This window comes from Rhinopithecus roxellana, chromosome 13, assembly GCF_007565055.1.
Source record: "Rhinopithecus roxellana isolate Shanxi Qingling chromosome 13, ASM756505v1, whole genome shotgun sequence".
NCBI lineage: Eukaryota > Metazoa > Chordata > Mammalia > Primates > Cercopithecidae > Rhinopithecus > Rhinopithecus roxellana.
Window position 1 is genome coordinate 63861078 of NC_044561.1, and position 1153433 is coordinate 65014510.

The 1153433-nt window shown below is 35.3% G+C and overlaps 2 protein-coding genes and 2 pseudogenes across 9 annotated transcripts; all 4 read left to right on the plus strand.

Moving 5' to 3' along the window:
- Window positions 1-180385: 180385 nt before the first annotated feature.
- Window positions 180386-182325, plus strand: LOC104654620 (annotated as a pseudogene). Its single transcript, XR_746868.2, has one exon. The product of XR_746868.2 is annotated as a heat shock cognate 71 kDa protein pseudogene (transcript).
- A 55419-nt stretch (window positions 182326-237744) lies between these two features.
- Window positions 237745-238298, plus strand: LOC104654619 (histone H3.3). Its single transcript, XM_010353824.2, has one exon. The coding sequence runs from the start codon at window positions 237855-237857 to the stop codon at window positions 238263-238265; it is 411 nt and encodes a 136-aa protein (XP_010352126.2). The 5' UTR covers window positions 237745-237854; the 3' UTR covers window positions 238266-238298.
- Window positions 238299-248597: 10299 nt separating this feature from the next.
- On the plus strand, window positions 248598-819419 carry NCAM2 (neural cell adhesion molecule 2). Of its 6 annotated transcripts, XM_030915245.1 has the most exons (19): window positions 248695-248898; window positions 471975-472124; window positions 544556-544630; window positions 548339-548545; window positions 550449-550592; window positions 557343-557480; window positions 595843-595960; window positions 606131-606291; window positions 608841-608986; window positions 656208-656358; window positions 686716-686903; window positions 695112-695208; window positions 708425-708598; window positions 742277-742396; window positions 744315-744436; window positions 753061-753241; window positions 786218-786422; window positions 812389-812508; window positions 815707-819419. In XM_030915245.1, the coding sequence occupies exons 1-19, from the start codon at window positions 248844-248846 to the stop codon at window positions 815816-815818; spliced, it is 2664 nt and encodes an 887-aa protein (XP_030771105.1). In that variant the 5' UTR covers window positions 248695-248843; the 3' UTR covers window positions 815819-819419. The 6 variants fall into 6 exon arrangements, with proteins under 6 accessions (XP_030771106.1, XP_030771107.1, XP_030771108.1 ...); XM_030915246.1 differs by lacking the exon at window positions 471975-472124 and having other exon boundaries at window positions 248598-248898; window positions 812389-812544; XM_030915247.1 differs by lacking the exon at window positions 471975-472124 and having other exon boundaries at window positions 248598-248898.
- Window positions 794213-807436, plus strand: LOC115892724 (annotated as a pseudogene). Its single transcript, XR_004052622.1, has 2 exons — window positions 794213-794219; window positions 807003-807436. The product of XR_004052622.1 is annotated as a 40S ribosomal protein S6 pseudogene (transcript).
- Window positions 819420-1153433: the final 334014 nt, after the last annotated feature.

Genomic DNA, 1153433 nt, shown 5'->3' on the forward strand with positions numbered 1-1153433 from the left:
TCCTTTTAGGAAAGATTTGTCTGTGACACACAATGCTGTTTGATAGCATTTTACCCATGGAAGAACTTCTTTCAAAATTGGAATCAATCTTTGCAAATCCTGCCTCTGCTTTATCAACTACGTGATGGAATATTCTTAATCCCTTGTTGTCATCTCAACAATGTTCACAGTGTCTTCGCCAAGAATAGATTCTGTCTCAAGAAACCACTTTGCTCATAAAAAGCAATTCCTCATGTGTTCAAATTTTAGAATGAGATTGCAGCAATTCCTTCACATCTTCAGGCTACACTGTCAATTCTAGTTCTCTTGCTATTTCTACCACATCTGCTGTTAATTCCTCTACGGAAGTTTTGAAGCCCTCAAAGTTATCCAGGAGGGTTGTGATCAACATCATCCGAACACCTGTAAATATCAATATGAATCTATCTCCCATGAATCACTAATGTTCTTAATGGTGTCTAGAATGGTGAATATTTTCTGGGGGGTTTTCAGTTTACTTTTCTATAATGCATCAGAGGAATCATGATCTATAACAGCTATAATCTCACAAAATAAGACTTGAACAGAGAGATTTCTCCTTGGTCATGGACTGCGGAATGGATGTTGTGTTAGTAGGCATAAAAACAACAATCTCGTAGTACATTTCCGTTAGAGCTCTTGGGTAACCAGGCACATTGTCAATGAGCTGTATAATTTTGAAAGGAATCTTTTTTCTGAACATGAGGTTTCAACTGTGGACTTAAAACATTCAGTAAAGCACGTTGTAAACAGATGTGCTGTCATTCAGCCTTTGTTTCATTTCTAGAACACAGGATATGTAAATTTAACATAATTCTGAAGGTCCCTAGGATTATTGGAATGGTCAGTGAGCATTAGCTTCAACTTAAAGTCAGCAGTTGCATTAATCCCCACCAAGAGAATCAGCCTATTCTTCGAAGCCAGGCATTGAGTTCTCTTCTGTAGCTTTGAAAGTCCTAGATAACATCCTCTTCTAATAGAAGATTATTTTCATCTACATTGAAAATATATTGTTTAGAATAGTCACTTTTTATCAATTATCTTACTAAATATTTTTAATAACTTTTTACAATTTCCACATCAGTACTTGCTGTTTCACCTGCCCTTTTATGTTATGTAGAAAACTTATTTTCTTAAACCTCATTAACTGATCTTTGCTAGCTTCCAGCTTTTTTTTTTTTTTTTTTTTTTCTGAAGCTTTCTCACCTCTCTCAGCCTTCATAAAATTGGAAAGAGTTAGGGCCTTGCTCTGGGTTAGGCTTTGGCTTTAAGGAGTGTTGTGATTTGTCTGATCTTTTTTCCAGACCACTAAAACTTTCTCAATATCAGCAATAAGGCTGTTTTGCTTTTTGATCATTTACGTGCTACTGAAATAGCACTTTTAATTTTCTTCAGGTACTTTTCCTTTGCATTTACAAATTGGCTGTTTCACACAAGAACCTTAGCTTCAGCCTATCTTGGCTTTAGACATGCCTTCCTCGCTAAGCTTTATTATCATTTCTAGTTTCTTATTTAAAGTGAGAAGTGTGTCTTTCCTTTCACTTGAACATTTTGAGGCCATTGTATGGTTATCAATTGACCCAATTTTAATATTGTTGTGTGTCTCAGGGAATAGAGTAGTTTGAAGAGAAGGAGAGTGATGGGGCATATGACAGTCAGTAGAGCAGTCAGAAGTCACACAACCTTTATCGATTAAATGTGTCACATTATATAGGCACAGTTTGTGGAGACTCCCCCCACCCCCGGCAAATTATAATAAAGCATCAAAGTTCTCTGATCATAGTTCATCATAACAGGTGATTTTCATGATGAAAATGTTTGAACTATTACAGGAATTATCAAAATGTGGCACAGAGACATGAAGTGAGCATACGCTGTAGGAAAAATGGCACCAATAGTTCAATATGGTTCAATACAGAGTTCCCACAACCCTTCAATTTTCAAGGAAACAAAAAAAAAAGAAAAGAAAAGAAAAAGGAAAGAAAAAATCTCACAATAACTTCAAAGGCTAATAAGCCTAAGTTCGTTAAAACAAGATATACCTATATTCTATTCATAAAACTCTTTATTTTTAATGCCTAATAGAATTCTGCATTTCATAAAACTCTTTTTTTTTTTTTTTTTTTTTTTTTTTTTGAGAGGGAGTCTAGCTCTGTCGCCCAGGCTGGAGTGCAGTGGCGCGATCTCGGCTCACTGCAAGCTCCGCCTCCCGGGTTTACGCCATTCTCCTGCCTCAGCCTCCCGAGTAGCTGGGACTACAGGCGCCCGCCTCGTCGCCCGGCTAGTTTTTTGTATTTTTTAGTAGAGACGGGGTTTCACCGTGTAGACCAGGATGGTCTCGATCTCCTGACCTCGTGATCCACCCGTCTCGGCCTCCCAAAGTGCTGAGATTACAGGCTTGAGCCACCGTGCCCGGCCTCATAAAACTCTTGAATGACTTGAGACACCAGATTAAGAATCCCTGTCTGATGAAAATGTATATTTCTTGAAATGCTACTCATTTGCAAGAGTAGAAGATACTGTCTTTAAAAACTTAGCAACAATGATCAATATCATAGAATATGTGTATATATATTATATATATATATATATATATATAATATATATATACACACACACATATCCACAGGAATTTTATGAAAGAATACAAGATAGTAGAAATAAAATTCGTACAAATTTTCTTACTGTGAGCGAATCAGGGAGACTTCTCTTTCCTTACAAAATGGTGTTTGCTTTTAAAATAGGTGTCTTGGGAACCGTAGCTATTTCACAGAAGAAAGATCTGAAACAGTCTAGTGCTTAGGTTTCCAGAGTTGGCTGCAAAACAGCTGTCTTGAAAGCTTCTGATAGAATCCAGAGATAAAGAGCCAAAGGTAACAGAGAGGTCTGCCAAAAGAGTCTATAGAATAGAATGTATTTGTAGAGAAGTGCCCCTAAGGTAATTGATAAAAACTAGAGGTATAGTCCACTGAGATAAGAAACTACCAAGCATAAGAGAATAAAAAATTTCTGCTGGGAAATACTGAGCTAATCCATCAACTTTATTTTTTTTTTAGTACCTTTCTATTTCACTTTTCTTCAATAAAGTCTTTATTTTGACATTGTAGAAGGGTTTTCACAAACAGTTAGTAATGGAAAAATAAAACAATCCTTAAATTTACTTTCTAAGACAAGTTTATGTGCTACAAAAGAAGGTAGAAAGTTGACAATTTTTATTATATTTGAGCTAACTATAAGCAAGTAGAGTTTACAAAACCATGGTGGGGATTTATGTAGCTGGTTTAGCTAAACGGAATTCTGGCTTTTAGTGGAGAAAAAAGTAGAGGATGCATGAGACAACCAAAATTTATTTCTAGGCTAAGTATGGTGGTTCATGCCAATAATCCCAACACTTCGGAAGGCCGATGGGGGCAGATGGCTTGAGTCCAGGGGTTTGAGACTATTACATGCAACATGGCAAATCCCTGTCTCTACAAAAAAATAAAAAAAATTAGCCAGGCATGGCGGTATATGCCTATAGTCCCATCTACTCGGGAGGCTGAGGTGGGAGACTCACCTAAGCCTAAGAGTTTGAGGCTAGAGTGAGCCATGATCATGCCACTGCACTCCAGCCTAAGTGACAGACTGTGACCTCGTCTGAAAAACAAATAAAAATAAAACACAAAATTTATTTCTCTCACCCCAAAAAAAAAATGGCTGGCTTCATACAATATAACTCATATTTAGTGAAAGTTTGTACATTAAAACTACTTTCTACTTAGATAGGATAGATTATAGAATTGTGAGGGAAAGAATCAATATTTCTTTATCGTTAATGTTTACCAGATATTTTACTTGGTGTAAACAAATGTACCATAAAAACTGATTGCTTAAGAATCATAGAAAAGGCACTTTAGATGTTTGCCACTAATATTCTTGGATCACTGTACACCACCTTCCAAAAATAAAAACCTGACACCATTACTCTGCTTAGGACTCCAGGAAACCCCAAAGTTAGAAATTTCTCATAAAAATCCTACTGCTTGATGGCCTATAGATCTCTGACCTAATTGTTCTTTTACCATGCTATTGACTCTGGTTCCTTCTATTCTGTATTAATTCATCTGCAGCAATCTGCTATGTGAAGACTGTTTCTGTTGTTGTTTTAGCATCACTGAACTGTACTTGATCTCTGACAACCTTAGAGAAATTAGTCACTCTGCAGTCACAGCTTTGAGCTCACCACCATCTTTGCCCACTTCTGTATCCCTGGGTTTACTTCTCTCTTCAGAACATAGGAAAATAGATTCCCTTTACCATGTTTGACTAGTGTAGGAAAACATTAGAAAGCAGAAGATCTTACCACGCAGTTACACAGGTGTTACAGATCTTACCATGAAGTATTCTTTCCAGGGTTCCCGAGATGAGAATGTCAACAGGTTCAGGAACCACCTTATACTCTATCAAGAATGGCTGCTCCATTCTAGCATGCAGGCCCTCTGCTGAGTCTAGCTCCCTACCCCAGCATTCCTTCTCATTAATAAGCAAATTTTCTCTAAGGCAGCTCATTGTGTTTTCCTGTAATCCATATTTTATGGCATTCTATTCCCACCATCATTCTGTCAGATGGGTTGTTGTTCGTTTGTTTGTTTGTTTGTTTGTTTTGAGATGGAGTCTCACTCTGTCGCCCAGGCTGGAATGCAGTGGCAAGATCTTGGCTCACTGCAACCTCTGCCTCCTGTATTCAAGCAATTCTTTTGCCTCAGCCTCCCAAGTAGCTGAGATAACAGGTGTGCCTCACTATGCTTGGTTAATTTTTTTGTACTTTTAGTAGAGATAGGGTTTCACGATGTTGGCCAAGCTGGTCTCAAACTCCTGACCTCAAGTGATCCACCTGCCACAGCCTCCCAAAGTGCTGGGATTACAGGCGTGAGCCACCACACTTGGCCATCAGATGGATTCTGAGTCTCTCTTTTCCATATTTCATGAGGACTTGTGACTGTAAATCTGGGAGTGTTGGAGTTAGATACAAGCCTAAAAATTCTCACACATTTTATAATAAGGAGTTTGTGCTTGCCCAGAAACACATTTGGTAATTCTTAGGAGGCAGACTAATGGCAGCGGCCAACTTAATCAATTTATCTCAAACTCAGGGCAACCTGTTCCACAGTCCCTGACACACACATCATTTCACCAAAGTTCTTGCTATAACTCAGTGTTGTTCTTTAGAATTGTCATTTTATGTTTAATAATTTAAAAGATTGAAGTCAAATAAGAAATGGCAAAATTTGAGCAAATAAGTTGGATGTAAATCCCCAAATACAGATACCATCATTCAAAATGTCATCGGCATCTTCGTAACAATTAATTGACTAAAAAGAATAATATAGTGCGATGTTTTTCTTTGTAACCTCAGCACATGGACTAACATTATCAAATGAACTCGGACTGAGAATCTTTTTTCCTGAGTCAAAATCTACATACTTTTGCTTTCAATTTTGGAAACTCGAGAGTAAATACGATTTTCCTTATTCATCCTGACTCTTTATCAAACTGTTCAATCTCTTTTCAATATTTTGTGGAAGGCAAGTGGTTATATTCATGGTCTCTGGACACCACAACATCCAAATTTCATGTCAACTACTGACTGCATGATTTGAGATTTCAGATGAAGTATTTAACATCTTTACCTTCAGTATTTTTTCTTTTTTTTTTTTGAGACCGTCTCACTCTGTCACCTAGGCTGGAGTATAGGGCCACCTCTGCCTCCCGGGTTTAAGCGATTCTCCTGTCTCAGCCTCCTGAGTAGCTGGGATTACAGTCATGCACCACCACACTCAGCTAATTTTTCTATTTCTAGTAGAGATAGGGTTTCATCAAGTTGGCCAGGCTGGTCTCGAACTCCTGACCTCAAGTGATCTGCCCATCTTGGCCTCCCAAAGAGTTGGGTTTACAGGCGTGAGTCACTGTGCCCAGCCAAGTCTTGTTTTTGAAGAAAGAAGATGATATTTATCGGGCCGGGCGCGGTGGCTCAAACCTGTAATCCCAGCACTTTGGGAGGCCGAGACGGGCGGATCACGAGGTCAGGAGATCGAGACCATCCTGGCTAACACAGTGAAACCCCGTGTCCACTAAAAAATACAAAAAACTAGCTGGGCAAGGTGGCGGGCACCTGTAGTCCCAGCTACTCGAGAGGCTGAGGCAGGAGAATGGCGTAAACCTGGGGGGCGGAGCTTGCAGTGAGCTGAGATCCGGCCACTGCACTCCAGCCTGGGCAACAGAGCAAGACTCTGTCTCAAAAAAAAAAAAAAAAAAAAAAAAAAGAAGATGATATTTATCATCCCATTACTGGTTATATACCTAGAGGAGTATACATCATTCTACTATAAAGACACGTGCACACATATGTTTATCGAAGCACTATTTACAATATCAAAGACATGGAACCAACCCAAATGCCCATCAATGATAGACTGGATAAAGAAAATGTGGTACATACACACCATGGGATACTATGTAGCCATAAAAAAGGAATGATATCATGTCCTTTGCATGGACACGGATGAAGCTGGAAATTGTCATCCTCAGGACACTAACACAGGAACCAAGCACCACATGTTTTCACTCATAAGTGGGAGTTGAACAATGAGAACGCATGGACATGAGGAGGAGAACATCACACACCAGGGCCTGTTGGGGAGTGGGGATTGAGGTGAGGGAACTTAGAGGATGGGTCAATAGGTGCAGTAAACCACCATGGCACACATACACCTACGTAATAACATAACAGGTGTATACACCTGCACATTCTGCATGTGTCTCCCGTAACTTAAAATAAATTTTGGGGACTGAGCTTGGTGACTCACGCCTGTAATCTCAGCACTTTGGGAGGCTGAGGTGGGTGGATCACGAGGTCAGGAGATCCAGACCATCCTGGCTAATACAGTGAAACCCCGTCTCTACTAAAAATACAAAAAAAAAAAAAAAAAAAAAAAAAAAAAAAAAAAAAAAAATAGCCGGGCATGGTGGCGGAGGCCTGTAGTCCCAGCTACACCGGAGGCTGAGGCAAGAGAATGGCCTGAATCCAGGAGGCGGAGCTTGCAGTGAGCCGAGATCGCGCCACTGCACTCCAGCCCCTGGGCGGCAGAGCGAGACTCTGTCTCAAAAAAATAAAAAGAAAAAAAGAAAGAAAGGACAGATGACCAGAAATTTATAAATAAGAGCAAAAAAGAAGGAGAGAGATGGGTAGTCAAATCTGATGACAAATGTTTGAAAGCAGTGATGGGGAGGAGAGTGGGGAAGTTGAGGGGTCAGACAGGTGGAATAATAAATGTGAAGAAATGAGGAGCAAAAAAAAGTAATTGTTCACTGTCAGGTTTAGTTTTTCAAAAACTTCAGGAGAAAACCATGATCTCAGGTGAAAGTCAAGTATCACTGGAACAAAAAGGTGAGGGAAAGATGAGGGGAGATTTTTTGGCTAAAAACATTCCACTATTTAATAGCAAATCATGCGATTTAAAAAATACAACGGAAGAGGCCGGGAGCGGTGGCTCAAGCCTGTAATCCCAGCACTTTGGGAGGCCGAGACGGGCGGATCACGAGGTCAGGAGATCGAGACCATCCTGGCTAACACGGTGAAACCCCGTCTCTACTAAAAAATGCAAAAAAACTAGCCGGGCGAGGTGGTGGGCGCCTGTAGTCCCAGCTACTCGGGAGGCTGAGGCAGGAGAATGGCGTAAACCCGGGAGGCGGAGCTTGCAGTGAGCTGAGATCCGGCCACTGCACTCCAGCCTGGGCGACAGAGCGAGACTCCGTCTCAAAAAAAAAAAAAAAAAAAAAAATACAACGGAAGAATTTCAGAATGTGGGGTGAATGTCAATGGGGTCAGGTTAAGCAATTTAAAGATACATATAGATATGTGTTTCAAGGAAATGAAGCTTAACAGAATTTCATGGAGTTTTATGATACCCAATAGGCTAAAACAAAGGACATAATAAGATTTTTTCCATGCTTTCTAAGGCTGATTGTCATGGCGACATTGTGGGAAGAAGAAGGAGGCTTTTGCTGGAAACACGGAGAATGTATTGGTTCCATCTAATCTTCATCGCCTTCACCATCACAAGTGTTGAAGAAGTCAAAAGGGTGTAGGGAGTTACAGGATTGCACTATGGTACCAACAAATTCAAACAATAAAATCTTGGGGTGCATTCAACCTTCCATGTAAGATAGCATTCCAGTTTACTAGGAAATCTTACCAGAGTTTATTTTCTATGTGGATGAAGAGTCTAATAAAAGTCCCAATTAGCTTGACATTCACTTCTGTGAAATAAGTAATGGGTATGTACATAATTAGATGTTAGACTAGAGAAATTACTGGAATCATGTATATGATTTCATTGCTAAAGATTTGTTACAGAGATGAGGTTTTTGCCTTTATATTTTATCTAGCAGAAAGGTTGAGTAGGTAATTATCTTAAAAAATAGATCTATTCAACTAAAGGATTAGAATTAAAAGCTATTAAAGAAGATAGTGATGCAATTGGTTTCTGAACCAGTAAATGGAAACTTGAGGACATAAAAATTTTTAATCATTTAATTTATCACATAACTTTCTTTATTTTCCTGTAATTTAAAAGCCTCATTTTCCCTATATTTACATTTTAAAAACTCTCTACTGATTAAATTCATCTGACTCTTCCTCTAAATTTCAATTATTAGATGCTTATACAGTAAGCATATCTATTGTATATTTCACATGATCAATTAAAAAGTCTACTATAAAATAAAAGGTTTTGAATTAAGGAACTTTTAAAAGATGAACATAGTATGGTGGCCTTACAATAAAAGTGTTGTAGTATCTTAGAATTAATAGTTTGACACAGTCCCTACAAATAATATAAAAATGGATATGTTTTATTAATATCCAGAAATGAATCTCAATAAATCATTTCTAAAACTTAATGGTAAAAGAACAAAAAACTAAATAACAATTATTCTGGCTTTATAAATAACGGACATTTTCAAGTCACTTTCCATTTGCCTCTAAAAATCAACCCACAGTGAGATTTTTGTTGGCAATGTGGAATCACCAGGCAGCCTCTCTTATACTTACAAGACAAAAATGATGTTATTTACCAGGTGGGCAAATTTAATCTGCATGACCAGTGTATTTCACCTGATTTCTATTTTTAATAAGTGTGTGTTTGCCTGATTAGCTTGTTTATCTAATAAGAGAAGGTCTTAACCACCTTAAAGTAAAAAACATTTATAAATAGCTCAGGTGGGACATCTGAAATATACAAGAAAATGAGGTTCATATCAAAAAAGTAAGTGTACTAGGCATCTTCTGTGTGCTTTATTATAGAAGTTTGTGCTGTATGTTTGTAAATCAGATTCACTGCTAGCTGTGAAAAAAATTAAAAAGAAATAAACATTTTAATATTTATACTCTTTAAAACAGATTTTGGGGAGAATTTGAAGATGATCATGAAGATTTTATTTACTTAATTAACTAAATATGCTCACTTGTGATTAACAAAAATGCAATTTATTTCTTCTCAAACAAGACATATAAATCCATTAAACTTAAAACTGCTGAGAAAAAATTCCATTGTTGATTTTTTAAAAGATTGGATGTCGTCAGCATTAGACTTGATTAACATGAGAGTAGATTGATATTGTACTAATTTTCCATGGCTGAAATGCCATCAACTCAATAAAATCACACTCACAAGAACTGCTGAGTCATTTGGTGGTAATTCAATCACAATTTCAAAAGTGATTCCCTGATTTAGACGGGGAAAATTGTTTAGAATATGTGTGAATGAATTATAAAGCTTCTCTCCTGTATATGCATTTTAGATTCAAGTGTAACTGAAATAAGAGAAAACTTTTGCCGCAAAACTGATGGCATATCTGTAAGGTTTGGGGGACAAGTTCATGAATTGAAGAGCTATTTGGAAATTTTTAAACAACTCTGCTTCAGTTTGGAGCTTCTTGAACCTGTTTAACCTTTGATCATATAGAGGTCACTAATGTATATTTCTTATTTTAAAAAATCCTCCAATTCTCACATACCAGATTATTAAATACCTTAAAGTTTCTTAGATTCTTAAATACTGCCGTTTTTTAATGAAATTACTAGTAAATACCTTTACTCTAATTGAATTAATAAAAAACTATCAATGATTAATATAAACCCTAAAACCATGTCATTGCTAACAGTAATGTCATTTTGAACAGTAAAAGCTATATTTATCCCTGTATCTTACATAGTTGATTTTGAGTTCTACAACATGATATTGCAAACCAATCATGAGTTGTACCCACCCGCGCGTTCTAAACTTATCTCTTCAATATCCCACCTTATTCTTTATATACTATCAATTCAAATTTATTATAATGTACAGAATCAATCTGATGCAGGAATTTTTACTCCTTTGTTCAGCTAATATCTGGGTTCTTATCTCATGACCAGGAAAAATTAGGCCCACAGACAATCAAAAGGTGAGGAGAACATAATTTATTAAAAGAAAGCTCTCAGAAAAAAAGAGGGGGTCCTGCCAACAGACTCCCACCTCACAGAGTGAATACCAGGCCACCACACATGAGCAGAAGATGCCAGGCTCCTCCCCACTGCATAAGGCACAAATTCCTGTGGCTCCACCCCATTCTCCCAGTGCACAGGTAGGTCCTTAGTCTAAGCCATTCCATACTGATTTATCTCACTTGCTGTGCATATGTTAAGGGACAGATTTTTTCACCATGGGCATGTTTAGGCAAGACCCTATGCAGGTTATCTTATGTGCCTCCTACCTCTATCATTCCCCCATCTAAAGAAGTACATGTAACTTCTGTTAGAATAAGGATAAGGATGAAGACTGATCTTAACTGCTTCCTACTGAAAAGGAACACTGTTTTGGGAAAACAGCAGTCAGAGCTGCCTCAGAGGCCTATGCTAGGGTCCCTAGCAAAAGAGGCCATTGGCCGAGGCTCTGGTTGCATGACTCTTTGGAGTTTTATGGCCTGAGGGCAAGAAGAGACAAACCGGGTTATTAAAAAACATATATCAAAATAAAACAAGGGGGTGCGGTGGCTCACGCCTGTATCCTGACACTTTGGGCGTCCAAGGCAGGCAGATCACTTGAGGTCAGGAGCTCAAGAACACCCTGGCCAACATGGGGAAACCCTGTCTCTACTAGAAAAAATACAAAAATTAGCCAGTCATGGGTGGCACGCACTTGTAATCCCAGCTACTCGGGAGGTTGAGGCAGGAGAATTGCTGAAACCTGGAAGAAGGAGGTTGTAGTGAGCTGAGATCGCACCACTGCACTCCAGACTGGGTGACAGAGTGAGACTCCATCTCAAATAAATAAATAAATAAATAAATAAATAAATAAATAAATAAATAAAATTAAACAAGATCAGGGTAAAGACTGCTTGAAAATCTTGAGGACTTTTACCAGTTTGCACAGAGAGAGGAAGTCAAGAGCCCAACCGATTAGAAAACACTTTTACCCTTTTTGCCAGCAGGTCAGGCCCTGGGTCCCCTTTCCCTGAGCCCAATCCTAAGTCAACCAGTTTAATGTTTGGGAAATTAACTTTTTCCAGATTGGAAGACGCATCTGAGGTGAGTGTCCCATGGTACGGAGACAAAATTACTTATCTGTGAAGAGAGAACTGAGGAGGAGAAAGTAAAAAAGATTTTTTTTTCCAAAGGAGTCCCAGGGGTTCAGGATGCATTTGAAAGTGGTACAGACTGAAGATGGATGGCTACTCATGTAGAAAGAGGGGAATGAGGCATCTCAGGTTGCCTTATCTTCCTAGTGAATATCTGAGGTATGTGAGAGAGAGAAAGTGAGGCACCCTTCTTTCTTTCTTCTGTCCTTATATCTCTGAGTCCCAGCAACTGTGACAAGGGTTTCACCCATGGGTGTCAAATCAGCTTTCATCTATGTTAACAGGGGAGCTTAGGAGATAGGAATATCTGCTCTTACCCATGTACACCTATCTCCTCTCCTGTCAATAGCCTTCGAGTTCCCTAGACCTTATTTATGCCACAGGAAGCTTGGTTCAATTGGCAGGAATTAGTCATACTCACCTATGCTATACCTTTTAACTTCTATTATCATCTGCCTCTGGATCCCTCAGATCCAGGTTTTTTTCCCAGGGCTTTGATCTGAAGCTAGGAATTGAGTTTGAGACAAAAATGTGTCTCAGGGTGTTGCATGGACTCCTTAACATAAGCCAAATGCTGAGGTAAGGCTGTGGAATTGAGTCATCCTCTAACAAGGGAGAGAAAAGGATGTCTTGTGACATGTCCAGGTAACTGGTGGCTATAGTTATGCTTGCTAAGATTTGGGTGCATGGGGCTTGGCTTCGGTTAGTTCCCTTGGTCTTACTTTCCTAAAAAGGAAACCTCTGGGTGATGGGCACCTTATTTATTTCCATTACCTGATTGGATTTGCAGAATAATTGCTTAGACTTAAAATATTAATCCAAATTTTTACAATACCTATCCCTTTTGTTCCTGTGAACTGCAGCCAGAGATCACTGGTTGGCTCATAGGAATTAGCAGAGTTAGTCTAAAATGTAGGCAAAAACTTAAAAACAGCTAATGAGTCTAGAATTTAATGATAAATGTATGATACGTTATGAAACATAATTTCTTTCTCCAGTCCTCATCTTTGTTAAAAACAAATCATGATAGAACTGAGCTGTTTGCAAAATAAACTGTAGTCTTATACTTGGCCTGATTATTTGCATACAGCGCAGCAAGAATAATTATTTCTACACAGGCTTTTTAAATTGGCTTTGATGGAACACTGTTCCACACGGAATCTCAGATAGGACTTCCCGAAGCTGAACCCACCCATGGGATTTTACTCTCAAATACCTGTAAATTGGGTAAACTCCACTCTTCTTGAGGTCCCAAGAACATGGAGTTCCTGGACCTGTTAGAAAGTGACATGCTTTATTCACCACAAGTTAAGAACCCTGTATGGAGACTGTGTAGACAAGATATGAGGCCAATTTTTCCAAGGGGGTTTTATCAGCTCTGCAAGTTGAGCTTGGTTCCTCAAAGGGAAGCATATCCTTCCAGCTAAAGCCTTGGTAACACAATCAGTTTCTCCAATTGCATCCTGTTGTAAAAGCAAATGGATTCTTATTGTACTGATGCAAACAACTATATTGCCATAAGTTAGGAATACTTACAACTAGTTTCCAAATTCTGAAGAAGCCAGGCAGAAAGAGAGACAAACATGCTCCAAATTTTGTTCACAGGAGTATACCTTGCTCAATCATTAAATGCTGTACATAGCTCAAAATAAATTTCCTTGACTCTGAAAAAGAAAACAAGGATCAGCAATGTTCCAAGCAAGTGTCAAAAAGATTACTTTCGTTTTATATTAGTCTGTTTAGTTAACTCTTGCTTTGCTTGATATTCGTGAACATTTCAACTCTTCATGAGTCCTGTACGTTTTTCCTTTATTCCAATGTCACAATCTCCAAAGTTATCAGAAACCTGCATTTGAGAGCACGTGTCAAACTTCTATAGCTGATTATAAACCATCTTTTAAAGAGAATAAAAATAAAACAATTTTCTGTGAATAACAAAATGTCTACAATAGTTACAGTCAGAAACATGATTGACAAAGAAATTTGATTATCTCTGTGGTTTATAATAACTTAACCTAACAACCTTAATTGTGGTTGATAGCATATATTCAGACCTTAGAATTTTAGAAATCCCATACAATTTTGAACACATATTAATATTATTCCCTAAAGTATAACCTGAAGAAGATTAAACATCATTTTGGCAATCCTATGTACCTAAACGTGTCAAATAATCCTGTTTACCTATCTTCTAGATGCTCTATGGGCCCTCTGTGGCAACCAAAAGCTAGGGGTCAGGAAAGACAATTTTTGAAACTGAAGTTTGATTTTAGGAAGATCCTTAAATATTAGAGGTTTAAAACACTTGAGGTTATGAGATAGAATTCCAGAGTATCATAAGTTATTTATTTTGCCAAAATGTTGACTGGGAAATTTTAAAAAAGCAAAAACCTTTTATAACCCATTACAAATTTTACTAAAGAGCAGATTACTGCCTTAAGAGAACCTTTTTGTGCTTTTATTTCAATTCTCAATTTACAGAAATGCCATATAATACCCTTTTGAATTCAGTCAATATTTTGCACACAGAATTTATTTTTCAATATTAACTTTTACAAACCTTCTAAAACTTGTTTGAACTTTTAGCTTTATCTTATCTAATTCAAAACAAACCTTAACCCTAGGCAAAAATTCATATTTTGATGACATCTGCATTTTATCAATAATCTTTAAAGACTGTTTTTAGTTCTCAAAGACTAAAGTCACATTAACTAAAAGGTACCATAGCTTTTATCATTCCTTTAAATAATATTAGATCCAAGCACTTATCCTTCAAGTCAATTAATTAGAGCTTTTTAAAATACACACCATGCACACAACACTTACATAACTACAGAGACAGGCAGAAGAAGATCCAGTAGCTATAAGATTTTTTATTTGCCAATCTGCTAATTGGACTATTGGCCTCTGGGTTGAGCCCTATAAGAGCAAGGCTAAGGAAGCATGTGGTTTCTATTGCCTAAGAAACAGGTATAGCTGGAAGACAAAAACAGATTTTGAGAGGGATCCATCTGCCTCTAATTTCTGGGGGCTCCATGAGGAAAACAGAGGTCTCTCCAAAAATGGAATCTGTGGCATCTTTTCTGCTTTTCCCAAAGAGTCCATGGGAAATTACCTTAGGGCCTCTCATGTGTGCATTAACAGTGGCAAGGCAAAATGGATAACAGGCCACCATATAGGAGCAGGAGAAGCTGGGCTCCTCCCCTCTGTATAAGGCACAAACTCCTGGTGGCTCCAACCCATTCTCCCAGTGTGCAGGTGGGCCCTTATTCTGAGGCATTCACGTTGATTTGTTTCCCTTACTGTGCATGTGTTAAGGGATGGAATTTTCCAGTGACTGAGAAAAAACCTTTTTCCAGCAAAGCAAGATCTAAGAAGAGAAAAACATAAAGGCCTTTTAAGTATACCTAATATTTGGATATCCACTTTTAATTAAGCTGAGCACTCTTTAAGAAAATCCTTTTAAATCCCTTATTACCTGACTTCAGCTGTGCCAAGCGGCCAATACTTCTGGCTTTTAAACTTTACCAAAAGTAACCTCCCAACTGCTCATATAATGGAAAATTCAAGGTGGCTCGTGGAGGGGAAGAGAATCAACACATGGTAAAGTTCACACAGATATCAAACCAGAAAAGACTCATTCTCTAAGCCAGGATTAAACCTGGGCTGCCATTGCAAAATGGCGGAGGCGAAAAGAAAGCACTGCAGCCTCCTTACAGGTCATGCTTCCAAGGACACAAAACAAGATGGAGACCTACAGCAAAGTTTGCCCTTAAGCAAACAGCGCCTTGAGCAGTTCCCCGACTGGCTTGAACAATGGGCCTATGGAGTCCTATGCTGGCATTCCATCCAAAGGTACCCCTCCTTCTGACAGAACCATACAGAAAGACATGCAAAGCACATCAACTGACTACAGCTTGAGACCAACCTCAAATCCTTTTTCATAATTAAAACTTTACAGAGAATATAAACAGTGATGGGCTCCTGACCTAGTAAAACATCTTCTAAAAGGAGGAGGAAGCCTCTCACATAAAAGTTAACTCCTGGCCGGACTCGGTGGCTCAAGACTGTAATCCCGGCACTTTGGGAGGCCGAGATGGGCGGATCACAAGGTCAGGAGATGGAGACCATCCTGGCCAACCCGGTGAAACCCCGTCTCTACTAAAAAATACAAAAAGCTAGCCGGGCGAGGTGGCGGGCGCCTGTAGTCCCAGCTACTTGGGAGACTGAGGCAGGAGAATGGCGGGAACCCGGGAGGCGGAGCTTGCAGTGAGCTGAGATCCGGCCACTGCACTCCAGCCTGGGCGACAGAGCGAGACTCTGTCTCAAAAAAAAAAAAAAAAAAAAAAAAATTAACTCCTGACCTGGTGGAGAAAAGAAAAAAACAAAACCAAGACAGCTTAAATGCAGTGCTGGAAAGTTGCCTGGGGGAAGAACCTCTATTCTTATGCAAATGAGTTTCTCCACCAGGGTGAGAAACCTTTCATTGCTGTTTCTTCTCTGGGGGCTCGGACTGAGCTGGATCCCTGTGCCAGGAGAGGGGAAGACGCCGTGGGTAAGTGGTGGGGAATGCTGGCCAGCTTGCTGCCTGGGGCTCTTGGAAGGGGAGCGGGGCGAGGAGCCACTGTTCGCCTGTCTGTCCCGAAAAAAGAAGAAAAATGCCACAGAAAAGACAGGGTTGGGGCCGAGGCCCGGTGGCTGACGTCTGTAATCCCAGCACTTAATGAGACCGACGCGGGCGGATCGCGGGGTCGGAGATTGAGACCATCCTGGCTGACATGGTGAAACCCCGTTTCTACTAAAAATACAAACAATTAGGCTGGCTTTGTGGCGCGGTGCCTGTAGTCCCAGCTACTCCGGAGGCTGAGGCAGGAGAATCGCTTGCAACCAGGGAGGTGGAGGTTGCAGTGTTAAATATGAATTCTAAATTTCTCTTCAAAGAAACAGTATGTCAGTATGTGCAATTTTTTGCCTTCTACTTTTAAACTTCCTCTTAAGCAACCGTTTTCGATTACCTACTCCATCCTGACTCATTCCCATCACCTGCTCCACCACAACTCATTCCGGTTACCAGCTGCCTGCTCCACCCTGACTCATTCTCCACCCTGTATAACCATTTTTTCCCCCTCCAAAGCACTCATCCCCTCACTCTCTTTAACTTAGCCAATCGGAATTAGTTTAGCCTGTGCGGTCTAACCCTAGCCAATAGGGGAAGGACACGACACAGCAGCAGGGGCCACGTGCATCAGGGATAAGAACCGCTTCCCCTCCCTTGTTCAGGTGTACCTCACTATTGCTCCAACGCCGATTTCTTCGTGTAATACTTTCTCTTGTATCCTCAGGTAGGTCACTTTAGCCTAAATCTCCTAAGTGGTACATATTATTTTGTTATACTTCTAATTTTATGTTTAACAAACTCTTTTGTTATTTACATTTTTTGCTACGTAGCTCATTTTTAGATAATTGAATTATTAAACTAAGGACTCCATTTTTATCCATATATGACCAAAATATTTCCTGTACAAAGCTATATGCATAACAATTTATCACTTGAATGCATAAGCTAAAGTATACCAATAAAAAGTCAGGTACGACAAATCCATATGGTTATATCATTGAAAAAAAGCTTTTCTGTAGTTCTAAACAAATATTCCCTTGTAATAGGAATGCAAATAGTTGACATTGTGGGCAAAAAAGTTTTGGTATAAAATATTTTATGTTATCTTTCCATGAATTTTCTTAATGTATGTTTCTCACTACTTATATTTTCCAAGACTTTACTAAACATAGTTTCTATGTTATTAAACAAAAACAGTCTATTTTCAGTTGGAATTTTTTTTAACAAAAATATATATAGGCTTCTAAAAAAATCAGTTAACTTTTATTTCACCTCTATCCTTGTGGAACTGATAAGAACATAGTAATTCTAATATTTTATGAATCAGAATATTTGAGAAGCAACTGGCCCTCCATGTGTAAGCAGAAATCCTTCAGGGATTGAGTTCATCCACCAACATGATTGGAATACAACTGATAAATCCTCATGGAAAATAGATGTGTTGTAGTCTCTGAAATATACTAAAAGTTGTAGAAGATACTGAGTTAGCATCAAAGTAGTCACAATCTATTTGGGAAGCCAATATTTACTAACCTGGAACAACAGTTTGAAGTAAAAAAGAATGCAAAATTTAAAACATAAGGAGATATAACATTGAAGGAAATAGTGATTGAATAGATTATTGCACCATAGTAGTCTCTCATAGTAGACTTATACATTCCCACCCACTATCATACAACTTTTTCAGACATTCTGTGGGAAGAAATTATGCACTTATCTCAGTGGTTTTTAGCTTTTTATCATGCAGTGTGCTTTGATCAATGGAATGTGAGTGAATGTGATATTTATGTCAGAACAGACTTTTAAAGATTACTGCATGGTCTGACTCAGCCCTTCTCTTAGTTCTGTATTTTTCCAGGACAGAATACCATGTTCCAGATAGGGGCTGCTTCATTCAGTCCAAGAATGAGAAGAGATGGGGGAACAGAACTAAGTGGCACAGCTGCCAACTTGTCATCCTTATTGTACCATGAGTGAGACATAAGTGTTATTGTAAAATGCTGATATTTTCAGACTGTTGCAATTGCAGGACTCATACAGAAGTTAATACAACAGTAAGAGTGCTACCATAGCAATATAACATCAATAGGAGTGACTGCCTTTGGCTGACTGACAGGTGGTGTGAAAACCCTGAACGAAGTTTACACAAATGACAATACATGTATTCAAGCCAAAATATTTGATAAGACGGTTGTCTACTATAAAAATAGGTAATGGATGTCATAAATGTGTGTCCCTAGCTTTGTTACTAGCTGCATTTGCTATGATACCACAAGAAAGAGACAAGTTTGTAAAAAACTTAAGCTGTGGGCAGTCAGAGATGAAAGAGACAAGAAGACAATCCACGCGATTCAGGACTTGTACATTTGAAAGATGTACTCAACTCCAATCAGTAAGAAGTAAACCTGAGAAAAGACATGAGCCACAAAAGCCAGTGAAGACAAGCTCTGGGACAAACATCAAATCAAGGCAGCAGTGATGACAGGTCATCAAGCTCCTTGCTAAGATTTCCCATTTACTTATGATCAAGGGAAAGAGACCAAATATGTGGTCCCAAAGAAGCCTGTTAAGATCACCATTCCTATCACAAAATTTAGACAAGAGATATCATATGTCTCAAAAAGAACTGTGGGTGTGACTATTGCCATAAGGAGCTGACTAAAATCAAATAGCTAAAAGCCAAAAAGGTTTTGCAAGGTATATATTTTCAAAAACGCTATAAGCCTAGTTTAAACGGGACTATAATTAGAAGGCAAAACAATCCTTAGGCCCTAAATTTCCTAATGGTAGAAAACAGGCAAGGTTGTTCACCTGCCATGATTGACATATGCTCCATATGCCTTTCTGGTATGGCCAAGGAAAGTGAGGAAAAAAGAAGAACCTCCCAGAGAGAAGAAACAAAGTTTTGAGAAGCAGAGATGGGTAATCAACAGGCAGGGATTGGAACTGGAGTCTAATCAGGAAACATTTCCTACATTCAGAGATGGCAGACTTTTAATTGTCACAGAGAGATTAATTGCAACAGAGCAGTGACTTTGGGTATCATCTCTTCTTCCTCTATTTGACTGGGAATGTTTATTTTAGTATCCCTGTTTCACAATCAAATATTGGGAATAGACAGAGAATATATTTATATTATTATTTCATGTTTCCAGATCAAAAAGAGCTGCATCTGCACCCGATTGAGATAATGAGCTACAGGACTTCACATATTATGTCTTGATTGAAAGAGTCATTTGCTTTATTCCTAGGGAAGTATTGAGTGTATTTTTCATGCAGGGAGAAATCAATAATGTGCCATCAAGAGCACAGACTGGGGTAATTGCCATTACTATTTGAATATTGATTCTCTCTTCTTTAAGAGTATTATGTAATAGTATCTCCCAGAAAGTGAAGTATACTTTACTGCTGCAATTTGGTTAAATTACTTGTTTGGGAATGAAATAAGAGTAGACCTGACATTTAACAGGACAGTTCAGCAGGATCCTTGGGTACAACTATGTAATATATTTCAGGCATCTGCCTTAAGAGCAATAGGTCCCAGATAGTAGTCAGTCCTGGATTGTGTTCTGGAACTAGAAGATACATGGAGACATCAGTTCAGTCAAATCCAGCCTAATCCAGTAGACCTCAGTTAACCCAGAGCTAACCTCTAACTTACCTTCAGTCAATACATATATAAACACATAAAGTTTTTTTTTTTTACTAGAACAAAAATGAATGCTTCCTTTTATAGTAAAGAAAGAATAATCAGAAAAAATTTGGTAGAACAGGTGAAACCTAAGCCATATTGTGAAGAATCAGCATCTAAATAATAAGGAAATGAAGCAAAATATATCTGAAGAAAAAATAAGACCAATTGCAAAGGCAAGGGACTCGGTATAAAGTTGGCTTGCTAGAGACAAAATACAGAAATAATTCTGATTAGAGAGCCAACCACATGATGGAGAACAAAAAGTAATAGCTTAAAACTCTAAGCAAGTTGGTAAGATTCACCGTCTTGGGGCTTTATGAATAATATAGCATAGCCAGCCTATATTGTATTCATGTGTTTCTAGCTTCTGTAGTCTTATGACTTCTTGTGTATGTGGTGAGATGTGTTTTCCTCTTAGAGTGCTCTTAATTGTCACAGATAGGATCTAGAAAAGGAAGCATATTTCCACTGTTTTCGCGTTCATATTGCAATTTGTTAGTACCTATTTAAATCTGAATTTGTTAATGTGAAATCTTTCAAACTTTCATTGACTCTGAGTTCACATGCTTAGAAATTGGTATCAATATTGATCTGAACATAAAAGAAAAACGGTAATGAAGTGGCAGAAAGCAATATTACAGTTATCTCCAGCATTTAGCTAGATTTTTACACCTCAATTTAAGTATATATTAGTTTGTGTAACAGTAGTAGTAGTATTTTACTCAGTGAGAGAATAGCACTGTCAGCTACTGAGAAAGGCTATATTTGAACTATGTGACCTAAGTCCTGTGGTCCAGAGGGGAGAGACATCGGTGACATTTCTTTCAATCTTAATGTCACCAGAGCCAAAGTTTGGGGAACAAGAGTTTATTTCAAAATGACAGGTGAACATTGTAGCAATTTTTCCTTCTCCTTTTCTGAGAAATAACTTTCAGTACAGTTACATTATTTAATAACTTATAGATAGTAAGTAGCCTACAGTAGAGAATTGTATGTTTGTTTTTATTTAACCTGTAAGTTCTCTATGCCTTTGACCACTGAACTCATGTTCTAAAACATGCAAATTTATCTATTGCTACAAAGAGGAGTTTTAATATGGACAGACATTAAAGTATTTGACAATGTGGCTCATTTCAATAATTCAGTGATTCCTTGGTTCAAATTACTTATTTCATTTTTTATCCCCAACTGGCATCAGTTCTCTTGATTAAGATGTTACTTTACAGAAAAAATGAGCTGTTTATGTTTTCCTTTTCTGTCCAACTGTAAATCTGAGATTGGCTTAGCAAACTACATTTGAAAACTAATAATGCTACTTTAAGCCTCATGTAGATATTTACATATATATGAACTAAAAAGTAATTTTCAGAGTATTTATCTAAATACTAAATATCTAAATTACTAAAAAGTAATTTTTAGAGTATTTATCTAGGCAGTGAGTGTTAAAAATATACTACATTGGTTTAATTGACTTAGTAATATAATTTAGGATTTTCATTGTGATTTACAATAGACAAAATGCATTTAGGTTTTCAGTAGCCCCCTCCAAATGCTTGTTCCTGACTCAAAAAAAAGATATTTCCAGAGAGCTAGCCATGCAACTCAGAAAATTCCTTCCTACATCTCCCTGATACCTGCCTACTCCTCTTACCATTTATCCTGGTCCTGTTCTCTGGAGGGAGTATGTGAAATTCCAGTATTATGATTTCTATTTAGTGTTTGGATACTTATATATCTTTAAATTAAAACCTTATTAAAACATATATCAGATATTTTAGTACCGACAAAGACTACCCTTGACCAAACTCTGCCAAGCTCCTGTAAGCTCTCTAGGCTTTCACCTTAGGATCAGTGATTATTGAGCCTGCATTGCTCAACTGTAGTGAGAATCTTGTCCGGGCGTGGTGGCTCACTCATGTAATCCCAACACTTTAGCAGGCCAAGGCGGGAAGATTGCTTAAGCCCGGGAGTTAATTAAGAGCCTAGGTCACAAAAAGAGACCTGGTCTTTAAAACAATATAAAAAATTATCTGGGTGTGGTGACACACAACCTGTAGTCTCAGCTACTTGCGAGGTTGAGGTGGGAGAATCCCTTGAGCCCAAAAGTTCAAGCCTGCAGTGAACTATCATTGTGTCACTGCATTCCAGTGTGGGTGACAGAGCAAGACCCTGTATCAAAAAAGAAAAAAAAAAAAACTCTTACTAGGTCAGCTTAGGAAACTTCACCATCCTTGATACCTGATTACTTTCAATATATGATCAATGTTCTCATCCCCCACTATCCCCTGAGTGATATCTAATCATTCTGCCCTGCCTTCAGCAAAGAATCCAACCTAATTGTTAGAGTCAGAGTCTTCCCTTAGGCATAACGTTTCTGCTTATAAATATTTGATCCATCAACCCTGACCCACTTGGCTACGAATCCCCACTCTTCCTGTTATATTCAGATTTGGGCCCAGTTCTAAACTGAGGTCTCTTTTCCCTATTGCAATAGCTCTGAATAAATCTGACTCCACCACTTTGACTACTGTCTAGCTCTGATTTTCTTTAACATTACTTATCAAGTGCTATTTAGAACTTTCAGACATTTTTCTTGCTTATAAGATACATGCTATCCTCCATATAATCTTGCTAAAATAAATTATTTAATGATATTTTGTTAAAGCAAAGTAAGGATGACTTTATTCAGGGCCATCATGACAACTATAGGGACCACTGCAACAGAATCTTGCAGTGGAGGAAAAAGATTGGGTTCAACTTAGAATATAGCATAGGCAAGTGGGAATTTATAGCAGGGAGCAGGGTGGGGGTCAGTGGATCAAAAATTACTGAGAAACTTAACAGAATTTTTGTTGAAGACAGGCCAGGGTGATTAGGCATTACTTCGGGGAGAGCAGACGATGAAAAACTTAATCAGATATCAAGAATTAGTGTTCTTGCTAAACTGATTTAGCAGGGTTCTTTGCTAAAACTGGATTTTACAGATGGGCCTAACACAAGAATGAGAAGCCTGGCTGAAGTTTGGCCAAGCAAATAATTTTTATCAACCTCAAATGTCCTGTACAGCCTTGTCTATGTGGCTTTTCTCTAGTATCTTTCTCTAGATGTATCCCATGCCACATATCGGGTGGTCCGTTGGGTCTTCTTTTTGTTCCTGGAAATTTTCACATATCACAGAGCCTCCAACTGCTGGAACACTGCAGGTCCACCACACTATGCCCCACTAATATTGCCTCAATGTTTATTTCTCAAAACCCATGTCACTTTTTCTATGAAACTTTTGCTCAAGTTTCAGACTAATTTAAGTAATCTCATTACATACACTCTCAGAAAAAAAATTGTTGACTCAGAAAATAACCCAAAATATGGTGCTTTGACATGTAAGTGCTTTGGAATAAAGAAAATTGAAAGTCCTCAGAAATAAGCCTCAAAATCAACAGCTCTCTCTAAGGTTCTCTTATCTCCCCATCCCTCTGGTTTTTTTTTTTTTTTTCCAAAGAGGTGGGAGGGGTTCTCTGAACACTACCTTATCTGACTGAGGAAACTTCTTTCCAAAAGAAATGCAATTTTCTTAAGACCTCTTCCTATGTATCTCATCAAATAACCAGAAAAGGTGAACCAGTGGTGAAGAGAAGAAACTGGAAATTATCACCATGACCAGATAGGCTTTTCCTCTATTTTTCTGAGGGCAATTCCTAGAGATTACCTAGAAGAATGTATCTGCATAATAAGATGACCTTGGTTCACAATGCAGTTCTTCCCCTCACATTCCTGTAACTTGTCTAAAGCTGCTATTTGTCCTTTGGCCCCATTCAGCATCCAAAGAGAAATCATTTACAGTCCATTGTCTGGTCTTTTGGCTCATTCATTTACAATCTCCCCACTTTCCTCACCCCAATGAAAAGGGTACTTAAGTGTCAATTATCTGGTCCTTCTCTGAGTTTGCAACTTTCTTATATAGCCATCTGCTTATACATGTTAATAAATCTGTTATGCTTTTCTGTTGTTAACCTGACTTTTGTTAGAAAAGTGTTGGCTGTGACCCTTATGATGAAGAGAAAAGGGATCATTCTCTTTCTGAGCATAGACAGTACATCTTCCTAATGTTTATATTTTAATCTTAATTAATTAGTTTATGTTTAACAATATAGTAAAGCATAGTATACTTGTCAAATTCTTCCTATTTCTTTATATCCGGGAAGAATAGCAGGCATCATTAATTTGTCTGGATGTAGTTACCTAAGTTGAAGAAAAGGTTTCTGGCTGAAATGGAAAGGTTGCTAAATTTTACAATTACAAAATCAAACATGACTCAGGAGAATGTCTAGCACATAGGCAAAAAACATGTGACTTACTCTGCCAAGTATTTTTGGAATTAAGTAAATGCCTTATTTCATTTAAGAGTGATATTTTCATTGAATGCAAACTCTTTACTAGCCCACTTTAATTGCCTATCTTGGAATATATTTGATCATTGCAACGCATAGGTCAAATAAACTTCCCACCCTGTTCTTGAGCAATTTCAGTCGGCTTCCTGCAAGTTAAATGAAAGTATCAAATAAAAAATTGTAATATCCTTTTTTTTCCTAATTGGAACATAGTTTTTATTACCACTTTGAGCACTGCTATTTCATCGGTGATCTTGAAGTAACTACTGGTTGATGACTCTGATAAAGGATAAAGGTCATGGCTAACTTTGTATTAGCATCTTGCTTTTGTCTGGTAACAGCAGGACCCCTTGCTCCCTGGCATGTTTAAAGAAAAGAAGAGATCTGTGGTATTTATGGTGATTGAGAAACTGTAACAATGCCTGGGTAGGGGGTTAATTAGGAATGAAAATGGCTTAACATCTCTCCAAAACATCTCTTCTGGGAGGTCATTTTCAGAGGAATGCAGACTTATGCATCTCTGAAGTGCTCTATAAAAAGCATATTCTTTTAGAAAATGAAGAACCAGTCAATAATCATGAGGCTCAGAACTAGGAAGGATTCATAATGAGTGAAAAGTAATTTCAAAAGTACATTAAGAAATCTAGTAATTCCTGTCTGTTAAATCATGCAGTTTGCATGTATTTTACTGCAGATATGAAAAAATAATCCAAATTTATGGAAGATATGTTGTAATGGATTGTTTCAGTCATTTTTCTCAGTTTGCACTACATGCGAGATACTATTTTGCTTGTATTTATGATTAAATTGTGTTCAGAATAATGGAAGATAATTATAAATTGTCTACCACAGAGAGTCAGTTAATTTTATCCTATTCACATCACAAAATATAGACAAGGCATTGTTGTGACTACTAAAGAAAGTTTGTTTATTCACTGACTGTCAAGTGAGTATAGGGTGCATTAACCACAAGAGAAAATTAAAATAAAATGTAAATTTACAAAAAAATACTTTCTACCTTATAGGATCTTACAATCTACTAGAGGGTATATGATAGTTTCAAAAATTAATATAAGATAGTAGTTGTTTATTTCCAGCAGTTGATGCTAAAAATACCATCAAAATAACCAGTGTATAAATCAAATTCAGATTTACTCCTTCTGCAATAGGGGCAACCACTACCTTGAGCATCTTAGTAAGTTGCAGATGGGACACATCAGTGGCAGTATATTCAAAAGGTATGGAAGATCTCATTTAAGATGGGTCTTTTCTAAGGACAAACACAATTTAAAAGTAAGAGGCATAGTCTTCCATGTTGAAAATAAGGAAAGAGATTTCCCTCCCCTCTTTTTACTTTCAGCATTTTGTTTATAAAACATGTAATTTTAAGTAATTCCTGCTCTCTTTGAAATGTATATATATCATTTTGAAGACTAGATTGGCATTTTGTCAGCTTTGTGATCTAGGTATGTATTTCTAAAGGACCAAGAACCGTCTCTTTGAAAGGTAAACATCAAGAGATGTAGCACCATCCTCTCCCAGCTTCGGTGGAAAGTTAGGAGAATATCTTTAGTGGACACCTGGCTCCAAGTTGCAAAACTACCTCTTGTCATAAAGATAGGAAAAATTTGTTTCTTCTTTATCTAAAGGTCACCCCAATTATCAAGTAAAGTCAAGAAGAACTATGTGTGACAAATGATGCTGTCAAGTTCTCTGATTTCAGAACTAGTTATTGTTTATCTTGAAACATGTAGAAACGTTCTTTGACTTACAACAGTTCAACTGACGAGTTTTTGACTTTACTATGTATATTAATGGTGAATACTCATACAAACATTCTGGTTTTCACTTTCACTGCAGTATTTAATAAATTGCATGAGATATGCATCACTTTATTATAAAGTTGGCTTTGTTTTAAAATGTTTTTTCTAAATGTAGCCTAATGTAAGTTTTATGAGCATGTTTAAGGTCAGTTAGGCTAGGCTGTGATTCAGTAGGTAGCTAGTCAGACATGAGCGTGGCAGGAGAGGGCCCCCAAACCCCAAACGGGGATGTCAAATGACCATCAGGTGAAGTCAGGTGGTGGTTACACGATCTCGCTCACATAATAATTGGTCACAGCTGGCACCAGGCAAAGGCAGTCTCCCAAAAGATAGAAACACCTAAAACTGGTAATTAGCAGCTTCCTGATGAGATCTCAGGAGTTCGGTGAGTGGGCTCAAACATGTGCACTAAGAGGCAAAATGGTAGCATTTAACTGGTATTTGGCCTTCTTCTACTTGACTAGTAAGGGAAGAAGGCCTCAAGTGAGCATGCATCTGTCAGGCCTCTGAGCCCAAGCCAAGCCATCGCATCCCCTGTGGCTTGCAGGTATATGTCCAGATGGCCTGAAGTAACTGAAGAATCACAAAATAAGTGAAAATGGCTGGTCCTTGCCTTAAGTGATGACATTATCTTGTGAAATTCCTTTTCCTGACTCATCCTGGCTCAAAAAGCTCCCCCACTGAGCACCTTGTGACCCCCACTCCTGCCCGCCAGAGAACGACCTCCCTTTGACTGTAATTTTCCTTTACCTACCCAAATCCTCCAAAATGGCCCCACTCTTGTCTCCCTTCGCCGACTCTCTTTTCGGACTCAGCCCGCCTGCACCCAGGTGATTAAAAAACTTTATTGCTCACACAAAGCCTGTTTGGTGGTCTCTTCACACGGACGCACATGACAACATCCAACTCCAGTAAACACACTGCCTGTGCGGCTCCTCCCACGTGCTGGTAGGCCACTGCGTATGCAGATTGCCAGTATAAGACCCCAAGTCAAAGGTCAAACGGCACTTAATCTCTCAAATTGTCCACTTGGCCGTCTTTCAAGTGTACTTTATTTCCTTTCATTCCTGCTCTAAAACTTCTTAATAAACTTTTACTCCTGCACTAAAACTTGCCTCCATCTTTCACTCTGCCCCGTGTCCCTCAGCGGAATTCTTTCTTCTGAGGATACAAGAATTGAGGTTGTTGCATACAGATTCACCACTGCTAACAGGTTAGCTGTATTAAGTGTATTTTTGACTTATCATGTTTCCAACGTATGATGAATTTACTGGAACGTAACCTCATTAGAAGTCAAAGAGTATGTGTCTGTAATAATATGTGTATTCTTGACTATATAAAAGGGTGAGATTTCTTTTTGTCTTTGAAATCTTTTAATGGATTGTCTGTAATGCACATCACATTCTGGTTTAATGCACATCACATTCTGGTTTAATGCTTATTCAATAATAAAAGTTGTGTGTTTCCCTACTGCCTTTGAAGAAAGGAATTCTAAGTTGAGAGATGATTTTGTTTTTAATTATATTTCCCCAGTGCTTCCAATGCACAGGGCGTGTTTGGAACTGGGCAAAGTTTGTTATGTGATAGTTTAGAATTCATGGGCACAATGAAAGAACAGCTTTAAGTAAATTTTGAACTGTAAAGATTTGTTTATTCAGCTGATTTGAGCATATATTGTTCTGAGAGAGGAGGTAAAGTAGACTTGTCTATTGTTCAGATAAATGGACAGTCAGGAAGTTTTTAAGCAAACCGTAAAGTTATCACAGTGCTGGCTCAGAAAACAATACCCGCAAGTGTGACACTTTGACATGCTGAGCTACACAAGCAGTTTCAAGGGCTCTCTCTGACCTTCCCCCACCTCCCTGTGTCTCTGATCTTCTTTATGGAAGCAGCAAGATAAACCTTTCTTGGAATTTCTTTAAGAAAACTTATTTCCAAAAGAAATGCTACTGCCTTAACATCACCTCCCTAGGGATCTCATCAAATAACTGGGAAAGATTAGCCACAGGAGAAGAGAAGACTGGGAGTTTTCACCATATCCGGACATATTTGTATCTATTCTTCTTGGAGCAGCTCACTGAGAGATTACCTGGGAAGCTTTATCTGCATAATAAGGAAATATTTGTTCCCTGTGAAGTTTAGCCCCTCACCTACCTGCCACCTCCTTCAGTGCTCAGAAAGATTTTGTCTCAAGTCATTGTTCTTTGGGCTCATTCATTTCCCTTGAAAATCATTTATGCCTACATGCCTCACCTATCTCCTCTTGCCCTATGAAGGGGGATATATAAGCATCTGGAACTCATTGGATTGTTGAATAACCATTCTCCTGTGATTTTCTGATGCTCTGCATGTTAAATAAATCTGTATTCCGTTTCTCTTATAAATCTCTGTCCTTTGTCAGTTCATTTTCAGTGCACCTTCAGAGGGCAAAGGGGAAGCTTTCCCTTGGCCCCTGCAACATCTTCATCTTCCTGGGTTAAAAACTTTTGGACAATTAAATTCTTGTCAATTGCAAGCAGTGGAGTAGTAAATTCATGTTAGTTTAGACAGCAAACAGTGTCTGTGTGTAATGGTTTTAGTCCTCTTGTGTGAAATTGTCATTTGAATGACGGAAGCCAGTTGTTGTTGGTGTTCAGGGTGAAGAGACATTGTGAGATAGAGCAAGGACCCCCTTTTTAGGAACCTGAAGTCCCCCAAGCATGGAAATAAAAGAAAATCCTGAGTTCCTTAAGGATAACTTCAGGTACCAAGCTAGCCCCAGAACCAAATAAGTAACTTGTTAAACAAGAAGGTAATAGTAGCTTAAAACAATAGCCAAGGAAGTTAGAGTTCTGGAGATCCTTGCTTTCCTCATAGAAACGAAGCATAACATCATAACATGCGTCCCTGACTTGTCTTTCAGGAACTTGGACCCCCACTGAGGACCTTCACTAAAGGGATTTGTGGGCACAGAAAAGGGTGAAGTGAAGATGAACTTTAACCATTGTCTTTTTCTCTAAATTTCTTCCTGAGGGAATTGGAGAAATCACTCCCCACCCTCAGGCAGTTAATGTTTTTCTGCTGACCCCAAATTTTTAAACCAAACTTCTCTTCCTTAACTAATTGCAAATCAGAAAATCTTAGAATCTATCTACCACCTGTAACTGCTGCCATCCTTCCTTTGAGATATCCCACCCTTTTAGGCCTAAACCAATGTGTAATCTCCATGTATTGATTTACGATTTTGCCTGTAGCTTCTGCTGTCCTAAAATTTATACCTGTCTTTAAAAACACTTGCCTGCAAGCCATTGGAAAGGTTAGGATTTGAGCACTTAGCTGCCTGGTCCTCCTTGCTGGGTTCCTTGCAATAAACGCCTTTCCTTCTATTGCTGCAAACCTCCATGTAGATACCCGGTTTTACTGTGCTTTGCAAGTGGACCCCAGTTATTTTCTATAATATAACAATTGTATTTAAGTTATGCTGTGATAAGTAGGTTCATAAATTATTGGAATGCATGACTGTTCTTGAAGACCAGAGAGAATTTCAATAGGAAGGAATGAGTAGGAAGGATGTCCTAGCTAGAAATGGCTATTTGGATGACAAATAAAACTATATGGAATGAAAAGGAGGTAAATCTGAATATGCAATTCCATAAAAAAAAAAAAAAAAAAAAAAAGCCAGAAATTAGGCTGGAAATAAGATAAGGGAGAGAACCTGACATTGACCTAAGAACTTTGGTCTTTACTTGGTAGAAATCAGGGGAAAATTTAAATCAAGTATTGGCTCAATAAAGACATGTCAGTTTAATAAAATCAGTAAAAATCCAGCTAGGATGTTCTTAAAAGCCGGATGTATTATTGTTGGTTTTAATTATCCAATATTAAAAGATATCTATAGTAAGTGGTTCAAGGGTTAGGTAATTCAGCTTCTCAACAATTCCAGGATTCTGGGGCAGCTTCATATTATTCTCTTGTTCACAGGACAGCTATCCTGTAGACTTGGCATTCTATACTCATAAAATTAAGTCAAATCCAAGATTTAAAAATGTGGATCTCTATCTGCTTCTGTCTCTCTGCCTTTGTTGTTGTTGTTAATCAGAAAGGCAGATCTTTTCAGAAATCTTCCAGAACACTGAACTTTAGGTCATAAGATGGATAGGATTAGGACACATGCCTATGTCCTTGTTGTAAGGAAAGGAGTATGAAAGTAACAGGAAAGAAAAAGGAATGAGAAAAAAATTATTATCCTTTCCAGAAATCAAATTATATTCTACAAAGAATAATGTTCGAAAGTTTTATTTTACCTTCAGGAATGTTATTGAATTGATAGACAACTTAATGATACAGTCATGATAATTTAGAAACAAATGATAATGATTAAATTAAATATAACAGAGGTTGTGATAATAGTTTAATTAGGAAACAATTAAGGTACGCTCTAATCTCATGTCTTATTATTGCACAAATTCCATAGAGATTAGCGTAATTAATTGAATAACTTGAAGCCATAAATTAGATTTAAATGAATATATTTCTGATATTGAGATCAGAATATGTCTAACGATAAAAGTGAAATCACAAAGGAAAAGAGAGATCACAAATGAAAAACATACATACATATGTGTGTGTATATATATATATATATATTTGGTTTAATGACAAGATAAAAAGATTAAGAAGAAAAATTCTCCAAAAATATTTGCCATTTATTTGATGAGCAATTATATATTATTGCTAAAGTCAAAGAGTTTTATAAAATATTTTTCTTTAAAAAAACCCATATAATTTTCCCATAAAGGGGCAAAGAACAGAGAAATGCAAATCACAACCACAATAAGATACCACCTCACACCAGTCAGAATGGCCATTATTAGAAAGTCAAAAAATAACAGATGCTGGTGAGGTTGTGGAGAAAAAGAAATGATTTTACACTGTTGGTAGGAGTGTAAATTAGCTCAACCATTGTGGAAGACACTGTGGCGATTCTGCAAATACCTAGAGCAGAAATGGCATTCAATCCAGCAATCCCATTGCTGGGTATATACCCAGAGGAATGTAAATCATTCTGTTATAAAGACACATGCACACGTATGTTCATTGCAGCACTATTCACAATAGCATAAGGCATGGAATCAAACTAAAAGCCTCTCAATGATAGACTGGATAAAGAAAATGTGGTACATATACACCATGGAACACTATGCAGCCATAAAAGGGGATGAGATCATGTCCTTTGCAGGGACACGGATGGAGTTGGGGGCCATTATCCTTAGCACACTAATGCAGGAAGAGAAAACCAAATACCACGTGTTCTCACTTATAAGTGGGGGCTAAATGATGAGAACACATGGACAGGTGGGGAGAACAACACACTCCAGGGCCTGTCAGGGGGGGTGAGTGGGAGGAGAGAGAGGATCAGGAAGAATAGCTAATGGATGCTGGGCTTAATAACTACGTGATTGGATGAACTGTGCAGCAAACCCCATGGCACGTGTTTACCCATCTAACAAACCTGCACACCCTGCACATGTACCCTTGAACTTAAAAGTTGGAAATTTAAAAAGAAAGTAAATTAAAACAGTAAAAAATATTTGTACCCCTATTTTTGTTTTGACAACTTTTACAATAAATAGTACTGCAAATGAAAAAGTGTAAAGAATAAATTATGAAAGAAAAAATATTAAAAACCAAAAATTGCAAATTTGAACATGATTATATTTTCTATCATATTGTAAAAGGAGAATAAAAATGAATCTATAAGAGGTGTTAAGAATGTTGAAAATTGGTCTTTCATATTTACCATGTTGAAACCAATTACAACTACAACTGTAATCTCAGCACTTGGGAGGCCAAGGCAGGAGGAGGATAGCTTGAGGCCAGGAGTTTGAGACCAGCCTGGGCAACACAGTGAGACCCTGTCTCTACAAAAAATTTAAAAATTACCCCAGTGTGGTGGCCCACCCCTGTAGTCCCAGCTATTCAGGAGGCTGACGTAGGAAGATCACTTGAGCCCAGAAGTCTGAAGCTGTAGTGTGCTATGATCACACCACTGCACCCCAGCCTGAGTAACAGAGAGGCTATCTCAAAAATCTAATTTTTTTTTTTTAATTTGTTAAAAAGGTAACACTACTGCAACTAATTTCTGGAACGTGTTTCAGTAACACATATTAAAATATTAAAAAATGCTTTTGACTTATTCTGTGGTCAAAATACTACGCTACATGCTTTGTAAATATTAACCTGTATAATCTTTCAAGTCTATTAAATAGTTATTTTTATTTCTCTTCTGCAGATGAGAAAACTGGGGTACCGAGGGGTTAAGTAAATGAACTCTGGGCTCACAGTTGACATGTATTAGAGTGAGATTTCAACACCATGGTGTCTGTCTCAAGAGTTCACATGCAGCTTGCCTCTCTACTCTTAGTAATCTCACTTATAGAAATAATCAGAGGCATTATGGAGATGTACGTAGAAGGTATTTGCATAAAGATTTTTAATGTAACTAAAACTTTGATATGAAGTAAGTTCCAAACACAGGAGAATTTTGTTTAAAATGTTTACACTTATCACAATTGTCAGTGGTAATCTTATGCTTCAGGCTGGTGATTAATCCCATCAGCACTTCCTGTATCTTAAGTAAATGACAAAATCCATGTTCCAAAAACATCTGATCTGTAGTCTTTTTTAGCAAGAGTTTGGCAAATTCTTGGCAGTATCAGCAAAAGCATGAATCTCTGGACAGAGGAGGTAGGCTATAGGGAGAAGGAAGTGTTCAAATTGTATGATTGCTTGGTAGACGTCGTCCTTTCAATTTTCATCCTTGTCTCTTCTACAGCAAAAGATTCATTGCAACTTTTTTCTACTGGGGGGGGGGAAGGAGAGGGAAGGAGGAAGGGAGGAGGAAGAGAATGGGAGGGGAGAAGGGAGGGCGGAGGGGGGGGGAGGGCAGGGAGGGAAGGGCGGAGGAGGAAGGAGCGGAGGGAGGGAAGAGGGGGAGAGAGGAGGGAGAAGGAAGGAAGGAGGAGAAAGAAAAAGGGAGGAGAGGAGGGAAAGAAAGGAGGGAGGAAGGAGGGTAAGGGAGGACGGCAGTCCTAGGAAGTCAGTAGTGATTAGGTCTTTATTCGGGGTGTTCGGTCTTTAGGGTTTTCTTTCTTTCTTTCTTTCTTTCTTTCTTTCTGGGGTGGTGATTTCGTTTATGGAGTTTTAGTTTCTTTCTTCTTTCTCCTTTCCTTCCTTCCTTCCTTCCTTCCTTCCTTCCTTCCTTCCTTCCTTCCTTCCTTCCTTCCTTCCTTCTTCCTTTCTTTCTTTCTCTTCCTTTCTTTTTCTTTTTGGTTTTTAGATGGAGTCTCACTCTGCCACCCAGGCTGCAGTGCAGTGGTGTGATCTCCGCTCACTGCAACCCCACCTCCTGAGTTCAAGTGATTCTCCTGCCTCAGCTTCCTAAGTAGCTGGGACTACAGGCGCCCGCCATCATGCCCGGCTATTTTTTGTATTTTTAGTAGAGATGGGGTTTCACCATGTTGGCCAGGATGGTCTCAATCTCCTGACCTTGTGATTCACCAACCTCAGCCTCCCAAAATGCTGGGATTACAGCTGTGAGGCACCGCACCCTTCCACAAAGTTTTATTTCTGCATTGTCTTCTATTCAGAAAATATTTTGTCATTTTCAAGTAGGGATCATAGATTCAGTGTGTTTCTCTGCCTAGTCTTTCTTTTACCCTAACCTCTCTTCAGGAGATAGACCAAAAGACAGATAGTGAGAGAGAATGATGTGATAGACCAGGATAGAGAAAGAAAGCAGGAGAACATGGGAGAGAGAGCAAGACCAGTTTTTCCCTATGTGCTCTAACTTGATCCATCTGTTTTATGGACTTTCTGTGTATGCTCTGCTGTCTAAAGTTTAGGAAAAAAATTTACCATGCTCAGCTTAAGTTAAACATGTTTAATCTCTTAATCTATGTTAAGTGGTAGAACTGATAACCCTAAGAGAGTAACCATCATCTCCACTTTCCCTTGATGGCTCCTGGAATACTATATATCCTGAATCATCTAAGACAGGGGTCCCCAACCCCCAGGCCATGGACCACACAGCAGGAGGTGAGCTGCGAGTATTACTGCCTGAACTCTGCCTCCTGTCAGATCTGCAGCAGCATTAGATTCTCACAGGAGTGCAAACCCTATTGTGAACTGTACATGCGTGGAATCTGGATTGTGTGCTCCTTATACTAATCTATTATAATGTCTGATGATCTGAGATGGAAGCGTTTCATCCTGAAACCATCCCCACCCTCCCAATCTAAGCAAAAACCTGAACAAATTTTATGAACAGATGGGAACATGTATTTTGCAGAAGATGGGGATTATAAAAGACATGTCATTATGAATTGATCTCCTCACATGTGAAGAGTCTGAAAATATTAATAAGAAACTGTAGCAGAAAACATGAAAGAGAGAGAGAGAAAAAAACTCAGAGAAGTAACCATAGATCCCAAACAAAAACAAAAACTCCTCTGTAATGATTAAAATCTCTTGGCAAAAATATAGACATTGCCCCTTTCCCGGACCACTCTCCGTGTTATGCCCAGAGTATAACAGCTCCAAAGGAGTAAAATAAATATTATGTTTGAAATGCAGATGAAGTTTAACAAAGGGGCATTTAATAGATGCAGAGAATTTTTAAATGTTTGACTCCCTATTAACTTGTTGTGTGATCTCATTTACAAAGAGAGGATTTGAGTTATTTTTGAAGAATTTGGAATGGCACAGAATTTAAAGTTGTAAGCTTGTTAGATTAGAATTATGATCATTGATAGCAAGGTCTAAGAGACTTCTGTTTGGGAGACTTCCAAGCAAACATTTACTATATAGAGGTTTAAATTACAGAACCATACGAAGAAAATTTTAAGTTTTCGAAACATGAGTAAGAAGATTTTAAGCAAAACCTCAAAGCCTAACTTTGCATGCATTTGTTTTTGTTAACCATGTGGGGTTCTAAATTACATTAAAATTATCTCCTTGATCCCAGTAGGAAAATGCAAGGTTTTGATTGGTATTTGTCAAGATGATACTTAATGTTTATATTGCATGTCTTATTTTAAAAATACGTAGCGTGATGTATTAGGTTTGTAGGGGAAAGCGGTATAAAATATATAAGCCATACAAAATCTATCTGATATGGTTTGGCTGTGCCCCCACCCAAATCTCATCTTAAATTGTAACTCCCACAATTCCCACGTGTTGTGGGAAGAACCTGGTGGAAAGTCATTAAATCACGGGGGCGGGTCTTTCCCATGCTATTCTCGTGATAGAGAATATGTCTCATAAGATTTGATGGTTTTAAAAAGGGAAGTTTCCCTCACAAGCTCTCTCGTCTTGTCTGCTGCCATGTGAGACATGCTTTTCATCTTCCGTCATGATTGTGAGGTCTCCCCAGCCATGTGGAACTGTGGAACTATGGAAATTTAAGTCAAAATTGTACAGAGGGGATTTAAACGTTTTTTAAAACATGCAAAAATTGTGGGTTTAAAATTAAATGATTGGGAGGTAAATTCGTTTACGGAGCCAGATATCATGTATATACAACTTGTATCTGAAAAAAATGAATTACGGAATTATAGACTAATAAGTGTGCAGCATTTTGGAGAAGGCGTTATTAGAGCTTTTCTCATCATCCCTAGGTGGAAAAGAGCCTCATCTCTAGGTGGCTGATAATCTCCACCAAGACATGCCTAGTAATAGAATATTCACTTTTTGTAATACTTTGGAAACCTTCATTTTTTAATATTTTAATGAATTCCAATGTTCTTCAATGAAAAATAATTGAATTAATGCTATCTATCCCCAGTGTGAAAATATGATGAGAAATTCATATGCCACTTCATCAACAGAACTTTAGATACAGGTTTAAAAATATAACATTCAGCTAGCAGAAAAATTCCTCCATGCGTTACTGTTTGATTGCGATATTACCCTTTGTTCTTCTGAAGAACTTCTTTTTTCTTTTTTTTTTGCAGCTGTGTATCTGAATTACCTTTCAGATGATTGCCGTGTTGTCTGTGATTTCCCTTATAGTTAAACACTTTATGAATATGTGTTTTACATTATGAACTCAATCTCCGTATTTTCAAAATCTACATTTTTGCTTTTCAAATCTGTATTATTAGCTTTTTAAAGTTTGTCAACTTGTGAATACAGAACTTTTTCCCCAAAGGGATCCTTAAAGTCCTGGAAGTGTGTGTATTGTGTGCTGCGAAGGCAAATTTACATCAATGTATTAAAGAGAAACTATAAAATTGATACGTTAAGAATTAAAGTTGGAAGCCCCCAAGTTATGGATGGTAGTAAATTCCCCTAATTTCTTCTTGTATACATATCTTAAATGTTGGGAACAGGGAGGTTGGAGGGAGCATCTTGCTAAAACTATAAAAAAAAAGAGAAAATTTGTGGATTTATTCTTAAATTAATGGTCTTTTAAGAGTATTTAATATTATAGAAGACATTAGTTGTATTTAAGCTTTAAAAAGAGCATAAAATCTGTGTATACTTCCCATTTAATAAAATTTAATGTATATTCTACACATAAACATTATGAATTTGATAATGTTTTATTACTAAAATCCTATGTGTAGAAACAAGTTCATTAAGTGATTTGGTTTGGTGCAGGAACCCAGTTGCAGGGTAACAGAAGCACATAAAGGAACAATTAGCTAAATCAATGACTTTTAAACATCTGTTTTAAAAACTAGGCTTGGGTAATAAAACCATAAGTAATTCTTACTATTTTTGAATAAAAATGCGTACTCACTTGAATTTCTGCCCTTCCTCTAGCACTTCTCTAAGATGAGTTTTGGGATATCATTGAGAGCCTTGTACAACCGTAAACACTGTGAGCTCTACCTCCTCTTTGATTTTCTGAGCAGTGGTGTACTACTAAATGATTGAAAATTGTCTCTCTGAAAAATCTGCAAACAAATAAAAATCTGACTTGTCGCATTTGCCAGTTTCCATGGTTTAAATACTCTTATGATAACTTCTAAAACTTCCAGTATGCAATTGTTGAGAAGAGATGTGCACAACTGGCCCCAGGAAGCCAGCAGGAACCTCTGTCATACTTCACTGCTTCTGAGGTACAGTCTGCTCCAAGAATACCTTTCCCATATCTGGCAATTTTTGGAGGTGGTTTAATGTGTGACCTGTTCCTTCTAGGCTTGCTCAGGACTGCTATACTGTACCTTACCTTGTGCCCTGTCAAAGCTCTAGAATAGGGGTTAGAAACTTTTTCTTAAAGGTCTAGAGAGTAATTAATTTTAGACTTGCAGGCAAATGGCTTCTGTTGCAAAAAAAAAAAAAAAAAAAAAAAAAAAATTAACTCTGCCCTTGAAGCTCAAAGGTAGTTACATAAAATGATGGATGTGGCTGTGTTCCGGTAAATTTTTATTTATAAAAACAGGCCCTGCAGCTGTTAACTGTCCCTTGTTCACAAACTCTTGAGTTTCTGCTACAGCCTTCGACCAGCTCTGTCCTGCAAGCTATGACACCATCAGGACTGCTATGAAAAGTTATCCCATCCCTGTATTCGACTGCACTGTGTAGTCAAAACCACTCTGCATTCTTCCTCAGCTCAAATTATCAAACGCTACACCAAGAGATGGGAGAGAAGAGCTAAAAATTTTGGCCACTTACCTTCTGTCTGTTTTCTTGTGTTTTCTTTTCTCTTGATCCATGCCAGAAAGAAAAGGACAATATTATTCCTGCTATGTCATGTTATCCTTCTACTAAAGAACACAAATCACACAGTCCAGCTGGCATAGGCATCATTCCAGGGTGCAGTTCTCCTCTCTGAATCCTTCAAACTTGTTCTTCAGGAGCTTGAAATATCTTTCCGTCTAAACCCGAATTTCAAAATCACTGCCTTGCTAAAGGGATCAAATACTCCACCTACTTGGAGACGGTAGCCTCAAGATTCAGCTTTCAATGGGAGATGATTGAAAAGGGAAATTAAAATTCATTTTAATAATTTATATGATATATGCACATTAATATTAGAAAAACATCAAAATAACAACAGTACTTACATGTTTCTGGTTTAAGTAACTTTAAAAAATTACACAAGTTATCACACAAATAACTGCAAATTATTTTAAATCAGAATAATTAAAACCTTAAAATAGTTGAAATTGAGAAGACTATGAAGAGCCTGTACAAAATATTCTACAAGTAATTCCACATTATTTTTATTATAATTAAGTGGAAATTTAGGTGGTAGACTAATAGCAAATTTTAAAAAGAAAATATGGTTATAGCAAAATAAAGTAGACTCTCATGCCAAAGCTTGCCTGAGAGTTTTAGCTGTAGACAGCAGGGAATAGCTGTGTAACAGGGATGTTGAAGATGGTCCGATTTCCCTGAACGTAAACTAATCACTGCTCCTGCTTTGGTCTAAGAGAAAAAAAGCATCCCTTCAAAAGCATTAGCATATGTGTTACATAAACCACTAGTTCTTTCTAATTCTTTTGCTCAGTCCTATCATTTAAAGCCTGAAGAGATTAGAAATACTCTATTTGAATTTTTACATTTAAACAGTAGTCAAATGTATCTCACTGTTGTATGAAGCTTGATATTTACATGTGAATTGAATTTCATGAGATATCGAAGAATAAAGATGTAGAAGATAATCCGTCAAATACACTTCTGAAGTATATTTTTTATGAAAAAATCCCTTGCGTCTGGCTTTGTCTGTCTGTGTTTTACTTAAAGGTCATTATATTTCATTCACGTGGAACATATTCTAGAACACATTTTCCTTTAACTTTATAGGAGACAGATAAATATTCTATGCATCATTGATATCTGAACATGATTAAGGAAATTAAATTGCCCAGACTTAAATAATTCTTTAAAAGTGTCCCATCAGAAAAATCAGAACATGTCACATTGTAATTATTACCTTTTATAAAACATCACTATATTTAGAAAAATAAGTACATTATGGTGAAATAGCCATTAGCTTTACAGACAAGGAAAACCCTACACTAATAAAATATATGCATACAGATGATATTTCTGAGTATTTTTTAATCACATTTATTAAAGGCAAGTTTGGATAAGTACTACTACTATTTGTATTTCAAAGAGTATTCTTCAATTGATGATATTTTTAAGTCTAGAGGTACAGTGGCATTTTTTTGAAGTATCAGTATCAATGAGTATATGTCACAACTCACTAGCATCAAATTAATTGAAAGAAAAAACATAGATAAATAGAAATTTAAAAATTCAAAGATGTCACCCAGCTCATCTATGCACATTTTCTCAATTTACAAGTGAGGAAACTTAGGCACCTATGTTTCCTGAACTCACAAATACTAGCAAAAATAGATACAGCACATGAGTTTAGATTGTTTACATGAGGGTATTGGGGTATAGACAAAAAAGGCATAGGAAAGAAGAGGTAAAATTAAAATTAGAACCAGTAGCATTTTATTGTCATTGTTCAAAGACAAAGAAGTGGGGACTGCAATTTAGCCCTTTATTTTCTTGGCATGCTTGATTTTGAGATTTTAATTTATTTAAACTGAAGAGAAACCACTGGCTCAGGGGAAACCAGGTTTGTTATTTGATTCCATGTGTGCTTGCTTGCTTGTTTGTTTTCCTAAGACTAATACTCGGGAGAAATGTCTCCAGTGAGCACCTACTGATGTAGAAACATTTGTCCCCAAGGGTGTTCCTTCAAAACACTCAAGTGAGTGCTCATTACTATTTTATATAACCTTCTTCAGTGAAAGACAATTTTCCAAATGGCCAAATCACTTCTCAGCATTCTAATTGTTTAATTTGATGGAAGAGTGAAATTGAGACTAGCTTGAGAAGTGATTATTTGATCGAGGCCAGTCACACAGTCTTTACAAGACTCTAACCCAGATCTCTAGAATCATACGTAATAATATCACCAGTACTGAATTTTAGGTGTAATTGAGAATTTGCTGAACAACTGTGTAGGTTCAATCTCATTTTGCTTTCATTTACCTTTATTGCTGAATTTATCAGGATAGTCTCTGGTAGTTTAATTTTTTTACTTTAGAAGGTTTATTCTTTGTTATTCTTCAGAAGCTCCTTATAGATTTCCCATGTTACAGTTGAGTAAATATATGCTATCTAAAAAATAAATTGACTGAATATTCAATTCAAACAACTGCATGTAGACAGTTTGAAAGGAATACATTTGCTAAGAATAAAGGTACAAGTTTCTTGCATTACCAGTCTTGAGACCAAGGTTACCCACAGCTCAGGTACTTTGCTATAATTTTACAACCTCACTTTATCATGGATTTGGGTGCAGACAACTTCTTTTTTAACCCTTTTTATTTATGGTACTTCAAATAATGTGTAACATAGTACATGTGCTATGTTTAATGGATTTTGCATGAATAAATGGTACATATAATTTCATAAATATTAAGTTTATAGGATTACATAAATTATAAAAGTCTTAAATCAATCACCCTGTTTTACTCTCTATAATTTGGTCCATCCATTAATTAATTATTAATATGCCATTCATATAATATTTCAGTAATGGGAGTAAGTCTTTTTATTGGTGTCTTTTAACAATGAAGATGATTTGGGGTATGAAGTTATGGGGGAAATAACAGTTGTATAAAACAGTAAGGAGATTTATTTATTCAAGTAACAAGAATATATTTTTGGAGGCTGAGGCGGGAGGATGGCTTGAAGCCAGGAATTGGATACCAGCCCAGGCAAGAAAATGAGATTCCCCACCTCTACAAAAAAAAAAAAAAAAGGTAGCATGAATGATCCAGGGAAGGATGACTTTTCTATTGGTTAATTCATAGGCCCAGTGATATCGTTAATTACCTGAATCCATTTCATCTGTCTGCTCTGTCATTCCTCGTGTTTTTCCAGGGTGCCTCATGGATGCAAGAGGGCTGCAGTGGCTCCACACAACACATACTCACATTCTAATATGTAGAATGGCATGAAATGTCTAATCCCTAATGACTGCAATGGAACCAGCAATCATGATTCTCCTCTGAACCTGGGGCTAGTTATTGGCTGTAGTGAAGGATTCTAGGGTTCAATACTGTTAGCTGCGAGCATAACTAAGAGTCTGCTGCATATCTGCATTGTACTGAGTTAGAAAGTTATTTTAATTTTCATAGACTGTGGCACAATGAATGATCACTGCTTGATGAGGAATGATGTAGGCGTCATTCAATAAATGATTTGAGGAAGCTGCAGAGACTAAAAGGTCTGTATTGTTTCCATTCAAACAGGCTGAGAAAAGCCATGTTATTATGTGCAGTCACAGTATTAATACCAATTTTTCAAGATGAGACTTATGAAATTAGCAAGAAATGGAACATTTGACAATATATAATATGAAATGATGATCCGTAGGCCTGAATAAGAAAAGACGAGTTAGAATGCTACAAAGAATCTTTCTGTTCATTGATGGGACAATTATCAAATACATAAATACCCCTTTCCTACCCATTAATTTAAATCCTCTTTAAGGCCCTGTGCGGTGGCTCACGACTATAATCTAATCTCAGCACTTTAGGAGGCTGAGGCCGGCAGATCATTTGAGGTCAGGAGTTCGAGACCAGCCTGGCCAAAGTTGTGAAACTCCTTCTCTACCAAAAAATACAAAAACTTACCTGGACGTAGTGGCACATGCCTATAGTCCCCAGCTACTCAGGATGCTGAGGTGGGAGAATCACTTGAACCTGGGAGGCAGAGGTTGAGCCGCGATCATGCCACTGCACTCTAGTCTGAGCGACAGAGTGAGACCTTATCTGAAAATAAATAAATTAATAAATAAATAAATAATGTTTAATGTAATTTAAATCACTTTATTTCACATGCGTTCATGCAAATTTTAATACATCTTTTAAAAATCAAATTATGTATATGTATAAAATTTGCTTATAGACCACAAACATTTTAGTCAGTCCTGCCCAGAGATATGATAATGGTGTGCGTGATCAATAAAATCATATGATCTGGAATCTGCTTTCTAATTTCCACTTTATACTCCACTGCTGTGAGATTCTAGACAAATTAATCACTTTGTATTTCATTTTTCCTGTCTTCAAAATGGAGATATAATAGTACTTACATCATTGGTATAGTGCGAAAACTAATAATTCACATAGAATGCTTAGTAATTGTTGGCTATTATTACTATTACTGCTAGTCTAGTGCACTGATTAGTATGATTAATAGCAGTAGTGATGTGGATGGGAAGTTGGAACTTGAAGAGTTGATCAGGGAAAATTTCCTAGAGGCAGAAAAGTTTGAGGAAATTTTAAGAACACATTCTTTACAGTTTAATATGAGACTGCCACTTTGCCAAACTCTTTTGTAAAATTCCTCTGTTGCCTGTAAGTTGAGTAAAGTCGGTATACACACAGCCTTGGGTCCAGGTCCCTGAGAGGAGATGGCTGGTGGGAAGTAGCACTGTGGAGAAATTGACTTCTGGGGAATGATATCATTTAGAAAATGGACTGTAGGTGCAGAAGAAAAAAAAGATCCAGAAGACAGATAAAGAAGCACAAGTATGAATTTAGAGGTTGAGGTCAGGAGAAATATATGTAGATGATCCTTCATCCATATAACCAGGGACCTCTAGGGGCATGGGAAACAAAGTATTCCCTCCACCCCCACCATTTATGGAGAGTTGATTTAAGCAAATTTTACCTAACCAGTAAAGGAAAAGGTGACACAAGCAAGCAACCTGGAGAACTTGGGAACATACAGCAAGCTGGCGTATTGGTTACATATTGAGTTATCTTCCTTATTGTCAGAGTGAACAAGCCCCCTTAAAGCAACTCTCCACTAGTATAACAAATTGAAACACATATTTGCTACTCTGTGATAAAATATTTTGATAATGTTGAAGGTTGAGTCATGAGCTAAGTTACGCTTTTTAAATAGTTCAGTCTGCTACTTATGACATGTTTGTTTCATTAGCATTAATTAGCTTCTGCAATAAAACTTCCCTGAACATTATTTTGTTGCTACTAAATATCAGGAGGCACCTCTGTGGCAGGAAAGTGTGAGCATTTTAAGGTTTTGGAACAGCTAATCTCTAAACCAGAATATATCATTAGAGAACCTACAAGTTACAACTTTTGACCCAGCTTGAATTTGTCTTATTACTAGCAACAGATATACACTTTTCAGTGGCCCAGTCAGTGTTCACAGTCTACTATCGGCATTTACAGGTCTAGTTCCTCAGTATGCCACCCTGACCTCGTGAAATGACCCTTCTATTCCTCTGCATTTCTCCATCCTTCATATTTAAAAGCTACTTCCAAACCCTCTTTGTCAGATAGTTATTTCTGATCATATCTGTGCACTCATTCATTTATCAACACATCACTTATTTTCTAATATGCTAATGCAAGGGTGGTCAACTGCTGGGCTACCAGCTGGTACCAGTCTGTGGCCTCTTAGGAACTGGGTTGACAAGTGAGCATAACCACCTGACCTCTGCCTCCTGTCAGATCAGCAGTGACATGAGATTCTCGTGGGAGCATGAACCCTATTGTGAATTGCACATGTGAGGGATCTAGGTTGCACACTCCTTATGAGAATCTAATGGCTGATGATCTGAGGTGGAACAGTGTCAACCTGAAACCATCCTCACTCATTCCTCCTGCCACACACACCATCCATGGAAAAATTGTCTTCCACGAAACCAGCCAATGGTGCCAAAAAGGTTGGGAACCGCTTCACTAATAGCGCTCATTAAATGAATATTTTCTAATATTTTAATAGTGCTGACTTGTGTCATTGTTATTTTTCTCTGTACCTAAAAGTATTGTGTTCCTTAGCAGATTATGACTTCAGAAGGGTTAAGGTCTTTGTATTAGATTCCTTTGCTTAGCACAGTACTCAACATATGATAGTAATGATGGAAGTCTGATTTCATATTTTCCAGTAAATTATATTGTCCATAACAAGGATGGGGAAAAGCTCTGGCAGGGTCACTGGTGATAGTTCAATAATATGAAATTCAAATCAAATTTTTAGAAATTAAAAAAGTAAAATATAGATTGGAATTTATGACACAGCATGGTTATGTTTTAGAAATAACTATAAGTTCTTTAGTAATAAAAAATGCATGAACATTCTCTAGGCTTTTCATAGATGAGATGATAAATGTCATGTTAATTAACAAATAAGCTAATAAGATGCTGATGAACAAATATTCATGAATTGGAATAGAGATTGGTAAAAATATTGATGGTCACTTAACTGGAAAAAATTGCACAGTTTTGAGTCTGGAATCTGAGACTGTTTGCAATGGAGCATCTACAAGATGTGTCAAATGTGAATATAAGTAACATATTTTGTTTTGAAAAAAAGAAAATGTTTTCTATATTTGCAGACTTTTTCTATGATGGCAAAAGGTTGTCAGAAGTACAGCAAGTAGCAAATTTATTTAAACATGTCTTATTCGATATATAAGTAATACTGTTAGCAATATGTGAACAAGAAATATCTCTGAAAGAGACATGCTATGGTGAGAGCATTTTGAAACCAGAATTTGGAATTTCTTTACTATATGCATTTTATTGTTTAAAGTGTTATGTGTATAAGGGTATCACATTAAAATTCTTATCTGTGAAGAGTAAGTACTTAAAAATCATATTTTACAGCCTGTTGAAAATTTTTAACATTTGAAGGGTTTCAGTGTGTTTTTCATTTATTTATGAAACAAAGAATGATAGATATGAAATATTAAAATAGCCGACACAATAAGCTATTAAGAATAACTTGGTAATAGTTAAAAAGATAGAAATTTCTTAGTTAAACTACAACTAAAGTCTTTGTTAACTTTTTAGTATTTTAGAGATCTAACTGAATCAAAATTGGTTTTCAAGAATTTGACATTTTCTTTCACATACCCACCTTTGATAATGATGACCTAACTTAACCAGGCCCCACTGTCCTTAGAAAATGACAGAAATAGATTGTCTGAATTATGTGGTCCTGATTCAAATACACTATCTGGTGAATTTAAGAAATAAAAATGAAATGTCTTGGCCATATAAGAGGAATTCTTTAAAAGTATCTCAAATGATACATAATTATATTATCAACCCCTGCAAATGCCTACTTGACATCACAAACAATTCAGTCATTACATTTGTTCATGATTCTGTATGTTTGAGGCCATGTTAATACCATAAAACCATAAATAGTAAAATCATAAAATATTGTTTAAAAGAAAAATCAGAAAAATATACAGCTGATCACTGATTGAATATTCATACTGGCAAAATCGAGAGTTGAACAATATAGGATGCTCTAACTTAAATAATATCAATTTGTTATTTAATTACTAAATTAAAACTTTTAAATATATTTCAATAAAAAGTATCTTATTTAGTATGCTTTGGGCTACAAATAACAGAAAACTCAAATCATGTCTTAATGATAAGGTTTATTCTCAGAACAAGAAATATTAATACAAGGACAGGTTATAGTTTGCCTCTGTGGTGTACATAGTTCTGAGCAAATATTTTTGGCAGAGACCTTGTCCATATGAACAATCTGATTAAAAAAAATAAGTCTTAAAATATCATGGTCCATATGAGGTGTGGTGCTTTGTGGATGACTGTATATCCTGATAGAGAAGAGGTCCATAGGTATTTGTTTATTGTACCAAAAATTCACTTGAAGATTTGTCATAATGTCCAGGCACTATCTCTTGTTATGCAGGTCCAGAAATCATTTCATCACATAGTTCATCAATTAAGCTGTTCCTGGCTATATCATTTTCTATTCCTGCATAACAAACTGTTGCAAACTTATCAGCTTAAAACAACATAAGTTTATATCTGTTTCGAAAGGTCAGAATTCCAGACACATTATGACTACGTTCTCTGCTGAAGCTGTGGCTGGGCTGAAAGTAAGGTGTTGCCTGGGACTATGGCTTTCGTCTGGGGCTAGGGGTCCTCTTCCAGCTCTCTGGATAATGGCAGAATTTATGTTCTTGCAGTTTTAGGACTGAGCTCCCTGTTTTACTGACAAATGTTAGGTATAGATGGCCCTACGCCACTAGAAGCCACTTGGAGTTCAGTACCACGTGACTTCCATAGACAGGTCACAGCATGGATATCTGCTTTTTTCCAAGGCAACCAGGCACGTCTCTCTGACTTCCTCTTCTGCACCCAGCCAGAGAAAACATTCAACATAAAGGGCTCACCTGTTTATGTCAGGCACACCAATAACAATCTCCCTTTTGCTATGTAATGTAGCATAATTATAGGAATAATATCTCCTTGTGTTCACAGGCTCCACTCAACACTCAAAGAGGAGGAGATATTTTAAGAGCAAGAGTCATTAGGGTTCATTTTAGAATTCTGCCCACCACACTGCCTGATTTTATATCCACCACAATGAGAAGAAGGTAGTGATATTATGTGACTGCTCTGTAGAAGTGATTTGTACTAAAACAGTAGCAATCTTATTGCCTCTACAGTTCCCTAAAAGCATATTTTTAAATGTTTGGCTTCATCATTTTGCATGATGCTGCATCAAGCATTGTGCCACCCATGAGCGCTGGCCTCTAGTGACTCCTTCCGAGGTTGCTATTGTGCTTTGTTTATGGTGGCCACAAATGAAAGTCTCACCAAGATTATGCAGAAAAATGTGAATGACAGTACAGTTTTAGATCATGTTAAATATGATCTTCTGTATTTTATAGCAGTAAATCTCAATGGCACATTTGTCATCTGTACTTTCTCTTGAACTCCTTAGGTCATAATCATTCTATTTCTAGAATTTGATCTTTCTCATTGTTGGCCACATATCTGTCATCCACATACCACTACCAGTGGAGAGGCTAAAGAAGGAATGCATGACGTTTATCTATAGCTGTCCCATGTTGGGGCATTTTTTGTGTTACAGCAATGATCTCAAAAAGTCAGAGAACATAGGTGCAGCCACCCTTGGAGAACTGGTAGATACGTCGTCAGGAGCCTGAAACAGTAGTGAGGTCACTGCCCAGGTGCCAGCTGTGGTGGTCCACAGGGTAAGGGATACCTACTGCTATTCCTGTGCCCTCCAGTGTCAGAGACCAGAGATACAATCATGGTGAACACACATCTTCGCTCCCTAACTCATCACTCAATCCAAAGATCAAGAGATGAAATGTCAATATTCCAGAGCCCTGCACTGTAAGAGTCACCTAAATGAGGAGTCAGCACCATTTTGGAGTATCCTCATCATTTGTGATCCTGTGGAATAATGTAGTCTTGACTAGTGAACTGATTGGCTCCCTGTGCCACCCCCTGGAACCCAGCTGTCCAAAGGACTTCATGTCACTCCATAGGGATGAGCCTGGAGCTCTTCTGGGCATCTAGTTGACTCCACTGAGGGGGTTATGAGCATGCCAGAGAGGCTCTAAAGGGGAGAAAAGGACCTTGGACCCATGCAGATCCTTCTCAGTCATCACAGGGCTGCATGAAACAACTGCAGGTAATGGCAGGACCCAGACATTGGAGGAGGCCTTGGAACATTTCAAGGAAGGGCAGGGGAATGGCTGAGGACAAGGCTAGAGCAGGATACGATACATGCCCTGATGCTGGATCTATGTAGGTTCTGGGTCCCCTTTCTTCCACTTAGACTCTCCCACCCCTTCCCTGACTGATTTGCAGTTCATCCAAATTTCTTCCTGATGATCTGTGTACTTGCCTCATTCCTGGCCCTCAGGGATTATTCTGTCTGTTAACTTTCTGCAACCGAAGTGGACCACGAAAATATTTTGCTAAACCCAGGCAGTCTTTCTGCATAAGAGAAATTCTGTTACCACTTTCTTTTTTTCCCCCACTCTCGGCTGCATACACTTGTATGTAGCCATGATATTTTTCCCCACAATATTTTACAAGCGTTATTGGAATTTAAAAGTCTTGTTTTGTATATGATAGAGACAGACTGCGTTAACGTGAAGTAGACAATAATATCCTCTCATTTTTCTTGCTCAGAAATATCTCAAAATCAAATTCCTCCTCTAGTTGGATTTTATAATGAGGCATGACTTTTAAATCTGATTTTATCATAGCCTACAAAATAAATCTTAAACCCACAGAGTTAGAAAATGTCATTTGTATTCATCAGATCTATTATTTTGCCTGTAGTCATAATCTCACCCAAACCATCACCTCTAGTGTAGCTAGGAGAATATTTTATTTTTCTAAAGTCCTCCAGTTCTACAAACTCCTTTAGGAACTCACATATTTAACAAGCTCTCCAGTCAAGAAATTATTTTCCTGTCTCTCCCTCTTTTAACCTTGGTTATTTGCCCTTTGAAAATCTCTATAAAACTTGAGCTTAGCCATTTTTTTTACCCTTTTAGTTTAACTACACATATATAGAACATAGTTAAATGGAGGAGGAAGCTACACTATCAATTTTAAATTCCTCAAGATTTGATTTGATAATACTACCTGAATAAAAAAGAAAAGATAAAGCCGGCATATGGGATCAAATATTTAGAAAGTTTCTTCTCTCCTTTAATTATCCTTCTTTTTGAATACAAAAGTCATATTAAATTGCTGCAATAATGTAACATTGAAGTTGCATTGCAATTTCAGACCATAAAATTATTAAACTATGAAAAATCGTAAGACATGTATTTAAGGTAAGCTAAAATATATAATTATTTTACTTATACAGGCAAAAATGTGATATCTTCAACTTACATGTCTGAGTTCTAAAATAATATTTTCCAATTTTCTGTTGATTAAAATGGACACAATCTATTGCAAATAAATAAGATTAAGTAAATATGTGTTAGCTGTTTAGTTTTACCTCATACTAAAGGTAAATGAATAGGAAGTTTTCAGGTCCAATGGTCTCGTTTCATGAAAAAAATTAATAACTTGAGGTGTTATGCGATTTGTATACTGAAATGTACGTGCAATTTAAATCAGGCAAAAACATGCCTCATACTTCTGTGCTGATACAACAACTCCAAGTATTTGTAAATATATTGACATAAATATACATTTGTCATTTTCTGATATGTTGTCAAAAGAAAATCCCTGGACTTCATGGAAAGAGCATGACATTCTCCATCCTTTTGTTTCACAACATCATTTGCTTGTGTAAGTATTTTATGACCATGTAATTCTTGTTTCATTCTTAGAAGAGCCAGTACTATATTGGAGTATTTGGGTAAGTGGTAGGAAATTTAAAGTCTCTAGGGTGAAAAGGCAGAGCTAGAAAACAGCAATGGGCTGTGTGAGAAGGACAACCAGAGAGGGATGGTGGTCTGGAAAATGGTAGATATGGCTAAGGTTGGCCTGGTCTACTTCTCACAGTGTTGCCCAGCTGCTAGTGTCATGTATACACTGAGGAAGATGGGAAATAAACACAGCTTCCACAAACTTGGACTTGTCAGTTGCTAAATCATTAAGAATATTGATCAAGAATGTGACATACTGATTATAATTGTTCATGATATGAAAAAAGAGTGTTTTTGTTATAATAACTAAGTGCTAAGAGTAAACATTTTGTTACTGTTCCAACTTTTCACTCTACTGGGTCCCTACTCCACACTCTGCCATCACCACATGTGCACATATGGAAAATAAATAAAAATTCAAACAACGGAAATTTTAAGCTTTTGAGAGGCTAGAATATCATAAAGATACTCTCAATTTCTTGGAACAAGATAACTACACAAACAGGATTTGCTATTTTTGCCATACAAAGAATTTTACAGTTAGCTATGAGAGACGAACAATAAGTAGCCTAAAATAATACTTAACTGGAGAGCTGTGAGTCGAGTTTCCAGGAGCTGCGTATTCCTAGTCACATGTAGTGCGTACTTTGTTAAGTCTATGTTGAACCAGACTCAGTGTGCTTCCCCTGTCATTATAGTATTGCAGAAGCCTGCATTTTATTGTTACTGCTCTTGTGGTTTTTTGCTCTATACAATTTTCCTTTCTTCTCACTTTCCTATGAAAGTTAAAAGAAGGTAGAAAGAACATAAACAGAAGCAGAGGGTATGATGAAAACTGTGTCTGAGTCCATCTGGGCTGCTATAACAAAATGTCAAAAACTCAGTGGCTTATAAACAACAAAAATTTACTTCTCATGGTTCATAAGGCTGAGAAGTCCACAATCAAGGTCCAGAAGATTCAGTGTCTGATGAGATACTGTTCCTGGTCATAGATGACACCCTCTCTCTGTGTCCTCACATGATGGAAGGAGTCATTTTATAGGCAATAAAGTAATGGCTTTAAGGAGATAAGCAACTTGCCAATTTTTACACAGCTAAGAACTGGTTTAGTATGGAGCCCATGTCTCTATTACTTCAAAGCTTTGGTTAACATGTCTTATAATCCTGCTCTAGCTAGGGAGGCAGTTAAGATTTATTAAGATTTACTTACAAATAACATGTTACATGGAGTAGAAAATGGTGAGAAAACTGCTTTGAAGAAGAGGAAACTTTGAAAACACAACAGACAAATGTAAACTATGCCAATTGTTTCAAAGGTTAAAACACCATAAGAGGTTGACAGGTGCTATGGGAATGGGACAGTCTCAGAGTGGGATCTTACTACTGTGAGACTCAGCGTATATGAGGATTTCATGCTTTCTTACTCCTTTTTTTTTTCTTCTTCTTCTTCCTCATGTACTCCTAAGCATCAAAAGGGAAATGTAATGAGAATTTGTTCCATATGGTCATTCAGGAATCCAGGATTCTTCCATCTTGTGGTTTTTGTTGTTGTTGTTGTTTTGTTTTTGTTTTTGTTTTGTTTTGTTTTTTTCTCCGTGGGCTCCTTTAATTACTTTTCAGCTAATCAGTTAATTAGACATAAAAATAGAATTGGATGAGAGAAGATTTTGTGATCTAGGCCTGCAAATGTCACACTTTAATTCATAGTACATTCCTCACACCTAATTTCGAGTGAGGCTAAGGCAAGTAGGTTAGCTGTGTGTCTATTTCTACCACTGTATTTATACTGTAAAATATCGTTTCTCATCTAGGCCACTTCAAAAGCTTTCCCACCATACTCCTCTCCTCAAATCTTTCCCCTCTTCACTATCCTCTCCAAAGAGTACTTAGCTTTGGAATCCTTAATATTGGCCTGTGATTCCCTCTATGTTCTCTCTCTTTTAATCTAATTTCTTACTACATTGCCCTTGCCTTCCAGAACTTAGGACTCTGTGCCCTTCCTGCACATGCTCTTCTCCCACCACAAGTCCTCCATTTCATTGGTTAACTTCGACTAACATTCAAATCACACAAAGTAATAATTAGCAAAATGAGATTATTAATACTAATAATATATTTACAAGGTATATACTATTATAATACATGCCAATGCTAAATACTTTATGAATATTAACTAATTCAATCTTCCCAATAACTCTGTGGGCAAGTACTGTTATTCTCCCCATTTGATGAATGACATACCTGAGTATTAGTAAAACGGAAAAACCAGCAAGGTCACCTAGGCTCATATGTGGCAGATCCATGATTCTTGAACACAAGCATTCTGGTCTCTGATTCCAAACTTGCAATAGTTGTGCTATATTGCCCAAAGGATGCTTTCTTGGGGAAGTCTTCTTAATACTCTAGTTCAGGACAGATTTCCATGGTATACATCCTCATGATGCTATATACTGTTGCTTCATAGCACTAAAGCAAATAAAATTTTTACCTAATTGATTATTTGATTATTCTCAGTCTGACCTTTTGAGCAGTATTTTTATGGCATCTAAAACTATTAAACACCTCGGCTAATTTTTATGTTCCTGACACGTTACCTCAGTGGCTGATACATAGTATATGCACAATAACTTTATCTATAGCAAACAGTAGCTCCATTTTCCTAAGTTCTAGGTGGATATCATTTCACGGATTCTCAAATTTTAGAATTTTTAAAGTTAAAATAACATATCTGTCAATAAATAGATAAACATCCAAGAATCACTTGGAAGTCATACCTGGGTAACTTTTAAAAATATGTATACGAATTTGTTGTTGTTAAGAACATAACTAATATTTTATTATTTTATTTATTTTTTATAGTACAGATTGCCATAATTTATGTTTCTTTAAATTTTCTTGATTTAGGGGGTGCCTGTGCAGGTTTGTTACATGGGTGTATTGTATAATGGTGAGGTTTGCACTTCTAGTGTACCTCTGATCCTAATGAAGAACATTATACCCGATAGGTAGTTTTTCAAACCTCATCTCCCCTTCATCCTCCCTTTTTAAGAGTCCCCAGTGTCTGTTATTCCCCTCTGCATGCCCATGTGTACCCATTATTTAGCACCCACTTACAAGTGAGAACATGCACTGTTTGATTTTCTGTTCTGAGTCATTTCACTTAGAATAACGACTTCTCATTCCAACTGTGCGGCTGCACAAGACATAATTTCAGTCTTTTTTTTTTTTGACTGTATAATATTCCATGATGTGCATATATCACATTTTCTTTATCCAGCCATCTGTTGATAGACACTTAGGTTGATTCCATAACTTTGCTATCATGAATTGTGCTGCAATAAGCATATGAGTGCAGGTGTCTTTTTGGTATAATGGTTTCCTTTTTGGTGGGGCATGGGGTTAGATGCCTAGTAATAGAATTACTGGATTGAATAGTAATTCTATTTTTAGTTCTTGGGGAAATTTCCGTATTGTTTTTCATAGAATTTATACTAATTTACATTCCCACCAATTCCCACCAAGGGTGTATATGTTTTCTCTTTTCTTTACATCTTCAACACCTGTTGTTTTTTGACTTTTTAATAATAGCCATACTTACTGGTGTGAAATAGCATCTCACTGTGGTTTTATTTGCATTTTGTGATGATTAGTGATGTTGATTTTTTTTTTCATATGCTTGTTAAACACTTTTACGGTTGTTTTTTTTTTTTTTTTTTTTTTTGAGAAATGTCCGTTCATGTCCTTTACCCTCTTTCTAATGGGGTTATTTGTTTTTTATTTGGAGAGTTGTTTCAGTTCCTGGTGGATTCTTGATATTATTATTTTGTTGGATGCATAGCTTGCAAAGATTTGTGTGACAGACACTTTAAATGGATTTTTCTTATTTAATTTTAATAGGAAATTATGATATAGATACATTATCTTATTAACCCCTTTTTCCTGATTAGGAAGTATGGTTAGTTTGGGTAATTGAATTGTTTAAGTTCACATAGACACTAAGGGAAGACAGGGAACACAACCAGTATAGCCAAAATCAATGGGCTTTTTGCCACCTATCAGCCTTTACTTGCAAAGATCTGGGAGAGAAGACTGGGACTCTGGGGACCTTCAAAGATTTGTGAGTGAAGCACTTGAGAGAGATAGAATCCACATAATCTAGAACCTAAGCACAATTTCCCCCTCACCCAATCACACCCTGTTTCTTACCACTACACGTAACCCCTGTCTGAGGAGCATCCCAACTGGGGAGGAATCAGATACTGATATTTGTCAGAAGTGGGCTAAGAACAGATTCCCCCTCTCCTAGGTTATGGGAGGCTTTTTTAACCTTTCATTAATCATGTTCATACACATTCAAAGTCTGATCAAATCAAAGCATAAACAGATTTGTTTCCAGGCCAAGAAGAAAGCATAGGAAAAGCATAAAGATATTTCTCATCCCCTGAATAACATGTATGTTTTGAATACTCTGTTCTACTACTATCTGAATAGAGAGCCCGCTCTGGAAAGACTAACAGTTCAGAGACTGTCCACCCTGAGTGTACTGGCCACACAGATATGCTTAGAACATAAACTGACAGTCAAACTTGTCTCAGGAAGACTAACCTTTCCTGAAGGATGGTTGTCTCCAGATATTCTGAATGTCCTGATTCTAATACATACACATTGAAAACTTCATACACTCCAGTAAAGCCATCTTAGATTCATAAACATCTCTGGTACATTGACTTCTTCCTCAATCCCAGCCATCTCCATGATGGTGTGAATGGAAGAGACTCTTACCTAATCATCATGGGTAACTTACGAACGTTGACAAAGTTAGCACCCCTACTTAGGAGAAGAATAGCATAGGATTCCAAAGTTTGGTCCATTTACAGTCTCATACTACTTCATCAGCTGCAGTTTTGGGCTATTTACATGTTTTGCTGTCCAAAAAAGCATACAAACTGGCTATGATAAACTAGACTGACCAAATCATACAGATATGTGTACATTGAATCTCTTGCACGTATTTCCACATTTTATGTGGATTCAGTTTACACCCTAAAAGTAAAAAAATGAAGATCTCTACTGTAGATTTTTTACTTGTTTTTTTTTGGTACAATAACTCAGTATTTAGATCATACTTTTATATGGATGTTATTTTTTGGTCTTTTTTCTTTTTAATATAGATACAAATTCTGGCTACTGACAGACATATATAGTCAACGTATCCCATCAGAAGAGATATTTTAACATAATTCTTCAAGGTTATTAGTTCAAGGAAAGCTCACAGGGTCCCTTTTTCTCTTTTTTTAGATTTTTAAATGACACATTTGACCTAAAAAAAAGATTTTCTTCATATAGAGTTTTTAAAACACATATAATTTTACAATAATGTCATTTCTAAATATATATCTAGAACACTTAGTCATCGGATGTACAGTTAATATAGCTCTCTCACATGGATCTTAGAACGAACTGAAATTGTGTGGATTTGCCTAATCTTAAAAATACTCACTGGGTAACTTTGAGATATGTATAATATCTCAGCTCAAACTTTTACAAGTGCTAAATCTTTAATAGGATTCTTAAACCTACCCTCTTAAATATACAAATTTATTGAGAATGTATTTATCCAAAATAAGACAGTTCTTTAAGTTTAAAAATATTAATTGTGCAAAAATTAAGCCTCATTTGAGAACAAATTTGGAAAAGTTTACAGTAGAAGTTCAAAACCATGTCCTCTCTCTTGTAATGTCTCTCAGAAGGTGAAAGAAATTCCAGAGGCTTTGACTGGATGATGTTTAGTGTGTGTGAAAAATGGAAAAATAGGGAGTGTCATTGACCCTGAAGAAACTCTACTTTTTTTTTTTTTTCCTGATATTCAAAATCAAGAACCAAAGCTGCACAAATACAGGTATAGTTTTCAGTTCATCAGAAGTAATGATTTTCTCTGAACTTTGCAATGGGTTTTTTGCCAAACAATAATGAGTCAAGGAAACTTTTATTTTAAAAATTTAGAAAAAAAAAAAAAGATAGTCCAAGTAATCATAAGACATTATTTTGGGTTGGTGTGCAAAGGACTAACAAATCTGTGAAAAAGTATTCCTTTGAAACTCTATTTTCTCTTGATTACAAAGAGAGTTTATATATTATAGTAATATTACTACCCAACCTCTGACTTTCCCCAATTTTTCTTTCCAGCCAAATATTTCTCAAATATTTCTACTTATTTTATTCCTCTATATTCTTGTTCACAATGTTCCTTCTGCCTGAAATACTACATCTCCTAAAAACCTCTCCTTCCTTTTATCTCTGTCATTTTTTATTCAGTGTCTTGTCCTCCTTCCCTAGCCTTTTTAGAAATTTTTTAATTCTCATAAAAGCAAAATAGTTGTACATATTTAGGGAGTACATGTGATATATTGATACAAGCACACAATGTGTAATGATAACATCGGGGTAATTGGGATGTCCATAATCTCCAGAACTTATCATTTCTTTGTGTTTAGAATATTGCAATTCTATTATTTTTACCATTTTGAAATAGACAATAAATTATTGTTAGCTGTAGGCATTCTCTTGTGCTACTGAACACTATGTTTTATTCCTTCTAACTCTATTTTTGTACCCATTGACCAACCACTCTTTATCCTCCCTTTCCCAGTACCTTTCCCGGCCTCTGGTAGCCATCATTTTATTCTCTGTCTCCATGAGTTTGATTTATTTTTTAGCTGCCACGTATGAGTGAGAATATGCAATATTTGTCTTCCTGTGCCTGGAGTATTTCACTTAACATGTCTTCCAGTTCTTTTAATGTTGCTGCAGATGGCAGGATTTTCTTTTGTATGGCTAAAAATATATTCCATTCTGGATGTGTACTACATTTTCTTCATCCTTTTGTCTGTTGATGGACACTTTGGTTGATTCCATATCTTGGTTATTTGAATAGTGCTGCAGTAAACATGGAAGTGTAGGCATCTCTTTGATACACCAGTTTCCTTTTTTCTTGATATATGCCCAGTGGTGAAATTGCTGGATCATAGGGTGGTTCTGCTTTTAGATTTTGAGGAACTTCCATACTGTTCACCATAGTGGCCATAACAATTTACATTCCCACCAACAGTCTCTGAGGGCTTACCTTTCCCACCTCCTTACCAGCATCCGTTATTGCATGTCTTTTGGATAAATGCCATTTTAAAAGGAATAAGCTGAGATTTTATTGCAGTTTTTATTTGCATTTCTGAGATTGTTAGTGATATTGAGCATTTTTGCACATACCTGGCCTCTTGGAAAGCTTATGCTTACATGTCCTAATGACTCCCTTAATTATGATTACACTTGTAAACTAGAACTCTCCATGTTGTATTTTCTATACTCTTTTACAATCTAAATTTCCAACTTAGGTTTTTAGTATTTATTTAAACACATTTTTATGTTATTCTAGGCCTGGGAATATTTTGCTTATCTTTATACTCCTACCCAATCCCCATTCCCACTATAACCCCAAACATACAGTGCACACATTCAAAGTTTAATAAACATTTGTTTCCATTTATAGACTAAATGACAGTTCCTTTTTACTGTCTTTTTTCCTGTGCTGTTTTTCTTTCCTTTCTCTTGTTCCATCACAGTCATTAATATTTTTTAATATACATTCCATATTGAAGCAATGCAAATAACCTGGGGCTCCAAGAAACAAGAGTCCTAATTATTAATGTGAAAGTTTCAGAAGCAGTGAAGTGACAGGAGTACATTCCCCTTACCAAACAGGGCTGGGATTACAACAAGCAGTTTCCAGCTCATCTTGTTCAGATCTGCATTTTCATTTCATGACTCTGGAAATTTGATAAGAATAAGTTACTATACGTTTCTTTCCCTTCATTCGTATGTTCACTCAATACAGTTATGTATGCGTTTCTGTTAAGCTTTGCATTTGAAAACAATTGTCCCCGGTAAAAGCTCAAGTGGACAGACATTCCCCAACAAATACTTTTTATGAAAAGATCAATGTCCTATTATGCCGTACAGAGAAGAAGTATCTAAGCACATTCTGGTTTTTAACAAGCAGTGGGAAAATTACAAACTAAATCAATATGTCCAACAGAATGCCTGCTCATTTGCCACTGACTCAGGCTATTCCTGGAGATTCTTGTGCAGCTGTCTTTTTTCTACATTTTGTTTTCGGAACTGACACATGGAAACTTGAAGACTGAAATACTAAGACTTCAAAGCTCCCACTCTGTGTGGGCAACATCTTTCACTGGCGGCGGGGATGACACAAACACTTTCATCATTGGGCTGAATAATAAGCCTTCCTCCAGGGGGTAACTCCAGAGAAAGTGCCCTGCACCCATTATGTCAGACTACAATTGAGCAACTTGAGGAATTCTGGCCCACTTGCACATACGATATTTGTATATTTTGCAGGCTTTTGTCCCAGTGATTATCGTAGGGCTATATTTTGAGGTTAAAAAAATAGTCATTGAAATTTCTGTTCTGGGCATTTAAAAAATACTCTGAGTCCTACAAAATGAAATTGTTGTTTTGTGCTAAAATGCGACTCTTAATTTAGATTTTCTTGCAGAGACTATTACAACCATAAAGAAATCAAAACTATTTCCCAAGCCTTGGAAGCCGAAATATTTAGTTTCTTTTTTTTCTTTTCAAAAGCATCAGTTGGGTGAAAAACTGATTTTTTAAATTCAAATACAACAACAAAAAGCATGCACTACTGCTTGTAAACATTTACATTTATATCACAATGGCAATTAGGGTAATAAGAATTTCTGAGTGGTTATATTGTGTTCACATTTTTGGGTTATACAAATATAGGTACTGCTTTTAAAGAACTACATTCAAATATATTATTCACAAAATTTCTGAATAATGTAGCTTTTTATGGACATGGTAAATGCTTTTATTTAAACATCTTGCCGTCTATCTAACATTACAATCTTTTACATAAACCTAAGTCTCCAAGGCAATGGTTTCTGCTACCTTCTTGCCACATCAGCCAACTGTCTGCAAACTCATCATATCTTTGATTCAGGATTGAAAATATAACCTTGAATTACAAGACATAGTCAATCTCTGTGTGGCAGGTAGAAGCTTAGCCCTTTTACACAAGTCTACTTAAAAGGCTCCCTTACAGATTCATTTACATATATATATATATATATATATATATATATTTTTTTTTTTTTTTAATGTGAAAGAAAATCACAAATGGTTCTGGAAGTTCTGGGACTTGTCTTCTGCAGCAAATACAATGCTTTTCTAAGACTACCAAGAGATGAGAAGAGTGCCTATAATTCTAGTATTATATAAACATTTGATATACTAAGGAATTTCCATTTAAAAAAACACAGAACCATTTCAACACCCTATCAAATTAGAAAACCTTATGAAAACAGTTACTACATAAAAATAATGCATGGAAGTGAAGAAGTTCCACTCACCACCTAGAATGAATAAATTAGTATTTATGTAAAGATATGATGCAAAGTTAAAAAATAATAATCATGTATTTTGGCTGTTGGATCTGACTTAAATGTGACATAATTGGGATTGAATTGATGCAGAGAATGAGTTTGTGGTTGCCATAAGCAGTAGTAACATTAATTTTTTTTTGTTTTTTTTTTGAGAAAGGTCTTTCTCTGTCTCCCAGACTGGAGTACAGTGGCACAATCACAGCTCACTGAAGCCTCAACCCTCCCTGGTAGCTGCCAAGGGTAAACTTCCCTTTCACCTTCTGAATCGTTGCAAAAAATCAATTCACAAAGGCAGATTAATAGAAGAAAAGGCATTCAAATGTATTAGCATGCCTGGAAATTAGAGAGTGATTTCCCCACCATGCAATAGGGAACAAATTGTTATATATTGTTATATAGCCTCCTTCTTAGAGAATAAGAGATGGGGAAGTATGGATGATTTTAGGGGGTAGTAAATAATTTTGGGGGGAATTCAATGGGCTTAAACAACATAGAGTGGTGTGGGATAAAGTCTGTTGAGCCCCTGAGCAGAAAATGGTTTGTAACAAAAATCTCTCCAGGTGTGTTGACAGACTTCAGTCTTTCTTCCCACCATATGATTTCAGTTAATGAAAATTCAGGGAAGACACCAGAGGTAATTGTTTTCTTATTCTGTAAGTCCAAACTTTAGATAGATAAGAGAACTTCAGAACAATTTGATCCTGTGACTTGGGAAACACAGAAGATTGAGAGCCAGGAAGTGTGGTGTGGTCAGAGAGATCTTGAATCTTTTTTAGTTCAGCATGTCAAATAACCCTATTTTGGAGTATTGGTTTTGGAGCCCCAACACTAAAAATGGCAACATATTTGAAAACAGGGTCTTTGCTTTCCTCTTCAAATATAATTAGTTAAGGATCTCAAGATGATATCATACTGGCTTTAGGGTTATCCCTGAAGTCAAAAGTTGCTGTTAACCACCAGATGCCAGGAGAGAGAGAGGCTTGGAATGGTTTCTCCCTCAGAGCATCCAAAAGGAACCAACCTTGCCAACAATTTACTTTCAGACTTCCAGCCTTCTGAACTGTGAGAAAATACACTTCCTTTTTCTTAAGCCATCTAGTTTGTGGTAATGTTTTGATGGAAGCCCTAGGAAACTAATACAGCATGTAAGTAAGGTAAAAGCTAATAAGAACTATATTAGTCTGTTCTCATGCTGCTATAAAGAACTGCCCAAGGCTGGATAATTTATTTAAAAAAAGATGTTTCATTGGTTCACAGTTCCATATTGTTAGGGAGGCCTCAGGAAACTTACAATCATGGTCAATGGTATAGGAGAAGCAGGCACCTTCTTCACAGGGTAGCAGAATGGAGTGGTTGTCAAGGGAAGTGGAAAGCCCCTTATAAAACCATCAGATCTCTTGACAACTCACTATCACAAGAACAGCATGGATGATTCTGACAATTCTGATACAATTATCTCCACCTGGTCCTGCCCTTGACACACAGGGATTATTGGAACTACAATTCAAGATGAGATTTGGGTGGGGACATGGCCAAACAATATCAAGAACAAATTAAAGAACATAGGTCATTATAAAGAAATGAATTTAAATATTACAAAAATAGAGTTGTCTATAATGAACATCAAAATCCATGATTTAATAAGGCAGTAGTGTTTTATTTGTGTTTATTTTATATTTTTAAGTATTCAACACTAGGATTATATTTTTTAATTAAGGTTTTTATGTGCAAGAACTATATGTTATTCCAAGCATAATCTATGATGTTCATTGATATATTTTCATAGGTCTGTAGAATTTTTGAGCAATAAGGCACTTTGTAGTTATCTATTCTGAACTCTTAATTTTGGAGAAAGTTATGTGACTTATTTCAAAATCATGCATCTAGACAGTTACAGTACCTGGTTATGAACCCTTACCCTCAATTTCCAGTCCCATAACCACATTATCAATTAAAATAAGCCTGAAAAATTATTAAAGTCAAGTTAGTAAGTAATAGCTCTGGTTCTGTTTCTATTTATATACTAGGAAAGAGCATTTTTTTTTTTTTTTTTTTTTTTTTTTTACTTTGGGAAAAATAAGGTTCATTGGATATTTTTAAATTTCAGTGTGTATTTGTCTAGTCTCATGCTACTAATAAAGACATAACTGATACTGGGTAATTTATAGAGGAAAGAGGTTTAATTGACTCACAGTTCAGCATCGCGGGAGAAGCCTCGGGAAATTTATAATCATGGTGGAAGGGGAAGCAAACACATCCTTCTTCACAAGGCAGCAGCAAGGAAAAGTGCAGGGTGAAGCGGGGTTGGGGGAAGCCCCTTATAAAACCATCAGACCTTGTGAGAACTTACTCACTATCACAAGAAAATGATAGAGGTAACCATCTCCATGATTCAATTACCTCCCACTGGATCCCTCCCACAACAATGGGGATTATGGGAACTAAAATTCAAAGATAAGATTTAGGTGGGGACACAGCTCGATAATATCACAGTGTTTTGTTGCTTTTTCTCTCTCTCTCTTTTTTTTCCTCTCTCTCTCGCCTTCTTTCTGTCTTCCATTTAAAAATTTTTTTCCTTTCTACTTCACAGGAACAGCATTTTCCATATTTTTTTAGGACTGTCGAGACTATTATGTTAGTTTGCCTGCTCAGTGGCCCCTTAATCAAAGAGATTTAGACAGAATAAAGAAACATCAGGAGGTAGTAAAATTACAGGCACAACAACAGATTAGATGGCTACCAATGAGCATGGAGTCTGAACTACACCAGATGTTTTTGCAACCTGATAGACAGTAGTCTGAAGAGGCACAACATCTCAGTTCTACAGACAAAACACTATGGACATTACCACAGGTTTCCATTATCACTCTATATAAGTCCATTCTCAGGCTGCTGATAAAGACATACCCGAGACCGGGTGATTTATAAAGAAAAAAAGGTTTAATGCACTCACAGTTCCATGTGGCTGGGGAGGCCTCACAATCATGGTGGAAGGAGAAAGGCATGTCTTACATGGCAAGAAATAATGAGAACAAAGAGAAACAGTTTCCCTTTATAAAACCATTTGATCTCATGAGACTTATTCACTACCATGAGAGCAGTATGGAGGAAACCTCCCCCATGATTCAGTTGTCTCTCACTGGGTCCCTCCAACAACACATGGGAATTATGGGAGCTACAATTCAAGATGAGATTTGGGTGGGGACACAGCCAAACCATATCTCACTCAAATTGAAAACATGTATATATCAATTTTCTAGAGAATTGTTTTTTGTAATGGCTGTGCAAAATATGCTCTGCTAATTAAGTTTAAATAGGCCCAACCAAATGTGATTCTGCCCTCCTCCCTCAACCCCATCAGTAAAGAAAAGGAAAGATATTGACAGTCTTCACTGGTATGTAATTTTTATGTATTTTTATCTAGGAGAATATGCATTCTTTTTGTAGTAATTCTTTTTTGTTGTTAGTTTTTATTTCATGATCATAAAATTAACTCTATAATCCAGCTAAGCATGGAAGGGAACAAGAAAAACATGGAACACAAGGGAACTGCAGCAAGAGCACAAAGATGATGGGATATTGCGAGCGAGTGGGGTGTAGGGGTGCTCTCCTGAGCAACAGAAGGAATGGTCTAGTGATGAAGATAAAAACACAAGTCAAACTTATTAGAGTTGTTCACAGTCAGAAATGGTGATCTTCTTGCTGGTTTTGCCATTCCTGGACCCAAAGCACTCCATAGTTTACACAATACTCATGCCTTCTTTCACCTTGCCAAAGACCACATGCATGCCATCCAACCATTCAGTCATGACAGTGCAGATGAAAAACTGGGAACCATTTGTGTTGGATCCAGCACATTTTCCATGGACAAGATGCCAGGACCTGTGTACTTTAGTATGAAGTTCTCATCATCAAATTTCTCCCCATAGATGGACTTGCCACCAGTGCCATTGTGCTGTGTGAAGTCACCACCCTGACACATAAACCCAGGAATAATTCTGTGAAAGCAGGAACCCTTATAACCAAATCCTTTCTCTCCAATGCTCAGAGCACAAAAATTTTCTGCTGTCTTTGGAATCTTGTCTGCAAACAGCTCAAAGGAGACACGTCCCAAGGGCTCACCATCCATGGTGATGTCTAAGAACATGGTGGGGTTGTCCATGGCTGATAATACTGGGCTCCTGGCAGTGGTGGCATCTGGAAAGCCATAGTAGTTCTTTTAATTTGTTGGCAATAATTAAGTAAAGTTAAATTGGGCATCACTTATGTTTTATATGAGAAAACAGAAGCAAAGTTAGGAAGGTCATTTACTTTATTTTTTAAAGATTTTCTAGCCACCATATTCATGGATTGTTTGCTGTTAATTCAGTCTAAAATATGCTTTGTAGCTTTTTTATTCACCATATTACACAGAAATTACATTGACTGCTGTTTCAAATTAATCACTAAGATTTTAGAAAACAGATTGTTGTATGAACAATATTCACATTTAATATTTTAGATAAGCCTCATTTTGTCTAACAGCTGATAAGCAGGAAAGTTATAATTAGAATATTACAAAATATGGTCTTAAAATTCAGGTTGAGCTGTCCTTTGAATTCATCTCCACAATATCTCCATACATTCATTAACTTCAGATATAATTGGAAGGCACATAATTAATGCAATGGTTCTGAATGTTTATCAAATTACCACCAATCATCACAGTTTCTTGATGATGCTCGGCAACACGGTGCATGGACATCAATAAAATTCTAATTATGAATTACTAATTGTAATGACTCCACCAGGCCTACAAAACAGCATCACTGTTTAAATTAAATTAAGTTCATTTTATTGACTTAATTATTGAAGGATGAGCTGTTTCAAGCAGTAAAATTTTGAACTGACATTTTAAATGATTTCTACTGTTATAATGAATGTCAGTTCTTCTGAAAGAGGGTACAACAAACAGAAAGATGCTGAGGATAATAAGTCACATGAATTAACACATGCTTGCTTATCAGATGCCGTGAGGAGAAAGGAGTGTTAAAATATATTCATCCATTTTTATTTTAGCTGTTCATTTTAAAAACAAGAAACATAAAATTATAGAAACAATTACCTATCATGGATTTCTAGACAAACCTGTTTTACATTCCATGAATGTAAATACACATAAAATTTATTAAAACAACAACAAAGACCGCCACCCATTCTCTATTGTTTTCATGTACAGCACTGTTATGCTGAATCTGCGTCTCTCCAAGTTTGAATTCCTCTGCTCTCCATCAGCGAGGTGATCATTCTCTAGGAAGTCTTTTCATATCATAAACTCTAGAAGAGTAATCTTTTAATCAGTTAAATTATGAATTTAAGGAACAACTCAAAATTAATTAATTCCAGACCTCATCACATTGAAACTTGCCTCAGAAACACAGGCAAACCCAAATTGTTTCCCACTTCAAACTATTAGTTGGAAACACATGTTGTTTAGGTATACCAAAATTAACATCTTAATTATATTTTTCACATTCTTTCTGACAAGTGAGCACATTTGCCATAGAAGATATTGCCTGTATTAAAAATACCTTCTGTCTGATATTCACACACTCAGCTCTCTTCAGAGGTGATTTATTCATGTGCTCTCCGGCTATGAAGCTTTGGGTAAATAAGAACAAAACAAACAAAACAAGAAATAACTTCAGTACTGATCAGCCTTCATGGTTTTATTCTTGGCAATTTTACCACTATGAAATTTAAGTAAATATTTTCTAGACCTTGTAAAGTTGAAAAAGGCCTCCTAGTTTATATGAAAGATGCTAATGCCCTCCTTCCTCATCTAAACAGTTTTCACTTTGCAACAAAGCTACCGTATTTACTGCCTGTATATGTTCTTAGTGGTAAAATCAGTCTAAGAATAACAATGTTTTATCTTTCAGATTGAAGTAATCTACTCCTAAAGCTGAACCCATTAGAATTCTGGATCATAATCTTGGTGATTTCTTAAAGCTTCATTGCAAATTTTCCAAGGCAGCAATTTTGACTATAATAAATGCCAGCTGCTATCGTCTTTAAACGCATAAAATACTTCAACTTCTCAAATAGCATATGTCTTTTAAAATCTACATTACCCTATTTGCTAATTTGTTACTTCTCTCTTTTGTTGCATCATCTTAAGAGAGGAAGGGAGCTAAAATATCCCAAACACAACTGATATCATCATCCTCTGACCCTGCTTTTTCTTTTCTCCTTTGTTCACAGAAGGCAATGGATAAACCCATGCCTATATCACAATTCCAGAGTAGCCAACCAATCATTGACTCTCGTGGTTCTCTCAGCAAGTATCATTTCTTACCAGTCCTTGTACTGCTAAGCTTCTAGCTATTATTTCTTCTGATTTTTTTCCTTACAAAAGAGGATATAGTGGCATTTATGTGAAGACTATTTCATGAAAGTTTACCTTGGTGCAAGTGATAAGAGCTATTAAACCCATCTTTTGACCAGATATTCTATTCTGCCTTAGAAAACCCAATACTAATCCAAGAAAGACATGGAAACATGAAATTCACACTTATTTCCAAGAGCTGAAATTGCTATGAGTTTTCAGAATATCGTAGCCCATTTGGAAAGATAGGGTTTTCTTGAAGCTTTCTTGAACCTGGAGAGCTTTTGGGATAGTACTTTCCAAGGAGTCCATGATATTTCTTTATTTATCTTAGGGTAGCTTTGGTGCTCTCTCTGAGGGTGACTTAGGGTGAGTGGTGCTCTCTCTAAGGGTGGCTTAGGGTAAGATGGCCTAAAAATTCCCCTTAGCTTGACTGAACTTTATGCAGGCTTCTTTTTGTCTCTAGATAACTGACCTCCCTCTCACTCTGGACCACGTGGGCTAACCACAGAGGATCCTGTCCTTCCTTCCCCCTATCCCTTACAGAACGCAGGTTACCCAATCACAGAGCAAAACATTCCAAGCAAAAGGCCCTAATCACAAACTTAATGTATAATTTAATGTACTTGACACACTCCATTAATCAACCTCCCTGCAACATCCTTTGTTACTTTTCCACTAACTCACCACAGCCCTTAAAAACCCTACCATTCTTTGTTACAGCAGAGGTAAGTTCAGACTTAATTATTGCCTCTCTCCCCATTGCAATAGTCTTGAATAAAATAATAATTACCTGTTTAACATTGTCTGATGAAATTTTTCTTGACAACCATGAATAAAGGCAGTGATGTTACCATACCTGTTGCATGCAATGCTTGAACAATGATGTTCAATATGAGAATTTGAGTGACACCTTGTCTGTGACCACTTCAATAAATATGAACAGTGGTGGCTTCTTTGGAATAATTTTAATTCACTTTAACAAATAATTGGAAGCTGTATTAATTGTTGGTATTAAAAGACAGAGCCTGAGAAATATATTAAAGGATAATGGAAAAGACCCAGAAAGTAATAAATTTGCCAATTAATAGAAATTATCTTTATTAAGCTCTTACAGGACTCTTTAAAAGTGTTGAAGTGGGAGCTGCAACAATGGACATGCCCATCAAATAGAATGTCCTGCTGTAACTCTTATTTACTAACCTCTGCAGTTAATATCAATTACTACATGGCATCAACCCAGCTCTGCACTATATTGTTGACAATACGACACCTGTATTCTAGTTATTTTTAAAGTTAGAGACATGTCCAATGTTTCCTTTCAACAAACCACTATACTCTGTGTGGACATGCTCCCCCTGGCCTACTCTCTATAGTGTTTATAAAATAGGCTTACAACTGAGATTTATTTTTCTCTGTTCAAATGAAAGACATGTTGTGTTCTGATTTTAATACTAATGAAGACTGGCTCCATTCACTCTGCAAATGATGCCCCCAGGGTAGATGAGGAAGAATCTTCAATCAGTGTATGCAGTTTTGTATTTGCTTATTTATTTTACTTTCACTGGTGTCTGTAACTCCTGGCACTATTAGAATATTCAATTATAATTTAGTCCAAAGTGCTATAAAAATAATTTTCTCTTAATTACACTATGTCCTTTTATCTGCACATTACTTTTAAAAAATAACTCAATGTATTCCTCTTACGGTTATTCTAAACAACAATATGACTTTTTGAGTCTTTGGCAAGTCAATGCATATTTTCTAAAGAAATCCTAATGTAATTATTATTTCAAATGTGAGTATAATATCTTCCACAGAAACCCAGGAAATAACTGGAATAAAATATTAATGAGAAAATCTCAACAAAAGTACACACTAAAATATTCTAATAAATAAAATATAATCAAATTATCAAACTGGACAGTCTTGACTCCAGAGTCCTTGCTCTTAATTATTTTGTTCAGAACATACGTTAAGAAAACGGGCTTTCCTTCAAAAAACCTCACAGATGGGCCGGGCGCGGTGGCTCAAGCCTGAAATCCCAGCACTTTGGGAGGCCGAGGCGGGCGGATCACAAGGTCGGGAGATGGAGACCATCCTGGCTAACACAGTGAAATCCCGTCTCTACTAAAAATACAAAAAATTAGTCCGGCCTCGTGGCGGCGCCTGTAGTCCCAGCTACTCTGGAGGCTGAGGCAGGAGAATGGCGGGAACCCGGGAGGCGGAGCTTGCAGTGAGCCGAGATCGCGCCACTGCACTCCAGCCTGGGCGACAGAGCGAGACTCCGTCTCAAACAACAACAACAACCAAACTCACAGATAGGTAGATAATAAAGATAATGCTTGGTAACGATGAATGGTGGTACGTGATTATGTGACATTTACATTTGGTAAGCCTAATATGGGTTAACTAACAGCAATAATAATATCAAAACTAATAATAGTTCTGGAAATAGTAAAAGCTAACATGTGATTAGCACTAATCATGTGCTGGGCCTTTTTCTAAGCACCTTCCCTGAGGTATTTTTATGTAATTTTATTTAATCCTTTTTAAAGGCTACGTGAGATTTACAGATGAAAAAAAATGGAAAAAAAAAAGATACGTCGTTTGTCCAAGGTCACATTTGTAAGTAAGTGAGAAGACACCTCCTATATTTTCCATTCATTATTATTACTTTTTTACAGAATATTGATCTTAGCTTGGGGAAAATTTATACCACACTTTTGTTTCTTTTCCAAGAGTTCCTAATTTTGTGTACAACCACCCTTATGTGGGTGTCTTTAACAATCATCTCTAGTAAGGTAAAACAAGAATTAACTTACTGAATTCTAAGAAAATACGCTATTGTCAAAAGTTTAAGGAGATTCTTCCTAACAATCTTCTCACACACACACACACACAGAGAACACACACCACAACAACACAAACACACAGGCGTTTGGGACTCTTACATCTCCACACTTATAGATTGTTATTATTTTTACTTTTAAAAGCATTTTTAATATGTAGCACCAAACACAGTGTCATTAAACACATTTTCTGGATTGGAAAATTGAACTAAAGCCTAGGTGTATTTCACTCAGACTAGAATATCATCAATGACCCAATGAATTGTGTGTTTGTGCCACTCATCACTTACCATTTTCCTATAAGTGTTTTAGAATTCACTCTGAAAATACACAGGTGTTGTATGCTACAGTAATTTCTTCAACAGATAAGTTTTTATCTTGATCCAACACATTTTGGGTTTTGTTTTAGTTTTAGTTTTTGCTGTCTTGTATAGTTTTGGTAAAGGAGTTACCATGAGAATTCATTAGAGATTTTTTTTTTCTTTTCAAAATTGTTGCAGGCTAGGTTCTCTCATGCTGATTTATGTTAGTTTTCTCGTATTAGAAGAGAAGCATAACAGATGTGTTTTGAATTGTATCTTCCCTGCTATCTAGAAATGCTTTTGTAGCTTAAAGGGGAGTAATAGCTCCCCCTTTCACATTATCTATTAAGTCTCTTTTGTGGCTGTTAACAGGTATTCTAAAGGCACAGACTTTGATGCACCATTTTAGAGCTAACCTCTCAGAAGCAGAGTTTTTTTTTTTTTTTTTTTTCAAGAAAACACTGTTTGAAAAGGCAAAGAAATATAGCTTCAGTCAAAATGGTTTGATAAAGAGCCAATGATTTTCCTTTTAGTGAAATAGTCTGAAAATCTTAGAAAATCACATTCTGAATGTCTGACTGGTTATGTTACTATTTATGTCACTCTAATGAAAGAGACCTATACGAATATTTACTACTCTCTCTACCAAATTAAATCAACCAGACCTCATTAGCTCCATACATCTAGAGAAATATCAAGGAAGTATATGTGTACACACACGCGCGCACACATGCACATACACATATTTAACTTTTATTTTAGGTTCAGGCATACATGTGAAAGTTTGTTACACAGGAAAACTCATGTCATAGGGGTTTGTTATACTGGTTATTTCATCACTCAGGAATTAAGCCCAGTACCCAATAGTTATATTTTCTGCTCCTCTCCCTCCTCCTACCCTCCACCCTCAAGTACTCAAGGAGACCCCGGTGTCTGTGACTTTATGTTCATATGTTCTCACAATTTATCTCCCACTTTTAAGTGAGAACAATGAGAGCAAGTGCATTTTATCAAAATTAAGACCAAAACATATTGTTTTAAAGTATATGCAAATAGTTACTGGCATTAGTTACGATTAGACCTAAGTGGAATCTTTTTATAATTTTGTGTCTTGTTTTAATTTGCATTGCCACTTTCAAAATAATGGTTATTCTCCAAATCGTCTGGTCTGATAGCAAAGCTCTTTCTTCTATAATCAAGATTAGCAAATAGAGAATATCCTGCAATACAAAATGTGTTACTTCATCTTAGGTTCTCAACTCCGTACAATCTTGTCACCCTTGTAAAGTGAGAGAGCTGTTAACAGCAGTGGTCTAAGAAATGCTGACTGAAATTAAACTTCATTTTCAAGTACATTTCACAGCACTTTGTGGTGACAGGTCCTTTCTTATTTGATGTGCTCGGAGACTGCCAGACAGGCCAAAATGGTGAAAGTTCATTATCATTTGGATAAAACTTCCTTAATTATTAAACAAAGTGAACAATATCTAGAAATTTATGGCAAGAAGGGAGAGGAAACGAACAATTAAGAACTCTAAATAGAAGAATCTAATGTGGAGTTTTAATTTGACGGCAACAAATGACAGGCCAACGTTTTCAATTAACGAATAATTTGTTACAATAATTCTTTTATTATAGTGTTTGTTTTGATTGTTCTTACTTGATTGGAAACATGAACCTAATAATTATATAAAAATTAAGAACACCTGAAAATATACACTTCTATTTCACAGGCAGATTGTAGAATTGCTGTACATACAGGGTTTTAAAAATATATTGCATAGACGGGTATGGTGGCTCACTCCTGTAATCCCAGCACTTTGGGTGGCCAAGGTAGGTGGATCACCTGAGGTCAGGAGTTCGAGACCAGCCTGACCAACATGGTGAAACCTCATCTCTATTAAAAATACAAAGGTTAACTGGGCGTGGTGATGGGCACCTGTACTCCCAGCTACTCAGGAGGCTGAGGCAGGAGAATTGCTTGAACCCAGGGTTGGATGTTGCAGTGAGCCGAGACTGTATTGCATACAAGCTAATCCCTTTATAGCTTCTCATTGAATATTCTTCATATTCTTGCCCAATTTATGTCCCATTAAAAAAATGTCTTGGCCGGGCGCGGTGGCTCAAGCCTGTAATCCCAGCACTTTGGGAGGCCGAGACGGGCAGATCACGAGGTCAGGAGATCGAGACCATCCTGGCTAACATGGTGAAATCCCGTCTCTACTAAAAAATACAAAAAACTAGCCAGGCGAGGTGGCGGGCGCCTGTAGTCCCAGCTACTCGGGAGGCTGAGGCAGGAGAATGGCGTAAACCCGGGAGGCGGAGCTTGCAGTGAGCTGAGATCCGGCCACTGCACTCCAGCCTGGGTGACTGAGCGAGACTCCATCTCAAAAAAAAAAAAAAAAAAAAAGTCTTAAAATCCTTCGAGGTTGCCATGTAGATTTATAATATGAGCTTACATGTGTTAGAAACTGATTATTTTGTTTATTTGTTTTGTTTTGGTTTGATTGCCAGTCATGCAGAGTATTCTGTGTATGAAATACCTTTTACAAATTGAGGCTTACTAAGAAATAATAGAATCTTTGCACAATAGGCTTGGAATACATATTTACCTTTCCTTCAAGGTCAGTTTTCTCAAGGCCTTACTAACAAGTGAGATTCAACGTACAATTGCATAGACAGAAACTGATCTGTCCTTTTTTGTGAAATTTCATTATTCAATATTTGAACAGATAGAAATGCACGTGAAATAAATATCAAAAGGCACCAACAGGGCTATATCAACATGCTGGACTCTCTTCGTCAGTATCCCACAGCTGCTAGATTCTAATATCATAGATAAATTTTATTATCAATTCCTCTCTATTTTTCCTGAGATATAATATGCTTTTATAAACATATGCCTAAGCACTATAATATTTAATGCTTTTTAAGTATCATAGCTTAGATATAATATATTATCAGTATGTAGACAGCTCTGTCATTTATTTTAAATGAAGCTTAGTATTTCATTGAAAGAATGAACTTTAATGTGTTCTATCAATCTTTATAAATAAGCATTTAAATATATTTGCTTCAGGAGGCTGAAGCAGGAGAATTACTTGAACTCAGGAGTTTGAGAGTAGCCTGGGCAACATAAAAAGACTCTCTATAAATAAAATAATATGAAATATTTTCCCCCAAGTTTTCCTTTTACAGACAAAATTGCAGTGGATATCTACATCAGTTTGGGTTCTACCAGAACCTGATAAAAGGACTAGGGTACAAATAATTTATTTGGTAGTCATCTCAGAATCACATGAAAGGGATTGAGGAAGACACACGGGGAAAAGAGAGAATCTAATAAGGAGTGCAGTTTCAAGACACCACTGTGAGAAACTGAAGCACAGTGTTGCTGGGGGACTCTGGCAGACAGGGTAGAACATGCCTTGGAGTTATTCCAACTCAGTGGCCAGGAAGCTAAGCATTTCTCCAATAATTCACTATCCAGTCCATCATTAATTAAAGGTGGCCTAGAGGGGGTTCTCTCTCTAGTAGTTTCGGATTTCTTTGTGTATGGTCTGACCATGCTCTCATAGCCAGAAAACAATCCTCAGACATAAAATGCAGACTTTCACATGAAGTAGCCTTCTTCTTGTAAAGATGTAGAGAGAATATAAATAGGGAAATTGAAGCTATCATTTACATTATCCTTATTGATATGTCTTATTGTACAGGAGTAGGGCATGTCCATTTTTGGTTTTGCAAATGACCCTATGTACTCCCACCAGCAATATGGGATTCTTTCTATTCACTTTTCCAATCACAGAAACTTAATCAATTTCTTGATATTTGTTAATCTAATAACTGAAACAAATGTTCTTTTACTTTAGTTTCAATTTTCACTAATTTCATTAAGGTTGACATCAAGCTATTTCTTTTTTAATAGTCTGAGTCACTTTGTTTTCTTTGCTTTTTTTTTTTTTTTTTTTTTTTGAGATGGAGTTTTGCTCTTGTTGCCCAGGCTGGAGTGCAATGGCGTGATCTCTGCTCACCGCAACCTCCGCCTCCCAGGTTCAAGAGATTCCCCTGCCTCAGCCTCCCAAGTAACTGAGATTACACGCATGTGCCACCACATCCAGTTAATTTTTGTATTTTTAGTAGAGATGGTGTTTCTCTATGTTGGTCAGGCTGGTCTCGAACTCCTGACCTCAGGTGATTCACCTGCCTCGGCCTCCCAAAGTGCTGGGATTACAGGTATGAGCCACTACGCCCAGCTGGAAGTCCGAGTCACTTTTTTTTCATGAACTGTCTGTTCACGTATGTGACAATTTAAAAAATCAGATTGTTGGTCTATTCCTTACAATTTTTACAAGCTTCTCACATATTGAATAAATAAAATACTTACAATATAAGAAGAATTATAGTTAACTAGCATCATTCAAGTGTTTCAGGTGTTTAAGACTGCAGAAAAAGAGCATGGATTTTCACAAACTGATTGGTACGTGGATATTACTCACCACAGAGGAGAAATTTTCAAATTTGTAATATAGAAAGTCCTATCAGTTTACATTATCTCCAGCAACTTGTGTGATTTAAAAAATTATCTCATACTATTTTCCATGCCCTAAGTTTTTAAATCTTATTTTTAATGGACACGTAATAATATGTACATATTTATGGGATACATAGTGATATCTTCATTCCATGTATATATGCATAGCGATTAGATCAGAATAATTACCATATCCATCATCGAATTGTACACTTAATCGTCTCAAACATTTATCATTTATTTGTGTTGGGAACATTTAATAACCTCCTGCTAGCTATTTGAAACTATATATCATTGGTAACTGTAGTCATACAACAGTGCTATGAAAATTAGAACTTATTTCTCCTATCTAGCTGTAACAGATCTTTCCCTATCCCCTTTTCCCCAATCTTTCTGGACTCTAGCATATTGTGTTTTACTTTTACTTCTACACAATCAACTTTGTTTAACTTCCACATGAGTGAGAACATGCAGTGTTCATTGTGTTCCTGGCTTTTGTATTTAACACAATGGCCTCCAGCTCCATTTCTGTTATCTCAAATGATCGAATTTTGTTTTTGTGGCTACATAATAGTCCAATGTGGTGTATATCCCACATATATTTCACTTATTGTTGGATCCCTATGCTGATTCCATATCTCAGATATTGTGAATAGTGCTGCAGTAAACCCTGAGGTGCAGGAGTCTCTTTGATGTACTGATTTCCTTTTCTTTGAACAAATGTTCAGTACTTTGGTAATGGATGGTATGGTAGTTCTATTGGTAGCTGGCAGAGGAGCCGCCATACTTTTCACCATAGTGTCTGTATTAGTTTACATTTCCACCCATAGTGTGTAAGAGTTCCCTATTCTCCACATCGTCACTAGCATTTGAAATTTTTTGTCTTTTTGATGGCATCAATCTTAATTGGGGTGGGATGATAGCTCACTGCAGTTTTGATTTCCGTGTCTCTGAAGATTGGTGAAGTTGAGTATTTTTTAAATACATTTGTTGGTCATTAGTATGTCTTCTTTTGAGAAATGTCGTTCAGATCACTTGCCTTTTTTTTAATTGGATGTCTGGTTTGTTTATATTTTCTTTTTTTGAGAAGATTGAGTTCCTTGTATGTTCAGGATATTAAATTCTATCAGATAAATACTCTGCAAATATTTTATCCCATTCCATAAATTGTCATTTTACTCAGTTGATTGTTTTCTGTGCTTTACAGAAGCTTGTTAGTTTGATAAAATCCCATTTGTTTAATTTTGCTTTTGTTGCCTGTGCTTTTGAGGTCTTATTCATAAATATTTCCCAAGACTGATGTCTTGAAGCCCTAATTTTTAATATCAGAAATATCTGACAATTTAATAGTGTGCTTACTATTACAATAAAGTGGTACTAAAAAATAAATATTGTTGCAGAACAGTGCAATACAAAAGAAGCAGAGAGAATAAATAGAGGTTTATGGCCTGCAAAAACCTTAGAAGACTCTGTGGAAACAGTAAGAATTCAACCAAAACTTGAAAGGAATAAAATTTAAATGGGGAAAAAAAAGTATTTAGAGCTTGTCTGTTTTAAGAATGGCATAAGAGAAATCATGACTGTAGGGATAAGTATGTTGTACTAGTGAGAAGACCAGTCAGGCATCTATTAAAAATATTGATGAATGATAATGAATTCTGAAGACCTTGAATATATTAATGCTTTGGGCAGTAGAAGGTCATTGGAGATTCTTGAATTTGCAGGAGAAAGGTGTTTTAAAGGATATTCTCCAATGCTAACCTGGGATATCAATATGATTTGTATTGAAAGCAGGTGAAATAGTAAACAGAGACACCAGATAAAATAATGTATCATAAAATATCTACTTAAAAGAATTACTAAAGAACCAGGTGTGGTGGTACATGCCTGTAGTCCCAGCTACTTGGGAGGCTGAGGCAGGAGAACTGTTTTAACTCAGAAGTTCAAGTCCAGCCTGTGCAACATAGTGAGACTTTATCTCTTAAAAACTCTTTTTTAATCCAGTCTGTCACAGATGGACATTTGGGTTGATTCCAAGTCTTTGCTATTGTGAATAGTGCCGTAATAAACATATGTGTGCATGTGTCTTTATAGCAGCATGATTTATAATCCTTTGGGTATATACCCAGTAGTGGGATGGCTGGGTCATATGGTACATCTAGTTCTAGATCCTTGAGGAATTGCCATACTGTTTTCCATAATGGTTGAACTAGTTTACAATGCCACCAACAGTGTAAAAGTGTTCCTATTTCTCCACATCCTCTCCAACACCTGTTGTTTCCTGACTTTTTAATGATTGCCATTCTAACTGGTGTGAGATGGTATCTCACTATGGTTTTGATTTGCATTTCTCTGATGTGGCACATATACACCATGGAATATTATGCAGCCATAAAAAAGGATGAGTTTGCGTCCTTTGTAGGGACATGGATGCAGCTGGAAACCATCATTCTTAGCAAACTATCACAAGAACAGAAAACTAAACACCGCATGTTCTCACTCATAGGTGGGAACTGAACAATGAGATCACTTGGACTCGGGAAGGTGAACATCACACATCGGGGCCTATCATGGGGAGGGGGGAGGGATTGCATTAGGAGTTACACCTGATATAAATGACGAATTGATGGGTGCTGACGAGTTGATGGGTGCAGCACACCAACATGGCACAAGTATACATATGTAACAAACCTGCACATTATGCACATGTACCCTAGAACTTAAAGTATAATTAAAAACAAAGAAACAACAACAAAAAAAACCCTCTTTTTTAAGTAAATAAAGTCCTATGTCACTTAATTGTAAACTTAAAAATTGTAAAGATGGTAAATGTCATATGTATTTTACCTTAATTAAAAAATTGGCTGGGCATGGTGACTCAGGCCTATAATACCAGCACTTTGGGAGGCTGAGGTGGGCGGATCACCTGAGGTCAGGAGCCTGGCCAATATGGCAAAACCCCGTCTCTACTAAAAATACAAAAACTTGCTGATGTGGTGGCACACACCTGTAATCACAGCTACTCGGGAGGCTGAGTCAGGAGAATCACTTGAATCCCGGAGGCGGAGGTTGCAGTGAGCTGAGATTGCACCACTGTACCCCAGCCTCAGTGACAAAATGAGACTCTGTCTCAAAAAAAAAAAAAAAAAATCCACAAAAATTAAAAATAAATGAATAAATAAAATACCTCAAGATAGTGAAAGGAAAAAAGACTTGGTAAAATTTGAGTGGCTCCATGATATGCATATAAAACAATAAACTGAATGTCTTTAAAATACACATTTCAGAATGATCAGAAAAGATCACATCTTGAGATTATCATTGTATAATTATTATATTTAAACTTTCAGTCAAAAACTCAAGGATTATTCTGAGTATAATTATAGAAAAGCATTAAATATGTATTTGTTAGCCCCTTAATACTCCGATATCTCATTGTAAGTAAAAACACTGTCAAAATTTGATACTCAAACTGAGATTTAGTACCTGTATGCTGGTTTGTTTATGCAGATAAAAAATATATTCTGTAAAACTTTATAATATGGATTTTGAGAAGTTTGATTTTCTAACCAAATTTTGCCTCTACAACATTCAGTCTGCAGTAGAATTTTGGGATGATTTCAGTAACCTCTTTCTCATTAGAGAATGAAATATTCAGTCAACTAGAACATTAAAAGAAACTACTGTGCTCTTCCTCTAATGAGAGGAAGAACTTCGACCACTCTGGTTTGAGCTTGATTAATGAACAGATCCCCTTTTTCTTACTGGAGTATCTGTGATTGACCCTAACTTTTCTTGCCCTAATACAAAATCATGGAGATGTGATATTCGGAGCATCCCAATTTGCTGTCTCATTAATTCTCATTTTTATTTGATGGCTTCCTAGGCACTGGTGCCTCTGCTTCTTTCATCAATACTACTGTCTCTTTGACTTGGTCTTGGTGTTGGCCACTTGAAATTTCGTAGCACATAAGTGTTGATGAAAGCTCGTGGACATAAATCATTTCATCAGAACTGCTGTAATCAGATATTCAGCATCAGTTTTCTCTTTGTGAAAAACTAATGGGTTTGGTAACAAAGTGGTTATGAAACGCAATGGAATGAGATTTGCAGTTTATATTTCTCATTTAGCCCAATGCTTTTCTTTAAAGTATGTGTCATTATTAAAAGACAGTGATCAATATAAAATTATGTTTATCATAACATTGAATATGTATACTCAAAGTTCTATTGATGATGTAGTAATTTGTTCTAAAGTTAACTTTATGTTTGAGAAAAATGGCAAGAATATTTATTTATTTCAAGATAATAACACATTATCAACTGGAATAAATAAATAAATATTACAAAACCACCAGAAGTCATAGAAAATTGAACAGTTGCAGGGGATTAGTTGAATATCAAATAAGAACCAAGAACTTTGACACAATTACTTTTAGTGTGGCAAAGATTGCTAGCTAACCATCAATACCATTTTTCTTCATTTTGGGCACACAGACTATATTTTACATCCTCTCTTACAGTTAAGAGGAGCAATATGGTTAAGTTCTAGCCAATTACTTCTAGCATCAGCCACTTCCATGTGGTGTTAAGCCTTTCAATGCAGACGGCAAGAATCGAGGCTTGCGAGCCTCCACCTAGATTTCCGAAGATGTATGGAAAAGCCTGAATGTCTGGGCGGAATCCTAGAGAACATCTATCAGGGCAGTGCAGAGAGGAAATGGGTGCTTGGAGCCCCCACACAAAGTCCCCACTGAGGCACTGCCTAGTGGAGCTATGAGAAGAAGATCACGGTCCTGCAGACTCCAAAATGATAGATCCACCAGCAGCTTTCACCCTGCACCTTACACCAAAAAACTTCCCACAAACTATAATTCACCTCCACCCGCACTTTGTGACTTGGAAGCCAGGTTTTTTTTTTTTTTTTTTTTTTTTTTTTTTGAGACGGAGTCTTGCTCTGTCGCCCAGGCTGGAGTGCAGTGACCGGATCTCAGCTCAATGCAACCTCCGCCTCCCAGGTTCACGCCATTCTCCCGCCTCAGCCTCCTGAGTAGCTGGGACCACAGGCGCCCACCACCACGCCCGGCTAATTTTTTTTTTTTTTTTGTATTTTTAGTAGAGACGGGGTTTCGCCGTGTTAGCCAGGATGGTCTCGATCTCCTGACCTCGTGATCCGCCCGTCTCGGCCTCCCAAAGTGCTGGGATTACAGGCTTGAGCCACCGCGCCCGGCCGGAAGCCAGGTTTTAAAGATGAGGGGACTGAAAATACAGAGGGTGAACACAAGCCTTAACTTGCCACTTGAAGTCAATCTGCCTGTCAATTATGCATATTAATTTTGAGCTTTCCATGAGTGAGAGTTTACACTGTTTTAAACCATTGGGATTTTGCAATTTATGTGTTAGAACAACTAGTTTAATCTTAATTAAAATACTTAGAAAGAGTTCTTAGAAAAGCTATCTTAATATAGTTAGGATGCTTTAACAAAATACTTTAGAAGGGGTAATTTTTCCGTAATAGAAATGTATTTCTTCAGTTCTGGAGGTTGGGACGTCCAAGAACAAGGTGCTAGTAGATTTGGTGTCTGGTGAGGGCTTGATCCCTGCTTCATAGATGATGCCTCTTGCTGCATCCTCACATGACAGAAGGATGAACTGCTCCTCAGTTCCTCTATTATAAAGTTGTTAATCCCATTCATGAGAGCTTCACTCCCGTGACTTAATCACTTCCTCAAAGCTGCATCTCTTAATACTATCATATTGGTGATTAAATTTCACATGAAATTTGAGAAGGTACATTCAGACCATAGTAAAGCAGAAAAATGGAGACAGACTTCAAAAGTGACTAAAGTTGCATTTTCCATCCACCTGGAAAATAGGTGGTATGGTTTGAATTTGTGTCCCTATTCAAATTTCATGTTGAATTATAATCTCCATTGTTGGAAGTGAGGCCTGGTGGGAAGTGACTGGATCATGGAGATGGGTTTCTCCCTTTGGTGCTGTTCTCATAATAAAGTTCTCATGAGATCTGGATGTTTAAAAGTGTGTGGCACCTCCCGCCTCACCCTCCCTTCCTCCTGCTCTGGCCATGTGAAGACGTCTGCTCCTGCTTTGCCTTTAATCATGAGTAAAATCTCTCTGAGACACCCCGAGTCATGCTTCCTGTATAGCCTGTGGAGCTGTGAGCCAACTAATCCTCTTTTTTTTTATCATGTACCCGGTCTAAAGAGTTTCTTCATAGCAACAGAAAAACAGACTAATACAGAAAATTGGTATCAAGAGTGAGGTATTGCTATAAAGATACTTGAAAATGTGGAAGCAGCTTTGGAATTTTGTAGCCGGCAAAGGTGGCAAGAATGTGGATGGCTCAGAAGAAGACAGGAAGATAACAAAACATTTGGAAGTTCCTAGAGAATTGTTACATTGTTGTGACCAAAATACTGACAGTGATATGGACAGCGAAGGCCAGGCTGAGGAGGAGGTCTCAGGTGGAGATGAGATACTTACTGGGAACTGGAGAAAGGTCATTTTTGTTATGCATTAGCAAAGATCCTGCAGCATTGTGCCTCTACTCTGGGGATCTGTGAAACTTTGAATGTGAGAGTGAAGATTTAGGGTATCTGGTGAAGAAATTTCTAAGCAGCTAAGTGTTTAAGATGTGCCATCTTGAAAAGCCCGCTTTCATGGGTGGAATTCAAACTGCCTGCAGAAATTTGCATAAGAGGAGACAAATGCTCATAACCAAGAAAATGGGAAAAAAGCATCCAAAGCATTTCAGAGACCTTAGTTGCAGTCCCTCCCATCACAGGCCCAGATACCTAAGAGGGAAGAAAGTTTCATGGGGCAGGCCCAGAGCCCCACTGCCCTGCACATCCCTGGCTTATCGTTGCTTGCATCCCAGCTGCTGCAGCTCCAACTGTGGATGAAAAGGCCCCAGATACAGCTCAGGCCACTGCTTCAGAGTGTGCAAGCCATAAGCATTGGTGGCTTCCATGTGGTATTAAGCCCGTCAATGCACAGAGTGCAAGAATTGAGATTTGAGAGCCTCTGCCTAGATTGCAGAGGATGTATGAGAAAACCTGGATGTCCTGGTGGAATCATGGAGAACATCTACTATGACAGTACAGAGGGGAAGTATGGGATTGGAGCCCCAACACAGAGTCTCCACTGAGGCACTACGCTAGTGGAGCTATGAGAGGAGGGCCACTGATATGGTCTGGTTCTGTGTCCCTATCCAAATTTCATTTTGAATTGTCATCCAAAATATAATCCCCATGTTTTGGGGGAGGGACCTAGTGGAAGGTGATTAGATTATGGGGTAGCTCCCCCATGCTGTTCTCCTGATAGTTTGAGAGTTCTCATGAGATCTGATGGTTTTTTAAGGGGCTTTTCCCAACTTTACTCTGTATTTCTCTCTCCCCTGCTGTCATGTGAAGAAGGATCTGTTTGTTTCCCCTTCTGCCCTGATTGTAAGTTTCCTGAGGCCTCCCTAGCCATGTGGAACTGTGAACTAATTAAAACTCTTTCCTTTATAAATTACCCAGTCTTGGAGAGTTGATAGCAGTGTGAGAATGAACTAATACAGCCACCGTCTTTCAGGATCCCAAATGGTAAATCCTCTGGCAGCTCACATCCTGCACCTGGAAAGGCTGCAAGCACCCAATGCCAGTCCTTGAGAGTAGCCAAGGGGGCTGAGCCCGTTAGAGCCACAGGGGCAGAGCTGTCCAAGGCCTTGGAAGCCCACCCCTCGCATCAGTGTGCCCTGGATATGAGACATGGGCTCAAAGAATATTACGTTAGAGCTTTAAAATTTAATGACTGCCCTGCTGGGTTTTGGACTTGCATGGGGTCTGTTGCCCTTTTATTTTTTTGACTGAGTTCTCCGTTTTGGAACAGGAGTATTTACCCAATGCCTGAACTCCCATTTTATCTTCCAAGCCACTAAATTGCTTTTTATCCTACAGGCCGTATGCAGAAGGGACTTGCCTTGTCTCAGATGAGACTTTAGATTTTGGATCTTGGAGTTAATGTTGGAATGAGTTAATACTTTGGGAAACTATTGGGAAGGCATGATTGTATTTTGCACTGTAAAAATGTCATGAGATTTGGAGGGGCCAGGGGCAGAATGATACGGTTTGCATTTTTGACCCCGCTCAAATCTCATGTTGAATTGTAATCTCCAATGTTGGAGGAGGAGCCTAGTGAGAGATGATGGGATCATGGGGTTGGATTGCTCCCTTTGGTGCTTTTCTAGAGGCAGAGTTCTCATGAGATCTGGTTTAAAAATGTGTGACATCTCCTCGCTTCCCTCTCTTCCTCTTGCCCTGGCCATGTGAAGACGCCTGCTCTCGCTTTGCCTTCTGCCATGAGTGAAATTTCCCTGAAGCTTCCTGAGCTGTGGTTCCTGCACAGCCTGCATAGCCATGAGCCAATTAAATCCTTTTTCTTATGAATTACCTAGTCTCAGGGATTTCTTTATAGCAAAGCAAGAATGAAATAATGCAATAGGTAACTTTCAAAAGGAAAATTTAGTTAAATTTTAGAACTAAAGTGTTACTGAACATATGAGTTTAAGAAAACAGATTTATTGAATTCACTTTCTAGAGCAACGTCCTTCCTTACTTTTGACTGTGTTCCACTCTGGGTCAATACTTAAGAAGAAAAAAAAGGAAGAAAGGAAGAGAGGAAGGAAAGGAAGGAGAAAAGGAGGGAAATACAGAGATAGTAAAAAAAAAAAAAAAGAAGAAGAAGAACAAAAAAGAATGAAAAAAGAAGGAAGATTGTGTAATTAAGAAAAACTACAACTTTATTTTTCCTTTCATCCTTTTGATCATCATTTATAAGGCTCTTATATGGGAAAATAAATTAGTTAAGACAAGTCTCCATTCTCAAGTTGCTTATACTGAATGTTTGATATTTTTCTTACTTTTTAAATATAAATTTTACAGTTTATAGTCTTCATGCCTCTATATATGAAATCAGAACTTGAGAGGTTCAGTTGAAGTGAGAAATAGCAAATTCTCTTCACTACATTAGGCAGATAAATGCCAAAATTTCAGGTAAAGATGGCATAGTAAACAAATCTATTTATTCTCATATCCTTTTGGATCCCAGAGAAAAAGACAGTCTAGAGATACAGTTCTTTTAAAAACATAATATCATAAGGACAGGCAACATTAGAAAGAAAAAAGCACAACCTTGAACTTTGAAAACAGATGGAGGGTTAGTAAAGTCAGAGCATGCAAGATTCACGAGTGTGTAACCAGTGCGGTCACAGAGATCCCACACATAAAGGTGCCCAGCAGTTGGCTTACTGGTTTGTTGTTGTTTCTTAAAATTCTTAATGATTTTTGAATAAGACTGTCACATTTTCATTTTGCATTGTGTCCTGAAAATTATGAAATTGTAACTTATCATATAATCTGGCAAATCTAGGAAAATTGAATTATGTACCAAAATTGCAGACTGTGTGAAACACGTAGAAGAATTTTGCATAACCCCAAGGGTTGAGGCATTAGGGTCCACAGAGATCCCAGATTAGTGGGTGGTTGGTATAAAATGATGAAAACGTATAGAAAGTGTGTTAAAGAAACCACCCGAACTCTGATTTCCCTCTTCCACCCAATGAAGAGAGCTGCTTCCATAGACTGCCTCTTTCTAACGTAGGAAATGATTGTGGTAATATTTTCTGGAGAGTAAAAAATAACAAGGTTTGATGACTGAGAAAACTAGCAAGTTAGTGGATAGAAGGTAGAAGTATCATACTCCAAGGGTGGGTATGTCAGTTATCCATTTATTGCCTTCAGCTCTAAATTTATACTTCATGGCCTATTCTGTGATAGTGGAGCTGAATCCTGTAAACATTTGTCCTTTGTAGTAGGCACAATGTTAGAGTTCAGCAATAGAGGCTGCTAGAGATTACACTGGAGCTAAAAAGAGCTTTCTTTCCTGGTTCTGATGAACTTCAATTTGATTTTTTTCCCATAGCTATAAGCAGCTCACAAGGGAGACATCTGGTGATACTCACCCTCGAGCAAATTTTAGCATCATCACAGTGGATGGCTTCTTAGGATATTTCAGTATCACCTTCTTATCTGGATTTCTAGTAAATCTACCACAGTGGTCCCCAGAAATCATTTTTGCTGCTTCACTCTCCTGCACCTTAGAGAAGTACTTCTTTCTAGCTTGTCCAAGCCTTAGTATCCTCCTATCTCTAGCCCGAATGGGTATTCTTGCTAGTTTAGCCTGTGGTTCCCTGACCACCAGCCTCAACTACCTACACCTCACAGGTGTGTTTTCTGTTCACCCAGCAACTGTGAACTAGCTCTGGCCCAGGGAAACCCAGCTTCTTCAGTGATACCAGAACTCCAGCCTTGATGAGAGGGCCTGTCTTCCAAGTTTGTTCGTTTCTTGGGGATAAGATATACTATTTAGAAGTTTCCACCAAGGTGCATTCTTTGGAATTTGCCAGCAAGATATATTCTTTAGAATCTGCTTTGCCTCTTTATGCTTAACAATCTGTTATAGTCAATATTTTTCATATACATATTCCCTGTTCAAATTACCATGTGGTTTCCATCTCCTAATTAGACCTTTATTGAAACAATAAGATTAATTTAGACCAAATAGCTTTATTTTACCAATAATATTTAAAACTCTTCATTTCTCAAAGTCACATTAACTAAAAGGCATTAATTACAGTTTTTATTTTTGATATGGTTCAGCTGTCCCCACCCAAATCTTATCTTGAATTGTAGCTTCCATAATTCCCATGTGCTATGGGAGGGACCAGGTGGGAAATAACTGAATCATGGAGGTGGTTCCCCCATAATGTTCTCATCGTAGTGAATATATCTCATGAGATTTGATGGTTTTATGAGGGAAAACCCCTTTCATTTTGTCCTGTCCACCACCATGTAAGACATGCCTTTCACCTTCTGCTGTGATTATGAGGCTTCCCCAGCCACGCAGAACTGTGAGTCCATTAAACCTCTTTTTCTTTACAAATTACCCAGTCTTGGGTATGTCTTTATCAGCAACATAAAAACAAACTAATATAGTACATTGGACCAGGAGTGGGGCACTGCTGTAAAGATACCCAAAAATGTGGAAACAACTTTGGAACTGCGTAGCAGGCAGAGGTTGGAACAGTTTGGAGGGCTCAGAAGACGACAGGAAAATGTGAGAAAGTTTGGAACTTCCTAGAGACTTGTTGAACGGTTTTGACCAAAATGTATGTATCTTTGAGATACCCAGACGTAATTCTACAAGATTCCCTAATTGTCAGCAGCCATAACTACTCTCTACAGATAAGAAATATCTGAATGCTCTGCTGGGATACCTAATCAGCCCCAATGACACTGACAATTAAGTTTCTCCAACTAAATAATTGAACCACATTACCCTACAGTGAGGCACACAGGAGGCAAGTGACATCCACAAACCCAGGATTTAAATTCAGGTTTTCATTCTTCACTTTAAATATAAACAGACAACAAAGGATTACCAAACATCCAAGGAAAACTTCTTAAAAAAAAAAAAAAAAAAAAAAAAAAAAAAGGTGAGCAAAACAAAGAGAAAACAATTTTAGAAGTGAAAATTATGTAAAAAAGGAGAAAAGTTAAAAATAAACTAGCATTAATACTATGAGAGTTAAGAAAACATAATACATGGCAACCATGAAAAAAAGATACTATATAAAAGATCAAAGAATATTTTGGTAATTGAAGCATAAAAACATAAAGCAAGGGTAAAATAATTAATAAATTAAATAGACAAATTGGAATATAAAGTTGACAAAATCTTCCTGAAAGAGAAAACTTTTTAAAATAAGAAAAATCGAAGATTTGATATCAGAATACTGCTCCAGGCAACCCAGTATTTAAGCATGTGTCCTTTCAGAAAGACAATAGAGAGGGGGAGAATAATATACATAAAATAATTAAAACAGAATGTCTCCATAATACAAAAACATAATTTGACATGTCCTGCATAATGTTTGGAAGTGGAATTACATTGGGACTGTCGTGGTGGCTCACACCTGTAACCTCAGCACTTTGGGAGGCTGAGGTGGGTGGATCACCTGAGTTCAAGAGTTTGAGACCAGCCTGACCAACATGGTGAAACCCCATCTCTACTAAAAAATACAAAAATTAGCCTGGCATTGTGGCATGCACTTGGAATCCCAGCTACTCAGGAGGCTGAGGCAGGAGAATCGCTTGAACCAGGAGGTAGACATTGCAGTGAGCCAAGATTGCGCCATTGTACTCCAGCCTGAGCGACAGAGCAACACTCCATCTCAAAAAGAAAGAAAAAAAAAAATAGAACTGCAGTTAAATGATGAAATTCCAGGACATTGTGGACAAAGAGAAAATGCCATAAGATATGAGGGAAAAAATAGTCACATACAAATAACAAGGGAGCACAATGCCCTCAGACTCCTCAGTGGTGACACTGGAAGCTACAAGCAATGAAACAATGCATTCAAAATGTTGGATCAAAGTTGCTTTCAACTTTAAATATTACTCCAAAACTAAACACTCAGGAAAGAATAATTATATTTTTATTTCACATTTCTAAATATCTTTCTCCCATTTGTCCTTTTAAATGGTTCTAGTGTATGTGGTCCAGTAACACAAAGTAGCTAAAGAAGAAAGAGGAAACCTTTGGGTATATGAACTAGATATTAAGTCCCCAGGACAATTCTAAAGGAAATCTCAAGATTTCATCTGTGCAACAGACATGGAGGGGAACCAGTTCAGAACAGATCGGCCCCAAGTGTTCCAAGAAGCATCTTTAGAAAGATGAAATTGATGAAATATCTGATGGGTAAGAATGTTGTTAAGAAGAGATTTAGATATAAACAAGTGCTGTGGAACATACACATTACAAGCTAAGCAAATCACCACCACCACGACCACAAAAGGAAACTATGAATTACAGAAATAATAGAAAAAAGTTAGAGAAAAATAAAAGTATAATTTACTTCATAACTATTTATGAATTGTGTTTGCATTGTTTTCATAATATAAACATTGATCTAACCAAAATTACCATGTAACAGAATTGAGAAGGTGAGAGCATGTAAGTAAGCAATGGGTGAGGAAAACTAAAATATAATTATTCTTCTATGTCAAAAATCAACGTTTAAACCTAAAAAATCAAAATTTACCAACCCAATCACAAAATTTAGCAGTGAAGAGGTAAATTGAAAGACTGAACTGATGGAGAAAGAACCATAGAAGAGAAAGGAAAAAGAAGTGGAGAAACAGAAACTTCCCTTCCCCTTCCCCTTCCCCTTCCCCTTCCCTTTCCCCTTCCCCTTCCCATTCCCTTCTTCTTTTCTGAGTTTCACTCTTGTGGCCCAGGCTGGAGTGCAGGGGCGCGTTCTCGGTTCACTGCAACCTCTGCCTCCCGGGTTCCAGCTATTCTCCGGCCTCAGCCTCTAGGGATTACAGGCGCCCGCCACCACGTCCGGCTAATTTTTTTCTATTTTTAGTAGAGACGGGATTTCACTGTGTTAGCCCGGATGGTCTTGATCTCCTGACCTCGTGATCTACACAACTCGTCCTCCCAAAGTGCTGGGATTACGGGCATGAGCCACCGCGACCGGCCTCCACTGGTTTTCATGAGAAGCCTTGGGGAGTTATTTTACTCTTTGAATTACATGCGTGCATCAATGTCATAAAAACACTTTAAAAATACTAACGTCGCTGTATTTGTGAGTTAAATTTGAAAAATGTTGTTCTAACCACCTCTTAGATTGTTTCACATTTCTCATATATTTTGTAGCGGCAGTTTGAAGAAATGAAACGTTGATTATGTTAACTAACTTAAACTTATATAATATAAGATAATGAAAGAACAAATATTCATGTGGTATAGGAATATTTTTGCTATTTACTGTAAACACCTTTTTCCCTGTAAATCAAAGATAGTCTGGCCATCATTTAGCTAGAATGTTAGGTTCCTTAAAATGCTACCTGTAATGACAGAAAAAATATATTTAGCTATTCTTCATAAAATATGTTCATCTTTACTAGAGTTTCACTTTTTGTAACAAATAGCTTCATTTTATTGTTAGCATAATCATGATAACATAGGTGATGTCTTCAAGGGGTATACTTTCTATTTTTATTTTTTATTTTTTTCCGGAGAGGGAGTCTGTCTCTGTCACCCAGGCTGGAGTGCGGTGGCATGATCTCAGCTCACTGCAACCTCAGCCTCCCTGGTTTAAGCGATTCTCCCACCTCAGCCTCCTGAGTAGCTGGCATTACAGGTGCCCGCCGCCATGCCAGACTGATTTCTCTATTTTTAAGAGGGACACGTTTCGCTATGTTAACCAGGCTAGTCTTGAACACCTGACTTCAGGTGAGCTGCCCCCTCAGCCTCCCAAAGTGATGGGAGTGCAGGAGTGAGCCACTGTGCGTGGCTGAGGTATACTTTTGAATGCCTTTGTTTCAGTCAAATGTTGATGGTATTACATAAATTGGATACACAATTTTTTTAAGAGCTGAACTTAGTGTGTTTTCATGCCCATTACATAAGTCAATTAATAATAATTATGTGATAGATTAGTGGATATAGGGGGTATACCAGCATACTAAGCATGGTAGCTATATCAGCACACAATTTGTGAATCTCCTCACACTACTGATCTGGAATTCACTTATAAATTGCCTCTTTATCTATGGCTGGTTATGTTTTAAACTTTTATTTTTCTGGCCTATGAATTAGTAGTCTCCAGTTAAAAATACATACTTTTAATTTGTGCATATGTGGAGACAAAGACTGCAGGTAATAAGTTACCCTTAAGATTACAGATGTAAATGCTAAATTTGCTAGGATACTATTTATTATTGTATTTATTCTATTTCACTTTTCTTTTAAAAACAACAAAACCTCTATCAACGTGTTGCTTCAAATTAAATTTGGTTGCAGACTAAAAAAGTTTGCCAGTTAGGTAATGTAAATAGGATTTTTTCCTGTTTACAAGGAAAGAAAGGACAGTTTTACTGCTTTCACTTTATCTGGTCACACTTTATCTAGAAAATGGATTTCATTAAAAATACTTCTAGCAATATAAGAGGGGGCTTGTTGCCAGTTGTCCCCCTTATAGCTCCTCCTGAATCCAAAGTTTTTTTGTCTTCTCCACAGCTATTTCTATTCTGTCCCATTTCTGGCTTCAAGATTTTAAATTAGTAAAACAAAAAAAAAAAAAAAATGATTCTAGCAACTTGGGTTTTCAAGCAATTTAATAAGCTGCCTTAAATATTCTTTACCTCCTTTTCGTTGGACTTATTCAAGTAAAGATTGGATAAACTTTTTTGTCAGGAATCTTTAAGGAAGAGTTCCCATATATGAAAGGAAACCAAATCACAGTAACTCCAAAATTCCTTCTAATTCCACATTATTATGATTTTGAAGTCACCAACATTCTTACAAATATTTCCGTATATCAGATTAACCTAACATGATGAGTTCAGGGTGGCAATAAAGTCGAGAATAGATGAATATACACAAATGGTTATATTACAAGATTTACACTACAACATAGCTACAATACAAGGTAATATTATATGCTTTATGTTTTCAGACTTTAAGTTCATGCTACATAATTTCAATAATAATGAACTTTTAATTTTGTCCAATTAGTACTGTGCAGGATATAGAATAATTCAAAATTCTCAGCCATTATACTTAAGGTTCATTCTACATGAATGTTAGATAATTATGCTTTTTAGCTAATTGAAACTGTGGTAATTGAATTTTGGACATCACTGTCCATGTAAAGCATTTTATAAAGAAATAATGGAACCTAAGATCTTGGGAGCTGTTGGACAAAAATCACTGTGGAAAATTCAATATTTAATCTCACTGCGAGCAAAAGTTGAAAATAGAGAAGTCCATTGAAAGAGCAGCAATATCTTAGAGGTTCATCTGAATAGAGAATCAAAAATGATCTTGATCCAAGTTGTGTACATCTAAATATAACAAGGTCCTGCCACTAACTAGAGACTGGGCAAAATAAATACACATAACAGGTGAGATGAAATCTCATGTTTGTATTGAGACATGAGCATCATGGGCCTGGAAAGGTTTCAGCAGGACTAGTAATATTCTGTTATTATACAAAACCTGTGTTCACCTGCTAATCTGCCTGAATATGTCATGGCTTGGTGTTTGTTTGCTTGTTGTGAAGAAAATATGTGAGTTGCTCCCTTTGTCTTTGCCTTTTTAAAAAAAAATATATAAACAATAGGTCTATCATTTGGTATTTAAACCCTCTCTCTTTTATTAGTCCACAATTTCTTTTTTAATAGTACAGATGTTTTTGTTTTCCTGTAATGTTTCCTTCAGGGATTTCTTTTCCCCATTTCATTCATTTCTTACTCCTTCAACCCTCATACTGATGCTGACCATTTTCAAAGGTAAATCACCTGACATCTAAAACTGCTTGGCAGCATCGACGGCATTTCTAAAATCTATAAGAACAGCACTTTAAATTTTAAAGGATTTTTCCCTTCTTTCTGAGTAACAGTAAATCTGCTTGATGTCAATCTTGGACTGCTAGTGTTGAAGTCACTTGGAAGACTGCATTCATTGCATAGTTCTGATGAGAACAGAGTTCTCTTAATGCATTTTCAAAATGGATAATTGCAACATACACAACAGAAACTAAATAGTGTTCTACAGAGAAAATGAACTACGTAGGTAGGAAGAACATGTAAAATATTGGAGCAAAACCAGTTTAAAAATAAACAATGATGATGCATTCATATTTTACAATGGGTCTAGAATGAGGTTTGAATATGGGAAATTCTATCGAATTTTCTTTTAGTATTTTGACCCAAAGAATCAAAGAATTAGATATGATAATAAGCAAAGTTTCTTCCAATTCAAAAAGTCTAAAATTCTAAGAAATGCTCTCATCTAATAAATCTCATGATGATATTGAATCATTATTGGAAGTGCTGAAAATTGTTAACTCTTCTTTCTTACAGATATGTATTATGTTGTGTTAGAAATAAAAAGAAGATAGAAAGACACAAATTTATCTGCCATTCAACAGATTCTGAGAAACTTATGTGTATCTTCAAGCATCCATGGGAAAGTAGCCCTCCAAGAAATCTTTAACAAAAAGAGATACAAAAGGTATTTCAGGGCACTTTTTTGTGACAATTTTGAATACTATAGAGTTCAAAGAATGTTTGCTAGATTTATGTATTAGGTCCTTATTGACAAAAAAATATATTAAATATTTTCAAAACCTCTTTTAGTTGAAAACAAATGATTGTTTAGTATTTAAGCAGGTAACTATTCATATAAATAATACTTAAAAATACTTGATGGCAAATATATATCTCAAATAAAATGGGTGAAAAATGTTAACTTTCTTGAAATGGAGAATAACTGCTAATGTTGTTACATTATTTATGACATTTATAGTCCAAAATATTTTCTGTGAATTTGAACTTTAAAACATTGAGGAGTCTCACTGGAAATTCACACTTGATAATTTGCACCCAAAGTCCATAACTCTACAGTTTCCACAAAAGCCACTGAGTTCATTTGTGTTGCCATAAAGGAATACCCGAGATGGGTAATTTCTAAGGAAGATAGGTGTATTTGACTCATGGTTCTGCAGGCTGTACAAGAAGCATTGCAGTGGCATCTGCATCTGGTGAGGGCCTCAGACTTCTTCCACTCATGGTGAAGGGAAAGGGGAGCTGGTATGCTGAGATGATTTGGCAACAGCAAAAGCAAGAGGGGAGGGAGGAATCAGGATCTTTTTAACAATCGTTTATTGCGGGAACTAATAGAGCAATAACTCACTTATTACCTTAAGTAAGGCACCAAGTCATTCATTAGAGATTCACCCCCATGACCTAAATACCTCCCCTCAGGCCCCACTTTTAATATTAGAAATCAGATTTCAACATGAGATTGGAGGTGACAAGTATTCAAACTATATCACCAACCTTACTTATACTGATATTTGTTTAATTACAGTTATATTTGTGATTCTGTTTTAAAATGTAATAGTTGATCAGTTAAACTGCAGACCTTACCCCGAGATGCAATTGTTACCTCTGAGGTCTTAAGTAACTCGTTCAAGATCATGCAAGTAGCACATCATCAAAGTAAGGATGTAAGTCCAGGCATCTACCTGATGCTTTTTTGTTGTTGTTGTTGAGATGGAGTCTCGCTCTGTCGCCCAGGCTGGAGTGCAGTGGCCGGATCTCAGCTCACTGCAAGCTCCGCCTCCAGGGTTTACGCCATTCTCCTGCCTCAGCCTCCCAAGTAGCTGGGACCACAGGCGCCCGCCACCTCGCCTGGCTAGTTTTTTGTATTTTTTTTTTTTTTAGTAGAGACGGGGTTTCACTGTGTTAGCCAGGATGGTCTCGATCTCCTGACCTCATGATCCGCCCGTCTCAGCCTCCCAAAGTGATGGGATTACAGGCTTGAGCCACCACGCCCGGCCCCTACCTGATGCTCTTAATCACTTGGCTGTATTGTCTCTAATCCATGGATTTAAGAAAAGGAAGTTCAGAGTTTTCAGCCTATATAAGCATAACTCAGTATCAAAGTATAGTTTAACAATGCATGATTTTTATAAATTTAGCTATACATCAGGTGAAAGATACCTCACTTTAGAAAACTCAAATGCTCAGAGAATATGGGAGGCATTCCAAGGACAATCTAAAACAAAATTAAATACAGATCAAGCAAATTTTATCTTTAAAGTAAAACTAAACGTGAACCAGCTGTCAAATAAAATGTAAGACTGAAGTAATGATTAGTGATATTCATAAGGTTTAGTCAGTGGGTTTGTCACCATAGCTGAAGACTTTATTCATAATTCTACAAATAGTGTTGGAAGTGTGTTTCTTGAGAAAGAGGTACAGCCAAATGGTGATTTTTTTTTCTTTAATTTAGAATAAGAAGGCAATGGATAAGGAATTAAAAAAACATATAAAAAAGAGTAATTGATAGCAGAATTTCCCATAGCAGGCATTACCATCAATAAGCTAGGATTCTGGATTATATTTTCAAAGAGTAATATGGAAGAAAAGAAGAATGACTAAGAATTGAGGATATAAAGGGGAGCAAATTGTGAATTGCTCATGCTTGATGTGGGTATGTTCAATTAGTTAAAGCGATATCTTTCATCCTGTAAAATTGTCATGACGGTGAATTGAGTAATCCTTCACAAAGGAAGAAAAGCCTCTCAATGAATATCCAATTTTCCTCTTGAAAAATGCAAAATCCTTCTGATGTACAATTGTTGTGGTTAAACCAATAAGTAAGAACAACAACAACAGAGAAAGGAACATCAAATTTGCATTTGATGATTGCTTTTAAAAATGTGTGTGAACTATCATGTAATAGATCTGCTGGCATAGGCATCACTTTGCTTCTATGATTATTTTAAGCAGGTTAAATAAGGTCTTCTCTTTACTTGACAATTACCAGCAGTAGACATGACATAATTATTAAAAAGTGAGCAAAGTTATGTATGAGATCTGACATCTTTGTGGAATCCCAAGAGTATTTCCACCCCATTTTTAAAATTTGTTTAGCTTCTATTTTATAAAAACTTAAAAAAAACTGCTTAATCCATTTTTAAAAATGACAAATAATACATGTTATATATATTTATCATTTCTCCTTGATTTAAGAATAAAAGTATTTTTGCGGCATGAGTCAGCAGCATGCTGTAATGTAGTAACGATCTGATCAGAGTGAAGTACGTATGTTTTCATCCTTAGAGCTTGATCTGTCAGACAAAATGGACTTATACGGTTTTCACTCCTGTGTGGTGGCCCTCATTAGTGGCCACTATAATTTATAATATGTGCAATTATAGTATTTATAATATGTGTGATTTGTTTATATGACTGGACCCTCCCAGTAGTTTCATCTGCCGCTGCCCAGATAGAGCTGATTTATCAAGACGTAGGAATTGTAATAGAGAAAGAGTGTAATTCACGTAGAGTCAGCTGAACAGAAGACCAGAGTTTTACTGTTACTCAAATAAGTCTCCCTCAAAATTTAGAGAGTGGGGCTTTTTAAGGATAATTTGGTGGGTATGGGGCCAGGGAATGGGGAGTGCTCATGGATCGGGTTGGAAATGAAATCATAGGAAGTCAAAGTTGTCCTCTTGCACTGAAGCAGTTCCTGGGTAGGGCCCCAAGACCACATGAGCCAGTTTATTGATCTGGGTGGTGCCAGCTCATCTGTGGAGTATACGATCTGAAAAATATCTGCAGCAACAATCCTAGGTTTTGTTATAGTGATGTTTTCCCTAGGAGCAATTGGGGAGGTTTGGAATCTTGTGGCCTCTCACTGCATGACTCCTAAACCATAATTTCTACTCTAGTAGCGAATTTGTTAGTCCTGCAAAGGCAGTCTGGTCCCCAGGCAAGAATCAGGGTTGTTTCAGGAAAGGGCTGTACCGTCTTGTTTCCAAGTTAAACTATAAACTAAGTTCCTCCCAAAGTTAGTTTGGCGTATGCCCAGGAATGAACAAGGACAGCTTGGAGGTTACAAGCAAGATGGAGTTGGTTAGGTCAGATCTTTTTCACTGTCATAATTTTCTCACTGTTATAATTTTTGCAAAGGCGGTTTCATGACCATCTCTATTTTTGAAAGACAAAACATACATTTTTAAAAAGAGAACATTTTCAAAAATAACTTCTAGTCAGGATTTTTTTAAGCAAAGATGATAAGAATCCACATATAGAGCTCAATCTTGTTTAAAATTAGGAACCCAATATTATAAATAGTATGTTTTATTAATAAATATAAGCTCTTGATAAGGTTAGGCCCTAGACCTCTAACTTATACGATAACTTCCCAATTCTTCACATGAAAACTTTATTTTCATTCAAATGAAAAGCGGGCTTAATACAGTTTGGATCAAGTTTTTACCCAGTCTTGGAAGCTCTGAGGCTATTGTATCATGCAGGATAGAACCATGTACCCTTTATCTGTTCCTCCAGGCAAATTATTGATATTTTTTGAGAAACCATTATGGAATGTGTTAATAATGATAAATTACTTAAAATTGTGATCTAAAGGCATACAACATATTAATGGATAATAAGCTAACATATATTGATTATTCCTGTGTGACAGCCATTCTTCTAAATGCTTTACATGTATAACTCATGTAATGCCCACAGCAACCCTGTGAGATAAAGTGTTAGTTCCGGTTGCTGCTGTAACAGATTACTATAATCTTAATGGCCTAAAATGACACAAACTGATTTTCTTATAGTTTGGGAGGTCAGAAGTCTAAAATGATTCTTATGGAGCTAAAGTCAGGGTGTTGATAAGGATGGTTTCTTTCTGGTGGCTTCCCGAGAGAATCTGTCTCAGGCCTCTTTCAATCTTTCAGTTTCCAGACGCTGCCAACATTCCTTGGCTTCTGGCCACATACTCCAATCTCCCCTTCTACTGTCACATCACCTTCTCCTCTTTTGTAGTACATCTCCCTCTGTCTCCCTGAGGACACTGTTGATCCAGTAGGCCCACCCAGATAATCCAGTATAACTTCCCTATCTCAAGAACCTTAACTTCATCACACCTACAAAGTTCCTTTTACCATGTAAGGTAACATATTTCCAGATTATAGGATTCTGGTGTGGACATCTTTGGGGCACTATTATTCTCTCTATCACAGATAATTATCATTCTCAATTTATACATGAGAAAACTGAGGTTCAGAAAGAGATCAAATAACTTGTTGAAGATTCTACAACTAGTGAACAGTGGAGCCCGAAATCAAATACAGTGAGTCTCCCACTCCTGGCCACTGTATCATTCTGCCTTTATGTTAGTTGGAGGGGAATAAAAGCACCAAACGTAAAATGTTGGATTATACAGTGTAGCTCTTATTTCCAGAAAAAAAGGATCTATATCCTAATACTGAGTCCAGCCTGAAATGGGCTCCATAGGTATGGATGACCTGTGACCCTCATTAATGTATACATCAATAGTAATGTTAATAATGTCTATGTCAGTTGTCCCCAGGCTCCTTTGGTGACAGAAATATCTTTCTGACTCAGGTGTCCTCGATAATGTGCAGCAACCTGCCTACGCAGCAGACTTCCTATGATTTCTTTATTGCCGAGAGTCTACCTTGTGTTCCTCTAACAGCAGAGCTGCGTGTTCCTTCTCCTCTGCGGCGGCCCTTTCAGCCTCCTGTGTGTGCCCAAATCACCTGGGGACCTTAGTATGAAAGTGACTGTCTGGACCCATAGCAGAGCTACTCATTCAGGACATTCAGAATCTCCCAATATGGGGCCCAGATAGGGGTGTTATAGCAAGGTTTTCACGTTTAATCTGATGCATGCCAAATTTTGATTGTCACTCTAGGATTATGTGTTGATTCGTAATCTAATACGGATTAGTTCACAATTCTAATATGAGTTGTTCACAGTATTTTCCCCAGGGAATCTTTGCCAACAATTTTTGGAGATACTTTTTGCTCTCTCAAATGGGAACATGCTATTGGCACCTAGTGAGTAGGGGCCAGGAGTCTTTCCAAACATCCTGCAATCCACTGAACAGCCCCTGATAACCAACAGTTGTCCTGGCCAAGGGGAACTTTGTTAAAGCATGTGAAGAGATGAGATAGCTTATTCTTTAAACTAAATCCAGTATTCTCTGTGTAAATGTATTTCTTCACATCAATAACCATTTAGTTTTGAGTCTGAAGTGAAAAAAAGGAAACAAAAAACATGAAAAATGTTGAGAAACTTTGTACGTGTATAGGGCTAGAAGATATTAAGCTTTCCATGTTAATATTAAAAAAAAGTTTTATTAAAAGTAACCATGTAGTCTACTGTCCCCCAGAATGGACTCTAGGAAATAGCTGAGCAATCTTTACTCCTCTAATTGTGGTTCACTGTCATTGTATGAATGGCTTCAGGTCTCTGATATAATAAGCAACAGATTGAGGCTGGGCACGGTGGCTCTCGCCTGTAATCAAAGCACTTTGGGAGGCCAAGGCAGGTGGATCATGAGGTCAAGGGATCGAGACTATCTTGCCTAACGTGGTAAAACCCCATCTCTACTAAAAATACAAAAATTAGCTGGGCATGCTGGTGTGCGCCTGTAGTCCCAGCTACTCGGGAGGCTGAGGCAGGAGAATCACTTGAACATAGGAGGCAGAGGTTGCAGCGAGCCAAGATCATGCCATTGCACTCCAGCCTGGTGAGAGCGAGACTCTGTCTCAAAAAAAAAAAAAAAAAAAAAAAAAAAAAGCAACATATTGAGAGTGGGCATTTATAAACTTGTACCATTAGTCATTGCCAGAATACCTCAGCTTGATCCCTACAAGCTGTGGGTCCATGGACATGTTAATTAACCTCTCCAATCTCAGTTACCTTATCTATAAAATGAATGCCAATTCAGGAACTCAAATATCACACAGATTGTTGCATCTGTAAATGAAAAAAGAGACTAATATATACACGGAACCCTATCTGTTTTATGGGAAAGTCTTTTTATTGAGAACTTATTATGCACCTAGCACTGTGTTTAAGAATGTATAAACATTCCTCTTCCATTTTTCCCCAGCCTCATTTTTTAAAATAACAAACCTAAGAGAAAGACAGGTTTTTTTTTTTTTTTTTTTTTTTTTTTTTTTTTTTTTTTATTAATTCTGAGAAGCTCTACACATGGGCTTGCTTCCAAGAGGTGAGGAGATATAAACCAAAACAGTGAGAAAAATGAATCTCTGAGCTGCTGACTTTCTGGTGGCAGGACAAGAGAAGACATTAGGATTTTCTATAAGTTGTTGTTATCTTACACTGTTAAAAAGTGAGATCTTCAGTAATGAATATTTATATTTTGAACAAGAGACAAAATAATCTAGATGTATGAAGTTCATTAATTAAATTATCCAACACCATTTCTATTATTGATTTACGTTATTTTAGACCATTGGAAATACAAAAACAGAGAAGAAAAAGCCCATGATTGGTTCAGTTTCTCATCTAAGGTAACTAACCTTTGCTCTGAATACCCACAAAAGTACCAGAAGTAAGATAGTAGCCCAGCTGTAGAGTTTGTGAAAGATAAGAAGAGATAGTTTGGGATTTTGAAATACATAAGTTTAAAATCTGTGTATTTTAGTCAATGTTGCCATTTTCAATCTTAGGAAACAAAAATAATAATAAACTTTTGTTATTCAAAATTTATAACACTAAATGAAAGCAAATTAAATCACAACTTTCAAATTTTTAAGGTTATAGTATTTATACTTCTGAAGTTATTCAAACTTAAATCTGCACTAAGACTTTTCAAACATGGATATTACTGCTTCACCCTACTGGCCAGAGTAATCAACTCATAATCAAATATTGCTCTTGAGAGAAGTAGAGAAAAAGAAAAGTACTAGAACGTACTGAAGTATATCCAAACAACCTGGTCACTTAACCTCCCTAAGGATTTCTTCCTACCTGTGACTTTATTTTGACACTTGATTCTAAATCATTTTTTAAGTCATAGCATCCCCTGTTGTGTCTTTAATAGAAGCAATAATAAGTGATTCTCATTTTTAATTCTTTTAGGCTCACAGAAAACCTGGGTACCTGAAATACCTAACGTTTTATTTATTTTAATTAGACAGAAGCTGCAATTCATCACTTGCAAAAATATGCCACAGGCAAAAGCTATTAAAAATCTCTGTGACTCTGCACACCCTACTCTTGTTTGTAAAGGTAGGCCATTAAAAGGCAATTTGCTACATGTGGGGCGAATTGCAAGGCACATAATATTTACAAATATGAGCAATTAAATTGAAAACCACTCATTTCTGTTATAATACTCAACCATATGACATTCAATCTGTAAATACTAAACTTAAATTGTATTTAAGGTACAACCAAATTTTAGGGTGAAGGGGCAATTCCCCAGAATGCAATTTGAAAGCAAAATTTAGAAAAGTAAGTAAGAAAACAGACTTCAGAAAAAACTGTTTATTAAGCACAATACTCTGCAATTTAAAGTAGAAAATGTATTTATAGTTTGCAGTGTGAACCTCAGTGGGTTTCAAATGCTCTCAGTATAAACATAAACAGAAGTCATATCCTTATGTTTTAATCATCAGAGTGTGGAGAAGCAACTTCAATTTAAAAAATCACAGGAAATTCTTCCATGCAACTTTCTTGGTATGGGATAGTCCCTTCAAAGTAAAAGGCATATTTCTGTCTGTATACTGGTTACTGTTACTTAATAATTTTGATAAATTCAATGAGAATCTTGATAACTGACAAGGAAAAATAATTCTTACTGAAAAACTTTATACCATTCTTCGCACCTCATCCCCAAACATATTCGTTGTTAGTTCCAAGTTTTTTTGGTCATGCTTTTCCTTTAATACAAAATTATCCTCTTCGTTAAGATGGTTGCATGTATTACCAAAACTATTGTTGGTAAGATGAAAACTGAGAGATGCCGGGGGTGGAGTAAAGCATCTGCTTCCAAGAATGACCCTTATCTTATTTGCACAGTACTCTCCAAACATCACGATCCCCATGCAGTCCCTGATTGTTCTGTCTTTGCAGAGATGTTTGTTTTACATGTTGAAATATCTGTTGTGTGTGTTTTTCTATCTCCTGTTTGCAATTAAGGCAATCTCAACAGTGTCCACTTTAGAAATATTACCTCTTTCACTTTCTCCCACATTAGACCCGTTAAACAACTGTTACAGGAAATATTAAAACATTCAGTTTTTACCTGTATGATAATGGTAATTACATTGTGTTATAATAAATATTTATTTATAAATTATTTTAAATAATTGTTAAAGATGTATGAATTAAAATAAAAAACTTTCTAAAATTGAAAAAATCTTGAAGATGAAGATTGTGTTTATTAGAATCTTTAGCAGCCTATAACAAGAGTTGATGCTTGGAAATTTAGGATTAATAATGACATTTTTATTTTTTGCCTTCAATATTGTTGCATTGCCCAGGCATTTAATAAATATGCAAATAGGTTTCTGTGTAGATAGATGCACACATGTATATCTGTCTACATAGACACCTATTTGCATGTACACATGTATACGCATATACATGTATAGCTACACACATGAGTAAATGCAAATACATGTCTATTTGTGTTTACATAAAATTATGTATTAAGTAGGCTTTCTTCCATGCTCAATATTTCTTTTTTGTTCTTGTTAAATCAGCACACCTATAGCTAGAAGAGAAGAATTCTAATGTTGCCAACACAAACAATAAACAAATGTTTGAGGTGATAGACTCCAATTACCCTGATTTGATCATTATACATTGTACACGTGTATCAAAATATCACATGTACTCTCAAAATCTGTACAACTATGACATAGCAATGGAAGATCTTGAAGAAATTCGGAATATCTAGCTTATGCTTGATCTTTAAATGGACTTCACAAAAGAAATCAAAAGTATGGCTGGAACTTATTTTTTAAATATTACATAAATTTTAGAAATGTACCATACTGCACATAAAAATTGAGTATTCACCTAGATGAGCATATGAATTATTATTTTTCTGCTGGTGAACAAATTTATTCAGTAGGATGAGATGTGTGGGAAATAGCCATTCACTATAAAATTAATGAAACAGAAAAAATTTCCTTTTACAATCTAATGCTTTTTTAAACTTAACACGGACATTGAGATTCAAGTTTTTATTAAGTGCAGCTTGATCAAGTTTCAGCATGCATACATCACTGTTGTTCATCAATAATTGAAGAGGATTTTGTTGACTACATTATTATCAGGGATTTCATGTGAACATGAACACAGAGAGAATGAGTGTGGGTTGATATAATGCCTCTGGAGGATGCCAAGGTTTTCGTTCTCATAAGCACTTATTTTCAGATGCTTTGAGAAGGTTAAATGATTTTCAAAACTTCATTATAATTTGGATTTCAGAAAGCCTGTCCTAGAAATCAACGTTTAAATTAAATCTTCTTAAACCCTATGGTAAAAGAGTTTAAGGTCCGCTACCTTATGATTGTAGAAATTAAAATCATCATACAGGTGGGCTCTGAAGAGAAAATTTTTATTAGATGTAGTCAAAAAAGTAGAATTTTTTACATGAATAAAAATAATTAAGGTTTTTTATGTTTTTAGTATGTATGTATGTATGTGTTCCCATGGGCTTAATTTTTAAGATTAATATTTTTACAAAAGATTACATTTTTTCTTATGTGAAAAATGTGATTACATTTTTTCACAGTATTAAAGCTGAAGAATAGAGGCATGATATGTTTACCATATGCAAGCATTTGGATATTTGTTCTAAAATGGATATAAATTTAACATAATTCTTAAGGTAGAGTGAAAGCTAAGTTTACGCAAAAGAAAAATAACAGGTTCTAGTGGCTTGGAAAAAATGTTTGGTATTTCAGCGCTATTCCAAAAAGTTAATCAAGGGTTCAACTTGTTGCTTCACCATCATATAGGGCATAGTCCTGTTCTTCATCTTTGAGCATGAGTATAGCCATATTTTAATTCCAGGCCACAGCAAGACAAAGAGAGAATGGGAGACCTCACACATAATGCTTTAAAGTCATAGCCTGAAAGTGTTACACATTATTTCTGCCCACCCCGCACTGGCCTGAACTCATTTACGTGACTGTTCATGACTGCAAGGAAAGTTGTTAAGTACAGTCTCTGGCGATGTCAGTTCAAACTCTGGGTGGGAGATTCATTGATTAAAAGGAAGAAATAGAGAATACATGGTGGGAGACGGGAAGATGTATCTATCACCCAGATGTCTGGCAAAGGTTTTGCTATTTTAATCTCTTGGAAGAGACTAAAGAATAACAGAATGAGTTGAATTCAGAATGTTATAATTTGTGCCACAATCAGTTGTCTAAAAAACTATGTTTATACCTATGCTTATTTCTTTTGTGACTTAAATCTTGGAGGCCAGCCGTATTTAGTTATTTTTTGTAAAAGTTACCAAATTACAATATTAGGCATATTTTTCAAAATGATTTCTTGTCTTCTTATTACGCTTGGATAGTTTATAGTATATTGAGGTTTTGCAAAAACAAACTGATGTAAGATACAGTGTGTATTATCTTATATCATACATACATGCACACATATATATGAAAAGGAAGGAGAGACAGACAGTAATAGAGATATCTATGAAATTGGAATCAGGTTAAACATACTTCAACTGACCCTAAATTCCTTGAAAATATTTCTTTGTAAGTATTCTGATTTAAACCACTAGTTTAATGAAACACAATCACTAATTAGGGTTATTCTGTGTTATTCTTACAGTGATTCATTCTTCTAAGTTCCAAACGCCTCAAGATATTTGTGTGTCTATGTATTTTTTCTCTGTAAGAGACAATTTTGAGTATTCTTAACTAAAAGTAGCCCCTGTCACCATAAGAATAAACACTGTCGGAATGTTGGGGAGGGAGGAGAGAGAGTGAGTGTGAAGATGCTGGAGCTTGAAGAAGGGCTTATGATTGTGATCTGCAGAACAAGCTCTAAGACCTAAGACAGATGGAAGAGACTCAGGACCATAATGAAACCACCTGAGTCAAACCCATGAGAAATGATGGAAGTGGTAAGAAAGAAAAAGAAAGAAAGAAGAAAGATGAAAAATATAGACAGCGGGTTTCAGAATAAGTAGGAGTCTGCAGTTGACAATGAAAAGTAACAGAATTTTTTTCACAGTCATCCAAGGCAGATCCAAACTATTTATGATCCTTTTTGCTATGACAGAAAACCCTTTTCAAACTAACTTTCATCATAAGGAACTTTTTAATGCAGATGTGTGTGCTGGAATATTTTTGAGATTGAGAACTGATTTATTTTCACGCCTCTAGCTCTATTTCCCTGATTCACCCCAAGTGCCCACCTCATCTTCAGGTGGTAACAAAATGATAACACCTGTTAACATTTTCACATAGGGCTTGAGGGAGAAGATGTCCAGAGGAGAATAAGAAGGAAAAAACTGTCCTAAAGTCTCCAGCAAATACCTTTACAATCCACTCTCACGAATTGAACCACAGGCTCATTTTTTAACCAAACGTGAGAAATAGTGACCTTACATCCCAGTTTGCCCAAAAATGTTGTTACCTGTTATTCTGTTGTAATTAAATAGTACCTTGTTTCACTTTCAAAATTGACCCAGTTTAAATAATAAATTATATTACTATTCCACCTAACGTCAATCTGGTCAAACCCTGAAATATGAGATGTGATCAGCTGTTTGGGAGGCATGCGTGCAAGATGAAGGAGGGATAGAGCTGAATGAAATCAAGGTTCTTTATGAAGGAAAAAGAAAATGATGTCTCTAACAAATCAGAAATGTCTTACATGGAATCTTTTCCTGAATTTCCTCCCAAATTCACATGTTGAAGCCTGACCTCCAATGTGACTGTATTTTGAAATAGGACCTGTAAGGATGTAATAAGGGTTAAGTGAGGTCATGAAGGTAAGATCTTAATCCCATAGGACTGGTGTCTTTATAAGCAAAGAAAGAGAGTCTAAGTTTTTTCTCTCTCCATGTTTACAGAGAAGAGACTATGTAAGCACGTAGTGAGAGGGCAGCCATCTGCAAGCCACAAAGAGAGGCCTCACCAGAAACCAACCCTGCAGGCACCTTGATCTTGGACTTCCAGCCTGTAGACTGTGAGAAAATAAATTTCTGTTGGGTAAGCCATTCAGTCTGTAGTACTTTATTATGACAGCCCTTTTCAGACTACTACATATAGTATACAGGCATTTATAGGCACTTACCTGCTATGCCAGCTAGTTTCAATTGTGAGTGCTTGGGAGAAACATGAGCTTCACTTTTTTTTTTCTACTCCATCTGCCTCTGTGTTTCGAATTCTCTGTTTTTCTAATTATGGAGCTAACCTCTCAACTCCTTGAATGAAGAGGCTGAATGCCACACAGTCCCCAGGCTTTTAAAATGCCATATGCTATGTGAATATTCTTGGATAACTGTGAACCACTTTAGACTTCCCCTATGCCCCACTTATGGGTTGACTGATGTGTGGTAACTTGGATGGGCTCAATATAAAATCTCTCTGGCTTGTACAAGGAAAAAACAGAGAAAACAGAGAAGCTTTTAATAAAAGATGAAAGAATACTGAAGAGGGTTTAAAAGAGAAAGATTCAATCAGAATTATAGTAAACTTCATGGTCCAAATTTCAGAGAGAGATGATTTTTAAAACTAACCCCAGCTTGGATCTTCCTCATGTTGGTTCTAATGTACCTACTTTTACTCACTTTTTTCTCTCCTACTTGAAGAGGCTTTTTGATGGAAAACATCATTTTTCATATGCTGTCTTTGTCCTTAAATAAACAGAGAACCTCAGGTTAAATTCCCTTAGAGCTATGTTAGATTTGCTTTCCATCAAGTTTGTTATTAAGCCATATTTACCAAGATAGTGAATATCTAATCTAGACACTCATTTTAAATTTAATGTACAAGTTCTGGAAAATGCAGGGCTGGAGGGAGTGGAAGACATCCTGGATGTACGTATTTCAGCTGGGCTGATAGTGTCACCGCTGAATTGTTCAGGCTGCAGTTCATTCATTTCTAAACATTTGTTTACGTATCACTATTGAGGATGCAAAATAGCATTTTTTAAACATGTTCAGGAGAATCTGGGAGAGCAACATGTAAGTAAACGAGTATTTCTGCATTAAAACATGAATATTGACACTAAGTACGCACAGTTTAAGTCAGCTTTTTCTTCTGGAAGAGCTAAGGTTGGGCAGAATTTGCAGCTGTTTGAGTTGCAAAAGAAGCTTTCGTTTTTCTGAGAGTTTTGGGTTTCAGAATTGGATAAGGGGTTATAGATCTGCAATATCTTCACAACCCAGATGCATGAGGAAGAAACTGAGACAGAGTAAAGTAACATGTTTACAGCTGGTACCCGAGGAAGGCATGATTCAAATCCCTGCAGTGCAGATTCATTATGCCATCTCGGTGAAACGAATAATAAAGCAAGAGAAAGTCTCTCTTTGATGGGATAAGGAATATGTCTTGGAGGAGGTGGCATTTGAGCTTTACTCTGTTCAATATTTACAGTGTTTTAGTTACTCTATGCTTTTTCTCACCAAGTAAACTTAACAGGTGTAGTAAAGGCACAAAGGAAAGTAATTCAAAGGTGACCTATGAATGAGTTTAACTGGGGTAGTCAGAAATAGGACCTAAAAAGAAAAAGAAGCCAAATCTTGGATTAGTGCTGGGAAATTCAAACACTATTTTCAAGTAACAGGAAAATAATTGAATGATGAAATGGTATGGTCAGAGTTGCAGGAAGTTAATGAGATAACAATACATGGGGAGAGAGAATGGTAGTGATTAATTGAAATGCCCTCATGATATGTAACTTCCATAACTAAAGCAAAATAATTACTGCCCTTCACCCTGCTCTGTAGGTCATTGCAAAATTCACATGAACTTTTGTTCCTACGTTTCTTTTAACAAAACAAATTTGAACTAGGTCCATGAGTATTAAAATATGACATGGTCGTGTTCTCACCACAGTTGAGTCCAACCTGTGGTTCAGATTGTGTTAGATATACAACATGTACTTCTGGAAATTTGTAAGTTCAAAACTAATTCAAGAGATATTTTTAATAGACTACCAGTCAACATTTGGTATTTAGTTAATACTTTGATGAGTTTAAAGATTCACTATAAAAGACTTTGGAAATGGCAGTATTAAGAAGAAATGTTTTGAGATACATGGTTATCTCACACTATTCCAAGTTGTAATTCTGCAATATAGACACAACCTACTGCATTGAGCCAAGGGTCCTATCTAAAGATATCATTTATCGAGTGAGTATGATGCATTGAGGTAACTGAAAATGGAATGTTCCTGTAAGAGAAGACGGGAGGAGAACGTAAGTAATATAATTAAATAGAAAATATCCTTTCTCAATGTGTTGAAATAAATCAGCATTGACTACAGAAAGAGAATCAACAAAATAAGATGTCAAAATCTATAATAAAATATCAAAAATATAGAAGTAAATAAAAAGATGTTAGCTGCAGGTTACAAGTTACTGTTTCTTTTGTTATCAGTATATAAGAGAATTAACTACAGTAGCACTCAAATGACACCAGGATAATTAAAGTTCTGTCAGATTCTTTATTATGAAGCTCATACTTTCATACTCAGCCAAATAACTTGCCTCACAGCTGAAATTTAGGGCACAGCCGAAGAATAAGAAATTTCACTTTCTAAATGGATACCTTGGATAAAAATGTACACTTTCTATGTATGTAGGTGTGGGTATCTACATATATGAATGTGTATTTCTATATACACATATACATATAAATTTGAAATAAAATAATTATTTTAACATAAAGTTTTCAAAAGTTAATCTGATGTCAACACTTTAGAAGGTTTAGTCTGTTACTTAGTAGTCAACACTTTGTTTATGAGCTACTACTGATTCTCATATTTTGTGTGTTTTTTTTAACTTTTAATTTAAGTTTGGGGATACAAATGCAGGTTTGTTATTTAGGTAAACTCGTATCACAGAGGTTAGTTGCAGAGATTATTTCACCACCCAAGTACTAAGCCTAGTACCCAACATTTATTTTTTCTGCTCCTTGCCCTCCTCCCATCCTGCACCCTCAAATAGTCCCTATTGTCTGTTGTGTTCATGAGTTCGCATCATTTAGCTCCCACTTATAAGTGAAAATATGTGATATTTGGTTTTCCATTCCTGCATTAGTTCACTAAGAATAATAGCCTCCAGCTCCATCCATGTTCCTTCATTCTTTTTTATGGCTGCATAGTATTCCGTGGTGTATATATAACATGTTTTCTTTATCCAATCGGTCATTGATTGACCTCTAGGTTGATTCCATGTCTTCGCTATTGTGAATAGTGTTGCAGTGAACATTCATGTTCAAGTGTCTTTATGGTAGAATAATTTATAATCCTCTGGGCATATACTCAGTAATGGATTGCTAGATTGAATGGTAATTTTGTTTCTAGCGATTTGAGGAATCGCCATAATGTGTTCCACAAAACACATACTGTTTGAACTACTTTATCCTCTCACCAACAATGTTTAAGTCTTCCCTTTTTTCTGCAACCTTGTCAGCATCTGTTATTTTTGACTTTTTAATAATAGCTGTTCTAACTGGTGCAAGATGGTATATTTATGTGGCTTTGATTTGCATTTCTCTAATAATAAGTGATATTGAGCTTTTTTTCATATTCTTGTTGGCTGCATGCATGTCTTCTTTAGAAAAGTGTCTGCTCATTTTCTTTGTGCACTTTTTAATGGGGTTGTTTTTTTCTTGTAAATTTGTTTAAATTTCTTATAGATGCTGGACATTAGACCTTTGTCAGACGCATAGTTTGCCAATATATTTTCTCCCATTCTGTAGGTTGTCTATTTACTCTGTTGATAGTTTCTTTTGCTGTGCAGAAGCTCTTGAGTTTAATTAGATCCCATTCGTCAATTTTTGCTTTTGTTCATTTTTTTTGTTTTTCATCAGAACACTTTCTTTTCTGTGGTATCACTTTCCTTAAACATTACATTTACAGAAATTTATCGTACTTGGTTTACAGTCATGCTTTTGCCAAATTTTCTATTTACTTATTACTTGTTGCACTTTTCCCATCAACTCTAAAGGGCATTTTTGAGTTTAAATATTTAATAGTGAGTATTTTTTAATATCTTAAAGTGAAGATCATCCACAAAGGCTGACTATAACGGACCTTGGACTAATCCACCACCAGTTTTGCTTATGTGTAATTCATTAAAAAAAATCTCAGTCCCAACTTTATCTACATGTGTGTACTTTTCATTATCGTCCTTTATTTTACTGATTTTTTAAAAAAGGTAAAACAAGAAATGCATAGAAAATTAAAAATATAAACTTTAGTGGTAAAATTGATATGGGTAAAACAAAAAAAAGGAAGAACATGCTGAGCAGGTTTTCCTGGACACTTTTACGTTTATTGTATGTCCCAGTCTCTACAACAGGGATGTTGGAAGGAACAAGAGACTTTTCTATGCAACATTCTTACAGAAATCATGTTTTGCAAAGTTAAGCTACTTGATTATGTTGAAATTCAAGTACTAGCTAAATATAATTCCCAGATGAGCATATTTATGCATATCATCCATTATTAACTTCTGTACAATATTAAATATAAACTACTTCCAGTCAGCCTGACATGAATTAAAAATATGAATGCCACCATACTATTGATTATTGTTCTACATGGTTACACTTTAATATGCATAGTAATGCAAAATAAACATGCTAAGAATTCTTCAATAATAAACACGCCATTCCTCTGAAAATGCTAGGATATATGCAGTACAAAATTCATACGCTATGTAAACTCTTAAATGAAAGAGCTTGTAAAATGATCTACTCTTTCAAATATAGTTCTCTATCACAACCTATTTCAAATTATTAGGTGTTTTCTCTGCAGAGTATTTTCGATATTTTACAGATGTTGGAATAATTATGAGATTTCTGTAATACAGAATGCATACCATTATGATTCATAATAGTCTCTACTATAAATCACATCAATCACTGTGTGAGCATTTTGCACATGTAATCTCAAATTCTCATGGAGAAATACTGTTGGCTACACAGACTCAGTAATTTCAATCATGATACTATTGTTTTAAACTCATCAATATGCAATCCATTCTGCCACGTGCAAGAGAAACCAAAGAGTAATAAAGTAATTTCAGAGCCTTCTGACCTCAAAAAGACTATCATCCAACTAAGGAGACAGATTACAAACAAATAAGATGTCGACTAATTCAAGGCTTCTCTAGCATGAGTGAAATATTTTCATAGTTGACTACCTAATAGTTTCACTCTTAATTGCCAAAAAAAACCAAAACAAAACATTTACATGATCTGTATGGGTATGTATGAATTCACACACAAACCTAAAAATTAATTATATGTATTACTTTTATTAGAATCAATAGATAGAACTATATTAATCTAAAAGAAAAGTGAGAATTTCATCAATATCAAAGTTAAGTTAATCTTTCTAAGGTAAAAAAAGGCACAAGCATTCAGAGTTTATAACTGGAGTTGCTAGGGTAAAAAATTACTATAGAGAAGGAATAATTTCTAAATACAACCATCTTTATTTCCAGTCAGAAAGCAATGACTATTTCCAAGCTACATTGAGCTGAATTTCCTGCTAACAAATGTGATAATATAGAACTCTATGAAAATTAATGTTCCAATGAGAGCTCCTAAAATGTCCTCAAAAAATAATATTGGTGCATTAAAATAAAGAATTACACATTAAGTTCAAAGTTAAAACTCTCATAGCATTAGTGCAAAAATAGGCTATGATGTATTTACTTGATTTTTTCCTTTTAAACACTTTTTAAAGTGTTAGAGGTGTTTATAGAAATTAATCTATACAAAGATTAAGAATGTAGTGAGGCTCATTTATTAGAAACTTTCAGAGATATTTCAAGCAAATACAATCAAGAATTTCAGAAGTAGTATTAAATGACCACTATTGATACAAGACAACCCTTTTCACTGTCATTCATTCTATAAAAGTTTCTTGATGCGAGTTTCATGCCATTATGGTACTCAGTTTGATTATGCCTGAGCCATCATGTGTCCAATTACTTTTGTGTCTCAGAAACCAACCTCCCTCCCTCCCTCTTTCCTTCCTTCCTTCCTTCTTTCCTTCCTTCCTTCCCCTCTCCCTGTCCCCCTTTCTTTCTTTCATTCTTTTGGCTTTTATTTAGACTTTAAGGCCCTATTGGGGGTTGTAAAGAACATTCTGTGCAGTTTGGAAATGAGCCAACTGTGAAAAACACATATCTTGCCACTACCCTTACTATACCACTCCCAACATGTATGCACATACTTCTGTATGGGTTGATCCTGCTTTAGCATCATGTTTGAATTAAAAGAAAATGAATATAAATTAGTGAACAACTTGTGTTAAATATATCGGTTGTGTTTATTATACAAGCATGTACAAGTAGGGTAGGCGGAGAACATGTTGAGGTGGAGCCTAATAATCAGCGGCATCATGAGCTGCATAGTTATGGTTCCACCTCTATTGAAGGACCCGTATTTAGGCTCCATGCACTGGCATGACTGTGTTCTAAATGACCCATGCTCATTCTAAATGAGTAATGTTCATTTTGATTGGCTGATGCCTTGATTTACAAGTTGTTAAATATTTTGAAATATCACCCCCTCCTCTGCTAGGTAATATTGGGCAAACCAATTATCTCTCAACCTCAGTTTTTCAACTGTGAAATGATGTTTGAACTGTAGGGTCTCCAAAGTCTCTTCTGGTTATTACAATCTATCATTTAGGGCTTAAGTACACACCGCAGATAGGAGTAATGACGCAGAATCAGGGTGTCAGAGAGTAAAGTGTTCAGAATATTCTAACAAAACTAGTGCTTTAGGAAGGTACAATATCAACTCCATTTTTATGGGAGCGTTTTTTATTGTATTTTTTTATTTACAACTTTTATTTCAAGTTCAGGGGTACATGTGCAGAGATGTGCAGGATGTGCAGGTTTGTTATATAAACGTGTGCCATGGTGATTAGTTCCACATATTGTCCCATCACCTAGGTATTAAGTCCAGCATCCATTAGCTATTGTTTCTCATACAACATCAACACTTAAACTAGCAATTGAGAGGAGACATTGCAGGGTCTTCTGGAGATTATCTTCTCAATTAGTTGACTTGGGCCTACATGGAACTGGGATTTTCCTGGCTTTGTAAAACCAAGCCTAAAGAATATAAAAACTGATGCTAAATATGCTATTATTCTACAAGTTTGCCAAGCAAATTCTGTCTTCTTGAAACAGAACTGCAGAGCTGGAAATTTCCAAAATAATGTCTACATTTTCATTTTTAATTTATTAGTTTTCCTTAAATAAAAGGGTGGAAATTGACTTCAACTGGCTTGATACGGTACATGTAAAAACACTTTAGTAATAATATAAGTATGCTAAGCAAACATTAGTAAGGTATTATTAGTTGCTGTCGTATGCTATCATTCTTGGTTCATAAATATATGGTGTACCACATCTGTTATATTACAGGCACTGAGTTACCTCTTGGGGACACAAATAAACTACTTTCACTCATATGTTTTTCTCAGTATCCGCTTCTGGGAAATCCCAACATAAATCAGTATGTGTGCATGCATGCACATGTACACACACACGCGCACAGACACATACATGCTAATACATTGAGGGACAGCGTACGACAGTATGACATTGTGGGCAGCTGGAACACCATGTACAAAAGCATATTAAGTGACAAATAGAGAGATGAGTTACTGGAAGATGTAGTGTTTCACAGAAAATCTAGAGAATACAACGTATACAGGGAATGCTAAGAGAACATGCTGTGTTGGATGATATGAGCAAGAACTTATATTGACTTGTAAGCTCATTAAAAGTTTTTTATAATTTCTCATGAAGAGCATTGGAAACACATTGAGAAAGGGTTTTCCAATCAAAGGGACTAGCTTAGGTGCAAATCCTATTGCTTAAAGAAGTTTTCTTTTTTTTTTTTTTTTTTTTTTTTTTGAGACGGAGTCTCGCTCTGTCGCCCAGGCTGGAGTGCAGTGGCCGGATCTCAGCTCACTGCAAGCTCCGCCTCCTGGGTTCACGCCATTCTCCTGCCTCAGCCTCCTGAGTAGCTGGGACTACAGGCGCCCGCCAGGTCGCCCGGCTAGATTTTTGTATTTTTAGTAGAGACGGGGTTTCACCATGTTAGCCAGGATGGTCTTGATCTCCTGACCTCGTGATCCGCCCGTCTCGGCCTCCCAAAGTGCTGGGATTACAGGCTTGAGCCACCGCGCCCGGCCAGAAGTTTTCTATATTATTTAAAAATAACAGCGAGATCTAAATAGGCTAATAGGAAGATGTTAGATGAGCAATGTATGGATACCACAGTTATTATAGTTGTTTAATATTCTTTATTTTAGGTTTATCAACACATATTCGTTACCAGTGGGGGAAAAAATCTAAAAAAAAACTTTTGCTCTTTCTTCTCTTCTTTCAATCCTGCTACACCACTGCCATGGAATCCCCGTCTAAGTCAATAGCAGCTCCATGCATGCAGCTGCTGGGGATAAGAAAACTGAATTCATCATTTATGTCTGTCTTTTACACTCCATCTATAATCTCCCAGAAAATTATATTCTTTCTACCTTCAAAATGTAGCAGAATTTAATTGTTTCTTGCCACTTGCACTGACTCAGCCTGTTTCAATCTCCAATATTCCTCTGTCTGTGCATAAGGGAATGGTGGCTTGGATCAGTAACTTTGGAGGCCGGGGACAATCGCTTGAGGCCAGGAGTTCAAGACCAGCCTGAGTAACATAGCAAGACCCAGACTTCATCTCTAAAAAATTAAAATTAAAAATAAATTCTTTTTAACAAGTTCCCAAGCTGCTACCCATACCTTTCAGTCACTTGTCAACACACTGAAATGAAACCTGAAGTCACAATAACATCATAGTAGACTTAATTTGTTTTTATTGGAGCAGAGCACTTTCTCCAATTTTACTTTTATTTACACCACACCCAACTTAAGTTTTCTTAAGCTGTTCAATTTCTTTTAAACTCCTAGCATATTAGATATTGCTTAAAAGTTAATGTTATTTGCTCCTCTTCTCAAAAAACATGGGTCATTCCTCACTTTACTCAGTAAAAGTCAAAATCATTACAATTGCCTACAAGGCCCTCTGTTTCTTTTTATCTTCATTCCTGCTATTCTCACTCCACCCCAGCCACATGGGCCTCCTTGCTTCTGTTTGAACAGACATCTCCCAATGTTAGGGTCTTCCAAGATGACTCCCATGATGGGGTCCATGATGTTTTCTTGGCTAAGCTCTGATGATGTTCTCTTGGCTAATTTTTTCCCCCATGATGTTCTCTTGACTAAGCCCTGGCTGTTCTTCACATTTATGTTTAAATATCGTTTTCTATGTAAGTATTTCTGAGTAAGAGTTAAATGACAGAAAATCAACACATTATTTTTTTAAAATAACACTCAATATTATTCTCCTTGGGGGATCATTTTGTTGTAATTATGCTTTCATGCTCTTTTATTAAAGATACCTATGGAGAACTTTATCCTTCCCTTCATAAGCCTGCCATATTTTTCAGTCAATCTTTGATAGATTTTTAACTAATCATTACATTATTGGAGATAAGTATAGATCTAGGATATAAAATGACTAGGGAAGGATTAAAAGAACACTGACTCCTCATTTTAAACATATCAGGGTATCTTTTTCCTTTAAAAATCACATGATTTTTTTGGATTAAAAGTACATGTATTTTAATACCTTTTTATGGAGGAACCTCTAGGAATGTACAAACAAGTTTAGAATTTGGGGGCTTAACAAGATATATGATGGGATACAGCCATGTAAGACCAACTTTAAACCCTACTCATCATTTATTTTTAATTTAACGAACAAACTAAAAACTCACTGTCCAACTAGTCATAGTTTTTTATCATTTTATTTATGATTAAGTCATAAAACACTTAACATATATCAAGACTTGAATTTTGTTTATTAATAGATTAAATTGATATAACCTAACACTGCATTTGAATTCACTCAATTCCAATAACCATAAACTTGTCCTGTGTGACTTCATTTATAACCATTTTTTACTTTGTTAACTCGGTGTCCTCTCACTAATGTGGATCAATGGCAATGTACAGGCATATTACCTTTATAAATTCATATATTTTTTCAATGTAGTAACTGGTAATTTCTGTAAATTCTTTTCCCTTTCTTTGAATGAAATTAGAGAAATATGGAATACAACTCTTTTATATAAGCATATCTTCGAGGGCAACATACAAGAAAGTAGGAAAATATCCTAACCCTACATGGATGCCCAATGCTATTATAAATCTCTGTCATCACAGTCTTACAAGATAATTATTCATAACTTTCCCCTGCATCACTGAGATAGGCTCATGTCAATTTATACCACCTAGTATTCCACGGCTGTGAGCTAGCCACCATCTTTCACACCTCATTCAGTTCCCATCAGACTGTAAAGTACAGTAACTCAGTAATCTCTTGCCTCTCTCCTTGTTAATGTGTTGCACACTCTGCCAGTGTAAAGATGTACATGAACTTGGGTTTTCTCTAGAAACCAAGAAAGAACATCCCACTGCTCATAGCAGCTAAACTACACTGCAAGCAATTGCTTGTCTCCTAATTATAACTATAAAACAATGTTGGATGCACTGGGTTTTAAATGTCTGGCCCAAATTCAGATATGGACTTAGTTTTGAAAAACTACTAGGACAGAGCTGGCACTTAAATGTTTCTGAACAATACCATGATACCATAAAGATATTCTTAAGCTGAGATTTTCTTTTTCTTAAATGAAGCAGTAAGCAAAAATCTCAGTGTACCATGTAAAATGAATTAATTTTAGCATGGCCCTTTGAGTCTATTTTAAATATTATATCCATTTATAAATGGGCTGCTGAGCTGATGGGAAAATAAGAAATGGCCTCCCAGGCATTCAGAAATAAAACCAAGAATAAAACTAAGCAGCTTTGCTTGAAAAATAAGATGTAGTACCTCAAAATAATTTCAAAATTTAGTATAAGAAAAAAATTGTTTAGAAGATTTTTAATGAAACCTGCAAAATTGGTCTTTGGAGTTGTTATGAACCCATATTATGAGTAAACTTAAAATAAGGATATAACAGATGCACTATTACCTGGACTTTTTCTTCATAATCTTACTATCATACCCTTAAATCTCTGAGTCCAACATTTCTGGAGGGAGGATTCAAGAATATCCTGCAGAAGCAAGAATACAGAAGAAAGATTGCCTACTTTCAACACAACACTAATAGACTCTTGACATTCTGTTTCCAGTCCTCCAGGCACCCTCCACTCCCAATTTCTCCACTCAAAATGTCTTCATTCTAAAATGAAGTTGATACTTCCCCAATTAACTTCCCACTTTTTACTTAATTATCTACCTACAAAAATATGTTGCAACAACTAAATATAACTCCAAGGGAAGCACATGCACATATAAAGACACACACACACACTCCAACACCCTTAGGTAAAACAACATTTAGAGAAACGATGTTATTCTCTTAGGTTTTAAAAGCAAAACGAAAATATCTGTTGGTTTGATTTTGTTTTCCTGAGAGTTTTCCAGAGTGGTTAGCACATGGTTCACATTTAGCAATCAGTATTATTAATGGTATTGGAATCATACTAAATGTTATACATTGAAGATGCCTTAGTCAATAATGGAATACCAGGCCGGGCGCGGTGGCTCACGCCTGTAATCCCTGCACTTTGGGAGGCCGAAGTGGGCGGATCACCAGATCAGGAGATTGAGACCATCCTGGCTAACATGGTGAAATCCCGTCTCTACTAAAAATACGAAAAATTAGCCAGGCGTGGTGGCGGCGCCTGTAGTCCCAGCTACTCGGGAGGTTGAGGCAGGAGAATGGCGTGAACCCGGGAGGCGGAGCTTGCAGTGAGCCCAGATGGCGCCACTGCACTCCAGCCTGGGCGACACAGCGAGACGCCATCTCCAAAAAATAAAAAATAAAAACAAATGGAATACCAAATATAATATCCTGTCAAATGGTCCTCAGGGAACTGATGGTCACAAGATAGTCTATTCAATTTTTATTTATTTATTATTATTATTTTTAAGAGACCAGGTCTTGCTCAGTTGTCCAGGCTGGAGTGCAGAGGTGCAATTACGGCTCACTGCAGCCATGACCTCCTTGGCTCAAGCAATCCTCCCTCCTCAGCCTCCTGAGTAGCTGGGACTACAGGCACAAATCCACGCTCAGCTAATTTGTAATTTTTAGTAGAGATGAGGTCTCGCTATTTTGCCCAGGCTGGTCTGGAACTACTGAGCTCAAGCAATCCTCCCATCTCAGTCTCCCAAAGTGCTGGGTTTACAGGCAAGAGCCACTGCAGCTCAGTCCATGTTAATTTTCCATTTGCAGAACATTTGTCTTCTAAATCAAAAATGATTACTATTATCTTCCACCTACTCATTTGTGCCCTAATGAAACATACAAAACAAGATTTTGTCTGAGAAATATCTGTTCAAATATTTGAAATGTACTATTGTTTCCTATATTAACATTTTCTTTTAAGCTGATATTCACAATACAGCAAACTATTTTCATGAAATGCTTCCCTCCGAGTTCAGCAAATTAGTGAACCCTTACGCCATGTTTAATCTTTATTGTCAAATAGTTTTTCCTCTCTATTTAGAACTGTGTGAATTATTTTTATTATTTATTTATTGTCTCATTTCGTACATTGAAGTAAGTTCCCTGCAAAATGAAAATCATCTATCCTCTTCGTGATTGACTCCCTAGTATACACAACAATTCTTGGCACATAGTAGATATTCAAGAAATAGTTGTGAAATTAATGAATAAACAGATGTATCATGTAGCTCCAAATGATCTCAGATCACTGTGCACTTAATATGAAACTCTTATTTGACATGTGATATTGAGCCACAAGAGGATATGAATTATTTTAAACCACTTAGATAGTTTGCAGCCAGGTTTGTACTAAAATGCAAGTCAGTTAACTCATTCCAGTGATTCTTGCCTTTCTCCTACATAGCCTCTCCCCTGGTAACCGGAACCTGCATAATCTCAGTTAAAATATAACATGCATAATTAGATATGATTCCATATATCATTTATATCATTTCAAGCAGCCTGAAATAATAATCACTGCTATGATTGCAATAGTTTTGATACAGTCTTCTAAAATTTTGTCAATTTTCTTTTAGCAATTTATGTTCTTGTTGCCACGTAACTTGTGAGTAGCAAACACTCCACGATTTTTAACATCATTTGGAGTTTGTGCATTTTCACACTTCATTTATCCGCATTAAGATGATAGTTGTTAGTTGTTTCCAGGTTCTTGAGAAAATTCTAAATCTTGATTCCAACATCTATGATATTAAGCAGCAATTTTGGGTTTGTGATAACCACAAACTTGACTAAAATGCATCTTTGCTTGAGGATGCAAAACAAAGTCTCAAGGGCTAAATTAGATCCACATAAGCATTTTCATTAGCCAGGATAGGCTTCTTAAAAAATATCTGTGAAGGTGTATTAATTTCCTGGGGTTGTCATAACAAAATACCAAAACCCAGGTGGCTTAAAATAACAGAAATTTATTTGCTCACAGTGTGCAGGCTAGAAGTCTGAAATCAAGGTCCCAGCAGGGCCATGATCAATCTGACTGCTCTTGGGGGAAATTCTTCCTCGTTGCTCCTAGCTTCTGCTGTTTATCTGCAATCCTTGCCTTCTCTTAGCTCGTAGATACATTAGTCCATGTACATGGCCATCATCTTCTCCCTGTGTGGCTTCAAGTCATTTTCCCTCTGTGTGTGTTATCTTGTGTCCCAGTTTTCCCTTTTTATAAAGATACTAGTCAGAAATGATTGGGGCTCACTTTAAGGATCTCATCTTAACATGATTATCTCTGTAAAGACCTCATTTCTAAATAAGATCACATTCTGAGATATTCAGCATTAGGATATTGTAGGTAGCAAAGACACTATTCAACCCCAAACCAAAAGCATTTGAATTAGCGATTTCTACTCAAAGTGGTAGATATATTATAATACTCATAATATTATATGTAATGTGCCATATATATCATATATGTCATACATACATACCTGTTCTAAATGCATGATGTCCATATATATATGCACACATATATGACAAGTGTTTGGTGTGCATGTGTGTGTGTGTGTTAGTGCAAAGTTTTAAACTTTCTGGTCTCCATAAAACTCTTCTTGCTTCGGCAAAAGCCATTGGTTGGTAATTTGAGGTAGTTACTTAGGACATAGTATCTTATCTGATCAACTTTTTTTTTTTTTTTTTTTTTTTTTTTTTTGAGACAGAGTCTCGCTCTGTTTCCCAGGCTGGAGTGCAGTGGTGTGATCTTGGCTCACTGCAACCTCTGCCTCCCAGGTTCAAGCGATTCTCCTGCCTCAGCCTCCCGAGTAGCTGGGACTACAGGTGTGCACCACCATGTCAAGCTAATCTTTGTATTTTTAGTAGAGACAAGGTTTCACCATGTTGGCCAGGATGCTCTCAATCTCTTAACTTTGTGATCCGCCCACCTCAGCCTCCCAAAGTACTGGGATTACAGGCGTGAGCCACCGCGCCTGACCTTGATCAACTTATTTTTTAACTCAGTCTATATGACTTCATTTTATACATAATAATATCACAAATCTTAAGGCTTCTTTTCAGTCTTGTAGCAGATTTTAAAGTGGGGCAAAAAGAGGAATCCATTATCATCACAATGCTGGAGCACTGATGTGACATAATGTCTAGTAATGATTTTATAGATCCAATAACATCTAACAGAAAACACAATTTTGTTTGCATGACTCAACTTGAGAGAAAATAATTCATACATTAATGTGACTGAATCCAGATATATTCCAGTTAAAATAAGTCATTTCTCATTTTACTTATTTATGGCTTAATATTGGAAAATGCAGAGAGCATCAACTTGCATATATGTCTCAGTTAAAAATATAGTAGAAAACAGCATATTCGATTAAGACCTTTCTATTCCTCTTACCAATGGTACACATGGGAAAACACTGGAAAATGGAGCATCAAGTCCTAAATCTTTTAAGCAGAATAATATATTTGTCTAATAAATCTGTGCAAAGTATTTTGAATAACATATGGGTTACCATGGGATTTACTGTGATAGGATAGAATATAATAATATATAGTGGAAGTCCTACTTGCTAGAAACTTAGTTTAAATTCCAAACATATTTACTTACCTCATATCTATTAAATTAAAGTGCCAATCTGTGATTCCCACTCCTGGCAGGTAGCTCTCTGTCACATTGTTCAACAGCAGCATCTACTGGCTGCAATATCCATATCTAACTTCTTCTGTTGCTTGGATTTCTACTGTTTGGTATGTTTTAAACGTCATTCCTTTACATCCCTTGTAAGTTGGATTCCTAGGTATTTTATTCTCTTTGAAGCAATTGTGAATGGAAGTTCATTCATGATTTGGCTCTCTGTTTGTCTGTTACTGGTGTATAAGAATGCTTGTGATTTTTGCACATTAATTTTGTGTCCTGAGACTTTGCTGAAGTTGCTTATCAGCTTAAGGAGATTTTGGGCTGAGATTATGGGGTTTTCTAAATATACAATCATGTCATCTGCAAACAGGGACAATTTGCCTTCTTCTTTTCCTAACTGAATACCCTTTATTTCTTTCTCTTGCCTGATTGCCCTAGCCAGAACTTCCAACACTATGTTAAATAGGAGTGGTGAGAGAGGGCATCCCTGTCTTGTGCCAGTTTTCAAAGGGAATGCTTCCAGTCTTTTCACATTCAGTATGACATTGACTGTGGGTTTGTCATAAATAGCTCTTATTATTTTGAGATATATTCCATCAATACCGAATTTAACAGCATGAAGGGCTGTTAAATTTTGTCAAAGGCCTTTTCTGCATCTATTGAGATAATCATGTGGTTTTTGTCTTTGGTTCTGTTTATATGCTGGATTACGTTTATTGATTTGCGTATGTTGACCCAACCTTGCATCTCAGGGATGAAGCCCATTTGATCATGGTGGATAAGCTTTTTGATGTGCTGCTGGATTCGGTTTGCCAGTATTTTATTGAGGATTTTTGCATTGACGTTCATCAGGGATATTGGTCTAAAATTCTCTTTTTTTGTTGTGTCTCTTCCAGGCTTTGGTATCAGGGTGATGTTGGCCTCATAACATGAGTTAGGGAGGATTCCCTCTTTTTCTATTGATTGGAATAGTTTCAGAAGAAATGGTACCAGCTCCTCCTTGTACCTCCGGTAGAAATTGGCTGTGAATCCATCTGGTCCTGGACTTTTTTTGGTGGGTAGGCTATTAATTATTGCCTCAAATTCAGAGCTGGTTATTGGTCTATTCAGGGATTCAACTTCTTCCTGGTTTAATCTTGGGAGAGTGTGAGTGTCCAGGAAATTATCCATTTCTTCTAGGTTTTCTAGTTTATTTGCACAGAGATGTTTATAATATTCTCTGATAATAGTTTGTATTTCTGTAAAGGACCTCTTCAAGGAGAACTACAAACCACTGCTCAGTGAAATAAAAGAGGACACAAACAAATGGAAGAACATACCATGCTCATGGATAGCAAGAATCAATATTGTGAAAATGGCCATACTGCCCAAGGTAATTTATAGATTCAATGCCATTCCCATCAAGCTACCAATGACTTTCTTCACAGAATTGGAAAAAACTGCTTTAGAGTTCATATGGAACCAAAAAAGAACCCACATTGCCAAAACAATCCTAAGTCAAAAGAACAAAGCTGGAGGCATCATGCTACCTGACTTCAAACTATACTACAAGGCTACAGTAACCAAAATAGCATGGTAATGGTACCAAAACAGAGATATAGACCAATGGAACAGAACAGAGCCCTCAGAAATAATACCACACATCTACAGCCATCTGATCTTTGACAAACCTGAGAAAAACAAGAAATGGGGACAGGATTCCCTATTTAATAAATGGTGCTGGGAAGATTGGCTAGCCATAAGTAGAAAGCTGAAACTGGATCCTTTCCTTACTCCTTATATGAAAATTAATTCAAGATGGATTAGAGACTTAAATGTTAGACCTAATACCATAAAAACCCTAGAAGAAAACCTAGGCAATACCATTCAGGACATAGGCATGGGAAGGACTTCATGTCTAAAACACCAAAAGCAATGGCAACAAAAGCCAAAATTGACAAATGGGATCTAATTAAAGAGCTTCTGCACAGCAAAAGAAACTACCATCAGAGTGAACAGGCAACCTACAGAATGGGAGAAAATTTTTGCAATCTACTCATCTGACAAAGGGCTAATATCCAGAATCTACAAAGAACTCAAACAAATTTATGAGAAAAAGACAAACAACCCCATCAAAAAGTGGGCAAAGTATATGAACAGACATTTCTCAAAAGAAGACATGGATACAGCCAACAGATACATGAAAAAATGCTCGTCATCACTGGCCATCAGAGAAATGCAAATCAAAACCACAATGAGATACCATCTCACACCAGTTAGAATGGCAATCATTAAAAAGTCAGGAAACAACAGGTGCTAGAGAAGCTGTGGAGAAATAGGAACACTTTTACACTGTTGGTGGGATTGTAAACTAGTTCAACCATTGTGGAAAACAGTATGGCGATTCCTCAAGGATCTAGAACTAAAAATACCATATGACCCAGCCATCCCATTACTGGGTATATACCCAAAGGATTATAAATCATGCTGCTATAAAGACACATGCACACGTATGTTTATCATGGCACTATTCACAATAGCAAAGACTTGGAATCAACCCAAATGTCCATCAGTGACAGACTGGATTAAGAAAATGTGGCACATATACACCATGGAATACTATGCAGCCATGAAAAAGGGTGAGTTCGTGTCCTTTGTAGGGACATGGATGCAGCTGGAAACCATCATTCTCAGGAAACTATCACAAGAACAGAAAACCAAACACCACATGTTCTCACTCCTAGGTGGGAATTGAACAATGAGATCACTTGGACTCTGGTAGGGGAACATCACACACCAGGGCCTATCATGGGGAGGGGGGATGGGGGAGGGATAGAGTTATACCTGACATAAATGATGGGTTGATGGGTGCAGCACCCCAACATGGCACAAGTATACATATGTAACAAACCTGCACGTTATGCACATGTACTCTAGAACTTAAAGTATAATAAAAAAAAAAAAAGGAAAAAAAAAAAAGTCATTCCAGGGAGTGGTTTTGAATAGGAAGATTGGATTACATTGGGAGAAAGAAGAAACCATCAAAAGGTCTTGAAAGCAGATTTCTTTAATAATTTGATTTTTGTTAGGTACTTAGAGAAAACAAAATCTATCCATTCAGGGCTTCCAGAGTCTCATTGCTTGTGCCAAACATGGAAATCAGCTTGTGGATAGTTATACATCAGAAACCCATTTATGATTACTGTCTCAGAGTAGCTACCTTATTGAGAGATATGAAACATAGCTATACATGGAAGGAACAACAGACTTTATAGAAATGATTAAAATCAAAATAAACTCTATCATATATATTCGTATTTAAAGGATATACTTTACCATTTAAAAGTGGTTATCACAATGAACACAAGATTTGGGGGAATTGCTCATAACTTTATTCTCTTTTTCATTATTTTCAGCATATTAACTTTGAGTTCCAAACATAAGTTATACAAATTATCCAAAAACATGATTGGTACCTTTTGATATGGTACCTCTCAATGCACAGAATGACTGCACTGCCTTCTGATTTGTATTCCCTGCCAACACTCTTACATGATCAATAGCTTTAAAAATTTTTAATTTGGATATTCAGCTTGTTAGATTCCAACATTTTGCTTCATTGATATTCTTTGATAATGAACTTTTATTTCTTTTAGGCAGGATGAAATGAACTTGGCATATGACTTTAGCTTTAAAAAATTGTATTTAAGGAAAATAAACATAAGCATTTAGTATTCTGGAATTTCTTACCACCACAGTGTAATTTGCATACCACACATATATAAGGGTTTCCTTTTCTACTTCTACCAAGTTATCATATAGTTAGTTACTTTTGATGGTTTTAAGAAAAATATAGCAATAGATTCATTATTTATTTTAATACTATGAATGTAGATTACTGGAAAAATTATTTAATTCACAAGTGATCACTGGTTTACTCATTTATGCATTTTAATGTACACATTCTTTTTTCAAAAATAGAGACATGGGTCTCACCTTGTTGCCCAGGCTGGTCTCAAACTCCTGGGCTCCAGCAATCCTCCTCTCTTGGCCTCCCAAAGTGCTGGGGTTACAGGCATGAGCCACCGAGCCCGGCCAAGACAATTCTTATATACCATGTTTTGGGTCAGGTGCTGCCCTACTAGACCAAAATATTAATTCATTTAATTATCTAAAACTCCTAGAAGTCTCTGGAATAATTCAGATTTATTTTGCTCAGCAAATATTCCCTCCCTCCTCCACCTGTTGTGAATGAGTATATGATCCCACCCAACTGACACTGGGCTTGGGTTTAAGACTTGCTTTGGCAAGTACAACACATTGACCAGAGAAGAGGTCTTCAATGTGCTTGCATGTTTTGGTGTACTTCTTTTTTCCTTATTTTCAGCTGTTGAGGTTGGTGTCACAGTGAGTTCAGGGACTCGAGTGATGCCACCATTCATCTTGGGTTATAGAGCTGGCTCCTCATGGCGCGTCTTTGGAGGCTTGGTATGAGCAGTTGTAGAAAACTGGGAGAATCTTTCTTTTATCTCTAGCAAGTAAGTTATTCATAACTTATTAACTGGTTTTATAAGTCTTTAATATTTCAACAGCAGTTGACAACCTGAGCAGCTTACCTCCATGAAAACAAATATTGAATATATATAAAATATACGTGTGTGTATCTACAAATCTACTCAAAATTATAAGTAAAAAAAAATTATAATTAAGAGTCGTAGGGAATAGGAATAGGATCCACTGTACATAAACAAATCAGGCCTTTCGGTTAGCTGCAAATGGTGCTTTGAAATTTATTCTTTGCATAAATATGTAAGTTAAATTTACTCTTTTCATAAATATGTAAGTTAAATATTATGATTATAATATTTTTCCTAAAATATATGCTTCATCAATATTTCCTGAGGGTGTTCTCCAATATACCCTGTTGTTACCCAGCTGAAATGGCCATGGTCATCCCGCTACATGTAAAGGGGTTTTGTGTTATGCTACTTTAAAACATAATTATTATTTTTATTGTTACTTTATCTTCGTATTTGGAAAAATATAACCGACAAATCCTGTACCACTGTCTAGTTTCTTTTCATTAGTATTATAACCACAAGCAAATAAAACAGATGTTTTTATCACAAAAACATTTTGTAAATACGCAAGGCCAAGAAAGCAACAATTAACACGCTGCGCGGTTCTCTAATCCACTAAAGGCAGTTATCCTAGAAGGGACCTGGTTATGCCATTCCTATATTGCTAGAGAAGTTGCTGACTGATGACTTATGATCAAGAAAAATTAATTTTCTCTTGTAATACTGAAATCCCCAAAAGCATGAGTTTTGTATCAACACCTGACTTTCTGAAGTCATATATTTGGAATAATATGTAATATGTAATTTGAATTCAGTTACTCCAAATATCATTATTAGTTATTTTCCAAGAAAAATACATTCTATTGCATTTGATATTGCCTAATTTCCGAAATTGGTTGAGTTTAAAATAATAATCTCAAATACGATTTTCTAATAAACATGTAAAATTATCCACAAGTTATATGAACAATTTTATACACTGTAATCTTATTAGGGGAAAAACTTTTGTCTATATCATTTTGATTGCCTTTGGATAACAATTATATGTTAGAAGGCAAGGTCTAAGGTTAGCAAGGTAAGTTACTAATAAAAAGTTGTGATGTAAGAATTTGAATAAAAATTTAAAGTATGAAAATTAGCCATTTTTGATACAATCTATACTTCACTTTGTGAATAAAATCCACATCCATCATATGCAACACTTTTACACACAGTGTACCAACCAGCAATCAGTGGAGAAATACGCCAACTCTTTATATTTATTACTAATTTTCCTGAAAACTAAACCCCTTCCATATTATAAATTTAATAGTCTACAAGTTTATATTGTTAAATACACTGAATATTTTCTTAGGAAAATTCTTAGAAATACAACTATCATCCAAAATTTGATTTTATATTTAAATATTTGGTTCACATGGCGAAGAATCTTTCTATAAAATCTTTAGCAATTGAGACGCTTTTCAGAGATCTAAAGACTCCCAATTCCTCCACAAATATATTGATATTTAGCATTATTATTCTTCAATTAGCTTCCAACTTAAGAAAGAAACACATATTTTATGTTTAGTTAAATAATATTTTCTTTGATTAGAATTTGCATCCATATATTCTGTATATGATTATACTTGTCTATCTATCTATGTATTTATGCGTCTATCAATCTATCATCTATCATCTCTCTAGTCTTCATTGCAAAGTGCATGATAATATTTCCCACCCACTTGTATCTTCCAGTGCTTTTTGTTACTATAGATTTAAATTAACTCCTGCATTAGTGATTCAAGTTTGTATGTCATAAATGTGTCCCTTTTTTCTCAATTTTTATTTACCTTTTAATTTTGCTTATTTATTATTATTTAATGCTCAAAGTTAGAATATTTGTTTGGTTACATCAGTCAACCTTTTCCTTTATAGTTTTTGTGTGTGGTGGTAAAGACGAATTTTAAAGCAAGAGTTTTTCTTTTCAATAAACTTTTATTGAGCACTCACTGTAGCTTAAGAACACAGAGAGTCAATTAAGTGCTTGTCCAGCCTGCAATTTCAACCCAGTTGTGGAGATAGAAATGTAAGTGTATATTCACACAACATTAAGAAATATTTTAGCAGCAGCAATCTACCAATAAATGCAAAGTGATATGGTGCAAATTGAGAACATATGTGCTGAGAATAAAGGAATGTGTCATTGAATGGAACTTCTAAAGGGAGGGAAATTAGAGATAATAAAAATCCAAGGCTTTCAAAATTTTCATGACATCTTTTTTCAGTGATTCTTCTATGTGTCTATGAATTATTCTACTTTGCATATATTGGAAGAAGCTGGATCTTGCTATATACATTTTATATATTTCTTCTAGAACAACAGGAGTTGAAGTTGATATGTTATAAATGCTTAAGCATAAATGCAATTTTCAGCATTATTTTTCTGGGAAATCGAAAGTGAGACAGGAATGGTTAGGAAATAAAAATTAATTATTTTCTTTACTAGCCATGAATGCACTCTATACGTTCAAATCCAGATATACCTTCCCACCCTGTTGCCACCTAGTACTTTTGACGTTTCATTTCAGAAGTAAAGGTATAATGAGAGAAAATTATGGAAGTGGTGATAGTATTGTGAAGTTATCAAAGGAATAACAACCACAAAATAAGGAAACAGAATTGCTTATTTTCACTTTCAAATATATACATCATAATCTAGTTATTATTGCAAGTTTGATGTTGATTTTGAGTAGGAATAAAAGAACCTCAATTTTGGAGAAATATGTTAGTGAAATGTTCTCAATACTTTGTAGTTAAAACTTGGTTTTGTTTTAATGCCTTAAAATGACTTCCTAAGAGCTGTTTCTGTGCTCTCGCTCTCTCTCTCTCTCTGTCTCTTTCTCTCTATCTCTCCAGTTGTCCTCAACACTCATCACTGATGTAAAATGAAAAGAGGAAGAAGTGATGACATTATAACCGTGGTTTTCCTTTCAGTTCCTGTGTCTGCTGTGTGTTTTACCTTCTAATTTTCCTAGAGTTGAATTTTGAATGATTCAGTTCTAAAGCATAATTTTCACTCCTTCTTGAAGCATCTCTCTTGAATACTTAACTTCCATATTACTCTGGTGAGCAAGACAGGCTACTCCAGGGAAAACCCTCAAGTGCATTTCATGTTCCTTCCTTAAACCAAAAAAATTCAAATCATGTTTCCCTTCCTTGGGAGTTAATCTAATTACTCTATACTAAGGTACTTGCAAAGCAGAACTTTTCCAGATAAAAATTTATCCAGAACCCATAAAACTATTTTTTATATTTACCTCCTTTCTTCTTTCTCAAAGTTCAAGGTCTACAGTTTTTACTCCTCTTCCCCAAACACATGACAAAAAAGTAAAAAAAGAGTTTTGTAACTATGAGGTTGCAAATTCACTGAAGATCCAAGTTATTATTCGTTTTGGCATTACTCTTTTGTGATGACTAATGTATTCAGTTTCATCATTACCTATAACCATTGATCCCATGTTGAATTTTATTTTTTTTTATAAGATAGTATGCAAGAGTAAAATAATTCTCAGTTAAGGAAACAGAAGACTAACGTTCCAAGAAATAAATATGAATAAATTTTAAGAAAAAAGTTCTAATTTTTGAAAGTAATATTCGTGTAGGATCTGTGTATGAAGTTATAGAATAAACAACACTGGAATTGTTATATAGAGTAATATACAAATATATAGAAAAAAATAAAATATTTTTGCTCTTGGCTCCTGCTGACTAAACACTTTGCCATTTTGGACTTATTTTTGGTAACTAAACTCTTGAAATCAATGGTCCATTTAATTTTAACTCTTTCCTGTTTCTGAAAAACCCTACACCTGCCCACCTACACTGTGTTCTACCTAGCACATTTTTTTGTTTCCCTTCAATTATTTAGTTCTTACTTAACCTATTAGTCTGGTATTTCAGGATCGGTTTCTTGAGCCTTCAAATCTGGGTCGGTTCCCATTCCCATTGCACCCTCTGGTGGCCATCTCCATATCCATCTCAGTTAATTAAGCCAATTTTGATTAATTCCATACTCTTACACTGGTGGCAGGTTGGTTCAGAAAAAGGCAACTGATGCGATACTAACCAATAGAACCAGAAGCGAATTCTATAGGAAGCCGCCTAAGGAAAATTTTCTTATTCACAAAATAGAGTCACAGGAAACTATAGTATCTCTCCTATTTTCCAAAATGCATTATTATTATCACTGCTGCTGCGGGGGTTGATGTTGTTTTATTGTTTTGTTTGACGTAGTTCTGCATCTGCTATTACTATAGTTATAACAGCTTCAGGTTAAAATTTTTAAAATGGAAAACAGAGACATGAGAGGAAAGTCTGTTTCTGTTCACTTTGTGATATCAATGAATCAGCTGGTGTTGGAGGTCACCTTCAGCAGTCATTTTACATTTATTTTGCCCATTCAGAATGTGAATTGCCTTCTATGTTTGTAGAATCTTCTGCTTCTTGAAAAACAGCCTGAAACTCGTTACAAAATCTGAAATACCTTATATTCACTTTCCTACCCCTCCTTGTGTTGGAAGACATTTCTCCATGGATTTCTTGCATTCCTGCATAGTCTGAATACTCTGAGTAAAAGCATTTATGGCCAACTTTTGTGTATGGAAACATTCCAAGACAGTAAAGTAGGTTTTTTTTTGGAGGATTTTTTTTTTCATCTCAGGGTAACAAACATAGAAACCCCTTTCCCTTCTCCCCCAAGGATATTTGCTTATATTCCAGATTAAACCGAATATTCCTGTCTCTCTTTTTCTCTCTGGAGGGGAGGATCGGCAAGACATCAGTGACCCTACCTAAAATCGGTTTCCTAATTTTGAGGATATTTTTTCTGTGATGTATTCCACGGAAGGTACACATAACATCTGGCTCTCCTTGTGTCGCCCTGTGTGAATTGATGTTCAGAGAGCCAAAGTAAGAGAAATAAATGGTCTTTGTCTCTGACTAAGGAATCATATGTATTGTATTAGCCTGCTAAGGTTATATATTCAACACAGCAGCTGCTGTTTTATCACTTAGCAGAATGGATTCAGCATGGCAGTATGGTCTGTGTTTTCTGTGGCAGATTGACTTGGTAGTTTACAACAGAGTCAAATCACAGATCTTTCACAGACTTAGACTTCATGCTTACAGCCAGTATATTGTCACATGACTTCGAATTCAACAATTGGCAGCGCTTGCCCTATATTTTCAAGTGGAAATATTGATAGGAAAAATCAGGTACCATGCTGAAATTATAAACACACTGGTTGAATTCCCCAACATCCATTGGTAGTTATATCTGCAAGGCAGTCTGCCCACACTGTGCCTATGGGCTTTGTCAGCCCTAGTGATTCTAGTAAACATAAGTCAGCTGATGTCACTCCTAAGCTCTTCCCTACCATGAAAAGAATTCATTGTTCTCAATAACACCTACCACAGTTTTGTTTACTTCATTGTATAGTCTCTATATTCCACACTGGAATGCAGTCTGCATAAAGGAAGGGATTGCATAGCCCTCTGTCAACACGTGATAGACTCTCACAACTATTTCTGAGGAAATACATATCAGGAATTTGGAGAAAACCATTATTGACCTTTAACATTTTTTGAGGAAATTATCTATTGTGAGGAGTGTGTAGATATTTTAGCATCTATAAGTTAAAATTTTCCCTCAGATACCTGAAGAATAAGTAGAAATGTGATTATAAAGAATACAATATAACAATATAGAAAGTATATAAAAATTTCAGTACTAAATTGCCAGTATGATTAGCAGTTTTATTAGTTACCTAGCTGCACGTAGATTATTCAAAAACTTAGCATCTTAAAACAGTAAACATTTCATTATCTCACACAGATTTTGTGGTTGAGGAATCCTGAAGTGGCTTAGCAAGGGAGTTCTGGCTCCAAATCTCTCATGTGGTTGTTGTCATGATTTGGTTGTGGCTGCTGTCATTTGAAGGCTTGGCTGTGGCTGGAGGATTCATTTTCATGATGGGCTCACTCCCAGAACTAACAAATTAATCTGCCTGTTGGCAGGAGTACTCAGTTTCTCATCACATGGACCTATCCATTGCAGTGCTGGAGTGGACTTGATCATAGTAGCCGTGTTCCCCCAAAGGGTGATCTGATAGAACAACACGATACCAAAATGTTTTCTATGACCTAGCCTTGGAGTCACATTGTGCAATTTCCGTGGTATCCTATTGGTAACACCATTTAGCCTGATTGCACAATGGAAGAGACCTAACCAAGGCCTGACCACCACAAGGTGAAAATGGAGGAGGGCAATAGTGGAGGCTAATTCTCACTGCAACAATGCCAGTCTTGGAAGTCCCACCTCCTACTGAGGGAAGCATAGATCTCACAGGCTCCGTTAGGCATGTTCATATTAATTGACAAAGGGAATGATAAGGACAGGCCAAATAAGGAGACTAGTGGGTTTAGTTTTGTGAGATTTTTAATTTCTCTAGGCATTATTTTTCTTTCATTCCTACTTAAAAGAACTGTTACAATAGTCAAATTGAACATGTGTTGAAAGACTTGACAACTCGAACATAGTAGTAGTATGTATGTTGTACATAGTATTAATTATTTACGTCATCAAAACACCTCTTATCCACACAATTCCCAGGAGAGATAATTTAACTGACATGGAGATTGAATTAGTACTATTCATATATTCTTGCCACATTTTTTTGGATATTGGCAGGATATATGTATGACAAACTGACTGAAAACTCAAGACTTCCTCACATACAATAAGTGCTCATGATACTTATTTACTAATTCTAATCCCTGGCAGATATTTTCATTAAAATAATCATAGTGAAAACTAATATATGACCACTGATTGGGAGCAGCCATCTTGTATTTACATTTTGATCAATTTCATAAGAATTGCATAGACTCTCATAAAGCATGTTGAAAAGAGACCTTAAAGTGCATTGTATAATTTATGGTATGTACAAGGAACGTTTTTATCTCAGTTTCTAGAAAGTCTGAAGAAAGAGTATCTGGTTAGAAAATCATTTGTTTTGGATAACCTTCTGTCTCACAATATTTATCTTCCAATTTGATCTCTTTTATAAACTGTTAATTGAGTTCCATTTTTCCTACTTGGTTAGTTAGACTCTATTTTCCCTACTGTACCCAGGGCCAACTGAATCTATGACAAAAGCCCCTTAGCATTTTCTTCTGATTCTGTTATGAAACTTCTTGTAATCTCCAATCATTAATACGTTTATGAATTTTTAGTGAGAATATTGCTCTACATAGTTAATTAAAATTTAAAGTTACACCTAAACTTAGGCCTAATATGATATATATATATATATATTTTTTTTTTTAATTTCTAATTTTACTTTCGATACAGTGGGTAGATGTGCAGATTTGTCATGTGGGAATATTGCATGACGCTGAGGTTTGGAGTATGGATCCCATCACCCAGATAGCAAGCATAGTATCTGATATTTTGTTTCTAGCCCACCCCACCTCTAGTAGTCCATAGCATCTGTTGTTCCCATGTTTATGTGTATGTGTGCTGAAAGTTTAGCTCCCATTTATAAGTGAAAAAATGTGGCATTTTATTTTCTGTTTCTGCCTTAATTTGCTTACAGTTACGGCCTCCAGTTCAACCCATTGTTGCTTCAAAGGACATGATTTCATTCTTTTTTATCGTTGCACAGCATTTCATGGTGTATATGTACTGCATTTTCTTTATCCAGTTTACCATTGACGGGCACCTGGGTTCACTCCATGTCTTTGCTATTGTGAATAATGCAGCAATGAACACATGAGTGCATGTGTCTTTTTGGTAGAATGATTTTTAAAAAATATTTTATATTAGATAGGTAGATGTAGATACAGATATGGATATACATAGATACTAAAATCCAAGTAATGGGATTGCTGGGTCAAATGGTAGCCCTGTTTTAAGTTCTTTGAGAAACCTCCAAACTGGTATCCACAGTGGCTGGACTAATTTACATTCACACAAACAGTGTATAAGTGTTCCTTTTTCTCTGCAGCCTCACCAGCATCTGTTGTTTTTTGACTTTTTAATAATAACCATTCTGACTGATGTGAGATGACATGCCATTGTGGTTTTGATTTGCATTTCTCTAACGATTCGTGATGCTGAGTATTTTTTCATGTTTGATGGCCACTGGTATGTCTTCCTTTCAGAAGTATCTGTTCATGTCCTTTGCCTATTTTTTAATAGGGTTGTTTGTCTTTTGTTTGTTGATTTGAGTTCCCTATAGATTTTGGATATTAGCCTTTGTTGAATGCATAATTTGCAAATATCTTCTCCTACTCTATAGATTGCCTGTTTCTTCTGTTGATAGTCTCTTGTGCTGTGCAGAAGCTCTTTATTTAATTAGGTCCCACTTGTGTATTTTTGCTTTTGTTGCAATTGCTTTTGGTGACTTAGCCAAAAATTCTTTGCCAAGGCTGATGTCAAAAAGAATATTTCCTAGGTTGTCATCCGGGATTTTTATAGTTTGAGGTTTTAATACATAAATCTTTAATCTACTTTGAATTAACTGTTGTATATAGTAAAAAGTAGGGGTCCATCTTCAATCTTCTCAATATGGCCAGCCAGTTATCCCAGCATCATTTATTCAATAGAGAGAGTCCTTTTCCTATTGCCTGTTTTTGTCAGCCTTGTCAAAGATCAGATAGTTGTAAGTGTGTGGCTTTATTTCTGAGTCTTCTCCTCTGTTCCATTTGTCTATGTGTCTGTTTTTGTACCAGTTCCAAGTTGTTTTGGTTACTGTGGCTTTATAGTATAGTTGGAAGTTGGGTAATGTGATGCTTCCAGCTTTTTTTACAAAGGTATTCTCACTCATGTCTTAAGGAAATTAAGAGTAAATGTTCTAAGATGTGACATATATTTTAAAGATATTTGAAGGTCTTTAATTGCTACTGTTAAAAGTACAATGATTGTGTTTCTAATATTTAAAACATTAGCTGTATTAAAATATAACAGATTATCTGATTTTTTTTTCTCAATTTGAATGGATACCCTCATGTAAACCAATGGCCTATGTAAATTTCTGATTTTATGTAGAAGGTATTTGGGACTTAAACTTTTTATCCTTTTACAAGTTCATATAGCTGAATTTAAAATTTTTACATGATTCTAAATACATTTGAAAGGAAAATTCAAAACTGAAATGTTTAATCCTTTTTTAAAAAAATCACATTATGTCTAATGTCTAATTCACTGTCTGTGACTATTAGGTATCTTCTGGCACTATAATATTCCAGGTTGTTCCCTCCCACTGAAAATCTGTTCTCATATTATTTTTCCCAGATAGCAATGATATTTCATTTTTCAAAGTTCAATCTTGTTTTTTTCTCACAGTTTTTTAAAATAAAAGTTATTCGTCTTATAAAACTACTTAACAGTTTACCTCTATCTTCATAGTCAACATTTTATGTTGTCTGTCTTATAACTAATTAATTAAAATGTGATAAAAATGCCCCCAAAATAAAACTGTTAAAATACGTGACTTGAAGTAACAAGAAAGAGGACAAACGTTTCCATTTTCTTCAAAGCAAATTCAGGGTATGAACTTTATATGATTCTCTATGTATTCAATAAAACACTGCTCTATACAACTAATTAAACATTTCACACCATGACCTTTATTTGTGGGATTAATCTATGTACTAAGAGATTTAATTGGATACTGGGTCAAGCATTGGATGATGTATAGAAAAACATGTTATTAAGCTACTATTGCCCACACAAAGAAATTCATGAAGCCAAACAAACAAAGACATCAATTATCTAGAAATTTCAGGTTTAAAATGACTTTCTCAGTTTTAAATAATAGGTTTGTTTTCAAAATTAGGTTGACTTCAAAGTTTTAGATATACTGGCATTATCCTAATTTTAATGTTGGTTATTCATAGAAAGAGCCAAGACCTATTTTTTTAAAGGGTTAAATGTGTCTCATATGATATCCTTAGATTTTAGGCTCTATTATTGCATTTATGAAGTACATTGCAATTATATATTTCTATCTACTCAGCTAAAGGTTAAGCTCTCAATGTCTGTTCATTCAGCATCTTCCATGTTAAAAATGCAAAACAATTATTATCATTCAATTAAACTGTTCTACACTTTCTAGAGGCTGACTTCTAAGCAAATAAGATAACTAAAGAATAGTAGTCATTCAGGGTTAGAAACAGATTATGAAATTTAAGTGAATTTCTTATATATGAGGCTAATTTTATCAGGCATTTTTCATGGTCGTATGGCTGATTAATAGAAGGCAAGCTAAAATATATCTCGATCACACAACAAATTAAGTACCATGCCATATTTAATTGGTTGTACTCATGGAGTGTAATAATACAATTAACCTTATTGCCGTCTTCCATCTTAAATCTCTCAGTCTGGATTTTCTTCCCCTTAAACAAACTTGAAAAGGGAGAATGACTCCATGGCATATCTGATCACGATTAAATAACAAAAAGTCCAACAGTCATTTAATAATAGAAACACAGTTTCAACTCAGTAATTACAAACATCTAGTATATTAATTGGTACTGCAATGAGCATTCAACAGTAAGACTTCTTTTTTGTCATCTAAATCCAGCTGTAATGAGTTTTCAGCTGCCTTAAGGTAGAGGAGGAATCATGTTTTGGCTCTCACTCATTACTCGTTAATTTTTTTTTCTACTGTGTTAACCCCTAAGGGGACAAAGGGATTGGAGAGAAGAGAGGTGAGGAAATCACAGAGTTTAATTCACTGGTGCTTTGTAAGATGGCTTTGCATTCTTCTCATTATTAAATGTTTAAAGTTTATTCTTTCACAGGTACTTTCATGTGTCGTTTGCTGAATTCTTCGATTGTTAAGACATGGTCTCCACTTTTCCTTTAGTCAGTTGCTATGGTTTGATGTGTCTTCCAGGTTTCATATGTTGAAAAGTTGGTCCCTGATGTGGTCATTTTGGGAGGTTAGGTCTTTAAGAAGTGATTAGGTCATTAAGAAGAATTAATGCTACTCGCTTAAGACTGAGTAATTTCTCACAGGAGGGAATGAGACCAGATTAGTTACCTTCTCTAGAGACTCAATTAGTTACCTTGAGAGAAGGTTGTTATAAAGTAAAGCCATCCTTTGTGTTTCGTCCCTTTCAAACATACCCCACTTACTTCTTTCTCTTCTCTGCCATGTTACAATGAATTATGAAAGCCCTGGCCAGAAGCTGCTGCCATGCTTTTGGACTTTCCAGCCTCCAGAATCATGAATGAAAACAAACCTCTTTTTCATAAATAACTGATTGCAGGTATATTGTTACAGCAACAAAAATTGGGAAAAGTCAGCAACCATTTCAGATTTTTATTCTTCAATGTCTGCTCCACAGGGTTCCTACTATTGCTGGGGTCCTACAACCATAGCAGACAATCTCTTGGGCTGACTTTCCTATGGTAGTTGCTATTGATTTCAGGAACCACACATTTTTGGTCCACTGTTTGAGAGTAGTGTAGCTGCTTCCAAGTTTTTAGGCCGCCTTTCTGATGACGTTGGTCACTACTTTCCACAAGTGTGAATTAGAATTTCATTGTCTGTGCCCTTCTAACTACATAAAGTATAATATAAGTTCTAGGAATGATCTAGTTAAAGTCTTATATGGTCTGAATATTTGTGTCCTGCAAAAGTTGTATGTTGAAACCTAATCACCAATGTGATGATATTAAGAGGTGATTAGGTGATAGCAGTAGAGCCCTCATTAATGGGATTTGTATCCTTATGAGGCCAATGGAGCTCATTAGTCTTTTTAGCTATGTGAGGACACAGCTGGAAGGCACAATCTATAAATCAGAAAGTAGGCACAATCTATAAATCAGACAGCAGGCCCTCGCCAGACACCAAATTTATTGGCACTATGTTCTTCGGTTTCCTAGCTTCTAGAACTATGAAAAATAATTTTTTGTTGTTTATAAGCTACCAAGTTTACAACATTTTGTTATAGCAGAGTGAACCTACCAAGGTAACAGCTCTCTGACTAGGCTTAAGGTTAGAAAAAGAACCCTATCACCTCCTCTCTACTTTTTTTTCAGTGGGGAATAGGTTAAGGTTCACAGCACTTCCTGAAAATGTGGCTAAAAACTCATCATTTTCTATCCATACTCTCAAACCATTTACATTCATAGATATGAACAAGGGAACCATTTATCAGTCAATAGCTTTAAATCTCTATATGGACCAGCAAATCTTTTGAGATAAAACAAATTTTGTACTTTGATAGTTTAGCTAAGAGTTTTGAGTTAAGCTTTTTGTTATAAGTGCTACATATTAGACATTATCATGGAGATGCATACAAATAATTATGGTATCTGTGCTCATGGAGCTTAGTATCTATTAATTGAAGGGAAATTAGACATTATTTAAATAATAATAAAGTGTCTAAGTATGGGAGATGCTTGGAAAGGGAAGTGAATGTTGTTGTGAGACACATTCTAAAGATGGTTGGATGAGTAGGAGGGTAAGTGGAGCCTTCTCTAGGTAAGGAAACATTTCTTTGAGATTTGAATGTTGAGTAAAAATTCCATAAAAGGAAAAGTGGGGGTTAGGGAGAGTTATGAATAATATCTTAGGCAGAGGAAACTTCTCTGTAATGTTTTAAGTTGTGACAGACAGAACAAAAAAGGTCTATGGGGCTTGTTTGAGAGAGCAAGCGGTTCTTGCGGGAATGATGTGAGGACTGATCTTCACAGAGAGCAGAAAATTATGCAGGGCACAATGGGCCGTGTTAAGGGTTTATTTTTTTATCTTAAATGTAGTGTAAATCCAGCAAAGGGTTCTGAACTGAGGGTAGAAGTTGAGGATGAAATTAATATTTTGAAAAGCGGCATTGGTTGTAACTGGAAAAAAATAGATTTTTTGGAGAGAAGCACGCAAAAGCGGATGAGGAAGACAAAGAGGCAGCTGCAACATTCTGTGTGAGTTTTGTTTCAACTAGAGTGAGATAGCAAGATCTTGCAACTTTACCACACAGCTTATAACCTCACTTTCCCAGCTTTACTTTTTAGACTGGTTGCCTGGTTGCTAGAACAGACACATTTTTGACAAGGTTTAGAGGGGCACATTTTATAAAACGATAGGAAGCAAATGTAGCCCCCCAGTGAAAGTCTGCCTGATGGCTGATGCACAACGTTCCACCGACTCTATACACTTCAGGCTCAAGTATCATCTATGGTACTTTACTAAATTTGATATTGTTCAAATAGTCAAGGAAATTTACATTAGATAACTACTGAAAAACAAACTAAATGGGTGCTACCTTTATCTTCATGTCTTTCTTACAAAATGCTTGCAGGACTTATAAGGCAATAGCATGCATAGAACAACTCCTTGGTGCAAAATAGTGTATCTGCGGTGATATTTTGGGCAGTTTCCACCACCCACTCTTAATCCTTGCAGAAAAGGGCTTTCATGACATGGATGCTTTCTATTACTAAAAAATTCTGTGATCTTCCACTAGTCCCCACCTCACAGTTTATATTCCAACTTTGGTAAGCTATTTTTGTTCCCATGACCCATCAAGTCGTTTCACGTTGGTAGAGTTTTCCAAGTCTCTTGGCCTAAAAAAAGGTTGTGTCCCTCCCATTCTCTTGGATTTAGATTTCTTGTTCTTTAGCATTTAGCTCAGATGTCGTCACACTCAGGAAGCCCCAATATCTCTTGTCACTACTCCAATTCCAACCTCAAAGCAGGTTTAAATATCCTCCTCTTGTCTTCTCTAAAGTCCATTAAAGTTTTATTCATTTCAATTGTCACATGTAATTAGAATTTTCTCTTTCAATATCTCTTTCCTACTGCAAACTCTTTGATGGGTTTGCTTTTAATTCTCTTGTGCCTGCTTAGAACTTAGTACACTGTGTAAATGATAAATACTTGGAAAATACTTGTTGAAGTAAACTAAGCTGGTATCCCATAAAATCTTTACAGTGTTCACTATGAAAACACTTCTTTGAGAAATGTGTCTCGTTCGGTGTATATCGGCTCTAATGGTCATTGTTGAGTGCAATCATTCATTCAGGACATGCACCTTGACTTTGACACTAATTCGATTGAATCAGTTAATAAGATTGCCATGGCATATTTATGACAACAGTTGTGGAAATAAGTTATTACCCCTGTAGAGATATTTCAAATTAATCTTATATTTTCTCTAGTTTCTTCATCTTTAGATATGCCAAATAAGGCAATTGAGCATTCACTTTTTCGCAGAATGCATTTTAGGAGCAATTTTGAAGTGTGAAGTGTTGAAATAATACACATTTATCTTTTTCCTCTTATCTCAGGACTCAAAATGATAACTTATTATATTGAGTTTGTAGGAGCTAGCACTATGGAAATGCATAAAAATAAAGAACGTAAAACTTTTTGTAATAACTTGCTCTCTGGCAAACAAAGTTTAAATTTTCTTTAAATCCTAAAAGTATATTTGTAACAACAAGCTTTATACTATTAACATTTTATGTCAGTATGCGTTTGCAACTGATAATCTCTTCAAATATAATATTATTTCATTCAGAATAATATTTTTAGTATTTGTGGATCTTTGTGCTGTGCTAGGAACTGAGGCTACAAATAAAAATGTGACATAGTTTCTATTCTCCTGGATGTTTCATTCTAATTAGGGAGAGATATAACAATTAGTATGATGAGAATTAAGGCCACAAAGTGCTTGTTTGGGTTAAAGGCAGTGACACTGAGGGTTTTCCTAAAATTTTTGAGATAAGACATTTTCTTTTGGTTGACAAACGAATTTACAAAGAAATAATGATCCAAAACCTGAAGATATAAGGAACAAGTTACTGAATTTAGAGATCATATTTAAAGAAGTGGCTACTCAGAACAGAGGTTGGACAGTGGAAAAAGAGGATCATAGAAGCACGCATAGTTTTAATCAAAGGGCTATTTAGGGGAATGAGGATTTTAGCCAAATTGTTTTAAATATTTTAGCTCATGGCTATTTAATTATTATGCAAGAAGTTAACACAAATAAAAATTTTAAGAAGACCACACACTTTGTAAAGATGGAAACCATAATATATGTTATTTTTTCAATTTTTTCCATTATTGTTTCATGCTAACCAAGCGAACTTTTTTTCTTTTTTTTTTTTTTTTGGAGACATTGGAGACAGGATCTCTCTCTGTTGCCCATACTAGAGTGCAATGAGGCAATCATAGTTCACTGTAAACTTTAACTCCTGGGCTCCAGCAATCCTCCCACCTCAGCCTCCCAAGTAGCTAAGTCTACATCCATGTGCCACCAGGATCACTAATATTTGTATTTTTTATTTTATAGAGACAGGGTCTCACTATGTTGCCCAGGCTAGGCATAAGTGATCCTCCCACTTCCTCAGCCTCCTAAAGCAATGGGATTACAGAAATGAGACACTGTGCCTGACCTAAGCAAGCAAACTTTATTATTATGTGGCTTCTAGGTCTCCTACCGGGCAAAACGTAGTACCAGTTAGGCCAAGATAAATATTCCTATCTCAATGAAAATTAGACATCTCTTTATGTTGACAGATGATGTTCTGATGTGAGCTGTTGTGAGCTAGTTTAATATAAAGCTACCATTAGAAATAGATAGGTCCAAAATGTTCTAAAGGAATCAAGTTGCAGTACCTGCAGAAGTGAAGACTATGGCAAATTTGACAACATAGAAGAGATTCTAAATGGCAGACTTAGGTAGAATTAGAGAGAGATCAGGTAGAATTTGAGAGAGAATGCTTCTTAAGTTCATTTCCTGGGTTAACTACTGGTCACCTTGAAAGATTTGCTTTCTGTTCCTCTGTTTCTTCATCCATGTAAAGAGAGGAGTATGTTATTTACCTTCTATCATTCTTGTCAAGTTATTAATCTGCTTTAAAACAGAATACTCTATTTACAGAATTATAAACAGAGTAATATATTCTAAAGCCTACTTAGAGCTTTTCAAACTTGCAAGACTGAGCATCCCTGTGCTTCAATCAGAAAGCTAGGGAATCAATAAGCCATTGATGCAGCTGTTGTCTCCAGAAATACACTGTTGTCACTTCTGCCTATGGATCAGAGAGCAACTGCTTTAGTATTTGGTTCTAGAGCCACACCCTCTCTGTTAGATCATTAATAACAAATTGATACAGTTTGGATTTGTGTCCCTGCTCAAATCTCATATCCAGTTGTGATCCCCAATGTTGGAGGTGGGGCATGATGGGGAGGTGATCAGATCATGGGGGCGGTTTCTCATGTTTTAACACCACCCCCCTTGGTGCTGTTGTGGTGATAGTGAATTCTCGTGAGATCTGGTTGTTTAAAAATGTGTGGCACCTCCTTTCTCTGTCTCTTTGTCCTGCTCCTACCGTGTAAGACACCTGCTACCATGTGGCCATCTGCAACGAGTAGAAGCTCCCTGAGGCCTCCTCAAAAGAGATGTTGGCATGCTTCCAGTAGAGTCTGCATAACCATGAGTCGATTAAACGTCTTTCCTTTATGAGTTACTCAGTTTCAGGTATTACTTTATAGCAGGGCGAGAACAGACTAATACATAAATGAATGGGTCATATAGTACAAAGTATTTGCATTCTCTGTTTTCTTAAACAGGCTCCAAGTGAAATTGTATCTGATTATCAGATCCTCAATAACACCCATAACTCCAGTCACAGGGGCATCTACGGAATGAAATTTAGCTTCCCAGACTTTGTAGCAGAGGAAGAGAGAAAAGTTTGCTACAGGGGTTTGGTAGCCCAATCTACTATAGTAGATGGTACCCTTCTATCTTCTTTTAGTCTTTAAAATTTATATAGATTGGGTAATCAAAGAGGTCTGCTATCAGTGGATACTTATAAAATGATTTTTAAAAAACACACAAATAACCAAAAACTCCATCTTGAGTTACTAGGGTAGCGAAAAACTATTAGGGACCCCCAGACAAAGAGAAGCAGGAATAAAATTGCCGAACCAACATCTTGTGGTATATTTGTTTATTTCCAAGCTAGTTGTATTTGTACGGCTAGAAAGCAGAATTTGAAAATAAAGCGGTGAATTAAGGTTGGAACTGTGTAAATAAGCCAAGGTGAAGCAAACCTTGTAGTCAGAATAAGAATATAAATTTCATCCTGTAGTCAGTAGGGAGCTACTAGAATTATTTTAAGTAGAGAATAACTAATTATATTTGCATTCGTGAAATAACACTCCACAGTGGTAGGAAGCATGATTTGGGGTGAGAGGAGAGTTTCCTATGCAGAAGGTAGGCAAGACAAGGGCCAAGAAGATTAGGTAAGTATTTACAAATCACTGAATCCAAAAAAAAAGAAAAAGAAAAAGGAAAAGAATGATGAGAATATCAGTGAAGGGTATACAAGTGGTTACCGTGATAGGAGATTTTGTACATTTAGGGAGCTATAGTTTTAAAACAGTAAATATTTGGATGGATAGGGTATTGTAAGTTGATAATTTCAAGATTAAAATAATTTTTCAACATCGGAAACATTCATACCTAGTGGGATGGGTCTGGGGAGAACAAGATGATTTGATTTCCCTGTACTTAATATATTTAGCTGCCCGAAGGTCTGTCATAAGAAGATACTTTACATACAGTTAATTATATGGGCAATAATCAGTGAACAAGGGGAATAACTGATGTGACGTAAGCATTTGTGAATCTTAAACATAAGCAGAAAATAATGCCATGAGTGTATGTAAGGTTTTGCATACAAAGCTATCCAGAAGGAGCAAATCAGGGGAACAAATCCTCCAGAAAACCAGCTTTTCAGTACAGAAAAAAAGGAGCCTCCAAAGAGACTGAAAAGATGTGGGGGGAAATAAAAGGAAAACACCACTGCAGGAGCAGAGAACACTAAAGGTTACAGAGAAGTCAAAGAAGATAATATTGGAAAATATTTATAGAGGTAAACACTATGCTGTTGCAAACATTGGCAAGAGTAGTTAGTATAAAATGACAAAGGAAGAAACCTGAATTCGTGGTTGTAATTGAGGATGGAATGGTTAATAAGGGAAACCAAACACTAAAACTAAATGATTTTCCCAAAATGTTTTGCTCTAAAGCAAAAGAAATATTTGGTAATGGCAAGTTGAAGGTCCAGAATTATAGAAGCTAAAGTACAAGGGCTGTGCGTGTGTGTGTATGTGTATGTGTGTGTGTGTGTATGTGTATGTGTATGAGTGTGTATGTGTATGCATGTATATCCATGTGTATGTGCGTGTGTATGCATGTATATGCCTGTGTGTGTGCTTGTGTGTATGTGTTTTATCTGCTTTGTTGATTTGTTTGTTATGATTGGAGAGAATTCATATATTTACACAATAGAAACATAAGTATTAAAGTCTATAGATTCATGGTTTGTCTTGTTGGATTGGTGTGGCTTTTTCTGGGTTTGTGTTTGGGATAATCATAGGTTGAGAGACAAATAATCCGGAAGAGGAAAATCGGAACAGTTGATTTTCTTTTTATTTTTTTGAGACAGAGTTTCACTGTTGTTGCCCAGGCTGGAGTGCAATAGCACAATCTCGGCTCACCACAACCTCCGCCTCCCAGGTTCAAGCAATTCTTCTGCCTCAGCATCCTGAATAGCTAGGATTACAGGCATGTGCCACCAATTTTAACTTTAATTAATTTTAATGTAATTTTAATACAAAATTAAAAATAATTTTGTATTTTTAGTAGAGACAGGTAGTAGAGACAGGGTTTCTCCATGTTGGTCAAGCTGGTCTTGAACTCCCAGCCTCAGGTGATCTGCCTACCTCGGCCTCCCGAAGTGCTGAGATTACAGGCGTGAGCCACCGCACCAGGCCAGAACAGTTGATTTTTATTAGGGAATAGATTGAGAAAGACAAACCATTAGCTGGATTAAGGAATAAGTAAGAGAGAATGAGAAGGTCCCTCCGTTTTTAGCATTTTAGGGGCCAGGGGGCAGCACCCAGTTAATACAGTAGAAATTATGAAGTATTGAAAGGGAGTGTTAACACATCAGAAAGTAATAAAATTTCAGTATAAACCCCCTTTTGCCAAATTTTTAGGTATTTGGGGGTAAGATTTTATTCATATTTCAGAGGCATATCGTAATGACACTACTCATTACTCAAGGGATGGACAAGCTTTTTCAAGTTAGAGCAACATGATAATGGTAAAAAGACAAGAAAATGGTGAAATTGAAGAAGCCACTCTCTCATTGAATCCTTGCACCATATTGCAGGTAGATATGGACCTCTGTAAACTATACATGAGAAAATAGTGACTAGCATAGTTACTAAAGGGTATAGCCAGGATTAGAAAACAATGTTTAAAAAATAAAATTAACACTTTCTCACTTTAACCCATTCATCAATGTAAGGCAGAGAAAAAATACCTTTAGAAATGGCATAACGGAGGCTGTAATTGGTACAGTAAACTTCTTATTCTTTTTTATGTTCTTAATAAAGGTAAAATGAATCTTTACATATCTATCAAAATCCTTAAGTTTTACTCCAAAATGTTACTTTTCAGGAACAATGATTTATTGAAAGAGGGGAGTAATAACGGATTGAATAGAACAACTTTGAAGCTGTTTGTAATTTCCTCTGAGGCAAAGATGTTGTTCAGAAAACATTCACAGAATAAAGAAATGTTTGCTTATTTAAACTCATGCATGATGCTTACTACACTATGTTCTTCTGAAATTGCAAGCATTAATTCATTTATTCTTTCAAGTATCTGTGTCTATTGACTCTCTTTTGGGAAAAGAGACCCAACTCAGTATTGCAAATGAAGCTAATTTAATCCAAGGAATTGATTACAAGTGGAAGAGTTAAGATCCTCAACGAAGGAAGATGAGGTATCCCAGTAAGCAACAGCAGAAATCTGTACTAGTTTTTGAGTAGAGACAAAAATAAGAGGAGCAGAGATTGCGAGAGCCTAGGGCCCAAGTCATCCAACAGAAGCTGGAACAACAGAGGTACTATCCAGAAGTAGCTGGAGCCGTGGCCCTGGGAGTTGCAGCCATTGTCTAGGCGGAGATGCAGCGATGAACGACGCACAGTTGTTAGAGAAGCCACCAAAGGAACAGAGAGTGTTAAGGGCTGAATCGTGGTCCCTCAAAATTCATACATTGAAGTCCTAACACCCAGTACTTCAGAATGGAACTGTACTTGGAGATAGGGTCTTTAAGGAGGTAAATATGATAAAATGAAGTTATATGGACAAGCTCTAATCCAGTAGGACTGGTGTCTTTATAAAAAGGAGATATTAACACACAGACAACACACAGACTGAGAGGCCACCATCTGCAAGGCGGTAACAGAGGCCTTGGAGGAAAAAAATAATAAAAATAAAAATAAAAACCACCTTGCTGACACTTTGATCTTGGACTTTCAGCTTCCAGATTTGTGAGAAAATAAATCTGTTATTAATAATCATTTGTTATGGCAGCCCTAGCAATTTAACAGAGAGAAGCTAGAGCTATATCCTGGCTTCTACTTTCCTCTAGCCTGACAGCCCCCGTTCTTTGCCTCCCATTGGCAAACACAACAGTCGACCTGGATCCTAGAAAGTGTAGCCTACAGGAGTAGATCCCCTGTGTGAGATGAAGCAGAACAGCTAAACGCACAGGGAAAGCAGACATCATAACAACCTTACATACTATGCTACCGTATTATGCCTATTTTAAAGAGAAGAAATTGTGAGGCTCAGAAAGGTCAAGCTACACACCTGAAATCACATCTAGTTATGGCTCCAAGACCACGCCTTAACCAATATCTGTGCTGACTCTCAGGGTTAATAAGCTCCAGGATTGTTACAAATTGATGGGGTTACACCTTTCCTTTGCTACCCCTTTTAACATTTTCAGTAAAAATATTGAATTTCAGTAATCTCAGAATACTAAGGTAATGCGCAGCATCAAAATATGTGTGTGTGCGTGTGTGTGGTGTATAACATATAAACTCTCTAGAATGTTTTGTCAAACTGATTCCACTAAATCGAATATCACCAAATGTTTAAAATGGTTAACATTTTAAATGTTATGTCTTGTTTCTTTCTTTTCCTTTTTTTAAATCAGTAAGTTAATTATCGAGTTGATTTTTTTTTTTTTTTTTTTTAAGACAGGGTCTCATTCTGTTGCCCATGCTGGAGTGGAGAGGTGCCATCATGGTTCACTGCACGCTTGACCTAATGGAGTCAAGCGATCATCCCACCCCAGCCTCTTAAGTAGCTGGGACTACAGATGCACACAACCATACCCACCTAATTTTTTTGTAGAGATGGGGTCTGGCTTTGTTGCCCAGGCTGGTCTGTAATTCCTGGGCTCAAGTGGTGCACTCACCTTGACCTCCCAAAGTCCTTGTTTCTAATCTTTTTCTTTGTTAAGTGCTATGTGATATGCATTTATTTAAACTGGGAGTGTGTGTGTCTGTGTGTGTGTGTGTGTGTGTGTGTGTGTGTGTGTGTGTGTGTGATTGGGAGAATTTAACAGCAGCTTAAAATAAGACTATTAAAATTAGTTGTTCTGCAGGATAAAAATTATATTGTTTAAATTGTGCCCAAGGGCATTTTATTATTCCTTTCATTGGCTAACCAGAGTATCAGATTATTGAGGCTTTCACTTCTGTACACACATCGGACTGAAATGAGTCAGTCTTAGTTTTGCCAAAATAATTGGTTAATTAGGAAGGAAACTTATAAACTGCTGAGGGTTATAAAAAGATAGCAACTAGATGATTATCTAACTCTTTTATCTGATCCAAGATTATAAGTGGCTTATAGATAGGGGATCCGTCTTAAGTGTTAAGTGTTTTGTTCATAACAGACCATCTGAACCTACTCTTCCATGATTTATCATAATTCTTCAGGGTCTCCTAACTCATGCTTGAGTGGCAGTTGTATTGCTATTAATTCCAATAATTTGGAATTCATACTTTAAAAGCATTAATGAGACATCTAATAAATGCACTGATTTCTGCCAGATAAGTAAATACAAAGTGTTATTGGGTAATATGTTGTGCATATTAATGAAAATGGCTTCAAAGTACATCCTCTATCCAATGATATCATTGGTGCAGTCAGGCACTTCATAAATTGTTCAAAAGTACTTTATAAATAGTGTTTTTGAACAAATGAGTGGCCTACTGAATAAATAATTTTGATTACTTCATCAAAAATGTTTTTTCTGGAGCATTTCTCTTCTACCAGCATAAAATTTGCAATATATCCTCACTATCCTACTTCTGTTTAAAACTTTCAGACTCTGAGGAATTCTGATAACTCCGTAATAACCTTGAGAGGAAAGCTCAAATGGTCTTTCATGTCTTAGGATCCTGAAGATGTATCACCTTTTTAATAGAATCTCTTGGTTGTTTTGCATAATTCATGGCTCACATAAGACTTTAACAAGGAGAAATGCATAGTTTATATGATGTTTTGCTGGCATTCTGCATATTGATTGTCTATTATATTTTATGTCTTGATTGCAATATTTTTCTGAAATAATTCACATTTAAGTGGTAAGACTATAATACTAAGAGTGACTCAGAAATATATATACTAGTGGTTTTTGATATTTGTATACTTTAATCCTTTTTCATTTCATATTTCAAAGCTGAGGCAATTCTAGATGCTATATGATTTATAAGACATTAAGAAAGATCCCTTTTGGATAGAGCTTCATGATCATCTGTCAGTGATACTAGAACACCAATGCTTTAACCAAATCTTACATCAGACCCTCCCCAGAAAAGCACTGGGTCCTGTCAGGGGGTCTTGGGGATGTTAGTGGGAGGGAGAGGATCAGGAAGAATAGCTAATGGATGCTGGGCTTAATACCTAGGTGATGGGTTGATCTGTGCAGCAAACCCCCATGGTACACGTTTACCTATGTAATAAACCTGCACATCTGGCACACATTCCTGGAGCTTAAATGTTGAAAGAAAAAAATCATTTAAGAGCAAAGCCTTAATACTGTTTATTATAAACTATTGTTATTTCCCCAAAAATTACACTTACAGTACTATGCAAATAAATATTTATGCAATAAGTGTCAAGATAAATAATATTTTCATTGATATTTTAAGCATACCTCACTCTTCATTTTTCACTTTAGAGGGAGAAAAACAAAACAAAGCAATCAACCTATAAACATAAGTAGAGTGATGTTCAAAGTACTTGATTCTTTAAAAATGGACTTTAGATCGGGTGCTGTGGCTCACACTTTTGATACCAGCACTTTGGGAGGTCGAGGCAAGCGGATCACTAGGTCAGGAGATTGAGACCATCCTGGCTAACACGGTGAAACCCCGTTTCTACTAAAAATACAAAAAAATAACCAGGCGTGGTGGCGGGCGCCTGTGGTCCCAGCTACTCGGGAGGCTGAGGCAGGAGAATCGCTTGAACCCGGGAGGCAGAGCTCGCAGTGAGCGGAGATAGCGCCACTGCACTCCAGCCTGGGCGACAGAGCGGACTCTGTCTCAAATTAAAAAAAAAGAAAGAAATGAACTTTAATTTTTTTACAATCTACTTTTACTAGTTGAATAATCTAAGCCTACTTGTGTGTGGTTGAAACAGCTATTTCTTATTACTCATTTTCTCTGTTTCCACTAATAAACAATGTGTAGAAATAGCGTGAAATTCATAGACGTCTTTCCTACTCCAACCTGCATTTCCCAGTGCAAATATGTTTGCTTTTGAGTTTTCTGAAATTTGATTCAGAATGAATTTATCTTGAATGACAGAAAACAGGGGTATGCTAAATAAACGCTAATCATAAGGAGACTCAAAAATAGAAAATGTATTTATAAAAGATGTATGTAATTCAACCTTTACTGAAAATATACCTAAGTACATTTCTAGGTCATGCAATAGAATCGAATCCTTCCAAATGACCACTTAATTTATCCCTTACTCTTCAAGACTAATACTGTGATTGCTTCACCCTTTGAAGGTAAAGTCGATGATAAACATAAAATATTCAGGAATCTGAGCAAGTAGGCATTTAAAAAAGTCAGTAAAAATGGTTATTCTTCATTTTTATGCAGCTGTTTGATTTTTTTCTTTTGTTCAAATGATGGTATTGTTAAGTAGATACAGCCTGAGATGACATGATTGTACAAATATGTGTGAGAAGTAAACAGATATTCAGCTCTGAAGACAATGCTGCGTTTCTTACCCCATTTTGGCATGTAAAAGAGAACATTTTGACCTAGTACAGTCTGTGATATGACAATGACAATGAAAGTAATATTTGAGTTAACATGCTAAGGCACAACTCCAGCCCACATCATTTTCAAAGTAACTCTTCTTAAATTTAATACAAAGAATAAGCACATCCATAGTACTGGGAAAACTTGTTATTATATCAAAAAATAAAATGTCTACTTTATTTGTCTAATTTGCTTTGTCTGGATAGATGTATAGATCATTGCATAAAAATTCACCAAGCTCTTTGGGAAATACAAATGAAAATTCAACCTGAAAATCTGATATATTTGTTTTAGAGTTGTTGCAAAGCAGTGGTTTTCAACTAAAGATGATTATTTTTTTCCCTCCAGGGGACATTTTGCAATGCCTAGAAATATTTTTGTTTTTCACAACTGGGAAGGTGTGACTGTCATCTAGGGGGTAGCAACCTAGGATGCTGGTCAACATCCTAAAATGTACAAAGCCCTCTCATAATTATTCAGCCCAAGATGTCAGTCATGCTGAGACTGAGAAGCCCTTTCAGAAATAAATGTTGTTTTGTGAAATGTGAAGATGTGTCTCTCCTTGAAAACTCTGTTGTCATTGTGCTAGATGTCTCTATAATCTCAGAATTGTACCTCTATCAAATCTCTATGGATCTGTGTTGAGAAAATAATTATATGTCTCTTTGCTCTGTGACCAAATTATGATTTATTGGTATGATTTAACTACTGCTGCCAGCCAAATGTAAAAAAAAAAAAAGGTTTATTTGTAAGGAGTCCACTGTTTATGATTACGTGGGTAGGATGGATATAATGTAAAAGGGAGAAGAAAAAAAGTAATAAAAACAGCAAATTTGAAAAGTACATCCTAACATTTTGAAATGAATGACTAACTAACTTGCTTAGTTATGAATTTTGAAGTGATAGCAAGCATGCCCAGCAACAGTGCCCTGTTTGGAAACACAGTGAAGCTAAAATAAGTCGATAGACCCAGAATCTAACATCATAAGCTTTGATGTTCTAAGAAATAAAAAGATTAAAATCCACTGGCTAATACTGATAGGCTGGGGGACGTGGAGGGAAGAAATAGGTCATGATTTCTCACTATCAGTATTCTACCCACTATCAATGGAGCTCAATGGAGCACTCGTGCAAATGATGCCAAAGGACATGCTTAAAGGCCTGTATGAGGTGTTTTCACCTTGATGAGTAAAAGGAGATAATGAAACAAGTGTCCATGTGTATGTTAGGTATGTTTTACATTATTCTTCTGGGTTTCTTCTTTTTAAAATAAAGAGAAAGTTCACATTAGTGCTTTTAGTTTTCAATATGCTTTAGAACTTTTTTTAAACAATCAAAAAATCATATAAATGGTAATGTTGACCCAATTAGCAGAATGTTTTAAATTAAGGTTGTCTTTCTAAATAATACTCCTTATTGTGGAATCAAAAATAATCCATCATTCAATCTTCTGAGTGGGTCTTTATAAAATGAACTCCTTGTAAGTTAGCCTCCTACTACTGATAGGGCATCAACGAGCAATTCATGTCCAACTTGTGAATGACCTGTGCAGTCCCATGGGACTCTGCGCTCACTTTAATAGTATGCTGACATTGTATTGAAATTATTAATGATATTTGAGGAAAGAGCCCTGCATTTTTATTTTCCACTAGGCCCTATACATTTATATAGCCAGTCCTATGGGAAATATTTGGGAGAAAGGACAGTGAAGAGCTGTCTTTGCTCTCATGGACAGACACTGGTAGAGAAGTAACCATAAGGAAGGGTCTGAGTCCTGGTCCTAGCAGATGGGGTCCACTGTAGTCGGCACTACATCCATCCCATTAAACAAGATTCTTTATATGAAGCCATTGAAAAAATGAAACCATGTCCTTTGCAGTAACATGGTTGGAACTGGAAGCTGTTATTCTAAGTGAAATAACTCAGAAACAGAAAACCAAATATCACATATTCTCACTTATAAGTGGGAACTAAACAATGGCACACATGAACGTAAAGATGGAAATAATAAACATTCTCGGGGCTCCACAAGGCAGGAGAGTGGGAGGGAGGTGAGGGTTGAAAAATTACCCATTGGATACTACAGGCAATACTGGGGTGATGAATACACTAAATGCCCAATCCCCACCATTATACTACATACCTGTGATTGTTAATACTGAGTGTCAACTTGATTGGATTGAAGGATGAAAAGTATTGATCCTGGGTGTGTCTGTGAGGGTGTTGCCAAAAGAGATTAACATCTAAGTCAGTGAACTGGAAGAGGCAGCCCCACCCTCAAACTGGTTGGGCACCATCTAACCAGCTGCCAGTGAGGCTAGAATATAAAGCAGGAAGAAAAATGTGAAAAGACAAGACTGGCCTAGCCACCCAGCTTACATCTTTCTCCCTTGCTGGATTCTTCCTGCCCTCGAACATCAGACTCCAGGTTCTTTAGTTTTGGGGCTGGGACTGGGTCTCCTTGCTCCTCAGCTTGCAGACGGCCTACTGGGACCTTGTGATCATGTGAGTTAATACTTAATAAACTCCCCTTTATATAATATATATACACACATTACCTACTCTGTGTGTGTGTGTGTATATATATATATACACTACCTACTTATATATATCTATATAATTACATTTATTATATATAATTATATATTTTTATATAATTGTTTTATATAGTTGTTATTACTTATATATAATTAAACATATAATTATATATATGTAATTATTTCTGTCCCTCTAGAGAACCCTGACTGATACAATACCCATGTAACAAACATGCCTATATATCCCCTGAATCTACAAACAACAATAACAATAACAAACACAGGGTGCTTAATCTGGGCACTATTGATGATTTAGTTGCCTTGTTGCAGGGGCTTTCCTGAACATTGTAGAACGTCCGGAAACATGCTTGACCTCCTTCCACCTCACGCGAGTAACAACAGCCTCCCCTCCTCCTCTATCCCCAGTGAATTTGTGGCTCAGGTTTGAAACCAGACCCACCTACTGGATGTATGGGCATACATACTGGATGGACCTGAAGTGGGAAACATAGTTGCAGTGTACTAAATAGTTCCAAACACCTTTTCAGCACAAGACTGGAGAGTAGTTGTATTTTAAGTAGCACCTATCTGTCGCCAGAAGATACATACGTAGCTGTAGGAGATGTGATGAGAATGTTATAATTCTAGAAATCAGATTTGAGCTAGCTATTTATTGCTTTTAATTTAATGGAAATTTTCTTTTGTTGCATCCTCAAGTCTTCCAAGGAATCAAAATGTGCATCTACTAAGTAAAAGATGATATTTCAACCCTTGCAACTGAGTTTTGTTAGAAGGGTAAATATGGCTACAGAAATAAAACAATGTATATCAGCATAAAGAGGTATATATTTGAGGTATCAAATGAGTGCTAAGAGTGATGAATTCTAGAAAAGTTTAGAGATTTAGAAACTAGAGTGTCATCAGTTCTTCCAGTCTACCTGCACTCCTGCCCCCAAACTTCCAAGAAATGTTTGAGTCTTATGGGGAAAAAAAAAAAAAAAGGTATTTGAGGCTGAGCACGGTGGCTCATGCCTGTAACCCTAGCACTTAAGGAGGCCGAAGTGGGCGGATCACCTGAGGTTAGGAGTTCAAGACTAACCTGGCCAACATAGTGCAATCCCATCTTTACTAAAAATGCAAAAGTTAGCCAGGCATGGTGGCGAGTGCCTGTAATCCCAGTTACTTGGAGGCTGAGGCAGGAGAATCGCTTAAACCCAGGAGGCAGAGGTTGCAGTGAGTTGAGGTCGCACCACTGCACTCCAGCTTGGCAACAGAGTAAGACTCCGTCTAAAAAAAAAAAAAAAAAAAACCAGAAAAATGAAAAAGAAAAAAAGCATTTGAGTATGGTGGTAATAGTCCTTAAAGTTCTACAGTCAAAGCAATATTTGTTTTTATTGAGGGTTGTATAAGTATGTGTTAGGGGCCATGTGGGTTTGCATATATTTGTATGGGAAAGAAAGAGAGGGAGGAAGTAGATTAATGTCTTTCACACATGTCCAACAGAATCTAAGAAACAATGCTGTGTCTCATGATTTTGATATACATTGTGGACATACTGAATATTTTTCTTTTGCCCATTCATTTATTCACTAGTGAATTTATTCCTTTGTATTTTAATTGTCTGTTGTGTGTCAGATATGGTTCTAGGCATACAATAATAATGGCAAAATATGTACTGACACTGTTGGAATGTTCCATATGCCTTTTAGATTAAACTGGTGTGTAGCAGAAGTAGCATTTGATTAGCATACCCAGAAAGAGTCAAATTCAGTTCAATTTATGGCAGAAGAAATATCCAAATACATAGCATTTATTTTGTCATTTTTATGCTTTCTAATTGTCTCATAAGACATAACTTAATGCATTCTATATTCATTAATATTGCAATTCCTAATTATCCACTCTTATTCCCAGAAAAAGAAAAAAAAAAAAAACAACGTTTTTCTAATGGAATCTACTTCACCACAAGGTAAGTGTTTACATTGAAATGCAGCATCTGTTCATTTTTCTAAAAGAAAGTTACAGATAAATTTTCCCTAGTTTCAGACATTCATGTAAATTTCTCTTGAGCAATATTTTGATTGTTACATTGTATACATTGTGCTTACATTGTATTCCTGTTATTATATACATTATGATTCAGTAAATAAAGTTAGCTGAAAAAGATCTTCTGAAAATAAAAATACTGTCCACTCAAATTTTTGTTTCAAACAGGTCTATATATCACATTCTAGGATTTCTTTTTTTTTCTTTTCTTTTTGAGAAGGAGTCTCTCTCTGTCGCCCAGGCTGGAGTGCAGTGGCGCCATCTCGGCTCACTGCAAGCTCCGCCTCCCGGGTTCCCGCCATTCTCCTGCCTCGGCCTCCCGAGTAGCTGGGACTATGGGCGCCCGCCACCACGCCCGGCTGATTTTTTGTATTTCCATTAGAGATGGGGTTTCACTATATTAGCCAGGATGGTCTCGATTTCCTGACCTCGTGATATGCCCACCTCGGCCTCGAAAAGTGCTGGGATTACAGGCCTGAGGCACCACGCCCAGTCCAAGGATTTCTTACCCCTTGAACCATACATTAACAACATATGGAAGAATCTCTATGGAGGGGCAATGTTGGGGCTGTTTTACACACAGAACTGGTTTTCAACTAATGGTATCCGGAACCCAGAAATCACACCTCAGTTTATCCTGGGCCTGGGTTGAAAAGATAGTACTATCAGCTTACTTACAAAAGTTTCTAAACACAGTTGAAATAACAATGTAAAATCATCTAAAAAAAAATACATCTGTATCTTCTAAATAGAGTTTAAAAATATTTCTGCTTACTGTTTTTAATCTCGACAATGCACCAAGAATATTTATTATATTTCCTCAAATAGTTGGTACAATAGTGATTCCACATAGTCCAATCATACTTTAGAGGTGCCATAGGGACAACGCTAGAATTCCTGTGGAAAATACAATGGCGAGTTCTGCATGCTATATCTCCAGTTTTTAATTGGCTTAATCTGAATATTACAAGCACACACATACACATACATGCATACACAAATGTCTAGTGTTTTAAGTAAAAATCAATATGAAATGATGATAAAGGCTTGAATAAATATTACAATATAATTTCAAATTAATTTGGAAATATGACATATTATGAATATTTTAAATGACCTCAACATAATCAGAATCATTGGCGATGTAGTTGACGTTCTAGCTTATGTTATAATAAAGCTGCTGGGAATCTGAAAGCTGAGTTCTTCACTGTATTTAGGATTATAACTTTGAGTGGATTTGGTAAACACTAGGCAATTATGTGTGTGTGCAAGTGCATCCACGAGTGCAAAAATATCAATCATGAGTAACTTTTTAAATAGCAAAAGTGAAAAAATTACCAATCAAAAATTAGTATTGTAATCACAACCGTATCAGAAAGAAAAGCCTTACCTTGATGTCTTTTATTTCAAAAGTTTACAAAAGGAAAATAAGGGGCCGGGCGCGGTGGCTCACGGCTGTAATCCCAGCACTTTGGGAGGCCGAGGTGGGCGGATGACGAGGTCAGATGATCGAGACTATCCTGGCTAAATGAAACCCCATCTCTACTGAAAAAAAAAAAAAAAAAAAAAAAAATTAACTGGTCGCGGTGGCGGCGCCTGTGGTCCCAGCTACTCCTGAGGCTGAGGCAGGAGAATGGCGGGAACCCGGGAGGCGGAGTTTGCAGTGAGCCGAGCTGGCGCCACTGCACTCCAGCCTGGGCGGCTGAGCGAGACTCCGTCTGAAAAAAGAAAAAGGAAAATAAGGAAAGCATTCATTTCACGAAGGTAAAATAATATTAAAGTCCATAGTAGAGATGTACTTGTTAGAATGCACTTTTTAAATTTTATAAAGTTGCAAACAGAAAAATCGAAGAATGACAGTTATCTGTAAGTTATTGAACTCATCCGGTGTCTGATTTTGTGTTCCGTATTCTGAAAACCTCATGGTTTGAATCTTTTTAAGCCTTCTGTCAAGGTGACACCTCCATTTCACTAAGGAACGAAGACGTAAGGATATAACGGAAATGCCCAAGGTTAAAGATACAGTAAATACTAGATGTGGAGTTGAAATAAGTCCTACCAGAGTACCTACTCTTTATAAATAAATTATAATATTTATAATATACAAATATAATGAAGATTCTTTCAGGAGGTCAATGAAATAAAATTGTTTCTGGATAGGTTTTAAACAAAAAGTGTTCCTGCTGCTCCCAACCACCTTATATATGCTTTATATCTTCTGCGCCTTTAGAATTAAAGAAATATTTAGGCACTCCTGAAGAATCGAAAGGAGAAAACTACGGAAAAAAATATGAGAGAGGGTTTAATAGTAAGCAGTAGATTGTCGAGAGGTCTTGGTTGCAAAGATTTGTAGACTTAGCACAGGTGAGTATATTTTAGAGAATAAGAAAATTAGAAGTGGTTGCAACTCTCTGCTAGTTGCAGCTGGGGAATCGGAGCTTTTGCCTACATTGGCAATTGAGCAGATAGGTTGGAGGAAAGATTCCATAAATGCCACTGCCTAACTAAACCAATTGCAAGAGAGCGGTACTTCTGAACATGGTACCTCTGTTATTCCCACCAGCTAATTCTGAGCCTTACTGAGAAGGCAAAAAGAATAACATAACCAATAAAAAACAATAAAAATATTACTGGTAAAAAATATAGTATCTAAGTTGGAAGGGAGTGGTCCTTGTTGAGATGTACATAATTATATAAAGTAATTTTATAGCTGTTAATTATATATTTTACAATAAGCAGAGAATCAGCAAACTGGTAGAAAGAGTAAGAGTGTATAAAACAATTAGGATGAAAAAACTCAGTCAATTAAACACACATAAGAAAAGCAGTGAGCAAAAATGAGACTGAAAAAGTGGTACAAAGAAGAACATAAAGTGAGATGTTCAAAATTATCCATATAGATAAGAATTCACAATATATTACATGAAACAAAATTTCTTACTAACAGACTAATATGGTGAGGTTGAATAGAGAAAGAAAATCCAGCTGCGTGTTGTGTATAAAGACATATTGACAATATAAGGAAAGAGAAACACTGAAAGGTAAAGGATAAAAAATGCATGCTAGAGAAATGATAACAAAGGAAAGCTGGTTTAGCTTCAGCAATATAAAAATAAGTGACTTTCATAAGTGGAAATTATTATTAAAAATAATACTATCATATTAAATTCACAGCAATGAGATAAAGATTCAAAAATTATCTGCAAAGGATCACATAACTCCAAAATACATGGATAAAAATTTGATAGAAAATGGAAGAAAAAAATCGATAATCTAATTTTTTTTCTTTTTTCTTTTTTTTTTTTGAGAGGAAGTCTCACCCTGTCGTCCAGGCTGGAGTGAAGTGGCATGATCTCGGCCCGCTGCAACATTTGCCTCCCAGGCTCAAGTAATTCTCGTGCCTCCACCTCCCAAGTAGCTGGCATTACAGACATGTACCACCATGCCCAGCTAATTTTTGTATTTTTAGTAGAGACGGAGTTTTGCCATGTTGGCCAGGCTGGTCACGAACTTCTGGCCTCAAGTGATATGCCCTCCTTGGCCTCCCAAAATGCTGGGATTACAGACATGAGCCACTGTGCCCGGCCCTAACTTTATTTTTTAAAACATATTTCTCTCTTATTAAGCAGATAAAAAAAAAGCGGGCCTAGTGTGGTGGCTCACGCCTGTAATCCCAGAACTCTGGGAGGCTGAAGTGCGCAGGTCTCGAGGTCAGGAGATCGAGACCATCCTGGCTAACACAGTGAAACCCTGTATCTACTAAAAATACAAAAAAAAAAAAAAAAAAAAAAAAAAAAAAAGCAATTAGCAGGGCATGGTGGCAGGCACCTGTAGTCCCAGCTACTCAGGAGGCTGAGGCAGGAGAAAGGCGTGAACCTGGGAAGCGGGCCTTGTAGTGAGCCGAGATCGCGCCACTGCACTCCAGCCTGGGTGACAGAGCTAGACTCTGTCAAAAAAAAAAAAAAAAAAAAAAAAAAGGCACGTATAATAAAACCAACACAATAAAAATTAGAAATTATCTGCTGAATAAATGTAGAATACGACATCAAACAATTTGATAGTACATATTTTTCTCCAGAACAATTACAATATTTATTTTTAAAGGCTATTTGTTAATAGTTTTAAAAGGAGACTTTAAAATAGAAACAAAAATAGAAAAAGTACACACACATTAAAAGAGGGTTTAAGTCAATGGTTAGATGTACCAAATTCTCAACTAAGAAATATAAACTCAATTCAAATTTGTTAGAAATTTTATTTGGTTCATCATAGTATATGTTAAGTTAATTCTAAAATGTTTATGAAACAACTACAGCAAAAGACCATAAATATACCAAGTACTTTTGAGGGAGTAGAAATAAAATGGTTGGCTTGCTTTAAAATATTTTGGTTTATTGTGGAAATAGAGGTCAGATTTCTTAGACAACAATTGAAAACTCATATATATAATCTAGGGTTTAACTTCTTTTTCTTTTTTCTTTTCCTTTTTCTTTCTTTCTTTCTTTTTTTTTTTTTTTTCTTTGAGACAAGGTCTCACTCTTTCACCCAGACTGGAATGTGGTCGTCCAATTTCAGTTCACCACAACAATCTCCACCAGCCAAGCCCAAGAGATGCTCTCACCTCAGCCTCCTGTGTAGATGAGACTACAGACACCTGACTAATTTTTGTATTTTTTGTAGAGATGAGGTCTCACCATGTTGCCCTGGCTGGTCTTGAACTCCTGGGCTCAAGTGATCCTCCCACCTCAGCCTCCCAAAGTGCTAGGGTTACAGGCATAAGCCACTGTGCCAGGCCTACGGTTTAACCTTCTTATCAACACAGGAAACATAGAAGCTATAAAAGAAAAAAAAGCATATTTAGGTATATAAAATTTAAAACTTTTATAAGACAAAAGATATGACAATAAAAGCCAGGATATACACATAACAAAAACAATATTTGAAACTTAGGGATCAAACAAAAGGTTAATATGGTTATTGTATAAAAAGTGTGTGCAATTAAATCTAACTCAGAATATAAATGGGTAGATTATATGAAGAAATCACAGATAGCAAAACCAAATGGCCAGTCAATATATGATGTCAACTGGTGGGTCAATCCTCTTGATGGTTAAGGAAATAAAAATCAAATTGACAATAAAATATAGGTATGCTTTCAGCCTACTACCAAAAAAGAAATAGTTCAATAACATTCACATTTGACAGAGATAGTGAGGGGCTGAGGACTATTTGAAATAGCTAAAAAAAGAGAGTTTTAAAAAATTAAATTCTTACACAAGGATTAAAAAACTACGTCGTAAGTGTGTCACACAAATAATTTTGCATCAAATAACAGCATTTGCATCCACAACAACTCCATGGGACAAGGAAAAATAAAATCAGAGGGAATGGAAAAAAAAAAAAAAACTTTAACCTTCACCATTCTATGACAAAACCAATGAGATAAAACTAGATATAAAGACTTAACAGCGAATCAGATCTAATTATAATATATTGCATTATACTTACTGAAAATAGAGATTAAGAATTCTTTTCAAATGTACATGAAACATTTAAACAGTGATTATATCTTTTCCTTTAAAAATCAATGTATTTCAAAAAGAAAAAATAGTACATAAAGCATTCTCTAATCTCACTGGAATAAAACTGGACATTGTATTAGTCTATTCTTGTGCTGCTATAAAGATCTCCCTGAGATTGGATAATTTATTAAGAAAAGAGGTTTAATTAGCTCCCAGTTCTACGAGTTGTACAAGAAGCATGATGCTGGCATCTGCTCAGATTCTGAGGAGGCCTCAGGAAACTTACAGTCATGGCAGAAGGCACAGGGGAAGCGGGCTTGTCTTACATGGCTGAAGCAGGAGCAAGAGCGAGAGGGAGGTTGATGCCAGGTACTTCTAAAGGACCAGCTCTCCCAAGAACTCACTCACTATCACCAGAACAGCACTAAGGGGGAAATCCAACCCCATGATCCAATCACCTTCCATCAGGCTCCACCTCCAATACTGGGGATTTATGATTTGACATGAGATTTTGGTGAGGACACAGATACAAACCATATCAGACATGGATAACAAATCAGAAATAAAAAAGCCCACTACACATGAAAATTGTTTGAAATTTTTTTTTCAAATATCTTAGGTCAAAAGCAAATAAAAAATGAAATTTAATCTGGGATACAATTAAAGTAATTATCACAAGGACAATTGATATTTACAAAAGGTTATATTAAATTAAAAATAAAAATTAACATATAACTCAAAAGCTTAGGAGAAAGTACAAAATGAAGGTGGAAGAAAAAATAGAAATTAATAGATCAGCATCAAAATAGTGTTACATTTAGTACCTTAATGTTAAAGCCAGTTATTTAAGTAAAACACTAGAATAATTAAACAGCCATGATAATCAGAAATAAGAAAACATATAACACAAATACACAATTATAATGAGAAAATAACCACCTGTATTTTAGACATTTAAAGAAGCTGAGAAACAACTTTGCTGAAAACTATAAAAATAAATTGGGCCGGGCGCGGTGTCTCAAGCCTGTAATCCCAGCACTTTGGTAGGCCGAGACGGGCGGATCACGAGGTCAGGAGATCGAGACCATCCTAGCTAACATGGTGAAACCCTGTCTCCACTAAAAAATGCAAAAAACTAGCTGGGCGAGGTGGCGGGTGCCTGTAGTCCCAGCTACTGGGGAGGCTGAGCCAGGAGAATGGCGTAAACCCGGGAGGTGGAGCTTGCAGTGAGCCGAGATCCGACCACTGCACTCCACCCCGGGCGACACAGCGAGACTCCGTCTCAAAAAATAAATTAATTAATTAATTAAATAAAATAAATTGATATCCTGAATGAAACAGACAATTTTGTATGAACATATATTCCTCTAAGAACTTCTAGTAAAATAAAAATAATAACTAGTTAAACCATTCTTTAAAAAAAGAGAATTTTTTAAATTCCACAAAACCCTCAACGTGCAGATAGTATTCACATTTTAAGATAGTATTGACGCTTTAAGCAACATAAGTTTCTACAGCTATTCAAACTATTTCAGAAAAGAAAAAGAAATAATTTTTTATTTTTTTCTAAAGCTTGACTACCATAGATGCCCAAACCCTTCAAGTTGTAAAAAAGTGGAAAACAATAAACCAATTAATTAATATGTCAGAAAAATGCCAAGCATTGACAAATGTAAACCAGAAACACATTAAAACAATAATGACAAGGAGCAATTTTTTCTCCTCACCAATGCAAAATAGATTAATATTTGGCTAAGAAAATATACAAAATTTACATATCTGTCTATCCAATTTTAATAAAAACTTAACATCTATTCATAACAAAATAAAATTAATCAAATATGAACAAATAGTTCTGTAATGAAATTAAATTATTAGAAAATATGATAATGTGTATGAACAGACAGGTAAATGGGGAAAAATGGTACATCCAGAAATGCACCTAAATAGCTGTAGGAATTTAGTATATGGTAAAGGTCAGGAAGTAGATTGTTATAAATCGAGAATAGTTCTCTGGTAAAACAAACAAACTCGAATTCCCTATCCATTCCCAATGGAGAAAAACTTGAAAGGTAGAAAATAGAGTCATTAAAGTGACAGAAGAAATCGTGAGGATTGCTTCGTAATCACACAGTGGATGAGACCTTCTGAATTATAACCAAATGGTGCAAAGCTAAAAATGACACGTTTGCCTAATGCAAATCGAACTTTTTCTGACCTTACAAAAATCAAAATATTCTACATGAGAACGCAAGTCATCAAAAGCAAGGACAATTTGTAAAATGGTAAAATTATTTGTAACACATAACTGAGACAATTATATAATTATAAAAACCTCCTTCAAATTATTAAGAAATAGAAACAGCAACCCAACTGTAAAAAATAGGCAAAAGGGTAAATAAATAGTTTACAGAAGTGCAGACACAATTGGCTTTTAAACAAAGAAAACATGTTCAACCTCCTAATAACAAATAAATAAATGGAAAAAATCTGGTATGATGCTCCACCTATCAGATAGGCAGAAACACCAGTGCTGGGTATTGCTATGCTGACAGTATGTAGTAGAAGATGCACTCTCATATACTGGTGATGGAATTGCAAAATGCTGCAAACACATCAAAGGCAAAATGTCTTTATTCCTTTTGTTTCCACCTTTATTTTAGGTTCGGGGGTATATGTGCACTTTTGTTACATGGGTAAATTGCATGTTTGCTGAGGCTTAGTATATGAATGATCCTGTCACCAAGTTAGTGAGCATAATAGCCCATAAGTAATATCCCAACTTATGCCCCTTACCCACCCTCTCCCCTTAAACAGTCTGCAGTGCCAATTGTTCCCATCTTTGTGCACATGTATATTCAATGTTTAGCTCCCAATTATAGGTGAGAACATGTGGTATGGTATTTGGTTTCTGTTCCTGCATTAATTTTCTTAGGATAATGGCCTCCAACTGCATCCATGTTGCTGCAAAGAACATGATTTTATTATATTTTATGGCTGCATAGTAGCCCATGGTGTATACATACCACATTTTCTTTATCCAGCCCACCACTGATGAGCATCTTGGTTGAATGCATGTCTTTGCTACTTTGAATAGCATTGTGATGAACATACACATGCATGTGGCTTTTTGATGGAACAATGTATTTTCCTTTGGTATATACCAGTAGTGAGATTGCAGGTCAAGTGGTAGCTGTTTTAAGTTCTTCAAGAAATCGTCACACTGCTTTCCACAGTAACTAGACTAATATACATTCCCACCAGCAGTATTTCCTTTCTTTGCAGCATTGCCAGCATCTGTTATTTTTGACTTCTTGATAATTGCTACTGTGATTGGTGTGGGATGGTTTCCCATTGTGATTTTGATTTGCATTTCTCTAATGATTAGTGAGGATGAACATTTTTTCATATATTTGTTGGCCACATGTACATTCTTTTCAGAAGTTTCTGTTTATGTCCTTTACTCATTTTTCAATGGGGTTATTTGTGTTATTTTGCTTGCTGGTTTAAATTCTTTACAGATTCTCAATATTAGGCCTTTGTTGAATGCATACTTTGTGAATATGATTTTCCATTTTGTAGGTTGTCTGCCTGTTTGGTTAATAGTTTATTTTCTTGTGTAGAAACTCTTTTGTTTAATTAGGTCCACTTTCAATTTCTGTTTTTGTTGCAATTGTTTATGGGAACTTAGTCATAAATTCTTTGCCAAGGCCAAGTTTTGAAATGGTGTTTCCTAGGTTTTCTTCTACAGTTTTTATTGTTTTCAATCTTCATTTAAGTCTTTAATACATTTTGACTTTTTTTTTGTATATGATGAAAGGTAGGAATACAGTTTCAGTCTTCTGCATATGGCTAACCAGTTACTCCAGCCCCATTTATTGAATAGGTAGTCCTTTCCCCATTGTTATTTTCAACCTAGAAGTAATGAATAAATTCCTGGAAACACACAGCCTCCTAAGATTGAACCAGAAATAAATTACAGACCAATAACATGCTACAAAATGGAATCAATAATGAAAAGCCAGCCATGCCAAAAAACAAAAACAAGAACATCCATGGACCAGAAAGATTCACAGCCAAATTCTACCAAATGTATAAAGAAAACCTAGTACAAATCCTACTGAAATTATTCCAAAACACCAAGGAATAAGGGCTCCTCCATAAATCATTCTATGAAGCCAGCATTATTCTAATACCAAAGCCTGGCAAAGATACAATGGAAAAAAGAAAATTTCAGGCCAATATCCCTGCCAAAGATAAACCCAAAAATTCTCAATAAAATTGAGCATCCAGAAGCACATTAAGATTTAATTCATCATGAATCGATAGGCTTAATTCCTGAGATGCAAGTCTGGTTCAATATATGAAAATCAATAAATGTTATTCACCACATAAATTGGATTAGCAACAAAAATCTCATGATCATCTCAATAAACACAGAAAAGGCCTTCAGTAAAATTTAATATCCCGTCATGTTAATAATCCTCAACAGATCAGACATTAAGGGAACCTCAAAATAATAACAGCCATCTATAACAAACCCACATTCAACACCATACTAAATGGAGAAAAGCTGGAAACATTCCCTTTGAGATATGGAACAGAACAAACATGCCCAGTTTCATCACTCCTACTCAACATATTATTGGAAGTCCTTGCCAGAGCAATCAGGCAAGAGAAAAAAATAAAATAAATTCAAATAGGAAGAGAGGAAGTTGAACTCTCTCTCTTTGCAGACAATATGCTTCTGTACCTAGAAAACATCATAGACCCCACACAAGGCTTTTAGAATGTATAAACAACTTCAGTAAAGTTTTAAGATACAAAATCAATGTACACAAATTAGTAGCATGTATATACACCAATAACATCCAAGCTTAGAGCCAAATCAAGAATGCAATATCATTTATAATAGACACAAAGAAAATGAAATACCTAGGAATACAGCTACCCAAAGAGATGAAAGTTCTCTACAAGGGGAGCTGCAAAACACTGCTGAAAGAAATCAGAGAGAACACAGACAAATGGAGAAACATTTCATGCTCATAAATAGGAAGAATTAATATCACTAAAATGGCCATACCGTCCAAAGCAATTTACAGACTCAATGTTATTCCTACCAAACTATCATTGTCATTTTTGAGAGAACTAGAAAAAACTATCCTAAAATTCATTTGAAACCAAAAAGGAGCCCACATCACCAAAGCAATGGAAAAGACACATAGACCAATGGAACAAGGTAGAGAACCCAGAAAAAAGTCACACACTTACAATTACTTGATTTAAAAAAAAAAAAAAAAAAATTCAAAACAACAAATACACCCTTTAACTCAGGCAAAACCCATTGGGAAGTGTATAGTTAAATTATATTTACAGTTTTGAAATGATATATGAGCATATCAACAGAAGTAAAGACAGAGTAGAAGGGATTTAGGGATAAGCTGCATACAACTACAGAAAAGACAGGGAAATAATGAGGAAATCAGAAAAAACAAGCTCCAAAAACGCTGCCAAAGGAAAATGGAAGGATAATAACTATTGCATATAATATGTTTCTGTTTATATACAAATATATGTATCTAGGTACCTATCATCTGTCCATCTATTATCTATCTATCCATAAATGCCAATAAAATATCTCTGAAAAAAATATGAAAGAGTAGATCTTTATTTACCTTTTGAATGTTAATGTGTCACCTCATTAAAATTAGGAAGAAGGTCAATAAAATTCAGTCAAAACTTTTTCTATAATTTTTTTCTAGATTGAGCAAATGAAATGCAATACAAATGATTTCTCTTTCAATGACATTAAAGATTATTGCTTGATGATAGTTATGCATCCAATTCTGCCAAGAATATGTTCCTCATATTTCACATGCTTTATTCCTAGAATTTCATATGGGAATAGGAAAACAGCAAGTGCAGATGTTGAATCAGAGATAGGGAGACCCAGAGTCACTTTGAGACATGTGAAACCATGGGTGAGCCTGCAGGCCTCTAGATCTTAGGGTTGACTTATCAAGCAGAGGAAGTGTGATTGTGTGACTTAGTCCTAGTCACATGTCCTCTCCAACAACTTCAGTTTCTCCATCCGATAATGAAGATTATATCCCGCCCTCCACCCACACACATAGTCAAATCAATGTCGAGCTTGTACAGAAGCTGAGCAGTATCCCACTGAGTTATAGCAGTCAGAGGCCCTGAGGAGGCGGAGAAGAGCAGGAAAGAGCTGAACGTGAAAGCTCAGGAATTCATTAGGCAGTGCAAATTTAAGCATAATAAATCAGAGAGTTGGGCCGGTTGTGGTGGCTCATGCCTGTAATCCCAGCACTTTGGGAGGCCGAGGCAGGCGGATCATGAGGTCAGGAGATTGAGACCATGCTGGCCAACATGGTGAAACCCCGTCTCTACTGAAAATACCAAAAATTAGCTGGGCGTGGTGGCAGCGCCTGTAGTCCCAGCTACTCGGGAGGCTGAGTCAGGAGAATGGCGTGAGCCCAGGAGGTGGAGCTTGCAGTGAACTGAGATCGCGCCACTGCACTCTAGCCTGGGCGACAGAGCAAGATTCCGTCTCAAAAAAAAAAAAAAAAAGAAAAAAGAAAAAGAAAAAAGAAAATCACTACGTATTTCTTATATCACATGACTTTTCCTTCAATGCATGTATTTTTTATCACCTTTTATTTTTATTTTTGATATCATATATTCTTCTACATTAAGTAAATTAGTCATGGGGAATGTGTTTGAAAGCTGTTTTCTGCTTTCTATACTTCATGAATAAATGTAAAATATAGCAATCTAAAATGTAACATGTTACAAAAGTTATATTTATTAGTCACCTGAGAAATAGTTTATAAACATGTGCATGCAGGAGCCCAGTATTTTGTGTACTAAGAAGCAAATGCTAATTTCTGAAAGACAGACAACTGTGAAAATATTTTTCTCTTATGATTGAGTTCTCTTCACATCACTGATTTATTTGTAGCATAAAGATAAAGAATAATTTAAAATCCATATCAAATGAGAATCAACTGGATCTAGTTAAGGTGAAAAAGAAAAAGTATTTAATAAATAAATTGTTTCAAGGGCACACAAAAAAAACAGGATAAAATTTTCATGAGGTTTACTTCTTTTATTCATTTTATAAATTGAGTACTAACCTTCTTTGTATATATACCACGTTCTTAGAAAACAATGGTTTCATTTCAAAGTGTGGGCTTTTCTTCATTTAAACTTGAATGTGGAAAACTTTTTAGGGCCTTATTTTCACAAAGATACTTCAGCAGAGTTAAATATATGATAAGTATCCAACGAATTCCTATTTTACTCAGAATTTTTTAAATGTGTAGCTTCTACACGAGGCCAATATGTCAATATCGTGATATGATAGGAGATCCACAATTTTGAGTCAATCTCCCCAACAGCTTCAATTTCTCTAAGAGTGGAGATGATAATATCATAGGTATATTGATGATTGATAGATAGATAGATAGATAGATAGATAGATAGATAGATAGATAAGATATACACATACATTAAAATCAATGTCAAGTACACAAGCAACTATAAAGAGAGGCTATATCAATAACAATCAAAAACTTGACAAATATTTATTAAATACCAGTTATGTGTCGGCTATAAGTCACTATTATTTTGGCATAAATTAGCATTTTACACAAAATATATGTCACTTTTTAAAGGTATTATCAGTGAGAATTTCCTTTTGGAAAGTTCAGGAATTTATTTTTATGAGAACCCTTAAGAATATCAATTGTATTTTAGCAAATAAATTGTTCTTAGGCATCCAAATTCACAGTAAAATGTGAAAGTTTTGATAATTCATTGAATTATAATCAACAAATTATGCCCAGAAGACATAAGGGAAGGAAAGAGCAGATTGGAAGCAGTAAGTATGGTAGTTGTTGAAGAAATAAGTAAATGCACGTTGGACTGAAATGTTAAGCATTGATTACTGGAAACAACATGGAAATTAATTAATTCATTTAGAATGTTGTTAAAATAATTCTGATTACAGAGGAACAGTGGATAACTTTTAGTATTTTTTTATTATATTTTAAGTTCTGGGAAACATGTACAGGACGTGCATGTTTGTTACATAGGTATGCACGTGCCATGGTGGTTTGCTGCACCCAGCAACCTGTCATCTACTTTAGGTATTCTCCTAATGCTATCCCTCCCGTAGCCCCCCACACCCAACAGGCCCCAGTGTGTGATGTTCGCCTCCCTGTGTCCATGTGTTCTCATTGTTCAACTCCCACTTATGAGTGAGAACATGTGGTGTTTGATTTTCTGTTTCTGTGTTAGTTTGCTGAGAATGATGGTTTCCAGCTTCATCCATGTCCCTACAAAGGATATGAACTCATCCTTTTCTGTGGCTCCATAGTATTCCATGGTGTATATGTTCCCATATCATTAATGGGCATTCTGGTTGGTTCCAAGTCTTTGCTATTGTGAATAGTGCTGCAATAAACATATATGTGCATGTGTCTTTATGGTAGAATGATTTATAATCCTTTGTGTATATACCCAGTAATGGGATTGCTGGGTCAAGTGGTATTTCTTGTTGTAGATCCTTGAGGAATCACCACACTGTCTTCCACAATGGTTGAACTAATTTCAACCATTAAGTGTTGCTATTTCTCCACATCCTCTCTAGCATCTGTTGTTTCCCGACATTTTAAATAACTGCCATTCTAACTGGTGTGAGATGGTATCTCACTGTGGTTTTGATTTGCATTTCTCTAATGAGCAGTGACTATGAGCTTCTTTTCATATGTTTGTTGGCCTCATAAATGTCTTCTTTTGAGAAGTGTATGTTCATGTCCTTCTCCCACTTTTTGATGGGGTTGTTTTCTTCTTTTGTAAATTTGCTTAAGTTCCTTGTAGATTCTGGATATTAGTCCTTTGTCAGATGGATAGATTGCAAAAACTTTCTCCATTCCATAGGTTGCCTATTCACTCTGATGATAGTTTCTTTTGCTGTGCAGAAACTCTTTAGTTTAGAGTTGCTGGCAAGATGGCCAAACATGAATAGCTCTGGTCTGCAGCTCCCAGTGAGATCAACGCAGAAGACGGGTGATTTCTCTATTTCCAACTGTGGTACCGGGCTCATCTCTTTGGGACTGGTTAGACAGTGGGTGCAGCCCACAGAGGGTAAGCCAAAGCAGGGTGGGGCATCACCTCACCCTCTGGGAAGCACAAGGGTTTGGGGAACTCCCTCCCTTAGCCAAAGGAAGCCATGAGGGACTGTGTCATGAGGAGCGGTGCACTCCAGCCCAGATACTATGTTCTTCCCACAGTATTCACAACCCACAGACCAGGAGATTCCCTTGGGTGCCTACACCACCAGGGCCATGGGTTTCAAGCACAAACTGAGTGGCCATTTGGACAGACACCGAGCTAGGTGCAGGAGTTTTTGTTGTTGTTGTTGTTGTTGTTGTTGTTGTTGTTTTTGCCAAGCATCACCTGGAATGATAACAAGATAGAACCATTCACTTCCCTGGGGCTGAAGCTTCACCAGGGAGCCAACTGGTCTAGCTCAGCAGATCCCACTTCCACGCAGCTCAGCAAGCTAGGAGCCACTGGCTTGAAATTCTCACTGCCAGAGCAGCAGTCAAAAGTTGACTTGGAATGCTTGAGTTTGGTGGGAAGAGGGGTGTCCGCCATTACTGAGGCTTGAATAGGCAGTTTTTCTCTCATAGTGTAAGCAAAACCAATAGAAAGTTCAAACTGGGCAGAGCTCACCACAGCTCGGCAAAACCTCTGTAGCTAGTCTGCCTCTCTAGATTTCTCCTCTCTGAGCAAGGCATCTCTGAAAGAAAGGCAGCAGCCCCTGTCAGGGGCTTATAGATAAAACTCCCATCTCAATGGGACAGAGCACCTGGGGGAAGGGACAGCTGTGGGAGCAGCTTCAGCAGACTTAAACATTTCTGCCTGCCAGTTCTGAGGAGCAGCGGATCTCTCAGCATAGTACTCAAGGTCTGCTAAGGGACAGACTGCCTCCCCAAGTAGGTCCCTCTCTCCTGACTGGGAGACACCTCCCAGAAGTGGTTGACAGACACCTCATACAGGAGAGCTCCAGCTGGCATCTGGTAGGTGCCCCTCTGGGATGAAGTTTCCAGAGGAAGGAACAGGCAGCAATCTTTTCTGTTCTGCAGCCTCTGCTGGTGATACCCATGCAAACAGGGTCTAGAGTGGACCTCCAGCAAACTCCAGCAGACCTGCAGCAGAGGGCCATGACTGTTAGAAGGATAACTAACAAACAGAAAGGAATAACATCGATGTCAACAAAAAGGATGTCCACACAGAAATCTCATTTGAAGGTGACCAACATCAAAGACCGAAGGTAGATAAATCCACAATGATGAGGAAAAACCAGCCCAAAAAGGCCGAAAATTCGAAAAAGCAGAACACCTCATCTCCTCCAAAGGATGGGAACTCCTCACCAGTAAGGGAACAAAACTGGACAGAGAATGAATTTGATGAATTAACATAAGTAGGCTTCAGAAGGTGAGTAATAATAAACTCCTCTGAGCTAAAGGAGCTTGTTCTAACCCAATGCAAAGAAGCTAGGAATCTTGAAAAAAGGTTAGAGTAACTGCTAACTAGAAAAACCCATTTAGAGAAGAACATAAATGATATGATGGAGCTGAAAAACACCACATGAGAACTTTGTGAAGCATACACAAATATCAATAGCCAAATCAATCAAGCCGAAGAAAGGAAATCACAGAGTGAAGATCAACTTAATGAAATAAAGCGTGAAGACAATGATAGAAAAAAAAGAATGAAAAGGAATGAACAAAGCCTCCAAGAAATATGGATCTACATGAAAAGACCAACCCTAAGTTTGACTGGTGTACCTGAAAGTGATGGGGAGAATGAAACCAAGTAGGACAACTCTCTTAGGATATTACCTAGGAGAACTTCCCCAACCTAGCAAGACAGGCCAACATTCCAATTCAGGAAATACGGAGAACACCACAAAGATACTCCTTGAGAAGAGCAACCCCAAGACATATAATCGTCAGATTCACCAAGGTTGAAATAAAGGAAAAAATGTTAAGGGCAGCCAGAGAGAAAGGTCAGGTTATCTGCAAATGGAAGTCCATCAGACTAACGCCAGATCTCTCTGCAGAAACCCTACAGCCAGAAGAGTGGGGGTCAATATTCAACATTCTTAAAGAACATAATTTTCAACCCAGAATTTCATATCCAGCCAAACTAAGCTTCATAAGTGAAGGAGAAATAAAATCCTTTACGGACAAGCAAATGCTGAGCGATTTTGTTTCCACCAGGCCTGCCTTATAAGAACTCCTGAAGAAAGCACTAAATATGGAAAGGAAAAACTCGTACCAGCCACTGCAAAACCATACCAAATTGTAAAGACCATCAACAGTATGAAGAAACTGCATCAACTAATGGGCAGAATAACCAGTTAGCATCATAATGACGGGATCAAATTCACACATAACAATATTAACCTTAAATGTAAATGGGCTATATGCCCCAATTAAAAGACGAAGACTGGCAAATTGGATAAAGAGTCAAGACCCGTTGGTGTGTTGTATTCACTAGACCCATCTCACATGCAAAGACAGACATAGGCTCAAAATAAAGGGATGGAGGAATATTTACCTAGCAAATGAAAAGAAAAAAAAAGTAGGGGCTGCAATCTTAGTCTCTGATAAAACAGACTTTAAACCAACAAAGATCAAAAGAAACAAAAAAGGGCATTACATAATGGTAAAGTGATCAATGCAACAAGAAGAACTAACTATCCTAAATATATAGGCACCCAATACAGGAGCACCAAGGTTCATAAAACAAGTTCTTAGAGACCCACAAAGAGATTTAGACTCCCACACAATAATAGTGGGAGATTTTAACACCCCACTGTCAATATTAGACAGATCAACAAAACATAAGATTAACAAGGATATTCAGGAGTTAAACTCAGCTTTGGACCAAGTGGACCCAATAGACATCTGAAGAACTCTCCACCCCAAAACAACGGAATATACATTCTTCTCAGCACTACATCGCACTTATTCTGAAATTGACCACATAATTAAAAGTGAAACATGCCTCAGCAAATGCAAAACAATGGAAATCATAACAAACAGTCTCTCAGACCACAGTGCAATCAAATTAGAACTCAGGATAAAGAAACTGAGCTCTACATGGAAACTGAACAACCTGCTCCCCAATGACTATGGGATAAATAACAAAATTAAGGCAGAAATAAAGAAGTTCTTTGAAACTAATGAAAACAAAAACACAATATACCAAAATCTCTGGGACACAACTAAAGCAGTGTTTAGAGGGAAATCTATAGCACTAAATGCGCACAAGAGAAAGCAGGAAAGATCTAAAATTGACACCTTAACACCACAATTAAAATAACTAGAGAAGCAAGAGCAAACAAATTCAAAATGTAGCAGAAGACAAGAAATAACTAACATCAGAGCAGAACTGAAGAAGATAGAGACAGGAAAAACACTTCAAAAAATCAACGAATCCAGGAGCTGGTTTTTTGAAAAGATTAACAAAATAGATAGGACACTAGCCAGACTAATAAAGAAGAAAAGAGAGAACAATCAAATAGACACAATTAAAAAATGATAAAGGGGATATCACCACTGATCCCACAGAAATACAAACTACCATCAGAGTATACTATAAATACCTCAATGCAAATAAACAAACTAGAAAATCTAGAAGAAATGGCTAAATTCCTGGACGCATATGCCCTCCCAAAACTAAACCATGAACAAGTCAAATCCCTGAATATACCAATAACAAGTTCTGAAATCAAGGCAGAAATTAATAGCCTACCAACCAAAAAACTCCCAGGACCAGATGGATTCAGAGCCAAATTCTACCAGAAGTACAAAGAGGTGCTGGTACCATTCCTTCTGAAACTATTCCAGACAATAGAAAAAGAGAGACTCCTCCCTAATCATTTCACAAAGCCAGCATCATCCAGATACCAAAACCCGGCAGAGACACAAGAAAAACAGAAAATTTCAGGTCAATATCCCTGATGAACATCAATACGAAAATCCTCTATAAAATACTGGTAAACCAAATCCAGCAGCGCATCAAAAATCTAATCCACCATGTTCAAGTTGGCTTAATCACTGAGATGCAAGTCTAGTTCAACATATGTAAATCAATAAATGTAATTCGTCACATAAACAGAACCAATGACAAAAAAATCACATGATTATCTCAATAGAGGCAGAAAAGGCCCTCGATAAAATTTAACACCTCTTCATGCTAAAAACTCAATAAACTAGGTATTTATAGAACATATCTCAAAATAATAAGAGCTATTTATGACAAACTTACAGCCAATATCATACAGAATGGGCAAAAGTTGGAAACATTCCCTTTGAAAACTGGCACAAGACAAGGATGCCTTCCCTTACCACTCCTATTCAATTTCAGTATTTTTGAAGGCGTTTCACACAATAGCAGTGTTAATATATGTGCAAATTTAACAATAATAAGTTAGTAAGCTACTAACCAGATGCACAGAATTTTGGCATAGAAGGTTGGGAATTACCATTGCTAACATAAAGTTAGCTTAGAGTATAATATAAATTACAAACAACTTTCGTCACCGCAGTATAAGTTAAGCTTAATGGTGGAACAAATTTTAAGTAGTCACTATCTTTAAGAACTTTAATAAAACAATAAATAATACATAAAATACATTAAAATTTACATATTATGTATTTTGAACTAGTTTATCTAGTGAAAATATATAAACAAATTACTGGATACTGTGATGTGTGCATGTTTCTGTGTGTGTGTGTGTGTGTGTGTGTGTGTGTGTGTGTGTGTGTAAGCCTTCTTGTATATCCATCATATGTTAACAAATATTTTGTCTAATCCACATATTTTGACAAGATAGCATAACACAATAATATGATATTTTATCTATATAAAGTTTCTGAGATACAGATAAAAACTACTATCTTGATGTAAATTTGAGTAGAAATTCCTTCAGATTGAGCTCTTGGAAAGCTTCCTTCTGTGGTTACAATCAATCAATGAAGAACATTCTCCAGTTGGAGTGCACAAAACTGAGATCTCTACATATGTAATGAAATAACAACCAAATGCACATTTGCGATTCTCTACACAAGTGTATATTCATCACCATAAGTTTTACACTTTAATACTCATTGTGTGATTTTCAAGACTGACTTCTGAGAAGAAGATAAAAAAGAAATTGCTCTAATAGAACATTTATTCTGGAACAAGGTAAGGGTTATTGGTTTTTTGCTTCTTTTTCATTCATATTCATTCTTTTTCATTCATGAATATTCATTCATATTCATATTCTTTACCAAGCCACCTCTACTTTTCCCAAGCCTCTTGTTTTTCTGTGAGGTCTTCTTTATGGCAAGTAGTCTAGCCATAGAAGACTAGTAAAATATCTAGCATGGCATTTGCAATGTCACAGGTTTCCTTTCTCCTCTGAAGAATCTAATGAAAGGGAAAGGCATTCTTTAGTACAAACACTTCTAATCTATTTAATTATAACAATAAAGTGAATCGTACTGGAATAAGTGAGAGACAGGACTAGCTGGATTTCCTAGGCTGACTAAGAATTCCTAAGCCTAGCTGGGGAAGGTGACCGCACCTGCCTTTAAACATGGGACTTGTAATTCAGTTCACACCTGAGCAATCAGGTAATAAAGAGGGCTCACTAAAATACCAATTAGGCTAAAAGCGGGAGGTAAAGAAATAGTCAAATCATCTATCATCTGAGAGCACAAGGGGAGCGACAATGATCGGTATATGAACCCAGGCATTCGAGCAGGAAGTGGCAACCCCCTTTGGCTCCCTTCCCATTGTATGGGAGCTCTGTTTTCACTCTATTAAATCTTGCAACTGCACACTCTTCTGGTCCATGTTTGTTCCGACTCGTGCTGAGCTTTCACTCGCCATCCGCCACTGCTGATGACTGTCCTCGTAGACCCGCTGCTGACGTCCATACCTCCAGATCCCACAGGGTGTCCACTGCGTTCCTGATGCAGCCAGGCCCCCACTGCCACTCCCAACTGGGCTAAAGGCTCACCATTGTTCCTGCACAGCTGAGTGCCCAGGTTCATCTTAATCAAGCTGAACACTGGTTGCTGGGTTCCAAGGTTCTCTTCCATGACCCATGGCTTCTAATAGAGCTATAACACTCACCGCATGGCCCAAGGTTCCATTCCTTGGAATCTGTGAGGCCAAGAACCCCAGGTCAGAGAATAAAAGACTTGCCACCATCTTGGGAGCAGCCTGCCCCATTTTCCAAAGGTCCCACCCAATCTTGGGAGCTCTAGGAACAAAGACCGTCCAGTAACATAAGCACTTCTAATTCACCCATAACTTTTATTATAAAATACTTAATAACATAATCACTTTGTATTATCTTAAAAAGTGCAGTGCTATACAATTTGGAAATAAACTTTAGATTCTCAGTTTACTCAACAGTTCACTTTGTTTTTACTTAAAATATCCTCTAAAATCTCTATGATTCAGAGATGCTGAGTATTATATTTCAGCTGGAAAGAATTTAAAACTGTTTATGAAAATCTCTTTAAATAAATTTAGTAAGTTCAATTGCCAAAATGAAAAAGGTTGCAAAATTAACAGCTTACATGCTTATTCCATGAATAATTTTAGCTTTGTCTTCAAGGGCTATGTTTTAAACATCATTTTGTGGATACTCAGCAATCCATTTTGATTTAGTCATTTATTGGTGATTACCTCTTGATTCATCAAAGTAGAAATCCTGGTTGGTTCTGGAGTGCTTCGTTTATGCAAAATTTGGTTAAGTCAAAAAGGACCATTCTTGCAGCATGGTTACCATCAACCTTATTAGCCTCATATGTTTAGGGAAATTGTCTGTTTCATGGTTAAAATTTTTGCAAATGATTATGTCCATGTGAAGTTATATGAAATATACAGTGGTTTGTGTGGAATACAGGGAGACTTATCTGGATCATGGGGACCAACATATGAATATTAGCTATTTTAATGAGCCTCCACAGATTTAACAGGTGTATGGAAACTAGTTGTACTTGCATTATTATTACATATATTATACGCAATATATAGATACATACAATGTGATATACGTATAACTGAATAAAACAAATTAATTATAAATGGAGAGAGAGAGGGAATATATTCAAAATAGAATGAAAAGTAGGTGTAGAAGGAATCATCGAAATAGGAAATCTCCATTTGGCAATCATGTTAGTAATAATTTACTCAAACATCTACGGTTGTTATCACTAGTATACAAAAGTTAGATGAACATTGAAATATTTGCATAGTTTTAAAATACTTCCCTCCAGAATTCTTATCAATTATAAAGAGGGAAAGAGTAACATCACAGCAGAGATAGCTAGCACACTAGTATAACTGAGTGATTAAAGTCAATATTCCCAGGAATGTGATAGATTGACAGGCAATGATAAAAACACAGAATTACTTCTGTGGTATTCCTGCCAAAAATGCATAACATGAATTTCATCGTGAAAAAACATCAGATAAACCCAAATTGAGGAATATTTTACAAAATAACTGGCCTATTAGTCTTCAAAAATATAAGGTCATAAGAATCAAAGAAGCATTGAGGAATTATTTCAGAATAAGAAAAGCTAAAGAGATATGATGATCAATGCAAGGAATGATCTAGGATTAGATTTATTTTAGGATATTATTGGGACATTTGGCAAATTTGAATGGGATGTCTTGGCAAGGAGTTTTGTGGGACTACTTTGTACTGTGCTTGTCATTTCTCGTAAAGTTTGAAATTACATCAACACACACACAAAAGTGAACTGATACTACTACTAATAAGTCAAGTGACTCCTAGCCTATTGGAGGATATACTAATAAAATAAAATTGTCATAAAAGTTCGGGACTGAGGGTTATTTATTGTTCAATCCTTTGTTAGGCATATTTCTTTTCTTACATAAAGAAAGTGTTCCAATTTCTTGACTGAAACACAGATATACTAATTGGGGAGAATTAGAAGTGTTCTTGATTAACCACAATGCTGACAATCCAAAGGAAAATGTATTAAATTCATTTCTACCAGACTTTTTAATGAATTACTCATCTGCCTCACAATGCTATCCAATTGTATGTCCATTGCACGTGAAATATATTTGATTATCTTTTATTTAAAATTATTAGATTCCACCATATTTAGCCATATAACTATCATGAGATTTTCTAGCATTTTACTGTTTCACATTTGAAGCAGTCTGAGTAAGATAATATGATTCATAGTATCATTGCTCTGATTATGATGTTGAGGTGAGAGGTTTTCTAACACAAACTTAAAATCACCTCTCGTCACAAATATTACTTTAAATGAGAAAAGTGTAATTACTTTTGCAATAACCTAATATAAATGACCTTACATCACATGTCCCGCAGTTTATTACTTATCAACTTTAAAATAATTGTGAAATTATAAATGATTGCCATACTGCTTTTTTTTATAGACTGTCTCAGATGTAGAGAGAGATATAACAATTTGAAAAGACCCAATGAAATTTAAGTGTGTTTATTGTACAATAAGCTTCATCCCATGAAATTTTACTCAGATCACAATGAAATGTATTTTATTCACCATTTCAGGAAAAGAAATCACCAGTAAACCTTCTGAATGTTATGTTTATTCAAGTTCATTATGGCTGAAAAGAGGTTTCCTTTATAGTTGTATTTTTCCAATTTCAGTACAACAAAACTAGATTATATTAGTTTTATGAAAACACCTGAGTTCAGGTATACAAATCTTCTTTTCAAGATTAAGTGTAAGTGAAAAGTTATTTAAAGAATATTATTATCTTGTGCACTCTACCAGGAATGATGAAGAAAGGGATATGTAGAAATGTATTTTTACAATCTGTGCTGCCCAATTCTTGTTAAAGCCTAAGATTTACATTTGGAGAAAGAAATCTCATAATCACAAATTCTAGCCATCCCTTGTATTAGTTTTTATAAATTATAGTAAACAGATGTGAGGTATTTATTTAGAGAATGTTTCAGGTATTGATAATGGCAAATTTGGTGTACTCTTCTAAAAATTCAAATATAGTTGTTACAATGGACTTTTATGATAGATGCAATGCTATAATTTGATTGGACTGTTTCATTTTTCCCCTGGCACATAAAAGACTCCATTTCCTTAGTTCCCTATCAGCTGGCTGGGGCCAGGTGGCAAGCAGAATACCGGCAGAAGTTATAAAATGCATTTCCAGTTCTGGCACTATGGAGGATATACTAATACACATTCTCCTTATACTTATTTTTTAGTAGCAGGAGGCAAACGACTCAATGGAAGATGGCAAGAGTCAAAGTGGTCCCAGAACCAATAAATGAAATTATCTCCTTCCCTAGTTCACCCCTTGAAGGATAAATGAGTATGTCCTGGATGTCCTGGATGGATGGAGATGTCCTGTAGAACGTCTGACTAAGAACATCCACATTAGACTTTGCATGAGTAAGAAATAAACTTTAATGATATTAATCCATTGTGATTTGGGATTGTTATAGCAACTCCGGTCTGGCCAAAGCAGCCTTCTACTTTAATCATGAGGTTACCTGGAAACAAATGGGATATGTTTGTTCAAAAGTACGTCATAGTGTATAAATTTCTCATTAATCGTCAAGCATAGAGTAACTACATTTTCCCTCCCAATTTCCAAGTTATTTTGTAAGGATGATATACATTAGAAACAAAATATTCTGATGTTGAATTATTTCTAAAAGGAACTTGAATCAACATAGATTTGACCAAGGTTTCTAACCATCTATATCTACAGTAGCATGCCACCAATGCTGACTGATGTTCATAAAGATGGCTCCAAAATCGTATCAGATGTTTAACCCTAAGGACAAGACATTATCTGAGATCCAAATTATGAAAATATTAGGTCTAATGTGCCAATATTATCTTTAGATATTAATACCCACATAAATTTAAGGTCTCTTACCACACTAACAGAATACACAACTAATATTTACACAGTGCTGGGCACTACAGAGAACCTTTTCCATGGATTATCCAGTTTACTCCTCACAGCCAATCTAGAAACTGAGAATTCCGATCAGTTCTATTTTACAGGTTAAGAAACACAGCCAAGTGGTAGTTATTCTGAGATAGTCTTGTAAGGAACAGCTTTATTTTATTCATCAATGTGGCTTCAATACTTATTCTAGTGTCTGTTAAATAGTAGACACCAGAAAGGAATTCTCCAAAGAGCTAAATAAGCAAAGAACTAAATAAACAAGGATATCTTTCATGTCCTCTGATCCTACACCCATTCCATGTGCCCATAACTCTCCTGGTATTTCAGTTGTATATCTTTCCTAGGGCTCTTACTGTACTTTTTTCTTGCATCTCCAATAAATGTAGACTATATGCCCTATAATGACTCAATGAATTACTTACTTCTCCTCCCAAATTGAGGAAACTGGAACTCAAATGCACTCTTGGAACTTGTTTTTATTTTGTACGGGTGCAACCACAAACGGACTGATAAAGTATCCCCGTGCTTAGCATACCCCACTACTCAATTTCAACCTTATGAATATTTTCTAATAGTAAGACATGAAAGTAAGAAAAATTAAAAACATATCTCCATTTCCAACTCCAAAAATTAATGCTCACTCCTATCAGATCTCAAAATGATGCCTCAGCCTGGCTAGGAAAAATGGTGATCTCAGTAGAATCTTCAATATTAAAAGAACATCGTATTGTCTGAGTTAATCAATAATGTTCTAAGGAGAAACTTTGTCAGTTATTCAATTGTTATCTAAGCAGAATTCCTTATTCCATTAATGTTTTAGAATGGGATTTGAGGTTTATAAGTAAAGGTTATAATTTTAACGCAGCTTTTTAATACATTTAACATTTAGTGGCTTCCTATGCTAAGATATAGGGAAACAACAGTAAAATGCATTACTTTTCCAGCTTTACTTATTATTATTATTATTATTATTATTTATTTATTTATTTATTTATTTATTTATTGAGACGGAGTCTCGCTCTGTCACCTGGGCTGGAGTGCAGTGGCCGGATCTCAGCTCACTGCAAGCTCCGCCTCCCGGGTTCACGCCATTCTCCTGCCTCAGCCTCCCGAGTAGCTGGGACTACAGGCGCCCACCACCTCGCCCGGCTAGATTTTTTTGTATTTTTTTAGTAGAGACGGGGTTTCACCATGTTAGCCAGGATGGTCTCGATCTCCTGACCTCGTGATCCGCCCATCTCGGCCTCCCAAAGTGCTGGGATTACAGGCTTGAGCCACCGCGCCCGGCCCCAGCTTTACTTATTTAGGGAAAAAGAAGAGAAGTGATGCATCTTCAGGAATTGGGGGCCTGAAAATAATTGGCATTGATAGTAAATCTAGTAGCCATATATTGGTAGACTGACATATAGGGAATTGTTTGTTTCAGATCAAAACTTCAATTTCTTTTGACACATCAAAGTTATTAATTTATGTTCAATTTAGTTTTAAGTCTAGCTTTAGTTTTGTATTGGGGTCTTTTTAAAATTTACAATTTATGAAAGGTCTGTAGCCCTATTCTCATCCAGTTAATTCAACAGGAGCTACTTACGGTGTCTTATTTTCCATGCATTAAAGATGGATGGAGATCTACTCCCTATCTAAATGTTAACTGCACCAGAAGGTGATGTGTACAATTCAAATTAAAAGAGACTCCATTGTCAGTTTATTTCTGTGTGACTGGAAGATAAAGTAGATATAACTTAAAATTCATTTGTATTTTGAGAATTTTACAAGAGTGGTTAATTTAACTCTCAAGATAATGTCATATGAAATACATACTGGTTCTCTCTCTCTTTCTTGCCATCTCCCTTGCCCCATTTTAGTTTAAGTTTAGTAAAGTGAAACTTTAAAACGTTAATTATGTCGATAATTACTCAGAGCTTTGTCTGCCTGATTCCAAAGTCACTAGTTTATTTTTCTTTATTTAAGAAAATAAGGAGTTTCATAAATTAGATCCCTGCACTGGGAGCCCCTTCTTATAGACTGAATTGAGGAAAATAGCACAACCTGCTTTGAGAGAATAACTCCTCTTTAATATAACTGATTAATTCTTCTCTTTTGAAGACCAAAAAAAGGGATTAAATCAAGATTCAACAGAGAATTCTGATAACAATTTGCATCTTTTACCTGTCCAATCATTGATAGTATGCTTTTATCTGTTATTATGGATGTAAAATATATCATTAAATTGTACTTATATAAAACACGAATTGTGACCTAAACTTCAACTAAACTTTGTCTCCCATCATCTCTTTAAACAGTATGTGGCGAATATAATCTGACTTGCTCCTTCATGGAAGCTCCTATAGATGGATTGGCCTTTCTGCTCTCTTATAGGAAATAAACAAATGTATGATTCTCATTGTCTCAAGAAGTCTGACTTCAGGACATTAAATGTTCAGTCCAAGATGTGAATCAATACTGTGAATTGTATTTAATGTAAAATCTTCCTCCCTTTTAAGATAAGAACTTGATTGAATTTGAAAGTCTACTCCATAAGACAAGAAGATTTAAGGGTCAGACTGTTGGGTTCAGTGACTTGCATTTATTTTCCTTTTTGTTCGCTCCCTTCCCCAAATTAGCTAGCTAGTATATCTGTGCACCAGTGTTGGTTAAGTGGGAAGTGGGACCAGCCACAGGAAAGGGAACAGGGAACCTTTTATTTGATTGGGTCCCATTGTGACTTGAATACACTCTCACAGAATCTGGCAAACGTTTCTTTTGAAATCTCATTCTTAGGCTCCTCTCTCCTGCAGTTATCTCATTTTGAATGGAAACATCTCTGCATCTTTAATAAAAGTGGTTATGTACAACACTTCTTAGCCCTAGCCCCCTGCAGCTTCTTTTTGTTGAGATTTCCCACCTATCTAGGTAGCCTTATTGGACAGGACAGGAGATTACTGCTCCCCAGATTACTCCCTCCTACATGGCATGTATCTGAGTCATGAGAAAAACATACCTTTTTTCTCACCACTCTGGAGTATCAGGGCAGTCCAGGGTGTTAAGACTCTCTTGGCCCTGCCCTACTAGAAGTCCACAGACCAGAATGATCCCAAATGCAGATGGAGCTGCTGAAGCTCTAGAGAATCCCGCTGCCCTTTAACTGAAGAGAGGAGTATCACTCCCTTCTCCTTCCTGGGAGATGGGATGGAAATAACAGTGTTCCTTTCTGCAAAATAGCTTCCCACAATCATTCAGCTTTTCTGATTTTTTAAATGTTAGTTGAAAAAGAAAGCAATGCTTAAGAGTCATGAGATAAGTTTGGATGTGTTTTTGTTGTTGTTGTTAACTATGCATGTTGATTTGTTTATTTTGGACTCTCATAAAGGATATTGGCACCTCAATTGAAACTCAGACCACAAGATGTAAATTTAAGCATTCTATTGCAGGTATTTGATAATTTTACCATTTGTCAAGATATCATAGCTAGCCATAAAAAACATGGAAAAAGCAGGGAGTAAATGTATCTGAAGACTGTTTCATGCTAATGTGAAGGATAATAAGATATTAGATCTCAAACCTACATGTAAATATTAAAACAGGCACTATATAGGCCAGGCAAACAAGTAACACTCTGGGTGTATTTAATAGGAAGAAATATAATACAGACAATTAGAAGCTTGCGTGGTAGTTTGGAAGAGCTGGGGAATCCAAGTCCCAAGAAACATCTAGCATATTATCTCAACTGCTGGTAGAGCCAAAATGAACAATTTGCTCATCTGGAAACATAGAGCAAAATCTCACATCTAATGTCTATAGATCTCCTAGTACTTGCCTATGTGGAGAATGCACTAAAGAATAATGGCTTTCTTATTTATTTTATTTTATTTTTTTTAATTTTTGAGACGGAGTCTTGCTCTGTCTCCCAGGCTGGAGTGCAAAGACGTGATCTCGGCTCACTGCAACCTCCGCCTCCTGGGTTCAAGAGATTTTCCTGCCTCAACCTCCCAAGGAGGTCGGATTACAGGCACCCACCATCATGCCCAGCTAATTTTTGTATTTTCAGTAGACACGAGGTTTCACCATGTTGACCAGGCTGGTCTCCAACTCCCAGTGTCCCCTGATCAACCCTCCTCGGCCTGCCAAAGTTTTAGGATTACAGGTGTAATCCTAACAGGTGAGCCATTGCACCAGAAGGAATGATGGCTCTCAATGCCTCTCATCAGCAAAGCCTAACTTACAGCACAACTAAAAGGGATTACCCTGTGTTCCCCAGGGAAGAGTGTAGGAGGGGGTGAAAATAGTGCTGAGTGAACAACAGACATTCCCACACAGAGATGAACATAACTTAAGTTGCTAAAACCTAGCAAAGATAAAGTGGAAAAAATTCTTAAAACTAAGTTTGGCAGTAGGAGTGAAAAATTATAAATCATCTCAGCAACATGTGACCTCAAATAAACATATGAATTAACACATACTCTGTAAAAATACTGCCATACTTTGATATGAAAGAACACCGAACACTCATTGAATTTGCCTGCAGCTCTGGGGGCTCCTGTGGCTTTCTTCTTTATCGGAGCCAGGCCTACACACCAGCAACCATGTCCAAGGGACCTGCAGTTGGTATTGATCTTGGCACCACCTACTCTTGTATGGGTGTGTTCCAGCATGGAAAAGTAGAGATAATTGCCAATAATCAGGGAAACCAAACCACTCCAAGCTATGTTGCCTTTGCGGACACTGAACGGTTGATCAGTGATGCTGCAAAGAATCAAGTTGCAATGAACCCCACCAACACAGTTTTTGATGCCAAACATCTGATTGGATGCAGATTTGATGATGATGTTGTCCAGTCTGATAGGAAGCATTGGCCCTTCATGGTGGTGAATGATGCTGGCAGGCCCAAGATCCAAGTAGACTACAAGGGAGAGACCAAAAGCTTCTATCCAGAGGAGGTATCCTCTATGGTTCTGGCAAAAATGAAGGAAATTGCAGAAGCCTACCTTGGGAAGACTTTTACCAATGCTGTGTTCACAGTGCCAGCTTACTTTAATGAGTCTCAACGTCAGACTACCAAACATGCTGTAACTATTGCTGGTCTCAATGTACTTAGAATTATTAATGAGCCAACTGTTGCTGCTATTGCTTACGGGTTAAACAAAAAGGTTGGAGCAGAAAGAAATGTGCTGATCTTTGACCTGGTAGGTGGCACTTTCGAAGTGTCAGTCCTCACTATTGAGGATGGAATCTTTGAGATCAAGTCTACAGCCAGAGACACCCACTTGGGTGGAGAAGATTTTGACAACCAAATGGTCAACCATTTTATTGCTGAGTTCAAGCGCAAGCATAAGAAGGACATCAGTGAGAACAAGAGAGCTGTAAGACGCCTCTGTACTGCTTGTGAACATGCTAAGCATACTCTCTTCCAGCACCCAGGCCAATATTGAGATCAATTCTCTCTATGAAGGAATCGACTTCTATACCTCCATTGCCCATGCCCAATTTGAAGAATTGAATGCTGACCTGTTCCATGGCACCCTGGACCCAGTAGAGAAAGCCCTTTGAGATGCCAAACTAGACAAGTCACAGATTCATGATATTGTCCTGGTTGGTGGTTCTACTCTTATCCCCAAGATTCAGAAGCTTCTCCAAGACTTCTTCAATGGAAAAGAACGGAATAAGAGCATCAACCCTGATGAAGCTGTTGCATATGGTATAGCTGTCCAGGCAGCCATTGTGTCTGGAGACAAGTCTGAAAATGTTCAAGATTTGCTGCTCTTTGATGTCACTCCTCTTTTCCTTGGTATTGAAACTGCTGGTGGTATCATGACTGTCCTCATCAAGCGTAATACCACCATTCCTACCAAGCAGACACAGACCTTTACTACCTATTCTGACAACCAGCCTGGTCTACTTATTCAGGTTTATGAAGGTGAGTGTGCCATGACCAAGGATAACAACTTGCTTGGCAAGTTTGAACTCACAGGCATACCTCCTGCACCCCGAGGTGTTCCTCAGATTGAAGTCATTTTTGACATTGATGCCAATGGTATCCTCAATGTCTCTGCTTGTGGACAAGAATACACGAAAAGAGAATAAGCTTACTGTTACTAATGACAAGGGTCGTTTGAGCAAGGAAGATATTGAACATATGTTTCAGGAAGCTGAGAAGTACAAAGCTGAAGATGAGAAGCAGAGGGACAAGGTGTCATCCAAGAATTCACTTGAGTCCTATGCATTCAACATGAAAGCAACTGTTGAAGATGAGAAACTTCAAGGCAAGATTAACGATGAGGACAAACAGAAGATTCTGGAAAAGTGTAATGAAATTATCAACGGACTAGATAAGAATCAGCCTGCTGAGAAGGAAGCATTTGAACATCAGCAGAAAGAGCTGGAGAAAGTTTGCAACCCCATCATCACCAAGCTGTACCAGAGTGCAGGAGGCACGCCAGGAGGAATGCCTGGGGGATTCCCTGGTAGTGGAGCTCCTCCCTCTGGTGGTGCTTCCTCAGGGCCCACCATTGAAGAGGTTGATTAAGCCAACCCAAGTATAGATGTACCATTGTTCCACAAATTTAAAACATTTGAAAGAGCTAAATTTGCAGCAAATTCTGTGGCAGTTTTAAAAAAGTTAAGTTGCTATAGTAAGTCACTGGACATTCTCAATACTTAAATACGGAACATGCACAGGGGAAGGAAATAACATTGCACTTTATAAACACTGTATTGTAAGTGGAATTAAATACAACTATTTAAAATTGGCACCAAAAAAAGAAAGAACATAGAATTGAGTTAGTTCTAAGAAAGTCCATGTACGTGTGAATACATAGATACAATTATCTAAAGGATAATTGCTGTGGATGTCAATCTAGATAATTGTAGTTGGATGTCAATCTATCGTCTTCAAAAACATATGAACTGAATTAACCAATTATCCTAGTACTTTTCAATTTTCCAGTAAAAGTGACCTTTCTTTAGAGAAAGCACATAATCAGATTTATTTTTTATGAATCTGAGATATGATGAAGAGCAGTGCATTGTAATGGGCTTAAATTCATCTTCTTTTAATCTTTTTTGTTGAAAATATTTAATTTATTGTTACTTATTCTGCTCAAAATGTTGACTTAAATCTTTTTCCTTGTTTTTATTTATTTATTTTTTTATTATTATTATATTTTAAGTTCTAGGGTACATGTGCATAACGTGCAGGTTTGTTACATATGTATACTTGTGCCATGTTGGTGTGCTGCACCCATCAACTCATCGGCACCCATCAACTCGTCCTTTACATCAGGTATAACTCCCAATGCAATCCCTCCCCCCGTCCCCTCCCCATAATAGGCCCCGGTGTGTGATGTTCCCCTTCCCGAGTCCAAGTGATCTCATTGTTCAGTTCCCACCTATGAGAGTGAGAACATGCGGTGTTTGGTTTTGTTTTTATACTTTAAGTTCTGGGATACATTGTCTCAGCCCAAAATCTCGGCAAAGTCTCAGGATACAAAATCTATGTGCAAAAATTACAAGTATTCCTGTACACTAATAATAGACAAACAGATAGCAAAATCATGAGCAAACTCCCATTCATGATTGCTACAAAGAGAATAAAATACCTAGGAATACAACTTACAAGGGATGTGAAGGACCTCTTCAAGGAGATCTATAAACCACAGCTCAAAGAAATAAGAGAGTACGCAAACAAAATGAAAAACATTCCATGCTCATGGATAGGAAGAGTCAATATCATGAAAATGGCCATACTCCCCAAAATAATTTACAGATTCAATGCGATTCCCATCAAGCTACTATTGACTTTCTTCACAGAATTAGAAAAAACTACTTTAACTTTCATATGGAAGCAAAAAAGAGCTCATATAGCCAAGACAATCCTAAGCAAAAAGAACAAAGCTAGAGGCATCACACTACCTAATTTCAAACTATATGACAAGGCTACAGTAAGCAAAACAGCATGGTACTGGTGCCAAAACAGAGATATAGACCAATGGAACAGAACAGAGGCCTTAAAATAACACCATACATCTACCATCTGATCTTTGACAAACCTGATGAAAACAAGCAATGGGGAAAGGATTCCCTATTTAATAAGTGGTGTTGGGAAAACTGGCTAGCCATATGCAGAAAACTGAAACTGGACCCCTTTCTTACACTTCATACAAAAATTAACTCAAGATAGATTAAATATTTAAACGTAAGACCTAAAACAGTAACAACCCTAGAAGAAAACCTAGGCAATACCATTCAGGATGTAGGTATGAGCAAAGACTTCATGACTAAAACACCAAAAGCAATTGCAACAGAAACCAAAATTGACAGATGGGACCTAATTAAACTAAAGAGCTTCTGCACGGCAAAATAAACTGTCATCAGAGTGAACAGGCAACCTACAGAATGGGAGAAAATGTATGCAATCCACCCATCTGACAAAGGGCTAATATGCAGAATCTACAAGGAACTTAAATTTACATGAAAAAAGCAAATAACCCCATCAAAAAGTGGGTGAAGGATATGAACAGACACTTTTCAAAAGAAGAAATTTATGGGGCCAACAAACAAATGGAAAAAGTTCATCATCACTGGTCATTAGAAAAATGCAAATCACCAACAGTGTAGAAGTGTTCCTATTGCTCCACATCCTCTCCAACACCTGTTGTTTCCTGACTTCTTAATGATTGCCATTCTAACTGGTGTGAGATGGTATCTCATTGTGGTTTTGATTTGCATTTCTCTGATGACGAGTGATGATGAGCATTTTTTCATGTGTCTGTTGGCTGTATGAATATCTTCTTTTGAGAAATGTCTGTTCATATCCTTTCCCCACTTTTTGATGGGGTTGTTTGTTTTTTTCTCGTATATTTGTTTGAGTTCTTTGTAGATTCTGGATATTAGCCCTTTGTCGGATGAGTAGGTTGCAAAAATTTTCTCCCATTCTGTAGGTTGCCTGTTCACTCTGATGGTAGTTTCTTTTGCTGTGCAAAAGCTCTTTAGTTTAATTAGATCCCATTTGTCAATTTTTGCTTTTGCTGCCGTTGCTTTTGGTGTTTTAGACATGAAGTCCTTGCCCATGCCTATGTCCTGAATGGGACTACCTAGATTTTCTTCTAGGGTTTTTATGGTATTGGTGGGATTGTAAACTAGTTCAACCATTATGGAAAACAGTATGGCAATTCCTCAAGGATCTAGAACTAGATGTACCATATGACCCAGCCATCCCACTACTGGGTATATACCCAAAGGATTATAAATTATTCTACTACAAAGACACATGTACACGTATGTTTATAGCGGCACTATTCACAATAGCAAAGACTTGGAATCAACCCAAATGTCCATCTGTGACAGACTGGATTAAGAAAATGTGGCATATATACACCATGGAATACTATGCAGCCATAAAAAAGGATGAGTTTGCGTCCTTTGTAGGGACATGGATGCAGCTGGAAACCATCATTCTTAGCAAACTATCACAAGAACAGAAAACCAAACACCGCATGTTCTCACTCATAGGTGGGAACTGAACAATGAGATCACTTGGACTCGGGAAGGGGAACATCACGCACTGGGCCTATCATGGGGAGGGGGGAGGGGGGAGGAGGGAGGGATTGCATTGGGGAGTTATACATGATATAAATGATGAATTGATGGGTGCTGACGAGTTGATGGGTGCAGCACACCAACATGGCATAAGTATACATATGTAACAAACCTGCACGTTATGCACATGTACCCTAGAACTTAAAGTATAATAAAAAAAAAAAAATAAAGAAAAATGCAAATCAAAACCAAAATGAGATACCATCTCACGTCCGTTACAATGGTGATCACTAAAAAGTCAGGAAACAGTATTTTATTGACGATTTTTGTGTCGATGTTCATCAGGGATATTGGTCTAAAATTCTTTTTTTGTTGTGTCTCTGCAAGGCTTTTGTATCAGGATGATGTTGACCTCATAAAATGAGTTAGGGAGGATTCCCTCTTTTTCTATTGATTGGAATAACTTCAGAAGGAACGGTACCAGCTCCTCCTTATACCTCTGGTAGAATTTGGCAGTGAATCCCTCTGGTACTGGACTTTTTTGGTTGGTAGGCTATTAATTATTGCTTCAATTTCAGAACCTGTTATTGGTCTATTCAGGGATTCAACTTCTTCCTGGTTTAGTCTTGGGAGAGTGTATGTGTCCAGGAATTTCTCCATTTCTTCTAGGTTTTCTAGTTTATTTGCATAGAGGTGTTTATAGTATTCTATAAAATACTGGCAAACCAAATCCAGCAGCACATCAAAAAGCTTATCCACCATGATCAAGTGGACTTCATCCCTGGGATGCAAGGCTGGTTCAACATACACAAAATCAATAAACGTAATCCAGCATATAAACAGAACCAAAGACAAAAACCACATGATTATCTCAATAGATGCAGAAAAGGTCTTTGACAAAACTCAACAGTCCTTCATGCTAAAAACTCTCAATAAATTTGGTATTGATAGAACATATCTCAAAATAATAAGAGCTAATTATGACAAACCCACAGACAATATCATACTGAATGGACAAAAACTGGAAGCATTCCCCTCGAAAACTGGCACAAGACGGATGCCCTCTCTCACCACTCCTATTCAACATAGTGTTGGAAGTTCTGGCCAGGGCAATCAGGCAAGAGAAAGAAATAAAGGGTATTCAGTTAGGAAAAGAGGAAGCCAAATTGCTCCTGTTTGCAGATGACATGATTGTATATTTAGAAAACCCCATCAACCCACCCCAAAATCTCCTTAAGCTGATAAGCAACTTCAGCAAAGTCTCGGGACACAAAATCAATGTGCAAAATTCACTAGCATTCTTATACACCAATAACAGACAAACAAAGAGCCAAATCATGAGTGAACTCCCATTCACAATTGCTTCAAAGAGAATAAAATACCTAGGAATCCAACTTTCAAGGGATGTGAAGTACCTCTTCAAGGAGAACTACAAACCACTGCCCAATGAAATAGAAGAGGACACAAACAAATGGAAGAACATTCCATGCTCATGGATAGGAAGAATCAATATCGTGAAAATGGCCATACTGCCCAAGGTAATTTATAGATTCAATGCCATTCCCATTAAGCTACCAATGACTTTCTTCACAGAATTGGAAAAATCTACTTTAAAATTCATATGGAACCAAAAAAGAGCCCACATTGCCAAGACGGTCCTAAGCCAAAAGAACAAAACAGGAAGCATCACGCTACCTGACTTCAAACTATAATACAAGGCTACAGTAACCCAAACAGCATGGTACTGGTACCAAAACAGAGATATAGACCAATGGAATAGAACAGAGCCCTCAGAAATAATACCACACTTCTACAGCCATCTGATCTTTGACAAACCTGACAACAAGAAATGGGGAAAGGATTCCCTATGTAATAAATGGTGCTGGGAAAACTGGCTAGCCATAAGTAGGAAGCTGAAACTGGATCCCTTCCTTACACCTTATACAAAAATTAATTCAAGATGGAATTGAGACTTAAATGTTAGACCCAAAACCATTAAAACCCTAGAAGAAAACCTAGGCAATACCATTCAGGACACAGGCATGGGCAAGGACGTAATGTCTAAAACACCAAAAGCAACTGCAACAAAAGCCAACATTGACAAATGGGATCTAATTAAACTAAAGAGCTTCTGCACAGCAAAAGAAACTACCATCAGAGTGAACAGGCAACCTACAGAATGGGAGAAAAACAAATTTACAAGAAAAAAACAGCCCCATCAAAAAGTGGGCAAAGGACATGAAGAGACACTTCTCAAAAGAAGACATTTATGCAGCCAACAGACAGATGAAAAAATGCTCATCATCACTTGCAATCAGAGAAATGCAAATCCAAACCACAATGAGATACCATCTCACACTACTTAGAATGGCGATCATTAAAAAGTCAGGAAATAATAGGTGCTGGAGAGAATGTGGAGAAATAGAAACAGTTTTAGACTGTTGGTGGGACCATAAACTAGTTCAACCATTGTGGAAGACAGTGTGGCGATCCCTCAAGGATCTAGAACTAGAAATGCCATTTGACCCAACCATCCCATTACTGGGTATATACTCAGAGGATTATAACTCATGCTGCTATAAAGACACATGCACACGTATGTTTATTGTGACACTATTCACAATAGCAAAGATTTGGAACCAACCCAAATGTCCATGAATGACAGACTGGATTAAGAAAATGTGGCACTTATACACCATGGAATACTATGCAGCCATAAAAAAGGATGGGTTTGAGTCTTTTGTAGGGACATGAATGCAGCTGGAAACCATCATTCTCAGCAAACTATCGCAAGAACAGAAAACCAAACACCGCATGTTCTCACTCATAGGTGGGAAATGAACAGTGAGATCACTTGGACACAGGAAGGGAAACATCACACACTGGGGCCTGTTGTGGGATGGGATGCAAGGGGAAGGATAACATTAAGAGATATACCTAATGTAAATAACGAGTTAATGGGTGCAGCACACCAACATGGCACATGTATACATATGTAACAAACCTGCACGTTGTCCACATGTATCCTAGAACTTAAAGTATAATAAAAAATAAAAAAATAAAACAAAGTCAGGAAACAAAAGATGCTGGAGAGGATGTGGAGAAATAGGAATGCTTTTATACTGTTGGTGGGAGTGTAAATTAGTCCAACCATTGTGGAGGATAATGTGACAATTCTTCAAAGATCTAGAACTAGAATTACCAACCCAGCAATCCCATTACTGGGTATACACCCAAAGGATTATAAATCATTCATTTAATTTTTTTTATACTCACCAAACACTTCAGCAAAGATCTCAAGCAAGTACAAAAATATTTTAACAAAAAATGACATAAAAACTTGCTCCCGATAGCAGTGCTTGTATGTTAGTTGCCTGTCTATTATCTGGCAGTCCATAGCAGATATTCTTTAAAGCATACCAAAGTAATACAATGGCAGAGACATCTAACAATTTAACATAGTGCACACTTCATTAACTTTATCAAGGAGCCACTGACATACATCACAGTACATTCCGGAGTGTTTACTTTACACAGAAACACACATAAAAGAAAAAAAAATGACAAATGGCATTTAAGAAATGAGACATTCTGATTTTTAAAAGCTGTTGCCTTGCAGAAGAATCGCTTGAACCCAGGAGGTGAAGGTTGCAGTGAACTGAGATCGCGCCATTGCACTCCAGCCCGAGTGACAACAGTGAAACTCCGTATCAATAATAATAACAATAATAAATAAAAACAATTGCCCTGAAAGCAAAATATTTTGTATTCTATTGTATTGTTCACAATATTAAACCCAGAAACTTGAATTTGGCAAGTGTAAAGCCAAGTGTAACATATTATTTATTGCTCTCTTCAGACTGGTGTAGGGACTTAGATTTCACCTAAAATGCTAATAGTGCTGTTTCTTCAAACAATGTAAAATGGGCTTCCAAGTTAAAAAATGTGTTTTTCTTGGGTGACTGCTATCCTTTAAAAAAAAAAAAAAAAAACAGGGAATATATCTGCAATTGAAAAAAAAATTGATTCTGACAGATTTTAAGCATTTTTTGCCAAGAGCTATATTTTGTATCAATGTGTATGTAGAATAACATTATATGAGTTAAAAAAAAAACCTATTATTTCAAGTTATGCTTTTTAACTGATGGCAATTTCAAAGAATAGTAAATAACAAAAAAAAATTTCTAAGCACTGTATGTCCTTTTGTTTTATTCTCTCATTTTGCTAGTTTCTTCTGTTTGTTATTAGTTTCCATAATTCACTTCTAGCAGGTCCTTTCCTTCCTCCCATCCTTTGCAAAAGTGGTGGGATTTATCTCTGGTTATTGTATTAGGCAGGTTCTCCAGAGGAACAGAAACATTTGGATGTATGTGTATACTACTCCACTAACTATGAAGTCATGTCCTGACAAATTCATCATGAATTGATAATATCATGTCAAAAATACATTTAAAACACCTAACTTATGGGACATCATAGCTTAGCCTAGCCTATCTAAACATGTTCAGAACACTTAGCCAACAGTTAGGCAATATCATGTAACACAAAGCATATTTTATAAAACAGTGCTGAATATCTCATGTAATTTATTGAAAACTATACTAAAAGTGAAAAACAAGATGATTATATGGTATTTTAGTCCATTCTCACACTGCTATAAAGAGCTACCTGAGACTGGGTAATTTAGGAAGAAAAGAGGTTTAATTGATTCACAGTTCTCAGGCTGTACAGGAGGCATGGTTGAGAGGCCTCAGGAAACTTACAATCATGGCGGAAGGTGGAGGAGAAGAAAGCAGGTCTTACCGTGGCAGAGCAGGAGAGAGAGAGAGCGAAGAGGGAGGTGCTACACACACTTTGAAAAAACAGATCTCATGGGAACTCACTCATTATCCTAAAAACAGCAAGGGAGAAATCAGCCCCCATGATCCAGTCCCCTCCCACCAGGCCCCTCCTCCAACACTGAAGACCATAATTCAACATGAGATTTGGGTGGGGACATAGAGCCAAACTGTATCGTATGGGTAATCCCAGCATGATTTCTACTGAAAGTGTACTGCTTTTGCATCATTAGAAAGTTGAAAAATCATTAAATCAAATTGTCCATAAGTCCATGTTTTTTGTATGTATGTATGCACGTATTTGTTTATTATAAGGAATTAGCTCACCTGATTATGGAGGCTGAGAAGTTCAAACTCAGAAGAGCTGAGGATATAGCTGTCCTTGGTCCGAAGGTCTGAGAACCAGTAGAGCCAATGATGTAGTTCCAATCTGAGTCTGAGTGTGAAAGCAGGAGAAGACTAATATCCCAGATCAAAGACAGCCAGATGGACAGAAATAATTTTTTATTATTCAGTCTTTTATTGTACTCAGGCCTTCAATGGATTGTAAGAGGCCCACCTGCATTGGGAAAGGGAATGTGCCTAACTATCTACTGACTCAAATGTTAATCTCATCCGGAAACAGCCTCACAGAAACATCCAGATGTTTAACCAAATATCTCGGCAGCCTACAACCCAATTAAGTTGACACACAAAATTAAGTATCACAGTTACCCATATAAAAATACTTGCATTTGTCTGAAAGAACATTGACTATTAAAATTAAAGTTGTTGGGGGAGCCTGTCAGCCTGACAGTTGACTAAGTGGTGTTTGTAAAGTCAAGCACCTTGTTGTCCCTATAGTGGATAAATTGAGAACCAGCATAATTTATCATGAGATGAAGTATGATGTTGCCACATTTTGTACAGTTTAACTCTGCAGTTGTAATATAATTCCAAAAGTTACATTCCCTGTGTTCTCCTCACATCTGGGAGATGAAGGAATAAAAGCATTAAATGTAAGTATGAGGCTTCTACTTATACTTTAAGTACAATAAAAGCCTTAAGTGTAAGACTTTTATTTGAAGGAACTGTCTGAAGCATACATAGAATCCGTAATAATTATTAGCACTTACAGGCACATTGTTCAGTAAATATTTAGTGAGTGCCTATTATGTTCCAACCACTATTCCAGGATCTAGACATAGGGTAGCCCAGAGTAGAAAATGGCTTTGAGGAGACTGGAGTCTTGCCACACATTTTCTGTAATGAAATAAGTTTAATTAAAGTGAAAAATACCACAACCATCATCATATTCTGATGAGCTGACAGCTGTATATGAGGCACCAAGGTCAAATAATATTTGACCAGTACTATTTTTTACAATGTCAGGTTTTAAAATAATCCCAATTCAAACAGTCTTCACTTCTATATCAGGGGAAAAGCAGTAAATCACATGTCCTCTTAAGTCCTTTGAACTGGATCACTATACTTTTGTCTACCACTTACAGGTTACTTAATTCTAAAGATCAAGGGCCTTTTCTGTCACCAGTACATCACAGAAACCTGGTGTTGGGAGTTCAGTATCCATCATCTCTCCATCTTGTGACTCAACCTGTTTAACAATACATGAGAAAGTTTGGCCCTATGCTAAATCAACACTTCCTGACAGGGGTATAAATAAATTCTGGGGTTGGGAAGCTTTGTCAGCTTCTACACACACGACTTGTGTTGCAGTGGGGACTAGGAGAGCCTTGTCAGCAATTTGTCTGACCTGATCTATTCAGATATGACTATACTACCTCAGCTTATCTGTGAGATGGGAAAAATCCTACCAGGTAAGGTTATATTTACAACCAAAAATTAAATCACCAACTATTGCATCGAATCTAGAAATGGAGACATAGCATTTGTGGAATAGTGGTGTTAGTATGAAATGCAGATGGGACAGTGAAGGCTGCAAGTGATGAGGTTCTCTAGTTACATTGAAGAAGTGACAGCAGGACTCTTGCAGTTGTCAGGACTAAAAATAACCCCCACTCCAGAATATTTAAGCAGCACAGAGAAACTTCAAAACCAGCTCCTTCATTTCACAGGAAGAGTTCCAACTAGCATAAACATCTGCCGAAAGTGATTTTTAGGTTATTTATGCCAGTGATTGAAATGAAAAAAGAACTGACTGTAACTCCGTCTACAAACATTAAGGGGTAATGCATGGACAATTGCTTAGATTATGTAATTTATATTCCCAGTTATAGATAAAATGTTGCTCCTGGTTTTTGTTTTATGGTTCACACATACACATACAGGTACATATATACAGTTACATTCATATGTGTCAATTCAAATATTTAAAATATAATGTGACTTGCACCAGTATCCCAGAATGTCAACCACTTGATTGATTTATAATCTAGTTAATTATACATGAACAATAATAGTTGAATTTCAGAGATGATGGCATTGTTTTCATAGCAGATGACATTTTTGTTTTATTAAGCACCACAGTTCAGACTGCTGTGAGTCTGAACAATGTGTCTGCAGTTACAAATCAACAGTTATTTCAGATTATTTTCAAATGTATTTCAGGATTCCTCTCTGGTTTCTTGATGTTTATGGGGTTTTGTTTTGTTTTGTTCTGTACTGTATTGTTTTTCTGGCCAGCTTACTTATCTAATTTCATGAAGACTTCTGTATATTTACTTTGTATTGACATACAGTTGAGCAATGACAAAAAGAGGTAAAAACATCTTAAATATCCACCAAAGCATGTTTTTACATATTGACAAAAATAGGGACTGGAGAAATAACGGCATGCAGATCAATTCGTGGCTTAGATATCTGAAATGTTTATTTTTACTGGTAAGCAGCCCAAGAGGAGAGCTGTTTCAGAATCTTTGTTCAATAAAAGAGATCGTGATCCAAATCAAACACTGTCTCATATTTTCAACAAAGCTACTTGACTTTTACAATGTAAGCATTAAGTCTCATTTATTTGTAATGTCTATTGGTGATCATTGTTTGGTCATGACACACATATGAACTCACATATAGCTGAGGGTCAAAATACTAGACTGTATTTTTGAAAGAAGCAGAGGCCTCAACTGTATTGTTCACACTTATTTTACAGACTGATGTATCAACCAGGGAATGACTCTCAGGCACAGTTACTTTCTCAGTGCTTCTCAGATGCTTCTTAGAGTCAAGGTTGAAACCAGTAGGCTACAGTAATGCTTCCAAATTTTTAATATGCATGCAAACCAGCTGAGTATCTTGGTAAAATGCAGATTCTGATTTAGTAGTATTGGTTGGTTCATGAGAGTAGGAATTTCTACAAAGTTCGTTGGTGATGCCAAAATCACTGTTCCATACACTGCATGTTGTACAGTGGGGATCAACAAATATGGCAGCAATAATTGAAAGCTCAGCAAAATGCCACACTTTAAACCATAGCTATATTGTCCAATATTCTTTTGAACAATGCAATACAGAAATCTCAGCATTTCCAATTGCAAATAGATGTATATTATAGTTGTTTGTATTTTCCAATGGAGATTTATGATGCATTGCCAAATTGGCCTTTAACTGGTTATGCTACCTATACTCATTTTCCCAGGATCTAATTGTTAATAAATATGCATTATGAATAACAGTTAATGAAAACCTATAAGTGTTTAAATATATTATAAAGCCCATTACACTAAATATACTGTAAGGTAAAAATATAACAAAAATTAATTGGTGTGTTATAATAAGAGCAGACTTTTGGGTAGTTGTTCGGGAGTATACTCCCTGAACAATTATTACATAAAATTATTACATAAAACATTTAAAAAATTATTGCTAATCAAGATGTTGTATATTATTTCTCTTTGTATTTTCCAAAATATACAACTGTTATATATTTCTAAGTGAATTCTGAAGCATCTTAATCATTTTATGAATGAGGAAACCATTAGGCATCACATTAAATCTAGAATTTTTCCTCACATTGATAGCTTTACAGTCACAATCTTCCAAATCCACCAAGGGTTTGCTTTGATTTCATATTGTGGGAACATCTATTTGGTGCAATACAGGAAATAACAAATGTGGTAGTTTGCTGTCATCCATTTCTTAAAATATTTTTTACCCCATATTATGTTTTCCTAGGAGCAAGGCCAAAGTTCTCATTTGTTGCATTTTGGCAATGTGCATTTGGCAAGTTCATTTTATTGCTTGGTTATGACAAGATGTGTTCAGAAAAGTGGTGAAGTTTCATGCTATTTGTGCAGAATTCCTTCTTTGTTAGTGGTGTGTGCAAAGCCATCTGTTCTCTTTAGCGCAGCAGTGATGACTTGTGTAGGACAGTAAGCACTTGTCAGCGCCTGGAAGACAGTCCTCTGCATAAATCATTATCCTGTCTTTATGTCTCACAAGCAGTGAACCCTTTTTAGGCTGCATTTCTGGCTGAGGTTGGCATACACTGGGGGAAGAGTATCAGAGTCAAGGAGAGTTGCTTATTAAATTACTCATCTCACTTTTACAGAACAGCTGCTAAACCAAACTGGCTAAAATATCTTCGTTATCCACAGCATATGTTTGAATACAGATGCTCACTCTTAGCAATTCAAAGAGCTGAGGCCGTGGAGGTTGATAAATGTTCAGCTTTTAGATACGAAGCAGAGGTTAAACGGATATGTCAAGATGCTTAGCTTGCCCTGCTCTACTTTTAGCTGAAGAATAAATGGTGGCTAACTTACAGCTAGGCTATCATCTAACCCTAGCATGTGAAAAACATAGCGAAAGTATTCATCTATTGCTTTTAATAATGTATTGGCCCCATTTTATTGTATTAGTTTTTTAAATGACAAAACCCCCTTAAAATACTATTCAAATCAGGACAAATCATAGAGTGATATATTTATTCATGCAATAATATGTGCAAGTACATAAATCCCTAATATGATTTCTTGTGAAGCTTACCATATTGGAGGCAGACAGTTCAGTACAAAGGACTGCTTACTAAAGGCTAATGCATTAAATTATATAACTGTCACAAGATATGGCAATTTGCCTTCTAGAACTTGAAATCAGACCACTAGCAAATTCTCATGGGTCACCAAATATCCATCAAATTACAGCAACTTTTAGTCATGCTTTATCTTGATAGTGTTTGTATCAGTGACCTAGAGATGAAAGGTTGTATAACTCATTACAAATCCCCAATCAATCAAGTGATTCTGATTTGAGGAAAGAAGCTTCATTTTCTTTTTTTTATTTTCAGTCAATTCCTAAGTTAATTCCTGAGTTGATTTTAGCTGCAAAATGAAGGATAAAGAAAACCTAGTTTTCACTTTGAACTGTTTTTTTTCTACATAAAGAATTGGCTCAGTTAAAAATTATCATTATTCTTAGCAAATTAAGAAAACATTGAAAATTATGCTGGTATAGGCTGTTTGAGTTAAAATTCTTTCTCTTGATAGGTCTTTATTAAATGCATTCGATGGGAGGTCCTTATTTTTAATACTTATGGTTGCATAAGTATTGAAATCTACAGCAATTCACTAGGGCATATATAAACCCATGCACTATTTAATATATTCTTTGATTAGCTAGATACTTAATCATTCTTATCCATATTTACTGCTCAATCCACAATATCACTGCTAATTTAAACCAAATCCTGCATCTAATTTCTTTTACACAGTCAGATTCAGTTCATTCTCAATTCTTAGTATTAAGAGAAAGGGGAATAAAGTAAAGCTCAGGGAAAGTTAAAAATAATCCAAGACTGCATTATTCTTCAAAGGAATTCTTAAGCCATTCTTTCAAATATTGTGAAAAATTCTTTTGTGAAGACTGAATTTATCATATGTGCAAGTTACTGATATTACAGAATATGTGGGAATGTGACCTAATACTAGCAAGAAAAATCAACGTAGAAAATTAGAGTGAAAAGGGTCCATTCTTCTGTTAAAATATTGAAAACTGGATCACTTTCAAGAAATTGCAATGTGAAACAAATTGTCCCAAAGTAGGCATAAGATGTGAAGAGGCATAAAGTTTTACAGAATTTTTTAAAAATAATAATCTGTGTAATTTGGAAAATGTCACTTAAAAACATGAGGTGTGGATAAGATTCTTTTACTTTTCTTATTTTTTAGGTCTGTTGAAAGAATTCCAGATATTTGCAAAGAAAGCACTTTTGATTTTAAAAATATGTACAAATGGGAAGAATTTTACCTGCTCTATACCTACCTTCATTCTAAGTGTTATATAGACATATTCTTGATGATTACATGATGGAGTTGGCTACTCATTGCTTCTACTATTCTTTTCTAGACTAGAAAAGTACCCTCATTGGCTATATTGGCTATTGGCAATGTTCGTTTAGCCTGCTCTGTGAATCACTTTTGTTCTAACTCTTCTCTTAATTCCTGAAGGCTGTCTACAATCTGTCTTCTGATGACTGAAATTTTGTGTTTTATACAATTATTTATTTTCCCTTATATTAATTACACTTACCTATTATTTTACAATATTTTTTAAAGAATGCAAATACAAAATTATTTTTTCTCATATTCTCCACAATACATCATTTTTATAATTAAAAATATTAAATTTATGAACTAGATACACTATGTTTTCATGACAATTATTACATGATTGCAAAATAACCTTTCTAAAATTTACTATATAATATTCTGTTTTACAGATACACGGTAAGTTCAGGTATCACTTCTCCGTTGTTAGGGGGTTTTTTCTTTTACTTTTTTAGTTTTACATTTTTATAATAGTAGAATTATGAATGAACATCGAAGAGACTAAATCTCCATCTGCCTTTGCAAACGTTACTCTAGGGTTTCTTTTAAATTAGTGTATTATTTTTTCTCTTCATTGATTCTGTCATTTCAAGGCTTATCAATTTAATTTAGACTAATTCAATGTCATTTTTGAAATCCCATCTTCACTGACTTCTCTGAAGAATTGATTCCACTCAGTGAATTGGCCTTCTTGAGTCTCTCAACTCTTTCACTTTCAGTGGTTAATATTTGATCTAGGCATGCAGACTTCGTTTAAGCAGATGCACCGGTAACAACTTCCTTTCATCTCAAACTCTAGGGTTGCTCTCTATGTTAAATGAAAACAAACACTATGATGCTTAGTATAATAAAATATTGCCTCAAATTTTTGTCATTGTGGAGCTTCATCTTTCCTAATAATTCACCTCCTGGTCTCTAAATACCAGCATCTACTATATTTTGTTTAGTCTTATGAATACATTCATGATTATCCTGACACACTTTCCTTTTTCTTTATCTTCTTTGTCTTTCCTGATTAGTTTATTTTCCACTTTTTTGGGATTATTTGATAGGCAAATCTTATAGACAGAAATGTGCGTAAGTTATAAACATACAGCTCAAGGAATGTGGCAGGCAGAATAAAAGATGGTCCCCAAGATCCCCACAACTATGTGCCTTCTCTTGAGCATAAGCAGGACTTGTCAACTTGAAGAGATTCACTCCTGTGATTACATTATTTTAAATGACAAAGCTGATATTAAGGTCCAAAATCAGTTGACTTTGAGTCCAAAGGAGATTATTTCAGGTGAGATAACCTAATCGAATGAGCCTCTAAAGAGAGTCCAGACCTTCCCCAAAGGGAGAGCATTTGAGGTCAGGGAGATTTTCCTACTGCCCTAAAGATTCAAAGAGCCAATCTTCAAAGGGCCTTTGGAAATTATGGGAGGCTTTTTGAACAGCAACCTCCAGCTGACTCTTAACAAGAAAGTGGAGACCCGAATGCTCCATCTGCAAGGAACTGAATGCTGCCAGAGTCCATGTGACCTGGGAAGAGCACCTGGAGCTCCAGAAAGGAACACAGTCTACCCAACACCTTGACTGCAGCAAGACCTGGGAAAAGGACCCTGAAAAGTGACCCAGCTAAGTCATGCCTGGACTGCTGGCCAAAGAAAACTGGATGATAAGAAATCTACGTTGCATCGCACCAGTTAGTTAATGGGATATTGTTACACAGCAATAAAAGACTAATATAACACACAGGTAACAAACACTCAGATCAAACCACCTGAGAGTTTCAGCACTACAGGAGCCCTTCTCTTGCCCTTTAGTTGCTACACCCCTAGACATACTAATAATGATCCTGATTAATAATACAAAGGAATTTTGTCTATTTTTGAACTTTATATGATTGTAATCATATGCTATACACTTTTTATGTTAATCTTCTTTCACTCAGTATTTGAAATATTTCTTCATTTTTTGTGTAGCAACAGTTCATTCATCCTCACTGTGATATGGTATTTTATTTTGTGGATGCAGAACAATTTATTCATTTGGCAATTGAGAGGAATTTTGGATGTTTCTAATTTGGGATTGTCGAACATATTATTCTCTTTCATGTCTTGTTTGTGAACATATTGTGTGTTTCTGTTGTATATCTAGGATTTAAATGCCTGGATCATAGGGTTTGCACATTTTCAGCTTTGCTAAGCAATAACCAACAATTTTCCAAAAAGTTAGAACACTGTACATCCTTAAATCCTTTTGTCTTATTGAACTGTAGGAATTCTTTACACGTGTTGGATATTCTTATTTTATTGTATCTGCAAATACTTTCTCTCAATGGCTTTCCTTTTCATTCATTCAAAGTTGAATTTTGGTTAATAGAAGTATTGAATTTTAGTGCAGTCTGCTTTACCTCTTTCTTTCAAATTTAGTGCTCTTTGTGCCCCACTCAAATATCATTTGCCCACTCAATGTCTCAAAGATATTATTATATAATTATTTTCTAAATTCTCATTTTTTTGGTTTACATTTAGACCAAAAATCCACCAAATATTTTGAGGGGAGTAGTATGGTGGGAAGTAAAGCTCAGGAAATATTTTATTTTCTGTATGAATACCCAATATATTTAGCCCCAATTATTGACAGCATACCTCCCCATTGTGCCACAGTGTCACCACTTTCATTGTCAGGGAGCTGTTTATGTAGGTGTATGGTTCTGCAATGTATTCTGGTTCACTTTTCTACCTATGTATGTACCCTGCTATCTCAATTACTATAATTGTCTAATAAATAATTTGTCTATTTATTTATTCTTCCAGATGGACTTGTTTATCCTTGGCCTTTGCAGGTCTATATAAGTTTAGATGGGAACTTGTTTATATATATACACACACACACACACACACACACACGATACAAAACTTGCTGGAATATTCATTTGACTATCATCGAAACTGCTTATTAATGCATGCAAACATGACATGTTTATATCATTGAGTTTTCCCAGCCCTGAATTTTTTGTAGTCTAATTTTACCCAGATATTTTTAAACTTTTATTTCTTCTTTTTCTTTCCTTAATGTTAGGGAGGGACTAAGCAGAAGTCAAAAACAGGTGCTTAGTCAGAAAGTAAGACTTGGGCATAAAAAAACCCCAATTGAAGATCTGATCTTCAGCTTCTACAGAATAAACTCCCTTTAGAAACTTCAATAATTAAAAAAAAAAGAAACTTCAATAATCAGAGAAGTTTCTCCTATTTGTATGTTAAAGAAGAAGACACCATCTGATAAAATGACTTCAGGGGTTGCCATGACCTCCTAAGGGTTATTTTCTGTTTGCACACAAGGACTAGTTCCCTTCCTTTCTAGTTCCTTAGTCAGCTTGCTTAGTTTCCTTTGCTTTTTTTCTTTCTTTATCGTTCACTTTTAAAGTAAACTAACCAAAATTTCCCCTGAGATCTACTAAAAATTTGGTCCTTTCTACCAAATTGCACTGCTCCAACCATCAAAAAGCTTCTTAGTACACAGTATGCCTTTAAAATTTCATAAGAAATTCACCCTAACTCCAAACCACCTCCCAGCAGAGCTGCCCACCTATTATTTTGTTATTCCTGGAAATACCATATTTTTTGATGACAGAGTAAGGGGAAATAATATTTTTAAATATATATAGCATGTTTGTTGCTAGAAGATGGAAATACAAATAATTGGTTTACTTACGTAGCTTTCCAGAGTTTCTGGTGACCTTTTCAACTCTTCTTAATTATAAGAGTTTGTCATTACAATTCTAGATTTTCTACAATAAATTGATGGCATCCAAAAATAATTGCTATATTAATTTTTTCTTTCTAATTATTTGCCTTTATTTTCTTTATATTTTATAGTATGAATTCCAGTAAAATCTTGAACATAAGTGGTGATGGCAGGTATTTTTTTCCTCATTTCTAATTCCCAAAGAATACATGCAATTTTAAAAAATTATGTATTGTTTTTCTTTAATTATATGTGTGTGCATATGTGCATGTGTATTTTTTAACAACTTAAGAGAGTTTCCTTCTATCCCAGTTTGCTAAGAGTTTGTATCATAAATACATGTTGAATTTCATTTTTAATATTTCTGTATCTGTTTATATAAAATTATATCTTTTTTCACTATTTTGTTAATAAAGGGGGGTTGATTTTCAAATATTGAGACATTTTTATAACTGAAATAAGCCCCGGTTGATCTTCATCCTATCCTGTTTGAGTACAGATGCAGGGAATTTTTTATTACAGTTTAATAGTATCAAACCACAAAATTACAACAAATTTAATTTTAAGCTGTGATTGGCTTTTATTTCTGATTCTGGAATGAAGTAATACCTCAATCTATAAAATAGAAAAAATATTCCAGTGGGCTGGGCAGAGGAGACTGGATTTATAGCTGGAAGAGCACTGCAGAAAGCAGAAACAGGAAGCAATTAATTAGATTGGTCCTTTCAAAGTTATTTTCCTTATAGGGTTGAAACAGAGGAGACTTCCTTATTATGGTGACTCCAATTGACTAGAATCTCCTATTTTTTTGCGATTTCAAAGTTCGATTTAATTACATCGCACTTAGCACAACTGACTCCATTCTGGTTTGGGGTGGTCAGCTGGACATAGTGCAGGAGTCTAGTCCAAACGACGACCTCTGATAAACCTTAACAATGACATATCTTTTTCTGATTTGTAACTTAAATCTCTCTGTGTCCTTCACTTTGATGTGCAGCTCTTGTAAACAGTCTATGGTTGTGTTTATTTTTAATCAAGGCTGACCATCTTTGATCTTTATTCTTAGTATTTAGTTCATATTTAGATGATTAATTAATGATATATTTTGCATTCATGACTTCCTTTCTAATTTTTTAATTTTACTTATCCCTTTTTATTTCTCTCACCATTTATTATTTTGCACTAATAAAAAATTATATTTTTTTATCTTTGCAAACTAGTTATAGAAGTATTTAAAATTTTAAGAGTTAAACTAGAGATTATATTCTGCATCTTTGATTTATTATTACTTTTTCAAAATAATATTATTCTGAAATTTAACCAATCACTTGTTGATTCTCAGTTGTTTGCTTTTAATACAATTTTATTTCCAGAATATTTTCCACTTCACATTTGCTTTAATTATCAAGATTCAAAATTAGTAATCACCAGAGACCAGAACTCAAACTTCCCTCTGAGCCTTCCTTCAGATGTTTGGAATAAAAATAATTGTTTTACTAGAAAATGATCTTCAGACTAAAAGCAGGGAAAGAAGGGCTAGGAGTGACAAAGACCAAGGCCATAAAAAGGTGTTTGTTGTGAAATTCAGACATAGCTAATTCCAACTAGCTTCTAGACGTTTAAAAAAGTCATCTAAGCAAAGAAAACCCAGAGAAAGGAATCAAAAATATTTTTAAATTTTTAACTTAATTGCTCCTATTCTTGATACATTCTGAGCTTCCCACAACAGTTTACTTTTCCTTACTTAGGTTATCCTTTTCAACACCCTGCATGCAGTAAATACTGCTTCTTCAATAATGTCTTTGCCATTTCTACTTACTACACCAGTGATATTTTCAAAATAATCATTTTTCTATTTTCCTAAAAATAATTCATATGCATGCAGTATCTACTTTAATTGAATTTTGTAAATTTCTAATTGCACATATCTTATCAATCAACAATATAATGTACTGTGTCAAAAATACTAATCATCCTGAATTTATCTAGAATGGAAATTCCAAAATTTTCCAACCCAGAATAGTGGCAAAGGGGACATTCTCCCTAATAGTTGTGGTGGTGGTCGTGGTGGTAGATGCGTGTTTTCTAAAATTTAATATTGAATAACCGGCCCCTTATAGTTTTAGTTTTACATTATTGCATTTAATAAACTTTAAAAGGTTTCCTTTAAAACAAAAATGTGGTTGTAAACCAAGAACTACTTACTAATAATTTTAGGATCTCACAATATCCACCGTACTAAGATTTCAAGCTGAGTTTTCAGCAAATTAGGGTAAAAATGATTCAAAATTCTAAATGCTATCTTAGATTAAAACTTGAATACAACTGAATTTCTGTGTCAGGTACTAATTTTATCTCTGAATTCCTGTCCCTGACTGTGCCAATTATCTCTTTTGTACTTATTATAGATCTATAGAAAAATTGCCTAATACATTCAGATAACACAAAATTCCCGTAATTTTTAAAAATAAAATTGTGTGCACTTTGCATCTTTTGTAAGTTGAGGTTAAAGTATGATAATATCTGTAATTGGCATATGAAAGCAAGTGAATTAAAGCATTTATTTCTTTCCAATTACAGATGTAAAATGGCTTCCCATGAAAAAGTAATAAACAATATGATATAGCAAAAAAATTGAAAGTTGTATTGCTAGTGAGAATTAAATTTGCTTTTACAGGACATTTATTGTGCATTTAACTGAAGATATTAAACCAAACACATTAAATTAGAAAAGATCACAAGGACTTTAAAGAGGATGCAAACTTTAGCAAAATATTTAGATGTAAAGCCTGTTTCTTACAACATTAATAATTTATCGTGTTTCAAAAAATATATTTAGTTTTGCTTTGCAAGTATAGGCCCAAGTTTTTCATAACTTATCTAAGCTATAAGTATGAATTATTCGTCAAAATGGGAATCAAAATTCATAGCATTCCCCTGACATGACCAAATACTATATTTGAATCCATAGCATACCACAGAAATGGCCAATATTACATTTTATGAGACTGATAACTTACATTTTTTTTTAAAAAAACAACTGTAAAAGTAACTATTATTTTGAAGGGGGTATTTTTACTAGAATATTATTACATATCCTGGTAAAGATCTCCCCAGCTTTTTTCATTATTTCCTGCTACAACATTCTTCCCCATGTGCATAATATAAAGAATAGCAGGTTAATGCTAATAGATGTCATCAAAAAACAAGAAAAAGAAAAATTTCTGCCTTAATGCTTTAGGTAAAACTATAAAGATGGCGTTTGATTGTTATTCTCATGATAAAGACATTAGGATAGGCTATGTATTAGCAAGAGAAATTATTTCCATCACATAAATCTGTGACATAAACACAATTTATAAGGTGTAGGAAATTCTGCGTATGTTTAATTACTTTTACCCCAAGGCCTCAATTCACCAATTGTCTTAATTTTCAGCCTAGACAAATTATGCTTGTTTGTTCTCAATTTCATTCAATTTTGGGCAGGATGTTTTGATCCTCTCCAGAAAACTTAAAAATTGAAAAATACCACTTGTCTTTCTTTAACAGTACAATTTCAATTCCTTCCATTTCAATGAATCTCAGATTGGAACCTCAGGGTGGAATTTGCCTCCAATTCTGGATGTCTTTCTCATAATATGGGATTTTTTTTTATCGTTTTGGAAAAACAAAATAAATAATCTGGTCTGGGTGCGGTGGCTCACACCTGTAATCTCAGCACTTTGGGAGGCCAAGGTGGGTGGATCACCTGAGGTCAGGAGTTTGAGACCAGCCTGGCCAACATGGTAAAACCACGTCTCTAGTAAAAATACAAAACTTAGCCAGGCATGGTGGTGGGTGCCTGTAATCTCAGCTACTGGGGAGGCTGAGGCAGGAGAATCGCTTGATCTTGGGAGGCAGAGGTTGCAGTGAGCCAAGATCCTGCCATTCCATTCCAGCCTGGGCGACAAGAGCAAAACTCAGTATCAAATATATACATATGATTACCTTACTTTTACAAACAATAAAAAATGTAAGTTTGCATCTTTTGGCACAAGAGGTCTCGCTGTACTTAAGCCTTTAGAGACATCTGAATGTATTACAAGGAAACTGTGCTTTATAATAGATGAAGAGGTAGTTTGTTATCCTGTAAGTTTACAAATGTTTATATACATGTAAAGTTTCCTTTATGTTTGAAAATTCAAAGTTGTCCAAGGAAACATATGAGTTTTGTCTTCCTTTATTCTTATAAAACAGGGACAAGAGTAAAAATATAGTATAAGGATATTGAACTTACTATTTTTAAAGACTTTTAAGAGTCCATGATTGTAGCATTTGCCTAATCACCATGGCCTTGTTTTGTTGGCTTGTTTGTTTTGCAAGTGAATAATCAAGTAAAGATGTTTATTGGTCTGCTCATTGTGTAATATATTTTGTAATTCAGGACTTTAAAAAATCTTTACTGAGAACTATAATTTGTGTATGCATGAACTGAAAACCACAAATTAGGCTGCTGCTTTTATTGTGATGTGACATGGAAATTCAGAGTATAATATGGGGACTGGGGCTTCATTTCTCCAATCTAGAGTTATCACCTATGTCTCTTCTGGGATAAGCTATTTCATATAGAAATCACTTTAACAGAAGTATCTTTCTGATGTCACTCCTGGAGAGACTCACCCACATATGTGGGGTTCTTTCTTCAGTCAGTAACCCCGACCTTATTTTCCTGAGTATTAAAGTTCATTACAATTCCAATCTCTCTCTCTCTCTCTCTCTCTCTCTTTCTCTGTGTGTGTGTGTGTGTCTCTCTCCCTCTTATTTGTCTCTTCTTATTCTTATTTTCCAGTGAAGCATAATATAAAATTATCCATTTAAAGTTTATAGGCTCTAGGAAGACCTTTTTTGAATCCTCATTCTACAAATTATCAGATAAGTGTTCTAGAGAAAGATCTGACTTTTGTTTTCTCATCCGTGAAACCAAAATACAGGCCATGACATACGAGTTTGTTGTGAGGAAGGAGACGTTCAATGCATTGTCCCTAGCATGATACCTAAAAACAAGAACTGGTTAATGAATAATAGATTCATACTTAACCTCCTTGTCTTATATTTTAATCACAGAAAATTTGTTATACCTACATTATATGGTGTAAAAATTGTAATGAAGTGGTATAAAATATGGTAAGAGAGGATATCTAAATTTTTAGATGAATGTTTTGCAGTAAAGTTTTCATATTCAAAGACATAGAATATAGATTTGTTCTGTAATGAATGACAAATTTTCCAATTAATTTGAGAAGATACCAATTTAAGCCTCTAAGTAGTAAGACATCCTTCAACTCTTTACAACAGCATTTTGAAACTAAAGATCAGTTTGTTGCTAGAATATGTTTTGCCAGTTTTTAAAAAGATTAGAATTGTGATAAAAAGAAGAATGAAAAGGATTTAGTTACCTTTATTCTATACTGAAGAGGGTGAGCAAAGAACTAAAATCATAAGGAAGAATAAAGAGGAGTTAATAAAAATAGTTTTCAAAGTCATATTAGGGGTTACTCTCAGTCAAAGAAAAATGTTTAAAATGAGTATAAAAGTGTCTGATACTAACCCCTGGAGAAAATACATTTACTATTAGCAAATTCTACCTGCATTTTATGGATGATCAAACTTATGTTTAGAGTTTAAGTTGTTTGCACAAAGTAATAATAGTAGGTAACAGCAGAGCTAGATCTATAACTCAGATCTCTTAATATGTTGTCTTTTTTTTTCCTGCTCCATCATGACACTAATAGCAAAAGTCACTAAACCAGCCTCTCACTGTCCTCGGAGCTAAAACAGCAATCCAAGTTCAAGAAACATAGATTGAAATAATACAATATCAGTCATTTCTCAACCTATGTTCCAAATAACAGCAGGTCCTATGAGAGGCTTAATGGAAAGCAACAACAGTGGCTTTGAATTCTAAAATATTTAGAAAACACAATTATTCTTCCCCACTGTGTGCATTTAGTGTGTTAAGGGAGAAGAGACATCCTGAAGTAAATAAAACCATTCAAATTGTTATAACTCCTTGTTATTACAATTAACACACTTTTGTTTATGTTCATGCAAATATTGAATGAACAACCTAGACACTATTCTATTAAAGAATATGCCTTGAGTAATGGAGCTCTTTGTCAATTCCCCATGATTTGTGAAAACCAAACAGGAGCTCAGATTCAGAAACAATTATCATTTCTCTGACTTCTAGTCCTAATAATGATTTTCTCTCACATTTGGAGTTTTCCTTGAACCCATAAACTAGAATATTAGGGCCCTAGACTTTAATTTAATTTGCTGAAATACTTTTATTGCAAATATTCATGTGATTTATTATGAATAAGATGCAGCATCTTGAAACCATTTAACAAGTTAGGCTTAGCACATGTGTCATGATTTGTGTATTATATTTAGAAGCAACATTTTAAAACAAGTCTGTGGGGACTTATAAATGCGAGAACCTCCTGGCTGAGCCATAAAACTAATCCCCACTGATTTTTAAAATGTATTTTGTATTTGAACCATTAGTATATAGAGTTTATCTTCACATGGTACAGTTTATCTGAGTATTTTCGGGTGTCTGTCAGATCACGGTGTAATAATTTAACATCACTTAAGTACAGCCCCTCTAGTGTACTGAAGGTGATGTTCCTTTTGGCTTAACTGGATTTTTGGTGCAGCTGAATAAATCTTAAATCTAAAATCAGGACTCTGTGGTTCAAGTCCTTGCTAAGTCAAGCATTAATTAATGACTTAGTGTCTCAGTTTATCATTGGTTAACGCTTTACAAACTCACTAAGTAATGAGTATCAAACAGATTTGATATGTAAAAGTTCTAATTCTCCAACAAACATAAGTTGGCATTTTCATTATAATTTTATGTAGACATGACCCTTCCATGTTCTGTGAATACCCTGAGAGAAACTCTAACTTTTTTGAGCAATCTAATCCCATATTTATTGCCAGAATCTGAAGGCATACTAAAAACACCAACAAAAATGAGTTAGAAATGAAACAAGAAGAGTGATTAAGGCACATTTCCCAGGACACACGCTTGAAAAGAACGATTTCCCATTAACATTTGTATGTCCACCTGAAACCAAATGTAAATGCATCCAAAAGTGCTCAGTGAATTTCTATTGAACTGGACTGTCGAAGGATTATTTATAACAAGCTTTCAAAATACTGTAAAATTAACAACTTCAGTGACAGCCTTTTCTTTCTGATATTTACTACATTCTTTTAAGTTTAGGTTACCTATTCTTTTTTCACTTATATGGATTTCATCAAAAGAGTATGAAACATTGTAAAAGCATGTATAGAGTCTTTGTCCTTTTAAAGGTATTACATATGTACAAGTTTGGTCATTTGTATGTGATTCTCTTGCCTCAGCCTCCTGTGTACCTGGAATTGCGCCTGGCTAATTTTTGTATCTTTAGTAGAGATGGGGTTTCACCAAGTTGACCAGGATGGTCTCAAACTCCTGACCTCAGGTGATCCACTCACCTGGGCCTCCGAAAGTACTGAGATTACAGACATGAGCCACAGTGCCCAGCTGAGATCATAGATATTAAGGATCTGATCACTTATGAGGAGTCATAAAGTGTTATCTCCATGCAGATAGATATATTCAAATGCACAAAAAATATATTTTACCTAGTGGAAAAAATGGTCTATATATATATATATATATATATATATATATATATAAATATATATAATAATATATATATATGTAATTTAAATAACCACACATAACTACTAACATATTGGACTATATATATATATATATATATATATATATATATATAGTCCAATATGTTAGTAGTTATGTGTGGTTATTTAAATTACATTATTAAAAATTAAATAAAATGTAAAAATCAATTTATCAGTTGCACAAATGACATCTTAAGCACTCAATAGCTATATATGGCTAGTGGCTACTGTATTGGAGACCATCAATTATAGAACAGTTCTGTCATAGCAGAAAGCTCTATTAGATAGTGCTGGTGTTGTTAGAAAAAAACATACATCACTTTCATTCAGTAATCAGGTGGTAAATTATAATTCTAGTATAGAAACCTTTTAAAAATCTTTATCATTTAAATTTCTACTCATTTATTAATAGTATACATTGTGCATTGTGATGGAGAAGAGGAAGAGAAAAGTGGGATATAGTGATATTGTGATATATACATCCAATAACCTCCATTTGTCTTTATGTGCATGAAGTAAAGTATGATGCCCTCTCTCACAACTGCTGTTCAACATAGTGTTGGAATTTCTGGCTAGGGAAATCAGGCAAGAGAAAGAAATAAAGAGTATTCAAATAGGAAGAGAGGAAGTCAAATTGTCTCTGTTTACAGAAGACATGATTGTATATTTAGAAAACCCAATTGTCTCATCCCCAAAACTCCTTAAGCTGATAAACAACTTCGGCAAAGTCTCAGGATACAAAATCAATGTGCAAAAATCACAGGCATTCCTATACACTAATAATAGAAAAGCAGACAGCCATCTCATAAGTGAACTCTCATTCACAATAGCTACAAAGAAAATAAAATACCTAGGAATCCAACTTACAAGAGATGTGAAGGATCTTTTCAAGGAGAAGTGTAAACCACTGCTCAAGGAAATAACAACAGACACAAAGGAAAAACATTCCATGCTCATGGATAGGAAGAATCAATACTGTGAAAATGGCGATACTCCCCAAAATAATTTATAGATTCAATGCTATTCCCATCAAGCTGCCATTGACTTTCTTTGCAGAATTGTAAAAAACTACCTTACATTTCATATGAAACCAAAAAAGAGCCTATATAGCCAAGACAATCCTAAGCAAAAAGAACAAAGCTGGAGGCATCACGCTACCTGACTTCAAACTATACTATAAAGCTACAGTAACCAAAACAGCATGATACTGGTACCAAAACAGATATATAGACCAATGGAACAAAACAGAGACCTCAGAAATAACATTTACATCTTCAACCATCTGATCTTCAACAAACCTGACAAAAGTAAGCAATGGGGAAACCCTATTTAATAAATGGGGTTGGAAAAACTGGCTAGCCAAATGCAGAAAACAGAAACTGGATCCCATCCTTATACATTATACAAAAATTAATTCAAGATGTATTAAAGATTTAAACATAAGACCTAAAACCATAAAAATCCTAGAAGAAAACCTAGGCAATATCTTTCAGGACATAAGCACGGGCAAAAACTTCAAAACTAAAACACCAAAAGCGAAGGCAACAAAAGCCAAAATTGACCAATGGGATCTAATCAAACTAAAGAGCTTCTGCACAACAAAAGAAACTATCATCAGAATGAAAGGGAACCCATAGAATGGAAGAAAATTTTTGAAAGCTACCCATTTGACAAAGATCTAATATCCAGAATCTACAAGGAAGTTAAACAAATTTACAAGAAAAAATAGCCACATCCAAAAGTGGGTGAAGGATATGAACAGATACCTCTCAAAAGAAGGCATTTATGTGGCCAAGAAACATGTGAATAAAAGCTCATCATCATTGGTCATTAGAGAAATGCATTTGCATTAGAGAAATGCAAATCGAAACTACAGTGAGATACCATCTCACACCATTTAAAATGGCACTTATTAAAAAGTCAGGAAACGACACATGCTGGTGAGGCTGGAGAAAAATAGAAATGCTTTCACACTGTTGATGGGAGTATAATTAGTTCAACCATTTTTTAAGACAATATGGCAATTCCTCAAGGATCTAGAACCAGAAATACCATTTCACCCAGCAATCCCATTACCGGGTATATACCCAAAGGATTACAAATCATTCTACTATAAAGACTCATGCACACGTATGTTTATTGCAGCACTATTTACAATAGCAAAGACTTGGAACCAACCCAAATGCCCATCAATGATAGCCTGGTTAAAGAAACTGTGGCACATATATACCATGGAATACTATGCAGCCATAAAATAGAATGAGTTCATGTCCTTTGCAGGGACATGGATGAAGCTGGAAGCCATCATTCTCAGCCAACTAACACAGGAACAGAAAACCAAACATCTCATGTTCTCACTCATAAGTTAGAGTTGAACAATGAGAACACATGGACACAGGGAGGGGAACATCACACACCAGGGCCTGTCGGAGGGTGAGATAAGGGAAGGGAGAGCATTAGGACAAATACCTAATGCATGTGTGGTTTAAAACCTAGATGACGGTTGATAGGTGCAGCAAACCACCATGGCACATGTGTACCCATGCAACAATCCTGCACGTTTCTGCACATATATCCCAGAACTTAAAGTGAAAAAAAAAAAAAATGAAAATGAAATACCCCTAAGATGGCATGAAAAAAAAAAAAAAAACAATGAAACTAATATTACATACATGACAGGACAAGGATCAAATATTCATTCTATAAAAGTTTTTTTCTTCTATGTGATTTGCTACATTTTCATACTGTTTGTGCATTAAGCTTATAGTTAGAAAAACAAAATAATTTAAACCAATTTAAAAGGATTATGTATTATTCTTACTAAAATTGATTTCCTGACCTACCACATCCTTATTTTTCTTTGTTAGTTTTAGCATTTTATCCAAACCTAGTATCCGCTCCATTATGAAACTACTTGATGTAACATTGTATTTAGCTACCTAAAGACACTTGCATACTTAGAAATTCTCTTTTCAAAATGGAAGACACTGAGGTTGTACAATTATTTCAGTCTGGCTGCTCAATGTCACATTTATGAAGATTTCAGCACTATTTTTTTAGTATGTCCTGGCCTGCTAAAATAGCTAGGCAAATTTTTCTTGATATTTGAGTTGATGACATGCTTTCAGCTCTTCTGGTTTAGGTGAAAAAGTAAAGGACAATAGAAAAAGCATAGCGATTATCCTGTTGCCTGTATGTGCGCACACACACATTACATATGTAAAATATTTTTCTCTTTTTTGTGTTTAATATGTTACAACCTTGGAGAATTGAACGTATTCTGTTCCTGTCTTGTCAGTGTCTAGTTATCCTAGTGTTATTACAATGAATAACACTTAAGTCACCAGTCTATTGAAATCATTGTTCAACATAGTCTTAACAAATCCTTGAAAAATGGTGACCTTAATCATTGGATGAATTGCTAACTTTAAACTCAAAGTGTTTTCATAAGAACACTTGTTGGGTTTGTTGAGTATTCTGCCTTTCACATCACTGGCATCTAAACTTTCTACAATTGGAAATAATGTGGGTAGTTGATGCATTGCCCTTGTCACCTCTATCCACACTGAGGTTTTTCTTCTCTTGTTATCATTTGTCTTCATTCTTCAAGACAGTTCTTTATCCAAGTAGCTGTCTTTCACTTCTCTCCATAACGATTGACTTTGTAGATTTAGTTTTCTATCTGGTCATTTAGGAAACGATTTGTACTGTAGGAAGATTATGTCCCCAATTTTCTCTGACAACTGTATTATTTTATCAAGCAAAGCACTATCAGGTTTGTCAGATGTGCCTGTCTTTCTGTGATTCAGGCTGATTTTCTTTAAAGAATTTATCACTCTCTGAATGATCTGTTTTCTCAACTCTGATCAGCATTTCCTGTTATTTTCAGTGTGCCTAAATTCTGACAGAAAATAAAGCTTTCAATTTTTTAAGGAAAATACTAGATTTTTCTCAAATAATGTATTTCTCATATCTTTTGAATTTGTTATTGGAAAAACTCTATGTTTTATTGGCAAAGGGCTTCAGAGTGGATAACACAGTTTTACATGCGTTATCTCATTGAGATTTACACTTTTTATATGGGTTACAAGATAGTAGTAAAAGAGGCCTTCAGTCTTGTTAAAAGATGATTTTCAAAAAATGTCAAAATAATTTTCAGGAAAAAATATGTAAAATGAACCCATGTTAAAATTTTATTTAATTTAATGAAGAGATCACTCTTATTTTGGTTAACTTAAACGCTTATATTATATTTGGTTCAAAAAAGCAACCAAAAGGTAGAAACACTTATAGATAGGGAATATTGAAATGAATATGTATACAAGGGCAAAGTTGAGTTTTCCACAAAGTGGAAGAGAAAATTTGAACCTCAGCTAGAATCAGCAGAATTTGCATGTTAACTGGCTACGTACAAATTAGTTATAAAAGAGCTCAAAGACAGCAAAAGACTAGACTCAGATAACTCAGAAGGGTGAGCTGTAGGTTATTTTAAAAAAATGTTTTTCTACAGTTTTTATGAATTAAAAAGTTGTTCTACAGTTTTTATTAATTAAATAGCAATGTTTGATGATAATAATAGTAACTTTCAATTACAGGCATATAGGTATTAAAGCAACTACTAATATAGAGTGAACTAAATTTATTGTAAGTTTTTACATACAAATAAGGTATAAAGCAGCCTGTAAGTTTTATTATATTTTTTCATTAACAGAATTCATGTCAACAGTGTGAGTCTAGAAAATGCTCAAGTTAAGAGCTTTATAAATCATGTACTATGGCATCCTGATGTGTTCCAAATGGGCAAACAGGAGGGCCATGAGAAATTGGTCCCCAGAATCTACAGGACACCCTGGTAGAGCCTGGGTGCAGGTAAAGATAGTAGGCTTGTCACCACTAATAACACGCAATCTACTTTGGGAATCAGAGTGACTCAAAAGAAGCACAATCTGAGGTTGCATCCCACAGATCTTGCAGGTGATGCATACAATAGAAAGACCCAAAACTTGATGTTGTGTGCCTGTGGCTAAGAACTTGCACAATCCCTGCATTCTTTTCAGCAGCTAGTTGTGACACTTGACTTTACCCTTTATAAGTAAGAGGCCTAATGGAGCTGTGGAGGAGACGCTGGGGCCCAGGTGCCTAGGCAGTACAGTATGGATCTGAACCTACAGAGGGTAGGAGTTGGGGATAGAGGTGAGAAGATAGAAGGGTTAAAACAAATGGTGACCTGAAGTCTGTACCTTCGTATATGGAAGACTTCTCTTCATTTGCAGCTATTATATTTTTGAGTGATATACAGTTTAGCATCATGATGATTTCCTTATTATAACATACTCGTTGTACCTTGTTAATTGTAAAGTTTTGATTTGTAAAAGTTTGATTTGATTGGAAAATACTTCAAGTCCCGTAAAACATTCAAATATGCCCTTGGTGTAGAAGAAAAAGGTAAAAGCTGTGAGTTGTGTGAATATAATTACAAATACTTTACATGGTTCAAAAATATTTCTTGTCAATAGGAATTGCTAAGTCACTTCACTGATACATGTTCACTTCACGTGACATTATTAGATCTGATTCTTGGATCAATGAGGGTCTGATACATATAATCATCTGTCATGAAAATCTATTACTTTTACTAGTATATACCATGGAATTATAGTGAAGAGTATAGAGAGAATCTTTCTTCTATAATTTATCTCTGTGTGACCCTGGGCAACGCATTTAATATTTATAAGACAGATTTCTCGTATGTAAAATGAGAATTAAAATAATGCCTGCTTTATAAATTTGTTATGACAATTGAATAAGTAATCCATGTAAAGCACAAAGTAAAGCTTGAAAAACTCTTTGCTCTATGAATTAGGTATTTCATTTACTTACTTATTTTGTAAATCTCATCTGCTTCAGGGACATGAAGGAGAAGATAGCATTTTAAGGACTCCTTTGAAAGGACACCTTTTAATCTCTCTCCTAATGGGTACCCCATTACACTTAGGTGAGCAGTTGATATGAAGATGGACAAAATTAAGAATAAAAAATGTTTGAACAGCTATATGACAATAATGATATGTAATACACTCACTATAATTTAAAAACACACTCTGTAATAAGTTGTCAAAATGTTTATTATGAATAATAAAAAGTAGCAGAGGCACTGATCAATTCTTATCACTACCAAGTCTTTATGAAGAGGGAAATGACAAATTTCTGAAATTCCTTCACTTCTAATGTTTCAAAATTGAACTTTAAAAAAAAGTTTTAGGCCGGGCGCGGTGGCTCACGCCTGTAATCCTAGCACTTTGGGAGGCCGAGGCGGGTGGATCATGAGGTCAGGAGATCGAGACCATCCTGGCTAACACGGTGAAACCCCGTCTCTACTAAAAATGCAAAAAATTAGCCGGGCGTGGCGGCGGGCGCCTGTAGTCCCAGCTACTCGGGAGGCTGAGGCAGGAGAATGGCGTGAACCCGGGAGGCGGAGCTTGCAGTGAGCCGAGATCGCGCCACCGCACTCCAGCCTGGGCGACTGAGCGAGACTCCGTTTCAAAAAAAAAAAGTTTTGGCTGGGTGATGTGGCTCACACCCATAATCCCAGTACTTTGGGAGGATGAGGCAGGAGAATCTCTTGACCTCAGGAGTTCAAGTTTACAGTGAGCTGTGATCATGCTACCGCACTCCAGCTTGGAGGTATACTATTAGCTGTTAACTGTAAGGGTTGTTTATACAGCAGATCTCTAAAACTCATTTATCCAGCATAACTGAGACCTTATACCCTTTGAATAGCAACTCCTCATTTTTCCCACTTGCCAGTCCCTGCAACTACTATTGTATTCTTTGCTTCAATGAATGTGACTATTTTAAATACCACATACAAGTAGAATCAAGCAATATTAAGTGTGGGCAAGGTGAGGTAGCAGAGAAATTGGAACTCTTGTAGAATGTTGGTATTGGGAATGTAAAATGGTGACAGTTCCTCAAAACATTTAAAATAAAATGACTATATATTCCAGCAATCCCACTTCTAGGCATCTATCTGAAATAATTAAGATTTGGACTGAAAGAGATAATCTGCACTTCCATATTCATTCCAGAACTAATCACAATAGCCAAGATTTAGAAACAAACCAACTGTCCATTGGCTGATCAATTGATAAAAGAAAATGTGGTATATACATAAATGAATTTTATTCAGTTTTTAAAAAGAAGGAAACCCAACCATTTGCCACAACATGGATGAACCTGAAGGACATTTGCTAGATAAACTGAGCTTGGAAAAGATACGTTTCTTCTGCCTAAATAACAATGGAACAGTGAAACCTCTAAATCATCTAAGGGAGTTCAGTCCACCTTCATCCTCCATTCATTTTACAAGGTGGTGAAAAGGAACCTGCTTAACTGTCAGACATGGAACATAATTCAGAAAGACATTTGCTTTAGCCTTATGCTTTTGAAACACTGAAGGATCCCCAAACTCATTGTCAAAGAAAAAAAACAGAAAGGGAGGTTATACTGTGTTTCCGACTGTTAAAACATTTCCCAAATAAAATATTAAGCACTTGAGTGTCATTACGGATTAATCTTTAATGACATTTTTCTGAGCACTGTGATGACCTGGAATGAATCTGTAATAACATGACCTGGGGATCCCATAGGCATGGGACCTTTGAGATCTACGCAAGATTCACAACCAGAGGATGGTTCCAAGGGGTCTATCAAAGTATCCATTACAACAGTTATTTGATACCCAATGTAATACTGCATTTTTAACAAACAATGTCCAGTGTATTTGTGTTTCCCGTGAGATCTGTGTCCACACTTTTAGAAAGTAGACTTTAATACCATGAATTAAGCTAACAGTCTTTATTTGCAATCCTGTTATCCATTTGAAACTCATACTGAAACCTTCTCACACAGGGGCGAAATATACTTTTGCATTTCCTTTAATCTTGATTGATTTTTATTTAAAGTGTCTTCATGTCTGCCCTTAACAATTTTCATTATTCTATGCACTTTTTTGAGCTTTCAAATTTGATAGTTTAATGAATCGCAACTGTTCTTAAGATAGTCTCATTACTTAACTTTTTTTGCTTTTATATTGACTTACATGCTGCTGCTCTTTTGAATTTGGTCTATTTTCTAGGTGGCATTCATAAGTCATGGCCACATACTTGCTTCTTAATGAAATGTTTTCATTTTTACTTTACTTCCAAAATGAAATGTTTTCATGTTTACTTTATTTCTTGCAACCTACATGCTCTTTTCTCCTTTTAGCTTATTCACCTTATTATGTTTTTATGATTTGCCATGTGGTTGTCATAAAGTTCAATTTCTTTACTTTCTTAATTTTGCTAGTAATTTACCACTTAATTCAAACATATCTTGAGCAGTTATGGTCACATATACCTAACTTTGCTTTATATTTTTTCTTCTGGTATCTGAGCAAGTTAAAAACAACTAAGATTTTCTTAATTCCATGAGAAAGAAACATTTAGGAAATGTGTATAATTATCACCATGTTAGTATGCATGCCAAAGAAGTGAGAGCTTTGGGTATGAAAACTATAATCATAAAGATACAGAAATAATATTTAAAACATATGAATTCCATTTTTCAGACTTTGAGATTAGAATGCTTCATTTGTACAGAGTTTTGTATAGCAAGATTGCTCTGTCAAACTCAATTTTATTGTTTAAACTCTTTAGTTTTTTATGTTTATGTCACTCTTTTTGATGTTTTCTAAACTACTGACACACACACACACACACACACACACACACAAACACATATATTTAACTATAAATATTTACCCTTAAGTTAACTCATCGGTTATTCTACTTCCATTACATTCTCATATAAATGTGGATCTTGTTTCCATAACTCTGTATTTTTCAGACATGTAAAATGCCCATTCATGACCAGCTTCAATCACTAGGTTGTAGGATAAAACATCTCAAGAAAACACCAGTTATATTAGATATTCCGTTAAATGTCTACATCTGTGCCCATTATTTTGGGTAGAAAAATACTTCAATAGAAAGCAGGTAATATTCAGTAACTAATTTTGTAAGATTTTAGACTTACTTTGCTATTATCTACCAATTCCAAATATGTCTATGACATAAAGCATCTGGAGATGAATATTTAATATGGTTTCAAATTCCCATCAAGGCCACTGAACGACTGACCTAACTAAACTAACCAAAATACTGACATTTTCTTACAATTGGTCTAGGTTGTATTTGGTATACCTTCATTATCCTTTTTTAAGTTTCGTTTCATACGTATATGTATCTTTTCGAATTAGAATTGTTACATACTGAGATATAGAAAATACTTAAGAAATACTAGCTGTGGCTTTTTTTGGGATAGGAGGGACAGAAAATGATTGAAGAAGGTTCTGATATTGGAAACTATTTCAGAAAGATAAATTAAACATGTATTTATGTGTCTAAAACATAAAATGTGGTATAAAATTTCATAATATGTAGGAAAGGTACAATAGTTATTGAAAATAGCTCCACTTGAAAAGTACAAATAAATAAACTACGCTAGATTAATTTCTTCAAATTGCAAATGTGAAGCTAAATTTATTTTAGCAATAAAGATTTTTATATTATTAACCACTTTGTATTATCTATGTTGTGGCTATATTCTATCCCTTTTGTTAAACAAACTTTTACTGAATACTGAATTTTGGATTAATTGCTTACCAGTCAAAACAATTGAAAAGGAATATAATCTATTACATGGAGAGATGAATTAGCTATTTCCTGACACACCATTTTGTGTAGGCATTTTGGAATGCATAATAAATGCCACAGAAAAATAGAAGAGAGAACAAAAAACTACATTTAGTTTCTATGCCATGACTTCAGTGTCAATGCTGCAATTAATTCAGTGTTAATGACAATGAGTTTTTTTGGTGTGTTCTTACCCCCTACATGTGAGAAGCTGGCTAAACTCTTGCAAGATTGGGAGTGAAGGGGATCTATTTCAAAACCAGGCCTTTTCCAGTTATCCAGGCATAAATAGTTCTAGGATCTTTATTATGAAAAACAACACAGAAACTCAAGTTTTTATGGACTACCGTGGCTTATGCAATCAGCAGTCGCTAGCCGAGCACGCTTCCCCTATTGTTTTGCTGCCCATGGCAACCACCTGTTCTGTCTGGATGATCGAGAGTATAGAAGCATGAAGGAGATATGTCCTAGCATAGTCTGGGCGTTGGGGAATTGGATAGCCCCTTGCTTTTGCTGTAATTGAATGCCACATATCTAAATCAGTATGTAACAAATGCACCATTTGAATACCATGAAGACACAGAAACATCTCTTCACTAGGAGTTTGTCACACATTTTGAAAAGTGGTTACAATGTACAAATACCATTTGCAACAAGATTTTAAAAATAGGTTATTATCAAAGTAATGTTCATATTATGGTGACGCTGACTGCGTGATACAGGCAGCTCGCAGGCTTTTGGAACTTTTTTCTGTCTCTTTAAGTATGCACTCTGGTTAATATAAGAAAATGATAATTCATTTTAAAAATAAAAGACATACTTTTTATTGTTGCTTTCTTGCATCCAAATTATGGTAAATAAACATGATATTCTTCAGTACACTGCAACTATTATCAGTAATTTTCTGTATGTATTGCATAGTCACTCTGTGCTTCAGACTTTTTCCAGCTAATATTTAAGAGGATGACAGTATTTCATTTTGACTATATTTCCAACACTCATGATACATATTTATTCATCAAGTATTTAAATTAAACTAAGACATATGCTGCCAACAGAAACTAGTAATTCTTTTTGTCAAGTCTGTGTCATGTTTTTGAGCATTCACTTAATATTTTTATGGACACAGTATTAAACCCTAAACAAGTCATCATAAAATGCTTATGAATTTAGACTGGATATACTGGGAAATGTGCTTTGAGCTGAGAAAGGGATGCTCAGATGCCAAACTGGCTGCTGAACTAAAATTTAGTGGAAAGCAGTGCTAGGACCTTATCTTGTCACTGTGGTTTGTTAAATCTCAAATCGCAGGTTTGGACTTTCCTATCCTTCTCCAAGTCAGTAGAATAGAAAGGGAAACATCACTGATATGCTTTTAGACAACGAAGAATTCAGTATAATGAAAAGAGAAGGCCCAGAATCCAGACAGCACTGTTTCATGGGAAGGGCAGTGGGGGACTGAGGCGAGGGTAGAACATGGCAAGTGGACTGCAGCTACACATCTAAATAGCAACTCGTTAGGGTTTAAGGTAACACAGATGTGTGCAGCAGAGTATAAATGGATTTAATATCTCAACAATGGACAAAAATATACTTCTTATTCGCTTACTACCAAGGCAAAATGTACATATGTAAGAGTGTTTTTAGGAAATGGTCATGTAAAACACATTTCTTACTGATCTGTAACATCTTCTTTAGTATATCAATGAGCTCAGTAAAATAGCCCCATCTGTTTATCTATCCATCTATCAATCACCTAATCTGTCATCTATCTACCTAACTTCTGATAAAAGTTCAATACAATATGTTGGAGGGAAAACTTGTAAAGATGAAGGTTATTTCCAGTACAACTAGAGTATTCATGTGTAAAAAGTTTTTAAATATATCTTATATTTATCTAGTGGCTATTATAAAATATAGTATGCCAAATGTTTCATATAAAACACCCATTACATTGAGACAACAGTGTCGTGAAATGCATAACATTTTTAGAATTTACAAACAAGGAAATTGAGAATAAAAAGGGTCTAGGAAATATCATCAAAATTACACAATTAATAGGTATTACCAGTATATATGATGATTTCTTACTCTTTTGTTGTTGTTGTTGTTTGTTGTTTTTTTGAGATGGAGTTTCACTCTTGTTTCCAGGGCTGGAGTGCAATGGCGTGATCTCGGCTCACTGCAATCTTGCCTCCGGGGTTTAAGTGATTCTCCTGCCTCAGCCTCCCGAGTAGCTGGGATTACCAGCGTGTGCCACCACGCCCGGCAAATTTTGTATTTTTAGTAGAGACTGGGCTTCACCCTGTTTGTCAGACTGGTCTCCAACTCTCGACATCAGGTGATACGCCCGCCTCAGCCTCCCAAAGTGCTGGGATTACAGAAGTGAGCGACCGTGCCCGACCCTTCACCCATCCTTTTTCTACTTGATAATGCCCTATCCAGTTTTAAAATGTAGCCATTAGAGAAATTAAAGATTCTTTGAATTGTGAACATACAGATTTAATTTGCTACTTAACACGATTGCTAATATCTATTTCTTTTCTTACAGAAGTTTGTTTTAGGAGACAGAAGAAAGAACTAGTGACTGGGAGGAAGGTGTTAGCGGAACCTCACCACATTATGCAGGAAAAGTGGTGTCGGTAAAAGGAGGCTCTAGGTAATTAAGATGAACTTTATCAATGGACAGAATGCATAGATGGAAAAATAAATTAATGAAAAAGGTCAGAGATATGCATTATAATTAGGAGAAAAAAGGACAAATTTCATTCTTGAAAGGTGTATTCCAATAATATTAAGTTTAAAAATCACTTGCAAAATTTTTTAAATTAGGATTTAACAACAGTAATTAAAACGTATTCAGGAATTTGAATGATTTTCAAAAGGAATTGTGAGAGTCTCATGTCCGGACTGGTTGTAAATACACCACAGTTATTTTTCTTCCACCACTATGAAACACTATCCATTTGCCTTGACAGAATATACTTAAAAAAAAAAAGAAAAATTCAAAGACAAAACATGGAAAAAGGAAGGGCATTAAATATCTATGGCAAATAGAAGATCATTTTCACATGATTATGTGAATTTGCTTTAGAATTATTTGAAAAACATGCAATCAATAGCACTTTTAAGAAGCTGAAAAAGGGAATTTAGAAATTCCTTTTGTTGTTCAAAGGCTGAAGCTCCAGATGTTTGAACTGTAGCCAGTAAACCCCACCAAACACAAGCTCTCCCTTTCTTTTGCCTGATGTGCTGGTTTCAAAGAGAGAACTTGTATCACTAAATCATGAGTATGGTGAAATGTTGGAATCTCTATTTTGTTATTGCTGAAGTCCAAGTGAAAAAGCGAATTATCTTAGCTGTAGATATTTTTTATATGCATTAATTTTAGGGAAAAAATAAAGTCTGGCTGGTAAAGAGGAAGAAATGGAAAAGGGGCTTACAGAAGGGCTTTATCATTTATAAAATAAAATAAAATGATAAACTGAGAATACTGTAAACTAATATGTGTTTTGAAACAGGGGAGGGAAATAGACCATGTGCTCCAAGTACACTGAGGTTCAGATCTTCAAGGATTCACATTATACCTCGTATTCATTTTCTCACTCAAGATTCCAAGTTATTTTAGAAATTGTTCATGCCTTTGCATAAAAACACTCAAAGTAATTTAAGAAACTGCAGTATTAGTGAAAAATATATGTTGCAGCATATTTTTTATAAACGTCAATAAATCATTTCTTTCTTCCATTCTTAGCTGTGCTGAGCTGACTCTGAATATTAAATCTACTTATGAAGAGGATGACTGATGTCACTTTAGCTCCTGAGAACAGGGCTGGGTAACTTGGGCTCCCTCTGGTGTCAGCCTCGTCCCTTTTTCAGTATCTAAAAAAAAATAGAAAAAAAGATCATCATTTAAAAAAATCAACTTCTGTAATAAAAACGATCATAAAATAGTAAGAATAACATATTTTTATACTATCTCTCATAATGAGTGAGCATGACTTTAAGTTAATTTGAAACAAGGAAATGTGTATTCTTATGATGGATGTTTAATATTCAGAGACTGTTTTTTCTTGGAAATAAGAACATAAGATAAAAGTAATTCAGAAATATCCTTTAGTAATTTTGCCATAAAAGTATGTAAACTCCAAAGAAACATGTTGTTTATTGCTAAAAAAATTAAAATACAAAACAAAAACTTAACTATTTATATTGATATTTAATATTAAGGTGAGCTAATTGGCATCACTATTAACTATGTTTAATCAAAATATTAGTACAAAAACCACACCATGTTTAACCATGAATACTTGCACCTTACAAATAAACAAAACTTTCATTTAAGTATAGAGATAATTTTAATAAATGCTAGATAAAATCACTAGTTTTACAAGGTTTATAAACCTTATTAAAGGCTGTTATGTGATTTAGAAAAGTTAAAAAAAAAAAAAGAGAGAGGTAACAGTTTAAAACTATAAGGAAAACACTCTATTTTTGGATACTTCACCTTGTTTATTTCATTAAACTCTATGATCTGAATGTGTCTTAGAATTTACAATCCAGGAAGCCGGGCGCGGTGGCTCACGCCTGTAATCCCAGCACTTTGGCAGGCTGAGGTGGGCGGATCACGAGGTCAGGAGTTCAAGATCAGCCTGACTAATATGGTGAAACCCTGTCTCTACTAAAAATACAAAAATTAGCTGGGCGTGGCGCGCCTGTAGTCCTAGCTACTGGGAGGCGGAGGTTGCAGTGAGCTGAGATGGCACCATTGCACTCCAGCCTGGGCGCCAGAGTGAGACTCCTTCTCAAAAAAACAACAACAAAAAAAAAGAATTTACACGGAAATGTGTTTAAATTTAAATTTACATGCCTTTGTTATATTCATGCTATGGAACTAGTTCTGAACATTTCAACAGTAATTTCTATTCAAAGACTTAGGCATGGAAATACATTTACTCAATACTTATTTTTATTATTTTTCATACTGCCAAGTTGTAAAATATAAAGTTTCATTACTTTCATTGTTTCCATAAACCATATTACTATGCATTTAATATTCAATAAATGTTTATTATTTATATTTAAAAGGTATATATTATGAGTCTCTGCTTTGTGTATACTTATATAATTACTTATATATAAATATACACACATATAAATATAAATTAGGTATAGCTATATGCTTATTTAAATGACATGTTTATATAAATTAGTTACATTTATACAAATTATAATTATATATATACATTATAAATATTTGTATAAATTATATATGAGATAAATAAAATAATACTAGCCACTGAAATTTACTTATATGTGATTGTCATCCAGGTGGTGTTATTTTTAAAGTAAATAAAATTAAATAAAATATTTTACAGAACAGAATTTAATTATTTAAATAAAAAGTATAATTGTCTAGAATGAGTATAATTGTCTTTTGAGAATGAGGCCATCATTAGGACACATATACTCCAACTTGAAAGTAGAAAATAAATGTATAGAATACAAATAAGAAAACACAGAAAAGATGATGATTAGAACATGACCAAGTGCATGATGAAGAAACAAATAAATAATTTTGGAATATTTTACCCAGAGACAAGACATACTAGCATAGGGGTAGTTTCATAATGGTTCACTTATTTATTTATTTATTTATTTATTTATTTATTTATTTATTCATTCATTCATTCATTCATTCATTCATTCATCAGTTTTAAAATATGTATTGAGCACCTATTATGCAATACACATATTTTCTGTTGCTATAAGATTTTACAATGTTATCTAATTCATTACATGCTGATGGAAAGGAGGAATGAAACATTCATTTTATTTCTCAAGAGAGAAAACAAAAAGCAGAAATATATTTTAAAAACTAAAATATATCTGTTAGTATAGGTATGTAAACAATGCTTTAGTTCTGCCTGGTGTAGTTAAATCTAGAAAGCTTAATCAGGCAGGAACTGTTACTGGGTTAAAACAGATATGAAAACAAATTCAGGATCAGTACAGACATGGGAACAAGTTTAGGATTTGGCAAGAATGAGAAGGTCACAGTTGGCAACTGTGACACATAACCAGCATCGGGGAGTTGGGTACCAAGTGTGCATTCTACCGAAAGGTAAGAAAGGGTGATGTTAGATCATTAAGAATTGCAGGCTTCATAATAGCCTTGAGCTAAAATACAGTTGCATGCTACTTGTAGAGATTTTAGTAAAAAAGAAGAATCATTTTCTTTCTTTGTTTCACAGATATTAATTTCCTAGACATGGAGAGAGAGTTTAGGGGCAAGAAATCAGCCTCAAGGACAGAGTGGAGTAGTGCATAGCCTTTTGAGTGGAAAAAAAAAAAAAGATATTCAGTTACTGAGATTGGAGCGCAGATTAATGCAGAGAAAGTAACAAGTTAACTTGGAACTTGACAATGCTCCCTATCTTACTATTAACTACAGCAGCTCATTATCTTCCTCTATATTTAGGAATGGAGACTGATCAGAAAGGTATAGATCCAAAGGCAGAAGGGAAGGGAAGTGGGGAGGGTGTTGACAGATGTGGGGTATTACACATACATTGCAAATTTCAGGTTTTTATTAAGATACAATGGGGAGAATATCTCAATATATTAGTAGTTCATAAATTATTCTTACCTATTGCTATCTGACTTGCACTTTGCAGGTATTCAAATATTTTGTCCCCAGTGAACTTTCATTTGTGACTTCCCCCTTTTGTCGTGGTGGTAGATGTAATCTCAATGTCTTTCTACAAAGCTATAGCAAACTACCTAACTAGATTGATAAATAGATATAAATACACACTTGATTAATCAGAGACATGCAACGTATTCATATGCGTATGTATATGTATACTTATAAGTGAATACATTCTATTAATATTTCATAATTATATAATAATGGAAAATTTACTTCATTACGATATTAAAAATGTAGAAAACTTTTCTGCAAAAAGGGTCAAGCATACCCAAAAGTTTGATCATATAGGAATAACCCAGCATCCTCTAACCAAGGTTTGGAAAAATTTTAAATTAAAAAAAAAAAATAACAACACAGGAAAAAAACAAAATCTGAACTTGTGCTAATTCTTACTAAGTATACCCGGCCAAGACAGGAATCTAAAGAGTTATAGTTAATGTTATTATAGTTTATTGTTGTTTTAAGAAACTCGATTGACAAAAAACAAAAGGGATGTCTTTTCTTCCTTTGAAAATACAGTGTATTATCTCTGGAAAAAATACAAGTTTTTCTCAGTACGAAGTGTTTGCTTCTTAGTTAACTATTGAGAAATTCATCTCCAGATTTGTCTTTGAGAAGAATAAACTAGAGTTTATTCCCTCTTCCAATGACTCCAGCCACCATGTTTCTACAGGGATAGCAGCACATGTTTGCAAGGAGGAACTTTTTTTTTTTTCCGAGATGGAGTCTCGCTCTGTCGCCCAGTTTGAATAAATATGGACAGAGATAAGTTCAATGTTTTCCTTTTATTTTTAGTCGACACATAATAATTTTAATTATTTATAATTTAATCCGTAATTTATGGGATACAGAGTGATATTTCAATACATGTATACAATGTGTAATGATCAAATAAGGGTAATTAGCATATCCATCACCTCAAACATTTATCATTTCTTTGTTTTGGGAATAATCAAACATTTTCTTCTAGCTTTTGAAGAACCTACAATACACAACAGATTATTTTTAACTATATTTACCCTACAGTTGCTATGGACACTAGAACTTATTTCTTTTATCTAGCTATAATTTTGTATTCTCCCTATAGAATCTCTCATCCACCATTCCCAGCCTCTAATAACCATGATATTTTTCTCTCCTTCTATAAGATCATATAAGCTCAACTGGTTTGTTTTGTTTTGTTTTGTTTTGTTTTTTTTTTGTTTTGTTTTTTTTTTGAGGCGGAGTTTCTCTCTGTCGCCCAGGCTGGAGTGCAGTGGCGCGATCTCGGCTTACTGCAAGTTCCGCCTCCCGGGTTCCCGCCATTCTCCTGCCTCAGCCTCCAGAGTAGCTGGGACTACAGGCGCCGCCACCACGTCCCGCTAAGTTTTTGTATTTTTAGTGGAGACGGGGTTTCACTGTGCCAGCTAGGATGGTCTCGATTTCCTGACCTCGTGATCCGCCCGCCTCGGCCTCCCAAAGTGCTGGGGTTACAGGCGTGAGCCACCGCGCCCCGCCTATAAGCTTAACTTTTTAAGCTCCCATATATGAGTGAGAAGATGCAGTATGTCTCTTTCTGACCTGACTTATTTTGTTTAACATAATATCCTCCAGGGTTGTCCATATTGCCATAAATGACAGGATTTTATTTTTTGTTATGGCTGAATAGTATTCTATTGTATATAATACTTTTCTTTATCCATTTATCTGTTAAAATGAACATTTATGTTGACTGTATCTTTGCTATTGTGAATAGTGCTGCCATAAGTATGGGGTTGCAAGTATCTATTCAGTATACTGATTTTCTTTCCTTTGGATAAATATCCAGTAGTGGGATGGCTAGATTATATGATAATACGTTTGTAGTTTTTCTGATAAAACTCCATACCGTTTTTCATAATAACTGCACTAATTGGCATTTCTGTCAATGGTGTATAAGAGTTCCCTTCTCTCTGCATCCTTGCCAGCACTTATTGCTTTTTAGTTTTTGTTAAGAGCCATTTTAACTGAAGAACAATGATGTCTCATTTTGGTTTTCAGTTGCATCTCCCTGATGATTAATGCTGTTGAGAATTTTTTTCGTATACTTGTTTGCCGTTTCTATACCTTTTTTGAGAAGCATCTATGCAGATACTTTGCCGATTTTTAAAGTCAAATTATTAGGTTTTTATGTTGTTGAGTTGTTTGGGTCCTTTGCATATTGTGGATATTAGTCTCTTGTCAAACATACATATTACAAATATTTCTCCCTTTCTACAGAATGTCTTTTCATGATGTTGATGCTTCCTTTGCTGTGCAGAGGCTTTTTAGTTTGATATAGTCCCATTTGTGTATTTTTATTTTTGTTGCCTGTACTTTTGAAACCTTATTCATTAAATTTTTGTCTACACTAACATCCTGAAGTGTTTCTCCTATGTTTTCTTCTAGAAGTTTCGCAGTTTGGAATATTATATTTAAGTGTTTAACTCATTACTCATTTAGTCTTTTCATCCATTTAAAGACTTATTTAAGTTTTTAATCCATTTTGACTTGATTTTGGTAGGGGTAGGGATTTAGTTTCAATCTTCTGCATTTAAATAGCTGGTTTTCTCAGTACCATTTATTGAGAGGGTGTCCTTTCCTCAATGCAGGTTCTTGTTACCTTGGAAAAACAATTAGCTATAAATATGTGGATTTATTTCTGGGTTTTTTATTTATCTCTATCAGTCTAAGTGTCCAATTTTTTTATACCAATGCCATGTTGTTTTGTTACTATAGCTTTGTAGCATATTTTGAACTTAGCTGCTGTGATCCCTCCAGCTTTGTTTTTTTGTTAAGTACAGCCTTGGTTATTCAGGGTCTTTTGTGGTTCTATACAAATTTTGAGAGTTTTTCTATTTTTCTAAAGATTGTCACTGGTATTTTCCTTACTTTGAATACTATGGTCATTTTAAGAATATTAAGTATTCCAATCAATGAGCATCAGATGTCTTTTAATTTGTTTGTACCTTCTTCAATTTATTTTATCAATTTTGTTTTAGTTTTCATGGTAGACGCCTTTCACATTCTTAATTAAATTTATCCCTAAGTATTTTTGTAGCTATTACAAATGGAATTGCTTTTTTTTTTTTTTTTTTTTTAATTGAAATGGAATCTTGGTCTGTCACCAAGGCTGGAGTGCTACAGTGGCATGATCTTGGCTCACTGCAACCTCTGCCTCTCAGGTTCAAGTGATTCTCCTGACTCAGCCTCCGGAGTGGCTGGGATTACAGGCCTGTGCCATCACATTCAGCTAATTTTTGTATTTTTAGTAAAGATGGGGTTTCACCATATTGATCAGGCTGGTCTTGAACTCCTGACTTTAGGTGATCTGTCTGCCTTGGCCTCCCAAAATTCTGAGATTGCAGGCATGAGCCACCATGCCAGACCTTGATTTCTTTTCTGGCTAGTTTGTTATTAGTTTATAGAAAAGTGTGTTAAATTTTATCAAATGCTTTTCTTCTGCAACTGTTGAGATGATCGTACAGTTTTCGTTCTCCATTCTATTGATGTGATGTATACATTTATTGATTTGCATATGTTAAACCATACATACATGTGTGTTATAAACCCCATTATCATGGTGTGTTATCTTTTTGATGTTTTGTTGGATTCAATTTGCCAGTAATTTTTTTTTTTTAAGATTTGTGCATCTGTGCTCATCAGGGATGTTGGCCTACAATTTTCTTTTCTATGTGTATCCTTACCTGGTTTTGGTATTAAGGTAATGCTGGATTTGCAGAATAAATTAGAAATAAAAATTTTCTCTTCTTTAATTTTTTGGGGTAGTTTTAGAAGAAATCAAGTTAGTTCTTTAAATGTTGATAGAATTCAGCAGGAAAGCCATGCCATCTTGTCCAGGGTTTTCTTTGTTGAAAGAATTATTATCACTGATTCAATCTAATCACTCATATAATAATCTGGTCAAGTTTTCTCTTCATTTTTGGCTCAGTTTTTATAGGGTATGTGTGTCCAGAAATGTTTCCATTTCATCTAGGTTTTCCAGTTGTTAGTGTATAGTTGTTCATAATAATCTCTAATGATTCTTTTTATTCCTGTAGTATCTGTTGTAATGTCTTCTTTTTCATTTCTGATTTTATTTATTTGGGTCTTCTCTCTTTTCTTCTTAGTCTATATAATTGTTTGCCAATTTTGTTTATCTTTCCAAAAACTTATTATGTTATTAATTTTTATATGATTTTTATATCTGTTTCCTTTAATTCAGCTCTTAGCTTTATTCTTTCTTCTACTAACTTTGGGTTTGATTTCTTCTTGCTTTTCTAGTTCATTGTGGTGCATCATTAGGTTATTTGAAATCTTTCTACTTTTTTGACATATTTATTATAATGAATTGCTTCTGCTGAATCCCATAGGTTTTTGTATGTCATCTTGCTGTTTGCATTTGTTTTTAAGAGATTTTAAAATTTTATTCCTAAATTCCATATAGACCCCATTGGTTGTTCAGAGCATGTTATTTAATTCCCATGTATTTGTACAGTTCACAAAGTTCCTCTGTTTATTAATTTCTAGTTTTATTTCACTGCGGTCAGATAATATACCTGATATGATTTCAATCATTTAAAATCTTTTTGAGACTTGTTTTGTAGCCTAACATATGGTCTATCCTAGAGAATATTTCATGTGATAAGAAATAAATATATTCTGTAGCTTTTGGATGAAGTGTTCTGTGAATGTCTGTTAGGTTCATTTGGTCTACAGTGTAGTTTAACTGATGTTTCTTTGTTGATTTTTCTATTTAAATGATCTGTCCAATGCTGAAAGTGGAGTATTGAAGTTCCCAACTGTTATTATGTGGTTTTCTATCTTTCTCTGTAGCTCTAATAATATTTGCTTTATATAATCTGGGTGCTCCAGTATTGGATGCATGTATATTACCATTGTTATATCCTCTAGCTGGATGGATTTCCTTATTATTATATAATAAACTTTATCGTGTCTATTTATGTTTTTTGACTTCTACACATTTTTGGTTTTTGCTTGCATGGATTAGCTTTCTCCATCCCTTTACTTTTAGTCTGTGTATGTCTTTACAGATGTTTCTTGTAGGCAGCATACAGTTGGGTCTTTTTTAAATTTATTCAGCAAATCCATGTGTTTTAATTGGAGAACTGATACTGATTATATTCAAGATTGTTACTGACAGACAAGAACTTACTTCTGTCATTTTGTTAATTGTTTTATATATCTTTTGTTCTTTTCTTCTTCTCTTATTGTTTACCTTTATGGTTTGGTGGTTTTCTTGAGTGTTAACATTTGATTCCTTCATTTGTGCATCTGCTCTGCAAATGTATTTTATAATTTGTGTGTTTTCAACATGGTAGACATCGTTCTTTCACTTCCAGATGTAAGATTCCCTTAACAATTTCTTATAGGGCTGTTCTAGTGGTGATAAATTTTCCTAGTTTTTGCTTATCTGGGAAATAATTTTTCCTCTTTCATTTCTGAAGGATAGTTTTGTGAGATATAGAATTCTTGACTGGCAATTTTTTTTGAACTTTGAATATATCATCCTATTTTCTCCTGGATGATGAGGTTTCTGCTGAGAAGTATGCTATTAGTCTCAAAGGGATTCCCTTAATGTTTGACTTGATGCTATTCTCTTGCTGTTTTCAGAATTCTCTTTCACTTTTACTTTTCAAAGCTTAAGTATGATGGGCCTTTCTTGTTTGTTTGTTTTTTGTTTTTCCTGAGACAGAGTCTCACTCTGTCATCCAGGCTGGAGTGCTGTGGCATACTCTCAGTTCACTGCGGTCTCTGCCTTCCAGGTTCACACTATTCTCACGCCTCAGCCTCCCAAGTAGCTTGGATTACAGGCAAGCACCACCATGCCTGACTAATGTGTGTGTGTGTGTGCGTGTGTGTGTGTGTGTGTATTTAGTAGAGATGGGAGACAGGGTTTCACCATGTTGCCCAGGTTGGTCTCGAACTCCTGAGTTCAGGTGATCCACCTGCCTTGGCCTTCCAAAGTGCTAACATTACAGGCGTAAGCCACTGCACCTAGCCTGAAGTGCCTTTAAAAGGATCTTTTTAGGTGGAAAATATTTGATGCATTTCTAAGGTTTCTTTACCTGAACATCCGCTTTCTTTCCCCAAGACTTGGCAAGATTTTTAGCTATTATTTCATTAAATAAGTTTGCTATGACTTTTTCAATCCAATCTCTTCACTTTCTGAGATTCCCAAAATGCCCACTTAATGGTGTCTCACATGTCATATATGGTTTCTTTGTTCTTTTTCTCCTTTTCTCTCTTTCTCTCTCTCTCTCCTTCCTTCCCTCCTTCCTTCCTTCCTTCCTTCCTTCCTTCCTTCCTTCCTTCCTTCCTTCCTTCCTTCCTTCCTTCCTTCCTTCCTTCCTTCCTTCCTTCCTGTCTCTTTCTCTCTTTCTTTCTTTCTTTTTTTTTTTTTTGCCTGACTGGATTATTTCAAAAGACCTGTCTTCAAGTTCCCAAAATCTTTTCTGCTTTTTCTACTCATTGTTGAAACTACACTTGTATTTTTGTTATTTTATTCATTAAATTCTTTAGTTCCAATATTTCTGTTGGTCCCTTTATATGATATATATATATATATATTATATATATATAATATATATATATCTTTATCAAAGTTCTAACTCATGTCATATTCATTTTCCTAATTTCTTTGTATTGTCTATGTGTGTTTTCTTTATTATATTGCATATCCTTAAGATCACCATTTTGAATTTCTTTTCAGGCATTTTATAGCTGTTCCTCTCTTTGGTGTCTCTTATAGGAGAGTTATTGTGTTTCATTGGAGAAGTCATGTTTCTTTGATTTTTCATGTTTATTGTGTCTCTTTGCTGATATGTGTGCATCTGGTGTAATCACTGCTTACTTTAATGTTATGGAGTCACCTTCATAGAAGAAGACCTTTTCTGTAGATATATCTATAACATTAGTTTGGTAAGGTGCCTAACTTTGTTTTGGGTGGGCACGGAACTGTAGTATCTATATTATTTCTTCAGTTGTAATCAATATCAGCAGTGTCTTTAAGTTTTTTAGTGGCTTAGGTTGTAGTTGCTTGTGGAGCTGTGGGGCAGTTTTGTTGGTGATAGAGATGCTGGGTGGGTGGATCCTTGAGCCCATGGGAAGCATGTGACTTTTCTGTTGCTTGAGAGGTTGGGGCCAATGTCAGTGGCAATGGCTTCAATCAGGTGGCTCTGATTCTTGGGAACATGTGCTTTGGCTCCCTATGTCCTGGGGGCAGCCTCCCTAATGCACTAGACCACCTGTTCCCTGGTGTGTAGGGCCATGCATCAACTAGAATGCCAGGGACTTAGCTGTATCAATAGGTCTAGCTGGTATAGCAGTGCAGCAGGGGGCCTCAGGAATATGGAGATGCAGGGGCTATTGAGCCAAGGGGCTCAATATGGAGATGAGGGGCTATTGAGCGAAGGCAGGTCTAGCTGGTATAGCAGTGCAGCAGGGGGCCTCAGGAATATGGAGATGCAGGGGCTATTGAGCCAACGGGCTCAATATGGAGATGAGGGGCTATTGAGCCAAGGCAAAGTGTAATGTCTGGTGGCTCTACTCTCAAAATGGTGCCATGCTGCAGCAGTCTGGGTCTTGGGGGTGGGGAAGACCTATATTGGCTTTCCTTTATAAGACAATGTAGTCATGTGGACTCCAGTTCTGTATACTAGACTGAGGGTCTGTGAGGGCTGAGAGGATTATCTGTAGCCAGGATTGCAGGCATTTGTGGTAGAAATGTAGATGCTAGGGATCTCCAACTCAACTTTTCCTCTCAGTGAGATGTTGCTCTTGGCTCTGAGCCTATCCTAGCTGGCTGCTTCACCTTCCTCTTTCTCCTGCCATTGTGAGCTTCTATACCTCACAGGGTCTGTGCCACTTCTTTGCTGAGTTTTGTTGTTCTCCTTTACATTCTCAATTTTACCTGTGGTTATTTGCGTCCTTCTTTGTGAAGGAGGAAAGTGCTGGGTGCCTCTAGTCAGCCATCTTGATGGCACAGAGCTTTCTGTTTATACCTGTGGCAGAAAAATGTTTTATTATTTTTGATTTGGGACAAGGTAGCATAGTGAAAAAGTTGCCTCTCAATCTACACATGACTTTAGGCATGTCACTTAGTATTTCTGTGCTTCAGTTTGAAGCCTCTGTTCTTGGATGTGTTCTGAAAATTCTTGCATCTGTGGAATTCTATGATCCTAGGGCATGCTCTTTAGGTACTTTCATTGGTTACATCATTTAAAAGGCCAGTATATAACACACGGATTGCCTAGAGGGCTGCATCTGCTTTGTGAACATCCATGCCAACTTTCTCAGAAAACATTCCGAAACAGTATGGCATGTGGTCCATGTTCTTTGCTCTTTGATCTGCACTTCATTCATTTCAGAATTCACCACTTTATTCTTATCTTTTAGAAACAGAAAATGCACTCAGGAGATATAAAGAATTTCCCTGTAGGATAGAATGACTCAAGTACAGCACGTTTTTTGTTAAGCTAGTATATTTTCAATAATTCCTAGAAATAATAAGTAGTTTCACTGCAGAGCTGCATATTTTACTATTACTAAATTGATTTATGTGGATTATTATTCAACACTTACTGAAATTCCAGCTGTGTACCAGGTGCTGTCAGAACACAAAGTTAGTCACATATCCAACACAGTGAGCAAAATATCCATCTTAATTACACAGGTACTTTCAATCAACACAAACGCTGACAGCCTTCACAAACATAGTGATCGTTTCTCATCATGAATGAAGTTTGTAAGGTAATGGTATGTAACAACATAGCTTATTATCAGTTTATTCTCTCGGTTTATTATCACACAAAATTTATTTATAATTGCTTTTAAAGACTATTCGAACAAAGTACCAATAATATATTTGGGGGACATTTTCAAGCTTTTTTTAGAATTTGAATACAATAAATAATATACTTGGACGCTGTAAATGTAATGTATGCTAGTGTCTCTTTAATTGTGTTTGCAATAATCACAGGGAAGTGTTCTGTTTGGATAATTACTTCACTGGGTGAAGGTCAGCAATTTGGCTCATGAGCACTTCAGAAAATGGCTCAAAATGTTGCAGGAAGAGAATTTTCTACAAATACCCAGATCAAAAAAAAAAAAAAAAAAAATCAGTTAAGTGCTTCTTTCATACTATTTCCACCAGAATATGTTAAAGATTTCCTCCAACTATTTATTCTCCTTTAGGTTGTTCATAAAAGCATCACTGTTGGTAAAGAGAGAGCCAATTATTTTTTTAATGTGTTCAATGTATTATGTCATACACTTTTAGAAATTATAAATGGTATGACTTAGGAGAAATTAAATATATGCTGAATATATGCATAATAAAGATACACTATCATTAATACTTATTTAACAGTATACTGGTTATTATTATTATTTGTAAGTTTTTGACATTCTTCTTGTTTACATCCAAAAATAATTTTTTCTAAAATGATTACTTATGTCACTTAACACAATATGTACACATATTCCATTTTGTGTGCAAAGCTACAAATATTGCAATGAAAATATAACAAAATATGTAAGGGGGGTATTTACCTTTATCAGGGAACTTATAAGCATGCTGTCTCCCTTTGTGTATGTGCATGTGTGTGTGTGTATGTGTGTGTATGTGTGTATGTAAGTCATAATTAATGTCTCTAAATGTTAAGACTGTCAGAGATAAGCAAACTAATATTGTGAACTTTTAAAATTGTGAGCTATCAACCTAGAATTTTTGTTGATGGTTTTTCTCATTTTGGCCTCTAAGTACACTGTATTAGTCTGGTCTCACGCTGCTAACAAAGACATACCTGAGACTGGTAAATGTGTAAAGAAAATAGGTTTAATTGACTCACAGTTTTGCATGGCTGGTGAGGTCTCAGGAAAATTACAATTATGGTGGAAGGGGAAGCAAACATGTCTTTCCTCATGTGGTGACAGGAGAGAGAATGAGAGCATCGCGAGGGAGGACGCCCCTTAGAAAACCATCAGATCTCGTGAGAATTCACTCACTATCTCCAGAACAGTATATGGAAACTGCCCCTGTGATTTAATTATCTCCACCTGGTCCCACCCTTGACCTACATGGATTATTGCAATTCAAGATGAGATTTTTGGTACGGGCACAGCCAAACCATATCATACATCAAAATTGTAATCTGTGGGAAAATTTTTAATTTTTTTCTACATTTTCCTTTTTTAAAAAACATCTTTGTTTTCCTAAGAACATTCAGGAAGTAGCTTGTGATTGCATTATAGTTAAAAGAGATGTTTTAAACTGATTGAAAAAAAGGCCCTTGCACTCAGGGATGCCTGGGTCCAAACTACATCTCTGACACACAGTGGCTCTGTGATCTTATCAAATCTCCTCCACTACATGAGAGTAACAATGCTACTCCTAATGTTCGGAAAAATAAATTGGATGATGTGTTTAAAAGGCTTAAATTAGTACCCAACACATGTCACGTATTCAAATTTACCAAATTGTTACTGAATGTGGATATCAGTAAGTTATTTAGATTTAGATATGGCACATAGATTATATTATACTATAAAACATTAATATATTTAATAGAGGCATTCCTTCTGTAATTACCTTTAACCTATGTCCTTTTATCTCATTTGTATTAGAGCCATCATACTAAGAGTTTAGTCACTTTAATTACAGGCAATTCAATTTAAATTTTACTTTCAGTTGGTATCTATTAAGCACCCACAATCAATAAAGTGATTTTACATGTTACAAACAAAACCAAAACAGGGTCTATTTAATAGAAGTGATAGTACCTTGCTTTCTGAACTACCTAATAGCAGAGAACATATTTCTTTTCTCTTTTTGCCTTATGCTTAAAGAGTTGGTTACAGCCAATTACCTATTATTTATTGAGCATCTATTTGTTGACCAGGCACCTTTAGAAAAAATTCAACTAGTTCTTTGGGATTTTTAGCCAATAAATTGTCAAAGCCTGTGATGATTTGGCTCAGTTTTACACTTTTAAATAAGATTTTGGCATTTGTAGCTATAGTCACTCTAGTAATTAGAGATGAAAGCTGAATTAAGAAGATAAGAATCTATTAATATATAATAATGGCATCAAGGTTACCAATAAATAAAACTGTTCTTCTAAATTATTAGCATAGAATTTAACTAAAAAATGTCTTAACAGGCAATATTCTCACACTTCATTTAGGACATAAATTATAGAATTATGTTATGTGTGATTGGGAAATTAATCTAACATTTTTTCTTTTTTAAGCATTCTGTAGCAGAAAAATCATTACCCTGAATACAAGTTATAGTTTTCCTACTGAAGCTCTATGAAACTGAGCAGGTCATTTAATCTTTCTCTGGGTTAATTTTTTTCCTTTGTAGATTTAGAGTCAAACTTAAATGTTATATTGAAAATCTCTCATGCTGTACCTATGACTAAGTGGCAATAGGGTACAAATGATGATGGCACAGTGAACAAAATTTTAAGTTTCTTACTTTTATTTGATTCTTAGTGAAAGAAAAAGTGTATAAGATAATTATAAAAAATATTATGACTTTTCATTTTAAAGTAAAAAAAGTCTTATAAATCTAAATAATGTATTCAAGTAAATGAAGTAAAGATGGAAACACTGGATTGGACAATATTTTGGCCTGTGTAATACTGAATAAGCCTAATTTTACCATACTTAGGAGTTACTGTGATACTTTTTGTTAAGGATATCACCTATAATTTGAAGAAGATGTACTTAAAAGTCAAATTTTCTGAGCATTGATTTTTCTTTCTTGTATGAACAATGAATTTTGAAGTTACATTTTATGACCACTCTTTAATATTGCCATTTGCTAATTTCAAGGTGCATTAGGTATAATTATTCTTTTACTAAAGGCAGCAGTAAAAAGTATATTTGAGTAGCAGGCTTCACTGAAGTTGCCATATTCCTAGTTTCTCCCTACAATATTTTCCATCTCTGCTCTGCAACCAGTATTAACACCATTTTCTCGGTACCATAAGATTTTCATATACAACTGCTCTATTTCTAGATAAGTTAAAAAACAGACCCTCAAGTGTTTTAAAACAATGTTGCTTTAGCTCTGATAAATCAAATAACTATATGATAAATCAAATAACGCAAAGAACTCTGTGATAAATCATATAACTCTTTGATTAATTTCAGAATGACTATAGCCCTTCATTACAAGTTCTGTAACATAAGTTAGGAGCACTGCTATGTTCACACTTCTGGGATGCTTGTTGAAGGCAATTCATTAGTGGTACAATAGAAATAGCTATGAGAACAATGAAGGGAATCAGCCCTAAACTAACGTGAAATCCAGAGAGGCATGGTGGTAGGTATGAGTCCTTGTCAAATATCAGAATACATGACTTGAAGTGGTAAGAAAGGGATAAGGTCAAAATCAAAGATAGGAAAGAGAGTATAAAACTGACCTGTAAATATGACATCCTGAAAGGAGATGAGTAACCAAGATACAAAACCATTAATGGAGTAGAGAATCCAAGAAAGACAATGAAGTTTGGCTCACACCTGTAATCCCAGCACTTTGGGACGCTGAGGCGGGCAGGGCACCTAAGGTCAGGAGTTCAGGACCAACCTGGTCAACATGGTGAAACTCCGTTTCTGCTAAAAAATACAAAAATTAGCCAGGTGTGGTGGCAGGCGCCTGTAATCCCCAGCTTCTCAGGAGGCTGAGTCAGAAGAATTGCTTGAACCTGGGAGGCGAAGGTTGCAGTGAGCCGAGATCATGCCACTGCACTCCAGTCTGGGCAACAAGAGTGAAATTCCATCTTAAAAAAAAAAAAAAAAAAAAAAAAAGAAAAAAGAAAGAGAGAGAGAGGGAGAGAAGGAGGAGGGCAGGAGGGAGGGAGGGAGGGAGGGAAGGAGGAAGGAAGGAAGGAAGGAAGGAAGGAAGGAAGGAAGGAAGGAAGGAAGGAAGGAAGGAAGGAAGGAAGGAAGGAAGGAAGGAAGGAAGGAAGGAAGGAAGGAAGGGAGAGAAATGAGGTTTTAAGTGAGTCTGGAGAAATTCCATAGAGAGATTGCAGGTTCCCATAGATGCTTTCTTTCTGGTTTACCCAGTGCTATGGTTGGAATATTTGTATCCCACCAAAAGTTGTATGTTAAAACTCTATGACCAAAGTGATAATATTCGGAGGTGGGGCCTTTAGGAGATGATGATGTCATGAGGGCAGATCCCTAATGAATAGGATCATTGCTCTTATAAAGAGGCCCCAGCCAGTAGTCCTGTCCCTTCCACTGAATGAGGACACACCAAGTGAGTGTATAATTAGAAAGATAAGCCTTTCTGGAAAATATGTTTGTCTTTATTTTTAGAAATAAAGTGAATTGTGTTCGCAGCCGCCGCCGCGCCGCCGTCGCTCTCCAACGCCAGCGCCGCCTTTCGCTCGCCGAGCTCCAGCCGAAGGAGAAGGGGGGGTAAGTGAGGAGGTCTCTGTACCATGGCTCGTACAAAGCAGACTGCCCGCAAATCGACCGGTGGTAAAGCACCCAGGAAGCAACTGGCTACAAAAGCCGCTCGCAAGAGTGCGCCCTCTACTGGAGGGGTGAAGAAACCTCATCGCTACAGGCCTGGTACTGTGGCGCTTCGTGAAATTAGACGTTATCAGAAGTCCACTGAACTTCTGATTCGCAAACTTCCCTTCCAGCGTCTGGTGCGAGAAATTGCTCAGGACTTTAAAACAGATCTGCGCTTCCAGAGCGCAGCTGTCGGTGCTTTGCAGGAGGCAAGTGAGGCCTATCTGGTTGGCCTTTTTGAAGACACCAACCTGTGTGCTATCCATGCCAATCGTGTAACAATTATGCCAAAAGACATCCAGCTAGCACGCCGCATACGTGGAGAACGTGCTTAAGAATCCACTATGATGGGAAACATTTCATTCTCAAAAAAAAAAAAAAAAAAAAAAAAAAAAAAAAAAAAAAAAAAAAAAAAAAAAAAAAAATTCTCTTCTTCCTGTTATTGGTAGTTCTGAACGTTAGATATTTTTTTTCCATGGGGTCGAAAGGTACCTAAGTATATGATTGCGAGTGGAAAAATAGGGGACAGAAATCAGGTATTGGCAGTTTTTCCATTTTCATTTATGTGTGAATTTTTAATATAAATGCAGAGGCGTAAAGCATTAATGCAAGTTAAAATGTTTCAGTGAACAAGTTTCAGCGGTTCAACTTTATAATAATTATAAATAAACCTGTTAAATTTTTCTGGAAAAAAAAAAAAGAAATAAAGTAAGACGTTAGTAGTTTTAAAACTACGGTTCATTCTCAGGACTTCCCTTTCCTATCACTGTTTTAAAACCATGCTATTGACAAATATTTGTTTATAAGATTGACAGGCACTATCCGGTAAGTAGAACTGAGCAGACTAGTCTTCTCATAAGTTGTTTAGGTTTATACCTAACTAAGACATTTCATATAAATAATATAGGTAAAGGCTCACAAATAGAGGTACTCTAACCCAGGCATTTTTTCCTTTGGTTGCCCCCAGATGATATAATTTGAGAAAACAAACTATCCAAAATTAAATTTCCACACTATTATTGTCTTTATTTAGGTCATAAGAGGTCATATCATAACCTGTATGGGATCAACTTTTGCTCTTAAAAGAGATTATACTATTCAAAATGTTTCTGAGAAGGCTGGGCACAGTGGCTTATGCCTGTAATCCTAGCACTTTGGGAGGACGAGGGAGATGGATTACTTGAGGTCCAGAGTTCAAGACCTGAACCTGGCCAATATGGTAAAAACTGCCTCTACTAAAAATTCAAAAATTAGCTGGGTGTGGTGGCACGCACCTGTAGTCCCAAATACTTGGAAGGCTGAAGAGGAAAATTGCTTGAACCTGGGAGGTGGAGACTGCAGTGAGCCAAGGTCGTGCCATTGCACTCCACACTGGATGACAGAGCAAGACTCCGTCAGAAATATATACACACACACACACACACACACACATATATGTGTATATATATGGTCATACGTTTTTGCAAAACTATTTTCTAGTAGTCTAAGAATGTAATCTATAATATCTTCAAAGCTCTGTGGATAGAGACATTCACACTGTGGTTTATTCATCATAATAATTAAAATTACAGGTAAATGTTTAATGTCTTAGTATGTATAAGAATATATATAAAAACTATATGTATGTATATTTTGAATATATATTTCTTATATATAAGAAATGGGAATAGATTCTTATATATAAGAAATATATATATTCAAATATATATATATTTCTGAGAAGAATATGGGGTGAGACAGCCTTTGGTTTTGGAGAAGCAAGCAAATTGTTCATTTTCTAGAGATTCAGGGAGCTGTTCTTATACTCAGCCTAAGAAAGGACAGTTTAGAGAGTTTAGAATACAGTTCTTGAGTCTGACATTTTGGACTGGATAATTAACTGTTGTGGAGGGCTCCTGTGTGCATGAGATGTTTAGCAACATCTCCGGCCTCTTCCCACTGGATGCGAGGAGCACCTTCCTCCCAGTTATGGCAATACAAAAGTCTCTAAATATTGTCACGTTTCAAGGGGCACGAAACCCAATCTTGAAGCTCTGGGTTAGAGAAACTTCTTTGGGATGTAATTGGTGCCTAAAAATTTCATGGGACCAAGAAAGAAATCCATGAAGGGACTCTGTATAGGGAATCAACGTAGCCAATAGTCTCCAAGACAACTGGTAGGTATTCATTACTCAATACTGGGTTTCCCTCTAATAAGCTATTGTGTCTCTGTTATTCTCGATCTTTCCATAAATTGTAATAAACATCTTTGCCACCCGGCGCGGTGGCTCCCGCCTCTAATCCCAGCACTTTGGGAGGCCGAGGTGGGCATAACACGAGGTCAGGAGATCGAGACTATCCTGGCTAACACGGAATCCCGTCTCTACTAAAAATACAAAAAATTAGCCGGGCGTGGTGGCGGCGTCTGTAGTCCCAGCTACTGGGGAGGCTGAGGCAGGAGAATGACAGGAACACGGGAGGCGGAGCTTGCAGTGAGCCGAGATCGCGACACTGCACTCCAGCCTGGGCGACAGAGCGAGACTCTGTCTCAAAAAAAATAAAATAAAATAAAATAAATAACATAAAAATAATATAAATAAATAAATAAATAAAAGTGTCTTTGCTTGAGCCCTGTCCTCAGGACAGGAAGGCAGGCAGATGTGTACAGGCTTCAAGTGAAGTGAAACAGAAGGAAGGTACAGCCTGGGGAAGCCTATTATAATATGGCCAAAACTAAGGGACAGCCTGGGGAAGCCTATTAAATATGGCCAGAGAGTAGAACAAAGATGGGGCCAGAATGAGAAACAGCTTCCTGATCTTGTGTGTGAAACGTGCAAACATTCCTCAGGCATCCTCAGAGATCCCTAGTAGCAAATGGATGGGGATACTTAGACTTTATCTGTGTGGATGTAGTACGGAAAGTTGATGCTGGTGAACTAGAAGAACTGAGAACTTTTGGTTACCCTAAATTATAGAGTTTTGCAACATCTTCTCCTAAAAAGTACAGTGGGAATTCCTGGATTCTAGAGAAGAAGAATAAGGTTTTCAAATATAACATAGTAAGGCGGAGATGTCCTTCAGTACACCTTAAATTTGACAAATATGAATATGAAAATTTATCTACAGCCTGACAATTGAAGATGATTAAAGGTAGATATTACAGAATGGAAACTCTCTTGATTAACTAACAAAATATAAAATAAAATATAGTAAACAGTCAATGTTGATAGAAATGAAGTGTTTTCACATCTTCCAGATGACAGGGTAAATTATATAGTTTGGAAATCAATTTAGGCAATGTGAATTCATTACCTACAAATGGTCATACGTTTTTGCAAAACTATTTTCTAGTAGTCTAAGAATGTAATCTATAATATCCTCAAAGCTCTGTGGATAGAGATATTCACACTGTGGTTTTATTCATCATAATAATTAAAATTACAGATAAACGCTTAATGTCTTAGTCTAGGAAAATTGTTAAGAATATTAGATTCAGTCCATGTCAGCAAATTAATTCATTAAATTTATGTTTGTAAAAATTAGTGCCGGGCGCGGTGGCTCACGCCTGTAATTCCAGCACTTTGGGAGGCTGAGACGGGCGGATCACTAGGTCAGGAGATCGAGACCATCCTGGCGAACACAGTGAAACCCTGTCTCTACTAAAAAAAATACAAAAAACTAGCCAGGCGAGGTGGCGGGCGCCTGTAGTCCCAGCTACTCAGGAGGCTGAGGCAGGAGAATGGCGTGAACCCAGGAGGCAGAGCTTGCAGTGAGCTGAGATCTGGCCACTGCACTCCAGCCTGGATGACAAAGCCAGACTCCGTCTCAAAAAAAGAAAAAAAAAAAAAAAAAAAAATTAATAGGTAAGGCGTGGTGGTTCACGACTGTAATCCCAGCATTTTCGGAGGCCGAGGTGAGATCACCTGATGTCAGGAGTTCGAGACCAGCCTGACCAACATGGAGAAACCCCGTCTCTACTAAAAAATACAAAGTTAGTTGGGCGTGGTGGCTCATGCCTGTAATCCTAGTTACTCAGGAAGCTAAGGCAGGAGAATCACTTGAACTCGGGAGGCAGAAGTTGCAATGAGCTGAGATCGTGAGTCATTGCACTCCAACCTGGGCAACAAGAGTAAAACTCTGCCTCAAATAATAATAATAATAATAATAATAATAATAATAATAATGTAAAATGTATTCCCTTTGCAAAACAAAATATAAAGATGCCAAATAGTATTTCCTCGTTATGTTAAGAAAATACATGTTTATATGAAAGACTGGAAGAAAATATGCCAAAATGTTCAAGAGATAGCCACTGTCTGGTTGTTAGGGCATGGACAGTCCTAATTTTTTTTTATAACTAGCATGCCAGAATTTGAGAAGAGTAAACATTAATTTATAAATAAACACAGCCATTTAATTTTATTTTTTATTATATTATTTTACATAGCCCAACTATTTCTTTTGAAGTCAATTTCTTTCATAGGTGTTGAGTTTCTTAATTTTAGAAAGGCTGTGAAATCCAGTAACAGGTGTTAGGTACATAATTATTTAAATATGAGGACCAATCATAAAGAATGTTGGTAGGGGGAATATATTATTTTCTTAAAAATGAGTTAAGATTATTTCGTGTAGATATAAAGTATAAGAATTTTCCCCTAAGCATTAAAATTTTAAAAAAATGTGTATCTAAATAATGTGCCTTGGTGGATTATTAGGTAGAATATTAATGGTTTGTGGTTATATAGGAAAGAATCCTATTTCTACCACTAGCTTGCCTTTTACTAATAGAACTGCTTATCTAAGTTGAAAATTAATGGAAGCACATCTCCATTAAGGAAAGAACCAACTGATCCTACCCACTAAGAGGTTTTTGAATGAAATGCCTAATTTTATTGCCCTGCCAAATGCAATTGATTACTATTGTGTCCTATCAAATCTATACTTGTATTGGATCTGTTGTCAGTGATGAAGGATTTATTGTTACCTGGTATGTGATAACTCCCCTCCACATGGAAGGATTTGTGCAGACATCACCTTGGTCGATATTACCTATGGACAAAAATATGGTTCCTGAGTGCTGTGATCAATAATTGGGCAACCTAAATATCACATCATGATTCTTGTCATATCAAATAGGTTCATTGCTATCCATTGCTTGATTCCTTTTTCCTATCTTACTTTGTCCTGAATATATTCCTGAAATTGTATCAATGACTGTTTTGTTAACATGTTCTAGGTTTGTTAAGTCTTCTGCTCTTTCCATCATTGTATTTCCCAGGGATGTCTTGGTGAAGAAAAATACAATATCCCCTTAGAGTTAAGAAAATATTATTCTGGGAAGTGGCAAATTATAGGCAGTTATTGCATAATTTCTGAGCGAAGTGAGCAGTTATTTGCCCAGAGGGAGCATGAAGTAGCCATGAAAGAAAATGACCCCATGTATCTTGGAAGAAATTAAAAAGTAAGAATCTGTGACAATGAGGGTGCCTCAGTACCATAAATCTGCCTCTTCCCTTTCTTAATTTCAAATAGAACAGCTAAGAAAGTAAAACATTTTAAAAGAAAGGTGTTCAAATCTAAAACCTATTGTTAAAGTATCTGCTGTTATATGCTCACAAATAGCCTGGTAAAGGGTCTAAAATGTTGTGTCAAGAAGTTTAAAATTATTTTCAAAGACACGCTTATTAGAAAAAAGTGGCATTAATGGAGAGGGGAAGGCAGTAGCAGGACCATCTATTTATAGAGGTTTTAGACTATCTGTCTATATATACACTGGATATTTTTCTTCCTTTGTGGCAATAAGAAAAGTCAAAACAGGCAATTTTCTAGACAAGTAAATGAATAGTTATAATGGCTTGTGACATCTTAAAAATATAAAAGATCACACGGAATGTCCTATTTCTTAATAGTATGATCTTAACACACATGAATTCTGTCAACGGAGAGATTAAACAAATATAACGTCAGAAATACACAAATAAAAATAATGTTTAAATACTATCCACAGCACATCATTCATGCCTAGGCTGTATGTGTACATTATATATCTGCATGCTTTTTGCAAGAGCAGATTGCAAAAGTAAGAAACAGAACCTCTCTGAGAAGATAATTTCCGCTTACAATGTGCCTTATCATTTTCTGTCTCTCTGCTACTCCTTTATGTTCATTTTATTGATTCTTTTAAATCAAATTTATCTGCTTTCGGTTAACCATGCATCCAGTCCTGTTGGTATTTCTTACTACTCAGCTTTTCATAGATTCCTGAGTTTTGTTCAACTGGCTCTTATTTTTATAAATGAAATAACTATCGCCCCAACTATGCCTCTGATACATTTCCTCGGATAGATGAAGAAGTGGATAAATTGTCTTACATGTAAATCATGAGCTACCTAGAGGAGGGAGGATGCGTTTCTATACTTTTTATATCCTACACTGCCCATGGCTTACTCATGTTCATAGATTTGGTACATTCAATAAAAGTATTCAATGTCTACATAATAGAAAGCACTCCTTTCAAATGATGGAGGGGAATAGTGAGAAGAGGCAATTTTTCTACATGGTGTCTTCACATGGTCAATCTATTAAGAAGAAGAACTGACTAAGGCAAATGTCAGGCTGCACATTACTTTGTCACTGCAACGCGAAATAAATGTGCATCTGATAGAGCCCTGGAGAGGCACTTCTACTTTTGGCTAAGAAGCAGTTGAGGCAAGTTTTTTTTTTGAGTATATGACACTCTGCTATTGAGTCCTTATGGCAACATAAATTTAGGCTAAAAATGGAGAAAACCCTTGAAAGCCTTAGAATTGTCTTAGTTCATTTTGTGCTGCTGTAACAGAACACTACAGACTGGGTAATTTATAAACAATAGAATTGTATTCGGCTCACAGTTTTGAAGTCTGGGAAGCCCAGGTCGAAGGACTACATCTGGTGAAGGCCTTCTTAGCTGTATCATTACACAGTGGAAGGAATCACATAAATGACAGAGTATGTTCAAGAGAGTGAGAGATGGAACCCACAACCATAGACCCTTTTATAGTCAGCATGAATCCATTCATGACAGTGTAGCCCTCTAGACCTAAATAACTCCTATTAGGCCATACTCCCAACATTGTTGAACTGGGATTTCAGTTTCCAACACATGCTTTTTGATAGACGCATTCAAACTGTAATCCTCATGTGGGCCTATGATTCACCATCAGGCCTATAACCCCCGGGATGGAGAGAGCCATCCTAACTTTTTCTGACTATACATGCCAGGACTTATATTGTGAGAGGCTGTGAATATCAGGTTTGTTAGCATAACTCTCTCCCACCTTGTATTTTACACTCTGTACTTTTTTCAAATTAGACTTCTCTCTGCTCTCCACACATGCTGTGTGGTTTCACGCCCCCAGGCTTTGCTTAAGTTTTTCTCTGCCCTGCCCACGTCCCTACCTATCTAATTTCTCCGCTTTCTTCAAAGCTTCATGAATCCTTTCTTAATCCTCTATTCAGAAATGATCCCCTCCTCTTATGTCACAATAGCAGGGCATTTTCACTTTTCTTATGGTATTTTTTAAAAACCTGATTTATATGATTGAATTGTGTACTTATGCCTGATATCTTCAACAAGTGACTATTAACGAATTGAGGGGCAGGATCAATAGCTGTATCACCTTTCTTTGTATATTCCTGAGTATCAAGGGTTTGTCCATTTATCTTTTCCATACACACAGATGCTCTCTCTCTCTCCCTTCCTCTCTCTGTCTCTGTCTCTCTCTCTCTCTCTCTCTCACACACTCACACACACACGCAGAAGTTTGGACACAGCACAGTCTTACGATACAAACTTCTAATCAGAAATTTCATTTGTGTCTGATAGATTATTGCTATCATCTCCCTAACCTCACTCTAAGAAGATTTAATATCTAAATTACCTTACAGGATTCCAGTCAAATTTTCCTCGGCCATGGTTTAACCCATTGCCTGACACAAAAGTAATTTCACTTTTTTGTTTGTTTATTTGTTTCTTTAGACAAAGACTCACTCTGTTACTCAGGCTGGAGTGAACTGGCACAATTTCGGCTCATTGCAACCTCCATCTCCTGGGTTCAAGCGTTTCTTCTGCCTCAGTCTCCTGACTAGCTGGGACTACAGGTGTGTGCCACCACCCTAGGCGAATTTTTGTATTATTAGTAGAGACGGGGTTTCATCATATTGGCCAGGCTGGTCTTGAACTCCTGACCTTGTGATCCACCTGCCTCAGCCTCCCAAAGTGCTGGGATTACAGGCATGAGCCACACCCAGCCTGAAAGTAATTTGACTTCTAATAACACAGAGGTGAATTCAGTTGTCAATATTTCCAGCTGATTAACAGGTGTGCATGTATGTGTGCGTATGATAGGCACTTGGCCACTCCCAGTGTCAGGTTGAAAAATTGCAGACTGTGTGAAGATGCTATTTGACACAGGGAGTATCCTTTCAACTCTCTTCTGTGATTGTGTGTGTGTGTGTGTGTGTGTGTGTGTGTGTGTGTGTGTTGCAGTCATTCTTTGGTATCCACAGGGGGACTAGTTCCAGTACTGTCACAGATCCTTGGGTGCTCAAGTCCCTTATATAAAACAGCATAATATTTACATATAACCTTCTCCTGCATATTACATCATCTCTGGATTAGGCGTAATACGTTATATAATGCAAATGTTTTGTAAATAGTCACTTTGCTGTATTTTTTTTTTAGTTATGTTATTTTGATTGTAGTATTGTTTCCTTTTTTAAAGTTATTTTTCATCCATGGTTGGTAGAATCTGAGGATGCAGAACTGTGGACGCAGAAGGCCTACCGGGTAGCATTTATCAATGCCCAAGAGAAATAAAGAATTGGAGTAAATAAATGAGTCACTGGTCTTTCACATCTATAAATGGGCTACTTCCACCCTTTCCTGCAAAGAGCTGGCCATGAGCTTACTTCAGTGTGGTTAGCACATTCCAGAACCAGTAAAGGGTGTGAGAAGGGTACCTTGGCAAAATAACTTTCTAAATATCTTGTCTGCTATGAGATCAAGAGGAAAGAAGAGGTTCTCCAGCTGTGAGGTGCTGAGAGGGCCATTGCTTTTCAACCATGATGTGAGTTGAGGGCCGCCTTTCCCCTCCTCTCTTTCTGATAACCCCATCCCAGGATGCCAAGTGGGTGAATCATCTGTATAAAGCGCTCTGCCTGGGGAGGACAAATCGCAGACAGTATCTCCCCTATGCATGTTAGCCTGTGTCTACTCTCCTGCCCCCTGCCCTCCCTGAAGGCAATGCAACGTCCATTTTGGCATGAAATCCTCAGGCTGGGGCTGGACTCTGAGCTCTACAACATTTCTATATCCTCCCCACCCCCGCTATTTCTATGTCCTCACTGATAAGGAAGGAGCTAGGGTCCTTGTGGAGTCTGGGGCGGGGCAGTTGAGTTCTCTAAGGAGTCAGAGGGAAAGAGCAGATGAAAGAACCCATTGTCAGCTTTTGCAGGTCGCGGCAAACCCGGGCCATATTGACATGGGCTCCCCAGGGCCGGGCCGGTGATTCTGCCTCTTACCGCTCTTGCAGGAGAGGTGAGGTTAATTTCACAAACGTTTTCCTACCCTTCTAGGAGAAATAACGATAAGCCCCAATCTTAAGGAGCAGAGAGTTAGTTCTGGGCGCTTGCCACGGCTCCCTCACTTCAATTTACACTTTCACACACACGCGGGTACGTGGGCGTTGGGGGTAGGGCACTGATCTGGGGAAGGTTCCACCCACCCCCGCCCCCCGCCCCAACTCATCTTTGCACATTTGCAGTCCTCCCTCGGTGCACCCCTGGCGGGGATCTGGCAGTGCAGCTCCCTGGAACCGAGGGCAGAGCCCGCGGAGTGAGGCCAGGAGAGACTTCAGGCCTCTAAGGACACAGTTGAGGCGGAGGCTGAGTTGAACGCAGCTCCTTCCGCGGCTCGCCTCCTCCCCAGTGTCTCTTCCTTAAGGTGCCGTTCCCAACAGTAATGGGTCGAGATGTAGAGGAAACACTCTGTACATTATTTTTCCGCCCACCCTTTAGCGCCTGAGGAGATAGACAGTGTAGACTTTAGGGTACAATTGCTTCCCCTCTGTCGCGGCGGGGTGGGGAGCGTGGGAAGGGGACAGCCGCGCAAGGTGCCAGCCTGCTCTAGGTTTGAGAGAGAGAGGGAGAGGGAGGTCCACGGAGAGACAAGAATCTCCCTCCTCCCACTCCCAAAAGGAGTAAGAGTCGCGGGGCACACCGCCCGCCTCCAGATCCCCCGTTCGCGTTGAGCCGGCGCGCGCTCCGGGCGTCCGCCTGCAGTATCAGTATCAGTATCAGCATCAGCATCTGCATCAGCATCAGCTCAGCTCAGTTCAGCTCAGTCGCCCCGAGGCGGCTGGCAGCTGTGAAGGAGCTCCAGGCGGACCCCATCCCCACGCCCTTCTCGGCTCAGGGAGTCCATGAACGTGCGAATGGCCGGCTGGCGAGTGGCGCCTTCGCGATCGCAGCTGCCCCTCTAGTTGGAGGCACTGGGGACCGAACCTGTGGCTTCCAGTTAGACTGCGGACGAATCCCGGGGCCGGGAGCCTCGCGGGACAGCGGCCGCCGTGCGGCGCGGAGGGATACGCCTCGGCCGCACCTCCCCTCGCCGCGCCCCCGCCCCGCCGCCCTCCCCTCCCGGCTCTGCTGCTGCCGCCGCGGCGGCCGCTGCTGCTGCTTCTGCCGCCGCTGCCGCCGCTGCTGCCTGGATATAGTGCGGCAAGAGCGGAGCTTGCAGTCACTTTGCGAGGAGGAGCGCGCGGGCTGCGGGCGGCTGGGGCACCGCGGGAGCGGCGGCGGCGGCTCTCGCAGAGGCGGCCGGGGCAGCGAAAGGTTCTCTCTCCAGGGCTGGACTTACTAACTTTGAAACTGTCCACCGGTGTCACGTCCTGAACATGAGCCTCCTCCTCTCCTTCTACCTGCTCGGGTTGCTTGTCAGTAGCGGGCAAGGTAGGAGTGTGGTGCTTTATTGCATTTACTTTCCCTCCCCCTTCCACCCGGCCAAGAGAGGCAAAGAGGGAGGCGCAGGAAGAATTAAATGAAAGAACTAAAGTTACAGTTATTGTTGTTATTATTATTTTGGTTCTTTCTCCTAGCTGACTCTAAAATTGTATCTGTTGTGTGGAGACCCTTGAGAGAAGGGAAAATAGGGAATTGGAGAGGGCAATCAGTGAGCAGGATATCCAGGGAAACCACTTCTTCTTCTTCTTCTTCTTCTTTTTTTTTTTCCTCTGGGATTTTGGCTTTCTCTTATTTTCATTATCAAAAATTGGATGAGTGTGTTGGTGTGTGTTAACAGTGAAATATCTGAGGTTGCGGAAAGAAAGGGCACGATGGTGTTTTACAGAAGCAGCAAAAACTATCAGCGTTAAACTCATTTGCAGAATATCTGTTGTGTGCAAGACATTCGATTCTTGGAGACTCTTTTTTTTTTTCCACCCCTTTCCCCGAACCCTAATTCCTGACCATGAAGTGAATGATGATGGCTTATTTCTGTTGGAAACTAAGAGAGGGGCCATGGATATTGTGTGTAAGAAAGCAAATGGATAAAACTGGGGATGTGTTGCAGTCATTCATTTTGACCCCAACCCCTTATTAATACAGAAAGGTGGAATAATTTTGTAACATTACATTGTAATTACACCTGTAAGGGATTTCTGGGGTTGTGGGAGAACTGGTGGGAGCTTTTATCTCTTAAAAAAAAAAAAAAAAAAAAAAAAAGAATAGCCTGGTAGAATAACCTGAGAGGGAATTTGTGGAAGCTATCACTGTTTGTCTCTAGAGAGATAGATATGAATTTATCCGGCTGTTTAGAGAGTAAATATTCACATGAAATATATTTACAATAAATGGAAGCATTTTCAACTGTCCAGACAAGTTTGGACGTTTAATTAGGGACACAAAATGCTAAAACATGCATTGGTGAAAGTCTTTAAAGGAAAAATAAAATAGCGCTAATTCTAAGATATGTAATGATTGCGAAGAATGTTATGTTGTTAGTGTTGCATGAAATTGGTTTTTTAAAAGAATATAATAAATTACAAGACAAGTTAAAATATCCCCACGATATTCAGTTCTAAGCATTTTTAGCCTCTTCTGTATTGCTCGTTTGGTCCAGCAGGGGGTGGTAGAACTCCATTTTAAGCCTAGAAGATGGTTGTTTCTGCTCTTCCACGGAGTCCTTCTATCATTCTTCAGCAGGGCTTGACATTTTGGATGTGAAGCCTTCCTTTCTCTGCCCTTCTCCTCCCCACAGCTATAGTGTTAGTGGCTGATGAGACACGATTGGATGCAGATTTAATGTTCAGAAATTAGTATGCAAATGTTGGAGATTCCTATAGTTTGTAAAGTGTCTAGATAAGATTCTGCTCATTTTCCATTCCTAACATAGAGTATGAAATATTTCAGTCTTAGCAAAATTGCAGATATGTCCATCTGAAGCAAATGCTAGTCAAATTCGTTAATTCAGTGGTTCTTAAGCAAAGATCAACATACACATATGTCCTACAGATACGCTGTTTTGATTTTTCAGACAGCTGCTGATTGTGTTTAACTGTTCATTTATAGCTTAGACAGGTATTTCTGAGCACTAGGAAACAATCCCTGAAAATTGCAGTTAAATACAACTGCAATTAAATAAGTGTAGATAGTGTGGGGCGGCATGAGGGCATAATAGGAAGCAAGTTTATGCAGACTTATGATTACATTGTGAGTGGTTTGGAGAAGAAAAATCTCTCAGTTGTGGAGTCTGAATTTATCATTGCAGAGGCTAACTGTGTTGGAATTTGGAGACATAGGAAATCTAGAAATGTTAGATATATAGGTTTAAATAGTACACAGAGACATAAAATTTGGATGTGTACATGTAACACAGATGTGAAATTGTGATTCAGCTAATTTATAAGTCAGGATACAAGGTGGTTATGAAGAGGCACTCTGAGACAAGCATCTCTGAAGGGGAGCCCATATTCAATGTAATGAAACAGGGTAGAAGGAGACCATCATTGTAAAGATCTCTCTATCTAGTACAATTTCACAATGCGTGGCACTCATAGAGGCACAGATACATTTCAGAGAGACCTAGCTTTGGTGGAAAGGAATATATAGTACCTCTATGCCATGTGTTCTGATGAAGTCAGAGATGCTTGGATGTAGAGATCCTCATCCTGGAGTCCAATTCCTCTATGCTAGTGTTTTGTTCTCTAATTAAGGATGCAGCAGCAAGTATCAGGACATACCACTGGGAGCTGTTGAAAAAAAATAGACCTAGTGTAACTCATAATTTTGTTTATTCTCTTGTAGAGAGGGCCATGGAAAAGCCACCAGTCAGTGATCCCTGGTCTTGCCTTAGAAATACTAAAATCCTAGCTTGCTGACTTATGTGTCCAACAACATACTTGCAGGGGATTTTATGAAGCATGATTGGAACTATTGCTTTGGAAAGTGCTGTGCGGTTAGACTGAGGAAAGGCAACAATGATGTATTCCCTTTTTAGGAGTCAAAATGTTTTGAACTGAAGCAGTTGAATAGGAGAAAATGACATTAAATGAGAAACTGACTAACTTAAGTGAATGCCAATACTATAATTAGCTAACGAGGCCTAATAGCTTACTTGTAACTCTCAACACAACCTTATTGTTGTATAGTAGTAAGACGCTTTTTTTTTTAATGTAGCAGAAATACTCCTTTAAAAACCTCTAATTTCCATTGCAAGATTAATGTCTAATGAAGTGAGGTTAGAATGTTATTGTGAAGTCTGAATGTAATTGTCAATGGAAAGAAAATTCTGTAATTCTGTAACTTTTGCAATTATTTTTCCTTTGTGTTCAAAACTTGGTCACAACCTTTGTAATCATAAATCTCAAGTGATAACTTCAGTTTCTGATTAATTGCATTTGCTCTTCGGATCTTTGTATATTCAAATTCCCAACCTGTAGTATGTATGGATTGCTTTCGTGAGAGTTTTTACATTTTTAAAACCACTTCCTTCTTCCTTTAAAAATTAAACAGGTATGATTAATAAACATTTTTCCTGGATGTTCACTGTTACACTAAAACCGAAGGTAAGAATAATGCTATTCATCTCTCTTGCAATCCAGTTCAAATATACCTACTGAGAACAGTTACCTAAGCCAAAATCCTGAGGAAAGGAGGGGTGAATTGCCCAGTTGATTAGTTAAAGCAGACATCTGCTTACAGTTATTCTCTTTGGTGAAGTGCTAGTAAGTCATTGTACATTAAAGCAATGTACCTTCTAAAAATAGAGCACAGGTGTGTGAGTGTCCACTAGTTTGAAGATTACAGGAGAGGTCTCCACAAACTCATCTTCTGTCTAGGCTGTTACATGGCTCCAGCCTCTCTTGTATGCTTTTTCTATCTGCTCTGCTCTAATTCTGTGCTATCAGCCTCTTTGTGCAAAGTTTCTATTAAATCAACTGGGTCTTCTTTTGCACTTGGGGAAGATAGGCTGATGTAAATTAATATCTTTATTGTTAAAGAGTAACCCAGAGGATTTCCCTCTCTAGTTCATATCAAAAGAGTTAAGCAGAGCATTTTCTCACTGTTAATGTAGAATCGGAGCCCATAGAGCAAGAAGGGAAGTTGGCGGATCCCGAGAGTGTCAGATGAGTCTTTTCAATGACACAGGGAGCTGATTTTCTCCCCGAGGTACTGTCCTACTAGAGAAGCAATTAATGAAACAAAAGAACCTCATTCAGTACCAAAAGTTAGACTTCATATGATTTTGTAAATAAAATGGCCTTCTTTCAAAAATAGGGCTAGTTTGTAAGGAAACTGAGAAATGAGCTACAGAGATTGAGGCTAGTGACCAAGCTGAACAGTGTGATTTGTTTTTGCCTGTCCTTGTGTGGAAGCAGCGCAAACAGTAGCAGGATCGACAATCTGAAGACTCTGGAACTGGTCCTCCTGCATTCTCTGCCTTTTAACATTTGGGGAATCATTGTAACTTATCTCTTTTCAGGGCCATCTCTCACATCTCTCACATGAATTTTTGAGAGAATGAAGAAAAGTGCTCAATAACTGATAGAGTGATTCTAAATTGCATTATTTCCCCCCAAAATGAAATTAATCCCCTGAGGGTTGATGTGTGCAAAATCAATTTAATAATTTGAATGTACTTCTCAAGGGACTATCATTGTTTTTCAAATTTTATTGTCCTAAATTTTAAATTTATTGTTTCCTTTATACAATCCCAATTAAACTGAGGATAGGCCTATTTCAAAGATTATAAATTTGTTTTAATTTTCCAAATTACATGATATGAGAACACTTTAAGATGCAACCAGTGCTTATATGCTTTTATTAAATGTAATATTCCTGCATTTTATAGAGCCAAACTATCTCTAATTGTTCAACAAATAAAAGTGCTTCTCTCTGGTGCTCTTTTAACTATTTTAATAACTTTTAACAATTTATAGTTATGATAAGAGTACTAATCCCAAATAGATATCAACGTATTTCCTAGTTTTCTATGTTCACTTGTGCCACTTACAATTCATCAAACATTACAAGACATTTTACAAAGCTATGTAGTAATGAAACATCTTGATTTTAAATCAAGATGTTTGAATTTAAATCATTAAGAAAGATAATGGGGAATTTTGAGAATATTTATAAGCATGGCAATCAAAATATTATAGTTTGAAGAATTTCAGGTCCACTGATCAAATCTTTCTTGGCACCATTTGATTTATTAAAACTCACAGGGATGAAGAAAATTCATTGGATTTGGTATCAGAAGACCTAGGCTACTAAGAGTCTCTTAACCTTGAAGAAGCAACTTACACTCTTAGAACCACTATTTGCTTATTTGAAAATTTGATATCATAAAACCTGGCCAGTTGACTCTGATGCTTGGCCATGAGGAGCAATTATGGCAATAAATATGTATAGGCAGGCACCTTGCCAAAGGTCAACCCTACTATGCTAGGCTTTGTTTATGTTTTGAAATAATGTGTGTACAGATAAATTTGTCTGTGGTTTATAAACATTTATTTAGTTTTAAAAAAAATCATCATAAGCTGCTCTGTGATCAGAAAACAATATCAAAGAGACAGAGATTATTGATAAGGGTGACTCATTCATCATTTATTCATTTATCTAACATTTACAGAATACCTGCTGTGTCCTAGACACTTCATTAGACAACATCACTAGGAATGGTTGCATGGGTTGTGTGAAGAACAACTCCAGGGGGCGTCACTCATTGTCCTAGTGATGGAACACATATTTATTTTTACAATTTGCCAGCAGATGGCAGTAAAAGGTTTTGAGGAATGATGCGCTTTTTTTGTGTGTCACGAATCCTCTCTATGGACCAACATCAGGCTGATGTTAAACACCCAGAGGCTTAGGATGGGGCACGCAATTAAGATAAATGACTTACTAAAGATCAAATGGAAAAATAAAAGGGTTAGTTACTAGAGCTCCAGTCTCCAAACTCTTCAGTTCTCCTAACACCAAACTTGTTCATAGATTTTATTTAAATGAATCTAATGTATCTTCAGCTCAAAGTAAAATATATTTAAATTCTGTGCCATTTTGTCAGTGAATCAAATAACAAGCACTTTTTGAGACCTTAGAATGAGTACATTATCAGCACCTTATAACAGTACAGACCACTTGTGCAAAGTGCTGTCGTCTTGTAACTCATGATTATCAATGAGTCAAGGGACTGTTAGCTTGGTTTTATGGATGAAGAAATTGAGGTACAGAAGAATTATCCAATTTGCCTATATCACTTATTTTTGTAGTTATCTGGAACTAGGAGTAGATTTTCCAGCTTCTGGTTGCATACCTATTTTTGATGTATTGTTGATTCATTTGTTTAAAAGTTTGCATGTTTGTGGAAAATTCAATGTCGATAATTGCAGAAACAAATAATACAAATTAAAAAACCCAAATAAGCACGAGAGAAATACATAACTTGTTCAACAAAATATTATAAAATGACAAAATATATCATACAATTAATTAGACACTAAGTAGTCTGAGTCCTTAGCAGTGTAGTGCCTAGAATGAGCTAAAATTGATTGTGTTTACTGACAGACTCTCTTGTCATAATCCTCTATTATCTTGTTATTATTATGATTATTGTTTCTTTATATATGAGGGCCATGAGACGTAGGGAGTTTAAATAACTGAGGTTGTACTGCTTGGAAATGAGGGCTTTGTATTTGGGACAGTTCAAAACCTAGCCTCTTACCAGAACATTACCTTGCCACTCAGTGAAACAGAAAGGGCTTCAGTATAGTGAGAGTCAGTGGAGAAAAGTATTAATACAAGGAGAAAAATAATGAGTGAACAAATTGTAAGAAGGGAGGTGCGTGTTGGGAGAATAGAAATAATCCAGTTTAATGAATCCAAGGATTCATGAAGCAGTTTGGAAAGGTGAGCCTCTGCACTCAATTATGGAAATAGTGATGGAAATAGAAGATAGAGTGACCTGGAGACTAAGCTGTGTTTGACTCTAGTGTACATCTTTGGGAGCCATTGTTTGGGCAGGAGAGTAACATGATTACATTTTGGTTTGTTTTTATGTCTACTGGCCATGCGTAGGATGAAGAAAAGAAAAAGGAGTAAGTGGACATGGTACATGTGTCTATGGAAGACTTAATAGGATCTTAGTAACAAATACAAATTGAGTAACTGTTAGGAAGGTGCCACATGAAGTTTTAAGTCTATTTAGCAGAAAAAAAGGTTATCTCTTAATAGAAATAGGAAAAATCAATGAAAAAGTACACCCATTTTAAGTAATTTTTAACTTGTTGTTTTTAAAATTATATGTCAAGTTGCTGTATTCATGGCACATCTAGATAAAAATGTCAATAAATTTGAAAATGGAAACTGTTGATCTTTTTATTGGCCAATTCTTCAGAATAATTTCTTCACTTTTATTTGTCATCTGTCTTTATCTTGTTCTTCCATCCCCATTTATGCTTCAAATGTTGTGTAGTATACTTCTGGAATTTTAGTAAAATCCCAGATGTATGTAGGTAAAATTTGTTTTCATTATATGTTCTTCATTTAAATCATTTTCTCTGCTTTATTTATAATTTCTTTTTCTTTTTAGCACTGGCAGACCAAAACAAAATAAAAACCAGGAGAACTCCCCTCTCCACCAAAAAAACCCTGAAAACTTACATAAAAAATAGTTTTGGTATTGAATATATAAAATTTTAACATTTTTCTATCAGTGTCCAAGGAAGGAAAAAGGAACCTAATATTTTTGAGCACCACCTCTATGCCAGAGAGCTGTGTTGAGCATTTTTACTCACTATCTCATTGAATCCTGATTAGATCGTATTTTATAGATGACATTCCTGAGATTAAGAGTGAGTGATTTGCCCAGAGGTTTTAAGCTCTTCTTGAGGCTGGCACCCACGTTTATAGCAAGGAGCATTAAATACATTTCAGATAGGACTCGGTCTTTTTTGCTACAGTGTTTGTTTCTTTGATGCATCTTACCTTGTTACACCATTGATAAACAGGGGGACGCTGTGTTCTAATGCAGAAATTGTGTTGATCCGTGGGTTGGGAGTGGTGGCTCACATCTGTAATCCCAGCACTTTGGGAGGCCAAGGCCAGCAGGTCGCTTGAGATCAGAAGTTTGAAACCAGCCTGGGCAACATGGCAAATCCCCGTCTTTACCCAAAATACAAAAATTAGCTGGGCGTGGTGGTGCACGCCTCAGTAGTCCCAGCTACTTGGACGGCTAAGGTTGGAGAATCACTTGAGTCTGGGAGGCAGAGATTGCAGCAAGCAGAGATTGCACCACTGCACTCCAGCCTGGGTGACAGAGTGAGACTCCATCTCAAACAAAACAAAACAAAACGAAAAACAAAACATTGTGTTGATCCATACATGATTTTCTCCGCTCATTAATTTTTTAAGTAAGAGCCAGGCTTTCTTACAACTAAGGAGAAAGCCTTAGCAAGCTGTGAAGACTTTAAGAAAACATGAAAAAAATTAACTCAAGGCCCTTCCTTTAGTTCAAGTATTCATTTACTTAGTAGCTTTAAGAGCATCTTGATTTCCGCTGTAATAGGCATCTGGTGAAGTGAAAGTGCGGCTGAAGAAGCTGGGAAGTCATTTTGTCTGGTGAAAAAATGATGTTTGCTTTTGTTTACATTGTTGTTTTTGTTTTTTAAAGGCTACACTGTGAATCACAGTTTGCATTTTAAAGTGAATGCCCTTCAGGTCTTGCATCCTGATAGAGGGTGCCAAAGCTAGGTGCAAATACCAGCAGAGATTTAACTATGCTAGTATTACAATTAAGACTTGTATGGTTTTTGTTAGTGCTTGCTTACAGCTTTCTGCAGGTTTTGAATGTTTTGCCTCCTAATCCTGCCTTTTCCCATAAAGTATGATATTTTTTACTGCACAAGTTTTCAGACCCCAGAGATTTTCAGGGATGCAAATATGGTGCTATATCAGAAATGCATGTCTCTATTTGCAAAATCAGCCAATGTATTATGGCTAAAACCTATATTATAATATGAATAGATCCCAATGTAAGAAAATAAGCACACTTGTAGTTTGGTCTCAGTATTAATGAGAGGACTTGGGGACATTTTTTCTATTATTTTAACTTGTTCATTCCCAACGAGTTTTTTTCGTACCTCTGTTACCAGAAAGGGGTCCGAATCCAGAACCCAAGAGAGGATTCTTGGATCTTGTGCAAGAAGGAATTCAGAGCAAGTCCATAGAGTAAAGTGAAAGCAAGTTTATTAGGAAAGTAAAGGAATAAAAGAATGGCTACTTCATAGGCAGAGAACCCTGAGGTCTGCTGGTTGCCTATTTATTGTTACTTCATTATATGCTAAACGAATGGTGGATTATTCATGAATTTTCTGGGAAAGTGGTGGGCAACTCCTGCAACTGAATGTTCCTCTCCTTTTTAGATGATATAAGGTAACTTCCCCATGTTGCCATGACATCTGTAAACCGTTATGGTGCTGGTGGGAGTGTCTTTTAGCATGCCAATGCTTTATAACTGGCATACTATGAGCTGTGAGAATGACCAGAGGTCACTCTTGTGGCCATCTTGGTTTTGGTAGGCTTTGGCCGGGTTCTCTACTGCAGGCTGTTTTATCAGCAAGGTCTTTATGACCTGTATGTTGTGCCAACCTCCTATCGCATCCTGTGATTTAGAATGCTTAACCATCTGGGAATTCAGTCTGGTAGTTCTCGGCCTTATTTTACCCAGCCGCTATCCAAGATGGAGTTGCTGTGATTCACATGCCTCTGACACTTCTAATACTAGGCTTTCTGATTATTTTTATATCCATTGTCTCACTTAATTTTTCTCTGATTATTATTCTCTACTAATCACTGCCTGAAGAGAGCAATTGAGTTTCTATGTTCTAGCTATCATGCATGAGAGAAATGCTAAGAATAGATTATGTGAAGATTAATATATGTAGTGAGGTATGTCCCAGATGCTTTGAACAGTGACATTTACATGCTTTTGATTAAAAAAATTATTTACTTAGATAAATCACTTAGAGCATTCTGATACCAGCTGAAATTAAGCACATTTTTAATCTTGTTCACTCTTTATCATACTATGTAGGATAGAAAACCTGGCTTCATGCTACTTATTTCATAGATTATACACTGATCTTTATACCAGGTAAAACTTTTGAATCATCAAAGGGTAAGAATTATACTATGGTAATATTTTTAAATGTATATACTACACATTGTGGGACATGTCAATTGACAAAACACGTATAGTCAATTTTAATTTACCTAATAAAGTCCCACAGTTATCCTGAAAAGTAGATAGTATTTCTGATTTAGAATAGGATAATAAACTTCAAAAAGGCGAAATTACTTGCCCAAAGAGAATGCTTTAAAAAATGGTAGGGCCAGACCTGATATAAACATTTTACTCTAGATACATCATATTTTCCTGTTATAATGTTTCTGGTTTTACTTAAAGGTTTGTTTTACTCGTATCCATGAAGCAGTTACCAAAAATTCCTTCTTGGTATGAAACATATTTAATATCATTATGTTCTTCATAGTTTACTTTTGGACTGCGTTTCTAAGATGCCATTAGTTTTGATTGGAGATCTACCTTTCGTTTGAAATATTTGGGTGTGTGATTTTGAACTGTTAATACTTTTGCCTTATATTCATTGACACAATCCTATTCTCTCAGCCTCATCGCTCGTTACTGCGCACAGTAGTTCTTTCAACAAATGTTCATTAACTGCTTGTACCAGTCATTGTTAAAGGCTTTGAGGAGCCAATCAAAGATGAGGTAATATACCTGAATTCTGCACTTCAAACTTACGGTACTTTACTGTGACCTTCCATGTGAACCCCATAGGAGCAAGAATGCCTTTCCCTGCTAGCTTCCCATTACATGCAATGTACTTGAATAGAGAGAATGGAGAGTTTGCTGTAAATTCCCATGTGTATTGCTAGAACATGGTAGAAGCCCAGCAAATATATGCTGAATTCATATTTAAATATTATCCGGCAGGAGCCAAATGGACTGATTTTAAAAAGCATATTTACTTTTGCCTTTGCATAATGATTTGTTTTGTTAAAAATATATGATGTGTTGGCCTGTGTGTTTATTTCACACATTTTGTTTATGTCACTGCCATGCATAGAGCAGATCTTCCGTAAATATATCAACATCTATAAAATAATAAAGTCACAGTTATTATCTAATTCAGGAGGAATAACGAGGATGAATCACCTTATCCCTGGTCTTATGTCCTCATTGAAAATTAATTAGGCTTGGAGTAGAGAAAACTGAAATCTTTCTGTAAGATTTGTTCTTCTGAAGTCTTATCTGAGGCATAGGAGATGGTTATATAGTTGGGGTCTCAAAACTTTTCAATGTATATATTGAAATATATAAATAAATGAGGGGGATATAACATGTTGATAAAGGTATAATTAACTAGATTAGATATGGTCAATAGTAAGTGTCTGCTGTGTCGATAGAGCAAGTGTTTAAAGTCCTCAAAATCAAGATAATCCCCCGTGGTTAATTAAAAGTTGATTATTCATTGTATTCTTATTGGAAACCAATTCTGAACTGTATGTATAGTAAGAGAAGTCAGAAAATACTTGTTTTATCTTGATTTTTAAGAGATACTTGCATGTTTTCTCTTTTTTAAAAAAATGAAATTTCATTTAATCTCAAAAATCCTTTGCCCTCCGATAGCTTTGTGTGTGTGTGATGTGCGTGTGTGTGCACGCGTGTTTTAATGATTTTTATGGTGTTCTCTAGGTCCAACTTCAGTGATAAAAGTATTTAAGTTTATTGGGCAGAATATATTTTCGGATACCCCAGAAAATCTTTATCACCTCTTTATCTGTGTACCTACCATTTATCTATTAATGTTACCATTATTATATATGCTGTTTTTCACTTGAAACACAGTTTGCAATTAAAGAATTTACCAGTGCTTCTGATTTATCTATTTTTACTTTCATCTCCCTCCTCAAATTTTACATATAAGCACTTTAACTGATAATCTAGTTATTTGATTTCAAAGCCCCCTCATAAACGCTATGCTAATGCATTTTACCTCTGTGTGGGTTGCAGGTGGTCTGCAATTTAAGAACAAAACTTAACCTAGGTTGTTCAATGGCATTATGAGGTCCTCTGTGCTTAGAAAAAACAAAAAGCAAAAAAACTTCACCACCACATCCAACGTGGGTATGAGGCCGGGCGCGGTGGCTCAAGCCTGTAATCCCAGCACTTTGGGAGGCCGAGACGGGCGGATCACGAGGTCAGGAGATAGAGACCATCCTGGCTAACACAGTGAAACCCTGTCTCTACTAAAAATACAAAAACTAGCCGGGTGAGGTGGCGGGCGCCTGTAGTCCCAGCTACTCGGGAGGCTGAGACGGGAGAATGGCGCAAACCCGGGAGGCAGAGCTTGCAGTGAGCTGAGATCCGGCCACTGCACTCCAGTCCGGGCGACAGAGCGAGACTCCGCCTCAAAAAAAGCAAAAAAAAACAAAGTGGATATGAAATGTTCAACTTTACTGTGCTCATGTTATTAAAATAACACTTCTTAGTACACAATTCTGAGCTATTATGCAATACCCTAAGTTGTTAATGTATTTTTGCTTTCAAGTCCCTGTATCATTTTTATTTTAATGAAACATTTTATGAAAAATAGCCTTCTTCCTACACTGTGCATTAATACAGCAATTGTTTGATGAACAGTGACTTCTTTAATCAGGAAATACCTCTTTCTTACTAGGAAAATCGAAGGATTAAACTATTGACTATGGGAGGAAAGAGTACTTTGTTATTAGTCAAGTTTTGCTTGACCTTTTCTGCTCAGCTGCCTCTCACTGCCGTGCCTTTTACCTCATTTTAAAGTCTCTAAGTCTCAGGTGATGGACATGGATATGGATGTGTGATGGGAGAAGACAAATCTTTGTAAGTGTAAAGTGTCATTACTAATTAGAACTCTGAAACACATTCTAACCTCCCAGTAGAAACGCATGCAGGGAGCTGAGGTTGAATGATAAAGGGAAGTGAATACTCGAAGACTAATTACTGTTTTGTTTCCAGGAGGATAATTCATCAGCTAAAGCGGAATGGGAATGTGGGTGGTTGTATTAGAAGGGTGAAGAGCTTGGATAAAATCTCATATAGTTTCATGCATACAGGGGAGAAAAAGATACCCAGAGTGTATAGAATGATTATAGGCAACCTTGTTTCCTTAATGATCAGTGTGTAGTTTTAAGTATTTGGTGAATTAATTGAATGAAAGAAGGAAACCTGCCATTTACTCTGCAGGGTTTTGTCTTGTTTTGTTTTTCATAGGGATTACATCAGTTTAAAATTCAAAACATATAGGAAATCTGAACTATTATTTTAGAGATGAGGGAACTGATTTTCATAAAAGATATGTAGCATCTAATAAGGGAAGGATCTGAAATTCAAATTCAGGAATATTTGATTCTAAAATGATGCTCATTACACTGACTGAAACATAGTCCCTTGAAGAAATGAGGAATTGCAGAAGGAAAAAGACAAGCACTAGGAGTAGCTCTAGCTTCAGGTTTTTATCATTGTTTTCCGGCCAATTCTTCCCCCACCTCCCACCCAGCTCTATAATACATATATTTACAGTATATGGCATTATTTTTGACATATGTATGTATTGTGAAATTATTATATCAAGCTAAGTATCTATCACCTTACATAGTTATCATTTTTTGTTGTTGTTAGAACATCTAAGATCTACTCTCTTAGCAATTTTCAGGTATACAGTACATTTTTAACTATAGTCGCCATGCCATGCAATACATCTTCAGAACTTATTCAACAGAATGAAAAGACTAACTATGGAATGGGAGAACATATTTGTAAACTATACCTCTGATAAGGGGTTAATATCCAAAATATATAAGTAGTTCAAGTAACTCAATATCAAGAAAAAAAATAACCCAATTTAAACAAAGTAGGCCAAACACCTGAATAGGTATCTTCTAAAAGCGGACATTTATATGGTCAACAGATGTATGAAAAAATGCTCAACATTAGTCGTCAAGGAAATGCAAATTAAAAACCATAGTGAGATAGCACCTCACACCTGATAGATTGTCTGTCATAAAAAAGACAAAATCTAATGTTGGTGAGGAGAACAGAGAAGCCTGATGCATTGTTTTGGGAATAGAGATTAGTATAGACATTATGGCAAATAGTATAGAGGTTCCTTAAAAATGAAAAAATGGAGTTGCCATATCATCGAGTCATTACTTTTGAATGGCCAAATCCAGGTTAGTGACTGCCAATTGGTAAATGAGTAACTCTTTTAGAGACTTAAAAGGTTAATAAGCATGGAGAACTAGCAGGATTTAGAGATAATAGGGTGGGGTTTAGAGTGATTGTAAGGTGGGGAAACTTGATTGTTTAGACTAGTGTAATTCATTAAGAACTATATAACATTAATATTTAAATATGAGCTGTATCTTTAAATGGCTTTCCTTATTGTGAATCACTATAATGATTAATAATTTAGTAAGCCATCAGTTTGTGGATGACTTACTGAATATTATCATAGTGAAATTACATCAGTGTAGGATGCTTTTAAGGGGCAAAGAAGAGAAGAATAAATTCAAAATGGCTTAAAAATAAATATCTGTTATAGTGCAGGAGAGGCCATATAGAGGTAGATTTTAATTTCATGTTTCTACTCATGGTTTTGGCTGTTTTACTTGGCTTTGTGGAAGAAACTTGTCTTCAGCAACTCAAAGCATCACATACTTACGTGCTTACTTGAAGTTGGGAAAGAAAGAAATATAGGCGTGGTTTATTTTGTTGTGTTTCCCTTTATTGCATTTCACAGATACTGCATTTATTTTACAAATTGAATATCTGTGGCCACCCTGTGTCACACAAATCTATGGGACTCATTTTTCTAATAGCATGTGCTGTCCTTGGGTCTCTGTGTCGCATTTAGGTAACTGGCAATATTTCAAACGTTTTATTATTATTATGTCTTTATGGTGATCTGTTATCACTGATCTTTGATGTTACAACTGTAATTGTTTTAGGGTACCACAAAGCATATCCACATAATGACAAACTTAATCAACTTAATTTATAAGTGTTGTGTATACTCTGACTGCTCCACTGACTGGCTGTTTCTTGGTATTTCTCCCTCTCTTCAGACCTTCCATTCCCTCAGACACAATGATATTGAAATTAGGCCAATTAATTAACCCTACAATGGCCCCTAAATGTTCAAGTCAAAAGACGGGTCACAGGTCTCTTCCTTAAAATCAAAAGTTGGAAATAATTAAGTTTAGTAAGGAAGGCATGTTGAAAGCCAAAACAGGCCAAAAGCTGGACCTCCTGCGCCAGTTCACCAAATTATGAATGCAAAAAACAATTATTGAAGGAAATTAAAAATGCCACTCCAGTGAATACACGAGTAAGAAAGCAAAGCAGCCTTATTGCTGATGTGAAGAAAGTTTTACTGGTTTGGATAGAAGAGCAAACCAGCCACAATATTCTCTTAAAGCAAAGCCTAATCCAGAGAAAGGTCCTAATACTCCAGTTCTGTGGAGGCTGAATTGGAGTGGTGAGAGATATGAGGAAGCCACAGAAGAAAAGTTGGAAGCGAGCATAAATTGCTTCATGAGGGCTGGGCGTGGTGGCTCACACATGTAATCTCAACACTTTTGGAGGCTGAAGTGGGCGGATCATTTGAGGTCAGGAGTTCGAGACCAGCCTGATCAACAAGGTGAAACCCCATCTCTACTAAAAATGCAAAATTAGCAAGGCATGGTGGCGCATGCCTCTAATCCCAGCTACTTGGGAGGCTGAGGCAGAAGAATTGCTTGAAACCCAGAGGCGGAGGTTGCAGTGAGCTGAGATCACACCATTGCATTCCAGCCTGGGCAACAAGAGTGAAACTGTGTCTCAAAAAAAATTTTAAAAAGTTTATGAGGTTTAAGGGAAGAAGCCATCTCCGTAACATAAAAGTGCAAGGTGAAGCAGTAGATGCTGATGGAGAAGCTACAGCAAGTTATTCAGAAATTTTAGCTAAAATAGTTGATGAAGGCAGGACCACACTTAACAATAGAATTTTAATATAGAAGAAATGGCCTTCTGTTGTCAGACGATACCATCTAGGAGTTTCATAACTAGAGAAGAGAAGTCAGTGCCTGGCTTCAAAGTTTCAGAGGACAAGCTGACTTTCTTCTTCGGGAATAATGCAGCTGGTGACTAAGCTGAAACCAATGCCTATTTGCTGTTCTTATAGTCCCAGGGTCCTTAAGAATTATGTTAAATCATAATCCCAGCACTTTGGGAGGCTGAGGTAGGCAAATCATGAGCTCAAGAGATTGAGACCATCCTGGCCAACATGGTGAAACTCTGTCTCTACTAAAATTACAAAAATTAGCCGGGCATGGTGGCACACACCTGTAATTCCAGCTACTCGGGAGGCTCAGACAGGAGAATGACTTGAACCCACGGAGGTGGAGGTTGCAGTAGGCTGAGAGCGTGCCACTACACTCCAGCCTGGCAATGGAGTGAGACTCTGTCTCCAAAAAAAAAAAAAAAAAAAAAAGAGTTATGCTAAATCTACTCTATACTCTACAAAAGAAACAAAAAGCCTGGATGACAGCACATCTGTTTACAACATGATTTACTGAATATTGTAAGCTCACTGTAGGGACTTACTTCTTAGAAAAGAAAAAAGTTCCCTTCAAAATATTACTGCTCATTGACAATGCCTCTGCTCAACCAAGAGCTCTCATGGAGATGTAGAAAAAGATTAACATTGTTTTTATGCCTGCTAACACAACATTCATTCTGTAACTCAGGGATCAAGGAGTAATTTTGACTCTCGCTCTTATTCTTTAAGAAGTACATTTCATAATGCTATAGCTGCCATCGGAAATGATTCCTCTAATGGATCTAGGCAAAGTCATTTGAAAACCTTCTGGAAAGGATTCACCATTCTAGATGCCATTAAGAACATCTGTGATTCATGGGAAGAGGTCATATGTCAACATTAATAAGAATTTGGAAGAAGTTTTTTCCTTGTATTTCTCCATCCTCATGGATGGCTGAGGGTTTCAAGAATTCAGCGGAAGTAGTAACTGCAGATCTGATGGAAAGAGGAAGAGAACTAGTTAGAAGTGGAGGTTGAAGATGAGACTGAAATTCTGCCATCTCATGACAAAACTTGAATGGGTAAGAAGTTATTAGCTTCTAATGGGTAAGCAAGGAAAGTGATTTCTTCAGATGGAATCTAATTCTGGTGAAGATGTTGTGAACCTTATTGAAATGTAAACAAATTATTTAGAATATTACATGCACTTAGTTAATAAAACAGTTGGAGAGTTTGAGAAGATTGACTTCAATTTTGAAAACCATTCTACTGTAGGTCAAATATGATCAAACAATATTGCATACTACAGAGAAATATGTTAGGAAAGGAAGAGCCGATTGAAAGCACCAGACATCACTGTTGTGTTATATTGAGAAACTGCCACAGCCACTTCAACCTTGAGCAAACCTCTACCTTGATCAGAAAGCAGCCATTTACATGGAGGCAAGACCCTCTACTAGCTAAAGGATTAGGACTCACTGAAGACTTAGATGATCCTTAACTCTTTTTTAGCAATAAAACATTTTTAAATTAGTGTATAGACATTTTTCGACATCATTCTGTTGCACACTTAATAGACTATAAGTATAGTATAAACATAACTTTTACATGCTCTGGAAAACCAAAAAAAATTGTGTTATTTAATTTATTGTGATATTTGCTTTATTATGGTGTTCTGGAACCAAACTGGCAATACCTCCAAGGTATGCCTGTATTTATGTTTTTTTTTTTGTTTTTTGTTTTTTTTTTTGTCTTTTTGTTTGTTTGTTTGTTTTGAGACAAAGTCTTACTCTTGTCCCCCAGGCTGGAGTGCAGTGGTGTGATCTCGGCTCACTGCAACCTCTACCTCTCGGTTTCAAGCGATTCTCCTGCCTTAGCCTCCCAAGTAGCTGGGATTACAGACACCTGCCACCACATCTGGCTAATTTTTTTTTTTTTTTTTTTTTTTGTATTTTTAGTAGAGACAGGGTTTCACCATGTTGGCTAGGCTGGTCTCAAACTCCTGACCTCAGGTGATCTGCCCACCTCGGCCTCCCAAACTGCTGGCATTACAGGCATGAGCCACCATGCCCAGCCGCCTGTATTTCTTTAATTGATTTTCTTTGGAGGAAAAATCCCCTTACCCTGTGTTGTCTAGCCAACTTCCCTCAGTCCTCATTGGCTATAATCGTTTCATATGATCACTCCTAAATTAATTGCTGGTGAGGAAAATGATGTTAACATGATTTCCCTTCCCCAATCGACTCCCTTTTGATGATGGAGAGGTCTGCCTCCCTTGAAGTACATGACTGGCCAATTAAATTAGGTGTCCCATCTTTCAAGGAAGAATGAAGGAGCGAGAATATTGTAGTCAAATGTGTCTGCCACAGGAATGTTGAAAAGACCGTTTTTGACAAAGAATGCGAACAATATCAAAGCCAACATTTATAAAGCCTTTACAGTGTACCATATTTATGTTCTTTGTATGTGTGATCTCATATGATTCTCCAAACTTTTGAGATTAATTCTCTTTTATAGATGAGGTAATGAAGACATTTTAAAGAGTTTAGATGACTTGCCTAACTGACAAAACTGTTCAATAGCAAAGTTGGGATTTGAACTCAGTCTGATTGGCAAGAAGAGTTGTCTCCTACCAGTCAAGTTGCCATAAAAGAAAACCATTAGCATTGTGCATAGTTTTACTCTTGTTAAGCTTAAGAATACGGTAAGGGTATTAACTTGCTTTGTGAACAGGCTATGTTCTGGGCACTTTCGAAAAAAAAAAAAAAGCTGTTATGCTTGATCTTATTTAATACCGATATCTGCATACAGATTATTATTATTTAAAAAATTTTTACAAATAAGGAAATTATGGGACAGAGCAATAAGTAATTTGCTGCAGGTCACATAGCTATGAAGTGGCCAAGTTGGGGTTTGAATTCAGGCTTTCTTTGACTTTGAAGACCTGGGTGCCTCCCACTACCCAGTGCTTGGGGACTATAGTCAATGTATGGCAGGAGAAGGGTAATAGATTTGGAATAAACCAAATTGCATACCCTTGACTAGTCCTCCAAAAGCCTATGATATCAAAGAAGCTAACATTTTTCAAGGCAAATATTTTTATTGTTTTTATATTCTTTTCAAGAGTAGGTAGGAGAATAACATTTTCAAGTGTAAGGAGGCTTAGGATAATATTCATTTTGTTTCTAGAAGAGGAAGAGTTGGTTAAAAAATAGAAATGGGGCCGGGTGCAGTGGCTCACGCCTATAATCTCAACACTTTGGGTGGCCAAGGCGAGCATATCACGAGGTTAGGAAATCGAGACCATCCTGGCCAACATGGTTAAAACCCATCTCTACTAAAAATACAAAAAATTAGCTGGACATGGTGGCACGTGCCTGTTGTCCCAGCTACTCGGGAGGCTGAGGCAGGAGAATTTGTTGAACCCGGGAGGTGGAGGTTTCAGTGAGCAGATATTGTGCCACCGCATTCCAGCCTGGCAACAGAGTGAGACTCCATCTCAAAACAAACAAACAAATAGAAATAGAAGTGTCCTCTGTAGAGGGAGAAGTTGTAACTAAGAGTGTTGATTTAAAATGGACCGATGAGAGAAGTTAAATATTGAAGCATGGGCGATTGTGCAGACTCACTAGTCCAGGTGCATGACTCAACCAAGCGGTGAGCTATACTATTCCTCACTGTGGATTTCTTCCGAAAGCTGCACAGTGAATTAAAAGTTAGGGTAATACAAAATCGTGATTTGAAACACTTGGTGTATGAAACTATGCACGTCCTCTGTAATTTCTCCTTTTTAGAATAGCTATACTTATTCTTTGCCAGACATTTGTACTAACACTGTTTTTTTGAAATAGCCAAATCTAGAAAATGTTATGTAAAATATATTTTTAAAATTTATGTAAAAAATATATTTGTTTGTATAGGTCTGTGTATATATGTGTGTATATTTATTTGTGTGTGTGTGTATACTTATATTAAATATATATGCATACAGGAACTTGGGGAAACCATTCTATGCTGTATCAAAATCTTTCAGTGCTGTATCAAAATGTTTGCTATATTTGTTTCATTAGTTTCATTAGTACTGAAATTCATGAATATTTTATGTTATTAGTTCTTTGCTGATTTTTGCTTCTAAGAAGAAAATGTACTCCATTATAAAATATTGGACTCATTATTCACACTTCATATAACTGAAGACTAATTAGCCAGTGTTTAATTTCTCAAGACTACAAAACAGTATCTGCTGTCTCCTTGTTACACAAAACGAAGAGCTAAACACCTCTCCCCACTATTTTTTCAAAGAAACTCCCAACACGCAAGTATCCATAATTGATGATGTTTTCTATCAAAACATAGTCAGTGAATATAGATAAAATCGGCATTTGGAGTATGAATGTTTTGGTTCCAGCTCAGGGACTGTGATTGAACTGCATGCGCAGACTTGAATTCTTCATTGCAGTTTCTCCAGTTTGTAATTAAAGAGATGAGGCTGCTAAGTTTCTGATGGTGTTATACTCTCTTTTTCATTGGACTGTGCAACTGAATTATAACACTTCTCGTTACAGTGTTGCTGAACAAATTTAACATATGTGTAATATCACAATAAGTACTGGATCATAAAATTGTAGATGCACATTCTCTTGTATTTCAGGGATCTGTCGTTGTGTGCCTTTTGATAATTACTAAATAGATAATCTGCTTCTGTTTCTGTTGCCAGAGAACAGGTTTCATTTGTGTAAAGAGCTTTTGTGAGGTACGTTGGTTCTGTTTTTCATATAAAGCATTTCCATATTTTCAGGTACTCAGGTCAACTAAGTACACTGATTTGCTGCATAAGAATGTTCAGACTAGAGAGTTTCTAGTCACTTTATTGCTGACAGGTTTATGGGTTTATAGAAATAAAAATATTCAGAGAGGAGCTTTCCTTTTTCTATAACTAGCATTGAATGGTTCTATTTTGAAATAGTTCTTTGATTTACTTTTGCTTCTTATAGATTGGTGACATCAGTCAAAATTGTTTCTGAGGTTTTCAGAATTCACATCACGTGGCTGGTCATTGAAGCATTCTGGCTGAATGGTTGGATGCTAAATGGATTTGTGCCAGCACATGGCAGTTCCAGGCACTGAGGCCAATGGCTGCTTAGTGCTGGGGTAAAACACTTTCCCATGCACAAGTTGCTGGTGGTTTCCTGTGAATAAATTTGGGCCCTGTGACCTAAATAATTTCTTCAGCAAATAATTCAGTGTCTGTGTTTTGTTCCCAATTCTGTTCCATGCTCAGTGAAGCCCCATTCTGTATACTTAAATATCTAAATATTTTTTTCCTTCAGCTTCAAAGCAAACTTTTTGATAATTATACCCACAAAATTTATTTTTATTTGTAGACATGCAAACTTCAAAATTTATTTTTATCTGTAGATATGCAAACTTCAAAACATTCTTCCATGCCATAGGTTTTATAATGATTAAACAGCATGGAGTTTGAGATCTGGTAGATTTGCATATAAATCTTGCTTATCCATTTGCTGGATGTGAGGTCTTCTGCAAGTGATTCAATGTTTTTCTTAAGAAAAGAATATTGAGTGTTCCTTAATATTTTTATCCATAGAATGAGGATAATATTAGTATTATTCACAAAGTATCCAATTAATATTAGCTCTTTTCCTTAATATTACAATAGAGCCAATTAATTTTTTATTATTTATTTTCCAAGCCTCCATTAAAAATATTCAAAGAAAATTTGGATATATGAAAAATGATGTTCCGATCAAATGTCAGAATGTTTATCTTGAGGTAGTTATTAGCTTTGGAAAGTTACATTACCACTCTGCCACTGAATACATTCTATTCAGTTTTCCCACACTTTGCTAAGTGCCTAGGGCAGCTGGTAAGGTTGGCCTTTCTGGGCCTTATGTTGTCTAGATCCTTTCTGCTTCTCTGTGTTAGCTGGGTGCCATCGTGATACAGGGCTTCATAGCTGAGTCAGAATGTGGAATTGAGGGTACTCAGTTTGTTAACTGACCAACTGCTTAAATCCTGAATCCAGTACAAAGTTCAGTTTCTTTTCTTTTTTCTCTGTTTTCTTTTTCTTTCTTTTTTTTTTTTTTTTTTTTTTTTTTTTTTTTTTTTTTGAGATACAGTCTCGCACTGTTGCCAGGGCTGGCGTGCAGTGGCATGATCTAAGTTCACTGCAACCTCTGCCTCCAGGTTCAAGTAATTCTCCTGCCTCAGCCTCCCGAGGTAGCCTGGATTACAGGCGCCCGCCAGCACGCCTGGCTGATTTTTGTATTTTTAGAAGAGATTGGGTTTTACCATGTTGGCCAGGCTGGTCTCAAACTCCTGACCTCAGGTATCTGCCTACCTTGGCCTCCCAAAGTGCTGAGATTATAGGCGTGAGCCACTGCATCTGGCCGACCAACGTTCAGTTTCCCTCTCAGGGCTGTCCTCCACTCTCAAGGACTTCCTCTTGCTTCCCTCACGTTACTCAGACTGTTGTCTGGACTCTGGTGGAAGCTTATTGTTGTTATTTTTCTCCACTTCTCTTCTTTTGTAACTCACCTGTAGACCTCGGTTGTGCCTCCACTTTGAGCAGTGTCTGTACTAGCGGGATTTCACAGCATGACCACAGCGCAAGCACAGATGTTTCCAAAATTCTAAGTAAGGCTCCACCTCAGCTCCCACTGATCCGATCGTGCTCAGAGGCTCAGCACGCTCTCCCTCGGGACTTGGCTGGTGGAATTTCTCCCATAACCTGTTACCAGGTTTCCTGATTCGAGTTTTAGTGATGCCCCCAGCTAGTTTGCTAGCAATATATTCTCTTCTAATATTTTCATCCTATTAAAGGTATTACAGGAACACTTTTTAAATATCTTCCACATTATAGTAGAGCAGTAAAGACATAGAGCAGAGAGAAGACTTGGGCTCTCTGTGGCCAAGTAGACTTCCCTATCTTTATACCCTCTGGTAGCCAATCATTCTAGAGTACCATCCATGCTTGCAAAGACAAAGTCCATTTATCTCTCAAATCTTTCTGTGGTGGTGATAGTAAAGATTGTGGCAGTAGGGTTGGTAAGGTAGGTTGACCAGTTGTGCCCTGGGTCCAACAGAGAATTACAACACAGGAAAGGAAGAGATAATATGCCAAGAGACATTTGATGATCTTCTGCTTTCATCCTTCCCAGCAATTTATTGCATTCTTCTCTTTAAGGAAATGGGAAACTATTCTTTTTCATTCTATTTTATTTTATTTTTTGAGGTGGATTCTCACTCTGTCGCCCAGGCTAGAGTGCAGTGGCGTGATCTCAGCTCACTGCAAGCTTCGCCTCCTGGGTTCATGCCATTCTCTTGCCTCAGCCTCCCAAGTAGCTGGGGCTACAGGTGCCCGCAACCACGCCTGGCTAATTTTTTTTTTTTTTTTGGTGTTATATTTTTAGTAGAGATGGGTTTCACTGTGTTAGCCAGGATGGTCTTGATCTTCTGACCTCGTGATCCACCCGCCTTGGCCTTCCAAAGTGCTGGGATTACAGGTGTGAGCCACCGTGCCTGGTCCGGAAATGGCACACTATTAAGCAGATACCTTCTTTTTCTGTGGATCATTTTTTTTTTGTAAACTCTTTGTTATGGGCTATTTAGTTACTGATATTTAAAGGGCTCCTTATTAAGAAAACATTCATCTCTTTCAAGCACATGGATTTAGACTTTAAAACCCCGACATTCAAGGCCATCCATTCTGCCATGCTCTATTTTAAAGTGTGCTGTGAAAAGCAAAGCTGATGATGACGTTTTTGGTTCCCAGCTTTTGCAGACCCCATCAAGCAATGGATGGCTTAATTTACTTCCATGGAAAGCCAGGAGAAACAAGCTTTAGATAGCTTGTTTAGAGAGTGAGATGGACTCAACACACAGACATGTAAGAACGAAATAGAAACAAACAATAGTAGAGAAAATTGAGTCAGCGGTGATTGTTATGTTTATAAAAACTAGAAGGATTGATTTGATTCCCAACTTGCAATTCTAGAATACTTTTCTAGATGTAGCTTTTTTAATCTTTCACAAGCTGATATTTTTTAAATCTATTCATTTACCCCGGTTTATCTTATAAAACCAAGCTCAAGCCGTACTTAATTTTTAAAAACCCTTCTTAGTCATTTTAAACTGTATTTTTCCATCTCTTTTTTTTTTAATTTTTTTTTTATTATACTTTAAGTTCTAGGGTACATGTGCATAACGTGCAGGTTTGTTACATATGTATACTTGTGCCATGTTGGTGTGCTGCACCCATCAACTCGTCAGCACCCATCAATTCATCATTTATATCAGGTATAACTCCCAATGCAATCCTTCCCCCCTCCCCCCTCCCCATGATAGACCCCGGTGTGTGATGTTCCCCTTCCCAAGTCCAAGTGATCTCATTGTTCAGTTCACACCTATGAGTGAGAACATGCGGTGTTTGGTTTTCTGTTCTTGTGATAGTTTGCTAAGAATGATGGTTTCCAGCTGCATCCATGTCCCTACAAAGGATGCAAACTCATCCTTTTTTATGGCTGCATAGTATTCCATGGTGTATATGTGCCACATTTTCTTAATCCAGTCTGTCACAGATGGACATTTGGGTTGATTCCAAGTCTTTGCTATTGTGAATAGTGCCGCAATAAACATACGTGTGCATGTGTCTTTATAGCAGCATGATTTATAATCCTTTGGGTATATACCCAGTAGTGGGATGGCTGGGTCATATGGTACATCTAGTTCTAGATCCTTCCATCTCTTATGAACTACTAGTACAAAGATTAGTACTGCCCATTTGAACATGTAATCTCATACAATCGAGTGTTAGGGTTTTTAATTTTATTAATCTTGTCCTCTAAATTTGATTTTAAGCTTCTTACATTCTAAGCTTTTTATACACAGAAGTTTTATGTCACGCACATAGTAGATGCTCAGTAAATAGTTGTCGAAAAAATAAATGGATGATGCTCTGATATTGTTGTTTATACTTAGAATAAAAGGAGAGATTGAAAACTAACACAAGCAGTTTGGTTTATATAAAGTTAAATAAATATCTGGCTGTGATGACTTTTATAAATGAACATATACTGATAAATGTCATAGAATGTAGTCTTGTAAAGACTTTAAAGATAAACATGCCCTTTTATCTAATTAGAGTAGTTTAGTTGAAAATAAAAGTAAAATAAGTTGTATCCAAGTCTTTTAAAAAATAGATATTTAAAAAATTAAACTCATGTGCTTTCGCTTCTTTATTTAGATTAGCTTAGTAGTTTATTAGAAACTTAATGAAGAATATATACAACACTCTCCTTCTCAACACTTTACTTCCAGATTGTTAGACAGCAAGTAAATGTAATAGTCAAAATCCTAGAAGACTTTGTGTATATAATTTAGTTATGTTCATGTCCTGCCTAACTAAATTATTTTAATTTTTGCGTGGCTTCAAATGCTCTATAGTAGAATTTATTTCAGTTATAAAAATAGGAACTTGATTTTCAAATGTTACTATTCACATAAATAATATTTGAATTATTTTAATGCTTAAACTGTTATACTAGCTATACTTACATACAGATGAATTCTTTGTGACCACCCTCTGTATCTAAAGAATAGATTAAAACACATGTAACAATTTATTAATACAATTGCAAATTATTTTACCATAAGTTCATTTAAATAGTGCATTTGTGTTCATGCAGTATACAGTAATAATAATGAGTTTTTTTAATGTTTCAGTTTGATGGAATGAATGTTAAAACTTTATAATCTCTTTTCAGTTGTAGGAAATTTAGTTTTAACCAGGAAAAGGTGAGGATGTCAAGAAGTGATTGTCATAGGCATGTAGATCTTACAATAATTAAATAACAAAAGCAGCAGTAAGAGAGGCATAGCATAATAAAAGTTAGAGTAGAAGAAGTCAACCATTGTAAATATGTATTTGATTTTACATAAAATATTTACTTTAAAATGAGTTAATACTTATAGTCTAAAAATGTGAAAATATATATATGGTCATAGTCTGAAAGACATATATACCACAGTGTGCTTTATACCTAAATAAGAACATGGGAAGTAAGAAAGATGACTGGCACAAAAATCCAAACTGACTGTTTTACTCCATTGAAAGTTGCATTTAATTTTGAGTTGACTGAGAAAGGAGTAAGATGGGATACACTATAATTCTTATTAGGAAATGAGGTAGCTGTACATTATTAAGAAGGGATATTAAGGCTGGGTGCGGTGGCTCACACCTGTAATCTCAGCACTTTGGGAGGCCGAGGTGGGCAGATCACTTGAGGTCAGGAGTTTGAGACCAGCCTGACCAACATGGTGAAACCCCGTCTCTACTAAAAGTACAAAAAGTAGCCAGGTGTGGTGGTGGGCACCTGTAATCCCAGCTACTCTGTAGGCTGAGTCAGGAGAATCGCTTGAATCTCAGAGGCGGAGGTTGCAGTGAGCCGACATTGTGCCACTACACTCCAGCCTGGGCGACAGAGTGAGACTCCATTAAAAAAAAAAAAAAAAAGAAGGAATATTAAAATTAATTTATTGTGTGGTTCTTCGAGTTAGATAACTTTAAACAGCTTAATATATGATGTCTCCAAAACTGGTTTTAGAAATGATCCAAAACCTTTTTAATAGTATTATTTTAAATTAGCCTTGGAAACAGCCTGGAGCTTAGTGGATTGTATTTGCCTATAATCTAATTTACTCATATATGCATACATGCATGCATATTATAAATATGGAGATATTTGTCACAAAGAAATGAGCATTATTGTTTAGCATTTATTGTTTATATATTCTAGATATGTCATTTATATCTAATTTTTTACATTAAAGCAAAGAGTTAAAATGTAATTTAAAGTAATGAATAATAAAACAATTTTCACAAATGTGTTTCTGAGGATTTTGACTTTAATGTCATATAGTCATTTCTATTTGTCAAATCCTAGCTTTGTGCAACCACTGAGCCCAGTGGGTAATAAAAAGATGTATAACCCTGGATCATTTTCTCAAGGGATTTACCATCCAAGCATCAGTAATAATATACTTGTTCCCAAAGCAATAATACAAAGAATATGTGGTATTTCCATATAAGTGACGAAATGTGATATCAGCCTGCGAATGCTATTTGATTGTATGTTATGTGCATGAAATGCTGACAATCTGATTGAAACAACATAGTGAAAATGAGTCTCTCACTCAGGAAGAACTATAAAATCAACCAGTTTTGTTCTGCCACCTATAGGATATCAGTTCCTTTATGATACCACTATTTGTAGGAGCAGACACACACCTTGCTTTTGCACATGCAGTTTTCCCCTGGAACAAAGGAGATGGTTAGGTTTTGTGTTCTCCAAGAAATCCTGGAAAAAAAAAATGGAGAAAACGGAAGTATTTATTTATAAAACATGCAAACTATTTTAATAAAGCATCCTGATTTTACAAATAAAGGCAAAAGAAATCCCTTAAAGGCATAAGTGACTTCAATTATCCACAGTCAGCACAGAGAATGACTTGATCCTCAATGAACTTTCCAACTTAAGTAGAAAAAAAGTTTAAAAAGTGTACATTAGGGGCAGGGCGCGGTGGCTCATGCCTGTAATCCTAGCACTTTGGGAGGCTGAGGTGGACGATAACCTCAGGTTAGGATTTCAAGAGCAGCCTGACCCACATGGTGAAAGCCCGTCTCTACTAAAAATACAAAAAAAAGAAAAAGAAATTAGCCAGGTGTGGTGGCACATGCCTGTAATCCCATCTACCTGGGAAGCTGTGGCAGGAGAGTTGCTGGAACCCGGGAGGCGGAGGCTGCGGTGAGCTGAGATCACACCACTTCACTCCAGCCTGGGCCAGAGAGGGTGACTCTGTCTCAAAAAACAAGCAAACATACAAAGAAAAGTGTACATTAGGAAACAAAAAGCCTTTTTTTCTTTTTTTTTCATTAAAAACTACCTTTAGGTCAGAATTTTATGTGCTTTAAAAGTTGTTTTAAATGTGGTAGATTATTGTTTGCATTTCTTTCATCTAAATGCACACTATAGTCTTTTATTACAAAGGAAAATGATATAAAAATTAAAGACTATTAACTATTTTTGTTGTTTTTTTTTTGAGACGTAGTCTCGCTCTGTTGCCCAGACTGGAGTACAGTGGTGCAGTCTTGGCTCACCACAATCTCCACCTCCCAGGCTCAAGTGATTCTTCTGCCTCAGCCTGCTGAGTAGCTGGGATTGCAGTGCTCCACTGCCACCAGGCTAATTTTTGTGTTTTTAGTAGAGATGTGGTTTCACCACGTTGGCCAGGCTGGTCTTGAACTCCTCACCTCAAATGATTCACCTGCCTCGGCCTCCCAAAGTGCTGGGATTACAGACGTGAGCCACCGCGCCTGGCCCAAATTTTTTATTTTCTGAGTTATAATTTTTTAATTGACTACATTCAGTATTAATTTATTTATTTGACCCAGGCTATCTGGGGTATTAATTTATTTATATTTTCTATTGCTAGATAAGGTGAGCTCATTCATGTATTTATTTATTTTAAAACATCTTTGGAGAATCAGCTGTTTACCAGTCATTATGGTAGCATTATCATAGAAATTTGATTCGTAGAGATGAATAAAACACTGTCTTTTCCCACCAGGAACTATAAGTTTCATTTAGAGAATTTACTTACGCAGATTGTTCCAGTACAATTTCTAATTATAACCATACTCTCATATTTGGAAATAATTGGTAAACATGAAGTAATACTAATACATCACTTCATTATAGTATTTGACTATTCTGCTTTCAATTTATAATGATTTCTTCAATTGTAAAATATTAGACTATAGCTTAATTTCAAGCATGTTTTATCTCAAAGGAAGAACTATGAATAAAAATACTTCTATGGGTTTAACACCTACAGGGAATTCACATTACTGGTGTTTAGCCTGGATACATCATTTGAGCCTTCTACACTTCCTTTTAATTACAGAGCCCATTATGCGTTAATATACATTATTTTGTAGTTACTTCAGTAATTTATAATATATCAAAATTGAGTTTTTTAATTGAATATGTAATTGCCCTTTCCTCTGAATTGTTTCTTAAGTTTTTTTTTTTTTTTGAGATGGAGTTTCTCTTGTTGCCCAGGCTGGAGTGCAGTGGCGTGATCTCAGCTCACCACAACCTCCGTCTCACAGGTTCAATCAGTTCTTCTGCCTCAGCCTCCCGAGTCTCGAACAGCTGGGATTACAGGCATGCACCACCACACCCAGCTAATTTTGTATTTTTAGTAGAGACGGGGTTTCTCCATGTTGGTCAGGCTGGTCTCAAACTCCCGACCTCAGGTGATCTCCTGCCTCGGCCTCCCAAACTGCTGGGATTACAGGCATGAGTCACCACGCCACGCCCAGTGTTGTTTCTTAAGTTTTAAGAGTGAACAAAGTTTTTGCTAAAAGATCTCTTATGCTCACTGGATTGTTGTTTTTACAATTTTGACATTTTCACATGTACCAAATTTGTTGTTTTGGTTCTCATTAGCAATGATGCAAGACTCCCAATTCCAATCATCTTGTTATTGAACAAATAATTTTAAAATCATAATCTGATCCAAAAATTTATGTTGTGTGAAGCATATTTACTTGTAAGATTCTTTAATGAGGCCTGACCGGCTCTTTCGAGAGAAAACCAAACACAGTGATTCACACCTTCATAAACAGACCTTCAATCTAAATGAATTTGGGTCATATTTGAGGTCACTTGGTTGTTGTCATTGTACTTCATCTTCTCAGCATCTCTTCGTTATTGCCAGAAAACTTTGGTGTGCAGCCTGCATATAATCAGGGACAGAAAACTGCAGCATAGGCCACCTTAACTGAATTAAAATGAGACAGTGCAATGCAATATGCAGAACTGTGCAAGATAAAAGTATTTAACTGGCACACAAAATTCCCCAATAGTCTTTTATTTGTGCAATAAGTAACATAGACATGATTTGTCTGTATAGTCTAATACTCTTATGTAAAAAATCAGTGTTTTCATATGAAGAATCAAAGACAACTGGTTATATATAACAGTCTGTTGGGGTAGAGGGAAACAAAACAAGTGTATTTGGGGTGTGTGTTTAATATTATAATAAAATTTAAAAATTATGTAAGCTACCATCATAGGTATGTAATCCTTTTTTCATAAGTCTGAGTATATAAATTTACATTTAGTATTAAAATTCAGCATGGAGAAACTATTATAATTTTTGACAGTATTTATTTGAATGCAAACAGAGCTATTTTTAAACTATCTTGAAATGTGAACTTAGAACTACAATGAAATGAGTAAAATGTTTTAGTGTATGTAACAAGGTTATGTGGTAATTCATAAACAGAAACCCACAATCTTTGTTTTAAAAAAATATATAAACTGTTCATTAAGAAAGATATGCTTTTACACAAATATTTACAATGATCTTCTTTCTTCTTCTGTTTGACTTCCTACATTGTCCCAAATTTTGTCTTATTTTTCAGATGAAATCCGTGACAGTGGTCAAGGTGTACTCTGACTTAATCACAAGAATTTAATGCAATTCAGAGAACAATAGATTCTTTCTGATGTAAAATTCTTGGTTGTCATGTTGCTAGTGTGCTATTTGTGACCAGAATGGCAAGTAGTTTTAATCCATACGTCCTTTTTTCTGTGCTGGGATGCCTGCCAAACCTATGTCTGCGATTAACTTTTGAGGTTGTCAGTTGGAGACAAATTTAGGAGCAGGAGAACTTAGGACAGTGCATTTGTAGTTAATGCATATTTCACAATAGCATTACCTTTCAGAATTAGGAAACAAATAGTTATCTTCATAAACTTAACCGTTGCTGAGCATTGCATTTATTGGTTTATTATTATTATTATTATTTATTTTTTTGAGATGGAGTCTTGCTCTGTCGCCAGGCTGGAGTGCAGTGGCACGATCTTGGCTCACTGCAGCCTCTGCCTCCCGGGTTCAAGTGATTCTCCTGCCTCAATCTCCCCAGTATCTGGGACTACAAGTGTGCATCACCATGCCCAGCTAATTTTTTGTATTTTTAGTAGAGACGGGGTTTCACCATGTTGGCCAAGATGGTCTCGATCTCCTGACCTCGTAATTCACCAACCTCGGCCTCCCACAGTGCTGGGATTATGGCGTGAGCCATCACAGCCAGCCACAGTTGTTGTTTTAAACTGCCCTATGCTGTTCATGTAAATCTGCAATAAATTTCATGTAAACATGATTTAATTAAATATATTGAAATCATATTACTTACTTATTCATAATTATTCATGGTATTCAAGTGTCTAAAAGTTCTGCTCTGTAGCTGGGGGCAAAAGACAGCAACATTGAAAAGCACTGGTTATCTGGTTTTCTTTCCTATTTCTTGAACATTTACTATGCCAGAATACTGTCCTAAGCATTAGCCATGTATTATGTCACTTGAACCTAAACATAATCTTTTAAGGTGAATACTGTTACTAACACATTTTACAGATGATGAAAGCAATTCTCAGAAATTTTGTGACTTAGTTTGAAGACAAGGTAGCCTGATTTCAAAGGGCACATCCTTGACTACCACGATATTAATTTTCTATTGCTATTGTTACAAATGACCATGAACTTAGAGGCATAAATGATACAAACTTGATCTTACTGTTCTGTAGGTCAGAAGTTTCCCTCCTCTTCTGTCATCACATCTTAATCTGAATGACCTGCCTTTTTTTTTTTAATAAGGGCTCTTGGGATTGTTTTAAACTCACCCAGATTATTCAAGATAATCTCCCCATCTCAAGATTCGTATCTTAATCACTCCTGCAAAATCTTTTTACCACGTTGAGTTAGGCAACGTTACATGCTGGAGGGATTTGGAAGTGGACATCTTCAGCAGAGTCGTTTTGCCTATCACGATTATTATACTGACTTTTGACAGTGTCTTTCATTTTAAAATGAGTGGTACTAAGGGAGGTAAGTTGGAGAATGTGTTACTACTCTTATCTGTGAAGAGCTTCAGAGCGATGATTCAGTATTAATTGCTTAGTCAGATAAATAGTAATACCATTTAAACACAGCAACTGGCTTTGTTTAAAAGTTAGATAATACAGAAATAAAAAAATACAATGGATTTTAAAAAGCTGCATACATTGTATGGCAAGGAATTCATCACCATAATTTTAACTGATAAATATTAATGTAGTTATGAATTTAAAATAAAAAAGATAATGACAAGGACTAAGGTGAATAGAGAAAATTTTTCATTTTAAATGTTTCATTTTCTGCAGAATGAGAAAGCCCTTACATTAAGAAATACTTTAACTACATAGTACTTTATTCTTTTTGAAAAACTTTCTAATCTATGATTCCTTTTGATTTTTAAATAATCTTGGAGTTAATAGAACTGAGGCTCTTAAAACCACTTTATAGGCCAGGCGCGGTGACTCAAGCCTGTAATCCCAGCACTTTGGGAGGCCGAGACGGGTGGATCACGAGGTCAGGAGATCGAGACCATCCTGGCTAACATGGTGAAACCCCGTCTCTACTAAAAAATACAAAAAACTAGCCGGGCGAGGTGGCGGGCACCTATAGTCTCAGCTACTCGGGAGGCTGAGGCAGGAGAATGGCGTGAACCCGGGAGGCGGAACTTGCATTGAGCTGAGATCCGGCCACTGCACTCCAGCCTGAGCAACAGAGCGAGACTCCGTCTCAAAAAAATAACACAAAAACAAAAAAACAAAAAAACAAAAAACAAAAAAAACCACTTTATAAATAATTATCTCTGTTGTGGTCTGGAAGCTAACATGTATTGTTTTACTGTTTATTTTTTGGCTATTTTAAATTTCAAGTTTGCCATTTTATATTGAGTTGTTTTATAACCTGCTCTAATATTTTTAGAGACTAGATGAGGTATTAATCCCAATAAATAATTTACCATAAATCAATACATGAATAGCCTTAGTAAATTCCTCCAAGTCACACAACTAATTAGTAATAGAACTTCTCCTGCTACTTGGTTCACTGGACATCAGTCTAAAGTGGTTGCTGTTTGGCCCAACCACCTCCCAAATCTAAGACAGAGATTAGTGAGCTATTGGCCTTCTGATTTTATTGCCTATGCAGGTTCACGTGTGTCATATATGAATTGGCAATAAATAGTTGTCTATTGGTGTGATCTACACCATCTTCGTTTGGCTTTGGAAGAGGAAATTTATATCTTATAAAGCTGTAAAGTATGTCTCCAATATGCAAGTAGGCAGTGATGGGCATTGATTTGATAAGCAAATTAAAGCCGTATTTAATATTCTGCTATAAGCCTTTTCAAATGAACTGAATATTTTTTTACCTTAACATTTACTAAATAAATTTTGCCTCTCTCAATATCTCACTCTCAATCTCACACACTCTCTTATACGCAAACACACACATTCACACACATGTGTGCATGTGCAGTGCCTTTATTTGTAAAAGTAAAAGTTAAATGTTATATTCTTTCTGTGACTTCAGCAGACTTTTGGTTTTTGTTTGTGTTTTTGTAAATCTCTTGCAGAGATCTTAACGGAGCATGCTACATAGAGGAACATTAAGGCAAATGTGGCTTGATAGATTTTATGATTGATTAGATATATTAATCTAATCAAAAATTATCAGGCACCATTATTATGCCATCTCAATGTAATGGTGAGCATACAAATTTAGGAAAATAGCTGTTCTTGAGCCTTTTTAATTAGTTGTTTAGAAAAGCATTGGTTACACTCTAAATAATTCTATAAATAATACTTTTTTAGAAAATGATCTTTACCTGGTGGTAGCATGCAATAACCAGTGATTATGAAATGGAAATAAATCTAAAACAAATATGTTTTTTATTTATTATTTAGCAAGTAAATTAAACTGTAAGTTATGTTTTTTTCGCCTAATATATAACATGGCTATTTTAAAAATTTAAACTTCATCATGAGATTTCCCTTATAATGTAGGCTAATAAGTCTCTATGATTCTTTCTTCTAGAAACCACTGGCATTAGTCTATAAATTACAGGGTACCTGTGCATTAGCACCAGCAAATGTTATTGTAATTGCCAGAAGCACCGTCAGCAACGTAATACTAGTGTCTACGTTACATCAGTTTGAAAAGAAAAATATGTGTTGACTACAGCAAATCAAAATAAACCTTTCCATGTTTCACATCTGAATTCTTCATTTGCCTGAGTTATAAAATATAGCTTAGTTCTTAGTTTTTTTATAGAATATAATTACAGTGCATTATGAAACTATAAGGTATTTTTATTTCAAATACCAATTTACCCAAATAATGGAATAGTGAGAAACATAATAATTATCTTATTTGATAAGGTACATTAATGGTTATTGGTACCTAGGAACAAGCTCATTAGTATTTTTGTGTAATCTGAATCCCTTGTTTTCATAAAACATATTTAGAACTTTATCTACATACTTTGGCAAAATACTCTACTATTTTGTTTCTGGTAGCAAATTTAATTGCTAACAGCCCAGAGTTTCTTTTTTTTTTTTTTTTTTTTTTTTTTTTTTTTTTTTTTTTTTTTTTGAGACGGAGTCTCGCTCTATCACCCAGGCTGGAGTGCGTCAGCTCACTGCAAGCTCTGCCTCCCAGGTTTATGCCATTCTCCTGCCTCAGCCTCCCGAGTAGCTGGGACTATAGGCGCCCGCCACCTCGCCCGGCTAGTTTTTTGTATTTTTTAGTAGAGACGGCGTTTCACGGTGTTAGCCAGGATGGTCTCGATCTCCTGCCCTCGTGATCCACCCGTCTCGGCCTCCCAAAGTGCTGGGATTACAGGCTTGAGCCACCGCGCCCGGCTCTTTTTTTTTTTGAGACAGAGTTTCGCTCTTGTTGCTCAGGCTGGAGCGCAATGGTGCGATCTTGGCTCACTGCAACCTTCACCTCCTGGATTCAAGGGATTCTCCTGCCTCTGCCTCCCAAGTAGCTGGGACTACAGGTGCCCACCACCACGCCCGGCTATTTTTACATTTTTAATAGAGACAGGGTTTCACCAGGTTGGCCAGGATGGTTTTGAACTCCTGAGCTCAGGTGATCCACCCACCTCAGCTTCCCAAAGTGCTGGGGTTACAGGTGTGAGCCACTGTGCCCGGCCGGTTTCTTGGTTTTACACAAGAATAATGTGCGCCACATTGTTATCAGGCACATGGGATAAGTTGGCATGGGAAAGTTTAAATTCATCCCCTGCAACTTTGATAATTTAAGTCTATAAAACAAACTGATAAAAGATTAACAGGAAAAAAAGGCACACAAATTTATTAGCTTGCATATATAGTCACAGGATTCATACAATATGTAGGTCCTGATGGTGGACACTTAAATATTCTTTTCACTGCGGAGAGTGGAGGTGACAAAGATTGGGAGTAAATAGTTTTTCAGGTGAAATAAATGCCACCCCCAAAACAATGGCTTGAGACCAAGTTTCTCTGGGTTTGGGGATGGCATCACAGGGTATGGGACAGTAAGGGGAGGTAAGTATGCGAAGCAAAGGGTGGGTTATTAAGCAGATGAAAATATCTCGGGTTATCTCAGAGCTGCCCTCAGAAAGAAAAGATGGTAGCTTGACTTAGAATTAATCTTTCCTGGATCTGGATAAGAGAGGAGCCACAGAGAAAGCTTGGCTGTTTATTTCACAGATAATAAGAGTTTTCTCTATAGATGCAAATCTCTCTCACACAAGGCAGCTTTTCAGGACTATTCCCGTCTGCAGGCCCTGTGAATAGTCATCTGAAAGTGTATCAGAGTAGTATATTTTATGTTTTTTGTTTGTTTTCTTTAGTCCCGCATTTGAAACTTTATTTTCAGAAAGTTTTACATATTAAAGTAGGATTGGTACCTTTGGAGAGATTTAGGTTAGAGGTTGTGAGATAAGAGTTAGGTAAACGGGGGAGAGAACAAAATAGTGGAGTATTTTGCCAAAGTATGTAGATAAAATTCTATATACATTTTATGAAAATGAGGGATTCAGATTACACAAAAATACTAATGAGCTGGTTTTTAGGTACCAATAACCATTAATGTACCTTATCAAACAAGATAATTATTATGTTTCTGACTATTCTATTGTTTGTGTAAATTGGTATTTGAAATAAGCAGATAAAAGCAAATTTGAGTACCCTGAATTATACATTCTTCACTCTCCTAGTCCTGAGAATAGGTCAGCTTGTTAAACAGCTGCGTCTCATTCTTGGAGTTGGCATTGCAGATGGGCTCCCATCGAGGTTAAATCTCTGTATGGCATAATTGTCTCTATATAGTGTAAGCATACAGGTGTTTAATAAGAGATTTTTCTGTAGGAGCGTACGAAAAAAAGGTTGGTGTTTGGAGTATTTTTAAGCTAGTTTTCCTAGAGACTGTGAAGCATCTTCAGTTGGAGTTGGCAAGCAGTGGCAATCTCACAGATTTTCCTGGATTGCACTTTGAATCAGGTATTCCCGTGAACCTTCTCAGTAGTCCACACATCAGCCGGCACAAAGGCTGATAATTCAGTTTCTGTAGTGATTTCCACAGAGGTTTACATCAAGATGTCTTCCTTCAGTTTGTAGGCCTTCAACAAAAGGACAGTTTTAATTTCTAATGATTTGAAGTCAGAAAAATGGAAGAAAAATTTCAGCTATTCATTTGGAAAGTTACAATCAGATATTGGAAGAACCTTAAGTTTAGAATTTAGTTGAGTTAATAAAACCTCAAAAACAATGGATAAGGCTAGAATCTGTTAACTGGTACACCTTAGATTTCTTAGATTTTTTTTCTCTCCAGTCCCTCATCCACAAAACATATTTATGGCAAGGTTAATTTATTTGTGAAACAAGTTTAGTTTCATTAACTTGACTTAATTATTTGCAGAAAGTATAATAGGAACAGTGATTTAGCATATAGGCTTTTTAAAAGTTACCTTGCTGGAACTTTTCGTAAGAAATCTCAGATTGGACTTCTAAAAGCATCTCTAGGTTAGGAAACCAGGAAAAGGATTTGCCATTCCCTCAAACTTGTCTGCAACAAATGTATGCCTTGGATAAATTTCTCTCTTCTCAAGGTCTCCAAAGTATCTTGAGGTTCTTGGACCTGTCAAAAAGTAGCATTTTTTGACTTAACACAAGGTCAGGGACTTTATAAGGGAATTATGTAAACAAGGGACCAGGTTAATCTTTCCAAAGGATTATTTATTGGCTCCATAAATCAACCTCAGTCACTCAAAGCAATCAGGATATATCTGAAAATAGGACATCCCAGTCAAAGCCTTAATAAAATAACTAGTATTTCCAATTGTGTTTGTTCCAGAAGAAAACAGATTCTATTGAACTTATGCAAATAACTCTACTGCCATAAAATAAGACTACTCATGGGTACTTACTGGGTTCTAGATAAATCAGCTAGAGAGAAAGGTAAATGTTTCAATTTTGCTCTCAAAAACATACTTTACCAAATTGCTATAAACTATAAATAGTTCAAAAGAAAAAAGTTAGCCTAATTCTAGAAAACAAAACATAAAAATAATCAATGTTTTAAACAAAAAAGTCATAAAAATCATTTCAGTCCTTCATTAGTTTAGTGCTGTGTAATTAATTCTTGCTCTACTGGATGTTAAGTCTCATGATGTTAGGTTAGCAATTTTATGTCTCCAGTTTTTATTCCATTGGATTTCTTGAAATTCTTACCCGGTTCAATTATATGATCTCAAACTTGTCAGAAACTGTATTTAAGAGTATTTGATAAGAGCGTTTGATAAGGGTATTTGATAAGACTGTTTTCCATAAACCTGCTTGAACACACAATTTATGATTTGCAAAGAGCTTTTGGAAGAAAAAAGAAAGCATCAGTATAAAGAAGTCTACTTTGGACAAGACTTAAAATAACCATGGTTAAAGACACAATTGACAAATCAACTTATTTATTTTCTGTGGCCTATAGCAGTTTAACGTATCAGACTTGGAGCACATATTAATAACGTGTCCATACAAATATAACTCAAAGAAAATTAAACGTATTTTTATTTGACAGTGAGTGCTTCCCCATAATTTAACATATGAAATAAGCTTGTTTATTCTCTTTCTTTTTGGAGCATTAAGGGCCCTCGATAGCACTCCAAAGTTAGTTTGTAGTAAAAAGATTTAATTTAGAATTTGAAACTTGATTTTGCGAAGCTTGTCAAATATGTCATGGATTTAAAGCACTTGATCAAAGTATGATCACCACTCACTGTGAAATAATCGTCATTGACTTAGCCAAATTGATAACTAAAAGATTTCAAAGAGTGAAGTCCTTTGGTCTTTGACAGACAAAAGTCTCAGTTTCTGAGTAACTCAAGGACTTAATAAAGACAGCAGGAGGCACACAAAATCTGTTTCTCTTTCTCTCCCCTCATTTACCTTTCCTGCAGTTTGCCCAAAAGTGAGCAAAAATATTTTCTTATCTCTTATGACACCAAAACAGTAGGGAAGTTTCAGTTTTTCCCTGAAACTTTGATAATTTCTGTCTATAAAACAAATTGATAATAGATTAACAAGAGAAAAACATACATCTTTATTAATATGCTTATGGGCACAGAAGTCATACGAAATATGAAAACTCAAAGAAGGACCAGATGGTTGACACTAAAGTACTCTGTTCATTTTGGAAAGTGTACATTAGGAGGTGTAGGAGTAAATGATTTTCGGGGGAAATGAATGAAGCCAAAGAACAGTGGCCTTGGGACCAGGGTTCTCTGGACGTGGGTGGCATCGTAGGTTTTGCTGTTTATTTCACTAATATAGGTTTTTCTCTACAGAAGCAAATCTCCTGCACAAATGGCAGCTTTTCAGGGCTGTTCTCTCTTTAGGCCCACTAAGTAGCAATATACGTCAAGTACCTGTATTTTGGGGTGAAATACTTTTTTTTTTGTGGTGGTCTCACTCTGTCACCTAGGTTGGAGTGCAGTGGCACACCCACAGCTTACTGCAGCCTGGACCTCCCAGGCTCAAAGGATCTTCCCACCACAGTCTCCCTAGTAGCTGGGACTACAGGCATGCGCCACGACGTCTGGCTATGTTTTGTATTTTTTGTAGAGAGAGGGTTTCCCCATATTGTTGAGGCTTTTTATTATTATTATTATTAATAATAGCAAGTGACTATAGCTAAGGTCATGGTATCAAAAATTATTCATGTCTTTCTTACATATGGAATGATATTGGTTATAAAATATAATTTTATGCCCATAGCTTTCCATGTTTTCCTGTTATATTGTATGTTTTATTCTACTAAAAACTACTGAGCCATTTAACAGTTTTTAAGAAGACAAAGGAATGTATGGATGCTATTCAAACTCTTCAAATGAGAGAGATTAAATTATTTTTATTTAATTATTCACTTAAAAGTTGTTTCAGTTTGATGTAATTCTTAATAATAAGAAATGCTAGGCATTTATTTGTAGGCTCTGTATTAGGGTATGTGTTCAGTAAGAGACTACAGATAAACACTAATTTTCTAATTTTCAACCTAACTGTTAAGGCATCATGATGACCATAAACCAAGGATAAAAGTACACTGTAGACATAGTATTGGAATTTGGATTTTGTCAGTTAAAAAGTCAAGCATAAGAGTAGAATGGGTATATAATGTTAGTTTGAGTGGACTGATTCATTTTGACAGATCCTTTATATACCACATACTTGAAGTTGGAATTTTAGATTTACTTGAGTAAAATTGGAACATATATAGAAGAATGATTTAATTTTTTGGTAGTGTTGAAGCAAAAAATTCTCTACCTCACAAACACAATTCCCATTTTAAGGATATATTAATGTAGATAATCTCAACATTTTGTCTTGTGATAGCTAATTAAATTAATTATTCTGCTTTGCATATGACATTATGAAAAATGGGAAGAAAATCTATTGGATGTGATCCCTCCTCTTTTCTAGCCATAATCCATGGTTTACCTTGAGTTGCTTCTGTTCACAAATCTCTTGGGAATGTTTCTGCTGCTACTGTTAACTTACCAATTAGCATGATCTAAATCTAAATTCATTTAAATAACTGACAAGATTGACATTTATTTCCACATAAGAATGATACAGATATATAGAAATATTATTTCAGCTGAAAATTTGTATATAAAAGAAAATGTATACTTACTAATTAGATACTTTAAAATGTTTTATTTTATGATGAAAGAAGAAAACATATTTGTTGTTCAGAAAATGCAATTCTTGACTTTCTACTGCCACTCCTTGATATGGTTTGGCTGTGTCCCCATCTAAATCTCTTCTTGAACTGTAATTGCAGTAATCCCTATGTGTTGTGGGAGGGACCAGGTGGGAGGTAATTGAATCATGGGGGTGGTTACCTCATGCTGTTTTTTGGTAGTGAGTGAGTTCTTACGAGATCTGATGGTTTTATTTTTTTATTTTTATTTTTTATTATACTTTAAGTTCTAGGGTACATGTGCATAACGTGCAGGTTTGTTACATATGTATATTTGTGCCATGTTGGTGTGCTGCACCCATCAACTCCTCAGCACCCATCTATTCATCATTTATATCGTGTATAACTCCCCAATGCAATCCCTCCCCCCGCCCCCCTCCCCATGATAGGCCCTAGTGTGTGATGTTCCCCTTCCCGAGTCCAAGTGATCTCATTGTTCAGTTCCCACCTATGAGTGAGAACATGCGGTGTTTGGTTTTCTCTTCTTGTGATAGTTTGCTAAGAATGAGATCTGATGGTTTTATAAGGGGCCTTAACCCTTTTACTCAGTACTTTTCCTTCCTGCTGCCATGTGAAGAAGGATGTGTTTGCTTCCCCTTCAACCAAGGTTATAAGCTTCCTAAGGCCTCCCCAGCCCTGTGGAACTGTGAGTCAATTAAACCACTTTCCTTTATAAATTACCAGTCTCAGGTATTTCTTCATAGCAGTGTGAGAACAGACCAATACGCTTCTGAAATATACTGATTCATCAAATCCCATTTGACTGTAGACCAAATGCACAATTAGTGTTTATGATCCCCAGGTTTCAATTAGCATGGCTCTGCATGAGGAATACTAAGGCCACTAAAACATGGCAGAACCTGTTTCTGCTGCAGGAAGACCTTCTTTTGATATGTATAATCTTGGAATTGTAACCATTTGAATCACCTTTCCAACAATATCACTGAAGGATATATTTCTTGATCAGAGAAACTAAGACTTAAAACTATAAGATTTGTTTATTCTGTTAATAATCTCCATAAAGAAATATATTTCTCTCACTTGTTACGTAGACTATATGACATGTAGTTAATTAACAACTACATGTAACAGTCCCATTTTTATAAACTTATTTCTTCTAGCTATATGTTTGCACCCATTAACCAACCTCTCTTTATCCTTCCACTACCCATACACCTTCCCAGCCTCTAGTACCTATCATTCTATGGTCTACCTTCATGAGATCAAGTTTTTAGTCTTTCACATATGAGTGAAAGCATGTGTTATTGTTATTATTTTTACAAGATTTGTGGTTCCCTTGAAAAAGATATCCCCTATTAATCCACTATTGTGAAAGAGTAAGTTCTAAAATTCAATAGCAGTGTTGGATGACTAATATTAACATCAACTCATTGTATATTTCACAATAGCTAGAAGAAAGAACATGAAATGTTCCCAAAACATACAAATGATAAAGCTCAAGGTGATGAACACCACAAATGTCCTGAATTTATTATTATACAGTCTATACATGTAATAAAATATCACATGTACCCCATAAATATATGCAAATAAATATTTGTATCAATAAAAAACATAACTTCAGGGAAAAAGGACTATATTCAAATGTGTGCATATTTTGAATTAATATTTAAACATTTGGATTTTTCATGTGTGAAAACATTACAAATGGAAATGAGAACATTTTTCCACAGAACTCATAACTTTTTTTGCCGTAGACATATGCAAATCCCTGAAGTTGCCGGAGGGTCACTTATATGATTCTCTCAAGTACAGCACTAAATGTTAGGATTGCTTGTTGATACCTAATCCTCAGTCAACATCGTAAATCAGCACTTGTCAGATCAGGGAAGCATATTAACTAGAGTTATTATATTTCAGAACAGTTAGGAGTGTTTTTTATTCTGACAGCTTCCCAGAGAGGGGACTCTGTGATGAGTAGCTGCAGATATTTCATACCAGTGAGGAGGATACACATTGCCAGTTATTACTGTTAAGGGCAACCTTTGCTAGCACATCGTAATTCTCTCTACAGTCCTCTATTTTAATTTCTGTCATACCACAGCGTTATTTACTCCTCTTCTAGGCTAACAGCTGCCAGCCATGAAGATTTTTATAGAGTTATAGAATTTTAGAAAGAGGGAAAAAACTGTAGAGGATATCTTACTGAATCTTTATTTTTCTTTGGAAGATGCTGATGCCTTTTTATTATTAAAGACTCATGAAGCTTTGGCTGAGAGAAGATGTTTAACTCACTTTCTTACCATTATACAACTGACTTCTCACTGCCAGTTTGAGTTCTAGTGTCCTACTCATTCTCTCTGACTGAATGCACCATGACTTTTTGTGTGTTCCTGTGTATGTATCATTATTTAGATATATGAATATATATATATATCTTTTCCAGTCTTACTGTACTGTTTTGCATTACAGTATTAAACCAATGGAAACGTTCACTATAGAAATGGCGCAATATTCTGTAGTAAGTGCGCACAAACATATATGACAAACCTACGTGTCCATCAGTAGATGAACAGAAAATATGGTGTAGATACACAATGGAATACTATTCAGTCTTAAAAAAAAAAAAAAAAAGGAAATCTTGTCATTCACAGCAACCTGAATGATCCTGTAGGATATTATGTTAAGTAAAATAAGCCAGACCCAGAAAGATGAATATTGCATGTTCTCATTAATATGTGGAAGCTAAAACGTTTATCTTAGAAGTAGAGAGTAGAACTGTGGTTACTAGAGGCTGGGAAATGTAGGTGGGAGAGGGGATAGGGAAAGGTTGGTTAATGGCTACAAAATTACAGCTAGTTAGGAAGAACAAGTTCCAGTGTTCTACGGCACTGTTGGTGACTCTAGTTAATAAGAATTTATTGTGTATCTTCAAATAGCAAGAAGAGAGGATTTTGAATATTCCAAATAAAAATGCCAAATGTTTGAGGTGATGGATATGCAAAAAAACCTTATTTGATCATTACATGTTGTATACGTGTATCAAAATATCACTCCACTGCTCATAAATATGGACAATTATTATGTGTCATTTAAAAATAATTATAAGAAAGACTATGAAAAACAGCAACAACAAAACAAACACAAAGAAAAGAAAGAGATATCAATTGAAAAGGGTTTTTCTGGTAGATTCACATTTTCAAAGGGTCATATAAGAAACAGAACCTATGACGAATACAAAATAAGATCTTTTCTCTACAAGAATATTACAGAGTTAGTACAGTCTAGCATAAGATAAGTCTTCTGTACGGTGTTGACAACAATAAAAAGCCACTTGGGGAAGCTGTGTTATGATCTCAACCGATTTTTTTCACTCATTAATTGTATAAGTAGCTGATTTTAAATAAAACAACTATATAGGGTGCTGGTGACAGAGAGAAGGTGGGCAGACAATTCTCTTTAACTTCTTTGAGAAGGATTTTAAGAAGAGATGGTACAAGAACATTAAAGTGGAATTAGGTGAGGAGTCTTTAAACAATTACCTGTATAAGTGCTTCTCAGCTTCCTTATCTTAACAGGTTATGTTAAAGAGTAGTTCCTGAACCTGGTGGGAACATTTCATTATGCAGTCTTTGAAGTAGCTAAAACATAGTGGTGGTGGTGTAAGGATGTGAATATTTTGAGTTTTTCACAAAGTAGATGCAGCAAATTGTAGATTTGTGAATTTGACTTTGCTTCAGGGAAAGACTTCAGAATATATTATATAGTAAGAGAGAGAGAAAGGAAGAGAAAAGTATATGTGTTTGTCTGTTCACAAACACTTGTCCTGGAAGACAGGTGAGAGATGATTATTCTGATCTTGGTTAACTTCATTGTTAGTCATCAGACAAATACTTAGGGAAATTCTAGATACCTGGTATATCAAGAATTTGAGACTAGCATTGAATCAGCTTACCTTGTGATTAAGATGGAGAAATATGGACAGAATAATCAATTTGTAACAGGTTGAATGACGATGCCAACTTTCATTAATTTGAAGTGCAGTAGAACCCTTCCTAACATATTTTCATGTTTCTTCTCAAACTATAACACATATACAAAGGCAGGGATTATACTATCTAAAAAGAATATAAAGTTTGGAAAATGGGTCATTTTGACTCTACCATCAATAGACTGCGCTGTGGAATAAATAGAAATATCTCTACTTGCTTTCTTGGGTAAGCATTTCTTTTTTCTTTCTTTCTTTCTTTTTTTGAGACAGAGTTTCACTCTTGTTGCCCAAGCTGGAGTGCAGTGGTGCGATCTTGGCTCTCCGCAACCTTTGTCTCCCAGGTTAACGCGATTCTCCTGTGTCAGCCTCCCGAGTAGCTGGGATTACAGGCATGCACCACCACGCCCAGCTAATTTTGTATTTTTAGTAGAGATGGGGGGGTTTTCCATGTTGATCAGGCTGGTCTCGAACTCCTGACCTCAGGTGATCCGCCCGCCTCAGCGGCCTCCCAAAGTGCTGGGATTACAAGCGTGAGCCATCGGGCCTGGCCTTCATATTTTGAGAAATTAATTTAACAGACATAAGGCTCATTTTTCTGAATTCAGAGGTAAATACTAATATACAAAAATCTCAGAGATTTTTCTTTTCAGATATCTGAAATTCTTTCAGCTTTAGTCTCTAAATGAAGAATGTTGCCAACTAAAAAATGAGGTGTGAACTGCTCCCCTCAGGCCCTTCATTTCCCAGAGCATTTGTTATACAGTGTTGATGTTAAGCACCTGAAATGGGCTAGAGGTTCTAAAATAAGGAAGAATTGGTGTGGCTAAGTAAACAGAATGCAAGCGTTGTGTAAATCTTCTTTTCTGCAAGAACTGTCTTTGATTACTAGGCTTAAATAACAACATTATTTATCTCAGAGAACATGTTACTGTACTTTATCTGTTTGAAAGCTTTATAAAAGGCAAGGAAAAGAAAATGTGTGAAATCCAAATACCAATATTATCATTCAATTTTATTGTAACATGTACTGTCAATATAACTTACTCAAGCATTTATGTTTTCTAAATTATTAGACTAATGAAATGGAAGGCATTCTTTTCAAAATGTCAAATTTCAGCTAATTTACTAGTGCAAATTTTATCTGGTTAAACATACACATATCAAGCCACTGTAAGATTCAGGGGAACTGCTTATTCCTTTAGTCCTGCCCCATGCCCTCATTTAAGATCTTTCTGTTAAAGTTCATGCCATTATCAAAAACATAGTAATTGAGTTATTATAGGAAATTTAGCTCAGTGGCTAAGAACCAGGGCTCTGGACTCAGTATAATATGGAATTGTAGTAACACAGGTTAGAATTTAGGATGAGTAATTTAATCATATGTAAAATAAGCATTATTATAATATCTCATAGGGTTATTTTGAGAATTAAATGAGATAATGTATATAAATTGGATAGCTGCACATACGGCACCTTATAAGTAGCTGTTGCTTTTATATTACCCTTTTATTCTTTTCTCAACTGGCATGGAATTCAGAAGCCAACTTTTGTTTTAAAGGCAAAAATTATTTTTCAAGAAAAAATATTGTATACAATGTTAGTAATTTTTATTTTTGTTAGGTGATGTTATCAAATTATGTTTTCATTTAAAAAGGAAAGTATAGGTGGGTGGGTCTCAAGGTCAGGAGATCAAGACCATCATGGCTAACACAGTGAAGCCCCGAATCTACTAAAAATATAAAAAAAAAAAATGAGCCGGGCGTGGTGGCAGGCGCCTGTACAGCCCAGTTACTCAAGAGTCTGCGACAGGAAAATGGTGTGAACCCGGGAGGCTTGCGGTGAGCCAAGATGGTGCCACTGCACTCCAGCCTGGGAGACAGAGCAAGACTGTCTCAAAAAAAAAAAAAAAAAGTAAATATGTGAGTCTTTGCAAATATTAAAATAATTTAAAAATGTAGATTATGGAATTTTCAACAGACTTTACTGGAATACTCTAAATCAAGGATATTTGAAAATTGTTTTTTTTAATCATTTTAGCTGTAGAAATCATATTTTATTTGAAGACTTTGTGTGTGTGTGTGGCAGAGAGAGAAAGAGATTATTGATGAGAGCAGTTACTGCAAAACATACTAATACATTTTACCCACCAAAGTATGAATTTCAGTCAATATAGCCTAAGGATATATATTTCATAGCTTCGATGATCTTTAAAAGTATCATCTTATTGCAGGTTTGTGTTCAAAGTTGTTGATCTTTTCAAGTCTGTGGAAGATCTTGAGCAACAGAAGAGCAGGGTTTGTAAGGGTATATTTCGTAGCTTTGATGATCTTTTAACAGTATAGTCTTATAGCAGATTTGTGCTCAAGGAGTTGATCTTCCTTTTTAAGGCTGTGGAAGATCTTGAAGAGCAACAGAAGAGCAGGGTTTTTAATAAGCGGTTCTTCTTTGCAGCATTATTGCATTTAAGAATGGTAACTATTGCTCAATATTTTAATTCAGAATGCTAATTAAATCTTTATATTGTATAAATAATCAGTCTGCTTCATATTTAAAGTCTTCCTGCCCAAACAATTAAGATTTTTAGATATAGTAAAACCAAATAAAAATGAATCATTTTTAAAGAATAAAAATAAAAGAATTATGTTCTGTAAATTTGGGACCATGCTGTTGTTTTTTAAAAACCCTGAAAGGATATGGCCAGATACAGCAGCTCATGCCTGTAATCCTAACATTTTGGGAGGCCTAGGTGGGAAGATTGCTTGAGCCCAGAAGCTTGAGACCAGCTTGGGCAATACAGGGAGATGCTGTCTCTACAAAAAAAAAAAAAAAAATTGGTTGGGCGTGGTGGCGTGCACCTGTGGTTCTGGCTACTTAGGAGTCTGAGGTAGGAGGATCCCTTGAGCCCAGAGAGAGACCCTGTCTTAAAATATGCATGTTTGTATGTATGTGTGTGTATATATATTTTCATTCACACATATATATATTTGTATATATATATACACACACATACAAATATATATATGTGTGAATGAAAATACATATCTATATATAAAAACACAGATATATAAAAATATGTGTGTGTGCATATGTGTGTGTGTCCTGAAAGGGTGTTGTAAATGTCAAGAATAAAAATCATCCAGTTTGATGTATTTGATAGTACATTTCTAGAATGTACATATTTTGATACTTAAAAATGTCAACAGACATTAACAAAAAATATACAGAAACTTTAAAAGATGATCATGGTGGAGAAATTCAAGCCCACTCCAGTCCACTCCTGATGTCACTTCAGTCTGCTGTTAAAAGTGAAATACAGACAAGGCAAATAAATAAATAAATAAATAAAATACAAATATCATAGGATTTTTTCCCCAAGAAAGCTGACATGCAATTCCTGCCTCAGAATAAATAGAAACTAGACTGGGGTTATGGAAACTCATGCCTGTAATTCCAGCACTTTGGGAGGCCAAAGTGAGAGGATTGCTTGATCCCAGGAGTTCCAGACCAACCTGGGCAACATAGTTAGACCCCCATCTCTATAACAAAATTTAGAAAACAGTATATGAGGATGATGGTCCACACCTGTGTTTTCACCTACTCGGAGAGCTGAGGCAGGAGGGTCACTTGAGCCCAGGAGCCCAAGAATACAGCGAGCTGTGATCACACAAACTGCACTCCAGTCTGGGTGACAAAGCAAGACCCTGTCTCAGAAAAGACAAAAAAGAAACCAGATGTTTGTGGAGTGCATAAGTCAATGTTCTGTCATCTGATACACTGGCACTGAATATTAAAGTAGGTCTATTTAAATGGGAAATAATTATCTGAACCTTTAGCTTCCTTAAACTTAAGATCATAAAATATGTCACATGATGTCAGCCACATTCCCTTCTTTCTTAGATATCTTGGGAAGTGTTGTTGTCTTTCAAGACTATTCTCTCTGACATATCTGATAAACCAGCTGTATAGTGGATTCATATCAGATATATGTATTTTTACAACTGCTGGAGCCACACTGCCTGGATTCAAATTTTGGTAGCACCACTTGCCAAGTTTCTGACTTTGAGCGAGTTACTTACCTCCTCTGTGGTTCAGTTTTCTTGTCTAGTAAAGGCTTATGATCATAATGATACTTAAATCCAAGGATGGGTGTGCAGGCTAGGTGAAATGATATATGTAAAGCACTCCAAAAAACTCTGATCTCTATAGATGTTACCCATGTTTTTTATATAGCAGTGTCCCATGATACAAGTTTATTCATCTGTATTCAGCAGGACATTGTAAACTTGTTGGCAGCAAGGAAACTGTTACTTATCTTTTTGTATTTAAAGTTTATCTTACTGTCATGCAAATGGAAGGGATTAGCATTTGGGTTGTTGTTAGACTGAATTTTAAAAGAAGTTCCTGCAATTTCATAGGTATTCATTATGTCTTAAATATATGACCTAGATGACCAGTACTAAATTTTGTTCAAGATTCTTTTGGATTATCTGTTCACAAATACAAGCATTTAAACATTTACATCTCAAATTTCCCCCATATAACATTTGTTTTTCTTTTAAAACAGCTTTTCAATGTGTCCTTTTCAACCAACACTTCCAACCAACACTTACTGTCATACTCCAAACTGTTATTTTGCAGTTTTTTCTTTCTATTTTTGCTTCACCATTTTGGCATCACCTCTTGGTTCAGATTTTCTTGCCAGCACCAAAACTCCTGTAGCTTATTTCTCAGTTATGTGATTGTATTGATACTGCAGTTCAGGGAAACTTTATTCTTACTGTTTTTGTTTTGTTTTGTTTTGTTTTTTTTTTGTTGTTGTTGTTGTTAGTTTAATAAGATATAATGTCTGAAAGGACATGAGCAAAAATAAAGAAACAAAAATCTAGTCCTGCTGCTTGACAAAATAGTATGAGAAAAAAGCGGAAAAGCACCAAACCAAAAATAATAGCAAAATATCTAAGAAAATTTGATAATTGTTTTGTCAGAATGAAAACTTTTTCTCTAAGTGGTATTTTTCAGTGATTTTATTCTCCCTAATTTGTACATCTCCTTTATTGTATTAAGTAGGAGAATCTGCCTAAATGTTTATAGCTGCTTTATGAAACAGCCTATATCCTTTTTTTGAAAGGGGTTTGTGACATCCCTTGGTTTGTACAAGTTAGAGAAGCTATGCAATTCATAGTGAAATAGTTTTATTAAGTTTGCTGTAAATGATAAATATTTTACTTGAAAACACTCTCAGGATGTTTCTGTTTTTACTGGGGTATTTAAGACAATGCTTGTAAGTGTTCAGTGATTTCTTTGATATAATTTAGTGAATTTTGGCTAAACACATATTTTTAAAAACAACAATTATTTGAAAATAGAAAAATATGCCAGAAAACAAAACTGGTTTTCTAATGGGTTGCTATTTAGATTCTAAGTATTCATTAACCAGGAGGTGGCTAATGAGCAGATGTTTAATGAGCAACAGAAATGAATAGACAGGTTCTTTTGCTTGTTGATTTCAGACAGACTAAAGGTACAGATATGTTGATGAAACAAACCAAAAAAGAAAGTATTCAACTTGATGGGACTTAAGGAAAGATGTTCTAGTAATAGAATTGAATATGGTGTAGAAGCTTGCATTAAAATTTCAGAAAAATGTTTCTACAACTGTAGGCATAAATACAACTAATACACAAAGAGCACTAATAGTTAAACTTATTGAAAGAAATGTAATCAACTCATATTCAATACATTATGCATTTTTTTCTTTTATAACTCATTAACTTGCTAATAGCCATTTTACTGCTTATTTTCAGGGGTAAGAAGCTGTGTGGATTTTTGTTTTGTTTGTTTTTGAGAACTAAGCTCTGATTTTTTTTTTATCTTGCCCAAATTCCTACTTAAGGGGCCTGGGGAGTCATGCCCTACAAATCATAAATTCTCATCACATGGATTTTATTTAACACTGTATTTCGTAACTCACTTTACAGTCTGACTCTGGTATAACAAGGAAGAAAATCAAAATTGTTTACCCCAAAATATATTTCCTTGCCATACATTGAAATTGCCCTGCAATGTCTCTTGTGGGAAAGATTTCCACATTCTTCTTTTTTTTTTTTTTTTTTTTTTGAGATGGAGTCTCGCTCTGTTGCTCGGGCTGGAGTGCAGTGGCGCAATCTCGGCTCACTGCAAGCTCCGCCTCTTGGGTTTACACCATTCTCCTGCCTCAGCCTCCTGAGTAGCTGGGACTACAGGCGCCCGCCACCTCGCCCAGCTAGTTTTTTGTAATTTTAGTAGATACGGGGTTTCACCGTGTTAGCCAGGATGGTCTCAATCTCCTGACCTCGTGATCCGCCCGCCTCGGCCTTCCAGAGTGCTGAGATTACAGGCTTGAGCCACCGTGCCCGGCCAAAATGCACATTCTATAAAGAATCTCCTTTCCCCTTTGTTTTCCTTCCCTCCTTTCCAAATCCAGGAGATAATCAACTAAGAGCCAGGTACCCTGTTAAGTCCAATAAGAAATATTTTACAAGCTGCTCTCTCTGAAGTGTGCTATCTGAGAGCTTCCTCTGTACAATAAAACTTGGTCTCCACAATCTTTTATCTTAACCTAAACATTTCATTTCTATTAATCCCAGGTCTTCAGGTAAACTCAACCAATTGTCAACCAGAAAATGTTAAAATTTACCCATAGCCTGGAAGCCCCCCTTTAAGTTGTCCCACCTTTCTGAACCAAACCAATGTTTTTGTTTTGTTTTGTTTTTGTTTTTGTTTTTTGAGACGAACTCTCGCTCTGTCGCCCAGGCTGGAGTGCAGTGGCACAATTTTAACTCACTGCAAGATCCGCCTCCCGGGTTCACGCCATTCTCCTGCCTCAGCCTCCCGAGTAGCTGGGACTACAGGCGCCCACCACCACACCCAGCTAATTTTTTGTATTTTTAGTACAGACTGGGTTTCACCGCGTTAGCCGGGATGGTCTTGATCTCCTGACTTCGTGATCTGCCCGCTTCGGCCTCCCAAAGTGCTGGGATTACAGGCATGAACTACCGCGCCTGGCCTGATATATTTCTTAAATGTATTTGATTAATGTCTCATGCCTTCCTAAAATATATAAAACCAAGCTGTACTCCAACCACCTGGGGCACATCTTCTCAGGACCTCCTGAGGGCTGCGTCACAGGCCATGGTGTCTCATATTTGGCTTAGAATAAATCTCTAAAAATATTTTACAGAGTTTGACTCTTTTTGTCAACATGTTTTAGATCTGTGTATCATGCATTCTTCTTTGTTGGGTTTAATTAATTGGGTCTCCTGACCTTAGATTTCTCATACACTTTGTAGCTCTCATAAGATTATCACAAAGAACAGAAAAACAGAAAGTATTAGGAAATTTTTTATACTTTCTATTTACTATTATTATTGTTAGTTTTTTTAGATGGAGTTTCACTCTTTTTGCCAGGCTGGAGTGCAGTGGCATGATCTTGGCTCACTGAAACCTCCGCCTTAGGGTTCAAGGGATTCTCCCACCTCAACCTCCCAAGTAACCGGGATTACAGGCATGCGCCACCATGCCCAGCTAATTTTTGTACTTTTAGTAGAATGGGGGTTTCACCATGTTGGCCAGACTGCTGTCAAACTCTTGACCTCAGGTAATCTACCTGCCTCAGCCTCCCAAAGTGCTGGGATTATAGGCATGAGCCACCACGCCTGACCTGGCCCTATTAAATGTTTTAGTTGTAAAACATTTGGAAAAAATATATAAATTGAGTTTACATTATAGGAAGAGAGAAAAATCTCTGTATTCAGATGTCTTTTCCATTTGAAAACTACTATTTCTTCACTTTTTTTTTTTTCTCCGATTCATCCTTTAAAACTGACAGGTACAGAACTCTAAATTTTGGTCTCCTATATGATAATTTTCAAAGAAGCAAGTCATTACACGTTTGCCTTAATAAAATCTTTACTGGTCCATCTGTGCAAATATCTTCCTTTTATGGGCTCTTAAGCACTACATCATTTAAACAGTTTTAATTTTATTCTGACTTGCTAGAGTTTTCACCAAAGCAAAAATGGTAACTTTTCTCCAAATTTTCCCTCATGCTTGCTGATGAAATCAGATTGCTTCAGTCTTAACCATACTCCCTCATTCAAATATGGAACACATTTTGGGATTACTGGAGTTGAATCAATAATCATTTATTCAATAATTTATACCTATAGTTGTGAAGCAAAAGTATAGTATTTTTATATTTTATTTCCTTTATTTTTGTATATAATTTATATGCTGTTACAATTAAACTATACTGATTAAATACCCTATAATGATCAAATTCTAACATAGTTTTTCATGCCCATAAAACACTACTACATTAGGCTTCTAATTACATGTTTGATTCTTTTTAATGGATTCATAATTGATGGCATAGACCCTTCTGAATTGCCTAATAAAAAGAGCATGAAAATTAGAGCCAGCCATTGACTATCTCACTGACTACTTTTTTTTTTTTGATGTTACTCTAAGGAATTTAGAAGTCTTCCATCTGCTTGTAATATTGTTGTTAGTCGGGCACAGGGGCTCACACCTGTAATCCCAGCACTTTGGGAGACCCAGGTGGGCAGATCACCAGGAGGATCACCTGAGGTCGGGAGTTGAAGACCAGCCTGACCAACATGGAGAAACCCTGTCTCTACTAAAAGTACAAAATTAGCCGGGCATAGTGGTGCACGCCTGTAATCCCAGCTACTCGGGAGGCTGAGGCAAGAGAATTGCTTGAACCAGGGAGGCGGAAGTTGCAGTGAACCGAGATTGCGCCATTACACTCCAGCCTGGGGAAAACGAGTGAAACGATGTCTTAAAAAAAAAAAAATGTTGTTAATATTACATAATTATGCATATAAATGGGTTTTTGAAGATGTAAATAGTGTGCAATTGGAAATGTTATTATTAGGCTAGGAGCATTTGAAGCTAGCTTGATTCATTTCTTTAGGTTAATAGACACAGTTATTATTCTACAGTATGCATCAGATCAAGTGACTGATCAAATGATTTCTCAGGTTGACTAACTGGACTTTGCAAAATTTGAATTTTCTTTTTTTTTTCATTTCACATGAAACACTGTAAAGTGCAAAAAAATGACTTTTTCTCTTTAGAATCTGTTTTAATCTGATGTACTCCTTGTTTTGCATTTCACACACTCTCCTAATTTGTAACAGACCTAAAAAAGTGAAAGGATGAACTTCCTTAAGGATGCACTGGAGAAACTATCATTTTAGAACCCATGTAGTTCAAGTATGCCAAAACCTGATTTTAGTAGTAGTTAAGTCAGGGATCATGTACCATTCCTACGATTATTTTGGGGGATGGTTTATGAGTGTTAACTCCAGTAAGTCAGGTGCCACCATTTTAGTCGAAGTAAAGAAGGCACGTTGATTGTTATTGCTTTCTGTGTTCCTTGTTGACCCATTTTGGTTTCTTCTTTCATATTCCAACTCAGTGATGCCAACCCCCCTTAGCCTAGCAATTCAGTTTTAGATGTGTAGCATTTTTGTTTGTCCTGCCAGGATGGAAGATGTTAGCATCAACCACTGTTCTTTATTCATCTCTGGATTCCCCACAGCACCTGTCGCTGGAGGTCTAGTGCTAAATGTTTTAGTATTAGAAGTGTATTAGTATTAGAAGTGTTGCCTTCTCAGTGCCTTCATCTCCTGATCTGGGAAATGACAATGAGCACCTTGCCCATACGCCTGTGTGATTATAAAAGTTAAGTGAGTCAGTACTTGCCATACGTAGGCACTAAAAATGTTAGCTGCTTTAGTTATCATTAGTATTCTTTCTTGAGGTTGTAGGAAACATGATCACAATATCAAAATATGAATTTGGCTATGGAAATAGTTACCTATTTCTTTGGGAACAGCGTGATACATTTGATTTCCTCTTATCAAAATACTTTAAAGTTGTTATTCTTCAGACCAAAATATCTGGACCCAATGCCACTTGGTGTCCACTGTGATATGTGGTGCAAATGTCTCTTCAATAAAAGAAGTGTTTGTCCCAGTTGAAGGGAGGGATGTCAACAGTAGATTTCAGTCTCTTTAAGAATTGCTGCACCTCTAGATGGTCCCATGTCCAAGGTAGCACCCTTTTCATGGTTTTTTCATAGCCAGCAAGGCAGAATATAAAAACCTGACCATCTCAGAAAAGTTCTAAAGCATCCTTCAAGCTCCAGAACTCCCCATGAAGTTAGCCAAGGCTGTCGTTGGGCTACTGTTGCAGCTTGACTTCTCCTTCCCAATTCTGCATCTTTGCTTCACCTTTTACATGTGTTGATCCCAAGGACACTTCTTATAAACATCCTTCAAGCTAAACCGGCTCAGAATTTGTATCCAGGAAACCAAGTCTGGGATACTCACACAGAGCTGTAACTTTTCATATAGTGGATGCTTAATTTCATGGATACCAAACTGAGCTGAAGAACAAAATATAAAACAGACTTCATTTTCAGAATGCAAATTGTTTGCAACTCAGGTTTCTCAGGCTATGTTAGGCTGGGGATAAAATTAGTAATAAGATGTGTTTTGACTTAGCATTGTAGCTTCTGAACCCAGGACAGTGTCTTATGCCATAATAGGCTCATGGCAAATAGTGTTGCATGGAAGAACAAATAGACATTTCTGTAAATTTGGCCACATTTGATAGTTTACAACTTCTGTTGCCCATTTCTTTTCCAAGTTTACTTTCTGGAGTCTCATACAATTGTAGGAACTTCCTCATCTCTATTACTTCAAGACAATTAATAACTTCTCTTTTTGTGGCTCTCTGTAACTGATATTTTTGATGTAGTAATAACAGTGGCACAGATAAGCGCCAAAAACTTTTCTCCCACAGTTATTACTGTTGCTATCATGCTAAGTTTTCCAGAGAAGAACAGAATTTCTTTTTTTATTCAACTTTTATTTTAGAATCAGAGAGTATATATGCAGGTTTATTTATTTATTTATTTTTATCTATTTATTTATATTTTTTAAACAAAGGTATATTGTATGATGCTGAGTTTTGGAGTATGAATGAATTTGTCACCCAGACAATGCTCATAGTACATAACTTTTTAACCATGATTTAGTAAGCTGTATCATGGGAACTCAAAACTCTTGATGGCCATTTTTTTTTTGGAGACGAAATTTCACTCTGTTGTCCAGGCTGGAGTGCGGTGGTGCATTCTCGGCTCATTGCAGCCTCCGCCTCCTGGGTTCAAGCAGTTCTCCCACTTTAGCCTCCTGTGTAGCTGGGACTACAGGTGCCTGCCACCATGCCTGGCTAATTTTTTGTATTTTTAATAGAGATGGGGTTTCACCATATTGAACAGGCTGTTCTCGAACTCCTGATCTCAGGTGATCCACCCACCTCAGCCTCCCAAAGTAGATGTCTATTTCTTAAATGTTTTCCAGGTATTTTAATCCATATTCAATTTCAGGTATGACTTCTATATGTCTCTCTAGCATGTAGTAAAGATTCCACAAAGCCTAGGCTGGACAAAAAACATAAAAAATCTGAGGAATTGTCCACAATACTGAACATTCAAAATCATCCCTTTCTTTAGACCCAAACACTTGATTTCTTGGAATGAATTCTTTCCCCAGAAGCATCTCATCCCTTGGGCAAATAGACCCCTGGTGGCCTGTAATCCTACCAGCAAACAAAGTTTGGACAGATTAGAAACACTATAACGGACTAAATTTAGACTCCATCTGGGGTTTCTACTATAGTTAGAAAATCAATTATTGCGTAATACCCTATGCACTCTCTTTTTTTCAAAAGTGAAAATGGAAGTAGATAATGTTAGACCAGTCAGCACAAAATTTGTGTCCTCTTAAAAAAGTTAGACTAAATAAAGTATTCATAAGCCTCATATACTCATTTCTAAGGATTATTTGTTTGTTTTTGTATTTTGTTTTGCTTGCTTATTCTCCTTACCATTTCTTACTACCTGCTTATGCTTTAAGAGCATGCATAAGTTTATTTTACTTAGAACAGACAAACTTGTTATTGAATAGTTGAAAAAAAAGCAAAAAAAATTAATTGCTGATATTTCATTGTGAAGATAATAGTTATTGTAATTCTATGAAATTAAGTATTATGGTAACAGACTCAAAGTAGCATTTAAAATTTGCTTCTGAGTAAATATTTATATAATGATTGTGCACTTAAATGTCAAAAGGAGAAATGGTTTGCATTATAAAAATTTGTGGGGACATCAGAATATGGTTAATAGCTTTTTCTCATTCTTAAGTTTTCTCCATTTCCAGTATTATTTTCATTGCTTCCATCTTCTTAAGTGAATATGGCATATTATTCCTTACTTGTGTGCATTACAAAATTTTTTATTACCAATGCTGATGAAACTGACCTGTGAAGCATGTGGACTGGTTACCATTTTAAATAGTTTAATTAATTTTCAAATCTTTTTTGTGTGTTTTCTTTGTTTTTATTTTTCGGAACTCTCACGGTCAACTTTGTAGACTGTGTTATTTTTAAAAATTAAATGTTTTAATTTTTGCCATTTATTTACATGTATCTTACAATATTATTTTCTACATATATGCGTATGCCCCTTTATATCATTACCAATGCATTATAGTTTTTTCCCTCTCATTTTTTCATTTTTTTGTCATGAGCATATTTAAGAAACCAGTTTTGTTTTTATTTACTCCTTTTCTGTCATTTTGTGTTTTGTTATTCTAAATTCATCTTTTATCCATCTTAATTCCCCTCCTAAATTTTTCTTGGTTTATTTTGTTGTTCTTTTTCTACTTACTTTATATATATATGTACATATATACATTCATATATGGTATTTTTAATAATAAAACTTTTACTATTGTGAACATTAATATGAGTACATATCTGTTCCTATAGGTTTAAGTTTAAACTATTCTTTTTTTTTAAACTCTGCACCTTTATATAATTTGGTATCTGTTACGATTTCCATGTAGGTTTGGAAGATGATCCTTAGAAACGCCAATTAGTTACTCCATACCAACATCCAAAAGATCAGTTGACATTTTCATTGGTTTGACTTCAGAATTAGAAACTCTAATTTTCATAAAATAAACATTATAAACTATAAGTCATGCCCACCCAGTCAACAGTCATTGCTGAAGCTTTTCATGACTTTGTGATTGAATAATCGGAATTATAATTTTTTTCAATAATGTTACATGTTAGGAACCTAGGCATAAGTACAAATTTATTGGTGAATATTGATTGTCACCATACAGGACAGTATTTCAGATATTCAAACAGATGGGTTATTTTAAAAAATGTGTTTGAACTTCTTTACTTCAGTTTGTAAATCTTACTGCTAATGTACTCCTGTGGTCCAACAGATTAACGTAAAATGTTAAGGTTGTAACTATGATTTAGTACATGAAGATATACTCCTCACATACTCAAATACTAGCTCATGATGATTAGAACAAAATTTAAAGGCATGGTTTATAATCATAGACGCGATAATATCTATCAAGATGTATTGCCAGAGTAATTACCTAAGTATTAACACACAGGCATATGAAATCAATATATATGGTGATTTAAAACACACGTAAATTGTTTCCAAAATATGTGATACCAATGTCTATTTTAAATTGTTAGGAGAGAAATAAATTAAAAGTTTGACATAACATACTTTTTGCCAAAATTAATTCAAGTCTCCCTGTTAAATTTAGATTTTGAATATTTGTCTCAAAGAGAGCTATAAGTATAGGAAAACTGACAAAATCTGAACAGTGTACTACTTAAAACTAGCCTTTAATTTTTTTAGATTCTTTTCTCTTAGTCCTGCAGAAGTAGTCCAGGTTACTGTTTCTGCCTCCTAAATTTTTAAATACTTTCTTAGAATGAAGTTTTCTTATGTGTAGAAATGAAGTTGGCTTAAGACCCTAAGTTGGGAATATTTTCTTTAGCTTTGAGATCCATTGGAAAAAATGTGTCTCACAAACACCCTTAAGGAAAATGAAACTTAAAAATATTAGCTACAAGAGAGAAATATAAACATGGTATTTCTTTTTGTAACATCTCTTAATTTTCAGACAAACTTTCTTATCTATTAAGTATTGATATATTTTTGGTAGTACTGTGTAAATCGAGAAAGGTGATTAAAATCAAGAAGCGACATAAAGTCATCTAAATTATCTCCAAAACACTTAAAGAATGACTAAGTGAGTTTCCTCTGAAATCATTCAGATAATTTGTATGTGTCTGTGTGATTATGCCCACTGGGCACCTTTAAAGATGCTTTAAGAATAACCTTATTATCTCTCTTTTCCAACAACGTATCCAGTAAATAACAAACAGAAAACTTCGTTGACCATTCCTTTACTAAAATAATGACAGTTTTAATTTATTAATAGGAGACTTTTTAGATATAGGGTAATGAGAGGGAACCTGAACAGCTTTGAGAGCAGACCTGCTTACCTATTTTCTTCTCAGTCTAACTTCTTAATTTGTTTAAATTATAATGAACTCTAAGGAGGAAATACAGCTCCTTAGTAATACATTAAAAACTAAAGCTCATCTCAACACAATAGAGATCACTGGGGAACTGGTGTTGGAGGTTAGCAGTTAGGAGAAGGCTCAGGGACACCCCACTTGAGATTTGAGATTAGACTAAGTATCTCGTCACTTAGTAGCTGTTATTTACGCTTCCTAAATCTTACTTTCCCGATTTGTAAAATAATAGTACTAATCGAGCCTAACTGGTGGACTTGATGTGTGAAGTGAAAGAGGAAACACGTAAATACAATGCTGGCACAATCCATGCTCAGTAATTAGTAGCTCTTGTCATCATTATTATGACACTTACACATCCCTAAATATTATGGGACTAAAAATCCATCAGGATGAATGAAAGATAAAAATAGAACACCTCTTCTTAAGGTACCTCATTTTGCTAGCAATATTTTTATAGTCAGTAAACCGTTTTCTCTCTAGGTAAAGAAATTCTGGCTTAAGTATTTTTTTGTTTGTACTGTATTAACTACTATCTTTACACACAGTAACAAGATAATTGGATTTTAAAAAGCCTGTGTCTTTATATATTAGAAGTGCTACATAGTACTGAAATGATGCATTTTAAGATCTAAACATGGAGTCAGGGAGTCATATTTATTTATTAAACTTTCCAGTAGCTTTCTCTTTGATTGACAGTGTGTATTGAATATAAAGTTGGGGAAAAATTACAGAAACACTGTGGAATTCCTATTGGAATAAATGAGCAAATAGATTATATTTGACTTCCTTTTTTTCCGCCAATAATGTAATTTTAGTTTACATTGGTAGTGTTGCCATTCATCTGACTCAGTTATCAAGTTGCAAAAATTCTTCCAGATAACACTAAAATAAAAGAGTAACTGTGGGTAACTGACAGTTTAGAGCAAGTGACAGAGATATGTCTGTGTGTGTGTGTGTGTGCGCGCGTGCACGTGTGCATTGGGGGCGGGGAGAGAGTCTTTTTAATCCCAGAAATGATTACTTCTCCTAAAGAAAAAACAGAGGTTTGGCATGGCTCTCTAGAGGTCAAACTGATCTGAATGGCAGGAAGAGTCAAAATTCTTCCACCATGGAATACAACCATGAAATTGTTGCTACTCATAGAAAGTCTTAGTATAGTTTTGTTTAAACATTTTAAAATTGCAAATAAATGGAGACAAATACTATGATGAGAAGGTCAGGGAAGCCTGGAGATTTCGGGGTACTCTTTCATAATTCGAGAATCATGTAACAGTTAAGAAACTAAACTCTTGAGTCTTCATAGTCTTTGCTTTCTCCCCATTGATTTATCTGACATTATATAGCCTCTTTAATTATAGACTGGACTGAAATGTTTTATTTTTGTTTTATTATAATAACTCATACTTGTCTTTAAAATGTTCTGTTAAAGAGTGTTTCATATATATATTTTCCCTCCAAAATATAAAGAGGCTAAACCGCTGTAGTATTGAAAGATTGAAAGAAAGACCCAGGGTGTCTGAAACCAAATTTAAAGGCTCACTTCTAAGAGGAGTTAAAATACTTCCTTTGTAAGCACTTTAAACTTCACCTTTAAACATTGATGAGAATATTATAAAGAATTCACCACAGCAGTTTCATGGAGGTAGAAAAAAGTATTGAGAAGAAGGAGGGTGATTGCAACAAATACAAATAAACTACTGAGATACACAAAGAAATGCAATTATCTATGAATGGGTAAACCAGTTACATATTTTGCTTCACAGCATGAGATCATTTTTAATTTGAATTGGTTTACCATGTAATGACACTTCCATTTTAAAGATTTTATGCATGTAACCTTAATATTCTCAAGGTTTCCAGACTTCAGAGAGGTAACTCATACTTTTATTATACAATGTTGGAGCACTTATATTCCACAAGGGTAAGTGATCCCTGCTGGGACAAAGTCCTTATGCACCCGACAAATCCTTCCTAATCATTACTTGTCATCCTTCATCTAATCTGTGCTCCCAACTTTTCCCCATCACGACTGGTTTTGGGCCCTTCTCCGTGCAATTGCCATTCTTACATATTTAACAAAAGCATTTTTAAAGTTGTCATTTAAGAAAGACTTTCCTAAGGGCTGAGGATAATATAATGCAATTACGTTATTGACTAGCTAAAACTGGATGTCATCTACCTGTGCTCCTAAAAGCTTCAGGCTTCTCTCTTCCCCTGTGAGTCCTTTAACAGCTATTTCTTCAAATTCTGACCTTCTCTATGGGATATCCTTCATGTTAACTTTCCCTACCCCATGTGGAGATTCCAATACGTGTCTCCTTTAGGCCTAGCCACTGGCAAGAGAGGAGCATGATATGATGATGTCTCCGAAGAATTTCCTGCTCCCAATCAAAATGACTTCTACATGATTGAACATAATGCCTTGTACTTAATCAAGAGCCATCTGCTCCAGTGATCACTAATGCCCAGGAACTCTGGGTGAATTGATTATATATACTGAACAAAAATAATGTGCCAAAGTGGTCCCTAAGTCTCTTCGAACAAACAAACAAAAACAAACAACAACAACAACAAAAAACAAACTAGCTTCCACACTTAAAACCAAAGGGCAAAGAAAAAAACAAGATATAAAACAGCAGTTTGCTCCCACTTTCAGTTGATTAAAGTTCGAAATACTGGAACCCACTTGCTGTGTGTGTGTGCGTATGTATGTGTGCTTGTTGTATGACATTTCATTGCACACATGAATTCCTAAACCTAGTTTCACATTTATATGTTGGGGTCACTTTGAATACTTATCTACTTTGTAATAAAGCAAATGATATTTTATTTTGGGAATATGCATTAAATATGTGTTAATATATGTTAAAGATTATTACCAAATATGTCTATATTCTCAAGGAAAAATAAAAAGAAACCTGTAGCTATTGGCTACAGAGGCAGAAGTATGTTGCCTCAAGTATTTTATTTACCTATGTAAACGTATGTAAGGTGTTTTGAATACTTTTGTTTTGTCAGCCATGGATTCAGGTATTTGTGGAAGCTGACTTGCCTTTAAATTCACACAGGAGTTTTTTTCTTTTATTCATTGTACTTTTACATTGACCCACTGAGTCATGTAGAAATACATGTTGTTTTGCATACATTTCCATATGGAAAAACAAAAAGAAGAGTTTTCTCTTTCAGAACATTTTATTATTCACTGCATTTTTTTGCTTTTCCATTCTTCATTGTATTTCTTACTGTTGCTTACTAATACAAATACCTCCATGTGAATTTCTGTTAGACTGTTTTTAGACTTTCTAGTGCTTTCTTTGAAGGACTATCCATGATCATCAGTTTCCAATAGTTACTTAAAATATGGCATTTATAGTTGAATTTAATATCTCAGATATTTCCTTGACAATGCATATCTTTGTCTTGTTTAATATGAAATGGACATTTTTCTTTTAAAGCAATTTAAGTTTATATTAACTCTTTATTAATCTGTTATGTCACATGTTTGACTCATTTTGTGAATCTCTCTGTCTTATATACTTTATATATGCCAACTTCTTTGTATTTCATTATTTTTTGATTCAGTATAGAGTATTTGAGATATAAGAGAAGTATGTATAAAGGCAGGGAGAGGACCAGATCCGAGCCAGGAAAATAACTTTCCTACAATGTCATTTGATCCAGAAGAGGATTTTAAAACCACATTTTTAAGCTAAATAAGTCAGAGACTTGGGGACATTGAGAGAGGGTGTTGGAAGAAAATAGTGCAGCGGAGACAGAGCATTTCAGAACTTCAGATAATGCAACTTTGGTTAGCTTAATTTAAATAATATTAATATTTAACTCTAGACTTTGTGGCTGCTGAGTTGTATATGCCAAGACTGTTTTATAAATAGGAACAATGGACTAAATGGCCATACTATTTAGGGAACCTAACATAAGAACCTTTTTATGTTTGGAATATAAAACTTCTTGTACATATTAATCTAGACTTCATCTTTTACATAGCATTTCTCATACAAGCCACATTTTATTGACGAGTTAAAAATGGTTTTGCACATTATCCTCTTTGATTTTAGATGAACAGACATTCTCATTTTCTAAAATAGTGGTTCTGAATGAGGGTGTTTTGTCTCCGCAGTACACATTAGACAATGTCTAGAGACGTTTTTGGTCACCACACTGCACATGGGTGTTGGGCTGCTAATAGTATGTAGCAGATAGAGATCACGGAAACTACTAAATATCCTACATGCAAAGCACCCCCACCCTCCACGAAGTGCAGAATGTTAATAGCATCCAGACAGAGAAATTCTGGTCTAGAAGTTAAAGGGCTGTAATGTTGGCGCAATTATTTTGATAATATGTTAGCTCAGATATGGAAATGTCTAACCCTGTGGATTTAGTATCATTATAATTAATTATGTGAAATATGCCGTTCACATATCTGAACTAATCTGATAATAAGGTGAGGATTGCGTTTGTACATGCTTGACGTGTATTTGTGAGTGGCCATTATCGCTATACTTATCACTGTGTATTTTCTCCACTACTGCTACATTGAATTGGATTTCTTACGCATAATGCCCACTTGAAGTAAGTCGTATTTTGATGTATTTCAACTTACCACATCACTGATAAACAGTAAAATGATTATACTATATGTGAAAATAGTCATAGTAATCAAATTATATTTTAATTTTGACATTCAATAATATGTAAACAAACATATTATGTTTTAAATGCACCAGCATATCTGTATATGGGTTCTGTGTACTTTTTTAGTCTAAATCTTCTAGATTCTGGTAGTTTTTTTTTTTAGAAAAACTATTTTATCTGAAGGAAAAAAAGTCTGTGGATTTATGTTTAATTTTCTTTCCAGATATTTAAAATGTTATCTTAAGCAGACAATTTTAGAAATCAGAACATTATCAGAAACAAGTTTTCAAGACATACGGGAACATTAATAATACTTAATGCTAATTAAAATTATCTATTATGATGGGATATAAATTTATCATGCCCTATTAAGCAGGAGTAGAAAATGACAAAATTGGGATACTGCAATGTTTCATTTTAATATGGCGTGGTGGGTATATGAGTAGCATAGACATTTACCCACACATAGAAAATGACAAAATTGGGATACTGCAATGTTTCATTTTAATATGGCGTGGTGGGTATATGAGTAGCACAGACATTTACCCACTACATACAGTTTTATTTGAAGAGCACATTTTTAACCTATTTGTTGATTTATTTTAATGTGAGCTTAGAGCAGGTGCAGTGGAAGAAGTGGAACATTTAAAATGGAAAAGCCTTGGTTGATGGGGAATGCCCTTGAATGCAGGACAAGTCATCCAGGGCCCAGGTAAAGAGATTATTCTTGGACAATAGACATGCAACTAAAAATGCTAAGAAGAAAGGAAGAAGTCAAGGAAAGATGGGCCTAAAATGAACGTTGTATGTAAGGAAGCTTTTCAGATGCTATATTTTTTTCCTCCCTCTTTAAGGTATAAGTTTGCTGAGAGGAAAAGGAGTAAGGATTTTATAAGGTGTGAAGATATGTGACGTTTCAGAGTAGCAAGTTATAGCAGTGAAAACAGCTGTAGGCATTAAGTGATAGTCTGAAGAGTTCAGCTAAATAGTACCAATCTACATCAGCTGCAGATACTTTGATATTTCTCTTCTAAAAGAGTTAAAGACCTATATTAAATATTTCCTTTCGAAGTGTTCTTGAACATAGTCTAAGTGTCATTTAAAGTTATTGCTGGATCTTGGCTTAATTACAAGGTGACTGCTATAAAAAATCACAGTTATAGATGCTGAACATATATTTTCTGTCGTCAGGTGGTATGCTTTAGTTTGTTCCTGTTTTAATGATAATCAGATAACTTAGATTTAGATGCATTTTATACCATCAGTCTTGATAAACATTCATGATACCTTTCTTATCTAAGTTTAAGATGCTAGAACTTACCACATAAAAAGTATGAAGCCCCTTCGATTGATAACCTGGTTGGAAATATTTAATCAATCTGTTCAGGGATGAGTTAAACAGAAGATGCTACTTACGTTTGAATCATACAGTCTATTCTTTTTGGATGTTTTCTTATGAAATATGTACTATGACAAAATAATAGAAATCAAGTCATTTAAATGTTTTAAAATGGATTGAATGTTTTAAAATATAAACTTCTTTTAACACATAGATATGTCTTAACAGTATGCCTACTTGCCATCCTTTATATGGGCTTGTACTGTTATTTTACTTAGTTATGTTAATCTATTAAATATTCATCATAGGTTTTAAAAATTATGTATTTACTTACAGTGTTTTGATTTTCAATCACCATAACATCACAGGAATATTACTAGTATTTCATTGTAATAATGGTTGTCAAAACTTTGTGTTTTCTATGTTGGAAAGCAGGCATAATGGAGAGGGTAACATAGAACTGACTTTAAAACATATGGATTGTCTAGACACCTTTAACCAAGATATACCATCTCTACTCACTTAAATGTTAAAAGGAAATATCACTCATATATTTCCTTAATATTTAGAAATGGTATAATGTAAAGTTTTAATATTAATTTGGAAGGAGAGGGGCTTTGCTTTAAGTGAGGAAAATATCTTGAAAAAAATAGGGTTTGTTTTTGTTTTTAAATATTGGCATATACATAAGTATAAACAAAGTTGAAGGGTAGGTGGAATATATTTAAAATTACTTCCATCTGCAAAATGCTGATTTACAGAAATATCTCAAAGTATTTTGTAGTAGTTTTTATTTTGCTTTTTTTCCGCCTAAGTGTACAGAAATCATCATCCCCATCCATAAAGTTAGAAGCATAGTATTTAAATTTTAATCACAGTAATACAATCATGAAAATGATATTTGACTGGTAAATCATAACTTATGCATACTTTCACAAATCCCAGTGAGTTATGCATTCAGCATATATTAGGCATCTATTCAGAGCCACGTGTTAGACACTCAGGAAATAGCAAGCTTGCCCTTTAGGACTTGACCTCATAAGGAGCTAACCCTCCCGATATCTTGATCTCCGACTTGCAGTCTCAAGAGCTTTGAGATAAATTTCTGTTGTTTAATCCACCTAGTTTGTGGTACTTTGTAATCTTAGCCCTAGCAAACAAATGCACCAACTACCTAAGTGAGTGTTTTTGAAAGACAAAAATGTGTTGCTGGTTTTTAATTTTATACTGACAAATAGGTCAGTTACACCTCATATCTGTGATTGAAAATAATCATACAATGTAATCATTTTCAGAAAAAAATTAGTAAGTTTATCGCATTTAAAAACATTGCATCATATACAGAGAAAGGTGATCATAACTCATACACAGATGAAGTAATTGAAAAACTTTATTTTGGTTCTCAAGTATAAAGCATTTACATTCCATGTATCTTTGCAGTGTTAGTGTTATGTTGTATCATAATGCAGTTCATGCTGGATAAAAATTCTTCTAAAAGAGAAAATGAACATTAACACAAAACAAAAGATCTGAGTAGTTTTCTCGTTTTCTGCTAGTACAAAGTCCATCTTGCCTTACCTTTTTTTTTCCACCTACTGCTGGCAAAACCAGTTCTGCAGCACAGGTAAATAGCCCTGAAATCTCTTTGAATCAGTCCTGAATTTTACACTGGTCCCTCAAGTTATAGCACTATTTATCTTTACATTCTTTTTTTTTTTTTTTTGAGCCGGAGTTTCACTCTGTCACCCAGGCTGGAGTGGCGACCAGGGCTCACTGCAACCTCTGTCTCCTGGGTTCAAGTGATTCTCCTGCCTCTTAGCCTCCAGAGTAGTTGAGACTACAGGAGTGTGCCACCAAGCCTGACTGATTTTTGTATTTTTAGTAGAGATGGGGTTTCACCATGTTGGCCAGGCTGGTCTTGAACTCCTGGCCTCAAGTGATCCACCTGCCTCAGCCTCCCAAAGTGCTGGGATTACAGACATGAGTCACCATGCCTGGACACATTACATTTTTAATGCCAAATGAAATGTGTAATCGGGAAGATTAAAAATGAATATCGAAAGTGTCAAAAGAAAAAAATAAAATTTCTAGTCATTAAAATCCTTATCTTAGTATGTGTGTGGTACTTTTGAAAGAAAAGGAAACAAGCAAAAATAAAGAAACATAAAACAAAAATCAAAATGAATAAATTGAATATTTTAATACCCTAATATCAGTACTTTCTTTGGTATATATTACTGGTATACATTACAATTATTATATACTTGATTTTTTTCTGTGTGTGTATTAAGAGCTTATTTATGAGGCATATTACTTTTTTCTATTCTTTTTTTTTTTTTTTTTTTTTTTTGAGACGGAGTCTCCCTCTGTCACCCAGGCTGGAGTAAAGTGGCGTGATCTCAGCTCACTGCAAGCTCCGCCTCCCGGGTTCAAGCGATTCTGCCTCAGCCTCTGGAGTAGCTGGGACTGCAGGCGCACACCACCACCCCCAGCTAATTTTTGTATTTGTTTTTTGTAGAAACGGGGTTTCACCATGTTGACCAGGATGGTCTCAATCTCTTGACCTCGTGATTCTCCCGTATTAGGCATATTACTAAGCTCTGGGGTAAAATGTTAACAAACTTTATAAAGTTTCTTACATCAATAGTGTTTCTGTTCTGCCCATGGGCATGTGATATTTGCATACATACTGATTTCTTGATAACAGCCAATGAGAAAGCAAAGTTAAATTGTTTGAATTTGGACATCCAGGAAGTGACTTGTTGTCTCAGACCTGAGGGATACTAGAAGATTCTTGCCAAATAATTAGGGGGATACAGATCTTGATAGAAGGAGCAGGGTGTGTGAAGGCCCTGAGTTGTGAGATTTTAGTGCATGTTGGAAACAAAATTAGGTCAATGTGGCTACAGCATTGAATGTGGAGGCTATGAGGCTGGAGGTATCGGTGGGGCCAAGGTTCCACAAGCCACTGAGTGCATGCTAAGAATTGTGACTTCAGTCCAAGTACAAAACCCTATAACTAATTTAGGGTATAATAAAAGGAGACTCAGTCTAGCTATCTTAAAGAACAACGTTGATCTTTATTCTGGTATTGATAAAAAAGGACTGGCCTAGAACTTCTGCGGAATGTGCTGGGCAGAAAGCTTCTTTAAATATCTTGGCTCCACAGTTTCTCAGTCACAGAACTCATTAAAAATTGTACTATGTCGTATTATTGATGTCTTGCTGAGGTCCCCCTATTATGGTTTGTGTCATTTATTGTCTTTTCTCCACTGAAAGCATTGTTTTCCACCTGCAAGTGGTCACCATCTAGGTTAGTCATTCTAGGAATTGCTGTGGGAACAAGTGTTCTCTTGCCCCCCAGTGATCATCACTCTGAGATGTGTAGTTTTTTAAAATCACTTTGACTTTTTCAGGAGAAATTCATACGGACAGTTTCTCATAATAAATTCCTGAATCATGCTACAGAAAACTGGGAAACATTAATCTCAAGGCCTCAGGAAATGAGTTTTAGCTTATTATAACTGTTTACTTGTGGGACTGTGACTATATATTTCAGTATGTAAACCTAAATGTCAAATGAGATAAGACTTTGATCAAAGGCAACCTGATTACTCTGTGCTCACCTCTTTTCTAAGGTTAAGAGTCTCACTTCCAAGTGTGGGAGCAGTGGCTCACACCAGTAATCCCAGCACTGTGGGAGCCTGAGGCAGGTGGATCACCTGAGATCAGGAGTTTGAGAGCAATTTGACCAACATGGTGAAACCCCGTCTGTACTAAAAATACAAAAATTAGCTAGGCATGGTGGTGCACGCCTATAATCCCAGCGATTCAGGAGGCTGAGGCAGGAGAATAGCTTGAACCCGGGAGGCGGAGGTTCCAGTGAGCCGAGATCACACCACTGCACTCCATCCTGTGTGACAGAGTGAGACTCTGTCTCAAAAAAAAAAAAAAAAAAAAAAAATCTTACTTCCAAATAAGAGAAAATTATAGAAGTCATAAACCAATACTACTCCCTTCCTTTAATTCCATTTAACAAAAAATTATATTAAAACCCCAAGTCATATGGGTCTTTTTTTTTCCCACTTGATTACATGAGTCTTAAACTTTATTGCTTTTACTTATATCTGATCTGTGGATAACAAAAACTACCTAATACAACGACAAAAATAAAAACAACAAACACTTTACACAGCCCACAGTCAGTCTAAGCATCATAAACTCTAAGTGATGTGGCACTGCATGAATACGTTTTATTCTCATTTTTGAATAGGTGAGTCTTCTTTACATTGTGTTTCTAATCATATAAGTATCTCATTATTAAAAATGATGGCTTGAAAAATTATTCTATAATCAATATACTGCAGGGTTTCTGGAGTCCCAATTCACTGAGGATGGCTATTACAAGATAAATTCAATATTCACTGTTTAAAATTCGTTGAGTTCTAATTATTTTCAAGGTCATGGAAGGTGCTTCATTATTTTGATGGGAGTGTGTACTGTGATTAATATATTTATTCTTAGCCATTTACAAAATGGTTTATATGTAAGAATTTTATGTCAATAAATTTCAGCAAATTAGACAAAGGAGTGTTCTATTTCAATTCAAAGATAATTTTAATTCACTAACTCTTAGCTAGATTAATGATCCTAGTAAAAATTAAGCACTCCCCAATGCATGGTATGTGTACCAGATGACCTCATTAAATAGGTATATGGAGAACAGATGCCTCTATGACCTGTCTCCAGATTTACTGAGCAGGGAGTGTCCTTGTTAAGTACCCCTATGATCAGTGAATGAATTTCAAATTAGAGACACAAGGACGATACTTCCTCATGGGATATTCTATGTAATTTGGATATTTCTCTATTCAGTTCTCTCTGCAGTTTGGTAGAATTTGAAATGTAAAAGAGATTCATCTTTTGCTAATGAATTTATCATTTTCTTACAAATCAATAGATGCCTGATTTTATGGTCAGAGTTTAATCTTCGAATACAGTTTTTCATTAGCAAACCCCTGCTTTGCCAGACAATGGAGATGGGTGTTTTAAGTTAATTTTTGTATATTAGCACATTTAAAAATGACACCTGATTTGATTTGAATTATTCCATGTATAGAATGTATGACTCTAAGTGCAGTTTTTTATAACATACACACACCAGATACATACACCTTTAAGACACTTAATTCAAACCATGATTGTTTTCCTGTGGCTTCTGCTATTGTTATTGGCATTATAGGACACAGCTAAAAAATGATGTAGCTGTGAAAACACTGCTTGATCTTTTGACATGCTACCGTTGATGCCTCATGCACAAGAAAGTTCAATGTAAATATAAAGTAAAATTGTAAAATTCATTTTCTAATGGTGTATTTTAGGTTGTTGGCTTTTTTTGTTGTTCCGTCTTTTACTTTAAAATCCAAAGGAAATTTAGAATGATTTTGGAACCAGATTTACATTTGAAAAATATTATAAATATATTCACATTTAAGCCTATAGCAAGCCAAAATTTGTTTAAAAGTGTTTAATGTACCCAAAGCATTATTAGATGGTTTGAAGTCAGTTTTCTTAATGTTTCTATGGAAATATTGAATTACTGTTTTATTGATAGGAAGTGATCATTTGATCTTAGCAATGGAGGGAACTACAGCATAACTGTAGCATGTGTTAGAGATACCCATTCCATTGGGGATGTTACCTTAATGTTAGCTAAATGTTATATTGCTACTGGAAATCATTAAAAATATGTGCATCTATTTAAGTGGATTTATGCAGATATGGAGTATAAACATTAAGAAAGTAGCTGTATGCATAAACAACTTTTAAAAATTATTGCTAATATACTTAAATTTATGTTAAAAATGCATATATTATTATAAAATTATATTTAAATATGACAAAATTTATTACACAGTAAATTTAAAGGCAAAACTTAATTGTTTGATGTAACAATCTATCTTTAAAGCTGGCCTGAGAGGAAGAATATTACTTCAATTAAAAATGTTTTGCTAAAAAGTGCTCTTTTCTAGAAAAAATAAACTTCGGAATTGTGTACTATGTTTGTAATTAAACATGAGAACTATGTTAATGAATATTACAAGTATAAATTTTACAATATGCTACTGGCATATATAGACAAATAATGGAATATTGATCTTAAAATATGGGCTATCTCTTTTATATAGGAATCACGAATTTCCATATGAATGAGCATTTTCCAACATTTCACTCAGTTCTTCTCAATATGTATTGAAAACTTTGGAGAATTCACAGTCTGATATTATGCAATACATTCTATATTCTTTCTTGCATCATCCTATTTTTCACAGACCCCTCTTTAAACACTGGTAAGACCTTTGTATAAATCTAACATAATTATTCTACTGATATTAATTACATAAAATTATTTTAAATTCCTATGAAGAAAGACAAAAGTAGACTTGCATAAATTATTCTAAGAACATGAGAGAAAAACTAAAGTGGCAGGGCCAGATCTATTTCTCTGTTGATGAAAATAGAATCAGTATATATTTTGTTTGCATATAGTTGTATAATCAAGGGAATTATGGAATATAGCCCATTGGCCCTTTTATGTGGGTTATAATAGAGATGAATGGTGTATATTGGGGCAGAGGAATTGGGTCAGGATACACAAAAGAGAAATGAATTTCTTGTCGTCTTGTCTTCAAAGAAATGTTATATTTATAAAGCTCAGTTTCTTGATGAAAGAAATAACTTTCTGATTGAGGAACTTGGTTTTCATGTACGTAAGCTGTTCATTTAACTTTTTGTGAAAGACATACATAACCAAATAAAGACAAATTATTTATGTACTGCCAAAATAATAACCTTTTTTGTTTTTTTTGAGGCAGAGTCTCACTCTATCTCCCAGGATGGAGTGCAGTGGCATGATCTCGGCTCACTGCAAGCTCCGCCTCCCAGACTCAAGCGATTCTCCTGCCTCAGCCTCCAGAGTTGCTGGGATTATAGGCACCCACCACCACACCCCACTAATTTTTTCTAGAGTATAGACGGGGCTTCACCATGTTGGCCAGGCTGGTCTCGAACCCCTGACCTCAGGTGATCCGCCCGCCTTGGCCTCTGTAAGTGCTGGGATTACATGTCTGAGCCACCACACAACAGTGTCTTGTGGTAGTCATGGTATTGCTTTTTTTTTTTTTTTCCTTGAGACAGAGTCTAGTTATGTCACCCAGATTGGAGTGCAGTGGCGCGGTCTCAGCTCACTGCATTCTCCACCTCCCAGGTTCACGTGATTCTCCTGCCTCAGCCGTCTGAGTAACTGGGATTACAGGCGTGTGCCACCGCACCTAGCTAATTTTTGTATTTTTGGAGAGACAGGGTTTCACCATGTTGGTCAGGCTGGTCTCAAATTTCTGACCTCGTGATCCACCCACCTTGGCCTCCCAAGGTATTACATTTTTATGCAATGACCAATGACTTATTGTTATTACCCTCCTTTTTTTGTATTATTATCTGGGTAATGGGTGCTTCACACTTTTTCCAAGTTGTTAATATTACATCTGAAATTTTCATACCACCCATCATTGCTTTTTTTCACTACTAGTTCAGTCTTGTAGTTCATGATAAAATGTAAAAGTACTGTCATATTTCCGTGGCCAAATGCTTTCCTGGAATCACTCTGCTAAGTTGATACTTTGTAATTTCCAAAGGGATGCAATTTCATGTGACTTTAAAAACTGATTTTATCTGATAATGTATGCTAGATAAATTACATATGATTAAAATTCAATTGTAATTATGTTCACTATGGAGAATGTTCAGAAACTCATGGAAACTCTGGAGAGTTTTTCATACATTGTGTGTTATGTCCCCATGTAAAAATCTGACTGAAGCTAGTTGAATTCACTGATTCTTAAATCTAAGAAGAAATATGGGTGATTTATTAGTATGTACTTAATACTGATGTGTCTTTCATTGTGTATGTCAGTTCGTTTTCTAGGAGCAGAGAGCATGTAAATTATATAGGAACAGTATTTTTATTTAACCTTTAAAATTACAGAAAAGACCCTTTAGGTTAAAAATGCATTAACTATCAATATAATCTCCTTCCTTAACTTGACTATTTTCCGAGAGTAGTAATTGCAAACTAAAAAGAGGTTTAATTCTCTTTCCGATAGCACAGAAAATGTTTTCTTTCATAGCCTAGCCATAGTATAGTAATACGTCTTTGCCACAGGTAAGTTCTAATACCTGGTGATGATTCCCCTACTGTGTACCCACTCTAACACTTTTCGACCTACCCTTCCTTTAAAAGATGTTTTGAGGAATTTCAGAAATAAAATGTAACACAAATTATGGAACTAGGTTAATACCATGATGCTTGTACTTTTGAAGGCAGGGAAGTGATAAGTGGCAAAAAGAAGGAAATCCAGATTGAATTTTAGGTTTCTTATTTCCAGCCTCTCTTGATGTCTACGTGGAATATTTTCCAATCTTTAAGCATTCAACTGCAGTGAAATATCCTCTGGGGACCTTCTGTGACATCCCAAGACAGAGTTCATCACCCTTTTTTAATAGTGTCCTGTACTTTTCTTATCTTTCTGTTGTTGCTTTTAAAACATATTTTCTTGCAATTACCTTCACATACACAGCGAACACCGGCAATTTAATGTGTGTGTGTGCATGTGTATGCGTGCATGCTAAATAAGTTCCTTGCATGCTAAAAAATATTTCAACCTACAAAATAAATAGTAATGTCATTGCCTGGTTCATGAAAATTTGGTGATAATAGATTTCACAGAACCTGGAGAAACTTATAAAGATCAGGCTCCAGACATATTACTACTGAGGCCAAAATATCAAACAATAAAACAAAATATCAAACAATAAAATAAAAAAAAAAAAGTACATTTATAAAAGTACACACACCTATGTAATCTGATGTATGTACATAGTGTGTATGCATATATATCTCTCTCATCTAATATGTAAATATGTTATCAATTTATGGAAAATCATGGCACAAATAGAAGATAGAAAAACTAAATCATTAAATAACAATACAAAAAGTCTTTCTCTGTCAAAATGCCATATAATTAGATGGATGCATTAATATAACAAATAAAAACTAATCAATGAGGAGTAATCAGCAGTGATAAAAGGGTAGACAGAGGGCAGTGGAACTGAAGAGAGGAAGAGGAGGGTGAAATGAGGGCAAGAAAGTGAGGAAAACATGATTATTTATTTACAGTGAGTAGTTGGAGGCTGAAAAGAGAAGTTGCACTAAGTTTGGGTCTAACATGTTGTGATAATAACTGTGGTCTTCATGTTATAGGTGAAAAAACCATTGACTATTTTTAAATAGGGAGATTGGGTGGTCAGTGTAGAGTTGCTGGGTGAGTGGAATGCATAAATGTGCCTGAGTAACTAAAGATGGCAAGAATTATGGATATTCCAATAGCCTTTCCCACCTCTGTTGATGAATTGGTAGTAACCTACATCCTGTTGGTAAGTAATGAGTCTAGCTAGGAATGGGCTCTCCAATAAATATTGTGAGAGGACAATGGGAAGTAGTTAGATATTAAATTTGAAGAATACTTAATAATTTGAAATGTCTCCAGCGAGTTTGGAAAATTGGTAGGATGACAGTCTCATTAAACAGTAGGAAAAGAAGGCAAATGGGAAATAAAGTTTTGAGAGTACATTTCTAAACTTAGTGAATTAAATTGAGGGTTATTAAAGAGGAAATTTGAGCCAGCTGATTACAAACACATAATCAAAGCTTCTGAGCAGTCACAAAATGAGATAAAGGTTTTAGCGTTTTCACGAAAAACTGATACACGAATTCATGTGAGTAAATGAGATCTTCAAGAAAGAGAATGTAAAGATTGAAGAACTTAAGGCATGTTGTTCAACCTTCGGGAACAGACATTTGAGAGGAAAGGAAGGAATATGAGGAATGAAGGGAACAAATGAGAAAGATGTGCCTGCTATCAATTTAGAGTCAATGAAGCAAATTGGTAAAAATTGGTGAATTGTATGGGGTTATTGATGACCCAAACTCTCAACTTCTTTGGAAATTGGGAATTTTTCTAAATAAAATGTTCTGGGAGATAGTAAAACAAATATAGAGAAAGCAAGTCCAGAGTGCAGAGCCCAGGCTAAAAAAAATGCATTTGATTTTGTGTTTGAGAAGATAGCACTTGATATTTAAGGTTTTCTTGCCTTTGAAGTGAAATTGTGGGCATTGAATTGAAAAGGGTTTATGCAGCTATAGGATTGAAATATAGAATTAGAAGTTATTGAAAAATAGAAATTGAAAAATAGAGTTAGAAGTGAGAATAATTTATCACCATCCGTCATAATATTAACTTGTTTTAGTATTTTTCTCTGTTTTTTCAAAAAGTTGTGGAAATTGACAAAGTATAATTATTCTAAGATGGAATAATTAAAATGGCATTTTAGTAAGCAAATGTTTCAATACCTGTGGAAAAACGGGAAATGGAAAAAAGATTCAGTAAATGTTAGCTACGTAATAAAGAAGTGTATACTGCCCAATTATTTGTCTTTTTTTTTTTTTTTTTTTTTTTTTTTTGAGGCGGAGTCTCGCTCTGTTGCCCAGGCTGGAGTGCAGTGGTGTAATCTCTGCTCACTGCAAGCTCCGCCTCCCAGGTTCACACCATTTCCTTGCCTCAGCCTCCTGAGTAGCTGGGACTACAGGCGCCTGCCACCTCGCCCGGCTAGTTTTTTGTATTTTTAGTAGAGAAGATGGGTTTTCACCATGTTAGCCAGAATGGTCTCGATCTCCTGACCTTGTGATTCTCCCACCTTGGCCTCCCAAAGTGCTAGGATTACAGGCGTGAGCCACAGTGCCTGGCCTATTTGTCATATTTCTGAGGGTAGCGAATATAACATGTTTAAATGGAAATGGAATGATCAGAAACCACATAACCCATGTCGGCTTCTTTCTCAGTAATATGTTGTAAGGAAACAGTGGCCATGTACGCACTGGCTGCCTCTAAAATGTTTCTCTTACATCAAAAATTAGCTAAGATCTCATGGACAAACCTACGATCTTCATTTAAGAAATACTTACAGAAAACGTACAAAATTTCAAAAGTTAAAATCAAACTGTTATAACATAGAGGAATAGAAGGAAAAATGTTCAGTGGCATTGTATGATCATGTAAAATATCATTAAAAAGTTTTATAGAGGACCAGATAAATAAATTAGACTTTTTGCTGGTGGGGGTATTACCATCTACAAAGGGAAATGGATCTGAAATTGTTTCATTGAAACTTTCAAATATAGAAATTCTGTTTGTAGTACTAAAAGAATGCAAACTTGTTGAGTGCCCTTTATTAGTGTAAGTTGCCTAAAATTTACTGCTGCCCTATTTATTTTGGTATTCTGACTTCTATTTAACTTTAATAAATATATATTTATAATTTTTTAAAGATTTATTTATAACTTTTTCCTGTGGTAAAATATACATAATATGCAATTATCATTTAGGCATTTTTAAGTGTGTAGTTCAGTGGCAGTGAGTATATTCACAGTGTTGTGTGACCATCCCACCATCCATCTCCAGAACTTTTTCACCTCTTTGAACTGAAACTTCATGCCCATTAAGCAATAACTTTGAGTTCTCTCCTCCCTCCTGTCTCTGACTATCTCCACTGTACTTTTTGTCTTTCTGAATTTGGCTGCTCTGTGTACTTCATTTAAGTGGAATAATGCAGTATTTGTTTTTTGTGATTGGATTATTTCACTTAGCCTAATGACTTGAAGGTTTGTTCATATTGCAGCATGTGCCACATTTTATTTACTTTTTAAGGCTGAATTATATTCCATTGTATGCATATATCACATTTTGTTTGTCCATTCATCTATTGATGGACACATTTATAAATGCTGTTCACCAAGACTTCCTTTTAAAATTCCATAAAATTTTTAGTTCTACGACTGAAAACACTGGAATTGTTAAGATTTTCTGGTAATTAAGTTTTATAGTTGATAGTATACTATTATTAGTCTATGTCTAAAAAAGAGTTGCAAATAGAAGATACAGATCACAATATTTAATCAAATTTTTTTTTCAGCATATTACTTGGAGATGGTCATTTATAAAGTCATAGTGTGACTCTAAAACTAAAACCTCCCTGACAATACATTGCGTCATGTGTTATATCTAATGTATTATGCCTCACTCAGAACACATTCAGTGCATCCTGCAAAATTTCAGCAAACAGTTAACCTAGCATTTCTCTAAGACCCTGCACATGCTATGACATATAAAACAGAGGAGCTGTGTCTCTGATTTTCACTGTAGCCTTAACATGCCTCAGAGTAATTAATTAATTAGTATCTGGAGGATGAAGCCCACTCCATACAACCACATTGTCCAACCCAGTTTTAGAAACAGTCATTCAGCAATTCCCTTACAACTCTGGCATAATAGAGTGGTCACCAACCGGGTGACTTTCCCTTAGCTTGTCAAGTGCGGGTATTTACAGGTCACATAACATGACCAGAAATTCTAATATATGCTCGTTTCCAGTCCTTATAACCACAATATATGTTAGGCAGTTTTATCGTTCATATTTTAGAACCTGAGACTCTGATTGAGGATTTAAAGTGACTAGCAGAGGGTCAAAAACTTTTTTTCAGAGCCAGGAAAACAATTAAGACCTTCTGATTCCCTCCCTTAGCTCTTTCTACAATACCGTTCTCTTACTAGTTTCTACTGTTATATTGTTTTTATTACAAGTTTGTTTGCTTAACATTCGTTTGATATAATTACACATCCATAGTTGTGTAATAAAATTGTCACTATGAAAATCACATTTAATATCTTTATCTTTTTAGAAAAATTTCCAAGTATGCTGTATTTCTGTCCATCATATAGCAGAAAGAAATGTAATTGAATATAAATTTAATATTAGAAAATTATGATGTATAATTTAAACTATTTTGATGAATGTAAAATAAATTTTACATTTATTTTATGTGAATTACATTTATTTTACATTAATTTACATTTATTTATTAGCATTTATTTATTACATTTATTTGTTACATTTCTTATTACATTTATCAACATTTAATTTATTTTACATTTATTTATTTTACATTAATTACATTTATTTTACATAAATTTGATAAAATGAATTTGTATGATACATGTTAAGTGTAAAGACACCATGCAGATTTACTTTCATGTTCAGGATCAGGTGGAAAGGGATCTCCTCTAACTAATCTTAGACCCCAGGTCAATGTGCTGGACTCGTCTAGATGGACCAGGAACTGAATTTAATTAATGGGAGTTGGGTTTGGCAGGTGGAGAAGGTAAGAAGCACTGTTTCGCTTCTACAGAATCTAGAGCCATCCCTACGATTAGATGGGTCAAGCTAACACTCATTCTTTCTTGCTTCCTCTATCTTTTCTTCTTGTCCATTCTGATTTTAATAAAATCAAATTAGAGAGATTTTTGTGACAGAATTGATGCAGGGAAACTATGAAGGTCATGTCTCTGTTGATGATGGTGGTGATGGTTTTATGTGTGTGAAACTCTTCATCATTCTGTAAAGACACATGCACATGTATGTTTATTGCAGCACTGTTCACAATAGCAAAGACTTGGAACTAACCCAAATGCCCATCAATGATAGACTAGATGAAGAAAGCATGGTACATACACACCATGGAATACTATGCAGCCATAAAAAAGGATGAGTTCCTGTCCTTTGTAGGGACATGGATGAAGCTGGAAACCATCATTCTCAGTAAACTGACACACAGGCAGAAAACCAAACACTGCATGTTCTCATTCATAAGTGGGAGTTGAACAATGAGAACACATGGACACAGGAAGGGGAACGTCACACACCAGGGCCTGTTGGTGGGTGTGGGGCTATGGGAGGGACAACATTAGGAGAAATACCTAATGTAGATGATGGGTTGACAGATACAGCAAACCACCATGGCACGTGTATACCTCTGTAAGAAACCTGCATGCTCTGTACATGTAATCCAGAATTTAAAGTATAATTTAAAAAAAGGAAAAAAAAAACCAGTTGATTTTCTTATATTGATATTGTCCTGCAACGATGCTGATTTGATGTATTAATGCTGTCTGTGATGAAGATACTCATCTTTTTTTAAGTATGTATGTTATTACATTTTTCTTGGCTTCAGTGCAACGTTGAATAGAAATGGTGAGGACAGATGTATTTGCCTTATTCTTCATCCTAGGAGGAAAATGTTCAGTATTTCACCGTTAATTAGGTTGTGAGCTGTAGAGTTTTCGCAAATATCTTTTATTACATTGAGGAAATTTCCTTTTATTCCTGGTTTGCAAAAAATCTGCGGGTTTTATTGTTTTATCATGTTTTGTTTTCTTTTATCATAAATGGGTATTGAATTTTATCAAGTACATTTATTTCCTGGTTATGTTGAAATAAACATATAGTTTTTCTCCTTTAAGAAAAATAAATGCATAGAAATCTTCATCTCTAAAATGACGTAGCTTAAGAATATGATTGGCCGGTGCAGTGGCTCATGCTTGTAATCCCAGCACTTTGGGAGGCTGAGGCGGGTGGATCACCTGAGGTCAGGAGTTGAAGACCAGTTTGGCCAATATAGTGAAACCCCGTCTCAACTAAAAATAGAAAAATTAGCCAGGCATGGCGGCACCCGCCTGTAATCCCAGCTACTCAGGAGGCTGAGGTTGGAGAATCCTTTGCACCCAAGAGGCGGAGATTGCAGTGAGACGAGATCACGCCACTGCACTCCAGCCTGGACGACGGAGTACTCCATCTCAAAAAAAAAAAAGAAGAATATGATCATAAAAATCAGCATTTTCAAAATAAGTTCAATAAAAGTATAATTTATATTATAAGGGAAGTGAGCTGAAAACTTTCTTCTGTAGTACTTTTATGGGATTTGTTTAAGCTGACTGTGCATTTAATGCAGCACATAATGAAACTCCATCCCTTATAATTTACCAAAAAATAAACTTAAACAAAAAGCATGTTCTTCAGTTTCAGTTGTGATCTCTTTGAATGCTTTGCTAAGTAATTATTTTGGGCTTATACTTGCAAAAATTTGTTAGAAAATTAGAGCCATTTAATTTTTTTTTACTATGTTCTTTTGTGCACATTTCGTTTTGTCTGGTTTTCCCTTTTAAAGATCTTTATAGTTCTGTCAGTTAAGTTTGAAACATGCCATTCCCTCTTCCATCCTTTGTTTTTTCTCTCATCATCATTTGTTTTAAAACTGGGTCAGTCTACTTTGATCTCATTTTTCTTATTTTCTAACAGTTGTAGATTCCAAAATAAAGAATCCTCCTGATATCAGTAGTACATATAATTCACGAAGTTTAGTTTTTAGCATACTCACAACTAAGTGTATGAAGATATAAAACTGTACAGTTTTGTAATTGGCTTTGTTTTTTAGTGCTCAGTGAAAATAACATTTTTGGCTCTAGCTGGTCTTTTATCTTGGAGCAAAATGGGAAGAATCCAATAAGCTGTTTATGTACATAGCTTCTTTCTCTGTTTTCTTCTTTCATTGAGCCAGGAAGGGTAGTAGAATTGGAGGGCTGTCCTTTGCAGAATGAGTACATTGACATAGATTCTGAGGTGACTGCAACCTTGGCCCAATTGTTGAGGCTGATTTCTTTCCATTATCAGAGTTTGGTCATAAGAGAAAAAGAGGCAGTGTGTGGAGTGGAGAGGTCAGAAAAGCGAGGTTTTGAATCATTTTCTACCACATATATCGTCTGTGATCTTGAGCAAGTTACTCAACTTCTCTTGTTCTTAGATTTTTATTAAGGAAACTTTTCCTATTTTTCAAGAAAACTTTATGGCAACATATTTTAGATGAAGTGCCTGTCATAGATTATTTATTCTGTAATTTGCAACTGATATGGTGATTATTTGATGTAAATTACGTGTGGCTTTGGAATTAATATTTTACTTCACCGCAGTATCTTCACATTAAATGATTTTAGCCTAAAAGAGAAAACATTCTGCCTTCTGTTATAACTTCATTTTAATGTTTATTGGTAGGATAGATCCTTGATAAACTTTGAAGGATAATTGAAGGATTATTGAGAAAGAAGCATCTACTGGTCATTGTACAGAAATAAAAACAATAGACCTCTGTTACTCCATCTGTTTCTTGATTTCAGATTAATGAGGCCCATGGTGTAACGTTTTGTAGATGAGAATGCACATGTGTAACAAATTTTATATGCTCTAAAAAACCAGGACCTTTGCTTTCATGTTAGCAATGCAAATTTTATAAGTAAAAACTAAAGAGAAGTACAAAATAAATATTATGTTTCTCCTGGAAGAGAAAATAAAATAGTCTAAACAAATAGAGGCAGTAACTCAAAATTTTAAGATGTATTTGAAATGAACTTTCCCTGACTCCATTAGAAACAGTTTCAGATGTATTTTAACTATTTTTAAAAATAGATTATTTATAGGTAACCATTTTATATCACATAGCATATTAATCTATTGACACATTATTTTACACATTTACTCAAAACTGTCTCTTAGGGAAAAAATTGATATGTAACTTTTACTGGCCAAATCTCATCTAATCTTTTTAAAATAAAGTATTGGTGAGGTGCACCAGTAAATTTTGAAGGTTACTTTGTTTATAGAATCTTACAAGCAAATTTTGTTTTTTAGGTAATAGAAAGAGTACCAAAATAATCTTAGTGACAGTAAAATTAAAATCAGTAAAATTCTGATGTATATTATACTGTGAATATAGCTTACTTATAAGTAAAAGATACTGTCTCACTTATAAGGGGAGTTTATTTGATTTTGTTTTATGCTAACCTGTAACAAAATAGAAGCATTTAGTATTATTACCTCTAGTTTATTCGCAGCTATTTCTATTAGGGAAAAATATAGTGTGTTCATGTATTGGAGTGCTCAGGTATATATGTGCTTTAATCATGTAAAAATTATAATTGTTAAATAGATAAATTAGTTCATTTTATTATCTTGCCATCCTGCTTTGTGTGGATGTAGCCAAAGGTGAAGAAGATTATAATATTCACAAACAACTCTTTATTTACTGGTGATGTTCCTTTGGCTGTAGAATGAAACAAAGCTTTATATTAATTCAGATGTGTAAAAAATGTCATTTTTTTTGCAAATCAAAACCACAATGCAATACCATTGCACGCTAATCAAAATGGCAATTGTTAAAAAGTCAAGAAACAACAGATGCTGGCGAGACTGTGGAGAAATGGGAACGCTTTTACACTGTTGGTGGGAATATAAATTAGTTCAACCATTGTGAAAGACAGTGTGGTGATTCCTCAGGCACCTAGAACCAGAAATACCATTTGACCCAGCAATCTCATTACTGGGTATATACCCAAAGGAATATAAATCATTATATTATAGAGATACATGTTTATTGCGCACTGTTTACAATAACAAACACATGGAACCAACCCAAATACCCATCAGTGGTAGATTGGATAAAGAAAATATGGTACATATACACCATGGAATACTATGCAGCCATAAAACGGACTGAAATCGTGTCTTTTGCAGGGACATGGACGAAGCTGGAAGCTATCATCCTTAGCAAAATAACACAGGAACAGAAAACCAAACACTGCATGTTCTCACTCATAAGTGGGAGTTGAACAATGAGAACACATGGACAGACGGAGGGGAAGAAACACACCAGGGCCTGTTGGTGATAGGGGAAGGGAAGGGAGAGCATCAGGACAAATAGCTAACACATGCAGGGCTTAAAACCTAGCTGACGGGTTGATGGGTGCAGCAAAACACCGTGGCACATGTATATCTATGTAACAAACCTGCATGTTCTGGTTATGTATCCCGGAACTTAAAGTAACATTTAAAAAAAAAAATTCTTTTGCATTCAGTTGCATATGAACGTCTTACCCTGAATTCCTATTTCATCTTAGAGATGATTTTTGCTTTTATCTTTTTAAAGAGATAATTTCATTCATTCAATAAACTTTTAGTAAGACACCTCTATGAGTGAGAAACTATGACAGAATTTGTAGAAATATCAAAGATGAAAACACTTTTCTGACCTCAAGAATTTATATTTAGAGGGAAAATAAGACTGCATTCAAAATTGTGCTAAAAGGATTTCTTATAATAAAATATTTTAAAGGGGTAAACAATGTATTACAGTACTTGGTAAGGAAATGAATATCATGTTTTCTAAATTTTGCTTTAGTGAAAATTCTCTTGCCCTTTTTTTTTTAGTCACTGCGTTCTTTTCTTATTCAGGCCATCACCATGACACTCTGGTGTCATTGTTATAACTTCTTCCACTTCCCCTTTGTTTCTGACCCCTACACAGCTACTCTCTCCTTCACATTATCACTGGATTGTCTTCTAAAAGACTCATCTCGTTAAAAATATTGATAACTCCCCATCCCTATGACAGTAAGAGTATCTTGCCAGCTTACCCTAAGAGTCTGCTCACCATCTGGGTAACACTGTGCCTGTCACATTTTTCACATATTCAGTGCTATAACTGTTACCTACATGAAACATCTATTTTCTAACTTTATCCGTTTTCTGTTCCTTGTGCTTAAAACATCCTTCGCTTGCTGCTCCTGCCTGTAACAATCATGCTTTTATTTAAAGATGCTACTATTGAACAAAATAATGTCTATAGTTAACAATAGTGTATTACGAACTTAAAATTTTGTTAAGAGGGTAGATCTCAAGTGTTCTTATACATGCAAATGAGCTTCCCAAACAAAACAAAAACAAAAGGGCAAAGGAATCTTTTGGAGGTGATGGACATGTTTATTGCCTTAATGGTAATGATGGTTTCATGGGTGTATGTATTTGCTCAGTCCCATCAAATTGTGTGCATTATTTTTGTGTAATGATTACATCACCATAAAGCTATTATAAATAAACAGATAAAATGTTCAAAAAAACCCCTAACGACATTAACATTTCACCTTTACCCCAATTAAAGACTTCCTGGTGGGGCATGGTGGCTCACACCTATAATCCCAGCTTTTTGGGAGGCCAAGGTGGGCATATCACCTGAGGTCAGGAGTTCAAGACCAGCCTGACCAACATGGAGAAACCCCGTCTCCACTAAAAATACAAAATTAGCCAGCTGTGGTGGCACATGTCTGTAATCCCAGCTACTCGGGGGGCTGAGGCAAGAGAATCACTTGAACCTGGGATGTGGAGGTTGTAGTGAGCTGAGATCATGCCATTGCACTCCAGCCTGGGCAACAAAAGCAAAACTCTGTCAAAAAAAAAAAAAAAAAAAAAAAAGACTTCCACTTCCTAAGTTGGAATTGGTAAGATCATTAAAAAACATTGATTCATACCCCTAACGTTTATTACTCTCTAAATTATTATAGAATTATTCAGGTAAATTTCTGTTGTGACTATCCGTGAGCTCCTGGAGCTCAAATTGTTACTGGAGGCAGATTCATACCGTCTGCAGCAAACCTCAGTTCTTGCCTCCTCAGAAGAAGATGTTCAACCAATAAGTATAAGGCAGAAGGGGAGATTGAGACAAGTTTTAGAGCAGGAATGGAAGTTTATTTAAACGCTTTAGAACAGGAATGAAATGAAGTAAATTACACTTAGAAGAGGGCCATCCAGGCGACTTGAGAGATCCAGTACACAGTTTGACCTTTTGACTTAGAGTGTTATAAGATGGCATACTTCCAGATGTTGCATTGCTTCTCCCCTCCTTCTTGCCTTGCGGTGGGCTGTCCACGTGCACAGTGGTCTGCTTTTGCTTGGGAGGGGAGCATGCGCAGTGTGTTTACTAGAGTTGTACGCATGCTCATTTAGGCGTTCTTCCCTTACCAGCTGAATGCGCCTAGGAGGTCATTTACCAGTTCAATTCTGCCATTTTGCTTCTTAAAGCACGTTCTTGAGCTCGCTCACTCCCCCAACTCCTGAGATCTTGTCAGGAAGCTGCTGAGTTTCAGGCGTTTTCTGTCTATTGGGAGAGTTATTTTCCCTGACGCTGGCTGTCACCAGTTATTATTTTAGAGAGACAGTTAACCACCCGACCATCACCTGATGGATGGTTGCCTGACATTCCTGTTGTGTGTTGCGGTGGAACCATCTCCTGTCCTGCCTATTTCTGACTGACTACCTATTGTAACAAAAGGACAGTGTATTCCTTATTAAGAATTCTCAACTGGACGTGGTGGCTCATGCGTGTAATCCCAGCACTTTGAGAGGGTGAGGCAGGAGGATCACATTAGGTCAGCAATTCAAGACCAGCCTGGCCAACATGGTGAAACCCTGTCTCTACTAAAAATACAAAACTTAGCCGGGTGTGGTGGCGGGCGCCTGTAATCTCAGTTGCTAGGGAGGCCGAGGCAGGAAAATTGCTTGAATTCGGGAGGCGGAGGTTGCAGTGAGCCGAGATAGTGTCACTGCAGCCTGGGTGACAGAATGAGACTCCCTCTCAAAAAAAAGAAAAAAAAAAATTCTCTCATGCTTTATACCTATCAGAGCTAAAAAACAAACAAAACACTTTATTGATTGCAATAAGTTTAGAAGTGCTGTATGCATTCAATAATTGCTCAGTAATTTCAAATTAAAAAAAAAAAAAAAAATGGGCCGGGCGCAGTGGCTCATGGCTGTAATCCCAGCACTTTGGGAGGCAGAGGCATGTGGATCAGGAGTTCGAGACCAGTCTGACCAACAAGGTGAAGCCCCTACTCTACTAAAAATACAAAAATTAACTGGGCATGCTGGCAGGCGCATGTAGTCCCAGCTATTTGGGAGGCTGAGACAGGAGAATTCCTTGAACCCGGGAGACGGAGGTTGCAGTGAGCCGAGATTGTGTCACTGTGTTCCAGCCTGGGTGACAGAGTGAAACTCTGTCTGAAAAAAATAATAATGAAAAAACAACAAAACTCTAATGCTTTATACCTATCAGAGCTTAAAAAAAATACACCTTCTTGATTGCAATAAATATAGAAGTGCTGTATGCACTGAATAATTGCTTAGTAATTTCTAAATTAAAAAAAAAAAAGTTTTGGTCATCTTATGACCATTGCCATAGGTGGCATTTGCCTTAAATGTCCTGTTTCACAGACTAAATTCTCTACCACGATAATTAAATTTTGTTTTAAAAGTAGCTAGCTCAATAAAAATTAGGTTTCATTTAAATAAAGTCTTCTGTGAAAGTTACACTGATTGTTACTACTACCTATGCTATTTTTGCCACTACTATTACATCATTATATCATTGCTTCCAATACTTAAAATGTTTTATATTTGCCATGAATGTAGACGGTACTTTGGAGGTAACCTGAGTCTTTGATACCAACTGAAGGTTTTACTGGGCAGATTTATTATGTTCATCTTTATATCACGTGTCTTTATGTATTAGAACTGCAGTTTTCTCCTCTCCATCTTTTTGTTCTAGCTGTAGTGCCTGCCTTAGATTTTCACAAATTCACCATCTCTGTAAGGTATTTGAACCTTTGTACTTCTGTTTCCTCTCCCTGAGAAGCCCTTCCACTCTGCTGGACTCCTATGTAACTTTCAGAATTGAGGTCAAATATCCAAACATCCTGTACTTTGGAAAGCTTCCTAGTTTCTCTTTTTAGAAATCTGAGTTAGAGGTCTACTGTTTGTTCCTTGAGCAGCCTTTACTTCTATCAAAGCATTTGTCAGAACACAATATCTCTGTAAATTTGTCTGTCTCGCTGACTTATGCATTTTTGAGGTCAGGAAGCTCTATTATAATTAGTAATAGTAGTAGTAGTAACAACAGCAAGAGTAATAATAGTGGCAGTACAGTAGTGGTAACATTTATATTCCCAGCTTCTTAACATTGTACATGGAACCTGGTCTGTGCCTGATATTTGGATAGATGAGTGAATGAATGAATGAAGTTGTATCTTTGATATTTGGTGGTATTTATTACTCCATTTTATTATTACTTTGCTGGTAATTATTATTTCCATTTAACAGGGGAGAAAACTGAAGTTCAAATTGTTGAAACTAGTTTTTTATAGATATCCAAGGTGAACTTGGAATCTAGACCCCAACTGAACACTGTAAGTCATCTTTTTTTTTGTTTTTGTTTTTGAGACAGGGTCTCACTCTGGTTGCCCAAGCTGGAATGCAGTGGTGTGATCTCAGCTCACTTCAACCTCTGCCTCCCCGTGATCCTCCCATCTCAGCCTCCTGAGTAGCTGGGACTGCAGGTGCACGCCACCACACCCAACTAATCTTTCATGTTTTTAGTAGAGATGAGGTTTCATTATGCTGCCCAGGCTGGTCTTGAACTTCTGGCCTCAAGCAATTTGCCCACCCCGTCATCCCAAATTGCTGGGATTACAGGTGCAAGCCACCACCCCCAGCCTCATCTTGTTTTAAAATTCTATTTTTTGAGATAATTATGGATTCACAGATAACTGTGAGAAATTATGCCAAGATTTTTTAATGTACTTTGCTCACTTTCTCCCAATGACAGCATTTTGGAAAACTGTAATGTAATATCATAACTAGGATATTGACATTGATAAATTATACCTATCTTACTTAAATTTACCCCAACTTTACTTGTATTCATTTGTGTGTATGTTGGGGACGGTGGAAGGTATCTTAGTCCATTAGGGCTGCTATAACAAAAACACCATAAATTGGGTGTCTTAAACGACAGAAATTTATTTCTTACAGTTCTGGAGGCTGAGAAGACCTAGATCAAAAAGCCAGCCAATTTGATGTCTGTTGAGGGCTCACTTCCTGGTTTGTAGAAGGCCATTGTTTCGCTGTGTCCTTATGTGGCAGAAGGAGCCAGGAGGCTCTCTGGGCTCTCTTTTCAGAAAAGAGTGCTAATTTCATTCATGAGGGTTCTGTTTTCCTGACTTGATAACCTCCAAAGGCCCCTCCTCCTAACACCCTTACTTTGGGGTTTAGGATTTCAACGTGGATTTTGAGGGGACATAAACGTTCATGCTATAACTGGTGATAAGTCCTGAACAGTTTTATCATCTGTTTAGATTCCTATTAACCACCATTGTCAAGGTACTGAATAGTTACAACATCCCAAGTATTTTTCATATTGTTCTCTTATAACCACACTCATTTCTCTCCTTCCTAACTCTTGCTTCAGTTTCTAACTCCTGGCAATTACTTATCTGCCTATTATTTAAAAAAATTTTGTCATTTCAGAAGTGTTTTATAAGTGGAGTCAAACAGCAAGTATGATTTTTAAGTATATATGATTTTTAAGTTTCTTCCAATTTGAAATTATTGTAATCAATAATGTAATAAAACATTAGAAAATTACTTTCATTTTTGCATGTCATACATAATACATGGATTAAGAAAGTGTCATATTTGGACACTTCCTCTTCATGCCATGGAGGTTAGGGAATGTTATTTTTTTCCCCTCAAATCTTTTGTTTCCCAATTGTCTTGTGAGGCACTTATAATGTAATTAACATTCAATAAATATGTTTTTATATGGATGAATAATTTATAGGAGTTAAAATTATAGAGCTTTATACTTAGGGCTTATAGTAAAAATAGTACCTTTTCATATTTGAAAGTCTTGCTCACGTTAAATAAAATATAAATACAATGCTTGAATATTGGGTTTCAATAGTCACTGTGCTGGTGTGATTTTACAGGAACTAGAGAAACCTATACACGTTTCCTTCTATCGCCACTTCAGCTCCACAGTTACCATCTTCAGTCAATGGGACAAATTCCTCCATTAACACAGGATTACGAAAACCTGAAATCGAATCTCTTTATTCAAAATATACTTGATTAAGTTAAAGCCTGTACAAAAATCTTGCCAAAGTTATTGTTGTTAATGTTGTTATTGTAATTAACCATTATGTGTGTCTAGTTATAGTTTTTTTTTTTTTTTTAATTATAAAGACTGGATAGTTTCTTAATTTAACTTCCTTCAAAAAGGGAGTTTCTTGAAAAGATGTATGCACTCAGGAACCTGGTAACAATAAAGAGCTTAGTGCATGGCAGCTTGCCAGATTGGGCACTCTCTTCCATCTACCCTCCTTGCCCTTTCTGTCGTAGAACTTTGCCCTCTGCACATCTGCTCTGGTTATCTCCACTGACTGTGTTCCTCAGCTTACACTGGCCTCTTATGTTTCAGTTCCAGCCATGTCGCTATCTCATGCTCATTTTGCTTGATTTCTCCCTTGTCCAGCTGGGCTCATGAGCCAAAGGCTGCTGTTCAGTCTCTGGATGGGCTTCTTTCTTTTCACGACCCTTCTAGCTGTCATGGTTGGAGACACGGGGCTCTATGATGCAGAACACTAGTGTGCCCTTTCTGCTGAGGTGTTAGTGATTACAGCTTTCTAAAGGCATGTGAAGATATCTTTACAGACTCTTCCAACAATGTATAAAGATTAGTTTCCAGTTGTTTATTGCTATTTTCTTAAAAGTTAATATCACCTCACTGCTTTCAATCTGTGAGCAAATATTATTCAGCATATATTGTATATTAGAGAAAATCATGGGAGGAAATTAATTTATTAAGCACTTTGCGGAAACTATGTAAGACTTTCAGATTTAACTTAATGTGCTTAGATTTATTTAAAGGAAAATGTTAAAGGATTTTAATGTTTCATTTTCAGTATAACCTTGTTATAGGAATACATTGAAGGCTTTCTCATGTGACTCAAGTGTAACATGGGACACATTCTTTACATGAGATAGAATGTTTTTTGTAATCAGTCAACACTCTCCTGTTATCTCTCCTGTAAAACAGATAAAAAGTGAGGGAAATCAGGAAGATGATGTGTCACCTAATATCTCTGATACTGAGATAGCAGGATGCTTTGCATGACCATGAAATATAAAAGACCATCTTGAAACAGAAGATGACTTTGGTGACACAGAATAAAAACAAAAGAAGGACAGTTTGACTGAAGGGCATTTTATCCTTTGATTCAACAGCTCGTTTTGCAGACATGAGAGTCTATTCATAACCATTTACACATTTTACATTTACATTTCTATTTACATGAAAGGGACTATATAATTGGCAGAATCACATGCATACAGAAGACATCTGTTCAAAATATATGCTATAGCATACATGGTCAGAGAAAGTTTATCTCTGACACCATTTCATTTGTGTAAAACAGAGAGTTGACTTTAGGGTACTTCAGAGATTAGAACTATCAAGAGAAATGAAATATTTTTCAGTGTAGCAAAATGTAACATCACAAATGATAATTAGACTTTTTGAAGTATTTTTTTACAAAAATGGTTTTGGGTTACTGAAATGTGAGTCCTGAATGAAGTGAACAGTTAATTTAACCAGAACGTGTGTGGCGGGCCATACTGTTGTATTTGTGTTAAAACTGCAAAGATTATGGTTTAAGAGGTTTCAGTTTAAATGCAGGGATGTGTGTGTGTGTGATTTTCTTCCGATTCTTAATCTTTACAATTTTATTCAGTGTACTTATTATGTCTTGCTAGGATTTTTTCAAATTGAATTTTATCTTTTTTTTTTTTACAAATGCAGAAATAACTCTATCCTTTTGATAATGATATTGATCATTTTGTAGACATATCTAACATTGTAACCTCTCTTCCCAGAAAGGTGACAAGAATGGCATGAGCATTTATATTATCTTTAAGATTATGTGTTTGTGTGTGTATGTGTGTGTTGTATATTTTCCCCTAAGTCCTGTCATGGTAATCACTAGCGTTAGAAAGGAAATGTCAGTTTGTAAAAACAATCAAAGATAATCTCCACATTCTGCCTAGAATTTATGTTTTCTATTTTCCGTTTGCCCCTTTGGATTTCATCTACTGTCTTCTGTACTGTGCACTTGCTTCACGAAACTGACTTGTATTTTTGCCAATTGAGATTGGCCAGTGGTGAGCTAAGTCGCGGGACCGAGGAGAAGAACCAGCTCTGAATATTTTTCTCCTGGCTCCCTCTTTGAGGTTGTGTCCTCATTTACTGTCACTGCTCCTCTCGTCAGAGCACAGTCCACACAACTCTTTCTCCTCCTGGGTTCTGATAACCTGTTCTCCTAATGGTCCTTTGGACTAAGGAGTTGCAACAGCTTTTCTAGTGTTATCTCTGGTCTTGGACCTCTCCCATAATTATAGTTCTTCTGTAGCTTGCCGAAAACTTTGTAATTAGTCCTTTTGTAAATAAGGTGTTATCTTAATTTTGGTGTGCCATCTGTTTGTTGTTGGGACCACTGGGAGATATAGCACTCTGGGTCACAGGCAGGAATGGGCATGCAAGGAGAGAGGAAATGGTGAGTTTATTGCATAAGGTACTAAGGTTGCATCTCATTTAGATCCTGGCCTTGCAATTTAGACCAGTCTTCTCTTTGGCTCTGGTTTTGGCCCTTGGAAGGCTGAAATAACGAAGGTCTGCTTAACATAATCTCTGGCAGATCTGGTACTGTGTATGATCAGTTGTTGTGTGATCACATAGGGAATCGAAATAAGAGTCATATGTCAGGAGTAAATCATGTCATTGACTTTATCCATACTATCTGAATATCACCATTCAAATACACATAAGTTCTGTAAATTCACCTTGAAATAAATATTTTCTCATGTGTTTTATATAATGGAGTTCTATAGAATGATGTGGAACTGTAATTGCATATGTCAAGTATATGATGCTATATTAAATAATTATAAAATGCTTTACATTTGTGTATTAAATTAATAGCTTTCAAACAGTTAAATATAAACTGCATTAACAATCAATCCAAAGGTAAAAAAATATGCTAAATCTAGATCACTTTAGGATGAACATTATGTCCTTTTTAAGCCAAGCATTTGTTAATAAAAATTTAAATAATGCAAAGCCAGATATTAGGTTATGCCATAAATGTAATTCATATATTAATAGAATGGTTTAATATACTACTATTCTTAACATCAAATTAAACATCTTCAATAACTGTATTTAAACTATATATAATTGCATATATGGCTGTAGGTCTTTAAGAAAAGGTGCTGGGTTGGAATTCATTACATCTTGTGAGAATGAATTAAAAACATGATTCCAGTTTTGTTTCCTCAAATTTTCACGTAAAGGGAAAGTTCGAACCACATATAACGCCCTTCAGGATCTATAATGTTGCATGCAGACAAATTTCATATAGACTTGCATTCCAGATTTTGTGCTTATGATTTCTTTCTTCAGGATCAAATATGGGGGGTTGTTGACTTTGGCATTCAGGGTTTGGCAAACTTAATTGAGCCTTTCCAGTCTTAAGAAGAGACATTCTTGGGTACTGCTTTTCAGGCTTCAGGGATCATAAGTTTACAATTTTTTTTTTTTTTTTTTTTTTTTTTTTTTTTTGAGACGGAGTCTTGCTCTGTTGCCCAGGCCGGAGTGCTGTGGTGCTGTCTCGGCTCACTGCAAGCTCTGCCTCCCGGGTTCCCACCGTTCTCCTGCCTCAGCCTCTGAGTAGCTGGGACTACAGGCCCCGCCACCACGCCCGGCTAATTTTTGTATTTTTTAGTAGAGACAGGGTTTCACCGTGTTAGCCAGGATGGTCTCGATCTCCTGACCTTGTGATCCGCCCATCTCGGCCTCCGAAAGTGCTGGGATTACAGACTTGAGCCACCGCGCCTGGCCAACAGTTTTGGTATTTAGCTACATTATGTCAGTCATTTTCATTAGTTTTTTTTTTGTTTGTTTGTTCTGTTTTCCTTTTTAGCAAAAACTGGCTGTGTTAAACCTTCCACTGAATACAAGGATTAGTTTGGAGAACTTATACTTTGTAAGAAAATAGATTCTTTATTTGAAAATACGATTAAAAAATTACCCCAAAATAAATATTTGGGAACAATTATTGTTAGTAAATGAAACTGCCTTTAAAAATTTTGGTTACTGAAAAATTTCATCCAAAAGAATTTTGCTATTCTCAAAGTTATGATGCAATTGAAAGTATAAGTGATTATTTTGGCCTGAAACCTATTAGAGTTTTCTCTCCCTAATGTGTCTATACCATCTGCTGGCTATTAGTGGCAATCAAACCCACCATAAAAAAAAAAAAAAAGAAAGAAACAAAAACAAAAATATGTGTAGTGAGAGAGCTCAGGGAACTAACAGGAAAAAAGTGTGTGTGTGTTTTTTTGTTTTGTTTTGTTTTGTTTTTTTGAGACGGAGTCTCGCTCTCACCCAGGCTGGAGTGCAGTGGCGCAATCTCGGCTCACTGCAAGCTCTGCCTCCCAGGTTCCCGCCATTCTCCTGCCTCAGCCTCCCGAGTAGCTGGGACCACAGGTGACCGCCACCACACTGGGCTAATTTTTTGTATTTTTAGTAGAGACGGGGTTTCACCGTGTTAGCCAGGATGGTCTCGATCTCCTGACCTGGTGATCTGCCCACCTCGGCCTCCCAAAGTGCTGGGATTACAGGCGTGAGCCACCACGCCCGGCCTCACTACAAATATTGATGTGGCAAGGCTGAATCTGAACATCTATTTCAGACTGAAACTAAATGCCTATGCCAGAATGACTTTATCTGGGATTTGAGCCTGTGTGTGCCTGACATCTAAAGCAACTGCTCTCTGCTTTCTCCTCTGTTTTCTCTAAGTTTTTATGGTTCAGTAATTGTGCCACCTGCCTCTCCTTCCCATTGCATCCTGCACTGAGATCTATCACGACTCCTTACAAAGTGCATTTAAGCTGTCTGGCCATGGGTTTCTGAAAGTCAGCTACCGAAGTATGAATGGTAAAAAACATGATAATATTATTTCTTCTGAGTTTATACGTATATGGCTTGTGTGCATGGAACAGCAATTCCTGGTTTAAAAATGGCCACTCCATTTACTTATTTTATCTGAGAGGCCATATCATAAAAGCAGGGAATACAAACTCGAAAGCCAACGAACACCAACACAGTCACCCAGCCACATCAACAACAAATAGGTAGGGATGCAAGGATGCGGGGTAGGGGATGGAAACCACAACTACCCTGCAATGACTTTCTACTCAAAGCATGGACCTAGGACCTGCGGCATCGGCAGCAACTGGAGGCTTGATGGAAATGCAGAATCTCAGTCCCTACCCGGGAATCACAGAATCAGAATCTGCCTTTCACAATCTTCCCAGTGATGTGTGTGTACATTCAAGGTTAAGAAGCACTGCTTTTATCTATTCTTGTCAGATATGCTGACTTTTAAAGATATGCAGATTTTAAATAGGAAAGTTCTTAATTTTAAAAACTTATTGTCTAATTCAGATTTTTTTTTTTTTCTTTTTTTACATTTTCTGGGAACATTAAAACATTGAAAATGTCAATAGGCCTACGGGCCCATTAGTTTTAAAAATCTGCAGTGTCAAAGAGTGAATATGAATGTTATTTTCCAAGAATAGTGACATCTAAACAAAACTCTTGATGGCAAAAAAAAACAAGCATTGCCATCAGTAGATACATCTTACTTCCTTTTCAAGAAATATCCCATGCCTATTTTAGCTATAATGCTGCCTGCCTTCACCACTCTGCCCCCAGTGTGTGTATCTATATAGCAGCTAGAGTGACTCATTTAAAACTTAAGTTGAAACTATTCGTTTCTCCAGTGGCTTCTCTCTTTCCACTCAGGAATAAAAGCCAGTACCTTCCAAGCTTTTTGAGAGCACCTCACTTAGTTTTTCTTTTGGAAATTTATGTCCAGCCAACCCTGCAAGCTTGCAATTTCTTCCACCCTTTAGACAAACTCTGCCTCAATATTCTCTCCTCAGATATGTGCAAGGCTTACTCCTTAACCTATCCCAATCGGTTTCTCAAATGTCATTTTAAGAATCTGGACTTCCCTGATAGAAACTGTAAATCAGTAGACCACAACCCCACCTACAAATTCTCCTCATTAATGCTTTTCCCCAGAGCATTCACTACCATTGGATGTCTGTAAGTTATTTCACTGATGTATTTGTTTACTCGACGTCTTTTGCCACAAGAATGTTAGTTACTTGAAAGAAGAGACCTTTGGTCTCTTGTTCATGTTGTTTCCCCAATCTGAGTTTGATGCCTGGCACATACATAATTGGTTCTCAATGCTGTGTGTTGCATGAATGAATGATATCCAAGCTTAAAAATTACATGACACTGCTCACTGAGGTTTTTAATTTGTTTGTTTTTGTTAGTGGTACATGGTTGAAGGTGATTTTATTATGTAACTATGTAGTTCTGGTGTAACTTATTATTACAGTCTTTTTTTATTCTATACATGAGATATACAATCTACTTCTGGGTTATTTATTTTTCTTCCATCTTGGAAATTTGTCATCCCTATTACTCACTTCCAAACGTGCCTGTAACGAATCTTTTTTTAAATTTATTTTTTAATTGACACACAGTAATCGTCGATGTTCATAAAGTACATAGTGATTTTTTAATACATACGTATTAGTCTGTTTTCACAATGCTGATAAGACAAACCCAAGACTGGGCAATTCACAAAAACGGTTTAATTGGACATACAGTTCCACGTGGCTGGGGAGGCCTCAGAATCATGGCAGAAGGCAAGGTGGAGCAAGGCCTGTCTTACATGGATAAGGATTACATGGATCCTTACTGAGGATAGTATATATGATCCCAGGTTCTACTCAGTTATCAATCTAAGAAAGAGATTTGACACTGTACATTACTTTCTTTCTTGTTTTTTTTTTTTTTTTTTTTTTTTTTTTTGAGGCGGAGTTTCACTCTTGTTGCCCAGGCTGGAGTGCAATGGCAGGATCTCGGTTCACTGCAACCTCTGCCTCCCAGGTTCAAGCAATTCTCCTGCCTCAGCCTCCCTAGTAGCTGGGATTATAGGCATGTGCCACCAGGCCCAGCTAATTTTGTATTTTTGATAGAGACGGGGTTTCTCCATGTTGGTCAGGCTGGTCTCGAACTCCCGACCTCAGGTGATCCACCCGCCTCGGCCTCCCAAAGTACTGGGATTACAGGCATGAGCCACTGCGCCCGGCCTACATTACTTTCAAGTATACTAGTTAGCCTCATAATTACCTGAAACCAAAATAGAACACTCATATATCTTAAAATATAGAATGTAATTTATTCCTGTAATTAAGTTTCAATATTAGAAAATACTTTTTTTATAAAAATACTCTTCCTTTTACTTTTTTAAATAAAATGCTATGAAAATGTTCACAATGACATCTTAAAGGCTAATATTCATCTTTGTACTCTACATTAACTAGGGGCTCGGTTTCAGTTACCTCTGTTTTTAGTACTTAAAACAGGACCTGACAAAGTTGGTGCTTAATAAATATTTGAAAATAAACAAATGAATGAATCAATGAGTGAATTTCTGTTAGAAATATTTGTGTATGGAATGGGTAGACCTTGTACTGAGTTCACCGTGATACGCGAAGAAATTGCCTGTGATCACAAGGGTCTCTTTACTGAAATGAAATAGGTGAATGGTTAGAACTCTTGACTAAAGAGTTACTTAAAATATACTCTCCACAGCATTGTTAAACAGTTTTATGTGGTAGATGCAAAACTTTAAAGGGAGGAAAGCTCTGAAATATCATTAATCTACTCTAGTGATTTATGAGTTTAAGTAGATTTCTTATAATAATTTCATTTGGGTGGAATATAAATTTAAATATTAAAAATAATTATAAATATTTATTTTATCTTTATATAATACAAATTCTATGGCTAGTTTAGATGAATTTACTGAATGAATAACATTATTAATTTTATCCATCTGTTATAAATATAAATATTTGTTAGCATGAATAATTATTTTTATTTTAAACAATGGTGACTCATAGAAACTACCTGTTTTAATATTAGTAGAAGCCACACAAGTGAGTAACACTTTTCTGAATACTAATATTATGTCAACTGAATATCAAATTGCTGACAAAATGTTTCTAAGTAGAAAACAAAATTTGAGGAAAAAAGAGTGAAATATACTGGAAAATCTAGGACAAGAACTTGAGAGTCTTGATTCCTAGCTCAGACACATGTATAAATGTGATACATAATTACATACTGTAGACGTGTTTCAAAGACGTAGAACTGATACATAACTCAATTAGTATGTAATATAAAATAATGTATTTATATCTGTTTTATAGATATTTGTGAATGTCATTTGTTAAGCAAAATTTTGTTAATGATTATACAAAATATTAGAACAAAGCTAACAATGTAAGTTTTCAAATGTTCTACAGAATTTTTGCAACAATGAGTAGAATACCAGTAACCTGACATTGCCTGAGTCTTTCTAAATTTTTTCATGACCTTCATAACTTTGTCAAACCCAAAGAGATCAGTAAAGATAGGGATCAGAGGAAGATCAGGAAGACAATTTGTTATGTCCCGGAAAATTATTTAATAAGAATAATAAATAGGGTCAAGGTTTGAATAAGGTGATGCTTAAGACAGGCAAAGGACGTGAATGACAGGAAGGCAGACAGAGAGTCTGCCAGCTGTCTCCTGTGTGGAGACTCCTTTTGTCTCTTCACCCTTTTCTGCCTCCTGGAAATAGAATACCTCTTCTTTAGGGAACTGTCCCTTTATCTTGTGTCATTAGGGATCACAGTTACAGATGCTATTGGACATTGTCATTAATCCAAACGTGGGCATGTGCAGATCACTGCCATCCTCAAACCTCTTGTCTTCTAACATTTGTGTCTGTAAACAGCGAGTCCATTCATCCATCTGCCAAATTGACATCGTGGCATTATCCTTGACATCTCCTACTCAAAAAATTTATTAACACATCAGGCAGATTTGACCTGTTAAGGAAAATTGTCTTTGGTTACCATTCACTTTTTTTCCATCTTTAAAACTTGCATCACAGTGTAAGCCACCATGCTGTAGTAACCTTGTAACTGTCTACATCCATTCTAGCATTGCAGGTGTGATTATACCAGATTTTTGCTGCTTAAAAAAATAGTGACTTCTCATTAGTCTTGGGGTGAAGTTATAAGCATCTTAATGTAACAGTACTTCCCTTGATGTTCTTTGTCTGCAGTGCCTCATTTCTGCCTCCAAACCCAGCAGCATCTTTCTCTTTGTTACTGACATTGGAGTCTAGACTCCAAATTACTGCCCTTTTTTCTAGTCGTTTACTTTTTTCATCTGTGCTTCTTTGCCTAGAATGCTCACACTCTCCTTTTGTTTACATTTTATCTAAAGTGTAATTTTCTCAAGGAAACGTTTTCCTCAAGTAAATTTCTCTGAGTGGGTCAAATGCCTCTTTTCTATGAATTCTTTATATCTCTCATCAAATTGATAATTGCACGTTTATATTTGTTTTGTTTCCAGGGATATGTCCATGTCCATGAGAGGAGATCCAGTGTCTCATTTTGTCACAAATTGTATACTAAATCTTGATTATATGTTTGATACACTTGATGCTAGGGAATTGAAGTTGAAAACCATGCTATACATGCTGAATATTGAAAAAAATCAGAACTTGAAAATTAAAATTTGTTGATGAATGAAGACAAAATTCAAATGTTTATTGTCAGTCTTATATACACAAATATCCATTTGAAATGAAAGAGAAATCAAATTGTTTGGAAGACATGCAAACAACATAGAAAATACATTGTCAACTGGATAATTCAAGAAGAAAATGTACCAGGAAAAAGAAGGAAATAGTTTGCCCTAAAATATCCTTCAGAAAAGGTGATATATGGACAGTTAATTTTTGAACATTTTTGGTTACCTAAAAGCTAAACAGTGTACTCAGACATTGTGCATAATAATAGTTTATCTAGAAGATGAACTGTTTATCTAGTTTAAACTATGATTGATCTACTAGATAAACTATTATTTAGAATTGCATGTGTAATTCAAAAAATTGAAATTTTACTGTAGTAAAGCATTTGATGTGATTTTATGAATTTCAGTTATGTCAACATTTCTAAATGTGTTCTCAGAATAAATATATGTAGTGTTTTGTTTTGAACTGTAAAAATCATGTATATTTACAGGGAAAACTTTCCACGAGGATTTTAGATATGACATTATAGGAAGGCTTACATAATGATGTAAGTGGGTCATATTTAAAGACTTAATTCTCAAAAGGTAGATTACCTATGAAGATTTCAGAAAATTTGAATTAAACATTTCTAATTGAAAAAATTCCATAGGGACATTAATCACAATCAGTGCATAATGAAGAATATTCGTACATATTAAAAGCATAACTGTTGACTTTTAAAAGAGTTTTAAGTTCCTCTGAACATTGATATTCACTAAACTGGAGTTAATTAATTAGCTTTCTCTATATAGATTAGTTAATAGTTGATTAGTCAAATATTATAAATATTCCCAGAAGTAGTGCTGCTTTCTTACAGTGTCTTCAAGAAATGTAAAGTCAAGTCAGGTTATGGCTTATGTTTTTAAATAGAAAATTATGTATTTCTATGTAGAAATATTATGTATTTATATGTAGAAAAATTATGTATTTCTAAAATAGAGTTCAGCTTAATTGTTAAATAATATAAATCAGCAAATTGATGCCTTCAATCCATATGTACTCCAGTTTAATCTTCATTTGAGGACACATTTTCAGTGCAAATCACAGGTGACCTTAATCCAAACAAAAAATCCAAGGAAAAAATTTATACACAAAAATACCAGAGACTGTTGATAATAAAACCGAAGTGCTAGTGTAATTGATTATTGATTATGGTAAATGTATGTAATGTTGTAAAAGTGATTTAAAGTTACATCTTGATCTGTCATCTTTTTATCTAACTAGCTACCTATCTGTCTATCTAAAGACACAGATAATTTTACCTTAAAAAAAAAAAAAAAAAAGAAAAGCAGGGAAAAGATCTTGAAGGATATACACAAAGTGCATGTCCAAAAAGTAAGTATGGAGGAAAAATAAGTAAGTGAGGCTAAATAAGTTCTTTAAGGAAGAAAAGATGATAAGATACTTTAAATATATGCTTATTTCTATAAGGAATGAAGATATTGAATACCTCAGAAAAAAATCACTAGAAGCAAGGGCATGTGAGTATAATAAAAACAGTAAATCAGAAAATACTAAGTATTTGATTATCACCTATTTTAGAAAAATTGCATGTTAACTTTTACTTTCATATTTTTCACAACTATTTGCTTTCCTGAAGTATCTTTCAGTGAGCTGTGTTTTATTTATCTCCCTGTATATTACGAGTCTAGCCCAGTACCTGATGCAGAGGAACTGTTAAGGGTTGGCTATTAAATATTACTATATGTATCATTTTAAGTGAATTGAGAATGAGAGATATGAGAGAAGAAACTATCGAGCCAAATATGTATTCAAAGTAATAAGAACAGAACATTGTTTATGAGAAACAGGAAAGTCCTTAATTACCCAGTGAGACTATACATGGAGAGCCTTTATTTATTTTGTCTTTGTCTTTCAGAAAACCTCTTAGCTATTATTGTTAATTTCAATTAATACTTTGGATAATGCCACACATTCTTGTCAGCAAGGGTAACCTTGCTAGGTTGTTCCAGTTTATTTTGGAAAAGATAAGTTGTTGACTTTAAATGTTATATATTTTTTTTAATTTCCAAAGTGCTTCATTTGCATATGTGAATTTATTACATTTTCACTAGATGTTAAGGATCTCTGAAAGTGCATACAGACAGCTCTCACTTTGCACAGTAGTGGATTGTTAAAGTGGCAGTGCAAATTAAAACTGTGTAAACAAGTCAGTTGAAAACTTAGGATTGTTCTATGACATTTAAAATTTGTATCAAAGCATTAAAACATTTCTTGCTCTTACAAATGTGTAGAAAGATAAAACACTAATATGTATTTAATACTCTAAAACATTAGAAATATTGATAATTAAAATGTTTTTTCTTCGTAAAATTATTATCAATAATAGTTGAAGTCGTGTTTCCCTTCTCCTAGTATCATTTATTATTAGTACCACAAATGAGTCTTTTCTATGCCTTGTTCAGTTGTTACATATCTTTCTAAGTTTGGATCAGCTTCCAACATTTTATTCTTTACTCTTTTAATGTCATGAAATATCTGCAAGTGTTTATTTAGTGTGTGTGTGTCGGTGTTACTTCATCTGGAATGTCTGTCTTCATTTGCAAGTGTTTATTTAATGTTCAGTTTTTTTTTTTTCTTGGCGTTACTTCATCTGGATTTTCTATATCTTTATTTGTTACAACCAAATTTCTCATTTATGCCAATGTCAGCCTTGACCAATTTTCTCTGGCTTCCTATCTTAAAGCCTTTGTAATGGAGACAGTGTCAACATCCCTAAGCCCGTTATTTCTTCCATAACTCCATTTACCTTTGATTTCAATTTTACTTATAGCATTATCACTTTTAGTTTCTCCCTGGAATTTTTATTTTCCTTGGCCAATTCCTTCTTTCATTATGCATTTTTGATAAACATCACGTGGGTTTTTCTCTGGGAAACAAAGAGCTAAGGGAACCACAAGCTTTCCCTTCTGCACGTGAATTGAATACATGCTCAGCAGCCAATCAATAACAGACTATGAAGAAGTGAGGTGATTGGTCACTGGTCATGATATGCATCTGTTATTTACATAATAATCCATGTGCTGAAGAGTTAGCAGTGAAATTTGTGCTTTATGCCATTATAGTCAATATACTATAGTAACTGAAATTCGAAATGTGTTATGGAAAGCACGTATTGTTTCACTAAACAGTGGAAATGAGTTTCATGCATTTTAGAACTACAAAATTGAGGACTTTTTAGATTATTGGTTATTAATATTGGTCATTTTATTATATGTGGACAAATGTTAAACTACTTATTTTTTAACAGAGATACATTTTTTATATGCTTACTATTTTAAATATAGACTTTCTATATTTTATAACTGCATAAAAATTTCAATAGATGGTCCTATTTATGCTGCACAAACTTGGATACATAATAGATATCTGCTGAGTGGGCAGAGAAAACAAGCTGGGTGTTTCAGATCCACCAAGGCTGTATTGTGCAAGAAAGTGTCTGCAGCTCTGTAGGTCCAGAAGCACTGTTACAGCAGGCCACTCATTGTTTACCAGACCTTCTGAGGTTGCTTTATTCTAATCAAAAGAGCAAGAAAGCAAATGATAAGCCAAATAAAAATTTTGAATTGACAATCACAAATATAACCAAGAATTGAACAAAAGTTCTGTGGTTGGTTTATAGGACATGCTTTCCCAGACAGGAACCCCAGTTCTGTCTTCAGTTGATCATTTGAAGGGCTTGAACTAAGAGTAAAAATGTGAGTAAATGTTCCTATTTAATAGCCTCCTTGAGAGGAACTACGCTCAATACCTTAAAACCCATATTCTAAGGTAATACATCCCAGTGATAGCCATTAGGCATATATGAACTATCAAGCACTTGAAATTTGACTAGTTGCAATTGAGATGTAACTGCTGGATTTCGAAGACTACAATGAAAAAAAAAAACTAATGTAAAAACTTCAATAATTTTTTTCTTGAGCACATGCTGGAATTATATTACTCAGATATATTGGTCTAAATACATATATTATTGAAATTAATTTCATATATATATTTTTACTTTTAAAAATATTGCTACAGAAAACTTAAAATTGCATATATGGCTCACATTGTATTATCAGGCAGCATTGCTTTACAGCCATAATGCCTGTGTTCAAATCCTGACTTCACAATTTATTTGCTGTACAATGGACCTGATACTTAACCTCTCTGTTTCTATAAAGCAATAATTTATAGTAATAATAATGTATTATCAATAATATAGAAATTAATTTAAATCAATTAATATTAACTATTAAGCACTTACATACGTTGACATTTAGTTGAGTTCTGTCAGATATTATTTGAGTGTGGATTAGTACAGGGAATGCGCTAAACGTAGTCTTTCTATTAAACGTTTTTTTGCATATTTTGTTTTCTAATAACTAGCTTCATTTGCTTTCTAGACATATTGCTATATAATTGGCTCCGATTACGCCTTCTTTACATCAGCCAAATCAAGGCTTGTTTTCATAAAAATACACACAGGACTCTTTGTTGACAGTGTTGAAACACAGCCCACTTCCATCACCAGCATGCCTAGACTTCAACATGAACTAGTTTGTGTGCAATATTTTTTGTTTACTTCTATACATGACTAATCTTATCCATTGTGTATGTGTATATGTGTATAAGTGCATACAAGCATACGTTTTAATTGTTTCTTTCATTATTAGAGGGTGGCCTTTCTGTGACTAAAGAAAGGAAGCTTTTTCTTAGTCAACTAAGAAATGATTAAACTATTTTGTTATCTAGTATCAAAAATAGTGTAGAATTTACATTAAATATAATATTAAATTACAATATGTAAATATTAAATATAATTTTATATGTAATAATTTAGATTTAATACAAGTATGTGAGTCTAAGCTTTCTATTGCATTGCCAATAACAGGTGTTCTATAAATCATTACAGGTTTATCAACTGAAAGTTCTAAATTTTAGATATATTTTAAAAATAAATTTTAGTATAGGAAACAGTTTCTAAATATGGTTGTATTAACTAGACTTCTGTTAGTAGATTACATTCATTTATGCTTTGTGTTAGTACCTCTCTGTTAAATATCTTGATAAATCAATTCTTTTAGACATTTGTAATATTATTTTGCATTTCTTTGACATAAGTGATGAGCTGTGTATCAATATTTCTTTTTGGGGCTTTATTTAATATGCATTCATTATCCTACAACTAGAAAATAATTATCATTCAAAATACCAGTTTCTCTGTAGACTATAATGTTTCTATATAGTTATTATTCTGCAAGTCAGGGCTTATAATATAGTCAGAACAATACATCGTTTCATATGTAGTCATACTAATTTTTCTCTGTTGTCATTGAGAACATAGATTTTCACAGCTTTTATCTCATTATATATTTTTTACTGTTTAAAATATTTTCATCCTGATGTTACTGCTGTCTCTTCTAAAAACACTCTGCTATCCTAATTCATTTTAGTTCCCATTACATGGTATTTAATTTACCTATTAATACTGTGTGATGGATCCTCATCCAAAGCTTTTCTAAAGTCTAACTAGACTTTATGAATTGAATTTGAATTATTTTGGCAGTAATAACTTCAAAGCATTGTAATAGGTTTGTTAAGCATGACCTCCCCTGCCTGAATTCATGCTGGCTATAATTAATCAAGTTACGCTTTACCAGGTGCGCATTTGCCATGCTCCTAAATATGTTTCCATGAGTGAAATTCTACAGTGGATGTTAACCTTTGTCACTCCTGATTCATTTTCTGTTGTTCATTTTATAACACATTCTGTGGTTTAAGTATTCATTTAATGAACTAACAATATTTCATTTAGTAATGGGAGAATATATTATTTATTCCAGTTGAAGTTACCACTTATTATAACTGAAATTCCCCAAAAGATTTGATCTTAACTATATCCTTAAACTCTAAATTATTATAATGAAAAAATAGGAGGCAAATAATTATTGCAAAATATAGTGTTTTTCAAGCATTTAAAAGCCCATTTTGTTTTTTTCAAATTTCTTTTCATTTTTCATCACTTAGTGGCAATGAAGGACATTTAAAGGACATTAAAAGACAAAGGAAATGGCAGTTTCTGAAGTAACATTTATCTAAATAATGAGATATCACAATCAATCACAGAAAGATCATACTTTGTCCTTAGATTTTACACTGGAGTCTACAGATAGTGGAGAATTATTACTATTGTAGCAAATCTTAAGATGTACTTAATTTTACAAGTTAAGAAAATACATTTAAGTTATTTATAATCTGCTAGGAAAAAGGCACTGTGACATATGAAATTAAGATTTTGTATTGTTATATATGATTATGATTTAACTTTGCGACAGAAACTACTAAGAGCACAGAAAATAATATCCCATTTTCTTGTGAAATTTAAATCAAATTCAAAATATTTTTTCTGTTGAAAACTGTATTATTTTCCAGGTGCAAATGATGGAATAAAAAATGTGTAGCCTTAGAAATAAAAAAGTAAAAATATATTTCTGAGGCCAACTTTATTCAAATTGGAATTCTTACTAGTAATTTATTTCATTTTCATACAGATTTAATTAATTTGATTTTGTATAATTAATGAATAATGATATTTACAACATGAAATTTTTTCCCCATGACAATACTGGAATCTTCAGTGTTCTTTGATTTCCTAGCTATTTTCAGGAGGGAATGAGTATTTTATTAATCAAATACACAATATTAGGCATTACTCAATAGATATTTTAATAGATAAAATATTTTGTCTATTTGCCTCACACAAACATGCATTACACAGACATTCAGATAGTAATAGTTATGTTGTAATTTATACTAATATGTACTCATGTTTTTACATTTATCAGAATTGTGACACTTTCAAATCTAAATTTGTTAAAATGACAAGGCAATGTTAAATCACTGTAGGTTTTCCTTATTATTATGGCAAAATACAATGAAAAGAATTTAGCTAGTCGAATATCTCTTTCAGATAGGCACATCTTAGAATTTAATTTTACAAAATTGAGGGTACACACATATATAGAATTTAATGTTACAAAATTGAAGGTATACATATTATATACTTTTAAACTATTGTTAGTTAATTATTATTGGATGAGTACATTTATTTCATTTTGATATTTTGGTGCTTTGATGTTTCAGAAGTTAATCTTTGGAAACCTAGTATTTATAAAGATGTGCATTGTTATTACTATGTAAATACAAATTTAAAGATACGTAATGTCAAAATTTTAATATCATTGTATCTCAACTGTAAAAGCCTATTAGATCTTTTTTCTGTATCTATCTTCATAATAGAATAGTTTTGTTATGTGATGCATTTTTGTGTGAATCTTTAGAGAATCAGTTTTATTATTCTTACTGAAACCTGATATGATATTAAACATATTCAAATACATTCCAGAAGGAGCACAATTAATTCTTGAATTTTTTATAGTATGTCAGGTGTTGGACTAAACATGTCTATCATATTTAGTGTTCATATCCTCTCTGTTACGGAGGTATTATCCCCATTTTACAGACAAGTAACCTGAGGCTTAATATATTAAACAGTGAAATTAGTTTGACTTAATTCTAAAGCTGAAGTATTTTCTAAGATGTGCATGGAAAGGTGAAAGCCTGTTCTTCATAACATTCTCTGAATGTTTATTGACTGTACTAGTATGCGATGTGAAGATGGACAAAAAAGGATGCATTTTTAAGTACACATCGTTATGGAAGCGATTTTTTTTTTTTTTTTTTTTTTTTTAATTAGCTTTGTTCAGAGTCAAGGTGTCACACAGGCCACAATTTTCAGCAGGCAATTGCCAAAGCCTGATAAAGGGAAAATTTCCTGCCTGAAATGGCCAGACACACGATGAGACTGGGATGAGTTTTGGTGAAAGCAATTATAAAAAGCTAAGAATCAAATGAGGAAACCAAGTCCAGGTAATGTGACCATCAATGGATTCGTTTATTCACTTGTGTGTCAGTGGACCTCCGTTAATGAGCTACTGTCTTTCAAAGTGTTAGACATTATCCACAGGTCCAAAATAGGTGAAAAAATAAAACGAAATAAAACTAATGAGTCAGTAAGTGAAAAAGAAAGGCAAAACAAAGGATCAATAATCAGTTTTAGAGCATAGCAAAATAGATGCTGGATCATGCCTTAAATGGTACTTAAGTTCATACCTTTTGCCTTTATTGATCATCGGTATCAGGATCGCCTGGCTCAGGTGAGCTACGTTAAAGGTACAAAGACATGAGATGGGCTTTGTATTAGTTCATTCTCATGTCGCTATAAAGAACACCTGAGACTAGGTAATTTATAAGGAAGAGAGGTTTAATTGGCTCACAGTTCTGCATGGCTGGAGAGACCTCAGGAAAATTACAATAATGACGGAAGGCCCCTCTTCACAGGGCGGCAAGAGAGAGTAGTGCTGAGCAAAGCATGGAGGGAAGCTCCTTAGAAAACTGTCAGATCTGGCGAAAACTCACTCACTATCATGAGAACAGTATGAGGGTAACAGCCCCTATAATTCAATTACCTCTCACTGGCTCCCTCCCATGACATGTGGGGATTGTGGGACCTACATTTCAAGATGAGATTTGGGTGGGGATGCAGCCAAACCTTTTATCAGGCTTTAAGAAAATGGTGGAGGTTGTTGGCTTTAGCTGGTTTTCAAGTGTCAGCAGCAGTATTGTCAGTATTCCTGCTTTTCCCTTTTTCTCATGAACCCAAAATTTATATTAGCTATCCCAGTTCACCTAACCCACCCTGCCTGTTATGTCATCTTTACTTCTACACTACGGACTGTACCTTACTCATGACACTGGGTTTACTGCCATTTTTTACTTTTTTAACTTTTGCTTTCTCCTGATCAGCACAGATTAAGGAATTAAATCAGTGTTTGTTTATTATTGTGGTGTTTATTTCTAGCTTGTCTTTTTCCTTCCTTTCTAACCTTTCTACCTTTCCAACTGACCATGGTTTTGCTTCAGGAAAAGGCCTACTTAGCCAAATACAGCAAAGAAAATGTCAAATTGTTAGTTTTCAAGTCTAAAATTTATTTTTCAAAATTCATGTCAGAAACCACAGTTCAAAAAATATTTGAGTTATGAAGACCATCCTTTTTAGGAAGGTAAAATTCACGCATTCGTTATTTGACCAAAAAAAAGAGAAGCCCCAAAGAAATCTATGCATGAGGTTAAAGAGATGATATCAAGAGGGACCAGTGATTTACAGTAAATTGCATTTACTGAAGACAAGAGCCTGTTTAAGGAGCTATAGGCATATGAATGGAGGCCAACAAGAGTAGATGTCAGTGACCCCCCAAAAGCCAAGGCCAAGATAAGGCATATCTTTGTGGATGCTGGTATTGAAAGACAAAGCCAGAAGTACAAGGTGGTTGCCCCAAGAAACATGATGCCATGTAGAAACAGGGAGAAGTGAGCATAACATTGTAAATAGAATAGAATAGCTGAAAGTGACTGAGTTTACCTGTTTCCCTATGTTACATTTCCTGTTATGATGCAGAATGAAATCTTATAAAAGACAATTACTTCAGTAGTAGAAAGTAAATTTCTAACACTTGAGTCTAGTTCCACTGAATATGGCTTTTGGGTGTACTTGGACTTTTATTGTGCTTAGACTGCCCTTTTCCCCCACTTTCTGTTTAGGTGTCTGGCTTATGTCTTCTCCCAGTAAGTTCGCTCTTGTCCTCTTCCTTGCCCATGCAAGACCTGTACACATAGACACATAGCTGTTCTCTTGGGAGCACGCTTCATTCAGGAAGCTCTGTGCCATTTCATCTGTCTTAATGTTACAAATAGATGCACTTTGCTAGGATCCAGCTTCAAGTGGCTTAGATTCTAATGAATTTGATCTGTTACATTGACTTACTGACTCTGCCTAAATGTTCCCAATTGTATTCCCAAATGAAATCTAAATAATGTGGTATTTGAGGACACACTGTGTATGTAATGTATCATATTGTCTATTTTGTGAGGTATTACAAAGAAAAGAATAATATTTAATGTGTGGGAGGCTATTATATTTACTCCTTATGCAGTGTTTACATATGCATTACCTAATTTTCACCTTAGATTTATGCAAATAAATAGTAAATGGTATCTGCAGTTTTCCTTAAGATATTAATATGCAGAAGTAGCATACCCGTAAGTGTAAACATAATAGAAAACAAATATATGTTGATAGAACATGGAAAATATGTAAAAATATAGCAAACACATAATCATAGCTAAATGTAAGATAGAAACTGTATTACATTTCCTTTATGTTTTCTATTCTGTGATTTCGATAACTTAAGATACTACTTTTTACTTTTGGAAGCATAACAGTGCACACTACCTCATTGACATGGACTCACGCATACTCCCGTAAGAATCCAGGTAGAGTCAACGTAAGTAACTGATTTTTGACCCATGTATAAATTCCATCTTCAGTACCTACTAGCTATAACTTTAAAGCTTTCTTTTCTTTCGAATCTGTCATTCTGATTTAGTAAACATGGCACAGTGGTCGTACAGATAAAAGCAGCAAGTTTTCTGTGATTCACTAGCTAATATTGATATACAATGGATTTAAATGTAATCATTTTTCAAAAAGATCGCCATCGTGTGTTCTTTGCTGATATTTGAGGTAACCAGAAGAATAAAAGTGGAGGGAAACAATGCCTTTAGACCTATACACACAAAAATAAATAAAACAAGTAAAGTTAACATAAGTCATTTTGTCTCTTAATCATGCTTTCATCTCTTAATTTTATAAAAGACTGCTACTTGAAATCATAGCTTTGACAATTATAAATAGTATTTAACAAGCATTTCCAGCTCTCACTGTTTTCGGATATATGCTAACCTGTTTCTGTTGGGCCCAGCATGTGATAAGCTATGGCCAATGAAATGTAGGAGTAGCTTGTGCCACCTCTTGTCTGAAGCCCTTTGTGCAACACTGATATTGTGGAAGCACTAGTTAAGGCGAAGGTCTAGCTTCCTTAGTGTCTGAGTACCATGATGAGAGAGCCCCCTGCTGACCTTAACCAGAGATGAAGCAAACGTGAAACACACACTTGTGTTAAAACACACTTCAGGATTGTAGGGTTACTGCATCATAGCCTCAACAAACCTGACTGTGGCAATTCTTATTTCGATTGTGAATAATTGCATATATTTGTATTATAGTTTACTTTGTAAAAAAAATTTTACTAGAAACACTATTTTTACCTATATTTTTTAATTTAAAAGGTTCTGACAACTTGACAGTTTAATGTAGTTTAATCTTTTAACTCCTCACAATACAGGATTTCTCAGATTATATTTAATATATGGTATAGATTTTATGAAGGTTTTGGGCACATGCAGAATCCTTTAAGCATACAAGTATATTTGGGGAAGGTGAATTGATCATTCATATAATTTTTTGGCATTTAACTAACTAATAACTCATGGATATAAACCAAAACAATTGCAGTCAAAATCAATGAAGTTCAGAAACACTTTTCAGTAGTTAACTATGTGTAAAGCTCTGTGATAAGATTTGGGGGGCGGGGGGAAGAAAGGAAAATACTCAAAATGAGTTGTTAATGTATGATTTTAAAAAAATTAATGGTGCTCAGTTATAAAATACCCAGTGGAAAATAGTATTAATGTATTCTTAAACAGTTTGAAAAAGCCTCTCTGTGAATCAGCCTACTTTTGGTTTTAGAATTTATTTACTTATTTAGAAAGAAAGAAAACAGAAAGACGGGCACCATTCTCTGTATGTTATTTTCCTGAAAGGTGTTGATTAAGGCAAAATGAAAAAGAAATACCCTTTTCTATAATTATGTAATATATCCTAATCTCTTATTATGCTTTATGATTTTATAATTCTGTATAAAATCTGTCATAGTTTGAAGTCCCATCCCCTAATGCATGCATTCTTGTCTAGTCTTTTTATGAAAGGATTCATTCTTGTGAATCAACAAAGCATAGACCCAGACTAAGAGAGCTTTCATCGTTTTTAAGAAAGTGACGCTAGCTTACAGTCTCCTAGGAAACTCAAAAATTCAGCAGCTGTAGAAAGTCCAAGTTTTACAAAACAGCTATTATTGGGGGTGAAATCTCCCAAGGATGGATTCCCCGCAATCTCACCTTATTTTTAAACATGAAGTAAGAAATACTTTAATAGTGTTTATGGTTAGTCATTTGTTAGTGAGCAGAAAAAAAATAACAAAACCCAGATCTGGACACTTTTCGTTTCTTGATCTGTGTGAAACTGCAATTAAACTCAGGAACTTAACAAAAGGCTGATTATTTGAAGGAAATGGTCATCAAACAAACACTGAAAAAATACAAATCCAGAAAGCATACACAGAATAATTTATTAGGCAGTATAATAGCAATTAATTAAGAGGAATGTATATATGTACTGGAGAAATATGTATTCTAAAATATAAAATGTAAAAATGAACAATACATGAAATAGCCACATCGTCTCCATGAAATTAAGAGTTTGCGTTAAGTGAGCTTCAACATTGCTATCGGGAAAAAATCCCATAATGCTTCTGTACTTTTATATGTGTGTTGCATGCTCAGTGTGTTGGTTATGCTGTCTTTTGGATGCTAAGAGCAGTACAATGGAATGTTGCTTTTAAAAATATGTCTGTGTGTTTTACACTATCATGCTACTATGAAAGGTAGGCATGCACTTGCTGTCGTGAGGAAAATAGAGTGTTTGTAATTAGGTGAACCTTGCCTGAAGTGAGTCATTTTATTTTTGTGTGTTAATGACTTATTTATTATCAATACATCTTGATGAGAAACACGCAGAGTCAAAAAATGGAAAATGAAACATGTTAGTACCATTTATCTGACAACAAAAATGCCAAATGAGAAAATAATCATGGTTGTGGAATTTTCACTGTATTGACTCAGGCTTGTCACCACAGAGTAGAAGAACAAAGAAGAGTGTCTTTGATATCCAGTGGCTGTAGGTCAAAAGTTGATTCTTTTTCAGTATTATTTATTTGCCTTTGGAGAAGTTAATTAACTTTTTTGAAACTCAGTTTCCACAAGTGAAAAGTACATATGTTATAATGATCTCAAAATAGTTTTAAAAAGTTTCCAAATTTATGACATGTTATCTTTTCAGTAAATGTTGTCCTCCCTTCTCCTCCGCCTCACTGTAGAGATGTAGGTTGTTTTCAAGTTATAATTGGAGATTTACATATATATATATATTAGTACATTAGTGTATTGTATATAGATCTGCATGTCAAATGCAAAATACATAGGATGGAAAAATAAGAACAAAGAAATATTTGCCATACACGTTGCAAAAAGGTCTTCTAGTACCTATTTTTTCTCGTAGAGATGCTAATATATCAGTAACTTCTAGTTCATACTTGTTATCTGCCAAGCATTTGTTTCATGCATCAGTGAACAATGTAGATATTCTTTGCTCTTGTGAAGCATCTATTTTAGTAAAGAAGAGAGAACGAGACAGTTAGTCAGTACACAGAATTAGAAGGGTTACTTTTTTTCAAAGAGGGTGCATTTAAGCTAATGCAAAGTTCCTAAGGCAAGAATGAGCTTGGAATATGCAAGAAATAAAAAGAAGGGCCTGTGGGTGGGGTGCAGTTAGCAAGGTGTGGTAACAAGCTACTAAGAGTCTAGTGATCTCTGCCTTGGGTAGTCTGTTCTTTCATTGTACCAGGATTGGTTTGCATGATCAATACAATCTGGCAACATTGATGGTATGTTACTTCTGAGATGGAGGTTATAAAAGAAATGATAGCTTCTCTCATAGTTACTGTTTTTTCTTTCTCTTTGATCACTTCCTCTGGGGGAAATCGTGTTGGGAGCAGCCCAGTGGGGAGGTTCACAAGGAGAAAAACTGAAGTCTCTGCCAACAACCCTGTGTGTGAGCTTAGAACAAATCCCCCAGCCCAAAACAAGTCTTCAGAGATTGCTACCCTAGCCAACTGCAAGTTCATTAAGCATCCTGAGGCAGAAATGCTTCGCTAAATTTCTTTCAGATTTCTGACCCTCAGAAAACAATGGAGCAATAAATGTTTATTGTTGTAAACACTGATTTTTGAGGTAGCATGTATACAGAAATAGATAATGAACACAAAACAGAGAGATTAGAAATGAAATGACATGATGTAAGACTTCGTAGATGATAGTAAGATTTGAATGCTGTTTAAATTAATGGGTAGTAACGTGAAATTATGAAGTGTCTGTGTAACATTATTTGACTTTGTTTTAAATAAAAATGAATCGATTGTGGAGTACACAGTGTTTGAAGGGGCATAGAATGAATCAGGATGTCAAGCTAAAAGGAGTTGTCCAGGTATATATGAGACATTGTTTAGAGTAGAACAGCCAAAATGTAAACAAGTCGAGAGTTCTGCCATGCAATGGGAGACAGAACTGGCCATAAATACAGGTATCCTTCATATACATGATTGCTTACAATCAGTGAGAAAAATACAAGGCAAGTAAATAATGAATTTACTAATGGCAAAAAAATGTTTTAAAGATGCTCAATCTCATTACTATTGCCAAAAACATTAATAATAATGGCATATTTTTCATCCCGAGAAATTAAAAAGACTAATAGAACTCTTCATTGGCAAGACTGGAAAATTATTCACTTTCCTTTATTGTAGATAAGACACTAAATTGATATAGAGTCTCTAAAGCCAGTATGCAAAGTCCATACACTTTCTTCTAGGGAATCCATTTCGAGGAATTTTTCCCAAGGAAATGTTTGCAATATTAATGAACACTCATTGTTAATTGTAAGACCGTTTATAATAGCGGATACTTGGAAGCACCTAATAGACTCATAGTGTTATATATAATTAATCTTGCTTATGGCATAATATATAAAATACAAGTTCCAAGATGGTATGTTTACCATTAATCTATGTATGTAAGTGTAAAACTGTATATGTCCACGTTATATTTCATGGTGTGTATGTGTATGTGTGTATGTAGAAAGGCAGTATTTACCAAGAAAAGGACAGTAGCCGGAAGCTGGGAATTTGAGACCAGCCTGAGCAACAAAGCAAGACGCAGTCTCTACAAAAAATTAAAAAACTTAGTTTTGTGTGGTAGCATGCTTCTGTAATCTCAGCTACTCAGGAGGCTGAACTGGGAAGATCACCTGAGCCCAGGTGTTCCAGGCTGCAGTGAGCTGTGTTTGCTCCTCTGCACTCCAGCCTGTGCAACAGAATGAGAGACGTGTCTCAAAAGCAAAAAAAAAAAAGAAAAAAAGGAACAGCCAAATATGATTATTTCTGGGCAATATATTTAAATATGATGTTTCGTTTCTTTCTTGTTTACACTTTTCTTTATTTAGAGATTCTTTGTGCCAACATTATTTTTAAATATAAAAATAATCGAAAACTGTTGACAAAATTTAAAACGTAAAAAAACTAAAACATTACCTATATTATGACTTCTTATTATAAGAAATATTACAAAGTTAATTTCATTACATTTGTCATTTTCTCCAAATATTTTCTTTATAGTAATAATTTTAGATCCTTTGTAGTCTTTATGCTTACATCTTTAGGTCTGTAGAAAACATTATTTTTATCTATTGGTATTAATTAGAACAGAAGAAAAAATCATTAGAATGATGCGAAAAAATAAAACTAGACTGATCATTAATAAGAATAAACATCAGGATGTATAGGAAAATAAAAGAATACAGTTAACCACCATGGATTTAGTAGAGTTACCAATTTCTCTGGTTTTCAAATAAACCACAGGCTAGTCACAGAATTTTTAAAAATTGTTGACATGATACTTCTGTTCTGAGTCAATCTTTGAAAAACAATTTACTTGTGTAAAAACTATTTCTCAAAAATTATTCTCCCATTGAATTTTAGTTTATTCAAAGTATGAGGTAGTTGTGATAAGAACAATCTTATCCATTAAAATACTGCTTTGTATTTGCGTTTTTAGAGAGAGACTAAAGATCAAATCTAAAATCAGTAAGAAATTTCTGCTTTACATATTTATTTGATACCAATCCATCTTATTTAGGGTATGTTGGAGGTCTTAAAACATCTGGTAATAATAGCCATAATAATAGTGTGTTACTTATGTATTTATTAATCCTGTTTACATTTCACATGTATTATTTTATTTTATCATTATCACAACATGGAGTAGCTTTGATTAATGGCTTTCACTGGCAAGATAAGTCAACTGAAGCTCAGAAAGATTACATGACCTGTCCAGCACTATAAATATAGTAAATGGTAGTACAAAAAAGTAATATCAGAGCCCACAATGAAATCATGTCTTCAAAAACTATATCTGATTTCTTTCACGCAAGGTTAATAGACTTATTCACACAGCTTCCAAAATGTTTCATTTGGTTTCACTTTGAATAGGGACAGGTCAATTTTTTTCTGAAAAGTGTCATTCCACCCCCATTTCCCAGCCTACATTTTTCCCTCTGCATATTAAATATCTTAGTTGCCAAATTTCCTATTTAATTTTTGATTTAAATATAATTGTGGTCTTAATTATATTAAAAATAACTTCTAAAAACTTTTAACGTATTTTATTTACTGCATGTTAGCATTAAGGCAAGACTCTACTCCTAACGGGGCTTTCTATGGTAACTCTGGACAAAGTATTTTATAGAAAATGTTGAACAGTAAGAAAGAGCAACTGGTAATCGAATGCATTTGTTATTGACTTGATTCTTATCTGTTTGACACTACCTAGTGAATATGAGCTGACTTTGCTTCAACCACGGTGTCATTGCCAATATTTAATATATATCTAGTGGAAGAAGAATTATATATTTTTCTTGTCTAATCCTGGAACCTTCAGAAGCTTATTTATAAAATACCAGTTGGATATTATCTAGTGTTCTTCTATAATTTATTAAAATGTATTTGAATGTTCTTGGTGTACATTGTAGGGATTAGAGCACCAAAATTTCACACGATAAGCAGATATATATTTCCTCTAAAGTAAAAGCAGCTGCAATATATCACTAAACATGTAGTTTAATTCTTTAAATCCTGTACTTTAATTTTGTTTATAGTTTTTGTGTGTATTATGTCACCAAAGTCTTTATATCTGAAAAACGAAATTGTTCAACCCAACCATAACCAAATATTTGAAAAATGTAATTTGACTCATAAAGACTTTTTTTTTTTTAAATAAACACTTATTAAAATGTACTGTGTGCCAGGCTTTAAGAGAATTCTGCAGAGTGAGGCCAGATTTTCATACAACTGGATTTCATTCACGGTTTAATTTCTCTTGTAAAAGTTGAAAAATAGCAATCTAGAATACATTTGGCCATTGACGGCACTTTCAATTTTGAAGCTGTACTGAAGCTGTCACACTACCATCCAAATTGCTGTCAGAAATGAGTATGCTAATTGAAAAGCTCTGGCTATGGAATTAAGTGTTGCAATTGTATCAAGCATAGATAAGAATACTATATAAAACATGGATTTTAAGGTGAATTGAATTTATCAAATTGTAAGGGCAGGCTATAATTTGAAAATCCTACATTAGATGGATTTTTCAATTTCTAATTTGTTGTGAATAATGATGTTCAGCAGAAGAGAAGAGCTGTATTTTCTTGCATTCCTTGGGTTAGGATTTTTGGAATAAGGGCATTTCTACCAAGATTCAAAATTCCTTACTGGCATAACTCATGAATCTCCTCCCTACTTATTGTATTGGAAAAACTATCCAGCACACAAAATGTTAGCACTTCAGGAATTTGTAATCAAACTTGTAAATCATAAGTATTTGTTTATAAGTCAGTTCATACATCTCAAAACTTGTAGGATAAATCAACCCCACTATTTGCTAACTCTCCGGTATCACCAAAGACTGTTTCATGGGCAAGAGTCCATGTTTTCATTGACTACAGTTATGATCATGGTTTCTAGTTTTACTCAAATATTTTTTTCTTCTGATGTCTAAATAACTGTGAAAATAGCATAACATATCACATATGTGAAAGTTATTTAGTTGCTAGGGTCACTGCTACTATGAAAAGATCAGTCATAATTTGTGCAGTGGTTGGAATATACTTTTAGATGTCACTGGGGGAAAACATCGTAAAGGATAAGCCAGTTGTAAGGAGTGATTTCATTGTTAAGATTAATAATATGAATGACCCGTTAAATATGGGTCTGCACTGACTGGAAACTCTTGAAAAATGAAGTTCAAATCTTTGAATTGCGTTGTTTTACATGCACATCTTGTATATTTTAAATTTAAAAGTTGGCTAAATGCATGAATCAGCTTTCACAGGATATGATTATCAACATCTCATGTACCCCATAAATATATACACATACTATGTACTCACCAAAATTAAAAATTAGCAAGTAAACTTCTTTGCTTCCTGTGGCAAATTACAATAGCTTTTTTTTCTAGAAGTATTTCTAACATTTTATTTCTTGTGTTTTTCTTCATTTCATTCAATTATTAATTAAATATTTTAAATGTTCATTAAAGTTCAGTGGAAATGCCATTTCCACTAATTTTTTCTTTCATTTTTAACATTGCTGTAAGACTTTGACAATGTGTTGAACTTCTAAAATATTTGTTAATCATGCTGTCTTGTAAATGTATAGTCAAACTGTGATTCAGTTAGAATATTAGTTTCTGTTTCTATATCCTGTTTGAGGATAGTAACAGTGTCTAATGCATCCCTCTTTCCTCTAGCTGTTAACACAATATTTGACACAGGGTAACAACTTGTTTAATATTTAAATATAAGAACCTAGAACAGAAAATGCCAGTCATATAATGTAAAGGAGACACAGGGTATGTATTTTCTGACTGTAATTCAAGCTAAGTGTTAAATATCACAGGCTCATAATTATTCTCTAAATTCAACTGTATAATGTGTTTTGTCTTGCTAGAGTTGCCTCAAAACCAGTGGCTGGAGTTGCCTCAAAAACTGTTCAGGGGAGTTCCTTCAAGGGACTGATTCAAACCGTTCCATGAAGGGGCCAGTTGGGATTACACAGAAGGAAACACTGTAAGTCAGGGTGATAAATCCAAAGCATTTGCAGCATTAGGGGAACTTACATACAGAGGGTTAGCATCCTCATGACAGAAAAAAATACGTTCTACCCAAGTATGTCCTTAACCAGAGTGTCACCCCATGTAGTTTATATAAGAGTGTCAGGAATTTGGCCCAGGCCATTGCTAGATTCTATGTGTTTAGCAGCATGCTTGATATTTCAGGGCTTGGGAAAACAACCTGAACAACTTCATATGGGCCTTGGAGTACTCCTTGATACCTTCCAGGCCCCAGTTTGTTTTTAAGCCTGCAGGGGAACACATGAAGCTGGCTGGGTCATTGAGCACTAAAGGCACTCTGACTTTCTAGGTAAGGACAAAGAAAGACAATAGGGGACACTGGGGACTCTACATAATAAAGATATAATTTCCTCTGTGTTTAATAAACTCTGGGGTATACCAGATTAACACAACAAAATATTATGAACAAAAAATAACTCATATAAGGCATTCCCTGGTAGTTTCATGGATCTTTTCATGAGACTACCAGGGAATGCCTTGTGTGAGGTTTTTTTTTTTTTTTTAAACTGTATATTTTGATTTTATTAAAACATTTATTTGGAAATTGCATCTTTCTCTACCACAAAACTACCAGTAGACATTGTCCTTTATGAGAAGGCAAGGGATATGTGACTGAATAATGGTTCTACCACTTATCGATGAACTGAACTTAGTTCCTTAAAGTAGTAACTTTGGCTTTTAATTCAGTTAAATACTGATTATAACACAGAGTCAGTGAGAATATCAAAATGGTAATGTAAGAGGAAAAAAGGCTCCTGGACATGGTGTGTTTTTTAATAACAATAATTGAATAAAGGGATACATTAAAGTTCTACTTATGCAAAAAGAAATCATCGTGCATATATTTCAGGAAAAGTTTATTTGTTGTGGACTATTTTTGTTAAAAGGCAATAAAATTAATTCTTCATAGAGTACTGTACTGTTTCAGGCAAAAGATTATTCTCCAAACAAAACAATATGTTTACTTTTACTTATAAAAAGGAAATAAAAAATCTATTGTATTTTATTTCATAATCTATATTTCTAAGAAACCCAGATTCAATAATAAATCGCAGTAGCCATATTGTAACAAGTTTTGATTATTCTATTTTATTTTGCTATTCATATATTCTCTTTTAAAATGTAAGTCTTTATTCCGTAAAGGGATCAGTACTAGAGTTGTGCATTGAGGAATGAGAGCACAGAGATGTTATTTAATGCTGTGGGATGGGTTATGGACCTGTAGGCATGGAAATGGGTTGGCAGAAGTGATACTAGGCTAAGCTCTGGGACACCCACAATGAGGAGGTCTGGAAGATGAGGTTAATCCCACAAGAAGATTGAAGACTGAGGTGGAGGAGAACCAACAGGGAAGGGCTCCAGAACCCCAGTGCAGGCAGTGCAGGGAGAGAGAACAGCCACTGTGACACATGCTACAGATTAAGGAAGATCTGACACAGAGCAGGAGTAATCCATTCACAGGAAGAAGAAGAAAGCACAGTGGATGGTTACAGAAACAAGATACTTGGTAGATTTGGTGGAAGGGAAAAGGTTAAAGTTCTCTTTCATTTCTTTTGTCTTCCCAACAAAATTAGAGACACATTTACTTTTTGCATGGGAGGAGGTAGCAGGGGTTGTTTCAGGTTTGAGGAAAGCGGGAGAAGACATGGAACATTCCACTCCACTAAAAGACTAGGAGCTCAAAGGGATGAGGGAGAATTTCTAACCTCTCATTGGTCTGTGAATTTTTCAGTATTATGTTCATTAGATATAAAGTGCCGTAGATGGTTTCTGGCGTAGTAGATTAATGTTTTATTGTGTAAATTATGGAGACATTCACTTAAAGAATCACATAATAATTGCATTAAAGCCTGTGTTGTTAACATGTTGAATATTGCCCAACTTTAAATGACTGTAGACATTCTCTTATTTTAATTATGATAATTCTTTCATACAACATTTTAGTTTTCCTCTTCTCTGTTAAAAATACTATATTTTTAACATTTAAAATAGCTTTTGCTTTCTTTTCCTTTCTAAAAAGGCATAATATTCTGTAGTGATTCACTGTGTTTTGTTTTTACCCAGCCCCTATCCTCCCTCACACTTTCTCTCCTAGTTTGCTTTTTCTCTGGAACATATATTGCTTCTTTTTTAGTTTGCATTCTGCTCTGAATTCTGACTTTTGCATAGAGAAATATTTTTCATCTCTGGACAACAGAGAAGCAGTGTGAAAAAAGTAGCTATTTTTCTAAAGACCTGGCCTATCCTTCTCATGTTTTCCCCTTGCTTACCTGTTTCTATTACAACTTCTATCAAGTGTTGGTTTTCTATTTGAAATAAAGTTGAACCATATCTGGTGGCCTGGACATACTTTAAATATGCCTCAAAATGAACTGAAATGTTTCAGGTCCCTCTCATACTTCAAAGGCTGCAGCCACTACTCTGGAAGTTATTTTTTGATGTGCTGATTGCTGGATGGTATCAGTCCTGATAACTCCATTTAAGAAACCTCTGAAGAGAAAACTTTTATCAGTCTGTCATCATCAGGCCTTATCACCCACAAGCAAGTGGTCAAGCTAAAAGAACAGTGCAGGTCATAAAGAATGCCCCATAGTAGATCATTATAGGAGATTGGCCACCAAGATGAAACAAGTTGCACAGGATTCGTCTTTGCACTCCGAAATCAATAACAAGTATTACAGTAAAAGCATATCTTTGAGGCTTCCTTAAACTACTTCCACACAGCATTGGCTTCATAGGATTGGTAAGAATGGGATGTGTTCTTTTGCTCTCCTGCACGTGATGCTGAACGTGGGGTGCATGTGTTGCTTTTCTGCACAGCATTCTTTTCTCACAAAACTTCATCTTTTCCAGGTGCTAGCATAAGTTCTCTTTAGGTTAGGGGTATTGTGGTTTTTAGAATTTAAGACAGTATACCAATGGTTCTCGAAGTGACAATATCCACCAGATTCATGGAATATAGCTTTCAGGGGTTCTGTGAAGTTAAAAACCAAACCAAACAAAACTGTTTTCATAATAATGCTCACACAGTAGGTGGGATTTTTCAGTCTGTTGACCTTTGCACTAGTAGTGCACAAGCAATGGTGGACAAGACTGCTGCTCCTTAGCAAGAAGCACAGTGGCACAGAATTGTTTTAGTCATCATTTTACTCTTCACTATCACACAGTCACAGGAGGGGAAAAGCCGATTTAATTTAAGAATGTCCGTCAAGGCTGGGCGCGGTGGCTCAAGCCTGTAATCCCAGCACTTTGGGAGGCGGAGACGGGCGGATCACGAGGTCAAGAGATCGAGACCATCCTGGCTAACACGGTGAAACCCCGTCTCTACTAAAAAAATACAAAAAGCTAGCTGGGAGTGGTGGCGGCGCCCGTGGTCCCAGCTACTCTGGAGGCTGAGGCAGGAGAATGGCGGGAACCCGGGAGGCAGAGCTTGCAGTGAGCTGAGATCTGGCCACTGAGCTCCAGCCTGGGCGACAGAGTGAGACTCCATCTCAGGAAAAAAAAAAAAAAAAAAAGAATGTCCGTCAAGAGGCAGCAAAATATACTAATGTTTTATACCTAAACGCTTAACGGTGCACTATTTGACAAAATTGTAACTACATAGTATACATTTTCTATGGCAAGCAAAGATACAATAATTATCTTGAGGAAGAAGCAAGTGTGGATGATTTGAATTGTGAGATAAACTAGTTGCTTTTTGTTTCTTTTACACACATGGCCTATTATTCTTATTGGAAAAAAAAAAGATGACTGGGAAACTATGATTATTAAGATTGAGGTATTATAGCAGCCTTTTTTCCAAAAATACACAGTGTATGTCAATTCAAGGAAATACTTGGAATTTTTATCAATTGTTAACATTGACAAAATTTGTATTTTAAACAGTTTATCCTAAATAGAACTATTTTGTATTATAAATGTTTAATGTGTATTTTTCTCAAGTTATTTAAGATTATAAGGCCTAAATCAATGCCTCTTTTTTTGATTGGCCTCCTGATAATTTAATATCAATTCTGGTTTTTACTATGGATATTTATATTGTTAGATAGGCTTTATTTCTATTTGTGTGACCTCAACTTTATACTGATTGTTTTATTCAGGAAGGTCCAAAAATTCCATATAATTCTCTACCATTGAGTTATAGTCAATTTTGCTGTAGCTTGTTTAACCAACATTTCTCTCTCCCTTTTAGTGTGTGAATGTATAATACATTCTCAATAGTCTGTGAATACTTGTGAACAAAAAAAAAAAACAATTTATTTTCTATAGTATTTATTGGAAAAATCATAAACATTTTGAGTATGCTTTTTAACCTGACTCTCAAATATCCTGATATATCACACAAGTTTTAGCAGAAAGGTGTGGCAAGCTTCTCATGAGAATATTCAGGCATATGCAAATCTAAAAGAAAGATAAACTGTCTGGTATTTTATTTTATTTTATTTTTTTGAGACGGAGTCTCACTCTGTCACCCGGGCTGGAGTGCAGTGGCGCAGTCTCGGCTCACTGCAAGCTCCGCCACAGCGCCCAGCTAATTTTTTGTATTTTTTAGTAGAGACGGGGTTTCATCGTGTTAGCCAGGATGGTCTCCATCTCCTGACCTCATGATCCGCCCTCCTTGGCCTCCCAAAGTGCTGGGATTACAGGCTTGAGCCACCGCGCCTGGCCTGGTATTTTATTTTTTAAAGTCCTTTGCTCTCTACCAAAATTGTATTATTTAAACAGAACTGTGGGCTATTATAAGCAATGTTTCATTTTGCTATTGTCTGTTTAAAAATATCATTTGTAAATTGCAATTGGTCTTGCATGAATGTGTTTCTAAAATTGTTTCGGAATACAAATGTAATTATGTACTAATAGACCTCCTGGGATATACTCCTTAGTTTACAAGGGTCGGTGTTAATGTTCTGCCATAGGAAAAGCTTAGTAACAGGAGTGGAGGTGTCGCCTTTGCCAAAAGCTCTTTTCTTAAGTCTAAACAGCATGGCGGAACAAAGAGCTTGAGCTATTTTAATGACGCCAATAGTACTCCAAAAGTGGTTTCCCAACAGCTGTTGCAATGAACCACTGATCAGTATCTTTTTGGGGCCTGGTGGGGAACAGAATAACAGACCAAACACAGCTCAGGGCTTCCCAGAGCTTCTTCCCCTTTAACATGAGTAATTCTGCTTTTTTAAAAAACAAAACAAAACAAAACAAAACAAAGCAAACCTGATTCTCTCATTTTGTCTATTCCTTCCTTCCTTCCTTCCTTCCTTCCTTCCTTCCTTCCTCCTTCCTTCCTTCCTTCCTTCCTTCCTTCCTTCCTTCCTTCCTTTCTCTCTCTTTCTCTCTCTTTCTCTTTCTTTTCTTTCTTTCTCTCTCTCTCTCCCTCTTCCTTTCTTTCCTTTTCCGTCTTCTCTTCTCTTCTCTTCTCTTCTCTTCTCTTCTCTTTCTCTTCTCTCTTCTCTTCTTTCTCTCCCCTCCCCTCCCCTCCCCTCCCCTCCCTCCCCTCCCCTCCCCTCCCCTCCCTCCCCTCCCCTCCTCTCCTCTCCTCTCCTCTTTTCTTTTCTTTTTTCTACAGAGTTTCACTCTTGTCTCCCAGGCTGCAGTTCAGTGGTGTGATCTGGGCTCACTGCAAACTCTGCCTCCTGGGTTCAAGTGATTCTCCTGCCTCAGCTTCCTTAGTAGCTGGGATTACAGGCACCCACCACCATGCCCAGCTGAGTTTTGTATTTTTAGTAGAGACGGGGTTTCACCATGTTGACCAGGCTGGTCTTGAACTCCTGACCTTAGGTGATCCACCTGCCTCAACCTCCCAAAGTGCTGGAATTACAGGCATGAGCCACCACAGCTGACCATATTTCATTTGATTTCAATACTTCAAATTTCATTCGAAGATGCAGTTTTCCTGAGTGAAAAAAATGAAGTCCTGTCTAATGAGTCCTTCGGGTCAGTGTTCTATTTGCTTGGGGATATGTTTACTGCTAGTAGGTAGCATGAGAGAAAGAATTTTATTAGAGCTTTATCCAGCCCCTCCTTGTGGCATTACCCTTCAGTGTCTGTCTCGGCCCTGAACTCTCGGTCAGCATTTAGAATCCTTATTGTTTAATTACCATAAAATAGGGATTCAAGGTAAAAAAAAATTCTACCAGAATTAAGTTAAAAAAAAAAGATTAAAATCTTCAAATTTACACTGAGTTTCTCTCCCTACTTAATTCTTTACCACTCTCTTCTTGGTGCTTAGAATATTAGTCCGTCTTGGTCCGAATGGCTAGGTCAATGTTTGGAAATGCAGCTTTCAAAGATTGTTAAGTCCTATTACCAGCTCTGAATAAGTTCATGGACTGGACAGTCTGTGTTAATTGTCTTTGTTTCTGATTACAGTCTTTTAAGAAAAATTTCTCTAAAGTAACTTCCTGATAGCTATTTTATATACTTCTCTACTCTGACTTAATTGTCTTCTTCCTTCAAGTAATCATAATTACGCAGACCTCCTTCAGAACAATTCTACATTATTTTCCTGGGAAAGGTTAATTATAAGTTCAAAACAGTGGGGATATGGTGTGTGTGTGTGTGTGTGTGTGTGTAGAATTTGTAGTGTCTCGTATTTAAAGAAATGAAATCAATTCAAATTGGATCCCAAACACTGAAATGTATTTTTGGAAATAACAAGAAGTTCATGGGTAGGGCTAGAGTTCAGGGCTTCTGGTCCACTTCTCTGAGATTGTGTGTGTGTGTGTGTGTGTGTGTGTGTGTATGTGGGTAGGGTTTTTTCTGAGTAAGCTTGTTTGCACATAGATGTGCAGTTCCAGACATCATATTCAAGAAAAGAAAATGTATTTTCTTGCATTTATTAGTTTAGGATCAATTTATTATTTTTCAGATGCTCCCAGCAGACATGTACTTGGTGAGAAGTGAATCACATGCCGTGTGTGAAGGGATTAGCATAATCGTTTAATGAAAACACCACTGACCAGTGGAGTGTTGAAGAGAAAAATACTTGACTACTACACATTACTAGATCCCATGAGAGAAGGTATAAATTAAATATAATGTAGAAAACCTGCTCTTAAGTGCTTTATAGTTTATAGTTTATAGAGAGTTAAATGTATATGTAGCATATGAATAACTCTGATATACCACAAGTAGATGAGGCTGATGAGGTGTCTTTCACCTTGATAGGACGGCCTGTTTAGTTTAAGGCCTTACCAGTTAGGCACTATCTTAACATCTGCTTGGTCCATTTAGCATAGTAGTACTCAAGAGAAATACTCACCAATGGACTTAACAAATACTTGAATAAATGAAGAAAACTCAAAAAGAAATAAAATTTTAAGGCAGAAGTTTTTTTGGAATAAAAAACAGAAAGTCACCAAAATTCTTGTCTTTTTAAATTTTAAAATATTTATTTGATGAAAAAAGATTATGCATATTCAAAGTGTACAATGTGATGATTTGATATATATCTACATTGTGATATATACATCTACATATAATAAGCATCACAATCAAATTAACATATCCAGCACCACCCATGCTGTACATTGGATCCCCAGAACTTATTAATCTTATATATCAAAGTTTATACCCTTTGATCAATATTTCCCTTCCTCCCTCATGCTCACATCTTGGCAATCACACTTCTACTCTATGTTTCTATGAGTTTGATTTTGTAAGATTCTATATATAAGTCAGATCATACATTATCTGGTATATTCATTTTGGAAAACTTTACAGTTTCCTAAAGAAATGGAAATAAAACTGTCATACAATCCAGCATTTCCATCTCTTGGTATATATTCAAATAAACTGAAATAAATATCTTGTAGAGATTTCTGCACCTCCTTGTTTATTTGCAGCATTATGCACAACAGCTAAAATGTAAAAACAACTTATATCAATCAACAGATGAATAAAGAAGTTGTGATATATATGTATCATATATATGATAATGCAACGAAATGTAACAGCAATAAAAAGGTAGGAAATCCTGCAATTTGCAACAACGTGAATGAACCTGGAGAACATCATTCTAAGTAAAATAAGCCTATATTACTCTTTGACATGACAGGGTCTACTCTTCAATTATTTCACTCAGCCTGTGAAGTCTTATTGAGGATTATTGGACCTAGTCTTTTTTCTTCAAAGCATATATCTTTGTTTGTGATTCGGCACTTGCATGTATGTTTCCTTGATTACTGGTAGTCTCCCTAACTTGATTTTAAGTTCTGTGAACACAGAGCCTTCTCTCATTTGATCACCAATTAAAACAAGGATATGGCTTAGTGTTAGGCTATACTGAAAAGTTTATCTAATTCTATATAATAATTGAACTAATAAATGGATCAAACTAAGTTGCCTGATATTTATGACTTTTAAATATGTTAATAGTGCTAGAAATGACTTTCCATTTAATTAGGGATAACTTTTCAAATCCTAATGGAAAATCTCTTGGTGAATGCTAAAATTTTCCAATATTTTCCTGTTAAATGTTCCCTTGCTCAAGTACCTACGTAGACTTTCAACAACAAATACAGAATATGTTCTTCTAATGAAGTTATTTGGTAACCTTGATGCTCTTCAATATGAGAATACATCACCTTTTTCTTGTTCAATAGCCGTGATTAATTTTATAGATCACCTAATCAGCAAGAAACTAGGGATAGGCGTACAAGTCACTATAGTACATGCCTAACTATCTATTCTAACAAATTATTTATTACAAACAACCCAAAGATGCAGCGGGGCAGACTATGATTACATCTCAAAATAAGCTTAAGAACAAGTGCCTTAGTAGCTCAAGAAGGAGAGAGGAGATCACTCTGTCTTTCTGCAAGATGATCTGAACTGCACTCTGAAGGCTTAGCCAGTTCAGACAAGCTAAAAGGAAGGGATGAGGGACATTGTATGTGAAGAGAAAGCAGGAGGAATAATGCTTTGAATTCATTTGCTTCATGGTATTGGAACTGACCAGCAGCCATGTTAATTACCGTAACCCTTAAACAAAGGTATTGCTTTGTCTATCTTTCTCTTTCCCTTTTTTTCCCTTCTACTTCCCTTTGCTTCCTTATAATTTCACTTTTCTTCTACTCTTTCTGTTTCTTTCCTATTCCTATCCTTTCCTTCCCAATATTTCTCACCCACCTCTATCCTCAACACACATATTATTTTACATTGTCGGACTTAGGATGTTTGATAGCTCCCTTACTTGGCCCCAGCACACACGTCCTAGTTTCTAATGTAAGAAGATAAAGCCTCCCTCTCCCCGATGTTTTCAGGTGACTGTGTTGGCAAGAACAAAAGTACAAAATTATGTTTAATGTTAAGGTTCTGAATTTTATGTCCATTTCTAGCTTTTTGGACTAGTGAGCACAAATGTAAATGTAGCTATAGTTATTCTCATCACCTCCTCCTTTTGTTTTATGGTTTCTTTTGTTGTTTGTCTGTTTTACATTTTATTTTGTTTTCATCATACTGTGCATTATTTTTCAGAAGTTCAACTGTAATTTTTCATTTAGGAGATCATGATAATGCATTTGAAATTCATTCAGAGTCTAGATAATTGGGCATTTTCTTTTAGTTCTAATTCTCTTTTATATGTTCTCCTTAGCATAATGATGACTCCACAGTAATGTTATAGTCCTTTCCTTACTTTAATTAATGTCACATCTCAATTCTAAGTGCTTGTTTTCAGCCCAAGGGTACTAATTTCATATCTTGTTTCTTAAATTAGCCGACTATGGACTCAGACTTCTGGTGGTTATGGTAGTCATACAGCTATTCCATTTCCCCATCAATAAGAATAAATTAGTGTTTTAATGAAGGATTTTGTGCTATTCTCGAAGGTATTTGATTTTAAAAGAATTGTAGTATTGTTTCTTGGCCTTAAGTTTATGTGAAGCAATAATTGCTCTGCAGCTGATATATTTTTGTTATTGCTAGAATCATTCATAGTTTATAAAATGGCAGCAAATGTATACAAACTAATTATATGTGTCTTAAAATAACTTTGATTTGATTATTATCCTGTTTAATAAACCAATTTAGGAAATAATGCAGATTTCTTAAGGAACTTTAGGAAGATTTGTTTATGAAGTCTTTTTTTTTTCTCTTTTAATATTATCTAGGAACAAAAGAAAAACAAATTATCCAGAGATGTTAATAGTACTTCTAAACTTTTAGGAAAAATAAGTAATTCTAAATGAAGCTTATAAAAATACAAATTAGTATTTTTATGTTTATTACACTGAAAAATTTGAATCTTAAAACATTAATAGATAAGTGTGAATGTTTAAATAAACTCTATTGTTTGTATTCAAGCATAACCTTTCTACTTTGTTTTCAATTTTTGTTAAATCCCATTGTGACCTTAACCTGCATTGGTCCCTAAGCACTGATACTTCTCCATTACCTCAGTGCTTGACTTCTTGTGCAGTTAGTGATGTTTATAGTAAAGTTCCACCATTGTTTGATAATTGCTTTAATCTGCTGCTTACTTTGTTGGAAAGATTTCCCTGTTACGTTGGTTCCTTGTATGCTGTAGAGAATGAAAGACTTTGCAAGTTTTATTAGTTTGTTAGGTAGAAGGATAATGCATTTTCTAAGTAGATGGGTCTTTGTTGGAATTAACAGCTTTATTAATGATTTGCAAGGATAATAACACAGATAAATTCAGAGTCCCAACATTTTATTTAAAATAAGAAGTTGAAAGACAGGATGATTCCAGTTAACTGTTGGCAGTTATTACATCATGACTTAAAAAAGTCAAGTGATTTTCAATGAAGAAGGAAATAACATGAATTTTGTGATAGAAAACAGATTGATTTAGTGGCGTTGTATGTGAGTTAGTGTATGTATGTGTCTATATTTGTGTGTGTTTCTTCCTGAGAACATGATTTTAAACTGTATTGGAAGCATGAGGTAGATTCGAATACGTCGTGGGTGATAAAGCCTGAGAGTTTACAGGTGGTGGACGCTGCTTAGGCAGAGGCCCTGCAATAAAAAAAGAGCCTGTTTGTTTTGAAGAATGGGGATAAGTCCAGCTTGGTTCAACACAGAGAGGAAAATTACTGTGGTGTTTTTAAAGGCAATTAATTTTTTTTAAATGGATGTTTATTTATTTTATTTTATTTTATTTTTAGATGGAGTCTCGCTCTGTCACCAGGCTGGAGTGCAGTGGCGCAATCTTGGCTCACTGCAAGCTCCACCTCCCGGATTCAAGCGATTCTCCTGCCTCATCCTCCCGAGTAGCTGGGATTACAGGCATTTGCCACCATGCCTGGCTAACTTTTGTATTTTTAGTAGAGAGGGGGTTTCAGCATCTCGGCCAGGCTGGTCTTGAACTCCTGACCTCGTGATCCACCCGCCTGGGCCTCCCAAAGTGCTGGGATTACAGGCGTGAGCCACCACGCCCAGCCATGGATATTTATTTGTACACTGCACGTGTCTTTACTGAGTTTATATTTGCTCTTTATATCCCTGTTGGATTTCTCAGTAGTGTACTACTTCACGTGACCATTATTTATAGTATATTTTTAATGTTGCAGATTTTCCTATCAAATATCTTAGAAGATTATCTTTATGAAAGGATGAATGATTGCATTCTGACATGTTGACTTCAATAGCTTTCTATTAGTACAGTGAATAACACAGATCATTCCTTCTTTTCTTTGTCCTTCACTTCTTTTTGTCTTTAAACTCTTCATTAAGAATTGTTCTTTAAAATGTATTTAAGACAATACCATAATCTCTGAGTACATTAACTGATGTCAAGGAGGGACAGGATGAAATCAGTAGTCTTACTTAATATTTACTATTTGATATAAACTCCAAGTAATTAAAGAAATTTTGCACCATAATTTTAGATTCAGATGCCTATCATAGCTGAATATATGAGTGACTTTCAACTGGGCTCTAATTATGAAGGTAAAGCTATAAGGGTTTATTCTTCCTGCTATGTCTATTAATCAACTAATATGTGGCTAGACATGGTCAAGGATACAACTAATATGTGTCTAGATATGACTAAGGATACAAAGTATTCATGATCCTTCTTTGGGGTTCAGAATCCTTATTTAAAGATAGAAGGATTCACTCTAGCCAGTTGAAACAAAAAAGGATATATCATGAATTATAGCTTGCTCACTGAAACTTTCGGAAGTCTGATGGAAAAGGCTATATATAGGCTGAGCCTTCAGGAATCCCTGCCAGAATCATGCCGTTCAAGTGGCCCATGGATGGATCTGCTGCCTGTGTTACGATTGGGTACATGGTAAGTTAGGAAACTAATACCACAGCCGAAGGCTCTAGATCTACATTTCTTCTGAAGTGATAAGACAGGGTAAAGTGGAAAGGACAATTCATGGAGCTGAATCCAAAAGAGTTTTTCTACCTGTTTCCAAGAGCAACTGTGAAATATGACAGTATGAGCTTTCAAATGAGCAGTGCATTCTGATGAGGATTTGGACTGCTGGTTTTAGAGAGAACAAAAAATCAATGTTATTACTGGAGGTCTAGTAATGTCTAAAAACTATGAAGTTAGATATCAAAGGCAGCAAATACTGTTAGATTAGGAAAAGAAACTAAAGTCAACTTTTCAACCAAGAGAAATTTTGTTCTTGATTGTCCATGCATAATTTGATAACTTAATATTTTAATATATGATGCTATATCTCATTATTTATTAATTTAACCTCTTAATATAATCTGGCAAGGTGATTACTTAGAATGGCACATGGTTAAATATGGAGAAAACATTCCAGGCACTCCATATACTGTTTAAAGCCTGAGTTTTATGAAACAATCTGGGGCCCTGATTTAGTAACAGGAAGAAGATAGTTTTGAATACTTTTTCCCATGATGCATTGTCTCCTTATATTCATTGTGAATTTCCACAATAATGCTGTACAAAAGCTATCCCAATAATTACTGACATAAAACAACAACTATTTATTATTTCTCACAATTCTTTGAATTGGCAGGGTGATTTCTTTTCATCTGAGCCATATTGTCTAATATCGGCTGGGTTTGCTCAGGCATCTCCAGTTAGTTGGTGGGTTGCCTGGAAGTTGGCTGGACCATGGATGGATCTGTTCAGTTCTGTTTCCTATGGCTTACATCTGTCCCCAAGGTAGCCCTGTATTCTTATAACCAAGGCAGGGGCCAAAGAGTTTTTGGAAGCATGCAAAACCTGTTATGTCCTAAGATCAGAACTGAGACATTGTGACTTTGGCTGCATTCTGCTAGCCTAGGCAAATTAACAGCCATCCAGAGTTAAGGGATAAATAAGCTGTTGACAGGAGGCTGGCAGAGCTGTGGTGCAAACTATCTACTGCAGCCTCATGTACACTTGTGAGAAACAGATCCAACAAGGTGATTGTCCTGAATGAACATTCCTCAGCTGACTTCTTCCTTATTGAAACAGCAACTCAATTTCAAGTAAACACATCTCATTGCAGTCTGCATATTTTCTTGCTAATATAATTAAACAAACATAACTAAATTTAAATGTAGTGAGCACATATGGTTTGAAAATTTTGTGGCTGGGCAGGTGGCTCACGCCGGTAATCCCAGCACTTTGGAAGGCTGAGGTAGGTAGATCACGAGGTCAGAAGCTCGAGACCATCCTGGCTGACGTGGTGAAACCCTGTCTACTAAAAATACAAAAAATTAGCAGAGCGTGGTGGCACACAACTGAGTCCCAGCTACTCTGGAGGCCGAGGCAGGAGAATTGCTTGAAGCCGGGAGGCGGAGGTTGCAGTGAGCCAAGATCGTGCCACTACACTCTAGCCTGGGCAACAGAGGGAGAGACTCCGTTTCAAAAAAAAAAGAAAAGAAAAGAAAGAAAGAAAAGAAAGAAAAAAGAAAAAAAGAAAGTTTTGCTATGTAAAATGCACATTTTAAAAAACAGTAAATTATGTCTACCATTGTGGTCTCTTAATACCCATTCGATATTCTCTCCCTTTCCTCAGTCTAAATCCCACCCCCCTGGTGAGGAATTGTAACACACTGGTTCCCGAGAACAACCTGCAATGTTGTGAGATGCTACAAATGTCTTGAAATGCGTTCCTCTTCTGCGTTATTTCTTTAACAGATATCTATGATGCACATTTCAATTAATATATTTTGCTGTGGGAATTTGATGAGCTAAGTAAATTAGAAAAGGTAATATAAATTAGATATTTATATTAATAACCTAAATTTTTCTTTACAACAACCTTATAATTTAGGTGTTACTGTTATCCTCATTTTACAGATGATGAAGTGGAGGTAGAGAAAAATAGTGCACATTTGAATTCATTCTTTAAATGCTTTCTTTTCTTTTTTCTTTTTTTTTATTTTTATTTTGAGACGGAGTCTCGCTCTGTCGCCCAGGCTGGACTGCAGTGGCGCGATCTCGACTCACTGCAAGCTCCGCCTCCCGGGTTCCCGCCATTCTCCTGCCTCAGCCTCCCGAGTAGCTGGGACTACAGGCGCCGCCACCACACCCGGCTAATTTTTGTATTTTTTAAATAGAGACTGGGTTTCACCATATTGGCCAGGATGGTCTCGATCTCCTGACCTTGTGATCCGCCCGCCTCGGCCTCCCAAAGTGCTGGGATTACAGGCGTGAGCCACCGCGCTCAGCCTGATTGCTTTCTAGTAACATTCAAGTAGATTATCTTTGACAAATATAATGGCCATTTCAAAAATTAATCAACATGGGGGCAGACCAGGTAATGCTGACTAAACTCTTGCTGTTTTCCACAATATTTTAAAATTACTTACAATAAAATTATAATTCATTCTTATATTTAGAATGTAACATTATGTGCAAGTGCCTGTGTGTGTTGCAATGATCACACAACTTGAATTTTGCCTGTTTTACATAACAAAGTAACATCAAGAGCATTTTTTCATCACCTGAAACCGTTTAGGATTTTCAGAAGCCAGAGTTGGCTTCTAAAATAGTAAACTGATGTCAGCTTTTGAGGGCTACGTTTGCTAATTGAAATAGTAACAATGGAAAGCAGGAAATATTGTGGAGACATGGAATCGGGGTAAAAACTTATGCTCAGAAAAAGTTTGAAACTTAATCAAAACTCATTGTGTTCAGTTTCTGAATCATGAACCAAACATAAGAAGTCGTTTAAAATTGAGTCATGCCATAGAAAGTTTAAGTACCTTTTTTTCTTCTCCTAGGCTACTTTTCTTTAGTCTGTGATAGGACACCTCAAATTCGCACCCTAGTGCTATCACCATCCGAAAACAACTAAGAATAAAACTTGCTTCTGCTTCTGTTATGAATAGTCTCAATGAGACATGTATGTTACCGTTTTTACAAATGGCAGAATATGTAAAACTAGAAGGCAGGGCTATGCTGGAGCCTGATTGTATCACTTTATAAAAACTCACTGTTACATTTTCCAGAATTTTGTAAGCTGATTGTCAAACACAGCCATTACTAAAGATTGTGTTATGTAAGCCACAAATATAAGCCAAATTAAAAGCTAAGGTAATAAATGCTCAAAACTCATCAGTTTCTAAGTATTTTGTTACATACACTATTATCTATATTCTATAGTTGACTTATATCTATTGTACACGTCTGCGTATGGTAGAAATAATATATAACTCCGTATTACTCCGCATCTTTTGAATACCACATTCAGTAATGTCACATTGGTGGCTGGTGTGCCATTTTTGTGTGAGAAATATCATGAATTTTTTTCCAAATGAATCCTCATAATTTCTCCATAAAGAATATTTCTTCAACTGTATCATACACTTGATGTGAGATCTAGTTCATCTAACTGCTTCTTGGAAAGGGTGGGGAGATAATATTTTATATATATATATATATAATAAATATATATAATACATATATACATATATAATACATATATACATATATATATGATTGAGGTTTTCCAGGTAAAGTAGAAACCACATATTCTTTTTTTCAAACAAACCTACTTTTCAAAAATTGTTAAAATTGAATGAATTTAACACAGCACAATAGTCTCTAAATTGAAACTGAACTTCATTTTCCGTTTATTTTCAGATTTGATAGGAAGAAATGGTGGAAAGTTATGCAAATAACTCATTCCTTTCTTCACTAGTGTATGCAATTTAACCAACAAAAATTATCTGCAAAACTTTTGTTTTAGTATGTATTCCATTTAAGCCAGAGAATTATTAAGCCTGTTCAAATTTTGTAATGTTTGTCTAACATGCGCATGAAAACTGGCTACATCCAATAATGTTTCCTAGTAAGGATACTCTATTAGTCTTATTTCTCGGGTTGTTCTTGTTAAAACATAAAGAAATATTTGCTTTTGACAGAGTTTAGTGAAGACTCATTTACAGGGTAGGAGTTATGAGAAGATGAGACCAGATCTGACTTCTATTTCTGATACTCTCATGGAACATTAAAAAAAAAATCGGAGAAAAAGTGTATTTGAATTAGCGTAACCTAGTGAAAACATTTTTGACATTAATATGGTCCACTTCTCAGATTTTATAACATGGGGAAATACATTCAAATAAATTTGTTTATTTGGTAAAGCTAAACATACACATCCATACATATGCACAGATATATACATTCGGTTTAGATAGAGAAAATATCTTCTAACTTTTGATGTATTTGTTTATATTCCTGTCATTGTAACTTAACCATAGTATCAACATATTATTAATTGTTTTGAATACCATCCCCATTTCTATACCTATTTGTGTTTATGTGTATTCTAATTGCATGTGTGTACAGATTGTGGAATATCAAATATTTGATATATTTATTAAAGCACACTTAATGAAATCTAATAATGGAAGTGAAATTTCAACAGAAGCTTCTGTGAAAAGAGGAGCTAATCTTACGTTTTGTGAAAAGTAATTACCTCGAACACAGAAACTGATAATCAAATAAAATATCAGTGTGTTTGGTGAGCTGTAATGTTGAAAGAATCCAAGATTTTTGCCATACACAATTATACTTTTGAAACTGACATATGTGTGTATTATGAAAGGTCTTTCTCCTTTTTTGTAAGTTAAAAAAATGTTAATACTAAGTATATAAACTACACAGCAAAGTGATACTTTTACCTTCTAGGAGAAAAAGAAGTTACAAAAACTGCATCCAAATTTTACTCTCTCATGTACTTCTGTCATAAGAACTTTCAAAAGTAAATGATGCATATACATTTTACTATGTTATTCATTACATTTTTTCATTATTACAATGAATAAAAATCTGTCATAATGTAAATATGTGAAATTTATACTGTTTACATGACTTTTATTTGTAAGTAGTTTTTTAGATAATTCTTAAATACATTATTTAAGTATAAAATGAATACTATAATATATATTTGGAAACTAAATATCAAGAAATACATTTTCAAATGTATTTCAGTTTTTCTCTGAAACGAAAAACTGAAAAGGAACATTTGCAAGTATAGTCAATAAATTATTTTTTGTTTATTTCATTTTTTGATGCAAAATAGTTGTACATACTTATGCAGTACATTTATATTTTGATACATGCATAAAATGTATAATGATTAAATTAGAATAATTAGGATATCTATGATCTCAGACATTATTTATGTCTTGGTTTTGTTAACATTCCATATCTTCTCTTCTAGCTATTTTGAAATCTACTATAATTTCTCTGTAACTATAGTAGCCTTATTGTGCTATCGAACACTAGAACTTATTTTATCTAAATGTATTAATATTTTTATACTAATTAACCAACCTCTCTTCATTCTCCCTGCCTCACCTTCTCAGCCTCTGGTAATCACTATTATACTTTCTACCTTTATGAAATCTACATTTTTTAGATTCTACATGTGAGTAAGATGACGTGATATTTGTGTGTCTGTGCTTGGCATATTTCATTGAACATAATGCCTCCTAGTTCCATCTATGTTGCTGCAAATGAGAAGTTTTATTTTTATGACTAATATTTTATTGTGTGTGTGTGTATATATATATACACACACACAAACTATATTTTGTGTGTATATATATGTATATATGTATATTCAGTGTATATATGTATATATACACACTATATCTTCTATATTTATCTCTATAAATGTATACATTTAAATTTAAATTTATGTGTAGCTTCCTTAAAGAACACACAATGATATTAACTGGAAACCTGGCTGACACTCAGCTCGTTGATGAGACCTGCAGTTTGTGATGGCCAGCATGTCACATTTGCCACCCGTTGTTACTACCTACCACTTTCCCTTTGGATTTAAAAAAAATGAATAAATGAATAAAAAGCAAGAACTGTATGCAGGAACGGAAATATTACATGTTACATCTGGGGTGTGAATTTCAAAGAAGGTGCAATCTGACAGAAAATATATTCTAAGTAGGGTACTGTAGTTCATATTGTGTTAGCTTGTTTGTGGTGGGTGGTTGTTGGTCAAAGAACAAATATAGAGTGAATGAGATTTGTGAGGGATTTTTTCTTTTCTTTTAAGCACAGCACCACCGGAATAAGATAAAGTGTCTCTTCACTTTGGTATTAAAATAGATGCATGCCTGGTATTCACAAGAAATTTGTCTAAGGGTTGTACATGTCACCTTGACTTCCAACTTAGCGTCTGATAGGAGAACTTTATTGGCATACAAATGAGCAGACAGGGTGACTGATGTAGTGAGCTCTGCATTTTGCTTGTACTGAAAAGATTAAGATCTTTCCTTAACCGAGAATTAAGACAAATAACGAAGAAGAGAAAAAATCATAATTGAGCATTTTATACTACTATACCCAAAAGTTGGAATTTATAGATCCTGTAGAAACAGAGTAAAAGTAGTGTCGAATAATGATTTGTTGATCTTCTGTGTAAGTCATTTAATTTGATTCTGAGTGAAATATAAAGTAAAATCTACAAATAAAATATAAAATAATTGGGCTTTGTAAGGCAAGAAAAGAAAAATGAGTTGAAAAGCATATGTGAAGAGATAAGAAATGATTTGACATAAGATAATAAAACAAAGGATCAATGCCTAAATTAAATGTACCTTGGAAATGGCAAAAATATAATTATTACTATAGAAAACCAAATCAGAATTGTAGCAGAAACAAGAGAAGACATCAGAAGAAAATCTTAGAGGGATTAAAACCAATTTATTAGAAGATATTGTGGGAGACCAATGTAAACATATCCAAAGAAAGAGTAATGAGTAGAAATGAGTTAAAACAACGGCAAACAAATTTGACAGCCAAGTACAACAAATATTATCAAATTTTAAATCGTTTTATGAACTGCTTATTAATAACTATCCTTAATTTTTCAGATAAACAAATTTTAAAACTTATAAATTTACATGTAGTACTGTGGCAAGTTTATTGATCATATTAGTCTTTATAGTGTGAAAAATTTTAAGTCTTTAAAAATAGACTGAAAACAATGTATATCAAATATTGTACAGACTTACCTTTATAAAACACTTTCTTTTACTTTTAAACATGTATTTAATTCACAAATAAAAATTGCATCTATTTGAAGTGTTGTAACTTAATGATTTAATCATTGTATAGTGATTACCACAGCCAACACATCCAAACATCTTATTAATTTAATTATAGCAAATAAAAAAGGTTAAAGTAATGATTCAACTAGTCTTACTAGATTTTTAAGTTGCTTGTAAATTCTGCTGGCAGTAGAATATTGTCTATTTTCTACTGCCAGCTGCTATATCACGTGGCCTGCTATATCAAAAATGCTGCAAACTGGATGGGTTACATACAACATAAATTTATCTCCACTCTCCTGGAGACTGAAAAATTCATGATCAAGGCACCAGTACATTCAGCATCTGATGAGGGTTAGCGATTTGGTTTTTAGATGGCATTCTTGCTTTTTCTTCATGTAGTTGGCGCTAGCTAGCTCACTGTCGCCTCTTTTGTAAAGGCGCTATGCCATCCATGAAAGCTCTGCCTCATGCATAGAATCATAGCCCACAGTCCCACCTTTTAATACTATCCTGTGGGGGATTAGGTTTCAATATATGAATTTTAGAGGAGCATAAGCATTCAGTCTGTAGCAATAGTTCACTGTAAGAAATGATCTTAAGTATGGTAAATTCATTTTGTGATGAATATGTATATTTTCATGAGGATCTGCTTATTCAGCGTCTGGTGATATGTAACGTTAGAAAATGCAAGGTGAATTATGGACTTAGAAAATGCACCTATTGAATAAGAATACATTATTTTTTTTGCCTGGGATATTACTTAAAGGAACATCATTTTATTTAAATAAGAATACAGAACCCATGTTCTGGGAAGAACTAATATATTGTGCTAGATGTGGACCTCTCTTCTTACTCTAGATCATGTTGTCAGTTAAATTTTAAATAAGGAGGAATGAGAAAAAAGAAATACATAAAATAAAGGCTAACTAGGAATATGGTCTAAATATATTTTAAGTAACAGAATTTTGTGTGAAATGACCCTTGAATAGTTTGTTACAATTTTGTTCACTGTGGAAGAGTGTTAACATTATAATTTGCCATCATCTAGCAGTTGGTAATACAAGGCTTTGTACAAATGGAAATCATGCAAAGGTTATCTTGTTCATCTGGGGAAATAAATGTTGTCAATAGGATTTTATTAAATGTTCTTAATAAAATATTTAGTGGAACATTTCTTTTTAAAGGGATTTTTAGTCAATACTGGCAGTCCTCAAAGATGTTGAATAATATATAATGGTATGTGCATCAATCTCCCAAACTTTTATTTGACTGTGTAACTGTGCTTCCAATAACATTTTCACGAATGTAAAAGCCTAAATATATTGTATGACAAAGAAGTATGTATAATGACAACTAATTCCAATAGATTATTGATAATCTGTCGGGGATAGTCAGTAGGGATGAATTACTATGTTTATATTAACTTAATTTGACATTTTAAAACATCATTGTCAAATGTCACCGTTCATATCTGAGGAAATGCTTTAATTTTATTTGCTTACTTTGTGTCATAACTTTTACCTCTACATAAATTACCATTTTTCTTGGTATTTTTAATAGAAATATTAACTTATTAAATAAAAAACAATTGAAAATATGTTTCTGGGTGAATATTTAAAATGGTAAAACATACGTCCAAAAATGTAAGCTGGTAATTTTTTACCATTTTAGTTCATATTTATTTAAATGGGCCAAGCAAAAACAATGATATTTAGTTTAACTGAATGTTTCAGGTATAATGTGATCAATGCTATTAATATTAAACTAAAACACAGAGTGGTATGTTTAAAATTCTTTTGTGAAATTCATTAGATTTTTTTTTAGTTCCCTCTGTGATCCATATGTGCAAAAACAATTATATGAGAATGAAAAGGAATAGACAATTCATTTAAATGTTTGAAATCTTCATCTAAATATGTCAAGTTGTGTTGATACCTATGAAAGTCATAGCTAATATGGATATTTCTAATTGTTCTTTGGATAAATGGTGAGGTTTGTGATAGAGGCCGAGTTATCACCATTCAATAACCGTATCTACAACCAATATCAGATAAGTAACTTTATTTCTAGGGTTTAATGTTTTTTGGGGGGTGGGACTTTAATTTTTTTCAGCTCTTGTTGCCCAGCCTGAAGTCCAATGGCATGATCTCGGCTCACTGCAACCTCCACTTCCTGGGTTCAAGGGATTCTCCTGTCTCAGCCTCCGAGTAGCTGGGATTACAGGCACACGCCACCACATCCGGCTAATTTTGTATTTTTAGTAGAGATGGGGTTTCTCCATGTTGGTCAGACTGGTCTCAAACTCCCAACCTCAGGTGATCTGCCCACCTCAGCCTCCCAAAGTGTTGGGATTACAGACATGAGCCACCACTCCCAGCTGGGGTATAATTTATATATACAAATTCGCCTTCATACTTTACTCGTAAAAATTATGTGTTGACTTATATGTGTATAGTAAAGAATACTGTTTTTTTAATATACATCAATTACTACAATTCTATATATAGCTATATATTTGACACTGTCTATACAATAGTGCTGTATGAAAATTGTACGCTTCTCAATTTTATGTGTATATTTTATTCAAAAGGTTTTAATTTAAATTGTTTCTCCATATGTATTGAACTTCTATTATGACCAAGATACTGGGCAAGATTCTATAGACAGAAAAGTGAATAATAGAAAGTTTGTATTTATATAAATAGCTAAGTGACTTAATTTCCTATTGATATAGTAACAAATTACCACAAAGTTAGCTTAAAACCACACAAATCTGTTATTTTACAGTTCTGTGGATCAGAAATTCGAAATGAATCATACAGGGCTAAAATCTAGTTGTTGGCATCTGTTACTTCTCAAAGCTGAGGTGAAAAATCCTTTTCCTAATCTTTTCGGGGTTCTAGAAGTTTCCCACATGCATTTGCTCATTTCCCGCATGCATTTGCTCATGGCCCCTTCTTCCATCTTCAAAGGCACCTACTTGGCATCTTCAAATTCATCTCCCTATCTCTCCCTCTTTCTTGCTCTCACTCTCTTTTACTCTCACTCTCGCGTTTGCTTTCCCTTTCTCTCTGACTTCTGCTTCTGTGGTTACATAGCCTTCTCTGACTCCCACCCTCTTTTCCTTATAAGAACCCTTGTGGTTACATCAGTGCCACTTGGATAATTCAGGATAATCTTCCCGTTTCATCTCAAGATCCTTTACTTAATCACATCTGTAAAATCATATTTTTTCATATAATTCAACATATTCACAGGTTCCAGGGATTATAAAGGGAATACTTTGAGGGAAGAGGGATTACTCTGTTTACCATTGTCAGTATATCTGCATTTTTATTACGGATTGTATTTATGTATAGGTACATACTGAATGGGAGAAAAAACACTCAGTATTCTAATTTCAGATTGTAGCACAGTCCCTACACACATTAGTAAGTACTACTAAATTCTATGAGCCTTACTGAAAACTTTAATGTTCCTCATACTCCAAAATAAATGTAGATCCTGGTTTTGTGTTACCAGCATAAATAAATCTCACTTTATTTTTATGAACGCATTTTTATTACGGAATGTAAAAGGAAGAGAGACAAGAACATAAACTTAAACTTGCAGCTTAATGAGTATCTTTAAAATGAATAACCAACCGCATAGCCACTGCATAAGACAAGAATAGAACCCAGCACTCTGGGATCCTTTGCGTGTCCCTTCTAGTGTAAAACCATTAGACGTAACCACTTTTCCATCTTCTGAGAACCATTTTTTTGATGACGTTTATCACTTATACATAGATCCTTAAACAAAATCATATCTGTTTTTATAATATAAATCAGTTCATTTTACCTATATCATGACAGTTATTTCCTTTGCTCAAATTATATTTTAAGATCCATCTATCTTTTTGTATATAACTTTGGATTATTTTAATTTTTGTATGACATTCCATTGCTTTAATTTATGATGCAATCATTTTAGTAACACTAAGCTACAGTACAAACAAATAGTAAGATAAAATAATACTAACAATGAAGAAAGCATTCAGAATTGATCAGAATATACTGTGGCAACAATCTCCAAACTCCTTGACTTGTCTCTACACATACCTCACTAGTCTCCTCAACATGGAGTTTACACTCAAACTAGGAAGTAGCAGCCATATCTGGGATATTGACATGTTCTGTGGCAAAGGGAATGAGCAAATGGGCTGATTGTGCTCTGTCTTTTAAAGCTTCTGCCAAGCACTGACACAGTTCATGTCCACTCCTAATTCATTGGCCACTGTAAGTCACATGCCCATATCTGATCTCAAGGAGGCAGAGGAGTATAATCACCTTTGTACCAAATGGGAAAAGACCTGTAAATATACGGCAAATCGCACTGACCAGTTAAACAACTGTGATATTAATTAGTCATCATATATTCAATCCACTGTCCTTTTTGCCCACAAAAGGCACTCACCCTCCATGATAGAGTGAATCCAAAAAGATCTCATAGAATCATACTCAAAGTGCAAGATACCAGAATGATGTGCAGTATTTTCATCATCAGTGCATAATGCACAGTTGTTGGTACTTTGACCCTGATCTGGAAACATGAAATTAAAAACATATTAACTTACTCACATCCGCATCCCTTACTCAACCAACTTTCATTGGTGGAATAGGAACAGGGTACCCATAGAGAAAACACTCCATCAGAAAGGGGAGAAAGTTGAGATCTCACTGGTACATATTGATGCTGAAGTAACACTGGGTAGATGTTGTGGATATTCCAAATCTTAGTGGTGCAATGTATTCCTTGATTAGACCTCATTTCTGGTTGAATTTCTCCCTGGCCCTGGTCTCCGTAACCCTTATCTTCACACTTTGTGTGGCACTTCCTCTCTCTCTCTCTCTCTCTCTCTCTCTCTCTCTCTCTCTTCTCTCTCTCTCTCTCTTTTTTCCCCTGAGATGATGTCTTGCTCTATCTCCCAGGCTGGAGTGCAATGGTGCAATCTCGGCTCACTGCAACCTCCGCCTCCTGGGTTCAAGAGATTCTCCTGCGTCAGCCTCCTGAGTAGCTGGGATTACAAGTGCATGTCACCATGCCTGGCTAATTTTTTTGTATTTTTAGTAAAGACTGGGTTTCACCATGTTGGTTAGGCTGGTCTTGAACTCCCGACCTCGTGATCTGCACACCTTGGCCTCCCAAAGTGCTGGGTTTACAAGCATGAGCCACCATGCCCAGCCAGCACTGTTCTTCTATTTGCTTCTTAACTACCTCTGAAGAAGACAGTGGAGACCAGGAGTGTAGGCCTTCATAGGTTCTGGGTGGCTTTGTAGGATTGGTTTTTGTCTATAGAAGTTAGAGAGCCTAATGCTCCATTAAACTCTGAATATCTACAGACGATTTATTCCTGGATAATGCTTTCTTTTATAAAATAAAGTGTCCTAAAACTGTCTATCATTTTCATTACAACTTTTTAATGTGCTAATAGAAAAGGAGATATATTCTTTAGATTTACCATAGTTTTTTGTTAATTTTTCATTTCACTTACTTCCAGTTCAATTATAGTTATATTGCAATTTTTTTTTTTTTTCCTGAGTTATGGTCTCACTCTGTTTCCCAGACTGGAATGCAGTGGTGCAGTGATCACAGCTCACTGCAGCACTTTGGGAGGCCAAGGTGGGCGGATAATAAGGTCAGGAGATCGAGACCATCCTGGCCAACACGGTGAAACCCTGTCTCTGCTAAAAATACAAAAATATTAGCTGGGCGTGGTGGCGGGCACCTGTTATCCCAGGTACTCGGGAGGCTGAGGCAGGAGATCGGCGGGAATCCGGGAGACGGAGCTTGCAGTGAGCCGAGATCGAGCCCCTGCACTCCAACCTGGGCGACAGAGCGAGACTCCGTCTAAAAAACAAACAAACAAAAAAACACTTCTGAACTCAAACAATCCTCCTACTTTGGCCTCCCAAAATGCGGGGACTACAAGCATGAGCCACCATACCTTGCCAGTTGTATTTCATTTTTTTTGCCTTTAGTGAGAGAGCCACAAGTTAAATCCCTTTTATCCTGTGGCATATTGCTCAGTAGAAAGGATTCGGTAGGTGCCAAATATATTATTTGTGTTTTTGCTCTGAAACACCTCGATACAGTTGCAGTTACTTAACAGTGAATGTGACAGTCCTACCATTTATTTTATCCCTGCTGCAAGTCTGAGTTCAGTTGTCCTTGTCACTCAAAGCTCTTCTCGGTTTTATATGCCCGTTGGCCTTGATTAGCGGTTGCATCTTCTAACCATGACAGTCTTTGCAATGCTTGTACTCTCACTCTCTCTACTATTTCCATGTCCTAACTCACTATTTTCTGATCTGGTCTGTTTCTTTTGACAGTTTGCCAAATTCAGCTCATAGGAACCAATCTATGCTTTTTTCAACCTTTTGCACCGGGACTCCAAGTTCATTAAGTGCATACATTTTTCTTCCAAGTTATTACAGGTGGCCATTTTACCTGATAGTTCAGAACATGTGTCATGGATTCCATGTTCCCAGCCCTTCCTAGGAGTTTCCTTGCTGTACAATTCACAGATCCTAAGTCAGTGTCCCATGCATTAAAAAAAAAAATGTTATGACAGCATTTGACTTCTAGTTACCAATTTCTGGTGTGATGGACCATGTTATCCTGCAATTACAAACAATTTTGAAGTCTTAGTGACTGACCAAGAAATGTTTATTTATTGCTCTGTTTATATATCCATCATGGACTATCTGGGGCCTTTCTCTTTCTTTAAATCTGGACCCAGACTATTTGAACAGACACTATCTGCAGCATTAGGGGTCACTCTGGAGAAGGAAAATAAAGGAAATGGAGACTCCTCACTATTCTTTAACATTTTCTTCTGATACAATTTGCTACCATTTGCATGTAATAGCTAGAGGAAGTCATATAGCCATAACTAACTTTAAGGGTGAAGGGGAATATGGTTCAGCCAAGTATCCAGAAGGGAAAACAGCCAGTAACACTGGTGAGCAACACTATAGAACAACACAAATGATAACAGCATTGAAAAATCTTTCAGATGGATTTATCTAACTATGGAATACCCACATGCTAAATTGTACTCTACTCATTTTATCTCTCTTTGTTTTTTTCCTTTTGGAGATGGAGTCTTGCTCTGTCACTCAGGCTGGAGTGCAGTGGTGCGATCTCCACCCACTGCAACCTCCGACTCCTGGGTTCAAGCAATTCTCCTGCCTTAACCTCCGGAGTAGCTGGGCTTACAGGCACATGCCACCATGCTCGGCTTTTTTTTTTTTTTTTTTTTTTTTGTATTTTTAGTAGAGACGGGGTTTCACCATTTGGCCCAGGCTGGTCTCGAACTCCTGAGCTCAGGCAGTCTGCCCACCTCATCCTCCCAAAGTGCTAGGATTACAAGTGTGAGCCACCACGCCCGGCCCGTTTTATTTCTTTCTAGTTCTCTTTCTACAAAAGGTGACATGCAATGAAATCCTTCCTGTTGCAGACACCAGGCAAAGCAAAGGAAAAGTTAAGCAACTGTTCCTCAAAAGAAATTTTGAATGTTAATAGAAAATAATTGATTTTTTGTTGTTGTTGTTTAAGGACAAAAAAGCTATAATTTTTAAGAATTGTTATTACCACCAAGAGTTAATAGTGGCGAGTGCCATTTTATGACACTGAGTTGCTTGGTCTCTGGTTACAATTTGAGATTCAGTTGTCAACGTTTTGGCTCAACCTTTGGTTAGTGATTTTACTTGGAGTTCTGTTAATTTTCTATTATATTGATGTGAAGGTATTTGTGTCTGCATTTATTGTGTCAGTATCTCCTGCTAATTTTTACTTGTTTTGAAGATCCCCCAAACTCTTATTTATAGAAATACTGTAGTTTACTATAATGATACTCATCTACATTTTTTCAGTATAGAATTTTCAGAGCTCAAATATATTGAAACATTTAGATTTGGAAGGAGGTCAAAAGTGTCTACATCATGACAGGGTGTTTCCATACTTCTGAGCCCTGAACATCTAGAAGGATATGGCAAATTATAACCCTCATCAGATATTATTTTCTTCCCAACCTTAAATGGCTTACTCTTTGTTTAACATTACTTTTAAAAGTAGTACCTGGGCCGGGCGCGGTGGCTCACGCCTGTAATCCCAGCACTTTGGGAGGCAGAGGAGGGTGTATCACGTGGCCAGGAGATCGAGACCATCTTGGCTAACATGGTGAAACCCCGTCTCTACTGAAAATACAAAAAATTAGCCAGGCGTGGTGGCGGGGCCTGTAGTCCCAGCTACTGGGGAGGCTGAGCCAGGAGAATGGCGTGAACCCAGGAGGCAGAGCTTGCAGTGAGCCGAGATCGCGCCACTGCGCTCCAGCCTGGGCTATAGAGCGAGATTCTGTCTCAAAAAAAAAAAAAAAAAAGTAGTAACTGAAGGCACAATATATTTTGTACTCTGTTACCATTTCTAAAATATTATGGCAATAGATAAGAACATATATACCTTTACTCACATATAAACATATTTTTAGTACCATTTTATTGATAGAAAATCTTGAGGCTAGGCTGTTCTGTGTATCTCTTGTTTTCTGAGAACGTAGTTTACAATATTAATAGAGCCTCTTCAGAAGGTGCGAGTGACATGTGCAATGTCGTTTTAGTTCTTTATCCTCTTTTTCCCTCTATATTACTTTTTGACTTAAAATATAGCTATAATTATTGCCAGTATCTCAAGTTCATTGTCATAGTCTAAAAAAACTACATTATTACATAGATAACAACAGTACTGAAAAAATACAATTAATAAATTTTCTTTTTTTCTTTTGAGACAGAGTCTCACTCTACTGCCCAGGCTGGACTGCAGTAGTAAGATCTGGGCACACTGCAACCTCCTCCTCCTGGGTTCGAGTGATTTTCGCACCTAAGTAGCTGGAATTAAAGACATGTGACACCACACTCAGCTAGTTTTTGTATTTTTAGTAGAGGGCGGGCTTCACCACGTTGGCCAGGCTGGTCAGGAACTCCTGGCCTCAAGTGATCCACCCACCTCAGACTCCCAAAGTGCTGGGATTCCAGGGGTGAGCCACTGCGCCCAGCCACAATTAATAAAGTTTGTTTGAACATATTATAAAATGTGTTTAACACATGTTGCCTATACTGTCAAACTTAAAAATTAGAAAAATACACTACCATTATTATACTAAAATATGACTGCTTATGTCAGAATACCATACAAAATTATATTACTTAAAAGAAATTATTTACAAATTAGGACTTTTCTAAGAAGTTTGTATTTACATATTGTGGCATTTCACAATACAGCACACTTAAAAAAATGTTAGTACTTAAACATGTGCCTATAAAATATTCTAAATCAGATAAGAGGCTTCTATAGCATTCAATATGATTTATAAAAAATGTTGTCCATATGCGGTGGCTCACCCCTGTAATCCCAGCACTTTGGGAGACTGAGGCAGGCGGATCACCTGAGGTCGGGAGTTCGAGACCAGCCTGACCAACATGTAGAAATCCTGTCTCTACTAAAACTACATAATTAGCTGGGCATGGTGGTGCATGCCTGTAGTCTCAGTTACTTGGGAGGCTAAGGCAGGAGAATCGCTTGAACCCAGGAGGCAGAGGTTGCGGTGAGGAGAGATTGCACCATTGCACTCCAGCCTGGGCAACAACAGCGAAACTCCATCTAAAAAAATAAAAATAAAAATAACAAAACTGTTGAAAGTGTAAGAGTGAGTTTTTTTCAGTTGCTTCCAAATCCTGAGGATATCCTTTGAAAGCAGTTGTCACTTCATTTTTTGTCTGTGTTGTGATTCTTTGTGTTCCTTGTATGACTTCTGTCCTTTCCTGTAATGAGTATAGGATATCAGCAGGAAAATGACATTGCGGATTTGTGTTGGTGGACTTGGGGGGAACCTTTGTAACGGTGTTTCATTAGACTCAGCTTGCTTCAGATACCAGCTTATTACCATCTCCTCTAGCATCTATATCTGCAAAACAGAGAAACTCATGTCTTTTGCCCTACCTTTTGTCCTACTTCCAAGATCTGATCAGGGCATATCAAAAAGCAGGTTCTGGCTCATGCTAGTTCCTTATCTTGGGAACAGCTGCAGTTCACATTCGCTAAGTGTGAGCAAGCACAGATGTCTTCATTGATTGTAAGGCACACGGTGAAAGAAAATGTCCCTTACTAGAAGAAAAATATCCCCTTACTAGTATGCCTTGAGTTGGCCCAGATGTTCCAGTCTCTCCAGTTCTTTCTGCAAACCAGCATTGCAGTACGTTTTAAACCTTGGTGTGATAGTAAAAACAAGACAAAGTCAGGGGTTTCAGAGTCAGATAGATGTGTTTGACCTGTCTTTTCTCCACCTCATTTTCATTATCTGTAAATTGAAGATGATTACAATAGTCATAGTTCCTCAATCTTAAGCTACATCTCTACTTAGTGTATTTATTTGCCTACTACATAGTAGGAATCTATGAAAACTGGAAGAGTTGACTGGTATTTCCCTCTCCATATTGTCAACTATATGAATATAAGGGTTGCGTTGCATCTTTTTTAACATTATTGCCACCCTCTCAAATCTCCAGCAATATTGTAAACAGAGAGCAACCCATATCTACTTCTATTATGCTCTAACAGGTAACCGATTTTAGCAGTGACATATTTATAATAAATAATTAGTGTATGCTGATTTGAAAAATAATTAAAACTGAATTTTGTAACTAAACATTCTGATACCAAAATAGATATTTTCTGCTTCGATATACGACTGACACTTTCTTTGACACTGTGGAGGCCAACTTAGGTAAGGTAAAATAATCCTTTAATATAGTCATTGAAGTAATTTTTTGTCATACATATTCATCATTTTGTTCAGGTTACGGTATTTTAATAATAAATAATAGTTATATAATGAGGTCAGATGAATGGTGGTCACCCCAGAAGATGTGGCCACATCGGGATTCCCTGAACCTGTGAAGAAAGTTTTCTTATTTTGAAGAAGGATCTTTGCTTATGTAATTTAAGATCTTGATATGTAGAGAGAATCCCAGATTCTCTGGGTGGGTTCTAAATTCAGACAGGTGTCTTTATAAGAACAAGGCAGAGGGGGATTTGAGACAGACAGAAGTGAAGGAGGCAGTGGAACTACAGAGAAAGAGCAGGAGTGAGGCAGCCACAAATCAAGGGTTGCCGAAGGCCGCCAGAAGCTGTAAGAGGCAAAGAACAGATTCACCCCTAAAGCTTCAGAGGGAATGTGGCCCTGCTAAAATTTGGACTTCCAGCCTGAAGAGCTGTGAGAAAATACATTTTTGTTGTTTTAAGCCACCAGGTTTATAGTAATTGAGTTTGAAATCTTCAGAAAATGAATATAGATGTGTTAATGTCTTTCGTTCTTGGCATCTGTTTCTGAAGATTAAGCATGACTTTTCATAAACAACGTTGATGCATTTTGTTTTCTTTGTAGAATACAAGAAGGAAATTAATATACAAACTACCCAGGAAAAACATCTAATTGTAACAGTCTGTAGATATTTTATCTCACTTTCTGTCTGTTCACATGTGATGTAGGATAAATATTCAGGTAGTTTTTTAATTCACATTTTTGGAATTTTTACTTTCTAAGGGAAAGATTAAATTGTTCGAAAATATGTGTGCAGAAGTATATAAAATAAATATATAAAAACGGCTATGTATATGTACACATACATATGTGAAAATATTTTCACCATCGATATATGAATATTTAGTTCTATGTGTGAAAAATACTTAATACCATTCTTTATTAAACTCAATTCCTTAATTATTAAAATTTACTCCTTTAATAAAAATAAATCTAAAATATTCACAAGTTTGTGTCTTACAAAGATTTACCTGGTTGGAAATATTCTGGTAATTTCTATGATAAGAAAACATTCATCATGAACAATTGTATAATGTGCTCACTAAAGATGATAGTGTCTCCAAGAATTTAGGATGTAAAATTGTCATGGTGGTTTATAAGATTAATCCATAGTTTCTGTTTCAAGAGTATTTTTTATAGCTAGAATAAGTTTTCAGATTACTCTTTAGAAAGTGATTAAAATAATATTAAGATCCATTTTTAAAATCATTATAATTGGTATAATGTTATTGCTTTGTATTAATTATATATGCCGTAGAGTAATAAGGATAAGGAACAAGACAGCTTGAAAAACAAATGACACTGGATATTTAAACACAGTTTTGTGGGATATAAAGACAAATAATTGCATCCTCCTAGGCATTGAAGCTAAATATTTCTATTTTGGTAATGTTGGCTAGAGCATCTGAAAATGCACACCAGGGCCTCTGGGCAGAACAAACACTTCCTGTAAGCCATACCTTCAATAAATGATTCTTGGTGAAAATAAAACCATTAACAGAAATACGATAATCTTTTCCTTTGGGGCTTTAATAAATCATCCTACTGATGCTAACAAATGAAGTATATTATAATATATGAAATAAATATAAGTCTTTAAAATCATCTGAGACTGCCATTTTTTCAGTCCAAGCCTCATCAGCTCTTTCTCTTAGGAGGATCACCAGGGTCCAGAATCTCATACCCTGATTTACAGCTATTATTTTATTCAGAAGTGCTCATGAAGAGCATATTCTTTGGTTTTCTCTTCTGTCATTTTTATTCAGACCACCATGAAGAAAGTCCTGGAAAATCGTTTTATTTTTCAACAATTTTAATATGTTACAATTCCTGAATCCACAGGCTAGTTTTCAAAAATGAACACTAATGAAATTTGAGGAGTCAAATTAATTCGTTGATAGAAATCTCTGAACATTGCTATGAGTCCAGAGTGTAGGCGTTACTCTGAGAAGGCTTACAGTGTGCGTAAACAACAGAGAAAATGTAATTTCTTAAATTAACCCTGATTTAACATGTACCCTGCTGTGAAGGACTCTATATTTTTAAAATGGGCTATTTATCTATAGTCCAGGAGGCAAAGACTCTCCATTCAGGAAGCAGTGGTACCCTAAACAATCCATACCTTCCCAGCATTGTACATTTTTGTAACCTTGATTTTTTTATTATGATAAAATTAGAAGACATAACATTTCATAATTTCAAAACTTATAACAGTTTCGTAAAAATGGTTTTCAAGTTTTTTTTTTTGCTAGAAATTTTGTAAAGTTGCTACAGGTACATGTAAACAAACTTGACATGCTGTAACAACACACTTCTCTTTATTTCCTATAGATTGTTCTTCTATCAAGAGGCACATATTTGTTGTCCGGTGTCTCCTTTAATGATGTTAGCAGCTATTGATGATCTTTGCTAGATCCATTAATTCACCGGCAGTTGGAAATGGTTCTGTTTTAATGCCACAATTCTTTTCTCATTTATTAGCAGATATTTTTATTAAAAAAAATCCTCTTATCAATGATATGGTTGCCAATTTTATCAGAAAGGCAGGATAAATGTTGGATTTTTCCTATAAATTACTATATTCTAAAATAAAGTTTTGCATTCCTCACACCTTCATTAGTAATTAGTAGTTTTTATAAACATAATTATTAACAGTTAGATATGAGCGTATTTGATGGATTTCAGTCCACTCAAGACAGTCTCTTCATGCTCAGATTTTCTCCTCCTTTACTTGTGGAAGGCTCTTAAATTTGGCACTTATTTTGACACTGCTCTGATAGTCTGGTGGAGGGCCTCCACACTATCTGGCATGACAAGGTGTTCCAGGCCTAGGTTGTATATCTTCTGCACTAGACCAGGAATCAGGCATTTCTCCAAAGTGAACTGATTAACTGATTACTTTTAGTGGGAAATTATATCTGAACACCATAAATTGGATTCGAGGTATGCTCATTAGTACTGTATTGATCTTTGTTTCCAGACATTTTAGAAAGCAGAGCCAGAAAAATAATAGATACATGAAAGATTAGATAGATAGATGATAGAGATAATAAATAGATGAAATAAATCGAAAGTTCATCTGAGTGTTTTAATTCAAATTCAGTCTTAAGGGATTTTGCATAATCGGTCATATTACATCTTGATCTCCTTTCTTCTGGTTTATAACACTGGGAATAATTTAAAGTAACATTTGCTTTATTCCATGATGCACATGAAACATTCTCAGTTAGCAATAGCAAAAACAACTAATATGAATACTGTAAACATTTGTGACTTTTTTTTGGTAGTTTTTCTTGTCCATAGAGTGTGTCTTGCTGTAAAAATATAGTCAAATTACTGTGACTGAAAGGCACTTGGATATTTTATGTTTGTGCGCATGTGCATATTTAATAACTATAAATATATGTTTAACTTCACTTTTTAAATTATTTGACCGTTATTTTATTTATTTATTTATTTTTGAGATGGAGTCTCACTCTGTCGCGCGGGCTGGAGTGCAGTGGCACGATCTCAGCTCACTGCAGGCTCCGCCTCCCGGGTTCATGCCATTCTCCTGCCTCAGCCTCCCGAGTAGCTGGGACTGCAGGCGCCCGCCACCACACCCGGCTAATTTTTTTGTATTTTTAGTAGAGACAACATTTCACCGTGTTAACCAGGATGGTGTCGATCTCTCGACTTCGTGGTCCGCCTGCCTCGGCCTCCCAAAGTGCTGGGATTACAGGCGTGAGCCACTGCACCTGTCCTTTATCGTTATTTTTTATTGTAATTATGTAAAATGTTTTATGTGGTTTCTGGGTCAAAAAGCAAAGTAAAGTACGCATAATAAAGTTTTATATTCACACACGTCTTTATTATATGCACTTTTCTTTTTTTCCTTATTAGTACATGGATATAAACCATAATCAAATGTAAAGTACTCCTCATTCATTCATTTTCACAGCTATGATTTTGTAGGTGTAGCGTATTTTATTAAACTGTATTTATGTAGACAGGAATTTTGGTTGTTATTAGATTTTGAGGGATTTCCCTCTATCTCATAGAATGTCACAATTATTAGCCCTGGTCCTACATCTTTATAAAAATAATTTTGCCATAGTCCCTTTTTGTTATATTCAAAGAAGTTATACTGCTAGGTCGAAGGGTACTGATTAAGTTATTTTGTCACACATACCAAGTTACTATTCATCGTGATTTTAACATTTTTTTGTTTCACTGCAAATGTGTGAAGTTTCATATTTAGCCAGCCCCTTCTTAGCAGACTATATTGTTAGGCGTTTGGGTTTTCTCCATTGGAAGAGGTGAGAAAATGGTACTTTTGTTTCTTTATTATTTTCATTTCATTTTATATGAAGTGTGTTTCAATTTATCTATTTTTATAGGGTTATTGAAAATTTTATCTATTTTAAGTGTTCTTTATTAAACATATTAACTCTGATTATTCAGTTTTTATTTGTTTTCGCTTGACTGTTTACTTGTGGTGTCCTTTGCCCTGTGAATTTTCAATGTAATCAAATGTACCTAATTTCTCATTGCGTCTGGATTTTGTTTTGTTTTTTTTTTTTAGACGGAGTCTCTCTCTGTCGCCCAGGCTGGAGTGCAGTGGCGCGATCTCGGCTCACTGCAAGCTCCGCCTCCCGGGTTCCCGCCATTCTCCTGCCTCAGCCTCCCGAGTAGCTGGGACTACAGGCGCCGCCACCACGCCCGGCTAATTTTTTGCATTTTTAGTAGAGACGGGGTTTCACCGTGTTAGCCAGGATGGTCTCGATCTCCTGACCTCGTGATCCACCCGCCTCGTCCTCCTAAAGTGCTGGGATTACAGGCGTGAGCCACTGCGCCCGACCTTGAGTTATAGTTTTAAAAGGTTTTCCCTCTCCTACTTGGAGAAAAGTTAACCAAATTTTCCTCTGTGTATAGTTCTATACTTTCACATTTCAATCTGGTCCTTTTGGAATTTACCCTGATATACAATATGATGAATTCACCAAATTTTATCTTTTTGATATTGTCTCTTTTTGTTTAAGTATTTTTTTCCCTTACTATTCTACTATGCTGTTTTTCTATTTTGATGCCTTGGTTTTTCCATCTATTTATGCACTAAAAATGCATTATTTAAAGTATGTTTGGTGTCTTGTAGGCCTTTTCTCCTTTTTGCTCATTTTTTTTTCGGGAATTTATTTTTTTTCTAGCAATTATTTGTATTTATTTGTTCTTTACGATAACTTTCTACTTATATTCTAGCAATTCAGGGGAAATAAGAATTGTGATCATATTGGCATTGCTGTCAATGCTTAAATTAGTTAGTGGAAAACTCGATATGTTATTTCTCAACTTTTTTTTGTCTATTTTCATACCTTTCTTTTATCTTTTAAAAAATCCCAAGTTAAATTGTGTATTATGTACCAACGTCATACAATTAAAAATCAACATTTTGGCTGGGTGCGGTGGCTCACACCTGTAATCCCAGCACTTTGGGAGCCCGAGGCGGGTGGATCACAAGGTCAGGAAATCAAGACCGTCCTGGCTAACACGGTGAAACCCCATCTCTATTAAAAATATAAAAAAATTAGCCGGGTATGGTGGCATGGTCATGTAGTCCCTGCTACTCCGGAGGCTGAGACCACAGAATTGCTTGAACCCAGGAGGTGGAGTTTGCAGTGAGCCAAGATTGCACCACTGTACTCCAGGGCAACAAAGTGAGACTCTATCTCAAAAAAGAAAAAAAAATCAACATTTTAAATTACAAAGAAATCAAAATGATGAAAAGGCATTCAAAATAACTTAAAAGATAATATCCTTACCAAATTAGTTCAGGACTATACACTCCAAACCAAAATCATTGCTGAGAGAAAGCCAATGAAGTTTAAACACATGGAGGGACACACGGTGATCACAGATCGGAAGAATCAACAATGTCAAGGTCTCAATTTCCCAAAATTGATTTACACATTTCATTCAATCAAAATGTCTCTTTTTTTCTTAAAGTTAGTATTTCCATTCTTTTGACATCTTCGAATTCCCCTTGTCATACAATACAAGAGAAATCCTCACCACTTTAAGTCAAACACCTCTGTTCCCAAATGTCCTACACATCTTCCTGCATTTATTTCTTCTTTCTTCTACTTACAATCCTAGATTTAACTACAAAGACAGCAAGACTAAGAAATCTAGTCTTGCTAGATACATCTTGTTTAATGAAATGCATAAGAAATGGAACATAGGAAAATGTAGAGGAACATAGGCATAAAAGCATATCAACATTAGTACAACTGATCTTTGAAATGTCAGGAGTCGCCATGTAGTGAAAAGCAAATTAATATATGATGCTGAAAGAAATAATGATCGTGAAGAATTTAAAAATATTACTGGCACTGATATGAATATTCTTCAAGCAATATTACTTTATACTACAATGAATCCCTAATAGAGAGTCAAGTTGCTATCCACTGCAGATTGGTACATCAAAGCCATTTTATTTTCTTGATTACTCCACCAAATTTTTCATGGTTTCTTACCATTTAAAAACAAGAAAACCTGTGACAGTAATGAAACAACATTAGAACGAAGGGCTTTGAAGCCCATGCTGATATGAATTACAAATGATTTTTATAATAGATTCATTCACTATAACAAGAAAAACAACGAAAACAAAAATATTTTAAATTGTGCTTACTTGCTTTTGATTATGCATAATGTCTTTCACCATCTTGAGCAACATTTAGATGTTTTAAAATTGAATAGTTAATTTGAAATTGTGTATAAAGCAAGAACAACTTACTGAAATTTATGTGTAACCACAATGATGGTAACCATCTTCATAACAGTTCTTTTGTCCATCAACGTATGCAATATGTTTTATAACATTAAATGTTGATCAAAACATTAGATAAATGTGCATACTTTTTATATAATAAAACCTTTAGTACTTTGTTATTCTGCAAAATTTTAAAGTAGTCTATAAATCTGTATGCTACAAACAATAAAATGAAGCCAAAAAGAAGTGGGTAAGAGGGTTATTGCAAAAGGAAGATATGGATAGTAAAGTATAGCCAACACAAGAGAATGTATAAATTAACGATATATTCAGAAGAGATTTGGAATACCCAGTATGCATGGCACAATTCAGGACACTGACTACAAAAAGATGAATAAATAAGGTGGTTATTTACTGGATTTAATAGTCTTGTAGGGAAGATAGACAGTAACTCAAGTAGAGTGTGATAGATTTAACAATATCATTGTACTTAAGGAGCTTGGTAAAATATTGGTGAGTGTGATTAAATTTGCCCGAGGGAAGAAGAAAGGCCAGTAAGCCTTCACAGAGGGGCTGGCATGTGGACAGCAAAAATGGCAATGTCTTTAAATCGCAGTTCTGCCTGGAAACTTTTGCAATAAAGAAGCACGTTTTCTGACAGTTTTTACAAGTGACAGTGGCTAAAGAGAGAATATGAATTTAATAATTTCTATGATAATATGCTGTTGTAAAAATTTTAAAAGGTAAGATTTTAGAATATGTGATTATATATTGGTTATATATAATATAAACTTATAATATTGGTTACTGAGTAAAATATTTTAAAATATCATAGTTCATACAAATATACTTTGAGAAAATACACTATTTCTATTGGTTTTATGACAGCCTTACTTTGTCTTTAGTTTATATCCAGGGATTTTTGTTTTGTTTTGTTTTTTCATGGATTATAAAATGTTATAAAGGGAAAATTGTCTTTCTGACATGAATTTTGATCTGATTCTTCTGATCATATGTTTAGGTCTTCTGCAGTGATACTTAAATAATCTACAGGAACTGAAATTACTTGGAGGTATTAGGCAGCATTTTCCAGAGAAACAGAAACAATATATACTCAATAGAATATACGTGTATATGTGTGTGTGTATATATACACGTGATTATGTAAAATACTTATAGGATATATATGTGATTATATAAAATACTTGTGTGTGTGTGTGTGTGTGTATGTATTTCCTTTACTCAGCACCATTTAATGTATTAAAGAACAGCTTTAAAAAACACTTAAATTCACAGTTTCTTAAGAGCAGTACATTTAATACCTTCTCAAGATTTCAAATGAAAAACACACATTCATGCTACGGGTTTTAAATTTTCCTTGGATAACACCAAAGACGTGGTACTCAAACTACATAAAACATGAGGAACACGAGCTATCATTTTGACACAAAGACAGGTGAAAAAAAATAAAGGCAATGTGGAACTACTCCAGCACCAGTGGACTTCCTGAAATCTCACGCTGTATCCCACTCCGGAGCTCATACTGCTGCCTTCTACTCCAGCACATGGAGCTCTCTGCCTCCGCAGTTCCTAGTCCATACACGTCATTTCAGCAAAAATGTAAATATTTAGAGAATTATTACAACAGGCTTAAAAAAAAAAAGACAATTTATTTGTTGAATGTTGAAAGAAGGGGCTAGAATCAGTTGAAATTTTGAGTAGAAGGAAAATTGTGGAGTGACTCAGTCACTTCACTTTGGTTTCATTTTATTATTTATTTATTTATTTATTTATTTATTTATTTATTTATTTATTTATTTATTGTTTGAGACAGAGTCTCGCTCTGTCGCCCAGGCTGTAGTGCAGTGGCGTGATCTTGGCTCACTGCCAGCTCCACCTCCTGGGTTCACGCCATTCTCCTGCTTCAGCCTCCCGAGTAGCTGGGACTACAGGCGCCCTCCACCACGCAGGGCTAATTTTTTGTATTTTTAATGGAGACCGGGTTTCACCGTGTTAGCCAGGATGATCTCAATCTCCTGACCTCGTGATCCGCCCGCCTCGGCCTCCCAAAGTGCTGGAATTACAGGCGTGAGCCACCGCGCCTGGCTATTTGAGACAGGGTCTAGCTCTGTCCCCCAGGCTGGAGTGCAGTGGTATGCTCATGACTCACTGCAGCCTCAAATTCCTGAACTCTAATATATATACATTTATATATAATATATATTTGTATACACACATACACGTGTGCACATACATGTATTTTATATAATCATATCTATCCTATTGATATATATTTATATATAATATATATTACATTCCAAGAAATAGAATCAATATTTAATCATCAGAATCTATCTATACTATATATAAAATATGTTTTTGATGTGTGTGTGCATATGTGCTAGCATGTATATATACAAATTTATTAAATATATGTATCTGTTGATATGTTTATAAAATACCCTATTATATAGGATATTTAAATTAGGATGATTTTTCATTATATAATATATAGGATAATAGGATGAATAACATATAGGATATATATAAGATGAAAAGTCAGTGCTGTGATTCCAGTCTGAATCTGAAGACCTGAGAACCAGAAGCACTGAGGGCAGGATAAGATGGATGTTCTAGCTCAAGCATTCAGGCAGAGAGAGTGCCAATCCTGCCTTCCTCCCATTTTCTCCTATTCAGGCTCTCAATGTATCCTATGCTGCTCAGCTACATTGGGAAGGGCCATGTGCTTTATTTACTCGGTACACCAATTGAAATGCTAATCCTTTTAAAGAAACAACTGTATAAACATACTCAGAAATTATGTTTGATCAGATATCTGGGCAGCCTGTGTCCAGTCAAATTAACACATAAAATTAATCATCACAGAGGGTCTGTGCTTAATTATTATAACCTCATAAGTGAAGGCTTTCTCTAACTTTAATATTGTGGAGCAAGTAGGGATGCATATCATGCCTAAGCAAAAATGCAGAGAACAGATCCTTTCTACTGGAAGACACTTCACAGGTAGGGGCACCTCTCTTTGACTGCTTTGTCATCAGACAGCCTCTCTGGAAAAATTTATTTCTCCTTGTAGGGAGAAGAAGATACTGTTAAAGTGGAGATTTAAAAATAAACCTAAAATGTGCAAATATACAATATTTAACACCAAAAACCTTAAGAGTAGACGTCTTCATTTTTAATTTTCCTTTAGAATCATTAAAAGTAGAGATGAATCCTGGGCCTGAAGCTGTTTCTGAGAGAAGCGTTTTTAGGAACTGCAGGAAGTATTCATCAGTACTTAAGTTGTCATAGTTATTAATAGTTCTGAGAATTTCCCTTAGATTTCTCAGTATATTCGGTTGATGTTCAAATCTTTGCAGAAAAGTTGACCGGAAAGAGAATTAGGAAATTAACAGAATTAGAAAATAGTTATAATCTGGGAATTATTCTTACAGTAGAAATGAAGTGTCAGTCTAAAGCTGTTTATCTCATACCATATTTACTAAAATTATTTATTTTGCTGGTAAGGCATGCATAAGCCACGTTTGTATTTCCAAAAGAATATCCCGCTCTTTCAGTGCCGACTACTACTGTCTCTTTTCAAATGTAATGTTATAGGACCTTATTTCAAATAAAACTAGCGTATATATGTGGTTCTATTTCTGGACTCTATTATGTTCCATGAATCTGTATTTCTATCATTATTCCAGCACTAAATTATCTTGATCTCTGTAAGTTTGTATAAAATCTTGAAATAAGGTAATGCACACTGTCTTTGTTCTTTATTTAAAAGCTATTTTGACTATTTGAGGTCTTCCTTTTCCATAGAAATTTAAAACCTTCTTGGCAATTTCTCAAAAAAAAAAATGTCTGCAGTTCATTTTGGGGGAATTACATTGAATCTATAGGTCAATGTGGAGATAATTCATATATTAGTAATATAGATTTTTCCAATCCAAGGTCATGGAATATTTCTCAATTTATTTGGATCTCTTTTGACTTCAGAAACTTTTTCTACTTTTTGATTTTTTATTTTACTTCAAGTTCCGGGATACATGTGCAGAATGTACAGGTTTGTTACATAGGTATACATGTTTCATGGTGATGTGCTGCACATATCAACCCGTCATCTAGGTTTTAAGCTCTGCATGCATTAGGTATTTGTCCTAATGCTCTCCCTCCCCTTGCCCCCCACAGCCCGACAAGCTCTGGTGTGTGTTGTTTCCCTCTCTGTGTCTGTGTGTTCTCATTGTTCATCTCCCACTTTTGAGTGAGCACATGTGGTATTTGGTTGTTTCTGTGTTAGTTTGCTGAGAATGATGGCTTCCAGCTTCATCCATGTCTCTACAAAGGACATGATCTCATTATTTTTTATGGCTGCATAGTATTACATGATGTATATGTGCCACATTCTCTTAATCCAGTCTATCATTGATGGGCAGTTGGGTTGATTCCAAGTCTTCGCTATTGTAAATAATGCTGCAATAAACATACATGTGCATGTTTCTTTGTAGTAGAATGATTTATAATCCTTTGGGTGTATACTCAGTAATGGGATTGCTGGATCAAATGGTGTTTCTGGTTATAGATCCTTTAGGAATTGCCACACTATCTTCCATAATGGTTGAACTAATTTACACTTCCCACCAACAGGGTAAAAGCACTGCTATTTCACCACAGCCTTCTACTTTTAAATGTTCAGGTTCCTTATAAGTTATGTGAAATTTCTTTCAAAGTATTTTGTGTTTTTATTACTGTAAATGGTATTATTTTTATGGCAAAGGTATTTTTCTTTGTGGATATAGAAATACAATTAATTATTGCATAATGAGCAGTACCTTGCTCAAAAATATATTTACTTATTCTTACAGATTTTTAAAATGTAATTTCTGTGAGTTGCTTACAAATTATCTGTGAATTAGTTTTACTTCCTGACAAGATTTATACTTTTTTCTTTGTTTTCTTGCCTACTCTACTGCCTAGAGATTCCAGAAAAATTATGAATAGAGGTGGTGTGAGCAGATATCCTTGTCTTGTTCCTGATTTCAGGGAGAAAATATGGAAATTTTCACTATCAAATATGAGGTTAAATGTAGATTTTTAAAAGAGATTCTTGATCAGATTGAGGAAATGTTCTTATATTCCTAGTTTGATGAGATATTTTATTATTAATTGATAGTGAATTTTGTCAGATTTTGGAGGCATCTATCTTTATGATTATATGATTTTGTCTTTTATTTTATATATGTGATGACTTCCATTGTTTTATTTCCATTCTTGGGATAAATCCAGCTTCATCATGATATTGTCTATGTTATATACTGTTAGATTCATTTTTCTTATATTTTCTTTTGGATTTCTGTATCTATATTAGTGATGGTATTATTGTTTTCTGGTATTATATTTTTCTGCATTTGGTATAAAGATAATAGTATTTTTATAAAATTAATTGGGAAGTGCTCTCTGTTGATTTTATGAAAAAGTTTATAGAAGCTGGATGTTATTTTTTCTTAAATGGTTGACAAAATTTATGGGCTATGTCATCTTGGTCAACTTCTTTTGTGGGAAGATTTTTAATATAGATATATTTTTAATAGTGGTATATTTGATTGATACTATTCTTGTGTCAGTTTTGGTGGGTTTTGTCTTTCAAGGAAGTTAGGATGATTAAATTTATAGTTTTATTTTCCAATGTAATTTAAATCAATTAAAAACAAACTTCTGTATCTGGCAATTTAGATATATTTTTATCGGTGATTCCTTATGGTTTAGATCATATAATCTGGAGGATTTAGTCATATTACACTTATTTAGACTATTTATGTTCCAGAATATTAAGGATCTTAGATAATATTTAATGTGTATTTTAAAAGGCTATTCAGGAGTTGTTGGTTGTCGTGTATTATTAATGTTTATTAGATAAATTTTGCTAATAGACTCATTCACATCTTCTAAATTCTGACCTAGTTTAGTCTACCTGTTTTACTTTCTCAGAGTGGAATGATATGGCTTCTACCTATAATTGTTGATTGATTCCTTTTACTTCTGTCAGGATTTCCTTTCAGTTCTTCAGGTATTTGGAAGCACTGGTAGTGGCGTACACATACAGGATTTTTATGTCTTTCTTGTGAAATGATTCTTACTATTTTGAAATGATCCCCATTATATCTAATCATGCTGTAATGAACTTAGGTCCTGATACTAATAGAGACTTCCCAGCCATCATATGATTAGTGTTTGCATGATGTGTTTTTCCATGCTTATGTTTTTACATCTGTTTCCAATCTTTTCCAGTTTGCATTATTTCTGATGCACTGTCACCATTGTTCTTGTTTGTTCTTTTTTGCATTAAGTGACTTTTTTTCTCTAGCTGCTCTCAAGATTTTTATAATTGATTTTTAGAAATATTGTTATGATACACCTCATTGTAATTTCTTTATGTTTATCCTAATTAGAGATTATTAAGTTTTTTGAATTTGTGGGTTTGTATTGCTTCATAAAATGTGGAAATTTTCCACTGTCTATTTCTTCAGTCATTTTGTGCCCTCTCTTTTGGAACTCTAACTCCATGTATGTTGGACTGGCTGATGTTTTATCACAGTCAATGACTGATGCTTTGCTCATTTATTTTTTTCTCTCCATGTTTCAGTTTGGATAATTTTAATTATAATGTCCTAAAGTTTACTATTTTTCTTCTGTTAAGCACAGTCAGTGAGCATTTAATTTAGATTTTGTACTTACAGCCTTAAAGTTCCATTTTATTTTTTGTTTCAGTGGTTTCCATTTCCCTTTATCCTGATTTATGTTTTCCTTCAAATCCTTGAATATGTATGCTAATTTCGTTTTATTTTTCATTGATATATATTTCTGTGGATATATTTTCTCCTGCCTGTAGGTCACATTTCCATGAATTTTCAGTAGTCTATTTTTTGTTGTTGTTATATGTTGGTCATCGTGATTATCATATTGTTGAGTTCCTAGATGTTGGTGTTTTCCTTTAAAGCAGGCTGTATTTCTTTGTGGCAACAATTGAAACATTTCAGGGTTAAAATGATTTGCTTAAGCCCTGTTTTAAAGTATTTTAGGCTAGACTTTGTGGAGCCAGTACTCTAGAAGTAGCTTAGTTCTGCTTCAATGTTTTGGCCTTTTTGGGATCTATACTGAATATTCTGGTTACCCAACAAATCACTCTACTCTGCCTTAATGGAACTTGGACATCTCTCAGCAACCTGAGTTCTGGTAGCGTTCGAGTTTACCACTCTCCAGTAGTTGTTCTTTCTCTCTGTAAGATTAGCTTAGTATTCAACTATAGACTCAGTGGGACTCTTATGCTGATTTCTGGAGCTCCTTCTATATAGCCTCCTGTTCTATAATAATCTGACCTAAACTTTAGCCATCTTAACTCCTGTAAAGTTGCCTATGTGTCTTCACAGCACGTAGAAACCACTGTGTCCTGTTCCCTCTCAGTATTGTGTCTAGTAAATGTCTCCAGGAAGAAAGTCGGGGTGATCTAGTTTTTCCCCCTTCTCTCAGGGATTAATATTCTCTACTGCCTGTTTACCAGATGTGACAGTATTTATTTTTTAATTCTGTTTCTTAGTTGTTTAGATGAGAGGGATTGTCTGGAGTCAACTATACCATCATGGCCAGCAATGGAAAGTTCATTATGTTTTTTTTTTTTTTTGTAAAAATGTATTAGTAATTGGGCACCTTTACAAAGCCCTTTCCTTTCCATCTGGAAGACAATTCCATTATCATTTTGTTTGACTCTTTCAGATCTTAGTTTAAATGTCATTTTTTTTTCCATGAAGTTCACTGGAATCTGCATGTCCAGATGTCTTCTTTATATGCTGTCAGTACTCTGTGCTTTCTCCGTGAGTAAACTTACGGTACTATGCTGTGTTTATTTGCCCCTTACCTTGTATATATGCATAACTGAGTTACACACAATATAAATATATAGAAAAGTATAATAAAATAGAAAAGTAGGAAATATTTGGTGCCATAAATATGCATATTTAAATTAAAGTTTGGAAGAGAAAGAAATCCATTTTAAGTAGTGGGAAAGAAAATATCATGACTTTTATAAGACATGGTGAATGGGAGAATTTTGGAATGGGAGGGAGCCACATGATAGTCATGGTGGGGGGGACAATGTGAAAAATGGAACCAAAATTTGCAATTTTGAAAGCATAGAAGTGAATGTTTGAATATAACTTGGGTCAAAATGTGAAGAATATTGAATGATGGAGCGATGATGGAAAATTACATTCAGTCTATTAAGGGGTTTTGCAGTAAGAGACTGATGAGTTTAGATCATTCTGAAAGCATTTTAAAGGCAGAGGAGGCAGACTTAATTGGGCAGCTTTTAAAGTAGCTAGGTCAAAATATGATAACCAAACAGAGTGTGGGAGAGAGAGAAGGGGCATGTTCAAAGTGCATTCTTAATTTTTGTTTTTCTTGGTTAAATATATGCTTAAGTTTATAAATGAGATAGAGCATATGTGATAAGTGAAAAAAAGTTTTAGGGAAGAGGTCATATTATTTTTAGCATGTAAATGTGGAGATACCTGCTGCTTGTTCATGTGTATTGTCTGTTTGACACTTAAATTATGGGTTTCCACGATGTATAGGGGCTAGAATAACAAGTTAGATAACATCATAAAGAAATAATCAGCCAAATCCATATGGGGGATTACATAGATAAAATGGCTTATTTTGTCTAGCATATCAATTATATGAGGAAAGAAACATTATTATTGAATAAAAAGTTTTATGAGCTTTGGTAAAGAATGCAGTATGTGAAATTTCTTTAATCATGATATGCAAAAAACAACTATAAATATATTGTGTAGGCATTTAGGGAAAAAGAATATGGATGGCATAGTATATGCTATTAAAGAAGGATTTTGACTTAATTAGTTGTGATGATCTTATAGTGGTTCCATTAGAAAAGAGTTTTATATTAGTTAAAGATGCATAATGAACTTATAGATAAAATGGTATGGTATCTCATATTTTCTTTAAAATACTGTAGCAAAGAACAATAAAGGAAAGACACAAAACAAAAATGACGTTTTGATTATTCTTGAAACGTGAGTGTGACAGGTACATGGAAATGCTTTGTGCTACACTTTTATTCATCTGTGTATGTTTGACATTTCTGTGACATTAAAAATAGAGTCTGCCCAGAAAACTCATATATATATAAAGCTAAATATTTGTGTGTTTATGTGCATGTGTAGGATACTTTGAGTTACAAATTGTGTTAAATACCATTAGAATAGGGTATAGAATTAGAAGGTCAAAAACAGACATCTTGGAGCCAGCAATAATTGAGGTTGTTGGGAAAATATTAGACATAGAAGAAGCCATACCAACATCTGGAAAAGTAGTAGTGGCAGGGAGTGGGCTTTTACTATGGCAATGAAAATTAAAATTATGAAGAAAGGCATGATGCAAGATGCAGCATTGTCTTGGTGAAATCCAAAAAGTGGCAACTGTTTCATATTGAGAGTAAAACACAGGGATAAATGCAATATTGCAACCAAGATTTTGTACTTGGCTGATCAGGAAGGATAAATGTTAATGCCATCAACCAAAATAACAGACAGAGAAAGAAGTGTAGCCTTGAGAGGAACTATGATGAATATTGGTCTTATTGTAAGATACTACATAAAGAAAAGGCACCTCAGAAGATGTTTGCCATGTGAACCCTCACAAAGGCGAGTGGCACCCCATTGTCTTTCCATGCATTCTTAAATTTTGAGTCTGTTTAATTCCACTATTGAAATGTTTTAGTTTAAATATGTTTAAGAATTCTATTCATGTAAATTTTCTCATTTTAGTATCAGCTCATTACAGTGTTAAAATTATTTATCTATGTGTCAAATTCTCGTGGGTATTCCATTCTTTCTTTTTCCTTTTATTTAAACTTAATACATGCCAGTCTGGTTTTGTGTTAGTTACTCATGATTATTCATCACATCACTGTGACTAGCATAGTCTTTTTATATAAAATATTCAACACTTGGTTAAATAAATGGCTTATTAATGTTATAACATAATCGTGGAGTTAGCATTGGCTTTAATATATGATATGAGCTCCTTTTTCAAAATAATATCTTTAAATTGATAATTTAATAAGACTATGGTAATATACAGCATATACACAACAGTTTCAGATCATTTAAACATAATTTGTGTAATTGCAGCACAATTTAGTTTGATTATATTTTTACAAATTAAATGAGATACTGATTCTATTCTTACACAGCCACGGGAGCATGTTTGTCAAAATGAGTTTTTAAAAAATATTTTCATTGCCTGTGAAGATGCATAAAATACTAGCAAATACTTCTGGAAAAAATCCTTGGAATATTCTAAAACCAGTTAATCTGTAATTAATTTAATTTGTCATGTGGAACCACTATCATACCCCTTCATTTTCATCTATATGGAAGGTTCTTCTTACTTTAGTTAAGTCTTCACTGGTGAGTTTTTAATAGTCATACTCTCTGCTTCCTGCCCGTGACTCAGTATCTGGAAAAGATTCAGAGATAATCCCAATCCATATCCAATCTCCACCAGTTCTCTAAGGCACTCGCATACAAAAATGTCAAAAAAAAAAAGATGACTTGCTACTGTAGCATGCTTGTTCTGTAGTATTTCTGTCTCATTATAAAGAATGACGCATTGTTTTTTCTGTTTAGCAACAGAAACAAACAAAAATAAGGTAAATTCTGCATTATTCATCTTTGAATTCCAAAGGAGTAAATTTATTTTGGACACATTCAAACACTGTTGATTAGACAGTAATATATTCAAGAAAACAACATTTTGCCATCAAATCATTCATAATAAATGTTTGCCCTACATATTTAGTCTGGATATGCAGAGTATATAGGACAATACAAATATAGTATACCTAGTCAGGAAAAAATAATTGCTTGATAATCCTATGAAAGTTGTATTAGTCTTTTGTTTGCGTGCATATAGTAAACACCAAAAATTTTACTATGAAAGTCAAGTGTAAATAGATAGGTGATAGATAAATAGATAGATAGATAGATAGATAGATAGATGTATAGCTTTAGTTATATATATCATATTCCCAGTATGGTATTCTTTGATGATATTTTCTAGAAACCATAGAGAAAATGAGTTGAGAGTCACTTAACTTCATAAGATAATTTATTCCAGAAAACAGAATCATAATTATATACAGAGCTATGAATATAAACCTAAACGTAAAGTTACAATTGCACGTGCGATGTGTCTCACAACAAAGACAATGTAGAAAATACGATCCAGGCTTGACTAAAAAGATGGCATGTGTTTTAGTAAAGGCTTAATATCTTCTTATTCATTAACTTTCACCTCTCTTTTCTCCCACACTGACCTAATAGCTCTTCTTTGTACAAAATCCAAATTATTATTGGTAAAAATTTCAAGTTTCTGCACCCACAGGTTTTCAATTCATTGCAGAGCAGCAGCTGTATTCCTACAGATTTTTTTTTTTTTTCACTTTTTTCTGATAGACTCTGTAAGATGCCTGCCACGTGTTCCTTATCCCCAAGGGTGACTTCACTATTTGTCTGTGGACTCATGGCTGTATCTTTTGCTCAACTGATATGTTACTCATTGTTGGGTTAATAGAAAGGAATTATATATTTCCCTAAATTTTGGCAGGAAGTGTAATTCACTACTTGAACCTGAGCTAAAGTAAACTTCTACATTTGATATAAAAATGAATACTTTGCTGTGTTCTAGGCAATACCTTTGAAAATTTTTCCTTGGCTGCTGTGCATGAGGTTATAGTCTTAACTCTTTTTGGCACACAGTATTATAGATTACAGTAGCTCTATGCATTAATGAAAATTCGGCTTTTGTATTTTTACAGAGATTATTAGCAGATTAGTTGGTAGTTTTGAAGATACTATGTAGGGTTATGATCAAAAAGCAATTACATATATAAACTTTTAGAAAGTAATCCTATATCATCATCTTTGTACATTGCCAAATAAATGGAGGGGAGGAATTGATTTAATTACATTTTATAATGTGTTCCCTCTTATAAAATCTCCAGAGTGAGATTTTCCTTTATATGGAATCATCTGCATTTAAAATAAAACTTCATAAAACATGCAAAGAGCAGCTGCTTATATTTGCAGCTGCAAGACAGAAATTTTTACTACACAGTTTCTACTTGTACCAGGACAGGTGAAGTTTAAAAGGATTCATTCTAGGCAAAATGGTTAAGTCTTTGAAAAGCTTTGTTGTTATTGCTCTTGTTTTATTGCTAGCCCAGTCAAGCATCCTTTTTGGAAAGTTCTTTCTCCAGTTTCAGAAATGTAGAACCTAGATATGCTTCTCGTTCCTCCTAATATAAAAGATGCTTGTATTTAATATCAGGGAACCATTTAGGTGAAAGGTTCTGGACTCTGAAGTCAGCCTGGGCCTGAACCTCACTTCTGAAATTTATTAGCCATGTAATCTTTGGAAATTTAAATGATTCTCCCTGTGTTTGCTTATTCTGAAATAGTTACTGAACTGTAGAAGGCGTGTGTATAGAATACTGGCAAAACTATCCTTTTAAGAATTAAATAAAATAATTTTAAAAAGACAGACTATGGAATATAGTGTGTACTGAATGTAATCTAGATTTTCCTCTTTTCTATGTTAATCTGATTAATTATATTTTAAAATAGCACATTCACACTATTTTACTTGAATACAGCTAAATATGTGTATACATAGACCACATATACAAATATGGTCCCATAAGATGATAATGGGGCTGGGCGTGGTGGCTCATGCCTGTAATCCCAGCACTTTGGGAGACCAAGGTGGGCAGATAATGAAGTCAAGTAATCTAGACCATCCTGACCAGCATGGTCAAATCTAGTCTCTACTAAAAATACAGAAATTAGCTGGGTGTTGTGGCGCACACCTGTAGTCCCAGCCACTTGGGAGGCAGGAGAATCGCTTGAACCCAAGAGGTAGAGGTTGCAGTAGGCCGAGATCACACTACTGCATTCTAGCTTGGCGACAGAGCAAGACACCATCCCCCTTGCCCCCGCCCCCCAAAAAGAAAAAAGATTATAATGGTTCTGAAATATTTCTATCACTTAGTGACAAAGTAGCTATTGTAACACCTTAGCACATCGCATTACTCACCCATTTGTGATGATACTGATGTAAACAAACCTACTGGGCTGCCAGTCATATAATAATATAGCACATATGTCTATATATAGTACGTAGTCTTTGATGATGATAATACATGACAATTTCTGGCTTATCTAGTTATTACTCTGTACTTTTTACAGTTATTTTTGAGTGTATTCTTTCTATTTATGAAAGAGAAAACTTAAGTATTAAAGAGCCTCAGACAAGTTCATCAGGAGCTACTCCAAAAGCAGAGCTTGTTATCATAGGAGAGGATAGCTCCATGATGTTGTTGCCCCTGATGACCCTTTAGTGCGATAAGATATGGAGGTGGAAGACAGTGATACTGATGATCCTGACTCTCAGTAGGCCTATGCTAACGGCTAATGTGTGTTTGTGTCTTAGTTTTTAAGAAAACATCTTAAAAAGTATAAAAGGTAAAATAAAAAAATTGAAAGTAGAAAAAATTTATAAGGATATAAAGAAAAAATACCTTCGCATAACTGTACAATGTGTGTTTTAAGCTATGATTACAAAAAAAGTCAAATTTAAACAATAAAAAACATTATATAGTAATAAATTACAGTATTATTAAGAAAGAAAAATATTTTAATAAATCTAGTGTAGTCTAAGTTAACCATGTTTATAAAGTCTGCAGTAATATACAGTCATGTCCTAGACAATCTCATTCACTCAAAACTCACTCACTGACTCACTCTGAATGAGATCATGTCCTGCAAGCTCCGTTTATGGTAATTGGCCTCTTCAGGGGTTCAATTGTTTATCTTTTATATTCTATTTTTGTTAGACCTTTTCTATGTTTAGATACACAAATAATTAACCATTGTATTACAGTTGCCTCCAGTATTTAGTACACTAACATACTGTACGTGTTTGTAGTCTGGGAGCAATAAGTTATACCATATAGGCTAGGCGTGTAGTAGGCTATGCCGTCTAGGTTTGTGTATGTCCACTCTGTGACATTCACACAATGGTGAAATTGCCTATGCGCTTCTCAGTAAGTTTCTCTGTCATTAAGCAACGCATGATATTCTCTCTCTCCCTCTCTGTCTCTGTATATATATGATGTATGCATGTATGTATACTGTGTGCATGTATTGTGTATGTGTATGGTGTTCTGTTTGATTTTTGTGGTTTAAACATTTATAATGTAAAAAAATGAGTATACATAGACGTGTATATGTGAATTATGTTGAACTCCAACATTGGTCTTGGTGAGAGATACATACTGGGGAAGAAAGAGACCCTGAAGTATAGAAATTTGTTATTGCCCGAGATATGGAAGACCTGAGAAAAGTCAGTTCATGCTTATCATGAATTCAAATATTTTGTGCCTTGGTAGATCTCAGTTAGACACCTGAAGTTTTGATTTAGCATTTCTCATTAACAAGTCTTTTAAATACATGCACCGTGTAAATTTTCTGGCAGACTCAATTGTTTTATATTTTATTTAATTTTTGCAATATAAATATTTTCATCATGTGGACATCATATGGACAAAAAGATAAAAAGATAATGAATGAATGTTTGAAATAAGCATAAACAGTAGCTTACTTAGTAATGTCACTGGTCTATATACTTCTATAATATATAATGATCTATATACTTCTTTAACATAAATATATTATTGTAGCATAAAATATTTGTTTTCAATACATTGCCATTGCAGGCAAGAATTTTACCAATTGGATTTCTAGTGAGTATTTGTGTTGTATTACAGCAAAATATGAGAATGGCTATTTTATTAAATAGTAATATTTATTTCTTACAAAATATCTTAAAGTCTTACAACATTTTCTAAAATCTTTATATTTAATTTGAAAAAGGTTAAAATTAATTTAACAAAATTTAAAAGTGAAACAACTTAGGGACCACACTGCAACCTTATATCAGTAAAATTGGATGAATCTCATCTGTTAAATCATTTCTCTATGTCTTACTGTTTACATTTGGAAACTTAAGTTCTGTGCTATAGTGTTGTGTATGCAAGACAATACTGACTATGGTAAAATTTCTAGAACATTGTATAAAATGTGAAGATACAATAACAATATGACTTTATTAAATGGAGTATCTGCATTTCATATACACCATGAAAAGTGAAAACAAGGACCCAATATCATAATTTTGATACACAATGACATTTTGTTTCAATTATTCCATTTAATTGTTTGTTCTTGACTATATTATATTTGAGTGAGCCCTACAACACTGACTAATGTTGGAGAGATTTTTGATCCAATCTAAATTATTGAGTTCAAATATTTCAGTATACATAAGATCACTCCACACTGTGACAAAGAAGTCCCTGAAATACTTATTGAGAACTTTGGACTATTAATGTATGTTTAGGTTTTCTGTTACTATCTAGCACACCTCTGCTACACAATGATGGCAGAAATTGTCCTGTGAATTAATGTAAACAAGAAAAGTTAGATCCCTGAAAAAATTTATAAAACATGAATATTATTTGAAAATAGATATGAAAAATATCAGTAATCTTAAGACAGAATGAAGATTTGGGAAAACAATGATTATAGAGAAAAACAGATCAAAAATTTTAAGACGTAAAAAGGACTAAGTTAGAAACACAATGTCAGTAAGGCATTTGGTGCATTTTATTTATTTTTCACTTATTTGTTCAATAAATATGAACTGTTTACTATTTGTCAGATTTCAGATTAAACAATTGTGTGGTAGGGTTGTTTTTAATATATTCACACCTAGATTACCAAAACGATTATTTCAGATGATAGCCCACTGAAGCTGGACTTAACAACAATCTCATAATTGAGAATGGTTGAGAAATACGAGGGAGTGCAGTGCTCTCGTGTGTGTGTGTGTGTGTGTGTGTGTGTGTGTGTGAGATAACCTGTATAGGTTATATATGTGTGTGTTTAAAAATATATATGCAATATTATGTATCTGTACTGTTAGTGTCATATACATGTGATATATCCATATATGTATCTATATCTATTAGTGTTACTGGAAAGACCAATATGTATGCAAAGTCCATAGAGTAATTAGAAGAGCTAGGGAGCTGACGGTGTACTTTGTACATAATTGATAATTAATGCAGTCAGGCCAGGGGAAGGCTAAATGAGTAGAGATGTTGCAGTAGTGCCAAGTGAGCAATATCTTAGGTCTGTATGACAGATACAAAATTAGTTGCCCCAGTAGTGTTTAATCATATTAGTTTTGTGTTCATAACAAACTTTCAATAAAGTTGGGTTTTACAGTCAGTCTGTTAATAACTGAAGAGTTTCTACCAAGTTCTTCAACTTTGGGTGCACATGAGAATTGTTTTTCTTTAAGATTAACATGTAATTTTATGTTTTTAAAAAACCTACAAACTTACTTTTTGAAATAAATATTTAGGGTATATAATATGAAATTATTGCCCACTCTTCTGTTTCAGCCACAATTGGTGAGCTGCAATTTAATTCTGAAACTAACTACCTGAAATTAGTGCAGACTCCACAGGTTAAGGGCTCAGTGCTCCATAAGACTGTTTCAGTGCAGACAGCAGCTGCAAATAAAGGACCCAGGCCATGCAAACTTCTGAATGATACAAATTCAGGGGTCCCCATGAGCCTCTCAGATTCAGTAATTTGCTAGAATGACTCATATAATTCAAGAAAGTTATTACTCATGTATAATGTAAGATACGATTTAGGAAGACCTTATTGAAGAGACACATAGAGTAAAGTCTCCGAGGGTCCAAATACAGAGCTTTGGTGCCCTCTCCTAGTGGAATCAATATACTCTATTTTCCTGGCATATCGATGTGTTAAACAGCCCAGAAGCTCCTCTAAGCTAGAAGTCCACAATCTTTACCAGGGTTTTATTACGCAGGCATGATTGATTCAACTGTTGGCCGCAAGACTGAACTCAGTCTTCAGCTTTCTTTCTTCTCTGGAGGTTGGGCTGGTTCAAAGTTCCAGTTTTCTAATCATATGGTTGGTCTTTCTTGCATGACCAGCCCCCATCCTGAATCTAGGGGCCCACCATGGGTCAGTTCATTTGAACAAAATATCAGATGTGATCCAAGAAGCTCACGAATAACACAGGTACTCCTGTTATTTGGGAAATTCAAGGATTTGGAGTCTCCCTCCCAGGAACCAGGGACAATGGCCAAATTATTTATTACACAACAGCCACCATTTGTGTCACGTTGGAATTCAAAGTCATGTCTATGAGGATAAGAAGTAGGTTGTTGGGTACAGTTTAGATAATTTTGGAATAATTTATTTCACCAGATGCAATAGAATGTAAAATCGTTAAAAATATTTCATTTCATATTTGTTTCTTACTCACTCTCTGCATTATAGCTTTCAGAAATGATGAGAATTTTTGACAGAAGGGATTCTATACCAGGATCTTACTGTGTGTGTCACTGAACCATTTGATAATATATTTAGAGATACTTATTACTTTGTTGATATTCCCATATTTAATTCACCTCATAGTACTTAAAGAAAACTTTATTTTGCCACATCCAGTTACAGAAACAAATTCAGGGAAGGATTTACTTCACACAGATATTTATCTGTAACACACTTGAAGTGTAATTATATTTTCACAAAATAAGTTCTAAGATATGATTTCAAAACCACTTTATAGAATGAATGACAACTCTACTGGCAAGTTAAGAAAAATATTTTTCCTATTAAATACAAAAATAAAATGGGTCATGAGTTTGAAAAATATACATAAAACATTAAGATGAATGTTTGCTGATTCACCAGGTTGTAAATTTTCATGAGCAGTTGTGCTTAAAATTTTGTTTAAATACCAGTTTAGCAAATTACTAGCATAAAATATCATAATTTACATATGACTGTGGGCTGTTAAGAGAATGGAATATATTTGAATCAGCAGAAATTCTGTATGAAAAAGAAAGGTCCTCTCAAGTTCATACAATTTGTCTCCACACATTTAGTGTAAAAGTCCAAAGTGTGCATTACTATATTCCAGTCTTATGTTTGACATATGTTCTTAAATGATTGCAGCCATGGAAAAGAAAAAGAAAGTTCTTAGTAGTGATTGGCATGTATCATGGTTCAGACAAAGACCTGGAAAAAAAACCTGTCAGATTACCCAAAACCTTCGGAAGCAAGTAATCTTTATTTCTCAAAGTTGCCAGCATCAGCACTGATCCGAAATATATCCGTTATTGGTGAAGAAACCGGATTGATGTTTTATCTGTCAAAAAATATCATGAACAGTAGTTTAAGTTTGCCACTTAGAAGAAATTTGGCAGTTCCTGTGAGGAGATTAAACTGCCTTTATGAATAGATTTAAAAAAAGGGAAGTCCCAATTGCTTACTCAGTCCTTGTGCTTAAAATAATGAAGAGTCCAATTAGCATATTCTTTCATCCCCTTTTCTAAATACTAATGTTGAAGCAAAAAGAGATGTTCATATAATCATGTATTTCTGTCCTTGGTGTACGGCATTGAATTAATGATGTCAGGAATATAGACTAAGGAAATACAGTCAGCAATTCCACTGAAGAAGCTTAGAGTTCAGTAAAAACAAAGATGAATGCATCGCATTCGGTGTTGACAGCCAAAATAGAGGTCAGTGAGTACCTGTAGGAAAGAAGAGGTTGAAGTACTTCAAAGGCAGTTTACTGAAAGAAGGGAGGCTCTAGAGGGATGTAGGAAGGTAGAAGAGAGATGAAAAGCTCCGGTATTATCCAGAGTACAGCTAGTCTGTTTGGTCTTCTTCTCTGCTATGCTAAATATGTTTTAATTAATCAGCACTCTTCCCTCTTGAAAACATTTTTGTTTGCTTTATTTATTTATTTTTTGCTGAGGTTATTATTAATTGTTAGATTCAAAACATTGAATTGCCACAGTGTTTTTCTTTGCTATGCCTGCGTTGCTTGATATAACATACATGAATTAAGCATTAATGAATTTAGGTCTTTTAAGAGTCGTTTTCTGTACAGTTACCAACATGACACGATAATAATAGTTTCTTGTTTGTTTGTACTTTTGTTTCTGTTTGTTTGCTGAGTGTCAGGAACTGTTCTCAGAATTTACATGTGTTATCTATGTAATCATTACGAAAACCTTAAGGAGAAATCACTATCATCACTGCTATTTTTCAGATAAACAAATTGAAGTGAGTAAAATTTAAGTAAAAACAAAAGTTTCATATTTAGTAAGGTGGGACTGAAATACAATCCTATTTTTCTGTTCCCAGAGTCTTGTGTTCTAGCTGATAATTAGTACAGTGGGACCAGTGTGGGTTCTGATGGCCCCAGTTTTCTCCTGGCCCTGTCTGTCTGGATTAGACCAACGCAATGGATGAAAACTAACAATGATTCCTGGAATCACTGCTAGTGTACTTGGAAGTCTCAACCAACACCCCAGGACCCAGAGAAAAATCTATTTATATTTAGCAAGACTGGACAGCCGCCACCAGGTGGCACTAAATTCAATTAAAACTACATGGCTGCAGTAGCATCCCTGATCATCCTTGGCTGGGCAAATTCAGCCTTATTTTTGTAGTACTGTAACTTACAGAATTGAAATATTTGCACTCCAATAGTCTTGCTTTGATGGGATTTTCTATATTTTCATTTGAAGTTAAAAAATATTGAAAATAGATTATTACAATTTCATGGATGATTACAAATACTTTTTTGGAAAAACTATAGAAGTATGACCTTTTGAAACAGAATGTTAGATTTGCAAAGAAGTTGAAAAGTCATTAATTTCAAACATAAAGAATTACTGAATTGCATTTGCAAGATATTTGCAAAGAAGAATTGATATTGCCTGACCTTTCTAGTGAGTAATATAACCCTTAGAGACTAACTGGGCTACCTTTGGTCAGATGACAGAAGTTAGCAGTTATTCAATTGAGTCAAAATCTGTGTTTTCAACTATTTTGTTTCTCTACAAAGTTCTAATTTTAGAAACATCATAAGACCAAATGAGGTCTTTTTACAAATTAACTTTTCTTCAGATATTTTTAAAAAACCATTATGATTTTTAGTTATGTTTAAGTTAATTTATTGCAACTTCCGTGCTTCTTATTTATTTTTTAATTGATTTACTTATTGAGGAAATGTTAATTGAGTGATTATTCTATGCCTGGTGTCAAGGGTCAACTAGTGAATCAAACAGATAGAAACTTTACCGATGTAGAGTTTACTGTCATGTGAAGAAAAGACAGTTCACAGATAAATAAATAGAGTGACTATCAATTGTGTTAGTTTTATACATGCAGCATGTAGAGACTTAAGATAACTATAACTACAAAAATGACTGAATTTGTATCATATACCAGGCACTATCTTAAATGCACTGTTGTATTTAATTCTCGTAACAGCCTTGTTAGAGTTTTGTTTTACTCCAAAGCAATCCTTGGTTTTGGTAATTCACTAGAAAATCTCAGAGGACTCAGAAAGTCTGTGGTGTTTATGGATACTGTTCATTCAGGGAAAAGATACAGATCAAAAGGGCAAAGGGAAATGGCAGACAGGGCAAATAGAAGCCAGGCATACATTTCTCGGTGTCCCCTACCAGTGTAATGACACCAGTCACACTTAATTTTCCCCTAAATGATGAGTGACAGCACATGCAAAGTGCTGTCCACTAGAGTAGTTCATTTCAGCTTTATTGTCCAGAAGTTTTATTGGAGTCTCTTACATAAGCATTCAGCACCCTCTAGACTGATTCATCTACTCACTCCAGCCTCCTTCTAGAGCAAAAACAGATGCTCACATTAAATCACATCGTTTATCCAACTCATACTCTGACCAAAAGCCTCAGGCATACAAGTACTGGTGGTCAACATAAATACAGTGTGGCCCAAGGCCTCAACAATACATAACCACGCTTACCAGGGAGAATATTCTAAGGAGTATGTTGTCTCCAAAAAGCCAGCCAATTCTTTCTTTGGAATTTGGAGAGTTGGGGTAACTGAGACCTGCTGACTTTTTACTTATTCCACCCTTCTGGCACTTGGCATACACTCTCTTACAGTAAAACTATCATATTTTCCTGAGCATTTATATTTATTATAACATTTATATTTTAATCACATTTATATTTCATCACAGAACAAATCAGTAAAAATTACAAATGTATTTGCCACGCCTTCCCTAATGAATTGACCCTTGTACATATACAGGATATTATTATAGACATAAGTCATTACAATTCATTATTTCTGGGTTATAAGTCAGTTGGGGTCAAAGCAATCTTTCTGCCTTGATCACAGGCTTGTGCTAAGATTGATATAATTAAGTTTGACTATGCTATGAGACCTCCCCATAACCTTTCCTGTCTAATGTTGAGGCCATTCTCTAAGGGAATTTGGACCCACCTTGTGATGCCTATTGCTTTATTCCCTGAGAAACCCATTCTATTTTTCAGGTCTGCTTAATAGCTTTCCAGGTACCAAAATAAGGCAAGATATATTTATACAAAGAACACTTTGACATTTAGGGCATACAGCTTCCTGTTTAGTACGTTGTAACCTGGAGCTCCTTTAAGCATTTGGTCATCAAGACTTATATAGTGATAAGTTTCCCAGAAGTTGTATACCATCATATTCTCTGATGGGCCAGTGTGGAGTAGTTTCTTGAAATATCTTTTCAAATGATAGCATTTGCAATAGATGTAACCAGAAGAATAAGAGTCAAGAGACTCTTGCTAACATTGCTGCAAATCCACTCAGTCATTAAAAATTACTTACTTTTAATATTACACATTGCTAGAATTCCACCAAGTCATTAAAAATTATTGCGGATCATCATCACATTGTATGACCATATTGTTACCCAGAATGATGCCTCTTGAGTATGCCAGATTTTTATTTGAAGTTGCTAGGTTCAAATAAAACCACTGTCTTCCTGCTGCATGGATTCCCAAGCAGTAATTTATCCTTCAACATATTGCATCTCTCTCAAAAAGTTTGTTTGGTGGAATAGAATCTTTCTGGTCAGTCACAAAATTCAGACTTAAACGCCATTTCATCAACTTGTATTAACAACCTGTATACAAATATTTAAATCTTGTACCATAACCTGCTAACTACCCTTCTCTAAGTATTGCTTTATTTCCAAATGATGCTATTTTGTTGTTTCATGTCCTTTCTCTTTCTTTTATGTGATTAACCTTTATATAAATGGCTTTCTAGATTTTTTTTTATTGTGTTTTAGAGGTAAGCTGGGAATTACTACTGGATGAGTGGGTGGGAATTAAAGTGAACGTTCTTGTATAGTCTGCAGAGAGGACTGCCAATTTTCTCTCTCTCTTACCCTCCCCTTGAAATCTATTGTGCTTTATAATCAGATCATTAAACATTTTAGCCATGATTAGATGTAGATTTTGAAGGGAAAAAAAGGATAATCCAATATCTATGATTACTTCTATAAAATGATTTAATCTTTGGTTTTAGTTTGAATTGCATAAAAGAGATATTTATAATGTATTTTTCTTAAAATTGTATAAGCTTGGACTTTAGGAAACAGAAAAAGAAGAGCACATTAACCTAAAGTAAGCATAATAGAACAAATACATCACTGAAATTGAAAACAGGAAATCAAAAGAGAAAAATCAATGTTTAATAAGATTAGATAAGATTAATAAGATTGACAAACTTCATTCTGTTCAGAGTTCCTCAAAAAATAGAAAAAAGAAACAGATGATTGATATCAGGAAAGAAAGTGGGGGCATCACTACAGATCTTGTGGACATTAAAATAGTAAATGAATATTATAAAAATTATCTGCTTACGAATTTTATAACCTACACAAAATATACCAATTCCTTGAATGAGAAAGTCTTCCAGAACTCACAAAAGAAGAAATAGATTATCTGAATAGGCCCGTATTAAATAAATTGAATCCATAATTAATACAAAATCGTACCAATCACATATAAATTCATGGGTAAATTATACCAAACATTTAAGGAAGCAGTTACACTAATTCCCCATAATCTCTTTCAAAGGATAGAAGCAGAGGGAATACATCCTAATTATATATGGTCAGCATTACCCTAATACTAAACTACATAAAGATATTATAAGAACAAAAAACTACAGTCCAATATAGTTCATAAACATAGACGCAAAAATCCTCAACAAAATATTAGCAAATAGAATCCAACAATATATAAAAAAGAATTTTACTTCACAACCAAGTGGGACTTACTCCGGATATGTAAGGCTGGTTCAACATTTGAAAATCAATGAATACATTTCCTCGTATCAGCAGGCTAAAGAAGGAAAACACAGGATCCTAGATACAGAAAAAAATCTAATAAAATCCAACACCCATTCATGATAATAATTCTCAGCAAACAAACAATAGAGGGTAACTTCATCAACTGAAGCTGTACCAAAACCTACAGCTAACACCATACTTGGTGTTAAATTAGAGGCTTCCCCGTTAAGATTCAGGAATAAGCTAAGGATACGCCTTCTCATTAGTGCTTTTCATCATTGTACTGGAAGTCCTTGCTATGCAATACAAAACATAGAAGAAAGGAAAAGACATATAGACTGGGAAGCAATAAATAAAGCTGTCTTTCTTCACAGATGACAGGGGTGTTTGTGTAAAAAATTCAAATAAAATTTTTAACGATCTGATTATAAAGCACAATAGATTTCAAGGGGAGGGTGAGAGAGAGAGAAAATTGGCAGTCCTCTCTGCAAACTATACAAGAACGTTCACTTTAATTCCCACCCACTCATCCAGTAGTAATTCCCAGGTTACCCCCAAAACACAATAAAAAAATCTAGAAAGCCATTTATATAAAGGTTACTCACATAAAAGTAGCAACGTTGAAGAGTATAAGGTTAATGTGTATCAATTCCTTTCTTATATATTAGCAATAACCAAATAAAATTTGAAACTAAAACACATTACTATGTTAATACCTTCTAAAATGAAATACTAGAGTATAAATCTAAAAAAGGCTAAGAGCTATATGAAGACAATTACAAAACTATGATGAACAATATCAAAGGAGTACTAAATAAATGCAGATACATTATTAACTTATGTGTAGGAAATCTGAATATTGTCAGGATGCCAGTTTTTTTCCAACTCGATCTATAGATTCAACATAATCTCAATAAAATCATATTCTGTAGATATTAAGAAATGGATATCTGAAGTTCATGTGGAGAGGCAAAAGACCCAGAATGACCAACTCAGTATTGAAGCAGAAGAACAAAGTTGGAAGACTCCATTATTAGACTTCAAGATTTACTATATGTCTACAGTGCAGACAGTGTTGTTTTGTGGAAAGGATACAAAAATAGATCAATGAAACCGAGTAGAGGTCTCAGAAATAGACCCACATCATTATAGTCAGTTGATCTTTGATAAAGGAGCAAAGGTAATATACTGGAACAAATATAGTTTTTACAACAAATGATATTGGAACAACTGGATATCCATTTGCAAAAACTGAATCTAGACAATGACCTTAAATCCTTCACAAAAATTAATTCAAATGATCGATGATAGCCCTACATGTAAAATGTAAATCTATAAAACTCATAGAAGATAACAGAAAAAGATCTACATGACCTTGTGCATCGTAATGATATTTTAGGTACACCAAAGGCACACTCTGTGAAAGAAATATTTGATAGTCTGGACTTCATTACAATTGAAAACTATTGCTCTTGAAAGACCCTGTCGGGAGAATGAGAAGTGAAGCCACAGACTGAGAAAAATGTTTGCACAAGATACATATGATAGAGAATTGTTATCCAAAATATACAAGTAACTCTTAAAATTCAACAACAAGAAAATGAACAACTTGATTAAAAATGGTCAAAACCCTGAGCAGACACCTCATCAAAGAAAATATACAGACAACCAGGCATGGTGGCTCATGCAGGTAATCCCAGCACTTTGGGAGGCTGAGACCGGAGGATGGCTTGAGCCCAGAAGTTTGAAACTAGCCTGAAACTCACTCTCTGCAAATAAAAACACAAAATATAAAAAGTAACCGGATGTGGTGGCACACACCTTTAGTCCCAGCTACTCAGGAGTCTGAGGTGGGAGGATCGCTTGACCCCGGGGAAGTTGAGGCTTCGGTGAGCCAAGATCGTGCCACTGCACTGAAGCCTGGGTGAGAGTGAGACTCTGTCTCAAAAAAATAAAATAAAATATACAGACAGCAAATAAGCATATGAAAAGATGTTGAATGTTATATGTCATTAGAGAATTATAAATTAAAACAATGAGATACCACAGCACCCTTATTATTATAATGGCCAAAATCCAAAACACTTGACAACAAAAAGTGCTAGGGAGGATGTGGAACAAGACGGACATTCATTCATTGGTGGGGTGAATGGAAAATAGTACAGCCACTTTGGAAAACTGCTTGGCACTTTCTTACAAAACTAAACATATTCTTAATATATGATCCAGCAGTATCACTCCTTGGTATTATCCATATGAATTAAAAACTTATGACTGCACAAAAACCTACATACAAACATTTATAGTGACTTTATTTAGGATGTCCTGTAGATGAATGAGTAAATCGTAATACATCCAGATAATGGAATATTATTCAGCACCAAAAAGAAATGAGCTGTCAAATAATGAAAAGTCATGGAGGAAGCTTAAGTGCATATTACCAAGTAGAAGAGCCAATGTGAAAACACTACCTACTGTACGATTCCAAGTATATGAGACTCTGGAAAAGGCGAAACTCTGGAAACAGCAAAATGTTCAGTGGTTTCCAGGGTTTGCAAGGGAAAGGATGAATAAGGGGAACACAGAGGCTATTTAGGGCAGTGGAATTACTCTGTTTGATACTTAAGTGGTGAATACACATGTCACTACGTGTTTACTAAAATGCATGGAATATATATTATGAGTGAACCTTAATGTAAGCCATAGAATATGCATGATGTTGATGTATCAATATAGGTTCATCAGTTGTAACAAATGCAGCACTGTGGCATAGGGTGTTCCTAGAGGAGGAAGGCTGTGCTTGTGTAGGGAGAGGGCTATGTGGGAACTCTCTGTACTTTCTTGTCAAGTTTGTTGTGAACTTAAAACAGCTCTGAAAAATAACATTTATTGATTGCTAAAAAGAAATCTTATGAGTTGTGAACTTCTGCCTTTCATTTGAAGGGTTTTGGAAACACTTTTCAGCTTTAAATTTTGATATTGTAATAGATTACACAGTCAATTAGACAGGGGTGTGGTAATACATTTATAATGTGATACTTTCAGCCACTGTTGTGATTAATTGCCATGCATTAAACATTGGCTGAGAAATGACACTTGAAAATGATGATGGGATTATTACTATTTAAACAGGTTCTCAACTAGGGGATGACAAGGACTTGTAGCATGTTTTCTTAAGGAAATATTCCAGATTACAAGTGCCTATACAGCAATGTTCAGTAAAAGATGAAGCATATAAAATTTAGAAAAAAAAAGTAGTTAGAACTAAACTGTAATGAACATTCATGTTTGCTAGACACTGGTAGTAAGAGAATTTGCATGAATAATGTTATTTAATCCTTCCTTTATCCCTAGTTGGTAAGGTATATTTTATCTTATTCTGATATTGAGAAAACTGTGAGGTACTCAGAGGTAAATAAATTGCTCTAAGTGACACAGAAAATGTTGAAGCCAGGTGTCATATGGACACTCATCTCTGAAGTGTACCTTGTAACAATTTTCTCATACTGGTTTCCACTTTCCTGTGTTGTTTTTCTTACCCACCCTTGACTGCCACAGACTGGAATAGCGAAGGCACTGAGTTTTGAAGAAAGTATTTGATGCAACCATTTTTCGAGGTCAGTAGGCATCTGACAAGATTGATGGGCAAAGAGAAACAAAACAATAAGGAATATTTTGAAAATCTTATATATAGCTAAAAGGTAGTACAGCTGAGTGAATTAAAACACAGGATAAATTATTGTACTCGAGAATGCTGATGGGGGTAGAATCAAAGGTCAATGTTCAATCAGCAGAATCATTTTTTTCCCTTGGTAGGTTAAATGGAAGGAATTATTCTAATTAGTATAGTGCTATAGCTTATACATTATTTATATTTCTAAATTGCAAGACTTCAGTCCCTTATGTTTTAAAAAGCCTAATCACTGTAAGCAAAATAAATAAATTTTATGTCTTTTTTTCTCAAATAACCTTAATAAATCAGCGTAACACACATGGGCTGTGGCTTTTCCACATTTTGATTTTTTTCCTCACCAAATATAGATCCTATTTTTTCCTTTTTTTTTTCTGTGTAGTGCCCTATTTAATGGGCATTTGTTTCCAATTGTTTTCGGGCAGAACAGTGACAAAATCATCAGTTTGGTAAATTAAGAGGAAAAAGTAACAGATTTTCACATACTGGAACCTTAGGCCAAAAATTTTTAAAAAGTTTTTAGATGCACTAACACCACCTTTATTTACAAATATTATAATATTTGTCACATTTTACAAACCTTTAAACCATAAAATGAACTTCCTTAGACATGTGTTTCATTTCAACCTAACATGTTTGAATCATGAGATTTTTTTAAATGTCTTTTTTTTCTAAACTTTTTATTCTAGTCATGTGCCATCTGTAAGTCTGAAAAGTTCTTCTGTGAAATGACACTTTAAAATAACTCTTTCTTAGCATATACTTTACATGTGCATTGCATATTGTACAGTTTTAGTCATATTTAACTATATAATCACTTGATTGCCATTTATAAAGTTTGGCATAATTATATGTGAGAAGCAAGTGCATTGGTTTAAAAGTATTTCAGCATTTAACTGGATAAAGTGTTTTCTCTCACTAAATGACACTATCAATTTTATCTAGAGCTGCAGGCGATTCATTAATACTTTAGTAGTTGAATATATGACATTTAAAATATTTATCTAACTGAAAATTGGACACATAAACTGCATCAAACATGCTGTTGGCTGAGATTTTTCTTAAAATTTGTGAAAATTTGTGAACATCGTGAAAATTTGTGAACATATACTTCTCAACTTATGATATTTTCCAAATGCATATTTTATAAAGAAGAACTACTAAATAAATAAATTAAAAAATAAAACATTTTTGTTTATTTCACTTTTCCTGTTTGATCCTTTAAAAATTTACCCTGTTTATTATTTATGAGACTCAATAAGGGTGGACTTAACTAATGGTTATAGTGTGAAATGTATCTTCACTTCTTGCAAAGGAATTTGAGAGGGCAGAGTACTGTAAATAATTAATGTAACATTATGCCTGAAGCATAGAGGGTATTCAAATGTTGTGGAAATGAATTAGAACAATTATTCTTTTTTTTGTATATTTGATAACATACAAGAAAATTTATCTACTGATGGTAGAAAGATATCCCAGGGAACTATTTGTAGTTAGTTGCTAATTCCTTGGTATTCATTGGAAAGAAAGTAGACAATGTTCAATGGAATTAAATGTGACAAATAATGTTATGAAGGGTTATATATATATAGTATTATACTTCAGAGTGGTTGCATTTCAGAGTAATACAGACTTGCTTAGAGACACATTAGTAGACTTTTTTCCCATTTCCTTTATAAGGTTGTCAGTAGCAATAAACCTTGTATTTAGGTAGAAGTGTACCACGACAGTGAAGTCTGAAATAATGTATTTTCTGCATCTTAATTTAGTGAACATTGAAAGACAGAGTAGTGAATGACCATGAGAGTATTCTTTTGAAACGTGCTAAATTGAGTTTATTTAGTCATTTCTGTAGATTTCCTTAGGGCAAGGCAAGAACGTATCTCTGAAAGAAATGCCATAAAACCTCTTTTGAGAGAGGCATAGACAGTTGGATGTAAATACACTCATATCCTGGTATATTAAATACTGAATCACCCTACATCTTTGGAATAATGATTAGCATACTTAGATAAATAAACATCCCAGATACGATTCAAACTATCTGCCATATGTGTCATTTTTTATAAATGAGACTTCTGATGAAACTTGAGGCTACAACATAAAGATTCTGTGTGCCATGATTAGCATACCCCCAGATTTGAAAGGTTGCAAGACCTAGGATTGGCATACAGGTGTGAAAATTAGAGGCTTAAACAAAACCTTTTTTTTTTTTTTTTTGAGAGGTTTCACTCTTGTCGCCCAGGCTGGAGTGCGGTAGCGCAATGTCAGCTCACTGCAACCTCCGCCTCCCAGGTTCCAGTGATTCTTCTGCCTCAGCCTCCCAAGTAGCTGGGATTATGAGCGTGCGCCACCACGCCCAGCTAATTTTTGTATTTTAGTAGAAATGAGGTTTCGCCATGTTGGCCAAGCTGGTCTCGAACTACTGACCTCAGATTGTCATCAGCCTACCTCGGCCTCCCAAAGTGCTGGGGTCACAGGCGTAAGTCGCCGCGCCTGGCCCACAAAACCTTTCTTTAAAGAATCAGTCATCCATTCCTTTGCATGGAGCATATTATGTGATAAGAGTGCTAGATTTAGAAAATAAAACACAAGATACCTAGTTAAATTTAAATTTCCAATAAGTGACGAATGCTTTCCTATTAATAGTATAAGTGTCTTTCACACAATATTTGAAACATGTTTCTAGGAAAAACATTAGTTTTTATTGGAAAAACAAATTGAACTGGGTTTCCTGTATTTTCTCTAGCAAGCCTATAGTAAGGCAGCTTGGGGACAGATAAGGAGCAGCATCATTTTTGCCGCATGACTAGTGCTGTCTAGGGGATAATGAATTTCCCACAGACTATGTTTCTGGAAGGCAATAAGTATGAATTTTATTTTTTTAAATTGAATTATTTCAGGAAATATTTGCTAAGTGCCTGCTTGATGTAAGAAATCCTGTTAGGTGCTTGTCAGGGAACTAATAAGATCACTGCCTTTAGGGAGAAAACAAGTTTAGCTAGGAGACAGGAAATTAATAATAATAATAATAATAATAATAATAATAATAAAACACCAACAGTTTAATTACAAATAAAGAAAACTGTCATGAGAAAAGAGAGCTATCTTTAAATAGAAAGGCCAGGGAAGGGTTAACTGAGAGGCTATGTTTTGAGCTGAGAAGTGAAGACAAAGAATGATCTGAGATAGTCATGTCCAAAGCTAAGGAAAGAGCTTCCTAAGAACTGAGAATCTGTACATAATAATACCCTAAATCAAGAAAGGACTTGACATGGAGTGTAGTGGAAAATTATTTCTAGAACATAGTGAAAAGTCAAATTATATAGATCCTTGCAAGTCATAGTAATAAGGTTTTTTTTTTTTTAAATTTAAATTAAAGAGAAATAGGATGGCTTAAAACAGAAAAATAACATAATTTGCTATGTCTTTTTAGATGAGCCTGGTTAACAGAATAGATGGTAGAAGAGCAAGAACACAAACTGGGAAACAAGTCAAGATGTAAATGCAGTAATCCAGGGTCAAGGGGTGGGGAAGGCTGGTGATGGTAGACTTGAAAAACCAGGGTGGTGGCTGGGTGCGGTGGCTCAGGCCTGTAATCCCAGCGCTTTGGGAGGCCGAGGCAGGCAGATCACAAGGACAAAAGATCAAGACCATGCTGGCTAACATGGTGAAACTCCGACTCTACTAAAAATACAAAAATTAGCCGGGCGTGGTGGTGGGCGCCTGTAGTCCCAGCTACTCGGGAGGCTGAGGCAGGAGAATGACGTGAACCCAGGAGGTGGAGGGTTGCAGTGAGCCAGGATCGTGCCACTGCACTCTAGCCTGGGCGACAGAGCAAGACTCCATCTCAAAAAACAAACAAACAAACAAACAAAAACAGGGTGGTAACATTAAAGATAGCAAGAAGTGGATTAATTTAAAGTTTGCTTTGGAATTAGTGAGCAGGGCATGTAGAAACTGTTAAGGATTTCGTTGTTAAGTCTGATAGAAAATGAGAATGAATCAGGCTGATTCTGTGCTTTAGCTGAGAGTAGCTAGTGTGTTTATTCAGAGAGGGAAGCCATGGAGAAAAGAGATTCGTGAAGTAGAATTCAGTGTTAGTGATCGGTAGTGACAAACTGGTTTGTACTATGGTAGGGTATCCACATTACTTCTGGATTGAGTCCTAAAATGAGTAGCCCAACATTTCCATCTGATACCCAAAACAACTAATTTATGTCTTTAACCTTTTGTTTCTTTCCTTATCCCCAGAAGATTAATTCTCTGCAGAAAATTTGGTTTAAAACAGAAATGCCTGTGTTAACTTTCTATTTAAGAAATGTCCAGTAGTTATTCTAAAAAAGTGCATTAGACGTTCTGTGAGTTACCAGGAGTGCAGAAAACTAAAAGAGAGAGAGAGAGAGAGAGAGAGAGAGAGAGAGAGAGAGAGAGAGAGAGAGAGAAACAGAGAAAGAGAGAGAGAGAAAGAAAGAAAAGAAAGAAAGAAGAAGGAAGGAAGGGAGGGAGGGAGGGGGGAAGGAAGGAAGGGAAAAGGAAGGAAGAAAGGAAAGAAGGAAGGAAGGAAGGAAGGAAGGAAGGAAGGAAGGAAGGAGGGAGGAAACTGTGACAAACTGGACTCTTTCAGTTAAGAAATAACACCTGTGAATTACTGGCAGCCCTAGGCTATTTGTATGACTGTGTTACCATCTCTGAATCACTTGACTGGAACTCTTAGATCAAATCAATCATACATTATCAGCCTGCATTGATAACACAATGCCATTTCCAATGTATTGGACCAAAAGTATCACCAGAATAATTCAGAAAAAAACATAAATACTGAGAAATAGAGGTCATTCCAACCATCTATATATAGTTGAAATATCCTTCTAATGGTGATGGATAATCATAACTGAATTTCATTATTAACCATCTATCTTTCATATATATTGCTAATTTGGTGTTCTAACAAATTCTTACCTAATATCAATCTAGTTTTAACAAAATATTAACTCTAGAGTTTGCCTGAAAATGTGAATGGATTCTTGACACATTTATACAATGTAACAAAGAATATTGAAACATGAACAAAATAAGAGTCAAAATATTTTGAGGAGGAAATTGATAAAATTTTAAGACAGTTTGAAAGTCAGAATATTTTAAATGTTTTTTTAAATATTGCTTTCCATTAGGAATGTTTGAAGTTATTTCCTAAATTAAAATATTATATATTTAATTTTCTATGTTGAATACAATCAGGAAATTAAACTAAACCAAAGTTTGGTTTAAATAGGCATTTTTCTGTACTGCAGAATTGCTGTACTAGTTACTTACGCTCAGGATTATAGAACTGTTTGTTGATGGAATAGTTAAGAAACAAAAAGCAAAGAGAAAACAACAGAGCCTGGAAGTTGAAATCTCCTAACAGATTATAAACAAAAATTACACCTAAATATAAATGTCTAGCCTGTATTCAACATCAGTGCCTGTTTACTTAGAACATTTATAGTTACTTTATTGGATCAACCATACTTAATTTATTCTGTAAAGGCAATTTCAGCCACATTTTAAAAAGAAAGAAAGTGATAGAATATATTGTAGGAGCAATTGTGAAAATTATCTCCCAGTGAATTTTTTTATTCAAGAGCTCTTTAGATACAGCAGAAACTTAAATGAAAATTGTGTAGATCCTATGTTTACTAATTCAGTGCTAGCAAATTATATCCTACAAATAAATCAGTGTTAAACCCTGTTTGTTATTTTCCTTTGTAATTACTATAACTACTTTCTAAATATGTTATGTATTTGCTTAAAGATTTCACCCATGATATATCTCTGACTCAAAATCCGTATTTATTCATTATCTTTAAAAGTGCATTTGCAGACTGTCTAGAAATGTACTATTACATGCTTCATTGGGTTTTTATGAACGGTTTTAGAAATATTTATTAATTAGCATTACCAAATGCACCTGAAATGCTCACCATTTCACATGAACAATAACCAATTATAAGTGAATTATAGTGCTGGTTTTATTTCATAGTCATCTACCAAAAATAGCACATTTTACATATATATTTAAAGTCAGTAAAGTGAAAGGAAGTCATATATGACATTAATTTTTACTGAAATCCTTATTTTATAAAAGGTAATGCAATGTTAACATGTATTCCTTTCCCTTTCATTTTCTCACCTACTCTCTTTCTCTCTCTCCTCTCTCTCCCTCTCTTTTCCCCCCCTCCTTTCTCTTCCCCTCTCTTCTCATCCCCTGCCCTCCCCACTTTCCTCCCTTTCTTCCTTCCTTTCTTCCTTCCAACAATGAACTGGACACTTTCTTCTCAATGAAATGAATTGACTTCATCTTCCTTGTCATATTGACCATAACTGCTTTTGCCATGGAACAATATAATGATAGGTAAGTTTATAAAATAAAAATAGAATATGTTGCTTGATAATGTCTGTCACATATTTTATAAAAATAGTTTATATATTATTTGATTTTAGATTGAATAGGAATTAAGGTGTGTTTTAATGTCATTGCATTGAAATTAGTAATTTAAGTTGAAAATCATTTTATCTGATTAACTTAAACACAAGGGTATTAACAATTTAGTTACATAATAAAAACAATTTATTGCTGTTTTCTTCTTACAACGAAAAGCAATTCACATTTTTAAAAATGAAAGCAACTAATCTGGATGAGTTAATTTATCTATATTTTTATTTCTAGTAGAACAATGATAAGGCTGAATTTCGTTGATATTCTTGATTTTTCTTTTGCTAAAGTAAGAAAGAGAGAGATAGAATTTGAGACAGAGAGAGCAATGGCTAGTTCAGCTAGTGGTAAATACAGTCACTACTGCCTTCTTTTAATTGTAATCCAAACATTCAGATTTTTAAGTTAATTTCTGATTGCTTCATATTTTCCTCCATAATTGTTAATTTTTAGATAAATGGTTCATTCAGCAAAGCAAAACCTTACTTTTCTGACTTTTTTCCAAAGAAGCAGACATTTCCTATCAAAGGAATTTAATGTAAGAAAATATTATACATTATGTTTATGCTATGAGCCAGACACTGAGGTGGAAAGAGATGAATTAGACACATTTACTAACTTCATAATCCAAGATCTCCATATCTGTATTTTTAATGTATGTTAGAATTAGTAATCCACCTTTACCTATATTAAATTTTATAAGCTTTTATTCTAGTCTATATTATTTTGCAGAAGTAGAAATCACTTAAAAGTATCATAATTACATTTTTTAAAATAATATATTTTTAATATGTATATATTTTCTAAAAAATGATTAACTATTGTCACTACCTATGAAATGGTTCTCTTATGCTTGGACTTCAGGCTTGAGGAGACTATACATTTTGGCAGTTCATCAGTATCAGATATTTGCATAGTACAGGGTGAAATTTTCTCACAAAGGTGGTGTCTACCTTACAAGTCCTTGAATTACTGAGGATAGATTCAGAGATGAAAGCTCATAATATTCAAATGTTGTTCAGGCCAGAGGGGCTAACACATAAATTCTAATAATTATCAGAGCTTTCAGAGCTGCCTCTGAACTTTTACGCAAGAGTTTCATGAAATTAAGGTTTGACATGAATTCTAATGAATTTAAGATTAGGAGACTTTATATCTTAATGAATTTAAGATTTAAGATTCATTCTAATGAATGAATGAATAAGATTATGAACCTTTATATCTTAAACAAAGTAATAATTACCAGCTTTATCTTGATTTCTTTTTAAACAGCTACTTGGAAGTGTCTACTGACTATATTTGCTGAGATATATTTCTTATGCTGTATATTTGAAAGCAGTACAAAATCGAGTATACCTGAAACAAATTGAATTTTTTGCCTAGATTTCTTTTTTTCCTCCCCTCATATACTCCTTTGCCTTAAGAAATTGTTCTCTTGGCATGAAATCACTAATCAGAAATTCCAGTCAATTCTAAAGTGACATTCTCCCCACATGCTATTGGTGTTAACTATAATTAATCCCAACAGCTGTTGTCTTCTTTTATGGGTGACATTTGTCAAGAAGCCATCCTCGTGGTTTCAGCTAATTATTTTGTATCTGGACTGTTTTATTCAAACTAGAAAATATATTCACTTCCTTATAGAAGTAAACATCTCTGGTTAATATATGTGTCAATTTCATGGGTAATAGACAGTTGTTTTCAGGTCATTTTTTTTCAAGTACAGATGTAGGACATCATGGATTGACTCCAGTGTAAACTGCAGGGTCAGGCATATCCCCACGATGTAGCACAGTGGATCCACAGAGGGAGGACTCATCTGTTGTTTCAGTTTTCTGTTGATGTATAACAAAACAGAACTAAACTTCATAGCCTAACAGAAAAACAATTCATTATTTCTCATAATTCTTTGTTTGATTGAAAATTCCCTTTCATTGTCAACTGAACACTGGACTGCCAGACAGTCCCAAATGGCCTCCCTGAAATGCCTGACTGTTGGTGCCACTGCCATCTGGGAGATCAGCTGGAGCTTTTGAGCAGGACTTCATTTGTCCTTCATATTGGCTTCTCCTCATCACTACTTGGCCTTCCTCACAGACTGATGGCTACCATCCAACAAAGGATAGTTCCAATGGGTAATGAAAAGCTGTGTAACTCTTAAGACCCAGACCTCAAAGTTATACAGTGTTACATTTTCCCAATAAAACAATTAAATAAAAAATTATAATTTTATGGATACATAATAGTTGTACATTTTATGAGATACATGTGATAAATTCTATTTAGATATTCTACCCATTTTTAATCAGATCTGTTTGCTATTGCATTGTTTGAGTTCCTTATATATTTTGTTATGAATCCTTTGTCAGGTGAAGAGTTTGCAAATATTTTCTCCCATTTTATAGATTGTTTCCTCACTCTGTTAACTGGCACTCTTACAACATTCAATTTGTTGAAAGAGTTTGTGAGATGAGATTACAGTCAAATAGGTAAATCTACTTTACCTTCTTTTAACTACTAAATAATATAATTTGTTTATTCAACAAATATTAATTGCTATGTTGAAGATACAGATGTTTCCAGAGAAGCAAACATTTTCTATGAAAGGAATTTAATACAAGAAAATACTATACATCAAAGATCAGCTTTTTATGTATTCAAACATTCATTCACTAATTAGTTTTTGCCTTGTTTCGCAAGAGGTTAGCGTATTTATTGTGGTTTTTGGTAAAGCACTCTAAAACAGTACCATAAAATGAAGCAAGCCATCATCCTAGAAAGAAGGAAGAGTTATATAGAGAAATGAATACACTGTATTAATGTCTCAAGCCTCAAACTGTACCAATGCTGTGAGAAATTCAGGAACAAAAAGTAATTTAGTATGAAGTTATCAACATGATATTTCTCAGAAATGTGTGGTATGTATGCACATGTGCTTTAAAGAACGTTGTGATATTCTGTGATCATTCCAAGTATATGAGTGGGTCATTTTCTTTTCTCATGAGTACTTCACCTTCAGTGTTGTTGAAAACAGGCTATATTCTGAAACCTAACCTACTGATCAAACTATACATTTGTACATTAGGAAAGGGCTTGCTTTGATTACATTTTTAAAAATGTAAGCACAGTTTTGTATGCCTTTGCCTAGATATCTTTCCGTTGTCTTGAGTTTCACTGAAATAAGGGAATACGCTAGTAGGAAGGAAAGGACTTTTGATTTGAGTTCTAATTTTTTATCATATTTAATGGAACACAGCTACTGTGTATATTTAATAGTTTCCTCTGTAAATAGGTAGTAGTTAAATGTGTCTCTTTACAGACTTACCATTTCGTAGTCCATAATAATCTCAGCATTTTATACAACTGAAAACCTGTTTAGTATGAGAACGGAATAGATAGTGTTAAGGCAGAATTATACAGTTTACAATAACTAATTTGTTCTCATGCTTACCCAGTTACCAAAAACTTGTTGCATGCTTGTTGTGTGCATTGTCAAAAATTAAAATAAAGTCTTATTTCTCTTAAAATATGAATTTTGTGAATGTGCGAATGACTGATGGCCACACATCCTTTGTAGGACAACTGCTTGTCAATTAGGCCCTTTCTTGTCTTAGGGCCTTTACACTTTCTGATACTTCTACTGAAAAGCCTTTCTGCAGACACTTTCAGAACTTGGCTTCTTCATTCCTTACTCAGTTCTTTTCTGAAATGTTTTCTTCTTTGTGACCGTTCCTTTAGTCCTTCAGTGTTTCTTATCCTCTTCCTACGGTTTTTTCCTGCATAGTATTTATCACCATCAGACAGATCTTGTATTCATTTATCAGTCTGCTGTCTGTCTCCCTGTTCCATTGGATGTAATCTCTGTTACCACAGGAAATAGTTTTTAGTTTAGTGTTGTTTACAGCCAGTCTTGGTGGCTTATGCCTATAATCCCAGCACTTTGGGAAGCTGAGGTAGGAGGATTCCTTGAGCCCACGAGTTTCAGACCAGCCTGGGCAACATGGTGATACCCCTAAAAAAATACGAATAAAATCTCTAAAAGAATACAAATAAAAATATTGTTCATTACTGCATCCCCAGCATTTGGAATAGCTACCAACACATAGTAGTCACTTAGTAATATTTTTGAACCAATAAATTGATCATTATTTAGGAAATGATAATTCAACATGAAAACTAATGAAGTATTTGACAAATATATTTTAACTGGTATTGATATAAACCTTCCCATGTTGATTCATGTAGAGTATTATTTAGTAACTTTATAATAATGTTAAATTGCCTAACAGCAGTTGGAAATATATATTAGTTTCCACATTGACACACCTCACACAGTATAAGAGGCAAACATCTCTACCATGAATTCTCCGAACAGTAGAAAAATGTTTTAATAAATGGTTAAGGTTGAGTGTGGTTACTATTTGCAGATTAAATCTAGAGTATGTATTTTCTGATGAAATGAATTCCTCCAGTTTTATTCTGGCCTTAAGTTGCGGAGACAGTAGCTTCAACTTTGATATTCATCTCTATTATCCCAGCTATTAATGGGATTCATGGTACTGAATAACATCTATAAATTTTGTCATGTGTCTGTTTTATCATTTTCATTAGTGTTTTGCTCTAGTTGAATTGGCTTTGATAAAATTTATATTAGCTATCTTCACCAAGCCAATTTTATTTTAGCTGTTCAATTTAGAATGTTACTTCACATGCAATAGCTATCATACCCCAGTGCACTGGAAAGGCAATATCTTTGTAAAATATACTTTGGTTATGATTTTAACAGAGATTAGCACTTGGCAACTTGACATGTCGGGCAATGTTGTTCCTACTAAGATATATGTAGGCCTTATCCAAATCATTTTAGTCACTTACTCAAAGTGTTCTATGGAACATTTGCTCTTCTGTGAGATAAAATAAATAGTCCAGGAAAAATAAGATAATTTAATAATTTTTAAAACCAAATTTTGAACGTGTACTTTTGTAATGTTTGTATTAAGTAGTGCAATACAGATGGTAAATCATTCAACCAGCAGTAACTATGCATACATTCTGTGATATACTTGGTGCTAAAAATATGGTCTGGGCATAAGTAGCAGTTTTTGAGAAGCTACTAAATCTTAGGCACGGTGCTAAGGATGTTGTATAAATTACTTTATGCAGTCTGTACTACAACCATATGAGACAGGCGTTTATTTATTATTTCCATTTTATGGAAGAGGAAATTCAGGGACAGCAAGGTTAAAAAGTTTGCCTGGGTCACATAACTGATACATTATGAAGCCAGAATTAAAATGCTTGTGGTTTGACTTCAGAAGCAACACTCTTAATCTCAGTGCTGTGATGGCCCCCACATAACTGTGAATAACAGAGCCACTGCGGGTAGTGTGTATGAGAGAGAAACAAACAGATCTATCTTTACTGTGAAGTGAATTTTATGGCAATGGTAAGTAAGAGATGTCATGAGGACATATTAGTGGGGGCAGCTAAATCAGCTTTGGGAGGTAAGGACATGAGGAAATGGTAAGGGGAGAGGCCTTGTGTATCTTTTCACTGTCATATTCCCCAACCTGGCCATGGCAGTACTTGTCAAGAGAATGTGCTGAACAGATACTGCTGAACTGGTAAATATGATTATAATGTAGATGAGTCTGAGACTTACTTGTTCTACACCTTGTTATATTCTTACTGTATTGTATCTAAAACAACACCTCAATATTACTGACCAAGAAGACTAAGTGTCACTCCAATTTGCTATAGTAAGACTACATTGGAAAAATAACAAAAAAGTAAAATTAAAAGAAAAACCAACCAACTTCATGATCCCACATTTTCATTTTAAAGATCTAGCAGTTGATACATGTAAAGAGATGGGATTGAATGCTGACCACTACATTTTAATCAGTTTATGATCCTAATAAGAATTTACCAGAATGTTTATTATCTTAGGTATTAAAATGATAACGGAGAAAAACATTTTTTTCCTAATACTTATATAGTCATAAACGTGTTACTTGGGAAATGTGTTTTGGCTTTGAAGGGATTTTACTATTATTGTACAATTTTTGTTTGAATTATACACAATGCTTTGAAAAGAGGTAATTTAGCTTATTGAGGTCATACTTCTGATAAAATTAAGGTTAGGGAATTTGTGGAGGAAGAGATACAACCAGGGAATTCATTTCTATAACGACATGGGAAATGCTAATGACTTCACTTGCCAATGGAGTGCTTTAAAGTTGGGATTTATAAAAGAAAAAAAAAAAAAAAGCAAAGGAAAAAGTAATCTTTTATGATACTTTCAAAGAGTGGTGAACATTCTCTGTTTTCACTGCGGAGTACATTTTGGCACATTAAAGGCTGATAGCGTCATACAATGGTTTTCAAAATGGGCTGCTTCTTAGAATCACCTTGGGGATCCTTTAAAATCTGGTGTCTGGGCTCCCCCTATAGATTCGGATTTAATTGGCACAGGATGCAGACCTGGGCATGAATACATATGGTTAACCTCTCCAGGTGATTCTAATGCACAACCGTTGTTAGTAATAACTAATCCAGACCTCTATAGCACATTAAAATCAGGATGGTTATTGATTGGAAAGAATTAACATTCAAATAACAGTGTCTCTATGTGACATCCCAGTTTCTTGACAATTTTCCATTCTAGTAAATACCTAGAGTATTAATATTGAAAGAAATTGTTCCTTTTTCTCTTGTTCTAATGAAATGAATCAACATTGAAAACCCTAGGCTATTTCTAGGAAGAGAAAATGAATTGTATTATTTTGAAAATTGTTCACCAAATACTGTCATTTTAGCACTTCTATAGCCTATTTTTAAAAATAAGTTTCTGACTTGGAGTGGGAGGGATGGCTGTAAATACACCACACTTACAGATGCATTTGTCCGAGGTGATAGAGGAGTCAGCACTAATTTAGTCAGTGTGGACAAATGACACCATATTTTCAGTAGGATGAGAGTAATGTGCATATGCAAAATAATGATACATTTCCCAGACATTTGATAGTACCTCAAAGCAAGTTAAAATGACAATTTAATCTTCTGCAGTTATGAAATAAAATCTAACATTTAACACACTCTTACAAAAACTGATATTCACTGTTGGTGGGTTTTGTTTTTTTTAGATTTATGGCTGAAATTAATAAGAGTGCCTGTCTAAAAATCATGTTCATCCATATGTTGTAGATGTCATTTTTGTTCTATACTTTGTTACTTTTGAGAGTATAATAGGTATGGAGAAAAATGCATGCATTATAAAGTTATCTCTCTATGAACTGTCACAAACTGAAAATAACTGGAATCTATGTCAAGAAAGAGAACCATATCAGTGCTCCAGAAGCATCTCTTATGTTATTACCACTGCAACCTGCTTCCTCACTTTGACCTGGCTAACTATCACTATCCTGTCTTCTAAAATGTTAGTTTGGGCTGTATTTTTATTGTATATTAATGGAGCTGTATATTACACATTCTTCTTATTCCTTTTCTTCAATATATATTGAAAATTACCCAGTTTTATGCATATTCCTTTAGACGTTAATTCTCATTACCGTACAGTATATTTATGTGTGAACATAATACAACACACTTAAAACTTTAATACTGATTGGCAGTCACATAGTTTCCAATTTGGGGCTTTGTTACTTTGTTACTTTTGAGAGTAGTTGGAGATTAGCAAAGAGTAATGTTGAAGGGTCTTCAAACTTAAGGCATGTGGTTATGAGCCATTTTCTTCAGGTACTCAATTTCATGTTTAGCTAACTGTCTTGTAATGACCCATGTCTAGTATGACTTTTGAAATTGCAGTCTTCCTTCTATAATTATTTCTACTTTACTTGTAAAAGATTACCTTTTCCTTTATATTTTCTAGTTTTTATGGAAAAATAATTATCAACATTTATTATTTGCTTTTCACTTTCAAAGTCAGCTAGACGATCACTTTGGGAAATGGTTTAGTCACATCTCCCAAAGCTTGTGTTGTAATATGACCCAACTTTTCTGCTCTTCCATACACTTGCAACAAAAATATATTCATAGCAGCACTATTAAAAATAGCCCCAAATTGGAAACTATGTGACTGCCAATCAGTATTAAAGTTTTAAGTGTGTTGTATTATGTTCACACATAAATATACTGTACGGTAATGAGAATTAACGTCTAAAGGAATATGCATAAAACTGGGTAATTTTCAATATATATTGAAGAAAAGGAATAAGAAGAATGTGTAATATACAGCTCCATTAATATACAATAAAAATACAGCCCAAACTAACATTTTAGAAGACAGGATAGTGATAGTTAGCCAGGTCAAAGTGAGGAAGCAGGTTGCAGTGGTAATAACATAAGAGATGCTTCTGGAGCACTGATATGGTTCTCTTTCTTGACGTAGATTCCAGTTATTTTCAGTTTGTGACAGTTCATAGAGAGATAACTTTATAATGCATGCATTTTTCTCCATACCTATTATACTTTAAAAACATTATAAGAAAAATCTAAAATTTTTCAGAGCCCAAACTGCAACTCTAATCGTACTAAATATAAGGATATCTCTTATATTTGTCATTTTTCTAAAAATAGCTCACAGTATACATAAAAAGTAGAATTTGTGATTACTTCAAAAGACTTGTTAAAAGGGAATTTGTAATTACTGCAAAGGGATTGTTAAAACATCAATATTTTCCCAAGTCAAAAATCCACACCTCTCTTTTATATTTCAACTAGTTGAACTAATGGTTGGTCAATCTGAGTTTTGTCACTTATATGTTCCAGTAGAAGGCCTAGGATTTCTTCTAAAACTGCCATTATCCTACTTTTTCCATCTAATAGTCTTCTTAAACTTTCAAATAAATTTTATGAACATACTAAACGAGATTTAGGCTAATTTCTAGGGGGAAAATACAGTTTTTAAAGGTTCAAATGTAAGAAATAAGGTGATTGATAGATAAGAAAACTACTCTTTTTAGAATTTATTGTGAATTATGGAAAGCAAGGTTTTTGGGGGGAAGGGAAATACTAGTCCTTTATTTCAATTAATCATCTAGTAACTAATTTAGATAGGTTTTATGTTACACGATCAGCAGATTACAAAATTTAGTAAATAGAAATTAAGATGATCACAATTTAGAAATCATTAGTATGGGAAAATAAATTGGTTCCTGATTTTTTGAAGGTAGTTGGATCACTGCCCTTTAAAAGGGTAAATCATACTAAATAGGACAAGTAGTAGAGTTTTTACTTGTTTGACATGCATTACAACATTGCCTGTTTTTTATTTGTGTATCTGTTCTTCCAAATTGCCCCAGGTAAGCCAATCCTGGGGTAAACGTACTGAAGAGACATATGACAGTATCATAAATACATAGTAACATTTAAATGTAGTTGTTGGCCAGTGGCTCACGCCTGTAATCCCAGCACTTTGGGAGGCCAAGGCAGGTGGATTGCCTGGGTTCAGGAGTTCAAGACAAGTCAGGGCAACAGGGTGAAACCCCGTCTTTAATAAAATACAAGCAATTAGCCAGGCGTGGCGGCGTGCGCATGTAGTCCCAGCTACGCGGGAGGCTGAGGCAGTAGAATCGCTTGAACCTGGGAGGTAGAGCTTGCAGTGAGCTGAGATCGTGCCACTGCACTCCAGCCTTGGCGACCAAGTGAAACTCCCGTCAAAAAAAAAAAAAAAAAAAAAAAAAAAAAAAAAAAAAAAAAAAAAGTAATATTTCAGATCAAATGACAGTGAGATTCTTAAATATGACAATTAAGTATGTAACCAATATTATGATTGAAAAGTTGGAATTTCAACCTTATTCCTAGATATTCAACTGATTCTGTTGCCTCAAATATACAGTAGTTCCTGTACTATAATTTAACACAATCAGTTTTCAGCCTTTAGAATATAATGTTCTTAGGAAAGTGTGTGTGTCTGTGTGTGTGTGTGTGAGAGAGAGAAAATTAGTAATTTAAATGACATTTTAAACATGAATTTTAAATACTGTAAAACATGTACATTTAAGATGCACCTATTTACTTGAAATCTTTATGAGTGTTTTGATGATTATGTTTCAAGTGATTATGATGAAAGACAATTGAGCACAATCAGTTCTTCTCATATTGCCTTTAATTCATCTTATTTTTCATTCACACCTTTTCTGCTTATGTACTTTCCAAGACCTTGCATTTTGTATTGAGTATCTACTGTATAATAATGAAATTTGCTCTAGCTCTTAATATTAAAAGTTGTCTCCAAAAATTACAAAAAATCCAAAACTTTAAGAAAAGTTTGCAGACATTCACTGTTTCAAACATACTAGTAGTTTTTTCCCCTAGTTTGCAAAAGTATGTGAATAATATTTGATAAAAGATTGCTTCAATATTAGCCCCATTATTCTGAAACAGATCAGGTTGAATAACTAGGTGTGATTGGGGCAGGAGGGAAATAGTTTATTATTAATTGCCCTGAAAATGAGGAAACATTATAATCAGACATGGTTAAATTTTTGTAACATATAGTATATGTTTGTAGGGATATGTTGACATTTATTAAATATATAAGTCTGAAAATGACATAGCGTTTAAAGATAGTTATGCAAAAAGTAATTTATGATATGAGTTTAATAATTTTCAGTTTGTCATGAGTTTACCATTTTTTTCTTTCTCTTTTTACCCCCAAATGTATTGTTTTTAGAGGAGCATTATGGCATAGACAAAGCAAATTATCTCTAGTCCCATTATAAAGAGAATTGTGTTAAAGCTATCACAAATTAGTTTTCAAAGGTCACAAAGGTAATAGTTGTTTGTGTAATGACTCAAATTTGCGTCTTCTATTTTTTTGTCTCTTTTCTAAGAAACTTAAAATTTGTGCTCTGATTTGGCCAGAACATTATAAAATGTGATGGCTATTAAATAAATGTTTCAAGTTTACATTTGAAATTAGTTCAAGTCAATGAAATAAAAGAAAACCTAAGATTTTATGGATCCTTTGGCATCTAATTAAGTTCATAATTTTGGGAATAATTTTATTTTCATAAAATTTTGAAAAATGGATAAGACCATGCTAACTAATACACTAATGGGTAAGAAACAATTTAATTATTGGCAGTAATTAATTTAATCCTGTTTTCTATTTATAAAAAACAGTAATACATGTGAATCTCAAGAAATTTTATCATGTAAGTGTTTAAAATAATTTATATTTAGTAAAAGTTTGCAATATGAAAATAATTATTTTGACAAAAACATGATTTATCTGAGTATAGCCTATACTTGTAATTTTCTACAATTTTTATTCCTTCATATATAAAATCCTTCATATATAAAAATTCATGATGATAGAATAGCTTTATTTAATGTATCTTTGAAAATACATTGAAAAAAGAACAGAAAAATAATTTTCTGTGAAATTTCTGCCTAAAAACAACAATACAAATCTAAATATACAAATTAGTTTCTTTTTGATTTTTAAAAAAGATAATAAAATTTGGGAAGGGAAACAAAGTGGGTAGGTATGCTTTTTTTAAAAAAAATCTGAAGCTGGGCACAGTGTCTCACGCCTGTAATCCCAGCACTTTGGGCGGCCAAGGCGGGTGAATCACCTGAGGTTAGCAATTTGAGACTAGCCTGGCCAACGTGGTGAAACCCTGTCTCTATTAAAAATACAAAAATTAGCCAGGCATGGTGGTTTGTGCCGGCTACTCCGAGGCAGGAGAATCCTTGGAACCTGGGAGTCAGAGGTTACAGTGAGCCGAGATAGTGCCACTGCACTCCAGACTGGGTGACAGAGCAAAACTCCATCTAAAACAGTAGCCACTACTAAAGAGAGCGCTGTTTAATTTTACCAGGCAACATCATTTTAAAATTATACTTATTAGTTCATATAGTCATGCTGCAGCACATACTTTTTAACATTTATTTCCCTGGTGAGTTTTAGCCTCCAACCTCCATATTGTGCTTCTCCAATAGCAACAATCACAAAAAAAGGAAATTCTATGTCAATCAGTTACATTTATCAAACTTCATCCTATTCCCGATAATATGTAGGCTCTGGGTCATGGAGGGCTTTCAAAGGAGAAAGCATCTTTTACTTTCTGTTGTTCAATGATGTCATTTTAAACAAAGAGTTAAACAAATGATTTGGAAATTATAGAACTATGATATGACATGAACCATGCAAATAGAAGATTATGACAGAAATGGTGCTAGTTATTAAAACTTTATTTCTTCCTGGGGATTACACCATCCCAGTTTGTATAATTGTTATGCCTTGGGTATTCATTAAACCTGACTCACTACTGAATGAGCACATTATTGAGATAACACATGGAATTGTCTTGAGATTAGAAATCTGTAGGGGAAATTATGTTGGCAGGGTCAGTTAGTGTGTCTGAACTTCTAGACTGCAAACTTTATTATAAAATTGTACTTATAGACAATTTTATCATAAGCTAAATGAGTGTGATCCATGTGATTCTCACTGTGTTGATACAAATAAATACTTCTGCAAAAGTGGTGGATATTCAATTATTTGACTATGTCTGAGTGTTTTACAGGGTCAAAATGAAGTGTTTATAACTTTGCCCAGCCTGGTTACATGTGGTTTAAGTAGCCTTCCCCTTTTATTGTTCTATAATGTTAATATTACATATTTGAAGTAGGACAAGCAGAGTTCCCATAAGGAAGTACAAGTGAGGGGCTGGGAAAGTGAATACGGAACAGATAATGCAAACAATAGCAATACTTAGAGCCAAGAACTATTTAGATATAGGTTAAGATCCACTAACAGCTACAATAGATAATAACTACTTACGAATTTTAGCCAATTTTCAGTAGTGTATGGAAGTGAGAACAAATTTGGAGGTAATTGTTTTTCATGTTTGATGATGGTGTTATGATATAATTACATATCCATAAAAATATTTAATAAATATACTTTGAAACAAAAAGGAATATTTATTTTAGAAGACTGAATTTTTTTTATAACTAGCTATGGGTTAAAATAGCACCAATATTCTCTTTTCATTGTGCTATTCTCTACAGGAAGCTCTGATTAAAAATAATGCAGAATATAATTCTACTGATGTCCCTTCATAGTAAGCAAGACTCTAGACTAAAAGAAGTGCTTGATAAATAATTTCATAGGGGCTCTTGGACTTTTAAATCATGAAGCAGATACTCAAATGTATATACATTGTAGATGACAAAATTACATAATGCCAATGAATTGCAAGGAAGGACAGAGCTAATTACATCATATGCATCTTGTGGATCACAGGATACACAAGGCAAGATATGTGACTGGTTCTGTTCATTTAAGAAACAAAGGTATATAAAGAGCTAGATATAATGTGCCTTGAGTGGTAATTAAAAAATACATTTTAAAAACCTTCAGAGCACTGAACCCTTTCTTCAAGTTCAATTTGATGTAAGGCCCCATTATATACAAAGTATAAAAGTAAGGCAGATTAAATGGGGCGGGTGTCTTGGAAACTAGCCCAGAAACTTATGAGAACCCTCCAGGGAGTCCACGCATTCAACAGAACACATGTGCATTTTAAACTATACAGTGTTAGAACCAATAAAACTTTAGCATTTATCTCGTCTCACTTCTTTTTTGTACAAATGAGATATTAAAGTTCATCAGGTTGGGAGGTTTGCCTTTAATCCCATAGAAAATAATAAGAAACTGTGTCTTTTGAAGCCAAATCAATGGTATTAAACCATTCTATTTTTAATGTTTTGTTCAGTTGGTCTCTATTTTAATAGCAAATATGTTGAAAGTGAAGTTTTTAATATATAATAAAATAAAAATAAAACTGGGTCATTTCTTAAAGGGTGCCTTTGAAGTTAATAATGGCTGAAAATATAACACTCTTTTGCTTCTAGATAAGATTTAAAAGTTGTGTAAATGAGGATGTCAAGGATTAATAAGTGGATGTTAAAATTTCCAAACTTGGCCAGACGTGCTGGCTCCTGCCTGTAATCCTAGCACTTTGGGAGGCCAAGGCAGGAGGATCCCTTGAACTCTGGAGTTTGAGACCAGCCAGGGCAACATAGCAAGACCTCGTCTCTATTAAAAAAAAAAAAAAAAAAAAAAAAAAAAACAAACAAACATAAATTCCAGACTTGATTTTAACAAGTTTTGGAAAGTATCATAATTCAAAGTTAAGCAAGATTCACATTTTCAAATGTGATCCTAAACCTGATTATTTTTGTATTGCTCTTAAATCCTCACCCACTGGAAATCATAAAACGATGAATTTGTTGGATAAGTTTATAGAAGAGTATTTTTGAAATGAATTTCTTTGGATAAAATTGCCGGTAATTTACTCCATTCTAATGCAAAGGCAAGGATGTGAGTTCATGCTCTTGTCTTTTCTGGTCAGCCTTTAACTAGTCTACATAGAAATCTCAGTATGTGTCTCTTAATGTCAGAGCAATACCGTAAAGTTCTGTCTGCCTAGTTTCTGAGTGGTCTGTAGGATGATAGATGGGCAAGGTGGTTGTATTTGTATTTGTAATGGAACAAAGGAGAGCATTCTGCTAGGCTGCGATCATTCTTAATTTCTGCAATATATCCAAGAGAAGAATGCATATGTGTTTACACTGATCAAATTTGGACTATGCAGAAGAGATGCATTCACTGGGGAAGAAGGGACTTGATTTAGACTCTACGCAATTGGGCGATGAAAACTCACCAGGCAGAAGTGGGGGAGAAACCACTGGCCCCTGACTGGTAAAAAGTGAATAAGCAATATCTGTAAGTGTTAGTGCAAATGAGGAAACATTTCCAAAAACCTACAGAATGTGTGCTCTGAACAAATGAGTTAGTTTTAAGTATCCTCCAGTTCCAAGAATCAAGAGCTATCTTTGGACGTTACCAATCAAATAAGATCTTAGTTGCTTTACCTCTCTTATCTATCCACCCATCTTCAATGCCCAACTTTTTATCCAGGGGCAAGAGAAGAAATTTCATCACTAAGTAAGTTGAATGAAGCAATAGGATAAAAATAAATTTGCTCTTCTTGTTCGACTCTGAGTCCTCTTCTTCAGTGTTCTGGTTGTTTATTACCACTGGTGCTAACAATACACTTGGAAGGAGATTAAGTATGCACTATTGGTTTGGATTAGGAATCTTCCCAGTTCTCTTCCACGGACATAATTAAGTTCATGTGTATATTTGAGATAGTCTATTGCAGGAAGTGAGAAGAAGCTCTAGAACAAGCCTGCCTGGGATCAAGTTTTAGCTCTACTGTTTACTAACAGGATGACTTTGGACAACTTATTTATCTTCTTGGTGCCTTAATTTTCTTATCTGTAAAATGAGTCTAAGAATAGCATGTACCTTATATGCTCTTTTGAGGAATAAATGGGTTGCAGAATTCCTAGCATATGTAAAGTGGCATATGTAAAGTACATGTAAAGTTCCACAAAATTATTGTTGCTAATATTGTTATAAATTACAGTTAGTTGGATATCTTGTTACTGACAATGTTAGATCAAAGGCTGTGTATATTTACGTACAGTATTTATTAGATACTGTCAAACTACCATCTAAAAGCTTTTTACAAATAATTCTCTCTCTAGATATAATATAAAAAGCTAATTATAAATGGAGGCTGTGGGAAGGAAACCGTCAGGAGGTCCCTTTAGCAATGAATGATAGTTTACAGAAAGTCAACCACTTTGAAAGTTATTTGGGAGAAATATACAGAACAGGTGGACTGCCTGACCTGTTTGCCCTGTGAAAATTGGTATTTGAAATGACCTGATTCTCAACCTGAGAATTTTCAAAGTGACAAATTACACTCATTTGGCTTGTAATGATGTTCTGATTATAGGCTATAAGACCAATGATGGATTTCCTTGACTTCTTTTCTTAATGTTCTCAAATCCTGTTGTGACCTTTCCATATTCAAGCATGTAACAATGTTTTCTGAAACAATTAAAATTTTCATAATTGTATAGTTAAATATGTGTTTTTTCCTTAGGACAAACTGATATGCTTTACTTTAAATCAATTATTCTATATGCAACTTAATTTTAATGTTATGCCTTTAATTTACATACATAAAAAACTGTGTGATATTTAAAGCAGTTGTAAGAATTATCTGATTTCTTTGGTAGGATTTGTGAAGCTCTGCAAATCAGAGATATTTTAGATAGAGTTCTATGAAAGATATTGGCACTATTTGTTTTGGCTTGTTTTCGTTAATTTTAATTATCATCATTAATTTATTCTACATCCTCAGTATTTATTGAGTTTCTTCTGTGCAGCAGGAAATAAAGCCAGGCACTGAAAATACAAATGAGAACAAGAGAGATGAGATCACTGTCCTTATGATGATTGCAACCCAGTGGGGGATGAACAATGTTACATTTTGACTTGTTGACATAGAGGAGAAATGGGTTAGATCACCTAAGCCAAATAGAGAAAAGGACTGATATTTAAAACCTGAAGAGAAGCTGGGTGCGGTGATTCATGCCTGTAATCCCAGCACTTTGGGAGGCCGAGGTGGGTGGATCACCTGACGTCAGTAGTTCAAGACCAGCCTGGCTAACATGGAGAAACCCCATTTCTACTAAAAATACAAAAAAATTAGCCTGGCATGGTGGCGCGCCCCTGTAATCCCAGCTACCTTGTAGGCTGAAGCAGGAGAATCACTTGAACCCCAGAGGTGGAGGTTGTGGTGAGCCGAGATTGCACCATTGCACTCCAGCTTGGGCAGCAAGAAGGAAACTCTGTCAAAAACAAAACAAAACAAAAACAAAAACAAAAATGAAAAACCTGATGAGAGGAGAAAAAGCAAATGAGTGAGAAAGAAAAGCAATTTAGATGGGATAAAAATCATGACCGTGCTCTAAAGCAAAGTGTAGAGGAGACTGTTTCAAAAGAAGGTGGTAAATAGAGCATTTAGAGTAAATAGAGTAAATAAATAAAGTCCACATATGACATTAATATATGGAAGTAACTGAAATATTGAGCAAGCCTGTTGGTTGCAGTGGTGGGTGCTGAAACCAAACTGAAGAGGATTTAGAAGTGAATCAGAGAATTAGAGGCAACACAAATAAGCATTACTTACAAAAAGTTTAGCTGAACAAGATGCGGAGAATTGGGATGTTTGTTGTAGAGAAACGAGGAATAAAGGGAGAGTTTTGGACAGAACAGCATAACAAACAAACAAAAATCCACAAAGGGCTGAGACTGATGATGAAGGACAAAACAACAACAACAACAACAACAACAACAACAACAACAACAACCCTGAGTGAATAGAGTGAGTAAGACATGGTTCTAGCATGGGAAGAGGTCACAGTGAACCTGCAAGTTGAAGTCAGGCATACAGACCTAATAATTACACATAAGAAGAGTCTTGAGAGAAAGAGGTTTCCTGGACCAGAACACCAGGTTCCAGATATTTTCTGTAGATCCTGGCATTATGAGGCAAGGGGAATAAACTGACAGACCAGACACAGGCACACAACTTTAAGAAAGATGCAAAAATACTTTACTCATACTTACCGATCGTGGGCTATATCCTTCTTCAGATTAACTTTTCTATTCAAAATACGTAGTTTTGAATTTAGTAGATATTGGCTCTAAACAAAGCTCCTTTTATGGATTATTCAAGTTAACTATCCCCATCTCTCTGTTTATCCCAGTCCATTGTAACAGAAAAGTTCTCTGTGTCTATCTTGTCTAGCCAGTCTACATCCATAATAAGCACTCGGATTACAGTTGAATGAATGAAAGGATTATAGGTATGCAATATTGGTATTTTATTAGATTATTATTTGTCTTAATATATGACAAAATAAATAATAAAATTTCCTGTAAATTCTGTCCTGTTTTAGCCATACTAAGGGGGAAGAAAAGATAAAGCTACTTAGTCATGATTGCAGAAATGGGAAGTTAAGTACAGCCTGTCCTGGGAATAACTGTGGTCATAACAAGGAAAACATAAGTGAAAAACCTCATAAAACAGTTGAAAATAATGTGAGAATAAAAGGGTAGTTCTTTTCTTTTTCTCTTTCTTTTTCTTTCTTTCTTTCTTTTCTTTTTTTTTTTTTTTTTTTTTTTTTTTGAGATGGAGTCTCGCTCTGTCACCAGACTGGAGTGCAGTGGCGCGATCTCGGCTCACTGCAACCTCTCCCTCCCAGGTTCAAGCAATTCTTCTGCCTCAGCCTCCCGAGTAGCTGGGACTACATGTGCATGTCACCATGCCCGGCAAATTTTTATATTTTTAGTAGAGACAGGATTTCACCATGTTGGCCAGGAGGGTCTCAATCTGTTGACCTCGTGATCCACCCACCTTGGCCTCCTTGCCAAAGTGCTGGGATTACAGGCGTCAGCCACTGCACCGGCCTCAGTTCTTTTCATTTTTATGACAGTTACAGTTCTATTGAGAAATTCCCAACATATTGTTATTCTTGCATTATTATATCAAATTTTGAGGAGAATATAACTGTTACAATTAAATATGGGTATTGAATTTAAAATGTTTTTATTAATCTTGCTGATTTTTATGTGCTTTGTATTAAATTGTTTTAATTTCATATCAAAATACCAAAAAATTACATAATTTTCCAAAAACAAAGAAAGCAACGAGAAAGAATGAAAATATGATGATACATACAATCTACATTTAATCTTATCATTAGACATACTTTCCTAATGTCTAGTTCCATATACATGGAATACAATGTATAGTTTCATAGTAGGACAAATTCTAAGCTTCAGCAATAGCTCTAATTTCTCTACTATTAAAACTGTAATTGCAATTAGTGTATGTTTTGTTTTCATTTAAGTATATTTTAATTTGCCATGTGGTTATTCATTTCTCTGATTCTTTATCAGAAAATCATTTCAGGCTAGAGGGACTTGGAAACATAAGGATATGAATGAAACCACATTTATAAAGAGAGTTGCTGAGTTCTGATTATATCTTAGGACTTGACCTAAACTTTTTAAATCTATAAACTCATATACTTTTATTTTATAAAGATGTGAAAACTGAGATAAATGGACACACAATTTAACTAGTTCAAGTTAGTTTAACTAGTAAGGGCAAACCCATCCTTATCCTTATTACTCTGTTGTACACTCAGTGTTTCCACAGAGTGCAATAGCACTAATAAATCTTACTGGTAGCTATGGTATTAAACTTGTACAAAATTGGTAGCTATGATATTAAATATGTACAAAATTAAATTGAGAAACACAAACTTGACAGATTTAAATTTTTTTTTACATTTTTAAATTTTAAATATTTAATTGACAAATATGGGCTAAAAAATATCTATTTTTTCAAGGTATACAATGGGAGTGATTATATATATATATATATATATATATATATATATATATACACACACACACATACACACATACATACACACACACATTGTCTAATAATTACTGCAATCAAATTAGCTAACATCCATCACCACTCATGTTGTACATAAGATTTTCTGAACTTCTTCATCTTTTGACTAAAAGTTCGTACCCTTTGACCAACATTTTCCCATTTCCATCACCCTGAGCTTCTGGCAACCATCATTTCAGTCTCTGCTTCTATGAATTCAAATTTTTTAGATCTGTATATAAATTAGATTATGCAATGTTTATATTTCTGTGTGTCCAGTTTTATCTGTGAAATGAATGATAATGAAAGGAGTAGAGAGGATGTTATGAGTTTAAGATTAGGGAATGAGTGTTACAGCAACCACTGAGGAAATATGGAAATGGAAAACAGAAACAAACATCATTCATTTGTTCGTATTGCCATATTTTGGTGGGAAACAAACGGAACCTCAAAGAAATAAACATGCATAAGTATGTAAAATTGCTAAGATGTAGCAAACATAACCCCCAACTTAGTGTCCTAAACTGTGGAATTAGGGGGAAAAAACTGAATTTTAAAAGCATGCCATGCTTACAACTTTCAGTAAAATTGTTCTACAGATAAAGCTTTGGGTTTGTATCTCATCCTTAAAGACCTATACAGAAATACATTCATAGAAAATGAAATATTCAGTTAAAAACAGAGTTCAAAGGAAAAGCAGAATAATTAATGAATGTGCATTTTTCTTTTCAATATCACTGTAGTTTTGCTTCTATTATGACATGAGAGTCTGTCTGTACAAATCATCCCAAGGGCATAAAACTCTAAAAATTGACATTAATATAACACCATTAGCAAGAACTAAGTTTTTATATGATAAATAAAAAGCAAAATCTAGAATCTGAAAGACATTTTCTATTTTGTAGAAAATGATAAGAAAATGATATGACTAAAAATTATTCTGATGTGTGTTTGATCAACTGACTCTTGAACATGTATTTTGACAGCATGTGCAGTACTCCAGACATGATTGCTGTAGCTGTAATGCATTCTCCAAAGTGTAAAAATGAAATGTTAGACTCTGGTAATAGTTTCTCAGTTTTATACATTCAAAAGTGCCAAACCTAGGAATTAAGTCACTGAATGATGAAATAAAACTGTGATCTACATTGATCATATGTACTTATAATGAGGATGGAGAGGTAGTTTAAAATTGTGACACAGGTGATTAAGATCTGAGTTTAAATAATTAAAATAATCTGACTTCTTAAAATATATTTTACATTCTCAGTCAACTTTAGCTGGATCAGTGTATGAAGTTTTTGTAATCCTACATGATTTAAATTCTAACCAAAAACCTTTTGGTGTGATTAAGGTCCTGTAGCATGATAGACACTGAGAAACCTCACTCAGTTCCCGCTTTAAGAAAGAATTTGCTGCTCCTCCTTCTGTGAATTTTGTCAGACTTAGCTGTCAGCACCTCTAAGGACTGCCTCAACCGCAGAGAGCTACCTCACCAGGAGTCATGTCCTTCCTGGGGTAACCCACATCCAATAACTGATTGGGACTGGGCAAAAGGGACTGACCATTTCTTCCCAACACAAGATAACTCTTTTGAGCCATTTCAGCTCCACAGCTTCCTATGAGGATTGCTGAACCTGTTGGGCCTTCATTTTACATCACGGTTGAATTTTTCTTTCTTCTCAATCCTTGCTTCCTGCCCTCCTTTCCACAGGGGTTGGTTCTTCAGCACTAGATGTTTCTTGGAGTCTGCTTCACCAAGAATCCAACTTGTGACATAAGATGTATGGATCTCATCAACAAATGTATAGTCTAGGCCCTAGGGTCACAAGATCAAATTCCAAAGGAGCCAAGTGAATAGCCTGTGGAGTAAGTGGGTTCAAGTATCAAGTGGTGAGTGTGGCGGTGATATGGCAGGGATCGGAAACTGGAGAGCACAGACCTCTGAAAAGTCACATTTTATCAAAATAAAATGTGATTGTATTTTGAGGTGAATTGGTTTGGATCTGTGTCTCCACTCAAATCTCATGCCCACTTGTTATCCCCAGTGTTGGAGGTGGGGCCTGGTGGCAGGTGATTGGATCATGGGGGCAGTTTCTCATGAATGATTTAACATCATCCCCTTCGGTGCTGTTCTTGTGGTAGTGAGTGAGTTCTTGTGAGATCTCATTGTTTAAAAGTGTGTAGCACGTAGCACCTTCCCCTCACGCCTCCTGCTCCAACCATATGAGATACACCTGCTCCTGTGTTGCCGTCTTCTATGAGAAAAGCTTGCTGAGACCTCCCCAGAAGCAGAAGCCATTATGCTTCCCATAGAACCAGTGGAACTGTGAGCCAGCTAAACCTCGTTTTTTTTGTTTGTTTTGTTTTGTTTTGTTTTTGAGATAGAGTCTCACTCTGTCACCCAGGCTGGAGTGCAGTGGCACGATCTCAGCTCACTGCAACTTCCGCCTCTCGGGTTCAAGTGATTTTCCTGCTTCAGCCTCCTGAGTAGCTAGGATTGCATGTGCCCACCACCATGCCCAACTAACTTTGGTATTTTTAGTAGAGATGACGTTTCACCATGTTGACTAGGCTGGTCTCGAACTCCTGACCTCAATTGATCTGCCCACCTTGCCCTCCAAAAGTGTTGGGATTACAGGCATGAGCCACCATGCCCGGCCCCTCTTTGCTTTATAAAGTAGGCAGTCTCAGGTGTTTCTTTATAGAGGTGCAGAAACAGACAAATACATGAGGCAAACAAAATATGTTTTATAACCAAAGAGAAGACTCTCTGTTAAATCTTCCAAGCATAAAGCCATATGTGAAGAGGCATAGAAATAAAGCAATACTCAGGGATTTCAAACCTAAAATCCTGATGAACACGTTGCATTTTCTATCTAAAATAGGACTGTGCAAGGTCTAACACATTATTTCTGTGTTTTCTCATATGAGGGATAAGCCTTGCCAATTCCCTTCCAAATCTGTGGCTAACGAGTTGAGAATCTAGAGATGTTTGGGATCGTAAGAAACACTAAACACTAGCTGAGGGATTTTCTAGGCAACCACTGAGCGGGTTGGGAGGGAAGCTCTTGAGCATGGCTAACACGGAGCCTAATATCATTTAGACATTGTGAAATGGACAGCATTGCACCTTTCGTGACAAAATACTGAGTTTGAAGATTGCCTTTACCGTTACTATGACTGGAGATACAACCAGTGGTCTCCATGCCTGTCTCCTCCTCTGCCGAGTTATGTTAATATTAAAACTTCCTACTTTACCTGGTTCATATCACTCTTATGGGTAATCATGTGAGTTAACATATATGACAACTATTTTTATGTCTTTTTTGTATGTATTTGTTCTTCAGAATTTTTTCAGCTGCTACTCATCTACCTAAACAGAATGTAGTTATTTTTTAAATATGTAAAGTATATATATGTGTGTGTGTGTGTATTTATTTGGTGGTCTGTCCTTTCTACATTTTTAATATAGTTAACTGGATTCTATCAATTTGCATTTTAATACAATTAAAGTAAGTATAAGTTTCTTTTTTCCATTTACTTTGAGTAAGAATAATCATGTAGAATACAGTGGATGGAAGTGTTCTTTCAAGTTGGCTGGAATGTATTTTACTGGAAAGAAATGATATAAAAAATGCATTGAATTATCGCTTTCTTACCTTGAATAGAGAATAACCTTATAGAAAGGTGAATTAAAATGCTTTAGAAGTTGAATGGAAACCTACTAGTTCACTTAATAAAATGAAGCGTTGACTCTCCAAGGCTAGCAATGGAGAAAAAATAATTCTTATCATTCTGACTCTTGTCCTCAAGATTCACTTTATTCTCAAGGTCTGTTGATAATAACGACTGGAGTAAGGCTGTGGGAACAGAAAAAAACAGACCTCATGTGTTCTTTAAGACCCCTGCCTAATGTGGCTATAAACTTCCCTGTTTCTCTCTGTATTGTCTACAGTACACCCTTCAAATCAACGCACGGAACTTAGCACATAAAAAAGTACTTGCTGCCGGGCGCGGTGGCTCACGCCTGTAATCCCAGCACTTTGGGAGGCCAAGGCGGGCGGATCACAAGGTCAGGAGATCGAGACCACGGTGAAACCCCGTCTCTACTAAAAATACAAAAAATTAGCCTGGCGCGTTGGCGGGCGCCTGTAGTCCCAGCTACTCAGGAGGCTGAGACAGGAGAATGGCGGGAACCCGGGAGGCGGAGCTTGCAGTGAGCCCAGATCGCGCCACTGCACTCCAGCCTGGGCGACAGAGCCAGACTCTGTCTCAAAAAAAAAAAAAAAGTACTTGCTGTGAGATTTCTGAATGAACATAAATGTCAGAGAACAGAACGGAGCATTCAAGAGAGTTTTTACCACTGTCTCAGAGATCAAATAAAAGGACACAAACATGGAAAATTAACTTTCCATTTTGTATCTGGGTGGCAAATTCAGGCTCAGTTCAGAGCTCCTGTATGTAGGGTTGCCTTCTGTTCTGCTTTGCTGGAACAGTCCTATTTATGATTTTTGTCCTAGGATAAAAATTCATTTCTCTGTAAAGTCTTAAATGTAACCCAGTTTGTATGCATTGTATGATCACTCTACATTTCGATATCCCCATCTTCATTTATAGTTTATGGAAAGAGTCAGTCCTCCTCCACTTCTAAGGAACATCTAATATATCCAGAATATTTTTTTGGATTCGGGTTTTATTAATGTCTTTCATTGCAAAATGTTTCCAATTATAAAACAATCAGATAGCTCTGCATTAATAAACTTGCCTGTTTTTCATAAGGGCCAGAGATTTTGAAATGACTGGTAGACAAACAGACATATGCAAACACACATACACAGTGCTACTAGCAGGTTGTTACAACCGTATCTAAAGTATTCCAAATGCGGACTTGTGTGGCTCAGACCTGGGTAGAGATGAAAAACCTCACGACTGAGCTTGGAGAAAAAGCGGCTGAAGCTTAGCATCCAGGCCCAAGGGAGCAAGACATGGAGGCAAACAGGATTCTTACGCCTTCCTGTCTTGGGTCTTCCTCCAATTCTGATGACCTGTCTGAAAAGCGTCTTCCTGTGAAAATGACTAACCTTGAGAGTAGTGATCTCATTCAGACTGTAGACCCAATCAACTTTGAATGATTTTTCTTCATGACCTCAGTAAAGAACACAAAAATAATAAAGTAAGATTAATATCTACATAAGAAATACACATTACCACTGCATAGATTATTTCCAGTATAATAGGATAGACGTATGTCGGTTTGTAAAAACTTTATTAACACAAGTTTTTGTTGTCCTGTTCTATCATTGTCTGATATTCTTATACTTATGAATGTGAGCTATTTATGTCACATTTCGTGTCTTCTGTTTGACAAAATGGTTCACCATTAGAATCTGGCTCTTTAAATACTCCTAAGTATTTATACAATTGTTTACACTCTCATAAGTGGCCACTAAAGAGATAATTCACATGCTCTTAATTACATTGCTGCGCATATTAGCGTAAGATAATTTTTGCCACTCCATCAAGACCGCCCCCAAATTGTCAGGGATTCCAAGAAAGAAAATGTCTCTCTCTCTCTCTCGCTCTCTTTTTTTTTTTTTTAATTCACAAGGAGGCAGCCCAAAAGAAAAAGGGAAGAGAGTAATAACCAAGGTAAAGTTAAGATTGGACTAATTCAGCTGACAGATAACTATCGCCATGAAACCCAGACTTGACCCCTAGTAACAATGCCGTGAAAGAATAAATAGAAATGCACTTTGAAAAAAATGACACTTACTTTGGAAAACAGTCAAGCGGACTTGCATGGGTCACAACACTTCCTTCATGCCAGGAAGTGCTGCGTGAGGGTTCTCAGAAGTCGCATGACTCATGTAGTCCATCAACTCTCAGGAATGGGTTCTGAGAATTCCGAATAAGACAACCCCATGCCAGAAAAAAAAAAAAGCCCTGAAATCTTTATTGTATTTCATTAGCAGTTTTTCTAGCTGTTACTTTACAAGGGTTAAGAAATAAAGAAGATAGAAACCAATAGCTGGACAGATAAAACTGTCAAATGCAATTTGTAAAGCCTTAGAACTTTCTGGTCACTGTGAAACATGAAATCAGACACATAGAAAATGCAGATTATATTTATAAACTTTTTTTTGCCGTTTAACTTACTACAGTGCTATCTTGTATTTTATAGAAAATCATTTGACTCAATTAGTGACAAAATGAAAAAAGATTGTCTTAAAAAATAATTCCAATTAATGTGGTCTTTCATTTTTTTTTTTTTTTGAAGTGTCAACCCTCCCAATAGCATTGTGGTTTCATCTTTGAGAAATAAAATTAGTCTTATAAATTGTGTGTATGTTTGTGTGTGTGTGAGATAGTTTTCTTGTCTGATGCTTTTCTAACCCTAGTCCACAGATTCTTGGATGTAGTGATAATGTTTGTATAGATCTTTCTTCTCCAACATTATGTATCAGAGTGCATATTAATGAATGCATAATTGGAGAATACTTTTTATGATTTTAATATATACTTTCACTTTCAGAGCAGTTTGATAACAGAATACCCTAATGAAAGTGAAACTTAATGAGAGACTACAGATATTTCCTAATACCGCATGTGTGGATAACTAAGCACATCTCCAAAGTGAAACAGCTTTCCCGTTTTCATCCCATTTCTTTGCCATGCATGTGTACAATTTATTTTATTAGTTATTAGGAAATACGAGAAGCAAGACTATGAATATGAGTTTATTATCCAATTCGAGAAGTTTATCTTTGAGCTGGTATGAAATAGTTTATACCTAAAGCAACACAATTCCCCAAGATCATGATTTTCAATTATGCTGCTCCCACTGCCTTTTTGTAAGGAATACTCCTAATGACATAGATGCCGTGCCCTGTGACCAGTAGGTGAATGCCAGAATCACAAAACAGCAAGTTTACCTCCTGGGAATCCCAGCTTAGGCAATCTGAATAGGACTCCATAACAACAAGTGACTATGAAATTCTGACAAACTAAAGGACAATAGTGATATGTTTGTGTAGTGAATTAATGGCAATAAAATTATTATCCAGAAGGAAAGAAGTTGGAAGACTCAGGCCGATTAAATATTCACTAGAGGGATATCTGTGATCCTTAAACTTGGGTACACAATGTAGTTCAACCCCAGTTATTGTTAGTATATACTGTTGTAATCTTCCACAGCATGTTTAACGAAGTAGATAGTATAAAGCAGTGGTTCATTCCTATCTGCACGTTTGAATCCTTTAAGGAGATGCACTCACTTCAGATTTTCTGTTTCCAGCATTCTAGGTCTCAAATAATGGTCTCTGGACTTACAGCTTCAGCATCATCTGGGGACTTTTTAGAAATCTAAACCCTGCTATTTCTCTAGACCTTCTAAATCAAAAAATATGGATGGTCTCAAAATCATGTTAAAAAAAGACTTCCAGGTGGTCTTACTGCATCCCAAACTTGAGAATCAGTATCTAGGATGAGGTCTCTGCATCAGTACCGCCTAAATGTTTCTTGCAAATCTCATGGAATCTGGAGTTGAGAAGCACAAGCCTTACAGGACCTTCTTTAAAAGGGGAAGGAGCATAACGTAGTGGTTTTAGAGAGTCGTGAGGAGCCAGTGTTGGCTTTGGAGCTGGAATATCAGGGTTAAAATTAATGCACCTCCACTTACCAATTTTGTGACTTTGTATAAATTACTCTGTGCCTCAGTTTACCACCATACAAATCTGGTGATGATAATTGTACACACTTCTTAGTGAAGTTCTGATGATTAAATAGGCCAAGAAATGTAAAACACTTAAAATAGTGCATGGCACCAAATAAATGCTCAATAAATGTGAGCTACAATACTTATCATTACAGTATTATAACTACATGCCTTGAGTATAAAGCGAATTTCCATGTTTATTTTTGAAGCAGGATTTTGCTCTTTTTACCCAGACTGGAGTGCAATGGTATGATCTTGGCTCACCGCAACCTCCGTCTCCTGGGTTCAAGCAGTTCTCCTCCCTCAGCCTCCCGAGTAGCTGGAATTACAGGCATGCACCACCACGCCTGGCTAATTTTGTATTTTTAGTAGAGAAAGGGTTTCTCCATGTTGGTCAGGCTGGTCTCGATCTCCCAGCCTCGGGTCATCTGCCCGCCTCAGCCTCCCAAAGCGCTGGGATTACAGGCATGAGCCACAGAGCCTGGCCCATGCTTTGTTTTTATGCTTTAAAAAGTAATTAATTTTGAATAGGTTGAACTTAAAAAAATTAGGTTAAATTCTCAAACTGTTAACTTGCACTAATGAAAAATCCTAAATATTAATAAGTGGGTATTTTCCATTTCACCAATATCTATTAAAAATATTAATTTAGGATGGATGAATTTCTAGGATATATATTTCACATATTTTTATCAGGGTATATCAGATATGGTTATTTGCCACTGTGACCATCACTATTAATAACAGTTGTCTCCAATTTCACAGGCTACTCCAATCTTCAGTTTTTAACCTGGAGTCCAAGAGCACCAACAATTTAATGGACTGAACTCTATATGAATATAGTTGGTATTTTTGGAACTCTCTTTGATTTTATAGATTTAAATTATAATTGTGAGAGTCACTAGACTCTTAAATGAATTCTTGGCACAAATATTTTAAAAATTAAAATATGAAGGACTCCCGTATAAGAGGAATCTGACTTTTAAATTAATTGGCTCCTTTTACCTATCTATGGCTTTTGCTTTGTCTTGTTTTCTTGCCTCTGTTGTTAATTACTAGCTCTAGATCTGATTATTATTTATTTATGCTCACATATTTCACCTAGAAAATCTGAAAAACAAACCTCTATACTCTAAGATAAGAATATACCGTTTTTGAAAGCCTGTAGGCGTAAACCACACAGATTTTCCACACATGGATTTAATGGCATTTGTTTTTGCCTGTACAAAGTTCCTTTGGAGTATCATTTCTTATACAGGGTGAGTGAATTTAGAACTGCTAAGACATCAGGGTAAGTGAATTTAGAACTGCTTATACAATTGCCCAGTAGTCTCATTTCCTATGGGTTACAAATTTTTTATCATTCATTCCTGGATCACAGAGTCTATTGCATTTCCTAATACATGCTATTGCTCAATCAATAGTTTATGAGTAAAGAAACTACGAAAACTCTAGGAGATGCTGTTTTTCTGTAGAAGTTCTATAATAGGCGGCAACAGTGTAAAGAATTAAAATGTCAGTATTTGAGACAGATAAGACTTAAGATTTTTTCCTGATTACTTTTTAAAATATATAGGTATTGAGATCTTTTTATGTTTTATCATTGTGGTTCAGATTGGTTGGTTTATGACTGTAGAGGCTTATTTGTAACTTAAGTTACAAATATTTAATAGTATTCATTTTATATGAGTTCTTCCTTAGAGCTATGCCAATATGTAATCAGTTTACTTACAACCATGTAAGTCTGTTTGTTTCCTTTTATTAATGAACAAATCATTTTGATATTGTGACAGAATACTTACCATAGTTAACACTGAAAGTTACTCATTCATTCAACAAGTGTCTATTGAGTATCAACAAGTATCTTATAACATACTGGTTTACTTTTACCTCCAGTTACTGCATGTGCTCCATCTTCAGTTTTGCCATAGGGGTATTTGCTGAGTCAGAGCTCACATATAAGTTATTCTACCTTTATCTCCTTTGGTTCTTACAATTTTAGCATCTCGTCCTTTGACATCTACCGCTGCTGCCATCTTGGCATAGCAATTATTTATAGAGAGCCATGCCATGTAATAAAAATATAAATATTATTATTTATGATGCTCTAGTTATTGCTGAATTTATTTATATGGTCATATTTTATTTTTGAGATTTTCAGTAGCTTTCTTATACAGGGTACTTGATAGAAAACACGTATTATTTAACCTTGTGTTGCATAATCTTTTAAAATCAATTTGACAAAGGGATTTCTTTGGAAGAAAGGTATTTGTTTTGCTCACTGTTTTGTAAATAACATTTTCAAACTCATGATGCTTTTTAAGGCTGAAAAGAAAGCCATATTGAAAATTAGAGTTGGATTCTAGCCAATATTCTGACATTGTGTCATCTAAACTTGACATTCAGATTAACACAGATCCCTTAGTTTTTGCCATGAATATTTACATATACCAAAGTTCAACTGTCCACTTTATTTGAAAGAACCTTTTTCAGACTGGTGATACATCTACTCTTTATTATATAGAAAAAAATTTTAGAAAAATTGGGCTATTGCCAATTTATTCATATCATTGCATACAGCCATCTGGCAAATATTTTCCTTAATTGCTTTTTGGTGTGTTATGCACAGCAAGGAGCTGCTGTAACTCTCCTGACTACAATTTTTACGTAAATATAGAACTTATCCTTTTTAAGTAGATATTTCCACTTTCCGTTCACTCTTTGCCTCCTTTGTGTAAGTGCGAACTCTCTTTTTCTAAGCACACATATCATTCACTTTAATAATGGACTTCTGAGATATTTGATGGAAGTTTCTGCAAAATGACACACATATATATTTGCAGGTGAACATTCCCATGTATATGTATGTGTGACATGTACACACAAGAAAGAGTCTAACAGTAAACCTTTTTCATTTCTTGTTCTCCTAATCTACCAATAATGGTGTGGATATTATATTTCACCTGTCGACAAAAATTAAATATACTTTAATACCCAAACTGAACATTTGTTGATTTTCTACATACACCTGCAGACTCTTCATCACAATTTTCTCATAAAACTGTATTTAGTTTTTACGTTGTTTATCAACATGTCAGAATTAACTGTGACACTTTAGAATTATATTTTAATTTATATTAGTCTGTGAACACTACTGCATACCAGTTGAATCAGAAACTGATGGACTATAACCTTTAAGTTTTTTTGGGCATTCTGATGTACTTCATCTTTGTTTAAGACCTGTTTTGTTGTGTACATTATGTGGCTTCTATCTTAAGTTTAGATAATTTTTAATAACTAGAGATACATTATAAAGCCTACACTTGTTTTCATTTGAAATGGAAAACAAGGAAATGCAATTAACACTATACATTACTTACATCTGTATATTTGACTACTTAGAAGAAATATCCAGGATCTTGAATATTTTAAGAACAACTTTAAACTTTTAAGAACTGTTAAGAGTGATTTTCTTACCCTATTCAGCAGCTATAACAAAATACCATAGACTGAGGTAGCCTATAAACAGCAGGGATGTATTTCACACAGTTGTGGAAGCTGAAAAGTCCAAGATTAAGGTGTCAGCAGATTTGGTATCTGGTGAGGATGAGCCTCCTGTTTCACAAATGGCAGCTTTTAGCGGTGTACTCACATGGTAGAATGGGCAAGGTAGCTCTCTGTGGCTTATCATATAAGGGTTCTAATCCCATTCATGAAAGCTTTGCCCTCGTAACTTAATTAGTTCCCAAAAGTCCAACTCCTGAAGCTATTACATTGGTGATTAGGTGTCAATATATGACATTTAAGGGGACCCAAACATTCAGCTTGTAACAGTACTCTTAGCAACTTATTCAATTTCATGTCTTCTAAAATACGTACTATGCTTTTTAGGACATCATAGGTAATTAGCAAATGTTAGTTAAATGAATGAAGAGTATTCAGAGTAGCGTGTGGGTGATAGAATGATGGTTAACTTGCATTTTGTTTTCATTTGTAATACATTAAATTTCATATCAAAGTTATAAATTCTTATTTTGTAATAATAAATTCACTATTACACCTTGTGTAGGACAGATTTTTTACAACATGAAGTTGTGAAAGCTCTTGAAAACTTCTATTATCACTTAACTATTCAAACAGCATTCAAAAACTTATTTAAATTAGTTGTATATGGAAGGATATAAAAGTGGATTCACCTAATTATAGTTGATTCACCTAATTATTCTAAACTAATTATAATCCATGATGCTGCTGTGACCTTGAAGAAAGATTCGTTGGCATATTGAAATATCACATAGTCTTACTGGATTTGAACATTTAATAGCATCAGAAACACCACCCACATTAAATTCATGGGGCAAAACAAGCTTTAAGAACTAGGCCTAGGGAACTGAATTTTTTTTAATGGCTTTAGGTTACAGGTGTTGTTATATGCTTCTGCGACATAAAATTACATGTTTTATAACTTTTTCAAATTTATCACAATTAGGAATGTAGGATATCTTGAATTTGTACCTTAGTTCTTTAGTATAGAAATTGGAGAAAATGTAACTATTTTTGTAAGCCTTATTAATTAAAGGATGAATGCACACATATATTCAACAGGAACCCAATGGAATAATATGAAGCACTTCTTGGTCTGGTATCTATAACATTTACAGTGAAATCAGAATATTATAGATATTAGATTATGTTTTATTAAATTTATAAGCAAATAATTTGCACATGGATGAAGAGATTGCCAATATCATTTTCTGTAGACTATACAAGGTATTTATCAGTATCTCAACAAGCCAAAACCACATCCATTCACATCTTTAAGAATTTTCACATTTATTTTAGAAAATAAAAAATTAAACTATAGACATTGTGATTATTATTGAGTGTTAAAATAAAATGGAGGTGCAGTACAAGACACCTTATCAATTATGTAGTCATAATTGTTTGCATGCATACAGCATTTAATACAGATTAATCAGAATATTGTTATGTTGAAATAAAATTTGTCTTATTAATTGGGAAAAGGTTTAGCATACTAGAGGTGTAATTTAAAGAGTGGGAAAGAATGTGTACATTGGTAATTTTTGGCACTTAGGAAGAAGCAGAATGTTATCTATCTTGGATGTTTTTATTGGTCTGTATATCTGCACAATTATCCTGTGATCTACCACTAGGGTGGGTGTTGAGAGATGGAACTTGAATAGTCAATGGGAATTAAAGACACTGCTTGAATCTGTCATGCCAAGCAAGGAATCAAGACTGTGCCTGTCACACAAGAGAACAAAACAAGAGTGTAAACTACTCGAACGAAGGTGTAAGGTGTGCTTTCCCACAGAGAATTTAATAAGATCCTGACTGTTGGGAACAGGACGCAAAGTTATTGACAGCTTATAAAAATCTCTGACCTGCAAGCACAAACTTAAGCTATGGGTTATGTAGACTGATTCAGGTACCCATTCCAAATACCTGTTCCAGGATGGCATGAGGACCGGCCAGTCAATAGGAGACTGAGAGTATGTGAGGAAAGAAAACTAAAACTTTAAATACAGGAAGACACTCACCTCCCCAAATAGTAAAATATCGTATAACTCATATTCTTAAAAATTGGCTGAAACACTAAATATTATAGTTGAATGTAAACTGCATATTATCAGGGCAATACAGATGCTTTAGTCTCTTCTTTTTCATATGCCTTGTCAAGAAGAATTAAACAGAAGCTCTGAAACATTGACCTAATTGTGCTTTATAATGGGTTCTGTAAAACAGGTATGACTGTCATTCTTCCAACTTAAATAAGCAAAACTATGCCTATGAATTATTAAATAACTGCTTAATACATTATTAAATTTTTGTGTCTGTGAACTTGAGTAACCAACTTAATTGAAATGTTGTGTTAGATCATAAGCCCCTTTGAAGTTATTTATAATCAGTTGCTAGAAAGATTTTTCCAAAATATATTGAAAATATACTAAGCTATAAATATTTCCAAGGTACAAATTACAATAAAAATGTTTAAATTGTGGAATGTAACAATGGACAATGATGTATGACCTTGAGTCAACTGACAATGAATAAAATAGAATATATTAAAAGTATGTTTTAATTATCACTTCAAACCATTTAAATGTCTTTAGACTAATAAAATCCAATCTGTACTAGGCAGCAGGGGAGGGAGGAATTGATGTCTCTGTTGTAATATTAATACCAGTTAGAAGACTTTGTAATATTTAGAGCCCGAGTGGGCTGCCATCTACTAAATGTCATAATTTTATTTCTTGTTTTCACTGTTAGGATGACCTTGGGTAAAAGACAGCATCTTTTTATTTTAGCTTCTTTATGGTAAAATATACATGGTTGTAAGTTTCAGCTTTTATTCAGTCGGTTTATTTGATGATATCAGATTCTGATTCTAAAACCGTGAAAACTTGAAAGGTGGAACTACTTTTGTGGAGATTATTGTAGAGGAGACCTTAAGAAAACAAAATAAAACAAAACAAAAAAAAAAACCTTTGACATTTTCTCCCTGTATCTGCTTAGCTTATAGGCTAAAATAACCATATAAAAATAAGTTACAATTTAATTATTAAAACTCTCAATATAATTTTTCTCATTGTATCATTTTATATAATACTCAGTAAGTTTTTAGATTCAACCTAAAATGATCTGCTTACTGTTATAAATATTTTTTCTTTTTCTTTGTTCTATGTTCAATAATGTAAACCTAGTTGACATTGGGCTATAAGATTTGTATCCTTAATAGGCAGGGGTTGAACAGGATCATTTTTTTAACCTGGACTGGCACATTGATGCCTCATGTATGCTGTGATTTCATGTAAAAATAATTCTGAATCTGTGAAATATATTGATTTTGTACTTTAATGTGATTGCTTTATCGACACCTTGACATTCCCCACTCTCAGCATCCTATTAAGAGATAACTTTGAGAACATGAAATGCTAATGGTCGCTAGGCTAGGGTCAGGAATTTATTGCCATTTCTAGGGTTGATAATGGATTTGGCTTGGGTTTTATTTATTTACTTATGAGATGAGTCTTGTTTTGTCACCCAGGCTGGAGTGCAGTGGCAGGATCACAGCTCACCACAGCCCCGAACTTCTGTACTCAAGTAATCCTCCTGTCTCAGCTTCCCATATAGCTCAGAATGTAGATATACCACAAAATGCCCAGTTAATTTATTTTTATTTATTTATTTTCATGAAGACTGGGTCTTGCTGTGTTTTCCAGTCTCAAATTCCTTGGCCTCCCAAAGTAATGGGATTACAGGTGTGAGCCACAATGCCCAACCTAGCTTGGGTTTTAAGGTATAGTGAGACATCTGGTATGGGTGGGAGCTTGTCCTGGTCACATGAGGCAGGGTGGGAAAAGGACAGGGAGACTTGCAGCTAGTCATGGAAATGGGTCCACCAACAAAGGTCTAGGTTATTGCAAAGGTTGTCTGTTATAAAATTCTATTCTTTTATAGTCTGCTATTATAAAAACTCTGATTCTGCTCTGTGTTAAAAAATTGAAAGAATATGTGTGTTCTACACATAAGATAAAATATACAAGGGCTGAGAAGTGTCCCTCAGAAAACTGAGGAGAGGAAACAGTGGCAGACACTAGCCGAGTCTTGCGATGTTCCCCAAAAATGATACTTGGCATATTATTGCTTTCCCCTCAACCCCCAAAGACAGCAACATGGCATTATGGCAAGATACTGGGACTAAAACATCCTGGAAAACCTGTCCAAAGCACATACTTAGAATTTCTTAGCCATATCTGAGGATTAGTATGGAATTGGAAGGACTGGCCAACCTTCCATTGTGGAAGTCAAGAGCTCATACTCCATAATGTGTCTTAGAGGAGGACATAGAAAATAAACAATTGCTTTTCATGCCCTGAAATAATGGAAGTGCATGGATAGATCAAACTTGAATGTGCAATATATTGTTTTCTCTTATCTCTAACCAAATACAAGTTACATTAAGACATTTTATTAGAAAAATGGGTTAATTTGGCAAGACCGTATCCATTGCTAAATATTGACTCTTTTGTACTTACTGAACTTAGGCAATAGATTGAAAACAGAAAAGGTTAAAATGCAGTGTTTAGTTACAAATGGAAATAATTCTAAACTACCTGATCATTTGAGGTTCATAACCGAAAAACACTTGCATCACCTAGATTCTATAAGTTGATGAACTAATTTATTTAATGATTTTCAAAATACTGAGATATTTAAGAGCACCAGCACACTCCATGACATATTTACTGTAAGAATTCTTCATAAAGTACAAGTAATTAAAAACTTAAGGAGTATAAGAGACTTCAAGAACAATTTCTTCTTTCAGAGTTATTTAAGAGTACCATGATGGTGAGATCTGATTCAGGAGGACAAGTTTACCTTGATTATCACAACAGGCAGGGCCTCTTTGTTGACTGGAAATACAATGAAGCACTTTATCTTGAAGAAGGGCAACCAGAGACTTATTATAGGACAGGTCAGCTGGACCGTTGCCCAGTCCTGTAATCTATAAGGAATGTCAAAATGTCATTAAAAGGCAATGAGGTGGAGCACATCTTATTTACTAGAACTCCCCTAGAGGGAGAATGTGTTGTAGTTCAAAGGGATACTTTGATATATTACCAGTGGTGTGGGGTAAGGCAGAGGAGGGAGAAGTTGGGAGGGTGGGAAATGGAAGAAACTACTAGGCTGGATGCCAAGGTAGCTTCCATATAGGAGAAGTACGGGAGTTTACTGATACTCTCCCCAAACACACACACACACACACACAGACATGGATTAGTATTATCAAGTGTTTCCACCAGCTGTTTATTTCATAGATTGCTAAATACATTTTAACAATCTTAAACTCAGTACTAAATAAACCTACACATCAATACTATTTTAAAAATTATACCTTTATTAGAATTCAGTTCCAAAGTCAACACCATCTCCTCCCCGAATACCAACTTAGCAGTTCTTGAGCCATTTCTTCTAAAAAGCACAGAAACTTCTTGCTTAACAAAAGCATGTCTGACTTCCAGCAAACTATTTTTATGAGGAGAAACAAAATACTGTGGTATTTACCAGGAATTGTGATAATTCATCTATACACACACTTTATTTAATCCTTACCATAACCATAGATGACTTACATATGCTAAGAGCCAGGACTCTAGTCCAATTCAAATCTGACCCCAGAATCCTTAGCATGTTCGATGTGTTTCTGGAAATAGCCTTAGTTTCAGTACCATAAACCGCAGTTGCACTTTTTACCACCTAATGTGTTGGTGGGGATTATTTCATTATTACTTTTAGTTACAGAAAATAACTAGGCTAAGTATACTGAAATATGGAATACATGCTTCAGGAAAAACAAAGCAAACAACAGCAACAACAACAACAAAAACAACAACAACAAAAAAACAGGGCATGCATTTTCCAAAAGAACAGCTTGGTCCAACATTGAAGTGCTGTTACTTTGCTCTGTGCTGTGGTCATTGCTTCTTTTTACATGTCCCTGTCCTTTTTTTCTCTCACAGAATATTGACTTCCCTTGTTCCTTATCTCCTATAGTAGAAATATACTGTCCACTGCAGCCTGGAGAGTTTCTGGCCTGGCTTGACGATACGCTCCTGAGGATAGGAACTTGTTAAGTCCTGTTAACCCTGATTCCCAATTCTTTACCTCAACTACTGGCAAAGATTTGGAAAATCTGGATCTATTGTACATTGGTGATGGGAATGTAAAATAGTACAGCCACTTGTGAAATCTGTTTAGAAGTTTCTTATAAAACTAAATGTACAAATACCTGTATATCTCAATGATTTCATGCTTGGGTGTGTGTCCTAGAGAAATGATAGCATACACTCACACAAAAACTCAATGTAAATGTCCATAGCGGCTTTATTTGTAATAGCCAAAAACTGGAATCAACCCATATGTCCTTCAAGAGGTGAATGGTTAAATAAATTGTAGAAAATACATATCACCAAATATCAGTAATAAAAAGTAATAAACTAAACTTGCAACAATTTGGATGAATTTTCAAGGAATTATGCGGAATGAAAAAAGCCAATTCAAAAAAGTTGTATGTTGTACAATTCCACTTATCTGAAATGTTTGAAATAGTAAAATTTACGAGTTGAAGAAAAGATTATTGGTTGTCAATGGTTAGCGACATCCGAGGGGCAAGTGAGAAGGAAATGAGTGTGAGAACAAAATGGCAAGATGAGAGAGAGCCTTGTGATGTTGGCAAGTGTTTGGTGTCATGCCTGTGACTGTGGTGGTAGACATGCAAAGATGTACACATGATAAAACTGTAGAGAGATTAATACACACACCTATACACACATACAGATGAATACAGGTAAACCTGGGGAAAGCTAACTAAGAGAGGTGGGCATATCAGTGAAGATATCATGGTTGTGATACTATAGTTTTGCAAAATGTTATCACTGGTGGAATTGGACAAAATGTACATGAGGTATCTCTACATTACTTATATTTGTATGTGAATCTGCAATTATCTGTGTGGTTTTTTTTTTTTTTTTTTTTTTTTTTTTTTTTTTTTTGAGATGGAGTCTCTCTCTGTCGCCCAGGCTGGAGTGCAGTGGCGCGATCTCAGCTCCCTGCAAGCTCCGCCTCCCTGGTTCCCGCCATTCTCCTGCCTCAGCCTCCCGAGTAGCTGGGACTACAGGCCACCACGCCCGGCTACTTTTTTTGTATTTTTAGTAGAGACGGGGTTTCACTGTGTTAGCCAGGATGGTCTCAATCTCCTGACCTCGTGATCCGCCCGCCTCGACCTCCCAAAGTGCTGGGATTACAGGCGTGAGCCACTGTGCCCAGCCTATCTGTGCTTTTAAAACATAGATCACTAACTAGTTGTCCCCCAGATGAGTGAATGTGTAAATGAATTAATGATATTTAGTTGCCTGTTAATCTATAAGGAATGATGACTCATCTTCTTTTTTACTTTTTAATTGATGACCTAAAATTACATTTAGATTTGCTAGATTGGTTTGTACCAGCTGTAGCAAATAGAAAGATGAGCATTTTTCTAATGGGAATGAAATGGGTGGTATATTTAACTTCTAACGTTCATACTGAGTTCTAAGGGGGCAACCATTGACTAAAGGTTAAACTAGAGTTTAAATTATTTTAGAGCTAAAGACACAGTTTTTGAAAGATGATTCCCAATATTAAACAGATTTATGAATAGCATTATAATACTGTTAAGTTATTTAACATATGATATATAGTTCGTGATCTCTTACCAATATACTGGGAAACTGCATTGCCCGAATTCTGAGTAATGCATGCTTTTTCAAGAATTTTCAAGATAAAAGCACTGAGTAGATGCTATTAGGAATAATGCTTCAGAGATGTGTCACATTACAGCATCCATGTGCCTTTTACACCTAAAAGGAATCCTGTTCTTCTGTCTACAGTTCTCCAAATACTCAGACTATTTGAAAAACATTCTGTTAGTATTCAAGTTTTATACGAACATGGCTGCCCATTATGTTATATTAACATATGGATTTGACATCAACTGAAAACATAAAATAACAAGTTATACTCCAAGTACTTATGAAGAAGTACATAATCTGCTCTTTGATATCTCTTATAAAATAAAACCTGCCTGATGTAAGCATACACATAGTATTTAGGGGTGATTGGAGGACGTTCCAGGCCTTCCGATCATAGACCTTTTGATCAACTCAGATCCACAGAACCGAATATTTGACAACCACATTTTGACGGTTGACACAAAGTACACATTTTTTCCTTGAAACCTTTGTGATTCATTTTGGAGGACAGTACCTGAACACCAACTTCTACCTTAAGCTCAACCTGGTAAGACATAACAAAACTAAATTCTAAATGTTTATTTTCCTTGCTTCTCTGAATGAATTTCAGTCATACTAAAGATGTGTAGGAAGTGGAGCTCATGGTGTTGTGTGGGTGTATTTTGTGCTTTCCACTTATTTTTGTGTAGCTTTCCAATTTTTGAGAATTACAGTCTTTCCAAGTAAAGAATTTTATGAAAAATGTTTATAGATTGAGATTGTTGAAATAAGCATGGTAATTACCCATTTTCTGCATTCTTTAGTAATGTCAGTATTTCTAAATAGCTAGCTCCATTATTCTTTCCATGATATCTCATTTCGGAGAAGCACTTGCTATAGTTTGCAAAGCTTAGTGAAAACTCAATTTGAGTAGGGTCACATATGTAATATGGGGGCCAGGATAATTGGCCAATTAGCTGCAATGCCTTGAAACTTGATTTCTTCTTACCAATCCAAGTAATTGTCTTTAGGAACTCCTAAGTGGTGTTTCTTGAGAAAATACAGAATGTGCTATCAGCACAAGGCATTATAAGGAAGAACCACTTACAATCAAGTTTTAGACCCTCAAATATATTTGACATGTAATTTGGGCAGAGGTAGTCAATAAATAACTAGTGTGTTTTGACTATGTGCTAGACACTGCTCTGGGTACCAGGGGGAATATATATATGGTGTGTGTGTGTATGTGTATATATATATTCTATATATATTCTATATGTATGTGTATATATGGTTAAACAGAATAATTACTGCCTCAAATATGCAACAAACATGAAAAGGAAATTAGGATTGTCTTATTACAAGGATTTAAACTCTGATATAATTAATTTTAGCTTAAAGTAGTACTAAAAGAAACTCTTGGCAAGTGGAGTGATGTAATCCTGGAAATACGCTGATTTTAGAAGTCTTTTGAATACATTGAGGGACATGAAATATTGAAGTCTGACCTTCAGAGGCCCGTACCTCTGATGGCTGGTACTGAAGTTTTACTGATCATTTTATTTGTGATGATCAAAGACTTAAACAATTGTGATAATGGAAATATGGTGCAGTACTGGGAGCCGACCCAGATGCTGCATGACTAGCGAAGTTATGTGCATAAAATTATCTGTGTATGCGTATGCTCATCATTATGCAAAGAGGAAAGCATACTGCATCAGAACCTTTCAGAATACAATGATTTTGGCAATGCTGCATGGAACACAGTCATAGAGATGTACTCATGTGAGAGCAGCATTGTTGAGGTATTCGAAGAATATATATGAAGATCATTTTTAACACAGAAAGTTTAGTAAACTAATAATTCTTAAACGTTGCTCTAATAAATAGAGTTCATACATGTTTTCAGTCTCTTCAAGAGTATATGTGTGCCTGTAATCCCAGCACTTTGGAGGCCAAGGCGGGCAAATCTCTTGAGGTCAGGTGTTCAAGACCAGCCTGGCCAACATGGTGAAACCTCACCTCTACTTAAAACAAAAACAAAAACAAAAGCAAAATTAGCTGAGCGTGGTGGTGCAGGCCTGTAATCCCAGCTACTTAGTAGGTTGAGATAGGAGAATCGCTTGATCCTGAGAGGCAAAGATTTCAGTGAGCTGAGATCATGCCACTGCACTGCAGCCTAGGAAACAGAGCAAAGATTCCGTTTCAAAAAAATAAAAATAAAATAAACAGAGTAGCGTGTGTGTGTGTACATGCATGCATGCCTGTGTTTATGTGTATACGTTGTAAGATGTTTGATGAAGATTCTTTTCATGAACAGAAAAGAAACAATATTGTTTAACTCCTTTTCCTGCCTCTTTCCACTTGGATGGGAAAATATATAAATAGTATGATAAGAAGAGAGCTAAAATTTAATATGAGCTGAATTTGAATGCTGATAAAATATTCTTTTATAACTAAAATAGACACTGTTTAAGGAGCTTCAAGGAAAGCTAGGCCTGTTCTTTCAAAACCCTGAGACTATGTATCAGGACTTTGGGTCTCAGTTTTACTGTACCCAAGGCAATTTTTGACATGTAATTTGGGCAGAGATAGTCAATAAATAACTAGTGGCTTTTGACTATGTTCCAGGCACTATTCTGGGCAACAGGAAAATCAAATAGTCAAAATCCCAGACCCTTAATTATCTGGCATGAGGAGTCTCTAACATCTGGGAAAGAAAATGCAACAAAAAACAGAAGAAGTAGAAAAATCACAGTGAATAAATGGAGTATGTGGGGGAAGGGTCGATTAAAAACTAGAGCAGATGTAGGGTACTGCTGTGTTTTGAGGGATCATAATTAATCACATTTTTTTCTTCCCCTGTGAGTTACAAACCAACTGAGAAATAGACATGGAGTTGGACAGATGGAGAACAAAACTTTAGCTTTATTACTGCCGAAACTGGTTGGAAGGACATGACCTAGATACGTGGCCACAATCTGGTGTTCTAATACTTGCTATCTGAGTTGAACTTCTCCATACAAAACTACAGCTTGCCCCAGTAGCATTACTGTAAGATTAGGGAACACAGCCAAATGCATTGTCCTGTCCTTAGCCAGGGGCTGAACCACACACGCCCAGTTCCTTCTCTCTAGCTTATCAATTATATCTCATCAGTCTTGGTTATGGTGAATAAGGAGGCTTCAAGGATAGGTAGACACGTTCTTTCAATACATGAGCTTGGTGAGGATTTGAATGAGGATTTCTTTCCTCTAGAAATATGAAGAGAGTTTGCTTCACGTTCCCTTAGGTACACATAGGAAAACCCTGGATAATAGGCCAGAGCTACATGACACAAATTAAAAGAAAAAAATAATCCTAAGGTCTTTAGCAAGTGTCTCCTGGTTGGAGCCGGTAACTTGGAAACCTTGGTTGAAGTTTTGTCTGTTAACTCAGGGCAAGTGATTATCTTTGAGAATCATAGACTCCCCAAAGAAACAAAGCTGTTTTTTAAACTTAGAAGGACTAGCAATGTAATGACTGAAGGTGGAAGGGGTGTACATAGCACAGGAGAAATGCTGAGGGTGCCAGGGAGTTTTTATCTGGGTAGAAATTCCAGTTTCTGCTGTCATGGTATGTGAGACAGTCAGACAAGAAGGAAAGAAGTAAACAATATATCTGATATTTGACCACAATCATAACACACCATACCACCAGGTCTTTGCGATTGCTCAGTATAAGCAACACTTACAGAAAATCAATACGTCGGTAAATTACATATAGTGGTCTAAGCCTGTGCACAAATCCTAGAACACAAAGTCCAAAAACAAGAGTGTACAAGACAGTTCATCTGGCCTAGAAACATAGAATAAAGATTCCTAGCTGGGTATGTGTTACTGGTACCTGACTAATATTTGGGTATACGTTTTTATTTCTCAGATTTACTTAATTATGGCTCTTGCATAAGCGAAAGTTTGAAAGGTGCTATGGAAATGAAAAAAAATCTTAAAAAAATAGTTTCTACATGTAGTCGGGTGAATTCTGAAAGTGGTTTCTCAAGATTCTCATACTTCGGTTATTCAATCAAACACGCATCTAGGTACTGCTAGGAAGGGACTTTAAAGGTAGAATTAATTAACTCAGTAATTGATTTTAAACTAGGGAGATTATCCTGGATTATCCAGGCGGGTCCAGTGTCGTCACATCAGTGTTTACAAGCAGCAGAGGGAGCTAATGGATGAGTCGGATAAATGCCTCAAAAAATAATGGTAGAGGTGAGTTGATGAAGAAGGGGAGGGTGGAGGGAGTCAAAGTAAGAGAAAGGCGCCACCACATCTGCTAGCATTGAAAACGGTACCAAAAACAGGGGATGGAGGTGGCTTTAGGAAGATGACAGGAACCACAGGCTGAATGCTGGGAAGAAAATGGAAACCTCGGCCCCACAACCACGTAGAACCAAATTCTATAAACAGCCATAGAATCTCCAGAATGGAATGCGTTCCTGCCAGCACCTTGATTTTGGCACTGTGCACAGGGCTAGCTGTTCCATATTGTGCCCATACTTCTGACTCACAGAAACTGTGAAATAGTTAATGGGTGTTGTTTAAGCTGTTAAGTGTGTGGTCATTTATTATGGCAAAAATAGAGAACACTTTGCACAAATGCGTGTAGGATATTCTATTAGGTAAGTCTTAGGACTTGTGAGCATGGCCTATAAGCTGAACCAAGAGCTGTTCAAAGAGTCCAGTGCCTAATAAAGTTAAGTTACCAGATTCCATCTAGCATATATCGAAAAAGAAATGATAAGAGAATTAGTTCTCACTTTAGAGATTTGTGACCAAGTGTACTCTCAGAAAGCTCTCTTGGTGTTCAATACGGAGGGCCACAAACTGGATAGTTAAAGTTGTGGTAGGCAGAATAATGGCCCCAAAGATGTCCATGTGTCTGGAACGGGTGATTATATGTCAAAAAATAATTAAGGTTGCCAGTGGAATTAGAATTGTTAATTGGCTGGTCTTAAAATAGAAAGATTATTATATAATAAAAAGTAGATGGGTCCAATGTAATCCCAGGAGTCCTTAAAATAGTTTGAGTGAGATATAACTATGGAAGAAAGGCAGAGATGTGCAACTTTACTGGCTTTGAAGACTGGAAAGAGGCCTCTATAACCTGGAAAAGGCAGGGAAGTGAAATCTCCCCTAGAACCTTCAGAAAGGATTACAACCCTGCTGGCACTTTAACTTTAACCCAATAAGTGGGGCACAGTGGCTCTTGCCTGTAATCCCAGCACTTCGGGAGACCGAGGCGGGCAGATCACCTGAGCTCAGGTGTTCAAGTCCAGCCTGGCCAACATGGTGGAACCCTGTTTCTACTAAAAATACAAAATTAGCTGGGCATGGTGGCACATACCTGTAACCCCAGCTACTTGAGAGGCCGAGGCAGGAGAGTCACTTCAACTCGGGAGGCAGAGGTTGCAGTGAGCTGAGATCGCACCATTGCACTCCAGCCTGGGTGATGAGGGTGAAACTCTGTCTCAAAAAAAAAATAAATAAATAAACAAAATAAAAAATAAAATAAGCAAATAAATAAGCAAATAAATAAATAAACATTTTACCCCGGTAAGACTTGTGTTAGACTTCTGGCATATGTCAAATACAAATTACAGATTCGTGTTATTTACCAAGCTTGCCCAACCCGTGGCCCACGGGCCACATGCAGCCCAGGATGGCTTTGAATGCAGCCCAACACAAATTCATACACTTTCTTAAAATGTTATAAGATTTTTTTCTTTGCAATTTTTTTTTTTTTTTAACTCATCAGCTATTATTAGTGTTAGTGTATTTTATGTGTGGCCCAAGACAATTCTTCTGATGTGGCTCAGGGAAGCCAAAAGCTTAGACACCCCTGGACTTGAAAGCCACCAAGGTTGTGATAATTTGCTTCAGCAGCAAATAGAAAACTAATAGAAAAGTCAATTGGCTAAAGTAGACCTTACATTATTTCTACTCAATTTAAAACATTTACAGTCACATGAGAATGTTTTAGTCAACCATGGGCTGCGTATATGATGGTAATCTCATAAAACTATAATGGAATGAAATTTTCCTATCACCTAGTGACATTGTAGACTTTATTACATCATAGTGAAAGCACATTATTCATGTGTTTGTGATGATGATGATGATGTAAACAAAGCTACTGTGTTGCCAGTCAGTAAAAGCATAGCACATACCTTTATGTATACTGCATAGTACTTGATAATGATGATTAGTGTCTTTGTTATAGGTTTTGATATTTACTACACTATAATTTTGTCATTATTTTGGAGTGTACCTTTTCTACTTGTTAAAAAAAGTTAACTGTAAAACAGCCTCATGCTGGTCTTTCAGGAAATATTTCAGACGGCCGTTACCATAGGAGATGAAAGCTCTATGCTTGTTACTGCCTTCGAAGACCTTCTATTGGGACACGGTGTGGAGGTAAAAGACAGTGATGTTGATCATTCTGATCCTAGGCTAATGTGTGTGTTTGCATCACAGTTTTTAACAAAAAGGATTAAACAGTTAAACCTAAAGAACTTTAAAAGTAGGAAAAAAGCTTATGGAATAAGGTTGTGAAGAAAGAAAATATTTATGTACAGCTGTACAATGTGTTTGGGTTTCAAGCTATTACAAAAGTCAAAACGTTAAAAAAATCTTCATAAAGTAAAAAAGTTACAGTAAAGTAATTTATAATTAAAAATTAAAATATTTTTTATAAATTGGTGTAGCCTAAGTATACAGTGTATATAAAGTCTACAGTAGTGTATAGTAATGTTCTAGGCCTTCACGTGCACTCACCACTCATTCATTTAGTCACTCTCAGCAACTTCTAGTCCTGCAAGTTCTATTCATGGTAAATGTCATATACAGGTGTATCACTTTTTTCTTAGTTTTTGTAGTGTGTTTTACTGTACCTGTTCCATGTTAAAGATACAAATACTTATAATTGTGTTATGATTACCTATAGTATTCAGTACAGTAATATGCTATAAAAGTGTTTAGTCTAGGGGAAATAGTCTATACTATATAGCCTAGGTTTGTAATATACTATAGCATCTAGGTCTGTGTAAGCAAATTCTATGATGGCACACAATGATAAAATTACCTAAGGACACATTTTCCAGAAGGTATCTCCATCATTAAGCAATTCGTGAGTGTATTTAGTTCAGTCCCTTCAATGAACTATTGTTCATCTTATTTCATCACTTTCATGTATTCTACTCTACCTCCTAAATCTATTTACATTCCAATAATTCTTCAAAATGATACTATTATGTATTTCATAATTTAATGTGCCCCTGAGTCACCTTCTTAATATGTTAGAATGTAAATTCTGATTCAAACTGGGGTGGGGCCTTAGATTCTGCATGTTTGATAAACTGCTGGGGCACAAAGCATACTTTGCTATACGGAGCTGATAAGATTGCCACAGGTGGCACTACAAGTGTAACTTGCTTTATTACACCTTGCTAATATTGCTCTTGACAGATATTTCATATTTTACAAATTGAACTTTTGTGGCAACCCTGCCTAGCGTAAGTCTGTCAGTGTTATTTTTCCAGGAGCATGTACTCACCTCGTGTCTCTGTGTCATGTTTCAGTAATTCTTACAATATTGCAAACTTTCTCACTAATATATCTGTTATGATGGTCTGTGATCAGTGATCTTTGAAGATAAAATTGTAATTGTTTTGGGGTACCACAAACTGCACTCATATGAGATGATGAATTCTTCAGTAACTGTTGTGCATTCCTACTGCTTCATTCATTGGCCATTCCCTTGTTTTTCTCCCTCTCCTCTGGTCTCCCTATTCTCCAACACATAATAATATTGAAATTTAGTCAATTACCACCCCTACAATGGCCTCTAAGTGTTCAAGTGAAGGAAAGAGTTAAACAGGTCTCTCAATTTAAAACAAAATATAGAAGTGATTCACCAAATTTTCCAGGAAGTCATGTGAAAACATAGGCTGAAATCTATCCTCTCATTTCAAAAAGCCACGTTATTGGAGGAAATTAAAAGTGTTCCTCCATTAAACAGGTGAAAAGAAGGAAAGACAGCTTTATTGCTAACACAGAGAAAGTTTTATTAGTCTAGCTAGAAGATCAAACCAGTGGTAATATTCCTTTAAACTATTGCCTAATCCAGAGCAATAGCCTAATATTATTCAATTCTGCAAAGGCTGTGGGAGCTAGAGAAGAAAAAGTTTGAAATTAGCAGAGGTTGGCACATGAAATTTCAAAAAAGAAGCCATCTTCATAAAAGTGTTAGGTGAAATTGGAAGTAGTGATGGAGAAGCTGCAGCAAGTTATCCAGTAGATCCAGATAAGATCCAGATATTGATGAAGATGGCTACAGTAGACAACACATTCTCAGTGTAGGTGAAATAACATTCTATTGGAAGGAGATACCATCTATGTGACTTTCATAGCCACAGAGAAGTTAATGCCTGGTTTCAAAGCTTCAAAGTACAGATGTCTCTCTTGGTGTGGGGCAGGAGGTGGCTAATGCAGCTGGTGACTAATTTGAGTCCAGTGCTTATTTACTATTTTGAAAGTCTAATGCCCTTAAGAATTATGCTAAATCTCCTCTGCCTGTGCATGTAAATGGACCAACAAAACCTGGATGACAGCACATAGCTTTATAGCATGATGTACTGAATATTTTAAGCCTACAGTTGAGACCTACTACACAAGAAAAAAGATTCCTTTCGAATATTACTGATTATTAATTGACAGTGAATCTTGTCACCCAAGAGTTCTGATGTAGATGTACAAGGAGATAAATGTTTTCATGCCTGCTAACACAACATGCATTCTACAGTTCATGGATCAAGCAGTAATCTTAACTTTCAAGTATTTTTAAAGCAATACATTTCATAAGGCTATAGCTAATAATTCCTCTGATGGATCTGGGCAAAGTAAATTAAAAACTTTCTGGAAAGGATTCACCACTCTGCATGCCATTAAGAATATTTGTAATTAATGGGAAGAAGTCAAAATGTCAACAGTAACAGGAGTTTGGAATAAGTTGGTTCCACCCTTCATGGTTGACTTGAGCGGTTCCAAATGTCAGTCAGAATGTAACTTCAGATGTGGTGGAAATAAAGAGAGAACTAGAGTAAAAGTGGAGCATGAAGATTTGACTAAATTGCTGCAATCTTATGACAAAACTTTAACAAACAAGGAGTTTCTTCCTATGGATGAGCAAAGAAAGTTGTTTCTTCAGATGGAATCTACACCTGGTCAAGACACTATGAACGTTGTTGAAATGTAGCAAAGGATTTAGAATATTACTTACAGTTGATAAAACAGCAGCAAGTTTTGAGAGGACTGACTCTCATTTTCAAAGAAGTTCTACTGTGGATAAAATGATATAAAAAAACATTGAATCCTACAGAGAATTTTTTTGTGAAACAAAGAGTCAATGGATGCACCAATCTTTACTGTTGTCTTATTTTAATAAATTGGCACAACCACCTCAATCTTCAGTAACCACTGCCTGATCAGTCAGCAGCCATGAACGTTGAAGCAAAACCCTCCACCAGTAAAAAAATATGACTTATTGAGGTTTAATGATTGTTAGCATTTTGTAACAACAAAGTATGTTTTAATTAAAGTACGTACCCTTTTACTTTAGACAAAATGCTATTGTCCACTTAATAGATTAATATATGGTATCAACATAACTTTTATTTGAATGGGGAAACCAAAAATTTGTGTGACTCACAGTTTTGTGATACATACTTTATTGCCGAGGTCTAAAACCTAACCTGCAATGTCTCTGACATATGCCTGTGCCTTTAACGCGCCAACCGATTGTTACAGACGTATCTCTATATATGTTAAGAAGTGGTTAATAATATATGTATATATAATTTTATTAACCACTTATTAAAATTACATTATATATATAACTATATATCAAATATATATGTTATATATATTAACAAAGACTCATTCTTGGAAAATTATTATGTAAACTAGAGACTCTAAATTTCTAACTTCCATATTGAGGAAATAATAATTGAGAACTTAAGTAACATTATCAGGATTAGATTTGCTTGTAATAATCTCCAAAACATTGTTCCTCAAAGTACCCACAGTACTATGAAAAAATGCTTGGGTACTTTCCTGTCTTGTTTACAAAGCAAACCTCTTGAAAATTAGTGGTTAGTCTCTAGAAAAATGTACTGAGACATGAAAATTTCTTCTGTGTTGTATCTTTTTAATTTTATGAGTTCTCCAGTATTCAATACCAATTACAAAACCAAATGAATCTGTCTGATAGTCTGACTTAGTGCAAAGATCATCACTTCCTTTTGAAATTCAAAATTCAGTCATTACACATAGTCATTATCCCCAAGGAGAGGTACAGTTAGATGGTGGTTTAAGAAATAATTTCATGGTAATTTCAAGAGATGATTTAAATAAAGCAGTGCACACCACTCAGTTTATGCTCTCCGTCACTCATCCTTCTTCCAGGTAATTCACATGATTTTGCTTGAGTCTCAACCCAAGATTTTCACTATTTTCAATCATAAAGGGGCTTTTAAAAAGCAGTATTTAATGATAGAACGATTTATATTCCTTTGGTTCTGTACCCATTAATAGGATTGCTGAGTCGAGTGGTAGTTCTGGTTTAAGTTCTTTGAGAATTCTCCAAACTGTTCTCCACTTGGTTGAACTAATTTACATTCCCACCAGCAGTATGTAAGTGTTCCCTTTTGTCTGAAACCTTGCCAGAATCTGTACCCCAAATCCTGGTGACACGCAATTTAATCATGTAACAATCATGCACATGCACCCCTGAACCTAAAATAAAAGTTGGAAGAAAATAACTGCATAAAAAGCAGGATTTAAGTCTCATTCCAGACCCTAAAGCAGAATCCCTCGTGGTAGACCTAAAGCATTATTTTTGATTGTTTGTTTTTAAAAGCTCTCCAGATGATTCTGTTAGTCGGTCAACTCAGGGTTGAGGTTCGTTGGTCTGTAACGTCACTGCCTAATACAGTAACCACTAGCCAAATGTTAGCATGGAACACTGGATGTTTTCAGAGTTTGAATTGAGATGTTCTATAAATGCAAAAGTGCACCAAATTTTGAAGATTAATGTGAAAAATGAATGTGAAATATCTCATTTTAATTTTGATCATCTATTGACATACTAATAAGTTGTATATACTTGGTTAAATAAAATACTTTGTTTAATTTCTCTTATTTATTTTTATTTTGTTCATGTGGCTACTAGAAATTTTAAAATTATATATGTGGCTCACACTTATGGCTTGTCTGAGATTTCTATCCAGGACTGGTCTGGAAAGGCATATACTCGTCTATTTTGTCAACTCACAGAGCACCTCTTTCTTCTGCTGTTATTTTACTTTTCCTTTTAACACACTTCAATGTGCTGGATGCTCAAGTCATCCTCCTGCTACTTTAGTGAATAGTTTTACGTCGGGTAAACCAAATCAGCTAACAAATACGTCTCCAGAGCATTCCCTATAGAAATTATCTTCTTCTTATTTCTGAAGTAATAGGTGAGCTCTGAAAATGATAATGTCATTATTTATTTCATTGTTCATGGTCATTAGAGTTTCACTACATAAGGAAGCATGGTACACATCAGTACTCTGAAAGAAATTCTTGTAGAAGAAATCCTCCTTCCAAAAATAATAATTGAAAAATAGATTTGTAAGTACTGGTTAAGGAAAAGTAGAAACGTGTAACCTCCTTTATTTTGGAAATTGTTCGTAGCTTCATGTGCGTGAGAGGAATATGGCAATCTGTGATTATTTACACAGTAACTATTTGTTTTTCCATTCTTTTCTTCATCTGCCTTTTGATTTCTTCTACATCTTTAACTTTATTCATATTATAGAGAATGGGGGAATATAAAGCTTTCAAAACTGTATTTTATCTAGTGAGCTGGACAAATTATTTTACCCTTTTTAGGGTACATAGGAAGGGATTTCCCTCTGAGCCAGTTCACTTTCACTGTATGAGAAAATCTAAACGAAAACATTATAAACTCTTGAATTCTATTTTTCATTCATTTTCTGGACTCTTTCTTTGGAACATACTGTTTTATTGATCCACATGAACTCTGGCTTTTATTAGTAGTATCTATATGTGTCATTACTTTTAATATTCCTTTTAAAAAAACAATAATTTTTATAATGAATCCATAAAATCTTGAAGATTTTATTTTTCATATTTTTATGAAAAACCAAAATTACATTCTGGGAGTGTCTGTGTATGTGTATATATATGCACACACACATATACATAAACATACACACACATATATAAACATACTACACATATATATGTACTACATATGATATATATGGCTAATAGATATATGACTAATATATGACTAGTACACACAACACACACACACACATTTATCCTGGTTCTCCAGAGAAACAGAACCAATAGCAAGTGTGTGTGTACACACACTTACATACATAGAGACTTATATATACATGTATACACCCATACATACACACACACACACACACACACCACACACACACACACACAGATAAATTTTAAGGAATTTATATTAAGGATATATATCTATGTGTGTGTGTGTGTGTGTATAGATAGATACACATATATAAATATGCATATATATATATGAATATATGTACCAGGTCTCACAGTCACATGAGTTAATTCCTTTTTATATATAATATATAATATGTAAAATAATAAATATATAAAGAAAAATATATAAATATAAAATATAAATAACATATTTATATAATATATAAGATATATTTATTTATATAATAATTTATTTTATATACTTCTACATATTAAAATATATGAAGGAATTAACTCATGTGGCTGTGAGAGCTGGCAGTTGTGAAATCTGTACGGTTGTCTGTCAGTTGGAAACTCAGACAAGGTTTTCATGTTACAGTCTTGAAAGAGAAGTATTTCTTTTGTGAGAAACCTCAGTTTTGCTCTTAAGACCTTCAATTGATTGGATAGCTCCCACTCACATTATTGAGAGTAATTTCCTTTACTTAAGGTTGAATGTAAATGTTAATAACATATGCAAATGGCATATCTTCACAGCAACATTTAGACTTGCTTTTGATTAAACAATTGATACCATAGCCTAGCCAAATGGATACATAAAATTAAGCATATGATTGTATTCATATATATTTATATGAATGACTTCATTCAGTGTGAACAATTTATAATACAGTTACTATATTCTGAAGTGATTAAGAGCCTCACAAGATGAAGTGAGTAGTTATCTTAATTTTTCATGAAAATCTCATATATATGTGTGTATACACACACACACACATACACACATATATGTTTGGAGAGAGAGGGATGAAGTCTTTAGGAAGCCAATGGAGTAATAAATCCATCCCTCCAAGGTATGCATACATAATTCAACACTCCCATTCTCTTAAGTAATGGAACTTCTATGGTAATACAATTAAAATCAATTCTATTTTTTAATGTATTCTAGTAAACTTTTTAATAGTATAATACTGTTGGAAGTAGGCTCATTAACTAGAATGCAAAAAATTTGTGCCATTTATAATTTTTTATAAAATATGTCCAGTTTGGAAGTGCAAATTTAATATACCTGTATAACTGTTGGTAAAATCACATGTTTTTGGAATATATCAGTTAAGATGCATAGAATACAGACAAGTACTAAAGGAGATGTTATTTTGAAATACTCTATAATTACAGAAAGTAAATATAATCCAGATGGATCTACCCTACCAACTTGGGAGAAAGTACATAGTATGAATTCAGTTCATTTAGTTTAAAAGTTCTAAATTTTCATGACTTATCTCTTCATAGAAACATCAGGATTACATTATGTAGTATACCTTGGACTACAGAATAGTTATATATTTTTGATACAGTCTTACTATAATGAAATGTCAGTTAATTTTTATGTATTTGATCTCCTATCACTATATTTACTATCTTTGGTTTCCAGCTTTGTACTGATCCCCTCTATACTTGGCTATTTCTATTCATTTTGACATGTTTCTTCAGTGTCACTCACGTTTTAATTCTTTGCCTTTACTGAAGTTAGATTTTGTAGCTACGAGCAAGTTAATAAATAGATCTGAACATATGTAATTGTATTCACTAAAACATTAAATTTCCTTATATCTTGGTAATGCGTGTTAAAACACATCATAAAATCTTTTTCATTAATTTCAATTGCACAAAACCTAATTGAGTGAATACAGTGGAATGAAAATATAATGTACTCATTGGTATGCAAATCATTAGGAAGATGAACCTGAAAGATTTAAAAATAGAATCACTTCACAATTTCTATTAAAGGAAAACTTTATATTATACACATTTAGGCGGAATCCCATGTATTTTCTATATCCTCATGAAAAAAATGGGAAAAACTGTAGGGAGGAGAACATCACACACTGGGGCCTGTTGGGGGGTGGGGGGTCTAGGAAAGGGATAACATTAGGAGAAATACCTAATGTAGGTGACGGGTTAACACCATGGCACGTGTATATCTATGTAACAAAACTGCACATTCTGTGCTTGTACCCTAGAACTTAAAGCATAATAAAAAGTAACATTTAAAAAATTATGAACACTCTAAATATCCCTTCCCTGTCCATTTTTACTGAAATTTATTGACATTTAGCAATCAGGTTTTTTTTTTCCATTAATTAAGGAGGTGTGATGCCATTAAGCAGGGAAAAAACAAAATCCCCTGGCAAATGTGGATTTGAGTCCCTCTTCTGGTAGCGACTAACTGTGAGGTCACAGGCAGCTTACTTAACTCTTTGTCAGACTCTAAGAAAGATAATCTTATAAAAATGAGGAAAATAACATTTTCCGTCCAGCTGTAAAACAATGTATAATTCTTTGCATACAATAAATATTCAATAAGTGGAAGCTATACTAACAGATATATCAATGACACACTTATATTGTTGATGTTGCTTGAATACATAAATGCATAGAATATAGTTTATACCCTGGCATACAAAATTATATATTGTATTATCCCCTCTGCTTAGTGCTTTACATGTTATATTAATGCCCATTAAAACTTTGATGAAGTAGGATTATTACCCTCAATATTGATAAAGTAACTGGTGTTCACAAACGCCAAGCAACTCTAATCCCTTCAAACAGAAGTCAGGAATCACATGTGAGACTGTCTATGTCTGTTCCTCTGCGGTGTGACATCTGCTTCTTCCAAACTACTGAAATTATTCATTTAAATTTTATCAGTGTCTGAAAGATCACCAAATCTAATGCTTTTGTTTCTGGTTTTGGTTTTGTTCTGTTTTGTTTTAAATTATCTGGGTGGGGTGGCCCACATCTGTAATCCCAGATATTTGGGATGCTGAGGCGAGAGGATCACTCGAAGCCAGGAGTTTAAGACCAGCCTGGGAAACATAGTGACATCCCATCTCTTAAAATATATATATGTGTGTGTGTGTGTGTGTGTATGTATGTATATATATATGCATTGGGGTGCGTGCCAGTAGTTCCAGCTACTTGAGAGGCTGAGGTGGGAGGATCACTTGAGCCTAGGAGTTGGATGCCACAGTGAGCTATGATGGTGCCACTGCACTCCAGCTTCAGTGATAGAGACCCTGCCTCAAAAAAAAATTAAAAATTAAAAAATAAACTAAATAAGAAATTGTATTTTATCTCAGGGAGGCATTATATATGACTTTTGTATATGAATATGTATGACCTTTATATGTGAATATATATATATGTAATCAATTTATTTGAGAATACCTCTGCAACCTATATTCCTAATTTATCATAACATGTACCGCTCCTGTAGAGGAGCAGAACTGTTTGCTGTTTATCCAAAATATTTTGCCCAAAACCTGATTTGCTTATTTTGAATAGCAGACTTTAAAAAAAAAAGTCTACTATTTCTGAAATTAAAAGTGCTCTGTAAACACTTTTCTCTCTCTCTCTCTCTCTGTTTTTTTTCTTTTTTTTAACATTATGGTATTTGACATGCCCTTGGACTTCTTCCTCTTTCCCTGAAGTCAGATCAGTTTGTTGTGATAATGCATGCTGTGGTAAAAAGAATGAATTATGGAAACAGATCTGTATTAGAATCCTATGATTTTGTGCAAGACACATACTTCTGAAACTTGTTTTCTCATCAGTAGATAACAATGACACCTATCTTGCAGGGATAGTATAAAGCTTAAATGGAAAACATTTATCAAGCATCTAACATAATTCACATCATGACATATATCACTTCAAAATTTGGTTACACCACATTACATACTTATTTTTGAGATTGTGGCCACAAGGTATATGGGTTTTCTAAAGTTCTGCCATTGAACCTTTTTCACCCTATGTATTTTATTTCTGTGGAAAATTTCATCCACACTCATGTTTATAAATATTATTTTATTATGAGGCTATCCATAATCATTCTGCTTTTTTGATCCAGATACATCTTTCTCTTCCTCACTACCTGCTTAGTCTCTATTCTGTTTCCTCTATTTTATGTCTGTTCTCTACCCTTTTCTCAAAATATCCTCTTAATGTATATATTTTACCTTAACAGAGTCTAAAATTATCAATGAATATTCATTGCTACACAAAAGACTAAAAGTCAGATAAATAACTTTTATATATGAATATATGATATATATGACCTTTATATATGAATATATATCTTTTTTCAATTTATTTGAGAATACCTCTGCAACCTATATTCCTAATTTATCATAACATGTACCTCTCCTGTAGAGGAGCAGAACTGTTTGTTGTTTATCCAAAATATTTTGCCCAAAACCTGATTTGCTTATTTTAAATAGCAGACTTTAAAAAAACAGTCTACTGTTTCTGAAATTAAACCCATTATTCAAAGACGAATTCTGATTTTACCCTATAACTAAAGTTATTAAAGCGCCTTCTAAAGAGAATGGTGTCTTCCCTTATACATGTTTGCTTCTTAAATACTCTGTTGATTACTTGTGTGGATTATTATTATCATTTTCCTTTTGTTTTATGCAACACACATATATGCATAATCATTTAGCACTCTTAGTCCTCATACTATTTACTAAACTGCCTTATTAAATGTCAAATTGTGTTGAATCACCTTTACATAATTTCTTACATGATTTTTCATTCTATAAATATAAAATTCAATTAGGAAATTTCTAGAATCACAAAAATATCCATGCAATAACAACAGATTCAATAGCATTTAGTATTTTTAAGAAATTTACTCTTATTGTTCAGATGTTTTCATTTCGTATCTGTGAGAACCATTATACATAATCAATACTATGCTTTAAAACTCATTACTATCTAGTTATATTCTCTATAATAAAGTATTTCTTTTCTGGTGTGTCACAAAGCTCATGATTTCAGGTTATATAAAGGAAATGGTGAATAAATTGCAAGGAAAATATTACTCTTCTTTCTTTCAAGCTAAATATGCGTATTTCCATTCAGTAATCGCCAACATAGAGAGTGCCAGTATTAGATTTTTGTGAGCCATGCAGTGCCCTTAAGAATTTATAAAACAGGGAAACATAAAGTTTGAGTGAGTGCACCATGCTGTGTTATATGATATATAGCAGATTTTGTCAGTACTGTGGAAGCAGCCTTGCTCTGAAAGTTCTTTTCCAACTAGAGTTTGATTGAAGCACACGACTGAAAGAGAAAACAGTTATATTAATAAAATTCAGAAGTCAATGCTTTATCTCAAAACATTGCCGAACTGCATACAATATAAACAGAGATAAAGTGACATGCCTAAGACGAATAAAACATCATCTAAAAACAGAAAATAATGCAGAAAACGCATTCGCAATCATCACATTTCAAACACAATTGGGGAGGCCTGAAAGATAGTCCATATGAAAGAGAAAGCAGTGCAGGACAAGGTGTGGAGTGGGAGGCCCAGGGCTCTCTGGAACATTTATCATCATTGTAGAGCTCAGAAAGTATTTTTCTTATGAAGCCACTGACACTCGGTTTTCAATCCAGCCATAGAAATGTGCAGCAGTTTGAGAGTCAGCACAGAATGTTAAAGACAAAATTTTCCCCCATGGGTGTTATCAAATACTACAAAGTCTTTAAGACTTGAAAGTTTTTCACATTTCCACACTTCTGTGAATAAGAAAGAAATTTCTGCAAGAAGGAAAAGCAATTTTGTTTGCTGTGAGAGTTAGTGAATGGCCCTCCATTGTGCTTCAGATGTTACTGTATTTCCACTGTGCTTAAGATGTCTTTGTTTTATCCTAAATATACAGAATATTTAAAGATAATCCAGGTAGAATATAAGCAAATATGTAGGTGCTATTCTTTTATCTATAGCTTGTACTTTCAAATAGCTGTACTTCACCAATGAATTGTTTTAAATAATTTTTTGTACGAAATACTTGTAATCATTGCAGAAGCACATAAAATATACATTAAATATGTTTTTAGAGGTAATATAAAACTTTACCTCTAAATTTCACACAAAAGTTCTCATTTTATATTATGTACATTCATTGAATCCTAAATAAAATTAATATAAAGAGGAGGTTATCTATACAGTGGCAATATTTACTAAAGTTTTGTTTGCAATATATGATTAGCAGACAAAGACTGAACCTGAACAGATGCCCTTATCTTAGGAAGCCTATTGTAAAATTAATAGATTTTAATGTTATATGTAGAACCATTGTCCATAGCATTCCTCTTAGCAATTGTAAAACCATTAAAACCAGTGATGAAATAGAAAAGCTCGTTGCATATTACCTTAAAAATTGTCAACTATAAAAGAAAAATAAGAACTCTGCTTCATTATATGTTAGAATGGCATGTATGAAATGTTGGCTCCTTTCCAAATCATACAAAATAATTTACAATTTCTGGAGAGGACTTAAAATTACCCCCATAAAAGACGTGGAATCAACCCAAATGCCCATCAACAATAGACTGAAGAAAATGTGGTACATATAAACCGTAGAATAATATGCAGCCATGAAAAGGAATGTGTTCATGTCCTTTGCAGGGACATGGATGAAGCTGGAAACCATTATCCTCAGCAAACTAACACAGGAACTGGAAGCCAAACAACACATGTTCTCACTTGAAAGTGGGAGCTGAACAATGAGAACACATTGACACAGGATGGGGAACAACACACTCTGGGGCTTGTCAGGGGGTCAGGGAGAGAGAATATTAGGAAAGATAGCAAATACAAATACATGCTGGGCTTAATACTCAGGTAATGGGTTGACAGGTGCAGCAAACCACCATGGCACATGTTTATTCATGTAACAAACCTGCATGCCCTGCACATGTACCCCAGATCTAAAAAAATACAAAAAAAAAAAAAAATCAAGTACCCAACATATATTGTTTATTTTGAAGGTGATGAAATTTACATATAAGGCAGTTTGCAGAATTTCTCCAAGCTCACATCATGAATTAATGTCATAGCTATATCTCAGTGTGTTAATTAAATGGTGCTAAATAACTTATTACAGGGGTCAGAATATGTATGCATATTTTATCACTAGTACTAGATATAAACCTGTTTATTTTATTTAAATTTCAGTTTTTTTCTATTTAATATCTTAATCTTTACTCATAAATTTCACCTAAAATTAAAGTTGTAAAATAGGCAGCAAATTAAAATTAAATTGAATTTCCAGAAATCACAGCATGTAGTAATATTCCAAAATTGATTTGAAATGAGGCCAACACACCAAAGAATTAATGAACATACTTATCTGTTATCATACATGGTAATATCTAAATTGTTCTACCAAAAAGAAACCTGCGTTTGTATGTTTATCACAGCACTACTCACAATAGCAAAGACATGGGATCAGGCTAGGTGGCTATCGATAGTGGTGGTACAAACACACCATGGAATAGTAGGCCACCATAAAAAGAATGAAATCGTGTCCTTTGTGGCAATGTGGATGCAGCTGGAGGCCATTTTCGTAAGCAAATTAACGCAGAAACAGAAAATCAAATGCTGCATGTTCTCACTCATGAGTAAGATATAAACGTTAGCACACACAGACACAAAGATGGGAATAGTAGACACGGGGATTTCAAAAGCGGGGAGGGAAGAAGGGAGGCAAAGGATGAGAAACTACCTATCGGGTGCTATGTGCAGTACTGGGATGAAAGGATTATTAGAAGCACAAACCTCAGCATCCTACAAAATACCCATATAACAAACCTGCTCCAAATTCAAAATTAAAATAAAAAAATAAAATACTTCAGTTTTGGATTTCAGAATAGGCAACATAAAGGGAAACAGAAACAAATGTATGTGAGCTACGTTAATATTGATTACTTCAGATTTAATTTTGAGTAAACACAACTTAGAATAACACTTAGAAATCCCTGATAGAGTTTTCACTGCAAAGACTAAAGGAGAAGATAGTATTTGAATTTTAGCAAGGTAGTTTTGTTGCACTAAATGCCACAATGCCCATTCTATTTATTTCAGAACTAAAAATATATAAAATACTACCAAACCTTAAAAGTAGCAAGAAAGCCAAATGCCCTGATGAGGTCATAGTTGATTTGCCTTGAACCATCTGAAGATGTCTGTATCTGTGATTGTTATTCACAAAGGACAGCCTGCTTAGAGTCAAAGGCTATATTAGTAGTGAAGAGGAACAAACAGAGCTTTTGGAATTCTGCGCAATATAGTTCAATCAGTTTAGAAACAGAGCTCTTACAATTCACACACTGTCCGTCTTCACCTAGGAACAACACAAGGGTACTTTAACATTAGAATGCGTATTAATACACTTGATCACCTTAATAGATCAAAGGAGGAAAAATATGCATATGATTATCGAAGTTGATGGAAGAAGAGAAAGAATTTAAAACTCATGTATAATAAGAACTATTAGCAAGTTGGGAATAATAAATAATCTTACTCTGATAAATTCTATGAAGAGCCTATGGCACATATAATTAATGGAGAAATTTAGTTCACATCATCTTTGAAGTAAAGCATAAGACAATGTTACTGCAGACAAGTACTCTATTGAACATAAAGATTTTTTTTTTTTTTTTTTTTTTTTTTTTTTTTTTTTTTTGAGACGGAGTCTCACTCTGCCACCCAGTCTGGAGTGCAGTGGCCGGATCTCAGCTCACTGCAAGCTCTGCCTCCCGGGTTTACGCCATTCTCCTGCCTCAGCCTCCCGAGTAGCTGGGACTACAGGCGCCCGCCACGTCGCCCGGCTAGTTTTTTTTTTTTGTATTTTTTAGTAGAGACGGGGTTTCACCATGTTAGCCAGGATGGTCTCGATCTCCTGACCTCGTGATCCGCCTGTCTCGGCCTCCCAAAGTGCTGGGATTACAGGCTTGAGCCACCGCGCCCGGCCGAACATAAAGATATTAATAAGTGCCATAGTGAAATAATAGTAAGTAAATAAATAATTTAAAAGGACTGGAAAAGAAAAATAATGCTATTATTGCAGATTATATAACTGATGACAGTAAATCAAGAGAATCTACAGGCAAACTATTAAGGTCCATTAAAATGTTCACCTAGATCACTGAATCTGCATTTCATATAAAGAAAAGGTAGTTACTATAAAAACATAAAAGATGATACTTAAGTTCAAATAAAAAGATACTTTTTAGAGTTGTAAATATAAGTCATGTAGAAGTAAAGTTAAAAATAATGTACAAGTGCTTTGTAGAGATATAGAAAACATAGTCAAAACCCCAAGAATCTAAATAATAACAAGATATGTTTATTGTTAGAAAGATGAAACATAATGGTGAATAATTTAATAAAATAATATGCAAATCCAATGCAGTTCCGAACAGCATTTCATAGTTTTTCATAGAACATGAGCTTCTGAATCGCAAATGAATTTGGAAATGTAAAAGTTGATGAATAGCAAAGATTATTTTGAAGAATAAAACAAGTTGGTTTATTTCTGTAGTAGATATGTCTAAATAAAAGATGTATTAATTTGTTGTTGGCATTTTAAATTGTGGAGAAATCATTCAATTAATAATTTGTAGAAAACTGGCTATCTGAATGGAAAAAATTGAGTTATATCCCCATCTCATCCTACAAGTTAGAAAAGAAGTCTTTCCAAATTAAAGAGCTTTTGTGAGTAGCACAATTTTAAAACTTAGATATATGTAAGTGATTTTTTATGATTTTTAGGTAAGGGAAACAAGATAAATAATACAACTAATGACTTTTAATGAATTTGATTTCATAAAATTTAAAAATTCCTGTGAGATGAGAAAAGTCATAAAAGCTCAGAGTGAAGGTGAATTACAGATATGGAGTGGACAATCCAACCCATGCCAATGATAAAGGGTTAGAAAGATTTGCATCAGTGACAAAAGAACAGTAATCTGATGGAAAATTGCTAAAGAAAGTCAACAGAGAATTTATAGAAAATGAAAACTGAATGGCCAGTTATGGTCTCACTAGTAATCAGACAAATGCTTATTTTAACAAAGACACTGGTAAAAAGATAAGTCTAATAGCATCAGGGGCTGTCAGATTAATACATGATTAATGGAAATAGAAAGTCATACAATTTATTAAGTTCAGGAAATTAAAGTTTACAATCATGATACATCAGCAGTTTTCTGGCTGATACCTAGTCTGCAGAAACTCTTGAATATATCATTTGTATTGTTTGTCATTGCAATGATTTTAATAACAGAAAAGTAAAACCAACATAAGTATGTTTCTCTTAGAGAATAGACAAATAAACTACAATTTATTCCCACAATGAAATAGTATATACCGATGAAGAGGAATGAAGTACCTCTTCATGAGTCATGATGAAAAAAAAAAATTGAAACATTGAGAGAAGTACTCCAATATAAAATATTTCAAAATTGTACGTTAAAAAGGATACAGTTCACGTAAAACTTTAAAACACAGAAATGATATGTTTTGTGTGTTTAGATTGCATATATGTAACCTAAAGATAAAACTCTTCATAGGAACCATCAATATTACTTTGGAGATAGTATTTACACCTGGGAGGGAAGACAGGAGAAGGGATGGCAGTTGGATATTAGCCATATCTGCTGCAACTTTTAACATTTTGTTTAGTAAATAAAAATACAGACAAACTATATCAAAACATATCTTAACACTGGGTCATAATTTTTGTCACATTTTTATTTCGTGTTTTTCTTTATGTTTGCATTTAATTATTGTTTTTAAACATTAAACAAGTAATTTCTAAATTATATTTAAAGTTATTTTGTGTAAACATATGATGTAAGTTACTCTTTTGTGTGTTTCAAAATGTATGTGTGCGTGTTCTTGTGAAATGGCTTTAGATTAATAATAATGGTGGACATTTTCTTCTTCAATTATTTTCTCTACCTTTTGTTGCCCACAAAACACATTGAACTTGCTTGGAGATGTTAATGTGGTATTTGAGGGGATTTTAATTTATCAAAATAATTTAAAAGTAATAAAATATACCTAAATGCATTATCAAATGCCTGTCACTTTAATATCTTAATAACCTATATTTGATTTGCTGCATTGCTTGCAATAGAGCATTGTAAATATAAAGTTATAGACACATTTCTCATTTACATGCTGTTGAGTTTGTTCATGTCAAAATTATATTCGAAATATATGGAAAACAATGAAATATGATAATGTCTTTAATAAGATAACACTTTTACTAAAAACTTATATCTTAGGCATTATAGTATTAATATTTTCTATTGGTTTCTTTGTGTTGTGGACATTTGCAAATACTTTGCATACATACATTTATTTAATATTCATGCACCCGATGGCTCCGCTCTTATTAGATGAGACACATAGAGTCAAGAATGTCAAGGAAGTTGCCCAAAGTTGCATAGCCGGAAAGTGGTACATCTGGCAATTGCGTTCTAATAGTTATCTTCTGGATTAAGTGCTTATTTCATTATCTCATTCTGCCTATGAGTCTCTTTTGTTCATACCATATTGTATGCGAATCTAGTCCCTAACTAGTTCAATAAGTACTTAGTGAATCCATTCTTGTATCAGTTATTGTTCTTGGGCTGGTAGTATGGAAGCGAAAAGGATTTTTCATGAACCAAAAATATATTAGCCATCTCAGACGTATTTTAAGGTTCTCTGAACTATAAATTGGTCAGTGTTTTGGAGATTACATTAAGCCTTGTATAAAATCAATAAAAATATCATAAAATTATTAAAATATATGCACAAGAACTGTTCCAACAGATTTATATTTATTTGAGAGAAACACACACAAGTAAGAGGTAATTATTATTATTCTCATTTTAGCAATGAGTAATCTTAGGCACATAAATTGTATGGACTTTGTCTAAATTCTCATAGTCATGAGGTGCCTGAGCTGGGTGATTAGTCTCTGTCAGCAGTCATGAAATGCTATTTGTTGCAAAAAGAAAAAAATTAGAAAATACATTATTTTTAGTTATTTTAATTACTCTATAATGTATTAAAAAATTGAAAGAAGCAACCATTATTCTATATTTATCTCATGCATATTTATTGTATATTTATCTCATCCATATTCTTCTAAGTTTTTAAAAAAATCATTGTCTCACTTTTTTTTGAGATCGTGATGATAAAAGGTAATTTCAGATTTGTTTGATTTTAATGTCTTGTATAAAAACATAAAAATTGGCCACGCTGTCTATTCCCAAAATATTTATTTTGTTTCCATTATGTGATTTTACTGGACCATGTATTCCAAGTCTGAGGCCCAAAGATACTAAAGCACTCCTTTTCACTCACAATGTGCTTTCATCCTATAAGTACAAATATTATTCTGTGATGTTTCTTCTTTCCTGTCTATCCCCTCTCTTTCCCACTATCATCTCACCACGATGAAAAATATCAAATCTGTCTTATTCATCTTTGTAAATTGTTTTGCTGTCAGTAGGGTGCTTAGCCATAATCTATTTTTAAGAATTGTGTCAAAATTTAATCATGTTGCCCTCCAAAATGTTCTCAGGTGATGTTAGAACCAGAAAATGGGAAAGTCACACTTTCATGAGTGTTCTGTTCAAGGGCTTATAATTTAAGCACAAAAATATTGCATAAAATATACTTCGGTCTTGGTTCATTAACAACACTTCTGGTAATACCTATGGAGTTCCGAACCATGGACAGAGTATGCTTTCCTACCTTCTGCCCATAGTTGTAGGTGACTGGAATATTTTATTACAGAAAGTGATATGAGAGATATGCAGACACAATTTGGGAAATTACAACATATTTCTGAGGACATTACTCCAGTGTGTGCTGGATGTCAAATTTTGAAAATTTAAAAATTTGCGAAAATTAACAGGCAATTTCTGGCAAGATGAGTGATTGAGAATTAATTATTGCTAAAACCCTAGAAGTGATATATTGATGTTCACTAAGAAAATTTGAAAGTACAATGCCAAAAGTACCTAGTTGCCTAACTCTTGAAGCTATAGAGCTGATTTAGTAGATGAGGGAGCAGTAAATTTAGCAGAACTTTTCATAAAACAGAGATGTGCATGGAACATCCAAAATATTACCTAATAAATTGAACTTCTCTGGGATTTATGTGGCAGTTATCCCTTTTATAATTTAATGGGCAACGTTCTGACAAAAAACTTACAGGAATATATGTATCATTCTCATGTACTTCCTGGGAAAACAGTGTAAGATTTTCACTTTTGGAAAAAGACACAGAATATAAAATTAAATATAACTGCCAAAAGACTTGGCTTATTATAAGTATAATTTTTTACTATATAATTAATGCATATAATTATGGGCAACTGCTAATGACTCTATGTATTAAACTATGTTTCAAGGACAGTTTTAATAGTTTAATAATTGTTAGAAATTTTTAAGGGGCAAAATATAGGAGAGTTTATTTATTATATCTTGGTTCTAAAATCTTGAAAAAATTTCCACTGGAGTAAATATTATACAGAATAATTTTGTTCGATTTGAGGGGAACTCATAATGAGATATTATTTATGGATATTATGTAGGTCATATTGTTTCCAACCACACACATCTTACGTTAATGTGTCATTTTCTCATCTATTGGGGTCTGAGATTTCCAAACAACTGATGGATATCTCTTTAAATGTAAAACCTTATTTGTGTATATAATTGCCACTTTACATAAGTATTTTACATTCATTTTGGATGTTTTCTGCCTACATACACAGCATATGCTCAACACAATGGCTTTTCTTGATGAAATTTTACCATTATGAAAGCCAGCTTTCTTAATTGTAATATATTTTCCTCAGTCGTGTCAGTTGTTTAGCTCCTAACTCAGAAGCACCCCTTCACATATTCACCTACACTCTTAAAGATAATTTTAAATCCTTTCTCCCCAGTTATCTTGCAGGAAGGGTGAGGTCTGATGATACTTGATTCATAGAGAGGATCGTAAGGAGCTTTCTGATGGTTGAGGGCTCTAGACACCTGTCACCCAAATAATGTTGGAGTTACTTACATTTTTACCAGCTATGCATGTTTGCATTTTTGTTATACTCATATGAAGAAAATGGAAACAAATAATTTTTGAAGAACACATAAATAGATACACATTCATATATAAATTACCAATAAAAACAGATTACTGACTTGTGAAAACTGGTTACATTAATATTAGCAATTCTATTTATAAAAGCACTGAATTAAATTTTGTTTTAGGTTTTAGAGGAATCAGTTAATAATCACGGTTGAGTTTCAATTGTACAGCTGTATCTGAATATTGCTTGAGTTGCCACTTGATGGCAGTCGTGTCTTTGGCATCAAAAGGGCAGTTTGCTTCTCTTCTGGTAAATAGGATTTAGAGTATTTAAAAATACAGTCAATGATCTTAGGAAAATTTAACTTGTTATGGGAAAAATAACATCCATTAATAGGACTAATTTTTGCTCTATACGTAAACATATATTTCATGCATGATTTTTAATTATGTGTAGACATTATTAGAAAAAGTTTTCCAAGTATTTAAGCTTTTAGAATTATTTTCTGGTGGAATCCCAACATTGCTTTAGTTTTATATGCCATCCTTTCTATCAGTGTCATAAACTGTAGGAGCAACTCACCCATGTGCTGTATTTGACGAAGAATTTAAAAAATTCCAAAGTCTTTTGACATATTTAATTACAAAATGGTTTCCAAATGTTGTTTCTTGAAGACCTGAAAATTTCCATAGTCTTAAAATTATGGGTATTTTGCAGAAAATTTCTATATTTCTACTTTTCCTTTGAGGTAGAAGGACTTAGTTGCTTTTCCTGAAATGTTAACTAATTTTCTTATTTTGCACTTTTAATTTTTTAAAAAATTATCAGTTAAGTTTGAGAGGTAGTTGTTGGTTTTGTTCTGTGACTTCTTTCTATGTTAAGTTTTTGTTTTCCACTTAACAGAAGAAAGAAGATTGATAAAACATTGGCAAGTTCTTCTTTCTTTGTTTTGTTTTGCTTTTAGTTCCGTCTCCCTCTCCAAGACACATTCTTCACAATCAGGATGAAAGTTGACTTTTTTTACCTTGGAAATGTCCTATGGCTAGCTGCATTAAAAAGATGTTCAACCATTCTTCTGTTTCCCATAAAGCTCCAACTTTTACATTTTTCTCAGTTTATGTCATTTAAACTGGAGTTCCCTTACTGATGACCTCTCATAGTATATGATTTCTTTTCTTTATTTTAATAGTCAAAAACACATGTTTCTTAACTCTTTAGAAGCAATAGAGTATTTTTAATTTGACATGCCATTTTCTCTTCATGTTGACATTTTAATCAAATTAATTATTGAAATGATCAGCTCATAAGATACTACAAAATTTGTATTGTTTAGATAGAAATAATCATATTAAATATTGATTGCTGTCTGGACAATGGTATTGAATGCACTTAAATTTCAAAACTTGTTTTAAGGTATATTGTGAGTGCAAATGATGTTTTGGCATTACCCACTATGGATACAAATAACATGTAAAACACAATAAGTTGTATGTCAGCAACCTCTAAAAATGCTGAAATTCAATAACATGTTTCCCCACGGAAGTAGTAGTTTGGGTCATAATACAGTTTCTCTTTGCTATCTAAGAGTATCAATAAAAATTACCATTTTTTTCTTTGTTATTAGAATAGAAGTAATAGAGTGAAATCTGGTGATATTACCATATACCATTATCAATAGAAATACCTAATTTTTGAAAGAAGTTATACTTTTTATGTAGTGTGTGATGGAGAGTCCATTTATCATAGGTATATACAGTACTCTATTTAAAGAGCATATAAAAGTTCCTAATTTTTACATGTTGTCAATTGTCATATACTCCGATGACAAAGAGTGTATTTAAAATGCTCATAGACGTTTTACTAATATTAGTTTCAGGAAAATTTATTAATATTGGATTGCCACTCAAGTGAAATGTGTGGGGGATAGTTCTGCACTGTTTTGTATGTCCATTCATTAACAATCTACAGTGCACTAGAGAAGCACCTTGCCCTGGAAGTACTCTAGTTAATGCAGGAGTAAAATAGGACCCCTTTGCTCATGAACTTAAAGTATATCAAAAAAAAGAAAAGAGTAATAAATAAATGGATAAATATGTGCAATGCTAGGAAAAATACAAGACACTATGTGAGCATATAATAGATGCATCTTGCTTAGTTTAACGACAGGATCAGTAGGACTCCTTGTAAGAATATATATTAAATATACACTTACATTTTATTTAAATGGGAATATGCATAAGAAAGAATTTAAATTAACTTAGAATGTGTATGAACTCTTTTCTTAAGAGAGTGTTGAAGTATTGATTTATTTCCAAAGAAACATTTTCTGTGTTAAAGTGCTCAGAGAAAAAAATGTGCTGATTTTCAGTTTTATAATAACTTTATTTAGTGAAGACATTTCTCATTTGCACATTATCCGTGGTGTGAATCATACATGCAGTTGTTTTCCTGGCATTAATGACCTCTTAACCCAAGCTTTTCCTATAAGTTAATGAGTGTCTGGAGTAGAGGGAGCTTTTAAGCAGAGTAGAGGACCCTTGATCCATATGATTATTACCTTACGAGAAATGCCTGACCAACAGGTCATTATTGCTGTTACTGTGCTGAGAATTTAAATGAATGATGAATAAATTGTTCAGTAGATTCTTTTTCAATTCAAGTAGATATTTAGTAATAAGCAAATTGCAGCTAAGGGTATTTTAATTCCATCTTTACTTTTATAGTGCCTACTTTTATAATGGCATAATGTCTGCTATAATATTTTCCAGTTTTAAAAGTGAAACACTGTAGCAAAATAGTTTTGAAGTTATTTCCACATATCCATCAGGCAAGTCAGAATAGGGCATGGAATTCAATTATTTAAGCACATTTTGTCTTAGGTAATGTTATGGCAGGTACACAGTTAAAACATTTTTAAAAATTGGGGAGAGAATTTAACATGAATTTAACATGCTTTAGTAAGAAAGATTTTTTTTAAAAGCTTCGTATCTTTGCTTTTTTAAATCAATTCATTTTTTTATAAGAACTTAATGAAATGTGTTACATTTTATATTGAAGCTTTTGGCAAGGAAGAAGTACTTGGGATTGAAATGTTACAGGAACTTTGCAGGGAAATTTAAGAAATAGTTTTATTCATTTCTTCTCTGATTAAATAATATCAAATTTATTTGTTATATATGTAAATTAATGTGACCAGCACTTGAAAAAATATATAAGTAGGTAAACCTAATCCACTTCATTTTCTCAATTCATTGTATTAAATTGATTAATCATAAAATTCTCCAGAAATACCTAAAATTATAAACGGAAAATGCTATAGTTCAAGTAGTCAATCTATCCTCAAATCAGTTAGGACTCTTTGTATTGAATATAACAGAAAATTGAAATAAAAATTTCAATTTGATTTATATAGTGAACAGAATTACTTGACTCATCTAACTGAAATGCATACAGGTTGTAGATGAAACTTTATCTAACACCTTAAACTCAGCAGAAAATTTGCTCCTCCATCTGTGCACTATTGTTGACTAATACCCTGAACTCAGATCTCAGCTTATGGGTCAGTGCCACTAAAGACTCATCCTCAACCCCTATCTTTACTGAAATAGATCAAGGCCCCTTGTTATATGTCCTCATAGAACCATCAATTGTCACTCTTACTTATTATTAGTGGTAATAAAGTCATTACATTTCATTACTGATTATTTCCTTGGTTGGCATATCATGGGCATGTAATGTGTACTTATTGAGTTAATGAATGCTTGAATGAAGTCAAGCATCCATTACCATTCTTAACCCATAGAATGACCAGGGACATAAATATCCTGAATAGTGTTCTTCTCTCTTCGCCTTGTTTAGTGCTTGTCATTGCATCTCTGATGAAATTTTACCCTCTATGAAACTTCCTTGATTATGCAAGCAATAAATAAATAAATAAATAAATAAATAAATAAATAAAGCACTTCCTATCTAGGAAATCCCAAGAAGATGTTATCTCTCTTTTGATATTGATCACAATCGTAAATGTAATACAGTAATTTCTGCTAAATTACAGTTTGGAGAACAAAAATTATGTCATTTTTCCTTCTATTCTCCATGGTGGAGAATTCGTTGATATCACAATCATCAATAAATATTTTTAAGTCAATAAATAAATGAAATGAAACTTACGTTATACCTTTTATTGGGTGATTTGGTTGTTTTAACTGTTTTAAAGTATCAGCTTTTTTTTTTCAAATGTGAAAGTAATTTTATTGTGATTTGTGCAGTTAGTGGTCTGCAAAAATGTATTTAATCAAATTTGTACAAATTAAAACATAAAAGACTAGCTTCTTTTAAAATAATTATCCCCTAATAAATAACAAATACATTTTCATTACTTAATAGTCTCCAAATATCCATTTGTAAATAAAGTGAGATAAATTCGGGTCTTTTTATGATGCCTAGTATTTAATAAACTTTTAGATACTCATTAGGTAACTTTATAGTTCCTCTTTCCCATGAGATAGATTCTTGGAGAAATCAGTAGATATGTAAGATCTAAATAATGAAGATTTAGCTACACAATATAGGTAGTTACTAAACCCAATGAGATGTAAAATGAAAATGATGCTCCATGTTTTCCACACTGGTACCTGTAAAAATATTTTCAGGTTTTAATATCTAAAGACTATGTATAGCCGTAACAGTGAAGATGTGTATTTTGATAAATGAGAGAAAACTATTTCCAAGGCAATCTATGCTGTATATTTACATTTATTCTTAATAATTTTACCTTCCTTTAGGAACATTGGTAATTTATTTATTTTACCTTCCTTTGGGAACATTGGTAATTTCTTTATAACAATTAAAGCATGAACACAGAGTTCTGATAAAATAAGTATTTTTATAAACTAGTGAAAGGCCATTGGTTCCTACTTTTGTAGGCATTTTCAAAATAAAATCTATTAATCTTGGGGGCTTTGGATTTAAGTTTATGATACTGCAGTAATTATAAAACTCTTTATTCGGGATTGTTTTCCACAGCATCTCAAAGGACATATCAATAAACTTATAAGGTCCTTACAGGTTCAGGCAATAGGCAGTAGTCACAGAGGTCACTCTGTACGTGTGTGTGTGTGGCATGGGGAGTGCATGCACACGTATGCATTTTACAAGTAAACTTTGGAGTCTTCATGCTTTCCCTAATGTCCACAGTATCACTAGGAACAAAATAATCTTTAAGCACTTTGGCAGAGTTGGATGTTTAGGATAGAAAGCTAGAGTTACGTCGACAATAGTGTTTCATTACAATTCCTTGTCGCATTTGTCTATTTTCAACATTTTTCTGTCTTTTTATTTTCCTTAAGGCCAAACCTGCTAACCTTAGACTACTGCTCATTATTTATGTTTTTATCCCTGCTCTCTCTGCTTTTCAGATCATTAATTACTGATTGATATTTAATCCTATTTCTGGAGGCACGTGGTTGGTATTTTCACAAGAATGAACAGAAAGAATACAACTATAATGGGCATGACTACCTAATTCCATAATCCTTTCATTAGTCAGGCATCCCATTTAGTAGAGTATTTAATCCTGCAGAGAGCCCTGAGAAATCAGCTCATATTGTCACTATGTTTTCAAATTTTTTAAGGTTCCATATCATTGCATGTTCTAAGGAAAATTCTACCTAGCTACTTTCTGTAATTAGCTATATCAGTAGGTAAGATGGAACGTAAAACTCTGGGCATATTTAAATATTTTACAGCAAATGATAGTATAATTATGAACATTGTGAGTACTATTTTCTCTTTCTGGCATTTGAACTCAGAGATAATTTTTTTTTTTTCTATGAATTAGGAGGAAAAAGTGTTTCTTTAAATGATCTTTTAGCTTACCTTTCAGCCTCAAGATTATGTTTAAATAAAGGATTTATATCCTAGATTAAGAATTTCTATTTCGTTTTGTTTTTCCCTCTTATGAAAGCACATATTTTATTGGACTGCTGAAGGTTTACTGTTTTTCAAATTAATTTGAGACTTGTCTTTTCAGAAATTTTAAGTAAAGATAAATTCATTTTCCCATACAGCTATATTTCCTAATAAAGGGCATTAATGCAAAAAAAAAAAAAATGAAAGCAAATTTCACAAATTATACAGTATAGTTATGGTTTCAATGGAATTTCTTAACCAATATTCATATTTAGCATTACTTGGTAGTTTTATACTTGTAAAATGCTGAATCGCATATATTAAAAAAATGATACTTCCTATGAAGAATCTTTCATTTCTTTGTTAAATTTTGTCCAGGGAATTGTTATTCTTTTTTTTTTTTTTTTTTTTTTTTTGAGACGGAGTCTTTCTCTGTTGCCCAGGCTGGAGTCCAGTGGTGCGATCTCCGCTCACTGCAAGCTCTGCCTTCCGGGTTCCCGCCATTCTCCTGCCTCAGCCTTCCGAGTAGCTGGGACTACAGGCGCCCGCCACCATGCCCGGCTAGTTTTTTGTATTTTTAGTAGAGACGGAGTTTCACCATGTTGGCCAGGATGGTCTCGATCTCCTGACCTCATGATCCACCTGGCCTGGCCTCCCAAAGTGCTGGGATTACAGGAGTGAGCCACCATGCCTGGCCCTTAATCCTTAAAACCAAATCTCCCATCATCAAGGTAAATTTACAAAATAATAATAATATATATGTTTTTTGAGAATGAGTCTCACTCTATTGCCCCAGCTGGGGTACAGTGGTGCCATCTCAGCTCACTGCCACCTCTGTCTCCTGGGTTCAAGCAATTCTTTTGTCTCGGCCTCCCGAGTAGCTGGGACCACAGGCGCCTGCCACCACACCCAGCAATTTTTTTTTTATTTTTAGTAGAAATGAGGTTTTGTCATCTTCGCCGGGCTGCTTTCAAACTCTTGACCTCAGGTGATCCACCTGTCTCAGCCTCCCAAAGTGCTGGGATTACAGGGATGAGCCACCGTGCCCAGTCAAAACAATATTATTTATTTTAATTTGCCATAAGAACTTATTATTAGAACAAAAATTAAAAAGCTAGTTTGATTTACTTCATTGTTTTCATTTAAAATAATACATAAATTTATTTGCTTAGTCAAACAATATTTATCTAACATTATTCATTGGAAGTTTGACAGATTGTATTGCTTGATCTGGTGAATGAAAATGTATATTCTGTATATTCTGAACATGGAAATTACAGAATTCCAAATATATTATTACATACATATAAAACTCAGAAAACAGATAATGTGAAATCATAAACATGTTCATAACAGTGAACATTTTAGTTTTGAGGGGAAATTAAATTTAAAAATAGATTTTTGTTTTTAATTAAATAGAATGTGGTATGTCAATACTCTTTTTCTTCTTAATATTAGTATTTATTAACTCAGGCCTGCATCAGAGCACTTTTCAAAAGAGTTAAGGCATGTAAAAATAGAATCATTGGTCATTTCGGTAACAAACAGTAGAGTGATTCTCTTTCTTGTAAGTAATAAGTTGGCCATTTTCTACCGATGTAATCAACTAGAAGTTCAAAGAGTTGTTTACATCAATTTCCTGGGGTTGCAAAATGGCAGCTCCTCAAATATGTATTAAAATACTGATAAAGGCTTCAATCACATGGCATAATCTTCTCAGAGCAATTCTCCTCAGTGGGTCATTATAGCAGATAATGGAAGCATTTGTAATCTCTAGTTACAATTGGACTAAATGAAATTAGATTCCCAATTTCCTTCATATAAGAATATTTCAAAATGTTGTCAGCATTTATTGAGCAATAAACAGGGGGTGGGGTTGACACTGTGCAAAGATACACAGAGCTCCCTCATCTCCTTTATCTTTGCCTCTAGAATGTTTATTCTTTAAATTAAACATTTATGCAAACAGCAAGTTCAGATGTTGGGTGAGCTCAATGCTAAAAGCGCTGGCCAGAAATTTTTCCCTGAGGCATTGGCAACCCATATTAAAAATATATATAAAATGTTTCAATGTGGAAAGGGAGAGAGTGCCTCCCACCACAGCCATCTTCAGGCAATGCTCATCCAAGTAGACATCTAGAGCAGAACATTTTAAAAGGGAAAATATGTGGTGGATGCAAGAGACAGGATGCAAGCAGTCTGATGCCCATCATCTATATGTAGGGTATGGCTCTTTGTAACCAGCAATGCTACAAAAAATTATCTCCCTTTAAAGATATTACTAGATATTATGGATAATGGTTCAATATTAGGGTGATATTAGTAAAAGTGGGCTTTCTGTTGTTACACATTGAATTTGAAGGTATTATATAGGTCACCTAATTATTAAACCCTCCTTTAAAACTTTCAGGTGATGTGTTCCTGTACATGGAATTAGTGACCATTCAGGAATAAATTCAGACACTGATTCCTAAATGGTAGAATTTTTTTTCTCTGCTGTTAAAAGCACATTTTGTCGTTAGTCAGTCTTTTCAAAAACTATTTTTGAAGACTATACCTGGAGGACAGGTAGACTTAAAAGGAAAATTCCCTAATATATAAAATATATACACCTTAAATAGAGGTGGACTAGTGTTTTAAAAATTAAGGTTGGGATTCTTTTAAATCTTGTATCTATATTTATATAAATGCTAATTATGTTAGGTAACCTCAAGTGTTTTTTTTTCCTTCCAAAGGATACTTGACTCAGGAAAATCAATCTCTTTTTCTCTCTCTCTCTGTCTCTCTTCCCCTCTTTTTGTCTCCCTTTATGTTTCTGTCTCATTTAAGCTTATACACACATACACAATATGACACCATCATCTACAAAATGGTATTTATCACCTGTCTTCTGTTTCTTCTAGAAGAAGATGTGTTTGAGCTAAACATGTATTTTTAGTGTTGCAAAGTGTCTCTACTGAAGAAATGTTAAAAGTAAGATTTAAACTAACACGGTTTTAAAAGGGACTATGTCAAATGCCCAACAGATTTCTTTCAGACGTTTATGGATTGTCCTGTATTCCCCTTGGTGGTGACATACATTCTTAAAACGTAATGTGCCAAAGCATACCATATTTTCTCAAAATTGTATAGAGTTTTAACTACTGAAACATTTGCATGCAAAAATATATTACATAATTTTGCTAAAATGCTAAAAAAAAAAAAAAAGCAAAAAAAAAAAGCTACAATTTTGCGCAAATTCTTTCTGAGAAAAAAAAAATGGATTCTTACATAAGATTATTGGATATCCAGCCAAAGGGAAGGCTACTTCAGTTTTCTGTCTCTTTACCAGAGAGCCTTATGGTGTGGTGGAAAATACATATAACCCAGACTCTGGTTCTGGCTCCGTCATTAATTACCTACATTGTCTCTGGAGAAATCCCCTAACTTCTTTGAATGACAACTTATTCTTCTGTAAAATTTTGAATTCTATAATAGTTTATTATTCTTATTTTTGTACCTACCATGTCATATTTTTCTCACATCAACCCCAGCGAGGTGAATCTCCTTGTCACTTAAAATGACACTGTGACCTGGTTAAGTAAAAATAATTTCTTTAGGATTTATAGTGAATTTAGGCAAGCTACTCACCTTCTGTGTTTCAATTCTTACCTGAAAATAATGGGGATAATTTATATATATCTCTCTCTCACAGGATTTTGAGGATTAGTTAATATTTATAAAATGTTTAGAATAGTCTTCGGGACAAATAAATATTTCAGTTAATATTGTTGTTGATGGTGTTTTAACAGCATCATTATTGTTAGCATTATCATGTCACAGTTACAATTGCTTGAGCCTTATATGACAATATTATAGTTGTTTGATGAAAGCAAACTATATATGGCATCTGAATGTATCTTGAAGACTATAATATTTTACATTTGTAAAGTGTGATTTATAAATTCAGAATACGATAGTATATGATGCAAACACTTTCAATTAAAAACACAAAGTCATTGGACCTTTAGAATGTCAAGAAAAGGACAATGACAAAAAAATGACTTTTAAAAAATATATTGTGCTTTTGGAAATGATTTCTACTCATTGACTTTAAAAAATAAATTCCTGATGATTTATCAATGTAAAAATCCTTGTCTAAATTATTCTAAATGATAAAAACATATAGTACTTTCACACTTTATATAGGTTGGGTCTTTTTACATTAACTTCTAAGTTCCCCTTTGAATTATATAGCATATAAGTTGTTACCTTCTATATTGTATAAATTATGGAATTAAATGCATATAAGCTAATCAACTTGGACAAGCTCATTGAAAATATGTGACGGAGTTCAGGCTGTAGCCCAGAGTTATTCAGTGCAAATCACATGTGCTTTACCCACTGCAGTAGGGCAGATGGTGAAGAGGGGTCTAATGGCAGGCAGTCTAGGAAACCTTGCCAACTCCATTCATGTGAAGGAACTGCCAGGTTGTAAAGGGCTTATTCCAGATAATTTAAATAACAGAAACCAAGGCTCTGATTTTTTTTATTAATAACATAATCTGTAGTTTGGTACAAAAGGCTGCATACTGCTGATCTCCATGTTGACCAGCGTCTGCTTAGAGAACGTTTTGTTTTTGATCGATAAAATTTGATGCTGAGTGTTCAAAAACTGCCATTATTTGGTTAGCTTCTACACTAATTGATAGTACAAGTAGGAGGAAAAAATATTGCTCATTGTAAAAATTGTCTCTAGCTAGAAATCTATTTTGAAAGCTTGAAGACTAATAATCAAGTAAAAATTCAGAAAATATTAAAATAATGAACCTCAGAATAAGAATGTGGAAAGTAAATTATTCAGCCTGCCATTACACTAAAGTTGTCAAATACCTATTAAATTTCTGGAATTATGTTAAATGGTGAAATACACATTTGATATATACAAAGTACATAGACAAATGTTTACCAGATGTTTGTTATTAAAAAAAGAAAACTTTTTAATTTAACTTTTTATCTTTCCAAAATATTTGACAAATAATTGTATATATTTATGTGATACAACGTGATGCTTTGATATATGTGTGCATAGTGGAATTACTAAATGAAGCTAATTGGCAAGTCCATCACTTAACACACTTATCATTTTTTGTAGTGAAAACATTTTAAATCTACTTTTTAAAACAATTTTGAAATATGCAATGCATTATTATTTATCACAGTCATTCTGTACAATAGATCAATAATGCTTATTCTTCATATCTAACTGAAACCTTTTTATCCTTTTAGCAACATCTCCTCTTTTCCCAACCACCTGTGTTTCTATAACTCTGGTAATCTCCATTCTGTTGTCTACTTCTATGGGTTCAACTTTCTAAGATTCTAGGTGTCAGTGAGATCCGCCTTAGTAGTCTTTCTGTGCTTGGCTTATTAGCATAATGGCCTCTAGCTTTATCCCTGTTGCTGGAAATGACAGAATTTCCTTCCTTTTCAGCCGAATAGTATTCCATTGTATGTATATATACCACATTGTATTTCTCCGTCTATCTGATGACGGATACTTAGTTTGTTTCCATATCTTAAAAAAACTATTGTGAATCATACTGCAATGTTTGAATATATTTTTGGCATAATAATATCCATTTCTTTGTTATTTGTTCTTAATATTTGAGTAGGAGGAAAGGCTTTTGGAATTGCTATGAAGGGAAATAGGTATATGGGAAATGTATCAAAGTAGAAATGACAAAAGCAGGAGAAATTATAGAAGAAAACATATAGGGAAAGATAATTATTCTCTGTGTATTTTGGACTCTCTTATTTCAAAAAATAAAAGCAAATGAACTTTCAGCTAAGGTTTCATACATAATTAAATTAATACTTCATACATAGAATGTAAAGATGAAGCAGGGAATCTTAAAAGAGACACAGAAAACCCACAGGGCAAAATACTTCCTACGTTTTAAGAACCAAAGAAATAATATAATGTCAGTGCAGGCGGCAGTTGCATGAAACTCAGTGTCCCAGAGGTTCAATATTTCTATTAATAAAGAGCAAAAGTCTTAGAACTACGGGAAGAAATAATTTAGAATGCATAGATATTTTCCAGGCCATCTGAGAATGAGAGTTACGCCTTGAAAAAAGTCATAAAATACTATTAGATTTTTTTGTAGGGGAAATATTATAACTCATAAAGTTTAGCACAGGTTCAATTATTACTCATTGAAATGTGTGTGGTGCCGTATTACCCTTTTTTGGGTTTTGGGTTTTAAGAAGTACAGACATGCTTGGGCTAACCAGTTGATGAAAATTTATTTTACAGTTAAGATATGTCAAGAAAGAAGTCTTCAAAACTGTTTCCCATATTACAGTTGGCTGACTTTGGCTTTGGTTATGACACCTGGTTCTGATATTTGTGCCCATGGTGGCATGCCCACCATCACATGTCTATCTAGCTTAAGAAACCTGAGACCATTCCTCTAAAAAGAATTCTAGGCCACTCAAATGCTGCTTAGAAGATGGACATGTTCCATGGCTTACAAATCCATATTGCATCCACTAGAACAGGTCCTAAAGCTCACACACATCTGGGAGCCTTATGATGGAAAGAATAGATAGAGGATGGTATGGGTCTTATTCAAGGAAGGTTCTATTCAAGGAAAGTAAGATAAAGTTGATCTTTAACATAAAATATGAGGAAGATAAAGAGCAATGATTCCAATTACTGTATGCACATAAGGATTACCTGGAGAATGCTTTTTAATGATTATATTTGTTCCCTTAAATTATGAGTAAATAGATCAGGGAATAGGACCCAAGCATTGGTAAATTTTAAGAGCTTCCAGTGTAATCTAATATATAATCAGACGTGATATTCATTGGTCTAGATTAGGAAATATGTTTGTTTGTTTAAGTAACTGTAACAATGTGAGGGTGATTTAGGTTGGTGGCGAGTTCTTGAACAAGGAACACAGGCTATCCTCTTTTATCCATCTCCTGAAAGTTTCAACTAGCTAGTCAAAAGAATAAAATCCCTTTACTATAAAAGGAAACCTTTTATTGCTCCCAAGAAGAAAGAAAAAATAGAAGTCACAAAAATGTCAAAGCCCGTAGTGACTGGAAATGTTTATTTAGTATAAATTTGATGAACTGTAGTCAAATACTGTACACAATTCATGCATATTGTAATAAACCCATTGTAAACTCTCAGGTACCTTGGTGCTTTTCCTTCTTAGAAGAAGATGAAATTTTGTTATAGATAATATGAAGTTTTCACACAAAAATTAGCTTTAATAATTTTGTTTTTAGTTGAATTTATCATGTGCTCTCCATATTAAATGCCAAAATTATATAGAAACCACAATTTAGAAAACAGGCTGGGCACGGTGTCTCATGCCTGTAATCCCAGTACTTTGGGAGGCCGAGGCGGGTGGATCACGAGGTCAAGAGATCAAGACCATCCTAGCCAACTTGGTGAAACCCCATTTCTACTAAAAATACAGAAATTAGCCGGGCGTGGTGGCAGGCGCCTGTAATTCCAGCTACTCGGGAGGCTGAGGCAGGAGAATCACTTGAACCTGGGAGGCAGAGGTTGCAGTGAGCCGAGATCATGCCACTGCACCCCAGCCTGGACGACAGAGCGAGACTCCGTCTCAAAAAACAAAACAAAAAACAAACAACAACAGAAAAAACAAGGACATGCTGTATTACAGCATTTCAATGTGATATCCTGTTAACATCATTGAATATCTGTTTTCCCAACTGCTTCCTTGAATTGAAACTGTAACACACAGAACCAGAAGTCCAAATTATTCAAATCACCATATAAAATAGACACAAAATAACCAGTATTCAAGGGGGTATACACCCTCCAAGGACTGATGTGAAGACTGAGAGTGTCCAGAGACATCTGGGATCATACCTTACATGTTTCTTCATTTTTCTGTGTGCTGGCCTTACCGTTCATTGCCACTACATTTTATGCACATGCATTCCTCTGAACTTTTGCTATTCTGTTTGCACAGGTACATTTTTATCTCTATATCATTTATTCTTCATTCAGAGGTCAACTATTATCAACTTCTCGGTATGCTACACTCACCATTTCCATGCGTCAGATAATTCATGGCTAACACCCTTGCAATTCCACAAGTTTTTGCTGTCTTACCACATTCTGTGTTCATATATGAGTGATTGCATATATGTTGAACCCTTCTTGTGTTTTGTTTGTAAGTTATTTAATAACATGGGCATCACTTTTCCTTATGACGTAAGCATAAGGTTTCGCTGTTGTTGGATGTACACGGGAAGTTGTTTTCTCACAGACAGAAAAGTAATGGCATCCAGCTGCAGTGGCCAGACATGGGCCAGACTCAGGCAGATTGTCAGGAAAAGCCATGAAGATAATGTGGGTCAGGGTAGCTTCTTCTTTGGACCAAAATTGCCCGAAATTGCCTCTCTAAACATATGCCTAAATATTTCACAGCACTGATTCCCCAAAATCATGTTGTAAACACCAAAGTTCATAAGCTGTTTGTTTCATAACTTTATTTCTCAGGTGCTTTTTCATAAAACCCTCAGTTACATTATTTCTTTCTTTCTTCCTTGAGGGAGAGGAAGTTAGGTGGATGGTAGATGAGAGATAGGGAGATGGTAGAGAGGTAAATGGCAGATGGTTAGTGAGAGAGATAAGGAAGATAAGATAAGGAGGATAAGAGAAGGAAGGAAGATAAGTAGGTAGACAGGTTAGATATGTGTTGATAGATGGTAGATGTGGTTTTAAAATATGTCCATAAATTTTGGATACCTGTCTTTTCAAGTTATGAAGTTGAATTTCCTCCACTTTGGTGTGGATTGTACTTAATGACTTACTTCTGACAAATATAGCTAAAATGACAGTGTACTACTTTGAAGACTAGTGATAAAAGATACTGAGCCTTTCTCCTCCCTTGCTGTCTCTTGGATCCCTCAATTTTGGGGAAGTTATCTGCCATGCCGCTCAACCAGCCCATGAAGAGTCTCATGGGAACGGAGGTTTCTTACCACCAGTCATGTAAGTGAGTGATCTCGGAAGTGAACCGTCTAAATGATATCCTGACTGCAAGCTCATATAAAACCCTAGCCAAAACCATTCAGCTAAGCCACTCTTGAGTTCTCGATCTCGATAAACTATGAGGTAAATATTTGTTGTTTTCGGTGATTATTTTTGGGATAATTTGATATGCAGCAATAGATAATATAGTGGATGAGAGACAAATTGATAGATGATAAATCAGAGATAAGTAGAAAAATTAACATATACCAATAGATTTGCATACAAAAGATATGTTATTACAGAAATATGTTTGAAAATTCAAAAACATATGTAATAATAGAGTGATAGTTGCCATTTTATGTAAATTAATTTTGCCACAAATTTGAGGTTTTGGTAATAACCAATTTGATATAAATCTCTGAGCTTTTATTCTCTATTTCATCTTTAGTGTACTTTCTAGATATTCTCAATAATCGCATTGAATGAAAATAAGCAAAATAAATCAATGAAAGTTGTCTGTTCGATGTAATTTTCTCACTCTCAATATTTGGTTCAAATTTTAAATTTAAACATGCATTTTTGAAACTTTTGAGAAAGCTGTCAATTATTGTCTTTTTCTATCATCTGAAGTGCAGTGGCTATAAATGTACTGTGTAGGTGGGGAAGACTAAGGCAACATAGCTAGTGAGTGGCCAGTATGTAAATTATGGGCTAGCATGTGAATTACTGAACTTGCACTTTATCTTGAATAATAGCATTTAACTTACGGGGTAAACAGCTTTCCATTGCACTGTCTCTGTAGTCCGTCTCATAGAGTTTAATATGTTTTAACAAAAACTTTTGGCTGGGCGCGTTGACTCACGCCTGTAATCCCAGCACTTTAGGAGGCCGAGGTGGGCGGATCACTAGGTCAGGAGATTGAGACCATCCTGGCTAACACAGTGAAACCCCGTCTCTACTAAACATACAAAAAATTAGCCGGGCGTGGTGGCGACGCCTGTAGTCCCAGCTACTCGGGAGGCTGAGGCAGGAGAATGGCGGGAACCCGGAAGGCGGAGCTTGCAGTGAGCCGAGATCGCGCCCCTGCACTCCAGCCTGGGCAACAGAGCGAGACTCCATCTCAAACAACAACACACACAAAAAAATAAATAAATAATAAATTTTAAAAATTAAAAAAATAAACTTTAGGCAGAGGGATTTTGCTTGCTTTTAGGGCTGTTTCAAGGAAGTATATTAAAGAGAAACGAAATACAAAATCAATTTCTGAAATTAAAAGTTTAAGATCTATTTTATCTTAGAATATCTGCGTTTCACTAACTATGCTTTGGGTGAATGATCTATCTCAGTATTCCTAAAATTATTACTGTGAATGTGAAATATAGCTACCCTATAATTTATGGTGAATTATTTTTATCTCATCAGGAATTTTGTGTTGAATGAAATGAGTCACCATGTAATCACATTGTTTATCTTAACCAGTGTTTAAGATTCATATTTAGATAGATTCATATTTCTACCTAATTACGATATTACATGTTTAAAGGTATGAATAATGCACATTTATTTCTACTCACATCTGCTTTATTTTGATTGTCCAGTACATACTTTTTATGATTTTATCATAATCAGAATAAATTATCATAGTAGGAATCAATTTGTCTGAATGAAAATATTTTTCTTCTAATGCTCATCACTGCCAGTAGTATTTGTTTTCCTGCCTTCCTTCCTCCTTCCATTCCTCATCCTTTTCTCCTTTCCCTTCTTCCTTCTTTCTCTTCAATTCTTTTAATTTATGAGTTTAAACTGACTTTAAATTTCTGTAGTTGGGGATAAGACATATAGAGAGGACAGAATGTGAGGGAAGAGGCACTTGTGCATTTGTGTGTGGTATCTTTTGAGTTTTTCAATTCAAGTAAATAGACAATAATATTATATAAGTATATGTATAAATAAGTAAATTCTACATGTATATGGAATATTATATAAGTATATGTATAAATAAATTCTACATGTAAATGGAATTGAGAAAAAAGTATTATTTCCTTTTTATAGATATAAATCTTCAGGAACAAAAAGTCTAATTGACTTGTTTGTTTGTATGCTTAGTTCTTCTCAGAGCTTCTTTTTTGTTGTTGTTGTTAGACCATGCAGTTATATAAAAGTAACCTGAATTATGATTTCCAAGCTACTTTTCTATTTATTTGATGAATTAGATGTTAATATTCTGTCACCACTTAATTTCATTTTGATTATCATTAAGCAATTGAGTAACTTTACTTTTCTTCCTCTTTATAATCTTCCAATGTTCTTTTTTAAAAAAATTTCCTTGAATCACAGGAAAAAATTGTCACATTTTAGACCTGCCTTACAATAAATGGCTTCTTAGAATCTAGTACTTTCTTTAGCAGACAATCAGTACCTCCACAATTATTTATTTATGTGTTTGTTTTTGCCTGTGCTTTAGGTCAATAGCAGAGTGTCCCTGCAAGAAACAAGACATTTTCCACAGATAAAATGACAGTTGTTAAAATTTGATATGAATCAACTGTTCATAGTCTTCTTCTATTAAATTATTTAAATCTATGAATTTTTCTACAACATTAGACTGCAGTAAAAAAAATGACATCTGATTTAGCACATCCACATGTATGTAATCATTTTAAGAGTAATGAATGAAGCGTACCACCAAGTGTAACCTGCCTGTCTGTGGTCTGGCATTTGAATGATTTCAAGAACCACTGCCCTGAGGTCCTCTTTTGTGCTGGTTGAAAATGTGCAGTAATAGGTTCAGATAGACTAATTTGTGCCTAAGTGATAGCTAATATATCTTCCTCCCAGGTAGTACTTAGCTTGATTAAAATGGACAGGTCAACATAAGGCATTTCTAGTGGGAATTTCAAGCACCACTGAAAGCTAATTGAGCAAGACAAAGCTTATCAAGAAGAAAGTACACTTGGAGTTACCAAAATTCTAACTGGATGCTAGAAAAAATTGTATCTGCATTAAATTTGTTACAAGCACTGTGGTCCTTCTCAACTCATGCTCTCTAGGGAGGTGCATACTTGTGAGTTTAATCTCATTACTCATTAGCAAATTGGAGAAAAGTTGCTGTTGACATGCCACATAATGCAACCATATGTGCCCTGTATTTACAAAGTTTGCATTTGATGGACAGAGCTTTTTGAGGAATGCATAAAAATATGATTAGACTTTTTTCTGACAGTAAGCAAAGAAATTATAAATATATGCAACACCTGGGTCAGTAAGTCTAGGTCTTACACAGACTGTGGAAGGTAACAATTATTAGTGAAGAGATCAGGTGGAGACCCTGCAAGCCTCAGTGTGAATGATTTATCAAAAGTCATAAGTTTTTTTTCAAATTAAAATTCATGTTTTTTTTTTTTTTTTGAGACGGAGAGACGGAGTCTCGCTCTGCCGCCTAGGCTGGAGAGCATTGGCGCGATCTCAGCTCACTGCAAGCTCCACCTCCCAGGTTCACGCCGTTCTCCTGCCTCAGCCTCCCGAGTAGCTGGGACTACAGGCGCCTGCCACTACGCCCGGCTAATTTTTTTGTATTTTTAGTAGAGACGGGGTTTCACTGTGTTAGCCAGGATGGTCTCAATCTCCTGAGCTCGTGATCCGCAACACCTGGCTTATCTATTCTCTTTCCTGGGGAAAGGATTAAATATGTTGTGTTTTTGTTTTTGTTTTCTTATTGATTATATGTCATTAGAGAAAGCTAAGTGCTCTTTATCTAACATAAGCTAGAATTATTGTTTTGTTTCATTTTATTTTACTTTAAGTTCCAGGATACATGTGCAGAATGTGCAGGTTTTTTACATAGGTATACATGTGCCATGGTGGTTTGCTGCACCTATCAACTCATCATCTAGGTTTTAAGCCCCACATGCATTAGATTTTTGTCTTAATGCTCTCCCTCCCCTTGCCCCCCAACCCCTGTGTTGTTCCCCTCCCTGCGTCCATGTATTCTCGTTGTTCAGCTCCCACTTACGATTGAGAACTTGTGGTGCTGGTTTTCTGTTCCTGTGTTAGCTTACTGAGAATGATGGCTTCCAGCTTCATCCACGTCCCTGCAAAGGACATGATTTTGTTTTTTATGGCTGCATAGTATTCCGTGATGTATATATGCCACATTTTGTGTATCCAGTCTATCATTGATGGGCATTTGAGTTGGTTCCAAGACTTTGTTATTGTGAATAGTGCTGCAGTAAACATACGTGTGCCTTTGGGTGTATACCCAGTAATGGGATTACAGGGTCAAGTGGTATTTCTGGTTCTAGATCCTTGAGGAATCACCATGCTGTCTTCCACAGTGGTTGAATATCCTTTGCCCACTTTTTGATGGTTTTTTTTTTTTCTTGTAAATTCGTTTAAGTTTCTTTTAGATTCTTGATTTTTGACCTTTCTCAGATGAGTAGATTGCAAAAATTTTCTCCCATTCTGTAGGTTGCCTGTTCACTCTGATGCTACTTTCTTATGCTGTGCAGAACCTCTTTAGTTAAATTAGATCCTATTTGTCAATTGTGGCTTTTGCTGCAACTGCTTTTGGTGTTTTAATCATGAAGTCATTGCCTATGCCTATGTCCTGAATGGTATCGCCTATGTTTTCTTCTAGGGTTTTTACAGTTTGGGGTTCAAAGGATATGAACAGACACTTCTCAAAAGAAGGCATTTATGTGGCCAAGAAACATGAAAAAAAGTTCAACATCACTGTTTGTTAGAGAAATGCAAATCAAAACCACAATGAGATAACATCGCATGCCAGTCAGAATGGTGATTATTAAAATGTGAAGAAATGATAGATGCTGGCGTGGCTGTAGAGAAATAGTAATGCTTTTACACTCTTGGTGGGGATGTAAATTAGAATTATTCTTAACAAGATAACTTTGTGTATCCCTGAATCAGACTTTCTTTGCTTTATAAGCTATCCAAATTTGCCCTTAAAATATAATCTTTATTATATAAAATTATGTAATACAATATGTAAGATATATACTCTCCTTTATTATATAAAATATAAACAATTATATCCCATATAATATATACAATATAATCTAATCACCTTCATTATATAAGACATAATCTAGTCAATCAATTATAGAATATGCCAAAGCACCTGAGAGTGATGCAAGAAAATTTTTCAAAACTGAAATCAAAATAAAACAAAAGAAGAGTGACATATGTAGAGTTACTTGATGCTATAAGCAGTAATGCAATTTTATATCAAGCAGCTAAACAAATGAAGCTATTTCCACAACCATACACTCTTATTACATTTTTAAACACTTGAGAAATTATGCTGGATAAACCAGTAGCCAAATTAAAGTAAAGTGAAAATGAATTCATCTCGTGTCAAACCTCCAAAAGTGTTATTTTTCTTTATTTTCTCCTGTCTACTCTCCCTCCCCTCATTTCCTTCCTTCCTGCTCTTGCAGGGACATTGCTATCTTACCACTCAGACAAGTCAAGCCTTACATTTTATGTCTCACATATATATATATAGATGATCCTCTCTTTTAATGACATCCGAAGCATTTTCATAATCTTACTCCAGATTGTCAAATCTCCCAGCACTAAAAGCTCCTGGAAAATTGGCCATTTTTCTCATTCTGTGTGTTTTTTTTATTTTACTCTTTCCGTTTTCCCTTGTCTCTGATCTTAATTTCTCAATAATTAGAAGCCTACGTCATTGGACTGCTTCTTCTAAAGTCCTTTTACAATTCTCTGCCAGTATTACTGTTACCCTTCTTTTTACTACTATCACACTTTGCTTATGGACTCTTCTCATGTTCTTTCTTGAATATCAAAATGGATGGTTATGTCTCAGGTTTCCTACGAAATTCATTCAGCAATTTGAATGGAAGTGGGTTCATTTTGGTGATTTTTAACAGTACGTGGTAGTTCCTCCTTTACGTGGTGGTTCCTCAGTAAGCACTGCTTATTATGGTCTGAATGTTTGTCTTTTCCAAATTTATGTGCTGCAACTTTATTACCAGTAGTATAATAATAGGTGGTGGGGCCTTTGGGAGGTGATTAGGTCATTAGAGCCCTCATAAATGGGATTGGTGTCCTTTTAAAGAGACCTCAGAGAACTGCCCTGCCCCTTCCACAATGAAGGACACAGCTAGAAGGCTCCATCAATGAACCAGAAAACAAACCTCACCTGAATCTTTGACTTGCCAGCCTTCAAAACAGTAAGAAATAAACGTTTGTTGTTTATAAGCAATACCATTTTAGGTAATTGGTTATAGCAGCCCAAACATACTAAGACACTATTTGGATGAACTAGCTTAGATTCTGCCAAAATTTAGAAATGGTTTTGTTTGTTTCTATACTAGAAAATTATTCAAACTTAAAACGCTTACACTATAAACTTGTAGATATCAGGGAAATTGCTTAAATGCTTGAGTTCTAAGGCCCAGTAGGTAACTAGCCTAGATTTCATACACAGAATTACAGTGATTTATATGCTCAGGCTTTTGTCATCGGACCTCAGTGAAATATCCTTCATTTTATCCAAGTATACAGGAAATTTCAAAATGCCGAGGGATTATAAAATGTAAGATCTGTGGAGGATACCCGATTTTAAGAATCAGAAAGAAGAACATAAAAATGTGTCAAACCAAAAGCTTACACCAGAAAATAAAGTAGTACTAAAACAAGGGTTCACTCTCAGGAGTCTGCAAATCAAGTCAGTAAATTTTCATTTTATTTAGTTTCATTTGTCTTATTTATATTTTTGTCTCAACTTAGTATCAAATGCTGCGCTTAGCACATTTAGAGTATTATTCCTTTGATTTCTCAGACAGAATGTATAACATAAATGCTACTCATCTGCCACTTGGCAAGTGAAGAATCTGAAACTGAAAAATCATGAAATTTGACTGAAGTTACACAGCTATTAAGTCGAAATGTCAGCCTATCTACTCAGGTTTGATGTTGAAACTTGAGCTTTTAATCACTCATAACCCTGACTCAGAAATCTAGATCAATTGCCTGTAATAGAAGATGTTCTTTATAGCTTGAATTTTAATCTGCTAGTTAAGTCGTGTTTGTGGTTGATCAGAAAATGGCATGTTGATAACTTGATACACTTTTCTCCTCAAGTTTCTTCTTCTTCCTTCTTCTGGAGCATTATTTAGAAAAAAGGTGAACTTTAATGTCTAGACCATAGCAAGTCATCTGGACCATAATCTTCTTACCATGCTAATGGCTGAAGTTGACCCTATGATATTATGCAGCTCATTTCACCTTTTCCTTTGCCCATTCTAGTTGTAAAGAGCTATAATGGAACAGGATACCTCTAAAGCAGGAAAAAATATGCATGAAGTGTGTGTAGGGGTGTTAGAATAAGAAGATCACCTCAGTGATAGGGTTATAGGCCCTCCATTTTTGGCAAGGTTGTTTTTGGCACAACAGTTGTGAAGATAGGCAGATGTTACATATGTTATTTCTAACAATATGTACCCACTGGGTGTTTGTGCATGTGTGTGTGTGTGTGTGTGTGTGTGTGTGTATGTGTGTATGTGTACCCATACAGCATATATGTGTGTGTGTGTTTGTATATATGTATGTGTGTGTTTTGTGTATGTGTGTGTATATATATATATAGTGTTTATATAAAATACTGAAAGTTATCAATAATGTTTTGCATCGAAACAGGTTTGGGTGCCAACTGGTATCTTGGATAGAGTACACACCAAGCTATCAGAATAATATTAACAGTTTGGGAAGGGCACAGGTTAAATGTCGGGATCTCATGGTTTTTTGAAAGCTGGGATCGCAGTAGCCCTTTATGTCTTGTAGGACTGTCTGTGGTCTTAGCACTGGATCAGAGTTACCCTTGAGTACACTGGAGTACACTGGGACAGGCCTTAGCTCACAAGTAGCTTACAGACATCCCTGTGAGGTGTGTTCTATTTATTGAAGAGACTGAGATGTGAATGTGCTTCTCATGTTGCACTTTGTTAAAGTCTTTGCCTCCCAGGATCTAAGGCTAGCCGTTCAGTAAAGCAGGGCTACACCTTCTGTGAAATCTCAAAGCCGTCTCTGCTCACTTCTGCCTCTCTGGCACCAGGGCCAGGAGGGAGTAATCCATTGCTGTCATTATACTGTATCCTTCAGCTGATAGTGTTTCTGCTTCTGTGATGGGAGCCTTTTGGAAGTGTTTGATTGTAAAAATCTTTCAAACTCTTCTGAAGAATGCTGTGTGTTTTCTTAACTTCATAGCACTAACCACTTCCTAATATATAATCTACTTCTCATCTTTCTTTGTGTCCCAGCTACTAGAATGTAAATTTCACAGTGGCACAGTTTTCCATCTTTTGTCTTGACAAAGGTGACCTAACTGCCTAGAATGGTTGACTGGCATGAGTAGGTTTCTCTAAATATTTGTTAAGTAAACACAGTCCAACTTAGTCGGCGTAGACTGAGATGTGCCTTATCAACTCTAGGCTGTGATGATTAGGTTTAAGAGTCTCAGGGTGCCGGAGTCCCTTGGAAATTGGCTCTTTCCTCAGAATACAGCTTCATTCTGTCCTTGGTGAAGCTTGACTGTGACCTCAATATAATCTCCAATTATGACCAACAACATAGAGAATTATGGTAGTAACTGCCTTCTTAGTGTAAGTCCATGGCCCTGCCTAGGCCCGTGTTTAAGGCCAAATTTCAATAATGTAGTGCATAGTGGGTTAGGCAGATTAGAATGGAGACATAAAAAATAATATTTCTGGCTGGGTGGGGTGGCTCACACCTGTAATCCCAGCCCTTTGGGAGGCCGAGGTGGGTGGATCACCTGAGGTCAGGAGTTCGAGACCAGCTTGGCCAACATGGCAAAACCTCATCTCTACTAAAAATAACAAAAATTAGCTGGGCGTGGTGGTAGGTGCCTGTAAGCCCAGCGACTAGGGAGGCTAAGGCAGGAGAATCACTTGAACCTGGGAGGCGGAAGTTGCAGTGAGCTGAGATCACGCCATTGCACTCCAGCCTGGGCAACAAGAGCAAAAATCTCTGTCTCAAATAATAATAATAATAATAATAATAGTATTTCTAATTACTAGCCTACTATAGGCACTACTGGGGACCAGACTATTCCTGTTCATTGCCTGTAGACATTTATTATTTTAGCTGGATGGTATAAGGTTTGATGATGGACTATTCATATCTTCTTGCAAATGCAGTGATCTATATTACACACCATTAATTGTTGAAGTCTTCCACACTCGGATTCTATGAAAGTCCCCCTTATTTGTTGATGACATAAAGCTCCACCTCTACAATCATATGCCTTTTTTAAGGGGTGTTGTGGATCCAAATACTGAGATCAGAGACTCACATAAGTCCAATTAAAAGAACCCTTTACAATGTATTTTACATATATTATAGTTTGTAACTATAAACATTCAACTACCGTTCTGTTAATGGACTTCTAAGAAAAGACGAGTCATTTCTGTGTGTTGGAACCTCCTGTGATCATCATCCAGAGGAAGTTTCATATACGCTGGAAGTCCAGTTTCATAAAACACTACCTAAAAAGTAATGACCTCAAGTGAAGTGTACTCAGTAACTCTAGAATAGGAATGGTCTTCTGATCTTTGCAAAGATTGCAGAGGCATCTCTGATGAGATAATTAAGTTCCTCTCTTTATTTTCTGAATTGAACCTGCAGCAATTCATCTTTTTAATCAAGCTGCTAAAGTACAACGGATCTCTGCAGTGATTCAGGATGTCCAGTTCTAAGAAGCATTGTTCTGGGCTTTCAAAATGTAGGAGGAGATCTTTGTAATATTTCAGTCTTTTTGATAAACAAGTCATAAAGAAGAAACCAGTTGTCTGAGATTGCCATAAACTGTAAACTCTTTGACAGTAAAATAAAGAGATGGATTGAATTGGAATACAACCAAATGTACCTGGAGGTTCTGAACAAAGGCTTGTCACTGAAGTAATCATAGAATTGACAGCCAGGCACTCCTTTCCATCAGTTAAGTAAAGAATGAAGTATACTGTTTACATGATTTTATCCCCCATTCTGAATGGAAGAGAAAAGCTTCAGGAACCCTTGATGGCAGAAAAAATGTCCTGTAGAGTCTTCTTGGTAATAATTAGAGCATGTGACTTTATAATCTGAGAAGTAAGAACCCAAACAATTTAACAATGTCTTCAAATATTTTGCTAGATTAGACAGTACAAAAAATAAAATTCAAGAATATGGAAACTGTGATGTACAAGAAAGACCATTCAATGTTGATTCTCTCTCTCTCTCTCTCTCTCTCTCTCTCTCTCTCTCTCTCTCTCTCTCCCTCTCCCTCTCCCTCTCTTTCTCTTTTGAGACAGAGTCTCACTCTAAGTGCAATGGTGTGGTCTCAGCTCACTGCAACCTCCACCTCCCAGGTTCAAGCAATTCTCCTGCCTAAACCTCCTGAGTAGCTGGGGTTCCAGGCACCCACCATTATGTCCGGCTACTTTTTGTATTTTTAGTAGAGACAGGGTTTCACCACGTTGGCCAGGCTGGTCTCAAACTCCTGACCTTGTGATCTGCCCTACTCAGGCTCCCAAAGTGCTGGGATTACAGGCATGAGCCACCGCACCCGGCCCACGTGTTGATTGTTATGTGATTGGTCCATTCACACACATATGGTGAAGAGGTGAGATCCACATATGCAGGCTTGCAGTTATTGGGGGAACCTTAGATAAATGCATTGTATCCTTGTTCTTGGTTGTTATTTCTATTTAGTTTCCTAATGCCTTGAACTTGTGAGTAAGGGGACTGATTGATGAAGTTTAAAAGCACAAGTTCAGGACAGATTCGCACACATTTAATTATCTTGAAAAACAACTTGGGTAGAAAAAGTGAAACTTACCTGTGAGTCACAGAATATGTGTTTCTTTGCTATGAATTTTCTACTTTAAAGTATAGGTATTTAATATGCACTAGTAATACTTTCTTCACATCTGCTAAAGTTCTAGGGTAAGTGATAAAATATTGAGGGGATTTTCAAGGTGACTGACTAGGAACATCAGATGCCAGTTCTGCTCAGAGCAAAGATCAAAGTTACTGATGAATGGACATTTTCCTAATGGAAAACTAAGGGAGAGAGCCAGGAATTGTCAGAGTGTCCATGGGAACCAGCTGGGGTGAAAAAAACAAAAGCAGAGAGAGTCTGGTAGAGACTGACTCCTGAGGTAATCACAGCCCCACAGAAAGGGCAAGTGGGAGAGCTTCTCTGCTTCATCCACCCCTGCAACAACCTGCTGACTGCCAATCTTCTGGGGAGACCCTCCATCCTCAAGACCTAAGGAAACAGTCAGTGGCAATATAGGAACTTGTTAGGGTTAGAGAACCAGGTGGCTGGCTTGCAGCTGAGCCTGCTCTCTCCTGAAACATGAACTGAGATGGCAGGCGCCATACTGGTCGTGCACGCATGGTGGACCACTGCCCTCCCCAGGGAACCTACACCCGTGAGTTACTGCACCCTCAATTTTCCCACAAACATACCCACATGATTCTCTCTGACTTTGGCAAGCACAGTGGACTGGTAGGTGCCTGGGGAGCTGTAGGATCCCTGGACATATACACCTAGGTTTGGGCTGCCACTAAAGGAGAGAAAAGTACAGCTCCATAAAGCTCCTCTTGGAACAAAGGAAACATAGACAGGGCACCAGTTGCGGAATGGGGAGGCACTGATGGCCACGAACAGATATGGAGGGAGGGTCATCACTGTCCCTTGCCCCATTCATTGCTGAAGATGAAGCAGTGGTTCTCCCTGCAAAGGTCATCATATTTGCACCTGGAGAAAGTGCTCTTCACACTTTTTGTGGTGGCTCCACTGCCCCTGAAAATGAGGATGTGCAGCTTGGACTTACAAAACGAGTGGGGCCCAACTTCCCCTCCCAATAGTGTGGCAGCATCCCAGCAACAGAGGACAGACAAGCCATAGAGTTGTCTGCTGTGGACTGAGAAGAAGAGTCTCTATGCTGAGCCCATTTTGGTGGTAGCCATCAGAGGGGCATATTCATGGTCCACAGCCCCACTGTGGCCAGGAACCAAAGCACAAAAACCATATGAACTGAAGGTCATAAGTCCTGCAGTAGCAGCATGTTAGGGAAGAGGATTGCAATCTTGCCTACTCAGGATGAGGAGCTGGTGCACCCCGCTACCCCTTCTCTGAGTTCTCAGTACACTCCAATACAATCTCCCTTAAACCCCACCCCTAATCAGGGTGGATACCTCCAAACTTAATCAGCTTACCAGAGGATGAGCTGGTTCTTACTCTTAAATGCCACCTACTGAACTGGAGCCCGGAATTCACCATCAAATAAAAAACCTGCTGCTAGAATGGCTTAGCGCTAGTTCATGTGATAGGATTACTGAGATCACTGCACCCTCAGCCCAGCAGTACATAATTTGTTGGGTCAAATGTTCAATGGATTGCTACAACAACAGCCATCTGAGAAAGCCACTGCACAGAAGCTGTCCACAACCAAAACACTCATTACAGAGCCTTGGGCCCCTGAAAACACCCAGAAATGAATCCAAACAACCATACACAACATAAATCACAGTCACACCCTCAAGGAAAAAATAATTGTTTAAAAGTTACATCCAAATAAAAATAAAAAGTAACACACACACACACATGCAAATAATTCAGGATGTGAAAGACAAGATAGCTGTATTAAAAAAATGTAACATCTGAAATTTAAATTTCACTAAAGAAATTTCAAAATAAAAGTGGAATTATGAGCAATAGAATAGACCAGGCAGAAGAAACAATTTTAGAGACTGAAGGCCAGTTTTTCAAATGAACCCAGTCAGACAAAAATAAAGAAAAATAGAATTAAAAAGAACAAATCCTTCAAGAGATGTAGGTTTGTGTAAAACAACCAAACCCATGACTCTTTGGCATTCCTGAGATGGAAGAAAAAGTGAGCAGCTTGGAAAACATAATTGAGGGAATAATAATTCCCAAAAAATAAAATCCTAATCTTCCTAGAGAGATAGATATCCAGATACAAGAAATTCAGACAACCACCTGCAAGATACAGTACAAGACAATCATAACCAAGGTAAATAGCCATCAGACTATCCAAAGTCAACACAAAATTAAAAAATCTTAAGGCAGCCAAAAAAACAAGGTACATATTACCTGTGAAGGAAATCTCGTCAGAGTAACAGCAGACTTTTCAGCAGAAATTTCAAAGGCTGGAAGAGGCTAGGGTGTTATTTTGGTTTTGTAGCCTATCATGGAACTCACTGATACAGTAATAGTCACCTTTCTTTAGAATCAATTAGAATAAATTCAAATGTTTTTGCTTCCTTTTACCAGATATTTAAAGAAAATGATTTGAGTTTAAAAACATTTTCAAAAATATGAATAAAATAATTAGCTTTCCTTTTCTGAGGATGAGAGTGGGGAGTAGAGTTGCATCTTTTTATTTGGGAAATTTAGACTTAAACATACTGTTTTTTACTCTTTCAACTAATTCAACTACTGTATTCCTAAATTATTTAAGAAACATTATAGATGTCTGCATTGTTCCAGCCTCTGAGAATGACCCTGAGGTTTAATAAATTCAGTAAGACATTGTCTTTTCTCAGCACAAATTGCATTCTAATTAGAGATATGGCCATATAAACAAATAATTATGCCCCAAATGAGCTGTGGAAGCTCATTTGAGAGACAGACATGTGCAGTTTGTTGCGTAGGTAAACTTATGTCATAGGAGTTTGTTGTACAGATTATTTCATCACCCATGTATTAAGCCTAGGTACCCATTAGTTATTTTTCCTAATTCTCTCCCTTCTCCCACCAAGGAAGTATCCGATGTGTAAACAGCAAATCACCAGGGGAAGCAGTTTGGAAAGGAGTCATACTTCCATATGACCAAATTTGAAGCATACGGCATACTTGAATATTTAATTATGTTTCTTATCATACTAGTTAGACATAGATCAAGCACTTTCGATACTATTTCAATTTTTCTTACAATTGATCAAGAAACTTGGTGGCTCCAAGCATACTTATTACATGATAATAAGCTTTGTTTAGTACACAATGTTCTTCAAATATTTACTAAGGCAATAGACTGTTTTCGTTTTGCTTTATAAGAATAAAACTTTAAATTTTGCACTGCATTTCCTATTCCTCACCAGGGTAATAGAGTATTTGAACATGTGAGTATATAATGTCTACAGCTTGTTGTACAACCTTTCCAAGGCTGGTAATCTTAAGCATGTCAATCAACATCATCAAATGCAGGAAAACTAATTTTGCTTAAATAAACATCAAATGCAGGAAAACTAATTTTGCTTAAATAAATTCCACTTAAGTTTGGATTGTGTAAAAATTTTCTCAGTTCATTTGGAGGGAAAAGATTGCAGACACAATTTTGATTGGCAGTCTCCACTCAGTGGTATACAAACATGGAGCAATTTTCTTACGTGAAACAAACAAAAAATATATATATATACATTTGTCTTTGTGAGTTCCTCTAGATTTAAGAGAAGGAGTTACTATTACAGCATTTAACATTTATTGATTATTTACTATGTGTCAAACACTGATTTAAATTCTTTATACTAATTCTTAGAAATATAATGGAGCTAGTATTATATTCAGAGTTTTATGTAAGAAAGTACAAAGACAGAAGGTTTGTTTCTTATAGTTTATACAGTTAATTGGATACCTCACAGATAGACGCTTGGTTTAATGTCCCTTCCTGAGATATCATCTGTGTATCTGGTGAGGAGGGAGAAGGAGCTCATAGACAGCTGTGGCTACTGGTGGGACCCTTAGATTCATGCTCATATTCTGCTCATTGGTTCAGCTGCAGTATTTTTGGCTCTTGTGAATTTCTGACTCTTTGAACTGCTTATTTAGATAAATTTCTGGTGAATATGTGGTTTGCTCGCATGACTCGGTTTGAGTCAAGGGGCTCCCTCATGCTGCCACAGCACTATCTCATTTTTTTTTTTTAATTGTTATTATACTTTAAGTTCTAGGGTACCTGTGCACAACGTGCAGGTTTGTTACCTATGTATATATGTGCCATGTTGGTGTGCTGCACCCATTAACTCGTCATTTACATTAGATATATCTCCTAATGCAATCCCTCCCCCCTACCCCCTCCCGACAATAGGCCCCGGTGTGTGATGTTCCCCTTCTCCAGTCCAAGTGATCTCATTGTTCAATTCCCACCTATGAGCGAGAACATGCAGTGTTTGGTTTTCTGTTCTTGCAATAGTTTGCTGAGAATGATGGTTTCCAGCTGCATCCATGTCCCTACAAAGGACACGAACTCATCCTTTTTTATGGCTGCGTAGTATTCCATGGTGTATATGTGCCACATTTTCTTAATCCAGTCTGTCACTGATGGACATTTGGGTTGATTCCAAGTCTTTACTATTGTGAATAGTGCTGCAATAAACATACGTGTGCATGTGTCTTTATAGCAGCATGATTTATAATCCTTTGGGTATATACCCAGTAATGGGATGGCTGGGTCAAATGGGAACAGCACCAGCCTTCAGCTCCCAGCGTGAGCAACACAGAAGAGGGGTGATTTCTGCATTTTCAACTGAGGAACCGGTTTCATCTCACTGGGGGGTGTTGGACAGTTGGTGCTGGTCAGCAGGTGCAGCCCGACCAGCGAGAGCTGAAGCAGGGCAAGGCATGGCCTCACCTGGGAAGTGCAAGGGGGAAGGGAATTCCTTTTCCTAGCCAAGGGAAACTGAGACACACAACACCTGGAAAATCAGGTAACTCCCACCCTAATACTGCGCTTTTCCAAGTGCTTAGCAATTGACACACCTGGAGATTATATCCCACACCTGGCCCGGAGGGTTCCACGCCCACGGAGCCTCCCTCATTGCTAGCACAGCAGTCTGAGATCTAATTGCAAGGCAGCAGCAAGGCTGGGGGAGGGGCGCCCGCCATTGCTGAGGCTTAAGTAGGTAAACAAAGCCTCTGGGAAGCTCGAATTGGGTGGAGCCCACTGCAGCTCAAGGAGGCCTGCCTGCCTCTGTAGACACCATCTCAGTTTTTATTGGTGCTGAGGATTTTTCAGAGTTCAGCTCCATGTTCCATCCCACTCATGGCTGCTGTGCACCTCAAGGTCAGTCACTTATCTCTCACCGACGACTTTCTAACAGCAAGTCTAGTGACTGAAGCTACATTGTGCTGCATGGAGTTTGTTTGGGTTTGGGGACATTGCACCTTCCCACACAACACAGGAGCCAAGAATTACTCAACAGCATGACACTATTTCTCTTTTGGACTTACTGTGCCACAGTGAAATATTTTCTTTGCTTCCTGGCAGTGTTTAACACTGATGCAGGATCACCATCTTGGGAGTCACCTCATGCTGTTTTTCTGTCTCTCAAACACATGCATTCACATTCACACACACACACACACACACACACACACACACACACACAGAGCCACACAAAATTGTGAGCTCCAATTTCTGTATATCAGCCTTTCTCTCAATATGTGGAAAACCTCTCACTGTTATTGTAGCTCAAGCTGGGAAGCCATTGTACAGAAGAATATATCTGATATCCCCATAATCCTCTCTTCTGATTCACTCTGCTTCATAGGAGAAGGGATGGACTGTTTGTTGCCTCTTCCAATCTGTAAGGAATCCCCCAAGGTTAATTTTTTTTTTCATTCTGAGAAGGTACCAAGTTTGCCCCTTCACTTAAATTCTTTAGTAACATCAACAGAATAGCACCAAGTATTTTGGAGATCGAAAGTTGATTCAGGCTAGGAATTACAGTCTAAGCACAGGTGCACTTAAATCTAACTATGGATCTTTCAGAAACAGATAAACCTGAACCCTGTCCCCACATGTAACCTGAGATTGTTAGACCAGAGATCCTGGAGACACCTTCAGGCTAGAATCATCCAAGATTCTGAGATGCCTGAAATACTTTCACTGAAAAAACATAAGCAAAAGGTTGTTTCTGTATTTAGCCACTCCAATTTATTTGCCGTTTTAAAACTTATTTGTCATTCTTTCCCTATCTTTATGAATACTTTGGAGTACATTCTTTGTAAACGATGTTTTCTTTGTATAATACTTAATCTTGGTACTAAACATAAATGTCCCTGGCTATAATATAAAGAGCTCCTACAACTGATTGGAGGCCTGAGAAACAGAATTGCTGTTTACTACTTAAAACATTTAAATGGTTGATTTTATGGAAAGTGGGAATTTTTCAGCCTGGTGAAATATTTTTCCTATGGCTGCATCACAGCAAACTTCATCAGCAGTTGAAACACATCTCCTCAGTGAATCTATGCATGGCTTTTGAATGAACCAATTAATTAATGAGTAAATTGTTGGATAATTCTTTGATTATAGATGCCGATTTTATTTGAGTAATCACTGCTACCATGTGCTATGGAAAACCTACACATGCCTTGTAATATTCTTTCTAAATTGTTTATGTTAAAGAAGGGTATGCCTTTAGAAATATTTTGGAATCTGTAATGTAAAGTTCATGTTACAGTAATTGTATGATTGGCGCTAAACAGAAGAAATGAGTATAGTCTCACATTAATGGTAACATCTTTCATAGGTCTCTCATTTTAGTGCTTCTAATTAAAACCATTATTTTTCTAATGTGGAAGAGGGTGTTTTCCTTTTTTTTCCTACATTATTTTGTAATAGCATTTGCAGTACTCTGATCAAGGTTTCACATTTTCTGACAGTGTACATCAAAGTTTACTATTAAGCAATGTAAGTGTTGAATATCTAGTAGTATCGTATAATTCATGAAAGAAAGGAAGGCAAAACCTTCTGACTGAACCTTTATGTAGCAGATATGTTTGATTTCTGATTTGTCAGGTTTATAAACGAGGTTTATGCTAACCTTAATCGGAAGAGAGACTACCTACATTGGGGAAGACAAAGCACTTATATAGGCGTCTGGAGACTTAGGTATTAGGCACAGTGCAAACACTCCTATAATTTAATTTAGTACTGCATAATATCAGTGGTGATAAAAAAAACTTACAATATGTCCTATGTTGGCTTCATCAGGGCAGCTAAATAACTTACATGTCTAAGTGTTGCCTATTGAAATAAACTTGGATTGGATGTAGAATTCGGGATTAGCTGCCTCTTCAAGATATTTTACTTTTAATTAAATATCACTCTCAAAGTAAGTGATGAGTGACCTGTTCCTGGTCTCATAATGTACTCAGGGCCTAACTACCACATAAGCACAGATTGGTTGACTAATCTCTTGGACAACATTGCCCAGCCTAACTGGCATTAAGATATATTTCCTACTTTTGTTTACATTAAATGACACAAGACAAAAAGGATTTACTTTAAAACAAAAATATGAGACAGGTGATCATATTGCTTACTGGTTTTTAAATATTAAAGTGAGATTTTACTTTTACTGATAAACTAATTGCTAGGTATTTCTATGCAATAATGTTTATTTAATTATGTTTGGAATTGTGACTTCTATATTTACTTCTTAAATGTATTGCATGCTATTTAATTCATACAGTACATTTTAGGAAAATAATCATTTCTCTCTATTTTCAAAACAGAAGCATATTAAACCAGCATAAGCCTCATTTCATAAACATTTCCTTTTTAGTATGACATATTTCACTTTAATTTTTTGGTGAGCCCAGGTTTCTACATGCTTGACATTTGGGAGATTTTCAAAACTAATTGATTTTTTTTTTTTTTTTTTTCAGTTTTGTGGCTTGATGACTGATGGGCTTGTAACAATTATGTAATACATTGCCTGACCATCATGGCCTTCCCTAGTTCATCATCTCTGCACTTTTTAAAACAGATATTCTAATCTTCTTTTTTAGTTCTTTCTTTTATTTGAACCTTATTTTCCCTTTGTATTCACATGGCCTCTTCTGGACATCAATTAATTTTTCAGTACTGATTATTTAGATGACTTTTTTGTACATTATATATGTTCACATGTGACGTGTATATTTGAAATGAAAAACACACACATACTACTGAATAAAGCAAGTCTACTGAGAATGATGTAGATTTAAAATTGGTTTTTATTGTATTCAACTTTTAAACCCAACAAAAGTCTAAAAAGAATGTATTTAATTTTTGTTTTATTTTTGCTAAAGTACATATTCATTTATGCACAAATATTTTAGCTTGTATTTTCTTCCAGACCTGTGCTGGGTTTATAGACTAAGATTAATGAGGCAGACATTGTTACCATTTTCTGAGAACGTATCATCCTGTGGAGAGACAAATGTGTGAATAAAATTGCCTATGTGTTATGTGCTCCTAGAGAATAGTATAGAAACTAAAAACAAACAGCCTTCTTTAGTTTTAGATTAATTTTAACTTAAATAGCACTAAATTATTTTGTATAGGGTAATATCATGCCTTTAAATTTTCTTTACATTTTCTGAATATTAAAAATTATGTAACACTTATCAAGCTGTTTCTGTGCAATGTGTTATATGCTGTAACAAAAAGTATTACAGGATTTTAGAAGACAATGAAAGGCTATTTGGAGCACTATTCAGAAGGCAATGTGGCTGTTTGGAGTACTCATGTATAACTGATAGGAATATTCATAGTTGAGAAATAGGAAAGAGCTCTAATAAATAAGAAACAAAACGTAAAAGGAAATAGAGTGGGGCCTTTAGCAAAATGTCCTGATAGTTTACTATTTTTTGTTTGTTTTATTTTGATTTTGTTAGAATTAAGTTCTAGTAAGGTCAGGTGATGTCCAGATTGTTAAAAAGCTTAAATGGTAAAGTGTGAAGGAGTTTGGGTTTTATTTATATACAGTGGGAAGTGTATTTGTCCTAGAGATTGTAGACATATTAGACTGCCATAGTCCAACCCAGTGCTGATCACATTTTAATGTGTGCTGAAATCAACTTAAATTATACATTGTGATTATTCTGAAATGGCACTTGAGATTCTGTACTATAAAGAAGCTTCTAATTGAGGTCACTAGTATTGGACTTGTAACCACTTTCTGTGTAGTAATAGTTAGCATCTGTATGTTAATTACTTAAACGTGAGACTCCTTGGCCTTACACCAGATATATTGAACCAGAATTTCCAGGGATGAGACCAAAACTAAATTTAAAAACTACACACATATACCAGAAAAAAACACGTGCGCGCACGCACACACACACACACACACACACACACACACAAACTTCCTCAGATGTTTCTGATAAATTCAATACCTGACCTTACTCAATTTTGCAGAATATTCACTGGACCAACCTAGCAATGGGGAGACTAAAACTAAGCAAGAATGCAAAAGAGAGGCATATTTAAGGGACATTAAGAAAAGAATGAGTTAGATTTTTTGAGTATTTATATTTGAGAAAAGGAGATATAATCTTATACATTTCTTAATTATCTGGCAAATAGGCTCAGTGGATAACCATTACATCGCTGAAGATGAGTAATAAGGAATAAGATAAGACAGAAAGAGACTGCTCTTGAGTTTTGATATGCCAAATTTGAGAAATATAAATTTTTCAAAGTAATATGGTATTTAATGTATTAGCAAATATATTTCCAGACTCCAAAATGATAAGAGGGACATGCATTCACACACACACACACCCCCCCACACACACATACACACAATCTGTAATTAAAATATAGAAAAGGTGATTAAGGGATAAGGAGATGGTGGCCATATAGAAGGACCAGACAAATGGCTGGATTCAAATCTGGTTTCACCGTGTATTGGCTGAGTGGCTAGTAGCAATGACACAATCCTTTGCCTCAGCCTTCTCGTCTCTAAAATAGGAGTGAAATAGTATCTACTTGATAGAAATGTTTGAGGAATAAAGTAGTTACTGTGGGTATGCATAGTAAATATCATATGTGTTTGTAGCACAGGAAGATAGATAGAACACCAAGAGAAGAAAACAAAGAAGATATTGCTAAGAAATGAATATTTAAGGGATACATGGTAGAAGAGGTACTATATACTACTATATACTGTACTATATACGATCCTTACTAATATAAGAATAGGAAAGTGAGCAAACTGTAAATATGTAGGTGTCAGGAAACAGGAGAGTTAAAGAACAAAGTAGTTGGCAGGATCTCATTCTTATGTCAAATAAAAATGAAAACTGAAAACTGTTATTGAGTTTGAAAGTTATGGTTTATCTTAAGAGCACTAAACTTATTAGTAAAATGGAGAGGACAGAATAAAAAATAAAGAAGAATAGGTACTAGAAAGTTCATTTTTTAAAACAATGTAATGACAGGTAGGATATACTGTATTAATTTGAGAAAGGGTTAGGGAGAGAATTTTTTTATATTATTTGGTTGTTTTGTTTTATTTTCTCTTTTGGTTTTAAATTAGTATTTCTTGTTTAGGATGAAAATTATTGAAGAGTGTGCATAGCTTGACAGGAAAAGTGTTATAAAAAAAGAATCACTAAGAAGTTTAGGCCAGCTGCGTTGGCTCATTCCTGTAATCCTAGCACTTTGGGAGGCCAAGGCAGGCAGATCACCTGAGGTTGGGAGTTCGAGACTAACGTGACCAACATGGAGAAACCCCATCTCTACTAAAAATACAAAATCAGCCGGGCTTTGTGACGCATGGCTGTAATCCCAGCTACTCCAGAGCCTGAGGCAGGAGAATCGCTTGAACCCGGGAAACCGAGGTTGCGGTGAGCTGAGATCGCACCATTGCACTCCAGCCTGGGCAACAAGAGCGAAACTCCATCTCCAAAAAAAAAAAAAAAAAAGTTTAATCAGTTAGCCCTGGAGGGATTCAGATGACCTAGTAACAGGGACATTTACTTTCCTAATTGAAGATGAGAAGGTCAAAGAGGTTTGAGTACAGATATAAAGAGGTATGCAGGTAAAGAGGAACTACAGTAAAATCTTTATTTTCTTGTTACAATTAAAGAAACAATAAAAATTTTTAAAAAATATTCATGAGTTCCTAAAATGTTTGACGTTAGAGAATTTCTCTCCTAAGTGATCCAAGATTTCTGAAATTGTTTGAATACTGTAGCAATTTTCAGAATCAAATAATCCACCTAGGCTGTTGTAATACACTGTTATAAAAATCCAATAACAAGGAGAGAATAATTAAATAATGTAAATAATCTTACAGTAATAACATTTTAAAATATGTTTCAATGAGAAAATTTTATTCATTTGCTATAATCAATAATTTATAAGAACATTTTAAGGAGTAATACTCTGAGAGTTTCTATAATTACTAAGTAAATATCTTAGTGTTTTAACTCTGTTAATGTGGAAGCCTAGAAAAATAAAAAAGTGCTTGTTGAAAAATGTTAAAGCTCATTGTCCCAAGATCAATCAGTGTCTTAAGTTATCTCCGCATGTCTCATGAAATTCTAAGTGAACCAAAGTAGGTGTTGTGTCAGACAGTTAGAAGACTGTTTCAGTTGTCAGTTTTTAAATCTCTGTAAGTGATAAACTCATTTTAAATGCCATTGCTAAATGTTGTATCAAATAGCAAAGGGCTCTTGCTACCCGGATGGAACTTAGAAATGCTAATACATTCATTATATTTATATTACTATAAATTTTAAAAATCTCTTTTGAGTGTTTGCTCTGGGTGCTTATATTATAAATATTTATTTAATTTCTGTTATGATATTGATTTTCTTTGATATAATGTTACCTATGTTTTATTTTGAGAAATAATCTTTATTTAAAAAATAAATTTGGGCCAGGCACAGTAGCTCACGCCTGTAATCCCAGCACTTTGGGAGGCCGAGGGGGGTGGATCATGAGGTCCGGAGATCGACACCATCCTGGCTAACACAGTGAAACCCCGTCTCTACTAAAAATACAAAAATATTAGCCGGGCGAGGTGGCGGCGCCTATAGTCCCAGCTACTCGGGAGGCTGAGGCAGGAGAATGTCGGGAACCCGGGAGGTGGAGCTTGCAGTGAGCTGAGATCGCGCCACTGCACTCCAGCCTGAGTGACAGAGCAAGACTCCGCCTCAAAAAAAAAAAAAAAAAAAGAAAAAAAAAAGAAAAAAAAAGAAAGAAAGAAAAAAGAAAAATAAAAAATAAATAAATTTGTGGCCTTATATTTTTCCCTCCATTAGCTGATTATGAGAAATACCCAAAATTCTGTCTCCCTACCTTTCTCGGAGGTAAACACTCCATAGTGAAATTCTTTGTCGTATCAATAACCATTTAATTAACAGAGGTAGAAAATCGTAACGTCTTTGGCTTTTCTCCTTTATCACTAATGTTTTAACTGATCACAGATGTAACTTACCTTGAATCTTTTGTTACATCTGTTCTCTACCTTTTCATATTCTTTGCCACAAGTCAACTCATATATTTATCACAACATACCCTCGTGTTTTTATCTCCTTTCATTCAATTTGTCAGTAATTTTACCTCACAACCAATCTTTACTAAATACCAATTTTATCATGAAAGTTTTTATTTATAAGTAATTAATGGACAAAAATTCAAGTCAGTTGTTTCTGATATTCTCCTGAGTATTTTCCAAACTATTTTTCCAATATTTCAACAATATTCTAGATGAGATGAACCTTGTCTATACTGATCTACTTCCTAAATATTCCTTGAACACGTCTGCCTTACCCACTGTGGAATGCCCTTATTCTTTTCTATCCTTTTATAACAATATCTATGGCTTTTTTTTATTTTTTATGTTTTATTTTCCTCTCTAAAGTCTTCTTGATCATAAATTTTATAATGGCCGAAATTGATACAACCCATCTTATTTTGTTTTTCATAATTTTATGTACCCCATAGTCCTCACAAATGCATCTTAAACCCCTTGATATTAGAAAGTATTTCTTGCTATTTTTGTGTATTATCATATTTAGAAGAGGGATTTGCAAAATACATATAGTTAATAAATACTTATGAGTATGGTACATAATTTTTAATTAACCCAACTCTACTTTTAAGATTGTTATTTCATGCAATTCTTTGGGATTTATTTACAGAGAATATATATTTATCATGCATTTACTTTTGAGTCCTTTGGTTTAAAACTTTTCCTTACCTTAAGTAAGAAATTTGTGATGATATTTATAGATAGCTATCAGATGTTTCATTCTTGACAGTTTTCTCCAAACATAACTTTTTGACATTAGGAAACCATTTAGTTTTCTTCTGACTGCTATAGGTGATAAACTCATCACCTACATTATATTGATGTGGGTCAAAAATCAGCCACTAGGGCAATGATTAAGGCACGACCTCAAATTTTAGTTCTGTAGGTTTTTACTAATATGTCAGTGTTATAATATATATATATATATATAGTTCGATTAGAGCAAATTTGGTCTTTGGGAAATATAGTGAAGTGGAGAATTATATTTTCTTTATATATTTTAAACATATATAGCAATGAAATATATCATTGTGCCCAGTCACCAAAATGTCCATGAATAATATGTCTTAATTAATATGTGCATTGGTGATTGGTACTGAATGGAAAATTAACCAGATATTTAATATAAATTAACTAATTTCATGGTCAATTTTATTTTATTAAAATGAATTAATGTTATTTTTCATGTACATCGACAAATCAGTATAAACAGTTTTCAGAACTGTATTTGACTTTTAAAGTTTCTATATCTTTCAAGTTCTTTTTTATAAACCCTTCCTTAGAAAAGCAAATTTACTCCTAAGGTCAGTGGTCAGCATTAAGTAATAATTCACACACATTTCTTAGAGGCTCTGAAATCCTTACATGAAGTCATTCCAAAATTATACGTTGTTAATGCAGTTGGTGTTCTGTACCTAGCACACGATTAGCTCTTGGTAAGTGTCAATTATTCTGCCATTCATTCATGTATTATTAGTTTGGGAGAAATAAAGTTTGATGAATGAGCCCTCAGTTTCAGAAATTTATATTTAAATAAGGTAGAGAACCAAATAGAATGATCAACAGAATATGTTTTATTTGTATAATGGAAATTCCTACTGATCCAAGATATTTATTTGTTGATACCATAGATGGGTCTATCACACACTGTTTTGTAAAGTTCATGACATTTTATGTTTTCTTTGAAGATAGAAGTAGGAAGCCATGAGGGGTTGTATAAAAAAAGGAGATTAGAACAGACAAAACAGTTTGGCCAAATGGACAGTGGTGGGCAAGTGTGAGTCAGTTGGAGAGGAGAGGAGAGAGAATGAATCCTAGGTGATCATAGCATTGGAAATGAGTAATAGCAAATAAACTTGGAAAAGCAATTGTCCTTCCAATTATAATTCGTATGGTAAGGGACAAATTAAATCCATTTTGAAGATTTTTTAGAGTGAAATTAAACATTTCTAGTTTTAGAACTATATGCATGCAGTAGCCTGAGAAATACATTAGAGGGAAAAGAGATTAAAGAGGCAAAAGTGAGAAAAAGATATGCACTGGTAGATGAAATATATTGAATTAAAAATAATGAGTGCATGTATTTAAAAATTTAAAAAGTGCATACAAGTAGTTTATATTGGCAATGCTTGGAAACTGATTGATGGTGACTAAAAATGGGATAGTGAACAGTGAGCAAATTTTGATTTTAGAGGAATGTGTTTGGTTTGCATATAGAAAATTCAAAATTAAAGTATGCTAATGTTAACTGCAGGTTGCAGATTGCAAGATTAGATTTTGAGAAAGTACAGTTGTAGGGGATTATATCTTAAAGAAGAAAGTAAAGGGAGGAAAGAAAAGAGAAAACACATAATTATAATTTCCCCCTTTTTTTCAAACTTGTAATATATTTTCTGCTTCCTTCCCTTCTATCCATAAACATTCTCAAGTCTTCTCAATTTATAAAATCTATGCCCTACTGCCCAGAATTCTGGATTCCAGTAACCCTATACATCTTTTCAGATTCAAGCTTCTTATAAGGGCAATCTCAAATTTCTTGAGTTCTGCATTTTGCCTCTGTTGACCTCATTCCACTTAAGCTGACTTCAAAAAGAAAATTAGTTACTTATTTAAAGGAAAAAGAAATCTGAATTTTCATTGGAATTGGCATTAATGGTTTATCTATAAGAAAAGTAGGCAAGGGAAAAAGAGAGTTTAGGTAAAAGTGCCTCTTACCTAAACTCTTACCTAAACTGTCTTTTTCCTTTGCCTACTTTTCTTATTCTTTCTGACTTGCACTTTTCTTTTTCTTTCTGAAACATTAGATATATTTGAACATTTATTGAGCCTCTATAATATCACAACCATTCTCTGAGTATTGGTGAATTATGAATGAAATAGGACCCAGGAAAGTCACGTAGACCCTGCCCAAGTTTCCCAGAGAGGTTTCTGGAAAGGAGGAGGGAATTTAACAATTTAAGATGGAGAGTATGAGGAAACATGTTTTAAAGAGCTTAAACAGCATAATTACCAGTTTATTTTTTTCTCAATAAATATGTTGTTGCTTCCTCCTGTTCTTGATTACACATTGTATTTCTTTAAACACTTTCATCGTAGTTGTGTTATATCTTTAGCATAAAAATTATGTTAGTTGAAATTTCGCGGGTTTATTTCTCCTATTTGCTGTTTCAACTGACCCCTGCTTATGGGCCTTATTTCACCATGTGTTTTATAATGTCAGAATATACCCCGAGGTTGAAGACAGCCTCATTTATAACATTATTGGCCAATATGGGCCTATGGTATGGTTCTTCTGAATGGTTTTTGTGATTGTTTTTGTCACTTAGCTGTGAGTCCTACATGTGAGACTGCTTTTTAGTTTTTCTCAGGTTGAGGTTTTCCAAAGCACACATGTCTATAATTAAAATCCCAAACATGGGATATGGCAGAACTTCTGGTTTATCCAATGAGAAACATGTTCCCCCTTCCCAGCTTGGGGGAGGCAGATTTCCTTGTAATTTCCCTTCACCATTGGGTTGATTGATTTTATACCCTCCCTTGATTATAAATCTTATTCCAGTCCAGTGTTGCCTGGTGTTCTTTTTTTGTTTTTGTTTTGTGAGACGGAAGTTCACTCTTGTTGTCCAAGCTGGATTACAGTGGCGCTATCTGGGCTCACCGCAACCTCCACCTTCCGGCTTCAAGCTCCTGCCTCAGGCTCTGGAGTAGCTGGGATTACAGGGTCTTGCCACCACACCCAGCTAATTTTTGTATTTTTAGTAGAGACGGAGTTTTACCATGTTTGCCAGGCTGGTCTCGAACTCCTGACCTTGTGATCTGCCCTCCTCGTCCTCCCAAAGTGCTGGGATTACAGGTGTGGTTGTTATCTGGCGTGCTGTCGCAGCTTGTTGTTCTGGGAATACTTGGATCCTATCTGTGTGTAGTCTGTGTTCACTGAAATAGTGTTTTGGTTACTATGATCAATAAATTCCCAGTGCAGGTGTGTACTCTAGTTTCAGATCTTCCTTTATTTACCTCTTGCAGCTTTGTCACTTTGCCAAAAGCTCAACTACATGCATTTGAACGCATGGAAGGTGAGACGGAGTTTAGAAAGTAGTCATGCTCTCTTTTCTACCATATTGTTAGAAATACGTCAATTCATATTAAAATAACACTTTGTTTATCTTCTAAAATTCCAGATATTCAAGTATTTTATTTCAAATTTCACAAAAAAGATTATTTAAAGTATCAGGCATCTGCTCTCTTTTATTGTCCTGGATCCTTCACTTCACTTATTGATCTTGTGAAAATCAGTGCTTCTTCATCTTACTCTGTGCAGTGCTTTCTTTCCTTTGTATACCTGCGTTCACAGACATTTTTTTAGTAGGTGTCTACGTGTAGTTAATTTACATATGTGTGTATGTGTGTGTCTGTAGTTGTTATAATGATAGTATAGGATTTATGCAACTGTTGGGCAAACATTTATCTTTGGCTATTGCCCAATGTGCTTTCACATATAAGACCTAATCTCTGAATAAGGAATAGATTGTCTGAGTGTGAATTGTTCATTTACCCTGACTAACCGAATTTTAAACTATCATCTTGACTAAGTGCTGTATTTAGTCTGATTGTTAAATGCATAATAAAGTAACATGTATAATGATAGATCATGTTTTACAAAACTTGCATTTTTCTTTATAGGTTATAAAAAATTGGGGGGAAATAATCAGCGTTTGGACCACGTGGTTTACACATCATGCATTAAAATCTTACTCTTGTTTAAAAATCACCATTAATTGTTTCTCAATTTTTTTTTCAGCTCTTCTTCAAGTGACAATTTCACTTAGCAAAGTAGAGCTTAGTGTGGGAGAATCTAAATTCTTCACATGTACAGGTATGTATTTCTACAATATCTTCAGATAACTTGGTTTCTGTTAAAATATTAATAAAATACATTGACTAAATTTAACTAGTTAAAAACTCAATTCTCTAACAGTAACATCTTACTTTTTTTGTTGTTGTTGTTTTTGTTGTTTTTGAGACGGAGTCTCGCTCTGTCTCCCAGACTGGAGGGCAGTGGTGTCATCTCAGCTCACTGCAACCTCCCTCTCCTGGGTTCAAGTCATTCTCCTGCCTCAGCCTCCTGAGTAGCTGGGACTATAGGGGCACACCACCATGCCTGGCTAATTTTTGTATTTTTGTATTTTTTTAGTAGAGACGGGGTTTCACCATGTTGGCCAGGCTGATCTCAAACTCCTGACCTCAAGTGATCTGCCCGCCTTGGCCTCCCTAAGTGCTGGGATTACCTTCTCCTGCCTCAGCCTCCTGAGTAGCTGGGACTACACGTGCGCACCACCACGCCTGGCTAATTTTTGTATTTTTGTATTTTTTTAGTAGAGACAGGGTTTCACTATGTTGGCCAGGCTGGTCTCAAACTCCTGACCCCAAGTGATCTGCCCTCCTTGGCATCCCTAAGTGCTGGGATTACAGGTGTGAGCCAGTGTACCTGGCCATCGTTGGGTTTATAATGATTGGAAAAGTGTTAATAACCATAAATTGCATGTTAAATGATATGAATTTTATTTTTGTTAATTTAATTTGTTGATTTAGACTGCTAATCTTGATCATTTTGAAAATAACTTATGCATGCATTATATCTGATAATAACTTAAATCAATTTAAATATTATTTCTGTCTAAACAGTAATATTAGGATGAAAGTAGAGATTATAACTGAACCATTTTTGTAAATATGCAATGAATAAATTTGGTATGGCACACTGCACTATAGTTATACTTGAATGAAAATATTAGGCCAAAAATTTATTCTAATATTCATTGAAGAGATAGATAGTTATTTAGTCAGGAAAGCTTTGGCCAGATTTTTATGACAATGGAAAGCATCATATGTCATCATGCCTATAGCATATTTTATGGGCCTCATTCAGTATAATAATATATATACGGTGGTCTTTCAAAAGACATTTAAATATTTCAGCATCAAAGTTTAATTAAACATAGAACTGACAAATGAATACATTATTTATTTAGATTTAATATATTCATTTTTACAAATACAAGTCTTCATATCCAAACTATGATATACCTAAAGAATTTTTTAAACCTTAGTGCTAAAATTAGTTATGAGACTACTTTAGAATTGTTTCTAATCTTGATTACACTATATCTACTTAAAACTGGATTAAAATAGACACTAGAAATATAAAATGCATTATAAATGTTGTCTTGAGGATGACATGATTTATTTAAGCCAAGATTCAAATTTATAAATATAGAGCTATAGTTATAACATTTTATAAATCCTATTTAGAGTATATATGTATAAAATATCACATTTTATAGAAACATTAATAGAGCCCATGATTCTTTATACATTTTCCTTCTTAAAGGTGTGAATTGATAGTTATGTTAATACAAGTATTTGTATATTGACAAATGAAAAAATCAGAGAGTATGGAAGAGATTGGTTCAGCATCACATATGATGTCAGCAGAAATTTGACACAAGCATATAGGTCACTGTTTCTAAATCCCATCCATATTTTATTAATATCTTCATAAATTATGACACACTGAATTCTATCACATAAAGATATAATAATAAAATAGTTTAAAAATCAATTTTGAAAATACAATGAAATTGTTGTACTTTTATGTATTTGTATATTACTATGAAATATGTTGCATAGACTAACTGCCTATATGTATTGCATAGCTCAAATTAAGACATGCTTTAAAAGTGAATTAAGGCCATTCATTGGTGATGAGTTTTGCTCTTAATAAGAATGTAAACTAAGTAAGCATTTATTTTCTTTTATATAAAAATGTATCACCTAGAACTTTTCTATAGTATTGGAAATAGACTTATTTATGTTAAATATAGTAGTAAAACAAGACTCTAAAAATAAAAATATTGGAAAACCATGCAAACCACTATGCTTGTATGTATTTTTCTGCTACAACGCTGACAACCTAGATACGCCTCCAAAATTTCCAGACGCCTTAAAAATACGGAATCTAAAACTCAATTAAAATAAACATCTTAAATTTAAACTAGAAGGATGTTATACCTTCAAAGAGCTAAAGAAGTGTCATACAGAAAATTGTTGTAACTACATTTTAAGAAAATAAAAAGTTTAATGCTATTTATAAATAATCTGTATGATAATCCAGCCTTATCAAAATGGAAAATTTTGATAGAAATTATTATTTGTTAGAGATACTTGAAAGAAAACAATTTTAACAGCTTTATGAAAAGCCACAATAAACTGTCGATGAAACTGAAATTTATATTATATTAAGAATGAGAAGGTCCAAAATATTTATCAGAATATCCTGTTTAACTTGCTATATAAAGTATTATTTTGTATTATTCAAATGTAAAGAAGTGCATATTTAAATTATTTTTTGTAACTTCTCCATAGATGGAGGAATCAAATAAAACACATCCCTCCCCTTCAAATGCATTACTGTGTAACAACTATGGTTTTATGATTTCTTTAGAAAAAACTGAAGATAACATAACTAAGATCTATTTAAGATTCACTAAACTTTCTTTCATACTTTTACTCAAGCATGTCTAATTTCTTATAGAAAGGAGGATAATTTGTTTCTAAAACTATTTCTTAGGAAAAATGAGAAGGGATAATTTTCTTCAAGGAGGTCCTGCAGATGTTAGTTGACTTTATACATTTCCCCACCGATACTTTTGAGTTAATAGTGTATGCTGCTTCCATAAATGCTATCTGAAGTAATTAGGTGAAATACATCCTTTTGGTGACTAAAAGCAGACACAGAAATCTTCAGCTTTTACGAAAGGATAATAACCTAGATTCTGAATTGGAAAACTTAAATAAATGTTTACCCTGTAATGATTTGGTTATAATTACCTAGAAGTGTAAGTATCATTTCGATGCATTGTAATTATCATACGATTAAGTAGTTAACAGTTTTAGATTAAAATAATGAAACTACTTACTTCTCTTGGGAAAAGAGATTAGGACATCATTCTAAAAATAGTCATTGGCCTTATCTATTCAAGTTTAGCAACTAGGGAAATTAATTTCAAATTTAGTATTATCAAAGGCCAGAGTTTGTTTTGTGAAAGATTTACATTTTTTTAAGCTCGGCATTATCAGAGTTTTAAGTGCTATCTCCTGACCCTAGCAAAGACAATTGAGCAAATGAAATCGTATTAATAATTGTGGTTCTGTTCAGATATTATCTTTAAGTGGGTTTTATGCCTGGCTCGGTGGTCAAGGAAGTTTAAGAACTTAAATGTAATAATCCATTGATTACTAAGGGAAAATTTGAACAATCATGGCTTAAATACTACACAAGAAGTTTGCTGTGGAAGTTTTAGGTATTGCTTACTCAAGCGTGAATCCTCCATGTTGGTTAAACAAAGATGAACATTTGCACTAACGTTTGCATTACTTTCAGTTTTGTAAGCTTGTCAGATTTCTAGTCTCTTACATAAATTTGTTCTAAATTGTTAATATTATTACATAATAGTAAATGCCAATGCTCAAGCAAATATTTGCAACATATTTTCAAACCTTTGTTTTCCATGGCTCTTTGCAGCGATTGGTGAACCTGAAAGTATAGATTGGTATAATCCTCAAGGAGAGAAGATAATTTCAACACAGAGGATAGTAGTGCAAAAGGAAGGTGTTAGGTCACGGTTAACCATCTACAATGCAAATATAGAAGATGCAGGGATATATCGTTGTCAAGCAACAGATGCCAAAGGACAGACACAAGAAGCTACAGTAGTTTTGGAAATTTACCGTAAGTCATGTGTTTTTATGTTTTAGTTTATTAGATTTCAGTTGCTTATAAATAATTGAAACAAAATAAAATGTTTGATAATAAACCTTAACACTTATTAAGAACTACATGCTTTAAAAATAAATATCATTTATTTATGCTTTACCAGACTGTATCTTAGAATACAATAGATAACAGATAATAAGTGGTTATAAACATATATATGGCATCAATTATATTAATAATGTTAGTAAAAATCTTTTCATTTTCTCAAGCCATTAAGAATTTACTGGGTATATAGAGAATAGTGGTTTATTTAGTGGTATGATATTTATTCAGTGTTTTTTTTTTTCACTGTAAAATAGAAGGTCATGATTAGAATAAATGAAAATATGTGACAGCCCTGACCATTGTAGAATGAGAATCTGGGGAAGGGTGAGTGAACAGGAGTAGTCAGAAAGTTGAAACTAATCTAGTAGCCAATAATATTAAGCCAGGATTCTTTATCACTAAGTGTTTTTATGAGCAAAGTTTTCCACATTTACACTTCTTTTTATGTACTGGGATAGATTTCTTCCTATGTTCCTTTCTCCTTCTCATATTTAGGAATCATTAACCTGTTTAGGAACATTGAAATCTGTTGACTCCTGTATTTTAAAGCAAGATATTCCAATTACTTTTGTGACCTTGAGCAAATCATGCATCCTCTCTGTCTTTAGTTTCCTCATATATAAAATGAGGATAATAATGGTACCTATGTGATATATGGAGTTTGAGTACTACCTTAAATTATATTGCATAAAGTACTTACAACAATGTCTTACAATTAATAGGTAGTTAGCATTTCTACCAATGATAAATTTTATATATATATATATATATATATATATATATTTGAAATGCAAGCCCTTAAATCGTCTAATATCTGTAGCTTTGTGTTTTGTTTATTATTCTAGAAATAGGATATGATAAACAAAGTCAGAACATTCCTACAGTGGGACTTCCTGTTTGATGACCAGGGCAATTTGTGGGCACATTGTTGCTCTTGTGTTTCCTGGTATGGAATTTTCCCCTCCCATTTGATTCTAAACTTCTGAAGAAATGATGTTGTCCTAATTTATGTAATCCCCTGGAGTATCTATTTTGCAATAGCAAATAATTAAATTGAAATGGCCATTTTATAGATATAGTGTTTGGAAATACTTTTATTATTTTAAATGATGCAAAAGAAGAATCCTGACATTTCATTTGTGAAGGTAAACAACATTTTTTTGCAAGAACAATTCATTACTTCTATGAGAATTTCTCATCAAGCACAAATATCCACCTTCACTCATTCATTCATTTATTCATTCAAGACACTTATTGGGTGTGTATACACTATAATTCTGAGTCCTAGCCAGAGACAGACAATAAATAAGCTGAAACAAATACACAGATACTAGCTAAAGATGCTGTGGAATTCTACGGAAAATAAATTACGTGGAGTGGAAAGGTAAAGAACCTTGAAATGGAAAGGAATATTGCTATTTTATATAGGCAGGTTGGAAAAGAATCTGAATGAATTGAAGGGGGTGCAAATGCCCTGTGGTGAGAACAAACCTGGAATGTTCAAGGAACCTCCAAGAAGACAGTTTTCCTGAAGCAGAGTGACAAGGAAGAGAGAGGAGAAATTGGAATTGGAGTTGAGGAGATAGACTCCAGTTTATATAGAACCTCATATCGCATTGAAAGATCTTTGGATTTTATTCGCAGTGAGATAGGAAGGTATCAGGGAGAAGAAGTAGATTAGTTTAAGATTTTAAAGTATCTAGGTTTTCCTAATTATTTTATTATAGTATCAATGGAGTCTGGATTATGTTATTGGGAGAAAGAAGCAATGATAGTTTTGTGATTTGTGATTTGTTTTACTTTGTTGATACAGAAAAACTCACTTTCAGAGAAGTGGTGTCTCCACAAGAATTCAAACAAGGAGAAGATGCAGAAGTGGTTTGCCGAGTTAGCAGTTCACCTGCGCCTGCTGTCAGCTGGTTGTATCATAATGAGGAAGTCACCACTATTTCCGACAGTTAGTATTTTGGTAACTCCCTAAATTATATGTTCTAATACTATTGCAGTTTTTAAAAAATCTGAATCTGTGTGTCTAATTGTAGAAATTGGAATTTTTGACCCCAAATATTCAACAACTATTTTGAGAACCTGTGAGCTCTACATTAGGATTTTGCAATCTAGGGGTCTCGGCAAATTCACTGCCCTTTACCCCTCTGTTGTAATCAGAACACAGTTATGCCCATTCGCCACATACTGTCTGTGGCAGCTTTGGAGGCAGAGTTGAGAAGCTGTGGCACAGTTGATTCAGCCTAAACAAATATACAATCATTAGTGTCTGGAGGCTTACAGAAAAGGTTTGCTGACCTTTGTTCCAGTGTCAAGGAAAGATTTATATATTATAAGCAGTACTAAGTACATAAAGGAGTACATCCTGCTGTATTCAAATTCTATATAATTTATATATGATTCTATGGGATCACTATATGTCAACTTAATATTGATGTGAATTATGTTTGTTATTCTGGGGCTGTACTTTCAAGGATACTTACCTGTTCTAAATATTATGGGAAGATCCGTATAGATAATAGAAATGCACATTAATTCAGATTGTCCTCATGATTTTGATTTAGACTGACTGAGCTAAAATTTCAGAATAATATGACATCTGAAATCAAATGTATAATTTGCTTACATTATGTTCCTTTACCATATGCATAGGGAGCATTTTCAATTTAGAATATTTTTCAATGCACCTGCATTGCAGAGAGGTACAAAATAATTGAATCTTTTAAAGTACTTTCCATCTTCGGTGATTCTGATTTGTGTCCAAGGTATGAAGATTCTACAGCATAAAAGAGAGACAGAAAATAATATCTATTTTTGAAAATGTGGGGAGAATGTATGATAATCATGTTCAATAGTCATTTTTTTAATTTTGAAAGATTTTTCTGAGCTTAGCATATTCAATGCTTGTCAGTTTCCATTATAATACATTAATGAGAAATAACACTTTATTTCCTCTTGTTTCAGCATAACTCTGTAGAGTGTATTAACAAGTCATATGAGTAAATGGTTTTGATGTATTTTTAGCTCTTTCCCCCTCAATAATAAAGAAAAAGCAGTTATTTTGTAATGGTGGAATGACAATGTCTAAATATTTTCAGATTGTCTGATCTTACACCTCAAGTGTAGGTTTATTGTAAACCTTTATTAATAGAATATTTTGAAGTAAAATTTATTTTTAAAAGGCATGTAGAGCAAAGCCTCAAAGCAAAGACTGAATGACAACAGGTAGTGGTGATGGAGAAGTGATATTTCCATGCTACAACTCATACATATTTCCCCAGCATCCCAGGACTAAATGACATACAGCCAAATTTCCATCTTGGCTTTCCTCCTTTCCTTGACCCTGAAGCTTTGAACATCTTTTCTAAATGTTCTGTGCCTAAATCAGACTCTTTATCTGTTAAAGATAGATGATTGCCTTCATTTAAAATAATGGCTTTGTGTCATAAATGAGACATTAGACATAAAGTCGTTTCTTGACATCTATGGATGATTTGTTCCAGGACCTCCCACAGATACCAAAATAAGCCGATGCCAAAGTCTCTTATATAAAAAAGCATAGTATTTGATATAACCTGTGTACATCCTACCATATATTCAAAATTATATCTGGATTATTCATAATATCAGATAAAACATAAAGACTATGTCCATGGTTGCTATACAGTATTATTTGGGAAATAATGACACGGAATAGCCTGTACATGTTCAATAAAGATGCAGTTTTAAAAAAATATATTTTTCATCAGCAGTTGTTTGAATCCACGTATGTGGAATCCATAGATGGGGAGCCAGCTATACTTCATTTGTTAAGTGAATGAATAAAATAATTTGGCTATATGTTAGATTCTTAACAAATGACATTTATCACTCTCATTCCTTCTCTATGAGTTTTTAAATCTTGGCATCGGTTTTGCTAAAATTACATGCATTTAGGTTATATCTAGAACCAGAAAATCCAATGTAGAAGAAATGGGTATAGTTTAACATGAAACATAACACTAAGTTGTGTGGCAGGTGAAAAAAATAATAGAATAAATAAAATAGTATTTTTAACTATAGAATTCAAAGTATTCAAGTAAATTATCAGGAACGACACACTTTTCTAACCTTGTAATAGTGTAGAAACTTATCACATAACTCATTATTGAACAATTTGTACATTTATAATGGATTCATATGAAATAGTATTATTCACTGCTTATACCTCATATAGTCGTTTTATTAAAGCTAATGAAATAAGATCAAGATTGCAATTATGTATGAGGATTTAGAATAATGTCACAGACCCAGATATCTTTCTTTTGCTGTAATCTGATTCAAAAGTAAAATATAGATATTCCAGAGGAAACAATGAAAGCTTGGAAATGCCCATCTTATTAGCTATGCTTTTGATTGTAGCTGTGTGGCAGATATTCAGAATTAAATTTCCTGCAGAAAAGCAGTAGATATTTTCCATGTTGCTCATAGAAAGGAGATTCATATTCTAAAGGATCCAAGCATTGTGGGAGTAAAGATGACATTTTATTATACAAGTTGAATATCCTGACTTTTAGTGTCATCCTGATGGAAGGATATGCTATTTGCTGATAACTGTTCAACCTTGTCCCGTTTGGAAATTATCTCTTAAATTTTGTAAATGCTTTGTTCAACACCTAATTGATATACTCCTTCTGCATTAAAAAACAGATTAAAATTACCTTGTTCAATACAATTTTTACATAACCTACTTCTAGTATAAAATATTAATTCAACAATTATTGAATACATAGGATCTATTCTATAGTGCACCAGATGTTTATGATTCATGGTAAGCAAGATAAGTTCACTGCCTTCAAAATACTAACCATCTAGAGGGAAAAATAAATAGGTAAATCAGTGTGAGAACAAGATACATTGAGTGTATGATAACAAAATTGTGGTAATAAAGGATGATAAAATAAATGTAAACTACTTAGGATAAGAGAGAGTATCAAAGATGCCTGCCAGGAGGAAAAAGTTACCTTTATATATAGAGACACATATTAGCCAGGCAAACGTCGGTGTGGAATTTTCAGGAAGAGAGAAGACCATGTGCAATGGCCCAGAGGTGAAAGGCAGCATAAAAGCATATTTCTGAAACTGGAATAAGTTTATTATTACTAGAACTTATTAATAAGTACAACTTAAATACTTACACAAATGAGTAAATCCAGCTACGATTTTTCAATAAAGGACTAATAAGAAAGGAAGCTGAAGAAGGAAGTCAAACAAAGTCAACACAGCCTTGATATCTGCTACAGAGTTTGTAATTTATTTAAAGGGGGCATCATTAAAGGGATTTAATCAATGCAGTGACATAACCTAATATGCAGTTGAGAAGAATATTTGTATGTCAGTGAAGAGAACAAATTAGATGGGAGACAAGGCAAAACTCCTGAGACTGAGAATAGTTCAGGTCATAATGAAATATTGCTGAGGGAGAAGACTTAAATAATGATGAACAGAGAAGTGATGAGATATGGAGTCTGATTGGGTGTTCAGACTCAGAGAGATGAAGATGTCAAGAATGACTCGTGGAATTTGCCTTCCCCAGAGTTCCATCACTTATGGAATATTCCTTTGGCAAGTAGTTCTATGTAAAGGCATGTGAAGACAGAACTGTAGAATGCCAGATGATAAATTTCAGCTGGAGATACTGAGCTAAATTTTAGATATACTGATATCGAGGTACTTAAATTCCTCCTAAGTACGTATATCTATTAGACTGTTAGAAATGCTACAGAACTCATAGGAATGATCTGATCTGAAAACAAATGGTGAGTCCTTAAGATACACATGGTGATTGAAGCCATGTGGATAGATGAGACAAATCATTGAGTGGGCAGCTAATGAGGAAAAAACAGGACTTAGAAATAACTAAGTTATTACAGGCGCAGTGGCTCACACCTGTAATCCCAGCACTCTGGGAGGCCAAGGAGGGCGGATCATGAGGTCAGGAGATCGAGACCATCCTGGCTAACATGGTGAAACCCCGTCTCTACCAAAAATACAAAAAAAAAAAAAAAAAAAAAAAAAAAAAAAAAAATATTAGCCAGGCATGGTGGCTGGCGCTACTTGGGAGGCTGAGGCAGGAGAATGGCGTGAACCCGGGAGGTGGAGCTTGCAGTGAGCCAAGATCACGCCACTGCACTCCAGCCTGGGCAACAAAGCAAGACTCTGTCTCAAAAAAAAAAAAAAAAAGAGAGAGAGAAATAACTAAGTTAAGGAAACAAAGCAGACACTTTATTGGTTATTATCTGATTACACTTATTTTCTTACTTTGATAATGAAAATTGGGTTTCTGTATAACTGAGAAAAACAATCTAAAATAAAATTTCAAATAAAATAGGTATTTGTGACTGATTAAAGCTATGCTTTCTTCAAATGTTTTCTGGAAACACCTATTATGGGCTTTGTTTTGATGATAGTTTACTAACAATATCGAATTCATGGGCCTCACAAACACATTTGGAATCTGACATGCAATTTTCACATAGTTTTCTGTGTGGGAAATATTTTACATGTGTATAGTATGTATTTTGATTTAGCAGGTAATTAATATTTTCCTAAAGTTTTAAGTTTTCATTCAGCAGAAATAATGCATTAAAATGGCCATTGCAAACTCAAATTTTTCAATGAAAAAAATGCTGATATATTCCCATAAAATATGTATTATGTGATTCTAATTATTGGTCCTTAATGTAAAGGACCTGCCTTTCTGATTAAAACAATATTTCTCCTTACTATTCATATTTTTCCTAATTCACATTAAATATCAGTAAAAATCATTATAGGTGAAGGATGATAGGTATTTTAGTAAGTTAGAAAATGCAGTAATACAATGATCTAAGTATGATAATGTTCCTCTTCATTTTAAATTTTATTTATTTATAATTGCCTCTCTTCTAAATTTCTGGCCACACACTTGAAGAGAGGATTTTTAATTGACTTTGAAACTTTATGACATTTCAGGAATTTTGAGTTATTTCAGGACCACTTATGAGTTATCCTCTAACATTTCTTGTGGATTGGTTTTCTTTCTCCCCAGTCTTTCTTTCGATGAGGGCATTTCATGTTTGTGCTTTAATTTATCAGGGGAAAGAATCTGAACAAACATTTTTTGTCTCTCAGGTTCAACCTAAGGAAAAAGTGAACATTATGGAAAAGTTTACATCTCATAGGCCGCAAATCATGTGGCCATAGCGTTAGAATCACTCTTTTCACTTTGGGGGAGCCTCTGAATCTGTGCATTTCCACCCCTGATTAGTTATCTCTTAAACAAAAAGCAACCACATGCTTGTCGGTTTAATGAGTATCTATGCCCTGATGACTCTTCTATTTGTTATTTCTAGCCCACACTTCTCCCCTCTCAGTAAGGAACTACTGTGACAAATTCACCCCCAAATCAGAGTGACCTACTACCTTAGCAGTTTATGGCTGACTCCCCTAGCAGTTTATGGCTCACTCATGCAAAGTCCAATTGATGGCAGAGGTAGAGGAAGGATCCTACCATATCCCTTCCTTGATCAGGCTGATGGAGACTCTGCCTTTTTCACATGTGGCTTCAGTGGTTTTCCTAAACTCATTATTAAGCCAACAGAGAGGGAAAAAAGCAGTAAACATTGGAACTGGCCCAAAGAGTAAACAATAGACTGTAGATAAGTTAAAGGCTGGGTATCTTAAAATAATCACCTTTCTACCTGATCAAAAAGCCAAAGGGATAGAAGCGGTGTGTTTCTTATTCATCAAAGTGTCTCATATACAGTATCCAGCAAACAGATAATAGTCAATGAGATCTATGGATGTGTAATTAAGGAAATTTAAGATATTGCCCATACAAAGAGTTTCAAAACTGGACTATATGTAAAAGCATTCTTTGAAAGATAAGGTGAGAGAAGGTTTTAAGCATGGCAGCAAGATTGTGATGCTTATGAAATCAGGGCAGACAAAAAGTAACGCCAGGCTGAGATACTGCTTAGGCGTCACAGATTACTGTAGCGGATTACTTTACACGATCCATGAATGAAGGCTGTATACCAGCTTATTTATGTATATATGCATGTGTGCACACACACACACACACACACACACACAAATGGAATCTTGAAATAACAAAATGTAATTGATTTACTCCTTTACAGATTATCTTGTTAGCCAAAAAAATCCCTTAAATAAATTTGAGATATAATCATTTTTATGTCCTTTATATGACTTGAATACTATTATATCATTTAGTTGCCTCCACAGAGATGCAAAATTTTGAATTATTGTATAAAGAAGGATGTTGAATAAATTTCCTAGCCCTTTTCAACCCATGTTGCCACATACTTGCAGTCAAAAGTTTGCACATCTGTGATACCTAATCTCGCTGCATTGTTCTTTTGTGTATCATTTCTGCATCCAAAGTACCAAGGGGAAATAATAGCCTAACCATTTTATGTGGATATAAAGTCTTGAATGTATTTTTTTTTTTTTTTTAGGAAAAAAAAAGGTGTAACAAAGCAGTGTAGAGTGGAAACACTGAAGTCATGAAATTACATTTTACTTTCAAATTTGAATTTGCTGATGCAAAGGTTGATAGTGTCAGACAATGCCATATTTTAACTATTAACAATTTAGGGCACTCTGAACTTAGCCTTCAATTACCGATATCATTTTCTCCCCTTTGCTTTCTTTCCAGATCGGTTCGCTATGTTAGCAAACAATAACCTGCAAATTCTCAACATCAATAAAAGCGATGAAGGTATATACAGATGTGAAGGAAGAGTGGAGGCCAGGGGAGAAATTGACTTCCGTGATATCATTGTTATTGTTAACGGTAAGCAGTAAATAATTTGTACATGTTTTATGGTTTTATTTTAGCAATGCTTTTTACTAAATGGCAACCATATGAACTCAAAATACAAGTTTTATCTAATAAACCTCTTCTATACCAGGAAGCAATCTTTCCATCTTTATTATGGCATCTGTAACATTGTATTACAGCCTCAAGGCAGGATCTATGACTTATTTTACATTGTCATTCTCATAACCCTTTTCAAATAGGCCATATGTGAGTAATTGCCTTTTGCTGGAATTGTAGTTGTTGAAAGAATATCAAATAAACATAGTACAGTATCATACTAAATGTCACTTTTAAATTACATGAATTTTTTGTTGCTTAAATTTACGTATTTTACACTATTTACATTTTTCTCAAATTTAAAAATTAAAATTTTAAGGTTTTATTTACAAGTATTAATGGACATTGTTGGCTGGTTTTATGAAATCTCTTGCTCCAAAGTTGCTTCTCCTATATAGTTCTTGCCTGTGTTGACATGACATTCTATGCAGCTGGAAAATACGTTACAGTTATCTTGGATGTCTCCTGTACTAGCCCATTTTCACACTGCTATAAAGGATATAAAAGATTGAGTAATTTATAAAGAAAGGAGATTTAATTGACTCACAGTTCCAAATGACTGGGGAGGCCTCAAGACACTTACAATCATGGTGGAAGGCAGAGGAGAAGCAAAGGCACGTCTTACATGACAGCAGGCAAGAGTGTGTGAGAAAGAGTGAGGAAATGCCACACTTAAAGCCATCAGCTCCCATGAGAACTCCCTCACTGTCACAAGAACAGCTTGGGGAAAACTGTCTCCATGATCCAGTAACCTCTCACCAGTTCCCTCCCTTGGATACTTGGAAATTATTAATGCAACATGGGATGAGATTTTGTTGAAGACACAGAGATTTTGTTGAACCATGTCATCTCCATTTTGTCAGTCTAATCTGTTATCAAGACATATCCATTGTATATTTTAACATCTCTCAAACATACTCTATTTTCTCTATCATCTTGTTTTCCATGAGAATGCTGATCTAATTTTTTTTTCTTGAATTCATACAACTTGGTTTCTGTATACTTCATCTCACAATTCCACCTTTCTCTCCACCAAGACTTTCAACTGTCATAATTCTTCAGTGCTTCTCACTACTGTCAAGACAAAATCAAAACGACTTTTCACGGCATAAAAAACCCATTATGATCCACCCCTTCCCTGAGCATTCTGCCATTAGATGTCAGTCACAGGGAAACTAGGTCTTTAGAGGAGATCTAGCATTTTCGAATGGCCTTTTTAGAAGTACAGAGTCTGATATTTTTTATTAAGGGTGCCATAATGAGAGGAGTAGTTAACCTTCAGTGTGGGAGGAAGATTAACGGATAGGTTTAAATAGAGAGGTATCTGTAGCTATACCTTTTTCTATATCTATATGTAACTCTTTTTTTCTCTTTATTATGTACAATAAACAAGGGTAATATATAGTGGCTGTTTAGTTTGTTAATTATCAAATTGTCTACCATACTTTGTATCCAAAAAGATTTATGGTGAAATACATAAGTGTATTTCATCATGAACAGTCTTTGTGTTAAGTATGTACTTATGAAAAAGGGAATTATAGTAAAAATTAATATATGTGAAATTCTTTAAAATTGGTAAGTTTATAGGAAACAGTATATAAATATTTCCTATTATTGTTATTATATATACATATAATTACACTAGAATATTAATTCAAGTTTGATATTAAAATGAAATTTATACAGCAGGCATAGTAACCCTTTGTTATTCATTCTGCTATTGTAGTTTCTACTTTAATATGTGGTTGGTGCAAAAGTACTTGCGGTGTTTATCATTACTTTTAATGGCAGAAACCGTAATTATTTTTGCACCAACCTAATATTTTCTTTAATATATTTATAGCATGTAGTAATCTATTTCCCTGCTAGAATATCTGTGAGTGTTTGTGTACTTATTATTACATTCATTTTAAAGGAATGATTATTCAGGTATGAATATTCTTTTAATAAAGTGTCAGTCTTCATGTCCATCATGGTCTGCATTTAAACTGGAATATTTAGTTTTATATTTCTATACTTATTTATTTCAGGATTTATAAGGAGACAAATATAGGAATATGTTTTTATGTGCCATTCTGATCAATCATGCAAATAATTCCTGTTTTGTCTGTATAGTTTGACCCTCCCAAAAGCAAATTCTTCTTCTCTGTCTCCCACTTTCCTCTAACAGAATCAACCATAGATTCTAATGTGACCTTCTTTGCTTGGACATTGATAATTAGTCTTATTTCTTCCCTTTAGGGTCACAAACTCTAATAGCTTAAAAGTCCTGGTATCTCTTTTATTTTAAATAAGTGTTCATAAAATCAGGTATCAATTGATTTTTGTTCTGGAGGTTGCAGTTGGACACTGCCGAGAGAATGCATTGACTAATGCTATCAGACCACTATGCTTTTCTCTCACATTTTGCCTTAAGCCAGAAAAATCATTTGACTTCAGTCTTATTGACTTTCTCCGTGCTTACTGGCTCCTTTTAAATCTTGAGTTTTTTTTAAAGTTTTCCCTTATTATGCCTCTTTTATAAAACTCCTGAACGATGTTTCAGTGAAAATTTTGAGGCTGCAAAAAATACCAATAAAATAAAAGCACCACTTTTATTCATATTATTTGATCTTTAATTACAGACTCTGACTACTGCCCTATTCTCTTCCTCTCCATTTACATTCCCAGTCCTCTCACTTAATTGCTACTAATTTTTATCTTTACCAATTTGACATTTATTCTGGTCCTCTTTCATTCATCTTCTCCCACCTCAAGTATACCAAAGTCCCACCCAAATGCCCCAGTCAAGTGTTTTTCCATATGCAACGTTTCCTTGTCAAATCTTGGCCTTGTAGGAGGACCTGCCCTTTATTCTACGTTTTGTTCTTTGCAAACTTTTCCATCACATTTCTATCATACCAATTCATACTCTTTTGCTTCAATAATTAGTTGAAAGATATCCTTGCTGGCTTCCTTTGTAGTACCAGCAATAATAAATGTTTAGGATCTTATTACTTATTTTATTTTTTCTTACCTCCCTCTATGACTTTCTTAATGTATTTTTGAATGCCTGGCTCTTGTTTTTCACAAATATTCTTCCCCTTCCTTGAAGAAGGTTATACATCAGTGCCTTTGATATGGGAAGTATGACGCCTCCAATGGAAGGATTATGCATCGGCACCCAGTTGATCATGTTACTTGCTCTAGCCAATGGCATAGAAGCAAGCAAAATACACACCATGACTGAAATCAAACTACTAGAAAACATCACATATTTTCTCTTAATTCTCTTGTTTTTTCCTTCTGCCTTGAAAATAGCATGACCCAAATAGGGACTTCCCTTCATCCTGGGCACCATGGTGGAGACGGGAGAAGCAGAGTCACAGATGATCTGCCGGTGCGGGCAACATAACATGAGTACAGAATAAAGCATGTTTTTAAGCCCTGAGATTTTTAAAGTTATTATCATACACACACACACACATATGCAAAACCAATGCTTTTGTCTGTTTTGTTTCTCTCTCTCTCTCTGTCTTTAAACATTCAATTTAAGCACCATCTGACCTAGGTGTACTTTTAAAATTACTTACCTGGGTGTCCCTTTTCACCTTCCCTGATAGTGATCATTTATGACAATTTTTATCACCTTATTGAAATACTGGAAATTTAGCTGAAGAGTTTTTACTGTCACTTCAAAATTATTTTATATTTATTTCATATATTTATTCAACAGGTATATGCAAAGTGCTGGCTATATGTTTTACACGATGTTGTGCTTGGACTACTAATATTCCTAACACAGCATCATTTCCCTTAAGACACTTAGAGTTTTATCTCAACAACTTAAAAGAATCAACTTTACTAAAGTCCTTTATTGTTTATGGGGTAGCTGGATTCAAAAGCATTTAACAAATGCAGCTTTCCTAGATATTCACAGACTACGGACACCCAACGAGAATGGACACCCAATGCAGCTGAAGACAGGAGAGTTGCCTGGTATTAAAGATAAATGTAATGAAGGAAAACTGTTATTTCAGAGAGTAGAGCAAGAATATGTTGCAGATAGAAGACCAACACTTGTAAAACAAACAAGAGCATAAGGAGTGAAAAAATCCAAACACCTAACTGTGATTGAAATATACTCTTTTTAACAGGAATAAGAGTAATGGTGTGTTGCTTGGTTTGGAGATTAGGTGAAGGTGCAGCTGAAAAGCAGGTAGCAGTCAGTCAGGGAGGACCATCGATGCTTTATTAAAAACCTGATTTATGGGACAAAGAAGAGCTGCCATTGAGAAGCAAGTAATTCAGAGAGCAAGGGGATTGACACAAGGATATTGGCAGGGAGAAAAAGTGAGTTCATGTGAGAGATAATTGGGGCCTTTGCTAAAGGACAGGAAATGAAGAGGAAGGCCTACAATAACACTAGATTTATAGCAAAATCATCATGTTATACCTGTGTCACAGAGATAAGAGAAAACAAGGGTATTTTTAAGACTTCTAGTGTGGGTTTTAGGGCTTCCAGCTGTCAAATGCAAGCAGAAATGACCAATAGAGTGTGCACAAAAATAAGTGTGCTGAATTTAGAGATTATGAGGTTGCAAGAGACATTATGGTAAATGATATTTCTTAAGTAACTTGGGTCAAATTCAGATTACATTGAAGCATAAAGGTACACATGTATTTTTTAAAGGATGAAAGCTAAAAAAAAAAAAAAAACCTCAGGTTTTTGGACTTAGCTATTAAATGGGGAACATCCCAAAGCTGAGCTAATGACTTTAGGATATTGATGGGGTTTTAGGACAATATTAAGGAATATTACCTTAAACATAAGGAGAATATGTTTTATATTGAGCTTGGAGGAAATGAGTTAAAAAATGAGTGAAGATGTACCTAAATTCATAGGTAGATTTGGTCAATAATTTGAGAGAAATCCTGCTACATGACTTCAATATTCTATTTTCAATTAGCTGGTTTCCCTCACCAAACAAACATTGATATATTCTTGATAGTCATAAAAAATGTATACGTGCTTATATTAAACTTTTTATTGGATCTTCAGGTAAGCTCTCCAACCTGTCTAAAACCTTTCTGTTCCTGAACCTCCTAGTAAATGCTTTCCTCGTGTCATCATGCCTTCTTTCACTCAGACATACTATGTGAAATCTTTCAAAAACAGATGAACAGAGACATTGACTGAATTGGCTGGCTGCCTTTTCCATAAATTCATACACTCTTTTAACTAGATAATTGTGCTATACATGTAAACAAACATGCCCACTTACACATCACGGATACATTCTTCTGAAAGAGGATCAGTATTGTCTCTCTTACTTTAACCCACGTATATTCTCCCACCATCTGATTCCTAGGCCTTAGTTAAATAATACACACTGTACTACTCAAAAACAAATGCTCATATAGATGAAAGACCTGGAAATAACTTTTAAATTTAAAATATAATCAGTGGAGTGTTCATATGTAAAATGCTCTTCTAGTGTATAGTGATTTATTATTTCCTGAATATTTTGTAAATTTGTGAAGAGTGATTCACTAACTGCAGGTTCAAATTTGGGGTAATGGAGGCAGGAACAATTGAGATTGGATAAAAAACACCTAGTAATGCAGTTGTAAAACAATTGTTTCTTTAGTCGGTCTTTGAACAGTAAAATCAACAGTGGGTGATAATGGCCAGAGATGTCTGTACAAATGACTGTCTGAATGTATAGTGCACTTTGTTATGTCAGTAACCCTCAGGCAATAATTTTTGTATTCCTACCTATTTCTTGCAATTTCTGAAAGTCACAAAAATGAGGAAAAATACTTTTCTCTTTATAATAAATGAAAAGTTAAGTCAAAATTTTCTCTTTAAGTAGTATGCAGTGTTTTATAATGTAAAGCACATACAAGTATGAAAGAGTGAATTTGTCTCTTGTAGATGAATCATGTAGTTGAATCAACCATGCAGACAGCTATTTTAAGTCAGTTTAATGAGTGCAAATTATGAGGGAATTTGTAATTTGTAACAATGTTATATAATATACAATATATAATTTACCCAAATCAATATTTACCGAAACCAGAGTATTTTCTAATTTTATTAATTTTGTATCCCTAATGATTTCATTAAATTTCAAGAATAGGTGGTCTTGGAATACAAAAAAGAAAGGTATGTCTTTTTCTCCTTATCTCTTATATAACTATTATTTCAGAAATTTTTAGTTTATAGAAACTAGAGAAATGATAAATAGAAGATAGATAGATATTAGATAGAGAGAGAGAGAGAGAGACAGATAGATAGATATAACCTACACTGATCTGGGCACATCTTTCTTTGCTTTTCTCTTCCACATAAGTAATTTATGTAAGTATTTAATGTAGTTCATTACTTTTACTTAAGTCTCTATTTATCTTCTACCCAGAAGTACACTTGGTGGCATAACATCACATTTGAAAGGCTGTAGAAAAGCATGTATTCGTTTTTCAACATTGTACTTTTAATCCCTGATTAAAGATATGGCAGAATGTTCTCATTGTTTGAATCGGATTCCCATTCTGAATTTATCTGTTTCAAGTGTAACAGTCTTCTGCTTGTCGATTAGGGATTGATCTTTGTATTTTGTTCTCTAAAACTTCTATATAAGTTGTGGTTTCACAAATGATAGGATTCACTTCTGTACTCATCAAATAAATTGTAGAGAATTTTTATCATTTCATAGAATCAATAAGTAAAATCAAAGTCACCATCAAGAGACAATCTGCCATTGTGGAGATGAATGGCATTCAGGAAAATTAATGTCTAAATAACTTTGGAGAGACATTCATGGGTCCTGTTCCTCAAAATGTGCTGCACTAAAGGATAACCTACAAAACCACATCAGTATTTTATTCACATTGAAGTTCACGTATGACCAGTATCACCACTATCTCTTGCCTTTTTTTTTTTTTTTTGCTTGTGTCATATCCTATGGCTTTTAATAAAAGCATAGGTATTCAGAGAATGTCTGTTTCTAATGGTGAGAGTAATTAAGCAGACAGAATTCAACTTACATTACATAAAAATGAAATAACCACTCAGTTATAAGTAAAACTCGTTCCATGTGCTACATCATCTTCTTAAGCATAGTCTGTTTTTGTTTTTATGCTGATATGCTTAATTTCTCTAGGATGAGATTGCACAATCTCCGTCTAAAATATGATTCTCTCTCTCTGTCTCTCTCTCTTCCTCCCTCCTTCCCTCCCTCTCTTTTTAGCCAGCCTCTCTTTTTGCTATTTATCTTATAAAACTTAGTCCATGCACCATTTCTAGAACTAGAAAGCAATTCTAAATATGATCTGCCTTATTGCAAGATTTCTCCCCATGAGATCTCATAGTACTAGGTCCACTCTGTAAACTTTTTCAAAGCTAAAGTATTTGAAAGGACTCAGCAGACTTCACAAAGTACAGTTGTTCCTTGGTATCTATGGGAAGTTGGTTCTAGGACCAACATCCATGGGATACCAAATCCACGAATGCTCAAATCCCTTTGTGTAAAAAGGCATAGTATTTGCATATAGCCTACACACATTCTTCCCGTATACTTTAAATCAACTCTAGATTAGTTATAATACTCAATACAATGTAAATGCTGTACAAATAGTGTTACACTGTATTTTTTTAAAAAATTGTATTATTTTTATTGCTGTATTAGTATTTTAAATGATTTTTTAAAATATTTTTGATCCCTGCTTCATTGAATCCTCAGATGCAGACTAGGGATACAGAGGGCTGACGGTATAGTCATGTAAATACCCTATTCTTAAAAAAAGGTTATAGTGCAGCCAGAGAGAAAGAATTCAAAGTGTCAGGCCTTTGAGAGACAATCCCCTGCGGCACAAGATTTCCAAGGGCCCTGTTTGCAAACAAGATGATGTGTATGTTCACCTTGAACCACAAAAATCTGAATGAGGCACCTCAAAGAGACTCCCAGGTAGAGGCCTTTTAAGTAATTTAGCCAAGCTTCACAAATTGTTTAGGTCAAGCGCAAACTATCAGCACAGAAAATGACTTTGGAGGTTGCCGGGAAATTTTCTGGTCCATCATAAATTCCAATGTCCTTACCTTAGCCAAAAGTCATCCACATATCTTTGGAGATATTGATAGAACTTTTCCAGCTGAGCCAGAAACCAACTCTATTCCAACAGCCTCTTTAACAGTGTACCTATCACATTGACTTGAAATTATCCATTTATGTGTGACATTATCTCACAGATAACACCCTTGATCCTTCAAGGAAAAAGGTGATATTTTATAACCTTAAGGTATACCTTAGAGATTTGCATATAAGAGGTGGTCCATAACTTCTGGAAAGATTTCTTTAATTTTTAATTATTTTGTGCAAATATGTGATTATCTCAATCACAAAGATATTTTATTTCATAACTATTACTAGTTTTTTCTCTATCCCTTTAGATTAAATAATCCAAGTTATTTAGTATTATCTTGAGGACATTTCCTCCTTAAACTACCAATCTAGTAATGCACTTCCAGATATCTTGCATGTATTTTAACAGTTTGTCATGTGCAGTAAGCTGCATAGATTTAAAATGTCAACATATATTTATTAATGTATGTATACATAGATATGTGTGTTTGTGTGTCTGAAAAATAATTACCACAGATAGTGAATATATCTTCTTTCGAGAAGTATTTGTTCATGTCCTTTGCCCATTTTTTTAAATGGGATTATTTGTTTTTTGCTTGATGATCTGTTTAAGTTCCTTAGAGACTCTAGATATTAGATCTTTGTTGGAGGCATACTTTGTGAATATTTCCTCCCATTCTTTAAATTGTCTGTTTATTCTATTGATCACTTCTTTTGCTGTGTAAGAGCTCTTTAGTTTATATGGGTCCATCTTAGTCAATTTTTATTTTGTTGCAGTTGTTTCTGGGGACTCAGCCAAAAATTATTTGCGAAATTAGATGTCTAGAAGTGTATTTCTTAGGTTTTCTTTTAGGATTTGTATATTTTGGGGTCTTTTATTTAAGTCTTTAATCCATCTTGAGTTAATTTTTTTATCTGATGAAGGGTAAGGGTCCAGTTTCAGTCTTCTGCATATGACCAGCCAGTTATCCTAGCACTATTTATTGAATAGGGAGTTCTTTCCCCATTGCTTGTTTTTGTTGGCCTTGTTGAAGCTGAAATGATTCTAAGTGTATGATTTTTCTATTGTGTTCCATTGAAGTATGTGTCTGATTTTTCTGTACCAGTACCACATTGTTTTGGTTATGCTTATTATCACTAATCATTAGATAAATGCAAATCAAAACCACAATGAGATACCATCTCACACCACTCAGAAGGCTATTATTAAAAAGTCAAAAAAACTACAGATGTTGAAGGCGGCAGAGAAAAGGGAGTATATGTAACTGTTGTTGGAAAAGTAAGTCAGTTCAGCCACTGGAAAGCAATTTGGAGACTTCTTAAGAAACTTAAAACAGATATACTATTCAACCCAGCAGTCTCTTTACTGGGTGTATACCCAAAGGAATATAGATCATTTTACCAAAAAGACATACAGACTTGTATGTTCATCACTGCAATATTCACAATAGTACACACATGGAATCAACCTAGATTCCCATCAAGATTGGATTAGATAAATAAAATATGTTACATATGCACCATGGAATACTGTGAAGCTATAAAAAGAATGAGATCATGTTCTTTGCAGCAACATGGATGAAGCTGGAGACCATAATCGTAAGTGATCTGGTGCACAAACAGAAAACCAAATATCACATATTTTCACTTACAAGTCAGAGCTAATCCTTGAACACACATGAGCCTCGACATGGTAACCACAGACACTGCAGAATACTAGAGCAGGGAGACAGAAAGGGAGGTGTGGCCTGAAAAACAACCTTTTGGGTACTGTGCTCACTGCTTGGTTGTAATACGCCCATGTGACAAACCTGCACATGTACCCCTGTATCTAAAGTTGAAAACAAAACAAGAATATAAAGCTTTAAAAAGGAGTAAGAAATGGAAATGAAAACATAATAAACTTTATTAAATGCTGAAAAAGATAGTATTATGAATATATCCATTATCCATAGTAATTTCTAAAAATGTTATATAACCATGCAATATGTATTATCTTTTAAGTGGATTCTTACCCTTTTTTCATTCAAAAATTATTTTGAGATTCATTTTTTTTCCCCATGCCATACATACTATGTCATCCCATTTTATTGCTATTAATATTCAATTTTAAGAATATTTCACAATTTTCTTACCCATTCACCAAAATGGCTTTTGGGAAGTTTCAGGTTTTTGGCTTATAAATATATACACATTTATGTATTAGTCTCGGTATGGGCATATGTTTTCATTTCTCTTGTTTAAATACCTGTGAGAGGTAATGGCTGGATTACGTGCTAAGTGTATGTTTGTCACCTTTAAAAAACACTTCCTGAAAGTTTGCCAGAGTGATTGTACTATTTTACCTTTCCCAAAGTAGTATACGGGTATTTCACTTGCTCCACATCCTCACCAAAATTTCACGTGCTCAGGACTTTATGTTTAGACATCCTAATACGTGTTTAGTGGTTTCACATTGTGGATTTAATTTACATTTCCCTAATGCCTCAGGATGTTGAATGTCTTCTCATATACAACTCAGCATTGATCATTTTTGATAAAATGTCTTTTTGAATACTTAACCTAGTTTTAACTGGGCTGTTTTCTAATTATTTAGTTTACTGAATTCTTTATGTATTTTGAATGTAATTTGCTTATCAAATATGTGATTTAGAAATATTTTTATCCAATCTGTGGCTTGTCTTTCTGTTTATTCAACCACTGCCTTTCAGTGGGTGAAAGATGTTGATGAGGTTGAATTTTGATTTTTTATATGAATCGTGCTTATTGTTTCAAATCTACGAATGTATTGTGTAAAACAAATATGTTCATACTAAGATTTCCCCAATTATTCTTTCTAGAAGTTTTGTAGTTTTTGGCAAGTTTAGGTTTATGAGAATTTTTTTTTTTAATTTCTCGTGCTATTGTGACAGATTGGCGAAAGGTTTTGTTTGGTTTGTTGTATTTTTTTTGGCATGTGAATGTCCAATTTTTCATCATGGGCTAAAAAGACCATACTTTACCAATGTAATTGCCTTTTCATTATTTAAAATTTAATATATGTGCTTTAGGGAATCTATTCTCTTCCATTGATCTATTTATTTGTCCCTTTGCACCAACAAAAGCTGTTATGATAAGTTGGAATAATGTATTATAAGTCCTCCAACTTTGTTCTTTTCACAGTAGTTTTAATATAGAATAAAATACTCTAGGTTCTGTTCTCTTCCATGTTAATTTTAGAATCAAGCTTTCAATTTTTACACATACATATGCACTAACACACACATACACACCCACTACCATAACTTTGATTAGAATTGTGTTGAAGTTATAGATCACTTTGAGGAGAATTGTCTTCTTGACATTATTGATCCTTCTGTTCCAGAAACACAGAAAATCTCTGTATATTCAGGTTTTCTTTAATTTCTCTCAGCAGTATTCTTAAGTGTTTTTTATACAGTCCTAACTCATCTTTTGTCAGATTTATCTCTAATTATTCCATATATTTTGATGCTAGTTGTAAACCACATTTTCTTTTAATTGTTAATTGTAACATCATATGTAAAGATAGATAATGTATTCTGAAATGTTACCAAATGCATTTATTTTAGTAGCTCATAATTAGCTTGTAGTTCCACAGTATTCTCTACATAAATAATAATATCACTGTGGGCCAGGTGCGGTGGCTCACGCCTGTAATCCCAGCATTTTGGGAGGCCAAGGTGGGTGGATCACCTGAGGTCAGGAGTTCAAGACCAGCCTGGCCAACATGGTGCAATCCCATCTCTATTAAAAATACAAAAATTAGCTGAGCGTGGTGGCAGGCACCTGTAATCCCAGATACTTGGGAGGCTGAGGCATAAGAATCGCTTGAACACAGCAGGCAGAGGTTGCAGTGAGCCAGGATTATGCCAATGCACTCCAGCCGGGGCGATAGAGCAGGACTTTGTCTCAAATAATAACAATAATAACAACAACAACAATAATAATAATATCACTATGAATAAAGACATTTTTACTTATTCCTTTCCCTTCTGTGTGTTTTTCCACTTTGCCTTATTGGACTGGGTAGACAGACTCTACTGGTGAATGGAAGTGATACAATTGAAAACACTTGGCCTCATCCATAAACTTTGGGGACCAGGGCATTCATTCTTTTAATATCAAATGTGTTTTTAGATATAGGCTTTTCAGGGATTTTTTAATCAAGCTGAGAAAATGGCCTTTTCCTAGATTACTAAGAGATTTTTTATCAATAATGAATGTTTCTCTTTCTGCCTCCTTTCTGATCAGACTGGATAGAGTTTTATTAGTTATATTGATCTCTCAAAGAAACAGCTTTTGGTTTTTCTTTATTTTTATATTCGTTTTTCCTTTTCCTATTTTATCAGCTTGCCATCTGATCTTTATTATTTTATCTTTTCTGACTTCTTGGGGGTATATTGATCTTTTTTTCTGTTTTCTTAAGGTTCAACCTGAGAACACTGATTTGAAATCTTTCTTCTCTTCTAATGCATGCATTTAGTGCTGAATAATTCCCTATATGTCTACTTCCACTTTATTTCACAAGTTTTGATATATTGTGTATGCATTGCCATTCATTTTAAAATGTTTTGTAATTTCCCTTTTGATTTATTATTTATCCCACGAAACATTTAGAAGTATGTCACTTAGCTTCCAATTGTATGTGAATTTTCCAGATATAGTTCTGTCATGAATTTCTAATTTGATTTTAGTGAAGTCAGATAACATACTATGATTTAGGTAATTTCAAGAATATTCCTGATGCACTTTAAAAGAATGTGTACTTTGCTGATGTAGGTTAATGTTTTGGTAATTATCAGTTAGGTTGTGGTCAATTGGTAATGTTAATCAAGTCTTCTGTATTTATTTTATCTACTTGCTCTATTAGTTATTGAGAAATAGCTATTTAAACTCTAATAATATTAAGAATTTGTCTGTTTCTCTTCACAATTCTATCAGTTTATTCTTCATGTCTTTTTTATTTTTATTTTTATTTTTTTTTTCCCCGAGATGGAGCCTCTCTCTGTCTCCCAGGCTGGAGTGCAGTGGCGCGATCTGGGCTCACTGCAAGCCCCGCCTCCCGGGTTCCCGCCATTCTCCTGCCTCAGTCTCCCGAGTAGCTGGGACTACAGGCGCCGCCACAACACCTGGCTAATTTTTTGTGTTTTTAGTAGAGACGGGGTTTTATCTTGTTAGCCAGGATGGCCTCGATCTCCTGACCTCGTGATCCACCCGCCTTGGCCTCCTAAAGTGCTGGGATTTCAGGCGTGAGCCAATGCACCTGGACTATTCTTCATGTATTTTTAAGGTCTCTTATTATATAGATAAAAGTTTAGAATCATGATGTCCTCCTGATAAATTGACTTATTTCTCACTAGGAATTGATTCTGTTTCTCCCAGATAATATTTGCTCCAATACCTGAGTGTTAGCAATATAGCTACCCCAGCATTTTTTCCATTAGGGTTTACATTATGTATCTGTTTTCCTTTCTTTTAATTTAAACGTATTTTAATTTTGAAGGTACATAGTAGGCATATATATTTATGGGGTACTTGAGATTTTCTGATACAAGGATGCAATGTGAAAGAAGCGTATTTACATGAGAATGGGGTATGCATCCCCTCAAACATTTTTCCTTTGAGTTACAAACAATCCAGTTACACTCTAAGAGATTTTAAAATGTACAATTGCATTATTATTGACTATAGTCACCCTGTTATGGTATCAAATAGTAAGACTTCTTGATTCTTTCTATTTTTGTACTCATTTGCCATCCTCACCTCCCCCCGCAACCCCCGCTACAATTCCCAGAACCTGTTAATCATCCTTGTACTCTCTGTTCCGTGAATTCAATTGCTTTGATGTTTAGATCCTAAAAATAAGTAAGAACATGCATTGTTTGCTTTTCTGTGCCTGGCTTATTTCACTTAACGTAATGATTTCCAGTACTATCCGTGTTGTTGCAAATATGCATTTATCTATATTTAAAGTGGGTTTTTGTAGGATGTATACAGTTGAGTTTTTTTCATCCATTCTGACAATGTCTACCTTTGAATTAGAGTGCTACACATTGAATATATTCTTTTTTTTTTTTTTTTTATACTTTAAGTTCTAGGGTACATGTGCATAACGTGCAGGTTTGTTACATATGTATACTTATGCCATGTTGGTGTGCTGCACCCACCAACTCGTCAGCACCCATCAATTCATCATTTATATCATGTATAACTCCCCAATGCAATCCCTCCCTCCTGCCCCCTCCCCATGATAGGCCCCAGTGTGTGATGATCCCCTTCCCGAGTCCAAGTGATCTCATTGTTCAGTTCCCACCTATGAGTGAGAACATGCGGTGTTTGGTTTTCTCTTCTTGTGATAGTTTGCTAAGAATGATGGTTTCCAGCTGCATCCATGTCCCTACAAAGGATGTGTCTTTGTAGTAGAATAATTTATAATCCTTTGGGTATATACCCAGTAGTGGGATGGCTGGGTCATATGGTACATCTAGTTCTAGATCCTTGAGGAATTGCCATACTGTTTTCCATAATGGTTGAACTAGTTTAGAATCCCACCAACAGTGTAAAAGCGTTCCTATTTCTCCACATCATCTCCAACACCTGTTGTTTCCTGACTTCTTAATGATTGCCATTCTAACTGGTGTGAGATGGTATCTCATTGTGGTTTTGATTTGCATTTCTCTGATGGCGAGTGATGATGAGCATTTTTTCATGTGTCTGTTGGCTGTATGGATGTCTTCTTTTGAGAAATGTCTCTTCATATCCTTTGCCCACTTTTTGATGGGGTTGTTTGCTTTTTTCTTGTAAATTTGTTTGAGTTCTTTGTAGATTCTGGATATTAGCCCTTTGTCAGATGAGTAGGTTGCAAAAATTTTCTCCCATTCTGTACGTTGCCTGTTCACTCTGATGGTAGTTTCTTTTGCTGTGCAAAAGCTCTTTAGTTTAATTAGATCCCATTTGTCAATTTTGGCTTTTGCTGCTGTTGCTTTTGGTGTTTTAGACATGAAGTCCTTGCCCATGCCTATGTCCTGAATGGTACTACCTAGATTTTCTTCTAGGGTTTTTATGGTATTAGGTCTAACATTTAAGTCTCTAATCCATCTTGAATTAATCTTCGTATAAGGGGTAAGGAAAGGATCCAGTTTCAGCTTTCTACTTATGGCTAGCCAATTTTCCCAGCACCATTTATTAAATAGGGAATCCTTTCCCCATTTCTTGTTTCTCTCAGGTTTGTCAAAGATCAGATGGCTGTAGATGTGTGGTATTATTTCTGAGGACTCTGTTCTGTTCCATTGGTCTATATCTCTGTTTTGGTACCAGTACCATGCTGTTTTGGTTACTGTAGCCTTGTAGTATAGTTTGAAGTCAGGTAGCGTGACGCCTCCAGCTTTGTCCTTTTGACTTAGGAGTGTCTTGGCAATGCGGGCTCTTTTTTGGTTCCATATGAACTTTAAAGCAGTTTTTTCGAATTCTGTGAAGAAACTCATTGGTAGCTTCATGGGGATGGCATTGAATCTATAAATAACCTTGGGCAGTATGGCCATTTTCACAATATTGATTCTTCCTATCCATGAGCATGGTATGTTCTTCCATTTGTTTGTGTCCTCTTTGATTTCACTGAGCAGTGGTTTGTAGTTCTCCTTGAAGAGGTCCTTTACGTCCCTTGTAAGCTGGATTCCTAGGTATTTTATTCTCTTTGAAGCAATTGTGAATGGAAGTTCATTCCTGATTTGGCTCTCTGCTTGTCTGTTACTGGTGTATAAGAATGCTTGTGATTTGTGAACATTAATTTTGTATCCTGAGACTTTACTGAAGTTGCTTATCAGCTTAAGGAGATTTTGGGCTGAGACAATGGGGTTTTCTAAACATACAATCATGTCATCTGCAAACAGGGACAATTTGACTTCTTTTCCTAATTGGATACCCTTGATTTCTTTCTCTTGCCTGATTGCCCTAGCCAGAACTTCCAACACTATGTTGAATAGGAGTGGTGAGAGAGGGCATCCCTGTCTTGTGCCAGTTTTCAAAGGGAATTTTTCCAGTTTTTGCCCATTCAGAATGATATTAGCTGTGGGTTTGTCATAAATAGCTCTTATCATTTTGAGGTACGTTCCATCAATACCGAATTTATTGAGCGTTTTTAGCATGAAGGGCTGTTGAATTTTGTCAAAAGCCTTTTCTGCATCTATTAAGATAATCATGTGGTTCTTGTCTTTTGTTCTGTTTATATGCTGGATTACGTTTATTGATTTGCGAATGTTGAACCAGCCTTGCATCCCGGGGATGAAGCCCACTTGATCATGGTGGATAAGCTTTTTGATGTGCTGCTGAATCCGGTTTGCCAGTATTTTATTGAGAATTTTTGCATCGATGTTCATCAGGGATATTGGTCTAAAATTCTCTTTTTTTGTTGTGTCTCTGCCAGGCTTTGGTATCAGGATGATGTTGGCCTCATAAAATGAGTTAGGGAGGATTCCCTCTTTTTCTATTGATTGGAATAGTTTCAGAAGGAATGGTACCAGCTCCTCCTTGTACCTCTGGTAGAATTCAGCTGTGAATCCATCTGGTCCTGGACTTTTTTTGGTGGGTAGGCTATTAATTGTTGCCTCAATTTCATAGCCTGCTATTGGTCTATTCAGGGATTCAACTTCTTCCTGGTTTAGTCTTGGGAGAGTGTAAGTGTCCAGGAAATTATCCATTTCTTCTAGATTTTCTAGTTGATTTGCGTAGAGGTGTTTATAGTATTCTCTGATGGTTGTTTGTATTTCTGTGGGGTCGGTGGTGATATCCCCTTTATCATTTGTTATTGCGTCTAGTTGATTCCTCTCTCTTTTCTTCTTTATTAGTCTTGCTAGCGGTCTGTCAATTTTGTTGATCTTTTCCAAAAACCAACTCCTGGATTCATTGATTTTTTGGAGGGTTTTTTGTGTCTCTATCTCCTTCAGTTCTGCTCTGATCTTAGTTATTTCTTGCCTTCTGCTAGCTTTTGAATGTGTTTGCTCTTGCCTCTCTAGTTCTTTTAATTGTGATGTTAGAGTGTCAATTTTAGATCTTTCCTGCTTTCTCTTGTGGGCATTTAGTGCTATAAATTTCCCTCTACACACTGCTTTAAATGTGTCCCAGAGATTCTGGTATGTTGTATCTTTGTTCTCATTGGTTTCAAAGAACATCTTTATTTCTGCCTTCATTTCGTTATGTACCCAGTAGTCATTCAGGAGCAGGTTGTTCAGTTTCCATGTAGTTGAGTGGTTTTGATTGAGTTTCTTAGTCCTGAGTTCTAGTTTGATTGCACTGTGGTCTGAGAGGCAGTTTGTTATAATTTCTGTTCTTTTACATTTGCTGAGGAGTGCTTTACTTCCAATTATGTGGTCAATTTTGGAATAAGTGCGATGTGGTGCTGAGAAGAATGTATATTCTGTTGATTTGGGGTGGAGAGTTCTATAGATGTCTATTAGGTCCACTTGGTGTAGAGATGAGTTCAATTCCTGGATATCATTGTTAACTTTCTGTCTCGTTGATCTGTCTAATGTTGACAGTGGAGTGTTGAAGTCTCCCATTATTATTGTATGGGAGTCTAAGTCTCTTTGTAAGTCTCTAAGGACTTGCTTTATGAATCTGGGTGCTCCTGTATTGGGTGCATATGTATTTAGGAGAGTTAGCTCTTCCTGTTGAATTGATCCCTTTACCATTATGTAATGGCCTTCTTTGTCTCTTTTGATCTTTGATGGTTTAAAGTCTGTTTTATCAGAGACTAGGATTGCAACCCCTGCTTTTTTTGTTCTCCATTTGCTTGGTAGATCTTCCTCCATCCCTTTATTTTGAGCCTATGTATGTCTCTGCATGTGAGATGGGTCTCCTGAATACAGCAGACTGATGGGTCTTGACTCTTTATCCAGTTTGCCAGTCTGTGTCTTTTAATTGGAGCATTTAGTCCATTTACATTTAAGGTTAATATTGTTATGTGTGAACTTGATCCTGTCATTATGATATTAACTGGTTATTTTTCTCGTTAGTTGATCCAGTTTCTTCCTAGCCTCGATGGTCTTTACATTTTGGCATGTTTTTGCAATGGCTGGTACCGGTTGTTCCTTTCCATGTTTAGGGCTTCCTTCAGGGTCTCTTGTAAGGCAGGCCTGGTGGTGACAAAATCTCTAAGCATTTGCTTATCTGTAAAGGATTTTATTTCTCCTTCACTTATGAAACTTAGTTTGGCTGGATATGAAATTCTGGGTTGAAAATTCTTTTCTTTAAGAATGTTGAATATTGGCCCCCACTCTCTTCTGGCTTGTAGAGTTTCTGCCGAGAGATCTGCTGTTAGTCTGATGGGCTTCCCTTTGTGGGTAACCCGACCTTTCTCTGTGGCTGCCCTTAAGATTTTTTCCTTCATTTCAACTTTGGTGAATCTGGCAATTATGTGTCTTGGAGTTGCTCTTCTGGAGGAGTATCTTTGTGGCGTTCTCTGTATTTCCTGAATTTGAATGTTGGCCTGCCTTACTAGGTTGGGGAAGTTCTCCTGGATGATATCCTGAAGAGTGTTTTCCAAATTGGTTCCATTTTCCCCCTCACTTTCAGGCACCCCAATCAGACGTAGATTTGGTCTTTTTACATAATCCCATACTTCTTGCAGGCTTTGTTCATTTCTTTTTCTTCTTTTTTCTTTTGGTTTCTCTTCTCGCTTCATTTCATTCATTTGATCCTCAATCGCTGATACTCTTTCTTCCAGTTGATCGAGTCGGTTACTGAAGCTTGTGCATTTGTCACGTATTTCTCGTTTCATGGTTTTCATCTCTGCCATTTCATTTATGATCTTCTCTGCATTCATTAGTCTAGCTGTCAATTCTTCCACTCTTTTTTCAAGATTTTTAGTTTCTTTGCGCTGGGTACGTAATTCCTCCTTTAGCTCTGAGAAGTTTGATGGACTGAAGCCTTCTTCTCTCATCTCGTCAAAGTCATTCTCTGACCAGCTTTGATCCGTTGCTGGTGATGGGCTGCGCTCCTTTGCAGGGGGAGATGCGCTCTTATTTTTTGAATTTCCAGCTTTTCTGCCCTGCTTCTTCCCCATCTTTGTGGTTTTTATCTGTCTCTGGTCTTTGATGATGGTGACGTACTGATGGGGTTTTGGTATAGGTGTCCTTCCTGTTTGATGGTTTTCCTTCTGACAGTCAGAAGGACTGTCTGTTGGTCTGTTGGAGATTGCTCGAGGTCCACTCCAGACCCTGTTTGCCTGGGTATCAGCAGCAGAGGTTGCCGAAGATAGAATATTTTTGAACAGCGAGTGTACCTGTCTGATTCTTCCTTTGGAAGTTTCCTCTCAGGGGTGTACTCCACCCTGTGAGGTGTGGGGTGTCAGACTGCCCCTAGTGGGGGATGTCTCCCAGCTAGGCTACTCAGGGGTCAGGGACCCACCTGAGCAGGCAGTCTGTCCGTTTTCAGATCTCAACCTCCGCGCTGGGAGAACCACGGCTCTCCCCAAAGCTGTCAGAGTTGTTCGCGTCTGCACAGGCCCCCGCTGCTTCGCCTGTTGGTCTTCAGCTGTGCGCTGTCCCCAGAGGTGGAGACTCCAGAGACAGGCAGGCTTCCTTGAGCTGCTGTGAGCTCCACCCAGTTCGAGCTTCCCAGCGGCTTTGTTTACCTACTTAAGCCTCAGCAATGGCGGGCGCCCCTCCCCCAGCCTCGCTGCTGCCTTGCCGATAGATCGCCGCAGACTGCTGTGTTAGCAGTGAGGGAGGCTCCGTGGGCGTGGGACCCTCCCGGCCAGGTGTGGGATATATTCTCCTGGTGTGCCTGTCTGCTTAAAGCGGAGTATTGGGGTGGGAGTTACCCGATTTTCCAGGTGTTGTGTGTCTCACTTCCCCTTGCTAGGAAAACGGATTCCCTTCCCCCTTGCACTTCCAGGTGAGGCGATGCCTCGCCCTGCTTCAGCTCTCGCTGGTCAGGCTGCAGCAGCTGACCAGCACCGATTGTCCGGCACTCCCTAGTGAGATGACCCCAGTACCTCAGTTGAAAATGCAGAAATCACCGGTCTTCTGTGTCGCTCGCGCTGGGAGTTGGAGACTGGAGTTGTTCCTATTCGGCCATCTTGCTCCGCCCCCTCCTGAATATATTCTTGATGTAATTGGGTTTAAGCCTACCATGTTGCTGTGTATTGTCTGATATCTTATCGGTTCATAGTTTTCTTCTGTTTCTTTTTTTCACTTTTGTTTCTTTTTTTTTTTTTTTTTTTTTTTTTTTTTTTTTTGAGACGGAGTCTCACTCTGTAGCCCAGGCTGGAGTGCAGTGGCGTGATCTCTGCTCACTGCAAGCTCCGCCTCCTGGGTTCATGCCATTCTCCTGCCTCAGCCTCCCGAGTAGCTGGGACTACAGGTGCTGCCACCACCTCCGGCTATTTTTTTTGTATTTTTAGTAGAGACAGGGTTTCACTGAGTCAGCCAGGATGGTCTCAGTCTCCTGACCTTGTGGTCCCCCTGCCTCGGCCGCCCAATGTGCTGGGATTACAGGCGTGAGTCACCATGCCTGGCTCATTTTTGAATATTTTTAATGAATCAATTAATTTCCTATTTTGTTTTATTAACTATAACTCATTCTTACTTTAGTACGTGGTTTTCAGTCTTTTTTCAAATGATGTTGCACTATTTCACATATAATGTAAAATGTACCCGCTCTAGCCTTTGTGCTAAGTTTATCAGATACTGTTACATTAATCATAAAACTCATAGTAGTTTTCTATTTCTGCTGCAACAAATTACAACAAATTTTGTGGCTCAAAACAGCATAAATTAATTATTAGGTCAGAAGACCACATAGGCTCTGCTGGGATCTGCTCAGCATATTACAAGATCACAATCCAGGGGTCAGGAGGAATGCGATCTTTCCTGGAGGCTCTCGAGCAGAATCCTTCCTAATGTAATTCAGGTTGTTGGCAGAATTCAGCCTCTTTCTTCTGTTGGACTGAGGTCCTGTTTGCTTGTTAGAAGTCACCTGGAGGAGGCTGTCTTTACCTTTGAGCAACTCCTTTCTGATCCTTGAATGGGAGTCTCTGAAGCTTTGTACCAGCAGCAGTATGTTCAATCCAGCCTATACTTGGAATGTTTCCAACGCATCTCTCTTCTGCTGCATCTCTTCTGCCTTCCTCTTCTTACAGCAGAAGAGAAATCTCTGCTTTTAATATCAGATGAAAAGAGGATCATGTGATTGGCCTCGCCTAGATAATTCATGATAATTTCCTCGGTTAATGTCCGTAACCTTAAAAAACACTTGCAAAGTCTTTTTTAATCATGATATTTAATGTGTTCGTAGGTGGCCAGGTGTTAGGGCATTGACATCTTTGGGAAGAGGCATTATTCTTCCCCCAACAACTGTGCTATGCATACACACACACACACACACACACACACACACACACACACACACAATGTATAGCTTCAAACTTCCAATTAGCTCATATTAATAAATGATTACATTAAATTAATTAAGTTATTAGAAAAAAGTATTTTATATTTATCTGCATAGTTAGTATTTGCAAGGTTTTTCAATACTTTGTGTAAATCCAGATTTCTATCTGGTATAAGTCCCCAGATGCTTGAATGACTTCCTTTAGCATTTCTTGTAGTGCACTTCTGTTGCTGACGATTCAGTTCACCTACTGTATGTCTGAGAAAACCTTTATTTTACTTTTATATATAAAATACATTTTTGCTCTAAATAGAATTCTAAATTAACAGGTTTTATTCTTTCAGTACTATAAAAATTATGAATCATTATGTTTGCCTGAGTTTTTTTAGTTGGAAACTCCTCTGACATTTTGTTCCTCTGTACATAAAGTACCCCATCCAACCAGTCACCCCCAAATTCTTAGAGATGTTTGCTTTATCACTTTTCTTAAGCAGTATGGGTACATTATACCTTGGTGAAGCTTTCTTCATCATACTTGTACCTAGGTTTTGCTGATGACCTTGGTTGATCATTTTTAACAAATTTAGAAAAGTTTTAGTCATTAGATGTTCACATATTGTTCTCTGTCCCACATTCCTTTGGGACTCCAATTTCACATATATAGGCCACTTGAATGTACCCAACTGATCTTGATCTTATCTTTCATTTTCTGAATAATTTTCAGAAAATAATCTTATGTTTCATTTTTGATCTTTTTTTCTTTGTGTATTAATTTTTGGATATTCTCTCTTATTGCATGTTCTAGTTTACTAATCTTTTCTTTGGCAATGTTTAATCCACTGTTCATTCTGCTGAAGTCTTCATCTCAGGCACTTTAGCTTTTAATATGTAGACACATGATTTTTAAAATACCTACCCCAGAACTGAAAATAAAAATAAAAATAAGTTAAATTTCTATGAAGTCTTCAACATGATCATTCTTTCATCTAGATTATTGGGTGCAAGGAATGCCATCATAATAACTGATTTCCTGTTATTGTGTACCATCGTCTGTGTTATTCCCGGGTTAGTTTTCAACCAATTCTGTTTTATCCTCATTATATCTTATATTTCCTGCTTCTTTTCATAATAATTTTAGCTTGGATGCTAGACATTATAAATGTTACCTCTTTATCTGCTGTTTTTGTTGTTGTTGTTGTTGTTGTTGTTGTTGCTGTTCTTTTCAATATTTTAGAACTTATTTTTTCTGGAAATATAGATGAACTACTTGGAAATAGTTTAATCCTTCAGTCTATGCCTTCAAGCTTTGTTAAGTTTGATCAGAATAGTTCTGGACTTTCTTTGGCTCACCCGTGAGATAAGAATGTTTCTTAATTCCTTACCTGTCATGCATTAGGAGTTGGTTTTATTCTGGCTCATGAGAATATGAACTTTTGTTTGCTCTGTTTGAGCTTGGAAATTGTCCCTTCCAATTCTTTTGCATAGTTCTTTCCCTGGCCTCACTTAGTTTCCTCTCGGGGGTGCACTCATCAGTACTCATCTGGGGACTCCAGGCTTAATCTCTGCAAATCTCAGGGAATCCTCACCTTACCATTCAGTCCCATCTGGCACTGTGCCCTGTGAACTATAGCCAATATCCACTTCCCTGTACTACTAGCACTACCTCTTTCCTCAGGGAGACCTCTAAACTCCAACTAGGATCCTCATTCCTATGCTGCAGTCTAGAAACTCTCTCTAGACAGTAAGGTGAGGCACAGCAGGATTCACCTCATTTCCCCCCATGTTTTAGGAATTTCTATTGAATGATTTCATTGACTGATTCACAAAGTCTTGAAAAACAGTTGTTTTATACAATGTTTCTGATATTTTTAGCTGTTTCAGTTGCTAAGATAAATTGGATACATGTTTCTGCATCTTGGTTGGAAACTGATATTTTTAGATATATGTTTCAGTACAGCAAACAAAATTTCAGTGTTTTAAGGTTTTGAAAAATGTATCCTAGTAATAAGAAGACCTGACTTCTAAATATTTTTGTCTCTTATACTGTAATAAACTCAAAGCAATTTCAGATAGCTATTGCTATGTCTGAATTTCACTTTCTGCCTACTTCATCCATACATTTTGTTCTATAATTAAATTATTTTTATTAGCTAATGGCTTTAATTCTACCTGAGGTTTGCCAGTGAATTTTTAACAGCAGGATATCACAATGGTTTTTCAAAATACGTTGCGCTATGAATTGAAACATGGCCCACATTTTAGGTGTCTCAGGAACATGAAGAATATACAACCAGTGCAATCTGAAGTTCATAACAAAGACAAACAGTAGGAAGTGAAGGAATCTTCCGAATACTTTGGTTAGATCAGAGCAATGATTTAAAGAAAGAGGAAGAGTCTGATGAACTGAAGTAGAAACAGGCATTCCTTGAACAAGAGTCATGATTCCCTCACATAGGCAGAATTAAAAATGTTTTTCTGCTTTAGAACAATCAGGAACTGACTTCTCCAGGAGGGTGGGCTGTTTCAGAGCATCAGCTTATTGAATCTGATTGTAATTGTTACAAAACACAATGACAATTTTTTAAACTATCAATATGATTTTTAATGTTTGTTTTCAAGTTAACATACAGTAAAATTTACTTTTTTAATTGTAGAGTTCTATGAATTTTAACATATACATAGATTCATCTTGGCACTGCTACAGTCGGTACAGAATTGTTCTTTCACCCCAAATCACCTCTAATCCCTTTGTAATCACTTCTTCTTTCAATCTCTAAACACTGACAATCACCACTTCTTTCCCTGCCATTATAATTTTATCTTTTCCAGGGTGCCATATTAGCACAGCTTTAAAACAGCTTTAAGTGATCTCATTGTTCAGTTCCTACCTATGAGTGAGAACATGCAGTGTTTGGTTTTCTGTTCCTGCGATAGTTTGCTGAGAATGATGGTTTCCAGCTGCATCCATGTCCCTACAAAGGACTCAAACTCATCCTTTTTTATGGCTGCATAGTATTCCATGGTGTATATGTGCCACATTTTCTTAATCATCACTTGGACTCGGGAAGGGGAGCATCACACACCGGGGCCTATAACGGGGAGGGGGGAGGGGGGAGGGATTGCATTGGGAGTTATATCTGATGTAAATGACGAGTTGATGGGTGCTGACGAGTTGATGGGTGCAGCACACCAACATGGCACAAGTATACATATGTGACAAACCTGCACATTATGCACATGTACCCTAGAACTTAAAGTATAATAAAAATAAATAAATAAACAAAAAAAATAAACACACACACACACACACAAAGAAAAAAAAAATCTTATAACCACGTATCTTAAGTTGCTAACAATTTAACTTCAATTGCATACAAAATCTCTACTCTTTTACTCCTCTCACACACTTTATGTTATTAATGTCACAAATTACATATTTTTATAATAGGTACCATTAGCATATTTTATAGTGACACTTATTTTTATACTTTTGTCTTGTAACTTCTATACCAAAATTAAAAGTATGTTATGCACTACCAAAAAAAAAAAAAAAAAAAAAAGAAAAACAGCTTTATAGTAAGTTCCACAGTTGAAACCTACTGCTCAGGAAATATTTCTTTCAAAATATTATAGTGCATTGACAATGCACTTAAAATCAGGTAGTATCATTTATCCAACTGTTCTTTTACAAAAGGGTTCTAGAAATTATAATTTATTTGCCTTCTATTTAAAGTTTCACAACAATTTGTCTGCACAAACATATCAGGCTGGGATTTTAATCAGAATTGTGAAAAAGCTTTATATTAGTTTTGAAAGAATTTGACTTTTTTTCTATCTTGAGTTTACAAATATATTAATATGGTATGACTTCTTATTTATTAAAGTCTTTTTTTTGTTTCCATTATCAGATCCATTGTAGTTTTCAACATTCAGATATCATACATAAATTTTGCTTGACTGGCACCTAAGTATGATAGTTTTGGAGCTGTTGTACATTTTTTTAAAATTTTGATTTCCAAATGTTTATTGCTAATACGCATATAAGATTTGATTTGGGGTGTTTTTCTTTAATCCTTTGACTGTGTTACACTCAAATAATTAGTTCTAACAATTTTTTTTAAGATTCCTTGAGCTTATATTGTATATAACAATCTATTTCTAATTTCAGCAAAATAGAAAACATTTATTTCTTTTCTGCCTGTGTGTCTTAAATCTATTTTTACTTGCCTAGTACTGCGTTGTTCTATCAGTATGAAGTTTAATAGGAGTGCTGACAGTGAATTTCCTTACTTGCTCCTGGTCTTACAGATAAAGTATTCACTTCTTTACCTATATATCAATGTTAGGTCTAAATTTTTTGGCAGATGTTTTTCGTCATGATAAAGGAGTCTTCTTTGTTCATAGTTTGCTCAGAGTTTTTATCATGAATGGATGTGAAATTTTGTTGTTTTTATGTTTTAGCCTCAACTCATATTATTAAATGCTTTTTTCTTTAAACTGTTAAGTTAGGTAAATTAATTGGGTCTTGATTAATATGCTTAATATACTTGATATAATTTAATTATACTTAATGTAATTAATATGATTTAAATATATTCAATTAATTTATTCACCTAACAGTTTAAAGAACAATTATTTAATAATATGAGTTGATGCTAAAAGGTTCAGAGGTTTCTGAAGTTCTATTCATTAGTGTTGTATAACTAAATTATATTAATACTCAGTCTATCCAACGTAACAGTTTAAAGAAACTGTTTACTGGTAACAGCATTGTGTCAGCCTTACATTCACAAAAACTTAGTGTTGATATATTTCTATTTACAGCTAGATTCTATTTACAGCTAGATTTTTTTTCTAATTTTTTTTAAATAAAAGCACCTATTTTCATGAGATATTGGTATGTAGGGTTATTTTCTGGTACCATATATGACTTATTAAATTATCAGCATAATGCTGTGTTCATAAAATGAGTTGAAAAACATTCTCTCCTCTTATATTTTCTGAAACGGATTGTATAGAAATGCTATTATTTCTTCTTTAAGTATGTTTTTAAATTTAACACATAAACTATCTGGGTCTAAATATCTCCTTTCAGGAGACTTTTGATTTATCTTTAAATAAATGTATTTTTTATATTTTTTAATAATTATAGGATTGTTTTTGTTATGTATTTTATTTTGAGTAACTTTGTGGTTTCTGGTTTTCAAGGAAGTGGTTCGTATTTTCGATATTGATAAGTTTGTATGCATAACGTTCTCTGGATTTTTAAAAATATTTTTATTATCTGTCGAATCTGCACTGATATCTCTTCTTTCAATCCTGATATTGGCAATATGTGTCATCTCTATTTTTTTCATCCTGAGTCTTTTTGGAGGTTTAATTATTGTATTATGATTAATTATAATCAGTTATTCCAAATAAACTTCATTTAAAAAAATTTTCTCATTTTGTTTTGTTTTCAATTTCATTATTGTCCTTTTCTTTTATATTGTTTTCTTCCTTCTGCTTAATTTTTGCTTATTTTGCTCATGTTTATCTAGTTTATTAGGCTATCCCAAACAGTAATTGTGAATTTGTTCCACTTTTTTTTTGTCTGTCAGATTTTGCTTCATATATTTTGAAGCACTTTTTCAAGTTGATGCACATGTTTTCCTGCTTGTCGTGTACTGATTGTCATGTTTTCCTGCTGAATTGACCCTTTTATCATTATGTAATATTCCCTTTTACATCTTTTAATTTCATTTGTTCTGAAACCTACATTTTCTGATATTAACATAGCCACTGCAGCTTTCTTTTGATTAGAATTTGAATCGCATTTTTTCTATTGTTTTTATTTTATCCTGGCTTTATCATTACATTTCAAGCAATTTCTTATAGACAGCATATATTTAGGTTATATTTTATTCATTATGCCAGTTTCTGTGTTTTTATTCATGAAATTAATCCATTTACACTTCATTCAGATGTGCCTTTTTAAAATGTTATTTTAGTTTGTTCTTTTTGTCTTTCATTCTTCTATTTTCCCTGCTCTAAATTCTCGATTATCGAACATTATTTAGAATTTGATTTTATTGTATCTATGATGCTTCTGGCTATATCTGTTTTCACAATTTGTGGGGAGAGGGTGTTGACCTTGTAATTCAATGTCCCTATTTAACTTAGAATCAGTGTTTACCATTTCAATTTGAATGTAGAAAGTATAGCATCATATAGGTCTCTACATCTTCTCCTCTTTATATCATACTTTTCTTATGTATGAAAATCATTGAAAATTCCATCAGAGAATTTATTTTTTCTTTTAACCATTAAATTACTTTAAATAACTTAAAAAGTGAATAGTGTGACATGTTTCTCAGATATTTACCGTTTGTAACTCATTCTTTATTTCTAGAGTTTGATATTTCCTTTGATTTAATTTACTTTCTCTTTGAAAAAGTGCCTTGAGCAATTCTTTTATATCAGGTCTGCTGGGAGAAATTGTAATAGTTCTCCTTTACCTTCATGTCTGAAGGATATTTTGCTGAACATAGACCTTGCTTTGACAGTTCTGTTCTTTTAGAACTTTACAAATTTTGTTTCATTTCCTTTTGGCCTTCATGATTTCTGGTAAGAAATTCACAGTCATGTGAATCATTGTTCTCCTATAGCTATTGCATATTTTGGTATTTATATATTTTTGGTTTGTAGAGGTTTGATTATGATGTATCTCTACGTGAACTGCTTTGGGTTTATCTTGGGTTTGATGCTGTTGGCCTATTTGAGAAGTTTTCAGATGTCAGATGCATTGATACATGTACGTGTGTGTGTGTGTGTGTGTGTGTGTGTGTGCCTACATTATTTTGTACTGGTTCTCTTTCTCTTTTCCTTCTTGGATTTCATGACATTTTGGTATTGTCTAAGAAGTTCCTGAAGGCTATTCATTTCTTCTTTAATATTTTTCCTTTTGTTTTCAAAATTGGATAACTTCCATTTGTGATTCTTTGTGTTTGATAACTCTCTGTCAGTCCATTCAGTACATCCAAGAATTTTGTTGTTGTTGTTAACTTAAGTAGAATGCTAATATTTATTTGGGGTTTTAAAAATATATGCCTTTGGAGAGACTTTCTATATTTCCATTTATTTCACCTAATTATTTAGAACATGTTTTAAACAGTTGCTTTAAAATAGCTTATAGATAATCCAACATGTGTCAGCATGCCATTGACATTTCCAATGACATGATTTTCCTGGTTCTTAACAAGTGAAACAATAGATTATATTTAGGACTTTCAATATTACATAATCAGACTCTGGATCTTATTTCAGTATTATGGAAAATGTTCACTTTTTTGTTATTTTTGTAGGCAATCAGTTTGTTTAGATCAGACAACAAATTCTGACCATCCTTCTTGGTTTTACATACAGATTCCATTTTTATTACCTTTCAGTATTTGTCAGTGTGTACCAATGACCATTCCACGACCTTTGTGGAGGTTTACCTTTTAGTTAAATTCACAAAATCTTGGCACTGTTTAGAATCAGATTCAATAAGCACAGCTCAGGACAGAGCTCAAGATTTCATAAAGAACTTGCTGTGGATGCTTTTCTAAGACCTTCCTACTCTATGATCTCTGATGCACTTTCCTGTTCCTTAGGTCACCACTTTTTAGTCCTCTGACCAGAAAGCTGGGATCTTATTTATCACTCTCTGCACCAAATATGCCCTTATTCTGGTTCAACTGTTCCAATAAATGAGGAAGATAAAAGCAATGGGAGATTTTGCTCTTAGGACTACAGTTTATCTGATTGAAGAAGCATGTCATCTCTCAGAGAATTGGGTGTTTGCACCTTTCCTCTGTTGACATTGTCATTGCCAGATTTACTTCCTGCTTCCTGAGTCTGAACTGGAAGACTTCTCTTTCTTGGACCTTTCTTGAGCAGTGTTGATGACAACTTCTGGGTTTTGTGATGCCATCAATTCAGGCTATGGAATTCTGGAAAAAAAAAAAAAATTGTTATCTCACAGTTTGTCTGGTGATGTTTTAAATTCTGTTATATTCTTAGTAGCAATATTTCTGCTGCAATTTACTTTTAAGAGTCTTCAAATAGATTTCATACACATTCTCTCCAAATGTAATGGTCATATTAAGTGGGGAGATAGGACACTGCAAGGTTTCTCGAATTAACTTCAGTGTGACTTTGAACATTTAACCTACCATTTAGGATTCTTACTGCCTTTTGAAAGCTTTGTATTTAATGCCATACTTTTCTTAGTTAATGGGATAAAAATTAAAAGATTTATAGGGGAGAAAATGAAAGTGGTTCCAATTCTTCTTTCTTTCTGGCAGTTTATCAAAGGTAGAAATAATGCTATTCTTACAAAATTTGTTATTTTATTTATTTTGTTATTATTATACTTTAAGTTCTAGGGTACATGTGCACAACGTGCAGGTTTGCTACATATGTATACATGTGCCATGTTGGTGTGCTGCACCCATTAACTTATTTTAAAAACATGCAATAATAACTTGCCAAAATTGAAACACCAGATCATATATTTATTTTTCGTATTATTAAGATATTACAGTAAAATGACCAGTTTTTAAAACCAAGATAACTCTTTCTCCCTGACATCTCCGTCATCTTCCAATTTTATCTGTATTCTTTTTTTTTTTTTTTTTTTTTTTTTTTTTTTTTGTGACAAAGTCTCGCTCTGTTGCCCAGGTTGGAGTGCAATGGCTCAATCTCGGCTCACTGCAACCTCTGCCTCCCAGTTGAAGTGATTCTCCTGCCTCAGCCTCCTGAGTTGCTGGAATTACAGGCGCCTACCTCCACGTTTGGCTAATTTTTGTATTTTTAGTAGAGATGGGGTGTCACCATGTGGGCCAGGCTGGTCTCCAACTCCTGACCTCAGGCGATCTGCCCACCTCAGCCTCCCAAAGTGCTGGGATTACAGGCGTTAGTCACCGCGCCCGTCCATCTTTATTCTTGGTATATAAATAAAACAATTATAGCCCCTGTATGTTGGTCCTTGGACCATTAGCACATAAACCCGCCAATGCCAAATTCAAAAATTTACACATCCAACTGTTTTAAATTACCCTGCATAAGCCTATTTTAAACATGTACAATCAGCCTGCTTTGGAAACTGCAAAACTGTACCCAACTTCTGCTAGCCATACACAAACTCCAAGGGCAATACAAGATACCAAGCCCATAGCTGCCCTTCTACCTTCTGAGAGAGTCTGAGAGACTCTGCTGTACTGCTGAGTGACATCACCTGGACACATGAGCTCCCTCTCAGATTCTTCACTCTTCCAGGAGTTCCCTTCCCTCTTCTCCTACTCTCTGAGCGGTGACTGGACATGGCGTCTTTAAACAGCCCCCTGCTATCAGGAACTTCCCATGTCAAGCAACCTGTATGAGTACCACCTAAGTCAAATTCATTGTGCCTTAATGCCTCCTATCATCATACCTTTTTCCTTGATCAGTCCTGAAATCTTCACACTTACTTGTACTTTCCATCAGAATATTTTCTGTAGAATTTTGCAAAAGTGAGTATTACCAACTCTAAGACTATGTTCTGAAATCTTACACCTTTAGATCACTTTTCAATACACACCATGACTTTTATTATACATTATTTTTCTCATAAGTTTTATATGATTTTAAAAATTAATTAATTATTTTTTTGAGACAGAGTCTTACTCTGTTGCCTAGGCTGGAGTGCAGTGGCACAATCACAGGTCACTATGACCTTGACTTCCCAGGTTCAAGCTATCCTCCCATCTCAGCCTCTTAAATAGCTGGGACTACAGGCACACACCATCCTATCCAGATAATTTTTTCTGTGTTTTTTTTTGTTTGTTTGTTTTTTGTTTTTGTAGTGACAGGGTCTCATTATGTTTCTCAGGCTCATCTCAATATCCTGGGCTCAGGTGATTCTCCTGCCTCAGGCTCCCAGATTGCTGGGATTACAGGTGCGAGCCACCATGCTAGGCCTTGACTTCTTTTTAAATTTGAATTACCAACTTGTATTCTAATCCATTTTGTACTCCAGGCGGTCTCAAAACTTTTCCTTAATGTATAAGTTGACATAAAACAGGTGAATTATCAGATCTGTTTCTTCATTCAGTCTTTCCTAATATATTTTAGAACCTGAGAAAGACTTTCGGATAAGGAGTTAATTGAACTTTTTCTCCATTAGCACAGTCCAATAGCTGCCTTTCTCAGAAGAAAATCCATTTGCACACAGATACTTGGTTGGAAAAGGGGTGACTCAAGAGAACTTCTGAAAGGTGTTTGGGACCTCAAGGTTTCTTGAAACACTCTGAGGGCCTTTGATGTAGAGTATTGTTAACTGTAGAATGTATACTGCAAGAGTATAAAAACTGCTGTGTTTAATGGTGAAATTAGCTTTCAAGAATTAAAGGAACATTCAAGCTTGCATTTACTTATTTGTGTATTTATTGACCTGAGAGATCTTCCATATTGACTATGGCCTTTTATTTAATTATTATCTTGTACTGTGGAAAGACTTCTTTTGACGAAAATAAAGTCACAGTAATGTTTTCTCTACTTTCAACTGTATCTTTTCACTTAGATTTTATTTAATAAGCCCTTTAGTTTGGTGGTAAAATGTTGTAGACATCTGGTGATGGATTAGCTTTAGTAAATTGTATAAAAATATTTATTAGGCTGGGCGCGGTGGCTCAAGCCTGTAATCCCAGCACTTTGGGAGGCCAAGATGGGCGGATCACGAGGTCAGGAGATCGAGACCGTCCTGGCTAACACGGTGAAACCCCGTCTCTACCAAAAAATACAAAAAACTAGCTGGGCGAGGTGGTGGGCACCTGTAGTCCCAGCTACTCGGGAGGCTGAGGCAGGAGAATGGCGTAAGCCCAGGAGGCCGAGCTTGCAGTGAGCTGAGATCCGGCCACTGCACTCCAGCCTGGGCGACAGAGCCAGACTCCGTCTCAAAAAAAAAAAAAAAAAAAAAATTTAAATTTTTTTGTGTGTTTTTAAATTTGTTCATTTATACTTCTCTGGTTATAAAAATAATCCAATGTTAGTATAGAAAATTGCATAATGTCTACTAAGGACAATTCAAAGGAGATGATTAATATTCTTAAATCAACATGTTAAACATTCATTTACCATTTTTACCTATGAATTTCAATTATGGTTAATTAAATGTAGAATTGATTATGTAAACAAATGCTGTAATAGATATATATCTGGTCATATTTGGCCAGGTGACTTATATTTGCCCAATAGTGTAACCACAGGGTTTGGAATACTGATCAGTTTGAGTGAGAGTGAGGACTGATTCATATACTGACATAAATATGTCCCTTACATGTAATGTCAACTTGATAAAAGAAGCAGAATACAGAAACAGGTGTGTTTTTAAAAGAAAGAAGAAAATATTGAAATATTAATCAGTGTTTACATACATAAATGCAAGTGCTGACCAGGCTCTGTGGGATACTCGTGAGGCAGGAGTACTGCTTGAGCCCATGAGTTGGGGACTGCAGTGAGAGGCTGTGATCACACCACTGCATGTCAGCTTGGGTGACAGAGGGAGACCCCATATCAAAATGTAAAAAAAAGAAAAAAAAATGCAAGCACAGTCAGCTTTTCATATCGTTGGTCTTACACTTGTGTTTTCAACCAATTTGGATGGAAAATGTTTTTTTTTTAAATAGCAATAAAATTAACAATACAACAATGAAAACATACAAATAAAGAACAATACAGTATAACAACTATCTGATGGATTTCCTAGAATCAATCCTCTGTGAATATCAGTTAACAACTGTAATTAATAAAAATAACTAACCAAGGCCGGGCGCAGTGGTTCACGCCTGTAATCCCAGCAATTTGGGAGGCTGAAGCGGGTGGATCACAAGGTCAAGAGTTTGAGACCAGCCTGGCCAATATGGTGAAACCCTATCTCTATTAAAAATACAAAAATTAGTCATGATGGCGCAGGCCTGTAGTCCCAGCTGCTCGGGAGACTGAAGCAGGAGAATCACTTGAACCCAGGAGGCAGAGGTTGCAGTGAGCTGAGATCACACCACTGCACTCCAACCTGTCTGACAGAGTGAGACTCCATCTCAAAAAGAAAAAGAAGAGAAACAATAATAACTAACCAGGAAAATGATAAGGTCAATGATTTTAATTGCCTCTTATTTTATTTTATTTTTGATCTTGTACATATGATCTATGTAAAAAGCCAATGTAAAAGAACATAATAATCAGGTTCCTTTGGCAAATAATTAGAAAATGCAGAAAAGCATAATTATGAAAATGCAACAAAGCATCAGTTAACAATTTTTCATTGTTTTTGTACTTGCTGTCTGAGGAAGGAAATACTTATTTGATTAAACTGCTGATTCCTCTTATATTAACTTTCACTAAGAATGTAATTTTAAATGTCAATGGAACCTTTTTTTGATTTTTCTTAAACCAACTTAATGAGGCAATTTGATCCTCACTCTTCTACAGTCTGATGGTACTGTATAAAGCCCTTACTGTGTTGTTCAGATAGGTTTGATTTTAGAAGTCAGTACTCAATACATTATGGCAGTTATGCCACTGCTTTACTCTATTCACAAATTAGGAACAACCATGTAGAAAATGCCCAAAATTTGCTATTAGTCAAATATGCGTAGAAATGTTCTCTTGACTAGATTTTGTAACAGGACAGATACACCAAATCAGTTGGCACTCAAGATTGAAGACCACTCAGATACATTTATTTAAAAAGAATTGTATGTACGTATTTAGTTTATAGTAATCAGGAAGATAGACTTTTTTTTCCAAATGAAATTATAAAATTAATTATTGTTCTTTATGCCTATCATTTTATACTTTCATTTTGTAAATTTTGTATGCATTTTAAGTTCCAGAATAGTATTCTCATTAAATAGCACTTTAAATTGATCACCCTCATAAATTCAGAATGGAAGATTCTGACAATTAACCAGAAACAATATTAATGAAAACTGAGAGCTGTTAGATCGTACTACAGCATTTGCAGCAGTAGGGAAGAGCAAAACATACAAATTTTTAAAAAAGAAAACAGATGGATTTCATTGATGCCTGATATGACTATGTGAAAGTAACAATTTCATGATCAAAATCATGATGAATGCATTCTCCATAATTGAGATGTCTTATTGTATATTGAGAGGCTATGTAATATTAAAATACTTGTCATTCCTTACCTCATATTATAAGCAGTTAAGTATCTGAAAAATTGTCAAAGATGTAAATTGTAAAATGAGGGTACTTGATTTGTTATCAAAGGAAGGTTCTTAAAATTAACTGAAAACATGTAATTTCTTACTATCCATGAGTAATAAAAATCAGCTTTGCAAATGTGGTTTCCCAGGTGTTTCACTTTTCTGACTTCATATAATAAAATGCAGTGAAAGAAGTATGTTAATGAAATTATGGGAAGACCCAAAGAAATAACCTAATTAGCTTTTCATACAGACTGAGGATATAAATAGTGAATGTTAGAACTATCAAATACTTTGGTGTTAATCTGCTCTATCTATTCACTTGACCAGGAATCAAGATCACTTCTGTGACTTTCTAATGGACACACAGCCCTACATGTAAAATCATTTTTCTGATGACTAGTGATAACGAGCATTTTTTCATATGTTTCTTGGTCACTTTTATGTTTTCTTTTGAGAAATTTCTGTTCATGTCATTTTCCCATTTTTAATTGGATTTTTTTTTCTTGTTGACTTAAGTTCCTTATAGATTCCAGATATTCGACCTTTATCAGAGGCATAGATTGCAAACATTTTCTCCCATTCTGTAGGCTGTCTGTTCATTCTGTTGATAATTTGTTTTGCTGTGCAGAAGCTGTTTAGTTTAATTAGGTCTCACTTGTCAATTTTTGGATTTGTTGCAATTGCTTTTGGGGACTTAGCCATAAATTCTTTGCCAAAGCCAGTGTCAAAAAGTGTATGTTCTATGTGTTTTTATATACATTTTTTATAGTTTGAGGCCTTACATTGAACACTTTAATCCATCTTGAGTTAATGTTTGTATATGATGAAATGTAGTGGTCCAGTTGGTTCTTTTGCATATGGTTTGCCAGTTATCCCAGCACCACTTACTGAATAAGGAGTCAACATTTTGTTAACTTCGTCAAAGTTCCGATGGATATAAGTGTGCAACTTTCATCCTCAGCGAAATGTAAATCAAAACCACAATGAGATACCATCTCACACCAGTCAGAATGACTATTATTTAAAAAGTCAAAAAATAACAGATGCTGTCAAGACTTCAGAGAAAAGGGAATGCTTATACACTGTTGATGGGAATGCAAATAGCTCAACCATTGTGTAAAGTAATTTTGAGATTTTGCAAAGAACTTAAGCAGAACTGCTGTTTGAGCCAGCAATCCCATTATTGGGTAAATACCAAAAGGAAAATAAATTGTAAAAGACACATGCACTTGGATGATTATCACAGTGCTATTCACAATAGCAAGGACATGGAGTCAACCTAGGTACCCATCAGCGGTGGACTGGATAAATAAAATGCAGTACATATACACCATGGAATACTACACTGCAAAAAAAAAAAAAAAAAAAAAAAAAAAAAAAAAAGAACCATGAAGTCATGTCTTTTGCTGCAACATGAATGCAACTGTAGGCCATAATCCTAAGCAAATTAACACAGGAACAGAAAATCAAATACTTCATATTCTCACATTGAATACCCATGGACATAAAGAAGGGAGCAATAGACACTGAGGACTACTAGAGAGGGGAAAGAGGGAGGTGGGATGGTCTGAAAAACTACCTATTGAGTACCATACTCACTACCTGGATGACAGAATCACCTTTACCCCAAGCCTCAGAATCATGCAAGATACCCAGTTAACAAACCTGCCTATGTGCCCCCGAATCCAAAAAAAAATGTAAAAACAAGTAAAGAGAGAAAAAGGGTTGTGAGTCTTAAGATTAGCAGTCCTCTGCTAGATGAAAAATCTATGTGTGCATTTATTTGTTGCTTTATATTTAAAACAATTGGAATTACAAATGAGTATACTTCCTGGCTGTGCTTAAGTGGAGTTAGCCTTCCTTGGCTCAAATACATTTGAAGGAATTAGTGGGTGCTGATTAATCTGAACCAAACAAGCTGGGACATGAATAGGCATTTCATGGTTAGTATCATCTTTATCTTCTGAGAAATATTTGAGGATTGGGGGAAAGACTTGTAAGACTCAGAAAACATAGGAAGTTGCTGAATGCTATTATTGATAAAAAGTAAATCCGTCTGTCAAATTAAGGGTATCTCTGTTGCCGAAGCAGCCAGTCAGGGGAATTAAAACTTGAAGGTAGACTAATATGTCCATGTTAGTGGGAGTTAATAGAACTACTTCACTATACATCCCCGTGTTCCTTCCAGCTAAAGAATAAAATAGAAACTTTCCAGGAAGTGTTGACTACTCAACACGTACAGAATACAAATCCTTGAAAGAATTCATTTCATTGTAATTCTCTAAGGAATTAAAAGACTTTACTGTACTAAAGAGAGTAATACTGCTCTTGCAACTAAATGTATAAATAATGATACGCAAAATATGCATTTTGTTTAAAATGTTATTTTCCATAATTACAAAGGAAGGAAAACAGGGTACAGATAGTCAAATGACAATGTACTTAAAATTCAGAGTTAATATCTGAGAAAGTTCTATCTTTCGTAATACTAGTAATTATTATGTTACTTTAGAGTCAACATGTCAGATTATGTTTCTTGTATCTAAATTCATAAAGGCAGAAACTTGATTTATTGTGTTTAATTACTAAGTTACATACCAGTTCTTATCTCTACCATCAAGGGAGGTAATGTGGCATAAACGCTGACCTGAATTGTAGAGATATTTGAGTGTAATCACACTTCTAAATGTCTGTCTGATATTGTTTAGTGTATGTAAAAATTATTAATATACTTAATTTTTGGAATATTACTTTATGATATTCAGCTTAAAATTATGAAAGTGTTCATGAGTCACAATTTATGCTCTACTTCGAAATTTAGCTTCTATTGTGGATGCCAGTGATTTGTTTATTGCAAACAGTGCATTTCAGTAACAGTTTCAACATGTTCCAAATGTGCAGCATATACAGTTTTTCCAATGTAATTAGTCAGAAATTGGAGATGCTTAATTTTAAAATTGAATAGTTCATGAAAATCTATTTCCATTTTCTGTATGGCTTATGCAGTTTCTCTTCATAAAATGTTCTATAGTTGCTTGAAGAAATTAAGTGTAGTTAATCAGAAAGAACATTATGGTTTAACACCTAATTTGAAAGCCCTGTTTTGAAGCAGTGATTGATTGCTTATGGCATTACACAGACCAATGAGAACCCAAATAGGAAATCCGTTTATGCTCAAAGTAGATCCTCAAATTAATGTAAGTTAGGGTGGTGGTGTCTTTTTCTGAGACATAGTTCCTAAAAGTATATATGTTTGCTAGAATGTATACTTTATTGTTTAATTTAATAGATTTAATAGTGAAATAGCTTTACAATGAATTGATATAATTATTGCACATTAGAACGCAGATCAGTGATAAAGTTATTTTACTATGAAACCAAATCTGTTTCATTAATATAAATGGAGATGTGAAGGATGACGTTTGAAAGCTTAAAATGTGGCAAAAAAATATCTAAATGATGTTAGTGAAGGTGTTTTCATCTCTATTTATTCTATATTCATGTCTCCTTCAGTGCCGCCAGCAATCTCAATGCCTCAGAAATCTTTTAATGCCACGGCAGAGAGAGGAGAAGAGATGACATTTTCCTGCAGGGCCTCAGGCTCTCCAGAACCTGCCATCTCCTGGTTCAGGTAGGTTATGCACCCCCTCCCTCTGGCTTGTGTCCATTATCAGGCTTATGGAACAGTATTGGGATCTTAATCGTTTTGGTAGAAAGCAAAACATTGCATTTTAGTTTCATTAAAAAAAAAATTCTGGTGCTATTTTTGGGGCTTAAAGTGGTTAAACTGCTAAAGAGATCAGCAGTGTGACCCCTCTCTAATATTCTGAGTCAAAGTCTGTACCCATTATACTTATTCTGTCTGTAAAAGCAGACTTTTGGAAACATGGGACCAGGAGCACCTGTGACTTAGTCAAACATTTTATTACCCCTACAATGTATCTTGAAATGGATATTCTAGTGTTATTGACACCACTGTCATATGTATACAATATCATATTTTATTATAATATAATTGTGTATATTTGTATTATACACAAAATAATGTATTATAGAAAAAAGCGGATTTTATAGAGTTAAAATTCCATAAATTTGATATGTAATTTTTAAAAATCAGCTCATCAAATGAGTAAATTCTGTATTCTACATCTATAATTTGATAGTTTACTTACTTTTTTTAGAATTTTAAAATACTATTTGATTTTTATTAAGATCAAGAATATTTTTAAATATTCCATTCTTTTAGATTGTGTCTCAAACTACTAACTTGAAGACAATAAACTTTAAAACTGGACCATCTTGTAAATATGCATTAGTAATGCAGGTTATTACAAAAACATTAGGTATAAGTATTTACAGAATCACTTCATAAACCATATAGTGAAAAATAATTTTAAAAGATTAGCAAAATATACATCAAATGTACAAAAGTGTCGTTACTAAGGATTAGGTTATTGTTTTAAAAGTTCTTTGAAGGACAATAATTGAAATCCCAAACTAACTTTTATTCTTTTTTGCTTGAGCATGTACTGACATTACCCTCAACTTTCAACCCTTTGTTTATACTGCTTATCATTTTAATAGAGGATGTAACAATACATGAGATGTTTCTTCAAATATTATGCGTTTAGATGTTCTTTTCAGACAATAATTTTCTTGTGACAAACTGTTGGTATTTTTTAGTAGGATTGCACCTTGAATATTAACATATTCACCCCAGATAATCATTGTCTGTCCCAGTGACTGCTGGTTTACTCGTGTGGATCCTTAAAAGTCTATATCATACCTAATTGTATTACAGAAAAGCTACTGAATTATTCATTCCACTGAACAAATATTGTTCTACAATCTTTTTTCCTATGGTTTTGTATTTCCAAAGAGATTTATTTTTTCTTATTTGAACAACATTGATGTAACAGATAAAGAAAGTAAAGCACAAAAATAATATGAGTAGGAAATTGAACAACAAAAATGAGCTTGCTATACTCATAGTTCCACTTTGGTATGTAGTGGCAAAAACATCCTAAACTTCAAGTCTGTGCCGAGCTTAGCTAATGTAATTGACGATTCCACAAACCAATAGTGGGAATAGTAGCTGGTAGGAAAGTACAGGTGAATAAGCCTTGTTTTGAAATAAGTTTTCAGTCATTTATTAAGGAATGCTATAAAACATAAACTGTGCTGTGTAAAGGGGCTAGAAGTCTTCCTGCATTCAAGAGCAAGAAGGGAGCATGTATCTTTATCCTGTGAATTCATACTTAAGGGCACTTCATCATTTCTGAGGGAGAAATACATGGAAACTGGGTGTGTCATTGTTAACAGTGTTAGAACATATGCCCTTGAAAAATATGACTCCAGGTTTAAGAAGAAAATCTCCTTTACTTCTGAGATAACTTGATCACAGAGATTACAAGTTTGATAGTAATTTCAGATTCCCCACCTATTTATGTTGATATTAAGTTATGCAGATTCATCATTAGTCCCATCTTTAAGACAATATTAGAACACTTACAATCAAGTGACAATAGTAATTGTGAGACTGGATGCTTTTAGTTTGGTCATATTTAGTTGTCTACGCCACAACCCTTTCAAATAACAGCTTACCAATTACTTCTCACCAGAATACCAAGATTCTCCAGCAGATGGGAAGTTTTAGCTGCTTGGTTTTTCAGAGAGACTTCTTCTCTGCTGAGATTTTTTTTTCTTAAAGTTTTACATTTCTTCAAAATTGTTTTATCATATTTAATTGGAAATATTATTATATAGATGAGTATAAATCAGATTCAGAGAATAATATAATGAGTAATTTAAATCTATATTTTTTCTTCTCCATATCTTCATATGGTATTATTTCATCCTTCCGATAGAATGAAATAATAATTTATTGAAAACCTAAATAATTGTTCTAGTCTCTGGATATAAAATATATACTGGGAGGATGAGAATGTGTGGTTGTAACATTAACAAAGGTAAAATTTGTGTTAGAGGGAAATTCTGACCTTTCATCTGTACATGTAGATATGTCATGTTTGTGGAAAAGAAAAAATTCCCACAAGTATCAGGAAATGTAGGGTAGTAGCCCTGAGAGAAATGTCTAGACCATTTCATAGAGATAATATTTCCAAGCAAGATAAGTGAAGTCAGTTGTACTAGTCAGCTTGAGCTGCCGAAACAAAATGCCACCCACTGGATAGTTCACACAACAGGAATTCCTTGATCTCTTGACCTCATGATCCGCCCACCTTTGCCTCCCAAAGTGCTGGGATTACAGGCTTGAGCCACCGCCAACATGGTGAAACCCCGTCTGCACTGAAAATACAAAAATTAGCCGGGCGTGGTGGTGCGTGCCTGTAGTCCTAGCTACTCTGGAGGCTGAAGCAGGAGAATCGCTTGAACCAGGGAGGCAGAGGTTGCAGTGGACCGAATTTATGCCACTGCAATCCAGCCTGGCAACAGAGCGAGACTCCATCAAAAAAAAAAAAAAAAAAAAAAAAGAATTTCTTTTCCCACAATTCTGGAGTCTAGGTATTTAAGATCAAGGTACCTGCAGGGTGGCCTTCCCTCTGTGTACAAACTCATAGAGAGGGTTCTGGTTATCTTCCTCCTCTTTCAGAAACACCGATTCTTTTTTGTTTGTTTGTTTTTTAATAATTTCAACTTTTATCTTATGTTACTGGTTTATATATTACTATAGTGTACTTTTAATCATTATTTTAGAGTGTACTCCTTCTACTTATAAAAGAAAAGTTAACTATAAAATAGCCTGAGGCAGTTTCTTTAGGTAATATTCCATAAGAAAGCATTGCTATCCTAGGAGATGACAACTCCATGCCTGTTACTGCCCCAAAAGACCTTGTAGTGGGATGAGATGTGGAGGTGGAAGACATTGATATTGATAATCCTGACCCTGAGTCGGCTGAGGCTAATGTGGGTATCTTCCTTTTTTGAAAAAAAAATAGTGATTAAAAACTTAAACAAGAAAAAAATATATATACTTATGAAATAAACAATAAAGAAAATATTTTGTATAGCTATACAATGTGTTTGTACTTTAAGCTATTATTAAAAAAGAATCAAGAGTTTAAACATTTTAAGAGTATATAAAGTAAAAAAAGCTAAGATGAATTTTATTATTGAAGAAAGAAAATGTTTAGTGTAGCCGAAGTATACAGTGTTTATAAAGTCTAGGGTACTGTACAGTAATGTACCAGGCCTTCACAGTCACTCACCACTTACTCACTGAGTCACCCAGAAGAACTTCTAGTTCCGGAAGCTCCATTTACAACAGTAAATGTCATATATATATATATATATATATATAGCATTAACTTCATTTATTTACTTGTTTATTTATTTATTTGTTTATTTATTGAGACAGTCTCGTTTTGTCACCCAGGTTGGAGTGCAGTGGTGCAATCTCAGCTCCCTGTAACTTCTGCCTCCCGGGTTCAAGTGATTCTCCTGCCTCAGCCTCCTGAGTAGCTGGGACTACAGGCGCGTGCCACCATGCTCGGCTAATTTTTGTTTAGTAGAGACGGCGTTTCACCATGTTGGTGAGGCTGGTCTTGAACTCCTTGTGATTAGCCTGCCTCGGCCTCCCAAAGTGCTGAGATTATGGGTGTGAGCCACCGCACCTAGCAAGAAAAACTTTTGTACCATATTTTTTACTGTACCTTTTCTATGTTTTGATATATTTAGATACACAGATATTTACTATTATGTTACAATTGCTTCCAATATCCAGTATAGTAACATGCTGTACAAGTTTGCAGCCTAGGAGAAATAGGCCATACCATATAGTTTAGGTGTGTAATAAGCTATACTATCTTGGTTTGTGTAAGTACACTCTATGATGTAAACAGTGCTACAAAATTGACTAGGGACATATTTCTTAGAACATACCCCTGTGGTTAGGCAAAGCATGACTGCATTATCCTTTTTATGCATTGCTGGAATCAATGTGTCAATAATTTGTTAAGAATTTTTTATATGCATGGTTATGAGAAATATTCTATCAATTTCTTGTTCTTGACTTTTTAGGGGTCAGGGCATTACTAGTCTCATAGAATGAGTAGTGAAGTATTTCTTCCTCTTCTGTTTTCTAATATAACTTCTATATAATATTTCTTATTTCTTACTTAAATGTCTGGAAAAATTCCCAGTGAAACCATCTGTGTCATGATTTTTCTTCAGTTCACATTTGAGTACAAATTCAATAATATTTTTCATAGAAATAGGGCTATTCAGGTAATTTTCTTTAGTGAGCTTAGTTGATTTATGCAATTCCAGGAATTTGTCCATTTCTTTTAAATGTTATTTACTAGCATTAAGTCATTCATAGTATCCCTTTGTTATGCTTCAATTTGCATGTTTTCTGTAGTATTCTCACCTCTCTCATCTTGATAACCTCATAACCGGTTATTTGTTCTACTCTCTTTTTTATCCTGATTATTCTAGACGTAGGTTTACACACATACTAATTTCAGTGAATCTGCTTTTGGCTTCAATTGTTTTTTGTTTCCTAATCTCTATTTCATTAATTTCTGGTTTTATTTTTATTATTATTTTCCTTCTGTTTACTTTGTCTTTAATTTTCTCTTCCATTTTTGGTTGCTTAAGGTGGACTTATGCCATTGATTCTAATCATTTATTCTTTCTAATATAAGCATCTGTTTTTCCTCACTAAATATGGCTATAATTGTACCCTGCTAATTTTGATATGTCATATTTCCATTTTAGGGGGGAGTTTAAATAATTTTTAAAATTCTCATGTTATTTTTAATACTCTTCATTTAAAAGTATATGCCGATTTGTTTCTAGATACTTGGGTATAGTTCATAAATATTACTGCTGTTGATTTTTAACTAAATTCTGTATTTATCAGGAAATAGACTTTTTAATGGTTTCAATGTATTTAACTTTATTGAGTCTTAAATTATAGCATGTGTATTTCACTATTATCGTATGGAGAAATCCCTAATATTAAATGGATTAACTCCTTTGATAGTATTGTTGAAGTCTTCTAGATTTTTTTGTAATGATTCTTCTCCAACTTTATTTTTAAATGTGTCTATTTTTATATTCAATTCTCTCTGTTTTGCTTCATATTTTTTGAAGCTCTAGTACTATGTGTTTAAATATTTATTCATGTACATCAGCATGTGAAAATTATTATTTAAGGGCTTTGTTTAAGGATGGAAAAAATGATACCATATAGAACTTTGTTTCAGTCTTCTGCTTTTCATTTTGCTGTGTCTTCAAGTTAACTGTTATGTCACTGTATCTTCAAGTTTACCAGTCTTTTCTACTGTAATGTCTAATGTTTGTAATCCCATCAGAGTATTTCTCATCATTTTATTTTTCTTCTCTGAGAGTTTCAAAGAGATGTTTTGTATGTCCTCCATGCCTCTCTTACCATTCTCATGTTTTACTTCCTTGAAAATATTGGAATATATTTCTAATAGTTGTTTTAATAGGCATCTACTCACCCTCTGTATCATATCTACATTTTGTAATTGATTGATTTTTCTGCTTCTTTTTTTCTTTATTTTTTGGAGACAGGTTCTCGCTCTGCCACCCAGGCAGGAGTGCAGTGGCACTCATTGCAACCTCCAACTCACGGGTTCAAGTGATCTTCCTGATTCAGCATCCCTGGTAGCTGGGACTATAGACATGTGCCACAATGCCCAGTTAATTTTTTATTGCTATTTAGAGAAGTGGTTTCAGTATGTTGCCAGGGTTGATCTTCAAATCCTGGCTTCAAGAAATCCTCCTGCCTTGGTCTCCCAAAGTGCTGGGCATACAGGTGTGAGTCACTGTGCCTGGTGATTTTTCTCTTTCCTCTGGGTCATAGGTCATATTTTCATGTTTATTTACTATCTTGGTAATTTTTTTTTTTTTTTTTTTTTTTTTTTTTTTTTTTTTTTTGAGGCAGAATCTCACTCCGTCGCCCAGGTTGGAGTGCAGTGGTGTGATCTTGGCCCACTGCAACCTTCACCTCCCTGGTTCAGGTGATTCTCCTGCCTCAGCCTTCAAGTAGCTGGGAATACAGGCACGTGCCGCCACATGGCTAATTTTTGTATTTTTTGTAGAGATGGGGTTTTGCTATGTTGGCCAGGCTGGTCTTGAACTCCTGACCCTCAGATCACCCCAGGTGATCTGCCCGCCTTGGCATCCGAAAGTGCTGGGATTGCAGGTGTTAGCCACCACGCCTGGCTGTTTCCTGTTGTCCAGGCTGGAGTGCAGTGGTGTGATCTTGGCTCACTTCAACCTCTACCTCCCAGATTCAAGTGATTCTCCTGCCTCAACCTCCCAAGTAGCTGGGACTACAGGCACCCGCCACCATGCCCAGCTAATTATTTTGTACTTTTTATAGAAACGGGGTTTCACCATATTGGCCAAGCTGGTCTGTAACTCCTGAGCTTGTGATCTGCCCACCTTGGCCTCCCAAAGTGATAGGATTACAGGCATGAGCCACCATGCCCAGCCAGGAATTTTTAATTGGGTTCCAGACATTCAGAATTTTGTGTTTTGGGGTGCTGAATATTTTTGTATTATTTTACTTTGTTTTATAGATGTAGTTAAGTGACTTGGAAAAAGTTTTATTTGAGGAAGAACTTCCATTTAGACTCTTCTAGGTGGATCCAAACCACCTTCAGTCTAGGGTTAATCTGGTTCCATTACTGATGCAATATTATTCTAAGGACATGATTCAAGTCCTGTGTTTTAGGATATCTTTTTACTCTGGGTGGTTGAGTTGCAGATTATTCCCGGTGCTATGTGAGTTTCTGGGATTATTATACTTTATATTTTCTAATGGTTCTTTCCCTCATCTGAGAAAGCCTTACTAGTATACACTCATTGATCAATACTCAGTTAAAGATTTGTTGGGAACCCTCTGCAGATATCTATAGCTCTGTTGCTTGTGCAACTCTCTTCTCTCACATTATCTGACCCGCACCTTCTAGTCGCTTTGACCTTCCCCAACTGCACACTCTTGTCTTCCAACCCAGATACACTGCCTGACTCTGTTCGTGTTCTCTCCCTCCCCGAGCTGCAGCCTGAAAACTCTCTGCAGGCAGTCAGCGATGGAGGTACTCATAGGCCACTGTCATATGCAATCAGTTGGCTAATGTTTGAAAACTATTGTTTTGTATGTATAGCCAGTGCTTTTGTTGTTTAAATTGGGAGCATATAGTTCCTGTTACTATAATATTGTTCAAAATGAAATTATCATTCAATTCTTTACTGTTTACATTAATTCTGTGTTCCTGACCCCTATATTCTTGTACCTGAAAAATGGGGCACTTAGAGAAGTGGTTTGAGTTTGAATGAATGGGCTTCATGCATGTATCGGAGTGATTTTTAGACATTAACATTTCACAGACAAGGACTGTGAATAGCAATAGGAGCATATTCTGTCCGACTTTACTGGGAGGGAGTAATAAGGTATATATTGGGAGGGAGTAATAACGTGTTAGTAATATTTCCTTATTTATGGTGGCTTAATCATATTTCCTATTGAGCACTTAAAGTGAATGTAATTTGTACACACTTATGTTCTCTAAATACGTTAAGTTTTCCCCCTCTATTTCAAAGGCCAAATCAAGGATTTTTATTTTCCCATGAAAATTCCCAGAGTAGTACAACCATCTTTTTGTCATATCTCCGGTTAAAACAGATCACCTCCCTCTCAAAAAAGTTGTAAGTCCACTAATGGAATCTGCATTAACCTCTATTAATGCCAACCAGATTATGGATTCCTCATGATGGGTGGCAACTAATTTGCTATACATCAAACATTTAGCACAATATTTTATATGAAGTAAGGAGATAACCCTCTTTGTTAGAAAGAACACTGGAACTTAATTAACCTGCTGCTTTTATTAATGGGTGAGCCTGTCTTTTTATTTGTGAGTTGAGGAGCGGAGATACACACATACTGTAGTTCTCTGATTTTGAATGAGTAAGCAGAAGGAAAATGCACATTATTTATAATTGTGAGTGCTGAAACCTCTACTGTGCTATGATTATTATTATAATTATATTAGGAAACAAATGAATAATTTTCATTGAAGATATTGAGAAATATATCACTAATTATGATAAAAACCCTATCTATATATTAAATTCTAGACAAAAACTGTGAAATGTCATTTTTATACCTGTTGTAAAGATTGCATTAGTAATAATATCAAAAATATATGTAAAAGATACTGTATATGCATTTATTATTATTATTATTTCTTTTTTCGGACAGTCTCACTCTGTAGCCTAGGCTGGAGTGCAGTGGTGTGATCTCAGCTCACTACAGCCTGCCTCAGCATCTCTCCCAAGTAGCTGGGATTACAGGCGCCTGCTACCACGCCTGACTAATCTTTGTATTTATAGTAGAGACAGAGTTTTACCATGTTGGTCAGGCTGGCCTCGAACTCCTGACCTCAAGTGATCCACCCGCCTGTGCCTTCCAAGGTGCTGGGATTACAGGCGTGGGCCACCGTACCCCAACCCATTTGCTATTATTTTATGAATCCTAACTTTGCAGTCTTCCACTCCTCTTAAGAAATGTTACGTACTTCATGGTACATTTAGAGATGTCATGAGAAACTGGAAAACAAATTCTATTGAGCATAGACATATAAAGATTATGTTCATATATGTATTAGTGGTTTCTGGAAAGTTGAACCAGAATTCACTGGAAGGAACTGTGTAGTGTATCAGAGAAATGTTTGATTTTATTTTAGGAAATAGCTTTAATAATATTTATAGAGATTTGTTTTTTAATTTAAACTTGTATGGACAAGCAAATCTCTCCACCTCAATGGACAAATTCCAAAACTTTTCATTAGTGGTTTTAAAATCAATTCAGTCATCCAAAATACTATTATAAGAAAAATATAGGAGGGGATGCAAAGAAGAGAAAATAGGAAAAAAGATATATAAAATGAAAGTGAGGAGAATATGCAGCATTAAAAGATTTCAGAAATACTGAGGGAAATCATAGAAATATTTCAGATTTTAATATATTGAAAACATTTCTTACTGTAGATTATAGTAAAAATGTTTGAAAGCCATGGTTTTAAAGGACAACATAGACTAGAATTGAACAGAATGAGATGTATTTCAGTAGAGAAAAAAATCTTAAAATATTGATAATTATTGGTGACTATGAGGAAACAGAAACAATTTATTTTCCTCATTGAAGAATAAAATTATCATATTCAAAATAGTTTCTAAATTAATTGTGTTTTCATATAATTCTCCAATCTTACTATTTTATCGTCAGTACTTACATGCAATATACATTTATGATGTATTTACATTGTATTTACTTTGAAGCTTCTTTGAAGAAATTTTCTATGTAAATTATTTTAAATGTGTCCCAGGAAGGGAGTAAATAAATATATATAATAAATATGTATTGTCTCACTAACATTTAATTGTGTGTGGTATTAAAAACAGCAAACAAATTTTTTAAATTGATTTATTGATTTTTTTTTTTTTTTTTTACTAATAAGGTACAGATTTAACTGATAGACTTTTTGCCTGGTAACTGTAGAGATTTTGACATAGCTCAAATGTTATTCTTGTGTCTATATTCAAAAACAATTTCAAGTATAATTTTATTGTTTATTCATTAGGTTCTGAGGCTACTAAAAATATATTTTTGATTGGAATATAGCTCTGTCTTTCAATGATGATAACCATGTAGTCATCAATGTCTATAGATAAAAAAGTTGATTATAATCTCCTAAATTATAAAGTCAGATTTGTGAGGATGAACCTCTTTTTTCTTCTTTAGGAATGGCAAACTCATTGAAGAAAATGAAAAGTATATATTGAAAGGGAGCAATACAGAACTGACTGTCAGGAACATAATCAATAGTGATGGCGGTCCTTATGTCTGTAGGGCCACAAATAAGGCAGGAGAAGATGAAAAGCAAGCTTTCCTCCAGGTCTTTGGTAAGTATTATAGCATAGTGGTTAAAACTGTTGTGTCTAGTGGAAGATCAGAGTCAAATTCTGCTCTAATAATTTGAACTATTTAAACTTTCTGTATTAAACCCATTTCATCTTCTCTGTAATATGTTTTAAATTTTAGCTACCAGATAGAATTATCTGAAGAATAACATAAAATTACACATGCAAATTTTTGTAAGTCTTTGATACGTTTGTAACGGAAGCTGGAAAAAATTCATTTAAATTACACCTAGTGAGGTTTGTCATCTGTATCTGTAAGGCTGGATCTTTGTAAGTCTCTAAATGACACATGTTAGGATCAGTTTTACTTACAATATATTTCAAAAGGGCACCTTTATAAGGCTACAGTTTAAAAACATTGACTTGTAACTGTACTTAAATATTCTCTTTCATTTAATTAAATGAAAATACAAGATAAATATCTTCCGTATTTACCAAGAGCCATATTATCTTCTTTGGGTTACTTAGATAGCATAGAAAACTAGTACTTTACAAACATATATTGATGTAGCTTCAATTATGTTTACAAGAAGAAAGACAATGATGGCAGTGGGTGTTTCTAATAGAATTTTTCCGTTTCAGTAGTGTAACACTAAAAACTATATGCCCTCTTAACATTTAGTATGTTTTCTCCAACTTTAAAAACATTGTTATTGAAGTGCTTTCACAACAAAATTAAGGAAAAGGAAGGAAGGAGAAATCTGAGAGTAAGAAGGACCAGTGTTTGCAGTTGACAGGTGCAGAGGTGCCCCTTGCACTGACCATGAGATGAATAGTAACCCCTGCATGGACGTGCCCTCTGCTGACTGGCCCTGTAGTCACTGCTGGAAGCATTTTCTGAACTAGAGAGATATTTATAAAGCTTATATTCGAGTGGAGTGACACGGAGAATAAACAGCTATACCAAAATGTATTAAAATAAAAAATACAATTTTAAAAGTAGAGATGTTTTGAGAGTGAAACTGGATAAATCAGGTAGCACTGGATAAAGAAAAGTATTGTTTTGGATAGCATGATGTTGGAAAGTTATTCTGAAGGATAATGTTTAGGTGGTGTTTACACAAAAATCTAATGATCAGAAGTTGGCCAAGCTAAGTCTAGAGAAGATTGTTCACTTAGAGGGAAGAGTAAATATACTTAACATTTTTAGAAATTGTTGAAAGTCCCTAACTTGTTCTAGCAGTGTTCCTCACTTGAAAATATTTTTTTTTCTATAAAACCTACAAAATTGAATAAGTATGACTCAACATAAAAATAATCATATTAGAAATAGTATTGTGTGAGATTATTCCCAAGAGTAGATGGTCTTAATCTGCCTCAATGTACTCATCTGAAATAGTAGTTACATCCTTTTTATCAGGATTGGAATGGAAAAGAAAAAAGAGATTTTTTTACATTTCTGATATTTTCATACTTTCCAGTAGAAAATGATACATGAAAATTTTACATGTTATGTTATTGTTGTAGTCACTTTTGTGCAGTAACATTCAACAAACTTTTGTTGCTCTTGACACAAAATTGTATGGGTATTGTGGGAATATAACTAAATCTATTAAAGTGAATGAAATAAAGAGTGAATTGTTAAAAAATTCTGTATGCTGTTTTTCTGATACCAAGACTGTTATTTTCTGAGCTTAAGAACAACTTATTTGTGTTTCTTGGTTAAATGTGTTAAAAGATGTTAAAAGTAACTCACACTGAAACAATGAGTACTCGATTGTATCCATTTTATATCTAAACAAGCAAAAATTTAGGAAATGCAGATAACACAGATTTCAAAAAATGAAGCTCTCTGAAACTAAGTTTATGGAGGGACATATTTCAGTATTGAGATAATTAAAATTAGTAGACATAATGCTTTTCTTTTTATACAATTTAGGATTAAAATTTAGTTCTGTTATCTAATATATTATTAAGTAAACTGAAGTCCAAATAAATCAAGTGGAATAATATATATACATAACATGTAAATATATTTACTTAGTAAATGTTTCAAAATTTTATATGTTTCTACTTGCGACATTTTCAGGATATATCATCATTTACTTCTTTGGTGAAATTTTTAAAGGTTAAGAGAGAATTGTGTGTGCTTGTGTCTGTATAAATATATTCATGTGTATGTACATGTGTGTATATACATATATGTGCACACATATGCACCTATATACATGTGCCTTTAAAGGAAGAAATTTTGATTTTGTGGCTTTAAGATAGGAAAATAAATATAGAAATGGCTTTTAAATTGGCAAAATTTTGAAACAAATTATAATTATTATAATTTGGGTGTTGGTTTCTAAGCCACCTCAAGTTGTTTTGCATAATGATAACAAATGAATATTATTTCCTAAATGTTTCTTCCTACACTATTCAACTGTCCTGGCACATCTGTAAAGCAAAGCAGGTCACTGTAATTCTGCAAAGCTAATAATATCATGCTATACTAAAGTAGACTTAAATACCCATAATGCCTTTTGTCTGAGAAGTAATATTTTCCTCCAATACCGATTGAGTAATATATATATTCTTTACAGTACAGCCTCACATAATACAGCTTAAAAATGAAACTACATTTGAGAATGGTCAAGTCACACTCATATGTGATGCAGAAGGGGAGCCTATTCCAGAAATCACTTGGAAGAGAGCTGTGGATGGCTTCACGTTCACTGAAGGCGACAAGGTAACCACATCTCAATATGTAATGTTTCCATTACCATACAATATCAGTATTTTCAATATCATTAAATCTCAAATTAGTCTTCAATGTACCTAGTAACTTGTAGGATCAAATAAATGGTTTAATTTTTAAAAAGGTAACTAACACAATGTCGGCCTTACCACTTTGGCGGGGGGAGGAATGTCAATGTGAAATATTTAAAGATGTTCTTCATTAAGTCACAAACATTTAGGCTATTGGTATTATTAACGTTGCTTAACTGGACTTTTGTTATACATTGAATCTATAATATATGTTATTGCAGTTTTAACCCCTGCTGTATAAATATCTGGCCTTTGCAAATTCACTGACCGTGAGAAAAGTGCTAGGACAAATAATATTGCCATTTTAATAACAGGAATAAAGATTTACAAACCAGTACGTTCGACTTTAAACCTCAGCAGTTTCAGTTTATTAAAGAAATGATTCTATATTTAGAAAATACTCTGGTGAGTGATGAGCATTGGAAGGGATTTGTGAAGAAGATTTACTTCAAATTAATTTAATGTGTTTTCTGCTTAGACAGGTGTCAACAAACTACAGTACATAGGGCAAATTTGGCCTCCGGCTTGTTTTGGTAAATAAAGTTTTATTGAAACTAAAGCAAAAAGTAATTTAAATTCAAAGAAGTCTGGCTGTCATTCAATGCTTTACCCTTTAGAATTGTCTTTCTGCAGTAGAAGTGTAGGTTCTGCTTTCATATAATTTAGAATCTAATGTAGAGAAATAAGTACAAACAAATTACATCATTGTCATGACCTTTAACCAGAATGCATTCAACTTGCTTAGAAATTAATGAAACATTACTATATGTTTCACTATACTTCATGGATTTTAATTACTATTCTCTTTCACAACTATTCATACAAACATCAAATACAAACAAAAGAGAAAGGAAAAGATGGTGAAATATTGAAATGGTAGAACTGGCAATTTCACGTAAGTGAAGATTATAAAATTCGGGTATTACATTGCTTTTCTGTACTCAATGTTAAAGAGAAACCTCCTTTAAACTTTTTTCATTATTAACTTTATTTAGGTAAAGAGTCCGATTTCTAAAGTATTCATACACCTCAATGTGACTTTGATTTATTAGCATTAATAGTAAAAAATAAATAAATAAATAGAAATGTTTGTCCATAGTACACTTTACATCAGTCCATCCCATCATGTTATATTTAACAACTGGCTAAACCCATAAATTCACCAAAAAAAGTAATCTCTCTGGTCAATTTATTACATTCCTTTTGAAAGACTGTGTTATCATATATATTACTCCTTTTTGTCTCATTTTCTCCTCCTAATGGCATTTTCAGAGATTATGTCTATTTGATAATTGTACTGTTTTGACATACTTATTTTATATATTCAAGTTGAAAATCAAATTTATAAAATGTGAATGACAATCATAATCTTCAGCAACCCAGATAAAAGTTATAGTTTGTTTTAATATATTCTTAAGAGAAAATCATGTATGTTACTATGACACAGTTGCCACATCTGAAAATAATTAAATTTCTGTGAAATTAAAAAAATACAATCAGATATCTGAAACCATAGAGGACTGTTTTTATGTTTCAATTTTGCACATTTATTTAGATTACCTCACTCAAAAGTATTTACTTTCATGCCCTTAGACTGTTGTTATTATACCTCCATATTTCTAATGCTGTTTTCTAATCATTTTTCAGCTTACTTTAAAATTCTTAAAAGTTATCTTCTCAAAGAGAGTTTTTACTCTTCATTTAATGAATGTTACTTTACATATTATACAGAGAATGAAAGATAAATTATACTCAGTTATTTTATTAATACAATGTCATCAAGTAACAAGAAAGCTGTTATATTTTATTCTTGGATCTATGCCCCAGGCCACCCCAAACTACACATACATATTTATTCTGTAGTAACTGTGAAAAATAATCTTAAAGCTTTTGTTTCCTAAGGAGTATATTAAAAAACACATCTTGTTTTAAGAAAATCTGACTTGGATTCTTTGCAAAAAAAAATTATAGAATCTCAAATATGCTTTTCTACACAAGTTTAATCCAGTCAATAAAGAAATTAAGTCTATTGTATTTCTATTATATTTCTCCAAATATATTTTAAGATCCTCTACTTATTTCTATCCTCCAGTAAGCTTCTTTTCCCCTAATATTTCCTGTTTCTTGAATAGCATAATTCACAAATCAAGTGATTGAGCTAAACTTTGAAGTAAACTAAATCTAGTTTTGAATCTCAACTCTGTCATTTATGATGCCTCAGCATGATAAAATTGAGTTCAAAGAGTCCAAATAACATTGTCAGTGTTGTTTGAACTCTTTTTAATATGAATTTTTATTTTTTTTATTTTTTTTATTTTTTATTTTTTTTTGAGACGGAGTCTCACTCTGTCGCCCAGGCTGGAGTTCAGTGGCCGGATCTCAGCTCACTGCAAGCTCCGCCTCGCGGTTTCACACCATTCTCCTGCCTCAGCCTCCCGAGCAGCTGGGACTACAGGCGCCCGCCTCCTCTCCCGGCTAGTTTTTTTTTTTTTTTTTTTTTTTTTTTTGTATTTTTTAGTAGAGACGGGGTTTCACCGAGTTAGCCAGGATGGTCTCGATTTCCTGACCTTGTGATCCACCCGTCTCGGCCTCCCAAAGTGCTGGGATTACAGGCTTGAGCCACCGCGCCCGGCCATTAATTTTTAATATGATTTTTTTCATCTTTAAAATGTTGATAATATTTACCCACTTGTTATAAGGAAGATGAGTACATTACAAATGCATATCAATATTTACCATATTATAAATATCCAATAAACTTTAGTTTTTACCTTGTCATATTACAAATTTACAGTACGGCCTCATATAATACAGATTAAAAATGAAACTACACATGACAATGGTCAAGTCACACCTGAAGCATGGTTTATCTTGTTGCCTCCATAAAGTATAACACCTAAGGTTTGATTAAATTTAATGAGATCGTATTATTCCTATCATGGAAAGTAGCATGGGATTATACTTTCCATAAGAATCACTTGGGAAGACTATCAAAGTGCAGATTCTAGATTTCCACTTCTTAAAGTTGATTTAGTATTTGTAGCCCAGGGTATAGGAATGCATATTAAATCAACTCATTAGTTGGTGTCATACTATTAGTCTTCAGGCCATATTTTGGGAAACAATTTCAAGTAAGGATGAAATTTAACAGCTAATATTTTCAACAGAAAAATGATCTTAACCAATTAGTTGACACCTGATAGGGGCTTGGGAAGTATAAAACTAAACTAAACTAAAATTTCATTATGCATGTATCAGTCAAGTTTTGATGAAACTGAAATATATAGGTCAAAAATAGTGAAATATCACCGATGTCATATAGTAAAAACTAATAATTTCATCCAACAACATGGCATTGTATTTAGCAAATATGTTCATTCTTTTAGATTTTTCAAAGAGGGAAGGTCTCAATTAACATTTTTTTTTTTTTTTGGTCTAACTTCTCAATCACCAGTTAAGACAAAAAAAAATGGGGATAAAATACCATATGACTTAAATGTATAGATAAGTGAATGCTCTTATACTGAGTTCAAGAATTAAATAAACATACTCAACACAGTCCCAAGTAGCATGAGACTTACAGCCCTCCCCTGTGTGAGAAGACATGCTAAGATAACCTTGACCAAGGGGGACAATGGTGAGCCCATTGTCTCTTTGGGATGGTCCTTTCTGAAAAGAAAAAAAGGAGTGGTTAGGAAGTGTATTTAATTTTTTGTGTCTCCATAGTTACCAATCAGATATCTCTTAACTTCCCATGGGAGAAATAAGTAAGGGACTTGAAAAGTCCAACTGTGGTATGTTAGAAGACCTTCCTCCCCATGGAATAAATGATTAAGAGTTCATGAATAGCATTCACTGCCCAACTAACAATATGCTAATAACCTTTAAATCACCATATACATAACTATCTCGATTTATCTTCTAGTATTAGTACTGCATAGTAAATGACCTGATAATATAATGGCACAAACCAGTAATTTTCTCTCACTTCTGATTTTGTGCATCAGAAGTTTGAGTAAGGCTTGGCCCAATGGTTATCAGTTGGAATCTTTAATGTGCTTGTATCAGATGTTGCTACTAGTGTTGCTTGTAGTTGTAGTTATGAGAAGGTTCAACTTTGCTGAGAAGCCAACATGGCTCACTTAAATGGCTAGCATTCAGTCTTGACTGTGGGCTGCAAGCTCAGGTGGAGCTGTTTTTGGAAAACCTGTATGAAGCCTCTCCAGTGTGGCCCAGAGCAGTCTGCTCTCTCTTGTGGCAGCAGGCTTTCTCCACAGAGAACATTTCGAAAGAATCAGGCCAGACAGACACTACCTGGTCTACTCTGACATAGTCTTGGAAGTCACACATTGTCACTTCTGCCACAGTATATTGGTTACAAACAAATTATAAGGTTCTCTAATCCAACATGAGAGGAATTAGGCACTCCTCTTGATGGGGAAGATTCATAGTCATATTATAGATGAGTATGTGGAGTAGGAGATATTGTTAAGGTCATCTTTGAAAATGCATCTACAATTTATCTCAAAATATTCCCATGACGTAAGTCCAAGCATTTTCCCAGGCTTGCAGATGAGGAAACTGAGGCTCAGGAAAATTCAGGGATTTTTACAAGGTCACACAGGGAGTAAGTGGCAGTGCCAGGATTTGAACAGTGGTTTCTCACTCTGCATAGTGCATGCCCATGCAAGGGCTTCACAATTCTACTAAAGTGTATGGCTGGCACTCTCATATGAATTTAAATGATATTTCTGTTTGATCAAATATAATTGAAAAGTCAGAAGAAACTTTGTTTTTAAACTTATTTATAATCTGATATTACCTATTTTAAACTATTTATAATGTTCAGTAAACACCAAAACTATTTACTGGTTTTTGTTAAAATAGGTATATGTAAAAAATTACTTCATATAATGGGTGCTACCAAAATGTTTGAAAGCCCATGCCATATAAAACAATCTAGAGGTATGGGAGCGGGAGCGAAATGACAGAATAGAAGCCTCCACCGATCTTCTCCCCAACCCTCCAAGGACACCAAGTTAACAACCATCTATACACACACACACAAATAAACACACACACACACACACAAAACACCTTCATAAGAACCAAAAAGCAGGTGAACACTCATAGTACTTGGTTTTAACTTCATATTGCTGAAAGAGTCACTGAAGAGATAGAAAAAAACAGTCCTGAATCAACAACACCATACCTCCGCCACCCTCAGCAACCTTGACATGGTGTAGAGAGCTTCTCTGGGAGCTGGGGGAGTGAGAACATAGCAATTTTGAGGCAGTGAACTCAGTCCTGACCTGTTAGAGCAGAAAGGAAAACAAGACCTAATTCAGCTGACACCTACCCACAGAGAGACCATTTAAACCAGCCCTAGCCCGAAAGGAATCACCTATCCCAGCAGTGCAAACTTGGGTGCCTGCAAACCTCACCAGTGAGGAACAAAGTGCTCTGTGTCTCCCAGTAAACTTTAAAGGAAGTCTAGACCATAAGGACTGCAACTCTTAGGAGAGTCCTAGTGCTGAACTGGGCCATGAGACAGTGGACTGGTATGGAGTGGGGAGGAATGTGACATACTGATATACCAGCTGGGGTGGCCAAAGGAGTGCTGTCATCACCCCTCCCTTAACCCCAGCCTACACAGCTTGTGGCTCCAAAAGAGACCTCTTTCTTCTGATTGTGAGAGGAAAGGAAAGAGTAGGGAGGACTCGGATAGTAGCTCTGCCACAGCAAGATAGGGCAACTGTCAGAGTTAGGAAGACCTTGTTCCATGTCCTATCTCCCAAATGGTGTTTCTATAATAGACAAACTCTGGGCCAGATGAGAACACACTGGTTTTCATGAAAGGACCCAGTCCTGGCAGCATTCATCACCGGATAACTAAAGAGGCCTTGGCCCTGAATAATCCACAGTGATACCCAGGTACTACATCAAGGGCTTTGGTAAGCCTCTGAGACTTGCTGGGTCCAAATAATAGCACAGCCACAGGGGGTAGAGCATGAAGTGGGCTCTTAGGGTCTCCCAATCCAGGACCTGACTCTTGGATGCCATTTCTAGACCTGCTGTGGGTCACTATCCTGAAATGTGAGTGCAGGCCAGGCAGCATTCACTACAAGCTGACTTAAGAGCACCTTAGCCGGCCGGGCGCGGTGGCTCAAGCCTGTAATCCCAGCGCTTTGGGAGGCCGAGACGGGCGGATCACGAGGTCAGAAGATCGAGACCATCCTGGCTAACATGGTGAAACCCCGTCTCTACTAAAAAATACAAAAAAAAAAAAACTAGCTGGGTGAGGTGGCGGGCGCCTGTAGTCCCAGCTACTCAGAGGCTGAGGCAGGAGAATGGCGTAAACCCGGGAGGCGGAGCTTGCAGTGAGCTGAGATCCGGCCACTGCACTCCAGCCCGGGCGACAGAGCGAGACTCCGTCTCAAAAAAAAAAAAAAAAAAAAAAAAAAGAGCACCTTAGCCTCAGGGAACATTGTTGTAGTCTAGCAGTACTCCTTGTGGTCTGGGGTGGTGGTGGCTACAGAGTAAGGCTCCTCTGCCTTTGGAAATGCAAGGGAAGAGTGGGAAGAACTGCATCTTGTGGTTTGAGTGCCAGATCAGGCACAGTACCATAGAACACCAGGTAGACTTCTAAGGTTTTAGACCTCTAGTCTCTGACTCCTGGACAGCACCTCTGGACCCACCTGGGGCAAGGGGGACCTCGCTTCCCTGAAGGGAAGCATGCAGGCCTGATTGGCTTTGCCTCCTGCTGATTGTAGAGCCCCAGAGCCTTGAGCGAACATAAGCAGTAGCCAGGGAGAGGTTACAACAGGCTTTAGGTGAGTCTGTGCTCTAGTGGCTTGAGGTCTAATACAGCACAGCCTTACTGCTGGTGGCCACAGGAGGGCTTATGTCATTCTTCTTCCAGCTTTATGTGAGTCAGAAAATAGAGTGAGACTGTGTTTGGGAGAAAGTAAGGGAAGAGAACAAGAGTCTCTGCCTGGTAATACAGATAATTTTCCCAGATCTTGTCCAAGACGATCAAGGCAGTACCTCTATGAGTATGCAAGAACCTCAACATTACTGGGCTTTGGGTCCCTCTAAAGCAAATACAACTTAGATCACAACACCCAAGGCTTTTCAAATATCTGGGAAGCCTTCCTAAGTAGGATGGATACAAATAAGCCCAAACAGTGAAGACTACAATAAATACCTAACTCTTTAATAAGGAGACACTGAAGAACAACTATTAGCATTAACACCATCCAGGAAAACATGACCTCACCAAATGAACTAAATAAGACACCAGAGACCAATCCTGGAGAAATAGGAATATGTGACTTCTCAGACAGAGAATTCAAAATAGTTGTGTTGATGAAACTCAAGAAAATCAAGATAACATGTAAATGGAATTCATAATTGGAATTCATGTGGAATTCATTCCATAGTTGGAATTCATAATTCTATCAGATAAATCTAACAGAGATTGAAATAATCACAAAGAATCAAGCAGAAATTTTGGAGCTGAAAAATGCAGCAATTATTGAAGAATGCATTAGAGTCCTTTAATAGCCGAATTGATCAAGCAGAAGAAATAGTCAGCTTGAAGACAAGCTAGTTGAAAATACACAGAGGAAAAAAAAAAAAAAAAAAGAATAAACAACAATGAAGCATGCCTATAGGATCTAGAAAATAGCCTCAAAATGAAAATCAAGAGTATTGTCCTTAAAAAGGAGGTAGAGAAAGAGATAGGTATAGAAAGTTTATGCAAAGGGATAATAATAAGGAACTTCGTAAACCTAGAGAAAAATATCAATATCTAACCACAGGAAGGTTATAGAACACCAAAAGTGTTCCCCAAAGAAAACTACTTCAAGGCATTTAATACTGAAACTCCCAAAGGTCAAGGATAAAGGAAAGCATCCTAAAAAGCAATATGAGAAAATAAACAAATAACATACAGTGGAGCTCCAATATGTCTAGCAGAAAACTTTTAAGTGGAAACCTTATAGGTCAGGAGAGAGGGCCATGGATGAAAGAAAGGATCCTAAAAACCAACAAGAGAAAATAAACAAGTAACATACAATGGGACTCCAATACATCTGGCAGAAGACATTTAAGTGGAAGCATTACAGGCCAGGAGAGAGTGGCATGACATATTTAAAGTGCTTATATTAAAAAAATCTTTTACCCTAGAATTGTATATTTGGAGAAAATATCCTTCAAGCATGAAGGAGAAATAAAAACTTTCCCATATAAACAAAAGCTGAGGGATTTCATCAACACCAGATCTGTCCTATAAGGAATGCTAAAGGAAGTACTTAAATCAGAAAGAAAATGACATTGATGAGCAATTAGTAATTACCTGATTGTACAAAACTCACTGGTAATAGGAAGTACACAAGAAAACACAGAATATTATGACATTGTAATGGTGGTATGTACCATTTACTCTTATCCTAAGTAGAAAGATTAAACAATGGAGTAATCAAAAATTATAACTACAACAACTTTTCAAGAGAATCAGTACAAGAAGATATAAATTGAAACAACAAAATGTTACAAAGTGGGGGGGACAAATTTAAGGCATAGAGTTTTTATTAGTTTTCTTTTTGCTTGTTTGTTAGTTTGTCTATGCAAATGGTGTTAAATTATTATCAGTTTAAAATAATGGGTTATGAGATGTTATCTGAAAGACTAAAACCGAAACAACATACAGTGGAGACACAAAAAATACAAAGCAAGAAACTAAATCGTATCACCAGAGAAAACCACCTTCACTAAAGGAAGACAGGAAGGGTAGAAAGAAGGAAGAGAAGACCACAACACAACTGGAAAACAACAAAATGGTAATAGTAAGTCATAACTTATGAATAATAACACTGAATATAAATGGACTAAACTCTCCAATCAAAAAACATAGACTGGCTGAATGGATGAAAAAACAAGGCCCATTGATCTGTTGCCTACAAGAAACATGCTTCATCTATAAAGACTCACATAGACTGAAAATGAAGGTGTAGAAAAAGATATTCCATGCCAACTGAAACCAAAAAAAAAAAAAAAAAAAAAAAACAGGAGTAACTATACTTATGTCAAACAAAATAGATTTCAAAATAAAAACTGTAAGAAAAGACAAAGAAGGTTAGTATATAATGACAAGTGTGTAAATTCAGCAGGAGGATATAATAAATAAATATCTATGCACCCAACATAGGGGCACCCAGATACATAATGGGAATATTATTAGAGCTGAAGAGAGAGGTCCCATTACAATAATAGCTGGAGACTTCAACACCCAACTTTCAGCATTGGACAAATGTTTCAGACAGAAAATCAACAAAGAAACTTCAGATGTAATCTGCACCATAGATCTAATGGATCTGGTAAATATTTATAGAACATTTCATCCAATGACTGCAGAATACACATTCTTTTCCTTAGCACATGGATCATTCTCAAGGATATATACTATATTACAAAGCAAGTCTTAATATATTTTAAAAATTAATATCAAGCATCCTTTCTGACCACAATGCAACAAAACTAGAAATTAATAATGAGGAATTTTGGAAAGTATACAAATACATGGAAATTAAACAATATGCTCCTGAATGACCAGTGTGTCAATGAAGAAATTCAGAAGGAAATTTAAAAACTTCTTGAAAGAAATGATAATGGAAGCACAAAATACAAAAATCTATGGGATACAGCAAAAGCAGTACTAAGAGGGAATTTTATAGCTATAGAAGCCTACATCAAAAAAAGAGGAAAAACTTCAAATATGCAATCGAATGATAAATCATAAAGAATGGAAAAGCAAGGGCAAACCAAACCCAAGGTTAGTGGAAGAAAATAGATAATGGAGAACAGAGCAGAAATAAATGAAATTGAATGAAAAAAATACAAAAGGTCAATGAAACAATAAGTTGCTTTTTTAAAAAGTTAAACAAAATGTACAAAACTTTAGACAGACTAAGAAACAAAGAAGATACAAGTAAATACAGTTATAAATGAAAAAGGAGACATTTCAACTGATACTGATGAGCAATTATATGCCAATAAATTGGAAAATCTAGAAGAAATGGACAAATTCCTATACACATATGACCTACACATAAACAAAATTGAGTGACATTTTTCACTATAGAAATAGAAAAAACTTTCTAAAATTTATATGGAAACACAAAAGACTCAGACTAGCCAAAGCTATCCTAAGCAAAAAGAACAAAACTGGACAATTCACATTACCTGACTTCAAATTATTCTACAGAGCTATAGTAACCAAAACAGTGTGGTACAGGAAGAAAGCCAAAACCTGAACAGACCAATAACAAGTAATGAGGTTAAAGCCATAATAAAAAGCCTGCATAAAGAAAAGCTTGGAACCTGATGGCTTCACTGCTGTATTCTACCAAACATTTAAAGAAGAGCTAATCCCAGTCCTACTCAAACTATTTCAAAAAATAGAGAAGGAAAGAATACTTCCAAGTTCATTCTATGAGGCCAGTATTACTTTCATACTTAAAAAGAAGACACATCAAAAAAAGTGTCTGATGAATATTGATGCAAAAATCCTCAACAAAATACTAGCAACCAGATTCAACAATACATTATACAAATAATTCATCGTGACAAAGTGGGATTTTTCCCTGGGTCAACATACATAAATCAATCAATGTGATACATCATATCAACAGAATGAAGCATAAAACCATATGATCATTTCAGTTGATACTGAAAGAGCATTTGATAAAATTTACCATCCATTCATGATAAAAACCCTCAAAAAAACTGGGGATAGAAGGAATATATGTCAAAATAATAGGGGCCATATATGACAGACCTACAGCTAGTGTCATACTGAATGTAGAAATACTGAAAGTGTTTCCTCTAAGATCTGAAACATTACAAGGACGCCCACTGTCACCACTGTTATTCAACTTAATAATCAGAGTACCAACTAGAACAATCAGACAACAGAAAGATATAAATGATATCCAAATTGGAAAGGAAGAAGTCAAATTACCCTTGTTTTTAGATGATATGGTCATATGTTTGGAAAACTCTAGAGACTTCACAAGAACACTGTTAGAACTGATAAATTCAGTAAAGTTGCAAGACACAAAATCAACATGCAAAAATCAGTAGCGTTTTAATATGTCAACAGTGAACAATGTGAAAAATAAAAGCTATCCCATTTACAATAGCTGCACATAAAATTAAATACCTAGGAATTAACCAAAGAAATGAAATGTATCTGTAATGAAAACTTTATAAACACTGATGAAAGAAATTGAAGAGGACACCAAAACATGGGAAAATATTGCATATTCATGGATTGGAAGAATCAATATTTTTAAAATGTCCATATTACCCAAAGCAATCTACAGATTCAATGCAATCCCCTTCAAAATTTAATGACACTTTTCACAGAAATAGAAAAACCTTTCTAAAATTTATATGGAACCACAAAAGACTTAGAATAGCCAAATCTTCCCTAAGCAAAAAGAAAACTACTGGACAAATCACATTACCTGACTTCAAATGACACAATAGAGCTATAGTAACCAAAGCATCATGGCACTGGTGTACACAGATACATAGACCCATGGAACAGAATAGAGAACCTAGAAACATATCCACACAACTACAGTCAAGTGATTTTCAGCAAAAGTGCCAGTAATATACACTGGGGAAAAGACAGTCTGTTCAATAAAAGGTGCTGGGGAAACTGGATATCCATATGCAGAAGAACAAAACTTGACCCGAGTCTCTCACCAAACACAAAAATCCAATCAAAATGTATTAAAGACTTAAATCTAAGACCTCAAACTATGAATCTACTACAACAAATCATTGGGGAAAATCTCCAGGACATTGGCCTGGGCATAATTTTTTGAGCAATACCACACAAGCACAGGCAACCAAAGCAAACATAGGCAAGTGGGACAAATTAAAAACATCACATCAAATTAAAAACCTTCTGCATGTCAAAGGATATAATCAACAAAGTGGTGAGACAACGAACAGAATGGGAGAAGATATTTGTAAACTACCCATCTGACAAGGGATTAACCAGAATATATATAAAGCTCAAATAATTCTAGAGAAAAAATACAATTATCTAATCAAAAACTGGGCAAAATATTTGAATACACATTTCTCAAAAAAGACATACAAATGGCAAACAGATATGTGAAAAGGTGGTCAACGTCGTGGATCATCAGACAAATGCAAATGAAAACTGCAATGAGATGTCTTCTCACTCCAATTAAAATGGCTTATATCCAAAAACTATGCAATAAGAAATGCTGACAAGGACGTATAGAAAAGGGAATCTTTTGTACACTCTGAGTGGGGAGATAAAATAGTAAAATAACAATGAAGAACAGTTTGGAGGTTCATCTAAAAAACTAAAAATTGAGCTACTATGTGATCCAACAATCCCACTGCTGGGAATACGCCCAAAAGAAAGGAAATCAGTACAACAAAGAGATATCTGCACTCCTATGTCTGTTGCAGCACTGTTACAATAGCTAAGATTTGGAAGCAACGTAAGTGTCCATCAAGAGATGAAATGGATAAAGAAAATATACACAGTTGGGTACTATTCAGCCCTAAAAAGATGAGATCCAGCCATTTGCAACAGCACGGATGGAACTGGAGATCATTGTGTTAAGTGAAATAAGCCAGGCATAGAAACACAAATATCACATGTTCTCACTTACTTTGGGGATCTAAAAATCAAAACAATTGAACTCAAGGACATAGCTCATAGAAGGATGGTAACCAGATAATGGGAAGTGTAGTGAGGTGGGGGGTGGTAAGGATGGTTAATTGGCAAAAGAAATAGAAAGAATGAATAAGACCTACTATTTGATAGTCCAACAGGGTGAGTATAGTTAATACTAACTTAATTGTACCTTTTAAAAAACTTAAAAATTGTAATTGGATTTTGACTCAAAGAATAAATGCTTGAGGGGGTGAATACCCCATTTTCTTGAAGTGCTTTTTTCACATTGCGTGCCTGTATCAAAACATCTCGTTTACCCCACAAAAACATACACCTACTACATACCCCAAAACTTAAAAATTAAAAAAATCTAGAATCTTAACACTATTCTCACCGTAAAATAAATGATTAAGATAGTAAATAAATATTTTCAGAGTTCATCTTCAACGATCATGGGTTAAAGTTTTAATAACTGTGACTCACTAACTACTATGTGTTCCTAATTGTTTTTATTTTATTATTGGGCACAATTTCATACTACAATCTAGGACAGCTTCAAATAGTGATAGAACTATATTATTTCACATAAATGCTACTGGGAAAAAATTATGCCTTTTGTATGAAATTTCTAATATTCTACTGGTTTCTGATGCTAATAATCCTTCATTGCTTTGAGGAGGATACTGAACTGTTGAACTGTGCATATGAATACGGCATAAACTAGCCTTGTATAATGTGTTATCATTCAGAAACAACAACAGAATTCACAGTGGTTAAAAACAGATCTATTTTAAACTAATGACTATTGTTATTTGTAATCCAAAGCATTTTATGTACATGTAAAATAATATATGTAATTTTTAAACCTGTTCAGATCAATTTCAGATGTACATATAAGCATATCTATTTTCCTTAGAAACATTTTCTAATATCCAGGCCGGGTGCAGTGGCTCACGCCTGTAATCTCAGCACTTTGGGAGGCCGAGGTGGGTGGATTACGAGGTCAGGAGATCGAGACCATCCTGGCTAACACGGTGAAATTCCATCACTACTAAAAATACAAAAAAAAAAAAAAAAAATTTGCCGGGCATGGTGGCGGGTGCCTGTAGTCCCAGCTACTCAGGAGACTGAGGCAGGAGAATGGCTTGAACCTGGGAGGTGGAGCTTGCAGTGAGTGGAGATCATGCCACCGCACTCCAGCCTGGGTAACAGAGCGAGATTCTGTCTCAAAAAAAAAAAAAAAAAAAAAATTCTATTATCCAATATTATTTCAAGATAATTTTTTCTGTATTTTATTGAGTTAGTTGTCACTAACTTTTAATTATTAGTTTATTTTAAATTTCTAGGCAATTTATTTTAGTGATAACTCAAATATTATTGGCGATATTTCCATTAAAATATAATTGATGTACAGTAGTAGGGTGATCCAAAAACATATTAAATCAACAGCTTAATCTTTTTGTCATAATTTGGCATTTTCCTAAGATGCACTTGTGTATACAAATTGGAAACCGTGACATCTTTAATTAATGTTGTGTACTTAGTTGTAATATTTAAAAGTATATAATAAAGCTTAAGACAAACCAAAGCTCTTTCCCCAGAATATGAAATAGCCATAAATCAAAATTTTGAATTGTCTTGTACATACTAAGCAATCTGTTGTTTTTATTAAAAACCTTTCTTTATTAAATTAAACCATGCTTTTTTCAAAGCCTTGATCTGAGATATATGTGAGATTGTATGTTCAAAGTGTTTTAACATAATTTTGTCACATAACGAACACCCACTAAATATTGCCACTTTATATGAATATCTCTCATCTATTTGTTCGTTTGTTTGTTTCTGTTTTGTTTTGTTTTTTGAGACAGAGTCTAGCTCTGTTGCCCAGGCTGGAGTGAAGCGGCACGATCTTGGCTCACTGGAACCTCTGCCTACCAGGTTCCAGTGATTATCCTACCTCAGCCTCTCGAGTCGCTGGGATTACAGGCACACGCCATCATACCCGGCTAATTTTTTATTATTATTACTAGAGACAGGGTTTCACCATATAGGCCAGGCTGGTCTTGAATACCTGACTTCAGGTGATCCTCCCACCTCAGTCTTCCCAAATGCTGGGATTACAGGCTCTCATCTGTTTTTGAACCAAAGCTGGTTTGTTGTTGTTGTTGTTTGCTTGTTTTTTTGAGACAGGGTCTTGCTCTGTCACACAGGCTGGAGTGCAGGGATGCAATCACAGCTCAATGAAGCTTCAACCTCCCAGCCTCAAGCATCCTCCCACCTCAGCCTCCTGAGTAGAGGGACTACAGGCACATGCCACCATGACCAGCTAAATTTTGTAGGCTTTTATTTTATTTTATTTTTTATTTGGCTGTTATTGTTGTTGTTGTTTTGTAGAGACAGGGTTTTGTCATGTTTCCCAGGCTCGTCATAAACTCCTGGACTCAAGCAATCCACCTGCCTGAGCCTCCCAGAGGGCTGGGATTACAGACGTGAGCACGTTGCCTGGCCCCAAAATTTATTTAGATCATCTCTTATTATCATTCTTCATGATCAATAAATGTTAGTATACATAGAAATCACAGATATTGATGAATTATAATGGGAAGTCATGGAAAGTGTTACAAAATCAAAGTTTAATTCTGACTTTCTTGCTTTTGGTGTGTCATTGACCATGTTAGTTCTTATCTCTGAATTCAGTTTCTGCATGTACAAATCAGGATAGAAGACCTACCTGAAAAAGGGTTCTGAAGATGAAATGAGATTACGTGTAACAATATCTCAGATACAAGCCAAACAACTTGAAAGTGCTTTTTTGTTTGTATTTGTTTTTGTTTTTTTTGAGATGGAGTCTCACTCTGTTGACCAGCTGGAGTGCAGTGGCACAATCCCGGCTCACCACAACCTCCGCCTCCCAGGTTCAAGCAATTTTCCTGCCTCAGCCTCCCGAGTAGGTGGGATTACAGGTGCCTGTCACCACAACCAGCTAATTTTTGTATTTTTAGTAGAGATGGGGTTTCACCCTGTTACCATGTTGGCCAGGCTAGAAAGTGTTATTTTCCATTATTCTTGGAGTTATCTTATCTTCATTCTACGTTATACATACTGTTATGTTGCAATTAAATTTTTCTTAAAGAAATATTAATATGTTAACTCCGTTTCAATGATCGCTGTCACACAAGAGACTAGATAAAAAATTTTAAGCATAGTCATATGTACTTTATGATGGAATACCATCTAAAAAACGACTGAGTCTTCTACCCCTCGTTGTCAGAGATCGTGCTTTCTTATCATAGCTACAAAGTTTGCTCTAAAATAATCTCTAGCAATATTAATTCAATGATTCATATATCAGGTTTTGCCACACTAAATTCCAGACCTTGTGACTGTATATCACATTTCTCTTGGAAGTTGACAATGTCGGAAGTCTGCATTTGGCTCTTGTCATCACCGCCTTGTGTTTGCCTTCAATCTCCATCCATACAGGGGAGTGCAGATGAAGTCTCTAGGGTTCTGTGCTAAATGAGAATAGATTCTCAGGCCGCTGTTAAATGATGAAGGACGGTCTCTACCTATGAGACACAAAATCAGGTTAGAAATATAGATTTCTTATATCATCATCTTTTTCTTCCCTTTCTCTCACATCTGTCTGGCCTAACGCCTCCAAATTTTTCCTATGCGGGAAGTGAGTCAGTTTTTTCCTTCTTTGGGCCATTGTACACCTTTCACATTTTATAACAGTATATACTGATTTGGAATAGATCCTTCAACATTCTAAGAAGTACCTAAATAAGGCATTAAGGTAGGAAAAAAAGAACACGTTTTGCTCCACAAAACAAGTTATTGAAGAATGCTTTGTTCTTCATCCGTTTTTCAAAATATGTTTATATATCATGTGATAAAACTGGTTTTTTTAGATTTGTCTAAAAATATTATGTTACTTGTCAATTTTAGTATTAAATTGAAGTAAAAAGTTCTACCGAGGGAGTGATTTTGCCTCTAGAATTCTTACAAAATGACAAACATAACAGTAAGTAATTTTATATATGTGAATAGAAGGTTTTATATCATAAATATAAAGTGCTCATTATATCATCTAGCAGATGACATCTCCCTTGTATTATTTATCATCTCTTAAGATACAGAATCTGTAATTATTTTATTCCTGTTGTACGTGTCCTACCTAGTAAATTATAGACCTACATCCATTAGAAATTAATCCCACTCTGCATTGAATAAGTATCTGAAATGTACAGCAATAAATTATAAAATTATAACTATCTTAACATAGCATTTCTCAACTTCAGTCATTTGATAATCAGCTTCATCTCTTTTCTGTATTCATGTGCTGCCTGAACTGTTACATGTCCTCTTTCTTCTTTAAATTGAATTGTTTTTATTTATTCTTATCTTTACCCAAATGATCAATGAAATTAAAAGTATGGTACATATGCTAGTTATATTTTTAAATACACATTAAAATTAATACAAAATATACAATAAAATTTTTTTTTCAAAATATTACCTAACCTCCCCCAGTGGTTCACAGATCACATTTTTAGAAATTCTGCTTTTGTGTCCAAACATATTTCAAATTAATGTGATACAAAATTTAGCTATGAAATATTGAGTGGGACACGTTTGAAGATGTTTTAATTAGGATAGAACCCATTTTCCATCCTCCTATTTGTGGGTCCATGCACTTTTCTCCAGTAAAAAATATGTTTCACTTCACTAATGGGTACTGAGTTTATTCACAAATCATTGTAACAGAAACTCATTTAATTCCAATCCTTAGTGCTAAATGATTCTTTTAGGATGATCCCAATAAACTGAATAATTAAGGCAGTGAGATTAGCTTTAAAATAAATTTCTTTCCTTTTTTCTGCTAAAGTGAAATAATAAAATGCTGGCCTTGGTCTTAGGCTAGATCACCTGCATAACTTGTAATCACAATAGTAGTATTTTCTGTTATTTTGCATTTATTGAGAAAATGTATCTTTCTGTATTAAATAAAATAAACTGATTCAACATTAATTTTTGTACTGTGAGTGCAGTTTTAACTTCTGTTCCTTCCAATAAGTAGAAGTATTAAAATTGAAATTTAAGATTATTTCATTACTGGGCATGGTGGCTCAAGCCTGTCATTCCAGCATTTTGGGAGGCTTAGGTAGGTGGATCGCTTGAGGCCAGCAGTTCGAGCCCAGCCTGGCCAACATGGCAAGAACCCATCACAACCAAAAATACAAAAAATTAGCCGAGCCTGGTGGTGTGCACCTGGAGTTCCAGCCACTCAGGATGGGGCGGGGAAAAGGAGGTTGCAGGGGGCTGAAGCAGGAGAATAACTTGAACCCAGGAAGCAGAGGTTGCAGGGAGCCAAGATCCTGCCACTGCACTCCAGCCTGAGTGACAGACTGAGACTGTGGAAAAAAAAAAAGAAAGAGAGAGAAGGGAAGGGAAGGGAAGGGGAAGGGGAAGGGGAAGGGGAAGGGGAAGGGAGAAGAAAGGAAAAGAAAAGAAAAGAAGAAAAAGAAAAAAGGCAGGGAGGGAAGGAGAGAAGGAAGGAAAGGAAGGAAGGAAGGAAGGAAGGAAGGAAGGAAGGAAGGAAGGAAGGAAGGAAGGAAGGAAGGAAGGAAGGAAGGAAGGACGGAAGGAAGGAAGGAAGGAAGGAAGGAAGGAAGGAAGGAAGGAGAAAATATTTCTTTGAATTGTATTATTATTATTATTATTATTATTATTAGAGACGGAGATGGAGTCTCGCTCTGTCACCCAAGCTGGAGTGCAGTAGCACGATCTCCGTTCACTGCAACCTCTGCCTCCTGAGTTCAAATGATTCTCCTGACACAGCCTCCAGAGTAGCGCAGACTCCAGGCACGTGCCACCACGCAGCGCAGACTCCAGGCACGTGCCACCACGCCTGGTTAATTTTGTATTTTTAGTAGAGATGGGTTTTACCGTGTTGGCCAGGCTGGTCTTGAACTCCTGACCTCAGGTGATCCACCCACCTCAGCCTCCCCAAGTGCTGGGATTACAGGTGTGAGCCACTGCTCCTGGTCTTAATTTTAATTCAAAGTAGGGATAGTCACCTTTAACAATTAGCTTTACATCAACACACACAGATACACATAAATTGTGGTTTTACCAAAGTGGTCCTTGCTGTTTCCATAGTGTAGAAATAGTATTTTCCTCCATTAATTTAGACACAATGATCTGAAGAATACATAGTTGAAATATTTTTGCAGATTAAAATACCAGTTCAAAAGGAATTTCTCTCAGTAATAAAGTTAGTCAGTTCCTTAAATACAAGTACGTGAATAAAATATGATGCTTTAAAATTTCTAACAATTTAAATATCTCACCATGAAAATATTTCTTATAACATGGCTGCAGTCATTATTATATTATTGTTTTATTCTCAATTATATTATTCTGTATTATATACATACAAATATTTTATTGCAATTTAATATTGTCATTTATGGTTCAGGGTTCCTGCCATGGATTTAAGCAAACGCTATATATATATATATTTTTATATTTTTTAATTTAATTTATTATTATTATTATACTTTAAATTCTAGGGTACATGTGCATAACATGCAGGTTTGTTACATATGTATACTTGTGCCATGTTGGTGTGCTGCACCCATCAACTCGTCAGCAACCATCAACTCATCATTTACATCAGATATAACTCCCAATGCAATCCCTCCCCCCTCCCCCGTCCCCATAATAGGCCCCGATGTGTGATGTTCCCCTTCCCGAGTCCAAGTGATCTCATTGTTCAGTTCCCACCTGAGTGAGAACAGGCGGTGTTTGGTTTTCTGTTCTTGCGATAGTTTGCTGAGAATGATGGTTTCCAACTGCATCCATGTCCCTACAAAGGACACAAGCTCATCCTTTTTTATGGCTGCATAGTATTCCATGGTGTATATGTGCCACATTTTCTTAATCCAATCTGTCACTGGTGGACATTTGTGTTGAATCCAAGTCTTTGCTATTCTGAATAGTGCCACAATGAACATACGTGTGCATGTGTCTTTATAGCAGCATAATTTATAATCCTTTGGGTATATACCCAGTAATGGGATGGCTGGGTCATATGGTACTTCTAGTTCTAGATCTTTGAGGAATTGCCATACTGTTTTCCATAATGGTTGAACTAGTTTACAATCCCACCAACAGTGTAAAAGTGTTCCTATTTCTCCACATCCTCTCCAGCACCTGTTGTTTCCTGACTTTTTAATGATTGCCATTCTAACTGGTGTGAGATGGTATCTCATTGTGGTTTTGATTTGCATTTCTCTGATGGCCAGTGATGACGAGCATTTTTTCATGTGTCTGTTGGCTGTATGCATGTCTTCTTTTGAGAAATGTCTGTTCATATCCTTTGCCCACTTTTTGATGGGGTTGTTTGTTTTTTTCTTGTAAATTTGTTTGAGTTCTTTGTAGGTTCTGGATATTAGCCCTTTGTCAGATGAGTAGATTGCAAAAATTTTCTCCCATTCTGTAGGTTGCCTGTTCACTCTGATGGTAGTTTCTTTTGCTGTGCAGAAGCTCTTTAGTTTCATTAGATCCCGTTTGTCAATTTTGGCTTTTGCTGCCATTGCTTTTGGTGTTTTAGACATGAAGTCCTTGCCCATGCCTATGTCCTGAATGGTATTACCTAGGTTTTCTTCTAGGGCTTTTATGGTATTAGGTCTAACATTTAAGTGTCTGATCCATCTTGAATTAATTTTCGTATAAGGAGTAAGGTAAATCCAGTTTCAGCTTTCTACTTATGGCTAGCCAGTTTTCCCAGCACCATTTATTAAATAGGGATTCCTGTCCCTATTTCTTGTTTTTCTCAGGTTTATCAAAGATCAGATGGCTGTAGATGTGTGGTATTATTTCTGAGGACTCTGTTCTGTTCCATTGGTCTATATCTCTGTTTTGGTAACAGTACCATGCTGTTTTGGTTACGGTAGCCTTGTAGTATAGTTTGAAGTCAGGTAGCATGATGCCTCCAGCTTTGTCCTTTTGACTTAGGATTGTCTTGGCAATGCGGGCTCTTTTTTGGTTCCATATGAACTTTAAAGCAGTTTTTTCCAATTCTGTGAAGAAACTCATTGGTAGCTTGATGGGGATGGCATTAAATCTGTAAATAACCTTGGGCAGTAGGGCCATTTTCACGATATTGATTCTTCCCATCCATGAGCATGGTATGTTCTTCCATTTGTTTGTGTCCTCTTTTATTTCACTGAGCAGTGATTTGTAGTTCTCCTTTAAGAGGTCCTTTACATCCCTTGTAAGTTGGGTTCCTAGGTATTTTATTCTCTTTGAAGCAATTGTGAATGGAAGTTCACTCATGATTTGGCTCTCTGTTTGTCTGTTACTGGTGTATAAGAATGCCTGTGATTTTTGCACATTAATTTTGTATCCTGAGACTTTGCTAAAGTTGCTTATCAGCTTAAGGAGATATTGGGCTGTGATGATGGGGTTTTCTAAATATACAGTCATGTCATCTGCAAACAGGGACAATTTGACTTCTTCTTTTCCTAAATGAATACCCTTTATTTCTTTCTCTTGCCTGATTGCCCTAGCCAGAACTTCCAACACTATGTTGAATAGGAGTGGTGAGAGAGGGCATCCCTGTCTTGTGCCAGTTTTCCAAGGAAATGCTTCCAGTTTTTGCCCATTCAGTATGATATTGACTGTGGGTTTGTCATACATAGCTCTTATTATTTTGAGATACGTTCCATCAATACCGAATGTATTGAGAGTTTTTAGCATGAAGGGCTGTTGAATTTTGTGAAAGGCCTTTTCTGCATCTATTGAGATAATCATGTGGTTTTTGTCTTTGGTTCTGTTTATATGCTGGATTACGTTTATTGTTTTGTGTATTTTGAACCAGCCTTGCATCCCAGGGATGAAGCTCACTTGATCATGGTGGATTAGCTTTTTGATGTGCTGCTGGATTCGGTTTTTCAGTATTTTATTGAGGATTTTTGCATCGATGTTCATCAGGGATATTGGTCTAAAATTCTCTTTTTTTTGTTGTGTCTTTGCCAGGCTTTGGTGTCAGGGTGATGTTGGCCTCACAAAATGAGTTAGGGAGGATCCCCTCTTTTTCTATTGATTGGAATAGTTTCAGAAGAAATGGTACCAGCTTCCCCTTGTACCTCTGGTAGAATTCAGCTGTGAATCCATCTGGCCCTGGACTTTTTTTGGTGGGTAGGCTATTAATTATTGCCTTAATTTCAGAGCCTGCTATTGGTCTATTCAGGGATTCAACTTCTTCCTGGTTTAGTCTTGGGAGAGTGTAAGTGTCCAGGAAATTATCCATTTCTTCTAGATTTTCTAGTTGATTTGCGTAGAGGTGTTTATAGTATTTTCTGATGGTAGTCTGTATTTCTGTGGGGTCAGTGGTGATATCCCCTTTATCATTTTTTATTGCATCTATTTGATTCTTCTCTCTTTTCTTCTTTATTAGTCTTGCTAGCGGTCTGTCAATTTTGTTGATCTTTTCAAAAAACCAACTCCTGGATTCATTGATTTTTTGGAGGGTTTTTGTGTCTATCTCCTTCAGTTCTGCTCTGATCTTAGTTATTTCTTGCCTTCTGCTTGCTTTTGAATGTGTTTGCTCTTGCTTCTCCAGTTCTTTTAATTGTGATGTTAGAGTGTCAATCTCTCCAGCTTTCTCTTGTGGGCATTTAGTGCTATAAATTTCCCTCTACACACTGCTTTAAATGTGTCCCAGAGATTCTGGTATGTTGTATCTTTGTTCTCATTGGTTTCAAAGAACATCTTTATTTCTGCCTTCATTTCGTTATGTACCCAGCAGTCATTCAGGAGCAGGTTGTTCAGTTTCCATGTAGTTGAGCGGTTTTGATTGAGTTTCTTAGTCCTGAGTTCTAGTTTGATTGCACTGTCATCTGAGAGACAGTTTGTTATAATTTCTGTTCTTGTACATTTGCTGAGGAGTGCTTTACTTCCAATTATGTGGTCAATTTTGGAATAAGTGTGATGCAAACACTATATTTTACAAATTATTTACTTAAACCGGTTTTATTGGAAGGCAGAAAACAATGGAGTGAACTTTCGCATCACGTTTAACTGTCCACTGAAAATTCTTAGATGATTTTTATTTATAAAATGTGAAGATTACATTAAATTGTTTTTCTTTTTTTATTCTTAGGAAAATGTAACTTCTTGAAAATAAATTTTATAAAATATAAGCAGTGAATTAATCAGTCATAGGAATTTATGTAACTAACATTTCCTTTATTACTAACCCCAATTCACTTAACAACTATCAACAAATATTGAAGACTTTTATATTGGCATATGCTAATGTAGACACAAGGAGTGTAGCACTAAAAAATATAAGTTTTGCCAGGCTCAGTGGCTCACACCTGTAATCCCAGCACTTTGGGATGCCCAGGAGGGTAAATCATCCGAGGTCGGGAGTTCGAGACAAATGTGGCCAACATGGAGAAACCCCATCTCTACTAAAAATACAAAATTAGCAGAGTGTGGTGGCACCTGCCTGTAATCCCAGCTGCTCGGAAGGCTGAGGCAGGAGAATCTCTTGAACCCCGGAGGCAGAGGTTGCGGTTAGCCAAGATCATGCCATTGCACTCCAGCCTGGGAAACAAGAGCGAAACTCCGTCTATAAATAAATGTTTCTTGCTTTATCGTGCATACAATTTAGGAGGGGAGATGAAATTAAACTATATTTAAAATTAATAATCATTTTTGATGAATATACACTTTTGAAATATGCAGTTTTCATAAAGAAAACACCAGTGTTGAGTATGGACTTTCACAAGGTCACAAATATAGCTTTGGCATATTTCTTTACACTTACACCGACCCCGTTCAATGAGTTTGCCTCACAGTCCTCCTTTTCAGTGTATTTTGCAAACTATATCATGAAAATATCTCCTCGTAATTTGTTTCAGGCTGACAAAAATTACTTAGACTTTGATTATAAAGAATACAAAACTTAAAAAAATGTGTAATGGTATACTTTATTGGAAGCAACTTAATATTATAGGGAGCATTTTCAGATTTTAAACTTCCTTTATTCTGCCTCAAATAGAAATCACCAAAAGGAGACCAACAAATTCATAATTATTGACTTAAAATATGGAGTCTGTAGCATTTCAAATATCTGCACTTTTTAAAAAACTCTGGTGAAATGAAAAACTAAAATATAATATTATATTTTATTTATAGCACTGTCTTTAAGATTGAAGGACAGTATGTAAGTCTTTTTTTTATATATCCTTGTGAGTAGTTATACTTCTGGGCAAATTTTTTATAACTTTATTTTTATTACTTTTATGAGGAATTTTATTTGTACCTTTTTACCAGACCCTGAAGGTGCATTCTGGGATGCAGTTATAGACAATTCTTAGTGTTTGATTCTAAACAAATAAAAAAACAAATAATACAGAACAAAAAGCCAAGAACAAATGTCAAGGAGAGAGGCCTAATATAAAAATCAAATAAATAAATAAACTTAATAAAATACTTTAGCAAATAACTGAAGTCACAATAATATGTTCAGATATTTTAGTCATACATACAGTCGAACTAGACACATTGCTTACTTACCATGCATGGTAGTACATCAACAGGGTTGTAATCACAAAAACGCGTAGAATTTCCAACAATCAGAGATATGGATAATGGAATGCACTACATTCCAAACAAGAGAATGTCTATTCCTTTGAATTTCTCTAGCATAATCTGCAAGATCATCAATGCCTAAAACAAAATATTTTCATTTGATGTGATGTTGCATTAGAGGGTCTCAAATAATCTAGATTTCCCTGATATTCTGTCTTGTTTAGGATTTAGATCTGTGAGTTAATATTCGGCGTAGTGGGACTAGCTCACTTTTGTACATTAGAATCACATAGGAGCTGTATACAAGTAAACCTGATTGAGCCTCCCTCCCTAGGATATAACTGCACCTACCTTTCAGATCTTTTGATACACTAAACTTTCGGTGGGGATTAAAGAGCTTTATTTTGCAAATGTCCAGAAATGATCTTGTGTGTATATACTATAGAGATCCTCTGTCTTTGAAATTACTGTATTTATTCCATCACAGACCCACACACGCATGCAAAACACAAAAATACACACACATCCACATTCATGAAATATTTGTTACTTAGAAAAATTATTATGATTTTGATATTAAATACAACTGCATATAGAGTAAGTTACATAAAACGAATTAGTTAATATGACTCCTGTCTTCCTAATCATAATAGTTTTGGCATTCCAAGTTTACATAAAATAGAGCTTAATGAACAAGTATAATGTGGTAGTTGTAACACTGATTTGTCTGCTGTGTGATAGCAGGTAAATTATTATACCTTTTTCTGGTACAAGTCCACCACTTATAAATAAGTTTCCTTCAATCTGCAACATTCCTTGTTCTGTAGGTCTTCCAATTGACTCAGTAAATATTAAAAAATTTTAGATAGTTTTTATTCATATAAATTAGATATTTACTAACTTGTTAGTTGATGATTTTCTAATAACATTGTATAGTGAGGGAGTGTTTCTTCAATTTTCTTCTGTTTAGCTTTCCATATAAATCAATTAGTAAGGAAAGCCAAGGTTACTTGGATAATGTCTTTGAATTGGAAACAAAAGTCAATTTCTGATTGTAGAGAAGAATGCTAAACAGCATACCACCAGTTCCTGGCACCTGTAGATTTTAACGCTGTGTGTGTGTTTTTCTTTTTTCTTGTTTTTTTTTTTTTCAACAGAGATAATGGACTTTTCTGAAGGATTTTTTATTTGAATGACATTTTAAAGATCTACCTAATGCATTTTTTCATACTAGTGCTCCGAGAGCAATAATCTAGGTCCCTGCTGGGCAGTAGGCAAAATGGATACTTCTATTCCCCATCTGATGTAGGTGGTAGAATATAATCAGGCCTGTTAGAAATCTTCCTTGATGCTTCTGAGCTTGCTGAGAGGTGGGTTTTCAATCATTTACAACTTTCTGAAATCTTTTTCTGCACACAGCTTGAATAAAGATTTTCAGAAAAGTCTAGTCGTATGTTGCAAAAGTCATTTTAAAAAATTATCTTTGAAATAATTCTAGATAATATTTTTAAATTGAATATGTCTTTTTAAAACATCATTTACTAATAAATGATTATTTTGAAGTCTATAATAAGTCCTTTCACTTAAAAAACTGTCATCAGTTTTATAAGATGATGTGATAGTAGTTTACAATTTTATGATAGTTATTTGGGGGAAGATGTTTATATACTAAAAGTGATTTTAATAAGGCTTTGCAGCAAAACATGTATTATTTTCTTCTTATAAATACCATATTCTAACATGCAGACTTCAGTTAGCATTTACATCTGCTTATGAAGTAGTGTACAGCTACACTTGAAGAAAACATATAATTGTATCGCTATAAAGAAACTCAAATACATCAGTGAATATTAATAGACTTAACAAAAAGAACAAATTTCTAGTAATGTAATTTGAATTAGGGATATGGTATTCTAGTGTATAATGTTAGATATGTCTAAACAACAAGATGAAATAAATTTGAATGAATGTATATACAGCAATGCGTTTTGGTTCAATTTTTAAAAAATATATAGAAAAACAATTTGAATAAATTATATACAAGTAAGTACAATATGAAAATATTTGAGCAGACGTTCTAATAAAAATTGCAGAAAAGCATACATTTGATGAATTTCATTGTCGAGCTTAAGCATGCAACAAAAACCAGTGTGTAAGATAATATTGCTTTCACAATAATTAATGAATAACTTTGAATCCATTACAACAAAAATTGCCTTAACACAGAAGTTGCAATGGATTCATTGCTCTTGACTCAGGGATTAACATAATAAATTTTAAAAAGATATATTCAATGAACATATTCAGTTATACCATGTGTTTAGTAGCTGTGTTTATTGAGGGTGAAAACCTCTTAGATAAGAATCTTTCTTCACTATGATATTATATCCTCATGATCTGTCTCTTATGATGGCATCATTGCTTTTGTTTTGTGATCTACAAAGTTTTTGTCTAAGTCTTTCATTCTCAGAAGTTAGATGATTTTTAGATTGACAATAATATATCTACTTATAAGATAATGTATTTCATACTCTATCAAATAAGTAGGAATAGTAAAATTCTAGTATGCATAAATCCTACCATTTCCCCCCTGGTTCATAGCGCTTACTTTGCTCACTCCTTTTAATTACCAACTTATATTTTACTGTCTATTACAATAATCAGTGCATTGTGTGTATGCCAGACTTTTTTTTTTTTTTTTTTTTTTTTTCTGCTTAAAGAAACATTTCTGGCAAAACACAAGTCGTGGTTTACTTTTATCCCCTTTCTCCACATGCAGTAGCACAGCTGAACGTAGCTGAAGAAAATCCCACAGTCATTTTAAATGGTCTCTATTTAAAATTATGATCCAGAACATAACGTGAATTCTTTCTGCTGCCTAGAACTCATCCTGCCTTTTCTTGGTTAATTTTCTTGATCACTGTTTTAGATAACTACTTCAAAAATTGTTATCACGTGAACCCGGGAGGCAGAGCTTGCAGTGAGCAGAGATCGTGCCACTGCACTCCAGCCTTGGCAACTGACCAAGACTCCGTCTCAAAAAAAAAAAAATATATATATATATATTCTCAAATTTATAGAACTCCTCTATTATCAAAAAGCTCAGCTGATGATTCACTTCCTCTTTTACTAACTAGTTGGAAACAGAAGAAAATGTTAATAAATCCTGACTACTACACCTGCACGCATACCCAGTGGAACCTGTATGTTAACATGAATGAAGTATCTGACTTTTCACGTGGAATCTAGATTTCATCCTCTCTAACATATTGTGGATATAAGTCCAGTAATTCATCTCTCTATACCCAGCATGTTTTATAATCATACCTCACTGATCATTACCATAACATTTGAAGTTATTCTTATTTATCTTGATACACACACACATACAAACGCACACACATCCTTCATACGTATGTGTATATTTATGTGTCTGCCTATTCCTCCAATTATCTCTTGGACATAGTCCAGTTAGATTTTACCACTCCACTGAAACTCTCTGGCAAGCTTACCAGTAACCTTCACTTTATGAAACCTAATGGTTGACCTAGTTAAACAATCTCTTCTGTTTGTACCATGTTTTTTGTCTTCTAGTGAACTCTCTTGGTTTTTCTCTTACTACGCTGTTCACTTCCTCAATCTCTTTTGATCATTCTTTGTCTTCTAGTTGACATCTAAATAATTGGGTACCCTAGTCTGGCATTTGTTCTTGGATTTCTCTAATGATGCTGAGTCCTTGGTGATTTCATCTAGTCTTACGGCTTTAATGATCAACTGGATGCTGTAATCTCCAAATTTCTACTGTGGACCTCTCTACTGAACTCATCTTCTATGTCCAATGACTTACCAGACAGCTCCACTTGGATATTAAATAAATCTTTCAAAGTTAAAATATTCAGTTCAATACTGTACTTCTTTTCCCCTTGATTCGCTCTTCCCCCAGTCATCCCATTCTCATTAAGTGGTGTCTTTTTCCATTTAGGAAAATGCTTGAAATCATCTTTGACTTTTATTTATTTTTATTTTGGCTAGAAATGCATTTTTTAACTATTACTTTTGGTTCAGAGGTACATGTACAGGTCTGTTATATAGGTAAATTATATATTGTGGGGGATTGAAGTACAGATTATAGAAATCCATATTTTTAGCAAATTTTGTTAGCCATACTTTAAATATATCCATAATTCTATTACTTTTCAACAACCAGCTGTTACTGCCTTGGCCCAAGTCATCCATCATTACTTGCCTGCATTATTTCAATAACTTCTTAAGAGGTCTTAATGCATCCACACTTATGCCTGTTATTCTCATTAAAATGGTTAGATTGATTCACCAGAAACAAGCTATATAATATCATTGTTCTGTTCAAAAGTGTTTAATATTCTCATATTATGTGGAATTCTCTGCTCTTACTTAATGGTTTTACATGATAGACCACTTTTCCAATTGCTGTTACCACCTGCTTTGCCTCATATTCTACTTAAAAAAAAAAAAAAAAAAAAAAAAAAAACACCTGAGACAGGGTCTTGCTCTTTCACCCAGGCTGAGTGCAGTGCTGCAATCAAGGCTCACTGAAACCTCAAACTCCTCGATCAACCAATCCTCCCACCTCAGCCTTCTGGGTAGCTGTGACTACAGGCACATGCCACCATGCCCGGCTTATCCTACTCTTAAGATCAATTAATTTTAGCTAAATGAAATTTCATGTTTCCTCCATCAATCCTAGGGCATAGCAAACTCTTCAATGGTAATTTATCCATTTAGAAGACTGAAAATTGCAAATCTTAAATTCAGTGAAAGCTATTTCAAAACTTTAATATGCTTACTGCAGTTTTGAATGATTTTTTGTATTTTCTGAGAGAGTGCTTGAACCGTCAAACTGAAATCTATATGATTGACTATTGATTTTTAACAGGTAATAACTATGAATATATTTAGGTTAATTGTTGGATTCTTTTTTTTTTTTTTGAGGTGGAGTCTCGCTCTATCGCCCAGGCTGGAGTGCAGTGGCCAGATCTCGGCTCACTGCAAGGTCCGCCTCCCGGGTTTTACGCCATTCTCCTGCCTCAGCCTCCCGAGTAGCTGGGACTACAGGCGCCCACCACCTTGCCCGGCTAGTTTTTTGTATTTTTTAGTAGAGACGGGGTTTCACTGTGTTAGCCAGGATGGTCTCGATCTCCTGACCTCGTGATCCGCCCGTCTCAGCCTCCCAAAGTGCTGGGATTACAGGCTTGAGCCACCGCGCCCGGCCAATTGTTGGATTCTTTAGACAAAAACTAAGGATAAAGTTCAGTCCACTGTCATTCAGCTTACAAAATGAAAAGTCAATTCAGAGCTTAAGTATATGAAACACTGTAGTTGATTTTCTGTATGGCTATTTGCATTTAATTCCAAAGTTCACTATACCCAGTAGAGTGACAAGAGCTTTGATAATACTGGAATCAAAATTTAAAACCAAACACAAATTTATATTAATTTTCTAGTAGCATATTCATTGACAAACATTTGAATAAATAGATGTAAATTTTTGATTGGTGAATAATTTGTTTATAAACTAGAATCTCTTTTGGGGCCAAATGATAAAGTGATAATTAACATATCATACACAAGTTTATAGAAGCAAGAGACTAAAGAGCAATGAAACTGCATGCTTTCATTTTGTGTATTATAGAGAACATGTTAGAGATTTATTGTGACATAACTACCTCTTTCTACGTTACTGGAAACATGGCTAGCTTTGTTTAGATCAGCATCATGAGTTGGCACACTGCAGATATCACCACTCATACAGTTTTTAAATACCCACTCATACAGTTTGCCACAATTTTCCCTGTACTATAAATACTCAAACACTTTTCATACCTGCATATCCCAACACAGTATTAGAAGCTGGATAAAGGCTGTTTCTCATCATTTTTATATGTTAGCAAAGATACATATAATTTCCTAGGCCATTTCTGCTTCGTGGGTCTTTAGCACCCCTGTCACCAGACTTACCTTTAATGAAAATATTCATAATGTTTTATTAATCATCTGGTGATTGATACATATTAGTGTAAAGATTCATCACAACCTGACACACATTTTTCCTTGATTTTTATAGAAAAGGTATCATATGGAAAATATTCTGTGCCTTGTATTCTTTTGCAACCTACTCATCTTTTAATTTTGTTTTTTTTTTTTACAAAATCCATACTGTATCAATGGTTTATGGTTGTTGCAGCATTGTATATTTTATCCGACACTGGGAAGGTATTTTAATAAGACTTCTGGTTTTGCTTGAAAAGGATACATTTTATCAACATTTCCAATCCTGTTTCTCCAATACACTATTTTATCTTAATAACTTCTAGGCCGGGCGCGGTGGCTCAAGCCTGCAATCCCAGCACTTTGGGAGGCCGAGACGGGCGGATCCCCAGGTCAGGAGATCGAGACCATCCTGGCTAACACGGTGAAACCCCGTCTCTACTAAAAAAATACAAAAAACTAGCCAGGCGAGGTGGCGGGCGCCTGTAGTCCCAGCTACGCAGGAGGCTAAGGCAGGAGAATGGCGTGAACCCAGGAGGCGGAGCTTGCAGTGAGCTGAGATCCAGCCACTGCACTCCAGCCTGGGCGACAGAGTGAGACCCCGTCTCAAAAAAAAAAAAAAAAAAAAAAAATGAACTTCTGTTAGATCCTCTCTGAAGAGTTTCTTGTCTTTTAATTGAAGACTTCTAAGAATTACAAAAAGCTCGATCTGTATATACAGTGTTTATATAAATTACCTATTCTTCATGGAGGGTTACTTTACGCTAAGACAAACAAAAAGCAAAAACAAAACCAAACAAAAGCAGCTCAATGGAGTTCATTTATGTGTTATCCAGTTATTGGTTGTTTCTATATCTCTATAACAAAAATAATTTGATGAAACTGTGATTTTCAGACTTTGATTTTTTTAGTAGTTTTGATGTTTCTTTCATGTTCTATATAAAATATTTCCAATAAGTATAGGCATATTTATTTAAAGATAAATGTTATAAATTATATATGAGTTAGGTAGAAAGACAGCCTGAGGATCATTCAAAGCTCACAATATAGATATATTCTACCCTTCTTGAACTTCTCACCCAATGTGTAGTTATAAGGCGTCATGGCAAATCAAGTGTATGGACCATTCAGCATGTCTCCATATTCAAAATAAAACATATATTTGCTATAATAATATCAGCACATACAACAATAATTATACACATAGGTTATACAAGATTTCTTATACATCTAATGACATAAATATGTTAACATGTATTTAGTATAATGTGATTGTTTAAAAGGAAAATATGTGTGTGTGTAACCTGCATATAAATATACATATATGTATGTATATATTGCCAGAAACTTTTAATTTTCTGGTATCAGTGCAATAAAATCAATGCTTTTAATAATGATGTGTTCTATAACATAAGAAATCTCATACTGGTGACAAAATGTGGTCATTAGATGGCACTGATATTATGGAACTAGTGCCAATTTAAAATACTTTTTAGAACTTCCATAATGGGCGAAGTAGAGTCTGATTTGCACGATGAACTTAAAAATCTTCAGCAACAACAAAACAACATGTACAGTATGTTGGGCAGCACATTGATCCCCAAGAGAAGAGAAGCATGTGATGTAAGCTGCATTATTGCTGAAGCCTACTGTCTAGAGAGAGGTTTCAGGCTGGAGCACAGGGATGAATCATTCAATTCTTTTCCCTGTTAGGAGACAGTGTTCTGAGTGTGGGTGACAACGTGTGCAGGAATTCACACAGCGGGGTAGCAGAAAGGACAGAGTCCTGTGAAGAAGACAAAATTTCAGAGAGAGAGAGAAATAGCTCTGGAGATCTTCAGTGCTTTCTGTTGGAGATTTCAGTTAATTATGGCTTAGTGCCTGTGTGTGTGGAAACAATGCAAGGCCATAGAAAGAACCATTGGAATGCTAGAAGTGTCGCTTTGGTTGTATGGTCAAAATAGGCCTAAACTAAAGGCTGTTCCTAACTCACCTAACAGCTTCAAAGCAAACCTCAAAGGAATAAAATTGTTTTCAAATACCTTAGTGTCACAGAAGAGAGACTGGACATACTTAAGGAATACAAAAACATACAGCACTCAAAATATATCAATTACAATGTCTGACATAAAATAAAAAATCATGGCATATGGAAGCTGAAAAAACCCATAATAAGGAAAAACAGAAAGAGTATCAATAGAAACATACCATTGATGACATAGATGATGGCAGTAGACAGGAACACTACCCGATCCATTTTTTTTACGTGCCCTGCGTATGTATTTAGAAGATACAGAAAAGACAAGCACAACAAGGAGAGATGCCGATGATATAAAACAGATCAAATAAAATTTTTATATATTGAAAGAACAACATTTTCAATATTGAAAAAGACCTTGAATAGGATTAGTAGCATAGTGGATACTGCAGAAAAAGACTAGCAAAATCAAGACATAGCACCATAATCTTTCCAAAGGTCAGGTGCTATGGTTTCCTCTTGGGGGAGTGGATACCCAGTAATGGGATTGCTGTGTTGATTGGTATGTTTAGTTCTTTGAAAAAGCTTTGTACTGTTTCCTGTTTTAGGCAGGAAAAAGATGGATGTATCATTTGACATGATCTGTGTCTTTTCCATGCTGTGAGTATGGAGTGGACAAAGGCTCAGAATGGGACTTTTATTTGTCCTGGTAGATAAAGCAAGAAGCATAGAGAAGTAATGTTCCCAAAATATTCTGAATTTCTTCATAGTGTATTTTTTGACAATAGAATGTTTTATGGCGATGTATGTGAAAACATACTGAAGGACAAGCACAATGACTGGAGTTAACATTTGTTTAATAGGTACTATACGTCACACATTGTTACAAGCATATCATCTGATATTGTAGCATCTCCTGTAGGGTATTGTGCTTCTTGCTTAAAAAAAAATCTCTCATTTGTCTGTAATTTCAACGAGATTACTATACTGCTTAGGCACTGGGTATTAATTATATCACTGATTATAACAACATTTATCATGTACCTAGCACTAATCCTGCCTAATCTTATTTAATTCTCACCAGCCTTGGATTAAAGCAACCAACACTAAATATGTGTATTAGTCCACTTGTGCTGTCATAATTCTTCAAATTAAATGTCATCAAGATCTCAGTAGCTTTCAATACAAAAATCTGTAGTTGTCTTTTAAGTATGCTATAGCAGCATGCTGTAGACTTGAGTCTGGGTTCTGATCTGCTCCACATATTCTCTTAATTCAGGAAACAGGCTGCAGGAAAAGATCCCATCTGGGGTGTGATGTTTGAAAATTTCCATGATAAAATACAAAATGTAGTTTTAAAAGAAGACAAATGCTAGAGAATAGTGTGATAAAATCCTATGTATATGTCACCCAGCTTCAATAGTTATCAATACTTTGCCCTTCCAATTCACACATTTTAAGTATCACACTTTATCTGTTTTCCAGTAGGGAATTTTGACTTCACATTAGATACCAAAACATTTTAAATTTTAGATTTTAAAAATAGTTGATCCATATGATGTATGACTCCCTCAAAACCTTGAAACAGTGCAGTCAATACTTACTAGTGACTAGTTGCGTGACTTGAGAGCAGTGTGGTTTAATAACATGGTTTCAGTGTTCACAGGGTGAATTCAATTGTGTGGCATAAATTATCACCACATCTCTGACCATGTTATAATACAGTTTTAAAAGGAAGAGCTTCATAATATAATTTGGCTGATTCTTTCAGATCTCTGTTTGCAGTTTTCATAGTTTTATGATATGAAAGTAAATTTTACCTCAAGATGTACATTTTAGATCTATCTTCTTGGCTTCTTTATCTCTTGGTGATTTTTCTTTTTATAGATTTAGGGGGTACAACTTAAATTTTGTTTTATCGATTTATTACATGGTAGTGAAATCTGAGCTTTTATAATAACCACCATCCTGATAATGTACCTTGACATGGAGTCATGTGAAATGTTTTATTATTTGTTATAGGAATTGTCTCTTCCTGTAGTAGTTTTTTGTCCTAATTGTATTTTGTCTTTTACTAAATATATTATGTATTGGCCATGGAAAAATATTATAAACTATTTGCATGTGGTTCACAGGATCAGGAGAAAACTCTAGCAGCAAAATACATTGTCAATTAAATAGAGTATGGGAAAGTTATTACTTTACTTTGAGATGGAATATATGTAGAATGCTTTTGGAAATCACAATGAAATAGATGGGTGTATGAAACTCATATTTGTTGCTTAGATCTGCGTATCAGTGCTTTAGCCAATTTATTATGTGCTTTACAGATGCTAAAATCTTTACAAATATTCATTCATTTAATCTGCATAGGTATCCTTTGAAATCTGTATTCTTATCATACCCATTATACAGAAAAGCAAACTGAGATACCGCTAAGTAAAGTAGTTAACCTCAGGTTTTAGAGATTATAGGTGCCACAGCCAGAATATAAGCCTATCCATTCTGGTTCTGCAGTTTATGGTCCTAACTATTGTATTACATTAAAGTAGGTAGGATGCCTGTGCAATAAAATAATTACTCAGGTCACATTTTAAAAACCAGTATTGTGACAACTGTCAGTTCGAACCACCTAGTCTCATGTTTTCAGTTTTAAAATAAAAATGTCTAAAAGGTTTATTTTACTAAAGCTTTATTACCATAATATTTTAATTTTAAATATTCATTTTAAAGTATTGAACATGGAATATTGAATAGACTGTGTACATGTATTAAAATATGGGTACTTATATTAAAATATAAATGCATACAGCCATAGTATAATTTTATATAGCTATAATAATCTAATGTAGATAATATTTTATACCTAAGGGGTCTGTGACAGAATGCTAGAAATTTCTTTCTAGCATTCTCCTTTCTTTCATCAACACTTCCCCATTTGGTCATTTACTAAAAACACTGCCAATTCCACCTTAACATATTTCTGGAATCCACTCACTCTTTCCATTTTCACTACCATTGCCTTTCCCAGCATGTCATCAGTGTAATATATTCCCAGTTGTTCTCCCTCCCCACCATCTTAGTCTTTCACGCTGCTGTAACAAAATACCATAAAGTGGCTTCTACACAACAGAAATTTACTTCCCACAGTTCTAGAAACTAGGAAGTCCAAAATCAAGGTGCTAGTAGGATGGATTTGGTGTGTGCTGAGGGCTCACTTTCTCATAGATGCTGTTTTCTTCTTGTGTTCTTATATGGTGGAAGGGGCTAGCTAGCTTTCTGTGGGCTCTTTTATAGGTCACTAATTCTAATAACAAGGGCTTTACCCTTATGATCTAATGGGTAAGCCCAAAGGCCCAACCTCCAAAAATACCATCACAGTGGGGCTTAGGATTTCAACATATGAACTTTGAGGGGACACAAACATTGAGACCATAGCACCCTCTCTCATTTACTTTTTTTTCCCGGCTGTGTGAGTGATCTTTTTAAATCACAAGTGCATCTGCCTTACTCCTCTGCCTAAAACCTATCCTGTCCTTTTCCAATTGTTCATAAAACACCCAATAACCTTCAATAGGTATTTACCTTTCCACAGTGTTATTTACATATAAGTCACATAGCACAAAATTCACCCATTAAACTGTATGATTAGAAGCCTTTATTCCTAGAGTTGTGCAACCATAAACACAATCAATTTTGGATCATTTAATCACTTCTTTTGGTCATCACCCCCCAGTCTCCTCACCACTACCTCCTATTCCCTTGCCTGCCCTAAGCAGCCTATTCTGGAAATTTCAAAGAAATTGAATTATTCAATATTTGCCCTTTGTTATCAGCTTTTTCCTCTTACTGTAACACTTTCATGGTTCATCCATGTTGAAGCATGTGTGAGTACTTCATTTCGTTTTTGTTTTTGTTTTTTTGTTTTTTGTTTTTGCCAAATAATATTCCTTTGTGTGTGTGTGTGTGTGTGTGTGTTTGTGTGTGTGTGTATAATCACTCGTTTGTTTCAATCCATGAACCAGTGAATAGGCATTTCAGTTGTTTATGCTTTTTGGCATTATTAATAATGCTGTTATTAGCATTTATGTACAAGTTGTTGTGTGGACATACATCGTCATTTCTCAGTGGAATGTAATTGCAACTCTCTGTTTAACATTTGGAGGAACCGTCAAATATTTTATCCAAAACATCTGCACCATTTTACATTCCCACTCACAGTGCATGAGCGTGCCAATTTCTTCACATCCTGGCCAACATGTGCTACTATCTGCCTTTTTCATCATAGCCACTCCAGTGAATGCAAAGTAGTATCACGGTTTTGATTTAAATGTCCTTGATGGCTAATGATTTTCAGCATCTTCTCTTGATCTTATTGGTCTTTCTTTGGCTTTGGTACTTCTTATTGTAGTCTGGTTTGTTTCTCTAACTCTTTCATATCTTACCCCTTCCACTTCTTATTTAATTTGATAGCTCCAGTGAGCTCCTTTAAACTCTTTCAATACAGCATTTTTTTCCCTTCAAGTTCAAGCCCACGTAGTTCCCATTTTAATCCTACTTTTCTTACTTTTTTCTTGGTGAGGACTGACTTTGGAGGGGTACAACCTGTGCAACTGCACAGGTTCCACACTCTGAAGGACCCCAAGTTTAGGCTAATATGCTGCGGTCATCATCTTGACATTTTAATAGATTTTGAATAGAAACCCCCATGTTTAATTTTGCAGTTGACCTTTAAAATTCCATAGCCAGTACAGTTCCTGACTTATCATTATGACTTGTCCTTCCATTTGACATAAGTACCTACCAGAAACTCTTCCTCACGTTTGTCTACCAAATTAGGTTTCCTTTCTGAATGTCATCTATATCAGCATGCATTATAATTTGTAATTTTTTCCTCTGATCGTTATGAGCTGAGAGACCAAAGGCTTTGCTTTTCTTATCCATTTTTCTTTTTTAGATATGTAAAAGTAAACATGCTACTTTATTGATTCCCATTAAAGCATCGAAAATAAATGTTTTGTGTCTAATTTTTGAAACCAAATATTGTACATGCCATCACATGTTTAAAATATCTTACTGGCATGTTTTGGTGTTTAAAATCCTCATTTTAAATTGAATAACATATTTTAAAAATAGAAGTTACAAAAACCACTAATGAAATAAACACATTTAGTAGGCAAAAATGTCCACTTTTCAATTTGGATGCAAGCATGTTTCTAGCCCCAGAACCCAGCAAAGTGTCTATTACATAGCTGTGGTACATACATAGTTCAGCCTCACAGTTGTTACTCAGGCGGTAAATCATATATCAAAAATAATTAAACATGAACTCTGGGGCCAGACAACCTGGGCATTCAGCTGCTAAAGCTTATAAGCTGTGGGACGTGGGCCAGTTATTGAATATTTCTGTGTCTCAATTTCCTAATCTTAAAATGGAGATACTAGCCTCAACCTCATCGTGATATCAGGAGATTAAATAGACTAGTAAATGTAAAGCTTTTTGGATGTTGTCTGACAAGTATAATTTGTCATATGTATGTATTGCCTTTTATCATTATTACATTCAATTCCTATTTGTTGAATAAATTTTTGATTTTATTATCAAAGAAAAGAGGAAGACAGCAGGACCTAATAAGGAAACTACCAAAGTGAAGAACTTTGATTGCATATGTTTATCTTTCTGACATCATTTACACTGCTAGGAGAAAGGGTAATTATACAAGAGGTCAGCTCATGAAATTGAAATAAGAATAAGATTAGAAAGCTAGGAGCAAACCCAGAGGAAATATCATTATTGCTAGGAGTAAATAGAAGAATCTTCCAGGGAGGGAAAACAGTATTTCTGTTTAAAATTCTTAGTATGACTGTAGAAACTGATGGATGTGATATAATATTAAAACAATTTTGAGAAGGTAGTTTGGATAAATTAATTCTAATAACCTTTGGAGAGCGTTGGTTTTTCTGTCTACATATTTAGCAGTTATGCATTGTCTTTACCTCAAAGTATTTGAAGTTCAGTTTACTTACTCAACAGAGAAATAATGTCATTAGAAATGAGGCAAACAGAATATCTAAAGCAGGGGTCCACCTAGGGTGCATATTCTTTTGTGGATCTGCATTGATCTTGGGTTCTGCCTGTGGTCCCTATATATCTGTCCATCATCAGGAGAACCGCATGACCCCACTCTCTTCTGTGCATATTCTTGCTTCTCTCACTTCTTTCTTATGTCCTCTTAGGGCATCTGCCTGGAATTATTTCCTCAACACCACCCTTCTTTCACTATTTACAGATCACAATCCACACTTTGGTTTGTCAGGAAACATACCTACCCCATTCCTCCACTTACTCCTAGAAAGATACAGTTTGCCTACATGGTACTTTTCACATTTATTTGTATTGTACTGTAAAATTAGTATCTATCTTATTTGTTTAACTTTAATGCCACCAAGGAGATAAACTATTACGGTTTACTCAGCACTGCATTCCAGTGCCTGGCTGCTTATTGTAAAATGCATGTGCGCATGTGCACACACACACACACACACACACACTGACACACTGACACAAAATAATTGTTGAATGGTTAAGTGACATGATCCATCAATCTCCCAAAAGGCCAAAGGAGCTAATGGTTCTAAAAATGTCCCATGACACAGTGGAAAGAAAAGAAAGTTCTGTAATACTGGCCACCTCAAATATGCTGTGAGCTATAATCAGATTCTAAATTTGGCAATAAATGTCTAGTCAGGTGAGGTCACAAAAAATAACCTATAAACATGACACATTATATAATTTCAATTGTTTGACAATTAAAATAGTCAACAAAAACTTTATGTTGGAAATAAATTCAAGAAGTGGTTATCACATAGATATTTGATTGAGGGATTTTTGAAAGGACAATAAACTCAAAATAATTATATTTTAAAAATATAATTTAAGTTTAATATAATTAAATTATATTAATATAATATAAATATAAATGAAATACCATTTAAGTAAGCGGTTCTTAAATTGACCTTCTAGAAAGGCAAAGAACATAACATCAAATCAAATTTCAGAGAGTGCATTTTTGTAAAGGATGGAATAATAATGTACAGTCAGACACGTTGCTTTCTAATCATCTTACTTAATTCAGTGATAGAACCTGGAAATACTAGACAGACAGCTAAAATGCCCATTAACCTGTCTCAATCAGGGATCAGATGCCTTAAATGAATCTTCAGTAGGTGTTGAATCAGAGCCAAGATATAAATGAATTTTCTTTCTGATATTTGTAATGTGTTTCTGTAGCACAAAGAGAGACATGTCCTTTAGAATGTCAGAAACGGGGAAAAAAAAAAAATGACCCTGGACTTGTAGTGCAAGTATTTGACTCAAATGCATATTGTGCATCATTACAGAGCCAATGATGATTCTGAGAATGGCTTCTAATTTTGCTAGGAATCACACACTTGGGCAAAGTGCCTGTTTTTCCAGAATTTAAGTTAATAATTTCAGGTATATTGATAATAAGTTTTAAATGCCAACATTTGTACTGATAACATCTATATACACCAGCAGTTTTTCACAAGTCAAAACCTTATCATGTATAACAGGTAATTACAAGAGAACATGTTTATTTTCAAGTGAAGATCGTGTAACTTTCTTATTTATTTATTTATTTATTTATTTATTTATTTATTTATTTATATTATACTTTAAGTTCTAGGGTACATGTGGATAACGTGCAGGTTTGTTACCTATGTACACTTGTGCCATGTTGGTGTGCTGCACCCATCAACTCGTCAGCACCCATCAATTCATCATTATATCACGTATAACTCCCCAGTGCAATCCCTCCCCCCTCCCCCCTCCCCATAATAGGCCCCAGTGTGTGATGTTCCCCTTCCCGAGTCCAAGTGATCTCATTGTTCAGTTCCCACCTATGAGTGAGAACATGCGGTGTTTGGTTTTCTGTTCTTGTGATAGTTTGCTGAGAATGATGGTTTCCAGCTACATCCATGTCCCTACAAAGGATGCAAACTCATCCTTTTTTATGGCTGCATAGTATTCCATGGTGTATATGTGCCACATTTTCTTAATCCAGTCTGTCACTGATGGACATTTGGGTTGATTCCAAGTCTTTGCTATTCTGAATAGTGCTGCAATAAACATACGTGTGCATGTGTCTTTGTAGTAGAATAATTTATAATCCTTTGGGTATATACCCAGTAGTGGGATGGCTGGGTCATATGGTACATCTAGTTCTAGATCCTTGAGGAATTGCCATACTGTTTTCCATAATGGTTGAACTAGTTTACAATCCCACCAACAGTGTAAAAGTGTTCCTATTTCTCCGCATCCTCTCCAACACCTGTTGCTTCCTGATTTTTTAATGATTGCCATTCTAACTGGTGGGAGATGGTATCTCATTGTGGTTTTGATTTGCATTTCTCTGATGGCGAGTGATGATGAGCATTTTTTCATGTGTCTGTTGGCTGTATGAAAGTCTTCTTTTGAGAAATGTCTGTTCATATCCTTTCCCCACTTTTTGATGGGGTTGTTTGTTTTTTTCTTGTATATTTGTTTGAGTTCTTTGTAGATTCTGGAAATTAGCCCTTTGTCAGATGAGTAGATTGCAAAAATTTTCTCCCATTCTGTAGGTTGCCTGTTCACTCTGATGGTAGTTTCTTTTGCTGTGCAGAAGCTCTTTAGTTTCATTAGATCCCATTTGTCAATTTTGGCTTTTGCTGCCGTTGCTTTTGGTGTTTTAGACATGAAGTCCTTGCCCATGCCTATGTCCTGAATGGTACTACCTAGATTTTCTTCTAGGGTTTTTATGGTATTAGGTCTAACATCTAAGTCTCTAATCCATCTTGAATTAATCTTCGTATAAGGAGTAAGGAAAGGATCCAGTCTCAGCTTTCTACTTATGGCTAGCCAATTTTCCCAGCACCGTTTATTAAATAGGGAATCCTTTCCCCATTTCTTGTTTCTCTCAGGTTTGTCAAAGATCAGATGGCTGTAGATGTGTGGTATTATTTCTGAGGACTCTGTTCTGTTCCATTGGTCTATATCTCTTTTTTGGAACCAGTACCATACTGTTTTGGTTACTACAGCCTTGTAGTATAGTTTGAAGTCAGGTAGCGTAACGCCTCCAGCTTTGTCCTTTTGACTTAGGATTGTCTTGGCAATGTGGGCTCTTTTTTGGTTCCATATGAACTTTAAAGCAGTTTTTTTTTTCCAATTCTGTGAAGAAACTCATTGGTAGCTTGATGGGGATGGCATTGAATCTATAAATTATCTTGGGCAGTATGGCCATTTTCACGATATTGATTCTTCCTATCCATGAGCATGGTATGTTCTTCCATTTGTTTGTGTCCTCTTTTATTTCACTGAGCAGTGGTTTGTAGTTCTCCTTGAAGAGGTCCTTTACATCCCTTGTCAGTTGGATTCCTAGGTATTTTATTCTCTTTGAAGCAATTGTGAATGGAAGTTCATTCCTGATTTGGCTCTCTGCTTGTCTGTTACTGGTGTATAAGAATGCTTGTGATTTTTGCACATTAATTTTGTATCCCGAGACTTTGCTGAAGTTGCTTATCAGCTTAAGGAGATTTTGGGCTGAGACGATGGGGTTTTCTAAATATACAATCATGTCATCTGCAAACAGGGACAATTTAACTTCTTCTTTTCCTAACTGAATACCCTTTATTTCTTTCTCTTGCCTGATTGCCCTAGCCAGAACTTCCAACACTGTGTTGAATAGGAGTGGTGAGAGAGGTCATCCCTGTTTTGTGCCAGTTTTCAAAGGGAATTTTTCCAGTTTTTGCCCATTCAGTATGATATTAGCTGTGGGTTTGTCATAAATAGCTCTTATTATTTTGAGGTACGTTCCATCAATACCGAATTTATTGAGCGTTTTTAGCATGAAGGGCTGTTGAATTTTGTCAAAAGCCTTTTCTGCATCGATTGAGATAATCATGTGGTTCTTGTCTTTGGTTCTGTTTATATGCTGGATTACGTTTCCTGATTTGCGAATGTTGAACCAGCCTTGCATCCCAGGGATGAAGCCCACTTGATCATGGTGGATAAGCTTTTTGATGTGCTGCTGAATCCGGTTTGCCAGTATTTTATTGAGGATTTATGCATCGGTGTTCATCAGTGATATTGGTTAAAATTCTCTTTTTTTGTTGTGTCTTTGCCAGGCTTTTGTATCAGGATGATGTTGGCCTCATAAAATGAGTTAGGGAGGATTCCCTCTTTTTCTATTGATTGGAATAGTTTCAGAAGGACTGGTACCAGCTCCTCCTTGTACCTCTGGTAGAATTCAGCTGTGAATCCATCTGGTCCTGGACTCTTTTTGGTGGGTAGGCTATTAATTGTTGCCTCAATTTCAGAGCCTGCTATTGGTCTATTCAGGGATTCAACTTCTTCCTGGTTTAGTCTTGGGAGAGTGTAAGTGTCCAGGAAATTATCCATTTCTTCTAGATTTTCTAGTTGATTTGCATAGAGGTGTTTATAGTATTCTCTGATGGTAGTTTGTATTTCTGTGGGGTTGGTGGTGATATCCCTTTTATCATTTTTTATTGCGTCTATTTGATTCCTCTCTCTTTTCTTCTTTATTAGTCTTGCTAGCGGTCTGTCAATTTTGTTGATCTTTGCAAAAAACCAACTCCTGGATTCATTGATTTTTTGGAGGGTTTTTTGTGTCTCATCTCCTTCAGTTCTGCTCTGATCTTAGTTATTTCTTGACTTCTGCTAGCTTTTGAATGTGTTTGCTCTTGCCTCTCTAGTTCTTTTAATTGTGATGTTAGAGTGTCAATTTTAGATCTTTCCTGCTTTCTCTTGTGGGCATTTAGTGCTATAAATTTCCCTCTACACACTGCTTTAAATGTGTCCCAGAGATTCTGGTATGTTGTATCTTTGTTCTCATTGGTTTCAAAGAACATGTTTATTTCTGCTTTCATTTCGTTATGTACCCAGTAGTCATTCAGGAGCAGGTTGTTCAGTTTCCATGTACTTGAGCGGTTTTGATTGAGTTTGTTAGTCCTAAGTTCTAGTTTGATTGCACTGTGGTCTGAGAGACATTTTGTTATAATTTCTGTTCTTTTACATTTGCTGAGGAGTGCTTTACTTCCAATTATGTGGTCAATTTTGGAATAAGTGCGATGTGGTGCTGAGAAGAATGTATATTCTGTTGATTTGGGGTGGAGAGTTCTATAGATTTCTATTAGGTCCGCTTGGTGCAGAGATGAGTTCAATTCCTGGATATCCTTGTTAACTTTCTGTCTCGTTGATCTGTCTAATGTTTACAGTGGAGTGTTGAAGTCTCCCATTATTATTGTATGGGAGTCTAAGTCTCTTTGTAAGTCTCTAAGGACTTGCTTTATGAATCTGGGTGCTCCTGTATTGGGTCCTCCTATATTTAGGAGGGTTAGCTCTTCCTGTTGAATTGATCCCTTTACCATTATGTAATGGCCTTCTTTGTCTCTTTTGATCTTTGATGGTTTAAAGTCTGTTTTATCAGAGACTAGGATTGCAACCCCTGCTTTTTTTTGTTCTCCATTTGCTTGGTAGATCTTCCTCCATCCCTTTATTTTGAGCCTATGTATGTCTCTGCATGTGAGATGGGTCTCCTGAATACAGCAGACTGATGGCTCTTGACTCTTTATCCAGTTTGCCAGTCTGTGTCTTTTAATTGGAGCATTTAGTCCATTAACATTTAAGGTTAATATTGTTATGTGTGAACTTGATCCTGCCATTATGATATTAACTGGGTATTTTGCTCATTAGTTGCTGCAGTTTCTTCCTAGCCTCGATGGTCTTTACATTTTGGCATGTTTTTGCAATGGCTGGTACCGGTTGTTCCTTTCCATGTTTAGGGCTTCCTTCAGGGTCTCTTGCAAGGCAGGCCTGGTGGTGACAAAATCTCTAAGCATTTGCTTATCTGTAAAGGATTTTATTTCTCCTTCACTTATGAAACTTAGTTTGGCTGGATATGAAATTCTGGGTTTAAAATTCTTTTCTTTAAGAACGTTGAATATTGGCCCCCACTGTCTTCTGGCTTGTAGAGTATCTGCTGAGAGATCTGCTGTTAGTCTGATGGGCTTCCCTTTGTGGGTAACCCGACCTTTCTCTCTGGCTGCCCTTAAGATTTTTTCCTTCATTTCAACTTTGGTGAATCTGGCAATTATGTGTCTTGGAGTTGCTCTTCTGGAGGAGTATCTTTGTGGCGTTCTCTGTATTTCCTGAATTTGAATGTTGGCCTGCCCTACTAGGTTGGGGAAGTTCTCCTGGATGATATCCTGAAGAGTGTTTTCCAACTTGGTTCCATTTTCCCCCTCACTTTCAGGCACCCCAATCAGAGGTAGATTTGGTCTTTTTACATAATCCCATACTTCTTGCAGGCTTTGTTCATTTCTTTTTCTTCTTTTTTCTTTTGGTTTCTCTTCTCGCTTCATTTCATTCATTTGATCCTCAATCGCTGATACTTTCTTCCAGTTGATCGAGTCGGTTACTGAAGCTTGTGCATTTGTCATGTATTTCTCGTGTCATGGTTTTCATCTCTGTCATTTCGTTTATGACCTTCTCTGCATTAATTAGTCTAGTTGTCAATTCTTCCACTCTTTTTTCAAGATTTTTAGTTTCTTTGTGCTGGGTACGTAATTCCTCCTTTAGCTCTGAGAAGTTTGATGGACTGAAGCCTTCTTCTCTCATCTCGTCAAAGTCATTCTCTGACCAGCTTTGATCCGTTGCTGGCGATGGGCTGCGCTCCTTTGCAGGGGGAGATGCGCTCTTATTTTTTGAATTTCCAGCTTTTCTGCCCTGCTTTTTCCCCATCTTTGTGGTTTTATCTGTTTCTGGTCTTTGATGATGGTGATGTACTGATGGGGTTTTGGTATAGGTGTCCTTCCTGTTTGATAGTTTTCCTTCTGACAGTCAGGACCCTCAGCTATAGGTCTGTTGGAGATTGCTTGAAGTCCAGTCCAGACCCTGTTTGCCTGGGTATCAGCAGCAGAGGTTGCAGAAGATAGAATATTGCTGAACAGCGAGTGTACCTGTCTGATTCTTACTTTGGAAACTTCCTCTCAGGGGTGTACTCCACCCTGTGAGGTGTGGGGTGTCAGACTGCCCCTAGTGGGGGATGTCTCCCAGCTAGGCTACTCAGGGGTCAGGGACCCACTTGAGCAGGCAGTCTGTCCGTTCTCAGATCTCAACCTCCGTGTTGCGAGATCCACTGCTCTCTTCAAAGCTGTCAGACAGAGTCATTTGCGTCTGCACAGGCCTCTGCTGCTTCCCCTGTTGTTTTTTAGCTGTGCCCTGTCCCCAGAGGTGGAGTCTCCAGAGACAGGCAGGTTTCCTTGAGCTGCTGTGAGCTCCACCCAGTTCGAGCTTCCCAGGGGCTTTGTTTACCTACTTAAGCCTCAGCAATGGCGGGCACCCCTCCCCCAGCCTCGCTGCTGCCTTGCGGTTAGATCGCCGCAGACTGCTGTGTTAGCAATGAGGGAGGCTCCGTGGGTGTGGGACCCTCCTGGCCAGGTGTGGGATATATTCTCCTGGTGTGCCCGTTTCCTTAAAGCGCTGGTATTGGGGTGGGAGTTACCTGATTTTCCAGGTGTTGTGTGTCTCAGTTTCCCTGGCTAGGAAAAGGGATTCCCTTCCCCCTTGCACTTCCCAGGTGAGGAGATGCCTCGCCCTGCTTCAGCTCTCGCTGGTCAGGCTGCAGCAGCTGACCAGCACCGATTGTCCGGCACTGCCTAGTGAGATGACCCCAGTACCTCAGTTGAAAATGCAGAAATCACCGGTCTTCTGTGTCGCTCGCACTGGGAGTTGGAGACTGGAGCTGTTCCTATTCGGCCATCTTGCTCCGCCCCCCCCCCCCCCCAAAATTTACTTTTCAATACTGTGGAATAATTACATTTTCTTTATAAAAATGAATAATTTGCTTTGCATTGTTAATAATGTATTTCATTGTTATATTCCAATAAAGTTAATTAAATACAAATGTTTAACCCATAGTAAATAATAGCTGCAGGAGTACATTTTCTTTATGAAACTGCATGTAAATTTTACTACAACATAATTTGCTTTCTAAAAATAATAGAATATAATGTTTCTGTCCTAGAAGTTTAAATGACTTTTACATGAAGTACCATAAGTATTTTCTCACATTTGTTCAACTATACTATCACACTATGGGATGAAATCTGAAGTTGCAACAAGACTTTAGTAAAAGCAATTTATTCTGAGAAAAGTATGTAGTTGAAATAAGCCATAACTATTTGTTTAGGCAATCAGGAACTATTTTTAATATAATATGAAAATTTGCCAGTAACTCAAAGGAAAGTAGGATGTTGCCATATAAATACAGAGAGAAAGGGGAAAAGTGTAAAACAGATCTGTGAAGAGTATTTATTCAAAGCACAGGATATTGTGAAGCGTACAAGTAATTCAAAATAATTGGAATTGATGACATCTAAATTGTAAAGTGTGCTTGGACAGAAAGGTGATACCACATGAGAGGTCTTTAAGCATCAGGCTGAGTGATTGGGTTTTATTTGGAGTCACCTGAAATGCTTTTTATCATTATACAGCCAGGGTACATGAAACCTTCATGAAGCTATGAGAATGTAAAAAGTGTGCTTTTTAAAAAACTTATTCTTAGCTATACAAGAAATACTTTCTACATCAGGAATGATTTCTTTTTTCTTTTTGCCAGAGAAACATAGGAAGTAACATAATGTTATATGTTTGGTCACCATTTTGCACACACAAGCATAAAATCTTTCTTTTTCCTGAATCGATGTAAACAGAGCCCAGACGGCCGTATCGAAGTCAAAGGGCAGCATGGAAGCTCGTCACTGCATATTAAAGATGTGAAGTTGTCAGATTCAGGGAGATATGACTGTGAAGCTGCAAGTAGAATTGGAGGGCACCAAAAGAGCATGTACCTTGATATTGAATGTAAGTTGCTTTCCTTTTGTATTTTCATTAAAAGAACTTTGTGTGCTTTGAAAAAATATGATTTTTAGAGGCAAACCAAAATATATATATAGTTCATGTTTCAGTATTTAATGCATAGCTTTAATGCGTATCTAAAATATGATTTTTAGAGGAAAACCAAAATGTATATGTAGTTCATGTTTCAGTATTTAATGCATAGCTTTAATGCATATCTAAAATATGATTTTTAGAGGAAAACCAAAATATATATGTAGTTCATGTTTCAGTATTTAATGCATAGCTCTAGAGAAAATATGGTAAAATCATTCAGTCAGTTATTGGAGACATCTAGTGGATATTACGAGACATTCCACAGTACTGTGTCTTTCATCATTTTGATACTGCTTTTTCTGAAAATGGTGACTTTCTTTTTTTGCAACTTTGAACTCAAAACACAATATAAACTGAAAAATATTAATTATCAGTAATTGGTCAATATCACTTTAGATTTTTTATTTCTTTATAATATTTATGATTATGTCTCAGATATGTAGTGTTTACATATCTTATTCAAATTGTTACACTATTTTACATTTTCAGAAACTTTAAATAGTATTTTAAATGCAGTGAAATATGCTAATATATCTTATCAAAATAGTGTTTATTTTCTGTCTGGAAGAAAGGACCATGGCGAGGATAGTTTTTAAAATAAATTTAAAAATGTACATAACGATGTGAGATTTGGGAAATGGGAGGGCTAATGTAAGTCAAGCTTTCACAAAACCCCTCTGGTCACTGCATGGAATTTAAAAATAATTTGGTATACATGCTATTTAAAAAGGAAGAAACTTAACATCGTTCTCAATAAATATTTATGAAGCATCAATATTGGGAAGTCTCTGATGCTTGAAAGGACATAGCTGTCCTTAGTGGAATGTATGAGATATTCTTATTGACAAAGTATTTCTATTGGAGCATGTCTAGTACATTAATATTGACAGAATGCAATGGTAACTGTGAAACAAGATGCATTCTCTTATCAAGAATGCCTTCAGAAAGAAAATATTTTCTCAAGAATACACATAAGTTATCCATATTATTTTACATTTTTATAGACTGTGCTTGTCAAGAAATTCATGGAAAAACCAATGAGAAACTTCTAAAGGAAAAAAGGATTATGAAAGATAGTCAACAATAGAAGGCAACTTCATTCTGACACAAATTACTGACTTCATTTGCTGATATTAGGCAGCTTTTAAGAAAGCCACTTTATCTCCATCACCCTTTCTAAAAAACAGAAAAACGGAAAGCATTGATAATATTGAGAACACACAAAGGAGGAAGTGATGCCAATAACTTATTTAGCTTTTTCCCCTAATAGTTTTTTCTGCTTTTTTCCCATTATTACAGTATATTTCTTTTTCAGTTCAACAACATCATTAGCAAATTATAAATACTTTACACATTTACAGTACATTTGTTATATTTTTAATTGAAATTTGTATTTTTAACCCAAAATTTACTTTATGATTTTTTTAAAATGTGAATCTAAATGAATAAAAGAAAACCTTAAGGATACCAAGATACGATTTATATGAGACCTCCTGGCCTCTTCCACTGTCCTACAAAAGTCCTAGGCAACACATTATCTTAATGAAACTATGTTTAGGACTTTTCTTCTTTTCATTTCATTTATATTTTAAAACATTTGATATATCATAGGATTAGTACTAAATCTCTGTTGCAGGTACACAGAAAAGTGGAGTTTATGAGAAATGATCACCGTTGACATTTCCAAAGCACAGTAAGGCAGAGTGGCTCATGTAAGATATGCTAGTATCAGAATAATAGGACTAGCTAATATGCTAATTAATAGTGTGTTATGTGTCCCTGGGTCCTCAATTTCCTTAGTTATAAAATAAAAGGGTTTAAAGAAGAGACTCTTGGGAGCTCTTTATACTCAAGCATTTAAAGATACTTTTATTCAAGCGTATCCACATTCTCCAAAGATGCCCTGGGATTTCTGAATTATTGTACATGCATGACAGCATAGGTATTTGTGTAAAACAAATGAAAACCTAAACTAAGATTATAATTTATATATGTTTATGTTGTAAAACTTGATTGAAAACAGTTTTAAAAACCATACTAGGTCCACGTTAAGCTTCAGGTTTTGTGCTCAGTGATAATGGATACCAAGATGAATCAAACATAGCTCCGCCTTTATTAGAAGTCTACCATCATCTGGAGTTTAAATTAAACCGCAGCATGTATTTAGATTTCAAAGTGAGAATGAAGAAAATATCAAGATAATGTAAAATGCTGATATGATTTTTCGTTATTGGTTTTAGCTAGGTAGAAAATAATGGTATAAACAAACAACTATATATTACAATTTGAATTATTTGCTCTTGTAATCTATTCATACCATGAATTAATAACTAACACAAAAAAGTACATTGGATACTTTATTTTTCTTTTTTTTTTTTTTTTTTTTTTTTTTTTTTGAGATGGAGTCTCGCTCTGTCACCCAGCCTGGAGTGCAGTGGCCAGACCTCAGCTCACTGCAAGCTCCGCCTCCCGGGTTCACGCCATTCTCCTGCCTCAGCCTCCCGAGTAGCTGGGACTACAGGCGCCGCCATCTGCCCAGCTAGTTTTTTGTATTTTTAGTAGAGACGGGGTTTCACTGTGTTAGCCAGGATGGTCTCGATCTCCTGACCTCGTGATCCCCCCGTCTCGGCCTCCCAAAGTGCTGGGATTACAGGCTTGAGCCACCGTGCCCGGCCAGATACTTTATTTATCAAGGACTGATTTCTAACAAAGTACAAGTTGCTTTAGATCACATTGCATTCCTTCTTTATAGGTTTAAATATTGGTTTATGTTTCTGCTTAATTATTCTGAGGTAAATGTGTAGACTTAAGCTCACCAGAAAATTATGTAGTTTAGTTTATCTTTTTTAAACAGGGATGAATGTTTTGAGAATTCTTTGAGTATCTGCTGAGATTATTATTGCCACCATGTTAATCAGAGGGTAACTAGGTTAATATACTTTGAAAAAAAATATTTTTCCTACTATTAAACTATCGTTTAAATGTAACTACTTTTTGTTTTCCCTAAACATTATTTTTCTGCAAATATTGTTGAAAAGGAGTTGAATGGCTCTGATAACACTTGGTTATTTTTCCTTTTTTTCCAAAATGAAACATTTAAATGTATTCTACTTGAGTGGGGATAATTAGGAAAAGAAATATCATCTGTTTTAAGACATTATTCAAATATATTTAAGTACAATAAAAGCCCATATATCATGTAAAATATGATGAGTTTTGACCTGTGTATACACCACCAAATCTATCATCATCTTCAAGATAAACATTTACACCACCCTCAAGAATTTTCTCAAGTCACTTTAAAATCTGTCCCTCCTTTTTACAATTATCCCTAGGCATCTATTTACCTACTTTTGATCACTATAATTTAGTTTACATTTACATGTAAGAATGTATATACATGGAATTATGCAGTATTATTTTTAATTTATTTTCTTGTCTTTGAAATATTTACTTTTATTTAGGAATAGTTGACAAATAAGAATTATATATATTTAAGGTGTACAAAAGTGATGCTTTTAAAAATATAACATTAACATTATTTTTGATTGACAAACAATGATTGCATACATTTATGGGGTACAATGTGATTTTTGTTATATGTATGTAGTGTTAAATGATTCAGTTAAGCTCATTAACATATCCATTACCTCACCTACCTATTATTTTTATGGTGAGACATTTACAATTTACTCTTAGTTACTTTGAAAAGCACATTATTATTGACTGTAGTGATCCAGCTGTGCAATAACTCTCAAAACCTATTTCTCCTGTCTATCTGCCTGTCTACCCTTTGATCAATAACACTCCATTTCCTTCCTCCCCGTGCACCCACCCCAGCCTCTGCTGACAGAATTTTACTCTCTGTTTCTGTGAGTTAAACTTTATAAGCTTCCACAGTTAAGGAAGATTATGAGGTAGTTGTCTCTCTGTGTCTGGCTTATTTCAGTGAACACGATGTCCTCCAGATTCATCCATGTTGTGCAAATGACAAGATTTATCATTTTTTATATGCTCAATAGTATTCCACTCTGTATCTATACCACATTTCCTTTATCCTTTCATTCACTGATGGACGTTTAGGTTGATTCCATATCTAGGCTGTTGTGAATAATACTGTCATGAACATGGGACTGCAGGTACCTCTACCAGGTACAGATTTCTTTTCCTTTGGGTATAAACCCAGACAAAGGATTCCTGAATTATACGGTGGTTCTCATTTTCTTTTTGGGAGGAACTTTTATACCATTTTCTATGATGGCCATGCTAATTTACATTCCCAACAACAGTGTTCCTTTTTATCTACTTCCTCTTCAATACTTGTTATTGTTCATCTCTTTGAATAAAGCCATTCTCATGAAGTGATTTCTCACTGTGGTTTTAATTTGCATTCCCCTAATGAGTAGTCATGCTGGGCACTTTTTTATGTACTTGCCGGCCATTTGTATGTCTTCTTTTGAGAAATATCAGTTAAAGATAATTTGCCCATTTTAAAATCAGGTTGTTTTCTTGATATTGATTTGTTTGAGTTCTTTGTATATTTCAGATATTAACCCTTTATCAGATGTGTGGTTTGCAAATATTTTCTCACATTATTTGAATTGTCTCTGCTGAGCTTTCACAGCTGGCAGACATTGGCATGTGGATGTGTTCATCAATAATTTATACTACTTGTTCCTGTTATTACATCATACAGATATAACAGAGTTTGTTTATCTAGTACCTATTGATGGACATTTTATGTGTTTTTAGTTATTGACTACTATGACAAAAAACCTCTGCGAAGATTTTTGAAGATTGTGTGGATATATAAGTACTATTCTCTGGTATAAACATTTTTCTTTGATTTCTTAAGTTCGAATTTTCAAAAGCAAAGAATTATAATTCTGCTGTAGTCTAGTTTATTAAATTTATCAAACTGGACTTTTACATGTTACACTATTAGTGTTTTTTCTGAAAAATTATTGTTTAATTTAAGGCCATGACAATTTATGTCTATGCTTTCTTTTTAAAAGTTTTGTAGATTTTGGTTTTACCTTAGGGCTGTGATTCATTTTGAGTTCATTTTTGTGGAGTAGGTATTCATTGTTTTTCCATGTTTATGTCTAGTTGATCAAGCACTACTTAATAGAAAGGACTTTTCTTTTTCTAGCTAAGAGTTTGACAAAATTGTTGATTATTTCAGAGTATTAGTTTTCCATTTTGTTAATTCATATTTTCTGTAATCTGTATGTTTTCCAGTTTGATGATTCTGGCTTTATCGTCATTATTTCCTTTCTTCTATGTATTTTAAATTCACCTTTCACTTGTCATAGATTTTTTTAGGTGGAATCTTAGTGTATGTATTTTAGATAATTCTTATTTTCTAATGGAATCACATAACTCCAAATTTTCACTAAGCAGTGCTTTAACTGAATCCCCCAGTATTGTAGTATGTTCCATTTTTGTTATGATTAATTAAAAATATAATTTTCCTTTTAATTTTATCTTTGGCTCATAGCTGTGTATAAGAATCTGTTTAACTTACCGATATTTGGATTTTTCCTTGATATTTTGCTGTTATTGAGCTCTAAATTAGTTCAGTTGCGCTCAGAAAGCACTTTATTTTTTATTTTTATATGTATTAAGATCTGATTTATATCCAACCATACTATTTGGTGAATAGACGATTGTACTTGAAAAGTACATATATTCTGTAGTTGTGTTTTAATGTCAGTTAGATCAAGGTAAATTATGGTATTTGTACTAGTCAGGGCTCCTCAGAGGGACAGAATTTGATGTAGATAGAGGAGATAGAAAGTAGATAGAAGAGATAAGGGAGAGAGATATATTTTAATAATATATAATTATATATATAGATATATATAATTTCATATATAATTTAGATATATAAAAATATGATTATATATATGATATCTTATGATTATATAGAATATATCTTATATTTTATATAATTATATTTATATAAATTATATATATATGTATGTATATATGATATTATTTATATAATATAGATTATATAATACATATTTTATATACTAATAGAATTTTCATAATAATTTATAGAATTTATATATAAAATATAATTGATATATATAAAAATATAATTTGATAATATATAGAAATATAAATTATATGATGGATAATTATTAATTAAATTATATAATATATAATATATATATTATATATAAATTATTATTATATAAAAGGTATAGTTATATTATATATAAATTATTTTTATATGAAAATAATTAAATATAATATATAATATATATATGTAATAAATATATAATATATATAATTTGTGTAATATATAAATTATATAATATATAATTTATATAATATATATTTCATATATTCCATATAATTATATATGATTATATATTATATAAATTGTATATATACAATATATTACAGAATTTTATACATATAATAAATTCATATATATATGAGTTTATTAAGGCATATTAACTCATACGATCACAGGGTGCCGCAATAAGCCATCTGCAGGCTGAGGACCAAGAAAGCCAGTCCAAGTTCCATAGCTGAAGCACTTGGAGTCCGATGTTCGAGGACAGGAGGCATCCAGCATGGAAGAAAGATTTAGGCTGGGGGGCTAGGCCAGTCTAGTCTTTTCACGTTTTTCTGCCTGCTTTATATTCTGGCCATACTGGCAGCTGATTAGATGGTGCCCACCCAGATTAAGGGTGGGTCTGCCTCTCCCAGTCCACTGACTCAAATGTTAATCTCCTTTGGCAACACCCTCGCAGACACATCCAAGATCAGTACTTTGCATCCTTCAATCCAATCAAGTTGACAGTATTAACCATCACAGCATTGTTTTAAATTTCTGTCCTTACTAAATTTTGAATATAGCTCTTCTATCACATTAAGAGGTATTAAAATCTTCTACCACTACTGTGAACTGTTTTTTCTCTCTGTTGATCTTTGCATTATGTATTTTGAGGCTTACAATGAGGCACGTACACATTTCTACTTTGTGTGTTGTGTTACTTTCCTGTTGCTGCTGTAATCAATTACAAAAGACTTAGTTTTATAACAAAACAAACTTACTGTCTTAACCATTTTGGAAGTCAGAGGTCTGAAATGATTCTCACTGGGCTAAAATCAAGTGTGGGTTGGGCTGTGTTCCCTTGTGGAAGCTCCAGGATTCTGTTATCTTGCTTTATTTCAGCTTGTCAGAGGCTGCCCACATTCCTTGACTCATGGATTCCTTCCATCCTCAGAGCCTGCAATGGCAGATCTCATCTTTCTCACATCGTATCACTCTGACTCTGTTTTCTCCTTCACAAGTCCATCTCTGCCTCAGACTTTCTTGCAATTAATTGCATCCACTTGGATAATTCAAGATAACCTTCTCATGTCAACATCTTTACTTTAGTCATAGCTGGTAATATGTTTGCAGTTTCTGAAGGTAAAGATATTAGTATCTTTGGGAGGTCATTATTCTCCCTCCTGTTTGTGTCTTTATGAATTTCCCCTTTTATTGGAATAAAATATCTCTTTTTCTCTGCTGATCTCTCACTTGACATATCTTAGCTAATAATCAAATATCTACGCTAGCCCTCTTATGCTTTTTGTTTGTATAACATTTTCCATTCATTTACTTTTAACCTATCTGCATTTTTATGTGAAGTTAAAATGTGTCGTTTTAGGCAGCATATGATAGAATATTGCTTTCTCATTGACTGTAAATCTACCTTATAATTGGAGTGTTTAAACAAGCAGTCAGTAATTAACAGGATCAGGGAATAAATATTTTACTTTTTCTGGGCTACAGTCTCTGCCATATTTTTTTTTCTCTTGTAAACCACGAAAAAAGTAAAGACCATCCTCATCTCTAAGCCACATATAAAAGAAGCCCTTGGGCAAGACTTTGCCATGGGCTATAATTTGCCATCCACTGGTTTGCCATCCACTGGTCTATTACATTTAATCCCATTGTTGATACTCTTTCATTGAGGCCTACAATTTTTATTTATCTTCTGTTTTATTCCTATGTTTTTTCACATTCTGTGCCTATTTTTCTGCCTTCTATTGAATTATTCAAAGTTTTAGTATTTTATTTTAATTTATATATTGGCAATATTTGTGGTTTTTGTTTTGTTTCATTTTGTTTTGTTTTAGATGATTCTATAGAAATTATAAAATACAAACCTACATTTTGAGAGTCTCCTTGAAATAGACTTGAGTTCATATTTTGACACTTTACATAAAATGTGAAACATTGCAACCATATGGATTCCTTACGCACACCTTATCTAGTTTTCTTTTTGACATCATGCATTACATCTAAAATCATTGAAAATCCCATCAGGAATTATGATAATTTTTCTGTTAAGTAGTTACAAATATTTTAAAGAACTAAAGAGAAAAAAAAATTTATACGTATTCATCTATATGTGGTTTCTTTGTTCTCCCTTCATTTTTGAAGATCCCAATTTATGTTTTTCATCTGAAAAAGTTTCTTCTCCATTTCTTTTAGAGCAGATTTTCTGGAGATAAATTCCACTTATTTATATTTCCTCAAATGTCCACTACACCTCTTCCTTCCTATTTCTGAAGGATTGTTTTTCTTTGCTCTTGAGAATTCTATGTTGACATTTCTTTAAGCATGGGGTTTCACTATCTTCTAGTCTCCTATGTTTTCTGTTATATATATACACACACACACACACATATTGTACTTTAAGTTCTAGGGGTACATGTGCACGTATGCAGGTTTGTTACATAGGTATACATGTGCCGTGTTGATGTTCTCAGTCATAGGTGTGAACTGAACAATGAGAACGCTTGGACACAGGAAGTAGTCTCCTATGTTTTCAAAGAGAAAACTGTATAAATTGACTCATTGTTCCTTCATGTGCCATGTATTATTTTATCTAACTGCTTTAAAGCTATTTTCTTTACCTTTGTTATTTATCATTTTGATTAGGATGAGTCGAAGTGTTGCTTGTTTGAATTTTCTTACTTGGAGTGTACTGAGCTTCTGGAATGTGGGGATTTATATTTGTCAACATGCTTGAGCCACGGTTTCTTTCTGGCCACTATATCTTCAATTTGTGTGTGTGTGTGTGTAATCTCTTACTCATCTCTGGGACTTTACTTACACATATGTCATATCTTTTGAAATTGTTTCACAGGCTCATGAGATACTTCTCAGTTTTATCTAACTCATTTCTCACTGCCCATCCAATTAGGTAATGTTCTCTTATTTCCTCTTCAAATTAACTGACTCTTTACTCCACCATCTCATTTCTGCTGTTGAGTCAGTGAATTTTTTGTTTTATTTCAGATATTTTTATTATTATTATTTATTTATCTATGTTTAAGATGGAGTCTTGCTCTGTCGCCCAGGCTGGAATGCAATGGCGTGATCTCCGCTCACTGCAACCTTCGCCTCCTGGGTTCAAGCGATTCTCCTCCCCCAACCTTCCGAGTAACTGGGATTACAGGTGCGTGCCACCATGCCCGACTAATTTTTTTTTTTTTTTTTTTTTTTTTGTAGTTTTAGTAGAGAAGGGGTTTCACTATGTTGGCCAGGCTGGTCTCAAACTCCTGGCCTCGTGATCCACCTGCCTCGGCCTCCCAAAGAGCTGGGATTCAGGCGGGAGCTGCTGTGACTGGCCCAGATATTTTTTTTTAGTTCCAATATTTCAATTTGCTCTATTTTATTCTTTCTGTCTTTTTACTGAGAAGTCCTGTAGTTTTATCCATTTCATTTTATCTGTTTTAGAATATATACATTTTCTTCACCTCATAAATGATAAGCAGAGCTGCTCTAAAATAGTTGCTCTAAAATCTACTATCTGATAAATTCAACATCTAGGTCATTTTAGCATTTGCATATGTTCATTGTATTTTTCCTTTCCAATTGACCTCACTGTTCTGATTGTCAAAAAATATTGAATCATGTCCTGGATATTGTAAATATTATGTTGTGCATTCTCTGCATCTTTAGATAAATATCTGGGAATTTTATTTTTCAAGCAGTTAATCACCTCTAAGTTCTGTGTTCCATCCTGTCAGCAGTGACTCAAAACCTCAAGTGATTTCTCGAAGCTTTTGCTATGCTGGCTTGTGCATGCAGAGCTAGGGCATAGACTGAAATTTCTGTGGGTTTATACTCAGAATTTTTACATAACCTTCTCTGTCTCCTATCTGAGATTACCCTCACACTCTCCAACATGATGTATGCTTCTTTCCAAGATATCTCTGTCCTTCTGGACAAGTTTTAGTTACCACGATCACTTTGAACCTCCTCAACTAGGGCTCGTCCTCTGGGAAAAGTCTTGAGAGAAAAATAAAGAAAAAAAAAATGGAAACTAGTTTTCATTTCCCATCACAATCTTCCTGATTTTTTTTTTCCTCTCAAGAACCCTTGGATAGTTGTTTTTTAAATTTATTTCATATTATTTTCAGAGTTCTAAATTCTTATTAGTAGTGAAGATATACTATCTTGGGTTTCAACTGCCGTTATATAATGAGAAATCTTTATATATTCTACTTCTAATACAACTTTAAAGCATAAATATATTTGGTATGTCTAACCAATAACCTACATGTTTTAGTTTCAGTTTTCAGCAGTATTTTTTTATTTTTCTTTTATAAAATTTATTTTTCAAATTAGTTAGAGTATTTTACATCATATATTCTCAGAAACATTATTTTTGTAATGTAAGATGTTTAAACTACAAAATTTTAAAAAATGTTTAAGTATCTTTTCTTTCTGTCAGTGTATCAGTCCTTTGGACAGTCAATTTTGTTTAATATTTTCTTCATTAGCCTGGTGTTTGTTGACATGTTTACATATAGACAAAAATTTCATGAAAACTGTAATAAGTTTACTGGTAGATATATAAGTATTTTATATTTTAATTTGAAAGATATTATAACTTTAGCTGAATTTGAGTTACATATTTAAAGTCTTGAATAGTATCCTTTAACTATAAAATGTTATTTCTACTCATATAGAATGAATTTCACATAAAGCAAAAGAAAATCTTTAAGATCACTAAACAAATTCTCAAATTTTATCATGGATTCTATTTACATATTATATTTTTTATTTCTATTGAAAGGTTTTTTTTTTCTTATGGATCTAACCTATGCTTGATGAATGCCGTATTTAGACTGTCTGGTTATTAACGTCTTCCATGTTTGTTATAAATTACTTGTGAGTCTCTAGAAGCCTTTTTGATTAATCCGAATTCTTATAGTATTTCTTTACATACATTCATGAAAATTTATTATTTTTCACAAAGTTACTAATGAATTCCAGGAAAATACCAAATATATTGGAAATCTACCTCACTTTTCCAAACTTTTGCTACATTTAAGAATACATTTTTGGCCGGGCGCGGTGGCTCAAGCCTGTAATCTCAGCACTTTGGGAGGCCGAGACGGGCGGATCACGATGTCAGGAGATCGAGACCATCCTGGCTAACACGGTGAAACCCCGTCTCTACTAAAAAATACAAAAAACTAGCCGGGCGAAGTGGCGGGCGCCTGTAATCCCAGCTACTCTGGAGGCTGAGGCAGGATAATGGCGTAAACCCGGGAGGCAGAGCTTGCAGTGAGCTGAGATCCGGCCACTGCACTCCAGCCTGGGCCACAGAGCGAGACTCCGTCTCAAAAAAAAAAAAAAAGAATACATTTTTAACTTTAGCATAATACTGATTTGCTCATATATTTGCCTAACCTCTTCACTATTATACAGATACAAGATTATTACCTTCTAAGTGACTTATAATTAATTAAAAGACCAAATCACATAGTAAATAATGTTTAAAGTAGATGAATATGATGATAGAAAATTCACTTATGGTAAGTTATATAAATATGCTAGTGAAAGATTGATGAATACTTAAGTAGAAAGTAATATAATTCTTAGTATTAATTTCATTAGTTGCTACAGTTGAGGTTTTTATTTTTTGTAATAGAAATAGAGAAAATATCACAAGATATATTTCTACATTTAGTGGGGCATTGGGTTAAATGACCATTTAGAATATGTTACCATGATTGTAATTTAAAATTTAGCCTGTCCTCTCTTTTAGTTACACTTCTTGTAAACCTGTATGATTGTATTATGAAAGTTGAAACTTGTTTTTTGTTTTACAGTTATGCCACCACTATTTATTAAATCTTAATTCTCCTTATGTGAAGATTATGACACATTTTTAGTCGTATATTGCAATCAATTGCCCATGATATATGTGAAAGTTGTCTAATAAGTATTTTTTTGGCAGTTGAAGCCTGATTTGTAATTAAATATTTTATTTAGCAACAGATTCATAATAGTAATAAACCTCTTAGCACCTTATATGAAAGCTCACAAAAAGCTATTGTTGTAAATAAGTATTTTCCTATTAGTAAAGTTCAGAGTAGTTTTGTTATGCATCATTGCCATCAAAGTTGTATGGAGACAAAAAATTACAAAGACATTACACAATGTTAAACACACACACACACACACACACACCCCAGAACAGTCTTATACCACCTAAACCAAGCAACTACAGGTTAATATTGCTAAGAGTGAGTAGAAAAGAGTTAAACCATTTATAATTTGATAGAAGCCGCATTTACTGTAATAGCACTAAACTTAAGGTGTTAGAAGATTAAGCCTCTTTTTGCTCAAAACGTCTTTTGTGTTTCAGTTTAAGCAGATTTCTTGGCATTCTGCCAGTTCATTTTCAGCATTTCAGAGGTGTTACTTTACTAAGAAGCAAGAGTTGAACTAAAGTTCCAATTTCTAAAACAAAGGAGATAACAGGCATGTGATATACAGTTTAATGCAGTAAGTGCCGGTTACATAGTACATTTGATTACAATTAGAATATCATTAAGTTTTGTGACTAGGTAATCATTACATAGTAACTATTAATTAGACTTAATTATTTTATGTATACATTTAATTTAACAGTTACATGCTAACAATGCATGCTAAGAAATATTAGAAAATTTAATTTACTTTTTTTTTTTCTATTTGAGCTTGCTGCACCTGCCTTTAATTCTCCTTAGACATAATGGTGATTTGTAAATGCATTTTCTCCTGTGGCATAAAAGAGGGAGTTAGCAGTATCTGACACATTCTAGGTTATGGTTACATTAAGTAATCCCATAACACAGAATCGTGTTACTTATTTACATGCTGTCCATATAATTAACAGATGTGTGCTTTATTGAGTAATTCTTAACTCAAATTCTCTCAGTATAACAGTGAATATACATTCTCTCAATATAACAGTGATTTTACTAGCATGATTGGTTAGATGTATAGGATGAGGTAAATAAGATGTGAACATGATTTAAACATTTAATGAAACTTATTTCAGTAAACACTTAGAAATTAGAAAATTCCTTGGTCATAGCAGACACACATTTTATATCTGTGATTAAAATCTTGTCTTATGACCCTGACTTTTACACTCGCCATAGCACATTTAAGCCAATGAAACTTTAAAGAAGATGGCTCATTTGCAGACATAAATTGGTTCTGCTGCCTGCAACTATTTAGGTTTTATGTCCAGTATGGTAATTTCAAGGACAGCAACTGAGAAAAATGTAAAGCATATCTCTTCATCCAGAAGATAAAAAAGAACAGAACATTAAAAAAAGAAAGGTGAAAAGTCTTTTATTGTTAAGCTGTAAATTTTTAACCCAAACTTTATGTGAACCCCCTGGGAAAATGTGAAATGCCACATTCTTCATGCACATAGATACTATCGGTTATCCTCATTTTGTAACGTTTTTGTCTCTCTGACAGGTTTTATTTGATTCAGATCAGATCTTGTTAAAATGTATTTCAGAGATAATGGTAATGAACATTTTTAAGGAACTTTAGGAAATACTCAATCCTTGAGATGATAAGCCTTAGAAGTGAACAAACTGCAAACAAATAAATACAAATAGATATTTTGTAACTGTATTTATCATTGCCTCTTGGCATCTGTTTAACGCTAACAGCCAGAAATACTGATGTCTACTTGAACCTTGCCCTTGCTTTCTATCCTTTCTCTGGAATGAAGACCTTGCCCTAGGAATCCCAGTTCTCGGTGGGACAATGAATATCTTAGTTCAAGCTGCTATAATAAAATAGCATCGATAGGGTGGGTTGAACAACAATTTATTTCTGCAAATCTAGGGGCTGGAAGTTGGAGATTAGGATGCTAGCAGGGTTGGGCGATTGGTAAGGGCCCTCTTTTTGGTTATGTATTGGCATGTACATGGCGTGGCCTTTACTTGGTGCACATACACACGGACACACACACACACACACAAATCTGGTGTCCCTTTCTCTTTTTATAAGGGCACTAATCCCATCACAGGTGTTTCACTCTCATAACCTCACTTAAACCTAACTGTTTCCCAAAGGCCCTAACTCCAAAGACCATTCATTACTTCGAGGGTTAGGAATTTAACACAGGAATTTAGGGAGGACACAAGCATTCAGTCCATAGCAGTGAGCTTTCTGGGTTTACCAGAGAAGGCGCCTCACACATAGGAGAAGTACAGAATTTCCACAGCGTGAGGGGACAGTAAGTCATCTGCCACAAGGTCTTAGTGTATCTTTCAGGATATTCCAGACAAAAAAAATCAGTGAAGTCGGTAAAGGCTCAGAATGATGTGATCTCAGCCTCACACTGTTCATGTGGATCTAATCCTAAAACATTGGTTAATTCATTTAAATTACCAAGTTTCAATTTCCTATTTTGTAAAGTGAAAGAGACTTATCTATGAATTAAGGCATACTGTGGTTAGGGTTGTAATTAAATATTTTCAACAATATGAATCAGCCATATAGTACACACCAAGTCCTTTTCTAGGATTTTAGTATATAGAATTGAATAAAGCAAACAAACATCCCTGCTTTCATGGACATTGGCAAGAGAAACCAATGATTTTAAAAAATAAAGTAGAAAAATGCATATGTGGGGAACAGTGAGAAAGTCTAAGGAAGAAAAAAGTAAAACAGTGCAATGAGGCACATCAGTCAGCTTGCCATAATAATTATGCATAATAAACACCCCAAAATACAGTGTCATACAATAATTATCACGTTGGAAACTGCTGATCAAAGCCAGGTTTGAATAAGGAGCTCGGCTTCAAACAGCAATGCTTGACTCATTGGTATGGATCCAGTAACACATATAACCAAGCTGAGGAAGCAGTGAGTACAGAGAGGATATCATCTTATGGTGATGGCAGAAGCACAAGAAAATAAGCCCAACAACAAAGACATATTTAGAGTGTTTGTTCACATCACATCCAAAAATGTCATGTGGCTAAGCCAAACATCAGTTCGTCAGGGTAATACACTAGCCTTCTATTCGGAGGTCTTTTGGAGTGGAATTTTGCTGAACAATTTAATCCATATCACACGTATATGCCTGTGGGTGAAATTTTGGATAGATAAAAAAATATGGTCAGAGAGGGACCAGCTGCAAATGTAGGAAAAGAACATACCAGGCAGAGGGAACAAGGGCAGATTATTCAAGCAAGAGCAATTCTAGGAAATTCAAGAGGCAGCGCAGAGGCTAATGGTGCTGAAGCTGAATGAGCAAGGGTCACAGAGGAGGGGAAGATGAGGCCGTGAAGTTAACAAGATGCCAGATGTTATAGAGATGTGCCGTCCAGTCCGGCAGCCACTTGTTACATGTGGCTTTGGAGCACTAGAAATGCTGCCAGTACAACTGAGCAACTGAAATTTTGGTTTTGTTTTACTTTAATTAAGTCAAATTTAAAATATGATGCTCGATTTAGTTAGTGGAAAACTTTTAAGTAATTTTGAAACAAATTGGGTATGTGAATCTGCATATTCAGTTGTACGTTATATAAAATCCAAAGGAAGAAGAGGCTGTTCCAATACAAATCTAGTGGCTTATTTGAGATACGCTGTAAGTGTAAAGTACACAATAGGTTTTGAAATCTTAGAACAAAAAATAAAGGTATAAAATATCTCACTATATCTCACTAATGTGGTTACTTATTTTTAATTTATATGGATATGTATTAGTTGTATGTATTTAAGGGGTCCATGTTACATTCCAGTGCAAGCAAAAAATGTGTAATCATCAAATCTGGGTAACTGGGATATCCATCACTTCAAACATCTATCATTTCTTTGTGTTGAGAACTCTATGAGTCTGTTCTCACGCTGCTAGTAAAGACATACCCGAGACTGGGTAACTTGTAAAGGAAAAAGATGTAATCGACTCACAGTTCCACATGACTGCAGGGAGGCCTCACAATCACAGCTGAAGGCAAATGAGGCACGAAGTCATCTTACATGGTGGCAGGCAAGAGAGTGTGTGCACGGGAACTTCCCTTTAAAAAAGCATCAGATCTTATGAGACTTAGTCACTATCCAGAAGAACAGCCCTGGAAAGACTTACTCTCATGATTCAGTTACCTCCCACCAGTCCCCTTCCATGACACGCAGGAATTATGGTAGCTACAATTCAAGATGAGATTTGGATAGGGACACAGCCAAACCATATCGGGAACGTTCTATGTCTTATAGCTATTTTGACATATACAGTAAGTTATCGTTTACTATAGTTGCCCTCTTGTGCTACCAAACACTACATCTTATTCCTCCTATCTAACTGTAATTTTGTACCCATTAACAAATGTCTCTTCATTCTTCCCTGCCCAGTGTCCTTTCCAGCCTCTGGTAACCACCATTCTATTCTTCATCCATGAGATCAATTTTTTTCAGCTCCCACATATAAGTGAGAATATTGCCTTTTAGCTAAGCCTGACTTACTTCACTCAGTGTCCTCCGGTTTCATCTATATTGCTGCAAATGATAAGATTTCATTCTCTTTTATGGCTGAATAGCATTCCATAGTGTACATGTCTCACATTTTCTTTATCCATTCATGCATTGGTGAACACTTAGGTTGATTCTGTATCATGGCTATTGTTATTATTATGAGGCGGAATCTCGCTCTGTCGTCAGGCTATAGTGCAGTGGCACGATCTCGGCTCACTGCAACCTCCGCCTCCCTGGTTCAGGCAATTATCCTGCCTCAGCCTCCCAAGTAGCTGGGACTACAGTCACATGCCACCACACCCAGCTAATTTTTGTATTTTTATCAGAGACAGGGTTTCACCATATTGGTCAGTATGGTCTCAATCTCTTGACCTCGTGATCGACCCGCCTTGGCCTCCCAAAGTGCTGGGATTACAGGCATGAGCCACTGCACCACCTGGCTACTATTTTTTTATATTGACTACATGTTGAAATTATACCACTCTAAATATATTGGCTTACATTATATTATTACAATTAATTTGACCTTTGTTATGTTCCTTTTTCAGTATGGCTCTTAGAAAATTTAACATTGCATAGGTGGCTCCCATTGCCATTGTCTATATTAGACAGCACTAATATAGAGCTTTATAATATTAAGGAGGACTTTAAAAAGGATGAGAGACCACTGGAGTGTTTTGATCAGAGGTGCAAGCAATCTTCTCAGATCATAGTTTAAGAGAGTGACCTTTGCTACAGAGCTGAGAATAGACTGAAAGGGGTACAAAGGCAGAAGCAAGGGAGAAACACCAGCAGGGAGACCATTGCAATACATCCAGTGAATTTCATAGTATTATTCTAATTTGACATCACTTTAATATAAATTTATGTAAATATTGGTGAACATCCTTTTAAAAAGAACAAATGACATATTCAGCATATGTTAATTAGAATGGATTACATTAAACACAAGAATTGAGTTTATTATATATTTTTCTTTATTCAAATTATTTCAAGAATTTATAAAAACAACTCATTGACTGTATGTTTAAGAAATGCATGCAATTCTAGAAAGCAAGAGAAAAATATTAATCACAGGGAAATATTACATTCTAGGTATAATGTAAAATTGTGTTTTTTTACACTAAATGCATGGTCAAAAGAGTAATGTGCTTAGTTTTAAAATAGTGTTCACCTTTGTGAAAATCTGCGCATTTATATTTTTCTCTAAGTGGTTTCCAACTTGCTTGGATAATCATCACGTATTAATAAGAAAAACAAACAATTTCTGTAAGTTGTTTTATAATTATTCAAAAAGAAAATGGTATTTCTGTATCTTCATTTAAAAACCTTTGATTTTAGTTATTCAATTTAATAATGGCTAGTCAAGTGTGGTAGTGCATGCCTGTAATCACACCTCCTCAGGAGACTGAGGCAGGAGGATCATTTGAACACAGAAGTTCAAGACCAGCCTGAGCAATACAGCGAGACCCCATCTCAAGTAATAATAGTAATAATAGAAATAATAATAAATAGTGTTTCTTGTACGACATTAGAAATAGACTGTTAGTATTTTTCAAACATGCAAATAATTGAACATACTTACAAATATTTCAGTAAGCCTAGGGGACCAGAATCTACTTATGTAGAATAGCTTAGAAAGCATCATAAAATAACATATAACTTAATGTACTTATAAGAAAATATGTGGGGCCGGGCGCGGTGGCTCAAGCCTGTAATCCCAGCACTTTGGGAGGCCGAGACGGGCGGATCACGAGGTCAGGAGATCGAGACCATCCTGGCTAACACGGTGAAACCCCGTCTCTACTAAAAAATACAAAAATCTAGCCGGGCGAGGTGGCGGGCGCCTGTGGTCCCAGCTACTCCGGAGGCTGAGACAGGAGAATGGCGTGAACCCGGGAGGCGGAGCTTGCAGTGAGCTGAGATCCGGCCACTGCACTCCAGCCTGGGCGACAGAGCGAGACTCCGTCTCAAAAAAAAAAAAAAAAAAAAAAAAAGAAAATATGGGTCATAGATAGTATACAAATGAGCAATAAGAAAAAAAACCCTTTGAAAGGTAACATCATCACAGTATTTTGAAGTGGAACCTAAGGAGGAGATAATATTGAATTTGAATCTAATACAACATTAAAACAATAATAATCAGATAATTAATCTGAATCAAATGTGATATTAAAACATATATGACTAATTCAAATTAGTGTATTTATTCACATAGATCCCTTCATTTCAAATTTACAGCTCACCAACACTAAAATTCTCTCTGCTTTAGTATTGTGGACATGAAAAATTTCCTGCCCTTGGAATGAAGATGAAGTCTTGAACAGAGCAAATCTCCCCTTTAAATAATTATTGTTAGTACTCTTTTTTTTTTTTTTTTATTGAGACGGAGTCTCGCTCTGTTGCCCAGGCTGGAGTGCAATGGCCGGATCTCAGCTCACTGCAAGCTCTGCCTCCCGGGTTCCCGCCATCCTCCTGCCTCAGCCTCCCGAGTAGCTGGGACTACAGGCGCCGCCACCTGGCTAATTTTTTTGTATTTTTTAGTAGAGACGGGGTTTTACCATGTTAGCGAGGATGGTCTATTCCTCCTGACCTCGTGATCCACCCGTCTCGGCCTCCCAAAGTGCTGGGATTACAGGCTTGAGCCACCGCGCCCGGACTAGTACTCTTGGTATCTCAAAATTCTTCACATGCATCAGCATTTGAAACATTTCTGGTTATGTAAAAGTTATTTTATTATAATCTTCTTTGTTTAAATGATCTTTGATGTTTCTTGGGCTGCTAATAATTTTGCTAAGATTGTAAGAGCAATTATCAATGAGTTCAGTCTAATGCCAAAAAAAAAAAAATTCTAATTTTTAAAAAACTTTTGAATTCAGGGGTACAAGTACAGGTTTGTTACATCGGTAAACCTGAGTCAGAGGGTTTTTTTGGTGTGTATACAGATTATTTCATCATCCAGGTATTAAGCCTAGTACCTATTAGTTATTTGTCCTGATCCTCTCTCCCCACACCCTCCACCCTTTGATAGTTCTCAATGCGTGTTGTTCCCCTGTATGTGCCTATGTATTCTCATCATTTAACTCCAGCTTATAAGTGAGAAGATGCATTGGTTGTCTGTTCCTAAGTTAGTTTGCTAAGGATAATGTCCTCCAGCTCCATCTAGGTCCCTGCAGAGGACATGACATCATTCTTTTTTATGGCCACACAGTATTCCGTGGTGAACTTGTACCACATTTTCTTTATCCAGTCTATCATTGATGGACATTTAGGTTGAGTCCATGTCTTTACTATTGTGATAGTGCTGCAGTGAACATACAAATGCCTGTGTCTTTATACTAGAATGATTTACATTCCTTTGGGTATATACCCAGTAATGGGATTGCTGGGTCAAATGCTATTTCTGTCTTTAGGTTTTGAAGAATCCCCACACAGTCTTCCACAATGGCTGAACTAATATACACTACCATCAACAGTGTAACAGTGTTCCTTTTCCTCCACAACGTAGCCAGGGTCTGTTGTTGTTGACTTTTTAATAATAGTGATTCTCACTGATGTGAGATGGGTATCTCATTGTGGTTTCAATTTGCATTTCCCTAGTGATCAGTGATGTTGAGCTTTTTATGAAATGATTGTTGGCCACATGTATGTCCTCTTTTGAGAAGTGTCTGTTCATGTTCTTTGCCCACTTTTTAATGGGTTTTTCTTCTTGTAAATTTGTTTAAGTTTATTATAGATGCTAGATATTAGACCTTTGTCAGATGCATAGATTGAAAAAATTTTCTTCCGTTCTGTAGGTTGTCTGTTTATTCTGTTGATAGTTTATTTTGCTGTGCAGAAGCTCTTTAGTTTAATTATATCCCATTTGTCAACTTTTGCTATTGTTGTGATTGATTTTGGCATCTTCATCATGAAATCTTTGCCGTGTTTATGTCCTGAATGATATTACCTAGGTTGCCTTCCAGGGTTTTTATATTTTGGGATTTACATATAAGTCTTTCATCCATCTTGGGTTAATTTTTGTATACAGTATAAGAAAGGGGTCCATTTTCAGTCTTCTGCATATGGCTAGCCAGCTATCCCAGCACCATTTGTTGAACAGGGAATCCTTTTCCCATTGCTTGTTTTTGTCAAGTTTGTTGAAGATCGATAGTTATAGATATGTGTTCTTATTTCTGGGTTCTCTATTCTGCTCCATTGGTTTGTATGTCCGCTCTTGTATCAGTACCATGCTGTTTTGGTTACTGTAGCCCTGTAGTTTTTCTGTGATTTTTTTCAGATAGCATAGAATGATTAATTTCTATGATGCAAATACTAGGGTGTCATCAATGCTAAAACAGTTGTCCAGTACAATTTTTTCTTACCGGACCAAAATTTTTTGTTTTGGCACCTTATTTTAATTATTCTAAGAGATCTTTATTAACCTAATAAGTATTGGATATATAAAATTTAAAGATCGGCCGGGCGCGGTGGCTCAAGCCTGTAATCCCAGCACTTTGGGAGGCCGAGACGGGCGGATCACGAGGTCAGGAGATCGAGACCATCCTGGCTAACACGGTGAAACCCCGTCTCTACTAAAAATACAAAAAACTAGCCGGGCGTGGTGGCGGGCGCCTGTAGTCCCAGCTACTCGGGAGGCTGAGGCAGGAGAATGGCGGGAACCCGGGAGATGGAGCTTGCAGTGAGCCGAGATTGCGCCACTGCACTCCAGCCTGGGCAACAGAGCCAGACTCCGTCTCAAAAAAAAAAAAAAAAAAAAAAAAAAAAAAAAAATTTAAAGATCATATCTTAATAAACCAAGATTTTAATTTTATTTAGGTATATGCAGGTTTGCTTTGAAATGCAAATTCTGAAATAAACAGGCATTATTAGTATTTATAAAACAACTTGAATACTGATGTATCTATATCACCAATAATTCTTCCTTTGATAACTCAGAAGTTTTTATGAAAGAGGTTCATTTAAGCTTTGTTTTCTAAATACATAAGTGAAATTATACTTAAAGATGATACACCTATTCATGAGAAATTCAATTACATAACATAAAAAATAGAAGACAAATTAGCCATTGGAAGTACAGCTACAATATTTTTATTAGTATTTTATGTATGTTTTGAGAAAGGAAAGATATTCTGATGAGAAAAGGGGGAATAATATTAGAAATATGAATAATTCACCTTATTTATCAAAGTTTTCTTATGGCCAATAAAGATTTTATCATGAATGAAACTCAAATTGGAGAGAAAGCTAGTGTGTGCTAAGAAGTCACATATAGGTATTCCTTAATAAAAATTTCTCTTATGATTCAAGGATCATAAAATATGCTGAGATTTATGCATAACTTGGCTGTTCAAAATTAGAACAAACACTGCATATCCAGTGTTACAGTTAACTGGCAGTAAGCACACATCTAATTTAGTATTCCACATAGCCATTAGAATTCCCATGGTACATGGACTGAGTCCAGTTAATTGCCATAGCTTTTTCTACATATGACAGAACACAGAGAACTGAATCTATGAAATCATTAATTGAATTATCCTTTAAATCTGCCAAAGGATATATTAGCTTTTACTCCCTTGGTAGTTTCCGTCAGCATAAATCAAATGAGAAAATTTAAATGACTGAAAAAAAAAAGTCAGAGTGTTACAGGTTGTTTTAAATATAGAGTTAATGTATGGGGACAGCTTCTCTACAAAATAATAATAAAGGTCTAAGAAAGACAATGTGTTACAATAGATATAACACTGGATTGAAGTCCAAGTTTCTATGTCTTTAGAAATATTAGACAAATGTGGGTGTATTTCTCATCCTCTTTTAAATGGAGTGATGACATCTAGAATACATACTTATCCTGGTTTTCATTCATCGATTTTACTGTTATTGACTGAATAGGTACTTATATTTAGGTGCTGTAGAAGAACTGTGAGGCAAGTAACATTGTTCTTTCCTTCATTGAATTTGTAAATTAGGCTGACCGGGTGTGGTGGTTCATGCCTGTAATCCCGACACTTTGGGAGGCCGAGGCAGGTGGATCACCTGAAGTCAGGAGTTTGAGACTAGCCTGGGCAACATGGTGAAACCCCATCTCTATTAAGAATACCAAAAAATTAGCTAAGCCTGGTGGTGCATGCCTATAATCCCAGCTCTTGAGAGGCTGATGTAGGAGCACCACTTGAACCCGGGAAGAAGAGGTGGCAGTTAGACGAGATCATGCCACTGCACTCCTGGTTCATAACTGGGGCTGCAGAGTGAGACTTTGTCTCAAAGAAAAAAAAAAAAAGAAAAAGAATTTATAAATAAGGGAGATAGAACATACGTGGGTATATTAAAATGAAATATATCAAAAGTGGTTAGGTTTTGACCATACTGCCAAAAGCAGTCTACAAATTCAACTCAATTCTAATAAAAATAACACCATAATTCTTCACAGAATTAGAAAAAATAATTCTAAAATTCATATGGAACCATAAAAGAGCCCTCATAGCCAAAGCAATACTAAGCAGAAAGAACAAATCTGGAGGCAACACATTACCCAACTCTACTATCCGGCTATAGCCAACAAAACAGCATGGATTAAATAGGCACATAGTCCAATGGAACAAAATAGAGAACTCAGAAATAAAGCCAAATACTTATAGTCAACTGATCTTTGACAAAGCAAACAAAAACATAAAGTGGGGAAAGGACACCCTATTCAACAAACGGTACTGGAATAATTGGCAAGTCACATGTAGAAAAATGAAACTGCATCCTCATCTCCCACTTTAAGCAAAAATCAACTCAAGGTAGATCAAAGACTTAAATCTAAGACCTGAAATCATAAAAATCCTAGAAGATAACATGGGAAAATTCCTCTACACATTGGCTTAGGCAAAGACTTCATGACCAAGAACCTAAAAGCAAATGCAATAAAAACAAAGATAAACAGATGGGACTTAATTAAGTTAAAAAGCTTCTGCACAGAAAAAAAAGTCAGGTAGTAAACAGTCAACCCACCGAGTGGAAGAAAATCTTCACAAATTGTGTGTCCGACAAAGGACTAATATCGAGAATCTACAAGGAACTCACATCAGCAAGAAAAATAAATAATACCATCAATATGTGGGCTAAGGACACGAACAGGCAATTCTCAAAGAAGATATACAAATTGGCAACAAATATATGTAAAATTCTCAACATTACTAACAATCAGGGAAATGCAAATGAAAACCACAATGTGATACAACCTCCCTCCTGAAAGAATAGCCATAATCAAAGAAATAAAAAAGCAATAGTGTTGGCACATATACGGCGAAAATGGAACACTTTTAGACTGCTGGTAGGGACGTAAACTGGTACAACTGTCATGGGATCTTTAGGGTGTCACTTTGCCAGCTGGAAACTTCTGTGGCTGGTGGTACCTCTGCTTGGGTTTTGCTTGCTTACACTGGGCTCATTCTGCCCACTTGGCAAAGCAGGCTGCACTCAGCTCATGCTACTGGCCTAGATCCCATACCTGCCAAGGGCGAACCAGGTCAGGAGTGGTAAGGGGTGTGTGGGTGGGCGACTGCAGGGTCCAGCCACTGGGTCCATCCAGGCACTCCAGCTGCTGTGGTGGGGCAGGCAGCTCCAGGCGCCACTCCATGCAAGGCTGAACCAGGTGTATCTCAAGGGGCTTCCACTGCAGTCACCATCATCTGGACCAGGGGAATGCAATGGTACCTGAAAGCTCAGAGACTCCAGGGAGTGCAGAGCCCCGAAGATGGTGTTACATCATGCCACAGCCTTGGCATGGGGACCCCCAAGGTCTGGTCTCCCAGCAGAACATGGGGACCCCCAAGGTCTGGTCTCCCAGCAGAACCACAGCTCTTCTGTCTTTCTCATTGCCTGCAATGTGGCAAGTGGGGGGGGCATGTTTCAGCCCTGTTTGTCTTGTAGCTCTTTCAGTCCTGCCATTCTGCAGGTCCTGAGTTCTTGTCTCATGTCCAGGAAGAATGAGGTATACAGACAAGTGGTGGGCGAGCAAGGAGGAAAGGAGCTTCACTGAGCTACAGAAAGGCTCTCAGGAGACCCTAAGTTGGTAGCTCTATCCACCAGCAGGTCATCCTGACATCTGTCCAACTCTGGCTGAGTGAGGTTTTTATGGGTTCAGAAGGAGGAAGTGTGTGCTGATTGATCTACAGTTGGCCATAGGTAGGCCTGGAAAAAGCACCATAAATTATCACTCTGGGCCGTGATTCCACACAGCACTTGCAGTCCTACCCCCAGGCTTCAGGCTGTCCCTGGATTGAAGGTGGTGTTTCACAGGAGACCCTCAGCTTTCTGGCCAGGAGCCTGTCTGCCTCCTGCTGCCATCAACATGGTGTCCATGGCCCCAGGCTTTTCATGCCAAGGCGTGCCTGTAGGCCCCTGCTGAGCCACCCTTAGTCCTCCATTAGCCTCCCTCCTGTTCTCCTGGGTGCTCAATGTCTGGAGGGGGTCGAGGTAGCAGGGGGCAGGTGTGTCAGCACCTCCATGAGTGTGCACACACCTAGATGGGATGGGACAGCACCTGGGCTGGGCCACAACTTTGCTCCAAAATCAGAGCAGGCATCAGGAGTGAGGAGAGGCCAGGGATGGGAGCATGCACTTCCCAGCCTGTGGGGGAAGGGAAGCTTCCTCACCTCCCGAGAACAGAGCATGACTGTGTGGCTGCACCTGCACAAGGGAGTACAGGGCTCCCACCCCACCTACTCAGTAGGAGGCAGGGCTTCTTCCTGTTCCTGGCCCCTGCAAGCTCTGTGGAGTATACAGCCCCAGCCAGACCTCCCCAACTGCAGCTGGCATCTTCACAGTGGCTGCTCCAGATGGACTGTCACTGCCGTCACAACCACTATGGAAAACTGTGTGGAGATTCCATAAAGAACTAAAAGTAGATCTGCCATTTTATCCAACAATCCCACTACTGGATATCTACCCAGAGAAATAAACACTTGCACATACATGTTTATAGCAGCACAATTAGCAACTGCAAAAGTATGGAACCAGCCCAAATGTCCATTAATCAATAAGTGGATAAAGAAAATGTAGTGTGTGTGAATACTATTCAGCCATATGAAGGAACAAAATAATGGCATTTGTAGCAACCTGGTTGGATTTGGAGACCATTATTCTAAGTGATGTAACTCAGGAATGGAACACCAAACATTGAATGTTCATACTCATAAGTGGGAACTACACTATGAGGATTCAAAGGCAGAAGAATGATACAATGGACTTTGGGAACTGAGGGAAAAGGGTGAGAGTAGGTGAGGAATAAAATACTAGACATTGGATACAGTAGATACTGCTCGGGTGATGGGTATACCAAAATCCCACAAATCGGCACTAAATAACTTATCTTTAGAACCAAACACCACCTGTTCCCGAAAAACTTATTGAAATAAAAATGTAAAAAGAAGAAAAATTGTGATTAGGCAGATTGAGACAGCTAGAACAAAGGGCTGAAAGCACAAAAGAGTTCAGGATGATTAAGGTTTAAGAAAAAGAGTTAATCTAAATGTGTGTAAGGTCACAAATAGGCATAGATAGTTTATGTGAAGCTTTGTAAAGAGTCATAAAAGTTTGGATTTAAGGAGTGTGAATAGGATCTTTAAAAGATATTAGGCAGGATAGTTACATTCGCTTAAAGTAGAAACTGGTAGGTGAGTAAGCCAGCAAGGGGCTTCTAAAACTGACCAGGTAGTGACTATGAACTGGACAAGAGAGCTCATACCAAATATTGAGAGATGTGAATGGTATTTCTCTATATTCTGCTTTAGTGGTGAGAAATCAGTGACAAAGCTTTTAAAATTGACACCCTATTATAACCAAATCTAAGTTCAGCTGCTCACCACTTGAAAGCCAAACATGAGAGACGAGAGTTGGCGGGAGGAAAAGCAGATTTATTCTGAGAGCCAGCAAACCAAGAAAATGGTGGACTAGCATCCTAAACTACCATATTAAGTCAGTACAAATTTCAGCCTCTTTTTTGTTAAGGGCAGGGAGGGGGAAGAGGACGGGATTAGGATCAAGAGGTGACCAAGGGTTGCAGACATCTGAGTGTCAGTGAGGATCCAATGGGGTTGGAAACTTTTTTGTCTTTGATCAAGTCATAATGTTACTATAAATATTTAATGAGAAATATGGTTAATTTTTACATACTTTCCCTTTAACCCCAGAATTAGTTTTGAAAATTGTATGATTGCTGTCTTTGCATGTTATGAGTGTTATAAAATTATTCTAACCTACATGCTACATGTGAGAATGGATAAAGGCTCCTTAAACAAAAATGGAGTTAGTTATGACAGTTCTTTTGCTGTTTCACTGTAACACTATTACTTCTGAAAATAACTATTTCTATTATTTGTAGTTCTTAAAATATAATATTAAAAAGGGCATTTGAAAATTGCCACAGAGTATTATGACTGGAAAAGAGGAAGATATTTCACTCTAATATGTGAATGTTTTGAAGAGTATGTAAGACATAATCTACAATACAATCATAATACAGTTTTACAAGGACAATGTCTATTCATACTATCAATATGATTTTTAAAAACTTATTTTTATTATGAATTATTTCCCTAGTAATGCCTTTTCAATTTGATTTAGAAAGTGAATTGTATATCGTGAGTGTTATAGTGAGTTGCCTTGTTCTCATATTCATCACCTGGTGGAAATTCAGTTCAAAGACTTGTATATTTCAGTTCCCAGAGCCTGTGTTATGCTTTGTTATCAGCTTCACCCTGCTCAGACACAGGCAGAATTCAGTAATGCAGGCCAGCACTCAGCAAGAAAGAAGACTTTTCTTAGGTCACAGGTACCAACCACAAATGAACTAGGCTCAGAAAAAAGATTTCAGAGCCAGAGGAGGAATTACAAAAGAAAGTAGAAAGCTTGCATTAAGCAAGTAATCAAGTCAAGAAATCCCATACTGCAGGGGAATGCAGTGATCAGTACTGACTCCAAGTTCACCTCCAAGTCTCAGCAATAAGAAAAAAAAAAAAGGCAGGGAGGGGGCATTTATCAAAACAAGTATAACTTGGTACCAAGTCTAAAGACATGCTTAAAAGTTTCTTTGGTATCTCCTAGTATGGAAAAGATTGGGCTGAAAATAAGCTTGTTCTGAATGAAGCATTGAGGAAGGTGACAGATTCAGATCCTGGCATATGTCACTGTTTCATGTGATGCTGGCAATGTAATGTCAGAGATTCAAGGGCAGGGATTTAAGAATAAATGTTCTAGGTCAGACTTCTGCCTGTACAGCTGCCATTTTATTAAATCTAAATAATTTATCATTAGGGATTGTTTCATTGTGATAACAGCTAAAAGAGCATATTTCTTTGTTTTTAATGTCTATAGACACATTACAAAGTTTGTATGTTTGTATATTTTGAATGTTTGCAGTATTCCTTTTCTTACAGTCTATATAGTAATGCACAATTTTTATTAACTATATACTTATTGAGAAGATTTTGGAGTCTTAAGATAATACATTTATCACCAAGGACCACTGCATTATTTACCCTCATGTAGTCTCTGTTTGAAAGATATTCAGTTATTAAAATATTTACCAAGTAACTTTTTTTTTTTTTTTCCTGAGATGTAGTCTAACTTTGTTGCCCAGGCTGGAGTGCAGTGATGCAATCTTGGCTCATTGCAGCCTCCATCTCCTGGGTTCAAGTGATTCTCGTGCCTCAGCCTCCCAAGTACCAGGGATTACAGGCACCTTATTGTACAAACATATGTATATCAATTCCTGCATGTGTATGTAGTAAATTGCACCAGAGGCTTCTACAAACATGAAATAATTATTATCCCAAGTAGCTTACATAATTCTTCAGAAAAGCAAATGTCACTTTTTATATGGTCTAGTGCTACCTTATGTATCCTGAAAGTGATATGCATGTTTATTTTTAAAATTTGTCCCAGAGTAATTTTAAAGAACTCTTAGAGGTTAAGGAATTTGGAAAGAATTTATCTAGTTCAACTCACAAATTCTTTAAAGAAAAGAAAAAAAGGCCAAACTGATAAGCAGAAACTCAAGGTCACATCTTTGCTACTTGGCAGAGTTGGCACTCAATTTTGATGGCAAGCTCAATGCTATTTCCAGTACAAAATTTTGCTTACAAGCAGCAGCCACAGATTTTATTTTGTTTCCATCCACTATTTGTGTGTGTGTATGTATGTATGTGCCACCTCTAGACCTTTTTAATTTAGTTGTATATATTTATGGGATATAATTTGATGTTTTCATATATGTCCAATAGTGTGGAATGATTAAATTCTTCACCTCACATACTCAGGACTTTTGTGATGAGAACATTTGAAATGTACTGTCTTAGCGATTTTGAAACACATGATACACTAACTGTTGTCATTTTATTGTGTAATACATCTCAAAAACTTACTTCTGTTGTCTAACTGAATCTTTGAACCCCTCGGCCAACATCTTTCTATCCCTCTTAACCACCACAGCCTCTGGTAACCACCAATCTACTGTCTTTTTCTATGAATTTGACTGTTTTTGATTCCACATGTATAAATTAGATTATGCAGTATTTGTGTTTCTGTACCTGGTTTAAATGTTGATTAATTTATGACATCTGTGGTTTAGTAAAAATGGGAAATATGGATACTTTAGGGAAAAAATATTATTTGGTTGTATTGTGGCCATTCCAACTTAGATTTCATACCTGAGTCTTCAAAATAATTTATACAAAAAAGTGGCTATGACTTAAACAAAATAAAAAGTGAGGAAAGAACCATTTATTTTATTGGATTTTCTCCTAAACTCTCACTTTATAAAGTAGTTTGTTCCAGAAATAGTTTCTACACGAGTAGATAGTCATTAACATAATCAATAGATATTTTTTGTCAGATTAGTAAGAGCAAATGTAACTCTGGTTATCTTACATTTTAATAATTGGTAATTTATGAGTGCTTGTATGTTAATCCTGTTAAACTTATGTGATAAAAATATTCAAATGACATATATTTTTGTGAGTTCTGATGCCCTATGTTAAATACACAAAATTAGGCCAGTCGCAGTGGCTCACGCCTGTAATCCCAGCACTTTGGGAGGCTGACGTGGGCGGATCACAAGTTCAGGAGATCGAGACCATCCTGGCTAACAGGGTGAAACCCCATCTCCACTAAAAATACAAAAAAATTAGCCAGGTGTGGTGGCGGCGCCTGTAGTCCCAGCTACTTGGGAGGCTGAGGCAGGAGAATGGTGTGAACCCTGGAGGCAGAGCTTGCAATGAGCTGAGATCGCGCCACTGCACTCCAGCCTGGGCGACAGAGGGAGACTCCATCTCAAAAAAAAAAAAAAAAAAAAAATATTAGAATTATATGGCTTCTTTTTATAGTCAAGCAAAGATTTCTAATGCTTATACTACTTAAATGATTATTTAACTTAAAGAAAATGCCTATAATTATTTTATTATATTGTATTACAGATGCCCCCAAGTTCATATCAAACCAAACAATTTATTACTCTTGGGAAGGAAATCCTATCAATATAAGTTGTGATGTGAAATCGAATCCACCAGCATCAATTCACTGGAGAAGAGAGAAATTAGTCTTACCTGCTAAAAACACGACCAATTTAAAGACATATAGTACAGGAAGAAAGATGATATTAGAGGTAAGTCCACATGTATACATGAACAAATTGTATTATTTTAGCAACTATTATTTCAGAATATATTTAAATATCTTCATATACCTATATACAATGAGAGAGAGAGAAATCATAGTGTATATATTTTACAGTTATTTACTTAAAGGTCCATTGGATCATGGCTCATTAATGATAAGTGTATGAAAGTCTATTCACTTATATAGAAGTGTGGCTATATAGCAAAGACCACTATTTTTATGAATGCACTTTTAGGAATGAAAACAATTATATGGCAGGGCGCCATAGCTCACGCCTGTAATCCCAGCACTTTGGGAGGCCTGAGGCGGGCGGATCACAAGGTCAGGTGATCCTGGTCAACATGGTGAAACCCCATCTCTGCTGAAAATACAAAAATTAGCTGGGTGTGGTGGTACACACCTGTAGTCCCAGCTTCTCGGGAGGCTGAGGCAGGAGAATCGCTTGAATCTGGGAGGTGGAGGTTGCAGTGAGCCGAGATTGTGCCACTGCACTCCAGCCTGGTAACTGAGCAAGACTCTGTCTCAAAAAAAAAAAAAAAAAAAAAAAAAGAAAGGAAAAAAAATTATGGAAAATCCAGGAAGAAAAAGTTGGTAATTTAATAGTTATTGAGTGCTACAAATTTGTCTTCAATGTTGATACTTTCATTATAGCTTTTTTTCTTTTCAGTCTGGCAGGAATAAATGCAATCTATTGGATAGATTTTTACAATTCTAGTGTAAATTCCAAAATAAATGAAATTTGCTTGTTCATTATCTTTTGTTTTATTACTAAAAATAAGATTTTGTATAATTGTTTTTATATTGCCAAGTAATTGGCCTTTAAACACTGTTTGAATAAAATGCTTCTTATTTATTAATTGGAGTGTGTGTATGTGTGTATCAATTTCTAAAACATATTTAAAAATCTATGAAACTGATCATCACCCTTTCCAAATTATGATGTGGTTAGGAAAATTGGGAATCTTTTCCACACAGTCTTATTTGCTGAAAGGTTGCTACATTTTATTCACTAATTCAGTTTACATAAACTAAATGAAATGCACGTTTTAGAATACCATCTAATATCCGTACTGCATTAACTTAAAGTATCCTCATTGATGCCATTTAGACTTAAAAAAAAATTGTTTGATAGGGGGATTTAGATATCACGTCTGCAAATATTTGCATGGCTGAGTGGTTGGTAATTAAATCACTTTGTCTAAATCAATTTCAATGTAAAGAAGTTTCTTTCAAATTGTTTTAGAAGAACTAACTATTTGTGACTTGACAGGGATGTCAATTTCATAAAAACATCTGGGCAGTTTTAAACTAAATGTTATATGTTTTACGTTAGTGAAAAGCTCAGGTTAGATTTAACTTGTTTTGTGTAGGGTGTAGTCTCCTTGAATACCTTAATAAATTACCATGGACAGGATGATTAAAATCACAGAAATTTACAGTTCTGGAGGGTAGAGGTTCAATATCATGGTGCCTGCAGGGTGGCTTTCTACAGAGGACCCTTCCCTGAACTTGTACTTGACCACCTTCTGGCTGTGTCCTCACGTGCCCTTTCCTCTGTGCGCACACAGAGTTCTGGTGTCTTCCTCTTGTTTTACAAGGATACCAGTCCTGTTGGAGTAGGTCCCACTCTTACTATCTCATTTAACCTTAATTACCTTCTTAAAGATCCTATCTCCAAATTCATTCACACTGGAAGTTAGGGTTTCAGTATATGAATGGGCAGAGTGAGGAGGCGGGCAGTTTGGTCCATAACAAGTGGATTGAAGTTCATGAGTAAATGACAGACTAATGTGTAATTTCTGCTTTGCTTCATCTTGACATTTTTTAGTTCCTCAGCCAACTCATAATTCTCTATATTTAATGTGAAGGAACATTTTATACATACAACATAGTATATAGTTTATGCTATTTAAGCTTCTGTCTGAAGACATCCCTCCACACTCCAAAATAAAATTAAAAAACAAAAACACAATTTTGGTTTACTTGACACACAGCCAGGTGATCTGTTGGCTAAACCACTGACTTTAAACAGACATGTTTTTGTGTATACTCTCACAAATTAAATTTAAATTCTGAATGAAAAATATACATGTGTGACTAACACAACTTGAAAACATGGCATAACAAAAAATAACATAAAGAGAAAGCAACAATGAGCATTACTAATATTTAATTATTAGTATATACAGTTGCTTGAGACAGTTACTTTTGTTTAATAATGATTGTAAAAGTCATATATGTGCTAATTCTTAAGAATATAAAATGAAACATAGAAAAAAGTTTACACTTAACAAATTGTCAGTAATAAATTTATGGAATTGAGTTTAAGTTTTTTTCTTTAAGTATATATATTCAAACTTAAAATTATGCATTTTAAAATATAACCAAATATTCAGTACATTATTTAAGTTACTGCCAATAAATGCATCTGTAAAGGTCAAGATCATCAAAACTTATTTTTTTAACTGACCACATCCTGAGGAAATTACACAACTTTTCAATATATGGGCAAACATTGAAAGAAGGAATGGGTTTCTAATAGGTTTGTTGGAATAATATTGTACTTTGCATTGTCTGTATCTTTCGTTCATATCCTAAATAGAGATGCTGACTGTTGTGTCCATGACTTTCTTATCATGGAATACATAGAAGAAATATTTTTAGGTTTAAGAAAAAGCCTAGCAAGCTTCTTTATTAATATTATACACTCAGCTTATATTTAGATATTCAAAACTATATTTGTTACTTCACTATACTCTGTCCAAACCTAATATCATGAATTAATATCAGTATTTTTAGCTGGATACAGATATACCTCAGAGATATTGCAGGTTTAGTTCCAAGAGCACCTCAATAAAGTAAATATCACTATAGAGCCAGTCACACAGGTTTTTGGTTTTTCAATGCATATAAAAGTTATATTGGCACTATAGTCTATTAAGTGTGCAAAAGCATGATGTATAAAAAGGTCTGTGTAACATAACTGAAAAATACTTAGTTACTAAAAATTGCTGGGAATCATTTGAGCTTTAAGCAAGCTGTAATGTTCTTCATTGGTGAAGAGTCTTGTCGCGAGGTTGGTGACTGCTTACTGGTCAGAATGTTGATTGCTGAAGGTGGAATTTGCTGTGGCAATTTACTAAAATAAGGCAACGGTGAAGCACTTTGTTAATTAACACTTCCTTTCATGAAAGATCTCTGTGTAGCAGGTGATGCTATAAGGCTAACAACATATAATACTGTTTGTTAGCATTTACTTAGAGCAGGACATCTTTAGAAAATGAAGTCAATCCTCTCAAACCCCGCCACTGCTTTATCAACTAAGCTTATGTAATATTCTAAATCTTGGGTGATCATTTCAACATTTTTCAAGCATCTTCAGAAGGAGTAAATTCTACCACCAGAAACCACTTTATTTGCTCTTCCATAAAGAGCAATTTCCCATCTGTTAGAGTTTTATCATCAGATTGCAGCAATTCATTCACTTCTTCAGGCTCCATTTCTAATCCTAGCTCTCTATTTCCACCACATCTGCAGTTACTTCCTTCGCTGAAGTCTTGAACCCCTCAAAGTCATCCATGAGGGCTGGAATCAACTTCTTTCAGACTCTTATTAATGTTGACATTTTCACTTTCTCCCATGAGTCACAAGTAATTCTTAATGGCGTCAGCATGGTGAGTCCTTTTCAGAAGATTTTCAGTTGACTTTTACTTTTCCCAGATCCCTCAGAGGAATCACTGTTTTATGGCAGCTGTAGCCTTAAATCTTGTATTTCTGTATTTTTTTTTTTTTTTTTGAGACGGAGTCTCGCTGTGTGGCCCAGGCTGGAGTGCAGTGGCGCGATCTCAGCTCACCGCAAGCTCCCCCTCTTGGGTTCACACCATTCTCCTGCCTCAGCCTCCTGAGTAGCTGGGACTACAGGCGCCGCCACCATGTCCGGCTAACTTTTTGTGTTTTTAGTAGAGATGGGGTTTCACCGTGTTAACCAGGATGGTCTCGATCTCCTGACCCCGTAATCCGCCCACCTCAGCCTCCCAAAGTGCTGAAATTACAGGTGTCAGCCACCGCACTGGCCACACATTGTATTTCTTAAGTACTAGGACTTGAAAGTTGAACTAACTCCTTGGTCCACAGGCTTCAGAATGGATGTTGGGTTAGCCAGCATGGAAACAACATTAATATCTTTGTATATGTTCATCAGAGCTCTTGGGTGACTAGGTCCATTGTCAATGAGCACGACTAGTTTGAAGGGAATCTTTTTTTTTTTTTTTTCTCAGCACTATATCTCAACAGTGGGCTTAAAATAGTCAATAAACCATGCTGTAAACAGATGTCCTGTCAACCAGGCTTAGTTTTCCCATGGGTAGAACACAGGCAGAGTCTATTTAGCATAATTATTAAAGACCCTAGGATTGTTATAATGATAAATGAACAATCACTTGAACTTAAGTCACTAGCTGTATTAGCCCCTAAAAAGAGATTCAACAGGTCCTTTGAAGTTTGAAGCCTGCCCTTTACATCTCATCTCTAGCTATAAAAGTCTAGGTGACATCTTCTTGCAATAGAAAACTGTTTCATCTATTTTAAATTCTATTTTTTAGTATAGTCACTTCCATCAATGATCTTAGCTCGATCTTCTGGATAACGTGCTGCAGCTTCTACATCAGCATTTACTGCTTCACCTTGTATTTTTAATGTTATAGAGATAGCTTCTTCCCTTAAGCCTCATGAACTAACCCCTGCCAGCTTCAAACTCTTCTTCTGCAGCTTCCTCACCTCTGTCAGGCTTCACTGAATTGATGTGTGTTAGGTCTTTGCTCTGGCTTAGGCTTTGACTTAGGCTTTGGCTTAAGGGAGTATTGTGGTTGGCTTTGTCTTCTACCCAGACCAATAGAATATTTCTCCATAACATAAGTAAGGCTGTTTAGCTTTCTTATCATTTGTGTGTCCACTAGTGTAGTACTTTTGACTTTTTTCAGGAACTGTCTCTTCACATTTACCACTTGGCTGTTTGTTGCAATAGGCTTCTGTTTTAGCCTATCTTGGTTTTGCCATGCCTTCCTCACTAAGCTTAATCACTAAGCTTCCTCACTTAAGCTTTTGATTTAATGTGGGAGATTGTGACTCTTCCTTTAACCTGAACACTTAGAGGCCATTGTAGGATTATAATTTGGCCTAATTTTAATATTATTGTGTCTCACAGAATAAGGCAGCTAAAGAGGAGGGAGAGAGATGGGGGTATGGCCAGTCAGTGGAACAGTCAGAACACACATTTATCAATTAAGTTCACTGTCTTAGGGGCACAGTTTGTGGTTCCCCAAAACAGTTACACTAGCACCATCGAAGATTACTGATCACAGATCACCATAGCAAATTTAATAATAATGCAAAGTTTAAAATATTGAGAGAATTACCAAAAAGTCAGAGAGATAGGACATGGGTAACTGTTGTTGAAAAAATGGAGCTGCCAGTTAGAATGGTGATCATTAAAAAGTCAGAAACAACAGGTGCTGGAGAGGATGTGGAGAAATAGGAACACTTTTACACTGTTGGTGCGACTGTAAACTAGTTCAAACGTTGTGGAAAACAGTGTGGCGATTCGTCAAGGATCTAGTACTAGAAATACCATTTGACCCAGCCATCCCATTACTGGATATATACTCAAAGTATTATAAATCATGCTGCTATAAAGACACATGTACACGTATTTTTATTGTGGCCCTATTCACAATAGCAAAGACTTGGAACCAACCCCGATGTCCATCAATGACAGACTGAATTAAGAAAATGTGGCACATATACACCATGGAATACTATGCAGCCATTAAAAAGGATGAGTTTGTGGCCTTTGTAGGGACACGGATGCAGCTGGAAACCATCATTCTCAGCAAACTATTGCAAGAACAGAAAACCAAACACCGCATGTTCTCACTCATAAGTGAGAATTGAACAATGAGATCACTTGGACACAGGAAGGGAAACATCACACACCGGGGCCTCTTGTGCAGTGGGGCGAGGGGGGAGGGATAGCATTAGGAGATATATCTAATGTAAATGAGGAGTTAATGGGTGCAGCACACCAATATGGCACATGTATACATATGTAACAAACCTGCACGTTGTGCTCATGTACCCTAGAACATCAAGTGTAAAAAAACAAATGGTGCTGATAGATTGCTTTAATGCAGGATCGCCACAAACCTTCAATTTGTAAAAAGAAAAAAAACAAACACTATCTTTCAAGCACGATAAAGACAGACACAATAAAACAGGTATGCCTGTATTTAAATATGAAGAAATAGTTTTATCAGTAGATGTTTCTAGTAGATGTTTATCAGTAAATGTTTATCAGTAGATGTTTCTTGATCAATATTTTCAATGCTTTGCGCTTTTTAAACATTTAAATATTTTTACTTGATGTTCTATAATACACCCTTGTCATCTTATATTTTCATACAATTATATAACATTTCATTGTGCTGGGTTTAAGTGTAAAACCACTATTGGACTTTGGTTTTATGTTGCTTTCTTAGAATACATCAAATAAGCTTCAGGGTACATGATTTGGCCAGATTATATCTAGAGCATGTGTGCAGATGTGTGTGTGTGTGTGTGTGTGTGTGTGTGTGTGTTTTAATCTATGCCATGATGGGTGTTTTCTTTATTTATTAAGCATACAACATGATAAAAGATTCCTTATTTAAGATAAACTTTTATCTGTTGATAGCTGAACTCCCAAGAACACCACCAAAAAAATGAACTGAGCTTTTAAGAAATTGTTCCAATGAAAATGGCTCTACTTAAATTATTAATCTTAAGGAGCTGTGTAATAGTCACGTTTCTTTGTTGTGGCTATCCTGTCTTGGCATGGTATTGATTCAGTGGACACATTCTTCTCTGTTGAATTTGCAAATAACTTTCTCATATGCATATAGAATAAGAATTTTTGGTTAAATCCCTTTCTCATTGGAACAATTAGTTTAGAGTTAAATTAGCCTTGCTTATTAAAAGCTACACATAAGAAAAAGGAATATTTTAATCACTTAGCAGTGATTATGTAAGAGCTGTTACAAATGCTAAGCTCATTCCTATGATTGTTTCTAGATGGACAGCTGACTAGAAAATGAATGACACAGCTTTTCTGTACTCTTTCAGAATTATCATCTTCAATGGGCCTCAAAATTGCACTCTTAGTTAATAGCCTCCCATTACCACAAAATCATTTTTCCCTCTTTTGGGATAGAGTTGAAATTAACAGCAACTCTTGTAAGCATATTCTCTCTTAATAGTAGTTACAGAGATTGAAAATTATATCTATTACTATCATCAAATCTCTTATCTAAATTGATACTTCAGAATTTCTGTACATTAGAATTACAGGGTTTGTCTCAGTGTTCACCAATAGAATCCCTAAAGGTTAACTTAATTATGGATTTCAAAGGTGTAAGGATAGAGGTCAGCTATTTTCTACCTAGACTGAAAAAAGAACGATAGGAATTGAACATGAAATGCAGGCAAGATGCTGTTATTAGATAGCGAGAAAAAGTACCTGTCTATAAGTATTGTTGCAAAGAGCAACATTTTCTTGCACAATATGTTCCTGGAAAGATTTCTTTAAGAATGATCCTTCGTCCTTCATTAGTATTATATGTTCAATAACTCAAAACAGGGAGAGAAATATCACATATTTGGAGCCTTTCTTGAACTTTAAAGCAAACTGGTCTGAGGCCAAAACATAGAAACAGTTAACAATGCTTTTATTACAAGCTTCCTGTTTTCAAGTTTACACCTACATTGATTGCAAACTATATATATTGCAAACTATATATATATATACACACACACACACATATTTCAAACTGTGTGTGTGTACTACTTTCTGAGCTTTACATGTATGTAGATCTATTGGTTTTGCTATTTAATAGATACATCAAAGTGGTGCCATTATGTTTACTTAATGAATTAATAGATAAATTCTGATTTGCCTAGTCCTGTGGATATTATAGGCTCATGGATACATCATGAAAGGATTTATATTATTTAGTAATGCTTACTTAATAAAGAAAATTAAAAATATATGGTAAGGAGTTGTTGGGTAAAAAATGAAACGTGAAAGTGGTAGTCATACTGGGGTTTATTTTAAAACTTCTATGATGTTTTAGAATTGTAACTTTTGTTATTATAATTATTTCAGATTGCACCTACATCTGACAATGACTTTGGACGCTATAATTGCACAGCCACTAATCGTATAGGAACAAGATTTCAAGAATACATTCTTGCTTTGGCTGGTAAGTATAGCACAATACTTTGTGAGATCTCACACAGTATTTCTGAAAGCAAATGAAAATTTCAGTTGGTAAAGTAGTCTCACTTATATGTGAAGAATAAAACAATGGATCTCTTGGAGGTATCTGGTAGACTGTGGTTACCAGAGGCTTGGTAGTGTATAGGGAAGGAGGGTATACAGAGGGGTTACTCGAGGAACACAAAACTACAATTGATTACAAAGAATAAGATATACTGTTCAGTAGAATAATAGGGCTATAATAGTTAACAATGAGTTATTGTATATTTCAGAATAGAAGGATAGATTTGGAATGTTCCAAACACAAAGAAATGACAAATGTGTGAAAGAACAGATACGTCAGTTACTCAGATTTGATCATTATATATTGTCTGCTTATATCAAATTGTCACATGTTCTCTGTAAATATGTACAACAATTTTGCATCCATAAAAATTTTCTGAAACCTTAGACTTCAGCGTGTCTATAAGAAAAATATGAACTTCCAAAAAGTGGGTGTCATGTAATTTTAAATGTTAGCAAAAATATCTTTTACGTTTTTATAAGTAACGATAGAGATTGCTTCATTGTATCTGCTATACAGTGAGCACACAGAAAGTATTTACTCATCAGGCTTGAATTTAAAACCTGATTCGAATCCCTCTAACTTTAAAATTGAGATATTTGTGAAAGAAATAGAGAACATATGTTTTAAGAAATTAAATTATATTTCAAGTAAAGACAGAATCCTGACAAAAAAATGAAAAATCAAAACACTGAGAAAAAATGAACTATAATTGATATATATTAAACTTTTAGTCTTGAAAGTACAAATAGCTATCTTGCTTCTGAAGGAAAATAGAAAATTGAAGGTTACATAAATTTGGTGAAAATGTTTTTTTGTGTGTGTATGTGTGTGTGTATATATATATATGTTAATATTCTAGTTTTACCTCTAAAGCTTAAAGATATAGAAATAATAACATATAGAATAAAAAATTCATGAAAACCAGAAAGCCAGATATTGTTTACTTATTTATAAAATTTGCCACTATGTTTTACAAGACTGGTGAGGAATCCTAAAATACATTTTAAAAAATAGTTTATAGGCCGGGCGCGGTAGCGCACGCCTATAATCCTGGCACTTTGGGAGGCCGAGGCGGGCAGATCACGAGGTCAGGAGATCTAGACCATCCTAGCTGATATGGTAAACGCCCGTCTCTACTAAAAATACAAAAAAAAAAAAATTAGCCTGGCGTGGTAGCGGGTGCCTGTTAGGCCCAGCTACTCGGGAGGCTAAGGGAGGAGAATTGCTTAAAACTGGGAGGCGGAGGTTGCAGTGAGCCGAGATCACACCACTGCACTCCAGTCTGGGCGATAGTGCAAGACTCTGTCTCAAAAAAAAAAAAAAAAAAAAAAAAAACGTTTATATAGCTCAAATGGAAAAAATGTGATTTACAGTCTTCTAAGAGTAAGTAATATCATAAAATTATTGTAATACTATGTTTTAACAGACTTAAAAGCTTCTATAAAGAAATTTTATAACCTTTTCAGGTAGAGATTTTATCTATAACTTTAATTTTATATTAAGATCAGAAAGATATTCATTTTTACTGCTATATAGATATATTCTAAATGTTAATGTCATTAATCATAAAGGCCACGAATGGAAATTTTTAGGCTAATAATGTCAAATTATTATTTAACTTAGATAACCTGCTATTCTCCAATTCAAATTTTACTGCATTGATAGAGAAGGGAGAAAAGAGATTACATGGAAAGAATTGATGGAAGAAGGCAGGGAGAAAAAAAATCAAGATGAGAGTCAGTTTAGAAATGTGAAGAACCTGTTATACAAGCAAATTAAATTATAAGAAAATGAAGTGTGCTAAGTCTCACCAAAATGCATTGATAATAAATTGAAGAATCAACTGTACTAATAAGAAGCATTCACTACTCAAATTAATTCCAAGCCTTTGGAAATTATGCAACTTTTGTTTAAATTAGTGTATAATTTTATAAATAATTAGATATAGGATCAATATATGTGTATATATATGTATATATAATGTTATTAATATTGATCCAGTGTCGTATATTGCCATTTTATAAATGATGTGTTTTTCGATTAAGTACAACTTAATAAATGACCAGAATTTTTAGGAGGGTGTATTAATACTTGGTATTTAAAACATGTTGATTAGGTTTAAATAATTCCATGAAATTCACAGGTAATGTTTAATGTGCACGCACCTTCATATCTCATGATACTTACTGCAATATTGTTCATTGAAAAATATATTTTACTCCTATCCTTCTAGTGACTCTATTAAATTAGAGCGTTTTCTTCTGTCCAACCATAATAAAAATTAAAGTTTTGCATTAAAGCTGAGTTAGAAAATATTGGAAAATTTTTTTGAATATTATTCTGCACTTCTGCTAATATTCCAAACTTTATACAATTCCAGGCTAAGAATTTGTTTTAGAAGAAGGTGGATTCAATTGAAATTGTAATGAAGATCTAAAAATGATTCAGACACTCAGCCTTAGATAGGAAATATACATTTAAACATCAACATTTATAAATACGATTTATTTTATGGGACTGTTCTTTAATACTAATATTTGGTACCAAACTTAATCTGTCCTGCAGCATCCAAACACTGAAACTGTACTGTGATTTTAAATAAGATGTAAGATATATATATATATATATAATATATAAATATTTCCAAATATATGAAGCTACCACAGTTCAATATTTCATTGGCTTATTTGCCTTGTAAAAGGTCAAGATTATTTGGCATATGGTATTTTACAGTGTTACAGAATACCTTACTTCCAAAGGGAATAAATTAAGAGCCAAAATTTAGTGTGAAATTTTTGTACACATTCAGTGGTAATATAGGAAAAATTTACTCTTTCAGCTGTCAAAAATCTTTTTACTTTTTCCTCCCATTTGTCCTCCCTTCCTTCTTCCTTCCTTATGTTTTCCCTTTTTAACAATTCAGCCCTACATCGGAACGAGGTAGGCATCTGTGTAGGAGTAGGGTGAAGCACAGAAGCCTGGCATGGGGTGTCAAAGCCTGAGCAGAGTGAATGGAGTGGAAGGCGTGTTGCAGGGGTCCAGTGTTAAGTGTTGCGATCCAGGCAGGGTAAAAAGAGTGCCCACGTGCCAAGACAGAAACAGCAACCCAAAGAGGCTTGTTGGAGGCCATTCACCTAAGTGAAATAATTCAAAAACAGAAATTCAAATACTGCATGTTCTCACTTGTAAGTGGGAGCAAAACAGTGTGTACACACATGGAAAAACAGACACTGGAGACTCCCAAAGGTGGGATGCTGGAAGAGAGATGAAGACTGAGACATTACTTGTTGGGTGCAATGTTCAATATTCTGGTAATGGATACACTAAAAGCCCAAACTTTACTAGTACATAATATGTGATTGTAACAAAACCCCCTAAACCTATAAAAATAATATAAAAAATGAAATATTTTTGAAATGGAAATAAGTATATATGTTTGGTTTAAGTTAGCTAACCCTAAGCAAGGACCTTCCATTAAACTCTGACTTCCTATTAATGAGCAAGAGTTGGTGTAGTCTTCTTTTACCTATCTCCTCTGTCTTTAGAAAATTGGGGAAAAAAAGTAATCTTTCTATGTTGTTATAGAAATATGAAATATTCCACATATGTGCTTGATAATTTTGTTTTCTTAACTTTTAATCAAATATTAACTAGAAATGTAGGAGAGACAAATATGTATATATTTTAAGACTTCACCATAAAATTGGTTTTTAAAATATACCTCCTAGGTGTTGATCCTGCTTTCTAGTGGGAAACAGTCTCTGTTTGGATTGAAGTACATATCTTGAATCAAATTAAAATTGTACACCATGTAAGGCTAAATAAATGTTTGACTATACAGTGTTGTTTGTTCCTTATAATTTTCTACTTCCAAAAGATGATTATCTGAAAAGGCATTCTGTATATTTATATGCATGTGTATTATTTCTTTTTTTGAAAAATCCTTACCCTACATTTTAAATATTATTATCAAGTAATTGGTAATATATTATTATCAAGTAATTGATAAGATATTATTATCAAGTACTTGATAAGATATTATTATCAAGTACTTGATAAGATATTATTATCAAGTAATTGATAAGATACTATTATCAAGTACTTGATAAGATATAATCAATATATTTCATTTATATATTTTTAAATTTCTTAATTCATTTCATCACTGTTATATTTTTTAACTGTTGAACTTTTTTATATTACAACTTAATCCTAAATATAATAATCCCAACTTTGTTTCATTAATTGATGCACCTTTTTGATAAAGTCACCTTCTCCTGGGCAATTTTATGGGAGGGACTTGGCTATAAGCTGTCATCAGGTAGTATGTCCAGCCCCTGGAGAATGACAACCTCAGCTCTCTAAGAGTTTCTGTGCAGTCATTCCAAGATTTACCTAATAACAGTATTGTGACAACTAAGTGAGTTAATGCATTCAAATAACCAGCACATGGCAAGTACTCAACAAATATTTGGTAGATATTATTATGGCATAATTATAATTCATATTGGTCACTTTTCTTTTAGATAGAAGTCAGTACCTTGATGCCTCTTTAGTTATTATACATAAATCTAGACATCAAGGACCAAGGCATAGTAAAATGAGATAATGACCTTACTTATTCTGAACATTATACTTCTATTAAATAATGTGAAATTCATTTGACTTTTGTCATTTTTTACCATGTAGGAGCTCATCCTACCGATTTTTTTACACAAACTGCTATTAAGAGAGGTCTCTGATACTGTGCTTCACAATTCATTTTTATAACCGCAGTTCAAGACTCTATACTTACCCCTATTAAATCTCATCTTGTCGGTTTTGACTCACTTTTTAACCTACTGAAACCCTGTCAAATTCAATATTTTAGCTCTTTTTTTCAGGATTGATTTAAGTCACAAGTACAGTACCGTGAAGCACTCATCTGTATTTTCACCAAAGTCAGGATAAGCCTGTGTAAGTCATCCTTGAGAACAGAGATCTGCTTACAGGTTAAACTGGATCAATTGAATAGAATTCTAAAGATAGGAAATTATGGCTGATCTACTGGTCTGTGTACCTAGATTTTATCTTAGCCAGACCCATGCTCCATAACACTTGAAAGCATGTTAAAATTAGTTCATTTGGTATCACACTTTCTTCACCTAAATATAATGCCAGGTTTCTTTAACATAATCAGTTTTATGATCTAGCCTGGAAAAGTCTACATCTTGATTTTTTTTTAGAACTCATTAAGCAAACAGTGATATTCAGAAACTATTCACAACATATTCTTGATTTTCTCATTCTCATGTTGTTACGAAGAAAAGGAAATCAGGATAACTTGACATTATTTTCAGAGAATCCATGTTTGCATCAATTCCTAATCACTTTTTAATTCATTCACTCAAAAAGTAGTGAATGTCTAGTAGGTGCCAGACATTGTTCTAGATCTTAGGAATCTGAAGATAAATAATGTATGGAATCTGGTCTTTACCCATAAGTTAGAGTTCAAAAGATATAAGGTTGCTGTAGAAATACGAATCAAAGGTTTGGGAGAATAAAAATGAATTCTGATTGGAGTTCTTGGAAAAGGCTTTCAAAAGGTGTCAACTTTTGAATTGAGTCTGAAAGAGGGAGTAGAAACAGGTCCAGAGAAGAAGAAAGGGAAAGACTGAAAGAAACATCAAGGTTACGCTTGTATATAGGCACTATGCTCTGAAAGGATGGCTACTGTTAATAAGTAAGGCATTTAATGGAAGACTGGAAGGGTATGTTGTGTGAGAAGACCTGTGTTGGTAATGTGAATAGAGAGAGAGAGAGAGAGAGAGAGAGAGAGAGAGAGAGAGAGAGAGAAATTAAGTTATAGATCTTAAAAGCATTCATCATGTTGGCAGGGCAAGGTGGCTTATGCCTGTAATACCAGCGCTTTGGGAAGCCGAGGCAGGCCGATCATCTAAGGTCAGGAGTTTGAGACCAGCCTGGTCAACATGTTGAAGCCCCATCTCTACTAAAATACAAAAAAATAAAAAATAGCCGGGCGCGGTGGCTCAAGCCTGTAATCCCAGCACTTTGGGAGGCCGAGACGGGTGGATCACGAGGTCAGGAGATCGAGACCATCCTAGCTAACACGGTGAAACCCCGTCTCTACTAAAAAAAAAATTCAAAAAAAAAAAAAACTAGCCGGGCGAGGTGGCGGGCGCCTATAGTCCCAGCTACTTGGGAGGCTGAGGCAGGAGAATGGCGTAAACCCGGGAGGCGGAGCTTGCAGTGAGCTGAGATCCAGCCACTGCACTCCAGCCTGGGCGACAGAGCGAGACTCCGTCTCAAAAAAAAATAAAATAAAATAAAATAAAAATAAAAAAAATAAAAAATAAAAAATTAGCCGGGTGTGGTCGTGAGTGCCTGTTATTCCAGCTACTCAAGAGGCTTAGGCACGATAATTGCTTGAACCCAGGAGGTGGAGGTGGCAGTGTGAACCGAAATCATGCTGTTGCACTCCAGCCTGGGCGACAAAAGCGAGACTCTTCCTCCTCCTCCTCAAATAATAATAATAATAATAATAATAATAATAATAATTCATCATATTTACATTCTGTCTGGTATACAACGAGGGATTCTATGGAGAATATTAGAGGTAAAAATGGGCAAATCAAGATCAGCTCTCTGGACTACTTCAGTTTAATCCATGGACTTGTAAGGACAAAAAAATTTAAAAAAATTTTTCAGGGAGATAGTGTATCTACTTTGAAGGATAAATGCAAATATAATTGGTCAAATACTGTGAAAAAAATCTAAATAATAATTTGGATTTGGCAATTGGTAAAAACTAGATGAGTAGTGAAATGAGAAGGAATTTACAGCATTTCAGATGTATTGCAGGTGGGCTCTAATATTATATTAAGCTCACAATTTTTCTTGCTCTGTTCTGGATGCTATAGCAAAATATATTAGACTCTGTAATGTATTAGCAACATAAATATATTGCTCACAGTTCTAGAGGCTGGGAAATTCAAGATCAAGGCACCATCAGATTTGATTTTTGGTGCACGTCGAATAACCAAATTGTTTTTTATAGATGGTGCCTTCTGTGTGTCCTTGCATGGTGAAAGGGGCAAACATACTTCATTCAGCCTCTTTTATGGGGGCACTAATTTTATTCATGAGGGTGGATATCTTATGACTTTGTTACATCCCAAAAGACCCCAACTCTTAATATTATATTCAACATATAAAATTTGGAGGGAAGCCAGCATTCAAACCACAGCATAATCGAAACAAGAAAAATGTGTATAAAACCTTATGGAAATAAGGTAGCCACTCAAAACAGAAGTAGATAGAACCTATCTCAGCATAGAAGTCCCTGAGTTGCAAACAATTATGGTGACACGGCATATAACAGTGTTACTGGATCTAGTAAATTCAGTTACTTATGTTCCAATTCTTTTAGTATTTGAGACTTTTACCAGATAGAAATTGATGAGGAAATCAAGCAGAAACTGATTTATTATAAAGAACAAACTGGTTATAAAATCACTGGAAAGGCAGAGAAAAGACCAAAGATAGCCACCAATATTCTACCTTCAAGGTCACAAAATAGCATAAGCGTGGTCCACATGTGAGGTCTGCAATGACTAACTAGAGGTCAGGGAGCCCTGCTGCCAGGTTACCCCTCAGCTGATAATCACAGCCACACCACTCCAGAAACTAGATGAATAGACTGCTGATTGGGGAGTTTGGATGCTTCCCTCATTCATATCTGCAGAGCTTCTTGTCCATGTGCATCTCCTGAAAAAAGTGGGACTGACATTCACACCCCTCCAGCAATTCTAAACTATATACACATGCTTTTCATTCTAGGTTCACTACGTGAAACTCAGGACCATAGCAGCAAGTAAGTCTAGGAAATGAAGATTTTAGCCTGTAATTTCTTATGATGATCAGGAGTATCTTAAATCATAGAATTTGATTCTGTGTTTTAATAGAAAAATATCTAGGATACAGTTTAAAACACCATTCTGAAATAATATTCATGATAGCATTTCCTTTTGAAAGAGGGTTTACAAAAATCCGACTCTTCAGATTTCTGGATCTAAGTTCAGCAACACCACAACCTCACATGTGGAAAAAGAGCACAGTTAGTGTCTATAAACCATGCATGCTAGGAGACCAGATTCTCAGAAATAAAGATGTTGGGGCAGAAATTAGAAATAATCTATTGAAACACAGCAACGAGGAACAAAGGAAGAGTATGTTTCCTGGGAAGAGGGTGGGATTGAAAAAAAAAGAGAGATCTTTATAAGTCACAGTAATAAGACTGAGAAGAAATAATAAAATTCCAAAGAAGAAGAAAAAGGAATAGAAGAGCTATCTGATTAAAAAAAAAAAAATTGGAGAAGAGAAAAGGAAAAGACATGTCATTCACAGATGGAGGGTTTAGTCTTGGAAAATGAGAAGATAGACTTCCATTATCAGTTAATCAAGAGGTGATAGCTCTCCAAGACATTGGTTACATTGAAGCATTACTCACAGTAGCCAAGATAGCCAAGATATAAAGATGTACAGATCCACTTATATGTGGAATTCTAAAACAGTGGAACTAATAGAAACAAAGAGAAAAATGGTAGTTGCCAGGGGCTGGGGAGTGGGAGAAATGGGAAGGTGTTGGACAAAGATTAAAAAGTTTTAGTTATGCAAGATGAAGAACTTCTGGGAGTTTAATATACACAAGTTCATTCAGTGACACCAGAGATTGTATCCATCTGACTCCTAGGTCATGGCACCAACTCCTTGCCATTACACAGCTCAAAAACTTCTGAGCTGAACATCGGTATTGTACCTATTACCTACCATTTGACTAAAACATTGATACATGTCAATGGATACAAACGTATGTAATAGAAGGAGGCTAATGATCAGGGAGAGATAGAAAAAGTAACATGACTGACATTTGCTAAGAATTTTAACGTATTCTAGGGTCTAAGTGCTCAACATTACTTGATATTTCCAACAACACTAGCAGCAGTACTATTATCTCTATTCGAGAGGGAAAACTACTGCAATGTGAAAAGATTAAGTGACTTGTCCAGGGCTGTAGTTAACGAAAGTGTCAAGGCCAGGCCTTGAATCCATAGACTCCCAGGACATACATATCCAGTCTCTTAATCCAACAGTTTACCAGCACTATTAGAGGTGAAGAGAAAGGGAAACTAAACAAATAAGTATTTGCACAATTGGTTTTCTATTCATTTATTCATTCATTGAGTGGTGAATGGTATTCATCAATTTTTGGGATATAAGATGCTAGGAAATAGTTTAGAAAAATATGGTAACAATGAAGGGATAACAGTGTGTGAAACTGAGCGTCCGATATGAGCCTCAGTTGAAATATTGAGCTGTGTCTGAAAGTCTTTTAGAATAGATCCGTATCTTCGCATAAACCCAGTGCATTAGATAAGCCAGGATCCTGAGCATGAGACTGAAAAGACCGAGACTAATGTTGTAATGAAAATGAAGCTCCTGAATACCTTTCCAAGGAAATTGATGTGATCAGAGTGGTTCTTTACAAAGATTGATTTTGCATTTCCATGCCTCATGCATTGATGTTTTTATTGGACATCCAGTAGAAAAGGAAGCCAAGAGCCACTAATGGCATTACAGGAAAAGTCAGAAAGGGCCAGGGCTTGGGAGGTAACAGAGGAAATGGGAAGGAAGAAATAGATACAAGAATTATAAAGCAGGAATTATTAAAATAGTGTTTGACTGATTGTGATGTATATGATAGATAGGAATCAAGACTAAGGCAATTACAGAACAATCCAGAAAGTGAAGAGAAGAATTAGAGATGTTGATTCTAGGCACATCTGACACTATTCACTTAGACATGTTCTGTATCTTTGTATATTATTTTTCATTAATGAAATATTTAATTCATCAAGTATTTCCTGAGAACTTAGTATATTCCAGTATATTCCAGTCACTTTGTTCTATGTTACATGTATCTATCTGTATGCATGTATAAATGGATGTGTGTGAATGTGTGTTTTTAAAATGTTTTCTCTTTCCTCAAGAAACTTAAAATTTAGTAGTCAGTTGACAGTTGGACTTACAAAACCAAAATGTAAAAAATGTTTAGAAAGAGAATGAAAGTCATAAGCATGTTTTTGCTTTAAAAGAAATAATAGAAATAAGAGGTAAGTGGAAAATAATATGAATGAAAGGCTACAGTAAATGTCAGTAGATCTGAAAATGGACTGTATAGTTAGAAGAGACAAGCCACTGGCCCATGTTTTGATGATAGTGGCTTTGTGCTGAAAGAAAAAAAAGTCTCTTCTTTCTCTGCAGGTGCACCATGTCAGAGTGCACAGTTGGTGAATGGTGCAACTTCTACAGTCAGAGTAAAAACAATCATGTTTATACTATATATTCAAAGATGGAAGCCCAAGAGGATAATATCTCCCTCTCATTCCCCAGAATATACTGCCTTCACTTTTGACACATATCCCCAAACTGGAGTGTAATGCCTATGACATCCAATTTTGACCTAATGTACATTAGGGAGTCAGCCTCTCAGCACAGACTGAAGAATTGGCATTTTTAACGGGATCCGTGTGCATTTGTTTGCCTTTCTCCTGTACTTTGGATCAAACTTACAAGTAAATTTTGGATCAAACCTACAGCTGAAAAGACATGCAGATTAACCTGGAGATTAAGGAAACATTAAAATTATTAGAATATTTGAAGGTCTAAAAACATTATTTAGATATCTTAAAATTTGTATTTCCAGATGTGATTTTAATAGTGGTAAGACTTTTGGATGCATCAGAATTCTACACATGTGTTTTTGAACCTTAGAGTTGTAACATAATGTACTTCATAGGCTCTCTAAATAATTTACAGTTACTCATTAGAGTTGAAATACACACTGTGGCATTTCTTTCCAGTATCCACATATAAAAGGCCATAAAGCTGTCCTCCTGGCTTTTGCCCAGTACTATTTATAAGGCATATTTTTATGTGACCTACAGTGACCTTTTTTAACTCTAGCAAATAAAGTACATTTGACTTTTGAATGCCATATGAGATTTTTGTTTTTATTTTTATTTGTATTTATTTATTTTTGAAATAGAGTCTCTCTGTGTTGCCCAGGCTGGATTTGCAGTGGCGTGATCTCAGCTCACTGCAACTTCCGCCTCCTGGGTTCAAGTGATTCTCCTGCCTCAGCCTCCCAAGCAGCTGGGATCACAGGCACACTCCACCACGCCCAGCTAATTTTTGTATTTTTGTGAAAAGAGGATTTCACTATGTTGACCAGGCTGGTCTCAAACTCCTGACCTCAAGTAATCTGCTCACCTCGGCTTCCAAAGTGCTGAGATTACAGGTGTAAGCCATCATGCCCGGCCCCAACTGCAGATTTTTATGTAAATGTTTGATTGATATAAGAATTGAAATTCACATGTACTGCATATTTATCAGTCAAGTTATATATATAAAATTTATAAAGGACAGGAATTTATTTGACTCACAGTTCTGCATTCCTGAGGAGGCTTCAGGAAACTTACAATTATGGTGAAAGGCAAAGGAGAAGCAGACACTTTCTTCACAGAGCAGCAGGAAGAGTGAGTGCCAGCAGGGGAAATGCCAGACCTTTATAAAACCCGGAAATGCCAGACCGTTTATAAAACCCTCAGGTCTCGTGAGACTCATTCATTATCATGAGAGCAGCATGGAGAAACCGCCCCCATGATTCAGTTACCTCCACCTGGTTCCACCCTTAACACATGGGGATTATGGGAATTAAAATTGAAGATGAGGCCTGGCGCGGTGGCTCACACCTGTAATCCCAGCACTTTGGAAGGCCGAGGTGGGTGGATCACGAGGTTAAAAGATCGAGACCATCCTGGCCAACATGGTGAAACCCCATCCCTACTAAAAATAGAAAAATTAGCCTGGCGTGGTGGTGCGCACCTGTAGTCCCAGCTACTCGGGAGGCTGAGGCAGGAGAATGGCGTGAACCTGGGGAGGCTGAGGTTACAGTGAGCCAAGATTGCGCCACTGCACTCCAGCCTGACCACAGAGCAAGACTCTGTCTCAAAATTAAAAAAAAAAAAATTCAAGGTGAGATTTGTGTGGGGACACAGCCAAATCATATGATATACATATATATTTGTATGTTTTATATATATATATATATATATATATATATATTCCCTCTCTGAAAAAAATTATATTTGTATTTTTTCCTAAGTTTAAGATTATTTCAGATGTGATAGGAATAAAAAAGGAAGAGGTTCATAGAGAAATTAACGTTAATGTGTCTCTAAATCTTGATGTTTCTGGAGTAGAGGTTTCAACTGTATCCTCATTGGAATTTTTTTCTTCTAATTCTGCCTGCTCTGCCTTTGAGATAATTCTTCCAAAATAATTTGTTATATTACACACTAAATTAAATGTCCACCTAAGATACCTTATGGAACTTGAAATAATGTAAGTAGTGGATGGATTAAAATAAAACAAGAAGGATTTTATAGCTATTTTGAAAATATGGGAATAGGATTTTAATATCTCAACTAAAGGTTTAATTTAATTGGATAATATATAAATGAAATTAGACCTAATAGTTTACAGTCTTATTTAGTTCATAATACTGACATTTTTCTTGAAACTTAACTCTTACCTACAATTTAATAATGTAATTGTGGTGAATGCAAAGAAAATACATTTTGTATTTTCACAAGGTACCATTCATTATTTATGGTGATGGTTGAATAACTGATTTGTGTATTCTAACATTTTAACTACCCTCCTTATCTCTCTTATTTTTTTCTTTTAAACATACACAAGATCATTTTCCTGGACCTCAATAAAATGTTTATATTGTATAGAAAATGCAGAAGTAACATATTCCCTCAATAATTGAAGTGTGATTTTCATTTTACTGTCTATTTTCTGTGGTAATAAAAATTGACTCAGGCATACTTTCTTGTAATTTCAAAAGAACATTCAGGTGTTTACAGAAGTTCTGTAACTCAAACATATTAAGTGATACAGGTAGCAATTTTCCTTCAGTCCTAGTTCTCATAACACCATAAGCCTTAATAATGGCCATTCCCATTCCCTTGGTTATGTGTTCTTTCTATTCGTTTGTCCATAGATGTGCCATCCAGTCCCTATGGAGTGAAGATCATAGAGCTGTCACAGACCACAGCCAAGGTTTCTTTCAACAAACCGGACTCCCATGGAGGTGTGCCTATTCATCACTATCAGGTGGATGTCAAAGAAGTAGCGTCAGAAATCTGGAAAATTGTACGCTCCCATGGAGTTCAAAGTGAGTCAGCAATTTCAAAATGTGTTGATTACTTCAAGCTGATCTTCAGTATACCTGTATGATTAGCTTTTTCGATTTCCTCCAACATTTTCTTTTAATAAAGTGGTGTTGGGAAGATATTTCCTGTGCCCCATTCTTCTTGATAATAACTCTAATACAGAGTGAATAGTTTCCATCTTCAGTAAAAATGAAAGAGCTTAGTAGAATCAGCAGAGTTCAATTCTGGAGGAAAAAGTCACTTTAAAAACGTTCGTTGGTGGAAAGGCAATTGCTCACGTACTGGATATGATGGCTGGATTTTATGAAATGTATGCTCATGTTTCATTTATTAATATTGCTCTCAAAAATAGGTGTGAAAATGATACTGCAAAATGTAGGTGCTTTCTATACTTATGAAGCCATCTATAAAAGTCTGTGGAATTTTATATATTGTTTACTTTTTGTATTTTTATATTTTTCACTTTTATATTTCTATTAAAAATTAAAATAATTCACAGAGCTTCTTTTCCCTTACGTAAAATTTCATCATCTTATGAAAATGTAGTTTGTTTTCTCATTAGGAAGAGACAAAACTAAAGCAGGAAATAATAAGAAATTACCACTTTTCGCCTCTGTTTTTTAAGACACAGAACCATATTGAGTGTTCCAAAAGAGTAGCATAAAATAGTGAGGAAATTAATGCTCCATAGGTCTGTTCTATGAGGATCCTACCTTGACCCTAACACATATGGTGTGAGGGTTCAGTAAAAAGCAAGAGCCTTCCTGAGAAGGCAAGAGGGAACCAATTCTAGTGAACATAGAGAGAAAGCAAATGAAATCATCCTGGTATCCTCTGTGTTGACCCCGCTTTATCAGTTTTCACTGAGAGTAACTATGGGTTTTTGATAGAAGTATCAGAAACATTAATCAGTCATCTGTCATGTACCATACACTTCAAATAATGTCCTCAAGCTGATGAACTCATATTATTTTAATTATGAAATATTTGGATTATATTATCTGTGTGCATTGTGTGGTTTAGGAGAGAAGATATAAAGACAGTGCCACCAAAACAATGAGTGAGACAAAGGACTATAGTTTTTTTAAAAAATATATTAACCTGGATGCAGGAATATTGTGCTACTTTAAATTTTGTTTTGTTTTATTTTATTAAAAGAGAGAAAAAGGAGGGTGGTAGGTGAAAAACAGAAAGAAAAAATTCATTATTTCTTAAACTACATAAAACTCAGTGTGCTCAAGCGCAAATGTGCAGAAAATTAATATTAAGTCTGAATATTATAGAAATTGAATATAGCACAAAAGTGCTACCCCACTCTATCCCTGCCAAACCCAGGAAAAGGTTAATAGGCTCCCTCCAGACTTCTTGCAAAGGTGCAGCACCATGGAGAATTTATAGTGCCCTTGGTATGGCCAAGTTGATCAAGGTAAAAATCCTGACATTGTGTCTCATGTATCCATCTGTTACAGGCAGATCGCTATGTTTATAAAACTGAAATATAATAACAGAGCACATTTGTTACTTTACAATGAGAAATAACTGTCACAGAAATTAGAACATTCAGAGTCTATATAAGTACATACTTTATCTGTTGGTACATTATGAAGATATGAAATGAGAGTCAGAAACTTGTTTGGTGAGTCTAGAATCTGAACTAGGGAAGTTGCGTGAATAGAATGTTTAATGGCCTCAGACTGGGACAGTTTAAAGCTTGCCAATGAGAATAAAATACTCAAAAGTCTTGTGGCTAGGGATTTCTCGTTTTGATTTGAGGAAAATGACTGCCTTAATACTTTTTTACTGTTTCCATTGTTGATTCATCTTGCATAGGTATGTGAATGAGTACCTTAAAATCAAGTTACAGTTGACCCGGTGCGCGGTGACTCACGCCTGTAATCCTAGCACTTTTGGGAGGCCGAGGCGGGCGGATCACAAGGTCAGGAGATCGAGACTATCCTGGCTAACACGATGAAACCCCATCTCTACTGAAAATAGAAAAATTAACCAGGCGTGGTGGCGGCGCCTGTAGTCCCTGCTACTCGGGAGGCTGAGGCAACAGAATGGCGTGAACCTGGGAGGCGGAGCTTGCAGTGAACCGAGATCACGCCACTGCACTCCAGCCTGAGGGACAGAGCAAGACTCCGTCTCAAAAAAAAAAAAAAAAAAAAAAAAAAAAAATCAGGTTACACTTGTAATCAAACCATTGTATGATTTCAACTCAGTGTAGTATAAACATGAATTTTAAGTTTGACCACTAATGTAAGCCCTTCTTTTTGATTCTCCCTTTCAGTTATTAATTAATATATTTGGCAGACACTGTAGATATATTATCATCTTCAAGTATTAGAAAAAAACAGTTCATTATTGGTGGTATAGTGGTGAGCCTAGCTGCCTTCCAGAAAAAACAGTTCAGCCATGCAATTTAAAACTTATAATAATGTTTAATTTTGCCTTCACATTGTCTCTAATCTCCATGAAAGACAGACCTCAACCTGGGGAGCTTAATGGTAACAAGAATTACATCATGTCTTGGGAAGGTGAAAGAGATCAAATAGCTCTTATGTTTCTGGTGCTATAGAACTCATTGGGCTGTTGCTGTCACCTGCCTTCTGTGGGACGGCATCTAAGTACCTGCCCCTTGCAGATGTGTGACTGGAGTGAAAGCACACTAGAAGACTTTTTTGAGATAGAATATTCTTCATGGGGTGCTGCTTAGCTTGAGCTCTTTAAACACTTCCTCACCCTTTACTTCAGCAGGATTTCGTGTAAGTGTGAATGTTACCCACTAACGTTATGCAATATCCACTTGACCAAGAGAAATGTTCCACATTTCTCACTTAGCTAAGATGTAAGAAACTGCATTATTTGCAGCTGATCTCTTTCTCCAGTTTTCTTCTTCCTCATTTTAAAGAGACATAGTAGATGAATCCTGTGGATAAACCGAAGTCCAAATTGAGATGCAAATATCAAATCTCTCATCTCTTGTGCCAAAAAATTCATAGGTTCTGTTCACCTCTTGGACTTACCTTCACTTACTGGGAGGGACCATCACTGCACTTTCTTCTGGGAGGAAGACTTACTAGTTTCTTCAGTGGATTTTTTTCTCCCCCTAGTTTTCTTCTTACATTGCGGGGAGTGGGAAGGACAGGGGCCGTGGGAGTTGACTCTCAAGGCTGGGGTTGCAAACCCAGTTTAACATCTTCTTCTTTAACTCTGCAGGAGGTGCCTGACCTCTTCTCAAATGTTTACTATCTGATGTATTTTTTCTTCTCTCTATGAATTGTCTCAGTTGAAAATGCCAGCACTACAGAAACATGCCTGCTCAATTTCCATACACTTTCTTATGGCTGTGCTGCTGCTATTGTTTCTACTTGAGATTAAGAGTACCTATGTGATGGAATTTATTTATTGCTGCATTTACACTTTATATCTCAAATGATGATGTGATCTCATTTTATATATAAAATCATGTTTTGGGGAAAACCAAGTTTTTAAGGATTTCTTAGTGTAGACTCCATATTTGTATAGCAGGCATGAATGTAAATATGTAATTATAAGAGCACCATAAATGCAATGAGTACCCAGGGAAAGAAGCTGAGAAATTCCATTGGGACCACTCCTAACATTGTAAGATATGTGTGTCTGGCACTTATTCTTTCTTTAGCAAAGAGGTGTGTTATTTTGTAATGATATAGTAAGGATAGTCATCACAATAACATGAATTTTGCTGATAGAAATATGAAATGTGATGTTAATAAGCATAGTTATATTTACTGTAAATTGACAGCAATGATTTGATTATTGAAACGTGTAACATAGTTTTGACTTAAACGTTCTACTTTAATCAAACATATATTTGTTGTGTTTCTGTGATTTCAGTAAGTCACTATGTCCTTTAAAGTAATATTTCAGCCTTACTCACATTTTCCCATCTGACTGACTTAGGTCCTTTTAACACTTCCCAGAAGTATTGTTTTACCCTGAACCACCTACAACATGCTTTCATAATCAGTCCTTGAAAGTGTTCTCACAGTAAAATTCCCTCTTCCTCCAGAATGACTGACTGCCAAGTGACACTGGATTTCAGATGTTAGATTGTATATAGTACATATTTTAATATATAACATATTTTATAGTACTCTTCTTACATTATAACTGAAGTATTTTTTCTCTTAGTTTATAAGCTCCATGAGTGGACCTCGTATGCCTTGTTTATGGCATTATTTCAAGTACCAAAAGCATATTAGGGTAGAAGGAATATGGAAATTTGGTGGAGGTAGGAGAATGGAAAGGATTATTTCATAGCACCTCTGACTGGGTCTTAAGTGAATCCATTATACATCCCCTTCCAATAAATATGTGTCTACAAAAGCAACTCTTTTCTTTTTTTCTTTTTTTTTTTTCTTTTTCTTTCTTTTTTTTTTTTTTTTTTGAGATAGAATCTTGCTCTTGCTCAGGCTAGAGGACAGTGGCATGATCTCAGCTCACTGCAACTTCCACCTTCTGGGTTCAAACAATTCTCGTGCCTCAGCATCCCTAGTAACTGAGATTACAGGCATGTACCACCACACCTGGCTGTTTTTTAATTTTTATTATTTTTAGTAGAAATGTGGTTTTGCCATGTTGCCCAGGCTGGTTTCAATCTCCTGAGCTCACACAATCTACCTGCCTCCTCCTCCCAAAGTGCTGGGATTAAAGGAGTGAGCCACCACGCCTGACCAGAAGCAACTTTTACATGGAAACGAAGGTTCAAAATGTTTATGAGAGATTAACACACTTTTGAAAAGAGTGAAGATGAAGGAGAATTCAGCAAATGGAGTGAGCTCAGGCTCCAGTGGCATGCCGGGAGTTGTTGTTGTTGTTGTTTTTAAGTTACACAACTCTCTACACTGCATATAACATTACCTTGATCAAGAAACCAGAATACTTTACTATAATTCTTCCACTGGGGCATGGCAGAAATTCCACACATTTCTTCCAACCTCTATTGTGTTGACCAATATCAGACTCACCAGATCGATCATGTGAGCAATTTATACTATGTGTGCAATTCAATGGTTATGAATTTTCAAAGAAGTATTTATCCAATCCCCCACCAAAACTCTGTGTGTGTGTGTGTGTGTGTGTGTGTGTGTGTTTCTAGCACACCCTTTTATTTCATTCCAAGGATATTAAGAGTCGTGGTATATGCAGGGATCCCCACTTCATCTCCCCATTCTGAATCTTTTTTTAACCCACTGAGGCCATTCAAAACCAATCTTCTATATCAGAGACCCACGCAAAAGCTCTGAGAATCTGAGTACCAGAAAACTGCCACAGTTTATAGAAAAAACAATTATATGGCTGCTCCTCTAGCTCCTGGTCTTTCCACACACTTCATTTTTGATGTTTCAGAGTTTGCTTTCCTTTTCTGTGAGATAATCAGTGGATTTGAAAAGATTTTTGAAAATGATATGCGTAATTTCTAGGTGTACTTAGAAGGCTTGTTTTTCTGGCTATCTAGGAGAACATATTGTTGAAAATCAGAATACATATTTAAAGCACACATATATATATTTGAATACTAAGGAAAAGTTTGTTCGTGCCTTTGTTTTATAAAGTATAGGATGTGTTAATCATATATCTTAAAGTTTAAGAGATCTATATAAGCACAATTATACTTATTCTCTTTGAAGCATTTGTTAGAAGATAGATTTAGGTTTATCTCTGAAAATGCAGGTACATATGGTCTCAACATTTCAGCTATCTTTTCCCTCTGAGCAGCTTTATTTATTCCAATTTATGTGAGTTTAATGTTTAGTTACTTTTCCTTGGTAGTAAATATATACAATTTTTAATATACTTATTGATGTGTCTACTTCTAACTGCCGATGTCACCACCCAGAAATAATTGTCAGTTCTTGGTGGACTGCAATGCTATTTAAGATGAAAATTGTAGCATAAATACAGTCCTGTTAGTAGATTCCAGTCTTAAATAAATCATTAACAAATTGTTATTAATTTCACTTTCTCACTGTGTACCTGGTCCTGGGTTTAAGGTACAATGGAAGCCAGGCCTATTATTATATTATTTTTCAAGGTTTAGCTGAAGATGTACTAATTATCCCAACCAATTATGTGACATGAAACTAATTTTCAAACTGTAAGGAATTGTGAACCAATCAAATATCAACAACTCGAACTATAGAGATATAGAATGTGAGTCAGTGTGACTCTTCATTTTGAGTGAGAAACATGTATCACAACTGTAGCAAGACTTTTTGGTTGGGGAAGCTACAGGATGTATTCATTGCCAAATCATATAATATTTTATGGGTTTCATACACCTCACTGGCCACTTAATGAAGAGAAAATAGTAGTCTTACAAACAGCTACTCTTTTTTTTTTCAGTTTTCTTAATAAAAATGACAATATCAATATTTTAAAATGTTAGACCTGGCATGGTGGCTCACGCTTGGGATACCAGCATTTTGGGAGGCTGCAGAGGAAGGACTGTTTAAAGCCGGGAGTTCAGGGTCTGGGCAACAAAGCAACACCCCGTCTCTCTAAAAAATGGTTTTTCTGTTACTTGGGTGTGAAGGAATGGACCAGTCATCTCAGCTACTCAGGAGGCTAGGTCGGAAGAATCACTTGAGCCCAAGACCTTAAGGCTTCAGAGAACTAGAACTGTGCCGCTGAACTCCAACCTGGGCAACACAAGAACATACTGTCTCTAAAAATATATAAAAATCAGTACTTTTTTTTTTCTTTTTTTGATACAGAGTCTTGCTGTGTCTCCCCAGGCTGGAGTGCAGTGGTGTGATCTCGGCTCACTGCAACCCCGCCTCCTTGGTTCAAGCAATTCTCCTGCCTCAGCCTCCCGTGTAGCTGGGATTACAGGTGTGCCCCACCACACCCTGCTAATTTTTGTATTTTTAGTAGAGATGGGGTTTCACAATGTTGGCCAGGCTGGTCTCCATTTCCCGACCTCAGGTGATCCAATCGCCTCAGCCTCCCTCAGCCTCCCAATATGTTGGGATTACAGGGGTGAACCCCTGCGCCCGGCCTTCAGGTTTTAATTTTAGCAAAAGCTTTTATTTTAATAAAAATCTGGAGGTAAAAATATTTACAGTAGAGAAAGGTATTTTCAGTTTGGTAGAAAAGTAGGGCTTTATTGTTTTCTTTTTTTTTTTTTTTTCAGACGGAGTCTCGCTCTGTCGCCCAGGCTGGAGTGCGGTGGCGTGGCGCGATCTCGGCTCACTGCAAGCTCCGCCTCCCGGGTTCCCGCCATTCTCCTGTCTCAGCCTCCCGAGTAGCTGGGACTACAGGCTCCCACCACCATGCCTGGCTAGTTTTTTTGTATTTTCAGTAGAGACGGAGTTTCACCGTGTTAGCCAGGATGGTCTCGATTTCCTGACCTCGTGATCCACCAGTCTCGGCCTCCCAAAGTGCTGGGATTACAGGCTTGAGCCACAACACCCAGCCTGTTTTCTATATGTATTTTTCTGATGGGGTTTTGAAATACAGATTTTGATTTATAAACGATATGCCTGTTCTTGATAGGGCAGAAAACTGATCTTGAATAAAGGCCTGAGTTAAAATATGGTAAAGTTTAGTAGAGCAAGTACTGAAATCTTAGGTGCAAATATGCAAAGTACTAGCAATGAATATAGCCAGCTTTCAAAAAGCAAATTATTCCTATTTCTTTAAATGACAAATGTTGAAATGTTTTTAAAATACCTATGGTAGACATTGTCAAAGAAAACTACTCTTGCATCCTAATAAACAGCTGGGAATGTATAAAATGTATTCATTTATTCAAGTATAGAACACGTGTATGTTCATTCATATACTGAGTCATTGGTTTCATTAGTGAGAAATAAGAGGAGGCTAATGAAACTTCCCAAATCTCTTAAAACAGAGGAACTGACTCATGGAATATGTGTAACTCCTACTAGCCTAGTTGTGCAGTCATAAAGTTCTGTGTTAGGGGTAAAGTTATGGTAGAATTTATCTTAGTGTATTTGGCTCAACATAATTTAGTTCACTGCTGATGTAGAGATTCATGCTTACGTATTTCTAACAGCTTGACATTTTAAAAAAAGTATCATTAAAATAAATTTTTACCTAAAAATAATTTGATTTTTATAGATGAGTTCAAAGATAGTACCAAAAGTATGCAGACACCCTTCACCCAGCCTCCCCTAATGATAACATACCATGGTACGTTTATCAAAATTAATGAATTATAATGGGTACATTAGTAGTAAATAAACTACAGAGTTTCTTATGAAATGTCATTTTTAACAGTCTTCCTCTATAGCAGTTATCTCCTATTGAAAATAGACTGGGCACAGCGGCTCATGCCTGTAAACCCAGCACTTAGGGAGGCAAAAGTGGGCAGACTGCTTGAGTTCAGGAGTTTAGGACCAACCTCGGCAACGTGGCAAAACTTCATATTGACAAAATGTACAAAAATTAGCTGGGTATGGTGGCATGCACCTGTGGTTCCAGCTGCTCTGGAGGCTGAGATGGGAGGTCACATGAACCCAGGAGGCGGAGGTTGCAGTGAGCTGAGATTGCAGCACTACACCTGAGCCTGGGAAACAGAGGGAGACCCTACATCAAAACAAAACAAAACAAAAAAAAAAAAAAAAAAAAAAAAAAAAAAGCAGGGAGAAGGAGAGAAAAAAAATAGATTAATAAGAATGCAAACATAAAAATAATCATATAATTTTTACCTGTTAAAGATTTCAGAAATTCTATTCAACAAGTAAAACCTACCTGTACTTACCAAGCTTAGTAAACATTTTAGATGAATTTTACTTTTCTGTTTGTTTAAGAAAATTTTTAGGTAGAAATATAAGTCAAGTTAACAAATTCATTTGATTGACTCATTTAAATGACTCAAATTAGCAGGATTTCAAATAAAAATTAATGAAAATCTTCATAACTCTCTAGTCCTCCAAATCAAAATTTTCAAACATGCTTTTCTCTCTCGCTCATCATACTTCACTCTCAATTTGTAGATTTTTAAATTCTGAAAGTGTTTCTGCTTCAACAGTAGTTAATATTTACATCACCTGCAGGTAAACTTTAATGTAGTTTTCATGAGAAACCCACACATGTTTCATGTCTACATAACTAAAAGGCAGTTATTATTTTGTGAAGCATGGAATACCAAAAACAAAAACAATACCTTTTAAGTGACATCCTAGTGGATCTCTATTTGTCATGAGATCTCAAGCATTCCAGTTCTGGCACAAAGTGATTACTCATACCATCACTTCAAAATGATGATTATCTTCCTTTAGTTGTATTGAACAAAATATACATTTAAAAAAATCTAATTACTAAATATTCTCCAACAAATATATACTTAGTATATACTATTAGTGATGCATGCTTTCAAATATTTGGACTATATCAGTGAATGAAACAAAAAATCATTTGCCCTTAAGGAGCTTACATTCTATCAGATGGATTCAGGTAATTTTTGTGCCCTATTTCATAGGTTTAAAAGAGAAATGGGGAAAAGGGAAAAAGAGAGGGATTGAAAATATTAAGAAGGTTGGGAGACTTTAGCAATTTTAAGTAAGGTAGTGAGGGTAGGTTTTATTGGCAAAGTGATTTTTCAGCAGAGACTGGGACAGATGAACATGGTATCCTGGAGGAAAGCCTCCCAGGAAGAGTAAGCTGCTAACAAAAGTGCCCTTAGGTTGGAGTGGGCTTGTTTGATTAAGGAACAAAGAGGTCAGCATGGTTGCACTAAAGAGAAAAAAACAGATGGCCTAAGGAGATGCAATCGGAAAGGTACGAGGTTAGGCAAAACGGTGCTTTATGTAATGAATATGACCTGGCAGCACCGACTTCACCTGAGGGATTGTTAGAAGGGCAGACTCTTGTATCCTTTCTCAAATCTGTGAAATCCGGACTTCATTTTAACAAGATAACCAGATATTTACATACACGTTAAAGTTCCAGAAGCACTGATATAACACTTTGTAAGATCGCACAGGACTTCAGGTCTTTTTCTGGTTTTTAGAGGGGATCCATTGGGGAGTTTTGTGCAGAGTATAATGACCTGAAATATTCTAGGATCACTCTAGCTACTGTCCTGAGAGAAGAGTGCAATAAGGCAGACAGTTCAGAGGCAATGGTGGTCTTCTGAATGAAAGATGCACAGCACTCAAACCAGGCAGTTGAGGAGGGATGGGAAGAAGTGGTCAAATTCTAGATGTATTTTAAAGGTAGTGTCCAGAGAATTTCCTTAGAAGGGTAGGAGCATGGAGGATAGGACATAAGGTGGAAATAAATGAAATAAGCAAGTTAGGCTGGACGCGGTGGCTCACACCTGTAATCCCAACACTTTGGGAGGCCGAGACGGGTGGATCACAAGGTCAGGAGATCGAGACCATCTTGACTCACACGGTGAAACCCCGTCTCTACTAAAAATAAAAAAATTAGACTGGCGTGGTGGCGGGCGCCTATAGTCCCAGCTACTCGGGAGGCTGAGGCAAGAGAATGGCAGGAACCCGGGAGGCGGAGCTTGCAGTGAGCTGAGATCGCGCCACTGCACTCCAGCCTAAGTGACAGAGCGAGATTCCGTCTTAAAAAAAAAAGAAAAAAGAAAAAAGAAATACATAAATTGAAGCTGATTCTGACATTTTAGACCTAAAATCTCAACTAAAAGTTGCCAAGATGGGAAAAACTAAGTGCATCTTTTTGGTGAGTGGAAATCAGCCTTGTGAATTAAGACTTAAAGTGATGTTTTTAATCCAATAGAAATACCATGAAGGCGGTAGAAGATGGCTAAAGAGAGGTCTAGACTGTAGGTACAAATTTAAAAGTCACTTGCATTTGGATGTTTAAAGTCAGGATATTGTGAAATCAACAGGAATAAATGCAGAGAGGTAATAGAAAAGGCCCATAGACTGAGTCATCGTCTGTTTTACTTACATATTAGTATATATTTTCTTAAAGGTGTTTGCTGTATAATAATGAGTTATCTAAAGTGTGACTTTTCTAAATGTATGGGGAATTTTCTACATTGTGTTATGGTGCTACTCAAAATAATAAAAGAAATTATTGATAAGAGTCTATGTTACTTGAAATAATTTTTAGGAGGCGATGTACCTCAAAAGATATCCCACATAACATGATCCTTTGTCTTTCTCCTCCCTCGCCCCTCCCACAAACACTGGATTACTTTAACTATACAAAAAATTTCCTAATTTCTATTGTGGACATTTAGTGATATACATTTTTCTCTACATGCTGCTGTAAATGTGTCCCAGAGATTTTGGTATGTTGTGTCTTTGTTCTCAACATGCAGCCATAAAAAAGGATGAGTTCATGTCCTTTGCAGGGATATGGATGAAGCTGGAAACCATCATTCTCAGCAAACTATCACAAGGACAGAAAACCAAACACTGCAAGTTCTCACTCATAAATGGGAGTTGAACAATGAGAACACATGGACACAGGGCGGGGAACATCACACACTGGGGCCTGTAGGGGGGTGGAAGCCTGGGGGAGGGATAACATTAGAAGAAATACCTAATGTAAATGATGAGTTGGTGGGTGCAGCAAACCAACATGGTACATATATACCTATGCAACAAACCTGCACATTGTGCACATGTACCCCAGAAATTAAAGTATAATAATTTTTTTCTTTCTTCTTCTCTTCCCTATTGTCCTTGCTTTCTGCGTTGTGGAAAAATATATTACTGTGTACTTTTATGCATATTAGCAGACTTCTTTTATAAGCAATGAGTGAAGGATTCATTTGGTCCAATGACATGAATCAAAGACAGTTACTGTATGTTTTAAATGCTGTAGCATACCAGATCTGAAGCTTCTTTGGATAACAGTTCTGATGGGATGGGTCTAAATTTATCTTTTTAAGTACTCAATAAGAGATAGCCCTTTTCCATTATATTACAGGCGGTTGTTCTCTAGAAGGACCTATAGATTTCTCAGAGGCTCAAGGTTGTTGTAAAATAATTTCCAGTTATGCTTCAAGGTTTCATCCTGCAATGTTTCTTTGAAACTAGGTCATTTACAATTACCTGGGTGTAACTAGATTTTTCTCTATCATGCTACTCAAATTCACTGTTACAGAAAAACTTTAAGATAATCAGTATTTGTACCGATTATCAAAGGGAATGCTTCCAGTTTTTGCCCATTCAATGTGATGTTGGCTGTGGGTTTGTCATAAATCGCTCTTATTCTTTTGAGACGTGTTCCATCACTACCTAGTATATTTAGAGTTTTTAACATGAAGAGATGTTGAACTTTTTAAAGGCCTTTCTGCATCTATTGAGATTATTGTAGTTTTTGTCAATAGTTCTGCTTATGTGACAGATTACATTTATTGATTTGTGTATGTTGAACCAGGCTTGCATCCCAGAGATGGAGCCAACTTGATCATGGTGGGTAAGTTTCTTGATGTGTTGCTGGATTCGATTTGCCAGTATTTTATTGAGGATTATTTTTGCATCGATGTTCATCAGGGATATTGCCCTAAAGCTTTCTTTTTCTGTTGTATCTCTGCTAGGTTTTGGTATCAGGATGATGCTGGCTTCATAAAATGAGTTAGTGTGGAGTCCTTCCATTTCAATTGTTTGGAACAGTTTCAGGAAAAAATGGTACCAGCTCCTCTTTGTAATTCTGGTAGAATTCGGCTGTGAATCCATCTGGTCCTAGGCTTTTTTTATTTTTTGGTTGGTAGGCTATTAATTATTGCCTCAATATCAAAACTTGTTATTGGTCTATTCAGGGATTTGACATCTTCCTGGTTTAGTCATGGGAGAGTGAATTGATCCATTTCTAATAGATTTTCTAGTTTCTTTTCGTAGAGGTGTTTATAGTATTGTCTGATGGTAATTTGAATTTCTGTGGGATCAGTAGTGATATTCCCTTTATTTTTTATTGTGTCTACTTGATTCTTCTCGTTTTTCTTTTTTATTAGACTAGTTAGTGGTCTGTCTACTTTGTTAAGTTTTCAAAAAACCAGCCCCTAGATTCATTGATTTTTTGGAGTGTTTTTGGTGTCTCTATCTCCTTCAGTTCTTCTCTGATCTTGGTTATTTCTTGTCTTCTGCTAGCTTTTGGGTTAGTTTGCTCTTGCTTCTCTAGCTCTTTTAAGCATGATGTTAGGGTGTCGATTTGAAGTCTTTCTAGCTTTCTGATGTGGACATTTAGTGATGTAAATTTCCCTTTTAACACTGCTTTAGCTGCGTCCAAGAGATTCTGGTACTTCATCTCTTTATTCTCATTGGTTTCAAGTAACTTTTTAATTTCTGTCTTAATTTCATTATTTACCCAGCAGTTGTTCAGGAGCAGATTATTCAATGTCCATGTAATTGCGTGGTTTTGAGTGAGTGTCTTAATCCTGATTTCTAACTTGGTTGCACTGTGGTCTGAGAGACTGTTATGATTTCAGTTCTTTTGCATTTGCTAGATTGTTTTACTTCCAATTACATGGTTGATTTTAGAGTAAATGCCATTTGGCACTGAGAAGAATGTATATTATGATGATTTGGGGTGAAGAGTTCTGTAGATGTCTATTAGTTTCACTTCACCCAGAGCCAAGTTCAAGTCCTGAATATCTTTGTTGATTTTCTGTCTCGTTGATGTGTCTAGTATTGTCAGTGGGGTGTTAAAGTATCCCACTATTATTGTATGGGAATTTAACTCTCTTTGTAGATCTCTAAGAACTTGCTTTATGAATGTGGGTGCTCCTGTATTGGGTGCATATATATTTAGCATAGTTAGCTCTTCTTGTTGAATTGATCCCTTTACCATTATATAATGCCCTTCTTTGTCTTTTTTGATCTTTGTTGGTTTAAAGTGTGTTTCATCAAAGACTAGGATTGCAACCCCTGCTTTTTTTTTTTTTTTTTTTTTTTTTCTTCTTGCTTTCCCTTTGCTTGGTAAATTTTCCTCCATCCCTTTATTTTGAGCCTATGTGTGTCTTTGCACATGAGATGGGTCTCCAGAATACAGCACACTGATGGGTCTTGACTCTTTATCCACTTTTCCAGTCTGTGTCTTTTAACTGGGGCATTTAGCCAATTTACATTTAAGGTTAATATTGTTATGTGTGAATTTAATCCTGTTATCGTGATGCCATCTTGTTATTTTGCAAACGAGTTGATGCAGTTTCTTCACAGTGTCATTGGTCTTTATATTTTGGTGTTTTTTGCAGTGGCTGGTACCAGTTTTTCCTTTCCATGTTTAGTGCTTCCTTCAGGAGTTATTGCAGGGCAGGCCTGGTGGTGACAAAATCCCTCAACATTTGCTTATCTGAAAATGACTTTATTTCTCCTTCATTTATGATGCTTAGTTTGGCTGGGTATGAAATTCTGCATTGAAAATTGTTTTCTTTAGGAATGTTGAATACTGGCCCCCAATCTCTTGTGGCTTGCAGGGTTTCTGCTGAGAGGTCTGCTGTTAGTCTGATGGGCTTCCTTTTGTAGGTGACCTGACCTTTCTGTCTGTCTGTCCTTAACATTTTTTTAATTTTATTTCAATCTTGGAGCATCTGATAATTATGTGTCTTGGGGTGATCTTCTAGTGGAGTATCTTAGTGGTGTTCTCTGTATTTTCCTAAATTTGCATGTTGGCCTGTCTTGCTGGGTTGGAAAGTTCTCCTGGATAATATCCTGAAGTATGTTTTCCAGCTTGTTTCCATTCTCCCCATTTCCTTCAGGTACTCCAATCAGTCATAAGCCCAGTCTTTTTACATGCTCCCATATTTCTTCTCTCATCACTCCTATTCCACGTAGTATTGGAATTTCTGGCTAGGGCAATCAGGCAAGAGAAAGAAATAAAGAGTATTCAAATAGGAAGAGAGGAAGTCAAATTGTCTCTGTTTGCAGATGATATGATTCGATATTTGGAAAACCCTATCATCTTAACCCCAAAAGCCCTTAATCTGATAAGAAACTTCAGCAAACTCTGGGGATAAAAAATTAATGTGGAAAAAATCACAAATATTCCTTTACACCAACAGTAGACAAGCAGAGAGCCAAATCATGAATGAATTCCCATTCACATTTGTTACAAAAAGAATAAAATGCCTAGGAATATAGCTAACAAGGGAATGTGAAGGACCTCTTCAAGGAGAACTACAAACAACTGCTCAAGGAAACAAGAGAGGAAACAAACAAATGGAAAAACATTCCTTTCTCATGGATAGGAAGAATCAGTATTATGAAAATGGCCATACTGCCCAAAGTAATTTATAGTTTCAATGCTATTGACTACTATTGACATTTTTTACAGATTAGAAAAAATTACTTTAAATTTCCTAAGGAATCAAAGAAGACCCAGTATAGCCAAGACAATCCTAAGCAAAAAGAACAAAGCTGGAGGCATAAAACTACCTGACTTCAAAATATACTACAAAGCTACAGTAACAAAAAGAGCATGATATTGGTACAAATACAGACATATAGACCAATGAACAGAATGGAGACCTCAGAAATAACACCACATGTCTACAACCATTTGATCTTCTACAAACCTGACAAAAACAAGCAACGGGGAAAAGATATTCTTTTCAATAAATGGTACTGGGAAAACTGGCGAGCAATATGCAGAAAACTGAAACTGGACCCCTTCCTTACACCTTATACAAAAATTACCTCAAGATGGAGTAAAGACTTAAATTTAAAACCCAAAACCATGAGAACTCTAGAAGAAAACCTAGGCAATGCAATTCAAGACATAGGCATGGGCAAAAACTTCTTGATGAAAAGCCAAAAGCAATTGCAACAAAAGCCAGATTTGACAAATGGGATCTAACTAAACTCGAGTTTCTGCACAGCAAAAGAAACTATCATCAGAGTGAACAGGCAACCTACAGAGTGGGAGAAAACATTTGCAATTTACCCATCTGACAAAAGTCTAATATCCATAATTTACAAAGAACTTAAACAACTTTACAAGAAAAAAAAAAACATCAAAAAGTGGGCAAAGAATATGAACAGACACTTCCCAAAGGAAGACATTTACATGGACAACAAACATATGATAAAAAGCTTAACATCACTGATCATTAGAGAAATGCAAATCAAAACCATAATGAGATACCGTCTCACACCCGTCAGACTGTTGGTTATTTAAAAAGTCGAGAAACAATAGATGCTAGCGAGGCTGTGGAGAAATAGGAATGCTGGTACACTGTTGATGGGAATGTAAATTAGTTCAACCATCATGGAAGACAGTATGGAGATTCCTGAAAGATCTGGAACCAGAAATATAATTTGACCCAGCAATTCCATTACTGCACATATACCCAAAGGAATATAAATTATTCTGCTATAAAGACACATGCACACATATGTTTATTGCAGCACTATTTATGATAGCAAAGTCATAGAACAAACCCAAATGCCCATCAATGATAGACTGGATTAAAAAAACGCGGTATATAAACACCACGGAAGACTATGCAGCCACAAAAATGAATGAGATTATGTCCTTTGTGGGGACATGGTTGAAGCTGGAAGGCATCATTCTCAGCAAACTAACACAAGAACAGAAAACCAAACACCACATTTCTTACTCATCAGTGGGAGCTGAACAATGAGAACACGTGGACACAGGGAGGGGACACACACCAGGACCTGTTGAGGGTGGGGGGATGAAAGGAGGGAACTTAGAGGACAGGTCTATAGGTGCAGCAAACCACCATGGCACATATATACCTATACCTATGTAATAAACCTGCACATGTACCCTGGAAATTGAAGTTAAATAAATAAATAAATAAATAAATAAATAAATAAATAAATAAATATTTGGTCTTAGCTTTAAACTACTACAGATTTTAGAATCTTTATGAGTTACAGTGCTTTAAAAAATTTTTCTACTAGAATATTTTCTATGATTACACTATTTCCAACATAAATGCCCAAAGAAAAAATGACTATCATTTCTAAATTACTATATTTCATATGGTAAAGGAGAAATTGACTATAGAATTCATCTGACTATGTTAAAGAAAATTGCAATAAACTTATGAATTGCAAAAAAGAAGAAAAGTAATCCACACTAATTCCATATTTTCAGTGAAAGAAAATTTGTTCTGATTTGCATGTTGTGGAAAGGTTTCTGTATATTAAAATTCAAACAAGAATATCTTGGACTGTGTTCATTTTACCCATAAAGAGAACCATAGCTAAATTAGGATGTTGTATGTAATTACATTCTTAATGAATTTAAACCATGTAGATCAACGTATACAGGCACTAAACTAAGAAAAACATTAAGCAAAATAACAATTTTAGGTAAAATTACTTGTCTGCTAGAAACCTACTCACATATCTTAAGATGAAGACACAAATTCATACATAATTCTGTACTCAGCCTGGTCTCTGCTGTATGTTAAGAAGAACTTCTATGCAAATACTTTTTAAATTTTTCGATAAAATAAATGAGCTTTTCTGCGCATGCATAATTTTATGAATCAAACAAATAGTATAAATAAATGATATTAATTTATGTAAGAAAAATGTTTGTGAGTAGTGAGAAAACAAATACGAATATTTCATGAGTGTTTTATAGGAGTTTAATCCACAGGAGGAGAATGAAACTATTCATAGTTCCCAGAAACTTAAAAAAATATATTAGAGCTCATCTGACTGCTCAAACATACACTCTTCTGGCAAATTTAAAATTCAGTGTAAATATGATCTTTGCTAGAATGTAGCTTTTAAGTCCCTAATCCCAGTGAAGAATTCTTGTGGGCTATCATGCATATTTTGACAGTGAATTTTATTGGTAGCACATTTTAGAAGACATTTAAATATGATAACTATAAAATTTTTGAAATTATGCCAGCATATACTATTGTATTAAACATCATTTGACTTTTTGATTAGTAAAATTACTTACTATAAACATTAAATATTTTCTTTATTATAGTATATAAATGTCCTCAAAGGTTAAGGGGGACTACAGAGCCATTCCATTATCCACTCAATGACTTAAGATGCTTATATCAGGAAGATTCGAATCTTCTCTTTCAATAGTACATCCTATAGGGAGTGATGCACGCTGCAGACTGGCATGATCAGATATGATTTCAGAGGCTGGTACTATCTATCCTGGTTCTCATTGCTTTTACTTTACGTGTAGATTATGGAGATAATATTACTTTTTTTTATTGTTACCATCTTGTATTCTTTCTTTTTCTGTGTATCAGCAGCTGTTCATCTTTCTTTTAATCTTTTAAACTAATGTACTCTTTTGATTTTTTAAACTAATACACTGCCTGATTTGCCTTTTCGCAAAGCCTCCATTGCACATAACAGTGTTATTTAAGGATGCACACATTCCAGAGTATTTGAAGATCAGTCATTTGGGTACACAAAGATACACCAGAAAATCTTTTCAATTTATCTAATCAAATAATATAAACTACAATTCAAATAATCTGAATAAATGATTGATAGTACTTTGTATATATATTATTATATGTTTGTATATATGTTATTATATGTTTTTATGTGTGTGTATATATACTATTTTAATATATAATCTACAGTAGATATATATACAGTAGATATATATACAGGAGATATATATACAGGAGATATATATATGAGATATATATATATATATATATATATCCTGTCACCAAAGGGGATTCCCTTTTGTCTTTAATGTTAGATAACCCAGTAGAAGTTGCACATGTTACGTGGTGGTTAAATGCTGCTTTTAATTTAAATAGTGGGAGAAAGAAGTAGGGATATATATATGTGTATATATATACATATTTATATCCTGCAAGGTCCAATATATTCCAAGCATCTATATGAGAATTCGTGAGATGCATTTTTAGTGGAAATAGTTTTCTCTTCCTTTGGTACCCTGTAGTAACTATTGCTCATATAGGGATTTTGCCAGCTGCTCACTTGTTAGGCAGATGACATCAGTCAAGCCTCTCTGTCTTGACTGCACATTGGAGGGTCTGTTTACGGTTCATGTGGCTGTTTGGGTCTTCCATATCATTTGAGATGAATGAGTGGATTATATAATTACTAACTTGGCTTACACTCAAATAAAATTAAATAGTTACTATTTTCAAACATCTATAAATTATCACCGTGTCCAGGTCAAATCAAATTAAACCATCTAAGCACATTGATTGTTTTATTCTTTCTTTGGAATTTGCAGAAAGAGAATCCACAAGCTTTTCTGGGAAGTAATGTTACGTAGTTAGCTGTTCTTCAATACTAATTCTTAATGAACATGAGTAAACCTTCGTTCCACTTACCAAGATTTTAAAAAAAATTGTATTGCAACATTTTCTTTTATTCTAAGTGCAGACATAAGTAGACATTTTAGAAAAACTGAAATAGTAGTTTCTCTTCCTCTAAAGCACAATCTTAATTGTTACTACTTCTTTCTCCCACCCTTTAAATTAAAAGCATCATTTAACCACTGTGTAACATGTGCTACCTCTACTGGGTTATCTAACATTAAAGACAAAAGGGAGTCCCCCTTGGTGACAGGACAAGCCTGTGCCATTCTGGTAACCTGGGCATGTAAATGGAAAATAAGGTAGATTTCACATCACAGAGAAAATAATGTGCTTCATGAAGCTGTTTCAACTTGGAAACCTCACCAGACGTCTTCATCTCCACAGTTTATTGTGACACAGAAACACAAAGCAGAAAATATAGGTTTAAGTTTCAAGGCCCATGATAGTGTTGTCTTTTCTCCCCATCTATTGGGTGGGCCACTCATACTACATTCTTTATCTTCAACTCTCTTTCTTGACAAATGATTCTCACTTAATTCTACAAATATTGGTCCTGCCTACTCTGTTTTGTGATGCTCAGATTCTGAATAGCTTTAAAGAATGCTCCTTTTCTTTCATTTTAGGATGTAGTTTATTAGTGAATTTATCACTTATGTTATGTCATTTTCAGGAAGTTATTTATCTCCGCTGATTTATAGACATGAACTGAGCACACACACACATATATATGTATGTACACACACATATATAATATATATACACATAAACATACATAGTCTAACACAAATGACTTCCTACTTGGTCATCTTAATTGAAATGATATATGCTTATTCATTTAATTTAATAAAAATTGAAAAGCACCTACTATGCTTGGGGAGATTTTAGAATTTTGAATTGCTAGAGATTCCATACTGAAGAAAGTAATACATTGTTTGTCTTCATGGAATTTACATTTGGGGGGGAAGATATATTTATAGATGCATTGATAGATAAAAATATCAATTTATATTCATTAATATATAATGTTTAATATATCCAAATTTCTAATTTTAAAACAGTTAATGATATAAAGTATGAAGAAAAATGAAGCAGAGCAAGATGCTGTGTAAATGGTGGTGGGAGTGGGGACTAATTTTGTAAAGAGGAGTCAGCAGGAGTCTGTGAGGAGGTGATGTTTAAGCAGAGCCCCGAATGAAGTGAGGGCGTGATCACATAAATACCTAGGGAAACCTAGCCTTGGCAGAGGTCAGTATGAAGGGCATCCTGGCTGGAATGTCATGATCAGAGAGAGGAATTCAATGAAGTAAGAATAGACAAATAGCCAAGCCTGTGTCCCATGGGGCCTTACTGACTATGGAGAAGACTTTGCATTTTATTCTTAATGTTATGGAATGTTATTGAAAGTCTCATAAGTAATTCTAGAAAGGAGTATAGGAGAGGTCATTTTCAAGTACTGACATTATTAAAAGAGGTCATTTTGAGTAGGGAAGAACCTTTCTCAAATTCTCCTTTACCACGTGAAGCACAATTCTGGGGTTATAAAAGTAAGTTACCTTCTGCCATATGTTTAGTAAAGATGAAGAATCCTTAGTGCACTGTATCACTCTATATACATTTTCCTTCTTCTTCTGTATTAAACAAATGATTTTGTGCTATTTTTGAAATTCTTATCTTTACTAGATCTCAAAATATTAAAATTTGATTTTCCCCTGTATTATTCTTGAATTAGTCCTTAGAATATAAGGTGATGTTTATAGTTGGGGTCTGTTTGTTTTTGTTTGTTTCTTCCTCTCGTGATGGTGTTTTTATTCTTAAAACACAGAGGTCTACAATGACAATAATTCAGCATCCTATGAATGTTCTTTTTGAATTTTTAAACAGTATGATGAAGGTAAGTTATGACTTACCATGCCTAGGATTTCTAGTTACATATTGTGGAAATTCATTGATCTAACTTTGTAGAAATTTGACCACCTCCCCTTTTCTAAATATATATACACATATACAGAGAAATCATACTTTTCCTATACTAATTACAGAACTATAGAGTGATGTTAATTTTTTCATGCATTAAACAACTAAAGCCTACAGTATGCCAAGGCACTGTTCAAGGAAGTGAGAATATAATAACAAAAAAATTCTTCTCTAATTCGTATTAAATTGCATGTATGGAATGTGTATGTTTGTGTATACCCACTGGAATTTTGTTTTATTCTGCCAACTGATCTAATTAGAAAAACTCAGTCAATATATTTGAATCCCACATTCCAGCAGCTATTTTCTCCATTTGCTTTTATTACTGTTTGTGGTGAGCTTGATATATAATTTTAAGGTGTTAACATCCCTAACTTATGTATGGGTACAGCTCATAAATATGAACCCATGTCATGCAACTCATATATGACTGTGTTCAAAATAATGTGTATTAGACGTTAAAACTATTTTAAATAACTTTCCTACATTTGTCGGTTTCAGCATTAGTTAATCTCATTAATACTAAACTTTGTGATCCTAGGTTAAAAAACATATTCAAGATAGCTTCAGAATGTTTGGTATACAAATAGGTCTGGCTAAATATAAGTGTTAGCTTTCTCAAGCATCTAAATGCTGGCAGGCTTTTAAAAAACCAGGGCTTTAAGGAGAAAACACCTGCTCTGTGGTTTTGTAGCACATATGAAGTATTCAAATTTTTTAATACATAGAAGAAGAAATATATAACAGAAACAGGTTGCACTTGTCTTTCTCATTAAGCAGGTGGTTAGTACCATTATTTGCATTTTCATAGCCTTAATATATGTTTTCCTTCTCTAGATACAAAGGGAAATTATCACAAATTTGCCTAAGGATAGCAATTAGGACTACTAATTTATTCTTCTTTGCATTTTATTAAGCTTTACCAAATACAAATGCATTTCACAAGGGAAGATTATACGTGTTTTTACATCTACCATTATAAATTTATATGCCAAATAAGATCACATGGTTTCTTCCCCAAATTCTAACATATTCTTCCATTCAGAGTCCTTTTAAAAGGGAACCTATTGGCAAAAGAAAAATTGTTTCATTTGTTCTGTTTGATGATTCAATACAGCAAGGATATCCCAAATCAAAAGTTATTGGAATAATATGATTTCATTATTTTTACATTTATACCTACAATTATTTGTATTCACTGAAACTTTAATTTAGAAATATTCATTTTTTGAGCTCTAAAATTCAAGGTTCAAGTGATTTCTTTTTCTTTTTAATTTAGGAGGAGATCCAATAGAGTCATTCAAATAAGCATCTTCAGGTTCTATGACATGCTCATAAGAAAATAAATTATTCATAGAAATGTTTATTCATAGAATTACTGTCCGCATAATTTAACTTCTCCAGAAAACATGTTTTAAAATGCTATATATCAGAATAACATGTAATCTTTCAAAATAGCATTAGAAAAATATAATGCAATATTTTCCTAAAATATTTGAATTATTCTTTCGGAATACAATTCTTGTCACAAATATTTAGTGATGTGAAAATCTTGGCAAACCACTCATATTAATTCATTTAAGATATTTGAATAAATAATTTGGAAATGAAAAATTTTTATTAAGCAACAACAAAGGACAGAAAGAAACATAAATATTTCCAAATATCTTCAAAGATTAGTAGGTTTTTATGGCTGAAATTTCATTGAAAACTAACAAGCGATTTATTAGAGTTAATGGAGATATCTGGGTTAACTATAGAGAAGAATGACTTAGCAAAGACAAATTTTAAATATTATTATGAGTTTCTTCCAAATATTATATTAAAACTTCTTTGAAAATAATAGAAAAAATGTTAAGAAGAAAAAAAAACCTGGCTAATGTTGCAATTCGTGCGTTGATCTCAAATCTTGTTCACATTCTAACAAGGCCTCTGGGCTTTCTGTGTGATTTGGTATGTATGTTCCATAGTAGAGAATATAAATGATATAGCACGAACAGTTCATTCTTCAGTATTAGCAAATTTGACTGGAAATGTTGAATGGAATATATGAAATAAATGGATTGATTTCATAGACAGAATATGCTGGCCAGAGCGTACAATAGTAACAAGTGACTGGGACATGCATCTTTCCTACAAGAGGCCTAAGAATCAAATCTCTAATTAACCAGAGAATCTGATTGACTTTATTCTGAATCTCTCTTCTCTGTATTTTTAGTGGGATTATAATGTGCTTCTGTGAACTATAAGGAAAATGCTGAATTGTATCCATTTTATAGTGCTAGCAATTCATGAGGATAATCAGCATGGATTTACAGTTGTTAGTCTAATGAGAACTCAGAAACACATAATTAAGTAAAATATTCTGAGAAACACACTGTATCCTCTAATAGTTTAAATTAAATTTTAAAAAGATCTTACATCATATGCAAAAATCAACTCAAAATAGATTAAAGACTTAAAGGTAAAACCTGAGCCCATAAATCTACTAGAAGAAAATTTCTGTAGAAATTTTCTACAGAAAATTTGTTTGTGTACCCTCAAAATTTATATGTTGAAACCTGGTCCTCAATGTAGTGGTATTGGAGGCAGGGCTTTGAGAGGTATTAAATCCTAAGGGCAAAATGCTCATGAGTAGGATTGGCGCCCTTCTAAAAGATAGATTCCAGGGAGTGGCCTCACTTCTCCACCTACGTGAGAGTGGAATGAGAAGATGTCTATAAGCCAAAAACCAGGCCCTCATCAGATATCAAATCTGCTTTCACCTAAACATGGACTTCTCAGGCTCTGGAACTGTGAGAAATTTCTGTTGTTTATAAGCCACTTAGTCTAAGATATTCTCTTATAATTATCTAAATGTAATAAGCCAAAAATGGGCACCAGAAAGTAGAGGTGCTGATCTAAGAAATACCTGAAAATGTAGAAGAGTGTTTAGAATTGGATGATGGGTAGAAGCTGTAAGAGTTTTGCAGTACATGCCAGAAACCGTTGGTATTGCCTCAAACAGACTATAAGGGAAATTCTTATGAGGGCCCACAAAGGAAAAAAGAGAACTACATAGAAAGTCTCAATATTCTTTGTGAATACTTAAGTAATCCTGAACAGAATTCTGTTGATACAAATATAAACAGTAAAGAACATTCTAATGAAGTCTCAGACAAAAATTATGACGCCTGTTTGACAATACAGGAAAGGGCATCATTGTTAAAAAATGGCAAAGAGGCCTGACGTGGTGGCACACGCTTGTAATCCCAGCACTTTGGGAGGCCGTGGCGGGTGGATCATGAGGTCAGGAGTTCGAGACCAGCCTGCCCAATATGGTGAAACCTCGTTTCTACTAAAAATACAAAAATTAGCTGGGCATGGTGGCAGCTTGCTGTTGGTCTGCACCTGTAATCCCAGCTACTCAGGAGGCTGAGGCAGGATAATTGCTTGAACCCAGGAGACAGAGGTTGCAGGCAACCAAGATCATGCCACTGCACTCCAGCCTGGGGGACAGAGGAAGACTCCTTCTCAAGGAAAAAAAAAAAAAGTGGCGAAGAACTCAGCTGCACTATGTTAGTATCTTAGTGTTTTTTTAAGCTAGAACTCTTGTGTGATGGAATCAGATATTTGCCTGGAAATTTCTAAACAACGTGTTGAAGAAGCAGTCTGACTTTTCCTGACTGCTTATGTTAAAGGACTAGAGAAATAAATGATTTAAAGATAGAATTATAAATCAAAAGGGATGCAGAACTTAAAGGTTTGGAAAATTTTTACCCTATCCATTCTGTAACAAATGAGAAAAACTTGGAAAGAACATCAAGGATTTGGCCAGGAGGACATTTGATATAGAGATTGATTAGCATGGATCAGCCATCTCAGTCGAAGCTAGGAGTTATTTTTCCAGACAACGGAGGAATGTCCATGAAGCAGATACAAAGATAATCAGAACTGCCACTCCCATCACAGGATCAGTGTTCAAGTGCCTAGGGGGCAGGAAGTTTCAAAGGAAGGTTTGAAGGTGCCTGCAGGATCTTCTAGTGCCATCTCACTTCGTGGACTCTGCTCCTGTTACGCCAGCACTGCCTCTCATTGTCCCAGGTGTGGCCCCATTGGGGCCTGGTCTTGTGTAGGACGTGGTGGGTGCCCCTTCAGAGATCATAGGCAGCAAATTTTGGTCATGTTCCTGTGGAACTATCTCCACCAGGGCACAATGTGCCCAGGCCCTGGGAGCGTGGCTGCCTCCACGTGGATTTCAGGGGGAAGGGCTTCTTAGCAGAGCTGCAGGCTCAAGTCCCTAGCGCTGGAGAGCCACTGGGCCTAGGCAGAGAACTGCTGCAGGAGTGGGACTCAGGCACTAAGCATGCTTGGGGACAGGGCTACTCAAAGCAATGGGAGTGGAGTCTTCTTAGCCTTGGAATTGGTGCCTTTATTAGGTAGACCCCAGAGAGCTGCTTTTCCCCTTCTGCAATGTGAGGACCAAGTGAGATATGTATAAAACAGGAAGCAGGCCCTCACCAGGCACTGAACGTGCCAGCTCCTTGACCTTGGACTTCCCAACCTCCAGAACTGCGACAAATAAAATTATGTTGTTTATAAGCCTCCTAGTGTATGGTATTCTGTTTTAGCAGCCAGAATGAACTAAGACAGAAATATAGGGAAAAAGTTTCTTGCTGTTGGTCTGCACAATGATTATTTTGCATATGACACCCAAAGCATAGGCAACAAAAGCAAAAACAAACAAGTGGGATTACATCAAGATGAAAAGCTTCCGCACATAAAAGGCAACAACCAACAGAGTGAAAGGAAACCTATAAAATTGGAGATCATATTTGTCAGCCATATACCTGATAAGGGGTGAATCTCCACAAATGTATGAAAAATTCATACAACTCACTAGCAAGAAACCAAATAACCCAATTAAAAGATAAGCAAATGATCAGAATAGCTCTTTCCCAAAAGGAGACATACACATGGCCAATAGGTATATGAAGGGGTGCTCAATATCACTAATCATCAGAGAAATGAAATGAAACCACATTGAGATATCAACTCACACCTGTTGGCATGGCTTTTTTACAAAGAGAGAAAAGTTAAGTGTTGGCAAGCATGTAGAGAAAAGGGAACACTTGTACACTGTTATGGAAAATGGTATGAAATTTCGTAATTCAGCAATCCCATTTCTGAGTATATATTCTCAAGTGAAATGTGTACGTCTATGTTCTTTGTAGCATTAGTCACAAGAGCCAAGATATGGAAACAACCTTAATGTCTATCTGTGAATGAATGGTTAAAGAAAATATGGTGTGTGTGTGTGTGTGTATATAAAATATATATTGTAATATATTATTACACATATAATATTCCGATGTGTGTACATATGTATATAGAATATTGTTTATATATAGAATATATATAATATTGTTAATATATTAGAATATAGTACATTGTTATATATTATTTATACATGTATATACATTTATATACATTATATATACACATATGTATATAGACATATTATTCAGCCTTTAAATAAGAATTACTGCATGATCTCACTTATATGTGGAATTTAAAAAATCATACTCATAGAAGCAATGAGTAAAATGGTGTTTGCCAGAAGGGAGAGATGAGGGAAATGAAGAAATGTTGGTCAAGGGATACAAAATTTCAGTTATGCAAGATGAATGCATTCTAGAGATATAATGTACCACATTGTGACTATAATTAACCATGCCATATTAATGATACATATGGATATGTGCTAAGTTAACAAGAAATGTAACTATAGTTAACAATACTTATTGAAATGTACTAAGAGGCTACATAATAAGTGTACACATACAAACATATAAAAAAACTGGTAAATATGAGAATTGATAGATATGTTTAATTAGCTTGAATTTGTGGTGATTATTTCAGAATGTATGCGTGTATTAAAACATCAAGTTAAACCCTTTAAATATATACAATTTTTATCGTTAAATTATCTCTCAATAAAGCTGGGAGAAAAGCATATACAGTATTATCATTTTTCTTATTTATCATTTTTATTTTTCTTTGTATTTAATGTTTTATTGGGAGATAATATATTTTCCTTATAATTCATGTTTATGAGGATTTTCATTTACTACAAAGTGCTCTCTGTACTCTAGTTTTATATTAATAGGTCAATATAAAGCTATGGGTTATGCAAAGCTTTAGCTTAAGATAGAATCATGTTCAAATCCAAACTCTAATGTTTAGTGGCTAGTTTATCTTTCTGAGCCTCCCTTTGCTGGTCTAGGAAATGGAGAATGTAACCAAACTCTGTTAGTTCCGGTATTAAATGAAACAGGATCAGATAGGACTTGAATAATAGATTTTTCCCTAAAACAAATTTTACTTGGACAAGTAAACTTTGTTTTCCATGTTCAGCAACAAGAGTAGAGTACATTTGTAATAAAAGGTAACTACTATAGATTTAACAAGTGCCCTCATTGGGTCAATTTCTTTAAAAGTGGTTCATTTGGTATAATTTTTTAAAATGTAAATTCAGGAACTAACTACTGAATTATTATTTTACATTTAAAATGTGTAGGTTAGATGAGGGCTGAGGATAGTATTTATGGTATGTGATATGTGTCCTCACAAGATCCTTATAATAAAAAGATTCTCATAATAGCCAAATACAACAATGAGGGCATGATCAATAACTGAGGAAAATTATATAGAGATATTTTTAGGACGTTAAATAGCTAAAATGGAGGTTAGAGTTTCTGTCAGCACCAAAGAGAGAGGAGCATTTAATTACAAAACCTTAACTCATCGCAGTTCACCTGCTAAAAAAAAAAATTAAGAAGTTTGTGGCAGAAAAAGAATTCGGCAATGTGAACATTTTGGGAAGTTAGCAATTTTGTGAGTGAAAAACAATTTTCTGGTTATCTGCCATCATCAAGATATTTTATGAATATTTTATAAAAACCTATGAATTTAGACTATAGAAGGAAATGTTTAGTAATTAGACATTTATGATATTTTACATACTTAATGGACCTTGAAAAAACATCAATTGAATTTTTCTTGAATAAATAATTTTACATATACTAAGAAGTATTATATTTGAAATGAAAATAGTATAAATTGTTTATGAAACATATATTTTGTTAAATGAAACTTATGTTTTAAATTAATGTTTTCATATAAGGGAAAGTTTTTCAGTTTAAATAGGAAGCCATCTGATTTTAAGGGTAATATGTACTTCCTGTATAAAATCTCACAGCAGTTAAATTCCAATTGTTAAATTGTTTATTTTTATGTATAACTTATACTCACGATGGAAAATAACATAGGCAGTACAATAAATATATAATAAAAATTTGGATGTGCGAACTGTGATCTTAAAATAATGCCATCAACATATTGTTTTGATAAAAGTCCTAGACAAATGATGCATCATTATTAGATTAATTTTTCTTTCCACTCTTCATCAAAATATATATCCATATAAATTTTTTTTTACCAATAATCTATCCATAAAAGTTATTTATACCAAAATATATATGCATACAGGTTATAGTATTATTCATAAAATATTTAAAGTACTGTTAAAAAAACTAAGATTATATTATTGATATTATGCAAGTAATCATAACTTCAAACACAACATAATTTGCGCAAAAATGCAAATGTAAATTTCAGAAGTAAATGAAAATATAATTGAACTGAGATGATTAACTACCTAAGCTTCTTTAGGAAACTTAAAGAATTCCATTCATTATTAATGGAATTATCTCTGAAGTCATTTTTATATGTGTAGCTGGTGTCAAAGTATTAAAATATTCTGCATGTGTATAGAAACAGTAAAAATTTACTTTTATTTTGCCAGTTGCTAACTCCTGCAGAAGTAAGTCAGATAATTCTCTCAAAAATAGCCCTGATTTGGCTTCTTTTAATTGTCTACGGAGCAAAAGCTGTCTTAATTGAGAAACTTGAGGGACTTCCCTGTGTTTTCAGACCTATCTGAGGAGATTAACACCAACTGTTATTTTGAATGATCAGTTCTACCCTTGCTAAGCTTTGTAATTTCTCATAGCTCTCTGAATTGTTGCACAGTACTTGACAATATGAACAGTTCCATTGGGGTTAGGTGAGAAAGCACTTCTACATCTGGGGAGACTGTATTTGCTTACACTGAATAGGACAAAAACCCCGTGGAGAGAGCCAGGGTTTGAGAATGGAAAAAGAACGTGAATAAATTTAGTGTTAGAATTTTCCTGAGTTTTATTAGTTACCAAATATGTATTTAGTTGATGTCATTGATGCAAGGGTTGTAAATATTCTATAGCCTCTGCTTCTCTTGACAACCAATGGGAAGGAATTGATAATACAGGATAGGAACTAAAAATTATTTTAAATTCCCTTTAATAAAGCCTGATTCTCTAATAAAAAGAGAATGAACTTTCAAATTCAAATTTTTCTCTCTACTGTGATCACTTCAAAACTGATAAAAAATGGAAAAGGATTTATATTTTTTCTGCCATCTTTTTAGTTAAACTTTTTTTAAATGTATCTTGACTTTTTTGTCTTTTTTGCCTTTATAGACAGGTGATAACGTGTTATTTTTCAAATTCAATTATATATAAATGATGTAGAAATATTAAATTAGTTCAAGAAACCAGATTCTATAGAGAACTCATTTCTGTTGCCATGCCAAAGAAAAATTCATGATTGTTTATAATTTCCAGAAGAACTGTGTTAAGATTTGTAAATCATGCTGTAAATATAGCTTTAAAGTACCTTAATTTATACATTTGTCCTTAAAAGCTTTTACTTGTTTGTAATCTAGATCTGCTTTCTCCTAATTCTGGAGTTTGAATTTCCAATAAATTACAAGGCAAGAGCCCATCCCACACTACAGTTTAAGGTTCTGTTGTTCTATTTGTGTATGCAGATTTAGGGAAAGAAAGTCTTACATTAACTTCATAATTTGAGGTACAAGTCTATTATTGAGTACACAGCCTTTCATTTTCCAAGTGGTAGTTTGCTTTTAGTCCCTACCTTGGGTGTTCAGAAACCCTATGTTTGGTAAAATGCCGGTAAATTACAGATGATTTGATGTATATATCTTCTCATTTAAGAAAGGCAAGTCAAATTACAGATCCAGGCTTTGCCTCCTCCAAATCTTTTCCCTCTCACTTTAATGTAGTCTCAATGTGTGGAGTTTTTCTCTTTCACACAATAATCTTCATGTTCACACAGTGTTAATAAGCCTGTAATAAGGGTTATTGTATCAAAATCTGCATTCAGAATTCAAAAACAAACTGACTGCATGTATATAAACTTTGTAAAACTTGCATCAATAGGTTTATTTTATGCGTCTTTCCTATAATTTTAAAGGTTATCTATAAAACCTCTCTTTGGCCACTTTCAGTTTGCATGTTTTAGCCCAGGACTGTAATAACAGTCTAGCCATCAGTGTGACCTCTTTGCTCCTTTCCTCTGCCAAGTGATGTGAAACTCAGTCAGTACATGGGTAAGCCTTGACTCTGAGAACAGAAACATGTGAGGAAACAGGGAAATTCCATTCTGAGTTGATACAATGTAACTAAGGAAATACTTACCTTGGCAGAGGTAGCGGGGCACACAGAGCTCCTCATAGCACCTGTGAAATGTTAAAGGAAGGGGATTGCTGACAATGCAAGCCAGAAAGAGCTTTTGCCTGAAATACTCAGATAATTCAAGTGTGATCTGCACTTGATTTTTTGTTGCTGGGGTATGTGGGGTGAGAATGGTCTTTATTGTTTAACCTCAACTTTTCTCACATGAGATTTGCCCTGGTACTTTGGTAGCTCTGTTGTTACCAATTTTTAACCCACAAGGATGAAGAAATCATATCTAGAATAATGATCTCTATGCTTATGATTTATGTAGTATTTTATTTGCAATTGAGAGTGTATGTTTACATTCTTTTGCTTCTCCTTTTGCCTTGTGTTAAGAATACGATTGAATATAAGCATTACCAGATGCCATCACCAACGCAGCCAAGTCACAAACTACCGAATGCTCTTAAAATGGTGTTGCAGCTGCACCAGAATATCACAGAAATATGGAAAGGCGTATCATATATCAAAGTTGGCTGTTTTATAAAAGGGCATTTATTCTTTGAGACTTATTCCAAAACATGTTAGACCTTTGGACAGTCAATGTGATGTTACGGCACAGTCTGTGTTCTTTTGCGCTCTTTACCCTAATGAAAGCTTGACTGGATAGCACAGGGACATACGAGCCTAGTTCACCTTTGCTTTTGTTTTTAAAAACATCTATTATCTGATTAAATTAATAAAATATTGTGATTTTTAAACTCTTGTTAAAGGAGTTCAACACCAGCCTGAGCAACATAGTGAGACCCCATCTCTATTAAAAACAAGTAAAATGCTAAATAAATGCCTTGATTGTAAACATTGAGGAAAAGAATGGAACAAAAGGTAGTATCAAAACAAATTCATGTTATGCTGACTTTCAGCAGAGGCTTTTCATCTTAAAGACAGTAAAATTCCAGTTTATTAGCATTTTAGCAACCTTTGTTAAATTTCCTCTTCTCATTCCATAATCTATATAAACAGCTCTATCTACGCACTCAGCTTCTCTTCAGTGTAACTATACACTTTTCTGGGGCTTAAATTATATACTCATTAACTACCAATTATCAAGTGAGTTTGGGTTTCCTGAAAAGCTTGCAGGTCATTACCCTGTGAGAAATCATTGCATTTAAGCCTTGGCTTCCCCATTTATCCTTGCCGCTTCTAATTGGTTGGATTTCTATGCCGATCGATCTATTCCCAAATGGCCTCCCTTAAATCTGAAGTAATGTATTATAATCTGAGGCTTCAACAAGGCGGTACACTCCAAAAAGCAAGTTCAGTTTCTTATCAGGTTGAGAAATTGAGAAATACAAAACTAAACTTTGCCAATTGGAAATTTATTTTTTTTGTTGATTTTAGAACATCTGTACAGGATTAAGTAATGTCTGATTGATATGTGTGTTGTAGCCATTAATATTTATCTGGTATTAAGTAATTTTTATATATTGTTTTACTTTTAATTTTGGACACAGTGCATTCAACAATGTATTATTTTCTTTTCTAGAATGTGATAAGTAATTCAATATAGATTAAATGATTGCAATACAAAATGCTAGGCCAGACATAGTAGCCCACTCCTGAAATCCCAGACTTTGAGAGGCTGAGGTGGGCAGTTTGCTTGAGCCCAGGAGTTCAACACCAGCCTGAGTAACACAGTGAGACCCCATCTCTATAGAAAACAAACAAAATGCTAAATAAATAGCGTGATTATAAACATTGAGGAAAACAATAGAACAAAAGGAATTATCACAACAAATTCATTAAGTATCCTCATAAAATACAAAGAATATGTTATCTAGTAAATTCTAATATAATTATTGGAAATAACATATTAATAAATTATATTACAATGTGATTGCATGTATATCGTTTCTGGTCATGGTTTATGTAAAACTATAGTTTTGCAAAGATGATCCTAATTAGCTATGATTTAATCTTTTATATCTCCTAATATTAATTGATTATGTGGCTTGGAGTCACTGTGGAAACCAAACATAGCTTCCTTTTGATTTTCATCGAGACATTGCTATATCCCCTCGCTAAGTTTCCGCTTTCTTTAGCAAAAGCAGTTAAAGAAAGTGGCAACAATAAAATTCTAGTAGCTCCATCAGGTGAATTTATGAAGATGTAATATTTTGAAATCAGTAATTGCATCCAAAATTATCAAGGGTCAAATAACAAGGGTTGACATGACCTAGATATTTCCAGTAACCTTTATTTCCCTATGCCTTTTCATATTCTTCTTCCTTAGTGTCTTATTGAATCCAGGTCTGGTAGAGTTGTAAATGAGAAGAAACTCAGAGTGAAAATACAAGTTATGAGTATGCTTCAAGCTAGAATTAAAACAATTTGATTTGATTTGAAATTGTAGAATAAACTATTTTTGCTGTAGTTTCAACTTTGTCACACTTGTTTGACATAAGTAAATCACCTCACATTGGAAGCCAATCTACATATTAAATGCCATGATTCTATTAAATACTATAGAAATAATCTGTAGAGTACTTCTACCTGAGACACATACAGAATGTATGTATTTTAACATCATTAGCATCATTCTTGGTTTTTGAATATTAAAAAGATTTAACTTTCTACTTTGTGAATGTATCACACATGAAATGGGTAATTTTCTTTGAAAGTGCATAGGTTAGAAAGCTCAAATAGAGGTGAAAAAGAGAACTATTCACAAATCATTTTCTTCTTATATGACTTATCTATTTTTTAGGTATTTCATGGAAAGATTGCAGTAAAATTATTCACTCAGAATTGTAATAGTTTGATTCATTTTTCTTATTAAAATTTGTCAAATTATAAATATATATATATATTTTTTCTTCTTCTAGCAATGGTTGTTTTGAGCAACCTGGAACCAAATACAACTTATGAAATCAGGGTTGCAGCTGTAAATGGAAAGGGACAAGGAGACTACAGTAAAATCGAAATCTTCCAAACGTTACCAGTCCGTAAGTAATCATCTCTATTTTTTATTTTCTTTTGTCATTTTCTTTACTTGCAAATGTAATAGGTTTTAAAATGTAGGGAGATGTGTCAACACTTTTGGGACATGAATTGTGTCTTTGGTGAAGTGGTTTTTGAAGACAGTGACATCTCAGATTTATTAATATAAAAATCACTTTGCTTTAGAGCGAGGCAAAAAAAAGAGTGCACTAGAATACACAGAGCAAAAATTGTTCCCGGGAAATTGTCCTCCTTGCAAAAGTGATTAATTGGATTGTAGTCTTCTGACTATATTCTGGGAGAAAGAAAAAAAAGTCTAGGTAACATGTTCAATATTTTGTTCTTTTGTGGAGGCCTGACTATTGACCTTGTTCCACAAATTATATGAGCTTTAAGTGTCAAAAAATGAATCATTATGTTAATTCATTACAACAGTGACTTCAGGAGAAGACTTGTTCTGGTAACTATCATGTTTTGAGGAATTGTAAGTTAATTGAGTTTACATAAAGTGAAGATTAAATTTTAAAAGACTTAACATTTCCTTTATGTTAAATAAATTACTTTAAATGTGAGAAAACATAATAAATACGACCGAACCACTGTTATAAAAATCTATGCATAACACTGCCTGACATATATATGTGTGTGTGTGTGTGTATGTATATGTGTGTATATGTATGTATATATGCACACACGCATATAAAGACAGTCAAAATGGCCACAATATATTATCTTACAGAGTATCTCTCTGTTGGTAATCATAAAATCTGTCTGGTAAGTTTCTTTTCTCCATGCCCAATGCTAGTGGTTAAGATAACCTGCCCGATAGGGTGTCTTGCACCTGTAATCCGAGCATTTTGGAAGGCTGAGGCAGGCAGATCACTTGAACCAAGAAGCTCAAGACCAGCCTGGGCAACACAGTAAAACCCTGTCTCTACAAAAAATAATTAAAAAAAAAATCAGTTGGGTGTGGTGGTATACACTTGTAGTCCCAGCTACTTGGGAGGCTGAGGTGAGAGGTGAGAAGATCACCCGAGTCTGGGGAGATCAAGGCTGAAATGAGCCATGATCACACTATGAAACTCCAGCCTGGGCGACAGAGTGAGACCCTGCCTCAGAAAAAGAATAAAGAAAATAAGAAAAGAAAAAAGAAATGACAATATCCTGCTGAGAAGAAATAACAGGTCATTCTGGTTTAGAGATATGAAATCCTTTTCGGTCCATGGTCTTTATTTTTCTTGGCCCTTCACATAGAAAATTATTGCACTTTGGTAGATATCTGTTCTATTCAAAACAATGTAAGCATCATTGTTATATGGCTATCTCTATGTTGAGGAATAATATCAAAGGCAAGTATATGAATGAACCTGGAAGAAAATGAAATATTGAAACACAGGTCTGTAAAACTGGATACTGCAAATTTTATTCAAATTTGCACCCAGGAAGGAAAATGCTTATTAAAGCAGGTTAACTAATTGCAAGTCAGTATCTTTACTGGTAGGTATATATTCCATACAGATTGATGTGTTAATGTGTTGTTATTAATAAATGCTTACAAAACATTTATAAACTAAATTTATATTAAGAAAATAAAAATGATTTAATACTATTAATAATAAGAGAAATAAAGTTTTACATTTGTGCAATGTTGTACTTTTCTCAGAGTATTTGCATATCAGTGAAAATAGTATATTTGGTCCTGAGGCCACAGTTTTGGCATGACACTTCTAGATTTATAATGTTGCTGCTTCTTGGATAGGGGAAAATGAGGATCAGAAATTATATCACAAAAGGGCAATACAAATGATAAATCCAGGATAACACCATATATTTTGATTACATTACTGTTCTTTTTATTAAAATATAGTTTCTCTAGGTATCTGAAATGTGTGCAAATGAAGAAATGTTGTATTGCATATCTAGGTGAACCAAGTCCTCCATCCATACATGGACAGCCAAGCAGTGGAAAGAGCTTTAAACTCAGCATCACCAAACAGGACGATGGAGGGGCCCCTATTTTGGAATACATTGTGAAATATAGGAGTGTAAGTACCTTGTTTATTATCATGTCATACTAGGTTTTTTCAAATTAAATTGAGTTGCACTGAATTTATAAACATATCAGGAGAGAATGTGTGTTTAGTAATTGTGATAATAAGAGCTAATCTTCCTTCCATTCCTGATAGTCATCATTGTGATTTTTTAAAATCTAAGCATGGATCGTCAAAATATTCTCATGGTTTTCATCTTGTGATTTTTAGGTGTGAAATGGGACTGGTAAACTTTTCAGAAATGAGATACTATTTCCCCTGTTTTGCTGACAAGCTTCTCATTTTATCTGATATTAGTAACTTCAGGCTAAGTCCCCTGTCAATCATATGTTAGGTAGTATTAATAGAAAAATCACACCTCAAAATAAATTAATCAAATAATTTGACTTATTTAGCCATAACGTTTAACAAAGAACGGCCACCATGAACTTGAGGAAGAGGGAATCGTTTTCTTCAAGTTTAATTAGCGCTATCTAATAAGGAAGTTTGGAGAGCTAAAAGCTGCACACAGATTTTTGATAGCGGTTGGAGGTAAACAATGTTCACTAGTTGCAGAGTCATAGAGTGGCACTGTGGGCACTGCCTTTTTGCCTTCAGTAAAGATGATTTCAAAGGTCACTGAAAATAATTTCTTCAGAATTGTTTTCCATACGTACCTTGGAGTATTGGTGTCTACTGTAAAATATGTTAAAAATGAAACATGATTTTAAGTTAAATTTTCTAAGATTCATACAACATGCATTTTATGCTTATGTTGACTGAATCCATGTTAGCGCTATCCAAATTAATTATATTTTACCAGATTGTGTTTAAAATAATTGCTCCATAGTAGTGTGTGGGTTAATTTTTAATATTTTCTCACAAATCCCCAATTATCTAAATTATAATATTGCTGCTTCTAAATTCAAACATCTACATTCTGAGGGGTAATACAAAATAAAATTTGATTTTGAATGGTATATTTTAATAATTAATTTTAGATATCAAATCATTTTTTAAAATTTTAAAAATTAATACTCCTTTCGGAGGACAAGTGTTTGTCCCAGCTTTCATACTCAAGTGAGGTCTCTTGGCCATTCTCGTTTGCACATTTGTAAACTCGGTAGAAGGAAGATCATTTTTTCTAGGGACGTAGGCTTGGCCAGAATTCATGAATTGGACTGGTAGAACAACAGGCTTTCCGTGCAGATTGTTGCTCACAGTTCTAGGATGAAAAAATTTATTGTGCAAAATACTGGGGATAGTAACAGTTTGTAAGGAATTCTAATAAATCCCACAGTGGACTCTGAAATGCAATGACTAGTCGTGAAACAACGTGTTGTATATTTTTAATTGTACTGTATTGTTGTTAGTGGCCCCAGTCATTGATGTAAACAAAAATATTTATTGAGTAGCACTACATCTATTTAGAGCAAAGTAGAGTCACAAAATGGAAATAATGACATTTTAGACAGCCATATATTTATGTATACATATACATAGTTTAAAACATAAATTACTATTTTAAAAATCTGACTTCAAATTCATATTGATTTCTTTAAATGTGGATTAGAATTAATATTTTTGAGAAGTTATGTGTGAAACACAGATGGATAGAAATAAGATTTGAAGCACAATGAGATTAGTAAGATCGAAGGGACTCAAGTTCATATAATGGTACTCAATAAATTTTACCTTTGCATATAGTTGGTAAGTTATAGTTGATATGGCTTAGTCATAAAGTTTAAACAAGAACAAATTTTGTCTCCAGTAAACTTATACCTTCCGTTTTCTCTCCTTTCTCTTTCTCCTCCCAACCTAATGGTAAATGTGCCTGGTTTCTCCCATTTACCCAATGTCTGCGCTTACCACTCTGATAAAAGTATGTCCTTTTCCCTCCTCTTGTTTCTAATTTCCAACCCTTTCTAACTCCAGAAGTACTAGAGGATCTGTTGTTCATAACGCATTGGAAATGATTGATTGTATTCGTTCATACATAAATGTCTGATCAATTACTAAGTTATCCATCTTAGAACTACTATCATTTTAACAGGGGACATTATTTTAATAGTAGAAATTTAGGCACCTATGGCAAATTTTGTAAAAGGAGTGGTTCCATATCCTTTGTATTACAAGATAGACATTGCTCACTCTTGGATATTTTGTATTTTGTAATTAACCAAATATAAAGTGATACTTTTTCACATTTTTTCAAGGACAACATTGAAAAATTTGGGTGGCTTGTATTCAAATAAAATGAGAAGCTTTTCAGCAAAACAGGAAAACTAGAGAATTTGAGTGACTTGGTGGGGAGAGGGGACAGACATCAGAATGTAATTCATAACAGTCTAAACATGGATGGCAACAGTACTGGACAAGAGGCAACCCCTCTACCACTGTCTCATCTCACATCAACTGCCCAGCTCCTATGCCTTCAGAGAGAGCCATCCTGGCACAGTTTCTCTTGACTGTATCACTTGATAGTATGCTTTCTAGTTTCATCCATTAAAATATCTATATATCCCTATTTTGTTGTTGCCTCTTCTCTTCTCCACCTCTTCCATCCTGTCAACATCATGCCCTGAGGATCCAATTGAAGATACCATGATTGAATAAAAAGTGAAATAACTACTTCAAAAAGTTCTTGATCATCTGTTCTTTTCATATGATATCTATTAGGTTCTCAAACTACGTGAACTCTACAGTGGAGTAAAGTGCAACTGAATAACTTGAAAAATGGTTTAGACATATTCAATATATTTTTAATAAAAAATGAAGAAAAAAGTACATAGAGGAATCTGGAAAATAAGGAACATCTCTAAGATTTTCACTTCTTGATTTCTTGTTTGGCCATCCCTTTCAACTCCACTGTGCATAGGGCTATATTCTGAGAACAATGTACTTCTGACAATATATTCCTTATATGACTTGATTTCTAGCAAACACTGAATCTAACCTTTAATTTGGGTTTCACTGGAAAAGGACAAGAATAGCTATATCCTATTGTAGAAAGTGTAAAACTTCCCATAGATTATGAACCAGGAAGCACCATTATTCTGTCAACCTGTAATACAGCGCATGGCTTTGTTCACTCACCCATTATGAAGACAGAATTTATTAGAACAGAACTAGAGTAATAAAAGCAGAATTAGATATCTCTGTGGACTCTTCATGAAAATTAATGTCTCTAACAATAAATCAGTAAGTTTAAACCATGTGTTTGGAAAATAAAGACAAACATATTAATCTCATGAAATGTTTGGAAAAAATCATGAAGTTATTTTTAAGTCTACTTTGTACTTATAGTGTCAATCTAACTTCGTATAATTTAGTAAATAGATTTTTACATGCTTCCATGAATTTTTCACCATTTTATTTCTAATGTGATGATAGCTATGGGATCATAACTATCACTTAGTGTTGGCATATTAAATACGTTTCCTTAGCTAAAATAATTGGTAGCTTAAAATCAATTGTGAGGAAGTACTATAAGGACTAGCATTTGTAAGTCTTAATTGAACTTCTTCAGTAATTTGGAGTCCAGGAGGTTGTACGCTATCTCAGTGGCCATAGGATAAGAAAGGTAATTTTGAAAAGGGCATTAAAATAATAAATAAGTAAAATGAAGCTTTGGTCCTTAAAAAAACGTATTTTCCAGTTAATAATGTTTATGTATGTACATGGAAATGTATTTAAAACCATTATAGTTTAAGTTTTGAAGTATAAGAATTTTTAAACAATAAATACTTATGGACATTAAAGAGTATCAAGTTTTTAGTAGTTTTTCTTTGCTGTGAGTTAAGAGAATGAGTTTTATTTTTCTTTGTATGTATATGTTATCTGAATGAACAAATACAGCAATAAATCAATAAATAAATTAGCTCATTATGCAATTATAACTATATTATAAATAGTATTATAAATTGAATAATTAATATGGGAAATAAGAAACACAAGAAAAAATGCACTGCCGATGTTTATAGATATGAGAACACAGAAACTAATGAATAGGAAAAATTAGATTTATTTTGCCTTAAGTACTATGTGGGTGGTGGAGACTAGGAACAGATTATGTAGGGCCTAGTTTTAAAAAACTTTACCAAGCATCAGCACATGGAACAAAGGCAAGTAGGATTTGTTATTATCATGGAAAAAAGAGATTTAAATTTAGAACTCTGCTAAAATTGTCAAACCTTTAAACCTTCCAAATGTGTGTGTGGTGTGTGTATATATATATATACATATATATATATATATGGTATATATATATACACACACCACACACACACATATGCATATATATATAATTTTGTATACAATTTGATGTTTTAAACTTAAGATTAATATCCTTATAAAAGGACAACTTTTTGTCCCAGGTTCCATGCTAACAATGAATGAGTACCTGTTTGTTTCTTTTGGATATTCTGATATGGACATTTTTGTGCCTCTACCCAGGACAGCTCTGAAGGACTCACTGGTCTCTCAATGAATCTGACAGTGCCATGCTATTCAAGCCAGGTCCCTTGGCCCTTCTCGTTTGCCCATTTGTACTCTTCTTGAATTCTGTAAACGGTCTCTGTGGGTGTGTGTATGTGTGTATATATGTATATGTACACATATACACATATGTGTATATGTGTGTATATATTAATATATGCTTGTTTGTCTATATATGCAATTATATATATAATATAAGGTATATGTGTAGATATATATTTCTTATATAAATAAAATCCAGATTGATCAATCACCTCTCTGACATTCAGAGTAGCAAATGGAGTTTTAAATAATATCTGGGCCTTCTGTGAGGTCATGTAAGTATGACTACCTGAACCACGCTACCAGAGAATCCAGGAACCGGGACCTGCTTTATATACATACAAAATCTTAAATCATACGACATGGGAGTCAGAGGAATCTATGCTTCATCTCGCTTATATGAGCTCACCTTCTCTATTGTCCTCTCATTTTAAAATTATTCAGTTTATATTTAAAATGATGTTGGTGATATACTTCATGGGACTTCAAAAGGAGTCAGTAAACTATTTCTTGTTATGAATAACAGCATCAAGGAGCCCTTGAAAGTAAGAAAACAGTGACCCTTACACCTTGCCTCTAATCTCCTCCCTATACAGATGATAGCCAATATTTTCCTAAATGCTGATAGTATGGCTTCAGCATCACTATTAAGAAGTGCCCTGAATTGCCATGTGGCCCCGCTATTTTCTGACGACCAAAAAAAAAAAAAAAAAAAAGAATTACTTAAGAGAAGCTATACCAAAGGCAAATGACCTTTTTTTTTTTTTCAGTAGCTGCCCTTCAACATTTAATTGGCTTATTAATAATAGCCATATTCAGGAAATCATCTCATTAAGTTACCTAGGGGAATGTTTTGCAACTAGATTATCTTAAATTGTTCCCTAGGCATTTAAACCTTGTAAATTAGACACTCTACAGATATGCATACTTGAGATTTTGATGCCAGGGGAGTATTTGGTAACACCCACTTTAATTTTTTTCCTATTCCCTAGGAATAGCAATTAGGGGATTAAAAATGCCTTCTTGCCTAATGTTGAAAGGAAAATGAAATTGATTTATATTGGGAACATGTTAGAGCTCCCTTTGGTTTCTTATATTATCAGCCCAAATAGTTAGAATGATGGAGGGCCCTTTAATTTATCATCTTAAGGGCTTCAACAATTAAGCGCTAAATGATTGTTAATTTACAAGAGATTGTCTTGTGTTTGTACAGAAGTTTCACCTTAAATGCCTAATTTCCAAAAATGATATTTTTGAAGGATTACCTGAAGGACATGACATCTATCTATCTATCTATTCCTCTAAAGAATTCATTTTTTTTTTTTGGCCTGGGGTAATTCATATCTCAGTTTTTGGCTTATTTTCTGGCTCTTTCACCCACATCTTCACTCAGATACAAAGCAAAACTGAATTCCAAGTATTTCCACGAAAATACTTACTCACATCAACCACTTCATCGCTACATAGAAAGTACTGAATAACTGAGGTAAAGCCAGGGCCACAGGGACATGTAGCTGTCTGCTGCCTCATGGATCCCTTGTCTTCATACCACCCTTCAGTGTCCTTGCCATACACCCCTTCCTTGCCATATATGTGTGTGTATATACACAATTTATAACTTATAAAAATACATGCTATATGTATATATGTGCATATTCATACTGAATATGCTATACGTAGCATATACAATTATATGTTATGTTTGTGTGTGTATATGTATATACACATACATCTAACGTATCATCTCAAATTACTTTTGAGTTGACTTTTTAAGCTTTTTTGTTACATATAGGTATATATAACACATATCTAATTCATTATAATGCATATATAATACATATATATACACAATTTTTAGAAATTTATTTGAAACAACTACAGTGTTTACTTATACATCTCCCAGTGATCATGCATCCAAGGCTTAAAATCATTGTGTTTCTTTTTGGATTTAAAGCTGTGCAAAAACTGGCACCTTCTTGTCTTTAACTCAGGATAAATGAAAAGAAAAATGGCACTAGAGTGTATTATTTCCAGTAAGGGAGATATCACCTCCCCACCGGTGACCTGCCTAGCCCTTGACTTTATTAGGTATTACATGCCTCCATTGCACCTTCTCATTTTTCAAAGGCCTCATGTCTTTCTTCTGGGCTGGTTTGTAAACTCCAACATGAGGGTATTGCACATGTCTTGGTCACTTGTGTCCACGCCTTCTAGAAAGTCCTCACTAATCAATTAACTGAGTAAATGATTGATGAATCAATGGGTGAAGGCAGAGAGTATTGTGATAGCTGTGGCTTTTTAGCATAGCTGCCCTAAGCATTTCAAAATTGCAACTAGGTTTGTTTCTCAACCTTACTGTTCATTGATAAACTTAGAAAAGTTAACAACCTGTCTTCTCAGTTATTCCATCATTCATACACCTCATAATATCTTAAGTAGTACTGGCTACAGGCCATTTTTATAAAAACAGATATTCATAAGTTTCAAAAATCAAGGCAAGTGCCTCTTGTGTATATTGATAACTTGTACTGCTTGTTCATTTAAAACCAGGGCTTCGTTAGGGGTTCTAATAGCTTCAGTTTTACGTGAAATAGCAAAATAGGCCAAACTTTTCTGTGCTCTTGGAATGGAAGTTCTACGTCACCAACAAGTTTATTTCCTTTGTAATGAAAGTTCTATGTCACCAAAAAAAATAATTAACTAGAAAAGGAGAATAACAGTGTGGTATCAAAATTATAGTATCTTCTTGCCTCCTTCTGAAGGACACTCCATGTTTGAATACTGTCAATTGAATGCAGTCATGAATTTAACTTTCACAATTTTAGAGAACAAATACTTAATTGTCACCAAAAATGGAGAAAGCATCGTTATTTTTTATAGTCAAAGAAGCAGTGTAAAATTTTGGCTCAACATAGAATAATATAGGGCTGAGCTATGAGGTTAAAAGACATGTCTGCATCTGTTGTTATAGACAGGATGTCATTTGTCTATACTTACACCTTGGGAAAGTACAACTTGCAGTTGCAACGATAGATTATTAGATACATGATTCCAGAGAAAATGTTTCATTTCCATACAGTTTTTACGGAAACAGTTATATCCTAAAATAGCTGTTATTTGTTTAAGTGGTTATGATCTCTAAGGCCCTGAAATACACAACCTACTCAATTTTCCTCATTGCTCTCCCAAAAAGCTGACAGAAGCAGCTGCTACCATCCCTTTTGTTATAGAGAGAAGGAAGACAAGCCAGAAAGGTTAAGGAAGGTTTCTGTGTTGAAACTGTTAATGTATGGCCCAACCCAGTAATCGTACTGTTTTAGAAAATTTCATTTATAAAATTATATCCATTTATATTTCATTAGTAATTGTAGTTCTAATGGTAATTTTGTCAAATAAAGAGAAATTCAAATGTCATATGGTCAAGTTTATATTTTAGAAAAGCAGCAAGATAGTATTTAAGTGTAGAATGTTTGAGAATAGGATGGCATTGTTTTGTTTTCTTTTGCTAATGATATATTTAAAACTTAGTAATTTTCTTTGTATATTATTTTCTTATGTCACAAAACATCACAGTAGTAAAAAATACCAGTGATAATTTAAATCTATCAATCATATCCAGACTTTATTTCAAGACACTTTATCTTTCTTCCCCCCCAAAGATCTTTAACAATAGTCCCTGGCAATTCTTTTAAAGGACATATTAAGTTTTTTCTATATATCATGTTTCATTTTCACAGTCACATAAAGATTAATAATCAACAAAATGGCCAAAAACCAAACTGATATATGTGAAATAAAAAAAAATCTTAATGGAGGTCAATTGTCAACCACTGAATAAAGGATGAATTACAAAACCACTTTTTGGCTAATATAAACAACATTATATTTTATATAGAAAAATGTTGGAAATAATACTGACTTCACTGACACAGCAACTTCATGTATTCCTGTGGATATGTGAATAATGTGGAACAACTATCAAACTTGTTCCAATATCCGAAATAAGTGTATTGTTCCAATTCCAATACAAATTATTTTTCTAAAAAGGTGCAACTTTAGTGTATGGATATTTACAAAATGCATTTTTATTGCTTTCACAGAAAGATAAGGAAGACCAATGGCTAGAGAAAAAAGTACAAGGAAATAAAGACCACATCATTTTGGAGCATCTCCAGTGGACCATGGGGTATGAAGTTCAGATTACAGCTGCCAATAGGTTGGGATATTCTGAACCGACAGTTTATGAATTCAGCATGCCACCAAAGCCCAACATTATTAAAGGTAAGCAAAACTATATTCTTTTTAGACTGAGCAATAAACATGATACCACCTTTTTATAACCCTTATTGACTTTTCTTATTAATAATTAAAACCAACTGAAATGTAAATTCCAGGTTCTAATTATTAGTGTGACATATACACAGAGTTTCTCATCACTCTTGCCATAGGGTATTGCTTAATTTGCAAATATATTTTTAACCCATTCATAGCTGGAGTGGTGGGGAAAGCATGAATAGGAGAACATAGAGAGTAAGAGTGACTGATGATAGTCAATGTGAAAAGTGTCTATTGAGACCATATGAAAGCTTTACTAAGAAGACAATTTCCTTGCCAATCATGTAGAGACTGGTGCTCCAATTCTTGTTAGATTTGAGCCAACCTATGCCTGACCAAGCAGGTTGATTTTGGAAACATAAAATTAGTCACAAAGAAAGGCAGGAACAGCCACAAATATAATTCCATAAAGACCTATACCTAGAGTTTTAAGAAGGCTCATAAAATGGAAGAACACTGTAAATCAGCTTTTGCAACACACTGGTTAGATTCTATCATTGATAGGAAACAACGCTTACATTGTTACATCTTAGTATGTTAGTCACATTATGAAAGTTCTCAACAGGGATGTTAAACTTTTATTCAAATAAATGCTCTTGAAGTAAAGATAAAAAATTTATTCTAACTCAAAACAACATTTAACTCTGTTCATGAGTTGCCAAATTGTTCATATTTCTACATTTATTTTCCCTGTTATTACTTTTAATATTTTAATTTTATGCAGACATGTACAGATATTTATGTATCTATAGTATATTCTTTATTTGTACATATATGCAGAAAAGAGCAGCATATTAATCCATGAAACCAAGGTTTATTTGTCTTATTATATTAGAGTATAAGTATAGATGTATAATATTTTTGAAATGGGAAAATAAATAAAACTAGCTAGTTCAATCATGTTATTAAACCCTCTTGTAATTTCAAATTGATGCTAATTTTATATATTATGATTTTGTTATATCATACATCAGTTGTTTAGTAATTGAAAGCAGTTTTATATGACTAATCTTTCAATTAAAAAGTAATTACTATTGGTTATAAGGTTTAAAAGTAATTGATATTAGAGCTTTGTATTGCTAATATTAATTCATAAATTCTACCAAATTATAGTTTAAAATTAGGAAGTAAAAAGTCTCTGGAAATAACATGGGTATCTTATATTTTAATGACTTTTTTTATTATTTTCAAAGCACTTCTGTATTAATTATCTCATTTTATTCTTAAATCTGAGCTGGATAAGGAAGCATTATTCTCATTTTACAAATATGATTTTAAGAGGTTTAATGACATGTTGGAGGCCAGAAATACTTCTAGTTATATGACAAATCTGATGCCCTTACAAGATAACACATCTAAATAAGAATGACTGAATGTACAATCGAGTTCATTACATCTCTATGTTTGAAACATCAGAAACTACTTCTACAATTGTAATGAGTATGTAAGTAGTAATTATATTTCATGCAAATATCAGGAACATGCTATACATGTTCCCATACTGAGCCAGAGCCTCCTCCAAAGGAAAATTGCAACAGTGTACTACAATCTCCCAAATTTTTAATTTAGTGTATATATTTGGAAACATAATTAATTAACTTAATTCATTTAATTTAATAATGTATTAAATTTAATATTATATGAAGTAGATAACATAGATAAAACATAAAATCAAAAAATAGATTTTACACAGATTACTAAATGTTACACCCCCAATGACTCTGCTATCTTTATGAGAAAATGTTGGCCAGGCGCGGTGGCTCACACCTGTAATTCCAGCACTTTGGGAGGCCAAGGCAGGTGTATCATGAGATCAGAAGATGGAGACCATCCTGGCTAACACGGTGAAACCCTGTCTCTACTGAAAATACAAAAAATTAGCCGGGCGTGGTGGCGGCGCCTGTGGTCCCAGCTACTCGGGAGGCTGAGGCAGGAGAATGGCAGGAACCCCGGGAGCAGAGCTTGCAGTGAGCCTAGATCGCGCCACTGCACTCCAGCCTGGGCGACAGAGCCATCTCAAAATAATAATAATAATAATAATAATAATAATAATAATAATAATTGTTGATGATAAAAACCAACAATACATATAAACAAAAGGTGGAAAAAGTTAAAAGGTAATAAAAACAGATATGAAGGCACCAAAGTAACCAAGACATGCTATGATTCATTTCCTCTCTCTCTCTCTCTCTATTTTTTTTTCAATTTGAGAAACTTGTGTCCTGAGAGCTTGTAGGCAAGACTTGGAAAGAAAGTGGACAGAATTCTGGTTTATATTCCCAGATTTGTTTCTGTCACATAACTTGTCAAAATAACTGTTTCCTCATCTCTAAAATGAGTTTCTTCTGGTTCTGCAATGTTAAGATGTATTTATTTGTTAATTTAAGGATTGTTTATTGGAGTACTTCTTTGTGACAAACGCTTGAATGAGTACAAAGGATTTAAGGATTTATCTGTGAAAAATACAGAACTGACCCCTATCCCCCAAAATCTCCACAATCTATTAGGGAAAGACAGATATTCAACATGAGTTAGAATAACAAATAACTGCAACTAAGAGAGATTTTTCTTAGAAAGTGAGTTTCCAAAGGAAACATGCAGGAATGAACTTTCCAGGGAAAATGTGTTACATGGAAGGTATCTCTGAGACAAGAAAGAACATGATCTGATCTAGGAGCTGGAAAAGGGATGTCTGGAAGAGAACCTGGAAGTGTGTGACTGAAGATAAGGTCAGAGAGGGAATGCAAACCAGATAATTCAAGGGCTTCTAAAAACATAATTGTAAAACATCTTCCAAAAGAAGTAAATAATTGTAAGCAGAAAAGTTGCATGAAAAGATAGGCATTATAAACATGTTATTAAGTCTCATATGGGTAAGAGCAACTGATGGATGAACAGCAGTAGAAAAAAAAAAAGAGAACGAAAAAATTCCCAACACATTGTAAGTGTAGACTAACCCTCCCTTTGCAATAGATTGGATTCAGTCAGTAATGACTTTTAGGTTCCTTGCTTGAGCACCTAGAGCATTGCTGATATCATTTCTTAAGGTGAAGAATTTTGTAGGAGAAGCAAGATTTGAAAAATGAGGGTCAAACATCAGATCCATTTGGTATTTGTTAAATTTGAAATATCAAATTGTTGGTTAGATATGTGGGTATGGAAATGAGAAGATAACCATGGCTTGGAAACATACCCCATGATGCTGTCAGTGTTAACAGGTGAATGGTACTTGAGTGAGGATAAGCCCATCTAAGCAGTGCCTAAAATCTCTGAAGAGGGGTTGATGTCTGTAGTACTCATTTATGTTTGCTAGTAACTAGAAGGGTGACCGGCACAGCATTGATTTCCAAAGAATATTTCTTGAATTACTGAAGAGTAGAAAGAAGTTAAGAACTGAGTCCCAAGGAACTATAATATTATACTGGAAAAAGAAACCAGACCACTCCAACCCCTATCATGAGACTAACACTTTACAGACTTACTGGCAAAACATGAGTGTAGTATCTTGGAAGTTAAAAAAGGGTCATATTTCAAAAAGAATACATGTAAAGTGTCCAATGCTGCTGAAAGGTGAATGGCACTGAACCAGAACAGATGTGAAGTATCCCTATCACGTGCTGCTTTGCTGACCTCATTGGGAGAGAAGTTAGGTACAAGTGGGCAGAGGATTGTATGTGAGGTTAGGGAGTTTAGACTCCATATTTATTTAATGCTTTCAGGAAGTTTTTCTAAGAAGGTGAGCAGAGGTGGGGAAAGGCCAGTGTTAGAAGGTCTCTTATGATGAAAAATGCTAGATGAAACAAATCAAGTAGTCATGGAGAAATCACACCTACAGACACACAGACAAAGTCATCTGAGAAGGTAGGAGATGGTATTCACCCCTGGAAACTATGCAGCTGATGCGAAGCCAACACAACTTATCAAAACGGGGAAAATGAAGTATTTATTTTATTTGTAAAAATGTCACAGATTCGGCAGGGCGCGATGGCTCACACCTATAATCCCAGCACTTTGGGAAGCCCAGGCGGGTGGATCACAAGGTCAGGAGTTTGAGACCAGCCTGGACAACATAGTGAAACCCTGTCTCTAGTAAAAATACAAAAGTTAACTGGGCATGGTGACACACGCCTGTAATCCCAGCTACTCAGGAGGCTGAGACAGGAGAATTGCTTGCACCCAGGAGGTGGAGGTTGCAACGAGCCAAGATCATGCCATTGCACTCCAGCCTGGGTGACAGAGCAAGACTCCATCTTGAAAAAAAAAAGTTATAAAATCATGTCTAATTTACTGTTACTGACTCCAGCTTGCTAAGGTCTCATGGAAAGTCATATCAGAAACAAACCATAAATTAAGAATTGTTTGATTTAGATCTAGGTTTTGTGAGGCAACTTTAAAGGCTGTGATGATGGGGAATTTGGGAACCTTTCAAATCTTGTGGCATTAATACTATATATTTTCAAAATATGAAAAAATGATCATATAATTTTATATGATTTTATTTTTCATTTTAAAATAAAATATAAATTCAAACGTATTGGGAATAAGTTATCTGTAATAAACTAGCACATCTTAAGTCTTTTCATTTAAATTAGAGAAGATATAGAGTTCAAAGGTTAGTGTGGTTTTAATTTATTTTTGTATTCATGCATTGTAGACTGTCAAAATAAGTTTTCTGGAATTTTGAATTTAAAAACCCATTACTTATGTGCATTAGGTATATTTAACTTTTTGCAAACAATAGGCTAAGTCTAGAGAACATTTATTTGTTGGACTAAAGCACTATTTTTTCTTTTTTTTTCCACCTACTCCCTTTATAGTCATATAAAATATTACATTGATAATAATAATTTTTCTTGTAAATATGCTACTGGAGACTACATTTCTTATTAGTTTATAATTGTTTTTTAAAAATTTTGTAATTATTAATATTTTTCATTTTTTAGTTCTTATTAAAGATGTGCTTATTTTGAAAATGTATTTTGATTTATATGAAAACAGAGTTTCCATAATCAATCATGTTCCTTTTTGGAATATTCATGCAGCATAACTCCATCTTATTTTATAAGGAACAAGAATATTGGGAAACTATAGCAGATTAATTATTATAAAATGATTACCATATGGATTTCAAGGCTGATAGCATGGCATTTATTGATTTGTTGTATAATTTTAATGACTAAAAATACTACTAAACTGCGGAACTGGATATAATCTAATGTTTAAAAAAAATCCTTGGAAATAAATAAACTTACTTTGAAAAACATTTTCACCATTTTTTTTGGCCTGCCACATGTTTAATAACATTTGTATTTAACCAAAAAAGACCTTAGTATCTTTCAGTAATTACTTCCTCTTTTTCCTGAAGACATGTCTAATTTTAATATTGACTATTCAATATAATTTGATGACAGTAATTCTATTCAACATTTTTTATATCCAATGATAAAATAATTCTACCCTCTGGGAACATGTAATGCATACATTATACATACAAAATAGTTGTTTAGATTTAACATGCTAAAAAATATGAATCACCACAAAAAATATTGCTAAAATATTTCAGTTACTTTGTACTTTCATGGGTTTTTAATTTGTGCTTCCAATGAACCATACAGTAAAATTATTTTGATGACCTCCACTCTAGTTTCAAGCACTAAATCTTTCATCACTAGATAATTCAACATGAACAGAAAACAACATTCAAGCACATGGTGAATATGAAAATATTATATTAGGGTTAAATTTATGGTTGTTTTAGAACATAAGTTTCAAAATTCTAAAACAGTGGTGAAATAGAAGTCCAATTACCTGGGGAAATTTCATCTTAATTCTCTGGAATCTGGAATTTTCAGTCTAACCTAAATACTGATACTACACCTGCAACAGTATTTCTGTAGTTTAGCATGTAATGAAAAAGTAGGTCTAAAAATTATTTTTATAATCTTTGGTTCCTAAAATTGTTTTAAAAGAGGTGCAGTGACATTTGTCTGGAGTTTGCCTATGGCCAATAGGTTAATGCTTCTAGCTTCTATGCTTATTGCAAATTTTCATTATGTGAATATGCAATTTTCACTTATATTTGTTAGTAGATTGTTTATTATTAAAATGTAACTGCTTTTATTACATATATTCTAAGAAATCATGGTAGAAAAAATTACCATCAACCATTGTAGGATATATTGAGCTTATATTAAAAGTAGCTCTGTGAATTCACCAGTAGCACAGAAAAATGACTGGTGACTTTTCCCTTGTTATTTATATTTTCAACTTATAAATGAAAGATATTTACGGGTAAAGGATCAATGACAGAATTAATGTCTGAGTAATCAGAATAAACGTCAATATCGACCTTTGTCTGTTTTTAGTATGTGACAATATATAGAAATGTTTTATACACGATTTTAGCCATTCTTGGCTTGTATCAAAGTATTTTCTGTAGGTTTGCATTAATTATTAATGACTTTGTGTAAATCTTGCATTAATTATTTTCTCTTTTTTTCTTTCCTGCTGTCATGTTTTTTCTCTTTTTATTTTCTCGTTTGTAACTCTACTCTTTATTTTCTTAATTATTTCATTCTTATTCTATTTTCAAAAACAATTTTCATCATGCAGATAAATGCTGTGAAGCGAATAAAGGCGAAAATGGAAGCCAGTCATGGCAGCTGAATGCTGCTGGGTTTTCTTTCATTATAGCCATAAGTTTGTCTTGTGTGTTTTAATGTCATTGTTATATCATATGATATATCCTTTTATGCCCTGAAAATTTTTTTAAAAAGTAATAACAAGGCTAATCTAAAATTATAATAAAATATTTTCTAAGGTCCAATTAATTATGCATGTATCTTCACCCATGAATGATTAAGCTTTTTCCCCTTCCCCCTATTGTCAACCTTTTAAGTGGATAATTTGTCAGAAAGTCAATGAAGGAGATTCAATCGGGATTGTTACTTTCAGCTACCAGTTCACCGCATAACATACTTTATTCTAAAGTTTCCATTAATTCCTAAAGTTGACCTTGTTAAATATCATGTCACTTGTACTTGAAACGTAAACCTTTGCTACATCTCATCTTTCATTATTATTTTGCAAATAATTAAATATCCATGGCCATACTTCGTGAAAATCATAATTTTATTATGTAGAATTGTGGATCACTTCTATTGCTTTTTTACTGTTACTTTTAAGTGTTAAGTTTCCAGCTTTATGAACATTTCTAATATTTCAATGTGTTTACTATTTATATAAAAACATAGGCATTATATTTTATTAGATGCGTATCCCAATTGTATTGTTTATTTTCCCTTTGTTGAACTAAAATGTCTTAAGGAATAAATGTGAAAGTTCCCTATTTTAAATTTGAATACCAATTAATTTTTTTATATTAAGTGAAAATAGCATGCAATTTTCCCAGAATGAATATTAAATTAAATTTGAACATGTCTAAAAAGTTACACCCAATTCACTGGATTTAGATTATGTTTTGAGCTGACCTCAAGTCCTGTTGTTCTAACATAGGTAGTTATTTATTACATTTTTCTGGACATCTGAGAGTCAGAATCTTTGCAAGCATTAAAGAGAGAGAAGAAAATATTGTAGACAATCCTTTCAAGAAGTTGAAATCAAGATGGGAGGAAATTGAGATTGGAACTAGATTCCAGATTTCAAAGGAATTTCAATTTGAGGGAGTAGCATGAAGAATGATTTTTGGTTTTTGCAAATTTTCATTATGTGAATATGCAATTTTCACTTAAGTAATCTTTACTCAAGTAATTTCAAAACAAAAAAAGAGTGTTTGTGTTTTTCACTTGCAACCACATCTCAACAAGTGACTTTTACTACTTATTGTGGACAATAGGAAACAACCGGATTTACATATATGCATAAAAGTGACTGTAACATACTCGGTAAACCAAATGATTGGATTCTGGACTTTGTGATTCATTCATCAAAAGCAATTATTTTGTTGAACAGAAATATTTTTCCTGTCTCTTTTTAAAGAGAAAGCTACAGAATCTTTTTATATGAGGGCTAGGCCTCCCTTTCATAGTAGATTGTCTTTTAACTTATCTTTTCCAAACTCTTAGCTGTCAACTGCTATCCTTTCTTGTAATCTGGTGATAGACCTGTAGACTGCAGAAGCAACCCACCAACCGATAAAACACACTTCTGGCCAGCTGGGCGCGGTGGCTCACGCCTGTAATCCCAGCACTTTGGGAGGCTCAGGCGGGCAGATCACGAGGTCAGGAGATCGAGACCATCCTGGCTAACACGGTGAAACCCCGTCTCTACTAAAAATACAAAAAATTATCTAGGCGTGGTGGCGGCACCTGTAGTCCCAGCTACTCCTGAGGCTGAGGTAGGAGAATGGCCTGAACCCAGGAGGCGGAGCTTGCAGTGAGCTGAGATCTTGCCACTGCAGTCCAGCCTGGGCAACACAGTGAGACTCCGTCTCAAAAAAAAAAAAAAACAAAACAAAAAAAACCACTTCTGCTTCCCTCCTTTCTCCCTTTCTAAGACAAAACAATATCTCAATTCACACATTATGGAAATATAATCTGTTTATAGGGAAAGTTTTGTTTTTAAATCACCATAGCCAATATTCCATTTATTAAATAACTATTATTGCTTATTAAATTTCTTGATATTTGAGACTGAAGAATTTATGTTGATTACTAATTTGTAGAAAGCGTTGAGAAAAGATTTCTAGTAACACCTCCAGAAATTGTTTTTCACATTCCTTATAACCTTACTTGATCTTTCCAATAAATTAGAGACATTTCTGTGAGAATTCATGTAGAAATTATATTGACTAAGGAATGACAAAATTTTTTTTGGAGATCATGGAATACTTATTTAGCAAGTTAGTGCGAAGTTTATTTATCTTGAAGTTTTACATGTCATAACTCAAGGTCACTAAGTGATATAAAGAACATTCAAAGTGAGGTATACACAGAAGTAAGATATATCAATTTGGCATTTTGAAAAGATCCTAATATTAAAATTATATTATGTTAGCAGAGTTATATACATTTAAAGAGTTGTCCATTAGATTTTAAACATCTAAGTGTGGATCCAGTTTTTAGTCCTTAACTTTTTAAGCAGTCTGTCATTTGGCCAAATGTTTACTCTTAGATGAACACCTCTTTCACTACTCTGAGATATGCATAAATACTTTTAAAAATATTCTCAGAGATGCTAAAATAATAGGCTTTCTGCTTTGCCTTATTTCTGTAAGAAATTAAGAAGTACAAAACTAAACAATAAAGCTATTGCATTCCAGTCAATAAAACCTTAGACATTTTACATCCTAGCATTTTTAAAAAGTCTTAATAATATGTGTTGCTGAGTTATCTTTTTTATTATCTGAACATTACTGTTGCTATAGGCAACCATAAAAATCAGATAGTTTACTTTTTTATTTTAAAAATGAGTTTGTTACTTTTTTGGCCTTACTAGTATTGCATCTGTCTACACATCTAAGTAAATGTGATTACTGGTAAGCAAGACATAAAGATTTAAACTTATTTTAAGTATCTTCTAGCATCATCCAATGCTTTTTTTTCATACAATGGAGTTTTACATAAAATTCTGTCTCTGAAGATGTATACATTTGAACTTCTGTGTTAAGGTGAGTGTAAGATTAGTCATTATATATAATCAGAAATATATGTCTATGTCCAGTGGTGTGTGTATTGTATTGTTCACTGTAAAAATATTTCAAAAGATTGTTTTGACCATATTGTACCAGTTATGAAGCTAGATTGATTTACCTATGCATGATTGCCATTATCTGCATGTAGAATATCAGGATTTTTAAAGTATAGATCTGGATATCTCCTTCTTTCTCCTTCCAATCTCTTCTAGTCCATCTTCTTTCCTCCATTTTACAATCAATGTTACTGGCCTCCCTACCCCAATCAAAACTGTAATTACTTATCAGTTCACAATAAGACCCACAAGTACCGTGTTTCAGATATGCTAACAGTATGCCTAGGAGGCAGCAGTAAATTATTTCCTATAAAATGTATTATTACATGGAAAAACCTTAGATAAGTTGCTATTTTTGTTCATTTCCTTCCTAATACTATAGGTCATTAGGACAGACTAAGTTTAATTTTATAAACTCTATACTCATATTATTTCCAGAAGCATTTTGCAAATGCACATATATGCCTTCATTACTGGTATACATGAACAAGATTGAAATTAAAATATGTAAACATTTTAAATATGCATATATATAGAAGGGATTAGATTGATGTTTAATATATATGCAATTTTCACTTATATATAGCAAATACATATAAAGACAAATAATTTTATTGCAAATTTGATTTTTAAATATTCAAGTTCTTTTTAAATTAATAAAGTTACAAGTATGCATCATAGTGCACGTTACACACAATAATATGCAATTTCGGTCAATTGGGAAACCATTATAATTTAATTCTAACATTTTCTGTATAAGAATACTCAATTCAATATGTTTGATTTAAATTAAGGCTAAAACACAAAAAATTCCAAGGTAGTTTCAACCATGTACAATTAAATTTATGATTAGTCATTTATATTAAATGAAATATACAAGAAAGAATTAACCCATGAACTTCTGAATCTGGAGGTATTCTTAGATACATAAAAATAATTTTAAATATTAATATGGTATATTTACACCAATAATGGATAAATAAAACCTTAAAATTACAAATTATTTTAATAATCCAAGATAGATACGGATATCAATACAATAATACGATATATTTGGGTCTAACTTTCAAGAATAATAGCCAGTATTATGCATGATAACCTTTAAGTTTGTAGCAATTAAGAAATATCCCTAGTCATGTAAAATTTTCTTTAAAGGTTTAAATTTGATATTAATATAATATATGCAACATTAAGAGCTTGAAATGATCAATTCTGGTATTATTTACACTAAATATTATCACATATATTTTTGTTTAGCCCTTTTGTATTATGATTTCACTCACTGAATAAAGATAAAGTATAATGTTGACCATACCTAAATGTGTAAACTTTATGTGTTTATCGTGATTAATCTACGCAAGAGATAACGTAACATCCTTTAAATGATCTTTTAATAAGTCCAATTTAATTATGTTTTCTTTTTTTATTTTAATTTTTTAAATTTATTTATGTATTTATTTTCTTGAGACAAGACTCTTGCTTTGTCTCCCAAACTGGAGTGCAGTGGCCTGATCTCAGCTCACTGGCACCTCCGCCTCCTGTGTACAAGCAATACTCATGCCTCGGCCTGCCTAGTAGCTGGGATTACAGGCTTTACAGGCACGCAGCCACCACGCCTGGCTAATTTTTGTATTTTTAGTAGAGACCGGGTTTCACCATGTTGCCCAGGATGGTCTGGATCTCCTGAACTCAATTGATCCTCCTGCTTCAGCGTCCCAACGTGCTGGGATTACAGGCCTGAGCCACTGTGGCCGGCCTCAAGTTTTCACTTTTTTTAAAATTTATTTTCTTTTATCCTTGCTTACTTTCTTATAATTCTTTCTTTTTAATTTTCTCCCTCTTTCTCTATTTCTGTCTCTTCCTCCTTTCTCTTTCTTTCCATTTCTCTCTTTTGTTCTCTCTCTCTCCCTCTCTCTCTCTCTGTCTCTTTTATGCTTCCTTTCTAAACTTTTGGCCATGAATAAATGGAATATATTTCTTCTATTATGTTTCTGTTCAATGTTTGTAAATTTTAAAATCCTACCGTTGTGGTACAGGAATATGTCATAAAAGCTTCAGCAAATCTAATATATTGGAGAGATAGCTGAAATCTGCATATTTCAAATGACTGAATATACAAATATTCTACAAATTGTCTTTAAAATTATTATAATTTAAGTTGAAATTGGTGACAAGGCATTTCCAAATTAATCTCATAAATAGTATTGTTTAATCATTAATATTTGATAGTTAAACATAATATGCAGAATATATTTCCACAGTAAATTTTGGTACTTAACTAAAGAAAAAAATTAACACTTATTAACTCATTCTCTGACCAATTACCATATAAATCAGAGTATTATTCTAAAGTTAATATGCTTTGTCTTTTAAATATAAAGTTGTAGTATTCCTTCTATGTGTTATATTTACATAATCCCAATTTTTATCTAAGGAAAACGTTCCCTAAGTTTAAATCTAGTTTTATTTTCTTTCAAAATTAGACAAAGATGAGAGTTTAATATCCATGCTTTGTTTTCCAAAAACCTTTAGTTTTGTAATCTAAAATTAAGGACTCAACAAAGATCTCCTGTAATAATTCAACATATTCCCTGGTTATTAACTAATTTCCAAGGCTAAACTGTCAGTAAATGTTGCACATAGCCTGGAATAGTCTATAACATCTGTATTAGCTAATAGTCTGTAAAACCAAAAAAAAAAAAAAAAACCCAAGAAATATAAAAAATAAATATATTTAAGAATTCTATTAGTATATCTGAGATGGTCTTAATTGCATTTCATCTCCTTTGTTGGTAGACTATTATTTTATCTACTTTTAAAGGATACTTTCATCCAAGTAGAATAAAACTTCATTTTAAGTGTGAACTAATCTAATATTGGTTTTATTGAATTTAGATGTATTGAAAGCTCTGAAACTATGTATGCTTAAGCTAAATTCAGTTATTCTTTTTTATTTCATTTTAGTTAGTAAAAATATGTTACACACTAAAAAGAATGCATGATAATGAGACATAAAACTTCCTTTTCAGAAAATATATTTTTATTTTTATTCTGTATATGTACTGAATAGGGGCCATACATAAATCTAGCTAGTCTTATTTTTTCCTAAAAAGTAAGCAATTAAAACTACCTTTTTAAATAGTGTACACAATTCATGTACCTCCTTCAAGAATATTTTTCTCTCACATTTTCATTGATGTTATGTGTAGCGCTTCTGTTTTAAAGTATTTCTGATCATTTTAATTGCATTCGTTTTCATCGTAGCTTATTTTCTTGAAAAAAAGTATGTTATAAGTGTATTGTCCTCAGTATCATCTTATTTAAAACCCTCAACATAATATCCAGCACTTTGTGTAATCCTATGCATGTGTTTCATAGTATATTAAATGTCATTTTATTTTCTGTACCTCTGTGTCTCCATTGTTGTAATAAAGAAAACTGAGGAAAAGCTTTGTTATACGTGTTTTCTTTATTACTGGTACAACCTTTTTTGTCCTTGTTGAGTGTTGTCATATCTAACTTGATCAAATTTAACATAAACATTTATTTACTTAGGAACAGGTAATAAACTTATACTCATTAAGTTATTCAATTTTTGGATAACCCATACATCATCAGCAGATTCATCACAATTGTATATTATAAAAATAATTTGGTGACAATATCAAACATTGTTACTTCCATTGTAAACTTGTTCTAGTGTCTTCATGAAAACATTGATCTCTGGTGAGAGGCCAAAATAATCATATATTTCAATAAAGCACATGAACATAATTAATAATTTCAGTAATGTAAAGATTATTAATTAATCTCCGTTGCTAGCAAAAGTCCATAAAGGAAATATAAACACATAAAGTGATTTTTCTCCAATTCCTTTGGTTCATCCATTACAGTCCTTTCTTTTGTTTTGGACACCAAATGAATAAAGTTGCAGAAAATGATTAACATTCTGTGCTTATCCACTGCAAAGGTATGAAACAAAAATAGTAAGAGTTGAAATTTTGGAATAATACTATAAGTAATATAAAATTATTTAATTAGCTTTTATAGTGTAAAAATAACTTTTGGCATAGATATAAACAGAAAAGTCATATTTTTCTCTTAGAGCAAAATGTTTCATTGCCTGATGAATATAAAATAATGTCAAAATTCAAAAGAGAAAATTATCATTTTCAGGATTTGGATTGTTTTGGAGCATATTTAATTTCTCTTATTCCATGGCAGTCCAGTCTGAAATGTATATTTTAAAATAAACATTATTATACACCTTTTGAGACATGCTTGTGTATATTTCAAAATGAAAATTTTAATACAACATATATAAGTTTTATATATTGTAATATTTATACTTCTTTTAAATGATACAATAGTTATAGTAGTTTGAAACATACACCAGAACAGTTGTTTCTTTTTATTATTTTCATTTTTATTTTTCCTGAAGCCCCTTGACAATAGGATGATATCAAATGCAGGGTATCTGGGAATTCTTAGGAATTTTTATGATTATTGTTAGAGTAAATATATATTACTTTATTAATGTTTTATTGTCCTACTATTCTGGGCCATTGTGAAGAAACTAAAGAGATTTGAGAAAATCTGAAGCTATTGGAACCAAACTCTATTATTTTATTATATCAACAAACTGAGGATCAGAAAAAGCAAATAGTCATCGACATAGTCAAGCAACTTCGATTCTCAGTTTTCCTCCTATCTTTGTTGTATTACAGTAAATCAAAGTTGGTACCAGTAAATTTCCGGCCTATAAGTTATACGGTCCTATGTCTTAGGCCTAGTTCCTTTGCTGTTTTCTTGATTGGATTGTGGAGAGCAACAACAGCAAAAAATCCGTGTGTGTCAGAGGAAAGGCTATGTGTACAGCAACCACAGTTTCTTCCATTCATCACAGTATTTCTATTAGTCAGCTTTTATCCTTCTCACTCAAACTTTTATGTATAGCTGCTTCCCCATGACCAAGGTAAAAAGCACACGTTAAGTTTATGGTTTTCAGTGAATATCAAATTAAATTTTAATCACTTTCTTGTTTTTTACACATATTTTGATAACACCTTACTAAATTATTTATTTACATTGTTGGTAGAGATAGGTAATTTTTAATTAATATAAGATGATATTTTTATTTACTGTCCACTAAAAGTAAGATATTTTCATCTCAATATGCATCCTTTTTATTTTAAGAATTCAAAATAAATAGTTTCAACACTTATAATTTGCGTAGCAGCTATGTGTTTGTTTCTCTACTGATTTCTTATTTAATATTACAAAGAGAAACAAAATGTTAAAAACAAGTATTCAAGATAGAGGACTTTATTTTTTCTGTTTAAATGTGGTTCAATAAAAAGTAAATTATCTTCAAATTGGCATTTCTGTTTTAAATAATCCATGAACAACACACCTAAATTTTGCTGTTGTTTCTAGAATATAATTTCACAATAGCTGAATGGGATATAGCTGTCACACGTAATGTGAAATGCAAACTACCCATGGCTCTTGAAAAACATCCTATTTCTTAGTGCATGTTAGTAGAAAACATTAAAATTTGTATGGAATTTTTATATCGTAGCCTGTGACTCATGGTTCTGTCAAATGGCTCAGTCGTGAAAGAAGTTTCAGTGAGCAGGGAAAAATACTTATCCAAAATAGGCCGCGGTATGGTTCACTGCTGAGTTCTATTACATAAAAACAGGAAACTAAAAACATTTAAAACACCTAGATGAGTTACTTCTCACTTAATATGTGGAGTTTTTTTAGTTGTTAAAGGACAGAAAAGTAAAAGTTGTTTTTATAGGAGATCCTCAATCAATCTAGGCATAGTAGCCATTTCCACGCAGGTAATAGAGATAGCACCATTGCATGTTTTCCCTTTTCAATACACTTTAGTTTTTCAAACACTTTTAGATTTACACCAAGATTGAATGGAAACTAGGGAGGGCTCCCATATACCATCTACCCCAGTCAGGCATAACCTTCCTGATTATCAATATCTCACACCCAAGTGGTACCTGTTACAGTTGATGAACCCACAGCGGCACATTGTAATCACCCAAAGTTTACAGTTTACATTAGGGTGCATACTTGGTGTTGTATATTTTATGGATTTCAATAAATTAATAATGACCTGTATCACCATTTTGGTACCATACAGAATAAATTCACTGTCCTAAAAATCCTCTGTGTTCCATCTATTCCTCCCTCCTTTCTCCACTAGTTCCTGGCAATCACTGATCTTTTTACTATTTCCTAGGTTTGCCTTTTCCAGAATGTTACTTGGTCGCAGTTTTCTATTATGTAATCTTTGCAAATTGACTTCTTTCAATTAGTAATGTGCATTTAAGTTTTCTACATGTCTTTTCATAGTTTGATAGCTGATAGCATAAAATGTCTTAATTTAGATGTATTATATAATAGTAGACATTTATAGGGAACCCTACATGTTTAAAATATGTAGTTTTAATAATGTGGAATTGATGTTTTTCGTATAGCTCTGAGCAGAAATTGAAATATCTAAGATAGCATACAGTGAGTATCTCAAACTGAAAACTGTAAACATCTTAATATATTACCATAGATTCCAAGAAAAATAATAATATATATCTTCTATGTATTTGTCCACATTATTCATTTATTCTGTTTCATGTTTAGAAAACTTAGAAGTTTTATAAATAGGAATCTTATTTTGGAGAAAATTAAACAATTTGGACTTTCAAAAACAAATTATAAAATATGAACTGGAGTATAATCATATAGAGATATGTTTCAATTTTGTAGTATAGTCTAAGAAAATAATTTTCTCTTTGTACAATGAAAAGGTATTTTTCATTTTCTATATATGGAGCAGCCTTTCAATGTTGACAGAAAAATAAAATTGGTCAGGTAGGGGATTAAACAAAGAACCAAATATAAAATTATTCAGTTCTTTTATACTAGCTAATACATGTTTGGGTCATATTCATGCAAATCTTTGAAGCTGCCTTTTCTACTAATCAATAAAAACACTCGTTGTTTTATAGCAAACAAATTGCATCCATCAAAGTCAACCAGACATATAACCAAATTTAAACAGTATATGGAAAAGTTTAGAGTTAGTGAGATATAGTAAATATCAAAGGGAGCAATTCAAATGGATAACTAAAGAACACAAAAGATATTTTATATGCTCTTTTATGCCATGTTTGGTGAGCTTTGTGCCAAAATGATCTCAGTTCCAACATACATAATAATTTGAAATGTCAGTGTAGTTAAGATAATAGATATTTTGTTGTGCAAGGACTTTAGATATTTTATAATTCGTCATGGTTTACAGTTGTACCAGATTTATTAAAAGGATATTTTAAAATACTTATTTCTAAAATTTTTAGTACTTTGTAATATTTATCACAAAAGAGCTGTTATGAACGATTTTGTTTTACCCAATATTTTTTCAAAGTAAGCACAGCTCATTTTCATTCTTTTTCTTATGTTAACATCTGTTAAAGGATAACAGGAATTTGACAAGTTCTCATCAACATTTCTGTACAAGCATAATAACTTTATATTTTAGTGGCTCACTTGTTACATAAGATTGTTCTAAAAAGATAGCTAAAACTGTAAGAGGGATTCTGTAGATATTTTAAAAAGCAGGGTGACCATGGTGGACTACTTAAAACACCATTCCAAAAATATATATATAGAATAGTTATACATAAATATAAACATATATATTATATAATTTCATAGTATTTTTATCTTATTTAGTTTCTTTTTTTTTTTTTTTTTTTTTTTTGAGACGGAGTCTGGCTCGGTTGCCCAGGCGTGAGTGCAGTGGCCGGATCTCAGCTCACTGCAAGCTCCGCCTCCCGGGTTTCCGCCATTCTCCTGCCTCAGCCTCCCGAGTAGCTGGGACTACAGGCGCCGCCACCACGCCCGGCTAGTTTTTTGTATTTTTAGTAGAGACGTGGTTTCACCGTGTTAGCCAGGATGGTCTCGATCTCCAGACCTCGTGATCCGCCCGCCTCGGCCTCCTAAAGTGCTGGGATTACAGGCGTGAGTCACCGTGCCCGGCCTTTTAGTTTCTATTTTTAAAATATACCGATAGACCTTAATTATGTAATGTTAATTCAATAACTAATCACATATAAGAGACTGTCTATTTAATTCCTCACCTCTTCAATCCAAACATTATCCAAGGAGTTCTTATTCTTATATGGTGTGTGGAAATGGGCGTGGAATAGGAGAGAAGGAAGACTGGACAGACATTTAACAGTCATTACCATAGCCCAGGCCTCCTCTGGCTCTTTCCAAACGATTGCGGCAGATTCTGCTTCCCTCCAATAACTCCCTACCATCTGTTGGAAAATGATCACAATTTCTAGTTTGTTTTTGGCGCTGTTTGTCAATTTTGATTTGATTGATCTATTTATTTGTTACTGAATTCACTTGCAAACTCCAACTTCTTTAACAGCACCCTTCACCACTAAAATCCCAACGCCCACCAATCACCTCTAATATCCATATATGTTTTCTAATCTCAGAATCACACACAGTTTCATACATCTTTTTTTATTCAAGCCATGTTCAGATTAAAATGGACTCCTTACATCAAATGGGAAGCTGATTCTTATTCTTGAAAACCATCTCAAACATTATTTTCTTTATTATGTTCCCTTGACCATTGACCACTAATTTATATTCTTCTCCCTCTAATCTGCTAACCTCACATTATTTTTTTTTTTTGCCAAGAGGTAAACAATAAATTACACTGCATGTTAATTTCTAAATGATATATCTTACTCTTCCCAATACATTACCGAGTGTACATGTGTGTATATATATGTGAAATATGTATATATATATAATATATATATGAAAACATGCTCTTCAACAAAGTACGGCGCAACGATGAACATATAAGTGCACGTGTCTTTTTGGTGGAATGATTTGTATCTTTCAGGTAGATACGTGGTAATTGGATTACTGGGTCAAATGGTAGTTCTGTTTTAAGTTATTTGAGAACTCTCCAGACTGCTTTCCAAGTGGCTGGACTAAGTTGCATTCCCATCAACAGTGTAGACGCATTTTCTTTTCTCTACAGCCTCACCAGCATCTGTTATTTTTTGACTTTTTAAAATGATTATTCTCATTGGTGTGAGATATTATCTCAGTGTGGTTTTGATTTGCATTTTTCCGATGATTAATGATGCTGAGCATTTTTTCATATGTTTAATAGCCACTTGTATATCTTCTTTTTGAGAAGTGTCTGTCCATGTCCTTTGTGTATTCTTTAATGGGATTATTCATTTATTGCTAAATGATTTAAATTCCCCATAGATTCTGGATATTGGACCTTTGTAGGATGCATTGTTTGTGAATATCTTCTCCCATTCTGTAGATTTTCTCTTTGCCCTGTTGACCATTTATTTTGCTATACAGAAGCTCTTTAGTTTAATTAGGTCCCACTTATCTATTTTTGTTTTTGTTGTGATTCCGTTTGGAGATTTAGCCAAAAATTCCTTGCCAAGGCCAATGTCAAGAAGAATATTTCTTAGGTTGTCCTCCAGGATTTTTATACTCTGAGGCCTTACATATAAGTTTTTATTCCATTCTGAGTAAAGTTTTGTATGGTGAAAGGTAGGGATCCAGATAAAATGTTCTGCGTTGGGCTGGCCAGTTATCCCAGCATCATATATTGAATAGAGAGTTATTTCCCCATCATTTGCTTTTGTTGACCTTGTTGTAGGTGAGATGGTTGTAGGTGTGTGGCTTTACTTTGAGTTTTCTATTCTGTCCAAGAGCAAAAGCATGGAATCAAGCCAGGTGCCTATCAGTGGTAGATTGTATAAAGAAAATATGGCACATCTGTACCATCTAATACTACACAGCCATAAAAATAATGAACTCATGTCCTTTGCAGCAACATAGATAGAGCTGGAGGCCATAATCCTAAGCAAATTAACACAGCAACAGAAAACAAAATATCACATGTTCTGACTTATAACTGGGAGCTAAGCATTGAGCACACATGGACATAAATACGGGGACAGCAGACACTGCGGACTACTAGGGGGTGGGGTATGGGTTAAAAAACTACCCATCAATCAGGCTGTATGCTCACTCTCAGGGTGATATGACTTCCAAACCTCAGCATCATGCATACTCACATGTAAGAAATCTGCACATATACCCCCTGCATCAAAAATAAAAGTTGAAATTCTAAAAAGTATACAGTTTTACAATTATAAATGCCATTAATATAATCTACTTGTTCACAGTTCCCCTGTTTTTAACCAAATATTCTCAATCAGCAACTTTTTCTTGCCCTGAATCAGATATTAAGAAAAAATCAAATAAAACGATATGGTTTATCAGTGCTACCTTTTTACTGTTCCGAATCCCTGATAAACTTCCTAGGATTATGAAGTGATTTGAAGGAAAATTTCCGATTGCCATTGAATTTATTTACAAAACAGTTATTTATATGTGTAACAGAACATTTTGATAAAACATTCAAAGATTAGAGAATGGAGACTGAGTACTGAAGAATAAGTGTTGGAAAATACATATATCTACCCCTTAAAAAATGAGCATTCTGTGAAAAGAAATGTGGTAGTAAGTAATAAAATGTCTACATCAAGACTGTTCAGCAAAGTACACATAAAATGGTACATTAAAAAGACCTTATCGAAAGGTATCAAAAATAGCCTGAGATGTAAAATATATATAAATAAACATTAGCCTTTTCTTATATATTTAAGTAATGTTGAAAATTGTTGATGAATTTTACTCAGGATTTTTAAAATCTAAAGTATTCGCATTCCCCAAATAATATGTGGATGCTTTAAATATTATTGTAAGGGACCAAAACAGCTGGAAAATTATGTAAAATGATTTTATACAATCTACATCAGTGTATTAATCTCCAACATAAACTTTTATAATTTATTTCTAGATATATAAAGAGTTCCAATAAACTCATTATATACCTATGTGAAAATAGAGTAAATAACGTTTGCATGATTCTATAAAAATCCCTCCAACTGGCCACACAACATCCATAAGCTGGTGTAATTTCATAAAATTAAGTGCTGTATTCCTAACTATAATTCAATTTTGATTTTAAATGTTTTTAAGTATTATTATTTTTAATATTCCAAGACTCCTTTTATAGAATTTAGTCTCTCAAAAAGATACTCTTTACAGTTTTCTCTTCATGGATAACAATGCTCTTTTCACAGCGATCACAGCCATTACTAGCATTACATACCTTTTCTTTTCAAATTATTCATTGAAAAATACAGGAGATTACATGTTGTACCCATACAGCTCTCATTCAATTACTTCTGTAAGCAGTTTCATATCTGATGACTGTGAACTTGAGTGAACTTTAAAAAGTTGCTAATAAGTGCATTTTGTCAAGGCGCTGAAAGATGTAATGCCTTTTTATAATCTCATGAATACTCTGAGCTGCCCAGAGGGAGCCGAGACATACCGGAGTAAAAGATTGGAACACAAAAGAAGTACAGTCTTTATTTTGGGAAGGTGATTTTGATTCACTTTGTAACAATCTTTTAAAAGTTATAATCTTATGTTTTATTACAATGAAGATGAATTGATCTAAAATATTGGACAAAATAATAATACAATAAATATGTTAATGATCACAAAGACATAATAATGTACTAGGGGCAAAATGAATTATAGAAGAAGAGAATGCCTCCCAAAACTCAGTATCTCCTTATCTCAAAACTGTGCAAAAGCCAAAGTCATACATGAGTGACAATAAGAGCATTTGTAAATTATATGGACTTCCTCCATCTTCACATCAGTTTTAAACAGATGAAGAAAAATTTTAAAGTGGCAGTTAGGAATACAGCAATGACCAAAAACAAAATTTGCTATACAAGAAGTGAACAAATAAAAAATGAATAATATTAAAAAATTTTTAAACTTGTTGATTCTGGTCACAGTAAAATGGATAGCTAAAAGTAGAAGGGTGGAAATGATCTGAAGCCTTAGGCCTTAATGAAGATAACATATTAAACACGAAAACAATAATGTTTTGTTTGTTTGTTTGTTTGAGACAGAGTCTCGCTCCAGGCTGGAGTACAGTGGCGCGATCTTGGCTCACTGCAACCTCCACCTCCCATGTTCAAGCGATTCTCCTGCCTCAGCCTCCCAAGTAGCTGGGACTACAGGCACGTGCCACCACGCCCAGTTAATTTTTTGTACTTTTAGTAGAAACAGGGTTTCACCGTGTTAGCCAGAATGGTTTCGACATCCTGACCTCATAATCCACCCTCCTCAGCTTCCCAAAGTGCTGGGATTACAGGTGTGAGCTACCGTGCCTGGGCAATAACAATAACTTTTAAAATAAAATGTTTATACTTGCTAAAATCTGGGAAGGTTTTGGATAAAAGTGGAGAAGGTCTAGTTTTTTAAAAAAAAATTACACTAAGCAAATAACAAGTAACAAGAAGCTACTCTAAACTGAATGTTTTTAGAATAATAGGTTTAACAAATGAAATGATAACATGTGTATAATGATTTGGAATTCCCTAAGTACTTTCCTGCTTGAGCCTAAAAGACCATTTTCATTAAGATAACTGGATATGTATATCACCATTCTACCAATAAAGAAACTGAGAATGAAACAACAATATTATTTAGATATTTCCAATTGTATTACATGGGCCACAAAATGGGTGAAAAATATAATTCATCCTGAAGATTTAAAATGTTAGAATTTCCAAGTGCATTTATATTAACTCATCTTTTTATTTTTCTGTTTTATAATGTGCATTACATATTTCAACATATATTATAAAATACTACCTGTTTATAATTTAAAATAAAAACACTCATCTTGGAAGCATATACTCTTCTCTAGGCATATACCGGAAACAATTTTAAAAGTTTTCTAGAAGGAAGGAAGAATATAAAATTCAATCATAGTTGCTCTTGAGTGTGCTGTTTATTTTTTTTTAATTTTGAATGAATGTCAAATGTTACTATTAATCATCCTTGCTATTGAAATTTGCAATGATTTTTCTCTTTTTTCTCTAATTGATGCAGTTAAAAGAGTATTGACTAGAAATTGGAGACCTCAAAAGTTCAAACACTTCTTTCAAATGGGGAGTTTTCATGTGAATTAAAATTGAATAAATCTATCCATTTAGGGATGCACTCTAGGTAGCAAAAATGCAAGAGCCCCCCGACCGCCCCAGGTGTGATACAGAAGAGAAACCTGTTCAGAGAAATGGAAATAGTTTTGCATTGTGCTCAGATTGCTAATATCAGTGGTTCCATATAAAATTCAGTGAATTTTATAAGTTGCATGAATCAAAATTTTCATTTTCCTTTTTTAATACCTGTAATTACAACACACGCAAATATGAACTGAAACTCATGTTCTTTCAAATATATAAAGATAAATATTTTGGAATAATTTTTTTCTTAACACCCACAAATATATAAAGATAACATTTATACATATATTTCTAATTATCTATGTAGTTTAACTGAGAGAAGTCTATCAAAGTCCAAACATGAATGAATCTTAACTCATTTAAACTATTTTGTAAGTAAGTTTGTGACTAACGAGTGTGGTCTTCCCTGTAGAAAATAGGAAGTTTCATTAATATAAGACATCTCTCTACACAACTCCATAATGTTAAAGAGTACTATTTTATTTCTTCACAAGTGGCTTCTGTTAAGAAATGTAAAGGATGCTGTTTGGTATCATACTGGAGGAATATTATGAATACAGTTTATTCTCAATATCCTCACCATTTTTAAAGCTGTGAGCATTTAATTAAAAAAAAAATATTTTTAAACAGTATTTTGCCCACCCAGTCTAGTCTGCTTTGATTGGCTCTTTCTACATTCTACTACACATTGACTCTTTGAACTACATTTTACTCTTTGTATATTCAAGGGAATTCTAGGGAAAATGCCACAAAACAAATATTTAATTTATCAATTTAATATAATATTCAGGTCTATAAGGAACAGGTAATCTTGGTAGACTGCTTGCCTAACATAACACAACAAGAAGCATTGTATAAACCTCAGAAATGTCCATTGGCTTTTAAATTAGTGCAATGCATTTTTCTTTAAAACTATGTATTTTTTCATGTGTCTGTTGGCTGTATGAATGTCTTCTTTTGAGAAATGTCTGTTCATATCCTTTGCCCACTTTTTGATGGGGTTGTTTGTTTTTTTCTTGTATATTTGTTTGAGTTCTTTGTAGATTCTGGATATTAGCCCTTTGTCAGATGAGTAGATTGCAAAAATTTTCTCCCATTCTGTAGGTTGCCTGTTCACTCTGATGGTAGTTTCTTTTGCTGTGCAGAAGCTCTTTAGTTTCATTAGATCCCATTTGTCAATTTTGGCTTTTGCTGCCGTTGCTTTTGGTGTTTTAGACATGAAGTCCTTGCCCATGCCTATGTCCTGAATGGTACTACCTAGGTTTTCTTCTAGGGTTTTTATGATATTAGGTCTAACATTTAAGTCTCTAATCCATCTTGAATTAATCTTCGTATAAGGAGTAGGAAAGGATCCAGTTTCAGCTTTCTACTTATGCTCATCATCACTCACCATCAGAGAAATGCAAATCAAAACCACAATGAGATACCATCTCACACCAGTTAGAATGGCAATCATGAAGAAGTCAGGAAACAACAGGTGTTGGAGAGGATGTGGAGAAATAGGAACACTTTTACACTGTTGGTGGGATTGTAAACTAGTTCAACCATTATGGAAAACAGTATGGCAATTCCTCAAGGATCTAGAACTAGATGTACCATATGACCCAGCCATCCCACTACTGGGTATATACCCAAAGGTTTATAAATCATGCTGCTATAAAGACACATGCACACGTATGTTTATTGCGGCACTATTCACAATAGCAAAGACTTGGAATCAACCCAAATGTCCATCTGTGACAGACTGGATTAAGAAAATGTGGCACATATACACCATGGAATACTATGCAGCCATAAAAAAGGATGAGTTTGCGTCCTTTGTAGGGACATGGATGCAGCTGGAAACCATCATTCTTAGCAAACTATCACAAGAGCAGAAAACCAAACACCGCATGTTCTCACTCATAGGTGGGAACTGAACAATGAGATCACTTGGACTCGGGAAGGGGAACATCACACACCAGGGCCTATCATGGGGAGGGGGGAGGGGGGAGGGATTGCATTGGGAGTTATACCTGATATAAATGATGAATTGATGGGTGCTGACGAGTTGATGGGTGCAGCACACCAACATGGCACAAGTATACATATGTAACAAACCTACATGTTATGCACATGTACCCTAGAACTTAAAGTATAATAAAAAAAAATTTAAAAAAAGAAAAAATATGTATTATCTCAGAATGTATCTTCCATAATGCAAAATTTTTGCCATAATGTTGACAACATTTCTTAGTATTACCAGTATACCTTTGTTAATACAAATATCATATCCCTTAGCTCCTTTGTCATGTCTTTTGTTATTCAATGGATGACATTATATAAGGGAATTTATAATGCTTCCTAAGTAAATGTGGACTTAAATTGAAGTATAATAATTCTAAAGAGTTATGTCAATTTTATTAATTCTATTTTAGTAAATTTTTGGCAACCCTTCTGATTCTGCACTATTTTATTAGGCAGTCAATCAATTTTTGTGAAGCATACATGGATTAATGTTCCTTCTATTTTTTTGCTATGTAGCTGCAAAAGTCTTTGGATTATCCAGATGTTTGACTTCTTAAGTAGCTGACAATTCTGACCTAGATGGAGCCCTGCTGCAGAAAGATGCCTGCTCCACCTTTCTCCACACCAGAAATGCAATCAAAACAAGACTAATTGACTGTGTTCTTGTAATTTTTGAGAAATTGCCCTTTAAGTTTCAGTATACCAAATTCAAATATTAAAAATTATAATCATGATAGTTTTACTTCAGTAATTTACAAAGCTATTCAAATCTGAATCAGCAATATTTTAAGAAGTATGCCTATGAAGTCCAACACTGATAATAAATTTCCTAGAAATTGGTAAATGAGAGTAATTAGATACTCTCCAAATATTTACAAAGACTATAACCCCTGGAGGAAACATTTCTACTGCCTGAAGTATTTTATGAGAGAAATTTTGCCTAGTTATTGTGCTTGACTATATTAAGTAAATTTAATGTTTTCAACATTTTGAGACTTTATATTAAGTATTTCTCAAGCCATTTTGAATAGAAGTTAGTGAAACTTTGAACTACATGCCTCTCAAAGAAGATACTTTTTGGGTATGCTTTATAATGGATAATTTCTACAAATATTTTTTAAAACTCTAAAGAATGGTTATTAATTCTCTCAATGTTCTATCAATGTATCAAATTTATTTAATTGTAGGATTAATGTTCCACTATTTAAATGATTCAAATTTGAGGTAATTTTGAAGAGTATGTTTTAGAATATTCTGAACTTAATTTCATTTCATAACATTCCACAAAAGTATTGTTGAATTCATTTCTATTGACCTTAATCTACAAAGCAAACTGAAACATCCCCCATGATTATATATCACCAGATAGAATTTTAAGTTGCAAGGTATTTTTTTAATCTCCTTTAGTTTTTCCTCATTATATATGTATGTATTTGCTATAGACTTATGCCAAAATTTTCCATGTATCATTTGATGTTAGGGAGTATATTGTACTAGAAAGGGCGAAGTAAGAACATATAATTAAGAGTCAAGTAGACTTATCTCCAATGTGGAAAGATATCATATGTAGTAATATCATCAACACCAATCAGAGTTATTTCATGTCTTCTCTTTTCTTTCTTTTCATATGCTTAACCTACTTGCCTTCTGCATCCACATTATCTCTTACGAAAATAGCTACCAGTATTCTGGAAACAGCAACCAATCACCATCTTAGGACTCTTTGAATTTTTTCTCCATGTCTTTATTGCAGCTTTCCATGTCCTGAAATTAATTTTCAATCTACCTGGAGAAGATTATACATGCACATAGAAAAAAGGTTAAATAAAACATTGAGCTATATAAGGCGTCAAAAAGCATGGCTAGTTTTACGAATCTAATAGTGGTGTTTGAAAAGCTAGTATTATCAAATATAATACATTTAATGGACAAATAATTTAATATTTCAGTTGGGATTTAATTTATACAACAAAAACATGAAAAGACACATACGATAATCCCTGCTTTAGCCAGAGATACATTTCAAAACTCTCAGTGGATGCCTGAAACCTCTGATAGTACTTAACCCTACATACACAGATTTTCCTCTGCATACATACCTATGATAAACTTTATGAGTTAGGCTCAGTAAGTTAACAATAATATATGTTATTAAAATAGAACAATTACAACAATTTGCCAGCATTGCTAATCTTGCTAAAGGGCCATTATTAAGTAAAATAAGGGTTATTGAACATGAACGCTTTGAGATTTTGACAATATAAGGGCTGAAACAGCTCTTAAGTAACCAAGAGGTGGGTGGTGTAGATAACACAGATGTACTGCATAAAGGAATAATTCGTGTCCCTGTCACAACAGAGAGGAATAGCAAGATATTTCATTGCACTACTCAGAATGGCCTGGAATTCAAACTTGATGAATTGTATACTTCTGGAATTTTCCATTTGATATTTTTGGACCACAGTTGACCATAGATAACCGAAACTACAGAATGCAAAACTGATTAAGGAGGGACTGCTGTATATAAGACATTTGAATGAAGCTTGGTTTCTCGTATTTTAATACTTTGATTTTATGTTTGGCTGAAAATTTGAATGCAATTACATGAAGATATGGGGAAACAGATTTAGTAAGTCAATTTCCAAATGTTATAGGGTTAGAGAAAATGCAGCTCAGAGGGAAACTGATTCTCACAGTTGCTTTTAATAGTAAAATATAAACCAAATACACTTTTAACTTTTTGTTTTCTAAATTATTTATTCTTATGCAATTATGATATGAAGCTCATTTTTCATAACAGCAATATAAAATGATCACTAAAGATGAAGCTTAAAGCAGGAATATAAGTTAGATAAATAATTTATATTGACGTATTTCATTTAAATAGTTGTTAAATACTTGTACCTCCGCTAATAGTAAAGATATATGGATATTGACATTTTTCTATAAGAGTAATACATATTTTAATGTATTTGCTGTACCGTATTTTATCCGTATCTTTTCATTATTCGAAGGTGAATATCCAAGAAAAAATGTTGACTCTAACACAAGTATAAAAAATACACAACCTGGAGGCCGGGCACAGTGGCTCACGCCTGTAATCCCAGCACTTTGGGGGGCTGAGGCGGGTGGATCACGAGGTCAGCAGATCGAGACCATCCTGGCTAACACGATGAAACCCCGTCTCCAATAAAAATACAAAAAATTAGCCGGGCGTGGTGGCGGGCGCCTGCAGTCCCAGCTACTCGGGAGGCTGAGGAAGGAGGATGGCGTGAACCCGGGAGGAGGGACTTGCAGTGAGCTGAGATCACGCCACTGCACTCCAGCCTGGGGGACAGAGCAAGACTCCGTCTCAAAAAAAGAAAAAAAGCAAAAAGAAAATACAACTTGGAGTCAATTAGTGATTCGCTTGTACAGTTCTAATTTTAGGGGTTAGTATGTGACTTAGGCCAATGACCTCTCTGGATCTCAGTTTTCTTGTATCTAAATTAGAACTGATAATATTGTTTTCCTACCTTATAAAGTTACCATAAAAATTACACCATAAGTCATAAGTGGAAGTATCCTGATGATCTTAAAAATAAAAAATGGATTTACAATTATTTAAATTATTACTTATGCTCAGGTTTGATTTGCTAAATAATAAAACCACAATTAACTAATAAAAATGAACTTTCTGGATGTTATTGTGAAAATACATCATTAGTAGTTCCTAAATCTTAATGATGTCATTTCATATGTGCTTAAGGTTTTATCTGTGAAATATCCAGAGTACAAACAGTGGACTTTTTATGCCAGAGTAAATTGGTGACAGAAAATAATTAGAATATTTAACTTTTAGAGTTATAGCAGCCTAATCTCATGAGATACAAGAAAGTATAAGCATTTAAATACATCCTCAAGGTGAAATTTAATATATATAATATGTATATACATATACATAACGTAACTTTCAAAAGACAAAACCTATAAACCTATTTTTAAATTTTTTTTCAGAGAATAGTACATTTGTATATTACTGGGGTACGTGAGAACTTTTGATACAGGCATACAGTATGTAATAATCACATCAGGGTAAATGGTGTATCCATCACCTCAAGCATTTATCTTTTGTGTGACAAATAATCCAATTATACTCTTGTAGTTATTTTTAAATGCATAATTATTATTGACTATAGTCACCCTGTTGTGCTATTAAATACTAGATCTTATTCTATTTTCAACATAAACCTATTTGAAGTTCACTTCTATCCTCTGCAATGACAAAAAGATACTTATTTTTTCATAAAAATAACTTCGAGTAACCTACAAAAATTGTAATAAGCTTATAAAGTTTAACTTTCTATATATAGAAAAAAGTACTAGCTATTAATATTTTAGCAGTTCTTCACCATAAGAAGATAGGGCTCCTAGGAGGCAGTTATAGTTAAAAAAGAGTAGGATCTTAATCTGATGGGATCAATGACTTGATTAGAAAAGGAAAAGAGAGAGATCTCTCTGAGTCTGTCCCACAAGTCATCACACAGTGAAAAGGAAGCCATCTGCAAAGCCAGGAAAGGAGTCCTCACCAGAGTCCAATCATGCTGGTACCTTGACCTCATACTCTAAACCGCCATAACTGTTAGGAAATAAATCTCTTTTGTTTAAGCCAAAAAAATGAAGATGTTTTACGTATATAATTTTTCTGAAAGCTTATCTAAAGTTAAAAGTGTAGCACATCATTATACTAGTTTAATGCTAAAAAGGTCACAGAATGAAGTATTTGTCATTTAAAAGCTAACTAGCCAAACCTGAATTATTAAAAAAAATAATTACTGTAGCCTCAAGAGAATAATCATTACTTAATACGAGATACTTTTCTACTTTAGATTACTGCTGAAAAGATATGTTTACAGAATAGTTTAATGTTTAACATTAGATAATTTTTAATTTAAATATCATTTCTCTAGAATTTTGTAATATTAAAATAATAATTATAAACAATACTTGTTAAATTTTAACTTTGGGCAGTAAGTGCTGGAGGTTAAGTACATTACCACATTCACAGCAATCTTCTCAACAAACCTGTAACCTATTTTTGGTTGTTATTTTTATTATAACTGTTTCCATTTTAATAAAGAGGCGTTTCAGTCTTAGAGATATTAAATGGCTTACCCCAAAAGTTAATGATGGTAAGTGATGAAACCAGACATTTCTTACTCCTGATGCAGTGTTTTTAAGAACAAAGCAAGACTCTTCATACATAGGAAAGGTAAATGGGAATTTGTTTAATAAATCAGATATATTGTCATTGATCTATAGGATTTATTGCCTAGAACTGTGTCTGCATGTGTGAAGAATGTAAATGAAGTACCAGAAGAGTGATCAGTTCAAACCAATAGGATCATCAAGTGAATGTATACACCAGGGCTAAACCACAATTATATATTTTTTTCCAATTTTTTTTTTCCTGAGCTTTAGTTGTTGAGTAATGTGCAACATATCTAAAATGAATACATTTGAATATTGAAGAAAATATTGTATTTTCATACAATCAAATATTTTTCATAGGTAAGTTGACTTCACTGTATTGTAATGATAGATTCAGAAGTGAATCATTTATATTAGGAAATGGATAATGGAAGAAAATACATATCATGATTTTTTTTAACTGCAAATGGAAATCCTAGTTTGCTTGATATATTATTTTTGTAGCATGAGGAAATCGTTCTTTTCTAAATCATGCATAGAGATATACCTTTGAAAAACTGATATCTAATCTTTGGAATCTCATTCTACACTTGTTTATTGAGATTTTGCAAAATAAAATAAAAAAATTAAATCCCCATGGCTGAAAAAATACGATTCTTTCTCTAGTCATTCCTCAAGCAGTTTCATGTGCAAAGATAATAGTTCTTTTGAAACCAGAAATATTCCTGGATACTAGCTAAGCAGTTTTACTAAACTGTCACTATCTAAGTAGCATGTTAAAATTTGGTATAGAAAGGAGATATTGAAACTGACATAAATACATTATTTTTTTCACACTACCTTGTGTTTATTACTAGTTTTTCTTCATGAGAAGCAAAATAATTTCAATAAAAATTATACTTTCTTGGACATGAACATTCTAAATTTGTTAATTCGGTCCCTAAGCAATTCTCATTTGCCATATCATGATGACATTGTAGAAGTATATTTGCAAATGTGAACCACAAAGTTGCCGGGGTGAAGTGCCAGACCACTATGTCACAAATTGAATGATTTTTTTTTCAAAACTGAGCTGCTTGCTTTTAAAATGATAAGAAAAAAAAAACTTAAAGCTATTTTTGGAAAAATAGATAAAATAATGTAGACTTGACACTCAGTCATCCTACAGAACTAGTATTCAGTCAAGTCTGACATACTCAAAGTCGACCTGCTAGTGGTTGCTTTTGTATGTTAGCAGTTGTTCTGATTCCTTTGGATCACTATTTCTTCAAGTCATTATTAAAATATTAAACCTAAGTTTAAAAATATCACATAGGAAAACTTTGTTTTATATACATATTTTTTCAGGAGTGGTTTTCTCACAATTCAAATTTACATCTATACCTGTATCTGTCGCCTGTGTTTCACATCAGTTACATATTTAAACATGCAGTTACTATGCTGAGTAATAAATGTATTTTGTCATTAAAAAGACTAAACTCGGCCGGGCACGGTGGCTCACGCCTGTAATCCCAGCACTTTGGGAGGCCGAGGAGGGCGGATCACGAGATCAGGAGATCGAGACCATCCTGGGTGAAACCCCGTCTCTACTAAGAAAACAAAAAATTAGCCGGGCGTGGTGGCAGCACCTGTAGTCCCGGCTACTAGGAAGACTGAGGCAGGAGAATGGCGTGAACCTGGGAGGCGGAGCTTGCAGTTAGCCGAGGTCGCGCCACCGCACTCCAGCCTGGAAGACAGAGCGAGACTTCATTTCACAAAAAAAAAAAAAAAAAAAAAAAAAAAAAAAAAAAAAAAAGACTAAACCGTTATGCAAACTAATTCTTAACATATGTGTTAAGAATCATTTTGAATGCCTATAAATTATGTTTCTTTTTCTTCTAGATAATACATTATCATCAGTTTAATTTATTTCTTTTCATTGTCCTTATTTTCTGATCCATATTGTTATAGCTGTGGAGTCTACCCACAGATTCTACTACAAACACGTAACACTTGATTCATCTTCATTACTACTTGCTGCACTTGACATTTCAATTTTATCAGTCAGAATACTTCACCTTCCTCCCATTCGCCTCTTTCCCGGTTACTTTCTTTATGTCTTTTGGGATTTCCTGCAACCATATACCAAAGAAAAGTGGTTTCCATCTTCTCCTACCTTCTCATGATAGGAACTAACAAAGGGTCATAAATACCATAGCTATGAAAAGCTGCCTCTAATCTAACATATTTGTTAAAATATTAACTGGAGAAATGCAGGTAATCCATTTCTTGCAAAATGATGATTCCTACAATATTCATAGAAAGGTATATTTAAATACATTCTCTGGTAAAGCAAAGCGCTCAGAACCATCCATTTACAAGTTTAACTTTTAAAACTAACATAATCTCATACAGAAGATCTATTTAACACTTTTCATAGAAGTTTTGACTATAATTTTCTTTTAACATTGTGATGATCTATTAATGGGTGTCATTTTCTGATAAAGTACATTTAGGGATATGATAATATTCATTATCTTTCCCACAGGGATTCAAGAACTGTATTTAAAAAAAGAAGTACTTAGACACTTTTCCTTTGTTAATAAAAAAAAAAAGTTTGAAAAAGATAGTCACATAATTAACATATCAATTGCTTAAAATATTATTTGAAACAAGGGAATAGGTGTCAACAATCATGAAATTGAATTCTGCCAGTTACTATGACTTTACTCTGTCTCTTGAATTATTGGATAAGATTTATTTTAAAAATAATCATCTAATATTTTCTAATTTAGGGGTTTAATACTTTATTTTTATTTTTATTTTTTTGCTTTTTAAGACACGCTTTTTAACGGTCTTGGTCTTGGAGCGGTCATTGGCCTGGGAGTTGCTGCACTTCTTCTAATTCTTGTGGTAACAGACGTCAGCTGCTTCTTTATTCGGCAATGTGGGTTGCTGATGTGCATCACTAGGAGAATGTGTGGAAAGAAAAGTGGCTCCAGTGGCAAAAGTAAAGAACTCGAAGAAGGAAAAGCTGCATACCTGTGAGTATCAAGCATCTACATCATGTCATATTCAACAAGTACCACAGTCAAGCTTGAGGGCTTTACCTGAGGGCTTGTTTTGAAGTAGGGTAGAGTTTGATTACACAACATTGGACACTGCAGTGCCTGCTCTCTGACCTTAAAACTATGTATCCTTAAATATAACATAGAGCAAAGTGACTTTGACAACAGTTTATTCAAAATTAAACCTCAAAATGGGAGCTTCACTGAAAAGAATCACTGCCATGATTTACAGATGATAAACATATAGATGAATGGACAGTTGTGCAAATGTATTCCGTTTTGATTTACCCCACTGGTTTTGTTTATATTAAATAAAAGAAAGGCTTCAACAATAATCTGAGCTAAAAACTCGATTGAACTGAGTTAAAAACAACAAAATTATGGCAACTTCTACAAATGTAAGGTGTGACTACAATAGGCTTCATGATTTTTTGTATAGAAAATATTACATGTGCTATAAAATACAGTATTACAGATTCTGAATATACTATTCTAAAATTTTATCAAAAGTTAATTACATTTTAGAATTTGGAGGTCTCTGTGTAGTTCCATTTACTTAAGCAGAACATAATTTTCAAGAAAATATGTAGATCGATTTTTTAGAAAATTATTTTGTCCTGTAAAAGGGAAATTACGATGTTTTAGTATTTCCATTTTGTTTTGTTTGTCTTTACATAGATATGGATCTAATTTTGAAAGTAGAATATGATCAATGCAAAAAATTCAGCAAGCACAGGAAATCCTACACAAGCATATACACACACATTTGTGTGTTATCTGTAGGTTTGTATACATGTACATGTGTGCGTTAAACACAGCAATCAAAAAATAAACAGTCTTAAGAGTTCAGGACATTCCCTTTACTATTATTTTTAACCTTAAGTCCTGTCTACTGCATACTTTTTCTAACACATACAAAAGTGCTGAAAGACTTTACAACAAACAACCATATACCAACCAGGTGGGTTCCACAATTAACATTTTGGGATATTTTGTCATATGTTTATTCATACTTGAATCCATTTTATTTTCTTGAATTTCAAAAAATCAACACATAACCCCCACATAATTCAGCTTGCATATCGTTACATAGAGTCTAAAATGTGTTTTCATTTATTTAAGTAAAGCCACAGAATGAAATGCACCAAATGTTTCAGTTGAAGAGTTTTGACAAATGTTTTTATATGTGAAACGCAAAACCATATCACAATTCAGAACCTTACCACCACTCTCTGGAAGTTCTCTCATTTCCTTATCCAGTCAACCCACACTAACCTCCCCCACCCAGGCAACTACTATTTTTCACCACAGATAGTTTTTGCTTATTTTGGAACTTCGTATAAGTGGATTCGTATGATGTCTACCCTTCTGTATCTGACATCTTCAAAAATGTTGTATTAAGACCATTCATGTTTTGTATTTCAAGGACTGATTCTTTTTTAGTGTTGAATAATTTCTATTCTTTTTCTATGCATATAGGGAAGCATGGAAGGTCTCATACTGTTTTATAGACTCATTTGTCTTTGCTTTATCATATAATTTTGTTCCATGGTGTCATTTACACCTTAAATTTTAAAGATACTACTTTTATTTGAAAAGTTTTTACTTGAAAGTTTTTGCTTTTAATATATATGCCAAAATAGATATCTTTTTTACATATTTTTCTATTTTTGCTAATTGTTTTAACATTTTTACTCTCACAGAAGTATAATATTCAAAAAGGCTTAGCTATTATCAGTGTACAGTTTAATAAATATTGACAAGCTAAGCATGCCAATTTTTAATGCTCAAATCAAGAAAAAGAACTTTATTATTTACATCTCCTTTCCTGTCCCTATTTAATCTCATGCTAAGCATTTTCCTGACTTCATAGCACCATAGATTAGTTTTTCCTGTTTTTGTACTTTACATAAATGAGTTTATACTTGTTGGCTATGGGATATTTTGATACGGGCATACAATATGTAGTGATCAAATCAGAGTAATTGTGGTATCTATCACTTCAAACCTTTATCAATTCTTTGTGCTAGCAACACATTCCAATTCTACTCTTTTAGTTATTTTTAAATATGTGATAAATTATTTTTGGCTATTGTTAATCTATTGTGACACCGAATATGGAATCCTATTCATTCTATCGAACTGTATTTTTATACCCATTAACTGTTCCTACTTAATCCCCCATTCCCCCTTCCTTGTTACCTTTGCTAGCCTCTGGTAAGAATTATTCTTTTCTCCATGAGTTTAAGTTGTTGTTGTTGTAGCTCCCACATATGAATGAAAACACACAATATTTTTCTTTCCGCAACTGACGTATTTCTCTTAACAATTTTCTCCAGTTCCATCAATGTTTCCACGAATGATTTTCCACTGTGCTTGTACCAAATTTTCATCCATTCATCATCCACGGATGGACACTTAGGTCAATTTCATATCTTAGCTATTCTGAATATTGCTGTAATAAACATGGGGGTGCAAATGTCTCTTCAATCCCTTTTGTACATATACCAAGCAGAGGAATCACTGGATCATATGGTAGTTTCTATTTTTAGTTTTTTGAGGAACTTTCATGCTGTCCTCCATAGTGACTGTATTAATTTACATTCCCACTAATCCACAAGTGTGTAATGGTTTTCATTTCTTCACATCTTCATCTGGATTCATTACTGCCTGTCTTTTGGATAAAATCCATTTTAACTGGGATGAGATGACATCTTAGAGTTTTGATCTGCATTTCTCTGATGATACTGAGCATCTTTTGTATACTTGTGGCTATTTGTATGTTGTCTTTTGAGAGAAATGTCTATTCAGATCATTTGCTCATTTTTGATTGGATTATTTGTTTTGTTTTGTTTTGTGTTGAGTTGTTTGAGTTGCTCATATATACTGGTTATTAGTTCCTTGTCAGATGAGTACTTTGTAAACATATCCTCCTATTCTGTGGGTTGTCTCTTCACTTTGTTAATTGTTTCCTTTAGTGTCAGAAGTTTTTCAGCTTGGTGTGACCCTATTTGTCTGTGTTTGCTTTGTTTGTGCTTGAGGGGTATTACTCAAGAAATGTGTGCCCAGATCAACGATTTGAGGTCTTTCCCCCATGTTTTCTTCTAGTACTTTCATAGATTTGGTCTTCGATTTAAGTCATTATTCTGTTTTTATTTGTTCTTTGTATATGGCAAGAGATAGGGGTCTACGATCATTCTTCTGCATATGGATGTCCAGATTTCCCAGTACCATTTATTGATGAGACTTCCCTATCTCCAATGTATATTCTTGGCAGCTGTGTTAAAAATAACTCTACTGTAAATGCCTGGGTTTGTGTCTGGGTTCCCTATTCTGTTTCACTTGGTCTGTGTGTCTGTTTTAATGCCAGTAACATGCTTTTTTGTTTATTATACCTCTGTAGTATAATTTGAAGTTAGGTAAGGTGGCTCTTCTGGGTCTTTTGTGTTTCCATATACATTTTATGACTTCTTTTTCTATTTCTGTGAAGAATGTCATTGGTATTTTGATAAGAATTGCATTGAATCTGTAGATTTCTTTGGGTAGTATGGACATTTTAACAATATTTATTCTTTTAATCCACAAACATAAAATACCTTTTAATTTTTGTGTCATCTTCAAGTTTTCATCAATGTTTTATCATTTTCATTGTAGAGATCTTTTACTTCTTTGCTTAAGTTCATTCCTAGGTATTTCAACTTATTTGAGCTTTTATAAATGGGATTACTTTATCAGTCTATTTTTCAAATTGTTTCCTGTTGACATGTAGAAATGTTACTGATTATTGTATGCTGATTTTGTATCCTGAAACATTACTGAATATATTTCTTTGTTCTAATAGTTTTTTGGTGGAGTCTTTAGCATTTTCTAAATATAAGGTCTATCATCATAAGAAGGATTATTTGACTCCTTCCTTTCCACTTTGGATGCGTTTTATTTCTTCATCTTTCTTAATTACCCTGGCTAGGACGTCCAGTACTATGTTAATACCAGTGGTGAAAGTAGACATCCTTGTCTTGTTCCAGATCTTAGAGGAAAGACTTTCCATTTTTCCTGGTTCAGTATGATACTAGCTGTAAATGTGTCATATATGGCTCTAATTGTCTTGAAGTATCTATGTTACTTGTATACCCAGTTTTTTGACAGTTGTTATCATGAATTGATGCATTTTATTGAAAGTATTTTCAGCATAAATTGAAATGATTATACATTTCATTTTGCTTACATTCTGTTGATATGATGTATCACATTTATTTATTTGCATGTGTTAAACCATTCTTGAATCCCTGGGATGAATTTTACTTGATCAAGGTGAATGATATTTTCAATGTGTTGTTGAGCTCAGTTTGCTCATGCTTTGTTGAAGATTTTTGCATTCTGCATTCATCAGAGATATTGGCCTGCAGTCCTGTAGTTTTCCTTTTTAGTTGTGTCTTTGTCTGGTTTTAATGTTAAGGTAACATTGACTTTATAGAATGAGTTTGGGAGTTTTCCCACTTCCTCAATATTTTTGAAGAGTTTGAGTAGAATTGGTATTAGTTCCTCTTTGATGTTTGGTAGAATTTGTAAGTCACCCCATCAGGTCTTGGAGTTTTCTTTAATGGGAGCTTTTGTATTACTGCTTCTATCCCATTATTTATTTTGGTTTTGGATTTCTTTATAGTTCAGCCTTGGTAGGTTGTATGTGTCTAGGAATTTATCTAGTTTCCCATTTTGCATATAGTTTCTCTTAATATTCCCTAATGACTTTTCTTTTTTGAGATTAAGCCTTGCTCTGTTGGCTGGCTGGAGTGCAGCGGTGTGATCTCGGCTTACTGCAACCTTCACCTCCTGGGTTCGGGTGATCCTCCTGCCTCTCAGCCTCCCGAGTAGCTGGGACTAAGAGCACGTACCACCATCCCCAGCTAATTTTTCTATTTTTGTAGAGAGGGGGTTTCACCATACTGGCCAAGTTGGTCTCGAATTCCTGACCTTAAGTGATCTGCCCACCTCGGTCTCCCAAAGTGACCTCCCAGGGCCTCCCAGGCATGAGTCACTGTGACCATCCATGGTTTTTTGAATTTTTGTGATATCAGTTCTTATGTCTCCTTTCTCACCTGTAATTTTACTTATTTCAATCATGTGTCTTTTAGTCTGGCTAAAGATTTATCATTTTTTTTATCTTGTGAAAAAAATCACTTCTTTATCTTTAGGTTTTCTAAGTCTAAATTTTATTTATTTCCACTCAACCTTTGTTATTTATTTTCTTCTACTAAGAAGAAAATTTTGGGTTGGGTTTGCTTTGGCTCTTCCAGTTCTTTAAGATGCATTGTAAGGTTATTTAGTTAAAGTTTTTCTGCTATTTTGGTGTAGATGTTTATTGCTGTAATGTCCCACTTAGTACTAATTTTGCAGAATCCCATAGGTTTGGGTATGTTGTGTTTCCATTATCATTTGTTTCAAGACATTTTTAATTTTCCTTCTTAATTTCATTGACTTAATGGTCATTCAGGAGCATATATATTTTTTAATTTCTATGCGTTTCTATAGCTTCCAAAGTTCCTCTTGTTATTGACTTTTAGTTTATTGTTTTCTGTTGTCAGAAAATATGCTTGACATGATTACAATTTTTTGGAATTTTTCAAGAATTATTTTGTGGCCTGACATATGATCTATCCTTGAGAATGTTTCATGTGCTGAGGAGAAGAAAATGTATTCTTAAAAACATGGATGAAATGTTCTTTAAATGTTTATTAGGTCCATTTGGTCTATAGTATATTTTAGGACTTAGGTTTCTCTGTTGATTTTCTGCCTGGATGTCTTGTCCAATGCTGAAAGATGGGTTTTGAGGTTCCCAGCTACAATTTTGTTAGGATCTTTCTCTCTAGGTCAAATACTATTCACACCATATATCAGGGTTTTCCAATGTTGGGCGCATACATGTTTATAATTGCTATATTCCCTTGATTAATTAACCCCTTTATTATTTTACAATGACCTTATTTGTCTATTTTTACACCAATCCCTTTATCATTTTATAATGACTTTGTCTATTTTTACGATCCTTATTTAAGCATTTTAGTCATTTTCTATTAGGTTGTCTTTCTTTTCCTTACTGATATGTAGATGTGTTCTTTTATACAACATGCTCTACGTACACAACCTGGGCTATACATATAAATTATGTATATACAATTTATTATGAGTATAGATAAACCTTTATAATATAATGAAAATTATATATATAATAAAATATTTGCATATGAAATATAATTTTACATATAACTTCTTTTCTTATTTTGTGGATTCTTTTAACCGGCATAATGTTGTCTCTGGGGATGCCGAGGCGGGTGGATGACCTGAGGTTAGGAGTTCGAGACCAGCCTGGACAACATGGCGAAACCCTGTCTCTACTAAAAATACAAAAATTAGCTAAGCATGGTGGTGGGTGCCTATAATCCCAGCTACTCAGGAGGTTGAGGCAGGAGAATCACTTGAACCTGGGAAGTGGAGATTGCAGTGAGCCACTGCATTCCTGGATGGGCAACAAGAGCAAAACTTTGTCTTAAGAAACAAAAACAACAAAAAAATGTTTTCCCTGGTGAACAGAAGTGCCTGATCCTAATATAGTTCAATATTTTAATTTGTCTCTTTTTAATCTTATTTTTAAAATATTTGCCTATCCTGAGGTCACTAAGGCCCTCTAAATTTTCCAGTAAATCTTTATCATTTCACATTTTACCTTTAGACATACAATATACCTGAGTTAGGACTCCACACACTTTTCGGTTAGTATTTTTTACACTATGTTTAGAAAATAGCACCAGTAATTGAAAATGTCATTCTTTTCTCACTAATAGCAGTGCCATGGTTGTGACATCTCAAATGGCAGGATTCAAATAGGCCTGTTTCTGTTCTTGTTTTATTCCATTTTTCACCTTCTCTATCCTTTCACCAATACCAGACTTTATTAATCTCTAAATCTTTGCCATAGTTGTTTTCTAACTGATAGAATAAGTTCTCCAAGTTTGTTGTTCTTCAAGATAGTTTTGCTAGTCTTGATTCACATATCCATTTAAACCGACTTGCAATTCCAAATTTTAAAAATGCTATAATTTTTACTGGGGTTGTATTAATTTTGTAGATTCATTGAAAGAGAATTAATATCTTTGCGAGATAAACTATTTTAAACAACAAATCAGTAATAACTTGTGTGATCTTTTTAAAGAATCTAGATTTACTTATGAAGTGAAATTTTAAAAGTACCTCATTCTTTCACATGCAGTCCTTTTAGGTTGCTGCATATGTTTAAGCAGATGGTGTTCTGCACAAATCCAAAGAGGGCTATTTATCAGGGTCATGACACCACTTGACTTATGCAGAAAATGAGTGCAGTAACCTTAGGACCAATTCCCTTACTTCAGTAAAGAGTTATTCATTAGAATACATTATAACTAAACAATAAAATTTTAAAAAATATTTCTATCTATGACCACTTGTCTTAAAATACGTATACCCACGAAACATAGTGAAATCATCAAGATATTCTCTAAATTTTGAACAGAATTATTTTTATTTTTGCTAGAAACAAAGCAAATTGCTTTCCTAACTTAAGATATTTTCTCGAATTTACTTTTTAAGTTTGAGAAATTGCTGACTTTTCCCAATTCTCATTTCATTGAATAAAGTAATTTTGATAGAATTAATTCAGTGGAAAATTTAATTTACTACCTGTAATACCATAATTCAAATGCAAGGTATTATGGACACTCACTCTGGGTATGACCATGAACAGTAAAGAATACTGATAAGACACTATAAACAATGGCAGCTTAAACTCGTGTAAAGTACTGAATAATGACCAGACTTAGCTAGAATTAACTGATGGGTTTAGGTGTTTGAAATCCTCTTATTACATTTTATCATTTATAACTGAAGAAGACATCCATTTTAGAGTTTTTTTTTCTTTGCCTATAAAAATGAAACCATGGGCCATGCGATTTTAAACTTCCTTTACAAATCTACAATTATTTCACTCCAATTATGAACTGTTCAGTAAATAACTCTACAGTTGATAAGATCTCAGGAGTTTGAGGGAGCCAAAAGCATACTGTATGTCCATGTATAGAATGGATGTAGAAATGACCAAAACACAATTTTAGAAAACAAAAGGAACAAAAGGCATCCCACCCTTGCAATTACTCCCCAGAGAACCACATCTACACTTTGTACTCTTTAGTGTCTGGCTTCTTACAGAAAAGTTTGGATTACTCAGAAAAGGAGAGTAAGGTCTACAGTGTCTGAGAAATAAGAACAAAACCTTGCACAAGCATTTCATAACATCAATGCTAACAAATGGGGAGACCAATGAGATAAAAATTAGTTTGGCAAATAATATATTTTATTTAAAATATAAACTAAAAATTAGTTTGGCGAATAATTATTAGTTTGGCAAATATTTTAATAATCTAATATAAAAGAAATTTTTTTTCAATTCTAAGGCAAAAGTAATCATTACTTTCTTATAATGAAACCCCATATGCCAACTGAGATTTATTTTTCAAAATTAAAAAACAAAGGCTTTTAATCTATTTTTTAAATATTAAAATTCTCCTGAACTTCTATGTACCTAAAATTCAAGAAACTTCACTTTTAAATGTTCCTGTAATGTCACATTTTATTTTGTATACTGGTGTTTTTTCTCTTTTTTCAAATCTGGCTCTTTCTATTGAGAAAATCTAGAACAGTCAACCATCTGTATTTTTTTTTCCACTTTCAACTTCCTCCCTCATTGCTCAATATCTTCTATTTTTGGCTTATGCTTCACTAAAGCTGCTCTTTTCAGTTGAGAGATTTTATGTTGATCAAATCTCATGTCTTACTTTAGTTTTCAAATTCTCAAACCATCTTGGAGAATGTGATATTGTTTACATGCTCCCTTACTGACATTCTACCATCCCCTTCCAAGACCCTGTATCATCTTAATTCTCTGTGTTTCCTCCTCAGCTCTCTTTCTTTATGTATAATTTATCCTATAACTCCAAATATCACCTCTACATGTATGAATACCAAATAAATATCTATGTCTGGTCCTTATCATTCTCGTGGGCATCAGGATGCCTGTGTGTGTCTATTTCTAAACAAAATGGCAGTAATTCAAAATGACTGAAATCTAACTTAGAATGATGACTCCCAAATTATTTTCTGTTTCTGTGGTCCCCGTGTCTGTCAATAGAATAAGTATATTTCCAGTTCCACTTCAATTCCATTTCAAATGCTTCTAACTCAATAAAGATTTTCTATTTCATTAACTTGGCTAAAACCCTGTTTCATCTGTGTACTCCTGTTTCATTCCATTTGTCATATTCTTATATCCTTTATTACATATTTTTGGATTAATTTCTTAGCGTTGTTTTAAATAAGCCATTCTGAACAAAGTATAAGCTCCGTGGTTATTGGCATTTGTTCATGTTAACATTAACATTGCACAAAATGGTCTTTTTCTGTCACATATAAGAAAACACTAGTTTCTTCTTTCTATTCTGTAGATAGTCTGCAAGGAACTAGAGGGTTAGAAAGCTCTGTGTTCTTGTGATATATTGTTTTTAAAACCTAATTCGAGTCTGGTCAGTTTTCCCTCAGTAAGTACTGACTTAAAACTTTAACACGGCCAGGCGCGGTGGCTCACGCTTGAAATCCCAGCACTTTGGGAGGCCGAGGTGGGTGGATCACCTGAGGTCAGGAGTTCAAGACCAGCCTGGCCTACATAGCTAAACCCGGTCTTTACTAAAACTACAAAAATTAGCATGGCGCGGTGGCGCGTACCTGTATTTCCAGCTGCTAGAGACTGAGACAGGAGATCGCTTGAACCTGCCAGTCAGCGTTGCGGTGAAACAAGATGCGCGGCGCCACTGCACTGCAGCCCGGGCTATAGAGCGAGACTCCATCTCAAGAAAAAATAAAAATAAAATAAAATAAAACTTCATCACATTGTAAGGGAGTACCATTTTCAGCCTATGTTTAAGTAGCTGTGAAAAGATTCCAAGAACCAGTGGAAAAATAAATGAGCTTGAATCCCAGTACACTTGGACAAGTCATTCTGACTTCTGTGAACGTTAGTTTCTTTACCCATAAATTCTCATTTGCATTTCTGCTCCACATGTTGTGTGACATAAGTAAATGCAATATATGTAAAATATACGCAATATATGTAAAATTACCCTTACAATGCCTGGCATTTAATAATAATTCTGCATCAGGCTTAGAAATACAGGAGAATCAATTCTTCATAGCTACATTTTTTTTTTTTACATCACCAAGCCTATTTCAACTTTACTAAATTGTCTATGACCATTTGTTATATACATTACGTATTGTTACATATATATTTGTTATATATATTCTGTTGTATATATTCTGTATACATATTCAATATATGTAAAATACATGCAATATATGTAAAATTACCCTTATAATACCTGGCATTTAATAATAATTATGCATCAGGGTTAGAAATACAGGAGAATCAATTCTTCATAGCTACATTTTTTTTTTTTTTACACCACCAAGCCTATTTCAATTTTATTAAATTTTTTGTCTATGACCATTTGTTATATATATTCTGTAAGGGATATTTTTACTTCATGAGACGGTAATTAGTATATTTCAGTTCAAAAATTAGATTCAATTGTTCTCAAACAAAATGCAAACTGCATATTTATTAGAGATGGAATAAACTAAAGAACTAACATAAATTAGCCTCTACTGCACACTAAACAAGATACAAATAAGAGACATGGTAAATACAGTGGAATCAATTCATTTCCAATATCTTTTGCTTTCTTCATCAGTACCTTTTATGCTTACTAACAGTTGTCTGTATTTTTACATTATCTTCCTGAATGAACAGATCACAAAAGTTAGTTTTAGTTTTATTTAAATAGAAGCACATGATAAAACACATTGAATAAATATTACATATAGTAACATCATTACATATACTATATATATGTTATTATATATAAAGGTAGAGATAGAGATATAAATTAAATTTTGTAAGTCTTCTCTTTTGCTCATCCACTGAGCAAATATTTATGGAATAAATGCCAGGTTATAAGCACTTTTATAGAACTTGGGAACAAATTAGTAAGCAAACCAAACGATAATTTTGTTCACATGGAGTTCAAGTTTTGTGGAAGATGGAAGTTCATAAATGTTAACTAAAAATGAAATGTCCAGTAGTGATAAGCAGTAAACAAATGAAAGGCAGGATGTTAAGTTGTTATTTGATACTGTGTCATAAACACCTCTCAGGGAGGTGACATTAAGCCTAAGGTTGGGTAATAAGGAGTCACTAATATAATAATCAAGGGACAGAACATTCTAGGCAGATGTAAAACAGTTAATGTAAAGATTCTAACATGGGAATAAGCTTGCTACGTTCAAGGGCAAATGAAGCTTAGTGGTGAGAGTCAAAGAAAGAGAAACTGGTATAAATATCAGATTGAGAAATTATCTAGGGGCCAAGTTATTATTCCATCTTCTTGCATCAAAGAAAAGGATCTGAATTTTATTTAAAATAGAAAACTACTAGAAGAGTTTTAAGAATATGACTTTTGCTATTGTGTGAGGAATGTGTTATTGGGCCTGGTAGATTTAGGGGAATGATTTAAAATCAGGGAGACCAGGTAAGAGGAGCTTGAAGTAATCCAGATTAAAAATGTTGTTTTTGTTTGTTTGGTTGGTTGGTTGTTTTGTTTTGTTTTTGGCCCAAGGCAGTGGTATTACACTTACGTAAGAGTGGGTATATTACAGACATAGTTGAGGTAGTGTCAACTACCTGATTGATGTCATATTTGGGTTAGGGAAGGAGAGAAATCAAAATGTACCTTCATGCCTTTGTTTGACTGTGCAAACAGCCAGATGTATGCAATTGTGCTGCTTATTTTTATATAACCCTACTATTTGTTAATTTGTCCACCAACACCTCTGTTTTTAAATCCTGCTGAGTTTAATTAACCTTAAGGAATTGGGTAAATGAAAATATGTGGTTAATTCCACACATATTATTGATCACACAATTTTTACATAAATTTCTTCTGCCTTGGGAAAATAGCTTTCAACTCTTAAAAAATGTAGTGTTCAAGTTGGAAAAAGATATAAAATCTTAATGAGAAGTAGGATATAATTGATTTGACTGTTCGGATTTATACTAGCTTCTAAACATGATCCCAAGCATTCTGAGACTAGCTCTTTCATATTTTCAAAACTTATGACTATGACAATTTACTAAAACCACATTAATTACACTTAGAGCATTTTTGTTTTAAGAGCATCTCACAGCAGAGAAAAAATAAATTAGGATCAATGTCCTAGAGGATAGTATTCATGTAAAGTTCTATTTTAATTTTAATTTGGTTCTTATCAATTTAAATTAACACATATCTTGCATTATCAAAGTTTTCTTATCAGAATGACTAACAATACATTTTTAACAAATTATATTTTTACTGTTATTTACTCAAGCATAATTTACTAAGCATTAATATTAAAAATATTTATTGGACGTCTATATAACAAGAGACAATTCTAACTTCTGTGACTATAACTTGTGAAAAAGCAGACTTATTCCTTTCTGTCAGGAAACTTTTATTCTGGCAGGAAACACATTTTAGTTTAAAAAAATCAAATGATAAATAAATAATTTTTTATAAATGTTATGTAAAAATAAGTAATTTACCTACTCATATTTATCTAAGCAACTTGTGAAAGAACTAAAGCATATGGAAGAGTAGGAATTAACTAGCTGAAGTGTGTATGTGGTGGGGTATGTGGAAAATGGTTCTTCAAGCAAAGGGAATGGATTGCATAAAAGGCTTTATTATAAGAAAAAGTAGGATTTGATACAAAAATTGAAGAAATATATATGAAATATCAATTGTATTTTCTGAATAACACTGAAAAACAAAACAAACCAAAACAATACTCCCAGTTTTCAGCCCAGCATGCAAGGAGATTAAAAGTTGCCACTCTCTCCTAACAAACTGAAAGCTAAACAAACTGAAATCAACAATTCTTCTTAGAGTCGTTAGAAAAATGTGGTGTTACTGCAAACTACCGTCCAGAAAATTTAACAGACAGAGAGGCAGATACAGAAAATCACAACTTATCAGAGCAGAAACCTATCAGCAGAAACGTCTATGAGAACCAGTTCTTGAATAGGAAAAAAATGTAAAATGTTATTGATGAATTGGTTGAGGCTCGATGTGGACAAGTCTGTGAGTTGAAAACTCCAGGACAACTTAGTCATAGGACATCCTATGCTTCTGAGGATTTTACCTTCATGAGCTTAACCAAGTTCCTACAATGAATATTGGAGAAATAGCTCCTTGTGTTTCTGGAAAAAGAAGGGGGAAGTAATGCATTAAAATATACCAGAGCGTTCTGTTCTTAACAAAGTCTACTCTCAGGAGAAACTGTTTAACCAGAGCTTAACTTGGAGTTTTTAACAGAGCCTAACTGACCTGGAGAATAGAAATAACCAACAGCACCCAGCTCTAGGTTTCCCCCTGGAAATCCCCAGCTCCAGCCCACACTGGTCATTCTGTCCCACCAAGGTTGTGGGAGGATCTGAGAAATGCTTGTGAAGTTTACAGCCAGAATCATGTACTCACTAAAGGACTGAGACCTAATCGTGGGATGATAGACTCTTCTTCTGCCCTACACATTACCTCCATATTACTAAAGGACTATTGATAACATTTACCTCTACTCAGTTATGTCCAGCTGTCAGGAAAAAAATTACAAGGAGTACTAAACAGCAAAACACACAGTTTGAAGAGAGAGGCAGCATTAGACCAGATTTAGATATGATGGCAATGTTGGAATTATCAGACTAGGAATTTAAAATATCGATGATTAACATGCTAAGAACTCTAACAGACAAGGTAGACAATAAGCAATAACAGATGTGCAATGTATGCAAGCACAGAGATGAAGATTCTAGAAAAGAGGAATGTCTTTGATAGGCTTGTTAGAATAGAAAGAGCTGAAGAAAGAATCTCTGAGCTTGAAGATATCTCAGCAGAAAGTGCCAAAATGGAAAGGCAAAAGGAAATAAGAAAAAAAAAAAGACTCAAACAAACAAACAAACAAACAAAAGAACCAGAACATAATATCTAAGAACCATGGAGTAAATACAGAAGCTATAATATATGCATATTGGTAATATTAAAAAACGAAGACAGGGAGACATAAACAGAAGAAAGATTTGAAGCAATAATGACAGAATTTCACCAAATTAATGTCAGGCACCATATCATAGATCCAGGAAATTCAAATGTGTAAATTCAAACATGTAAAAAAAAAAAGCCCACATATATACATCATATTCAAACTGCAGAAAATTAACATATATATCCATATATAAGTATAGATATAACTATATTATTCATGTTCATATATACAAATGAATAGTGTATTTATATATTTTATATATGAATATCGGTATATATGAATAAGAATATATATATTTATATATGAATATATATGAATGAATCCTGTATTTATATATGAATATGAATATATATGAATGAATACTCTATATATGAATATGAATATATATGAATGAATACTACATTTATATATGAATATATGAATGAATATTATATGAATATGAATATATATGAATGTATACTACAAATAATGTGACTATATATAAATGAATAATATATTTATATATATTCCTTATCTATATAGAATACTGAAAGGAGCAACAGAGCCAGAGGTAAAAACACCCTTACTGATGGAGGAAAAATAAGTTTTACATCTGATGTTTCTGCAGAAGTCATACAAACAAGAAAAGAGTGAAGTATTTTTAGTGTTGAGAGAGAAAACCCCAGTAGTTTAGAATTCTGACTCTGCGAAATGCGAAATTATCCTTCACATATGCAGCAGAAAGAATATCCTTTCTCAGACAAACAAAAATAGAGGGCATTTTTTGCCAATGGATCTGACTTGCAAGAAATGTTTGAACAAGTTCTTTTTTTTTTTTTTTGAGACAGAATTTTACTCTGTTGCCTGGTCTGGAGTGCAGTGGCGTGATCTCCGCTCACTGCCACCTTTCCCTTCCGAGATTCAAGCAATTCTCCCGCCTCAGACTCCTGAGGAGCTGGGATTGCAGGCATGCGATACCATGCCCGGCTAATTTTTGTATTTTTAGTAGAGGCTGGGTTTCGCCGCGTTGTCCAGGCTGGTCTCAAACTCCTGACCTCCACCCACCTCGGTCTCCCAAAGTGCTGGGATTTCAGGTGTGAGCCACTGTGCCTGGCCCTGAACGAGTTCTTCGGAAAATACTTTAAACTAGAAACTCAGATCTCCAAATCATTTGATCATTTTTCAACTGGACTTGTTTGTTTTATGTTTTGCTGTTGTTATTATTTCTTGTTGTTGTTTTGCTATTGAATTGACTTCCTTAATATATCCTGGTTATTAATTCCTCGTTAATTGAATAGTTTGCAGGTATTTTCTCCTATTCTGTAAGTTGTCTCTTCACTTTACTGATTGTTTCCATTGCTATTCAAAACCTTTTAAGCTTGATGTGATTCCATCTGTCCATTTTTTGTTTTGGTTGCCTGTGCTCTTTAGGTCTTACTCAATAAATATTTGCCCAGACCAGTGTCCTGAAAAATTTCCCCAACTTTTTCCTCTAGTAGTTCCACGGGTTCAGATCTTAGGCTTGAGTCTTTAATCAATTTTGATTTGATCTTTGTATATGGTGAGAGATAAGGATCTGGTTTTATGCTTTTGCATATGGATATCTATCAAGTTTGCCCAGCACAGTTTATTGAAGAGGCTGTCCTTTCCCTAATATGCGTTTAAAGAAAGGAAGTGCATCAGAGAAAGACTAAGCGAAGGTAAATTAAAAACGTTTACTTTTCTTATTCTTACTCATAAGATTATTGAAAATAATGGAAACAATGTATTTTATTATATTATGTATATATGCTGTGTATAGGATAAATGAATGGTAACAATGATATAAGGGATGAGAGGAAAGACTTAGAAATAACTTATCATGAGGAACTCCTGCTACCCATGAAGCAGTACAGTGTTATTTGAAAATTGACTTCATTCAGTTCACTGTAAATGTATATTGAAAATTCCTGAACAACAAATAAACAAGTTAAAAAAGTATAACTGATATGCTAAGGAAAGAAAATTAAATCACATAAAATGCTCAATTGAAATCGCGAAAGACAGAAAAACAGTGAAAGACAAAAACTGAAATAAAGAATAAGGGCAACAAATAAAATAGTTACAAATATACCAGATATGAATCCATTGTATCAATAATTACCTTAAAATTATAATTATCTAAATAGATCAATTGCAAGGCAGAGACTGTCAGAGTAGATTAAAAAAAAAAAAAAAAAAAAAAAAAACAAGACCCAACCGGATATTGTTCACACGAACAAAAAAAACACAACAAGTATAATGATACAAATAGATTAAAGATAAATAGATAGAAAAAGACATACTATGCTAACACGAATCAAATGAAAGCAGGAGTGGAAATACTGATGCCAGATACAGTCGACTTCAGAGCAAGGAAAGTTATCAGGTTTCTAAACGGGTATTACCTAATCATAATGGGGTCATTTCTTTTTTTTTTTTTTTTTTTTTTTTTTATTATACTCTAAGTTCTAGGGTACATGTGCATAACGTGCAGGTTTGTTACATATGTATACTTATGCCATGCTGGTGTGCTGCACCCATCAACTCGTCAGCACCCATCAATTCATCATTTATATCATGTATAACTCCCCAATGCAATCCCTCCCTCCTCCCCCCTCCCCCCTCCCCATGATAGACCAATGGGGTCATTTCTTAAGGAAAATATAGCGATTTTTAACATGTGTATGTTTAACAAAAAAGCATCAAAATATGAGAGGCAAAAATTAATACAACTTAATGAGAAATACAGGCATCCACTTTTATAGCTGGAGACTTTAACATTCAATACAGGAATCCAGGAGGCAGAGGTTGCTGTGAACTGAGATCACACCATTGCACTCCAGCCTGGGCAATAAGAGCGAAACTCCATCTCAAAGAAAAAAAGGTTGGGGGGGGGGGGGAGTGGAATACAAAGATAAGAATAAAAAAGTATGAAAAAATGGAAAAATTTTAAGAAAAAAAGAAGAAAAAAATAAAATCAGTAAGGACATTGCTTAATCAAACAACACCAATCAACTATATATGTCATCAGTGGACTACTTCATCTAATAACACCAGAATACATACACTTCTCAAGCTTGCCTAGGATATGCACCAAGATAGATCACACCCTAGGTCACATGACACACTTTAAAGTATTTTATAAATAGGAATCATACAATGTTTGCTCTCATACCACAATGGAATTATACTACAACTCAATAAAAGAAAGCCAGAAAATACTCCAAATGCTTGAAGATTAAACCATGTACATTTAAGTAACACACAGGTCCAAGAAAACTATCTCAAAAGAAATTTTTAAATATTCTAAACTAAATGAAAATGAAAATACAGCAAATCAAAATTTTGGGGATGAAATGAAAGCAATGTTTAGAGGGCAGTTTCCTTGAATACATATATTAGAATATCAGAAAGACTTAAAGTGAATTATCTAGATTTCTACCCCAAGAAACTGAGAAAAGAAGAGCAGATTAAGTTCAAAGTAAGCAGAAGAAAACAAATAATAAACATTGTAGAAGAAGTTAATAAATTTCAAAGCAAAATCAATAGAGAAAATTAAAACCAAAAGCTGGTTCTTTTAAAAGATTAACAAAATTGCTAAGTCTATACCTAAGCTAACTTGGAAAAATAAAAGAAGACAGAGATAGAGAGAGAGAGAGAACACAATAATATCAGAAATAAAGAAGGAATAATTACGATAGACAGCATTGTCATTCAAAGGATAATAAAGTAATGCCATGAGCAACTTTATGCCAATAATTTGATAACCAAAGTGAAATAGAGAAATTCATTGAAAGGCACAATCAGCTAAATGTCACAAAGGCAGAAACAATCTGAACAGACCTTTATATCCATCAAACAAATTGAATTAATAGTTAATAGTCTCCCCACACAGAAAGCACCAAGCCCAGACAGGTTCAGTGGTGAATTCTACCAAACGTTTAAACATTAAATTATATCAATTATCTACATTCTATTTCAAAAGATAGAAATAGATTACTTTCTCATTCTATGAAGCCAGCATTACTGAAATGCTAAAAACAGACAGAGAGATGACAAGAAAACTACAGGCCAATATATTTCTAAACATAAATGAAAACACTATTTACAAATCATTAGCAATCAAATCCAACAATTTATAAATAAACTATATATCACACCCATGTGGGATTTATCCCAGGTATGCAAATCTGATTCAACATTAAAAAATCAATGTAAATCTAACACATCAAGATAATAAAGAAAAATAATCATAAAATCATATTAATATATGCATAAAATTATTTCACAAAATTTGATATGCATTCGTAATAAAGGTTTTCAATAAGAACAAGGGGTGGACCTTTTAACTTAATAAAGGATATCTAAAAAGCTACAACTTACATCATTCTTTACATCTTAGTGAGTAACTAGAAGCTGTCCCCACTAAAATTAGGAATAACTCAAGAATATCCTCTCTCACTAATTCTTTTCAACATTGTACTGGAAGAACTAGCTAAAGCAATAAGACAAGGAAAGGAAATAAAAGGCATATTCATTGGGAAGGAAGAAATAAAACTCTCTTTGTTTACAGATGACATGATAGTCTATGAAAAAAGTCTGAAAAAACACCTGGGTATAATCAATGATTATAGCAAGGTTGCAGGATAAAAGATTAATAAGCAAAAATCAATTAATATGCAAAAATCAAAAATATACCAGCAATAAACAAGTGAAATTTGAAGTTAAAAACAAAATTATTCTTTTCATTAGCACCCCACAAAATTAAATACTAAGGCATATATCTAATAAAATATGTACAAGATCTATATAAAGAAAACTATGTAACTGATGATAGAAAATAAAAGAATAAAATAAATGGAGAGTTATTTCACGTTCATGGATAGAAAGGCTCAGTATGGACAAGATGTCAGCTCTTCCCAACTTGACCTGTAGAGTAAATGTAATCCCCCCAAAAAATCACAAGTTACTATGTGAATATTGAGAAATTGATTCTAAAGTTTATTACATAGAGAGGCAAAAGACCCACAATAACCAAAGTAATATTGAAAGTATAAATTTGTAGGACTGACACTATCTAACTTCAACACGTACTATAAGCTACAGTAAACAAGACAATATGATTTGGCCAAAGAATACACAAATTAATGGAACCAAATAAAAACCCCAGAAATAGACCAACATAAATATACTCAAGTGAACTGACATGTCACACATAGTTAAGGCAGTATTATGGTGAAAAGATGGTATTTTCAACAAATGGTACTGGAACAACTGTAATCCATAAGAAAAATATATATCTAGTCACAGATATTATGCACTTCATAAAAATTAACTCAAAATGTAATATCAACCTATATGTAAATCAAAAAATTATAAAACTACTAGAAGAAAACATGGCAGATAATCTAGATGACCTTGGTTTTGGTAGTGAATTTTTGGATTCAACACTAAAAGCACAATCCGTGAAAGAAAGGTGTTTTTGTTTGTTTGTTTGTTGTTTTTGTTTGTTTGTTTGTTTTTTGAGATGGAGTCTTGCTCTGTTGTCCAGGCTGGAGTGCAGTGGCCTGATCTCCGCTCACTGCAACCTCCACCTCCTGGGTTCAAGTGATTCTCCTGCCTCAGCCTCCTGAGTAGCTGGAATTACAGGTGTGTGCCACCATGCCTGGCTCATTTTTTGTATTTTTAGTGGAGATGGGGTTTCACCATGTTAGCCAGGATGGTCTCAAACTCCTGACCTCATGATAAGCTGGACTTCTATAAAATTAAAAATTTATGCTTGCAAAAGACACTGTTAGGTGAATGAAAAGACAAATCACAGAATGGGAGGAAAAATTTGCAAAACACGTATCTGACAAAGGACTATTATATGAAATATACAAATAATTCTTAAACTCTATATAATAAAAAGAAGAGCCCAATTAGAAAGTGGGCCAAAATACTTAATACACACCTAATTAAAGAAGATATACAAATAGTAAATAAGCCTATGAAAAGATATTTCAAATCCTATGAACCAGGGAAATGAAAATTAAAATGAGCTACTGTACCACTGCAAGCCTATTGAAATGGTCAGCATCTAGAACACTGACAACACCAGATGCTAGATGTGAAGCAACAGGACATCTCATTCATTGCTGATGGAAATGCAGTGATACAATCACTTTGGAAGACAATTTAGCAGCTTCTCAAGAAAATAAATATACTTTTACCTTAAAATTTGTTATTTGAGCTCCTTAATATTTACTCAAAGAAGTTGAAAGTGTATGTCTACACCAAAACCTGAACACTGATGTTTTCAGAAGCTTGTTTTGTAACTGTCAAAACTTGGAAGCAATTAAGACATCCTTCATATTCCTGGACTGACTGATACTACAGTGCCTCGCCGCCTGGGCCCCAAAAGAGCTAGCAGAATCCGCAAACTTTTCAATCTCTCTAAAGAAGATGACGTCCGCCAGTATGTTGTGACAAAGCCCTTAAACAAAGAAGGTAAGAAACCTAGGACCAAAGCACCCAAGATTCAACGTCTTGTTACTCCACGTGTCTTGCAGCACAAACGGCGGCGTATTGCTCTGAAGAAGCAGCGTACTAAGAAAAACAAGGAAGAGGCTGCAGAATATGCTAAACTTTTGGCCAAAAGAATGAAGGAGTCTAAGGAGAAGCGCCAGGAACAAATTGCGAAGAGACGCAGACTTTCCTCTCTGCGAGCTTCTACTTCTAAGTCTGAATCCAGTCAGAAATAACTTTTTGAGTAACAAATAAATAAGATCAGACTCGGAAAAAAAAAAAAAAAAAAAAAAAAAAAAAAAAAAAAAAAAAAAAAAAAAAAAAAGGACATCCTTCAGTAGGTGAATGAATAAACTGTGGTAGATCCCAACGATGCGACATTATTCAGCACTAAAAAGGAAAAAGATAGCAAGCCATGAAGAAATATGGAGGAAACTTAGATGATTATTACTAAGTGAAATAAGCCAATTTTAAAAGACTACCTACTTTATAATTCCAACTATATGACAAATATAGTTTTGCTTTGAGAAAAACAAAAGACACTGAAAAGATCAGTGGTTGATAAAATAATTGTGGGAAAATGTCATTATAAACATTTTCAAACACATAGAATGTACAACGCCAAGAGTGAACCTTAATATAAAGTATAAATATGGGGTAATGATGTGTCAATGTAGGTTCATTGATTGTAACAAGTGCACCACTCTGGTGGGAGATGTTGCTAATCGGGGAGGCTATGCATGTGTGAGAGCAGGGGATACATGGGAAATCTCTTTATCTCCCTCTCAATTTTGCTATGAAATTAATACTGGTCTAAATAAAGTCTATGCAAATGGAATTCAAAAATTATTCTTTGTAGTTTATAATTGCTGGGCATCATAGCAGATTCCTTTCCTGATGTTAAAAAATTGCAATGTATATGGTTAATAGTTTGTAATAATGAATACATGTACATGGGAAAGTGGAAAGACGAAAAGAAAAAGATAAACATTAATAAACAAGGTTTACCTTCTAGTAGACATATACACATGTGTGTCTAGAAATATTTATCATTACTCCATCACAGCCACACGTTTATCACCTCAAAAGACTGGCTATTATACTGAATTACACTAATCTAAATGATAAGGAAGAAACAAGAAGAATGAAGGATGTTGGGGAAAAGTGAATATACAGAATAAAATCTATAAAAAATCTAATTATATAATTTCAAATATTTCAGAAAAGAAGTTATATACTTCAGCAAGTTATTATAGTCCCTAGGAAACAAATGGCACACAGATTATAAAAAATGAGTGAAATTTTGCTATGGTCTAATTGGCATATTTGAATCATTTTCATCCCTTCCATAATATGTAAAATGAAAATACCATGGTTGATTCATAAAAACAGAGATGAATGAGGTCTTATTGGATGTTCAGTCCTAATCTCCTTTTCATTCATCCCCCCTTACAAAGGTATCATGACAGTAGTATCTGGTGGTTATTGTGAGTGAAATATTACATAAATACCTGCTCCTCAATTTTAGCTGTATACGTGGGCCCAAGCTTGAATCACAAGCAATTAATCAGAAAATCTGAGAAAGTAAAGAGAATACTAACTCATATGATGATACCTCCTGTCCAATGCAGGTGTAAAGAACATGAAATTTTCCATATTAAACTTGTTTTGGGATGTGTTTTATTTGGATTATTTTTGCATATTCTTCCATTCAAGTTAAAATTCTTTGCAAGTAAGTTATTCTACATAGTAGAGTTAAACTTTTTATAAATTATGCATTTTGAAATAAAACGTAGAATACATCAATATTTTAAAAACCTTACAGCCGTATTTGTATTTTAAGGTAACCACAGTATACCCTTTTACTCTTCTTCCCTTTTCTAAACTAATCATTCTCAAAGCTGTTTTCATGATTAATTAATTGCATGAAATCCTTACATTCTGGCAGGGTGCGCTTATTAATTAATCAATAATATCACCTCTCATGATATACCAGATGACATCTGACAGGGGCAGAGTGCATGGACATTTACTGTCTTTGATGTGTGGAAACCGTGTCTCTCTCTCTCTCTGTTAATATTAATAAAACATAACATAGTATTAGTGTTTCTTTAAGTAGCTAAATATTTTAGTTACGAAAGCAGTACCAACATATATAATTTATATTTAATATAGTAGTATCACCTTTTATGATAGACTGGATACCATTTGACAGGGACAGAGTGCATTTAGACATTTACAGTTTTAATGTGAAATCTCTATCTCTCTGTTAATACAACATAACATATATTAGCATTTCTGTAAGTAACCAAATATTTTAGTTTCAAAAGCAGTATCTATATGTGATTTTATATTTAATTTAATAAAATTATATATAATTTTATGTAAACACTCAAAAATCAAACAAATGTAAAAAATAGAAATCAAAGACCTTAATTAATACTGATCCTATTTGCCACCTCATACATAAGCATTAATTTTTTTTTCTTTTTTTAATTTTTTAAATTTTTTTATTATACTTTAAGTTCTAGGGTACATGTGCATAACGTGCAGGTTTGTTACATATGTATACTTGTGCCACGTTGGTGTGCTGCACCCATCAACTCGTCAGCACCCATCAATTCGTCATTTATATCAGGTATAACTCCCAATGCAATCCCCCGATAATTTTCCGTGTGGTCTATAGTTTGTAAAGAAATAATATCCTAGATACACACACACTCACACACACAGATATTTCTATGTACATACATATATGTATATAAATTTTAGCAAATTTATATCACATAGAAATGCAGCTGCAATGTTGCATTTCAGCACATAAATCTCTTCCTCATTCTTTTTACAAATGAGTAGTATTTCATAGTGTTAGATATAGTGGTACATACATATAACAGCATAGTATGCAGCATGAAAAAATAAGAGACAACTCTAAATGTTCTTTTGTAGATTATAGCTAATGCTCAGTGTTAATTCAAAAGCCTCAATTGCATACAGTTAGTATATCACCATTTGTGTAAAAATAATTATATGCATTTTCATTCATATATGATATCTGTGTAGAATGTCTCTGGAAAAAAATTAATGTAAGAAAAATTAAAATTAAAAAGATCGCTGAAAAAAATAAGAATTGTAAAGGCTACTAACTATTTTCTCTTGTTAATATTTAATTTCCTTTCAGTAATATTTATTTCATTCTTTTTAATTTAAAGATACTTGTTTGCATATTAATTTTTAGTAAGGAAAACAATTAAAATCAGAACTCACTAGTTCTCTCTTCTTTCTGCATTATGCTTTATTTCATCACATATTTGTACCAATTGTTAATATAAGAAAATGAATCATTTTCTTGCTTAGAATCATCAATAGCTACTTTTCCACAAATAGTATAATCCTGTATGTCATCACAAACACTGGTATCATGCAGAATTTTTTAAAAGAATCAATTGAAGAATAACAAAAACTAACACAGAGACAAACAAAACCACCTTAAGATCCAATGGTGGTGGGCTCTTCATCCATCTTTACTAACTCTATAGATCTTACTTACTTGGGGCCATTATCAGAGAATGTTGCTAAATGTGTCTTAATCACTGTCTCTTACAGACATCTGATTTTCAGAGCTAAAAAGTGTGTTCACTTCTAGATTTTCTTCTATTCTTATCAACACCCATTCTTCAAATTATGATGCATGTGTATGTGAGGTACCTACCTACTCAGATAAGAGCAACAACATGTAACTGTGATCTGATCAAAAGTGTTTTATATCCTTAGTATTTTTTTCTATATAAGTCTTAGCATTTGTAGAGTCTGTTCAATCTTTGGATCATTGTAGATTTGTTGTTTGCTTGCTTTTGTGTGTGTGTAATCCTAGTTTACATGCTTCTTAAGAGCAACTTTTAATGTCCTATATCCACCATTATGATAAGAAATATAACAGTTTCCCTGCCCTGAATGTTCTAAATGTGCCACCCTTCCTCTAGTCCCTGGCAACTACTAACTTTATTATTGTCATTATGGATTTGTCATTTCCAGAATGTCATATAGTTGGAATTATAAAGTATTTAGTCATTTCAGACTGCCTTAATTGCCTTAGTAACTATATTTAAAGTTCTTCTATGTATTTTCATGGTGGGTAGCTCATTTATTTTTTATTATGAGTAATTTTCAATTTTACTGATGGTCCACAGCTTATTTATCCATTGCCTACTATCCACTCATTTATTGGAAGACAAGTTGGTTACAATTTTTGGCAGTTTATAAATAGTGTTACTGTACACATTTATAGGAAGACTGTTGAATGAATACATATTAAAGTCCCCAACCCTTCCTTAGTTGTTTTTTTTTTTTTTCTGTACCTATTTAAATCTTTATTACGAGTACCTCATTCCCAAGTCTTCTATCTCACTTTACTCCTTGTCATCACCAAATAACTTCCTTGTTATCCTTTTTTTGGTTGTTGTTCAGTTATGAGACATGAAACTTTGTGTTGTTTTCTATTTTTCATCAATTATGAAAAATTACATTCATTGTCATACATGTTTGAAATTTGATAAAGATGACATTGGAGTATGAAGTTATAAATGAAGAGGTATGCACGTATGTTACAAAGATTACTTTATTTAAACTGTTTTCTTGAAAAACTTGAATATGTTAGAAGTCCATAATCATTTTACAGTTAAGATCTTTCATACAAATTGATAGACATATTTAAAAGAAAACAACACACACAAATTTCGTCTTCTAAATTTTGAAATAAAAGCAACATTTCCAAAGTATTTCAAATGTTTTAAAATTTTTAAATGTTTCTTTTTTATTATTTTAAAAATGTTTTAAAATAGTTTGAAATTTTAACTTTTGGCTAGTGAGGGGAAAGAAAGCTACTTGATGCTATACATTTTATTAACAAAATATTTTCATTTTTTTCCAAATAAAAAGTGTACAATAGGATTTAAAATGTGTACCAATTTTGCAAAATAGTTGATACAATTTTGATGAGAAAAAGATATCCAGAAAGAATGGAATTTATTCCTTTTTTTCTGAGTAATAATATATGGTGAGATAAATTTAAACAGAAAAGCATTTCTCAGTGGTTTCCATAAATTAACCAAGTTGGATTTATTTGGAGGAAAGTAGAATTTGGTGGTTTTAAACTGTGTTTGTTCCATAATGCATCCCTTTTTACATTAAACAGGTGAGATGTTTTTGTTTATGTTTCTAGGAAAGATGGATCAAAAGAACCAATAGTGGAGATGAGAACAGAGGATGAAAGAATTACTAATCACGAAGATGGGAGCCCAGTAAATGAGCCAAATGAAACCACACCACTAACAGAACCTGAGTATGTAGCTGGGAGTGCTTACTTCTATTCACATGGGTATTGGCAAAATGATAACACATTATTATTGTTGTATTACATATTTAAGAAAGTACATGTGAATATCTAAAATCCATTTTCTATTGAGATATTTTTCATGAAACCTTGTATGAATGTCAGAGAAAGTCTGATAAACCGTATATCTATAATTTAATGCAAAAGTATAAAAAGATATCTTACAGAGTTTAGATTTTCAACAATAGTCTGTCTTTTTAAGATAGTGTTGTTTTCCCTTTCAAAATAAAATAATTATATTTACTGAAATAAAGACATGTCAGGAAATTTGTCATCGCTTTGAATATAAATGTCAGTGAAATATACACAAGGCTATTTTAAAAAGAAATAATGTTTGTGTAGAGGAGAAAATATTATTAAAGCGTTTATCATTGTAATGTCTATGCAGTAAATGATGCTTGGTTTCCATTCTTGATATTACTTATTTTGTATCTCTAATAGCTCTATTAAAACTATAGTAGATAACAAAACCTGAAAAGATGAATATATGCCTAGATTCATGCACAGGACAATTAGAATAATTCAAAGCAAAGACATTATTACAAAGTGTTAATAGTACTATTATATTGGAGGTATGTGATACTAACGAAACCATGGTGATCAAGTACTTCTTTACTGTGCACCAAAATAACTTTATAATTTTATTATTTTTCAGAATAAATATTTATTTTTATAACACCTAATATTTCCTTGCAGAGTAAATTGATTTAGCTTTCTCATCCTAAATCACAGACAAAAGCTGGTCACAGATGAAGAAAATGATTTTATTTTCATAAATTCCCTCTATCTGCCCACAAGGGGCTGCAATAATTAAAATTTACAGAAACACAAAGTACTACTCTACAGAAAAAAAATTTAATATAAATCCTCGGGCCAATTTTAGTGATTGCGTTTAGAGATTATTACAATCTAAATTCAAATTAACTGTATTAGATGTGGGTTCTGTATTCTCTACTTTAGAAATAAGAGGTGTACATGAAAACTAGTTAAGAATATGCTCTTGGACTGGGGTATATTTTGGGAAAAAAGGGTAATTTAATAACTACTCTCTGTCTCCATTATAGAAAATAAATCACCAATATAAAATAATATGATTAACAGTAATCTTAAAAATATTTTACCTAAACATAAGTGGTGAGAAATTCTATACACAGAAACAAGCTATCAGTTTGGTGAAACCACTTAAGTCATCAAAAACTTAATATATATTTCATGAGTAAGAACTATATTAAGTGTTATGCTAACTTACTATCAGAACTCTAATCAGAACTTTTTCTCTACAATTTAATGCTTGAGGTGACATATTGCTTCTGTGACCTTGTATTGTCAATATTTTCAGTACTTGTGAATGCTAAAAAGGAATAACTGAGACTGCACTATTTATAACATATATAAAATAGCCGCCTGCTCTCGTTGGCACAATGTTTTTTTTTCATTACCAGCAATGGATATTACTAGTTTTTGCCTATTTCTTACTTTGATTAGTTCTGATAGCTTTGATCTGCAGAATCTGTTTTAACCCTTCTCATTCAAAAATATAAAATAAATTACAAATAAATCCCAGAGGAACTAGCATTGTAACTTTCTCTCCATTATAAAATGGTAAGGCTAAAGTCACAGAGATGGGTTGGAATACTTGGAATACTCTCTTTCTTCCTCTCTCTCTCTCTCTCTCTTTCTCTCTTTCTTTTCTTTCTTTCTTTTGGAGACGACGTTCACTCTTGTTGCCCAGGCTGGAATGCAATGGCGCGATCTCGGCTCACCTCAACCTCTGCCTCCTGGATTTAAGCTATTCTCCTGACTCAGCCTCCCGAGTAGCTGGGATTACAGGCGCACACTGCCACACCAAGCTAATTTTGTATTTTTAGTAAAGACGGGGCTTCTCCATGTTGGTCAGGCTGGTCTCGAACTCCGGACGTCATATGATCTGCCCGTCTTGGCCTCCCAAAGTGCTGGGATTACAGGCATGAGCCACAGCGCCCAGCCTGGAATACTATTTCTAACTTCATTTTCTTGATGTGGAAAAAGTATGTTGTTAAGGGAGAAAAACTCATCTCCAAATGTCGTGCACAATGGTAAACAATTGAATTTGCAAGTTTTAGGAAAATCTAGAAAGCACAATTCATTGGCATCGAAGTAAGGTTTGTGAAACTGTCTTGATATGAAGAAATAAAGTTGTTATTGCTTCACAAGTTACAATTGCAAACAACTCAAAATCTGTGTTGCAAAGTGATATAAAAGTGACAAGAAAAACAATAGTGAAAAGAGGCAAAAGAAAACATATACAGTAAATATTAAAAAGTGAGCAAGTCCTAAAATATGTTCATTTGCATTAAGTTCCAAGGAATATAGTTAATTCACTCCGTTTCTGAATTTTTATTTTATTTTACTTATTATTATTATTATCATTATTATTTGAGATGGAGTCTCTCTCTGTTGCCCATGCTGAAGTGCAGTGGCATGATCTCAGCTCACTGCGATCTCCATCTCCCACTTCAAGCGAGTTCCGGCTGATTTTTGTAATTTTAGTAGATACCTGGTTTCACCGTGTTGGCCAGGCTGGTCTTGAACTCCTGACCTCAAGTGATCCACCTGCCTCAGCCTCCCAAACTGCTAGAATTACAAGCATGAGCCACCCACCCAGCCTGGTTTCTGAATTTTATGTAACAGAATATGGCAACAATTATTAATTGTTTTCACTGGAGAAAATGTAGTACTAATAAATCATATCATTGACATTTAAAAATGTTTTGGCATTTTACCTTCCATAACATGTAATTATATTTTTGATATCAACAACTAGTTACCAAATCTAAACCACCCTATAGTGAACAATTTGCTGCATCTAAATCTACAAATATGTTGTTTCATTCATCATTCTGCATTATATTTTTAAAAGGCCAAAGTAATTGTTTTTACTCTCTTTTAGATCATTTAAAAATCTATTTTATATAATTTTAGTAAATTTAATTTGTCCTTTCTAATTATTGTAGCATGTTTTCTCTACAAAATAGTAACTTATTTAGCATGTATAAAATATTAGCATATTATTGGAGCATATTTTATTTACAAAATAGTAACTTAAATGTTAAGGTATATCTCTTTAAATACCTCAGAAAATGAAGCTTATTATTTTTTATCTTCCAGAAAATTGCCTTTAAAGGAAGAAAATGGGAAAGAAGCTCTAAATCCAGAAACTATAGAAATTAAAGTGTCTAATGACATCATTCAATCAAAAGAAGATGACAGCAAAGCATAACAACACTATTACAGGGGCTTGAACAACACTACGAAGAGTATTTGGATTGCAGTGACCCTATGACCAAAACTATTCCATTGACCTTAATTTCTTGGGAAACTTCTAGCTTGGAATAGCTTGTACACATATACATATGATCAAATACTCCTGCCCATGGTCCATTTCCTTTTGTTATTGTTGTTGTTGTTGCTGTTGTTGTTAATTTTAAGAATTTCAATATCAAGACCTGACTGGCACCAACACTTTGGGTATTCAATTTGATTATATGACTGAAGTACTGGAATTCATTATATGGCTCAAGTGCTCTATTTATTAAGAACTATATTTAATACCACCAACAAATATAAGGGTTAAGGAAAAAAACGTGAGCTACATGTGTAAGAAGGCTCTGCATGTGTGTGAGTCCTATTCTGGGCAAATAGATTCTTAAGGTGGCTTTCAACTTCAAGATGAAGGCACTTAATAACGGTTACTCATTTTATCAGGGGAATTTCAGGGAATATAGGCTTCAAAGAGCCAGTTTATCTTTAGCAGATATAAAAAATTGAAAATTTTGAAAAACTCATTTCAAGCTATGATTCGGTGCATTTTCAACATTGATTTTTGATAGATTGAAGTGCCAGATCAAAATTGTTACCCATTTGAAAGAATATTAGTTGTATATAAAATTAGATTAGAAAGACTTTCTAAATCTCTATCTCTTTATATATGTCCTATTCATTCACAATGGATTATACACAAAAAATGTATTGCAAGTGAAATAATATTGATTTCTGCCCTCAGCTTCAAATAAATTGAAATGGGAACAATATCAATATGGTGTCTTGATATATTTATAAATATGTGATTATCATTTATTTTTAAATAACTTATCAAAAAAGTCTTTAGTGTTCAAATACTTCAAATCATATCCTCAGATATATTTTTAGCCCATGGTTTTATATAATCTTTGAGAACTAATTTTACCACTGTTATAGGTTCACCATTAAATGTAATTGGCTACTAGAAATTAAAATTTTAGGGTTGACTAAATTAAGAAGAAATTATTTAACATTCTAATGTGCCATAAAAGTGTAAATGATAAACAGTTACACTTCCACTATGTGTTCTATTCTGGATGTTCTAGCTAGAAGTCACTTTAAGATTTTGATAAACAAATTGGTTAAAGAAATTCCTTAAATATTCAACACAAACCTTCTGATATCTTTTGTTAGAGTTATACCAGAATAAAATGCTTCTTTAATTCCAAGCTATGCAAGCTCCCAGAGGTGAGAGAGTGACACATGATTTAACTTATATGTAAGGTTTAAAAAAGTATTTATGATTATAAACATACATACCATTTGGGAGCAGGTTTACTAACCTTGAGAGCCAAAGGTTTCCTTAGGCCCTGTAACATTCAGAACCTTTGGTGTTTCAGCTCAAATAGTGACGGGATAGGGAATGTGTTCCAAAAGAGTATCGGAGCAATTTTTAGCATTGCAGAAACCTGCTTTGGGCATTCGCTCTGTAGAGATAACCTGATGATTATTAAATGTAAAATTAAGGCAACTCATGAATATTTTTATTTAGGAAGTGCTTGAAACTGTCAGCCAAGGAGAGACAGCTAAGTAATTTTATATAATTCCTTACTTTTCTGGCTACAGCAGGACAGAATATGACCATCTTCATTTGAAGGCACCAAATCGTCGCGGTGTCTTTGCCATAAATTGCAGGGTTAAATGCAGGAATCTCTCCTTGCGTTCCTGTCTGGCATATTCTGAAGAAAAGAACAGAATTCTTGTGCCTACCTAAGAATTTGAGAAGTGTCTAAACAAACAAACCAGTTAGGTCATTTTAACTGACTTGATTATCCAACTGGTCTTTGACGGATGTGACTGTTGTTATTTAGTTTGTTTGTCTGATCATCCAGTTTGCTTTATTTTGCTGTGTTTTATTTTTTCGTTTGTTTTGTTTTGTACCAACGTACTAAAACTAGTCAAAATACTTGAATTAGTTTGTTTGTGCAAAGTGTACAAGCTTAGTAAAGTGTCCATGAAGCAATAGCCATGAATGATAATTATTTCTAAATAGGGCCACATGGTTTTAAACTAATGATGGTGAAAGAATTAGGATGACTGAGAAAGTCATTTCGCATGTTTACTATTGTTATATTTGTGCTTTACTTCAAGAGTGCAGAAATCATAATAAATAACAAACTATTTTTGTCTTTTCTCAATTTGACATTTCTGTTTCTCTCATTTATTTGGATTTTCCTTGTAAAGAAATTGACATATATTTCATATACATATATATAGTCTATATATATATATGATGTTAAATTTCCTGCCACTCATGTGGAGTAATGATCTGAAATTAATAGATAATCTGAAGCTAATTATAGTCAGACTATTTCAAGTGCACTGTTTCAGTTGCCCGAGTGGTCCTTACCTCTTGTCCTTGAAATCCATGCCATGCTGAAGCACGGCAATACTGTGATAAAGTATTTTTTTTAATATTTCAATGGAATGCTCCAAATGATTTATAAGAATTTCAAAATAAAAGATGGCTTGTAGTAAATTGTAAAATATGAGTAGAACTGAAATAACCTGTTTCATTCTTATTCTAGATTAAACATATACATATAACCATATAAATGTTATTTTTATTGTCTGAGAGTACTCTTAAATATTAGTATGAAGTGTCAAAAGAATTGACTGAATATAAGTGCTGTTAAAATAATTTGAACCCTGTGATATTTTAAACCAAGAGGCAAAGACATCACCGAAAACTTGGTATTTCTTGATAAGTTAGGTGCAATTAGGCAGTGACAATCTATATTCAACAACATATAAGAGGAAGGAGTAATATCAGAATTTTAACACATATTTTGTTTTCAAAACTGGCACAAATTCATGTGTCAACATATTTTACAATAATTGTCAAAGGAATTTAATTAAGAATTGTATTTTTAAAGATTTATTTATTATTTTTTGTGGGATAAGACATTGCCATTCTATTGATACTAACGTCTAACATTAATGTACTGTTTCTTGTTTTCTTTTATTTTTAATATTAATAACTATAAAAGCATTTTTCAAAGGCTGTTAGATCCAGCACACCCCATATGGATCTTAGTCTTTGAATTAAATATTTATATAAATAGATTTTATTAATCAAATTATTTATTTGTGTGCCAATAATTGTAACTTTATGATCATACCTATGTTTACGCTTCTTATTTTAAATAATTAAGATGTATCTGTGCCTTTTAATTAGCATGACATTCTGCTTTATTAAAATAAAAAACTACAATTAACGTCATTACTAGTATATTTTGCTTAGATTTGAGATACTCGAATGATGCTGTCTTATTTACAGTCAGTAAATAAGTTCAATTCAAACTATTTACCTTGAATATAAAATCTAGATATAATAAACTATACTGTATAATTTAATTTAATTCATGCCAAAATAGTTCTTTTTATACACACACATGAAATATTCTTAATTTGTTGTGTATTGTTTTTCTAAACAATAAATACATTCTAGATATTATTGAAATTAAACTTTGCCAGTTGTAGGACAAAGACAACAGATAACTTTTGAAAATCAAGCAAATTACTATGGTGTTTCTTGGGTCTTCATTGTTTCCATTTATATATATTTTATTTAGAATAATAAATCAACCTTTATTTTTTGGCAATAAGATTATCACAGATGAAAATATGTACAGCTCAAGTGGTAGAAATAATATTTTCCATTAGTTAATTTAGGAAATATTGGAATAGCATATTAGAATTATTTATGAGGTTCACAATGTTCCGTTTCACAGAAAATAAGGTAAACATTTGACTTAAATCCCACATGAAGTTTTTTCATACTCATACTCATAATCATAATCACATAATGTTCTTATTCAACAAGCTTTGTATCTGGAAATATTTTTACCAATAAGTTTGCTAGCTATTATTGATTTATCTTTAGAGAGAAAATATTTGCATTTGTTTATTAACCCTTTGAAGCATTAATACTTAGTCACTCACATTGAAATTGCATATGGATGTACCAACATAGGCTAAAATTAAATTATGGATGTCACAGAAATGAAAAACTTCATCTTAAAAGGTAAAATTTTCAAGAAAGTATTTTATTCATGGACTTAATAATGTCTTAAGATGAAACAATTATATGTTCAAATGAGAAATTTATAAAAAGACCCACATATAGTAATCGCTGAACAAACATAATTTTCTTCCAGCTCCCATCCTTCCTTTTTGAAGAATTGAATTTACCCATATAGATGCAGCTATTTAAAATTATACAAGAATGTTAATAGATGAATTATTTCCTCTCATATAAAGGCAAAGAATTTTATATTATATATAATGCTAAATATTTATTTGATAACGCACATAATATTCTTAGAAAAATAGTTTATTACTCACTTTAGGATTTTACCTATAACATAAATATATTATTTGATATTACCTCTTTAAATTTTCATTTTACACAATTTTTGAGATTCTGGCTACACACAACATTCAGAATTATTGCTCATGTAAATTTAAGTATTGCTACTTATTTTTTTCTTTTCTGAAATGAAAACATGTATCTTTTGGCATCTGTTTTCAGCCTCCCATGGAAGACAGTAAGCAAAACCATTACTGTTGGAGAATTTCAGATCACAACCCGACATAGGAGATTAGAGAAACAAAGAAATGAGTGGATCTAGAAAAGCAAACTGAGTTGCTATATTTGGAATAGCTAGAAAGGACCTGACTTTGAGAAGTGCTAGACCAGGGACTAGGACCATTGCTTGGATAAAAATTATGGCCCATTACACTGATGCAAAGGAGAAAACAGTGTAACACAGAGGACAAAGTTAACAGAGATGGAATCTATGATTTGATTTTGCAAATAGTTTTTTTAGAGAACAACATGCATACTATAAAATAAACAATACTATTAAGAACAAACCTATTTGTTCCAACTCTTAAAGAAATATTCATGGTTTAGCATTTGCCTCTAAACCCTGTTAGAAATATGTGGAGTTAGAAATAAAGGTTTTTAAAAAAAAAAAAAAAAAAAAACATTTTTGGTATGTGAACTGTATGCTGTGCTCAGTATGTACTGAAACATACTATCTTTTATTTTCTTTAATTTATATATTCCATTCAAATTCTATATTCTTAAGTTAGCTATCACAACGTTTTCTTATTGTTTCAATATAATATGTCCCAATGAAATGCTGTATATATATGTCTAAACTGTAAAAATTATACTGCAAATGTTGAAGTTTTGTATTTATGAGAGACATTGAAAGTATGGCTTACAGTATATCAAACTTGTCACACTTCACCATTTGTATATTAATAGTAAAGATACTTTTACTTTAATAAAGTGTTGCATTTTATGTTTATTTTGAATAACATTTCTGCAGTGAGCAAGCTTATGGTTTTTCAGAGGCTTCTGTGTTAAGAAACTTCCAAACATATATCTAGATATTCTAAAGAAGAGAATGCTTTCTGCTATCTTATCTCTCAATGGGTTACAATCTTTAGGCTTCTACCCTAAGCAGAGCACAGAGAATTAAATGAATAAACAGTTGGTTTAGAGCAGTGGTTCTCAAAATGTGACCCCCTAGGGCAGCATTACCTGGGAACTTGTTTAAAATGTAAATTTCTAGACCTCACCAGAGACTCGATAAATCAGAAAGTTCTAGGAGAGGGCCATGGTAATTTGTGTTTAATAAGAATTTCTGATGATTCTGATGCATTGCAAAATTTGAGATCCAATGGATTGGAGACACTTTTATTTTTTCATTTACCAAATTGTGTTGATCAATTTAAAAATGCTAGGCAACCAACTAAATATAGCCAGTTATGCTTTAACACAATGTGTGCATTCCCCAACAGCATCACATTCTGCAAAATAATGCATTTAATAATCAAAACACTTGAAGGAAAAGTAAGTTTGGAACAAACCAGTCAAAATGTAAGCAATTGTGAAACCATAGCATCGACACAAGTAACAGCAAACAACCATTCTGTAAAAGAAAGTATAAACATTATTGAAACATATTGAGTGATAGTCCAGTATTAACTTCTGTTTCAAAGCTAATCATTTTACACATGATGTTACAAGTTGTTTTCATTGTTTTAAACTAGTACAAATGTGACTCATTCTTAAAAAATAAAATTCTGAGTGCCAAGTTTTCACAACGGGGCAATTTTCAATATAAGCTTAATACCTCAAAAATACATACACATATAGAATAAAAATAACATCAAACACATTGAGAAGTGAAGAAAAATATATATATTGTGCTTGATATTTCAGTATTCTGTGTATATTATAAAGACAATTAAAATAAAATACAAACTCTGCCACATGAAAGATGCCAAAATTAAATCTCTGATGTATTTTGGAAATTGAGCAGGTAACCCTGGTAATATTTTAGATAATTTCTTCTAGTTGTTTTCTAACCCAAGGTATTGCCTAAATACAAATTCTCTTTATTATGCAATGAATAATGAACATATTTATCCTCAGTATTTATACAAGAAATAATGAACATATGGCCTCAGCATTTGAAATTTCTTTTTTAACATGAGTTTTTAATACACAAATGAAAATGTTCTCAAAATATAAATATTACTTTATATTTTATATGAGGTGTCATATGTGTACTTATCTTTGGCGTAAACTTGTTCTTTAATAGAATGCATACATTTGTGTATTTTAACTTTTCTGGACAACTTAATGTCTTCCATAGATAGCCTTTTGCATTTTATTTTTTGGTAGAGTGGCCACTATAATAATATAAAATTTATTACATTTTAATTTCATTTTAATTTAGGTTTTTATTGATATATGGTCTGTAAAGTCAGATATTTCTAGTATTTAGATGTCTTCATATTTGGAAAACAAGATTAACTTGATTATTTTAGTTCACATCAACCTTTCCAATTCCACCTCCAATTTCCACACTTCCTAATTCTCTCGTCTTTCTTTCATCTGTGTCAATCATGACCAATGTTAGAAACTGACCTGAGAAATTTGAGATGTATAAAGAAAAGGATACTTACCCAAATCAGTCCAAAACATTTGTATACCATCACATCTGGAGATAAAGCAATTATCAATTATCTTGGAAGAGTCATTTGTGAAAATAGAGTTTTTGAAGGAAGTTGTGATTTTCTTTGTATTTGGAAGCATTGGCTGAAGAGAAGGAAATGGGCATCTCATTTGTAAGCACGGACACAGACTGAACCCGGATGCAGCACACACCCAGGATTATTCAATGCTGTTTGAGGAGCTTTAGCACTAGGTTTGACTATGTGAAGGCCCCCTACTAATTATAAGGGAAGCACTCTCTGAAAAGCATAAATAAAATTTTCACCAATTCAGAAACCAAGAGATCCACACATTTACTCACCAGAAAAAAAGATGGGAAAATAATTTCCCACGTCTTTGCAACCAGGATGCAAAACTGGGATCCTTGGAGTAGTATGAAAAAACAGATGAGAACCCAGATATTGGGATTAGGATAAACCTAGGTTCACATCTCAATTGTATCACCTATTACTAGCTCTGAATGTAATAAATTTAGATACAAATTTACACCTTTATTTCCTAATGTATAAAATTGTTATCCTAAAGTGATTAATATTAATCTTCACAAGATGATTTAAGGATTTACTGAGATTGTATTTATGAAATTCTTCATACAGTGTCTACCACACAGAAAATACCAATAAATAGTAGCCATGAGTATCTTTATATCTGCGATATTTCAACACTGATTCTCAGAGTAAGTTATGTTAGTTACCTATTACTGAATAATAAATTGAAATATAGTAGTGACTTAAAACATTAACAATATATTGCTTTTTATGAATCACATTAAGTCATAAGGGTAAGCACATAGTGGATGTGTTTGCATAGAGGCTGTAAACAAGGGCATAATGTACTTAACACAATTAATGTTACAACGTAGCTCAATATTCCTTGTGTCTCCTAATGTTTCACATTTTTCCACATGCTAAAGTCACTCAAACCCTTCCTGAAACTTCCGATGTATATCATTGTGTTATCAGGATAAGATTTGAATTTCAGAATTTATTCAACTAAATTAATCCCAGGTGATCATAGCATCTCAGGGATTACAGCTGGGTTGAATTCTTCAGTGCAGAGTTCTGTCCACTAAACGATAATGTAACTCCTTCCAGAGAACTCTACAGATGATTATAAGGCAGGAGCAGGATATGACAATAGACACTACCATTCAAATAATAGAGAAGGAATTGGGGACATTTGACAGTTAAGTGTCTGTAGAAATTTTGAGATCCAGCCAGAAAAAAAAAATTACTAACTCCGCTGCCCACTGCCCCCCATTATCAGCATAGGGTATTTTCCTTAATTAGGGTATGATTCTATTCCAAGGGTAAGATAACTATAGCTATTGTTCTTCATATTGTTAGGATCACTTTGAGATATTCCTACTTTTCTATAGGAAAGGGTACATGATTATAGCTGGGTAAATTTCTTGGCTTGTTTCTTGGTCAGAGATATTTACTGCCTAGAAATCTATTTACATTTAAACTTCTTAAGTCCCATTAAGTTCAAGCTGATGCAACTTTTTAGAAACAGTGTGAGTTCTAGATAGATCGATAGAAGCACATATATAAACATGCATATATACATATATGTAAATGTATCAAGTTATTGTCTACTACATTAGACAAGAACTACTCTTAGGAGTGTTTTCAAGATAGTTCCCTCTCTATGTGGGGCTGCGAAGGGGGATCTTATTATATGGTTCCCTTAAAATTTTTTAAATCCCATTTATCCAGTTATAAAAGCCTATAAGGCACTGCCTTACATTCCCATGTGATCTAACAAAGGACACCCTTGATTTATTTACTTTTGTCCCCAAACTATGTTTTACTGACAATACCCAGATTTTGATCTTTGCCTCTATGACATTTATTACTTTTGAGAAACTTTTGACAGCTAGAGAGTGTGGGAAAGAGAGAACAAGTCTTTTGGAAGAAATAATCCTCCGAATGCTGCTTGAAAATTGAGCATACATCTCTTTAGCACATATGTCTCCTGCAACACCCTATCATACTTGAGAAGAAAATAAGACAATTAGCACTTTGAATATGCTGCCTTGAAATCTCCTTAGTCACATTCACAAACTCATTAGGTACATTTTCGGTTTTCCAATTGATCATAGGCAACAATTTTCCCAAATATTCTGCAAACATGGTTTCCTTTGTCTCCAGTCCCTAATAGCAATTTTCTCTCTTCTCGAAGAGACTTCACTAACAGTCTCCTTTCCTACATTTAGGCCTTTATCTCCCACACAATCACAAAGCCGATGACAGAAGTTATATCGTTTTGTTATAGTAAGAGCCCACTTGCAGTTACCAGTTTCGGTTCCACTTATCTATGTCTGTATGTTAGCTTCCTCTTGCTACTGTAAGAAATTACAATGAAGTTAGTGGTTTTAAAAAGACCACAAATGTATTATTTTACAGTTCTAGAGGTCACCCTCTGATATGGATTTCACTGGGCTAAAATCAAAATGTCAGCAGTATTACATTACTTTAAAGGCTTCTAGAGTCTGCCTACATTCTTTGACTTATGATCCTCTTCCGTCTTCCAGGCCAGCAATTCCATTACTCTGAGCTCTGCTTTCATCAACACACCTCCTTCCCTGACTCAGACTCCCTGATTCCTTATTTTCTTTTAAGGAGCTTTGTGATCACATTGAGTGTACCTTGATAGTCCAGCATAATCTCATAATCTCCCCCTCTCTTGTCCTTAGTCACACCTACAAAGTAATTTTGTTGGTGGTGGTGGTGGGTTTTTTCTTTGTTTGTTTTATTTTTATTATTATTATTTTTTAACATGGAGTCTTGCTCCATAGCCCAGGCTGGAGTGCAGTGATGCAATCTCAGCCCACTGCAGCCTCCGCCTCCCAGGCTCAAATGATTCTCCTGCCTCAGGCTCCCAAGTAGGTGGTACTACAGGTGTGCACCATCATGCCCGGCTAATTTTTGTATCTCTACTAGAGATGGGGTATCACCATGTTGGCTAGGCTGGTCTCAAACTCCTGACCTCAGGTAACCCACCGTCCTCAGCCTCCCAAAGTGCTGGGACCACACACATGAGCCACCATCCCTGGCCTAAAAAGTCATTTCATTCCATGTAAGATGATATATTTGCAGCTTTCAGGAAATAGGACATCCTTTGGGGGACCATGATTTTGCCCTCCACAGTCTATGTAACAAACCACTGCAAAATATAATTACTAAAACAACCACATTTTATTTTATCTGATAATTTTTTGAATTGACTTGGGTTGATTTTATGTTTTTTCCCCTACCTTCCTGGTGTGTTGAAGTCAGTCACTGCATTAATTGGGGTTCTTTCGAGGAAACCCCTACTGGTATTCACATATTGGTTGCCCATGGGTGAGAATTAAGCCTCTACTAAGATCCAGGTTTGGGCCAAAAACTGTTTCTCGATAGAAGAATCGTTACCTTCATATAATGCCAGGGTCTTGCTCTAAAGTCCTAAAAGCTCATGCTGTGATTATCTTACAGAGTCCTGCCAAAGTGTCCAAAAAATATCCCTATCTGCCACTGACATTTCAAATACGGTTGAATCTGCTGGATCATATGGCCCATGTGGCCGAACAGCTTGTCCAGAGCCTGGACCTGTCTTTCTTTTGTTCTAAGCCTTACACAAAACTAGCAGCTTTTGGGGGCACTATGTAAATGGACTGAGGTAACATACTAAAATGTGGAATGTGTTGCATTAACAATCTAGGGAAGCCCACTAGGCGTTGTGCCTCTTTACTTGTGGGAGAGACCAGATGCAACAACTCATTCATCACTTTAAAAGATAGACTTTAACATCACTCCTCCCACTGGACCTCCACAAATTTGTTAGATAAAGGATTCTGGATTTTAGTAACATTTATTTCTCATCTTTTAACATGTAAAATTCATATAAATAAGTCTGGAATAATAGCTACTTCTTTCTCACTAGATCCAATTAGTAAAATGTCATCAATGTAATGGGTCTGTGTGATATCTTGCAGAAGGAAAAGAGGATGAAGATCCTTGGAAGCCAAATTATGACATAGAGCTGGAGAGTTTATATACCCTGAGGTAAGAGAGTGAAGGTAAAGTTCTGGCTTTGCTAGCTGAAAATGAAATGCTTCTGGTGGATAGACAGTATTGGAGAAAAGGGCATTGGCTATATCAATAACTGCATATGAGATATCAAGGGATGTATTCATTTGCCCAAACAATGAAATAAAAACTCCAATGGCATCTGCAATTTGAGTTACCACCTGTTTAAGCTTACGATAATCCACTGTCATTACTCAAGATTCAGGGGTCTTCCGCAAAAGCCAAATAGGTGAGTTGAAAGATAATGTGGGAATTACCACCCCTACAATCTTTAAATCCTTGATGGTGGCACAAAACTCTGCAATTCATCCAAGAACATATTGCTTGTTACTTACTACTTTCCTAGGCAAAGGCAGTGATAATGGCTTTCACTTGGTCTTTCCCACCATAATAGCCCTAACTTTCAGAATAGACAAAATGCACGACTGGGAGTTTGACTTGCATTGTACTTCAGCCAGTCACTGGATAAGGTTTTGAGTTTGATATTCAGCAATTTCGGCCCTGTGACTACAGGAAATAACATTCTCCTTCTCGGTATACATTGAATCTCTTAAGTTGTTTACATGATGCTCAAACTGAGAATGCAACTGTCTCAGCTCATCTTTTATTCCCCTACTTTGCCCAGTGAAATTAGAAAGAACTAACCCATGTTATTATATTTGTTAGTTTTCCAAAAATGTTTGAAGGTGTCATATACAGTCATCCATCTCCTTACTTTTTGTATTTGGTTGATTAGTAGTAGATATTACAGACAGTTTTCATATCTCTATAAAGAGTTCATGACATGGACTGTCAGTGCTCTTTACACTACTGGAAATAGAGGCATTCATATCTTTAAATTTAATTAGATTAGAAAGCTTATTCTGGAAACCCCAGTATAAATTTTAAAATTCATTCTCAAAATTATTTTCCTTTAGAACTTTTCTTGGTACCAAAGTTTGTGTTAGTCTGGGTTCCCAGATAAACTAATCCTTGAGTTATACTCTTCAGACTTTGCAATAGAGAAACATTGCAAGAATCAGCTATACCATTGTAAGAGTATGCTTAATTACTATATATTTAAGTGTAAAAAATAAAATACATATAATCTAAAAATATAAGAAAAATTTTTATAGAATATATTTTTGGGCATTGCAATTTAGAGAGAATTCCTTAACCTCAAATAAAATTGATTTAGATAATCACCTACCTTGTTTTCACATCAAAATGATCAGAAACTTTCAAAACTTAATTCTTCAGCCAAAAAGATAGAAAATAAGTTAATTTTAAATAAAAGACAACCATGCTTAAGAGAAATGGCTACCTTGTTTAGTTTCTGTTATGTCTCCTACAATTGACAAAAAGCCATTTTTGTTAACTGAAATATGTATAAGCATATATATATATATTTCTGACTGAAACACACATATTTCAATGTGTATTTGAAATACATGTATTTATGTGTGTTGGAATACACATAATATTGAATGTGTGTTTGAAACATCCATACTGATTGAAATATATGCATTTATAATGTGTTCGAAATATACATACTTCACTGATTGAAATATACACATTTAAAATAATCCATGTTTCTTGAGGATTTCAAATTATTTAACAATATTCAGATCCTAAAATATTCTATATCTTATAAATTGAGAAACATTTATTATTTTTAATTGCACATTACTAGGTCACTGAATAAACAAATTATGTTCAAAGAGCATACTTTGTGGGGCTTGAATACATTTCAATAATCAGAATACAATCTATCTTGGCAAATGTTCTGTAGAAACTAGCACAGAACGTGTTTTTTGCTGCCGTTAGATTGAGTGTTCTATGAATGTTAATTATGTCACTGTGGATAATAATGCTCTTTATGTGCTCAATATCCTTACTAATTTCCTGTCTCATAGTTCTATCTACTATTCAGAGTGGTGTTAGTATCTGCAACTATAATAAAGAACTTTTCTAGTTCTCCTTGCAGTTATATCACTTTTTCCTTATTTTACTTGAAGTTCATTATCAGATATAGAAATGCTTCAGATTGTTATGGCCTCTTGATGAATCAGCTCCTTTATTACAATGAAAAGATTCTATTTATTTTAGATAAAATGCTGTGCTTTAAAATTTACTTTATGTGTGATATTACAATAGCCACTGTAACAGTTACCAACAATAGAAATGAACTATTGCTATGAACAATATAAATGATTCTCAAAATTATTTTTCCACGTGAAAAAAGCCAGAGACAAAAGACGATATGTTTTATGATTCCATTTATTAAACATACACACCCACACTACACACACACACACACACAAAAACCGTTTCTAGAAAGGTCAAACTAACACAAAATAAAATAAAGACTCTCAGTAATTTTCTGGGCATGGGGAAAATGGGATGTGGTAGGAGAGAGAGATTTGAAAGTGCTACAAAACAGCTTGGGGATAATAGATATACTCCTTATCTTGATCGTTTTGTTACTTTCACAGGTGTGTACATCTGGTGAAACTGATCATATTGTGTACATAAACTTGTGCAGTTTATTGTTTATCAAATATGCCTCAATAAACCAGTTTAAATGCAACACACAGTCTTATTGCATTAGTAAAGTATAACAACATTTGTTCTGTGAACAATTGATAAGGGCAAATAGTAATTTCTCTGAAAAAACATGCATTTTACTCTGAGGACATAAAGTTATTCATGTAGTATATTTTAGTTTTTATATAAAAATCAAAACAACTAAGAGCAACTGATGAAATACACTTCAAAGTATTTACATAATCTGTTGTTTAAGTTATCCCACTTTGACATCTTTATTTTCCCAAAGGCACACTAAAATAAATATATATTTATATTTCTCCATGGGGAAATGTAGATGTCTGTATGTAGGTGCTGTTTTATTTCACAGAGTTGTGAAAGGTTAGAGCTCAAAAGGGCTTTGGTTTTACAAATGAAGAAGATAAGGTTGATTGAATCTTGTTAATAATTCTGTACTAATTGATACTGAGCCTAGACCTTGTGGGCACTATGTATATTTTCTTAAGAGGCATTCTGTAAAAGGCCTACTTTGAAAGATTACTAGCATTGCTTTTTCAGGTTTTCTCACTGATATGGTTGGGTTTGTGTCCCCACCCAAATCTCATGTGGAATTTTCATACCCAGTATTGGAGGAAGGGCCAGGTAGGAGATGATTGGATCGTGGTGGTAGATTTCCTCCTTGCTGTTATTGTGATAGTGAGGTCTCTTGATATCTAATTTGTTACAAAGTATGTAGCATCTCCCCCTACACTCTCTTCCTCCTTCTGCAGCCAAGTAAGACATGACTGCTTCCCCTTCACCTACTACCATTGTTATAAGTTTCCTGAGGTCTCCCAAGTCGTGCTTTCTGTATAACCTGCAGAACTGCGAGTCAATTAAACCTCTTTTCTTTGTAAATTACCCACTCTTGGGTAACTTTTTATAGCAATGTGAAAACAAGCTAATACACTCACCTGGTGAAAGACTCAGGACCAGAACTCAGTTTTGCAGAATCTGCATCTGCCTCATTCATTCACATTGTCTTCATTAGTATGGGAGATAAGGTATCATTTCTTTCGTTTTGTATTTCTTTTTCAACTTGTATTTTAGATTTGGGGGTATATGTGCAGGCTTGTTACATGGGTAAAGTGCATGTTGCTGGGGTTTGGTGTAAAAGTGATTTCATCACGGAGTTAGTAACACAGTACCAGATAGATCGTTTTTCTACCCTCCTTGGCGTCAACTATTTCTCTTTTGGTGTCTATGAGTACTCCACCTTTACCTTCCACCTATAAGTGAAAAAGTACAGTATTTGGTATTCTGTTCCTGCATTAATTCACTTAGCAAAAGGCCTCCAGCTACATCCATGCTTCTGCAAAGGCATGATTTCATTCTTATTATGGCTCTGTAGTAGTTTATGATGTATATGTACCACATTTTATTTACACAGTCCACTGTCAGTGGGCATCTAGGTCAAATTCATGTCTTCAGTATTGTGAATAGAGCTGCAATGAGACTGAGTTCATTCCAATATACCCCAGTTCACTGCAATATGAGTACATGTGTCTTTTTGGTAGAACAATTGATATGGTTTGTATCTTTATCCCCACCAAATATCATGTTAAAATGTAATCTCTAGTGTTAGAGGTAGGGTGTACTGGAAAGTGTTTGGATCATTGATGAGGTAGATCCCTTATGAATGTCTTAATGGAATCTCCTTAATGATGAGTGAGTTCACACAAGATCAGGTTGTTTAACAGTGTTCAGTACCTCCCATTCTTTCTCTTTTCTTCCTACTTTTGCCATGTTATGAGTCTGCTCTCACTTTGCCTTGTGCCATGAATAAAATCTCACTGAGGTCTCCCTAGAAGCCAAGAAGATGCTCGTGCCATGCTTGTACAACTTGCAAAAGTATGAATTAACACACCTATTTTCTTTAAAAATTACCCAGAATTTTTTTCTAAATTCTTTATAAAATAAAACCTATTTTCTATATAAATTACTCAGTCTCAGGTATTTATAGCAACACAAGAATGGCCTAAAACAACAATATATGTTTGTTTGAGTACATACTTGGTAATAGGATTGCTGGATCAAATTGTAGTTCTGTTCTAACTTATTTGAGAAATCTCCGAATTGCTTTCCACAGTGGTTGAACTAATTTACATCACCACTGGCAGTGTATAAGCATTTCTTTTCTCCACAACAACATCAACATCTGTTATTTTCTGACATTTTAATAATAGCCATTTTGACTGGTGTGAGATGATACCTCACTGCGGTTTTGATTTGCAAATGTCTAATGATTAGTGATGTTGAGGATCTTTTCACATGCCTGTTGGATGCAGGAATGTCTTCTTTTGAGAAGTGTCTGTTCAAGTCCTTTGCCCATTCATAAATACGGTTTTTTGTTTTTTGCTTATTGATTTGCTCCAGTTCCTAATTGAGTCTCAGTATTAGACCTTTGTCAAATGCATACTTTGCAAATATTTTCTCCTGTCCTGTAGGTTGCTGATTAACTCTGCGATAGATTCTTTTGCTATGCAGAAGCTCTTTAGTTTAATTAGGTCCCACTTTTCTATTTTTGCTTTTGTTGCAATTGCTTTTGGGGACTTCATCACTAATATTTCCCAAGGCCAATATCCAGAGTTATATTTCTCAGGTTTTCTTTTAGGGTTTTTGTAGTTTTGAGTCTTACATACAAACTTTATTCCATCACAAATTGATTTTTTTTCTCTCCCTGTTTTTAGGACACCTCAAGCCAGTGAGTAGAGTTGATTTTGTTTATGGTTTATGTTTTGTGTATGGTACGTATTTTGTGTATGGTTCAGTTTCAATCTTCTGCATATGGCTAGCCAGTCATCCCAGCACCATTTATTAAGAAGTCCTTTTCTCAATACTTGCTGATTTTGTCAGAAGTCAGATGGTTGTGGACGTGGGGCTTTATTTCTGGGTCCTCTAACTTGTTCCATTGGTCTGTGTCTCTGTTTTGTACTAGTACCATGCTGTTTTGGTTTCTATAGCCTTGTGATATAGTTTGAGGTAAGGTAGTGTCATGTCTTTGGCTTTGTTCTTTTTGCTTAGGATTCCTTTAGCTATTTGGGTTCCTTTTTGGTTTCATATGAATTTGAAAATAGTTGTTTTTTTTTCCAGTACTGTAAATAATGTAATTGGGGATTTGATAGGAATACCTTTGAATGTGTAAATTGCTTTGGGGTCAATGGTCATTTTAACAATATTATTTCTTCATATTCATGAGCACGAAATGTTTTTCCATTTGTTTATGTTATATCTAATTTCTTGCAGCAGTGCATCATAATTTTCATTGTAGAGGTCTTTCACCTACTTGGTTAGATGTATTCCTTGGTATTTTATTATTTTTGTTGCTATAGTGAATGGGTTTGCATTCTTGATTTCACTCTCAGCTTGGATATTATTGGTGTATAGAAATGGTAATAATTTTTCCACATTGATTTTATATCCTGGAAATTTACTGAAGTAGTTTATTAGTTCTAGGATTCTTTGGGCAGACTATGGGGTTTTCTAGGTATAAACTTACTGTCAGTAAGCAGAAAGTTCAACTTTCTCTTTTCCTATTTGGATGCCTTTTCTTTCTTTACCTTGACTAATTACTCTGGCTAAGACTTTAATACTTGTTGATTAGAAGTGCTGACAGTGAGGATTCATCTTTTTTCCCAGTTGTTAAGGAGAATCCTTTGTTTTTGCCCATTCAATAAGATGTTGGCTATGGGTTTGTCATAGATATCTCTTTATTTTGATGTCTGTTCTTTCAGAGCCTAATTTATTGAAGACTTTCAACATAAAGTGATGTTGAATTTTATTGAAAGGGTATTCTGCATCTATTGAGACGATTATGTGGTTTTTGCTTTTAGTTCTGTTTATGTGATGAATCACATTTATTGATTTGCATGTATTGAACCAACCTTGCATTCCAGGAACAAAGCCTACTTGATAGTAGTGGATTAGCATTGTGATGTGCTGCTGGATTTGATTTTCTGGTATTTTGTTCAGAATTATTGTGTCTTTGTTCATCATGAATATTGGCCTGCAGTTTTCTTTTTTTGTTAGGTCTCTGCCAGATGTTGGTATCAGAATAATGCTGGTCACATAGAATAAGCTAGGAAGGAGTCTCTCCTCCTTGATTGCTTGGAATAATTTCTGTAGGATTGGAACCAGCTTTTCGGAATGCATGTGGTGGAATTTGGCTGTGAATCTCTCTATTCCGTGGCTTATTCCAGTTGATAGGGGTGTTTATAACTGATTCAATTTTGGAATTTGTTATTGGTGTGTTTAGGACTTTAACTTCTTACTGGCTCAATCATGGGAGGTTGTACGTTTCCAGGAATTTATCCATTTTTTTCTAGGTTTTCTTGTGTCTGTTTATAAGAGTCTCTGAGGACTTTTTTTTTTTTTTTTTTTTTTATTTCCGCATGGTCAGTAGTAATATCCCCTTTGTCATTGCTGATTGTATTTATTTGGATCTTCCCCCTTTTTTGTTTTGTCTAGCTGGTGGTTTGTCAATCTTGTTCATTCTTGCAAAAAACCAAACTTTTGGTTTTATTAATCTTTTGAATGGATTTTTGCTTTTCAGTTTTAATTTAGCTCAAATTTTGGTTATCTTCTCCTTCTCGCTTTGGGATTGGTTTGGTCTTGTTTTTCTAGGACCTCTAAGTATGATGTTAGGTTGTTAATTTGCAGTCTTACTAATTTCTTGATGTAGGCATTTAGTACTATAAACTTTCCTCTTAACAGTACTTTACCTGTGTCCCAGAGATTTACTTACATTGTGTATTTTTATTAGTTAGAATTTTTTTATTTCTGCCTTAATGTCATTCTTTATCCAAAAATCATTCAGGATCCAGTTATTAAATTTCCATGTCATTGTATGGTTTTGAGAGATCTTGGTATTGTTTTCTTTTCTTTCTTTTTTTTTTTTTTTTTTTTTTTTGGACAGAATCTCTGTTGCTGAGGCTGGAGTGCAGTGGCACAATCTCATCTCACTGCAACCTCTGCCTCCCAGGTTCAAGCAATTCTCTGCCTTAGACTCCCAAGTAGCTGGGATTACAGGCACCTGCTACCACACCCAGCTAATTTTTTTGTATTTTAATAGAGATGGGATTTCACCATCTTGGCTACGCTGGTCTTGAACTCCTGACCTCGTGATCCATCTGCCTCGGCCTCCCAAAGTGCTGTGATTACAGGCGTGAGCCACCACACCCAGCCTTGGTGTCTACTTTTATTGCTGTGGTCTGAGAGTGTGGTTGATATGATTTCAGTTTTGTTTGGATTTGTTGAGAATTGTTTTATCACCAGTGTATGGTAGATCTTAGAGTGTTTGCTGTGTGCAGATAGGAAGAATGTATGTTTTGTTGAGGGTGCATGGAGTATTTTGTTAAAGTCTATCAGGTCAGTTTGGTCAAGTGTTAATTTTAGATCCCAAATATCTTTGTTAGTTTTCCGTCTTAATGATCTGTCTAACACTGTTAATGGTGTGTTGAAGTCTCCCACTATTATTGTGTAGTTATCTAAGTCTCTTCATAGGTTTCAAAGAACTTGCTTTATGAATCTGGGTGCCCCAGTGGTGGGTGCATATATATTTAGGATAGTTGGGTCTTATGTTGAACCTTTTATCATTATGTAATGCCCTTCTTTGTCCGATTTCATAGTTGTTGGTTTAAAGTCTATCTTGTCTTAAATAGAATAGCAGTGCTTTCTCTTTTTCGTGTTCCATTTGCTTGTTAGATCTTTCTTTGTCCCTTTACTTTGAGCCTATGCATGTCATTTCAAGGGAGATGGATCTCTTGAAGACAGCAGAAAGTTGGGTCTTGCTTCTTTATTGAACTTGCCACTGTGTGCCTTTTAGGTGGGGTATTTTTCCTATTTATATTCAAGGTTAATACTGATGTGTGAGGATATGCCTTTGCCATTGTGTTCTTAGCTTGTTATTATGTACACTAAGTGGTATAGTAGCTTTATAGTGTCAGTGGGCTGTGTAATTCAGTGTGTTTGGCAGGAATTTATTTTCTTTCAGTACGCTGAAAACAAGCCCATAATCTCTTCTGGCTTGTAAGGCTTCTTCCAAAAGGTGCGCTGTTAGCCTGATGGGATTCCCTTTATACACGACTTGCCCTCCTCTTTAGCTGCCTTTAAGACTTTTTCTTTCATGTTGACTTTAGAAAATTTAATAATTATGTATGTTGTGGATTGTATAGTATCTTGTAGGGTTTCTCTGAATTTCCTGAATTTACATGTCAACTTCTTATAGCAGTATTGTGGAAATTTTCATATACAATATCCTCACATACTTTTTTAAAGTTGTTTCCTCTCTCTCTCTATTTCAGGAATGCCAATGAGTCATAGGTTTGGCCTCCTTATACAGTCTCATATTTCTTAGAAATTTGTTCAATTTTCAAATTCTTTCTTTTTTATGTTTTCTACTTTCATTGAACTGAAGGAGCAGTCTTTGTGCTCTGAGATTATTTCTTCTGCTTGGTCTGTTCTGTTATGAATGCTTCCAGTAGCATTCTGAAATTTCTGTAGTGAGTTTTTCATTTCCAGAAGTTCAATTTGGTTTTTATCTTAAAATGGTCATGTTGTCTTTCAATTATTGAATCCTTTTGCAGTGTTCCTCAGATTGGACTTGAAGCTTCTCACATATCTCTATGTGCTTCCTTGCTGTCCACATTCTGAATTCTATCTCTGCCATTTCAACCATTTCATACTGGCTGAGAATCATTGCTGGGGAAGTATTGCAGCCATTTGGAGGCAAAAAGACATTGACATTTATAATTGCCAGAGTTCTTGTGCTGATTCTTTCTTGACTATGTGGCTGGATGTTCCTTTGATCTTTGAAATTGCTTTCATTGGGGTGGGGCTTTTGCTTTTATACTCTTTGATGCCCTTGAAAGTTTGACTGTAGTATAAGTTGGGTTGAATTGATTGGCTTCTGATGTAGTTTGGCTGGGTCCCCACCCAAATCTCATCTTGATTTGTAGTACTCATAATTCCCACATGTTGTGGAAGGGACTCGGTGGCAAGTAATTGAATCATGGAGTGGTTACTGCCACGATGCTGTTCTTATGATAGTGAGTGAGTCTCACGAGATCTGATGGTTATATGAAGGGTGATTTCCCTACACACACTCTCTTGCCTGCCACCATGGAAAACATGCTGTTCTTCCTCCCTCATGTTCCTCCATGATTGTGAGGCCTCACCAGCCATGTGGAACTGTGAGTCCACTAAACCTCCTTTCCTTTGCAAATTACCCTATCTTGGGTATGACTTTAGTAGCACCATGAGACAGACTAATACAGTTACATTTCTGGATGCTCAGCACTCCTGGGCTGCATGCTCTAACCTTGCAGGGCTTGGACCATGCCCACAGCTTTGTTGTTTGGTGCCTCGACATTAAACACCTACTCCACTGAAAGGGCTGCGGTTTTTTCATTCTACTGGCATCAACACTCCAATGGGGGCTGCTGACTAAAGCACTTCAGTGTGTCAGTGGTGGGTTCACATGCATGCGAACACCAGCAAGTCACCTGGGGGAGGCTAATGGTGAGTGCTCACAGGCTCCAGAAGGCTGCAGCTTTTCCAGTGCATGCCATCTGGAAAAGCATTTTGATGAGCAGGAGGAGTATGCTAGTAAAAGAGCTAAGGCAGTGGCCACTGGCAAACTGTGGCTGTGTTACAAGCACGTGCAGCCAGGCAGGAACCCTTAGAGAGGTCAGCAGGGAGGGGGGACACTGAGATTAGACTACCCCATCCTACCAGTGCAACACCCCTGCTTTGTCCAGGTCTAGCAACCAACAAAAGCTAAAGGCACCTAGAGCTACATAGCAAGCATTCAGAGATGTATACTCATGGATATTCTCCACAGTAGCTGTTCCCATGCCAAACCTGGGCTCCACATAGGCTGAAATTCAGTCTCTTCCAACTCTCTGGGAACTTCTTTCTGTAAGCTCATGGGGGTTGTGGGGTCTCCCACATCTAGGATCTAAGAAGTTCATTTCTTGGCCCCTCCATGCCTGTGTTACTCACCCAATACCTATGAGCTGCTTGGGGTCAGGAATGGGTCATAGTGCTTAGCAAGCCCATGCAGGGTCCCCAGCTTCTTCCCCAGCCAGTGGTCTTCATCCTCCCTCTCTCCACTTTCAATGCCTTCTTTCCAAAGAACGGATTACAGTGTGCTGCTCTGCATGATGGTATCCTCTGTCTCAGTGGGAGAAGCTCTTTCTGGCTGAATCTATTAGGTTTTTTTTGTTGCTGTTTTGTTTTGTTTTTTTGAATGGTGTCTCACTCTGTCACCCAGTGTGGAGTTCAGTGGTGAGATCTTGGTTCACTTCAACCTCTGCCTCCTGAGTTCAAGTGATTCTCCTGACTCAGCCTCCCAAGTTGTGATTACAGGTGCATGCCACAGCACCAGCTAATTTTTTAATTTTTAGTAGAGATGGGGTTTCACCATGTTGGACAGGCTGGTCTCGAACTCCTGACCTCAAGTGATCTACCTGCTTTGGCTTCCAAAAGTGCTGGGATTACAAGCATGAGCCACCACATCCAGCCAGGCCATTAACTGTTAATCCACTTTGACATCTTATCTACTAAAGACTATTTTAATGAAAATACTCTTCTAGATGATCAGTTAAAATATTTCATTTATATTATTCAGATAAATTTGGTGACCTACAAGCAGTGAAAATACAAATTTTGAAACTAGTTGTAGAAATAAAAGTGACTCCAACTTGGATGCTAATCTGCCATGTTGACTTCTGATTAGCCCTACTCTTGGGAATACTTTCTGGTTTCTACTTTATTTTTTCACTGTCCTTAGTGTAAGAATAAGGCAAACTTGATGTTATCACATAAATATAGGGTAGAGACAAGTAACATTGTTACCTATTCTGGAGGGTTGCCTTTAATTGTGTTGCTCAGACCACATATACCTTTACTCTATGGTATATAGCCCTTGGTATTGGGGGGTATCAATGTGGAGATCTACCTGTCTTGCTACCACCCAAGACCATGTTTCGCTGTCTGTAAGTTCCCAAATGAACTATCCTTTGGAGACAAACTAAATATGTCTGTCTTGTTTTTTTGTTTCTAGACTCCTTTGGCATTTGGGGTCACTTTTTATAGACAGCCTTTCATGGAACACTATTCAAAATTGATTGTATAAACTTGACTTTTCAAAAGTATTAATAAAATACAGTGGAAATGACAAGTAGAAATTCAGAAGACACAAAAATAATGAGGGCATCCAAGCAAAACTGGGTTAATTTTTTAAAATATAAAATAAATCATGAGCTTTGACACAGCCAAAGAAACAGTTTATTTTAACATAGGCCAGAAAAAAGTTACAGAGAAATCAATGCATCATTATTACAGCTACCTTGTCATAAACTGAGATAATTAAAGTGGAAAAACTTGAAGTTTTTCAAAATGAAGTGGAATATTTATTTTGCATTTTGGAGAAATTGTAATGTAGCTTTGCTAGAAAAATAAATTTTAATTAAAATAAATGTGCTGGGCACAGTGGCTCATGCCTGAAATCCCAGCACTTTGGGAGGCTGAAGAGGGCGGATCACCTGAGGTCAGGAGTTTGAAACCAGCCTGGCCATGGTGAAAACTCATCTGTACTAAAAATACAAATAGTAGCCAGGTGTGGTGGCACATGCCTGTAATCCCAGCTACTCAGGAGGCTGAGGCAGGAGAATTACTTGAACACAGAGGCAGAGGTTGCAGTGAGCCGAGAGCACCACTGCACTACAGCCTGGGTGACAGATTGAGACTCCACCTCAAAAAAAAAAAAAAAAAAAAAAAAAAAAAAAAAATTCAAAAGAAATAAATGAGTAGTACCCTAAAATTATATGTAAAGGTAATGGTTGTGAGAAGTTTGAATCATAGTTTAAAACTCAATATGGATATAAAAGTAAAATAAATAATATTTGTCACTTTATTAAGAATAAATGAAGAAAAGAAAGATGAAAGAAGAAAGAAAGAAAAATAAATAACTTTTTTTTTTTTTTGCTGCTATTGTGAAAGGGGTTGAGTTATTGAGTTGATTCTCAGCTTGGTCACTGTTGGTGTATAGCAGAGCTACTGTTTTGTATGCTGAAATTTTGCTAAATTCATTTATCAGTTCTAGGAGTTTTTTGGAGGAGTCTTCTAGGGCTTTCTAGGCATCTGATCATATCATCAGCAAACAGTGACAGTTTAACTTCCTCAATTTGGATTTGATTCCAATTTGGATGCCCTTTATTTCTCTCTATTGTGTTATTGCTGTGGCTAGGACTTTTAGTACTATGGTTGAATAGTGAGGAATATACCTCTACAAAGAAAACTACAAAACACTGCCGAAAGAAATCATAGACAAAACAAACAAATGGAAACACATGTCATGCTCATGCATGAGTAGAATCAATATTGTGAAAATGACCATACTGCCAAAAGCAATCCACAAATTCAATGCAATTCCCATCAAAATACCACCATCGTTCTTTACAGAGTGAGAAAAAAATTATAAAACTCATATGGAACCAAAAAAGAGCCCACATAGCCAAAGCAAGACTAAGCAAAAATATCAAATCCAAATCTGGAGGGATCACATTACCTGACTTCAAACTATACTATAAGGCTATAGTCACCAAAACAGCATGTTACTAGTATAAAGATAGACACACAGACCAATGGAACAGAATAGAGAAACCAGAAATAAAGCCAAATACTTACAGGCACCTGATCTTCAACAAAGCAAATAAAAACATAAAGTGGGAGAAAGATACACTGTTCAAAAATGGTACTGGGGTAACTGGCAATCTACATATAAGAGAATGGAACTGGATTCTCATCTCTCACCTTATACAAAAATTAACTTAAGATGGATTGAGGACTTACATCTAAGACCTGAAACTATAAAAATTCTAAAAGATGACATTTGAAAAATTCCTCTACGCATTGCCTTAGCCAAAGACTTCATGACCAAAAACCCAAAAGCAAATGCAACAAAGACAAAGATAAATACGTGGGACTTAATTAAACTAAAGAGCTTCTGCATAGCAAAGGAACAATCAGCAGAGTAAACAGACAACTCACAGAGTGGGAGAAAATCTTCACAATCTATATATCTGAAAAAGGACTAATACCCCGAATCTACAAATAACTCAAACAAATTAGCAAGAAAAAACACAAACAATCTCGTTAAAAAGTGGGCTAAGGACATGAATAGACAATTCTCTAAAGAAGATATACAAATGGCCAACAGACATCTGAAAAAAATGCTCAACATCACTAATGATCAGGGAAATGCAAATCGAAACTACAATATGATATCAATTTACTCCTGCAAGAATGGTCATAATAAAAACAATTTCAAAATAATAGATGTTGACATGGATGTGTCAAAAGGGAACACTTCTGCACTGCTGGTGGGAATGTAAACTACTGCAACCATTATGGAAAACAGTGTGGAAATTCCTTAAAGATCTAAAAGTAAAACCACCATTTGATCCAGCAGTGCCACTACTGGGTATCTACCAAGTGGAAAGGAAGTCATTATAAGAAAAAGATACTTGCACATGCATGTTTATAGCATCACAATTCACAATCGCAAAAATACAGAATCAGCCCAAATGTCCATCAATCAATAAGTGGGTAAAGAAATTGTGGTATATATATATATACAATGGAATACTACTCAGTCATAAAAAGGAACAAATTAATGGCATTTGCAGCAACCCGGATGGAACTGGGGACTATTATTCTAAGTGAAGTAACTCAGGAATGGAAAACCAAACATCAGTCATAAGTGGAAACTAAACTATGAAGATGCAAAGGCATAAGAATGATACAATTGACTTTGGGGGTTCAGGGAAATGGTGGCAGGACGGTGAGGGATAAAAGGCTACAAACTGCGTTCAGTGTATACTGCTCAGGTTATGGGTGCATCAAAATCTCAGAATCACCACTAAATAACTTATTCTTGTAATTAATTACCACCTTTTCCCCCAAAAACCTATGGAAATAAAAAATTTTAAAACAAGAAGGAGGAGGGAAGGAAGGAAGGAAGGAAGGAAGGAAGGAAGGAAGGAAGGAAGGAGGGAGGGAGGGAGGGAGGGAGGGAGGGAGGGAAGGAAGGAGGAAGGAAGGAAGGAAGGAAGGAGGGAGGGGAGGGAGGGAGGGAGGGAGGGAGGGAGGAAGGAAGGAAGGAAGGAAGGAAGGAAGGAAGGAGGGAGGGAGGGAGGGAGGGAGGGAGGGAGGGAGGGAAGGAAGGAAGGAAGGAAGGAGGGAAGGAAGGAAGGAAGGAAGGAGAAGGAAGGAAGGAGGGAGGGAGGGAGGGAGGGAGGGAGGGAGGGAGGGAAGGAAGGAAGGAAGGAAGGAGGGAGGGAGGGAAGGAAGGAAGGAGGGAAGGAAGGAAGGAAGGAAGGAGGGAGGGAGGGAAGGAAGGAAGGAGGGAAGGAAGGAAGGAAGGAAGGAGGGAGGGAGGGAGGGAGGGAGGGAGGGAAGGAAGGAAGGAGGGAAGGAGGAAGGAAGGAAGGAAGGAAGGAAGGAAGGAAGGAGGGAGGGAGGGAGGGAGGGAGGGAGGGAAGAAGGAAGGAGGGAAGGAAGGAAGGAAGGAGGGAAGGAAGGAAGGAAGGAAGGAAGGAAGGAAGGAAGGAAGGAAGGAAGAAGGAAGGAGGGAGGGAGGGAGGGAGGGAGGGAGGGAGGGAGGGAAGGAAGGAAGGGAGGAAGGAAGGAAGGAAGGAGGGAAGGAAGGAAGGAAGGAGGGAAGGAAGGAAGGAAGGAGGGAAGGAAGGAAGGAAGGAAGGAAGGAAGGAAGGAAGGAAGGAAGGAAGGAAGGAGGGAGGGAGGGAGGGAAGGAAGGAAGGAGGGAAGGAAGGAAGGAAGGAAGGAAGGAAGGAAGGAAGGAAGGAAGGAAGGAGGGAAGGAAGGAAGGAGGGAAGGAAAGAAGGAAGGAAAAAGATAAAGAAAGAGAATATAATGAAAGGATTCAACCAAAGAAAATGTTATCTAAAACAGCAGTTAAGATATTCTTCTCACATGTTCAATTATTTATGTTCAGTTATTGTTGAATATAATTATAAATGGCAGCACAAAGCAAAACCCAAAGAAATTCAGACAGTCACTATCTAAAATTATTACATCTGATTCACTAGGTTATTTTTAGTAATTTTTAAGGTTTATTTTAATGCTACTTACTAATATCACTTGATATTCATGATTAGAGTTCTGATGAATGACATTTAACAGTCATTTGGGAAAATAATGACAACAAAAGTGAAATCTCCAAAATTTAGGAATGCTCATTCTTAAAATACAGATAACTTGTCTTAATGATCATTTCACTTATGTTTTCTTATACGTTTATGTACGTATTCTCCTCCAGTTCCAAGTGCCCATAAGATAAATCAATACATACCATTTCTTCAAACCGCGGTTACTAAAGGTTTTAAGTAAGCACTTGGATCATTTCTTCTCCCACTTGACTATATATTCCTAAAATGTAAAAATAGTAATATCTGAGTCTCTCCTGTCTCTCTTCCCTAGAAATTCTGATTTAATTTATATGAGATACAACTTTATTCAGTTGAAAGCTCTTGAAGCGATGCTAGTCTACAGCAGTTTTGGAGAGCATTGACTAAGAGTTTTAGTGTATAACAACAAAACAAACTGTAAGAGCACCAAACACATTAATTGAGCCTGGCTTTTTTTAGCGTTACTCTTTGAAAATGTATGTTTGCATGAAAAAAAAAAATGCAATGAATTCTATAAGCTTCCTCTTTGGACCGTGGGGTTTAAAAATATAATGTCAAAATAAGTGTGACACAAGCAATTGTAAAAACGGGAAAGAGAATGTCAAAATCAATCAAAACATTTTTATCAATTTTATTTGAAAGCACTTTTCTAAGGTTCAACCTTTAAATTGTCAACTTCCTTTATTTACCATGTTTTTTGAATGTTATCTTTTTATATAGTTTTATAGTAGTTTTTCTGGGTATTTTATATATATATATATATATGTGGTATATAATAATCTACTGGTATCAATATTTTTCCACTTGATGTGAAGCATAGAAACCTCAATTCCACTTAGGGCCATTTACTTCTGTCTTGCAAAATTTAATTATATGTCTGCTCTGAATTTCTTTGTGTAAATTTTGTTAGGACCCGGTCAGCCTTTCAGATCTGTAGATTTTTATATTTTATCAATTTTGGAAAGTTTTGAGACTTTTCTCTTCAAATACTTTTATAGCTGCATTCTTTTTCTCCCCTTCTTTTGATACTCTGAAGATACACAAGTGAGATATTTTATTATTTTTCCACAGATCCCTATGGATCTCTTCAATTTTTATTGAGATCCTATTTTTTTTTTCTGTTTGTACTGGGTGAATTCTATTGTTCTGTCTTTGCAACTATTGATTCTATTTGCTATCATATCCATTGTACTACTACTCCCATCTGGTGCATTTTTATTCTATTTTATGTTTTAATTTTAAAACATTCATTTGTGTATTTTTATAATGTTTATTTTTGTTGGGATTTCCTATTTTAAAATTTCTTTCAAGATAATCTATAATTGATCATTGAAATGATTTTAGATAGCTGCATTAACATCCTTTAAGATAATTCTGATATCTGATTCATTTCAGTGATAGGCTTAATTGATCATATTTTTTTCAATAAAGTTATGAATTCTGAGATCTTGGTATGATGGGTTATTTTCAGTTGAATCCTAGTCAGTTTGCATTATTTTGTTAGCACTGGGTCTTTAATATCTATCTTTATAATTTTGTCTTGAATACATATATGAGTGTTGTATTAGCCCATTTTCATGCTGCTGATAAAGACATACCCAAGACTGGGCAATTTACAAAAGAAAGAGGTTTAATGGCCTTATAGTTCCACGTGGCTATGGAGGCCTCACAATCATGGAGGAAGGCAAGAAGCAGAAGTCTTGTCTTACATGGATGGCAGCATGCCAAAACAGAGCTTGTTCAGGGGAACTCCTCTTTATAAAACCTTCAGATCTCATGAGACTTATTCACTATCACCAAAACAGCACAAGAAAGACCTGTTCCCATGATTAAATTACCTCCCACCTGATCCCCCCTACAACACCTGGGAATTCTAGATGAGATTTGGGTGGGGACACAGCCAAACCATATTATTGCACCCCTGGCCCCTCCCAAATCTCATGTCCTCACATTTTAAAACCAATCGTGCCTTCCCAACAGTCCCCCAAAGTCTTAATTCATTTCAGCATTAACTCAAAAGACAACAGTCCAACCCCTCATCTGAGAAAAGGTAAGTCCCTTCCACCTATGAGCCCATAAGATCAAAAGCAAATTAATTACTTCCTAGATACAATGGGGGCACAGGCTGTGGGTAAATACACCCATTCCAAATGGGAAAAATTGGCCAAAACAAAGGGGCTGCAGTCCCCATGCAAGTCCGAAATCTAGCAGGGCAGTCAAATCTTAAAGCTCCAAAATGATCTCTTTTTGACTCTATGTCTCACATCCAGGTCATGCCGATGCAAGAGGTGAGTTTCTACAGTCTTTGGCAGCTCTGCCCCTGTGACTTTGCAGGGTACAGCCTCCCTCCTGGCTGCTTTCAGAGGTTGGCATTGAGTGTCTGTGGCTTTTTCAGGAGCACAGTGCAAGCTGTCAGTGGATCTGCCATTTTGAAGTCTGGAGGATGGTGGCCCTCTACTCACAGCTCCACTAGGCAGTGCCCCAGTGGGGACTCTGTGTGGGGGCTGTGACTGCATATTTTTCTTCTGCACTGCCCTATAAGTGGTTCTCCATGAGGGCTCTGTCTCTGCAGCAAACTGCTGCCTGGACATGCAAGTGTTTCCTTACATTCTCTGAAATCTAAGCAGAGGTTCCCCAACCTCACTTCTCAACTTCTACGTACCCACATGCACAACACCATGTGTAAGCCACCAAGGCTTGGGGCTTGCACCCTCTGAAGCAATGGCCAAACTATATGTTGGCCCCTTTTAGCCATGAATGGTGCTAAAGTAGCTGGGAAACAGGACACCATGTCTTAAGGCTCCATTTAGCATGGGGGCCTAGGAACAAAAAACGGTTTTGTGGGCCAGACTCTGTGTGCACCCTAGGGACTTGGTGCCCTGGGTCCAGGCCCATAAAACCATTTTTGACTACTAGGCCCCTGGGCGGGTGATGGGAAGGGCTCCTGTGAAGGTCTCTGACATGCCCTGGAGACATTTTCTCCATTGCTTTGGTGATTAACATTCAGCAGTTCATTATGCAAATTTATGCAGCTGTCTTAAATTTCTCTTCAAAAAATGGTTTTTTCTTTCTATCTTACCATCAGGTTGCAAATATTCTGAACTTTTATGCTCTGCTTCCTCTTGAATGCTTTGCCATTTAGAAATTTCTTCTGCCCGATACACTAAATCATCTATCTGAAATTCGAAGTTCCACAGATCTTTAGAGCAGGGACAAAATGTCACTAGTCTCTTTGCTAAAGCACAAGAGGAATGACCTTTACTCTAGTTCCCAAAAAGTTCCTCATCTCCATCTGTGACCACCTCAGCCTGGACTTCATTGCCCATATCACTATCAGCATCTTGGTTAAAGCCGTTCAACAAGTCTCTAGGAAGTTCCAAACTTTCCTATGTCTTCCTGTCTTCTGAGTCCTCCAAGTCTCTAGGAAGTTCCAAACTTTCCCACATTTTCCTGTCTTCTTCTGAGCCCTCTAACCTGTTCCCATCTCTGCCTGCAACCCAGGTCCAAAGTGACTTTCACATTTTCAGATATCTTTACAGCAACACCCCACTCTCTGTGGTACTAATTTACTGTATTATTCTGTTCTCGGGCTTCTATAAAGCCATGCCTCAGAGTGGGTAATTTATAAAGGAAAGCAGTTTAATTGACTCATAGTTCTGTATGGCTGAGAAGACCTCAGAAATCTTACAACCATGGCAGAAGGCAAAGGAGAAGCATGCACCTTCTTCATAGCACAGCAGGACAGAGTGAGTGCCAGCAAGGGAAATGTTAGATGCTTATAAAACCATCAGATCTTGTGACACTCCCTCACTATCAGGAGAATAGCATGGGGGAAATCGCCCCCACGAATCAATTACCTCCACCCGGTCCCACCTTTGACACGTGGGGATTATGGGGATTACAATTTGAAGTGAGATTTGGGTGGGGACACAGAGTCAAACCTTATAATGTAGTAATCTTGAGAAGAACCAAGGTCAACATACTCTGCATCAACTAGGTGTAATCTTCATAAACTAACATGATCATGTTATTTTTGTATTTATTTGCTATTGTATGTTGGAGCCTTTGTAAAAAAAAAAGTAAGAAAAGAAAGTAAAATCATATTCTTGTTAAGAGTGTAAGTAGGCTGGGCACTGTAGCTCACACGTGTAATCCTACCACTTTGGGAGGCAGAGGTGGGTGGATTGTTTGAGCAGAGGAGTTTGAAGCCAACTTGGGCAATATGGAGGAGCCTTGTATCTACAAAAAAAAATTAATTAATTAATTGGATATGGTGGTGCATGCCTGTAGTCCCAGCTACTTGGATAGCTGAGGTGGAAGGATTGCTTGAGGATAAGAGGTCAAGTCTGCAGTGAGCCGTGATAGCACTACTGCACTCCAGCCTGGGTGACAGAGCAAGACTGTGTCTTAAGTATTAAAATAAAATAAAAGAGTGTAAATAAAAGTTTCATTGTGATTTACATTTAGATAAGAGTGGAAAACATAGAAGACTGTATCCTAACATGTAGTGTAGAAATACGGGACAACACAAAATAAAAACAAACTCAGCAAAGCATTAATATTTCAAGTAGAATATTACCTGCCTGTGGTCCTTTGCCTCACTAATGTAACTGTTTTGCAGGAGCAGTAAATACTATACAATTATTATATTTGATGGGTACATTATTACATTGATTAGCTCCTTAAAACAATGGAAATGGATAAAAATTGTTTTATAGGGTATACAATCATGGCAATAATGAAGACATCTCAAATGAGGTTATATGATTTTCTGAATAGACAGGACCAAGAAAAAAGTGAAATGTAAAACCTGCACTTTACTTTCAAACCCAACACATGGACATAACAGTTTCAATAAAACAACAATATCCATTGAATTAATTCTGCTAGCTCAAGTTTTTTGGCATGGTGATTTTGTTTGTAGTTAATTAGTCTTTTTGTTTGTTTGTTTTACATGTGGAAAGGAGCCTTAGCATAAAAGTTACTTTTGTGACTATGGTGTGAATGTGTTCCCCAAAATTCATAATGTTGAAAACATGATCCCCAGTGGTGGTGTTGGGAGATGGGATATAATGGGAGTTGCTCAAGTGGTGGGAGGACTGCCCAATGGATAGATTAATGCCATCATCCAGGAAGTGGCTTTGTTATTGTGGGAGTACATTCCTTCTTAAAGGACAAGTTCCTGCCACTCTCACTCTGTCTTTGCCCTTCTCTCTTCCGCCATGAAATGATGCTGCCAGAAGGTGCTTGCCAGGTGCCAGCTCCTAGATCTAGGACTTCCCCATGCCAAAATATGAGAAAATACATTTCTGTCCTTTATAAATTGCCTAGTTTCAGGTAATCTGTTACACAAGCACAAAATGGATTAAGACAGTGACTGAAAATAACATTGTATAAAAATATTACCTTGGTAATTTTCAATATTGTGGTATGCAGAAAATTCACTTTCATGCAATCAATAGTTAAACCAACTACTCATCATCGTAATTGATTTTTCACCATTGAAAAACTATACAAAGGATCCAGCCCCTAGAATAATCTCGAAACCATTTTAAATTAATTTAATCATTGAAGAGTTCTAGTAAAACACAAAACTAAATAAAAACTATGCTATGCAAAATGAACAATGTCTCTTCTTGCCCAATTCAGTGTATTAGGGAACCAGAATCAATAAAACAAAGGCATGGAAAGGCTACTGTGAGAGCAGAAAGGAGTGACTGGGGCCCTGAAACAAAAGGAAGCTGCACAGAAATTAAATTATGAGTCACAACATAAAGAACTGAAGGAAGTATTTGATGCAGAGGAGAGAGAAAGTACATTTAGGCCAAAAGAATCATCACAGGTAAGGGCCAGAGAGGGTTTGAGGTATTGAAAACAAGAATAGGAATTCCCTCGTGAACTGAACATACAGAGACTGGGACAGTGGGTAGACAAGAGGCTAGGACAGTTTTAACAGCTTTCTATGTATCAGGATGTGGTGTGTGCAACCAGTCATATAGAACTCTTCGAAACAGAACTGAAATGGACAGGCTGAACAAAGAAGGCTGTCCTTGGCATGGAGCTGAAACGTTTCCAAATGAGCTCTCTGCTGGCAACAGAGATAATATACTTGGTTTGCCATTGAGAACCCCCGCAGAATAATTATTATGGAGACTATTAGTATGGTCATTTAGTTCCTCAATGGCATAAAAGCCTGTCACTGGGTTTGATACCACTATGGCTGTGTGACAGCAAGGTGACACATAAAGTGTGAGAATAGATCAGGTATTTGATTTTATTGGTGAACTGTCTAATAATCTACAAGCAATATCCATTTGAATATATGTAACTGAAGCCAGAATACAGCTAAAGAATAAAACATCATTTAGTTGTTTTAGAATTGCAAATCTGGAAAGCCTAAGCAGCATAATTATCTTTTAAATGTTTCAATTTTGATATAATTTATGTCACTGAGGCAAAACTTTTTATGGTTTATAATATGAGTATATTCTCCCTTAACCCCATTCCCATCTTAGGATGTCCTTTATTTAGTGTAAAATTTTAAATAGGGAAAACTTAATGACTCATTCATTTCCATAATCATTTATGGCCATTATAATATAGGTCACTCACAGCTTCTGCTATTATCAGAACATTAAAGACCCTGCTGGGGCCTCTCATTGTTATTTGCTTGACATCCACTTAATATTTACCATTGGGAACATCACAGATGGCCCACTTTTCTTCTGATCCTAGTAATGAAGAATAATCATTATTCTCATGGGTTCTTCTGGGGTACTCTGTCTGTAAGTCAATAGCTTATGGAAAGAGAGAAATTATATTTGAAGAGACATTACCAATTGACCACCTCTACAAAAAAAAGAAGACTGCAGTTAAATTGGATCCAGATTCTTTAAACTTTAATCCACCAGGGAAGGTGTGAATAATGATAATGAGATAAATAAATATGAATTCACTTTGTAATAGTTGCTTCACTTAGGTATATTTGTATCCTAAATATTCCTAAGTAATGCAACTAATAACAAAACAAAAACACCTCACTCAAACTGGTTTCAGATAGAGAATTTACTATCCTCTATAACTGAATATTCCTTATATTTAAAGGAAGGGATTGCTAGGGATTTCTTCAGGTACAACCTGTTTTAAGAGTTCAAGCTGGATGTGTTGGTTCACACCTGTAATCCCAGAGCTTTGGGAGGCTGAGGCAGGAGGATTGCTTGAGGAAAGGAGTTTGATAACAGTGTGAGCAAAGCAGCAAGGACTTGTCTCGAAATAAAATAAAATAAAGACTTGAATCATGTCATTAAATTTGGTTTCTCTGTCACTTGGCTCTGTGTTTCTAGATCATTTTGTTTTTACACATGAAATTCCATGTGGCTGCAATATATCCCATTTCTGAGATTACATCTACATTTAGTAGGAAAGTGGTTTAACCCCGACAATTTCTGTTGAAATGTCAGTTGATTTCTTTGAGTCAGATTGTATATTATGCCCATCCCTGAACATAGAGCAGTGCTCTAGGTGTTGTGAAAACTGATCATTTCATCACTGGCTAATGCAGTACATATATGCTGAAAGATGAGAAAATGGGGAAGAGACCCGTACTTATGCTAGGTAGCTAAAGCAACAAATCACTGCAATAGTAATTACAGTGAAAAAAAATGCCTGATGTGATTGTGATCATTAGTGGATAGTTTGGTCATCAGTCAGTCAAAGCTAATGTCTTTAAAAATAATGAAATCATATATATTTAAATGTACATCTTATAAAGGTGTGCATTTTAAACAAGTCTGTTGATAAAGAACTATTAGGGAATGGTGTGCAAAGCGATTCTTAGAGAATGGTGTACAAGATTGTCTTTCTTTCCTAAGACACACTCATGGTATATATTCTGTAATTTCAATTTCCATTCTTTAAAGTAAATATTTAAATATACTTGCAAAATAATCTGATTCCATAATTGTTTTTGACAATTTCCCCCCTAATGTTGTAGTTGTGTCTTCCCCAGTGTTAACAGCGATTTTTTAGATACTCATAGAGCATGGTGTCATATTTGAAATATGTATTATTGGATTTCTTTTTTTAATTTTTGCTTTCAAATGTTGTGGGTGCATAGTGGGTGCATATATTTCTGGGTACATGAGAGGTTTTGACACAGGCCTGCAATGCATGATAATCACATCATGGAGAACGGGGTCTCCATGCCTTTAAGCATTTATCCTTTGTGTTACAAACAACCCAATTATACTATTTTAGTTATTTTAAAATGTACAATTAGGTTATTATTCATTATAGTCACTAAATAAGCCAGGCACAGACAAATATCGCATGTTTTCACTTACTTGTGGAACACAAAAATCAAAACTCCTGAACTTGTGGGTTTCTAATTTTGTTGCCTTTGAAGTACAGTGAGAAACTTCTAGTCCAGAGAAATGGATCTAGAGCTGTTCCTCTCTGTTCTTCCCTCCTCTTCCCCACTAAGCACTATACTATGAACCCTGGAAATAGTCCAGCAGACAACCCAAAATGTACACTGACACGTGATAAAAAGGTGACTGGGTTAAAGAGACAAGATTGGAGAAACAACACAGTGACATGTGTGTGCACACGCATGTGCATAAGCGCACACACACAAGGAACACACACATACATGCACACACACAAGGCCACGCAGATACATCATTTACCAACCTAAGCCTAGCAAGAGAGGGCAGCCCACATAAGTTCATTTCTCCCCTGAATAAATCAAAGGGTCCTTCAGGCAACATCAGATATAAAGAATCAATTAGGAGACCCCCTCCGCAGAATAAAGAACAGGATGTAAAGGAAGCATTGTCCTTTCCCGTCAAATGTGAGACTACTTTGCAGTAAACCTCTTCGTCTATATAGGACTAATACTACCCTTCGCTTCCGAGAGAAAGCTTGCCCGATTGGGGTAGGAAGGAAGGAGGGTTACCCCTTCCCCCCTACCTATAGCATCCAAATCTGGGGAAGCCCCTTCAACCTCCTCAACACGAGCAGGAGAAAGTAGCATGCCAGTTGCAACCAATAATCCAGGTAGACTGCTATGATATGAATGCTGTATCTCCACATAGCTTATATGTTGAAACCTAATCCACAATGTGATGGTGTTAGGAGGTAGGGTCTAAATACCTATTACTTCCCATTAGAGATTAACGCCCTTTTGAAATAGGTACCAGAGAGCTCCCGTGTCCCTTTCACCATGTCAGGACACAGAAACTATGACTTTTTGTGAGCCAGAAAGAGGACCCTCACCAGACAAGGAACTTGTCATCTCTTTGATCTTGGACTTTGGGGCCTTCAGAATTGTGAGAGATAATTTTTTAATAAGCCATTAAGTCTATGGTATTTTTTCTTAGAGCAGCCCTAACAGATTAACACACAGACCAACACACAGACCAAAACAAAACTGCAAAGGTTCTGAAAATTCCACTGATAGCTTGTAAAAGTAGGCCAAGACCTGTGGGCTAAACCTAAATAAGGTGACTGCCTGCAGAAATAGTAAATAAAAATAAAAGTAGTTAAATAGACCTAGAGTTTCCTAAGTGTGAAGAAATAAAACTGCCCTAGATTTCTCAGAATGTCGATAAGTCATAGTTTCCTGAGACTCTTTACACACCATGAAAGTTATATCTGCAGACATTTGTTTAATTAATTGTTTTGATCCAAAAGATAGTGCAATTTCTTCTATCTGCCTGAAGGGTTCAAATGATTCTAGTATCAATACATTCCTAGATTAAATATCCGAGGAGCTAGGAAGATTGGGGTTATCTTCTTCAATACTTACATTCTAAGGAATAATGAGGACCTTGGACCTTGGAGAGAGCTCTAGGTTATAATATCTGCGACATGAAAGCCACGTGGTGCTCATCAAAATTTTTATATATCAAAATTTTGTATATGTCAAATTTCTGAAATAAGGAGATGCTTTCAGTGGAGTAGGGACATCAATTTTTCCCTTTTATAAGCAGATATATTTTTTTCTTCTCTTTAATCTATGACAGGTATGCCCACTCATGTAGGAAAAGCTCCCATTAGCTTTCACCTTGTCTCCCTAGGGGTAAAACAAAGTCCCTTAGAAGAGCCTACTGCTTATTATATAATGTGAGGTTCTAATTGGAAATTTAACACCTGATATGGTTTGACTGTGTCCCCACCCAAATCTCATCTTGAATTCTCATGTGTTGAGGGAGAAACCTGGTGGGAGGCAATTGAATCATGGGGGCAGGTCTTTCCCTTGCTGTTCTCGTGACAGTGAAGAAGTCTCATGAAATCTGATGGTTTAATAAAGAGGAGATACCCTGCACAAGCTCTCTCTTTGCCTGCTGCCATCCATGTAAGACATGACTTGCTCCTCCTTGCCTTTTGCCATGATTGTGAGGCTTCCCCAGCCATGTGGAAGTGTAAGGCCATTAAACCTCTTTCTTTCATAAATTGCCCAGTCTTGGGTATGTCTTTATCATCAGAATCAATAAGTTGGCACCAGTAGAGTGGGGTGCAGCTGAAAAGATACCCAAAATCTGGAAGTGACTTTGGAACTTGGTAACAGGAAGAGATTGGAACAGTTTGGAGGGCTCAGAAGAAGACAGAAAAATATTGGAAAGGTTGGAACTTCCTAGAGACTTGTTGAAAGGCTTTGACCAAAATGCTGATAATAATATCGACAATGAAATCCAGGCTGAGGTGGTGTCAGATGGCGATGAGGAACTTGTTGGGAACTGGAGAAAACATGATGCTTATTTTGTTGTAGCAAAGGGACTAGAGACATTTTGCTCCTGCCCTAAAGATTTGTGGAACTTTGAACTTGAGAGAAATGATTTAGGGTATCTGGCAGAAGAAATTTCTAAGCAGTAAAGCATTCAAGAGGTGACTTGGGTACTGGTAAAGGCATTCAGTTTTAAAAGGGAAACAGCGCATAAAAGTTCAAAAAATTTGCAGCAGGACAGTGCAACGGAAAAGAAAATCCCCTTTTCTGAGGAGAAATTCAAGCTGGCTGCAGAAATTTGCATGAGTAACCAGGAGCCAAACGTTAATCCCCAAGACAATGGGGAAAATGTCTCCAGTGCATATGACTGCATATTACAAACTATATCTTTTTTACTTTTGAGATAGGGTCTCACTCTGCCACCTAGGCTGAATTGCAGTGGTGCGCGATCTTGGCTCACTGCAACCTCTGCCTCCCGGGTTCAAGCAATTCTCTGGCCTCAGCCTCCTGTGTAGCTGGGAATACAGGTGCCTGCCACCATGCCCAGCTAATTTTTGTAATTTTACTTTCACCATGTTGGCCAGGCTAGTCTCAAACTCCTGACCTCAGGTGATCCACCCACCTCATCCTCCCAAAGTGCTGGGATTACAGACATGAGACATCACACCCAGTTGCATGTTACGAAGTTTTGATTAATCACCATACCATGCTGATTTTCCTGTAGCTACTCATTGTACCTGTCTTCCATTTTCAGAGAATGCAACATGAGATTCTTTGAGTTACTCCCTTTTATTCAGTAAGTTTATCAATCAGTCAGTACATACTTCTACCTGTTTCCATATTTTGACTGTAGTTTTCTCTGTGTTTAGCTCCATCAGATTGGGAGCCACTATTGTGAATCTGAAAAGGTGTGAGTGTAATGGGAAGACCATAGTAAAAGCAGAAGAGCATTATAAGACATTGCTTACCCTCAATGGCAATTCATTAGATACCTGGTAATTTAATGGCAAATAATTGAACATTCTTACATCTAACCTTTTCATTTTAAAGCGAATTACTATTATATATTTCCATCATTTAGTTTTTCCTCTAATATATTTTTTCCTAATAGAGGAAAAATTAGACTTCAGTAAAATCCCATCTTTTTTGAATTCCAACATTTATTCTATTAGAATGTGGATTTTATTAACTATTTTTTCACTAAGACCATGTAACATAGTGTCTTTAATAGCCTCAGGGTAAAGGCTTCAGTTTAGTTTAGTTTTTATTTCACCCTCAGCCTGCTGTAAGCCATTTTTCTTAGAGTTAAAACTTCCATTCCTTTAAAGCTAATAGGCACGGACTCATAATATAATGTATACTTTTGTTGTTATGGTTTATACCAACTATGCCCTAAAGAATAATAGGATAATTTAAAGCTACAAAACAAACATCTGAAGAAGTATTGAATAGACAGAATAGATGAAAATATTTTATAGGGTATTTGAGACTAAATGAAGAGTCAGTTAAAAAATGAAAAGAGGCTATTCCAAAATGTGTAAATTGAGATAAGAAGAGTCCTTTTAAAACAGAAGAAAGCTGCTAAATTTTTATAGAATTATAGATTTGCTAGAGAAAAGGTAACTATTTGACCTCTTCTTTCTTTCTTTCTTTCTTTCTTTCTTTCTTTCTTTCTTTCTTTCTTTCTTTCTTTCTTTCTTTCTTTCTTTCTTCTTTCTTTCTTTCTTTCTTTCTTTCTTTCTTTTTTTTTTTTTTTTTTTTTTTTTTTTTTTTTTTTTTGAGACGGAGTCTCACTCTGTCGCCCAGACTGGGGTGCAATGGCGTAATCTCGGTTTACTGCAACCTCCACCTCCTGGGTTCAGGCAATTATCCTGCCTCCGCCTCAGAAGTAACTGGGATTACAGGTGCAAACCACACCCCCACCCCCCCCAGCTAATTTATCATTTTTTTGTATTTTAGTAGAGATGTGGTTTCACCGTGTTGCCCAGGTTGCTCAGGCAATCCGCCCACCTTGGCCTCCCAAAATGCTAGAATTATAGGCATGAGCCACCGCGCCCAGCCCTATCTGACCTCTTCTACACTGTAGACCAGACATGCTCCCAGGATACATGTCACTATAGGTTTATATGACCAGTAAGAGAGGTGACCAAGATGTGGGTGGGTCAGTGAGATGGATCTGCCTGTGGAGTCAGAAATTAGGGGATATGTGTTCTGTAGAGAATTTTAAAAGTACATTTAAAAGGCCAGCTCCAATTTGTTTTGCATTTTTATTGTCATTCTATTGGTGTCAGTGATAAAATGTTCCTCTAGGACAAGGCTGACTGCTCCCATGTCCTCTCTCCCTTGGTTTGCCACTAATCAAATGTCAAGAACGAAGCTTCTCTTGGGTGATACCAGTGGTGCATTTGACCATAGGACAACGTGGACTCCAGTGGCCACTGTGATTCTGCTTTCTACTCTCATGGTTATGAGTTGAGGTGGAAGGAGCTGCTGCTGCTTCCCTAAGTCATGGGTTATCTCTTAAAATGTATTTGCCTTTTTTAAAAAAAGATATACATAATGATGATCATTTATAGATGTATGTATATATGTACAAATTTGACTTTCCCTATATTACATGTCATTGTACTGGAAATGAAATGAATTTCATAACAGCATAGTTTTTCTTGATGAGAATGGGTAAGCATAGAGCCTGAAGCAAAACTAGAACATTGAAAAATTTGTTTCAGAGCATTTAAGATATTAATTTCTTAAAGAGTATTTAATTTGTTACTAAGAGACATGGAGAATTGGGTGAAAGAGAATAAAAGCTTGAATCTTTGCTGGGGTAACTTCTCAAGGTGTTGCAGTGTAACAAATGTATTTATGCCTCAGTTGGCTTTGATTTTGGCTCAGAAAGTTTCATATTCTCAATTTATTTTAACTTCTTCCAGGTGTTCAGTTTATTTTCCCCTTTTCATTTGCACACAGGCACAAAGTCACAAACATTAATTTAGGAGCAAGAATAGAAAATATTTTTTGAGATGTTAGTTTGCAATAAAGGAGAGCTATTTTTGCTTGACACCTTTCCTGTCTACATGCAGTGAAATATATGGTGATTGTGAAAGGTGAAGAAGTGGGGGATGTGCGCTTTTGAGCATGTATTGATAAATATTATTATTCATTTAGTAGTTTTTTTATTATTTGACAGGTTGTATAAATTCTGACATTTCCCAGTACGATTACACATAATACAGGGATGGTGAAATTTATACATATATACATACATCTATAAATGATCATCATTACATATATCTTGTTTTCAAAAAGGCAAATACATTTTTAAAAGATAACCCATGACTTTTCCTTCTTATTATTTCCATAAGCAATCGTAGTCTTTTCTTAAAAAATTCCATGACTCAAAAGAATTTCAGAAGTACCTGCTTCAAAATCCACTTAATACTGGAGTCACTTTCAACACCAAGAATACACAGAGTAAAGATGGAATCAGCCCCTCATAATATTCTCTACCATCTCTGTCCAGTAGAAGTCTGTGATGTTAATAATGTGACATGTGTTATCTAATAAAGTAGCTACTAGCCACATATGACTATGAAGCACTTACAATGTGGCTATATAACTAACAACTCTACTTATAATATTTTAATTTTAATTACCTTAAATTTAAATTGTCACAGGAATCTAGTTGTTACCATATTGGCCAGTGCAGTGTGTGATGCTCCATTTAAATGGACTCTGTATGATGTTTATTCTCCTTACTTTTAATAACACCAGGAAAAACTACTGTTTTCCTTTCTATATTTTAGCCAAGATAGGCTGTTCAATTATCCTGTATATCTTGAAATTACATTGGCTTAACAAAGCAAATTTTGATTTCTTTCCTTCTAAGTCCAGTGTCATTTGGTGGATGTGCTCAATAGGCATTTATGATTCAGTGTTTTACTCCATTTGGGTTACTATAAGAAATAACAAAAACTTGATAGAATATAAACAATAGAGATTCGTTTCTCACAACTCTGGAGGCTAAGGCCAAGATTAGGTGCCAGCACATTCGGCGTCTGGCAAGGATCCATTTTTTGGTTCAGTTATGGATGGCACCGTCTCACTGTGTCCTCATGGTGGAAGGGGTGAGGAGTCTCTCTGGGGCCTCTTTTATAAGGGCACTAATCCCATTCATGAGGACTCCACTCTCATGAGCTAATCACTTCCAAAATTTCCACCACCTAATACCATCACCTTAGGGGTTAGGATTTCAACATGTAGCACAAACATTCACTTGATAGCACAAGGCAAAGACCACTTCTACCTTGCAGCTCTGCTAAGTTATCTGATGGCTACAGCAGCTGCAGCATCAGTGAAAGAGAAGTCGTGGGAACTATCACAGCTCATAAGACCAGAGGTGACACACGTGGTCACCTTCACTATCCACTCGTCAGGACAGTAACAAGGCTTCCAGAAACCTTCAAGAAGGCTGGACAGTCTTCCTAGAGCCCAAGAAGCATAGGGACAGCTTTGCAGTGAGCACAAGTAATGATTATTACCCCATATGTTAGCTTTGAGATCACGGACACATCAGTGAGACTTTCCAAGTTTCAGTTGCTTTATCCCCTTGAAACAGGGATATTACAACTGATTACATAAAATACTCAAGAATTACATAGGATAACCTCACAGAAGTTTCATAGCACAGGATCCTCCTCATAGTAAATGTTCAATAAATGTTACTTCTATTATTTTTAGATCATCATTTATTTCCAAGGCCATGTTCTCCTTTGGCATAAGTTTAAATACATACACCCTAATATTATTCACTTTTAATTTCATTCAGTGCTATGTTTGCATTTTTTCTTAAAGAAGATTATTTAGGGGAAAATTAAAGAAAATATGAAATATGATAAAACTCTTAGAATACCTGTAGATACAAAGCACTTATTACCTAGTCTTGGTATGCATATTTGGTAACTGAATTAAGGGAGAAATGCATATTAAAATTTAAAAATATATTTGCAGAGGCCAGGCATGGTGGCTCATGCATGTAATCCCAGCACTTTGGGAGGCCGAGGCAGTCGGACCACGAGGTCAGGAGATCGAGACCAACTTGGCTAACACAGTGAAACCCTGTCTGTACTAAAAATACCAAAAAAATTAGCCGGATGTGGTGGCACGTGCCTCTAGTCCTAAGTATCCGGGAGGGTGAGGCAGAAAAATTGCTTGAACCGGGGAGGTGGAGGTTGTGATGAGCTGAGATCACATCATTGCACTCCAGCCTGGGCAACAAGAGAGAAACTCTGTCTCTCTCTCTCTCTCTTTACACACACACACACGCACACACACACGCGCACACACACACACACACATATATGCAGGGTGTAATGGCTCCCACCTGTAATCCCAGCACTTTGGGAGGCTGAGATGATGGGATTGCTTGAGTTCAGGAGTTCAAGACCAGCCTACACAACATAGTGAGACCTCGTCTCTACTTAAAATAATAATAATAAAAAATAGCCAGGTGTGGTGGTGCACACCCATAGTCCCAGCTACTTGGGTGGGTGAGGTGGGAAGATCCCTGAGCCCGGAAGATTGAAGATGCAGTGAGCCATGATCACACCCCTGCGCTCCAGCATGGGCCACGGAGCGAGACACTGTTACAAAAAAAAAAACAAAAAACAAAATAAAATACAATAAAAAGTTCAATCTAAGAGTAAAATAATTTTTTCTCCTTACTTTATTTCAGTAATAAAAATTCTGTAAATCTAAAATGCCTTAAAAAACAACCTTAGAGTGTCTTCAGGCATGGTGTGGGCAATTTTGCATCAGTGGGGTGGAATTAAATGAGAATTCACCATTTAAAATGAATACCTGAGAAACTATTTGAATCAAAAGATGTTTCTGTAACTGGAGGGCAAGTTCTAGCCGCTCCCAGGCATGTTTAAATCATGCATTCTTACTTTAGGGGATATGTGACCTTCATATTTGCAATTTTTAAGAAATGTCTTTTCATGATTGTAAAACACCCTGTGTTTTTAAGATTTAATTGTGTGTAATCAGTTTCAAACCAGTATTTGTATCCTGCTTGATTAATGTCTTTCATTTTAATCAGAGTTCAACCCAAACTGGTTACATTTCTTTATGTGAATATGCTAGAAAGACAAAAGCAGAGACAGTCATCTAAGGTTGTGACTAAGACTGATTGACCAACGTTATGTCTCATTAAGGTACAGTGCAAGCTGAGAAGAGTTTTAATCCAGTATTTGAGTGCAGAAGCAGATTGTGGAGTTCCCCTGACATTCTTTCTTTTTCTTCCTGCACAATTATTCTCATGCCCACTGTCCCGTTTTGCGCACACACACACACACACACACACACACAAACACACCAGTACTTACTCCTCTCTGTATTTTTTTTTCTTTTTACATTTCTCTGATGCAGTTATTAGCATGGAGCCAGTTTCAATCCTGGCTTGGGCATGAATATGTTCCAAAAGTGCTTGTTATTTTTACATGATTTTGGCCACCGTTCTTTCATTCATAAATAGTTTGAGACTAGAAAGTATAAAGAATAAGCAAAGCCTAATCCAGAAATATCACCAGTCAATTGGCATATTCCATCTTTAGCAATCTCCTTTCCAATAAGCTGCTATTTATCTATTGCTGTCCTACCTTAAGTGTAGTAGTTTTTACCATGTGCAAATATAAGAAAAAAATTAACTTGAGTAATTTTATATATGGATCTAGTTATCTAATGTGGGTTTCACAATGTCTTCATTTATTAACTTTTATATCATTTTGAATATAAGTATTCTTTTTGAAGCAATATTTTTTCAACATATAATTGGAGAGTAGAATTTCATGCAACTTCATAAATGCCGATTTAATATCAAGAACTTAATTTTGGTTAGTTAGAAAATTGAGCCTCCCAGTTGCCACACAATGCATATGGGTGTGTGTACATGGTTTTCATTTACTTTTCAGCCCTATATAATCACCTTGTTACTCTAAACTTTACATGCAAAGCACTGAGCATAAGAGACAGTCACTAACCAGAATTAGCTTGTTTCCCAAGTTCTTATAAAATTAATTATCCCCATAATTTTCTTGTTACTACTTCTAAAACGTATTAAGATACGTCTGTTTGTTTACCTCAAAATTACAATTAAACATGAAGTTATATGCAACCCAAGGAGTGTCTAAGTTTTTTCTTTTCTAGGTGGGAGGATTTTGAAATTAAATTATGTTCTCTATACCTTAATTTCATGTTGACAAATTCAGAAAAACATAAGCAAATATACAACAGATGGACAATGCTTTTGTAAGCATGGTGTTGATATTATCCAAGGAGACACTTCAGCAAACTGTGTTTTTCAAATCAGCCCGTTCTGCCATAAATTTTTAAGCAAAATTACTCATTAGCATTTAATCAAGATGGTTTGGGGCAGTGCATTTTTCTTCAGCAACTGTCAAGGTACTGTACTCGAATAAAGTGACAATAGACACCTGGATTCTTCAAAGTCAAAAGTGTCCATTTTAGAATGGAGTATAAACCATTATTCCTAGAGTGTGTGAACATTAAGATAACATTTTCCTGTTCAATTTTAGCACAATTTTAACACCATCTCATAGTGATAAATATATGAAGCATAAATTGAAATATGAAATATTTAAATCCACATAATACAAAGGATGCATCTAAGTATAATTTTCATAACAATATGTATATTTGAGCTCTACATGTTTTATAATTTTTATAAAACATTAAGATATATATATGTATATATATATATATATATATATAATTTTTTTTTTTTTTGAAACAGAGTCTTGCTCCTGTTTCCCAGGCTGGAGTGTAATGGCACGATCTCAGCTCACTTCAAACTCTGCCTCCCATGTTCTAGTGATTCTCCTCCCTCAGCCTCCCAAGTAATTGGGATTACAGGTGCTCGCCACCATGCTCAGCTAATTTTTATATTTTTGGTAAAGACGGGGTTTCACCATGTTGACCAGATTGGTCTCGAACTCCTGACCTCAGGTGATCCACCCACCTTGGCCTCTGAAACTGCTGGGATTGCAGGTGTGAGCCACCATGCCAGACCAAGATTTATATATTGTATATCAGTCAGAGTACAGTTATCTGCTTACCCTCCTTTTCAAGGTCATGTCTCTCACTTTAAATCAAAAGCTGGTAGAGAGAAAGTTTGGTGGTCTAGAGAAAAGATAAAACTAGGCTCAACATCCCCTTAGCCAAAAAGGTGATGAAGCTGTAAAAGAAATATCTGGAGCTTGTTAAGATTAGTTCAGGAGGTTTCATCAAGGAAGCTATCTCTATAACCTAAAAGTTCAAGGTGAGACAGCAATGCTAAAGTAGAAGTTGCAGCAAAGTCATCCAGATGATCTAGCTAAGATAATTGATAAAGGTGGCTACACTAACCATCAGATTTTCAAAGTAGATAAAACAGCTTTCTGTTGGAAGAAGATGCCATCTAGGACTTCCATAGCTAGAAGAGAGAAGTCAGTGCCTGACTTTAAAGCTTCAAAGGACTGGATGACTCACTTGTTAGGAGCTACTGCACCTGCTGACTTTAAATGGAATCTAATGCTCATTTACCATTCTAGATATCCTAGAACCCTTAAGAATCATACCAAATTGCTTCTGCCTGTGCTCTAGAAATGGAATAAAAAAGCCTGGATGGCAGCACATCTGTTTACAGCATGTTTTACTAAATATTGTAAGCCTGCAATTGGGAACTCCTACTCATTCAAAAAGATTTCTTTCAAAATATTACTGCTCATTGACAATGCAGTTTGTCACCTATGAGATCTGATCAAGAAATACATGACGATTAATGCTTCCATACCTGCAAATACATCATCCATTTTGCAACCCATGAATCAAGGAGTAATTTCAACTTTCAAGTCTCAGTTTTATGAAATACATTTCATAAGGCTATACCTGCATTCAATAGTGATTTCTTCAGGAGATCTAGGCCGAGCAAACTGAAAACCCTCTGAAAAAGAATTGCCATTCTAGATGCCATTCAGAATACCCATTCACGAAAGGAAGTGAAGATATAAACATTAACCAGTGTTTTGGAGGAAGTTGATTCCAAACCTCATGGACGACTTTGAGGAATTCAAGACTTCAGTGAAAAAAGTAACTGCAGATATTGTGGAAATAATGAAGTGCTCAAATTAAAAGAGAAACTTTAAGATGTAACTGAGTTGCTATAACTTTATGACCAAATGTAAATGTGTGAGTTTTTTTTTTTTTTTTTCTTATGAATGAGCAAGCAAAGTGGTTTCTTCAGATGGAAACTACTCCTGGCACAGATGTGAACCTTTTCAAAATGACAATAAATGATTTACAGTATTACATAAGCTTACTTGATAAAGCAGTAGCAGGGTTTTAAATTGACTCCAATTTTGAAAAAATTATCCTGTGAGTAAAATGCTATCATACAGTATTGCCCACTACGGATAAATCTTTTGTTAAAAAAGAGAGTAAACCAATGAGGCTGATTTCATTGTCTTATTTAAGAAATTGCCACAGTGACTCCAATCTTCAGCAACCATACCCTGATCGGTAAGAATCCATCACCATAGAGGCACAACCCTCCAACAGACAAAAGAATATGACTTGCTGAAGGCTCAGATGATTGCTAGCATTTTCAGCAATAAAGTACTTTTTCTGTTAAGACCTGTATATTGTTTTTAGATATAATGCTCTTGCAAACTTAGTAGACTACAGTATAGTGTAAAATAACTTTTATATCCTCTCAGAAAACAAAATATTTAAAGGTTTCATTTTATTATGATATTTACTCTATTGCAGTGATCTGGAACCAAATCCACAATATCCCCATGTATGTGATATGGTTTGGCTGCGTCCCCAACAAAATTTCATCTTGAGTTGTAGTTCCCATAATCCCCAGGTGTCAAAGGTGGGACCAGGTGGAGGTAATTGAATCATGGGGGTGGTTTAACCCATGCTGTTCTCATGATAGTGACTTATCACGAGATCTTATGGTTTTATAAACATCTGGCATGTCCCCTGCTGGCACTCATTATCTTTCCTCTGCCCTGTGAAGAGGTGCCTTCTTCATGATTGCAAGTTTCCTGAGGACTCCCCAGCAATTCAGAACTGTGAGTAAATTAAGCCTCTTTCCTTTGCAAATTACCCTCCATAGCAGTATGAGAACGAACTAATACACTAAATTGGTACACGAAAGAGTGGGGTGCTGCTCTAAGGCTACTCAAAAACGTGGAAGCAACCTTGGAACTGGGTAACAGCAAATGTTGGAACAGTTTGGAGAGCTCAGAAGAAGACAGGAAAATGTGGAAAAGTTTGGAACTTCCTAGATACGTGGAGGGCTGAGAAAATGATGAGGAAGATGTGGGAAAGTTTGGAACCTCCTAGAGACTTTTTAAATGACTTTGAACAAAATGCTGATAGTGATAGGGACAATGAAGTCCAGGCTGAGGTGGTCTCAGATAAAAATGAGAAACTTCCTGGGAACCGTGAAGGTCACTCTTGCAATTCTTTAGCAAAGAGGCTGGCAGCTTTCTGCTCTTGCCCTAGAGATCTGTGGAACTTCGAACTTGAGAGAGATGCTTTAGGGAATCTGGCAGAAGAAATTTCTAAGCAGCAAAGCATTCAAGAGGTGACAGAGTATAAAAGTTTAGAAAATTTGCAGCCAGACAATGCAGTAGAAAAGAAAACTCATTTTCTGGGGAGAAACTAAAATCTGCTGCAGAAATTCACATAATTAATGAGGACCCAAATGCTAATCACCAAGACAATAGGGAAAATGTCTCTAGAGCATGTCAGAAACCTTCCAGGCAGCTCTTTCCATCAGAAACCCAGAGGTCTAAGAGGGAAAAATAGTTTCCTTCCTGGGCCAGGCCAAGGTCTCCCAGATCTGTGCAGTCTCAAGACTTGGTGCCTTGCATCCCAGCTGCTTGAGCTCCAGCCATGGCTAAAAGAGGCAAAAGTACAGCTCAGGGCATTACTTCAGAGGACACAAGCCCCAAGTCTTGGCAGCTTCCATGTGATGCTGAGCCGGTGGATGCATAGAAGTCAAGAATTGAGGTTTGAAAACCCCACCTATATTTCGGAGGACGTATGGCAATGTCTGGATGTCCAGGCAGAAAGTTCCTGCAGGGGCGGAGCCCTCATGGAAATCTCTGCTAGGACAGTGCAGAAGGGAACTGTGGGGTTGGAACCCCCACATAGTGTCCCCACTGGGGCACTGCCTATAGGAGCTGTGAGAAGAGGGCCATTGTCCTCCAGACCTCATAATGGTAGATCCACTGACAGCTTGCACCATGCACCTGGAAAAGCCACAAGAACTCAATGCCAGCCTCGGAAAGCAGCCTGGAGGGGAGCTGTAACCTGCAAAGCCACAGGGGCAGAGTTGCCCAAGGCCATGGGAGCCCACCTCTTGAATCAGTGTTAAGTGGATGTGTAATGCGGGAATCATGGAGTCAAAGGAGATTATTTTGGAACTTTAATATTTAGTGACTGCCCTACTGGATTTTGGACTTGCATGGGACCTATAGCATCTTCATTTTGGCCAAATTCTCCCATATGGAATGGGTATATTTACCTCATGCCTGTACCTCCATTGTATCTAAGAAATAACTAACTTTGCCATTGATTTTACAGGCTCATAGGTGGAAGGGCCTTGCCTTGTTTCAGATGAGACTTTGGACTTGGAAATTTGGGTTAATGCTGGAATGAGCTAAGAGTTTGGGAGACTACTGGGAAGGCATGCTTTTATTTGAAATGTGAAATGGAGATGAAATTTGTGGGGGGACAGGTGAAGAAAGATATAGTTTGGCTGTGTCCCTACCCAAATCTCATATTGAATTAGTGGGATTAGTTCCCATAATTCTCACATGCCAAGAGCAGGTTTAGATAAAGATAATTGAATCACGGGGATGGTTTCCCTCATGCTGTTCTCATGATAGTGAGTGAGTTTTCATGAGATTTGATTTTTTTTAAGTGTCTGGCATTTCCCCTGCTGGCATTTATTCTCTCTCTTGCTGCCCTGTGAATAGGTCCCTTCTGTCATGATTGTAAGTTTCCTGAGGCTTTCCCAGTAATGCAGAACTGTGAGTCAATTAAACCTTTTTCCTTTTCAAATTACCTTTTCTCAAGTATTTCTTCATAGCAGCATGAGAACGGACTAACACAGTATGTCTGTATAAAAAAATTAATAAAAGATTCAAAAGCAGGACCCAGATGCTAACTTAATCATCCTTTATGCGACAGAGTTTTGTACATACTGACAAAACTTTATATATTAAGAAATAGAAGAATAGTTGTTAAAGAAGTAATAAAAACTAATACCATTAACATAGGTCATTTCCGTGAATTGAGATTAAAGGTATAGTGAAGAAAGGAAACGACTTAGTTTTCATGTGTATGTTATGTATTATTTATAAATTAGAATAACCTGAAACTGTTTCCATTGTCCTCCCAGGTATTCACTTTTTTTTTGGCAAACATATGAGAACTGGATTTTTTCGTTCAACTGACTCCATCCATAAGGAGGAGAAGCACAAATATCTCAGCAATTCCTTGATCCTATACTTAGATCCTATACTCAGCTTTGGTTTACTGATTTACAGGAAGTGAGTATATCCATTACTTGAATTTGGTAACTACTTCTCTGTGGATGAGTCCCCAAGTCTCTAGTGCAGTTCAGTGTCTTCTAAACTTCAGTCTCGTTCCAGAGCTCATCTCATCTTTACTTGAGGAACCCACAGTCATCTTAAACTCGTATCCAATACTGACTATCTAAGTTGTTGGAATCATCAGGGAACTAAAAGAATAATTAGTCTCAGTTGGTAGTTCTCCCATACAAATAAATCTTCAAGTTCTTTTTATTTAATTTTTCCGTGCAAATATTTAACATTGTCTTTTATGTATTTTATTCATTGTTTTATTTCAGTGTTTCATCTTTTCTGATCTAGACCCCTACTTATCATCTCCTCCCATATACTCTGCTCTGAGACGCATTTACAACATGGCCACCAGAGAGACCTACCTAAAAATAAAAGCCAAATATGTTTCTTCTTTGCTGGAAAGCATTCCATGGCTCCCCTTAACCTAGAGTTTATAGGCTAAAACCATACTGCAATGATTATGTGACCCTCCATGTTATCTGTATCTTCAAATCTTTTTAAACTTCCTCTGTTACATTTTCTGTTTGGGCAATTTTGAATAACTTACCCTATCCTACTATCCTACAAACACGTGAATACTACATTGTTTCTTTTTTCCACACCTATGTTACCTTCTCACTGTCCTGTTCCTTAGACTCTTAACCTCCTCTAAAGTTGTCTGTATGACTTGTTCTCCATGGGTGGTGATGTACACTTTCTAAATACTCACATCCACATATGACCATGTATACTTAGTATACATTTTACTTTCCAGTTTGTCTTAGAATAATCTTTTCTGTGGATCTGTTTTTCAACCAGATTGCTGAATTCTTGGTGTCCACATATATGTCTTGATTACTCTCATCTTATTAACAACATCAAATCAACATCAATAATTAAATAATTATTTAATGAACAAATGGCCCATTGGTGGTTCTGTTATTAGTGGCACAAAATAACTCTTACATGTCAGAAGAGATGTTCTTAAACTGTTAGTACTTCTAAGCACTTAAATGAGCACCTTTAAAAATAATCATAGCTAAGTGTATTCCATGGAAATTATTTTTCAGAGATTGAAAATGTTAACTGGAATATTTAATGCAGAGGAGGGTAAATAAGAAACTTTTTTTCTTATTTTGTGGGTTGCTCCAGTCCTAAGAAAACTGCTTTTTTGTTTTTTTGAGCAGGTGCCTCCAGTTGTTAGTCTGCAGGAGGTTATTCAAAACTGGGGCACACTGGGATAGTTTCCATGGAAGCAGAAATTAACCCCCAGGAATCTCATATGTTTTTAAGACCATCAGGAGCACATCTGGGATAGCGCCCACCAGAAACAACAACTGAGGCAAATTCCCACTATAAAATACAAGTAGAAGAAAGAACAGTCACCTTCATAATAATTTCTTAAACTACTATAAATCTTCCTTTGAAATGATGTGTGTTTTATCAGAATATTCAGAGTAAATTGCTATAATTTATTTTTTGAAGCATTCTTTTCCAAAATCATAAATTATCTCAATGTAAATTATTACAGACTAGTCATAAATATTTAAGATGGATAAACTTTTTGGCAAATACTTTATCTGTGCTTTTACTCTTCGCATGGATAAATTTTAAATTTTTTAAAAGCATTTATATATGCCTTGGCCATATTTTTCACGAAATGTTTCAAGAACTCAGAAAAAGATTGGACAAAGATTATACAGTTGTTAGGAAAGAAATCCTTCAAGGATTATATTGAATTTATTTAACAATCCGTGCCAGGCATTGTTGAAGTGTTCTGTAATATTATCTCATTTAATACTACATAGTTGTAAACATTGTGTAGTTTATTCTTATAACAACCCACTAAAGGGAAATATTATCATCTACTCCCTTTTACAAATAAGGAAGCTCAGGCTGAGACCGTTTATGACATTTTGCTATGTCAAACAGTTAAGTGGTGGCAAAGTCAGAATTTTACTGGTCAGTCTGGAACCAGAGTTCAAGCCACCTACAACTACATCATGTTACTTCCCTCTTGTTTTTGTCGAAGATAGGAAATGAATGTTCCAAGAAGCAAAGGATTAAGGAGGGCTGTATGGATCTCATATCATGCAGAGATTTGAGATTTTGAAAGAATGGAAAGGACATGAATGGAATTCTTATCACAGATTCTTCCTCTTGTGTTTTTTCTTGTTCTCATCTGGAATCTGGAACTTCTTAAGCTTCTCTTTCAGCCCTTTATTTCTGTGACCTTCACTGCAGTAAGATTGCCTAGTGAACCTCTACATCATAAAAAAAAAAATTCGTTTAATAACCAGATCTGTAGCAAAACTGCCTCTTGCTTTCTCACATCTATTTTAAAATTGACTTCGAGAAGTACAATGAAAGAATCAAGAATTTAAGCAGAACAGTATCCTGTTGCAGGCATTGTAAATGTCAATATATTGCAAAATTAAATTAAATTCAAAATGGTATTTTTCCAGCTATATCAATTGAAATTTCCCGGGATAAATTTTACTCCATTATTCATATAAGCATCTGAATTCTTGTTTCTAATACTGCTTCCCACTAAACAGAATCACGACTCCTTAGAGAAATGGCTGATTTGCTGTTTGGAGTGGAAAGGTAAAAGGTTAGCCTCGAATACATTGCTATGTCAGAAAGCAAGACTTCTTTTAAGTATAAATGGTTTGGATTGAAAAGCCAAGCTAAACTTACAAAAACACTGGCCAAGTAGAGACAATTTTAGATTAAAAGAATATTGAGTTTGTCTAATTTACAGTGAATATGAAAAATTGTAAATATATAATGAAACAAAAAATACTATGTTAACCAAGTATATTAATGAAGATGAAGAAAACAAAAATGCACTTCCATTGAGTCTTGTTCATTAATCACTTTGTTATCACTGACTAATTTATTTTACCAAGAAAAAGGTGAAAATTAGTAAACGTAAATAAAATAGTTAGAAAGCATGGTCTAACTTGACTGACTTGGAATGACCTTCTGTTTGTCATGGCTGGTCATGCAAGTATCCCAAATTCAAATGGATACTATTTTAAGTACCTTTAAGAGTTTTATTCCTCTAAGATAATAGAATGGTGAACATTTATGAGGTTCAAATGAATTTATAATTACATTTTCATTTTTTAAGGCTAGGATGTTCAGAATGGCAGAGTGATGATGAGGGGAGGTTGGAAGACACTCTCCCTACTAAATAACCATTAAGGATGTGGAGATCATAAACAACCATTTGAAGTCTCTGTAAATGGTGCTAAGGGCATACATCAAACGGAGAAAGTCTCACACTTTCAGATTTTATAACTGACTGTGAAGTTACAGTAATCAAAACAGTGTGATACTGCAATAGAACAGACATGTAAATCAATGAAATAAAACTGAAACTCCAGAAATAAGTTCTCATATTTACAGTAAATCAATTTTCTTACAAGGGTGCCAAACCAGTTCAATATATAAAATATCCTTTCCAAAAAATGATGCTCTGATGACTGGATTTACACACTGAAAAGAATATGTAGGAGTCGTTCTTCACACCATACACTGAAACTTGCCAATCATATATTGAGGAATTAAATGTAAGAGATTAATTTTTTAAAAATTTTAGAAAAAACAGGAGTAAATCTTAGAAGAAAACTTAGGAATATATGATTTTAAGTTAGGCAATGTTTTCTTAGATCTGACACCAATAGCAAATGATGAAAGAAGAAAACCATAAATTATACATACTCATAATTGTAAATTTTTTTTACTGTAAATGATAGTATCCAGGAATTGAAAAGAAAACAAAGAGAATGGAAATAAATATTTTAAAAGTATATATCTGATAAGCCATATGCTTCCAGAATATATAAAGGGCACTTACAGATCATTAATAAAAATATATAAATAATCTAATTAAAAATGTACAAAAGATCAGAATAGAAATTTCTTCAAAAAATATTTATAAATAGCTAATAAGCACATTAAAACTGCTCAACATAATTAGTCAAATGGGAAAATGCAACACAAAACCACAGTGAGATGATGCTTCATGTTTCCTAACATGGCTATGATGAAAGACATCTAACAAATGTTGGCAAGGATGTGAAAAAATATTATCCTCATAAATTCCTGGTAGTAATGTAAAGAATGCAGCTGTTTTAGAAAACATTCTGGCAGTTCCTCAAAGAGTTAAACATAAACTTACCATACGACCTAGTAATTCCACTTCTAGGTAAATCTAAGAGATATAAAAACATTTGTACATTCATCTGCATAGTAACACTATTTTTAATAGCCAAAAAGTTGAGACAACCTCAGTTTTCATTAACAATGGATAAATAAAATGTAGTATATTCATGCAATAGGGTAACATTTATTAATACAAGAAATAAAGTATTCAAGTATGCTCTAACATGGATTAATTTTGAAAACATTATGCTAAGTGAAAAAAGTCAGTCACAAAGGACTATATATTGTATGATTCCATTTATCTGAAATGCCCATTAAAGCCAAATACATAGAGACAGAAATTAGATTGGTGGTCACCCAGGGCTGGGGATTTCAGGTGCAAGAGGAAACAACTGCTAATGAATATGGAGTTTCTTGTTGGGGTGTCAAGTACATTGTAAAACTTTTTTTGCCATGATGGTTGTACAACTCAGTGAATATATTTTTTAAAAATACACTAAGTAGTACCCTGTAAGGGAATAAATTGTATGTTAAGTAAAATATCTCATTAAAATTGTGTAAAAATTATACTTCTAGGATCCTTTAAGTTAAAATTTTTAGGGCCAACAGAAAAAATCTTTAAATTATTAATATGGTTAGAAGCTACAGTCTTCTATTAGAAGAACTAAATAACCTGAATAACCAGAAGTGGCATAATAATCACTTCTCTCTTGGAGTTCTGGAATCATTTATAGAATGACTATAAAGAGAGCTTAGAACATTCCATAAGGGTCTCAAACAAGGAGTTGGGAAACTTCAGATTTAAATCTTGGTAGCTGGTAAAAAACAAATAGAAAAAAACAAAAAATAAAATGTGGTGAGTAGTCTCTAATGATAATGATAGTTATGTGAGCTCAATTTAATTGACAGTGCGGCTTACACTATATACATTGATTCTTCCAGTGCTTAGAGTCATTGCTCAAAACTACCTTCTCTTTTGACATCCTTTGCTACAGAAGTCAGGACTTCTAGACAAAGGCTCAACTTCACACAATCATAGTCATACCAGCTGAATCTTCTGTAAATTAGTAATACCACAAAAATTTAGAAAGCCCAGAAAGACAGTGTTATGTTTCCAGTATACAAATGGAAGCTTTAGGATTACAGTTGAAAGAGAGAATAACTGTGGTATCCAGAGTTAACTGAGTGAAGACCACAATAAAGACTCAAAAATGGTGTAGTGCAAAAATTACTGGACAGTAAATCCAATATGGCATTTACAATCTTGTTTTCAGTTGAGTGATTCCAACAGATCTTCTTTTGACAATATTTATTTTCTTCAAATAATTATACTGAACAATTACTGTTCTCATGTAATATGCAGTAGTGTCACTGCCTTTGTGGAATTCCCTCTCCTAGAGTGTGAATTGGATTTAGAGACTCCCTTGTAACAAATCAGAAAATGAGAAGTTAGTGGATGTCAGCCCACTATCAGGCCATTTTCATGCTGCTGAGAAAGACATACCTGAGACTGGGAAACTTACAAAAGCAAGAGGTGTAATAGACTTAGAGTTCCACATGTCTGGGGAGGCCTCACAATCGTGGCAGAAGGCAAAGAGGAGCAAGTCATATCTTACATGGATGGCAGCAGGCACAGAAAAGAGTTTCTGTGGGCCAACTACCATTTTTAAAATGATCAGATCTTGTCAGACTCATTCACTATCACAAAACTGTGCAGGAAACCCTGCCCCCCATTATTCAATCACTTCCCACTGGGTTCTTTCCACAATATGTGGGAATTGCAGACATTATAATTCAATATGAGATTTGGGTGGGGACACAGTCAAACCATACCATTCTGCCCCTGGCCCCTCCCAGATCTCATGTCCTCACATTTCAAAACCAGTCATTTCTCCCCAGCAGTCCCCCAAAGTCTTAACTCATTTCAGCATTAACTCAAAAGTCCAGGGTCCAAAGTCTCATCTGAGACAAGGCAAGTCCTTCTGCCTATGAGCCTGTAAAATCAAAAGCAAGTTAGTTACTTTCTAGATGCAATGGGGATACAGGCATTGGGTAAATACACCCATTCCAAATGGGAGAAATTTGTCAAAACAATGGGGTTACAGGTTCCATGAAAGTCTGACATCCAGCAGGGCAGTCAAATCTCAAAGCTCCAAAATGATCTTCTTTGACTCTATATCTAACATCTAAGTCACAGTCATGCAGGAGGTAGGTTCCCATGCTATTGGGGCAACTCTGTCCCTGTGGCTTTGCAGGGCACAGCCTCCTTCTGGGCTGATTTCACGGGCTGGCTTTGAGTGTCTGTGGCTTTTACAGGCATGTGATACAAGCTGTGCATGGATCTACCATTCTGCAGTCTGGAGGATGGTGGCCCTCTTCTTACATCTCCACTAGGCAGTGCCCAAGCAGGGACTCCAAGTGTGGGCTCCAACTCATTTCCCTTGTGCACTACCTTAGCAGAGGTTCTCCATGAGAGCCCCCCACTGCAGCAAACTTCTGCCTAGACATCCAGGTATTTCCATACATTCTCTGAACTCTAGGTGAAGGTTCCCAAATCCCAATTTATGACCTCTGAGCATTCACAGACTCAATATCACATGGAAGCTGTCAAGGCTTGGGGCTTGAACCCTCTGGACTCATGGCCTGAGCTGTACCTTGGCCCATTTTAGTCATGGCTGGAATGGCTGGGACACAGGGCACCAAGTCACTAGACTGAACATAGCATGGGGACACTGGGTCTGGCCCACAAAACCATTTTTTCCTCCTTGGCCTTTGGGCTTGAGATGGGAGGGGTTGCCATGAAGACCTCTTACATGCCCTGGAGACATTTTCCCCATAGTCTTGGGGATCAACTTGTTACTTATGCAAGTTTATGCAGCCAAGTTGAATTTCTCCTCAGAAAATTGGATTTTTTTTCCATCACATTGTCAGCCTGCAAATTTTCTGAACTTTTATCCTATGTTTCTTGTATAAAACTGAATGTCTTTACCAGTATCCAAGTCACCTCTTGATTGCTTTGCTGCTTAGAAACTTCTTCTGCTAATTACCCTGAATCATCTCTCTCAACTTCTGCAAATATCTAGAGAAGGGGCAAAATGCCACCAGTCTGTTTGCTAAAACATAACAAGAGTCACCTTTCATCCAGTTCACAGCAAGTTTCTCATCTCCATCTGAGACCACCTCAGCCTGGATTTCGTTGTCAATATTATTATCAGCATTTTGGTCAAAGCCACTCAACAAGTCTCTAGGCAGTTCCAAACTTTCTACATTTTGCTGTCTTCTTCTGAGTCCTCCAAACTGTTCCAACCACTCCCTGTTACCCAGTTCAAAACTCTCTTCCACATTTCCTGGTATATTTTCAGCAACGCCCCACTCTACTGGTATGAATTTACTGTATTAGTCCATTTTCACACTGCTGATAAAGACATACCTGAGACGGGACAATTTATCAAAAAGAAAAAAAACAAAAAAGATGCTCCCTGTTCCACATGGCTGGAGAGGCCTCACAATCATTGTGGAAGGCAAGGAGACACAATTCATGTCTTACATGGATGACAGCAGGAAAAGAGAGAGTTTGTGCAGAGAAACTCCCGTTTTTAAAACCATCAGATCTCAAATGACTCATTTACTATAATGAGAACAATGCAGGAAAGACACGCCCCCATAATTTAATTCTGTTCCACTGGGTTCCTCCCATAACATGTGGGAATTCTGGAAGCTACAATTCAAGATGAGATTTGGATGGTGACATAGCCAAACAATATCAGCCATAAAAGACCATGAGAGACTATCTCACTCCTTTTGTTCCCTCTCTCTCTATCTTCCCTTGATTTATGCTTTCTGTCTCAGATTTCTTATTCTGGGGAAAGCAATATCTCACACAGCAAGAAGTTCTATGGAGAGGTCCACAAGGCAAGCAACTAATAATTTCAGGCAACAGCTTTGTGAGTGAACTTAGAAGAGGATTCTTGCCCAGTCAACCCTAGAGATAAACGCAGCCTTGGTTGATACCTTCTTTATAGCCTTGGAAAGACTTTGAACAGGAGACACCCAGCTAAGCCACTTTCAGATTCCTGATAATCAGGAACTGTGTGAGTATAAGTATTTTTTTACTTTAAGTCACTAAATTTTGTGGTAATTCCTTATGTGGTAATAGATAATTAATTCCCTTAATAAAGAAATTATAATAGACTAAGAATAATGAGCTATAAATGTGTACATTTATATATCCACAGAGGGAAGAATGATGAGTTATTTTTTACTCCCCCAAATCAATAGGAGATTATGTCACAGATTCTGACATTTTAAATCTTTTAAATCTTTACTTACAAATACTCTGATGATTTTCTCCCTCACTGTAAATTCTTTTGTTTATTCTTCTGAACAAATATTGTGAGTCTCCTTATTTTCACACATATTTGAATATTTTTAACAAGTACAAGTTTTACAATATTTAATTTATCAGACCTGTTTTAGAAATACATATTTAATCTTGCTTACTCATCTCCTTTCTTCAAATATACATTTAAAATTTCTTTAAAAATTCATATGTACTTGACTTTGTATCTTTATATTCCTCATATTTTCAAACTGTACACTTTGATCATTTTAAATATGTATATACATAGATATAGCTATTAGCCAATGCTTTTATGTTTGTGTATTTGTGATTAAAAGAGCCTTCTTATTCTATGGATACCAAAATAAAAAGGCAGGAGGTGATTGCTAGTATCTTGGGTTTTATTTATATATAAAATAAAGACAGCTATGTGTTAAGACATTGTGTGTTCAGTATTTCAATTTCTTCCTCTTTCAATCTTGGGAGATTGTGTGTTTCCAGGAATTTATTAATTACTTGTAGATTTTCTAGTTTGTGTGCAAAGAGTTGCTCACAATAGTCTCTGATGGTGTTTTAGTATTTCTGTGAGGCCTGTTGTAGTGATGCTTCATCATTTCTGATTGTGCTTACATTAATCTTCTCTCTTTTGCTTTTTAATCTAGAAAATGATGTATCAATTTTGTTTACTCTTTCAAAAAAATTTTTGTTTTCACTGAATGTTTGCGTGGATTTTCGCATCTTAATTTTGTTCAAGTCAGCTCTGATTTTGGTTTTTCCTTTTCTTTTGCTAGCTTTGGGGTTGGTTTGTTCTTGTATTTTTTGTTCCCTTTAGTATGATGTTAGGTTTTTAATTTGAGACCTGTAACTGTATGGTTTTGAGAGATCTTCTTGGTATTGACTGCTATTTTTAATGTGGTTGAAGAATATGGTTGGTATAATTTTGATTTTTTGGAATTTTTGATATGTGCCTTGATAATCTGTCTAACACCATCTGTGAGGTGTTGAAATCTCCCACTATTTTCATGTGCTTTTCTAAATCTGTTTATAGGTCTCTAAGAACTTGTTTTATAAATGTGAGTGCTCCAATATTGAGTGTGTATATATTTAGGATAGTTAGGACTTCTTGTTGAGTTGAAACCTTTATCATTATGTAATACCTTTCTTTTTCATTTCTGATTGTTGTTGGTTTAAAGTCTGTTTATCTGATACTAGAATATCAACCCCTGCTCTTTTTGGTTTTACATTTGCTTCTCATTTCTCTTCATCCTTTTACTTTGAGCCTATGAGTGTCACTGCATGTGAGATATATCTCTTGAAGACAGCATACAGTTGAGTATTGCTTTTTTATTCAACTTGCCACTCTGTGTCTTTTAGGTGGAGGGTTTAACCCATTCACATTCAAGGTTAATATTGAAATGTGAGAATTTGATCATATCATGTTGTTATCTGGTTGTTACGTATGCTTGATTTTTTAGTTTGTTTATAGTGTCAGTGGGCTATGTCCTTAACTGTGTTTTTGCTGTGGCAGGTAATAACCTTTCATTTCCATGTTTAGCATTCCCTCAAGGACCTCTTGTAAGACAGGTCTAGTGGTAATGAATTCCCTTAGCATTTGCTTGTCTGAAAAGATTTTATTTCTCCTAATCTTTGAAGCTTCATTTTGCTAGATATGAAATTCTTGGTTGGCATTTCTTTTCTTTTTTGTTAATTTTGAGACAGAATTTCACTCTGTCACCCAGGCTGGAGTGCAGCAGTGTGATCTTAGTTCATTGCAACCTTCACCTCCCAGGTTTAAGTGATTCTCATGCTTCACCCTCCCAAGTACCTGGGATTACAGGTATGTGCCACCATGCCTGGATAATTTTTGTACTTTTAGTAGAGATGGGGTTTCACTATGTTGGCCAAGCAAGTCTCCAACTCCTGGCCTCAAGCCACCTTGGCTTCCCAAAAACTGGGATTGTAGGTGTAAGCTACTGCCCCTGTCCAGGATTTCTTTTCTTTAAAGATGCTGAATATATGTCCCCAAACTTTCCTGTCCTGTAGGGTTTCTCCTAAAATGTCTACTGTTAGCCTGATAAATTTCCCTTAGTAGGTAACCTGCCCCCTCTCTCTAACTGCCTTTAACAATTTTTTTTTTCAGGTTGTCCTTGAAAAATCTGATGACTATGTATGTTGGGGATAGTAATCTTGCATAACATCATGTGAGCATGCTCTGAATTTCTTTAATTTGCATTTTGACCATTCTAGAGACATTGGGAAAATTTTCATGGACAAAATCCTCAAATATGTTTTCTAAGTTGCTTATTCCATCTGCTTCTCTTCCAGGAATATCAATGAATTTTAGGTTTAGTCTGTTTGAATAATTCCATAGTTTTCAGAGGTTGTGTTAATCTTTTTAAATTCTTTTTTTCTTTATTTTTGTTTGCCTATATTTATTCAAAGGCTTGGTCTTCAAGCTCTGAGATTCTTTCGTCAGGTTAGTCTATTCTATTTTTAATGCTTATAATTGTATTTTAAAATTCTTATAGTAAGTTTTTCGATTCCAGAAGTTCATTTGTTTCTTTCTTGAAAGGACTATGTCGCATCTCAGATTTTGAATTATTTTATCTCATGAACCTCTTTGCCATCCAAATTCTGATTCTATGTCTGTCTTGTTAGCCAGTAATTTGTTCAAAAATTGAAATAGTAATAAAAAACCTTACAAATCAAAAAATCCTGAATCAGATGGATTCACTGCTGAATTCTACCAGGTGTACAAAGAAAGATTAGTACCCATCCTACTGAAATTATTTTTAAAAAATCAAGTAGAAGGGACTCCTCCCAGATTCAGTCTACAAAGGGAACATCATTCTGATACTAAAGCCTGCCAGAAACATCATGAAAAAGAAAACTTTAGGCAGGTCAATATCCCTGATTTACATAGCTACAAAAATACTCAATAAAATACTAGCAAACCAATCCAGCAGCACATCAAAAAATTAATTAACTACAATCCAATAGGCTTTATTCCTGGAATGCAAGGCAGATTCAACACACATAAATGTGATTCATCACATAAACCAAATTAAAAACAAAAACCACATGGTCATCTTAATAGATGCAGAAAAGACTTTTGATAAAATTTAACATATATTTATGTTTAAAACCTTTGACAAATTAGGCATCAAAAGAACATACCTCAAAATATTAAGGGTCAAGAGTCATCTATGACAAACACACACTAATATCACACTGAATGAACAAAAGTTGGAAACATTCCCTTTAACAACTAGAAGAAGACAAAGATGCCCATTCTCACCACTACTATTCAACATAGTGCTGGCAGTCCTAGCCAGAGCAATCAGGCAAAAGAAAGACACAAATGCCATCCAAATAAACAAAAGTAAGTTTGCTGATGATATGATTCTACACCTAGAAATCTCACTCTACCAAAAGCCTCCTAGAAGTGATAAATGACTTCATTAAAGGCTTGGGATACAAGATCAATGCACACAAATTAGTTCAATTTCCATAACTAATAATGTCTTGGTAGAGAGCTAAGTCAAGAATGCAACCCCATTTACAATAACCACAAAACAATACAATACCTAGGAATGCATCTAACCACAGAAGTGAAAGATTGTTAAAATGAGAATTACAGTGCACTGGGGCAATAAATGAGAGATGATACAAACAAATGGAAAACCATTCTATGCTCTTGAACAAGAAAAGTCAATATTATTAAAATGGCCAGACTGCCCAAAGCAAGTATTGATTGTCACTTCTATCAAACTATCAACATAATTTTCAACTGAAAAAATATATTAAAACTAGAAAAAACTATTCTAAACTTCATATCGAACCAAAAACGTGCTTGAATAACCAAAACAATCCTGAGGAAAAAGAACAAAGCCCAAGGCATCACACTACCTGACTTCAAACTAAAGGTGACAGAAACCAAAACAGCATGATATAGATACAAAAACAGACACATAGATCAATAAAACTGGATAGAAGACCCAGAAATCAACCCACACACCTATAACCACTTGATCTTTGAAAAAGTTGACAGTAACAAACAATGGGAAAAGGATTCCCCATTCAATAAATGGTTCTGGGATAACTGACTAGCCATATGTAGAAAGTTGAAACTGGATGCCTTCTTTTCAAAATGTACAAAGATAACTGAAGATGTAGTAAATACTTAAGTGTAAGATCTGAAACTATAAAAACCCGAGAATAAATCCTAGGAAATATCATTATGAACATTGGCCTTTGCAAAGGATTTATGACTAAGTCCCCAAAAGCAATTGAACAAAAACAAACATTGACAACTGGGACCTAGTTAAACTAAAGAGCTTCTGAACTACATAAGAAACTATAAATAGAAGAAACAGACAACTCACAAAATTAAAGATATTCACAAACTATGCATCCAACAAATGTTTAATATCCAGAATCTATAAGAAACTAAAACAATTCAACAAGCAAAATACAAATAACCACATTCAAAAGTGGGCAGAGGATATGAACAGACACTTCTCAAAAGAAGATATACAAGTGGCCAACAAATACATGAAAAATTCTTCAACATCACTAATCAGTAGAGAAATGCAAATCTAAATCACATTTAGATACTGTCTCACACCAGTCAGAATAGCCATTTTTAAAAAGTCAGAAAATAGCAGATGTTGCTGAGGTTGAGTATCAAAAAGAACATTTATACATTGTTGGTGAAAATGCAAATTAGTTCAGGCACTGGAAAGTGGTATGAGCTTATCTCAAAGAACTTAAAACAGAACCACCATTTGACCCAGCAATCCCATTCCTAAGTTAATTACCCAAAGGAAAATAAATTATTCTACCATAAAGACACATGCACTCATATGTTCATTACAGTACTATTCACGATAGCAAAGACATGGAATCAACCTAGACATCCATCAGTAGTTGAATGAATAAAGAAAATGTGGTAACTATACACCATGAAACACTACATGACCATAAACAAGAAAGAAATCATGTTCTTTGCAGGAACATGGATTCAGCTAGAGGCCATTATCCTAAGAAAACGAGCACAAGAACAGCAGACCAAATATCACATGTTCTCATTTGCAAGCAGGAGCCAAACATTGGGTACACAATATCTTATCTAGTTGATGAATACAAATTATTATTAGGATAATTTAGAATAAATAATCCTAAAACTATGACTTTACATTTTTTGTGACACTAAAATAAATTTTATGCATGTTTGCTTTAGTTAAAAGTTATTTTCCTGTTTTACAAATTATACAATACAGTCTTTGATGTTTTGTATACAAGAACATTGACTGCTGTAGATGAGTGTAAGAATCAGTTTTACTCATTCATCAAACTCAAATTTCTAAATTACAACATGCCAACATTATGGTAAGCATTCTAATTAAGTTTTGTTAGAAATTACAATATCAAATTTTATCTTTGTTAAGATTGTATGATTAGACACAAGTTTTATCCTGAATTGTAGAAAACAACTATACAAAACAAAAAAAAAATATGGGCAGTAAATAAGGTCATAATGAACTAGCAGGTAAAACTTTGGTTTTAATAGCAATTAGTATAATGATCATTTTTAAGAGATGTGAGCCATAAATCTAAGTTTTATTTTCATCTGAAATTTTCAATGAAATATAATTTGGAAAGTTTTGACAAATTAGCTTTTGATATATGTAATATTGTAAGACCTATATACGCATTGTTCCATTTTCATCTAGCTCTTTCATTTTATAGGAAATTAATAACAAACGCTTCTCCAATCTCTCCCCTAATTTCCGTCCTCACTGATATATTACTCCTTAATCATCTTATCTCAGACTTGTATATTATTTATGTTCTAGATGGTATCTATCAGCATCCACTATTATATTTTTTGAACAAACGAACAGCTCTCAAATGCTATAATATCTCCTGTTTCCCCCCTGGTTTTCCAGGATTCATAAATTTTAGACGTCAGATTATATTCCCCATTGTATTCATATTAATGGTGATAAGTTAAGCTCTCTTTCAGAAAGAAATCCCAATGTCTTAGAATGTTAAATAAGACCTTTCCCAATGAGCTTAAACTTTTTACTAACATAAACTACTTCAATGCCCATCCTAATTTTCTCATCACTTCTTTATTGCTAATATTAATCTCTGTATTGTGTCTTGCAAAATCATGAATTCTAGGCTATGTAAGAAGTTCAGTTTCTAGGAAGAGCTTGGGTAGACTATCAAGGCCTTAAAGAGGATAAACAAACAAAAACCACTCCAGATGAATTTGAGTCAGTAAAGGGATATGCAAGGAGAGTCAATGTTTTGCACAGGAATAAGTTAAGAACCAAAGCAGAAAAGGACAGTGATGGTGAGGGTGGGAATTTGGGGGTGATACAAGGTACGTTACAAGGTATAGGTCAGCAGATCTTGACTTTGGCTGTAAGTAATTACAAATAAACAGCAGTGGCAGCACCATCAATTACAACAGTGACAAGAAAAACTGGCCTAAACAATTTGTAGCTGGATTGTGTTTTATAATTTGAAGTCCAGAGGTAAAATGAAAGCAAGATCAATTGTTCATTAATGTCATAAAAAATCATTTTCATCCATCTACCCATCCTATAAGGGAGCAATTATCTATGTGTGATTTCCTTTCTGTTCACAAAATAGGTGATCATTGCAACTACAATTATGTGTTTCATTGTTCCTACTTAACAGGCAAGTTCCCAATGCTATTGCCTTCAGCTAGATGTGTTCAATTTAAGTAAGGTGACTGGTCTTAGATTAATAAGAGTCACCATTAAAATATCATGCATTAATTGGCTTAGAACAAACAGAATACAATTCCGCAGATAAAAATAGAGATCCTGAGTCATATAGGATATGGGATCGGTAAATAGAAAAATTACAGTTTCCTTTACCAAGGAAACAAAATGATTCCAATAAAGCAAATATATGCCCAATATACATAATAAATACATGAAATGAACAAGTAATACATGGCTAACAAATAAATAATTTTTAAAAATGTATAAGAAGAAAATTAGTTAAAAAAAAAAGCTCAGAAGGTTCAGAGCAAACTATATGGATCACATTGTATTTTGGGAGATTTCCTGTATTGTTTGTAAACAGACGGTGCAATAAAACTGAAATGGTATCACCCTTGGAGTAAAATCAACTTGGGCCAGTTTACTACTTGCCATTTACTATCTATACAGCTTCTATTGAGTAAGTTATTCTTTCTTTGAATTTCAGTTTCCTTCACTATAAAATCTTAATTTTCTCTAAATAATGTAGGTATGAAGATGAAATAAAATGATTTATAAAATACATTAAACTCAGAATCATCCTTGTCCTTAGTGAGCGTTGTAAGAGAATGCCATTCTCTTCTCTGATTTATTGGCAAACTTCAAGACACAGGTAAAAATCACTATTTGTTTATTATTTCCAGTAAAGAGTTTGAAAAAAAATAGACACCCTTTTACCTTTGTCTGGATCCATGGCCCTTTGCGACATATCCTTGCAGCTCTTCCAAACAAAAGACGGAGTCCATTTTCCCAACCATTGACTCTGAGCAGGGCCTGTAACTTGCTTTGACTAATAAAATGTTGTGAGCATGACATCATGCCAGCTTATGTCTGGATTTCAAATCCTTTCACATTTCTCTTAATTCCCTGTGCCTACATGTGAACAAGTTTAGGCCAACATGCAGAAGGATGTTGATTGCATAGACCAGAATTGAATTAGCCTAGTTTTTCAGCTGTAGTCCCAGACATGAGATAAGCCAATCAGAATCACCATATCTAATCACAGACACATGAGCTAGGGCAGTTGCTAGCTGTTCTGCAATTGTGAGCGCTAACTAAGTACTTGTTGTTTTAAACCACTAAATTCTGGTGATAAGTTTCCCAGCAATAACTAACTAGTCCACAAGTACTAAATCCTAAGGCAAATTTAATCGACCCTGCTCTGTTAACAGCATGTTGCACTCCTTCATTTGCCATTGTCCACATTATTTTGACTTGATATTGTCTGTCTTTCAGAGTGGATCATATATCCAACAAGGATAGTGGCCCTTTCTTGCTCTTCTTTATAACCTTATAACTAGGTTAAATGCCCGAGACATAAGAGATACATAGTAAATGCTATTCACTGGTGAGTTCAGTCAAAGTTCTCAGACTGTTTGTAACATGTTGGCACAATTTAAGGATCCTCTTGTTTCCTTAGCTCATCTAGATAATGCAGTGATGACTTGCTTTATGTTTTCTCATCGCTGCAGAGGCTTGAAACATCCTGAGAGATTCAATGACATTTGCTATTCAAACATTTTTGTTCCAGTTAATAGTGGTGCTTCTCAAGGGGAAATGCAGCACAAATGACTGGTCTCAGAGACATTCCCTTTTTGGGATAACTGAAGAAGAAAATCAAAATATGCCATAGTTTTAATAAAAACAGTCTGCATAACTCTCAGTAGAAGTGGGAAACTGGGAATTATATTGTGAAATAGAGCGTGTCAGACAGAATGTGACCATTGCTCTCAGCTACTATCATTGGAATAAATCAACAGCACAATCAATGAATTGACCTAGTTATCTTTTTAACAAACCTGTAAGGATTCCATTATTTTACAGTGTTATTCTTTTAAGAATCAAAATGTATGTATTCTTCCTTTAAATTTCCTACCTGTTAACAATAAAAGAAAAATAATTTAAGTAGGTTGATGCAAAAATAATTGCGGTTTTGTCATTACTTTTAATGACAAAAACTGCAATTACTTTTGCACCAACATAATACATTAAACTCACTACCATCCTATAGAAATTCAGCTCATTCACACAGACATATTATCAGAACATATTTGTGAGGCACTTTAAAAGTATAAATGCCACTTTTGTGTTAATGATATCAACCACCTAGGAAGGCAGTTTGAGGAAGTATTGTTAATGGTATTTAACATTAGAGTCAGCAGAATCACAAATAATTCGTGTTTTGAATTTTACAAAGTAGTGAAGAATCAAAATTGGAAAAAAACCTTTACTTCAAAATTGTCCTTTTCTGAGCAAAATAAATTTGATTTTACTTAATTAAAGAAACAAATCTTTATGTTACCTCCTCCTTTCTTTTTTCTTCTATCATTGAGCATCTGGTTACTTATTTAACTCAGAGTTTTAGTTCAGAGTATCAAGGAGTGTCATGGAAACTTCAAACCCTAATTTCTAATGGTAATAAACATGTGTGAAGTAAGGAAGACATTACCCACGACTTTAAAAAAAAAAGCTTTAAGGTGAGGGTCATAAAGAGTATACATCTCATGGTTTCTCAAGTGAGTAAAGTCTAAAGGGGTTTGCAGCCTGAGATTAATCTGGAGTCAATTGTTAGATATATGTCTTAAAGAAGAATCATTTTTCAACTTCATAGCACAACATCACTCATTCATCAATTAAATTAAACAATTTATTCACTCATCAATATTTTCATTGATGAAGTGTCTACTATCTTCCAGGTGTCATGCTAAGTTCTGGCTATACGACAGTAAACAAAACCATTGTGCCTGGCTCACTTTTGTAGGAGATACAGATTTTTAGCAAATATACACACAATTAAAAATTTTGAAATCGTAATAAATGTTACTGAGAAGAAAAAAAAAAAAAAATCCCTTAGATTCCCTGTAAGGAAACAGACAGAAAAAGGAAGGAAGGGAAAGATATTTAAACAGAATTGAATGGCAAGCACACTAAATCAATTAAAGAAAAAAGTCTGAGAAGGGTGAAAGCAGGGAGCCCTGAGGAGCTGCTGGATGGTAGTTAGTGTATCTAAGACTACCAAGTGGTAAATTTGGGAGTAGTGGGAGAAGCCAGGTCACATAGTACCCTGAAGATCATGTCAGAAGATTGATTTTATTCTAAGAGCTTTGAAAATCATGTAGACAGATTTTAAACTGAGGAATGACATGTTTTAAGAACATCATGGATGCGACACGGAGACATTGGAAGAATGGACATGAGGAAACAAGGATGCAAAGCTATTGTAATGCTACAGGCAAAATATTTTTTTGACTCAAGTTATTGTGGAACCATGAGGGTGAGATGAACTCTACACAGTTTTAAATTATTTTGGAGTAGAATGACACAAGGTGAGTGGCTGCATATGGAAGTTGGGAAAATATATTTATATCAAACATGACTTACAAGTTTCTACCTTGTATATAAAGGATATCTTGGTGGGGTGTGGTAGGTCATGCCTGTAATCCTAGCACTTTGGGAGGCTGAGGTGGGTGGATCACCTGAGGTCAGGAGTTCAAGACCAGCCTGGCCAACATGGTGAAGCCCTGTTTCTACTAAAAATACAAAAAAAAAAAAAAAGAAAGAAAAAAGAAAAAAAATTAGCTGGGCATGGTGGCACATTTCTGTAATCTCATATTCTTGGGAGGTTGAGGCAGGAGAATCACTTGAACCCAGGATTTGGAGGTTTCAGTGATCGGAGACTCCAGCCTGGGTGACAGAGTGAGACTCTGTCTCAAAAAACAAAAAAGAAAAGAAAAGAAAGAGATAAAGAAAGAAAGGGTATCATTTACTTTGAATACTTTCTGAATTTCTAGGAAAATTGTTATGGATGGATGTCGCAATAATTCAAGTCAGGACACACACTACAAGATGGATGATATGACATGGATGACACGATATGGATGAACATTAAAGACAGCGTGCTAGTGGAATAAGTCAGTCACAAAAGAACAGTTGGATGATTCCACTTATACAAGGTATCTAGAGTCAGAAAGTAGTTCGGTGGCAGTCAGGGGCTGTGGCAGCAAGGAATTAGTAGCTAGTGTTTAACAGGTACAGCGTTTCAGTTGGAGAACATGAAAAAAGTTCTGGAGATGGATAGTTGTGATAATTGCACAAAAATGTGAATGTTCCTATACCACTGAACTTTACATTTAAAAATCATTTCAATGGTAAATTTTGAGTTATAGACATTTTACCCCAATTAAACAAAAACAGAAAAAAGTGTTGAACTCAGCAACAGACTATGAAATTTACCTGGATGAATTTATAAAAACTACCATGCATATTTAAGAATATATTCTATATCAATTTAATGTATAACTTTAATGTGTGTGAACTAAAATACAATGTGAGAAATTTTGCCCTCTTCCTGTGGCTGCATCATCTGGAAATGCTTTGAGAGTGTTTTGCATGCTCTGTGTGTCAGGTTTTAGGCATTATTTTGTCCTTGTTAAGATATGGTACTCCACTTTCCCTCATTTTAAATAACTTTCACTTGACTTTCATTTCCATACCAATAAGTTCATTCTAGCAATAAAATTTTATTGTCACTCTTTCCAAGTTTTTATTTTCACCTTTTTATGAATACTATCAGGAGACAAGAAAGAACTTTACCCTTATATACCAATGTGCCACTCAAATTTATTTTCTGAAGTTAATCAAAAAGTTTTGGAGAATTTATTTTCCCTTATGATTATCTAAATGTGTCAATTCCCATAACATATAGGTATTCTAAAAATTCAGCACCACAGAAGACCACATTAATGCCATCGTAATATTTTAATCATTGGACTGAATGGATTTTAGTCTTTTTAAATGAAAAGGGGATTCCACCCTCTCTACCCCCTACCGTGGCTCAATATCTTGCACATAATAGGTGCAGGAAAATAATTTACTGATATGGTAGATATGTGCCATCTGCCCATCAAGTGGTAGTAGAGGTGTCTGGTGTTAGGAACAGCCGTAAAGTTCAAGTTCCCAACTCAGAAGTAGCATCTCTGTGGGGTAGTGGTGGTTGCAGAACAGTAAAGGTCGTTGTATTTTGTGCTAGGTGGTAGCAATGACAATTTCAACAGTGTTTTTATTAGAACACATTTTTTTCTTTTTCGCATTCCTTCACATTTTTTTTTCCTGGAAGCAGAGCCTCAATTCTGTGTTTCCAGGTTTCATAATGAATCTAATACACTTTTAATTAAGTATGTCTCGGTTTCAACCAGTAAAAACTGATTCCATTCTTTAGAACAAATAACCTGACTGATAAAATTGATAGAAACCTTCATTCATTCATCCAGTTGTTTATCAATTGTAAATGGCATTTATCACTCTATCTTTCATCCAGTCACTTATACAAATATTTATTTAGCATCTACTTTTTCCCAAGGTCTGACTTGGGTAAAGAGTAAGAAAAGATCTAAAATACATATATCTGCTTCAAAAGTATTTAAATGTACTCAAGGGTCCTGCTATGTAAGTGGACAATCACAGCAACGGTGTGGTGAGCATTACAAATAAATACTCAGAAAGCAATATATGAAAACAAAGAGGGACAACCTTGCCAGGCTTGAGTGATCAAGGAAGACTTCTCAGAAACAACAGTGTTTCTCAAAGTGTGATTAATAGATCATTTGCATTAGAGTCATCTGCTGGGGTTTAAACATCCGAAGTTGATTGCCTTTATCTGTTATCTACTGAATCAAAATATTCGACTTTTTACCCAGGAATCCATATGTGGAACAAACATTCTAGAAATATAAGTAAGTTGGGAAAGTGAAGGGAAACGATCTGGAAGATGCTTTTGCAAAGTACTGGAAGTAAGAGAGAACAGTTGAATGTTTAGTATCCCAAGAACAAAGGAGCCAGAGGGACAGATACAGTAACTTCAAGTATGCCTGGCTTAGTATATTTTGACATTTATGTGAACTATCAAAGTTGCGGGTCAAAGAGATGTGGATTTGTATCTTCCACTAAGGACACTGACCATGGTGCTTCAGTTTTGCTTGCTGTAGTTTTTCCATCTTGACAGAAAGAAGAGTGAGAGCAACTCATAGGAAGATGGCGAGAATTACATTTACTTAATTGTGTAAAGACACTCACTCTCAATAAAGGTTAGTTTCATCATATTCATATATGTATTTTTGCCAAAAAGAGTTGTTTGTTTGCCTGGTTAAATATCTTGCCAAAGAAGTGTTTATGGTAATTCACTTTATGCAGTGTACAGAGAGCAGCTGTGCAGATGGAAACTTAATAAATGGCTTTTTAACAACAGTCATGATAGTAGTTTATACCTTCTTAAATTCTGTTTAATATTATTGAATTTGTATTACATTCTGCTAAAGAAACATGGGCCTTTGAAAAGCATATGGGAATGTATTTGTTGATTGTATGAAAATTGGCTCTGATTCTGCTTGCAAAAAAATAGCAAATGAAAGATAGATATATTTGGCCAAATGTCAAACAAAATATTTTTAAATGTATTGGGAATATCTTGACAGATGTTTCCCAATATTTAATATTGTTTTGGTGAAGTTTAGTTTAATATTGTATTTGGTGAAAATAATATTGGCATAATATTTTCATTCAGAGCTAAACTACTTTTTTTAAAGAATGTAAAAACAGTATCCCCCCCATCTGATTATGACCCTTTTGTTATTGATTTGAGTAAAAGCGAGAGGACTAGAACAATTATGCTTGAAATCACTCTTCATTGAGGCGTTCCATTTTTGGTGTTTCATGCTGTGCTTGTTTTCTTGATTTCCCATGAAATCAGATATTATTTTCTAATTATGGCAGCACAATAACAGCTGAGCTACAGCAAGCTCTTCTTGTTACTGGGTTTTGTAAACAAGGTACTGATGATTTCAGCAGATGTCCCGGATTTGAAATCTTTTACTTCTTTCTAGGCAGGGGATGCTCAAACCGTAGACACAAATCTGCTATACCAGGAATAATGTGCTAATCACATGGTCAGTAACCCTAAGATTTTTAGCTATTACTCCCAAAAACCTTGTCTGCTCAGGAACTACACACTAGCTGTCTGTTCCCCTAAAATGGTTTTCATTTCTTCTAACATTTACTTGTTACTTAATACTAATATTTCAATGTTTTATGGCATTTACTGCTCTGCATAACAACTGTACTTGTTCACTAACATTTGTTCTCTGTTTTACATCATGAACATGAACATATATGTCTTCTTATTCTTTTATTTTTTTTTAGTGGGGGATGGAATTGCTATTTTTATTATCCACGGTCCACTGACTATCTATTCCTCACCATGTCGTGCAAAGCCTTCCACAATTTGATGTTAACTGGCCTTTTTACAGGCTGAGTATCCCTTCTGTAGAAATGTTGGGGGGTCCAGAAATGTTCCAGATTTCAGATGTTTTTAAATTTCATAATATTTTCATATATATAATGAGATTTTTGGGGATGGGACCCAAGTCTAAACAGGAAGTTCATTTTTATTTCATATACCCTATATAACATAGCCTAAGGTGATTTCATTATATATATTATATATATAAAATATATAATATATAAAAAAATAATATATGTAAATATATAATATATTAAAATATATTTTATATATATAAATAAATATATATTTATATATTATATTATTATAAAATATATTTATATATTATGTATTTTTAATATATATTAAATATATATAAATATATATTATATTTTAAATATATATTAAATATATAATATATAAAATACATATATATTAATATGTAATTGATATATAAAATATATTCATATATACTTATATATAATTACTATATATTAATATATTAAATATATTATATATATATTTTTTGAGACAGTGTCTCACTCTTTCCCTGAGGCTGGAACGCAGTTGTGCAATCTCAGCTCACTGCAACTTCTATCTCCCAGGTTCAAGTGATTCTCCTCCCCCTGCCTCCAGAGTAGCTGGGAATAGAGGCACGTGCCACCACGTGCCACCACGCCTGTCTAATTTTTGGTATTTTTAGTAGAGATGGGGTTTCACTATGTTGGCCGGGCTGATCTCAAACTCGTGGCCTCAAGTGATCCGCCCACCTCGGCCTCCCAAAGTGCTGGAATTATAGGTGTGAGCCTGCGCCTGCCCTCATACAATATTTTTGATACTTTTTTGGCATGAAACAAAATTTTGACTGCATTTTGGCTGTGACCCATCACATGAAGCTGGGTATGCAATTTTCCACTTGTGGCTTCATGTTGATGCTCAAAATGTTTCAGATTTTGGAGTATTTCAGATTTCAAATTTTTGAATTAAGAATGCTCAACTCGTACCACATGTTACTTCCCTTACAAATCTCTCATTCCATCTGAAGTAGGTTCTTTTTAAGAAGAATGCCTGTAATTTTCCCATCTTTATGCCTTTGCTTACTCTGTTTTTCCCCTATGCACATTTTTCTCATAGTTCTACAAGTTTCAACTTTAAAACAATTATAAATCCTCTCTTCTGTCCGTGGATATTTAGAAGAGCTCTATCTTGCTGTAACAAAGAAGCTGCAGTGGACAATGTTGTCTATGTCTTCATGTGTGTATGTGGAACAGTTTCATTGGGAATACACTCACACATATATTATATGGAATTAAACCATGTAAATCCTCATGTTTACAAATTATCTGGAATTTGGTCTTGTGTAGTTGAACAAATTTGTATTTCTACCCGACAGTCATGATAGTTCTCATGGCTCAATATTCAATGTTTAGTAATGCTAGATTATAAAAATATAATCATAATTTTTATAATTAAAAATTGCTGAATTTTTAAACATCTAAATTTCTAAAACATTTCACCCAAAGTGTTACCCTGTATGAGAGCTTATTTTATGTGACAATTTGTTTGCCACAAGGGATGCCCAAATAACTGATTAAACATTTCTGAGTGTGTCTGTGAGTTTGTTTTCAGGAGAGATTAGTATTTGAGCTGAGTAAAACAAATGGCCTTCTACAATGCCAGTGAGCATCATCCAATCCTTGAAAGCCTGGATGGAACAAAATAGTGAAGGGAGGTTGAATTTGCTCTTTTCTTGACTCCTCGAGCTGCAGGAATCTTCTCCTGTTCTTGGTGCTGCTGGTTCTCAGTCCTTCCAACCTGGACTAGAATCTGCACTATTAACACTCTAGCTGCCAGGCCTCCAGATAGGGACTTCGCAGCCTTCCTAATCACTTGGAGCAATACCTTACAATAAGCATCTTCATATATATTCTACATCGTTCTGTTTTTCTCTGCATAAACCTATCTAACTCATTCATAACCTCATTTTGGTTTAATCACATTTCCCTGAACACCTGTGACATTTTCTAAATATCAGAAGAATGGATAAATTGTATTCATACAAGAGAATAAAAATAGTGTAATTAATACAAAGAAACTACATTTATGTTATCAACATGAGTGAGTCTTAAATAATAAAATTTTTATTAAAAAACATATGTGGAATATTTATCTATCATCTCCTACTACATATATAGTAAGATACCATTTATATAAAATTTAAAGATAGACTAATCAAGCTTATGTTGGCTTATTGATGCATTTATAAACAGTGCTGGGGCTCAGAAACTGATATCCCAAAATATGAAATTTTGAATGATGAACTCAAGAAGAAGCCGCATGGTCTCTCTGAACTTTCCCTCATCTTGTCTCTCAATCTTCTGGCTCTCCCAAACCACAGAATGAAGTTATTCTCTGACATCTCTTTATCTGCCTAAAATCTGTACCCACCAAAGAAGAAAACAATTACCTCTGCTCCCTTCCCTGAATCTTCATTCACAGGAAGAAAGAGTAAAGTCTGTCAACACACCTGGACAGACTTTTGTCATTGTATGCTCTCTAAACCCACAGAATTCCCCTAAAAATCATTTACTACTCCCCCTAAAATTATTCACTTTCCCAAATCTCTTTCCCCTAAGAAGTATACATAAGCACCAGTACCCTGTTGGTTTGGGGTTAGTCACTCTGTGATTTTCCTCCATGCACATTAATAAAAATTTTCATGCCATTTCGCCTATTAATCCGCCTTTTGTCAGTCAATTTTCAATGAACTTTCAAAGGTTTCTCTTCACCTTTACAATTGCAAAGATGATTACTTCTGGGAACAGTGGATAGAGACTGACACTATGTAGGGATACACAAGACTTTATTTGATTCTGGAATAGTTTATATTACAGATGGGTCCACAGTGTTTTATTTTCTCGACAGTTTTTTAGCTCAGAAATACTTTAATGATTAAAAACAAAAAAAAGGGATTGCATATAGATGATTCTATTTTATTCTCTTTATTTGTTTTCTTACAATAATTTTTTTAAAAAATGAAGTGAGAACGGTGCCTAACTCCATTTCACTGTTACATTCCTAGTCTAAGCCATCACAGTCATTTGTCACTATTACTGCAGTTGGATACTGAATGATCTCCCTCTTTCTATCCTCCCCTTAAATGGTCTATTTTATTTTGAAAATTACAATCAATTCTTCAAATATTTAAGTCATACCATATCCCTTTTCTGCTCTAAAACTTATAATCAATTTCCATTTCATCAGAGCAGCAAATAAACTCCATACAATGGCCATAAGACCTCTTGTCAATGATCTGTCTTTATCTTCTGCTAATCTACTGATCACAAATGCAGGAGAATATCTTAGAACTCTTGTTCTAGATAGCCATTTTGCTTGGAATACTTTTTCCAAAGATATGTGCTTAGCTAATCACGCATCTCCTTTAGGTTTTTTCTCATATCTGACTTTCTCACAGGGATCTATCTAAACCACCAAATTTAGTGCTATAGCGGGTACTCCAGTGACACCATCTTGCTGCCGATCTTCCCTTACTACACTCTATTTTTTCCATTTTCAGTAGCTTGTCCATTTAAACGTGCCACATAATGTAATTATTTGTTAGGTGTACCGGTTATTGTGCATCTCCTCCACTAGAACATAGGCTTCCTAAGGCAAGAAATCCTTATTTGGTTCAGCAATGATCTCAAGTAGCTAGACTATGTGGTACTCAATAAATATTTGTGAAATTAATACATAAATACATAACTGAGAAAAGAGAAAGTTTTCGTATTTTACCTCATACTTATTCTGGGAAATTTCTCAGGGAGCACAAAAGTCGGCAGAGTAAGTGGCATTAAGTACAGTCATGCATCAATTAATGACAGAGTACACTTTGATAAGTACGTTGTTAGATGATTTCAACATTGCGTAAAGATCATAGAGTGTCCTTACCAAGCTTAGCAGGTATAGTGTACTACGTACAAAGGCTATATGGTTTATCCTATTGCTCTGAGTTGACAAACCTTTACATTACACCATATTATTATACTGAATATTGGAGACAATTGTAACATAGTGATAAGTGTTTGTGAATTGAAAAACAGCTAAACCTAGCAAAAATAGAGCAACAAAGATAGTATAAAATTTTTTTAAAAAGTGGTATACCTGCATGGGGCATTTACCGTCAATGGAGCTTTCAGAACTGGACATTGCTCTGGTAAGTCATGGAGTGAGTGGTGAGTGACTGTGAAGGTCTAGGACATTACTGTACACTACTGTAGACCTTGTAAACAATGTGCACATAGGTTACACTAAATTTCAAAAGAATAAAGTAATTGCACTATGATGTTATGATAGCTACAATGTCACTGGGTGACAGAAATTTTTCAGTTTCCTTAAAATCTCATGGGGCCACCATAGTATATACGGTCTGGGGTAGAGGGTAAAGTCGTTATATGGCCCATGACTATACTTTCTCTCTCTCTATGAATATGTGCACATTTATTACTTCATATTGTACATTTTTCCCAAAGTCATATGTGCATAATGGTGCAAATTTTCCCAAAGTCATATGTGCATAATGGTGCAAATCCACTGAGAATTTTGTAGGCACTGTACTAAAGATCTAAAGTATAAGGATTCTGAAATTGCATAAAATAGCTCCCTGCTGTAGGGTAGCACACAGTTATTTTATTCTTAATTCCTATTTACATGTCTTTGTCTAAAGTAAGCCATGTCATCCTGCCTACTTTCAAGATACAAAAGTGCAATGCCACCACGTTGCAGAAGGAGAACCAGAAATATCTGTAACAACAATAATGGCTACCTAATTGGTTATATATAATTTCAGGCATTCTTTTCTTCTCCATAGCCTCCTTGAAAATTTCTTCAATAAATAGCATACAAAGGAAAAAGGTCAAGTTATGAGTGTCTTGTGTTATCTCACTTCGAACATTGAATATACTTGTTCACCATTGAGAACTTCACCCTTATTTCTAAACATCAATGCCCTTCAAAAACATCAAAGCATCTGGAATTTACTTTTTGACATGATTATAACTAGGAGAATATCTATCCTGGTGGTTTCCATTCCTGACATCCTTTTGGGATTACTTGGATCACTTATTAAACATAGACCTTTGGTATCACTTTAGAAGATTAAGACTGAGTAGATCTGAGGTGAATATTGGTTGAACCCATCCAACAGGGTTCTGATATAGCTATGTGGGGACTATGGCTTGAATGAAAAAAAAGAAAAAAAAAAGCATTTGCAAAATGCGTCTGTGGTGAATGACAGTGACTGTTCACAGGACACTTTCTGCTCTTGGGGACCACAGCCTGTCTTGGGCTCAACCTGCTGCCTCTGAATTCACTTGATGCATTTTGGATATTTGTCCCTTCCAAATCTCACCTTGAAATGTAATCAGCAATGTTGGAGGTGGAGTTTATTGGGAGGTATTGGACTATGGTGGTGGATCCTTAATGAATGGTTTAGCGCTGTCCTCTCGGTGGTGAGTGCGTCTTTGCTCAGCTAGTACCTGCAAGATCTGGTTGTTTTTTAAAAGAGTCTGGGGCCTCCCCACCTCCCACCCTCTTGCCCTTGCTCTCACCGTGTCATGTGCTGGCTCCCTGTCGCCTCCTGCCATGATCCTAAGCTTCCTGAGGCCTCACCAGAAGCATATGCCCGCACCATGCTTCCTGTAAAGCCAGCAGAATCGTAAGTCAATTAAACCTAGTTTTTAAATAGATTACCCAGCTTCAGGTGTTTACTTATAACAACACAAGAATGGACTAACACGTTCGCTTTATTTCTGCAGCAGGCCTCTAAATCTCAGTTGCTTACCATCTACCTTTGACAGCTTCTATTGCCCAATTCTCAGTATTCTTTTAGGCTCCTGATTTCCAGCTGCTGCTTACTGCTGTTAAAGGAAGCAAGTTTCCATATTGACTTACAGTATTTCTGCTCAACATTATGGATAGGTGGAAAAAAAATTGACATAATAAAAATTAAAACATAAGACATTTTACAAAGTTGTTTAAAAAAGTTGAAGTCGTTTTTTTTCTGATCTTTGATTGCTGATCTATATCCTAGAGAAATAACGTAGAATCTCTTCAAAATTTCACCCCCAAGTTTTTATTCACAGTGAAGAGATTCACAAACTTCCACTACCACATCCTGCTTTCTGCAGCAAAACTGGAAAGAATCACACATGCTTGACAATAGGAATATCTTCCTTGATCACTGTCCCTTTATGAAGATACATTTTAGTTGCATCTATTTCCCGTTAGTTACCTGTGTCACATCCTAACCCATTGTCATATGAGACAGTAGCAAAATTTCTAGAATTCTAAATTTCAGTGCAATATTTAGTGTTTCACATTTTAGAAACAATGAAAGTACTACAGTGAATATGAATGAGTCTTTTTGAAAACTAAAACACAGAAAAAGAAAGAAGATATTTGAAAAAGTAATTCATTTCTGTAGTTATTTTTAAATGCTATTTCCTCCCTATTTCTCACTTTTAGCTTCTGTAGAATAAGCAAAACATAAGTAAAACCAAATTTCCAGATCATGGAGTTCTTTCTGAAGCATGGGATGTGGGCTGTAAGCTTAAAATAAACACATTCCGTGAGTTCTATGGTCTTTGTTTCCACATTTCACCAGCAATCACATTCTGTTCTAGAAGCTCAGTAGATTCAGTCCTGGGAGAGGAACTTGAGCAAAGGAAAGGGAAGTTACTGAGGAGAGATGCGTCAGAGCCGATTCAAAGATCCATCAGTCAATTACAGTTGGTATGAGAGAGTAGACTCCTTAATTTTACATACAGTGTTGGACTGTGATTAAGATAGATATTCTGGTTTTTAAAAATTCATATTTAGTTGGTATTTCTAACAGAAAAATGATTCAAACATGCACATATACTGTATATTTGTGCAACAACGTTAGGAAACCTAAAAAGAGTATTAATAATAACATTTTAATATCACATCTGAAATTTATTAAAATTTTTCTGAGAGAAATTACATGGTTTGAAATGGAAAAGCAAATGAGAAGGGAGATTATGAGGAAAAGGATTCTTCTTGATTTTCCTCCAAAGAGATGATGAAAACAAAGAATGAATGGTCATGGCTCACGGTAATTAACTTTACAGCAGAAACCGTCATTTATACTTGCCCCCAAGGCTGTTCTGTAGGTTAAACCCATTTTTTAAAGATTTTCTTTAGCAAATTGTTCTTAATCATTTTGCCACAATTGTGGAAATGACTAATTTTCCTGTCTTAAGTGGAAAAACTATCGGCACTATCACCTGACTATATTTTAAAACTTAACAGCTTTTATGATTCAGAGAAGTGAACGACTACTACTTCCCTGAATTAATATTATAGTTTTACATTTTAAAAATCCCTCTCATAGTTGCCAGCTTCATTACTGAAAATCAATGAGTTTTCATTTTTTTTTTTTTTTTTTTTTTTTTTTGTACAGGAATGGTTTGTCTATAAAATATAAAACTACCCAGATAAAAAGAGTATTTTTTTGTCCTTACAGAGATCTTAGTGTTTTTGTATTTTGGCCAAAACTGGACTAGATGGTGTCAACTAGAGCAAAATTATTTCTGAATTACTGGTAAGTTTTGTAGACACAACTGTAGTGTATTAGGATAGTAGAATTGATTACTTAATTCCCATTGTTTGTTCCCATTGTAATTATAAATATAATTGGAGAAAGATAATTTTCATAAATATAATTAGGCATTTTGTCTTTGATTTAATCCGAATTTGCTTTATTTGGAGCACGAATGCTGCATTTACTAGAGCCAGCAAATATGTAGCATTACCTAAATAAAACCACTTCACCTTATAAAGCTTGCAGAGCCCTCTATCATTAATATGATTAAAAGTTGCCAGAGGGCTCATGTAAATGCAAAATCCTAGCTCCCACCATTAGAATTCCATCGACAGTAGGCTGGAGAAGAGACTGGGCATCTGCACTTTGAACAAATGCCCCAAGCATTTTGGGACTTGCATTTAGAGAAAAAGATTTTGAAACCCAGAAATCTGAAATGAAATCTGATTTTCAGAACCTGAGGGAGCAACTGTTTCAGCACTTGAAAGCTATGTCAACATTTTCCATGCCCAACAAATTTGTTACTGCAAGTTTTTGAATAATTTTAGTTGAAATTTAATATTATTTGCTACTTGCAAATGCAAAGATTGAGTATCACCGATTTGTCAAAAACTAATTGTTAAGTATTATGTACGTAAATACAATATTGAAACACATTGGAAATAGGCATTTTAAAAACGAGATGTTCAAAACAGTCGTCTTTTTCATATGTTCAATGACTGTGTTCTTACTACAAATTTTTGTACAATATACAACTTGACTTTCAGAACAGGATCAATACTTGGTTTCTGCTTGGAAGTATTTTAATTAAAAAAAAATACATTTCCAATGTGTAAATGTGGGAGTAAATCATATTGTGAAGTATTTATTTAGATAGTAAAATCTCATTATTTCTTTATTTCCAAATGTAGGGGTTGGTTATGATGAAATAGGACAAGTTATTCTTCAGTTTTTATTTATGGTCTAATTTTCAGTGCTCATAGTGCCATCACAAGTGGCCACATAAGCCAGTATGATCTCCTTCCTCTGTGCTCAAAGAAATATAATGATAGAAGGGAGGAATCAAAATAGCAGAAGTGTCATATTTTAAAAATATATCAGATACAGTCATTTGCTCCCCTAATATCTATCATCTTCTCCTCCTTACTCCCACTTCCTCCATCTCCTTACTTTAATACTAAATATTTGCTCTTTTGCACCTCAGCATCACCGTGAAAAGAGGATGGACTAACCTTCTGGTTCCAGGAGAAAGACGACAGACTTGGAAACTGAATTGGCCCATCCACTGCAGCTGAAATCTGCCACCTTAACCTCCTGCAGTGCTTCAATGAGAAGCAGAGATCAGCCAAGGGCCTCTGAGCACCTAGACAACTCAGAGATGTGTGAATGGTGATACAGAATTGCTGCTTTAAACCCCTCAGCTTTGTGGTAGTTACACGGGAATAGCTAATACAAGGAAGTGGCACAGACCCCGGACCCAGAGCTGATACACAGGATGTCACTGGGAGAAACAGGGAAAGAATGTGGTTATCTTCCAATGTCTACGGTTTCACATTCTGGGATTTCAGTTACCTGCATTTAACAGAGGCTGCCTGACAATATTAAATTAAAAATTCCCAAAGTAAACAATTTGTAAGTTTTAGAATGCATACCATTCTGAATATCATAACTAAATCTCATGCTATTTTACTTTGTCCTTCTCAGGATGTGGTTTCAGGTATCCAGTGGGGGTCTCAGAATTTACCTCTGTGGATAAGGGAGGACTACGGTAATCAGAAAAGCAGAAAGAGATACAGGGTAACTGTTAGCTTAAGCAATTATGGAAATAAAAAGTTAGAAAATAAACAATACCAGTTCCCAAACATGTATCCCAAAGTCTTAGGACTATATGTGTTTGAACTACAGAACTTTTCAGACTTTATATAGTTATTAGAAGGGAAACACACTATATGTTTTAACAGTCGTCAACAGGTTCTGGGACAATGCCTCAATACATCATTCTGGAAGAAAATAAATGAATATTCACATAAAGCAAAATAAACAGAGACTATAAAATTCATGTCATCTCAAGTTAGGTTTGACTTCTAAATGAGTTATGAAAGCTATTTTAGATTTTAGTGCTTTCTGGATTTCAGAACTACAGGTGAAGAACCTGTAATGTCAACTACGCAGAAAATTATAAGCATAAAAATAGGAGTATAAAAAAATAGGAGAATCATTGTCTTAGATGTTAAAGCAAATACCTTGTTGGATTAGTTAAGGTAAAAGAAAAATTCACAAATCTATGAAGTAGATATGTTCAGTGAATACTTCAAGCTGTTAAATAAATAGTTAAGGAGAATTACACAAACACCCTCCTCCGATAGGCAGTTATCCAAAGGAATTACCCCTTGCCTTCAGTTCCTATTGTTGGTATCATCATTATTTTTTAAAAATTAGATGGAAAAAAATAATTTACTAATGTACCTCTACACATAATAAGAGAGGTCTGTTGATCCTGAGCCGAGTGTAATGTGGAGTAGCAGGGGGACGTGAAGGGCTAATTTGAGTAATCCCACTCCCATCTCAATAGCGAGTGGCTTTTTACTGTGTGTTTTAAAGTAGACTCTAGTTCATGAAAGACACAAAAATGTCATTATTTCCATAAAGGTAATTAAAACTGGCAGAAAATATAAAATGTTGTGGAAACCACAAGCTCAAAATGAAGACTCTTGTTCCAGCCCAATTCAAATATATCTGATAAATGAATAGTATGCTACAGGCTTAACTCACATCTTCTCTAGTTATTTGTATGCCAATGACAAGAATGGTTCAGAACGAGTTACTAATCTCATATTGCATGGTCTCTATAGTCATATTTTTAAAATTCTACACAGTTAATTCTAATCATATTGTAAAACACAGTATCATTACTAGTATTAACATTAAAATTCTATAAAATTACTTTGGAATGGTATTAAATTGGATAGCATATTACTGCAGAAATGTTAAACTGTAATAAGTAGTATTTTTTAAGTAAATAAATGCATGTGGAAAATTATGCCCCATTTGATGTTATTCATTTATTTGTTTAATAATTATGTATTTGTTGATTAGATGAATGAATGAACAGTATGTTTTTAACCACGTACTCATATTGTGTATCTCTCAAATAAGTGTTCCCTCTGTTACTTAAGCAAGCCACATATATTTGAATGCTAATGTATTTCTGTTCTTAATTTGCAGTATTGTTCTTCAATATTCTTGTTAATATAAATTGAACTGAATGGTCATATCATCACATTTTTATGGATTAAGAAATTTTTCATAGAAGCCAATAGAAAAATTTTAGTCTGTATTTTGTATTTGTTAAATTTGTCTTTATCAAGGTTGTATGGAGCCTTAAAACTATGTTATATTTCGATGCTTGCTTGGCTTAAATATAATGTTTTACAAAAATTCATTTCTACATATAGTGTTTTACAAATAATTGTCTCTTCAAAGGTTTGACTATATTAGAATCCAAAATAATTGTGATATAAGGTGTAACACTCATATTAAGGCATTCAAAAATACATTTTATATTACAATGTTAATATTGTATATTATCTCTTATAAGGTTAGTCTTCCATATTAGCATTTTCCCCAGTGATATTAATACATGAAAAGACTCTCTAGTGAGTCTTTTTTTCTAAAAACCTGAGAATATCATTGAGATTTCTTTAAAATATAAAGGACTTTAATCATTTAGCTATCTTGCATTATGAATATCACTATTTCAGAGAGGTGGATATATTCTAGGAGTTTGTTGAAAATGAATCTAGTTTAGAAGAACATGAAACATAATAAAAGATACTTTTCACCATGTTGTAAAGAACGGATTTGATGTTTGTAGGAAATCAGTTATATGAAAAATTAATCATTCAAAATATAAAGAACAGAATAAAAATGCTAATTTTTGAAATTCAAAGATAGACTTCACAATAGAGAGAATATAATAAAATGTAGCAATTATAAACAAAAGAAATATAAGCTCTGTAAGCCTTATCTAGCTCTGGAGCTTGCCAAAAGTACAAAACAAGAATTAGGGAAACAAAAATTAGCTGTTGACGTCTACAGATAACATAATCTTTTTAAAAGAAATTGAAAATTTTATCTTAAAAAGAAAAAACTTTGATTTTTAATATGAGTTTTGTTTTCAGATGGATACTTTCTTTAAAGATGTAAAATGAACTTTTGCTTGAGAGGAGAACTTATCTAAGAGATAGAAAAACTAGATTTTGTATTTTATTATATTGTATCTGATTATAACCAATCAACTGAAATTCATAAAGTACTCAATTTTAATAAGTGACCTAGAATGCCAGCCTCTTAGTGGACAGAAACAGAGGCATCTTCCTGATCAATGAGTAAAGAGAACAGCAGAGAGCTAATCTTCATTCCAACTCCTGCTTCTGAGGCAAAAGTAGCTCTAATGCTGTTCCCATTTTAAGAACTCCACGGAGAGCCTCCACAGTTCATTTGAAGTGGTTGAACATTTTTTCCTTTGAAGAATGCTTACCTTCAGAATCACTTTTATGTGGATCAGGGCCTGTGAAGGAAAGGTCAAGAAAGCTCTGACCGTGACTTACTTGTGCTGCTAAACTGTAATTATTAAAAAGATAAAAGTATGATTCTATGAATACAGAATTAACATATGTTAAGTGTTTTAACTCATTAATTAATGTAGGAACTAGTAAGATGTTAAAACAAGTTCAAAGAAGAAGTTGAAAAACATTGTATAGTTTGTATGAGTATACACACACAAAAATCAAGAAATCTAAAATGAATTTGCTAATAGATAAAAAATATTTCATAGTTTATAGGGAAATGAAATGCAATAGTTGGGGTCATATTTTCTACAGAGTGGAAATCCATTTTATCTTCCCCAGAAAAAAATCATTTTGTTGCTATGAATAAGAATAATTTCAATTTTCATCAATTTTTACAATTCATCCTCTACCACTACAGGGTTTTTAAATATCCTAGTGAATATAAAAAAATCAAAAGTGAAAACCACACAAAATCTGATAACTGTTCAAGGTCCACTAGAAAATGTCTTGAACCTCGGTGAAAGAAAATCCAGTAAGCTTGTTTGCCCATTTACATGACTTAGAAAATTTATCCCAAGAGCCTTTGGTTGTGTCTAAAGCTGAAGTTTTCTTGATCTGAAAATTCCATTTGGACTTATTCATGTTTTTTTTTTTTTTTTTAAATTCCTCAAACCCATCTGTTAACAAATTGTGACATTATTCTAGAGTTTCCCTCCAAGTATATTTCAGTACACAAAAGCAGGATATCAGTTGTCCAAAAAATAGGTTTAAAAGTTTACTTTTATCTCCAATGGTTACGAAATAACTAAAAACATAAACCTATCCTTTGGCTTAAATGACAATTTAATTTCAAGAATGATAAACTTCCAAAAAAAATGAAAGTTTTAGTAATAATCTTCCATGATACTACACATTCTCAAATATAGAAATGGAATTTGAAAAGTGCAAATTTTATCAGCCTCCACTCTTAACACTTCAGTGGAATCAGAATTGCTTGAATAAGTCAAAAGGACACAGGCAGCCTATCATAATACACACAAAACGGTAGCTAGAATTAATAAAGGTAAAACCATACACTTCAAACACTTGTTGTTAAGACAAGGTCTCATCCTGTTGCCCAGGCTGGAATGCACAGGCGCTATCACAACTCAGTGCAGCCTTCACTGCCTAGGTTTAAGCGATCCTCCCACCTCAACTTCCCAAGTAGCTGGGACTACAAGTGGCCACCACCACACCTGGCTATTTTTTAAAAATTTTTTGTGGAGATGAGATATCCTTATGTTGCCCACTCTGATCTTGAACTCCTGGGCTCAAGCCATCTGCCCACCTCAGCCTCCCGAAGTGCTGACATAACAGGTGTGACACACCGCACCCAGCTTAACTCAGCATTTTTGACTGCATACCTTGCTTGGCACAAGTGGTACTTTGATAACTATTTGGCAAAATGAAGACATGAAGACTCTGAGAGGGTACAAAGTTGTAGAAGTGAATATCCTTCACTCCTATGGCATTCATAAATAACAGTTGTTTTATGGAAATGATAGAAAGTTATTTTCAGCCTTGTGTCTCCTGAATTGGAAACATAAAGATTCTTAGAGATACAAAGTATGTATGTACCATTAAAAATAGGCATATTACATCAAGAGTGACAAAATGAAGGTAACAGAATGGTGTAAGGAGCACCAAGTGGTTCAGCTGTATAAACAGAAAGTGGAGGCGAAGGCAAAAAATAAATAAATAAATAAATAAAATACAACGAATATCACTTTCAAAGAAAAGACAAAGGATCAGTAGAACAAATAGAATAGTTATCATCTCAAAATGAAGTCTAGTTTATATCAGTCTATGTCTGAGACATTTCGTAGCCTCTATAATGTCTGAGAATTCTGTTTTATTAAATTCCTAAGTCCATGTGTATGCACAGTCTGTTTGTTTCGTTGTAGTGATGCACAATAAAATTCTTTGCTTCTAGAGCAAAATAGACATGAATAGGTTTGATCTCTGTTTTCAGTGGTCTTTTAGTTGAATAAGAAACATAGTGGGGCATTGGGTAGAGGGATATTGAGAGTTCCACACAGAAGGAGGAGAGGAAAGAGTCGGCAACCTGCGGTTGAAACAAAAGCTGGAATTTAAGAATAGAAACACGCAGCAGTTCTATGTGGCATAGGTAAGTTATACACATTATACCTAAGCTTCTAACCTCAGACAAGTCTGATGAGGGAAATGAGTAAGAGTGTCTAAACTAGAGCCCTTTGGGTCACAGGTTTAAGTTATAAGAATCGTAAAAATGTTCACAATATTACAAAATTGTGCTACTGACAAGTTTATGGTTTTCAAGACCCAGCTGAATCTCTCTCTCTCTCTCTCTCTCTCTCTCTCTCTCTCTCTCTCTCTCTCTCTCTCTCTGTGTGTGTGTGTGTGTGTGTGTGTACACAGTTTGTTTGTTTTGTTTTTTTTGAGACGGAGTCCCGCTCTGTCGCCCAGGCTGGAGTGCAGTGGCCGGATCTCAGCTCACTGCAATCTCCGTCTCCCGGGTTCCCGCCATTCTCCTGCCTCAGCCTTCCGAGTAGCTGGGACTACAGGCGCCGCCACCTCGCCCGGCTGATGTTTTTGTATTTTTAATAGAGACGGGGTTTCACCATGTTAGCCAGGATGGTCTCGATCTCCTGACCTCTTGATCTGTCCGCCTCGGCCCCCAAAGTGCTGGGATTACAGGCGTGAGCCACCGCGCCTGGCCTAAATCTTATTTTTCAGATCTTTTTCTTCTATTGTGTCCTAACTTCTGTGAGGTGATTTCAAATCACTTATAAGTACCTACAAACTTTCTTCACTCTTGCTCACCCACAGCAGATAAACTTGGGGACTAATTCAATAGGAAATAAAAACTCTGAGTTATAAATAGCTCAAATTCAATCACCCTGCCATAACTAGCTGCTAAAAGTGTCCAAACTCTTCTGCACTTACAAGTTCCAGGAGAAATGGCAGAAACTTAATTTCTAGAAAGCAATTTAGTTGAAAGCAAATTGATGAAAACAGCAAGTAGATCATAGCAGAGTACTTACAATACGTGGGCTTTCATGTAATACCTTTTAATCAACAGAGAATATTTATTTTAATGAGTCAGAAACTTTTAAAACATTTTTGATATATTCAAATGTAGCATTTAAAATTTTTAAATGTATTTTAGTCAAATATGACAATATTTTAATGACATTATAAATTCTACTTTCATTTCAGTGGCTTTTCCAAAACAAGTTTATTAAAATAAATGCTCTAACCATTAAGACTGTTTAAAATACAATTTGAGAAACCTAGAGTAACACAAGATTTTAAAATATTAATACATTCTTAATTATTATTATCTTTTTAATGTCATGTAATTATATAAGGTCAATAGTTTGCATTTGGCCATGCTTGTTCTCTTATATGAAAAGTTTTTCACATTTCTTCAATTAGCATACTTTACTTCTAATTGGTACAATTAATACTTGCAATTAGATTAATAATGTAATTTCTATTTTTAAGAAAATGTGTTCAAAACCTGGAAATAAGCAAAAGATTAAAAGATTCCAGGTTTATAAATGGAATAATATTTCTACGTTGAAACTTAAAAGAAGTCTTGTAGTAAGTTAAATTTTGGTGTTTGAAAATTTAATGAAGATGAATTTATGAGGCTAAAGGGTAACGTGTGACTATTATTTTCTACATTGAAAACTACACTCAGGAGCATAAAAACAAAATAAAACTCACATTGACACTGTCCCACACCTGTTTTTCCCAAACAGCCCATATTAGGAAATGTTGAATTTCCTTTCAGTAAAATAATTGATATATATACTCTGAATTCAGAATTATTAATGGATTTTTTTCTGGTTATTAGTCAAGCTACAAGAATGACTCCTGCTATTCTGTGAGGGAACACTGATACTTCAGAATAAAAATTGTACTGGGAATACTTTTTATTGTGATGAAATAGATGTAACATAAAACTTACTATGTTAACCATGAAGTGGACTATTTACCTGCATTGAGTACATTTACATCATTGTGCAACTATCACCACCAGACATCTTCAAAACTTTTCTACTATCCCAAATTAAACCCTGTAGCCATTAAAGAAAAATCCTCATTCCCTCCTATCCATAACCTCTGGTAACCACTCTGTTACTTTCTGTCTCTTTGAAATTGACTCTTCTTAGTACGTCACAAAAATGAACTAATGCAATATTTCTCATTTTATATCTAGCTTATTTCACTTAGCATAATGTTTTCAAGTTTGATCCATGTTGTTTCATGTACCTGAATTCCATTCCTTTTTAAGGCTAAATAATAATCCTGCTGCAAGGATATGCCACATTTTGTTTCCATTCATCCACTGATTGACATTTTTTTTCCACTTTATGCCTATTGTGAAAAACGCTGCTATGAATATTGGTCTACAAATATCGGGGAAGCATAGGTGAGTAAATATGTCAGGATGTTTCTTACCATTTTAAAGGTTTTTTTTTTTTTTTATTGATTAAGCATGTGTTTGGTATCTATAGAGCTGTAATTGTTTTCTGGAACTCTTCAAAGGTTAGTCCAGCTAGTTCCTGGTTTCTTTTTCTTAAATGTTTCTGCAAAGAAATGAAGGCTTGAAGATGCTTAGTCAGCCATTTTGCTCTGCAAGAGGAACTTTTATGCAGCGTCATCTAAACAATTTTTGACCTAAAAAGGGAAAGTTGTGGTATTGGGATATGGAAAATAATGTGCCTTGTATTTTTTGGATAAATTAAGTGTTTAATGATATTCACATTGCATACATATAATTTAGCAGGCTGTTTATATACCAGATAAATTTTCAGTATTTTCAAATAATGCCATACATTTTGTTGTACAGCAACTGTGTAATGACAAGTGGGGTAGGTACTATTACCACTGTATGAAATAAAAAATAATTTAGGCTTGGAGACAAAATGTTATCTGCATAATTCTAAAATGATGGAGTTAGGAAGACTTATTGTGTGATTTTTCTTTGTCAGCACATTTTATAGCAGCTTTCTCTAATCACCTGTGTGTGTTTTCATTTACACACTCAAAAGTTTAGTGAAAACATTTCTGGCAATTCTCATTAAAGCACACAAAGGATATGGTCAAGGACAATAATCATTTATGATATAATCTTCTTGGTCTTCATAGGCCCATAATAAGTTATGGAAGCAAAAATATTGGTTGTAGGTAGTTTAAAATAAGTTTTGGTTGCTTTCATCTACTCAAATTTAAACACTGTAAATTCCCAAAATCTCTGTTCAATTTTAGCTAAAAGTCAGCTCTCAGGTTTAGATCAGGATCTGGTTCACAAGAAACTGAAATAATGGTTGGCTTTGGTCTTGGGATAAAAGGCAGATCAGGATGAGGCAAGACATGCTTAGATCAAACCTAATAAATAAAAACTTCAATTAAACAACATTGGCTTATCATATTTATTTTTCACTTCTCAATATAAGTATGAATAAATGTACCTTAACATGCAATAATATATTTTTATTTTTAGTATCTAAAGACTTAAATAAATCATCTATCTCATAATGGTTAAAACCTTTGATTTTGTTACATTCTCATTTAATTGATGTCCCTTGGCATATGAAGCACTCTTTACTTTGATTTGCCTTCTTTCTTCCTACACCTTCTCACGATCTATTGCTGACTCTTCTTCTTCTCACAAACTAGAATTAGTTGATCTTCTTCCAGTTATCTTTGTTAGTTTTCTCAACTCTCTTTTCATGATCTGCCTGATGATCTATCTAACCTCATAATTTCAAACATGATCTTCATTCTGAAATGTACGAAGTCTTTCCTGAGATTTACAACTGTAGCTGCTCATTCACTCATTCACACTATATACTCATTTAAAAATTATTCACAAAGCATCCTCTTTACCAGCATCTCTATAGTGTTTCTAATTTGATTTCCATAAGAAGCCTGAATTCTCATTCTCTATACTTCCTGTCCACTCCCCTTTCAGTTTTCCCTATCTCTGTTACTGACATCCTCATGAGTTATGTAATCTAAAATTGTACTTTTTTTCTCTTTTCTTCTCAGTGTAAATTGAATCAATGTTGACAGATTCAGTCTACATTTCAGGGAATTTCATTCATCATTGTCCTCACTAGTGAAAAGGAAAAAGAAAGAATGTATTTGCTCTATAGAAATGATTTACTTACCATAAATTATTTAAATCACTAAGCCACAAACAAGCTGAATCATGAGGTGTTACCAAGAATGTGGAAAATTTGAGTTCAAAATTTACACTTGAATAAGTAGAAATTGTCCAAAAGTTTCATTAGGCATTTCAAATATCTCAGATCTTAGAGCCTTTATGTGGAAGCTCATTTAGAATATGTTAGGATAACTAAATACAAACTAATACACAAAAAAGGCATCGTGTTTGAACTTCTGGAACCAATCCTTAAGTGATTCTTCCTAAGATCCCATTATATTGTTTTCAAATGGCATTGGAGAGTAAATAAAGGGAACAATAAGATTTTACAAGAGTGAAAGCATTTATGAAACCATATAACTGCCAAAGAATGGATGTTAAAGCATCCTAAAGACTCTGATTAATGAATAATTTAAAAAGTCATTGTAGCTAACTACTCCATGTTATATGACCTTTACCCCTTGGGCATCTGATAAAGAGAAAGGTTCAGCTTTAAACAACCTTAGTTGAATTAGAAATTTACTTGCTTATCTTAAAGCCATCCATTTTATGACCCAGTTGATTACCTTTATTTTTCTCTCCTTAGATTTCTTCATGTCTTTTCATACAGAATGAATCATATGATGATGATGGGCAGCTAAGAAAGGAGCAATAGAGAAGGATTCTTTAATAACCCATGCCTGGGGTAAAAGCAACTGGGTCTTCTAAGCTGTGTGTATGATTCCTAAATGTCAAAACTTCTTTGTGGCTGTGGCTTTGTTCTGTTATTCTCTATGTTTAGATGACACTTTCCTTTTTCATGTCTAGATTCTACTTACCTACCAACACTTTACTCATCAGTCACTAACATTGTGAAAGCTAACCAGATTCTCCTTGTTATAACTAATAATTTAATACTTCAATAAATGCTCTTCCATAAACCTTGACTAGAATACTATGACATGTACAATATTAATGTGCATTACAACTAGTTACATACCTTTATATGAACTTAGTATCAGCAGGTCGCTGTCTCCTTGGAAATAGAAAAATGACTTGAACATAATAATTGCATTAAAATGTTGGCTTAATTGAATCTCATATTCCACAAAATTAATTTACTGCTCAGAACAACTGGCCTAGGAATCCAAAATTTTCATGATTGCAACTCAGCTTAATTATAACTATATTTTGATATTAGCACAAGCAAGTATTATCTTATGTAATTTAAAAAAGGTTAAGTTTATTAAACTTAAACATATTATGTTTTCTATTTATTTCATAAAACTAAATATTCGTATAGAATATCTCCTCATGATCACCGCAGAAATTATAAAAACATATAAAATAAATTTACAGAAACCATTTATAAAGAAACAAAGGAAACCTTTCTTACACTCCTTACACCCTTTGTGGATATTAACCACATTCAGAGTATTCTTGTGATCATTTCTCCATCTGGACATCTACTGAAACAGAAATGACTTTAGCTTAATTAAAGTCCCTACTGGTGCAATTGCCTTCAAAGTATAGAGTGATCCTTGTGAAAAAAGCAATGGCCATCCTACTCATTTTCAATGGCTGGGGATTTAATCCTGGTAGGGTTATCTACTGTTCACCCTACTTTTAAGAATAAATCACCTCCATTGGGCTACAACTCTCTTTTGTACATCTGGAGATTGGAAATGTGGATATTTATTGCAGTTAAGGAACTAAGCATTTTAAAGAGGTAATTTGCCAAAGCTGGCTGAAAAATCACCTCATTCTCCTTCAAGTTTATTGTAAACACAGCGATGTGCTGACATTCCAAGATGGATAACGTGGTTCGAGTCTTTCAGCACAGGTTTCAGGGATATAGCTCTCAACAAGGAATTGTGCTTGAATAGCTGCTTTTATTTACTTACTGAAAACTATCTCCTTTATAATTTAACAAGTAGAAAAATAGTTTTAAATAATCAGATAATTACAAGTGAAAACATCAAAACACAGACTTTCTCCCTGTGGTCAGGGTGGGTGGGTTTCATGAGCTTGCCACCTGTGCAATCGCAATGGCCTCCTGTTTAGAAGAACCCTGTGAATGGTCTCATGTTATGCTATCACTGTCTTGAAACTCTTGCTAACTTTTGGACAAGAGGTTCCTAGATTTTCTTTTGGTGCTGCCTTTGCCTACTGGTTTAGAATTAATCAAGAGGTTTTGGCTGCTAAAAGTGGCAAGTACAAACCACTTAGGTAAAGTGAATAAATCTCCAGTTTTTCTGAATTAGCAATTTATAGACTATGTCCCAGAAAATTGTATTGCAAACTTTTGTTTTGGCAGAACTCCACCACCTTTTTATTTTCTTCTAGTGAAATGCTATGCAGAAACCCAACCTTTGAAGCCATTAAAGGTGAAGCTGATGTGGTTCAAGTGCAGTTGGGAGGAGAGAAAGATCCAAGGTTCTCTGGGCATAGAGTTGAGGAAGGTGGTTGGGGACAGTGAGGTAACATTAAAGAACCTTAATGTGAGGCAAAACACTGTGTGAAATAGCAATAATGATCAACAAAGGGTATTGGAATAATTGTAGGGAAGTGTAGGCTTACTAATATTCAGAATCAAAGCACTTTATCTAAAGGACTAAAGAAACACCTGAATTGAACAGGGCTTAAAAATGATACTATTCTTGGGTGCTTGATATAAAAAGATACAGAAAAGACTTTTGAGAGGCTTACAATATAGTGACTGTTAGAACTGTAAATCTCAGGTAACTTTTGTCTTTCCATCTGAATATACAGTAGAACAGATTGCAAAGTGCACAATTGTATGATATACAGACTCTGAAACATTGTTATGACGGTTTTGAATTTCTTGAGGAAATATGACATATACCTGACTATCAGCTTTCAGACTATTGCTCTGACCTTTTGCACAGTTGTTTAAAATTTTCTCATTAGAACTGGGTGTATAATACAGGTCTGTTTCCCTTTATTGGAATTAGAAATAGCTTGGACACAATGCCATTAACAGGAGATCAACAGGCTATTCCATCAAGGACGGACTTGGTAAACATTGCTCAGAATCCAAATTGAGCTGTAGACTCAGTATCTTATTATGTAAGTGCAAGGCATGAATTTTATGTGCTGAAGCCGTGTCAAGCACTATTAAACTGACAAGGTATAAAGAAGAAACAACACAGACCTCTTGGAAACTCTCATTATCGTCAGGAGATTAGAGGTGTGTAGTTTCAACAGAGAGAGATGGAGGAATTCTTGAATGCTGTTCAGCAATCAATATTCTAAATGTATATGTTTTTTAGGAAAACACAAAACAGTGATTCTTTTTAATATGCTCATCAGCTTGGTTATCAAAGTCATATTTCAACATTGCCTGTGCTCATTAAATTTGTACTTGAATATAAATGTTTGAATATGCATTTTTATGTGGAAAAAAATCTTGAAATGAATCTAAAGTGGATTCAAGGACACATTTTGCAGTTGATAATTTACCAACTAAAAATATGACATTTTGATGATCCCTCAAATCTGTTTCTCAAGAGATCCACTGCCCTTTTAAAATGACGATGTGTCTTAATGCCTCAGTCACACCTGAGACGACTGGCTGGGTTTCTTGAGTGATAGAAATGACAACAATTACACCAGTTTCCCTAAAAGCCAACTTCAGTAACTTCAATGGCCCTGATATTTTTGTCTGTGGGAACAATTCCTGACCAGCTAAATGCTGTCATCCATAAAAAATTGTAAATTGTGTCCTATAAAAGTACTTAGAAAAATACTATTTGAACCAACATGACAGTTAAGGTTCTCATCTTGCTGTAAGAAATATTGAACCTTATTTTATCCTGTGACAGTAAGCTATCTATTCATCCCAGGGTTAGTCCCGCATTATAGTCTACTGTTCAATATTTATTTTTCCTTATTTTATTTTAAAATTTTACTTATTATTATTATTATTTTTGAGACGGAGTTTCACTCTGTCATCCAGGCTGAAGTGCAGTGGCACAATCTCAGCTTACTACAACCCGTGCCTCCCGAGTTGAAGTGATTCTCCTGCCTCAGACTCCTGAGTAGCAGCGATTACATGAGTGCACCAGGATGCCGAGCTAAGTTTCATATTTTTAGTAGAGACAGGGTTTCACCATGTTGACCATGCTAGTCTTGAACTCTTGACCTCAAGTGATCCCCTGCCTCGGCCTCCCAAAGTGCTAGGATTGAGCCACCTCCCCCTGCCTATTTTTTCTTATTTTAAATAAATAAATATTTGGAATGAAAAAGATAAGTGTCCAACTGAAGGATAAAATAATCCAGTAGCGAGGCTTGAATACCAGAAAATTAAACAGCAAAAAAGGCTATCTGTAGACATATTCAAAGTCAAATTCAAAGCCAGAGTGAAGGTCACCCAGAGGCAGCATTTGGTGTCAGAGCGGATGTTTGTTTAGGTGAAATAGAATTCAATCTCTCTTTCATATTGCAATAGTTTTAAATAGAGTCTTCCTTGTCTGTTTAAATCTGTCCAGTACAATTTTTCTTAGACTATTGATAACTAAGTGTTGCTTACCATGTTAAAGAGGAGACCTTAAGTATGCTGCCATGGGTAGGTGCTGGGAAAAGGGTGATAGGTTAATGTTGCTGGTGGTGAGATTTAACCACTTGTTAGCTTTGTTCACTATGCATGCATCACACGTATAACTAATGGTGATCCTGGCAGGAACAAGAATACAAGTGGATTTCTACCAAAACATCTCTCGTTAATTTTCATGCAACTACTAACAACATTCCTTTATTAGAAAGTATAAAATCCAGGTTAAATGCTGGAGAAAAGTATAAATCAGAAGTGCTCCAGGAAAACTACCTAGAATAGAAAAGAAATCTTGGGGATGAGTAATTGTCCCTTTCCTCCCAAATCTTGTAGTGTGGTCCACTGGCATGAAACTCAATTGTCATAAAAGTACAATAGCAAAGATCACTAGAAATCAACAACCATACGGTCCTAAACCAGGTACCAATTAGTTCTACAGATTTAGTGTATTTTTTGTATTGGAGTGGATGGTGATTGATGACAAGGCATAAAGATCAAAGGGGCTACCACTGATATGTATTAATTTTTTTCTAGAACATCATAAGAGAAACACCTTTTCATTTCTCTTTGTCAGTTTCTATCTCTGTGTCCATGTTGGAAAAGAGAATAGAGGAGAAAAAGAAGAGAAGACAGCTACCACATTTTATAGTTCTTTCTCAGCTTTCATTGGAAAGCTTACTGTCAAGTCAAGAGCATAAAAATATGAAATGAAAAAATAACAGTGAGTAAAACATGTATTAGAGAATAACTAAATATGATCTATCTGTTTTAAAAATAATTTAAGACATCTTTATAAAATGCATAGTTCTTACCTCATGGATCAAAGAAAGGCAATGGAATGTTTCCACTCTCTCCCATTACTTTCAATCTGTTGTTGCATGGATGTCATGCATCATTATTAGGTATGTGAAGCTCTTCCTTCTTTAAGTTACTTTATATCAAATATCTGCTTGATTATTAACATTTTAAAAATCTGTTTCATATAATCAGTGAACAGTTGGGAGTTGCAGTCTTATTTCATAAGTATTTGCAAATATATTACGTATAAAACTCCAGGAATTTGTTTAGTGGCATTTTATAGGCAATTTTATCCTGTTCCTGGAATGCAACTATAAGATGTGCTGAGCTATTCCTATTAGGCAAGACAGTAGTTTCCAACGTTGCCAGAAAGCTCTGAGCAGGAGTCAGTTTTATATGCCCATGTGTGTATGGAGGAAGGAGAGAAGCCTAGACATATACATACACTTTAAGGAATCTTGAACTCTCTGAAGCCTGCCAGTCTACAACTGGGTTCAAATTCTGCATCAGAATTTGATGCAGCTTCATGACTTTAGACAAATTAAAAAGTGACTTAACCGTAAGAACTCTCATTTATTGCAGGCAATAATGCAAAATAGTATAGCCACTTTGAAAGACATTTTAACATTTCCTTATAAAACTAAACTCATTCTTACCACACAGTTCAGCAATCACACTCCTTAATATTTACCTAAATCAATTAATAACTTACAGACACAGAAAAAATCTGCACAGAGATGTTCACAGCAGTTTCATTCATAACTGCCAACTATTTGAATCAACCAAGATGTCCTTCAGTAAGTGAATGGATAAATTCACTGCGTTACTTTCAGAAAGTGGGATATGATTCAATGCTGAAAAGAAATGAGCTATTAAGCCGTGAAATGACACAGAGAAATCTTAAATGCATATTACTGAGTGAAAAAAAGCCAATCTGAAAAAGCTCTATTCCGTATGATTCCAACTATATGACACTGGAAAAGACTAAACTGTGGAGACAATAAAAAGATTAATGGTTTCCAGGGGTTAAGGGGGAGGGAAGGATTGAAAATGCAGAACACAAAGGATGCTTAGGGCAGTGAAACTATATTCTGCATGATAGATATTGCAATGGTGAACACATGCCATTACACATTTGTCCAAACCCATACAATGTGCAACACCAAGCAAGAGTGAACCCTCATGTAAATGATGGATAATGGGTGATAATAACATGTTAATTTAAGTTCATCAATTGCAACAAATCCACCCCTGTGTTGGGAAATGTTGATAGTGGGGGAAGATGTGGCTGTGTCGAGACAGGGGATAGATGGGAACTTTCTGTACTTTCTGCTCAATTTTGCTGTGAAACTGAAACTTCTTTAAAAATAAAGTTTACAAATTTCAAAACAAAGTGATTTAACCTCTGTAGACTTCAGTTTCATCAAATTTAAATTGTAGGTAATAATAGTATCTATTTCATAAAATAGTTTTAAGGCCAAATCAGTTTGAAGACATCATTTGTATACAGCAGTTCTTATCACTTTACTCACATATTAGCAGTTATTAGAAAGAGGTCATAATGGAGATTTACAGTTATTAAAGCCTTTTTCATTTCTATGATCTTGATTGACACCAAACACCTATGATTAATCTGTGAGACAGACCAAATGGAAATCCTTAGGCCCTCTTTATATTGGGAAACAAAGGGTCAGCCTTCAAACGAATTCTGTAGAATCACAAGTCAGAATTGGAAATAGGTCTTGTGATTCCTAGTGCAATCATTTTTCCATTACACACATTTGTCTGAAGATACTCTTATACACTTAAAATTGTAGGCAACCCTCATCTTACACAATACTTGTTAGGAGAAACCCATTAATATTAGAGCCGTGCAAGGCAAGGAATAAGTATATTGAAGGACCCAAAGAACTTCTGTGTACCTGGTTTATATCTCTGGATGTTCACTGTATTACACATTTATATTAATATATGTAAAACTCAAAGAGATAAGCACACAGTCCATTAGTCCTCAAACTGATGACATCTTCATGCTATGAATCTCTGGAAAAAACCCACTGTATTCCTCTGAGAGAATGAGTTTAAAAAGATAAAGAACATCTTGATATTATTATAAATTTATGCCCCAGAAAAGACAAACTAAGGATAGTATGTTTGACCTCTTGGATGATATGGAAGGTACTTGGAATACCCAGGGATTCCCAGACAACACTTTGAGAATGACTGCAACATGTTATATGCCATAAGACCACCTTTATACAGGTTGCCCTCCACCCCATCTGTCTAATCTGCTGCCTAACAGTCTCTGTGCTCTTTTGCAGTAGCTTTTCCACATTCTCCCAGTCATTTTTTAGCTTGATCATTAATTTCACACTAGACAGATTCTGAGTCCCTGTCCTCTTCGGGTCCATTGAGACTTTTCCTGCAAGCATATTCTCCTTCAGAATTAAATGGGATGAAAACAGGCCATAGAATGTCAGAGCTTTCCGCCTATACCAAACTCTCAGCTCAGTTCATGCGGAGCTGAGCCTGGGGTGAGAAGCAGCAGCTCAGTTGTCAGCTGGAGGCAGAGCCAGAGAGCCTTGAGCTGTGAGCTGTTTTCAGAAGCCACAGCCGTGGCCCTGGAAAAGCTGGAGAATGAGGTGTGGCTGCTTTGGATGTGACCAAGTGAATGAAGGCCACAGAGAACTGTGCCAGGCAGGGCAGGGTCTCAGCCAGATGAGATTGATCCAGATGATTCATGAATAATCAACAATGTGGAGGAGAAGCAGTGGTTGGCTACTTAATGCAGTTTATAGAATGTAATTTCCTTTGTTTTAGAGCATCATGAATGTTGATGAAATGCCCTTTCATTTCACATTTAAGCTCTAAAATGTCACTACTATTTCCAGTTTATTAGATGATGTGTTTCTTTAGAACATTTGGTTTTACAAATACCATGCTCTATTGTTGCATAAGGTCAGAATTATTTTCTGCCTCTTTATGTGCAGCTTTACCAACTAAATCAATTTTTGGTTTTTAGGAGAATGGAACCACAGTTAATAGGTTAGACTTTGTTGTACATAACATTTCTTTGTAACAGATCCTTACACTGAGTCATGTGACGTTTATTAAAACATCTCATCATGGGCTTTCATGCAGAAGATGGCATAAGATATGCTGATGGATTACTAAACATTCTTCTCTAAAATTCTGCATTATCCACAAATGTTTATTAAATCCTTCATTGCCATAGATAACTGAACTGGTAGCTGCATATAAAAAGTAACTATAAAACGTAGCCTCTCATAAAGTCTTAGGGTCTAGATGAGAAAACACATATGCATTCATAAACATACATGAGCAAACATAATGCCTCCACAGTAATATAAGCTAAATGTAAAATGTCAGGTAATATAAACAGGATATATAGAAGGGTAGAGGAGGGATCTAATGATGGAAGTTTGTCTTTTGTCAGCTCAGTTTTCCTTTAGTAATGTACTTCATCATTCTTCACACCATTGTGATAAAATAAGAGTAAAATGAACCTCAAAATCCGGTAGGGTGTTTACATGACTCCTGTCTGGTTAATTAGCATATTCTTCCCCTAGCCACTCTGCTTCAAGTTGGACCAGTGAAAAATCTGCTTTTTGATTTACCAGAAAAATGTGAAAGGAACTATTTCTATGTGGGTTATAGGCTGGTAAGAGGAAATCATGAAAGTTCTCCTGGTTATATTTGTCTCTCAGTTAGAAGAGCCTTCTGAAAACAAAGTCAAGAATGAAAAAAGCAGGATTAAGAGGTGTAGAAGGAAGGATTCCTGCATACAGCAATACTTGGAATGTCTTCCACTCCTGGTCTTTTCCAAGGATGTGAGCTGATGAAGCCCTTTTATTTGTAAGCTGTTTTAATTGGGTTTATAGCATCAGTAACTATAAGGGTCCTAATTCACACAGGGGCAATGATAACTTAAGGACTGCCATTCTCAAAAACTTATTCTAAGAATGTTTTGAGCAGAGCCCTGAGTGCTGTTTAAAACTGTTTAAATAAAATTTCCACTGGCAGATTTTATGGGCTGGCATTGATAATCTGTGGCTTTTCCAGGTACACAGTGTAAGCTGTTGGTGGATCTACCATTCTAGATTCTGAAGGATGGTGTCTCTCTTCTCACAGTTTCACTAGACAGTGCCCCAGTGGGGACTCTCTGTGGGGTTACTGACCCCACACTTCCCTTCTGCATTGCCCTACCAGAGGTTCTCCATGACGACTCCACCCCCACAGGAAACTTCTGCCTGGATATCCAGGCATTTCCATACATCCTCTGAAATCTAGGAGGTTCCTAAAACTCAATTCTTGACTTCTGTGCACCTGCAGCCCAACACTATGTGTAAGCTGCCAAAGTCTTGGGGCTTGCACCCTCTGAAGCAATGCCTGAGCTGTACATTGGCTCCTTTTAGCCATGGCTGGGATGCAGGGCACAAAGTTCTGAGACTGCATAAAGGGCAAGGCCCTAGGCCCACCCCACAAAACCAACTTTTCCTCCAGGTCTCTGGGCCTGTGATGGGAGAAGCTGCTGTGAAGACCTCTGACATCTCCTGGAAACATTTTCCCCATTGTCTTGGTGATCAACATTTGGCTCCTCATTACTTATGCATATTTCTGGAGCAGGCTTTAATTTTTCCTCAGAAAATGAGTTTTTCTTTTCTACCACATCAGCAAACTGCAAACTCCAAACTTTAATGCTCTGTTTTCCTTTTAAGCATAAGTTCCAGTTCTAAACTGTCTCTTTTTGGATGCATAAAACCGGATGCTTTTAAGAGCACTGAGGTCATCTCCTGAATGCTTTGCTGCTTAGAAATTTCTTCTGCCCAATACTCTATATCATCTCTCTGAAGTTCAAAGTTCTGCGGATCTTTAGGGCAAAGGCAAAATGCTGCCAGTCTCTTTGCTTGAAGCATAACAAGAGTCAATCTTATTCCAGTTCCCAACAAGCTGTCCATCTCCATCTGAGATCACTTCAGCCTGCATTTCATTGTCCATATCACTATCGGCATTTTAGTCAAAGGCATCGAACAAGTCTCTAGAAAGTTCCAGAATTTCCCAGATATTCCTGTCTTCTTTGAGCCCTCCAAACGGTTGTAAACTCTGCCTGTTATCCAGTTCCAAGGTTGTTTCCACATTTTCAGGTATCTTATAGCAATGCTCCAGTACTGTGGTACCAATTTACTGTGTTAGTCCATTCTCATATTGCTTTGAGAAAATACCCAAGACTGGCTAAGTGGTAAAGGAAAGAGCTTTAATTGACTCACAGTTCAGCATGGCTGGGGACGGCTCAGGAAACTTACAAATGTGGCAGAAGGGGAAAGGGAAGAAAGGCATCTTCTTCACAAGGTGGCAGAAAGGACAACGAAAGCAAGAGGAACTACCAAACATTATAAAACCATCAGATCTTGTGAGAACTCACTCACTGTCACAAGCACAGTGTGGGGGTAACTGCCTCCATGATTTAATTATCTCTGGTATCTCCCTTGACACATGGGAGTTATGGGGACTAAAATTCAAGATGAAATTTAGGTGGGGGACACAGCCAAATCATATACCCTTATAAGCAATTGCTCAAATTTCCCTTTCAATATTTCTAGTGTTTTAACATATATTATCTTAGTGAAAGTAACACATTTAAGCGCATAAAAATACGTTACTAAAGCTTATGTGAAACTAGCTTTCTTCTGCCTGTTCTGTTTTTGTTTCTCTCCACCAACACTTTCAGTACTAGAGAAAAATATTTTCAAGTCTTTCAGCTCTTCTTTCATATATTAGCTCTATGTTTTCAAATAACATGTTTATAGTGTTCCTTTTTAACTTTTCAATTTCAAATATATATATAGTCTTCTTGTCAAATTAGTTGACAATATTAATCACCTACTTCCATTTTGCCTCAAATAGAATCTTGATTTTTGGTCAAATTATGAATTAGTATTTGCTTGAGCTATGTAAATATTGAGACTACGTTAATCCTTTCACCAATGAGTCACATAGAGCTAAAAAGAGGGGAGGCTATAATTATGATTCATTTTTTAGTTAAATAGGTTTTGCCCATCTTCTGCATCAAAACTGTCAAATTGTTTTTGGAAATATTATTTCCCAAATGCTCAAATGTGTCTGATAGTCTTCAATTTCAATTTTTCTTCTTGACTCTTCTGCAGCCACCTCTCCCGATTCTGTTTCCATTCTCAACTTCAAGCTGCCAGTCTTCATTCTTATTTTCAAGTTACTTATCACTATATGTGCTGAACCTTCCTGGTGTTTGATGGGGCTGGTTTGCTCATAGGTGATTTCTTTTTTACTCTACTATATCAGCTACTGGATCTCTATTGGGTTAAAAAAAATGTTGAAATCTCATTGGGGTTTGTAAAGTTGATCCCAGAGCAACATAGCTTGAATTGCACAGCTTCACTTAGATAATGATTTTTTACAAAATAAGTTTCACCACGTGTGCCTTCCTGTCCTGCTTCTACTTCCATCTCCTTCACCTCTTCCAACTCTGCCATCCTTGAGAGGGCAAACCCAGTCTGTTCTTTCTCCTATTCCTCAGTCTACTTACTCAATGTGAAGACAATGAAGAGGATGAAGACTTTTAAAACAATCACTTTCACATCATGAATAGTCAATGTATTTTCTGTTTCTTATGATTTTTTGTCATAACATTTTGTGTTCTCTGGCTTACTTTATTGTAAGAATGCAGTATATTATAAATTTAACATGCAAAATGTGTTAATTACTATTTACTTTACAGATAAATCTTCCAGTGAATCATAGGCTATTAGTAGTCAAGTTTGTTGGGAGTCAAATGTTTTATAGGGAATTTCGACTACACAGGGTATCTGCACCCCTACCTTTCACCTTGTTAAAGGGTCAACTGCACCTAGTAACACTTTTGTTTAACTTCTTTCCTTTATGTTAATTTTGAACAGGAGACAAAATAATTGCATGTGATCCACCTACCTAGATTTTCTGGAAATTTTTGCTATTCATTTTAATTTCTGTGGTCCCTGTCACAGTATACTTGAATTTCATATTTCGTATTCCCTTTGGATTTTTGGTTAAAATATTTTTAAAATTTTATTTATGTATTTATTTATTTATCTATTCATTCATTCATTCATTGAGATGGAGTTTCACTCTTGTTGCCCAGGCTGGAGTGCAATGTCATCATCTAGGCTCACTGCAACTTCTGTCTCCTGGGTTCAAGTGATTCTCCTGCCTCAGCCTCCCAAGTAGCTGGGATTACAGGTATGCGCCACCATGCATGGCTAATTTTGCATTTTTAGTAGAGAGGGGGTTTCTCTATGTTGGTCAGGCTGGTCTTGAATCGTGGCCTCAGCTAATCTGCCCACCTCAGCCACCCAAAGTGCTGGGATTACAGGCATGAGCCACTGTGCCTAGCTTTTAATTTTATTTTTAATTGACATAATATTGTACATATTTGTTGAGTACATGGTAATGTTTCATCCTTTTAGTGATCTGATCAGTGTAATTAGTACATTCACAATCTCAAACTTTTTTCATTTGTTTGTGTTGGGAACATTCAGTATCCTCCTCGTAGCTCTTTGAAACTAAATATTATTGTTAGCTGTTGTCATCCTACAGCACTATAGAACACTAGAATTTATTTCTTCTATCTAGCTGTAATTTGTATCCCTTAATAAATCTCTTCCTATCCCCCTTCCTCCTACCCTCCCCAGTCTAGTATTCTCTATTCTACTTTTTACTTCGTGAGATCAACTTTTTTTAGCTTCCACAAATGAGTGGGAACATTGCAGTATTTAACTTTCTGTTCTTGATTTATTTAACTTAACACTGTCCTCCAGTTTGATTCGTGTTGCCACAACTTACAATATTTCATTCTTTCTTATCACTGCCCAGTAGTATTCCATTGTGTATAGGTAACACATATTCTTTATCCATTTATCTGTAATTGGACACCTTGGCTGATTTCATATCTTAGCTATGTGAATAGCGCTGTAATAAACATATGGGTGCAGATATCTCTTTGATGTACTGAGTTTTTTTTTTTTTTTAATTTGGATAAATCCATAGTAGTGGGATTGCTGGATCTATGATAGTCCTATTTGTAGTTTTGTGGAGAATCGCTACACTGTTCTCCATAGTGACTGTACTACTGTACATTCCCATCAATCATGTAGAAAAGTTGCTTTTTCTCTACATGTTCACCAGAATTTTTTATTTTCTGTCTTTCTGATAATAGACATCCTAACTGGAGTAAGATGATACCTCATTGTGGGTTTCTTTTGCATTTCCCAGATGATTAGTGAGATTGAGTATTTTAAAATATATTTGATGGACATTATTAGTGTGTCTTCTTTTGAAAAACATCTGCTCAAATCACTTGTCAATTTTTATTTGGAATGCTTTTCTTTGCTATTGAGATGTTTGAGTTCCATATATATTCTGGATATTAATCTTCTGTTGGATGAATACTTTGCTAATATTTTGTTTCATTCTGTAGCTTTTCTTTTCATTCTGTTGATTGTTTCCTTTGATGTACAGAAGCTTTTTAGTTTAATATAGTCACATTTGTGTGTGTGTGTTTGTATATATATATACACATACACAAATATATATATATGTTTCTGTTGCCTGTGCTTTTGAGGCCTGACTCATAAAATATTTTCCAAGAGTAGTATCCTGACGTGTTTCATTTATGTTTTCTTCTAGTAAGTTTACAGTTCTGGGTCTTATATTGAGATCTTTGATCTATTTGGGGTTGATTTCTTTATAGTGGGAGAGGTGGAAGGTCTAGTTACAGTTATTATTATTATTTTTTTGCATTTGAATTTCCAGTTTTCCCAGTACCATTTATTAAAGAGATTATCCTTTCTCCAATGAGTGTTCTTGGCACCTTTGTCAACAATCAGCTGGAATTTGATACATAGATTAATTTCCAGTTTCTCTACTCTGCTTAATTGGTCTATATGTTTGCTTTCATGCCAGTATCATGCTGGTTTGATTACTACAGCTTTGTAGTATATTCTAAGTCTGGTATTGTGATGCATATGGCTTTGTTCTTTTTACTCAGGATTGCTTATGGGTATATAGTGTATTTGATCATTTCACACAATTTTAAAAATTTAATTTTACAAAAGTTAAGATTTTTTTTCTATTTCTGTGGAGTATATTGTTAGGGCTTGCATTGAATAAGTAGGTTGCTTTATGTATTATTATTATTTTAACAATATTAATTCTTCCAAAACATGAGCCTGAGATATCTTCCATTTGTTTGCATCCTCTTCAATTTCTTTCATCAGTGTTTTCTTGCTTTCGTTATAGAGGTCTTTTACCTCCTTAGTTAAATTTAATCGTAGGTATTTTAACTTCTTTGTAGGTCTTATAAATGACATTGCCTTCTTATTTCTTTTCTATTCACTTTACTGTTCATGTTTAGAAATACTAGAATTTAACGATATATAACATTTTATCAATATACAATATTTGTATATTGATTTTGTATACTACAACTTTACTAATTTTATTTAACTGAAGAGTTTTTGGTAGCATCTTTAGATTTTTCTACATATAAGATTATGTTGTCTGCAAGAGGGACAATTTGAATTCCTTCTCTTTAATTTGGATGCCCTTTCTTTCTTTTTCCTGCCTAATTGCTCTTTCTAGGTCTTCTAGTACCATGCTGAATAAGAGGGGTATCCTTGTCTTATTCTGGTTCTTAGAAAAAACGCTTTCGGGTTTTTCTCACTCAGTAAGATGTTATCTGAGGGTTTGTTTCATATGGCCTTTATTATGTTGAGATGCTTTTCTTTTACATATAATCACTGAGAATTTTAAAATGAAGAGACCAGGTGCAGTGGCTCACGTCTGTAATTCTAGAATTTTAGGAGGCCAAGGAGGGTGGATCACCTGAGGTCAGGAATTTGAGACTAGCCTGGCTAACCTGGTAAAACCCCGTCTCTACTAAAAATACAAAAAAAAAAAAAAAAAAATTATCCAGGTATTCGGCATGTGCCCGTAATCTCAGCTACCCAGGAGCCTGAGGCAGGAGAATCACTGGAACCTGGGAGACGGAGGCTTCTGTGAGCGGAGATCATGCCACTGCACTGGGCCTGGGCAATAGAGGGAGACACTGTCTCAAAAGAAAAAAAAAAAAAAAGGGAAAAAAGAAAATGAAGAGATGTTGAATTTCATCAAATATTTTCTCCATTTATTGATATGATCGCGTTTTTCCTTCATTCTGTTGATGTGATGTATCACATTTATTGATTAGTGTATGATGAGCCATCATTTTATTCCTGAAATCAATGCCACTTGACCATTTTTTAAGTGTACATTGGATTCAGTTTGCTAGTACTTTGTTAAGGATTTTCGGGTCTATGTTTTTTAGGGATATTGGCCTGCAGTTTTGTTTGTTGTGTCTTTATCTGGTTTTGGTATCAGGGTTATGCTGGCATTATAGAAAGAGTTAGGAAGAATTCCCTCCTCTTCAATTTTTTGAAAGAGTTTGAGAAGAATTTGTAGTAATTCACTACTAGAGATTTTGTAGAATTCAGCAGTGTAGCCATTTGGTTTTGATCTTTTCTTTGTTGGGAGAATTTTTATTAGTGATAATCTTTGAACTTATTTTAAATATTTTTTTTAAGTTTTTTTATTATTATTATTATACTTTAAGTTCTAGGGTACATGTGCATAACGTGCAGGTTTGTTACATATGTATACTTATGCCATGTTGGTGTGCTGCACCCATCAACTCGTCAGCACCCATCAATTCATCATTTATATCATGTATAACTCCCCAATGCAATCCCTCCCTCCTCCCCCCTCCCCATGATAGGCCCCAGTGTGTGATGTTCCCCTTCCCGAGTCCAAGTGATCTCATTGTTCAGTTCCCACCTATGAGTGAGAACATGCGGTGTGTGGTTTTCTCTTCTTGTGATAGTTTGCTAAGAATGATGGTTTCCAGCTGCATCCATGTCCCTACAAAGGACGCAAACTCATCTTTTTTTATGGCTGCGTAGTATTCCATGGTGTATATGTGCCACATTTTCTTAATCCAGTCTGTCACAGATGGACATTTGGGTTGATTCCAAGTCTTTGCTATTGTGAATAGTGCCGCAATAAACATACGTGTGCATGTGTCTTTGTAGTAGAATAATTTATAATCCTTTGGGTATATACCCAGTAGTGGGATGGCTGGGTCATATGGTACATCTAGTTCTAGATCCTTGAGGAATTGCCATACTGTTTTCCATAATGGTTGAACTAGTTTACAATCCCACCAACAGTGTAAAAGTGTTCCTATTTCTCCACATCCTCTCCAACAACTGTTGTTTCCTGACTTCTTAATGATTGCCATTCTAACTGGTGTGAGATGGTATCTCATTGTGGTTTTGATTTGCATTTCTCTGATGGCCAGTGATGATAAGCATTTTTTCATGTGTCTGTTGGCTGTATGAATGTCTTCTTTTGAGAAATGTCTGTTCATATCCTTTACCCACTTTTTGATGGGGTTGTTTGTTTTTTTCCTGTATATTTGTTTGAGTTCTTTGTAGATTCTGGATATTAGCCCTTTGTCAGATGAGTAGGTTGCAAAAATTTTCTCCCATTCTGTAGGTTGCCTGTTCACTCTGATGGTAGTTTCTTTTGCTGTGCAGAAGCTCTTTAGTTTAATTAGATCCCATTTGTCAATTTTGGCTTTTGCTGCCGTTGCTTTTGGTGTTTTAGACATGAAGTCCTTGCCCATGCCTATGTCCTGAATGGTACTACCTAGATTTTCTTCTAGGGGTTTTATGGTATTAGGTCTAACATTTAAGTCTCTAATCCATCTTGAATTAATCTTCGTATAAGGGGTAAGGAAAGGATCCAGTTTCAGCTTTCTACTTATGGCTAGCCAATTTTCCCAGCACCATTTATTAACTAGGGATTCCTTTCCCCATTTCTTGTTTCTCTCAGGTTTGTCAAAGATCAGATGGCTGTAGATGTGCGGTATTATTTCTGAGGACTCTGTTCTGTTCCATTGGTCTATATCTCTGTTTTGGTACCAGTACCATGCTGTTTTGGTTACTGTAGCCTTGTAGTATAGTTTGAAGTCGGGTAGCGTGACGCCTCCAGCATTGTCCTTTTGACTTAGGATTGTCTTGGCAATGCGGGCTCTTTTTTGGTTCCATATGAACTTTAAAGCCGTTTTTTCCAATTCTGTGAAGAAACTCATTGGTAGCTTGATGGGGATGACATTGAATCTATAAATAACCTTGGGGAGTATGGCCATTTTCATGATATTGATTCTTCCTATCCATGAGCATGGTATGTTCTTCCATTTGTTTGTGTCCTCTTTGATTTCACTGAGCAGTGGTTTGTAGTTCTCCTTGAAGAGGTCCTTTACATCCCTTGTAAGCTGGATTCCTAGGTATTTTATTCTCTTTGAAGCAATTGTGAATGGAAGTTCATTCCTGATTTGGCCCTCTGCTTGTCTGTTACTGGTGTATAAGAATGCTTGTGATTTTTGCACACTAATTTTGTATCCGAGACTTTGCTGAAGTTGCTTATCAGCTTAAGGAGATTTTGGGCTGAGACGATGGGGTTTTCTAAATATACAATCATGTCATCTGCAAACAGGGACAATTTGACTTCTTCTTTTCCTAACTGGATACCCTTGATTTCTTTCTCTTGCCTGATTGCCCTAGCCAGAACTTCCAACACTATGTTGAATAGGAGTGGTGAGAGAGGGCATCCCTGTCTTGTGCCAGTTTTCAAAGGGAATTTTTCCAGTTTTTGCCCATTCAGTATGATATTAGCTGTGGGTTTGTCATAAATAGCTCTTATTATTTTGAGGTACGTTCCATCAATACCGAATTTATTGAGCGTTTTTAGCATGAAGGGCTGTTGAATTTTGTCAAAAGCCTTTTCTGCATCTATTGAGATAATCATGTGGTTCTTGTCTTTCATTCTGTTTATATGCTGGATGACGTTTATTGATTTGCGAATGTTGAACCAGCCTTGCATCCCAGGGATGAAGCCCACTTGATCATGGTGGATAAGCTTTTTGATGTGCTGCTGAATCCGGTTTGCTAGTATTTTATTGAGAATTTTTGCATCGATGTTCATCAGGGATATTGGTCTAAAATTCTCTTTTTTTGTTGTGTCTCTGCCAGGCTTTGGTATCAGGATGATGTTGGCCTCATAAAATGAGTTAGGGAGGATTCCCTCTTTTTCTATTGATTGGAATAATTTCAGAAGGAATGGTACCAGCTCCTCCTTGTACCTCTGGTAGAATTCAGCTGTGAATCCATCTGGTCCTGGACTTTTTTTGGTGGGTAGGCTATTAATTGTTGCCTCAATTTCAGAGCCTGCTATTGGTCTATTCAGGGATTCAACTTCTTCCTGGTTTAGTCTTGGGAGAGTGTAAGTGTCCAGGAAATTATCCATTTCTTCTAGATTTTCTAGTTGATTTGCATAGAGGCGTTTATAGTATTCTCTGATGGTTCTTTGTATTTCTGTGGGGTCAGTGGTGATATCCCCTTTATCATTTTTTATTGCGTCTATTTGATTCCTCTCTCTTTTCTTCTTTTTTAGCCTTGCTAGCGGTCTGTCAATTTTGTTGATCTTTTCAAAAAACCAACTCCTGGATTCATTGATTTTTTGGAGGGTTTTTTGTGTCTCTATCTCCTTCAGTTCTGCTCTGATCTTAGTTATTTCTTGCCTTCTGCTAGCTTTTGAATGTGTTTGCTCTTACCTCTCTAGTTCTTTTAATTGCGATGTTAGAGTGTCAATTTTAGATCTTTCCTGCTTTCTCTTGTGGGCATTTAGTGCTATAAATTTCCCTCTACACACTGCTTTAAATGTGTCCCAGAGATTCTGGTATGTTGTATCTTTGTTCTCATTGGTTTCAAAGAACATCTTTATTTCCGCTTTCATTTCGTTATGTACCCAGTAGTCATTCAGGAGCAGGTTGTTCAGTTTCCATGTAGTTGAGCGGTTTTGATTGAGTTTCTTAGTCCTGAGTTCTAGTTTGATTGCACTGTGGTCTGAGAGACAGTTTGTTATAATTTCTGTTCTTTTACATTTGCTGAGGAGTGCTTTACTTCCAATTATGTGGTCAATTTTGGAATAAGTGCGGTGTGGTGCTGAGAAGAATGTATATTCTGTTGATTTGGGGTGGAGAGTTCTATAGATGTCTATTAGGTCCGCTTGGTGCAGAGATGAGTTCAATTCCTGGATCTCCTTGTTAACTTTCTGTCTCGTTGATCTGTCTAATGTTGACAGTGGAGTGTTGAAGTCTCCCATTATTAATGTATGGGAGTCTAAGTCTCTCTGTAAGTCTCTAAGGACTTGCTTTATGAATCTGGGTGCTCCTGTATTGGGTGCATATATATTTAGGATAGTTAGCTCTTCCTGTTGAATTGATCCCTTTACCATTATGTAATGGCCTTCTTTGTCTCTTTTGATCTTTGATGGTTTAAAGTCTGTTTTATCAGAGACTAGGATTGCAACCCCTGCTTTTTTTTGTTCTCCATTTGCTTGGTAGATCTTCCTCCATCCCTTTATTTTGAGCCTATGTATGTCTCTGCATGTGAGATGGGTCTCCTGAATACAGCAGACTGATGGGTCTTGACTCTTTATCCAGTTTGCCAGTCTGTGTCTTTTCATTGGAGCATTTAGTCCATTTACATTTAAGGTTAATATTGTTATGTGTGAACTTGATCCTGCCATTATGATATTAACTGGTTATTTTGCTCGTTAGTTGATGCAGTTTCTTCCTAGCCTTCATGGTCTTTACATTTTGGCATGTTTTTGCAATGGCTGGTACCGGTTGTTCCTTTCCATGTTTAGGGCTTCCTTCAGGGTCTCTTGCAAGGCAGGCCTGGTGGTGACAAAGTCTCTAAGCATTTGTTTATCTGTAAAGGATTTTATTTCTCCTTCACTAATGAAACTTAGTTTGGCTGGATATGAAATTCTGGGTTGAAAATTCTTTTCTTTAAGAACGTTGAATATTGGCCCCCACTCTCTTCTGGCTTGTAGAGTTTCTGCCGAGAGATCTGCTGTTAGTCTGATGGGCTTCCCTTTGTCGGTAACCCGACCTTTCTCTCTGGCTGCCCTTAAGATTTTTTCCTTCATTTCAACTTTGGTGAATCTGGCAATTATGTGTCTTGGAGTTGCTCTTCTGGAGGAGTATCTTTGTGGCGTTCTCTGTATTTCCTGAATTTGAATGTTGGCCTGCCCTACTAGGTTGGGGAAGTTCTCCTGGATGATATCCTGAAGAGTGTTTTCCAACTTGGTTCCATTTTCCCCCTCACTTTCAGTCACCCCAATCAGACGTAGATTTGGTCTTTTTATGTAATCCCATACTTCTTGCAGGCTTTGTTCATTTCTTTTTCTTCTTTTTTCTTTTGGTTTCTCTTCTCGCTTCATTTCATTCATTTGATCTTCAATCGCTGATACTCTTTCTTCCAGTTGATCGAGTCGGTTACTGAAGCTTGTGCATTTGTCACGTATTTCTCGTGTCATGGTTTTCATCTCTGTCATTTCGTTTATGATCTTCTCTGCATTCATTAGTCTAGCTGTCAATTCTTCCACTCTTTTTTCAAGATTTTTAGTTTCTTTGTGCTGGGTACGTAATTCCTCCTTTAGCTCTGAGAAGTTTGATGGACTGAAGCCTTCTTCTCTCATCTCGTCAAAGTCATTCTCTGACCAGCTTTGATCCGTTGCTGGCAATGGGCTGCGCTCCTTTGCAGGGGGAGATGCGCTCTTATTTTTTGAATTTCCAGCTTTTCTGCCCTGCTTCTTCCCCATCTTTGTGGTTTTATATGTCTCTGGTCTTTGATGATGGGGACGTACTGATGGGGTTTTGGTATAGGTGTCCTTCCTGTTTGATAGTTTTCCTTCTGACAGTCAGAAGGACTGTCTGTTGGTCTGTTGGAGATTGCTTGAGGTCCACTCCAGACCCTGTTTGCCTGGGTATCAGCAGCAGAGGTTGCCGAAGATAGAATACTGCTGAACAGCGAGTGTACCTGTCTGATTCTTCCTTTGGAAGTCTCCTCTCAGGGGTGTACTCCACCCTGTGAGGTGTGCGGTGTCAGACTGCCCCTAGTGGAGGATGTCTCCCAGCTAGGCTACTCAGGGGTCAGGGACCCACCTGAGCAGGCAGTCTGTCCGTTCTCAGATCTCAACCTCCGCGTTGGGAGATCCACGGCTCTCCCCAAAGCTGTCAGACAGAGTCGTTCGCGTCTGCACCGGCTCCCGCTACTTCCCCTGTTGGTCTTCAGCTGTGCGCTGTCCCCAGAGGTGGAGACTACAGAGACAGGCAGGCTTCCTTGAGCTGCTGTGAGCTCCATCCAGTTCGAGCTTCCCAGGGGCTTTGTTTACCTACTTAAGCCTCAGCAATGGCGGGAGCCCCTCCCCCAGCCTCGCTGCTGCCTTGCGGATAGATCGCGGCAGACTGCTGCGTTAGCAGTGAGGGAGGCTCCGTGGGCGTGGGACCCTCCCAGCCAGGTGTGGGATATGTTCTCCTGGTGTGCCTCTTTGCTTAAAGCGCAGTATTGGAGTGGGAGTTACCTGATTTTCCAGGTGTTGTGTGTCTCAGTTCCCCTGGCTAGGAAAGCGGATTCCCTTCCCCCTTGCGCTTCCAGGTGAGGTGATGCCTCGCCCTGCTTCAGCTCTCGCTGGTCAGGCTGCAGCAGCTGACCAGCACCGATTGTCTGGCACTCCCTAGTGAGATGACCCCAGTACCTCAGTTGAAAATGCAGAAATCACCGGTCTTCTGTGTCGCTCGCGCTGGGAGTTGGAGACTGGAGCTGTTCCTATTCGGCCATCTTGCTCCACCCCCTTTAAATATTTTTTAAGTCACTTTTTGGTGTTGAGTGATGTTGAGTGTTGTTTCCAAATGGCCTCACTGTTAGTCCTTAAAATCTTCCTTTGCATTCCCAAGAGTCTTTGCATTTTGTAAATGTTTTATTAAAGCGTACAAAGAACTTAGAAATGATTTTTTAGGTCCCTAAGTTTCTGCTCACAGATTTTAGTAATATCCTTGACTTGCTTTATAGTCACATATAAGAATACATAAATCACTTTAAAACTGATTTTAAAATATTGCCTATGCCTTTAGAAGCTTCTTAAAATCAGTGGTCTACAAATATACACAGGTGTCTTGTTAAGTTAATCAGCATTTGTTCTTGAGAAACAGTCACCCAGAAGGCTGTGGGATATTGTAACTTTGGTGGCTGGAAATTTAGAGCAGGAAAACTTTAGGAATAATGGGTTTAAAATAATTTTGTATTCACTCTGGTGCTCCAACTTCACTGATCAGGTCCATTGTCAATCAGTTAGAGATGGCAGCCAAGATTCCATAAAATACATACTGATTTTACCCATGGACTTACCCTGGTCAGCGAATGCATGTTTCAGATTAATCCTTCCATACTTTTTCTCTAAATTTCCTTTTAAATAGTGTTTGTCCCTCACAATAAGAAAACAAAATCAAAACAAAAAAAACCTCATCACCAACTTATGAAAAAATGGTTACAGATACGTTGTTTATTTTTAGTTGTTAACTATGGTCTTTCGTGTCTGTGTTTAATGATAGAGCTATGATTAATTTACTCTTAACAAATATGCATCTTATGTGTGTTTTTTTTTTTTTTTCTATTTTGAGGTCTTTCAAGTGCTTTTGACAATAACATAAATTCTATCTGCCCATGTACGTTGGAGCTCTGCTATCATGGACTGGAAGCGTAAAATGAGAAGCAGTAGATCCTCATTATATGCGGATTCAGTACTTGCAAATTTGTCAATTTGCTAAAATTATTTGCAGCCCCCAAATCGATACTTCCAGAGCTTTGATGATCATTCACAGAAATGCCCAGAACAGCAAAATACTTGAGCTGTCCAAAGTACACATTTTCAGCTAAGGTCAAACATACCACTCTCTCACTGAACACATTTTTGTACTGAATTTTGTGCATGTTTTTTGTGCATGTTTTCTTCATTTTTTGGGCTTTTGTTTTTGATTTTGTGGTTTAAAATGTTACCCAAGTATAATGCTGAAGTGCTGTCTAGGGTACGTAGGTGCAAGAAGGCTACAATGTGCTGGAGAAAATAGTGTGTAATATAAGTTTCCTTCAGGTGTGTGTTGTAGTGCTGTTGGTCTTGCAGTCAGTGTTAATGAATTAGCAAGATATATTACATAAGATCCCTTTAAATATAAACACACATTACACAAGGTGATGTAAAAGTTCGAGGAAAATATTGTGAGTAGAGTCTTGCAGCAACCTAACTCTGTATTTTCCTTAGGAGCAATGATTCGGTATTTGCTATACCAGTGTTGACAGTATAAAACATAATCACTGTGAATAATAAGAATATATTTTATTTACATATTCTCTCTATTGATGTCTATCCTATTATAATTTGCAAATCTTGTGGTAGAAGCTATGGTGTTTTTGTTTTGTTTTGAGACAGGGTCTTACTTTGTCACCCAGTTTGGAGTGCAATGGTACAATCTCGGCTCATTGTATCCTCCACCTCCTAGGCTCAAGTGTTTCTCCTGCCTTCCCAGTCCCTCAGGTAGCTGGAACCACAGGTGTGCGCCACCATGCCTGGGTAATTTTTGTGGTTTTTATAGAGAATTGGTCTCACCATGTTGCCCAGGCTGTTCTTGAATTCCTGAGCTCAAGCCATCTGCCCTCCTCGGACTCCCAAAGTGCTAGATTACAAGAATGAGCCACTGCACCTGGTGTTTGTTTGTTTGTTTGTTTTTTGTCATTTCAAATCAAAGTTGGATTAATGAGTTGCCCTCATCTCATTTGTATGGTCATTCTAAGATAAATAATAACTAAGTTGATTGTCTTATTTTCATTTATATTTGCTCACTTTTGTAAACCATGAAAAAGAAAAAGATCCAAGTTTTATGTTAAAATGAGTCTGTGTTTTGTTCTTATTTACAGAATTGTGTACATAATCTTAAAATCATCCCATTAAATTACTTTAAAACTGTTGCTCCTTGTTTCTGATAATTGTAATTATAGCAAGATCTGAACCCCTAAATCCTAAAATAATATGTTGTTTACCTGCTTCAGTGAGGATTTCTGAGTTACTTGGTTGGTAAAATCAGTTGAAACATTTCTTTTTCTTGAAAAATTCATCATCTTTCTTTTAAGTGACATAGAAAGAAATATTGACCTTTGCTTTTAAAATACAAGATTATCAACCAACTATAAGCCTTTACAAAACTAAGTGCATTTCACTGTCATAAGTCATACACAATAATGAAGTGATAATTCAAGTTAAAATTAAACAAGCTATAATTGAATATTTCAAATTTTCTGATTTTATTTTATTTTATTTTCTAACTAAGAATTAGAGCTTCAGCAAAATATACTGTGGACTAATACATGGATAGTAAGTTAGTGATTTAGATAGTTACTGGGATTTTTAAAATATTTAACTCTGTATTGTATACATTCAAACCCGAGTCTTTTTCATTGTTGTTTAATGTTAATGCAAATGACTTTTGCCAAATATAGGCCTTTGAGAACTTATCTTGTAGGTCCATTATCAATAATTAAGATAAGATTGACCTTTTCTTGCCTTTCATATTTCTATTTTGGTGCAAAAATGACTCTTCTCCCATTAAAAAAAATTCTTTGTGGTTGCTGAAGCAGAACAATTACTTTATTTCCACTTCAGAGAAATTTCTTTTTTGGAGGTTGAAGCACCTGCTATGCATACATTATGTAAAGAACATACCAGTCATTTAGAATGAAAGTTTGAATATAAATGTCAGACATTACTGAAACCTGTTTCATAATGTGCTTATGCATAAATTTCATTGTTTTACTATTTTATTGCTATAGAAGCAGGCAGGTATACGAGTGTGTGTTTACATATATATGTACATATATGTGTGTGTGTATATTGTGTGTATGGATGTGTGTAACTAATAGACAAGTATAACAACTAGTAACTAACAAATAAATAAGATCAATTATTTACCTGTGTTAGCATCACCTGAGCAGAGTTCTACCTAAATGATGGCAACATATTTCCAATACGTGACTTTCTACTACATTCTATTTGCCTTGGAATATTTGCATTTACTCATCAATGCCTACAAACTTACTTATTGTAGGGGCATGCAGATGTATTCCATGAACTTCAGTTAATAAACAGTTGGGACTAGAAAGGAAAAAGTAGAGAAATTGAAATTTGACCTACTGCCCAAAGCTTGTTAATTGCTTATTTTATTTCAGTTTTAATTTTCAGGTCCTCAGCAAATTATCCATCCTAATCAGCTAATATGGTTTTGCTGTGCTCTCACCAAAATCTCAAATTGAAATGTATCTGCCAGAATTCCCATGTGTTGTGGGAGGGACCCAGGGGAGGTAATTGAATCGGGGGGGGGGGTGGTCTTTCCCGTGCTATTATCATGATAGTAAATAAGTCTCATGAGATCTGATGGATTTAACAGAGGTTTCTGCTTTTGCTTCTTTCATATTTTTCTCTTGCCACCACCACGTAAGAATTACCTTTCACCTCCCACCATGATTTGAGGCCTCCTCAGGCATGTGAAACTGTAAGGACAATTAAAACTCTTTTCGTTTCCAGTTTCAGGTATGTCTTTATCAGCAGCATGAACATGAACTAATACAGTTAATTGGTACCAGGAGTGGTGTGACGCTGAAAAGACACTTGAAAATGTGCAAGTGACTTTGGAACTGGGTAACAGGCACAGGTTCTAACAGTTTGGAGGGCTCAGAAGAAGACAGGAAAATGTGGGAAAGTTTGGAACCTCCTAGAGACTGGTTGAATGTCTTTGACCAAAATACTGATGGTGATATGAACAATAAGGTCCAGGCTAAGGTGGTCTCATATGGAGATGAGAAACTTATTAGGAACTAGAGCAAAGATGACTCTTGTTATGTTTTAGCAAAGAGACTGGCAGCATTTTGCCCCTGTCCCACAGATCTATGGAACTTTAAACTTGAGAGAGATGATTTAGGGTATCTGGTGGAAGAAATTTCTAAGCAGCAAAGCGTGCAAGAGGTGACTTGGGTGCTGTTGAAGGCATTCAGTTTTAAAAGGGGAAAAGAGCATAAAAGGTCAGAAAATTTGCAGCCTAACATTGCAGTAGAAAGTAAAAACTCAGTTTTTGAGTGGTAATTCAAGCTGGCTACAGAAATTTGCATAAGTAACTAGGACCCAAATGTGAATCCTCAAGACAATGAGAAAAATGTCTCCAGCCCATGTCAGACATATTCACGGCAGCCTCTCCCATCACAGGCCTGGAGTCCCTGGAGGAAAATGTGGTTTTGTGGGCCTGGCCCACAGTCCTTATGCTGTGTGCAGCCTAGGGACTTGGTGGCCTGTGTACCAGTTGCTCCAGCCATGGATGAAAGGCGCCAAAGTAGAGCTCATGGTGTGGTTTCAGAGGGTGGAAGCCCCAAACCTTGGCAGCTTCCACATGGTGTTGAGCCTGTGGGTGCACAGAAATCAAGAATTGAAGTTTGGGAACATCCACCTAGATTTCAGAAGTTGTATGGAAACACCTAGATGTCCAGGTAAAAGTTTGCTGCAGGGCAGGGTGCTCATGGAGGACCTCTGCTAAGGCAGTGCAGAAGGAAAATGTGGGATTGGAGTCAACACAGAGACCCTACTGGGGCACTGCCTAGTGGATCTGTGAGAAGAGGGCCACTGTCCTCCAGTCCTCAGAATGGTAGATCCACCAACAGCTTGTGCTGTGCACCTGGAAAAGCTGCAGACACTCAATGCCATGAAAGCAGCCAGGAGGAGGGCTGTACCCTGCAAAGCCACAGCGGTGGAGCTGCCTAAGACCATGGAAAGCCACCTCTTCCATCAGCGTGACCTGGATGTGAGATCTGGAGTCAAAGGAGATCATTTTGAAACTTTAAAATTTGACTATGCCACTGCATTTCAGACTTGCATGGGCCCTGTAACTCCTTTGTTTTGGCCAATTTTTCCCGTTTGGAATGGCTGTATTTACCCAATACCTGTATCCCCATTGTATGTAGGAAGTAACTAGCTTGTTTTTTATTTTACAGGCTCATAGGCAGGAAAGATTTGCTTTGTCTCAGAAGAGATTTTGGACTCTGAACTTTTGTGTTAATGCTGAAATGAGTTAAGACTTTGGGGGACTGTCGGGAAGGCATGATTGGTTTAGAAATGTGTGGACATGAGATGTGGAGCAGCCAGGGGTGGAATGATATGGTTTGGCTGTGTCCTCACTGAAATCTTAAGTTGAATTGTACCTCGCAGATTTCCCACATGCTGTGGGAGGGACCCAGGGGGAGGTAATTGAATTATGGGGGCTGGTCTTTCCCGTGTCATTCTCATGATAGTGAATAAGTCTCATGAGATCTAATGGGTTTATCAAGGGTTTCTGCTTTCACTTCTACCTTATTTTTCTCTTGCTGCCATCATGTAAGAAATGCCTTTTGTCTCCCGCCATGATTCTGAGGCGTCCCCAGCCATGTGGAACTGTAAGTCCAATTAAAACCCCTTTTGTTCCTAGTTTCAGATATGTCTTTATCAGCAGCATGAAAACTAATACACCAACTCTATATAATTGGAACTTATAAATGTCTTGTTCTTTCTCAATTTCTTTATCTAATCGTTTTCAGAGTCAACCACCTGAGAAGGTGTATATACTTAATATATATATATATTTTTAACAATCTGTTTCAGTCTGGATTACGTTCTCATCTCTCTGCAGAATGTACTGTCACAATTGTTAGTTAACATTGGAGATCAGGTCCCAGATTTGATCCTCATTAAAATCCTTCTTGAAACAATATTTTCACTTCACTTTTCTGATAGCACATTCTCCTGGTTTTCCTCCTGTTTCTCAAACTTCTCTCATCCTGTCTTATCCGTCTCTACCTAAACATCAAATATTCATATTGCCTGAAGCTTGGAACTTTAGTCTGGTTAAATTTATATTTTCAAAGTGATTTTTCGTATTAACTGCTTCCTTTCTTCCTCTACTCTTGACTCCCAGCACTGACTTATTTTTGGATATCCACACTCATTGGCTCCAATGTTCATTTCACATCTCCATATTTTTTCCACAGGCACCTTGAATTAAGCCTATCCAAAAGTGAATCCATGAAACTTTAATCAACAGTCTTTCACACCCAGTGTTAGCAATGACTTCACAATAATAAAGTTCAGAAAAGCTACAGTTCTCTCTGTGTCCTCTTCCTTGCTCTATTTAATTCATTACCAAGCCCTATTTATTTTACTCATTAAATATCATTAGAATATGTTAATTTTTTCTGTATGTTTGAGTCTCTCCTGGTTCTTGTTAGTATCACTTCCTGTCTAGACTACTGCAGTGGTTTACTAACTGGTTTCTCTAAACCCACTTTTGCTTCCTTCCTTCAAATGAATTTTCCACACCTACATATATAGTTAATATTACAAAATGTGAGGCTGAAGATATTGAAAAGTCAATTAAGTATGTAAAGTTTAATGTTGTTATCAGATCTATGCTAGAAAGATATTTGGTAGCAGTGAAGCATTTGAGTGAAAGGAAGATTCTCACTTTAGGGGAGTTGAGCTGATCTTAAGAGGCTGAGTTTAGTAAATGGCAACAGGAATGAGAAGGAGAGTTATCTAAGTGGTTAATCTTCTGCATTGTGCTTGGTGGTTAATAGGGTATGGTGAAGAGTGAGATGGCAGGCCATGTGGGCCAATACAAAAGCAGTAGTCATCCTTTGATAAAAATTATTCGTGATATTCCTGATTAGATTTAATGGATTGTTCTTTACAGCTCCCTAAGAAAATTATAACACTCTCTTTGTCACCTATTAGCCATTATTTATTTATGTGGGCACATGGGTATACATGCATGCACACATGAGGGTATGTATGTATGTAAATTTATACATCAGGTTATGACAGTATAGCAGTGTAACTTCTTTCTATTGGTCTTCCTCAGTGATCTACTGCTTCCTAGGAATATATTACATCTGGGAAACATATTTCAGAGACGAGTCAGCCAATAATTTCTAACTACATCAAATATCATTATCTAGAAATCATTTTCTTTGACTATTAACTTTTATACCTAACAAAAGTTTATTAATTTCTTTATGATGATATCTGAAGTTATAGACTATATGTCAGAATTTGTGAGTTTAATATTTTCTGGGCTTAAAAATTGCCAAGTAAGTCATAACAGTAACCAGCAACTGATGAGCACACTTTTTAAAAAATGTCCTTGTCTCAGAAATTGACAAAGATCAAGGCATGAAATAATTATGGTTAAGAGCACACCCCATGATGGCAGACTCCTTGCATTTGAATGTCAACTCCTCCACTTGGGTAATAGGTCGATGATCACAGGAAATTCCATTATCCATTCAAAATGTTAACATCTTTATATCTAAGAGATTATTATAACTCTGTCTCAGAGCTATAGGGAGTTTCAGTGACATAATCCATGGAAATTTTTTAAAAAAATAGGTAGCCTATTATAAGTGTGAATAAAAATTGTAACCCTTAAAGGGTCATTTTGCTGAATGATATAATGGAAATAAGTATATTGAGCCAATGGAATTCTACTTTACAATAGGAAAGTGGAAACTTTCAGTTTTACAATTTTCATTTACAGTAGGGTATGGAAGTTTACTAGACATCAAATTGACCTAGGCAAATCCAAGCCACCAAAATCAACTTTTAATCTGACTGTTTAATTTATATAACTGTGCATGAATTATAGACAGCAGATACACTTTTAAGCAGACATCTACCAATTTTATTCTAAGTTTTGATAGTTTCATGGAGTTTAATACTTAACATAACATGGATATTGACATTTTAAGATGAAGTTCTTACATCATACCTGTAAATATTTCCAATAGGATCAAAACACAATAATTATGTAATATCCACAATTACCTGCTTTTAAAAATACATTAACAATGTTTGGTATAACAGTCAGAAATTTTATCTTTTTCTCCTCAAACCAATTTCACTCAACTGTCACGATTTAATTATCATTATAATGTAATATACATTTAAAAACAAATATTTTATTGATATAATTTCTTAGTGACTATAAGCATCTGTAAATAAAAAAAAATCAGAAGTAAGTTATTCCTCTAGTAATTATTAGTCCCTGTTATAAACGATGTAAATTTATCATATATTTTCATAAACAACTTAACACATTAAAGTGATTTTTGAAAACATAGCTCATTACGAGAATGTAATTTCTATTAATGATTAAGTTATTGTTAGAATGGGACAGAGTTTACCATACATTCCCTTCTTATTATTTTTTAGGTCATTGATATGGTTTGGCTGTGTGCTCACCCAAATCTAATCTTGAATTGTAACTCCCACAATTCCCATGTGTCTTGGGAGAAGCCCAGTAGGAAGTGGTTGAATTATGGGACAGGTCTTTCCTGCACTGTTCTCATGATAATGAATGAGTCTCATGAGATCTGATGGTTTTAAAAGTGGGCGTTTCCCTTCACAAGCTCTCTTTTCTTGTCTGCCACCATGTGAGATGGGCCTTTCACCTTCTGTCATAATTGTGAGGTCTCCTGAGCCATGTGGAACTGTAAGTTCAATAAACCTCTTTATTTTTAAATTGCACAGTCTCAAGTATGTCTTTATCAGTGGCATGAAAATGGACAAATACAGTAAATTGGTACCAGTAGGGTGGGGCACTGCTGAAAAGATACCTGAAATTGTGGAAGCCACTTTGGAACTGGGTAACAAGCAGAGGTTGGAACAGTTTGGAGGGCTCAGAAGAAGACAGGAAAATGTGGGAAAGTTTGGAACCTCCTAGAGATTGGTTGAATGGCTTTGACCAATATGCTGATAGAGATATGGGCAATAAAATCCAGGCTGAGGTGGTGTCAGATGAAAATGAGGAACTTTTTGGAAAATGGAGCAAAGGTGACTCTTGTTATGTTATAGCAAAGAGACTGGCAGCAAAATGCCTCTACCCTAGAGATTTGTGGAACTTTGAACTTGAGAGAGATAATTTAGGGTATCTGGTGAAAGAAATTTCTAAGCAGTAAAGCATTCAAGAGGTGACTTGGGTGCTTTTGAAGCTATTCAGTTTTAAAAGGGAAGCAGAGCATAAAAGTTCAGAAAATATGCAGCCAGACAATGCTTTAGAAAAGAAAATCCCATTTACTAAGGAGAAATTCAAGCCAGCTGCAGAAATTTGCATAAGTAACCAGGAGCCAAATGTTAATCCCAAAGACAACAGGAAAATGTCTCCAAAGCATTTCATAGCTCTTCACAGAAGCCCCTCCCATCACAGGACTGGAGGCCTAGGAGGAAAAAGTGGTTGTGTGGGTCGGGCCCAGGGTCCCACTGCTGTGTGCAGCCTAAAGACTTCATGCCCTACATCCCAGCTACTCCAGCCATGGCTGAAAGGGGCACACATAGAGCTTGGGCTATGGTTTCAGAGGATTCAAGCCCCAAGCCTTGGTGGCTTCCATATGGTGTTGACTATTGACTCTGCTAGTACACAGAAGTGAAGAATTGGTGTTTGGGAACCTCCTCCTAAATTTCAGAGGATATATGGAAATGCCTGGATTTCCTGAAGTTTGCTGCAGGGGCAGGGCTTTCATGTAGAACCTCTGCTAGGGCAGCATGGAAGGGAAATGTGGGGTCATAGTCCCCCACACAGACTGCAGGGGCACTACCTAGTGAAGCTGTGAGAAGATGGACACCATTCTACAGACCCCAGAATGGTAGATCCACTGGCAGCTTGCACTGTGAGCCTGGAAAAGTCACAGACACTCAACACAAGCCCATGAAAGCAGCCAGGAGGGAGGCTGTACCCTGCAAAGTCACAGAGGCGGAGCTGCCTAAAACCATGGGAAGCAACCTCTTGTATTAGCATGACCTGGATGTGAGACATTGAGTCAAAATATGATTTTGGAGCTTTAAGATTTGACTGCCCTGCTGGATTTCAGACTTACATGAGATTGTAGCCCCTTTATTTTGGCCACTTTGTCCTATTTGGAATGGCTGTATTTACCCAGTGCCTGTACTCCCATTATATCTAGGAAGTAACTAACTTGCTTTTGATTTTACATGCTTATAGGCAGAAGGGACTTGACTTGTCTCAGAAGAGACCTTGGACTGTAGACTTTCCAGTTAATGCTGAAATGAGTTAAGACTATGGGGGACTATTGGGAAGGCATGATTGGGTTTTGAAATATGAGGATATGAGATTTAGAAGAGGCCACTGGCAGAATGATATAATTTGGCTGTGCCTCCAAGCAAATCTCATCATAAATTGTAATTCCCACATGTTATGGGAGGAATCTGGTGAGAGGTGATTGAATTATGGGGCAAGTCTTTCCTGCACTGTTCTCTTGATAGTGAGTGAGTCTTACCAGATTTCATGGTTTTAAAAATTGGAGTTTCCCTGCACAAACTCTCTTCTCTTGTCTACCACCATGTGAGATGTGCCTTTCACCTTCTGCCATGATTGTGAGGTTTCCTTAGCCACATAGAACTCTAAGTCTGATAAACCTCTTTCTTTTGTAAATTATCCAGTCTCGGACATGTGTCTAACAGCAGTATGAAAATGGACTAATACACTCATCTTTATAGATGTAGGTATTGAAATAATTTGTTCACATAAACAAATACATGAGGATAAGTGTGCTATTCTAGCAATGTCATTGAATTCTTTCAACTCGTTTCAGGTGTTTATAAATATCTCACTCTATTTCTTCAGCAAATATTATTTTTCAGTGGCCTATCAACAAACAATCCAAGTAGGTAACGTCTTTAGTTTTGTTGAACACTGATAGTTGGAATCATTTGATTTTCAAATGTATTTATTTTTTGTTCTGTCATTAAAGTTCTTTATTTTTTCAGAATCATTAAAAATATTTTGATTGGTCTCACTAGTGATGCCTAGGATCTTTGTAATTTTCTGGGGCAATCACCCTGCGAATTTAGTGCTGGGCAACAGATATTTTCCTTTGAAAAACTGGGAGAGGTTTATTATAACATGGCAGAAAATTAGGACTTAAAGCTCCATCAGAGGCCCTTAGGAAATATTTAACATAAAAGATGAAATTATTTAAATTAGAAATGAATTCCCTTAAATTATCTGTGCTCACACCCTTGAATGCCTCCAGATACTTCAATGAGCACCAAAAATCGAAGTGATAGACTACTGATCTAAGCACCAACAATACATTGGCTGGGCAAACAACTTCACAACGCATCTGTTGGCTGAGCATTCTAGATTTCTATTTCTAGACTCTTTCCTAAATAAAAATTCCAGGGACTGAATAAGGAAACTAAAGAAAAAAAAAGTCTTTAAAAATAGGTGATATATAATATTTTGTAAATCTAATTAAAATTCATTAGGGCTGTTCTTTACTAAGGCTGGATATTCTCTTGGGGCATAGTCTCTTTTGTGTACAGAACAGTTTCTTATTTTAATTTCCTACATAATTTAAATCTTGATGAATTGATTTCATTAGCACATTAAATCTGCATAGCACTTACATTGCCCATCTCTCTTAACATAAACTAAAGTAAAAAAATATCCTCTGCTGTTGTTTGAGCTTTCATTTGGGTAGATTGGGTTCTGACTGATTGCCTGCTCTTCATTACCTCATCACAAGTTGCACTGATTAAGATTAAAGCAGCTACACTTACATCTTCTCAATGTCTTATTTAAAACTTATTTCAAACTTTTGTTCATTTTAGAAACTGTGTATTATATGTACTGGGAAATAGTTTCCAAAAATTCTTTCCACCTACAATGTATTCACAAGCTCTTAATTTTCCCCTTGCCCAGTCTAACGCCTTTCAATCTAAAGCAAATTGTAAATAACTTGATCTTTACCATCATGTGATAGTTGCAGGAGCTGATAAAAGCAAAGATCCATGGGCCATCTACTAAAGAAAGGGGTTGTTTTCATGTCCCATGACCTTCCCTGCCCCCAGAGGCAGATTAGATCTCTATTCAAATGGGTGGCCATCAAAAGTGACAAGTAGTAAATAAAATACCACAGGTCCAAGACCTCTCATGAAAATAAAACTCATAGACCCTTGTTGATTTGAGGAAACAGATTATGATGCTTTGCATATACATATTATGTGTATAGATCTAAGGAGGTTGGGATTTTTATTATTATAATTGAAAAGGAAAAACTTAAAACAACCATATTATACTTACCTTGAATTCATGATATATATATCATAAAATTCAAGTAATCTTATCATATTATATAGAAAACACCCATATCAGTGATAATTTGAACACTGAATTTTCCATTTTTCTGTGAATTGTTGAATAATTAGTAATAAGTAGGATTTGCCCACCATTTAGTATGTACTGAGCACTGGGTAAAATTCTTACCTACGTTATAACATTAATAAGTGTAAGTCCATGAGGGATGCGTTTTAATTGGCATTTGACAGAAGCATAAACAGATAAATCTGGGATTGACAACACTAACCCACATGACTTTAAGATCTCTGTTCAAAACACTTACCTCTCTGAAAATAATAAATCGTTTATTCTCTTTAGACTGATTAATATTATAAAGAAAGATAACTAGAAAGAGGGGCGAGAAAAATGGCAGAAGAAATTAAAGTGGACATGGTCATATTTTTGTTGCTGTATTTTTTAATAGAAATAATAGTTTTTTCCTCAGTTGCTAACTTGGTTTCCAAGTTTGAGAGGTCATAAGACACCTGGGGAACACATTTTTTTATGACAAATTCAGTGTGTTGTGATTCAATATGATGTTACATTTGTGAAAGTTTAAATCAACCCTTATGAGAAGAAAAACAAAAATGAATTATCTTCAAAAAATAATAACAGAGAGTGAATGATAGTATTTATTATTTGAAAACACCACTCACCCACCACCACCACCAAAGATTTATTGATTTGAAGCAGGGCTTTTTGATATTGTTCTTGAAGATTCATCCTTTTGGTTGGGTAAGGAATTGGTGAAGTTTCTCTTATATTCCAGAAGCCATAATCTGATCTGGGTGGGGTGAAGTTGACAGTTCAGTAGAATTATGATAGCTTCAAATTGGATTTCTATATGCACAGGAGAGGAGCTCTAATCATAGGAAAGAGGTTCTTTTTACAAGACTTAACATAATGCCTTGGCTTGCTTTCCTTTACTATAACAGAATACCACAGACAGGATAATTTATGAAGAAAAGAAATTTATTTTTTACAGTTCTGGAGACAGAGAAGTCCAAGAACATGGGACCAGCATCTGGTGAGGGAAAGGTGCAAGTTATCACATGAAAAGAGGGCAAAGGCATGAGTGTGAAAATATAAAGACTGTCCTTTCTTTATAACAACCTACTCCCGCAGTAACTAATCCTGTCCTGTGACAGCAGCATTAATCCCTCTTCATGACCTAATCATCTCTTAAAGACCCTGCCTCCCAGTATCATCACACTAGGAACCAAAATTCCAACACAAAAATTTTGGAGGACAGACACAAATCATAGCATATAGTTTCTGTGTTTATCATGAAAAGACTAACAGATACAGTCACTGCAGAAATTCATTAACTGAATATACAACCAGAAAAGCATATGACAGAAGCCATTCCTCATCATAAGCATCTATCCTCATTTAGTTCTTCAATTAGGCCAGTCAGTTAGCCAATCAGTATTTGATGAGCATCATGCATGGCAAAATATAGGCAGAGCCTCTCTCCTCTTAAGTGTATAAATTAAAAGATAACTTTATGGAAACCATTTTGTATACACAGCTATTATTTTGTTCTTCAAAATCATTAAAATGAAAATCTCTGTGTAATAATATTATATATAAATAATGAGATAAGAGTTTCTAGTAAAAGATACCTAGTATTTCCTTCCCAAAGCACCTTGCTCTGTTTGCTATCTCTTTCCAGAGATGATCTGATAATAAAATGTTAACAACTGCTTCACTCTGAGTTTCTTATGTCAAAGATCAGGTTATATGCAAATTTATTTCAGGGACACAACCACAGTAGAGACTGCCAGTGTCTAGGATAACATTGTATTTACATGTAATTCAAGACCACATACACAGTAGGACTCTGTAATTGACTTTTGAATAAATCATTATCCCATTAGTTTTATTGGTAACTGAAACTTGTCATTTATCAAATGAAGATTTAGTAGAAAAGAAACATAAATTATACTGAAGAGTTACCCCATTGTCCAAGATATATTTAAGCTATATTTTAACTCCACCTTTAACAGGTGGGTTCAAAGATGCTTAAGAAGTTTTATAAAAAGCTAGTATTAATGCATCCAGTAGTCACATTCACGTTTAACTTCAGAACTTATTCTCCTCCATGGTACTATAATCTAATGTCTTATTAATGCATCTCTGACAGAGAAATATAAGAGATTAGTAATATTATTATACAAATATTCTCTCCAAATACTGATTTGAGAAATACATAACCACTGAAGCTTGCTTCTAAATGAATCCTGTGCTCAATGGTTTTACTATGCAGGCATCATACAAAATCTAAATTCATCCATCTCACCTTCCAAGTTTTTGTTAAAGAACCATGAATATGTCAAGATATTATTGAAAAGGAAGCTATTTTATTTCAGAATGCTACAGTAATGCAGCATGCCATTGTGTCCCCTATCAGTCTTTTCTGTACATCCATATATCTTTTCTGAACTTTGAACATCCTTTGAAGTTAAAGGGTGTTTCATGGATAGATGAGATGGATGGCTCTGTGGAAAAGTTAAAAATTGGAATGATTATTAATTTTGTCTCAAATTCTCACATGATATTTCTAGGAGAAATCTGAAGCAATAACATAGTTCTCATAAAGTGGAAGTTCAATCAGAGCAAGAAATTGATCATGTATATGTTCAATCACTAAACTTAAATCTTGACAGAATAATAATTTAGATTCCACATTTTTAAATTGGTATGGCATACCAAGTATAATTCTAAACTTATTCCAGCAGCCTTGAACTCAGTAATTTAATGTCAGTGTTACCTAGTAATTGGAACTAAAAATAGTTAACATGCTGTGTTTTCATTTTACTTATACAGGGCAAATTATTTATATCACTTGTCTTCAATTATGTAGGCTGCGTTTTCAGGGCAGAGTGGCTTTTCAGAAGCTGCCTCTGGGAATAGAATAAAGCAAAAAATAAGTTTTTTTTTGAAATTCTGTGCTGTAGAACCATACTGCCCATTTCAAAATATAAAACATCACTGTAACAAATATTTGGTGTTACTAAGAAAAACAATAATTTTTGTGATATCAACACCATTAAGAACTAGAAACTGTGTTTTGTACTCCATCGTCATCTGGAACTTGTAGGAATCTGAAGAGTCAACATATTTTACATAGCTGTAAAACAGAATCCTTCAGGGCTGTTCTTGAACCCTTGAAGTCAGAAGCTGAGTTTTCAGTGATATTAAGAAATTAAACATAACCTGAAACAGGAGAAAACAATGGTATAAAGATAAACTGTCTTTTCTGTTGCACCAATCTTTCTACGGGTCTTTCAAAAATAAGGAAAGTTATAGAGAAGAACATACTTGCTACAAAATTACAGATTATACAAGCCAGAAATAAATTCTGTGAGTTTATACTTGCATAAACCAATTTAATTTTATTTTTCCAGAATTTTAAAGTTTGATGTACTTAAATCTTTACATAAATTACATTAACAGTAATGTGATTATTTCATTGAAAATATATAAATATAAATGAATTATTAAGCATTTATTAATTGTCTGAGAAAGTTAGGAGTCTTTTTAGTGATAACATTTAAGTATGGGGTTTTCTTTGGTTTTTATGTATTTATACAATTACTATTTTTGTCCAGTTGATGAAGTAGTTGATGTAAGCACAGTTGGATTGAAAAAAGAAATGGGATCGAGCAAAGATGCTGGAACACTCAGATACTTTTTTTTTTTTTTTTTTTTGGTCAAGATGATAATAAAAATAAAATTAGATTATATAGGATTTGTGAAATTATAATCTTTTTTAAACAGTTAAAAATAGGCACAAAATTTCTGCCCTCCACACTGCATATGTGTTTTCAGTTTCCAATGATGCCGAAATTTAAACCTCTCTAATACTTTTTCTTACCAATTTTTACAATAATAAAATGTTTTCTACAAAGAATCTTAATAAATTCTTAAATGATTTTCTAAGAAATTTATGTACTAGGGTTGCCTAGAGGGACAGAACTAATAGGTTAGATGTATATATAAAGTGGAGTTTATTAAGGAGTATTTACCCACACAATCACAAGGTGAGGTCCCACAATAGACTGTCTGCAATCTGTAGAGCAAAGAAGCCAGTCCGAGTCCCAAAGGTGAAGAACTTGGAGTCCCATGTTTGAGGGCAGGAAGCATCCAGCATGGAAGAAAGGTGTAGGCCAGAAGACTGAACCAGTCTAGTCTTGCCACATTCTTCTACTTGCTTTTATTCTGGCCATGCTGGCAACTGATTAGATGGTGACCACCCAGATTGAGAGTGGGGCTGCCTTTCCCAGTCCACTGACTCAAATGTTAATCTCTTTTGGCAACACCCTCATAGACACACCCAGAAACAATACTTTGCATCCTTCAATCCAATCAAGTTGACACTCAATATTAACCATCACAAGCTAGGATAAATTTGTTGTCACATTCCTGTGTATGTATTTCTAGCGGGGAGTACTAGTCTGACTATAGCTTACTGGATGACAGCCAAAAAAAAAAAAAAAAAAAAAAATTAGCATAATAAAGTGGATATTGGAGTAATAGCCATTGACTCCAAGGTTCAAGTATTTTTGACAGTGGATGTGTAGAGTAGACAAGAATCAATAATGGAAAGCAGTGTGATAGGAATATTAGTGTCATTAGAAGACTATGAAAGGCAAATAATTAATGTCCTACTGCCAAGCTCAATTAACTTATTGATTAATTTGGGGGTATGTCAGTCTACATCCTTGTTTTGTTGGGTTAAGTAACTTGTACATAATCACACTATGTAAGTATTGGATATAATACATGGGCATCTTGTACGTACTATTCCAATAACCTATATAGGTTTTTACTGACAGGAAATTTACAGAAGCACAATTTATGGATGTTGATAGATGTAGTGTCCACCCTGGGATTAATGATAACCAGAACTGGAACTTAAGAGTTATAAACTATATACACTCAACCCTTAAACAACACAAGTTTGAACTTCACAGATCCACTTTTATGCAATTTTATTTCACGTCTGCCAACCCAATACAGCAAGTCAACCTGTATTCTCTCTTCTCTTCAGCCTACTCAATGTGAAGACGATGAGGATGATGACCTTTATGAAGATGTACTTCCACTTAATGAAATATGTTTTCTTTTCTTATTATTTTCATAATAACATGTTCTTTCCTCTAGCTTCCTTTATTGTAAGACTATGGTATATAATACATTTAATATGCAAAACACGGGTTAATCAACTGTGCATGTTATTAGTACAGCTTCTTGACAATAGCAAGCTATTAGTAGTTTAGTTTTGGGGGATTCAAAGTTATACATAAATATTTGACTGTGGGGGTGTCAGCACTCTTAACCTCCATGTTATTCTAGAGTCAACTGTACTCATATAGTCAATCAACTGAGAAAGGAGAGAAAGTTTTTTAAAACATTGACAAAATGTAACTAATTGCTGAAGTGGGGTCATGAGCACATGGAATTTTATCTGCTATGAATTATGTTAATCTTCTCATTTTTGTGTAAGTTTCAACATTGCCAGAATATAGGCTAACTTACAAAAGATTATATGAAGAAAGTTTTTGGTAGAACAAGTAAAGACTAAAATTTTTTTTCATGTATTTTTTATTGTAATAACATGGTTCAGTTCCAAATAAGCAAGGAAAAAGATAAAACAAAAATATTAATGTGTGGAGATGGTAAATTTTATTTTACATTTTATACTACTCTGAGTAGCATAGAATAGTATATTATGGGAGATTCTATGGAAAAAAGATAATTAAATGGGCCTTAAAGAATATAGTGTATTTAAAAATTATGATCAAGATGAGCAAATAAAATATAAAAATCAAAGTTTTCGAGTTTATGATATACTTGTGATTTGATCAAAGTGTCAAATATCTACTAAAATACTGAGAGAGGAAAAAAGCTTGGCATCTGTAACGCAAATTCTACATTCACACTTTTTCCATCATTTCCTGTATATCTGACCTCTTCTCTGCTTTTGGCCTCTCATTTTGCTTCTCATTCAAATTTTAGCATTCCAGGACAGCATGGGACCTGATTTTCCAAGTCACTGCTTTGCCATTCCCAAACTTGTCAACAAGATCTTTTTAGGATTTCAAGAATGTTATGAAGCCAGCTTATTGTTGGCTCTGCCTTTTGTGAATTCCCACAGGTTTGAAAAGAGAGGCTCTTTCCTAGCCATTTTGTTATCAGATACTTAAATCAGGGGATTTATGGATCATTTGTGAATTTTTAAAAAGTGGTTTGCGGCCGGGCGCGGTGGCTCAAGCCTGTAATCCCAGCACTTTGGGAGGCCGAGATGGGCGGATCACGAGGTCAGGAGATCGAGACCATCCTGGCTAACATGGTGAAACCCTGTCTCTACTAAAAATACAAAAAACTAGCCGGGCGACGTGGCGGGCACCTGTAGTCCCAGCTACTCGGGAGGCTGAGGCAGGAGAATGGCGTGAACTCGGGAGGCTGAGCTTGCAGTGAGCTGAGATCCGGCCACTGCACTCCAGCCTGGGTGGCAGAGCGAAACTCCGTCTCAAAAAAAAAAAAAAAAAAAAAAAAAAAAAAAAAAAAAAAAAAAAAAAAAAAAAAAAAAAGTGGTTTGCAAATATCACTTTCTTAGTAGTAAAACTAGCTAGAAATAGAAGATGACAATCATGTTTAAATGATTCTCCTATATCAATAATTAAAGCTTATCCTGAAAATGGTAAGTATCTTCGCATAGTAAGATGATCCCAAGTAATAAATTATATCGACTTTAAAATGTAAGCAAGAGAAGCATGATGTAAGACAGATTAATCATGAAGGCTGTTAACTAAAAGGAGCAAGTAGGCTTACTCTTCAATAGGACTCTGATGAGGGCATATTGTAAAAGAAGCAGCAGAACTATTGACCACTCCAACTTCAGCGTAGCTCCTCTCATTTAGCTTGAACATTACAACTCTTTAAAAAGGTCAACAAGCTAAATAATGAAGATTGCAGAAGAGGCTATGACAAAATGTACTTAGATATGATTTGTCTGTGCAGACAAGATGAAAGAAGCATTTGTACTCAGTGATTTCCAAGTTTGAGAAGTCATATTGAGGCTCTGGGCAAGTACTGTCTTATTTTATTTTAACTTAATACTTGCTCAGGGTCTTCTCTCTGGAGACTGTGGTGTGCTTTCTCTCAAGTGGCATGGGAGGACAGGAGAAGCTGTACATGTTGTGGAACTTTCCAGGTGTTTGGGATCAGCTCCCAGTTTTCTGTGAGAATTACTTCAGAGCTTCAAATTATGGAATTCTTGGGTCCAAATAAAATCACTGTCCAGTGTTTCACTTACTTCTAAACCTTAAAAGGGTTAAGTCAGGGTATTGCACTGAAAACATGGATTTATAGTTTCTTCTGAAGTTGAGAATGATATTATAGCAAGCAATAAGTAAAATATAGCTATAAAATCACCATATGGAATACAGATTGTGAACACATGGGATATTTTTAAACAAATCAATGGAATTAAGAGAGGGCAGAAGAATGTCAACTGACTGCCTAGAAAAAAGGAAGCCATAGTTTGAACATGTTGGGGAATGGGAAATTCTCTTTGGGACAGGGCAATAATTCTACTGGCAAAATCCCAGGGAAATTATTGTTGAAGTGAAAGCAGGTACAGGGTATGGCAATAGTGAGAAGTGAGTCCCAAACCATAGGAATCAATGGAAAAATTATAAATGGGGAATTGATCTCCTTTATTTCTCATCTCAACCTTCCAGAAGATAAGAAGCTCCATCAGTAAAATAGCTAGGTGTCTACCCATTCATTGAACCTGCCACCAAAACAGCACTGACAAACACATCTCTAATTTAATTTTAAAAAATAAGTTGGCAACAAAATGTATGCATTTTTAAGAGATGATATTTTAAAAACTAGAAAGAATAAAAAGGGGATAATTTACCTTAGTGTTATTTGAAAAAATTGAGAAATAAAAAAAATGCTTAATTACATCCTGAGAAATATTGAAGATAATGAATCCATGAACCAAAATATGAACTGTTTAACATGAAGCAATGAACCACAGCAATAAAGGCTACTTTGACTTCACTAAAATCAACAATGATAGAAAGTTGGGAGAGAGAGCCTAGAAAATCTACTTTCAGAAACAAAAACAAAACAGTACAAAAAAGAGATGGAAAATAGGCAATAAAAGAGAAAGAAACATAAGGATAAAATAAGGAGACTCCATGCCAGACATAAAAGAGTTCCTAAAACAGATAATTAGAAAATAGAGGAGGGAAAAATAGAGGAAGGAAGAATTAACAGAGATTTTTTTCCATTGCTTAATAAGAACTTATGCCTTGAATTGAAATAGCCTATTCATTATTTAAAACAATTACTGGAACAACAACAAAAAGACCTAGTTATTATAACATTGTGAAATTGTCAACTACTTAAGACTGAAAAAAAGAGGTGATTGTTGCAGGAAGTCAGGGACCCCGAATGGAGGGACTGGCTGAAACCATGGCAGAAGAACATAAATTGTGAAGATTTCATGGACATTTATTAGTTCCCCAAATTAATACTTTTATAATTTCTTATGCCTGTCTTTACTGCAATCTCTGAACATAAATGTGAAGATTTCATGGACACTTATCACTTCCCCAATCAATACCCTTGTGATTTCCTATACCTGTCTTTACTTTAGTCTCTTAATCCCATCACCTTCGTAAGCTGAGGAGGATGTATGTTGCCTCAGGACCCTGTGATGATTGTGTTAACTGCACAAATTGTTTGTAGAGCATGTGTGTTTGAACAATATGAAATCTGGGCACCTTGAAAAAAGAACAGGATGGCAGCAATGTTCAGGGAGATAACCCTGAACATTTAACAAGGGAGATAACCTTAAACTCTGGCTGCTGGTGAGCTGGATGGAACAGAGCCATATTTCTCTTCTTTCAAAAGCAAATAGGAGAAATATTGCTGAATTCTTTTTCTCAGCAAGGAACATCCCTGGGAAAGAGAATGCATCCCTGAGGGTAGGCCTCTAAAATGGTCACCTTGGGGGCAGTCATCTTTTACGGTTGAACACGGAGGGATGAAATAAGCCCCGGTCTCCTGTAGCTCTCCCAGGCTTATTAGGATGAGGAAATTCCCACCTAATAAATTTTGATCAGACAGGTTGTCTGCTCTCAAACTCTGTCTTCTGATAAGATGTTATCAATGACAATGTGTGCCCAAAACTTCATTAGCAATTTTAATTTTGCCCTGTCCTGTGGTCCTGTGATCTCACCCTGCCTCCATTTGCTTTGTGATATTTTATTACCTTGTGAAGAATGTGATCTCTGTGACCCACACCCTATTTGTACACTCCCTCCCTTTTTGAAAATCGCTAATAAAAACTTTGTGGTTTTACGGCTCAGGGAGCATCACAGAACCTGCCAACACGTGATGTCTCCCCTGGACACCCAGCTTTAAAATCTCTCTTTTGTACTCTTTCCCTTTATTTCTCAGACTAGCCGATGCTTAGCGAAATAGAAAAGAATGCACGTGAAATATTAGGGGTGAATTTCCCCTGAGTGATGGTATTCAGAAAGTAAACCAAAGACCTATAAATAGTGGCGACAATCAAATTGGTATCAAATATACCATCGGTAACACCAGAGGCTAAAAATGGGTAAATTGTCTAAAGATTCCTGGAAAAATAACAATATATCTAAATTTCCATATTCCTCCAAGGAATCAGTCCAGTGTGATAAGAGAAAAAAAAAAATACATAGGTGAAAATTAAGCATTTTATGAAGAGAATGGAAATAATTAATACAGAAAAAATGAAACAGGAAAGTAGAAGAGGGAAGTCTCTTGGAGTGTCAATTTGAACTCAGTGCTGAAGGTAAAAGTGTCTCAGTAAAAGTAAGGCATGGATGGAAATGGCATAAAGCTAAGCACCCTGAAAATCTTGAGGACAGATTGAAAGTATGTGTGAGGTATAAAAAGCAGAGATGCAACTTAAACTTGTTGACAGCAACATTCCCCATGAGTGGAAGAGACATAACATTGAATTTAAAGTGTAACAGGTAAAATCTTTGCTCATCCTCTGCTCAACTTTGAGAAATACCATAGCCATAGGAATGTGAGTATTTTCTGTTGGTATGAATGTTTTTAGACTGATTTCATTGATGCATTCTAGCAAACATAACTGTGGTTTTAATACAGAACACAAATCTTCCCAAACTTGATGGGGAAAAATGAGAGCACAACCATCTGTGTACGAGAGCTATAATTAGGGGAAGATTGTAAAGGAGAAGGATAGAAACATGAATGGCTCCTTTTTAGAAAAAGAGAATTCAAGAGGTACTACTTTCAGTAGAGTGGACAATATTGGGTTTTAAGCAGGAGAAAATCAGTGGGGCAATTGGGTACATGGATATAAACATAGGGAAGGAATACGTATAGAAGAGCAACTGAGGCATAGACAGGAAGGTGAGAAACATCCAACATATTTTGAGGGTTTTTTTGGTCAAATTATTTATAATGTTTTCCTGGTTAAGATATTAAGCAATGCTGGGCATAAAACATCCATCACCCTTTCACAGTCACTCTGTTTGTAAAATAACAAGTTTCAAGAAGATTAAGTAACCTGCCAAGTGGATACAGCTAAAAAGAGATATGACTTACATTTGAATGTATTTCCACTGCCTACAAAGCTGCCCACACTTAATCCACTGTGCTGTACTCCTTTCACCATGGGTCACATCTTCAGCAGAAAGTGCTGGGACATAAATCAAGAACTTCTGGTTCCAAAACTGATTCACTTGCTGCCTTACAGTTCACATTCTGAATCAAGTGTTGTTGTGTTGGTGACAGTAAAAGCACAAAAGAACAGTCAGGTTTATTTTTTTTTAAAGATTGCATTTTTGGTATCAAGACTCTGGAGTGTAGCAAGACAAAAAAGATATCACTGTTGTTACAACTATATGAAATCACAAAAGTCAAAGCTGACCATTATTAACTACAGTAAAAATTTGACCCACATACTGAAATTTCCAAGCTTTAGGACAATATAGATATTAGATTGATCCAGAGGAAATAAATTAGACAACATTTTTTAAAAAGTATATGTGGCATTAATGTGGATTTCTGAAATAAACATTATACCTTTGTATTCATATAAAGTCTTGTGTAAATAAATATATATTTTGTATTACCTTCTGTAGTTAACCTCATATATTTGTGGACAATTATTACAATACACTTCATAAATAATTCTGCTTCATTACTTTTAAATTATCTTTTAAAGATAAATATTTTAAAACATTGTCTATTATTTTCACATAATATAACAAAATGAAAAATAGGATTGTTCATTTTGTGATACCTCATACTCTGTAAGTTGTGCCTAAACTCTTTATGAGAACTGATTAACAATTAAATGTCAAAATTTTATTTTATTTCATTAACAAAACGTATTACATTGATATTTTTAAAGGAAGTAGTAGCGAAAAGAGTTCCTATGTTCATATGTGTAGCTGTTTTTCTTCAAGTACTTTTAAATCTTTATCAATCAGTTCCCGAATACCATTGGCCTTGCTGATAATACATTGACAGAATTTTCCCGGCAGATATATAATTTTTTCATAATTTATTTGTAGCATATCTATATTCACATAAGGGTTTATGGGGATAAAGAACCAAAATATGGGCATTTTTATTATACTAAAACATTGCAACATGATATCTAAAATGGTCATTTAGAATTTGTGCTCTACTTTCCTTTTGCATGTCTAGTAACAAAAAGCAGGAGAAAGAAAGTAAAAACTGTGATCACCTAACATTTAGTCTATAATATTTTGTATATATTTCTAAATAAGAAAAGTAGATTTTTTACTATCACAAAGTTACATGAAGATTTATAATGTTACATAAGTAAGACTGAATTTGAAGTAGACACTATTATTATTATTGCATGTTATCTAATCTTAAAACTTATTTGAATAGGAAGGCCTGAAAAAATATTAGAGTATGAAAATAAATCAACTCAAGAGATTCGAAATAGCATTTCAGGTTTAGTTTATTGATCAGAGAACTGGTAAGAGAATTATGGAAATAATTTCTCGACCAAAATTTTTAGAATGGAGAAAACTTGAGAAAGGGTTGTTAGTGAATTAATAATTCTGTTTGGGGCATTTAAATTTGAATTTCCTATTGGATAGCCACATCACAATGTCTATGATTTTCAGGCACCCAGTCAGGGATTCTACAAAAAAAAAAAATTCTAAAAATTTTTCCCTACATTGGAAGGTGGCGATAGAAAGGTATTTTAATCTAGTGGACTACAAGACAGAATTAATTTACAGGGAGAAACTCTTTTTCCAAACAACTTGGGCAGAAGAGGAAATGCCAAGATGAAATTTTGGATTCTACATATGCTCACCTATCTTTTAATTTTCATTACCAACACCAAGAATATACATTTTTAAAAATGATGAAGAGGCCGGGCGCGGTGGCTCAAGCCTGTAATCCCAGCACTTTGGGAGGCCGAGACGGGCGGATCACAAGGTCAGGAGATCGAGACCATCCTGGCTAACCCGGTGAAACCCCGTCTCTACTAAAAAATACAAAAAACTAGCCGGGCGAGGTGGTGGGCGCCTGTAGTCCCAGCTACTCGGGAGGCTGAGGCAGGAGAATGGTGTAAACCTGGGAGGCGGAGCTTGCAGTGAGCGGAGATCCAGCCACTGCACCCCAGCCTGGGTGACAGAGCAAGACTCCGTCTCAAAAAAAAAAAAAAAAAAAAAATGATGAAGATAACATTTCAAGGATGGTATACACTTTCAAGTGATATACACTTGATATCAAGTGATATCACGTGAAATATCAAGTGATATTTCAAGTGATATACACTTCATCCTTATGTAGTGTAAGGATGAATTAATTGCTACATCATCATGCAGAAAGAACTGATTTAATCATTAAAAACAAACCAAATACGAACTCTATGGTTTGTTTCACACCAGAAAACTTAGAGAGCAACAAGAACAAGAAAAACGCAGATGTTATAAAAGCAAAGCTAAATACTCTGGCTATATATACATGTAAAACCTCTGTGTAATGGAATGTATTATAAAAAAGTGGTGAACAACAAGCAACAGTATTTCTTAAATACTTGTAATGTATTTAACTTTATATGAAATATAAAGATTTTAAAAGAAAACATGTAAAGATCTCTTACAATAAAAGACAGACTTTCTGGTATATTTATTACCACACTATTCACACTAGCAAAGACACGGAATCTCTCTATGTACCCATCAATGGTGGACTGCAGAAAGGCAATGTAGTGCATATAAGCCATGGAATTCTATGCAGCCATAAAATAGACCAAAATTATGTCGTGTGCAGCAACATGAATGCAGTTGGAAGCCATTATTCTAAGCAAATCAATGCAGGAAGAGAAAATCAAATATTGCATTTCTTCAGATATAAGTAGGAGCTGAACACTGAGCGTATATGGACATGAGAACAATAGACACTGTGAACCACTACGGTGGGAATGGTAAGGGAGAAAGGGGGGAGGGGTTGAAAAATAATCTATTGGGTTTAACGGCTTACGACTTAAGTGATGGGATCTGTACCCAAACCTCAGCATCATGCAACGCACCTATGTAACAAACTTGCACATGCACCCCAAGTATCTAAAATAAAGGCTGAAATTAAAAAAAAAAAAAAAAACAAAGGATTGTTATGCCTGAGTACATAAAAGAAATACTCATCAGGAATAGTATGTTCAAATATTTGATTTAATCAGAGATCCAAGGAAGGCAAATAAAATAGTGATGAAATAAAACAACAAAACAGATTCCTCCTGTTTGTTTTGAAAATATAATGTCCCTTAAACTTGTGGTTAAAGTTTAAATTTGTACAAACTTTATGATGAGAAATTAGCTGAAAAATGCTTACATTGCACTGAATCAGCCAGTTGGAGAGATCTTAGAAAGCCTTGGCTACTAGAATGATAATTACAATGTTATATGAAATGAAAAAAATCACAAAGCAGTTAACACTTACTAGAAAGTGATTGATTAAGTAATCTATTAAGTGAAATACTTCTAAGTCATTGAAATTACCTTACAGATATAGTGAGCATCTGCTGTGGCTGCTGGAACCCCATCAATTCTACTATTTTTCTACTCATACTAATTAGTCTTTGTGATCTACCATCACTGCACCTGATATAACAAAAATATTAGACAGAATCCTGAAGAATCTTGAGTCCTCATAGGAAGTGTCAAGGTGCCCACCCTTCTCTTGGATCTTGAATGGAGCAGCATAATCACTTTTAACAGTGAGAGCTGATGAATCCCAACAGAGAAACCTGGAATCAACTGTTTCTTGGTTTTTGTTAGTTATATTCTTGGAACTAACCCAGTTTCTATTTTAAATATGAAAATGAAAATAGTATTTTTAGCTTCTCTGTAAGTTCTATCAGCCCATCTATCTACATAAGATTGTATACTTGTTTAAAGTATCCTACTTTGGTTTCTATTGTTTGCAGCCAGAGAGCTAAAAAAATTTTAGATGTATTTACTGAGAAAAGATGGTCACCAGATTTTGGTGACTGTGTTAGTCTGTTCTCATGCTGCTATTAAGACATACCGGAGACTGGGTAATCTATAAGGGACGGAGGCTTAATTGACTCATAATTCCACATGGCTGGGGAGGCCTCACAATCATGACAGAAGGTGAATGAGTAGCAAAGTTATGTTTTAAATGGTGGCAGGCAAGAGAGCTTGTGCAGGGGAACTCCCATTTACAAAACCATCAGATCTCATGAGACTTACTCACTACCATGTGAACAGCAGGAGAAAGACCCACCCCCTTGATACAATTAACTTCCACTGAGTCCCTCCCACAACATGTGGGAATTATGGAAGCTACAATTTAAGGTGAGATTTGGGTGGGGACACAGCCAAACCATATCATTCTAACCCTTCCCCTCCCAAATCTCATGTCCTCAAATTTCAAAATTACTCATGCCTTCCAAACAGTACCCAAAAGTCTTAACTCATTTCAGCATTAACTTAAAAGTCCATAGTCCAAAGTGTCATCTGAGAAAAGGCAAGTTCTTCTCCCTGTGAGCCTGTAATATCAAAACCAAGTTAATTACTTCCTAGATATAATATGGGTACAAGTACTGGGTAAATACACCTGTTCCAAATGGGAGAAATTGTCCAAAATGAAGGGGCTTCAGGCTCCATGCAAGTCCCAAATCCAACAGGCCTGTCAAATATAAAAGCTATGAAATCATCTCCTTTCACTCCATGTCTCACATACAGGTCACACTGATGCAAGACGTGGGTTCCCATGGTCTTGGGCAGCTCTATCCCTGTGGCTTTTCAGGGTACACCCCTCCTCCTGGATACTTTCACAAGCTGGCATTCAGTGTCTGCAGCTTTTCTAGGTGCATACTGCAAGCTGTCGGTGGATCTGTCATTCTGGGGTCTGGAGGACGGTGGCCCTCTTCTCACAGCTCCATTAGGTAGTGCCCAGTAGGGACTCCGTGTGAGGGCTCCAACCCCACAGTTTCCTTTTGCACTGCCTTAGCAGAGGTTCTCCATGAAGGCCCTGTCTCTGCAGCAGACTTCTGCCTGGACATCCGGACATTTCCATACATCCTCTGAAATCTAGGTGGAGGTTCCCAAACATCAATTCTTGACTTCTGTGCACCCACAGACTCAACACCATGTGGAAACTGCCAAGGCTCGGGGCTTGTACCCTCTTAAGCCATGGCCCAAGCTCTACCTTGGCCCCTTTTAGCCATGGCTGGAGCAGCTGGGACACAGGGCACCAAGTACTTAGGCTGCACGGAGCACTGGGGCCCCGGGCCAGGCCCAGGAAATTTTTTTTTCTTCCTAGGCCTTTGAGCCTGTGATGGGAAGGTCTTCCACGAAGGTCTCTGACTTGCCCTGGAAACGGTTTTCCCATTGCCTTGGTGATTAACATTTGACTCCGCATTACTTACACAAATTTCTGCAGCCACCTTGAATTTCTCCTCAGAAAAAGGGTTTTTCTTTTGTATCGCATCTTCAGGGCTGCAAACTTTCTGGACTTTTATGCTCTGCTTCCCTTTTAAACATAAGTTCCAATTCCACACCAAAGCTTTGTGGATACATAAAACTGAATGTTTTTAACAGCACCCCAGTCATATCTTGAACACATTGCTGCTTAGAAATTTCTTCTACTAGATACCCTATATCGTGTCTCTTAAATTTAAACTTCCACAGAGCTCTAGTGCAGGGGCAATATTCCACCAGTCTCTTTGCTGAAACGTAATAGGAGTCACCTTTATTCCAGTTCCCAACAAGTTCCTTGTCTCCATCTGAGATGCGCATTTGGTCAAAGTCACTCAGCATGTCTCTTGTTCCAAACTTTCCTACATCTTCCTGGCTTCTGAGGACTCCAAGTCTCTAGGAAGTTCCAAACTTTCCCACATTTTCCTATCTTTTTCTGAGTCCTCCAAACTGTTCCAACTTCTGCATGTTACCCAGTTCCAAAGTTGCTTCCGCATTTTTTGGCATTTTTACAGCATCATCCAACTCTACTGGTAGCAATTTACTGTATTAATCTGTTCTCATGCTGCTAATAAAGGCATGCCTAACACTGGGTAATGTATAAAAGACAGAGATTTAACTGAGTCACAGTTTCACATGGCAGGGGAGGACTCACAATCATAGCAGAAGGTGAATGAGGAGAAATGTCACATTTTACATGGCAGCAGGTAAGTGAGCTTGTACAGAGAACTCCCATTTATAAAACCATCAGATCTCATGAGACTTATTCACTACATGAGAACAGCAGGGGAAAGACTCACCCCCATGATTCAATTACCTCCCACTGGATCCCTCCCATGACATGTGGGAATTATAGAGCTACAATTCAAGGTGAGATTTGGGTGGGGACACAGCCAAACTGTATCAGTGATCATAAAATGAAAGCTGCAAAGGATATATTTGGCAATACGTGATTATAACTTTATTTTCTTTTCACTGTGTTGGCTTGCTTTCCAACATGAACAAGCATAACTTTTATTAACATTTATAAAAAATACAAATAATAGCAATATGTGTTTGTCATGTTTAGCTTGGAAAAATCTTGAGAATTCAGTGACTGCACTTGAATACACAATTGTCTCAGCAAATTTCAATTAAAATGCCTTATAAAAAAATGCCTACTTTCATTTATGGAGAAATGCAAATTAAAGTAGTAAAACACCATATTCCACAAAATAGATTGAGAAAATAAAAAAGTTTGAAACCTGAAGTTGGTGAAGGTGTAATAAAATCCAGGGTCATAGTAGTGCTGGTCTTGTAAGTTAGGGAAAACTCATAACATGATAATTTCATAGGAGCTACTGAAATTTTTCAAATGGAAATAACTGGGGATCCAACAAGTTGCCATCTTCATTTATATTCACATGTATACATATAAATTTATGCACAAGGATGTCTGAAGACAAATTGTTTATAATTTAAAAAGATGAATACAACTACATGTTCATTTATATAAACTTATAAAATAAAATAAAATTACACTTTCCTTCAATGGAATATTATGCATTGTTGACTAGGATGAGGTGCTATATTGAATATGTATTATTATTGTTAGATTCATAATAACTTGGGTATGCAATTATTTTGTTAAATAATATATTGGTAGATTGATAAGTTGTTGAATCAATGATAGTAATGGTGATAGGTCTACTACAAATAATATAAATAGTAATGTATATTACATACTTCTTGCTATGTACCAAGATAGATACTAAGCCCTTTATATGTATTTCTGCATTTACATCTTTTGACAGCCTGCTGAGAATACTATCACTGACCTTTATATTACAAACAAGAAATGGAAGTTAGAGAGTGTGGTTCATTCTGTGTTGCACCAAACAGACCTCCTTGCTATGTAGGGCTGTTTGGCTCAGCCTTTGGAAGTGCTGTTAGCAGATAGACATTCTTCAGATGGCATTCCCTTGAGGATTGGCTTAGAGCTACAGAAAGCCAGTTGGCCCAAAGTCACTTCTCTCCTCCCTGGGAGCCCGCATCCAAAGCCTGATTGATGCCAGACTATAAAGGTTTGGACATCTTGAGTTAACCTGTGACAATTCTGAAGGGCTATGCTACCCCAGAGTTTGCCATGACATCAGCAGAGACTGTAGGGCCTACGTCTCTACATGCTTTTGCTTTCTGCCTCTCTTTTTAATAGGTTTTGCTAAATAGGGCCACCGATTAATAAATGTCCTGTGTACTACAATGCTAAACTCCATCTCAGAGTCCAGTGATCAACAAAAGACAGACATTGAGATCTGGGAGCAGAAAGCATGGATGAGTGATTATGATGAGTTTTTATCGTGTAAAATAAAAGTGATGTGTTTATCTTTATAAGTATATATGCTTTACATACATAAAAAATTTCTGCAAGGATAAACAAATAACTATTGAGTATACTTACCTCGAGGATTGAGATTGAGGGAAAGGTAACTCACTTTTAATATTATACATATTTGTTCCATGAACTGATGTTATTTCAAAAACAAAAATTGAGATGATAAAATAGGTATTGCAAATGCCATTCTTGTAAAACACATTTATGAATAGAAAAATAGGAAGCAGATTTACAAAGACTGTTAACATGGCTGTTTTTACCTGGCTTAAATAAAAGTTATTTTGACATTATAAGTTTTTATGAAATGTATTTTTTTTTTGTTTTTCAAAAGGCATGTAATTGTATAGTAAAAAGCAAATAATTTGAGAAGATGTAGGAAGGTATGAGTGCTGTATGAAAAGAAGTTTTTTCAATAGAAACCAACCTGAAACTTAGGTAATAGGTATGTATTTTCATGCTTTTTTTTAATTGACATTTTAATTTGGCCCATCCAAATATCTAGATAGCAAGGCTCTCTGCTTCTTCAGTGGAAATAAGTTTCCTTCTCTGTGTAAAGGAAGGGTACCCCATTACCAGTGTCCTCCCTTTCATAATAGCTGAAGAAAATGGCTCACTTAGATATGTTCGAGAGCAACCAAAATGGCCTCAGGTTATGGTTGGCTCCACAGTCCCTGCCAGGGGTGCTGTCTTTACTACTAACCCCAGCTGTTACTATTTCCCCATTTGACACTGCTGAATCTCTTCTATCTCTATTTCATTCTGTGCCATTCTCTAGGTATAAACAGGAGTTGTGTGGATTTAACAAAAGGTAACACTCTTCTTTCATTTTTCTGTTGAGGATCTAGATATAGCTAAAGCTTGATTATGAGCTGCATGCACAGCAACTGAAATATTGCATATCAAATCATTTTCAAATAAAATGTAGATATATGAAGTTGTGATTACCATAATTTTTGTTTATTATCAATGAACTATTTTTCTTATAAATTGGAACTATATTTATTTTTATAGTAAGAATAACTATATTGTTAATCTTGAGATTAAAAGATTGAAGAGCATATTTTAATATTACGCCAAAACTGAGGAAACATTTTAAAAATCCATTTGAAACAAACTGTACTGCATCAAACAAATTGTGGTGATGTTCTAAGATATTACTAGAAAATGCATAAGTGCTTTAATAAACCAAAGCATGCAATGGGTATAATAAATATCTATGACTGTAGAACGCATTACCGCACACTCAGAGGTTTAGAACAAAATATCTTAATTATCTAATAGTTTGTGTCAGAATTCCAAGAATAATATGGCTTGGTCTTCTGCTCAGGGTCTCACAAGGCAGCATTTAATGTACTAGCAAGGTTGCATTTCTGTCTGAAGCTTGAGATCCCCTTCCAAGCTCATATGATTATTCCAAGCTCATATGGTAGGATTCTCTTCTTGCTATTGTAGGAGTATAGTCTCACTTTTCTGCTGGCTGTCAGCTGGGAGATGCTTTTATTTTCCAGAAGCCACTCAGAATTTTTTGCCATGTGGCCCTTTCTCAGGTTCTCTTACAGACCTCAGAGAACATAACAGATAATTTCTTCAAGACTAGCAAGAGTCTTTCTGGCAGTACTCTGTTAATATGGGGTCTTACATAACATAAGAATCACAGGAATGGCTATCCCATCACCTTTGCCATATTCTTTTGGTAAAAGCAAGTCAGAGATTTCACTCAAACTCATGGGGAAAACACCTTTTCAAGGGTCAAGACACATAGGGGTCATCTTGTATATGCCCAGCACAACAGGTTACGTTGTAAGTCTCTGTTTCAACATCTTATTAGCCTTGCTTTTAAGATAACCAAATTGGAGTGGGACTAACAGAGACTAATTTATTCATATAAGATTCACTCTTGTGATTTGGCCAAACCTACCACAATGAGCAAATTAAATATATTCAGGTCATTTGAACATGTCATTGTGGAGACAGGCATAGGAAATCCAATTTGATACAAAGTCCTATGTTTAGAGAGTGGTCAAACTTATGAACTATCTTAATCAAATATAATAATATTGACATAATCCTCCCTAAGGTGAAAAAAATTATTAAATTGTTCAGCAAATACTTGATCTGAGCATGTCATCAATAAATGTCCTTCAAAAAAAGAAATTTTAAGCTATTTTTGGAAGTAGTTTTAAAAAAGATAAGATTCAATCAATCTAAATTGAGACTAGAAGGAGATTTTGGTTAAAATAATACAGGATATTCATATCCATTCTATATTTATATTTCCTTGAGCTAAAAATCAATTGAGCCAAAATCATCATGTTTATTTATATAGAAAGAAGGATATGACATAAAGACAAATATAATTTCTAACCTCATTTCACTTTTTCAAAGAGTAAGCATAAAATACACAAATAGAATATACATTTGAAAAAGTTAATATTTAATATGAAGTATAACAATTTTTGAAGTAGGTATTCTGCCTCAAGGACTTTTTGTATAAAATAAAACCTAATGACTGTTGAGATCCATCTGAAGAATATGACAGAGGATAGGTTACAGTATCCTCAAATAAAAATGAGGGTTTCTTGTATTAATTTTAGTGCCTATAATTCCTCTAATCAAAGTTGTATTTGATGGCTTTAGTAAAAACAAAACAACTTGACTTTCTTCTAATCTTTACTTTGTTATTGTCACTTTTGAATGGAAAAATCTTAATGGTGTTTGCTTACAGAATTTACTTTTATGTTTTATTTTGTTTAGATTATAGAGCTCAAATTCATCAACCGGACATATGAGTTGTCCTGATATGTAATTTTTTCATAAATTTTATTCTAGCATGTAAACATGTAAGCTGTCTCAAATGAACGTCCTTGTCATTTTTGTGCTAAAGATGCATTTAGAGATATCAAGTAATTGATATATGCTCCTTTGAATACAGGTTAGCACAAAGGTTTTAATAGAAAATGTGAAGAGTGACGTGATCATTGAAGGGAGCACTTATAGTACAGATAGCTATTAATAGAAGTAGTTGCTTTTATGATATTGTTTTTCATTACAAAAGATGATTCTTTGAAGACTAGTTAAATACATATGAATAAAAACTCATGTTTAAGATAAATCACAAGTGTTTAGTCACCAACAAATGAAAAAGACAAATATGCTTACATTACACTGTTTAAATATTTCATATTTCATAATATTGAATATTGATTTTCTTTTAGAGAAAGTAAAACCAATTCATAAATGTCTGAATGGGTATTCAGTGTAAATTGAAGAGGTATTGCATCTTTGCTTAAATGCTGTCTTATGTGGAAATATTAAGTTTGGTATACTTATGAATAGTAAGTTTCAATAAAGTCCCAACCCACAATAGCTGATAAAAAGTGTGCAAATGAGGCTGGGTATGGTGGCTCACGCCTGTAATCCCAACATTCTGGGAGACTGAGGTGAGTGGATCATCTGAGGTCAGGAGTTCAAGACTAGCCTGATCAACATGGTGAAACCCCATCTCTACTAATAATATAAAAATGAGCCAGGTGTTGTGGCACACGCCTGTAGTCTCAGCTACTTGGGAGGCTGAGGCCGCAGAATCACTTGAACCCGGGAGGCAGAAGTTGCAATGAGCTGAGCTGTCACCATTGCACTCTAGCTTGGGAGACAAGAGGGAAACTCCATCTCCAAAAAAGAAAAAGAAAAGTATGCAAGTGAAATGACGAGGCTGGAATTTCTACAAGGAAACAAAGGTATTCAGCAAACATTTTAGTTAGGTTCCAGGCATCTACATAATTACACAAAAATGCTAGAAGAAATGGAAGTTCAATAGACAAATATTCATTGTGAAGGTAGGGCAAGAATTGCATGATTAGTTATGAAAGAAATGATTTGCATGGGAATTAGAAGGATTTTAAAAGTTATTTCCAAGGTAAAATGTCAAAAGCCTCTTATACATTCAATACAGCTTCTGTTTCACTTAGGGCAGTGGATGTAAGGTGACCAAATGTCTCCATTAACACAGGACTAAAGGCTTTCTCAAGAATGGTAAAAGTAAGAAAATCCATGGCCAAAACACAACAAGCTGGTCAACCTAGCAGTGGTTCTTATCATTTCCCAAATTATCTGGGGAATTTTTTTAGAAGAAAAAAAATACATTTAAAACACACCCAAGCTTCTACAAATAGATTATATTTGAACTGGTCTGAGATCAAGTCTGGTATTGTATTGTTTGTATATTAGTTTTATATTTTTGCCATAACAGATTTCCACAAATGTAGTGGTTTAAACACAAATGTATTATCTCATAGTTCAGATATCTAAGTGCAATGTGGCTTGGCTAGTTTCTCTGGTTAGTCTCACAGGACTGAAATCCAGGTGTCAGCAAGTAGGATCCTAGAGGCTTTGGGGATGAATCTGTTTCCTTACTCATTCAGGTTGCTGGTGGAATTCAATTGCCTGAAGTGAGTAATAGGAGATCCTTGTGTCCTTGGCTGGCTCCAAGCTACAGACTGTTCCCAAATCCTAGAGTCCACCCATATTTCTTAGGTGGTGACTGCTTACTCCCACTTCAAAGGTCACGATGCCAGGTTGAACCCTGTTCATGCATCCAATCTCCATGATCTGTCCTCCCCCCGACCCCACTGCTTCATCTCTCCTGCTCTTTCTTCCACATCGCTCTGATTCTTTTCCATCCTCTCCTGCTTGTTTAAGGCCCATGTAATTACCTTGTGCTCACCTGGATAACCTAAGCCCATCACCTTATTTTAAGGTGAGCTGACTGGCAACTTATTTTCACCTAAAGTCTTTTTTACAGCAGTAACTAGATGAGTGTTTGCTTGAATAACCAAAAGATGGGAATTTTGGAAAACATCCTTGGAATTCTGCCTAATCCAGTTTGTTCTACTATGGGTTCTCTGAGTAATTCTTTTTATTTTTTAAATTTTTTTATTATACTTTAAGTTCTAGGATACATGTGCACAATGTGTAGGTTTGTTATATATGTATACATGGGCCATGTTGGTGGGCTGCACCCGTTAACTCATCATTTACATTAGGTATATCTCCTAATGCTACCCCCCCCACTCCCCCTACCCCACAACAGGCCCCGGTGTATGATGTTTCCCTTTCTGTGTCCAAGTGTTCTCATTGTTCAATTCCCACCTATGAGTGAGATTATGCCAGGTTTGGTTTTCTGTTCTTGTGATAGTTTGCTGAGAATGATGGTTTCCAGCTGCATCCATGTCCCTACAAACGACATGAATTCATCCTTTTTTATGGCTGCATAGTATTTCATGGTGTATATGTGCCGCATTTTCTTAATCCAGTCTGTGATTGATGGACATTGGGGTTGGTTCCAAGTCTTTGCTATTGTGAATAGTGTCACAATAAACATACGTGTGCATGTGTCTTTATAGCAGCATGATTTATAACCCTTTGGGTATATAACTGGTAAGGGGAGTATAGATTCAGTGCCATCCCCATTAAGCTACCAATGACTTTCTTCACAGAATTGGAAAAAACTACTTTACAGTTCACATGGAACCAAAAAAGAGCCCGCATTGCCAAGACAATCCTAAGCCAAAAAAACAAAGTTGGGGGCATCACACTACCTGACTTCAAACTATACTACAAGGCTACAGTAACCAAAAAAGCATGGTACTGGTACCAAAACAGAGATATAGACCAATGGAACAGAATAGAGCCCTCAGAAATAATATCACACATCTACAACCATCTGATCTTTGACAAACCTGACAAAAGCAAGAAATGGGGAAAGGATTCCCTATTTAATAAATGGTGCTGGGAATACTGGCTAGCCATATGTAGAAAGCTGAAATTGGATCCCTTCCTTACACCTTGTATGAAAATTAATTCAAGATGGATTAGAGACTTAAATGTTAGACCAGAAACCATAAAAACCCTAGAAGAAAACCTAGGCAATACTATTCAGGGCATAGGCATGGAGGTTCTCTGAGTAATTTGAACTTGGCAGCCAAGTTTGAAAAGCATTTTTTAGGCATGCATCCTTGCTATTGTGCTACCTGATCGCACCTACTTCCATATTTCTACAAGCACCAGATATTCTCAATATGGGAAGAAATAAACACTCTCTCTAGAACTTTCAATTTTACTATGACATATAAAGAACTTAGAAGTTAAATTACTTTCCTATTGCTGGTATAAGAAATTGCAACAAACACAGTGCCTTAAAACAGTGCAAATTTGTTGTACATCTCTGGAGTCAGAGATTCAAAATCAGTCTCATGAAGCTATGAAGCTAAAAACAAGTGTCAACAGGGTAAATTCCTTCTGCAGGCTTTGAAGGGAAGAATCAGTTTTCTTGTCCTTTTACCTCCTAGTGGCTGCCTATATTATTTGGCTTGTGGACACTTCCTCACATCACTTTAATCTATCACTTCCATCATCACACCTACTACAAACTGAACTCCAGTCTCCCTCTTCCAAGATCCTTTGTGATTATATCATACCCACATTAATAACTCAATATAATCTCTACATCTCAAGGTTCTTAATCAGATATTAAAAGAGACTCTGCCATATAAGATAACAGAGTTTCCAGGAATTAGAAAGTGGACATGTTTGAGGGATAATTTTTAAGCCTATGACGGAAATAATCATACTCATCTTTACAAAAAGAGCAAGTAGATGAATATTAAGACACAAACATTTTAGGTCCCTCAGATAAATGAGGTTGTAGAGCAGAATGCTGTGCCAAAATATGGAAAGACTCACAGTCAAGATCAGCTTACTGAAGCAAAGGCACGGAGTCATAAACTAACGTAAGTACTTCAATGCTAATTTTTATCAACAGCTGGAAACTGAGTGTGGTCCACTATGAGAAATTCTGGGAGGCCACAGTTTCAACCCTTTGTGTGCATTGTCTCTAGTAACATCAACAAATTCTCACTGAGAAGGTCTAAGAAAGATGCCATTGTGACTCCAGCAGTTAATTAATTATAAAACATGCCGAGAGCCTTCTCTCTAACAAAGGTCTATTCTCTATGGAAAAAGATTTCTCCAGTGTCTTTTTCAAGCTGAGGGAAAGGGATTCTTCCCAATCTAGTCCCCTCTAGGCTTCCTACATCACCTGTGGGTGAAAATGTAACCAAACGCTAGGGCTGACTGCACAGAAAGCCAACCACTGAGATGATGAGTATTGCCAGGAAAGATGGTTTTATTATGGGTAACATCAGCTGGAGATATGGGAGACAAGACCCAAATTATCCTTTCTTTACCTACTAAAGTTATGGGTTTATAGAGTGGGGAAGGAAAACTAGAGGGGCAAGGAAGAGGAGTTGGTCAACAACAGCAGGTGGTCAAATGAGGGGTCTAGCATCTTATTGTAGCCACATATGGAAAAACAGGAATTAACGAGGGGTAAGGAAGACGTCAGCAGGCAGCAGATAGATCTTTTTTTTTTTTTTTTTTTTTTTTTTTTTTTTTTTTTTTTTGAGACAGAGTCTCCCTCTGTCACCCAGGCTGGAGTGCAGTGGCATGATCCTGGCTTACTGCCATCTCCGCCTTCTGAGTTCAAGCGATTGTCTTGCCTCAGACTCCAGAGTATCTGGGATTACAGGCCCCTGCCTCCATGCCCAGATCATTTTTGTATTTTTGGTAGAGACGGGTTTTCACCATGTTGGCCAGGCTGATCTCAAGCTCTTGACCTCAAGTGATCCGCTCACCTTGGCCTCCCAAAGTGCTTGGATTACAGGCATGAACCACCACCCCGGCCCAGATGCATCTTGTTGTACATATGTAAGTTTCTCAAGCTTCAGTTTTATGGGTGTCAGGCTTGTAGGAATATTGGGCTGGTGTCAAAAAAAAAAAAAAAAAAATAGTCAATAGGAGTCAGAGCCTCAAGGAAATAGATCAGGAATACTGAACAAGTGAGGGGACTAGGGAAAAGGGAGATTAAAAAAAAATTCTCAAGACATATGCCCATTTAACGACTGAGGATTTAGAATTAAGATGGTCTCATTCCTCCCTGACAATTTGTCACCAAAGCAATGCAGTATAATAACTAAGGACTGAAACTTAAAGAGCTGCAAGACATGTATTGTCACTGAGGAGTACTTAGGGAAGCCAAAAATCAATAAGAGACTAAAACAAAAGCATTAGAAAACTATAAATCTGTTGTTTCCTGACGTTTTGATGATCGCCATTCTAACTGGTGTGAGATGGAAACAACAGGTGCTGGAGAGGATGTGGAGAAATAGGAACACCTTTACACTGTTGGTGGGACTGTAAACTAGTTCAACCATTGTAGAAGACAGTGTGGTGATTCCTCAAGGATCTAGGACTAGAAATACCATTTGACCCAGTCATCCCATTACTGGGTATATATCCAAAGGATTATAAATCATGCTGCTATAAAGACACATGCACAAGTATGTTTCTTGCAGCACTATTCACAATAACAAAGACTTGGAACTAACCCCAATGTCCATCAATCACAGACTGGATTAAGAAAATGTGGCACATATACACCATGGAATACTATGCAGCCATTAAAAGAATGAGTTCATGTCCTTTGTAGGGACATGGATGCAGCTGGAAACCATCATTCTCAGCAAACTATTGCAAGGACAAAAAACCAAACACCACATACTCTCACTCTAGGTGGGAATTGAACAATGAGAACACTTGGACACAGAAAGGGGAACATCACACACCGGGGCCTGTCGTGGGGTCAGGGGATGGGGGAGGGATAGCATTAGGAGATGTACCTCATGTAAATGACGAGTTAATGGGTGCAGCCCACCAACATGGCACACGTATACATATGTAACTAACCTGCACATTGTGCACATGTACCCTCAAATTTAAAGTATACTAATAATAAAAAAAGAAAACTATAAACCACTGGCACCTATAGCTACAACAAAACTTAAACTAGTCCATCTCTAGCAAGATTTACATCAATACTAATATTAAAAACCTATTTACCTCAGTTAATATAACAGGTAAAAAATGTCAAGTGTTCAACACAAATTACATGGAATGCCAAAGGCAAGAAAAAATATCCTTGGAGGAAACAATACAATTAACAGAACAAGACTATGATATGATACAGATATAATTATCAGATGAGGGATTTAAAATAACAATAATCAATGTGCTGAAGGCTTTAGTGAAAAGTAAAAGAAACAAGTTGAAGAACACATGGGTAATGAAAACAGAGAGATGGAAACAAACTGTAGAAAGAGTAAAAAGAAAACACCAGAAATCAAAAACATCTTGACAAAAATGAAGAATCTTCTATTGCTCAACAATAGATTTGACAAAATTGAGGAATGATTCAGTGACCTTGAAATTACAATTTTGTAAAGTAAAATTTAAAGATAAAAAGAATAATAATGTAAGAGAGAACTCAACATCCATGAACATGGGATGATTTCAAAAGGTGTTTTGTAAACAGAATTGGAATATCAAAACTAGTAGAAAGAGACAGGAAGACATATTCCAAGTGGTAATGTGTGAGAACTTTCCCAAATTATTTACAGATAAAATCCTACCACAAATCCAGGAAGTTGAAAGAATAATAAGCAATATGAACACCAAATCTTTGATTTATGACAATAATATTACTACAGACACAATTTATCATATTGATTTTCATAAGTCAAGCGTTGCTCTAAGTACTATTGTTTTTAATTTTTGTTTTGTATTTGGGGGTACATGTGCAGGTTTGTTATATTGGTAAACTGTGTGTTGCCTGAGCTTGGTGTATGGATTATTTTGTCACCCAGGTAATAAGCATAGCACCTGATAGGTAGTTCTTTGATGCTCACCGTCCTCCCAACCTTCACCCTCAAGTAGATCCCAGTGTTTGTTGTTTGCTTCTTTGGGTCCATATGTACTCAATGTTTAGCTCTCACTTAACTACAGAGAGCATGCAGTGTTTGGTTTTCTGTTTCTATGTCAATTCACTTAGGATAATCACCTCCAGCTACATCCATATTGCTGTAAAGGACATTATCTTGTTCTTTTTTATAGCTGTGTAGTATTCCATGGTATACATGGTACCAAATTTTTAAAATCCATTCTATTGCTGATGGGCATTTACATTGATTTCATGTCTTTACTGTTGTAAATAGTGCTGCAATGAACATATGTGTTGATTGTAGACATCAATTCAATGCTATTCATACGAAACTATCTTTTGGTATTCATCAAGATGAATGCCATCTTGTTGGTAGAACAATTTATATTCCTTTGGGTATATACCCAATAGTGGGATGGCTGAGTCAAATTGTAACTCTGTTTTAAGTTCTCTGATAAATTGCCAAACTGCTTTCCACAATGGCTGACCTAATTTCCATTCCAACCAGCCATGTATAAGCATTCCCTTTTCTCTGCAACCTATCCAGCATCTGTTCTTTTTTAAACTTTATTCAATAGTAGCCATTCTTACTGGTGTGAATGGTATCACATTATCATTTTGATTTGTATTCCTCGCCAATGATTAGTGATATTGAAAATTTCTGTATATGCTTTGTGGCCACATACATTTTCTTTTGAGAAGTGTTCATGTTCTCTGTCCACTGTTTGCTGGGGTGGTTTGTTTTTTGCTTGTATATTTGTTCCAGTTTCTTATAGATTGTGGACATTAAACCTTTGTCACATGTATACTTTGCAAATATTTTCTCCCATTTTGTAGGTTATCTATTGATTCTATTGAATTTTTTCTGCTTTGCAGCTCTTTAGATTAATTAGGTCCCATTTGTCAATTTTTCTTTTTGTTGCAATTGCTTTTGGTGTTTTCGTTATGAAATTTTTGCCAATGCCTATATCCTGAATGGTTTTATCTGGTTTATCTTCCAGGGCTTTTATAGCTTTAGGCTTTACAGTTAAGTCTTTAATTCATCTTAAGTTGATGTTTGTATATTGTGTAGGGAAGGAAGGAAGGGGTCCAGTTTCCATCTTCTGCATATGGCTAGCTAGCTATCCCAGCAGCATTTATTGAATAGGAAGTCCTTTCCTCATCACTTACTTTTGTTGACTTTGTGGAAGATCAGATGGTTGTAAGTGTGTGGCCTTATTTCTAAGCTCTCTATTGAGTTCTATCAGCCTATCTGTCTGTTTTTGTACCAGTACCATGCTGTTTTGGTTATTATAACCTTGTAGTATAGTTTGAAGTTGGGTGTTGTGATGCCTCCAGCTTCGTTTTGCTCTTTGTTTTTCTTTTTGGCTTAGGATTGCTTTGGCTATTTGGGCTATTTTTTGGACCCATATGAAATTTAGAATAGTTTTTTTTTGAATTACGTGAAGAATGTGAATGGTGGGTTGATATGAATCGCATTGAATTGTAAATTGCTTTTGGCGGTATGGCCATTTTAACAACATTAAATCTTACTATTCACATACATGAATTGTTTTTCCCTTTGTTTTAGTCATCTCTGGCTTCTTTGAGCAGTGTTTTGTAATTCTTATTGTAGAGATCTTTCATCTCCTTTGTTAGCTGATTCCTAGGTATTTACTTCTTTTGTGGCTATTGTGAATAAAATTGTGCTCTCGATTTGGCTTTCAGCTTGTACATTGTTGATGTATAGAAATGCTACTCATATTTGTGCATTAGTTTTGTATCCTGAAACTTCATTGAAGTTGTTTATAAGATCAAGGATCTTTAGGGCAGAGATTATGGGTTTTTCTCAGTATAGAAACAAATCATCAGTCAAAGGAGATAATTTGACTTTCTCTCTTCCTATTTGCATGCCTTTTATTTCTTTCCCTTGCCTGATTTCTCTGGCTAGTACTTCTAGTACTATGATGAATAGGAGTAGTGAGAGTCACTATCTTTTCTTGTTCCATTTGTTAAGGAGAATTATTCCAGCTTTTGCCCATATAGTATGATGTTGGATGTAAGTTTGTCATAGATGGCTGCTATTATTTTGAGGTGTGTTCTTTCAATAATTGGTCTGTTGAGGGTTTTTAACTTAAAGGATAAATTTTACTGAAAACCTTTTCTTAGTCTATTGAGATGATCATGTGATTTTTGTTTTTACTTATTTTTATGTGATGAATAATGTTTGTTGATTTCTGTATGTTCAACCAACCTTGCATCTTATCAATAAAGTCCACTTGATTGTCGTGGATTAACGTTTTGATTTGCTGCTGGATTCAGTGTTCTAGTATTTTGTTGAGTATGTTTGTATCTAAGTTCTTCAAGGATATTGGTTTGAAATTTTCTTTGTGTGTGTGTGTGTGTGTGTGTGTGTGTGTGTGTGTATGTCTGCTAGGTTTTGGTATAAGAATGATGCTGGGCCGGGCGCGGTGGCTCAAGCCTGTAATCCCAGCACTTTGGGAGGCCGAGACGGGCGGATCATGAGGTCAGGAGATCGAGACCATCCTGGCTAATACGGTGAAACCCCGTCTCTACTAAAAAAATACAAAAAACTAGCCAGGAGCGGTGGCAGGCGCCTGTAGTCCCAGCTACTCCGGAGGCTGAGGCAGGAGAATGGTGGGAACCTGGGAGGCAGAGCTTGCAGTGAGCTGAGATCTGGCCACTGCACTCCAGCCTGGGCGACAGAGTGAGACTCCGTCTCAAAAAAAAAAAAAAAAAAAAAAAAAAAAAAAAAAAAGAATGATGCTGACCTCACCAAATGACTTTGGGAGGACTCTCTCCTACTCAGGTCTTTGAAATACTTTTAGTATGAATGGTATCAGTTCTTCCTTATACTTGTGGTAGAATTTAGCTGTGAATTCATCTGGTCCTAGACTCATTCTGGTTGGTAGCTTTTTTATTAAAACTTATTCCATTTGGAAACTCATTATTGATTTTTTCAGGAATTCAATTTCTTCCTGTTTCAATGTTGGGAGGCTGTGTGTTTCCAGTTAGTTATCTATTTCTTCCAGGTTTTCTAGATTGTGTGCATATTGTATTCATAGTAGTCAGTAGTCCCTCAGTTTTGTTTTGTTTTTGTTTCTCGTGTTTCTGTGGGGTTGGTGGTAACGTCCCCCTTTTCATATCTGATTGCGTTTATTTGAGTCTTTCTATTTTTCATTAGTCTAGGTAGCAGCCTATCAATCTTATTTATTCTTTCGAAAAATAAATTCACAGATTCATTGATCTTTTGTATAGTTTTTCACATTTTTACTCAGCTTTATTTTTTTTTCTCTCCTTCTGATAGCTTTGAGGTTGGTTTGCTCTTGTTTCTCTAGAAACTGGTGTCATATTAGTTTACTAGTTTGTCTTTCTAACTTTTCAATGTGGCTGTTTTGTGCTATAAACTTCTGTCTTCATACTACGTTAGCTGTGTTCCAGAGATTGTGATATGTTGTATCTTTTTTCTCATTAGTTTCAAATAATTTCTTGATTGTTGCCTTAATTTTGTTGTTGACCTAGCAGTCATTAAGCAAAGGCTGTTTAATTTCCATATAATTGCATTATTCTGGGAGATGTTTTCAGGATTGATTTCCTTTATTATTGCACTGTGGTCTGAGAGTGTGGTTGGTATGTTTTTGATTTTTAAAAGTTTACTGATAATTGTTTAATGGCCCATTATGTGGATAATTTTATAGAATGTGCCATGTGCAGATGAGAAGAATCTATATTCTGTTGGTTTTGGGTGGAAAGTTCTGTAGATGTCAGTTAGCTTCATTTGGTCAGTTGTCAAATCCAGGTCCTGAATATTTGCTTTAGCTTTCTGCCTTTCTAGTCTGTCTATTACTCTTTGTACGTTATTGAAGTCTCCAATTATTGTGTGGTCATCTAAGTCTCTTTGTAGGTCTCTAAGAACTTGTTTTACGGATCTAGGTGCTACAGTGTTGGATGCGTATACATTTAGGATAGCTAGGTCTTCTTGTTGAATTGAACCCTTTACCATTATGAAATGCTCTCCCTTGTTTTTTTTCTGATAATTAATGGTTTAAAGCCTGTTTTGTCTGAAATAAAAATAGCAACTTTTGCTCTTGATGGCTTTTCATTTGCTCATGAGATCTGTCTCCATCCCTTTACTGAGCCTAAGGGTATCATTGCGTGTGAGATCGGTCTCTTGAAGACAGCATACAGTTGGTTCTTGCTTCTTTATCCAACTTTCCACTCTGTGCCTTTTAATTGAGGCATCTATCCCATTTCCATTCAAGGTTAATATTGATATCTGTGGATTTGATCATGTCTTCATATATTATGCAGACTTGATCATGTAGTTGTTTTATAGTGCCAATGGTCTATGTACTTAAACTTTGTTTTACATTATCCAGGAATGGTCTTTCCTTTTTATAATTAGCACACTCTTTAGGACCTCCTGTAAGACAAGTCTGGTAGTAACAAATACCCTTTACAGTTGCTTGTCAAAAAGGACCTAATTTCTCCTTCACTTATGAAACTTAGTTTGGCTGGAAATGAAATTGTTGGTTGGAATTTCTTTTCCTTAAGAATGTTAAAAGTAGACCCCCCAAACTCTTCCAGCTTGTAGGATTTCTGCTAAAAACTCTGCTGTTAGCCTGATGGAGTTCCTTTTGTAGGTGACCTGCCCGTTTCTATAGCTGCATTTAACATTATTTTTCCTTACATTTCAACCTTGGAAAACTTGATGACTATGTATCTTGGGAATGGTCATCTTGTGTAGTATCTCACAGGGTTCCTCTGCATATCCTGTATTTATTTGAGTGTTGGCCTTCTAGTCTGGTTGGGGACATGTGTACAAACTTTACCCTCAAATAGGTTTTCTAAGTTGCTTGCGTTCTCTCCCTCTGCTTCAGGAATGCTAATGAGTCATAGACTTTAATCTCTTTATATAGTGTCATATTTTTCAGAGCTTTTCTTTCTTTTTCTGTTTTTTCTATTTTTCTTCTATTTTTTTCTGACTGAGTTATTTTGGATAACAGTCTTTAGTCTCAGATTCTTTCATCAACTTGGTTGATTCTGCTGTTAATACTTGCAATTGTATTATAAAATTTGAAGTGAGTTTTTCAGCTCCATCAGATGAGTTTAGTTCCTTCTTAAATGCCCATTTCTTCTTTCAGCTTCTGTATTATTCTGTTATATTCTTATATTCTTTGGATTGGATTTTTACTATTTATTGAATCTTGATGATCATCATTCCTATCCAGATTCTGAATTCTCTTTCTGTCATTTCAGCCATTTTAGCCTGGTTAAGTATCATTGCTGGGGAAATAATGTGGACATTTGGAGGTACAAAGACACTCTGGCTATTTGAGCTGCCATAGTTCTTGTTCTGGTTCTTTCTCATCTCTGTGTACTGAAGTTTCTTCAGTCTTTGCAGATGCTATATTTTGGATAAGTTTTTTTGCTTTTATTTTATTTGCTGCTGTTGGGGGTTTTATTGTGGTATAAAGTGGGTTCCAGTCTTCATTTTTGGAATATTTTAGTGGGTCGAGGCTCAGCTCAGCACTCCTGGGTTGTGTGTTTCAATTATGGGGAGTTGGTACTGGGTTCTGGCTTTGTTTTCTGGACCCCCAACATTAGAAATCTGCTATGCTATGGGGACCAAGGTGTTCCCAGTCCATGGCCCCAACACTCCAATCTGTGGTGCTGGTGTTGGCATGACTAATGTATTTGGTGCAGAAATGTTTACCTGGGAAACTAGGCCTGTAAATCAGTAAATAATTTTACATTCTTACTAAGAAATGTTTTCAAAGCCACTTTATTTTTCTTCAAGTAAAGAGTTAAATCATTTAGGCAAGCAAGTCTCCCCTCAGACAATAGATTGCTAACCTGTCCAAACAGTTTGCTTATTTTACAGCAGTTTACTTATCGAGGCTGTCATCTAACTGTGTCCACTAATCTTAATTATGTCTCCATCTTTGCACAAACCTAATTAGCTTCTTTCTTTGAAAGAACCAAAATAATCAGCTGTATCACAGATCTAGGCATCCTGTACATACCGTCCTCTGTCCACGCCATTCTGAAATGCTGCAGACTCAAGACTCTTCCTTTTGGTAAGAACAATTTACTTATCTTTCCTTGGTGAACAGTTTTCTTTGTTATTTTTTATCTTTTGATGGTATCAGCAGTCAAAACTTATTTTATAGCAGATGTGGAAATAAGTTCTAATCCATGCTTTGACTCAAAGATCTCAACAGTCTTCAGTCATCTTATTGAATGCATCTTATTAAAATACAGCTCCACTGTATATTTTTCTCTATGGAAATGAGCTTCCTTAAAAAACTCACCCACTTCTATGCAACAGAATAATTCATCTTAACTTCTAGTTTTTACCATTCTTTGAACTCCAGTCCTGCATTTTCTACTGCCTGCAGGACTTTTCCACTTGACTGCATTTCCATCATCTGACACCATTCAACTGACAGTATTTAAACTAAACTCATCTATGCCAAAAATGTAATTCTCTGGACTTCATTATTATACCAAAATTTGACAGGCATTTTAAAAATCTTATGCATACATTTCTTGTCACCCTATTAACATTGTAAATGTCCTGAGGAAAAGGATCTCATAAGATACTTCTCAATATTGTCCTTCTCTTCTGCTAAGCACAATGCAGTGCATGAGGTGCTCAGTAAAGAGAGAAAAAGTGAAAACTGAGAGAGCTGTAAGTCATTTTAATTACTACATAAAATTAGGTTCAGCATGACATTTAAAATTACAATTTAATTTGATTCAATGGTCATGAGCTAGTGTCATCAGGGCTGCTCAGAAAACCCCAGGGGTATTTATAATGAATAATTATTATATCTTGACCCCTAGGCAGGATGTTCTTAGGTTTTGGGTAACATGAAATGAACCCTGGAGGTGTTATTAGGGAAAAGAGAAAAAATGAAGACAGAAAGGTAAGGGTTTCTCTTTAATCTTTTTGCTTTATCTCACTGGAATAGTCTACTGACAAGAGGCAATTAAATTTTCAAGGATATTTGAGACAGGAAGCCCATTTTAAATATGGAAGAGGAAGTAGAGTGATAGAAGGGTTAGATAAGTCAACTCCAGCAGTGGAACTTTAAGAATAAGTTCTGAAAGGAAATCCCTGTAAACTGTTTGGTTTTCTTTTATAGAATCACCTAAGTTGGTCACCACACAGATGATACAAGCAAAGACAGTCCTCTCTTCCTCTAAGCTTGCAAATGCCTTCATAAGAATAGGCACCATCAAATTCCACCCCCAAAAAGAGAGATATAATAGAAAGACAGCAATATTGTTAAACACCAGAACTTCTGATCTATGCCCCAGAAGTAGTAGTAAAAAGAAATCAAGACAACAAATGTATTTTTTTCGTCCTATAATATAATTGTAGATAAACATGAGAAGTCATATATTATTAGGTCAGGAATAAGTAAAAATGATGCAGCATTCATTTTCATTCAGTTTAATTCACCAAATACTTTGTAAAAGTCATGTAGTAGATATTCTACCAACATTGTGTATACACAAAGGGAGTTAATACATAACCTATTCCCTCAAGAAGATGCATTTATTTGTAGTTAGAAGCCCCGGTGCTATGTGGAAATTCTATATATTTTTATTCCATTCCTCTTTCTACTTTCTTAGGTCATTTCACACTTTCTCATTCTTATTAAACTTCTCAAAAATCATTCTGACAAAATAACTTGTATAACTTCCTCAGGACAGAAAATACATAACAAAATGAATGTGTGAATGAAGTAAAATAATTTCAATATTTCTTTGTAATGCAAAAAAAAACTTATTTGGCAAATAGCTCTTATTCTCATAGCTTATTCATTTTTACAGAAATATTGCCATAATTCTGGTTGCTCTTTTACACTAGCCATCACATAGGTAAATGAAAAACCTTTCTCATGTAATTTCAGAAGGTAATGCATTTTAATGTAACCCTATTTTTTAACATTTTGATTTCAGAACACAGCTTTAGTATTGATAAGACATAATTATACACATGTATTAATAATTACAAACATGTAGAGGTATTATATATAATGGAAATTTAATATACTATAAACAAAAATAAAATTATAAGCAAATGAACATTATTGAAATACATTATTAATAAAACGGCTGCTGTAGGTAAAGCTAATTAGAATCAAAATATTTACTGAATCAACTTACTCCTATAATTTGCACTGCTGGCTAAAACCCAGCTATAAAAATTTCGATCAAAGATATTTATTTCATAGATCTCACACAGCATAAATTTTAATCACATTTATTTTATTTGCAGATTAATTTGAGTAATTTGAAAAAGTATTAATGTTACTTAATTACTCTCGACATCTTACAGTGTCTCCTGTAAGCACTGTTAGTGATACTGAATTTAAGTTACATTTAACAACTATCAGAAAATAGTTTTTAAAGTAAAAATTATGATTTGGAGTTTACCAACTAAATCTTGTTAGCTTTCACTGTCTCTATTGAGAAGAGCAGCAATTCTTTATCTTCCTCCTTTTTCCTCTTTAATTAACAAGATATTATTTGATCATAGCCATAAAATCAGTTCAGGTCTTGCCTGACACCCTTGATTGCAATGGTGTACAGTTTATTGTATTAGCCCATTTTCATGCTGCTGATAAAGACGTATATAAGACTGGGTAATTTATAAAGAAAAAGAAGTTTAACGGACTCACCGTTCCATGCTGCTGGGGAAGCCCTCACAATCATGGTGGAAGGCAAAAGACACGTCTTCCATGGCAACAGGCAAGAGAGAATGAGAATCGAGTGAACGGAGAAACCCATGATAAAACCGTCAGACGCCATGAGACTTACTCGCTATCACAAGTACAGTATGGGAGAAACTCCCGTGATCCAGTTATCTCCCACTGGGTCCTTCCCACCACACAAGGGGATTATGGGAGCTGCAATTCAAGATGAAATGTGGGTGGAGACACAACCGAACTATATCATCAAACAAAGCATTCTTGTTTTCTCTGATAAACTGATCTAGAAAGTACTGCTTGTGATCAGCTTTGGTGACGATGATCAGTGAAATGGTTAAGGAAATCTACAGATTTCGTAGGTTTGTGTGTTGACAGACGGCCAGTATCTATTTCTCTTTTCATGATGAAGTAACTAACAAAGCTCTGTCCAAAATTTTGAATTTCTCTTTAAATGCATCATGATTGTAGAACAGAGGTTACAATCAATTATTCAGTCACACAATCACCCTCATCAGTCATTAAAGTGCGTACCTGGTGTTCCAGTTATTCAGTGTGCTATAACAAACTACCTGGAACTTAATGGCTTGAAATAGTCACCATTTCATTATAATTGTCCATTCTCTGCATCAATAATTAGGATTTGCCAAAGAGGGAATGGTTTGTTTATGGAGAGACTCCAAAGTCTGGGAATAACTTGAAAATATAAAGATTTCTTTTTAAAAATTTTATCTTTAAATTTATTTTTATTCCATGTATTTAAGGTGTACACAACGATGTTTTGATATACACATGAATTTGGAGCCATGTTTTAAGATCACCATCTATATCTGGTGAGGAGTAGGAGAGAACAGAAGAATGCTGCTAGAGATGGCTCCTAAAACAGACCAGAGTCTGAAGTAGTAACTTAGCTAGCATGTTGAATCTACATAGAGTATAACTAGAAAATAGTCATATTCTAGGTTGAGAGACAAGAAATGGGATGTGTAAGAGAAAGATAATGAAGATGCAAATAAATTCTCCATTTTCAGTGTTATTTGGTTGTACATAGTATATTGGTAAAAGACTACAACTATTTATTTTTCTATTTATGATAGCATCATTGTAACATATTTTTTAACCCAAATGCGTACATTATTGTAGCAGTTTGCTTAGTAACTCCTTTTTATTCTGAAACTTCCCAGGCAAATGCTAAGTGAACATAAAATGAATATATATTATCTACACATTGAATATAAAAAATAAATGAATGAATGGGTAAAGGTAGAGTTTTTAAAACATAAATGATTTAATGTTTTCAATAAAACATTTTTATTATAAATAGTTCAGGGATAATTTTAATTCCTTATTTCCCTTAAAATCATTACTCTGAAAATATTCAACAAACCACTAATCATAGAATTAATATGAATGTAGCAATCCCTTCTGTACCTTAGAAAGAGTCAAAATCTACCACATAATTATTAGGGAATTAATATTTTGGAAAAAAGCTTAAATACACTAATTAAAGAGTTTGTTTTTAATTGCAAAAGGTCATTACCAAGTAATGTGCTGGTAAGTGTCACTAACAAATGGTTAGGAAATGAAAGTTATGAACAATACAAATTAATTCAAGTTTATTTTTTATCTAGGAATATTAAATGCTTTGTCATTACACTTAGTTGTAACTTCACTTCATCTGACTCCATATCACTGATGTCAGAGATTTCAGAAAAATCATAAGTATGATATTCCTCATGGATTGCTCATCAGAGATGTTGATTATGCTCAATTATTTCCTATAAAAGCAGGATTAAAGTTTATGAGCATAAATAAGAGATCTTGGTTTACTATACTGAACCTTTACTTGAGAATTTTCTGCTAAAATATCAAAATGTCTTAATCCTCTGTATTATTATGATCATTCATTCATTCAGAATTTCTCGAGCACCTTTTAGGTACTTGAAATAAACCACTAAACACAACAAAAGTTTCTTTCCTTTTCTTGTAGAACAACAAACACAAAATAAGTAAATTATATGATATGTTTTTATGTGATAAATACTATGAAAAATAGAAATATTAGAAGAAATAGAGGTTTGGGGAGTCAAGGATGTGTATCATGGTTTATAATTATGAAGATACTGATCAGAATCAATATAGGCCTCATTGGGAAGATGCCATTTGAGCAACAACTAAAAGGAGGAAAACCATTAATTTGCGAGGATATTTGCAAGTTCATAAAGCAGAAGTGTGCCTTCCCTGTTTGTGAAACCTCTGAGATGTTGGTAAGCCTGAAACGAGATATTCAAGGAAAAGATACTGAGGGAAAGAGAAGATGGTGCAGTGTGCAGATGTATGTGGGTACCTGTGGGCTACTGTGAGGAATTTGCTTATACTCTGACTGAAATATGGAGCCAGTATTAGGTTTTGACATGATCTGTCAGAGTCACTCTAACCACTGGGTTAAGTGTAGGTTTGTAAGAGTGGAGTTAGGGAAATTAATTAGAAGGCCATTGCAGAAATACAAACAAGAGATGACAGAGTCGAGGACCGGCATGTTAGTAATGGAGGTGATGAGCAGTGGCCATTTTCTGCATATTTGCAAGGTAAATGCCACAGAATTTCCTGGTGGATTGGAAAAGAAAAGAGATATGTGAAAAAGGAAAAAGAATAGTCAAAAAGAGGCTTGTTTGGGCCAAACTAATTGGAAGGGCCGTGTCGCCATCAGCTAGATGCATAGAAGACTGCAGCGCAGCAGATGTGGCAGGGAGTGGTGGGGAGGAGCAACGCTTCTGTTTTAATTAAGTATGAAGATTCACCACATATGTGGAAGTTTCTGTTCATTCAAAAAAATGTTTTGTTTGTTTTGGTAAGGCTAACACTGATTATTTTTTAAAAGAACTTAGTTTAATAGTCGTAGAATTGAGTCAATTTCTACCAGAGCATTGTATTGTGAAAAGAATTTGCCATGTGACATGTTTTGGTTAATGGAAGCAGAGGTGAAGTAATCCACGGTTTGAAAAGCGGTCATCCATTGAGACTTGACCACTCTTCTCTCTGGGATGTTTTTTGTCATTGTATGAACAGGTAGGGGATAATATTTTAAAAGATGAGAGACCACTCAGAGAAAGTGCCTGAGTGTCTTAGTTCCAGCTGGACCCTGGAGGGAAACCATACAAGACACCCAACCCAGATCAAACAAACAAACCCCTTAGCCAAGTAACAGTCAAAGAAAATCTTGATGTTTTGTTTCCTGCTACTATTTTTTTGAGGGAAGCTGGGGGACACATTGTGATGTAGCAAAGGTTAACTGATGTAAATACCAACCAGGTTAGTTATTTAGTTAACTTCATTGATATTATAATCTAGATGATTCCAAAATCTCCAATTCATTGAAATAAGATGAAACTTTTGAGACCAGTAAGACCTGACTTTGAATCTGGACCTTGATACTTTGTGGTTGCATGACTCTCATCTCTTAATTTTGCCGCTGTTCAGTTGGGTCCTAAGAAAAAAATGGGGACTCAACCTTGTACACTTTTTGTAGATGAAATAAACTTTATAAATAAAATAGACTCAAGCATATACTACATGCTCAACAAACTGTTATTGTTTTTATTAATTACATGTCATTATTTAGACATCATGTAATTTACTTATTCTGTTTTTTCTATTTATATTATTATTCTTATTTTAATATTTTGCTGTCAAAGTTTTAGAGCTTAGTACTGAGATTCTCAACTGTCGTTAATTACATTTTTGAGCATTTTACTAACATTTCATGGAATTCCAATCAGCATTACAATTCCTTGAAAATAAAAACGATTATCTTGCTTCCTTCCTTGTATATGTACCCATAGTTGATCTTTCTTTCCTGGCAGAATTGTGGGGAAATTGAGTGGCCTTTGAAGGCAGTCATGACAGTGTCTGTAAAAGATTTACAGCACTTAATCTGTCAGAGATTTGTCCTTAGAATTAAAGAGCAGTAGGATATCTTTAGACCACAGGTCGCATGCCTAGTTACATTCAAAATATCTTGTAAAATTAGTTTCAATGTCAGCATACTAATGCCTATGTCAGCTTTTTAAAAAGAGTGGCAATGATATACAGCCACCTAAACTTTGACTGGAGACTATAAAATAGATGGAGTGGTCAAATTTAGTCCTAAGTAACCTTTTATTCAATGACAGTAATTAGTTATTTGAACCTTTAATTCATGTAAATTTGCTTGAACTTTCAAGTGACTACCCACATATTTTCCATTTTGACAGATAAAATTGAATGACTAATATGTAGAACAGCCTACCTAATGCTTTGGTGTGATTGACAGTTAAAAAAAATCATAAAGCACCTCTTCCTCTGCCAGATTTGAAAAGCTAAATCTTTAATGAGATCGATTTACATTTATTACCTTTTTTCACTATTTTTACAGAAACATTCTCCAAAATAAAAATTAATGATCCGTGAATGAGATTCAAGAGATTCGGAAAAAATGAAAATTTCTTGTATATATACACTTTGCTTGTGAGCATTCTAAACTTTTCATCATTTTTCAAGTTTTTTTGTGTGTGTGTGACCCTGTTGAAATTCCAATCACTGCTTTAATGACATTTTAAACATTTGTGAATCAAATAACAAGTGACCTCACCAAAAATATGTTACAAGTGTATTGCTCCACTGAAATAATCAAATATAAATATTCTTCTTAATTTTTCCTACCGAATATTTTTCTCTAACTCACTAGCATTGGTTACAATATATGAACATATTTATTGATATAAAATGGATGTATTTATTGAATAAAATCCTTTGAAATGGTTGCTTTAAGTAGGCTGCTAAAAAAAAAAATCACATTTTAGTTTTACATTTGTGTTTTCATCATTTCTGATAGAGCAGATGACAAATCAGCCATATATTGGTTCACCATCCCGAATTTTGGAATACCAACTTTGTCCTTGAACACATTATCTGGAATTGTGGTAGTCCAGCCACATTTTCCCCCAGAACTAACACTCAGAAAGTCGATGGAATTGCACTGTTTTTAAGAGCTTTCAGTCAGGTTGCTATGGGAGTGATTATAAGGAGTAAAGCTTCCTATGGTTTCACTGAACTATTTGAACAGACTACCTCCCAACTTACTTGCCATCTCTCTGTTACTGTATCTTAAAGTCTAGCTCTACAGTAACCTGAAAAATCTTGCTTAAGCTATAGAACCACAACATTCTAAGTTTATCAATTCAGGCTCCTATAACTTGGAACCAGTGGACATCCAGATACAGAATAGATGACTTATGGCAGATTTGTTTTTTTAAAAGTTAAAGCAGGTATAATGATACCTGCAATTAACCTGTAATTTCTGTTTTTGTAGTTATTACTGGCTGCCTTTTTTTTTTCTACTAATTCTAATTACAGATTGTTCTCAGATTTTATTAGTAATGCTTGACCAATTTAGTGTAAATGATGATTATTGAAATCCACTGTCACTTTCTAATCCAATAGATCTTGGATGTAGCCCAGGGATATGCATATTTTATGCGCTTCCCCTAATGAGTCTGCCTCTGGTTTTCTGAAGATCCTGATTTCTTGAGAATGTAAGTTGGGTCTCTCACCTGAGAGACTGTCTCTTTTCCCTAACCTTCATAAATTGCAGTCAGCAGATCTATCCAGTAAATCTTGTACAATCATGGAGAAAATTTAAGGCATACTTTTAGAAATGAGGATTCTTATTTTTGTATGTAAATTTTTATGCTGTTTATGTCACCATCCTCCCTACTTTTTATTTTTTCTCATGGATATTCAGGTTTATTATTATTTAAAAATCAGAGGATAATACAACTGGAGGAGACATATATAATGATGTAATAATGCCTCAATTACACATGAGAAACCTGGGCCTAGAAAAGATACGACTTTTACTTAAAAAATAATGACTTTTATAAGGTCATTTACCTAAAAGTTATATATAATAATACTAGTTCTATTAGTAAAGCTAGATTTACTGGCACTCATTTTACTGCTATTTTTACCAGATAATTTTAGCATCTTGCTATTAGAACTTTGCTCAGTGATAAAATTTAATTCTACTTTTAATTATGAAGCAATGTATGCTTGTTGTAAAGGCACAAATATTTCAAATATTCCACAATAAAGAACAAAAAAAGTAAGTAATGTTTCCTAGTTTTCCAATGTTAGTGTTCAGAGATAAAGTATATTTTCCATACTTTTTTTTTTTTTGAGTCAGAGTCTTGCTCTGTGGCCCAGGCTGGAGTGCAGTGGCATGATCTCAGCTCACTGTAAACTCAGTCTCCAGGGTTCAAGTGACCCTCTCGTCCCTCAGCCTCCCAAGTACCTGGGATTACAGGCCTGCACCACCACGCCCGTCTAATTGTATTTTTAGTAGAGATGGGGTTTCACTATGTTGGCCAGGCTGGTCTCCAACTCGACCTCAAGTGATCTGCCCACCTCAGTCTCCCAAAGTGTTGGGATTACAGGTGTGAGTCACTGTGTCTGGCTTATTTTCCACACTTCTTAAAGGAAACAAGGCTATGTATCTGTGTTTATGTATATATATAGCAAAAACCTATTAGATATATAGCTCTGTTAAGTGTTTGATTGAACAATGTGTCATACAACATGATCCCTGATTTCAGAATATTGAAAAAGCATATATTGTTAAAAGAAAATAATATTGGATTCTAATACAGATCCTTTCAATTTCTAGTTGTGTAACTTTAAGTGATACAAGCAATTGAAGTGCTTCTGCAAAGCCCATGTTATAAAGTTGCAAGCACTGGATTTAATCACACATTTTATTGATAAATCCAATCCCCAAAATGTATTTATTCCTGACTTTTTTACCCTCAGGACATATACTATGTCTTAAGAAGATGAGAATTATTAATTAATCTCTTCCTCACCTCAAATTCCTGTTTTTATGTCCCTTTTCTCATGAACAACCAACTTGAGTTTCTTTTTCTCCTAGAAATAGAAAATTTCAAAAAATAATTATTGTAAATGCATACTAGTTGTACACATCTATGAGAATCATGATATTTTGATACAAGCATACAATGTGTGATGATCAAATCAGGATAATCATTATATCTATCACCTGAAACATTTGTCATTTCTTTGTATTAGGAACATTCCACCACCACTCTTTTTTTTCCTTTTATTTTGATTTCAATAGTTTTTGGGATACAGATGGTTTTTGGTTACACGATAAGTTCTTTAATTATGATTTCTGAGATTTTAGTGCACCCATCACCCAAGCAATGTGCAATCTTTTATTCTTTAGCCCCCACCAGCCTTTGCCCTAAGTCCCCAAAGTCCATTATATCACTCTTAATTAAGCCTTTGCATTTTCACAGTTTAGTCCCCACTTTTATGTGGGAACATATGATATTTGGTTTTCCATTCCTGAGTTACTTCACTTAGAGTAATGGCCTCCAACTCCAGCCAAGTTGCTGCAAAATATATTATTTCATTCCTTTTTATGGCTGAGAGGTATTCCATGCTGTATATATACCACATTTTCTTTATACACTTGTTGGTCAATGGGTCCTTAAGTTGGTTCTGTATCTTTGTAATTATGCATTGCCAGTACCACTCTTTTAGTTGTTTTGAAATATATAATAAATCATTGTGAACTACAGTGGCCCTGTTGTGCTACCAAACACTAGATCTTATTCTTTCTACCTAACTGTATTTTTGTTTCTATTTTGTATCTATTAAACATTCCCTCTTTATCCTCCCTCCCTACTACTTTTTCTAATTGCTGGTAACCATTATTTTCCTCTTTTCTTGAGTTCAATATTTTTTTTAGCTTCCACATATCAGTGCAATCATGTGATATTTGTCTTTCTGTGAGCAATTTCAAAATCATTTAATAAGGTTTGCTTATTTTTATTTTTAGTAGAAACATGTGTTATTGCTAATGACATTACTTTTTGTACTTACCTTCCCTTTTCCCGGGCAGTGTTATAACTTTGTCAAATCGATGCTCTTCCATACTGCAGCAGGTAATAAACTCAACTTTTGGTGATGAACAGGCTATTCTGATGGTCTTTGGGGAGCCATATTCTATATTTTTAAGTCATATTATTACTACAATATTAAAAAATAATCCTTTATAAGCCAAATAGTAAAATTAAAATGTTCCTGATTGTGATCAAATATTTCATTAGGCTGTAATGTTTTCCTTTATTGTGTAAGATTTCTTCATTTGGTCTCATTTCTGCAATGCAAATTATTTTGTAACCAATTGTTATTCACCATAGTCCGCAATTAATTAGTAAGTTGAAACAGTTATTACAAAGAAGTTGTCTGTAGATGTCTTCTAAAGTTTCCAAATTTTACTTCATAAACTATCTTTTTTCCTCTACACCAGATATTTAATTTTTTCTTTTATGCTGTAGCTCTTAGGTTGTTAATTTCTGAATTGCACAATGCACACAAATAATCGAAGTTCACGTCTCCTACTAATTAATTATATGTTAATAACTTAGTAATAACAAGTGCAATTACTTTAGCTATTCGTGAACACCTTCCACAGCTTTCAACGTAAGGGCTTATTTTTAAGCCTTTTTTGATGCTAAGCATAAGAAAGATTGTATGTAGGGTAATTCATGTCTAATTGAGTTAGGCAAACTCTAAAAGGGCCTCCAATAATTCTGTAAAAGTGTCTCCAATAATTACAGGCGTGAGCCACTGGGCCCGGCCTGCAATATTAATTTTACATAGAGGTTATATGCTAGCATTGGAATTGCAATGGGAGTGGTAAGGAGAGACTAGTGGAAAGAGGCCAATCATGCCTATAACTAAAAATCTAGTAAACTTGGGGTGTTCAGGGAGAAAAAAAACAATCACTGAGGTTTAACTGCAATGGTGGAACTACTGGGTATTTGTATTATAGGATAGTTGGGAGGAATAGAGATATGGATTTAGAACGCACATAAGGCTACCTTCCCTTATAAATGTCTTCTTAAAATGCAGAGGCTCGGCCGGGGGCGGTGGCTCACACCTGTAATCTCAGCACTTTGGGAGGCCGAGGCGGGCGGATCACGAGGTCAGGAGATCGAGACCATCCTGGCTAACACGGTGAAACCCCGTCTCTACTAAAAATGCAAACAATTAACCGGGCGCGGTGGCGACACCTGTAGTCCCAGCTACTCGGGAGGCTGAGGCAGGAGAATGGCGGGAACCCGGGAGGCGGAGCTTGCAGTGAGCCCAGATCGCACCACCACACTCCAGCCTGGGTGACAGAGCGAGACTCCATCTCAAGAAAAAAAAAATACAGGCTCTTCCTTAGCTCATTTATGGTAGTCAGTCTGAAATAAATGTTGTAAAATACTGCTTAGCATATATCTTTTTTTTTTTTTTTTTTTTTTTTTTTTTTTTTTTTGAGACAGAGTCTCGCTCTGTCACCCAGGCTGGAGTGCAGTGGCACGATCTCGGCTCCCTGCAGGCTCCGCCTCCGGGGTTCCCGCCATTCTCCTGCCTCAGCCTCCCGAGTAGCTGGGACTGCAGGCGCCGCCACCACGCCCGGCTAATTGTTTGTATTTTTAGTAGAGACGGGGTTTCACCGTGTTGGCCAGGATGGTCTCCATCTCCTTACCTCGTGATCTGCCCACCTTGGCCTCTCAAAGTACTGGGATTACAGGCGTGAGCCATTATGTTTTAAAATTGTCTTATTGTCAAAGAAAACAAATATTTCCTCATTTATTCCCTCATATGTTTACTCAAGAACGTTAAATGTGAATCTAGGTGAAGTCTCAAAGATACCCTCAAAATCACCCTGAGTGTATTGGTTACTAAAGCAAAAACTATTATTACCTCTGTAGTGTCTTGGTAGCATATGGGGAAGAGAGGTTATAGTTAGGATACTTATAAGAGTTTGGGACTGGTATAAGGTAGATTTTTAAAATTAGTATCCTAATCAGCATTTGCAGAAGAATGATTTACAAATAATCCTCAAAGTGAGTTGAGCTAAATATTTTGTTGTGAGATTGAAGAATACAACCATCTATTTCTCTGAGAAAAGAATGAGTACCCTGACCATGCAAGGGGTCTTGTGTTTGGATAAAAGGAGATTCAGACAGTTCTTAAACAATGTTATTTGCAATTTCATCTCGCAAATGTTTTTTGTGATTTATCTGTCTGGTTTAGAAATGTCTTGGAATAATAGAATCCCACCAATGTAGATTTTTAATTAGAAATTTAAAGTTACTGTAACCCTTGTAGCTGTAGATGGTTTCAGTTTGCATATGCTATCATAATATGTAACTTTATGGAACTTACTGTCTATAGGAGGAGAAGACTGGATGTTTGACAAACTCAAGGTCACATATAGAATGTACAGGAACAGACAAATATTTCTTGCTGGGTTCTACCTGTCTGTACAATTTAATTATAAATCTATTACAATATTTATTAATGATGTGAGTCATAGTGATTTATCAATAAAGATTTATCAAAATAAATACAGAAGAGACACTGGGATATTTGTTTATTATTCAGTAAGTTCCTGTAAAGATTTTTCCAGTGTCCATATTTTCCTGTTTTGGTTAAGGAACCACCTCTCTCTCTCTCTTTTCTTTTCTTTTTTTCAAGACAGAGTTTCACTCTTGTTGTCCGGGCTGGTGTGCAATGGTGCCATCTCAGCTCACCACAACCTCTGCCTCCTGGGTTCAAGTGATTCTCCTGCCTCAGCCTCCCGAGTAGCTGAGATTACAGGCATGCGCCACCACGCACAGCGAACTTTGTATTTTTAGTAGAGACGGAGTTTCTCCATGTTGGTCAGGCTGGTCTCAAACTCCAGACCTCAGGGGATCCGCCCGCTTCTGCCTCCTAAAGTGCTGGAATTACAGGCATGAGCCAACGCGCCTGGCCCCTCTATTTTAAAATGAATTGTCATATGTGCAGTTACTGGCTAATTTCATATTATTCATATTGAAAAAGCGCAGCACAAGGTCATGGCATTTCAGAATCCATATTAAAACATTGCAGATCTTGCCATGTACATTTCCTCAACACCATTGCGAATTACTCATTACACCATTACTCATGGGGCTGCGTTATCCAATGTGAAACCGTTAAACATTGGCTTCTATTGACTCACTGAATGTTTTTTACTATGACATTCAACCACTCAATTACATAATAAGCACAGACTATGTGCTAGGTAATAAAGGTACTGAATAAGTATATCATCAAAAAGATTTATATAATTTGTAAAAATTGATATTGCTTTGATAAGTTTTACTAGTGGTTTTACTAGTCAAACCACTTGTCTATTTAGGTCAGGTTAAATCTATCGATATATTTCTTAACATTTTTTAGGTTTTGAAGCCATTAGCTACCTAAATGAACTTCATTCAACCAATAAGAAGAGTTTCCTTAATTTTTCAATCATTTAAATATTTAATGAACATGGAAGGTTTTATCTTATCCAATGTACTACACATGCACAAAGAGAAAAATAGATTTGCTTCTGCTGTTGTCTGATTTGATATAGGCTAGAGATAATAAGATATATGGTTAATAGATATTTCAATATTTTATAGATCTAGAAGAAAAATTAAATATTACAACTCTACCTTATTATTTTGTGATTGAGGTAACTAAAGCCCAGACATTTTAAATGACTTCCCTAGAGGAAGACACAGATCTTTTCAGTGGAAGAACAAGAGATTTAAAGTCAGCTTTTATGACTCCAGGTCTAGTTCTTGGTTTACTGACTAATATTTTGCTACAGGAAAAAGAAGACAACAAAAAAAGAGGGAAAATGTGTTCCACATCAGTGTCTTATCAAAATGGGCTATTGGTTGTAACACCTAGAGGGAAATAACCTTGCATTTTAATAGCACCTACAGAGAAATAGAGTGATTTATAAGACATGGTAACAATCTTTTTAGCCTCTACTGAAAGGACTAAGCAATATCTAGAGTTGCCATTCATTTATTAATTGTGGAGTCAAAAGAAACAGTTAAGAACGTAAATATTGGTGTAGAAGAAAAGAAAACTTGAAAGCAAATTGAGAATATAATATTAACAGTCAAATAGAAGAACATGTGTAACACGACCTAAGAAAATTTTATTTCTCTATCCGAGATAAGAAGACTCAGTAAATTGTATATAACGTAGCAATGCAACGAAGAGCAGGGTAGCAAGATCAGTGGCTGATGGCAAATATAGGTATTGAAAGATTGATTAAAAATCAGGAAAATGATTATGGTGGCAACGTAAAAGGATTCTAATTGAAATAGTAGAATACTAGAATGAGATATGAAAGGATGAAATTATCAGAAATGCAATGTTGTTATATAGCAATGAAAACTCTTTTCCTCATTGGTCTTTGTTAGAAGAGAGTAGCTGTTTGGCAAAAGTTCTTACGGGTTCAAATATTATTTGAAAAGGAGTCACATATGATAGAGCCATCTGAGGAATTTGGAAGATCTAGAGATGATACTTCCAAAATCAAGATCTTTTATGAAGTGCAATTAATTCAGCAACATATTAGTTGCACAGAGTTTTAAAATAATATTGTATTACAAGACTTTAAAAAAATATTGCTTTAAATTCTGTACAGAATGTGCAGGTTTGTTACATAGGAATACATGTGCCATGGTGGCTTGCTGCATCTATCAACCCATACAAGACAATTTTTAATTGCATTTTTGGCATACATGTATTATATAAATATTCAAATTAATTTGTAAAGTTACTTGAAATATGTGTATTTGTATCACCCTGTTGTAGATGGCTCTACTCCATATTTAACATGTTTCCCCACATGCTAGCATTGGGATTGCGATGGGATTGGTAAGGAGGGACTAGTGGAAAGAGACCAATCACACCTATAACCCAAAATCTAGTAAACTTGGGGTGTTCAGGAAAAAAAACAATCAGTTACCAAGGTTTAACTGCAATGGTGGAACTACTGGGTATTATAGGATCGTTGGGAAGAATAGCAAACATTAGATTTATTTTAAAGACATTCATAGATCATCTACAATGAGATTAATAGAGTTGGACGTGAGATTAAAAAATACCGATGCAAAATAGGACAGAGGTGCAGATTTTGTTATTATTAGCTTAAGGGTCAGTGTTAATATTGACAAAGACTCTTTATTTGACCAAATTCTAGACAGGTTCTTCTGAGCTTTTTGTTCAATTAGTTCTCATTCTTGGGCCTTGATGTCAAGAGCCTAGTTGTAGCATGAACCTTCTCAAGTCAGTTTAGCAAGAAGCCTCCCCCTCGATATCTGCTCACTCTCAACATCTAATCAAATTCCTCATCCTCCACCACCCCCCAGGGGTATCTGATCACCTGGTCCTGTCCTCACCAAGAATCTTATTTATTTAACCAGAATGTACCCTTATCCTTGGTGTTTCTTTTTGGTAATTTTTCATCCACTGATCCTCTCTCTGTTCCTTGGATATAATCCTACCTGTTCATGCTGTATTAGAAGTTGAGCTCAACTTTTCTCTTCTACTGCAAAACCCTATTGCAGTAGTCCCTTGTATAAAGTTTTCATTACCATCTGTAACAAGTGTCAGAACATATTTTTCTTTAACAATATCATTGGAAAATTGCCTGAGGGAATTAATATAAATAAGCATGACGACAATGACCTAAAATTAATATCAAAATGTGCAACACTAGGAGGTAAAGAGAGAATGTGGAATTATGTCCATATATCTTACAAGGCATTCAGGTTTTTGGTTTTTTTTTTTTTTTGATTATTAAGCCTAGCCCTCAAATATTATACAAAGAGCCTGTGGTGAGAAACTGTATTTGAAGTCAAACAGTTACAGGTTAAAATCCTGTTTTTTATCTTACCAGCTGCTGCTTCTTGAGTAGGATTTAGAGCCCCTTCTCAGACTGGAGTTTCCTTATGTAAAGTGGAAATAGTATCTTCCCTTTCTACACAAATAGTAATTTAAATGTTAGGGTTTTATTTTATTCAAGCACTTAATTAGGAACTCACAAATATAGGTTTTATGAAATGCCTTGAAACCACTTTTCCTCTGATCTTACAACTTTTAAAGACAGAGTAGATGATGTGGGTTGGATCCTCATGACCCCCATGCATTTCTAAGTTATTTTTGTAGAAAATTTCCAGGTGCTGAAGTAGTAAAGACAATTGTCATTTCTTCCCTTGAATGAGGCCTAGTAAAGATTTTATGATTAGGAATTAGGCCACTTACCTCACATCTGGAAACCATGGCTATGAAAATAGTGGATGACCCATTTGAAGATGTAGAGTGGAACTTCAGATTGAATAACACTATTTTCAGTCTTAAAATAGCAGTCCATTGATTCAGACCCTACATCTCCATATTTAAAAAGTACATGAACCTTTTTGAAGAGATTTCTAAATATCCTGAGTGTGGAAAAAAATAATCTATCATTCTCGTTTATATGTAGGGCTGCTACATAATGGATTGTAACACTACTAAAAGGAAAATTTGGATTAGAATCTCATCTCTTATGAACTAAATCTTTTATTCCAAAATGAAAGTGTGGCATTTTTCAATGAAATGCGGTTTCTTCAATATTTAGAATTCAATATCTGCAAAAGCCTAATTAAAAGGAGCTTAATTGCCAGAAGGGCGATGTGAAGATGGCAATGGAAAGGAATAAGATACTTGGCTCATTTATTTTTCCCCACTTTCAATGCCTTTCTTTTGTAATGATTATCTTTAGGCATGGGCATGTTAGTTTTTTTCTTCCCAATTATAAAATCTTTAATCATTTCCTGGGATCTACAAAAATGAAATGAATTCGATGCAATTTTGAATTACGCAGGGTAATGATCAAGTACTGTTTACCAATTCTGCTATATTATAATATTCAAATTATACATAATAACTATTATATATAATCGTTATTATATACATTATATATTATGTATAATACATTTGTATATAATTATATATTATGTATAATTATATACAATTCTATTATATATCAAATATTGTATATTATACATTATATTATATATCAATATATAGTATTATATATCATATTATATATTGTATTATATTGTAAATATTGTACTATATATCAAATATTGTATATATACTATAAATATTTATATATAATTATATACAATTGTATATATAGTATACAATATATACAATTGTATATAATTATATTATATATAATATAATTGTATATAATTATATTATATATAATAAAATTGTATATAAATATATTATATATAGTAAAATTGTATATAAATATATTGTATATAATAAAATTGTATATAATTGTATATAATAAAATTGTATGTAATTATATTATATATAAACAGTTTGATGTATTTAGTTTGATATAAAAAACTTGATATGTAAATGTCATTTTATATCAAATTGACATATAGAAATTATATCAAATTATATATATAATTTGATATAAATTTGATATATAAATATATAAAATATATAAATATCAAATTGATATATAAACTATATATATAATTGAATATCATAATATGGCAGAATCGATAAATACTTTTGACTATAAGACTGGTTACAGAGATTCTATCCAACACTCAGTTGCTTACCCTATGCACACATATTCAGAACATTGCTGTTCTTTTGTACTTGCATCCAAATGCCTTAAGCCTCATCCTTTTGGTTGAATTCCCAAAAATCAAGTACTAAACTCAGTTTATAATTTATATTGACCACAGAGGGGCACACCTCAAAAGCAACGGAAGCTGATGGACAATTTTCCAAAGCATAATTTATCATCATTATCATTATCAGTGCTATCCTTTGGCCCCTGTCCAAACAGGCCAATGCTATGTTAAAATGGCTTATTAAATGAAATATGTCTCTCTGAAATTGAATGATTTATTACTCTCTTGAAATTGATATTATCTATACAAAGGAAAGTCACATTTTCTTACAATTTCTATCTTTCTTTCAGAACATTTTAGTTACCCATATTTTAGTGTCTTTTGCTCATGTGTGCTCTTTGTCATAATACATGCATGCACCACACCAGGTAGTTGGTGAAAGCTTTCTTTCATTTTTTAACTAAGTTCTTTTTCATATCTGTGAGTACCAAAATATGAAATAAAGGAATATAAATTTGAGAGAGAATTGATTTCCTAAGTGTCTACATTAAAAAGAAATGTAGTCTCATTGACAGGGTATTTGATTTCTGTTAGCTCTTTATGTTGCACGTAGATCAATCTACTTCTGACCTTCTCATAACAAGTTGTTAAAAAAATTGTCTCTAAACATTTTTTAAAATATATTTTTTGATTAAAGCAAACACATTGAAAATCCCTAGATGTGTATTCCAGGCAATATGACAATTATGATTCCTACTAAGTTTGTTTCTAGATGTTTTAAGCATGTAAACCTTCACTGGAGAGGGCAAGTATAAACACCTGACAAAAATTCTCTGATTGGAGAAAATCACAGTGTACCTCAACCATTAACATCTTTTCTCTTTGCTAAATTTAGGAGAGAAGACAAATGGAAAGGATTTAAAACTAGGTCTTTAGTAATTAGCTATGACTGGAGCAATTCAAAATCACCACTTTATGATCATTCTGAACTGGTTTACATTACTTAAAGCAAAATCTTCTCATATGAATCTATCATCCAATAAATCAGATATATTAACAAACGCTATTTAAAATACAAAGCTTAATTGAAAATTAGAGTTATAGAAGATAAGTGCCTCTAACTGAGGGCAATTTTTACTGCCTACTTGGCAGAACATATTATCAAATCCAGAGGAAATATTTCTAGGAGATATTTCTAGAAGCATACACCAATTTCCAAGATGAAGCAGGTCCAATGGCTACTTTGTTTTCCAACTCTAAGTGACAACCAATTCTGTCAAACAGAATTTGACAAAGAGTCAAACAGATATATGCCCTCTTCCCTTGTAGGAGCAAACTGAAAGAATACTCTGGGTTCAAATGTGCATCCTAATAAAATGTGTAAATTTTATAAAAGACTATAAAGACTTCCTTTCATATGGAGACCATAAATTCTTTTTATCTTTTTGAGTAACTGTGAAGTTCTTATCCCAGAAAGTCTATAATAGCAAAGCAAAATATAAGTCCTTCACTCCTTCCATTAAAAAAGTTAAATATTTTTATTATAATTATTTATTGTTTAAAATGTTGAGGTTTTATGTCTATATAGTATTATAATGCCACCTATAGTATGCTGCAGTTAATGTGAGAAGGATATAGAACATACAAATATTTGCTTAAAATAAACAAAACATGAAGGAATAAACAATTGAAAGAGAAGCCTATCTATAATGGTAGAAATAAGATAGAGCAGACTTTGATTAAACAAATAAAACTATGCTTTTAAAAATATTATATGTTTTGTAAATTTTGTTTTATTTGAATTCATGCTAATATTGCATAAAATTATTACACAAAATTAAGTTTAAAATCTCAAATAACACAATCAAAATAAAATGTAACAAACATAAGTACGCACCCAGTTGGTCATATCCATACATGTGAAAAGTACGCCAAATGGATTTAAAACACAGTAATTTAACTATAAATATATAATGGAGCAAAAATAGGTATAAAAATGTTTAAATAATCATATTACTTGTGATAGTATTGGTATTTTTATTTTGAGATGGTTGTAGTTTTCTTTTTTTGAGATGAAGTCTCGCTCTGTCACCAGGCTGGAGTGCAGTGGCACAATCTCGGCTCACTGCAGCCTCCGCCTCCCAGGTTCTCCTGCCTCAGCCTCCTGAGTAGCTGGGACTACAGGCGCCCGCCACCAGGCCCAGCTAATTTTTTGTATTTTTAGTAGAGACGGGGTTTCACCATGTTGGCCAGGATGGTCTTGATCTCTTGACCTTGTGATCTGCCCACCTCGGCCTCCAAAGTGCTAGGATTACAGATGTGACCCACCGCGCCCGGCCTGTAGTTTTCTAAGGTATAAAAGTTAAATAACTGTGTAATCTTTGAAATCTTTTGCTCCCAGTGTCCTAGAGAAATGAGCTTCTCAGCATAGGTAAAGGAGATACAAATATACAAGGTAAGATGGATTGAGTGTAAACCCTATAGTCTGCATTTTAAATGGGAAATATCATAAACTCATTTTGCACTTTATTTGGAAATCAGCAAAGAAAAAATAACAACAAAAATTTCCTAATTTTTTACTATAAACACCTAGGAAATATGGGCTATCCCCTATTAATAATACTTTTACCGAGTGCCAATGTACAGAGCATAAATTACTTACTTAGCTATGGACAAGACAATATAAAAAATGAGTTTGCAGCATCTGATATATTATATAGCAAGGATACTTTCAAAGACACAGAAATTTAATAGACATTTCCATTGACAAAAGATGACAAAACATGCTTAGTTTCACAAAAAAAATCTATCAAATATAATTATATCCATAATTTGATTATATTTCTTAAAAATAATTTATTTTTTGAAGCTTGAGAAAAAAACCATTCTGAAACCTGATTAATTTAAAGAAATAAGTATTTATTCTATATTTTTCCTTAGGAATTATACCACTTGGTAATCAAGCAGAAATTGATGATAATTTCTATTTTTTTTTTTTTTTTTTGAGACGGAATCTCACTCTGTTCCCCAGGCTGAAAGATTTTGCAGATAATATATATTGATTTTTTGCAATTTGCAATAAAATAATCTATGCAATTATCACCAGTAGTTGCTAGCACCATAAAAAGATCATGATCAGCTGATATGTTTCTCCTAATACAAAATATGCATTTTCAATTAAAAAAATCACAACAGTGCATATATGTACTATAAAAATAATTATGTCAAAATATATAAAACCTGCATTTAGATTCATCTTTCAATGCATAAGGAATACAACGAACAGAGAATACGGTTTCATTATTCTACATCAATACAATCAACGAAATCCAGAATGTAAGAAATGCTATAGAAATATAATTTTTAAAATGAGAAAACAAAAACAGTTTATTCAACAAATAAGTGGAAAGAAGAGAAAGCGACAGAGGCAGGAAGGAAGACAGAGGAGGGAGAGAGAGAAAAAGAAACAAAAAGAGAAATAATCTTTGGAGTAAAAAGACCTTAAAAAATCATCAGTTTAAATATCTTCCAAAGAATGGTTAAAAATGTGTGACAATTTTGAAACGATTGGAAATGTGAACATTGACGTTGAATATTAAATTATTTGCAGATATTGTAGGTATACTAATGACCGTGGGTACGCTTTCAAAAAGGCTTAACTTTTAGAGATTCATACTTAACTATTTGTGAATGAAATGTTGTGATGTCTGGAATATATTTTCTAAGAAAAATAGAGGGTAGAAGTGGGTGGAAATATAGATTAAACATGAATTGACATAAAATACAGGTACCATTATAAGCTGATAACTGTGAAATTTGAGTAATGAACACAAGGAATCCATTACATCATTTAGTTTATTTTTGAATTTTTTAGAAATTTTCCATTATAAAAGTTAAAAACAGTATAACATTTAGAGAAAGTGATATCATTGTGTGCTTATTTTATTTTTAAGTAACATTTAATGCACTAGTTTGGAAAGAGCAATTTAAAGCCACAAACTCAGCTAAGAACTACATCGTCTAAAATGGTATCCACTACCCACATTTCACTTCAAGTGAAAAGTGTGTAATTCAAATTGAAATGTAATGTGATATAAACACACAACGAATTTCTTTTGTAAATATTATTTTTAATTGATAAATTACAATTGTAATCATTTATGGAATACAATGTTATTATTTTGATATATGAATAGAATGTGGAATGATTAAAGTTAATTAATATATATCATCTCACCCATCAATTTTTATGATGAGAAGTTTGAAATTTGCTCTCTTACTTTGAAATATACACAATGAATTTCATATACAATGCAAAAATGTAAAATACTTCATTTATAATTTTCTATTAATTATATTTGACCTAACATTTTGAATATATCAGTTTATGTAACATGGCTTACTATGCAAATTTCCCACTCATTTTACTTTCTTAATATGACTACTAGAAAATTAAAAATTAATTTTTAATTAATTTGCATGATATTTCTAGTGGTCAGTGCTGTTCTAGGTAATATAAGAAAGCAGGTTAAAAGATACTATAATATTAAGGATCTTTTGAAGTTTGCCTCTAAGGTAGAAATATAGTTGACTTTAAATATACAGATGATTATATATGCTCAGGACATTTAAGCCATCAAGAACAAGAAGACTGAGTAACATTACTCACTCAGATAGCAGGACAAAAAATATAGAAATAAAAAAATGAATAAATTCAAAAATCTAAACTAGAATAATTATCATAATAGCTCACTTCTTAAATATTGTCAATTAAGTATAGAAGGATAAAAAATATTTTGCTATACATTATTTATGGAATGATACTTTCTGTTACTCTTTCTCCCTCTCTACTTACGTGTGCACAAAAGTCACAGTGGATGTGCTCTTCACTGCATCTGAATCTGAACTCTATTTATCTGCTCTACGTAAGTTCCCTGACCCTGTGGGCCCAAGATCTGACTAGCTGCAAAGCATTGGGATAATATTATCTACTGCGATTTTTAAGAAATATGTGACTATGAGATACAGAATGTTTTGTCAAATGTGACATCCAAATCCATACAAAACTGAGGTCTTTAAGACAATGCTGCTGTGTAACGAACGTTTAGACTTTAAGACCTTGACTTTTTCCAAACTGTCAGAAGCTTTACTTCTGAGCCTGACACTCCATCAGGAGGCAAAGGTCACTGATAAAAAGTCCTGGCATGTAGCAATTCTGCCAGTATATGAACTGTGGCCACAGAACAATGTGGAGATAATGTTGTGTGAAGAATGGAAGGGAGCCAGCAGAATCTTCAAACAGCTGTTTTGACGCGGGTGATGGTGAAGTTATTTTAAGCAGCAAGAGGAAAGTTCTTTGGGGATTCACAGTGACAGCCTCCATCAGCCCTGCTCTGTGTCTGGATTATGGGATGGAGGATAACTGCAAATGTCAGTCGAGATTGGTATTCAGCTGCCAGGGGCTGAAATTTTCTACTTGAGCAACTTCCCAAACCTATGAGATAGAGTGTACTATTCATGTCAAAGTTCAGGTATACACAACAGGCAACGATCCAAAGTCTTCACGGATGAACACTGCCCAGTGTGGTGTTCACTTTGAAAATGAAAATCATCAGTATCAACATGTATGCCCATCTACTTGTCTAAAAATTTACAAAGCTGATTTATTAACACAGAAAGTAATAGAATGTCAGGCATCTCTGGGTTTACCACAACACGGTACGGACCTCTTGTTTTCCATCTGTGGATGTAAGTCTTCACAGGTTACAGGATCAAGAGGAGTAGTAAAATTACACAGTGATGATGGATAGGGGTCCTGGCTTATTAAAAAAAAAAAAAGTCACACAGTTCCAGACAACTGGCTGGAGCTTTATAAAAGAAAAAAGAATATAAATGTGAACGTATCTAATTCTCACAAAATAATAGTAAACTTGAATATCTATAGGGACTGTGTTATAAAACAGAGGGGGATAAATTCTACTGGCTAAGCTACCTCAGAAAACAAATTGCCTTCCTTCTATTTCATTCTTTCTTGGACATGACTGCCCTACTACATAGAATGATTGAACCAGATAATTGTGTGTAGGCTGCATGACCAAATAGAGAAAGCGGGGTTGTATTTTCATTGTCCAAGGAGTAGCCTATTGTTCTGCATACTTCTTTGCATGGCTATGTGAAAAATTTTCCACCAAGTAATTATTTCTACGCATTACTGAAGAATACAGGGAATATATTTGAAGCCAATTCAATTTTTAATTCATTTACAAAGGATTCAAAATAAATTACTGTTCCGAGATTCTTGCATTTTCTTAGGAAAATCTCTTTTTTAAGAAGAAATAAAACTAGAAAGAACATTTGAAGTTCATTTATATCAGCTTCTCACATCCTTCCCCTTTGGCACCATCAGTGTAAATGTATCTCATTCTATTTCAGTTTTCATTGGCATGGGAAAGGACTAGCAGTTCTTTTCTGGCAGCCAGCAAAACAGAAAACACAGCAAATCAGTCATTAAAATTTAAAGCACTCTTTTCTCTTCTTGGCAATTGTAACTGTGACTCACAGTTCAGGAGAGTGGTGAAAATGTAAGTGTGATTTAACATCGTAAAGTTTCTTGCTTAGGACCAACAATTTCACAAACTCAGGATGGCTTTAAAAAAAATAAATCTAGAAGAACTTCATTTCCTGTTCTAAATAATTTTTCTAATCTCTGATAAAACCTTCAAGTGTAATCCTAAAAAACAAAAAAAAAGATCTCTTTTTTTATTTAAAAAGAGAAGAGAGAAAAGAAACAACATTACAAAAATAACTTTAGAGGGAAACTGTTATAAAGTATAGCCTGACTGCTATTTCAAGATCCAGTAGAATTTCCTAGGTTTTATATTATAAGCTTCAACTTGAAGAGGAACAAAGAGAAACTTCAGCACCAAATCAGTTTGTTGAAAAACACATATCTTCTCAAGAATGATGATCTATAATTAATGCCAATCATTTGAGAAAGATTGAAAATGACATACAGCAACCCAAAGGAAAAGTGTAGTGATTTCCACCCACTATTTTGATGGAAGGAAACTGTGATTGCATTCAATGCAAGAGCAAGTTTGGGGGTAATGAGGATGCTGAGGACGGTGACTCAGAGCACTCCGGAACAGGTTGAGTAAAGATGATAAAAATAATAAAAGCCAATGAGATACTCACTTTAGGTTGAAATAATAACTGAAATAATTATTTGTTATCATCTTCTGCTCTCTCAACTGATTTTCATTTTATTGTACTTGCCTTAGCTAAAACTTAATGTTAGATTAAACCCAACTAATTTTCTTCATACTCAGGGCCCATACTTAGCTAATGAATATAGCTGGATGGCTTTATATATGGAGAGTTTACCAAAATAAACACTTTTGTAGACATTCAACAGTGTTTTATTTATCTTACTGTATTCCTCTTGTTAACCTACTCTAGCACCCTGCAAAATAACATATTCAATGTTATTCTAATTATTTATAGTTGCATGGCAAACCACTCACAAAACTTAATGGTTTAAATCAATAATTTATCTCATATATGTCTAATAGTTCTATGGATTGCTTGTGTTCAGCTGAGTAGTTATGTCTTTTCCTTGCATACAGGTAGTGTCCGGGGATGGAGTCGTCTGAATTCTTAATTGAATGCTTAACTGCAGCTTCATGAGTTGGGTCCAATGTGGCTTTCTTACTCACATGTTCAGTATTTCTTTGCTCCTTTCTTTAGCTCTCTCTGTGTGGCATCTGATCTCTGGGATCACTCGTCATGGCTTTGGCTTCTCATAACATGATGGACTCAGGACAACCACACTTCTAATACGGTCCTGTCTTCCAAGAAGGAGAATCAAAGCTGAATTTCCCATTACAGGCTATATGTGGGATAGGCAGCGTCAGTTTGGCTGTATTTTATTGGCGAAAACAGTCACTGTAACTAGTGAGATTCGGGAAGGCTGAAAAATAGACTTCAGTTCTTAATTGGAAAGTGGTAAAGCCACAGCGCTGAAGAGCACGTGAGATGGGAAATACTGTTTAGGCTGTCTTTGAAAAATTCACCTGCTATCCATTCACTATTATTTCAAATTTCTCAGGGTCATCCCTACTTTCTTCCTCATCTATACAACATTGCCCTTATAAATGCTGTCACTTCTTACTTTACGGTGAACACTGAAGTCATCAGGCAGATGCCAACTCAAGTTTACACTGCCAATTCTGTAAAGCTTTCGGCATTTGTACTCACCTCTTTCTTTTTCTCTACCATCATTAATGGAGGAAGATCTGCTTCTAGCAAAGACTCACCTCTCCATATCTTCTATAAAGGTCATCCCTATATTCCTTTCTGCACCTTCTCATGTTGCTTAACTGCTTTTCTCCAAGATCCTTGACTGCCAATTTTCTACTATTTAATTATGTGTTCACAAAATATGACTCAATATTCTTCCATCATTAAAACAAACAGGCAGACATTCACCAAAATACAGTGGAAGCTTCTTGGTCTTCAATGTACCCATTCAATATCCATGAGGACATAATCTTACTTGTTTCCTGTGTTTTACCACAGAAATTTTTGAAAGAGTTGTCTCCATTCACTTTCTCCATATATTCTAAAGGAGCTTGTGTCAGGGTCAAAAATAAAGTATCTGGTTTCTAAATATAAAGGCTACTCTTTAGTCTTTATCGTATTAGAAATCTCAAGCTGCCTTTGACAGAATAGACCTTTTATTGTGGCTTAAAATACACTGAAGTGTTGCTGTTTCTGACTCAATATCTTTCAATCGTTTTTAGAAAGATAGCTCTTTCTGAATTTAGTTAAATTTGCCCCAAGGCCTAGAGAAGAATCGGCAGGCAGAACTGATGACCTTTTTGTCCAATGTAAAGGGCTCAGTTAGGTCACGTTCATTGTGTCTGGCTTCCTTATCCTTTAAGATGGTTTCTCTCCCAGGAATTTCTTCAGTCTCTTAGAATTCTTGTGGTTCATCCCACCTAGCGCATTGGAGAGCTCTGCATCACAGTGTAGGCTAATGTACCAGGTGAATTAAAAATATGTATTTCATTCATGAAAACATATTGGACAGTGGAATCAACATAGTCAAGTTAATAAATACTAATAAAATTTAATTTCCTTAAAATGTAAAATGGTCACATTTTAACAAAAGTATTTGGCCAAATAAAGGACGATAAAAGATAAAATTGAGTGTATTAAGGTTTTAAATGGAAATAAAAATTAAAAATGCATCAATAACCTGATCACTTTTCCATTAATTGTTTAAAATTTAGCTATGGAAGCAAATTCATGAGTCTTTAAAAAATTCCATAATTATGTTTATAATGAGTAGAAACCTCAAAAGTGTATTAAATTATCTTTTTCTTGTATAATTAAACAACTGTGGCATGCTGAATTGCTCAGTCCTCAATCAACTCTTTGATTTAATGCTTCACTGCAATTCTAGCAGGTGGAAGTTATAAATCAAAAATAAAATTTGGTACATTTTGTGCTGTGAAATAAACTGTCATTATATGTTATTTTATAAAATTTAGTAAATAAGAGGGAAAAAACAGAAGCTCCATTGGCTGGTTATTCAAAACTATCAGAAAAAGCAAAAATCTAGAATCCTGATTAGGATTCAGGATTCTCAATAAATTAAGCTCTTTGTTCAATAATGGTAGAAGTATAAGAAGGTTTATGGGACCCCAATTGGCAGAAGATGCCAACATTTGGCTCATTATTACTTATATTCAAGAAGCAGCGGTGGTATGTAAATAAACATTCTAAAATATTTGTTTTCTTTTGTAACACCATATCTCTCAGGTACTGCACATATAAATCATTAACACACAAAGAATAAAAAGATTGATAACATTTAATTCTATATTTGCATTATCACTAATTAGTAAATTTAGATCAATATGGTGTGAACCATACATTTTCTATTCTCTATTATGGGATATTCATGTAGTTATTGTGAATGCAGACACAGGACCTGGAGCAAATCAATAAGTAGGATAAAAAATCCCATTAACAACTAGAATATTGAGAATTTTGAGAAACTGAGAAAATTGAGAAGTTTTATGAAATGGAAATTTAGAAAATGAAGCAGACAATAATGCAAAATATTACTTTATGTACCTGTTTTTGTGTTTTACATAACTTATGGCTACTTTCTTTGAGAATATAATCATAATAAATATCTATAATATTTAAGGCATATATCAGATTATACTGCAAGTACTATGAGTATCTATATGGTTTTGAAAATCCTAAATGTTTCCAAACAGTGCAAAGATACTAAAGACTTTTTACTAATATTATTTTAGCTATGTGTGTATATATAGTATAGTATACTTATATAGTATATTATGCTATACTTTTTACACACAGGATATAGAGTATAGTATATATACTATATATACTATACATATATAGTATATTATACAATAGATATTATATATAGTGTATACTATATTCTACATACTGTATATACTATATATAGTGTATATACTATATGCTCATAGTATATACTATGTTCTATATACTCTGTAAACATAGTGTATATACTATACTCTATGCTACACATAGTATACAGTATATACTATATTCTATATACTCTATACATATTGTATATACTATATTCTCTATGCTATGCATGGTATATAATATAGTCTATATAATGACATAAATAGTATATATACTATATTCTATATACTGTATATACATAGTATTTATAATATACTCTATACTCATATAGATGAGAGTATATACTATACTCTATACTCATATGAGAGTATATACTATACACTCATAGTATATATTATACTCTACATAGTATATATTACTCTATACAGTATATAATATGTATAGATATTATATACTATACAGTATATACTATACCCTGATGACATCTTGATCTTGAACTTCCACCCTTAATCACACAGAACTTCACCATTTCCAAACAGAAAACTTTAACATTTTTGTGTCTGTTTGTTCTGTCTCATCCTTCCCCTTTATCATACTCTGTATAGTATATACTCTGTATAGTATATACTATATATATGGTATATACTCTACAGTATATACTCTAAATTATATATTATTCATTATATTATATACTATATACTATACTCTATACTCATACTATGTACCATATGCTATACTCTATACTCATAGTACATACTATATTGTATATAATATATAGTATACTCTATACATCATAGTAGTGTATATTTCATCAATTATTTAGTTGCAGTTGTATAAAAATCTTACGATGGATGCTAGAGTCCTTCCCTTTCTTTCTCAGTTTGCAGAGGCATTGGTTACCTAGTATTCACCAAATGAGTATAAGGAGTTATCATCAAGTTAAAAAAATTATCATTTTTCATCAGTAATTAATTTCCACCAACTTTTCAGTAACATGAATTGATGAAGTATACACTACTGTGGTATACTATAGTGTACAGTATACTATATACTATTTATTTCCATCATTAATGGGGTTATATACTATACACGATAGTATATATTATAGTACACTATACTGTATATACTACACCATAAAACCTATACACACATACTATACAAATTATACTATATACTATATGGTGTCATATACTATACCACACTGTCTATACACACATACTTATAGTATATAGTATAGTATGCTATAATATATAGTGCAGTATTGTATATACACAAATAGTTATAGTGTATAGTGTAGTATAGTATACTCTAGTATGTATAACACGTAGTTAAAATGTTAGAAAAATTTTTAGTATACACATATATGTATACACACACACATATATACACACACACACATTTATATATGTAGGTACATATATAATGTTATTTAGTTTTTATTTGTATCTAAATTTGCACTATGGCTAGCCTTCATGTAACAATTTTGTGAGAAAAGATTTTAAGAATCAGTTCTATGATGAACTGTTTGAACTCTCTATTAACTTTTCTAATAATAGAGAACAAAATATCATAGAGATCATAAAAATCAGCTGGGAAAGAACTGATTTGAAACATGAAACATAACCAACCTAATCCATATTTAAGTGTTTTTTTTCAGCTAGTTATGCAACAGGTAGAAAAGCATAGGCTCTAAGGTGTTTGTTACAAATGATTTTTTAAAGAGTATTAGTTAGACATATTATTCAAACTCAAATAGCTTGTAAAATCCATACTATTAAGTCTTTAAGTGAAGAAAGACAAATTTGATAAGTTAATGTAGTTTTTGTGTCTGATAGTTCAGTCTAATAGTAAAGACTCTACAATTGAAGCATTCTGGGTCTGAATCTCAGTTTGCCAAGTATTATTTTGTGATGGTGGACAATTTGCCGAGCCTTTTTATCTGAGCCTTAGATTTTTTTTTTTTTATCTATAAAAGAGGCTTAGCAATAGCACCAACTTCACAAAATTGTTAGCAATATTACATGGTAAATGGAAATAAAGCAGTTATTCTAATGTTTGACAGAAGAAAGAGCCGAAATACATTGTTAACATAGCTTTAACCAATTAGCTACCTCATGTATTCCAAAATCATATGATTCAAATTTACTTTCATAGAGTAATTACTTTGCTTGCCTCTCTTCCCCTTTGGTTAATTACTATCTTTACGTTTATTTCTTCCATTTTCTTGCTCCTTTTTCTCTCTAGTGCCCTTCTTACACTCACAGGCAAGGCTCCGACAAGATTACTAAATTATGCCCCTGCCCAAATTCAGATATTGAAGTTCTTTTTCTTTTTTTTCAGACGGAGTCTCGCTCTGTCGCCCAGGCTGGAGTGCAGTGGGCGGATCTCAGCTCACTGCAAGCTCTGCCTCCCGGGTTTACGCCATTATCCTGCCTCAGCCTCCAGAGTAGCTGGGACTACAGGCGCCCGCCACCTCGCCCGGCTAGTTTTTTGTATTTTTTAGTAGAGACGGGGTTCCACCGTGTTAGCCAGGATGGTCTCGATCTCCTGACCTCGTGATCTGCCCGTCTCGGCCTCCCAAAGTGCTGGGATTACAGGCTTGAGCCACCGCACCCGGCCCAGATATTGAAGTTCTAACCCCCAGCCCATCTCAGAAGGTGATTGTAATTGGAGACAGGACCTTAATGAGGTATGTAATGTTAGAAGAGGTAATCTGAGTGAGCCCTAATGCAATATGACCTGTGATATTTTAAGAAGAGGCAGAATCACTGTAGATGCTCACTCACAGAGAGGTCATGTGAGAACACAGGGAGAAGGCGACCATCTGCAAGGCAAGGAGAGAGGCTTCAGGAAAAAATAACCCTGATGACACCTTGATCTTGGACTTCCACTCTTAAATCACATAGAACTGCATCACTTCCAAACCGAAAACTTTAACATTTTTGTGTCCATTTATTATATCTCATCCTTCCCCTTTATCATCTGCTCATGTTTAGTGTATCTGATATTTTCCTTCATCTGACCACGTATTCATCAAAAATTTTCCATGTATTAGTTTTCCATTCTACCCTTAGTCTTAATTTTTTTTTTTTTATAATCCTGTCTACATTGAACCATGTCAGTTGTCCTGTCCAGAATACCCTTGATTTTCCTCTGACCTTTAATGAGATCAAACATAAAACTTACTATGTTGGATGAGCCTTTCTTCAGATACCACTGCATCACTGCTAACGGTTGCAAAGGAAAGTTGTAAACATAGATGATTGTCTACTTAAAATTCCTGTCACTCAGAATTAGGTGATTTCTCATTGTTAATTTTTACTCATTAAAATTATTTTACTAAATACATAATCTAATATGTCCTTTTCCACTTTTCTTAAGCTCCCAAATAAGAGTTGAGTTTGTCTTTTTTCTCCTTCCCTCTTTCCTTCCTTCCTTCCTTCCTTCCTTCCATCCTTCCTTCCTTCCTTCCTTCCTTCCTTCCTTCCTTCCTTCTTTCCTTCCTTCTTTCCTTCTTTCCTTCTTTCCTTCTTACCTTCCTTCCTTCTTTCCTTCCCTCCTTCCTTCCTTCCTTCCTCTCTTTTTTTCTTTCTCTTTTTTTGACAGTGTTTTGCTTGGTAAGCGGGGCCGGAGTGCAGTGGCATGATGGTAGCTCACTGTAGCCTCAACCTGCTGGGCTCAAAAGGTCCTCCCACCTTAGCCTCCAGAGTAGCTGCAAACACAGGCACCACCACACCCAGCTGATTTTTGTATTTCTGTAGAGATGGGGTTTTGCCATGTTGCCCAGGCTGGGCTCAGAATCCTGAGCTCAGGTAATGTGCCTGCCTCAGCTTCCCAACTACTGGGATTACAAGTGTGAGCTACAGCACCTGGCTAAGTTTGTCTTCTGAATAGCTTCCTCAACACACTGCATAACACAACAGCTTGTCTATTTAAACTTACATAAGTACACACACGCACATATACATACAACAGTTGTGAATTTTGTTACAGAGCTCACACAATTTCTATAAACTTTACATTCTACCCATCATACTTATTTTGGTTTCTCAAGATTGTATTTTATTGCCTTCCACCCTTCCCAATTTCTCTTTATGTCACCTTTATAGAGTGATTGCTCTATTGGAATGTATCCCTGGGTTTAAATGCTAACTTTTCTATAAAATCATTTATATTATTGTTCTTTTGACATCACATACAACAACCAAGAACATGTCCTTCTCCACTTGTGTATCCAGGCCAGATACATGAAGCAACACAATCTGGTTCTCTGGGCCCAGTGGAAGAGGCTAAGTCTTCTCTCCACTGGGGAGATCAGTTACTTGACTTTCTTATTTCATCCTGTTACTTTCAAAAGCTGACCTGGGTTACTAATTAATTGAAAAAATATAAAACGTATTTTTAGGCCGGGCGCGGTGGCTCAAGCCTGTAATCCCAGCACTTTGGGAGGCCGAGACGGGCGGATCACGAGGTCAGGAGATCGAGACCATCCTGGCTAACATGGTGAAACCCCGTCTCTACTAAAAAAATACAAAAAACTAGCCAGGCGAGGTGGCGGGCGCCTGTAGTCCCAGCTACTCGGGAGGCTGAGGCAGGAGAATGGTGTAAACCCGGGAGGCGGAGCTTGCAGTGAGCCGAGATCCGGCCACTGCACTCCAGCCTGGGCGGCAGAGCAAGACTCCATCTCAAAAAAAAAAAAAAAAAAAAAAAAAAAAAAAAAAAAAAAAAAAAAAACTTATTTTTAGTATGTATTTTCAGAACTTTCTTTATGCGTGAAACTTTCCTTTACGTTCATCCACCTTCTCTTTATTCTGTTCTATCTTTGAGTGAGAAGCTGACTCTCATTTCACCAGAGCCAATTCCTCCATTTGTATCCTCTGTTCAATCTGTTCTATCTCTAGGGATTTCGTTCCATTATTTTCTTATTCTACCATGCTTCTCCAAACTTTCTAATGGAACCCTTTAACTACAAAAATTCTTATGATTTTCTAGCCTTCAAACTCATTTTCTGTTGCTACCAGTCTAATATAGTATCTTCTCTCTTTCATTACAATTGACATCAAATTTCTCTGCCTCTCCTTTGACTCTGCTACTCTTTCATCTCATTACTCTTTTAACATTACAACAATGACTTCACAATGGCAACTTTCATAGCATTTCCAGAAACCTCTTCCTTCTCAACTACCCAGTACCATTTTATAAAAGGTTCCACTTTTCTAGGTCTATAGCCTCTTATATAGGATTGAAAAAATTGCAGAATGCTCATGGGAGTCACGTTCTAAAAATTGCTTTCTGGGAAGTAAGTAAGCTAAGGAAAGAGAGAATTGAAGCCACAGATTTTAAGAAAGGATGAAGATTCAGAGTTCAAAATGATGATGACTGTAAGAGTGTGTGTGTCCCATATGAATCATTTGGTGCTACTGATGATTTCATAGAAATCATTAAGAGACAGCTAGGGCTTAAGAATATAAGAACAACAACAAAAAAAGAAAGCTGCTTAACTGATAACTCTGTAAAACACTGAAGCACAAATCAGAATACATTGGTTCTGCAATAGCAAAGGAACAAAGAGTGACTGGCAATCTTCCTGTTTCACAAACTATTAGAACATGTGTTCATTCTTCATAGAACTTATAATATAATTAATGTATGAGAGTCCATTATTCAGTAATGTAAAGTATGAGAGAGTCTACACACATTTTTGGATATTTTTTCTGGGGCCAATTATTAAAATAAAAAATGCTTTCATCTTTAGACGCAGTATTGACACCTAAGAATCTACACAAAAGAAATAAAAGTGAAATCATGTAATGGTGTATGTACAAGGATGTTAATTTCAGCAATATTTTTAGGTAGCAAAAATTAGAAACAGAAAGCTGGTCATTCATTTAAAAAAAATAGACAAAGCATAGTGTATACACCAGGAAAGTACACGCCATCAAAATTACATAGCCATTAAAAATATAAATTTCTATTATTCTAGTTTAACTAGAAGAGTTCTCTACGTCATTTTCTTTTCTTTTCTTTTCTTTTTCTTTCTTTCTTTTTTTTTTTTTTTTTTTTTTGAGATGGAGTCTCGCTCTGTCGCCCAGGCTGGAGTGCGGTGGCGCCATCTCGCCTCACTGCAAGCTCCGCCTCCCGGGTTTACGCCATTCTCCTGCCTCAGCCTCCTGAGTAGCTGGGACTACAGGCGCCGCCACCTCGCCGGGCTAATTTTTTTGTATTTTTAGTAGAGACGGGGTTTCACCCTATTAGCCAGGATGGTCTGGATCTCCTGACCTCGTGATACGCCCACCTCAGCCTCCCAAAGTGCAGGGATTACAGGCGTGAACCACTGTGCCCGGCCCCTCTAAGTCATTTTTAAATTAAAAAAGTAACGTATATCAAAAGTTGTGTATCATTTTAATAATTTTTTTAAAAGGAAGGATGCTTACTATGTGTGATGGTTAATTTTGCATGTCAGCTTGACTGAGTCACAGGGTTCCCAGACATTTGGCCAAAATGTATTGTATGTCTGTGAGGGCATTTCTGGATAAAAATAGCATTTGAATTGATAGGCTGAGAAAAACAGTTTATTCTCCCTCATGTGGTTGGACCTCATCTAGTCTGTTGATGGCCTCAGTGGAACAAAAATGCTGACCATCCCATGATCAGAAAGGAACTCTGCAGACTGCCTTGAGCTGGGACCTTGGTTCTTTCCTGCCTTTAGACTTGAACTGAAATTCTGGCTTTTTCTGGGTCTTGAGGCTGCCATTAGTGGGACATTAACTACGCCATGGGCTCTTCTGGGTCTCCAGTTTGCCAACTTCTCTTTGTGGACTTGTCTGTCTTTGTATGTGTACATCTTATTGGTTCTGTTTCTTTGGAGAACGCTGACCAATATAAAGTTGATTTAATCACCCAAGGCATCGAATTCACACAAATTAGAGATTTTAACCAAAATCAATTTTCTATAATTCCAAGTATGTAAGTTACCACAAGGAACAGGGAAGCCTCAGGAAAAGGAATACAGCTCTCCAGGTGCTTCCTTATGACGCTGAGTATATTTTATTGCCAAAATTAAAATGTGTGCCCCCCTATGTAATAACTATGGCCGCATAAATTACACACACATGCACACACATACACATACACAAAGTATTTCAGTCAAGAAACATCTCCATTTCTCTCAGATGGTAACATAGCTTCCATGACATTTTCCAGAAGCCATGCCTAGCCAATGTCACCAACTTGTTTGACAAGAAGTGTGTCATTACCATGCTTACAAGCAGCATAGATCAGGTCACCTGTCTGTCTTCTTTCCTGTAGAAGTGAATGCCCTCCCGTCATTGAGGACAGGTAGCAGAGCTGCTGCTTTCAATATTTATTTTCCAAGTGCTGATATGCATGATCCCATAGGTAGCTGAAGGAGTGGAAAGCAAAATAAATAAGTAAATAAACAATAAGGCTTTATGAAAAAGAAAGACGAGTCATAGGATAAGGCTTCATTTGTGTAAAATATTTATATAATGAATTATATATGCATTTTTAAATGTTTCACCCATTATACTTGTTACAGAGCCTTGCATATTATGGGTACTCAGTATGTATGTGTGGAAAGAGTGCTTATATCTACTGTTAAAATAATACATGAAACAATCAAAAACTGTATGTCATATATAATAATATAACATTATTTCAAATTTAAATGTTGGCCGTACACCCCATGTAAATAATTCAGTTTGAAAAACTTTGCTAGACTAGGTTAGACTGAGTAGAAAACATTTCACAAAAATATTATGGGATTCTTATTTACCCATGAACATTAATGGAGGGCTGAAAGATAACACAAAATATCAATCCCCATTTCATAAATTGCTGGGGAAATGTGCTATGAATATTGAAATCATGAGCTTTTTTATTCTTCTACTTCTCCTAATGCACATGCAAATCTCATCTTTGACACACATTGTGAATATTCACTACACTCAACTGATTTTTCTCAAACAGTAAGAATCTAAAGGTGATATTTTTGGTTAAGGGTGTTATGAGAAAATCGAAATACTTTTTATACGATCAGATAAAATAAGAGGAAATCATGCAAATATAAAGTTTAATAAAGTTTAGTAAAGCAATGTTCCTCTAAAGTTTAACTCTAAAGCTTACAGTTTAGGGAGGAAAAATAAATTTCAAAGTTTGCAAGAAAAACGGGTGCAACAATATGGAAGTTTGTCTCTTTCTTCCTCCTTCTCCTCCTCCACCTTCTCTGTCTCTTATTTCTCTCCTGCTTATTGTGCTGTTGCTCCTCTATCCTCCAGCATTCTTGATTATCTATTGTTATGAGAAAAATATCCTATCAAATTTGATGAATAAATAATAGTAACATCTCTAATTTATGTCTTTTTTACACTGTAAGAAAATTGGCTGGCAGATTTTTGTTTTAGATATCTTATTTTTGATTATCTATAATATGGTACACAATGAATGTACCTAATTAAGTGAACCAAAATGTTATCAACAAGATATAGTGAGGAGTTTTTAATGACACTGTTTCATGAAATATACTTCCTGTACACTACATCTCACTGAAATGTAAGTAAAGTTTTCAATGAGTATATCATTCTACCTAGAACATATTTTTTTTTTTTTTTTGAGCTGGATTTAATGTGGTTAGGAATTTATTGCTTGTAAAACATATTTGTAATTCCTGGAATTATTTCATTAATGTATACAGGTAATTCTCCAAAACAGAAAACGATTTGCATGTCTATTGGGAAATATTATGGAGGAAACTGTATTTTAAAACTAGAGGGTAGAAAATTTAAGAGTGAATTAGATAGAATATATTATTCTCTCATAGTATGCTTTTATATTTTCAATTTTATTCCATTAATACCATTCTCTATTCATAGACTGCAGTGTCCTCTGTCCACTTCACACCCTACAGGACACACATATACTTTTTTTTGAGAGAGAGAGTCTCAGTCTGTCGCCCAGGCTGGAGTGCGGTGGTGTAATCTCGTCTCACTGCAACCTCCGCCTCCCAGGTTCAAGCGATTCTCTTGCCTCAGCCTCCCGAGTAGCTGGGATTACAGGCAGCTACCACTGTGCCCAGCTAATATTTGTATTTTTACTAGAGGCGAGGTTTCACCATGTTGGCCAGGATGGTCCCGATCTCTTGACTTCGTGATCGGTCCGCCTCAGCCTCCCCAAGTGCTGGGATTACAGGCGTGAGCCACCGTGCCGAGGAATACACTTTTGCATTAACATTCGACTTATCTACAGCATTAAGAAATGTCAGAGAGGATTCTTCCCTGAAGTGTGTACCTTTTATTACATCATTACTTTTTAAAAACAACATTTTAAGATTGTTCAATCATTGGTATCCATTCCCATCACATTTATTTCCAGTTGTTTTGTTGCAAATTAGTATTGCACTAACATGCTTTCAATATCCCATAAAGGAAGTTTCTGCAGGGATTTCTTATATACAGTAGTCCCTTCTTCCAGCAGTTTCATTTTCTGCAGATTTAGTTACCTGCAATCAGGTCCAAAAGTATTAAATGGAAAATTCTGGAAATAAGCAATTCAGAGTTTTAAATTTCATGCGGTTCTGAGTAGTGGGATGAAATCTCGCACCATCTATTTGGTCCTCCTCTATCACAAGAAGAGTGAGTGCAGTACAATAAGATATGTTGAGAGACAGAGAGAGATCATATTCACATAACTTTTATTACAGAAGTTATGTTACAGAATGTTGTTATAATTGTTCTATTTTATTATTAGTTCTTATGGTTAATTTCTTCTTGTGCCTAACTTAGGAATTAAAGTTTATCATAGGTATGTTTGTGTAGAAAAATATAATACAGTATATATAGGGCTCAGGACTATCTGAGTTATCAGGCATTTTCTGGGGGTCTTGAAATGTATCCACCAAAGATAATGGGGGACTATTGTAATATCCGTATTATCTTTTTTACAAGTCCCTGCTTACAAAGGTTGAAATTTTTTTCAACGGCATTAAAATGTAGTATTTTATCTAATCTGTTTGAATTTCACAGATTTTTTTCAGTCAGATTTTGAGTTACTCATATTTCTGTCATATTAGAACGTTAATACATAAGATGATCCCTGCTTTTAGTTCTCACACATTCCCATCCAATCTGGCATAATTACTCACAGCTTCTTTTATTTTAGAAAGAAAAAGCACAGCCTACTTTCATGCATTCCTCATTTTCTCCATAGAATATTTCATACTTGTTGAAAAAACATCATGTACTCTAAATTTCACCTAAGGATTCAAAATTATTTGGCCTCACTTAAAAGATATTTAAGTACGCATTAAAGAAAAATTTACTGCCGTGTTATAATAGTACTTTGTGTTATATTTGAAGCTTGGGAAATATACCTTTCTGAAAATTGAATAACTTAATAATTTTCTTCTATTAAATTGCTAAAAAGTAACTGACAAAATGCTTGCAGCTGGGTGAATTTTCTTATTAAAAGCCTTACAAACTATTGTTAAGATGTTAGTGATAGTTAAAACTGAATCAACTTTCAAATCAACAGAAAAATTACCTTAATACAGTATATATATAAACATATAAATTGTTTCATAAGCAACCTGTCCATCAATAACCACAGAAATGTCATTCACAAAACAACCAAAATATTGGATACTTCCAAAGCCATTGGTGGTTCAGTGATATAATTCTTGCCCAAATATTGGAAATAGTTTTATTAACTGTTCTTATAATATTTCAGTCTGTTATTTTTCAACAGTAAAAAATAGAAAACTGAAGAAATATTGTGTATCAACACAAAAGTCAGCATGTCTTTTACATGAAAACTTTTTTAAAAAAATGTATGTTTTGTTTCAGGGTTACATGTGCAGGTTTGCTCTATGGGTAAATTACCTGTAGCAAGGGTTTTGGTGTACATGCAATAAGCACGGTACCCGATCGGTAGTTTTTGGTCCTCAGCCTCCTCCCATCCCTCATCCTTAAGTTATAATTTCTGAAAATTCTTTAGGTTTGCAAATCATTGATGTAGGAAAAATATTCTAGGAAAATACATTTTCGAGGATAGTTTGTTCGGTAAAGATGTAGTCAAGAAAACAGAAACCAGATGAGGTATTTCCACAGAAGTTAGTGTAATTTGTTCTATGGGTGCTGGAAAACTAACAAAGCAAAAGAGAATCATTCAGGTAACAAAAAAAGATGTCAGGCTAGAGGAGCAACAGGAGGAAGTTGGGGTTCTGGAAACCTGTAAAATTGGAGAAGGGATGCCATGAAATGCGGCTAAGACCTTCAGGACAGGATGTTGCCAGGCTCTTGCGGGAACCCCTCGGGGGAGAATGTAGGATAGTCTTGGGTCAGTCATCAGTCTTGGGTCAGCTGAAAGAAGCTACTGCCAGTTTTTACGTTAATTTCTGGGGAGAAGCTGTTAGGAACAGCTTACAAATGAAACAAGTCCTTTCTCTACCTTCCTGCCTTCCAGGTCGTCTTCTTCTAGATGTTTTTCTTAACGGAATCTACTGGAAGGTGAGAAAAACAAAAAGAGATGCCTCTTGCGGAGATGCAGTCCCAATATCACTAAACAAAGCACAGAAACACCAAGTATAATAGCTTCCAGTTCAGCAGCCTCTTTTAGCGGTTCAGTTATTGAAACATTAAACTCCATTATTGAGGTTAAAAGTTTTTTATTTTTCTTTTCAAAATAAAGAATTGTTATAGCCACAGGAGATACTAAGTTGTGCAATGTATTTTTTGAAGTATTTTATTTGTCCATATAGGCTGTGTATGAACTAACATACAGTTTATATCCCTTTACAACTATAAAGGAAAGAGATTAAAAATAGGTAAAATGACCGGGTGAGACTCTGTCTCAAAGAAAAAAAAAAGGTAAAATGTGTACTTTATTATTTTTGTCTTTTCCAATTTAAAAAAAATTAAGTTTATGATTCATGTGATTCATGACTGTTCATCTTGAATAATGTAATTTTTTTTTTTTTTTTTTTTTTTGAGAGGGAGTCTCTCTCTCTGTCGCCCAGGCTGGAGCGCAGTGGCCCAATCTTGGCTCACCGCAAGCTCCGCCTCCCGGGTTCACGCCATTCTCCTGCCTCAGCCTCCTGAGTAGCTGGGACTACAGGCGCCTGCCACCTCGCCCGGCTAGTTTTTTGTATTTTTAGTAGAGGCGGGGTTTCACTGTGTTAGCCAGGATGGTCTGGATCTCCTGACTTCGTGATCCGCCCACCTCCGCCTCCCAAAGTGCTGGGATTACAGATGTGAGCCGCGGCGCCCGGCCATATAATATGTTTTAATAGAGCCCAGATTTACCAGTTCTGGTGTGCATGTCCTGAGGATGAATTTCTAGTACTAATTCTCTGAATCTTGATTTACAACATTGTGTCAATAAATAATAAGGCTAAAGTGATACTTTTAATTTTAAAAGTATATAATCTTTTAGATAATCTTTATTTTGTCAATGTTCAAGCAACATTTCCAATCACATAAGACCACGGTTTGATCAGTTTAGTTTTTTTGGCTTCAACAACAATGATTTAGGGAATCAGGGAATTTTTGAAGAACATTTTGCATAAATTTTCAAGAAACTATTGAGTTTAAAAATTGTATTTACTTGGTAAAACAACTGAGGCATAGCAGAGTGAAATGACTTGCCCATGGGTACCACACTCAGAGTGACAGAGCATCCCTGGGCCCCAGATTTCATGATGTATAATTATCATAATAAACTCCTTGGAAACGACACTCTTTCTGGGAAACAACATATTCAGACTCCATGTCGGGAGTCCAGCCTAGGGAGTTACACTTTACAGCTTTTTTTTTTTTTTTTAACCTCACTATTGATGATATTAACAATTTTTTTTTCTCTCACTTCATCTAACCTCTTCCAAAGTTCTCATTATATAAATTTTATTATCTTATGTGTCTGTTGAACAAGTTTCAGTCATAATGAGAGGTGACAACGTGCTAGCAGCCCTCCCTTGCTCTCGGCACCTCCTCGGCCTCCGTGTCTGCTCTGGCTCCTCAGCTCTCTGCTGGGCTGTGGGGGCCCTTCTCTGGGGCTGGCAGAGGCCAGAGCCGGCTCCCTTTGCTCACAGGGTGGTGTGGAGGGAGAGGCACAGACACTTGCTGGACTGCAGGCGGGTACCGGGTGGGTACGGGCTCAGTGGCCCTGCACTGGGTGCGGACGGCCAGCACCTGCTGGGCTTGATCAGAGGCTAGGTCCCTGTGCGTGGACAGCTGTTCCCTCTTCGCGGGGTGGTTGGCCACGATGGCAGGTCTCCATTTTGTTCTCGCTTCCCCTCTTTTCCTCTTGGTTGTCTGGGATGAGCTCCCTCTGGGCTGCCTGAGTGCCCCACCTAGATGCTGCAAAGTCCAACCTCCCATGCCAGTGAGAAGTTAAGCCGGCTGGGCTTCTGGGATAGGTGGGGATTTAGAGAACTTTTCTGTCTAGCTAAAGGATTGCAAACGCACCAATCAGCACTCTGTGGCTAGCTAAAGGTTTATAAATGCACCAATCAGCACTCTGTAAAAATGGACCAATCAGCTCTCTGTAAAACGCACCAATCAGCTCTCTGTAAAACTGACCAATCAGCAGGATGTGGGTGGGGCCAGATGAGGGAATAAAAGCAGGCCACCCCAGCCAGCAGTGGCAACGTGCTCAGGTCCGCTTTCTTGATGTGGAGTCTTTGCTCTTTTGTTATTCTCAATAAAGCTTGCTGCTGCTCCCTGTTTGGGTTGGCGCCACCTTTAAGAGCTGTAACGCTCATGGTGAAGGTCTGCAGTTTCACTCCTGAAGGTAGTGAGACCACAAACCCACAGGGAGGAAGGAACAACTCTGGGCGCACCACCTTTAAGAGTTGTAACACTCACTGCGAAGGTCTGTGGCTTCACTTGTGAAGTCAGTGAGACCATGAACGCACCAGAAGGAAAAAACTCCGGACACGTCTGAACAAATGAAGAAACAAACTCCAGACACACCATCTTTAAGAACTGTAGCACTCACCATGAGGGTTTGTGGCTTAGTTCTTGAAGTCAGTGAGAGCAACAACCCACCAATTCTACACACAATATCATGGTGAAGCCACTATTGCTGTTCCCAATCCAAGGAATATTTAAACTTAAGCACTTGTCATTGTTTAACTGGGTTCATACTCCAGGCATAAGATGTAGTTAAACATTTAATTTGATTTACTGTATGCTATTGCTAAAAATTGAAGTCACAACCTGTCAAATACATATTTTATGACATGGATACTCAATGTGCTTTATGAATTAATACATAAAATATGTGAGATACATTGTTTTATTTAGGAAAACAGAATTTCCTATGACTTTGCCAGTTTGTGAATATTCACTAAGTTAACGACAGAACCCAAAGTTTTCTAGATTTTGCATCAAATAAGATCTGGGGTCTTTCTTTGCACTGTTAAAACTCCAAACAAGTTAAGTTTAATGGATTTTAATTGATCAAAGAAAAATTATTCGCCTATTGGGTAACCTTAAAAATCACAGCCGATTCAGAGGGACTCCAGGGATGCCTCATGGTTAGAACAAATTTTTAGACGTAAATAGTCAAGTGACGTGCAGGAATCAGAAGTGAGGTGCAGAAACAGTGAGCTTGGTTACAGCTTGGCGTTTGCCTTATTTGAACGCAGTTTTAACACTCAGGAGTCTACGAGTGGTTGAAATATGGCTACTGGGATTGGTCAACACTTAGCTTTTATTACAGATGCACACTACTAAGTTAGATTTTCACTTTCATCTGCCTATTAAGCTAGGTTACAGTTTGTCCGCAAGGACTCAAATATAGAAATACAGAGTCTTTGTCATGCCATATTTAGTTTACTTTAACAACACCATAAAATAAAAGCTGCAAGAGAGTAATTTCTTTTCTATCTTGTCCATAAATGTTTCCTCTTTGTCCGGAACAGTACCTGACTATAGTTGTACCTCGATCAATAAATGTATGAGTCAATATACACAAATACATAGATGAACAAATAAATTAATGAATACATATTTCATATCATATGACACATGCTATGTGTAAAAGAACATAAGCATAGGTGGTATTTTCTTGTTTATAGAAATGGTGCATTTGCATTTTATATATAAAATATTGTGTTTGCGATATTTTGATTTGCAATTTGCTATCATATTTTCATTAATATGGTCTGTAATATTTACAAAATAGAACATTTTGAGGGTTCCCTGTTTAGCATATGCTTTTCTGCCTCATGTCACAGAACCTCAACACACTTCTGATTTCAGCACAGCTATGGTGGGACTCCCTTGTAGGCCAACTCTTTCCCCAACTAAAAAGTGCTGTGTGAGGTTTCTTGGCTTTTTGTGTCTTACATATTTTTCTAAAGCTGAGCAAGACCATGCATACTGCCTGAAGATGCCAGGTAGGAGTTCAAAGATGTTAAAAACACTGGTGATAACCTTATCCAGTAGGAATGGAAGTCAACGGATGCATGCTTCAACCTTTTAGTCCTTCTCAGGACAATTCTCAGGTCTATTCTACACAGTTCTTGTCCCCAGAGGAATTGAATCCCAGATAGTCACACCAATAACAGTATCAATCATCCCTCCTTCACTGTATTTTTTCTTCCTTTCCTCTTTATTATAAATTTGCCTCCTTTCCTCTCTGTCTTCCTGCCCTCCAGTGATGTGTTAGTATCATTCCCAACACATACTTGCACTCAAGTCATTATTTCAAGCTTTGCTCCTAGGAACACAAACTAAGAAATATCATAAAAATATTCATGCAGACTGATTAAAGTTTTGCTACTTTCAAAATATGAAGGTAGTGTCTGGATATTTTACAGCAGCAGCTCTTTTGATTTTGATATTATGGGACATCTGAAGGGTAGTCAAATTTAGTTTGGTTTAACACTTAACTGAGTTTTAATCAGGTGTCTGGCACTGTTCAAAGTGTAGAATGAACATAAGTAAAAGATAATCTGCTTTTCAAAAGCCTAAGAAGGAAAAGAGGATGGACTTTTTTTTTTTTTTTTTGAGATGGAGTCTCCCTCTGTTGCCCAGGCTGTAGTGCAGTGGCCTAATCTCAGCTCACTGCAAGCCCCGCCTCCCGGGTTCACCATTCTCCTGCCTCTGTCTCCTGAGTAGCTGGGACTACAGGAGCCACCACCACGCCCTGCTAATTTTTTGTATTTTTAGTAGAGACGGAGTTTCACTGTTTTAGCCAGGATGGTTTCCATCTCCTGACCTCGTGATCCGCCCACCTTGGCGGCCCAAAATGCTGAGATTACAGGCATGAGGCACTGCACCCAGCCAGGATGGACTATTTTTTAGCAGAAATGCTGGAAATAATGGCGGTGTGAGAAAATCGTGTTGTAAATTATTATTTAACTGATTATTAACGTAAGTGGAGAGAATTCAAATAAAACATTTCTACTTATAGCTCATACGTTTCAGAACACAATGACGCTGAGGTTCAAGGGAATGATACGCTCATAGTTGTAAATACTGCTTCTTCACACTATTGAGGGCTACAATAACATTTAATTAATTTAATGTAATTTTAAGTAAATGTCAATTAAAATGTAAATTTTAATTTTTAATTAAATGTTATTGTAGCCCTCAATAGTGTGGATTTTTATGATGCAAGTTAATTTTTTAATTAGAAAAAGGGATTGATTTCTTAGATTATTTGTTTAATGATATATTTTTATTTGAGATATACTTCAGTCTAGATCCAGAGACATGATTCAGTCTAGATCCAGGTTTTCTCACTTCAAATACATTTTCTCTCAAGTGTAATTATTATCTTAAGGAAGATATCTTGCTGAGGCTGGTTTCTATCACATGTGGTTGACAGCTCTCCATGGATCCCTTAGATGACCACATACGAGAGTATATGACAGACACACTTACAGGACACCGGTTTCACTTTTATTATATCCTTAGGATGTTCATGCCTATTTCTGAATAGCTGCCTTACTGCCCTTTTCGAATCTCTAAAACACAGACGCTTTGCCTCAACTTATTCTATCTTCTATTAGTTTCCGTCCCTTTGATATTGTAAGCACTTCGAATCATGTTTCAAACTTTCCTTTTCTTAAATTTCACTTCAAATTTCCATTGCGTTATCATAGCCTTAGTCTACTTGAGATTTTTTCCTCTTTCTTCCTGATTTGAAAAACCCACAGGACTCCCTTATCTGGTTTTTTCTTTCTTGTGTACTATAGATTATCCTCCTTCCTCATTTACCCTGATCTTTTGGACAAAACTCAGATGTAATATTTTACCCATTTGAGAAATAAAAAGCTTTAAATGCTATTTCTGATTGTTCTCAATGCAACGTATTGCTCTTATATGTATGGATTTAATACATTTAAATGTATTTATCTCTAGTGATTGTTTTTACCTATAACATAAACACTAATTTTAGCAATAAACCACTGATTCTGAGTCAAGTTATTACTGATAATAATGCTTTAAAACATTAAATTAGTTTTGAAAAATACTTATCAATATCATTGAAATAACCTTCATCTAACTTTTCAAGGGTATAATCAATTGTTGGCAGGTAGAATTTATTTTTTAGTTTTGTAGTGAAAGTACAAATTTATATACTACAATGTCATCATCTTTTTTGGAGATAAGGATGGCAGCGTTTTTAGAAATACAGCACATGGACTAATAGTTGGCAACATTTCTTCTTGAACTAATATCTTATTCTCATCAGAGCAAGATTGAGAAAGCTTAGGTCATCCTTTATTTCCCAAAGGTCAGTATTTCCAACTGTGGATGCATTTTTGAGACTAACAAGACTAAGAAAGAATTTCACAGGCATGGCACACTTCCATAGTGTTCTTTCTACACTCCCACAAAAATTATTCCTCATTCCACTTAGTAGAATGTGACCCATCGATGACGCTTACAATGTTGTCCTTTCTGTGTGCATGCTATGCAAGAGTTGGCAGTACCTCTACTTTTTGTTTTCATCACAGAATTATTTTCCAAAGTACCCTGATAAGTTTATCATCTGAATATTTAAAATTATACACTTCAATTTTTCTTTCATCTATACATTTGTTTATTCAACAAATATGTATTCACCTCCTACCATTTGCCATGCATTGCAAATATCTGTAAATTGGTTGTTAGGCACTTTTTTATCTTTTTATGGGAAACTATAGAATAGCAATTGAGTAAGAAGATGGAAAATAAGAAGGAAGAAAAATTAGAAATGAATTAGTCCAATCCTTTCTATATTTGTTGTTGTTGTTGTAACATTGTATTAATAAAGCCCATGTTAAGTAACTTGTTCAAAGTCAGTATAGGGATTTACCAGAAAAATAGCAAAGGGGACTCCACATCTCCTAATTCTTCATTCAATGTATTTTCCAATAATCCAACACTTTCTAAACTCATAGTTGGATTAAGTCAATATCAATACCATTATTTTAAAACTTAATTCATTCATACAACAAATATTTAGTGAATGCCTACTGTGTGACAACTCATTTAGTAAAATGGCATACAAACAAAATAACATTATCATTGCAACTATTAAATACATGAATTACACTGTGTGTCAAATGGTTTTATGTACTATGGAAAAAGAAAGGGAACAGATTAAAGGGGATTGGCCTGCAGGGAATGAGTTTGGGGACTACTGAAATTTGGAAAAGGTAGTCCACGAACTTCATCTAAGCGGTATCATTTCAGTGAAAAATTGAAGGAGATAAAAAGTTGAGTAAGTGGACATTTGGGGGAACAACACCTCAGTACAGGAAAAAGGCAGTGCAAAGTCTTCAAACTGTGTCAGAGGAACAGACACATGGAAGCCAATGTAGCTGGAGCTGAGAGAGTGAGTCATGGAAGACAAGGTTGAAGAAGGAGTGGGTGACCCAGAAGCCTTTGGGTCATGGGAAAGATCTGTGTTTTTACCCGGATAGAATTGAGAACTACTGCAAGGTTTTAAACCAAGGACTAACATGACTTACATCACCTTATTTATTGAAAACACCTTGTAAAGGCGCAACAGTGAAAGAAGGTCAGCCTATCTGGTGGCTCATCCAGTAACCCAAGGTCAAGTCAGGGAAGTCAGATTAGGTTGCTACATCTTACGGGGAGTACGGAGGCAAGAAAACAGTTTCTTTCAGAAAAATTATGGTATAAGAACTCATTTCTGTCACTACAAATGCAAAGACCCTAGTGGCATCCCAGGTTTCAAATATGAAAAATGAGACTTTCCAAAAAGTGAAGTAGTGAGTGAAATGACATCCAGATAGATGTGACTTTCATGGGGGACAGTACTAGATATAGGTCGAAGGTCAGAATGGTTCTTCACAGCTCTGGTCTTGCAACAAATTGCTCAGAAAGGGGAGCTATATGAAAAACTTCAGACTCCTTTTATTTACTTAAGAATATTGTCCCTAAAGTTGATATATATATAGAATAAATATAGATTCTATATATAGAATATAGAATTCTATATTTCTATATTCTATATATATATCAACTTTAGGGACAATATTCTAAAGTAAGTAAATAAAATATATATATATTCTAAATTGCATCTGGGTTCTAAATGCATCTGGGTTCATGGGTTTCAGATATATGTATATATCTCTCAACTTTAGGGACAATATTATATATATATATATATCAACTTTAGGGACTATATATATATGTGTATATATATGAAACCCATGAACCCAGATGCATTTTAGAATTTAGAAATTTGGAAATACTTTCGGTAGCAATATGCATATCTACTGTGTATTATATAACAATTCTAGGGAAGTCTGCAATCAAGCACAGCTTTATGTTCACAGCAAATCCTATGAATATTCACACTAAGTGGGTAAGAAAAACTATAAATAATCTCAAATCTATTTATTCACTAAGTGAATGCAGAGCAGATCAAATTTTACTGCCCATCGAGGAATAAAAACATTCAATTTTTTAAAGGGTTTTGGATTTTGTAATCACAGATAAGTGATTAAGCGCTTGTATTTTAGCAGATATTTTATCTCAGTTGCTGCAAATGTATAGTCACTGTAACCTAGCACTAGCTTAATTAAAGAATACAAATGTACATTGTAGGGTTAAGCCTTAAGTTCATGCTCAGTGTTATGCATGGTCTTGACATCTGGTGAATGCAGGCTGCCTAAAGAATTAGAAAGTAGTTTTAAACTTCTTTGAATAGAAATACTTTGAGAAGGCTGTTCTGTTGCACAATAGGGTGACTATAGTTAACAATCATATATTGTATATTTCAAACTGTAGTTTGTCAAGCCTACAATGAGACTAACTGTATAGAAAAGCTTAAGCTCTTTGATTTTCATCTGACCTGTGTTTGAATATTGGCTGAGTTGAAAAAAAGATATTGACTATCCTTAATTTGCATCTGATCAACAGTTGAATAATGAAACATACATAAAATACATAGGATATGCTCAATTGAAACTTATTCAAAATGTGGTAGTTTGTAAAAGAATATGTTTCTGGAAGAATGAGAAACATAAAACACATACAGACGTGTTAGGATATTTTTTTAATGACGTCCAGAGAATGATTCACAATGTATTTTGCGTTGCCGTAATTTTATAATACTGGAGACACTTGCTTTCTATCATTTTTAAAATACATTATTCTAAAGCCTCTGAAACAGAGAAACTTCAGTCGCTTCCACAAAAGTATAACTCACTTGATATTAGATTTGTTGACGAAAAGAAGCTATTATACATGTTTAATATTTTATGTTCTGGGCTACACTGCTATTAAATCTAAATATTTGGAAGGTAGATTCATAAAATATGGGCGTGATAAAATATTTATTCTATGAACACTTTCTACCAGTTTATTTTGGCAAATGATGAGTTACTCCAATTATTTTTACTTTTCAAATAGAACATTTTTGTTAATATTGTAAGCAGCAAAAACATTCAACTGGAATTTCTTTTTCTTTACCTATTCTTATATGAAATACAGAAAAAAGATGACTTTTTCTTATACAACTGGAACTATTATGAAATCTTTTTCCTTCTGCTACATAAATTTAAGGTATTTGTCAAATCCCATCCTTTTCAGCAAGAAAACAGCCTCAAATTTAGTAACGTTTAAAATCTTCCTAATATTCCTTAAGTCCTTGGGAAGAAAAGACAATTAAAAACATTATGAAAGATAAATATTAGCATATATTTAAAATCTATCTTTGCCTGCATTTGTCTCAAGGTGATTGCATTGATGTTATAACATTTTTAAAGACATTTTCATATTTATTGCAGCACTACTCACAACAGCCAAAATGTGAAATCAACCCAAGCATCCATCAATGAATGATTAGCTTTTAAAATGTGATGTATATACACAATGGCAGAACATGAATGAGCTTAGAGAACATTAAGTGGGATAAGGCCAGGAGCAAAAGGACAAATGCTGCATGATCTCACTCGTATGTAGAATTTTAAAAAAATTGATCTTGCAGAAGTAAGGAGTAGAATAGTGGTTATCAGAGTCTGGAGAGAGTTAGGGAAGAGATCGGTCCCTTTGTACAAAGGTACTGTCGGATAGGAGGAATAAGTTCTAGTGTTCTATTGCACAATAGGGTGACTATAGTTAACAATCATATATTGTATATTTCAAAAGAGCTAAAAGAGAGGATTCTGCATGTTCTCACCACAAACAAACAAGTGTTTAAGGTGATAGATATCCTAATTACCCTGATTTGATCATTATACAATGTATACATATATGTAAAATATCACAATGTACCATAAATATGTACGATTATTCATCAATTAAAAACACTGACACTTTAAAGAATTAAAAATATTTTTTTCGATTCTCAAGTAGATGTGAGGGTTATGTCTAATATCTTTAAACATATCTTGACTTTAAACATGTTTACCAACTGTTACTTCTTATTTATTCTCAGATTTTTCAAGTTTCTTCCTTTTTCATCTAACCTTTTGCCCTCTCTATTGACACTGGTCTTTGAAAAGTTTGTATAAGAATACCAAGAGCATGTTTATATGAGTTCTGCCAACTTCATTTTGTAGTCTAGAAGTTATGTATCACGTATTTAAAAGTGCTTGAAAATAGCTGATGCATCCTTTTTTTCAAGATGATGCTGAAAGTCCCATTTAATTTAATGGTTGGAACAATTCCTTACAAGTTGTGTTGTAAAAGTATTCATTAACATTGATGGAGAGTACTACTCAAACAGCAAAAATGTGTCTGTAAAAGCTTATTAAAATTCAGAGGCTCAAATAATGTAAGAATTCAAAATCTTTAGTAAAATTCAACGGCAGAGGTTCTATCAGATGCACATTTCAAAATGGAATTTGTTACAAATATGATTCATTTCTGAGTAACAATTTGTTTGTTGTGGTTTTAAATATGAAAAGTTTTCACGTTAAAATTGACATTTGCAAAATGGTCCTTAATTTGCATAGGTTATAAAGCTAATTGAAATTGAGATGGTCTTACTTAGTTCATAAGTGTAACCCAGTATGTTATTTAAAATTATTTTCCACTAAGATATTTTACTTGGGCCATAAATATAATATTTTACACTTTATATAACTCTAATAAATTTGTGATAAACTGTGAAGTCTGCATATAATTCTTCCCGCCAAAATGCTATTTTCAAAAATTGAAGTATCTTTTTAAATACATATTACGCATTTTATTTTTAAGAATTATTTTTGTATTTTAATATTTGCACATCTACTTCTCATGTCCTGAATACATGTAAATATATATGTGTTTTATTACTGCTGGAGAAAATTATACTTTGTTGCTATGTGTTAAAAATCTTGTAATGAATTACAATTTGTTCTTTTTATAAAGTACTTTTATGTATTTGGAACAGAAAACTAACTTATTGTCTAAGTTTTTTTTTTCCATATTGAAGCAAATTTTCTTTTTAAAATGCAGTAAGGAAAATGGGTCCAGAGAAGCTTAACATTTACAACAGAAAACAGTAAAATTGTCTAATATTACTAAATAATTAAGAATTAAACTAGAATGCTGTATTGTATGGGAGTTTACATTTTTAAAATAGCTATAGTCAAACACTCTGGCTGTAGTTATAATACTAGTAAACCCAATGTTTCCAATAATAATTTGATAATTAAAGATCTTTCCCATTTCAGCAGAAAATTATGAAGAATGTCTTTGCAATATTGAATCAAATATCACTTTATGACAGAAAGTCTTGCTGTTCAGAAAATAAATTATTCTTTAGTAAACACAGAAGATAAAATTATGGCTTGGAATACAAAAGAAATCACTATCAACAAATTTGTATTTTGGAGGAAGTAAAATCATTATTCAGTTACCATATTTTCATTTCTAATTTATTTTAAACTTTCAGGGTTTTTTTTCAAGGAAACAATGTGGTTTGTTAAGTTTCTTCATTTGAACCTCTTTAACTGAAAGTAAATAAAGAAATTATTCAAGGAAATGATATTATTATGAATTTGTGTTTCCAGCATTTTCAGTTCATTATATAATTTTATGTAAACATAAATTAATGCATATGTATAAAATTCTGCATTAATAAAATTTCTCTTTGAACCCAAAAGTTAGTAGGTAATTAAAGAAAAGTAAGAGATCTTGTTAGTTCTCCTAAAGCTAACACTAGTTTCTCTCAACTAAGTCCATAGAGTTATGAGGTAATACTAAGAATGGAAAAAAATACCAGTGAGAACTCCTGTATGAGATTCCCTTAATGTGCCCCCAAATGACATTCTTTGGTACTACTTTTATGTTATTTGGTTTCTGAAAATGTGCAATTTTTATAGTATTACATGAATTTTTAAAAAATATTATCTGTTAAATATCAGCCAAAGATGATGTCTCAAAATGAAAACACACAAACAAATACGAAGAATTGCGTCTTAGATTTAAAAACAACAACAATAACAACTAAACAAAAACAACAACGACAACCAATCTCCCTCTCTATTCCTCTAACAAGCGAATAACAAATAGGGAATGTCTTTGAAAGCCATGCTCCCTTGCAAATAGACAATATCCTCATAACTTCTTCTCTGACTTTATTCTTTATGATTCTAATGACTGCATGTGGTCTCTCATCCTATTGCCCAGATATTTTAAAACTTTAGAATTTTTAGTGCAGTACTTTGAAATAATAAATGTTGTCTTAGTCTGCCCCAGATGCTGTAACAAAATACCACAGACTGCCACACTGTGTGGTTTAAACATCAGATTATTTTCTCACAGTTCTGGAGAATGGAAAGTCTAAGATTAAAGTGCCAAACAGCTTGATTTTTTATGAGGGCTTTCCTTCTGGCTTGAAGATTGTAGTATTCCCCTGTGTCTTTACATGGAATCAAAAAAAAAAAAAAAAAAAAAAAAAAAAAAGAAAAGAAAAAAGAAAAAAAGAAACACCAATTTCTGTGCTGTTTCATCTTATAAGGACACTAATTCCATTATCTCAAAAGCCCATCTGTATTAGTCCGTTCTCGTGCTGCTAATAAAGACATACCCAAGACTGGGTAATTTATACAGTAAAGTGGTTTCATGGACTTACAGTTCCACGTGGCTAGGGAGGCCTCACAATCATGGCAGAAGAGGAAGGAAGAGCAAAGGATATCTTACATGACGACAGGCAAGAGGGCGTTTGCAGGGGTACTCCCCTTTGTAAACCATCAGATCTCGTAAGACTTATTCATTATCACGAGAACAATATGGCAAAAACCCACACTCATGATTCAGTTACCTCCCACCAGCTCCCTCCTTAGACGTGGGAATTGTTACAATTCAGGTGAGATTTGGGTGGAGACACAGAGCCAAGCCATATTTAACATCTTATTTGACCATATTTAATATCAATTACTTTCTTACTCAAAATGCAGCCACACTGCATTTTAGGACTTTCACACATGAACTTTGGGGATGGAGGAGGTACACATACAAATAGTGCCTAAATATTAACAATTCCAGAAACAATATAGTAATTTAAAAAATATATTTCCATAATAGCATTTTTTATTACTTAGGTTTCCATTAATTTTCTCTATTGTTTATGTTGCCATCATTTAGAAAATTGGAACATAGACTATCCTTATATTAAATTTCCCAACTTCAAGTTTGTGTCTAATTTCTACACTCTCATTGTTGTGATGAAATTTTAATATAACTCTACTAAGGGCACTGATTTCACTAATCTTTTGCCCATTTTTAATATACTTATATATTAATAATGTTATAATCTATTTATAGCAGATATTATTAAAACACAGCCAAAGAGAACTCAAAACCTAATGATCTGATTGATGAAATATATGTGTGAAGAACAGTATCTAATCATCTGCATTAGTCTGATAGGGCTACCACAACAAAATACCATGGATTGGATAGCTTAAAAACAGAAATTATTTTCTCCCATTTTTTTTTTTTTTTTTTTTTTTTTTTTTTTTTTTTTTTTGAGATGGAGTCTCACTCTGTCACCCAGGTTGGAGTGCAGTGGCGTGATCTCGGCTCACTGCAATCTCCACCTCCCGGGTTCACACCATTCTCCTGCCTCAGTCTCCTGAGTAGCTGGGACTACAGGTGCCCGCCACCATGCCCAGCTAATTTTTTGTATTTTTACTAGAGACGGGGTTTCACCGTGTTAGCCAGGATGATCTCGATTTCCTGACCTCATGATCTGCCTGCCTCAGCCACCCAAAGTGCTGGGATTACAGGTATGAGCCACCATGCCCGGCCGTTTTCTCACATTTCTTTAGGCCAGAAGTTGATCAAGATTCCATCAGGGTTGATTTCTCATGAGGGCTCTCTTCTTGGCTTTCAGACATGTGCCTTCTCACCAAGTCCCCACATGGCCTTTTCTCTGTGCACTTGAAGAGAGAGAGAGAGAGGGAGAGAGAGAGAAGAAAAGAAAAAAGAGAAAGAGAGAGAGAGAAAACTCATTTACTGCTGGTGAGAATGCAAAATGATTGTCACTTTGGGAGACAATTTGACAGCTTCTTATAAAACTAGGCATACTGTTAACACACAAGCCAGCAATCATGCTCTTTGGTCTCTACCTAGAGGAGCTGAAAACTTATGTCTGCACAAAAGCCTACATGCTGATAATTATAGCTTTGTTCATAATCGCCATTAATTGGTTGAAGCGACCAAGATGCCCTTCAGTAGGCAAATAAATGAACTAACTGTGGTGCATCCTAACAATGGAACATTCTTCAGCACTAAAAGAACATGAGCTATAAAGCATGAAAAGACATGGAGTAATCTTAAGTGCATATGACAAAGTTAAAGAAGATAACCTGAAAAGGCTCCACACTATATGATTCCAACCATGTGACATCCTGGAAAAGTCAAAAACATACAGACACTAAAAGGATCAGTAGTCACTAGGTTTTGGATTGGGAAAGAGGAAAGAGAGATGGCCAGGCAGAGCACAGAAGATTTTTAGGGCACTAAAAATCCTCTGTACGATACATAATAATGGGTTCATGTCATTATATCTTTGTCCAACCCTATAAAATGTCTAACACCAAGAATGAACACAATGTAAACTCTGGGTGATAATGGTGTGTCAATGTAGGTTCGTCAGCTGCAACAAACATACCACTCTAGTGGGGGATATTGGTCATGATGGAGGTTATGCATGTGCTGAGACAGAGGAAATATAGGAACTCAGTACTTTCCTCTCAATTTTGATGTGAACCTAAAAGTGCTCTGAAAAACAAAACCTTTTAAAAAATAGCTGAAGTACTGAGAATATAATTTGAGAATCATATTGTCTCTGGGTGTACGGTTCCTACTTAGAATTCAGCACTGTATTTGCTTTCTCCAGAGCTGCATCACTGATCATGGCTAGCTTGTTATTTACTATGACACATAGCTATGTTTCTGTCACACTTGCACATATTGTATTTTTGCATTTTAAAATTATTTTCCTCTCTAGTTATATTTCCTTCATCTTATCTTTAATGCATCTTGTTTTGTGTGTTTTTCTATTCTTAGAGGTCATTTTAAATTGTTCCTATACCCTCTTAGTTTTAAGCCACATCCTTTTTATCTCTTGCTCTTTAATGTTATCTGAAGTTAAGGAGCACAGTTGATATTCTATTACCTTGATTTCAGAGTTTTTTCAGTTAAATGATTCACAGCTTAACACTGACCACACATTTCTAAAAAAAAAAAAAAAAAAAAAGTAATTGATGCAGTAATCATTCTTATTCACTTTAATTGACTGCAGCAGAGAACTTAAACTCATGTTTTTGTCTAAAGAGTTCTAAATTTTTTCAATGGCTCCACACTAATGAAGTAAGTCCAGTTTACTTTTGTTCTGATATTTGCCATTGTCTATTATTTGATCCCAATGTGTTTTTCAAGTTTACTTCTCACCACTTTTCTAGTCTATGAAGACTGGATGGTGACAAGTTGGTGGAGAAAAGAAATTAAAGTGGAATAGATAAAACCAAGGATTTCTTTCATTAATGCATGCATTCACACATTCACTCAATATTTATTAATCATCTGCTATATGCTAGACATTTTGCAGGCCTTAGAGACAAAAGAATGTAATGACATGATTACGTTATGTTTTGGATGTAAGTAATTGGAAATGCAGTTTGGTTTACACTGTAGAGAGAGTGATCAGAAATATCTAACCTAGGGAATTACACATGAATAGAAGTTAGTTGGAAGGGGATGAGTATAAGAGTGAGCAGAAAAAGGGAATGACATGAACAACAGATCGGAGGAAAAAGAGAAAATGCCCCATGTTTAAAACTGAAAGAAAATTTTAGTATCTAGTGAAGATGCCATGAGATGGAATAGGAAAGGTCAGCTCATGAAGTCCTTCATGAACTCAGTGAAGAATTCAGAATGCGGAACAATAGCATCTATGTAAATGGTCGTGCCATATACTGAGATTAATAGCACAAAAAGAAAATCTCCTTTGGATGGGGATGACGTTTACTTTAGTTTGGTCAAGGTAAAATGAAGATGAAGTCATTGTTTCAACTGGAGATGCCAACTAGTTTATTAACTACATGGGTCTGGTATTTGATCTAGATTAGAGATAAAGATTTGGGTCTTACTATCAAGCTACTAACAAAAGCCATGCTAGTGGAGGAGATGCCACAGTGAATGTCCTTGAATTTCTCATGTCGTATCAAAGTCTAGAGTTCAGCAGAACAAGACTGGAAAGTTCTGTCAGGGGTCCAGGCCTCATGATACTTCTGTATTTTATTGCCCATTGAACGTGGCCACTGCATTGGACACTGTGATGCACCGTTGAGATCTCCATTATTGAACGACTTATTTTTTTCCTGGTTGTTGAGCTATCAGCCCCTTAAGGGGTTGTTTCGGCTGCAAAGAGCTTCCTCTCCCCTGGTCGCATGTCTTCCCAGGGCAACCCACAGCCAGTGAATAAACAATATAAGAGAATAAAGCTGTGACCACTTCAAACCACCATGAAACTGTTCTGAAGGGCAACTTCAAATCCACATATCTCCAGAGCCTGCGAGGGGTTATCATGGGCCTCCATATCTGTTCGACTTCTTTCTCTGTCCAGTCCTGTTTCTTTCCCCACGTTCTACTGAGAGTGATATAACAAGTCCTATTAATAAATGTCCTGCATGCCAAACTTCATTTCAGTGTCTGCCCGCGGAAAACTCAACCTGTAATTTCTGAAGTCCAAGGTGGCTTCTCCAGCTACTAAAATTAGGTCCAAATTTTAATCAGTAAGAAGGAATAAAAAAGGGATAATAGCTGAACTCTTTCCTTCTACATTTTAACAATTCCAAAGATTATATAGACATATAGCCTAGTGACCAGAACTTCATTTCGAGACTGCAGCTAGCTGAAAACTAGACTGAAAAAAGTAATTTTAATTTTGATTGACCATGTACCCAGATAGAATTGTCTCTGTGATCTCTCTTTTCCTTTCTTCGTTATCAAAAAAAAAAATGTCTTAAGCCCTTGTCAGTTATCTGAGTCATGTTTGTAAAGTCAAGCTGTGAATCGAAAGGGTGGGAAAAAAAATGAGGAGAGTCTACCTTGTATCAGTGGCTAAATACTGTTATTTTTCCAAAGAAAAATATGACAGTTTCTTATTCAGCTAAGAATTTCTGATATTGAGTCCACTCTTTGGTTTATTTTAAAAATAAGTTATTTAGCTGTGTACAGATTAGATTTTACAAATTGCATTAATGACTTACATTTAATATAATTTTACTCATTCTTTAGCATCTATATACCAGATGCGATCCTATGCATTACAATAGGTTCAAAAGCTTTGCCTGAGTGATTTTTAGAACACATAGATTCACTTTGAACTCAGGTTTGCCATTGTTGAAAAGGAAATGATATTTCTCTCAGAACATTTATTGCTGTGGATGATTATGTTTTATGCCTCAGCCATGCTCTATCCCATGAGGGACAAAAAAGCCAGTGGAAGAGATAACATATAAATATATGAGTAGTTAACTAACAGATGTCATCACGTAATAGCCCAATTTGCGACACATTTACACTGAGGTTTGTACCTTTATCAGGAACTTATGAAAGTCTAAATTTGCATACTTTTCATACAAAAATAAACCCATATCAAAATATGCCCAGGTCTCTGATGCCAAAGGATGTATTTTTCATTTGAACTCATTTGAACATATTCCACCTACTGAGACTGATTTGTGCTTTTAACAAAACACTTAATTTTCCTCTACTGCTATCTAAGAGATACGAGGAGACCAGCTTATGAATCCAAACTGTTATGCTATATATACTCACAATGAGATCAATCACCAGTTTTGCATATATATATATATATATATATATACACACACACATATAGACACACACACACAAAAATACTTTTCATTTTCCTCTACTGCTAACAGATACCAGGAGACCAGCTTATCAATCCAAACTATTGGGCTACATATACTTGCAATGAGATCAATCACCAATTATATATAAATATATATATATATACACACACACACAGAGACACATTTAAACAGACACACAAAAAAATACTTTTCATTTTCCTCTACTGCTATCTAACAGATACCAGCAGAACAGCTTATGAATCCAGACTGATATGCCAGATATACTCGCAATGAGATCAATCACCAATTATATATATGTGTGTGGATAGATAGATAGATGTGGTTATATTTGAGGGGTTCGTTATTCAGCCTACCACATTATGTAAGGCACATGATAATCTAATAATCTAAAAGTAATAGCATATCCTGGGAAAATACATTTCTTTCTTTTTTTTTTTTTTTTTTTTTTTTTTTTTTTTTTTTTTTTTTTTTTTTTTTTTGAGACAGTCTCGCTCTGTCGCCCAGACTGGAGTGCAGTGGCGCGATCTCAGCTCACTGCAAGCTCCGCCTCCCGGGTTCCCGCCATTCTCCTGCCTCAGCCTCCCGAGTAGCTGGGACTACAGGCGCCTGCTGCCAGGCCCGCCTAGTTTTTCGTATTTTTAGTAGAGACGGGGTTTCACCGTGTTAGCCAGGATGGACTGGATCTCCTGACCTCGTGATCGGACCCCTCGGCCTCCCAAAGTGCTGAGATTTCAGGCATGAGCCACCGCGCCCGGCCGGGAAGAGGTATTTGTTTACCAATATCCCAGGATCCTCTATTACTTTTTCCAAACATTGCTCTCTTTGCATTTTTGACGCACATGTTTCTTGATGTTGACTTAACCTCCCGATAATCTGCTTTCATCTTTATATTGCTACTCTTTTGCCCATGGGCACACATTTGCTAGGCAGTGTCCTTGACACAAAAGTGTTGTAACCTGGAGATGCTCATATAGTTATCAGTTATGAGAGATTTGTAAGTAAAGGAAGTGACAACCCAGGGTGGAAACCCAGCCTCTGTTTTTTATGTATTTATAGAAACATGTTTTTCTAAACGTGCTCCTTTCAGTCTAAAGTTTCAGTGTGCTCCTTTCAGTTTGAAAGTTCTCAACTATTAAAATTTTTTCTTGCAATTTCCTTTTTATGGACAAGATAAAGGAAAAATTGCATAGGAAAATAAGTTTTAGATTATTGTGTGCATTACATAATGTGGTAGGTTGAATAATGAACCCTCCAAATATAACCACATCCTAATCCATGGAACCTGTGAGTGTTATCTTAGGAGGCATAAAAAGGGTTTGGAGATCTGATTAAATTAACAATCCTTAGTTAAGGTGATTATTCTGAATTATCCAAATGGGCAGGCCCGTAAACGCAATCACATGTACCCATATAAGAAAGAGATTTAATACAGGCTACAGAAGAAGAAAACCACGTGAAGGAATCAGAGGGAAACAATCAGAGAGAGAAGCTATGCTACTGACTTGGAAGATGCAGGAAGGGATCATGGGTCACCGAATGCAACCCTACAAGCTGAAACAATTCTCCCTTAGTGCCTCCAGAGGTATCATAGCCCTTGGTTTCATCCCAAGGAAACTATTTTTCACTTCTAGCTCTTCCAGAAGTGTAAGAGAATACGTTTGTCTTGTTTGAAGCCAAAGAATCTGTGGTAATTTGTTATAACAGCTATACGAAACTAATACACTTGCTGTATAATAAATGAACACTGTAAATTTAATCCTTACAGATCATAGAATATTCAGAGAATGAATTTTTATAATTTTGGTTTTAAGAAGTTCTTGTTGTTACCTTAGCTTTTAAAAGAGTACATAGTTAAACTCTGTTAAAAAATTCTAGTATCTACTCCAGACATCTCTATAGTACATGGAATAATTCTACATCGAAGCACTAACTAAAATAATCATTATTGCAGAAGGACAAGGCATCTGTGATTCTGACACAAACAATTTAGGTACAATTTTCCCTCACATCATCCTTCTGATTATTGTACATGATTTGCGTCTGAATGTTCTTAGAACTCCTTAGAAGATTCCATAAACATATGTTTTGTTAAAGTTCTACATTAAGTTTAGTTTGTATAGAAATGTTAAAAATTATAGACTCACGGCCGGGTGCGGTGGCTCAAGCCCGTAATCCCAGCACTTTGGGAGGCCGAGACGGGCGGATCATGAGGTCAGGAGATCGAGACCATCCTGGCTAACACGGTGAAACCCCGTCTCCACTAAAAAATACAAAAAACTAGCCGGGTGAGGTGGTGGGCGCCTGTAGTCCCAGCTACTCAGGAGGCTGAGGCAGGAGAATGGTGTAAACCCGGGAAGCGGAGCTTGCAGTGAGCTGAGATCCGGCCACTGCACTCCAGCCCGGGCAACAGAGCGAGAGTCTGTCTCAAAAAAAAAAAAAAAAAAAAAAAAAAGAAAAATTATAGACTTACATTTTCCTAGTACTTTTTATGTACTTCACAATGCCTAAATAAGTTAGATGCTGCTAGAAGCAAATTTTAGTTGCTTTTTCTCAGTTTTAAATGATTTTCTTATTTTGTTTTCTGACAAAAGTTGTGTAGCATATTTTGGACACTCTAGCATGTGGAAAACAGCTTCATAAGATAAATATTAAAATAATTAAAACTGTGTAGTTAGAAAAATTAAATAAAATTTTCGGAAGTTAATTTGCAACACCTATAATTGCTAATGTGTGATACAGTGAGATTCCCTACAGCCATTGAAACATTAATTGATGACAAATGATTCAGTGATTGACTTCATTGCCTTCTTGCAGCTCCAATGTAGATAATGGTAATTAATATTAAAAATCATTTCCTATTTAACATTTTATGCTGACACAAATCTTTTATTGGTTCATTAGAGAGCTCTTTCTTAAATTATGCCATTGACCGTCTACTTCTCACAACAAGTAATGGAGCATCTAATAATTATGACAGTGAAACATTAACCTTATTTTAAAAATTTTTAGTGATGAAACTGATTAAATACCATAATCTTACTTTAGATAGTTAGCTGACCAGTGGATACCACAGTCTTTATTGAAAATGCTTCTCTTGCTGATCCTCTGATGCACTTCCTTGCATTTTTCAACATTTTCCTCCTGATATGGTTTGACTGTGTCCTCACCTAAATCTCAACTTGAAATGTAACTCCCAGAGTTGCAATTTGTTATGGGAGGGACCCAGAGGGAAGTAATTGAATTATGGGGGGCTGGTCTTTCCCATGCTATTCTCATGATAGTGAATAAGTCTCATGAGATCTGCTCAGTTTCTCAGGGGCTTCTGTTTTTGCTGTTTCTTCATTTTCTCTTGCTGCCACCATGTAAGAAGTGCCTTTCGCCTCCTGCCATGATTCTGGGGCCTCCTCAGCCATGTGGAACTGCAAGTCCAATTAAAACTCTTTTTATTCCTATTCTTGGATGTGTGTTTATCAGCAGTGTGAAGATGGACTAATACAGTAAACTGGAACCAGTAGAGTGGGGCATTGCTGAAAAGATACCCAAAAATGTGGAAGGGACTTTGGAACTGGGTAACAGGCAGGAATTGGAACAGCTTGAAGGGTTCAGAAGAAGACAGGAAAATGTGGGAAAGTTTGGAATTTCCTAGAGACTTGTTGAATGACTTTACCCAAAATGCTGAAAGTGATATGGACAATAAAATCCAGGCTGAGGTGATCTTCAGATGAAGATGAGGAACTTGGGAACTAGAGCAAAGAGACTGACAGCGTTTTGCCCCTTCCCTAGAGATTTGTGGAATTTTGAACTTGAGAGAGATGATTCAGGGTATGTGGTGGAAAAAATTTCTAAGTAGCAAAGCATTCAAGAGGTGACTTGGGTGCTGTTAAAGGCATTCAGTTTCAAAAGGAAAGCCGAGCATGAAAGTTTGGAAAATTTGCAGCCTATGTGATAGAAAAGAAGAAACCCATTTTTGGGGGAGAAATTCAAGCTGACTGGAGAAATTTTCAAAAGTAGCAAGAAGCCTAATGTTAATCTCCAAGACCTTGGGGAAAATGTCCCCAAGACCACAGGGAAAATGTTCTCCACGTCAGAGACCTTCACGGCAACCCCTCCCATCATTAGCCCTGAGGCCCAGGAGAAAAAGGTAGTTTTGTGGGCCGGTCCCAGGTCCTTGTGTTGTATGCAGCCTAGGACCTTGGTGTCCTGTGTCCCAGTTGCTCCAGCCATAACTATAAGGTGCCTACAGCTCAGGTTGTGGCTTCAGACAGTGGAAGCCCCAAGCCTTGGCAGCTTCCATGTGGTGTCGAGCCTGTGGGTGCACAGAAGTCAAGAGTTGAGGTTTGGGAACCTTCCCTTAGATTTCAGAAGATGTACGGAAACACCTGAATGTCCAGGCAAATTTTGCTTCAGGGACAGGGTTGTCATGGAGAACTTTTGCTAGGGCAGTGCAGAAAGGAAATGTGGGGTTGGAGTCCCCACACAGAGTCCCTACTGGGGCACTGCCTAGTGGAGCTATGAGAAGAGGGCCACCATCCTCCAGAACCCATGATGGTAGATCCACTGATAACTTGCTTCGGGTGCCTGGGAAAGCCACAGACACTCAACATCAGCACATGAAAGCAGCAGGGAGGGAGGCTGTACCCTTCAAAGCCACAGAGGCAGAGCTGCCCAAGACCATGGAAACCCACCTTTTGCATGAGCGTGACCTGGATGTGAGACATGCAGTCAAAGGAGATCATTTTGGAACTTTAAAATTTGACTGCCCTGCTGGATTTTGGACTTCCATGGGCCCATACACACTTTGTTTTGACCAGTTTCTCCCATTTGGAATGACTGTATTTACCCAATACCTGTAACCCCATTGTATCTAGGAGGTAACTAGCTTGCTTTTGATTGTACAGGCTCATAGGCAGAAGGGACTTACCTTGTCTCAGGTGAAACTCTGGACTGTGGACTTTTGGGTTAATGCTAAAATGAATTAAGGCTTTGCGGGACTGTTGGGATGGCATGATTGGTTTTAAAATGTGAGAACATGAGATTTGGAGGGACCTGGGTGGAATGATATGGTTTGGCTGTGTCCCCACTGAAATCTCGAATTGTATCTCCCAGAATTCTCATGTGTTGTGGGAGGGACCCAGGGTAAGTAATTGAATCATGGGGGCTGGTTTTTCCCATGCTGTTTCTCATGATAGTGAATAAGTCTCATGAGATCTAATGAGTTTATCAGTGGTTTCCGCTTTTGCTTCTTCCTCATTTTCGCTTGTCACCGCCATGTAAGAAGTGCCTTTCATCTCCTACCATGATTCTGAGGCCTCCCCAGACATGTGGAACTGTAAGTCCAATTGAAACTCTTTTTCTGGCCGGGCCCAGTGGCTCATGTCTGTAATCCCAGCACTTTGGGAAGCTTAGGTGGGCGGATCGCTAGAGGTCAGTAGTTCAAGACCAGCCTGGCCAACATGGCGAAAACCCATCTCTACTTAAAATACAAATATGGGCTGGGCACGGTGGCTCACACCTGTATTCCCAGCACTTTGGGAGGCTGAGGTGGGTGGATCACGAGGTAAGGAGTTCGAGACCAGCCTGGCCAACATGGTGAAACTTGTCTCTACTAAAAATACAAAAATTAACTGGGCGTGGTGGCATGTGCCTGTAATCCTGGCTACTCGGGAGGCTGAGGGAGGAGAAATGCTTGAACCCAGGAGGCAGAGGTTGCAGTGAGCCAAGATCGTGCCATTGCACTCCAGCCTGGGTGACAAAAGCAAGACTCCATCTCAAAAATAAAAAAAAAAAAAAAAAAAAAAAAAATACAAATATTAACTGGGTGTGTTGGTGCGCATCTGTAATCCCAGCTACTTGGGAGCCTAAGGCAGGAGAATTGCTGGAGGTGCAGGTTGCAATGAGCTGAGATCGTGCCACTGCACTCCAGTCTGGGAGACAGAGTGAGACTCTGGTCTCAAAAAAAACAAAAAACAAAAAACAAAAACCCTTTCACTTCCCAGTCTCGGGTATGTCTTTATCAGCAGTGTGAAATGGACTAATATACCTCCATTCCTTATTTTAAAGAGATAAATTTATATGCTACCTCTCTGAAGCCCTGAAGCTTAAAATGTTTTAGATCCCTACCCTGTATTTCCTAATAAACCTTTCCTTATGTGAGTTCACCCCTGACCTCTCACATAAAGATGGGAATCTCTGCACTCATCATGCATGTCTCAAGGAAGACAAGCCATTCAGCATATTCTCCTCTACTTCAGCACTTAAATTTCTATTAAGTTAATAGAAATTCATTAATTTAAATTTCTCTATTACTTCCTGTATTCCTGCATCTAAATATGTTCTAGTTTGTCTTATCCTGAAAGTTTTCTTCTTTAGATCCTTAAATTTCCTTTATCTGTTTCTTTTCTTTCTCTGAAAACATTTTGAAATGTAGACATATCTTGCTGCTCTCACTGGTTCATTATCTACTCACTTCTCAAACTCCTGAAATCTGGTTTATGTTAAATAATTATTCTCAGTGGCTTTCTTCAATATGTTAGTACCTTTGTGCTTTTGGCAACTCCTAGGAAGTAATTTTTTTTTCCTTCTGAAATTCTTTCCTCTTTCTTTGTGGCTCTGGATCATTTCTTATCTCTACTGCTGCTTCTGATTCTTCAATTGATTACTCTTTTTCCTGAGTTGTATTGGAATTCTTCTGTTCTATAGCGAACTTGATCTCTGACATTAAATTAGAGAAGATCTGTGGGTGAGTGAGAGAATATGTGTGAAAAACACTCTAGCTATAAACTACAACATAAATGAAAAAATAATGAATTGTTATGGAGTATGTTTGTAATAATTGTTTGATTATCATTATTGTTATTTTCCCTCTCTTAGCTTAACTATTCCCTCTAGTAGATGAATTACAAATTTGTATTCCAACTTCAATACTGGCATTTAGCCCCACTTGTTTTTATTTTCAAATGCATTTCCATTAGGATGTCACTGCATTTAACATCTCAAATATAGCATATGTCAAACTTTTTACTCACCTTCTCTGTTTCTTGGGGAAATAATTTTGGAAGAGTGTCTGCTTTCCAAGCCTTCCCCACTTTAGAGCAGAAATCCTCATGGTCACACAGAACTGAAATGTTGAAACTGGATTAGACTTGAAAAGCGAGAACTCTGGAGTCAAATTGCATTAACTTGAATCTTGACTTTCTTATTATTAATGTTGTGACCTTGAGATATTTATAAAGTTATTTGTGCTTTAGTTTCCACATCTCAAAAGTGGGAATAATGATTGATATGGTTTAGCTGTGTCTGCAACCAAAATCTCATCCTGAATTATAATCCCCATAATCCAGACGTGTCAAGGGTGGGACCAGGTGGAGGTAATTAGAGCATGGGGGCAAGGTCTCCCATGCTGTTCTCATGATAGTGAGGGAGTCTCATGTGATCCGATGGTTTTCTAAGAGTCTGGCATTTCCTGTGCTTGGACTCACTCTGTCCTGCTGCCCTGTGAAGAAGGTGTCTGCTGCTTCTTTGCCTTCTGCCATGATTGTAAGTTTCCTGAGGACTCCTCAGCAATGTGGAAACTGTGAGTCAATTAAACCTCTCTCCTTTACAAAATACCCAGTCTTTGATTTTTTTCTCATAGCAGTGTGAGAACGTGTAATATATTGATAAAAACTTATCTCACATGGTTTTCATGTGGATTAACTGTGTTGGCATTTGCAATACTTAGAAAGGTGACTAGCATACAATAAGCTTTATATTTGAGTTTATTATTAACGCACCTCTTTTCTTCTACTGCTGTTCTGTTAATTTTTATTGGTAGGCTTTCTGCTCTTACAAAAATAAAACTCGACATAATTTCAGAAAATCTGTATCTGATCTTATTTCCAACACTTCCAAGATATTTTGGCAAATCACTTAAATGTAGGGAAAGTTAGGCTGGGCATGGTGGCTCACACCTGTAATCCCAGCACTTTGGGAGGCTGAGGTGGGTGAATCACGACGTCAGGACTTCGAGACCAGCCTGGCCAACGTAGTGAAACCCTGTCTGCACTAAAAATACACAAAATTGCAGGGCATGGTGTGGGCACCTGTAATTCCAACTAGTTGAAAGGCTGAGGCAGGAGAATTGCTTGAACCCAGGAGACGCAGGTTGCAGTGAGCCGAGATCATGCCACTGCACTCCAGCCTGGATAACAGAGCGAGACCCCATCTAAAAAAAAAAAAAAAAAACATATGTATATATAGGGAATGTTAGAGTTACTGTATAATATTGTGGAAGAATAAACCCATATCTTATCCTTCTTTTTAAAGTTTCAAAAAAATACTTTGTGATAAAATGTGAAGGCATTTTAATATTATTTCTTACATATTGCTTCTCCCTTTTTATTAATATTGATCTGCAGCTACTTTGAAGCATGTTACCACACGATTTAGAACAAGAGATGGTGGAATAAGACTGCCTAGTTTAAGGCCTCAGTTCCTTCACTCAAGGTTAAGCTAGTACAAGTGAATTATCTAATTTATCTGAGCTGCAGTTTCCTCATCTATAAAGTATCATTATAACGGTATCTCTCTTGAAGGATTGTTAGGAAGACTGATGAATCAAGTACTGAGAATGGTGTCAGGCACATAGTGAATAGGCAATGGGATTCTTCTTTTGGTTATGATTTTAAACATACTTCCATGTCCCTGCCTCTAATCCATTTTCAATAAATGCCAGATAGAGGTGTGTTAAATCAATAAACATGTGCCAGACAAAAATGAAAACGTGTGGATGGAATTTCAACTTTTTCAATATTTTCATTTTTCTTCTTTAACCGACTATGTGATTTGATTTTATATTTTAATATAAACAACGTTTTCAGTAACTTTTCCAATGAGATACGTATTGAATAAAAAGAAAAAAAAGCAAATCCAATGTTTAATTTTTAGCTTATTTTATTTTTCAATGTTTGAGACAGTCCCTATTTGAAAGGAAACATAAAATTTGGAAATAATGTAGAAAACTCTCATAATAATTATTTTTATGCATAAGTGAAAAGACACTTGCTTCAATCCAACTGAAATTATTATAAATTTCTTTTACAGCAATCCAGCAATGCATTGCTTTAGCAATAATTATTTTCTCTGTTTAGGAGAGACATTGTGTGCGTTATTGACAGCTTAATATCCTAGAAATCTGATCTGCATGACACAAAAAATACAAAGGTCATGTTTAATTGAAGAATTATTTTAATGAATTGTTAAAGTTTAATTGATTTCTAAACTTGATTCGTAAGCTGCTTTCTTTTACAAGTCTGTTGTGTTGTTTAATATTTAAATTATAACTCATTTATCATATATTAGAATATAAGTTATTATTTATGTCAGTATTCTTGGAGCAAAGTGTGCAAATTACTTTCAAATATTTCAACGTATGTGTGAGTATATGTGTGGTATTGTGTCTGTGATTAGGTGGAAGGAGATTAATCAAATGTGGTAAAAAGTAAACAATGTGATTATTGAAATTAGGTAGGTGAAGGATATATATATATTCATTATATATTCTTTTATCATTCTTACAGGTTTTTGATTTTTATAAATAAAGACAAAGAGGGAAGGAAAATATAATACTGTGAAGAGATGATAAATAATGGATATATCTATAATATAATCCTAAAGCTAACTGCTTTTTACTAAGGTACCAAAGAAAACTAGAATTTATGTTCATGGACAAAGTTTCTATTTTCTCTTTGGGTCAGTAACAAGCCCTGTAAATTGCTTCAACACTGGGATTAGGTATTTGAGGTATTGATCATGAAGTCAGCCAGTTCAGACTGATAAACTACCACTTCATTTGCATAGATAATGAAAATATCAGCTCCATTATTAAGATAAATTGGAAATGAATGTATGAATTATTGGGTGCAGTAAATAAATCTACATATTAAAGAAATCTGTGGACCAAAATTTATTACAATCATATATCAAAAATAAAGCATGTGTGCTTGGGTGCATGTGTGTGTGGTTTATCTTATGAGTGTGTGTGGACACAAAACCAATTATTGTCTTTTGAATCAATTCTCCCTGACAGTTGAGATTTAAGCTTGATGACATTTTGAACCTATTTCAGCCATCTGGAATAAATTTATCAATTTCAACTCACATCTTCTTAATAAAGCTCAATTTGTATCCCTGTTTCTCCACTAACGCATGGACCATTGCTGATGCTCCTCTCCACTTTGCAGGATCTTAAAGTTTTTCCTTTCATGCTTCTTAAGCTTTAATCACTAGCATTGTGAATACTGTATGTTTCTCCTCATCTTTCTCCAGCGTAAAAATTTGAACATCTTTGTCAGTTCATACAGATTTTTTATGTTGTTGCCAAGCACATGATAGATATTAGAACTGTGCATATTTCATGATCAGGTGAATTGAAGTAGCTTATCAGATGAATGGTTACTTAATTTGTTTTGTGAAGGAAAGCTAAGTGAGTTAGATGACTTCCAACCAAAAGTGAATTTAAGGACACATGATTTCAGCCTTGAAATATTACAGAAAGTATGCCATGTTTAGAAATAAGACTGAATGATTTTTATTATCATTTTTATGTTCTCCGTAGTTCACTTCCTGCCTTGTCAACACATTTAGGCTATTTTGCGTTCCCCATATGTGGGAATGGATATTTTTAGCATTAAGCAGAAAAGAGTCACAGATAAGCTTGCAGTGATTTCCAAGTCCCAGGGCAAGAAATAAGCCACAGACGATGCCCTTGGCTTTTCAATTGGCATAAAAGTAGCAGCCAGGGCAGTAGAATCTGAATGAAGTCAGTAGACAGGAAAGGAGGATGCTTTAATGACAACCTGAAAGAATCAGTGACTGAAGACCAAATGGGATCAATAAAATCTCCGAAGATGCTCATATGGACACATCACTTCAGGGCTAGGTGGTTCCAACAACATCTCTGTACTAAGCACCCCAGTTTGAGGGAGTTTGGGTTGAAATGCGTATCAAATTTCAAAAGAAAACAATAGGCTTACAAGGGTTGTGTACCTTAGTGCCATATTTTAACTGAACTTTGACTGTGAAATAATGAGTTACCACTTTTTAAAAAGACCTGGCATAACTTTACAGTGTCTATAGTTTTTAATCAAATGACATAATTTCCTTTTCATTCATTTATTAAGCATTTCTTATTTTCCCTTCTTTTGCAGTATAGATTATGTCAGTCATAATACTTACTATAAAAATTGTATTATCTAGTAATGGTAATAGTAGTAATAGTGGATAATGGTGGTAATAGCAATGATAGAAATAGCAGCAATAGTGCCAAAGGTGGCAGAAAAACACCTAAATTTTTTGAACAGGCATTGGGTGAAGCACTTTCTTTATCAATTGTGCTAAGCATTTTCTATAGAGTAACTCATTTAATATTCTCAGCAACTCTTGAGGTGAGATTTTACCCTATTATACAAATGAGAACACTTAGGTTCAAAAAAATTAAGCCACTTCCTCACCTTATTCGGATGATGAGTGTGAGTTATAATTCCCATTGAGAGCTTACTCTCCCAGTCCCCCTAGTAGACAGCATGATACAAAGGAGAAAAATTAGGCAGGCAGCAAATGTTAGCTCTTTCCCTGACTGTTACAGTGGCTTTCAAACTTTGGCAGGTCACCAGTATCTGAGGAACTTCTTGAAATGTGGATTACTGGACCTTTCTCCCAGGTTTCTGATTAACTAAGAGTGGAACAAGACCCCAAAAATGTACATTTCTGGCAAGTTCCCAGGTGACACTGCTGCATCTGGTCCAAGGCTCACACTTTGAGAGCCACTGTTCTAGGTTTAGATATGTGAGTGAAGCCCATAAAGGTAAAAAAGTGATCTTACTGAAGGAAATGTAGGCGCTATTTATGCTTGGATAAGGACATCCGATCATCTAATTTTAGGGTCACATTCAAAATATATTTCCTCATGTCGGAAATGTAAACATTAGAAAATTATTTCTTTCTACTACTATTTTTTCCCCTTGTTAAAATGAAATTAATATTATGAAAAGGATCATATCTATTCATACAGTTATGACTTCACTAGACATTAATGTAAATATGAAATATATGGTGCTTGTTTTTAGGAACCTTAAAATATGGAGAATGAGGGCAAATCTATAAGCAAATAAGGCACCAAAGCTTATACATGTTTTGCAAACTGGCAAAAATGTATTTTTGGCATATAAACAAAGTAAAAATATTCTACTGGAATTGGAGCATGCAGTGGGGAGTAAGACAGAAGAAAAGTTAGATGGAGAATTTGATGTCTTAGCTAAATGCTGAAAACCAAGAAGATTTGCACTAATCACTAATCACATAGAGCAAGGACTTAGGATAGTAAAGTGTGGGATGGAGGGAGAATGATGTAATAGATAGTGAAGAATGTGAAGGTACCATATTAGCATAGTCATGTATTTAACTAAAGCATTTGAACTTCATGCTGCACACAATAGCGAACCTTCAAATGTTTTCTGATGAGAGTAAATTATTGTCCACTTTGTAACTTATACAGCATGGTCTGACAAGTTTGAAGAGTTTACTGTCCAAGAGGCAGATCAAGATAAGTTTGATTAATTTTTACTAATGAATTAGTCCTAAGGAAAGATGAGTTTCCACACAAGGAAGTGGTAATGTATATATAACAAGGATTGAATTTGACAGCTGATTAAGAAATGAAATTGACAAAGACTTGGAATCAACCCAAATGTCCATCAGTGACAGACTGGATCAAGAAAATGTGGCACATATTCACCATGGAATACTATGCAGCCATTAAAAAGGATGAGTTCCTGTCCTTTGTAGACACATGGATGCAGCTGGAAACCATCATTCTCAGCAAACTATCGCAAGAACGGAAAACCAAATACAGCATGTTCTCACTCATAGGTGGGAATTGAACAATGAGATCACTTGGACACAGGGTGGGGAACATCACACACCGGGTCCTATTGGGGGGGGAGGGGGAAGGGATAGCATTAGGAGATATACTTAATGTAAATGACGAATTAATGCGTGCAGCACACCAACATGGCACATGTATACATATGAAATAAGCCTGCACGTTGTGCACATGTACCCTAGAACTTAAAGTATTTAAAAAAAAAAAAAAGAAGAAGTGAGATTGACAGAATTCTTAAAAGTGTCTCTTGCCAGTGTTGATAGGTACCAAATAAAAAATGAATCAAGTTCTAGCTTAAAATTATACAATGCAGTGGTTCTCAAACTTCAGCATACTGGAATTATATGGGAACTTATAAGCATACTAATATACAGGCCACACCACTTTCAATCTATTCGCAGTCTTTGGGATAATTAGTAATTCCCAAGTGATTCAATTTGGCAGCCCAGTTGGATAATCGCTAGTATACTAAATAATGGTGCCATTTAATAATAGAGAACAGATCTGTAACATGGAGCAGACTTGTAAAAAAGAATGCAAGAGAGGAAGAGTTGGAAGATACAGGAGAAGAAATGAGATAACTGAAAAACAAATGGCCTGAGACAATAGAAGAACGGAGAATGAAAAACAGAGGTCAAAGTATTAAACTTCAAATTTGAGTAAGTATGCTTCAGTTTCTGAGATTAAAGGAAAGTAGGTAATGCTCAAGCACCTAGAAAAAAACTAATAGGAAACTTTATTTTCATGTCTTTGGGGTCTAGTCTTGAAAGCCACCTCCGATGCTAGAGCACAACCCAAATTTTGTATTTTCCCTTATAAACTTAATAGGTGATACAAATATGTATTAGAAATCCGTCTAGGATACTCGGTGGCATATGTCAATGACTGAAGAATGGGCATGCAAAGAATGTATAAACAAATATTTCATCTTTTGAAACAAGCTACCAGTATTGCAGTTTATGTAAAAAAAAAAAAAAAAAAAAAAAGAAATCCAATAAAATATACAAGCCCAAAGTATGTTATATCCATGGGTTTCTTTCAGCTTGTGGGTTGTATTTTGTAATCACTACCCAAAAGCATTGTTTTCAAGCCATTTTTATCAAGAAAAGTTTGTCCAAAAAGAATTACATAGAAATATAAAATGACAAATAAAAATCAACTAGATCTGAAAGGAACTCATTGCTCCTACCTGCCCGTATCTCCATTAGAGATTGATGGTCAGTGATTGAGAATATATCAAGTTGTTTTCTGAGAAATCAATTGAATAAAACTTGGGATTGAATGAAACCTCTCTTTTTAAATAAAATGTGGGACATGCATAATATTTTACAGCTATTCTTTTTAATATGGGAGCTACTAACTACATGTTATCAGGCCTTCGCAATATTGATAGTTAAAAAGATAGTCTGCACATTTGATTTTATAAGCATAGTAAAACAGAAAGATAAAATACATTAATAATATTTACAATATTGATTACATATTGAAATAATACTATTTTGAATGTATTAGATTAAATGTAATATATTGTTAAAACTAAGTTTATCTCTGTCTTTTCTGCCCTTTAAATGCAGCTGCCAGAAATTTAAAATTAAATATGTATCTCACATTTTGTCTTTATTAGACAGTGCTAATCTCCAAGCATTTGGGCATTAGGGAACATCAATGAATATTAAGTTGGAACTTAATTTAGCTTATGGAGGATGGTCACAATTAGCTGTTTTCAGACTCTTAATATATGTATTTTTAGGATTGAATCAAAAATTTATTTAGAGAAGGAAATGCTTTAAAGTTATTGCTGCTATAGAATCCTTAAAATATTATATATTACCAATACAAAAGGTACATTATATTTTTCTTTCATCTTTATTTCTCTTCAGTAGCTTTTCTGATTTTTAATAAAGTCTTGCTTCTCCATATGTATATAATTTCGAACATCTTTTTCTTTATCCCATTTTTTCCTCAGAATAACCCTGTGTGATAGGAAATAAATTATCTTCACTTTATCTTTACCTCTTTCTTTTACTAATCTGTCTATATGCAGGGAGCAGAGCATCTTACAGCAACATTTCTTCATTGAATAGCTTATAATTTAGACATTCATTCAATGATCAGTCAAGAGATCTCTGTCTTGTTTTTGCAAAATTGATATAATTTTGAAAGATTGACTATCCTCAATATTGTTCTTTTAGAGCCCAATATACTACTTATTCATCCACAGGAATTCACTGTGCCAGGCAATGCAATCATTGAACTTTGGATAGTACATCTGTGCCTATTAGAGATAATGGAATTGAAAAGCTTCTCCTTAGAAACACTGAAGACAAGAATGCACCCCAAGGTATGCTGGGGAAAAAGATGATATTATGAAGTCCAAAATTTCTAACTTTCTTAAATAATGCCCGACATCTTCAAAAGGCTTGGCTACAGCTCTGAATTGAGGTCTTCCTCAATGAAACAATCTAGAAGTTCTAGCTGTGTACTAAGGTCACCACTGAACCCACTGAGCTGTGCTCATAATTGCCTGCTGGTGGAAGCTATCAGTGGTGTGAGTAAATACTTTCCTGTGCTAGATGACCTTATGTGAATAGTGCATTTTTAACTTCATAGACGTGTCACCAAAGCATAATTACTTTGAAAACCTATGTATCAGTTTTCTAATGCTGCTGTTATAAATTACCACCGACTCTTTGGCAGAAAACAATACAAATGTATTCTCTTGAATTTCTATGAGTTAGAAGTCTGACATGGGCCTCAGTGGGCTAAAATCAAAGTGTCAGTACCTACTGCATTGTGTTCTGGAGACTCTGAGGGACAATCTATTTTCTTGCTTTTTCTGGTTTCTAGAAACCATTTGCACTCATTAGCTCATGGCCACCTTCCATCATCGTCAAAACTAGTGCCTTTGCTTTTGTCGACTCTTCCTCTGATTGCAGATGGGAAAGGATTCCTACTTTTAAGGTGTGTGTGTGTGTATGTGTGTGTGTGTGTGTGTGTATGTGTGTGTGTGTGTGTGTGAGAGAGAGAGAGAGAGAGAGAGACAGAGAGAGAGAGAGATATTAGATCAGACTCGAGATAATTTCCACATCTCAAGGAACTTTGCTTATTTTTACAAACCCTTTTTTTCTGTATTGGATAATATATTAATATCAACAAGATCTGGTGATTAGAATGGGGACATCTTTTTAAAGGGGATTGCATTACTCTGCCTACAGCCTCCTCTACTGCTCTGAGTATTTTGATAGGAACTATATCTCTCACTAGTAGTGATCCTTTTTGCTTTCATTTTATATAGATACTCTGTCAAAAAATGTCCCAGCCCATAGGACAATAAAATACTTGTTAAAAAACCATTTATCTCATAATGACATCCTTAAATCATCTAAATATCCATTGAAACCAAGATTGAGTTTGATATAATTAACATAGATATATAAGGAAAGTTGGTTAAAAGTAAAATTGTGTGGGTTTTTTTGTTTGTTTTTTTTGTTTTGTTTTTTGTTTGTTTTTGAGATGGAGTCTTCTCTGTTGCCCAGGCTGGAATGCAGTGGTGTGATTTTGATTCACTGCAACCTCCACCTCCTAAGTTCAAGCAATTCTGCCTCAGCCTCCCGACTAGCTGGGACGACAAGCACGTGCCACCAGGTCTGGCTAATTTTTTTTTCTTTTTATTGGAGATGGGATTTCATCTTTTTACCCAGGATGGTCTCCGTCTCCTGACCTCGTTATCCACCTGCCTCGGCCTCCCAAAGTGCTGGCATTACAGGTGTGAGCCACCACACACTGCTTTAACACACATTTTATACATATGATATTTAATTGTCAAAAGCAATTTTCTGAAATTCCAGAAGATTAATCTTATTGAAGGTTCAAAATAACGGGATTAGGACATTCTTTTACTTTTCCTATTGGATTGGCCATTTTTAGGGCAGAGTAAATATTAAGCCATCATCAGTTAAAACTTATTCACTGTATGAGTTAGGGTAATCCAGAGAACCAATAGCTCTATCAATTTATCATCTATCTAATCATCTATCTAGAAATATATTTTAAGAATTGACTCTAGCAATGTGGGGGCTAGTAAATTTGAGATGTGTAGCCAGGAACCTGGAAATTCAGGTAAAGGTTGGTGTTGCCATCTTAAATCTGAAATAGTTTGGAAATGAGTCAAGAGGCTGGAAACTCAGGCAAGATTTCTATGTTGCGGTCTGGAGAAGAAATTAATTCTTCTTTGAGATTCTTCCATCTTGTCATTTCATGCATTCAATAAATTGAATGAGGCCCACTCTCCTTTTGGAGGGTAATCTTGTTTTCCTTTAATTCCTCTGATTGGAAATTTTAAAAACACACACAAATATCTTCACAGCAATATCTAGACAGATGTAAGGCCAAACCACTCAGCATCAAAGCCTAGTGAAGTTGACAGATAAAAGTAACCGTCACATTTTTAGAAAGCGTTATGGAATTAAAGTTTCCTCTGAAGAACTCATTATTTTTGTGAAAGCCTTTTAAAATCAAATACTATCTTACAAACTATTGATTCAATAATCTATTGAGGGCTGACTGCACTGTGTGTGTATATGCACTAAATGAATCTCTTAAGTTTTACTGCATGCTAGTTGGTGCATTTGGTTATATAAATATGAATGACACACTGTCCCTGACTTCAAGACAATTGTTGTTAATTATAAAGGTAAATGCATATAAAAAGATCACAGTGCAACATTCTTGGTGTTAAGAGGACTGGGAATGCGGTGGCAGGGCTTCAGCATGAATGGAGTGCAACTGACACATCCCTGGGGAGTCATATTTGAAGAAGCTGCGAATGAACAAAATAGGAAGTGGCGACATAGGCAGCTCATAGATCAAAAAGCAACACATTCTATTGCCAGTTTATATAACTGAGTATTTTGGTATATCGTGAAAGCAGGACGGGATGTTAGGAACATAAGTGGAGTCGTATTGTGAAGAGCCTTGGATGTCGGACCATATTTTTGTCTTATAGGAATGAGAGGACATTAAGGTAGTAGCTGTTAACCAGTGAAAGACCCAGATTTGCCTTCGCAGTTCTCGAAAAGCCCATTTCCTTTGCATAAAGAGACTCAATTCCTGCTCTTTCTCTGTCTTTGTGCTGCTATAACAAAATAACTGAGACTGGGCAACAGATAATGTAAACATGTAAAAACGTAGATACAGAAATGTTTTAAACTTCTTTCTTGCAGTTCTGAAGGCTGGAAAGTCTAAGAACCAGTCACTAGCTGCTCTGGTGTCTGGTAAGGGCTGCTCTCAGCTTTCCAGGATAGTACCTTGCTGTTGTGCCCTCTGAAAAGGACAAACACAGTGTCCTCACAAGGCAAAGGCGGAAGGGCAAAAAAATAAAAACCAAAAACCCTAGAACACCCCCCCCCAAAAAAAGCCAAATGCTGTTTGAAGCCTCTTTTATGTAGGCCTTAATCCCATTCATGAGAGTTTCACCCTCATTGACTTAAAAATGTCCCAAAAGCCCCATCTCTCAATACCATCACAGTGGGAATTAAGTTTCAATACTTAAATTTTGGAGAACACATTCAGACCATAGCACTCCCCACACATGGTGTGTGAAAAAGAGAACATGGACATTTGCATTCAGCAATTCCAAATATTAAGGGTTGAGTCTAATTTTTAATTGCTACTGTAAGTTTTTAATAACTTATAAAGACACTTCTGATTTATAGTACTGCTAAGAACGACAACCTTTAGGACTGTAAATCACGAGAGAAGAATAACTCCTTTTCTTTGTCTAGTCTCATGCTAATTCTAATGGATCCAGGGCACAAAATATAGAAATGAAATAATTTCCTCATTAAATATGTCTCCATAAAATGTTAAATGCATATTAAAGGTGAAAATTTTCTTCTTTTAATTGTGGCTGGTTTCATAAGGTTCAGCTTTACTGAAATGTTCTACTTTGGCTGCAGGCACATTAATGTATGAGTATATTAATTTCTATGCTTCATAACAAATTATCATACACTTAGTGCCTTAAAACAACACACATTTGGTATTTCAGTTTCTGTATGTTGGAAATCCAACTATAGCTTAATTGGACCTCACCAGGCTGCAGTCCAGGTGTTGGTCATGGCTTCAGTCTCATCAGAGGCTCTGCTGGATCAGAGTCACCTTCAGGCTCTCTCTGGTTGTTGGCAGGATCAATCTTCCTGGATTTATAGGACTGGGATTCCCGTTTCCTTGACGGCCACAGCCTTCAGGCCTCTCTTGGCTCCTATAAGTGCCTGAAGTTTTTAATTTTTTTTATTTGTCACATGAGCCACTTTATAGGTCTTCTCACAAATAGAAGCTTACTTTCAAATCCAGCAAAGGTGAATTTTCCCGTTCAGTCTGCTAGAATGAAGTCTTACATCATGTGACCACGGGAACCATGGCATAGGCGTTCCATTAACGTTACCATATTATGTAACCACAGGCATGACATGCCATTACTGTTGCCATGTTTGCCGTACACTAATGGTTAGAAACAAGTCACAGTTGCCACCTCCAGCCAAGGGGCAGGGGTTGTGGGGAGAGCACACAGAGGTGTGGATATACCATGAGGTGGGAATTACTCGGGATCCTGGGGAAGTCTGCCACAGTGAAACATAAAAACAGGTCATGTTGGTTATGTTGAAATATTTTGGAATCTCCATTCTTGAAGTATTCTGGATCAATATCTAACATTTTTTTTTAGAACACATTAATGGAGAAATATTTTTTAAAATGTCCCAAACAATACATTCATCAAACTGCTAGAAAAAAAAGATGATTATACAACATTTTATTTAAAAGAAACTTAAACTTAACAAGGATTAGTAATCAGGGCCGATCAACACAGATAACGCCAATCAACACAGATAACTCTTTTCCTTTCATAGTCATATTTAAGCTATTTTATTTCGAGCTAGATATTTTCCTTAATATATGTACAGCTTGGTTGCTTCACTTGATTTTACATATATATATATTCATGTATATGTGCATGTATGCATATTTTTACATACATATTTTCCAATACCTGAAAGCACTGAAATGGGAACTTAATCGTTATGGTGAATAGATATCTCTATGTTGAAATTTTGGCTATCACAAATTTGCATTAAGCATATGCAAATCCAAAACAAGCTCTATAATGATCCCAAACATTGCTTTTTTGCTACATTAAGTTTAATGACTCAATCTCAAGCTCTCTGTAGGAGGGCAAGTATTTCCACCTCTGCAAGGCTTTGCAGAAAAGAACAATCTGGTAGAATGGCCACACTCGTATGCATACCTGGCAGCAAAGGGTACATGTGCTATATTCCCTATAACATAATGTGTCCCTTCACAGTGAGAAAATGTCCACAGAAGAAGAAGACCAACGCCCTATCAGGCTTCAAGACAGACAATAGTTATGACTAGAATGAGATGATCCTGAAGCTTATCGGTAGAACTTATGCATCAGTAGAAATGCTGTCTTGTTAAAGTTAACTATTAGATCTGCAAAACTGTAACCAACAAGCAAAAGCTGTTCATGTTCTCCTGTAGAAATGCATCTTTAATGCTATATTTACAATTATTATGCTGTGAGTCAGGATTTCCATCTCACATCCATCACCCAATTGTGTAACTCCTGATTTGGGACAAAATTACAATATTTATATGAAACATGAAAATGTGGATCATTTCTCTGTTATGATATTTATCCAATGGCTCTGTTTTTGTTCCACTTAGAGAAGCCCATTTAATTAAAACAAAACAAAACAAAACAAAAACCAAAAAAGTATGTGTTGATTTTTGCATGATTTTGTCAGGAAGTTATTTGTTGTTATGGCTTTGTATTTTTGCTGTTATGCATGTACTCTCTCAATACCTGGCTACACAAAATTAATGCTCCTAACTTACCCAGATCACTGTGTCTTGGTAAGCTTCTCTCACACTGTTTTTCTTACTCTTCTGTGCCCAATTTCATATATGAACTAAAAAAATCATCTAATATGCTTAATGTCTTTAAAGTGGAGTATGTACCTGAATCAAACATAATATCTGCAAAACTTGTCACTCATATTTTGAGTTTCTACTTTAGTGTCTTATGCTTTCTTGACATGGGAGAATTTATGTCCTCCATTCACAAGTATGCAGTAACTAAGAGGTATCATGTGTGTTTCCTGATTAGGGACTAATCTTGAAATATTATCCTGCAATAGGTTAGAGCACATATACTTCCTGATAATATATTGAATATGATGTATTTAAATAATCGATTAACTAAATACTAAAGCAAATTACTGCACATATCATTTATTATCCAATGTGTAGAAAGTGCCTGGCTCAGTGTTTGGAAATTGTCTGACTTTTCATCATATATAGTGTGGTTTCATGTTATTGTATATAAGACCTTACATGAACTCTGTTTATAATAATCTCCCAGTGCCATAAAGACCATAATAAATAATATTAGCAATTGGTTTCTTTGTGCTGTCATTATTAGTGCATATAGCATTAGTGGAGGATTACCTTTATTACCCATAGTGCTTAGAGTATGAATCACACATGCACCTTGAAAGAAAAGAGGTACAATGTAATAAGAAACCAGATATTGAAAATGCAAGTTTTGTTATGTCATTCTGGATATGTTAACCTTTGTTCCTGCCCTCTATATGCATCTGTAGCAAAATCTGCCTATTTTTGCTTCATCCCACCACTCCTTAGTTATTGTTCCATCTGCCTTAGTGATTAAACTTTAGACGACATGAACCAGACTTCCCCTCCATGATGACACCAAAATATTCAATTCACAGGTACTTACAGTCTACAGAATGGGCCTAGAAAGGTGATAATACCTGAGCACCTCTTGTTTCATAAAAATTTGAACTCAGGCTATGTAACGACTTTGCTTTTAGTAGTACAGACATTTCTGGAGGTCATCAGTTGTATTAGAATAGAGAAGTTACTATCAATCATGTTTCCCTGAAGCTGGAAGAGCACATGACTCCCTTTTAGTGTCTGAGTTACATTACATAAGTTGAGGACTGTTATAAGTAAGTTGGAGTTAGTTGACCTGGAATTCTGCTAAGCAAGAAAATCTTAGCAGGTATAGTTATTTAAGTAAACAGGGATGGGAATAATTTATAATAACGTAGAACATGGGTTTCCTTTGCATAAAGGTAAAATGCTGAAATATTTCATGCCTGATGATCCTTACACTGTGTGTGATTTATACCAGGAATAAGCTGAGCCTCTTCCCACCATGTCATTTCATATCAGCCATAAACGAGAAAACAAATGAAAAAGTTATTATTTGCCATGTGATTAAGTAGTCCGTCAAATCCATTCTCTCTAACAAGCAATTGATTTCTTTAGAATGGGAGCCAGAATTTATAAGAGTGGGGTGATATACTTTGGAGTGTGGGGTCTGCAATCAAAATTTTTGTGGTGTATTGCATTTTTCAATGGTGATCACAACAGTATCTCCATTCCATAAGTTCTTTCTACAATGCAACCTATGATAGGGTCTTTGCCCTCTCTCTTTAAAACTCAATGGCTTTTTGTGACTGCTTCAACATATTACATAAAAATGCCATCATCATCCACTGTGATCTTTTGAGATGCTTGCTGTAGAAAAAGAGCCAGCATGCTGTGAGAATGTTCAAACAGGCAAAACACAGAGACTCCATGGAAAGGATGTATGCATGAATTTTGACTGACAGTATAGCTGAGATCCCAACTGATAGCTAGTACCAAATCACCACCTATGTGAGTTAACCATTTTGATAGTATGTTCTCCAGTTCTGAGATCAATTACTTTAAACAGACCTCTTGAATCAAAGGCAAACTCCCTACTAAACCCATCATAAGCCCTACCCAAGGAGTAGATACAGAAACAAAGTAATTGTTGTTCTTTCAGGTCAGTAAGTTTTCTGATTTTTCTAACACGTAGCAATGAGTCATACAATCAGCAACTAATATATTGTGCTGTCCGTGATCTTTAAAAAAAAAATTTTTTTTATAAATGGGATTTACTAGAATAATACCCTTGAAATGAGTCTTTATATGTGACCAGTTGTCCAATGGTGGAAGAAGACATTCAAGGGGGAAAAAAGGAATAGATTATGAAACATTTATTTTTGGAGGTCATAATTATTTAAGAATAGGTAAAGCTGGAAGTCCTAAATAGGAGACAGTAAAAGATTACATTAGTGGTAGAAGCAGAAACCTTATGATGGAGGTATCTATCTATTATCTATCATCTATCTATCTATCATCTATCTATCTATCTATCTATCTATCTATCTATCTATCTATCGTCTATCTATCATCTATCTATCTCCCTTTCTACTAAGTTTAGATTTGATTTTGAAGGTAATACAAAGTCATAAAGGACTTTCTGCAGAGCGTGAGATAGTTGGATTTGCCTTTTAGGAATATTTGGAGAGAGAATGTTGAAATCTCATCACCAGGTATATATGTCATATATACTATAACCGAACCTGAACCCTAACCCTATCCCTAACCCAGTTAATAGATGCCTGGTAGAGATCTGACACAAATATATTAAGAACTTATAGTCAATTGAATCTGACTATTAATTAGATGTGAAGAGTGAAGGTAATAGAGTCATTCAAATGAATGACTTGCCAGGTAATGGAGCAAAGGGCCAGATTGGGAGGGGTTGCATGAGCAATAATAAATTCAGCTTTGCCCACGTTACACTCAGTCACATTCTACTTCTTACTTAATTTCTCAAACCAAAACCTTGGGCACATCGTTGCTTTTTCTTTCTCAGTTACAACACTCTGAAGAATATCAAGCATGATTACATTCCAAGTCGAGGATACATCTTGTCGCCTTCACCAATGCATCTTAGTCTTCAAACTGTCACCAATTGCAAACCGATAAAGCATGTGTGTGTTAATGTTCTACCCTTTACCATGAAATCAATATTGTTGGAGCTTGTTGAATGAGAAGAGTACTAATGGAAGATGATGTCAGAAAGACAAGATTGAGCATGAGTTGGCTTTGCAGGCTATAGTAAATCATTTGAAATTTATTTTATATTTCAAAAGAAGTTATTGAAGTCCTTTCACTAGCCAAGCAAAGCATCTGATGATGTTTTTCAACAAACGCTGCTGTCTGGAGAACTGAATATAGGATGGCAAGGATAAAAATAGCTAGAAAACTCTTTCTGTAATGTAAACATGAGATTGGTAATTCTTTTTCCTTTGCCAAATCAAACTTATTCCAATCAAGGCACTATCCTTGTTTATGTATTTACCTAGATGGTCTTTTCCTCAGAGTTTCACATCTTGTCAATAAGATATAGGACATATCAAGATCAAAGAGTTCTTTCAGCATATCCTTCCAAAAGTAGTTTTTCCTCTTGTCATACATTGACTGATATTTTTCCTCTGAATTTTCAAAGCACAGAGCACTCTAAGGAGTTAAATTATTTACTTAATTCTTTCTATTCTGTATTTTCCCATCAGAATGTAAGGCATCTGAGGATAGAAAATATATTTTTCTTATTGACATCATTTTCCTAATGTTCAGCGTAGTACTTAGAGTGAAATTCGTATTCAACACATGTTTGTAGATTAGCAAACGAAAATAAAACAAGACATAATTTAAAATTTGGGAGATATTTGCTTGGAGGAAAAAATTGAAGGAGATTTTCTAAAATGAAGATACTGCTTTGGACTTGATGAGGGGGAAACTTTTGACATCCATCATCAATTTATGGATTGACAGTAAATTAAATTATCTTTTAAAACATAGCAGAAAGTAAATCATAATATTTAATAAAGAAGGGAAATTGAAGAAAATATGTCTCCGTTGAGTGTTAGGCACCCCGTTATGTACTTAATATATTTAAACTCATGCCAGTCTCCAAGAGCCATGACTTTAAAAAAAAATTCAGTTATTTAATAAAATATTTATGTTTTAAGCATGAAGAGTTATATTTGTTAAAATTCATGTACTTACAGAACAATGAAAAAATCACATGTAAAACACACAGCATTCGGTGTACTCAATTTTGACAAATATTTATTTCTTTTAGCATTGAAAATAGGAACATTATTTGCATTTGGAAAAATATTTCTTGGATCTATTGGTCACTAAACAATGAAGTAACATGTCATGGTTGTTTTATGTTTACCTGTCTTGCAAAAAGCTAAACTTGACTAACAATAAAAATGTCTACCGTTAAAATGCCTGCAGAAACACTTTTCACATTAAATTATAACCAGATACTCACGTTTGCGTCGCCAGGCCATCAGTAAAACAATTCCAGGTTTATAGCGCAGAGGTACCTTGTACCCAGTATTGTTATTGTGATATATTGTGTTGCCTTGTGCTGCATCATATTGTAATTCAGGCATTAACATGTGTGACTACCACTCTTTATGTAGAAAATATAGTGTTCTCATTTGTTCCAAAAATTGTCATATGCATATTTCAAACCACAAAATATATCTATTTTCACGGTAGTATCAATTATTCAGTGAGCTCCTTCATAATATACTAGTAAACATATTTTAAATTAAATTGCGAAAATAATGAGTAAATAAATAAAATAAAGAAAAAGCTGCAAGTTACTGAGATTCTGGGACATGTGAATATGTTATCTCAGTAAAGCATGACCTGTGCAGTACTACTCCAGTTCCTTTCTATTTATGTTCCTCAGACTTGATTTTTTTAAGCTTTAAAATAATTGGATTAAATTTTTGTCAAACTTTAGAAAATACTTCTTATAGACAAATTTTGGGGCAAAAAAGGGAACAATAAGAAGCTGTGGGAAGTAAAAGTGATATTTTGGGAGTCAAAATTATTTCTCTATGCTAGGATTGAAGATGTATACACATTATCATCAGCATTCACACACACACTCACTCACTCTCACACACACATGCAATTTGTGCCTTAAAATACTATACAAAATAAAATTGGTGCCTAGGAAAAGATACAGAGTTCAAACATAATTCTCCCATAAATACATCCCCATTACTATTTTAAATATGAACTCTCAGGAGGATTATAGCATTGGGGAAAAAATGTCAAATCAGCAGGTGAGCTGTTGAACTGTCAACTCATTACTAAATAAAACCAGTTTGATTTTTATTTGTTTCACACTTTGTTCATCCATAATTTCCTTTGAACTAGGGGTTGTGGAGCTAAATAAAATTTAGAAAATCCAAATTATTTGTGGAATTCAACATTAACATGAAAACTGAAAAAAAGACAATGTAGGATATATCTGAAAGATAAAATGATAAAATCTAATAATCAATATTGTGTCATCTTTTAGCATAAATTAATAATATTGAGTAAGGTTGCTAATATATATTTCAAATCACACATTACGATTTAACAAATAATTAAAATTTTTAGGAAGGGTTATAGGAAATTTAAATCTACTATTTCTAATTCACTGATATGTTTAATTTAAAAACCTTGACTCTCTCTACTAATACTTCCATTTTAAGAAGGAGGTGGACACTCATAGAAGTAAAATAATATACCCGATGTTACACCATTAATTACTTGTTGGAAATATTTGAAAGCAGCTCATAAATGCCTCATAGTCCATTCTCTTTAACTACATTACACTGCTATCAAATTTCATGAAAAATCTCAAAAACTTGTGTTAAAGTATTTAATTCAGTTTATTTGGATACTTTTATTTTCTCCAAAGTTCCCTCAACTTTAGAGAGACCAAAGTAATTACGTAAGTGAAATGTCTACAAGAGTAAAGAATAAATAATAGAAAATGCTTCAGGAAAGGGATATTTTTCTAGAGTATTTACCATGTCTTTAATTTGTGATTATCAAACATGAAAATACATGGGAAAAACCTTGAGACCTTTCATAAGAGAGCAAATATAAAAGTAATGGAAAATACAATATGTAAAGAAAGAGTAGAATTGATAATATCTTGCCTGAAAGGCCTAGACAGATTTAATAACTACCCCAAAACATGTAAAAAGTTATGCTTATTAGAATAGTTCCAGGCATTTTACAGGGGAAGCAACAGAATAAAACAGTTGTATGATCTTAAAGAATGAGAAAAATCATCCCCTGCCTCTACCCTGTAACTGTATCATTAGATTTCAATTTTTTTTTATTGTTTCTAGCATTCTTCATAGAACAGTAACAATATTGGAAAGGATACATGGAAAAGAATAGTACTATAGATAAGAACACACATATTATGGTCATAATTTTGTAGCTACCTGTGTGACTTTGTATAAGACATTTTATTGGTCTGAATTTTATGTACCTCATTTGAAAAGGGATAAAGCTGAACTGTAACAATTTCTTTTGATCTTTTTGAGTCATGGACATTTTGAAAATTCGATTAAAGTTATATCTCTTCTCTCCATAAAAATGGCTTTCACTTTGCATTTTACTTTTAATTTCAGGAATACAATAACATCCTGTAGCTCATTCATGAGTATTTCCTAGAGGTTCCTGCTAGCTAAATAATTTTAGATTCAGAGTCTACAATTGCATATAATTCTAAAATTTCCTGGTCTGCTGTAGTATCACTATTTGGATGTTTAGATATATTTTTGCTAGTATCTCTTTTTCCTAGTAATAATACAAGCAAAACTTCCCTCTTAAATAATTAAGCATTGATCAATTTTCTAATAATTTCACTGGAATAAGAGTGAAGAAACTCTGTCTACTTTTACATTGACTCCTTAAGTGTCTGGCACAGACTTTAACATAAAACAGCAAACAGTAATATATTTGAAAAAATGTGTTGCTGAAACATGTATGATAGTTTATCTTGATTAAAAGACTCACTGTATTTTTAAGAATTACATGTAATTTTAATCTGTATCTTTCTCTATTAATTTTTCCATATCCGTTTTAAAATGAGAGCACTGAATGAAATGTCTCCTATCAACTGTAAGTTTTATGATAAATTGAACTTAAAATTTCAAAATCCCTCTCATGTACACATTTAATCAATGTAGTTTTGGATCTTATTTATTCAGTTTAACCCCTCGTTCAAAAAAAGTTCACTCTCCTATTTTCAATGACATTACGTTATTATATACTTATTACATAATCAGTTTATTTTATTCCTTTAGAGCTACTCATCCTCCTTTTGTTTCCTAATCTGAGACATTCCCAGGGCTCTGTTTTTGAGTATTGTTTCTTTTGTCCTTTTACTTTCCTTTAGCGACTTTATTCGTTCTCGTTTTTGTTCCAACATTCTACATTTACTTTGTCAGCCTTGTTTTTGCACTTTAGTTCTAGAACTAAGAACTCAGTAAACTGCCAAAATAATCAAATATCTCTGTGTCTTAAACACAACAAATGTATATGTTTTGCTCTTCCTAAATCCAATGTAGATTTCCTAAACATGCAATTCCCTTGGACGGTACTTTTTAAAGAACTGAGATACAGGATATAGGTATTCCATCAAGTGGTTCCAACATCCTCCAAAAATATGGAGTTCTCCAGACTCATTTCCATCTTCCCAGCCTTCAATAGGAAAGAGAGAAAAAGAAAAATCAGGCAATAGATCAGGAAGAGAGGTGCCTCATCTCTGCCCACATTTTATCAGCCGAAACTTGATCCCATGGTCTCACCTTTCTAAAAGATGGTGGTTGTAGGCAAGAAAAGAATAGCTTTGAGTTTAAGATTGAAGAAATGACTTGGTGAGCACTTTGGAGACTCTGCATTGCACTGCTTCATCATCATTTAATTAAACTATTTCCTTCCCATATTGGTTGACTCTGAATTAGAGAACCTGTCTTATTATTTTAATATCTTCTCAGCAACTGGCCTTCTCCACCCATTCTGCATTATGGCCAAACACTTCCTTCGGCTTCTCTCTGTTTGTTTCATACACACCAGTCTCCCTGGATAATTTCAAACTGGAAATATAGAGCAGGGCCTTGACTGAAAGACCTGCACCTCAATGGCTGAAGTCCTCTGTAATACTGAGCACATGTATATGCTCTTCCATTGCACTTTCATCTTCTTCAGTTTCAATCAGCCTTCTAGGCCTTGGTGAAGGACCATTTGATACCTTTGCCTAAATATTAGAAGGGAAATGTGCCTTGATAAAAAGAAGTATCAAAATGAAGAACAACATTCTATTATGGTAATTAGGGCTAATCGTAATCACTGGATCCTTTAAAGTACAGAAGTACCTTCTTACAAGATATTCAAAGGTAACTAATAAATAGAGATAACTCTGTTCTTCAGTTCTGCATTTTAGCAGCAACCATTCTGAACAAGATGGTTTAATGTTCTCTTCAGATTGACTAAACCTTGGACAGACTTCTTTCTGATTCTAGGCCCCTGAACTCTCACTTCTTAAAGCATGTAGTTTTGACAACACATAATTGCAAATTCTTTCTCCGCTTCTTTGAGATGTCAAGCTGTTTCAAAAGTATCTTGGTGTTTTTATACCGTAGGACTGTCTTTTTCAAGGACCTGGGAGCCATCCCTTTGACATGTAATCATTAAGGAAGATAGAGCCCCCATCTCCCAGTCTCTACCTGAGCACAGAAGCCTAAATCTAAGTTGTAAAATTTCCTTCAGTCATAAAAAGAGAGTTTACATTTTTCAAATAACAAGCCATTATTCTAAGTGAATCAACGCAGGAACAGAAAGCCAAATACAGCATATTCTTACATATTATTGGGAGCTAAACACCAAAAACATGTGGACATAAAGGTGGAACCTTGCAGACAACTAGAGGGAGGAAGGAGGAAGAGAGGTATGGGCTGAAAAATTACCTGTGGGGTACTATGGTCACCTGCTGGGTGATGGGATCATCAATACTAAAACCCAGCATCACACAATATATCCATCTAGCAAACCAGCATATGTACCTGCTGAATCTAAAATAAAAGTTGAAATTACATTTCCTTTGAATGAGGCTCATTTGAAAAGACACACGGCTTATAATCCACCACCCCAGCTCTTCAAAACTCTCCAGCCTTTTGCTGCAGCAGAGTTCAGTCCATCCTGCCTTTTGTTTTATCTTCCCTGTTGCAATAGTCTTGAATAAACTCTTCCTTAGCGTTTTTACCTTGTCAGGTTTAATTTTTCCTTGAGACTACCTGGGGACTGTCTTAATTCTTGATCCTTCAGACTTCCTCAGTTCAGTTCAGACTGCCTTTTGTTTTCTTTCCTATTTCAATAGTCTTGAATTAAATCTTCCTTATCTTTCTAACTATGTCTATTTTAATTTCCCTTGACACTACCCGGGGACTTTCCTAATTCTTTGCCCTTCAGATTTCCTGATTATATATTCTGCTCCTGCCTCTGCAGAAGTGGTCTTTTCTTATTCTTTTCACCTTTTCAGAAACAGATTGGTTCTTGAGTAATGATATGAACTTTAGTTCTCCCACCTTGTTTGTCTCCTCTCCCTTGGCCCTTGCCATTGTAAGACTCTGACCAATGGCTTCATTAACTTTAACTTCATATATTTTCTATTTTGGACTAGGTGTCCTTCCTGGCCTGCTGCTTCCACGGGTGATGGATTAGGTGCGTAGGTTCATCTTCCTTATTGTAAGATCCTTACTTTCCTTTCCCACATGTGTAGACACACTTGTTGTAAATATTCTTCTACTTAGCACATTTTTCTTACCCGCTTTGTCCTATTTTCTTTATATTCCTGAGACTTTACTTAATATTTTCCTGAACTAGAAATGGAAAGGTGCACATCAACTATCAGAGATGCTGGAACATAGAAAGTAATGAAGTGAAGCTATTTGTGAGCTATTACTTCACCGAGTTGGATTCTTCTCTTATTCCCACTGAGTATTTCAGTGAATTTCTGAACTGAAGAATAAACTAATTCATAATTCATATGAACTAATAAACTCATTCATAATTCATAACCTACTAAACTAATTCATAATTCCTATGATACATTGCAACAAGAAGAACTCCCTTCATCTTTTAACTTTTTGTGTTACCGTATTTACTACAGGTCTTCCATCTCCAGACATGCTTACTTTTCAAGTTGCAATTTCTGAATGCAGGCAGAATAAGATGTGTTTGTGAGGGGAAAAAAGAGGGAGAGAGATATCAAGATGGACTACACAAAGTATTATATCCGCCCTACAAAGTAAGTATCTCTGTTGTGGAAGAATAAGTACACAGTTTTAAGGTAGACTTTGGGTCTTTAAGACACGTACTAAAATTTACGTGTTTTTTTTTTTGTTTTTTTTTTTTTAATTCAGTCCTGCTGATGGCCAGCTTTTCTCAGAAAGCATAATGATGTAATGTATCAATCCAGATCCATTGATCAAAGTGAACTATTTCATGATTATTTTTTGTTATGAAAAAATTGAATTATTCTGCCCAGAGAGAGAATGTTATAACAAACTTCCAAATATACATTATTCAAATGATAAACATTATTCTAAACTTGTTTGATATCTTTTTAATATCTTCTTTGTTTCCTCACATATTTTTTCTTTTGTTGATAAAATACTTCAAAAATATCTCAGACATTATGGCCTTCCACATTTTCATATGTAAATGCCATCTTCATGGATAGCTAAAAATGTATAATAATTCCTTAATATCCAATCTATACAGTAAACTTTTGATAGAATTTAAGTTTTTTCAGAGGTTGGTGCAAAGTGATTTAAATTGAGATGTTTAGAGTTCTAATGAGGGCAATGTCTGGTTTGTTTGACAGTCAGGGTGAATCATTTTTTAACAACCTCCTTGTCTATAGGACAAAATTATTTTCTGGGATATTAATAAGATGAAGTAACTGTGAATTATGGCAAAAAAATTGTAGGGTAAGAATTTTATGTTACTGAATTTCATATATGTGGAATCATGATAGAAAAATTAAAAAAAAAATCCAAAAGGAAAATGATGGATAGTTTTAATTGCAATATTTTTTTTAAAAAAGGAAAAATACATGACATACAGATTTGTTATATTTATAAATATTACCATTTTTCTGTTGAGTCTTAACTTATACAAATTTATCAATGACTTTATCAAAGTTGATCTTCTTCTTGTCCTATAGCTATTATAACCAGATTTATCCTTCTTCTTTCTCTCCTTGTTGGTCAGAGAACACTTATTATTAATTCCAGTTTTGACAATGTTCTACTACATGAACAAACAAGAAACACAAATTGTTAACAAAAGTCTTCAATATAAAGATGAGTTTTGCAGAAGTTTATAAATACCCTATTTGAAAACATTTTATGTTGTTTAATTTCTTGCTCTTACAAACTTCCCCATAAAGTATCTTCAACAGAAAATACACCATGAATTTTAATGATATTTACTGAAATATTGTTATTTTTTGTCTTTTATAAAAATTGTAGAAACAGCTGAATACTAGCAAATATTGGTGTTATTAATTCATCAATTTAGAATGAGTATCCATTTATTAAAGAGAACAATCTATGCAATAAACCATCCCAGTTTTGAAAATCTTTGATGATATAAGATGAACACCTTTTACAGTTCTCTTGACCTTCTTCTTAGAAACTTGAGGGGGGTGGGTGCGGAAAAGATGGCCGAATAGGAACAGCTCCAGTCTCCAGCTCCCAGCACCAGCGACACAGAAGATGGGTGATTTCTGCATTTTCAACTGAGGTACTGGGTTCATCTCACTAGGGAGTGCGGGACAATTGGTGCTGGTCAGTTGCTGCAGCTCGACCAGTGAGAGCTGAAGCAGGGCGAGGCATCACCTCACCTGGGAAGCCCAAAGGGGAAGGGAATCCCTTTTCCTAGCCAGGGGAACTGAGACTCACAACACCTGGAAAATTGGGTAACTCCCACCCCAATACTGTGCTTTACGAAGGGTCCTTAGCAAATGGCACACCAGGAGATTATATCTCACACCTGGCCGAGAGGGTCCCACGCACGTGGAGCCTCCCTCATTGCTAGCACAGCAGTATGCGATCTAACAGCAAGGCAGCAGCGAGGCTGGGGGAGGGGCACCCGCCATTGCTGAGGCTTAAGTAGATAAACAAAGCCGCTGGGAAGCTCTAACTGGGTGGAGCCCACAGCAGCTCAAGGAGGCCTGCCTGTCTCTGTAGACTCCACCTCTGGGGACAGGACACAGCAAAAAAAAAAAAAAAAAAAAAAAAAAAAAAAAAAAAAAAAAACAGCAGAAACCTCTGCAGACACAAATGAACCTGTCTGACAGCTTTGAAGAGAGCAGTAGATCTCCCAACATGGAGGTTGAGATCTGAGAACAGACAGATTGCCTGCTCAAGTGGGTCCCTGACCTCTGAGTAGCCTAACTGGGAGACATCCCCCACTAGGGGCTGACCACACACCTCACACAGCAGGGTACACCCCTGAGACGAAAATTCCAAAGCAAGAATCAGACAGGTACACTTGCAGTTCAGCAATATTCTATCTTCTGCAGCCTCTGGAGTGGACCTCAAGCAATCTCCAACAGACCTACAGCTGAGGGTACTGACTGTTAGAAAGAAAACTAACAAACAGGAAGGACACCCACACCAAAACCCCATCAGTACGTCACCATCATCAAAGACCAAAGGCAGATAAAATCATAAACATGGGGAAAAAGCAGGGCAGAAAAGCTGGAAATTCAAAAAATAAGAGCGCATGTCCCCCTCCAAAGAATGCAGCTCATCTCCAGCAATGGATCAAAGTTGGACGGAGAATGACTTTGATGAGTTGAGAGAAGAAGGCTTCAGTCCATCAAACTTCTCAGAGCTAAAGGAGGAATTACGTACCCAGTGCAAAGAAACTAAAAATTTTGAAAAAAGAACGGAAGAATGGTTAACTAGAATAATCAATGCAGAGAAGGCCATAAACGAACTGACAGAGATAAAAACCATGACACGAGAAATATCTGACAAATGCACAAGCTTCAGTAACCGACTCGATCAACTGGAAGAAAGAGTATCAGTGATTGAGGATCAAGTGAATGAAATGAAGTGAGAAGTGAAGTCTAAAGAAAAAAGAGGAAAAAGAAGTGAACAAAGCCTTCAAGAAATATGGGATTATGTGAAAAGACCAAATCTACGTCTGATTGGGGTGCCTGAAAGTGAGGGGGAAAATGGAACCAAGTTGGAAAACACTCTTCAGGATATCATCCAGGAGAACTTCCCCAACCTAGTAGGGCAGGCCAACGTTCAAATTCAGGAAATACAGAGAACGCCACAAAGATACTCCTCGAGAAGAGAAACTCCAAGACACATAATTGCCAGATTCACCAAAGTTGAAATGAAGGAAAAAATCTTAAGGGCAGCCAGAGAGAAAGGTTGAGTTACCCACAAAGGGAAGCCCATCAGACTAACAGCAGATCTCTCGGCAGAAACTCTACAAGCCAGAAGGGAGTGGGGGCCAATATTCAACATTCCTAAAGAAAAGAATTTTAAACCCAGAATTTCATATCCAGCCAAACTAAGTTTCATAAGTGAAGGAGAAATAAAATCCTTTACAGATAAGCAAATGCTTAGAGATTTTGTCACGACCAGGCCTGCCTTACAAGAGATCCTGAAGGAAGCACTAAACATGGAAAGGAATAACCAGTACTAGCCATTGCAATAACATGCGAAAATGTAAAGAACATCGATGCTAGGAAGAAACTGCATCAACAAACGAGCAAAATAACCAGTTAATATCATAATGACAGGATCAAGTTCACACATAACAATATTAACCTTAAATGTAAATGGACTAAATGGTCCAATTAAAAGACACAGACTGGCAAACTGGATAAAGAGTCAAGACCCATCAGTTTGTTATATTCAGGAGACCCATCTCACATGCAGAGACACACATAAGCTCAAAATAAAGGGATGGAGGAAGATCTACCAAGCAAATAGAAAACAAAAAAAGCAGGGGTGGCAATCCTAGTCTCTGATAAAACAGACTTTAAACTAACAAAGATCAAGAGACAAAGAAGGCCGTTGCATAATGGTAAAGGGATCAATTCAACAGGAAGAGCTGGCTATCCTAATTATATATGCACCCAATACAGAAACACCCATATTCATAAAGCAAGTCCTTAGAGACTTACAAAGAGACTTAGACTCCTACACAATAATAATGGGAGACTTCAACACCCCACTGTCAACATTAGACAGATCAACAAGACAGAAAATTAACAAGGATATCCAGGAATTGAACTCATCTCTGCACAAGGCGGACCTAATAGACATCTACAGAACTCTCCACCCCAAATCTACAGAATATACATTCCTCTCAGCATCACATCGCACTTATTCCAAAATTGACCACATAATTGGAAGTAAAGCACTCCTCAGCAAATGTACAAAAACAGAAATTATAACAAACTGTCTCTCAGACCACAGTGCAATCAAACTAGAACTCAGGACTAAGAAACTCAATCAAAACCACTCAACTATTATGGAAACTGAACAACCTGCTCCTGAATGACTACTTGGTACATAATGAAATGAAGGCAGAAATAAAGATGTTCTTTGAAACCAATGAGAACAAAGATACAACATACCAGAATCTCTGGGACACATTTAAAGCAGTGTGTAGAGGGAAATTTATAGCACTAAATGCCCACAAGAGAAAGCTGGAAAGATCTAAAATTGGCACTCTAACATCACAATTAAAAGAACTAGAGAAGCAAGAGCAAACACATTCAAAAGCTAGCAGAAGGCAAGAAATAATTAAGATCAGAGCAGAACTGAAGGAGATAGAGACACAAGAAACCCTCCAAAAAATCAATGAATCCAGGAGTTGGTTTTTTGAAAAGATAAACAAAATTGATAGACCGCTAGCAAGACTAATAAAGAAGAAAAGAGAGAAGAATCAAATAGATGCAATAAAAAATGATAAAGGATATATCACCACCGACCCCACAGAAATACAAACTACCATCAGAGAATACTATAAACACCTCTACGCAAATCAACTAGAAAACCTAGAAGAAATGGATAATTTCCTGGACACTTACACTCTCCCAAGACTAAACCAGGAAGAAGTTGAATCCCTGAATAGACCAATAACAGGCTCTGAAATTGAGGCAATAATTAATAGCCTACCCACCAAAAAAAGTCCAGGACCAGATGGATTCACAGCTGAATTCTACCAGAGGTACAAGGAGGAGCTGGTACCATTTCTTCTGAAACTATTCCAATCAATAGAAAAAGAGGGAATCCTCCCTTACTCATTTTATGAGGCCAACATCATCCTGATACCAAAGCCTGGCAGAGACACAACAAAAAAAGAGAATCTTAGACCAATATCCCTGATGAACATCGATGCAAAAATCCTCAATAAAATACTGGCAAACCGGATTCAGCAGCACATCAAAAAGCTTATCCACCATGATCAAGTGGGCTTCATCCCTGGGATGCAAGGCTGGTTCAACATACGCAAATCAATAAACGTAATCCAGCATATAAACAGAACCAACGGCAAAAACCACATGATCATCTCAATAGATGAAGCAAAGGCCTTTGACAAAATTCAACAGCCCTTCATGCTAAAAACTCCCAATAAATTCAGTACTGATGGAATGTACCTTGAAATAATAAGAGCTATTTATGACAAACCCACAGCCAATATCATATTGAATGGGCAAAAGCTGGAAGAATTCCCTTTGAAAACTGGCACAAGACAGGGATGCCCTCTCTCACCACTCCTATTCAACATAGTGTTGGAAGTCCTGGCTAGGGCAGTCAGGCAAGAGAAAGAAATAAAGGGTATTCAGTTAGCAAAAGAAGAAGTCAAATTGTCCCTGTTTGCAGATGACATGATTGTATATTTAGAAAACCCCATCATCTCAGCCCAAAATCTCCTTAAGCTGATAAGCAACTTCAGCAAAGTCTCAGGATACAAAATTAATGTGCAAAAATCACAAGCATTCTTATAAACCAGTAACAGACAGAGAGTCAAATCATGAATGAACTTCCATTCACAATTGCTTCAAAGAGAATAAGATACCTAGGAATCCAGCTTACAAGGGATGTAAAGGACCTCTTCAAGGAGAACTACAAATCACTGCTCAGTGAAATAAAAGAGAACACAAACAAATGGAAAAACATACCATGCTCATGGATAGGAAGAATCAATATCGTGAAAATGGCCATACTGCCCAAGGTAATTTATAGATTCAATGCCATCGCCATCAATCTACCAATGAGTTTCTTCACAGAATTGGAAAAAACTGCTTTAAAGTTCATATGGAACCAAAAAAGACCCTGCATTGCCAAGTCAATCCTAAGCCAAAATAACAAAGCTGGAGGCATCACGCTACCTGACTTCAAACTGTACTACAAGGTATACTACAAGGTTACTACAGTAACCAAAACAGCATGGTACTGGTACCAAAACAGAAATATAGGTCTATACCAATGGAACAACAGAACAGAGTCCTCAGAAATAATACCACACATCTACAGCCATCTGATCTTTGATAAACCTGAGAAAAACAAGAAATAGGGAAAGGATTCCTTATTTAATAAATAGTGTTGGGAAAATTGGCTAGCCATAAGTTGAAAGCTGAAACTGGATCCTTTCCTTACCCCTTATACGAAGATTAATTCAAGATGGATTAGAGACTTAAATGTTAGACCTACCACCATAAAAATCCAAGAAGAAAACCTAGGTAATACCATTCAGGACATAAGCATGGGCAAGGACTTCATGTCTAAAACACCAAAAGCAACGGCAACAGAAGCCAAAATTGACAAATGGGATCTAATTAAACTAAAGAGCTTCTGCACAGCAAAAGAAAATACCATCAGAGCGAAGAGGCAACCTACAGAATGGGAGAAAATTTTTGCAATCTACTCATCTGACAAAGGGCTATTATACAGAACCTACAAAGAACTCAAACAAATTTACAAGAGAAAAGCAAACAACCCCATCAAAAAGTGGGCAAGGGATATGAACAGACATTTCTCAAGAAAAGACTTTCATACAGCCAACAGACACATGAAAAAATGCTCGTCATCACTGGCCATCAGAGAAATGCAAATCAAAACCACAATGAGATACCATCTCACACCAGTTAGAATGGCAATCATTAAAAAGTCAGGAAACAACAGGTGCTGGAGAGAATGTGGAGAAATAGGAATACTTTTACACTGTTGGTGGGATTGTAAACTAGTTCAACCATTATGGAAAACAGTATGGCGATTCCTCAAGGATCTAGAACTAGAAGTACCATATGACCCAGCCATCCCATTATTGGGTATATACCCAAAGGATTATAAATCATGCTGCTATAAAGACACATGCACACGTATGTTTATTGCAGCACTATTCACAATAGCAAAGACTTGGAATCAACCCAAATGTCCATCAGTGACAGACTGGATTAAGAAAATGTGACACATATACACCGTGGAATACTATGCAGCCATAAGAAAGGATAAGTTTGTGTCCTTTGTAGGGACATGGATGCAGCTGGAAACCATCATTCTCAGCAAACTATCGCAAGAACAGAAAACCAAACACCGCCTGTTCTCACTCATAGGTGGGAACTGAACAATGAGATCACTTGGACTCGGGAAGGGGAACATTACACGCTGGGGCCTATTATGGGGAGGGGGGAGGGGGAAGGGATTGCTTTGGGAGTTACACCTGATGTAAATGACGAGTTGATGGGTGCTGACGAGTTGATGGGTGCAGCACACCAACATGGCACAAGTATACATATGTAACAAACCTGCACGTTATGCATGTGTACCCTAGAACTTAAAGTATAAAAATAATAATAATAATAACAATAACAATAAAAGAAAGAAACTTGATTCTACTTTTCTTTGGAAAGATCCATTCCCTTAATGTTGTGGCTGCATAATTAATGTCCTACTCCACAATTTCCACATACTAATTTTCAAAGATTGATTTCAGCTTAGTGGTCCACTGTGTAGTTTTTTTCACGACTAATTCTGGCTATTTGCAAATATATTTTGCTTCTGATTAACCTCATTTCAATCTTTACATTACAGGAAAAAGATAACTCATAAAAGGAAAATTGCATGCAGTTTTTGCATACAGAATTATATGCTTTTGGTGTTAAAGACACAAGATGAATTTAAGGAAGGCCAAACAATTATGAATTCTTACAAATTTCCTCTCAAGATGAACATGTGTAGGTGAATCTCCTTGTGTTTGGGGTTGACTATATAACCAGGGATTCTTTGAATGAAATTTCCCATAGAATATAATGTTGATTAAATGATAATACAAACTTGCAAGTTGTAACTGACAAATGTATTGTTCAAACAACATTAATCACAGCAATTGTTTATAACTTAGGTTAAAAAATATATCTTCTGATATATTTTAGCAGTGTCAGCTCATACGATAATAAGAAGCAGACTTTTAGTCAGTTTTATTATTGTTTTAAATTTCTCCACATAAAATATACCCCCTTACTGCCTATGCCCAGAGTAGACTACTAGTATTCTACTACCTCCTACTAATCTACTCTTGGCATACTATCAGATGAGGGTCCACACGCCTTCCCTTGGTTTTACTGTGAGAAACTGGGAAAGACTGAATTAGGACAGCTACTAGGTGTCTCATCAGCTCTTGTAAACCTTCCTGTTGGTGTCTTGACTCTCTCCTACGTTAAGTCCACTTCTCACACTGAACCTAGACTTTGAAAAACACAAATCTGTTCGCAAATCTTCCAGTCACTTCCCTCAGGTGATCCACCTGCCTCGGCCTCCTGAATGCTGGGATTGAAGGTATGATCCATTGTGCCCAGCCATGTACCACAGTTTCTTTATCCGTTCATCTGTCAATGGACCCTGAGTTCGCTTCCAAGATTTGGCTATTGTAAACAAAGCTGCAACAAACATGCGGTTGGACAAATCTCTTGCATATGTTGATTTCCTTTCTTTTGGGTATTGTATTCAACTGGGTACTGACTTACAGTCCCATGTGGCTGGGGAGGCTTACAATCATGGTGGAAGGCAAGGAGGAGCAAGTTACATCTTACATGGATGGTGGCAGGCAAAGAGAAAGCTTATTCAGGGGAACTCCTTTTTATAAAACCATCAGATCTTGTGAGACTTATTCACTATGCTGAAAACTGCACAAGAAAGATCCATGCCTGTGATTCAATTACTTCTCACTGAGTCCCACCCACAACATGTGGGAATTGTGGGAATTAGAATTCATCAAGAGATCTGGGTTGGGACATAGCCAAACCATATCATTCTCCTCCTGACCTCTCTCAAATCTCATGTCCTCACATTTCAAAATCAATCATGCCTTCGCAACAGTCTGGCAAAGTCTTAACTCATTTCAACATTAACCCCAAAGTCCACAGTCCAAAATCTTATCTGAGACAAGGCATGTCCCTTCCACCTATGAGCCTGTGAAATCAAAAGCAATCTGGTTACTTCCTAGATACAATTGGGGTACAGGTATTGGGTAAATACAGCCATTCAAAATGGGAGAAATTGGCCAAAACAAAAGGGCTACAGGGTCCACGCAACTCCAAAACTCAGCTGGGCAGTCAAATCTTAAAGGTCCAAAATAATCTCCTTTGACTCCATGTCTCACATCCAGGTCGTGCTGATGCAACAGGTGGGTTCCTACAGTCTTGGGCAGCACTGACTCTGTGACTTTTCAGGGTCCAGCTTCCCACCTGGGTGCTTTCATGGGCTGGTATTGAGTGTCTGTGGCTTTTCCAGGCACACAGTGCAAGCTATCAATGGGTCTATCATTCTGGCATATGGAGGATGATGGCCCTCTCTCACAGCTCCAGTAGGCAGTGCCCCAGTGGGGACTCTGTGTGGGAGCTTCAACCCCACATTTCCCTCCCACACTGCCCTAGCAGAGGTTCTCCATGAAGGACTCACCCTTGCAGCAAACTTCTTCCTGGGCATCCAGGCATTTCCATATATCCTCTGAAATCTAAGTGGGGGTTCCCAAACTTCAGTTCTTGACTTCTGTGCACCTGTGGGAGGCTCAACACCATTGTGGGAGCTGCCAAGACTTAGGGCTTGCACCCTCTGAAGCCATGGCCTGAACTTTACTTTGGCCCTTTTTAGTCATGGCTGGAGTGGCTGGGACTCATGCCACCAAGTTCCCAGGCTGCACATAGCACTGGGACACTGGGCCAACCCAGAAAACTATATTTTTCTCCTAGGCCTCTGGACCTGTGATGGGAGGGGCTGCAGTAAAGACCTCTCTCTGACATGCCCTGTCGACATTTCCCCCATTGTCTTGGGGACTGTCATTGCAGCCAGCTTCCATTTCTCCTTAGAAAATGGGATTTCCTTTTCTATCGTATTGTCCAGCTGCAAATTTTCTGAACTCTTATGCTCTGCTTCCCTTATAAAACTGAATGCTTTAATAGCACTGAAGTCACCTCTTGAATGCTTTTCTGCTTAGAAATTTCTTCAGCCAGATCTGGCAAATCATCTCTTTCAAGTTCGAAGTTCCACAGATCTCTGGGGCAGAGGCAAAATACAGCCAGACTCTTTGCTAAAATATAACAAAGGTCACCTTTGATCCAGTTCCTAACAAGTTTCTCGTCTCTATCTGAGACCACCTCAGCTTTAATCTTATTGTTCATATCATGAACAACATTTTTGTCAAAGCCATTCAACAAGTCTCTAGGAAGTTCCAAACTTTCCCACATTTTCCTGTCTTCTTCTGTGTCCTCCAAACTATTCCAGTCTCTGCCTGTTACCCAGTTCCAAAGTCACTTACACATTTTGGGTGCCCCACTCTGGTGGTACCAATTTAATGTATTAGTCAGTTTTCATGCTGCTGACAAAGACATACCCAAGACTGGGAAGAAAAAAAGGTTTAATGGACTTACAGTTCCATGTGGCTGGGGAGACCTCAAAATCATGGTGGAAGACAATGAGGAGCAAGTCACATCTTACATGGATGATGGCAGGCAAAGAGAAAGAACTTGTGCAGGGGAACCCCTCTTTACAAAATCATAAGATCTCATGAGACTTACTCACTATCATAAGAACAGCATAAGAAAGACACTCCCCCATGATTCAGTTACCTCCATCTGGGTCCCTCCCAGACATGTGAGAATTGTGGGAGTTACAATTCAAGATGAGATTTGGGTGGGGACATAGCCAAACCATATAAGGTATATAATCAGCAGGGGACTGCTGGATCATATGGTAGTGGAACTTCCAAACATTTCTCCATAGTGATTGCACTAACTTGCATTCCCACCAACAATGTACAAGAGGGTTGTCTTTTATCCACATCCTTGCAGCATTATTTATTGCCTTTTTGATAAAAGCCATTTCAAATGAGATGGTATCTCATTATAGTTTTTATTTCCATTTCTCTGATGATCAGAGATGTTAAGCACCTTTTCATATGCCCATTTACCACTTGGATGTCTTCTCATGAGAAATGTCCATGGAAATCTTTTGCCCATCCTTTGAGCAAATTATTAGACTTCTTTCCTACAGAGTTGTTTGAATTCCTTATATATTCTGGCTATTAATACCTTGTCAGATGAGTAGTTTGCAAATATTTTCCCCCTTCTGTGGGTTGTCTCTTCACATTGTGGATTGTTTCTCTGCTGTGCAGAAACTTTTTAACTTGATATGACCCCATTTGTCCATATATGCTTTGGTTGCCTGTGCTTGTGGGGTGTTACTCAAGAAATATTTGTGCAGATCAATGTGCTTGAGAATTTTTCCAATGTTTTCTTGTAGTAGTTTCATAGTTTGAGGACTTAGATTCAATTCTCTAATCCATTGTTATTTAATTTTTGTAGATGGTGAGATATAGAGGTCTAGTTTCTCTCTTCTGCATATGAATTTCCCAGTTTTCCTCTTTTATTGAAGAGACTGTCTTTTCCCCAGTGTATGTTCTTGGCACCTTCATTGAAAATGAGTTCACTATATGTCTGTCAATTTGTTTCTGGGTTCTCTATCTTGTTCCATTTGTTTGTGTGTGTCTGTTTGTGTGTGTATCTGTGTGTGTGTGTGTGTGTGTTTATGTCACTACCATGCTGTTTTGTTACTGTAACTCTGTAATATAATTTGAAATGAGGTTATTTGATTTGTCCAGTTGTGTTCTTTTTTCTTAGGACAGCTTTGGCTCTTCTGGATCTTTTGTGGTTTCATAAAAATTTTAGTATTTTTTTCTATTTTTGTGAAGAATGTCATTGGTATTTGTATAGGGATTGCATTGAATCAGTAGATTGTTTTTGGTGGTATAGACATTTTAATAATATTGATTATTTCTATCCCTGAATGTAAGATATCTTACCATGTTTTGGTGTCCTCCTCAATTTCTTTCATCAGTGTTTTATAGTTTGCATTACAGAGATCGTTCATTTCTTTGGTTAAATTAATTCCTAGGTATTTATTTTATGTGTGGCTATTGTAAATGGGATTATGTTTTATTTCATTTTTACATTGTTCACTGTTGGTATATAGAAATGCTTCTGATTTTTGTATGTTGATTTTGTATCTTGCAACTTTACTGAACCTGTTTATCAGTTTTAATAGCTTTTTAGTGGACTCTTTAGGTTTTCCCAAACATAAGATCATATTAGTTGCAAACAAGGATAATTTGACTTCTTTCATTTCAATTTGGATTCTCTTTATTTCTTTCTCATGTCTGATTTATCTAGCCAGGACTTCCAGTACTATGTTGAATAACAGTGGTGAAAATGGGCATTCTTGTCAGATCTTAGAGGAAAGGCTTTTAGGTTTTTCCCCATTCAGTATGATATTATTTTGTATGACAGCTGTGGGTCTGACATACATGGCTTTAATTATGACGAGGTATGTTCCTTCTATACTCAGTTTTTTACGGTTTTGATAATGAAGAGATGTTGAATTTTATCAATCCTTTTTCAACATCAACTGAAATGATCATATAGGTATTTTTCCTTCATTCTGTTGATATGATGTATCACATTGATTGATTTGTGTATTTTGAACCATTGTTGCATGCTAGTGATAAATCCCACTTGGTCGTGATGAATGATTTTTTAAAATTTATGGTTGAATTTGGTTTGCTTATATTTTGTTAAGGAATTTTGTATCTCTATTTATCAGTGATATTTTCACCTGCAGTCTGCAGTTTCCTTCCTTTCTTTTTTTAAAGTATGGCTTTGTCTGGTTTTGGTATCAGGAGAATATTTGCCTCAAACAATGAGTTTGGAAGTATTTCCATCTCCTATATTTTTTGTAATTGATTTCATAGGCTCTGTATTAGTTCTTCTTTAAAAGTTTGATAGAATTCAGCAGTAAAACCATTGGGTCCTGGGCTTTTTTTTTTTTTTTTTTTTTTTTTTTTTGAGATGGAGTCTTGCTTTGTCGCCCAAAATGGAGTCCAGAGGCACTGTCTTGGCTCATGCAGTCTCTGCCTCCCAGGTTCAAACAATTCTCCTGCCTCAGTCTCCTGAGTAGCTGGGATTACATGGATGCACCCCCAATGCCTGGCTAATGTTTTTGTATTTTTAGTAGAGATGGAGTTTCACTATGTTGGTCAGGCTGGTCTTTAACTTCTGACTTCAGGTGATCCACCTGCCTTGGCCTCCCAATGTTCTGGGGTCACAGGCATAAGCCACCACACCCAGCCCTGGGCTTTTCTTTACTGGGAGATTTTTATTATCACTTTGATCTCATTGCTTGTTATTGCTCCTTTCAGGTTTTGAATTTCCTTCTGGTTCAATCTTGATAGGTTGTATGTGTCTAAGAATTTGTCCATTTCTTCTAGATTTTTCAATTTATGGGTATGTAGTTGCTCATAGTCTCTATTAATGATACTTTCAACATCTGTGGTATCAGGCATAAGGTCCCCTTTTTTATCTTTGATTTTTTTATTTGGATAATCTCTTTTTCTTAGCCTGGCTAAAAATTTGTCTATTTTGTTTAACTTTTCAAAAACCAACTTTTTGTTTCATTGATCTTTTGTATTGCTTTCTTCATTTCAAATTCATTTATTTCTGCTTTGAACTTTATCATTTCTTTTCTTCTACTAATATTGGGTTTGGTTTGCTCTTGTTTATCTAGTTCTTTACATGCATCATTAAATTGTTAATTTGAAGTTTTTCTTCTTTTTTGATGTAGGTACTTACAGCTATAAACTTCTTTCTTAGTACTTCATTTGCTGTATCCCATAGGATTTGGTAGGTTGTGTTTCCATTATCATTTATTTCAGTAAATTTTTCAATTTCCTTCTTAATTTATTTATTGACTTACTGATCATTCAGCAGCATACTGTTTAATTTCCATATATTTGTATAGTTTCCAAAATTCCTCTTGTTATTGATTTTTGCTTTTATTTCATTGTAGTCATAGAAGATGCTTGATATTTTTTCAATCTTTTTGAATGTTTTAAGTTTTTTGTTTTTTTTTTGACCTGACATATGGTGTATCCTTGAAAATGATCCATGTAAATATTTATTAGATTCATTTGGTCTATAATGCAGATTAAGTCCAATGTTTCTTTGTTGGTTTTTGTCTGGAAGATCTGTCCATTGCTGAAAGTGGGGTGTTGAAGCATCTAGCTATTACTGTATTGGGGCCTATCTCTCTCTTTAACTCTAATAATATATTTCCTTTATATATCTGGGTGCTCCAGTGTTTGGTGCATATATAGTTAAAATTATATCCTCTTGATGAATTGAACCCTTTATTATTACATAATGTCCTTCTCTGCTCCTTCTTAGAGTTTTTGCCTTGAAATCTATTCTTTTTTTGGATAAGAGTAGCTACTCTTGCTCTTTTTTGGTTTCCATTGACATGGAATATCTTTCTCCATCCCTTTATTTTCAATATATGTATGTCTTTATAAATGAAGTGTGTTCCTTGTGGGCAACAGATCAGTGGGTCTTATTTTTTCATTTATTCAGCCACTCTACGTCTTCTGATCGGAGAGTTTAGTCCATTCACATTCAATGTTATTATTGATAAATAAGGGCTTACTCCTGTGATTTTGTTGTTTGTTTTCTGGTTGTTCTGTGGTCTTCTCTTTCTTCTTTCTTTCCTTCATGTCTTCCTTTCATGAAGGTGATTTTCTCTGGTGATATGATTTACTTTCTTACTTTTTATTTTTTGAGTATCCATTGTATGTATGTGATTTGAGGTTAAAATGAGGCTTGCCCGTACTATCTTATAATCCATTATTTTAAGCTGATGATAACACTGTCTGCATAAGCAAACAAACCAAAAGATAACTAATAAAGATTGTACTCCTTAACTTTATCTCCCCATTTTTTAACATTTTGTGGTTTCTATTTATATCTTATTGTACTACCCATGTCTTGAAAACTTGTAGTTATTATTTTTAATTGGTTCATTATTTAGTACGTCTACTTAAGAGTAGTTTACACACCATAATTAGAGTGTTACAATACTCTGTGTTTTTCTGTGTACCTATTTTTACCAGAATTTTGTATCTTCATATGATTTCTTATTATTGATTAACATCTTTTTCTTTCTGATTGAAGTACAACCTTCAGCATTTATCTTAGGACAGGTGGGCATTGATGAAGTCCCTTCACTTTTATTTGGATAATCTTGCTAACATCAGGCTAATCTTGCTAAATATACTATTCTAAGATAAAACTTTCCTTCCTTCAGCATTTTAGATATGTCATGCCATTCCTTCTTGGCCTGTAAGATTTCCACTGAAAAGTCTGCTGCCAGATATTGGAGCTCTATTGTGTGTTATTTGTTTCCTTCCTCTTGCTATTTTTTTTTTTGTTGTTGTTTTATTTTGTTGTTTTGAGACAGAGTCTGACTGTGTCACCCAGGCTGGAGGGCAGTGGCATGGTCTTGGCTCAGTTCACTGCAAACTTCACCTCCCGATTTCAAGTAATTCTCTTGCCTCAGCCTCACAGGTAGTTGGGATTACAGGTGTATGCCACCACATCTGGCTAATTTTTTGTACTTTTAGTAGAGACAAGGTTTCACCATGTTGGTGAGGCTGGTCTTGAACTCCTAACCTCAGATGATTCACTTGCTTTGGCTTCCCAAAGTGCTGGGATTAGAGGAATGAGCCACAGTACCTGGCCTCTTGCTGCTTTTAGAATCTTTTATTCTTGACCTTTGGGAGTTTGATTATGAAATGCCTTGGGGTAGACTTCGTTGGGTTAACTCTGCTTGGTGTTCTATAGACTTCTTGCATTTAGATAGTGATATCTTTCTCTAGCTTTGGAAAGTTCTTTGTTATTATCCCTTTGAGTAAACTTTCTACCCTTATCTCTTTCTCTACTTCCTTCCAATAACTCTTATATCTGCTTTTTATGAGGGGATTTTATAGATCCTGTAGACATGCTTTATTCTTTTTCATTTTTTTCTTTTGTCTCCTTTGACTGTGTATTTTTAAATAGCCTGTCTTCAAGCTCACTAATTCTTTCTTTTTTTTGAACTATTTTGAGATTAAAAAACTGATGCATTCTTCATTATATCAACGGTGTTTTTCAACTTGGGAATTTTATTTTTTTAATTATTTCAATTTCTTTGTTAAATTTATCTAATTTGGAATTCCTTCTCTATGTTATCTTGAATTTCTTTGAGTTTCCAGAAAACAGCTATTTTAAATTGTCTATCTGAATAATCATATATCTGTTTCCCCATAACTTGTCCCTGGCGCCTTATTAAGTTCATTTGGTAGCATCATGTTTTCCTAGATCATCCTGATACTTGTAGATGTTCATCTGTTTCTTGGCCTTGAAGAGTTAGGTGTTTATTGTAGTCTTTGCAGTCTAGGCTTATTTGAACCCATCCTTTTGGGAAGGATTTACAGATATTTGAAAGAATTGGGTGTTGTTATCTAAGGTGTATCTGATTTAATGGGGACCCCAAGCCCAGTAGCTCTGTCATTATTGTAGACTCCTAAGAGTAGCATCTTGATGATCTTGGATAAGATCCTGAAGAATTCTCTGGATTATCAGACAGAGAGACTCTTGTTCTCTTCTCTTACATTCTCCCAAACAGAGTCTCCCTCTTTCTCTGCTCTGAGCCACCTGGAGCTGGGGGTGGAGTGACACAAGAACCCCAGTGGCCACCACCCCTAGGTGTGCACTGCATCACACCTGAAGTCTGTACAGCACTGGATCTTACGCAAGGTCTGCTGTAACCACTCCCTGGTGCCACCTATGTTCCCTCAAAGTGTTGGATCTCTAAAATCAGCGTTGTAGTCATCCAGACCTAGGTCCTTTCCTTCAGGGCAGTGATTTCTCCCAGACCCTGGGAAGGTCCAGAAGTTCAGTTAGGGAGCCAGAGACTAGAGTCAAAAACCTTAGAAGTCATCCTTGGGTTCTATTGTGCTGTGGCTGAGTTGGCACTCAAACCACAAGACAAAGTCCTTCCCCCTCTTCCCTCCCCTTTCCAAAGGCAGAGGAATTGCCCCCTATGGTCACTGCCACATCACATTCGTAGGACGTACTGCCATATCACCTTCAATGTATCCTTAGGGTCCTAGGGCTCTTCAGTCAGTTTGTGGTGAATGTTACCTGGTCTGGGACCCACCCTTCAGGGGAGTGGGCTCTTCTCTGACCCAGTGAAGGTCTAGAAATGCCATCCAAGAGCAACCTACTGGAATTGGGGACCCCAAGAGCCTCTTTGGTGCTCTACCCTTTTTTTGGCTAAGCTGGTGCCTAAGGTGCAATATTAAGTCTCCTGTACTTTTTCTTCTGCTTTTTTCCAGCAGAAGGAGTCTCACCCTGTAGCTACCACAGCTGGGAATGTGCTGGGTTTCACCTGAGGCCAGCAAATCTCAGCATCTCATCAATGGCCCACAATGTAGTACCTGGGCATTGCTGTTGGTTATTCAGGGCCCAAGAGCTCTTCAGTTAGCAAGTGATGAATCTTGTCAAAACAGAGTCATTCCCTTTAGTATAGGGAGTTCGCTTCTGACCCAGTGTGTGTCTAGAAATGTCTGAGAGCTAATGCCTGGGAAGGAGGCCTCATAACTTTAATTGGTGCCCTATTCTGCTGTGACTGAACTGGAAGTCAAGAGGCAAGACAAAATTCTCCCCACTAGTTTGTCTTCTCTTCTCACGCAAAATGATGGGCTCTTTCTTGGAGCCATGAGCTGTGCAGCCTGGGTTAGAGGAAGGATGCTGTCAGCACTGCCTTAACCACCCTGGCTGGTGTCTCAGTAGGTTACATGCCACCCCAGTCCACTATCTCTAGGTCCAGCTCAGCCCTAGGACATGACTTGCCTGGGTGTTGCAATTCTTATGGCCTAGACTCCTTTACAAGTTTATTTGGAGCCACAGACCACTTTAGCCTGTGGTGGAGAGGCTTATGACAACTCAAATTCTGATCTCTGGGATTAGTCATTCTCCTCTGGCTAGGGCTGGTTTAAATGCACCCTCTGTGGACAGACACCAACTGAGTTTAATCTAGTTTTGCTTTCTTCTATAAACAAGGGCAGCATGGAGTTCAATGCCTCAAAATTGCTGTGTCTCCTTCTCCCCAGGGCACAGAAATGCTCTCTTAAGAAAGCTGCTGCTGCTGGTGCGTGGGGAAAGGGTGGTGTCAGTGATTCAAGACTGTTTTTTCTACCTCTTCCGTGTCTCTTTCAGTGATACAAAGTAAAGGCCAGGGATTGTGAATGGTCACCTGATTTTTGGTTTTATTATTTTATTATATGAATATCCTTCAATATCACTTTTACTGTTTGTGGTATAGTAAATAGAGGTGAAACCACTCTATTTTCCAAGTTACTGTGAGTTTTCCTTACAAAGGTGCTTTTTTGTGTGTGGATAATTGTTAAATTAGTGTCCTTGCAGGGGATGATAGGTGGAGCCTTCTCTCCTGCCATCTTGTTTCTTTCTCAACCTATCCTCCCATTTAAAATTATTATGGTCTTCATTTTTTGAAAACAGATGTAACAGGAATCAGCAGATGTTAACAGGAAACTATGGAATTTTCCTGATGAGACAATTTGGTCTTAGAACTGTTTTAGAAACCAAGTAAAGTGCAAAGTTTCGCTAGGGCCCTCAAATAAAAATGATGTAAACCCACAAATGATAGCTTAATGAGTTTAGGCAGGAGGATGGGGCTATATAATATCAAGATAGATGATGTTGAATCTCATGGATAGATTCGGTTACTGACTCTACCGATCAATAATGGCAATCATGATGATGATTTACTGTTAGGGAAACATATTTTGGTGGTATCTAGGGCTCGTCTGACAATGCATATTCAAAAGATAGATTGAATGCCCTGGAATGTTAACCTTGTCACTGATGATTTTAGCATTTTCTTGGGATGCACTAAACAAGACTTTTGTTTTTCCTTTTAAAATTATTGGGCTGAATAAACATATTTAGTTATATCAATTCTAGTTGAAGAATTTGGTATGTTTCAAAATACGACACTAAGGTTAAATTGCATTTTGTTCCAAAGGTCTCATATTAATTTTTATTATTTTAAATGAAAACTCACAGTAACTTGGAAAATAGAGTGGTTTCACCTCTATTTACTATACCACAAACAGTAAAAGTGATATTGAAGGATATTCATATAATAAAATCACAAAATGATATATTGCATTATATTCAGGGAAAGCATCAGGATTGTGCAAAGTTGGACACCCTTGCATCTTTTAGGAAAACAGTCACTGACATCCTTACTGTAAGAAATGATGCACTTTTTTTTGGAGACGGATAAAAATGTAATTAATCAAAATTAAATTTCAAGGCATTTGAAAGTTTCTCCTCCTTTCTCCAACATAACAAACAAAAGGATTTTCATAACTTTACTCCCTCAAGTTGTCAATTTTTTAACTATTTTTTTATATTGCTACATTTTGCATATTATTGTTATATAAAATAATATTGTAAATAATTTTAACAATTTGAATGCAAAATTCTTTTTGTCATTAAAATTAATTTTTTCCTGTGTTTATTGTTCTACTCACAGAGTGATACAGAGATGTGACGTAACATGTCTACCTACCAGGGAGGAGGTGTGGTTTTTACTGGAATATACTGGCAAGCAAAAGTGAGTAGCTTAGTTTGAGTCCTGGAACTTCTCTCTACCAGGAAGTCATTTCATTTATCTGTGCCATTGTTTTCTTATCAGCAAAATATGAACTGGGCTGCCTACTTGACAGTTTTTCTATGACAGGCAAGTGAGCTGAGTCAATATGAGTAAGGGAAACATGCAAATCTCCAATGCCATCTCAGTGCTGAGTATTAACTTTCAAATAAAATATAAAATATTTACAGCATTTCCTCAATTTAATTTGGTATCATTGAAATAGTCTTTATTTTTCATAATGATATACTTAATGATTTATTATAATATATTTTTATTTTGTATTTTACATCTTTGAAATGACAACAATTTTACTCTTTCATGACAAACATTTTTATTACTTTATATATTATCAATATCTAAAACCTCTCCATAATTTTCATTTCATCCAACCCACTCTACCACCAGATCAATGTAAGGACCCAGGTTTAGAATGAGTGTATCTCCTCTTATTCCCTTGTTTATGCCATTCCATGACCCACCAAACATACATTTTATTGATTCTCCATACCACTTTCTTTTTCAACTCGTCTTCAACATTTTGATGGTTTTTCTCTCTTGCTTACTAGATTTAATGGTACAGTTAGTCACGACAGTCATTCTCTTGCTTACATTCTCAGATCTCCTTTCTCTCTTTGTTTCAAATGTTCATTTTGAAACACTTGATTAATTTCACCCCCGACTATTCCATGCCTGTATTGCATGTAGCTGAATGTGACTGAATAGTAGTGTGCTAGCAGATAATTCTAATACCCCTTTTCTAATCTTCTTTTATTCTCTTTTTGAATATTCCCAAAACACCTATTGCTTTCAACGTATTACATCATTTACCTACTGCCTCTACTATTGACTAGGATGCATGTCCTTACAAGGCTAGGATCTTTGATGTTTTTTTCTGATACATCTCAAGTGCCTGATACATTAAACACTCAAATATATTTGTTGGATATATGTTGTTTAATATTTATGTCCTTATCTTCAGATTGTCTATATGATTTAGAGTTTCCACAAAACTGTTTAACTTTGCATCCACTGACAATGGAAAGACTACATTTATTTTTCTGTGCAAAGGGTTATATATGTATGTGCTACAGGTAAAATGTTGATTCATTTTTCATATTCATTCCCATTCTCTATTCTAGGTGAGTATCTATAATGCTAGTGAAAACTCTAACAAAGTAATTATAATGTGCTTCATACAGGTTCTCTCCTTTTGGCTTTCTCCCTGCTTCTGGAACACATCCCTTTCCAGGGATGCAGGCTTTTTGAGGTAGACAAAAGAAGAGTTGTTCAAGGTATGTCTAGATGAAATGTCAGTTTACTAAATTGCAGTTTCTACCTTTTTTCCCTATAAAACACTTCTCAATTAAATGCTTAGCTTTCAGTGTCAATAAATCTGATATTATAATTGCTACAATCCTAATACATTTCTAAGTGCCACTATATCATATTTTTTTCTTTTCTTTTCTTTTCTTTCTTTTCTTTTCATCTTTTCTGTTCTTTTGAGACAGAGTCTCACTCTGTCGCCCAGGCTGGAGTGCAGTGGTGCTGTCTCGGCTCACTGCAACCTCCCCCTCCTGGGTACAAGTGATTCTCCCACCTCAGTCTCCTCAGTAGCTGGGACAATAGGCATGCACCACCTTGGCAAACTAGCTTTTTGTATTTTTAGTAAAGACTGAGTTTCGCTATGTTGGCCAGCATGGTCTCGAATTCCTGGCCTCAAGTGATCTGCCCAAGTCAGCCTCTCGAAGTGCTGGGATTAGAGGCATGAGCAACTGCACGCAGCTAAATGCCACTATATCATTTTCTTACTTTAACAAATTGATTTGGGGGACACATAAAATCTTTGGTTATTCACATAGTGAGGGGACAATTTTGCTTCTATTTCTTACTTTAAGGATAAGGAAACTGAGGCTGTGAAAAATTAGGAAATTTGTAGAAGGTCACAAATATAAAGAACTTTTTACTTTGAAATGGTTCTTGAGACTTTTCTTTTTAGAAGTTTAATATAAACATTTCACACATGCAGGAGACACACATCACGTCTCCTTTAGGAAAGAAAAAAATTACAATAGAAAATATTTCTCATTAAGATAGCCTTGATTCTGTTCGACATTTTAACTGTACTATATTTATCGTGTATAATGGATGGATTATGTAATTACATTACTCTATAGATTCTATTAGAAGAGGCAGACATTTGAATTTGGGAAACCAATCAGGCTGGTTAATTAGAAGAAGTTAGTTGAAATAGCCTGAGGAAATGAAAAACAGGATTTCTTTTATGTTAAGTCACAGATTACAAAATTATGTCTACATTGTTAAGGTTTTCTTTAAATAAATTATTCTATTCAGATTATAATACACACTACTACATTTTACACCCTACAGCGTGCCATAGTTTTCTTCCTTGTTACCTGATACAGTAATTCTCCCTCTTTAATGTAGTTAATAAAAAGGTCGAGGGGTGGTGCCAAGATGACCAAACACGAACAGCTCCAATCTGCAGCTCCCAGCATGAACGATGCAGAAGAGGGGTGATTTCTGCATTTAACTGCGGTACTGGGTTCATCTCATTGGGGCTTGCCAGACAAGTGGGTGCAGCCCACAGAGCAGGGCAGGGCATCCCCTCATCAGGGAAGCACAAGGGGTTGGAGAATTCCCTTTCCTAGCAAAGGGAAGCACCTGGAAAATCGTGACACTCCCAGCCTAATAGGGCGCTTTTCCAACGGCCTTAGCAAATGGCACAATAGGAGATTATATTCCACACCTGGCTCGGAGGGTCCCACATCCACTGAGCCTCACTCACTACTAGCAAAGCAGTCTGAGATCCAACTGCAAGGCGGCAGCGACGCTGGGGGAGGGGCGTCCGCCACTGCTGAGGCTTGAGTAAGTAAACAAAGCCGCCAGGAAGCTCAAACTGGGTGGAGCCTACCGCTACTCAAGGAGGTCTGCCTGCTTCTGTACACTCCACCTATAGGGGCAAAGCATAGCTGAACAAAAGGCAGCAGAGACTTCTGCAGACTTAAACGTCCCCGTCTGACAGCTTTGAAGAGAGTAGTGGTTCTCCCAGCATGGAGTGTGAGATCTGAAAACATACAGACTGCCTCCTCAAGTGGGTCCTTGATTCCCGAGTAGCCTAAGTGGGAGGCACCTCCCAGTAGGGTGGTGACTGACACCTAATAAGGCGGGGTGCCCATCTGAAATGAAGCTTGCAGAGGAAGGATTAGGCAGCAACATTTGCTGTTCTGCAGCCTCTACTAGTGATACCCAGGCAAACGGGGTCTGGAGTGGACCTCCAACAAACTCCAACAGGCCTGCAGCTGAGAGTCCTGATTGTTAGAAGGAAAACTAACAGAAAGGACATCCACACCAAAACCCCATCTGTACATCACCATCATCAAAGACCAAAGGTAGATAAAAACCACAAAGAGGGGAGAAATCAGAGCAGAAAAGCTGAAAATTCTAAAAATCAGAGTTCCTCTTCTCCTCCAAAGGAGCGCAGCTCCTCGCCAGCAATGGAGTAAAGCTGGATAGAGAATGACTTTGATGAGTCGAAAGAAGAAGGCTTCAGACAATCGGTAATAACAAACTTCTCTGAGCTAAAGGAGGATGTTCAAACCCATCACAAAGAAGCTAAAAACCTTGAAAAAAGAGTAGACGAATGGTTAACTAGAATAAACAGTGTAGAGAAGTCCTCAAATGACCTGATGCAGTTGAAAACCATGGCATGAGAACTATGTGACACATGTACAAGCTTCAGGAACAGATTTGATCAAATGTAAGAAAGGGCATCAGTGATTGAAGATCAAATGTATGAAATGAAGTTAGAACAGAAGTTTAGAGAAAAAAGAGTAAAAACAAATGAACAAAGCCTCCAAGAAATATGTGACTATGTGAAAAAACCAAATCTGATTGGTGTACCTGAAAGTGATGGGGAGAATGGAATCAAGTTGGAAAGCACTCTTTAAAATATCATCCAGGAGAACTTCCCCAACCTAGTGACGCAGGCGTTGGCATTCAAATTCAGGAAATACAGAGAATGCCACAAAGATACTCCTCGAGAAGAGCAACTCCAAGACGCATAATTGTCAGATTCACCAAAGTTGAAACAAAGAAAAAATGTTAAGGGCAGCCAGAGAGAAAGGTCGGGTTAACTACAAAGGGAAGCCCATCAGACTAACAGCAGATCTCTTGGCAGAAACTCTACAAGCCAGAAGAGAGTGCAGGCCAATATTCAACATTCTTTAAAAAAAGAATTTTCAACCCAGAATTTCATATCCAGCCAAACATAAGTGATGGAAAAATAAAATCCTTTACAGATAAGCAAATGCTGAGAGATTTCGTCACCACCAGGCTGGCCTTACAACAGCTCCTGAAGGAAGCGCTAAACATGGCAAGGAACAACCAGTATCAGCCACTGCAAAAACATGCCAAATAAGGCCATCAATACTAGGAAGAAACTGCATCAACTGATGAGCAAAATAACCAGCTAACATCATAATGACAGGATCAAATTCACACATAATAATATTAACCTGAAATGTGAATGGGCTAATGCTCCAATTAAAAGACACAGACTGGCAAATTGGATAGAGTCAAGACCCATCAGTGTGCTGTTTTCAGGAGACCCATCTCATATGCAGAGACACACAGACTCAAAATAAACGAATGGAGGAAGATCTACCAAGCAAATGGAAAACAAAAAAAAGCAGGGCTTGCAATCTTAGCCTTTCATAAAACAGACTTTAAACCAACAAAGATCAAAAGAGACAAAGAAGGCCATTACTTAATGATAAAGGGATCAATTCAACAGGAAGAGCTAACTATCCTAAATACAGCTAACTATCCTCCAATACAGGTGGACCCAGATTCATAAAGCAAGTCCTGAGAAACCTAAAAAGGAACTTAGACTCCCTCACAAAAATAATGGGAGACTTTAACACCCCACTGTCAACATTAGACAGATCAATGAGACAGAAAGTTAACAAGGATATCCAGGAATTGAACTCAGCTCTGCACCAAGTGGATCTAATAGACCTCTACAGAACTCTCCACACCAAAACCACAGAATGTACATTCTTATCAGCACCACATCACACTTATTCCAAAACTGACCACATAGATGGAAGTAAAGCACTCCTCAGCAAATGTAAAAGAACAGAAATTATAACAAACTGTCTCTCAGACCACATGGCAATCAAATTAGAACTCAGGAATAAGAAACTCACTCAAAACCACTCAACTACATGGAAACTGAAAAACTTGCTGCTGAATGACTACTGGGTATGTAATGAAATGAAGGCAGAAATAAAGATGTTCTTTGAAACCAATGAGAGCAAAGAAACAACATACCAGAATCTCTGGGACACACTTAAAGCAGTGCGTAGAGGGAAATTTGTAGCACGAAATGCTCACAAGAGAAAGCAGGAGAGATCTAAAATTGAGTCCCTAACATCACTATTAAAAGAACTAGAGAAGCAAGAGCAAACACATTCAAAAGCTAGCAGAAGGCTAGCTCAGATCAGAGCAGAACTAACTAAGATCAGAGCAGAACAGAAGGAGATAGAGACACAAAAAACCCTTCAAAAAATCAATGAATCCAGAAGCTGGTTTTCTGAAAACATCAACAAAATTGATAGACCCCTAGCAAGACTAATAAAGAAGAAAAGAGAGAATAATCAAATAGATGCAATAAAAAAAGATAAAGGGGATATCACCACCGACCCCACAGAAATACAAACTACCATCAGAGAATACTATAAACACCTCTACACAAATAAACTAGAAAATCTAGAAGAAATGGAAAAATTCCTGGACACATACAACCTCCCAGGACTAAACCAGGAAGAAGTTGAATCCCTGAATAGAGCAATAACAGGTTCTGAAATTGAGGCAATAATTAATAGCCTAACAACCAAAAAAAGTCCAGGACCAGACGGATTCACAGCCGAATTCTACCAGAGGTACAAAGAAGTTCTGGTTCCATTTCTTCTGAAGCTATTCCAATCAATAGAAAAAGAGGGAATCCTCCCTAAATCATTTTATGAGGCCAACATCATCCTGATACCAAAGCCTGGCAGAGATACAACAAAAAAAGAGAATTTTAGACCAATATCCCTGATGAACGCTGATGAAAAAGTCCTCAGTAAAATACTGGCAAACCTAATCCAGCAGCACATCAAAAAGCTTATCCACCATGATCAAGTGGGCTTCATCCCTGGGATGCAAGGCTGGTTCAACATATGCAAATCAATAAACATAATTCATCATATAAACAGAACCAAAGACAAAAACCACATGATTATCTCAATAGATGCAGAAAAGGCCTTTGACAAAATTCAATAGCCCTTCATGCTAAAAACTCTCAATAAATTTGGTATTGATGGAATGTATCTCAAAATAATAAGAGCTATTTATGACAAACCCACAGCCAATATCATATTGAATGGGCAAAAGCTGGAAGCATTCACTTTGAAAACTGGCACAAGACAGGGATGCCCACTCTCACCACTCCTATTCAACACAGTGGTGGAAGTTCTGGCCAGGAAAATCAGGCAAGAGAAAGAAATAAAGGGTATTAGGAAAAGAGGAAGTCAAATTGTCCCTTTTTGCAGATGACATGATTGTATATTTAGAAAACCCCATTGTCTCAGCCCCAAATCTCCTTAAGCTTATAAGCAACTTCAGCACAGTCTCAGGATACAAAATCAATGTGCAAAAATCACAAGCATTCCTGTACACCAATAACATACAAACAGAGAGCCAAATCATGAATGAACTCCCTTTCACAATTGCTTCAAAAACAATAAAATACCTAGGAATCCAACTTACAAGGGATGTGAAGGACCTCTTCAAGGACAACTGCAAACCACTGCTCAGTGAAATAAAAGAGGACACAAACAAATGGAAAAACATTCCATGCACATGGATAGGAAGAATCAATATTATGAAAATGGCCATACTGCTGAAGGTAATTTATAGATTCAATGCCATCACCATCAAGTTACCAATGACTTCCTTCACAGAATTGGAAAAAACTAAAGTTCATATGGAACCAAAAAAGAGCCTGCATTGCCAAGACAATCCTAAGCAAAAAGAACAAAGCTGGAGGCATCACACTACCTGACTTCAAACTATATTACAAGGCTACAATAACCAAAACAGCATGGTACTGGTACCAAAACAGAGATATAGACTAATGGAACAGAATAGAGCCCTCGGAAATGATACCACACATCTACAACCATCCGCTCTTTGACAAACCTGACAAAAACAAGAAACGAGGAAAGGATTCCCTATTTAATAAATGGTGCTGGGAAAACTGGCTATCCATATGTAGAAAGCTGAAACTGGATCCCTTCCTTACACCTTATACAAAAAACAATTCAAGATGCATTAAAGACTTTTAAATGTTATACCTAAAACCATAAAAATCCAGAAGAAAACCTAGGGAATACCATTCAGGCCATAGGCATGGGCAAGGACTTCGTGATTAAAACACCAACAGCAATGGCAACAAAAGCCAGAATTGACAAATGAGATCTAATAAAACTAAAAAGCTTCTGCACAGCTAAAGAAAATACCATCAGAGTGAACAGGCAACCTACAGAATGGGAGAAAAATTTTACAATCTATGTCACCCATGTGACAAAGGGCTAATATCTAGAATCTACAAAGAATTTAAACAAATTTGCAAGAAAAAAATCAAACAACCCCATCAAAAAGTGGGTGAAGGATATGAACAGACACTTCTCAAAAGAAGACATTTATGCAGCCAACAGACACATGGAAAAATGCTCATCATCACTGGCCATCAGAGAAATGCAAATCAAAACCGCAATAAGATACCATCTCACACCATTTACAATGGCAATCATTAAAAAGTCAGGAAACAACAGGTGCTGGAGAGGGATGTGGAGAATCAAGAATGCTTTTACATAGTTGGCGGGACTGTAAACTAGTTCAACCACTGTGGAAGACAGTGTGGCAATTCCTTCAAGGATCTAGAACTAGAAATACAATTTGACCCAGCCGTCTCATTACTGGGCATATATCCAAAGGATTATAAATCATGCTACTATAAAGACACATGCACACGTATGTTTATTGTGGCACTGTTCACAATAGCAAAGACTTGGAACCAAGCCAAATGTCCATCAATGATAGACTGGATTAAGAAAATGTGGCACATATGCACCATGGAATACTATGCAGTCATTAAAAAGGATGAGTTCATGTCCTTTATAGGGACATGGATGAAGCTGGAAACCATCATTCTGAGCAAACTATCACAAGGACAGAAAACCAAACACTGCATGTTCTCACTCATAGGTGGGAATCAGACAGTAAGAACACATGGACACAGGGTGGGGAACATCACACACCAGGGCCTGCCATGGGGTGGGAGGAGGCAGGAGGGATAGCATTAGCAAATATACCTAATGTAAGTGACGAGTTAATGGGTGCAGCACACCAACATTGCACAAGTATACATATGTAACAAACCTGCACATTGTGCACATGTACCCTAGGACTTAAAGTAAAATAATAAAATTTAAGAAAAAAAAGAAGGTCGATATTCCCTAGTTCCTTCCTATGCTCTTCTTTATTATAATACCCCATCACTTGAGACTGGAAGCTAAATGAACTTCACATTTTATATATATTTTTTTCACTGCAGAATGTACATCATATGGTAATGGGGCAGCCTACTGTGTCTGTTGGATCTGTGGCCACAGTTGTGATTATTCATCTTAATTTGCTTATAAAAGATGCTGATTATTTCATATGGCATTCACTTATAAAATGGGAACCAAAGCAAACAGAAGCAGCTTTTTGTTGACATGTTTTAAAATATACAAATAATTCTAATTGAAACTAATTAAAATACATCATGTCCTTAAAAATCTTGGATGTTCCAGGTTTATTTGAGATGGTCTTCTGTCCTTGGAAAAATATTTATAACTCCATCAAATTTGGTTTCTTATTATGTCAAAGAAAGGAACATAGTCAGTGAAACTTAAGCTCAGATATGTGTGTGACACACATACAATGTCAGATCTAGGAGAGTCAATATTTAAAAAATACATAACTACTTTGGAATATATAATAAAAAGCTTGGTGCTTTAATAGATAATATCTAGTGAGCACTGACTACATGTTATATTAATAACTTATTTTCTTATCAAACTATCAATGTTAGGAAATTGAGACTTTAATTTTTTGAAAATATTATGACATGGCTAAAGTCTGTAACCAGAAAGTCTGAATCCAGAGCCCATTTCTTAATTGCTTGTGCTACTTGCCTTTCGACTAGAAGCTTTATTGATGCTAATATTGCAAAACTCGATTGCATTTTCATGATTGCTATGATGTCTATTTTTCTCAAAGTCTTTTATCTGAGTTTCACATCTGTTTAAGACAATTTCAGCAAGAAAATGATGTTTAATGTAAAGAGCTCAGAGTGTTTGTGAATGTACATATTTATTCCTAATTGACATTAAAAAATAATTGTATTGGTAATGTCTTGTGATTAGTGAGACTGTTGAACAATGTCAGGACTGATTTTTTTTTTTTTTTTTTTTTTTTTTTTTTTTTTTGACCAGGGACGCATACATTACTTAGAATTTAATTAACCGAAATGAAAAAAAAAAATTTTTTCTTAGTATAATGCTTAAAAGTTGATTATTGTCTAGAAATTTTGTAAAAAATGTATTTTAACATATTAACCATTTAGTAATCTTCATGGATTAATTAACCTAATGCTTTAAGAAAGTGAAGAGTTGTTTAACTACATTAATGGTTACTTCGGACACAAGCTAGTTCAGAGTAAGTTTATGAATTAAATCTCTTTCTAAAATATAAAGTCCTAGGAAGTAAGCCAAGGTGAGGGTCTTGAAGCTAACCAAGCAGGCTAATAATAATAACTCTTATATTAGCCAAACTGAATTATTCAGATGTAACCAATAGTGTCTAAAATTTCCAAATGTCTTGAAGCAACATCAATCTGATATCATGCTCGAATGTCTGGCTAACTTCTGGAAACATTTACTACGTATCTGTACTCTTTGGTCATTGCATTCTTGAGAAGTGAATAGCATTTCTGTTAGGAGAAGACTTTGGTCTATCCCGAAGGAGAGAAGAGGATTATTGCTACCACGTGAAAACAAAGTGAAATAGATACGTAATTTTCAGTGGGTTCGTTGCATTATGTAAACCTATTTAAGCACTTGCTCTTATGTATATCTTAAATGTATTTATTTTAAAGCACATAAGAATCAAATTCCTTCTTCCTAATCTTTGTGATTCTCATGAAGTAGCTCTTAGATGTGAATCAGGACTTTGCATTCTCAGCAGGCATCCAGGTGATTCTGTTGCAGGTGAATCACATATGGTACCTTTAGAAATACTGAGAGTAGCTGTGTTTTCCAATACACATAAGCATAAGTTTTCAGCAAGACTTGGTATTGGGGAACGTTTAGTTAAAATGGGTAATGTGTTAAGGGCAAATAAGCCTGCCCTAATATTTGGAGTGGCTGAATTGGTTAACAATATTCTATCAGGGAAAATTCCTTTACTTGACCTTCATTTTCATCTTTGATATGTTCATACAGGTTAAGAGTAACAATGGTGATTTAATCTAATTAATGTGCATTTGCAAAGTTTTAGATGATAAGAGGAGAAAGTACTCTGACCTTGGACTAGACAAGGAAAGGGAATGTTATAGAAAAAATGAAAGGGTTATATAAGGAAACTTAATCCTAAGCAGGGCTTTACCCATGGGACTAAGCCTGGAAGGGAATAACTGAAACTGAGACTGAGAGGAAACTGAAGCTTGTAGCAGATTTGTGGCCAGGATAATGGCATGATTGCAAAGATTCTGCTTGCACAAACATCACTAGAAGACCAGATTAGAAACTGTTATTAGGTCTCTGTAAAGTGAGAGGATCTTAGAAAATTTCGTAGAACTTCTGCACAATCTAGCATGTCTCCATAAAAAGTTGATGATTTTTGTGTAAAGCAAAGTAAGATAGGGTGGGCAGAAAACCGACTAACACCTCACTGAATTTTTTGTAGCCCTACAGTGGTGGGAGGAGGAAGTCTAAAGATGCTTCTGAGATTGATGTTGACTTATACCCAACCATCAGATGAGAACAGTGATTTCTCAGAAAATGCTGGAAATTAAAAACAAATTGTGTGTATGTGTGTGTGTGTGTGTGTGTGTGTGTGTGTATATATATATGAAGCTGATATCAAATACCACCATACTACCTTGTACTGCCTCAATTTATTTAGTCATATTCACTCTGCAGAGGCTTGAGATGCCATAAATTGACAACAGTGCAGTTCTTAACTCTTGGTTACATCTGGTATTTGGATTAAAACAATACATTCCTTTGTAAAAGAATAAGAAAAATATTTGTCAAACAACTGAAATTGTGTCTGGCAAAGATTCTAAATTATTCCTGAGAGAATTCATAAAGAATGAGTGAATATATTAAAGAATGATATTGACAGTGCATTTATGAGTACAAACACATGCTTCATTTCCTTCATTATTTCAAAAAATACTTATTAAATCCCTAGTATTTGTCAAAAAACTGCTCTAGGCTCTGGGTAGATAAGAGTGGAGAAATTGGGTAAGATCGTGCTTTTTAAGAGCTTACAATACAGTGGTGAGAATACAGAAAGAAAAAGTCAGAAGGTCACAAATGCTAAGCAAATAATTTAAAATAGGAGGATAGGTTAAAAAATGGTGGAGAGGTATCTCTGTTCGGGATGATAGTGGAATGACTGTGATGAGATTGTTACCTTTTGCTGCCTAATAAGCCCCTAAAGCTTAGTGAATTGAAACAACCACCTCTTTATCTCTGAACTCCTTGGAATGTCTGCCTGATTTTTCTGCTCTGAGATTTTCCGTGTGTCTTCAATCAACAATCAAGTTGGCTGTGGTATGGGTGACATTGGTAAGTGTCTGTCACATATTTCGAGATCAGCAAGCTGTTTGCCATCAGATGTCAGGGCCACATGCCTCTCATCTTCCAATAAGCTAGCTTGATCTTGCTTACACAGGAGTGGGATGGTTCTAACATCCACCAAAGAAAGAGAGTTGCAATGAGTAATTGGAAACCTTTGCTTGGATAACATTTGTTATTGTCCCATTGGCTAAAAGAAGTCACATGGACAAGGCCACAATCAGTAAGGAAGGGTACTACCAAAGAGTAAGTAAAGCCTGGGCGCGGTGGCTCATGCCTGTAATCCCAGCACTTTGGGAGGCTGAGGTGGGCAGATTACGATGTCAAGAGATGGAGACCATCCTGGCCAACATGGTGAAACTCCATCTCTACTAAAAATACAAAAATTAGCTGGGCGTGGTGGTGTGCACCTGTAGTCCCAGCTACTTGGGAGGCTGAGGCAGGAGAATCATTTGAATCCGGAGGGCGGAGGCTGCAGTGAGCCAAGATTAGGCCACTGCACTTTAGCCTTATGACAGAGCGAGACTTCGTCCAAAAAAGAAAAAAACAAAATAAAACAAAAAGAGGCTTGGTGCAGTAGCTCACCCCTGTCACCCAGCACTTTGGGAGGCCGAGGTGGGCGGATCACGCGGTCAGGAGATGGAGACCATCCTGGTTAACACGGCGAAACCCCGTATCTACTAAAAACACAAAAAATTAGCCGTGCGTGGTGACAGCGCCTGTAGTTCCAGCTACTCGGGAGGCTGAGGCAGGAGAATGGTGGGAACCCGGGAGGCGGAGCTTGCAGTGAGCCGAGATCGTGCCACTGCACTCCAGCCTGGGCAACAGAGCAAAACCCTGTCTAAAAAAAAATTTAGTGGGTTTAAAAAAATATTTTTTCTTAACAGTCTATCTCAAATGTCATTTATTCCAAGACCTAAAGGAAAAAAAGAGGAGCAAAATATACAAAAATCAGAACAGATCATTCCAAACAGCTGTAATAAGGTAATAGATAGTACAATGACCCATAAAGAAAGTGAGAAAAAAAATCAAGATGCCTAAACATCCTGAGAGAAGCAAGGAAAATAGAAGAGGTTAGATAATCAGGCAAGTATCAGATGATAGAGGACTTTTTTTCTTTTCTTTTTCTTTTTTTTAGAAAAAGTATGCAGTTTGAATTTTATTCTAAGTGTGAGTAATTCTTTTGGAAAATTATAAGCAGGGGTGCTTATAACTCCAGATCTCTGTGGCCTACAAATGTACAATTTTATTTCTTGCTCAATTACTTGTCAGCTGAAGATCGACTATAATTATGCCACCTGTCTTCTTTAGTATTGAATGCGGATTGCAGAAATGTTTCCCTCTGAGAGAAGATATTCTCATGGAAAAGGAGAAAAGAAAAAAATAGAATTGTGGAAGCACATGATGGTTTAAAACTTCTACTTAGGTGATTTAAACATGACATATATCATCTCTGATCACCCTCCATCGGTTAAAGCAAGTCCTGATAACCCAGATGTTTTGGGAGGGTCATAATCTTCTTACAGGAGGGATCAGTGAATAATTGGAGACAATATTTTCTGTATCAAAAACACTCAGAACATCACTGAATTTGAAGCTGTATAAACAAGTGAATAATAAATAAACAAGCTGAATGGAGGTAGAAAAAAAGAGGAAAATCCAGAAAAAGACCAAAGAGCTCCTCTTTATTTAGAGGCAAAGTGGTGGAGGAAGAGTTAACAAAGATGATTGAGGAGTAAAATCCAGTACAGTAGCAAGACAACCAAAAAAGTATCTGCCATGGAGAAAAAGAAAATGTTTTCAGAAAAAGATTAACCATGTGGAAAGCAGCTGAGAAATAAAATAAGATAAAATACATGTAACAATTAGATTTGTATTTGGCAACATTGTATTTGAAATGGCAACAATAAGTTTATCCTGTTGGTATCATTTTTCTCCACCAGCAAATATTATGTACTGGGTGAGGAGATGTAGGATAAAGGAAAATGATCTCAAAGAAGATGGGGGTGAGTTAGGGAGTAGATGGTAGATAAAAACAGCCCAGAGAATCCATGATGGTCGTGATAGTCGCGCATGTTATTGAATCTATAGTTTAGGCTGTGGAGAAAGTAAAGTGAGATTTCAGGGGATAAAACGTTCCAGGAAATAATAAAACTTAAGGGATGGGAAGGGTTTCGGTTTCTTATATAAAGTTAAAACCCCAGTGTCAAGCAGGCAGCCTACATGAGTTTGAAATTAACCAGAATAGTGACAACTGTTGAAGCGAGAAAGTCTTTAAAGTGGATCTCTAAGTTCCTGGTGAATGAAGAGGTAGGACCACATGGTTGGCAACTGGAGATGTTGTGTAGTGTGTGCACATATGTGTGTTTATGAGTAATCATGCCATTATTCTATATCACAGAATATTTACATATTAAATATAATCAGGTACCTTGGCAGTTATCATTGGTTTGTGTGTTTCATTTGTTGAGAAATGTTGAAGGTACAATTCAGAATGCTGGAAATATTTATAATGGCAATCCCTCCACATCTTAAAATTAGATGGTATGAACTTTACCAATTCATTAAGTGATGCGCAGTAAAATTTTGCACTGCTCTTTAATGGCAATTTGCATCATAAAGAAAAGAATAGAAGTATGTTAATTGATTCAAGAATTATTTTTCTAAGTAACTGCACTCATTTCCATTTTGGAATGAGGCTCCAAAACTGAACTCAAGCTCTCTATATGCAGCTATGTCCTAAGTGACCTTGTTAGAATGCGTGGTTATAATTATACTGAATAATCAATGGAAAAACAGGAAACTTCAAAGGCTAATGAATAGAATTCTCTATGGTATTTAAGGTTTTAAAAAATGACTAGCTTTTCATTTATTTTCTTTGTGCTTTTTGCAAAACTAATTCCCACATTTCACCTGCATGAATTCTAACTGGGCATATGATGTTCTGTTGATCATATAGTCTGGTTCCATTAATAACTCCGTTGCTCACAAATTTTTAGATTTCCATTTTCACCCACCACTTATCACTATTTATTTTTTAAATAACTTTTATGTGATGTAAATTGCTTTTATGCTTCATCAAGGCTGACATCCTACATAAAATAGTATTTTATGATCTTTTATGTAAGAACACTTCATTGACTTTGATCATATCCTCTGCCCTAATCTAATTTATTCCTACCATCTACTCTAATCTACTACTAATCTAACATTAAAAACAAAAAAGTAAGAATTATCAATTTTCATTTATACTTAAAAATCCCTCTGGATTAACTATAATATTTGTCCTATTTTAAAAAAATGCTTGCTAAAAAATGGAGTTCGGAAAATTGTGGTCTTAATAATTATTTTTAAACAAATTATCTCTAACAGCCAGATAGGAAGAATAAGTTCTATTGCTCTATACCATTGCAGGATAAGTACAGTTAACAAAAATATGTTATATAGTTTAAAAATAGCTAGAAGGAGGATATTGAATATCCCTAACACAAATAAATGATAAAAGTTTAAGGTGATAGATGTGTGAGTTACCCTTATCTGCTCACTATACGTTGTGTGTATTGAAACATCACTAGTACCCCAGAAATATGTACAATTAATATTTGCCAATAAAATAAAACAAAAGCTAACACATGCTTAAAATTTTAAAAAAATTAAAAACACTCTTCAAATATAATATAGTTCATTCAAAATTCTTCAGAATATACCTTTCATTGCTATCAAAATAATAGATTTAAAGGACACTTGCTGGAATTCAAGCTGTTTACTGAATATAAGTACTTTCTTATTTTTTTTTTTTCTTTTTGAGACAGAGTTTTGCTTTTGTCGCCCGGGCTGCAGTGCAGTGGTACGATCTTGGCTCACTTCAACCTCTGCCTCCCAGGTTCAAGCGATTCTTCTGCCTCAGCTTCCCAAGTGGCTGGGATCACAGGCGTGTGCCACCACACCCAGCTAATTTTTGTATATTTAGTAGAGATGGGGTTTCACCATGTTGGCCAGGCTGGTCTCGAGCTCATGACCTCAGGTGATCCACCCGTCTCGGGCTCCCAAAGTGCTGGGATTAGAGGTGTGAGCCACCACACCTGGATGAATATAAGTACTTTCTTAACAAATCTTAGTTTTTAAATCTGTGCATATGGATGATAGTAGGAAACAAATAATAAAATGTTTTAGTGAATAATGCAGAAAAAACTAAATCCACAGAACACTTGGCAAATAGCTGTGTTAATATAAAAATTTAGGGGAAAATACTGGAATCAATTAAGAAAATAAAAAGAATATCTATTTACTAGATTACAAGTATCACATAAAAACCCAGAAGCTAAATTAACAGGCTTTATGCTGTGATTTTCGGGGATTTGGTCTCCAGCATTCTCTTGGTTCCTCAGTCCCACCAAGTTTCTGGCATCCTGGGCCCTGCTTCTGTAGCCATTGTGACTTGTGTTTCCACCCCCTCTCTCCACCTTTCTCAAACTGGTCATTTATTTAAAATGAACTTACCGAGTGCCTAACTTCTTCCAGGCAATTGTGCTAAGGACAGTGTTAGGATTCACTAACTCCGTGAGGCATCATTTCTTTGAGAATGTGTTTTCTTCAATTGCCTGGATGTGGGCAGCTTCTCCTCCCCTTTTCTGACTGGGGAAATGATTTCTGATTTCCCCAGTCAGAAATCATGGAGAGACGCCTTTAAACTTCTTGCGATGATAGATAACCACAGAGCACTGCACTTTAGAACTCAGATTTTGAAAATAGAAAACTCTGCGATTGAATTCTCATGTAGTTTCGTAATGTGTCAATTTAGCTACACTGATATACGTTTTTTATTACTTCCTTTTCTGTATGTTTCTGGCTAACTGGATCACAGAAAAGACTTGGGAGAAATTCAGAGAGTGAAAGTGAAGGGGCAGACATTCTGTAGCTCTCACACTGTGTCACTCATGTGCTTGTTTCCTTACTTTGAGGCAGTGGCCAAGCCTGCAAATGTTCCACCTTCGTTTTATTCCTCTTTTGGCTTCATAAACTCCTATGTCAGGTGTGTGTGTTACGTCTGGCTTATGCAGAACACTCATACCAATGAGGTTCGGAGGCAGTAACAACTGACCTAGCGTTTAGCCTGTCATCATTTGCTACAGCTTGTGCTTTTGGGTTCCATTTACTGCTTGCTCTCACCCACCTGACAGCTATCCCTCCTTCCCTGCTGCCTGTGTCCTGTGTTCTTCAAGGTCCAACATCAAATACAAAGACAAAGAGATTTACAGATACCACTTAACCAGTTTGCATATGGTCAAGCCTCTGAAAATACTGCATGAGGCCAAATCGCTATTGATTTATCTATTTCTGGTTCTCTGACTGAACACTGAGTGATATGCTTGATATCACCAATGACTAGCTGAGTGATTTGGGAGTAATAAGTGATTTATCTTCATTAAATCTGTTTTATTTATTACAAAATAGGAGTTTTGTGTGAAATAAAAATTAATGTATGTACTGCACTTAGCAAGAGATCAAACATTTTATAAACACTTGATCAATAGTAACAATTATCTTTATCCTAACAACCATCATGTTTTTATTCTCTTTTTGCTATTGAATTAAATATAAAACAAAATACAACAACAGAAAAAATAAACAACCAACAAATTTGCAAAGAAATTACTACTATTCCCCAATGGCAACTTAATCTTCTTCTTCTTATTTCCTTCCAAGAGCCTGCAAAACAAGAAAACTAAAAAAAACTCTGTTAGATTCAGTATTTATCTCAAGCTCATTACACATAAACAAATTCTCCCTAATAATCAATATGGGAAATATGCTTCAATAGAAAACATTTGAATCATTTAAATAACATTGGTTTTTGCCTATGTGATTCCTGTTGCAAGAACGTTCTTTGCATTAGTTTGAAAATAGGAACATCTAGAAAATCTACTAGATGGTATTTAATGTTTTTTAGTACTTCTTAGTTTCTCAAGTCATGTAAAAAAGCATGTTTTAATGTTTTTAACATGGGATAAAGTTGACTTGGCTCCAGAGACCAATTAATTACATGGGAAAAGATAGAAAAATTAAAAATTGTGAAAATGAAAATTTATTTTTACATTACTATATATAAAAAAATTCATACTTAGGAATATAGGACCTGTACAATGGAGAAAATCATTAGTTGCCTAAAATAGTCAGTTAAATGTCCATATCTTTCTGTGACTCTGGCTTATTAGACACAAAATGGTATATTTATTAAAATATCATTGAAAGTGTCAAAATATTACAAAAACCTTATAATAAAGGTGATATATCCTGGATATAATTTAATAAAATTTATAAATATATTATAACCTGTATATTATATATACACAACATATATACAGAGAGAGAAAGAAAGAGCTACAGAGAGAAGAAATAAGAACACTCAAACATAGCTGATAGAAATGTAAATTGGTATAGCTTTTAAAAAGTTAAGGAAGAAAATGTTTCAGTATATATTAAAACAAATGTGTATTTACATTTGAATTAAGCAATTTCATTTTTTGGAGTTAAGAGAAAGACATTTCCAACAATATGAAAATGCACCTGCAACAGGTTGTTCATTGTTTTGAATAGCAAGATATTTGGTGAAGATGCATTCATAAACCTAAGAGATTGATTGAACAAACTATTACAATTACACACTGAAAACTTTGGGAGACCAAGGCGGGCTGATCACCGGGTCAGGAGATGGAGACCATCCTGGCTAATACAGTGAAACCCCGTCTCTACTAAAAATACAAACAATTAGCCGTGGTGGAGGCGCCTGTAGTCCCCGCTACTCGGGAGGCTGAGGTAGGAGAATGGCGTGAACTCGGGAAGCGGAGCTTGAAGTGAGCCGAGATCCCGCCACTGCACTACAGCCTGGGCAACAGAGACTCCGTCTCCAAAAAAAAAAAAAAAAAAGAAAGAAAAAGAAAAGAAAAACTGAGGGAGGTCTGTTCTACCAATAGTGGAGAAACAGTCCTACAATTTTAAGTGAAAGAAGTTGTATAGAGTATATATAGTATGCTATCATATGTGTGAAAAAAGGAGTAATAGGAAATATACATATATTTGCTTATTTTTGCAAAACAAAACCCAGGAATGATAAATCTAAAACTAATGATATTGCCCATATTAGTGGGTTGAATAGTGTCCCCCAAAAATCATTTCTACTGTAAACCTATGAATGTCATCTTATTTGAAAATAAGGTTTTTGTACATACAGTCAGGTTAAATCTAAAACTAATGATATTGCCCATATTAGTGGGTTGAATAGTGTCCCCCAAAATTCATGTCTACTGTAAACCTATGAATGTCATCTTATTTGAAAATAAGGTCTTTGTACATACAGTCAGGTTAAGATGAATTCATATTGGATTAGAGTAGGACCTAACTCCTTATTTTTCCTGTAACTTTTTAGAGTAGTGGTATAGAGTAGTAGCAGAATAGTAGAGTAGAGGTTCTTTTTTTTTTTTTTTTTTTTTTTTTTTTTTCAGTAGAAGACTTAGAGACACAGACACACAGAGGGAAGAAGACCATGGAAAGACAAAGGCAAAGATTGGAGTTGTACTGTCACAAGCCCAAGAACGCGGAAACCAACACCAGCTAGAAGAAACAAGGAATCCTTTCTGGATTGATGTTTCAAAGGGAGCGCGGCCTTGCTAACACTTTAATTTCAGGCTTCTAGGTTGCAGAACCATGAAAGAATAAATTTCCTTTGTTTCAAACCACACTGCTTCTGTTGTTTTCTTATGGCAGTCCTGGGCAAATAATATATCTATTCATACATGGAAATGGAACTGGGGAGAAAAAGTGTTAAAGAGTGAGCTTCTCAGACTCCCCTTTTTGGTATAGATTTTACTTTTGGACCCATGTTAATATTTTACATAGTTAATACAATAAAATTAAGAAGGTTGAGGGAAAAATCTTTAAAATGGAAAACAAACAAACAAACAAACGAACCTAACAGTATTTCCATTCAACCTAATGGAAAAATGCAACCAAACTGAAGCATGGAGCAAAGAACGAATCCAAACAAATTGCAAACACATTAGCACAGTATTTTGACTATAACACCTTCATTGTAAAGACAAAAAAAGACTTTCTAAAAGGTTCTGTAACCCAGTTAGCAATATTTTTGTATTGGCATGGATTGATAGTTTTAGAACTGCTTTCAATGTAATCTAAGACTGACAAATGAGATTATACATTGTGGACAATGGGTTGTACTGTTGGAAAAGGGAGTAACCATATAAAAAGGAGTTGGGGAATAGAACAGATATTCTAGTGTGGAATTTAAATTGGGAATATCAGCTTATGAAATAGTTAAACAGATAGATACCTACATGTATATGTATAGCTGTATGAATACGTCTATGGGTCTGTGTATATTATAGACATGTATTAATATATTATCTATTCTAGTGCTCTCAATACCAATTCTCAGAGACAACTGGAGTTATTCAAGACTTCTTCCATACACTATACATTCAGTTTCATTTGGGTCTCAAAGTACAAGATCCGTCAGTTGCTATTTACTAAATTTTCCATGGCATATTTCACACATATTTTTACCTGCTTTGAAAGACTTTTTGTGATGTTATGTTTCAAAACTTATGAAAATGAATATTTGTAAGGATAAATGATTATAAAGTATTTAGAAAGTTGACGTAATGTCATACAAATTGACAGATCAATCATATTCCATGAAAACATTATAGCTAATTAGAGGACAATATTTCTTAGATTTCTACCCCCAAAAAGTAGTTCATTTTACCCTCCATTTTGAGTGGTGCTGAAAAAAAGTATTAAACAGAGTTCTTAAAATATGTCATAATGAGTAGAAATTATTTTTTTTAGTTTTCAGTGTTTTCATTTTTCAAAGTAAAATTTATTTAAAATTTATATCAAAAATTAAGATTTATCAGACTATGTCTACTTTGGCACAAAAAACATTTTTTGTGATCATTTTGTCTTTCACTATGAGGCAAATTATTAAGGGGAGTTTTCTTTTCAGCTTGATACAATTATCCTAGTAGACAGCACAGGATGCTGTCAGAGTCTTAGTTTTGAGGGCTGATATTAAATCACCATTCTTATATTTCTCTTCCTCATTAGATCAATAATGCAAAAGGTCTAATGTAATGTCAAAGGACTTGCATTCATCAAACTGGAAATACCTTGTGGCTGTTCGTTAGGGTTATCCCCTCCCCCTTTTAGAAAATATTACTGAGAGATTTTTATTCAACCAATGAATACCTATAGGATATTTTATGAACCAAGTTACAAGGTAGACTGGGAGAAATGTATGGATAGCTAGTAAACAGAACAAAACACAGTAAGTCCAAGATGATGAAACATAAATTCCTGCCTGTGCTAGATTAAAAATTATATAAATATAATATTATTCAAAACACATATACTGTAGATTTGCAGACTCTTGTTTATCACCATTTGCCACATATAATGTTTGTATTTAATAGAAACAAAATAATTTGAAATTAACTTTGTAGTCATATTTTATTGATTTTACATTTAATTTTCATTTATTTGCTGGGTGACACTCTGTGTAGTGCTTACAGTCTGAAGCAGTTTCTTTAAATCTGTATTGAAACATTAAAAACAATCTAGTAGAGCTTCCTTACATCATCCTTCAGTTTACCATTTATTCTTGTCAATATTCTAACTTCTCACAAATGCTTTGCCTTGTGTTATAATAGTCCAAAAATTACCCTGTTTCCTTAAAAAGTAGTTTTTTAAAGAATCTACTACATTAATAACTTCACATAACATTTAACATGTAATTAAACAACATATTATGGATTTGCTGAGTTACTGAGTTAGGAGATGTTCATTGAAATAATAAACTGTATAGTTCATTCAGTTAAAGCTGGTATGTTGTAAAAGGAAGAAACAGACAGACTTATAGTCACTTAAAGTCATATAAACTGCATAATTTCTGTAATTTATAATGTTACGTAAATTGAAAATACACACATTAAAATATGCTTCACAGCATTAATTATTAATAAAATACAAATTTAAAACCACAATGAGATACTATGACATGCTTGTTTAAATGGCTAACATTCAAAGAGACTATCTGAAGTATTGCAGAGAGTAGGGTGGAACTGGAATTCTGATACTCTGACTACGTGTATGTAAAATGACACACCACTTTAGAAAAACAGTTCAACAACTTGTTTTGTTTTGTTTACTGAGCATATGTCAGCCACATGATATAGCCATTGTACTCCTAGGTATTTACCCAAAGGAATAAAAAAGAAATATATGTCCATACATCATGTATCAATTATTATAAGAGATATTTGTAATAGTCAAAGCCAACCTAAATGCTTATGAATAGGTGAATAAATATCACATTATAATGTACCCATCAAATGAAATATTAGCAACAAAAATGGGTGAAATGCTGATAAAATCAACACCGTGGATGAACCTGAAAATGTTTCTGAATAAGAGAAGCCAAGACCTTCCACTCCCCAAAAAAGAGTATGTATTAGATGATTCCATTTATACAAAGCTCAAGAAAAGGCAAACTAATTTATATTGATAAAAAGCAGGCAATGATTGTTTGGGGATGGAAGGGTAAGGTAAAATGGATGGGAGGCAGGTATTACCAAGAAGCATGAGGAAATTTTGGGGGATGATGACATGTCCAATATTTTGATTATGGTGAGTATTTCACAGTGTCAAAATTATTACATTTTATCCTTTAAAACTTTGCAGTTGCAAAAGGTTTTACAGAACAGGTGTTATTTTAAAGCATCCTTTAAAATAGTGTGTTTTCATTCTCTGTTGTCATGTGTCCCATGTTGGGCTCCTTGAACCACAACTGTCTCAATACAGACCTTGCCTCTCCTTCACCGCCTTATTCCGAGTCTCAGTCACCACAGGCTGCTCTAGTCAAACTCTCTCCTTCATCTTTCTCAGGCATGGGTCAGACAATCAATTCCCCAAATCTCCAGCTGCAGGAAACAAATATTTAAGCTTTTCAAGTGGTACTGCACCTATAGACTTTAAGCAAAAGCACACATTCTTCACCTTGTTGAAGATTAGAATTTAGGTCTTTCTAATTATACCTTTTATGTTAGATATAAGTGAGTTCTCTACCATAATAATTTCTGTAATTTATAATGTTATCTTATGTAAATTGAAAATACATTAAGAGATGCTTTACATCATTAATTATTAATAAAATGCAAATTAAAAACCACAATGAGATACTATGACATGCTTGTTTAAATGGCTAATATTAAAAGAGGCTATCTGAAGTATTACAGAGAATAGGGTGGAACTGGAACTCTGATACTCTGAGGATGTGTATGCAAAATATATGTAAAAAAACAACCACTTTAAAAAAACAATTCAACAACTTGTTTTGTTTGCTAAGCGCATGTTCCTGAGTCAGTATATCAGTTAAAGGGAAACTTCCCTTTAACAGTCTGTTACAGCCTCTCATCCATTCTACCTTACCCTTCCATCCCCAAACAATCATTGCCTGCTTTTTATCAATACAAATTAGTTTGCCTTTTCTTGAGTTTTGTGTAAATGGAATCCTTACCACCTATTATGGCTGCTTGGAGTTATGTCTTACAAGCTGCTTGGAAATGCAACACTTTTTATTGTTATGTCTCAGATAAAAGTGAGTTAGGAAACTTCCTTTTAACAATCTGTTACAGGTATACTGAGGAAATATTATTCAATATCTACTGTATTTCACATACTGTACCAGTTTCTGTAGAACATAAAGAGGTGATAAACATATACCTCAAATACTTTCAATATATATACCTCAAAATACTCCAAAGGTGTCCTTTATTCTAGATTTTCAGGATTTGGGCCAGTGGAGAGAATAAGAACGAACAGTCCTGGGGAAACTTTTGTGAGTAAGAGATGAGTAAAATATTAAGTATGATAACTTTATAAGTAAAATAATTATTTACCACTGGTTATTTTCAATTAGAATAATAATTCAATTTTACAACCTCAGACCTCATGACTTTGGTGTTACCCAACTATGTATTAGTATGCTTCTGAATACATTTAAATGAACCAATTGAAATATTTATGTGCATATTAAATTATAAAAATATAATAAATCACAGAGTTTCATTTACAGTTATTAGTGAGTAGATTACCTCCTCTGCTTCCTGGCTGCTTTCATATTGATCTGAGATTTAATAGCCAGACAGAAATGATACTTACAGATTGTGATTGTCTGTAATAATGAGTTTTTTTTTTTTGTATTCTATGAATGGTATAACAATGTCTTACGATTATTAAAATAATTTGCTATGTCATGAAAAGCACACAAGTTAGAGATGACAAAACCAAAAAGAAAAAATATTATATCATGAATGTTATGTAATACAATTTTCTTAATTCTTGATCTAATTCTATGAGGATATTTATGAAATGAGAATATGTAAGTCAAGCCTGAGATGCCAGGTACTTTAAGAGTAAGATTTTTCTGGTAACAATGGTTAGGTCAGGGAGGCTGTCAATCAGGAGCATGCTGCACAGTAACTGATCTCTGAAGGCTCACACTTTAATGACACAACCAATAGAGTATGTATTGGATATAAGGAAAAAGAAGAAACCATAAAAATTTGTGTGTATGTGTATGTTTGTGTGTATTCACCTGTATCTGCGTACACACATTCTCTTATTCCCAAACAGGAAGCATTGGTCATTGTTCAGGCTCCTTACTACTTCTTTGCACCACTCAAAAGTGCCGTCCCTTGGAATGCAGGCCACATTGTTATTTAAACTAAACTTTCCTTTCACTTTTACCTCACTCAGTCTTTTTTTTTTTTTGAGGTGGAGTCTCGCTCTGTTGCCCGGGCTGGAGTGCAGTGGCCGGATCTCAGCTCACTGCAAGCTCCGCCTTCTGGGTTCCCACCATTCTCCTGCCTCAGCCTCCCGAGTAGCTGGGACTGCAGGCGCCCTCCATCTTGCCCGGCTAGTTTTTTGTATTTTTTAGTAGAGATGGGGTTTCACCGTGTTAGCCAGGATGGTCTCGATCTGCTGACCTCGTGATCCGCTCGTCTCAGCCTCCCAAAGTGCTGGGATTACAGGCTTGCGCCACCGAGCCCGGCCAGTCTTTTTATTTCAAAGAAGTTCATAGAGAAGCAGTAAAATCAAACATTTAGATTTGGTGGCAGCAAAGAGGTGAGTATGATTGGCATTTTGACCTATGTAAATGACATGTTTGTTATAGCCTATCTAGGAAATTTGCCTCTCATAATAATTATTTAAAATATATCACTAGGGTTGCCATTGCTAAATTAGGCATTGTAACTTCAATTATATTTTAACCAAATCACAAAATGATAAACCAATTTTAAAAAACGATTGACAAATCAATATTTTAAACTGTTTTATAAAATTTTATGATATAGTCAGTTGGCCAGTATGCAATGCAGTGAAGAGATTAAAATAACTATAGAAAATTTACTTCGAGAGGAGATAGCTATTAAGGCCAAGTGGGTGACAGGCCTAGACAAGTATGATAGATCTGGATTTTGTGAGAAGGCTTTCCATTCTGACTCTGAATACAGGTTTTGAATAGATAGAGAAAATTTATGAAGAGGTAAAAAGAAATCCTACACATCTACCCTGGTGCCAATCAGGAACATGATCCTTTTATTTATCTATTGATATATATATACACACTCCTTAGATATGTTAGAAAGCATAATAGTGTTTACTTTTTTCCTTGGGGCTTACAAGTTTCCATTTCTGCTAAGGGCAGGGGAACTTTGTAAAATTAAAGTTAAAATAAATTAAATTTATTTTCATTTTAAAATAGTCTCCTTTGGGGAAAATGCTCAGTCTTCTAATAATCCTTCTGCTCCTCATTATCGCTGATATGTAGAAGACTCTTTATATGTCCTCATCAAGATGGGACAATGGATCTATGCTCTGATTTGGATCCTTGTGCTGTCCTCTAACTCATGAATTAATACTCCTTAGCAGTAAGTGTCTTCCTGCCATCTAGGCTGCAAGAAGTGGCCACAGTCAGAGACTTCTGGGCCCTCCTAGTGGATCCATCCCTGAAATGACTCTTGCAGATACTGTTGAATCCTGAGTCCTCAAACATGTCCTTCATTCAGTATTTGTCCTAGACTCTTTCTGATGGTTAATATTGAGTGTCAGCTTTACTGGATTGAAGGATGCAAAGCCTTGTTCCTGGGTATGTCAGTGAGGGTGTTGCCAAAGGAGATTAACATTTGAGTCAGTGGACTGGGAGAGGCAGACCCACTGTCAGTCTGGGTGGGTGCCATCTAATCAGTTGCCAGTATGGTTAGAGTAAAGCAGGCAGGAGAAGATGCAGAGCATGGAGAGCAGACTTGCTGAGTCTTCCAGACTTCATCTTTCTCCTTTGTTGCGTGCTTCCTGCCTGACACGGTGTGGCTGTGTCCTCACCCAAATATCATCTTGAATTGTAGCTCTCATAATTCCCTCATATTGTGGGAGGGGCCCAGTGGGAGATAATTGAATTATGTGTCAGTTTCCCCTATACTGTGCTCGTGGTAGTGAATAAGTCTCACAAAATCTAATGGTTTTATGAGGGAAAAACCCTTCTGCTTGGCTCTCACTCTTTTCTTGTCTGCCACCATGTGAGACGTGCCTTTCACCTTCCACCATGATTGTGAGGTCTCCCCAGCCATGTGGAACTGTAAGTCCATTAAACCTCTTTCTTTTATAAATTGCCCAGTCTAGGTTATGTCTTCATCAGCACTGTGTAAATGGACTAATACACTACTCTAGAACATTATACTCCAAGTTCTTCAGCTTTTGGACTCTTGTACTCACAACAGTGGTTTGCCAGGGGCTCTCAGGCCATTGACCATAGACTGAAGGTTGCATTGCTGGCTTCCCTACTATTGAGGTTTTGGGAGTTGGACTGATCCACCACTGACTTCTTTGTTCCTCAACTTGCAGATGGCCTATCATGGGGCTTTACCTTGTGAGTGTGTGAGTCAATTCTCTTTAATAAACTCCCTTTCATTTATACATTTCTCTTATTAGTTCTGTCCCTCTAGAAAACCCTGACTAATACACTCTTTAAGCTGGAGCCTTTGTAATAGAGTCAACACCTACCCTCAGCACAAAACAGAACTACTGGTTCTAAACTATGTCTACGCAACACTCAAGATTCGATGATTAACCCTATAGGTAGCATTTCCCCCAAATTCTTAAGTTCTTCTCTAAATCTAAACAAACAAAATACTGTTTCTCTTCTAACATTATGTAGGTATATGACTTTCTTCAAGGTGGTCCCAATTCTCTAATACAGTCAATTAGTTGGCACTACAATAATTACTCAATATTTGATATTTTCAAAGGAGAACTTTGTTTTTTATAGTTCTTCTTGGTTTAAATACACTTTCATATACTTTTTTCTATCTGGAATAATTTTAGTTGAGGATAAAGTAGGAAATGGATTTCAAAAATATTTTTATATGAACAAATAAGCAAAAGTCCTCCTAGATCCAATCTTCTTCTTACTATGGGAACATCTTATAGTTTTGTGGCTCTTTCTCTATGAAGTTATGACTTAGATGAGGGTTAAAAAACCTCAAATCTGACTGCTTGTGCTCTTGCTCCTTCTCTCTCTCTGCACAAATAGTTAATTTCATAGGGACTGCCACTTTGCCTTGTTGTTCTCTTTCCAAGAGACATTCCCCCTTCCCACTTTTGTAGGATAGACAAAAGTTCTCATTTAGACATGACTAATGGGCTACAGAATAACGTGAATTATGAAAGTACTATATATTAATTAAATATTTTCACAATATTATTTGTATATTAATTGACTTTTTAATTTATTTGGTTATAAAAGAGATATTGAGTATCTTACCACTAGCACAAAATTCCAGGCTATAAAGCTAAAACAGTAAATCAGAGAGTCTATGTTCTTAGTGAGATTACAATAAGGCAGGAAAGACAAGTAATTGAATACAAACTTACAAAAAAGTGTTACAAAGATTTTGAAAAGGGGAAATCTTCAGCGGCATGAAATCTTCAGCGGCATGAAATCTTCAGCGGCATACAACCGAATAGAGCTCACCTTCAGGCCAGGGATGAAAGGGGAAACACCTGGCAACTAGCCAGAAGAGCTTTGCCTTCATGTAACAGTTAACAGGGACTGGCTTCATACCGGATGAAGGTATGTGATGCTACTTTACGAAACTAGTCTGATGGTAGAAGATAAATGCATGGGAGGAGAATGTGACAAGGATTAATGGTACTGTCAGAGCCCCCAAATCGTTGATGTAGAAATGAATTGCAAAGATAACTTTTTGGGGAAATGCTATCTATAAGGTTGAAAAATAGTAATTACTGAAACTGACATTTATGGCCATGGTGAAATGTCATGATAAAGTGTAATTCAATAAGATACTAAGAAGTATTCAATAATTATGGCAGAAATGGAAAGCAATCTTTCTGCTGTTCTACATCAATCAGATTTCTGTAATTGTGTCCAGTTTTAGATGCTGACCTTATTTAACAAAGGGTGAAAAAGGAGATGGTCAGAGAAGAGAAACAAAGATAATTAACCTTCTGGCAAATAGTGATATTAAATGAATTAGATTTGTTTAGCTTAGAGAAAGGAAGGACAAGGGTAATCTGATTATAGAAATGAGTCATACATAGAGTAATTAGGAGGGAAATGCAGTTTTCTATGTCCACACAGGACTAAACAAAAGGAAATTGACTTTAATAAAGCAGTAATTGTATTTCTAGATTTTAAAAAAACACCATTTAAACACTACTACTAATCAGCTACTGTTCTATATTTACCATATTTGTGTAGGTTCCCACAGGACTGTCTCTTGAGTCTCCATTAGCATTTGTCTGTGCTGACTGCTCTACTCATGTGCTCATGGGTGTGTGATTTAAACACATTTGCAACAGTTTCTTAATTTGATTTCATAGATGTGCTCTGACAAGTGATTGAAAACACTGTAACTTTGCTCTTTTAAGTCAATAGCCTCCTCGTCAAGTGTGATTTAAGTTTGGGGGAAAAGAGAAAAAAGATCTGTAAGCTGCTTTGCTAGTTTTTATCTTATTGCAAAAAGTGAATCGAGACCATCCTGGTCTACACGGTGAAACCCCGTCTCTACTAAAAAATACAAAAAACTAGCCGAGTGAGATGGCGGGCGCCTGTAGTCCCAGCTACTCGGGAGGCTGAGGCAGGAGAATGGCGTAAATCCAGGAGGCGGAGCTTGCAGTGAGCCGAGATCGCGCCACTGCACTCCAGCCTGGGCGACAGAGCTAGACTCCATCTCAAAAAAAAAAATAAAAAAAATAAAAAGTGAAAACTCCTCATAAATATATTCTTAATCAAGAGAGTTTTTAACATATTTTAAAGTAATTTTATAACTCACTTTATGATTTTACCTGTTTTAGTTACATGGAAAAATCTGAAGTTACTAAAAACTTAAAATAGACATTTCTAAGTGACTCTAGAAAGTTCAAGATAACTGATTTTATCATTTTTTACAAATACATAGAAACTTCCTGTGTATCAAAACTTTCTATATCCCCTTTCTATAAACTCCTATAAGCTACCTGTCCACAAACTGTGTATGTAACCTAGGGTCAATGGAAGGAGCTTAAACTCCACCTATGAAAGAGGACTATCAATGTATTTAAGAACATAAGTTAAATCCACCACAGTACTATACATACATATATTTATGAAACATTTTCGTACTGTGCTAAAAAAAGCTATTTCTTGCATGCTCCTTTAACCTTTAAATCTATAAAGGTCCAGTGCATTGAACAAGTCATATGTGTCCAGGAGCAACAATCAAAAAGGTTATAGTAGCAAGAACGTGGGAGAAGGCTGAGCTTTGAGTGTGATGTATGATAAACAGTTAGTCTGGAAGAAAATTGCATACTGCATAGCAGAGGAAGATCAGAAGGCGGAATCGCAACTTTGTTTGGAAGACACAGGTCGCTAACATACTTGTTTGGGCTTGCTTGTTTGCTTCTTATTATTATTTGTTATGATAAGCAGGGATGCCACAATGATATGTGTTTAAGAACTGTAAGTTAGGTAGTCTCAGTGGTTAACTGGTGTGAGCTCAACATTAGGAGTATGTGGGGACGGGCACGGTGACTCACGCCTGTAATCCCAGCACTTTGGGAGGCCGAGGAGGGCGGATCACGAGATCAGGAGATCGAGACCATCCTGACTAACACGGTGAAAACCCGTCTTTACTAAAAATACAAAAAATTAGCCGGGCGTGGTAGCGGCGCCTGTAGTCCCAGCTACTCCAGAGGCTGAGGCAGGAGAATGGCGGGAACCCAGGAGGCGGAGCTTGCAGTGAGCGGAGGTCGCGCCACCGCACTCCAGCCTGGGCGACAGAGCGAGACTCTGTCTCAAAAAAAAAAAAAAAGAAAAAAAGGATTAAAAGGGATATTTTAATGAAGAAGCTGAGAGATACTATCGTCTTACCTATGTGGGTCAGCAGGGTATTGCAGATGACAAAGAAACATGGGTTAATGGAGACAGATGCTTTGAAGGTAAAAGTCACTGGCTTAGTTGACTTACTAGATGTGAGAGGTGCCATGTTCTAATAACTAAATCACGGCCCCGTTTTTCTGTTAAGAAGTTTTGTCTAAAGGTCAAATGCTTGCAACCATTTACATTATAATTGCTCCTCATTATTAGATAGTACAAACATTTTAACAGAAAGTCAATTTGTATTCATTTGTATTAAATATTACATCTGTTTGCATGGTATCAGTATTTTCCTAACATTTCTAAAAGGTTTAATATTTGTAAAGTACAATATAAGCCCTGTTTTATTGCTCTCATTTAAAAAATAAATTTAAAACTTTGATTGAAAATTTAAGAATTTTGTTTTTCTCTTTCAAAAATAACCATAAATACATTAACTCTAGGCAAGAAGTTTAAAGAGTTAATCTTTGGTGAATATAATATAAAAGGTGACGGCATGATTTACTATTTTCGTGGCTATTTCTTAGGTTTTTTTAATATATTACTAACTTTTAAATAGTAAAATCAATTATAAATACTGCATTTTCAGTTGACTGCAAAACAGCTAATTTTCTTATAAAATTTATATTTTAAAACCATAAATATGAATAAAAATGTGCAAATATTTTTAAATATGCAATATTATTTAATTGTAATTATATGTATTGTATATACCAACATTTTAATATCTTAGAGACATAATTGCATTATTCTAAAAATGCTTCAATTTTTCATTAATCAGGAGCAATATCATGCATATTGGTTTAAGAATGTGTACATAAAGCATTCACTATTTAATAATGTATAGTACAAATTATGTACTGTTTTTATGTTAAATTACCAATTTATTATATAAAAATAACCTTTTAGAGTTAAAAATCAGTATCAGTTCATTTATGTATAAATATGATTTAACTGCTACCTGAAAACATTGTTTTTAGTTTTGTTATTTGGTTCTTCATGTCGTATTTGAGGGCTTTATTTTCATATTTATGCATGATGATAAATTAGTCTAATTTTACCTCATGTTGTAAGAAAAACTAGCTAAACATTCTCCAAATTTTCCTTTGTAATGTGGGTCTTTGGGCAATAATTCAATCATTTTATTTTTCTGCATGGTACTGGTCTGTGTAATGGATTTTAAATATTTATCAAATCAATCAATTGCTTGAATAAACAAATTCCATTAATGGCTTGAGATTTATGTGAATACCATATGTAGATTATGAGCCTTTCATTGCCAAACCATTTTACTCATGGACCTGTATTTCTAAAATTTGTGAGCACATACTCCAAATATATGTATGATTTGCTTATAGTTTATATACTTATACTACTTATACTGCCATACTGATATGTATGTACATTGCAAAAATCTACGAAAAGAGAAATTAAAATTAACCAAATAAAAAATAAAATAATGAACAAACAATAATGCTACATGATTTGATATTTTATATCATCCATTATTTTCACAAAAATTCACAATAAAATAAATTCTGATACTTATTACTCTCAATGAAACAATCACTGACACTTAGTGCTTAGTTCTTAACAATTTTGCTAATGATGATGGGTAAATAGTATTATTAACAAGCATCTCAAGGCATAGCACACACTCTCATGACATTAAATACATGTTTCCAATTAGTTTCACTTTGTTTCCATTTTTGTCATCATCCCCTGAAAAATCTTAAATTGGCATTTGTTTTATCCTGTAGTTCTTGACAAAGTTAATGTACTCTAACTAAGAACGTTTATGCTCCTCCATTGCTTGTTTGCTTGTGTTTATACTGTGACCAATATTGTCAACTAATGGTTCTTTGCAGGGATATTTTAAAGTTGGCTGTTCATGTTATAAAACTTACTTTTGTTAAAATAAAATAATACTATTTAGAAATTCACTAAACCTGAAACAGGAATGTTGCATGCATGATAACTTGTTAGGGGAAAAAGAAAGTAAGACTGTCACTTCTCTTTTTTTAGGGGATATTTACACAATGTAGGACCACCCTCCATCTGTCTTAAGATGAAGTGAGAACATCAGTATTTATCCATATATTAAATATTATAAAAATAATTTTTCTCTACCTTTAAATATTATTCATTGTAAGGTTTTCTTCTTATACCCCAGTGGATCATCTTGATACATACACTTCACTTTGGAGACAACTAATTTGAGGAATACACAGGACAACTGTGCCCCAGCAAGCCAGGGGTATAGGAATGGTGTCTGGAGTCTTCCAAACCATCTCAGGAGTATAGCTAGTAAATCAGATTTTGGTAATTAGGAAGTTGTCTGACTCCAGACTTTCAATGGATGTAGAATAGTTATTATGTTCTACCTTTACCTATGAATAGAACATGACAAAGTAGTTCCAGACTTTTGCACATCAAATTGTCCAATAATTGATGATATATATCACTAAAATAAGCAACTAATTTTGTCAGTTTCCTTTGAAAAGAAGACTATGTACAACATGGTAAATATTATTTCAGCTTAGTTTAGCTTAAGTATCTGGACAACTCAGAAAGCTTTCAGTTCATGCATGGACTATTAATTTATTCAATAAATATTTGATAAATATCTGCCATTCTTCTAATATTAGAACAGTGGGGAAAAAAGGAAAACTCACCTCGATCTAGGAGAGTGCTCAGTTACAAAGGATAAAAGTCAAGTAGCAGAGAGAAAAGACCAGTGTTATTTTCTGCACGGTGACCAGTGATAGCTTCTTGAATAAGATGATAGTTGAAGAGACCAGAAAGGAAGAGAGGAAGCAAGACAAGCAGGAGGGTGTACTAGTAAGGCCTATAAATAAAGACTATGGCACTTGCAATACTATAGTTGAGATGATGGTGGCTTATAGCAAGCCAATAAGTGAAGGGCATGAAAATTGATTAGATTTTAACTATATTTTGAAAGTAAGACAGTACTTATTAGGATATGCATTCCGGACCCAGACTACTTTGACTTAAATCCCAAAATTGCCTGTTTCTTGCTACATAGCAGCGTAAAACTTTTTATGATACCTTACCTGTGTAAAACAGGTTACTGTGTTACCTATCTTAGCTAGTTGTGAAAATTTCTTTCTGTAGGTGTGTGTGTACTAGCTAGGACAGTATCTGACACATAGTAAACACTGTTAGCTTTTGCAATTACTTTGGGAGGAGAGAAAAAGAGATGAGTCCAGGAAGACCTCAAGGTTTTGGTGTAACCAATATAGGAAGAGTGGGATTGTTTTTTACTGAAATGGGGACAACTGAAAAAAAAGTAAGTTCAGGGCTGATTGAAAATCAAAGTGAAGATTCAAACATCTAACTCTGTGATGACTCAGAGGTATAAACATGAATGCTTTCCATAGGAATATCTCAGGTGAGAGATTCAGCCTGAGGCAAAAAAGTGAAGTTTTAAACATTTATATGATTTTTAAGGCTATGAAAATGGAAAGGATCACCAAAAAAGTCATTATAAGTGAGCAAAGATAACTCACGGCTCAGCTCTGGACATGAAAACTTTAGAAGAAGAATCAGCAAGAGTGACTGAAAGGTGAAATGAGAGAAAAATTATTAAGACATGGGTCTTGGTTACCAAAAAGTAAAACCTGTTTCTGTATGAGTGAGTGATCATCTGTGCCAATTGCTTCATATAACTCAAGTAAGATAAAAGCAAAAAACAAAAAAAAATCTAGTAGATTTAACAAACAAATCTCATTGGAAGCTTTAACTGTAATTGTTGTATTATCAGATGTGGTGTAGTTCAAGGGGAATGGAAGAAGAAAAATTGGATTCAACTAATACAGACAACTCAGGAGAGTTTTACTCCAAAGTGTGGAGAACAATGTTGTTGGTGATAGCAGAGAGATTGTGCAGCCAAAAATATTTTAAAATTCATTCTGCACTGAGTTATTTGATAATAGAAAGTACAAAAGTGTATACAACAAAATCATTTGAGAGAGGTTAATTTCAGTGTACAAGTTTAGGATTTGGTCTTTGGCCTTAGATAGTTACAAGACAAACTAAATCAGGTGGAAAACCAGCGAGTAGAATTGTAGGCATAGGTAGATAGCGCATGAAAATGTATTGTATTTCACTTCTGATTCATTGTCCTTTTCAAGTTTACGAAGATAATGTTCAAAGACTTGGAGTCAACCCAAATGTCTATCAGTGACAGACTGGATTAAGAAAATGTGGCACATATACACATATTATGCAGCCATAAAAAAGGATGAGTTTGCATCCTTTGTAGGGACATGCATGCAGCTGGAAACCATCATTCTTAGCAAACTATCACAAGAACAGAAAACCAAACACCGCATGTTCTCACTCATAGGTGGGAACTGAAAAATGAGATCACTTGGACTCGGGAAGGGGAACATCACCGGGGCCTATCATGGGGAGGGGGGAGGGGGGAGGAATTGCATTGGGAGTTATACCTGATATAAATGATGAATTGATGGGTGCTGACGAGTTGATGGGTGCAGCACACCAACATGGCACAAGTATACGTATGTAACAAACCTGCACGTTATGCACATGTACCCTAGAACTTAAAGTATAATAAAAAAAGAAAGAAAGAAAGAAAGAAGACTAAGGTATGATATAGTCCTTGAGATTAGAACTCTAGAGTAAATACATTGAGTAGGTACATTGAGTAGGATCTTTGAACAGAAGGTAAATGGAGGCTGCTAGTCATGAGTTAAAAGCAAGATCAGTCAGTGTGGGTGTGTGTGTTTTTCTTCAACTACTTTGAGTTGCTCAGAGGCAGGCATGAAACAGGTAGAGAGCTTGACTTAATTAAAATTGGGTCTTTTTCAAGGTGGCAAAATGCAGAAGGAAAAGGGACAAGGGGATTCCAAATACACTCAACAGGATGATTATAATGATAGCTCATAGAAACCAAAGCAGGTAATGAGAAGAATAAAGACATAATGGAGGCGACAAACAGCAGTAGGTCAAAGGGTTGAAGGAAGTTCAGGTAGGAAAAAAGAATGTTCTTGGAATTCTCAAGTATTAAAGAATTTGGAAAGATAAGAAGTGGTGGCTGGAGAGTGTGAAGGTTCGAGCTGATATTAAGGAAGAAATGTAGTTGCTGGAAACAACAAAAACTAGGGCATGAACACAGAGTCAGTAACTGAAGGACCAGATCACTGGAAGTGAAGAAGTTTCAGAACTCTAAGGTTAGGGGACTAAAATGACCTTTCATGTCAATGCAAATCATCAAAATTTTAGCAGAAATTCTATTGGGGAGATAGTCTAACAAGGGGTACATCTTTATACAGCAAACATCTGGGAAATAAAGTCAGAGTCATTCTGTTGGGTTATTATCTCCTAATTCAACAAGATAATGAGCAGAGATTTTTTATTTGGCATCAGAAAAATTCAAGATGCTAAAGGTTATCTATGGGGCACACAGTTTAAGTGGCTAAGGCAAAACATTCCATCAGAGAGACATTAGTGGAGAATGTAAAAGAAAAATTCCTGTAAATGGTTACTTTATTAACAATAATACCTAATTATTTTTCTTCTATATAGCAGTTGACAGTTTTTAGAGCATTTTATTTGACCCTGACAACATCTGTGTGAAGAATTTGGAGACAGTGTTATGCTTCTGGGGAAAAATATGAGGGCTTGAGATATTAACCAGTCCTCACTGATGACCACTAAATAAATGGCAAGCCCAAAAATATTGTATGGCTTTGCTGAGTAAATGTGTTGCTCTTTGCTCTGAAACATTTTCCTATTTTATTTATTTTTTCAATATTTACTTCTATTTTATAGCACGTTTACTACAGGTGAGTAGAGTTTTGTTTAAATAAACCAAAATAGGATATTAGAAACACCTATCACATTCAAGGCAATGACAAGATTCTGTTCATTTCATGAAAATTCCATTCAAAAGCAGAATAAATTTTGCCACATATACATGGAAAATATATACATATGTGAAAAATACATATATATGTAAAATAGATCTGGAGCCTCGATTGAGGGGGATATCTATGAAGTAAAAATATTTTTGAAATGTTCTATTATTCAGAAAGCTCAGATAGCAGATGATTTTTAAAACTATAGGACCTTTATTGCAGTATTATATGACATAGAACAATATACTACAGAAGAAAATTATTAAATACTTCAAAACATTTTTTCTTCTTTTTTTATTTTATTTTATTATTATTAAACTTTAAGTTCTAGGGTACATGTGCATAACGTGCAGGTTTGTTACATATGTATACTTGTGCCATGTTGGTGTGCTGCATCCATCAACTCGTCAGCACCCATCAACTCATCAGCACCCATCGACTCGTCATTTACATCAGGTAAAACTCCCAATGCAATCCCTCCCCCCACCCCCCATGATAGGCCCCAGTGTGTGATGTTCCCTTCCCAAGTCCAAGTGATCTCATTGTTCAGTTCCCACCTATGAGTGAGAACATGTGGTGTTTGGTTTTCTGTTCTTGTCATAGTTTGCTGAGAATGATGGTTTCCAGCTGCATCCATGTCCCTACAAAGGACACGAACTCATCCTTTTTTATGGCTCCATAGTATTCCATGGTGTATATGTGTCACATTTTCTTAATCCAGTCTGTCACTGACGGACATTTGGGTTGATTCCAAGTATTTGCTATTGTGAATAGTGCGGCAATAAACATACGTGTGCATGTGTCTTTATAGCAGCATGATTTATAATCCTTTGGGTATATACCCAGTAATGGGATGGGTGGGTCATATGGTACTTCTAGTTCTAGATCCTTGAGGAATTGCCATACTGTTTTCCATAATGGTTGAACTAGTTTACAATCCCACCAACAGTGTAAAAGTATTCCTATTTCTCCACATCCTCTCCAGCACCTGTTGTTTCCTGACTTTTTAATGATTGCCACTCTAACTGGTGTGAGATGGTATCTCATTGTGGTTTTGATTTGCATTTCTCTGATGGCCAGTGATGATGAGCATTTTTTTTATGTGTCTGTTGGCTGTATGAATGTCTTCTCTTGAGAAATGTCTTAGAGACTTAAATGTTGGACCTAATACCATAAAAATCCTAGAAGAAAACCTAGGTAGTACCATTCAGGACATAGGCATGGGCAAGGACTTCATGTCTAAGACACCAAAAGCAACGGCAACAAAAACCAAAATTGACAAATGGGATCTAATTAAACTATAGAGTTTCTGCACAGCAAAAGAAACTACCATCAGAGTGAACAGGCAACCTACAGAATGGGAGAAAATTTTTGCAATCTACTCATCTGACAAAGGGCTAATATCCAGAACCTACAAAGAACTCAAACAAATTTACAAGAAAAAAACAACCCCATGAAAAAGTGGGCAAAGGATATGAACAGACATTTCTCAAAAGAAGACATTCATACTTCAAAACATTTTTAACTGTTTGCCTCAGAAAAAAATATTTTCAAGTTCATCCTCTTCCAACATGCTTAAATATTTCTACTATTAATTCCCATCAGAGTAACTTCGGCACTTTATATCACATGGTCAACTTACTGATTCTATTGAAACCTGGGATTCCTTATCTGTAAAACAGAGATAACAGTCAAACTCCCCAGGGCTGTGATGAAAAGTGAAGGAGGGAACACATGAAATGTTCTGAGCACTGTGCCTTTGCCATGGTAAGCACTTGATCAATGGTAGTTGCTGTTGTTATACTTACTAGATTTTTATAATGTATTCCCCTTTCAAAATTGCAAGATAAATAATATTCTGATATTGACACTCTTTTTTAATGATCAAAGCACACGCCTGAGTATCCAATAGTCCTCCGTGATTTACAACTATTTTCCTGTCTCTTGGACAGGTAATTTGAAATCATACTCTAGAAGTGTTTTTAAATGCTTGCTCTAGTGTATTTAACATATATAGGTTATTTTATCCTCTTTGTATTGCAAATGCATTTTCTCTTTAAAATTAACTTCAGGCTTCCTTTTCTTTCCTTTGGGTAGAATGAAATAAAGATAAAAGTAAGTTCTGAAATAATGCATGTCGTCCCTCTATGTACTCCAAGTTATAAAGAAAATTATAAACAGAGAACATAAAAAAGGCAAAATGAGATGGTGAAAATAAATTCTAACATAGCAAAAACTCAATACATAGAAATATGAATATATTTCCTAGGTAACAAAAAAATTGGAACTTTTGATTTTTCTTTTGGGTTTTCTCAGAAGCAGACCGTGAGAAATGGATTTGAGTACATGTAATTTATTTGGTGTCTGCATGAATACAAGTAGGAAAATATGAAATGAAAAAGAAGCCAATAAAAAGATGCATTTCATTGCTCTTATAGATGTCAAGTTAATTCTAAAAAGGAAATCTTTGGGAAACAATGCAAAACATACATATCAGAATTTACACCTAAAGGGCTGAGGGGGCTGGAGTACACAGACATCCACTTTGCAAAGTCAATCACTAAGGATTTCCTTGAAGTTGGGTTTGGAGAGATGGGTACTTCATTCCCTGTATCCAGCAAGGAAACTTAGTTTTTATCTATACATTAGAGTAGTAGTTCAATGTCTTCTGATGCTGAATTTGCTGCATTGGCTATCGTGTGTGTGTGTGGTGCATGTGTGTGTGTGTGTGTGTATGTGTGTGTGTCTAAAAGGGTGTAGTTACATGTCATTCACAGTAGAGACAAACAACACACCCAGAAGATAATATAACCAAAATTTAAAAATTAAAGATGGAATATACAGAGAAAAAAAATTACCAAGCAGCAAATAATAGCTAAACAGCAAGAAAGCAAACAAAACACTAGTATAAAGAGTATTAAAATATCTCGAACTGAAAATTCAATATGCCAGTTTTTACAAACATTCCAAATTTCATGTATCTAACACTATAGTTTCAAAATACGTAAAGAAAGATGGAAATACAGGAATTATTGGCTAATCCACCGTCTTATTGGGTGGTTTTAGCACACCTTATACAGTGACTGACAGAAAAAGTAGACAAATTTAGTGAAACTATAGAAAAAGTGAAGACACTATAAACAAAATTCAACTAATAAATAACCACTATAACTATATAGATACCAATACATATTATATTTCTACATCACTACATTTATATATATATATACCTATCTGCCTATATCTCAAGTTAAAATTTTTATTCTCAAAAAACATTCAATTAAATTATTGTATTAAAAAAGAGATAAAATTGATTCAAGGGTAAGAATGTTGCCTTTTTTGGGGAGTTTAAAGAGTTCTGAAGAAAATGTAAACACTGACAATGGATATAAATAGAATAATAATGGAATAAATAGAATAATAATGGAAAGAAGCCAATAAATAGATACATTTAATTGTTCTTATAGATGTCAAGTTAATTCTAAAGGAAATCTTTGGGAAATTATGCAAAACATACACATCAGAATGTATGTATATACGATGGATATAAATAATATATAAAACAATGGATATAAATAATACGTAAAACAACAAAGAATAAAAATTAACAGAGCAAGTCTTTGCAGCATTAAATTGTCAAAATTAGAGTTAACAGAAACTGTTTCATACACTAGTGGATAAGACTTTTGAATCAATGAAAATCCACATGATGTTTGAACCCAAGTTATCATATCTGAGTCTCATCCCAAACAGTTAACAGTTTATGTCAAATGAAATTACAGGCAAAAATATTATATGAGACATTGGTCTGGAAGACAATGGATCTGATTCAACCTGGCAGTTACCGGGATTTTATCAGCAGAATTGTCTCTTGATCTGGAAAAGAAAACATATTCTCGTTTTATTCGTTAGCCTCTCTGGAATGGTTTCATGGGCATGATTATGCAAACCTGGTCCGGATCCAAATGATAGAAGGCACTGGACTGTGTTTCAAGAAATAGATGGTCTCAGATTTTGCCAATGTTGTAGGCTAAAGACTTTTGATACTAGGACCATGTCATTATTAAGATATATGTAATTTTTGAAGAAAATTTTTATTCTGGGGTAACAAGATGTTTCTAAGCAGATTAAATACAAAATGAGTGAGAACCTGAAGGAAACGAAAGTAGAGCAAGCAACATATTAAGCAAGTAATTAGTCAGGCACAGTGACTCACGCCTGTAATCCCAGCACTTTGGGAGCGGAGGCGGGCGGATCACGAGGTCAGGAAATCGAGACCATCCTGGCTAACACAGGTGAAACCCGGTCTCTACTAAAAATACAAAAATTTAGCCGGGCGTGGTGGCGGCGCCTGTAGTCCCAGCTACTCGGGAGGCTGCGGCAGGAAAATGGCGGGAACCCGGGAGGCGGAGCTTGCAGTGAGCCGAGATCGCGCCACTGCACTCCAGCCTGGGCGACAGAGCCAGACTCCGTCTCAAAAAAAAAATAATAATAATAATAAAAATAAATAAAGCAAGTAATTTGTATTGATAAAAATATCAATGGGCTTTACTATCATTACTCAGCCAAAAATTAGTTTAATGTATTTTTAATAAAATCAAAGTAAAGATTTAAAATGAACAGAAGCAAAAACAAAACTCTTACGTTATACTGGAAAGGTCATCCTTCTATCTGGTGGTGAGCAATTTTCAACTTTCTCTACATGGATTGAAGAAAAAAATGTACTTATATTTGTAAAATAATTAGTAGAAATTATGAGGTTTCTCTGTTAGAGAAAATAATATAATTATTTTATATTCATTATATAATTTGTGATATAATTTGTGATTGTGTTACATATCACTAAAATAACATAATTGTTTAGTCTTAATATTATTTAGAAGCTTTGTTGTCATTTTCTGTTTAATTACCATATAATCATGCAGCTCATTCATAAAGAGTTGAGTGATTGTCAATTTTAAAACTTACCAAATATACATAAAAAAATTTGTGAATATCATTTGAAACAAAACAAATATTTTACTCCACAGTTGTATTGATTTCACAATGAACTAGTAATCATACTTATTTCAATTTTCCTTTTCTTGTAGAGACAGGATCTCACTTCGTTGTCCAGGCTGGAGTGCAATGGAGTGCAGTTCACATTGATACTGAATGTTGATAGGGAATTCATAAGGATACTTGTGAAATAGCCTAAAAAATTCGGCTACGAACATAGAAAAAGGAAAGTCAGGTTGCTTTAGGGACTGTCAGCCTGGAGGATACGCATCCTAGCAGAAAGAGAAAAAAAATAACAGTAGAAAAAAATTTTAACAATGGTGTAACCTGATAAGCAGATTTTTGCTTCAGCAAATCACAGTATATATGAAAGCTGTATAGTAGTCAGAATAATGCATCTATAAGATCCAACCCCGAATGACTCTTTCTCTCACGATCTACTCAAAAATCTGCCCACCCTTTGTGTAAACCTGTACACAATGTCCTAATAGTTCATCTTTGTTACTGTTTCTCATCCACTGTTAATGAGTCCTTACTAATGGTTTCCAAGACAGAGAAGCTAATAATATAATCACAATTGTGACATACTTTTACTGACTTGCATAAAAACTATTGTATGGAATTATGGAACTTGGTGACTTATCCTCTGCATTGCTAGCAAAGATTATTAGATACACAAGTATCTTAAAGTCAAATTCTTAAAAATTATTTTCTTAAATTAAAAATGTAGGTGTACATTCTGGCAAGAAGCACATATTCTGACAAAGTGATCCTATTCACTGTTAGAACCAGAGTCCTACACACTGCAGGAATGTGTAGATACACATCTTAGGATATTCAACTGCTTAGTATTCTTCACATTAGGGAAGATTGGTAACTTAATCATGTCTGCCAATTAAAATTGGAAAATTGCTCATCGTAGAGGGGAGGTTAGAAGCAAGTCTGCCTTACAGGTTTCTGGAGTCATAAGGGACAGCACTTGTATGGCATAAAACCCTAAGCCTAGAATTTAATTTACAGTGATCACCTGTGGTTAATCCCATAGATGCTAAGCAGATGCACTGTCAAGCTCTGCCTGTAGGAAAGCAAGACATCTGTCATTATTTTGTTATAAGGTAAGAGGGGTGAGGGATCAAGATAGAGCAGAGAACATTTAATTGAAGACAATACACTTCAGAATTAAAATTATGTCTAGTAACAATATTTGGATACTTTTATTCACAATTAAACTGATTTGAAGCAATTAGACGAGATGCCTGCTAAGACTTCTTTAATAAACTTTATGTTAACAGAATTTTGGATTTGCAGAAAGGCTGCTAGGTGAGTAGAGAGAGTTCCCATATACCCAGCTCCCAGTCTCCACTGTCATTAACATCGTGCTTTAATAAGATCATTTGTCACAATTAATCAAGTATTATTGAGTTTCTCATTAACCGCAGTCAGTATTACGTTCACATGTTTATCATTTTTAATCTCTTGTTCTTTCTTCTGTTCTAGTATCCCATTCAGGTTGCCATACTTCATTTAATGACCATTATCTCCTTATGCACCTCTAGAAGGTAAGTGTGTCTCAGACATTCCTTGTTTTTTAAGATCTTGACAGTTTTGAGGAGTACTGGTCAGATATTTTGTAAACTCTCCCTCAATTCAGATTCTGGTGTTTTTCTTACGATTAGACTAGGATTTTTGAGAAAAAATCACAAAGGTAAAGTGCCATGTTTATCATATCACCAACATGATATCTTATTTTATGCTATCCTTGATCACCCGACTGAGAGAGTGCTTGTAAAATTACTTTTCTCTTCCTCTTTTTTATACCATGCCTTTTAAGGTATGGAGCCCAACCTTTTAAGGTATGGAGACCTTAAGTCATTCAAGTTAATTATATTAGCAAGGACACAAACAGCTTGATATGCGGAGCCTTTGATTATACAATTAATAAGCAACCCTCAAGACACCAAACTTACATTCACTCCCCAGGAAGATATTCTCCAATATCCTCTTACTCTGACCAGGGCAAATTACTATACAAGGAAAATTTCCCAGGGGCACAGCCAAAATGCACTCAGGACCATGAACAAGGGAATTACTTCTAAGGTGTGGTGTCCTGCTTAGTGACATTTGTTAAATACTTTGAATAAAGCCTATTGTTTCCTCTTCCACCTTTTTTCAAATCAGATTTTTGTTGTTAGTCTATTCCAAATTCAGTGTTTTTTGATATGGGGAGTGTAAATTTGTCTTTTAGTTATCTAAACTAAATATCCATATTGGAACTAGCTGTATATTATCCATTGTTCATTAAGGTTTAAAGACATTGTAATTTAGTAGGGAAGGGTTGCTTGTTTTGTTTTTGTTTGTTTATTTTTTGCTGGAGATGGGAAGAGTTCGTATCATTTGTGAGAAATGAGTACGTGGATATTTGGCCACAGAAATAAATTCAAAAATAAAGGACATTGTCACCATCTGTTCTTTCATAGTAACAGAATTTTATTCTGCACAGTATTGCCCAGAAGAAAAAAAATTCCTTTCACTTCTAAGGAATTAGGTGTGTTCATGGAACTAAATTCTCTTCAATAAGAGAAGTATGCTGGTGGGAATGTAAATCACTATGGTCACACAAAAAACAGTAAAGAAATTTCTCAAAAAAATGAAAATAAAACTATAATGTGATCCAACAACACTTCCCCTGGTTATACATACATAAGAAATGACATCAGTATTTTGAAGCGATATCTACATTCTCATGTTTATTACAGCATTGTTCACAATAGCCAAGATATGAAAGCAAAGTGTTCATCAATGGATGAAAGAATTTAGAAAAGTTGGTGCATATGCACAATGGAATAGTATTCAGCCTTTAAAAAGAAGGAAATCCTGCCATTTGAAACCATATAGATGAACCTGAAGACACTATATTAAGTGAAATAAGCCAGGCATAGAAAGAAAAATCATGCATAGTCTCACTTACATTGGAAAGATTAAAAAGTTGAACTCACAGAAGCAGAGTGAGAAAAGTGGTTAGGAGAGGCTGGGGATGGAGTGGGGTAGGGATATGTTCATAAATAATATAACATTTGCATTAGATATGAAGAATAAGTTTAAGAGATCTATTGTACAACATGATTACTCTAGTTAATAACAATATATTGCATCTTGAAAATGACTGAGGGAGAATTTGTGTTCTCACCACAAAAAATAAGTATATGAGATAATGCATTTATTAACTAGATTAATTTAGCCCTTCTGCAATGTATACATTTTCAAAACACAATGTTGTACATGATAAATATATATAATATTTTCAATTAAATAAATAAAATGTTTTAAAAATGTAATATGTACAATTTAATGAGGTCATAGGTTAGGTCATAAAGGAACAGAATTTAACTCCTACCCTTGACTTCCCTGCCTTCTTTCTATCTGAAATGGAGATGTATTTTGAGTCATTATTGCATATGTAAGCTAAAAAGTCTGCGTTTTTCATTTAAATGATTCAAGTTGAATTCATGTGACTTGCAGCTTCTTTTCTACATCAATAAAATATTGTTTTGGATATAACAGAATGCACAGATAAGTGTGACTCTAAAATAACCACATTCAGTTATCTCACATAACCAGAAGCCTAATTATTAGCTGTTTCAGATCAGTTCACTAAGCCCTAGAGGACCCAGGTTCTTGCTCTCCATTCTTTTGTCTTCCTTGTAGTGGTAATATGTTCCACCACAGTATAAAGTTAAATGTCTTGTCTCTAAGAATTATATCCAAATACGGCAGCATTTGAAGCAGGAAGGAAAAGAATGAAGAACAAAGTTTTTTTTCTTTTAATACCTTCATTTATTAAAGTGGAAATATTTTTCCAAATCCCTCACTACTCCAAATAGTCTTCCCTGAAAACTCATTAAAGAAAACTGAGTTGTGTTGGTCACTCCTATTCAAAAGATTAGGAAGATACACGTCAACAATCTTCAGCCTCTGTCAGTCTCTATTGTAGAAGGTTGATTTGGGAAAGAAAAACACCAATGAGAAGGCAAATGGCTGCTAGGGAGACAAGAATCTGTTTCTATATTTTAGTATACTTTTCTGTAAGAAAGTCCTTTATAGTTCACATAGTCAAAGAAATGGAAAAATGTCAAATGAATATGATGACTCCACATTTCTACAAATTCCCTGAAACTTCCCTTTCTATATACTCAAAAGATGAATTTTGGTGTACAGGTAGTTCCATCACCCAGGTAGTGAGCATAGTATCTAATAGGTAGGTTTTCAGTCCACCCCCTCCCCCTTTCCCTTTCTAGTAAATCCCAATCTCTGTTGTTACCAACTTTTTGTCCATGTGTGTTCAATGTCTAGCTCCCATCTTTAAGTGAGAATATGTGGTATTTGATTTTCCATTCCTTCACTAATTCACTTAGGATAATGGCCTCCGGCTGCAACCATGTTGCTGAAAAGGACATGACTTCATATTTTATGGCTGTGTAGTATTCCATAGTGTATATGTGCCATATTTGCTTTATCCAATCCATCATGGATGAGCATGTAGGTTGATTCTATGTCTTTGCTATTGTGAGTACTGCTGTGATGAACATACGAGTTCATGTGTCTTTTTGGTAGAACTATTTTTCTCTGGGTTTATACCCAATCATGGGATTGCTAGATCAAATGGTGATTCTGTTTTAAGTTCTCTGTGAAATCTCCAGACTGCTTTTAGAGTGATTGAATTAATTTACATTCCCATCAACAGTATATAGGTGTTCCCTTTTCTCCACAGTCTGGCGAGTATACGTTATTGTTTGACTTTTTAATAATCACCACTCTAACTGTTGATTGGTTACCTGTATATATTCTTTTGAGAAATGTCTGTTCATGTCTTTTGCCCATTTTATAATTTGATTACTTAGTTTTTGCTTGTTGATTTGTTCAAATTCCTTGTAGATTCTGGATATTAGACTCTTGTTGGATGCATAGTTTGCAAATATTTTCTCCCATACTGTAAACTCTCTGTTTACTCTGTTGATAATGTATTTTGCTGTGCAGAAGCTCTTTAGTATAATCAGGTCCTCTTTGTTTTCATTGCAATTGCTTTTGGGGACTTGGCCATTAATTATTTATCAAAGCTGATGTCAAGTGGGCATTTCCTTGGTTTTCTTTTAGGAATTTTTGTAGTTTGAGGTCGTACATTTAATTTCATTAACCCATCTTGAGTTAATTTTTGTATATGGTGAAAGTTAGTGTTCCAGTTTCAATCTTCTGCATGTTGCTGGCCAGTTATTCCAGCACCATCTATTAAATAGGGAGTCCTTTCCCTATACAGTAATATGATGTGCAGGTTTGTAGTCTAGGAGCAATAGTTCATACCATGTAGCCTAGGTGTGTAGTAAGATATACCATCTGGGTTTGTGTAGGTACACTCTGTGATGTTTGTGCAACAAAGAAATCCCTAATTATGCATTTAGTATAGGAATACTAAGGCAGATCTTAGAAATTATATATTTAGGCCGGGCGTGGTGGCTCAAGTTTGTAATCCCAGCACTTTGGGAGGCCGAGACGGGCGGATCACGAGGTCACGAGATCGAGACCATCTTGGCTAACACAGTGAAACCCGTCTCTACTAAAAAATACAAAAAAACTAGCCAGGTGAGGTGCTAGGAGCCTGTAGTCCCAGCTACTCGGGAGGCTGAGGCAGGAGAATGGCGGGAACCCGGGAGGCGGAGCTTGCAGTGAGCCCAGATCCAGCCGCTGCACTCCAGCCTGGGTGACAGAGCGAGACTCCGTCTCAAAAAAAAAAAAAAAAAGAAATTATATGTTTAATAAACAACGTACCTAACAGGGTTTCTATGAGAACCAGATGGCATAGTCAAATTCGAAGTCTGAGCACAGTTTATTGAATGTAAATAAGGCATATATGACTGTTCTGTGACCTGAGCTCAGTAGTAGTCGAGAGACATCAAACCACAACCCTTGAGGAAAGGAAGCAGTGATAATAACCTGATAGAAGAAAAGTATGGAATAGAGGTTCTCTTGAGAGCAGCAGTGACACTGAATTAATTGCACAGTTCAAATCAACCTCACAGAAAAGGAATCAGGGGAATGAATACCTTGACCTACTGTCTTCCCTCTTTTTTACTCTAACGCAGACATCTAGTAGACTGAGTCAAACTAGAACAGCAGGACACAAGGGAGCCCATTGATTTAGAGGTCAGCCTCACGTAGTAGAAATAGAGTTGAAAAGTCTGGAGAGTGAATCTGAAGGAGCAAAGGAAAGACATCCTGCACAACAAGCAAAACATCCCCATGGAAAGAAATTCAAAGGGAGACACATTTGTTTTGACATAGGCTCGGTATTTCAGTTCACTGATCTAGACGTAGCCACAATAGGTAGCCAACATACCAACACTAAGAAAATTGCCTTTAGATTTTTGTTTTAACAATGGTAAGAGCTGATGGTTCTAAGAAGTAAATGAGCCTAGACAGAGAACACAGGATTCGAGATATATCACTAGACTAGGGGTGCGTGGGTGGGCCACAGGAAATATTGTATTTGTAGGATTGGGAAGATCTTTACTAAGTATTTGGATTTATATATATCAAATATGAACCAATTAATTGTATAGCAAGGCTTGCTTCAGGCCCATCTTCTTTCACTAATGTAAGTTAATTAGAATGATTTTGCTGATTCTTTAACTCTTGTTGTATATTTTATCTCTTGATACCAACACATTATACAGTACCAAACTCAGAATCTTTTTTTTTGCCCATGATGGCTTAGAAGTTACACCTAGTTCTTCTACTCTCTTAGTTGTGACCTTCAACTTATATATCTAAATAAGTATTTTTTATAATTACTGCCTCTAGCTTCTGGCTGTTAAGTAAGACAGTGTTAGCAAATTTTAACCACTTTAGAAACACTTTTTCACATTGTCCTTTTTGATTCTATTTAGAAATTAAATTCTAATGATTTGGTCACCATTATTGTTTTCACACGTGACAGTTAACTTGCTAATATATTTTTGTCTTTTATTGTAGTCATCTTTTTTGGCACCATGCTGCTTTCATATAGGCTGCCATTTACCAAAATCTGTCTTGTAGATTTAAAGTGAGGGGTATGTTGTATGTGAGTCCTCTTCGTAGTTACTTATCCACATCAATTATGAATGGTGGTGCCCTGGATGGATAATTTACCTTTTTTGATGTAATTCTTAAACTTTTTTTTTTTTTTTTTTTTGAGTTGGAGTCTTGCTCTGTCACCCAGGCTGGAGTGTAGTGGCGCAATCTCGGCTCACTGCAACCTCTGCTGCCCAGGTTCAAGCAATTGTCCTGTCTCAGCCTCCTGAGTAGCTGGGACTACAGGTGCCTGCCCCCATGCCTGGCTAATTTTTATATTTTTAGTAGAGACGGGGTTTCACCGTGTTGGTCAGGCTAATCTTGAACTCCTGATCTCGTGATCCACCTACCTCGGCCTCCCAAAGTGCTGGGATTACAGGCGTGAGCCACCGCACTGGGCCAACTTTTTTTCAGTGACCCTGCCACATATTATTGATTAAAAACTTACTGTCAATCTAATTAACATTTCTAAAATTTCTTTTCCTTTTTATCTGGGAGTTCCTATAATTTTCCTTTTAATTGTAACTGGTCTTCCATTTTACTGCAAAGGGCCTCAGAGTGGTTTTATTTGTAGTTATATTTAGGCACTCTCAATCTGAGACTTCTTAGTATTTTTAAATGCTAAGAAAAGCATAATTAATTTTTGTCTTCATATACTGTTTCTTTGACATTTCCTCTATTATCTTCTGAAAATCCTACTAAATATGTGTTGCAGTTCCTAAATCTTCCTTTTTTTTTTTTTTTTTTGGCTAATTACTTTTCTTGTGTTGCTTTCTGGGCAAATTCCTCAGAACTGTCTTAGATGCACTCATTATTTCTTTACTACATGTGGCCTATAATTCCTTCCACTCATTAATTTTTTAAAATTCAATGACTACATTTTCTTATATTTCTGATAAGTCAATTTTATATCCACATTAATTTATTTAATATATGCCTTTTATAATTTTATTCTTTTTATTGTGATTCCATTTTTTATACCTATGAGATATCTAAAAAAAATTATAATAAAATCATTTTAAGTTTCATTGTTATGATCTGAATGCTTGTCCTCCCCACCCACCCCAACCCATATTCAGATGTTGAAATCTTAACAGCTATCACGATTGGGAAATATCCCTTTATAAGATAGGCCCAAGGGAGCTCTTTCACCCATTTTACTATGTGAGGGCACATACAGAAGGTATTGTTTTCATAGACTGAGAAAAGGGCCTTTGCCAAACACCAAATCTGCTGGCACCCTGATCTTGGATTTCCCAGCCTCTAGTGTTATGAAAATACATTTCTGTCATTTATAAACTACTTGTTTTATGATGTTTTATTATAGCAGCCTAAAAGGATTAAAACATCCTCTATTACTTTCATTTTATCTACTATAAATTCATCTTTCAATTGATATAGTTTGCTATCCTTATTAATAGCAGTTTGAGTTTCCAGCTTTTGGTTTGCAAGTTAGTACCAATCTTGGGGTTGTTTATATTTTTATGTTTTTCTTTCTTTATTTTTGTGTGCTCACCCCTTCCTATAATGTGGTTTTGTGTGTTATAAATTTCTTCTAACCAGAACTAGAAAAATCTAATTTAGTTGGTTCAGAATCCCTGTTCCATGGTGACATTGGTACATAATATAAACAACATGATTAGCTGCATGGCTATATCTGCTTCATTCCACTTCATTAGGTGTGAACTCTATTTACAACCACAGCCAAAACAGCCATTACAATGTGTTTTTCTTTTTTTAGTCTCCTTTCAAAGTAAGAAACTAGGCTCATGTCTTGATTTCAAAAAGTCAGGAATGTGCTCCATTTCAGGGAAGCCTTTTAATACCTATTACACCCAAAGATACCTCATTTTCTTCTTCTTCTGCTTGTTTTCTGACTGTGATACTAGCAGGCCTGCATATTTAAACCTGCTTATTGCTGTGTGTTCATATTCTTTTCAATCCTAGAAGACATCTGTTGTAAGTTTAGATTTTTCTAACATCATTATGCACTTAGAGTGGGGCAGAGAGTGGTGGATCTCACATCATAACCCTTGATTTATTGTTTAATGACTGATATTTTTGTTCCCACTTATAATTATTTGTATGTATAGATGCAGCTATAAAGAAATGAATGTGTTGTTTCACTGATGGAGAGAAAATATTTAATAAGTAAAATGTGTATTGTTTTATTTTCTTTTATAGATAGGTGAAGCATTTACTCTTGGCAACTCTGCTACTTAATCCTGTGTATTAGATGATATATGAGACATAGCTCCTATAATGAATAAGTTGTTAATTACAGAGATGTACAGATTAGAGAGGATGTATTGCATTTGGCAATGTAATGACTATAATAAATATTTAAAGTAATGCACTACCTATTTTAATTGTGCCAGAACTTTTTTTACAGTGCTGAAGCAATTATCTGTAAGTAACTCCAATTAGGCCATCTGGGTCATCACCTTGACATGCAGGGTGTTCTCTACAGTGTATTCTTAGAACATTTTCCAGTTGTAAATGATGTAAGCTGTAGTTCTTCATAAATGACTTCATAACCAAAGTAAAGCTTATTTTATTTAATAGTGTTCACAGTGAGTCAAGTAACATTTTAGAAATATGCAGATTTTATTTTTGTCTTTCATTATAAGAAGGGATGAGTACACATAAATAAAGTTGCGCAGATCAGCAAAATAGTTATGGCTATCAGCATACAATCAGATTTGGAAGTATGTCATAAGCTCCTTCTTAAGATCACGTTCCATATCTAGGAAAGAGAAAGCTTTCTGTCTACTCTCTGAAGGTTTGATCATTGATTCCACAAAATAAACTGACAGTGGTGAACTCAAAAGCATCTGAGACAGGTTTCAATCAATTTAGAAAGTTTATTTTGCTGAGGTTAAGGACACACAGGTGACAAAGTCTCAGGAGGTCCTGAGGACATATGGCTCAAGGTGGTTGGGGTACAGCTTACTTTTATGTTTTTCAGGGAGACATAATACATCAATCGATACCTGTAAGTTACTCATTGGTTTGATCTAGGGAGGTGGGACAACTCAAAGTGGGGGCATCTAGGTTACAGATAGATTCAGACATTTTCTGAAAGGCAATTTATTGAGTTAAGTTGTTTTCTAAAGATCTGGAATCAATAGAAAGGAATGTCTGGGTAATGATCATAAAGGTTTGTGGTTGTGGAGATCAAAGTTTTCCCATGCAGGTGAAGCCTCCAGGTAGTAGGCTTCAGAGAGCATAAACTGTAAATTTTTCTTATTAGGTTTAACTTATGTGGTGACGTTAATGCTGGTTGGCTTTTCCTGAATTCCAAAAAGGAAGTGGGTGTATTAAGGCATGTCCAAACCTCCTTCCCATCATGGCTTGAAGTGGATTCAGGTTAACCTTGGAATGCCTTTGGCCAAGAGGAGGGTTCCATTCAGATGGTTGAAGGGCCTTAGAATTTTATGTTTGGTTTACACAGTAGACAGATTAACAGGAGAAAAAAAAACATGCATGAGAGTTCCACAAAATGTGGGACTCAAAGAAATGTCAGATGATTGAAGTTCATACAACATCCTTAGCTATAGAAAGGAATGGGGACCTGAAGCTTCTGTGGGTGTTGATGGTGACATGCAGGACAAACAAAGGTTGTCTGTTATGCAGATAGAAAGTATCTCAGGTAATAAATTGTTGTGTAAGATCCCATCAGAAGAATAGATGATAGTCTGTGCCAAAGTGTGTCTGTGTGTGGTATCTCCTATGGAGATATCTTCTCTGGGTAATGAGAGTCTTGGGGAGGAAGCTCATGAAAATTGAGTTCCTTTTTGAAAGATCAGTCTTTAGGTAGGTAAAGGAAGTTCAGAGAGAGTTCCTCTCTATGCTTTGAGAGACAAATAAAGGAGGGCATGGAAAGGTCAGCAAGATCTTGGTTATCGTTTAGCTTAAAGCATTCAGCACGTCGAAGCACTATACTTTGGGATATCATTTTTTTGAGCCCCAATACAATTTCTCACATCTGAGAAAGAAAAATGAAATTCTAAGCCCCTCAACCGACTGAACAATTCCTTCCTGGCTAAGGGGACCCCAGGGAAACTTTGCAAGCTGAGTTCCCTGCCATGGTAGGATAGGGCTTCGGACGCTTCTCGTTACAACCGCTCCCTCGCTAACTGCCATTAGGCATTCTTCCCTAAGGGAAAAACCAAAATCGGCCCTTTCAAAACACTTCACCCTGATAATGTTAATTACTGTCTTATCTTTCCAGGTATAGAACAAAGACAAGATGAGATTCATCATTCCTTCACCCCTCTCTGAGACGTCTGCTTTCACCCTTCCCTTTTTCTTCAAACATTCAACTTATCTTGTAAAATATAGACATAATGAGCGTTAACTAAAGTCTCACAAGTAGGTAGCTATACACCTCACATCCCCTTCTAAGGAAAAATGTATCAATTCCAAATTTCCTGGTATCCTTTTGGAAAAAAGCAGCCACAATGTGTCTGTGACTCGCATTTTTCCCAGATGGACCCTCGAGCAGGCTCAATAAACCTCTATGGATTGAGACACCTGCCTCAGTTACTCATTTTGATGCAACATCCTTCACAAAACATCTCCAGTGTGTGGTAATTCAATTTGCGTATCCACATTTTCAAATCAAATGATGCCACAGTGGGGGACAAACGGATCCATGGGGGTGGGGAGGGGATAATTACTAGAAAGTTTTTCCAAACTGTGACTTATGATTTTTCTCATCATAGCTATGCCAGACACCACCCAAATCGTTATACAAAATGCTGTGTTTTCAAATATGTACCCCAAATTATTGCTGTTAAGTGTCTTTTCTCTGTATTAACTATCATCCATGCTCCCCAACAATTTCTTAAACACTACGGCTTTACTTGTCCTCATTATTCTGCATTTACTTCTAGAGGAGAGGTAATGTAGTGCATGATCATTTTCTTAAATATATTTCATCAAGAACTTAAGGTAATATTTCAGATGAAAATAATCAGCACAGAAAAAAGTGTGCCTATTATCTTCTTTGCCTTATGCCCTGTAATTTATTAAACTCAACCATGACCTTTCCAAACCTTCCCTAATTTGGAATATTTAGGATTTTCATTACTTATTTTTTTAGGTACCCAAGACTCAACTAGTTGATGCTGAATTTGCAATCTTGGACATAGTCAATATGAAGCTCTGGCTAGTCTAAGGTCTAGACTTAACTTTCTCCTCTTAAATATTCAGTCTATATTTTCTCATCTTCATTTGGCTTCCCATCATTTCTCAAAGATATTTGACATAAGTTTAATTAACTCTTTTTGAAGTTTGTTCATTGCCCTGAGATGTCATTTGTCTGAGCCATGAGTCAAGCTCATTTAGTGAGCTAGTTACTCTCTTAGAATTTTCTCAATATATTTGATTGATTGTGTGAATCAATTTTTCTTCTTACCAGTTGGTTTCAATCTCATTTCCAAATTACAGAGAAAATAGAAGCAAAATAGAAATTAAAGACTTTATTTTCTTATGTTTCAGTTTGTTTTTTGACCAGATCTATGGCATCTCTCTTCATTTACTTCCTCCAGAGATAGTCAAGGTAACCTGGTTCTCTCCTCTGCAGAAAAGGTGGATCCCCTACAAAACCCCACCCACAAACCTGAAACCGGGGTGACCCAAAGTGATTACTTACACCCCTGCTTTACTATTCGAATGTTGCCTTTTCCTAAACCATCCATGGCCCTGCCTCCCATCCTAGCTCTCTGGCAGAGAGGAAGGCAGCTGGACACTGAAGCCTATGGTTGAATGTCAGAGAGAAGCGGCTTGACTCTGGAAAGGCAGCTTGGTGGAACAACTCCGGAGAAGAATCTGGCCAGACATGGTCGGAATTCAGGGGAAGATTATCATCCTGCCCCGTCCCCTTTTCAGCTCCCCTTCCCATTGAAAGCCACTTTCATCAGCATTAAAATCACCTGAATTTACCATCCTTCAATTCATGCAACCTAATTTCTCTTGGACTCCCGGCAAGAGCTCGGGAGACACAAGTATGGATACAAAAGGAACAGAGCCTACTGAGCATTTAAGCTGTCCACGGATGGCAGAGCAAAAAAAGCACCATAACTCTCCTTCTGGGGCTTCCGGCGTTGCAGGCGCCACCCTAGATGCAGCCGTGGGGCCTACACAGAGTTTGCTTCTTCCACCGCCCAAAAGCACTTGCCCTGACTCCTGCACCGGCTCACCTGTGCAGCACGTCCCAGAGAGTGGAGTTCGGCCCTGCTGGCATTGAAGCAGCTGGCTGCTTCCAGCATTCGTGCACTCCAGTTCCACGAGGCGTTGAAAGCTGCAGTCTGGGTAAATGAGACACCCTTGTTGCGAGTCCTGTGAAGAGAAATATCCTTTATCACGTAGGCTATATATATTAGGTATATGTGTGTGTGTGTATACATATATATACATATATATGTATATACATAGACATGTGTATGTATATACATAGACATATACACACACACATATATATACATACACAGTCATGTACTACATAATGACATTTTTGTCAATGACACATGTATAATGAGAGTTATATTATTATGGTGCTGCCTTATACAGGTCTATCATGTTTATCTTTTATAACGTATTTTTACTGTACTTTTTCTATACGTAGATATACAGATAAAATTGTGTTACAGTTGCCTACAGTATTCAGTGCAGTAACAAGCGGTATAGGTTTGTAGCCTAAAAGCAAAAACTATACCATATACCCTGGATGTGCAGTAGACTACACTATCTCTACCTATACACACACTAGATTTGTATAAGTACACTCTGTGATGTTCAATGACAAAATCACCTAAGTACACAATTTTCCGAACATATCCTTCTTGTTAAGCGATACATGACTATACACACACATCAACACACACACACACATATGGAGAGAGAGACAGTTATCATGGAATTTATTTCTTATGAGAGAAATAATTGGTTCACATGATTTTGGAGGCTGACTAATCCCGAGATCTCTAGGGTGAATTGACAAGCTGAGGTCCCAGGAAAGCCAATGATTTAACTTTCAACCTGAAGGCCAGCAGCTTCAAAATCTAAGATCCAGTGTTTCAGTGGGGTCTGCAGTGGGAAAAACACTGATGTTCCAGTTTGAAGGCAGTCAGGCAGAATAAATTCCTTCTCATTTAAGGGAAGGTCATCCTTTTGGTTTCATTTGGACCTTCAACAGATTGGATGAGGCTCAACCACATCAGAGAGAGCAAGTGAGCTGCTTTACTCAGTCTACTGACTTAAATGTTAATGCCACCCAAAACACCTCCACAGCAATACCCAGAATATGTATCACCTGGGCACATATGTATCATTGGGCACAAATACCTGGGCACATATTGGCCAAGTCAAGTTGTTCTCTAAAATTAACATCACAGTCTCCTAAGAATAATTTTATAGATTCTTGAAATTTGCATTTTCTTTTGGTTATGAACTATTTTTTTAACCTTTAGATGTGTTAATTATGGACCTTTATGTTAGACATATTAATATCATTAAATCATTTCACATCTTCACTCTCATCTAACTCATCATTCAAAAGTATATTTACAGAGCCTAGTTTTCAAAGATCTTTAAGATATTTTAATGATGCATTTAAAATTCTGTCATTGTTTTTATAACTTTATTTTTTTCTAGTTAAAATCTAGGATACTTGTTCAAAATCATTCTAAAATTTTCATCTCCATGAGTCACTAGTTTCAGGTTATAGTGATCTCATTTTCATTGGATTTTAACCAGATAATTAACTTTTGTTATTAAAAATCGGTCTAGTGTGATAGTAGCCCTTGGTTTTTCAATATTATGGAAAATAAAATACAAAAAGTTTCAGAAATATACTAATTAGTCAGAACACTCTAGCAGTTTGTCTTTTTCCACTGTTATTTCCTATTCCTGTTCTAATTTGGTGAGCTTCATTAAAAACACATTACTGATTTCAGTTCATTTTACCTGTTTGTGGGTGTTTGCCCATTATGTTATGCTCTTGCTCCTAATTCTAGTCTCCCTCTCCCTCTTTCTCTCTCTTTGGTTTACCAACATCTCTCTCCTTTTCCCTCCTAAATCATAAATATCTGTGGGGACAAAATTTCTTTCTGTTTTTGGGAGGGAACAAATCTACATCCAAAAGACAGAGCACCCTTGTTAGTTCTGTTTTCCGGCAATTTTACTCTGCTGCACGTATACCATCTGTTTAGTATCCAGTATTACATATAGCACACTTTTAATTAGCTTGTAAGTTTCTGTTTGTTTCTTTTGGCTGTCTTAGCTTATAGCCATGATTTCACTCTAAAAATGTTGATTGGCAGGTAGTATTTCTTTTTCATCAGTGTGTTCCTGGTTCCAAGAAAAGTGCAGGAACATATAGTGGAATCTCAGTATAAACTTGTTGAGAGAATGGATGATGCTTCCATCATGTTTTGGCGGTGACTATAGGATTAGATTTGTCTCTGGAATTTTCATTTTAGCATGTGTGTTGACTATACTTTATGCATTTATTAGAGCTAACATATGGTGACCTGGATCATAATTCCCTTTTTATATTAATAAAATCCAGATTTACATTAAAGTAGTGGAGAGAAAGAGACTATAATAAAGAGATAGGAGACAGAGATAACTCATTTCTCCAATACAAACAAGTCATCTGCAGGAAGAGGAGTGGGATGTTTCTAGTTTATAGTCCTTTAGTGATAAGAGCATGCAGTCAGCCCTCTATATTGTCACGTTCAGCGCAGTGGATTTAAGCAATGACAAATGGAAAATAATTTTTAATATTGATAAAAAATACAACAATTAAAAATATTAAAAATAAAAGCAATACCATACAACTATTCATGCAACATTTACATTATGTTAAGTGTTATAAGTAATCTAGAAGTGTTTTAAAGAATATAGGAGGATGTGCAGAGTTACATGGAAATACTGTGCCCTTTTATGTCAGGCACTTGAACATCTTTAGATTTGGGTATCCCAAAGATTACTGGAACAAGTCCCCCATGGATACATAGGGAACACTGTACAAAAACATGGTTCCAGGTTTTCTCCCACTTTGAAATGTAAACATGTCTATCCAGGGATAACTCTGTATTTCTCTGGAGGTTTTTATCTATTCAATTATCATTTAACTTCCAAGATTTTTCTTTTAGCACAAGTTTTTGTGCAAAGTTGCTTTGGCCATTCCAGATCTTTCAGATTTTCAAATACTTGTTTGGAATTAGCTTGATAACTTAAATAGCAACAAAGCCTTGATAGGTTTAGAGATTGCATTGAATTTATCAACCAATCTATTTGCTGGGTGGGAGTGGGGATTGAATGTTAACAATATTGAGACTTCTTGATCTATGACCAAGGTATCTCTTGCCATTTCTTGGGGCCTCCTTTAATTTCATTCAGTAACATTTAGTAGTTTTCACTGGACAGGTAATGCACACATTCTTTCAGATTTATCCCTAAACATTTAACATTTTGAAGCTATTATAAATACATTTTAAATAAAATAATTCTGATTCTTCATTGCTAGTATTTAGAAATACAATGGATTGTTGTATATTGGTCTTGTGTGCTGTAAACTTTCTAAAATCACTGGTTAGTTCTAAAAGCATTGCTTTTTACTACCTTTTAAAGATTTTATGAGGTTCCATCAGATTTTCTTTATAAACAATTATGCTTTCCGCAAGTAAGACAGTAAGACCATTTTCCTTTTTGCATAAGTCTAGATGCCATTTATTTCTTTTCCTTGCCTTTGTTCATTGGCTAAAATATCCAATACATGGTGAAATGAATATACTCCTATTGTTCCTGATCTTACTTGGACAGCATTCAGCATCAATTTCACCATTAATTATGTTGGATGTATATTTTGCATACATTCATGTATTAATTGCTTGTTTCTCCTGTAACAAACTACCACACACTTATTCACTCAAAACAGTACAAATGTATTATCTTACAGTTGTGAATATCAAAAGCCCTAAATGACTCTCATTGCATTAAAAAAACAAGGATTCATCAGGACCCAAAGCTCCCATGCCTTCCTGAGGCACATCACCCTCCAGGGACTGAACGAAGGATGTGGGATGTGTTCTGCTATCCAGCCAACTCTCCAAACCCAATCCTTTTAGTTTTCTATGGAGGCTTCATTACATTGGCATGATTGATTAAATCATGGACCACTGGTGATCACCTCGATCTTCAGCGCCACTCTTCTCTTCTTGAGTGTAAGGCTGAAAGTTCTAACCCTCTAATAATTCCTTGTTCTTTCTGGTGACCACCTCTCATCCTGAATCTGTTTAAGGGCTCCCAGCCACCAATCAACTCATTAGCATATAAAAAGAGAAACTAGGACTAAGATAAAATATATATTTCACAAAATCACTGTTTATTAACATGGTTAATTATATTTTATGATTATGAATGTAAAACAACTTCTCATTTCCAAGATAATAATTATAGTGAAATATTCTTTTTATATATCTTTGGATTCTATTTGCTAAACTTTAAACTTTTTTGCATCTATATTCATATAACATACTGAACTATAACTTTCATTTCTTACACTATGTTGGAATAATGCAGTTCTCATAGACGGAGTTTCATTCTCTTCAATTTTCTGAGTTTCTGTACAATTGCCATTATTTCTTCTTTAAATATTTGCTATCATTCTCCTGTGAAAAATTTAGTAATAAAGAGGATTCTTTGTGAGAAAGTTTTTAACTACAATTTTACTGTTTTCAATAGATAGGAGATATCTAGTCCACCTATTTCTAACTCAATAAAATTTGGTCTTGTCATTCAAGGAAATTGATATATTAAACTTAATAAATTTATTTGAGTAAAGTTCTTCCTAAAGTCAACTAAAATAAATTTTTCTAAAGGAGAATAATGTTTATTGGGAAACAGGGAATTTCAATATGAAATCACCTAGAGTTTTTTTAACTTCCTGATTTTTTAAATTGATTATTTGTGACTCTTCTCCTTTTTACTGATAAGTCTGGCTAGAGATTTATCAATTTTATTGATTTTCTCATAGGACCACTTTTGTTTTTATAGATGTTTTTACATTGGTGTTGTGATTTTTACTTCATTAATATCTATTCTGATCATTATTATTTATTCTCTTATTGCTTTAGCTTGAGTTTTATTTATAGTTCTTAGTTTATTGTTTTGGGGTCAACGCCAAGGGCATTAATTTTAGATTTTTCTTCTTTAACGTCATGACTTTGCCCCTTAGTATTGTTTTAGCAGCATCACACGAATTCTAATATGTTGTTCTTTTGTTTCCATTCTGTTCCAAATACTTAATTTCACTTTTGATTTATTTGGCACATGTATTATTTAGAAGTGTGCTCTTTCTTTCCATATGATGGAGAGGTTTTTTGTAGATCTGTCTGCTATTTGCTTCTAACTTAGTTCCTAGTTTACTTCCAGGGATTACAATCCTCTTCAATTAATTGAGACTTGATTTATGGTCCAACTTGGTAAATATTTCATGCATACATAAGAAGAATACGTGTGTTGCTGTTGTTGATTGGAGTGTTTTATAATTGTTAATTAGGTTAAGTTGATTGATTGTGTCGTGTAAATATTCTATGTCCTCATTCATTCTTGCTCTATTTGTTCTCTCAATTGTCAGAAGAGGAAAACTAAAATTTCCAACTATAATTGTGAATTTTCTTGTATATGAGTTTCAGTTTCATGTAATTTAAAGCTATGCCCTCCTGAAAAATTGACACTATTAACATTATAAACTTATCTTCTTTATACTCAATAATATTCTTTGCTCTGAATCACATTTTTTATATTAGTATAGTCATTTCATCTTAATTTTGACAAGCATTTGTATGATTTATCTTCTTAACATCTTTTACTTTTGATCTATTTGTGGTTTTAAACTAATAATTTTTAAAATTTTTTTCTTGCAAGCAGCGTATGATTAGAGCTTGCTTTTAAATGCAATCTGAAAATCCCTGCCTTTTAATTGAAGTATTTAGGCCATTAAATGTAAGGTGTTAGTGGTATAGTCAGACTTATGTTTTTCATTATGCTATTTATATTCTATTTGCTTCATCTTTTCCATCTCATTTTTCCCTCTTTTCTGCCATCTTTTAGATTATTACTACTACTATAAATCAATTTGTTTCTCCTCTATAATTTATGTAGTTATATATCTTTATTTTGCTATTTTTATGGTTACTTTAACTTGTCACAGTCCAGAAGAAAGAGATATTATATCACTCTACATAGTTCATAAGATCATAGAATATACAGTGAGTCCTCACCTCGTGTCATCAACATATTCTTAAAAACTGACTTCATATGAAACAACATGCAGAAAGTGCTTGAATAATGTCATTTAATTCAGTATAGTTTCATTACAATGTTGATCAGGGTAAAAGTTAGTTTCCTTATATATAGTTTTGGTTAAAGTCACACTTTTCAAGAACATATCAATGAGATTAGGTGAGGATTTACTGTACTTTCCTCTCTTCCTTCCAGGTCTTTTTGAAAATGTTGTTGTATATTTGACATATACAGTTGGTCCTTAAAAAACACGAGGTTAGGAGTCTCAATCCCCAAGCAGTTAAAAATCTCCTTACAACTTTTGATTTTCTAAAAACTTAACTACTAATACCCTACTGCTGACAGGAAGCCTGACCAATAACAAACAGTCAATTACCACATATTGTGTGTGTTACATGTTATATGTTACTGTATTCTTACCATAAAGTAAGTTAGAGAAAGAAAAGCATTATGAAGAAAATTCGAAGAAAAAGAGAATACATTTACTATTCACCAAGTAGAAGTGGATCATCATAAAGATTTTCATTCTTTTTATCTTCAATTTGAAGGCTAAAGAGCAGGAAAAAGAAGGAGTTGTTTTCACTGTTTCAGGGGTAGAAGAGCCAGAAGAAAAACCTGTGTATAAGTAGATCTACATAGTTTAAACATGTGTTGCTCAGGGATCAACTACTGGATGTGTGTGTGTGTGTGTGTGTGAGAGAGAGAGATATATGTATTTGACATATATGTGCTATAAACTCCACAGTACTTTAAGCTGTCAATTATCTTTTAAAGAAATTTAAGACATACAACTCATTTATCCCTGTAGTTATAATTTCTGGGGCTTTTTATTCCTTAAGGATAATCCCATATTTTCATCTGGTATCATATTTCTTCTGCTTGACACTTACACTTGTTTTAACATTTCTTGTAGTGTGTGTCTGTTAATAATAAATTATTCAAGCATTTGTATATAAAAATATATTTATTTTTTTCATTTTTAACAAATTTTATTTTGAAACACCCATGTATTCCCAGAGAGTGAATATATATTTCCTCATGAGCCCTTTGCTAAGTTTTCCTCAAAACATCTTCTAAGACTAGAGAGACTATAAACACAAAGCAGTAAGTGTGTTTAAATATGCAAGCTCGCTAGTTTCAAAGTCAAAAAACAAGCAGAGAAAGAAAGAAATTAAAACTCTGTAAGTAATAGGAATGAAAAGTTTTACCTATGATGTGAGATCTTGCTGAGCTCTTGAAATCAAAATCTGAGATAGTTTTCCTACTCTGAGCAAAAACTGCAAAAAGGCAATGATGGATCATATATAAACTTGATGCTTAATGAGGTGGAATGAAGCAGATACAGCCATGTATCCAAAATGTTTGGATATATTATACAACTGAAATTTAAATCTAATACATCTTATTCTCATTTAATGTTTCCTATTTCTTATCTTCTATTTTATCTTCTTATGTTTTTAGGCATCTACATAGCATTCTATGTAATTTTAGCTTAATCTTGTAGTTCACTAATTTTCAATTAAGTTTCATTTAATGAGCTCTTTAAAAAATTCACTGGTTTTAATACAAAATATATGTATATGTTAATATAGGCAAATACACAAAAATATACATACATATTTTTCTGGGTTTTGTTTGTTTATTTTATTTATTTATTTTTTCATTTTTTGGGAGAGAGTCTTGCTCTGTATTTATATAGAGTGACAAGAGACTCACAGGAGAACTTGAATACTCATCCCTAGTAAATTGTATAATTTCTATATCATCCAAGTATAAATTATTATAAAAATAAGTTCCAATTATTGAGGAATACATTTAAGTATAGGTCAAACATTAAATTTAATGTGACTGGTACTGCTAATATTCATTATCCTATTCTCTAAAATAGTGAATAGAACTTTTTAAGAGTATTATCTTAAAATAGAGTAACTTCACCATATAGAGGCCTGACAAAAACTACCTCAGCTAGGTGATCAAGATTAACAAGGTCAGTGATAAGTCATGTTGGTAGCATGTATTCTGGAAATGATATGATAGAAATTGAACTTTGCCTTTAAGATCTTCCTCTTCAAACCCATAATCCCAGTTTAATAAGAAAAATGTCAGACAAAATTAATTGGTTGACAATCTGCAAAATACCAGACATGTACTTCTCAAAACTGCCTGGTCGTTGAGAAAGAAGAATCTAAGTAAATGTGACTAAATTCAATGTGATACCTTGGGTGGGACCCTAGAAACAGAAAAAAGACTTTAGATTGAAAACTAAGACGCTAGAATAAAGAATGAACTTTAGTTAATGACATGTGTTCATACTGGTTCATTTGCTGTGGTTAATGTACCATATTAAAATAAAATGTCAAAAATAAGATGCATGGATTGCAGGATATATGGGACATTATACTGAGTTTGCAACTTTTCTATACATCTAAAACTACTCTAAAATGAAACATTGACTAAATATAAAAAATGTATTATTCACGTAAACTAGATAATTATTTGATTTTCATTTATTAAAAGGAATATATATTATTGTGTACCAAGTAATGTTTGAAAAAGGAAAGACAGAGAGACAAATTTTTGAGATATTTGCTTAAGTAAGAAATAGATTTGCAAATAGCAAATTGGCATTCTTTCAAGATTGGGGTACATTTCCAAGATAAGATAGATAATATCAAATCAGATAAATATGTCTCATTTTCTTGATGTTTGATACATTCAACATTCATGGCCTGAAACAAATGTAATATTACTAATATTATTTAATTTTATTGATAATTTATTTGTTATATAACAGGAAAATACAGTAGTTTGAAATGTGTATTTAGCACTTTATTTATTTATTTATTTATTTATTCATTTATTTGGGACAGTCTTGCTCTGTTGCTCAGGCTGAAGTGCAGTGGTGCAATCTCAGCTCATTGCAACCTCTGGCCTCCTGGGTTCAACTGATTCTCCTGCCTCAGCCTCCTGAGTAGCTGGAACTACAGGCATGTGCCATCATACCCAGATCTTTTTTGTATTTTTAGTAGAGACATGGTTTTACCATCTTAGCCAAGCTGATCTCGAACTCCTAACCTCAGGCAATCCACCTGCCTCGGCCTCCCAAAGTTTTGGGATGACAGGCATGAGCCACCTTGCCTGACTAGCACCTTTATTTTAAAACTGGCCTTCAAGAATTTGTTAATAATTTGTAGAACATCACATTCATATCAGCTTCAGCAATGAACTATGAGATAAGCTAGAGAAGTTTTGTCCAAAACTGCCTAACGGACAGCACAGCTGCAGAATTAGTTGAATATAGTAAAATACAGTGCTACTGATCCTACTAGTCAAAATTTATTTGTGTTTCTCAAAAACGTACAATGGGAGAAAGACAGAGAAGGACAGAAACCAAAACATGAAGTTTGGTAAACAGTGCACTTTTATAATTTTTGAAGATGTATATTTTGTTCATAAATTCTACTGTGCCCCTTTATGAGTGACATAAAATGAAAAAAAAAGTCTAATACCTGATTTATTGGTAAGAGAAGAGGCTTGGATTATAAATCATGCTGCTATAAAGACACATGCACACGTATGTTTATTGCGGCACTCTTCACTATAGCAAAGACTTGGAATCAACCCAAATGTCCATCAGTGACAGACTGGATTAAGAAAATATGGCACATATACACCATGGAATACTACTACACAGACATAAAAAAGGATGAGTTCGTGTCCTTTGTAGGGACATGGATACGGCTGGAAACCGTCATTCTCAGCAAACTATCTCAAGAACAGAAAACCAAACACCACATGTTCTCACTCATAGGTGGGAATTGAACAATGAGAACACATGGACACAGGAAGGGGAACATCACACACCGGGGCCTATTGTGGGGAGGGGGGAAGGGGGAGGGATAGCATTAGGAGATATACCTAACGTAAATGATGAGTTAATGGGTGCAGCACACCAACACGGCACATGTATACATATGTAACAAACCTGCACATTGTGCACATGTACCCTAGAACTTAAAGTATGATAATAATAAAAAAAAAAAGAGAAGAGGCTTTAGTGTTAGTTGAGCATAACTTCTTAATATTTAAGAATTCCATAATTACCTACAACTTCAACAAACTAAAAAAATCAATTTTATGAAATCTTTAGCATAATTTTCCATTTTTAGGTTTAAAGTGTTTGTAACTTTATTGTTTATCATAATGTTATATGTTATTTTCTTTGAGTTTTGAAATAGACTTGAATAATAAAATAATGACAATATAAGAAAAAGATTGTACAACCTTTTAATTTCTATAATATCTAGTGTGATTATTAAAAAATACTTGAAGGTATTTTAACATCAGGGTTTATTGAGGTTGCCGGGCTAAAATGTTGTAGTATCCCGCATTCTTCACACCCAGCATCCTTCTGCAATGACCGCTCCCACTAGGCTGATAGATTTATTATGTTAAATAGCTATCTAAAACATTTAGCAGTTCCACATTCTCCTCCCATAACCCATTAATAAAGAAACATTAATTAAAATATATGTAGTTTATGTAAGCTCTTACCTTACGAGAATGCTGTCACTCTGTCCCTCACTAGGTCAATGACAGAAAAAAAGTAACCAGAAAAGCCTAGTTAAGACTTGTTGCCGGGCGCGGTGGCTCAAGCCTGTAATCCCAGCACTTTGGGAGGCCGAGACGGGCGGATCACGAGGTCAGGAGATGGAGACCATCCTGGCTAACATGGTGAAACCCCAGTCTCTACTGAAATAATAAAAATAAAAACACAAAAAACTAGCAGGGCGAGGTGGCGGGCGTCTGTAGTCCCAGCTGCTCGGGAGGCTGAGGCGGGAGAATGACGGGAACCCGGGAGGCAGAGCTTGCAGTGAGCTGAGATCCGGCCACTGCACTCCAGCCTGGGCGACAGAGCGAGACTCCGTCTCAAAAAAAAAAAAAAAAAAAAAAAAAAAAAGACTTGTTTACATCTCTCTGCAGTGAGCTGAGATCCGGCCACTGCACTCCAGCCTGGGCGACAGAGCGAGACTCCGTCTCAAAAAAAAAAAAAAAAAAAAAAAAAAAAAAAAAGACTTGTTTACATCTCTCTGCCTTGACTACTCCCTCACCCCTCAAAGTTATTCTTTCTACTGAATTTTGTAGACTGGCACTACCAACTAACCAAAAACAGAAACTTGGATATTATTCCTGTCACTTCTTGCCCCTTCCTGTCCATTATTTGGGAACATTGCACTTAATAGCCACTCAATTAACATCTATTAAAACAGTAAAGAAATATAGCACTGATTTCATACAATCTCATCTTGGTACCTGGATTTTCCACTTGACAACACTGTGAAATAATTTGAGATTATTATTCATAATTGAGAGGTGAAGCCAGCTGGGCTTCTAGGTCAGTGGGGACTTGGAGAACATTTTGTGTAGCTAAAGGATGGTAAACACACCAATCAGCGCTCTGTGTCTAGCTAAAGGTTTGTAAATGCATCAATCAGCATGCTGTAAAAATTGACCAATCAGCACTCCGTAAAATGGACCAATCAGCACCCTGTAAAATGGACCAATTAGCACTCTGTAAAATGGACCAATCAGCAGGACCTGGCCCAGCCCAAATAAGGGAATAAATGCTGGCCACCGGAGCCAACCAGCAGCTGCAACTGGGTGGGGTGCCCTTCAGTCCTGTGGAAGCCTTGTTGTTTGGCTTATAATAGTAAATGCTGCTGCTCACTCTGGATCCGCACTACCTTTATGAGCTGTAACACTCAGGTGAAGGTCTGCAGCTTCACTTCTGAGGCCAGCGAGACCACGAACCCACCGGAAGGAAGAAACTCCAAACATATCTGGAGACATCTGAACAGTGGAAGGAGCAAGCTTCAGACACACCATCTTTAAGAACTGGAACACTCACCGCGAGGGTCTGCGGCTGCATTCTTGAAGTTAGCCAGACCAAGAAGCCACCGGAAGGAACCAATTCCAGACACATAATGGTTACTATCTTACATCTGCCATTTTGCTTGGTTGATATTAATTACTGGTTATTTCAGAATGTGATGTAACCAGTGTTAAATTGTCCCATCATCTCCTAAATTATATACTGTTATGTTCCCTTACTCAACCTGTTCACCTAAAATAATATGTCAGTTTTTTTCCACGAATAACTTGAGCAATCTTACATATACTGTATGAAGAGTAGTCAGGAATGAGTCATACTACTTATGTGATTGATTTTTGTGTGCTCTGTCAAATTGTGGAGAAGGCTTTCAAGTGCATGGAACAAAAACAAGACTGTTTATAACATGACTGGATCTTTAGCTGGGTAATATCAAGTTATCCTGAGAGGTCTTTCTGTGGTGCTCTTACTCCTCTAGTATTGCCATAAGGCTGGCTCCTGGCATCCCTCCACATCACTGCTTACAGTTTGTGTCATCTGAGAGCATTTTCCACATCCATTTTTTTTCTACAATACACATCTCCCATGTATCATCATGTCATGTTCCCACCTTGAATTTTTTAAAATTGCATTTGTTATTTTAAATTAGAACATCTTTTTTAAACTTAATCTTATTTTTGGTCTCATCACCAAAATTTAAACTACGTGAAGGCATGGACTACTGTATGTTTGGTATCCATACTAATTCCCTGACAGGGTCATACTTGCCCACACGATGAATCAGTTTTATGTTAAGGCACACTTCTTTTGATTTCAGAAAATGATACCAATTCAGAGTACAGATCTTTTGACTATAAATTTATTTGGATCATATGGGTAGGTTAGTTGACTAAACTAAACCTTCCAAACGTGTACTTCCTCATGTTATTCAGAGGTTCAACAAACTGTAAAGAATAATTTTGAAAAATGTAAAGTCAAATTTATCCCTTACAATGCTAAAAGTTTTTCTTAAAGTGAGGAAATTTCAGTATCTCTAAGACTCAGACACAAAAGATGATTACAAGGAGCAGGCAGAATGTAAGACGATGAAGTGTAAGACAGTGAAACTGGACCGTTAATGCCTTAGCTACAGAGGCAGCAGTTGTTTGGAAGTCATACTCACTTGCTAAGTGGGAGTGAAGGCTAAATATTGTCTTATCTTTTGTTTTTGAAAAAAAAATTAAAACATAGATATCAATTTAAAGGCCCTATGAATTCAGGTTTTGGAGGTTAACTTTAAACTTTGTAAACAGGCTAAATAATGAAGAGGAATGTAACCCGTAGGTCTTCAATTT

What these genes read in the sequence shown, in the direction of transcription:
- LOC104654619 (XM_010353824.2), top strand. Translation starts at nt 237,855, where the DNA reads ATGGCTCGTACAAAGCAGACTGCCCGCAAATCGACCGGTGGTAAAGCA.
- NCAM2 (XM_030915245.1), top strand. Translation starts at nt 248,844, where the DNA reads ATGAGCCTCCTCCTCTCCTTCTACCTGCTCGGGTTGCTTGTCAGTAGC. An exon ending in AGTAGTTTTGGAAATTTACC is followed by an intron (nt 548,546 to 550,448) that starts GTAAGTCATGTG and finishes TTGTTGATACAG; the next exon opens with AAAAACTCACTTTCAGAGAA. An exon ending in GAAGGAAAAGCTGCATACCT is followed by an intron (nt 786,423 to 812,388) that starts GTGAGTATCAAG and finishes TTATGTTTCTAG; the next exon opens with GAAAGATGGATCAAAAGAAC.